Here is a 1,153,433-nt window from a genome sequence, read left to right on the forward strand (position 1 = left end):
TAAATTGGGATGTTCTTCCCAAAAGGAGGCAGAATGGATGTAGGGCAGTCAGATACTAAATATGTCTCTTATTATGTTTATATTCCAAGTGTATGGTCCCCATGGCACCAACCACGGACATTTTCCTGGGCATAACATTGATGTGGTTACTTACCGTGTTGCCCCTTATCTCAACTACCTCAAACCAGTCCACTTGATGAGGTCAAAATAGGAAAAAAATAATTTTCATTGACTAAGGAGAAAGGAAGGAGGAAGGAATGTGGCTGTTGAGAGCTGGAATAGTTGTTCTCAATTTTGTCTGCCATCAGATTCACCTAGGGACTCTTGCTTTTTAACATTTTATTTTCAACTAACTTTAGATTTAAAGCGAAGTTGCAAAAATAGTACAAAGACTTCCTTAATATCCCTTACCCTGCTTACCCTAAAGATGAGCTTATATAACCATAGTAGAATCACCAAAACAAGCATTAACATTGGTGCAATATTATTAACTAAACCACAGTCATGATTCACATTTCACCCTTTTTCCCACAAATGTTTTTTATTCTAGGACTTCTTCCAGGATTCCACATTGTACTCAGTTATTATTTCTTCATTTCTGCAACAGTTGCTCACACTTTTCTTTATCTTTCATTACCTTATGTCTGTTGAAGAGTACTGATCAGCCATTCTGTACAATGTACTTCAGTTTGGGTTTGTCATATTTTCTTATGATTTGAGTGAGGTTAGGCATTTTTGTCAAGAATACCACAAATATGATGTGTATCATATTGAGGAGTTTAAGATGTTGATATGTTGGGGCACCTGGGTGGCTCATGGGTTAAGTCTTTGCCTTTGGCTCGGGTCATGGTCTCAGGGTCCTGGGATCAAGCCCCATGTTGGGCTCTCTGCTCAGCAGAGAGCCTGCTTCCCCCTCTCTCTCTGCCTGCCTCTCTGCCTGCTTGTGATCTCTCTCTCTCTCTCTGTCAAATAAATAAAATCTTAAAAAAAATGTTGATATGTTGTATTACCGGTGGGATTTGCATGGGTAAGTTGATGCCTGAGGGGTTTCTTCACTGCATGGTTACTAGTTTTAACTTTGTATTGGATAAGTATTGGGGGGTAGTACTTCTAGCCTATGCAAATCCTTTTTCTCCTCAAACTTCAGCTTGTTAATTTGAGCACACATGCTTTTTTTTTTTTAATTATTTATTTATTTTAGAGAGAGAGCATGAGTTGGGGGGAGGAGAGAATCTCAAGCAGACTCCCCAGTGAACATGGAGTCCCATGTGGGGCTCAATCCTAGGACCCGTGAGATCATCAGCTGAGCTGAAGCACTTAACCAGCTGAGCCATCCAGGTGCTCCTTGAGCACACATCTTTAAGTCTTACCTGCAGCAATTATTTCTTTGGTGTCCACCTTTTGGTGATGCTCTACTTCCCTCTTCTTTTCTACATTTGTTAATTGGAGCTCTATTGTGAGGAAGCACTATCTTTGTTCTTACATATAAGTTTTTATTTCATTATTTATAGGAGTTTGGACCTGTGGCTATTTATTTTATTCTATGGTTTAAAGTCCAAAACTATCATGATATATTCTGTTGCTCAGATGGGTCTACCTGTGGCCATGGGGAACTCATTCATGGTGGTACCTATGTTGTTCTGACAAGGTCCTACCTTTTTCCAAACATTCCTTAATTTGTGGGACCCTGAATTGTTCCAGGCTCATCTTGTATTTCCCTGCCTTGGTCCTAAAATGGACCATTCCAATCTAGGGAACTTGCTAAATCACAATGTCTAAGCCTCAACCAAACCACTTGTCAGAAAATCTTGGGGATGAGACACCAGTGTATTTTAAAGTTCCATGAGTAATTCCAATATGCAGCCACATTTGAGAACCAAACAGTCCTTTGCTAATCTTAATGTGGCTATGAAGTCCTCACAAATCTCTTAAGATTCTGATAGAGCAGGCTTGGGGTAGGGACTGAGCTTCTGCATTTGCAATAAACTCCTTTTATTGGAGTTATTGGAGTTATTATTTATCAGCTTATTGGCAAACCACACCTTGAGGAGAAAAGGACTAGAAGGCCCTATTTCTTCAAGTACCAAAAAAACTTAAAAATTGCCCTTAGGGTTGCAGACTGGCCCACGGCTGTGGAAGGAGTTGCCACTTCCTAGGTTACTATTCAGCATCATTTTATTTTCTAATTAGTTAGGGTTGGTGGTGGAAGGCACTACTTGCCAAGCAGTGTAGACAGAGTCAAGGAAATTGCTCTATGAATTGAAAATGGGAAACAGAACCATTTGACTCTGAAAGCAAACCATGATAATGAATAAAAATGAGTAAATGTGTTTGCTTGTTTTCTGTTTCCTAAACAGGCAAAGAGTACTGAATAAATCTTTTTGAAAAATGAAGAGTGATAATAAAAGAACATTTCATGCTGAAAGCATAACAAAAAAATCCCAGATGTGACTATCCATCTTGTCCGTCTTGGAAAGAAGTGCAAAAGATTAGAATCTTCCATGGGAAATAGGTCACCATTTTGAATTTTGTTTAAACAGAATCCTCAAGGGAACATTATCCTCAATTCTTTTTGTGTATTAGCTCAGTTTTTTCAGCTGTTTTCAGAACTTGCATATTCCTGTCCAGCTGCTAAGTTGTCTTGGTCTCCCAAAGGTAGTTATATTCCAGGAGAATAGGAACAAAGTGGTTCAAAGAGATGCCCTCGCTGTCAGTCAGGCTCATTCCAGTCACCTTCTATGAGCCATACACATTTGCCCGATAAAATGGCTCCTTGATTTCCAAATTAGGAACATCTTCAGTAATCCTCAAGCTTTAGTATACTTGACACTCCCTTGGAATGGGGCTTAAAAATGTTGATTCCCATACCTTCGTTGGGGCCAAGGAATCAGCATCCTTTGTTCTCATGCTTGCGTCCTGATCTGATGTATTTCTTGTACAACTCACAGAGGAACCTTGATCTAAGAGATCAGATCAGCAGCCTTCCCCCTCCCCCCCGCCTTAGGTCTGTGGCAGGATTATTTTAACATGCTAACATAGCTTAGTTTCCCATCCTTCTCAACCTCTAGGTCAGAGACTCCAACAGCTGCAAGTCACGTTACTACTCTTTCTCTCTTGTCCTTTTCAACTATCATTTAAAAATTCTTCGGGGCGCCTGGGTGGCTCAGTGGGTTAAAGCCTCTGCCTTCGGCTCAGGTCATGATCCCGGGGTCCTGGGATTGAGCCCCGCATCGGGCTCTCTGCTCAGCAGGGAGCCTGCTTCCCTTCCTCTCTCTGCCTGCCTCTCTGCCTACCTGTGATCTCTGTCTGTCAAATAAATAAAATCTTAAAAAAAAAAAAATTCTTCTACTTATCTTCTGGAACCTTGTCCTGTAACCCTTCCTCTCCTGGAGGCTTAGATACAGACAAAAGCCTGAGAAGCTGTGGGAGCTTTTCCTCCCAGCTGGGTGGTCAGAAACAGCCATGGGCTGTACTATGCTATACCTTCTGGTTTAAATCAGAAACCGCAGTCTAGGCCACTTCAATGGCCACCTTTTCATTGACATTTACTTTGTCCTGAAATTGCATTTCATTGGTCAAGGGGGAGCAGGCAAACCTATCATTAATAATGATAGTTAAGAAACCTGCCAAAAGTGTAATATCATCTTCATAGTCTAAAGATAACATGATGGTCTATTAAAGAGGAACATATTTACTTGTAATTTTGCACAAATGTTTGTTTGGAGTTGATGATGCTCTAATTTCACGTAGGTAAGGCGGAAGGAAAGCTGAATTCAATTTTATTAAATTGTAAACCTAATCTTTAGGAGGAAGGTCAAAGCAATGGGAATGGACTAAGGATGTGATGACTTTTCCTCCAACATCCTCCATCATAGAGAGACAGAGCTTGACATTCACACTTGGCCTCATCCACAGAAAGAGACTGGCAGAGACAACAGAGACTCTCAGAGACAATATCTCCAGCTACTTAGGAGAACAACGTAGAAAACTGAGGCAAGTGTTTCATCACTGAACACAGTGATCACTGACTCAAGTGCCCAGGGGTTCCTGTCTTTGAACCAAGCACTTGGGAGCCTGTCTCATACAATGTATGGACACCAATCACCTAGTACTTCCTCATCTGTAGGCTGGTCTGGTTCTGTCATACAAAGCTACACCAGTGCTTCCCAAGAGCTATGACTAAGTCATTTTTATTTTTCTGGCTCTTGCCACAGTGGCAATACAGGAAAAAAGCCATACTTTTATACCTAACAGTAGAGACATCTATGAGAAGTCCTTTTGTTGGGGTACTTTCCTTGACACTGAGGAAGATGATTATAATTTATCAGACAAGAAAACCACAGGGTTCATAAGTCAAAACTGATTTTGTTCCAGTGGTTTGGCCAAACCTCAGCATTTGTCCATAGGTCTAATTGTGATATTTTTGAGGAACTAGTCTGACCTTCTGATCACCTTCTATTTATAGAGTCATCCTTTGAGTTTGCCTAGTTCTGGTCTGGAAACTCTCAGCCTGTACCACAGTCATACTTCCCTCGTGGGTCAGCTCTGGGGATGACTGGGTACACTGCTTTCAACTGCATGTGTCAGGGTGGAGTGTGAAATATATTTAGGTAATCGCAACTAGCATTTTTATTTTCAATGAAATGCAATAAAATTTCAGATTACATTGCTTCTGGGAACTTAGGATAGGTATTATTTCATGGAATTTTATTTGTAGTTATATTTATATGTGTCATGAGTTGTTAACTGTATTTCTTGTGAAGGGTTAAGGTTTAAAAAGTTAAATACTGATCTAGGACTTGATTTTGATCAGTAGAGTCTAAGAGCATGAACGCTGAGGCCAAACTGTTCAAATTTGAATCTCGGCTCCGTCACTTGACAGCTGTGTGACTTTGGGCAAATTATATAAGTTTTCTATGCCATAGTTTTCACACATTTCATATTTGTGATATGAGATTAATAATAGTGGCTACCTCACAGGGCGTAAGGATTACAAAGTTAACATTTGTAAAGTATTTAAAAACATTGTAAGTACCTGACAAATGTGGGGTGGGGGTTGGGGGAAACAATCTGTTCTCCAAGTATCCTTTCATATTCTTTTACATACTGAATCAAGACAACAGCATTCCTGCTCTGTGGATATTTGTAATGTAGCATGCAACTATGTGCTTGAAAAAGTAGTGTGTTCTGAATAGCATTATACTGGAATGTTGAACGGCGCCTCAGAAGCGGACCAGTGGGTTCAAACCACAGTTCTGCATCTCGCTTGCTGTGTGACGTTTGGCAAAGTTATTTGACTTTGCAAATCTTCAGTTTCTTCATCTATGAAGTGGGGCCAATTGAGTCTGTCTTACAAGATTGTTGCCAGGGTTAAATGAGACCACCTATAGACAATGCCTAGGGCTCAAGCAAGAATCGCTATTATCGTTTCTCCTGTTAGTAATTCAGATCATGTCATTGCCTCTTCTTTCCCGATGCAGAAAAGTAACCTCTCCTTTTCTTTCATATGAATGGTTTGCTTAAGTCCTGATTTCACTTTGGCTCTGTCAAATCAGCCACATAGGGGTTCAGATAAAGACCAGTACTCCTGACTAGAAAAGCAATTGTGAGGCCCAGGACTGCATTCTGACCGCCCCACTGTGCTCTCTCTTCAGCCTTGCTGTCACAACTTAGTCAAGGCACTAGAATTGTCCTTTTGCCTCAGCAGGTATTCACATCCCCGCAGATAACCCTAAAGTGTCACAATATATGCCTGACAGCCAGAGCCCGCTTTGCAGTATATGGCTGTCTCTGGCAATAGGTTCATGCCGTATTTCCTTCCCCTTCATCCTGGGGGGAGGAAACTGATCAGGACAAAGCTTGCTGTCCAGTATAATGAAGCACTTTGTGTGATGTAGCACTTGTAAATACTGTGATAGCATAAAAGCGCTCATTAGCTGAAGGGGCTTTCAACTCCAGTCCTTCAGTTCTTAAGGACCTTTGGCAGAACTGTTCTGATAAAGAGAAATCTAAGATTCTTGAGGACCTGTTAACTGTTTTTCTGTAACTCTCCCCCCTTCTCCCATGACACATTGTTCTTGTAGCACTACCACAGCTTTAAATAATTAATAATGGAGCTATATTATGCAGCATCAATCTCTTGTCTGACCATAAGCTCCTCAAGGGCAGGGGACCTGCCTTATTCATCTTTGTATCCCCTGCAAGCACCTGGCACACAACTCAGTCAGTGTCTGTGGAATTTAATCAGGTTGAATTTATATCCCAGGTCACAGTGCCAGATCTCAGAACAGGGCTGGAGCTGAAAGCAAGTGAGGAATCATTTATTTCCCACTGCTAAACCGAGTGCTGGTTCCAAGAAATGTAAGTCACTCAGTCACCCAGAGGGTGCATTTTCCAGTCCAGGGGAGGACAGTAAGGTGAGTCTTGTGCCTTTGGTGAAAGTTTTTTCTCCTAATTCTTAGGGGTAAGGAAAATGAAGCACTTGGTCTTGCTTCCTGCTGGTTTACAATCCAGGGATAGGAAAAACTAAACTGGAAATGCAAACTCTTTTCATGCTCTACTTAGCTGATGTGGAGAGACAGGCAATGGTTAGGGCCACAGAGCCCTTTCTAATTCAACTTTGTTTAGGCCTGGGCACAGTACTGGGCACATTCTTGTTCCCAATTAAATATAGGGGCATTTTTCGTTATTTTCTTCTCTTTCAAAGGTACAAGTCGTTGGCTTAAACTTTTAGTTTATACACAGAAATAAGGAAAATTGTCATTGGAAAACTATCCATGTTTCCAAGCCAGGATATATATATATATATATATATATATATATATATATATATATATGCCAGCCATATATATATATGTTTGATAATGTTCAGCTTATAGCTTGACAAGACAAATATTAATATCTCCATTTCCAGTTGAGGAAACTGAGGCCCAAGGAGTTTAAACGGAGAATCCCAGATTGGTTAATAGGTCGGTTTAGATCGATTCAGTGTGGGACGAAGTTTCCCTCTTTCTCCTCCAGCATGCGTGTGGGTGGGTGACTGTGTTTCCTTCTACTCTTAAAGCCCTACTACTTTTTCTTCTGGTCAGTTTCCTCGATTTTACTTTTTCCAAACGAAGTCCAGCTCTTCTCCAAGGTCTCACCGCCCCCTCAGCCATCTCTCCAAGGCATTCCAAGGACCGACAGCCACTCCCCCGCCAAGTTCGCAATCCCAGGCTTTGGCTCCGCTGCGGGCTTCCACTCCCACCCTCCAGGGTCCCTCCTCCTCCTCCTCTCCGGAGTTCCCGGGGCCCCAAGCGCTCGGGCGGGATCCCGTAGTCCGAGCCTCGGCCCCGCCTCCCCTACCTGACGCCCGTGCGGCCGGGGGCGCCGCAGTCTCCGCCCACCGGCGCGCCTGGCCTGCCATTGGTTCCCCAGACTGCCCGTCTCCTCCGCCGGCCCGGCTCCTGCCCGGAGGCAGGTTTTGCTGGCGAAGCCGCAGTCCCGGTGGCGCGGGCGCGGCGCGCACGGGTGCGGCGCGCACGGGTTGTGGAGCGTAGAGCGCGGACCCGAGCTGGCCTGTCCACGCGCGCGGCAGCCCTCGTCGGCCGCCAAGTCTGGGCGGCTGGTAAGTTGGCGGCGGTCTCCGGCGGCCGTGCCGCGGCCATGTAGTCGCCGGCGGGGCTCCCCGCAGCCCGGGAGCGTCAGCGAGAGCGACCCGGAGCCGCGCAGCCCGCAGTTTTCCCTGGAGACGCTGAGTGCGCGCCGCGTCGCCGCCGCCCCCCGGGCCGCACTTTGGGCCCGAGAGGGAAATGGGGGAGAAAGTTTCGGAGGCGCCGGAGCCGGTGCCTCGCGGCTGCAGCGGCCACGGCCCCGGAGCTCCCGCCCCTGCGGTGGCCGCCGCGTCCTCTCCAGGCGCTTCCTCGGCCGAGTGCTCCTCGGGCTCAGAAACTCTGTCGGAGGAAGGGGAGCCCGGCGGCTTCTCCCGCGAGCAGCAGCAGCCGCCGCCGCCGCCGCCGCCGGGCGGCGCCGTAAGAGCCCGGCCGCCGGCCGCGTGGGCTCCCGCGCGCGTGGTGCTTGAGCTTGGAGTCTGTGCGCCGCCGCCGCAGCTCTCCGGAGGAACAGCGCTACCCGCGCCCCGGGGCAGCAGCGCGTCCCAGGAGGAGCAGGACGAGGAGGTGAGTTCCCCCTTCCCCCGCTCCCCGCCGGTCCCGGCTATCGGGAGACCTCAGCTCTGCGCCCCGCGAGCGGCTAGTGGCAGGGCGCACCCGGGGGATGGGGACGGGGAGGGAACCCAGGTGCTCTGCCCGGAGGCCAGGGCGATGGCAGTTAGGAGCCTCCGGATGGGTTGTTGACTACCCGTGACTGTTACCTCCGCTTGTGTGTCTTCAGGTGCTCTCTGAGAGTGTGCTTTCCAAGATGTCAAAGCCGCGAACTCACTGTCCGTATCTGCTACGGTGGGTCTGGGTACGGTGTGATTTGGACGCCTAGCTTGTCCCCGCAACTAAGAACTCATTTTCCGAAGTGGGAGTTGCTTCCCGTCGCACCTCTCGGGCGGAGGGGAGTGTGATGAGGAGATGGGTGTGAGGGGAAGAGACGGGTGTGAGGGGAAGAGACTGTGTGTGGGTCCTGGCAGACGAGTGCGGGCGGTACCGCGGAGTTGCGCGGAGGCTGTCAGTGACGCCTGCGGGTGGTTTCGGCTGGCCCGCGCAGCGTCGGTCTCTTGAGAGAGGGGGACTCTCAGTTTTCCGTCCGCCGCGCTGACCTGCCCGCCTGCAGCGCCCATTCGGGTTGTTCCCGGGTGTCCAGATGCGCGCGGGTTGCCAAACTGGATGGAGAACCTCCCATTTTCGGCGAGGGCGGGGGAGGGGGACTGTGTCCATCCTGGTTTCTTGGAAGAATGTTCTTCTAAAACTTGTCGGTTGCGCCCCGACACGTTGAGCATATGACTTTGGTGTCCTCTCCACTGCTTTTCTTGTTTTACTTTTTGTTTGTTTGTTTTTTGTTTGTTGTTTGTTTTTGTTTGTTTTTTTTCGGCCTTTGGCGCACGCTTAGAAAGCATGGCGTTCTTCAGTATCTTTAAGATTGTTTGCTTGGGACGGTGGTTGTGCGGAAGTCATCTTGGTCAGGCAGGGTTATAAATAAAACATCATCCTAACAGACTCCTTGTGAAGTTAATTCTTCAGTGCCAGAATCCTATTTTTCTTCTCTCTGGTGGGGTTAGCTTTAATAAATAATTGTCCTTGTCTCTCGGAATATATAAGTTGAGGTCAGTGTCCTGACATTGGGCCCCAGGGATCTCAGTCTGGACCCAAAGAGTGAATCTGGCACAAGGCGGGGGGGAGGGGGGGGAGTGAAGTCCTCGATGTCACGTCAATGGCCAGCCTTCTGCCAGTAACCCTGACTGATTTCTCTGTGCCCAGGAGGATTGTAAGGATCCTGGACAGGTGTCTGGAGACTTGCTTTCCAGAACTGTCTCTCTGCTCTTGAGTTGTGAGGCCTTGGGTGAATTGTTGCATTCCTCTGACTTTCAGTTTTATCTGTAGAATGAGGGATTTGAACCAGTTAACTTCAAGATAAAGTTAATTTCCACATAAATGTGGGTTTTGTTTTGTTTGTTTGTTTTTGCTGATCAGGAATTCAGGATGGCTGAATCATTAAGATTGATCCTAGGGACAGGATGCTGGGAGTTAAGCTGAGTGCCATACCTACCACAGGGCTGTCAGGGTCCCTCAGTGGCTCTGTCTCATTTTGAAGATGCCAGGCATGTGCCAGGTGTTTACCCTGTGATATCTGCCTCAGCTTTCAAGAGGAGCACACTTGTCATCGGGCAGCTAGGGGTATGCCCTAACTCACTGATTTACTACTGGATCTCATTTAATGTTGTCATTAGTAGAAAAGATGCCCACTGTTTTCTGGGTAGCTAGGAGAGGGTGCTCTGGGATAAATGACATGGTCTCGCGTATCTTGGGGGGGAAGTAGGTAACTTCTCACTTTGGATCCTGATTCTGTAGCTGATTTATTGCCTGGCCTTAGGGTGACAGTGTTTGACTTTCTCGGAAGTGGATATAACGATAGCTTATTTCACAGGCAATGCAGTGAGGCTTGGTTGATGGAAACATATTTTGGAAAGTGCAATGACTAAATAAATTTGGTCAGTATTTGTGAAATCTCAGAACTGGATGTAAACTGATACAGTATTACAATTTATTGTGTAACTTACTCTGTGGCAGGGGTTGCTGGAAATTATCCAGGAGTGGAAATCTTGACTTGCTCTGAGGATTTTAAAGTGCAACTGTAACTGTGGAGTTTTTACCTCCTTAGGAGTACAGAAGCGGTAGTCTTGGTGAAAGGCCTTGAAGTCCAGTGTGTGGCGTTTCTTGTTTTTTTTTTTTTTTTTTTTTTTTTTTACCCCCCCACAGGTGATCATATGGTACAGTGATTTTTTTTTTTAACTTATGTGGGGATCACGGGCTTTTTTGAGAATCTAATGTAAGCTCTCCATCTGTTCCTAAGAAAATGCGCATAGATACAAACACCGTTCCAGAGGGTTCAGTTAGGTTACAAACACTAAGTTTAGTGGGAAGACCTGGGTTTGCTTCCCAGTGCTGTCACATTAACTAGATGTGGGATTGTGGACCATTCAACTCATGTAAGCCCTGGTTTTGCACCGTTAAGTGGGAATAATAGGGATAGAGGTAGGCATTTTATACACGCCACTTAATTTAATCCTAGCACAGTATCTAACATAGAGTATTAAGTGCCAAGTAAATATTAATTTTTCAGGTTAACTTGTGATGAAAATTTTGTGACATGAAATTACGAACTTGGGCTGGCTTGTTATTTTTATTTATACATAAATAATCTGCTGCTTTGAGAGAACCTGAGGCTGTGTCTGTTCAGGTTATTCTGATTTTATTAGCATAAGCTGGGAAACAGATTTTATTTGTATCAGGGTGTATTATGGCAGGGCAAAGTTAGTGTAATATTAGTTATGCTACAGCAAGGCTCTGAGTATAAAGCATTAAAAGGCTTAAGTGCAACCCATAAAATGGGAAGAGGCTCATTTAGTTTTTGAAATTGTTATGTCTAGCTTGGGAGAGTCATTGCTTTCCAAAGTGTGTTTTTTCTTTTTACAGTAACATACTCTGTAACTTGTTAAAAAAACAGCGAAATTCAAATATGTAGTGTATAATTGTGGTGCTAATTTTTTTGGCAACCTTGTGAAAGCTGATTTGACTATATCTAGTAGTGTCTTACAGTATTTTGTATTTTATCTTACTTTCAGTATGTGTGTGAACTTACTAAGTGTTACAGACTTAAATCAGCCCTTTATGCTTTTGGTGCTTAAAAACAATGGTTTGACAAGGCAGCGACTGTAGTTCTTTTGTACTTGAAACACTGGAGAGTTAGAGATGGCTCATGTCATTTCGTTTAATAAATAGCACCTGACTCCCTCTGCTGCTTGCTGAAGCCTTTGCAATTGGAGTCTGTGAGTTTTGAGAGGTAGTGGGCTCTATTAGTCTGTGGTGATCTAGATTGGAGGACTATTCTCTGATCACATGTCTCAGACTTCTGGGCACTCTGCTCTGTCATTTCTCAAAGCAACTGTGGTGGACACTAGTGAAATACTCAGGTGCTATTTTGCTGTTTCACTGAACTCCTCGATGGCAGGGATTTTGCTTTGTATGCCTAGCACAGTATGTCTAATACATTAGTAAGGACGCAGTGAATATATGTTGAATGAATAAGGAAAAAATGGCATCTTTGAAAATCATTGTGCATTTGATTGAAGGGTGACTGTATGTGTATCCATTTGTTTTTGTCTGTTGGGAGTTATGCTCAGACCTCTAGATCTCTTATCAAAAATATCTCATGGATCCAGGTTTTTTTGTTTTGTTTTTTTAAAAGAGAAAGGGAGAAGGAGGGAACAGAGCAGAGGGACAGGGAGACACTTTCATGCAAGCTCCATGCCCAGCACAGAGTCCGATGTGGGGCTGGATCTCACATACCTGAGATCATGACTTGAGCCGAAATCAAGAGTCCAACACTCAACTGACTGAGCCACCCAGGCGTCCCAAGATCCAGGTAAAACCAAATCACCAAATCAAATACCTTTGAAGGGACTTGTGTATTAAGTCTGCTTTTCACTGTGTATATTAGAACTTGAAACTTTGAAGGATTCTTAGAATGGCTGAAAAAAAGGCTTAGTGGTTGAAAGGATTTTCAGCTTGATATAAAGCAGCTCATTTATACTCTGCAACACTGAAGGGCTTGTTTTGTTGACATACGTTGGGAAACAGTTTCCTGTGTTAAGTAAGCATGGTAATGGGACATCTCTGAACTGTTCTCTTAATTAGTGTTTGAGTTTGAGTACTGCTTTTAGTAATACTTGGGGTTTGCATGTGATAGTGATGCAGCAGATGAATTTCTAGTGTTGATTAGTTAAGAAAATAAATAGCAAAAACAACCATGGATTCAGTAAAGTCCCCCCCCCCCCTTTTTTAAGATTTTATTTTTTGAGAGAGAGCACGCTTGCGTGCAGGAGTGAGCATGGGGCGGGGCAGAGTTGGGGAACAGAGGGAGAGGGAGAAGCTGACTTCCTGCTGAGCACGAAGCCTGGCTCAGGGCTCTATCCCAGGACCCCAAGCTCATGACCTGAACCAAAGGCAGCCGCTTAACTGACTGAGGCACCCAGGCCCCTTCAGTAAAGCTTTACTTGGGTTTGTATTTTATTAATCACAGCAGCTACATAATTTGAACAAAAGTAGTGTATAAATCTTGGTGCATTTAATATTTAGTCTCCTTTTTTTGACTCACAATTTCAGCAAGAGAGCCATGAGTTTAAAGAATCAGTTAAGCAGTATGTATTGCATGAGATTCTTACGAAGCATTGACCTCAGCTTTAAGGGTCTGAGAGTGGATGAGACAGAGATAGCTTGGAGCTCATGGAGCTTCTAGTGTAGTTGGGGGAGATAGTCCTTAAACATACAATTATTAGTTGGTTTCGCAGGTAGTAAATGGGTACAGAGGAGCAGACTGTGAGGGAGTGTGTCTGTATCGTATAACTCGTTTAACGTGGAGGTGAGCATTGCCTCACTGAGGTGGGGATATTTGAGCTGAGACCTAATGGATGAGTTCGAAATAACTGGGAGGAGGGAAGGGGTCAGAGCGATACAGAGAGTAGGAGGCTGTGAAGCCGGAGAGAATATGGTAGGTCTGTGGGTCATTTGGCATGGAGGAAGGAGCATAGCATCCCTCCTGATGATGCTTGATAGAGATGCAGCGGGTTGTCCAGAACCTTGTGGACTTCATTCCATGGGTACTGGGAGCCACTGAAGGACTGAATCAAGAAAGTGGTCTGATAAGATTTATGTTTTCGGAAGGCGGGAAGCCTGAAAGCCTAGCTCTTCTTGGGAGCTGCTCGTGTAGCCTGTTTAAATGTTCCAGGGTTGGAGCTGATGACCTAAAAGAAGGCATTTTGATAAATGGTATGTACCTGGAACAGGGGCTCATTCCTGGTAGTTCAGGTTCTCCAGGTAAACACATGGGAAATACCTAGAAAAAGAATTTAGCTCTCTTCCAGAGATTATCGTAGTGTGATTATCAGTGCTCCTTTTCACTGTGATGAAAGCCTTAAGCCTATTATTTTCTTGGAGGAAAAACTTTATTCATGGGAGCAGTGACTGAGAAGAGGGGCTTGCAGTCGTTCATTTCCACAGTAAATTTTAGGAAAACATTTACCCAAGGTGAATACAAGGTGAAATTGCCCTGAGATTGTATGAGCTTCCCTGTTGGTGGGAAGTGTGGTGTTTGTGAGCTAATACACGTTATGAGAGTCTAGCTTGTTTGCTTGTATTTTTCTGGAGAAGGAAGAGTTAGCATCAGAGAACTAAGGATTTTGTCCTTTCCACCTGTGGTCTGAGGTATTCTAGGGAAAAGTCAAGTATTTATATTTTTCCACTGTTTTAGTCAATGACAAAGCTATGTAATCTACACAGTGTATGAATGAATCCAGTCGTTTCTCAGTTTGTCCTTTTGAGGGAGGGGATAGAAGAACTATAATGTGGGGTGCAAACATGACAAACTGTAGAAAGAGCTTGTTACAAAATTTCTCACAGGGACACCTGGGTGGCTCAGTCCGTTAAGAGTCTGCCTTTGGCTCAGGTCATGATCCCAGGGTCCTGCCTACTGCTTCTCTGTTTGTGCTCACTCTCTCTCTGGCAAATAAGTGAATAAAATCTTAAAAAAAAAAGAAAAGAAAGGAAAAGAAAAAATTTATCACAATGAGGAGGATCCATAACCAGGTGGCTTGGCACTAGAGAAAATTGAGTGTGGTCTATGTGTATGCATGCACATTTCTGTCTTAGAAAAGATGATTACACTTTTTATTTTTATTTTTTTTTTAAAGATTTTATTTATTTATTTGACAGAGAGAAATCACAAGTAAGCAGAGAGGCAGGCAGAGAGAGAGGAGGAAGCAGGCTCCCTGCCGAGCAGAAAGCCCGATGCGGGGCTCGAACCCAGGACCTGGGATCATGACCTGAGCTGAAGGCAGCGGCTCAACCCACTGAGCCACCCAGGCGCCCCTTGATTACACTTTTTAGATGGAAGAAACCCCATGCCATTTATAATCACATTATCACAGTCTGTAGTGTTGTCTGGAAAGGACTTGTGCTCCTCTCTTTCCTCCCATCAGGTCTAGCAGCCAGGCCAGTTTTTCTCTGCTCTAGGGTCCGTAGTGTCTGAGGGTACAGACTAACGACACTAGCTCAGCTAGTAATGGGTTGTGTGACTTTGGAAATGTTATTAATGCTGAAACTGTTTCCTCATCTGTAAACTGGGCATGACAATGTTTATTGCAGAGGGTTGTCCTGAGACTTAATGAGATGTTTTCTAGAGTCCCCAGCATGATGCCTGGCACATAGTATGCATTCCGTAATGGCATTTGTTCTTACTACTGAGTATGGAAGAGCTGGTTTATGCACACTGTGCATGCCATAGCCAGGAATAATTAGAAGCCTAGAGTTCCTTTCTCTGGTGAATTATGCTACCAGCATGTTTTATTGGCAGACCCTTTCATTCATGAGTAGGTAGATATGTAACATAGTTATCACTTTTAATTTCATAGAACATTTCTTATAATGTACTAACAGGAAAACTTTATGGTGTATGGTTCATTAACCCTTCTATTAAGATACTATCTCTCTTTTACTCATGGAACTCCTCTTAGTGGTCATTTATTAAATAATATCCTAGGAGACTCTGTGCATATGTAAATTACTTGCTGTACCCAGGGATTTAGTCAGAAGGCAGCACATCAGCCTAGTGGAGAGGCTGGTGAGATGACCGTGAGCTTAAACATTGTAGCTAATGATTTGGAGACTCAGAAGAGAGTGACAAGACACATCAGATGATTTTCTGGAAGCCATCTTTGGTCACATAAGCATTAGGGTCAGATGGGACAAGGCAGGTGTTCAAGGGGTCACCCCAGTTTCGCAGAAAGGAAATCTTTCAGAAGTGTGATAGTACTTTTAAAAGTGCAAGAATTCATGTATGTATATTGTGCTCACCCCACCTCCTTTTGTTTTGACCCTTTGGGGGCAGTGTAAGCGTGTCACCCTTTAAGGCAAAAATAAAAATAATCTCAGAGCACTTAACTTATAACTCATGCTGGTGCAGGGACTGCGGTTTGTTTCCCTCTCACAACCTCATGCACTGCCCTACAGGCCTGTTCAGGTCGCTATTTACATACTTTGCATTGTTCAATTCAGAGATTCTTGTTCTCTTATGTTTCCAATATTTTGTCTGATTTTTTTTTTTTTTTAATCTGGTACTGTTGTTTTGGATTAAAGCATAAGATTCAGCAGAAGTCTTATCCTTGGCATCTTCTGTATACTTGTCTCTTTCCCTCTCTGTGCCTGTCTGTCTCCGCACACTCTCATCGTGTTCATAATCCCTGGGAAGGATAGATAGGCGAGAAACTGTTCCCCGGAAGGCAAAATGTTGGTTCAGGACCGTGGTCAGCGGCACACATACAATAGAGTCACACTTCAATGTATAGAATTCCTGTGCAGTTTCTGGTGGACCCTCCCACTTCTCTTAATGAAGAGCACTCACGGCTTTTTAATAATTTGAATTCATAACTGTCTCACATGTGTCTGTGAGACAGCCTATGAATTTGTACCCTAAGCTTGTACTCTTTTGCCAGCCCATCAATTCCTTTCTTGGACACAGTTGATATAATTTTGATTATGGTACTTATTTCCAATGAACCTTTCAGCCCAAATGGTTTGTACTGATATTGGGGGCCGGGGGGAGGTAGGGCTGTAGGAGGGAAAGTTGAAATACTGACAAATTAGCTTTCTTTTCTTAACTAATTTCATAGGCTATCATGTGGAAAATGAAAATTTAATTTTTTTATTCTTGAATTTGTAATTTAGTGTTGTTTTCAGTGGCGGGCAAGCTCACAGGTGCAGCTTGTTTAGTTCGGGTGGTAGAAGATACATTAATAAACTCATGTCAGGTGTGGGTCTTTTGGCCTCTGCCTTAGAACTTGGTCAGTTCCTTTTTGATAAGCTGAGAAGGTAGGTGTGTAGTTCACTCCTGGCTCATGATTTTGTGCCTTTCTCTGCTGGTTTTGAAAAGAATACCATCATATCTCTGGCTTCTGGTATTGACATTTGTTTTTAGGCATGCATTTAGGCAGAGATGGGTATACCTTTTGCCCAGTAGGAAGGGCTCCAGTGCATCATCGGTGGAAAGAAAATAAAATTGGGTTAGAATTGGTTAAAATCTTAGGTCACTGTATATGTCATTGGGACTTCGATTACAGAAGTTACAAATTTAAAATTGCTTCTTGGGGGCAGTCATTGCTACCTAAGCTACATTAAGGTGTTGAAAGAGGATGCAGTGGTGATGAAATCTATTTTGTATATAAAGGTTCAAGGATTATTTTCACACACAGCTTTTTTTTTTTTATGAATAAATAATTTCTGTTATGGTGTCTAGCTCCTACACATGTACCATAAACTCAGAAAATCTGCTTTGTTACTCCTTTAGCTTTAGCTGGAATGCTTAGCTGAAATCCTCTGAAGCTTAATTGAAATGGTTTGAGGCTTATTTGAAGTCATTATCCCCTCAGGTTTGTTTTAAGAGGGCAGCTGTGGGGATTCTCCCTCAGGTGCAGCCAAGAGAGGAGGGGAGAGTTGCTCCACACAGAAGGGCAGCCTGAGATTTGCTTGTTCGGAGAGAAGTCATCCTTAAAAAGTTTGACCAAGGGACGCCTGGGTGGCTCGGTTGGGCGGCTGCCTTCGGCTCAGGTCATGATCCCGGCGTCCTGGGATCGAGTCCCGCATCGGGCTCCTTGCTCGGCGGGGAGCCTGCTTCTCCCTCTGCCTCTGCCTGCCTCTCGGCCTACTTGTGGTCTCTCTCTCTCTCTGACAAATAAATAAATAAAAAAAATTAAAAAAAAAAAAAAAGTTTGACCAAAGGAGCACTTCATACACCTCTTACTTGAGTAGAGTACCTGTCAGGAAGACTCAAGAAAAGGCTGTCCTTTCATTTTTGTGGCTCTCTTGTGACTAGTGAGTAGAAGCTCGGGGTTAAGTTGGTACGGCTTTAGTTTAAAGATTATTGTGTGAGCATCAGAAAGCTACAGTCAAATCAGGAAAGATTGCCTTCTCTTTGCTCTGTGTATTGGTCGTTTTAACTTACATATCTATTGTTTGAAATACTACTTTTGTAAATTTAATGTACCACTTAATATCTTTGGAATTTCTTGGTGTTTTGTTCTAAATACATTGAGTAAGTTATCCTCATAAGCTGTTGACTGCTGGCTAGAAGAGAAATAGGGTCAGAGTGGTTCTAAGACCTTTTAGGACTACTTTTAATCTGCGGTGATGGATGGCTTTTAGACGTAGTGCAAAAATCACTATTTGAAGAAGAGATAAAATGGAAATTACAAGTTGGAACGCTCTTAATTTTATTAAAAAGTCAACATCACTTATTTTCAGGAGGAAATTGGAACATTTCCACCTGGAGCAAGCTGAGGGTAACAGTTTTAAAATTGGGGAATAAGACCAGTTTGGGAGGAGTTATACCTGGAGAGAAGCAATTTGACATTTTGGCATTTTTTTCTTTATTCCCCTTGTGAAGTGTGGCTGTTGAAATTTTAAAAAGAACATAACAAACTACATTAGTTGGGAGATTGTAGTTAACCAATGGAATAGAATGTTTGGGGGAAAAGCCTTTTTTGGTTATGAAATTCTGTGATTCACCAAAAACTCAGAAGGTCTTTTTGTTCTCACTTTCTGTTTTCTCTTTCCCCCTGTAATGTCCTGGTGTGGTTTTCCTGCCTTACTATTCTGTGAACAAGGTCCTTTTTTCCTTTACTTTTTTTTTTTTTTTTTTAACAATTTGACATCTTGTCGTGCTTTAGGGCTCTCACTTTGGGCATCAATCATCTTTGAAAACCATTGAAGATGTAAAAGTGTGTAAGAGGAGGTAGAGGGTGAGGATAAAAGTGCATGCACTGTTCATGAAAGTAGGTATCTTTTTTAACTTTAAGAGTTGAAGATCGCTCACTATGTTGTATACCTGAGACTAATGTAACATGTGCCTCAACTGTACTTAAATTAAAAAGTGGAAGATAGCAGAAGTTCTTTTTTTGAGGGTTGTGCTGCATCTCTTTGTTCCTGGGTTATGCCAGATCTTGTCTAGACTGTTAACATTTGTACAGGACTTTACAGTTTGTATAGCCTTTTCTGATACTTTGATTTCTCCTTCCCATTTTGTACAGTTGTTTTGCGGTATTGTTGATAATTAATGTCTCTCCTCCACTAGACTGTAAGCTCCTCTGAGAGGGAACAGCATCTTATCAAGTCAAATTCCTGCTCCAAGAATAGTGCATGGGGTTCAGTGGACAATAATATATTGCACAAAATTGCATTTGAAGCATAGTGTGTGTCAAGACATCATTCTGAGGGCTCTACATGAATGTATTCATTGAACTTTTACCAAAGTCCTTTAAAATTTAATAATTCAGTTGGTCCACACTACCATGCTGTAGCTGTAGCTAAGTGACCTTCTTGACGTTATATACCCTGCATTCCTTAAGGTCCCAGCCTCTTGATCTCTTTGTATCCAAGAACCTAGCACAGAACCTTAGATGGTGTGACAAGAATAAACGAATAATCATTAATGAAAAGACATACTTAGCAGATAGGTCTCTGTGCCTTTGGCGTGAGGAGTTTGGCTGAAGAGTCTGTCTGTAGAACTCAAGGTCACGGCTAAGATTTAAAGCTCCGGAGTTTCAGGTCATCAGTTAATGGGCTGAGTGAGTTTCTACAAATGAGGATTTTAAACTATAAACCAATTTTTATTTTCTGGTTGGCTTTGGGAAACTGCATTCTGCTAGGATAATTTTTGGTTGTTCATCACAATCACAAGTGTAGCAGTAAGCCATTATTGGCCACATGTTTAAAGGAATTATTTTTATTTCTGATGAAATATTGATAACCAGCCTTAAAACATTAACAGTGATACTGGGCTGTACTCACTGGTGCTTAAGAAAATGCTGCTGTCAGTAGAAATGAGTTGCAGGAATTCTGGTAATTTTATGAGTAGTGGCTGAGTATTGGTGGACAGGTTGGGAACCTGAACTCTGTCTTGACTTCTTAGTAGGTGGATTACAGCCTCTGTGATTTTCACATGTGTTGAAACAAGAGGTCCTTTGCAGCTCCAATTTTTTGTTTCTCTCTTACTACAGAAACATTGGAATTTTAAAGTTCTCATCAGTATATAATTTGTTCTAGAACTATTTATTCACATCTTTCTTTTGACAGACTTGGTCGCTGTGTTTTCTGATTTGTGGATAGGCATATATATTCTTGAAAGGAATTCTCACAAAGACATTTACTCATAGATTCTTCCTTTCAGATTATGCTGACTTAAACATACAGGAAAAAAAAGTTTCATGTTCCATTTTTATTCATCTTTTAGAATTATTCGGTATGTTTCTGTCAGTCTTCCAAAGAGAGAGAGGGTACTATCTCTTAACTCCCAACCCCTGCAGAGGGGTTTAACTCTGGATAACAGGGTCAGTTTTGCATTTCATTTGATGCTTTAGCATACTGTTGTGTGCATCAGAAGTGATTGTTCTGGGGTATCTGAGTGGCTCAGTTGATTAAGCTTTCAACTCTTGATTTTTAGCTCTGGTCATGATCCCAGAATTGTGAGATTAAGTCTCACTTAGGGCTCTGTGCTGAACAGGAGTCTGCCTGGGATTCTCTTTCTCTCTCCCTCTGCCCCTCCCCCTGTTAGTATCCTCTCTATCTTTTTGTTTCTCTCAAACAAAAACTAAAAAAGAAGTGATTGTTGTAGGTGAAACTATAAAGGATGGTCTTTTAGTATTAGCTCCTGGAGACTCTGACTGCCAAATTGGGTCTTTTCCTTTAGAGCCGTCTGCAAATCCTTCATCAGTGGCAGAATCTGCTTTTTATTTTACTGTAGGCTCTAGACAGAAAAGACTTGGGTTTGAAATTTTCTTGCTGCCCAGAATTAATCTCTCTGGGCCACATGGCATGTCACCAGTCTATCATTCCCATGTTTAGACCAACAATTTTTGATTTTAAAAAATTCTTCAATTTGGAAGATTTGTGTGGTATCCGCTCTAGCAGGTGGCTGGGGCTCTCCTGCACTGTTCTAGCTCCTAGCTGCCCAGCCTCTGCAGTAGACTACAGTTTATGAAGTTAAATCATAATAAAGAGAATTTTGTTTTTGACCAATGTGTTGACTTGTATTTATTTTATTTTTCCAGAGCAGAGGCTAATATCTCTTAATATCTCTAGCTTAAGCTAATATCTCTAGCTTAAGCAATCAGGGTAGTTTTATAAATTTGTTTGAAAGTCTGTTGTTTGGAACTTGGAGTGTGAAGTCCTACAGAGATGTCATTTTCAAGGGTGATTGGGTATCTAGATGAGCCTGCAAAAGCATTATGAAGGCCCAGAATAAATGGGATACTGGGGCAAGCCTCTTCTCTCTCTAGTGTTGGGTATTATAGAGCAGCTTCTGAAGGTAGATGCTGGTGGCACAAGGAATTATTGGGGTTAATTCTCAACATCTGCACAGGGATGGTCTGGTCCCAGACCTGCCAGGTTTTCTCAGGGCCCAGGTGAGTCAGGGGAGAGGGAACTCTTACAACTCAGCCTGTACTCTGGCCATGTGGCAGCTCTGGGGCTCCTCCTGCAGGTGTGACAGTCACTCTCCTTTGTCCTAAGGACACCTTCAGGGATGCGCAGGATTCCTTCACATGTGGGGCAATTCATTTGAATCCCAAGCAAAATGTCCACTGGCAGTTTTCAGTTCATTTCTGCTGGGGGAGACCTGTGATGGCCAAGAATTTAAGGACACCTTTCATATAAACCAAGTACTATTAATGGAAAAAATTAAAACTGGGAGGCATTTGTCCAAAACATGTTTTCTTTGTCAATAAAATTTTGGTGTAGGGCAAATGATGTTCTAATTTGCGTGGTCCCTCTCTCCCTCAGCAGCGGGCACTATTAAATTTCCCCTAGCTTTTTCTTTGTAGGTTAATTCCCATAACAAGATTTATCTTTCGTCTATAGATGAGGTTTTATTTTATTTTTTTTATTTTTATTTTTTTTAAAAGATTTTATTTTATTTATTTGACAGAGAGAGATCACAAGCAGACAGAGGCAGGCAGAGAGAGAGGAGGAAGCAGGCTCCCTGCTGAGCAGAGAGCCCGATGCGGGGCTCGATCCCAGGACCCTGCGATCATGACCTGAGCCGAAGGCAGCGGCTTAACCCACTGAGCCACCCAGGCGCCCCTATAGATGAGGTTTTAAATGATTGCCACATACCCTCCTTCCACAGGGGAACTGATTTGTTAAAAAAAACAAGTAAGTGTTTTCAGGGAGTCTTTGTTTTCTGAACCCAGCTTTGCCGAGACTGAGGAAGGATAGCTACGTCATTCTGAGTAGAGGGTGTTTTTACTCATCATGTTGAGAGCTGCTTGCTTTCTCTCTCCCATCTGTCTACCCTCCTCTCAGGATGGAGTTAAAGCTAAGTTGTGGAATTAGTGCATTTGGTTCTTGCAGAGAGGGGGTGAAGGCCTCGTCAACGTTGCTTACAGCTAAGTTCCCCCATGGAGATGGCTCCGTCAGAGCCTCACCGTGTCCCTTCAGAGATTGTCAGTGGTAATTAAAGGAAACCAAAACACATATTGTTAAAAAATGATAAATACAGGTTTACCACGTGATTTCATAACGATAAGTGTCAGTTCTACTGAGAAATGTCAGGGGGTGCTCACTTTATACTCAGGAAAATCCTGTGATCTCTTGGGCACTGTGTGGAATTGTTCAGATACTATTACCTGCAGTTCTTAGGAATTTATTTTGACACTTAAGGACATCTAAGGATGTAAATTTAATTATTGCTGCTGCTCTCTCTGTGGGCTTAGATGAAAAGTGGCAGATTATATAACAGAATTACCATTACTTTTTTTTTTTTTTTTTTTTCAACCTTTGGCAGTCAGACTGATTTGACTTTTGGTGGGGGGTAGGTTTCCATTTGTGGGTAAAACAGTTACTCAATTAGGATGTATTAGAAAACTCAGGCCTGGAGCGCCTGGATGGCTCAGTGGGTTAAAGCCTCTGCCTTCAGCTCTGGTCATGATCCTAGGGTCCTGGGATCGAGCCCTACATGGGGCTCTCTGCTCAGCAGGCAGCCTGCTTCCTTCTCTCTCTCTGCTTGCTTCTCTGCCTACTTGTGATCTCTGTCTGTCAAATAAATAAATAAAATCTTCAAAAAAAAAAAAAGAAAACTCGGGGCTGTTACAGTGGTGCTTTCTGGGGTGTGGGGCACTCATTTTAATGTAAGTTTGTAGGCTGGAGCTAAGTATCTAGTATTATCCAAGTACAGGGCTGGTGTCTCTCTTTCTTTCCATTGCCTTTTGGCCTATACTTTGGGAGGACAGAAGGGGAGGAAATACTAGAGGGCTGGGGGGGTGGACACACAGTCCTGCGATGTCGCAGTGTTCCCTTAGCATGTTGTTTTGAGACTAGGTACTGGCGAAGGTGACCTTGGAGGTGAGGTGTAGGGTTCCTGCCTGGCACCAAAGGTTCCTCTAACCCTTCTTCCACTGGGTCGGAGCTGGTGTGCAGGTGCCCATTGTTTCTCTTTGTCAGGTCCATAGGTATTAATTCACTTCTTGGAAAGCTCTGTGGGAGTTGGCAGGTGGGAGGGAAGGAAAGCATCCGCAGAAGAAATTTGTAAAAAATCTGGTCCTGCCTAAAGCAACACGTTGCAGTCGGTTAAGGAGACAGAGCATACGTGGAGGGAGTTGACTTGAATGTGCACAGCGTGCTATGAACAAGCGAGAATGTGATTCAGACTGAAAGTGGGTTGGGGGAGGGAAGGAAGTACAGAATCTAATGATGGGATTTTCCTGAAAGAGCATTTTCCTGGTGCCTTGAAGGTGAAAGAGGAGCAAGTTGTACCACGTGAAGTGATTTGCTGTAACAGGTATGTTCACTAAGTATAGTTGTGGTCTCAGAAAAGTCTTTTATTTTTCTCTTCCAAAGTAAGATTATTGAAAAGGAAGAGGAGTTTGTAGGTTGGTGTTTCCATATGTTTATGGTTAATTCATTGTGTCTGTGTAATTTAAAATTGCTGGTACAAAATACTACCAGGATGGTTGTATTTTCCTTAATACCACTTTATTTATAGCTTCATAACTTTCTAATCAAGATTACTTTTTCAAAGATTAATCTTTCCCTAGATAATGAAGCAATGTTTTTGACAAATAGTGTTTTAGTCACTGTGGTAAGGAACTTCGTGTTTTTGTTGGTGAGGGCAGAGTTCAGAAGAAAGTATGTTGGGTGAGAATTGACCAGGTAAGCCATTTTGGATACTATCTCTTGAAGATAGTACTTTCCTTGCTTTAGGATATCTTTCGATTACTCATGACTTGAAATTTGCCAAGTTTAGAGCAATGATGTCTTTGGCCCAGCTAGAATTTCAGACACTCCCTTAATCTTTTCCTTTTTTTTTCTTCTCAGTGTGCACTTGGGAAACTTGAAGGAGAAGCTCTTACCCTCTGGGTCTCTGGCAGGAATCATGCATGGTGTATGTCAGAGTGGGGCTCTTGCTTTAACTGAGGACTTCAACTGTGGCCATGGTAACCCTGGATCTAGGAGCATTTGAGACTTCCGAACCGTGCGAACTCATTTTAACACCTCAGCCTCCCTAGGCTACCTGGTTTTATAAGGCATATCCTGTGATTTTTATAAGGTGATTTCTCCAGACCCGTCAGGTAGCTAGTTCCCAGTGTTGGAGGTGGAGAGGAAGTGAACCTCCTGAGGATAAAACCCGCTCTCTATAAAACTCCCGGGACTTAATGTCTGCTTCAGGATTCTGCAAGCATGGGAGAAAATTCCCTCACCAGAAAGTGAGTGATTCTGATCTACTGATGTGGGGGTCATGTGTAATGTGGTGGTTGCTTCCAAAAGCCACACTAAGTTAGAAAGCAAGGCATCAGGGGGTACTGGAGAAAATGTGCATTGCGTGAGTGGGGAAAACTTACTGGAGGTGGGGCCGCTTAAAATGGACAGACCAAGGTGGGATGATAGGGGTGGTTGTGTTTTTGCAAGTAACACTGAGTCCCAAATGAACCTGCTTTGAGCTCTGTTCTCTCTTCTCTGGCCCAGCATGTCAAGACTCTTCCTTCATCCTTTTCAAAGGTCTTGTGCTTCCTTCCCTCTCTTTCCTCCCTCACCCATAGGTCTGTCAACGCACTGAGCTTGCTGAATTGTAGTGTCTTCACCCCTCCCCAGACCACTAGCTTCGTGAGAGTGGAGCCCCTGTCTGCTTCATCTTTGTCCTCACGGCAACTGCATTCCAGTGTGCAGGAAATCTTTGAGTGAATGAATGCATGGAGGGCTGTTGACTGTGTAGTGGAAGAGAAGCTGAAGCTCTGCGATGAGGGGCAGCCCTGAGAGACTTGGGCTAGAGGAACACCAAGCTGGAGTCTCCTCACCTTGCCTTGAGGATTGTGGGTGCTGTGGCATGGGAATGTCTCATTTATTCTCTGTCCCCATAGCTAGGTAAACAATTTGGAGTGGAATTCAAAGAAGGGATATTAAAAAAACACTTTTTGAAAAAAGTTTTTTAAGTGTTTTATGTTCTGGTTTTATGTCAGAATTAGTTTCTAGAAGTCTGGCACTGCTGGCTAGCCAGTTGTCACGAATTAGGCTGAACTGCCTGGAATAAGACCAGTGCAGCCTGGCTGAACATCTGAGCCCACTGATTTGGAGTCCCTGGTTTCCTCCCTGTTGGAAGTCCTGAGAGGGCTGATCCAGGAGAGGGGGAAGCCCAAGAACTCCCTGGAGGTGAAGCACTTCCTTTCTGGATCGACAAGTGTTGTGAGGCCCCGGGGAAGCAAGGGTCTTGGTTTCCCAAGCTCCCAAAATGAGCCTCGGGCAGGGACTTCTCTGTCTTTGGATATGAGCGCTGCATCTCCATCCTCTGAAAGGGCAAACGTTTAAACATGTATGTAAAAGCAGGTTCGGGAACAAAGACCGAGACTTCCTTGTGTAAATAGATGGTAAGTACTGCTCCTTTCTTTCCTTTTACTAATTAATTTCCCTGACAGCTTTGCTGGCGGCTCTTATCCACAATTGGTCGCTGAATTGCAGTGCTCAATTATCTGTGTAATAACACGCTATAAAAACATACAAAGCCAGGAAAAAATGGCTTCCACCAGAGAGGCTGAACCTTGAAAATAGACACCTTGCGCATTCACATCTGGACTAAAGGAGAACCTCAAAGCTGTCATTAATGATTTAATGGACTGCATTTCTTCCTAAAGGTAAAAGGAAACATTAAATTTGAATATGAGGCACTTAGATTACCTTAAGACATGACCCAAAGCAAGAACTCATTAAAATACTCGGGATTTCTGATGCTGTTCATTCAGAGTGGTGTTCCACGACGATCTTGATGTTGATAATGCAGTTCATCCTAGGCTTTTTTGGAGGCCCACTGTGTGCTGGGCACTGCGTTGGTGATTTGCATACATTACTTTTTAAATTCTGCCTTCAGCCTTACAAGGAAGGTAGGGATATCGCTGTCTCGCGGTTACGGAACGTGAAGCTCACAGAAATAACTTGCTCGCTGTTTGTCTCATACCGAAACCAGTGTTCTTCCCCATTGGGGGGGGGCGGGTGTCAGTAAAAGCAGACTGGAGCTTTTTTTTTTTTTTTTTAAGTTTTGCCTAAATAGATGGACCAATTTATTTTGACAGTTACTTAACAAAATGTAAAAAAAACAAAACAAAACATATATATACATATATACATATGTATATATATATATATATATATATATATATATATATATATATATATAATGGAATTGCTGAGCCTCTTTGAATTCCTGGCTCCTAGGATTGTAAAGTGGAAGGACCCTGTGGTTCTTTTAAGTGACCCAAGTTTGTGGGTAAAATGGAACACACAGTAGATCACCAGTTCAGACACCGTGGTTCTTTTCCCTTTGCTCAGTTGCTCAGGATGTTCATCCTCCCACCGTAGCGTGCCCTCTCCCTGCATAGTACCTGCAACCTTCAGGCGAGTGTACTACATAAGCCTAGACGTGGAAGGGCCATTGATCACTAACCAAAAATAAAACACCAAATTTAGAAAGACAATGTTTGGGAAATCCAGGAGCACAATAAACAAAATAGGGAGCCTGTTTTGCGGGCACTTGTGGTTGAATAGGGAAGTTGGTGCAATGGTGGTATTTTTGGTCTCCGCTTTGAGCACATTTGATTCCCCTGTAGAGCTTTGACATGTCTGCATTCGACTGGGAGATCCTGATTCTGTGGGCTTGTGTGTCTTAAAGGCTGCCAGGTGGTTCTGTGAGTAGCCAGCGGTGGGTATAGAACGACCGGCTTTGCTCCCATTGGCTCGCAGAGAAAGGCGGTGCTGACTGCCCAGTGGCATTTACTGAGGGTCCTTTACGAGCAGGAGCTGTGCTAGATGCTTTGCATGGATCATCCTTTTCATCCTCCCTGGAAGTCCACGAGGTCCAGGGCTGTAGCCTCCTCCTACTGCTGAGGAAACGGGTTACAGAGAACTCAAGTAGTTGTTACCTGGTTTTCTAATTAGTAACTGGCATGATTTTAACTCCTGGGTTGCCATTCAACTGTTTAACTTGTGGTACTTGGATTTTTACTGACCTTCACCTTTGACCCAAGAGCTTTGCATAAAGGGCACTAACCTGTGTCTTTAGATTAACAAAGGATTTTGATAGTTGGCTCTCCTTTTTGCATTGTTCATGAATATTTTGTAATTTGAAGATTCCATGGTGTGTGCGTGTGTGGGTGTGGGTGTGTGGGTGTGTGTGTTTGAATGCAAATTCATGTCCTCACTACAACTTAACTTTTGAACCAACTTGAATGTCTTTGTTTACAGAAATAAATACTTTTTCTCCATATTGAGAAAGGACTGAGAAATAACGGGAACACTGGTTTAAAAGACCTCCAGTTAACTGGATGTGACTTTGGATGTTTACCTTGATAAATGTTGAGTGGATCCTCAAATTGCAAAGCAACTATTAACACATGTAGTGCCCATTAGAATGATAGTGCTTTTCATTTCCTTTAGAGGTATGTGAATTGCTGGTGAACAGGTAATGAAAAGAGAAGGATTTTTTTTTTTTTTTACTTAATTTTGCTGAACTGATGATTATTTTGGGAGTGTGCGGAGAGAGGAAATAGAGAAGGGAGGCTACCTGTCTGCCTTTCTAGGACATCATTGCCTTTCTGTGGCCTCCTTAGCCAGCGAAAGGATTTTGTGCAGCCACAGTACCTTTTATGAATGTAACGTTGCCTTCTTGGCAGCTCCCTAAATGCCATCCTGTTTCATTAGCAAGACTTCTCCTTCCTGAAAACTCATAAAATTCATGTTAGAATATCAATGCCTGCAGGATCCTGTAGAATTTTGTTGAGCTGCTTACACCCTTTTCTCCTAATAGATATGTCATCTGTTCGTGTACAGGGACCCGGGTGTGTGCTTGCAAATCTATATAGACGCTCCTGTATACGCCCAAGTCGGTCTGCTGAGGGAAATAAACTTATTTTCCCGCCACTGGTTCAATGTGACTCAGACAATTCCATGAATATTCTCAGAAGATTCCATTCTGGTGAATATTTTAAATTTCATTAACCTTGTATATATTTTACCAGGTAACTCTCAGCATATCTGTGTATTACACAAGCAAAACATCATTATGGTATTTGGAGAGAAGTAAAATGAATGTGTTTATTTTATTATAAATATCTTTATTGAGGTCACTTTTTTGTTAGAAAAGATTTGTAAATTCTTACCACCACAATGTATATTCTTGTGCCCTTAAATTAAGAAAAAAAAAAAGGGGTGATGTTAGCCTAACACATGATACCAGGATTTCAATATTTTAAATATAGGTCCTAAATTGCAGGAATCATTTAGGTTCTTACTGTTCTCTCCTTTTGGTAGGACGAGGAGAGGGGCAATATTTAAGAGTTCCCCTGGAATTTAGCACACCGTTACTGAAATAGTAGGGAAGATCCTATCCCATTACACTTATTTATATAAGATGAAGTCTTGGCAGAGTATCAATTGGATAGCTTGTCCTTTTCTCTAGTACTTTTATTATGAAGTGATTATATTGTATGTTTGTGAGTGGAGGAAATAGGTGGAACTCTGCAATACTTATTTTCTTCCACCTTAAAACCATATGGTATTGTGCCTGTAACTAATCCTAAAAGTACAATTTGAATAAAGTTTCATAGGACTTACCCTTTATTATAGGTAATGAAGTTACGCTATGAAATTAGAAATAGGCAGATCAGTCTGTACTACAGGGTATTACAGCTGACAGCCTTAACTGATTGATGACCCTTGGGAAAAAAAACAAACAAACTCGTATATAGCATTTCTGGTAACACAGAAGAATTTAGCTCTGTGGGCAATAATTTCTTTTCAGGAATGTTAATTATCTGTAAAATGTGACTTCACATTTCTGTGGATTTGATGAGAAAATATTGTTGGTACTTATTTCTCTGAATCCTTAATTCCTGCCTCTTTGTCCATTCTTTTCTTCTGCCCCATAGGAGGACAATTCTGGTTTTACCTGCCCCCCCCTTTATGTCTCAATAGAAGTGATAACTCATTTTGTTAGAGTGGTAGTGATCTCAAAAGTAGAGGATTATGACCCTGCTGGGGGTTTAATCAGCTTGAGCAGGTGCATTCTAAGTAAGAGAGATACTGTTTTTAATGCAAATGTCCCCCCTTATTCAGAGGAAGGGAGACATGGATAGAAATTGACACAGCAGTTAAGTCGGAATTGTTTCTAAGTAGATTGTTTTTTGTTTTTGTTTTTGTTTTTTCTTTTTTTTTTTTCCCTCTGAATTCTCTGGGCACCAGCAGCAGTCTTTGTTAATAATGGAAGTGAAATATAAGGAGGAGAAGTTGAAGGTGACTGTCTTAATTTTTTGCTCTGAGGGATCACAAATGCTTAAGAAAAATGAAGTCAGAGGCTTACATAAATAGAAGGATCCTAAGTGGTATAGTATTCATTTTAGAATGAAATTGGATTCGGGACCCCAGATAAGAGGGGATGGGTATGTTAAAGTGCCTAAAGCCTTCCTGGAAGGCAGCTTAACTGAAAGGGCCTGAGCCTTCACAGTGAGGGTCCGGAATTTTTCCTCTTCTTCCTTTGTCCTAAAGTGTGCTATTGTGCGAGAAGGGAGACACTTTTGAACAGTGTTGAAGAACTGGAGCATGCAGACTGATCCATGGCTCTCTGTTAGGTGAATGTAATCCGTTATGTGTAATTCCACATTGTATTTTAGTTAACTTTGGATTTTAGAGAGACAGTACTTTTGACTGAAATGATATGAGCCATATCCTACTTTTTAGGTGACGGTTACCTGAGTGTCTATAATTATTACACTGTACTTTATGTCACAGATATATTTTTTTCTGTGCATTTCAAAGACAGTTTAATGAGAAGTCACCAATGTGCCCTTCTGAAATGAACTGTATCAATCCATTAGTCATTAATTTCTTCCTTAATCTACTAAAAAAATATTTATGGAGCACCTCCTATACCAGGCACTGTTAGTGGTCCTGGAAATACAGTAATAAACAGATAAAAGTCCATGATCTCTTGCATGGAGGGGAGAACAACAATATATTAAACTAGTGTTAGAGGGGGCATCTGCAAACTTAGGGGCCAGATAGTAGATCTTCTAGGCCTTGTGGGCCAGGCAATTTCTGTCACGACTGCTTGACTGCCATTGTAGTATGAAAGCTGCTATAGGTTACACATAGGTGAATGGCTAGGCTGTGTTCCAACAAACTAATTTACAGAATCAGACAGTGGGCTAGATGAGGCCCATAGTCCATTGCTTGTGGACTCCTGTTAGAATGTAGGATGCTGTAAGGAGAAAGGAAAATGAAAGGGAATCAGGAGCATTGGGATATGGGGGCAAGCAGTGTTGGAGTTTCTGAGGGGTTGTCAGGGAATACCTGGCTGAGGAGGTTATTTAAGTACAAAATAAAGTAATGTATTCAGCCATGTGTGTATCTGGGGGTATATATGTGGGGAGAAGAATCACCCATACAGAGGGAACAGCTGGGACAAAGGCCCTGAACATCCTCAGAGAATTGAAGGAATGGTAAGGGGGTCAGGGTGTTTGTAGTAGAGTGAGTGCATGATAGAGATGATCAGAGATGAGAGGCAGAGGCTGGGGATGAGGGACAAGGCCCCATCGTGATACCTGCTAAGGCCTCTATAATTAAAAAAAAAAAAATTGTGTTTGTCACTTGGGTGGTCACTGGGGGGTTTTGAGTAGAAGAATGAGTTATACAGTTTAATTTTTAACAGGATCACTGGCTTCAGGGTGGGTAGTAGATTGTTGGGTAGCTGCAGTGGAAACCCACTGGACTAGTGAAGAAGTGATTGATGTAATCCAGGTGAGAGAAGGTGGTGCTTGGACGAGGCACCTGGTGGTGGAAGTGAGAAGCCAGCAGGTCTTGGATGTGCATTGACCATAGACTTAATGGGATTTGCTTACAGACTAGAAGTGGCCTATGAGAGCTGAAGGAGTTGAAGATGAGCACACTGTTTTTGGCCAGGTCAACTGGAAGGATGGGGTGCCATTGACTGAGTGGGAAAAATGGTAGAAGGACAACCAGCAGGACAGCCAGCCTAACAACCAACATTCTACCCGCACAGAGTCCCTGGCCTGATACAGCACACAGCTTGAGATGGAAAGCTAAGCACAGTTCTGTCATCTCCTAGGTTTGTGTGTGCCCTGGGGGCCAACAGTGTCCACTGAACAAGGATGCATTCTGTGGCTTTCCATGTTGGCGTTTGTTCCCAGTTTCTAGTCTGTTGATGAGGTTTGTGCTTTATGCTACTCTGGGTCCCTGGTAGCCCTCAACTCCTAAGGGGCAGGTGAAGGTTCCACACAGAAGTTCCCTGAGTGAATTTTTTTTTTTATGCATAAAGTAATTAGAAGAGCTCCTGCCATCCAGTGGATCATCACGCAAGCCCTCACACACAGGGAGATGTGTGGGCTGACACCTGGTGTCTGCTGTCTTGGTGGATTTTTGTAAAAGAGTCATGGATTCCACATAATATTGATGGTTCTCACTGTGCTGCTTGGATAGAGTGCAGTACTCGCCCATTCCACTGTTAGTGTGCATATAAATAACATGTAAAATTCAGTGCCAATAAGCAATTGAGGACAGTCATGCCTGCTTAGAATGTTCTGTAAATTGTCTGCTGAAACATCTGCAGATTGTTTCATGAGTGCATTGCTAAATTTATAACAGTTAAAGGACAATAATGATTTGAAGACTGTAAGTGGTGGTTCTTGTTTCTAATAAGACAGATGCTTTGGTCTTTTTCTTATTAGGGAAATAGATGTCATCAGTGCTTAAAATGCTCTGCTGTATGGTACAGAGGGTATTATGTCCTTTCCAGGGTAGGGTTGAGATTTCTATTGGACGTGTAAGTGGCAGTGTGAAGAGATAGTTAGATAGATGATTGTGGAGGTGAGGAAAGACAGCAGCCTAGGGAAGTACATATGGGGAGTCATTCATGATATGTAAGGTTCTAGAACCAACAGGATTCCTCAGAGAGTTAGCATAGATGGAAGAGAGCCAAATCCTGGGGAACTTCGAAACTTAGAGGTCAAGGACATGAGGATTGAGTAGTAAAGGAGCCAAGAATATTTTGCTGAAGAGGAGATTGAAGACAAAAACCATTGGCACCCTGGAAACCAAGTAGAGAAGGTGTTTTGAGGAGGAGGGAGAGGAGGTCATCAGCCACATCAGTGATGCTGTAAGGCTGAAGGAGGTCAAGACTGGGAGCCTTCACCAGGATGGAAGTCCCTGACGACCTGCATTGAGAGCAGGTTGGATAGAGCAGTGTGTTCATCCGTTTTTAGATTCATGGCTGCAAATAATTAAGCATAAAGAGTTTGGGCAACTGTGACCTGTATTAGTGATCACCATTTTTCTCCTAACCATATATCATAATTTTAGTATTAGTTACATAAAATAATTGTATAGAGTAAAATACAATGTTGATTGACAAAAAAAGCTGAAGTAGGAAGATTTAAAGCTGCTTCTACGAAACTTTGGTCTTTGCCCATTGAGCCATGTGACGTTGGGGTCCTAACATCATTACAGCATCAGTGATTTATGCTATGCTTTTGGAGATTTGCTGGAAATTTGGACAGATTTATTAAATATTCTTGAGCTTCCCTTGGCTACAGTGCTATCTGTGCTTCTTTTTAAAAAAATGTAGAACAGAGCTATGAAGCAGAATTCTTGACTGTAGATCCAAGGTGGGGCAGTTGCTGTGTATCTGTTGAGTTAAAATCACATGTTGATTGTGTACAGTTACATCAAAATGTGGTCAGGTTGGAGTTCTTCCTGTAGCTCTTGGGGGAGTTTTTGTATGTGCTTAGATGTAGAAGTTAATAGATCAGGACTTTGGAGCAAAGGGCAAATTAAAGGTAGAAGGGGAAATTACTAAAAGCGATGGAATGGTTTAGCATACAAAAATGTATGACAGCAGGTCTCCAGCATTGCTGGAAGAGGGCCGAAATTTGATTCTGGATTTCATAGCATTCCAGCAGCCTAGGCTAAGAAAGAAACATTGATTTATCAGTCAGCATTGTAAAGGCAAAATCAAACCAGTTACTCAGGCAAAGTGGAGTTTTTCCGGGTATCAAGGTCTGAAAAATGTTCTCATAACATGGGAAACCTTGAATGTTGAGTGTATGATGTCCTCAACAGTGTCCCTCTAGTATATAGTCTGATTACCTAGAAGCATCTAACACAGAGGGGAAAATGTGAAAAGCAGGATTACATTAGGGCCACAAACAATTCTCATGTTGATAGAGAAGATCTGCATAGTGGTGTTCAGCGTTGTTACTCTAAGTCATCTCTGTGTGTTTTGACAGTTGAGTGAGCTGAGGATTTCTTCTAGAGATTAAAAAGCCTACTGGGGCTGTGTGTTTGCATGGATAACCACCAACATGGGGGCGGGGGGAGTGATACAAGAGAGGTCTGTGCTTCTTACCGGAATCCCTTCAGATAAAAACATACTTGGCATAGAAACATAGGCTCTCCCTCCCCCCAGATTCCTTCAGAAGGCTGGTCAGAATTCTGGTTTTGACACTGATGGCTTTGGTACAAACTCAAAGGTTAAAGTGGGCGGAAACACCTCTCCAGCGGGGTCCTGCTTCTGATAGCTGTGTGTTCAGCTCTGTGATAAACCCCGCAGAGCTCAGACTCCCACCAGTGGATTGGCCTTTCCCTCTGTAAACCTTTTTCTTGCCAATCCCAGCTGTCTTAATCCCTTCAAGTTTTAGCAAATTACTTAGAACATTTCATATCTAACATTATGAACCATTTCCACCTGGGCATTCATTTCCCCGTTTATCTCAGGGAAAGAAGTTCAATGAAAGCTTCAGGGTGTTGGGCCACAGATGTAGCTCTGCTCTCTGCCTGTCTGTCATTCGTTGCTCTAGGCCTAACTTCATGTTCCCAGAGACACTAGGAGACTTTGTCAGGCAAACGAGAACTGTAAGCTCACTCGTCCTGGGCTCTTGGTGGGGTGGGGGGCAGGTGCAGGATGACTGAGAATGTGTGGAGTAACGTTACTAATGACTTAGTAAAAACCTGGTGGTTACTAGTTTCAATTAACTATAAGGAATGCATTTGAGTCTTTAATACTTGTATTTGAAGAGGAGTGTATTTTTATTTTGAAACACTTGAATTAATTATTGACTTACAAGTAAAATGGGTGGAATGGTGAGCTTTTTCAGAATGGGTTGGAGGATTGAATGTCCATTTTTTAACTCTTCAGGTATGATCTTGATGGTCGAGAAAGGACAAATTAAGGATTGTAGTTCTTGTCCCTGGCTGTAGTTTGAGTTTTGAGGGTGAAAAAAAAAATTACCCAGCCATACCCCAGATCAGTTAAAACCTTTCTGCTGGGATGGATCCTGGCTATGGCTTAAGTCCCTCACTGATTCTGAGTGTAGCCAGTTTGGAGAAATGCTCGAGGTTGTTGTAAACTTTGGCCATCAGAATACAGTGCCATTGAACCACAACTGGTTGTAAAGAGTTGATGGACCCTCCCAACGGTCTTTTTTCCCCTCCAGCATTATCCTAAATCTGCATCCTGTTTCCAGGAATGCATGGAGGAACAGCAAACGGCTTTGCACATTCAGTGAGTAACAGTAGTAAATGGGATTTTGTTATTTTGGTGGTTTGGGGAGGACCTGGACTGACATTTATTCCTGTTCTGTCTTGAAAAAGAGACTTTGATACAACCTTTGCACCCTGAACAAATTTCTGAGTGGAGTTTAATATAGGTGATAAAACAAATTTGTAAGCACTTAAGAGCAGATACTGAAATTTAGACTAAATACTGAGTTATGCATGTGTTAAATCATTTCTTCTAAAGATGCTTTAAAATTGTACCTGGCAGACCTCATAAACTAGTTTTTATCTGTGTGTGTGTATATAAATAAATATAAATATTAATTTGAGCTGTTGAATGTTATTCTAGGATCTCTATTTTCTCATATAGCTCAGTTGACCTCTAGAGAGAATCAGAACTTAAAGGGGAAAAAAAGAAGTGGTTCCAGAGAGTAATCTCTCTAAATTTCTGCTTCTTTTTAGATTCCTAAGGCTGGTTCAATCATTGAGTGCCCACTCTGAGGTAGCTTTACAGATGTAGTAACTGTGCTGGGCCTTCAAGGTGCTGAGTTGAGGAGCAAGTGGGAAGGCGTGCAGGGCCTTCGTCCTCTTGCTTAGTGTGCAGACTGCTTGGCTTCATTCTTCTGTATTTCTATAGCATTTCTTTTCTTTCTTTCTTTCTTTTTTTTTTTTTAGAATATATATATATATATTTAAAGATTTTATTTATTTTTTTGAAAGAGAGATCACAAGTAGGCAGAGAGGCAGGCAGAGAGAGAGGGGAAGCAGGCTCCCTGCTGAGCAGAGAGCCTGATGTGGGGCTTGATCCCAGGATCCTAGGATCATGACCTGAGCTGAAGTCACCCAGGCGCCCTCTATAGCATTTCTATAATATCCTCCAGATTAAAAGTCTGTGGCTTTTAATCTGCCACAGACCTGCAACGAAATGATCAAATTAGATTCGTGGGTCAAATCTAATAGGCTGTAATAAGGACCCAAGGTCCTTTCTAAAGAATAAAATCTGGGAATTGAGGCGGGGCCAGGTAAGCAGTTACTTTATGTAAAGCATTGAAGTGGGGCCTTCAATGAAAAACATTCTGGAATTTGGAGTTTCCTTGTTTTATATACACTTGTATTTATAAATTGGAATCCCGTGTCTCAATGTGCAGTCTTGCTGAGGAGAAAATGAACACGTACACACATGGAGGAGAGAAGCCATGAGAGGACAGAGCGTCTCAGTGAGTGTGGGAGACCCGAGTTAGGAGAACAAACATGAATATTCATGTAATGACTTTTTAATGTTGGGTAGTTCTCTGGTTTTCCATGTATAGTAAACCTTCTTCCCCACTCCCCCAATCATGTGCTCTAAAGTGTAACTCCAGACAAGAAGCTAAAAGCTATTTGGTGATGGTTGGGCGTTATGGAGCCAGACTCATGACAGAAGCTAGGAGAGAGCCCTGGAGCACGCCCTTCCCTGGTGCTTCTGGAGAGAGCCTGGCTCTGCTGCCTTCTCTCAGACTAACAGTCACCAGAATTGAAAAAGAATACCTTTCTGTTGAAGCCACTATTTTGTAGTGCTTTGTTATACTTGCCCTAACAGTTTCCTATTTGTATGTAGAAACTAATCATAAAGTTAGCTCTACTGGAGTGGTAGAGATCTTCGGGGTAATTTAAAAAATACCAATCCCAGTGATGCCATTGGTACCATTAGTACAAATGAGGTTTGTATTAGTGGGGGGACAGCATAGTGGTTGTCCCCTTACCGACATGGTGGTAAGTGTAAAATGAAGTGTATTTTACATGTAGGTGTATGTTAAGTGTTTTTTAAAATTTATATGCGTTTTATGTATATTTAATATGCCACATATAAATAAACATTTTTATGAATAACTAAATGAATTGGAATTATTTGTATTAATAAATAATACTGGTTTTCTTTGCATTGTCTTCAGATTTCCTGTATTAGTGATCATGAATGCTAATTCCTGGGGTTTGTCAGTATACTTGAAAGCAGCAGAATTCTCTTTGACAGGGTCTTCTATTTTTTGCTTCCATAACCACGTATATTTTGCATCCTATCCTATATATAATACTTGAAAAAAACTGTTAAATGACTACTAATTAGTATAAAATGGATGTCTTTCATGTCCCCTGTTCATTCTGAGGCTTACCTATGCATACTGTCTATCACGCACCATTTGGGATTCAAGTACCTTCTTTTGAGAAACCTGGAGTCTTGGATCTCTATTTCTCCCTGTGAGGGAAGAGATCTTCAAGTTAGTTTTCGAGGGAAGTCTGGCCCTGCCATTTCCTCAGTGACTATTTTCCATTGTAGCTACTTCTGCCGCTCACTGCTCCACAAAAGTGAGCAGGCCTGCTGTTCAGGGCTGGCGCAGCCCTAACACATCACATATTTGCGTTTGGAGGCAACTGAAGTATTAGTTCTCTACCAGGTACCTAGTGGGGACTAGAACTAGGAATTAATAGCCATTTGATGATGTCGTGTTAGACAGGGAGACTGATAGTTACAGAGAATTACTGGAAGAATATGCAGTCAGTCCAATTTTTGTAATTAAAAACATTTTATCCCTGAGCCTTATTTGCACATCATTTGCTCTACTTTATTCTATATCCAATTGTATTTTGGGTGGTGTTGCCAGTTTCCAAAGATCCCTCTGACATCCTATTGGATTCTGATGGTGAAAATTTTAGAATTTTAATAATTTTCAAATACAGTTTAATGGAATTTAAGTACTTCCCTTAAGTGTTAATTGGAGGCTAGGTTGTTAACGTTTGTTTTTCCAGTCAAGGTATCTGTCTTACTGAAAAATTTGTTAATACATGCATCTCTAATTCTTTTTAAGGTTTTATTTATTTATTTGAGATTGAGAGTGAGAGGAAGAGTACACGAGTCGGGGACAGAGGGAGAGCAAGGAGCCCAATTCGGGACTTGATCCCAGGATCCTGGGACCATGACCTGAGCGGAAGGCAGCCGCTTAACCGACTGAGCCACTCAGGTGCCCCCCTAATTCTTTCAGATAAACTTAAATTTGTCACTGAATCACTTCAGCTCACCAGACTGTTCAGTTTCTGAAAACCAACTTTAGACCATGAAATTGGTTGTCCTTTGGTTGGAGACTGTCAGCTTTCACTAAGGCACACTCCTGAGAAAATTCCCTTATTGACGGTAAGGCTCATGTTACCCAGTGGCCTCATTATGAGGACACAGGGAGAAATTTCTCCCTGGTCTGGGTGCTACGAGTTGTGTTGCTTTAGGGTAACCAGTCTGTTTTTATGAAGGTTGCTCTCCATGTAAGCGATCCCGTTGCTTCCTTGTGTTTCCTAGGAGAATGCTAAAAAGCCTAATTTGTGGCCTTGCTATCTATAGTGCACAGAACATCAAATCCTAGGGTGGTATGTTTTGAATTTTTTGAAAATTAAATGCAGACTTGGCCTTTTTTGTTTGTTTGTTTTTTAAAGATTTATTTATTTGACACAGAGACAGAGAGAGGGAGTGCGCACAAGCAGGGAGAGGCAGAGGGAGGGGGAGAAGCAGGCTTCCTGCTGAGCAGGGAGCCGGATGTGGGTCTTGATCCCAGGACCCTGGGATCATACCTAAGCTGAAGACTTAACTGACTGAGCCACCCAGGTGCCCCATTGGCATCATTTTTTAAAAATGAAACAAACAAATCCATATCACTTTTCTCTTTAGCTCTGATTTCTTAGGAAAAAAACATGTACACATGTTGTGAATTGACAATAAACCACCCACCATGTGCTTTTTAGGAACACACCAGGTGCAAAATAATCACAAGAAGTGCTCAGTGATTAGAAGCGCATTCCCTGTAGTTTTCTTAGCAGTGATGACCAGATGAGCCATGTTTGATGGAAGCCGTTTGTCCCTCTGTGGCAGCTACCTTGCCCTAGGCGAGAGCACACCGGGAAGGCCTGAGTGATGCCTTCGTCTCTTACCAGATGCTCAGTCAGTACAACCAAGCCCATGCTTCTGAAACCCAGCCTGAACCTGTCTGCTTCCCTATCCTAGACAGTTCTCTTGAGGCTCCCTGTCAGTAGGCCCCTGACAGGCCTGCCCTAGCAGTGCTCCAGCTAGCACCAGACCTGCTGAAGATCCCAGCCTGCCACCAGGATGCAATCTCTGCCATCCTACTGTTGTCTTTGAAAACTCTGGGGTCTAGGTTCCTGAGTGAGAGGTCTATAGGTTCTCTTGACCCTCTGTCCCGTTAGACAGGCTTTGCTGCAGATGGAAACACCACCCAGTCTCTCCAGCTTAAAGCACCAAAAATCCATTGCAGGGCCACGGGGGAACAGCTTTAGCAGCCTCTCTTGCCAGGCTTGCTTGTAATGGTGCCAAGAGGAAAAGAGCTCAGAGGTTTCCCCAAGCAGTTAAGGTCGTCTGACCTGTAAATGACGCATCTCACTTCTGCTCCCATCTCCTTTCTAGAACTTGTTTGGTGGCTTGTAAGCAGAACATGCAGTGCTGTTGTGTGCCTGGAAAAGGAAAAAAACTAGAAATACGTGGTCAGTCACATTAATGACTATCACACTAAGTTGTGTAATTAGTGTGATTTTTGTTTATACTTTTCCTACCTTTGTCTTCTTCACCCACTGGAAAAAAAGACCTACTTTCCTAGGATATGTGAACTTCAGCAAAACAATCAAAGTTTGGGGTAGAAATGAGTATAGGGTTGTGAACTGCGGCAGGTATGTAGTATTGCAAATGTACACCAAGATGAACTGTCTGCTGGGTGAAGGTGGGTGTTGGAAATCAAGCTTGTTAGCAGCCCATGTGAACGCAGAACTTGGGGAAAGGAAGCTTGGTCTATAAGATGGGGGTTCTTTTCCTGGAGCCTGGGGAGAGGTCTCTCAGCTCCCTGAAATTGTAACCAGAGGGTAGTGTGTGCATATCAAGAAGGAGTCGTGACTTCCATCAGGTTTTCGGGGGCACATGTGACAATACCTCACATGGAAGGATAAAAACCACTACTGGAAGTAAGCGTAGTCCCTTATGTCAGACAAAGCCCTGTGACCTTGGGATGCTAAGCCTGGGCAGGAACTGTTCCCAAGTCACTTAACTCCTTTCATGTACAGGAGACACAAGGCTGAATTTCATGGGCATGTTTATTATAATGCTCCCCAGTGTAGGCTGATGGAATTCCACAAGAGTGAATTCAGTGAAAGCAGGTGTGTAAGGGACTGGAGTGTAGGTTTGATACACTCTGTGGTGGCACTTGGAACACTAAGTGGTGAGACCAGAACTGCTTCTCTGTGGATCTGGTCTATTCTAGATGCACAATAGAAAAGAAGAGGTGTGTTCATATCCTTTAGGCCATGATCCCTAAACCTCATTTCTTTTCACCCAGCTTTTAATTAAAATAAATAATTATATAAATTAAATATATTACATAAAATTATGTAAAATTATATGAAAATAAAATATTTTATAATAAAAGTAATAAAAATTTGGTGGTAACAATATTGAGATTGTAATTACTAATATTAAAGTTGATTAATATTAAAATCATATGAGTGTGGGCAGTTTATTAGTTTTTCTTCCCCTCTAACTTGTTTATTTATTTTAATAGAGTCTTTTTCTTACTGACTTGTCGGAGTACCATATAGGTTTTACCATATTGATCCTTTCCTGTCAATTTTAGTAAGTGATACATTAATGGGGTATATTAAGAATCTTCTTATATCTTGAAAGTATTTTTTATTTTAAGACTTTATTACATAACTATGCATTTTCTTGTTTAATTTTTTAAGGGATTTTTGTTTCCATATCAGAGACTTAAAAATTAGGTATCTAATTAGTTTTAGCTCCTACTCAGGGATTCTTGAAACTTTTGTGTATGTATCATGAGCTCCATTGGCAGTCTGGTGAGATGAGTCAGGCTCCAAGGAAGGAGTGATGGAGTGATTCACTTAGGCAAATGAGGATATGTGATCTGGAGAGAATTAAAAAACAAACAAACAGGGGCGCTGGGTGGCTCAGTGGGTTAAGCCGCTGCCTTCGGCTCGGGTCATGATCTCAGAGTCCTGGGATCGAGCCCCTCATCGGGCTCTCTGCTCAGCAGGGAGCCTGCTTCCTCCTCTCTCTCTGCCTGCCTCTCTGCCTGCTTGTGACCTCTCTGTCAAATAAATAAATAAAATCTTTAAAAACAAACAAACAAACAAACACACACACCTAAAAATTGACAAAAAAGTTCTGTCCCCTTTTTATTGTCACAATATGCTGCCACTTCAAAGCAACTCAGTGAATGAATGCTTTTCCCTACCGGGGTGGATCTCTTCTACCTCTTACTCTTTCCTTACATCACTAGGCTGTGGACCCTTGCAAGACTTGAAATGCACAAAACAAAATAAGGATTACAAAGTAAACTAATTATATTGAAATACTGGTATCAAAACTGTTTACATGTATAACACAGAAAAAAAATAGCTTTATTAAATTATTGACTGACAAGCTCTAGTGGTGGGTTTAATAATTGTAGTTACAAGGTAGTAATGAGAGTGATATTTCAAGATACCAAAATTATGAGATCTGAAGACTTCTACTGGTGAAAAAGTCACAGGCAACTAGTCCTCTAGATTGTTCTGCACCTTGATGATGAGTAGAAATGGTAAATTGCAGAGGATTCACTCTGCGACTTAGGATTTAGGATTCATTCAAGTTATGGAAGAAGGCACTGGTACATTTCACACTTTGGGGTCATGTGTTCAGATTGGTCTTGAAAGGATCACTGTGGATGCTGGGTGGCGAATCGTGTGTGTGTGTGGGGGGTCATGAACCTAGGAGGTCCATGAGGAGGCCTTTGAGCTGCCTGGGGGAGGGCAGGTGACACAGGAGATGGAGAAGAAGGGACTCAGTTAAAAAAACTGGTCTTACAAGACTGGGTTGAGTGTGAAGCAGAGGCAAAAATCAGAGACAATACTTGAGTTTTCAGTTGGAGCCGTTGGGTGCCATTTACCAAGATGGCGAAGAGGAACAACACTTTTGGGGGAGCAGTGGTGCTTTAAGGTTCTGTTTTTGTGCACATTTAGGGTGCTTCCTAAAAATCCAGGCACCAAAGTTTTGTAGGTAATTGGGTTTGTGAACTTAGACCTCAGAGGGGAGCCTCTGGTTTGAGAGAGAAATTTGTAGTCCCTAGCATATATATGATGCTGAATAGCATAAGAATAGATATGTTGCTAAAGAGAAGGTACAGAGATGACAAGGGGTCCTGGTTTGAACCCCAAGTTGCTCCATGAGGTAGAGGTTTGGGAGAAGGGAAGAAAGAGAAAAGGAAAAATCACAGACAGGGAAAACCTGGCTGGAGAGAATGATGTCTTAGGAGTCATCATCCCTCTTTAAGGAGGGTAGTGGTCCTTGGGGACTGCTAGTAAGAGGCAGTTCATGTTAAAAACAAAACAAAACACGCACCTAAGGGGCACTGGGGTGGCTCACTCAGTTAAGTGTCTGACTCTTGATTTAGGTCAAGTGATCTGAGGCCTGTGACCTCAAACCCTGTGATGACTACAGGCCCCGGGTCAGCAGGGAGTCTGCTTGAGGATTCTCTCTGCTCCTCCCCCAACTGGTGCATGTATGTGTGGTTTTGGTCTCAGTCTCTCTCTCCCTCTGAAATATTCAAAAAATAAAAATAAATGGTAAATTTCAAATCAAGACAAAAATAGAGAGGACAGTGATCCAGCTGCCATTAACAACTCATGGTCATTCTTGTTTCCTCAGTCCCTGCCCACTTCCCACCTTTCCAAGCATCATTTCATTACACCCATGAAAACTTAAGTAACTCTCTAAAAGGTAATGCTTTTTCAACATAAGCACAGTATCATCACATCTAAAAAGGACTGAACAGTAATTGTTTCATAATTACCTAGTGGTTGCTCACTTTCCCCAGTTGTCACAAAATATTTACTTCATAGGAACACAGATTCAGATAACATCTGTACATTGCAAATGATTGATACACTTTTAAAAGTATTTTTTATAATTTTTAGTTTCCTACTCCATATCTTTTTTTTAAATTTAATTCAATTAGCTGACATATAGTACATTATTAGTTTCAGAGCTAGAGATCAGGAATTCATTGGTTGTATATAACACCCATTGCTCATCCTATCACGTGCCCTCCTTAGTACCCATCACCCGATTATCCATCCCCTCACCCACTTCCATCCAGCAACCTTCAGTTTGTTTCCTAGAGTTCAGCATCTCTGATGGTTTGTCTCCCTCTCTGATTTCTTCATGTTCAGTTTTCCCTCCCTTTCCCAATGATCCCCTTTCTTATATTCCACATATGAGTGGAACCATGTGATAATTGCCTTTCACTGACTTACTTTCTTTAGCACAGTTCCATCAAGGTCGATGTAAATGGTTAAGTATTTATCCTTTCTGATGGCTGAATAATATGTGTGTGTGTGTGTTTGTGTACACCACATCTTTACTCCTTCATTTGTTGATGGACATCTGGGCTTTTTCCATATTTTGGCTATTGTGGATATTGCTACTATAAACATTTGGGTGCAGGTATCCCTTCGGATCACTACCTTTGTATTTTTGGGGTAAATACCCAGTAGTGCAATTGCTGGGTCATAGGGTAGCTCTGTTTTGAACCTCCATACTGTTTTCCAGAGTGGCTGCACCAGCTTGCATTCCCACCAGCTGTGTGAGAGGATTCCCCTTTTTCCACATCCTTGCCAACATCTGTTGTTTCTTGCCTTGTTAATTTTAGCCATTCTAACTGGTGTGAGGTGGTATCTCCTTTTGGTTTTGATTTGTATTTCCCTAGTGCCGAGTGATGTTGAGCACTTTTTCATGTGTCTGTTGGCCATGTGGATGTCTTTGCAGAAATGTCTGTCCATGTCTTCTTTACATTTTTTGATTGGATTATTTGTTCTTTGGGTATTGAATTTGATAATTTCTTTATAGATTTTGGATACTAGCCCTTTATCTGATGTCATTTGCAAATATCTTCTCCCATTCTGTTCGTTATCTTTTGGTTCTGTTGACTGTTTCCTTTGCTGTGCAAAAAGCTTTTTATCTTGATGAAGTCTCAGTAGTTCGTTTTTGCTTTTGTTTACCTTGCCTTCGGAGAGGTGTCTAGCAAGTAGTTGCTGTGGACAAGGTCAAAGAGATTGCCATCCGAGTTCTCCTCTAAGATTTTGGTGGATTCCTGGTCTCACATTTAGGTCTTTCATCCATTTTGAGTTTATCTTTGTATATGGTGTAGGAAAATGGCCCAGTTTCATTCTTCATGTGACTGTCCAGTTTTCCTAACACCACTTGTTGAAAGGCTGTCTTTTTTTCATTAGATCTTCTTTCCCACTTTGTCAAAAGATCAGTTAACCGTAGTGCTGAGGGTCCATTTCTGGGCTCTCTGTTCTGTTCCATTGATCTATGTGTCTGTTTTTGTGCTAGTACCATACTGTCTTAATGATTACAGCTTTGTAATAGAGCTTGAAGTCTGGAATTGTAATGCCTTCAGCTTCAGTTTTCTTTTTCAACATTCCTTTGGCTATTTAGGGTCTTTTCCATACAAATTCTAGGTGTATTCTATGAAAAGTGTTGATGATTTTTGATAGGGGTTCCACTGAATGTGTAGATGGCTCTGAGTAGCATAGACATTTTAACAATGTTTATTCTTCCAATCTATGAGCATGGGATGTTTTCCCATTTCTTTGTGTCTTCTTTAATTTCTTGCATAAGTGTTCTGTAGCTTTTAAAGTATAGATCCTTTACCTCTTTGGTTAGGTTTATTCCTAGGTATCTTAACAGTTTTTGGTGCAATTGTAAATGGGATCAGTTCCTTAATTTCTCTTTCTTCAGTCTCATTGTTAGTGTACAGAAATGCAACTGATTTCTGTGCATTGATTGTCTATCCTACCACATTGAATTCCTGTATAAGTTCTAACGATTTGGGGGTGGAGTCTTAAAGTATCATGTCATCTGTGAAGAGTGAGAGTTTGACTTCTTTGCCAAGTTGAATGCCTTTTATTTATTTTTGTTGTCTGATTGCTGAGGCTAGGAATTCTAGGATAGTGTTGAACAACCATGGTGAGAGTGGGCATCCCTGTTGTGTTTCTGATCTTAGGGAAAAAGCTCTCAGTTTTTCCCCACTGAGAATGATATTCCCCTTGGGTTTTTTGTAGATGGCTTTTATGATATTGAAGTATGTTCCCTTGATCCATACACAGTGGAGAGTTTTAACCAAGAAAGGAGGCTGTATTTTGTCAATTGCTTTTTCTGCATCAATTGAGAGGATCCTATGGTTCTTGTTCTTTCTTTTGTTAAAGTGATGTATCACGTTGATTGATTTGTGGATGTTGAACTACTCTTGTAGCTCAGAAGTAAATCCCACCTGGTTGTGGTGAATAATCTTTTTAATGTACTGTTGGATCCTATTGGCTAGTATTTTGGTGAGAATTTTAACATCCATGTGAATCAGGGATATTGGTCTGTAATTCTCCTTTTTGGTGAGGTCTTTGGTTTGGGGATCAAGGTAATACCGGCCTCATAAAATGAGTTTGGAAGTTTTCCTTCCATTTCTATTTTTTGAAACAGCTTCAGAAGAATAGGTATTAGTTCTTTTTTGAAATGATTGGTAGAATTCCCCTGGGCAGCCATCCAGCCCTGGACTCTTGTTTGCTGGGAGATTTTTTTTTTTTTTTTTAGATTTTATTTATTTATTTGATAGAGATCACAAGTAGGCAGAGAGGCAGGCAGAGAGAGAGGAGGAAGCAGGCTCCCTGCTGAGCAGAGAGCCCGATGTGGGGCTTGATCCCAGGACCCTGGGATCATGACCTGAGCCGAAGGCAGAGGCTTTAACCCACTGAGCCACCCAGGCGCCCCTGCTGGGAGATTTTTGATTACTGCTTCAATTTCCCTGCTGATGATGGGTCTGTTGAGGTTTTCTATCTCTTTGTGTTTCAGTTATAGTAGTTTATAAGTTTCCCTGAATGCATCCATTTCTTCTAGATTGCTTAATTTGTTAGCATGTAGTTGCTCATAATATGTTCTTATTATTGTTTGTCGGTCATACTCTCTCCTCTTTCGTTCATGACTTTATTAATTTGGGTCCTTTCTCTTTTCTTTTTGATATGTCTGGCTAGGGGTTTATCAGTCTTATTATTCTTTCAAAGAACCAGGTTCTAGTTTTGTTGATCTGTTCTGTTCCTTTGGTTTCTGTTTCATTGATTTCTGCTCTGATCTTAGTTGTCTCTCATCTCCTGCTTGGTTTAGGCTCTCTTTACTGTTCTTTCTCCAGCTCCTTTAGGTGTAAGGTTAGCTTGTGGATTTGAAATTTTTCTAGTTTCTTGAGAAAGGTTTATACCCTTATATGTTTTCATCTTGTGTTTTTTTTTTTTTTTCTGGTAATTAATTAATTTTATTTTTTATAAACATATAATATATTTTTATCCCCAGGGGTACAGGTCTGTGAATCATCAGGTTTACACACTTCACAGCACTCACCATAGCACATACCCTCCCCAGTGTCCATAATCCCACCCCCCTCCCAACCCCCCTCCCCCCATCAACCCTCAGTTTGTTTTGTGAGATTAAGAGTCACTTATTGTTTGTCTCCCTCCCAATTCCATCTTGTTTCATTTACTCTTCTCCTACCCCCTTAACCCCCCATGTTGCATCTCCTCTCCCTCATATCAGGGAGATCATATGATAGTTGTCTTTCTCCGATTGACTTATTTCGCTAAGCATGTACCCTCTAGTTCCATCCACGTCGTCGCAAATGGCAAGATTTCATTTCTTTTGATGGCTGCATAGTATTCCATGGTGTATATATACCACATCTTCTTTATCCATTCGTCTGTTGATGGACATCTAGGTTCCTTCCATAGTTAGGCTATTGTAGACATTGCTGCTATAAACATTCGGGTGCATGTGCCCCTTCAGATCACTACGTTTGTATCTTTAGGGTAAATACCCAGCAGTGCAATTGCTGGGTCATAGGGTAGTTCTATTTTCAACATATGGAGGAACCTCCATGCTGTTTTCCAGAGTGGTTGTACCAGCTTGCATTCCCACCAACAGTGTAGGAGGGTTCCCCTTTCTCCGCATCCTCACCAGCATCTGTCATTTCCTGACTTGTTAATTTTAGCCATTCTGACTGGTGTGAGGTGATATCTCATTGTGGTTTTGATTTGTATTTCCCTGATGCTGAGTGATGTGGAGCACTTTTTCATGTGTCTGTTGGCCATCTGGATGTCTTCTTTGCAGAAATGTCTGTTCATGTCTTCTGCCCATTTCTTGATTGGATTATTTGTTCTTTGGGTGTTGAGTTTGCTAAGTTCTTTATAGGCTTTGGATACTAGCCCTTTATCTGATATGTCATTTGCAAATATCTTCTCCCATTCTGTCAGTTGTCTTTTGGTTTTGTTAACTGTTTCCTTTGCTGTGCAAAAGCTTTTGATCTTGATAAAATCCCAATAGTTCATTTTTGCCCTTGCTTCCCTTGCTTTTGGCGATGTTCCTAGGAAGATGTTGCTGCGGCTGAGGTCGAAGAGGTTGTTGCCTGTGTTCTCCTCAAGGATTTTGATGGATTCCTTTCTCACATTGAGATCCTTCATCCATTTTGAGTCTATTTTCGTGTGTGGTGTAAGGAAATGATCCAATTTCATTTTTCTGCATGTGGCTGTCCAATTTTCCCAACACCATTTATTGAAGAGGCTGTCTTTTTTCCATTGGACATTCTTTCCTGCTTTGTCGAAGATGAGTTGACCATAGAGTTGAGGGTCTATTTCTGGGCTCTCTATTCTGTTCCATTGATCTATGTGTCTGTTTTTGTGCCAGTACCATGCTGTCTTGATGATGACAGCTTTGTAATAGAGCTTGAAGTCCGGAATTGTGATGCCACCAACTTTGGCTTTCTTTTTCAATATTCCTTTGGCTATTCGAGGTCTTTTCTGGTTCCATATAAATTTTAGGATTATTTGTTCCATTTCTTTGAAAAAAATGGATGGTACTTTGATAGGAATTGCATTAAATGTATAGATTGCTTTAGGTAGCATAGACATTTTCACAATATTTATTCTTCCAATCCAGGAGCATGGAACATTTTTCCATTTCTTTGTGTCTTCCTCAATTTCTTTCATGAGTACTTTATAGTTTTCTGTGTATAGATTCTTAGTCTCTTTGGTTAGGTTTATTCCTAGGTATCTTATAGTTTTGGGTGCAATTGTAAATGGGATGGACTCCTTAATTTCTCTTTCTTCTGTCTTGTTGTTGGTGTAGAGAAATGCAACTGATTTCTGTGCATTGATTTTATATCCTGTCACTTTACTGAATTCCTATACAAGTTCTAGCAGTTTTGGAGTGGGGTCTTTTGGGTTTTCCACATATAGTATCATATCATCTGCAAAGAGTGATAGTTTGACTCCTTCTTTGCCGATTTGGATGCCTTTAATTTCCTTTTGTTGTCTGATTGCTGAGGCTAGGACTTCTAGTACTATGTTGAATAGCAGTGGTGATAACGGACATCCCTGCCGTGTTCCTGACCTTAGCCGAAAAGCTTTCAGTTTTTCTCCATTGAGAATGATATTTGCAGTGGGTTTTTCATAGATGGCTTTGATAATATTGAGGTATGTGCCCTCTATCCCTACACTTTGAAGAGTTTTGATCAGGAAGGGATGCTGTACTTTGTCAAATGCTTTTTCAGCATCTATGGAGAGTATCATATGGTTCTTGTTCTTTCTTTTATTAATGTGTTGTATCACATTGATTGATTTGCGGATGTTGAACCAGCCTTGCAGCCCTGGAATAAATCCCACTTGGTCGTGGTAAATAATCCTTTTAATGTACTGTTGAATCCTATTGGCTAGTATTTTGGCGAGAATTTTTGCATCTGTGTTCATCAAGGATATTGGTCTGTAGTTCTCTTTTTTGATGGGATCCTTGTCTGGTTTTGGGTTCAAGGTGATGCTGGCTTCGTCAAATGAGTTTGGAAGTTTTCCTTCCATTTCTATTTTTTGGAACAGTTTCAGGAGAATAGGAGTTAGTTCTTCTTTAAATGTTTGGTAGAATTCCCCCGGGAAGCCATCTGGCCCTGGGCTTTTGTTTGTTTGGAGATTTTTGATGACTGTTTCAATCTCCTTACTGCTTATGGTTCTGTTGAGGCTTTCTATTTCTTCCTGGTTCAGTTGTGGTAGTTTATATGTCTCTAGGAATGCATCCATTTCTTCCAGATTGTCAAATTTGTTGGCGTAGAGTTGCTCATAGTATGTTCTTATAATTGTCTGTATTTCTTTGGTGTTCGTTGTGATCTCTCCTCTTTCATTCATGATTTTATTTATTTGGGTCCTTTCTCTTTTCTTTTTGATAAGTCTGGCCAGGGGTTTATCGATCTTATTAATTCTTTCAAAGAACCAGCTCCTAGTTTCGTTGATTTGTTCTATTGTTTTTTTGGTTTCTATTTCATTGATTTCTGCTCTGATCTTTATGATTTCTCTTCTCCTGCTGGGTTTAGGGTTTCTTTCTTGTTCTTTCTCCAGCTCCTTTAGGTGTAGGGTTAGGTTGTGTACCTGAGACCTTTCTTGTTTCTCGAGAAAGGCTTGTACCGCTATATATTTTCCTCTCAGGACTGCCTTTGTTGTGTCCCACAGATTTTGAACCATTGTGTTTTCATTATCATTTGTTTCCATGAATTTTTTCAATTCTTCTTTAATTTCCTGGTTGACCCATTCATTCTTTAGAAGGGTGCTGTTTAGTCTCCATGTATTTGGGTTCTTTCCAAATTTCCTCTTGTGATTGAGTTCTAGCTTCAGAGCATTGTGGTCTGAAAATATGCAGGGAATGATTCCAATCTTTTGATAACAGTTGAGACCTGATTTAGGACCAAGAATGTGATCTATTCTGGAGAATGTTCCATGTGCACTAGAGAAGAATGTGTATTCTGTTGCTTTGGGAGGAAAAGTTCTGAATATATCTGTGATGTCCATCTGGTCCAGTGTGTCATTTAAGGCCTTTATTTCCTTGTTGATCTTTTGCTTGGATGATCTGTCCATTTCAGTGAGGGGAGTGTTAAAGTCCCTTACTATTATTGTATTATTGTCAATATGTTTCTTTGATTTTGTTATTAATTGGTTTATATAGTTGACTGCTCCCACGTTAGGGGCATAGATATTTAAAATTGTTAGATCTTCTTGTTGGATAGTTCCTTTGAGTATGATATAGTGTCCTTCCTCATCTCTTATTGTAGACTTTGGCTTAAAATCTAATTGATCTGATATAAGGATTGCCACTCCTGCTTTCTTCTGATGTCCATTAGCATGGTAAATTCTTTTCCACCCCCTCACTTTAAATCCGGAGGTGTCTTCGGGTTTCAAATGAGTTTCTTGTAGGCAACATATAGATGGGTTTTGTTTTTTTATCCATTCTGATACCCTGTGTCTTTTGATTGGGGCATATAGCCCATTAACATTCAGGGTAAGTATTGAGAGATATGAATTTAGTGCCATTGTATTGCCTGTAAGGTGACTGTTATTGTATATTGTCTCTGTTTCTTTCTGATCTACTTCTTTTAGGGTCTCTCTTTGCTTAGAGGACCCCTTTCAATATTTCCTGTAGAGCTGGTTTGGTATTTGCAAATTCGTTCAGTTTTTGTTTGTCCTGGAAGCTTTTAATCTCTCCTTCTATTTTCAATGATAGCCTAGCTGGATATAGTATTCTTGGCTGCATGTTTTTCTCATTTAGTACTCTGAATATATCATGCCAGCTCTTTCTGGCCTGCCAGGTCTCTGTGGATAAGTCTGCTGCCAATCGAATATTTTTACCATTGTACGTTACAGACTTCTTTTCCTGGGCTGCTTTCAGGATCTTCTCTTTGTCACTAAGACTTGTAAATTTTACTATTAGGTGACGGGGTGTGGACCTATTCTTATTGATCTTGAGGGGGGTTCTCTGAACCTCCTGGATTTTGATGCTTGTTCCCTTTGCCATATTGGGGAAATTCTCTCCAATAATTCTCTCCAATATACCTTCTGCTCCCCTCTCTGTTTCCTCTTTTTCTGGAATCCCAATTATTCTAATGTTGTTTCGTCTTATGGTGTCACTTATCTCTCGAATTCTCCCCTCGTGATCCAGTAGCTGTTTGTCCCTCTTTTGCTCAGCTTCTTTATTCTCTGCCATTTGGTCTTCTATATCGCTAATTCTTTCTTCTGCCTCATTTATCCTAGCCGTCAGAGCCTCCATTTTTGTTTGCACCTCATTAATAGCTTTTTTGATTTCAACTTGGTTAGATTTTAGTTCTTTTATTTCTCCAGAAAGGGCTTTTATATCTCCCAAGAGGGTTTCTCTAATATCTTCCATGCCTTTTTCGAGCCCGGCTAGAACCTTGAGAATCGTCATTCTGAACTCTGGATCTGACATATTACCAATGTCTGTATTGATTAGGTCCCTAGCCTTTGGTACTGCCTCTTGCTCTTTTTTTTTGTCGTGAATTTTTCCGCCTTGTCATTTTGTCCAGATAAGAGTATATGAAGAAGCAAGTAAAATACTAAAAGGGTGGCAACAACCCCAGGAAAATATGCTTTAGCCAAATTAGAAGAGATCCCAAATCGTGAGGGTGGATAAAGGGGATAAACGGGTTCAGAAAGAAAGAAAAAAAAAATTAAAAAAAGAAAACCAATAAAGAAAAAGTATAAAAAGGAAAAAAATATATATATATTAGATAAACTGGTTAAAAAATGTTAAAAAAGAAAAGGGTAAAAGTTAAAAAAATTTAGCAGAAGAAGAAAAAAAAATTGAAAAAGAAAAGAAAAAAAAATTAAATTAACTGCAGGGCTAAAGAATCATGGGGAGAAAGCCATGAGTTCCGTGCTTTGCTTTCTCCTCCTCTGGAATTCTGCCGCTCTCCTTGCTATTGAAACTACACTCCTTGGTAGGTGAACTTGGTCCTGGCTGGGTTTCTTGCTGATCTTCTGGGGGAGGGGCCTGTTGTAGTGATTCTCAAGCGTCTTTGTCCCAGGCGGAGTTGCAGCGCCCTTACCCGGGGCCGGGCTGAGTAATCCGCTCGGGTTTGCTTTCAGGAGCTTTTGTTCCCTGAGCGCTTTCCGTAGAGTTCTGGAGGGCGGGAATGAAGATGGCGGCCTCCCGGTCTCCGGCTCGGAGGAGCTAAGAGCCTGGGGCCCCACTCCTCAGTGCGCCCCCAGAGAACAGTGCCCAATGACTCCCGCCACCCTGGTCTCCGGCCGCGCTCCGAGCTGACCGAGCCTGCGACCGGTTCAAGGTAACCCCGAGCTGAGAGTCACTCCTCGGCTCTGTCTCTGTAGCCGGCTTCCCCGTTCTAATATCTGTGAGCTCTGCGACACTCAGACACCCCGATCCTTCTGTGACCCTGCGGGACCTGAGGCCACGCTGACCCCGCGTGGGCTTCACCCCGGCTAAGCCTCTGGAGCGATGTCCCTCAGCGGAACAGACTTTTAAAAGTCCCGATTTTGTGCTCCATTGCTCCGCGGCTCGCCGGGAGCCAGCCCCTCCCCCCACGGTCTATCTTCCCTTCGCTTTGGATTCACTTCTCCGCCAGTCCTACCTTGCAGAAAGTGGTTGATTTTCTATTTCTAGAGTTGCTGTTCTCTTCGATCTCCCGTTTGATTTGTAGGTGTTTGTAATCTTTAGATAAGCTATCTAGCTGATCTCCAGCTACCTGAAGTAGTCTCAGCCTGCTACTTCTCTGCCATCTTGACTCCTCCCCCCCTGTTTTCCTCTTGTTATTGCCTTTGCTGTATCCTGAAGGTTTTGAAGTGTTGTGTTTTCATTTTCATTGGTTTACATGAATTTTTAAGAATTCCTCTTTAACTTCCTGGTTGACCCATTTATTCTTTAATAGAATGCTATTTAGCCTCCAAGTAATGAGTTCCTTCCAAATTTGCTCTTGTGATTGGGTTTCAGTTTCAGAGCAATGTGGTCTGAAAATATGTATGGAACGATCAGTCTTTTGGTACCAGTTGAGACCTGATTTGTGACCCAGTATGTGATCTGTTCTGGAGAATGTTCCATGTGCACTCAACAAGAATGTGTATTCTGTTGGTTTAGGATGGAATGTTCTCTGTCTATCTGTGAAGTCCACCTTGTCTGTGTGTCATTCAGAGCCCTGTTTCCTGTTGATCATCTGCTTAGATAATTTTTCCTTTGCTGTGAATGGTGTGTTAAAGTCCCCTACTATTATTGTCTTATTATCAATGTGTTTGTTTAATTTTGTTAATAATTGGTTCATATAATTGGCTGCTCCCAAGTTAGCGTAAGTATTTACAGTTGTTAGATCTTCTTGTTGGATAGACCCTTTAAGTATGAGATAGTGTTTCTTTTCATGTCTTTATTACAGTCTTTGGTTTAAAATCTCATTTGTCTGTTATAAGGGTTGCCACGCCAGCCTCCTCTTGAAGTCTATTAGCACTGTTGCAAGAGAGGAATTTAGTGCCCTTGTATTACCTGTAAAGTCCTTGTTTCTGTAGATAGTCACTGTTTCTTTCTAGTCTATGTTACTTTTGGGGTTTCTCTTTGCTTACAGGATCTCCTTTAATACTTCTCCCACAGATGGTTCAGTAATCACAGATTATTTTGTTGTTGTTATTGTTTTGTCCTGGAAGCTTTGTATCTCTCCTTCTAGTCTGAATGACAGCCTTGCTGGGTAAAGTATTTTTGGCTGCATGTTTTGCTCATTTAGTACCTTGAATATATCATGCCAGCCCTTTCTGGCCTGCCAGGTGTCTGTGGATAGATCTGCTGCCAGTTTAGTGTTCCTGTACCTGTATGTTAAGGAGCTGCTTAAGCTGCTTTCAGGATTTCCTCTTTATCTGAAATTTGTGAGCTTCACTATTATATGTTGGGGTGTTGATCTGTTTTTACTGATTTTGAGGGGGTTTCTCTCTGCCTCCTGGACTTGAATGCATGTTTCCTTTCCCAGATAAGGGAAGTCCTCAGCTATGATTGGTTGAAATACACCTTCTCTTCATCTCTTTGTTTTTCCTTTGGGACCCAAATAGTTGTGATATTTTATGGCTTTATGGTATTGCTGATTTCTTAAAGCCTCCCCCCGATCCATTAGTTGTTTTTCTCTCTTTAACTCAGCTTGTTTCCTTTCTGTCATCTTGTCTTCTATGTCACTGACTCCTCTGCCTCATTTACCCTAGTTGTTAGCACTTCCATTTCAGACTGCTTCTCAGTTAAAGCATTTTTAATTTTGACCTGATTAGATTGTATTTTGCACTAAGAGATTCTCTAGTGTCTTATCCTTTTTATAAGCCCATTTGGCAACCTTATAATTGTTATCCTGAATTCCAGCTTTGACATTTTAGTAATACTCATATAGATTAGATCTGTGGCAGAGTATTATCTCTGGTTCTTCCTTTTGTTGTGAATTCCTCCTTCTAGTCATTTTGCCCAGAGAAGAATGGGTGAACAAGAGAACAAAATAAAAAATATCAACCACAACCCAAGTGAAATACACACGAGGCAGATATGAAGAGGTCAGAAACCATAAAGGAGAACAAAGAAAAAAGGAAAAAATATAATCTCACAAGTGGACAAAACAGTGTGATCCACTGGGTCACTTGGTCCTGGGTGTACTTTGGTCTGTTTGTTAGGATACACTAAATCCCAAAATTGTAAAGAAAGCAAAACTTACATATATGCATAAAAATAAAAGTGAATACTGTGAAAGGAAGCCAAAAATGAAGAAGATATCTGTCGAATGTAAATGTAAACATAAAAGTTAAAAACAAAGAATTAGTAAAATAAGAAACTAGTTGAAAAGGAAAAAGAGAAAAAAGGAAAATTTTAAACTGAAAGCTGAAAGAAACCTGAGGGTAAAACCTGTTCTTCTCTATATTGTTTTCCCCTAGCTCTGGAGTTGTGCCGTTCTGTGTACTTAGTAAACTTGGTATTCCCCTGATGATGCAGCTGGTCTTCTGGGCCAGGGGTTTGCTGCACTGATTCTCAGGTGTCTTTGCCCCGGTAGAGTTGCACCACCCCTTGCCAGGACTCCTGCTTAGGGTTGCTCTTTGTGCCTTTTGTTCCCTGAAGGCTTTCTGTGCTGCGTTTTTGCCCTTTGCAAGGCCCCCACATGGAGAACAGTCAGTCTGATCATCTGCGATTTGTGTTTTATTGCACACTGAGCTGAGTGCCTGCTCACGGGCTCGCTGACTTGTAGTCGGTTTCCCTGCTCCAATACTGAGAACTCTGCTGACTCAGGCTCTGTGTTCCTTTTGTGACCCCAGGGGTACTGAGGTCACACTGTCCCACCTAATATTCTGCCCCACTTTGCCACCTGAGCACTTTTCAGGCGGGGACGTCTCTCACTGGAGCAAATTTCTAAAGATTCCAATTTTGCACTCTGGGGCTATATCACTTTCTGGTAGCTGGCTTACAGAGGCTCCCTACCCCCACTGTTTATATTCTGATATATCCCCTCATGTTCACATCTCCTTGCCTCCTATGTTGCAAATAGTGGTTTCTTTTCTGTTTGTAGAATCCCAGCAATTCTTACATCTCAGGTTGAATTCACAGTTGTTCAGAATGATTTGATAGTTATATAGTTAAATTCAAAGGACCAGATGAAGTGAGGTCCCCTATTCTTCTGCCATCGTGCCTCTCCCACCTCCCACTCTTGTGCCTTAATTTATTGCAGTGTGTTGAAGAAACAGTAGCATTCATCTTTTTTTTTTTTTTTAGATTTTATTTATTTATTTGACAGAGATCACAAGTAGGAAGAGAGGCAGGCAGAGAGAGAGAGGAAGGGAAGCAGACTCCCTGCTGAGCAGAGAGCCCAATGTGGGGCTAGATCCCAGGACCCTGGGATCATGACCTGAGCTGAAGGCAGAGACTTTAACCTACTGAGCCACCCAGGCACCCCTGGCATTCATCTTTTATGCAGTTTCCCATGGTTCATAAGTTGCCAGTTCTATCTCCTTGGTGTCACTTAACAGCTTCCTCTTTCCCCTGTATTTCTTACAATTTGGCAGATCCAAAGACCTGAGCAGAATCAGGGTTTTATTTCTTTATTTTTCTTTGCACAGGAATACCTTCCAGGTAATCAGCTGCCATCAGGAGATATGTAGTATTTGTCTCTGTATGATGTTCATAGCTTTTAATGATGACTGAGTCCATTATTAAAGTTTGCAAAATGGTCAAATTCTAAATCTGTAATTCTTATTAATATTTAATATTAGCTAAAATATTTCTGTTAAGTAAAATATCAATCATTTGGGTCTTGTCCAATTCCAGTTGGAAAGGCAGGATACATGATTTTTTTTTCTCTTTATTTTATTATTAACTACAAGCACAGTAATTTTTTTGTTTTATTTTATTTTTTAATTTATTTTTTAAGTTGCAGAGAAGTTTTTTTTTTAATTTTTTATTTCTTTTCAGCGTAACAGTATTCATTGTTTTTGCACCACACCCAGTGCTCCATGCAATCCATGCCCTCTCCAATACCCACCACCTGGTTCCCCCAACCTCCCACCCCCCACCCCTTCAAAACCCTCAGATTGTTTTTCAGAGTCCATAGTCTCTCATGGTTCACCTCCCCTTCCAATTTCCCTCAACTCCCTTCTCCTCTCCATCTCCCCTTGTCCTCCATGCTATTTGTTATGCTCCGCAAATAAGTGAAACCATATGATACTTGACTCTCTCTGCTTGACTTATTTCACTCAGCATAATCTCTTCCAGTCCCATCCATGTTGCTACGAAAGTTGGGTATTCATCCTTTCTGATGGAGGCATAATACTCCATAGTGTATGTGGACCACATCTTCCTTACCCATTTGTCCGTTGAAGGGCATCTTGGTTCTTTCCACAGTTTGGCGACCATGGCCATTGCTGCTATAAACATTGGGGTATAGATGGCCCTTCTTTTCACTACATTTGTATCTTTGGGGTAAATACCCAGTAGAAGCACAGTAATTTTTAATTTTAACTTCAGTTTGCATTTACATAAAATACCTACTTTGTTCCCAAGTGACAAAACAAGATATATGTTTATTCTGCCTTCCCTTCCCTCATGCCACAAGCATTCTTTGTTTTTTTTTCCTCATAGTTTTTTTCTCCTCCATTCCCCCCACCCCCGCCCAAGATAGGAAGGTGGGGAGAGGCTGAAGAGAGAATCTTTTTTTTTTTTCCTAAAGATTTTATTTATCTATCTGACAGAGAGGCAGGCAGAGGGAGAGGAGGAAGCAGGCTCCTTGCTGAGCAGAGAGCTCGATGCGGGGTCCGATCCCAGGACCCTGGGACCATGACCCGAGCCGAAGGCAGAGGCCCTAACCCACTGAGCCACCCAGGTGCCCTGAGAGAGAGAATCTTAAGCAAACTCCATGCCCACTACCCAGGCACCCCTCCATATCTATAAAAGAATAAAAAATCACTAGATAGAATTTTGGTGTTATTACCCATAGTTATACATTCTGAGAATAGTCAATTCTGAGAGTACTCAGACAGAATCAGTGGCAGAGCACTTAGTCAAATAGTTGTTGTGAATTGCAATGCAGTTTCTCTTAGAGTGTCTGCTCCCCTCCCCCTCCTACCCCTGGGAGTTTAGTGGACATGGCATTAACAATACTTGGAGTATTCCGTTGTTTCTGTGTTGTTACTGCTCATGTAGCTAGAAAGCTAGAAAGAAGCAGCACCATGTCCTTAGTTAAAAATTGGACCTGTAGTTTTACATATAACCCATCACGTAAATGTAGCTTTCTGAACAAATACCATTTTCTCTTTCACTGGACTAAGTGATTAGTTAAAAATATATATTTTATATATATACACACATGCATGTGGCTGACATAGGCTTCTGCAGAGATTTGTGTTCTAGGAGAAAAATGGTTTTTGCTTTGGCCACGTATCTGGTACTGTAGAGTTAAATATGAGAAGTATTTGCAGGACATAGAAAAAAATCTACTTGATAGGGTTTAGTCCTAAAATGTCAAGGGAAGCATATGTCCTTGGCAGATATAGGATTTGGACTTCCAGGAGTGCTGACTTAGGAAGTCTTTGCAGAACTTATTATTGAGGTATTATCTGTCAGAGCTGTTGATGTGCCCTTTGCGACATGGTGTGTTATGATATCCACATCTCCTATGAACAGAGTTTGTTTCTGAACATTAGAGTCACATGTAAAGTTCAAGGTAGTAAAAGCAGTGAGATTCAAGGAATCAAAAGGAGTGAGAATAAAAAAGTTGCAATGAAACCAAATGGATTTTTGTGGACTTTGAGGAGTGTTCCTCAGTATTTAATTTGCCCTTATGCAGAGGACTCATACCCCATAGTGTGTCATCTTTGGACCAGGCATCAAGCTGCTATGTTTTGAAATTTCTCTTTGACTTTAGCTATTTTGCTGTTGTTGTTGTTTTCTTTATTTTGTTGTAATTGTTGTTTTTAAATCAGTTTTTTCCTTTTGACATTCTTTTTGTTTTGCATGTCAAAATAATTTTTCCTTTCCTTTCCTTTTTTTTTTTTAAACCTATTCTTATGGGCTCAATCTATCTCCAAAAAGAATTAAGCTGTATTCCTTCTGTTTAAGTCATCATTAAGTATAAATGCAAGTGGAAAATCCATTTACATTCCTAAATTGTTGCTGGTGTTTCGAAGGGATTTAATGGGAAAAAAAGAAGAACATGGCTTGATTTTATCATATTCAAGAGACTCAAATAACTTTCAGAAGTATAAAATGAATTTCTACCAAGATTTGTAGTACTCAATATTTTCCATGAGTTACTGTGTTCTGTATTCTAGAGTCCTTTGCATAAATAAAAGTGTTCATTTACAGGCCCTTTTTTTTTTTTTTTAAAGCTGTTCACTTTGATTTTCAGTACTTACAGTGTCTTGGTAGTTAGTAAACTGTTGGGGAAAACCTCAGTTTGATTTTTTTCAGATTTCAAAGGAGGTACTAAGATTCCATTAGAAACATATATGAACAATACCAATAGCTCTTATATTGTTGGAATAGTAGCAAACAGTGTTATATAATAGAAATCTACTGATCAGACCTTCATTTCTCTAGGGAATATATCTGAGGGATATTTATGTGATTATTGGCTTTTTGCCAGTTTGCATATAGGTCAAGGAAAGGATGGAAATGGTTATTTAAAAACATTTTTTTGGTGTCAGTCACAGTATTTTCTGTGGGTGGTCTCTGTTCACACATTCCCACCCTCTTACTCTAGTTGCCTCATTTCTTCATATTATTGAGAGACAAATCTCATTAGTTCTATTGAATTTATTGAATTTATGGGTTGAACTTCTCTGTCGGAAGTAACTTTGTGGAATTACTGCTGTTTCAGAATGGGGATATTTCACTGGGTAGGGTTGACTGTCAAGGGCTACAGGTGGGGTTAGTCAAGCCTATAGATGGTAGAATCCAGAGTGACCAAGCTGACAGTATAGATCTGGAGTTAGGCAGGAAGGTACAGTTCTAATGAGTTAGTGTTCTTTGTTTTGGAAAGCTACATTTGAAGTAGCAGACTTCTTCTTCTTCTTCTTTTTTTTTTAAGGTTTTGTTTATTTATTTGACAGAGATCACAAGTAGGCAGAGAGGCAGGCAGAGAGAGGGGGGGAAGCAGGCTCCCCGCTGAGCAGAAAGCCCAATGTGGGGCTCGATCCCAGGACCCTGAGATCATTACCCCAGCCAAGGCAGAGGCTTAACCCACTGAACCACTCAGGTGCCCCAAGCAGACTTCTTTTTAATTGAAATTGAGTAAGAGGCCATGTATAAGGATAATTCCTAGCTCTTCCAAATGTATTTGACCGTATTACAGCCAGGCTTTGACCTCTAGTGCTAGGTGGGGGTGGCCCAATCTTTTCATTTTGGGAGGTAATTTATCAAGGGGTAGTACACTGATGACACTGTATGGGAACTGATGGGACCCTAGAAGACCTCCAGAATGGGGATTGGATGTGGGGTTGATGGGTGGTTTTCAGGGAGACAGATGGTGACCCTCCTTCTCATACTTAATTATTGAATATTGAGCATGTGTCTATTTTTTTTTTTTTTTGATAGGGGTATATGCTGGAGATTTAATTAAGAATGTGACCAGGAAACATTAGAACCACTCTTCACTCAGTTCTTTCGTGTTATAGATGATGAAACTGAGGCCCAGAGAGATGAGAAGCCATACTTCGGATCATCTGTCTGGGTTATCAGAAAAATTTGGATTAAGGTCTAAGTTTCTCTTACTCCTTATCTTTTGTAGGCACACTGTAGGCACACTGACTCTGTAGACTGTTACGTAAAATGTTGCTTTCTAAATTTCGTTCTTTTGGACTGTCAGCTGGAAGGAAAAACAGGCCAGTTAGAGTCTCGTAATGATGAGGAGAGAGCGTGACTAGGCAGGCCAGCGCTGCTTGAATATGAGGAAGAGTGAGCTGGGAGTGATGTTGGGCAGTTGAGAGTTGCATATTACTTATTTTGCTTTGATGATTTTCAACTACGTGTGTTCCCTGTCCTAGCCAGTGAAACTTGGTTAGAGAGGCTGTTGTCTGCTTTAGCTCACTCTGTAAATGTCTGCATGTAAGAAGAGGCTTGGATACACCCCCCCCCATAGTTAAATGTCCTGAAAGCACTCTTATAATAATTGCTTCGCTGCCCCTTTATTGTTAAAAAAAGTAAGGGCAAATTAGGACTAAAGCTACGTGATTTTCTAATAATAATTTGGAACTGTTTGGAATTCTCTCGTAGTGTTTGTAATTGTTTGTAATGCTCCTTTGAATTTTTCACTTTTCAAATATTGATAATCTTTGTTTTGTTTTTCAGATTCTAGTCTCTTCCACCTTTCTTCCCCTTTCCTCCTCCTCTGGTAGGATGTTGTTCACAGATTTGATATTTTCTCCAACTTGAGTTTTAAAATACTTTGCAATTTTTTTTTAAAAATTCTTGTAAGGCTTAAAATAGTTGTATTTTTGTTCTATATGGTTAATGCTTTGATTGTATTCTAACAGGTTAAAATGTTCTGGAAATGGGATTGATGGCATGGAGATTCTAAGGCCTGTGCTAACAGTCAAAACCATGTACCTTTTTTGTATGTCCTCCTGCTTCCCATTGTTTCATATTCATTCCCTCCAGAACCTGCGGTGGATAAGTCTTAAAAATCTTTCTTTCTGCCATTCGTCAGATATCAGGATGTGCGATCTTTTCGGTCATTAATCATTGATAAAGGATATACTTTTTAAAATGTTCTGTGATAAATCATTTTGACAGTTTTTTGAGCTGAACATTTGTAGGGTTGCCATTGGTTAGAGGCAGACATCAGAAGTTGAGTTGTTACAGCACTGTATTTTTAAAATCTCAATTATGGACTCTAATTATAACCCTCCTCTTCTTTCAGGGCAGAGGCCATGAGCATCTCTAAGTGCCAGAAATTCTCTTCAGTTGTCCCCTTTTAAAAAGTGATGTTCTATACCACCACTTGTCACTTTTGCTTATGTAGAAATAGCAAAAACATAGTGATAAAGTGTAAATCCACTAGAATTTTCCAGAAAGCTAGTATTACTACTTTAGAGGATATTGTGTTCATTATCTGTGTTCATAGAGATAAAATTAATTTCTTTATCTGTTTGAACACCAAGTATTAGAAAATCATTCCACCCTTTATTTTCCATTTAACTCCATTTCTTGTTTTGCTTATTCCTCAGCTTCATTGGGTGATGTCAGCAGGGCCACAAAACCATTGATCATGTGATAATGTGATGAAACCATTTATCACAACTATAAGAAGAGGCCAAATAACTCGAGAATACTGTGGCCCCAAGCAGCTGCCCTAACTGGCAGAAGCAAATGTCAGAGTCAAGATGGGCGTTACACTTCTTCCTACTGTCCAGGCTTGAAGCCTGTAACACTTAAAACTTGTCATTATCAATGCGATTGAAAATTTAAATGACTTTATTTTTATTTTTATTTTTTTTAAAGATTTTATTTATTTATTTGACAGATAGAGATCACAAGTAGGCAGAGGCAGAGAGAGAGAGGAGGAAGCAGGCTCCCCGCCGAGCAGAGAGCCTGAGATCCCAGGACCCTGGGATCATGACCTGAGCCGAAGGCAGAGGCTTTAACCCACTGAGCCACCCAGGCTCCCCTTAAATGACTTTTAATAGGACCTTTAAATAAGGTGTCTAAGTAAGCTGTTTGTCTAAGTCATTCTTACTAATTTCAATCTTGGATATTTGCCCTCTGCTTGCAAATGTAATATAACATCAATTAATTTTTTTTCGGTATGCTTAACTGCCATTGTAGGACTAAGGTTTGGGATTATAAATGTAAGTGCTTCCTCAACACATTTCTAAATGATCTTTATATACTGAATCCCTGGTCAAGTAAGCTGCCTCTTATAACCTGTGTCCCCCATTCTCTTCTAAAAAAACTTGGATGTTTTTCAAAAGTTTGGTTCCAGGATCACTTACTGGGACATCGTTTAAGTATTTTGTACTTCTTCAACAAATCATAAAATCTTTAAAGAATTGGTGTGTTGTAAGAGCCCTCTCCAAGACAAGTAATTCAGACCTCTGATTGACCCTCTCCTCCCATTCTCAAGTGACTTCTCTGTCCTTGAGTTCAGTATCTGATTTCAAAATAGCTAATAAAACATTTTTACTGAATGACTTAGCTTTTGTTCCTATGGATTTTTTTAATTGATACTTAATTTTTTTCTTTTACGAAACTGAAGTTTGAAAGTTATCCTATGTGTTTTGCATAGGCTAACCAATTTGTAAAAGAAACATTACCTAGAACTATCTACAGAGTTTTAAATAAGAAAAAAACAAACAAACAAACAAACTAAAATGCCCTGAAATAATCGAACTGGCCTCAGTGGTTTATAGTTTGAAAACCTAGTGTCTGTATAACCAAGCAAAATTCAAATGGCACAGGGCTGACAGATTTCAGGCTCCCTCTTAATGTAGCACAGGAAGCAAAGGTCCGTTATATACTCCCACATGGCTAACTCCTGTGTCTGTTGCCACTGATGGGCTATCCTTGCTTCTTAAGAATTTACTGGACCATTCATTTTTCATGCCTCTGCCTTTGAAGTCTTAAACATGAAGGGAAAAGGCTGAATTTTTTAGTTGAACTTACGAACACACGGGTCAAAGGTAGGAATTGGAGCTAAAGCCTTATAACTTCACCTTAATTACATCTGGTAAGACATTTGCATATTGATCTGAAATTTGAGGGGAAATGTCTGTCTTTTAGCTCAAGTGTGTGTGTGTGAGAGAGAGCGTGAGAGGGAGAGAATGAATTGCACTTAGTATATACATGCGGTTTCAGACTCGGTGTCTTTGGCCATAATATTTCTGAAAGTTTTAATTCTGAAACTACTTTTTGCTATAGGACCATAGCATTTTAAGGAATCTTTACTTAGTTATTTTTACTAGAGTTTGCTGTGCTATGATTAGAACAAGAAGATCTGGGAAAGTTGAACTTGGCATGGCAGAGATTCAGCTGAGCAGAGAAAATATTTGGTGAAAAAATATTCAAATATACAAGATGCTCATGAGTACAGTCCAGCAGAAGCTAGAAAATAAAACAGTGGGCCTGTGTTAGGTCTCCTTTTTTTCCCCACCTGCCGAGTGAAATTTTATTCATTGATTCATTCATTTATTTTTTCAGTGTTTCAAAATTCATTGTTTATGTACCACACTCAGTGCTCCATGCAATACGTGCCCTCCATAATACCCACCACCAGACTCACCCATTCCCCCACTCTGTGTTAGGTCTCCTTCACAGTTTATATTTTAGTTTTTATACTGGAAATGCCTTAGGGGTATATATTTAAGGGTAGCAGAGAAAGGCTTTGGTGCTTTGGTGATGTAACTTCCTTTTCTTTTAAAAAATTAAATGATTATATCCTGTCTGTGGCATTCCTACTGAGTTTTTTATACAAATCTCTGAAGAAAATGGTCTTATTAATTTTAATATTTCATTGGAGGCTAACAGCCTTCAGAAGAAGAAATTGGTGCTTGATTGAACTGTATCTTGAGATACTTTTAAATGAGAGCCTTGTCAGATATTTTATTTTCCTTCTGTGTTTCAGTATTTGAATTGTCATCTAGTGGGATGAATTTAGTGTGCTTGATTTGACAACGTGGCTAAAATGAAGTTGTTTTGTACATTATTTGCAGGACAGTAATACTTGCAGAATTAATTCTTAACGCAAAAATCTTAGAGCAAGAGTTGTATGAATTGGGCCAGTTGAAATTGAAAGACTACATTTTAGAATACCTTTATGTTTCATTTTTCCACTTAAAATTGCTTTTTTTAAGCTGGGTAATTTGGCCCTACTTTCCTAATTTTAAGTAATAGGTTTATACTTTGGATTTCAAAAACAATATAAAGAATGTGATGTTCTACATGTGCGTGCACTCTCTCCAGTTGGGAGCGTGAGGCGTTCCTTGCTTTTGGGATGCAGTGTTTCCTGGAGGCCCTGGCTGAAACACTGAATTAATCCACTTGGATGCCGTACCGGTTATAGATAGTACTTGGGCATAGATGCTCTTAGGAAATGCTGACTCAACTTCAGCTGTTGAGTTTTGTTTCCGGGACGTGTTCAGGATTGTCCAGTAGGTAAATGGGTAAAACATTAAAGAAGAAGTGGGAAGAGTGGCAGTCATAAGTGAGCACAAATATTGGACCAGGGACTGGACTTATCTGTAGGCTCGCATGGATGAATAGGATCTGTATCTCTGAGCAAGCCCCACCAGCTACAGGAAGAGCAGAGACCGGCGGTGCTGTCATCCAGGTGGTGTTTCAGTACCAGCTCTGATGCATTTAGATCTCAACACCTGGCAAATCCTGCTCATTTTCCCCCTGCATTACCTTTCTTTTCTGATTTCTAGCAGCCTTCTGCATGATTTAGCAGAGAGTTAGTTACCTCTAACTGAACTGTTGGAGTCAGCTCAGCTCAGACCGCTGAGCTGAGAAGCCTTCTCCGATCCCATGGACTGGCCTGGATACCTTTTGGCTGTGCCCTTGCCCCTTCCTCACCCCTTCAGCACCCTAGACTGTGCTCCCCTGTTCCTCCCTGTTCCTCCCACCACCAGTCATGAGCATGTCCGGTGCTTCTGTCATGTTTGCTGCTGAATCCACAGTGCATGGTAGGGCCATATAAATTCGTGCTGAACATGCCTTTCAGGTCATCCCCCTTACACATTGCAAGGGCAGTGCTACTGCTTCACTCTGCTTTTTATCAGTCTCTCAGTGGTTGCCCATCCGCATCTCACTTTCAGTGCCTCTCCCAAGTGACTGGTTTGGTTTGATTTGGTTTTTAAAGGCCAGTCTCTCCTTTTCCGATAGACTAATTGAACTAACTCCCGTTGACCACGTGTTTCAGTCCTTTACTGCCACAGTGGTGTGGGATAACGGACTCTCATAAATAAGCTTATTGAGTCAGGGTTTGTGCTTGGACTCTGGCTTCTCTTGGGTGACTGTGGATTGGCTGGTCTAGGCTGGGCTCTGCTGGTCGCCCTGCCTCCACCTGGTATCTGGCTGGGCTTGTCTCCTTGCCGAGAGTTGACCTCAGGTCTTCTGCAGAAGTGCTGGTTTTGGGGCCCCAGGCTGAAATTGTAGAGACCATAAGGAAGCATTTCTAAAGGCGAAAGAACACTGACCAGCTCTCTGGATGAAAAGATAAGCCCAGATTTGTATCATTTGCCCATTTCTGCGGTCTGTATACTCCATTCAGGACTGATGTCGAGCTACAAGTATGACATCACCAGGAAGCACGCCACCAGGTGGTATTTTTCATCATACAGATAGAATAGAAGACCTCAAAAGTTCGTGTAATGGTAATAAAATAATTAGGAAGTTAGGAAATTGAGCAGCTTTGTTCTTAGTGTAATTTATTTTTAAGTTTATGTAACTTCATTTTTATTAATAGATGTGTTTAACAACTGAACATTTCTGAGCACTTAATCCATTTTTCTGAGGTTAGCCCAAACACATGGTGTGCAAGAAAGATCAGAAGTGCCTCATTGTCGCTTCTGTACACATTCCATTGATCAGAGCGAGTCTTAGGGCAGAACTCAGGGTCTGTGGGTGGGGAAGTGAGCTGCCTCTGGAGGGGGGACCTGCACACTTATGTGGCACAGGGCATGGTAAGGGTGGGGAGAAGAATCAGTGCCTGGGAGTCAGTCTGTCACACATGTCAAACATGTTGCCTGCTGGCCATGTTTACATAGTGGAACGTTATCTGTATCATGTGAACTACATTTCACCCTATCTCTTGAAAGCTTAAACCCTACTTATGGGAGAACCTTGGATATAAATTCCATTATTTTAAGTGTCATACAGTGTAAAAGCTGTTATTTGGGAAAAATTTGGGGTTTTAAAATGAGGTACCTGAGGATAGCTGGGTCTCAGTTGCTTACGCGTCTGCCTTGGGCTCAGGTCATGATCTCAGGGTCCTGGGATTGAGTCCTACATCTGGCTCCTGCTAGTGCTTGTGCATGCTCTCTCTCTCTCTCTCTCAAGTCATGTAAAACTTAAAAAAAAAAAAAATCTGATTTTTTTCCCTCTGTGTTATGAGGCAGTGTCTGGCAGCTATAAATACAGAATTGATGTTTCCTGATAGACCAAGTGTTCCTTTATCATTAAGTATATTCTTCTATGCTTAATTTTTTCTAAAGACTTTTGTCTGCTATTAATGTCCAGTCTTAATCGCCCTTTGTTTTGCCCCTAAGTGTCCTCAGTACTGCCGATACCTTCATAATATTTGTTAAAGTTCTTTTTTTTTGATGGTTGATTGACTTCTAGTTTAGGATACTAATGTTACCACTGATGAGTTAATTAGATAAATTTCAGATGTATTAGATGATAGTGGATAAAGATAGCTTACTTTTATTTAAAACAAGGAGGGTCTTAAAAGGGGGTTTTAAAAAACCTACTTTACTGTGGGCCCAGATAGAATTTTTTAAAACCTTAAATAAGATATTATTTTATAAATTGCATTTACATTATTGTGTTATCTATTGTTCTGCAACTGTTGATCCCTAAAATTTAGCAGCTTAAAATTTAAACATGTATTATCTTTCAGTTTCTGGTGAACAGGAATCTGACTATGGCTTAGCTGGGGGCCAGGTTTTTTGTAAGATTGTAGTTGAGGTGTCAGCCAGGCCTGTGGTCTCACCAGAATCCTCAGCTGGGAGGGCAGCCACTTCCCAGCTTGTCCACGGACTTGTGGGCAGGATCCAGTTCCTGGTGGTTGTTGGACTGAGAGCCTTGCTTCCTCACTGGCCATTGGCTCAAGAATTCCCTCAGTTCCTCGATACATGGGACTTCTCCACTGGGGTTGCAAGTCCCAGTCTTTTTCTGACGTGATCTTTGAAGTAATGCCCATAATGTTTGCCATATTCTGTTCATGAGGAGCCAGTCACCAGGTCCAGCCCACATTTAAGGGGATGAACCACACAAGGGCATGAATGGGAGGTGGTGATTGTTGGTGGTTATTTTAGTAGTTTGCTTACTGCAATTATATTGTTGTGTGTGATACCCTGCAAAATTCCTATTTTGAAGATAAATAATGGATTGGAGAGGTTATATTCTTTGTTTCAAGGCTAAGATGGTAGCATACGCTGTAAGTGGTTCTTCAGCTTGGAATCTTTTCTGTCCTGGAAGACAAAATGAAAAAATGAGGTCTAAGTAATGCTAGGATGTAAACTGCAAGAAGGAGGTGTTCATTGTTCCATGTCACCCTGTACAGTCTCAGAAATAAAATCAGGATTGCATAAATAGGTGTACTGATGATTGATGAAACAGCAAAGATAGTATCACTTTCTTAGCTCCCCCTGTTCTTCTAGTTTCCTTTGTGTGTATTTCCTTAGCTACAAAGGTACAGTACAGTATAATAAACACATCTAAATCATTTTCAAGCTTGAAAATAAGCCATCAGCTTAGATTATTTCTCTTGCTGCAAGCTTTATAAAAATGGTTGCTCTCTGTTAGCTGAATCAGAGTAGTTAAGTATTATAACTGGTTTGTTGACAAAGCAGTTACAGTTAATTTTGTCTTTATTTCTGACTAAGGCATACAGAAAAATACAGCAAATATCCATAAATACCCATTTATCTACCTAAATATCCATGTTGCCTAAGAAATAGAATTCAATCTTAAATGCAAGCTAGAGATAAAGACATAGTTCTCCTATTTTTCGATGGATAGCTCTTTGATCATAGTAGGTCCTAAGAGTCTTGTTCTCTGATTGTTTTCCTCCCTTCTCTTCCTCCTTCTCTCCCTTCCCCTTCCTTTTCTCCTTTCCCCTTTCCTCTTTGACTCCCCCTTCCCCTTCCCTTCCCTTCCCTTCCAATACTATGTTTGGTTTTGGAGATTTGTGCATAAACTAGTATTACCTTTCACTTTAGATTCTTTTAAAAATTTATTCAAGGAAAACTTACATTTTAGTGCTACCACTGCTTGCTTCTCTGTTCTGAGTACCAGCTTTGTCCTGTTGGGGAGGGATCCTGATCCCTTTGAGAGGCCCTGTGGCTCTGTTCTTTAGCACATCCTTAGGGAGCAGTTCATGTAGAAAGCTATGGTTATTAGAAGGGGTAGAGCTGTCCTAGGTTCATCATAGATTTTCAATAGTTCATGCTTAAAATCAACCTCACCAAACGAGTGTTAAGCATTAGCAGTTGGTATAAGGACTTAGCATGTGTCTTTAATGGTACTGTATCGTTCTCACCTCCTATGCTTGTAGTATATATTGATCTGGGGCCAAGAATACATGTAACTGGAAATCCCACTAAAACCCAGTAATTTCTTCCTTTTTGCTTTTAGTCTCCTTTTCTAACATTGAGGTGGCCACTGTGGGAACTTGCAGATTTCAGTATTTTTTATATCTCTGTTCTCAGTATTGCTACCCTCGTGACCAGTAAGTCTTTGCTGGATTCTTGTTTCTAGTCCTTTGTTTGGCACCTAGTTGACTGTCATTGGTAGGCTCATGTCCCAGTGCCAACATCCTACTCCCCACCGAAGCTGGGAAGGTTTTCTTGACCGAGGCATCAAATATAATGACCCCTTTATTGTGATCCAGGCTCCTAATCTGGCCCTTTGTCATCTGTTTCCCGGCTCCCCACCCGCTCTCCTCAGTGGCATGAGTCTGCATGTCATTTCTGCACAGGCCAGGCTTATTCACGTCTCCTTCCTTCCATGTGCTCTGCTAGCTTCATCTCACTGTGGAATGCCATCTGCTCTCTTTTCCAGCCCCGATTTAATCCTTCCACCAAACACCAGCATGAATCCCACTTCATGCGTGTGACTTTCTCTGATGGCTGTGTTGGTTCCTCCATCTCTTCCAGTCATGATTCCTTTCCTGTTGGGTAGCTTGTAATGTATACCATGCCTTTTGTGTATTTTTATTTGGTTAATGTTTCTTGTTTCTCCAAAAAAATTAGTAAGTTTGTGAAATTCTAACCTTCCCAAATAAAATTGGTCCTAAATTGTAAGTTCCGTTACAGAGGGCCGTATCTGTTGTGGTTTTTTTCCCCGTAGGGCCTGACCAAAGCATGGAAGCCTCTCAGATGCCATCGACTGATTCAGTACATACATAGTGAATACTGTGTGTTCTATGAGACATTGTGCTAGATTTCTAGTTGGCCTACGTTGATGAATGAATAAAGTCCCTTTCCTCATGGGGCTTGTAGGCTGGTCAAGGAGACAAGCATTACATAAATAACGTGTGGTAAATGTTAGGAAGGAAACAGTGTGCTATGTACGGAAGAATATGGGGACTTGACTTGGAGCAGTCATGGGAAACCTCTCTGGGAGATAAGGTTTAATAAAATACTAATATTAAAAAAACAAATATAAGATACTTCTCTCTATTAGACATCCAGAAGTGAGACTAGTATCCATTAAACTTCCAATACCCTTAACTGTTGTTAAAAAGGCAACCAGAGGTGGTTTGATTCTAAGGGACTGCTTGCTGTGGGGTATAATCTCTCAGGGAGCTTTGTAAAGGGAAGGAGGACCCAGGACCCAGGAATGGTGATGGGGTGGTCAGAGGAGAGATAGGGAGGGGCCTTGAGGACAGCGCTGTAGGACATGCTGCCTTGCGACACTCGATCCAGAGAAGAGATGAAGTGGGGAGGGAAAGGTTCATATTGACAGATAAGATAGGGGGAAAAAAATGAAAGGTTTAATTGTAGATATTTTTGGGTACAAATTAAATAGCAAAGGTAGAAATGAGGTTAGAGGAAAGAATAACAATTATTGTATCAACATACCGTTTTATTAGAGCAGATAAACTTTCATTTTGCTGGTTAGGTGGCTTTATTTGGATTTTTTTTTTTTTTTTTTTTTTTTTTTAAAGCAGGAAACAAGATTCTGCAGGGAGATGAGAGAATCCTACAAAATTAGATATGGAAATTCTGGATTGCTAAGATGTGCTTTCTCTTGATCATAAGATGTTTAGTGACTGAGTGAATACTTGACAATTTCCTTTCATTTATTTCCTTTTTTGAAGGAATTTCTAAACATACTCAGTTCTGTCAACTAATTACATTGATATTATGGCTTTTAATGAAAATCTATAGAGTTCTGATTATATTTCTTTCAGTAACAATAATAATGGCTAGTACTTATTGAGTGCTTTTGTAAATGCTTAGGCATTGAGCTAAATGCTTTATATTCGTTACTTGATTTAACCTTCACCACACATGGTAACATTGTGAGGTAGACACACTCTCAGTCTTTGAATTAGCTCAGACATAGTGCACTGAAATTGAAGTCTTAGAACTTTGTTAAACGCTTCAAAACCGTCTTCAGCGTTAGGATATTAATGCTTTCGTTAGAAGATTGCTGCACTTGAAAAATAGATCTTAAATTTAGAAGTCCTGGAACTATGACAGAAGAATAGGCTTCAGCATTTCGTAGCAGAGGGAGCTGAAGGACAGGGAAATAAAAGTGATTTATTCAAGTAGTGCAGCTGGGGGGTGGACCAGCTGAGCCCAGAACCCAGGGACTTCATTCCCAGTCAGTAACAAGATAAAGAATCTGTTTTAGGAACTGGAAGTTACCTCGAGGAGCAGTGAGCAATAACCTGGATGTTAAGAGACACCATTTCTAAGAAAATTCGCCACAACCCAGTAATCTTTATGCCAGGGCCACTTCTGGTCCCAAGTTTATTTTTCAAGAAAGCCAGTCCTAGATTGGCTCCAGCCTACCCTGCAGCAAACCCTCAAGTGAGGGTACCCTGAGAGGGCACACAAAGAAAGCTGAGTAGTTTCTCTCTCAAGGAGCTTATACCCCAATTTGAGAAAGAGGATGATTGCTTTGTGATTATTCTATGGTCAAGTGTCCTGATGCAGAGGAAAGCTGTGGAATTGGCTTATCCATACACAGGCCAGCACACCTGAAGTGTGCTAGGCCCTGTGCTGAGTGCAAAGAGTGGCATGATTCAGAACTAACGTTGTGTTTACACTCACACACACATACCCCATTAGCAGTAAGTCCTTTTTTTTTTTAATTTGGAAAATATTTGTTGGCAGTTTAAGCCCTTAGAAATGTAATGGCTTTAATAATTCACTAGTGGCGTATGAAAGCTGGGAATGGCATTTTTTAAAAAAAGTTATTTATTTATTTCAGAGAGAGAGCGGGCTGGGTGGGGAGGGGTAGAGGGAGAGAGAGAGTCCTAAGCTGTTTCCCCACTCAGCAAGGTGGGTTTGGTCCCCAGACCTTGAAATCACAACTTGAGCCAATACCAAGAGTTGGATACTCAACCTGGAAATGGTGTTCTGTAGGAGCTGAATCAAGCATGGGGTAAGGGTAAAACTGGTACCCGTGGCTTATCAGAGGCAAGAAGGGCAGGCTTGCTGGAGGTGGCCACTAATGGCCCAAAGCATGGAGGTGAGACCTCTTGACAAGGGGCCATTTGAGCATAGAGATCTTTCTGCTTTGTACTTAATAATGGCTGCTGCATATTAACTATTACTCAGGGGGTTTCTTTCATATTTTAAAAAATAACCCTGCAGTGTGAATGCTGTTATGTACGTTACCTTTTCTAAGATTTGCCTTCTCTAGCAAATTTTCCTCAGAAACTGATGAGGTTTGGGAATGTTGTTAAATCTTGTTTCATCATATTCCGCATTTAATCCTTTTCCATTTATTCAGTAATTGAAATCGCTTTCTCAGTATGTTAACACTGTTTAACAGTGGAAAATAAGCTTGTGCATATCACCTATCAGTCACAGGGTTATCTGGTCTTTTGTAATTGGGGAAGAAGAAGCATGGAGGAATATTGATGAGAAGACAATGTGGGTGGGATTCTAGATTGGATTGAAGAGACTCTGATAACCTCACTTGATGAGGTTCACTGGTTTTTTCCATGTAATGGAGAGGCCATTCTCAGATCGTCTGTTTTATTGGCTAAAAGAATTGCTTTTTGCATTGCAAGTGCATCTTCTTGCTTATGTGACTGGGCTTTATGCAAAAAGAATACCTCTGACTTTTAAAGTACTGAAGTGTTAGGCTCACATACATTTTATAAATTACTAAATGAAATGTTTTCCTTTTCCAGTGTTTTGGAAAGGAAAAATGCTTTTGTTTATACTTGTGAGACCTAATTCTTGGTTATATAATGCACGTAAGTTCAAATATTGGGTATATTGGTTTCATTTTTCCTAAGCAAAATTATATTTTGAAACCCCACATACCTTATTTTGCCCAGTAGTGCCCAATATCTCTTGATTTCGTGAGTTTATTTTTGCAGTTGTAAACATTGTTCACCATATTTCTAAGAAGATTCATAAAGGGAAGAAACTTAAAAGAAAATGTTCCAAGAAAAATGTTTGTTCCAGAGGTTTTACAAATAATTTTTACCTTATAGATCGATTGCTGATCACCTGCATGAAACTGATGTCTCTTTGCCTTTTATTAATGACTGATTTTGTTCACTGTTCTTTATTGTTTTGGTATTTGGATGTCCAACCTAAATCAATAGCCTATCTAGTTTACTGGGTGACAAGCATAGATAAAAATTATCACTGTCTTAACAGAGGATAGTGCCTTGTCACCAAGGAGAATATTTTCAGCGTCTCTAATAGGTTATCAGTCTGCGGACTGATCTCAGTTGGACAATGCCCAGATACCCCTTAATATTCTGATTGTATCCTCATAAAATAAATATAATGCTACCCTAATACTGCCTGAAGAAGAAATTGCATATTCTGTGTTAATGTGCTGATAATCTGTTTCTCCCTGATTCAGTAACAATATTTTTCTTCAGCATTTTATAACAAAGTTAAATCAGTATTTGTAGTATAATTCCCCATATACATTTCCAGTTAATCGAATTTTGCTTTTGTAAATGTATGGTCCTGAATGAAAGATGCATGTGTAAGTACTATCAGCAAGGGAAGTTTAATTTCCATTCAGCTGGAGTTCTGCTTATTTCTATATTTCTTCCTCCTTTGCTGCCTGTCATTTTCCTTGTTAACCATGAAGATCATGGGAAAATGTGCCTTGCTTACTGATGGGTGTGTAGGTTCTTTAGTTCTCTCCCAAATGTGATAAACCATAGAAACAGTTAAACAAAGAAAACATAGAAAACATAGAAAAGTTAAACAAAGGAAAACACCCCCACAGGAGAAAGCAACCAGAAGATAAAAGAGGAAGGTTAAAAAGTTGAAGCATACTTCGTTAAAATCCTTTATAGTGCTCTTGTATGGGGGAGTGAGTTTGTGTTAAACTATACAAAGTGATTGCATGCCTATTTAGAACCTGAACCTGCATATAAGCATTTATTTGATGGGCACTAGTAAGATTTGGATTATCTGTTTGCATTTTTTAGTGCAAGGTGCTGCTGCTGGGTCTGCCACTTCCAAATCAGTTCATCACATCTGAAGATCAGTATTAATTAGAATATGTACAGTGTATAGATAGAGCTGAGGGATAGGGGTAGATGAATACCAACTACATTTTTCCACTTTTTAAATTTGCATTATGAAAATATATAGGTGAAATCTTCGGTTTTTAGTCATAACTGTGACTGTACCCTTGATTTTCCAGCTAAACCTTTTACGTGGGCCTGTCTAGATTAAAAAGGAATGTAGTTTGGTTCTGGAGAAAACAAAGACTCACAAATTCTGGCCAACCAGATTTTATGTAACTTTAACTGTTAATTGTAGAATGGCTATGGGTTTTTTCCCCCCTCTTTTTAAATCAATATCAAATTAAACCTAAGCAAGTGGAATTGTCAAGGCAACAACTAGCATATAGTCCTTCAAGAAAACACTGTAATGAAAGAGAACTAGGAACTGATATTTTTAAACTGAACTTGCAGAAAAGTGGTCTTTTGTGAAAAAACATTATGAGCATGTAGGGTGTGGTAGGAAAAACCCTGGTTTTTCAGTCCAGGCACTGTCTTCTCTGGGTCATTCATTCTCTGACAGTGGCATACCCTTTAGGGGGCCAGACACTGTGCTCTGGCTCAGAGTGGCAACAACAAATAAGGAATTTTTCCATCACAGCAGCCTATAAGGTAGATGGGAAAGCAATGAATGTCTGGTAGCTGGGGAGTAGCCAGGCTAGGACTTGAACTCGGGTCATTGATTCCTAATCTGTTATCTGTGGTCTACCACACTGCCAGATAGTATCCTTTTCATCTGGATGCTGTAACCTCATCAGTCCAGGGATGTGCAAACAAATGCTAACATGCTTCTTGAACGTGAGGTGGCCCTGATGTCAGGATTAAAAGATGTTTAGGCCAAATAATAAGCAAAACAACTCTTTATTTTCCTTTATAGATTCTATTTAAAGTGAACTTAGCTTTATATTTATCCTTTAAGTTATAACTTAAAATTTGATTGATTTTCCTATGATATTGGTAATAGTGAATGTGATCATGTAACCATTGAGTCATTTAGTCATTCTGCAAACTGTGATCAGTTATATTTCCATGTTTTTCATAGACTCAAAGCATGCAAAGATATAACATGGTCTTCATGACCCATCTATAGCCCATAAATAATAACAAAGAGATGATGATGATGTGTAGGGCATGCTGTAGTAGAGGTATAAGTGAAACACCTTGGGATAACTTCCACACAGAGGATGATGCATTGGTTCTGGGTCTTACAGTGTCAGCAGGAGGTGTTTGGGTGGGAACAGATGGAAGGATGGCCTTGGCATATGGGACTGTGCTTCTGAAGACAGAGATGTGGTTCTTCATTGTGCATTGCCCAGGGTTCGGGAGTCACTGTGGAGTGTGATGTCCATGAACAGTAGCCCCTTGATTCTCCCAAATCAGAGAGGACTGTGAGATGGTAAAAGCCAAGCCTCAGATCCTCTCCTGCCTCAGAGTGACCAGGACTTACTTAAAGAACGTCTTTGAGTGTTTAGTGAAACATCATTGTGTTGTCTGCAGCAACTGAAAATTTGTGATAAATACAGTAAAGCTGGCCAGACTTGCTGATGGTGGTGTAGGAAACATCATTTTCGTGTTGCAAGTCAATGGTTTTTGCAGGCTTTGGGAGAAATTTTAATTTTTGAAATTTAGTTGTTTTTTGATGGCAGCATATAGTTTGTGAACTTTTTTTTTGTCAATGACTATTTTGTTAATTAACAAGAAAAGGGAGATACCATTAAATTTTATAATTCAGACTTTTGATTGGTGGTGTATTGAGTTCCCAATCCCAACATGAATTTTTTTTACTTAATTCAGTAAAAGACTATCTTCTTAACAGTTGGATTTCTCTTAGCACCAGATGAGTCACGTCTTAGGACTGTTGCCTGACTAAAATGGGAAAAATCAGATATTAGTAAGGTTAAGGAAGGTCCTACCAAGAGCTATATTATATGGTCTTTAAGTCCCCACTAGTAACTGTATCAGTGAGGATTCAACTGAGTGTCAAGAGATACATCAAGGAAACAGTGGCTTTAACTTAGTAGAGTTTTTCTTTTTCTCCCTGAATGATAAAGCCAAGTAGAGTTTTTCTTTTTCTCCCTGAATGATAAAGCCAGGTAGGTAGGCAGCATGCACCTGATACAGTGACTTCCATGTTCCTACAGGGATCCAGATCTTTCTCAACTTTCCGTCAGCCATCCTAGGTGGGGGCATGTCCCCTTAGGGACTTAGGATGGCTGATCTGCTCTCAGTATTAGTTTACACTGCAGACAGGATGAAGCAGGTAGGGATAGCACACACTCCTGCCATCTGCTGGACTGGAACCCCACCTAACCACTTACTTATTCATGTCACTGGACAGAAATGTTACATGGCCGTTCCTTGTTGCAAAGGAGTCCAGAGAGTGTAGATTTTTTTTCTTTTCTTTCTTTTTTTTTTTTTTTTTTGTTAGCTGAGCCTGTTGCTATTCTGAAATAAATCTGGACTCAGCTGGTGAGAAAGAAGGGAAAAGGTATTTGGTCAGCAGCTATAATGTGTGTCACCATACCCAATCTAAGGATCTTCAAGTATGCCTCTCCAGAGCCTGGATCTTATATGCATTTGGTGTATCCCATTGGAGATAGGATTAACATTCCCTCCAGCAAGAGGTTGGACCGAAAAAGAAAATTCAAATAAAGCCAAAGTGGACACCTGTATTTGTCCTTAATAAATTGGGAAATCAAATAGGCTACACAAAGAATCTCTTATTTTTTGTAACGGAAGGGTGTGTTCTCAAATATTTAGCCAAATGGAATTCAAGAGTCTATGTCAATTTTAGGTCTACCTAGTTTTTTTCTGGAAAGCAAGAGCAGCAAGTAATAATACTCTCTTTTATAAGTTTCCTTCACACCCACCCCCCTGAAAATATAGTTTTTGAGTGCTAACCAAACCAGAGGGAGCCATGCACTTATAGGTGATATTTTTTCAGTGCTGGTGGTAAGCAGAACAGGTAGGTTTGCCCTATACTGTGCGTTCTACTCAGGGTACTATTTGACCTTCAATTTTTTTTTTTTTTTCTTTTTAGGAGCAATTAAAATGTATTAGGCACTATTCTAGGCTTCAGGGATCCAACAGTGAAAAATATCTCTGCCCTCATAGAAATCTGCCGCTCTCTGCCCAGTAAAACTCTCTCTCATCATAGAACTTGTAATTTAATGTTAGGTGAGCTTTTTGTAATCTAATCATAGTGGTTTGGGTTTTTTTTTTTGTTTTTTTTTTAAATCATTCTTGAGACTGTTATTGCCCTAGCATTTTGTTTTTCCATCTTTGAAACTTTGGTTGGCTGTGGTGAGACATAATGGTTAATTAATTAAGCTACAGTCTTCAATTTCAGAAAGGGAGAACACAGGCAACGAAAAGTTGTGAGCAGAAAGACCTCTTTAGAGTCTGTCAAATCATTTCATTTCAGGCTCTTCATTTCACAGTTTTATCATGTAGGTTACCTTAATTATAGAATTCTTCTCTTTTCCTAATTAAATATTGTAATACAGTCAAGGATTTTAGTTCTTTAGGCATTTCATAATGTGTTCAAGAGCACTTAATATTTTGAACTTTGGGCATATTAAAAGTTTATTTTAAAATTAAAGGGGCAGTGGTTTTTGGAAAGAGCTATTGTCAAGTAATTAGAGTGCTGAGCTTGCCGGATGCCTTTTATTGCTTCCATGTGTTTAAAGATAATGAAAAGAAATTGGGAAAAAAAAAATCTAGGAGATTGTAGATCATTAACTGTAGAATGTGCTTTTTTTTTTTTTTTTTAGAATGTGCTTTTTAAAACTATTTGATCTCTCAGATATTTAGTGATGATTCATCAATAATTTTGATCTTTCATTGATGGGCTCTCAGTATTACATGTTTGTACTTGGGTTGTATGCTACTTTGGTATTGGTGGATTTTTTACAATTTAAGTCAAAAATCCTCAAAGAGATGCATCCATTTAGGAATGGTCTTAATCTGTTTATGTACGTCAGGCAGGTACAAATGAGTCATTTAACTTGTTCTTCATTATTCCTTCCTTCAAACAGTTATCTGAGTACCTACCACCTGCCAAGCTCTGATTTCTCAGCAGTGAACAAAATAGATGTAATTCCTGCTTTCATGAAGCTTGAAATCTAGTAGAGGGAGACAGTTGAGAAATATAAACACATGATAATGCCAAATGGTGAAAGCAGCTATGGAGGAGAATGAAGCTGGGTCAGGGGGAGGAGAAGTGTTGGGCGGAGCTGCTCTTATTCTTTGGTCACTGCTGTGAAGTCTCTGTTAGAAGATGTCATTGGAAAAATACCTAATGGAAGTGAGGGACTGAGTCATGTGGCTGTCAGGCGATAGGATATTTAAGATGGGGGAAACAGAAAATGCAAAGTCCTGCATTGAGAGCGTCTGACTTCTGGCTTGTTCAGGGAACGACAAGGAGGCCCCTGTAGCTGTAGTGCAGTGAGCACGAGACAGGGAAGTAGGAGAAGTAGGAAGTAGCTCAGGGGATAACCGGGAAGATCGTTAAGGGGACTTCAGCACCACTTTAAGAATTTTGCTTTTTATATTGGTTGAAAATAAAGCCTGATAGGAGATTTTTAAGCAAAGGAGTGACTGATAGTTCTTAAGTCTTAAGGCCAAGATCATGCTACTATGGTAATAGATTGCAGGAAGCCAGAGTAGAAACAGGAAGAAACCAGCTGCAAAGGAACGTCAGTACTACAGATGAGAGAGGATGGTGCTTAGATCAGGCTGGTGGTCGAAGCAAGGGTGGTGACAGGTGGTGGCATCCTTGGTATCTTTTGCAGATAAATCCAAGGACTTGCTGAGGGATTTGGATATAGGGAGTAAGGAAGAAAGGAGACAAGGATACCTCTAAAGTGATGAAAGTAGAATTGGCATTTACCCTGATGTGGAACATGGCTAGAAGAGAAGGTAATAAAATCAAATTTGATTTTGAACATAGTAACTTTGGTGACAGGCTTGTGAGACAGTCAACTGTACATATGTCTAGTAGGCAGTGAGAAACAAGAATTTGAAGGTAAGAGGAGAGGTTACAGCTGGGAATATTAATTTGGGAGTCATCCGCATATAGGAGGCATTTAAAGACATGGGACTGAATGATGCCATGAAGGAGGTGAGCATAGAAATGGAAGAAAAGAAAAAAGAAAAGCTAATAAGACTTTTCTAAAAAACCAAGGGGACAGGGGAAAGAGATTGACAGGTAAAACAGAAAATGATTGCAAACTTAAAAATAACTGTCAGTATGTTCAAGGAACTAAAAGAGGAGATTGAGAATTATGTTAGAAAACTAGAAGTTATAAGAACAAATGGAAGTGTTAGAGCCAGCAAATGAAATAATCAAAATACAGAATGTAATGGGTTTAATGGAAGATTAGATTTACTTGAAAAGTTAACCATATTCTTAACATATGATCCAGCGATTGCATTCCTTGGTATTTTTTTTTTTTTTTTAATTTTTTGAAGACTTTGTCAGAGAGAGTGCACAAGCAGGGGGAGCAGCAGGCAGAGGGAGAAGTAGGCTCCCTATTGAGCAAGGAGCCCAAAGCAGTGCTCAATTCCAGGACTCTGGGATCATGACCTAAGCTGAAGGCAGATGCTTAACTGACCGAGCCACCCAGGCGCCCCTTCACATTCCTTGGTATTTTGATACAAAGGAATTAAACTTACACCCACAGAAAACTCTGCACTTGGATGTTTATTGCAGCTTAATTCATAATTGCTGAAACTTGGAAGCAGCCAAGATACGCTTAAGTAGATGATAGATTAAAAAATTGTAATATGAACGATTACTCAGCACTGAAAAAAAACTACTTATCAAGTCACAAAAAAACATGGAGGAGCCTTAAATGCATATTAGTAAGTGAAAGAAGCCAATCTGAAAATATGTTATGTGTTGTACGATTCTGAGTACATGACATCTGGGAAAGACAAATAGATGGAAGAAGTAAAAACAAACAAACAAACAGACAAAAAACTACGATTGCCGGAGGTATTGGGGAGGGAGAGATGAATAGGTGGAGTAGAACACAGGATTTTTAGGCTGATGAGACTACAGTGTATGATACTGTAACAAACGTGTAATGACATGTATCTGTTATCCGGACCTATAGAATGTATAATACCAAGAGTCAACCCTCATGCCCCTTGGTACCCTAATAGAATTTGGATGACCTTGATGTATCAGTGGAGATTGATCATTTGGAAGAGATGTACCACTCTGGTGGGGGATGTTGATAATGGGAAGGCTGTGCATGTGTGGGATGGGTATATGGGATATCTCTCAATTTTTCTATGAACCCAAACTCTTAAAAAGTCTTAAAAAAAAAATAAAGGGTAGGGCAAGTCAGGTTTTAAAAAGTTGAATGAGGGGTGCCTGGGTGGCTCAGTGGGTTAAAGCCTCTGCCTTTGGCTCAGGTCATGATCCCAGGGATCTGGGATCTAGCCCCGCATCAGGCTCTCTGCTCGGCGGGGAGCCTGCTTCCTCCTCTCTCTCTCCCTCTCTCTCTCAGCCTGCCTCTCTGCCTGCTTGTGATTTCTGTCAGATAAATAAAAAATAAAATCTTAAAAAAAAAAAGTTGAATGAAAGATGAGTCATGTGGCTGTCTTTAGACTGAAGCAGAGAAAGGAGCTGAAGAGCTCTATGGAATATGGTGGAAAGGTTTTAACGTGCATGTAACTGGGGTTTAAAAGTAGGGAAAAGGGAAAATAGGACAGAACAATATTTGAAGAGCTACTGGCCGAGTGTTTTTGTAAACTGATACAAGAGGGATGGGAGCAGAATTGGACGCTAATATATATAGAACATTGTTTTGAGGAGTTTCTTGTGAAAGGAGGCAGAGAAACGAGGTGAGGACAAGTGGGGCCAGCAAGCAGGCAGTTTTCTTTTCTTAGTAGCTGTTAGAGCATGCTTATACGCTGATAGGAATGTTCCAGGAGAGAGGCTGTTGGTACAGGAGAGAGGGAGGCAGTTTCCTGTGCTGTGTCCTTTCGTAGGTGGCACGGCCTGAATCCAGTGGTAAGACTCATACCAGCTCTCCTGCACAACTGCCCCCAAATTTCTGTTTGGCTTTAGATTACATAATGAACAAGGAAAGTAATCTGCTATAGGTTGTGTGGTTCTAACTATCCTTGATTTGCTCCAGTATTAATAGCACGTTGAAGCACAATTCTTCTCATGCCTCACTCTGGTGATTTACCTAAATCCCATGCCCCAAATCCTATCAGCTATGGAGAAACCTGCCTAAGACCCTTGGGCTTGTTCTTTAATGCCACTATTTGAACAATAGAGTCATTAAGAGAGCTGAGTTGCAGACAGACTGCTGAGGTTTGAATTACATTTTCTTGACATTACTATTTGTAGAAAATGGGGCAAATTATTTAACCTTCTGGATCCTCTTTTTTCCCCATTGGTACATTGTGGTGGATAGTGTATTAGTATCTATTCTGTAGGGTTATTACGAGTATTGAATTAGTTCATATCCATTCCTAGAATTGTGCCTAGCACACAGGAAATATTAAAAAGTGTTCCTTACTATCGTCTCTGGTTCTGGGAAAACCTGTGGGAAGTGGAGGAATAGTTCTCACAAAAGTTATGCAGCCCCTTGGGGGCTCTTAAAAAATACTGATCCCTGGGTCTTACCCTTTGAAGTTTTTAAAAATATGTTTTATTTAAGTAATTCCTACACTCATCATGGGGCTTGAACCCAGAACCCCCGAGATCAAGAGCTGCACGCTCTTTTGACTGAACCAGCCAGGTGCCCCTACGCTTTGAAGTTCTAATTTTTTATTGCTCCAGGGTCAGATCCCTAGGCCAGTAGTAAGTTCTTAAAAATGAAAATACTTCACTTATTCTAATTTGTAGCCAGGACTGCCCTAGCCTTAGAAGTCATTCAGCATATTCCTGCCCTCACGAAGCTTCTATTAGGCTTCTGTTTATCAAGGCATTTACATATGTGCTTTTGGCTGTGCTTTCAGAACTTGGCTCATATTTTTATTCTGGATGACTTTGAAATGTCTGTGATAGTAATTACATTTATCTCCACAAACCCCGCCCCCCCCGCAACCAGCTAGAAAAAGTATGTATCATTCTTGTTGCCCATGTCCGATCTGGTAATCTGTATTCTGTATGATTGTTTCATATGGAACTTTGTAGTCTGGGAGAAATTGCAGAAATCACACCAAATGAATTGTGCAGCGTGTCAAAAATAAAATGGAATATTCATGCCTGCACATTTGGTTTTTATGTGACTTAAAATGTACAGCCTTTGGACAGTGTTATCACGTTGACTCCATTATGGCAAGGAAAGCTAATTTAGGAGAGAAATTGGCTGGAGTGTCTCCTCTAATAGAAATAAACACAAAACTACTTTAGTGTCTCTTCTTTCAAGGACTGCTGTTTTTTTTTTCCACAATATTTGTAAGACCACAGATGGATAGAGAAGCCCCTAGAACTCATGTACCTGTGACTTGAAAAATTTTTAAGATGGTTTCTCCTTGAATTAATAGTACCAGTAAATGTGGGGCCATTTTAAAATCACAGCTTGCAAATGAAATTCAGTGTCAAGTTTTTGGCATACCTACTTAAGGAGTAAACAGACATTGATCATGCAGTGTGGCAAATGCTGGGCTAGGAATAAAAGCCGGGTTGCTTGGGGCAGTAGGTCTGTTCACCAGGGTCCTGCGTGATGGCAAGGGGTAGCACAGGGAGACAGGCGCCGTGTTGATGGACAGCTGCAGGATGAGTAGGGGCAGCCTGAGGCACAGGGAGGGGTGGGGGGAAGGGACAGCACCATTTCTTCTGTTAAGGGGAGGTGGGTCTGGCCAGGGGTCCGTGCAAAGTTTGACCATACCTGTGCATGCCCATCCTGGGTAATTGTGAATGGCTTCACTTTTTACTAACAAAAATAAACTGATACAGGTAGTGGGTTGGGTGTCTAGTCCCCCTACCCATGGGGGAAGACTTAGATACACGAGTGGTAGAAGGAAATGTTTAGGAATTTCCATTCATTAGTTGCTTTTCATTCAGATGGTTTATCTTTTGTACCTGGCAAATTAGTCCATTTGGAAATAGTAACTTATTCTGCATAGACAGCTGTGGTATTACTCCCAATGTCTTTCTCTTCTGTGGGAGACCTTCTTAGTTATGTCTTTCCTTTCCTTTCCTTCCCTTCCCTTCCCTTTGCCTTTGCCTTTTTCCTTTCCTTTCCTTTCCATTGCTGTCTCTGTCCACTCCTTCCCTTCCCCCCTTCCTTCCTCCCTCCCTCCCTCCCTCCCTTCCGTTCCTCCTTCTTTCCTTCCTTCCCAGAATTAAGTCCCATTTTAGGCTACATGATGGTCTTTGCTTCTTAGAACTTTTCTCTTGGCCCTTGCACTCTCTTCTTTTCGCGATGTTATGTGGCCTGCACTGGACCCCCAGCGCCACTGGCAACATCATGTAAAATAGTGACCCTTGGTCTGCAGCCCGGAGAGAACTTTATCTCAAGTTCTCATCTAGTTTCTCTCTGTCCTTGTTGATGTGGTGTTCCCACGTCACCCGGTCAGTGTGGGTCAATTTTATTCTGCTCCTCATTTTACTGCCCAGACTGAAATCTTGGGAACATTACCTACTCACCTAGGACTTCGGTCTGTGAAATGGGGTTGTTGCTACTAATAGCATCTCTAGGAAGTGGTGGTTGAGTTTGATACCCACATTCTCGAAATGCAGTTCATTTTCACCTGTGCATTGTAGATTGAAAGTGTTAAGGGTCAGTATCACTGTTTATCAACACAGAGACTAGCGTTTCAAAGAATTGAATTTTGAAGTTGGCTTTAACAGTCAGTGACTTAATTTTTTCCTCCTATATTGAATTTGAGATTGCTTAATTTACTGAATCACTTCCTATTCACTATGTATTAAGGAAACTCTTAACACTTGAATTCAAATGAGGAGGATGGGATTCCATGAGATCAGTGAGTTAGCCCTTGCCTTTGCCCCAAATGCCAAGCCATTCAGAGCAACATGAAGGTTGTGCTAGTTTGAAGCAATTTTATTTTGCCGTCAACCTAATTCAGGGCCCAAGGAAAGATCTGCACTTACACTTTTTATTTTCAGCTTTATATTCTGTAAATAGATATCATGACCCATTGTCAGGAAGCTTACTGTCAATAACTCGAATGTCTGAAGGGATTTTATGTCTCGTCTTTATCCTTAGAAAGTCTCCTTTATTGCTCTTCTGGGTATTAGTATTGCCTGCTTTTAATTATTTGGTTTGACATTTTAGTTCTCTTGACTGTGACATGTACACGAGATGTTGGGAATCCAATCTCCAGGTGTTTCTCACCCTTTTTAACAAAGGTCTGAGGATGGCTTTTCTGCTGAGGTTGGTAATTTGTACCTAATTAAGAAAGGACTGGAGTGGGTTTTGGGAGATACTAAGGCTAGGGATCTTTGGGGGAACTTAGCAACTTGACCACTCACCCTAGTTGGGTCCCCCAGTAGAGAGTTGTCTTCTGTAAAACAGGGTCAGTAAGAGTACCAGTCTCACAGGGTGGTGGTGGAGCCTAAATGTTAATTCATGTAAAAGGCTTGGCGTGGTGCCTGAAACATAGGAAGCACGGAAATGTTAATGGTTATTAGTTTGGTATAATTTTGCTTGAGAGAATTGCCAGGACATCATACTTAATGGCTCAAGAAAACTGTCCATGCTTGTAAAATAGGATTTGCTTAACACCCAAAGGTAGTAGAAGTAAGAAGCCAGGGTTAGGAGAACACCTAGCCTTGGCCCAGTAGATCTCCGACTGCTGGTTGCTGAACGAATTAGCAACAGTGGTACTTAGCAGAGCTCTTGTGGCAAAAAGTGGAGGAATCTGGGGGTTGGGGGGAGAAGTCTGGAAGCTACCCTAGACTTGCAAAGGGAAAGAAAGAATGGGGCAAGCATGCAAAGCTCTAAGAATCCTGAGCTTAGGGGGTATAGCAAGAACACAGCATCTGTAGTGTAAGAGCCTGCCCTGATTCTTAGTCTGGTGCCTGGGCAGGAATTCAGCTAGAGGAAAATCACAGAAGCAGCATTCCTCTCATCCAGCATTGGTCACATCTCAGGTTTAGTTCTTAGAGAAGCTGGTCTCAGAGACACTTGGGGAGTGTTCCCAAATAATTTCTAGCAAGGTGTGCCCTGCAACTGGGATACCACCAGCATACTAGCAACTGAGAAATGTGCTTTGGCTTACTGGTATGGAGACGGGGCACAAATTCTTGGTGATTTAAAAGGAGAGGAGATCAATAGGGATAGTGAAGGTTACCGGGTTTCAGATGGTTCTTTGTGTCCTTTGAGACTGTGTGTCTAAAGCATGATGGCGGCTGTTTGGGGTGAGGTCAGGGTTGGGAACAGGGCCAAGGGAGGGAGCTGGTGGAGATGGAACATAGAGGATGGCAGGCTGATGCAGGGACTTGGAGATTTCCCACCCTGGATTTAGCAGTGTGGGTGGACATGGGAGCAAAGACCAGAAAGGCAGGAGAGAGCCCAGGCTGGCAGCTCACTGGGCTGGGAAGCCCCACAGGTGAGGAGAGTATGGACTTGGGGCTCTTGGCTCAGGAGGGTGTTGGAAGTGATTGTCCACAGTTCCCAGACTGGAGACAAGGAAATTTTTGAGGGTCTGGAGGACCCTGTAAGCGCCAAGGGGAACTGTTTCTTCAGTAAGTGAGCTAGTACAGTGGGGAGCCAGGAGGAAAGAATTACACTTCTGACCTGGGTCAGGGGGTGCTGGCATCTGAAAGAGCATGACATTTGAGTTGCCCCTTGAATGAAGACTAGAAGCTCACCGGGAGAAAAGAAGGTAAAGGCAGAATTGGAGGACAAAGCTTATCTCTCAACCTGAACTTGAATGTTTGCCCAGCTTTTTGGCGTGGGGAAAAGTGATAAGAGATGAGCCTGAGAAGCCAGGTTACTGCTGGGACGTGCAGGGCTTGATAATGCCTTGCCCAAGATGTGTTAGTTTACACGGCAGAATTGGGGTGATTCTCAGGGAAGGTGTGGCAATTAACCTTCTGCACTACGTGGTTAAAATTTTTGTGAGGCTATTACAGAAGTTGACAGTTCTCTGTGTCCTGATCTTATTCAAAAAGGAAGCATAAGAACAAACACTCCAAGGTCAACTACAAATGGCTTTTGGAGTTACTGTTACTTTGAATTAGTCATAGCTCTGTCAATTTTTCTCCTTGGGTACAAATCACCACTGCTTGGTAATGTATATGTCTTAGGTTTTAGAAGCATGTAATGAAAATATTCTAACGTTCACTACAGTGGTTGTAGTTTGTTAGAAATCTACCAACCCCTGATCTTTGTCTTAATTAGTAGATCAGTTCTTACAGAGCTTGTTACGGTAAGTCGGGATTATGGAAGCTACTTAGTGATGTTACTTTATGAGCATGAGCTATGTGATCCTATTTTAGATAGAATATTCTATCTAAATTAAAAGGAAGTTTCAGCTGAAGAAATTCTCAGAAAAACTACTTTTTATTGAAGGTATATAGAAAAAGGCTAAGCAAGAGGCTTTCTTTTCCCTGAGGATTGCAGGCAGAGCTTCTCACCGGAACTATTGCTGATTTCCTTATAAGGACAAGGACAGAATCTGTTACAAAGAAGATGAAGGGATACAGTTAGGGGCTTGGTTAGAGAAGGAAGCATGATTTTTATTTTTATTTTTTTGCTCTTTTGTAATAAGGCGAGATAAAGCTGTTACTTGAAAATTTTTGAACAAACCAAAAGCCTGACTCATGTCTTACAGCTTGCCTAGGTCAGTGTCCATTCACACTCATGTCAGCATAATTATTAATAGTGCCCCATCTCGCTTTTAAGTGTCCCACTACGGAAAGGGAAATTATTATTATTTATTATTTTTAATTTATTTGAGGGAGAGAGAGTGAAAAAGAACATGAGAGGGGAGAAGGTCAGAGGGAGAAGCAGACTCCCCATGGAGCTGGGGCCTCGATCCTGGCATCATGACCTGAGCCAAAGGCCATCGCTTAACCAGCTGAGCCACCCAGGTGCCCTGGAAAGGGAAATTATTGTCACATATTGTCACCATATGTAGGCCTTCTTCTCTGATACATTGTATGTGGCTCTTAAATCTTTCACCAAACATATTAGTATTTTTTTTTATCATTGCTTTTATGGTGAACATGCCATCTCATAGTCTTTTCCACTTAATATTCTCTTATATTTTTCTACATTCCTGCATAGTTTTGTGGTTTTTTTTTTTTTTTTCATTGCTGCTGTATCAGGAGTGCGTTGAGCTAAAACTCAACTAGTAGTGGCTTCCACAGTAAACAGTTTGCTGATTTCACTTACTAAGAAACCTGGAAATAGATGGTCTGGGGCAGGTATAACTGCTCAAGGACACTCTCAAGGGTGGAGATGCAGTCTTCCCATGCCACCATCTTTGGGGTGTGGTTTTATGATCCTGCCGCACTTCAGGCATTGCCCCTGTACTCCAGTGGGAAGATGGGGCGAGGGCTAAGGGCAAAAGAGGCCCTCCCAGATAAATTTGTCCCTTTGTAGGAATTTTTCTCTAAGACCTATCCAGTAAATCGTGTGATTGTCTTCCTGGCTGGAAGTGGATCTCATGCTTATTTCTAGCTGCAAGGCTTTCTAGAAAATCTTACTGGAGGATGACAAGGAAGGTGGGTCTGTGAATGGCTTTTTTGATACCTGGTCTACCAAAGTCTGTCACAGCTTTGAAAAAGTACCTTGATGTAGGAGTGTGGTTGTTGGAATAATAATTTTCTTCCCTGCCACACCACTACAAAACCATGTAACATCCATGACTGAGCAAGGATTAGGAGAGGTTAAATTGAACTTTTTCAAAGAATGAGGTCCAGTGGATCTTACACAGTGTCCAACTTAATTTCTTAATTTAATTTTGAAAATAAAGCTGATTCACCAACTCTTTCAAGAGTGTGTGTTTCATTAGCTTAGATTGTGTTAAGCATGACTGACCCTACAAGGTACTTAATGTCATTAAAAATTTGGAAAAAAAATGCTGTTCAATTTTTAGAAGCATCTTGTAATGTTGACTATTTTACATTGGCAAACCCATTTTAATTTCTCCCATTTTTAGCTGAGCTAGAGACTCACCAAAGATGTATGTGAACATTCTAATTTTTTCAAATCTTTGTTCAGTGACTTGATTTTGTTTAATGTAAACATACAGTATATTTTGTGTAATATCCGGTGCTGCTATGGTTCCAAACCATATTCATTCATATTGGATGCAACTGATGAAATGTAATTGACTTCCTAGCTCCCTTTCCTATTCTCAAACAAAAATTGTCCGTAAGCATTGCCCTTGGGATCTATGATCTTCCTTTTGTAAGTTGAAAATTTTGTTGGGTGATTATCCTTCCTTTTGCCCTCCCTATCCTTTTACCCTATATTCAGTTTTTATGTTCTCCCGTCTCCTATAGACAGTCACTTTAATGTGCATTTTTTATTTGAATGAGCTGTTATAAAATAAGTATTTTATGTGAGTTTATTTCTGTATTCTATTTTGTATTGCTTTTATTGATATTATTTGCATTTTTAAATATCTGTTCCTAAGGATGATGGAAGGAAGAAAGAGAAAGGATACATAATATCTTACAATGTATGTCAAATGTTTCCTACTTTTTTCACTCCATCCAGTGTATCTAAGACCATTTCCACGTTAAGTTTAAGTACATGGTGTCTTGATCTCTTAACTGTTTGTGGGCTGCATTTTACTTAAGTACACGGTCTCACAATGGGTACTTGGGTTGCCTCCTGACCATGTCCAGCATTTCCTTCTCGCTGCTTATTAGCCCTAGACGGCATGGTGGTCTTTTCCTGGGGCTTTTTTCATGTGCTGTGGAACACAACTTCCTGCCTCCTTAGGTCCTTGCACATGCCACCTTGGGAGAAGTGCCATTTGTTAGCAAGGCAAGCAGTGGCACAGGCCAGTTTTTTTAGAGCATGGCTTCTCCTGGACCCTGGGGTGGGGTATAGTCTTGCTCCCTTTCTCTATAAACAAGGTGCCAGTGACCGTTCCCATCCATGTTGCCTTATAGACCTCTGTGAGAATTTCCATGGGACTTGAATACAGGAGCAGACCTGTTGGGTCATGGGATAATTGTATCCGTCATCGTACTTAAATAGTGCCTGAGTGCTCATGCGGTGGTCACGCTGTGGGCACTTCTCCTGCCAGTTATGGGAGGTCTTCCCCGTCCCTATCCCTGGCTGCACCCAGTATCTTTCAGCTTCCTGATATTTGCCTGTTTGATGTAAAGTAGTAACTCCTGTTTTTAATGAGCTTTTCTCTGATTTCCTGACTGAGCTTGCCATCAAATGTCAACTCCTGGTTCACATCTTCTGCTCATTTTACTGCTGCACTTATCTATCTTTTGTTGATTTGTGAAGGTTTCTTATGTATTGTGGAAAACAATTTTTTGTCAGTTTTATGCATTTGAAATATCTGCTAACAGTTTCTCAGCTGTTGGTTAACTTATTTTTGCAGATTGCTAGGCTAATAACCTGGTTCTTTTTTTTTTTTTTTTTTTTTTTTGGTGTTAGAGTTTCAAAAAGCATTTATTGTACCTTAATTTTGAAGAAACATTTCTACTTAACATGCTAAGAAATCACTGTGCCTTTCTGAGACATAAAGTACTATATTTCTATCTGTTGCAACTATAATACTGGTGATTTTTTAAGATCTGTAGAGAAAGTAGTTTAGAGCAAATTGAAATAGGAGTTGAAAGTTTAAGCTTCTTTGATAGCTTTCCAGCCTTTCTCTTCATTAGCATAACAAAGTGGTCATCTACATGAAACTATAGCTTGCATTTTTTTTTTTAAAGATTTTATTTATTTATTTGACAGAGAGAGCTCACAAGTAGATGGAGAGGCAGGCAGAGAGAGAGAGAGAGAGAGGGAAGCAGGCTCCCTGCTGAGCAGAGAGCCCGACGCGGGACTCGATCCCAGGACCCTGAGATCATGACCTGAGCCGAAGGCAGCGGCTTAACCCACTGAGCCACCCAGGCGCCCAGCTTGCATTTTTATATTTAGTTAAAATTTTTTTTTTTAAAAGATTTTATTTATTTGTCAGAGAGAGAGGAGAGCGAGCGAGCACAGGCAGACAGAATGGCAGGCAGAGGCAGAGGGAGAAGCAGGCTCCCCGCCAAGCAAGGAGCCCGATGTGGGACTCGATCCCAGGACGCTGGGATCATGACCTGAGCCGAAGGCAGCCGCTTAACCAACTGAGCCACCCAGGCGTCCCTATTTAGTTAAAAAATTTTTAAAACCGCATTATATAGTATAAGGCTCTCTAGGTTACGTAAAGTCTGAAAAATACATGAGATGCAAGCAAATTTATTCAGCTTTGTTTCCCCAATAGAGAACTTTGACGTATAACGTGAAAGTTAAAACTTGACAAGAATGTGCTGATCATCAAGTCATAGAATCTATGTTGCCTTAAGCACATGAATGGGTATATTGTGTGGGAATTTTGAGAGTCTAAACTTGAAAATAAAATTTATTAACCTGTGCTGGAACAAAGTGGAATGAGCAGTTTTTTTCGAGGAGGGGAGAGGTAGTAGGTCCTAAGAGAGTAATTGGCTTCCATTCAAATATAACCAGAAGCCAACTACCTGTTTAGTTTGTTGCAGGAGAGTTTTTGGACTCTTGGGGCAAAGGCAGAGATAGAAGACCACTTCTTGGCATGTCTGCATGGATTACAAAGAAGAAAAATTACGAAATTTCTCATTAGCTTTTGCTTCCTTATTAGAGAGAATGATAGGATGATCTGGAAGGGTAGCTACAAACCTTAGAGGGATTAGAGACGTAAGATGAGTGAAACGATCGGATGCAAGTGCCTTTTGATAATAATGAGTTCAGATTTTCTGTTTTGGATGAATTGCATTGCAGCATCCTGGGAAAACCTTTAGATGGAATTGCTGAAAATAAAGTTCTCCCATCTTTCAAAACTACTAGGGAATGAGAACGGTGCTGGAAGTAGGGACAGTGGGGTCTGGTTTCTGAAAGGTATAAGAAAGGGGTGGGTTCTGCCATGTTGGTATGGTTTCCAGGCAGAGTTCCTGTCTGCTGAACGAGTAGATGATGCAGCTCTTAACGGTCTTGAGTCCTGGGTTGGGAACGTCAGGATCCGGCTCTGAATAATTGCGGTACAAACGGGTCTTACTAAAAGGATATTGGGCAGCTTAAAGGGAAGACTTAGGGAGCTGGTCCTCAAATGGCAGACCCCAGAGGAGGCCAGATGTGAAAACAGAGTCAGCCCGTGCTGAGGGAAAGGAGCCCTGAGAAAGCTGCTACCAGGGCTCCTGCTGGTAGATGTTCAGGGCTGCCTGCTGGAGCCAGGGCTCTGCTGCCAGGACACAGTCTGTATTGCCTTTGCTTTCCGTGCTGTTTCCTGCAACTCCAAGTTCCTGCTAGGTACAGCTGTTGGCTGAGCTTTGTCATGTTGCCCATGTTCTAGCTGCCTGGGTTTTGGGAGACTTGGCCTATATTTAGCATCCTTTTGCCTTCCTTAGAAGAAGGTGAGGTTCGCACATAGCCGCCAAGTTCTTTCTCTGCAGCACCCTCCATCGTAAGAAAACTCAGAAGTGGGAGAGCCAACTGGAGGACAAATGTTCGCTACAGTAGTCATAGGGAAGGAAGGAACTTGCCCCTGGGAACCAGTGTGTTTTGAGCCACCCATGCCTATGAAACCTACTTTTTTGAAGAAATTCCTCAGTTACCGTGATACAAAATTGTTGTTTTCCCGAGTTTTAGAAAGGCCTTCGTGAACGCTCTCCAGAAGTCTCAGGTACAAAGTCCTAAGTCATTGAGTGTCTCTTCTCTGAGAGTGTTGGTTAATGGGAGTGATGTCTTGTGGCCTCTCAAGAGGGGAGACTCTGGGTTTCTTAATGACTTGGTCCAGAACGTCAGGGGATTTTCATCAGATCTGCTGTTGGAGGTAAGCAAAAAGGGCTGGTGAGTGCACTGGAACACAGAGCTGAATCTAACGGGCTGAAATTGAATAGAGAATAAATATTACATCTTGTTCCGATGTTCAGAAAACCAGCTGCACATGTGTGTGATGAATAAAGTAGTCACCACTTTACAACATCACATGTAAAAATGTCTTTAACATTTTAACTGAATGGAGGCACTACATGAGTCAATAGGTTGGATTTTTTTTTTTTTTAAACAAAACTCCTAAGGCCATCTTAAAGTGTGTTCATGGAAATAAAGGCCTTCACAAGGGAGAGATTTCTCCCTGTTCTTTGTGGATCTGATGTCATACGAAGTATTCATTGATTCTTGCCACACACAAGAATGCTTTTTTTTGGCACAGGGTTACCAAAATACAAGCAGAGGTTAAAGCATGGCAGGGTGTGGGGGGTACTTAAAGGAATGAGTCGTTACCGTCCAGTCCTGGGAGACACCATTGCATCTCCAAATAGAGGCGGGGGTGTGGATGGAGGAATAGGTGGTATTACCACAGAGGACAGAGCTGAAACCAGTGCCTGTCAGTCGCAAAGAGGGAGATTTCTAACACCAACACTGGCCACCCTGTAGAGAGAAGTAAGTTGCATGTCCCTTGTGACCACTAATGGTGACCAATTAGACACTTGGGGAAATGAAAGCATTTCACCAATACATTTGCCTCACTTCCTTTCACAGGCCTTAGAAATCCCTGATTGTTGAGGTTCCCCCAAAGCTCTTTATTCACAAGGCTATGAAACAATCTTAATATCCAGATGAGGTTAGTGAAAGTCTCAGAACCGCTTCAGGCCTGGGAATATTAATTCATCATAAAGCTGGAAGGGAAGGTCTTAATAACGAGCAACATGAGACAATAAATATTTGATTTGAAAAGCTGGGATCATAAACCAATCACAGCACTTGCTGAGAGGGAAGTTTTTTACTTAATTGGCACCAGGCTGCCCTAACGCACGTGGCGGCTCCCCCAAGAAGCTTGTCTTTTTCACATTTGAAGTGTTTTCCTTTCAGCTTTTTATCCGCACGATGTCAGCGTGTGAGAATTGCCTGGCCGATGAAGTAAATTCTAAAGGTAATTGCTAAGGGAGTTTAACTTGCCAGACACCTAGAGAAGTCTCTTTCATACTTTAAGAAATATAAACAAGGAGCCAAATAATAGTTCTGTCAAGAAAATTACATATCGATTCATCATCCAGTATTGGGAATTGAGCTGAAGAGTTTGTTCATAAAACATCTCCTTTTTGAAGGTCATTTAGTGGGGGAGCAGCTTTGAGGGGTCTGTATACTTTGTAGGCAGCGCTGATCGCCTTGTTCCCCAATGGACATGGATGTAGAGCTGCCTCCCACCATTTTTGCAACCACGGAGAGTTCTGGCACAGATACTCCAAATGAAAATTAAAAGTTGAAGAAGTGGTATTTTCTGGGTTTTTGGCCTTTACGATGGCAAACAAGTGCCCGTGTCATCTTCAGCAGTAGTATTTATTGAGAGAGATTTGCATAGAAGTAGTTAGCTTGCAGCATGATTTGAAAATTACAGCCTTGTAAAGGATCCCCGAGTTACAATGGCGGGAAACATGCAGTCACCAGAAACTGCATTGTAAAGTCGGTCCTGATGATCCCTGGATGAATTTCACTCCCTTGGCGCTTCTCCTCTCCTTCTTTAACCTCTCTTTTCATGTATTGTTCTGGGATAATGAAAGATCATCTGAGGGGAAACACTGCCAGCTCCCCAGTTTGGATTTACTCAGAGCATCTGCATTTGTTCGTTGATTCAGAATATGGTCAGCAACATTTATGCAGAACCTACTATGTGTCAGAGCGGCAGTGGTGATTACAAAAAATGTTAGCTGCAGCTCTGAGGTTAGTAGGAGAGATGGGAACGCAATGTGGTCTGTTACTTTAGCGAAGGGAGCTTGGGATGCCCAGAGGAGCGCTGTGTGTCTAGGGAGATGTTCCTCTGGAAGGGATGCTTGGTCCCATCAGGAAGGGTGGGTGGGAGTTAGCTAGGCACATTTGGGGGAAGTGGAGATTTGAGAATACATTTGCAGAGGTTTGAAGGAGGGAGGGGCATGGACCAGAGGATGTGAATGGAAAGGCTGCCTTTTGAACTTTAGGTCGGGGCTCTTGTGGTGTCGTTCCGTCACAGTCACCTGATGACTTAGTTGAAAATGGAGCTTCCTGGACCAGTACCTCTCTGCCTTCCCCTCAGGTCAGATTCTTTGGGTGAGGAATTAGGACCAGGCACATCAGATGATGAAGTCTGCCGGAGTTTGAGAACCATGTTCTGTGGGAATTGGGAGTGCTGGAAAATGGAAAACTGCTAAGTGCCATGGTCAGATTAGGTTTTAGAAAGATAACCATGACAGTGGAGACAGAGGAAAATGATGTGACATGAGGCAGACTGGAATTGGTGATTGTTCAGGAGAGGGGTGAGGGAAGAGGTTGAAGTTGCAGTGGTGCGGGGGGGGGGGGGGGGGGCGGGTAGGGAAGAGACAGTTGTCAATCCTCTTTAGGAAATACAAGTGCCCAGATGTAGTAATCAACAGGATATGCCCCAAGTTGGGACAACTGCTTGGTTTCTGGCAGAAACTGAGAACCATTTACGTTCAGAAAGATAATTCAGGAGCACTGTTCTGGAAGCGTTCATGGTAGCAGGTGTGAACATTGGCCATCTCTGTGTTCCTTCCTCCCTGAGCTTCTAAGCAGCTTCTCTTCTTTATGGGTATCCTCCACCGAAGAGGAGGCTTGGTGAGCCTTCCTCTTTCCCCTTGCCATGACCTCTTACCTCTCTTTCTTCCTTACTGCTTAAATTTGATGAACTTGATTGTCCTAGAGTAAAGCTGCTATATGAAAACATCCATAGTTAACACCGTCCCAACTATTCCAGAGAGGTGGGACTGCAGGCTTTTTGGCAAGGTTCTAGGCTTTCCAAGGCCAGGGAGACAAATAACTCTGCACTTCTGAGCATAGACGCCTTCCAGAGAATTCATGCAGCAGCTACTTGGGCCAACTCTGGGTGGAACCATCACTTGCGTCTCTCCCCTTGACTAACACTGATGGGCTGATGGTGGAATTCATCATCCTCCAGAGTCTAGATTTGGAATCACTAAGCTCAATGCAGACTTTTTCCTTTATGTTACACGTGATATTAGTTAATATTTTTCTATTATGCTTAAGTTTATGAACTACATGGTTATAAATTAGATCTTCACTCCACCTTTGGCGAAGACTGGTGATGTACACCTTGAGGAAGGAAGGATAACTTTACATCCTTAACAGGGAACCAGTTTTAATTGTTTGTATTGGGCCTCTGGCATAACTTAAAAATGGTACACCTGCTTGGAAGGGTGAGCTGGGGAAAGGCTGGGGTACACTTGTTGTGAGCCTGGGTCACGTTCCACTTACTGTTTCCTGACTTTTGTCGTCCTGGAAAGCTACACTCAATTGAGGCAGAGTTCTGTTGACTTTATTTATTTATTTATTTTTTATAGGATTCATGGGTTTGTACTTTAATTTATTTGGTTGTCTTGGAAGGAAATAAGGGAAAAGCCAGGCAGCAGTTGCTAAACCTGTCTTCCTTGCTGTCATTCATTGTCCTCCAGGGTCCCTCCGAGCCTCATTGACAGTCCCCTCCGTGCCTGCTGCCAGCGCCCCCTCCCTTAGTAATTAAACAGTGAAGGAGAATGTCAATTCAGCTTCTCACTGAGAGTTGGCGCTAACCACGGATCTGATTTTAGGGCAAGGCCTTTCCCCTCTAGCTTCTTTAAATCCCCTATTAATTCAGACGCTTTATTTACTGGACAAACAAGCTGTGATTTCACAGAGAGTATTGAACAAGCGCTTTACTTCTGGGGGGAAAGCTCTGTTGTTACACTCATGCTGAAGCAGGAGACATTTTCCTTCGTTCTCTGCGATGTGAATCTACCCCTGCGCCCCGCCCCCAAACCCATATCTGAAGTAGGAACAAACTAAGACTGCAGTGATGTCCTGGTGGGTTGCATGAACGTTCTTTTCACTGGAAGGAACTTTGAGGAGCCTTTCCTGCAGAAGGGAGTCCCCCTTGAGTTGGAGCAAGTGTGCATGGGAGCAAGCTGCTCTGAGGAGCCCAAGGGCATGGTCCTCCCTGCCATCTGGGGCACTTGCTGACACCCTTCTGTGTGGCATCCAGCACCTCTGACCTACCACGCAAGGGCTGCTTGCTTCTGCCCACAAAGGGGGGCCATGGCAGGGTATATATTTAGTTCCATGAACTACTACCAACCTGATACTCCTAAATCCAGTTCTACTTTACTTCCCATACTCAGACCTGTAAATAAGTATACCGAAGGCGCTAACTTTGAGAATTCATGAAGCAAACCTGTATTGTACCACCTCCTTTACTCAGTAAAGCGCTTCCCACAGTCACAGTATTCCGGGGTTAGAAGGGACCCTGAGAGATCATTTCCCATCTTCTCACATATTGGAAGTTGCAAAAGATCCAGAGAGGTGAAAGGACTTGCCCCAGGTCCAGTAGTTTCGGAGCAACACAGGAAGGACTCGACTCCTTTTCCAGCTCTTTGTCTAGAAGTGCTTCCCCAGCTGCCGGGCAGGGATAACTCAAGTTGGTGTGTGGCCAGAGCCACCTGCTCAGGTAACCTGGGGCCCAATGAGAGGCGGACCCCTGGGTCCCAGTTCAGAGTGACTGGATCAGCATCCAGGAGGGGTGAGAGTCTGTGACCCACCTTTAAAACAAGCTTGGCCCGTGACTCTGAGCACACTGATGGTGAAGAAATCCTCAGGATTTCGCCTGGGCTCTGCCCTTCTCTTGCTCAAGTGCAGGCTTAATCCTCAACATGCTTCTTTGGCCCCAAATGCTTTGTGTTTGTGCTTCTCATACTGAAGGGCGCAGCTTGGCTGACAACAGGGAATTGCAGGGAGGGTCTGGGTGTTCGGGGAATGGACTGTGGTGGTGACAAGTGCAGTTATTTAATGCTGACCCACCTGGACCCCTGTCATCTTCTCTCTTCTCCCAGACTGCTTCTTCATTAAGGGACAACAAGAGCAAAGTTTTCAATTGTCACTGTTTTCCTGTGTTATCTCTCCTCTTATTGGCATTCTCCCTTCACCCCCATCCCCTCCCGGCCCATGCCTTTACCGTCATGAACTTTTCAATTCAGGGTCATTTTGGGGCTGGGTGATGACAGCTGGACCATCAGTTAAGTGACTGGTAACTCAGAATTAAGCAAGAGGATGGGACAGCTGGACATTCTAGTATGCGGTGTGTGTTAACTGCTTTAATGTGTACACAGATGTTTAGGTCTTATTTCGGATCATAAATACATTGCTCCACTACTCTATGAAAGCGTTCGGGTTGAATAGGTCTCTTGGCAGTCCCCATGGTGAAACTTCCACAAGGACAGAGTTGTAAGACTGTCCCTTAGATCAGGGCTGAGAGGAGTTGTGGATGGACCCACACCCCAGAAATGGGTTAGAATGTGTCAGGACATGCCTGGCCTAATGTGCTGGGTGCTTAAGCCACGGGGGCACTTAGGTTAATTTCATCCACAGTTTCATTAATCCCAGTTAAAAATTTTTAAGCGCTTTCATACGCTTGTGAGTCCCCGAAAGACAATGTGGGGAATCACCTAGACAGTAAATGTCACAGATAAAAGATGTTATGTCAGTGCTGATGCTGATAGCAGTGAATTGCATCAAGAGATAAGCTAAAAATGAAGGTGGTTTCGGGTTACTTAGGGCTTTGGAGTCAGACCTGGTTCAAATTCCAGACCTGTTTGGCTAGCCTTAGAACTGGAAAAAGAGGAAATGGTTCAGACCTATCTCTTAGAATTGTTAAATTAGATCATATATTCACACACACATAGTTGTAAGTTCAGTAGAGTGGCTGGCATAGAGTAAAGAGGGAATAGATGTTATGAATTGTTATTATGGCCTGAGCGAAAGAGTGCCGTGTAGTAATAACCTACTTGATAATCATGATCGTGTGAAGAGGTGAAGGGAGGTAGGGGGCAAATCATGGCCTAAGTGAGCTGAAAGAAATCTGGATTTTACGTCCTCAAAGGCGGACCTTTGAAGAGGTTGTTTGTTGAATTCTAGATTATTCTTTTGCTGGTCTGTTGGCTGGTAGTCATAGGAAGCCCCAGATGGAATGGAAGTTGATGGGAGACATGGTGGGTCATTGGAGGAAAGGGGTGTTTGATACTGGAGACCCAGCACTTACCTCAGTCAGAAAACAAGATTCCGTGCCTTAGAAATGGGTGTTCACTGCCTTCTAATGGATGAGCAGTTACCTCACTGTCCTAAAATGCAAGCTCCTTTTTCTCCAGGGTTTTATTGGCACCACTTTGGATGCTGTTTAAAAAAAATAAATTCCTTAACTTTCCCCGTCTGTAGCTATGGAAGTTAGCCCTTTGGTATCATGTAGGTTAAAGCAAAACAACCATCAAGATAAGAACCAACATTTGAATGTCCCTTTACCCTTCCTTCCTTGAGCAATTATTAGGGTATTTTGGACCCTTTCATGCTTTTCTGCTTCCTCTTAACCACTTGTGTTGAAAAGGTACATGTGACCATATTTCCCAGGTTAAGCTAGTGTCTAGTCTATGGACCTGATAGAGTAAACATCTGTCTTCAGACTATTCTCACACGGACGATCCTCTTCTCTGTTATTTGACCAGACTTCAAGCCTTTTAGTAAGCATCAAGGCTGATGAGTCACCAATAGGAAGGAAAGAAGAGTGTCCCAAAGATGACTAAGTTGATACACCAGCGTTTCTGGAGCAGATTTCCATGGTCACCTGTGCACTTCTTAAAAGTTAGGTTCTAGATAGATGCAGATGGTCTGCCTTGGTATCCTTAAGGTTGTGTATCTCCAGAGACTCCCCTGAGATAGGCTTGCCTTGCCTCAGGGTAAGCTAGACCCCTGTGACACGTCTTCTGGCTCTCTCTCTAGCTCTGAGGTAACCCCTGGGTACAGGTTAAACCTCAGTTTTCCCCTTGGCACTGTGAAGTGGGGCTGGAATAATGCAGAATCTGGTGTTCACATTGCCCTGGCCCCAAAACGTGCTATTCACGATGAAAGAAAAATTGGAATGGAGGGCACAGGTTTAGTGCTGGAGAGATAGGGATTTTGCCTTGGGAATCGGGGCATATGAGTCTTAGGTGTTGTTGACTCTCATCTTCTAGATTTTGAAGAAGAGGTTTCACTACTTTAAGTAGTAACGTGGCAGCCTGTTTTTAAAGGGCATAGTAGGGTGAGTGGATATTTAAGGAAGGTCAGCATGTTTTTTCCCATCGAGGAAAGCCCAGGCAGTGCTGTGCTCTGCAGAGGCCGTTGGAGGATCTTTCCAGCCAAATAGGGCCCTCTTCCTGCATGGCCATCCATACCAGCCTGCCCCTGGCACGTGAATGTGGACAATGAAACTGGGGGAAAGGAAAAAAAAATGGAGGAAAGGAGTCTATTGTATGGTTGTCGCAGGAAAACATAGTCACTTCTTGAATCTTCCAGCTATGGTAGGAGGTTTTTTTTTCCCCCCATCTTTTTTAGGTTCTGTTCTCAAAGAGCACTAGTTAATAATTCATACACATTTACATTAAGTAGAAATTTCATTTGAAGCAACAGTAGGTTCAATTAAATGTGTTTGGAAATCAGGTGCATAAATTGCTTTGGAATGAATGGGTGTGTGTGTGTGTGTGTGTGTGTGTGTGTGTGTGTGACTGTATGTTTTATACATAAATATTTGGTTAAAAGTCAGGGCTGAAAAATTTCCTAAAGGTCTAGTTGCCAGTCACATGTCTAATTAGTCACTCGTAGAAAATGTAACAGTTGCTTTGTCAGTTAAAAGCCGGAGGAGTTTGCATTTTTATCCCAGTGTTCTTGGAAAGAGTGAGGTCTAGTAATTTTTGAAGGCTTACGCAGAAGAGGAAGGGTGATGAAGGGGGTCAGTTTCTGGGCCATGAGCTCGCTGCAGAGAGTCAGCCTTTGGTGGTGGTCAGCCAGCACCTGCTGGGCCCTCGTGGGAGGTAAAAGGGCAGGATGCTGGCTGGCCTCTAGGATTCTGGTAGTTCATATGGGGTAAGAACAGGAACAGATGGGTGTGGGCTTGGGCACGTGTACTTAACAAAGTAATTGCACACATGGCCACATGCATTCTACAAAGATAATCTGTCAAATTCTAAAGGACCTGGGAAGATAAAACAAGGAGCTAAAAGCAGGATAGAGGTGTTCAGAAGTAAAACGTTTGCACAGTTGTTTCAGGGGATGCAATAGATGTCGATCACTTGGCTCTTAGTACTTCCTAGAGAACTTTTTCTTAAACCCTTAATAACACAAGAGTAGATAGGGAAGAAAAGTCCCCCCACAGATTGGTAATGGTTGACTACATATTTCTACAAACAGATTCACCATAATTTTGCCCTTTGTTTCATCTTGGGGGAGCCATGTTTAGGAGAGAGTTCTTCCCACTATGTTTGTTACTGCAGAAGAATGGTGTGCTTTCTGCTCAACTTGACTCTAGAGGGAAGAGTGATGGTTGATGCCCTCAGAGCAGGCAGGTTCAGAATATCGGCACTGTTGGGGTACCTGGCTGGCTCAGTCAGTGGACTACGCGACTCTTGGTCTTGGGATCGTGCGTTCAAGCCCCACATTGGGTTAGAACTTAAAAAAAAGACAAAAAAACTAGTGCTGGAGTCAAACCCCCTAACTCAGAACCTTGGCCCTGATGATAGTTTTGTGACCTTAGGCTAGCATTAACCTTTCTAAACATCAAGCTCTGTATCCATAAAACGGAGATAGTAACAATACTTAACCTCACAGGGTGGATAGAAGATGAACTGAATTGATGTATTTAAGTATTTAGACCAGACCCACAGTAATCTGCATTCAGCCAATATTAGCCATGACTCCTTACTGTTAGTATTATTGTTTGGCTTCGTTACAGTGGTGTACGCTTTCAGAAGGACATGACATTTTGAGAGAAACCTTTTTTCTAGGTAAGCAAGCTGAAGATTCCAAAGAATTTACTAATGTGGAGATTGAAAAGTGAGATAAAAAATTTGTCATAGAAGTGAAGCTTATTTTATTAAGATTTCAGGGAAAGTCTTGTGTTAATATTTCTTAGCTGTCCCTTGCGAGGACACGATTTTCCTCACTTAGCTCTGAGGGCAGAGTGGAACTTGAGAACAGCGTGGTTCATAGTAGCAGAATTCCAGCTGTATGCCCCGAGTCAGATTGCTTCCTCATCAGCCTGCAGTCAGCTCTGTGCCTTTGTTTCTTCTTTCCCACTCCCATCCCTACATTTTCTGCTTTTTTTCTAAAAAAAAATTGCTTGGTAAGTTCCAGTTTCTCCCTACTGCATTTTAAACCTCCTCTGCACCCTCCCCACAACCTTGTGGGAGCTTGTGAGCTCTGTAGGCAGAGAGGATAGCATGTATGTTTCTGGTATTGCCAAATATGTAATTGTGCACCTTATATGGAAAACATTTATACAAAATTTAAAATGTAAAATATAGCCATCATATTTTACACTTACTTAGCTAACCTTTTTAGTGGTTTTAAATTGGTTGCCATTTATAAGGCTTAAAGTCAAGGGCACATAGAATGTCTTATTTAAAAAAAAATATTTTTAGTGGATTTGCAGAAATCCTGACTTCTGACTTCAGTTACCTATCTGAAGTTGTTTGGTTTCATAACTTCCTTGTTTTCTAGGAGCTTTTTTTTTTTTTTTTTTAAAGGATAACCTTGACTTTAAAAAAAGACATTGATCATCAATTCAGTTGATATTTTCCGTCCTATTTGAGGGTGATGTGGCCGTTTTCCAGGGGTGTATGTATAGCACAGAACATTACATTGTGAGCCTATTGCATAAGTTGTCTAATTCTCTTTATAGCCAAGTCTTAGGTCCATGAGAATTGTCAAATTTTTCCTCTGTTGGGTAAACCTTTGGCTTGCTTTGGAGATTAATGCTCTGTGACTCAGAATCCTCGCAAGGTCATGCTTGCTCCATATTTGTTTTTAAGCACAGTTCCCACAAGGTCCAGGTGTCTTTGCCTTGGAGCACATCTCTGCCAGGTAGACCATAGGTGATGACCTATTTTTCCAGACTGCTCTACATTAGCAGAGACACTGGGCTCTTTGGTAAGGGTGCCTACAACTTTGACACACTTACTTGTAAAGGTGTGATGAAACCTTAGGAATGTTTTGGCCATCACACTTCCTGAAGCACTCTCTGGAGCCAGTTCTGTTCATGGTTTCAGAGCAAGTTTGGGTCTTTATTCTTTTCCCTCAGACAAGAGAACTACCAGTCTTTCCGCATTCTCTCTTAAATGCTTGGCAAGTATTGCAGAATCCTTCCTAGTGCTTCTGGAATGAGACAGAGAGAAAAGCAGATTGCTGTACTGTAATAGACCACCTGATGGAAAAATGATTCCCATTCAGGTCAGTGATTTCCCCATCTGAGGACTAGGGTGACATTCTGGGCTCTTACTAGGGGATGGGAGAGGTGGGAAACGATGTTTCTTGGACCATGACTGGCCACCACGGCTAGTGGTACAGATCCAGTAAGGACCTGCCCATGGCAGTCATTCCCGTGTGTGGGAAATGGGGATGGAGTTAACTGAAGAGGAACATTTTACAAAATTTGGCTCAAAAGGTCTACATTTAAATTAATGTCCCTAACCTTTCCTCATCAGAGTAAAACCACAAAAGAACTCCCAGGCTTTTCAGGCATTTCAACGTTTATCCTATCACTGGGGGAAAAAAAAAAAAATTGAAAGGAGGATCTGAGAGTCTCTTAGTAACAGTGTCTTAAGAGCCAGTAACTGCTCTGCTTAAGCAGTTTCCTTTTTTGCAATTTAAGCTTTAGTGAAAATGAAGACAGTTGGTTATTTTGATCTTCATAAAAATGCTTCATATTCGTGAAGACCATTAATTGTTACTTAGTATTCTTTTCTTCAGGCTATCTGATCTTATGTTGCTTCATCATTTTATCTTAGGTCTCTGCTGAAATAATCTTGTGAGCTGTTACAGGGAGACCAGTGCCAGATTCGGTCTGTACCCTAGTCAGGATTGTTTATTCCCAGAGAGGAAGGTCGGTCTCCTTGAAGCACTTGGGTTTCCTGAGCTCCATGGGGATGGCTCTGCCTCAGTCTATTACCTTCTTTTTTCTTCTCTTTTCCTTTCTTAATCTCTCTCTCTTTTTCTCTCTCTTTTCCTTCCTTCCTTCCTTCCTTCCTTCCTTCCTTCCTTCCTTCCTTCCTTCCTTTATGTAGGCTCCACACCCAGCATGGAACCCAACACAGGGCTTAAACTCCCAATGCTGAGATTTAGAGTCATACACTTAACTGATGGAGCCACCCAGGTGCTCTTCTCTTGACTGAGATTTCTTATTCTTTTTCATTGAGCTTTTCCATTCTCAGAGGTTTCTCTGTCTCTTCTTTTGCTTTCCTTGCAAAACCTACCTGTTTCTTTTTGCCGGCAGAACTTCAGCTCAGCACCTGTCTGTTGGTTTGACCCACCTTGATCTTAAAAATGCAGCAGCTTCAAACTTGTTGGGAATTCTAAGCCTGCCCTTGTCCACCCATGGTAGTGACCTTCAAGGCGCTTGTCCCTGAAGTTGATGAATAACATCTCCAGTGACTATGTAACCTTAGTTCTATGTTTCTAATTAAATAGTTTACTTTTTATCCTAACAATCATTAAAAGGTACAGTGTCTGCTAGTGTAGTATACTGAACAGTGCTATCCACATGGTAAGCATAAGTATTACAAGGGGGTAACAGGATCTCAAATTACATTCTCTAGATCTAACTGTGTTGGAATGTAGCTCTTTTGGGTTGTTTTTTTTTCCACATGATTTGGGTACACCGGGAATTGACCTCCTCTTCTGGAAAGCTTTAGGTATATTGTCAAAATGTGATATGGAAATGTGATGTGGAAACTTTCTAGGGCACTCAGAATCCTTGTGGTTGCATTAACCATTATAAGTAATAATTAATCTGTGTGGGGTGATGGAAAAGCTCTGATTTAGGGAAACATTCTTCCTCTTCCTCCACTAACTGGGCATGTGACCTTAGACGAGTCATGTAGCTTGTAATGCCTCACTTTCTTCATTTGTGAACTGAGACCCGTGAATCCAGTCTTGTCTGCTGCCCAGGATCACTCATTTGAGGATTAGATAAGGAATAAAGAAATATTTGAATACCATTGGGATATTTTGTCGGTATGATGTGTTCAGTGCTCTTACTGAGGATGAATATCTGGGAATGAGATTAATTTTTGTGTTTCTCGTATTTCAGACACCATGTAACCTTTATTGAGAAGCCGTAGAAATTTGTTTAGAAAACCACAGGAAGTCAGAAGTACTTGCTGTGGTTTTCTTCTGGTTATTGCTTCCCGCCCTTGAGCTAAAACGTCACATGCCATTAGCTATTAATTTTCAAACTCCCTTTTCTCCTATTACTAGAATGTTCTGAAAGATACCTCATTGCTCCCCTCTCTGGCCCTGTGTATGATTACTTCATCCCAGCTGTGGACCTTTTATGGGCCTTCTTTGTATACTTGTTTGAGTTGTGAAAGAAGAAAATACAGTTAAAGAGTTTCTTATTCAGCCCTGTTTTGAGATGGTGACTTTGAAGACAAGGCAGGCCAGAGAGCTTTTGATGGAGTTGATTTTACTTTAATAACCTTATCCCTATTGTTGTGGAAGTGTCAATTGGTCCACTGGTGATTATGCTGATGAAACCTTCTATGTAGAATGGCTACTCTTCATCCAGCATTATGAGGTCTTTGGGACATCTTGAATTGACATTGGTTTCAGTTTAGGGTGGTAAATAAGAATTGGGCATTTTTTACTTCACCATACTTAGGCCACTTAACTAAGTGATTGAGACCAACATGTTGAAGAACTGCTGTCCCAGGCCCAGTCCACACCAATAACTGTACACACCTCCGGAATTTGTTACAAGTTTTCCTTTATTTGACCACCACTTCCTACCCTTCCACTTACGTACTCTGCCATTTCTCCTTGGAAACCTCTAAACCTCGGGCTTTGCCTTTGTTTCACAGTCTGTCATCCCTCTCACAGTCTGGCCTTCCCTCCCAGTCTAGTCTCGAGTATGTGGCCTGAACTCCAGCAGATGCCTTGTTGCTCTCCCTCTCCCTGATGATGTAAAGTGCAAGCGTGGAGCATGTAGTTGGATATTCTGCAGACCGTCAACGATACCGGGCTCACTGGCTTACTGCAGCTCTGCTGTACCATTTCGTTCCTGTTCCCTGGGTGGTAGTGTCCTGACGCCTCTCCTCCTTTGTTCTCTCACCTTCTGTGCTGCTTTGTCCACAGCCCTCACACACCCACCCTTCATCTTCTGTCTCCCGCAACCTTACACGCTCCTGGTTTTCTTCTCCTTCACTGGCTGCTTTCCTCCTGATGATTTTAGAGGAACCTTCTCTGCTTGATCTCCAAGGGTGGGCGTGGTTAAGAATGTTGTCCTTGGCTCTTTTCTCTGTCTAGACCTTTTTTCAAAAGTGAGTTCCTAGTCCCTTGACTATAAACACCCCCATCAGGTGGTGTCTCCTGCCCTCATGTCTCTCACGAGTTCCAGATTTTTGGTCCAGTGGTCTGTCTGGCATCTCCCATCTCCACTTGGATATCTGAAGGGCATCTTCATAAGCACAAGACAGGGTTCTCTGTTCTAGGTTCCCCATCTCATAAATGGAACCACCCTGTATGCTCAGCCCCCCAAGCAGTGAATTAATCTTCTTTCCCCCATGTTCTTCACACCACCCACCTGAGTTTGTGTTGTTTCCGACCTGTGCTGCGTGGTGGCAGTTGCCTGTAGTCTGGGGTCTTTCTGCCTCTATAGCTGTGGCCCTGTAGCCACTTCCTCTTTCCCTCCCCTGTAGCATTAAGTCTTAGGGCTAAAATGGAAGCAGGTAATTTTGTGTTTGCTCTAGTGGCAGCAGAGAGAATAACGAATTGTAGTTTAAAAAGCAGAATTTTATTACCTTTGCATTTTAGCACCAAGATGGTTTATAGAAATTTGTCTGCTGTTTCATGATGGAAAATTCCGGTAGTTCCTCTCTCACCATTGCAACCCCTGCAAATTGTTGTTGTCTTTTTTTCTAGTTGATACTTTTTAAAATCTTGGTGAAATACCCTAAGCCTTAGATTTTGGTCTGCTATGTGTAAGTTCTTTGACTTTTGTGTTAATGTTGTTATAACTTGTCAAATTTGGGCAGCCTATTGGAATTTTATCAGCCGAAAGGTCACATTGAAGTAGAAAGAAATTGCTTATTGGGAGGCTTTATTAGTAGTTAATGTAGGGGGCACCTGGGTGGCTCAGTGGGTTGGGCCTCTGCCTTTGGCTCGGGTTATGGTCTTGGGGTACTGGGATCGAGCCCCGCATCGGGCTCTCTGCTTGGCGGGGAGCCTGCTTTCCCCTCTCTCTCTGCCTGCTGCTCTGCCTCCTTGTGATCTCTCTGTCAAATAAATAAATAAAATTAAAAAAAAATAGTTAATGTATTTAATACTTTATTTTTCTTTTTAAACTTCTCAGTGCAATTTTCGTGTAGACAATTTAGCAATTTAGACCATTGAGAAATTTGCCTTTCTAGTTGATTTTTCCTAAAGATTGTCCTGCGTGGAAATGCCTTCTCCCTGTAGCCTTCTGCATCTGAATGTTCATCTGTTGTGATGGGAAGTAAGACTCCCAACACGTGCTTTGCCTGAATGAAATGGGGCTGTAATGTAGATATATGTCATCGCTGCATTAGGATTTCTGGATAACATGTTGAGATACTTTTTTTTTTTCTCCCTAAAGTGAATTGCTTAATGTGTGGGGGTTTTTGTTTTGTTTTGTTTTTGTCTCTGTAAACATACCTTTTTTTTTTTTTTTAAGATTTTATTTATTTATCTGACAGAGAGAGACACAGCAAGAGAGGGAACACAAGCAGGGGGAATGGGAGAGGGAGAAGCAGGCTTCCCGCTGAGCAGGAAGCCCAATGTTAGGACCCTGGGATCATGATCCCCGCCAAAGGCAGAGGCTTAACGACTGAGCCGAGCCAACCAGGTGCCCAATATAATTATTGAGGTATTGATTATCATTGCTAATGATGAGTATTACTGAAGTCACTGCTACTGAGTATTTTAACATTTGAGCAGATGGTGATGAAGTTTGAATGGTAGTAGCTGACTCAGACTTGGCTATTACTGCGTAGGTTGGATGTGGATGACACTGGAGATACGTTACACAGCTTGCTTTCCTACAAATGTATCTCAAGTACATTCTGAGTTGGTGGCATGCATGTTGCATGTCTTGTGGCACCTGGTTGTGTTTTCTTTTGTGTTGTTTTGCTTCTCTTCCATTTTTTAATTACCAAGGTGCATCCCTGGTGTCTCTGTTCACAGAACCTTTCAGAACTAGGTTTCTGTTTCCCTCACTGATTTTCATGCTTGTCTGGATCTCACAACAAGGCAAGGAAATGTGCATTTACTTGTCTAGTTTCCTGTTGTCCATTAGACCTTGATTTTCTCATCTTGAGTTTCTTAAGGGCTTAAAGCTACCAATATTTGAATTTAGATGTTTCTTTAGTTAGGGCTTCATTTTAAAGAAAACTTTTACCTTTTTTTTTTTTTTTTTTTTTTTTTTAAGAACTTGATCTTCAGTAAAACCAGCATAAGTGATGGAATAAGAAATAGATTTGAAATGGAGGGAATAGGTCAAGTCCTAATGCTGGGATTTCACAGCCTTGAGCCAGTTGCTTAACTTACTTTTTCAGTTGCTTAACTTTTCTTAATCTTACCAGATGGCTGTGTTGGGCATAGCTACCTAATAGGTTGTTGTTAAAAAAAAAAATTATATATATGAAAATGCCTTGAAAATACTAGTTTTCACTTCTCAGAGGATTCAGCTTTACCAAAAACATGGACTTTTCAAGTTAAAAACTTTTTTTTTTTTTTAAGATTTATTTATTGGTTGGGGTGGGGAGAGAGAATCTTAGGCAGATACCTCCTGAGCATGGAGCCTGATATGCGGTTCAATCCCAGGACCCTGAGATCAGGACCTAAGCCGAAATCAAGAGCTGGCTGCTTAAATGACTGAGCTGCCCAGATGCCCCTCAAGTTAAAAACCTTTTAAAGATTAATTCACATATGGTTCAAAATATACCTTACTTTTATAATTTTCTTCCTGGGCTAGTGTCATCCAGAGTTGATAATTAAGATACAGATTTGTGTACCTGATTTTTTTTCTTGTAACCATTTATATGTCTTTATTATGTCATGTCTGTTATATATATATATATATATACATATATATATATATGTGTGTGTGTATACACATATACATATACATATGTGTATATACATATACACACATATATATATATAACAGACATGACATAATAAAGACATATAAATGGTTACAAGAAAAAAAATGTGTATATATATATATATATATTTTTTTTTTTTAAGATTTTGTTTACTTGAGACAGAGTGCACGAGAGAGGGGAGGGTCAGAGGGAGAAGCAGGGTCCCCACTGAGCAGGGAGCCCAGTGTGGGGCTCGACCCCTGGTCTCTGGCATCATGACCTGAGCCAAAGGCAGACACTTAACCGATTGAGGTATCTAGGCACCCTTGCCATGTCTGTTTTGAATGTCAAAGTAGTTCTTCTAAAAGTACACTCAGTTGGATTGATTCATTTGTTGATCAGAAAAATAGCTGTGTTACAGAGTACTTACTAAGTGCCAAGTGTTCAGGCTTAGTTCAGCCTTAGTTAGGAAGTGGGAATTGTAACAACTACAAAGACTACATGAGGTAAGGTATACAAAGACTTAGTCAGGACATTTAAGAAATAACTGTTAAGTGATAGGTTCTGAGCTATAGACTAGACTTTGTATTTCCTGCAGCTGCTGTTCCACCCTTCCCCCTCCTCCCTGAGGCTCCCTTCTCTACTTACCCTCTTATAAAATCCCTGCCACAGATCACCATTGTTCCTGCTTTTCTGCTTTATTCTTACATATCTCTTGTGTCTTCCTGTGCATAAGAATTTGGAGCTTATTTCCTTGAAGTAGACAGTCAGAAGTTTCATATATTTTACGGTACCAGGTCCTTTAGAAGATGGATCACTCTCCAAAGGGGCACGTGCAGCTGAATGTTTATAGCAGCAATGTCCACAATAGCCAAACTATGGAAAGAACCTAGATGTCCATCAACAGATGAATGGATAAAGAAGATGTGGTATATATACACAATGGAATACTATGCAGCCATCAAAAGAAATGAAATCTTGCCATTTGCCACGACGTGGATGGAACTAGAGGGTATCATGCTTAGCGAAATAAGTCAATCGGAGAAAGACAACTATCATATGATCTCCCTGATATGAGGAAGTGGAGATGCAACATGGGGGGTTAAGGGGGTAGGAGAAGAATAAATGAAACAAGATGGGATTGGGAGGGAGACAAACCATAAGTGACTCTTAATTTCACAAAACAAACTGAGGGTTGCTGGGCGGGGAGGAGGGTTGGAAGAGGGGGGTAGGGTTATGGACATTGGGGAGGTTATGTGCTATGGTGAGTGCTGTGAAGTGTGTAAACCTGGCGATTCACAGACCTGTACCCCTGGGGATAAAAATATATGTTTATAAAAAAAGAAGAAGAAGAAGAAGATGGATCACTCAACTAGCATGAGGGTTTTTCTGGGTTTCCTAATCTGGGATCAAGCTGTGAGTATTTTGTGTCCCCCAAGCCACACAAACTATACAGCATAGACATTATTGGTCCTCTGGGGACCTAGGTCCTGGATGGGGCTCCCTTCCAAAATGTTCCAAAAACTGTTTCTGGAGAATGGATATTGGAGGGGCAGATTTCACGTTTTTTATTTACGGGCAGTAATTTGGAATTCTGCTTGCACAGATTCATTTGAGATCATCTAAAGATTAAACTTACTGTGTGCTGTCTGCATTTCCCCATAGCTTCCTTTTTTTCTGTTTTTAATGGGTATAGGGTGAACATGTTTAGAATGATAATGACAGAAACCTCACCATAATTAAATACATGTGCTGCTTTAGTTCTACAAAAGTCCCAGGTGTGTTTCTAATCTCTGCTCTACTAGTACATAGGAATTTTTTTTAAGATGAAAACAAAAGATATAAATGATAAAAACAAAATCTGAGCCAAATATGTAATTATACAGGCGAATGCTGTGGTGTGATTTTGGATGGCAAAGTCAAATAGTGTTTCACAGGAATGCTTTTAAGTTCCCCTGAGTCTGCTCTGACACCTCCATTTAAGATGCTGTGAAATGAAAACCTTGTTGACTACAGAATTCCGCTTTCAGCCTGTGTTCTTAGAGCCATATGCCTGGCATTTACCATTAAACATTATTTAAAATCTGAGCACTCAGAACGTTGTGACTTATAATCAGAAGACATGTTTCCATGGTTCCCTTAGAATATTCACTTTGTTTTAATGTGTTAATCAGTGACTCAACCAAAATTAATCAATAAATTCAAAGTCCTTTTGTATATTGTAATTTTAACAACCCACATTTTTCAGTATGTGCTGTGGGTTAGGCAGCATGTTGAAGGCTTTGTACAGATGATTTTGTGTCCTCTTCTGGCACCTCTCAGGGGTAGGTACTGTTGTCCCTAGAATATAGGTGGGGAAGTAACTTCCCCATGGTTGTACAAGTTATAAATGGTCATACCAGAGGCCAAAGCCCCATGCCAGTAGCATGTACTATACATTGCTTTGGGTCTTAAACTGTACTCAGTATAAGAATTGGGGTGCCTGGGTGGCTCAGTCGTTAAGCGTCTGCCTTTATTTAGCTCAGGTCATAATCCCAGGGTTCTGGGATTAAGTCCTGCATCGGTCTCTCTGCTCTCCTGCTTCTCCTTCTCCCACTCCCCCTACTTTTGTTCCCCCTCTCGCTGTGTCTTTCTCTGTCAAATAAATAAAATCTTTATTAAAAAAAAAAAAGAATCAGTTGGGAAGTTGGTTAATAATGAAGATAATCTGGACATTGTCCTGAGATTAGGAGCTCTAGCTGCAGCCTAGGAATCTGAATTGTTAATAGCCAACCCCCTGTGATACCAGTTGAGTTGGTCCAGGGACTTCTGTGTGAAATAGTGGCTCTACTGTTCCCAGAATTTTTATTTATCTTTAACAGTAGAAGGGACTTTAGGGTAATGGAGAGACCTTCACGATGTAATTCACACCTGTGATGATGACTGTAATCCCATGCTTGGGGCAGAGAGGACTCAGAAAGTATGCCAAGATGAGTTGGAGGGCAGAGCCAAGCCCAAACACACCCCTTATTCGTAATACCTTGTGAAATGGGGGGGGGGGGCAATTTGTAATTTGAAATTTAAATTTATTGTAAAAAGAAGTAGCATTTGAGGTTAATAAAACAGGTCATTCTGTATATTCTTTTTTTTTTTTTAAGATTTTATTTATTTATTCGACAGAGATCACAAGTAGGCAGAGAGGCAGGCAGAGAGGGAGAGGGGAAAGCAGGCTCCCTGCTGAGCAGAGAGCCTGATGTGGGGCTGGATCCCAGGACCCTGGGATCATGACCTGAGGTGAAGGCAGAGGCTTAACCCACTGAGCCACCCAGGCGCCTCTCTTTTTTTTTTTATTTTTTTTTAAGATTTTATTTATTTGACAGAGAAAGATCATAAGTAGGCAGAGAGGCAGGCGGGGCGGGGGATATTGGGGAGCAGGCTCCCTGCTGAGCAGAGAGCTTGATGTGGGACTTGATCCCAGGACACTGAGATCATGACCTGAGCCGAAGGCAGAGCCTTAACCCACTGAGCCACCCAGGTGCCTCCATTCTGTATATTCTTTTAAGGAATGTTAATTGTCATGATTGTTGTCTATTAACAACTTTTTACTGAATGCTACTCTGTCAAAATGTAGAATTTTCTAGGAAAATGCATGTTCTAATGGTGGAACAGAGAAATACTAACTCTTTGTTGTTTCACATGAGGTGAAGCCCTCAAACCAGTGTTTCATAAACGTTCTTCATCTTCAGTTAGTCCATTTCTTTCTTCAGACAGGCATTTTGAATAATTGCCATTGTATAAAAAGGGGATTTAGGTCTCTGGGGACAATCCAGCAGAGTTTAACTGAGATTTATAAATAGCCATAGCTGAATTACTGTGTTGAGAAAATGCTTTGAGCCCAAGAAACTTTACTCTGAGGCCTTATCCGAACGTCTAAAAATAATAGTGATAATAATACAATTTCTTCATAATCTGATGTAAGTCAGGAAAGTACAAATACAGTGCTAGTCTTTGGAAACTGTAATTTTTCTGTTTTACTTTAAAAACTTTATTGAAGAATTGACGAAGTATTGTATTCATTTCAGGTGTACGACATAGTGCTTTGATATTTATATACATTATGAGGTAATTACCACAATAAGTCTGGTAGCCATCTGTCACCATACAAAGCTGTTACAGTATTATTGACTCTATTCCCATTTCATCCCCATGTCTTATTTTATAACTGGAATACCATATCTCTTCATTCTCTTCACCTCTTCTCCCTTCTATACCCCCAACCCCCACCCCTCTGGCAATCGCCAGTTTCTTCCCTGTATCTAGGAGTCTGTTTCTGTTTTGCTTGTTCTTTGTTTTGTTTCTTAGATCCCACATGTAAGTGAAATCATACGGTTTGGGTCTTACTCAGTCTGACTTCACTTCGCGTAATACCCTGTAGGTCCATTCATGGTATTGTAAATGGCAAGATAGCACTTTCTAAGCTACTATAACTTTTACTTGAAAGTATACCTGCTCTGGGGGGCTCAGTTGGTTAAGCATCTGCCTTTGGCTCAGGTCATGATCTCAGGATCCTGGGATCGACCCCCACGTCAGGCTCCCTGCTCAGTGGGGAAGCTACTTCTCCCTCTGCACCCCCCTCATCCACTCATGCATGTTCTTTCTCTCTCTCTCTCTCTCAAATAACTAAATAAGATCTTAAACAAAAACAAAAACAAACAACTTGCCCTAACTATGAAAGCTTTGTGTTGCCCCTGGACATGGAGCAGTAAGGCTCCATTTTCTGGGCCCAACCCTGTTTTCCTGTAGGGAGGCTTCCAACTGAAGAGAGCCCAGTAGAGGGCCAGAGCTCTTCTACTCCTGAATTCCACTTCCTCCTCATGGAGTCTTGTGAAATAGCCGTTATTGTTGAAATTGATAGAAAAGGTTGATCCTTTTGTGGACTGGACTAGCATACAACAGGTTCTTCCTTAGCACTCATTTGTGTCAGTTTTCAGGCACCTTGTGTGGTAGTTATGGTCACAGCTGTGTGTCCTCTGTACTTGGGTTGGGCTGCAGTCGGGGAGGATGGCACTTAATGGGTATATCAGTCTTCTGGGGCAGTCACAGCAAAATACCAGGGTCTTGGTGGCGCTAACAAGAGACATTTGTTTCCTCACAGTTCTGGAGGCTGGAAGTCCAAGATCAAGGTGTTGGCAGGGTTGATTTTATTCTGAGGGTCTTTCTCTTTGGGTTGTAGGTGACCATCTTCTTCCTGTGTCTTCACATGGTGGTTTGTTCTTTATGCTTGTGTCTTAGTCTCCTTAGATTGGGTTAGACACTGCTCCAGTGACTTGATTTAATTTTAATTGCCTCATTGAAGACCGTGTCTCCAAATACAGTCACAGTCTGAGGTACTGGGACTAGAACTTCAACATACAAAATTGATGGAGGAGATAGAATTCATCCCGTAACTGGAAAAATGTTTAGACCCTGGAGTGATAACCACGAAGGGCTATGCTGTGGTAAAGAACAGTGCCTTTCAAACTCTTTACTGTGAAGTATTTGAACTCTTTGTATGGACTTCAAAGGATTGATTTCTTGGGCCAGCATGCATTTAATACTGCTTAATGAGATAGTTATGACAAGGCGAGAGCCTGTGTTGTCATGGGTAATAATAACGGCTACCATTTGGGTATCCATGAGTACCAGATCTATCACACATCTACTCTGGTCTTTACAGGGAAGGGGATGGTGCCTATAGATGCGTTTAATACGAGAAGACTGGAAATCAAAGAAATAACTTTTCTAAGTTCACAAACCTACCAAGTAAGGGTCAAACCCAGGTGTGCACAACTTGTCCTAGTTTTATTATACCCCGTGGCCCCTTGTAGCTAGCATGTTTGCTTTTATGATTTGTGGAAAAGAGTGTAAGACTTGGAGATGAAAAATGAGATTAATGTCTTGGCTTAACTGCTGGCTTGGGTCACACTGAACTCTGAAATGCATTTTCTTTTTATCTTAAAAATAAAATCTTAAATCTCTACACCCAGGGTCGGGCTTGAACTCACAACCCCGAGATCAGAAGTTGCATGCTCTCCTCACTGAGCCAGCCAGGTTCCCCTGCATTTTCTTTGTTTTCCTTTTCTTTCTTTTAAAAAAATATTTATTTGAGAGAGAGAGAGAGAGAGAGAGAGCGTGCGTGCAAACGAGTAGGGGAAAGGGGCAGAGGGAGAGGGAGAAGCAGACTCCCTACTGAGCAGAGAGCCTGGACATGGGGTTCCATCCCAGGACTCTGGGATCATGACCTGAGCTGAAGGCAGATGCTTACCCGACTGAGCCACCCAGGCAGGCGCCCTGTCCTGCATTTTCTTGATTCATGAAGCGGCATGGTATGACTGTCTGGGTGGCTAAAAGATGGCATGACATTGTGAATGGGACTCTCAGAGTCTCAGGGAGCTCTTGGTGATGTTGAATTTTATTGGTGAAGGCAGGATTGCATAATGACACAAAGAATCTTTTGTTGGAACTCATCATATGTAAATAACTTCAGTGAGCTGCTTGAACTCTGGATTTTGGTTGCCTTGTCCATAAAAAGGATAGTAGTGTCTGGTATGTGGTAGTCAGTGTATGCTGTTCTGAGCGCCTTATTAGGACTGAATTTGTGGTTGGCTCTCTGCATTGCCTAAACTTGGCCTTCTGTTTATAAGGGGTAAACAGTCATTTCCCCCTAGTTACAGTGAGCTGCAGATTTGCCTGTTATTCAGGTCTTAGATGGGTTTTCTGTTGTAAACCCATTTGTTAGCCATTAATCATTTAAAACAGTAATGATAACATCCAAAGGAATTGAGTTTCAGCTTTCATGCATTTTCTCTGACTAGGAATGAATTTATTTCCTGGGGTGGTTGCATGTATTTGAGAAAACAGAAATTTCTGGGGAAAAACACATTTAAAAATGCTGAAATTTTAATAATGTGAAAATGGGATAGGTATTAATAAGAATTTACATTGAAAGATAATTATGGGGCTGCACCAGTAGAAAGCATATAATTTTCTCTGTTAGGACTTTGTTTTTCAAAGCTAGACTTCTTTAATGTCTGTTACTGTTTTTTTTTTCCCTAAAAGCACCCAAAACATTTTTTACAGGTGGCTGTTTCATAGAAATTTTCTGTGAAATTCTTTAATTTTTCCTTCTGTTAAAATTGACATTTTCCACAGTTTCAGAAAGGCACCAAGAATATCATAGACACCACCCAGATTTAGCTGTTGACATTTTGCTTTCTTTCAGGTTTTTTCCTAGATTCTCAATTTCCCAAAGCTTAAAAATCCTTCATTGTTCTGCCTTCAGGTAACAGAGAAAGTACGCTTTGAGTTTCACCATATTACCTTCAGGGACAGTGAGGCATCAAAATGCATTTTCAAAGCCGTATTGACATTCTGACTATTGATCTCTCCATTTCCTATTGAGTTTACTATAAAACTCATTCTTTACACAATTATATGATTTCAGTGAAAATCTAGTGAAATTAAGAGTTCAGTGGAATCGAGGTGTACAGTGTTCATACTACATCTGAATTTTGGATTGGAGTATAGTATTAAGCCTACTCCAGTATCACTGTGTTAATGGTGAAACGGATTCACCAGTTACCACATGTGGAGTAAAGAGAATCACCAGGGTGTTAGAATCTCCACTTGGTGACATACTAACTTTGTGATTCTCAACATTTCTGAGCCTCTTCTGGTACATGTAGGTGTTACAGTAAGGTGGTCTTAAGCCTGAGAAAATGAAGCATTCTGCCAAATCTTGTTACTCTACAGGCATGTAGACTACAAACTGTTGGAACTGTAGGGCCGACTCTTAGCTTTTCCAGCCAGTCACCAGATACCTTCATACCCTTGGCTCCAATAATATAAAGGAAGAAAAGGGTCTAGTGTCTGTTGCTTCCCTCCGTACCTTGTTACTTGTTAAAGTCAGGACTTGCCTGCCCTCTCTGGAACTGGTGTGACTCATCTCTGCTTTGGTCCTCCTTGTAGTGCTTCAAGTTTAACTTCTTCCCTGTCTCTACTGGATTTATTCACTTTGTCCTAGAAACTATGTGACTTTGCATTGAGATTCATTCTGATCTGATATGCCAGAGGAGGCAATGGTTGGGGTATGTGTATATAATATATATTAGAGAAATAGTACATGTTTCTTCTAAACTCTATCATGATATATATGGTATTGGTTATGTTTTCTAATATGTAACATGTCAAGGTCAAAGTATTAATACTTTTATTATTCTTGCACTTGATTTGAGTACAAGAGAGAAGGACCCTGTGGTCACATCTCGACCTTGTTAGCTGGGCAGGCCTTTTCTCACCGATTGTTGTCTTTCTCCATCTTTTTTCCTTGGGTGTGAGACTACAGACACATGCCTGTCTTCCCTAGCCCAGTGGATACACTGGAGCTTCTTTACTAAATTCTTTTTTTTTTTTTATTTTAATTTTTTATAAACATATAATATATTTTTATTCCCAGGGGTACAGGTCTGTGAATTGCCAGGTTTACACACTTCACAGCACTCTTTACTAAATTCTTAATCTAACTTTGTTAGTATAAAATATTAGCTGGAATTGTTGGAAAACAGGAATTGTCACTCTAGACTCTTTATTTGCATAAACATAATCTTTTGTTAGAATTATTGATTTATTTTTGTTTGTCCAGGACCTAATTCTTCTGGTTTCCTTATCGACTGCGTGGGTATAGGCAGTGACCTCCTTATCTTTGTTTTTTACCCTCACAGAGTGAGAATGGCCAAGCTCTGGATTGCTCCCTACAGGGGTCTCCCCTAGAGGGATTTATTTTATGAGTCATTTGGATCTAATGATGAAAAAGAAAAAAACAATACAATTTAAAATAACCACAAAAAACCTCTGTTAATGTCTAATATTTGGATAGAAAAGTATACACATTATATGTGTATAATTTGGTGAATTTTCTCAGAGTGCATTATACCCATGTAACCACAACCTGTCTTAAGAAAGAGATTCCTCTTCTAGATGCTCCTGGGCATCCTTTCAAGTCCCTGCCACTTCACAGAAAAAACTGCTGTTCTGACCTCTAACCCTATGCATGAGTTTGACCTGTTTCTGAACTCGATAGAAATGCCATCTTAAACTATGCCCCGTTGGGTCTTGTTTCATTTTCCAAATGGGATGTCTGTGAGAGCCCTTCCCGTTGTTATCTGTAACAGTTGTGTATTCTTTCCCTTTTCTGTATAGTATCCCATTGCATCAGTTTCCTGTTACTGTTAGAATTAAGTATCACAAAGCAGTTTAAAACCACCCAACTTTATTCTTGTTCAAGTTTTGAGGGTCAGAAGTTTGCAGTTTGAGCTAAAGTCACCATTGCTGGTGGAACTCCGTTTTGTAGGCTCTGAGGGGAGAGTCTGTTTTCCTTGTCTTCTCCTGCTTCTCATGGCCACCTGGATTCCATGGCCTGAGGCTACTTTCTCCATTGTCAAAGCATGTCACTCGAGTATTGGCTTCCTCTTCACTTTAGCTTTTCTGTCCTCCGGTTTCCCTCTGCCTCCCTCTTAGAAGAACACGTGTGATTACAATTAGGGCCCACTTAGATCTTCTCTCCATCTCAGTATCTTTACTTTAGTTAATCATGCCTGCAACATCCTTTTGCCATGGAAGGTAGCAGTCACAGGTTCCAGGGATTAGGATGTGGACTTTTGGGAAGGGAGCATTTTTCTGACATCACACCCATTGTGTGAAGATACTATCATTGATTTATCCCTTCTGCCATTAACAACCTATGTTGTTTTCAGTGTGGACTCACTGTGAATCCTGCTGCTATGGGTCCTCTTACATGTGGTTTTTCATGACAATTGCACTTATATATCTAGGAGTTGGCTATATGGTAATGTATAAGTTCGACCTTAGGAATCAGTGCCAGTAAGTTTCTTCAAAGTGCCTATACCAACTTAAACCCATCCTAGCAGTGTATGAAAGTGCCAGATACCTGTTATAAGGAACAGAGCATAGGTGTGACCTGGCAGCTTTGTTTCAGAATTTAACCCATTGATAGCTCCCATTTTAGACCCTTTGTATATAATCCAAGATTTTTCAAAGTGTGTTTATGGAACAGAGTCCTGAAAAGTACTGTGGGAGAAAAGTCTTCTTCATAAAATGAGGGTTGCTGGGGGTGGAGAGATGGAGTGGCTGGGTGATGGACATTGGGAAGGGTGTGCATTGTGCCGTGAGCCCTAGGTATTACATAAGACTGATGAATCACAGACCTGTACCCCTGAAACAAATAATACATTATATGTTAATTAATTGAATTTAAATAAAAAAACAAATTTGGGAAATACTGAATCCTCCTAGGAGATTCACTTCTCCAATGAATATGGTAAAGATTTTAAGCCTATATTATTTCTATTTGACTTGTTTCCTAAATGGATTTAACTTTGACTCAGTTTACTTTTATTGAAGTCTGAGAGGAAAAGAGTTCCAAGGAATACTATTTGAATATTCTTAGAAGAAAACCATTACTCAGGGTGATTTTTTTGTTACCTTTTTTTTTTTTTTTTTTTAAGAGAGAAGTTTGTAGTTCACAAAAGAATGGAAAGGCAGGCACAGCGATTCCCTATATAGTCCCTGCCCCTACATATGCATGTTCTCTTCCACTGTCCATATCCCCTACCAGAGTGGTATGTTTGTTACTACTGATGAATCCACATTGACACATGACATCATGATCACCCCAAATCCGTGGTTTACCTTAAGTTTCACTACTGATTTTGTACATTCTGTAGAATTTTGTACACATTTGAACAAATGTATAATGGCATCCATCATTATCATTCATGCAGAGTAGTTTAACTGCCCTAAAAATCCTGTGTTCCATCTGTTTATCCCACCCCCATCGTCTCAGCTTCAGGCAATCACTGATCTTTTTACTGTCCCTATAGTTTAGCTTTTTCCAGAATGTCGTGGCTGGAATCATACAATATAGGCTCTTCAGATTGGCTTTTTTCACTTAGCAGTGCACATTTGAGGTTTTTTTTCGTCTTTTCGTGGCTTGATAGCTATTTTCTATTTAGTCCCAAACAGTACTCTGTACTGTAGTATCCATACCCTACTGAAGGACATCTTGGTAGCTTCCAAGTTTTGGCAGTTATGCAAAGAGCTACTATAAATAGCTATATACAGGTCCTGGTGGGGACATAAGTTTTCAACTCCTTGGTTTAAATACCAGGGAACATGACTGTTGGATCATATGGTAAAAGTATGTTAGTTTTCTAAGAAACTGCCAAACTGTCTTCCCAAGTGGCTTGGCCAGTTTGCATTCCTACCAGCAATAAATGATAACTCCTGTTGCTCCTCATCCTTGCCAGAATTCGGTATTTTCAATCCTTCAGATTTTGGCTATTCTAATGGGTGTATATGGCAACCCATTTTGTTTTAATTTATGTTTTCTGGATGGCGTATGATAGGGAGTATCCTTTCATATGCTTATTTCTTACATATCTATATCTTCTTTGGTGAGATATTTGTCCAGCTTTTTGACTAAATTTTTAGTTGGGTTGTTTGTTGTTTTAGTGTTGAGTTTTATGAGTTCTTTGTATATTTTGGATAACAGTCTTTAATCAGAGTTGTCTTTTGTAAATACTTTGTCACAGACTGTGGTTTATCTTCTCATGCACTTGACACTGTCATCCACAGAGCAGAAGTTTTTAATTGTAGTCAAGTCCAGCTGATCTCTCATTTCTTTCATGAATCACACGTTGGTATTAAATTTAAAAAGCCATTTCCATACCTAAGGTCATCTAGGTTTTGTTCTGAGAGTTTTATAGTTTTCTGTTTAACATTTAAGTCTAAGGTCTATTTTGAGTTAATTTTTGTGAAGGGTGTAAGGTCTGCATCTAGATTGTTTTTTTTGCATGTAGATGTTCTACCATCATTTTTTGAAAATACTGTCTTTGCTTCATTATGTTGTGTTTGTTCCTTTGTCAAAGGTTAATTGACTATTTATGTGGGTCTGTCGGCTCTTTGTTCTGTTGCATGAAACTGTCCGTGTGTTATTTCCCCAGAACCATATGTTCTTGATGAGTGGATCTTCATAGTAAGTCTTGAAGTCAGGTAGTATCAGTCTTCCAAGTTTGCGCTTCTCTTAAAATTGTATTGACTATTCTGGATGTTTTGTCTCTCCAAAAAACTTTAAAATCACTTTGTCAGGGGGCACCTTGTGGCTCAGTCCATTAGGCATCTGCCTTCAGCTCAGGTCATGATCTCAGGGTCCTGGAATGAGCCCAGCATCTGGCTCCCTGCTCAACGGGAAGTCTGCTTCTCCCTCTACCCCTTCCCCCAACTCGTGTGCTTGCTCACGCTCTCTCTCTCATAAATAAAATCATTTTGTCAGTATCCACAAAATAATTTGGTTGGATTTTAATTGGGGTTGTACTGAATCTTATAGATCAAACTGGGGGAGAACTAATGTCTTGGTAATAATGGCTCAGGATGATTTTTGCCAAAAACATAAAGGAAGTTGTGACATTTCTGGAAGGTAAAAACGCTAATTATATCTGAGTATTCTTTCTATAATGTGAAATTATAGAAGCCATCAGAAAATGGGTTGAATTTGATTCTATTGAGTTTTTCTTTAGCAAGGCCTTGCCTTTGGAGAAAATCTGTGTTAGTGTCATCTTAAGTTTTGTACCAAGCAGCCCAGTATAGAAAATAATTTCTACTGGGAACATTGTTATTTGTCCCTCGTGTACTTTTCCTCCACCTGGATTTCTCCACACGTTCCCCTGCCTCTTAAATCAGCCTGCGGTAGAGGGAGCATCTTGCTTCTTTGTTCTTTCTCTTGGTCTGTTTGTTTTGTTTTTCTCTTTTGCATCTGTGGTCTGTAGAGGGGGAGCTTGGCCATCACATCCTAGGAAACAAGCACTCAGCTAGAGGGAAGTAAAGATTTCCATGGGGCCTTGAACCTTAGGAGGCAGTTTTCCTAGTGGAGTTTGGACTGAATCCTAAGCTGAGTCCTGAAGGAGGAGGACCCAGGATTTGATCAGGACTGTGTAACCAGGTAAGGGGGGATGGAGAGAAGGATGCACTTTTGGTTAAACTGCTGTTAAAGAAATTTGGTCAACGTTCCTGCCCCCACATAGCACACCCCCTCCACCCCCGCCAAAAGAAGATAAATGCCTATTTCTTTGGTCTTTTAAACATAGCCTTTTAAAATAATTGTCTTATCTAGGTAAAGGACAAAGTATTTTTAATGTTATGAAGTCACACCTTAAGCTCCTATCCATAAAGAGAAGACTCCTTTGGCACTTTTAGTTTTGACTATTTTCTGACAAACTGTGGGTGAGTAGCATATCCAATGTATTAGTTTTGACATATGGTTACACCCAGTGCAGCCTCAGCCAAGCTGCCTCTGGGGATTACAAAGGCACAGAGTTAAATTTCCCAAGTTGGAAAAGAGGCTTTCAGAAATGAATTTCTCGCTCCAGTCTCAGTGACTTTCTCTGCTATTTCCCTGGGGAGGTTGCTAGGCATTTAAAAGATCTCCACGTTAGAAAATTCTTCCAAGCATTTCAGTCTGAGGTATTTTGTATGTGTGTGTGTCCTTGGCCTCAGTTTGGTGTTGTGGAGGCTATATCGAATCTCCTTTATGTTCATATTTATGAAAGGTTTCTAGAAGATTATTACCTCCACCCATTATCACTGGGCTAGTCCTCAGGTAGGAGTCGTCTCGGTCATTCCCAGTTAGGCTTAGCCCTGTTAAGGTTGAAAGAAGCCATGTGACTTTGGAGTCCAGGCCTGGTTCCCACCACCTCCACACAGCTGTTAGCCTTCCATGAGGGATTTCATTTCAGCTGTGACAATGTTTTGTTGCTCTTGGCCATTGCACAGAGGCTCACATCCTGTATGCTTTAAAAATCTCTTCTTTGAAAGACTCTCTTCAGTATCTGTGGGGTTTATAAGGTATGATATGCATGTTTAAAACCAATTTTTTCTTTGCTTTGCCAGGGTAATAAAGCATAAGCAAAATGAAAGGGGACATATTGAAGGGTATTTTTGGAAGTACCTTAAGGTTTACCATTAAATATGGGTTATCAAATTATAAGTCTTCTTGCCCATTAAATCAGACACAAGGCCTCTTCTGCATGCTGGTATTTTGTTAGTTTAGTTCAGGCTTTTCTTACTAAAGGCTCCTTAGAAATCTGCTGAACTCCAGGGCCCAGTACCACTTCAGGTGCCTGGCAGAGGCAGACCGTTGAGAACTTGACTGACTCAGTGTGTGGAGGGGACAACCTCATGGATGCTGGCTCTGGCAAAGTCACATGGCACAAACATGGCCGCTGTGTCTCCCAGTGGCCGTTTGCAGAGAAAAGGGCAGTGAGCCTGGTGAACAAACTTAGAGATCGCTATTACTGTTTGTCGTGTTTGGTAGTAACACAGTTTCATGGTTTCAAGAAAAACCCTTGTTTGGGCTTTACAAGCTTTTCTAATATCCCCAATTTGATCTTGATTGTGCCCTGTTACTGTAATGCCTTGTTATCCTCAATTCCTCTTCCTCTGCATATATCCTGTATACGAAGACTTGTTCCCTCATGGTCACTCTCTCTGCTGTTCAGTTTTTCTTCCATGCCTCTTGTTTGACTTCCAGTCGAGTTCTTAAAAAAAAAAAAACTTAGCTTTTTTAAAGAGTAACCTTGTTTTGTGCTTAATACCTTCGTCTTTCACGTGCTCAACTCACTGGCTCTGAACTGCCTCCTCTTTTCATCGTTCACAGCAAGTATAGTTACATCCTGGCATTTTCTAAAAAACAATGAATTTCCTGAATCCTCTGGAGAAAAAGCAATGGATCTTTCAAATACAGAATGGTTATAGTGAGTTATGGAAGTGAACTGCATGTGTTTGGGAACTCTTTTCCTTTGGGAAGCTAGGAATCCGAGTATAGTGACTATCATCAGCTTGCCTTGCACTAGAGTTGACTAAAACCAAGAAGGTACCACCTCAGGTACTTCCTTTTGCTTGGTGATTTAAAAGCCTTTCTCAAACCTCCAGAGTTTCAAGTGAGGATGTAAGTATTTTTTTTTTTTTTTTTGGAGGAAATATAAACCAACTAATTCAATACCTAATGAGATTTCTTCCCAGTGGGAAATCAGTGTAAAGTAAAGCTGGCAAGTTTTTAAAGTTTTCTTTTCCTCCTTAAGCTGAAGAATTTGTTATTTATAAACTATCACCTGCGTAAATATTAAGACCAAATGTTCAGTGTGTTATACATAATTGTATACCTTTTACAAGGTGAGCTGACATAAAATATTTTTGCCTAACCATTTAGTGTTGTATAAATTTGTTTTTCCTCAATCATTGAAATTAGGGTGCATATCAAGATGTACTACATTGTTAAAATGCAATTAAAACAGACTTTTTTTCCTTAGAGAATTTGTGTTTCATTATAGAAAGGTTTGTTGTCAGCCTGCCTGAATTTATGCTTAAGTTTTTTTAAGTATTGGCCATAGTTAACTCCCCTGAGGACAGGGAATAGTTAACTTTATAATGAGATATTAAATATCAGTGGTGGGAGCAGACATATTGTTTTAACACAGTGGTAATAACTAGCTAATATTTTTTGAGCACTGATTATGTGCTTTTGAGGCTAATGGGAAGGACTTTGGAAGTTAATTGTGAAACAGGATCTCAGATACTGCCTGGTGAAAGATATTTAATGTGAGTTTACCTTATTAAGAATGATTTTTTTGGGAAAAAAAAAAGAATGATTTTTGGGGGGCACCTGGGTGGCTCAGCGGGTTAAAGCCTCTGCCTTCGGCTCGGGTCATTATCCCAGGGTCCTAGGATTGAGCCCCTCATTAGGCTCTCTGCTCAGCAGGGAGCCTGCTTCCACCTCTCTCTCTCTCTCTCTGCCTACTTGTGATCTCTGCCTGTCAAATAAATGAATAAAATCTTTAAAAAAAAAAAAAAGAATGATTTTTAAATTTTTTTTTCCAAATGCAATTTTGGCATCTAACAATATCACATTATAACTGTATGTGATTTGATAATTATAATAGGATTTTTGATTTATACTTATGAATAAGATGGATTTATATTTCTTCAACTATTTTTTGGAGTTTCTGTGTTCAGTTTATGCTGGGTTTTATAAAATGAAATGGGAAGCTTTCTTTGATTTTTTTTTCCCTGTATCATATAACATCTTAAAAAGCATAAAAATTATGTCTTGTAAAGGTTTAATAGTGCTCCCCTATAAAATCATTTTCAGCATTGTCTATTTTCGTACAGTTATTGAGTTGTTTAGGGTCTGGTTCTCGAGTCAATTTGGACAATTTATATTTTCCTAGGAATCCTTTCTTTTCATCTAGCTTTTCAAATTTTCAGCATAAAATAATATGTATTCCCTTATACTTATATTACATTTCCTTTTTCTCTTTGGCTTATATTCATTTTCTTATTTCCAGTGTTGTATAATTGCATTTTCCCTCTTGATGAGCTTTGTGAGAGGTTTGTATATTTTATATTGATCTTTTCAAAGAACCAGCTGTTCTGTTGCTTATATTCCAATCTGTTAATTTCTGTTTTATCTTTTTAATGATTCTTTCTTTTGCTTCCCTTAGGTTTGTTTGATGATCTTTTAGCTTGTTGAGTTGAATAATTGAACGTTTTATTTTCTTATTTAGTAATGAAGATGGCTTTTTTTTAGGGTGACTTTTTCTGATCCCCTCTTTCCTCAGATTTTAAATATCTTTCCTTCCATCTTTACTTTTATATGATGAACTTGGTCCCTACATTGGTGAGAAAATTGAAACAGAAGAGACCCTTCCTCTATCCAGTGTCTATACTCATATCCTCTCTCTTCCTTCTTGTTGCTTAGGTAACCAATCATGCTAGTCAGAGAATGGTCCTAAGTAACTAACATGCTCCTGTCTAAGGCCAGTCCCTTTCTTAGTGCCCCCATCCTGTCTCCTCTCACCTAGTCAGAAGAAACCACCCATGGCCATTGAGGGTACTGAGGAGTAGTTGGTTAAAAGTACAGACTTGCAACTAATAGATAAGTAAGTTTTTGATAATCTAAACCACCTCTTAGTGATTAAAGTCAATAATACTATATTCTAAACTTCAGACTTGCCAGGAGATTAGATCTTCATTTTACTTACCACAAAGAAGAAATAACTATGTGTCATGATAGAGGTGTTAGGTAATACAGTGGCTATAATCATACTGCAGTGTGTAAATGTATCAAATCAACATAATGTGCACCTTAAACTTACATGTTTAATGTCAATTATGTTATGTTATATGTTATGTTATATGTCAATTATGTTATATGTCAATTATGTCTCAATTTAAAAAAGAAACTACCAAAAAAAAAAAAAAAAAAACACTACCTTACCAATTCTCCCCTCTACTGCACAAGCTGCACACAAGCATGCTGTTACTAGTTGCATTTCCATAAACCTTCTCCCTAAAGCCCTGCTTTCCTACCAAGTGTTCACAGTGTCATTGCTGAATTGGGCAGCCGCCTCCAAAAAGTTATTTTGATTCATGACCTCAAATTCATTCTTCTCCTAGTCTCTTGAACCCAGACCAGTAGGCTTTCATTCTCTTACTTCATAGACTATCTTGTGGAGGTTATCCCTTGCCTCCAGGGCTCCTTTAGCTACAGAGGTCATTTCTCAGATGTCATATGGCACGTCAAAGTCCTTTTTTGGGGGGGTGGGGGTGGTCACATATGGTCCTCACTTGCCCTCTAGGACATTTCAGACTCTTGGTGGTCTTTGTACCTCACTGGTTGCTCCTTGTTACTGTCCTTTAATGGTTCTTTTTTCTCTGACCTCTTAATGTTGGAATGCCCCATAGTAGACTCTCATTCCTCTTGTCTATTTTTAATCTATCCTGTACGGCCCTATGTGGTATGATGGTTACCATCCATATACTCATGGTCTCTGAATTTACATCTGTAGTCCTGACCTCTCCCACACTCCGTGTGTGCATTTCCAGCTGCTTCTCTCTCTATCTGTTTGAATGTGGCATCTCCAAGTTAATGTGTCCCAAATCAAGCTTTTTATCTGCTTCTTGATCTTGTTCTACAACTCCTCTCTGTCTCGGTCCATGGCTGCTTCCCCTTGCTAGTTGCTCTGGCTATGTTGAAATTGTCCTTGACAGTTTATCCTCTTCTGTGGCATGTCCGGGCCATTGGACAGTTCTGTTGGGTTTGCCTTCAGGTATATTCTGGATCTGGTGTCTCCTCACTTTCTTCACTATCCTACCTGGATCTGAGTCAGTGTTTTCTCTCACTCTCTGTACCGCTGTGGTCACTGAATGATCTCCCTGCTGCCATCACTACCCACTATGGTGTATGCCCAACAGAGCAACCGGAGTGATCCTTTCAGAATGTAAATCAGGTCAACCTACTTTGCTGCTCCAAATTCTACAGTTGCTCTATATTGCATTTACTTTTTTAAAAAAGATTTTATTTATTTATTTGACAGATGGAGATCACATGGAGGCAGAGAGGCAGGCAGAGAGAGAGAGAGAGAGGAGGAAGCAGCAGGCTCCCCACTGAGCAGAGAGCCTGATGGAGGGACTTGATCCCAGGACCCTGAGATCATGACCTGAGCCCAAGGCAGAGGCTTAACCCACTGAGCCACCCAGGCGCCCTCTACGTTGCATTTAGAGTGAAAGCTGAAGTCCTTACACATGACGTGGCCCCTGTTACTTCTCAGACCTTACCGACTCCTGTTTTGCCCTCCCTCCCTCCACTCCTCTCCACCCATGTGGCTTCCTTGTTACTCTTGGTTGTGCCAGACATGCCATTGCCTCTACCTCTTCTATAACAGTTGTCAGCTTCTGTTAGAAGTTCTTCCTCTGGATGTCCAGGAGGCTAATTCCCTTCCAGTCTTCGCCAAATGTCATCTTCTCTTTGAGCCTTACACTGACCACACTATTTAAAACTGCTGCCCCTCCCCTCCCTTCTCAACCCCATTTACTGCCCTCTGTTTTTTTTGTTCTTGTTGATGTGATGCTTGTCATTGTCTACCAAATTATATAACTGAAGATAACTGTTTTTATTTTCTACCTACCTTATTGGAATATAAATTCTGGGAGAGCAGAGGTCTTTGTCTGTTTTCCACTAATGTCTCTCAAGCACATAGAACAGTCCTTGGCACATGGTGGGAACTCAGTGAGTATTTGTCAAATGACTGGTGAGTGCAGGCTGCAGTTTGGCTGTGAGAAATACTGGCTGCTGCTCCTCAATTTTGATGGTCAACATACCATTGTCCCCAGTTTTCTTGGATTTGTAGTGCCATTCTGAATGGAGAGAGCTTCATGTTTAGGGAGGTGGTCCCACTTAAAGTAGCAAGGGGAAATATTCAGGGAGTAGTGCCCTCCTTATATCCCAAATCAGTGTCTGAGGCACAGGAAAGGACAGCTGCCATCTATTTTAGCTGAAAAGAGATATGCATGGGTCAGAGAGGTGGTAGAAAAATTAGAAAGTGGGGCGCCTGGGTGGCTCAGTCACTTGGGCATCTGACCTCCTCCAGATCATGATCCTGGGGTCCTGGGATCCAACCCCACGTTGGGCTCCCTGCTCAATGGCGAGTCTGTTTCTCCCTCTGCCTGCTGCTCTCCCTGCTTGTGTGCTCTCTCTCTCTCTCTCTGTCAAATAAATAAATAAAATATTAAAGAGAGAGTAAATAAAATATTAGAGAGAGAGAGAGAGATTAGGAAGCAACGTCCCAGCTTTGTAAAGAAAATCTATTAATGAAGTCAAGTGAGGATGTGCTGTGGGCAGAGGCGTGAGTATATCTCCGTCTTATCATACAGTGGATACTTTATAGATTCTGACAGAACATTTTTTTTTCAGCAGGCTTGGTTTTTGGGGGTATTACAAACAGTCACTTCTTTCTGAACTTTGGTGACATCAAATGACAAGTTGTGGGAGGTGGTGCCGGGGAATTAGCTGGACACCATTTTTAGTCAGCTGTCTCTTCCTCTAAGATGTGTGTTTGTGGAAGCCTCTGTCTCAGATGTTGGTTGATCTATTTCTAAGTTTTAAAAGATGGTTTGTTCCATTGGTTATTCAGACAGTCTTGTTAAACACGATGAGATCTCTTGTAGAATTCTTGACTCTAGCTCCTATTAAGCTTGATTTATTGAGTGGATGAGGAACAGCCCAGAGCGGAGTTATTTTCACTGTGGGGGGAAAAGGGCAGTGCTATACACTGTAGTTGCTAAAAGGAGTTTTAGCCGTGGCACTGCTGACTTTGCCCTTTCGAGTACTTCCTTCTAGAATCCTTTAAATTGTTGGAGAACCTTAGCGAGAAGAAAAAGGCTAAGTATTCTTCCTTTTTGATGATGCGTAGAAGTATAAAGAATTTGATAAGGAGACGTGCTTAATCCCTTATGAAAAAATTGAGCTTTCTTTGTGGCCGGGCAGCTCTGAGCAAATGGGAATCTTCACAGGTGACACTTGTGTGCTTTTTCCAGGAATGGTTTCAAACTGATTTTCATTTTGCTTTTTTAATGAGATGACTGCATAATACTTTTCTCACTTTAAAACAGGTCATTTAAGAGGAAAGACCAAATTACTTAAAATCACATCGGATTTTGATTATATTATGCTTTATGAAGCTGACTTCTCTTAGTCTCCTATTTTATTTATTTATTTATTTATTTAAAAGACTTTATTTATTTATTCGACAGACAGAGATCACAAGTAGGCAGGGAGGCAGGCAGAGAGAGAGAGAGGAGGAAGCAGGCTCCCCGCAGAGCAGAGAGCCCGATGCTGGGCTGGATCCCAGGACCCTAGGATCATGACCTGAGCCGAAGGCAGAGGCTTTAACCCCCTGAGCCACCCAGGCGCCCCTTTTAGTCTCCTATTTTAAAAACAACAACAGCAACAACAACAACAACAAGAAAACAACTTTGGGAAAAACATTTGGTGATGGTCAAATTTACACTGGGCATACTATTCTGGAAGCTCTTGCTGGTATATCTCCCTGCCTTCTCCCTCTGCTAGATACATGACTAGGATATTTCTGGTGATGTGGGCTGAAGGTAAGCAGGGAGATTTTCAAGGATATAAAATACATATATATGTGTAATATATATAAAATATATTATGATGCAAATGCATGTATGTAGAAATTGTCACTTTTAATAGAATTATTTTATTTTCCAATCAAATGTGTTTAGAAGTGAGAAGCACTGGGTGCCTGGGTGGCTCAGCTGGTTAAGCAACTGCCTTCAGCAGTCCCGCATCGGGCTCCCAGCTCCACGGGAAGTCAGTTTCTCCATCTGAGCTTCTCCTCTCCCGTGCTCTCTCTCACTCTCTCTCCCTCAAATAAATAAATAAAATCTTTTTAAAAAAATGAGAAACATTGCCTCACCTTTTCAAGTAAGGTATTGTTTTTCTTCCTGGCAGAGGAAAGAGTTCTTGTTCATCCCTTTCTGTTTGCTTTTACAGCAGTCATATCCATGTTTAATTCTTGATTATTTGGTTGTAAGATGTTGTTTTAAAAATACACTTGTAAGGTTTGGAGCACAGAAACCCAGGGCAGGGTTTTGTGTATTGGACTGTCACCCTGGTTGACGAGGTCATAGTCAAAGCAAGTTTTAAACTCAGATACAGTCATCTATCCAGGTGGAGTTCTGACTGCTAATGATGAGTTAGGGATTTGGGTAGGTCATTCTTGCCCTAACGTAGTAACTGGAGCCTGTGACTTAGGAAATGTAAAAACCTTTCACATTATGTTACCTTCAGTGGTTCCTCTGTAGGCTTCTAACCATGCATTTGTTTCTCTTTGAAAGTTCCATTTGCTTCTTAGAACATTGAAAAGTGGTTGTTTCCTTATTTTTCATCCAAGTCCACCTTGTTCTTAATGAAATATTATGTCACATTTAAGAAATAGTGCTAGTTTTCTGTTACAGGATTTTACGATTTTTCTTTTTAAGTTTCTGCCAGTGTTAATTTATGTTGTAAGGATGAAGTGATACACTTTTCTTATTAGAACATCTATATTAATCTTTCATTTGATTGGAATATTTTTTAAGTGGCTTCATATTTCTTTTCTAGTTTCAACTCTTGGTCACAAATTTGTGTTTTAACAGAAATTGCTGTAGTACGTGTATGAGCTGTAGTTGTAGGCTTCAAGAACATATGCATATTTTATCATTCTCCTTACATTCTTAATCTGATTTTTTTAAATGATTATAAATATTGGATGTGCCCATGACTTAGTAGCATAGGAAAGACTTCTTCCCCCCAAAGAATAAGATGTCTTTAGAGTTTTAATGGTTCTAATGTCTATCAATAGGAGTGCTGAAAATAAGCATATTGGAACATTTTTAAGCTTTATGTGTTTATGGCACTTTAGGGAATGTATTTTTTTTTTCTTTTTATAGTATCCACTTTGAAAAGACAACAGATTCCTAAACATGTTTTAGATGCCCTGCCCATATACAAAGTATGGTGATACTCTAAAATTTCCACTTTCCTTTCAGTCAGTTAACTGGTCTCTCTAGCCTTGTATTTCTTTGTATTCCCATTCTACTAAAAGGAAATGAATGTGCAGCAAAATAGACACTGTAGCTTGTAAGAGTTTCTCTTTTTACTTTTTAAATAGAAGCACTTATTGTATACCAACTCCACAGTGGGCCTAACTTTGGAGACTCAAAGTTGAGTTGAGTTGTAACCTTTGATCTTGATGGTATTTGCTTATTTATTCATTAAACAAGTATTTATCAAGTGCCTCTTTATGTGGCATGCATTAGAATATTGCAGTAATAGAAGACATAAAATGGAGCTGGCATTCCTATATATGGAGACAGATACTAAACAAAGTATTAGGTTAAAAATATCATTGTATACTAACATTGTCCATGCATGTGCATATGTGTAATATGTATACATAGTATGTAATGTGTATACACATATACATATGCATACATGTAATATGTAACATAACTAACTCATTATGTGTGTTTATGTACTTACACATGAGTTACACAGTGGTGAGTGATAAGGAAAAAAAGCCAGTGGAGAGAGCTGGGAAGGAGGTGGGGAAGCAATGACAGGGTATAAATTTAGATAAGGTGGTCAGGGAAGGCAGGGAAGCTCTCACTGTGAGAAGGTGACATTTGAGTAAAGACCTGAAGAGGTAGATAAAATCCTTCATGCCTAGTGGAAGAGACACGCACACTGGGAATCTAATTTTCATGGGTAAGAGATTATATAGACATCGATTTTACAGGTCGTGTTTAACTCCGTTCCAAGATTCCAGGAAGACCCTGGGAAGAGAAGGCCTCCCAGTAGGGCTGCAGGGAAAGAGCCTGAACAGAGAGCAGCTAGGTTACGCAGGATGTGATAGCTGCTTGGGGGTTCCTACTGAGTGATGACAAAGACTGGAATTGTAGGAGATGAATTTGTAAGGTGTTTGGGGTTGGTTTGCAGAGCATCTTGTATGCCATGCTGAGAGGCTTTGATTTGATTGTGTAGGCACTGAAAGCCTTTAAGTTGGAGAGTGTGATCAGTGAGTGGGTTCAGATCTGCATTTGGGGGGTGGAGCATGACAACAGAGGTCAGTTTAGAGGCTGTTGTAATAGTTCTGGTGAGAAATGCTTACCTGGGAAGTTGTACGGTGGAGGGTGGTTGAGGTGTGGGGGTTGTAGAGGTCAGAATATATTTGCCAGGTAATCTCCGCAGAGTTTGTTAGTTGTATGTGAGAGGTAAAGGAGAGAGGAGTCAAAGAACTCTGCTAACCTACACTAAGATACATATTTTATATCACAGCCTAGTACACATGCTACAAATACACACCTAATTGATTATACCATGTTGCTGAAACAAAGTTTCACAAAACAGTTTTTTATCTTAGTGTGTGTAGTATATTTTGATTTTTTTCTATTGCATGTATTTTGTTGTCTTTAAAATGCTGGCCATGACTTGATAAATTGATTCCACTGGTGGGTCATGACCCACAGTGTAGAAAATACTTGCATAGGCTTCTTTAGGTTGTTTCCTAATAGATAGGTCGTCTCCTCCCCACACCCCAAGTTCTTTATAGTGTCATGTCTGCAGACCACTTGCACTTGGTGGAGGAGGAAGAGGGTGAAGGCAGTACAAAGTAGTATTTCCAAGTTCAGTACATTGTGGAAACATTTATTTGAGGAAATCATATGTTGAGCCAACCGATGGCTTCACAGTAAGACAGTAACAGAGGAAAACACAATATGTCATCACCAATTGCCTAGATAATGTATCTCTGCTGAGAGGGTGGCTAGTTGTGCTGGAAACATTATGTGGGTGTTTTTTTTTTTTTTACTTAGGTGAGTGGGGAAGGAGAGGGATGTCATCTTTCTTTTTCTATTTTCTTTGCTGCTAAAATGGGTGTCCTCATTAGATACAGAATGGCAGAATTTGGACTGCTTCATGTGTGGTGTTTGCCTGTGGCACCCTGAATTAAGCTCATGTTTGAAACTATTGTTGGTTTTTGGCCAAAGAACTCAAAATTTGAAGCTGTAAAATGGAGGATAACACCTGCTTGGTTTGTTTCATGAGGATTACATGAGATAACACGTAGAAAGTACAGTGAAACATACGAAACATTTGAAATGAATGGTTACTGTGATTTTCTTCATGTAACAGAAGTATTACTGGCACAGAACTACTTTGATCATGTTCATGAGCACTAGGAAAGATGGGGAACCTGAGTTCTATAAATACAATAATCTAAAATTAGTTCTTCTCTTAGTGTGTGCTCAAGTTTTAGGAGTATGTAAATTTTCATGAAAAATAAAGATGCCTTTGAATTCTCCAAGGAAAGATATTAAAGTACATCCAAGCTAAGAGTGTTCTAGAGTGGCTTCTGAAAGAACTTGGGAATAGCATATCTTGAATTTGCTTAGCGTGAACAGAGCTTTCAAACAGTACTAGCATATGACACATACACACATATGTGTATGTGTACAAGTGTGTGCACACACATGTAGGTCACATGCATGTCTCTGTATGCATTTATGTTTGTATGTGTATATGTATTATATACACTTGAATATTTTAATATCTTTGCTATAATCCTTTGGTAGGTTTCCATTGCATTTTGGATGATGAAGCTTAAATTTCTGAATATACTATTTCTTTGAAGGATGGGAAAGTCATGGCTGTTAGAGATTAGATTCCTTTTGAATATTGCAAGAATTTAGTTCAATGAACTCATTGGGATAAGTCTGTAGAAATAGGTAACAGATGACACCTCCATCAGAAGACTTTTACTGGGGCCAATTTTTACTTTACTTCCAAGTAAAATACAGAAAAGAGGCTGAAGAAAGCTCATTTTCTGTTGGGAGGAATTGGCAAAATACTCCCTTAACAGAAGTCATGATGGCTTTCTTTACGGCAGTAGGTGATACATAGAAATGGCTAAAATGGAAGTCACGCCCCATTATTTGGGTGGAGAGGAGGGGCGGAAAGGCTGAGCGGTGAGAGGAGGACAGAGAGGGCTTGTTGAGTGCACCATGGCCCCTGGGTTTCCTGCTGCCCCAGTTGCCTTTTTGTAGTTTTTCTTCTGTTTCATAAACATAGTACCATACTCTGAGTCAAGGTAACTGAAACAAAAAACATAATATTTAGTTTTTAAATATGCTTTATGGAAAAGAGAAAGAAAGGGAGCAGCCCTGAATTGACCCACTGAAAAAAAGGAGAAGATGAGTGCGTGTTCTATTCCACTGAGTCCAGTGATTGTGCAGTTGAAGATATTAGTTGTGGAATTTGTGCTGCAGTCAGAGTAAGAATGGTAGGATCTTTACCGGTGCTGGGTGTGGGGCGGTTGGTGGGGAGGTGTACCTGTTAAATGAAGGAGTACGTTAGAAATTGGGTCTGAGGGGACATATGTGTGTGAATGTGGACAGTTAAATTACCAAGGAAATAAGTGGTGAAAGTAAAATCAACAAGGAAATCAGGAATTTCATTCAAAGCAAGGAGCTTTGAGTGAACTTCAAGAAATGATGGTGTTGACGAGCTCTGTTACTAGGAATTCTCTCCATAAACCATTTGGTACGTGTTACCCTGCATGGCCAGGCATTCAGTCTGCCTATAACGTTCTTTTTTTCATAATGAAACGTATGTGACCTATGTAGGCCCTCCACGGAGTGGTGTTTTAATCATTCTCTATCGATTTGTCCATCACTTCAATGCTGCCTATTGAGGGCCTCTTCTTCTAAGTCTGCTTTACTCAGACTCTCATTCTCTACCTGACTTGCATAATGCTTTGGGACTCTCTTCACATTTTTTCCCCCTGTGGGAAGCAGTCATGATTGGGAAGCCACAAAAGGTCAGCCGTATTGTTGCTTTCTCTCAGCTTTCTGAGGTGCGGAGAACAAATAATGGCATTAGAGAACTATTGTCACTGTCCATAACCGATAATGAGTATCGGAACTTCCTTAAAATTAATCAGTGCTGAGTTTCCAGCTTTGGCATAAGTCTGAATGATATATTGCAAACGGCGGTGCCAAGAGAATGTTTTACATTTACCAAAGGAGAGGGGCAGTGATGGGAGGGCTGCGGTGATGGCTGAATTTCCTGCAAGGGAGGGGGACATTCTAGGCAGGGCCCGAGTAGCTTTGTGAGCTGTGGTGGGTCTTTGAACCTAGGGTTGTTGCTACAGACTGGCCAGTACATATGAGATGATTTCATTTTATTTTCCTTTTGTCTTAATGTTAATTGGAGAGGGAAATGTAGATCTGGTTGATGTGGATGAAGGGTGCCTACATGGGTTTGCATAAGTAACTCGAATCCCTTGCCCTCCACCTGCAACTTTCAGAATCTCATTTGGACTGAAAGACTGGAGCTCAATTTTACATATGAAGGAAACTCGGCTCGCTTCATTATTATTCATGGTCAAATCCCCAAATCTCCTCCCTGAAGAAATGTATTCTTCCCAGCAAATTAAAACATCTTTTTTTTTTTTTAGAGGCCAAATGATGATGGTGTCAAGTATTGATGAAGATGAATAACTCATTCTTTTCTCAATTTATACATTCCTCTCTCCCTCCCCTCACCTTCTGTTCAGGATGGGGTTTGCTCCTTTAAACCAAGACCCAGTAATGCATTCCTGCTCCTCTCTGTAAATTGTACGTGTTGTGTTAATCTCCAGGCTAGGTAATGGAGGAAAATATTTGAAAATGTGATAGCTCATTATAAGGGCATTTGACATAAGCATATTTGCCGATGACGGATTGCTGATCATTGGTAATTTAAAGGCATTTTGAGCAGTAGTTAAGGTAGAACATTTTCCTTGCATTCATCAGTTAAGATCAAGGTAGCCTAACTTACAGATACCTTTCAAAGTCTCTGAGTAAAATGCGGATTCGGAAGCTGGCTGTTATGTGAATGCACATACAAACTGTGCTTACTGGTTGCGTTTTGTCCCCCTGCTTAATCAAGTTATCATGAAGTTGTTATGCCCCAATAATGGGTCCGTGATTAAAGGAGCGAGACTGATAAAAAGCGAAGGTCAAGCAAAGCTTTATTTCGCGCCAAGCATTAAGAATCTAACCGAACGTTCAGGGATGCACCTCTTACAAGAGACGGAGACCCTTCTCTGTTTCACAGACTAGCTTTTAAGGGCAAAGGCCATGCGGTTGGGCCTGGCCACGCACAGATGGCCAGTGAGATTGTAATACACACAGGAAACTCCGCAGTGATGCTAGGTGACCAGTTGAGTTACAATTGACCCTAGTAGACATTTGAACCAGCCTATTACACCTTGATTGGGATTGGCGCCCAAAAGGCTCCCAAAGGGCGGGGCCCATACTCCTTGGTAACCAGGGAGACAGTATGCATCCCCCCACTGATCTGATGTTTCCACCTGGCCTGACCCACCTTTGTATCTGGGCTTTGTTACCTGAAGCTGGTTTCCAGGACTTGTCTCCAAGTAAATCCCCTGGGGGAAGGGGAGCAGGGACAGTTTCTAAATAGGTCCTTACAAAGTAAGACGTGGGTTAACAACAGGCTGTTTTACTTTATGTATCCATCGATACCTGCAAAAAAAAAAGAAATATTTTTTTAAAGATTTATTTCTTCATTTGAGAGAGGCAGCGGGAGGGGCAGAGGGAGAGAGAGAATCTGAAGCAGAGTCGCTCCTTCGCTCAGAGCCCACCGCAGGGCTTGATTGCACGACCCTGCGATCATGACCTGAGTTGAGATGAAGAGCCCCATGCCTAACTGATGGAGCCACCCAGGCGCCCAAAGGGCAAAGAATTTTTAAACACATTTTAGAAGATGAAGTCTGGGACTAGACTAGCATGTTGCCTTTGAAGAGCTTCATGATATTGACAACAGAAACAGGTCTCACTTCCTACTCTAAATAGGTCCTGGAACTTTAATCTAGTGTGTTTTGAGCAGTATAATGTAGTTAAACATACCCCTTAAAATATGCATTAGCCCACCTCTAACAGTTATTGAGGAAGTTGTGTTTTCCTTTGTGGACAAACACTGTGGATGTGCCCCAGGTGTGTAATTGTTGTTTAGAGGCATTTTGGAGCTCCTGAAGAGAGATGCAGTGGCCTAATAACACTTCGGATTCATCATGACATGCTTTGCGAGAAAGTGGCATTGGTGCAGCTTTGCAGTATCCAAAGATCAGAGCAGCTGTTATCTGCAGAGCCTCTGGGGTGTATCTGTCAGGCGTTTGCATATAGAACAAGGTGTTTCAGTTAATGTGTCATGATAGTTTAATTGCATCACCTTTCTTGGGAGTTTGCTCGATTCCTGGTTCAGGAGCATCCGGTGAGATGGTAACATATTAGTTTTTCTTTCTGTAACAGCCTTCACTTGTTATTATTTGGTTTGGTTAGATCTGCTCATTTCTAAAACATACATAGGGGAAAAAAATGTGCCGCGCATTTTACTCAGCTTCCCTGTGGCATTTAACCTTGTTCTTTAAAGAACCACCTTGTCCTGTTTTTGTTTTTCCCAACTCTTCTCAGTAAAAAAAAGTTAGCTTTTCCTCTGGTTCCTAGGCTTCTAGTCATCTCCCCACCTGGCTCTTGGTGGCCTCTTCTTTGTCTTCTCATTTCACTTACTTCTGTATTGCCAGCTCCCAGAGGGAATGCTTCTACCTCATGCCTCTCCTGTTGCTCACAGCAGGAGGTGCTTTCTTGACAGAGTCCATTAGAGTGTCCCAGAGGCAACCTCACTCAGTTCAGCTCATTTAACACCAGTTTTCTTATCTTTCCTCCCCAAGCCCAAGCTGCCCCCCTTGCTCCTTCCCCCAAGTAAGAGCCCCGTAGGGATCTGTGAGTTCCCATTGCCCTTCACCTTCCTCGCTGACAGGGACACACACATGCCATTTTGCTTTCCCAACCTCTGCCTGCCTGCTCTTTCCTGCTCCTGCTGCTGCTGCTCTCCCCCAGGCCCTGCTTTGTCAACATCCTTCCTTGCTGCCCCCCTCCCCACCATGGCTTCTTGGACCATCCACTTCCCCTCTTAGATGGTTGCTTGTGTTGGCTTTTTAAAGTATGGGCTTCATTTGTTCTCTTTTCTGGCTGAAGCATCTTCGGTTTCCTGGTGCCTTCACGATGCAGCCTGCCACTGTCACCAGGGCATGCAAAGACCACTGGCATACTGGTAGTCCCCCCCACCCTTTTCCAGCAGCAATTTCCTGTCTTGGTTTTTTTCTCCCTACCCCGTCTTCTGGCTCTTCTGTAGCCCTCATTCCGCCTATATACCAGGCACTTTTCCGCTTCCCTGGTTTGTCTACGCTGTGGCCCCTGATAGAAAAGCTACCTCTTCTTGGAAGCCTTTGCTGACCCAAGCACAACTGTTCACCCAGTGCTGTTTGTTCCGGGAGCGCTTTGTGTGCACATGGAGTTCTTGCCACTTTGTGCTGTCATTGTCTAGGAAGCTGGTTTTTTTTACTGTGGTGTCTTACAGGTGGGGACTATGCCTGGTGAGCTCCGTCCCTCTGGTGCCTGGTCCGTGAGAGGTAGACATTTTTTGACTCACTGAACAAACAACTGGATGCACACAGACTCTGTAGATGGGCTCGGCATCTGGATGTGTTGGGGCATGGGGACAGAGCTTGTCCCTTTTCCAGTTTGTATGTTTAGCCACGGCCCCTTCTAGCTCATGAGGAAAAGAAGCAGATCAAATGGGACCAGTGTGGCTTGTGGAGAAAGTTGATGAGCTGTCTTCTGTCTCCTCCGCCTACATCTTTCCTTTGGTATTTCTGTCATTCGGTTCCAAAAGCTTGTCATCTTGTGTTTAAAAATGGGAGAATCCTTTTTGCTCTTCCCATTGGGAAGTCCTGCCATTCCCCAATAATCCCTTCCTCTGCCTTTTCTTACTATCACATCCAAGCCTTCATTTCATTAGGTTTACATTTTTATGCTTTGTAAATAGCCCTGGCCGGCCTGCCAAGTCCGGATTTGCTGTATCACCTGCCAGGCACATCTACCCCACTTTTTGTTTCAACAACAAAAGTGGTTTCCTCTTATCTGGCAAATGTAGAAATTCACATATAAAATATTGTATTAAACCCATTTTTCCACCTGTTCTTCTCTATCACACACACACACATTTTTTGATCCTATTTGTACAAATATGGCTCCCTTTCTTCAGGTCAACCATTTACAAATTCCCACAATAGAAATTCTTATCTCTTAAAGAAGTATTTTTTAACCTGTAGGTTGAAATTCATAAGTAAGTCATAAAATTAGCCTAATAGGTCATAACTGCATTTTAAAATAAAATTATAATAGGGAATATCTGAACATATACATTGAAACGAGGCTAAGTTATTACTCTGTGAAATGTTTTTCTCGTATGCCTACTGGATAACAATCTAAAATGTCTTACATATGTGGTCAAAATCTTGGAAGTTACTCTCATATAGTAATACAAAACAAATAGTTTCTTCAGTATTTAATGAATTGATTACTTCCTTTATGAACTCTTTAAAAAAAAAAAAAAATCTCTACACCCAGCGTGGGACTCAAACTCATGACCCTGAGACCAAGAGTCACATGCTCTACCCAAGTGAGCCAGCCAGGTGTCCCTCTTGAAAACCCTTTTGTGACAAAACAGAAACTCCATCATAAGAGCATTGCTCTTGGCTTTCTTTTTTAAAAAATGGCTCAAACTGAGTTTCTCGTTTCTCCATTATGTCACCTTTTCTAAATGAAAAGCTGTCACCATGTTAACTTCTGTTTAGTCACACATGTTGTGTAACTCTTCTGTAGTTCCTTCGTGTGTTTTAAAATTCCCCAGTTTCCCAACTTAAAAGCTTTTTCCATTTTTTAGAGCATTTTGAGCAACCAGTAGAATCATAGACCTTAGAGAACAAAAAGGAGAAACAAATTTAGATGATTTGTCCAATCTTTGATTTTTCACTTGAAGAAAGTTGGGCTTTCCAAAAAAGGTCCTGTTTTCACGTTGATCTAATCTCCACCCATGAGCCAAAAGGAATTAGGAGGCATGTAATGAAAATGAGTCTCTGGAAAAGATAATATTTGAACGAAAAGCAAAATGATACCTCATAGCAATAATGTTATGCCTTTCCCAAAATACTTAAGATTAAATGCAGCATGACTTTGATATTGGCTATGGAAAATATGTGGGCTAGAAATACATGAATCATAGATATCTATCAAACATTTTTTTTCCCTGTCCCTCTCCACTGATTCCTGAAGCCTAAAACATGTCTTATTATTTTAGCACTCTCTTTCTCCTAAGGGCATATACAGACTATCAGGAACACAGTAAATGTTGTTATTGGCTCATAAGGAGGAATAATCTACAGACCTTCCACTGGCTTGGTCACTCCTGAGCCACTTGAATCTCAGATGGAGTCCAGAATGTTAGGGATTTTATCGTGTAATGTGGGACCAGTTCTCTGTGGCACTAAAAATTCTTAATATTAACTGTTGTGTCTGCTTTGTATCAGTTCATATTCCTGCTTCATTGTAAGAACTTAGCTGAAAAGAATTCATTTGTGAAACTGTGTATATTCCGGTTAACACTAAGGTTCTCAGTGTTTTCTGAGTTGGTGCTTTCTGGAATGGTGCTGTCCATTAGAGCTTGCTGAGAGGGTGGCAACGTTCTCTACTCTGCAATGTCACCTAGGGTAGTCATTAGCCATAGGTGGCTTTTAAGCTCTTGAAATGAGGCTAGTGCAACTGAGGAACTAAATTTTTTTTTTTAAAGATTTTATTTATTTATTTGACAGAGATCACAAGTAGGCAGAGAGGCAGGCAGAGAGAGAGAGGAAGGGAAGCAGGCTCCCTGCTGAGCAGAGAGCCCGATGTGGGGCTCGATCCCAGGACCCTGAGATCATGACCTGAGCCAAAGGCAGAGGCTTAACCCACTGAGCCACCCAGGCACCCCTGAGGAACTAAATTTTTTGTTTAAATCTAAATTGTGGCTAGTGGCTGCTATATTGGGCAGCACAGTTCTAGAAGCTGGAAAGTACTTCAGTTCATGTCTATTTCTGACCCTTTATCTAGCCGTGTCCTCACTCTCTTCCCACCCCTTGCAATGACATTGTCTGTCTCTTTGTTCTAGTGAGTTCTCAGTTCTTCCACCAGACCCACCCCGTTAGCATGCCTTGCTCCACCCTAAAGAACATCCTCTGGGTTGGATCTAAGAACTTGGCTCTTGGAAGATCCTGGAGATGACAAGAGAAATTTTAAAAAACACCCCTGGTGTCTAATTCAGTTGTCATTCATGTTTCCCTTTTGACAGCATAAATAGTTTATATAGGAAAACTGAGCCTATTTAAAAAAAGAAAAATTCAAGTGAATCTTTGTTCCTACCAATATCATAGGCAAAAATTATTTAAACCATTGAAACTAATGACAAGTGCTCAGCTTGCTATCTTGCAAATACAGAAAATGTTTAATATTCAGACTTAATCATACAAAATAACTAGACTTAGTAGAAGAATGAGGTTAAAAACTCAGGTTTTAGAAATTTAGGTTTCATGCAAGTTTTATTTCAGTTCAGTTGCTGTTGCCTATAAAAAGCGATGCCAGAAATATTAGGAAAGGCTACCTTTCCATGAATGTTACTTACACATAAGTAAATGTTACTTACATCTGTGTATGTATTTTGTCTTCTGCAATAACTGTTACTTGAGAAAACAGAAGGCAGCTTGGTTTTTAACTGTTTGGAAGAAAAGGTTAATATCTAATGGTACATATCATGTAGTAAATTTATTAAATAAAATTCTGCATGTTTTTCTCTCCTAGTAGATCAAACAGGGCTTGCCCTAGGAGTCATTGGCCCTGAGGATTTATGAATAGCTTGAAATTACTACAAAATTTTTACGTTTGTACGTGTATTTGGGGAGAGGAGGTGTAATTTTTGTAGGATTCATTTATGTTCAGTTCATCAAAGCTTGAGTCACTTTCTACAGTGAGATGTTCCTGATAGCACTCAGGCCCCTGATTCCATAGAACCTTCGCAGAGAGTAAATGCTCAATAAATACCTTAGGAATGGAATTAGAAACCACTTCTTTCATAGGTGAGACACTGCCTTTCTTTTTATCAAGGCAAAAGAAATCAATGATGACCCTTATTTTTTTCAGTGCTTCTGATCTGAACTTTTCATTATCCACCCGATAGGGTGATACGGAACTTTTAATCCTGGAGGAGACAGCAGTGGGATTTGGGGGATCTGGAGAGGTTAATTTTCACATGTCTACTGCTTGCTTTCTGTTGAAGTGGACTCAAGTGCAGGCCTCAGCACCTTTGTATTTTGTTGTTGTTGTTGTTAAAGATTTTATTTACTTACTAGAGAGAGTGCAGGGGGAGGGGCAGAGTTATGGAGAATCTCAAGCAGAGTCAACACTGAGCTGGACATGGGACCTGATCCTACAACCCTGAGTTCATGATCTGAGCTGAAATCAGGAGTCAAACGCCCACTGACTGAGCTGCTCAGGTGCCCCAGCACCTTCGTATTTTAACCTTACCTGGCTGTTGAACCGTCACCCTCCCTTGCATTCTAGTCCTCATCCAGGGTGTGTGGCTTACTTAACCTCTTCTCAGAAGTTAAACCTTGGAATGTTTAGTAATAGCTCCCTGCTAGGAGTTACACCTGCCAACTAGGAAAGAGGCAGGAGATGTACAAGGCCAGGAGATGGGGAGATTTTTGTAACCGTACATTCTGTCTGTTGGTGTGTGTGTGTGTGTGTGTCTCTCTCTCTCTCTCTGTCTCTCTCTCTCTCTCCACACCCGGGCGTGCCTGGCTTTCTTGTGCCTCCCTGCCTGCTGATGAACTCACACACTCACAGGACTGAAGCTATAGTTTTACTCTGGGCCCTTACTGAATTATTGCTGAATAAAAGAGTAAATGGCCCAGAGAATCAAATGTAAGTTCTGAACAGAAGTAGAAAGGCAACAGTAACTATTTAGCTGTTGAAATTGGCAGTGGGTATTCAGTATCAGGGGAGAATCCCTACCAGAGTTACTCTACTAGAGACTTAACTCTTTCTGGGACACAGACTACGAATAAGGAAAGATTTAAGTAGTCATTCCACAGTCCCGCGTTCCAGTACTGTTAACAGTGGTCCATTCCTTGCTTAGCTTTTCTTCCAGTTTTCTGAGTCATGCTAGAGTGAAAGGCCTATCACAGATGTGTGATAAAAAAATGAAACTGGTTTTCACACATAATATATGACAGACTGTTGGCAAAAGATCAAGATAGCGAGGAAGCTTATATTCTCTACTTGAATACCATGAACAACAAAACCTATGACTAAGAACTAAGCAGTGCTGTACTTGGTCAAATATGCTGGAGTCCTCTTCCTTCTGTCTGGGCCGTCTGAGTCAGCGTGAAGTTCATCGCACAAGGTCACACATACGGCATACACCCTCCCACACACACTCAGGCCAGAGGATGCGTGATGTTGAGTTATCTCTTGTGTAAGAAATTATCTCTGAAATTTAGCTGAAAGAATGAAAGAACACAAAGCTGGACCCAACAATGTTAGGATGTTTCTTAACATCCGGAAGTTCTCTTAGGAACTCAGGAGTGGCCTAGCTGGGCATTTGTGCTCAGGGTCATTAGTGTGGTTGCAGCCAGGGCTTCGAGGAAGGCCTTCCAGGGAGCAGAAGGATCAAGGTCACCTTGAGGATGCTGTGACTCAGGTCTGCCTTCTGACTTCATGACGGTGACGGGTGTTCAGCTACCTGCAGGCCTTTTGTGTTAGGAACCGCGTCATCCACGTGGACTGTTCATAGGTTCTTTTCATCTCCCTTCCTTGACATTCTATTTCTCACTTCATTATATCCCATTATTGATGGATAACTTTTGGTAGTGCGGTATTGTGACTACACAAAATTCGGAAATGTAAGAATTCTGAAAAGGTTTTACTTTGATTGCTTCTCGCTCACTGAAGTCTTGAATTATTGATACTTTCACTCATGGTTTTAATTACTGTACTGATAAAAGGTGCTTTATTGTGAAGTAAAATATGCCATCACTTAATTACATGGGGTGGCTTGTATAAAGTCATTTTGGGGTTTTCCAAAAAGAATTCTGAGAGTTGACATTCCTGTTTTTTCCTATATTCCAAATCACTTGGGAAATGGGGAGATGGTACATAACGTCCTATTTTGAGTGAAATACCATTTATAAATAACAAAAAAGTAAAATTATTTTTCTCTTCCAGTTAATTTTGGCATTGCTGCCTCCCTCTGACCTGCTGAACCACACCTTTCTCTAGTTGTTAGAGTTGAGGCCATTCTTCTTTATTTACCTTGACCTCTAAACTCCTTGGGGCAGGAATTCTTGGGTAAAACAGAGAAGGCTCTATCAGAAAGGAATAGCAATAGGGCCTAAAGGATGACGGGGCCCCTCCTCACCCAGCTCTTGGGCATTTTTCACACACTTCATCCTCCTGTTGTTTTCCATGTATGGACGCATTTTAACCTTATTTCACTTTTCGTTTCATTCCTTCTCTGTGACACATCTCTTAACCCCTTGGGTTACTTGTTAGTTAATAATATCTTCCGCTGTAAGTAGACGTTTATTTCTGTGACCGTTTGATCATATCAAACCTTTTGCTCCATTTTGGGGGAGCAGATAAGAGATTAGGAGTCAGGGGCAACAGGCATATTAACAGAGAATGGGATTGTTTTCTTGCATAAATGTGAAAACAGAGAAATTAGCAAAGAATTTTTTGTAATTTTGTAATTTGTAATTTTGTAATTTGAGCAGGGCAAGTTAGCTTCAGTCACTCTTGCCTTTTTTCCCATTGTGTTTTTTGTTGCTCGCATTTATCGAGTATGCTCTGTCCTGTCTAGTGCATTTTGCTTTGGGACTTTGTTGTGAATGATCGTTGGGTATCTTAGTAGTAGTAGATATTGAGGGCTGTACCAGGGATTCATCTGCATACCTGTTTTGGGAATGCTTGGGAAATCCTATTGGGTAAGCCCCTGAAAGTCTTGATTGCCTAGGGTTTTTACGCCTCTGGGAATCAAAGTGTGCATGTTGGTAGGCAGTGGTTTTAGGACTAATCACTTGTGAACAAAGCATTAAAATCTGATGTAAACTCTTTTTTTTTTTTAAGATTTTATTTATTTATTTGACAGACAGAGATCACAAGTAGGCAGAGAGGCACGCAGAGAGAGAGGAGGAAGCAGGCTCCCTGCTGAGCAGAGAGCCTGATGCGGGGCTCGATCCCAGGACCCTGAGATCATGACCTGAGCCGAAGGCAGAGGCTTTAACCCACTGAGCCACTCAGGCGCCCCTGATGTAAACTCTTAAAAGAGACAGAAGAAACAAGGTGGCAGTGTCATTATTGGTCCTTAGCTCTTACACCTTGGCTAAGTCACTTAAGCTCCCTAAGCCTCAGTTTCCTTACCTATAAAATGGGGGATGTTGTAAGGTGGTTTTAAAGATTAAATGAGATGAATGCTTAAAGCAATTAGGATGGTGCTGGGTGTGTATCAGGTGCTGTGCCTCACTGGAGGAGGGACTGGTGGATGGAGACGGCAGAGAAAGGGGACATGGTCTAGCCGCCTCGCTTACTTTTACACCAGCATTCTGAGCTCATTCTCACTTTGGGCACTGATGCAGCTCCCTCCTCTCCGTCCTTCAGATCTCTGTGGCTGTGGGCCTCCTTCAGTGAGAACCTCATCTAATCACCCACACAGTAGAGTGGCCGTTCTTCTCTGTCCCCTGTCCTGCTGCTGCTTCCTCACAGCCGTTACCCGCTGAAGGAGGGAACTTGGCTGTGCTCCTTGTTCTTTTCTCAGGGCACAGACCGTGCTTGGCACGTAGTAGATGCTTGGTAAATGTATTGAAGAAATCAGGCGCTGGCAAACTTGTTTGGTAGAGGGCCAGAGAGCAAATGTTGTAGGTTTTGTGGGCCATATGGTTTCGTGGCGACTGCTCAACTCTGCTGTGGAAGGCGGAGTGTGGACAGTCTGTCAGTGAAGTGTGGCTGTGGTCTAGTACAGTTTTATTTGGTGTGTGTGGGCTCTAGTTTGCAGATCCCTGAGATATCAATGAGTGGTAAACATCAGGAATGGACCTTGAGGGCTGTGGTGGTTTGAGCTTGGTGAGAAAGGGTCCTCTCAGCAGTAGGGGGTGACTGGAAGCATTAGGGGAATGTATGACATTGGAAGACGAAACTCACAGCCCTGGTGGGGAGGCAGCCTGGTTCTGGGAGCAGGGATAGCAGCAAATGGGTGGTGGGGGTGGTATGTGTTTCACTGACCAGACGAGTCTGGTGGGCATGGCCATGTGAATGACCACTGTGCTTTCATGGGTGGTGAGCTGGCTTTTGTTAATCTTTAGATAAACACTTAGGTGGAGGAATTCATTAAAATCCCCACGTGAGGAGAAGAAATCTAATTCACCTACATATAAGAGCCATAGATGTTTCCCCCGCAAAGTTTATACGCGGTGTGTTTTCCATGTGTTCAGCATGCGGCTATCCCTGTAGGCTTCTGTACCTAACTTTACAAATACATCTTAGTGGAAGAAGAGTTTACTTGAAAGAAGGTGTGTCTGCAGTGCAGCTTCAGTGAGTTACACACGCGGGGATTCTCAGCTGCTTCTAACACAGATTTGCAAACACTTAACATCTTCATGGAAGAAGGTGTTCCCCGAAACACGCATTATACACTGTGTTATTTCATTGAGGTAAGAATAGTTCTACTCCCGTGCGTGTCTTCCCATCCATGTCCACGCACATACCTGTCAGGGAAAGGAGAGGTTACTTGAACGGCAATTTGTACGTAACCGCGTCCTTTCAGTGAGGTAAGCATATGGCTCTTCCCATATGCATCTGTCTACACCTACATGTAGGAACTTTTAATGAAAGAAGGTGATATGAGAGCCACAGAGTTTTTGGGAGGAAGGACATTCTCTCCCTGCAGAGTGGATTGCACCGTTCTCAGGTAGATGGCAAGCTCGGACTTGAAAGCTGCCCTGTCGTAGCATGTCCTTTATTCCAGCCTTTAGACCCACATGTCTTCAATGCAGAGTTCTTCTCCCTTTCACCTGTGAGGCTCCAGCAGGAATGGGAAAATAAAGACTCGAGATGTGGGAACCAGGGTAGATCAGATGCTGACCGTGAAGTTGCTTCCCGGGTTCGTCTGCCAAGTCCGTTTTGGACATGGTCAGATGTCAGCGTGCGCGTACTTTCCTAGGTAAGCACTGGCTGGCACTTCTGCTTGCCAGGTGCTTCTTTGGATTTCTCGAGTTTTGGCTGGTTTTGTTTTCGCTCTTGGGTGGGAAGGGAAACAGAATTGCTTCCTTTGATTGGCTAACATTGGCTGTGTTTTAAATAATAGTCTTAGAATTACTGCTTCCAGGCACCATTACAAAAAGACAAAAGGCAACATGATGAAACTTAAACCTTTTTAGTTCTTGGTTGTCGCCTGGATCTTAATTGTGGAACTCCACCCAATCCTTGGGGGTTGTTTTGAGAGCCCAAGGGATTCTCAACAGTGAATTATCTGCTGTCTCTTGTTGTTACCCTGTGGCTTTGGGTGAATACCTCCTTTAGTAGAGTTGGGAACCTGTACCCAAAGGCAGAATCTTTACTTGATTTCATCTGGTTGTTGGGAACATCTTGATCTGTCCTTCACTCCTGTAACCTGGAGAAGAGTTTTCTTCCTGGCAAGCAAGGCGGGAATCAGAGTAGAGGTACCCCTCTTCTGTTTGTGAAGAGTAGGTACAAACATGTCAGGAGGTTCCAGTGATGGTTCTTTGGCTGCTCTGAGTTTCAGGGGACGGTGTGATCAGGAATCATAGTATCCGAGAGATCAAGTTATTTCCGACCCATGTCTTTCTGTGGCATTTTCTCCTTCCCATATTGGGAGCTTTAGTTCATATCCCTCCTGGGGGGCTGGCAGGTTACACCTGGCCTGACTCTTGAGGACTGGGAGTTGAGGTGGTGGACAGTGTCTTTGGATTGAGCATTGGGAAGGTGTGAACTGGACTAAGGAAATCTGGGTTATCAGCCCATTACTTAAACTTCCAAAGCAAGCCCTAAGTCCAGCGTGTGGCTCCCAGCATAGGCAGGGCAGAGGTCCTTCAGTTGGTCAGGCCATAGTCAGGCAAGCAGCACTCAGAGCCAGCAATGGAGGGATCTAGTCCCTGGCAGGCTGTGTTTCAGAGGTAAGAGCCAGTCAGGGCAAAGCGCTGGGCACAAGACAGCCCCCAGACCTCGAGCTCGGAGAGCACAGATCAGGGAAACTAGCATTTGAGAAGGAGAGACTCAGTCCAGGGAAACAGGGTAGGCGTCAGGGCGGGAACCTAGTCAGATAGTAATCTGGGAGTAATGAGCAACTGACTGAAGGTCTTGGCATGTATTAGTTTATAGTAAAAGAATATGTTTATTGATACTTAATACATTTTTTTTTATTTCTTGTGGTTGTTTGTTATTTGCTCCTTTTTCTAAGAGAGAAGACTGATCTTACGTTCTGTGTGGGACACAGCTCCTAGTAGAGGGGGAATGATGGGAGGATGGGGGCCTACAGGGGAGTAACTTCCCCAAAGCTCTTGTGACATCACTTAATCCCTGTTTCCAGCTTCCTCTCCCTTCCTTTCTCCCTCAGTCCTTTCTTTTTCTCTCTTTTCCCTCCTGTTCCCAGGTTTGTTTGTTTGTTTTTTTTTCCTCTTGAAGAAGAAATAAAGCTGGTAAAAATAGTTAGCATGACCCTTACCATCCCGCCATCCTCCGAGCCCTCATTTGAGTTCCCCACTATTTGCCAGTTTCTCAGTGACAGTTGTTCCTGTCCTTCTAAATGATTTCCATTTCACCAGATGAGACCTGATGATTTCTGAGGACTCATGCCTCAGGATTCTTAGGAATACTTTTTTTTTTTTTTCACATAGCTGCTCTTTTTTTTTTTTTTTAAGATTTTATTTATTTGACAAACAGAAATGACAAGTAGGCAGAGAGGTGGGCAGAGAGAGAGGAGGAAGCAGGCTCCCTGCTGAGCAGAGGGCTCCATGCGGGGCTCGATCCCAGGACCCTGAGATCATGACCTGAGCCAAAGGCAGAGGCTTTAACCCACTGAGCCACCCAGGTGCCCCAGGAATACTTTTCTTAAGAATGTGTATTTTGCCTCTTGGGTCAGACTTGGGTTTGCTACTGCTATCTGTGTGTAGACTCGCTCAAACATCCCGTTTTCCCTCTTAATGTAAAAACATGAAATGAATATTCATTCATATGTTTGTTCAGCTAAAGAGCTTAAACATTATTCTACACAGAGAGCATATTTTGAAGTTTTTTTCTCAGAAACTTATATAAAGTTTATTTTTAGCTTGAATAGATGTTATTTAAAAAAGAAGTTCTAGTTCTTGATGATTTTTTAAAAAATGGTTCTGACAAAATGAACTAGGGTAAGATAAGGAAAGGGGAAGAGAAGAAACATTCAAGTATTAATTTAATCCACAGAAATCCTGTGAGGGAAATAGAATTATCCTTATTTTATAGATGAAATGATCATCGAGTCCCTTTTCTACGGCCAAGTGGCTAAGTGTTCTATCGGCTGTGGGCTTGCCTCAAACCAGTGTCGTCTTCCTCTCCTCAGTTTTCTGGTCCTCTCGGGAAATGGGAAGTGATGCCCTGAACTACTCCTAGAGCACCTGGCCCCTGGTGAGCAGTTGATGCCTCAAGAAGGATAGCGGATGAGGCTCAGAAAAGCTCCAGTCATGGGGTGGTGTGGGTGGTGGGAAAAATTCAGCTCTGTATCTCCTAAGCCTTAGGACATGGTGGTTGAGTTGGAAAAGGGCCAGTCCAGACACAATGTGAGCAAGTGTTTACACATAGCTCTGTGCTCCTGGACTGGCTTCTGAGTATCTGAGGAGACCATAGTCTATATGAGTACATACAAGTCACTCCTTCCCCACTGCATTTCGGGCAGAGTAATACCAGCATTTTCAACCAACACGGACAAGAAATTGATTAGGTACCAGACCATAGCTGTGCTCAAAGCCACTATAGTCCCTCATACCTCATTCCATCCTTGTGTCTGTGATTTTTTTTTTTAAGATTTTTTTTATTTATTTGACAGAGAGAGATCACAAGTAGGCAGAGAGGCAGGCGCGGGGGGTCGGGGGCGGGAAGCAAGCTCCCTGCTGAGCAGAGAGCCCAATGTGGGGCTCGATCCCAGGACCCTGGGATCATGACCTGAGCCGAAGGCAGAGGCTTTAACCCACTGAGCCACCCAGGCGCCCCTGTGATGTTGTTTTATGGTTGGGTTTTTGTGTCTGTCTGTTGCACTTGGGTGGAGGTCTCCTGAGGAAGGTGACTCTGTCCATTCTGTTCTTGTTTTTTCAGCCCTTTGCACAGCACCCAGTCCATAGTAGACATTTGGCTAAAAAAATATTTAAAACAACCCTGAGTTAATAGAGCATGTATGAATAAAAGCCCGTAGATAACCCTACAAGTCACTTATAACAGAATGGGGAATATCTGTCGGGTGGCAGGAAGCGAAGTCAGTAAGAGAGCAGGTGTGAGAGGTAATGGATGGTAGGTCTGGAAGTTTGGGTTCTGGCCTATATTCATGCACTAGTTACCTTTTTAAACCTGGGCAGTTGACTTGTCTGGGCCTCAGTCTTCCAAAAAGTGGGAAATTAGACTAGAGATGATTTTTAGGTCCTTTCTGCTGCTCATATTTTGTGATTCTGTAACTCTGGCTTCAGGATTCAGGATTTCAGCCGTAGAAGCCCTGGAAACCGCTTGTGTAGACTGCCAGCTAGGCTCGAACTGGAGCATTCAGACTGGTTGACATCAAACTCTAAGGTTGTTCTCCTCTAGGGAGTCGTCTTGTACCAGAGACAGAAGAGAAAATTCAAGGGAACTTTCGGGGGTTTGCTGTGTTTCACCACTGTGAGCTCCCCTCTAGGGACTCTCTAGGAGACCTTTGGGAACAGTGGAACAAACAAGGGCTTTGGGGAAGCAATCTTGGGCTTGATTCCTTTTGTACTGCCTAAGAAGCAGATCAGTTTGGAGGAGCTAATTTTGCTGAATATAGGTCCTTACTGGTAAAATGGGAATAATAATGCTACCTACTTGGAGGATTCCTCCCTCTGCCCGAAGGGAAAGTGGGCACATCACGTAAAGTTGTGTGGAGTGGTGAGCATGTCCCCCTCTGACTTGAAATGGAGAATAAATGTATTCAGAGGACTGTATTCTCTTCCTGCTTTGTTAAGTATGGTCTGGGAATTGAGTTAGATCACTGATGGAGATGTGATGGTACCAGGGGAATTTAATGACTTCAGATAAGTAAATAATTGCAGACATGGATCAAATCCCTATATAAAGGTCAGAAAAAGATCAAGAATATTAAAGTGACAGGAAAACAGGTGATGCTTATGTGAAGTCGAATCAGCACATTCCCCGTGCTTTCCCCAATGTCATGGTTCTCAACTAAACTGAAAATCCCTATGTTTAAAAAAAAAAAAATTAACATAATATTAGCTTTTCTTTTTTTTATCTGTAGACTATTGAATTTATTGCTTAATGTAAACATCACAGTTAAATGCCTGCTGCGTGGAGCTCTCTTCTTGGGATCGTGATAATATTGCTTGCTGGTGGGGCATGTGTGGGTGCGTGTGTGTTGAGAGCTGTTCATAAGCAAAGGAATTGACTTTCTTGAAGTTGAGTTGACAGACAAAAGTGAGATAGCGGTATCAAAGTGCTAATTTACATATTTCTCTCAGAAGGGAAGAAAGAAAATCAATTCTCATAAGGGATGAAACCAGTGGTGCAGCTCTGTTTAGGTGAAAGCCATTGTAGTTTGATCTAATAAATGTATTTTAGGATGTTTCTGAAACACTTTTCATTTTGCTAATTGAAGTTCGTGATTCAAAGAATTAATTAAAAACCGAAGATGGAATATGATCCTGGTATCTGGTACATCTCTCAGCTTAAATACATTCGATTGATGTATTATTTTTCAAAACATGATGTCCATTGGAGAAACTGAATTGCAATAAACAGCTAAGTAGGTTGGGTAAATTAATGTGGCTCTGGAAATTATTTGCTTAACAGACTCGTTGATGTGATCAATTTTTCTAAGATTCCATCTGTGCTCTCCCTCTGTCCCTTTTCTTGTTCTCAGAAGGTTTTGAGATGACCTGAAATAACACATAACTCAGCAAGATGAATAACTTAAAAATAGGTGAAGATACACAAATGAAAAGTGAGTACAGAATAGCATTTGTTATGAGTGACATGATGGACATTTTATGCTGGGTAATTCTTTCTGGTTGGGGTTTTTCTGTGCCTTGTCCTGTGTTTAGTAGCATCTGTGGTCTCTAGCCAGTAGATACCAGCAGCATCCACTGCTCCCTTTAAATTGTGAAAAAAAAAAAAAAAAAAAAATGACTCCAGACATTGCCAAATGTCCCCTCGGTAGCAAAATTACCATGACCTGAGAACCAGGCTGTAGAGGGTGTTGTAGTTAATCTAGCCTACTGTAACACTGTACCATAGGCTGGGCGACTTAGAAACAACCGTTCATTTCTTGGAGTTCTGGAGGCCGGTAAGTTCAAGGGCATGCAGCTGGCAGATTCACTGTCTGGGGAGGGCTTAGCTTCCTGGTTCATAGAAGTCATAGCTGTGTCCTCACATGACGGAGGGAGCAAGAGAACTCTGTGAGGTATTTTATGTAAGGTGCTAATCCCATTCAGGGGGATTCCACTTTCATCACCTGATCACTTCCCAAAGGCCCTTCCTGCAAATACCGTCACACTGGGGGCTAGTGTTCAACATAAGAATGTGGGGGTGGAGGACACAAGCATTCAGTCTTCAGCTCAGGGTAAGGTGAAATCCAGCGTGAGGTTGGTGCCACAGGCAGTCCTGGGACGTCTTGATGGAGATGGGACTGGCCGCACTTGGTGGCAGTGGGCCGTGCAGACATGCCCTGTGATTTCTGGTGGTTGATCGAGAGTTCTGTGTTTTGTGGGGTTCCCAGGGTAAAATCAAGACCATCGCCCAGCAGAAACATGCCTGATTGTACTATGGAGAATGGACAGCATTTTCTCTAGGCTTCTCTCTCCCCAACTAGAACGAAGCTTCTGGCGGGTGAGGATTTTTGTCTCCTTTTGTGCCCAGCGGCGTACCTTGACATGGGAGATACTACATTCCTCGTTTGTCCAACAGCATGGCCAGATTTGCATGGTTGTTTCTTAGAGTATCCTTAAATGGAAGCATGCATTCTGGGTGGCACAATCCAAAGGGAATGTCAGCAAAGTCAATTAAATGAGCCCTTACAGTAAATCTGGTGAGCCAAGATTATAGCCCTGTCAGTGTCTGACTCAGTCTCTGTAGTTAGAATTTAGGATGCCGGCAAAAGGGAGGTTGCATATTCTTCATGCAACGGTGAGCATGTTAAATGTTTTTTTCTCTTCTGGAGTAGTGTGGAATTAGGGGGAAGAATGGGAAAAATGCCTGAGAGATGCCACTCAGAAGGGTCAGGTGGAGAGGCATATGCTTCGCCAGTCAACAGGCTAAGGGAACGTGAGCTCAGCTCTAGTGACAGTTATCACCAATATTATCAGTTAGCGAGTGCTTACACGCGCCAAGCCCTTTTCATGCATCGTCCACCCGTATCCTCCCTACCTCTGAGGCCCATCCTTCAGAGAGGAGTCAAGTAGCTTGGCCAAGGCATGACCCTGTGATACTGCACCTAACAGTTCAAATTTGGGCGCGGCTCCTTACTTCCGTACAGCTCAGCCTCCTGCAAGTTGAACCCCCTATAGCATGAGAGTAACAGCCGGAAATAATTGTAAAACAGTTCAAGCCGAGTTCTTCTTTGAGCCATAAAGAGAAATAAGACAACTCAGTAAAATTGTAATCCATTTAATTTCCTTGCAAGCCATTTGTGATGAAGTACCCACGCGGAGACATTTGTGAATGGGGTGACTTCCTATATGGCAATTTTAATAACCACCCCGGCGAATGTTTACTGTGCACTTTCTATGTTCTCTGCATTGTTCTAAGTGCATATCTGAGTTCTTGTAATATCCACAATAACCTCAGGACATAGGTAGTAGTATTACTAACATTTTGGGGATGAGGAAATGGGCATAGAAATAGTTAATTGTCTTAATTAGTTAGAAAGTGTTGGCGTTTCTAACCACCACGAAATTAGTAGGAATTCAGTAATGACTGTCTTAACGATGGGACTCTATTCTACCAAATTTTAAAATGTCGTTTATAGGTTTTGGTTTAAAAGTAAATAAAATCCTGTTTCGAAATAAAGTCGTTTCAGGTTGCTCATTGGATTCCTTATTGGACAGAGGCAGTAGAGCACTTAATTAAGATTACAGGCATAGACTGTGCAATTTTTTTAATTATTCATTTTCATACCTTTGGTGTTTTAGAGTATTTAATATCAAGAAACAATAACTGAATGTTGTCTTCATAACCCCATGGTACTAGTCAGTCTCTTTCTCTTTTTTCTTTTTTTAGCATAAAGACTTTACTGGTGAGCCTCATTGTGTATGCAGGTGACATTGATGATCCTGGTGAACTAATGAACTTTGGCCTTAGGGCACATGCATTCTGGATGGGTCTTTAAAATGCATGTGCCACATCTTGGGAATGAGCAAGGAATTGCAGAAAGGAGAAAGGAGTGTAGGGAAAGGCATGGATTGATAGACACAATTGAATATGCTAGTTAGGAACTAGTTAAGGGGCCGAATAATTCATTATTTAGGAATCACCTTCAGAGATAGCAGTGTTAAAAAATTAGCATATTAGTTTGTATATAGCAGAGATTCTTTAAAAAGATGGCGTTTGCTATAACCTCAGGGTCTTTTTCATACACGAAACATTCAATTTTGTCAAAATGCTCAAGACTCAATTGAGCATTTTCACCTTGAGTAACATTTAATATAATTTTGTTCAGCTTTTTCTAGCAATAAAAACCCTTAATTGCATGTGTTCTTTCTTTTGCTGTTGTTTTTTAAACAAAATACCAGAGATTGCCATTCGTTTGTTCTTTCAACCAATATTAACATGGTGCCTTTTATGTAGAGTGGTGGACAAATGGAACAGACTAGTGTGTAATTTCATGCAACTTAGGATCTGGTGGAAGAAGGACAATAAACTGGGGGCGTCTGGGTGGCTCAGTGGGTTAAAGCCTCTGCTTCGGCTCAGGTCATGATCTCAGGGTCCTGGGATTGAGCCCCGCATTGGGCTCTCTGCTCAGCAGGGAGCCTGCTTCCTCCTCTCTCTCTCTGCCTGCCTCTCTGCCTACTTGTGATCTATTTCTGTCAAATAAATAAATAAAATCTTTTTTTAAAAAAAGGACAATAAACTGATATAAAAGATCTAACATGGGGTGATAGATATTAGGAGGAAAAGTAAAGAAGGGAATGAAGTGGTAGGCATGCTGTTTTACACAAGGTTCACAAGGCTGTGGGAGAGAGCCCCCTGGAAGAGTAATGTTTGAATAGGGACCAGAAAGATGGAGAGGGGCTGATGGGAGAGTGGATCGTGGGAGCTAATACCTCGAGTGAGTTCCTGACAGAGGCTGTGGTCAAGGTAATTGTGCTGGGTGACAAGATGCCCAGGGCACCAGAGGTCCAGCAACACAACAAGGTAGATTGACTGGAGTCATAGTAGCTGGGATCAGAGACTTGTGGGTAGAGGTGGTAGGACCTGTAGGGCATTGCCATGATTCTGGGTTTTGTTCTGGGTGAAGGGAAGCTGTGGGGGATTCCAGCAGAGGTTGTGCACCATCTGGCTTGTGCTTTAGAAGGGTCCCTGACTGCTGTGCTTAGGCAGGTACGGCAACAGAGAGATCTGGACAGCAGGTGTAAGAGCAGTAAGAGTAGAAATGGGGAAGTGATTGGATTCTGGATATATGTATTTTGGAGGTTGACTGAGAGCATTTGCTGACTGAATATGGGTGAAAACAGAAGTTCTGAATAAACTGTAAGGTTTGTGACTTGAGTAGCTAGAGAAAGGAGTTGCAGTTGACTGAAAATGGAAAAATACCTTTATGTTCACACAATCATTGCAATTATTTAGAAGCTATAGGACTCATGGGCTCATGCATGGAAGTGTCTAGAAGGGGAGTTCTGGGAAAATGGTCAGTTCAAAAGGTGCAAGTTGAATATTAATTGAAAGTTAGGATGTGCCCTTTTAGAAAGAGATGATACTATTCTTGGGGAATATAGCCATGGAAGAACAACCCCACGGTTCACGTTTGGAGATAGTGGGGGTGGGGTAAGCGGAGACATCAAAGTAAGCTCGCGACTGCTCAGTGATGTGCCTTTACCTGTGCTTTTTGCCGCTGGATGAAGCCAGTGTGTTCGTGGTGGGTTCTTGCTATCCTCAGCACAGTCATTGTTAAACGTCCCACAGAGGATGGATGTGATAAATAAAGAAAACACAGATGTGGAATTCTGGTGACTAGCTTTTCTGTAGGACTGAGAATTTTGGAAACGTTGGCCCCAATACCTTAGACTTGAAGCAGTTGTATAATAGTGTCTGTACGCCTCTTGTTCTCTAAGATGCTTCCATGTTTGGTGTGTTAAACTGCTCCAGCAGTGGCAGCTGTTTCCACATAATTGGTGGTATGCTTGCTCCCTGTTGGTCTGACATCAAAATTTTGTGGCTCTTGGAACTACAGGAGGTTAAGAAAACTGACCTAGGAAACTGGGAGCAAATGGAGTCCACCACGAATTGGTATTTGCTATTGGTGAATGAAGTGAGGATGCATTTCTGGAAAATGTGTGTTGATCAGGGCCACTCTGTGGCTGGCAGCGGGTGAGGTAAGCATGTGACAAGGCAGTAGGGCTGGCCCTCTAGCAGTCCATGATCTGCTTAGTGAGGAAAATTTGAAGTGTGTGAAGCAGGCGTGCCAAGTTCAGGCTTAGATGCCCTTACACATCACTGGAAGTTTCAGGACAAGCTTTGTCATTGGTTGAACTACTTGTAGTATGAAGACCTGGGGAGTTTGGAAAAGTTAGCAAACATTAAACTGGAATCATTTAAAGGGCAGCGTCCAAAGTGATGGGTTTGATGTCTACCATAAGCTCTAGGGTGTGCTGAAATGTTTGTAAATGGAGCATGAATGTTTGAATCAGGACAAAAAATGAAAAATAAATTGCAGGGCTGCAGTGGACCATTTTGAGAAGCTTTGACTAATTGTAGAAAGAAAAGTAGAGGCACTGACAACCCAGCAAATTTGGAAAAATGATCTATTTAGAGAGAGCCCTGTCGGGACTGTGATTTGATGTGAAGAAGGAAATGGGATCCTGGAACATGGCCCTATGCTTACAGGTTTTTCTCCTTATGTTTTATTTGAAACATTTACAGCCTCACAGTTCACTGACTCCATTTTCCCAGATTTAAAATAATACTCTCCCCTCTTGGGGTTATGATTCTGATTAAAAATGACTTACGGACTAAGAGCTTGTGCCTCTATATGTGACGAAACGGATTTTCTTTTTTTGTTTTCTTACACTTTATCCTTGATTTCCTTCTTCCTTGGCATTCATTTTGTCTTGGAGGGCTTTGTTGGAAATAGGTAAGGAAATCACATCATTCTTATTTAGGAATTATCTTTCCTCTGCTTATTTTTCCTCCCTCTGTTAATTGGTGATATAACAGTCCTCCCCCGAGAGAGTAATTGTAATTCTGCAAGCTGAAAAATTTAACTTCAGGTGAAAAATAAGTAGCAGAAATTGATGAACCTTAAACAATAAATATTTGTATTTGACGCAGATGCCACTAGTAATTAGGAGGAGATCACTAAGCGGAATGGAGTTGAAGTCACTCAGATACTCTGAGGGGTTCTTGGCGCATTTAGAGGACCCAGTAGCCAGCTAATAGGGAGTGTTTTGTTGAATGTCTGTGGCACATTGCCACCTTGTGGATGCAATTTTTCCTTTTAATGCAAAAGAGCAAATTTCTACCAGTACGTCTATATGATATCATCTTATTTTACCCTTTCCCTACTATTTATAATTTAAGTTGATAACAAAAGATTTGAGACATCTTAAAAGGTTACATGTAATACAGGGTAGGAGAATTGAAGAGAATGTCCTTGTTCTTAGCAGAGGCATGCTGAAGTTTTGAGGGGGGAAGATTCATAATGTCTGCAAGGAACTCTCTAATGTGTTGGGGTGGTGGAAAGAGAGCAAAAACGGTATGGCAAAAGGTTAACTTTTCACCAGGGGTCATGGGTGCCCTTAACTCATTGTACTGCCCTTAAAACTTTTTTTGTCATTACAAATTTTGTTCTGAAATTTTTCAAATTAGAAAAAAAAAAAAAATTGGAAAGAGGGGTGCCTGGCTGCCTCATTCGGTAGAGCACATGACTCTTGGTGTCAGGGCTGTGAATTTGAGCCCCACATTGGGTATGGACCCTACTTTAAAATAAAAAATATTTTAAAAATTGGCAGGGAAAATGAAAACAAAACAAAACACGAAACCCAAAACCAACTGGGGTAAGGGCTTAAAATGGAGCCAAGAAGAAAGCAAAATAACCTCTACATTGTGTGATGATCGGACTACGCTTGGACCACTGATTCATTTTCCAGTAGCTGATGGGTCACTGACCAGGGTTCCCTTGCTCCAATTTGGTGTCCATAAGGTTTAAGGCCAAGGTGTCTAAAATTAGATACAATTCCTTCTTGGAGGTCCTCCTAAGTAGGACACGGTTGTAATGAACAGCAGACTCAACAGATAGCTTCCAGGAGTGCAATCTGGAATCCCTTTTCCCTACTGATCTGGCTTGGATACACTGCAAGGTTTTTGGGGACCTCTCACAAGAATACGGACAATGAAATACAGTAAATAACTGATGGGCAATGGAGTTGGGGTTGTACCTACTGACAAGTGCCTGAAATCCAGCTGTTTCGGGTCACTAATGAATGCAGTGAGCTTGGGGGAGAGCTGACATCTTGTAATAGCTGAGCCAGTGAGGTCTGTTCCACATCAGTGAGCTTGGGAGGAGTTATCCACAGGCAGGGTTAAATTTCTTTTTGTGCGGTGGTTTTGAATATGCTTCAGTACAAAGACAAGTGAATGATTTTGCCCCTAAATTTCATTTTCCTATAAAATATATCCTTGATAGTCTTAATCTGAAAAAATGCTGACAGGTATAACCAGATATCCTTCTCTCTGCCCAGGAAGACAAAACAAAACACGTCTCAATGAAGCATCCTTAGAAATGCCCACATTTGAGCAATGCTACTGAAGTCTTGTCTGGATTTAAATTTCTACAAGATGTTTTTTTCTGTGGCACGTGGAATTTCCATGAATACCTTTTGTAATTCTCTCTTGTTCTTAATAACTGTCTGGAGATAGATACAGGCATGTGAACGTTTTTGTCCTTAATAACCATCTAAACCCATATATATGTGTCTATACTTCGAAGATAAACATTTTAGAAAATATGGCCCTATTCAAATATGAAAGTTTTTTTTAGAAAAGGAGGACAGATCTTGAAATAAGGGATTCTTTTGTAGAAAGCTGTTGCTTGAAGTGGTTTTAGTTTCTCTGATTCTTAGGACAGGTTTTCTTTTAAAAAGCGATCAAGTGATAGAGGGATGTATTGATTTGCATTCAGGGCCGTGGTGCTTAGAAATTGCCCTTCCCTGCACATATTTGTGAGCTCCAGAAGATTGTGGATTTTCTTTTGTGAACAACTAAAGTAGTTATCTATTGATTCTCTATAGAATAATATTATTCATTTTTTAAAGCGATCATTGCCCATGGAAATACATATATTTGACCCAGTGACTCGGGACACATGTGCAAAAATAGCTTTATCAGACATTTCATGAAACGGTACCTTTCTTTCCTTCATTAGACTCTAGCAACTTCTACTGTATTAAAAAAAAAAAATACTGCTTAGATCTGCTAAACTTGATTTCGTGACCCACTAGTTTGTTGTGACCCACAGCTTAAAAATCGTTGCTATTGAGATTTTGCAGTAAGCCAGAATGTTTTTCAGATGCAGGACCCAACAGTGAAACCCTGAATTGCCTAAAGTAACCAGATGGGCAGCAGCCTTGGGTGGGAGGGATTTCGAGAAGGCTAAGAAAAGAGGAGCCTGGGACCAATTGGTGTTGCATGCTGGGTGCCTTGAGAGTGTCCTTAGTGAGTGACGCCCCTTCTTTCTCTCTGCAGCTTGACCACATACTCTCCCCGCCACCCATGCCGTTTCGGAAATGCAGCAACCCAGATGTGACTTCTGGCCCTGCAAAGTCATTGAAGTTTAAAAGACAGCTGAGTGAGGATGGTCGAGAGCTGCGGCGGGGCAGCCTGGGAGGGGCTCTGACAGGTGAGTCCTGAGGGACGGACGTGGCAGAGGAGGACCCACCAGCAGGGGCTGACAGGTGCCCAGTCCCATGTGTGAAAACCCACCCGCCCCTCTACACACTGTTTGGTAAAAGCTGATCCAATCCAGACAGCAGTAGAATTGAGGATTTTACAAATGAAGTTTCTTATTGAAATAAAATTCACATACAAGAAAATGGACTCATTTTAAGTGTCCATGTGTATGGATTTTGACAAACGTATGCTGTCACATAGCCACCCCCACAGTCCATATACAGAACGGATCCTTGGCCCCGACTGCGTCGTTCTCACCCCCAATCTTCCTTTCTTGGCCCCAGGCAACCAGAGATCTGCTTTTGGTCACTGCAGCTTAGCTTCATCTTAAAAATTAACATGAATGGGGAGCACCTGGGTGGCCCAGGCGGTTGGGGGTTGCCTTCGTCTCAGGTTGTCGTCCTGGGGTCCTGGGATCGAGCCCCGCATCGGGCTCCCTCCTTGGCAGAGAGCCTGCTTCTCTCTTTCCCTCTGCCTGCCGCTCTGCTTGTGCTCTCGCTCTCTCTCTCTGTCAAATAAATAAAGAAAATATTAAAAAAAAAAAGAAAAAATTAACATGAATGGAGTCAAACAGTACATGTTCTTTGTGTCTGGCATCTCTCACTCAGTATGTTTTTAAGATTCATCTATGTTGGTGCATGTATCTGTAGTGTATATTGAACTTCATAAGAAACTGCCAAACTGTTTCCAAAATTGTACTGTCTTTACATTCCCACCAGCAACAGATGAGCGATCTAATTGCTCTGCGTTGTTGCCAACTTGTGGTATTGCCAGCCTTTTTAATTTTAGCCATTTTAATGGGTAGACAGTCCTCCTGTCACGCTGTGGATTTAATTTGTATTTTCTTGACGACTAAATGATGTTGAACGTCTTTTCATGTGCCTGTTAGACGTTCACTTATCTTCTATGAAGCATCTCTTCAAATCTTTCATCCTTTTTTTCCTTTCATGCGCTTTTTCGTCATGTTGTAAAAAATTAAACTTTTTCAGATACAGAGAACTCACAAATCCCTTGTACTGACTTGAAAGATAGCCAACTTAAGATAATTTTTAAGCATCTTTAATAACTCACCATATAAATTTTCATGTTATTAGACTTTAAATCACTGAAGGTTAAATTTCTATTTCATTTTGAGTGCTTTTTCCTCTAAATATAAATAACCTTGCAGAAAATGTTTTTTAAACCCCAAAGCAAAGTTTTCTCAGTATGTGATGGTCTTCTCTTGCCTGTTCTTCAGTGGTCTGTAAATAAGTTCAGTTATTTACATTTTTTTTGAGAATTATGGATTTTGACTTTCTGGAGATGAAAATTCTGGGAACAAAAATGATTCTGACATTAGACTCAGTAGAATCTAGAACATTTGACCCATTGTGGCATACTGCTGGAATGCAGGGTGAAACTGACCTCAGACCAAACGGAAGAAATTCATCAAAAAAACCCCTGCTCTACTTCACTAAGTTTAAGTAAATGTTCATGCCTGAGTTTTACTGATGTTCTTTTAATGCTTGTTAGGGAATTTTTCTTTGCTTTCCATTTATAGATTCAGACTGTTTGCTTCTTTTCAGGGAGTTGCTAAAAATTAGGTAGACCCACCTTTATTTTGTAGGTGGGGGGGACTAAATGTTAACAGTTAAAATACTCATCCCTTTGCTTACTAATTTCACTTAGGAAATTTACTTACTTTGGTTAAACTATTTTTGACCAAAAGTAGGTCAGTAATGATTCTCTCCAATTTTTGCTGAAGGAGTTGACTTAAAACTTTAAAACAATGCAGGGGTCTAGGTGTTGATGCAGATATATGACCTGAATCATGAAATTTGGCTTACAGCTTTAAAAAAATTCTATAATTGATTCCCATTTCATAATTTCAATAGCCCTGGCATTTCTACTCTTAAAAAATTTAGTATGCTCTACAGTTATTTTAGATAATTAACTTTCAAAAATGTTTATTAGTCCTTAGAGAGCTTTTTTAAAAGAGTCTCATGAGCATCAGTCTGGTTTTAAAAACAGTTGCTTGTAAGTTTTATTGGAATATGAAGAAAACATTCTAATTGGTCCTCTAAATAGCTTAGCTGAGGATTTAATGAAAAAATTTATGCAAAGCACTTAGCCACTGATGGGTGGCTATTAGTATTATGTGCAGCATAAATTGAATTGCAGTTGATGGAGAACTTGGGCTTCTGAACATCAGTTTGGATCCCTTGTCCACTTTGTTTCTACTTTGTGTCAGGCAGTATTCTGGTGTCCAGTTGGAGCAGAAAGAGAATCTCATTTCTGAACTTTAAGAAACATAGTTTCCACTAGTTGTAGGCAACTATGAATAATCACATGTGATTTTACCTTGGAACATACTTGTTGCTAAATTTAATTAAGTCAAACTGGTTTTGCCATCAGAAGTCTATGCCTGATAGATTTTGTATGTAAAGACCAGCCATCTTCCTCTTGCTTAGCCTTGTTTTAATCTAAGTCTTTTCTTTGGCAATTTTCTTCTGCTTTCTTTGAAACAAATTTTTTTTTGGGAAGGTCTGTGGCTGGAAACTTTTGTAACCCAATTATCCTTGACAGGTTTCATTAAACCCAGCTCTCTGGGAGGAAGATGTGTGATGTTTTCATTGTGTTATCACTAATAATAGTGACAGCTAACTTTAAGAGCTTATGATGTGGCATGGACTGTTTGCAGGGAATTACATTTATTGACTGACTTAGTTCTTAAACATATTTATGTATTTGTGAGGGAGGCAGTCTTATCCCCATTTTCCACATGAAAACACCGAGGAACAGATAGTTTGAATGAATGGCACAAGATCGAGGTGTTCACAGACAGCAAGCCAAGACTTGAATCTGAGTTTTAACATTGTCAGAGGCTCACAATGTTTTTGTATGAAACCCCATTGTTGAATGGTGTCAAGGCATTGCTTGCTTCATAGGGCTTGCTGTAAATGTGATTAAATAATTGTATGTTTAACAAGGAGGAGGAAAACAATTCCTATCTGCTAAGGAGTTTTCTCATACTGGGATGGTGGTTGACTGGGTTCCTTGTTAATGGGCACATGAAGGATGCTATCGCCTTTTTTCACACCCTGCAACTCAACACACAAGACATTTTTTTGCCACTGAGGTTTGTTTTGTGTGTGTGTGTGGGGGGGCAATACTTGGTTTATCAGTTGGTGACAATAATATTGTATAAATACAAAATTTCATTGGCAGACTAGTGTTTCTTTCTCACTCACATGGCTGCAGGTCAGCTGGGTTTTGGATAATTTAGTCTGACCTCTGCTGGGCTTGGGTCTAGGGTGCTCTTTGGGTCCAGATTTGCTCTATGTCTCTCTGCTTTCCTGGACCAGCAGCTACCCCAAGGCATCATGTTGTGGTAAAAGACAGGAGCATGAGACTGCATGTTTGCCAGCTCAGTTACATTTCAAGCCTCTTGGGCATTATGTCTGCTAATTTTCTATCAGCCAGAGCAAGTCACATTGTTAAGCCCAGAGTCAAGGGGCAGAAACATGCTCTACCCATGTGATACCTTGGCAAAGGTGCAGGTGTATAACCCTACTGCAGGGGAGCAAAGAATTGGACCAATGATTCCATTTGTCATAATTGACCTCTTTAGTTTAAACAGTTCTTTACAATAAGAATATTTGTATGTGACTATTTTTTAAATTATAACAGTGATATATCTGTTTAAGGTAGACAAATTAGAAAACAAAGGGGAAGGAAAAAGTCTGAGAAGCCCTTACCTCCCCCATGCACTGATAGCCATAGCTGAACTTTTTGGTGTTTTCTTCCCTAACTAAATTTGGGATTACTTAAAGGTAATAAATTAAAGGGGGAAAAATCAGTATCTTTTTCATAGGCCTACCATTTAAGCAAAAAACCCAGAGCTTACTATGTGCAACCCTGCCTGAAAGAAAAACAAAAATAAATAAAAAATCTTTTTTTTTTTTTTTTTTTTTGGAGGCAAATGGTATTTTCTCTCTTCGTGGCCTGCAACTTGCTAAATAGGCACCCAGAATCATCCTGTAAACACTGACTGAGCTTTGGAGCCCCCTAATGAGTAAGAGGAGCATTATTCTAATCATTGTACAGACCCCTAAGTCAAGTCAGAAATATGTGGTAAGGTGCCTGACAGTTCACCATAAGGAAGCTGAACAGTGAAGGAGAGATCATCTTCCTGAGAGAAGGATCTTGCGTCCTGGCTTCTTGACAGGCAAAGGAATGCCCTGAATACTGGTCCTGAATCTCACAACTGGGATGTATGTTGGAGCCCTAATAGTCAGAAAAGGTGTGATCCTTTTCCTACTGAAGAAAGTCGTGTTTTTCAAAACATCATGGCTTGTTTGGAATGTAAAACAAAGAAGAATCTGTATGTGTTTGTAAGTTGAATCCAATAGTAATAAACCAACTTTGTAGATAGCATGAACTAGAATTTCTAACACAGTTAGGATCCAGTCTTCTGTCCTGGGGTGGGTGGTGGGGAGGGGAGGGAATATAGAGACATTTTTCTTTCTTGGACTATGGTAATTGGTTTGGAATGACATCTGAAAAAATTTTAAAACCATTTCAGAGGGGATTTTACCTCAAGAGGGAAAGGGAAAAACAAACAGCACAATCCTAGAAAACATTTTTTTTCTTTAAAATTAACCTGGAGAGGGGCACCTGGGTGGCTCAGTGGGTTAAAGCCTCTGCCTTCGGCTCAGGTCATGATCCCAGGGTCCTGGGATCGAGCCCTGCATCGGGCTCTCTGCTCTGTGGGGAGTCTGCTTCCTCCTCTCTCTCTGCCTGCTTCTCTTGTCTACTTGTGATCTCTCTGTGTCAAATAAATAAATAAAATCTTTAAAAAAAATAAAAATAAAATTAACCTGGAGGCCTTTGTGTTTCAGTGTTGCATAGAGCTTCATGGGTTTCTCATCCTAGATGCCTCCTTAGCTTGGTGGGCGAGACAAAGAATTGAGATTAAAGTGAATTTACATAAAATAAGACTTTTTTCTGGGTAGCCTTGATATTTAGTAAATATCAAGGGGGGACTAGAGATGTGGGTGGGAGCTGGAAAGGTATGAGGGTTCAGAGGAGACCTCTTGATGTGGGTCCATGTGAGCATGTTTGTCAGGTGTTGGTGTGCTACCGAAGAAAGAGATGATAGCCAAAGGGAAGTGCTTTGGGAGGAATCCAGCAACGTATCTGCAGCACATGTTGGCTTTTTTATAGGCAAAGGGACACTTCCTCCCTTGAAACAGGAGGAAGGAGGAGCAAAAGGATGCAAAAGTTGGTAGTCTAGGTACAGCTATATCATGGAATACTATTCAGCAATAAAAAGGAATGAACTGTTGATGGGGATAACAGCTTGGTTAATCTCCAGGGAATTAGACTGCATAAAAAAGCATGCTGTTTAATTCCATTTGTGTATGCCATTCTTGAAATGACACAGTTGTAGAAGTTGAGAACTGGTGAGTGGTTGCCAGGGCTTAAGGAGGGGGAGGTGGAGGGAAGTAAGTGTGACTATAAACGGGCGACATGAAGGATCCTCTGGTGTTGGACATGTTCTAGATCTTGACTGTGTTGGTGTCATTCTACTGATGATTATAGTACCCTGTAGTCTTACAGGGTGTTACCAGTGAGGAAGACTGAGTAGAAGGTATCTGGAATCTCTGTGTATTGTTTCTTCCTACTTCATGTGAATCTACATGTATCTTGAGAGTAAGAAGTTCTGTGTTTAGATGTCTCCTTTCCATATCACTGTTTTCAATTAATTTGCTTAATAAAAAGTAGGTAGTTTAATAGATTTGGTGGCTTCACCTTTGTCAATGTGTTAGGAGACCCCGGGTAGTGATCAGGAGGGTCATATGGGCATAGAGTAGGGAAGAAAGTCATAGGGTCTTGGAGAACAGGAGGAGAGCTATGAATGTAATAGAATTGCTTGGAAGCATTGACAACTGATTTAAGGTCTGAGGTCATGAATCAAAAGTGAAGGCTATCTGCATGTTTGAGGAAAAGGTTAAGACACTATGGAAATGGGTATACCAAGAATAGTATTTCCACAGAACAAAGCAGAGAGGCCTGGTTGAGGGTTGTTTAAGACAGTGGTGGGGGAGAGTGGAGCCAAGCTGTATAAGAATGAGTGAACTTCTGGTGCGTTTAGTGGAATTGCTCAGAGGTGGAGTCAAAGAGAGCTTAAAAGGACTGTAAGTGGGGACCTGGGCGTGTGGTTGTGTTGGGGACTAAGCATGGAGTGGGCTGAGTTGGACTTAACCAGGCCCTGGAGGATGAATGAAATGTTAATATTTTGAAATCTGGCAAAATTTGAAACTCTTAAAGGGCAAAGACATTTACAGTCGATGTAAATGATGCTCTCTTGTGATGCTTTCAGTTTGGGTTTTTGGCTCTCGGCCACCAGGGAGAAAACCCCAGATCCACAGATAATTCTTACTTAAGGTTGCATTGGTTTAAAAGCCTCTGTTTGTTTTGCCATTTGTCAATGTTTGAAAAATCTTTATTTTTAAAAAATGTTTATTTCTGTTTGTTTTGCTATTTGCTAATGTTTTAAAAAATCTCCAGGCTGAAGGTATATAACTGGGAGCAGGCATTGTTTTAGGTTGGTTTACTGTTTTGTTTTAGAACTTGTAAAATTGTTAGTTCATCAACAGTAGTTAATGAAACTGGAGGAAGTCTACCCATTCTTCTGGGTTGCTAGGCTATTAAGAGGCAACTCCTTTAGCATCTTCTTCCTGGTTGAGAGTGCTGGCTTTTAAGTAGCCTTTAAAACCACCGCTGTCTTCACCACTTCCATGTCCATTTATATCTGGATATTTTGTTGGTATCCAGGCGCTCTAATTAGAAGATGATTCTCGTGGTGTATTTTTGTTGTATGATTTCTCCTTGTTAGAGTAGGAAAACCTCCAGAGACTTCTACTTAATGGGGCCTGTTGCTGTTGGCCAGTTCCCTTGGCAGATGTTGCCTCCCAGTGGCCCTCTGTCAGGGAGCCTTCTGCTGTGGCTCAGGAGTCATGGCTTCCCCCTAACAGGGTGATCATCAGGTGGTTCCCAGGCCCCCGGTCACCTGCTGCTTAGGAACCACCATGTGGCCACCTTATTCAGAACCAGGTTGCAGAGACCTACTTGAAACTCTAATAGTTCTTTCAGGTCTTCGGTACCATGGAAGCCTTCCAAAGAGGTGATGATGTCAGGCATGTTGGGAGAATTAATTACGGGATGAGTCTACATGAGGGCTTGAAGAATCCTGACGTGGTTTTCTGATACTGAGAGTCAGATGAGAGGTGAGGCTGTTAGCTTTGAAGGGGTATGAGCTCCAGAGAGTGCTGGGAGCCATGCTATGTCAGCAGAGCTGGCTCATCAGAAAGCCATTTGATGGGTTTCGTATCAGATTGAGTTCGAAGGACTTAAAAAATTAGTTCTGAGTAGTAATTAAGATGTTGATAGAAGACTCCATTTCGGGGCACCTTGGTGGCTCAGTGGGTTAAGCCTCTGCCTTCGGCTCAGGTCTCTTGGGATCCAGTCCCACATCGGGCTCTCTGCTCAGCAGGGAGCCTGCTTCCCCTCTCTCTCTGCATGCCTCTCTGCCTACTTGTGATCTCTCTGTCTGTCAAATAAATAAATAAAATCTTTAAAAAAAAAAAAGAAGACTCCATTTCTCTTAAGCTTTTTGAGGTGCCTTCTACAGAGCAAAAATAACGTGGGCTTTAAATCATTGTTGACTTAGAATTTGAAGGTTGCTAGGGTAGGAAAATCAGCTGAATACTAGGATTGAACCATTCTCACTTGCAAAGTAAGTTCACCTGCTCCACCCTTTCCTGGGTGTGGTGGGTGTGGCAGATCAAATGTTGTACCTGAACGTCTTTGAAGTACACCAAGGAAGAGTGTCTTTTGAAGTTTTTGCTGGTATTATTTTAAAAGTTGTGTGTGTCTAAATAGATAAGGAGGCTCTCTGTATCAAGCTAATGAAGAAACTTTACAGAAAAAAATGAAAGGTAGATGAACATCAAGATCCACAAAGCACTAGACTTCCTCCTTCCCCCTTCCTCCTTTCTTGCTCTCTTAATATCTCCCCCATATTTCTTGTGTTCTAGTGTGGTTCTATAAATAATGGATTTTGGTTCTTCTTGGGAGAAATCTGAATTTATTGAATCCATACATCAAAGATTCAAGTAGTTTGTTCTTCAAATTTGCTTTAGAATAGAAAGTTGATTTTTTGGGGGGGTGTTGGGGGCATTTTTATCAAGGAGTTGATTTTTTGAATGGACGCATTCATGTTCTTTTTTGTTTTCTCTCCACTGGTTTTGTATTTGTGTACATCCCTGAAATTCTGTTTTGTTCCGATAGGGTAGACTGAGGCCTGCATGGCTGGACATGGTTTTCTTATCCTTTATGAGTTGTCTACTTTCAGGTTCTGAAAAGTGTGCAGCCTCCAAGCTTATCCTCTCAGTTCCTTATATGCATCATCTATAAAAGATGAAATGGTTTTAAGTCCCTGTGACACTTCACCATATATGTGAGGAAGCCACAAAAGTTGAATTGGTTATACTATGGTTAAGAATATGAAATACAAATTGAAGTAATAGAAAATCACTGTTGCCTGTTAAATCCCACACAGAGCCCTCCTGGAATTACTAGGGAGGGGGCAAGAAGGTTGGGGAAGGCCAGGGAGATTTCTTGCCACCCTGGAGCTCCTGCATGCAGCTGGGTGTGGGTCAGTGGCTCTCCTGGGGACGTTTTCTTAACTTATACAGTGAAACCATACTGCATCTGTACAGAGGTGCATGCAGGGTGCTCACTTCTCGTGTGCTGGAACCCTCTGGATAACACTTGGTAGTTGAGTGTGATGCAGTCACGATTAGGGGAGACGTATGTCAGGAAGAGAATGGGATACGTGGGTTACACTGAATAGGGTTTAAAGATGGAACGCAAGTGAGTTGGCTGGGTGGAGTTAGCATCTTGATATGCTGTGTACTGCTGTTACAGGATGTGATAGGAATCATGAAATGGGGGTCAGAGGCCCAGATTCTAGTCAGATGGACAGCTCTACGTGAGGCCTGTCTTGGTTTCTGGTTCTTAATTTAATCATCTGTAAAATGAGTGGATTGGATCAGACAGTCTCCAAGTCCCTTTGAGTTTGAGTAGTAAATAATTTTAGCTACCAAGGTGAGGGGCAGGAGGACGTCTTTGCAGAGACTAGTTTACCTTCCTTTTCTCCCTTCTCACATAAATACTTGCTCCATTATTGAGCACGGAAGCCCACTGTCTTCTCTAGAGGAGCGTTCCAATGATGTCCTGTCATCAGCTGCTGAAACCTATCCATCTCTGTTCAAAACTCGTTTTCAGTGGCGAATCAGAGATTAAGAATGTAGACCTTTTTCTTAACTTCCTGGGTGGAAGTGGAAAACGAAGCTGACAACGCTGCAGTGGAAAGAGTAGGCAAAGAAATGCAAATGCCACCAACCGGGAAGTTTAAAGATTTATAAAAATTAGTGTTTCTGCTATATTAATGACTCTGGTGGTGGTAGCCTGCATTTGTCATTGTCATGTTCCATTGTCATTCAAGTACTTAATCAACGCATATTGTCAGAGCCACATTTATTTTCCCAAGTCTGCCTAGCCAGATCATTTCTCCGTTCTCTGACTGTGTCAGGTGCACTGCCTCACACCAGCGCCAGAATGGAGAGCTGGAGGGTCAGTCTCTGCTTTGCTTTTAACCCATTGCTGACTTACTTGTTCACTGCTGCAGGTGAAACTTTTAACAAGAAAGTACAGTATTATGGAAATGTGTGGTTCCCCTTTTTCTGAACAAGAACACAGGTAGAATCACTCCCACCTTAAATGATGAACCCCGAACCAGATTAGGCTTGAAGGATCTTGCATAAGGTGACAGAGTTCCCAGCATTCAAGTCCCTGTGAAATGTATGTATGTAAAATAACGGACCTTAACGCAGTGTGTGTTGACATGTACGCATGTGTGCATGGCTGTGTGCCCTCTATCGTTACTCAGTGTCCCATAATTAGGATGCACCTCTAGTTTTGCCTTTTTTCACTATAGCGGACAGGAACAATTATGTTTGTCAATCAGTGGCCTTTTCTTTAAAAACTTTGAGGCAAATTTCTCTTGGGTCAGAACAAGGAAAATGAGTTAAATTAGTCTGATAAATTTGAATTCTTTTTTCGGCTAAGTAGTGAGAGTTGGGTCACCCACTGTGTTTGCTTTGGTTTCCAGGAATGTCAGTGCTAAAGCATTTCTTTGTTCTGCTGTGCTCCATTACACTAGGTTTTGGCGGCAGCAGCATATATAAACAATTTATTAAAAAAGGGAAAATGATATGTCCCAAATACATATATAGACTCACAGCAATAAGGGGTGCCTGGGTGCTCAGTTGTTAAGCATCTGCCTTCAGCTCAGGTCATGATCCAAGGGTCTTGGGATTGAGCCCAGTGTCTGGCTCCCTGCTCAGCAGGGTGTCTGCTTCTCCCTCTGCCTCTCCCCGTGCTTGTGCTCTCTCTCAAATAAATAAATGGAATCTTAAAGAAACAAAAACAAAAGCAAAAAAACCTCACAGCAATGAGATGCCTACTTAGGTGTGCAAAACAGGGAAGTGAAACTCACCGTCTTCTGCAACATTCAAATCCCATTCCAAACACCTCTTCATATCACTTGCTGATTCTTCAGCAGCCCTACTTGAGCTACCTCCTTCCCCCTCCATTGCTTACGTTGCCTTCTTCTTAGAGGAGTGGCCACTTTACATTTTCTATTTTGGTATACCTATCATCCCTTTTACTAGCTGATAAATTCCTCCAGGAACTTTTCCTTGTATCCTCAAAGCCAAGTTTCCTGCAGTGCAAATGTTAAGTGCTCAGTAAATAGAATTTCCAGATAAAAATGCATGACACCCAATTAATCATACTAGATAAACCATTAATAACATATTCAGTATGCTTAGTCCAATATAAAATTTGGGGCATATGTATTCAGATTTATCTGAATTCAAATGTATTTAGGCATCTTATATTTTTATTTGCAACATCTTTCAGTAGAGACTGGACTGGTTTTGTACCTAGGCCTTCTCGGACCTATTGTCTCATAGGGACATGCATGGTGAGAAAGGCAAGAGTTTTTAGAGGCCTTGCACATAGATATTAGTACAATATCCTTTTCTTATGGTTTCTTTGACCCTCAGAGACAGGCCTGTCTTTGTGGACAACCAAGCAGATCTGGTACATGATACCTTCTTTGATATATGCAAGGCTGTATACAACCTTGTTGCCATCCTTTCAACAGTTGTAGTCCTCTCTTGTGGATTCATGTCATGGGAGATGAAGTGCATTTAATAGAACTGTTAGAAGAAAATGATCAGAATGTCAGTCTTGAGAGATGGTTATTTGGAGGGTGACTGGAACAACCAAATGGCTACCTTCCTCTACCTCAGCAACGAGCACACTGATTTCCCTGTAATCATGGCTGAATTCTTTAAAAAAGGAATGCTGACTAGTCTAGTGATACTATTACTTCAAAACATGAAGAACTGACCCTGGAGTTCAAGGCTGCTTAATGCCCTCTAAGCTTTCAGAAGAACTCAGTGACTAAGGAATAGACCAGAAATGAGGGGGTGAATTCCAACCCTATGCCTCTCATTAATTTCTAAGCAGTGCTAAGGCAATCAGGAGGATGACCCTGGCTTTAATTTTTCTCTTCTTAAAAACAAGGGCAGCCGGGGCGCCTTGGTGGCTCAGTGGGTTAAAGCCTCTGCCTTTGGTTCAGGTCATGAACCAAAGGTCCTGGGATCGAGGTCCTGGGATCGAGCCCTGCATCAGGCTCTCTGCTCCGCGGGGAGCCTGCTTCCCCATCTCTTTCTCTCTGCCTGCCTCTCTGCCTACTTGTGATCTCTGTCTGTCAAATAAATAAAATATTAAAAAAAAAAACAAAAAAACAAGGGCAGTGTTGTGTTAGGTTTTGGAAAGCACTTAGTGATTTGCTGGAGCTTAATTCGGGGTATCGAATGTAATTTGGATAACATTATTCCTTAGATTTTGTTGCTTTTAAACCAGGTAGGAGGGACATTAACGTTACTACTAAGGAAAGAGAGGAGGCTATGCACTCCCTGGTGGAGGTCTCTATCCCTGGAAATGGGGTCTTTAACAAACTAACTTTCAGAATCCCTTGGGGAGGTCTACTAGATGGTATGTTTTGAAGAATCATTTCACACGTTGTATCCTAGATTTTTTTGCTTACTCATTAACCAGCATCAACAAACATCTCTGAAGACAAAAATACTAGTTTCTTCAGAAAGTGTAGACATGGTTATTGAAGAGGAAGAATTTGAAATCTGTTTGGAATAAATGTCAGCTTGGAACTAGACTGTTCCAAATAAATATATGTGGAAACACATTGTTAGGTGACTTAGGCTGTGTATATAAAAGTTTTCTTAGGTAAACAGAACTTATTGGGAAATTCAGACTTGTCTGGAGATTTCTGCTTGGATTGTGACATAGAGTTTGTTTTATCCCCTTGTGGCTGCTTTTGTTCTTCTTGTTTCTCTTGTAAAGCTCTTGATGGCTAGCTCCTCCTTGGCCTCTGTTTAGATGTAGGGCAGTTGTTAGAAATGTTTAGCATCCCGGGGCTGCCAGGGACATTTGGGTGTGTCAATTTAAGCATCCTACTGTGCAAACGAATGTAATTGTGTAGGATTCATACTTTCTCCTAAAGCAAGATGGTAAGTACTAATTGTCTAATGTTTTCAGTTTACTTTGAAAGGATACAGTGTTTCATGGAGGTGTTGGACTTCTTTGGAGATGAGTTTTAGAAGTGAAAGTCAAAGCCAAGAAAGGTGACCAGTAAGGCTGCTGAGTCTTTGCCATTATTGTTACAGAGCTAATGATTGAACCAAATTTGAGTATTTTTCTAGGCAATGTGGAACCACATGGTAATGGAAAAATATGAACCCTGGTAGAAATACAAATGAGAGATGGAGTAGAGAATTACTATACACAGACATTAAGTTTGTGATCATGTAAAAATTTGGTAGCTTTGTTATCTGGGATGTGACATAAGGCTGCAAACACATATGAGGTTCAGTCCCAGGTGACAGAGTTTACACTGGAGAGAGCATGGTGTGGTGTGTATTACAATAAGTGGGACTCTGTGCATGGAGCCACATAGGAACAAGTGGTATGATGGGGAAGAGGAGGGCTAGCAGTGCCTTGGAGTATGCGTTCAATGCCCATGATGGCAAGTTGGGTAAAGCATCCTGGAGGGGGACCTAAACCACCACTGAGCACAAATTGTGTGTTTCACACTGTGCTGGGGACTTGACACTTGTTACTTACCATCATCCTCACTAGAGATTGGAAAAGAAAGCTCAGAGAGGAACAATTATGTAACCAGGGTTCTCTAGCTAATAAATGGGGAAACCAGGATGCAGACCTGTGTGTGACTGGTTTCTCCCTCTAGGCTCTTGAGTTCATTTGATGAAGGAATGAGAACCAGTTCTTCCCAAAGTGCCCTGTGCTGGAGAGAATTTGATCCTCTCTGAGGACGATGCTGAGGAGGAATTCCCTGGTGGGAAGAGGAGTTCTGCACTGGAAAGAAGATGGGTTAAGTCATTGTTTATCCCCGGACTCCTCTTTGCCAGATGGTCTGAGAGGCTCTCTGTTCACGTTCTTGATTAGTCCCCACAGTCACAGTCTGGGCTTGCTCCATCATCTCCATTCTCTAGAACATGTGCTGGAAACTGGGGTGTAGGAGAGTAAGCAGTCAGACCAAGGCCACGCAGCTACCACATGGTCATAGGCGGTGAATCTTGGCTTTCAGCCTCGTGACTGGGGCTAAATGGTGATGGACTTGAATTCAACACTTTGAAGAGTTTAAACATGGAACCTATTTCCAGGACCCAGAGGAGGGCAGTGAACATGTTTAGATTGGAAGATATTTTGGGAAGAATTGGACATATTACTGGATTGGGAAGTCAGAGTGTGACAGAGGAGGTGGGGATGACTCCTACTCATTTGGTTGGTGTTTTGAAGCATACAAGATTCTGGTCCTCCTGGGGGTTTTAGAAAGGTCTGGAGGCAGATGGGGAAGGGGAAGGAGCAAGAGGAAGGGAGAACAGCAAGCTTGACAAGTAGTTTAACAGCTGCTCCACATATCTGCAAAATGACTCTGAGAAAAAATGGTTCTATTTATTTGCCGTTTCCTTCCATATATCTTTCCAACAGCATTCATCAATATCTGTCATTTCCCAGGGGGTTAGGCATGTCTAGCAATTCATTCTGCTGAATTATATTTCAATACGTGGACAGAGGGAGGCCAGATTGCAGATGTTAACTCTGACCTATGCCCAGCGTTGCCTAGACACGGCCACCACCGTGCTCCTGGGTACCGTCACACAGACAGCCATTCCAAGCCATACCACTTGGTGTCGGATTCTTGTGACCACGTTCTCATTAGAGTAGGCTCTGTTTAATACTTGTTTAAAAATTAATTTTAAGTTGTCCCATTAGCCTTTGGTCTATACAGCTAGCGATTAGGGCAAAAGCATCGTGTTATTTTTTTATAAGAATTTTAAATTCAGATAGTGATCATCTGAATGGAGACATTTTGGGGATGGAGGTGCCGCAGGGATTTGCTGGCTAGGGCTGGGTCTCACTGCAGAGCAGGAGAATTTGCTGGGTGTTGTGAGTACTTGTAATAATAGAAACACTGCAGTTTACCAAGCTCTGTTTCCTGTATTCATTTGATCCTGGTATCTTCCCATATTAGAGTTTGAGAGTGGTCATCTTGGTGGATGAGAAGAAATACTGCCTTCTAAAGAGAAACCCGAGGGAAAACAAAAGAAAGGAAAAAGAACAAATATATTGCTAAGTATGGATTCAGGTTGAACCATTTAAAAATGTAGTGTGTTGGCATTTTTCCCATTTTATCATAAAATGCCAAGGGCAACATGGTGGCTGTCTGTGATTGAGGGTGAAGAGACTACCTTTTTTTTTTTTTTTTAAAGATTTTATTTAGTCATTTGACAGAGAGAGATCACAAGTAGGCAGAGAGGCAGGCAGAGAGAGAGAGAGAGGAAGGGAAGCAGGCACCCTGCTGAGCAGAGAGCCCGATGTGGGGCTCGATCCCAGGACCCTGAGACCATGACCCGAGCTGAAGGCAGAGGCTTAACCCACTGAGCCACCCAGGCACCCCAAGAGAGTACCTTTGAATCATGTTACTGTATTGCCCACAACTGAAGTTACTTTGGATTTGAAACTTCAGCTGTAGTTGATAGTGGCAGTGGCAGCCAGAGATGGTTTGTCCAAAGGCTTTGGCTTCTCTAATGTAGACATGAGTATGCTGGTACTCGTCCACAGTCCCTGGTGCTCTCATGGTGCGAAACTGGCCTTTTGCGGCTTCCTGAAACCTGCGTCATGTACCCAGTCTGGGCTCAGTCCACTCTTACTTTCTGCTGCCTGCTCTGCTTGCTGCAAGTTTTCTTCTAAAGTGTCCTGTAAACTTTCTCAGGAGGCCCTCATAGTTCATATCATAGCCTTGCCATCCTTTGTAAAATACAGAATGCTGATGATAGTATTCTACATAGTGCGGCAGGGCATCTCCATCGCATTTGAGTCATGCAGCAGAACCGAGGTTTGGAGACAGCTGCATCGTGATGTTAGTTGGGTTCAGACCTTGCTGTCCAGATGGCATCCCATGCTTTGACGACCAGCCTCTCAGAAGGCATGCACACTCTCTCCATTCAGCGTTCAGTTCCCCTGTCAGTTAGAGATCCCTGTTTAGGAGCCAATGATGTCTTTAAGGCTTAGGATCAAGGCTATACTTTGGACTTGCCTTGTGCAAGTAAAAACACCCCCCTCCCTTTTTTTCTCCTTTTAAGGCAAGACTAGCAGCTCAGTATAGGAGTCAGTGAACTTCGCTCTCTGGTCACAGGTCTGTTGGTTTCTCAAATTATATTTATTTGTGCCATTAAGAAGAATGATTTAGCAGCATTGCCCATGCTGTCTAGGTATAGTTATTCTTTTGCAGTGGGACAAGAAATTGGAAGTCAGTCACCCATGTGAGAGGGAAGATGGAAGGAACCATGTCTCTGTGTTGTAGTAGCAGCTGAAGATGAATAAAGGGAAACTCTAACTGCTGGGAGGATGACAGTCACTATGATGAGGAAACCAGTGTTTGGGAGTGAGCAGTGGAGCAGAGAAGAACATCTTGAGGATGATAGAATAGACTTGAGGACAGCGGCTGCTGACTCATGCGTTCTCCCCGGCTTCAGCCAATGACTTCTCCTGGCCTTTAACCTTTCTTCATTTCTAAATCCAGGAGCGCTCTGGGAAAAACCCAGTTCCTCTGATTCGTAAATGATTCCAAGGGCTCAAGTTATTTATGTGTAATTTGCAAGAGCATGTGCTGCTGTAGTTTAATGTAGATGCCTCCTAGACAGTATAAGAGACTTATTTTTTTCTCAGGAAGGTGCATAGTTTTAGCTAAGCAAGTGAAGGTGTTTGTGTGTGTGTGTGTGTGTGTGCGTGCACGCGCTTGCGTGTGTGTGTGTGTGTTTTAAGATATACATAACAAAATTCACCATTTTAGCCATTTTTAAGTGCCTAAGTCAGCAGCATTAAGTACATTGACAACGTCGTGCGACTGTCCCCGCCATCTCTAGAACTTCGTCATCTTCCCAAACTGAAACCCTGTACCCAGTAAATAGGTTTCCTCCCTTCTCTCCCCAGCCCCCAGTATCCATGATTATACTTTCTGTCTCAGTGAAATTGGCCATTCCAGGAACCTCTTGTAAATGGGGTCATACAATATTTGTCCTTCTGTGTCTGCCTTATTTTATTAAGCATGTCTTGGAGGTTCACCGGTGTTGTGGCGTGTGTCAGAATTTCATTCCTTTTTAAGGCTGAACAGTACTCCTTTGTATGTATATACAGCATCTCTCAGTCGACTCCTCTCTCAGTGGAGGTTTGGTTTGCTTCCACCCTCTGGCTCTTGTGGGTAATACCACTGTGAACTTGGTGCCCACATACCTGTTCAGGTCCCTGCTTTTAATTCTTCTCTCTGTATACCCAGAGGTGGGATTGAGCCCCGCCTCACCGCAACCATGGAGAGCAACACAGCCGCTGCCTCAACTTCCTTTTTGTTCCTGGTTGGTGCCTTAGACTGGTAAACAAACTTTTTCAGAGTTTTATGTGTGCCTGAGTGCCTGAAGCCCTATCCGAAGACAGCTTTGTTAGTAGTTACTAGGTCTTATTTTCCCTTGGATGGCTTGTTTGTAGTCCACGAGAACTCACCCAAAGTGTAAGACTGTGGACTGACTGCTAAATCTGTGTTGCCCTTCAGGTGATAAGGAACTTTTTTACTGGAAGCTTTTAAATCTAGTCAGGTACCATTATTCCCTGATGATAAAGTAGTTCTCCAGAGGCTGTATTTAATTTTTTATATAGCGATTCTGCTAAAATTATTGCTGACCTGGTATTTTGCTACTTCAGAGGGATACTTCATGCTTTGGGGGGCTTTGAAAGCATGTATTTCATTTTTGAAAGCATGCATTTATGAGGTCTTCTTGTTTCTGGGGATACAGGGTAGAAACAAAGGAAAACACACCCCATTAAAGAGACCTTATGTAGCCTTTATAGAACCAAGGTGCAGTCTGGGTCTAGGCTCAGTAATCTACTTATTTTACTATATAATCTTTAAAGGCTGCATATCTTCCACTCTGTTAAGTAGAGGCCCCGTGACCAAAACAGTAACAATAACCAATATAAAAAGCTCATTCAAGCAATTCCTACCTCCATAATGGAAGCCTGACAAGTTCTTACGTCAATCTGGCCAACTGATTTCAGCTTTGATATGGACCTCTATTTATTGCCTCTCAATTTCTAGTTATGTCAGTAGGATATATGTAATAAATGCTGTAATAAACATATCAGAATTTTATAAATGTGTTTCCAGAGAGCACAGAGCTGACCACAGTTCGAGCTGTAACAGCAAGCTCAATTTGATATTAAAATAAAGCAGCCAGATTGGTAGGCAAGCTCACCTCTTGTACAAGAAATTAAGAATGGTATTATCCATTAATTTCCACCCTGTGCAGCTGAATAATGCAGTTGACAGATGCTAATTTTCTTAAATTGTAAGCAGCAAATGATGCATGAATACAACTGCAACACACTTTTTAGAGGCTCTTGGTAGTCATCAGAAAGCAAATTTATATAAAGTCCGATGAAGTCACACCAAGTATGGCGCGATGTTAGTGCCTTCTAATGACTGCCTTAAATCCATCTGTTGTTCTCTTTTCCCTATTAACACTAATGGGGGTCTAGGCAGGAATAAAAACCTCCCATGTGTTGTGCTAACAGACCATTCATTTGTAACATTCATGTGATTCCTAAGGATAAGACTCATGCAAGAATAATGACATTTAAAATCTAACCAGTGATAGGATAATAAATATTTCATTGTGTGTGTGTGTTTTCTAATTTAATTATTTTTCCAGTGGCTTCACGGAAGTCTATTTCTTGCTCCCCTTATCATATACAGTGTCATGGAAAGCTTTTTGTGTTTCTTATTTTTTAAGTTGTTGTTACTGAATGTCCATGGTATGATGTTTTTTCTTTTTAGATTTTAGGAACACCCTGTAAGTTTACCCCTGTTGCCCAGCTGAGGAAACAGACTTGGGGAAGTTCGTGAATAAGTGATGTAATCGCTGCTGGGTGGGGGGGTCAGAGTTGGCACTCAGCAGTTAGGTGGTATCAATCGTAACATGACTGGCAACTTTCGCTGTTTTATATCCTGTTGGGTTTGAAGACTATGAGGTAAATATATGGACTAAGTTGAAAAACTTAGTTCAAACTGAATTCCAGAACTGATCAATTATTGAACATCAAAATGTCTCCTTTGGGTTGGGGTCTGGTGACAAAATAAAAGAGTGGAAGCCTGACGGAGAGTCTGTCCTTGACCAAAGTCTCGCCAGGTTCCTCTGAGCCTCCTTCTCAACCAGGCCTCAGACTTGGTCAGTAAAGTCACAAACAAACACTAGCATAGGTTCTAACAGCTCAAGGCAACCTTCTTAGCATGACCCTCATTCTCTTAAAGCGCCTGCTTGAGAAAACTCGGGGCTGTCAAAATTTTTTTCTGTTGGGGCGAACATATCGGGTCTCTTTCTCCCAGCCTCTGTGGGAGGGTAGAGTCTGAATTTGGTAATTGTCAGCTGGCAGACAGAGCTGGCCCAGTAGCAGTTACACTGCAGGACCTTGTGTCGTTTTTCACTCCTCTGACTCGACTGAGCCCCCACTGGCTCCCTGTCCTACTTTCTCTTTCTCTTATGAAAACACTCAGTGATTGTGTACAAATTGAAGGTGAGTTCAATTCACACTGGAGTCCTTTCTTCCTTTTGCAGTCATTACTACTGATTAATATCTGTCCTTACCACTTTAGTGTTGCACTTGGTTTTCCTTTGATAATGCACATGTCAGGCCTTGTTGCCAAGAAGAGACTTAGACATGGTACAGTAGCACATAAAATGTACGGTGGTGGTCAGCAATGACTTTGGAGGAGAGGACACATAGGGGTCCTGTTAGCCGTGGTCTTTGCTTGCTTTTGAGTGCCCTGTGAGAACTAATGAAACTGTATGGAGGGAAGGGAAGTGGTTCTGTCGCTTGTGTCCACCCCCCTCCTTCCTCAGTGCTTGTTCTGAGTCTGACTTCCCATCTGAGGTGGGGCTGGATTCCCTGAGCAAGGATCCTAGCATATGAATTTCCTACACTGAAGATTTATTTGAGAACTGTCCCTGTTTCTATTCTGCTCACATTTATTGAGCATTTACTAAGGGCCAGGTACTGTACCTGATACTAGGGATAGAGAAATAGATACCTATTTTTTCACATCAGGGAGGGTCATAGGGAGAGAGTCTAAGAATTACTTTCTCCTAAAAGGAAAAAAAGGACTGATGTATAGAATTATCCAGTTAACTGAAATGTTTGCCTTCTAAATTTTTCCATTGCTACATTAAATTCTTCAACTGTTTTTGTATCTACCCTTGGTTTTCTTTAAAATGAAAATTCTGGGGCAGAACAGTGGTGAGGCCAAAGTTAATTTTCTTCATGATGTAAACCTTTATATCACATAGCCTCTGTACCTTCTCTCAGGCTTCTTTCTGAAATATGAACAAAGAAAATAGAAACATAAAATATTAGGAAATGAAATAGAAGGGGTCAAAAGAAAAAGAAATCTATGGATTCTGATTATGGAGATCGGTATATTTTTAACAAATGATGTCCTTCAAAGATATTTCTATATTAAATCATTTATTCATGTAATACTGATTTTAGTTTTCTTCAATGCAGTCTATAGTTTTCCTGTCCTTCTTTATTAATGTCCTGCTTTTGGATCTAAAGGGAGTGGATTGCCCAAAGGCCCTCTTATTCCAGAGTTTAGTTCATATTTTTAAAAAGGCAAGAAAAAGGGCGCCTGGGTGGCTCAGTTGGTTGAGCGACTGCCTTCGGCTCGGGTCGTGATCCTGGAGTCCTGGGATCGAGTCCCGCATCAGGCTCCCAGCTCCACGGGGAGTCTGCTTCTCCCTCTGACCTTCTCCTCACTCATGCTCTCTCTCACTGTCTCTCTCTCTCTCTCAAATAAATAAATAAATAAAACTTTAAAAAAAATAAAAAAAAATAAAAAGGCAAGAAAAAAAATTCTCGACTTCCAATTCTGTCACCTTTCCTGCATAAAAATAGAGCTGAATGTTTTTGAGGTGGTGGCCAGAATCACAGAGGGTAATTATATTTGAATTTTCAGTGATAGAGTTTATGCTTCAATTAATAGGCATTTTCTATACATATTTGTTTGGAAAAGGTCATCATCTATTATGTGGGGTTGGGGAGAGCAGGTAACAAAAATCAGTATGATTCCATTTTTGCAAGCAAACGGAGGTAACAGAAAGAAAGCCTGGTAGAAAATCACTGAAATGTTGATAGTGGTTTTCCCTAGTGTGATTATAGGTGAGTTTTTTCCCTTATATATATGTTTACACTTCCTGCTTATGAATAAAAAGTAACCAAACCCAAGAGGAAAAGATACTTACCATTTTTACTACTCTTAGGGCTAAGTATCTAAGGTTTACTCAGTGCTTTACTTAGAAAATTCTTTAATCTCCTCAACAATTTACACAGTCCCATTCTCCCCATTTTAGTGGTGGAAAAACCAAGGCACGGAAAGGTTGGCTAACTTCCTTCCTCATTTGTCACCGAGGCAGGGTGAAGATCTCAAAAGCAAATCTTGTTTTCTGTAGAATGTGTGCTTTCACTCTATAATATAGCAAAACAGCAATTTGGCAAAGTAAGAAATTGTGTGCTTTGCAATTAAAATATAAACTTCTGAGAGCACTGGGATGAAAGCATTAGACCTTGTCATGTGGACTGTGATGGGAGCGGTAGCTCACTCCTGTTCTTTGGTAGTGCCAGTGGTTACCATGTACATTGCTAGTAAATCAGTTAATCTATGGCAACAGTTATTAAGCAGTGGGATAAGCTTGTTGGCTGAAGTAAGAGAGTGAGGCTCTTTTACAAGGAACAGGTCTGTTGGAGGAAATCCAGATGTTGCTTCTGCTGCAGGGCACCCAGCCACATGTGCTGCAGTCCCTCATGTTTCTGACTGATATCTGGCTGGAACCCCCCCCCCCCCCCCCCGCCCAAAACCTTGAATGAGGTTCTGTGGGTTGCCTGCCATCTTTTCTCTTTGCCAATGTGTCTTTTGGGAAAAGAACCTCCCACTTGTTCTTTAATCATTCATGGGATACTTAATGAGCACCTACTATGGCTAGTCATTGTGCTAGTATTCATGCGAAACAGAAAAATCAGACGTTTTCTACTTTAGCTGAGCTTCATTACTACATGAATATTCACGTCCATCCTAACTCCCTGAAGTCAAGGAACCTTATTTCCTGTGTGTTGGTATCTAGTTTAGTCCTTGTGCTGAGGAAGTAACATAATGTGAATTGGTTCACCTGTTTGACTGTTAAAGACATAGACCTATATTAGATTTCAGGGTTGATATAACTTGCTCAGTGAACCTAGTCTACATTGATGTCACTGACATATGCGAATGGATACCATGTGTGTCCTGTGGGCCTGATTGGATGACCACCAGTTCTTCAAAGAGGGAAGCTTCAAGAATGAGGCACCAGCTCCATTTCACCTTGAGAGAATTCTAGTTCTTCCTTTGGTTGGTCATGAGCTCTACTCTGTCAACTCTTTTCTCATTGATCCTGAGATCATTTTTCACATCAGATATTTAAAAAGTGCATTTGTAAGTGCAGACTTACTTCTGTGATGCTGATGGTGCTTTGTGTGTATGCTCTGTATGCTCTGCAAATTCCTGTGGGATAGGCAGAGGTCACAAGATGCTGTATCCTGCCCTTGCTGAAAGCTGCCCATGCTGGAGCTGGAGAGGCTTCCTTGGGTTAATGTGGGAAATCAGGATCAGAACTTGGGACTGGATCCCCTGACTTAATTAAAACAATATTCCTCTGGTTCCGATGAATAAATATAAGGAGAATCACAGAAGCAGTATAGAAGGATGGCCAAGAAGGGACCTGCAGTCGTCACAGAAATGGTGATATTCTGCCTGCCACTTACCCTGTCTTCTCTTTCACCCCAACAGGGAGGTACCTCCTTCCAAACCCTGTAGCCGGGCAGGCCTGGCCTGCCTCTGCGGAGACGTCCAACCTCATGCGCATGCGCAGCCAGGCCCTGGGCCAGTCGGCACCGTCGCTCACCGCCAGCCTGGTGAGTGTCCTCTGCTGGGTTCCGCGGTGCATCGATGCGGTGTCCTCTCCCCACCACCATACGGACTATTTTCAGTTTATTGAGTTTAACTAGGTTTGAACTTAACCACATTTAGCATTAAGCAATGTGACATTTTTTGCACGGAGTGTGCTAATTTTTTCCAAGTCTTCTCCACACCCCTAATCTAATCTGTAGTGTTTCTGACACCTCCACTGTTACCTCTCCTCCCTCCAAAGAAATGAAAATATCTCTGAGCTTTTTTTCTTAAATACTTCATTTGAAAATAATGTCAGCTTTACCAAAAAGTTGGAAGAATATGAAAAATACATTGAACATATTGATCCAGCTATTAATTTCTTGCCAAATTTGTTTTTTCTCTCTCCTTGGATATACTCTGAGGTAGGTATATACATAGGTATTATACATATCTGTGTACACACACTCAGATAATTGCTTCAACTATTTGAGAGTAAGCTGTGTCTCTCATGGCCTTTTGTTATCACAGTTAGGAACATTGGTAAATTTATGGTGACTCGAGCCATTCTGTATTTCATTTTTATCAACTGGCTTAATCATGTCTTGTGTAGCATTTCTCCTCCAGTGTAGGATTCAGTCTAGTGTCATATATTGCATTTAATTGTCATATCTATTTTGTCTTTATTAATCTGGATTTTTTCTACAGCCTTCCTTTGCCTTTTATGATGTAGACATTTTTGAAGACTATCTTCTCCCTCCCAATTTTAAAGAATGGGATGTTTCTCATATTACATGTGCCTGACGTGTCTGATGTTTCCTCTTGGTGAGGTTCAAATTTTGCATTCCAGGCCAGAATAGGGCATGGGTGGTGATGTGTCCTTTCAGGGCTTACCTTCTGCAGGCCCATCATGTCCATCTGCCCCTCACTGTGTTGTTAATTCTACCCCCCGCCCCGCCACACACACACACACACACATAGTCATGGTGTTGATGTCTCCACTGGAATTAGATTTTTAATCTTGCCATCAGTAAGCATTCTGTGGGAAGGTAAATTTCAGGCCATGAGAACGTATTTTTTCTCATCAAAAATTTCCCCTAGATTGCCTATCCATTGATGATTTTGGCCTGGACCCTTCTTTTTTGTGGTAATTGAAACTGATTGTTATTCCCACCTCAGGGCTCTCTGCACATTTACCTGTTGGCCCATGGCATCCATGTTTGCATATTTGTTTGCAGCTTGGCCTCTTGCATTCCTTGTTCATTTCTTCCAGTGTTGATCTTTATTTTCAACCACAATGCTTCCTAGAATTTTGTTTTCTTCTGGGTCTGTTCCTTCTCTCCTTCAACCTTTGGCACAGCCTAGAAGTCTCTACAAGTTAACTTTTGGTGGTAGGGTTGTATATTTTGGGAATAGATTTTTAAATATCTTTTACTGATGGAGATGCAAATAATATATTAGTGCATTATGGTGCCTTATAATTTTATGCATTAGTAATAAGTTAGATATTTGAGAATCATTCAATAATGCAGAGAGATTTGATTTATGTCAGATCTCTGACAAAAGTCTTACTTTTGCCACTAGGTAGCTGTATAAACTTGGGCAAATCATTTAGTTTCTCCTATTTTATCAACTCACCGCACCTGCAAGATGAAAAGAAGTATATAAGCAGTTCCTGGAAATCACCTTTGGAATCTTCTGATTTTACTTCTAGATTAATAAAGATTGTGAAGATAGTGAAAAATTATTCCTAAAAAAATTTCAGAATATTTTGACTTTAAAATTGACTATGGTCTTTGAACTGAAGTTCATTGTTTTCCTCTCTTGAAAATTTTAGGACTTGTATTTCAAGGTACAGTTAAAATGATGGTAGTTACCATTTGCTATCATCCCATTCCCAAATTCAATGTTACTTTTTCTTCTTGGGGAATTTTATTGAAAGCTAATTTTACTGAAAGCATTTACTTTTTAAGAAAAGAGGGAAATGCCTCACAATTATTATTATTATTTTTTAATTACTTTTTAAAGAGAGGTGCTTTTTGGGTCACTGCAGAATTACTCTTCACACTCAGATAGCAGTCCTATGTGTTGCTTGGCAAATAAATTATTCTGAATAAAACAACACTGTTAAAAGGAATATATCTCATCTAATACTGGCAGTCCCATACTCAGAAACAGAAATTGATTCATTCATTGGTAAAACACATGTCAGGTGACCTAAGATAATTGGGAATAAGTTAAAAAGATAAAGAGAACTATTAATAGAAAACACAAAAGAGTACTCCTCAAAATATGTCCGATGAAATTCTTACTGAAGAGTCATTTAATTATTAGCTTATCAGTCCTGTGAGTTTTTATACTGTTTGCTTGAGAGCAGAACTAGAGAAAGTGCTAAAATCCCATAGGCAGCAAGCAGTACCTGGCACATAGCAAGCCTCAGTTGTTAGCAATATTACTACTTCTGTTAGTAACATATTTTGGGTAAGCTTGAGTATGAAAGCCAGACTGCAGTTAATCTTTGACTTGACAGTGAAAGTTTAACTCATTGTCTTTCCTTCAGAGACTTCATTACTTCCTGATGCTAGTCGAAGGAAAACTATTTGCAGACTGTTTGACCAAGTCTTCTCCTGCCCCGCCCCACATTTTGTCCTAATAAGAGCAGTAACAGGTGGAGGAGAGCTGATAGGCAGAGCGCCATCTTGATTTCCTTGTTGTTCTGCTAGCTGCCCAGCTTCCTGGGCCATATCGCTCATTTCAGGATATCGCCCAGTTCAGGCTAATGACTTTTTCTGCTTTTGGTACCCTTTGCAGACCATTACTCTGTTTCATATTTCTTAGATTGGATTACATCTAAATTACCTTACTGATTGCAACTATCTCTATAGTGATAGAAAATGTTGGTTGAGAGATGGAAATGCCCACTTATTAGAACTTCTCCTTTTTTCCTTTTCCCTTTAAACAAGTGATGTGTCACATGGTGCCCTGAACTGTGGAAAGTGCTTCACTCTGACCCTCTCTCCAGGCCACTATTCTCAACTCCACTGCCCTGTCTTAGAACTTTAAGTCACTCTTCCTGCTAGACGGCAAGCTCCTTGAGGGCAGAATTCCTGTCTCCTCTGATTTGTACTCCTCACTGTTCCTGGCACAACTCCTTTTACATAGGAAGCATTCAATAAATATTGTTGATGGAACGAATAATTATTATTAATAATAATTAATTACGATTAATAATTATTCCTACAAAGTGAAAGATGACTCTGCTTGCAAGGTGAGAGTGATGATGCGATTCTCTGTGCCGTAATGGGTGGCCTAATAAGACTATCCATCTAAAACCTCTTTGTTTTTGTTCTGTGTGTATCTTAAATTCGTAATTAGCCATGAAGTCTGTGTAATGGACCAAATCTTGTGTAGTTCCACATCGGCCACTCAAAAAATACAATGACAAAATAGTGAAGAGAGGATCCCTGTCCACCTTCAAGGAAATTCAATGAATATGCTTGTAAGCAGTCATGATGTGGTCACATTGTCTTAAATGTTCTCTTGGCTCACTGAAGAACTAAGTTGAAGTAGTATGTGTCTTCACGTATGGAAAAATTGGAAAAACAGAAATCAAAATGTCCACATGACAGCATTACACTCGATAAAACAGCATTTCCTGTTCAACACACCAACAAACATTTCAGAAAAGTACACCTCTCCACCTGAGAGGTATCCATATGTTAGTAAGATATAAATGAAGGCCTTGTGGCTTGCTAGGTAGGAATTTTAGTAACTGCATGACCTATAGTGATTTAAATGCCATAGGCGAGCTTGAGGGTAATGCTAACTACTTTCTCAAGGAGGAGATTAATTCCTAGCCTGAAGTATCTAGTTTTCCTTGGCAGTGCTAAATGTCGTTGTGCTCCCTCTTCCAGACACGTTGGGCATTTCAGATAAATGGCATGTTGCCAATTCATCCTAAGTAGCCTGGTAGCTGGCAGAATCCATGCTCAGCCAGTATCCGCCTGCTGGGACACCAGCCGGGAGTGCTGATGAAGTGTCAGATGTATACTTCATATACATTAATCTGAAGAGGGGAAAACTCATTTCTCCATTTGCTCCTTCCATCTTTCTGTCCCTCCCCACACACATGGGTAGTTTATCAAAGAAGTCAGAGTTGTCAGAAGCAGGGGGATTTATACAGATGCTGCTTTCTGGCAAGAAAGATGGAAATTTCAAGAGACAAAAGCAGGACCCATGGTAACTTATTTTTCTGTAGGAAAATAAGGTGGTAAGCCTCGATGATTAAAGTTTAAAAACAGTGTATGTGGCCATCATGTAAAATCCTCCCTTCTTTTGTACTTTGGAGTCATGGACAGATGGTAGAAACACAGTGAAAACCAGTTGACAGTGTTTTTCTCCAACTTTCTCTTTGATTTGAATCATGAGCTTCATCTGCATGGTGTGTGGACCTTACCCTATCCTGTTTTTTCTTGTTGAGGTCCTCCTTGACCATCTTGTTTGAAACTGCTCCCCACACTGCAGGCCACACTCCCCATTCTTCTCCAGAGCTTCATCCTCTTCCAGTATACAACCATTTAGTTTATTATTGTGTTACATATTTATTAACCATTGTCATGAAAAATTCATTACAGTAGAGGGATTTTTCCTGTTTCCCCAGCTGTGTTCCCAAGGCCTAGAGTAGTGGTGACACAGAGTAACTGCCCATCGGAGACTTGATGAATGCATAAACAAATGTTATTTCCTATCTATACACTTTTAGGGCCCTAGAGTGGACTCCTGTTTATTTTCGTTGGCTTAATTTTTAATCTGTGGTTAACGTTTTAGGTTTAGCCTAATCGAGAAGCTAATCTTCAAGCCAGAGACCAATTCACTGTGGAAACGATATTCCAGAGTTAAACTATCATGGTTAAGTTGGAAAAAGGGCATTGGGGTTGGGGAGCAAACCGATTAAGAGATCAGCTCCACTCTCTAGCACTTAGGAGCTGTGTAAGCCTTGGTTTATTCATCTATGAAGAGGGGTAATGGTTGTAGTAACCTCATAAAGTTTTGTGAGGATCCCATGAACCATCTCATGGGCAGTCCTTTGCCCGTTGCTTGTTTCCTAGGAAATGCTGGTGTTGGTGTACCTGGTGTTTATCAGAACAGTGCTTCCATGGGGTTGTCAGGCTTAGTGGATGTGGTGTTATTAGAAGGGAGGGAAATGAGCCCATTCTCTCAGATCATCTGCTAAGAGCAGTAGTGTAATCTTTCTGTCCTTCCTGTGTGATGGTAAACCAGCTTATTTCTTGCTTCCTCATTTTGACTCAATATTACCTGACACACTGGAAGATACTTTCTAGAATAGCTAACATTTTTGAAGGGGGGAAGTGCTTTCAAATAATGTTTTTCAACTTTTAATATTAGGTTTAATGGTGTAATTTCATGTTTCTTCAGTGGCCCTCTTTTGACATAGTATCCATTTTTTTAATGAAAAAATTATGTTTCATGATGTACTATAAATATTAAGACCAAACTATTTTAACTGTAATAAATTCAAAGAGCCTTGATGAATATTCATCTTTTCCATTTGCACAAATGCATGATGAAGAGTCAGGGAAAATTCACTAAACGTATGCAAAAGTGCATTTTTCCTTTTTAATTCATTCAGAATGCACTGGCATAATGTCAGCATTTATTTAGGGCACAGACTTTATTTGCAGTCATTTAATATTATATCAATACTTCATTAGCCTTATAGCTCAAAAACAAAAACCTGAGCTGAAGTCCAATTAGTTAACTCTGAGAGAGTATCTGTTAAATATTGATGCAGGAACAATTTGAATACCCTTGGATAAATTGCTTAACAAAAGCTGTAGAATACAACTATGAGTTTGCATTCTCTTTAGCCGTCGTGACTCAGTTTAAAGATTGCATCATATTCCATTCTGTGGATTTCTCAAAATTTCTCCGTTTAGGTTATTTAGTTTCAGTTTTTAGGTTATTTCATTTTAGGTTATTTAGTTGTTCCTATTGCAGATAATGGTGATGAGCAGGCTTTTTAACTCCTTGTTTACCTCTGTTTTTAGGGTAACTTCTTGGAGTGGAATCACTGTGACAAAGGGTATGATCACTTTGGAAGGTCTCTGTACTTCTGCTAAATATTGCTTCTGTGAACACTGTTCAGATTTATATATTTATATATTGAGAAAGTGCATCTCACTACACCATGGCCAGTAGTCAATATTGTCTTCTTTAAAAAAAAAAAAAAAGGAACAACAAAACAAACAACTTTGCTAGTTTACTACATGAAATAATTATTCTCTTTGTTAGATTTTTTTGTTAGATTTTTAGTGACGTTAATAAGGTTATTGGACGTGTTGAACTCTTACTCCTAAGCCTCTGAATAAAGCAAATAGGAAGTTAGGGTTATCTAAGCTTCTTCCTGCAACTTCTTCCTTCCATTCCCTAAATCAGCTTCCCATACCAACTGTTGGTAACCTTTGTTGCTCTTGGGACATAAGAACTCCCGAGTGTGATTACAGTATATGTAGCTGAAGGCATTATTCTGTAGTTCAGAATTTTTTTCATCTGGAAAGTAGTAATCTCAATTGTGAAATAGTGCCTTCAGCTGTGGACATTATAATCAGAGTCTCAAGAGTGCTTGTACTCCAGGAGTAATACGTCTCCCAGTTATTACCCTCTGAGCTAGGTTCTGTTTATAGTGAAGGGAGGAATTTTCATAACTCAGTGCTGAAATAGCCATAGGGAGCCCTGAGCAGATTATTATAGGTCAGGCCTAATCCATGAAGATAAATCTCATTATAGGTTCACCTGGGTCCATCCACAGAGCCGCTGGTTTAACATGAGTCTGTAAATCAAAGATCAGGTGAAAATCAAACTATAAAATCCTTGTCATAATCCCAACTCCTGCCTCTGTGCCTCCTTACTCTGAACATGCTTGGATGCCATGAGAATAATTAGAAAAAAAAAAAAAACACTGAGTTCATTGTGGTTCAGTGTGTTAATGACTGAAATACTACGGATCTGGCAGGTGAGGGCGGGGGGCGGGGGGGGGTAGGTTTTTCCCCTAAAATGAAATTGCAGCTGGATTCGCCCCCTAAAACTTCCCCTCTCAGTTTTCTCTTCCTGACATTTGCAAAGATTAGAAAACAGTCCTTACCTTCCTTCTGTGTTGTCCTTCCTGGGAAGGATGGGGTACCTGCCAAAGCGACTATCTGAGGAGGGGATGCCTGAATGCACTGGATGTAAGGGACTGGATGTTATCAAAGGCATTTGAGTATCAGTGGAATGAATAGTGACCAGAAATATCTTGGGGGATTTAAAGAGTAGATATGTGTGCCCTATTTTAATTTCTTATCATCATAGAGGGGATTTAAATTAATTAACAGTAGTAATACCATATATATATATATGTATATATCAGTTTGTGTGTATTTTAAAGCTTCGGTTTCATTTATTACCCTCTTACCCAGCTGGTGTACCTGTTTAGAAGCTGGTTCACCTGTTCACCAAGCAGTATGAGATGACCCAGGGAATGCCAGGTTGTGGCCCCTCAGCTCTCTGAGCCCCTACAGTATTTTTAGCACCCGGGGCACTGCCTGATATGTATTTAGTGCTTAGATGATGGTTGTTTACTAATAAACGTTTAGGAGATCTTAATTAAAAGAACTTTGGGCTTTCTGAGGCTCCTTCATTTGGCTTCCTGGAGCTCAGACTAGTTGAATTGCCAGGCTCTCAATGATTTGATTGACCTCTGTGTCTGGGGAGGTAATCCACATAAAGGCGGTTAAGCAGTTTTGGCTGCCATCATGGATGCACCAGTGGACGGTGCCACTGTTATGGACTCCTGGTCTGACACAGCATGTCCCTTTGCTCCCCTGGCAAAACCTGAGCACTTGATTATTTGCTGCCTCATTGTCAAAAGAATTCTGTCACCCTGAAAAAACAACAAGCCCGTAGTAGTTAGAAGGTGGTTTGTGGGAGGGAGGACATGCCATGTTGGAACATTTCCTTTCCTGGGAAAAAAATGAAAAATTATCATTGTACTTAATAGGCTTAAGAAACTTTTGGGTTTTGTGGTTCTGGAAGAGCCTGCATGTTTTGATGCTTTTCCTACTGTATTTTTCTTTTTTTTTTCCCTACTGTATTTTTCTAGACTTAAACTTTCGTGGTTAGTGGAATGAATAGTATTGGTGAGAGTTCATTTATTTCATTGGCATGAAGTGTCAATCTAGCATTGGATTCTGAATCAGTGTATATCTCATTATGTTTATTAGTTAATTGACTATTAATTGAGTTCCTATTTTACAATTAGTATTAAAACCTATATAAGGAAAAAATAGAATGAAAGCTTCCAAACACAGTCTACGAGGCCAGCATTACCCTGATACCAAAACTAGGCAAAGACACCAAGAAAAAGAAAACTATAGGCCATTATTCCTGATGAACATAGATGTAAAAACCCTCAAAAAAAAAAAAAAAAAGAAAAAGAAAAGCAAACCACATTCAGCAATACATTAAAAGGATTAATTCCTGAATTCTTAGGGTGGTTGAATATTCCCAAATCAATCACCATGATGCATCACATCAACAAAATAAAGGATAAAAATTATATCATCATCTTAACAGATGCAGAAGAAGCATTTGACACAATTAAAAAAAAAAGCTTCCATCAGATGGGTTTAGAGGGAACATACTTCAACATAATAAAGGCCATATATGAAAAGTCCACAGTTAACATCATACTCAATGGTGAAAAACTTGAGAGTTTTTTCTATAAGGGCAAGAGCAAGATAAGGATGTCCACTCTCACCACTTCTTTTCAGCATAGTGCTAGAAGTCCTAGCTACAACAATCAGACAGGAAAAGAAAAGAGTCATCCACATTGCTAAGGAAGAAGTTAAACTGTCGCTATCTGCAGATGACATGATATTATACCTAGAAAACTCTAAAGAATCCACCAAGAAACTGTTAGAAGAAATAAATGAATTCAGTAAAGTTGCAGAATATAAAATTAATACCCAGGTGTTGGTAGCATTTTAATATCCTAATAACAAAGTTGCAGAAAGGGGAATTAAAACAATATCATTCATAATTGCACCAAGAATAATGAAATACCTAGGAATAAACACAACCAAAGAGGTAAAAACTATAAGGCATTGATGAAAGAAATTGAAGAAACATAAAAAATTAGAAAGCTATTTCATGGATTGGAAGAATTAATATTGGTAAAATGTCTGTACTCCCCAAAGCAATCTGCAGATTCAATGCAATCCTCTCAAAATACCAACAGCTTTTTTTTTCTTTAACGGAACTAGAACAAATTATACTAACATCCATATGGAATCACAAAACACCCCAAATAACCAAAGCAGTCTTGAGAAGGAAGAACAAAGCTGGAGGTGTCAGGGTTCCAGATTTCCAGATACACTACAAAACTGTTGTAATCAAAATTGTGTGGTGCCAGCACACAATTGAAACACATAGATGAATGGAACAGAATAGAAAGCCTGGAAGTAAACCCATGCTACTTTGGTCAGTTAATCTAAGACAAAAGAGGGAAGAATATATAATGGGGGAAAGGACAGTCTCCTTAACAAATGGTGCTGGGAAAACTGGACAGCTACATGCCAAAGAATGAAACTGGATCAAACTTTCTTACACCATACACAAAATAAACTCAAAATGTGTTAAAGACCTAAATGTGAGACTCCAAATCATAAGAATTCCAGAAGAGAATAAAAGGAATAATGTCTTTGACATTGGCTGTAGCAACAGTTTTCTAGCTATGTCTACCGAGGCAAAGGAAAGAAAAGCAAAAATAAACCTTTAGGACTACATCAAAATAAAAAGCTTTTATACAATGAAGGAAACCATCAACAAAAAAAAGCAACCTTTTGAATGAGAAAAGATACTGGCAAATGATTGATCCGATAAAGGATTAATACCCAAAATACTTAAGAGCTTAACACCAAAAAACTCCCAAATCAAACCAAACCAAACCAAAACAACACAAAAATGAAACCAATACATATACTGTGATTAAAAATGGGTGGGGGACCTGAATAGACATTTTTCCAAAGGGGATGCACAGATGGCCAACAGACACATGAAAATGTGCTCAAGATCATCACTCATCATCGGGGAAATGCAAATCAAAACTACAGTGAGATCACCTCACATCTGACAGAATGGCTAAAGTCAAAAAGGTAATACAAGAAGGTAATAGAGTGTTGATGAGAATGTGGAGAAAAAGGAGACCTCATGTGCTGTTGGTGGGAATATAAATTGGTGCAACCACTCTGGAAAATGGTATGGAAGTTCCTCCAAAAATTAGTAATCGAAATACCATATGATCTAGCAATGCCACTACTGGCTGTTTATCCAAAGAAAATGAAAACACTAATTCTGAAAGATACCATTCCACCCATATCCATATGCTTATAGCCACATTATTTACAATAGCCAAGATCCAGAAGCACCCCCCACCACACACAGTCAGCCATACAAAGGGTGGGATCTTCCCATTTGTGACAGTGTGGATGGATCTGTAGGGTATTATGCAAAATGAAATAGTCATCTTTGGAGTCTAAAAAGTAGAACAAAGGAATAAACAAAAAGCAGAATCAGACTTACAAATGCAGGGAACAAAGTAATGGTTGCCAGAGTTCTGGGAGTTGGGGGGAGGGGCAACAATGGGCGAAGGGGAGTGGGAGATACAGGCTTCTAGTTATGGAATGAGTAAGTTCTGGGACTAAAAGGCACAGCATAGAGAATATAGTTGATCATAGTGTTTTGTGGTAACTGATGGGTGCTACACTTGTGGTGAGCATGGTATAATGTATTCAGAAGTTAAATTGCCATGTCATAAGCTGGAAACTAATATGACATTGTGTGTCAACGCTACTCAAAAAACTTTTTAAAAACCTTACATGAAAAATATGTGACACATAGGCTTTTTAAAAGGAGCTTCAAAGCTAGCTGAAATGAGACTTGTGAAAAATCAGCAAAGTAGAAGAAACAACGTGTTGTATAGTGTGCAGCTGTGAGAATTCATAGATCTGGAAGAGCGAGTGGGCTGCAGACATCTAGCAAGTATCGTCAGACAAACTTCAAGGTGTAATGGCATTACGTACATAGTGGAATGGGGTGGGCGTAGTGGATAAAAGTGGACGGCATAGCATGAATAGCAACATTTTTTCTTAGTATAATGTTTCTAGAATAGTCAGGGAGGGCAAGAGACTGCATGAAAACCCAGAGGCTCATGGCTCTCAGTGACAGAATAGTTTCTGGTTTAATGTGAACCCTGGAAGACCACCACCATCTGTCTGTCGTACGAAGAATATCCTTTTTACTTAGGAGATCTCCCGGACGCTAAGTCTGTTATCTGCAGAGATTTTAGCCAAAAGGAAGTAAGTCTTCAGTTTTGCTGGATTCATGGCTAGATGGTAATAATGGCTTACTGAGTTACAGCTTTTCTTTATGAGCTGATACTGTTAATTTGTTTTTAAGGGAAGAATGGGGCATGTGCAGTTTTAGCTCAGCTGTTTGTGATCTCTTAAATACTTGATTGTTCAGGGCAGTGGTTTGTGTAAGTGTATGTCTTTTTTTTTTTTTAATTCTTAGACACAAGTAGTGATAGATTTTAACCTCGTAAATAATATGAATCGATGATCTCATTTTGCCCATTTTTTATATAGCTCTGATCAAAAACTCATTAATTAAACTTTAAGGAACTTAACCTGTCTCCTTTATTTTCTGGAAAATATCTGTTCTTTTTTTTTTTTTTTTTAAAGATTTTATTTATTTATTTGACAGACAGAGATCACAAGTAGGCAGAGAGGCAGGCAGAGAGAGAGAGAGGGGAGAAGTAGGCTCCCTGCTGAGCAGAGAGCCCGATGCGGGGCTCGATCCCAGGACCCTGGAATCATGACCTGAGCCGAAGGCAGAGGCTTTAACCCACTGAGCAACCCAGGCGCCCAAAAACATCCGTTCTGTTGACAGATTCATGTGATGGATGGCTATGAGTTCTTCGTATTTAAGTGCTTCTATGCATAGTTCCTCTTTTTGTCTGACCACTGCTGGTCTATACTTAAGCGCATGGACTTTCTCTTCCAGGAGCCCTCCTTGACATGTCTCCCCACCCCAGTCTTCTTTCAGTTATGCATATCTGAACCAAAACATTTGTCATATAGGACTGTAAGGGTCTCTTTGCTTGCCTTCCCCGCCTTCCCTCTTCCTCTTCCTCTTCCTCTTCCCCAAATGGTCTAATTTCCTAAAAGGCTCAGGATAATGATCTGTAGCTGATTGAGACATGAGTGTAGAATATCTCATGGGATGGGCTCTCAGAAATAATATGAAATGAAATATGAGCTTGTGTTGGGTATGCCCATAGCACCTCTCTAAGCCTTGTTTCTGAAAATGAATTCTGGAATTGGAGAATTTTATGGATGGAACAGACCTTAGATCACCCCTCTACCCTTGCCTAGAGAGATTGGGTATTACAGTGTCCTTTAATCTAAATTGTGTTCATTTTTTACAAGCCCTTGATTTAGAATTTAATAACTATAGGCAGTTTAATGTTTAAGAGCATGAGCTCGGCAGCCAGGCTGCCTAGGTTGGAATCTAGAGTTTACTACTTAATAGTTGTGTCCTGTTGGCCAAGGAGCATAACCTTCCTGTGACTCTGAAAAATGGGAGTATTAACCATACCCATCTTCTGTGGTTGTTGTGGGAATCAGGGAGTATATCGGAAGAGCACAATAATGTTAACTGGTACCATCTTGTTCAAAAGTAGTAAGTTCACATATTTATTAGACTAGGGAACTTAATTTTCTTGAATGCTTATCTGAAGTTTATGATTAAAGAAGTGATGAAACTGGCCTGGTAAAGATAAGTTTGTCTCTGACTATGTTCAGATAACTGCAGGTCTACTCCATTTTCTCTAGCATAATTTGTAATACAAGAAGTTTGTTTGAAATTAAAAGTTAAGAGAAAGTATAAATTGGCTTTTTTTTTAAAGATTTATTTATTTTAGAGAGAGAATATGCACGCAAGCAGGGGAAGGGGCAGAGGGACAGGGAGAAGCAGACTCCCCACTGAGCAGGGAGTCCGATGTGGAGCTTGATCCCAGGACTCCCAAGACCATGACCTAAGCTAAAGGCAGACACTGAACCAACTAAGCCACCCAGCTGCCCCTGTAGTTTGGCATTTTCAACATGAAGTAAACTTTTAGGGATGATATTGTCAAGTAAACAAAAGTAAAAGGGCTACCAGAGAAAGGAAACCCCAGCTGCTTTTTTTTTTTCCCCATTTTCCTCATTAAGTTATATGAAAGACTTACCAGACTCTTGGTCTTTTGGTCTTCATGCATAGTCTTTTTTTTTTTTTCTTTTTTCAAAAAATCAAAAAATTATTTGAGAGAGAGAGCATGCAAGCACAATGCGGGGAGAGGCAAAGGGAGAGGGAGAAGCAGACTCCCCGCTGAGCAGGGAACCTGACTCGGGCCTGATCCCGGGACACACTGGGATCATGACGTGAGCCAAAGGCAGCCACTTAACCAACTGAGCCACCCAGGCACCGCTGAGTTAACATTTTGTATACTTAGTGCAGTGCCTTTGTATCTGGATCTTTGGTATACCAACATCTATTTTAAGATACAGTTGATTTTGCCATCACTTTTTGCCATGGGCACATTTTGCTATCATTTGTGCAGATGTAATGAAGAGAATGCCTGGCAGGCTTCAGATATTTTGGCTGACTCACTCCATCACTGAATGTGTGTCCCTACTATGTGAATATATTTTAAAATGATTTACATGTACTTAGAGATGGTGTTAAAAAAACAATTTAGGGGCGCCTGGGTGGCTCAGTGGGTCAAGCCTCTGCCTTCAGCTCGGGTCATGATCTCATGGTCCTGGGATCGAGCCCCGCGTCGGGCTCCCTGCTCAGCGGGGAGCCTACTTCCCCCTCTCCTCTCTGCCTGCCTCTCTGCCTATTGTGATCTCTCTCTCTCCATCAAATAAATAAATTAAAAAAAATTTTAACAGAAGACCTGTGCATCTTTACTAGGAAACTGTTAGAACGTACTTTAGGTGTTTAGCAGGGGTCTGGAGGCAGCTCCATTTGCCAACTTTAACCATTTAGCTGCCATGACATGGACAAGTCCCAAGAGTCCCAGGGATGATGATGGGGGAGATGAAATGTACACAGAATGATTGAGGCAGTGACTGTTTGCCAACCTCTAAGGAGGTATTTAAGCCACCAGAACTGCTATGTTTTGGCTGAGCATCAGCCTGAATATCAACTTAGGAAATGTACTAAAGCCAACAAAAAAGAAGAAACACAGAAAATGGCAACCGATATAGTTTTCCCCCTAAATTTCATTTTATTATATGTACCCCTGAGGTGTCCATATTCCACTTTGTAGATTCTTGGAATAAACTGTAAGGCCTTCCTTCTTAAACCTTGCTACTGCAGAGTTTTGTTGATTAAATGATGTTTTGAATGCTCAGTGAGGCTGCCTTTTCTTTTTGGGAAGGGCTTATTTTATTTGTCAGTGAAAGGAATAGCAAATCTTTGCTACACATGTCATTAACTGCCACTAAATCGACACAAATGTTGACAGTTACTGTGAGAACTGTTTCAAAGCTAATTATGCTAATTAGAATGTAACATACCAGTAATTGCATGTATTCAGACATCATACCATCACTTTTTGTATTTTCTTCTCCAGATGTAAGACATTTATTCATTTGTTGCTTGAAAAGCTGCAGAATTATAGCTAAGATAACAAATAATTGCCAGCAAATAAAATTGGTTCTTTAGAAATATGCTGTAATTGGTTAGCTATGTAAAAGACAGAAACAAATGTCAGCATGTTAAGCATATAAATTAGGAGCATTGCTTATGAAATCCTTAGTTTTGGGCTTTTCATTGAAATAAGCCTTCTTATTGCAATTAATATTATCGTTCGGTTTATGACCCTTAAAAATATATTTCTTTTCAGCATTTCTTGGAGTTCTAATTTAGCTTTCTTATACGTGTTAGATGATTTGCAATTTAGATTTTAATTTGATTTCCATTCTTTAAAATACCATTTTTCTTGTATTTCATTTTTATTTAAAGCATGATTCTCTGTATTTGTAGAAGCTAAGCATAAATGGCTAGAAAAATCAAGCTCTTAAGTGAGCCCAGAACATAAAACATTTTAATAGGAATTTCACATAACTAAACTAAGTATTTGAGAGTCCAACCAAGGAATTATGGCTGTTTAGAAACAAACTTTATGGGACATAGTGTTCCTAATTTATCTTCTCTTAAAGTTCTTTTAAAAATAGCGTTTCTTTTGTTGATTTAAAATTGCCAATACTTCTTACATACGTAGAGCGTTATAGATGTGTTTCCCTGGTTATTTTAGGACCATATCTACCTGAAGAGACAGTTTTGGTCTCTATAGTTCTTTAGAGTTTTGAGTATATATATATTTTTTTCTCTAAAGAGTTTTGGTATGAGTGGGGGCACCTGGGTGGCTCAGTGGGTTAAGCCTTTGCCTTCAGCTCAGGGCATGATCTCAGGGTCCTGGGATCGAGCCCCGCATCAGGCTCTCTGCTCAGTGGGGAGCCTGCTTCTTCCTCTCTTTCTGCCTGCCTTTCTGCCTACTTGTGATCTCTCTCTCTCTCTGTCAAATAAATAAATAAATCTTAAAAAAAAAAAAAGAATTTTGATATGAGTGTTTCTCTTGTAATTGGAGTGTGTGTGGGTTTTTTTCCTCCCAGTTGTGACTCACATAAATTAGCCCAACACTTGAGGAACCCTGACCCTAATTCTGTAGCATTTGAAGCATCCATACCCTTCTCAATTGAAGTAAACTCACAGTGTGGATCTGGTGTGATGTCCTCAGAAGGGAAGTGTGTTTCTTTTAAACCCCTCTTGTCACGACCTCTGCATAATTCTGCTGGCAGATGCTGTGCTTTACCTATTTTTTGCTAAGGACTTTTTCAGCATTTGGAAGCTGCTGTTATCCTTAGTATACAGACCCTTTGTCTTCATTTATTTACCAATGTTAAAAGATAGTAGGTGATGGAAAAGATTGACACGTGTGGGCTTGGGAAACTTAGGACTGAATTCTAGTTACCTGGCTCTGTAATTTCAGGCAGTTGTCACTTAACTTCATTGAGCCCTGGTGTCTTCATTAGTAAAATGAGAATAGTTAATCCTGACAGCATATGTTATAACAATTCAGGGATACAACATAACATACATCAGAACTAACTACTAAGTACTAGGCTTTCTTTGTGTATTTCTCTATTTCTGGGCTTCTCTTTCTTGTAACTGGTCTGTTTGTCTATTTTTGTGCCTATATCACACTTTCTTTATTTCTTTAACTTGATAACAAGTCTTATTATTAACTGGTCAAGAAAAGTTCTTTATGTCATTGTTCTTTAACAGTATTGGCTGTTTTGGCATGTTTATCTTCTGTATAAATTTACTTGTGAAGTTCTTCGAGCTAATTAGATTTTGATTAGAATTATGTTAAATCCTGAGATCAATTTGGGAAATTGATAGTTTTATGACTGAGTTTTATTATTCTAGAGCATAGTATATTGCTTTGTTTACTTAGGGCTTTTTAAATGTTCTTATCTACAGAATGAATTTGTATTATCCTTTATTAGATTTACTCTTAGGAATTTTAAATAACATCCTTTAAAAATAAACATGTACACCTGTTTGCTAATGTCTAGAAATTGAACTGGCTTTTGCATATTTTTAAATTAATCAACCTTGCTAATTCTTACTGATTTTTTACATATCTGTAGATTTGGGGATGGGAGTTTTTGTAGACAATATAGGCAATGATGATCTGCAGATAATAACAGCTTTATTCCTTTTCCAGTCTTCATAGATTTTATTTTCTTTTAAAACTCTTAAATCACTAACCAGGATGTTCAGAATCATGTGGAAAAGAAGTGATCACATGCATTCTTGTCTTGTTCTTAAACACAAAGAGTATTTTGAACATTTCATTTAAGTATGATGAATGCTTTGGTGGTTTTTTTTTCTTCTTTTTTAGAAGCTCTTTATCAGGTGAAGAATTTTTTTGTTGTTCTTTTTTTAAGTAACCCCCCCTTTTTTTCCATTGTTGATTGTTATTGATCTGATATTTTGGAAAAAAATGCCACATTGTCATGACAAATAACTTTAAAAAATACGTTTGTACAGTCAGTTTACTAGTATTTTATTTAGGATTTTTTCATTCCTGTGTATTAATGGTATTAGCTTATAGTTTTCCTTTCTTGTGTTGCCTTTGTTAGGTTACGTTAGCTCAACAAAGTGAATTAGGAATGTATCAGTCATTCCCTTATTCCAACCATAATGCTGGATAACAAGCCACAGTTTCTCAGTGGCGTCTGTCAGGAGTATTTATTTCTTGCTGTGGGTCTGTGGTTTGCCGGGGGTAGCTGCTTTAGGTGGTGAATGTTGGGTTGGCTTGGCTTAAATCTAATCTCGAAGTCAGGGTCCTGTCTGCTCTGCAAGGATTACTGTGGGACCTAGGATGAAGGGGAACACTTGTCTGTAGAATGGTATTCTCATGCTGGAAGTTGGAAACTTCTAGAGGGGTGAGTGGAATCCGTTCTTAAGGATTAGGCTTGAAACGGCCATAGTGACACTGCTGTCATTTGGTGAAAGCAAGCCACATGATTAAATCCAGCATCAGTAGGGGAGAAGAAATACCTGCTAAACAGCAGTTGTATCTAGGACAGGGAAAGTTCCTTCTTTTTCTAATCTTTGGAAGAGTTTGTGTAACAATGGCTTGATTTCTTGACTGTTCTGAATGTTACCTGTTTTGTAGTTTAGTGGATCTGTTTATTGTGTTTGAAAATTATGTTTATTGTGTGGAAGCTGCAGTTTTGATTCCTTTCCCATTCTTATTATTGTTTAGTAGAGGGGCACTTGGGTGGCTCAGTCTCTTAAGCATCTGACTCTTGACTTTGGCTCAGGTCATGATCTCAGGGTCAGGAGATCGAGCCCCATGTCAGTCTCCACACTCAGTGGGGAGTCAGTCTGTCCCTTTCCTTCTCCTCTCCTTCCCCTACTCATGAGCATGTTCTCTCTCTCTCTCTCAAAAATAAATAAGTAAATGATCTTTTAAAAATTATTTGTGTTTTCTCTCTCATGCTTTGCCCCCTTCTGTTAGTTCTGCCAGAGGTTTGTCCATATTAACTCATTTTGAATGGCTATGGGTCTCATGTCATGCCTAGAAAGGTATTTCTTCTTTGCAGATTCTAACAATTTATCTCCTACTTTCTTTTATGTGTTAATTTTCAGTGTTTATATCTGTAATCTGTTTGGAGTTTTTTTTGTTGAGGAGTAGAAGAGCAGTCCATCCTACTACTCTTTTTCCCAGTGGCTAGCTAGTTTTCCCAGCACTATTACCAAACCATTTCTCTTCCCCTCTGATTTGTAATACCACTTTCAGAATGAGCTAAATTCCCAAGCGCATTATGGGTCTATTTCTTGGCTCTGTTCTGTTCCTTTGCTTTGTCTTCTTGTATTTATATCATATAATTGAATTCCTTTAGTTTCATGCTATTTTTAACATCTAGTAGAGCTGGTAGGGGAGCCTCCTAACTCTTGTAGTTACATTTATTTACAATTACATTTAAAAGACTGTCCCTCATTTTAACATTTTTTTCCTATCTCTGGAAATAACTTCCTCATTTTCTTTGAAAACCAGTGAGAGGGAAAAAAAAATCATCCTTTGTGAAAATATTACACATCTGCTCTTTTTTTATAAATCCATAGTTGGAGTGGGGAGAGAAATCGTTTATTCTCTTGTCAGGCTTCCGTGTCAGTCTCCTGGCCTATGCGCTGTGCCGTGTTGGGACACCATTTGCTGAGACTTGAATGTGCCAGGTTCTAGTGGAGTGGTGTGACCTAGAACCCTGGACCTTGCTGCTCTCTGGAGTGGGGCTCCCCAGTGGTGGCTGCGACCAGCCTAAGAAACTGGAGCCTGCCGGTAGCAGGTTTCCAAAGTCTGTTCCAGAGATAGGAGCTGGGAATGTGATGTTGGCATTCCCTCTACATGTGCAGAAGCTCCTCCTTGGCCAACCTCAAGGGCTCCTTTGAATTCATGAAGGCACTGACTGCATTACCTTCTAGCTCGAAGTAGTGAAATCCAAATGTCACCCACACATCACACTACCAACTACCACAGTACCTATAGAGATGTCCTCTGCTATAGCAACTTTTCCTTGGTGGCAGCATCAGAAGAGCCAACAAAAGAAGTGAAAAGTTAGTGCCTGCACCCTTGCTGGCTCGAGGGGTTTTTCACAAATTGTTGTTTCTCTGAATCATTCAAAACATCTTCTGCCCCTTGTGCTAAAGGCAAAGGACATGCTCAAAGGGGGATGGGCACTGACAGCACACGAGCAATAATTCCCCTCATCCATCAAGCCTGACAAGCCTCTGATTCCTTGCCCTGTCAGAGTCGGCAGAGGCTGGAGGAGGATTGTCTGGCATTTTAAGCAAATCTGAATTTGATATGAAATTAACTGGAAGCAGCTGAAGTTGCTGGTGGCAACAGTTCTCACTAAAGTCCTGAGCTTATAGCCTGTCCCACAAGGCAGAAGGATGTGACAGTCGTGCATCTGAATTACGACCATCACCTAAGCCTGTCAGTGCTGATAGCTCTTCATTAAGAGGGGAAGGTTAGGAATCCAATATCAGGGCAAATGAAGCCACATCTTTGGTCTGCTAGAACTTTATTTGCCTTTTCATCCTCAGAGTCTTAGATTGGGTAGATCAATTAGGAAATTAAGGATTAGATGACTTCTGTGTTCTTCATTTTTTTTATTCTAAAAAGAAAGAAGAGTTTATTTTTGTATCATAAGTTGATAAATTCCCAGAGAACATTTAAACATTTTTCTTAAAAGGTAGGGATAAAAATCATGTATACTATACAACCGTTCTTAACCCGTTTTCTCTAAATATAGATTTTCTTTTCATGTCTCCTAGTAACTTGTGGTAGCTTATAGGCATTCTTTATTACTCAGATCTGTTATTTCCCCCACGATGTCAGTCTCAGACTGGTTACCTGTCTGATTTTTTAATTTTTCCCTTCAGTTTCTTTCTGCCTATTTTCCTTTTCTGTAGTTTGGAACTCTGAGAGTGGAAGTCTGAAGGTGTTTATGTCTCAGCGGGTGCCAGCCCTTTGTCCCGGGGGCCACCTCTGACCGTTGGTGCCCATCTTTTATTCATGTGTTCTCTTCCCTCTCGTTCTTCTAGTTGCTTGTGCCCCAATTTGCCATCACAGAGGATTGTACATCCTTATGCTCATGGGCATTGTGGAGCTGAAGCCTCTCTTGTCTGTCTGGCATTTCCTCCTTGTGTGCTCTCCCCTCAGACAAGGGGGCACCTGGTTCCTGGAAGAACGGGTCTCTCTGGCAGCTACTTCCTTTAAGCCGGTCAAGTCCTCTGCTTCCCAGGCCCTCAGCCCTTTTGTGTTGGCTGGCCTGCTATCAAAGGCGATATCCCTAGATACCTCTAGATGGCAGCATCCACCTCCCTGTGCCTTGCGGCTAGCATAGAGAACACTTGACTGTAGCCTCAAGGGTGATGTTAGTGTGGCTGCCTGGCTTTGTCATGAGTGCTTCCTCTCACCCTTTCTTCTGGGTCTACGTGTGTTTTAAACTCCACAGGCAACTATGAAGTTGGAATATCTAATACACCCTTTTCCTGGGTCCTTCCGCAGTCTGTAACTCTCAAAGCCAGAGACTTGGATTATTCATTTGTGTTTTATCTAGTGAAAATTTTGTTGTGTGGAGCACTGCTTTAACATGTGGCTTGAGATTTCCTGGTTTCCTGCTAGTTATATTTTTTAAAAAGTTGCTCACGAGGGCTCCTGGGTTTTGCTGCTGGAGAGACCTAGGAGCTGATGTGTTAGATGCGCTGGCTCTCCTGGTTCTTGGCAGGTGCTGTGGTTGGTGTAGCCCTGAGTTCATTTTGTGCAACTCTCTTTAATGATGATAGCAAGTATATGGCCCCAAATTCAATGATGCTGTTTCCTGGTTCAGAGTACTTTAAAGGTAATTACAATGTAGACATGAAATCAAGTAGAGGGGAGTGTTCTGTTTTTTTTTAAATATTAATATGTTGGAGGGTTTGACTAGTTGTAATTTTTTTTTAACCTGTTTCCCGATGAAACCTTGGATGCTGGGGAGGCTGGCAGAGCTGTGTCTTTTTGTCCTCTGTTGTCCTAGATCCAGGCCAGCACCCACAAGTTTCTCCAAAAACCTCTCCTTTACTAACAGCATCCTCTTTGCCCTATATTTGGTTGTGGTTCTTGATACTGTGGAACAAACCATTTATGTCAGAATATTTAAACACACATTCTTTCTGCCTTAACTTCTGTGTTCCGGTGGAATTGTGTTCAGTTGATTTAAACAAAATATCCAACAGCTCAGTGAGCACATGCGTTCTATTGGCTGTGGCGCCTGTGTCCCAGGTCAGCCTTTTTCTCTGCTGTGGTGGAAATGAAACTCAAGCAAAAGAGATGAGCTAGACTCTGCATCGTAAGATGCCTTTATGCACTTCACTGAGAGATGTGCAATTGAAAGTAGACTCCCTTTTCTGAAGGGTATTTTTAATTTATTTATTTTTTTTATTTTTTATTTTTTTAAGATTTTATTTATTTATTTGACAGAGAGAGATCACAAGCAGGCAGAGAGGCAGGTAGAGAGAGAGGAGGAAGCAGGCTCCCTGCTGAGCAGAGAGTCCGATGCGGGGCTCGATCCCAGGACCCTGAGATCATGACCTGAGCCGAAGGCAGCGGCTTAACCCACTGAGCCACCCAGGCGCCCCTGAAGGGTATTTTTTAAAATGAGATGCAGAATTTCTCCTGGGGTTAGGAGGGAGCCTTTCTGAGTACAGCCTTACCAGGGCTTACCTGTATGCCAAGAGATGTTCCCTTTACTCTGCGTTTTTTTTCCTTGATGCCTCTCTCCATGGTTTCAAACTGAAGTGCTTCCCCCCTCCCCCCACCCCATAAAATGTGGCGTTTAGAAGAAGAACTTTGAAATCAGAGAATGGCGCCTGAATTCATCTGGGAGTGAACTTACGTGGAACAGGCTCTTCAAGCATTTCTTCAGTGATCACTAATCAGAAATGCTCTTGCCACATGTTATTTTCCTAATAAACAGGAGAGTCATTTACTTATACCCGTATAAGTAGGGGAGCCTTATGGTCACTCATGACACCAATACAAATTCAGAATTATGTAGTTCTAATTGGCCATCACTCAGCAACAGTCTCCTAGTGTCCTCACTTGGGAGTTGATCTGCCCGGGAGGAGGGGAACACTCATTCATTCCACTGACTTGACCTTCTTTCATGCTTCTGATTTACATTTTAATGGTAATATACATATATTTTTTTAAATATAGGGATCTTTGAAAAAAATTAATAACCCACAGTGTTGCTACCCATTGATACATTTTTTTCGAAGATTTTATTTATTTATTTTACAGACAGAGATCACAAGTAGGCAGAGAGGCAGGCAGAGAGAGAGAGTGGGAAGCAGGCTCCCTGCTAAGCAGAGAGCCGATGTGGGGCTCAATCCCAGGACCCTGGGATCATGACCTGAGCCAAAGGCAGAGGCTTTAACCCACTGAGCCACTCAGGCACACCCCCCACCACCCCCGCCGTTGATGTTTTTATAAAAAGTCATACATATCCAGTATTAGAAAATACCAAGAATAGGAAAAGGTAAGAAAAAAATGATTTACTTCTCTTTGTCTGTCTCCCCAAAGGTAATCGTTACTAATTGTTTCTTGTTAGTTGTGGGAAAAAATAATGTATGTCTCCCTAAACGTATACAACTAAATTTTTTTGGAATTTTTGGGAACTGCTTTGACTTTACTTTTGAATTTAATGTGAAGCTATCTCACACTAGCACAGAAAAGTCTCCTGTGCCCTTTTTAACGATGACACACTATTTCCTCACATGGATGTACCATTGTATAAATTGCCCGAGCGGTCCCCAGGGTGTGGGCTCTCAGACGACTCTGAAAGCCCTGCAGCTCTGACCTATGTGACATCCACTGTGAGAACACTTGCACGCCATTATTTTTAGTGGGAGGCTGATTTGTAGTTGTTGGTGAGGTAAGTTTTCTCCCAGTGTTTAATCAGGATGATTTAAGAGAGCATTGTGTTAGAGTAAATAAATGCCATAACAAGCACACTCAGTTTTGGCTGATTTAGAAGTTTCTTCAATATTGTTATTATTTACGTATGAAAACGATGGATATTTATTTCTCCCTCACTTCCAGGCCATTTTGGCAGAGGTAGCTTCCCTTCCACACAATCCATCAGGACCTCAGGCTGACAAAGGTTCTGCCATGCTTCTGTTCTTTCTGAGTGTTAACGCCCAGATAGGAGATGGGGAAGAATCACATCTACTTGCTAGTCCATTGTCTGGAACTTGGTCTTGTAACCATACCCAAGTCCAAGAGAGCCTAGGCAATGTATTCTAGCTGTGCACCCAGAAACATGAAGAAGTGGTGGGATGAACAAGTAAATAACTAGTTAACATGACCAAAAACATGAATGGGAGCACCACCCAAGCCTCACTTGTCACTGGAAATGGTGCTTCTGGCTGCCTGTTCTCTGTTTAGATATTCCTGGTGCAGGTGTCCCCTGCTTTTCAAAATTTCGCTTCATTTTTGTGAAGAACCTGCATTAGTGCCAAAAGAAATCTGAAGAGGGTTTTCATGTTGGGAAAAATGCTGAAGAGCCAGAATAGGGTTCAGTGTTTTGCCTCAAGTTTTTACAGAGGCAGGGCACACACACACATGCCCAGCCTTGAGAGTGACGCGGCCAGGCTCCTCCCCTGAGAGGCTGAATTACACTCAGCCTCTCAGCATCAGGCTGCCGTGGCTTTGAACATCTGTGCTTTATCTTGGGCATCTTTGAGCATGATGTGTCCTAAGTCATCAGAAAAGCCTGGGAGGTTGTTTTCTTGGGTCTGGGCGTGCTCAAAAGGTTCTCCATATAAATTAGTGGTAATTGCTTCTTTGCTTTACGCTTTCATGGCTTATGAAAGATTTCATAGGATAGCTGGGGAAATCTGTATCAAGTGGATGGGCTAGTTAATCCAGAGAGAATACTTTCTGCTCTGCTCTCCCAATTCCCTTTGTCTCCCCTCTCTGCCCTCCTTCTACCCTCACCGTTCTTTACTGACTGTGATAGCATAGTGGCTATGCAGAGGAGTTAATCCAGTGTGTGGTTGAACTTGAGAGGAAAAGAGAGGGAGAAGGATGGAATGGGAAGGTTTTTTTGCCAAGTCCCCCTTTTAAAAGGCTTTCCTCTGAAATCAGGAATTAGAGGATGCTGCTGTCCTTGTGTAGAACCACTGTGTTTCTGCTCTCTCTGTCCTTCTGAGAGTAACTAGTCAGAGGGAAAACCTTATTGGCTTTCCAGGTGGTGACTTTGTGCATAGAGGAGGGCCGTGCATGCCCAGGATCTGGGTAGAGGCCCAGAGAATCTGCCTGGCAGAATGGTTCACGTTGGCTTCTGCTCCTACCACCAGGACTCTCTGATAGTTGGTCCCTCAGTGCTGGAGAGAGATGTCAGCAATGCTCTACTGCCTTTTGCCTCTGCTTGCGAGGAGTGGTGGGGAGAAGGGCCGATTCCCAGCCTGGCTATGGCAAAAACCCTGGCTGTTGGAGAATTAGTAAAATATAGCATCTTACTCTGCATCTGTATTCTTTTTTTTTTTCCTAAATAACGTTTTAGGGTGGGAGTGAAAAATAGCAGCTATATTCTTGGTCTCTGGATATATTTTCAATGTGAGAAATAAGACAGACTTGTCCAAACACATTGGAAGTTTAAATGAAAAAATGATCCAGGAAATATTTAGAAAAAAAAAAAAAAAGAATAAAAATGTTTGTCCTTCCAGCTCTGCCCCCCCACCCCCCGCTGTCCCACCACTTTTCCTTTTGTTTATTCAAATAATTTGGATGCCTGTCAGATCTAGGGCAAGCTTCGGAGTTATTTCTGAAGCCTTGATAGAACACAACAGCATATTCTGGGTAGGTTAACGTCTGTTAATGTATGCATTTTATAATTCAGTCACGTCAAGAAAGTATTCAGTCTGGTCCGCATCTTAATTTAGTTGTGCGATGGGTGCCTGTGTCACTTTGTCAGGGAGGTAGATGGACACATTAAAAGGCATAAAAAGACCTGTTTCGTTAGTCTCGATTGATGAAGGCATTGCACATCTTTAAATAATGCTACCTGTCAAATTTTTGGACACTTTTCCAAGAAAGGAGGAAAGATATTAAAAAGAGAGCTGTGAATGCAACAGGGACTGACCGAGAACCTGGTGGCTTTAGGAATCAATACTATAATTGTGTACCTATGCTGTAATTTATCAAAGCCCCTCAAAGTATTTTACAGGGGCGTTCAGGAGCGCTCTCATTTAGCAAATGAAGCCGCTGATAGCTGGCTGTAAACTGCTCCTCAGCCACAGTCTCGGTCTACGTTTGAGTCAGGAGACAGAGAACAGGAAACAACAAAATAAAAGACCCGTGAAGGCCAGATGGACGGTGGTGCCCTCTGCGTTGGAACGCCGTCCGTCCGTATCATGACAAGAAAGCCGATGGGTGCCAAGCTGAGCTCCGAACCATACCAGACCAGGAAGAATGCCAAGAAACGATCGATAGAAGATGTATTACTGAAAATTAATATTCTGTGGCTGGATTATTCTTATCGATTGAGGGGTTTTGAAAGTGGCCATGGATAATTTTGTAAACAAAAGGATTTGTATTTCTGGAGCAGAATGCCAAAATAACAGAGGAAATCCCATCTCTAGCATAAAGCCTTGAAACACGGCTCAGGAAACCCAAAACCGGACTTGTGTAACCTCAGGAGGGTCTCTGCCTCTTCTTGCTTAGAGAGGAGGTTATCCTGCAAAGCCACACATGGTAAAGCTTCATTTGCTGTGGTCACATCTTTGCCCTGGTAGAACCTGTGTTTAATAGTCAGAGGACACGTTAACGCCTAATCTATAAAGAAGAAAACCAGAGATGCTTGCGACGCCTGAAGCAGGGTTAGGCATTTGAAATAGGGGAATGTAAGGCTGCGGCTGGAGAGGGGAATTCTCAGAGTTTGGAAAGAGCCAGTTCTGGTTTGCTCCAAAAGACTGCTCTCCTGCATTGCCCTTGGAGCATGGTAATGCTGCATGGTTGCACGTGAATGTCAGTGGGTTTAGGGAGCTGCTGCCCTTGACCATGCCTGGCTACCTCCCATACTCCCTTCAGTCCCCTTCCTCCTGGTGTTCTCATTGTCTACCTATATCCCCACCTCTCTTGCAGTGAAGTGTATTATTTATAGCAGATACAAGGTGAAGCAGCCTCCCTGGATCTCAGTTCTCAGCTTTCTGAAGGGAAGGGTTTGAGACGATTTCCAGCTTGGAAATGGAGTGATTCTGGGGTTAATCTGAGACTGACCCTCCTCACTGAAGCATCTCCTGGAAAATGTTAATGACAACTCTATGTTGTTCTAAGAGTTTTTAAAGAAATCGAATTTCGGGGCGCCTGGGTGGCTCAGTGGGTTAAGCCGCTGCCTTCGGCTCAGGTCATGATCTCAGAGTCCTGGGATCGAGCCCCACATCGGGCTCTCTGCTCAGCAGGGAGCCTGCTTCCTCCTCTCTCTCTGCCTGCCTCTCTGCCTGCTTGTGATCTCTCTGTCAAATAAATAAATAAAATCTTAAAAAAAAAAAAGAAATCAAATTTCCTGATAAAAATACTCTTGGGAAATCTGAATATATAGTTACTGACCATTTACCACCTTCTGGTGGGGAGCTTTTTACCTAAAGCATTTTCTCTGAAGTCAAAAAATCCCATTTTTGTCTGCATTGTAGTTTCACAGATACTTAGAGCAAAAGAAAGCGCAGACCAATGTTTGTAATTGAGGAGAGGTGGAGAGTATCAGTGTATTTGTTGCATTCTTTTACATTTTCTGTAGGATTGAAAAAATTAAACATCGGTATAAATGGAGGGTAAAAATGGGCAGGTGTCTTTTCCTTTAAGCAAACTAAAACAAATTGCAGGAAGCGATTTATTAAATCACTTTCCCAAGGGCAATCAAGAGCTAAGTGTCAGAACCTAGAATGGATTCCAGCTGCTCAGTTGCCATTCTTGTGCTTTTTATTCTTTAGCCATATTTCCTCCCTAAAAGAAAAACAGAGGAAGGAGTTGCCTCCAGGTACTGCTTCTGAACAAAATGTCTGAGCCTGGCAACATTGCTCTGTATTTCCGCTTACCAACGATCTGAATGAGCAAAGCAGGAGACAGGTACCTGCCTTATAAAACTGCTGGTTGACTGGCATCTTGTAGATCTTTCACCCACTGAGAAGAAGTGGGTGGTTCTAGTTCTGAAACCAGAATTTCCATTTCCGATAGCTTGAACCAGAAAGAGGAGTCCATGGCAAACAGTAGCTAGTAGCGAAGGACAGAGGGGTAGATACAAATCTCGTAGGCATAGTGCACTCTTCCATTGTTACCAGAAGGGAATGTTCCCTTGGAGGGCTTTGGGATCAGAAGAGTCTAGAAGGTTTAATTCTCTTGGAGATTTAGGAGAGCGGTGTTGAATGCTTCGTGGAGTCTGCCTGATCCAGGCCTCTGGGGGTAAAGGGGAGAGATGGGTTTCCAGGGGCAGCTTTGCAGGAACAGACAGTGGTGCTTGCCTGGTACCTTTCCTCATCTCCTCTCTCTCGCCGCTTCTGGAATCTCAGGGAAGGAGGGTCTCCAGATACTTTTCAGAGTTTTAGGACGTTACCTAGCCTAGTAACAAACTATGAAATCAGAGTAACTATCTATGATGAGTGCATACCTCACTGAGGTTACAACATACTTAGAAAGCTGGGAATCTGTTACTTTTTGCGGTCAGTGTGGGGTGAATTCCTTATACAGTATCAGCTTTTTGGGGAGGCGATCACTTTCACCCAGGTCTCAAGCAAGCATCGTCCTTGCTTGTTTGGATGAAGATCTTGAATGCTTTCATGACCCTTGGTTGCCTCCCTTGTGCTTCATCAAGTATGATGAGTAGCCATAGGTGTGTAGAAGAGACCAGTCCTCCCATAAGTATCGTTTACAACATTACCACCTAGAGTACTGTTGGTGGGGCAAACTCGGTTTCTCATTAGATTACCCTCTAAAAATAGTTCCTCGGATCTTCATCTCCATTAACAGAGGGAATCTAAGGTTTTAAAAGCTCAAAGAAACAAGGTAAAGAGCACTGATGTAAATGATATTTTGTCCAGTAGGTGGCACACCAGCAAATCTCATTTGCAACTGATGGAAGCAAGTAGGTTGAGGACTTTGAAAAGTTGCATCCATAATGCATGTAAGGGAAAGATATACCCTACATGCAAGGTGGTTCACTATGTCAAGTGGAAAAAAACAATTGGCTGACTTACAGCTAATCTTCTAGTTGTTAGGAAACTGTCAGGAAGAACTTTTTAAAAGCTAATATCTGGTTGAAATAAAAATGCTTTATCATGTCACATGGAGATTTTTTTTCCGACAACACTTGGGCTGCAGATCACTGCTGCAAGTTAGAGAATATGTAATCTTGGTAGTATTTTGAGTTTTAGAGAATAATATATGGTAGATGTTTTGGTATCTTTGAGATATATATATATATATTTCTAGAAATATGCTTCAGTAGCTAGGGCAGTGCCTTCCAGTAACTTAAAAAAAAAAAAAAAAGGATTTTAATGGAACATGGTGCATGCAACTTCTTGAAGAAATCGACATCATGCTACTGGGATACATTATTAGAAACTCCATTGCATGTGCAATTAAATACTACAGCTAAATGAGTAACTCCGTGCTAAATCTATTAGTTACGGTTTTTATACTCGAAGATGGTGAAAGATGCATTCTTCAGAAGCATGTAAAGGAAGTGACATTCTCAGTTCTTAAATGCAAGTATCCCCTCTAAAAACTGAGTAGTGAAATAGGTGACATGTTTCCAAAACCTGTATTTCAGAAGACAAGGATTAAGAGAAAATCCTCCTTTCCTGTACAGTATTCTTATTATTTATTTCCCTAAAGAAATCTATATTTTTACTGATGGCTTAGAGTAAGGAATCTCCATGTACTGTTTTACAAAATGAAATCAGATCTGGTCTAATAATATTTGTCAGTAGGTAAAACATTCAGGACATATACTGGCTATTATAGCTAGTTTTCTTCAGTGGACAGTTAAAGAATATAATGAATGAGCTTTTCACAGATGTCCTTTTCTCCTGTCTCAGAGGAGAGTGGCGATAGGCATTCAGAGTTGTCAGGCGAGCTATGAAATCTTCATCGGAGAAACCTCAAAAGGAAAAGCTGAAGGATCCTGTTTGCTTTTAATAATTGAGTCATGTAATGTGTTTAGTAAGGCCAAGACCGAAAGGACTTACCCAGTTCACTGAACTTCAATTTTAGAGGAATATTGTGCAAAAAGTGCCTTGTCTTTAAATGAAAATGCTTGTCTTTGGTGAAAAGAGATGAAAATCCTATTCATTTATAACCACAGGAATTCATCCTTCCCTTCCCTTACTGTTTTCCATCACTGGGTCCCCTGGCCCCTTTCTCAAGTTTGGTAATCACGCATGGGGAAGATGACAGGAATTCTGTAGTAAGAAGGTCGCTCTGACTTCTGGGCTTAGTACCCCTGTGCTCTTTTGACCAGGGCTGTCAAACTTCCGCACAGTGGAATCACCTGGGGAGCTTCAGAAACTGCTGATGCCTGGGGCCCACCCTGGAGGGTTGTGATTTAGGAGATTGGGTGTGGCCTTATATTTTGAAATTTATAAAAGTTCGTGCAGGGGTACCTGGTTGGCTCAGTCAGTTAAACTTTCAGCTCAGGTCATGATCTCAGGGTTGTGAGGCTGAGCCATGTGTGGGGCTCCCTGCTCAGCCCAGAGTCTGCTGGTGATTCTTTTCCTCTCCCTCTGCCCCTCCCACTATTCTCTCATTCTCTCAAACAAATAAACAAACAAATAAAATCTGAAAAAAAAAAAATCTGCAGTGATTCTAATGAGTGGATAAATTTGGAAACCTCCCGGGGCACCTGGGTGGCTCAGTGGGTTAAGCCTCTGCCTTCAGCTCAGGTCATGATCCCAGTGTCCGGGGATCGAGCCCCACATCGGGCTCTCTGCTCCGCAGGGAGCCTGCCTCCACCTCTCTCTCTCTGCCTGCCTCTCTGCCTACTTGTGATCTCTGTCTGTCAAATAAATAAATAAAATCTTTAAAAAAAAAATTTGGAAACCTCCCTTATTTTCCACCTACCCTTTGAGTTCATCCTTCCTTGGTACTTGTGTCTTGGGATCCCTGACTGCATTATGTAAGGACTGAGTCTGTCTTTCCCGTTCTCAGCATTCATCATAATGCCTAACTCATTGTAGATGTTTAGCAATTGGCTTTTGAATCAAGGGGATAAAAAATGTGTATAGTAATACACGGTGTAAACAAATTGATTCACACACTTCTGACTCAGGGCACTTTTATTGCCCAGGTAGATATTTCTCCTTTACTTGAAGAGCACAGATTTCCTAATCTTTTTTTTTTGCTTAAAGCAATGATAAATATATAAAATTACAGAGGAATAGGTTCTGTTGTGTGGTATTAGCTAGAGTCACAAAGGCCAGCTTTAGATAAGAGGACAAAGAAGGGCTAAGCCTGTATTCAGTAAGGCTCAAGGAAATGAGTGTCAGGAGTTGTCAATTTCTAACAGAATAATTCCCTATGGTCTTACTTACAGAATATTAATTTATTTAATTGATGATAATCTGGTCAATTTATTGTAGCATTAAAAATGCAAATTAGTTACCATACCAAAATATTCACTGATGTGCCTGAGACTTTTTAAATTTTATTTTATTAGGTGATAATGGGAGGCATAATTGTTAATGTTTGATTCTGGAAAAATACAATTAGTTTCTATGAAACACATTGTGAATTAATGATATCATTAAGATTAATGAATATAAATGAAAGAGCAGTGGATTTCAAACAGCACGTAGTGACTTTTTATCAGTCTGTAAAACTTGAGATAGATCTTGATTTTTAAGGATAATGTGCTAGAGCTGCATTCTTACATAGACTCAGAAGAAACTAAGTCCAAGAAATCAGCTATCAGCAAGATCAAAATTTTCAAACACTTATTGTCCTTTTTTGGAGAATATTAATTTTTGTTAAAGCCATTCCTTGGTCTTACTTGGAGAACTACTTTAAAGACAGTTTTAATAGCTGTTTCCAGGTCCTTTATGTATAAAAGTGATGAATAGTTTGGTGTTTAAAAAAAAAAAAAGTAATGTATCACTGTTCATTAACATTAGATAAGACTATTAGATAGGACTTGGGACGCATCTGCCTTGGGCTCAGGTCATGATCCCAGGGTCCTGGGATGGAGCCCCACATTGGGTTTCCTGCTGAGTGAGCAGCCTGCTTCTCCCTCTGCCTCTGTTTGCCATTCCCTTTGCTTGTGCTCTCTCAATCTCTCTCTTTCTCTGTGTCAAATAAATAAAGAAAATCTTTTAAAAATATATTTATAGGACTTTATGGTGGTCTTGTGTACTATAAATGTTGTATAATAGAAATTAGTTATATTTATAATTTTCAAATATTAACAAATATTAAGAAAGCTAGACAAGTATGTTTGGGTGTTGTTTTTTTTTTTTGACAAGTATTTATTTTTCTTGAGCTTAAAGAAGGAGAAAGGAGAAACAGGCTGTTCTTCATGGTCTTTGGATAGAGTCATAGACTAAATGTGTGACATGATCCTAAGAATCACATGGTATTTTGAATATTAATACATGACTATATGTTCTTGGAGCATAAAGAGACACTTAACCATTAAAAAACAAAAACAGTTTATCTGTGACTCGTGCAGTTGAAATACTGTTTTCAGCTTTGTTTTACTGAACTAGATAGACATTACTACTGGATAATGGGACAGTGCTTAATGTGACTTGTCCCTAAAGAATTTATCCTTGGTCTGACATTCATTTAGTGCTTCTGTTTCTCCCTCTGTATGCATATCAATGCATGGGTATGCACACATGAGTTTATTTGTTTGTGTATCTATCTGAAGGTTTGGCAGGGGAGCCCTTGCCTTTGAATCCCTGTTAAAATGTTGGTGGGATGGGCAGTGAAGGCAGATGAGGAAAGGGGGAAGAATTTGGGGACATGGCTGATGTCTGGGCCCTCGTACCTGACCCAGAAGCCTGAATTCTCTTGTTTGCTCTGTTTTTTGTTTTGTTTGTTTTTCAACAGTTTTCATGACCTTGGACTCTATTTTTAACCTCACTGCCTTACTTCACTTGGTAAATTGGACCAGTCTCTTGCCTTGCTACTTTACAAGAAACTGATGAGGATTAATGAGCACATTTTGTGTTTCTCTGAAGAGCACATTTAAGGGAAGCTAGAAGACAGAGTTCGAACTCTGTAGAGAAACAGTGTTCTGTCTCGTTGCCGTGTTACATGGCTGAGTCCCAAGGAGTTCTACTTGGCGTTATCCAAAAAGGAGTGCTAGCAGCAGCCTTGTGTCTGTTCACTTCCGAATTGAATGACATGTTAGTGCAGGGTGATGGAAAGAAAGGCCAGCTCTATGTGGGTATCATTGGAGTCAGAAACAGGTTTCAAGGGCAGTGTCTGACTTATGTCTGCCTACCTGAAAGATGCCGAGTTGTTTTTTAAAATCCCTTTTGTATGTACCTCTTAGACTTCCTTAGCTCCTAAGTATTTGTGAAGGAGTCACCAAAATTGTTTGGCTCTGGGTGCCTAATGCCAGCAAGATCTAAAAGAGGTTCCCAGTCAGAACCTCGGAATTAATGAACACTGGCATCTCAAGGTAGAGTAAGGCTCTAGACATGATTTTGTAGGGTTTAAAACAATTCCCTTGCATGCGGCTCTTCCCATCTGTATTGGAAGCATTTCGGGATAAACATACCTAAGTAGGAAGAGTGATTGACTACCGCAGGTATGCAATCCTACCCTCATTTTATTTAGCATGCTATTTTAGGACTATCTCTTTTTTTCAGACACTCCTAAAATACTTAGTTGATACCAGGAGTGTTCCTACTTCCATACGTACCTATTGACTTACTCATTACTAAAGTTTGTGCTGTTGGTAGGCATCCTGTAGCGGTAGGACTGCCAAAGTTACTTCACTCATCTACTCTGATCTTGATAGATCAAGATTCCTATTAATATGGAATATAGGAGTTCACTAACTGCTAGCTCACGATCCCAGTGTTAGCTGTGTATCATTTAGAGATGAAGGGACATAATTGAAAAAAAAATATTGGAGCTATTTCCAATTGTCAGATCTTCATAAATGCTCTCATATGAAAAAAATGAAGTTGTGTTACCCAGTTTTATTAGAAATGCTATATTTTGTTGGATCCGCGTGTTCGCAAACTAGAGAATATTTTCCCTGCCGTGATTGATGTTAGAACATTTATGGGGATAGTCTGCTATATTTCATATGTATATGAGGATGTCATTGTTAAAACGTTCAAAAGAAAATTATGTATGTGATTTATATTTTATTATTTCCTCCTAGGATGTAATTTTTTCAATACCATGATTCCTGTCATATTGTCAGTAGTGATTTGATGGGTAATATGCCAGAAATAATTAGATAAAAAAAAGGTGATGCAAACGTCAAGACAATATAGCTTTCTTGTGAAAAGCCTGAAGCGAAATCATGCATGTTACGTGGTAGAAATCGCCAGTTGCATACATTTAAAGAGTCTTCAGGATTACAGGCGGGATGGAAAATGGAGCTAAATTCAGGAAGCATGGGATGCTGCATATTTCATAGACATATGCTTGCTAGTGACCCCCACCTGCAATTTCTGCTAAATGAAACGTGTTTGAGAAAATGCTACTCCTTGGACAAATTCAGACTGTGGTGTCTCGTATGTGGGAAGGTGTTAGATCCCTCCCTTTTCCTTTGAATTGGAAAAATTCCATCTTTCTCTGGAAGGCAGGCAGCCTGTCCTTTGTTTTAGTCCTCTTCCCGACAGGTTTGAGCACTTTTCTTTGGGGGAGAAAAAGACATGCAGTATGAACTCTTTCTTTACCTTTGTTGACCTTAGAGATTAGAACTTCTTTTAAAATTTCAAACGACTATTTTAAAATACAGGACAAGGTAATTGATGGTTTCAGTGTTGCCTCCTGAGTATAAGATCTCCTGGAACTTTAAATAGAATGGAACCTGTCTCCAAGTGTCTTTACTTTAGAGCATTGATGACACAGGGGATAAACATTGGGTTCACTTGAATGTTACTTTAACGAATAACGGATATTTCCAAAGATGAGACAGTAATACCTTTGACAATAATATTGTCCTATTACAGTATTAATATTAGGCTGGAATGAAGATGAATGCCAACTAGAGCCAAGTATGTAACCTTTCTTCAGAGTTAGAGTGCAGACCTTGGTGTGTGTTTCCGCCCCCACACTTCAGCCCACCCCTGGTGTCAGCATGCTCACTGCTTTGTGACTTGGAGGATGGGGATGAGAAACAACTACTGGGAAACTGAGCTCTGTCTTCTGCCTCTCCTGTGTTCCTGGGCAGGCAAAGGATCCTTGCAGTCAGAAAGTGGCTGAGAAGTACCTGATGTAGGTACTCTGCAGGCTGATGTGACCTGCAAGATAATGGAAGAGGAAGGAGAGTGTGGAGACATGGCTCTGGGGCCAGAAGGGAGGGACCAGGTGTCCGGAGTGGACCGCTCTCACCTGAAGGGCAGCGGTATCAGTTTCCCAGCAAGTGGCCTCCTCCTCTTCCCCAGCTTCCTGGTGAAGTCCATTGTCATGTCTTTATTTTCTGTCATAGAAACTGAAGCCCAGGGAAGTTGAGGGACTTGCCCCAAGTTACTGGGTTCTTCTTCGGCACAGCCTGGACAGGGACAGCTCTCTGTACTAGGGGCTTTCTCCTACGGACTCTGGGGAGTCATGACTTTCAGAAAATGAAGGGAGAAGACTCAATGCTGTTGAGAACAGGGCAAGCAGCCTCTCCCTGAGTCATTTCACCTGAAAGGCTAGAGTCATTTAAGGAGTGCCTTCAGTGGTAAATTCCAGAGAAGATGAGACCGGGAAATGAGAAGCCGCCAAAAAGCCCCACAGGTGAATGGGGATGTGTAGCATGTCTGGCACAACTGGAAAGGGTACCTTTGGTTTTATGGAATTTACATGTTGATTAAAAAAAAAATGACACTTTATTTGGAACTGAATTGTTTCAGAGCAGCCAGAAAGGTGAGGTTGTTGACACTCAGAGGCAGTCCCTGGAGGCCCAGAGACAGCTAAGAAGAAAGTAGAGACTATCCTCCCTCACTTGTCTCTGGCTCCCTTCTGCCTTCTGTGTCCCAGGGTGGGGGTGGGGGGATGGGGCTCTCTAGCTTCTGTCCTGAAGCTGTGGAGACCCTGCTTCTTTGCTTTTTCGGAGACATGTGGCCCATGGAATCTGGAATTCTTTATGCTCTCTCTGGTGTGTTTTGACCACTGACAACTTAGAATGTGGTAATTTTTCCTTAGGAACTTAAAAATACCTGACAACTTTCATGTGTTCCTTTCATCTGGAAAGCTCTTTTTTCCCCTTGGTTTAAACCCTAACAGGCAATAGGGTGGTTAGCAACCAAAATTGGAAGAGTCAGCTTTTTGGTTCTGTCTGCCTTTCCTTGAGTGTGTGACCTTGGGAAGTTGGTTGATTTCTTTGAGGGTCAGTTTCCTCCTCTGTAAAATGGGGATTAAATCTTAATTCATAGAGTTTGTGTGAGGATTAAATGAGATAAACTTTATAAAGTACTTAGAACAGGGCTCGGCACACCACGTATGGTCAATAAATGCTGGCGGTTATTATTTAGAAGTAAAACATGGAGAAAAATACAGTGCAAAAAATTGAGGAGGAGTTCAATGTAAATACGGAAATGTATTTTTTAACAAATCCCAGGGTAACCTTGGTCATTGGCATCTGAGGTTCTCTTTACCACTTACCTTGCAGTATGATTATATTACCAGTAATGGATACTTACATGCATTCTCCAGAATGGTCTGTTTCTCCTTTAAGTTTTTATGATCTTTTTTATTTCCTTTTCTTAAGTACAACACATTCATTGGCTGTTGGCATTGAGCTTCTGAGTGGGAAAAGTAATCAAATGGTGAATGGAAGATTTGTCTCTTGGCCACGTAAGACCTGGTCAGTGAACATAAATAAAAGACATTTATGAATCCTTGGTCTGTTGTTTGAAAGTAACAGACAAGGTAGAATGGTAAATGCATTTTGTGGCTGTTTGTCTACTTTGCTTGATCTGAAATAGTGATTGCTGCCACACATGTGTAAGAATACACACGATGGGGCGGTCCCACCACGGATGGTGGTGATGGTCTAGAGATCACATTCAGAGTATCCTGACAACTCTTACTGGTGGGATGAGGGACGGGTAACAGCAGCGTTCTTCTGACTCTTCTCCCTGTGCCTGATGGGGAGGGAGAAACTTTCTCCTCCGCCAGGAAACCATTCTCACAGTCCCCTCTGATCTGGGCTTCCTTGGCTTTTAGGTGGGTGGTCCAGGAGCCAAGACTGAGAGCTGCTGGTAGGGAGTGGATTAGGTCAGTGGGTGGCGGTGGGTTAAGTCTGGAAACTTACCCGTATCTTTGTTGTGTTTTTAAAAAACAAAACAAAACAACACTGCTCAAAGCGTTCCCCAGGGCAGCTCCTGGGTGACCTGAAGTTGCTGAAGAGTGGGTGTATAATCAGAACGAATGCTTACTTTAGGGTAACCAATGTGGAACGAGTGAAGAGAGGTTAACTTCTTTTTAAATTCGTGAAAAATACCTGACAAGGTAAATCAGATGGCAAACCTGTATCCTTATACCAATCATAACTGCGGACAGTAATTACAAAATGTCAGTTTACCCCTTTGTTGGAAAATGTGTGTAACCACATGCTTCCTCCAGCCCACCCCCACCCACATTTTTCTCAGGATTTAGAATTGTTTTTGTTTCTGTGAATCATTTATTGTAATAAAATTAAAATTAAAATTTTACCCATATTATAGCATCCGTGGATTTTGAGTGTTCTTTGAAGTAAATTTCGCCTGTGATAGAGTATGGATGGGCTATATCCTTACAAATACTTTTTTAAAAAATCAAGTACTGGGGCGCCTGGGTGGCTCAGTGGGTTAAGCCGCTGCCTTCGGCTCAGGTCATGATCTCAGGGTCCTGGGATCGAGTCCCGCATCGGGCTCTCTGCTCGGCAGAGAGCCTGCTTCCCTCTCTCTCTCTCTCTCTCTCTCTGCCTGCCTCTCTGTCTACTTGTGATCTCTATCTCTGTCAAATAAATAAATAAAATCTTTAAAAAAAAAAAATCAAGTACCATGGAGCCCCCAGGTTTAGATAACAATTGATGATAAAGCCTAAGAAATTTTATTTGAAGACATATGTAACGCATTAAACATTGAAGTTGGTATTTTTTTTAATTGAATCATGATATTGTGAACATATTCACGAAGGCATAAAATTGCTGGAAAAATGAGTTTATTAATGGAAATTAAGCTAGATCGTAATTATTACCTGTGAATAGTGTCACCATTTGAAGTTTTTATTGCATTTTAACACATGGCTTATCTTGATGAGAAAATATGTAGCAAAGGGTAAATGTAGCAATTTTCCTTTTACTATTCCCTCTGCTAAGTCATTATTGCTTGATGTTATTTTTCAGCAGCCTTTCATTTTTGTCCCAAATGTTTTTGCCTCTGGCTGGTTTTATTTCTTTAAAACGTATGTATCACTTCTCAAAGTGATACATTTTGACAGGTAATCGATATTTTTTCATACGAGATTTGATGCTGCAATGGTCATAATCTTCATCTTAGACTTAGTTAATGGTTGAATACTAAACTAGATTTTTATCTCAAAATATTCTTTTGTTAAGAAGGATACTTTGTCTCCCCCCACCCCCGCCCTGCCTCCTTTAACCAAATTCCTTTTTATCACTCCCACCCACCAAATCTCTTGAGCTGCCACAGAGCCTGGGACGCATAGAGTCCACTTACCTGAGATACACATCTTTTTGACTTTTTGACAGTGTGTCCTCGAAATGTCTTGGGAAAGCATTTCTAGCTAGCTTACCCAATTGGTCACAGAAAAGGTACTTCTGGATGCTACCTTTTTTTTTTTTTTTCCCCTTCCTCCTGGCAACCTGTGATCTTTATTTCAAGGGGAAAAATCTTTTCCCTTCCTTCTCTGTATTGAAAACTTGGTACCCTCCACTAGACCCCACTTTTTCTAGACAGACCAGCATAACGAGGATCCCAGTATTCAGAGCACAAGCATGTGTAAGGACACCAGGCTTGGCTTTTGATTTTGGAAGTTCAGCTTCTTAGGTCATGATTTTTTTTTTTCCTTTGCCTAAAACCAGCTAGGGCTTCCTTATGCCTCTGTGTACAGATGACGGTGATAGTCTAAGCTGGTAAATGTATTCTCACCTGCTACCAAGGCACTTTGTCTAAGATGGGTCTTCAGATTTCAGGCAACCGTTCGTGCCCCCTCTCTCAGGAGGGTGACTTGAGGGAGAAAGGTTCAACAGCTGTCATACCTTTTGTTTTCATTGAAGGAAAAGGTCTCCCTTTTGCGGGAAAAGATAAAAGTACAGGTGGGCCTGTCATGAATGGGAATCTCTTTCCAGGAGCTTTGCATATCCCCCACAGATAGCAAGCTGACCTGACTCTCCTGGCTCTGAACCTTTTTCTTTAGGCTGTTCCCCTTTTGTTTTTGTTTTTGTTGTGTCCTTCCATGTAAACAAATACATATAGTTTTTGTTATTGTTGTTTTGTGTGTTTTTTTTTAAGATTTTATTTATTTATTTGATAGACGGAGATCACAAGCAGGCAGAGAGAGGCAGTCAGAGAGAGAGGAAGGGAAGTGAGGCTTCCTGCCGAGCAGAGAGCCTGATGCAGGGCTCCATCTCAGGACCCTGGGATCATGACCTGAGCCGAAGGCAGAGGCTTTAACCCACTGAGCCACCCAGGCACCCCACACGTATAGTTTTTAAAAAATTTTTTTTAAAAAGAATTGTTTGTGCTAGAATTCGTTGGTCCCCTTTGGCTTGCCCAGGGATCACTTAGGTGCTGTTTCTTTGTTTCTAGAGATTGTACTACTTCTGCATATGGGAGAAGGAACTAAAAACTCCCCAGGGCTTCCTTCCTTAAGTGGTATCAAATGAGCACACGAAAGTGGAAGAACACCCTGATACCCATCTTTGCTGATGCCTCTGCTAGAGCTACTGTTTCTTGACAGGGTTTCTCTCTGTATGTCTGAAGGCTTATGCAGACACTGTTGGGGAACATAAAATGCAATCAATTTTCCTCAGTGGTTAGATTCATAAATCCCCAAGCTATTTTTAATGACATAATCTAATCAATTGATAGCACTCCTAATAGTGTGTTGACAGCCAGAAAGAGACAGAAAGCTAGTGTAATAGCAGGTGGATGGGTAAGGAACCTCTAGACAACCCCCCCCACCACCACCCTACATTAAGAAATCTGATATCTGGATTAGGTAAAACCCAGGAAATGTGGATTTTTAAGAAAATGTTATGCCTGTCTTACCTCCTTTCTTTCAAGAAAGAGACTGTATAATGGATAGAGCGAAGGAGAAAGTGGTTTTCAGACAAATCACAGAGAGTCCTAGAATCTGCTTCCTAAGAACCGAACTGTAATCACAATTTAAATATCTCTAGAATGGAAATCAAGGGGGAATAATTTATTATAAATTGGTAGTATTGTATGTTGTTACTTCTGTGCCAGGCCAGTAATGAAAACTTAATATTCATCTCTTGGTTGCTTCGAATTGAAATAAGGTGAGGATGAGCAGAGTAAACAAGCTGAAACAGACTGTGAAATTGCACATGATGGGAATCTTTTTTTTTTTTTTTAGCTGCTTATAGACTGTAAATAGGTTAATATTCCACCTAATGATGGCTCTTTCGATTCCTTCTGCCTTTTTATATTTTGGTCAGCTATCAACAAAACCAAGTTACTACCAGGAGGGACATGAATATCTAAAATGTATCTATCGAGGGCCAGGAATCTCCTGGCAAGGTATTTATGTAAATGAATTGGCTTTCACACTGGGAGGTAGAAAGAGTTCTGCCAAGGCTGGAAGAGCAGCCACCCAGAGCCCTCTGTTCCGCAGGGTTTCCAGGCAGCATGCGTGTTCTGCTACATTTTTTTCTTTAATGCCATCAGAAAAAATGAGTGGCAGGCATGGTGGTGCTGCTTGGCTGACCAGCTGTGCCCTAGTTTTTCACCGTCCCAATCAGTCGCTGCCTTTTGCAGAGGTGTCTGTCATCACTGATTTACTTAGCCACTCTGACCTTCTAGTTGCGTCAGAAGGGGCTTGACCCAGAGCTCCTGCCGAAAGCCATTTACTGGTCGTCCGGAATGCCAGAGCCCGCGTTTTGAAGAAGGAAAAACAGGGACCCCACAGTTTCCTGCCTAATTGCCAGAGCCCTCCTCCGCCTGGCTAAACGGATTAGGTACCTGAGCCCACTTGCTGCACTCTCGCCCCGAACTCCAAGCCTCCGTGATCTCTGAAGTTGCTGGAGTGCATAACTAAGCGGGACCAGCTGACTCTGGGCTCCAATCAGCTAGAGCGTGATGTAAGTGTTCAGCAGCTGCTGGGCTCTGAATTAGCGTGCTCAAGTAGAGATAGTACAGCATGGCTAGACTGTTGTGAGGCTCAGAGAAAGCGGAGGGGGAGATGGATGAGTCCAGCATTCTAAGACGAAGAGGGCTCCAGGTAGGAGATCCTTCCGTTCTTGCAATGTAGCATCCTCAGTGGTCTGCCGTTGAGGATTTCAAAGTTCCCTTTTCGTTCTTTTGCTGGGCACGGATAACGTGCGCAGTTCCTCGTATCCCCTTGGCAATGGGATACGCTAAGTCTCTGGTTAACAGGGTTCAGTGACACATCACAGGGCTCAATGAGAAAGGCTCTTTTGTCAGAGACAATGGATAGGACTTCTAGTCTGATACTTTGTGGGTTGTTTTTCTGCCGGTTGTTCAAGAATAGTTAAATCGTGGCTGGTGGTGACAGCTGAGGAGCCAATTTGGCATTCTGTCAAGTGTCTGGGAAGTCTGTCGAGGGTGGCAACTCTGTTCAGTTCTGGGAACGCAGGACTCAGTTTTGTGTCAGGATCAACCTCCGAGCGGCAACAGCATCTGTCTGATGGCCTTGCAGATGTGTGCAGCTGCCGAGAGTTTTCTCCTGTCAGGGAGATGAAAGTTTCTGCTGGCAGCTCAATCAAAGTTGACTGTAATTTGTTTACATTGAGATGGGGAAAGATCCCCATCTTACTGCCTTGATTTTTGTGCCCAAGTTTCTCTAATTAAATTACTCCGACTTTAGTGTACAAATGTATTCCAAGTCAAAACTTGGCAAATCAGACAACTTGAAAAAAAACATCTGCTTAGCGATTTGTAAGTTTAAGGAAGCCAAAACCTAAGTATGTTCAGAATTAGTATGTTTAACTCTTTGATAACTCTTTCTCTTGTGTATAAGTGGTATTTTTTTTTCCCTGAAAGAATCTAGTGAGTAGCCATTGTTAAACTCTCATTCATTATTTTTGGAAAAAAAAAAAAAGTCAAATGCATGCTTGACAGTACAGAATATATAGCACGTTTAGGAATGCTTCCAGATAGTCCTTAATAGGCGTTGACTTCCAGCTGGTCTAGTTGTCTGCTTTTTTTTTTTTTTTTTGTTCTAAGTGTCCATTACTAATACAGTTATTATTCATATCATAATATTGTGGGTAAATTAGGGGATTATTTGCAGGTAAACAAAAGAGGGATTAAAGAAATTGGGGTTAAATGTCATGTATTGTTCCCAGCCTAAGTAAACAGGTTTGCCTCTTTAATGATTTTCACTGTGGTCATTGTTTTGAATGTACAGTGTGGTTAGTCACTGTTGTGGATTTCCTTTTCTTTGTTTTCATCACATCTATAAAGTTCTGGTAATGCACAGCTGTTCGTGGGGCTCCATGACCTCTTTGGGGTCAGTGGCTAAATATGGAAAGTCTCATTGTTAGAAAGATGATAAACTGTTAAGCTCCCTCGTGGTTCAGCTTATTAATAAGTGGCAGTTCAGCTAAGTTTTCTCATTCCTTTAATGCATTTTGGATAATTGCTTAATGTATGGTTGATCAGAAGCTCCTTTTTATGGTTTATTTCTGTAATATATATATTCTCAAAACTTCAGAGGATATGGTTGAAACACATGGTGCTTTTGAGGGGTAGAGATCTCACAGAACTTTTAATTTTAGAAATAAATAATGATTGTGGTTATTCAAAATACTGGAGATACTCTCTTGTCAAAAACATTTGCAACAAAACAAAGGAAGCATAATTCATTGATATAATACTTGGAGAGCTAGATTGTTGTCATACTCAACATACTTTAACTACATCTACCATAAGCTACACAATGGATAAAGAATGTCTGATTTCTTTTATGAATGAGATACAAGTCTTCATTCTGTGAGAAGTAACAATATGAAAGTGTCTCAAAGTTCTGCCACCCTCATGGCTACAACTTAACTTTGGCTCAAACAAAGTTTTTATTTACTCCCGTTATATCTAATATATTTTTTAAAAGACATCTCTTACATAGAGTAGTTTTTTAAAGAAACTATTTAGGAATCTATTTATAAAATATAAAATTTAAGAATTTGTATTACAAAAGATGTCACTGTGGAGTTCATGAGAGTAACGCCACCTAGTGAATTTAAACATTAATTTTCAAATACACACTATTTGAAACATTTCAGCATGTCACTGAGATACATCTGTAGTAGGGAAGCGAGGGTGAAACCTACACCTTTTGTAGTCATGATTCTGACCCTTTGTTTGCGAGGTAGTCTTGAGCAAGTCCTATACCCTCAGTGTCCATTTATTTTTACATAAAATATTTCAGAACGAGATCTTTGAGTGTACTAAGTAGGAGATGGGCATAAATGAGGCGTAAAAAGTTAATGGCTATATAATAAATACACTACACATAATAGACAATATGTTGGTGAATAGCAAGGGATAATTTTTATTTTTGTAACACTGTGTCATAACTATCAAGATGAAATGGTTACATCTTTACTCCATGTATGCTATTGGAGTTTGTTTTTAAGTTAGAAGAATCAGCAGCAAAGATAATAAACATTATTTATTTACAGGGATCATTTTGACAGGGCTGTAGGATTTTATATAAAGATAAGAGTCAGTTGGTGTGCCACACTGAATAGAGGCACGCTTTGTCAAACAGGCCAGTTATTTATTTATTTATTTATTTATTTATTTATTTATTTATTTTAAAGATTTTTATTTATTTATTTGACAGATCACAAGTAGGCAGAAAGGCAGGCAGAGAGAGAGAGGAGGAAGCAGGCTCCCCACTGAGCAGAGAGCCCGATGCGGGGCTTGATCCCAGGACCCTGGGATCATAACCTGAGCCGAAGGCAGAGGCTTTAACCCACTGAGCCACCCAGGTGCCCCCAGGCCAGTTATTTAGATAACAAAAAGCCCAGTCAAAAATTTGGAGCACACAAATATTCTAATTCCATAAAGTGTATTTTTATAATAATGTAGTATGTGTTCAGTGTAAAATAATGCGGTATGTGTTTAGAACCTACTTTTAGAATTTTAGTACCCCAGCTCTTAAAACACAGGAATACTAGTGGTATTTTAAAAATCTGGTCTTTGAGAAATTTTTTAATGAGAACATACAATTTCTCAAGGACTGACTACCTCATAAAAGGGCAACACAACTGAATTGTTCATCTTAAGTGACTCACTTCTCCATCTTTTCTGTGGACTCTATTAATATTTCCTGTACTGCTGATAGCACTTCAGTCACTGCCTTTGAAACGAGAATGGGGGAAAGAGGCCCCAGTGGCTTCCACTGTTAGAACCTGGGAAAGTTTTCACATTGCATCTCAAAACATGGGAAATTCTGACAGATGGATGGGCTTGGGCAGACCTTGGACTTGGGGCAATTTGAATTTCTAGACAGGTCTAATTCATCAAAGGATAACTGGCTCCTTTCAGGGCTAATATTCCTCATACACAGATCATATTTTTTAAATGTCAGGGAAATTAATTGTTTCAGTGATTTTTGCTACATGTTTCCATTTTGTTTGTTTTAATGAAAGTATCCCTATCCCTAACGTTGATAGCTCCCAAGGCTTGAGAAAGATGGACAGGCGTCATTAAAGTAGCAACAAATCACTAAAAGAGGGAGTAGTCTCTCAGAGAGATGTCATAGGATTCCTTTCCTGTCCTCCTGTGGTATTTCCCTCCCCAGTTGATTTCCAGAGTTGATTTCCCTCCTCCCCAGTTATGTATTGGCATTTCAGTCCACTTCCAGATAATCACATGCAGCTAGCATGAATTTTTTTTTTCCTATGTGATGTAGTTAATGACTAAATCTTTTGACTTTAGACTTCCAGATTTGTGTTAGGCTTTTTTTTTTTTTTTTTTTCTTTCCTTTTTACCTGACTTTGTCTCCCAGCCTTAAGTGAAACAACAACAAAAAGCTAACATTATTACTTTGGTCTAGGCTCTGATTTTCCACTGGCCATTGTCTCAAACTAATTTTGGTAAGCAAAGAAGCAGGTGGACTCTTCTGTTCTCACTGGGTATCCAGCTACCTCTGTTTTCCTCAATACTTAAGTGTGGGTCATTCAGATCATAATGCCTCAATGTGTCTTCTCTATCAATTTTAAAGTGATTTGGATGTGTTTATACTTGACCCAAAATTCTAACACAGTATTGTTGTGTGGGACTCTTACTCTGTCCTTAAGATTCTGTGTAGTTGCATGTCAGAACTCTAGTTAGAGGATTAATTTAATAAAAAGTTGTGATAATAATAGTTTGGCATAAAGAACTTCTTCAAAGTTTCCAGAAAGGCAAAGAGGCTTTTTTGGGGACAGGAAGAATCAAGATGGTAAATTAAATTTTTTTTTAAGAGAGAGAGTGCACAAGCAGGGGGAGGGGCAAAGGCAGAGGAAGAGAGAGAGGGAGAGAAAGACTCCTAAGCAGGCTCCCCTAGCATGGAGCCTGGTGTAGGGCTTGATCCTGAAGTCCTGAGATCATAACCAGAGCTGAAATCAAGAGAAGGACTCCTAACTGATGGAGCCACCCAGGTGCCCTGATGGTGAATGAACTTTTGGTAGTTGCAAATACCTAATTAATTAGACCAGGTGTGGCCATATCTGAAGTGGTATTTCTTAGCTGTTGAAGGAGTTCACTTTCTGTGTCTGAGATGGAAATAAAATGTTGTGGTTTCCTGATTCACAGAGGGTAAGGATGGGATGCCATCAAAAGCTTATGTTCCCTCAGATTTCTATTTTGTGCTTAAATGATTGTTTTTTCTTAACACCTTTTTGTAACCATGTAAAATAGACGAATTTGAATACTGGCTCCTCTTTTGTACCTTCTTATTCTCTGATATAGCTGATAAACCAGAAAATTGTCATCTCTTTTTTTGTCAATGAAATACTAATTTTTCAAGTCATCTAGGTCCCACCTTTGATTTCTCCATCTGTTACCTGCTGTCCCTAAGCCTTAATAATTCTACCATAAAAATATGTCCAGTGTCTAGGGCTACACTCTTTTACCTCTGAATTTCTGAAATGTCTCATATCCCTTTGTGTCCAGGCCCTTCTCCAGTCTATGCTGGTTGTCAGCCTGGATCCCCACACCAACCACATGTTTAAAATTCCTGTGTGACTTATTATCTACTTCTGGATAGAGTTAAAACATACCTGACTCTTTTTAATTTAGCTTCTGTCTACTTTTTGGGTTTCTTTGCCAACTCTTTGCCTTCCAAAACCTTATCCCATCACCCCCTCTCCAGATGTCATAGATCCTTAGATCCCCTTTACCTAAAATGCTCTTTCCTTATTTTGCTCAAATTCTTGCTGCTCATTTTAGGGACCACAGTAAATTCTCATTCTTTGATGAAATTTCCCAAAATTACTGCAGTCCATTCTGGACTTTGTAATAGTTATCATCTATTTTATTTGCATACCTAATGCTATTGCATGGTGCATTGTTATAAAATGATTCGAATGTCTTACACTGAAATTAAGCCCATTGAAGATTCATAGTTTTAGAGTAGGACCTGTGTTCAGTGACATTGAATAGCTCTGTAACTTTAGACACAATGCTTAACCACATCTGTAAAATAGAAATATTAGGGTGTTTGAAGATTGGAGGAAGTTGTAGGTCATGTAAGTACTGCACCTGGCACACAGTACTTAATAAGTTAACCTTAGCACACTTGCCTCTCTATTGCCACAGAGCCTTATGATTTTAAATACTTAAATGTGCGTATCAGACAAAGCCTTGCATAGTGTGATTTTAAAGAGTTAAATGTGGGTATCAGGCAGGGTCCAGGCAGTAAAAAGATGGCATGCATAAATTGGATAATTTGAGAAGAGTTTAATGAAAGGGAAAGTGTAAAAGGTATAGGCAAGGTATAGGTGAAGTTTAAGGGATGGTGCAGTCCCAGAGGGTAGGAGCCACAGTAAGCCATCATCTTCATAGGTCTGAAGGAGTGAGGGGGAGGGAGCAGTTGCAGAAGGTCCAGACAGAGAAGGCAAGTGACAGGCACCTTAGGTGAAGCTACATAGCCAATCCATGGTGATTCTGCAGGGAGGGGGCGAGGGGACATCGCGACTTTGTTGTCCTCCTTCCTTCTGCACTCTTAAAGGTGCTCCCCATTGGCAAAAGTAGAAGGCAGAGGGGCAAGTGATCCCATACTTATTGTCTGTGTAGGCAGACTCCAAGGTCCGGGCGTAGGTCTGGATGGGCGATGGAGGTATGCACAGTACGGCATGTAATGATCTGCTCTTCGCTCGCTCTGGCAGCATTTTGCCAGCCATGGTCAAAGTGATCAGTTTTCCTAGTGCACATCTCTGGAGCCTGAACTGAGTTCAAGCATTTGAACGGATTCAAAGCTGCTCTTTTGTGAAAAGCCCTGGCCCTCAACCGTTTCCCACTTACATGTAATGATGTCTTCTTTCTAGTCAGACTGCAAATTCTCTTGGGAGAATGTTCCTCCCCTTCCACTTTAGTGTCTGAAGCACATGGTCTTCTTTGAATCAATAATGCAGGACACCTGCATTTGAGATCCTACAAGCAATCTCAGTTTTGAGTTGCTCTACTTCTCAGATCTGGGCTCAGAGAAGTGGGGGTGTGAACATACCAAGAGATCTCTATCCCCCAGCTTCCCTTAGCTCTGTCCTGTCACAGTCTGACTGTCCATCTCTGCTCCCCTGGAAATCCTTTGACAGACTTACAACTTCACATCATGTCCTTGGCTCTTAGTGAGAGTTGCTAGAAGAAATGGCTGTGATTGTCCATCTCTCCGCTTTCTGGAAAACTCCCCTTGAAGTCCTGGCCCTTATGATGTGCGTCGTCTCTTGCCCGCATGATAAATTAGCTTAGCATTCACTACTCACAATGGTCCTTCCTCCAGGTGAACCAGTTTGCTTCTTCGAATCAGATACTGGGAGCTGGCTCTGTCTTGCCAGTTTTGTCTCAGCTGGTCAGAACGGTTGCACACTCGGCTGCAGTAACTTTTGAGATAAATGTAGCCACCACTTCTCCACTGTTGGGTTCTTAGTTCCTGCTTTGAGGACTTGTGTGGTTTTATGTATTATATCTTTGAGAAATCTTAAGTTGCCAGAAAAGGTTTTTCAAAGTAGATAAGACCTGAAAATTTAATAATCTTGCACTTAGAGCACTGAAATTATCTAAAGAATGATTTTAGAAGAAGACAAAAGGAGACTAAAAGACCAGCTAATCAATGAACTAGGTTAACTCTTAAAAACTGTGAATTACCTGAAATTAGAAAGCTCAATATTCATGCAGCCACCCATCATTTAATTGTTGACACCAGAGTGTAATGAGAATAGGGTGTTTGATTTTACTTGAAACTTGAATTGCAAATAAACTATGGGCAACGGTAGAGCTTTTTAAAAAGTCTTTGAAACCATGTGTCTGTCTTGGAAGCAACCAAAAGCATGGAGGTTGGCAAATGACTTTGGAGACATACATGTTAGAAGACAACATTGCCATTAAAATGCGTTTGATGAATGTTTCATGATGGGGAAGAAGCTGATAACAATAACGAGAAGTGAAAAAGCAAAGTGTATACAAAGGTTGTATAAGTCTATAAAAATGTGTAGCACCTACCCACACATTAGTCTGTATGAGGCAGAGAGGAGAAGTTGGGGGTGGTGGAAAGAAACCGAAAAAAATAATTCCTATCTCACATATATTAGGAACCTGTTTTTGTTTTGTTTTGTTTTGTTTTTCATGTAAGATAACAGGAAGAAAAGCACTAAAAGGATAATTATATCTTGATGGCAGGATCTAAGAATTTTTCTTTAACTGTTCTATAGTAAGCACGTATTACTTGTATAATCAGCCAAAGTGGGATTTGAGAGCCTCTTTATGATTTTTTTTTTTGCTTTGTTGTCTAAGAAGTTGTTTTATACCCCTCACTAAGATCAATGAAAAGCTCTCAAAGATTGTTGTTTATTTCGTGTCTTTGTGAACTTGAAAAAGGTAAATCAGTTCTAATATGATACATGGTTCCAGACCTTAGGACAGTGGTTCAACAGACGTTGTCCTTTTGAACCACCTGCGGAGCCTCTAAAGCCTGAGACCCAGATGCAGTCCCCATGGATTGAATTAGCACTTCTCAGTGGCGCAGCTGGGCTCGAGACCCACTGCTCCGGGGGGATCACACGTCCAAGGAGCCCAGAGGCATGGAACCTCCTTCTAATACTTCCAAATGCAAAATTTGACAGTCTCTAAAATGGCATATGTGGCAGCTCTGGCTTTCTTTCTTCCAGCAAGACGTGGGTTTATTTTTATGGAGAAGAAGGTGGAGGTGGATGTCCTCCTTGTATTTGTTTCTTGACTTGCTAAGTAATGGCAATGGTAGTAATGTGAGAGCATTAACAAACCCACGTTCAGGGGGCAGTTATGAGATTGGGGTGGCTGGAGGCAGCCCTAGACCATTAACCCGGGACCCGTTAACCAGGACCCAGGGCACTGCTGCTGTCCAGTTCCATTTTTACATTTTTTTTAAATTGCTGGTTTATGCCCTGTGCTTTACGTCTAGAAACCACCTCAGGTATGGTAAGAGGTAGCTTTGTCCCTTGAAGCATTATCCTAATGCGGCCAATAACAAACACGTGTGATTCGGGCCTCTTGCTGTAGATCTTCTGTAGTGCCCTCGCTTGAGTTCTCAAAACACTTACTACCCTTAGATTGTGAATGCAGATGCTTTTGATTCACGCAGTCAGGGATAGAACTCCATTCTTTGCCTTTCTTTCAACAGACATATAATCATAATGATGATAGCAGCAGCAGCAGCAGCAGCAGCATATTTTGACCAGACGGGTGTCAGACGACTGAGTGTTGTGTGTTAGGTATACACCGTTGGCCTTTTCATTGCCAGCTCCATCAGCATAACAGGGGTGGGATATGGCGCCCACCTGCAAGGGGCTTCGCACAGCAGTCCTGGCAACAGCCAGTGCCGGGTCCCACATCTGTCACAGTACGGGGGGGGGGGGGCGCGGTGACAGTGCCAGGCCATGCCACGGGAGGCGGAAGGCTTTGTGCAGGTGGGGCGGTTGCTGCCAAGTGGTGACGGATGACGAGGCGCGGGTGAGGCAGGAAGTAGGTTCCAGGCCGGGGAAGCAGCTGTGCATGCCAAGATGGGGTGACCACATGGGGTACACCCTCCCTTTGGAAGGAGCTACAGGTGATGCCTGTGAGAAGGAGGAAGGGACCAGCTGGAGGCCCAAGAGCTATGTCTTGTTGAGGGATCTGGACAGGACCCCCCAACAATAGGAAGCCACTGAAAGATCTTAAGCAGGGCACAGCAGTCTTGTGCCAGCTGTCACCTGTTGTGTCACGTGTGAATAGAGGGTGCCCCAGGAGAGGCTGGAGGTGGCTAGGAGATTAGGAGCGAGGAAGTGAGCAGTGCCACTGCTGCTGCAGGAGTCTGTGGCTGCAGGAGTAGAGAAGAGGCAGCTCATTACAATTAAGGCATGGTGACTCTTGGGATGCGTGGGGAAAGAGCTGGGAGAAGCTGCAGGTGATCTTCAGGTTTCAGACCATAGGACCAGCAACAGCTAGGGGCCAGAAATAAAAATGAGCTAGATGGTGAGAGGATGACTAATTCTGTGCATGTATAATGGAAGCACCTTGTAGGCAGAGATGTTAGGTAAGCTATTGGACGTGTGGGTTTAGGCTTGCTTCCACACAGAGGTCAGGGCCAGTTATAGATTCTGAAGTCATCTGCTTTAAATAATTAATCGAAGTACATTATGAATAGGAAGAGAGGGCAATTTCTCACAGACTAATAGGTTTCTCTTAGAATAGCTTCCAAGAATTACTATTATGTGTATTTTAACACTTCTTTTGCAGGACTGGTTATAGTTATACTAAGAGCAGAGTCGTTTCATGCTATAGTGTCGGATCTTGAAAATAATGTATCCAATTTTGAAGATGTAGGGTTTTTTTGTGTGTTTTTGTCGTTTTGTGTGTGCCCGTATTTTTGTAAATTGCTTCCAACTTTGACGACTTGCCTACAAGTCTCATTTCAATACAATTTTGAAAAGGCAAAATGAAACATCTCAAACTAGAGGCTGTAATGGAAAAAGCAATTCATTCTTAAATGAAGATGATGAGGTTGGTACCATATTGCTTGAAACAGTGAGTAAATTTAAAACCTGAGTGAGATTACATCAAATTCAGCCAAGATTTTTGTTCCCTTTGAATGGAATAGCTGTAATTGAGACAGGGGGTTCAACCAAGAAAGACAGATGGCATGTGTACAATTTTATCAATTTTCTGACACACTGTTGCCAATTTGTGTATGTACACACAAAGACATGAAATCACATTGGTGAAAACTGAACCCTCTTAAGAGTAAGAGGTAGACTGTGTTGCAATGAGCAGGAAATGACTGTAAAAAACACTGAAGTGTTTTTTAATGGATTGTTTTAGCTTAGTGCTTATTGTTAGGTATCCCCCATGTCGAGAAATTCATTTTATAGGATTTTTATCATAATGATTTTTTTTCCTGATGAGAGGTGGTACTTTTGTATTTTCCAGTTATCTATTCTTTCAATTTTAGTATTGTTCTGAAGGTGAAGGTGGAATAATACCATGGATTTGACTGTTTACCCTTTTTCATTAGAACTTTAAATATAAATTATTGAGCTCACAGATTCTTTTCCCATTAACTGTTGAACAGTCCAACTAAAAGATATGGTAAATACAAATTGAATTTGGTGAGTGTGGTGGATACAACTACTCTCTTCATTTTTTACTCCTCTGTATACATTCAGTCCCCTGCCCAGGCCTCATGGCTTCACGGTGGGCATGGCTTACTTCCCGTTGGTTGACTTTGGGCTCACCTATGTGACCTGCTGGGTCCAATGAGCTGTCAGCGAATGTGTCACAAGCAGAGGCTTGAAATAAGTTTGTGGAGTTGGATTCACCTTATTGCACTTTGGTGATTTTCTGTGAGAAGAACATGCCCTGAGTAGCCACTGGGTCCCAGAGCAAATGCTCGTGGAACGGACCCTACAGAAACCTGGAGCCAGGAGTCAAGACCGGCAGACTCATAGTCAACACGTAGACTTGCAAACACGAGACTAAATGCTGATTGTTGTAAGTGCTAGTTTTATGTGGGTTTGTGACCCAGAGTTATGGTGGCAGTGGTGACAATACAGGGGATGAGCTCGTGTTGTGGTTAAAAGTGTAAGAGCAGTGGCGTTGAAGTTTGTTAGACTTCAGTGGGGGTGTTGATCCAGCACCTGTTGCCTTGAGTATTCTGGGCATACTGCTCTCTTCTAAGTTTCAGTTTTGCTATCCCTAAAATGGGAATACTACTCACCTCCCAGGAATGCTGTAAAAATAATTAAGATGGATGTGTGTAAATTTCTTTGGAAAGTGTCAAGCAGGTAGCAAGAACACAGTGCATGATCATGGCCATGGTTACTGTATTTCTAGATAGCTGCACCTCTCTCTTTCTCTGCTTCCCTTGGACTATGTCACTTGCCACATCCCAGTTGTGTGACTCTGGAGCGGGTTAAAATTTTTATGTGCCTTGGTTGTGTGTGTGTGTGTGTTTTCCTATAATTTAAAGATACTAACATTTACCAAGCAGGATTATTAGTGGACTCTAGCAAAGGTAGGTAAATATCTAGTTGTCTTAGTTCAGGCTGCTATAACAAAATCATATGGACAAGGGGTCTTAAACAACAAACATTTTTCACACTTCTGGAGCCTGGGAATGTCAAGGTCAAGGTGCTACAGATTGCATATCTGGTGAGAGCCCTCTTCCTGGCTTTCAGATGGCTACTTCCTCGTTCTGTCTTCACATGGTGGAGACAAATCTCATGTCTCTTCCTTTTTTCTTTTCTTTTTTTTTTTTTTTTAAAGATTTTATTTATTTGACAGAGAGAGATCACAAGTGGGCAGAGAGGCAGGCAGAGAGAGAGAGAGAGAGGAGGAAGCAGGCTCCCTGCAGAGCAGAGAGCCCCATGCGGGACTTGATCCCAGGACCCTGAGATCATGACCTGAGCTGAAGGCAGAGGCCTAAGCACTGAGCCACCCAGGTGCCCCTCCTTTTTTCTTTTTTTTAAGGGCATTAATCCCATTACTAGGGCCCCACCTTCATGACCTAGTCTCACCCTAATATTCCTGAAGGCCGTACCTCCAAGTCAACCATATTAGGGCTTCACCATATGAATTTGCCTTCGCAGGGGGAGGGGCCACAGACATTCAGCCTGTAGCACTGGGTGCTACTGTAGCACTGGCTTGGTGGGTGGGCACTTAGTAAAAGGAGCTCCATTATTTTTACTATCCACAAGTTGTCACCATTTCTTTAAATTCAGGTATCTTTTCCTAGTTCTTGAATGCCTCCTATGAGCCAAGCATAACACCCTGCACTTTGGGCTCACGTCTGGATTTCTGAAATCTCTGTCTTTATTGAAAGGAAAGACAAAAGAGTGGAACATAGAGAATGAAAGTCCGGAAGTGCTGCAATTGAAAAGGCATATTGATAACATTCTAATATGTAATAGGTGTGTATTATACTTCTATTCCTGTGAGCATAAACTAACACGTTTGGAATAGGGGAATTTATAAAGGGCAAAGAGTAGTTCATATAGTGCCAGTAAAGTCTTTTAATGGGAAGAATGAAAAATGCTAATAAGGAGAGATTGACCATTAGGGTTCATGGTTTGGGTGCAGTGTAGCTGTAGGATAGCAGAGCTGACATCTGAAATCCCTTTGTTTTAAATGGACAAAAATTGCTACACTTACCTTTTTACCTACTGGAAAAATGTTTTGATGTGTTGGCTCTCAGTCTACAGATTTTGCCTTTTCTTCCCTTCTGTACAAATTTTGTTGTGAACTGCCTTGTCTATTCCATTTCTCTGTGTGTCCCCTGGCCCCATCAGCCATTAGCTCCTGGTTTTGCATGCTTCCTAACCAGAATTTGCTCTGTGGAAAGTCTCTGTCCTCAAATCCTTGCTTCGAAATTACTTTGATCTGTATCAGCTGAAATAGATTCTGAGATGCTGGATTTTAACATCTGTATGCCACTTTCTCTAGTAGCTAATTGACTGATTGGGGATGGAGGAGAGGTGAGAGTCTATACATTTGACCAATTTCACAGAGCTTACCTTGCAAGCCATTGAAATGCAAATACAGGCTACACTTAGAGACTCTGAGAACTCAAACGTTCAGTTCTTTGTTTTCTTCTGAAAAATAAGCATTCAAAATTCATGCACATTCTATTATTCATGTGGTTTATATTTAGGTTCCGCTTGTACGTCTAGATAAATCTTATCACCATTATTTAAAATTTCATGAATGAAACTTTGCATCTCTAATGCCACACTAGCCTAGACACCTTTAACCAATCACAATAATTTGAAATGCTGCCCTTAAAGGAGTTCTTGTGTGTGTCTGTGTATCTGCATTTACATATGTCATTGCCTTATCTATAGCTGTTTTTATTTAAATCTACTCTGGGCGAAGTGGGTGTGAATTCAAAACCACCTTATTTTGTTTCGTCCCAGAAAATCCTGAATTTTTAGTTTCTGGTATTTATAAGGCTTCCATGAGATGGAGTGTTGATGTCACAGCACTTGTCTTTTTGGATGGCTGTCACATTTGTGGTCCTGAAACAAGACACCTTTTTCCTGTACTGTCCATTCACCTGCATTTTCAGGGCCGTCACTGGCCACCTTTCATCTGTCAGGCACTCTAAAAGAACATGGCATGTCAGCAAGGCAGTTTCTCCGTCATTCAGTATGCTCTCCAACTTCGCTTTCCTTGAACACTTAATGCCTTCAGGAATCCCTTTTTTCCTGAGCTGTGGTCACTTCACCTATATCATAGGGGGAGAGTAATTTCCCTAGCTGTGTTCAGAGCCCTCCCACCCATCTTCCTGCTGGTGCTGGCACTAACTTTTTCTGCTGAGGCCTTCAGTACATGAGAAGCTGACTAGCCAGTGTTATGTGTGTAAGAAGAAACACAGTCTTCAGTAAAACCTTTTCTTCAGTCTGGGGTCCTCACAGAGTAGTACCGGTGATGGTTTGAATGAAGCTTTCTGGTACCTTCTGGGAACCATGTGGAAATGGGTCCATTCTCTTTGTGTTCTTGTAGGTTCTGTAATTTCCAAGTAGGATAAGTTGCTCTGGGAAGATAATATACATTCACGGGGATTCGGATATAAAAAGAGCCAGAGTATATCTGTGCTCATGCTTAGAGCAGAAAGGAGTGGCACAAATTATTGTGACTGGACACTCTGGTTTAGGAGTCATCTCAGTTTTGAGCCTCTTTTTCTTTCTGGGCCCTCATGTGTTTCAAGTGGCTATGCTGGGGTAGGGAGTGGTGGTGGTTGTGGTGGTGACAGTTGCTGCATCATTTCCTGCCCCCTCACACCAGGAGGGTGTCTCTCATTATTATAGTCCTTCCTGTCATTGTGAGATGCTTTCCTTAAGTTGTTCTCAGCTGAAAAGTGGTGTGAAGTCTGGCATTCATCATTAACAGCTGGTCCCAGCCAAGGGTCCAAGGGTGTGTGCGTGTGTGTGTGTGTGTGTGTGTGTGTGTGTGTGTGTGTGTTTGAGCACTTGGGGGTATATGTTGGTCATAAGGTGTTGGTTTCTGCTTTCCACAATTTATTCCCCTCAGTTTTCACAGTTATAGACTATGACCTTTTAAACCTCCAGGCACACATAAAATCTTCTTTTTATCTTTATGAAAAATAGTCTGGCTTTGGACATAGTGTAAGAATGTTGATTTGATTTAAGAAAGTATCTTTGGGATTTTATATATGCACTGAAAACAGTGATCAGCTACATTCTTCTAGTACCTTCTTTATTCTGTTCCTGCTATTAACATACCATTTATGGGACGTGTTTTTAGCTCTTCATCATCAGTCCAGTGTCATGGGAACATTCATTCCCTCACCCACCAGGTTTTTTATCGTGTGTTTTTATTTTATGCAAAGCTAGTGATACAAGGACCAACAAGATCCAATTCCTGTCATCTTCTGGGAGCTTATGACCCAGAAGGAGAGAAGGCAGACTAGTAAGTAGACAATTGAATGCCGAGTTTTGTGTGTTATGATGGTTAGCTGATCACAGAGTAGATGCTCCGTGGATGGAAGGATGGATGGTTGAACAAGGGGAATATACAATAGGATGCCATAGAGGCACATAGAGGACGTTTACCCAGTGAAGGGGTTATCAGAGACGTGGCATCAATGATGGAGATTAGCATTTGATTTCTGTTCATTTCTCTTCTGATGTTCTGTTCTGTTTATATTAAGTTCCTCATATTCAAGGGGAGATATCTAATAGACAAGATGGCATGTATGAGCTTGGAGAGATAAGGACAATAATGTCCTAGAGCTAGTTATTTAGGTGGCATTAACCTTACGGTGATGGCTGAAGCCATAGTAGTGGATGGAATCACCCAGTGGAAGTATGAGGCATGAGAAGAGAGAAGGACCTAGAAAATAACTCAGATCCATTTAGCATTGCTAAGCTTTAGAAACACTTTATGAAGGACCAAATTAATTCCTTAAAAAAGAGTGATATCAACAGTATTAACTGGGTCCTATTCTTGGACCAGCTGTGGTAATTGGCATAAACAGCATTTATTGAGCTGGGCAGTTTTCTGAATGCTTTACGTGGATCCGCTCATTTTACCTCTCCAGTGGCCCCTTGAGAAAGGCTGGGTGGACATCAGTTTCCAGAGGTCAAAACTGGTGAGTGAACTAGCCTTTCCAGGTCTCAGAATTCATTTAGTTAACAAATAGCAGAGCCTGGCTTCAAAGCCTAAAGGCCTAGATTCAAATCCAGGTGGTTTGAGCACATTTCTAATGGTCCTATGATTTTTTTTTGCTTCCCTGAAGTGGGTAAGACAAATAGCCCAACTGATAATTATCATCTACCATGACTGGCTCAATAGAAGTTGTATCTAGGGTAATACGGAAACTCAAAGGTGGAGTGGTAATATGTCCATGTAAAGGTTGTAAGCTGGTATGAAACAGTAATGAGTTCCCTCATCCGTACTCCTCCAGTGGCCTTGAAGAGCTAAAGCTGTGTTGTATTTTTGCAATAGTAGGCCTAAATATTAGTTCTGAATGGTTTTTCATGGAAGGCAGAGTGAAATAATGTCCACTGCCCTAAGAGACAGGAGGGCTTGGTCTTTGGAAGGGCAGCTAGTTTACTGATGACTTGGGTCCCAGAGAAAATAGAGCTAGTCCAGAATTGTAACTTACAAATGGTATAATTGTATCAGAAGAGGTGTATCATGGTTTAAAAAAATCCCTGGACCATTCTCTTAAAGCCTGGAAGGATTTTGAAAACTAGTTGACACGTGGAGACCTGTCCTAATAAACAGAAGTGAATAAGGCAAAAAAAGAGATTTTAAATTGTACTTGCTATTTAGGGTAATTTTAGTTCTTGGAAAATAGGAGTAAAGACAACCAAGGACCTTTGGAGATCACATGGTATTACTTTTATTATGAAAAACAACTGAGTTGGAGCTTATGACTTGCCTGACTTAACCAAATTGAGATCTGATTAGAAGATGTGGTTCCCTGAGGCCGAATAGTTCCCTGGTATCCATTCCTCCTTTGCTCCTTCCCTGCACCCCCTGATTGCCATTTGATGAAACCCATGTGGTTTTGGACATGCTGACTTGGGTCCAGATCGAGGCAGGTGGATGGTGTAGGCGGGCAGGTGGTGTAGATGGGGCTGATGAGCATCTTTGCTCCCTCAGACCACAGTGATGGCGGGATTGGCACGTGGACCACACTGAGTCTGACAGAGTGGACTTCTGTCCCTTTACTGGGAAGACTGATGCCAAGAGGCTCTTTCTTTTGTTGGACATTAATTAGGAAGTACATAACCTCAAGAGTAACTGAAAAATATTTTGGGTATGTGAAGAAAGCCTGCTGTAGGGGCGCCTGGGTGGCTCAGTGGGTTAAGCCGCTGCCTTCGGCTCAGGTCATGATCTCAGGGTCCTGGGATCGAGCCCCGCATCGGGCTCCTTGCTCAGTGGGGAGCCTGCTTCTCTCTCTGCCTCTGCCTGCCTCTCTGCCTGCTTGTGCTCTCTCTCTCTCTCTGTCAAATAAATAAATAAATAAAATCTTAAAAAAAAAAAAAAGAAAACCTGCTGTAGGAAACAGCAATGCCATGAAAAAGCAGGACCAGGGGATTCAAAGTAAACCAGGTCTTTAACAATGGAAGCTGCTGAGTCAAAGATGGTCTGAAGCAAATCCTCTCGCTGGGCTTGGCACACACCACTGGGTGACTCCTTCATTTTGTTGTAGCCATTTTGAATTGGGTATTTCGTTACCTGGGATAGAAATCACCCTATTTTGTAGTTTTTACTTAGTTATTTGCTTAAGATAGCTATTTTTCCTTTTAAATATTTAGACATTTTTATTTTTACACCAAAATAGATTGACTGTGTTTCCCTCTAAGCTATTTCACATTTTTCCCCTACAAAGATGTCTTAATTTTATTTTACAACGTCAATAGGTTTTAACGTACGAGGGTTTTGTTGATGGAGAGGTTAGAGGAAGTGCAACAAAGTGATTATTAAGGAATGAAAATTTATTTCGGTGACCTTTGCAATAAAAATGTTAAAATATTTTCTTCTTTGAAGGATTAGTGGTTTATGCTCTTACTCTGCTAACCTCTTAAAAGCAGGCCGTTATTTGTTTAGCAAGTAAAGGATTCCTAGGCTTGACTTCACCAGTGATAAGTAAGCCTAAGTTATTGTAATTTTATCCTAAATGTTATGACAGTGATAAAGAGCTGCTGTGGCACATCCGCACAAGGGCTCGTACTGTTACTGCCTTTATCATTTCTGCTCTAAGTAATTGTTCACAACTGTCGGCTTTCCGATGGAGCTGTGTGAGGATTTGGGCGTATGGAACTGGAAATCCTGGCTAGTGGTGGGTTTTTGTTTGTTTGTTTGTTTTGTTTTGTTTTTTTTTCTTTTCATCCTCTGTTTCTTTTCTGTCTTTTCTTCTGAGGTTTTTTTCTCCTTTTCGGGACATTGACTTTATGCAGTGTTCTCTTTATGAGATGCTGTGCCCACAATGGGAAGGTTCAGTTCCACAGATGCTCTGGCCAGCCAGACCTAGGTCCACAGTGGCGTTTGTTCACCGGAGTGAAGGGAAGGCCACTCGGAAGGCTGGCATGCACAGGGCAGAAAGCTGCCTCAGACACGTGGAGGCAGTTGACGTTCATGCTGCCCTTCCCAGCTTTGTGTTCTCTTCACATAGTCAGTAGATAGGGTGGAGTTTAGGTGAGGGCCACTGCCTCTGCAAAATTAAGAAAGCTTTTGGACTCAGTGACTATATTTGGGATGATTGAGGGTGTCCTTGTTCTGGGTTTCCTTGGTTCTTTTGGGCATCTGTGAATTGTGATGTAGTCACGGTGGTGTTCTAAATTTGGGTCCAGGGGTGGACCATGAAGCCTTCTTGTGGAGTTGATGATGATGGTGAGGGGTCTGTGGAAGTTTGCCAGATTTGCTCCATTTGGCCTGATGCCCCAGTGGGAGGTGGAGGAAGCAGGAGGAACCCAGATCTCTGCCCTCTGCTTGGAGCAATCTACCCCCTTCCTCTGCTGCATGAATTTCCCCATCTTCTTCCCCCTCCTACTTCCCTCCCCATCACTGTTCTCCCCTCACCTGCCCTTCCCTCTCTCTTGCCCTCCTTCTCTTCCTCTTGGCATGCTCCCTTTTCTTCTGCCCCACCTCTGTCTTTTCTTCCCCTGTCCTTTCTCATTTACTCATGCCCTCCTCTTTCTTGAGTTTACTTGGATGTACTTTTGCCCAGAGCAGCAGTTTTCCACTCTGAACCCCCAAGCCTGGGTAAGGTCCCCATCAGACCACATCTCAATTGTCTGTTCTCTTGTCTGTCTCCACCTCAGGAGTCTTAAGCTTCGTGAAATGAAGAAAATTATCTTATTCCCTGTTAGATCCCAAATACATGGTCAGAAATGGTAAATGACCAATAAAGCTGGTTGTTGTCAAGGGCTAGGTTCCAGGTGATCTTAACTGAGTTTATGTGTGTGTGTGTGTGTGTGTTTAATTTTATGTGTTTTTATAATCAGAATAGGAAACTTAAAAAGGAAAGAGTAAAAAAGCTCTGTGTGAAATAAAGGAGACTCTCTCAAGGTCCTTTCAGTTGTTAATGAGGTCTTTGGCAAAGAGCATATTACCTCATAGGCATGAGGCCATTATTTGTAGTGGTTACATCAGCCAGAATAAAGATGATAAATTTCAGATCCTTGTCCCTGCACATCCTCTGACTCACTGCAGAATTCCAGGTAAAGAATTTGCCTGATTTGCCTTTCCTTGTTGCTGTGAGTTCTCCTGGGTCCAGGTTTCAAGCTTTTCTGAAAGGGAAGTGTCCCTTTTTCTTCAAAAGCTAATGTCTGAGATACTGAGAATGGGGGAAGCACTGCATTTTAAGTCCAAGAGAGAAACCTTGGATTTACGGTTTTAGGAATTAAGGGAGATCTAATCTAGATCTAATCTTAGCTAGATCTAATCTAGCTTAATTCATTCATCTTTCAGCTAAGAACACTCAGTTTCAGGGAAATAAAGGGACTGAACTCAAGTTATCAAAATAGTGAATATCAGAATCAAAATGTTTGCATTCATAGTCTGATCACTCTACCCTCCTATGCATAGCAAATGCTTGAGTCCCTTTGTGTGGTTATACTGAGTATATTAACTTTTTAAATAAGAAAGTAGTGCTTGCTTAACAAAGGATCCCGTTTCAGAAAGTTCATTAAGATCCTTGAGTGAATCTTATGATTTAACTTAATTGCAAAAGCCTATCCCATGTTGTTGCCCCCTATCATTTTCTGGATTTTGAATAAATATCTATTAACTATTTCATTTAATGTTTTAAGACTGTGAAGGCCAGCAAAAATATCCTCAGGGGCTAGAGGCATAAGATACATGTGTAAAGCCAGCTAGGGGCATAATAGGGAGTGGTGGGGACTGTGGCTAAACTGAGAATATATGTCATGCTTTAGGGGTATTCAAATTCCATTTTTATTGGAAACCCTAAACAGAACATAACCATAACCTTTGAACCTTGTGTTTGTGACCCCTTTCAAATCTAGGCCCTCAAAATGTGTGTGTGTGTGTGTGTGTGTGTGTGTGTGTGTATGTATATAAGGAATGCATTTTAAGCCTCTTAAAAACAAACAAACAAACAAACAAACACCTTGTAAAATTGGATCCCAAGGGGGAAGAATCTTCTCTTGAAATGAAGAGGGTTTCTCTTGCCCATAGAGGCAGTGTCTCTCCTTAATGCATGCCTTACATTTCCTGATAGATGGTAATCTCCATCTTCTGTAATTTAGAATGGTTTAAAATAATTGTAAAACAAATGAGAGACTTCAGCCGAGTATTCCATCTTGGCCCTATTTTTTCATGTATAAGAACCATAATCTTAGCTACTTATCTTGCTATCTACCTACGTAAAGTCTCTGCAGAAAGGCGGGGAGTAGAGAAAAGGAGTCTAATACAGCATCGTCTTAAGTAGGGTTTAATAGAAGAGCAGGCAAAGGCCGCGGTGTTATTGAGTAGGCTGCCAGGCAATTTGAACCAACTCGTTCGTTCCTTACAAATTTTTGTTACGCAAAATTTAACACTCATGGCGTGAGCCGGGAGGATGCTACAAGTAGCCTCTGATGCATTCTTTTTGTGTTGGCCATTGCTCTTAGAGGACAGTTTAATTTGTGTGAGATACTGTTCCAGCTTGCTGTCTCTTTCATTTCTTGGGAAATGACTCTTAAGAGTCACCATTTTCTTAATGTGTTAAAAACCTGTGCTACATATCTAAAACCCTTTTTGTTTTTATTAGCACCACATATCACTGGATTATTATAGCGTGCGCTCCCCTCCTCTCTGTTGGGTCTCTCTTTCTGTTAGCAGTGTCTTGGTGTAGATTTTCTTCTGAAGGTGAGCAATAATTAATGGGGGAAAAATTTTTGTAAGAACAGTTTCTTTCTCTACCACTCCTTTTGACTGGTGACAGATTTGCCAAGTGGTACCTGATTTTACTGCATTGTTGATTTTGAGCTAGCTTCTGCAGGATCACCTGCTCTGATCTCCCTATTGTGGACCCACTGAAGTTAGCTGACACTAGCTAAGCTCCTGTTATTTTAAGGAATAACAAGTTCCATTAATCATTCTAGTATTGGGCTCAGTGTGGTGGAATATTTTGGAAATACGTAATAATAATAATAATACTCTTCCATAGTGTAATGGATGCCTACTAAATATTAGATGTTCTGCTCGACACTGTATGTATATTAGCCCTAATTCTCAAAATGACCTGGCTAGGCATTAATGCCATTTTATGGAAGAGGAAAATGAAGCGCAGACACACTCGGTAAATTCTGGGACATCATCAGGCTGGTCTGTGTGGATATAAACCTGTATTTCTTTGCCGCTACAGCTTGTACTTAACCCCTTTACCATGGTCTGGTCCTTTCTTACTCCGGAGTGATTTGGTGAGAGGGAGTGTGCTGAAAGACATTTTGCCTAGCTGACAGCCATTAATTAGCACTACATTTTTTCCCCCAAATTAGAAACACAGCTAAATCCTTTATATGAGAGTATAGTTGCAGCATAGATGTGCAAAGCTCGGTTGTGTGCAGTAAGTTTACAAAAGTTGCACGGATATCTCTTGGTATTCTACAGAGGACACCCTAATAAAGTATAAATGACTTTCCCTCCCTAAAGAGAATTCCCATTATATTCCTGCTGGTGAGTGAGGACAGGGATGCGCGGAAACTGTGATGAGATGAAGAGTACAGTACCGCCACATTTGAAATTGAAAAACAAACCTGGGTGACCTCTTCTTCTTAACAATGTCATGGAGGGTGGTGTCTTCTGGTTGATACCCACAGCAACTCTAAAAAGATGGTTAGTAAGTGTTAAGTTCTTCTGTGATCTCCCCTCCCCCCCACCCACCGCACTCTGGTTCCTTTGTTCCATGTCCTTACTCCCAGACTGGTGGAGCATCAGGGCATCACTTCTGGTGCAGGTTAACGTCTCTGAAAGCCATGGCTGGTTACAGACGACTGTAGGGATAAAAAGGTAGTAAGCGTGTTTGTTTAGGCTGCATGACTGGTGTAATAATGTCTGTCGCATTCTAAGAGATAAACCTAGGATAAACTTAACTTTTTCTAGTCATGTGGATTTGAGAGATCTGAGTGTGCCTGTGTCTGTGTAAATTTTTCATTGAAAAATCATTTCCCCTTATCTTTCTTTTTCTCTTTTGTCCAAATGGTCATTATTTCTTTTTAGTCTTCCCTCACCTGTTTGTGATGCTGGGGCAAAGCTGGTGGGATTTTTAAAAATAAACAAATAGGACTCAAGAAATATTTTATGGATAAGCAAGAGAATGCTCCTACTTTTATCAGTTTGTTCCTTCTAGTTGGTGTCACGTGAAGGGGAAATGTTTTGTCACCACAGATGAAGGTCTCACATGTGTAATATTATTAAGAAATGTTTAAATGTTTGTCCTGAGTTTGCACAGTGGTTCCTGAATCTCATCAGAGACTTAGAGGAGAGTGTAGACTTCCAAGGAGTCAATTTGGAAAATGTTACAGAGTGTTTGGACATAAAGTTTTCCAGCTCACTGCTTCACGGGCTTTTCTGCCTGTGGGAATAGTTTTTTGAATGAATGGAAGGAAAAGGCCTGATTCCTGTAAGAATTTCTGTAGAGAAGAAAATCAGAACTCTTTTCTAAATATATATCTTGTGTTTTGAGCAGATGGAACAGACCCTTAGGTATATTGCAGTGAGCACAAAGTGCATTAATATAGCCAAGACACTCAATTATATATTTAATAAACTGCCTACAGAGTCAGCAGAAATTAAACATTTATAACAAGTCCTAGTTTAAAATAAGCTAGTGAAGTTGCATAAATAGGTTTACCAGAAATTTTGCAAGCTTGCCTTTTTCCAAGAAGGCAGGGACCGTATCTTTTTAAAGTTAACTTGGTGTCCACACAGTCTAGCACATAGTAAATGCTTATTTAATGAATATGGGTAGGAACTAGACATCAGGCGTGCTCTAACTCTAGTTCCTACTCTAGATGCTGCTCTGTCTAGACTGTATCCATATCAGTGGTGACTTTTAATTGTGCTTGGTTTGTGTGTTGTTTAGCCACAGCTGGATAACACATCTTCCCAAAATGTAGCTGCTTCGAACAAACATCACATCATAGCTTTTGTGGCTGAAAATCCAGGTGCAGCTTCACTGGGCGATCTGTCTCTTGATCTCTCACAAGACTAAAATCAGGATACTGGCTAGAGCCACGGTTGCTTTAAGGTTAGACTAGAGTTGGACCTGCTTCTGGTCACTAAGTGGTTGTTGGTAAGATTGAGCTCCTTGCGGGCTCTTGGAGCAAGGGTCTCCATTCCTAACTGAGTGTTGCTGGGAGACCATCTCCTGCTCCTTGTGACTTAACCCTCCCCACAGGGCAGCTCCCAGCATGACAGCTCTGGAGTAAGCAAGTGAGAGAACAAGAGAGGAGAACACGACAGGAGTCACAGTATTCTGTAACCTAACGTCAGAAGTGACACCTCATCACTTTTGTCAGACTCTAATCTTTTTTTTTTTTTTTTTTGACAGAGTGAGATCATAGGTAGGCAGAGAGGCAGGCAGAGAGAGAGGAGGAAGCAGGCTCCCCGCTGAGCAGAGAGCCTGATGTGGGGCTCAATCCCAGGACCCTGAGACCATGACCTGAGCCGAAGGCAGAGGCTTAACCCACTGAGCCACCCAGGTGCCCCGTCAGACTCTAATCTTGAGGAAAGAATCACTAAGCTCCGCATACAGGGGGAAGTGATTTGAAAATGGTATGCTTATTAGGCACTGAGATCACTGGGAACCATTTCAGAGGCTGCCTACCAGTGTTGGAAAAGGGAATACGTGTGGACTGGGAGCATCTCCATGGACAGAGGCAACCACTCCTGCTTTAGGACATGGTCATCTCTTATGTGCCTTGACATTGGCTTCTGTCACATTCAGTCTGTGTGTGTGTCCGTGCGTGTGTGTGTGTCTGTGTGTATGTGTGTTCTCCTGTAAGTTCCTTGATGAGGGCTTACCTTGTTTATTTCTGTGTCTATAGTACACACGTTCTTTGGCACTTAAATATTTAGAAAAGAGTAGAACTCAGGAATTAGAAAAAAGCCATTCAGAGCTGGACTAGATGGTTCTCTTTATTTGACTTCTCTCGAGAGCAGAGCTGGATACAAGGTTGTGAGGGCATATAGGAGGCACATGGAAGGAAAGCCAATCTACGATTGTAGCGATGGGCACTGGAAATGTCATTCCATGGGGACCTCTTAAGATACATGTTGAAAGACGCTCTCTCGGAACCTTCCATTTGAAGGACTCATTCAGGAAGCTGGAGTATTTACCTACCACCAGCCCTTGGGCCCCATTGATTGAAGGTTGTCCCTGAGGAATCAGCTCCTTCTTACTCTGGGCCCTACATGCTACCATGATCTTAGAAAGTGTCTGGGGCAGAATTAGAAAAATATACAGTGTGTGTCTGTGTGTGTTGGAGATGAACACTGTCAGCATCAGGTGAGTCTGAGCTTGCTCTGAATCGCACCGCAGCGGAGACTGAAATCGGGAAGGATGTGGGACAGCTGTCAGGGACATGGTGCAAGCCAGGTGTGGTGCCTGCTGCATGTGCAGTGGGGGTGAGGCCCTCGTGACAAGAAGGATCAGAGGTAGCCCTTGATGGTCAGGGTGGGAAAGTGCAGGAGGTCACTCTTTGACCCTTACCTAGAATTGGAAGGGATAAATCCTTTTGTGTGGTAGTTTCTCGAAGTTCTGTGCTATTTTATCTTACTGTTTCCACTTGAACATAAGGAAAAGTAAGATACCGATCTCAGTTTTGAAGGGTTATTAATTGCCCTCACATGTGCCAGTCAATGTCAGTGCTGTCTGGAGGAAAAGATTAGAAATTCCTGTGTGTTGTCTTTATCAGGAAGACACATACTGACTGATTGCCTTTCTGATTTTAAATCTGATTTTCTTTTTATCTGACTATGAATCAAAGGCTGTGCATCGCACAGAGACAGTCCTTATGCCCATGTTATCGTAGGAAGATCTTTGGATTGTGCTTTGTATGAAATTGGAATGTCCTTGTTTTAAATACTGACCTAGACAAGAGTCACGGTTACATGACCAGCAATCATCTGTGCTCTTTAAAAAAAAAAAAAATGGAAAGTTCCTAAAACACTGCAAAGAGTACAGAACGATATAGCACTTCTATACCAGACATCTGGAATTAATAAATGTGTACATTTTGTCTTTTTTTTCAGATAATAGTTATAATAAAAGTAATTGAACATTATAACAAAAAAAAAGTTAAAACATCCATACCATGACTAAAAACTCCTTCCCAGGATTTTGTTTATCTACCCTCCTTCCCAAAAGTAACCCCCCTCGTAAATTTGGTGTGTATGTTGTTGTTGTTTTTTTTTCTCATCTTTTATTTTGCAACTTTTTTTTCACTCATTTTTTTTTGATAGATTTAGGTTGATTCACATAGATTTAGTTCATCCATTTAAAATACTAGCATTTCATCTTAGGAATAAGCCACAGTTTTTTTCTATTCTTTCCCTTAATAATAGACATGTCAGTTGTTTCTAAGTTTCCCGTTACAAGAATGCTTCAGTGGACATCTGTGTATGGATTTCTTGCTTCCTGTATGTAAGGATGATCTAAGGGCGTGTGCCAAGAAGCAAAATTACTGGTTTCTATTAGATACATATTTTCACCTTGAATAGATACTGCTGGAACTTTTGTCTGTGTGCTTGAACAAGTGCACACATGGAGACTAGACTGTGGTTTTCTTTTCTTTCATATTCACTGCATCTGCTGTTTTGAGACTTTTTTGACTTTTGCTTTCCTCATGGGTGAAAAGTGATTATTTTGTTCTTTTTTTTTTTTTTTTTTTAAGAATTACACTAAAAGAGGTTATGTATCTTTTCATATGTCTAGTGGCCTTTTTGGGTTTCACCTTCCCTAATATGTTAGGTCCTATCTTTTGCCCATTATTATTTTTTTTATTAACTCCTATATTTTATGTATTAAGAATATCTTGTTTCAGTTTGTACCTTTCTTTAAAACTTAAGAGTCTTATCATTCTGTCCTATAGAAGACTATAGTTATGATGAAGTCCAATTTATTTATTTATCATTTATTTATTTATTTTTAAAGGTTTTATTTATTTATTTGACACAGAGGGAGCGAGAGAGATCACAAGTAGGCAGAGAGGCAGGCAGAGAGAGAGAGAGGAGGAAGCTGGCTCCCTGCCGAGCAGAAAGCCCGATGCGGGGCTTGATCCCAGGACTCTGGGATCATGACCTGAGCCGAAGGCAGAGGCCTCAACCCACTGAGCCACCCCGGTGCCCTGATGAAGTCCTATTTATTGATATTTTTTCACGAGTTTTACCTTCTATACCTGTTGAGGAATATATGTACTTATTCATAGATTAAAAAATATCTCCCACTTCATTTTTTCTTGTAAAATATTTAAAGTCATATTTTGACATTACCTTTCTCATTCATCTGATTTTTTTTTTAAAGTATGGTTTGTGGCATGGATTAAATTCATATATTTTTCCAGGTGGAAAGTGAGTTTTTACTGTATCATTTACTGAATTAGTCTATCTTTTCTTCATTGGTGCTCTGTCTCTATTTTTACTACATTCCCATCTGTGCAAGGGTCTGTTTTTGGGTTCTTTAGTTGCCCCAATCTGTTTGTTTATTCCGTAGTGAGCACCACATGATTCATTAGTACAGTTTTAAAATAAAGCTTGACTTCTGTAGGGTAAGTCCTTTATTTTGGGGCTTCTTTTATTCAGAATGGATTTGGATATTTTTGATTATTCAGGCTTTGAAGTGAATTTTAGAAACAATTTATCTAATTCGACCAAAACAAATTGACTTAGAATTTTTATTAGAATGCCAGTGGCTCTTCAAATTAATTGGGGTATCTACGAGTCTTCCCATCTATATGTAACTTAGGTCTCCATTAGTTCCGGTATTCATTTATACCCATTAAACTGTTTTTACAGTTTTCACTGTATAGATCTTGTTTATCTTTTTGCTTTGTTTTGTTTTACAATGTTTTCTGGACATTTATTCTACTGGTAAGTAACATTGTATTAATTTAAGGGATACCATGTAATGATTTTTTAAAATATTTTATTTATTTGACAGAGAGAGAGAGCAGAAGTAGGCAGAGAGGCAGGCAGAGAGAGAGGGGGAAGTAGGCTCCCTGCTGAGCAGAGAGCCCGATGCGAGGCTCGATCCCAGGACCCTGGGATCATGACCTGAGCCTAAGGCAGAGGCTTAACCCACTGAGCCACCCAGGCACCCCTCACGTAATAATTTGATATATGTTTATGTTATGAAACGATCACTACAAATTTACTTAACATCTATCACCTCACATAGTTTCTTTTTGTGTGTGTGATGAGAACTTGTAAGATCTAGGGACGCCTGGGTGGCTCAGATGGTTAAGCAGCTGCCTTTGGCTCAGTTCATGATCCCGGCGTCCTGGGATCGAGTCCCACATCGGACTCCTTGCTCTTCGGGGAGCCTGCTTCTCCCTCTGCCTCTGCCTGCCATTCTGTCTGCCTGTGCTCGCTCGCTCTCCCTCTCTCTCTCTGATAAATAAATAAAAAATCTTAAAAAAAAAAAAGGACTTGTAAGATCTAATCTATTAGGAACTTTCAAATATATAATATGGTATTGTTACAGTAGTCTCTATGCTGTACCTTACATCCCCAGAACTTACTTATCTTTTAACTGGAAGGTTTGTACCTTCTGACCACCTTCACCCATTTTGACCATCCCCTCATCCCTTACCTCTGGCAACTACCAAACTGTTCTCTGTTATCTATGAGTTTGTTTGTTTGTTTTGGATTCCATATACATGTATATTATACAATATTTGTCTTTATGTCTGATTTATTTTACTTAGCCTAATGCCCTCAAGGTTCACCTGTATTGTAGGAAATGGCAAGATGTCTCTTTTTTATGGCTCAGTAATATTCCACTCCACGTTTTCTTTGTCCATTCATCTGTCACTAAACACTTAGATAGTGTTCATGTTTTGGCTATTGTAAATAATACTCAGTGAACATGGGAGTACAGATCCTTTGTGAGTTAGTGATTTTCTTTTCTGTGGATATATCCCCCAGGTCATATAGTAGTTCTATTTTAAATTTCTGGGGGAACTTCCAGAAGTTTTCCATAGTGACTGCACTAGTTGGCATTCCCACCAACAGTATATACAAGGAGTCCCTCTTGTCTACATCCTTGCCAACACTTATCTCTTATATTTTTGATAATAGCCTTTCTAAGAATTATGAGTTAATATCTTATTGTAGTTTTAGGTTGCATTCCCTTGATGATTAGTGATGTTGAGCATCTTTTCATTTGCCTTTTGGCCACTTATATATTATTTAATCTTTTAACGGATTTTTTTTTTAAGATTTTATTTATTAGAGAGAGAGAGAGAGAACACAAGCAGGGGGAGCGGGAGAGGGAGAAGCAGACTCCCTGCAGAGCAGAGAGCCCAATGTGGGGCTCAGTCCCAGGATCTCGGGATCATGACCTGAGCCTAAGGCAGATGCTTAACCGACTGAGCCAGCCAGGTGCCACAATAGATATAGTTGTAGATACCCTGTGACTTTATTGCTATCATGGAATCTTTTTTTTCCCCTTTTATGTTTTCTGGTTGGTTATTGCTGGTATATACAAATACTGTTGTTATTGTTGTTGTTTTTTGAAGATTTTATTTATTTGACAGAGATCACAGGTAGGCAGAGAGGCAGGCAGGGGGTGGGGGGAAGCAGGCTCCCCGTTGAGCAGAAAGCCCGATGTGGGGATCAGTCCCAAGACCCTGGGATCATGACCTGAGCCGAAGGCAGAAACTTTAACCCACTGAGCCACCCAGGTGCCCCTAAATACTGTTTATTCTGTGTGTGATCTTGTATCTAAAATCTCTTTTAAGCTCCTTTAGTCATTCAACAAGTAATGTCTATAGAATGTCATATATTAGTAGAAATATTCTGTCAGCTGCAATTATAATAGTGTCCCCATTGTTTGTTTCATCTTTCTCTAACTGCAATGGTGGGGACTTCTAGTATGTTGTTAACTCATACCAATATTGCAATAGTTCTTAATTAGTTGCCTTGCAGCTAGAGAATTATGTACAACTTCTTTTTCATAACCATTTGTGATCACTATTAGATGTACATTAAAATTTCTTATTTTCCTCTCCATATTGGTAATTACCATTCTGTTCTTTGGCATTTTTGATATTCTTTAAAACTGTGCTACATTTAAGTAGCAGAATAATGGATTTGATGTTGGCATCATACGTTTTTTTAAGACACAGGTCAGTGGCTTCCCTGATTCTTGGTTCTCTCTCCTAGCTCTTCGTCCTTCTTTCCCTCCCCTCTTCCCCAAACTTGGTACCTTCCCAATAAACCCTCTTCCTCACACAGCAATAGGACTAAACTAGAAAGCTTTGTCTTGGCTAACTTTTAATTTCATTGACATCTTTAGACTAAATTACAGTTTTCTAAGGAGCATTTTTATCTTACCATCTATTTTTATCGAATTCAGAGATAATTAGGAAGCAGTGATACTAAGGAATGTAGCCACTGGGAGCCACGTGAAGGCTAGTCACTGAGTGTGATATCACATGGAATGAATGATTTAAATACAAGGAGGAGACTATCTAATGGGGACAGCATGGTCCGTGAGCAACTAACATGCTCGGAGTGTGGCCTCAGTGGTTGCAGGGAGACTACTGTGCTGCCCTGCATATGGGCTCTTTACCCTGGAAACCAGAATGCCGCTAAGACTGCAGGGCACATGGTTTTAAGACTGTCCTAGAATTGGACTTAACCATTGAGCAGTAAGGTTTTGGTTTTAGGAGGTATTTGTGAGTTGTTTATAAACCATCTCAGACTACTTGAGGTCACTGAACTTAAAAAAAATTTCGAACTGATTAATTCATTCTTCTTTGAATAAGTGCTCTGATACATCTAGTTACTGGTGGACTGTGACCCATGAAGGTTCCTTGGAGGTAGGGATTGAGAGCACAGGCTGTGTGACCTGTCTGTCTGCCTTTGAATCCCAGCCCCACTTCTTAGCAGCTCGTGCCTTCAGGCACATTTTTAAAACCTCTTCATGCATTATGTTGTCATCTTTAAATGGGGATACTCACACTGCCCAATTTGTAGAGCTGTTATGAGGAATAACTTAATTAATACACAGCATGCCCAACAGAGCTTTGCACACAGCAAGTGTTATGTGTTACTGTTAAGTATTTAGAAACTCAGGTCACAAGAATATTTGTTCTCTCTTATGGACCTTGCAGTTTGATTGAGACAATAAAATACACTATGCTGGTTTTTTGTTGTCGTCGTGCTTGTGCAAGAAGAGAGCTTCCCCATTTGGAGAGCTGTCGCTCGTGGCTGTCAGTGATGGAGTACCCCTTACTCCTGCAGGAGTGTTTGAGGAAAGTATTCCCTTGGGATTAAGTGTTAAGGAGTTAAAGACAAAAGCCTTACAACGTTTCTTTAAATATCTGTTTCAGATGCATAAGATTAGCACATTTTTCTTGGCAGAGAACACCTTTTCCTTTTTTTTGCTGGAGTTCTCCCTCCCTCTCCCCCAATCCAAGGCCTTTCTTGTTTTTCTCCTACAAACACTTCCTCTGAGGCTTCTGTCTTTCTGTCATCTGCCCTGGTTGTCTGCCCCATGCTTCAGCCCTTCCCTCCCACCACTTCCCATCATCTGACTGTTTAAAAAAAAAAAAAAAAAATCCAAACTTGGTCATGGATTGTTTAGCATGTTTCCTTCCTCTTTTGCATTCCCGTGGGTGTCTGGGACAATCAGAGTGGAAGTGCCCTCAAAGCATGGGAAAGTCACTGTGTCACTGGGGATGGACGTCGCTTTGAGAGTGCAGGCAGGACACGTGATGGATGGGGGCCCCAGACACAGTGCCTGAGTCTGGTGCTTGGAAAGCAGGCCAGGAAGCCATCTGCGTCTCTTCTCTCGTCACTGCTCAGTTCTCTCCAGAGAGGTTAGTGGGCTCAAGATTGGCCTTATCTGAGATCACTGGAGGTGGGCATCGTCTGCTATTACCCTGTAGGATTTCTTTGTGTGAGGACAGGGAATACGAGTCATCCGCGGTCTCCCCAAAGCCTGGAACTCTGGCGTCTAAGCTCTGTTGCTTTGCTTACTCACAAATGGAGAAAATACTCAAAGTACTCACAGAATCAGTGACATCAAGTTTTAACTATAAGTGAGCTGCACGGATGTTAGAGGCACTATACAGTTACCGCGGGTCCTCACAGTACCTTGAGTGGCCAGCATTTGTCACACTGACTCATGCCAGGCATGTGCTGAGGTGTCGCATCCCTTATTTCTTCTCATACACTGTGGAGGCAGCTGTTGTTCCATTTAGCAGGTGCAGATGTGTGGGTGTTTCAGACCTTCCTCACCGTGACAGAGTGCCCTTCACATCTGCTTTATGCACCTCACAGGCCAGAGCACAGCAAGGAACTACGAGTAAAGAAGCCAAAATGCGTTTTTTTTTATACTCTCCAGATCAAAGATGGTTCAGATTACAGAGGAGAGGATGGAATTACAGCACTGTGACTTGAACTTGAGGATCCATCTATTTGTATCTGTTTAAAAGTTCATGTCTTCTAAGCATCCAAAGTCATCTTAATGAGAGGGAGTGACAAGATGACCTTTTATTCATATCCCCACTCAAGGATTTGTAGCGAGGACGCTTGGGTAAAAGATGCAAATTGTCATTATGTTACGGGTTAGCAGTGTTAGATCAGGTGTTCAGTGTTGTAATTATGATCGGGGTGGGTGTGTAGGCCCTTAATCTGTTTCGTGTATGAATCTTTGAGGTAAGCAACTGCCAGACAGGTCAGTGGAATGCCATCGGACCTCAGTCTGCAACGCCTGCGCCCCTGGCTATACTCCCCATCCCCGCCAGAACAGACAAAACAAATCAAAACAGCTTCGAGAAGTCTGGTGCATCCCCCTGCTTAATTGAAACCCCAATCAAGTCTAATTATCAGAGCCATATTACTTGCTGGCAATAATTTGCTTTGGGTACAACTCAGAGCTATGTTGGAAATTTTATTTTGCCTTCAGAAAATTGGTTTACCTTTAAATTTTTCCCCCCCAGATTTCCCTGTGGAAAATTGGTTCTCTTAATTTAGGTATCTTGTAATTTTTCTCATTAAAAAATGTGTGGCATGTGATAGCATTAGATTTTTTTTCTAAATTGAAGTGACTTAAGTGGGTTGACATATGTGCTGCGGTATAATTGTGCTGTGTTTTTGGAGCTCAAGACAGTAATTACATCCATAAACTTATTGTCTATGGTAAAATATGTTAACTGGTCGTTGACATAAAATTCATTAATTTGAATCAATATATAATGTTCTAAAATGCTCTAACAAAGGATCATTGACGAATGGGTAGAATACCCAGGCAGAGACCCAGACATTTCTCTATGAACAGCAGTAAACGTAAACATTTCTAAATAGCAAGTCAATACTGTGATTCCCAAAACACACATACCACGAAGACTACAAGAAATCTGAACTATGACAGGAGCCCAGTAATTGAATTTACTTGTTTTTCAAACAGGGCCTCCTGTATATTTTTGATCTGTACCATCCTGAGCTCACATTCCTAGAGAATCTTGCCATTTCAGACATTCAGATGCATCACACTTGGTGACAGGTGTGGGTGCCGAGGTCCAGCAGAGCTCAGTGACTGGGACCGACTCCGTCACCCATCCTGGTTGGGAGGAGACTGGCCCTCCGCTCTGCATTTGCCACTGGCCTTCAGCGTGCCAGAGCCCCCTTCTGCAAGGAATGTTAGGGGACTCAGTACAGACTGGCTTTTCTCCTTTCCTCAGCTTGAATAACTTTAAAAGGCAAACTGAAGTGTGCTTGGGCTGGGAAGTGATTTTGAATTCAAAGTAAGCATTTCCTCAGGAATCCAATCCTAAGATTTTCTTCTGGCTTGAGACTGCAGATCTCAAAATATCACATGCATGTAAAAACCTGTTGACAAAAGCAAAAACCCCTGCCGTTGGATACGTGGTGCTTTACAGATAATACCGAGTTCACCCCTTCAGTATTTCTGGGAAGCAAGAGCCAGAGAAGAAAAGTATCACTTGGATTCCCTGCTTAAATTTTTTGTCTCTGCTCCCTTCAAACATGCAGGCATGTCCGTAGTGATTCGGTGCTAATACGTGGACTGTAAGCTGTTCAGCAACGGCAATTTTTTTTTTTTTTAAATGGGTAATGGTCTTTTTCCTAATTCCAGTATAGTTAACATACAGTGTTATCTTAGTTTCTCGTGTTCAGTATAGTGATTCAACAATTGTATACGTGACTCAGTGCTCATCAGGCTACGTGTGCTTATCCTTAATTCCCCTTTACCTATTTTCCCCATCTCTCTGGCTAACATCCATTTGTTCTTCGTAGTGAAGAGTCTGTTTTGGGGTTTGTCTCTTTTTCCTTTGTTCATTTGTTCTGTAGCTTAAATTCCACCTGTGAGTGAAATCATATGGTATCTCACTTTCTCTGACTTATTTCACTTAGCGTTACACTCTCTAGATCCATCCATGTTGTTGGAAATGACAAGATTTCGTTCTTTTTTATGGCTGAGTAATATTCCACTGTGTGTGTGTGTGTGTGTGTGTGTGTGTGTGTGTGTGTGTGTGTGTGACAGAGAGAGAGAGAGAGAGAGAGATCATGTCTTTTTTATGCATTTATCTGTCAGTGGATACTTTGGCTGCTTCCATATTTTGGCTTTGTAAATATTGCTGCCCTAAACATACGGGTATATGTCTTTTTCCATTAGTGTTTTTGTGTTCTTTGGGTAAGTTACCCTGTAGTGGGGTTACTGGATCATATAGTAGTTTAATTTTTAACTTTTTGAGGAAACTCTGTACTGTTTCCCATGCTGGCTGTGTTGGTTTGCACTCCCACCAAGAATGTATGAGGGTTCCTTTTTCTCCACATCCTTGCCAATGCTTGTTCTTTCTTGTGTTTCTGATTTTAGCCTTTCTGACGGGTGTGAGGTGATGTCTCATTGTGGTTTTGATTTGTATTTCCCCGATGATGAGTGATGTTGGGTATCTTTTCTTGTGTCTGTTGGACATCTGTATGTCTTCTGCGAAGAAATGTCTGTTCATGTCTTCTGTCCATTTTATAATTGGGTTATTTGTTTTTGGGGTGTTGTGTTGCCTAAGTTCTTTATATACTTCGGATGCTAAACTTTTGTCAGATGTTATTTAGCAGGGGAATTTTTTTTTAATTTCTTAGAGATTTTATTTTTATTTATGAGGGAGAGAAAGAGAAAGCACAAGGAGGGGGAGGTGCAGGGGGAGAAGCAGACTCCCACTGAGCAGGGAGCCCAACATGGGACTTGATCCCAGGACCCAGGGATCATGACCTGAGCCCAAGGCAGATGCTTAACCAACTAAGCCGCCCTGGTGCCCCTAGCACCAGGGGAACAACAAGTGCTGTTTCAGAGTCAGGACTGGGCAGGGAAGAGAGAAGGGAAGCAGTCCCTGTGCTTACTGGTGTTAACTGGGGCTCAGTTGCCCTAGGGTTACTTTGTAGCTTCTTTTTGACTTCCAAATCAGTTTGTACCTCTCTGCCTTCCTCTCTTTGTCCTCTTCTCTACCCTCCCTTTCTCTCCTACCCTCTCCCTTGCCCCACTTCTCTTCCTTTTACCTCCTCTGTCCTCTCCCTTCCTAGTTCATTTTCTTTCTTTTCCGTGCGTCCTTCCTTCCTTCCTTTCTTTCCTTTCCTTTTTTCTTTTCTTTTCTTTCTTTTTCTTTCCTTCCTTCCTTCCTTCTCTTTCTCTCTCTCATTCTTTCTTTCTTTCCCTCCCTCCCTTTCTCTTTTTTTCTTTCTTCTGCTCTTTCCACTACCCATCTCCCCTGCAGACTTGCATCAAAGGGTTCCACAACTTTTGCTGTCAGGTTGGGTTAGGCCCAGTGGGCAGGAGCTTTGGAAGCAAGGAGGGGAAATAGAGAATACAATAGAAGCCATTCTCTGGTTCCCTTCCTGTGGCCTTAGCCCAGGCTATCTAAATGGTCTTATGAAAGTAAGGGCACTTGTCAGGTGACCCTCTATATAGCTCTGTCCTACGTGTCCTGGAAGCAGCTCCTCCCTTTGCCTCTTCTGACCTAGGGGTGAGGAAGAGCCCTACTCCTCTTACTTCTTTGTAAGTAATTTTGTCTCAAACCACCTTGTTTGAGTTATGCCCTCTTTTTTTTTTTTTTTTAAAGATTTTATTTATTTATTTGACAGAGAGAGATCACAAGTATACAGAGAGGCAGGCAGAGAGAGAGAGGGAAGCAGGCTTCTTGCTCAGCAGAGAGCCTGATGCGGGACTCGATCCCAGGACCTGAGATCATGACCTGAGCCGAAGGCAGCGGCTTAACCCACTGAGCCACCCAGGTGCCCCAGTTATGCCCTCTTTTTTGCTGTGGGAACCCTGCTGAAACATTGGGTATGAATGAGCTGGTATAATTGTGCATCACGTATATAAATTTGCTTCATTTGTTGGTTAGATAATTATTTATCCAGCATCCATCACGTGCCAGGCAGAGAATAAATGAGACCAAACTCCCAGCCTTGTGGAACTTAGAGGAAAAAAAAGATGAACACATGCATGTATAATATAATATCACAGAGTAGTAACTGTTAGGAAGTAAAGGAGGAGAAGGGGAAAGGGAGGGATGGGGGTGGTCTTTTAGGGGAAGGGACATTTGAGCATTCCTGAATGCAGTGAATGGGCATGCTTTGCAGCAGTCATAGGACTGTTTTCTAGTGAAGGGAATCACAGGGAACGTGAGTTTGGAATGTGCTTGAAGAGCTCAGCAAACAGCACAGAGACTGGTGTGGTCAGAGTGGAGTGGGGGTTGGGGTGGGGCTGAGAGCATAGGATCCAGACCAGTACCCAGGCCTGGACTTCGGAGGCCCTCGAAGGACTTGCGGTGAGTAGAAGGGAAATACACAGGAGGGCTTGGAGAAAAGGAATATTGCATGTATTGTACAAGGTGGCTTTGCTGCTGGGAGCATAGACCCTGTAACAGCAAAAATAGCAGAAGGGATGTGAGGTGTTGCTGGATTCTGGATGACTTGGATGGTAGTGTGTGTTGAATTGTCTGCCTCCAAGTACATGGAAGCCTTAGCCCCTGTACTTCAGAATGCAACATTGTTTGGAGACAGGGTCTTTACAGAGGTAATCAACTTAAAAGGAAGTTGTTAGGGTGGTCCCTGATCTAGTGTTACTGGTGTCCTTATAATAAGGGGAAATTTGGGGACAGAGGCAGACCTGCCTGGAGGAAAAAAGATAGCGTTCAGAGACACGGGAAGAAGAGGGCCATCTAGAGGTCAAGGAGTGAAGCTGTGACAGCTCCTTCCCTCAAGGCCCTCAGAAGGAAACATCTTGCTGACTGACCCCTTGATCTCAGACTTGGGGCCTCCAGAACTGTGAAAAAGTAAGTATCTTTTGTGTAAGCTGCCCATTTTGTGGTAATTTCTTATGGCAGCCCTGCAAATGATATAGATAAGTGTCTTGGATGAGGTGGGTAATGGTAAAAGTAAGAAGAGTTGAATTTGAAATATGTTATAAAACGAAAACCGATAGGATTTGGTGATGGATTAAATATGGGTGTGTGGGGGTTAATATCTGGCCCATGCGAACTGAGATTACGAATGAGACAGGAAGGTTGATGCTAGGTCATTGGTTAGAGCAGTTGGGTGAATGTCGGAGATAAGGGAAGATGGAGATGAGGTCCACTGAGGAGAGCAGATCTGGGGGACGGAGGTCAAGAATTGGTTCATGGACTTGTAAAATTTTCAGTTTTGCAATTTGCTTAATATCTCAGAGTAGTTAGTTAGGGTTGTGTGGAGATGTTAGGGTAGAGTTGTAAATGCCCATTTGCAGTCATCACCCACCCTGCCCTCCAGATAACCCCTGCAGAACCTGGGCTGCTCCCTGCCGCCCGAGGTTGTGTGAACACCACTGGTTGCACACAGATGAGTATAGACAGTACATGGATATTTTTATGTCTTGTTCAATATAGTTATCTTAATATATATTAGAAAAAATGTAACTGGGGTGCCTGGGTGACTCAGGCGGTGAAGCATCTGCCTTTGGCTCAGATCATGATCCTGGGGTCCTAGGATTGAGTCCCCTCAGGGAGCCTGTAGGTCTGTCTCCCCACCCCAGCTTGTGCTCTCTCTCCAATAAATAAATAAAATTCTAAAAAAAATGTAACTGGAAGAACAAAGCCAAGATTTCAAGATAATATTATCTAGGCAATCCTTAAAAATTGAAGTATTCTATTTTTAAAAAATGGAGCTGTCTTTCAAAATAATTAAAAGAATAACATACATAGTAGATGTAATAGAAAAAATACATGGATATGGGAAAATGACTAAATGCATGATTGAAGTTTGGGACACAACTTAAAACATCAGGGTCTAGAGATCCTGTCTTACAGTCTAAGAACCACTTCCTTGCTGTGGTTTTGAACTGTAGGTCAAACCCCTCAGATGTGGTAGCTAGAGACGGGCCTTTGTTTAAAAAGAAACTAGACTAGATGAGCAAATAGAGCACACTGCTGGCAGTATCCTCCTGTGTTATTGAATGATGGGAAATACATTTCTCGCTGAGCATCGCGGTGACAAAAATTAGCCATGGTGTTAGGGTTTGCTTTCCCAAGTGAGAGTATCCCTTCCACTACCCCATTTTGGTGACTCTTAAACTCTAGCCAAAAGTTTGAAAGAAAAACAAACGATGTACTTTCATCTTTACAAGGTTATTACTTACGGAGGTTTTTATAAAGTATAGAGGGATTAGTTCCACGGGTTTTAGAATTGTACCATGTCCTCATCGAAAATGTGCTCTCACTTCTAAATGGCACATTTCTTGCATGTTTCATTTGGGTTTTTGATCCTTATTTTGATATGCTTGGTAATTGTTAAATCTTCCTAGCTTGGGGATTCTTTGAATCAGTCTGTTTTCAGGAAGTTTCTTGACTTTGTGTAGTCCTGGATTGCTTGATAGACATGAAGGGGCTCCTTTACTAGTGACTTTTTGCAGGAGCGTTGTTGTATTTTAGTCAAGTGTTTAGGAAGAGCTTCACTTGGGAGTCAAATACACTCATCACAGACAGAAGGATGTCTCTTTATTACCTGAGAAAATTTTTATTACCTGAGAATGCATGTGATTTTTTCCAGAGTTAAAATTGTTTTGAATGGACTTTTAAGAAGTTCTCTGGAGTCCATGAAACCATTATGTTTATTTTGGTTGTTATCTTATATAAAAATATTTAGGCTGGGGGGTGCCTGGGTGGCTCAGGGGGTTAAAGGCTCTGCCTTTGGCTTGGGTTATGATCCCAGGGTCCTGGGATTGCAGGGAGCCTGCTTCCTCCTCTCTCTCTCTCTCTCTCTGCCTGCCTCTGTGCTTACTTGTGATCTCTGTCAAATAAATAAATAAAATGTTTAAAAAAAAATCTACGCTGGAAATGTCCAATGATAGATTTTTTTTTTTTTTACAATAATGGGATTAATGCCAAACTTACAAATACACTGGGTTTAAAACTTTTCTTGTGGCTCTAGTTTTGAGATAGAGTACCTTATACATGATGTAAAGAACTAGTTACTTTAGCAGTCAGATGCCAGCCACTAAATTCACCGGACACCCATTATTTCATGCCTGATAAATTGTTTTCCACAGAGTATTCATTTGTATGGTGCAAATTAGGCTAAAGTACGATGCTATCGGATCTGTAATGTTTAGGGGACAATGATTTCTTTAAAAAGTACGATCTGCAGTGCTAAGGGATGTTTATAATTTCTAAAATGACTTAACAGGAGAAGGCTTGATGAAAGCATTTAGCACGAGATGAAATATGTCTCATTAAGTTTCCAAATGATGCACATGTCAGTACTTCCTTTGTTATTTTTTAATAGTTTATTTACATAATCCAGGGCCACTCCTTTTATTAGTGGTGGTTATCACAGCAAAAGGATTTTGGTTAAATTAACCTGAGCAATATAATGTACTTCTGTTTCCGCAAAACTGATGGTGAAGCTTCCCGCCCCTCTTTCTCCTGCTCCTTCTCTGGTGGTAAAGAGCCCCTATTTACATATGCAAATAAGCTGCTCCGTGGAGAGCCCCCTGAGCCACCCAGGTCCAATCTGTTATTTTGCTTATGTTGATGGAATTAGCCAGGAGGTAAATGCTACCGGGAGAGGGATGTCTCAGTCTGGAATGACAGATACCAGTGTCTAAAGGCTGTCATTTCAGAGGAAAAATAGCTTCTTGGGATTAAAAGTTTGGGAAAAGAAAATGAAGTCACATATTCTGTCTTTAACGTTAGCCTGAATGATATAATTCCCTGTTTTTCTTGAGCAGGGAAAACTGTATGTACAATTTTTTTTTTCTATAAGATGTTGGTTTCCTGCATTACCGTTAATAAGAGCCCTGTTTGCTTTTTTAAAAATGTCAAGTATTTCATAATTGACTTTATACAACTGCTTGTGCTCCACGGTGCGTTGTTTGTACTTCCCCTGGTTGTGTCAGGACATCTGGCCGATAACAAGACTGGAAAAAGAAAAGAACACACTTTTAAATGAAGGTCTCCCTAAAGTGAAGAAGCAGACGTTTCTAGCTTCTAATGTGTTAAATTCTCCTCAAGTTTTAACCAGTACCTAGCTATGTATGTCTTTCCACAAAGCCTCCGTATCCAACTGATTCCAGAGTATGTGAGTAACTGACCGTGACTACCTCCCCCCCACCCCCCGCAGTGGTAGAATACAATGCGACTATTCTATTGAAAATTAAGATTAGTTTTAAGATATGAGTCATAGGAAGGAAAAACTTGGTGTGAGCTGTTCACAATTCCTTTATTTTCTCTCCATATGGAATTCATTAAAATGACATCAATCCTCCAGACTGTTCTTTGGTTTCTATTAAGATGTATTACTAGAATCTGTATAAATGTATTGATTATTTCATACACGTATTTGTTCACTGCAAGCAGACCATTGTCACAGATCCATTGTACTTGATGATAAATGAGATAAAATGGAAACCAGGCTTCAAAAACCTGTCTTCCCCACCACCCCCCTCCTGGAAGGATGTGCTTACTCTCTTTCAACTGGCCTTCCACAGGGGAGGGAGTTTAAGATTCAGATTCTAGTTTTATTATCAACATCTGCCCCCTGCTGAGTTCATGGTGCAATTAGCTAATTAAAAAAACAAAACAAAACATTTTCACCTTGCAGTGAGAAGAAGAGCAATAAACCCCAGGCCTAGGATTTAGTTAATTTGCACATTGACTGTAATTGTATATTTAACGCCAGGATTAATTTTTTTCCTCATAAGTGGAAGCCTGGCACTGTGCATTGGAACTCTTAAATCAGTTGTAATCATTTCACAGGGAGGTTAATAAGGGCAGATAGATCTCCAGATATATTAATGAAGCTATTTATTTGTTTCTATCAAATGACTTTTTTTTAGGAAGAAAAAAACCTTAAAACCACTTTTTTATAAGCCATTAAATTTAAAGGAGACTTTTCAAATCCAGCTAAATAAATAATCTCGTGACTTAAAAAACAAAGAGTAGGGGTACCTGGGTGGCTCAGTCCGTTAAGCTTGTGCCTTCGGCTCGGTCATGATCCCAGGGTCCTAGGATTAGGTCCTGTGTGGTAAGGCTCTCTGCTTAAAGGGGAGCCTGCTTCTTCCTTTCCCTCTGACCCCACCCCATGCTCTTTCCCCCTTTCTCTCTAGCTCGCTCTCAAATAATAAATAAAATCTTTTTAAAAAAAATCATAAATCTATTTCTCCTGCAAAACTATTGATTGTTTTGAGTGAGAAGTCATACTCAGTTTTTGGTTTTTGTTTTGTCAAATATTCAATGCATTATTGAGCATCATTTTTGCTGTTAAAACTCTGGTACATTTTCTAGGTCAGCTGAGATTTAAAACTATTTCCTTGGATTCTTTCAGAAGAGAGTAGGGAAAGAATGCATGTTGGCAGAGCAGTTACTAGGAAAAACATAATTCTGACTTGCGGTCTGCTACTTAATGACATTTCCTTTTTGAAAGGTAAGCATTATACTTTGGACACTGAAGTAGTAGTTGTGGGCATTCCAAGTGGATGTGATTGATCCACATGTTAAAAGTAATAGAGCTGTTATTCCTAGAAGAAAAAGAATTCTGAAGTATTATAATGGAGACACTGCATTCTCTCTTAAGTAGAAGGCCTTGTGCTCTGCTCTGTGAACAGAGCTGAGCTGACACTAACACTTCTGCTCCCTGTGTCTCTCACTTTGAGACCTTCTCTCTGTTGCTTTCATCTCCCCATCACTGAAGTTGATGCTCACGGTGGATCAATCATGTTTGCTTCTTAAATTCTTGAGAGAATGGAGAAGCAAAACTCTGTACGATTTATGTGGACCCCTATTCTAAATTTGCCCTCTAAAATATAATTTTCTTGGAATTTTTATTTGGTGTATGTGTTTGGCATGGAATAAGCAATGGGGAAGTGTTAAGTCTTTCTGTGGGATCCATGTGTCCTCTATATATACAGGAGTGTTAATAAGACTGGTCAAAGGAGAGACCACCCTTCTACATAGATTAAATTATTAACTTAATGTTTGGTCTCTATTGGGGCCAGTAAAATGTAAGTGCATTCAGGGACAGAAATTTTGGTGGCTGCCAGGGACCAGGAATTCTGCCAGGATTATGCAGAGAGATGGGAGATGTTTCATGTTTTTGAGGAAGACTATGATTCCTGTGTCATTTTGGTGAATCATGGGTGCCAAGTCTAACTCTTAAGGGTGCTCCTTTAATGCCTTTTGCTGTTCCAGGAAGATCGACTTCATGTTCAGGGAAATCGGGTTCCAGTTCTCATTAGTATCCTTAAAATATAATGAGAGACAGTATCAGATAAGGGAAGGATGAAGGTTTGATGGGAAATGTCTGGATGCTGGGCTGTGTTCATAACCTTATTACTCGCATGTATATATAAGGCCGTTTTTAACAAAAGAACTCAGGACTTGAATGTGGCATGTGCTTCTGTGGGGGAAAACGTCGTGTTTTTATTGTTGGGTATCAGCTGAAAGAAACAAGTACAGTGCCGTTAAACGCTGTCCCTCTCCCTTTTCTGACCATTTCCCATCATCCCATGCCCCACCTTCTCCCCTTCCCGTCTCTTGTTCACACCCCATCTTCCATTCACTGTCAGGAAGGGCAGCCTCCGAAGAGCCATTTCAACTCAGCCCGACATCGGCAGAGACTAGTGGACCCAGCGGCTTCAAAAGTGAGTGTGTCCCGTCGCCCCAGGCGGCACGTGTGCATGGTGGTGTGGTTCCTCTGTGCAAAAGGAGGTTGTGGGTTTTTATATATGCTGGTGTAATTGAAGGTCTCGGAGAAAGCAAAGTCTGCTCTAGGAATTCAAGGCCATCCGTACCAGAGGAGTTCTGGTTTAACAACCAGCCCTGAGAAAAGCAGAACCCTGATCGGCAGCATTTGCCGGTTTCTGGGGCTGTTTCCTCCACAGCCAATTTCAAGACCCACGGTGATACAACTGACCTCACAGCGGGAAAGAGATGCTCCGGAGAGCACTGTTGTGTGGTTCGTCTACCATACCGCTGAAACTGACGTCAGCTGTAGTGAAACAGAGCAGCCGCATTAGGAAGTGAGTCAGTTTTGAGCCTCTTTTATGGTTGATTTCAATGTAATGTATTTAACTCCACGTTTAGATATTTTGCAGTCATAATAACGGCTGCGTTCTGACTTGGACAACTCCTGACACCTGACAGCTTGGGGAGGGTGGACTCCAGGGCCGCAGCCATGTGTTATGTATGTGTTGAGAACAGCCTTAGGCCAGTGCAGTCATGCTCAGTTCTTCACTTGGTCGTAGTCAAAAGGCCAAGAAGCGTTGGGTCATGCTCAGCTCTCAGGTTTGATAGATGGCAGTAGCCACCAAAGAGTGGGTGAAGGTTTGGGTAAAGGCTTGCTAACCCCATACACCTCAAGTTAGTCACGGGCTGTGCTACTGTACACGGACTTTCATTGAACATACATGTGTGAACAGATAGGCACAAAGCATTCCTGCAGCCACCTGTCCTCTAAACCCAGTGAAATCCCTGCTTTCTGGCCCTTTAACGGCTCCAGCCGGATCTTTTTGGAAAAGTTCCACTCAAGGTCAATGACCTGACAACTTCTGACAGGCAGGATTCTCTCACCTCTGTAGTGGGCATCAAGCAACAGAGCTCCTCTAAGTCACCTATTGGACAGGAGGCCATTGTGCATTTGGTCCTCCTGTGTCAGTCATGCGGGTACAAGTTACAGGCTTCCCTACATTCGTAAGGGATGCACCCTGCCCGTGCAAGGGTGAAGAATGGATTTCTTCATTCTAGATGGATTTTGCCCACTTACCTCGAATATCACGAGTTTCAATAGTGACAACCTGTGTGTACCATCCATTATGCCCATCGGCAATGAAAACCTCTTACATGATGCCATTTCGTAAACTCTCCAGTGTTGACTAAAATGGTGATACCTTTTATCTAAGCCTAGCTGACCACTCTGAGGGAAGTAAATTGTGGTCAGGGCCACTGACTGTGTATAGGGGATGATTTTAACCCATACCTAAAATTACACTGCCCATGGTGAATATTTGGAAGTGGGCTCCAGATGTCATAACCCTTTGTTACACGTATTAAGGGCCTAGGGTACCCACTCCCCAAGCTCCTCCAGACAATTCATTTTAGGCTCATAATTCTTGTGATGAAGTCATGGAAGTCTTCTTGGTGTGTGAGGGGTAGAAATAAACCAGCTTTGAAGAACCTGGACGGTTGCATCATGTAAGATGTGAATTTTGCTGGAGTAGAACATAGATCCGTGTAGACTGGGTCTTTCTTGGGCCAGACGGAAGAGATTTAACTAATGAGGCCCTGAAGCATCATGCTGTGCACAGCCCAGACTTCCTGGTCAGTGGTGTTCTAAGGACTCCACTTAGCATATGCTTTGGTTCCTCTTTGTTTTTCATGTATTCATTTCATTCTTCCTTGGCATTTTCAGAAATACTGTGCCTTGCCATGCAGTGTAAATTACACTGTGAGTTAGCGGATTTTCTTTTAATGGTAGTGAGGGTCTTTTTGTTTTGTTTTGAGCAAGGATCATATTTTTTTGTTTTGTTTTTGTTTTGTTTTCAGAAAGACTTTAAGTCATTAAGCTCCTGTAGAGAAGTTATCTGGTGCTTTCATGTGCATGTGAATAGGTTCAGCCCTGTTACCAAGCAGGTTTTAAAGGTCTGCTCCTTTTCTTCCCAAAATACTGCAGTCCTAGAAATTTTAGAACGGCCTAAAAATCTTTCCTAAATTGCAAAGTGATGGGGAAGCCACTGTTAGCTGTGTGGATATGTTACTTGGACAATAAATAGCAAATGGAAATGTGCATCTGTGTAGCCGGTGACCTTTCATTAGAAGCACGTTGCTTTAGAATCTGCACTGTATCATTTTCAATTCAATAACCCGCACTGTAGTAAAGAACTCTTGCAAATTATAGGTGCCCGTGTTGTGGGGGTCAGAAACAATTTATGGTAAACCAGCTGCCAGATCTTCTGAGGGCATTGATTTTGTTCTGATTCTGTTCTCAAAAGAAGTGTGATCAGGTAGAAATGTTTAGTTTCCCCGTAGCAATATGGAGTGATGGGAGAATAAACTGGACTGGGTTGTACAGTGAGCTTTGCCATCAACCAGCTCTTGTTAGCCACTTAACACAGAGCTTCTTGGCTCTAGATTTTCTCATCTATTTAAATGATAATATATGAAATGTTCTCTTAATCAAATTAAGCAATTATTTTTCTTTTCCCTCAAGGCTATTTATAACATCACTTTACCTTTTAGTCTGAGATTTTTTTTTTTTTTTTTTTTTTTTTTAAATTTTTTTTTTTTTTTTAATTTATTTGACAGAGATCACAGGTAGGCAGAGAGGCAGGCAGAGAGAGAGGAAGGGAAGCAGGCTCCCTGCTGAGCAGAGAGCCCGATGCGGGGCTCGATCCCAGGACCCTGAGATCATGACCTGAGCCGAAAGCAGAGGCTTTAACCCACTGAGCCACCCAGGGGCCCCAAGTCTGAGATTTTTGAATGGCATTTCTCAATCCTAAAATCCCTCCACCAATGACATCATTCCTCATTACTTGCAAAGCATTATTATTAGGCAGTCTTCTATCACTGTCTTCAGTGGAAGTTAATTTTTAGAACAGAATTACATTAAAGCTATGGGGAAAATATGGACCAGACATAAGGGGCTCATTGTCTGCTCAAGGAATTGGCTTTTTTTTTCTGTAGCCTGGATTTTTTTTTTCCCCTTAGTCTTAGAAAGCCTTTTGTGCTTTAAGTATAGGAAAACAAGCTTTTAAATCTCTTTTATTTGAATAAGAGTAAAGGGTTAGGAAGAAATCAAAGGTAAGTAATGTGCCTCTGATTGGCTAAGCTTGTCCACTGGGAATTTCTAACTAGGCTTTCACTTTGAGAAAGTGCTCACCTGTCTGTCCCCCAGTATGAATGCTGGAACACAGTAAATGAACAAAGAATGAAGCAAAACGGGCAATAGGAATAATAGTTCAAAGACCGCAGAGCAGTTATTTGTGGAGCTGGTAAAGGCCTCTGTTAAATAAAAATCAATTTGATATGGAAGCATCAGGGACACGATGTGGGGAGACGGGAGGTACACAAGGAAAGAACACAGGAGAGTACAGAGGATTGCTTTTCAAATCCTCCGGCATTACCCCACAAAAGGATGATGAAGATTTATTCTAGATGAGCGGTCATTTTCCATCAGAAGCTTTGCTGATCCAAAATAAATAGGTTTATAAAGACTGTACTTAAAATTTGAGCATGTGAGAGTAAATAGTGGGAGGCACAGCATCTAATAAATTTCAAAACTAGAAGGTATTGTAACATTCTCTCTTCCTGTAAAAACAAACCAAATGTTCTGCTTGCACTGACTATCCAACTACCAGAAACCCGAATATAATTCTAAACTACATTGTTTTAGTCGGCTCCGCGGCCTGAAAATCCTTTGTAGTAATTCCCAGCTATCTTTCTACCTTTTCTAATGAGAATAAGGCTTATAAAAACTGGGCTCCCCTGCCGGGAAAATCAGCCCAGAGCTCTCTCAGAGCAGATGGTCTTCTCTTCTCATGACCGTAAACATTTTAGGATTGATCCCTTTTTTTCATTTTTTACCTATCTGAAGAGTAAATGTCTTTGAGACCTTAGAAATCCACTGCTCAGAGAGGACAAGAAGCTACAATGACCAGAGTTCTTGGTTGCAGAGATGAAGTGGAATGATGGCTGTGGAAGCCAAGGCATTGCGTTCCTGTCTGTAATAGTAGAAGAATATAGGTTGATTTTTGAGCACTAAGGGGTTTGGTTTTTAAAATGTCTACAATTTTGAGCTTTATTATGCATTGGGTTTCTGGATGGTAATTAACACCTTCCTAGTCCCAAGAATTTCAAGTGTTAAAGAATAATTTCTTTTTGGGGGGTTGTAGTACTTGTTACTCTATTTAAGGATGTTGGAAGAGGGGGAAGGAATTGGGAAGACCAGTTGCCATAATTTCTTAGAGTATTTTAGTCACGTAAAGTGTTGTATTATGTTAAAAAAAAAATTAACCAAGGCTTTTGGAGGTGGTAGATTTCTATCAAATTTTTGAGGCTGGGGCGCCTGGGTGGCTCAGTGGGTTAAAGCCTCTGCCTTCGGTTCAGGTCATGATCCCAGGGTCCTGGGATCGGGCCCCACAGTGGGCTTTCTGCCCCGCGAGGAGCTTGCTTCCTCCTCTCTCTCCTTGTTTGCCTCTCTTCCTACTTGTGATCTCTGTAAAATAAATAAATAAAATATTTTTTAAAAAAAAGAAAAATTTTTGAGGCTGTTTATAGTTTTCGTTCATTAGTTTTGACATCAGCCATCCACAAATTACCTTTGGCCCCAGTTAAAAGGGACATGAATCTATATCTGAAAGTTACTATGACTTTGGGCCAGTCACTTAACTCATCAAAGGAAAGCCTCAGTTTCCTCATCTGAAAATGGGGGAACAAAATAATATCCATCTTACCAGCTTCTTCTGACGAGTAAATGAGATAATGGATGAAAAGTTTTTCCCACACAGCCAGTTAAGGAATAAATTGGAGCTATCCTTTAAATTACAGTTAGTGTTATCAAGGTTACTAGTTCATAATTATTCAACTAGAATTTTCCTCCTATTTTGTAAAATACGGGGTTAGGACTAGATGATTTTTTGAGGTAAAATGTCTGCATTGTTTAAATTCTGTTCTACTTATGAGTGCACTCAGCAGTTAGGCTTGGAGGAATAGAACTTGTAGGACTGGGTGCTTACTTTCAAGAATGTAATAAAATTAGCAAATAAATAAACCCAAGACAATTGCAAATTGTATGGTTAACAGTATCAGTGCGGTACTGTGCATCGATTTTGAACTGAGGGAAATCTGTGAGCGGCAGTCAGAAAAGATTTCCTAGATCTCCTGAGTTTTCATCTGGTTCTTGAAGGAGGAACAGGACATTGTAAACAGCATGAATGCAGAGGTCAGCACTCCGTAATGCACATAGGAAAGCTGTCTGCTGTATGGGAATGGGGGGAGTGTGACATGAGGACGATGTAGAAGGTATGCCCTTCATGTGACCGTCCATGAGGGGGAATGCACAGAGACTTTGGGATCAGGCAGACGTGTACTAGCTATGAGACTGACAATTCTCCTCTTTCCTCAGCAGTACACTGGGGGAATAACACTGTCTCCCTCATTAAGAAGGTTGTTGGACTAAAATGTCTGATACAGCCATTCCACAGAGAGATAAGGCTGTTTGGGGGAGTAAACTGGCAGCTCTTAGTTAAACTGGGCATGGTCTGCCCTGTGACCCTGACATCTCCATCTGGAAAAAGTGGCCTCTGCCAAGGACGTGTGCACAGATGCCCCTTGCAGCACTGTTGTTGCTCCAGAAAGTTCAGGGGGTATTGTGAGTGTAGACAGTTGAGAGAATGGCTGGGAAAATAGGGTGGATGCCTTCCTGAAACTTCCAGGAGGTAGAAGCAGCAACCCAGAGACATGCAACAATGAGGACAGAGCTGAGAACATGTCACTGTGTGAAAACAAGTTTAGAAACTCAGTTCTGTTGTACCACACTTCTGTCATCAATTAAAAGTACATGCACACCAGGGGTGCCTGGGTGGCTCTATCAGTTAAGTGTCCGACTCTTGCTGTCAATCCGGGTCTTCTTGATCGTGGGGTCGTGAGTTCAAGCCCCTGTTGGATTCCACACTGGGCATGGAGTCTACTTAAAAAAAAAAAAAAAAAAAAAAAAAAGATGCCCACCATATAATTGACATTTTCCAGGAGCTGATACAAATAGCTAAATATCCATCCGGGGCATTAGGAGGGTAACTTGGAGTCAGGGAAAGAGTGGGGGGGAGCGGGGGCACCGAAGTAGAAAGTATTATAAATAAGCCGATGGGTAACAAGCATATGCTCCAGGCCGAGCAATATGATTACCTCTGCCCCATCCTTTGCACTTGAATCTCCCCAAGCAAAATTAGATAGGCCAGGAGATAGGCTATGAGGGAAGCTTCATGCTGCAGAAGTGGGAGCAGCCTCGTGTGAGGGGAGTATCGCGGCTACAGATCATGGAAGAGCTAACACGCAGCCAGGCATGTGCCAGCGTGGTTCCCCGTTCTTTGCACACCGGACCGACTTCTTTCCTCTCAGCAGCCCGAGGAGGGTGGTGGTACTATGAGTGTCCCCCTGCAGGCGAGGAAACTGAAGCATGATGGAGTTAAGTCTCCTGCACAAGATCACGTAGCTGGTGACATAGAAGCCAGCATTCAAACGCAGTCACCCTGGCTTGGAGTCCCTGTTCTGCAGCATGAAGTCTGACTGTCTCGTGAGGGACACAGCTGAAGTGCTGAGGGACGAGTAGACACTTTCCCGTACACGGTGCCCTCGGCACATGCTGGGCACTTGCAAATTTGTGGATAAAGTGTGTGTGTGTGTGTGTGTGTGTTTTAATAGTGTGTGCTTGGGGTGTCCATGTATATAGTACTTTTTATGTGAAATATCAATTCAGAAGTGTACAGCAGGGTGAATTTCCACAGACTGAACAATCCCGTGCAGCCAGCTCGCAGAACAAGATACAGAAGGGGATGGGCAACCCTGCCACACAAAAACTTTTGTCATTTTTACTGGGCACTAAGTTTACAATGCTGAAAAGCGACACCGCGAAACCTATAAGCCTTTAAAAGCCAAAACAATGGAAATATAAAACATTCCAAAAAGTTGCTACAGCTTATGGGTGTTTCTAAAGAATAGGGAAAACAAAACAGAACAAAACAAAACCTACCTTCCATTGATTTTACCACAGCTAGTGACTTGTGTTAAAATGGGCTGAGGGCCGTAGACAACTCATGAAGGAAAGCAGGGAAGTCTGTCAGTGAATTTCAGGCAACCCCCTGCTGTTACAGCATATAACAGACTGGGCACAGTTAGACATAAATAGATAGGTAAGGGCTGTTAGGGTTTGGATCGTAAGGAAGACCCTCCAATGGGAGGATCAATGGTATTTTCATCTCTCCTCTCCTAGTTTTTTAACTCTTTGGTGGTCATTCTCAACTCCTGTGGACTCCATGTACCAGTTGACAGGGCACAGCTATGACAGTAAACATCACACTCAAAGAATAATGTTTTCCCACGGGACAAATGATTAATTCCCTTTTTTTCGTGGCCACGTAAAATCTCATGTTGAATTTTGGGACCATGCTTATACAGAGATCTTCTGCCTGGCAATCTGTGCAGAATTGTTCACTGCCTTTGGTAGGATGGCACAGAGAGGTTACCTAACTTGTCCAAGGTCACAGAGCTAGTACAAGGTGAAGCCAGGACTCACACGCAGTTACTCCCTGTGCATAGCCTCCATGGTATCTGCCTTGCCACCACCATCTTTATAAAGGGCGCTGTGCCTCTTTCCTAGGGGACGCCCTATACCAGCCAGTATTTCTCAGGGTCACAAGGAAGGCAGCCACTATCCTTAAGGTGATGTTGTTTTTGCCTCAAGCGTTGGATACAGTCTTTGGCCTCCATACCACTCTCTTCCACCTGATAACACCACTGCTTTGAATCTCTGTATTGCTGCAAAACAATGTTTTGTAAAATGTTTATTCTCCTATGATTCCTAAGTGTGTTTATCCTAATTTATAAGGATTCTGGCTTTTACAGAATTCCACACTCCTAACAATTCAATCAAAAAATCACCAAAAGACTCCCCATTTTTTTTTTTAAGGCTAACATCTCTCTACTTAGGTACATACAAGAATTCCAAGGGAAGTGGATTCCCATTACTACTTCTCTATGTAGTGTTATATAAATCCGGTACTAAAGCATTCAGAATTACAGTGCTAAAACGTGTCTGTTGGAATTCAGTTCCAGTAGAATATGCTTACTATCCGTTTTGTAGTTAGGCACTGGGATTTAGGGCCTGGATTTGAAGGTGATTACAGCCTGCTGCCTTTTGAAGAATTCCTACCTAGTCTTCTAAAAACATATTTTTACTGAGATATAAATGTATTTTAAGCTTGATATTGTCCCACAGATCTTAGACACTGATTCTTCTTCTGTAAGAATAACACAAAACCAAAATGTGCGGTTGTCTGTGAACTTTTACGCACTGAGTATATGCACGTAACAGCCCCCTCCCCCCAAAACACACAAAAAAACCAGCATTAGCAACACCCCAGAGGATCCCCTTGTTGCAGTTTCAGAATGTTTTAAATTAATATTTTTTGTTGTCGAAGTTTTATGTCTTTCCTGGTACTGCATTCCAACATCTGATTTATTATCCAGTAAATGGTATTTGGTTTTATTTGCCTCTGATTTTTAAGAAAAGGATGGGATTGAGCTTCAAAACACAGGTAAAAAGAACAAGCCTATAAAGATCACAATCATTGTGGCTTTCAGAATTTCAGTTGCTAGAATTTCTACTTCAAGTCTGCTTGCATGTTGCGACAGAAAACATGAAGGAGGAAAAAGTATTTAGTTTGGCCCATCCCTCTTCTCAAACATAAATTCTTAGGTTGTGATCTTTCTCCATTTTTTCCAGCTGGCAAAGGTTAAGCATGCATAGGTGCCTTGATTGGTTGTAGCTCAGCCTCTTTTGTCCTTAGGTGGGTTCCCCAACACCCCTCCCCCCCCCACCAGCCAAGGGCTTTAAAAAAGTCCTGAATTGCATTTGTGGACTTTTCTCAGACTATTCAGAGTTGTGCTCGCCAAAGATGTGTATAACAGGTAATTGGCCAAAATGAGATTAGCAATTTATTTGGAGGACAGGTGTAGGAAATCCTTTTAATTTAGAGGTGAAAAGATTACAAAATGGGTTAAGTACAGGGTACCCAATTTGGCTCTAGATTTATGAGGAATTACTGAAATCATCCCTTTGCCTTCAAGGATTTCTGTATCCTCTGTGCCTCTCTATCCCCCAGCCCTCAGGCAAAAGGAAAAACAGATCAAAACTTAAATAGCAACTCTGAAAAAGTAATGTAGACATTTAGCCAGGCTACTCTTACCTTGACCCTGGAGATTCTGTGGATCCTGATAAGGTTTTGGAAGGAGTGTGTTTCTTAATACTTGGGAAGAGCATTCTCAGCAGCTCAGACACACTCGCTGCCTAATGCTCACGGACCAGGATATCGTTTTGGTAGCTGGATTGCTTATCTAGCTAACTCTCTTGCCTCTCTTAACATTTCTACATTAATTTGGGGGGGGGGGCGGCATTCCCTTGCCATTCCCACACACACATTTACCTACTTACTGCCTGAAAAAGAGATTTAACGGTGATGTGCCCAAGATGACTTTCTTTGTATTTATTCTGCTCAGGATTCACTGAGCCTCTTGGATATGTGGATGGATGCCTTCCATCATTATTATTATTTTTTTTTGAAAGTCCTAGGCCTGTATCTTTTCAAAGAAATGTATCTTCTACCTCATTTTCTCTCTTCTCCTTCTAGGACTCCATGTATACCTATGTAAGCTGTTTTATATTGTCACGTGGGTCTTAGATTCTCCTCTTGGCCTTTGGTTTTTGTTTTGCTTTGCTTCTCCTTAAACTTAACTTTGTTTTGCCCAGTCAGCTGGTAAGTCCATTTCATTCTGGTGTCCTGTCTTTCAGTCTCAGTCTCCCCTTTTGTTCTTCATTATTACTGCAGTTTTTACCTCTATACAGAAATTTCCAATGTTTCCTACATGTTCATGTTGTCACGCATGTTTACCACTCTATCCTTTAGCATAGTTCTTTTTGAGTCTTGGTCTGATAACACCCAGATCTTGGTTATCTGTGTATCTGTGTGCACTGCCTGTTTCTCTTCTTATCTGTGGGTCACAGCCATGCCCAGACCCAGCTCTAGTGGAGAACAGAATGACTCAGCACCCTTGATCAAGTGGTGTGACATTGAAGAGACATGCTTTTTCCAGACCTAAATATTATTTACCTCACTTTCTGCTTACTTATTCAAAAAGTTTGACCTCCTCAAAATTAGGGACTCACAAAGAAGTAAAATCTCCTATTTCTCAGTCTTTTCTACTTGGGAATATAGACAATGACAAGAATATGGGCAATGACAATGTTGCTGTTACCTTAACAATCAAAACCAGCTACAATGCTGTAGCTTAACAAAAAATAATTTAAAAAGCTAAGGGCACAAGTAAACCTAAAAAGAAAAGCAAATTCCAAAAAGTGATAAACTCTTGAAGCATGAGGCCCACAGCTAGCTCTCAACCATGATAGAATGGTGGGACAGGGGGGAAACAGCCAAACCTCCACTTTTCATTTTTCGTTTTTCTTCATATCTTCATTCACGTTGTTGAGAGTAATGGTCTCTTATGATTGTCTACATCCGAAGTGGAAGTCCAAGTCTCAGAAATAGGAAATTTGTTCAGGGAGATCAGGAAATGGGCCAGTAGTGCAAAGAGAACAAAGAGAAGTCTTGCCCATTGATAAATAGGGGCCCAGCTCTGTTATTCCATTGCTGTTATAAACACATGGATGTAGTAATGGTTTTTATTTACTGTGTTTGTCTGGCACATGCATTCTAGGCCTATGGAATAGTAGTGTTCTTATTCTTTGCGTTTCATTCCTTAGAGATCTGATCACTGTGATGCACCAGTATTTGTATAGCTCTTGTTTGCAGTCTTCTCTTGGATTAGTTGTGCAGTCTTGCCAGGTGTAGTAGGGGACACTTGATTGAATTACAGCATAGGTCACCTCGAGGGTTCGTCATAGTGCGATACAAGACTGTGAAATTCAAAGCTCCTGACTGCAGTGACTGGCATATTACATGACAGTAATTTGGTCTCTGCTTTTCCTATGGTCATCCTAACGTTGTAAAAAGAGGGCTCGGTTAAGCCTGCATTTCTCAAAGTATGTTCCATGTGCATGCCTTAAGTGGAGTTCTCCCCTCAAAGTGTTCTGTGAACCCATTATTTTGCAGAGCACTGTTGACTGTGCCCCTTGCTCTGGTTAGGTAAAATGCTAGTAATGGGAAAAATCTTGCAACAAGTAAACGCTCTGCCCTGTGTTTAATGATGTGCTTCTCCAGCTTAAATGAATACAGAGCCTATCGTCCAGAAACCCATTAACCACATTCACTGGGAAATGTGAAGTTATGGGGACCCTCTTGCTCTTTATTCCAAAGACTGTGAATAATTCATATGACTGCCATTCTGTAACCTGGAAACCCTCCTCGCCGCTGCTTCCTAATAAGGAAGCTTTCATTTTTGGAGGAAAGCGGAGCTCTAACCCAGAAGGCTATCTGATGACAGTGTTATTGTTTAGGGCTTCCCACTTACAACAATGTTAGTGTTGTAGTGCTATGTCATTATAGGGTATTCTGGTCTTGGCTGCCTAACTTGTCCAAGGACTGCCCTAGTTTGCTAGTCCAAGAAAATAAGCTAGGTCAGCTGTCATATCCCTCCAAATGAAAAAAGATAGCTAGCTGCCTGGACTGCAATTGGAAGGAAAGGTCAATCAATATATTACCTTTCCTTCGGTGTGTTCCTTGCCTGCCAGCTGAGTTGTGCCTTCTCAGTAGTGGTGGTAATCTCTTCTGCTAAATTTTATTTTAACCTTGCAAATAGGTTAAAGGAAGGGCACCGTTAATAACGTCTTCTCTTAGACACTTCTGAGCATATTATTTGGGCCAAACCTTGGCCCCAACTCCCCCTCCCCTTCGCCCCAAGCCCAGCACCATCTTGTTTAGATGGAGAGTTATGCAGGTAGCTGCTTTTATTTATTGTGGGAATTTCTCCTAGAGCTCGGTCATGCTCTTGCACAGACAGAATGCAAACATTTTTGTGATTTTTGACAGTAGCTGGGATCTATGTGGAATAGGGGTTTTTCAAAACATTTCTCAGTCAATATGTTTACTCTCCTTCACCAGCCATGCGGTGTGACACGGTGCATCACCAACACTTGAAATAGACTGCAACAGGAGGTCAGAATGGAGCATAGATTTTCCAACACAGCATGTTAGATGAAATGATTTTGTGTACTTTGAAGTGGAAAATTCAATCAGAATTTTCCACACTTTCTAGTTAAAGCAACACTGTTATTTATTGATGAAAAGTAGACTAAGAAAAATACAGAATGCAGAGTAGACAACAAATCTAACCTTATTCCTGGTCAGAGCAAGAAATAACCTTCTCACTTGTGATTTAATGAAACCCACACGTGCTAAAAAAGGTCTGCTTAAGATATGCACAATAGAATGCTTGGAACATATGCTGACTTGTTTAGCATGTGGGGGGATAAAAATGGAATCTGGCTTTTTTAGGGAGTTTGGTTTCCATTGAGATGGACTTTGTACTTGACAAAGAGCATTTACAACTGTGAGGTAATCTGTTTTGGTTTAGTTTTAAAGGAGCAGAGCTCATCTGGAAGCATCTGAGAGTATCAATAAGAAATGCAAAGATAATTTCTTTAAGCTTTCATTTAAGCAGGCTTAGAGAATATCTAAATTTATTACTGGTTTTCAACTGTCCTTTGGTGCACAGAGGATACATCAGCATAACTACCTATTATGTAGATGAACACTTTATACTTTTAAATTGCAAAACCTTAAGGTTGCAATGTCAGATTTGCGCATGAATATTTAAAATAGAATAATAACCTAATATTAGCATTCTCGATGTATGCCAATCACTTTCCTAGGTACTTTATGTGTATTATTTCATTGAATCCTCACAATAACACCACCTATTATTACCTATAATTTCCAGTGAGAGAAGAGAGCCACAGAGAAGTTAAATACTTTGCCCAAGACCATACTCCTAAACCAGTTTACTTTCTTTCTTTCTTTCTTCTTTCCTTTCTCTTTCTCTCTCTCTCTTTTTCTTTCTTTCTTTCAGATTTATTTATTTGAGACAGAGAGAGCTGGGTGTGGAGCAGAGGGAGAGGGAGACAAGCAGCCTCTCCACAGAGAGGGGAGTCTGGTATAATAAGGAGCTCAATGCGAAGCTTTATCCCAGGACCCTGAGATCATGACCTGAGCTGAAATCAAGAGGTGGACGCTTAACCCACTGAGTCACCCAGATGCCCCTCCTAAGCCAAGTATTCTGAGCCACCTTGCTTGGCTGCCTCTCTGAGGTTCTGCCACTTAAACACATTCATACTGGTGGACCTAGGCATGTGTGGGTAATCAACTTTATTCAATTAGTGTATAATATTTAGCACAGAAGATTTTTGTATTTACATTCTTTCTTTAAAAGAGATGTATAATCTCTTCTATGTGAAATCTATGAAAACCCAAACTCAAAGACACAGAAGCATGGTGGTTACCAGGGCTGGGAGTGTGAAGAGATGTAGTTCAAGAGTCCATACCTGAAACTAGTAGATAAATAAATCCTGGGCATCTAATATATAGTTCAGTGCTTGTAGACCATAAAACTGTATGTCCACAGGGAGCTTGCTAAAAGACCAGATCTTAATTGTTCCTACCAGGGTGCCTGGGTGGCTCAGTGGGTTAAAGCCTCTGCCTTGGGCTCAGGTCATGATCTCAGGGTCCTGGGATGGAGCCCCGCATTGGGCTCTCGGCTCTCTGCTCTCTGCTCAGCAGGGAGCCTGCTTCCCCCTCCCCACTCTGCCTGCCTCTCAGCCTATTTGTGATCTCTGTCAAATAAATAAAATCTTAAAAAAAAAAATTCTTAATTGTTCCTACCACCAGAAGAGATAATAATTATGGGACACAGTAGAATGGAGCAACCATATTGCAACATAATGTATCAAATCAATATGTTGCACACCTTAAATTTAAGCAAAGTTCTATGTTTATTACATCTGGATAAAAAAAGATCTAATTCTTTAACAGTCTGTTTTACTTAGGTACTATTTTTTTTGATAAATTATTCAATTCAGTGTAATTAAGTTTACTTTTTCTTTCTTTTTTTTTTTTAAAGATTTATTTATTTATTTATTTATTAGAGAGAGAGAGAGAGAGAGAGAGAGAGAGAGATCACAAGTAGGCAGAGAGGCAGGCAGAGGGAGAGGGGGAAGCAGGCTCCCTGCTGAGCAGAGAGCCTGATGTGGGGCTCGACACAGGACCCTGAGATCATAACCTGAGCCGAAGGCAGAGGCTTAACCCACTGAGCCACCCAGGCACCCCAAGTTTACTTTTTCTTTTCTTTCTTCTTCTTCTTCTTTTCTTTTTTACTAGCTTTTAAAAGTGATAAAACCCTTTAAAACATTAGTGTAAATTCATCAGCTTGTCTAGATGATAGTGTGACTTTGAAAGATAGTTCAACTGTCTGTGACTTTGTACTCTTTAAGGATCTAAAGTTGAGTCCCTCTCTTTGTTCATAATATTGTTTGGTATCGTCAGTTTTGTTTTGTTTTTTTTAATTACTTTAGTTTCAATGAGATAAGCATGCAACTGTTTCAATATCCTACACATGTTTTCTCAGCTTTTACTGTTATTGTTGCTTGCTTTCATTCAAAAGACAGTGAGTCCAAAATTAACTGTCAGTCTCGGGTTTCCAAGGTAATCCAGTGTAATCCATCATGAGGACACGGAGCTTCCGTGTGATATAGTAAGTATATCAGTACAGTAAGATCTATTATGCTTCTGATTTTTCAAAGGAAGAACCTAATTACTATAATAAAAACCGAAGTGGAAACCACTTCCGTTCACCCTGAATTACAAATGGCGACATTCACATATTATAAAGGAAAAATCTTACTACTTGAAAATTGCTTTATTTTTTCAGTAACAAAAATGAGAAGGCCACCTTACGAAAACTTTCTTAGGTTTCAAATTTAAACATCCACTTATTTTGTAGTCCTTGAGATACAAAAACATCACAAGGGATCTTTTGACTTTGAGAGAAGGATTCATTCTATCTTTGCATTAGAACATAATTCAGTCTTTGGGAAGAAGCAATTAAAAACCCAAAACCTTTTATTGCTTTTGATGCTTTAAAAAAAAAAGGCAAAAACTTCACTGCACTGTAATATTTTCTGCTAATTAACTGTCACAAATGTGATGCCATTAAATGTGGAATCTCTTTAGTTAACTTCAAAGTCATTAGCACACACTGTGCAACCCTCTCAAATCTGTTTTGAAAAAAGGAACCACATCGACAGTCTGTAATCAATGTTGTCAAAGTTTTGTTTCTCATAGAATCTAATCTTAATTTCAGGAACATTTTAAGGTCATTTTCTTTGGGTAGTGAACATCAGCCCTTCTAATGCTCATAATCGGTGGTGCCAGGGTCGTCTTGATGCTTAGTGTGTCTTTAGATACCCTGCTCCAAAAGTGACTTGAAAAGTTCGGTATGAACTGTTTTTGGACAGTTATCAGGAATATGTTTAGCTGCAAATAACAGAAAACTAAGAGCAGTTTAAATAAATAAGGATTTATTATTTCTCCCATAAAAATGTTTGCCAGGGGGCGCCTGGGTGGCTCAGTGGGTTAAAGCCTCTGCCTTTGGTTCAGGTCATGATCCCGGGGGCCTGGGATCGAGCCCCACATCGGACTCTCTGCTCAGCAGGGAGCCTGCTTCCCTCTCTCTCTGCCTATCTCTCTGCCTAGTTGTGATCTCTCTGTCTCTCTGTCAAATAAATAAATGAATAACAAAAAAAAAATCTTAAAAAAAAATGTTTGCCAGATGAACGCCCATGGCTGGCACAGTATGGAAACAGGGTCCCTCACCCCACTTTTGTCTTTGCTCTGCAGTCCTTTGCCTGCGTCCTCTGACCTTGAGCAGATCACAGTGTAACTCTTCCAAAACTCGGTTTCTCATTCAGAAGAATGTTGTCTGTAATTGCGGGGCTGAAGTGAGTCTCCAGTGAGATCGTGTATGAGAAAATATGGAGCACAGCACCTGGCACTTACCAGGGCAAAGCTGATGGGTGGCATTGTGGTGACAGGCAGAGCAGCGCCGATTTTCCTGGTGGTTTTGCTGGGGGAGGTGCGAAGTAGGAAAAGGGAGATAGCTTAACTCGTGTTTGTCAGCCTTGGGGCTCCAATTCCAGCATCTTCCAGGTACTGTTACTTGAAATAACACATTGGGGAAAATAATCTTAAAAGTCAGCTACTGTGCCCTTTAACAAATAGGACCTATTACTTACTAAGTAAAAGATACATCCCCCGCAAGCCAATTGTTTATTTTATTCTGTGACCTCCTTACAATAAATTTCAGTACCATTAAAGGCTTAAGTCACATTATTGATTATTTGAATATGTGTGTCATTAATCTTCCATCACCTTTGTACATTTTATAGGTACATTTTAAGTGTCGTCTTTTGCATTTAGATGGAGAAGAGTGTCAGGAGAAAGCGGGCTTGTGGGTATTAGCTTCATACAGCACTTCAAGAGCTCCCTGGAGCTGATTTGCCAGTATATTTCTACACTAAAATCGGCTTTCAGAAGAGTGACTGCTAGATAAACTCTAAGGGGCCCTTAGTAAATAAAAATGATTAATCTCAACTGAATAAATTCTATATCACTGGTCAAATAGTCTCATCCAATTCTGGTTCCTGGTTCTATAAAAAGCCCTTTTCTTTTTGTATTGTGGTTGTCTGTAATTTTAATGGAACCTGTGAATTATTACCTGATTTTTAAAAATTGGTTCATAAAAGGATATTGATTCTTTGAATTAGGGGCAGTTGAAATATTGTTTATGGGCAAACTGGCCTTCTTTGATCGAACGTGGAAGCTACTGTCCAGAAAGCTTACTTAAATCGGTGTTAAGCTATACTTTCTAAAAAAATGATCACAACTGTTAATAATTGCCCCTGGATTGGGCATTGACATCAGTGTGGGAATGCAAGGGAACCAAAAGAGGAAAGTGAAGATCCATTAAAGTGGGTTTCTCTCTAATTGCTTAATGTTTATTCCCAGTCACAGATACATTTTCCTGGGTAATGAGAAGATTTTAAAATCAAATAAAGCTTTTGAACATTGAAGATGTTTGCCAGCCACTTACTGTTCTATTGAAGAATCCTATAGATTTATACTGATCCTAAGAGGTGTCTCATATCCACTGTATTAACTAGCTTTTTAGAAGCTTATGAACGTTGTAGCTTTTATTGATTCCAGGGAATTGTACCCAACAATAAGCAATAAAAGTCGATGGTAACTTTCTTCCCATGGGGGGGGGGTGTGCAGATCAATATTTTGAATTTACTATAATTTGTGGGTAATGGATGGAAGAACTGAAAAAATTGCCAAGCCTTGTGGGGCACAGCTGTGCGGTGTTGCCTTTTTATCTAAGCTCACTGTAGGTCACAGGCTTTCCCGAGTAACAAGAAACATAGTTAAGTGGCAGGGCCAATACGCGTATTTATCAAGATCTTCGTTAAGACTCTTCTCAGGGAAAAAAGAAAAATCACAAAACTTGTCCACAGTGACCTTAATTTTATAGCCCTGAAGAGTCTCTAAACTCGCACTGTCTTAAAGGCAATTAATATTCTAAATATCTAGCCTTTGAGTTTGATCTCCTGTTACAGGCATTTTTCTGATGATTAGTAACAGTGCATGATTTCACTGAAGCCGGATTGGCTCGAATCTTCCAGGTGGTTCCCGGAACAATGGCCAGGTTCCACACTGAGAGAGAGGAGGAGGCGTCTTCTGTGCCTCTTCTTTGATTTCCCCCCATTTCTGTTTCTCGGAGCTCTTCCCTTATGCCCTGGGTGCCTCGTCCAATGTGAGAAGCCTGCTCACATAGTAATAGCTGACATTTAGGGTGCTCTCGTGTCTGAGACCCGGGCTTAATGCAGGACCTGTGTTCTCATTCAGCTTCTCAACACTTTAGGACATCAGTTGTCGTATCCTCCTGTAATAATTCAAGAGACTGAGTCCTAGACAAGGTAAGGGAAATTTTTAAGGACGCTTTCTAACATTGATTTAGAGTAGAATATACTTGTATGTGAGTCTAAATCTTCTCCATTTAATCATTATGGAGTATACGATTAGCTTAGTTAAATAGTTTAAATTAGATATTAGCTTAAATAGAGATTTTTTTTAGCCTAAATTTTGGCTGATCTAGTATGTTTACTTATTTAGCTTCTTTTGTTGCAAAGGACTGTGACTCTTCTAATTGGATCTAAAGGAGTTTCTTTAATTTCAAAAAGGACATGCTTTCTCTTGAAAGAAATAGTCCTTTGTTCTTAGAGAACAAAATAAGCACATAAAGTAAAATTTGACTGTGCTGGAAGCTACTAACCATGAGGAAATAAGTTGCCCTTCACTTTAGTATCTAGTAAACACTCAGTAAACCAGAGGTGTTACTAATGTAAGTACTAGCTGTTATTCAGCAACCCATGTAGGGAGTGGAAAATCTGACTTCGAAGTGGATTTCCCATATATAATACCAAGTTGGAAGGCAATGTGGCTACAAATATCTGATTCCCAAGCGTGATTTTTTTAAGTCAAATGTGTAACGTGTTATGAACCATCAGGAATCATCGTAATTGGCTGGGAAAGGAAGCTGGTTTCATTTGCTCATTTACTTGGGGTTAGCTGGATATTTGACTTGTTATGCTTTTTTTCTACTTTAAAAGGTCTGTGTTAAAAGTAATGTGTTTTCAAGGCTTTGCTTCAAATACAGTCTGTAAGAAATAATTTGTGTGAAATTTGCTTAGAAAGAGCTACAGAAATCGGTAGAACCCCTTTCTGAGAGTGATTGCCAGCGTGTTATCTACTACGAGGACACCCTGATAGCCTCCACGAGACAGGGTCCCAGTGCAGGCAGACCAGGTCTTCCTTGGGGATGAAAAATAATTAAACTGCTCTGGACTCTGGCTGATGTGTATTCAAAGACAGGCTAAGCCATTTACCAGCTCTGTGACCTTGTGTAAGCTACTTAACCTGTCTCTGTCTCGGTTCTGTAAAATGGAAATGGTGGTGAAGATGAAATGAGATAGCGTACATCAGCACACGGTAGATGGGAGCTGCTGTTCTTAAGTGGAGGGAGCCGATGAGCGTAGTAAAGAAAAACCACTTCTTCCCTGTGTGTATAAATCATAAAGCGGAAGAGGGGTTTGTGATGATTGATGTGTAACTTTCATGTAAGAAAGACCCAGGATATTGACCCTTGCTCCTGCCTTACTCTGGAACTTTATCTCATGTTCCTGCCCATCAGGGACCCTGTGGTCTAACTTAAATGGTTTTTCTATCCCCTCATCCATTCAGATTTCTTTTATTTAACTTCTGAACGGTTCTCTGTGCTTTGGGATGGCCCTTTTTCCTAAGCTCTGCATGGCACCCTGCCCATAGCTCCTAGGGTTCTAAACCTTCCCGTTAGTTAAGCATTTATTATCAACACCTTATAGATCCTGTGCACATTTCTGTCTTGAATCTGCTCCTCTCTGACCTCCTCACTGCCTCTTCCTTGGTTCCCTACTCCATCATGCTTTCCAGACAACTTCATAAACCACCTAATTCCTTTCCTGTTTATCCTTAATAAGCCATCTGACACCCTGATGGCAGAGTGATCTTATTTAATGTGCAGACTTCACCATTTTTTCCCTCCTATTTAAAATGTTATAGGGGCATCTGGGTGGCTCAGTGGGTTAAGTGTCTGCCTAAGGCTTGGGTCCTGATCTCGGGGTCCTACGATCAAGCCCAGTGTCTGGCTGCCTGCTCAGCGGGGAGTCTGCTTCTCCCTCTCCCTCCGTCCCTCCCCCCAATTTGTACTCACTGTCTCTCTCTTTCTCTCAAATAAATAAAATCTTTCAAAAATAATAATAAAATGTTACTGGAACTCCTCATTACCACTAGCAAAAAGGCAGACCCTTCCAAAAACTTTGTGACTTGACCCTGTCTCTGCCTCCATATTCTTGTCCTGTTGGCTTTTTCTTTCTACCTTTAGTTCCAGCCCTTCTAAATTTACTAAGAGCTGTGTACTCTTTCACTCCACCTGGCCTTGCTACATCTCTTGCTTTTTCAGGGATACCCCTTTTATCACCCACTTCTGTGGGTGCCCGGCCAACTCCCAGATGCTACTAAAGAAGAACCAGACGAAAGTAGTGTGACATGTGAGAATATTTGAACTGGCAAGGAACAGAACCCACAAATTAAACTGGTTAAAACAGTAAAGAGAATCAAATGGCTCATGTGTCATGTATGAAAGATACCACCCAATACCCAGTTTCTAACCTTCTGTCTTGTCTGCCATCTTCCATGTCTGTCTACCCTATGGCCGCCATTAGCTTCTTGGGGTTAGAGCACCTTCCTTCCTGTTAGCTCTCTTGGAAAAGGGAAGGAGTTCTCTCCCAGGATCCTGGAAACACACATTGCTTTGCATCTTGTTTTCCCAGATTGAATCACATGCCATCTCTGGCCAAAGCAAATGAACTTTGTCATTAGCTTCACCGAACCTGAGCTAAGCCTGAGGGTTGAGAGTAGTGTGAGTTCCACCAGGTTTTGTTATCCCAAATAACAGGTAGCATCCTTGGGCAATAAGCAGTACTGACCCTCCTTACGGAAAACTGATCACCTCCTCCCTTGGTCCTGTTGCACAATTTAAAAAGGTCTCTCTTCCAGGTTTTTCAGCACTAAAATTTACAGCAAATGGAATCCTTTCTCCCCAGAGCCTGGCACAGCATCCCCCACAGTCGCCCTTATTAAAAAGTGTATGCTAGAATAAAGGACCTCCATTTGCTTGCTGTCGTCCCTCCACGAGCCCCTGGGCTTCACCCTTGGCCAAAGATTGTGATTTATGCTTTTCTGAAATTACCTACCTGTTCACAACCTGTACCTTTCTTACTCTTTAGAGGAAAGGCTGCCCTCTTTGGTTATTGATTCCAGCCCTCTCTGCACATGTACTCATTTAGAACCCCTCTCAGTGGCTCACATCTCCACTCTGCCCCATCTGACATTTTCATAGTTTGTTGTAGGGGAACAAATTGGAACCTTATGACACTGGTTCAGATTCTGTTTCCAGCATGTCCTGGCTTTGTGACCATGAGGCAATTACTAGTCTCCCCCCAGGCTTTCAGTGGGAGGGCGTTAGGGTCCTGGCAGATAGCCGGGTGATGATGATGTAAAATTCTTAGATTGAGTTTTTGATAAGAGCTTCTAAAACCGAAAGAGACAGATAGCCATATTGTGACTTAAGAAACCTCAACTCTATGGTCAACTCATCTTCGACAAAGCAGGAAAGAATGTCCAATGGAACAAAGACAGCCTCTTCAATAAATGGTGTTGGGAAAATTGGACAGCCACATGCAGAAAAATGAAATTGGATCATTTCCTTACACCACACACGAAAATAGACTCAAAATGGATGAAGGATCTCAATGTGAGAAAGGAATCCATCAAAATCCTCGAGGAGAACACAGGCAGCAACCTCTTCGACGTCAGCCGCAGCAACATCTTCCTAGGAACATCACCAAAGGCAAGGGAAGCAAGGGCAAAAATGAACTTTTGGGATTTTATCAAGATCAAAAGCTTTTGCACAGCAAAGGAAACAGTGAACAAAACCAAAAGACAACTGACAGAATGGGAGAAGATATTTGCAAATGACATATCAGATAAAGGGCTAGTGTCCAAAATCTATAAAGAACTTAGCAAACTCTACACCCAAAGAACAAATAATCCAATCAAGAAATGGGCAGAGGACATGAACAGACATTTCTGCAAAGAAGACATCCAGATGGCCAACAGACACATGAAAAAGTGCTCCATATCACTCGGCATCAGGGAAATACAAATCAAAACCACCATGAGATATCACCTCACACCAGTCAGAATGGCTAAAATTAACAAGTCAGGAAATGACAGATGCTGGCGAGGATGCGGAGAAAGGGGAACCCTCCTACACTGTTGGTGGGAATGCAAGCTGGTGCAACCACTCTGGAAAACAGCATGGAGGTTCCTCAAAATGTTGAAAATAGAACTACCCTATGACCCAGCAATTGCACTGCTGGGTATTTACCCTAAAGATACAAACGTAGTGATCCGAAGGGGCACATGCACCCGAATGTTTATAGCAGCAATGTCTACAATAGCCAAACTATGGAAAGAACCTAGATGTCCATCTACAGACGAATGGATAAAGAAGATGTGGTATATATACACAATGGAATACTATGCAGCCATCAAAAGAAATGAAATCTTGCCATTTGCAACGACGTGGATGGAACTAGAGGGTATCATGCTTAGCGAAATAAGTCAATCGGAGAAAGACAACTATCATATGATCTCCCTGATATAAGGGAGAGGAGATGCAACATGGGGGGTTGAGGGGGTAGGAGAAGAGTAAATGAAACAAGATGGGATTGGGAGGGAGACAAACCATAAGTGACTCTTAATCTCACAAAACAAACTGAGGGTTGATGGGGGGAGGGGGTTGGGAGAGGGGGTGGGGTTATGGATACTGGGGAGGGTATGTGCTATGGTGAGTGTTGTGAAGTGTGTAAACCTGGCGATTCGCAGACCTGTACCCCTGGGGATAAAAATATATGTTTATAAAGCTGTAAAAAAAAAAAAAAAAAGAGAAAGAAAGGATGAATCCCCAAGTTTTGTAGCAACATGGACGGGACTGGAAGAGATGATGCTGAGTGAAATAAGTCAAGCAGAGAGAGTCAATTATCATATGGTTTCACTTATTTGTGGAGCATAACAAATAGCATGGAGGACAAGGGGAGATGGAGAGGAGAAGGGAGTTGAGGGAAATTGGAAGGGGAGGTGAACCATGAGAGACTATGGACTCTGAAAAACGATCTGAGAATTTTGAAGGGGTGGGGGGTGGGAGGTTGGGGGCACCAGGTGGTGGGTATTGTAGAGGGCACAGATTGCATGGAGCACTGGGTGTGGTGCAAAAATAATGAATACTGTTATGCTGAAAAAAATAAAAAAATTAAAAAAAAAAAAAAAGAAACTATTTGTCTATGGAAAGAGCCTGTGCGCCTAATGCCAAGTCATGAGGACAATAGCTGATGACTTGGGTTCACAGCAGAAAAAAAGCCAGCCTGGCAAGAAAGCAAGATGGTAGCCACTTTCTTATTAAAAGAAAGTGAGGATGTGGTTTTTGATCAAGGAAAATGGCTATGAAAACCCAGCAAGCGTTTTGTGGACACCTTCTATGGCCGATTGTACTGAGTTTTACAACTGCAAATAAATGCGTTTAAGTGTTTACAGATACGAAAATAGAATGAAATAGAGCCTGCGAGAAAGGGGAGATCCTTTGGGATTCTCCACCAATCTCACATTCCCACTGAGGGATTTTAGTGACGTTTTGCAGGTCAGATGGTGTGAATGTCCAGGCAGATCTTCGGAGGGCGACCTGCTGCTTTTCTAGCTGTACACTACAGGCTTTTAATGCAGAAAACCAATTACTTTACGGGCTGTTCACTGGACTTTTCAAGCGTTGTTTGCACATAAGCTGCTGTTGACCACTGCTCTGATTCTAACCGAAGTGTCATGTAAGATCTGGTTCTGTAGTGTGAACTTGCCTGACCTGTGCTTCTGTCTTCACAAGTGACCCTTAAAAACGGAGGCCAGAAAAATGGGGCCCAAATCCCTTCTCTAGGAGGACCATTTCCCAGATGAATCTGTACTCCTTGCTCATTTACACCCTCCCAGGTAGAGGGAGTTCCACTGAGGGTACCTCTCCTTGGCCTCCAGTGCTTCCCACTTGCAAAGGAAATAACTGAAAACCTGAAAGTTCACTATTGTAATGATGGCAAGAAAACTAATATTCCATAAAGAAAAAAATCCAAAGGCAAAAGATTTATTCATATTCATTGTTCTTAAGGGAACTTAAAAGTATTTGAGGTACCTGGGTGACTCAGTTGGTTAAGGGTATGACTCCTGGTTTCCACTAGGGTCATGATCTCAGGGTGCTGAGTTCGAGCCCATTCCCCAGTGTGGAGCCTGCTTAAGATTCTCTTTCTCCCTTTGCCCCCCGCCCCAATAGCTCTCTCGCTCTCAAAATAAATAAATAAATAAATAAATAAATAAATAAATAAGCACGCACGCACGCACGCACGCACTAACCTCCACTAAATAACTTACACAGACCACTCTCCTTCTCAATCTCCAGGGGTAGAGTTCAGACATTGTTATTTTTAAAAGCTCCCTGGATGATATTAATGTGTCACCAGCTGCATTTAGACCCACTGCCTGAGCTGAATTATCTCCTCCCCTTTTATCTTCTGTCCACTGTTAGTGTTTACATGTTCAGGTAAAACTGCATAGTCTCATACCTGGTAACTCTTTTCTTGTGTGCATATATGTTTCCCCAGCTTGCTTTTTTTTTTTTTTTTTTTTTTAAAGATCTTATTTGTCAGAGACCGAGAGAGAGAGATTGAGAACACAAGCACACAAGCAGGGGAGTGGCAGGCAGAGGCAGAAGCAGACTCCCCGCTGAGCAAGGAGCCTGATGCAGGACTCGATCCCAGGACCCCAAGATCATGACCTGAGCCGAAGGCAGAGGCTTCACTGACTGAGCCACCCAGGCATCACTGTCCCCGCCTCCCCCAGCTGGCTTTTGAATCTGTCATATTTTGTTTCCTCCTTAAGTGCCCTAAGCAGTGCCTGATGTATTGCCCTACATATCTTGGCTCTTTGGACTCTCTCCCTAAATTAACAGTTTTTCTGTAAATGTAGAATAGTTGTAACTCTCAATGACATGGTGAGTTTACCAATGACTATTTCTCCCACTGTACTGGTGAAGGGATCTAGTATTCTCCTCTGTTCCATGACAGCTGAAGCAGAGACCCAGGTATGATCATACTAACACTCTCAAAGAAGGGAAAAACCCACTAGGAGTGATGAGGGAAAGGTGCACAGGCAGTTAAGTTTCACTTCTTGGAGGCTGGGCTTGAGTTCAGTGTTCAGTTGTGGGGATGTCCTGAGTGTGGCCATGTTGTCTGGGGTTTAATTTTCTGGATTTTGTCCTTTTTTCTGATCTTGTCTGTGCTACCATCCGGTCACCTGTGTGAGAGCTAGTATCTACCCAGTAGATTTTTTTCTGCTTGTCGCCTTTCTCAATTTCTTGGTTATTAAGAACCCTAGTTGCTGCATTGTGCAATGCACCATTTAACAACACGTAGTATGATTCTCCGTCCTTGAAGATTTGAAATGTTGAGGTGCCCATGATGATGCATAAGGGTGTGCCTCTTTCTTCCCGTTCTTTTCCTGTCTCAGCCAGCCCAGGGCTTTACATGCCCTGTGTAGGGTAATAACTCCAAAGTCTTTTCCCAGCTCCAACCTCTTTCCTGAAACCAGGCTCGCAGAAGTCCAGCCACCTATTTGGAAATTTCTATTTGGAATCCTTAGAGTCATCTTGGATGAAACCTGTCCAAACAAAACTCTTCTGCCCGCAAACTATATTTGCTTAGGCAGAAAACTTCCTTGATTCCTCTCCTATTCCACACACAATTCTTTTATAGATTCTATAAAAATGTCTCTCAAATCTGACTGCTTCTCACCATCTTCATGGGTCGACCTAACCAAGTCTTCTCTCACAAAGTTGACTTGTATAATCTCCTAAAAATTGGGGCTAAACATCTCCCTAAAATAATCTGAGAATATTTGGATTTTGATTTGTTCATCCTGTCCATCCTTCCCACCAGTTTTACTTTCTCCCTACCTCTCTGTTCTCCTGTGTGAGAAAGAACTTTTTAAATTTTTTTGAAATAATTTTATATTTATAGAAAAGTTTTAAGACTTGAGAGAATTTCTGTATACTTTTCCACTGTGTTAATATGTTTTCTTTTCTTTTAAGATTTTATTTATTTATTTGAGAGAAAGAGAGCCGGAGCAGAGAAGCAAAGGAAGAAGAAGATTTCCCACTGAGCAGGGACCCTGACTCGGGTCTTGATCCCAGGACCCAGAGAACATGATCTGAGCCAAAGGCAGATGCTTAACCGACTGAGCCACCCAGGCACCCATCCACTATGTTAATATCTTTTATAGTCTGAATACATTTGTCAATACTATGAAATTAACACTGGTATATTACTATTAACTAAACTCAGACTCTATTTGGATATTAGCAGGTTTCCCCCTTTTTCTGATCCAGAAACTAGCTCAGGATCCTACGTAGATTACATTTAGTCATCTTCTCTCCCTCCTCCTTTAATCTCTGACAGTTTCTCAAATGTTCCCTGTTTTTCACAATCCTGATGTTTTAAAGAGGACTGGTCAGGTGTTCTGTAGAACGACCCTCAACTAGGGTTTGCCTTATGTTTTTTTTCATGATTAGACTGGACTTAAGGGTTTTTAGCAAGAAAACCAGAGGTGAAGCCCCTTCCCATAACATCGTATCAGGAGCACAGGAGAGCGACATAACTTAGCAGGTGGTGTTAATCTGAATCATTTGGTTAAGACCTTGTCTGTCAGGTTTCTCCACTGAAAAGTTGTTATTTTTCCCTTTCCCTATTCTAGTTTTGGAAGTGTGTTACTAAATCCAGCCAATCTAACGGGGAAGAAAATTAAGCTCCACCTCTTAGAGAGAGGGTTATCTACATATATATATATATTTTTTTTTTTAAAGATTTTATTTATTTATTTGACAGAGAGATCACAACTAGGCAGAAAGGCAAAAAGTCAGACAGAGAGAGGGGGAAGCAGGCTCCCTGCTGAGCAGAGAGCCCGATGCGGAGCTTGATCCCAGGACCCTGAGATCATGACCTGAGCTAAAGGCATAGTCTTAACTCTCTGAGCCACCCAGGTGCTCCAACATATATTATTTGTGATATAATCACATCTTCTTTCTTTTAAATCACAGAATGACCCATCAGTTAAAAAGAACAGCTCAAAGAGTCCCTAAACATATGTGAACATATTGTTCTAATTTTGTATGTATAACTATTAAAAATATTAAATAGGGGCACCTGGGTGGCTCAGTCGGTTAAGTGTCTGCCTTCTGCTTGGATCATGATCCCAGGGTCCTGGGATCAAGCCCCACATCGGGCTTTCTGCTTAGCGGGAAGCCTGCTTCTCCCTCTCTCACTCCCCCTGCTTGTGTTCCCTCTCTGTGTCTCTCTGTCAAATAAATAAATAAAACCTTAAAAAAAACCCATATTAAATAGTACATTCTTTTAAAATTACCATGTGGAAATTGTCTATACATATGAAACATTGCAGTTTTCTCTCTTGCCTTCATGAATAAAACAAGTTATTTTCTTCTTTTGTGCCCAAGGTCGACAGGGGTGGGGGGGCACAGGGTGGAGGGGGGCCGGGTGGGAAGAAGAAGCTGAATCATTTGTTAGGGCTCTTTTGTTCCCAGATTCTCCTAGAATTCTCTTACTGGGTTTGAGGGACCCTTGTTTGTCCTCACTCTTATCCAGGAATCACAAGAAGGTCGCAGTGTTCTCAGACAAAATTAACTTAGCTTCACCCTTATTTTCCGAATGTATATAAGCTAGTTAGCACTTTTAGAAGGGGGGGGGGCAAAGGAAATCGTACTGTCAGCAAGTAATGATACACAGCAATTCTAAAAAGATGTTAGAAGTCACTGAGAAATCAGTATCCATGAAAACCATTTAAAAATTTTTAATGTTCTTGGGGCTCCTGGGTGGCTCAGTCGGTTAAGTGTCTGCCTTCAGCTCAGATCATGATCCCACAGTCCTGGAATTGAGCCCCGCATTGGGCTCCCTGCTCAGCAGGAAGCCTGCTTCTCCCTCTCCCTCTGCCTGCTGTTCTGCGGACTTGTGCCCTCTATCTCTCTGTCAAATAAATAAAATCTTTTAAAAAAATTTTAATGTTCTTGAATGTACTCTTAGGAGTGTCTTTAATCCTGTGATGATTAATAGTTCCATATTGTTTAGTTCAGGCAGATACTTCTTGACCTTTACTCTCTTTGTCCCACACTTCTTCCCTCCCCTAATCCTTACCTGATGCTAAATTATTAACGCGTGTTCCCGATCTCCTAAGCAGAACCTTTGGTTTATGACTCAGACCAATACCTTATGTCTTACCTAATTATCTAAGTATGTGTTAGTGCCCTTCACCTGACATTAAGAAAATAAAATGAAGACACGTGCACGATGTACCACAGGGGCTTCGGCAGTAAATGCCTTGCCGCCGCTCACTGACTTCTGCAGGCCGCAGATCGATCAGCGTGTGGTCCCCACGCATGAGCCACCCATGGCTCCGTCTGCGATCGCTGGGTCCTCCTGGAATCCGCCGCCTTTTGCAGCCGCTGTTCACAAGGTCTTGGCCACAGCGCATTCATTTCTCTCACTTTATTACCATCACATCTGATTCCAATTTGCTCCCAAATTGAGTTTCCAGTGCTGAGTCTGACATCCAAACCGTCAGGTGGATTAGCTCCCTCAGCTTGGTTAGCGTGGAGGCTTCAGGTCAGTCGACGGTGGCCGATTAAACGTCCTCTGCTCCTCGTCCTGGAGCACCAGGTTACGTACCGTGACCTTTCTCCTTGCTTGGAGCTCATCATGCTAGATGCTGGGCCTATTGGAAAGACTTCTGATTAAAAACAGAGTTGGTTTTTATCCCTTATCTTGCTGTTTCAGCAGTTTTTTTTTTTTTTTTTTCTTCTCAGAGCAGAGCAGCCAGCTTACGGTTGGGTCATTTGGTGGACTGTGATTGATTGAACTATTTGGGGATCATTCATTTGGCCCTTTGCCTCTCATATCATGAATGATCTATTTGCATATGGAGTTGAAATAACATCTGACTGACTCTGTTATTAATGATAACCCATCAGCCCTGCCTCCTTTTCTTGCTGCACTGTTGTCAGATCAGCTCACAGGACCACAGCGTTTCCTTTCTGGAGCTCTAGGCCTTTGCTGTGCAGCGGGCTTCCATAATTCCTTTCTAATAGACACACGGACCCGTGAACGATTGCTTCTAGGGAGTTGTTCTTCTCTTCGTTCTTTTCTCTTTTTAACCTGCAAACAAAACACATGTCTCAGTGCTTATCATCACCAAAGATAGACTTGCTCATTGGTTTTCCATTTACATCTCAGTTCACAAGGAAAACAGGCTTGGCCAGAGACTTTTCATCTTGTCCTTAGGGGTTTTACTAAATGAAGGTGCACTTAGGTTTCACAATCAAGCAACCAAGTTGAGCAAGCCCTGTAATTTCTCGGAGATAATCAAGGATTGGAGAAAAAAGCGGAACAAAACAAAAATACAGTGTTTCATCCCTGAACCTTGAGGCCCTTGAGAGGAGAAAGAGCTCCTGCTTCTAAAATGGTTTCCTTGTTTCTTCTTGTAATTGAACAGTGATAGGATTATTATAACTCTATGGGAATACATTTGCCAGTTAATAAGTAAGGCGTGTTACATTTAAAGCAACGTCCTCCCCTCGGCCTGCTCCTTTCAAGGCTGTGTTCTGTAAGCTGTGCTGGGATAAATTATGCTGTTTAGAAGTAAGATCTGTGGTCACTGTCTGTGACACACATTTAAGGATCCAATAAAAATAGGGGACAGGAAAGGTGAATTTGAAGCCGAGGGGGAAACACCTTTCAAAAAAACTTCTGAAAGGCAAAAAAAGAAAAAAAAAAAGGTAATTATAGGAATGAAAAACTAAATTTAGTCAAGTCTTTCAAATTTATACTGGTTTTCTTTTGTTTGTTTGTTTGTTTAAATAGCCTGATGACTCATGGCTTCCTATTCCTTAATTATTGTTATCACGTAATCATTCCTGAGGACCAAAGCTTCTGAAATCTCCATTCCTGGGTGAAGATATTTCTGTATCCCTTTTTGTTTGGTTGGTTGGTTGGCTTTTTTGTTTGTTTGTTTGTTTGTTTCCACAGTCTCCCCTATAGTTAGGTGGATAGTGATCTTAATTTGTGATTAGTGTGAGATCACCCTTTTGAAGACTTTAAAGCACTCCATTAATTGTTGCTGTCTGGTTACCTTTCGAGAGATTCATTAACCTACTTTTAAATAACCAAAGTCCTAAACTGCATTTATGTTAAGAAATGAAACCAGAAGGAAATCTTTGGCTTTATTTAAGCAAATCATAATAACGTGTAATCTTTGGTATGCATAGTGTCTTGCATGAGTTTATTTCTATTGGGGGTGAATAGCTGGATTTCACTGTTTTTTTGTTTTTTGGGGGGTTTTTTTTGGTGTTTTTTTTTTTTTTTTCATTTCACCTCTCATTTAATTATAATCCTGCAAAATTTCTGCTCCACCTTCTATTCCTTCCTTTCCTCTTTGGATAAGTCCTTTGGTTCCTCCAGTTTTCCCGAAGCTCAATTTTAAGGCCATGGAGCTCAACTTAGTATCCTATTGTCCTTGCTTTGAGAGGATTAGTGCCTTTTCTGTTTTGGAATTTAGATGAACTATGTTTGTAATTTCAACACAGCATGTAAAGAGAACAATGTAAGAAGGGATCCAGCCTAAAATCATGACGTTGAAATCTTTTCCTTGTGGAAAATGCTAAATCAAGCATAATGAAGAATTAGGCTATCTGTTTGGTGCCTTACTAGGCTAAGGTTAATGTGACCTCTCATGTAGATGTTTTGTTTTGTTTTTCTTTTGCAGAAGGAGCTCAGTCTCCCCAGAAGAGGAAGTTTGTAAGTAGCCTAATTTTGTTTCCTTATTATTACTATGTTGTACAGTTTGTAATGTGGTTATTCTCCAACTTGTTAGGATTTTCAGGCAAATGGAGGATTAATGATAATCAACTGAATTGAGGAAACAGACACTTTGCATTTACTTATAAATGTCACATATTCATGATTTCAGGATAAGCTGAAGAAACTTTCTAGATTTTGTCCTTATGGGCGTTGTAAGCCAAAATGCTTGCTTATTCCTGGGACAATCTTAATTTAAAAAAAAAAATTCTCTCAGGTAATCAAGCAAACACATTATTTGGTCTGCAAATGGTATAAATGAATCCGAGTCAAGAATTAGTGTTCTCCTATATGTTCCAGAAATCTGTGATTGTTTTTTAATGCTATGGATTTTATGCAAAGGAAATGATAAACTTTTGCCATGATGATGAAGAAATTTAAATCAGCTGAACTTTCTGTTAGATCTGGATCTTATTCATTGACTGATGTCATGGTCTTATTTTAAAAATAGGAGATTTATGAACTTCAATTTTATTTCTTCATAGTTTGTTCCATCCTTTTGTTTTGAAGGCCAATAATATATTTGCATAAATCATAGTTTGTTTTGTTTTTGTTTTGTTTTACCATTAGGAAGTTGCAGAAGGAAATTAATTACCTTCTGTGTTCCACTAAATTTAGGGTAGATTTGTTACCAACCAGTGTTGTGTAAGGGCTGATCTAGAAATACTGGGATTTGGTATCTACATTACAGAATTGAGTGGATGGGCAATGTCCTTTTTATAGAAAAGTATAATATTTCAAGTAGGTTGATGCAGATCTCAACTTGAAGTATTAGAATTGTATATGGTGATTGTTGGAAGATAGTATTCATTTTGTTTACCAAATTTTGGATTATGTCAGCTTTTGCATCTGAGAACCAAAATTTCATCTGCTATGAACATTTCAGTACTATCTATTTTGGTTCTTAACGTTTTACAGCTTTAGGCTGCCTGGAGGATACGGAATCATTGTTTTTGAAGACTGTGTCTGGTTAAATTTTCACGGACTTCCAGCTTTTATCTGTGTGTGTTAGAGGTTAATGACCTAAAAGTTGGCCGTAGGAAATGCCTTTAGAATAAAAATCTTGACTTGTTCTGAATCGTGATTAGGACTCTCTCCTAGACCTGGAAAAGTCCAAACATTTTGGTATTTCTAATCAAGATGAAAAATAAGAAATAAGAAAACCTGAAGTAAAACTACATGAAATATCTTACTAGGAAAAAAATCTCTTTTCCCTTATACCTTTATTTAACGCTTAAATTATCCTAGGTTTGTCTTTAATACTTTATTTGAAAAGCTCAGAATTTCAGTCAGATTTTCTTTTTGCCTTTATATTAGGTTACTTTTTTTTTTCTTTTAGTTTTTGAGTTAGTATGTTTCCTGTAAATTTTTGTTAAGGTCATGTTAATTACAAATTAGGTTCCCCATGTCTATTTAAGGGCCACATCTCCTTTTGTAATATCTCCTTATCTCACATCTCCTTGTATAAGTCTGTTAATGTTAGCTGATAACTGTGGGTTGGTGGGAGAAAATAGAAGATACATTTAAATTTCTTGACTTGGGAGCATAGAATCTTTCATGAATAAAATGGGTGACGGCATAAGTTTCTTTGACACCCGTGCTTTGAAAACTTAAGAGAAACATAGAATTACATTTTAGTCATTTAAAATCTCATCCTTGGGGCACCTGGGTGGCTCAGTGGGTTAAAGCCTCTGCCTTTGGCTCAGGTCATGATCCCTGGATTCTGGGATCGAGCCACGAATCGGGCTCTCTGCTCAGCAGGGAGTCTCCTTCCTCCTCTCTCTCTCTCTCTGCCTACTTGTGATCTCTGCCTGTCAAATAAATAAATAAGATCTTTAAAAAAAAAAAATCTCATCCTTAATAAAAGTCAATTGATACATCAGTCAGATAATGGAAGTAAAACAGCATGTACATTACATAAATCTACCTTTTCCTTTTTTAGTGAATTCTGTGGAAATTAATATTCCAAGTTAAAAAAAACGAAGATGCTCTTTTGTATTTTTTATTAACTATTCCCAGTAGAATTAATGGTGTATGATAGAGATATTCTGGGACTTGACACCACTCAGCATTTTCATTGACCCCCATATAGAACATTGGTAATTAATTTCCTCATGCAGTTGTTTTATGACTTGGAGAAAAAGAAATTTTTTTTGAAGATTTTATTTATTTATTTGACAGAGAGAGAGAGATCACAAACAGGCAGACAGGCAGGCAGAGGGGAGCGTTGGGGGGGAAGCAGAGAGTCCGATGTAGGGCTTGACCTGAGTGGAAGGCAGAGACTTAACCCACTGAGCCACCCAGGCTCCCCAAAAAGAAAATATTTTTAAAAATAATTGCTAGAGTGATTTAATACAAATCTAATGAAAAATCTAATGAAGAAGGGCACAAGTCACGCTTGCCAGCGTTAACTGTTCCTGGTTATTAAAACCTGTTAACACTTAATTCTTGTATTTACTGGTTAAACACCTCTGGCATAAGTGTTTTCAGATCTTTTAGTATCTTCTCTCAGAGAGATTGAGGATTTGATCCCTCTGTTCTGTTGAATCTTGTTTCCATGTTAACAGTAAGCAGCTACACAGGGTGATGGATTCCTCATTGCTTGTAGTTACAAAGTGGTGTGACGGAATGTGTTGGGGGTAGGATGGGGTGGGGCTGGAGGGGTAGGGGGAGGTGTGTGCCTTCAGAAAGGCTGTGCTTCTGGAAGAAGGTGCCTGTTTTTGTTATACCTGGGGCTTCAACTTTGTATGTCTTGAAGGATGATATTTTTTAAAATGTATTGTCATCATTCAAGCACTTAGGGATTTATCAGATTTTTAAAAAGATTTAGTATTGTCTTACAGATAATTTTTATGTCTGGAATCACAAAAACATGTTTTATATATGTAAAAGTTAAAGCTCTCACAATAGATCAAAGAAAATAGGTTTTTCTATTTATTATTATCTTAAAGTATAAAAAAACCAAACTGTCTTCTGTTCAGAAGATAATCCAGTTCCTCAGTAATTTGTAAAATATGATCATTTTCCCAAGAAATCACTTGAAATCTGTGTTGTTTCATATATGTTTTAAAAGGTTGCAGAGGGAATGATTGTGACCTTTTTTGTGTGGTGCAAAGGGGCAAGGAGGAGAAGTCAAAGGAACTGCTTTCCAGGCAAGGTGTTACTAAATAACCAACTGACTCCAGATCAATTTTCCAGAGGTTTTCTCAGTCCTTTATCAATTAAGAGTCCCAGATGTCCTCTCCACGCTGACTGCTTGGATAGCTGGACTTCAGCTAGTTGTCTTCCTCCTTTCAAGAGTAGCCATATGCTAAGACTTGATCCTAGATCCTTCCAACACTTTCCGTCTCTTTCTCTTTGGAACTAAAGTTGTGATACTCTCTGCTCTTTCTCCTATAAGCTACCTATCAAAAACTGGAGACCCTTTGAATAAATCATGATATAATCATTAAGTGAAATACTACGTAGCAGGTAGAATGAATGAACTGGAACATAAGTATCAACACGTAATAGTATCAAAAATGTGCGGAACAAAAGCTAAAAGCAAATTGCATATACAAGAAAGTATTTACATGATAAAATTTTAAAATATGCAAAATAAGACATTTGTTAGTGAGTGCAAACATGTGCAGTAAAAATATAAAAACATGCATGGGCGACAAATTTACAGTACTAAATGCTACAGGGGTTTCATGTGTATAATTAATGTGGTAGGTACATGGATATTTACAGTATACCCTCTACATTTTGATATTCTTGAACTATTTTATTTAAAATACTCAGTAATTACATGAAGGTAAGATTTTAGACTGTTTTATCCAGTATGTATGGAGATTTAACAGTGATTTGAAGGGGAAAATTAGGTAAATTTTACCTGTTTTGAATGAAAGGTTGTACCAAATCTGTATTTATTTTTGTTTTACTCTTGTTTTTTTTGTGACTTGAAGATTGGCTCAAATGAGTACAGCTTTACAGTCGCTGGAATATCTGCTGTGGCAGGTACCTTACTAGTTAATGCCAAAGCATCGTAATAAATTTTGGTACTCGTGGAGAAAGGAGGCACATGAGACGATATCTTAAATGGGACATTATGACATTTAGCTGCAGAATTAGATTTGTTGTCTTGAATTTTCAGCCCTTTTAAGAGAAGTGACTGACTAATCTTTATCTATCACAAGGTGCCCAGTATGGTCACATACAGAGTATGGGTGTTGGGAGATGACCCACAACGTCTGTCTCCCCAAGCCAGGCAGTGAGCCTCCCAGCAGAGTGAACTGTCCTGCTTTTGTTCTGAGTTCCTGTCACAATGTGTTGAGGACTCATAGTCTCATAGTCATGTCTGGTCGACTCATGCCAATCTTTCTTGGTTTAAATTCAGTGTGCAATATATAGGCTCTCTTGACATTCTTTTTATTTTCCTAATGACAATGAATCTAAACTGTCCGTATTGATGTAAGTGCTCATGGTGTTTTGGGTCCCTTATCTAGTCTTTCTTTACCCATAGTCAGATCTTGGGCTCTGAAATGACATTTCAGCGCAAGAGGCAAGACTGGGAATTGTTTGTTTTCGGACAGAGAAGGTGCTAAAAACCCAAGATGAGTGGTGAGGAGTGAGGCCAGGGTGGCCCAGGCAGCTACATTTTATTTTTAAAGGACCCCTTTGTGTTTTGTTAATTGTCTGAGTGAACATTTCTCCCAGGCAGAGAGAACCTCTTTTTTCATAGAATTCTTCCAGGGAGTGGTGCCGGAAGTGGGCTGGAGGCCAGTCCCTCTCCTTCTCCGTTGTTTTCCAGCTATCTTTTAGATGTCTTTACACAGAGAAGGAAACTGCACTATCTATTCTTAGCAAGGAAATTCTCCTTGCTACTTAGTGTTTCTTCTATGTCTTTTAATCATGAACATAGAGGGCACAGTTTTTTGAAGCTGGGTTGATGTAGAATTCATAAAATTATGTGAATAGTTACCACTTGATTAGAGTAGAATCAGTGACTTGACACTTGGCCAGGTCTTTGGCTAGACACCTTTTAAAGCGGCATCCAGCAGTTGAAACCCAAGCAGATGTCACTCCTGGTATGCACAAGGGTCCTGAAAAAGTGTGTTTCTGCATGCCCAGCAATCATTGGGAGGATTGAAATGCCTAAAAGACATCTTAGGAGTCTTGGCTTATTTTAATTTCTTGATGGAGCAACAGTACTTGTTGTATCCAGTAATTGTTCCTCTCCCTGGATTCTTGTCCCCTCTCCATTCACGCTTTCCGTCTGCTATCTCTGTGTTCTGGAGGCAGCTGGGGGCTAGCAGGGGTGGGTATGGCACCCGTAGCTAGCTCTCTGCTGGCATCCAGCTGTTTCAGGTCTCCTAGAAAACCCACCTCCCCATGTACAGAGAAGACAGGCATCTTAAATATATCTGCCACAGTGCCAGACATCCTCGTACCAAAAATCCATTCAGTTGGAGCTCAGAGATGTTTTCTCTTCGGTGTCTCATGGACTCGTGCATAGCTTTGGGCCGCAGGTCACTGTGCTGAGTTTAGCACGGAGGCAAACGGTTCCTTACTGGAATGCGTCTCCTGGGTGGGTGGGACAGGAGGCCACCAGATAGGGGAGCAGCCTTCAAGAACTCTTCTGCTCCACGTATAAGTTAATGAACATAGGAATGAGTGGCAGACTGACTTCCCTTCTTTCTAATTTTGTCTCTTTGGGGCAGGGGCAAGGGCAGGAAACGAATGGAAGATGAGTCAGCAGCAGAGGGAGTGTGTTGTCAGAGGGTGGTCAGGACAATGGAGGCAGAGGACCCTGAGGGTTGGCGAAAGGTTCTGAGTGGAACTGGGCCTGCTGGATGTAGAAGGTGGCTTGTCTCACTGTAGATTATTGAACTGAAGGTACAGGGTTAGGTTGGAATTTCTCGTTTTGAGACCAGCTGGGAAGTGGCCCTCAGTGTAATTTAATAGGCTTGGGACGATGTACTTGGCATGTGTAGAAATGTCTGTTTTTTGAAAAGAAGGCTTATTTTCCCACTGGTTGTATTTCAGCCAGAGCGTACTCCCTTGACTTTCTAAACAGTGTTTAGAAAAATAGTTTGAGTAAAATGAGTAGTTTCAGTCTAGACTGCAAGGAGAGGGAATCACCTTCATTTCACAATGGAGTTGCATTAGATTTTGTGATTTTTTCAGCAAGGTGAGGGCAACATTTCCTGAAATGGAGGGAAAGGGCTTAATTCAAGCACACCAAAGGCTGTGTAAACCACACTTGTTATTTGGATGCGTTTTAAAATAAATTAGCTTCCTTTTTAGTACTTTCTTCCCTCCCGCACCCATAGATATGGAAGCAAAAACTCACAATATCTCTTGTCAAAGCCGAATGGAAGTCCAGTGTCATTTTTAATGTTAGAAACCCAGAAACAAAACGAAGAAGAAATTGAGTGTTGCGTCTGAATTAGCATTTAAAGTGGCATGTTTATATCAAAAGAGAATGGTGTAATATATCCCGAGAGTAAAGAGAGGACTGCAACCTGTGAAAGAATGTCAATTGCATTTATATATTCATCGAAGAGCTGGTTTGGTATTTGGCACGTGCTTGCAGTGTCCTTTATTATGCCTATCCTCATCTTCCGTGAAGTGAGCTGGGAGGAGACCTGCCAGGTACAAGCAAAGTAGGATTGATCTTCTTACCTTAGAAAATTGTAGGAAAACCTTAATTTTGCCCCAAGGTAAGAAGGGCTAGGTCCCCTAGGGAGGGTTCTCAAAATACATGTACATTTCCAAACACACCTGGGAGTGCAGATTAGAATCTGGGTGTGTTGGGGGTGGAGGCTGGCAGACCTTCACCCTGTACTCCATGTGAGCCTACAATGCCCCCCCCTCCTCACGTTGAGAAGTATTGTTAGAGCTTCAGGGTGTGTATGGTGGCAAAGTGGATTTCTGGATGCCCCTGAGGCCGGGGGATAAGTTCTCTACTTCATCTTTGCTAGAATAACTCTTTAACAAAAACGAATCAAACAGGAATTTGGGGAGTTTTTCAGTGAGCACTCCTCACTCTGCGAGGCTTGTGTAGGCTTGTACAGTAACTCCCTGAGGCTGGTGGGTGATTGCCTCTGGTTTCTCACTAAAAGCCACCTTTTCAGGTCTGTTCCTCAGTGGGCATTTCAGAGCATGGACTGAGGAGCCACACATACTGCCTGGGTTTCAATCCTACTTCTGCCATTTAACTAGTGTAGTGACTTTCAGAAGGTCACTGAGCCTCTAGGTGTCTTTGCTTCCTCATTTGTAAAATGGGGAGTGTCTTGAGAATTAAATCAGCTAATATTTGTAAAGTGTTTACAGCAGTGTGTGGCCTACTTTAAGTACTATGTACGTGTTCTGTAAAATAAAGAGTACCAGCAGTTAAGCCCTCCCTGTGCCATCCCCTCCCCCATCTCTTATTTTTGTTCTCTAGAGTTAGACCAAAGACTGCAAAGTAGGCTGGGAAAATTCCTTTAAAGCCAGATCATTTGCAGAGCATTTTCTGAGGAGCTGGGGTTTTTCCCAGCTTTTGTCAATGGTGAGGTTTTTAAGAGGGCGTTTGGCCCCATAGCCTTGGGTAGACCTTTCCCTTGCATCCCATGATGGTCAAACCTGGTAACAGGAGGTTTCTAGGTGTGCTGTGGGGATGGACTCCACACATGTTCTGGCTCTGTGTCATCAGGGTATGAGGGAACTCTGTGTGCTCAGTGGCCCCTCTTCCAGAATAAGCCCTCACCCTAGACCTGCCTATCCTTTTTCTCAGCATACTATACAGTTCAGTTCTTAAAATTGTGTTTGGGGGTAGACAGGTGTTGAGGAAAATAAAGCGGGCTATTATTTATGTCCGTACCAAAAATTTTAGTCAGAATTTCATACCTGGAAAAAACTTATACAGAACTCTGACTGGAAATACCTTTATTTGAGAAGTGTGGAACTAACAACACGAAGGATTGGAGATTTCCTTGTGCTTAGTCTAGTTCCTTGACTGTGAACTGTGACCAGAATTTAGGGTTCCTGCCTCCAGAGATTGGAAAGCAACCTTTCCTTTTTAAGAGTGTGCTTGAGTTAGAAAGACATAATCAGCAAGGAAATGGGTGTGCTTTGTTCTGGAAGACAGGAGTTTTAGCATTGACGTCCACAGTGTGGATCAAATAAATGGTAGACACCCACCATATGCTTGACTTCACCGTGCTTGTCCTGGTTTCTTGGGACATTTTGGAAGGCTTAACCCCAACTCTTCTTGAGTTTCACACTTAGAACCGCAACCAAAGGGAAGGCTTTGCGGTACACCCCAGAACTGCCAGGGAACAAGGTTTAGTCGGACTAATCTGGAGACTGGGGAGAGCCTGGCTGGTGTGGTGTAGCAGTCCCAGCTGCAAAAAGTGCTATCCATTATTCCCTGAGACATGAGCCAAATGGCCAAGTTCTCCGTTGTCCTCGGTACCCTGTGGTGTGGTAGTGAGTCAGGCCCACTGAGGGGGATCTCGGAGAGGTGGGTGGTAGCTGCAAGATCATACGTGTGTCTTGATGTTTCTCCTTAGAATCTCTCCTGTTTCCTCAGTTGTTCCTGACACTGGAGAATTCAGCTCCCTGCCCTTTTACTCTTTGTGGCAGCTGACTGTCTAATCTCCACAGCTGAGAAGAAGTTATTTGAGGGTTCCCTCTTTGTTTTTCTGCAATAGAGTTCTCACCCTCTGAGAATCCTGGTGGGTCGTTTCTTTCATCTGAATACACATGCATTGACTCCTCACATTTTATTCAATAAAGTCCCCTCTCCTTGGATGAGTTAGAGGGCGTCTGCACGCTCAGGTTGTGGAACATAAGATGAGACCAAAGAACATGACAGCAGCTGGACACATCTCTTCCCATGGCCTTCTGGGCTCTGCTTTACCTCGTACGCCACCCAGGTAACTTTTGAGTAGTACCATAAGAAAATTCTATTCAGAGAGTTCTCTAATGAGGGGGAAGAGTTTCCTTAAGTGTGTTCTATTCATTTTTTTTTTAAAGATTTTATTTATTTATTTGACAGACAGAGATCACAAGTAGAGAAGCAGGCAGAGGTGGCGGGGCGGGGGGGGAAGCAGGTTCCCTGCTGAGCAGAGAGCCCGACATGGGGCTCGATCCCAGGACCCGAGATCATGACCTGAGCCAAAGGCAGAGGCTTTAACCCACTAAAATTCTATGAATTTTACTTGCATGTGGAAATAGGTGACATCCATTTGAGCTACCAAAAAAGGATAAATTTTTATTTTTTTAAATTAAGTTTGTAATCATAATAAATTCAAATATGCATATTATATTGAGGGAAAGATTTTGAAATGCCTTTATTCTACAACTATAAAATCTTTCAAGAAATATTTGCATATTTTGTAAATGTTTCTGTGAAAAGTGTTCTTGTTCTGTTAGAAAATACTACTTTGGCGTATGCTTTGTGCTCTTTATTGTATAGGAAAAGTGATTTCTAACTTCGGTTTGTCATCCAGATCGATGGGATTAACATGGGAATGGCATTAGCCCTGGGTGCCAATCTCTTACTAAACCCTGATTTTCCAGTGCTGTCTTTTCATGTGACAGTTGGGGGTGGTCTGTACCTTTCCTTAGGCCAGCTTTGAGCAGAGCTTATCTTTTGGGTTTATTTTCATGTTCCAAAACTGAAAAGGGTATTTGCTTTGAGAAGTTGGCACTATATGACTTCCTTCTGTAGCTGCTGTGGAGCAAAGGGTAATGTTTAATGCAGGGACAGTGGGGACCATCCCTCTGAGCTGGCAGCAGGACAAAACGGGGGTGTGTTCTTTTCTTAGCTCCCCTTGGCCTCTGTGCTGAGGCATTAAGTGGTATTTGCTCTGCATGGGGCACATGAGTGAGATCACCAGGGGTTTGGCATTTCAGGGTATAAAGCATAGTGTTTAGTATCTTAACAAATCAAGAATCAATTATCTGGGAGAATAAGCAGAAGGTTTTTTTTTTTTTATGTCTAGGATAGATTAATTTAAATGCTAAAACCACTCCTTGTGGATTAAAGAAGCATTTGGAGACAATGGAGTGTAATTTTTAAAATGCACTTGACATCACATACCAGAAAGGAATTAATAGATCAGTACATGGGTTTTATGTCTTAGGGGAACAGGGTTGTTTTTTGTTTTGTTTTTGGTTTTTTTTTCAGGTGGGATTCCAAGGTATTATCAATTTGTATGTAAATGCAGTTGATGCTGATAGAATTGCAGGGAAAAACACTGTCATCAAACATCTGGTTAAAGCATGTTACTTAATTATTAATCTTTGAGCATTCAGGCCACTTAGTTTATTCTCATTTTTCTTTCCCTTTTTCTGAAAGGTGTTGGTCAGACTTACCTTGAAAACCACAGGAGGAACAGTCATGGTGGTCATTGTTTGGGGAGATAACTTAAAAGGGGAATTATAGTAAAGGTAGTGGACAGTGGTACTTCTTGAGGCTCTCTCAGATCTCTCTCTGTCCAGCACACACCTGTAGGCTCCCATTTAACATCACCTAAGCTGTGTGATGTTAAGTACCCAATGAAATGGATTTCATTTGTATTACTCCGCAGCGGAATTTAAAACCATGTGAAACAAGCACGCAAAACACACCAGAAAAGCTTCTCATGAAATTCTATGTAAGCATGACCCAGTTTCAGCTGCGCTAAGGGCAGTAGAGCCCTAGGTGATCTCGCAGCTAATGTTTTCCACAACAGTTGACAGTGCCCCACCCCTGCCAACACCTTTAAAAAGGAAAAAGAAACAGCTTTATGCAAGAACAATTCGCATACAATAAACTGCACTTAAAGTGCACAATTTCATAAACTTTGTCACATACCTGTGAAACCACCACCGGATCAAGGGAATGAAACAGTCTTGCCCAGAAGTTTCCTCTTACTGGTCTGTTAGGACTCCCTCCACCGCTGCCCCCACCCCCCACCACCATGCCAAATCAGGCAGTTCTTAGTATTTTCCATCCCTAAAGGTTAGTTTGCATTTTCTAAAATTTTCAATAAATGCAACAATACTGTTTGTACCATTTTTTGTTTTGTTTTGTTTCCACTCAGCTTAGTTATTAGGAGATTCCTCTATGAATTACTTTTTATTGCTAAGTAATGTCGTATTGAATGGGTACAGTTTGATTATCCATAGTTTGATTATCCATCCATTTGTTCATGGACATGAACATGGACATTTACAGCATTGATAGAAGAACAAATGTTTTTAACTTTGATGAAGTCTGTGTTATCAGTTTGTCCTTTAAATGAACATGGTTAACCATCTTTGCCTAATCCAGATCACAAAGCTTTTCTCTGTTGTTTTTCTAGAATGTTTATAGTTCTGAATTTTACAGTCATGAATTTAAGTGATCCATCTTGAGTTCAGTTTGTGTGTGGGTGAAATATGGATTGACGTTCATGTTCCTGCATGTAGGTATCTAATTGTTCTAGCACCATTTGTTGAACAGATCATTCTTTCTCCCCTGAATTGTTTGTTATCCTTGTTGGAAATCAGTTGTCTTTATTTGTATGTGTCTTTTTATAGACTACATTCTTTCTCATTGACCTATTTGTCTTTATACCAATACCACATTGTTTTGATTATTGTGGCTTTATACTAAGTTTAAATATTAGATAGTGTTCATTCTCCATCTTGATTTTTTCCCCAAAATTGTATTGGCTATTCTAGATTCTTTAATTTTTGAATCAGTTGGTCAATTTTTACAAAAACAAAAACCTGTTGAGATTTTTACTGGAATTGAATTAACTTTGTAGATCAGTTTGAGAAGCTGTGAAGCTTTCCAGTGGTGGTTACAGTGAAACTGTAGTCTTAGAGATGGATTAGGGAGGATAAAATGTGAGGTATTATAGTGTGGAGAGACAGGGGTGGAGTTGCTCACCAACATGGACTGATGGAGGAGCTGGGTGGTGTAGTTGGCAGAGTCTGAATTGAGGAATGGATGACTATAAATGAGAGAGCAAATATTTTATAAGAAAAATCCCCTCAGAGAAGCCCAAGAAAAATGGTTGAGTGGTTTGTTCTGGAAGCCAGTCAAGTAATTATTTCAAGCAGAACTTAGAAGGAAGTAGGTGCATTTCTTCTGGGAAGAAGAATATAATGGAGAGCTCAGGGTCAGCATAGTTGGAAAGGTAGGTAGAAGACATGAACAGATGGGATTCTAGAACCTCATGTGTTTATGGAAAGCTTGTGATACAGGGAACAAACTTTAACATTTTCTACAGTGACTCAGTCTAACAGAACAATGAAGGTTACTTGTGCAGTTGAACTGGTGGTTGATCTAGAACAGTAGTTCTCAGCCAGGGGCAATTTTTGTCCACAAAGAGGATATTTGACAATGCCTAGTGACATTTTTGATTGTTGCAACTACTGGAAGAGTGGGATTTCTTTTATTATCTAGTGGGATGCTGCTAAACATTCTACAATGTTCAGGGAAACCACACTCCCCAACAAAGTCTTATCTCCCCAAAATGTCAATAGTGCTCAAGTTGGGGAACCCTGGTCTGGGGAGGAAGGACTAAAAAAGAGAGTAGAGTGAGAGTGAAACTGATAGGTTTCTTTGGCTCCTCTTGTCTGTATTGTCTTGAGGAGAACTACTCTGTTGGGTAGTAATCATGGACAGTTATTCTGGATGATGAGGAATTAGTCTGTGGAAATCTTCAGGCGTATTTCCAGAAGATATCTAAAAATGTTATCAAATAAAGCTAGTTTAACAAAAACATGCCTTGACTGCAGATAAATGGAAGAAGTGTTGAACATCTGAGTTAATTTGCTTAAGAAGAGATTATTTGTTTAGATATGGTGTTGGCCATAGATGAGTATCAATTGGGATACTTTTTTTAAGATTTTATTTATTTATTTGAGAAAGAGAGAGAGAGAGAGAGATCAAGAACAGGGAAGCAAGGGTTAGAGGAAGAAGTAGGCTCACTGGTGAGCAGGGAGCCTGATGCAGGACTCTATCCCAGGACCCTGGGATTATGACCTGAGCTGGAGGCAGATGCTTAACTGACTAAGCCACCCAGGCGCCCCTCAGTTGGGATACTTTTGATGGCAGGTCATAAAGAAAAGTTCACTCAAAGTAGCTGAAAAAAATAAATGAACTTTACCAGCTCAAGTAACTAAATGGGCCATGGTTCTGGCAGGGGTTGATCCCAAGGTTCAGTGTTGACACAGGATCCATTTTCTCCTTCATCCCATTTGAGCTTTCCTTCATAGGTCACACATGGCTGCCAGGAGTTTTCAGGGTTATTTTTTTCTTATTCATTCTTGTCACAAGAAGATATTTCTTCTTCTGTCATGATAGTTGTGTTGTTTTTTTTTTAAGTGTGCCATCTTAAGTTATATGTCCCCCTTGAATATGGTAACATTAAAACAGTTCTTCCATTATCTTGGACTCATGCTATCCCGTACGGTAGCCACTAGCCACATGTGGCTATTGAGCTCTTGAACTACAGCTTGTCTAAATTGAGATATGAAATAAGAATGTGGAATAGCTAATTAGTAATTTGTATGTTAAGTATATGTTGAAACAGTAGTATTTGGGGATTTATTGAGTTAGAATGCAAGTACATGATTGGAAATACTTCCATGTGTTTTGTTTTTTAATTTTTTAAAATGTGACTATTAGAAAATTGAAATTCTAGAAGCAGCTCCAATTGTGTTTCTTGTCTAAAGAATTACCTTAGACCATTCAGGTGTCCCTGGGAGTCTGACCCACCTAAACCACATGCTAACAAACATATGGGAGAGAGATGGAATGGTGACTGGGCAAGCAATTAAACATGAATACTGTGTTGAGTGGCATAATCAAAGAAAGGAATAGTTATTTGCTACTGTTTCACTGAGGATGAATGTCTGGAAATATGGCTCTACTACCACTAATAAGAGTTAATAATTGTTTCTTAAATATATTTTTGAAAATTTTAAGAGTATCATGGTGCCCTTAGCCACTAGTGAAACAGCACAGAAATACACTAAGAGAAAGTGAGTAATCCTTCTCCCTTCTAATCCCTGATTCCACTTCGAGCCGTAGGTCGGTTTTGTCAGTCTGGTCTGTATTCCTCCATGTCTTCCTTCATGTACATGTGAGTGCATCACACATGCTATTCTGTTGCTGCTGTGGCTGCCATTTTAAGAATGGGATTATGGCACTTCAATTTGCTTTTCTTACCTTACCAGTTTGCTTTCATTACCTCCAAGTTAGCATCTACCAATTTATCCTGTTCTTTTAAATAATTGCATATTATAGATGTATCACATTTCATGTAACTGTTTCTCCCATCACTGGGCGTAATGCGATTTCCAAGCCCCCTCTTCCTCTGCCACACAACAAACAATGCTGCAGTAAACATCTTTGTACCTGCGTCCTTACGTACTGGTCCTTTTTTTTTTTTCTTCTATAGGATAGATTCCCAGAAGTGGAATTGCTTGGTCAAACGGTATGTGTATTTTTAATTTTAACAGATAAAGCTAATTATTTTACTCAGAGGAATAGCAAATGATATTTATGCGTAAGAGTGCCCATTTCCCACATTCTCATCAGCATTAGATGTCATTGCTCCTTTTAATTCTTACCAATCTAATCGTCCCTGATCATTCATTTACCTTTTTCCCACTACTGTTGATGTTGAGAATATTTTCATATGTTTATTATCCATATGAATTTCTCTTTTCTTCACTTCATCTTCATTTCCACTGCCCATTTTTCTGCTTGGTAATGTGTTTCTTTTGTATTTTCTGAGAGTTACGATGTTTTAGAAATGTTAATCCTGGTTATATGTGTGCAAATGTATCTTTATCGTTCTTCTCTCTGTGTGTGATGTCTTTTGTCACATGAAAATTGTTAATTATTATTTAATCAAATATGTCTGTCTTTTTCTTTATTGCTTCTGAGATAATCTGTTTTGTTCAGGGTGGTGTGTGTATCTCAAGGTCATATAAATATTTTCCTCTATTTTCTCCCCAGTTTTTAAAACCTTCAAATCTGACTGCAATTTTTATGTTTTGTACATGATATAAAGAAGGATTCTGTCTTTATTAGTTTGTAGTTATTACAAGAACCTTTATCATGGGATTGAAATGTTATCTTGCCACATATAAGGATGCCATATATATTTGAATCTATTTCTGGACTCTGTATTCTGATCCCTATCCATTTCTGTGCCAACACCATGCTGTTTTGAATGCAGTGGCTTTCTAGGGAGTTGTAGTGTCTGGTAAGTTGTCCTTCACTGGTCTTCTTATAGTTTTCATTGCTGTTTTTAGCCATTTGTTTTTTCCATACTTAAATTTAAAACTTAAAGTTGGAGAATTTTATCTTAAATGTTTTGAATATAAAAGGTCATATAACAATATACAATAAATAGAATTAAATTAGTAATTCTCAGTTTGGGGATCTTGTCACTTGGTATTACTAATTGGAAAATATTTATTGATAAACTGAGGACCTATTTCTTTTGTGACTTTTGATTCCTTAAATGTGATTTTACTTTGTGATAATTGTACAGTTACCTCAAAATGGAGAAATGGGGGTTACAGGCATGACATGTTGAAATCTATCCAAAAATTAGATTATTGCATTAAAGCTACAGTAATGAATGCCCTCAGTGACTGTGACCTTGTAATACTCTGTATTTCTGTTTATGTGCCAAACTATAAAATATACTCCAGACTTGGATTGGTTGATGGCTATCTAAATAATGTAAAGAAAGAACTGTAGACGGGCATAACAAACCATGTATCTTGCGATCTTTTATGATTTCATTCTTCTAAACCTTAAATAATCTTGACCTAAGAAACTGTCACACCTGAAATTTGGGGTAAAGTTGTCTAATATTTTACGTGTTTTTGATACTTCTCAACTTTATGTTACTGTGATAATAACTTAATTGTGTTCACTGATATTCTCAGTTGCTTTTTTGGAAACTTTACTTATAATATTAAAACACTAAATAACTTTGTGTTTTTCTAAGGGGATTTGAGATATTATAGCTAACCATTAAAACTGCATGTGATAAAAATAATAGTAATGTTGTCTTACAGATAAATATATATACAAACACATACAAGGTCTGTATTTTGCTTAAGAAAGCAAAGGGACTTCCCCATGTAGAGTCCGCCCATGTTTCATTAATTAATTAGAAAAAACCATTAGTTCTGTATCCAAAAATGAAATGGTAAAATAATTAATGTATTGTGATTATTATTGAATGAAATAATTGGACAAAAAACAATTATGTTTTTAAAAAATGAGATTCTTTGTACTTTTAATGGTATTATAATTCAAATAAATTAATTGGTATGGCAATTTTGGGCATGTGTATGAATATTAAAGATGGTAATTTAGAAAAGAGAGAGGGAATTCATTTAAATTATTCACACTGAGACCAAAAAAAGGACTTAGTTAGTTAGAGTTAAATTTAAACCGTGTATGTGAACTTTGAATCTTTATTAAATCATAGATAGCCAAGTGGAATTTTTCTCTTCTGTTCTAAAGGTAATGAACAGTTAGCTCTCAGCTGCCATCCAGTTCATAGATCCAGTACCATCCTGCAGACACTTCATGTCCCTGCCTTCTGGCCTCTAATGCTACTTTCCACTAAAGGTCAACCAGACTCTTTCAGGAATATAACTGGCAGCCATGATTGGGGTAGGGAACATTTTGTTTGTTTCAGAATGGATTTGTTTGTTTTTGTTTTGTGCTAAAGCTCAAGGATGCTTTCAACAGTGTGTGTGGGGGGGTGGAGCTGTTCATGTCAGATAAACCAAATTGAAGGAATTTCTTCCCCAGGGCCCTAGCGGAAATTTCAGTGATAGAGGAAATGGTACTTAGAAGCCATTGAACAAGCTGAGCCTACCAAAAGCCCCAAGGCCCGGATCTTGTTCTGTCATAGGTAACAAGTGATATAAACAGTGCTAAATAAAAGGCTTATCATGTTTCTGGTGTTGCCAAAGAGACTGTATTTTAATCTACTCAGATTCTGTTTCCTGTCCTCAAGTTTTAATCAGGATCAACACTGACAGTTGATAAACATAAACTTAAAAAGATATCACTGGACTATATTTTAAATACAATCATGGATATAAATTCTACATTGTTAATTTTAAGACAAATTTGTTTTTTATTTATTTTTAAGATTTTTATTTATTTATTTGACAGAGAGAGACAGAGCAAGAGAGGGAACACAAGCAGGGTGAGTGGAAGAGGGAGAAACAGGCTTCCCGCTGAGCAGGGAGCCCGTTGGGGGCTCGATCCCAGGACACTGGGATCATGACCTGAGCCGAAGGCAGGCACTTAACAACTGAGCCACCCAGGGGCCCCGACAAATTTGTTTTTAAATATATGCAGGCTCTTGCAGGAACTGAAAAGCATAGTAAAACAAAAAACAAAACAAAACAGTAAGTAAGGGTATGATAAGGTTAATAATAAAGGAATTTTTTAAAAACTAATGTCAAATAGTTAAGACTTCAAGTAGCTCTAGGGCTGCCTGATCCTAGAGACTTAGGAAAATTTGTTTAATGTAGGGTAGAGAGGGACATCTAGGTGGCTCAGGCAAAAGCGTCTGCCTTTGGCCCAGGTCATGATCCCAGAGTCCTGGGATTGTGCCCCACATCGGGCTCTCTGCTCAGTGGAGAGCTTGCTTCTCCCTCTGTCTCTGATGTTCCCTCTGCTTGTGCGGACTCTCTCTCTCTGACAAATAAATAAAATCTTCAAATAAATACATAGATAAATAAAAATAGTATAGAGAACCCCTCTCTGTGTTTGTCAAACACACATAAACAACCATCATAAATAAACCGCATAAACAACAAACATAAACCCCCAGCTCTGGTCAGGGATTGGAATGGCTGTTGATCAGGTTTTTTCTTGAAGCCAGAAAAACCACAGTTCCCACAGTATATCATCAGTGTGTTCACAAAGCCACTCTGAGTAGAGGCCTTGAAATCCGACACGGGGAGGATACAAGAACCAGAAAAATCAGAGTAATGCTCACAGGACAGGAAGAATGAGGAGGCCAGTCCCCCACATCCGCAACACTGTATTGAATACATCACCTCTGCTGATTTCAATGAACTGACCAGGGTTTCTTGGAATCCCTGCACTTGACAAAAAGATGTGAAGCCAGTGATGGTACTCCTGTGCTGCCCGAAAAAACAGCGACATAGCTCCCAGAGCATCTCAGGTATTGGGTTCAAAGCAATATTCCCGAAGCCTGCAGATATCATTCCTGGACCTAATGAGATGAGGTAAACCGGAACCCACCTTAACTAATAGGCATTCTTAATCTAGATCACATTGAAACAGAACACCTTATGTGATATTGTACTTTCAAACAATGGAAAAATCTTAAACTAGAAATTAAACCTGAATCAAGGTAAATATTTTGTGCAGATTTTCACTTTAAGATTTGCCAAGGTTGCCTCCAAGTGACCAAGGCAGAATGTGACTTCGCGTACCGTTGGAGTAATTTAATCCTATCCTCTTGTTCTTGTTAAAATCTTACCCTCACTGAATATCACTTTCATGTGTTTGGCACTGTCTGAAGTGATCTCCAAGTAGAGTTTCTCATCTTTATTTTCTTTAGTCTACTGCTAGAATATGTTAAACCTTCCACACATGGGAGGTGGAAGAAAATATTGATGCAACAGATCCAGTGTAAAGTGTGAGACTTCCATATTGCTTCGATTTTAAACAGGTCTTTTGCTAGTAAAGTGTAGTATCATCAGAGAAGATTTATGTCTTGAGGAGTGAGCTCCCACCCTGTCCCTGGGCTGGTGGCAGAAATTATAAATCAGCTGTGAGTGTGACGTAAGCACTTGTCCTTTCTTCTCTCAGGGCGTTTCACCCTTGAGAACTGTGTTGAGACTGCTCCGTTATGCAGGTCAAGCTGCTGGATTGGTAGTCAATGACCCTTCCTCTCTGTGCCTTAAAGAGGAAAGCTGCTGCTTTTGGGGAAACCTCTTATGAGCTGGGACACGTACTGCCAGCTGCATCTAACTTCCAAGTTAAGTTATATCACAGGACGACTTTTTAAAATGACACATTAAATCTGACCCCGAGTTATTAGTCCCCACGGTATTTTTGTACATCTATTTTTTTTTTTTAAGATTTTATTTATTTGACAGAGAGAGAGAGAGATCACAAGTAGGCAGAGAGGCAGGCAGAGAGAGAGGGGGGAGGAAGCAGGCTTCCTGCGGAGCAGAGAGCCCGACGCAGGGCTCGATCCCAGGACCCTGGGACCATGACCCAAGCCGAAGGCAGAGGCCTTAACCCACTGAGCCACCCAGGTGCCCCTATTTTTGTACATCTAAATGTTGAAATGTCAGTCTCCTTGAGTTTTCTGTTGTCATTTCTGCTATCATTCAAATTCTAATGAATGGAATAGTATTTGGAGAGAGAAAAATAAAGAGCCACCTCTATTGGTACCTTCTCCTGCTATTGGATTTTTCCAAGGCCAGCTTACAATCTCTTAGAGAGGGGTAGGACTATTGAAATGTATGAATAGAAAACTTCAAAAGTGAACCTCTCAAAGCAGTAGAATATAAAGATATTTTAAATATAATTGCAGTTGAAAAAATATATATATATAATTGCACCTGTATTCAGTAGTAGGAAAAAAAAAATCAAAGCATTTCTCCTTAATGCCATCCTGAGGTATGGAACATGATGTAAGAATGAGTAGAATATTCACAGGAAGGAGGGCACCTCAGCATTCTCCAATTTAGGACAGCACATGTCCCCCAACCTTTAATTTATCTGACCGGGTCTCCACCAGATCTGTTAAGGCCCCTTCATTTTCATCTTCTTAGACACCCAGCCATGGAGCATAAGATCACATTTGTAGGGACACTGTGACTGAACAAATATTTTCCTTTACATGGTGCTTTTAGAAGAATCCTTTTATCTTCTAGAGGGCCAGGCTCCTTGGATGTCTGAACAATGAAGAATCTTAGCCAGCTATTTCCACACCAGAACCCTTGGAGCTTAACATACTTTGAAGTAGATTGCTCCCCATTGCAGGGCCACAATAAAAAGTAGGTTTTTTCATAGTCTTTGCATTGATGTTTGCAAAGCCAGATGGCTTTGTGAAATGAGCCCCAAAGCAGTATAACTGATTAAAAGAAATGCCAGGTAGTTGAAGGCTTTCGTACCCAATGTGAGCCTGACAGAAAGAATTGTTCTCTTAGGGTCCGTTAATATTGGGGAATCTCATGCCCATCTTTAGGGGTCAGCCAATGACAATTGAGACAGGTGTTGGCAGCAGGAGCCTTAAAAATGAAGGCTGAAAAAAATCTCTCTAGCCAGCCATTGGGAGACCTGCCTGAAAAAGAAAGGAAACGGGCCAGTGACGAAGTGCTTTGAGGACTGTAGGTATCTTGTGAGGCTGCGGCTCACATACTTCAGGCTGTCTTCTTGTTTTTGGTTTGCTAGTACTGTATCCTGAATCCGCATCCACCAGAAGCCCCAAGGTTCCTCTGCCTCATGCCTTGGGGCCACTGCCATCCTGCTTCTCTGTAAATGACTCTGTTGAGGAGGGCAGAGCTCTGGCTCTTTTTTGTTGTCCCTGTAGAAATTATTCTGCCCGTGTTTGTGACCCTGAGCACTGACCTTAACCTAAGAGCCCAGTACTGTATATTTCAGGCTGTTGGTTGGAAGACTGATGGAATCTGGCCTTGTCGCTGGAGGCATTCAGGGATGTAACAAATTGTTCTCTGCCTTCATAACCCACCGTCCGATGATTGGGAAATGGGGTTCAGAGCAGAAGCAAGCTCGAAGATGAGCTTTAAAAACCTGTCATCAAGAGGGAGCTGGCCCTGAGTTCGGTTGTTTTTCTATCAGAAAACACTTCAATCCTGCAATGTATGTAATGTGATAGAGGCCTGAGAACCAGACCTTCCTGTTCCATTTTCTCCCTGTTGCCGTCTCCTGTCAGTGAGTGACTCATCAGACGTGGTGTTGATATGTTAACAGAGCAGTGATGGCGGAAGACCGGGGACTGCTGTTCCGTGGAGATAGCTAATTTATGAAGAGTTGGTGCATTGTAATCTCTCTGAGCGTCCCTGTGTCCTTGTAAAGAGGGAAAGAATACAAACCTGGAGGCATTTCCAAGAACTGTTCTTATGGCAGAAACTGATATGTGTATTCCTATTGTCTATTTCTTGAGTAATAATGTATAATTTGAGTATCTTAATAAGTTACAGCCAACTGGTATTTATAGAAAATGATACTATTAGTCACACAGGTGACCATCATAAAACTAGAAAATACAGGCGGGAGAAGACGCATTTGAAATTACCCCTTATCTTATCACTTAAAGGAAAGACAGTTTAAAAAGCAGTGAATGTAGCTTTCACTTGTGTCTTTTGACACATTAAATAATTTTTCCTTTAGGTGTCTACAGTGTTAAAGGCTCCTAGCATTTAAGAAATGGAGTAGCATTTTATTTTGCCGTGAAAATTCTCAGATCATAAGGCATTTATCATTTTTTCTCATTATTTCCTTGTAGAAAAGTAGAGAAGTATAAAGAATAGAAGTTTTCATCCATAATCTCACCCGGTAAAGAGAGTCCCTGAAAGCATTTTAGTTTCTTTCGCTTCAGGCTCTTTTTAAACTCCTCATTACTTGATGATGATTGATTCTTTGGTGCTCATTTTTCTTCCAGCAGGGAAGTACTTTCTGGAGCTTTGACCAGTCATAGGTGAGCTGAGTACTCTGCTCAAATGTGGGCACATTTGCTGTGCCTTTGAACGGAAGAGCCAGGAGAGCGACGAGCTGGGCCGTTACTCATGGTCATGTATGCTTGCTTAGGTACTGAGGCATTTCCTTACTTTGTGTAATTCATTTCAGAAAACTCAAAAATGCTCACATTTTTTTCTGCAGCTGTTGGCAGTATTTGTTTAGGTTCAAGGAAGCTTTTAGTTCTTATGTGCAGAAAACTCACTTCTCACAACACATTTTAATAGGTTCCCATAGTCAACAAAGAGATGACATATTCATTTAGGGAGTAGAACAGTTTTTCTTTGTGATGCTCTAACACTTGGGGCTTTTTAAGATTTCCCCCGGAACCAGCACTGTAGCCTTCCTTAGCCAAGTTGTGGTTTGTGGAGTGATTCATTGATCAGGGAGGGTTTCCCAGAGTTGCTCAGGATGTATCATTAGAGTACCTTTGTCCACATTGTCCCGCTAGAATGGAGGCTCCCTAGGGCCAGGAGGTTTGTGTCCCTGCTGTATCCTCGGTGTCTAGAACCATGCCTGGCATGTCAGAGTTGTGCCACAAATATTTGTAGATACTGTTTTGTGTGTTTTTAAATCCCTTATTTCCCCCTTTGCTTAACACTTTGAATGACTAACCCCTTAGTTGACTGAGCAATTCCTGAATTCCTACATTAAGTTGTTCCAAATTCTAATAATGTGGTAAGCTCCTCGGGGTGCCTGGGTGGCTCAGTCAGTTAGGAATCTGACTTTGGCTGAGGTTGTGATCATGGGGTTGTGGGATCGAGCCCCAAGTTGGGCTCCATGCTCAGCAGGGAGTCTACTTGTCCCTCTACCTCTGCCCCTCCCTCCACTTGTGCTCTCTTTCTCTCAAATAAATATTAATAAAATCCTTTTTTTTTTCTTTAAAGACCATGATGTGCTCCAAATATGATGGTAGATGTTGGCTTGTCAGCTTAATGTATTTGTGTCTAGCGTAGTGTTATTTCATTGTTTGCATTTAAGTATTTTATGGAAATAGATAAAAGTGATGAAATAGTTGCTGATTAATATTTCAGTGTTTTTCTAGTCCTCTGTGTAAAGAAGTACAAGGGGCGCCTGGGTGGCTCACTCCATTCAGTGTCTGACTGTTGATTTCAGCTCAGGTCGTGACCTCAGAGTCCTGGGATTGAGCCCAGGTCAGGCTCTGCATTCAGCACAGAGTCTGCTTGGAATTCTGTCTCCCTCCTCCTCTGCTTGCGTGCTCTATCTCTCTCTAAAATAAATTAAATAAATAAATTTAAGAAGTGCAATATAAATTTAATGCTCTCCTAACTTTTAATTTATCCATTCGGTTTTTTTCTCCAGGAGAATTTTAAGCATAAGTGATGTACATTTCCATTTACCAATCTGAATTGAATACCAGAAATAGATACCTATTCAAAGTGTACTTCCCATTGTTCCGGCTTGATTTCCTTATATCACAGATTTGTAGGGGAAGGGAACAAGTAACACAGGTGAATAAGATAGATATTCATTGATAGGAATAAAAATAGCTGTTTGTGGTTATTCCTGCCATCCTTTTGAATACATTTGTCTGATAATTATTCTTCTGATAGATGGGAGAAAGAAAAGAGAGGGGAAAAAAGGGGAACCAGTGGGTAATGTGGCCAAAGAACACCATCATTTTAGGTGGGTTGTTTTTGTGGTAGAAATATAGCGTGTAAAAGCATGTATGAGAATAATAAAGACCAAATTTGTGATGGTGGTTACCTCTTCAGGGAAGGAAGGGAACCAAGATCATGGAATGGGAGCAGGGGCCTCAACAGTATTTATTTTTGACATGTCAGGTTGAGTAATTGTTGATAACCAGGTGGGTATATTATACTATTCCCTTCCTAGATTTTTCATTAGAAACCATAAAAGAGAGTGGATGTGCATAGAAGTGAGACTTCCTCCAGTTCACTTCTATTTATTAAAAGGTTTAGCTTTCTTCACCAGCTTTTTCAGCCTCTTCCATTTCCAATGTCTTCCAGCCCCATGCTATGACAGAAAGGCCAGGAGAGAGAGAGAAAGGAGAGGTGTTATGGAAGCAGAGAAACATGTTTGAGAGAGATTGACAAAGAGAATACATTTTCATATGTGAACCTGTTCATCACAAGAAGTGATTATAGGGCCTTCTGTGCATGGTCATTTGCTCTCATTTTTTTCTTTGACTCAGATACTTCTGTCTCTGCAGAAGCTTTGGCAGTTACCTCTTGGTATAGTTCTTGGTATAGTGTCAGCAGACTCTCTCACATAGGTATCCAACTGTGCAGTGTCTGACTTCTCATTGTCTCGGTCACAGTGGTAGGTGATCCACGTTAGGGTGGAGGGTCCTGTGGCTACCCCTCATTCTCACACTGTCTTGGTGAACAGTCCTGAACCACCCCATAGAACATGCATGCCTGGAGCCTCAGTTACATAAATGATGGTCGTGGAAAACGGTGGCCCTTGACAAGTAGCTTGAGGTGTGGACACTTGAGAGAAAGGAAGCTTTGCCCCAGGCTCACTGAGGTGAGTGGATGTGATCCAGTCACCCCATGTATTAGTGTGCTGGCACGGCCATCACACAGTGCCGCAAACAAACTTGATGGCTTAAACAATAGGAACTTCTTATCTCACAGTTCCAGGAGCTAGAAGTCAAGGATGAAGGGGTCTGTAGTGTTGGTTCCTCATGAAGTCTATGAGGGAGGATCTGTTCCAGGTCTTTCTCCTAGATCCTTGTGGTTGGCTGGCACTCTGGCGCTCCCTGGCTTATACATGCATCACCTCGGTCTTGGCTTCCACCATTACCGGGCATTTCCTCTGTGTGCATGACTCTTCCTGTGTCCAAGTCTTCCCCTTTCATAGGGACATAGTCATTGGGTTAGGATTCACCCTTATGATCATCTGTAAAGGCACTATTTCCAAATAAAGGTCTCATTCACAGGTACTGAGGGTTAGGACTAAGTATTTTCTGTGGTGTGCAGTTCAATTCAAAAAGCCCCTCTGTTCTTATTCCTCCTGCTTAAATGTGGAAGGCAGATTCCCCCTGCCAGTAAGTGCTGTCAAGTTTGAGCTTGTTGTAGTCTGTGCAATGTCCCCTTCCTTTTTCCTGGACTTCTCTGACTGGAAAAACAAAGACAAGTTGCTTGTTCGGGAGAGAGCATTGGAAGGGTGTACTTGGCAGAGAACAAAGCCAACAGGAAGTAGGAGTTGGTCTTTGCTCTTCCTTTTTCTTTCCATCCAGGCTCTCCTCTACACCTCATTAGAGTAATCTATCGAAATCCAATCAGTTCCACTTTAGATGATGGCAAATGAATACTATTTTTGCTGTTTCTGCTCCATTACTTGTGAAGTGGTCCTCTGTGGATGGACCTGGAAACCTCTCACGATTTATCACATTGTTTCTCTGACAGTTGTGATCTGGTGTCTTAACTTTCAGGATGTACCTTTAGAGTACTGCCTTGTATGTTGTTGAGATGAGCTGGGGATAGGCATCTGGGCAGGCCTGGAGGCACTAATGGCCATCTCCCTGCCATGTCAGGGTGCTTGGGGGAAGATGCAAAAGGACACACGGAACCAGTGTGCTCTTCCCTACTTGGAGACCGCCATCCTTGGCAGTGGTGTCTAGTGAACAAGGTTGGACCTTCAGGTGCTTCAAGGAGTCCCTCAAGACAAGGCTCGTGCCCAGAATGAAAACTGGCAGAGACACTGACAGAGATATCCAGCTTTGTGCGTGGTATCCGTGATTGTGTTTTGGTTCACAGATAAAACTGTGATTTTTGTTACAGTGTTAATGTGCTCAATTAAATGACTATGCCTAACGAGACTTCTTACCTCACAGCTAGATAGAGTTACGGTGGTATTACATTTTGACTAGGGAGATCTAAGTTAAAGTTGCTCAAGAGATACTTGTGGGAATCCTTTTTCTTTTACTTCCTCCTTCCAGTGTGGAATGTGTCTGTGTTGGCTAGAGCTCCTGCACCTGTATTGGTCCCTGAGGAGACCATTAGGATAGAGTTACCTACTAAGGATGGTTGAACTGGAAGGTACAAGTCACTTGAGTCTGACCATCTGGTAGTCACCACTCCCAAGACTGGATTCTGGGCTTCTGAGAAAGCAGTAAGCTGTTTTGTTTAAGCCACATATGTGGGTTACCAGTCATATACAGTTACAGCTATGCCTAATCCTAACTGATCCAGAGATCTTCTCCACAGGAACCCCAATCACTGCCCTATAGAGTACACAGTATCTCAGGAAGAAAAGACTGGTCCAAGGAAAGGAAGAAAGGAGAATTTCTTTCCAAGACCTAAAGAAGGACTAGTCTGTTGTGCCTCATGACATTTTTTCCCCCTAAGGCACCTTCTATATGAAGTCAAAGAGAAGATTATGAAACTGTATCCTGCTTAACTGTTCCCTTATTTACTTAGAACTCTGTTTCCTAATGATGTAGACAGTGTTAGTCATACCCTTTTTCTGCCAGCCAACATTGACTTTCAGCAGCATCCCTATCTTGGCAGTACAACACTGATGTGAGCATTTCATTGCTTTTTACCATTGTTTTAGAGAGTTGAATTGAAAACAGAAAAGAACGTGCCCTATCAGTGATAAGAAGTGTAGCTCTTATACAGTTAATACAGCCGACACCAGAGGAAAATTACTTGGCTTTCCAAAATGGACTAATAGTTAGCTTCAATCAGACATGGACTCTCCTTGGGTCAGTGGTGTGTGTCGTTGATAGCGAACAAAAAGGACAAAACTGAAAGGTTGTGGACAGATTGGGAGCGTATTAGTGAGGGGTGTGTGAGCAATAATTAGAACGTTTGAAACTTTTTTTTTAATCGTTCAAGGAATGAAAAATTGCCTGACAACATATATTTGACTTATCGAAGAATGTATGAAGCAAGAAAGTAGAGAATTGCTTTCATAGGTGGGTTCCCGATCCTTTTAGTGTCTGATTGTCCTATACAAGGCAGTGAATAGGGAGGAAGCCAAGATGGGTGAGGCTGCTTTGGGACCGTATAGGGGCAGCCCGAGAGGAGGGATGATGGGCATTTATCCAGCTGCTGGGGCAGGACTAAGTTTCAGTACCTGGTGCTGTGGGTGAGACATACTTTGTGCAGCTGCGTGGGATAAATCAAGGTTTTGCCATAGCTGTCCTCAGCCGTCTTGAACTCTTCATGTTTCTCTGCAGCTCTGGATTCACAGCTAGCCCTAGAGATGACGATTTTCATGGAGGTCCGGATTTCGGGGAAACACCGCTGCTCAGAACTTTATCTCTAACAAGGCCAAGTCATTTTCTCAGTGTCTCCAAGTCACAGTGATGTGAGACCCTAAAAAGTACCTCCTGCCTGAGGTACTTTTAAGACAACTAATGCTCTCCTTTTATACTTGAAGTATATAAAATGTCACATTTTCTCTCTGAGCATGTTTTCCCTTATTTTTATCAGGTTTCATACATTTAGCAGAGTGTTTGAAAGTTCACTTCTAACCTCATATCCTTATTACCCCATTTTCCCCTCAAGCTGTTGATTTTATCAATTGTGTGGTTGCCTTTTGGGCACATATCGGGATCCTAATTCTTTTTTCTTATCTTTTTTTTTTTTTTTTAAAGATTTTATTTATTTATTTGACAGAGAGCACAAGTAGGCAGAGAGACAGGCAGAGAGAGAGAGGAGGAAGCAGGCTCCCCGCCGATCAGAGAGCCCAACGCAGGGCTCGATCCCAGGACCCTGGAATCATGACCCGAGCCGAAGACAGAGGCTTTAACCCACTGAGCCACCCAGGATCCTAATTCTTTATGGTAGGATAGGAATTTCTGCCCTGGTTTTGGATAAATGTATTTTTTCCGTGATTGACTGATTAATTGACTGGAAGAGTGGAGAGTGGTGAGGTTGGTAAAAAGGAGCCTAGCTAACTCTGATTCACAGTTTTCTTAACGCATTCCTGATGAAATTACTCTAGTTAGCAGCTGAACAAAAAAAAGAGATTGGGCATTATATTATGTTGGTTGTCATTTATTAATTTCTAGTTGTTATCTTGTAAAGCTCCTAGATTATAAAGCTTCTAGTAATCTAGAAGCTTTAAAAATTATTTGTATTTCGTTTATCCATACTATCTGTCCCTGGCCTCCATCACTGAAAATATTCAGTCTACTGAAAGCTGCACTGCTGCCCGGAAAGATTGTATATATTAAGATACTATAGAAAAGGGACGCCATTCAATTTCTCAAATGCAGGACTCCGTTTCCCACTGAAATTCCAACCAGTATGGGAATACAGACACCTGATGATGTATCGCCACTTTTTAAAAAGATGTATTTATTTATTTGAGAGCGAGAGAGAATATGTTCATGCTCCCACGTTAAGGGAACTGGCAGAAGGAGAGGGAGAGAATCTTAAGCAGAATCCCCGCTGAACATGGAGCCCCATGTGGGGCTCGATCCCAGGACCATGAGATCATGACCTAAGCCAAAATTAAGAGGTGGATGTCTAACTGACTGAGCCACCCAGGCGCTTCTCGCCACTTTTTAAAGTACAGTTGACCCTTAGGACAATGCAAGATGTTTAAGGGTGCAGACTCCCTGTGCAGTCACAAATCCGAGTATAAATTTTGACTACCCCCCAAATGGAACTACTGACAGCCTAATGCTGATGAGAAGCCTAACCCATATTATATACAGTGAATTAACACATATCGGTATATTCTTATAATAAAGTAAGCTAGGGAAAATAGGCTGTTAATAAGAAAATCTCAAGGTAGAGAAAATATATTTTATGGTATGGTACTATATTTATAAAAAAAAAAATCCACATATAAGCGGAACCATACAGTTCAAACCTGTGTTGTTTAAGGGTGAACCGTGCATGGAGGGAACTGTGAAGTTACGCTATCTTCAGGAAAATATGGAAATGCTATAAAAAAAGGCATGTATCCAGCATTCTTTTTTTGGAGGTGGTGGTGATACAGATGTTATCTCCAAAGGATAACCTAGCTGGTAAGAAATAGAAAATACGGACTATCTTCCATTACCTGTCCATGCTGAATTGCTGTTCATAAAATCTTAGCCACGAGGGCTTTTTCGTAAAGTCTGTCAAACTAAAGTTGGAATTATTTGAGAGGTTTCTAGAGATGAGTAGCTAGGCAGTGTTGATCAGGGAAAGCTCTTCCACCTTTCCTAGGAAAGATGACAAAAACTTCGTCAGTTCTAGATAAGATTGGCTTTTTCATTGGAATTCCCGGGCTTCGAGAGAGGAGGCCAAGCCAAGAAATGGATGTCTTGTGTTAACCTCTAGTTTGCTTACTCAAATGGCGATTTCATAAGATGCCCCTTCTGTAGAAGACTTTGGTTTTATTATTTCATTCTAGCTGGAGAGTTGGATTTCACAAGTGGAGGTGATAGAGAACTCTGGGCCACCCTTGTAGGTTGTGTATTTCAGGAATTAACATAGTTTGCTTTCTTCTAAAAATAAAAAGGAAAAAGTGGAGAAAAAAAGGAGATGAAATAAACTTAATGTTAAAATTGCTTGCTCTTTGAATTAAATTCCCTGCATGACTGGTTCTTAATAAAACCAAAAATGACAAAACCTTGATGTGAGGGCCACATTATAAACTGAATAGGTGGTGAAGGTTTTCTCCATATTGGGTGGTAATTAGCTGTGCATGGGTCATGGGTTGATGATTAGTTGTGTTCCTCAGAGCATGTCTGCAATCTTTGATATCTACTTAAACTATGTAAATAATTTGGTGTTTTATTATGATTTTTCTATTAATCTTTGGTAGAGTGAAATTTGGTATTTTTCTCTATGACACACCATGAAATTTAGCAATTAAGTCCTTTCATTTATTCAAAGTCTGCACTTGGCTAAAATAAATTTCAACAAAATGCTGTGTTGGGGTTTTCAAAATATTACCTAGTGGTTTTTTTCGCAACCCATAAATACAGCTCTTCATCAGTATTTCCAATTGGATAGAAGTATCCTTTAATTCTCATCTGTACAGAGGTCATATTTTGAAACCCACAGACACCGGGAAGCCAGAAATCCTTTGGCTTTTGCAAAGCCTAAGGTGGCTTTTGCTTATCTGAAGTTCATTATCATTTATTACCATGTTTAGCCACCCATAGATTGTGCCCATATCTCTTAACTGGAGTAGACTTAGTACTCATATATTTCTGATAATTCTCTCTGCCTGCATTGTACTTACGTGCTCCTTTTATGTAGAAAAATTTCCAATAAAAATATTTCAGTGACGATGAGGTATTTTTTAAATTTGACTCTCTGAAAATGAGCTTGTGAGATTTTGAATTGTGTCTACCTTTATTTGAGCAAAAATTTCTCACCCAAACCTATTAGTTGTTCCTGATCCCTTTTGGTGATCCAAGTAGTTTCAATTTTTTGGTCCCCACTCTCTCTTTCCTGGTTGCATGTTGCTTACTAATTAAAAAGAATAAAGCACCTCTTCTAAACTATACTTATTTTCCAAGAAAGTGTTTTCAGTCTGGACACCTGACAGCTTTCTGAAATCGCTGACATTGTGTGGGAACCGGTATGTGTTTCCCATAGCTTTCACAGGACTCTCCCATGCCTCCTTGGCTGTCAGAAGTCAAAGTTTCTGTCTAACTATGTGTTAAGCTAGTTCCTTCCTTCCTTTCTTTCTTTCAATTATGTTTATTAACATATAATGTATTATTTGCCCCAGGGGTACAGGTCTGTGAATCATTAGGCTTACACACTTTACAGCACACACCATAGCACATACCCTCCCCAGTGTACATCACCCAGCCACCCTATCCCTATCCTCCCACCCCCTAGCAACCCTCAGTTTGTTTCCTGAGATTAAGAGTTTCTTATGGTTTGTCTCCCTCCTGATCCCATTTTGTTTCATTTTTCCCTTCCCGTGGTAAGCATCCTGTGGTAAGATGCTTTGCATCACACGTGCTCTGCGTGGAGTATGCAAGAGCAGGGCATCAGCGTGTGGGAAACTGCTCACGGATTTCAGTGCAAACCCATGTAGAGTTGACCGTTGAACAACGCAGAAGTTAGGGGCACCAATGCCTGGGCAGTCACAAATCCACGTAGAACTTAGGACACCCCCAAGAACTATCTCCACATGGTCTGCCATAGACCAGAAGCCTTACCCATAAAATAAACAATAGATTAATATATATTTTGTATATTTTTTCTGTATTCTTGAAGTGAACTAGAGAAAAAAAAATGTTAAGAAAATCATAGAGGGGATGTATTTCCAGTTCCGTACTGTATTTATCCAGAAAAATCTGTGTATAAGTGACCCCATGAAGTTCAAACCTGTGGTGTTCAAGGATCAACTGCAATTTGAGATGCAGTATTTAGACCTTTACTTTAAAGGAACTTAAGCTTCCATAAAAAAGAAATGTTTTCACGGCTACAATGTTATGTAAATATATTTAGTTTAATGATACTTTATTATATATGAAGAAAAAAGCCAGATACAAACTCAGATTCACTGTTACCACTGCAACTAAAATAAATTAAAACAAATACAACAAGACCACCAAGAGTGACATTTACAGGGGTGCCTGGATGCCTCAGTGGGTTAGCCTCTGCTTCAGCTCAGGTCATGATCCTAGGGTCCTGGGATAGAGCCCCCCACTGGGCTCCCTGCTCAGCAGGGAGCCTGCTTCCTTTCCTCTCTCTCTCTCTCTGCCTGCTTCTCTGCCTACTTGTGTCTCTGTCAAACAAAATCTTAAATAAACAAAATCTTTTAAAAAAAAGTGGCATTTATAATAATAGTATTGATTTAATATTACCTGTTTTTTAAAAGATATTTATTTATTTACTTGAGACAGAGAGAGAGAGCATGAGCAGCAGGGAGGGACAGAGGGAGAGGGAGAAGCAGACTGCCTGCTGAGCAGGGAGTGGGACTTGGGGCTCGATCCCAGGACCCTGAGATCATGACCCCAGCCAAAGGCAGACACTTAACTGAGTCACACAGGTGCTCCTGATATTACTTATTAATGATGATATTTGGCTAAAACAAAATCTCTCTTGGCTGGTATGCTACCTGCTTCCTTCATTTGTTTGTTTTTTGAATTGACATATTTATCATATGCAGTGTGGAGCTCAGTTCTGCTGTGACTTTCCTGACAGAAAGCCTTTCTCGATGGTTCCTCAGTGCTCCATGATATCATTTGGCCCTCGCCTTATTTGTATATTCAATCCTCTGGTTTTTTTCTCATTAGCTCGGGAAAATTGAAATAGTAGTACAGGGCCAACTTGATCATTACCACAGATGGAAACATGGCACTGGAATCATAGAACAGTCTGAATTTAAAGGATAGTCATTCCAGAGTTCATATTTTTTAAAGACTCTCAGTGAAATGTCAACAAAATTTTTTATACTGCATTAACGTTCATCTCCCTAACAGTCATCTTTAGTCTCCAGTTTGAGGAGGAGCACTGGTATAGAATACACAAAGGGCCAAAATTGGTACAAACTAGTTTTAGTGTATTCATGGATGTGACTTGGTTTTTAAGTAGGTTGACTTAATATTTATACTTGAAATAGGTGAGCCTGGGTTCAATTAATTCTTGTCTTTCTGTTTTTTACCGAAATAAGTATTTGCACCTAAGCTTTGTGGGGTGTTTGTTTGTTTGTTTGTTTGTTTTGGCTTTGGTTGTTTCTTATACAAAACCCAGCCTTGCTTTTAGCTGTATTACTTACAGCAAATAATGAACCTGGCAACAAAGGAAGGATCTAAGGGCAGGGGCAGGGACGGGCCAGCCATATGTTAATGAATTAGAAGGTGGTGGACCTCTGCACTGGGTGGAGAAAGGGTACTCTTGAGTTAGTGATTCCATATTTTCTCTGAAGAGGTTTCCCCCAAACCTCTTTACTTAGAAGTAGTAGCTACTGTCGTTAAAATCATAGGCTTTTTTGGGGACTCCTGGGTGGCTCTGTCCTGGGATCAAGTCCCATATCAGGCTCCTTGCTCAGCAGGGAGCCTGCTTCTTCCTCTGCCTGCATTTCCCCTGCTGGCGCTCACTCTTGATCTGAAAAATAAATAAATAAATAAATCTTTTTAAATAAAATCATAGGCTTTTTTTTTTCAGTTGGTGGTGTTACCTTCCCGCCCAATTCTCCTACTCTGTAGCTATGTTACTTTGCCTCTGTTACAATGAGGATGATGGAAATGAGACCATTATGAGGATTCGGTGAGATAATGTATCAGAAATGCTCTGCACAGTGCTTGGAACATGCTAGGCGCCAATAAATTTTTGCCAGTTCCTAGTGGTACAGGTAGTACTGTAAGAAAGGGATTCAGAATATCCCTTTCTGATTTTTTTATTCATTTTACACGCGGAGGAGACAGAAGAGACTTCCTCATGTCTCAGTTTCATCATTAGATTTTGATACTGTGCAGTGCCATGTTTTCCCATAGAACGTGATGTACTTGTATCATTATTAGCACTTTTGTAAGGGGAAGTAGCATCTTCCAAGGTGCCTATGGAGGCCAATTATATTGTAACCTTGCAAACCTCTTTGCTACCCACTGAATCTGCCCTTTGTGCCCTTTTCCTACCTGTTTAACCCTCAGTCTCTTTAAATTCTTGGAGCCATCTTTCCAGTTCTGTGCTTTCTTCCCTCTCTGTCCTGGGGGACCCCCACACTGACCATGGCCAGCTCAGAATGCCCTGTGACCCTCAGTGGTCATGCAGCTGTTGCCACGTTTGCTGCAAGTTGTCCAGAGCTCTGTGGTCCCCCGTTGCCAGGTGCTCCTCTGTAGGTATTTTTCTCTCAGTCCTTACTTCGGAGGCTCGGTTGTTTTTCCTTCATTTAACTGATGTGAAAACCAAAGTGCTGAAATGTTATTTAACTTGTCCAGGGTGTCACAGCTTTTAACTGATAGAGAATTCACACTCAGGTCTTCCTCACTGCTTAGACTCCTCCCTTTATTTCTGAATGTTCTGTTCTTCCCATCTTAAAAGAAAAACATGTTAATTTGGTGGCCATGCATTTGGGATGAATTCTGTCAATGGAAACTTATTTTTAACAGCCTGAATTTAAATCCTGGCTTTGCCACTTCATAGTTACATACCCTTGGTCAAATTGCTTAATATCTCTTGTCCTCTGTATCTTTATCTATGGAAGAACGTCATAATAGCACCTGAATCATGGGTTATTATAAATATTGAATGAAATAATATTTCTAAGAGCACTTGAGCAGTTCCTGGTGTATGTTAAGCCTCGGGTGGGTGTGTTAAACATGTACAGTAAAATGCCTTTGGAATGTAACTCAATGAAAAGTCTTTTCTTTTTAGGGAAAGTTTTTTTTTTTCTTTTTCTGCCATTTCTTTTTCATAGGTAATCTTTATCTCTGAGCACCTCTGCTGCCAGCCTTTGCTTTTAGAAAGTCGTAAATGTTTGGGGCGCCTGGGTGGCTCAGTGGGTTTGGCCGCTGCCTTCGGCTCAGGTCATGATCCCGGGTCCTGGGTTCGAGCCCCACGTTGGGCTTACTGCTCGGCGGGGAGCCTGCTTCCTCCTATCTCTCTGCCTGCCTCTCTGCCTACTTGTGATTTCTCTCTGTCAAATAAATAAAAAAATCTTAAAAAAAAAAAAAAAAGAAAGTCGTAAATGTTTAGGTTGGTCTTAAGCTCGTGATCTTTAGCAGTATCTTCTTTGCTTCTCAGAAGTACTTTAAACCATTTTTTTCCCTACTCAGTTGCCTGTACCTTGACCACCTCTTTTACCATTTTCCTCCTCGGGACAGAATTTGGCATAGATTGAGAAACGTGAAAAATGCATTCTCATTTTCTTTAATGAAATCTCTTCCTTCTGTCCCTCAGATCATTCTGTAAGTGACAAATTACAGTAGGTTTTCCAACATTGGAAGTGGAAGGACAAGAACTGATGCTTTTATACAGGAAAAATACGCAGAAAGGCAGTCCTATTATTTTGTAGCATCTTTTGTATCTTTTTAAGAAAATATTTTATTTATTTATTTGACAGAGAGATCACAAGTAGGCAGAGAGGCAGGCAGAGAGAGAGAGGAGGAAGCAGGCTCCCTGCTGAGCAGAGAGCCCGATGCGGGGCTCAATTCCAGGACCCTGAGATCATGACCTGAGCCGAAGGCAGAGGCTTTAACCCACTGAGCCACCCAGGCGCCCTGTATCTTTTTATTCCATAAAAATGTGAGCACCTGTTGTGTGTCAGGCACTGTGCATTTGTGTGTGAAGGCATTTGGGTAGGGGGCAGGGAATAAGGCACACATGGTACTTTACGAGTTTCCAAATGCTCATTCAATTTAGGATAAGTACTTCCGGCTAGACGGGACTGGGGGCCTCTGTGAACTTCATTAGCTGCTCTTTTTTCTTAGACTGTTCCACTGTCTTTTCATCTTGGTGTCTCTGGTACCTACCAGTGTCTGACATCTAGGAGCACAAAATAAATGTTGTCTTAATGTGTTTGTAATTTATTTTATTACATAGTAGGTTACAGTTTTCTTCCCATTTTGCTAACCAGTTACTCCCTCCTGCCATTACTAAATAATTTTCTTCCCACTGATTTTTTGTGTCTTATATTTAATATACGCCTTATCTCTTCTCTATTATCCATATTTTCTTTAACTAGGACTATACTATACTTGATAACTGTAGACATATATTTCCATATTTGCTCTTGTTTTGCAGACTTTTAAGTGATAAAGTTCATCTATTCATTTTTTTTCTAGATAAATATTAGAATCATGTTTGGGGTTCACTTACAAGACCACAGTTCCCTAAGTGAAATATTAAAAGCATACATTTCATTTAGAAGAAAGTGTCATCTTAAGCTATGTTTTATCCTTTTAGAAACATTTATTAATTTAATGACTCTGGTATCTCTCTTTCTAAATTTTTTGTTTGTTTTTGGTTTTGTTTTTTTTTTTCAACAGATCACATATATTTCTCCTTAAGATATCTTGGAGTATTTATTTATTTATTTAATTGAAAGTTTATTTTAAATCCAGTAGAGTTAACATACAGTGTTAGATTATTTCAGGCATACATTATAGTGATTCAGCAATTCCACACGCCACCCAGCACTCATCAAGATAAGTGTATTCTTGGGGTGCCTGGGTGGCATAGTGGGTTAAGCCTCTGCCTTCGGCTCAGGTCATGATCTCAGGGTCCTGGGATCGAACCCTGCATCTGGCTCTGCTCAGAAGGAGCCTGCTTTCCCCTCTCTCTTTGCCTGCTTCTCTGCCTGCTTGTGATCTCTGTCTGTCAAATAAATAAACAAAATCTTAAAACAAAAAAAAAGGTAAGTGTATTCTTAATCCCCTTCACCTGTTTCACCCATCTTCCCCGCCACCCAGTTCCCCTCTGGGAACCATTTATTCTGGAGTATTTTCATTTATTTAATTTTATGTGAGTAGGGTTTGTTAATAAGTCATATTTTCTTTCTTTCTTTCTTTTTTTTTTTTTTTAAACTGGTAGTGGAACTATTGGATTTTATATATGTGGGATCTGTCCAAGCTACTTAACTTTTCTTTTAACTCCAGTAGTTTTTCAATTGATTCTGTTTGGCTTTCTAGATACAAAATTATATCACGTTTGGATAGCAGTTGTTTTTTTCTGGTATTGGTCTTTTCCAATATTTCCTGTTCCCAAGTAAGCATCACATAATAGTCATGGTAGGTGGTTTGTTCCTGGAATGCTGCTAGTGTCTAAGATAAATGTAGAGTGTTAGTGTGAAACATACTCTGTGATATAAGAAATATTACACTTAAAAGGGAATATAGCTAAATTTCTTTTAAGTTACATGGTAGTTTTATCATATAATGCTTTCCCTTCTTCATATTCAAGGGTTGCTTGCCATGCAGAAAGAGACAGTGGCTTCCAGAGATGACTAAATTGCCTAAATTTAATGGACTATTACCTTTTAATATGAAGAACATTGTCTTGGTTGGTTTTACAGTGAGAATGCTAATTTCTATGTTCCAGACATGAGTTTAGAGAGGAGTTGGGGCAAAGACCCACCACACATCAGTTGAATGCCCATGAGGGCTATCCCAAAGATTTAAGTTAGAATTTAGGGACTTAAAAAAATGTTAAAAAAAAAAAAGTGTGACTAGTATGTTAAAGAAGAAAAATGAAAAATTGGAAAATTTCACCAGAGAATTAAAATTTGTGGGGGAGAAAAAGCAGCAAGTAGAAAAACTGATAATTGAAAAATACAATATCTGAAATTAAGGATTCCATGTGCAGTTTTAATAGAAGAACAGACACAGCAGAAGACACTATTAGCAATGTGGAGGACAGGTTAATAGGAAATACCCAAATTGAATCTGACAAAAGAAATAATGTATGCATGTATTTCCACTAGCTAACAATTTGAGAAGCCAGATTTTTTCAGAATCTGCCAACAATAGGTATTTTGACACTGTTTATAGTCTGCCACTTGACGTGTAAAGTGATACTTTATTGTTAGTTTAATTCACTTTTCACTAATGAAACATTTTATTATCTTTTAGTTTGCTATTAAGATGTTCTTTTCTGGGAAATATCTATTCTTATGTTTGCTGTTAATGTCTCTGGGGTTATTATTTTAATCAGTTTGTATTTTTTGTATGTGAGTTACAACTTTTGTTATCTCCATTACAAACATATTTTCTAGATGTGTGTATAAAACATTTTATTACTATGCTGTTTTTCTTTAGCAGAAGAGAATGTGGATTTGTGTAATGAAAATTATACTAGAAGACTATGTAAGTTGATAAAAAAATAAGTTTTCACATCATGATTCTGAGCCACTTTCATGAGACTGTAGTTATTATTTTCTGTTTTCCATAGTGTCCTCTATACAAGTTTGTGTGTCCATATATCTTATCATTACGCTGGAAATTGAGCTTGTTTGAGAAGAGTGTTAGAGATAACTTTGTTATCAGTTAAATTTCTTCATGACTTTGGTTTTGGATTAATTATGGCAGATTCTTTTAGACTTAGAGATTAATATAAACATCATCTGATTAGCAAATTAAGGGTTTATTTAGGTATAATTAAGTAGCCAGTATCTTTCATGAGTTTGGGGTATCACTGTTGATACTCATATGAGGGTGTGTCTATGTATGATAGAAAGCAAGTATGTTGTTATTTTGTAAATCTAAAATTGTTAGATTATGGGCATATATATATGTACAAAAAGTTTCCATTGATTTCTCCCTGTCATGGTAAAGTACCCATGATACATAATCATGCCTCTGTTTCATTACAGTTACTTATGAAAGAGAGTTAAAGGTAGTTTGCTTATTTTGGCTTTGGAGATTGACCATTCCAGTTCTATCATGTACCACCCAACCTAACTTTGGATAAGTTAAATAATCTTTGGTAGGTCTTAATTTCCTTACTAATGAAATGAGTTTGATGAATGTATACCTGGTAGAATTGAGTATGGTAATGCATGTCCTGTGCTAGCTCAGAGCAAGCACCTATAAATGTGGCTAGCATTTCTAGTAAAACATGGCTTTTCACACAGTGGATAACATGCAGAGTTTTGAAGAAATAGTTACCAAACATGAAAATACAGAGTTCAGGTTCTGAGAATAAGGACTATTTAAAGATTCTTCTTGTTACCTAAAGTTGTTATTGCTTTTAAAAAATGAGGAGTGACTGCAGGGATCTTTTGGGACCTTAAATAGTTCTTCTTGTCATCATTTTGTGGAATCTATAGCCTAACAGTTGAAATATATTTATGTCAAATTAAGATACTAGCAAATTCCAAAAGGCTCATTTGCTTAATGGAATGGCACAGTGAATTCACTACCTGGAGTCTTTTTGTCTTTAAGCAAATATCATTAGTAAAAGTACTTAAAAATTTTTTAAAATTTATTTGAATATTTCCATTCTATCTCCTGAAATACTGGACTACCAATTACAGTACTGGGAAATATGTGCTTACAGAAAAACTGCTGTCTTTTCCCTATGGAAGCATTTCAGAATGTTTTATATCTATGCTTGGTGCTTGTGACTTTTTTTTTTTTTTTTTTGTAGAATCAGAGTTAGAGTATGATAAATGATGGAAATTTCATTCTGAAGTCACACAGATGTGTTTTACGTTCACTGGTCTTCTCTGGAAAGTCACTCTCAATTTTCAGGGACCTTAAGTGTTCTTGGGATGTTAATTTTACATGTCTTGCATAGATGTCGAGACCTTTTAAAATATAGGCAACGGGGACGCCTGGGTGGCTCAGTTGGTTGGACGACTGCCTTCGGCTCAGGTCATGATCCCGGAATCCCGTGATCGAGTCCCACATCAGGCTCCCAGCTCCATGGGGAGTCTGCTTCTCCCTCTGACCTTCTCCTAGCTCATGCTCTCTCTCACTGTCTCTCTCTCAAATAAATAAATAAAATCTTTAAAAAAAATTAAAAAATAAAATAAATAAAATAAAATATAGGCAACGCTTTCCCCACTTTTTCCTCCATAAATTTATTAAAGTTTATGTGTACGATTTCTATCAAAACATGATGTGGGTATTTTCTGATTTTTGCCACTTAAAAATAGTTCGTAATTCATAGATTATTCTGAATGTTTTTGGTGCAGCCAGTTGCCTTCTGCATTGTCATATGGATTTATGTCTCCTCTATTTCTAAAAAAAGGTGCTTCTTTTATTCTTATTCCACCAGTAGAAAAAAATTGGTTCTGAATGGCCTATGTGATAAGTGCTGTTTGATTTTGTGTAGTGCTTCCAAGGTCACAATCACCTACTACTGGGTCATTCTCAGTGTCCTTAAAATAAAATTCTTCAGAATAAATAAATAGATAAATAAATAAAAATAAAATTCTTTAAGGCACCTGGGTGGCTCAGTCGGTTAAGTGTGTCTTCAGCTCAGGTCATGATCCCAGGGTCCTGCAATCAAGTCCCACATCAGGCTCCCTGCTGGGTGGAGAGTTTGCTTCTCCCTCTTCCCCTCCCCCCTCTCATGTTCTCTCTTTCATGCTCTCTCTCTCTCATATAAATAAAATCTAAAAGAAAAAAATGAATAAAATAAAATACTTTAAAACCATGTTTTGATTACATCCTTTTGCTGGTTAAAAGATTTCTATCAGGAGCCTGGTGAAGGGTATTAAGGAGGGCGTGTATTGCATGGAGCACCGGGTTTTATATGCAAATAATGAATCATGGACCACTATATCAAAAACTAATGACGTACTGTATGGTGACTAACATAACATAATAAAAATTAGAAAAATTTTTAAAAAGATTTCTATCATGATAACGAAGTAAAAACTTTTATTAAGTTGGTGGTAATTGGGCTTGAAATAGAAACTTTATATTAGAGTAATAGAAGACACTAGAACTTTCTAAATAAAACTCTTTCTTTACAAGACTTAACATTTGTTTAGTATCTGCCAGAGTGTCTAGCACAATACATCTCAAATCTTTCTCCTCCCTCTCTTTCTTCTTCTAATATGTGTGTACTTTGTTATTTCTGATGCCTCTTTTCCCTAGAGTTATAGAAACACATAAATTTATAGCTGTGTTCTGTTTCAGTTTTCTATTGCTGTGTAATAAATTACCATAAACTTAATGGCTTAAAACAACACCCATTTATTATCGCACAATGCTGTAGATCAGAAGTCAGGACAGGGCTCAGCTGGGTTCTCTTCCCAGCTCAAATGTTTGGCAGAATTTGGTTCCTCGCAGTGGTAAGCTCACAGTGGCTTTCACTGTCTTCAAGGCAGGTAGAAGCATTTCTCTGACGCTTCACCATCTCTTAAGGGATTTACCTGGTTAGTTCAGGTCCACTCACCCACTGTCATCTTCTGAATAACAGAGTCAGCTGATTAGTAACCACTCCATGGGAATAATGTTCCATCATCTTCACAGATCTGCCTGTTAGAGTGGACAGGGAGGGGATTACATAATAGTTTAAGCTCCTAGAGGTCATTTAAGAGTTCTGCCTACCATATCATTGGCAAAAAAGCTTACACAACTTTTCTATGGGGAAAGAAAGCGTGAACATCTGTTGACTACCTCCTGGTCGCTAAGCATGGTATTATGACCTCCATGTTACAGATGAGCAAAACCTAGTTTTACAGAGACTTGAGTCAGAGCAAAACCTAGTTTACAGAGACTTGAGTCAGTGGCTCAAGTTCCCACTGAATTCAAGAGCCAAACACAAAACCTTGGAGACAGTCTCTGAGTGACCGAGAGCCTCTTTTTCTGTTGGTTTTCATGAACAGTTGTGGGTTCTCAGATGAGCTCTTTTTCACCAGTTCAAATCTAGATGAGTTGTTGAAAACCTATGAACCTGTTTCCCCAGGGAAGCTATGTTATATGTGATGGTGAATTCCTGGGCTACCCCACAGAATCCAACTTAACACATACTCTCAGGAAGGTTGTCTTCCGAGTAATCCAGAACCCCTCAGGTCCTAATCCCTGAGCCCCCCAGAGGCATTCAGAGTTCCTGGCACCTTGCAACTGGTATGTGGGGCAGCTCCACAGAGACAGTAATGCCCCAGATCCCGGGCTACACAGGGAGGGCAGGAGCAGCCCCTTCCTCAGCTGTAGGAACAGTTTCCTGTTCTGAGAAATTGAGATCATGTTTAGTTTATTGTTTAGGTAGTTATGTCATATGCTACATACAGAATCTTATTAGTGTAATTACCTGTTACAGTGAATCAGTTACCTAGTGCTATCAGGTTTTTAAGTGGTTCCACTGAAATTGCACAGTAGGTTGAGAGTAAAAGTGTGTGACAATTTTTTTAATCCTTTTAATAAAGAAAAGTTTGTTTTCTTTAATGTCTGTATAAAAAGCTAGCTTATGAGGCTTATATCCAACCAATGTCTACATGTTAGGTGGAATAGTTGAAAGACGAGGCAGCGCTCTTTTTCCACTTGCCCATCTTGAGTTCCATCACGTTCCTCCTGTCTTGACGATGAGCTTGAGGAAAGAGGGGAGACGTGAACGGTACCCAGGGAATCCCCGCAGGAGGAAGGAGCCACTCTGAGGCTGGTGTATTGAAGAGAATCTCGGTGATGCTCTGGACAGAGGCTCGGGAGGAGCTGCACCTGCGGAAGGTGGGCACCCGGGGGGCTGCGGAGGGGAAGAGTCAAAGGAAGCAACGCCAGGCTTTCTTTTCCTTGAGCTCTTTCTGGTGCTGTGGCTTCATATTCTACCGCAGCGTCATTCATGGCTTGGTGACTTAGACGAGATCATTGCACTTTATGAATCTTGGGAACAGTCTTGATGTTTGCCTATATGTGAACTTTTTTTAATCCTTAATTTTACCTTCTTTTCATTCGTTGCCTCTGGTAAAATAAATAAATAAATAAATGGCTCCTGTTCCCTTTTGATCTTCATTTCAGGTTATTCAAAATGTATGGCCGACAGCCTTCAAAGGAAGGATGCGCGCATGGGATGTTTTATTCAGTGTATCGCTGCTCCGTCCTTTGGTGCAGCTATTCAAATTGCTTTGGGAGTGGCTGAAAGGTTGTCATGCATTTTGCCAACAGTAAGTGACAGGTGGTAATATATATGGTGAATATTCCGGCTGTCTAGGAAATTACTGTTGCAGCCTCTATTTCACGGAATTTGTTTGTTTCTCACGTCCTGCTCAAAGTTCAGTCTGAGTTCTTCAAGTCAGATAGATGCAGGTCTTCCCTCTCATGTAATGCAGGGAATAAAAATAATAGAGAATTCGATGATGCGTGGGAGATGCATAAAGCACATGGTCACTTTTTTTTTTTAAGATTTTATTTATTTATCACGTGGTCACTTTTTAAACAGTTTTAGTAATTCTGTGCCCTTGGGACAAACGACATCCCCTTCTTAGGCCCTCTCCTCCCCTACCCCCCAGGACATCCACTTCCTCTTTCCTTGACTGCAAGTGAAATCTTTCGAAGATCATTACCTTAGTGCCCCCTAATGAAATGTAAATAAAATGAATGATTACATTTTGATTATGGGTCCAGTATTTATGAGGCTCCTGGTAACTTGCTGCATAAATTTAAGTATGCGAGTAAATTCTCCAAGGGATAGTCAATGTGAGAGTATTTTATTTTTCTTTCCTATTTTTTTATGACATACTAATTCTTTTCACCTCTGAATTCTTTATTGTTGTTTCTGCCCTAGAAGAAGTAGGACCCTGGAAAACAGATCTATTTTTTTTCCTGGGTGACTTTTATGGTCCCTGTAGGGTTTGGACCAGACCTGAGTTTCTGCCTGATCCTGACCTGTCACGGTAATGTTGAAATAGAGGAATGCAAACTTGCTTTAAATTCCCATACTGTATCCATCTCCACACAAAGAAAAATGTATGAACATTTCTCTCCTCTGCCTTTTCTCATAAAGTGCATCGAATTTCAAGTCTGTACTTACATAGAAATCACAAGGGGATGGGTTAACCCTATTCTTTGATTACTTAGGGATATTGAGCATTTTAAGCTTTCTATTTCACCATCTAGATACTGGAAGCTAGCCTTGCACTCGCTTTAATGCTCAATATCACTTTGCCTTGCAGTCTTCTCTTTTTAGAAGAATTTTTCTGGTGAGACTTCTACAGGGCATATTCTTTTCTGCCATAACCCTTGCCAATCCTGTGGAGTATTTTCTATGGCAGGAGACAGAATATCCCTTAAAGCTTGAGCATGTTACCCAACCTGGTTGCGTCCCATAGGAAAAGGAAGTTGAATTTTAATTTAGTTCATAGGAGTTTAGTTTTAGTTCATGAACTCCCATGGGATTTCATGGGAGCATTTCATATCATAGGGTTGGGTCTCAAGAATCGCATTTTCGAGATAGTGACCTCTGAGGTCTGGACGAATCTTGGAACTGAAACTGGTGAAAATACATTAATACTCAATTATCTGTGCAGTGTGGGTTTTCTGTTTTGTTTTTAAAACTTCTTTCCCCTGCAAAATAGAAAGGAAAATGGACTATCTGAATGACAGGCTTCTCTTATAAAGTGACTGTCCCTCCGGCACACAAGGCAACTGTAACACATCCCATCCCATTTTGAGTCCCACATTGGTAGAGAAGGGGGTGAGCTCACGAAGGAGACTGCCAGCTTAGATCACTTAAATGCTCAAAGACTGATTTCCCAAGTTGACTGAGCAGACAGAAAAGGAAAGTTGAAGATGAGAACCCTTGTCATACTGTAAATTGGATTATTTGTCAAGAAACCAAAGACTAAGTTCCATTGGAATGTGGGGTTGATAAGAGATCCTTCCAATGTGATTCCAGGTTTCAGGTTTTCTGGGAATAGGGTAAGACCTTACCAGTAGTCAGTCACCAGAGGTCTTTCTTGACTAGTTGTCAGCTGTTTGGCATGATGACAGAATTATCAAAACTTGTAGCTTTAGACTTCTCCTTTCCCACTCCCTGAACCCAAAGTCTTCTTGTTGCCTTCCCTGACCCGCACCTCAGCCCCATCCCTGGTCCAGGGCAGAGCAAAGCACTTGAGGATCTTTGTCTCCCTGAGTAGCTCTCAGCTTTCCTCTGAAGCCGTTTCCAAACTACATGGCTATGATTGCGCTTTGTAGATGATGCTGTACATATCACTGGCTGGCGTGGAGTTGAGTAGCAGGTAGTATGTTGGACTTCTCAAGATAGCCCAGAATAATCCTGATTATTCCAGTCAGCAATGGTAACTAAGCCTTCTAGAAATATTCCCCCAGTTGAATTTGATGCCTTCACCCCCTGTGCTTATACTTGTAACGATTTTCTTAACTATTAGTTAACTCTTTGCTTTGTGCTGTATTTATTGAATGCCTCCTATGTGTGAGCATTATGCTAATTAAGCATTTAGTATAAAATGGTAAACAGAAAAGGCATGACCTCTGCTCTCTTGGTATTTATATTAATACATTTTATTCAAAATATATCCTGATTTTTGAAGATGTTCTGAAGGAAAGGAGCAGAATGTTCAAGGTGAGGGTAATTGTGGGTCTACTGTAGATTGGGAGGTCAGGAGCATAAATGATAGTTGAGTTGAGTTCAATATTTTAATTTAGTAAGGTAGAAGAGAGGCATTTTTTTTCTCGGATAAAATTTGCTGTTCTGTTTCATCATAGGGTATTTCAAGCAGTTGACATCATAGATCCTTTATGTATATTTAAAATCTTAGACTGCTAATCAGGGAACAGACTTTAGATGTTACAAAAAAAAAAAAGCCAAATGGAGTAATTCAAAATGTATAAGATGTTTAGAGATAATACTATTAAGGGGAATAATATTGGGGACAAAAAATAAGTATTGTGCTAAGTGGTTAAATATGGAAAAAATGGGGGTTAGAAACAAATATGCCACTGGAGAGTGAAGATAATTATTTTGGAAAACGGAAAATTCTAAATTCAGATCAACAAACTTTGAGTAACTTCCATGGGACAGAGTGTGTGCCAGGAGATAAATAAAATGTGATGGCACCCCTCACAAGTATACCGTTTAGTTCAAAAACAAATGATGTCCTCCAGCAACCCTAAAAACCAGAAATGCTGAGTATACTGTTCTAAGAGGTACTTGTTTTTTTGAAAGGGGGCAGGCATTTTAACACAATATTATCCTTATTAGGTGAAGTAAATAAAAATAAGTTAATTAGGATTTGAATGGATCTGTATTGAATTTTACGTGCTATAAATACAGACTATATCTTCCCACCCCACCTTTCAGTACTTAAGGAACATTCGTCAAATCGATCCTTCATTAGACTACAGAAAGCAATCTCAGTAAATTACCCAAAGCATACTATTAAGGGTTCTGTTCTTTTTGTAGATGGGTGACCCTGGACAATTTAATTACTACCTCTACACCTGCACCTCCTCACTTGTAAAATGTGGATAAGAATGCCAGTATTTAAATTTACACAGGGGTTAAGCTTTTTCGTACAATACTAGCAATTAATATGTTTTCAGACGTTTTTGAAATAATAGTCTCCTAAAAATTATTAGCTAAAAGAAAAAAAATTAGAAGTTCTTGAGAAGATAATGATGATCAACCCAAATGCTACAGTTTTTAAGATTCAAGTCCTGCTCAGGATAAAATCAGTAGTTTGTAGCACATTTTTCAGCATGTTTTTATAGAATATATTTTGTGTTTTCAGGTGACCCATCTCCACATCAACCTCAGTGATCAGCTGATATTCTTGGAAATCTTATTGCTCTCGAGACTTTATAAGATGCTTATTTCAGCAATTCCTAGTGGTCCTGAAAGAGCTCTATATTTGCATTGAAACATAATATTATTTAGCAATTTCTGGAAGATATAGGAATTGGAAAAAGATTTTCATGTTACCAAAAAGTTAAATTTTGTGTTTTGGACTGTATTCTCTTGTTTAGTTCTATTTTTGGGGTCATGATGCCAAACAGGCCAGAGTTCTTTGTACCTGAGGTACAGTGTTATAAGTTGCAGAAAAAATAAGTGAGAAGGAGGGAAATGAGACAAGATAGACCCTTCTTAAAAATCTTTAAAAATACACATTGACGAAGATGTGATAAATACCACATTAACAACATAATGTTAAGTTTCTTTGCATTGCTTAACTCATCAAAACAGATAGGGATAAGGCCTCATTTTCTCATTTGCTGATTCAAAAAATTCAATCAGATGAGGTGATCACAAAGCCAACCTGAGTCTTTACAGTCTTCTGGTTGACCCCTTTCATTGCTTACTAGAATTTTGAATATCAGGATGAAAATCAATTTAAAAGTCCATTGTAAGATGGGATTGGGAGGGAGAGAAACCATAAGTGACTCTAAATCTCACAAAACAAACTGAGGGTTGATGGGGGGAGGGAGGTTGGGAGGGGGGGTGGGATTATGGACATTGGGGAGGGTATGTGCTATGGTGAGTGCTGTGAAGTGTGTAAACCTGGTGATTCACAGACCTGTACCCCTGGGGATAAAAATATATGTTTATAAAAAATAAAATTAAAAAAAAAATGAAAAAAAAAATAAAAGTCCGTTGTTAAGGCAAGTAAGTTCAGGCCAACATGTGCCTTTCTCCCTCTCTTCCCCAGAATATAGCCAATAAATGTCTTTTTCCACAAAATTCTATTTTTAAGCCAAGAAAACATTTTATAATGAAGCTAAGAAATACTAATTTTCTTTATTCTGGTATTTTTTGCCTATAGTAGGTTTTCAGTAAATGTTGATAAAAGGAATTGTGGTTACCAAACATGTAATACAAAGAAATAATGTTTCTTTGCTCCGCTGGTCTCCATAGCATGCATTTACACCCAGCCATGGAATTCTAGTACTTTATTAACATGATTTTATAATTTTTTGCTTCTCTGCTAACATGATTTTGAAAGGCAGAGAAATACACATATATGGATCATCTGTTACTGATTGTCAAGTCATCTTAGCATTTTATAATAACCAAAGAGTGTATTTGACTTGGAATTTGCAAGATATGTTACGAAAAGCAATCTCAGATGGGTGAGCATTTGTTAAGAGAAGAATATAGACCTTCAGTGGTGATGCAAACCTTTGTGCCTTTTCTTTACACATTGTCTCCCCCAGGTTTCAAAACTCAGTGTCCATAAATGCTGATGATAAGATTCCCATAAAGGACTTAATTAAGGTCTTGCATATGGCTTTTCATGTTTAAAATCCACTGCTGATCATCTGGATTTTTTTTTTTTTCAACTGCTTCAAATTTACAGTTCTCCCTCTCCTGTTTAAAAGGCAAGGTTTTTATTTGTGAATCTTCGCATTACTTCTTTTAGGTGCCTCTAATTCTGGTACACACGGCTACTCTTGGTCCCAGATTTTTTAAAAAGGAATCCTTTGCTGTGGCTTATTCTTAAGATACTGTCTCTGGATCAAGTATCTTTTCCTTTCCTAGCCTCAGAAGTGCTGTCTGATTTCTGTCCTTTTTCTCTAGGGGACACTTCTCATCCTTAACGCACACCATAGATGTCTCTTAAATGAAAGATTCAGAATGCTAATCCACTGTGAGGGACCCAGTTGGGCTAGTGCCTGGAGGCTGAGCGAATTAACAGAGGCCAGTCTGCTTTGAGGGATGAGTGGGAATCAGGAAGTGGAGAGACATTGCGTCTATTTATAAAAATCACAGAACTTAAACTACGCAAAGTATCTTAGTTGTATAATCACACCTTGACGATTGAAAAAAATGTTAAAAATCAGGTATCATTAGGATAGCCTTTAATAGGTCTAGAGGGCCTTTCTCTATTGAAGAGCTCTGCTAATCAGGCCACATGTATTTCAACCATTAACAAAAATGGAAAATGCTGAGGGTGGTGCTGTCTTCCATAGTCCTGATAAGCTGTACAAAAACCAGGGGACAATCATGGTGTTGCTGAAGTTACCTTCATTCCCCCAACCCTCCTGGCCCGGTTTCTATTTATAAGACTCCAGTGTGAGCCCCATCTCTACCCAGGGTGCCTTCAGCCCCTACCAAAGACACTAGAGAACCCCATCCCCTCATAGACACTGACCTCAGAGGCCCCACTTTCGGGCCCCCAGCCTCCTACCACTCTCCTATAGCCCCTCCCGGTGCCCCTTACCTCTCAGTACTGATGGTGCCTTTGTTCTTCAGAACATAGATCTCAACTTCTTCCCTATACCTCCCCAACTGTTATGGGGAGCAAAATTATCTATATTTTATAGAGAGAGCTCTGTATTTGTAGGGGATGCAGGGTCCCAGGCTGGGTCCCTGTCTCTGTGTATAAATTGTACATTCCATTTTTTTTTTTTTAAAGGAAATAGAAGAAGTCTTCTATCCATTACCTCCTCTAGAGCGTACCCTGGTAGCTTGTGCAGCTTTCTTACAAAGCCTCTGTAATTTACCCTGATATTTTTGTGCGTTGTCCATTTTTGGCAAAGTTTTTTTTTTTAACAAGTATCTCCAGCTTATCTTCTGGGTGATGTAGCTAACATGGATCTGACTTTATGCACTATGTTTTCCAAAAATACTCTCAAAAATCAAATTTTGGTGTTAATCTAATATGTTGGGTATCTTATCTAGAAAATGTTCCTGGAATCATTTGGTCGAAAAAGTCAGTGTCTGTACTTTATGATCTGGAAAAGTGTGGTAAACTGTAATAACATAAAGTAGTTGAGTCAGAAAATTTGACTTAAAATCCTGCCTCAGTCACTTAGAAAATATATAATGTGAGGGAAGTAATTAATTATCTCAGTCCCGGGTAGCTCTGTAAAATTCACCCCTGTACTTGAGGGTGCTGTATTTTCTGCATATTTTCCCCTGGATTTGTCATCTTATTCAATTTTTAATTCTTTTTTCTGGTTCTGATTTAATTTCCTTTTTTAAACGTTGCTTCATTTGTAAATTTAACAAATAATGATTTAGTAAGCTGTGTGTGTATTCTTATATGTATTGTCTCAAATCCTGTCTGGAATGATGCTGGGTATAAATAACTTTCCAAAAATAGGAAGTGTGTTTGAAAAGTATGTGAGAAAGCTGTAAAGCCTCGGAAAGAGATTTTTTTTTTTTTTTTTTGCTTTTATGAAAAATGCAGCCTGAGACTTGAAGGAATCTCCAAATTCACAAGTTTGAGGAAGTTTCACAAAGTGCACACATCCATGTCACCAGCACTAGCTCAAGAAACAACACATGATTTCTACCTCAGAAGTCCTCATACTTCCTGTCATTCCCTCCCCGATGCTGCCCACCTATGCCCACAGCCACTGTGCTGACTTCCAGAGGAATAGGTTGGTTTTGCCTGATTTTGAACTTCATATAAATAGAATCATAGGATAGGTACACTTTTTCTTTTTTGGTTAAATTGTGGTTAAATATACATAATATAAAATGTACCATTCTTTTTAAAGATTTATTTATTTATTAGAGGGGTGGGGTAAGGACAGAGACAGAGGCAGTGAGAATTCCAAGCAAGTTCCATGCTGAGCAGGGAGCCCCATGCATGGCTCAATCCCATAACCCCAAGATTACGACTTGAGCTGAAACCAAGAGTCGGACACTCAAACCAACTGTTACCACTCACGCATCCCTAAAAGGTACCATTTTTAAGTAAATGGTTCTATGGCATGAAGTACCTTAACTTTCTTGTATAGCCATCATCACTGTATACCCACAAAACTTACTCATCTTTCCAAACAGGGAGACTCCATGCCTGTTAACAGTAACTCCATTTCCCCTTCTCCCCAGCCCCTAGCAAGCACCATACTACTTTCCATCTATAAATTTGGCTCTTCTAGTACCACATTTAATGAAATCCAACAGTATTCTTTTGTGACTAGTTTGTTCTCTTAACATAATGTCTAAAGCTGCATCCATGTTATAGCATATGTCAAAGTTTCCTTCCCTTTTGTGTATAGATCATACTTTGCTTACATGTTGGTTTTTTGTTGGACACCTGGGTTGCTTCTAACTTTGGCTTCTGTGAATAATGGCGTTATGAACATGGGTGCCCATATACTTGTCCAAGTCTCTGCTTTCATTTCTTTTGTATATATACACGGATGTGGAATTGCTGAATCATAGGATGATTCCGTTTTGTTTTTTGAGGCATCACCATGCTGTTTTCCACACTGGTGGCATCATTTTACATTCCCAGAGGGTAGTTAAACTTCGTTTTCCTCAACATTATGCTTGTAGGATTCATCTACATTACTATGCACTTATAGGTCATTTATGCTTATTGCTGTGTGGCGTTCTGTTAGTTAATGTGCTGCAGTATTTATAGCTGTTCTCTTGTCGATGGGCATTTGGTTGGTTGTAGGTTCTGGCCATTATAAGTAGTATTACTATTACAGTGCATTTTATAGTTAGGACTTAAGGATCTGTCGCTTTGTTTAGCTTTTTAATTTTCTTATATTACGGGAATAAAAATGGTTACGTTTATGGAATTATTTGTACACCTAACAAAATTTCCTTATGGTACTGCTTGGTAATCCTCAGTATCTCAAGTGACAGAATATCCAACCTACATTGGCCTAAAAAAAGGGACTTGTTGGATCACATCCCTGGAAAGATTCAGTGTCTAGCTTCAAGCATGGTTTGGTCCAGGGCTCAGACAATTTCATTCACATTCAACTCTGCTCTTGGCTATGTTGGTTCCATAATAGATGACAAGCGCAGGAAATGAGACAATGTTTTGGTAAAGGTGAATCAGATGAAATCCAGAGATATAGCAAGGGATTACTGCTATCTACAATAGCTCATCTTTTTTTCTTTCAATTTTATTCTTATCAGAATAATGTACATACATAGTTTTAAAAATTAAATAGTACTCTGAGGCTTGTGAAAAACTGTAGAAATCTGCCTCACTCTTCCCACTGTCCAGGCCTGGTTCCCTGAGAGAACAGCTTCAACTCAGAACTCTTTCTTTAAATGATGTTCTCCATATTTCAGAACTATGTAGTTCTGTCACTCTCTTTATCAATCTGGACATTATATATTGACTTCCTAATATGGAACATGGAAACGTAGCTCTTATTCAACCTCTTCTACCTCCTTTTTCTATCCCCCGACTTGCCAAAATGGTTAGACCACTGTTATGGTACAATGTTTTTGGCTAAATTAATATTCAGTATTCATCTTAGGTTATGTACGTACTGGTTTCCTATTGCTCCTGTGACAAAGTACCATGAACGTGGTGTCTTAAAACAACACATGTCGTCTCAGAGGGCTGAGGCTCTGAGGAGGCTAAAAATCAAAGGCTGCATTCTTTCTGCAGGTTCTCAGAGGGAAATCTGTGCCTTTCCTTTTGCAGCTTCTAGAAGCCACCCATGTTCCTGGCTCCTGGCTGCGTGGCTCAGATCTCCCTCCAGTTGTGTCTCTGACTCTGACTCTTCTGCTTCCTCCTTTTCCTGTGTAAGGACCCTTGTGATTACATTGGATCTTTTGTAGATAATCCAGAGCAATCTCCTCATCAGAAGACCCTAATGTAATCACATTGGCAAAGTCCCTTTTGCCATGCACAGTACACAGATTCTGGGGATTAGGCCATCTTCAGAGGGGTCATTATTTTGCTACCACTGTGTGTGTGTGTGTGTGTGTGTGTGTGTGTGTGTATTATTTATTTATTTTATTTATTATTGTATGTATTTATTATAATATTTTAATATTTTATATGTTAAATATATATAATATTTTTAATATTTTAATTTTCTTTTTTTTCTCCTCCTCTTCCTCGTCACTGATTCTCTTCCCCCTCTTTTATACCTGTGTTTCTCTTGGAGTAAATAATTTCTGTGTTGTTCCTCCCCTCAGACTTTATGCAGCCTGCACGAATCCTTCCCATACTCTTTATACAACTATAAAACCTCTGTGAGCACTTTGCACATTACCCCCTGCACCAGCTCACCTTTAAGTCCCCCGCCCTGGAGGCTCTTCCTCAGCGCCTCGCCATCGTTGCCTTTCCAGCCAGACTGTGCGCTGTCCGGGTCTGACACACGGCTGTTTTCCGGGGATCTCCTCTCACCATCATGACCACCTTTCTGCTCCTTCCCTTCACTCATCTCCGTGCATCGCCCTTCCATCTCCCACATTTCTCTAACATGGTTTGCTTCCTCATTGAGGGGCAGCGCGTCCTCCAGTCATTTCTTGAGAAAGTGTGTATAGATGGTAGATTGGGTAACTTTTATGTCTTAAGCTATCTTCAGCCAATTATGTAGATGACAGTGAGGAACTGTCTCTGTTGAAAAAGGGTCTTACTTTTGTGGGGGAAGGAACAAGAACAGGAGAGGGCAACAGGTCAAGGAGTGGAAGATGCCTCTGCCCTGATCTTCACTTGTCAAGGCCCCCTAGGACAGGGTCCTCTCTTACTCACCTTGCTTCACTAGTATCGTGCTCACTGGAGGCGTGTAACCTCGATTCCTCAGTGAATGCACACACACAGACACCATCGTGGTGTTGTCTGATGTTGCTCTATGAAGTGTTGGAGAATCTTTAGAAGCCATTAGCTGTGTCTCACTAAGGCCTGCTTGAAGAGTTAATTCCACTTATTAAAGATACCGTTAACATTGAAACCCAGATTCCTTATCTCCTTGGCCCATAGGACATAAAACTTGTTCCTCCTTGAACTTTTATTCTATTCTTCCTCCTGCTACACTGAATGTTATCATTCCCTAAGAACCAGACTTAGGTGTGATTCATCTCTGCATATCCTATAATGCCATGGTTTATATAAATGCTCAGTAACAATGTGTTGCATTTTTGCATATCAGACATAGGACCTTCTTCATGACCACTAAATGACTTACCCTTGTCCCCAGCTTTGGAGGCTTTGCAATTGCTGTTCTCTCTGCCTGTCGTTCTCTGGTGCCATCTCCTCATCCTTTGCATCCCACCGTTGGAACTCACACATCACTCTGTTTTCCCCACCCTGATCTAAGGGCACTGAGTACTCCCGGGTCACTGACCCTCATCCCACCTGTGCTGGCACCTGAGCAGTACCCGTCCTTATCTGAAATGATTCCATCTGTGTCCTTACTTTGTTTCTCCAGCTTAAATGGATTCCACAGATGGGTTTCTGTCCTACCCACTCCTGTATTCTGGCACCACATATAGTGCTGAATGAAATGAGTAATATTGGCTATTAAGAGAGTGAAAATGTTCATAACATGCTCTAATTTTTACTGGAATGCATGAGTGATGAAAGGAGGTAATATATATCTTTTCTGAAAGTTTTCCTCAACCACACACAGCTTTTAAGGATGTATAAATAATTGAACATTCAGGGAGAATGATGCTCTTGCCTTAGGATTTTGTACACCTTGCTTTGCAAAATTCCCTATCTAGGTTGCTGGCTGAGTGTGGCCAGGAGACACTGTTAATTAGGTTTCTGTGACTTACAGATACTTCTGGGGCTCTGGCTATAAAAAGTTTTTCCCCCTGAAAACAGGACAGAGGCATCCACAGACACTTAGGTTGGCAGTATTGCTGAGAGAGGAAACGGGGGATGAGAAGTGAACAATGCCTGCTCTTTTTTTTTTTTTCTTTTCCCTAAACTAAGTCCAATGAAATCAGAACCAAAATGTGTCAATCTAGTGAATGACGCTGAGAGTCCTACAGAAATTGACTCTTAACTTTATAGCAGAGTTTCTAGAGTCACACTACTCACTTGTGCTTGGATAATTCTGGTGTGGGGGCTGTCTTTGTACATGGTAAGATGTTTTGCAACAACCCTGGCCTCTGTGCCCCTTTCCTCTCTGGTTGTGACAACCAAACATGTCTGGAGACATTTCCATCCCTGGTTGAGAACTACCATTCTAGAGTGTGTGTAGAACCACCCAGCCTTAAACTATGCCAGTGGATTTCTTTAGAACCCATATTTCCACCATTAAGGGCACAGTGGTGTTCCCTCCCTGTAGCAATAGAAAGCTGCTTAACTTCAGCCTTGTTGTGTAGATGTTTTCTCAGTCATTCTAGTGTAGTTTCGAACAGTGTCCTCTCCACATTCCACCAAAACATAGCACACTGCTCTAGTGTTCCCTTAAGTTCCTCCTCTGCACACAAATGAGTGTGCACCTAGTACTTGCTGTGTGCTTTCCAGCCAGTAGGGGTCTTTCTGGGTCTTTCTGTGGTGTCTGAACAAATCCTGACTCTTCACTTTCTTGGATGCCGCTCTCTGAGCTGCTGGTACTGTTTGGTTAGTTATCAAACACTGTGAAGAGCTGTCATTGTAAGAAGAAGGAGGGTGAGTGCCCTTAGTTGGTAATTGTACCAATATGGGGAGACTCATTCATTCATTTTTCAGATTTCTTTTTCTTTTTTATTGAGGTATAGTTAACATACAGTGTTATATTAGTTTCAGGTGTACAATGTAGCAATTCAATGATTCTGTACACTATGCACTGCTCATCAAGATACGTTTGCTCTTAATCCCCTTTATCATTTTTGCCCACCCCACAACAACCCCCTCTTTGGCCATTACCAGTTCTCTGTATTTAAGATTTTGTTTTGTTTTGTTTTTCTCTTGTTTTTCCATCTATTCCTTAAATTTCACCTATGAATGAAATCATATGGCATTTGTCTTTCTTTGTAGTATTTCACCCAGCCTTGTATTTTCTAAGCCAATCCATGTTTTTGAAAATGGCAAGATCTCATGCTTTTTTATGCCTGAGTAATATTCCTGTGTGTCTGTGTGTATGAACACAGACGTACACTCTGCATTTTTAAAAAAAGTTTTTATTTATGTGTCAGAGGGAGAGTCCACATGCATGTGCATGTGCACAAGCAGGGGGAGTGAAGGGACAGAGGGAGAAGCAGGCTCCCTACTGAGCAAGGAGCCTCCTGATGTGGGGCTCGATCCCAGGACCCGGGGATCACGACCTGATCCAAAAGCAGATGCTTAACTGACTGAGCCACCCAGGCGCCCCTCCTCTGCCCATATTTTTAATCAGATTGTTGTATGAGTGCTTTTCCCTTATCACATATATCATTTGCAAATTTTTTCTCACATTCAGTAGGTTGCCTTTTCATTTTGTTAATGGTTTCTTTCATCGTCCAAATCTTTTGGTTTATCCCAATAGCTTGATTTTGCTTTTGTTGCCCTTGCCTGAGGAAATGTATCTAGAAAAATGTTGCCAAGACCAGTGTCAAAGAAATTACTGTCATTGTTTTCTTCTAGGGATTTTATGATTTCTGGTCTCACATTTAGGTCTTTCATTCATTTTGAATTTATGTTCATGTTTGGAGATAGAAACTGATCCTGTTTCATTCTTGTGCATGTTGCTGTCCGGTGTTCCTGGCAGCATTTGTTGAGGAGACGGTCTTTTCCCCACTGCACATTTTTGCCTCTTTTGTCTTAGATTAATTAACCATATAAGCATGGGTTTCTTTTTGGGCTCTCTGTTCTGTTCTCTTCATCTGTGTGTCTGTTTTTGTGCTAGTACTGTTTCATTGAAACATACTGTTTCAATTACTTCAGCTTCATAGCGTATTTTAATTTTTTTTAAAGATTTTTATTTATTTATTTATTTGACAGAGATCATGAGTAGGCAGAGAGGCTGACAGAGAGGGAGGAAGGGAAGCAGGATCCCTGCTGAGCAGAGAGCCCGATGTGATGCGGGGCTTAATCCCAGGACCCTGAAATCATGACCGGAGCTGAAGGCAGAGGCTTTAATGCACTGAGCCACCCAGGTGCCCCTTCATAGTGTATTTTAATGTCAGCAGACGTTTATTAAATATTTGAATGGACTGTTCTTGGCACTGGAGTTAAAACACACTTACTTCTTGGAGCCCACAGTCCTGTAGAGGAGAGACAATAAATGAATTTAAAATAGGTCTCAAGTCACAGGTGCCGAGAAGAGAAATACATCAGATAGAGGAGGAAACAGTTGGTGGAAGGGATGCTTGCAATTTCAAGCCTGGTTAGCGAGGTTGTAAAAGCCACTTCGCGGGATGTTTGGATGACTGAGGGAACAAGAGTTGGTGACAGACAGAGCAGTCAGTGCAGAGGCTGTGAGATGGAAGTGGTTTTGGGGTACCAGAAGGACAGTGAGGAGTGGAGTTGCAAGGACAGAGGCCAGGAAGGGTTGGGGTGTACATGTCACATGGAGCTTTGTGGGCATGGTGAGAACTCTCCAGTTTTTTCATTATGCTAAATTTCAGGCAGGTACTGCAGAGAACAGTGTAGCAAACTCTTCATATGCCCATTACCCAGATTTAATAGTAACACTACTTTTACTAATTAATATTATATCTTACTCTCCCTCCCTAGATTATTTTGAAGCAAAGCATACTTTATTTAACCTATAAATATTTTTATGTGTATCTCTGAAAGAAGAGAAATGAAAAGTGATCCTGATCCCAATATTATCTTAAAATACTTAATATTACCACATACCCAGTCAGTGTGTGTGTCTGTTACACTGATTATTTCCAAGTATTTGATTATGTGTGTGTTTGGTATCAGGACCCACACAGGTTCATAGGCAGCCATTAATGGATTTGTCTCTCCATTCTTATTTAGCCCCTCCATCTCTTTCATGTCCCCACTTGAACATTTTGGTTTAAGATACCAGGTCATTTGTTGTGGTTTTCACTTTTTCCAGTTGAGCTTTTGCTGACCACGTCTCTCTGTCCCTGTGTATACTATAATCGACATTTTGATGTAGAATGATGTAGAAGCTTGATTGTATCCTGTGGTGGTGTGGCTTTTTCAGTAGGATTACATCATAGATGTTGCACCAAGAGGCACAGAACACTCAGGCATCATGATCATGGCTTAGATCCAATCATTTATTAGGGTTGGAGAAATGGTACTCTAATTGGAGTACTCTTTCTCTATTTACCTGTTGGAATAAAGAGAAACATTTTCTTATCCATGAAGTGCAGTCCATAGGGAAATCAGGATACGTGGTAATTTTTTTTTTTTTTTCCTTTGAAAATGAATGGGGTAGTTCCCTAGCATCTTCCAAAGGGCGCCCTGACTGGCTGGTTCCCTCCCCCAACCCTCCTTCTTTCCATCTGTCCTTCATTCCTTCCTTCCCTCCCTTCCTCTTCCCTTCTTCACTCTTTTCTTACTTCCTTTCTCCATTCTCTCTTTGAACTCATGGCCTTAAACTTCAGGTGTGTTCTAGTACATTACCATTGTCACTCCTATTCATGCTCGATTTTCTGGGGCCTTTTGGCTAAGTTTCCTAGATTTTTAGGCTTTACTTAGAGTGAGAGAGAAACTGTTGGAGTGTTTTGAACACAGGAGTGATATTCTGGAAAAAATCACTCTGGAATTTGTGTATCCAACAAAGCATAGAAAGTGCCAGGGAGGAAGTGGAGAGATCAGTGAGAAGAAAATTCTAATCATCCAGCCAGGCAGGACATTCCTTGGATCAGAGTGGTTCATGGAGAAAGAATGGTGAGAGTCTGGATATTTTACATTGCATGGAAATTTATTTGGCACAGAGAGGAGGATGGGGAGTTTGGGCTTGGATATTTTAAAATAAGAGTATTAAAAAGAAATTCAAGGGAAATTATTTTGTTGTCCATTGACAATGTGGAACTAAAATTCACTTAAGATCTGTGTAAAGAAGTCTTTTGAATAAAATTCTAATGTGATTCTTTTTTTTTTTTTTTTTTAAGATTTCACTTATTCATTTGACAGAGAGAGACACAGTGAGAGAGGGAATGTAAGCAGGGGGAGTGGGAGACGGAGAAGCAGGCTTCCCGCTGAGCAGGGAGCCCGATGTGGGGCTCCATCCCAGGACCCTGGGATCACGACCTGAGCTGAAGGCAGACGTTTAATGACTAAGCCACCCAGGCGCCCCTCTAATGTGATCCTTAAAGTAGTTTATTTTAAGAAAATAAAAAATTTAGAAAATTTAGCTTTTGGGGATGCAGAGTGGAATTCTTTCTTTCCTTTTTTTTTTTTTTTAAATCATAACCCTACTTTTGCCATATTTCCTTTCATGCTTTCCCTAACTTTACTGAGCAAAGTTGATCCCCCTTCTATTATATCTTTATCATTTCTTATTGTTATGCTTTTCATATTAGTTAAAATGGCCTCCCTATGGTCACTACACAATGTCTATGTTCCAGGTATGGATTTGCTCCCACTGAGAAGTGGATATGGTTAGTTTTCTTTGAGCCCACACAGTAGGAGACGTCATTACCTAGTTAACAAATACCCTGGAGCATGTTGGCGGGTTAGGGGTTAGAGAAGGGTTCTGGGAATATTTTATGAATCTTCTCTAGCCCACATGAACCTTGGTACAGTTAGAAACAGGTGAACCTCTAGATGGATACAAAGCTTAGGGTATTTTTGTTTAAAATGGGCGGGGGGGGGGGGAGGTGGAGGTTGTGGAAGCAGCCCAGAGCCATGCAGCAGGTTTGGCAGGGTGGGAAGCAGGCTGGACTTCAGCCTTCACTCCCTCCCCCCCCCCCCCCCGCCCTGCACCCCGCTCAGCCCCTTTGTGAAGGGCACAACCTGAACAACTGCACATGGCACCCCTGCAAGTGAAGGCCTTTGGGATAGGGGAATAAATACACCAGCATCTAACCCTAGCACTGTCACCAGTTGTATGTTCTCAGTTTCTTTGTCTGTGAAATGATGAAATTTGACTTCATAGTTTTTAAATGTAACTACTCAAACACGGTTGTTTGATCACAGATTGGCTGTGTGGACCAGCAGCAGTGCTTGAGAATGAGAATTCTTGCTAAAATAAAATTTAATTTGATCAAGTACTTCTCAGCAGACCGGTGGTTACTGAATTTTAAAACATTTTAAAATGCATCAGAAGAAATGAGTCAGATAGTTCTTCATACACAACAATGGAAGTACACTTAGTCCCCAGTTAGGAGTACTGTGCAAAATTGTGTTATTTGAATAAATACAGGATGAAACTTTCCGGCTTCCAAAATGTACGTTCTCCCTTTACTTCCTTATTCATATTTGATTGCTTTTGTAAAGTATGTAGCACCATGGTGTTCTTAAAAATCACTTTTCAAAAAATAAAAACACAAGCTCCTATCTCTTGCATTTCCAGTTGGTATTTCCCATCGTAGGGTTTTGCCTGTTCATACAAGGGTTTGCTTCACATCAGAGTTCAACATCCCCCAAATTAATGCAGTTAGTTTATTCCTCTTTCTGATGATTGCCTTATATAGAAAAAAAATCTAATTGTTTTCATTCGGCACCATTCCCCATGTCTTTCTTGTGGCACCTGAGTGATTTTGTTAACTCCACCAAAGGAAGAGTCAACGGAACTTCTCCCGGTGGCCTGATTCTATTCGAGAGCATCCCTGGGAGGTGGGAAATAGTTGAGGTTGGCTGAGATAAACTCTTTCCCAAGTATGATACTGTTGCTTTATATATATTTTTTTTTCCAGCCTGTATGATCAAGGGACTTTTCATTTCACTGAGGTGAAAACTGGGTCTGTGAGTGGAGCGACTTTGTTTAAAAAAAAAAAAAATCAGAAACCAATTACTTGATATGCAGAGCTGAAAGCCTCATTCCCTTAACGAAAGCAGTGCAGTGTGCTCCGCTGTTAACCTGAGAAAGGCAGCTGACATCTCTTGATTACGGCTAGAGGTGGAAGGACCCAAACTTGCAGGATCCCCCTCCCCCTAGAGAGATTGTTAGTCCAGTCCTTTCTAGAGGTTCGTTTTGGCTCTCTGTCATCACCGGGATGCTGGCAGGGAATTTGTGTCATGGTTACAATACAGTGTGGTAACATACAACAAGCATGAAAGCCCAGCGGGAAAGGCTGCAGATTCCGGGGCTGACCTTGGAGTAAGTATTGTCTGTCTTTAATATTTTAATGCTTTCTGCATGGTACTCCGCTTTCCTGCAACCAATAGCTCTTTAGCATTTGTTTGTACTGCCAGCCTCAGAGCACTGCAGTGTGAGGTGGAGGAACATGTCTTAAATGCATGGCTTTTGGTTTTCAGCGGAGGGGGAGAGCCAGACCCTGCATTTTGCACTGCAGTCAGGAGAAGCGTGGCTGGCTGCGTATGTAAAGTTACTAAACCTCAGTGCTGGAAACATCTTAACAGCTCATTGTGAAAGAATGCCTCAGCAGGCCATGGTGTAGCTGTCTTTTTCTCCTCTCTCACTGTTTGTTTATCCCCATGCTGCCTTTTTCTCAAGAAAGGCCTCTGTCTGCATTGAATAACAGGAGACGTGACAGTGGATTAGAGTACAAGAGAAGGGTTATTTGTAACGTTCATTAGATGTGATCCATGTTTTATTTGTGCAACAGAATATTAATGAACTGGAGTGCATTTTGAGTCCTCTCTGCAGTCTCCAGCCACTGCATATGCAGTGTTTACCTAGTTGAGGATCTGTGTTTGCTTAGCTGTTTTTTTTTTTTTAACCCGTTAACTCATCTGACCGCCTTCTGATTTGATGTCGCCCCGTGAAAATGCCCACATCTCATTTGTGGCGCAGAAGTTAAACATCTGTGATGCAGGAAGTGTCAGCAAATTTTTATTTTAAATCTGTTAGTCAAAGATGCAGGAACTGTGAGTCTGTGCTTGGCACGCTGAAAATAATAAACAGTCACATGTAAATCTGGTAGGGAAAGAGAGATACCCCTTTTTCTAACTTCCAGTGAAGATAGAAAATTACATTTTAGCTGAAATTCATACAGTCCCAGTCATTTTGTGCTGGATTACTTCCAGGAAGAACCTGCAGGAAGAGAGTACTATGCCCAGTTCTGAGTATTGATTATTCCTCTTAAATCCTGGATATGCATCATATAAGGGAAATTACTCTGTTAATAAAAAATTAATAAAAACACTACATTTCTGGGGCGCCTGGGTGGCTCAGTGGGTTAAAGCCTCTGCCTTCGGCTCAGGTCATGATCCCAGGGTCCTGGGATCGAGCCCCGCATCGGGCTCTCTGTTCAGCGGGAAGCCTGCTTCTCCCTCTCTCTCTCTGCCTGCCTCTCTGCCTACTTGTGATTTCTGTCTGTCAAATAAATAAATAAAATCTTTAAAAAAAAAACAAAACCCTACATTTCTGAAGTGATGTGAATACTTTTCTAGTCAGTCCTTGCTCTCAAATTTTACACTGATTTTTTATTAACAAGTACTTGCTTAGAAAAAGTTAGAGGGCTCTTAGAACCCTCTTGCTAGTTGTGGCATTTTTTCATAATGGACATACAAGCCATATTTACCCATTGCCCATTGCCCTGTGCCCTTCTCTAACTCCACCCTAGAGTTCAGCCCTCACCATCCTCATGGCACATGGCGCATCTCAGTGGCATGCACTCATTCTTCTACTTAAGGCACCTCTCTCTGGCATTCTGGAAATGCACAGCTCAGATGCCAGTGTTTTTATGTTCAAGACCCAGGGTATGAACCCCAGCATTGTTTCACCTCTGTTTCTGGTTGTTCCACTTACTCGTTTTTTCAGACTTAGTAGTATACATCCTTCCACATTATGCCTTGTTTTGTTTTTAGCATCTTGTCCACTTTAAGAGGACACACTTGAAAGGAACTTCTTACTACACAAGCTCAGTTGTATCAAATATTCTACCCATAATTTGAGAGTCCGAGGTAGTCCACAGATTTTATGACTTTGTCATTGATGACCCAGCGCATATGGATCAGCTAAACCCGGGGGGTTCCCTGGATTTTGTGTTGGATCAGGTCACACCCCCTGGGTCTAGCCTCTGAATGTTACTGCACATTTAAAATTGATTACTCCTCCATTCAGGGAGCTTGACATGGTAGACTAGGGATCACTATTAAATGTCACTGTAGTGTTAGCATAAAATTTACTGTGAACATTTTGCTTACCTTGAAACGTAAAATCCCTCTTAGGTAGACATAGTTAATTTTATATTCATTCGTGGAGAAAGCAAATTCTGCATTCTCTGAGTAAATTCATTTTCTAACCACTGCAGAGAAATATTCTAATGGGAAGTCTTAAAAATTACTGATTTTATTAAAAGCAGACTTAATATGTATATTATTTTAATTATTTGGGGACCTTATAACACACCAACTACATGGAGTGGTTCTTGAACATTCTTCCACAGACAATACTATTTCCCTTTGAGGAGCGAGTGTTCTGTAGGCACTGCTGGCTGTGGGCTATGACACCAGCATGTTTTATACTCTGTAGATACAATTCAGATACAATTCAGATACAATTCAGGAATCACTTTCTGATTCCTATTTTGAAAACTGAAATTTCTGGATATGAGATACCAGATGCATAAGTATTTCAGAAGTTAATGAATCATTAATTTATTCAGAAATTTCTGAGGTATAGATAGCATATATGTGGCTTTACAGTTTCTGAGAAAGTAAGTTGCTTTTTTTCTTTTTCTTTTTTTCAATTTAAGGATAGAAATTGGTTTAAGGATAGAAATAGACACTTGGGAGCATGTATGATCCCTGTCTCAGCTTGGCACCATGGCATGGCTTCAGTGCCTATGTATGCCTATTTTCGGACCCAAAGGGACAGATAAGATTGTACTGAGGTTAAATAATGTCTGTATCAGTAGACATTCCTGAGAGTTTTCCAATGAGCTGCTAAGTTCAAGTACAGCATGTTTAAGAACGGTGGCTTTTGAACGTGCTCTGAATGTATAAGGAAATCCGTTCCTTAGTTTACTAAGTACTGGCACCAAACCAGAAGATGGTTTTAAAAGATTAAAAAACAAAACAAAACTTTGTGGAGACATTTTATTAATAAGTGGGAACATTTGGAGCAGTGATTTTATCTTTCAGTTTAAGACAAATACAGCCAAATCTCAATTATCCACGTAATGGGAAACAAGGTGGAACTGAGAATTTGATAATCCCAACTCTGATTTTAGCCACCGTTGCCATTTCTCTGTTCAGTAAAGGGCACAACCAGCTGGAGTCAGACAACATACAGCTCCAATCCAGGACCCCTTCTCGAAGATAGGCAAACATCCAGGTATGGTGTAGGGTCATGGCCAGTAGAGAGGAGCGTTCTTAAAAAATCTCATTGCACTGTGGTAGGAATTTCTCTTGCTCACTTCAGCCAAAGAGTTGGTACCAGAGTACCTGGCTATTTCTAATTTGTTTTTGGTGTGTAAAAATAATTGGGAATTGACTAGTATTAGATTCATACTTTGATAAATCCATTGGCAAAATTTTTGAGTGGGATATTTGACAAATTTAAGTTATAGCTCTTCCCTAAAAAAGGAGATATAGGAGGCCAAAAGGAAAAAAGATAAAGGCAATGTAGGCTCACCACCCTGTGATGAATATTTGAGATCTGGCTGGTGAATGGGCTGGATGGTTTGGATAGATTGGTGGGGGGTGGAGATTATAATGGTCCTTGACAGATGAAATTAAAAAAAAAAAACCTCTCTAGAAAGTAAAATAGTTTATAGTAATATGTGTAAGAAATTTTCACATTACTTATTATAAATGTAAGAAACAGTTTTTACCATTGCCCTTGAGAATTACAGAAAATGATGTTGGGTGTTTTTCACTGCAAAGCGCTTAGAAATGTATCTTCCTATTTGGAAATGTTTGCTGCTTTGCCTTTTTAAATACTACAGTATTTAACTTGAATTCTGTTGTCTGATAACTACTTCCCTCTAGCTCTACTGATTTACCTTTGATTGTTGATCAGAATATACTGAGTAAAAGGGGACTAGATTTTCTTTGCAGACATCACAGAAGGTACCTGCTAAGTTGCTCTGTGACAAAGAAAAGGCATAAATGCAAATGGTGCGGTAGCTTTGAGGCTGTCAGTTTCCGCAGGAAGCATTGCCCTTGTTCTCTATTTCAGAGCTGGAAAATGGCAAGTGGTGAGCTGACTACCTGGGGGTATTGATAGGCATGCCACAGTGATTCTGGCCTAAAGGGAGCACAGTCCCTTAAATGAGTGTTGCTATTTTTACTGCCATCATTTCCCCAATTGGAATGACATTATTTTAACTTTCAGTCTCACTCCAAGGAGCCTGAGTCCAACCCCATCCAGCCCAGGCAGCCCCTGTAGTCCTCTCTTCGCTTTCCACTTCTGGAGGTAAGCGCGCTCCAGTGCCGGCCCAGCCTGTGGCTGTGCTTTGTCTCTGCCTTCCCTCCCCCCAGACCCCGCAACACATACTGGAACACCTGTGACTGCAATACACAATTCATCGTCCTTTCCTAACTGTCATCTTAGTGTTAACAGAGCAAAGCAACAGAGTAAGGAAGACTGACTGAGTTGTTTGCTTGGTGATTTACGGGAGCACCTGGAAAATGTATGGTGCTTCTCCCAGTTAGCTCATCTTAACTATATTTCACTTCATGCCTGGTGATTAGTTGTTTAACTCCTGTGTGTATGGTAGTTTTTCCTCTCGCTTTCTTAGGAGACGATCTGCTGAATTGGACAAATTTTGACCTGTCTCTTACAGTACAACTTACTGTAGTTTCTAGAAAGTATTTCCCGATTCAGATTAAAGTATTGTAATGTGGGTTGCCAGAAATTATTTTATATCCATCCTGTTATTTACAGGACAAAATGTTTAAATTGTCTAAAAGGATTAGAAATGTTCATCTCTTTTAGAACTCCCAACTACATTTCTGCCTTCTCATTCACAGGCTGATGTAAATTAATTCTTCTCTCTTCTTTCAAGAAAGATCTCCCAAGGAGCTCTACTTGTGTTTTAGCCTAGTTTGTTAGAAGAATTCACGGTAGAAAGTACTGTTCACATTGTATGTGTAATACCTATGTTCTATTAATATTTTCATGAATTCAGTGTCTGGTTAGAGTGGGTCTCTCCATACTTAATTAGAGGATACACTTATCCTCTGCAATACGCAGCCACCCCCCCCCCAACCTTTTTTTTAATCCTAAGAGAGAAAGTGGAATGAAATTCTCAGTTGATGGAAAGAGTGACTTAAATTATTTTTTGTTACTGAATACCTTTTTCTGCACATACTCAAATGAATGAAAAAAATTCATGGCCATTTCCTATCACTGGGTCAATTTAACCTATTTGTTTCTCTTATTTTCTAAAGTAAGACTGAACTAAAAATTTGTGAAGAAGAATTGACTGGGGAAATGAATTAATGACTTTGAACTTTGGTTCTACTCTTCTGCTGATAGGATTATATTTATTGTAAAAGTGACTTTCACATGAAAGTTCCATGCAATAGCTTTCATAAAGCATATAATATATGCTCTCTGGATATAATAGATCCTAAAGCATGGGAATAGTTTTCTGACAATCCAGAGAATTTTCCTGAGCTTATAATTTGTCTCCTTTTGGTGATCCAACTGAAAGTAATTGGACTCTCTTCTGAATTTGTTCTTCAGTGTAACATGTCTTCATTAAATGCTCACATTCCCTTTTCTTTTTCCTTTTTCAAGACAATAAGCTATTCAAAATGCAGGTGCTATCAGTAGTAGGGGAGAAAAGAGTCTGAGATGAATGCTGTTGGCAGTATGGAAGAGGAGGAGGTTGAAAGAGTGCTTTTAGAGAAAGATGTATTGGACCTGGTGATAATTGAACTGGACCTTGAAAAATCTTTGTGTTTCAGTGGGGGGAGAGATGGTGGTAAAGGACAAAAAAGCAGGCAGAACATAAAACAATGAAGGAGGTATGCAAGTGTGGTACTCTGTAGACATGCCATGTGTAGCTGGAACTTAAGATGGATAAAAGAGAAGAGAACCAGGAGTTGTAAAGAGCTTGATATGGACTTAAAAATTAATTTGGGAGCATGAAAACTGAGCTAAAAAGTTTGACTTCCATTTTGTAAGCATTCCAGAGTTCTGAATCAGGAAAGGACCAATGCGAGCTCAGACTAAGAAAAGTGAACTTTTACCCTTAATACCCTTAATGGGTATTAAGAACGGATGGGATTTCAGGTGGAAACTCCAATGAGGATGCTGGTACAATACTTCATGAGTACCAAGTCCTGGATTAGGACCAGTGCCATGAATTTAATTCACATGTGCAAAGTACTTTATAGTTAACTAAATGCTTTCATATACATGATCTCATTCAATGTAATCCACCATTGTAAGACAGAAAGGGATAATGTTTCTGTTTACAGGTGAGGATGCTGATACACATAGAGATAAACCAGCTTTGCTAGCCAAGGATTCAGAATGAAGTCTCGTATTTTTCCACTGTGACTAACTTAAGATACATAGTGCTCTGAGATCATTTATATTGAATTTTAATTATCTGGTTTAGGTAGACCTGTGACCTCTCTTTGTCATTTTTATTTCCCTTCTCTCAATGCTTCTCTCAATGCCTGGAATGTATTGTTTCAGAAGTGTTTATCAAAGAATGAATAAATGAGCAGATTGGAAGGAAAAGATGTATTAGTTAAATCACAGCGCACACATGAACCACCAAATAGAGAATGACTCACATTCTCACTCCCAGACCAAGAGCATGAGAGACTCACTGCTCCACATGGTGATTTAGGGATCCAAGGGGCTCTTTAGCACATACTGTCAAGTTTGCCCTGGGCATCAGCTTCCAGCTGGTGAAATGGGAAGGGGCATGGGAGGTGGTGAACTGTCAGACATGAAGATGGCACACATCAGTTCTATTCATACGGCATTGCCCAGGATCTACTGTTCTGACTGCACCTATGGACAAGAAAGGCTGGAAAGTACAGCTTACTTGTATTAGGGAAAATGAGTTTGCTCAATAATTAGCAGTCTTGGTCAGAAAAGTTGATAAAAGAAAGTCACCCATGATCGGTCTTCAGTAAATAATTTCAACTAAATGATGGGCACTGAGATTTCTAGCATTAAATGAATGGACCTCAAAAGAGCAGAGTTGGGGAGGGAGGAAAGTCGTCACCCTGAGTCTGACCTTGAACACCCGGAGATATCTCTAGGTTGTGATACCTGGTTGTCAGCTTGGGACTGGGCATCTTTCATGGTGTGCCCCCAAATAATAGTCTTGTATGAATGGAGAGATTCCAAATATGTTCATGCTATTACCACCGAACAGGATTTATTATAACGCTGCACGGATTTTTCTTTCCTTGATTGTGATGGATCAGGTTTCTTCTCTGTTCTTTTTTTATGAGTAGTGTTTGCATGTCTAGGGGGAGAGTGGTGGTGGGGAGCATTCACAGTGTATGTGCCCTTTTGAGGTGCTGACACACAGTTTCTAAATATGGCAATGGAAGATTCTGTTCCTTTCATAGTAAAGCCCTGGAGGCAGACTATGCTGAGACGGGAGTTAGTGTTCCAGCTCAGGCTTCCTGAAGGTTGCCCAGAAACAAGACATCTGCAGATTCTAGGGCAACTCTGATGCTAAATGAAGTTTAAGTTGAGCTTAGTCCATCTTGGGAGCGGAACCTTGCATCATTGCATGGAGACCACAGGGTAGTTTGAGGGGCTGTGGGCTCATGGGCAGTGGGCTGCCTCATTAAACCTTCAATTTCGTGCTGCTGGAAGTCTTCCAGAAAAGCCAGCTTCCCACTTAGCTGGAAGGATGCAGAAGTCATTCCTACAGCCAGCAGAGCAGTAGGACCACATAATTCCCAAAGTCCCTTCTGCCCTGAAATTCTGACACCTTTGTTGTCTTCCAGCAGGGCTGGAGAGAGATCCAAAATACACAATTTGTCAGTGAGCTAAAATAAATATATATATATATATATATATATATATATATATATATATATATATATCCCAAATATTGGTTTATTAGTACAAACATGACCGAGAACATCTTAAAAACCTTGACTGGAATTTCTGCATGCCTTCCCTTTTCCCCGTGTGAGCCAATCAGAGCGACTCAGGATTTCCATAATTCTCAGTATTTCATAAATTGGTGACAGTTGAGTGTATGGTCATATAATGATGACGTCAGTGCCTCATGAGCAATTTGAATATGACCCGTGTGCGCTCCTAATCTCGACTCTGATCATGTAGCAAGATTCTAAGGGAAACTGCCTCATTTTACGTTCTCTGTGTCTTTCTTGGCACTTAGCCTGCCTCACCCTCAGTAGGGACTCAGTAAATAGCTGGTGGCTGGCTGCCTTTACTCAGTAGCTGCATTTCTGTTGTGATCGAGCATGTTCTTCTGTGTCTCCATTTCATGCCCCAGCTTCTTGGTGGACAGCCTCCCTTGGTGCTTCCATGGCACTTAGTACACTCCTCCTGTTGGACTTCTTCCATCCTTAGTTTACCTCTCCATTTGTTTCCTAGAGTCTCAGGTCATAGACACACAGTCAGCTCTACTAGAGTCGGCAACGAAGCACATATTCCATTTCTTCTTATTTCCCCCGAACCCCCATCGCCCTACATCAGCTGTGACTACAGTCACACAGGCCACATTGCTGGTAGGACTCAGGACTCGTTTCCAAGAAGAATATCGTCGCTGTGCTACACATCCCACAAGGACAATGTGTTTTGTCTCTTTTTCTTCACAGATGTATCCGCAAAGTCTAAAATAGTGCCTGACACACATCATAGAGGCTCCTTAAATATGTACTGCTGGAGAAATGACCATTATCCTTGGGGCTCAGGGCTGTGCTGATGTTTTTAACCTGTCCTCAAAACACGGCCTATGCTTCTATAGTACGTGCACTTTTTTAAAAAAGATTTTATTTATTTATTTGACAGAGAGAGAGATCACAAGCACGCAGAGAGGCAGGCAGAGAGAGAGGAGAAGCAGGCTCCCCGCTGAGCAGAGAGCCCGATGCGGGGTTTGATTCCAGGACCCTGAGATCATGACCTGAGCTGAAGGCAGAGGCTTAACCCACTGAGCTACCCAGGTGTCCCTAGTATGTGCACTTTGAGAATGGTGTTGACACTCGGGAGAGGTAGGGCGTACATTTTGATTCTTTCGTAAATACTAAATGATAGCCATCAGCATGTAAAAACTGACCAGGTATCAGTTACAAATGAAGTAAGGTTCAAGGCCAGAGTAGACCGGCGTTATCAAAGAGAGGTGAACCCCACAGTATATCAGAGACCGGGCCTCACTCTAGTGAGGGACTGAGAAAATGATCTCGAAGTCGTGTTAGATCCCACACCAAAGAGGATACATCACTCAAAGGGAAGGTAGATGATACTGTCATAGAAGAGGGCATCAGGGGCCAATGTCACCTAATCTCATTTTGCTAAGAGCTTTTCCATTTGTCCTGTTGCTGCTGGGAGGGTTCCTGGCTTCCCACAGCTTCCTGAATGCCCTTCATTTGTGGCCATGGTGAGGGGGAGACATAACAAGTATTTACCCAATACATGGTTGTATGTTATGATTTTGTGTCTCCTTTATCTGGGGAACCTGGAAGCATAAGGAAGTCACATGACAGCTAAACCCTTCTTGTTTCATTGACTTGATAGTATGAGCAGGACCATTTCTTTTTAATTTTGGTTTCTCCACTTTCATTTGATGGAGAACATTGAGCAAATCGGAAGAAGCTGGTACCAGATGGCAATTTTTTTTTTTTTTTGTCCTGTACGGATTCCAGTTCCCGTGCTTTTGTGAATGTGATGGGTTTAATGAATTGCCTTATGCATACTTGAATTTTATTTCAGAATTGCTATGTAGAACTGACTCTGTTTAGTGCACACAGTCTGAGGACCGGCTCCACTAAGCAAAGCTGAACTGGATCATGAACGCTCTGCTGTTCCTGTGGGTGTGGGTCTGGGTAGAGATGGGGAAGGCTGGCATCAGAGGGGGGCAGGGGGAGTGTGGACCGGCTGGTTAGGCACTTCCCTGGGCCCCACCCCACTTTCTGGCTCTGCCACCTCCTGGAAGCTTCTGTTGCTTGTAAGAATCCAAAGAGGCAAGAATGAGGTGATGTGGGGCGCCTGGGTGGCTCAGTGGGTTAGGCCGCTGCCTTCGGATCAGGTCATGATCTCGGAGTCCTGGGATCGAGCCCCGCATCGGGCTCTCTGCTCTCTCGGGGAGCCTGCTTCCTCCTCTCTCTCTGCCTGCCTCTCTGCCTACTTGTGATCTCTCTGTCAAATAAAAAAAAAAAAAAAAAAAAAAAAGAATGAGGTGATGTGTGTGAGGTAGTCCAAGAGGGGATGGCTTGGGAGTAGACTCATGTGCGGGAACGGGGAAGGGTGATTAATAAGCTTACTGCAGAAAGATGCTTTGGGAGTTTTCCTTTGAGTTTCTTTTTCTAGAACATGTTATTGTATTTCATTTTATTTCATTTTAAACTGATACCGTAAACTTACCTGTTACAAAGTTACTAAGCCACAGGCAAGAAGTCCTGTGAGGTCAGACAGCAAGCACAACTCTCAAGTTCACTGGCGTCCTGGGAACACATGCATCCTTTCCTAACCTGTGCTCGTGCATTTGCAGGCATCTGCCTGTGCCACCCCCAGGGCGGCCTTCCAGGGCATTTGTTTCTGTCATGATGATTCTCAGGTTTTGGTTAAGTGTTTATGTTTTCATGTGCTCTGCTCTCCGGTTTAAGGACTTGGTTGAGAGGCCAACATGACTAACTTAGATACTTGCCTCACTGTTATCTTAGTTCTCATTTGTCAGGAGCTTGCTGCATACCCAGGGCTGCTCTTAGTCCCTCACAGAGATGAGTTCATGCAGTTGTCACAGTCTGCCTGGGAGGCAAGGCTGATGTTGTCATTCTACAAACGTGAAAATGGAGGCACAGAGAAACAAAGTCACATGCAGTCAACACACATCTTGGTTTGCCCTGGTTCTGTTCCATTTATGCCTGTTCTCCCAGGGTGGTTCTTGAAAGGGCGTTCCCTGACTTTCAAACCCTCCCAAGTGTGGGCAACAAATTATACCCACCTACCTGTGTCAAGAAGGCGGCCTGATGGGGTTCAAACTAAAGCATCTGGTGGGAGAGCCCGCATTCTCACTCAGCGGCATGGAGGTGAACTGTCTATGTTCTCCTTCAATACCCTGGAGTCGGCAGTCATGTGAAATTTGCCTTCTGATTAGAATATTCTATTCACAGGAGAGTTGATTTCATCACTCCATTGGGAGTTTTTCTGCTTGGGTCACTACATAAGTACATTTTTCAGTCCTCTGTTGAGAGTGTGGTTATGGAACTGGGGAGTATGTTTTGAGTTGGGGTGCCCTTTTTTTCCCTCTGTATAAAAAACTGATTTTAGACAGAGCCTAGATCGTGCAATAAGGGTTAAATTGGTTTCACTTGACAGTCAGGCTGTGCACCCCAGCAGCTCTGTTACCTCCTGCTGCTCTAACCTGAGCAGTCTGTGCCGGGTTCCCTCAGCCAACACTGGCCTGCTTTGCCTGGGGGCTGACGGTGTCTCCCCATTGCTCTGAGGGTCCTAGGCCCTTGGAGCTCTACTAGAAGCCACACCTCCTCAGGCTTAAAGAAGGAGGCTCCCCCACCCCCGCCCCGCAACGTGCAGGGAGCCAGGACTTGCTCTGTGGCATTCCCCATTAAATGTTTGTGTGATCCTACCATTCAGGAGCAGTCATTATTACGGTCTTTCTAGACCAAATACTGGGTGGGAACAACTTTTTGAATTTCGGCTTTAGAATATATTTAGAATATAAATTATAATATTTAGAAGTTACTCTTGGGAGTTTTAGCAGCTATCTCTTATTTACGAAGTCATCTTGGGGCAGATGAAGAAATTACTTTGTTCTCTCTCTGTGTGTGTGTGTGTGTGGCTGAGGGAGTGGCAGTTCGGCTCTATATTTTCTTTGGTTTCTGTGTTGCTTTTAGAATAGAAAAAAGAGATTTCACATCGTTTTTTAAAACCTATTTCCTGTACTTAAAATGTTGCTGCAGCCATTAACACCCACCCTGTTGATAAGAGAATGAAGTTGTGATATTCCTTGAAAGCAAAAGATGGTGATGATAATACAAAGGTGTCTCAGTAAGTGAATACAAATGCGGAATTAAAAAATTCTCAAGTTTCTCCGGCAGTAACATGAGGATAATAATACTTCTTGGAGGTGTTGTGAGAATTAATTAGGCAGCATTTGTGAAAAGTTCCAAGATGAGTGTTCTATTTTATTATTATTAGCTTCATATTGTTCTTGGAAACATAGTATTGAAACTGAGCTACAGAACCCAACCCTTGTATGAAAAATATTGCATATTCCAACATGACAGTGAGTGATGAGATATTATGAAACTGGGATAACTTTACTAATGATCTCGAGTGAATAGGAGATGAGCTAAATTTCATGGCTTCTTAGGCTTTTTATGGCTATTCCCATGACTATGCTCTGTTGAATTATTACCTGATCCAGTTAATAAAAACTTTTGTGGAGGGGCGCCTGGGTGACTCAGTGGGTTAAGCCTCTGCCTTTGCCTCAGTTCATGATCTCAGGGTCCTGGATCGAGCCTTGCCTCGGGCTCTTTGCTTGGCAGGGAGCCTGCCTCCCCCCCTCTCTCTGCCTGCCTCTCTGCCTACTTGTTATCTCTCTCTGTCAAATAAATAAATAAAATCTTTTAAAACAAACAAACAAACAAACAAAAAACCTTTGATGGCGTTACACCAAAGTGACCTAACATTGTTTTTCCAGGAGTGGTGTCAGAATTTTTTTCTTTTCTCTTTAAATAAAATATGTATTTGACTCAATCTTAACCAAGTTCAGAGTCAAAATCATCTTTAATTGTCCTGCCACCCCCCACCTTTTCCTAGTGTGTGTATACGGCAGCATGTATACTGGAAGTCCTGTTGATTCTTTGCACTCTGCTCTGCTTACTCCTTCTTTACTACTCCCTTAGTCTGAGCCACTGTCACTTCTCCCTGGATGTTTGTAGTAGCTTCCTAACTTAATGCTTCAGTTCAGCCTCTGCCTTGCTAAGGTCTGTGCTCCAAGCAGCTCTCTGAGTGATCTCTACAGGGTAAGTCACTCCTCTACTCAGAGCCTTCTAGTGGCCACCCTCCCTGTCTTCCATGAGCTGCCTTCCTGCTGCCTCTCACTCATTTCCTTCTGGCCACATTGAGCTCTGCTTTTTTTGGGCCGTCCCAACTGTGTTTGTATCAGCACACATTGCCCCCTGGTCCTGAAATACTCCGCCCTGTCCTTTCACCTTTAAACATTTTTACAAATGCAGACCTACAAAAACAAGTTGGAAAGATAGTACAGTGAATGCCCTTATTCATCTTGATTCACCAATTCACACTTGCCACCTTTGCTTTATCTTTCTGCCTCCTTCCCTCTTAGCCCCTAGGTAGATTTAATTTTTTTTTTCTTTTGCTGAACCATCTGAGAGTACTTTGCAGACATTCACTATGCCCTTAAATCCTTCAACATTTATCTCTGAAGAACAAGTACATTCTCCTTCATAGGCATAGTATCATCATGTCATTATTATACTATCAAGTTGAGCATGATTACAGTGTTATCTGGTAGGCAGCCCATACCACATTTCTCTAGTTGTCCCTAAAAAGTTCTTTATAGTTGTATTTTTAAATCCAAGACCCTAGTAAAGATTATATATTCCATTTAGTTGCCATATCCCTTTGGTCTCCTTTAAATTATAACAGTTTTACCTGTTTAGAATGGCTGGGGGATTGGGAGTGGGGGTGGGAGGTGTTCTCTTCATAATGTTGACATTTTTCAAGCATATAGTAAATGTTGTGTTGACTGTCCCACAATTTCACTTTATCTGGTGGTTTCCTCTTCACTAGATTCAGGTTAAACATATTTAGCAGGAACAGACGATGTTGTCTTCCCAAAAACATCGCATTTGGAAGCCCAGAATCCCACGTCTGCCAGATTTTTCCCTTGTGGTACCATGTTTTTTGCTTTATTAAGTAATCTCTGGAGTGACATTAAGAGTCTGCGTGAGGGACGCCTGGGTGGCTCAGTTGGTTAAGCAGCTGCCTTCGGCTCAGGTCATGATCCCAGCGTCCTGGGATCGAGTCCCACATCGGGCTCCTTGCTCATCAGGGAGCCTGCTTCTCCCTCTGCCTCTGCCTGCCATTCTGTCTTCCTGTGCTTGCTCTCTCTCCCTCTCTCTCTGACAAATAAATAAATAAAATCTTTAAAAAAAAAAAGAGAGTCTGCGTGAATAATTGTCTTCTTCTCAAGCTTTTACCCAATGGTTTTTGCATTCATTGATGACCTTGAGTCAGTGAATATCTTGCCATTTGTAAAATGACAGTTTTTTGTTTGTTATTAGTTGGTGTTTTCAGTTAAAGAAGAACTTTTCTCCTCCTTCTCCTCCCACTGTTGGGAATATTACTATGGATTCATGTATTTTTTAAGGCATAAAACAGAAAACAAATACATATTTGGTGTGTAATGACCCATGGCCATCATTGCCCTTTTTGCTGGTCAGGTTGTCTCAGAATTCATCAGTGGAAATTCTTTCAGGTTGACTACTGGGTCATTTTGACGTGACCATCTGAGGGTTTTTGTTCATTTGTTTTTGTTTTCTAGCATGTCTTCATTTTCCAACACAACAAGTTCTAGCTGCGCAGAAAAAGTAGTGGATCCTGATCACCAGTCACCTCCTCTCTCCTTCACGTCAGTATCTGAACTAAACATCCCTGCCACAGAGGGACTCCCCGCCCCCAGCCCCACCATCTCCCTTTCCTGCTTCATTATGTTTCCTGCATATCCGTGTTGCATATCCACATTCAATATGTAACATTTATTTGCTGTTCATCTAACCCATTCACCACCGGGTCCCTAGTGTTTGAAACATAGAACATCCCCAGCAAATAGCTGTTGAAAACCTGAGGGAGTTTACCCTCATCTTGAGCCTCCTTCAAGCTCTTCCAGATTACCTGCTGCTTTTCTGTTCTTGACACTGAGATGAATCGAGCTGCGGGATTTCCTCACTCATTTGTCTGGATTTCATCGCAGTTTTCACATCTAGCCGTCCTCCTGTCTTTGGATTCTGGTGATATTTGAAACTCTTACTAACAGTACAGCATGGATGACACTCTAGGCCAGGTACTTGGCAGTTCTCTCTTCTCCAGCTACTCTGAACAGACGGGCTGGCTATTCTAGAAATAACAGATGAAGCACTTGACATTCTGTTAGAATTTTTACCTGCATACTCATGTTGGGAACAGAAAATTAAGTAGAACAGAGGTTTTATTTTCTAAATGAACAAATAGCCATTCATTCTGTACATAATATGTTAAAAGCCTTCGTGGGACTTACAGAGTAGAAGAGGTCTTATCCTTGTTGAATTTCTGTTCTAGCTGAGATGATAAGGAACAGGAAAAGAATGTGGGGCCGGCGTTGTACATGAACACTCAGTGTAATTGGTGGGTGTAGTAGGCTGAATGGTGGCCCCGAAGAGATCAGAACCTAATCCCTGAAACCTGTCAATGTTATCTTAATGGAAAAAGGGTCTTTGCAGATGTGATTAATTTAAGGATTTTGAGATGAAGAGATTATGCTGGATTATCCCTGTGGGTCTAAATCCAATCACAAGAATCCTTGTAAGAGTGAGGCAGAGGAATGGGCCACACCGAGAAGCTGGAAGAGGCAAGGAAGAGGATTTTCCCTAGGGCCTCTAGAAGGAGTAGAGCCTGCTGATAGGTTGAGTTGGGTCTAGTGATACTGACTTCAGACTTCTGGCCTCTACAACTGTGAGAGAAGACATTTTTGTTGCTTTAAACCACAGACTTTGTGTTCATTAGTTATAGCAGCCACAGGGACAAAATATAATGTTAAACTGTACATTCTTTTACTTCAGTCATGACTCTCAGATGACCCGCTCAGAGCTGTGTGGTGAGGACTTTGACCTCGGTTTTGGTGAAGAAGTAGCCCAAGGACTGAGGGAGTCACGCCATGTGAACCAGCTTTGCTGATTCCTAGCTCAGCACTGGTTTTTTTTTTGTTTGTTTGTTTTGTTTTTTTAAGATTTTATTTACTTATTTGACAGACAGAGATCACAAGTAGGCAGAGAGGCAGGCAGAGAGAGAGAAGGAAGCAGACTCCCCACGGAGCAGAGAGCCCGACACGGGGCTCGATCCCAGAACCCTGGGATCATGACCTGAGCCGAAGGCAGAGGCTTTAACCCACTGAGCCACCCAGGCGCCCCCTAGCTCAGCACTGTTTTGACCTGGGTATCCTCCTCCTCCAAGAAACGAGGGCCGGTGAGTGTGGTGAACAGAGCACACTGCTCATAAGTGTTCATGAGAGACAGACCTATGAGAGGCGGGACCCCAAAGGCATCCTCCCAGGAAGATGACTAGCCCGTTTCCCACAGTCCAGGGGACTCATTTCCTCTTGAAGTGGCTGTTTTAAGTGGCTTCTAGATTTTGGATGCCCTGGAGCCATGTGTGTCTATGTGTCTGTATTTGCGTGGCAGTGAGGATCCCTCACTCTCTCATTGACTGTTAGCCCCATCACATGGAGCTGTGGGCTCTGTGGTTTCCATGGGCTGGTAGGCCTCCTGGCCTTTTACAGGCAGTAGGGTCTGTGTTAGCCTCTATGAGGCTGCAGAGGAAAACCACGTAATGAAGTACAGTTCCAGTCCTCTGAGGCCCTTACCCCCTCCTGGAAGACACCTCCTGGGGTTCACTCTTTCTCCCTTAGGAGCTATTAAAAATCTCCAGCCACAGGTGCACACTCTAGGTATCATGGCCTGTACCGCTACTCCCCCGAATTTACCCCAGTGAGGAGGATTCATGTCCCCTGAGGCTTTCAGTCATTTTGCTTCTGAGAGCCAGATGTGGTGCTGGGGGAGATGAAAGTCAGTGGGATTCAGACAAGGAAACAGCTTGACCGAAGTGTGATAGCAATAATAGGGCAGGGTGCTCCCGTGCTGCTCCCTCCTCAATTAGGAGAACACAGCGGTATATTCAATCCAGAGGACTCTGTAGGCTCACCCAGGATCCAAGGTGTGGGAGAGAATCCCTGGAACCTGTGGCATCTTACAGGAGGATCTCAACAGTTAGCATCCCCACGACATAGATCTGGATATCTTGCATGCAGTGATTATAATGGGCTTTGGTTTATCCTGTCTGTATCTACCAACTCTGTAGAACTTACAGCATTATCTGGTTCATATGGGCTTCGTTGTTTGCTCAGTGTGAAGCACAGTATGGATAACCGAACACTCGTTTGATTCTTTCAATGGCCACTGACCACCTTCCTCCACTCCTTTGCATCTGTATCCTTATATCGATGATGGAAGGTATTAAAGGAGCTAAATTTTGTAAACAGCACAGAGACCAGCAACCTAAAAGCTTGAACAAGCCCCAGCATTATGTGGCACTGGATGATACGTGGGGTTAGCCTCAGGGATCTGAGATGGACCGCCTCATCTTTATGACTCTGGGATTCCTTTTTAATGTGAGGCATTTTGTAGATCACCCACATGATCCCTGGATTGAACATATCTCTTGAAAGAGAAAAGACAGAAAGCAGAGAGTGACTGCAGATTCCAGAACATTTAAAATTGTCTAATTTATTGATCACAGCAAGAGCTGTAGGCATTTACAGGGGAAATGTGCCTCTATGCGTGGCTTTTATTCCGGCTCACAACAGTGTCTGGACTCAGACACCTCATAACAGCTTCATGAACAGAGTCCCTGTTCTTCACCTTCTTGCCCCATCAGGTTATACTCTGAGCTTACACTGGCCTTGGGTCTTTCCAAAGGGGGGAAAAAGATGATAAATCACCAGACCTACAGGAATAAGTAAGATTCCATGTGATGCTATATTCTTCTGTGAAAATAGCACTGAAGAAATCTGAGAGAAAATGTAATTTATTGTTTTTTCAGTGTTTGCCTTATTAGGTATATTTCAGTGGCATTTTGATACAATAGCAGTGACTACTGAGGATTTGAACTTGGCGCTTGGAACTCTGTTTCTCCTGTCTCCTAAAGCATTTTCATTTCTATTTTCTACTTCTTTGGAGCTTCAGGGTGGATTTTATTTTCCAGTTTGAATCTGTTGTGTAGCGCTGCTATGAAATCACACATCGGTTTTTATATTGCTTTTGCTTATTTTGAGGCACTGTTTTATTCTGTGTTTAAGTTTGTAAGTTTGGTTATGAATGAACATGAGTGAAGATACACTTTGGAATTATTGTGTTCCTTTTAGCATAGTGTTAAAATCAAAAATAATCATTTCAGTAACGTAAAATAAAAAACTCTTCTGTTCTCCCCTTCCCTCCAAAAAGGATAATTTCTTAAGAGCTTCCACAGTCGGGTGGCAGTGGGCGAGTTAGAATAATGAGAGTAAGGTTTACTCAGTGAAGGCAAAAACCTAAAATGTACCCACTCTGGTTTATTCTGTGTTTTAAAAATCAGTCCTCAGGAATCATCTCAAAACTTTTATAAGTTGTAGCATATCAACTAGTTGGCAAAGAATCACCTATGTTTGCTATACTAATACGGAAGAAGATATCAAGAAGAGATGTTCTGCTTTTCTTGGAACTTATTTTGGTTTTTAGTAACAATAAAACCAAAATACCTGAAAAATTTTTAAAAAGCTTTTGTTACAAAGGGCACCTAATTGGTGCAGCTGGGGGACTTAGGAATATAGGAGGAGGATCTGAACTAGACTGACTATGAAGGTTGGTGAGGGACTACAGAGGAAGGTAGGTCTTGAGGGATGAACATGGGAGTAGGAATGGAAGGAATGGTGGAGACACACATGGTCAGGGGTGAGGAATTAACCAGCTTGCCTGAGAGGTTGAGTAAGACTAGACTTTGCATAGAAGGGATTTCCAAGGAAAGAGAGGTGGGGAGCAAACTGTGGACTGTCTTCACATGCCAGCTTACAAACCTTGCATTTTATTTTTTTCCATGTGAGATGTGTCTGAGGTTTTTAACCAAGATATTGGTCTCATGAACTTGGTAGTTTGGTGAGATTTCTGCCCATGGCATGAATAGGGTAGATGAAGCATGGTGCAGGAAAGGGCAAACACAGAGTAGATCAGAAGGACAGCCTTGAAAAGGGGAAGGAAGAAGGCAGAAGGTGTTAGGAAAGATGAGTCGGTAGACCTTGTGGAAGGATGGAAGCATCATATAGATCAGAGGAATTGTGTTGTCTCAGAAAAAGGGAAGTTAGAAGAAAAACCCATTTTCAAGAGAGTAATTTCATTTTAGCCATGTTTATAATGTGATGTCTGAATATGATATTGAAACAGCCAAGTGGAAACATCAAGCGTGCTGCTGGAGATGGGTCCCAGAACTGGGAAGCGTTGCCAGGACTTCTTACATGATGTGGGTGAAGGTGTGGGTGGTATCATCAGACACCAAGAATGCTTTCCAACTGCGGGTGGCGAGGCAGATGCCGTGCAAAATCCACCTCGCTCGTTGTTCCCGTGGTTTGGGTCTATACTTGGGGCAAAAAACAGGGAATAGTTCCCAATTCAGGCAACAGTAATTAGCCCTGGGGAGGCATGTTGAGCGGCAACTTAGAACTGAGGTATCTTCAGTCCAGTTAACTGTGGACTAAGCCTACATTTGGATATTTGAAGATACTGGGATCATTTGCAGTTCCAGTTTGGGCACATAGCCTCTTGCTCTCCTAGAAATGCTCTGCCCTAGAAATGGGCAGAAGAGCTCCTCCTGCCTTTTTTTTTTTTTTTTTTAAGATTTTATTTATTTATTTGACAGCGATCACAAGTAGGCAGAGAGGCAGGCAGACAGAGAGAGAGGGGGAAGCAGGCTCCCTGCAGAGTACAGAGCCCGATGTGGGGCTCAATCCCAGGACACTGGGACCATGACCTGAGCCAAAGGCAGAGGCTTTAACCCACTGAGCCACCTAGGTGCCCCTCCTCCTGCTTTTGATGCTAGTAAGGAGCCTGAGGAATTCTAACAGTAACCAAGGTCTTTGTTTTACTTGTGGAGATGAACTGCAGCCCATTGGTGTTGTTTTTTTTTCTCAAGAAAGAACAGAATTATCCTAAAGAAAAAATAGCGCTGGACTCAGATCCCCAAGCTCCATGCAGTGGACTGTGGGAGGGATCATTTGGCCATAAAAACCTGAAAGGCAAAATTTTTACAAATGGCTGCCTTTTCCGTGTACCTCATAATATAGTACAGCGTGTGACTTTGAATAGCTTTGCCTATTTTTAAGCCTCCTAGCATGAAATACTTGGAAAATGTTACCTCGAATGGCTGAATATATTGATCTCATGAATGAATTTAATCTCAGTGCTTTTTTATTCATTGGAAATTATCAGCTCAAAGTAGAAATTTCCACTTTGGAAAACATTTGACGATAAGTCAGCTAGCTGCTCATTTCTGTGCTCTAGGGATGGCTAGCGAGAGATGCTCATTCTGACTACTCTTCTGTAAGATGGACTCAGACCTCCATGTAGAGAAGGATTTTGAGGCTCTGTGAGAGGCTTAGTGACTAGAAACTATAGTCAATTAGCAGTACTTTCTGTGGGCAGCACCTGTGCCATCAACTTGCTACTGGAAACTGTGTCCCTGAACTGGCTAGTTGCATTGAATTTATTTTGACAGAAATTGTCCGGAAGATTTAGATATTTAAAAAAAAGGGCGGCGGGGGGGGGGGCTCCTGGGTGGCTCAGTGGGTTAAGCCTCTGCCTTCAGCTCAGGTCATGATCCCAGGGTCCTGGGATCGAGCCCCTCATTGAGCTCTCTGCTCAGCGGGGAGCCTGCCTCCACCTCTCTCTCTGCCTGCCTCTCTGCCTGCTTGTGATCTCTGTCTGTCAAATAAATAAATAAAATCTTAAAAAAAAAAAAAAAGCTATTCTAGTTTGTTGTACCTAGAGAGCATGCATTCTATCACCCTATACTATAAATTGATAAACTGATTTGGGTGTTGAGGGATAAAGAAGGCTAGGGCCAGGCTCATTTTGCCCCATTTAATTTTGGGATTTCATTTTTACAAGAGACTCTCTGACCCACTTTGATTCTTTTTTTTTTTTTTTTTTAAAGATTTTATTTATTTATTTGTCAGAGAGCGAGGGAGAGAGAGTGAGCACAGGCAGACAGAATGGCAGGCAGAGGCAGAGGGAGAGGCAGGTTCCCTGACGAGCAAGGAGCCCGATGTGGGACTCGATCCCAGGACGCTGGGATCATGACCTGAGCCGAAGGCAGCTGCTCAACCAACTGAGCCACCCAGGCGTCCCCCCACTTTGATTCTTAAGGCTGTGTAGTGGTATTGCTTCTGGAGGAAGATTAAATACTCGACGTCTCTGCCAAGCTCAGTTCGGCTCAGTAATTGTGAAGTGCCATCCAGTTCAGGGGCACTTCTCCCATACACATGCTAATTGGTTCCTCATAAAAACCCAACGAAGTCATTTTTCCTGTTTGTTTATTTGACCTTTATCCGTTATTTATTTCCGGGTAATGGTTTGAGGCAGCCCCAAATGATTTGAGGCCTCCACTTGGTGGGAATACATAGGATAGGTAGAGTTACTCAGTGGTGTTATTCCCTTTGTATAGATGAGAAAATGAGAATTGACAGAGATTAAGTTACTTGTCCAGAGTCTCACCAATGAGAAAGCAGTAAGGTCAGGACCCCCATTCTCTTGGTAGAGAAAAGCCCTGGGGCTTCACAGGCCTGAAACAGGTGGAATGTTCTTTCTCCTTTACCATCACTGGCCTTGTCCCATTTTGAACTGTTGCATCTGTCTGTCTGTGTGTGTGTGTCCATGTTCGTGTTCACCTTGAACCTCTCCATGTTACTTTACTTAACGAGGCTGAATTTGATCTTAGTAAAGGTCTGGTGAATTTTCTTACTTGGAGGGTCACTCAGAGATGTAGTCGAGGGATAGGAATGCGTCTGGACACTGTTACCTGCATAGATAGGTAGGGAAGTTATGTCATCAAAGAGTGTTTAAGGATGACGGAAAATTTCTTATTTATCTCAGCGTGTATATCTGAAGTCACCATGACGGTCTATTGGAATCTCCTGTTGGTTGTCAGGGAGAACTAGCAAGTCCTAAAAATATGACATCAATAAAAAATCACTTAGAGAGCTGACATTGGAAGCAAAACTCATGTTCCTCTTGAGAATGTTGCGTTGCAGCCGAAGCCCAAACCCTGGGCTATTTTGGCTTTGTTCCAGCGTCTTGCTTTACATCCTTTTGTTCCCCCCTAGCTGATATTTTGGCGGCAGGTATCAGCCCATCAGTTAACATGCTTTCCCTCCTGTAGGATCTGATTTGACTAGTTACATTTGCTTCTATTTTCTCCCTCATTAAAGTGCCTCTCTGCAGTTCATTTAAAGGAGCTTGCGACCACCGCTGGAGTGTGGTGCCCTTCTGCGGATGATTCACTGGCCCAACCACAGAGGCCTCGTTGTCTAGTTAGATCTAGTTTTAATATTGATCTAAAGTACATTAAACTAAGTAACTAGGAAGGCTGCCCCATTCATCAGAGAATTCGAGCTTTTCTTGGGCACACAGCGTTTATATAGCATTTTTGTTTAAGGAGTTCAGTGGTGACGTTGCTTTGTGTATCTGACTTCATTTCACAGGGGTAGCTACGTAGTTTACAGTTCTGTCCCTTTGCTGCCAGTGAGCTTTCCTTCTGAGCATCTGTGTGTAGCTTGTTGGTTATAAGGCTGTGAAATGTCACTAGTGGATAGTTTGAGCTTGGTGGCAACATTTGTGGCTGAGACCCTGAGTGAAGTCACCGTGGAGGTTTTGTTCTAGAGGCCTTAGCTGATGTCACTCACTTTTGTAGTGCTTCCTCTCCATGATAACAGATGGTCACCAGTTAGCTTTGTTCCAGAAATTTGAATGTATGACTCACGACCCGAGCATTCTCGATTTTGACAGAAGCTGGGATTTGGGATGCTGATTTAAAGGTGAAGAGACTATCATTCACTTCATTGTATCTAGCCCTCCCTGTGAGATGTTGTGCCCTGCCATTTGTGAGGGACATATGGCTTTGTCATTCGCTTTAAGGGACTTGGGACGAGTTATATAGGATCTCTGGTTCCCAATTTCCTCGTTTATTTAACAGGAAAGTTCACACACATATCTTTGCATGTTGATGATGATTGACTTCAAGGCACAGAGAAGGTGATGAGTCAACAGTAGCTGTCAAGCTGAGGAGGAGCAGGTGGGCTTGGATTTACTGTGTTATGTTGTAACAGCAGGGGGTCTGACAGAAGGCCTTCTGTGAAGTCTTAAAGGTAGGGATCCTGGAGAAGTACAGTGATGCAACTTACAACATCAGCTGATGGGCACAGGGTGTAGACTATCTGAAACTCTAAAAAGAGAGCAGAGAAATCCTGAGCAATGCTTCTCAAAGTGTTTTGGCCAAAAAATGTTCAGGGTGACACAGGGAGACCCAGGCATTACGTCTGACCTCCATTCACACGACGCTTGCTCATTCTGAGCATTAGCTACTGGTGAGGCTGTGTTCTAGAGTCTGAGGACAGAGGTCTCTGCTCTCATGAAGCTTACATCCTAGTAGGGTAGGGGATGGGAGGAAAGAGGAACTACCATAAAACAAGCCATGAAAACCCTGGAAGGTAACAAGTGTTTTGCAGTGAAATTCAGCAGGATGATCTGATGGTTTCTTTTTCTCTGAGGGAGCGACATGCAAGCTGGACCTAAATGAGCGGAAGATACTAGCCATGAGAAAGCCAAAGCAGAGGCATTCCAAGGGGAAAGACCAGCAGGGCAAGAGCAGCCTAGAGAAGAGCCATGTGGGCAAGGGGAGAGCACACAGACGAGATGGTGTGATGTGATGGGAGATGGGCAGAACCAGGTGTGAAGGACTTAAAGGGTCAGAGTCAGGGATTCACTTTTCCTTAAGCCTGAGGGGGAAGCACTTGAGACTTGGAGATAAGAGAATAATGTGAAATTGATCTGCTTTTTTAAAAAGATATATTTATTTATTAGAGAATGAGTGGGAGGGGCAGAGGAAGAGGGATAGAGAATCTCAAGCAGACTCTGTGCTGAGCTTGGAGCCCAGCATGGGGCTCGATCCCATGACCCTGAGATCAGGACCTGAGCAGAAACCAAGGGCCAGACCCTTAAGCGACTATGCCACCCAGGTGCCCCTGATTTGTGGTTGTTCAAGTTTCCTCTGGCTGTTGTGTGGTGTGTGGATTGCCCTCAGTTTTGTGGTTGAGGGAGTAGTCCAGAATGAGAGGGGAGGCCTGGACTAGGGGATTTGGAAAGAAGTGGTTAGATTCTGGCCGCTCTGAAGGGAAAATGCATAGGACTTATGAGGGAATGAGTTGAAGGAAGGGGTTTGAGGCAAATAACAAAATCAAGATGAGTTTCTAGATTGTTGGCTGGAGTAATAGAGTAGATGGTAGGTCTGTTTCCCAAGGTGGGGAAGGCTTGGAGAGGAACAGCTTGTGCCAGAAAATCATGATTTCGGTTTTGTTCATGTCAGGTTGGAGAGGCCTCTGTGATACCCATGTGGACTCCAGAATTCCCAAGGAAGGTTAGGCCCAGAGAAGCAGATTTAGGGCCTGACATAAGGTCATGGGACTGGATGAAATTAACTGGTGGGAAGTGGCCCTGGGGTGGGTGTCTGAGATACTGCAGATCCAGATGTGAGCTGGGGAGCTGCAGGTCACGTGGCCAGGGATCCGGAGGAGGAAGGGATGAATCGCTTCACAGAAGTGAGATCACAGAGTTTCCAGCAGGGGAATATTCCCCTTGAGAGTGATGCTGAGGTCAGTGCTGCCCTGGGCACAGGCCGTGGAGTTCAGGGGTCTGTGGTGAGGAAAGCGATGCGTGGAAGGTAAGCAGCACATACCAGAAGAGACACAAGACAAAGGACAAAGACCCTTGTGATACCAGCCACATGGGGACTCTTGATGGCCCTTCCGGGAAATTTGGGGCTCTTGCTCATTGTGTGACATATGAGTACTCTCCGTTTTGATACCTCCCATTGCCGAATCAGGTTTATCTTTAGTGCAGCCTTATGTGAGCAGTAGGCCTTGTGTGACTTAATGACTTAGCTTTTGTCTTCCTTCAGCACATAGTTTATGTGCACATGTCTGTGTAGATGGTAAAGGCCTTTAGGGTACCTATGACAGGAGGCCAGTCTTGGAGGAAGGATAAGATGTGGGAGGCAGAATATGGGTGTGGAAGATGGGGAGGGAGCTAGAGACAAGCTGAGTTAGAGAGAAAATGAGCAGTGTATTTAACGTGCTGGTGAAAACTCTAGTACGTAGTCCAGTAACACAGGACACTCAGCTTTCACTTATGACTTGGGCCCCACCTACTTCTAAAAAAGATTTGAAACCACGGACACGTAGATACACATCGTAGAACCACTCATTCATCCTACAAACGTGTATTGATTGCCAGGAATGACCCCACAGAAAAGGCTGGGCTACCACGATGGATGACCCATGACCTTCCCTCAGGGAAGACAGACTCGAAAACAGTTAACTGTAATACAATAACAGACAAGGGGAGAGAGGATTAATTCTGTCTGATTCAATTTCCACGAGGAGCTCCCAGAGGAGATGCTGTTTGGCTGTAGAAGGATGAAAAGATGTCAATCAGGAAGAGAAGAGGAGCTAGCAGGGAAGACAGTCCTGGGCAAAGGCCATGGCAGGAATAGCTCAGGAGCAATGTCGTGGTTACGAGGGAGTCATGGTTCCTGGGGAGCCCAGTGGTAGGCGGTGGAAGGCAAATGTTCGATGCTGAGGCTCAAGAGGGTGGCTGAGCCCAAGCTGAGCTTCATTTTTGCAGGCAGAGCAGTTCTGGGGTTTGGTTTCATTTCATTAAAGAATAACTTACCAGTCATCTGAAATGCCTTTTGGCTTAAAAATGCAAAGTTTTTAAATTTTTATTTTATGTAAAGTAATCTCTACAGCCAACATGGGGCTCGAACTCCGGACCTCAAGATGAAGCAAGAGTTGAATGCTCCTCTGACTGAGCTGGCCAGGTGCCCCAAAATATAAAGTTGGTTTTTTGTGGTTTTTTTTTAACTTTTTATTTTCGGTTGACTTAATTTTTCATAGAGCACATTTAGTTTCATAGTGAGGGGACGGTACAGAGATTTCCCATATGCCCCACCCCTGACCACACACATACATACGCTCCTAATCAGTGTTCACCACCATGGTGGCACCTTGGTTCCCGTGGGTGAGCCTACACTGACACAGGTTGGTCACTTGACGTCCATAGTTTGTGTGAGGATTCACTCTTGGAGTTGTATGTTCTGTGAGTCTACACGAAAGTACAGTGATAGATAATCGTCATGATGGTATCATACAGAGTATTTTCACTGCCCCATAATTCCCGTTCGCTGCCTATTCATCCCTTTTCCACATTCCGTGGCAACCACTGATCTATTTACTGACTCCATAGTTGGGCCTTCTCTACAGTGTCATTTAGTTTGGATCACACCATATGTAGCCTTCTCAGATTAGCTTCTTTGACTTAGCCATATGCACTTAAGGTTCATCCATGTCTTTTCACGGCTTAATAGCTAATTTCTTTGTAGTCCTGAGTAATATTCCCTTGTCTGGTTGCTTATCTGTTCCCCTACTGAAGGACATCTCAATTGCTCCCAAGTTTTGGCAGTGATGAACAAAGCTGCTCTAAACATCTGTATGCAGGTGTTTGTGAGGATGTAAATTTTCAGCTCCTTTGGGTAAATTCCAAGGAGGGCACCTGCTGGATGTTTCGTTTTGTAAGGATCATAGGCCTCTAAACAGAGAAATAATTGACCATTAGGGAAAGCAAATTTGTAAACGGGCCTATCAGTTTTTCACCCTGCTCATATCTAGTCCTGTTGGTCCCAATGCCGAGAGAAGATCAATCCTTAGATGAACTGACACCTCGTCAAATAGAAATGCTGAACACCCATATTCTTCCTTTTCCCACACTGTGTTCTGTTGCACACAGATATGCCTGTGTGTGCTAGTATACACCTCTCAGTATCTTAAGTGAGTATGAAATTATGTAGATTTATTAGATTCGTCATGGTACTTTATGTGCTAGAGAAAATATTTCTTGAGGTTTGTGTATTTAAGAGCATGAAAGAAGAAAATACGCTTTCTAATGGGTGTAGTTTAGATCAGAGGTTTTTTTTAAAAGTCAAATGTGTGTATGTGGCTTCTGTGAAAGAAAAAACAGGAGAGCTTTGTTTTAGGAATATCTTCTGTGTCTTGTAGGTGACTTTATTATTTTTTTTTTTAGCTTTCTTACATGAATTTATAAGTGAAAAATGAGCCCCTTTTGCAGTGTTTTTGGTGTAACCTTCCTTCTTCCGTACTCAGCCCAGAGTGGATGCTGATGAATCATGTGCAATGGGATTTTAAAATCAGAACATTTCAGAAAAGCTGGGTGTCTGAGTGTCTGAAACGGCTTAGAACATAAACTGCTAAGAAGTAATTTCAGCACTCTTAAGGAAAATCCGGTTGCCTTTGTTAAATATTCCTCATGTAACACAACTGTAATGAAAGCTGTCTTTTCCTTTTTTTTCTTTTCTTTTTTTTTCCCTGTCTCCCCATACACATGAGAAGTTAATGGTTTAAGGAAAATACTCCAAGCCCAACAGATCATGTCAAATATTTGGTTTGGTAGGATTAATATTTCACTGCAAAGCGACAGTGGGAGCGGTGTCCTAGTTTTGGGGATGATTATGTAAAGTAATGAGCCTCATCTGTTAAAAAACTTAGAGAAGGAGAAAGCTATTTATCATGTGGACTACACTGGCTGTACTTAGAGGACACTGAAGTAGGTATTAAATACTTATGGTGGGGTTACATTTAATTAAAATTGTTCTTTTTGTGATGTTAAGGTTAATAATTATGACACTGTGCAAATGTCTAATATTTATTTTTTTAAAAAGCCTCAGTGGTTTGTTATTCTGTATCTTACTCCCCACTGGCTTAAAATTGGCTTTTCACTTTACCATCCTCTGAATTATTTCCATTACAACACATCTCAAGAATTATACTTGGCTGGGGCGGTTGTAATTTTGTATCTCAGCCACTAGAGGGAAGTGACTCTATTATTTGTTCTGGGGAGAGGTCTTTAATCTCTGTGATTCTGTTCCTCTTCATTGACCTTTAACCCAGATGGAGTTATCCTTACCATTGGGACCACCCCTGCCCCTATTCCTAAGAAGAAGCTGTGGGAAGGAAAAGAAAGAACTAAGGACATTGATCTAGAGGACTTGGTTTGTCCTGACGTTTGCCCAAAATGTGGGGTCTGTCCATTTCTTCAAGACAGCTCCCTGTGGATGAGCAGCTTTGCTGGGGAAAATGAGTGGTTCTTTCAGATGCACTTCATCTGCTGGTTGTGAAGTAACAGTAGCTTGATTAATACTTTTAAAATGCCAGGCAGTGCTTTCAGCATTAAAAACTATGAGCATAATCCTAGCAACAGTCATATGAGGTAAGTATAATTCGAATTTTGCAGAATCGGACACTAAGGCACTTAGAGGTTGAATAACTTACCCAACATCCCATAACTACTAAGTATTGATGCTGTGATCACAAGCTGGGCAATGGCTCCAGTCCATGTCATCAGCCGCTCTGTGGCACTGCCACCCCATATACACCCCACGTTCTTGTGCATAAGGGAACATTCATGGAACTATGACCAATTTAAGTCTGCAAAGGGGAAGATATTTTGGTTCAAAACAAAACAAAAGGAAAGCCACAGAAGCAAAATTTTTACCATATTTTGTAGCATTATCCATGAAAACATATATTATTTTTACATTTTAACCTACCGGGAATCAGGTTGTTGGCTCACAGCTTTATTAGAGGAAACAAGATATTTGTCTAAAAACATAACATCAACTCTGTTAATCATTAAATTTAATAATCACAAAAATGAAACTTTTGGAGACAGTTTCTATTTTAAATCTTTCCATCTCATAAGAATTCCCAAGTATGTGTGATGATTGCTTAGAAATGCAGCAAACAGAAAATACTCACACCATGTTTCACAGGAGAAAAGGCTTAATGTGAGATGCAGGAATGTTTGACACTATGTCAGATGGGGCTTGGAAAGGTAAGATCCCTAGAACCTTGACATTTAAAAATTGTTCCTGAATTTTGCCTCTTTTCAATTCTCGGAAGCACCTTTAAACCATCTCTGTGTTTCCTCACACTTTCTTGTGTATCATTTGCTTGGGGCTATTTATTTTTCTGTAAGGAAGCCAGTTATTTTTATTTAAAAAAAAATTGTAACAGTAAGAACATTTGGGGAGAAAATTTGTCTTCAGAGTGATTTTGTCCAGTCCTTGATAAGTTTAAGTTCTCACTGTCCCATGGAAGTATATGGTGACCCAGAATTGTTCAAGCAAATTAAGCCGAGTCTGTGGTATTTGGGAATGGAGGCACAGCAGCAATTCCATGTATGGGTCTAGCCAAAAGCTATATTGACACACAAGGTGTAGCTGTGTGAAAAATGTTATTTTATATGGTAAATTGTTACTGTTTTCCCCCACTGACATTTTGAAACCAACTCTTCTGAGGAAAGAAATATAGTTGCAGATAAACAACAATATGCAATTAAATATATATTCACACTAGGCAAAGTTGTTTCAACCAAGGAAGAAGGAAATATTTTTTCTAGAATAAATAAAACATGATCAATATTTTCTGTTGAAACAGGAAAGAATTTTTAGACTATCTTAAATCCCTTTTTAAAATGATACTTGGGGGTGCCTGGGTGGCTCAGGGGGTTAAGCCTCTGTCTTCCGCTCAGGTCATGATCTCAGGGTCCTGGAATCAAGCCCTGCATCAGGCTCTCTGCTCAGCAGGGAGCCTGCTTCCCTTCCTCTCTCTGCCTGCCTCTCTGCCTACTTGTTATCTCTGTCTGTCAAATAAATAAATCTTTAAAAAAAATTAAAAAATAAAATGATACTTGTATCCCATGTCCCATTTCCATTAATATTTTTTTATCAATAGTCAATCACAGAATAGTCAAAGACTACACACACACACACACACACGCACGCACACTAAGAATTTGGCTTTTGTAGCTTTATTCTAGATCTCTCCCTTAGGACTTTTTTTTCCCCTCTCCAGCAAGCCCACACAGCTTTCTTTCTTTTTTTTTTTTTTTAATTTAATTTTTTTTTTAATTTGACAGATCACGAGTAGGCAGAGAGGCAGGAAGAGAGAGACAGGAGGAGGAGGCAGGGTCCCTGCTGAGCAGAGAGCCCGATGTGGGACTCGATCCCAGGACCCAGAGATCATGACCTGAGCCGAAGGCAGGGGCTTTAACCACTGAGCCACCCAGGCGCCCACCCGCACAGCTTTCATAGGGAGATGTAGAAGAAGTGAAATTCAGACTTCAGGTTTGCCAGGTGTTGATAGCTCCAGGGAAGCTTCACTGTGACAGGAAGTTAAAATAATTACATAAGATGAAATTTATAGATTATCAGGGGATTTCTCTTACTCCTGTTTTGCTCATTCTTTCTAAACAAAGAAATTGATACAAATTTTTATATGGCCTTGGAAACTCAATTAGTTGTTCTGAAATCAGAAATAAACTTTCATTAGAAGTGTATTCTAGGGGCGCCTGGGTGGCTCAGTGGGTTAAGCCACTGCCTTCGGCTCAGGTCATGATTCCAGGTCCTGGGTTCGAGCCCCGCATCGGGCTTTCTGCTCAGCAGGGAGCCTGCTTCCTCCTCTCTCTCTGCCTGCCTCTCTGCCTACTTGTGATTTCTCTCTGTCAAATAAATAAATAAAATCTTTAAAAAAAAAAAAAAAAGAAGTGTATTCTATTTATGAAGTCAGTTTTCATACCCAAATTTAAAGAGCCATATGACCACAGCTATTCTCTATTACTTCATCTCTCACTTACGATAAATTTATCTGGTCATATTAGTCTCTGAGTTTTTTTTTTTTTTTTTTTTTTTTTTTAATTACTTAACTGGTCTTGGAAACTTGTAGGTAGGAATCTGTTCTAGTTTCCTGGAATCTGACATGTAGATTAGTTGTAATTTCATTGGGGAAACATGTTATTTATTTATTTTTTATTTACTGGAATTTTCTAGGAGTATAGCATGTTATGATTTAGTCATTCCCTCCTGAAATGCTGGTTCTTTGGATGAAAAATAAAAATAAGGGGCACCTGGGTGGCTCAGTGGGTTAAAGCCTCTGCCTTTGGCTCAGGTCATGATCTCAGGGTCCTGGGATCGAGCCCCACATGGGGCTCTCTGCTCAGCAGGGAGCCTGTCTCCCCCCCTCTGCCTGCCTCTCTGCCTACTTATGATCTCTCTGTCAAATAAATAAATAAAATCTTTAAAAAAAGAAAAAAATAAGCATGATTTGAAATTGTGTCAGTGAAAGATTCTAAGACATGACTCTGAAATACAGGACCTTAAATTCCAACTCTGCTCAAAGAAGCAGTTATGCCCTAATTTACTCCTAAGTAGTAAGCTGGGTAGGAGAGGTATGTTATAGATTCTAGGCATGACATTTTCCCCACATTTAGTGTGCGTCTATGAAGATGGCTGTCTGGGTTCCATGCTCTGGTCTGTTCATTTGTTTATTGTTTTCCACCTGTTCTTTTGTTTGCTTCCCTTAGAAGCAGCTCATTGAAAAAAAATTCGGTAATTTATATCATGACTTATATTTATGAAACACTACAAAGGCTTCTTTTCCCCTTACCCTCCAAAATTGTCTTTGTTTGGATACTTACATTAGCGGATGGGCTTAACCCATAGACCATATGTTGACTGATGGATATTAGACCCAGCCAGAACTTCCATTGCCTGTTTTATGTTTTATAAGCACCCCCTAAAATGTCCTTTGTAATTTGGGAGACCAGAGCTCTGCAGTTATGTAAGTTAAATGCAGTAGGCTTTGCTCCCCATTAAAGCTGACAATAACAAATAATGTGTTGTTTTTAGGTGTCCTGCAGATACCTGGCAGCTCACTGAAGCATACCTCTTCCCATTTCTGGGACAGAATCACTGAATCAATTTTTCTGAGCCATGAACTCCACAGTTTTTAAAGCTGTGGTACTAGGCACTAACAAAGGGTAAATAAAAGAAATGATTCTTTTGAAGGCGAGAGAAAGGGCTTTGATGTTGTCACCATGCCATCCAAAATGCTCATTGATGATTATGTTTATTTTTGAGCCCCCAGCAGTTTATTGTCCACTATTTTTGAACAATTGAAGTTGTCCCTCCCTGAGTGTCCCCCAGAGACAGCCTGGGCCCTACTACCTTTTCTGTCTGTTTTTGTATCAAGCAGTGTTGTTTGCAGGGAGCTGGAAGATGAGTTTGCATGAAAGCAATTTGATGTGATAATGAAGCAAGTTACCTAAAGACCAGCAAATACTGTTAACACATATGATGTGCTTTTATATATATTAAAACAAAAATAACAGAAATGAAAGAGTAAAATAAATCACTTAGGATGAATTCTTTCCAGTTTCCCATGATATATACAAATCCTTTCAAGTATGCATATATGCTTTGTGAGATGGGAACCATACCATAGTTAGGCTACTTCTGAAATACTTTTTTCCATGTAATGTATTACTATGCTGTTATATAATTTGTGATGATCATTTCTGGTGGCTGCATAATTAGTAAATAAGCCATCTACCCTTGACATGTGTGTGAAAAGTCATACAGTAGTATCGTCATCAGGGCCTGATAGCCCTCTCACTGCAGGGTTTTACAGCTTCACTTCTATTTTTCTCTAGTGAAGAGGGGTGGGGAGTTGACTTAGTGGCCATTGCTCTCGAGGAGCCCATCTCCAGATTCAGATGGACGTCATTCACTAAACACGCTCCTACAGTCATGAGTGGACTCTGCCCTCCTCCTTGTACCTTTCTCTAAAACTTTTAATTCCCTTTCGTATATAAACCCTGCCAGATAGTAAGATCTTCAACATTATCAATAAAAATGTTAATTTGTAGGGGCACCTGGGTGGTTCAGTTGGTTCAGCATCCAACTTGTGATTTTTGGCTCAGGCTATGATCTCAGGGTCATAGGATCAAGCCCTGGGTCAGGCCGCTCACTGAGTGTGGTGCTTGCTTGGGATCCTCTCTGTCCCTCTCCCTCCGCGCCTCCCCGACGCTGTCCCTAAAAAACAAACAAAGGTTAATTCTTAGACCCCTAGATGGGATTGGTTGACTGTGGTATACAAGCAAGATCAAGATGTAGAAATGGGCATTTGCCAAAGAGGAGGAGAGGTGCTAGAAGAAGAAACAGATCGGCTGTGTCCGTTCCTCCTGAATGGGAGGAAGAGTTTTGCTGAACAGGTTGACATACCAGAGCTTAGAGCCTGGGACTCTGAAGTGGTGGCCAGCAGGTTGCAGACCTTGAACACTCTGGCCTTGGTACTCAAAATTGTCATCTGTTCACTGCAGTGGGTGAGGAGGGTGTGCGGAGGCGGGGGCACACATGTTGATCCTGTCCCCAGGAAGGTTGAGTTTTCAGCCTTGGAAAAAGGTCACTCTGCATTTTTAGTTATCTTTGCAGAGGCAGCAGAGTAACACTTAACTTAAGCCATACTTGTGATGGATTATAAAAGCTAATAGTGGTTTTTTTTTTTGGTTCATTTCTTAATGAGCCATTAAAATCTGCCTAAAAATCAGTCTTAAATTTTCATTGTTCTTTTTATTAATAATCATGAAGGTTGTCCTTAATGACAGTGCTTTAAAAGAAAAGCCATCCAGCCAATTGTCAAAAGGCAACATGGTTTTAGAAACATCCCCCTAGGGCTTCTAAGTAGAAGTTAGAGAAATAGAAAAAATAAATAACAGAGGGGTGTGTATGTGTGTGTGTGTGTGTATTTTAAACCTTACAGTATAATGTGTCTGTACCCATGAAGTCTGCTGGGTATCTCTGATGTACTTAGAGACTTACACAGATGAATAGAAACTATCCTTGTACTCAGAGTGCTTAAAGCCTCATGGAGAATTGGACCTGTAGACAATTGTGCTCTAGTAAAATGCTCTGAAAGAGGCATGTATATGTATAAAGTTCATTCGAGATCCAGGAGGGAAACCTCTTATGTCTTCAAGAGAAGGTCAGACTGACTTAGCTGGGGAGGTGACCTTTCATCTCTCACTTGAAAGATGAGCAGAAGTTTTCCAGGCAGAGGAGATGGAAATTCTAGGAACTGGGAACAGGATGTGCAAAGGCAATGAGGCAGTGAGGTATGGAGCAGCTCCTGCGTCTGGGGAGCTGAAAGTAATTCACTTTTTCTGACAAGTACATACTTTTTTATTATTGAAGCATAAATCACAAAGGGACATGTGTCAAAGTATGAGGCAAAAGCAGTAAGGCTCTGTATTTATAAAGTATTCCATTTAAAGAGGTTTTGTTTTTTCCTACGAAGAACCTCTCAAACTCTAATGGGCAGAAGACCTCCACCCACCCCCTGCCGGGCACTTAGGTGGAATGCAGATTCCTGGGCTTCATGCCCAGAAATCCTCAGTCCGTGGGTGTGGAGAGGCCTCCACAAATCTACATGCCGGTAATTCAGTGATGGTGGGACAGAAACTGTTCTTGAAGGAATATTGCTAGAACAGTGCGGGAACCACTGAACTTTCATGGGAGAGAGGGAGGGTCAAACGACTGTGTGCACACATTAGCGCCGGCAGTTTTGGAGGAACAGTTTGGAGTGGGGAGCAAGAGGACATTTTATGAATCCAAGCAAGAGATAATGGAGGCCTTGACCAGACGGCCCCATACAATGTGAAAATCTGCGCTCTTTTTTGTTTTTTTTTTAACTTTATGGATAGTGAGAACTTCACTGATTTTTTTCTCAATTTCTTATGTTCCCAACTAGTGTATTTTTGTTACATTTAAGTCAGTTTTTTTCTACTCTCTTGAGTTTTCTATTTCTACGGTGTACGTGTCATCTGGTCTGGCCTTGACTTTCTTTTGTCATTGGTGTATTAGCATTCTTTATAATTCTGCATGTGCTTCATGAGCTGAAGGCCACCTATGGCGATCACTTGTCTATCACCCAACTGCCACTATATTGGATGACATGATTGACTGTTGCTATAGCTCTTAAACCTGGAATAACTTCTTTTTGAAAGTTTTTTTTTTTGATAACTATTAACTTTAATATAGTTATCTTCTGTGATGTGTCTTACAATACATTGGTTCAAAGAATGTTTCTTTGGTTGCCAGAAACTTGGTCTGTGCCTTTCAGTCCTCATAATCCAGCTAAGTAAAAACAGTAAAATCTAAATTATCTAGCAACATGGGAAATAACAAGTTTGTGTTTGCTGGGGAGAGGGGAGAGGTAATCCCAAATTACAGATAATATAATATTTTGAAGTTAGGAACATCTTTTTTTACTGCATACCAGTTGGCCAATATTAAAATGGAGCTTGCTTTATCAAAAGTAAATGATTTTGGGGGCGCCTGAGTGGCTCAGTCATTAAGCGTCTGTCTTCGGTTCAGATCATGATCCCAGGGTCCTGGGATGAAGCCCTGCATTGGGATCCCTGTTCAGTGAAGAACTGCTTCTCCCTCTGCCCATCTCCCCGCCGCCCCCACTTGTACTTTCTCTGTCTCTTTCAAATAAATAAAATCTTTTTTAAAAAAGTAAATGTTCTGAGAAATGAAAGAAGAAAGTCTTCATGTACAGCACAATGAAATAATTCTGGAATTCAGAATTGGTCACATAAAATGCACAGCCTGACCAGTCTGCAAATAACAACATATATATTCAACCCAAAACACAGCCCTGTATGGATTTATAACCCAGTCAGTTTTGAAAATACCCATCTGCCCAGTTGCCATAGACAGGTAAGGATTTATGTGTAGAAGTAGTTATTTTTCATTTTTATATTCTGAAATTCCTGGGAGTAGGAAAGACTTCATTTTTAAAGCAATGTTAGTATTTCTAAGGTTTTTAGAGCTTTCACATTTGCATTTTATTTTGTTAAAAGATGCCAATCCAGTTTTATGAAAATGTCCATGTAAAGGCACATCGTTTAAAGTTTGTAAACTTCACAGTAATCTAAAATTCTCCGGAACATGAACTTTCAGGTCATGGTAAAAGGACTGTCAGATACGTGGCTTCTGGGATTGGAGTTTTGGGTTTTTTTTCCTAATTAAAAATAATAGGATTCACTGTAAAAAAGAATACACACACACACACACACACACATATGTATGTACGTATAAAGGAATAAAATCAACCATAATTCCACACTTACAGATGGCCATGAAAAATACTTTGTTTAGTTCTCTTTTGTATTCATATACTTTCATGTATATTATAAGCAAATTATATCCTAACTGCTCCATTTTGTTTTTAAACACATTTCAGGAGCGTTTCCCATTATGTATACTTTACAAACGTGGTCTTGGTTTCCTATGGCTACTGCAACAAATTGTGACAAGCTGTATGGTTTCAAACAACATGTATTTATTCTCCTAGAGTTCTAATGGCCAGAAGTCTGAAATCAGTCTTACTGGGCTAAAATCAAGGTGTCTGCAGGGCTGCGCTCCCTCCAGAAACAGTAAGGTAGAATATGTTTTCTTGACTTTCCCAGCTTCTTTCATGAGCTGAATTCTGCGCATTCCTTTCATTCCTTCGTCCTTCATCAAAGCCAGCAACCCAGCATCTTGCTTGTGCCACTGTGCCTTCTTCTACAGTCGAATCTCCCTCTGTGTCCCTCTTATAAAGATACTACATTTAGGGCCCACCTTCATAATTTAGGAAAATCTCTCCATCTCAAGACCCTTAATTTAATCACATCTTCAAAATTCCTCTTGACATATTAGGTAACATATTCACAGGCTCCAGGGATTAGAATCTAGATATCACTGGAATCTATTATTCTATTCTTATTGGTTTCATAGTATTTTATTTTATGGCTCTTTTGGTTTTTATTAGCATTTGCCCTAATAGAGTTACATTTGTTAACATGTTGTATCATTAGTTTTTGTCACCCATACTGTGCTTTTATAAGGAATTCTGAGATTAATTTCCATATGCATAAATGTTTGTGTATACAGTTGGTTGTATTTGTGTAAGTTCCAAGATGTCAGTTATGGTTAAAATGTCTATTTGTATGTGTGTATTATATGTATACATATGTAGCAGACATGTACATTTATGTGTGTGTGTGTGTGTCTGTGTGTGTGTCTGTGTATAGGTGATATATGTGTCAGGTGTGTGTGTGTGTGCGTGCATGTGTGTATGTTTTCGTTCTCCAGATAGCTTTCCCAATAGTTAGTAGAGAGAACTTATGTTCTCATGCTCTCACCACCACTGATGGTCTTTTTTTTTCAACTTTGCCACTTAAACAGGTAAAAATATTTAATTGATGCTTTGACTGCATTTCTACAAGAATAGTTAGACTGGGGACGCCTGGGTGGCTCAGTTGGTTAAGCAACTGCCTTCGGCTCAGGTCATGATCCCGGCGCCCTGGGATCGAGTCCCACATCAGGCTCCTTGCTCAGCGGGGAGCCTGCTTCTCCCTCAGCCTCTGCCTGCCATTCTGTCTGCCTGTGCTCATTCTCTCTCTCTCTCTGACAAATAAATAAAATCTTAAAAAAAAAAAAAAAGAATAGTTAGACTGAACACTTTTCATTCTAAACATTTATTTATTCTGTGAATTAGTGTGAATTTCTTTAAAAATCTTTGTTGGGGGGCGCCTGGGTGGCTCAGTGGGTTAAAGACTCTGCCTTCGGCTTGGGTCATGATCTCAAGGTCCTGGGAAGGAGCCCCACATGCATCCAGCTCTCTGCTCGGCGGGGAGTCTGCTTCCTCCTCTCTCTCTGCCTGCCTCTCTGCCTACTTGTGATCTCTGTCTGTCAAATAATTAAATAAAATCTTTTTAAAAATAATAAAAATCTTTGTTGGTAATGAAAATGACCTAACTTACTAGAGGCTTGCCTGAGAACTCCTTAGCTAAAATATTTTGTGTCTTCCCTAAAATAACAGTCTCTGATTTGTGGAATAATGCAAATCAACTTGCTTAATCGACTAAAATTCTTACTATTAGCAGAAGCACATTGTTTCTACCTCCATCTATAAATACTCCCTATGTGGTACTTTGATGGAAACCTTACCTCTTATTTTAGTGGCACAATTTTCCATAACTTTAGATGTCTGACCTGGAAAAATATTCAAGAAAAGGAGAACTGATAAATTAACTTTAATCTCACATTACAGACAGGTCTTAGTGTCGGCTACCAAAGGGCTAAATATAACTACCCTGACCCACTTAAACCAAATTGACACTTGTGATAATTGCACTGTAATTCATGCTCAGGAACCGCAGAAGAAATGATGAACCTTAGACCCAGGCTACTGGATCAAGAAACTCCATGTCCTTGAAGTTAATTCCAGATTGAGAGACTAATGCAATGATTACGATCTGGAGGTCACTGTTACAAGCAAAAAACAGTATTTCATATAAACTAATTATATGTATGTATATGTGTACATACATAAAACTATTCATGCGCAGTCTCTATTTTCTGAGATTTTGAAATCTGAGACAATAGACCTGCCTAATAGCTACAGCAGTGGAGTCATGAAATTTAGGAGGACTAGATCAAAAAAAGCTTTTTAAAACATGTACAAACTGAGTCTCCAAAATATCAGGATTCTATACCTGACTTTGCTATCAAGTATCATTTTAACCCTGAGCAAATCTTTTTTCCTTTTCTCCCTTCTCTCAACATTCATACAAATGGTTGTATTGAGGATTGAAAGATGAAGGGGATAGAGCCCTTCCCTTAAGGGGCTCTTATTCTGATGCGGATTGATCTGCAAACAGATTTTGATTTTGATACAGTGGGAGAACATTTTCCCTACAGAAGCTCTCAGGAGCAGAGGCCAGTAGAGGGATACTCAACAGTAGGGATAGGGAACCTCAAAGGAAGGCTGCCTAGAACAAGTGGCAAGAAGTTTAGTGTTAGTTAGCCTTCCCATTTGTCAAATGAGGTGTTTGATCTCCAAGCCATGTTCTCTGCTCCCAAATTGGGTTGCTTAGCTCTGTTAGGGCTACGACTCTGTGTCACTTATTGGCGGATCTTGCGGACAGCTGGTTTAGAATGGAGTGACACAATCATCTCTGGTTCCCTGTCATCTCCTGTAGGATGACCCTTGCAGCAGCCCCATAAGGGTGATAGACCTTTTTGTCCACTTCCTGTCACAGGGGGTAGAGCTCTGTCAGCCTGACTGTGCAGCTTCTCCCAGGACCTTCGCTTGCTGGTAAGGCAGAGGGCAGAGAGCTAGGGTGACGTGCTTGCAAACAGTGATCGTGCAACCCAACCTGGTCCTGTATGCTGGACTGTCATCACGCATGTTCTACTCCACTTTTCTGTCCTACCCATCAAGGAGTCACCAGTGTGAGGGTTAAGTACTCCATGGTCTATATTCATCTGTTCTCTCCTCTTGGGTTTTTTTTTTTTTAAGTTACTGGTTATTTGCTACATTTCTGAGCCAATGATTCTCCTAGAGTCCAAGAAGTACCTGAGGACAATGTTATGTTCTCTTCCCATTCTAGTTAGTCTCCACCCTGCCCTTTGCTCTCTTGGGTCTTATCCTTCAGCCATCCCTTGGGATCACGCAGTTTTCTGCTCAACCTGTTAAGAAATAGTAATCATTTTAATTGTGTTTCTGTTGTTTTATCTCCTCACTCTATAAATGTGAATCTACCTTGTGATATTATTTAATATTTTTTCATATTCCAAGGATGATGTAACCTCCTTATTATCCATCTCCTTTTATTGGGCATTCACATTTATCCCTACATGATAATTTTCATTTATCTCTTTTATCTTCTTTCATAGTTTAGTAATGTGAGCAAAAAAAAAAAGTTTAATAACACTAGTAGAGTTTTCTTTCAACCTACTCCACTTTGATGCAACTTTCTTCACATCTCTAGCTCAGCCTTTAAGCTTTCTTTCTTTTTTTTTTTTAAGATTTTATTTATTAGATAGAGAGATCACAAGTAGGCAGAGAGGCAGGCAGAGAGAGAGAGGGGAGGAAGCAGGCTCCCTGTGGAGCAGAGAGCCCAACGCGGGGCTCGATCCCAGGACCCTGGGATCATGACCTGAGCCAAAGGCAGAGGATTTAACCCACTGAGCCACCCAGGCGCCCCTAAGCTTTATTTCTTAATATGTGCCATGATTACAAGGATGGCTTATTGAGGTCAGGCAGTTTGCTGCTCACACTTCTGCCCTTCAATTCACAAGGCAGCATTTAGAAGGTGAACAAGGCAGACCTGTACATATGGACAGTGTTAGGGAAATAGTCACTTCAAGGTGCTCTAAAAACGGGGTTGGATGAAAATCAGAGTTAGTTTATAGCACAATCCCCAGAGGAGGCCAAGATTAGGTAGAATATATTGGGAACTCGGTATCAACACCACTTTTCCTGGTGTCGTCTCATTGGAATTGGCCTTATAGCCAGAGTGTCAGTGCAGGGAGCTGACGGATTCCCGGGCTGCACACCTGTGTTAGAAAGCTTAGTCTCCCACAGTGTTGAAGTTCAAGGAAGGCTCCGGGGATTATTATCTGCTGTTCTGTGGAGGGTGGGAGGAAACCCTATTGAGTGGGCCTGGGGCAGAGGGTACCAAGTGGATGGGAGAATTCAAGTAAGTGAAAAGAACATGGGACTTCTTTGTATATAGGAGGGAGGTGAACAATGAAGAATTTGACGCATTCTTAAGTACTCATTTCATTCTAAGCCAGCATTTCAGTATCGTGAGAAGCTTATTTTTCTTTGTCATTTACCTTTCTTATAAAAACAATGGCTCATAATATCATCTGATTAAATGAGTGAGCATTCTGGATCACAAAGCTTGTCCATTACTGTGTAGGCTCAGTTATTGTGCAATAAGTAGAAAATCTTGAATATCTGTATATTGACTTAGACCAGTTATAGTCTTAAGAATTTCCATTAATTTCAATTTCCTCTTAGTTTAGTAGCCAGTTTCACTGTACTTGCAACCAAACTATAGTTGCAGCCCGTATAATTATTTCTCTGTAGGAAAATGTCAGTAGTTCTGACAATTTTAATTCTTGTGTTTGCTAACTGCATTAGCTTCTGAATCATAGGTTCCCAAATCAAGTCAAACAGGTTAGAAGACAAGTTACACTTGAGTGTCACACCTACTCTTATCTTAAATGAATGTGGGAATGTATCAGCCACTTTCACTGTGTTAAGTAGTTCATTTCTGGCTCCTCATTACTTTACCTATTTTTATTTTTTCATTTTGGATACAACCCCAGTTTTCCCAAGCCACCTAAGTGCAAAACACATGTTTAAGTATACGTAGTTTAAAAAAATGTGTTTTTACCCATCCCTTTGAAAATCTGCAGGATGGATTACCCAGAATGTACAGAGTAGCTGCTGTAATGACATCTGCTCACAGACCAGGATATTTATCATTCAATCAAAAGAAGAAAAAATGTTTTATGTACTCATTTATCCATTTTAGTTATCATTGTTAATGGGTATTGCCCAAATAAAAGGGCTTTTCTAGAAGAAATAGAATATAGGATTTGGGAGCTACAGAGTCATTATTTCTTGGAACCATCCAGAACTTGAATTCTGTGCACTGCATCTCCTTCAAGTTACCTCTACTCAGACACTTTTATAGGACATCCTCTCTTGGCCTATCAGCCCTTTTCATCTTTGGATCCGAAGACTCTTCCACATAATAGTTATTTCAGTATTCAAAGACCACTGTCAAGCTTCCCAAATTTTCTCTTTCTGCACTTCGAACACAGTTTCTTCACCATGTGATGTAGAGAGCACACTTTCATGTCTTCATCATCCTGATGGTTCTTCTCTGGGCAGTCTCTACTATGTAATTTTCCTTCTTAAACTCGAGTACCTATTAACTCAGCACACAAAATTCCCTGGGCTTACCTTTGGGGATGCAGGTAGTGGGTGGGATCTAAAGAGGGTTTCTCTTAGTTTTGGTTGTGACGTGAGGAATTATAGGACTTCTGTTTTCAGTTACAGAGTGTAGGTAAAAATTAGTCAATGGGAGAAATTCTTTAGAACTTAAAAGTATGTTCACGGGATTCATAAGAAGTTAAGATTCTTTGATAAGTCAGTTGACCTGCTAATACCGATAATTTTAGGGCATTTTAAGGGAAGCCCAAGCATCTGAAGCATCTCCATTCAAAAAGTATTTACTAACTGCTTATATAAATCGGGAACTGTCAGGTCTTGGAAACAGAGAAATCAGTAAAACATGACCACAGCCTTGAGGAACTCACAGGCTAGTAGAGAAGACAGCAGTAAACAGTTTGTTTATACCTCAGTGGAGGCATATTCTGGCCACCATGAAAGTAGAGGACATGGTGTGCGGTGTCCTCTGCTCTATTCCTACACCCCTCAGCATTGCATTCTTTTAACTTCTGTGTACTGCTGACATTATGTGCAGTGTGTTCTCAACACTGCTTATAGGGGCTTATATATGTCATCTCACTTATGTATGTTGATCTCTTAAAAGTTGGTCCTATCATGTGCCCCCCCCAAAATGGGGGAAATGGACAGAGATTAAGTGACTTAATTCATAGTTAACTACTGGATCCAGAATTCAGACCCAAGTTTTTTGCTCTTCACCAATGCTCTGCGCTCCCTTTCTCTGAGGGAGGCTTTATTTAAGGCAGTAGTAGTTCTCAGCCAGGGGGTGATTTTGCTCCCTAAGAAATACTTGGCAATGTCTGTAGACATTTTTGATTGTCGCAACTGGCATCTAGTGGGTAGAGGTAGGCGTGCTGCTAAAGGTCCTCCGATGTACAAGACAACCCCCAGAACAAAGAATTATGCACCCTCACATGTCCAAGGAATGAGGTTGACAAACAGTGCTGGAACATGGGTAGTACTGTCTTTCTGTCAGCCTTTAAAAAATACCCTTTTAAGAACTTAAAAACTTTAAAAAAGGAGGCGGGGGAGAAGAAATGGCTTAGTATGGAACAAAACATACAAAAGCAAGTTCCTAAGTGTCTGGTGAAGTATATTTTGTCACTTGTTAAATTGAGGAAAAATTGCTGCTTTTGTCTATCTTAGTAGATACCAAGGATCCAAGGAGGCTCAGTGAGAATTTCAGGAGGTAATGTGTAATATGGACTTGTAAAATAATGATTATAAGAAATTCCTAGAGCCCTTGGGGTGAAAATATTTCAGGAGTCATAAGAATTAGATAGAGAGGATCCCAAAGTACACTTCTGTTCTTTGTTTACCCCCTCCCCTTTGTCAGCTGACCTCCCCCCCCCACTCTCATATTTCTGTAAGCAAGTTTGTTTCCAGTATTTAGTAGGTGAACTAAACCATTTTTATGAGATTTTTTTAAATTAAAATCTTGTGAAATTTAGTAGCTCTCACCCTGTTATGCCAGATTTAAGGCAGCTAATTTAAATTCTAATTTTTTTTTTCCTTCATAGACTTTCACACAAGCATTTGTCAGTTTGGGAAGTTATTTGAATTCCATGCCTTTCTTCAAGATGAACGACAGAAACATGGATTCAACCTTGCCTTTCACTCCCTCAAGTCTGAACACACGTGGAAGGGAAATAATCGAGCATTTGTTAAATAAATGCCAAGTAGTGTCTTCGCAGGTAGTAGCTCACCATTCCCTGGCGGTGTCTGCAGTCCACGAAGCCAAACAGGTGTGCCTGTCGTAATTCATCAAATGAATGTAAACTCATAAATATAGTTGACTGAGGTTTTGGGTGAGTGTGGCATCCCATCGGCGTGCTTTTCCTGCAAACGGCGTCAGGGTGAAGAGTAATTACTCACTTCCTAGGAGTGTTTACATGGTGATCCATTCTGCCGTGAATCACAGACCAGCCTTCAGGTGTGCGCCACGCTCGCCTCACCGGGTGCTGGCCGCGGCTGGATTTGTTTATTTATTTGGGGGGGAATGATCCATCTCGGGCCGCGAGCTGGGGGCGGGGGCGGGGGCGCGGCGCGTGGGGGCAGAGGATGCTGGGGTCCGGGCTGCTCCGGGGCTCGCACACGGGAGCCCCCCCACCCCCGCCGGCCCCCTTTCCCATGAGGCCCCGCTCCCGGGGGAGTGTCTGCGGGTGGGGAGCCTCCTCCCCTCCGCAACCAGCGCCCGGCCGCCGGGCCGCACAAAGGTGTCCTGTTCTAGTCCGCCTATAGGCCAGTTTTCTAAAAGTGCCTGTAAGTTTCCTTTTTTTTTTTTTTTTTTTTTTTTTTCTTTTGCAAAGGGGGAGAAGAGGCGCTTTTTGTATTTCAGTTCTTTTCCTTGTATGTAGATACCAAAAGGAAACTCGGCACTGGGCATGTTCGGATGTTGAATGGTTTGCTGATAAGCAACAGCCTCCCGGAACCAGAGACTTAAAATAGTCATCCCGCCCCCCCCCCCCCGCGCCACCCCCCCGCAGGAGCTGCAAATGGTATCTGCCAAACAGATGACAAAGTACCTTGGACTGAATCACACACAGACAGCATTTTGTGCAGAACGCACGGCCCAACTCTTGTAATTACTGTTTATAGCTGCCCAGGGCTGGCCAGGAGAGGGCAAACCCAGGAGGAAATAAGTTTCCTGAACCTGGGAGAAATGGCTGTGCGTTAATTAAAGGCTAGGACGGGTACTTTTCAGACGGGCTCCAAGTTCTTGAGATCACAGTTCACAGCACGTTTCCTCTGGAGGGAGCGAATAGATAATTGGGATATTTTTCTTCTTTTTTTCGTCTTATATTTTATTTTATTTTTCCATTTTACCGCCCCCTCCCTGGTTTGGCCTTATGGCCTTGAACCCGCAGTGAATTGAAGAGAGAAAGAAATGGATATGTCTGACCCCAATTTTTGGACTGTGCTCTCAAACTTTACTTTGCCTCATTTGAGGAGTGGGAACAGGCTTCGGCGAACACAAAGGTAAAAAACAACAACGCGGCGATACTTTGCCTGGAGAGGGAACGTGTTGGCTTTGGCGGCAGCCACGCTGCCCAAGCCCCTTAGCAGCTGGGGTTTTGTTTCCTGGGCGACAGTTCGAAAAGTTTCTACCCTGCCAGGGGGGCCCTGTTTCAGGTGTTCTGTCTGTCATCCTCGCGGATTTCCTGCGGAATCCTACTTGCCGGTGCTTCTCCAGTTGTTCTTTTGAAATGTGGGTGAGAAGGGCGTGAGTACTGAGTGGAGGGGGGAGTAAAAGGGAGGAGGAGAGATACTTTGTCTCTGATCTGATCAGATCCATCCCTTTCCCTCACTCAGGCACTGGAGGCTTCTGCTTCCCTTTGTAGAGCCTTTCAGATGTTCCTTCCTATTAAATATTTGACCTTTATAAGATGCAGATGTGCAATGCAAAGATAGCTCCAGTTAGCCTGTTTCGTATTGTCTGCTTAAAAGAGACAGGTCTGCATAACTTTGCCTTTTTTTTTTTTTTTTTTTTTTTTTTTTTTTTTACTGGTTTGCTGACATTTATTCCTAATACAGGCTGGCCTTTTCATTTTGTTAACGTATTTGACAGAATAGGTGGAGGACAAGAGAATTTTAAAATCTGGTTGAAGCTGGTGGCAGAAGTGAAAGGCAGTTCAGAGTTAGCTGCTGACACTCAGATTGAGAGAATAGGTTTTTGAAGGGGAGTGTTTCTCTTCTCTCCCCATTGTGTCCAGCACAGAAAGGTTGCATTATGGTGGTTTTAGAGGGGCCTGCCTTCTGAGTTGCCTAACTCTAGGTTCTTCGTTTTTCTTTGCAACTTGACTCTCATGTCCCCGTGAGCACGTTTAAGAGCAATGGTGGCTCACATAAACAGGATACTGCCTATCAGATTGGGAGCTTCATAATCTCTGTGCTCCAGTGTTGAAAGAACACCAGAAAATGGTGTATTCTCTTTGTTATGCCCATAACTTTGTGGAGCAGGAATGCAGATACCTCATACTTCGGAAAACTCAGTAAATTTTCCTTCCGAAACTTCCCTTGGTGTTTCATAGATTTGAGCAGCATCCCGGAATATTCTGATGTGCCCTATTTGTAGGCGCACATGCAAATATACACCTATAACACACACACACACACACACACACACACACACACACACACCTTTGTCTGATCCTGAGTATACTTTAAAGTCACACTTACCTTTAATACAACTTGAACAACGTTGGTCCCATGAAACCATGTTAGAGTTTCGATTTAAGTAAGGTTAACTAGGCTTTTCTTGTCCTGCTCTGTATGTTTAGAGACCTGATGTTTTGGTGTTGGTCATTTTTATTCAAGATGTGTCATCCATGCCCAACCAGCAAAATAAATGCAATTAATTAGCAAAAGATATAATGCTATCTATGAATAAGAGCACAACTTTCGTGGCAGTACACTCTATAACGTCTTGCCTTTCAAGTTTGTCAGGGGCCCCTAAATATTTGAGTCGTTGTAGTCCTTGCTATGATGAGGTCTCTACTCCCAGTTGAGGCCACTTTGCAAAGAGATCAGCCTGCTCTGGCGTTACACCTGTGTTTCTCCAAAGAAAGGCTCCAAGAAGCCTTGGAGCCTTTCTTTGCCCTGTCTACCTGTTGATAATATTACTGAGAGAATTCTCAGGCTAATCTGACCCTGACTTTCCAACCCAGGGCATTCCAATCCAGAACACTGCAATTCAGACTGCTCACAGTGGCAGAGAGCCCGAGTCCTAAGTTCCTTCTTAAGAACTGAAGTAACTTAGGCTCTTCCCAGCAAAGTGGAAGAGTGTGGGAGGCCTTTCCCCATTCCCCAAGCCATGGACCCGGTTTTTTTTCCAGTTCAGTGAAACAGAAAAGGGGGCGGGTTTTCTTCCCTCCCTTCTATTAGTGGAGGTTGCCCCAGCCTTTGTGAGTGGGGATTTCCAGGATTCTTAGAGTTTGGAGATAGGTTCCCTGAAGATCATCTCTATGCACATCTACTTATTATTGGTCTCATAGAACCAGCACTGCTTTATATTTATTATGGAGATCTGGAAACTTGAAGGACAACTGTCTTCCTGTCCAGGGCAGTGTATGTAGCTGTTGCATTCTCTTATTATACAGGGATCAATTCCGGCTCTGTGTCCTTCCCTGAGGGGGTGTAGCATATGCTTACAGTGAGACTCTTCCCATTCTGTGACCTGCCTTCACTGCTCTAAATGCTGTCTCCTCCTCCAACTGCCACTTTTAACCCCATTCTGCACCTGGCTGATCAAGTTCCCTAAGGCTGTCCTTTCAAAAGGACCTTGCCATCCTCAAGTTGTCCTTTTGCCAGTCTCATTGTGACTGTACCCAGTGTCCAGGTGAGGACATCTATCCCGCACCTTCAGGTGCGTGAGCCCTAGCCCTGGGAATATCTCTCCTGCCCAAGCCCAGCTTCTTCTCTGCATACTTGCTGACTTTGTCCATCAGATCATTCATTTTCCTTTTTTTTTTTTTTCCTAGCCACTTGTTCTGATTCACATTGTAATTTAGAGGACTTCATCTTAACCTTTTCTTTAATATCAGCTTCTTGCATCCTTCAAAGAGTAAATCCTGCCTTGAGCATGTGAATGAACATCTCAGAGCTTTTTGGGGTAGGATATGTGTACCATTTAGACAAAAAGGAGAGATGGAAGGGTTTCACATTCTTCCCTTAAGTCTATATTATGGTAGACATTTTCATCATGGAAGCCCTTTTGGTTGGTTCCATTGCATTTGCCTTGCCGGTTCAGCATGGTACTGGTTTGTTGCCTTGCTCTGTTACAGGAAAACTTTGAAAGTTTCTTTTCCAACTGGGCCTTCGTGGGCCTATACCTTTTAACTCTCTGGGTTCTTAGACAATCTGATCATAGAGACCTAATCTCAGGCCTAGACTTTTACACAGTATTGAACTGATGACAGTCCTTGTTCTGTATCCCAAAGGCAATTTACTGTTCCCTTCATTGTTTTTTGTCTTAACTGTGGCAGACAACAGGTTGGCTGGAGGCACACTGACTTGGTCCAATGTTTTGCTGGAAAATTTACACATTCCATTGGAAACAGTTTATTTATTTATTTTTTTAATCATATATTCTTTATTTAAAGGGAAATTTTCTTCTTTTAATTTTAGGAAAACATCTATAAATACTCTATAAAGTCTTAAACCTTTCAAAATATCCTTTCTCTTGCCTTGCTGTCATTTAAATTTCATGAATGAGTTTAAGTGACACAGTCTTAAAGCTTATACTTTTAGGGAATATTTGCATGGAAGAAAACCTCATACGTTCTGTCAAGTAATTATTAACAAATCAAATCCAGCGATGAATGAAAACAGACATCATGATCAGTTTATCCCAGGTATGCAAAGATGGTTCAGCACTAGAAAATCAATCAATATAATCTGTCACAGAAATAAGCTAAGTAAGGATTATCACATGATCAGATTAGTATATGGGGCAAAAGTACTCCACAGGATCCAGTACTCACTCATGACAAAAACTCTCAGAACACCAAGCACAGAGGGGAATTTCATCAACTCAATGAAAGATATCTACAGAAAACCTTCAGCTAACAGAATCCTTAATACAGTCGTCCCTCACCAATCTCTGATTTCACTTTCTGCAGTCCCCGTTATCTGTGGTCAGCCACAGTCCAGAAGCCGATGATAGTGGCCTGAGACCACGTCACAGTGCCTACGTCATTCACTGCGCTGCATCTCATCACACACACATTTTATCTCACATCATCACAAGAGGCAGAGAGAGGCCATACTCACCTAACTGCTTTATAGTATGTTGTTATAATCTATTTTATTATTAGTTAATGTTAATCTCTTACTGTGCCCAATTTATGAATTACATTTTATCATCCATATCTATGTATAGGAAAAAACATAGTGTATATATAGGGCTCAATACTGTCTGCAGGTTTAGGCATCTACTGGGGGTTTGAAGCATGTCCTCTGTGAATAAGGTGAACTACCAAAGTGAGAAACTTGGAGTTTTCCTTGCTTAGATCAGGTAGAAGGCAGAGATGTCCCATCTCATCACTCCTCTTGAACAGGAAACAGATTTTTTTTTGGGGGGGGGGTTTGTTGTTGTTGTTGTTGTTGTTTGTTTTTTATACCTGGCTTTGTCTCTTCTGCCCCTCTATTATTTCCGCAAGGTCGACTGAGTAGAGCCATTCACCTGCTGCTTTGGGAGACAGAAATCCTGGGCTGCTGTATGTTACCCCTGAGCTTTATAACATTTTTCTCCCTTTGGATTAAAAACTTTGTGGGGGGAGGGAAGATGATCAAGCGTCTCTCCTTTTTTTAAGCTTCTTTATTACTTAAATCACATATGTAAGGAAGGGACTACTGTTGGTCTATAAATATCGCTGCTCAGTTTTGAGGTGTAACTTCAGTGTTGCCAAAACACAGTTTAGAGATTCTAGAAGACGTTTGGTTTTTAACCTTATTGGTCAGAAATCTGTCATACTTTCATTGAGTGTACGTGACAATATCCAAATCTCAGTGACAACTAAATCAAGCATCATTATCCACGCCGGTGAGCAGCTTGTGACTCGGTTCACCAGTTGGAACAAGTTTCCTAATGTGTTTTGCCTGGAACCCATGGGATAAAAGTCGGTTTTGGGGTTTTGTGTGTGTGTGTGTGTTTTTCTAAATTCCTGTTACTCAGCGGTTGCCCTGAATAACAGGGACACTCAGGGACCTTAAACTCACTGCTGCAGTGGTCAGAATGTATCAAATCTTTAGGTATGCTGCATCCTCTTTTCAAAAACATCTGTAGTGTTGCGTGAGTTTTTGTTTTGCTCCTGAATGCGTGTCTTTTAAAAAGAATGGAGAATACACTTGTCTCTTGTCCTGACACGTTGGGTACTGTGGCATTTGTACTCACCCCTCCTATGGAAAGTCCAATTAAATCACATTTATTGAGCATCTGTTGTGAGCCTGAGCACTGTGGCCCAGAGGTGAGTCATAGGATTGCCCTCAGTGAAGACATGGGAATGAATCACTGCAAACCAGGGCAATAGAGACGTATTTGTAAGGTACCTGTAAGCTTTAGGAGTGGTCACTGGGTAGGCCAGACTTTGGTCTCAAGGAGCCAAAAGACCACGTAGAAAAGGCAAGACCTCAGGGAGGTTTGAAAGGATAGTTTGGTATTTATCAGACAGAAGGACAGGGCCTCCCAAAGGGCAAAAGAAATGGTGTGTACAAAGGCATAGTGACCCTAACAGCAGAATTCAAGGGACTACACATAGCTCAGTGTTGCTGGAGCATAAAAAACTCGAAGCATAACCCAGTATTGCTGATGCAGGAAGTTTGAAGAGGCAGTATAATATACCACGATGGTGAAGAGGATTGACCTAAAGCCAGTTGCCCTGGGTTTGAGTGAGATCGGGGAAGTTTGTTGGACTTCAGTTGCTCCATCTATAAAAAGGGACAAGTAAATTACTTACAGGATTGTTACAAAGAGTAAAATATGTTCATATGTGTAAAACACCTAACGTAACAACAAGCACATAAAAACTCTGTAAATCATAAGTATTCGCGCTATTTCTATCATTACAACGAGGGGGGATGGGTAGTGCGTGATAAGGCCAAGGATGAGAGCTGAGGCCCTTGATATTTGTGGGCGCTTTCTTGGTATTTACCCAAAGGGAGAAGGCATGTCTGGCTGTGCTGGGGCTTTTAGGTCTGGGAGGGAAGGGGGATACCTGGAAACCAATTAATACATTATTGCAGAGCCTGTCTAAAGGGTTTTGCAAGTCTGACCAAGGAATATGGTAAGACTGTGGCTTTGAGAGACCCTGAGGATATAAAGGTGATCAAAGTTGATGAGCCATTGGCTCTGAGACACAAGGAAACATTCCCCAGTGGCCCTGGGGATTTTGACCTTGGGGACCAGGGAGATGAATGAGCTCCCTGTACGTGCAAGAGTGGGGGAAGGGAAGACAGAACTTGTACTCATTCCTTTGATCCCCAGAAGCCCAGTTAATCTACGTTTGTTGAGCATCTGATGTAGACTGAATACTGTGGAGCCTTCATTCCTTCACTCAGCCAAGATTCATAGCACCAATATCCCAAGCTGGGCAAGGGCTCTAATGGTGAACAGGACAGAGTGTTTGGGCCTTGCAAATAAACAAGCATCTAAATAAGTCAGTTGCCCAGTTGCCAGTGGTGGTCAGTGTTCCAAAGGCTATAAGCAGGCGTTGAGAAGAAAGTCACAGTATGGGGGGGGGGGGCTACTTCAGATAATGTGGTCAGCGAGTATCATTGAACAGGAGACCTAAAAAATGGTAAAGAGCCATCAGTGGGGAGTACTTGGGGTAGGCACCTGGGAAGGGCAAAGTCTCAGAGGCAGGAAGGAAAGAGCCCCCAGGCAGGCTGTTGGATGTGAGAGTTCAGGGCCCCAGAGAGGCTGGACCAGAAATAATAAGTTTGAGCATCATCATTAGGACCATAGGAGAAGTAGGTTAGGTTCATCTGTGGGAGAACTAAGGAGGCCCCATTTAATGAGTGGGCCGAGATACAGGCAGGCACAGCCAGGAGGCCTGGAAGAGAGTCTGTTAAAAAGGAAGCCACGCAGTGTTCTCAGAGAGATTCCCAAGAGGAGTCCGGGCAGCACTGACTCTCCAGGATGACAGGGAAGGCAGGGATGACCTCAGCGTGAACAGTAGTGGGGGCCATGGGATAGTAGGAGCAAGGGTGGGGGTGAGGCCGAAGAGCCGGGCACCAGCCCTGACGTGAGGAATGGCAGACCATGGGTGGTAACCACTCTCTGTGGGGAGCTGACTACAGCTCAATGACAGTGACTACGTCATTGTGTCCCAGCTCCTGCACATTCACAGCTGGGCTGTCAGCTCTCCTCCCTGAATCATATCCCCTTACTCACTGTTGCTCACTTTATTGTCTGCCTCATCGCTCAAACAGGCAATGACAGTTTCAAACTTTTCACCACCTGCCTGGAAGCTCAGGCTTTGTCCATAGCCTTCAGAGTCTCTCTTTCTAAGAGCTCTGGAAGAGCTCTGGTTCAGAATCCTGGCTCTGAGGGCATCTGGATACTTGCCCCCTCCCCTGACTACCAGCCCTTTCTCCCGAGTTTGAGCCCTGCCTCTCCCAGCCTGTTCTGCAGGAGACTGGAAGCTAGCTCACTAGCTGGCCTCCTCTCAGACTCTCCATGCCTGACCTGCAGGCCAGGCCCCTCCCCGAGTCTCTGTACCCATTTCCTCCCACTCCGTGCTCTGCCCAGGCCTGTTTCCTACCTGCTTCCTTTCATCCCTCTCCTTTCTTCCAGCTCCAGACTGTGTTTTCTGTAGGCAGGACAGGTCTGCCTGTCACTGCAGGACTCACCCTTCAGTCCTCCTCTCATGGTTAGCTCCGGCTAACCATTGGTACTTTTCCGTGAAACCCTCACTCCCGGGTCCCCCTCCCCCCAGCCTAGTAAAGGGGTACTCTGAGTGAAGAGGAGAAAGCTGAGACCCAGGCCAGGAACTTCGAACAGGTGTCTCAGTGCTGTCTGGGCAGAGCCTGGCCACCCTAGACCAAAGCAGCACGTTCTTACAGACTTCTTGTGTATCCTGTAGCCTGTTAAAGCTTTCCAGGGACAGAGGACATGAATAGGAACATACACACACGGTGACAATGTTGTTTTTATTCCTTAGTGTGAAGCTTTCCATAAGATATTATAAACTGTTTGGCTCCTGGAATAGGTAGGTCTCCCAAGGGTTAAGAGGGAGGGAGAAAGGAGAGAGAAGGAAGAAACGAAAAGGGAGTGTGTGTGTGAGAAACTGCAAAAGGGGGATTTTAGAAGAAGTTCTTTAAAAATAAACCGTTAGAATGTGGAGCCAACTCCATGGCCAGGCGTGGGCTATCCATTACCAGAACTTGTCAACACCGGGAAGAGAGAGAGTGTGTGTGTGTGTCACTAAGTTCACAGTGACAGGGTAGAACATTATATGTTTTATGGCTTTTCTTGCTTCTCTTTACACGTAGATCCAGTTATCAGAAGCCCAGGTTGTATCTTTAAAACAAAAGCCTAGGTTGTATCTTTAAAACAAGAGGATCATAAGCCTCAAGACAGAGACCATCTGCTTTCTGGGCTGAAAACTGAAAGATGTTAGAGTTAAGGAATCACTCGAGTCCCTGTGTGGAAATGGGTCATAGAAGAGAAAACTGGGAGTAGGCCTCCTTCTAAATAATTTGGGAGACGGTTCCTTGTATTGGTTGAAATGGAAATAGTCTGGTTTCTCAAGGAGATTTCGACTGGAAGCCCTGAACTGCCCCCCCTCCTTCACCCCCATACACACCCATCTCTTGTGTGAGAAAGCATGCGCGAACTCTTAATCTGAGCTGTCTTTACTACATGTAACCTAGTCATTTGGGAGTGACGTCATGGTAACTGAGTAATCCCTTTGAAAGTTAAGTGGTAGAGTCAAGATATTAAAATGGTCCTGGGGCTACCTGGATGAAAGTGGGCTCAGGGTGTGTACAATTCCATTTATTAGAGGCACAGTCTCTATCAGTGGAAGTCTTGATTCTAAAGTAGCAAATTTGGTTTTTGTGATACTTGGGATCTCTAAATAGACATTTCCGTGATCATTAACACTTGCCGTTCTAATTCTTTATTTTCTTTTCCTCTGTCTTGGTAATTAGGAAGTTCCCATGTGAGCTTGGTTGTAAATTCTGAAAATGTTGACCTTAAATCTTATTAATAGTATGAGAGGATCTGTAGGAGGGTTTAGCTACACTAATCGCCATTGGACATGCTTATTAGGGAAGGTAATGATACCAGTATCAGCCTGAAACATCATACTGCTGTGTTGTTTCGTTTTGTTTTTTTTTTAAAGGCCTGAGCAGAGAACTTAGGCTTTGATCAGCATCTGAAGGTAAAACAGACTGGTAAGGAGAAGGGGCAGTCATTCATGCTTCTCTCTTAAGCTTCACGTTGCTCGGGTTGTTACAGAACCCTGGGACTTTGTACATTCCACTGACTTTGTGATCTTAGATTAATCCATGGCTCAGATTGGGTTATAGTCTGGGATCTCTTAGGAAACTGTAATTGCAGACAAACATACAGGCAAAAATCCAGGTCTTGGCATGTGGTCACCCAACTGCCATTTGTGTTCCGAACTCCTCAAGTATGCTTTTGCTCTTCCAAGGTAAGAACCAGCTCCACTTCCCTGGAAACTTTCTAACATGACATGGCAGTTCAAATTCCAGATCTTTGGGAGATAATGTATTAGGTTGTGAGTGAATCACCTGGGTGGAGGAATGGGGAGCTGATGACACTTGCTGAGGGCTCCTAGGATCATAGAATCAGAAGAAAATTGATGGGTTCACCAGGCTCATTTTGCCTTATGAGTATTTGTTGAAGCTGTCTTTGTTTTGCTTTATTCTAATTTTAAACATTACAGTGCATGTTGATATCTCAGGACCCTGACTTTGACCTTACTGTGTTTCTCTCTTGAGTCACTTAGAATATCGTCTAGCCACTGCCAGAATTCTTAGCTATAAATTAGAAGAAAATCACCCATAGCTTGCATAAAAATCACCTGTGTCCCTTTAACATTCATACCTTTTAAAATACTATATGTGGGGATCTTTAAATTGGAAATCATAATTATTAAATGTTTTACTTTTACAGATATATGGAGGGTTTAAGAGAAAAGAATGTATTTGGCATGGGAAAAATCTGCCTGCTGAATAAAGCAGTCTAGGAAATATGGTAAATGAAACCTTTGTTACTGTAAAACAATAGCCTTTAAGTGACTATTATGTAATGTTATTTCTTACATCTGATTTGGAATGGCTTGTTGATCTTGAAACTTGAGATAAAATTCCTGTAAAAATACTACTTTCATTTAGCTAATCTCAGGACTTCGGATACAAAATCAAAGCCTTTTCCAAGTAGATTACCTCGGTTGGACATGGGGCCCTAGAGCTTTTGAAGCCATGTCAGATAGATTTTTTTTCCCCAGGTAAGGATTAATTTTATCCACTTGGTATTCTCCATTTGAGTACCCATCCAAATAAACACAAATTATGCGCTAATCAAAAAAATAGTTCGTTGTAAAATTAGCCTGTGCTTGCTCAACCACTCCAAAGGGCACACAGGTGGCAAAACAGCTGATAGGCACACTCACCTAACTTGGCAGTTTGAATGGTTGATGATGAATTTGCATTTTCCATAAATGATGCATTTTTAAGCAAAGAAAGTTTTAAATCTTAGATCTCAAATGGCCATAGTGGCTAATAGTGGAACAGGGAGAGTATGGGATTGTTCAGGGGTGTTTTAGGTCATAGTTCTTTTTATGGATTCTGCAAAATGAACTTCTGTGCTTAAAATTATAATTTTCTTGTGTGTTTTAGGATTTGGTATTTGGGGTTAGATGTCTGGACCCAGAGAGTTAGTAAGGGATAAAACTTGTCATTATTTTTACTCTGTGACCTATAAAATTTGTATGTAGTGATCTTTTTCAGTAGTTGTTTTCTCCCTGATCAATTTCAGATGAGTTAACTTTGCATGTCTAAGATTTTTAAAGTGAGAAATTAATAGTGGTTTGTATAAGCCTTCTTAACATAAGAATCCAGGCTCAAGGGGCACCTGGGTGGCTCAGTGGGTTAAAGCCTCTGCCTTATGCTTGGGTTGTGGTCCTGGGGTCCTGGGATGAGCCCCGCATTAGACTCTGCTTGGCAGGGAGCCTGCCTCTACCCCCCCACCCCGCCTGCCTATCTGCCTACTTGTGATCTCTCTCTGTCAAATAAATAAATAAAATCTTAAAAAAAAAAAGAAAAATCCAGGCTCAAGAGTTCTGCTGTCTTCAGACCAGATTTAGAGCCCGGTCATTTTGATGTCATTTTATCAGCATCATCATTGCCGAGATGCCTTCTAGGTAGGTAGGTGAGTTTTCTTGAAATTATGATTGATGACCTATCATTTGTTGGCTTCTTAAAAGAAGTTTTTTAAATAATAGAAGTTGTGGTTTGTCTACCTTATGAGAATTGACCTTCAAATTAGTCTACCTCCTCACACCAGACCAAGGGTGATTTGAGAGTCAAAAGGTACAGACAGTTGAGCTGTTTAGATATTAATATGATGCAACCTTTTGATGCCATTTCTAGGAAACACATTCCGTGAAATGGGTCCGAGTTTAAAATCCATGAGGAAAAGGGTTCTGACTCTTGGCACTAATAAGCATATTCAAAAATGTTGTATTCAAGCCAGAGTAAATATATATGCCCTTTACACTTTCTTTCAGTTAGCAGAAGTCACCTCCAAACACTTATTTTGGCATTAAGGAAGCTCGTCATGACCTATTGTTCCAGAAAGATTATAGTTCTCATTTTAAGCCAGTTCTCTGGTTCCCGTGTGAGTGGCATGCCCAGCCCAGAGCCGAAGAAACAAGCTTGGCTTTTCAGACCTTCCATTCTTTTAGGTGTGTCCCGCAGGCAGTGGCTTGTAGCTGTTTCTTCAGCCACTTAACAGGTTTGATTTCAAATCTATTTAATAAGAAACTAACATGTTTGGAGGGGATTCATGGCCCAACATTTATGGACTTTGTTGGGAAGTTCCAGGTGTGTATATATCTTGAATTCTATGTTAAGGCATATTAGACTCAAATGATGTTGCTTTTGTTTTGCTTGTTTTGTGTTAGCCTTCTAGTCATAGACTGAGTTCCTCAGGGTGTCTTAGGGGCGGGATTGGGACAGGATGGCCCCAGGTACTCCAGGCCATGTTGCTCCTCTTTCAGTTTACCTTAACAGCACTAAAGAGGAGTCAAATAATTATAAACTGGACCTAAAAACAGAGCAACCAGAGGCTTAGAGCTGGGGGATTAACCTCTGAGCGTGGGATGTTGTTTTCATTTAAAAATACTGGAGGGGTTATTTATGAGTTACACATCTCTGTGTGATCCTTTTCTTGCTTTGCGGCTTGCGAATAGCCCGAAATCACCTTCGGAATCCTGATAAGCCAATAACTCAGTTTGTCAACATTTGACTTCTGTGCACGGGAGGCTGGGGGTTCGTCACATTGCCTCATTTACTTATTTATATACAGATATTTATTGAGTAGCTTTTATGTGATCAGGGCCGTGGTTATCACCTGGGAAACAATGATGTGTATGGCATGATCCTTTTCTAGTGGGGTTAGAAAGCCATATAGCCAGGTTAATTACAGTAATGTGTAATGACCGGTAGGAGATAGACCAACATCAGGAAAAGAAGAGGGAGAGGCAGCATATTTGTTGAGGCAGTTGGGTATATGTTGTCTCAGTTAATCTGATCTATAGTATCTATCATACAGATGAAACAGTTGAGGCTTAAAGGGATTAGTTAACTGTACCCAAATCTCAACAGTACTAAGAGGGAAATCTAGATAGAAACTTAACTGTACTATCCTGTCTCCAACAGACATACAGCTCTCAAAATATTCTAATTATATTCTTATTATTACAAATAAGATTTTAGGTTTTATAGTACAGAAGCCTCCTGGCAATCTGAGGCTATGTGTGGAATGAGCCCTGATAATTTGGATCTTTGCTATAGAAATGCCACCTGCTGTCTGAGCGAAGAGAGTGAAAAATAGAAGGAGGTTTTACTTTGTTTTAAAATGCCACCTGCTGATTCTCTCTCCCAGTAATGGAAATTGTATATGTATTCTCCTGTAATTTCCTCATCTTAAAGTATCAGAGTTTATAATGGTATTTGAGTGGGCGTGTGCTTTTAAAATTGAGGTTTCACTTATGGTATAGCTCTGAACAGGCCTTTTGAATGAATAACACTTCTCTGCACCCCATGCCTACTTTTCTGAGATTTCACTCTCTATATTATAAAGTCCTTCCATTCACATGAATGGAGGTATTATGGGGACATATCTCAGAATCATTGATCTTGTAATAATGCATATAGGTTCATTTCATAGAAGGACAAAAGGTCTTACATCCTAAATGAGAGTACCGTATGAATGCCCAAAAAGAAAAAAAAAAAATCTGTTGAGATTTTTAGGGATAAATTTCCTGTAGGCTTCTTAATTAAAAAAAAATACAATAATTCCTTTTAACTATGCTAATGCTGTCTTTTTTATTTTTTATTTTTATTTTAAAGATTTTGTTTATTTTTGTGAGAGAGAGAGAGCAGAATCAGGGAAGGGGCAGAGGGAGAAGCAGACTTCCCGATGACCAGGGAGCCCAATGCTGGGCTTACAGGACTCGCAGGGCTGGATCCCAAGACCCCGGGATCATGACCTGAGCCAAAGGCAGAGGCTTAATGACTGAGCCACCCAGACGCCCCTAACTACGTTCCCCCCCCCTTTTTTTTTAAAGATTTTATTTATTTATTTGAGAGAGAGACAGTGAGAGAGAGCATGAGCGAGGAGAAGGTCAGAGGGAGAAGCAGACTCCCCATGGAGCTGGGAGCCCAATGTGGGACTCGATCCTGGAACCCCGGGATCATGACCTGAGCCGAAGACAGTCGTCCAACCAACTGAGCCACCCAGGCGTCCCTTTTTCCCCTTTTTTTAAAAGATTTTATTTATTATTTATTTGACAGAGGTCACAAGTAGGCAGAGAGGCAGGCAGAGAGAGAGAGGGGGAGGCACACTCCCTGCTGAACAGAGAGCCCAATGATTCGGGGATCTATCCTAGGACCTTGGGATCATGACGTGGGCCAAAGGCAGAGGCGCTCAGGCGCCCCCCCAAACTACCTTTTTTAAGAAAAGGAGTTGAGTTGGTGGCATTCACTTAAATACATCTTTCCCTTGGGAAATCCACTGTATTTAAAGAACTAAGAAGTGACTGCTTTGTTATCCATACCACAATTGTAAAGGAATAAAGTGTGAGTAATCTGTAACATGCAGAAGGCACAAGTACTGTATCCAGAATCCTCTAAACCACAGAATCCTTCACTGGCCATCTTGTGGCTCTCAGGGGTACAGTATGTGAGCTGTTTTTGAGGAATGGCTGCCCTTCCCTGAGGACAGAATGGAAGAAGTATCCCCTTCAGGTGCTTTTTCAAATGTTCCAGATGCTTTTCTTCATGGCCACTAACCCAGGCCCAAGCCTTCTTCAGATTCCTACTCATATCAAGTTTACCAGTTGTATTCACTTGTTCTAGAAAAATCAAGTCCTGGGAGATAGGGGTGTTTTGTTTTGTTTTAATAAGGTTTATTGAGATAGAATTTACAGATAGTAAAATCATTCCTTTTAGGTTTGCAGCTCCATGAATTTTGACAAATAGTCATGTAACTACCACCATGATTGCTAGCCCCTCAGAAAGTTTTTGGTGTTTTTTAATTGTTTGACAACGCTAATATAAGATTAGAGTAAGATGTTTTGTTTTCCTGTCCCTATCCTCCCCTTTTTAAAAAATTAATTTCCATATGTAATTAAGCCTGCACTTGTTTTTTTTTTCCCTAATATCCTTTTTCTGTGCCAGGATGCCATCCAGGACACCATGTTACCTTGTGTAATCCTTTCTAGAAATCATTTTCATGAGGAAGATGATTAACACATAGTTTGACTACTTGGTTAGTAGTATCCAGGAGGTACCAGGAAAACGCATCATGAGATACTTAAAAGAAAAGCATAAACTACCTCATTCGTGTGGTGTATTATTAATATGTAATAGCTCCTTTGAGCCAGCATAGGGGAAGAAGTTCTAAGAAACCAGATTAACTATTTCCTGCTACTTAGACTTGTTTAAAGTAATCTGGTGTTATTCAGTGAGGGCTATGAGGAGGAAGATTTGGAAGGTATGTAGTTCATGACAGATTCTGGTTGTGGGAAAATAAACACAGAGATCCAGAAGGACTCTTGGAGTTTTCCAGTGTGGAGGAAGAAAGAACAAAACATACATTTTATAAAAGATAAATGCAAGCTCCTTGAATTGTTTTATAAAGTAATTTATCATATCTTACCAGTATTTTTAGTGCATTTTAATTTCAGTAGAATGTATGTAGCTTTTAAAGAAAAATTTAAACACAATGGATGCTGAAGACAGAATGGAGAAAATACAAACAACTGTAAAGTAAAAAAATCTCCCCAAATTCTAGTACTCACACGTAACCACTATTAAAAATGTGAGGTTATCCTTCCGAGTTCTTTTTCTGAGTGCATGTGTGTGCATATGTGTATATACATACCACAAAACTCATATTTTGTATCTACTGTCTTATGAGTGGATTTTTTCCCTTAAAGAAATGTTTTAGGGACACCTGGGTGGCTCAGTCAGTCAAGTGTCTGCCTTTGGCTCAGGTCATGGTCCCAGGGTCCTGGGATCGAGTCCTGCATTGGGCTCCCTGCTCACTGGGCAACCTGCTTCTCCTTCTACCTGCCACTCCTCCTGCTTGTGCGCTCCCTCTCTCTCTGACAAATAAATTAAAAAAGAGAGAGAGAAAGAGATTCTTTTAAATACCCAGCTTTACAATGTTATGATTTCCAGAAAATTTGAAAAATACCTCTAATCTATAAGAAGGTGTGTGGGCATTATCTATAAAATTGTGTGGAAGTGTTGAAAACCCCATTCTGAAAGCCACTGAGCTAATACACAGCCTTCCCTTACGTGGCCATGGCCATGGCCGTGGCTGGCTCCCTGGTATGCAGTATGAGGGCCCAGCCCCTGACAGCAGTGATGTCACCTTGGATGCTCTCACAATTTAGGTCTTGTTTTTCTCTCCTCATATTCAGATCTCTCTTGAAGTGTTCCCTTTAAAAATACTAATGCTAACTTAGAAAGATTCCAATTACCATTTCCCCACAGGCTTAAATGTTAAACCTCAAGTTCTAAACTTTATCCCTTATGTATGTGAGCAGGCTTGCCAGATGGCAGGCCAATTAATATATTTTTGCAAGGTGTAGAAATGTTTTTTCTCCATAGGGGAACAAAGAATCCATCTGCTCCACATCTTCCTTTCCCCTCTGTCCTTTGGGGAAAATCATCATTTAATTTTCAGAAATAATTGTGCAACTCTCTAAGTGATACTTTCTGCTTTTTTTTTCTTTTTTTTTTTCTTAGATTTATTTATTTATTTATTTATTTATTTGACAGACAGAGATCACAAGTAGGCAGAGAGGCAGGCAGAGAGGGAGGAAGGGAAGCAGGCTCCCTGCCAAGCAGAGAGCCTGATGCGGGGCTCGATCCCAGGACCCTGGGATCATGACCTGAGCCAAAGGCAGAGGCTTTAACCCACTGAGCCACCCAGGTGCCCCGATACTTTCTGCTTTTTAACCGAGATAGTTTTAATAATTGAAACTTTTTCTTACTATGAGGATTTAAAGAACCCTATGTCATGGATTAAAATATGTGGGCATCTAAGTTGGGTCCAGGTTATTATTTCCTTTTTGATTGTTGACATACAGAATTGTGTTTGACAAATCCATTCAGCAAAGGCTTAGCTTGGAAAAGACTTTCAGAAACAGTCAAACCCTTTTACTGTAAGATGAGGAAACTAATATTTAGGCATCAGGCTTTCAAGCTGGTCTTGAATCCTGAATGGTCTTGAATCCTGGTCTTCAGGTTCCAAATGAGGACAACCGTGGTGGAACTAGAATCTTGTATTTCTCAGGAGGAATAAAAGGAGCAAGAACCTTGCATAAGGTTCACATAGAAGCAACCACACCTTCATTTTCAGTGCCTCTTCTTCCTCGAGTTCCAGGCACTGAGCTGGACCCATCACCCTTACATAGTTTCTTTACATACTCAGGTGGCTTTTCAGATCAGCAGGTGATGATTAACTGTTTAGTGTCTCTGTGTTGCCTCCAACTCTGTAGGAATTCCTAAAGGACAAACGCCACATCCATTTTTTAAGCACTTTTGTAGTGTGCTGTCTGGACCTGAAGTGGATGAATTAGGGAATATGTGAATAGCAATGGGATTGTTTTTCCAGAGTCCTCTCTGGAAGTGTTGCAGTTCTAAAAAAGTGACTTCATTATAGCTTTACAATGATCTGATGCATTATAATACAGAATTTGGTTCCTTTTTCCTTCTGGTATGAAGGGTTTCAGTACTGAGTATTCCAGAAGCTTCTTTTGGGAGGAGTGTTTCAATTATATCCTTAAATATATTTATTTACCAGCATTTTTGCTGTCCTCTATATTTTGTCATAGGTGGGCATAGATTGGTTAATGTTAACCAGGAAGAAGGATTTTGACTTGTCATTTTTTTTTTCTTCTTTCTTTTTTTCTTTTTTCTTTTTTCTTTCATTCAACATGAACTTCTCTATCTCTTTTCAACCTAAGAGAACCTTTTCAAATAGAGAGTTCAGACTCAGGCTTTAGACGTACCTTGGTCGGAATCCACACTCCTTAACAAAATAGACATGTGGCCTGGCGGGTCACCTTACTTCGGATACTTGGTTTCCTCATCCTTAACTAGGAAAATAAACAGCACACCTTTTGTGCCTTTTATGAGGTATAAGCACGTAGGTCAGGCACGTAGGGTAGGCAAACTACAGCCTCTGGGTGCAGTCTGGCCTGTCTTTGTACATCAAGCTGTTAGAACTCAGCCATATCAATTCATTTAGGGATTAACTGTGGCTACTTGTGCCGCAGGAGGAGAGCCCAGTAGTTGTAACATGAGACTCTGGCCTGCAAAGCCAAAAATGTATGCCGTCTGGTCCTTTACAGGGGGATTTCCCCAGCCCTGAGCCTATAGCAGTGCCTAGCAAGTGCAGACTCTCAGAAAACGGTAGTCTCGCCTTGCCTTTAGTCTTCCCATTGATTATTTCAAGTTCAGGCTTTCTCTGGAGGCCCTCTTGAAAGATAGTTCTGGTGTGGCCTTCTCTAACGTTCCTTCCAAAGCCCCTATCCACCTCTGGAATATGGCCAAAGCTCTGAGCCATGACACAGGACAGAACACGTTGAGGGAGGTCTCTCCATAACTCCCACACCCTGATATATAGCATGTCTGGACTTGAACTGGGCTGTGTGCAGGTTGTAGGAATAGAATTTACTCTAATCCAAGTATAAATACCGTCTTTCTAAGTAGATAGCAATGTGTCCCACTTCAGTTTAGGTTATTTCTCACTCTCTTACTAGGTGTGTCCGATCTATACTTCTTCAAAACCTTCCACCAAACTGGAATTCTTTTCATTCCCGACGATGTTAACAAATTGCTACTAATTACAAATACCACGTTTAGCCAAGGACCTCCTTAGCAAAGCAGCAGTTTTGTGACTTAGATGATTGGGCCGTTTCAAAGAGGGAGCTCTCAAAGGAGCGATTAGATTTGGTTGTTGTTGTTTATTTTGTTTCGTATTTTAAGCAAAATGAACTGGGAGTTCTCTGCAGTTTTGATTAGGGACACCTTGGTGTCTAGTGGAAGACTAAGACGGGAACAGACTGATTGAATGTACCTGGTGAGGACTTGGTGATGGATGGGTGCACACCAACTCCCACACATGGTGGAGAGAAAGATGGCGGGGCTTTCAGAAAGCTGTTAAGGGCAATGATGGGTGCTTGTTGTTTTTTTTATTTTAAAAGTACTGAGGAATGTTTTTTCAGAGTAATAAAAATTTTTTTCAGTACTTTAACATGATCTGTGTCTCTAAATAAAAAAAAGAAAATACTGTGAAGAGATGGTAGCAGCATTACCCCCAATTTTGCAAAGTCCTTCTTGACTCTATTTGCTCTTCTTTCCAGTGCATTTCAGTGTTTCCAGTGCTTTTGTACAGGCCTGTTAACATTTATCCCAACGTGTTGTAATTTTCTGTATACTTATCTGAATTCCCAGCTGATGTTGAATGTCTTAAGGCAGAGACTTTATGCCAGCATGGTACCTGGCACATAATAGACAGTTGATCAAGGTTTATTGAATGAAAGCACTCCACAGTGAGCACATTCATTCATCTAGCCTTTTCTGTCTTTTGGAACTATTTCCTTAGAATAAATTCCCAGAATAGAGATTTCTAGGCCAAAGTGATGTGCATATGTTTATGAATCTTGATATATAATGCCAAGTAGCTTTTATGTCTACTTGTGATTCCTTCCAAGTTTGTGACTCTCCTGTTGCGTGGTGTGTTATTGCTAGATTGGCAGTCTTGGCGTTCCACATTTTCCCTAGGAAAAGAAATGGAAGGGAGGGTACAACATCGCTGCATTTATGTCTGGAATGAACATTGCATATGCTTAAGGATGAAAAGCTTCTAAAAGAATAAATATTCCTGCTGTGGGACTTGGAAAATGGAGGAAGGTGGGCAGCAGGGGCAAGGTATAGGATAAAAATTACATTACAGGGACAAAGCACTCCTGTTTGTGTTTTTTTTTTTTAATTGCTTTGAACTTGTTCTATCTTGTTATTATTATTTTAAGAAAGCATTTGGATATTTTTTATTTACTTTTTCCTCTTCAGCACACTTAGTGTTCAAATATGAAACATCACTAAATGCAAGTTGCTGTTAAGACACATTCCAAGGTGTGCGTTTATCAAGGTTTGAAACTTTTTGTCTTATATACTAGACATTCCCGTCTTCATTTCATCTGATTTGTGTGTGAAATAAGATTGAGTCTCTGTGCTGTGACATTGGGTACCCACAACTTTTTTTGAGTTTGATTTTTTTGCTCTCCCTCATCTAATGTTTGACTGCCTCATAAATTACCAGCAATAAATAGCTGTATCTGCCTTTTGGTACAAGTATGGTATTAATGAACACATAGAATCACCTAAAACCCACCTTGTAGATGGTATTATGAAGTTTGTGGGGGCTAAGCTGAATAGAGCAAAGCTAGTGTTCCATTAAAAATTCCCTGTGTGGGACACCTGGGTGATGGCTCAGTGGGTTAAAGCCTCTGCCTTCAGCTCAAGTCATGGTCTCAGGGTCCTGGGATCGAGCCCTGCATCAGTCTCTCTGCTCAGTGGGGAGCCTGCTTCCCCTTGACTCTCTGCCTGCCTCTCTGCCTACTTGTGATCTCACTCTGTTAAATAAATAAATAAAATCTTAAAAAAAAAAATTCCCTGTGTGGAAATTGAGGATTTTAGTGAGCTGGATGGTTCAGCAGATGTCCTAAAGAGAATTTGTGCATTTCTGTATTGTATATTCTATTATACACACACAGATATATATATATATGTAAATATGATTCACCTGGCTGAGAAGTAAGAAGTGAAAAATGTGCTGGATTTTCATTACTTATTTTACTGTGCCTATTACTAGTAAAGCCCAGGAGTATATTAAAACAAACAATAGGAACATGACAGTGGTTGAGGCACTTGTCCATTGCCTTTGGAAGGACCCAAAGGCCAGGCCTTGTGGGAATGTGGCTTTTCCCCTTCTTCTTGTCTAGTAAGCTGTGTCCTTACGGTGGAGGAGCACGTTTCCCTCAGTGTCTTGCCATCAGACCATCATCACCTCTTTGTCATAACCACATACACTGCCCTAATTAACTATGGCCATGAATGTGCAGAAATCACGTGCTGCCCCTGCCTACTTCCCAGGCTTGAATTACATTGCCCAGCTGGAAAATAAGATCATTGAAGTAAAAATAAGTTAAAGAATAAAATTGATAAAACCCTTCTTGTTTGCTAATCTTAAAGTCATCTTTTTTTCCCTAGAGTTTGTGTTTTAATGACGAAGGTCTGAATATGTTCTAAATAAGAGGAGTGGCAAGCAGAATTTATCTTAATCCTTTCAGAGAGTGGAAGCCATTGCTTCTCATTGCCTGCCTACCTACTTCACCTGGGCATTTGCGGGAGGGAAATTTGAGGGCGGGGAGAAAGAGAACTATGAATGCTCTTAAATGTCCTGCCATTTGACTAAACATCATCTCATGATATTAGCTTCTAATGGGATTCTTTTTGGCTTTGCAGTTGCCTTATAAATGCATCCATGTTAATCTGGATACAAACTTTTAGCCTAAAAGACCTATGAGTAAAGCAAAGTGTTGAGATTTGATTTGTCCATCTGCTTGTAAAGGTAATTCATGCATCCATAAGAATGCTTTGTAAACATAGAATCATTCTCAGGTTAAAAGATCTCTACCAAATTAGATAGGAAGCTTGAAACCTAGGCTACAAGCAGTTTCTCCTCCCTTAGTTGTTGCTATAGATCAATATCTTTTATTGACTCTTCTAGAGTTTGCATGCAATTTCCTATCACGGTCGTTTATGCTAATCAACATGAAACCGAATCATTGTAAATCATTGCCCCTTAGGCACATTTTTCCCTCCTTTAATACTCAAGACCACAGAATTCTCTTCTGAAAAGATGAAAAAAACAATCCATCATTTTTTAGTGACACGTGGAACTGACCTAGATGTGGATGACAAAGACTCCTTACCTTTGGGCTTCCCCTTATATTTTAATACAGAAGGCAAATGAAAATGAAGCTCGCTGTGGTTAAAAAAAAAAAAAATCAGGTTTAAATTCACCAGTTACCTTTATTTGTGAGAAAGTCCAAATATATCATGTTAAATATGGAAGGTAGAATAACTATAATATGTTCTATTTTAGTGTTTTTACATATGACTATTAAAAGTTATATTCATCAGGAAGGAATGTTTATGTAATTATTGTAAATTATCAGAGTTACTACTTGAAGATGTATAAGGATATTTATTATCTACATATTTAATGATACAATTCAGATAATTAGCGTAGAAGACAGCAATTTTTTACTTTAATGTTGTACTAAGATAGATGGCTTGACCACCATTCACATTTATTTGTAGCACAGAACTCATCAGAATATATAGTTATTACAAACACAAAGTAAAATCTCTCTGTCTTGGCCAGTAGCTCATGAATAAGTGTTTTATTCTCTTCCGAGACCAAACTGTGCTGCGGAAGCAAAGTCGACTCTGGCCGTATCCCATATCCTGTACGCATCCCCTGGTACACGTCAGTGTGTTAGGCGCGTCTGTTTTAAGCACTTCGGAGAGACAACATCCTTACTTCCTGGAAGCCACCCCTTAGTGGAGGACCTGTTGTTACAGCCGCCCCTGAGTTTAAGAAGATCTGCCTAAAGCATGGGCGATGTCATTTGCAGGATGCAGCTTGGGATTGCAGTTGTGTGCCATCTGCCCTCCACCCTGTGCACCTGTTTATTCGTGAATTCAGTAAATATTAGCCAAACACCTCCCTTATGTCGGGCATTGTGCTGGGGAGGGAGAGGTAAAGGAGATAGATGGTTCCTGCCCTTTTGAAAGCTAGCAGTTTCATGAGAATTGTGGTAGGGGTGGTTCCAGGGGTATGGAGGGGGAGCAAGGATAGATGCAAAGATTCACAGGAACTTGCAGTGTTGTGTGCGGTCGTGTGTCTGTGGTTGCCTCTCTTAGCCATGGTGTGGAGGGTCACGAGGGAATAGAAATGGTATTGAGAGCATCCCAGAGCCCATAGCCGTGGATTATCAGGGAGATAAACCAGGTTGGTGACTGAGGGAGGTGCAGTATATGGTGGAGGAGAATATTCCAGGCACAGAGCCCTTGGAGTGAGACTCGAAGAGGTTGTGTTAGAGTGCTAGAGGCCTGGAATTAACTCTGTTGTCAGGAAGGGTCGATGAAGGGTTTTACCTTAGGGCAGTGAGTGATAAGATCCCATCTGCCCATTGGAAAGATTCCTGGCAGTGGAGGAGGAATTGGAATGGGGCAAGGAGGAGGCCAGGCTTCGAAGCCAGAGATGCTGGTGAAAAGACGGTCACGGATTTAGTGGCCGTGAGCATGAAAGGAGATGGAATCCGCAGGACTGGTAGACCAGTTGGATGGTTCAAGTGAGGAAGGATGAGACTGGAGCACAGGAAGCAGGACAGGTTGAGGCAAGGTGATGATTTTGGTGAGCTCCTTTACAGACTCAAGTAGAGGTGTACAGCTAACTCTTGGATGCAAGGGTCTGGAACGTAGGAAAGAGTTCCAGGCTGAGGATAGAGAGTTATCCACATAACGATGAATGAAGAGCATCAAAGTTGATGACTGTCAAATATTACTGTTCCAGGAGTCTTTAGTGTTCAGGGCCGCCTAGACCTGGGGACTAAATCTAGGCTTTCGTGCCCTCTTTGTTCCCAAGTGAAATGGAGGTGAGCGGGGAGAGGATTTGCACACGATTTAAGTTGTGAACCATATACCTAACCTTTTCCATAGGTATGTGTGTTTTCTTTTACTTGGATAAATTTGGGTACTTTCTTTTACTTGGGGGTAATGAGGATTTAACCATCACTGGGCATAGAATCCTGCAGCTGCTAAACTTTTGTGGTACTGCGCTGTTTTCCTTGTAGTTAAAAATATAGTGAGGAACCTTACCATCTATGTAAATTCTGTCTCTAAGGAAAAAGAAATCAGGACAGAAAGAGGTGATAGGACGTGAGTAAGAAACTGGACTTGCAAAGTTCTGTAGCATAGTCATAGTGGTTTTTGACTGTTGGGTTTTGATGTTTTGCTTTTTTGCCTTCTTTCTCTTGAACAGAAAGTATTTTCTATTTAGAAGTCCTCTCTTGGCAGCATGATTTCTGGGTCCTCAAAGAGGAAAACTATGGTGGACAGAATGGTGGTTTTAGAAGGAAAGCATGTTTGCTTATATGGGAAAGGGGTAGGAAAAAGTGAAACAGAAGTTCATTCTTGCTGAATTTACAATCTGATGTTAATCACATCATTGAAATGGCTGTTTTGCTAGGTACGGGTCTATACTATACAATGTTAATCTGAATTGGAGACTTAGACTTTTTTTAAACTTTTAAAATTTTATTTGTTTACTTGACAGAGAGAAAGACAGTGAGAGAGGGAACACAAGCAGGGAAAGTGGGAGAGGGAGAAGCAGGCCTCCCGCTGAGGAAGGAGTCTGATACGGGACTCGTTCCCAGGACCCCGGGATCGTGACCCGAGCCAAAGGCAGATACCCAACGACTGAGTCACCCAGGCGCCCCAGCTTTAACATTTTTATACATGTCAAACTTCACTCATTTGTATACTGCAGAATTTCATGTAATGAAATTTGTTTAAATTAAAAAATGTAGACTTGGGGCGCCTGAGTGGCTCAGTGGGTTAAAGCCTCTGCCTTCTGCTCAGGTCATGTTCTCGGAGTCCTGGGATTGAGCCCCGCGTCGGGCTCTCTGCTCTGCGGGGAGCCTGTTTCCCTTCCTGCCTCTCTGCCTACTTGTGATCTCTGTCTGTCAAATAAATAAATAAAATCTTTTTTTTTTTTTTAAAGATTTTATTTATTTATTTGACAGAGAGAGATCACAAGCAGACAGAGAGGCAGGCAGAGAGAGAGGAGGAAGCAGGCTCCCTGCTGAGCAGAGAGCCCGATGCGGGGCTCGATCCCAGGACCCTGAGATCATGACCCGAGCCAAAGGCAGCGGCTTAACCCACTGAGCCACCCAGGTGCCCCTTAAATAAATAAAATCTTAAAAAAAAAAATGTAGACCTGTTATGAGTTGAAATTCACTATGATTTCACAATTAAATGTGAAATGGTACATAGATTTAAGAACGTGTAGAGAATTGTAAATCCAGATTCCCAATTAAGTACATATTTTTTATTACCTAAATGTTTCATATCCCTGTGGATAAATATCACTTTCCCACATTTTTTAAAAGATTGTTTTTATTTGAGAGAGAGAGAGAGAGTAAGCACGAGAGCAGGGTGAGGGGCAGAGAGAGAAACAGACTCCCCACTAAGCAGGGAGCCAAATGAGGGCTCTATCCTGATCCTGGGGCTCCGGGATCATGACTGAGCTGAAGGCAGACGCTTATCTACTGAGCCATCCTGGAGCCCACTCTTTCACATTTTTATAGGTCTTCATTAAACAAATAATTTTTCAGGGCAATATGATATAAAATCTCCATAATTAATTTAGTAATTCCATGATACGATATCTCTATTCCCTATCTCATTTCTTTTATGGTCTCAGGCATTATTTGATGGTTTAAGGTTGTTGTCCTTGTAAACTTTGGCCTGAACCAGGTTAGTACTGAGTGAATGCTCAGAGTTGACCATCGGATGGTTATTGGATAGCTGTTGTAAAATGACATATTCATCAGTTTGGTTCTTGGAGAGGTCCCCATAACCCCAGTGGCAGAAATAGATTGTCTGAGTGACATCTTAAATTAGGAGGGGAAAAATATAGCTCTTCATTTCTGTCAACCATCATTCCATAGCACTTCTGAGGCAAATCATTAAAATTCTAGAGGTGATATTTGGAAGAAGACCTGTTTCGTATACAGTAATGAGACTGTGGTTTTAAACCCCTCCATTCTATTGGAGTTTCAAGCGGCTTTAGTTTGAAACATTAGAACCACATGAGCTTTATATATTTGGGGTACCTAATGTTTTGTAAATTTTCTTTGCCTCAGCACTTTCCTGTCTTTAGTGCTCCTGTCACTTCCTTACAGTGTTTCATTTTATAGAGCCTTGGGTGCCTCAGTTGCTCTATTTTTATTTGGTATCTTGGTTCAGTAGAGCTTTGTGCTAAAGAGGCCAAGGTTAGGAATGTCGGTCCCATGCCAGTCAATATTTAAAATGAAAATTATTTTTCCTGTAGTTGCAACTGGTGCTTCAGAACTGGTTGAAAATATTGGGCTACTTTTTTTCAAATATGAATGAGAACGCCATACTCATTAACTCTCCTGGAAAAAAAGAAAACACATGTCCGTTGGGTGGAATCTTTCCCATTAGGGACGGTAGTTTTTCCTGTGTGAGGGAAAGCATTTACTTTTATCTGTGGATAATCGCCCACTAGAGTAAAACACATGCATTTCAACAGACTGATTTGAATGTAAGTTCCGGGAGAATGGAGGCCATCGGTCTTCATAGTACAACCCCATCCTGGTGTGCACTCCCCAGACAGGAATGATCAGCTCAGCCCATCTGCCAGAGCAGAAAGCACTGGGCATTTCCCGGAGTAGATGGCAGAGGGGGGTCATCTCTTGCCACCTTTTTAACCTGATTTATTGCCTTAGAATTTTTTAATAAGGACATATTTTAACTTCTGTCTAGGGACTGAGATCTCTGATCATTCATGCAGTGAACTTTGAATAAGTTGGTAAGATTGGCCAGACCCTATTACCATAATGGATGATGACTGTTTGACATTTACAGTGGTATGCTCCATTTGCACTAAAATAAATGAATTTGTATTTAAAAAATAATTTACTCGTTTTTTTTTTCCCTACCAGACCTAAAATAGAGGTTGTTGGCATTCAAACCTGAAAACTGAAAAGTTGTGTGCAGACTTAGTGAAATTTGTCGAATATATGTTAATTAGCACAGCCCCATTAAACCAGATTGCATCGATCTGTTAGCTGGAGAAAAAGGAGGAATCACCTTATTCTCATGCCCCTAAACTCTTACCAGATTTTCTGAATACACAGAGATTTTTGTTAAATGCGTATCTGTCGTCAGGCCTCTTGACCCTACTGCCCGTGGGACTGTTTATGGATTAGGATGGTGGTTCTCCATGCCACATCAACTTTAATTGTAGCTTCTTTCATTTGAGAATGAATTTGTATGGCTCTTCCTGGCGGAGCATTAGATCACTGGTATCCTTTGCTGCCCATGATACGTGTGGAAATGAGTCAGTGGAAAATTCACTTACTCATCATGACCTACTTCTGTCACTTGCGTTGAAGGTGTGCTTATTTGTCAAAAGCCATCTGTCCCCTTTCCAGAAACTCTTGCTCAGTTGCTACTTTAACCCCTTAGCCTAAGGTTCTTTTAGAATTTTCGTGGTTACCTGAATCTGTCCCATCAGTTCTTCTGTGGTACATGTTATCCCTTTCAGAACGACCCTTGGAGACCAGGCATGGTCTGACCTTGTATGGTTCTCAGCAGATCCTGCCCAACCCCGCCCCGGCAACCAATCACTGCTTTCTAATGAAGATTGGAGGAGAAACTAAAATGGTAACTTTGACCATTTTAAAAAAGGAAGATTTATTAGGCCACGGTTTATTATGAGCACACTTTCCCCTGTCCCATTTTCAGTACAACTTTGCTTTTCTCATTTTTATTAGCTTATTCTTAGGTTCATGTATCTGGCGAGGTTTAGGCCAGGATGTCTTTGTGCCAGGTCAGTGGAGGCACCGGAAGAGTAAGATCTGTGCTTGCCCACATGGAGTTGACAGTCTCCTGTAGGAGAGCTGCGAGGAGGCATTTTAGAATAAGGCCACTTCTAAATTCCATTTGAAGTGAAGGGTCGCCTGTTTAACACGTCATATATGTCAGGGTCTGAATGGTGTACCATAGACATTTGTGCAGCTATGAGAGGCTTTATGGAGAATAACAGAATTCTGAACTCCAGAAAAGAAAAGTGATGTGTCTTATTTTATGTATTTTATTAAGTACAAAGAAATATACATATGTGTGGCAATTAGAAACCTATAAACATAGGGTAGCTCAGATTTATTGCTTTCTTTCATGTCCAGTATTGTACCTCAAAGTATTAGACGTTATATGCCATTATTTGCACATTAAACAAGATAAACCTCAATTGAGCATTATTTAAGATGACTATTTCATCTTAGAATAATTAAAAAAAAAAAACAACAACCACTTTTTGCCCTGGTCTAACTCTGTTTACAGACTCACAGGTTAGCCACGAATGGTCATACTTAATGTATAGAGGAAATAGATGGAAGCCAGCATTTGATGATAGAATAGTATTCTGTTTGAAATCCATCTCTTTCTTGTCTGTTAATTACTTCTTCCTGTGAACAATTCACTCTTAAAAAAACAAAAACAAAAAAATTCTTACTGACTTGATAGCACTTTTTAGAAAGTGGCACCTATTTACATGAAAATAACCAAGCGGAATTTGGTTCCCTGCTAACTAATGAATTTTAATTTCTTTGTGCTTTTTTCAGGTTGTTACTGATAACTTGTGATACTTGGAGGAGACCCAGTAGAGAAAAAAAGTTAGGATCTGACTGAGCTCATTTGTTGAGATTCATTACAACATAGGGATGGTTTATATTGCCGGAAACATTCTGTGCTTTTAGACTAAGAACCAGAAGCTTCTGCTCAAAGTCCTAAGTGGAACACTCAATTCTAAAGTAACTGAGAGCTAGCTACGCAGAATGACAGCATGGAAGCAATGGTGTGTGGTACGCTATGAATTTTGTCACGTTAGAACGATCTAGATTTTGCAGTGTGATAACCGATTAACTTTGATTCTACTGTGGGAGACAGTCTGCTTGTGTTCATTTGCTCGTTGCCGTCGTCACCTTTATCTTTGCTTTTGCAACTCTTGTCTGTGATGAGCAAAATAAGTTCAAGTTTCAGCGGAAGGAATCAGTTTGTCCGATCCTGTGACACTGTAAATCTGCATCTCCATACACCGTCCATCTGGAGATCCGTATAAACAATGAAGTCTGTGAGCAGGTTTCTACACTGTATTACATTTCATCATGGGTGTAACCCTGTTTATCTGTTTGGTTCTCAATGAAAGAGGCCTTCATGGCAGCTTACTCTTCATACCAGACCACATTTCAAACAAGAGATTAGAGCACAAGCTAGTTGGCCAGTGACTTGAGTATAAAATGTCTTACCTGGCCTGGTACAGTCTCTTTGTTTAAAACTACCTGCCTAAAAGGCTTATTTCTTTTGTTGTGGTGTCATCACAGGCCTCACCTAGAGAATTTGGAATTGTTCTTTAGTCCCTATTCAGATGTTTTCTGCTAAGCTGTCTTTAAGCCAAGTATTGAGAAGCCGCAGATCCTTTCTAAGCTCTGACCTCCTATGATTGAAATGCTGTCACCACACAAGCATGGCACTTCTGCAGCCAGGATATTGGATGAGGTCCCTGCCAAGTGGTACTTGTGGGCATTTGAGTGGGGTATGGGGCAGAGTGGCAACAGGGAGCTGTGTAACAGTGATTCCAAAATCACAAGGTCTCCCTGTTCATCCCGTGCTGCCGGATTCCTAATTCAGGCTTTTCCCCCCATCTGTTCTATAGCTACATGTTCTGTAGAGAGGACCAGGGTCTATGTGATAACAGATGACTCCTCCATATAACTAACCCCAACACTGGGAGCTTTCTTAACGTGTGACACAAAGCTTCTGCATTGTAGCTTTGACTTTGTAAGTGTTCTGCACATTGAATGTGAGAAACTTGATATTCCATTGCAATATGGTAATTACCACCTGAATATACATTTAGTAATTAAAGCTCCAAAAGGAGTGATGATATTTCACAGGAAATGCTGGGAAAAGTTGAGGTATGTAGAGTTGTTTATTGTAGAATAGCTGATTCTGTCTACCACTCTGCAAAAGTGTGTTCTACGTGGATATTCAAAAAGGGTAGTCTTCACTGATGGAGCATACTTGTGTAACTGAGGGGGCTAATTGATGAACAGGAAGGTTCCCTTGAAGGCCTGATGGACTACTAGTTGAGAGGCAACCAGTGAGATTACCTGCTTTTGCTTTCAGATCTCTGCAACTCCAGGGTTGTATGTGGTGTTTTCATTGATCTTTTAAGTCAAGGAGACCTTTTCCCTTTTGGCTTTGCTATTAGTCAAGTTGACCAGAGTCAGCTGCCGAAGTCTGGCTGCATCTCCCGTGTGTCATTAATAACTATTAGAATCGTCCTGCCCTGGCTTTGATGAGCACCGCTGTGTTTCCACAACCGGAAGCAATTCGATTGTAATTAAAGGGTGCCAAGGATTCCTTCCATTAGCAAACTCTGGTCACCATTCTGTGCTTGGTTTCTGGTTTCATGTTTTAAATCAGGTTCTGAGAAAAGATGAGCTTTTGCTAAAATTCTGAAATGATATTTGTTGATGATTTACGGAAAGAGACACTTCCCTGGTATGCTGGGTTGCGGTGAGTGAGTTAATGTTGGCTGCTACATCATAACCGAGGGGATCTGGTATGTTGGTTTGGTTTGTTTTTTGTTTTTTTGATTCTCTAGATGCTTTCTTTTTAAAAAAAAAATCACTTTATTGAGGTATAGTTGACCTACAAAAAGCTGTACATATTTAATGTATACAACTTGATGAGTCCAAAGGTAAGTGAATATTCATGTAGTCATCAGCACAGTCCCTGCCATACTAGAGCTGCTTGGTGTAGCCTTTCTAATCTGGTCCAGTGATGTGGAAACCCATAGTTGCTTCCGGCTCATCTGAGTTATTTACAGTCAAACCCTCCGTGGGATGATGAGGCGTGTTCTAAGCTGGGGTGTGGTATTCCTGGATGCCTGTGGTGGGCATAAACATCTGTGCTGATGCTGGCCAAGCAAGCATGACTCCTGTTCTTAATTCTGTCCTGCTCCCCTTTATCCCCCAGGACCTGCCATCTTGTATCTCCTGGAGCCCTGCATTGGAAAGGAGGAGACACAGATCCTGGCCACTCACAAGTCAGACACACAACCAGGCACTTCTGCCTTCTCCCCATCTCAGGAATGCCCAGGTCCTCTTCTAGGCTTGGACAGTTCCACGCCTTCCATTCCCTGTAGCAACTGGGCTCACAGGCTCTTCAGTCTCAGGGAAGGACCTGGGTAGAGATTCACCTCCATGGCTGCCTCTGGACTTCCGCTCCCACTCCTGAAACCAAAACTCCCCATAATAGGCCCTCTAAGTCCTAGGAGCCAGACTCTGGCTGCAAGGATTTCTTCTTCTTTATACTTCGCATCCTCCTCCAGGGGAAGGAATACTACAAATAAATATCTCAGTAAAGTGTCATGTCAAGGACACGTACATGGTCCCTTTCTACCTCCCTCCATTCCCCTAAAGAATCATGGCCAGCAGTATTAAAAAGGCATCTGCTTAAATTCTCATATCACACGCATATTTTTCCAGATTAAGAGGTTACAGAATCCAGGTTGCAGTGTTGTGAAAACTAAACACAAGGACACACTCTTAGACTTCCACATTCCTGTGCTGAGGAGTAATCACCATTATTGTTGATGGACAATTCCTTCCCATCCATTTTCTTTGCCTTTTCATGTATTTTAAACATGTTTGATCTCAGGTTTTGGACCCTTTGTTTGCTTTTCACCTATGTCTTTGCAAGCACTTTTGGAATAACATCCCATCTTATAGTCATAGCCTTGCTTACTGCCCTTTTTCATTCAGGGTTTTTAGGAGAAGAGACTGATCGTCATCATTAGTTCTCCGCCATCTCAGAAAAAGGGCCCAAAAGGGATATGCATAGAGAGGGAGAGTGAATGGTAAAAATGGCTTGATTAGAAACAGAAAACCTTCCCCAGAGAGGAGGCAGTTAATTCTAGGTAATTGTCAAGTGATCTTAAAAGGAGAGCAGTGAGTAGAGGAGCACACAGATCTTTTTGCAAAGTTCCAGCTCCTCTGTCCCCAGGGGAGGGACTGTCATGGGCCAGCCTTGGTCCTGGAGCCACCTCAGACCCCCCCTTACTTTGCTCAGTTCTGGACTTTTTCATCACTGCATTTCAGGCTGCCGTGAGTCAGACAGAACTAGGTCTTTATTGCGGGGGAGATTTTTAAAAATAGATTTTTCATTTAGTACGTAAAAAGCATTTGGAGGACAGAATGACCAAAAAAGGAGCTTTCCTAAGAAAAGTTGCCAACTCTATTTCTATTCCTGAATCTTATAAATTTTTAACAAACATTTTAAAAAGATGGGAAGGTACCTTTCTTCATTTCTATACAAATTGATTAACTTTTTCATAGATGAGTTAGAGATTAATCTTGTTGAAGTAAAATCATATCTTGCAAGAGGAGGTAGAAAACTAATCAAAGTTCTTTCTCTAAGAGGAAGTTTTCACAGTTGAAAAATGACTCATCTCTGAAGCACGGCTGTGGCAGTGAGGGCCAGGAGGATTTGGGGGAGTTATCATTCATAATTAATGTGCCATTAATTCTTCCAAACTATGGTGCCAGACATGTTGCCGATTCTTTTGCTGTTGGTTTTTTGTTGTTGTTGTTTTTGTTTGTTTGTTTTTGTTTTTTAACTAGAACACACACATTAATTATTGGTTCTGCTGGCATTTGCTGAAATAGAATAATTTTAAAAATTATTTTATGAATGGAATTATATGTTTTAGTTTAATGATGTATTATTAAATAGTCTCCCTGGGACCTCTGCTACCTTCTCATTCCCTACTTCATGTTTATCAATTATCAAATTATTCCCTTTCTAGATATCTTTATTGTCTCTTGTACTCACTTGAGAAAATGCCCTAACCTGACTATGATTCGAACAATTTGCCTATCCGGATATTGAAACTTTCAACAGTTGCATTTCTAATTTAGATGATTATATGTTAATTTGTTTCATTTTATTTCGCTTTGGGTTTTTTTTTTTTTTTAGATTTTATTTATTTATTTGATAGAGATCACAAGTAGGCAGAGGCAGGCAGAGAGAGAGGGTGGAAAGCAGGCTCCCTGCTGAGCAGAGAGCCCCATGTGGGGCTCAATCCCAGGACCCTGGGATCATGACCTGAGCCGAAGGCAGAGGCTTTAACCCACTGAGCCACCCAGGTGCCCCTGGGTTTGTTTTTTTTGTTTTTTTGTCTTTTCTTTTCTTTTGGTCCTCAGATACACAGTGTGGCTTAACTAAACAATGGAGCTATTTTAAAACTCTGGGAAATGTCTCCCTCCCCAGATTTCCTGATTGCAAACTCATAGGCACATCTCTTGGGTTCTGGTACCAGTCCTCCTTTGCCCGAAGCAGAGACATTCTTTACAAAATGCTGGGGGATTTTTGGTGGAACAGTAGAGCTGCCCATGAGAAAAAAGGAGTCAAAACAAGAAAACGATGTTCATAGTTCTATCCTTGGAGGGGGTTAGAAGACAACTCTATCTTACGAGAATTTATCACCAGGTGCTCGCTAGGTCTCCAGTTTGTAGAAAGGTGACATGACCTGTTGCTAACCGCTCATCTGCTTTCTTTTACATTATTTTAAAATATCAAAACTTTCAGATGAAAAAATACATAACAAAGGTGTTCATGTAATTTTTTTTAAGTAAAATGAGAAATGATTTTCTGTCATTTGAAGACTATAGCACCACATTTTTTATGTACTGTCCATGAGGCAGATTAGCTAATGGTTCAAAGGGTTTTTGCTCCTTACCATATAATAGTATGAGTTCAGAAACTTCGGAGCCTCCTGTTATCAGTGTCGCTAATATATGAAGACTCAGGCAGACAACTCTGTGTTATATAAGTGAGCCCTGTAATTTTATGATTATACTGTGAATGAAAATACGATGTGACCACAAAGCCAAAGGAATGACTCACGTGGTAGCTATTGACAGCTTTTATTTTGAAGATTGTTTAGCCGTGTTGTTGTTTTCATATATATTATGTTCTTTCAACAACGATCTTTAGAAAAATAAGAAGCAAAAGTAACCAGTGAAAGATTTCACATACATTCTTTCTTCAGTTCACTGACTTGTTTTCAGTAAGTTCAAGTATCATAATTCTTGTCTTGATAGGCAATTTAGTGTCATGTGGGCAAGTCCGTAAGGATCCTTTTCAGTATGGACATTTTACACAGTAGGGTGCTTTCTCTCTATAGCATTGAATTTCTACTTAGAAATGTTGTCATGTGAAGGTCAGATTCCCTAACTTTAATAAACAGGAATCCAGGAACACAATGAACAGGAACTGTGTGAGTCACTGCAGGGAATGCAGAATGAGTTTGGGTTGGTTGCCTGGTGGGTATGGTGAAGAGGTGGAGTTGGTGTGTTACTCTTGGAGCTCAGGGTACTTACTTATAAGGGCCAAACCCCAGGCTAGGGACGAATGAGGTCACCTCTTTGAGCACAGGCTGGCTCTAGGAGAAATAGGTGGCCGTGCCTGTGAGAGGCATGCCAGCAACCTCGAGGTGAGTGAAACCAGCCTTCAACTTTTCCTTAGTAAATGATGCTTTCAGAGTGCTCCAACCTGCCAAACTCCTGCCATAGTTGTAACAACTCACAGTTCCCTAAGGCCCTTTTCACACAGACACGTTCTCACACATTCTGAAAGTCTTAGAGGTCTTTCGGCAGCAAGAATGGGGGAAGATGCCAGACTAAAGGGATGACACCTTGAAAGAATAAATGCCACCAAAAAATCTTAAGAATTGGGGTCACAAGTCTATAGAAGTTGTAAATATATGTACTTTTTTTTTTTAAGATTTTATTTATTTATTTGACAGAGAGATCACAAGCAGGCAGAGAGGCAGGCAGAGAGAGAGGAGGAAGCAGGCTCCCTGCGGAGTAGAGAGCCCGATGCGGGGCTCGATCCCAGGACTCTGAGATCATGACCTGAGCCAAAGGCAGTGGCTCAACCCACTGAGCCACCCAGGCGCCCCTATATGTACTTTTTATAATGAGTTTGTTTTATTCTGAGATGTCTCATTTTGTAAATATTTCAAGTTATAAAAATGTTTGTCTCAATAGCACAGTCAGTATAGCTTATGAAACACTTTGCACCTTCTGCTGGCCAAAGTCACTTTCTGATGCGTATTACAGTACGTGCCATCAATCCTTTTCTCCAAAGCCCGTGCTCACAGACATGTTTCACATCAGAAATCTGATTTCTTTATTCTCTAATACTGAGTCAGACATCTAGAAAGAGGGAAAGAAAAAAAAAAAACATTAAAGGGAGCATGTTCCAGAAGTTTATATTTAATTTTGAAATCTGTTAAGAAACAATGGAACAAAAAAATGTGATTCATACATGCTTAAGCGCAATTCTTTTCTCTAGTTGTGTCTGTCTAGCCCAGCTGGTTCGGAGAAGGCCAAGGCAGGAGTGCCTGTTTGCTTTGGGTTATCTGTGAGTTGGGTCATTTGCCTTTGGATCCTTGACACTACCCTGTGGAGATGGAAATGTCCACAGGATGACATCTGACTTGTCTGTCTATGTGATCCTGAATACTCCATACAAGCACATCCCAGAATATGCCCTGTTTGGGGACATTGGGCTGTCCATCCATCTAGGTCAGGCTTGCTGCCTCCAGAAAACTCTCACGATCTGATGTGAAGCTTGATGGCTTGATGTCCCTGCTGTATCTCTGAACATTAGGTTATAGGCACAAAGACCTGGTACTGCCAGGATCCCCTCATCTCTTTGGCATGGATCTGTAGTTACCAAGCTCACTATTGGATGCACAGGACCAGAAGGCTAAGGTACTAATTTACAAGGATAAACATAGTCATTATTGGGACACCTGGGTGGCTCAGTCGCTTAAGGATCTGCCTTCGGTTCAGGTCATGATCCCAAGGTCCTGGAGTCGAGTCCCACATCTGGCTCCTTGCTCAGCGGGGAGCCGGCTTCTCCCTCTGTGTTCAGCTCTCCCTGCTTGTGAGCTCTCTCTCTCCGACAGATAAAAAATAAAATCCTGAAAATAAATAAATACAGTCATTATTGAGCTTGCAGAGTTCTTTTTCTCTGTCTTATAGACACTTGCACAAGATCACTGCAAGCACAGGTTCTGAAGGCAGACTGCCTGGATTTGATTCCAGTTTTGCCTCGTGCTACTCATCTGATCTTGTCAGAGAAGCCTCTACACTTCTCAGTTCTTCAGTTTTCACATCTGCTAGATAGGGATAAAAAAAAAAGTCCCACCTTACAGGATTGTCATGAAAATTAAACTGTTTCTTGGCACGTATTCAATAGTTGTCAAAGTTAGCAGTTACTATTGCTGTTTTTGTTCATGTTTGGGTATACCTCTCCATGAAGCTAGCCAGAAGGTTGCTTGGGGAGGATGGTCGCTACGTGGTTGAGATGATGGATGGCATTGGGCAAAGGGGGACCGATGCACGTGGTTTTGACAGTTGGTCTGAAACAGTGAGTGGGTGGGGCCCCTTATATGTCCCTCCACCTTGACATTGCCAGTTTGAAGCCCTTGGTCATTGCTTGGATTGACACTTGAACTTTTGATTCCGCAGCTTTTGTTTCTCTGTGTTTTTAAAAGCCAACCGATAAACCTTTGTGTTGCTACATTTTTTCTGTAACTGTTAGTATTTTCATTTGCTATCATCAAGTCCTGTCGCCTTAGATCTAGCCTCTTTACCTTTTATGTAATTCGTTGTCCTGCCCTTAGAAGTTAATTCTGTGGGTAATCTTAATGCCTCTTGTTCTAAGATCCTTGAGGGAAAGCCTCAGGGCTGCACTGTAGGTACTAAAACATCAACGCGTGAAAGAACATATGCAAGAGAGACCAAAACGTCTTATTTGGACAACTCCTGTTTATGAAGCACTTGCTGTGTGCCATGTGCTGTGATGACAGTTTCTTTACATGCATTATCTCATTTAATCTCCACCCAGGCCTCTGAGGTAGTTCGTATTCTTATCCCTATTCTACAGGATGGTGAATTGGGGCTTAAGAGGGTTGGAATTGGAAAACCGACCTACCAAGAACAAGTCCTTACATTTTATAGCATTCCATGAAATCTTAAAAAGATCTAGCTCTCTCTCTGGGATAGAATTTTTATACACCCATGTAAGTAGTAGTTAAATGTATTTCTCTGTCTAATGCAGAGTTCCGACTTTGACAGTACCCTGGTTGTGAGAGCCACCTGACCTCCCGTCCTCGGCCCTGTTTACCACTATTTGGTCATGCTGCCTTAGCAGACAGCATGTCATCTTCTAGAGCTACTCTTCTATTGCTCAGCCCACAAATGGCAAGAGCAAGGTGAATTTGCTACCCACACTGAATACTGGGTAACAAACTCACCAGTCAGCATCGTCTGGTATCTCTCCAGCCCTCCTGTCTTTACCAAGAGAATCGATGCCTTGTGGCCAGTTTCATCTTTGCAAAATGAGAGGCCCACTAAGAAAACATCAATGAATACAAATGGGGGGGGGAGACATTTGTCCAGTTAATTAAAGGAAAACATGCTTTGACTCCCAACCCCCCGCCCCACTTTTCACCAAGATAGGCTGTTCTTCCCTCCTTAGAGGGCTCCATCCTTTTCCTATGAGGAACAAATAGGGGTGGGGTGTGAGTGCTTTAAGTATGGGATGAACACACAACTAATGTTCACATCCATTTGGCAGTTTTCCTGTTGTTTCTCCATCTAGGAAACGTTTTCTTCTACTCCTGCCCATCACCACGGTTTTGACATTCCTGTCATTAACAGAATGTCATTTTGCAAGATACAGAATTAGGCACAGCTAGCAACAAAACATACTGAACAGAAAGATAATGGCTTTGTGCCGCATGACTTTTCCTCACGGAAGAGAACAAAGTGGAGCTCTGCTGTCGGCCTTACACGTGTGCGTTTGTGTTCTGACTAGAGGCATGTGGACTCAGGGACGGTTCACTCGTAGGCAGGCAGTTCTGCCAAATCGTGGTAAATGCAGAATGCTCTAGACCTGGAGTGGTGTTAAATAGTTGTGCTGCTCATCCCATGTCTGACATACATTTCTGTTGCGTGTCATGAAAGATCGGGTGTTTACAGAAACAAACTCGCCTCCCTTTTGTGGGTCGGAACCGAGCGGCCCCAAGATCCTCTGAACCAGGAAGAAGGAACAGACCCTTTGATTTTTTAATGGGTAGTGTTTAGCTCTGTAGCTAAATTACCCTACCAGACTAAAATATATCCACCAAATTAAAAGTGTCTGGGTATAGCAAGTGAAGCTGAGATTTCATTTCTGGATGGAGAAGTCTGGAGTGGGTAAAACAGCATTACATACAACAGTTCAGCTGTTCTGTATATGCCCGAGTAAAATTTAGAAGTAAGAAAATCTTACCATTGAGCTTTCTAAAGGTGTGGAGCATTTCTTAAAAGCGATAAAAGTTAGAGACCAGTAGCTACTGGAGAAAGAAGTTCATAGTAAAACTTTATTGTGGTCTTTCCTGAAAGTCAATGTGATGAGTTTACTCTGATTTGGTACTGCTGGCACTTTCTAAGGCTTTTTAAAAATTTATTTCCTCATCATTGGCCAACTGAGAATTCAATGTTATTAAATTAAATTGATTAACAGTAACTTTTGTAGTTGGACTTTGCACTTGGTTTTCTGCTCCTTAGGAAAAAATGTATCAAGTCATAACTTTCATCCATATTGAGTATGAAACATGGGAACTTAAAAAAAATTTTTTAAGTCACAAATTAGTCCATCCCCCTTCTGCAACACACACACACACACACACACACACACACAGACACACACAGCGTAAGTTTAGGGAAACATTGGTTTGTATTTGTATTTTGTTTATTCTTTTTTAACTCCCCAGTAGGTCTGTAGACTTAACCTTTGGTCCCTGTCTGCAGCTGCCCTGGGAACAACCAAAGGCTTGCATGAGTCTCAAAAGTATTTGACCCTGGCCCTTCACCCAATTATGGAACCAGGGCCACTGCTCCCCAATCTGTCTCTCTTTGCCAGTCTGATAGCCTAGCCATTGGTGGGCCCAGCCAGGTGATAGCAGCTCTTCAGCTTTGCAGGATAGATGACACCATAGATTTGAATGACTCCATACGGTGTTTTGGCCAGATCACCCTTGGAGCAGTTTCCCAAGATACAGCACATGTCTTTCAACTCCTAGATCAAAATTAATCACTTTGCCCTCCCAACATTCTCTTCACACCCTCATCCCAGGTAGGAACAGTCTTTACTTTGTGTCTTCCATGTAAGGTTTGAGCTTTTGTGTCCTCCCTGAGGAATCTTAAGTTCACAAGTCATCTGTGTCTCATTGTTGACTTTCCTAGCCCTCAGCTGTCCTTATTCAGATACATGGAAGTCTGAGGATTTCTGAGGGGCGTATGGGCTAGGTACCTCCTAGATTTTGTTGCAGATAAATTGCACTAAAAATTTTTTCTCGGGTTCCCCCACCAGTTGAATTACTTTTTACTTCTAACATTTTTAGCAGTTCAGCGCACCCTGCTTCTATAAATACCCCATCACTACCAGCTCCTCTTTGACTTTGAGCATCATGTTAAACCTCTTTTAATTCCACTGATTATCCCATTGTAATTTTATTCAAAACGTGTTATGTAGGTTGTTCCAGTAAGATGTGTCATGCCATAGATTCAGCCCCACAGTCCCATCAGTTTTTTGTGTTTTCTCAGTTATACATGGCTTTGATCAAGGAGGTAGTATTAGACTGTATTATATCATCTTGGATCAGTTGAATCTTACAAGCGACACTATGTCCTCCAAGTTAAATTATAAACTTCTTAACGACTGGAAACATCTTCAGCAAAGATTCAGTAAATATTTTTGAGTGATTAAAGTTAATTAACTAAGGATTCATCATTCAAAAATACTTACTGAATCTTTACTGAAATCATTTTTATTTTCTGCATTCTGGGTACCCAAAGAGATTTGCTAGTATATAAAATACAATGTTTGGTGTCAAGGAACTCATCCCCCCTCCTAGATTATAAGCTCCATTTAAAATACCCAGTTATGTTTACTGAACAAATGAGTGACTCCAGGCTGGGTACTCTGCTTGCCAGGATCCCTCTGAAACAATGTGGTGAATGTCAGCCCCCCATCAGCTGAGTGACCCACATACGACATTAGAGCTCACCATGTCAGCCACGTAGAAATAGCTCCGTTGCTATGTCTTGTTTTCAGACAGTCAGAAATCAGACTAAAAAGAAAGAGGATGTAAGAATATTTTATGCCAGGCAGATCTCTGAGATGAAGGGATTATTTAGAGAAAACCTATGAAATGGAAGGACAATTTGCCATGCATGGTATATACTATCAAATTCTAGTGCTTATTATTTATGGAAATAGGTCTCAAAGCTGATTGGGATTCTGTGTCTCGCTTGAAACAGCAACACATTTTGTTTTGTACCTGTCTTTCAGATTCTGCCCTTAGAAGTCAGTTACTGTGAATTATTCTTATCTCATTTATACTTGAAACACTTGGAGAATGTTTTCTTCATGTTCTTATCTCTCATAGTAGTTTGTTTGTGGGAAAGGACATTCCATTGCTATCTGTTATACCGAATAGTGTCTTCTAATATCCTCTCTTCCTCTATGAAGACAGAAAATTGGGCCAGACTTCATTACGGGTTGTCTTAAAGGATTAGATATATGTCCAAGAAGTACTGTATACAGTAATATATATTTTTTCTTGTTGATTTTCCTGAGAATTTTTTAAAGCTTGGGAGACCTATGCCTTCTTCTAGGTATGTAATCAGCCCCAATTTTTTGCTCATAGGTGAAAATAGTGTGAACAGCTATTCATTTCCATTATAATTAATGCCTTGAAAAAGGAGTTTTTCCACTAATGGGAAAGTTAAGTCTGAGTATCCAGCTGATAACATCAGTTGTAGTCATTATTACATTCCCTGAATGACTGTGGGAACTAGGTCATGGTGTTGGTGCAGTTACGCTGAGCCTGGTAGCACTCAGGCTTGGTTGTCCCCCCACGACGGGCACTGGCTCTTTCTCCTGTTGTTTGGTGCTGTACAAGACAGCATGGACTGGCATCATGCTCACATTGAGTTTGCGAGCCATTTTTGATAAAAGTTAGTTTTTAAATAAAATATTTAAACTATATTTTTGTAAACTATATTATTTTATATTATTGTAAACTATAATCACAGGAGTTGATGAGCATATCAGCTTAACTTCCTAACTGGCCTGCTGACTTTCTCCTTTGGTTACTTCAATCTAGTAGCCTAAACCTTCCTCTTTAGACAAAAGTCACATTATGTTTGGAACCTTCCAGCACCATTCCTTTTCACCTGGGCTAGCAACTGAGACTTCACACTCTGGCCTCGCATGCTGCTACAGATCTGTCTCTGCCCTCTCTCCACTATCTCTTTGGCCACTTGCTGCTGCCTCACTCAGCTCCTGTCTCAGGGCCTTTGCTTCTCTTTGTGAATGCTGGTTGCCTCTTCCTTCTGGTCTCATTCACTCCTCACCTCTCCAAGAGGCCTTTCCTGACCACCTCTGTACAACTGAGATGGCCCATATCAGCACTCCCCACTCCCTGTCCTACTTCCTATTTTCTTTTCCTCCATCGCTATCTCTCTCACCATAAATGTCCTCACCATCTCCCATAGTATAGTATAAGTTGTACTCATTTACTGTGTTTACGGTCTGCTTCTTTCTCCAGAAAGGAAGTCCCTGGAGGGTAGCAGGGATTTTTACTAGTTAGAGTATATCTAGCATGTACTAGGGACTCAAAAAGTAATTTGTTGAATGAATTACTGAGAGACTAGGAGGACTGATTTACATCAGAGGGACGTAAATCTTCTAGGAGAAGACAATAGTATGAAGGCAGAAGTGAAGATGGGGACAGAGCAGCCTCTGAAGGAATAAGCAGGATTTGGGGGAAGGTGTCCACAGATTTTAAGGAAGATTTGCTTTATGGTGCTTAATATAATTTTTGTTTCAAAATACAGCCTCAAAGATACTTCCCAAGGCTTTTGCTTTCCGATTTGCGAACACATAGAAGTGATCTTTTCGTGTTGCAGAAAAGGAGAAAGAAATGTCCATGATATATATAATTTCAGTGTGTTTTAAGAATTCTAAAATTTGCTTCAAGTGAATAATCTAAAAAAGGAATGCATTAGACCCATATATTTATGTTGCCATGGTTAAATCTCAAAAACATATGTTGAGTGAAAAAAGTAAGTTGCAGAATACCTATAATTTATAGTATGAGCTAAAGTGTAATTTATACAAAAGTCAAAAAACACGACTGTCCTAGAAATATAAAATGACCGTATGTTAAAGATTTTATTTGTTACTAATTAATGAGGGTAGCAGTAACCTATTAAAAAAGATTAAAGGATTGTGAAACACACACACACACACACACACATATATATAATAGGAGTGATGACATGAATTTGCCAGTAGGTGCAGAACTGGTTAATATCTTGTAGGACAGTGCTATTAAGTGTTCAGGATCATCTCTCCATGGAGATTATGAGTTATGTCTGTACCATACAAAACTCATTTGCATTTTATAAACAAGAATCCCTGCCTTACTACCAGTTTTCTACAATTTAACTTCTCCCCCTACAGAGTTTTTAAATAGTCTAGTCAATAGAAAGACCATGGAAGCTGTCCATTCTTAGAGAATCAGGTAGTCCCTGGGAGGGGCGGGGGGCGGTGGTCCACTGTATAAAGCCTAACAAGCCATTGAAAGGCAAGCCATTCATCCCTTTTGTGCAGTCCCCCATCTTTGTCATTTCTTCCTGGTATGGGAAACCACTAGTGAAACTGTGAACATGTACAGAGGTGTTGTTCATCTGATGCACGTGTGTGTGGTCAAGTTCCAAAAAAGATATAAGCCACAATTTTTAGTAGTTCTCTGGTTGGGGAGTGGAAAAATATTGATTGGTTTGCATGTCCAAGGGTACACTTCCCCCTCTCTCTACTATGTGATTAGGAACAAATAGGACAAAATGATACGGTTCTTCATGCCAAGTTGTGGAGATTAATATTTTTCTATATTTTCTCTATTTTTAAAACATCTTAGACAAAAGAAAAATAAATGTATCACTCTTTTTCTCCCTTGGTGTAGCCTGTTCATTGTACAGTGAGGGAAACTGAAGCCGGCCCAGTTTATAACATGTAGTCAGCTGAACCCCGTGAGCTGGACCATTTGTCTCCTAGTCATGCCCACTTTCCTCCCCTGGAGCTTTCCTTTTCACTGAAGGAATATTCAAATGTTCTGATTCTATTAAGGTATTCAGAAGAACAGATGTTCACATCCAGTAAAGCTTTGGTCTCTAATTGGTCTACTGTGCATATTTATCCGATTTTTCATCAAGATGAACTAATAAATTACAGCCTAGCATCCGAGTTCCTGGGGCCCTCCCCCTGCAGTCCACTGCGCGATCACCACCCCTCAGTCATGGCTGTTCATACGTCATCCTGAGCTTTGGCCTCTCAAATCAGCTCGGAATGTTAGAAATTACTGCCTATTGGGGTTTCCCCTCTGCCATGTGTCGTGCTATGGTCAGACGTGATGAGTGTTCATGTCTCAAAATGAGTGTAATTTAAAATGAAGCTGGAGCTCAGCTACTCAGAACAGTTGCAAAAGGCTATACTCTGGTGGGCCTTCCACTTTTATACACCTGGTTGGGGATAATTAGTAGGTTCTTTGGCCAGGAGAGATGTTGACAGATTCAGATGTGAAAGGTTTGCCGGTCCCGCCAAGCCCTTCATTGGAACCCTCAGCATAGGGACAACCTGCGCAGATAAAGAATATTATTGCTTTGGACCCAAGATATGTACATCACATTCCTCTCTTCTCCTTTGCAAGGCAGCCCACATACCACTCTAACCTCACTTTTGAGTCAGGCCTGACTTAGATGGTAAAATGCAGGCCCTGTCTCAGGGCACCTGGGTGGCTCATTCGGTTGGACATCTGCCTTCAGCTCAGGTCATGATCACAGGGTCCTGGGATCGAGCCCTGCATTGGGCTCCCTGCTCAGTGGAGAGTCTCCTCTCTCTCTTGCTCTCCCTCTGCATGCTCTCTCTCTCTCAAATAAATAAAAAAAACTTCGAAAAAAAAAAAAATAAGATACAGGATCTGTCTCTTTAGCTTCCTGGCAAGTGGGAGGCTCTGTTGGTGTTCTTTAGGAAATGGACCAGCTCCTTGTAGAATGCTTTGTGATGGGAACAGTGAACTCGGAGCAGGAGGCGTGCCCTGTGCAATCCTCACTTCACCTGCCAGAGCCAAAAACCAGGCAGACAAAACAGTTCTTTTTGTGCTAGCCTGGTGTCATCCTACAGTATGTCCACACCCTGTGCCCATCTAGCTGTCATGTTCCTCCAGGTCATTCTGTCTCTCCCTGCCTTGCCTCCCAGCCCCACCCACCCCGAAGTACTTCCATTGTCTTTCCACTTCCCATTCTTCTCAGATCCCAGGTCCACGGTCAGCAGTATTTGTTGTACTATATGTGTGTTGCGTGTGTATAGTTTGTGCATGGGTGGAGGAACCAAAGAATGAAGTAAAGAGAAGTACTTTCTCAGCATCATCATTCTCTGTCCTGGTCTACTGTTTGCCTTGGTCTCAGGTTGTCTCTGGCTGCTGCTTGGGCTCAGTTCCGATTTTGCAAGTAAAGAATCTATGTCATTGCGTCACCTTCCAAACTGATGGCACAAAGTATGCATGTGCTGCAGAGGTGGCATGCCTCCCTGTGTTGCTTCAGGCGGAGAACCAAAGAGGCGAATGTGCCTCTTTGGGTATTCCTGTGTTTGGCTCCCACATCCAAGCAGAGTCAGGGGAAAGGGCTTCCATTCCTTTCTGAAGAGTGGAGCGGAGAGAATGCACTATGGGATGCAGAGCTGAAACTTGAGTGTATGACCGTTCTTCAGTTTGACTTCTGCAATCCTATGACCTTTGTTCCAAAGGCCAAAAACTGGAGACAGTTCTACAAGCTTAGACGAGGATCAGTTTTAAACAAGTTGAGTTTTCTGCTGCGGTAGAAGTGGTAGTTCTGTCTTACCTAGCAGGACATCCCCTGTTTTTTCCTGGGATGACCCTGCTTGAGAAAAAGCAAGGAAGGCTGAATGGACTCAGTCATGCTGGGGATAAGGAATGAACCTGGATTTTGTCCATGGGGCAGCGTATCAACCTCCTCTTTCTTCACTTTATGGATTAAATGAGTGTGGCATAGTCACCACCATGTGGGGAGCTCATTTTGTGCTTGGATACCATGTGCCTCTCAGGTGCTGAGAGGTCCACTCAGCATTTTGTACCCGTGTCATCACTGTGGGCTGTGCCAGGTGCAGTGGCGGTATAGATAGTGAATGCTCATGGGTCCTGCCAGCTAAAAATTGTTTTACTATGGGTTAAAATCAGATTTTGTTTTAATTCATTTTTTTTTTTTAACTAGGCTCCATCCCCAGCGTGGAGCTCAGTGTGGGGCTTGAACACACAGTCCTGAGATCAAGACCTGAGTTGAGCTTAAGAGTCGGGCACAATTGACTGAGCCACTCAGGTGCCCTTAAAACCAGATTTCAATTCATTCATTGGGAACCAGGTACCTAGAGCAATAAAATGAGGTGATGACAGAGGTATTGGAAGCAAGCTGTATTGAGATTGGATGAATGCCAGTGTCCCCCACTCATGGAAAGTTGTCTACAGAATATCACAGAGGACCCCACGATTTTATTTTATTTTATTTTTTAAATATTTTATTTATTTATCTATTTGAGAGAGGGAGAATGAGAAAGAAAGAGAGAGCATGAGAGGGGAGAGGTCAGAGGGAGAAGCAGACTCCCTGCCGAGCAAGGAGCCCGATGTGGGACTCAATCCCCAGCCTCCGGGATCATGACCCGAGCCAAAGGCAGTTGCCTAACCAACTAAGCCACCCAGGCGCTGGGACCCCAGGATTTTAAAAGCACTAATATTACATTTTATATATATACACACACACACATACATATACATATGCATATATACATATATACATATATATTACATATATACACATATGTATATATGTGTAAATATATATGTATTTACATATATTAGATATAATATTACATTATATATATATATATCAAGAATTAGGTATTTTGGGGTTAAATACAGTATAAAATTCCTCTTTACCCTAAGGATTTTAGCAATAAATAAATTTATTTGTGAGGCCAAGACACTACTTCATGAGTATGGAGATTTTATTCATAGGAATCTGTATTTTTATAAAGTCTGGTTTTGTATTTCATGTTTAAAAGCTTCCTGTTTGATTGTTGAGAGATTCAAGTCTATTTAATTTTAATACTTTCTCTACCTTCATGCTCAAGATCATAGAGAGGTTAGAGAAGACCGTTTCAACTTTGATTGCTCGTAGCATTTGTCAATAAGATATGCCTCTGATTATTTAAGTTTTTGTATAAAACCTGTTCCCTGTGCCTTGTTTTTAACTTTTTCCTTGTTCCCATATCATAGATGAAGAATCCTTTTTCTTTTGCTCTAAATTGCATTCATAATCATTAGTTTGTAAAGATGACTGTCTTTTTAGAGAGTAGGCAAAAAAGGATGAATGTAATTTAAACTTAACATATTTTTATACTTTGTATTTTAATATTTTTTAGAGTAAGCAAACAAGTATATTCTATTTCCAGGTTTTATTTAGAGATTTCTTTGTGATTTTTTTTTTTTTTAGTCACATTTTTAAAATCAGAACTTTCCTGCCTTTTCTTGGTAGGCTTTAAGTAACTGACATAATTTGAAAATTTCTTTTTTCTTTGTTTTAAATTTAAATCATTGTCTATTTATTTTGCCCATAGTAGTGTACTAGTCATTCTATATGTCTGTTGGGAAGATTCAATTTTTTTAAGGTTTTCTTCAAGAAATGCCATTTTTTAGATTTTAAGTTCTTATGTTTCACCTGTATCCCTCATTAGGTTACTATTTCTATTGATTTACATTTCTTACTGAAAACTTTATTTATGTATATGAACATTAGTAATTGAATGTCAAGAGAAAATCTTCATAAGTGATTTAGATCAAATACTAAATGTAAAAAAATAATATAGCCATCTTTCTAGCAGTTAACTCATATTTCAGTCAATTTGGTTAAGTTAACAAATAACTTAGCTGAGATTTCCAGGGTATAAATCTGTCATTTGTAATTTCTTTTATTAACATTAACAAGTTGATATGTTTACTATTCCTGTATTGGAATGAAAGAAGACATCAATTTGAATTAACACTAAATAAATTATAAAGTATCTTTTTAAAACAATCATACTATCTGATTTAATGATTATGAATTTTGAATTTAATAGGTCATATATAGTTCTTGATAGATGAGTTGATAGTATCACAGTCCACCTTTATAATTAAGTATCAAGGGTCTATTCTTTTTTTTTTTTTTCAAAGATTTTATTTATTTATTTGACAGATAGAGATCACAAGTAGGCAGAGAAGCAGGCAGAGAGAGACGAGGAAGCAGGCTCCCCGCTGAGCAGAGAGCCTGATGTGGGGCTCGATCCCAGGACCCTGGGATCATGACCTGAGCTGAAGGCAGAGGCTTTAACACACTGAGCCACCCAGGTGCCCCTCAAGGGTCTATTCTTAATCAGCAATTTCTTAAGGCTGACTAAACGTGATCTTAATTACACTCACAGAAATGCCAAGGGATGTTGATTGTTTCGGTAAGGAAAATAAAATGATGCAGCCTGACCTTAACAAATTATAAATAAAGGGAATGTTGACAAATGATAATAAGCAGCAAACTTTTAAGGGAGAGGATTGGTTCCCAAGTCAATATTGCTGAAAGAAATTGAGTTTGGTCTTTAAATGTATTATTTGAATATTGAGAAATGTTCCTTTCAAATATTCTATGCAAAGTCTCAAATATGTCCATGGTATCTAATTTGGAAATCATGTGAAAACTTCTCTTTGAAGTGCCTGTTAAAACAGGTAAATTCTGAACTCAAGAAGAGATTATGATAAACCTTCAGTGGTAGTTGAGGGCAGCCCAAGTGTAGGAGGGTAGAATGACAGTGCCCTGAACCTTATTATAGGTGAATTCGGTGGGGTAACCTGCTGGCTTTTACTCCCCTTTTTCTCACTGCTTTACTGCTAATAGAGAATACAGTGCCAGTCTGCGCTGAAGGAAAAGTACATGAAGGGGAGATAATTTTCGCGTCATCATCAGCCAGTTTCGTGTTTATCTTATTCTTTGCTGCTTGTGAGAGTTGTCTGCGAATCCAAATACGTATTTTATAACTTGGTCCAGGCAGAAACAGGAAAATGTAGTTGTCCTTTGCCTGAATGTAGCAGGTTGCTTCTATTGAGTGCATACCCAGGATAAAAAGAGTAGGTAGTGTGCCTTTGGCAAAAGGCTTTCACTATTATTGTAATATCAACTAGGGTCCATTTTTATGATTCCAAAATATTTACCTTAATGAGGAATTTGAATGGAGTATTCAAGATGAAAAATGAATCAGTAGTGAAATACATCTTGGGCATCGGCTGCTCTATTGACAAAAGGCACAAATAGGAAATTTGTCTAAATAATTAGATTTTTAATTAGTGAATCATTGTAAGATGAATGTCACTGCGCTTCACTGCAAGTAATTTTGTATTAGAAATTTCATGTCAACAGAGGTGCTACCTGTGGTTTGCTGATTTGAATCATTAATTTATCACTTGGGTGTATGGCGTGTCACCTCTTTGCAGTCGGGAGCAGAAAGAAGGCATTTAATTACAACTCACTGGTGGTGAAACATATTGATGGTGTTATGCAATATGAATACATTATATTTTCTAATATTCAGGGAGCAGCCACCCCTCAAATATTAGTGAGTGCGTGTTAACTTGCAAAGCTTTAAGCCACAGCCTGAGCAGATAGGTTGCTGAACCTCTAGTATCTGTGTATATTGAATATACCTGGACATTAGTGACGTTATATGTGCTTTTTAAAACTTTGATTTTGTTTTTCCTTTTCACAGTTGCCGAACAAGCAACCGGAAAAGCTTGATAGGCAATGGACAGTCACCAGCACTGCCTCGACCACACTCACCTCTCTCTGCTCATGCAGGTAATGACTTACCCTTTCTTGAGTTGTGTCTTCCTTCTTCTTGCTGGTTCTTAAAATAATCCGAGCATTTTTAAATTCAGGTGTGTCTTTCCCGCTTATCTTGGTTTTCCTTTTGTTTTATCAGTACTTTGTTCTTTCTGATAAGTTAGCCCAAACCTCATCCTCTCTTTCAGAGTGTTGGGCCAGTGAAATTGAGAATTTTTTTTTATATGGGATCCTTTTTCAGTTATTGATTTCTCCATTTCTAAATCTGTGGATCATGCAAGACAGGTTTCCATGTTGGGATTATCTCTGGGGAATGCAGATGTGTTAGTTCACATGAAGAGGATCAGTGTTCAGAACTCTAGAAAAGGAAAAATACCTTTTTCCCTGCCCTTTTAAGTTCTCCACTGGGAACCTCCTAACCCAAGACAGATTAACAAGAGAAGAGCAAACACATTTATTTAATGAAGATTTCTGTGACACAGAAGCCTTCATGAGGGAATGGAAACCCAGAGACATGGTTGACCTGAGTGAATTGATGCTAGGTTTGAGGAAGAGTGAAAAGTTGTGCAAGGACAGGGCAGAAATGAGCTAACTAGTAAACCGGGGCAAATTGAGCAAGAGCTGTACATTCACAATCCTCTATCCATTGTTTTCAGGAATCAAGACGCTCCTTTGCTTTAGGTGCACATGCACAGAACCTTCCTGCACATGCCATTTCTCCTATTTCTTCAGCTTAAAACACTGTTGGTCAGGATGCCATATTTTGAGGCCACGTGTCTTAACCTCCTTCAGAACCATTCAGCATTTATTCTCCCTAAAGTTAAACTTACCCGTTACTTACATTCCCTGTTACAAATAATGCTGCTAGTAACAGTCTAGGATATATCTTCTCTAGTATGTGTGCAAGAGTTTATCTCAGGTTTTGCCTGGAAATGGCAGATATAACTTATTTATTACATCTATAATCATTATAGGGATAGTGAATATTAAGATATGAGTCCTTGGCCTCAAGTACCAATTATAAGCAAGGTATAGCCATATTAGAAAAACTGTGTAGTGAAGATTACTATGAATGTTGGGTTGGTTTTTTTTTTTTTTGTTTGTTTGATTGCTTGTTTTTTGGGGGGGGTTTTGTGGTTTTTTGTTTGTTATTTTTAATTATCTGTGATGTTGCAAGGTAGAGAAGGGTTAATTCCAACCAGGAAAGTATGGGAGAGTTTGAAGGAGCCACTTAGTCAGGATGCTGAAAGCCAAGCAAGACTCGGGCTGGTAGAAATGGGGTGAGAGAAGGGGAATTACCAGTGTAATTCTGGAGTGGGGCATGCTTGTTGGATTGTAAGAAAACATGAAGGTGGAAAAAGAGGTGAAAGAGAGTACAAGGGATTTGGATTTTGATTGCCTTTCAAGGATTTGAGGAGGATCTGTGTTTTGAGAAGCTGTCTTGAGGATTGTGAAGGATGACGGGTGGAAAGGATGAGTAAGCCCTAAATCATTGTACTCTCGTAGAAGCTCTAACCCCAGTGGGCTTTCAGATGATACTCATTTCCTATTTAAAAATAAGACTCTGCCTCTTTCCTGAAGGCAATCCTTTTGCTCAGGGGTTGCTTTCAAATTGAGATTGGGAGTTAACAGTAACAGGTTTGGGAGAAGAAACAAGAGAGAGAGATAGTTGCCCCTTTGGAACAAAACTTTATTTTCTCTTTAGTGATAAATAAAAGATGGCAAAGCAAAAAAGGTAAAACAAGAGTTGATAAAATTGTGATACTAAAGCAAGACCACTGAAGTTCAGAGATAACATTCTCAGGTAGAACTTGAGAGAAACTCTTGCACATATACACAAGAGGGCATGGTCGAGACTCCTCGTAGCCACACTGTAATAGCGAAACATCTGAAGCCCCCTAAGTAGCTTTCGGTTGAAAAATGGGTAAATGAGTTGTGGCATAGTCCTCACAGAACACTGTGCACAAAGGAAATATTAACACCACACCTGTCTGCATGGACGCAACTCTGAGAGTGTTGGACAGCAAAAGCCAACTTGCAAAAAAAGTTAGTTGAAACCATTCATGTAAGGTTAGCATGAAGCTATAAACAGTATTTTGTTTAGGGATACCCACATATACTCTTAAACATGTATATACATTTCTTTTAAGAGCCTAAAGGAAAACATAATCCTTTTAAAGACTGATTTCAGGGGCGCCTGGGTGGCTCAGTGGGTTAAGCCGCTGCCTTCGGCTCAGGTCATGATCTCAGGGTCCTGGGATCGAGTCCCACATCGGGCTCTCTGCTCAGCAGGGAGCCTGCTTCCCTCTCTCTCTCTGCCTGCCTCTCTGTCTGCTTGTGATCTCTGTCTGTCAGATAAATAAATAAAATCTTTAAAAAAAAAATAAAAAAATAAAAAAAAAAAAAAAGACTGATTTCATGGTAGTAATTACCTCTGAGAAGGTGTGAGGGAGATATCGCTGGGGGAGGGGGAAGCAGTTGGTAATAGTGGATTTCCACAACTCCTTGATGACCACCCAGCTAATTCTGTCATTAGCGTTTATACCATGGAGATGTATATTTACATTATCGTTAGAACAGTGAAAGGTGACAGAGGGGCAAGCAAGGCCAAATACCTACTTGGGGCTGGAATTCTATCTTTTTTTTTTTTTTTACGAGTTGCAGTCTTGGGGCGCCTAGGTGGCTCAGTCAGTTGAGCCGCTGCCTTCGGCTCAGGTCATGATCTCAGGGTCCTGGGATGGAGTTCGCATCGGGCTCCTTGCTCAGTGGGGAGCCTGCTTCTCTCTCTGCCTGCCTCTCTGCCTACTTGTGTGCTCTCTCTCTCTCTCTGTCAAATAGATAAATAAATAAAATCTTTAAAAAAAAAAAAGAGAGTTGCAGTCTTATTTTTTTAGAGAGAGAACAAATGCACATGTAGGGCAGTGGGGGAAGGCAGAGGGAGAAGGAGAGAGAGAATCTCATTCAGACCGCACACCCAGCATGGGGCCTGACGCAGGGCTCGTTCTCATGACCCCGAGATCATGACCTGAGCTGAAGTCAAGAGTTGGATGCTCAAGCGCCTGAGCTACCCAGATGCCCCTGGAATTGTTTCTTTACATTCTTCCTGAAGAGTTGTGGGAATATATACAAGTGCTAAGTGTATCATGAATTTTATTTCTTATGTGTAATTCAGTAATGATTAAAAACTTCAATCCTACTCCTCTCTGTAGTGTTCTGTAGTAATTGTACCCTAGTTTATGTGCCCGCTGATGAGTCTTTTATTGCTGTGATTTTCTTCAGTGCTAATATTGAGAGTAGAGAAAATGTGGTGAAGACTTTAATGATCCTTTTAATTATTTTTCTTTTTCTCTATGTAGACTTAGCTTGAATTCTTTTCTCTTCAGACATAATCAGAGGAGTGGGCAGAGAGAAGCCTGTCTATCAGGTTCTGACAGCATTTTCCCTCAGGTCGAAGAGCTAACAGGTTTTTATTTGCTCAGAACCTGTAGAACTCTGTCAGACTTAATTTGTGAGACATGGTATTTATCACAATCTGGTAGTTTCCTATTTATGTATAATAAGAGGAGGAAAATGTAAATTAAATAAAGACCAGTCCTCCTGTCTTGATGATGGTAAATGCCTGCCCACTCACCTTGCCTCATCGCCTCTTCCTTCCCGTTGCTGTCTTCTGTGTCATGTGTTTGAGACAAAGAATGCCAGAGAGAATTCCCAAATGTCTTTACAAAACACAAGAGAAAGAAAAACCACCATCTTTCAGTGCTTACTGACCCAAAGATAAAGTTAGACTTTTTATTTATTTATTTATTTTAGGTCAGGCTTATGTGAATCAGGCCACTCATCACTGACACATGAATTAATCCCCTGTCAAATGAATTGTTAGAGATGAGAACGTGAATTCACTTGTGCGGATGTGTCAGTAGGGCTCTAAGGAAAGAGAGCCCGGCATAGTGTTCTGGAGCTTATCTCTACAAACAAAATAGTGTTTGTTGAGAGCGAGGGATTCCTAAAAGAGCAGTGAATAGGAGTCCCATTAAAAAAAAAAAAAAAAAAAAACAAAGGCAGAAAATCACAGGCTCCTGGTTCTGGGAAGATTTTAAGCATGAAATTTAATCCAGAAGCTCCAAAGGAAAAGACTAGTGTATCTCCCCTAACATGAAGATTTCTCTGTAGTAAATAAAATCAAAAGGAAACGAAGTCTGAGAAATCTTTTTATGCCTGTAATAGATAAGTATCTGATTGTCTTAACAGAGGCACAAAGAGCTTGTATAAATTGATAGGAAAATGGCGAATGCACCCAAGATGTCAATGGCACATCATAGAAAACAGATCAAAATGTCCCCCCAAAAGTATGAAATGATTCATTGCGATCATGAGAGAAACATGAGCCATAGTAGAGTATCATTCACCTGACATATTGTCAAAAACTTTATAAAACTGACAGACTCCGAAGACAGCAAGATTGTCGAGAAAGAGGCCCTGCCACGTGACCTCAGTATCAATGATGTGACTGGTGCTACCATTTTGGTTGTAGCAGTTTGTCCTGTTGGTGAAAACTGCAACTGCATTTACCCTTTGGCTCAGCCAGTTCGTCTCTAGGAAGTAATCTAGTGAGATTCTTGCAAAAAAACAGAAAATAACAAGGCTAGTAACTTGTAAAATCGCAGATGGAAAGTTTTACCATTTCATCATTTAACGTGTCCTTCAGTAGGGGACTGGTTTTGTAGAAAATGATTCAGACATATAGCCCAGCACTGCATGGTTGTTACAAAGAGAGAGATAGACTTTCATGTTCTGATATTAGATTGATGCTCAAGATGGGTGGTTAAGTGAAAAAATACACTGTGTAATTTTCTACGTGTGTGTGTGTTTTAGACAGCATAGATGCATATAGGCACACTTGTATATCATGCATATTCATAGGCAGTTTTGGAAGGAGAAAGGAGAGACTTAGCACTGTTAATCTTTGGGGACTAGGAAGGTAGGGAAATTAGCATACAGTGGTTTTATACTAAAATAAGCCTCTAAAAATAAGCCAATAAAGAAAACAAAACAATACCCACCTTAGTTTTCTCTTGTAGTGTAATAAATTACCAAAAATGTACTGGCTTAAAACAGCATCTGTGTATTAATTTTATGCTTCTGTGGGGCAGATATCTGGGTACCCTTGACTTGCTTGAGCTCAAGGGATTCTCAAGCTATCAGAAGGCCAAAATCAAAGAAAGGTGGGAAATCCCAACTTCCTAGTTCCTAAGGACCCCTCACCCAGTGTTTCTGCTTAGAGTATCATAAGTCCAAAATCAGAGTGTCTGTTGGGCTGGGCTCTTATCTGGAGACGAGGAAAGAATCTGTTTCCAAGCTCGTGGAGGTTGTGAACAGATTCACATCCCTGCGGGTAGAGGAATGAGATCCCTGTCTCATCTTGACCATTGGCCAGAGGCTGCTTTCACCGTCTGGAGGCCACGGTCCTCTCCCTGCAAGCCTCCGCTGGCACAGCCAGTCCTTCTCATGCTTCAGGTCTCTAACTTTGCCTGCCATCAGCCAGAGCACATTTTTTCTTTGAAAAGGCTTATCTGATTGGGTAGTGACTCCAGGCCTTTTAAGTCCTAAGAGCACACGTTGCCCCCTTCCAAAATACCTAACCTTTTGTGTCTTCAGAAGTTGTTCTTACCAGGAATTTGCAGGTAACTGTTGAGATTCATTTATAAGAATGTTTTTGGAAGGAAAGATGGAAAGGAGTCTCACATTCCTATTGGACAATGCTAGGAATTGTTACAGACAGGAAATATCCCTAAGGTTAGGTTAGTATGTTGTTGGAAAAAGGTTCATAAATTATTTTATAATAATGAAGTACCTCATGTCTGAAGGGTGAGTCACCGGCTTATTTGTTGCCGCACTGTTCACCAGGCCCTTTTTCAAAGCTGTAACTGAACTAAAGGGGGCCTGTAGAGACAGAAATAATCAGAGAACTGGAGAGCTTCTATTCCACGGAGAAACTTAGAACACATGGAACAGCACTGGGATGGGTGCATGGGGGTTGGGCAGCACAACAAACCATTGCACTTCCCACTCGTGTGACTAGTCCCTGTGGACATTGTGGTTCACGTTTCATCATCTTCCTTCTTCCCCGCCTCTTGGGGGCCAGGAGGCGTGGGCTTAACGACCCACTGCATGCATTAAGGGAGAAACTATGAGATACCGTGGGTATTTTTTCAGTAGGGTTTTTCTTAGTTCAGAAAATGGTGAGTACCTTCCCCTTTGGAACTTGTTTTGGAGTTTCTTCTTGAGCCCCATGTGAGAAGGGGTGAGCCTACTTTACAACGTGCATTTGTGCTGTATTGGTGTTCTCATTCATCAGGCGGGATTCTGAATAGGACGGGGGTACACACAGGGGTTTCTGCAGACAGGTATTGCTGATGCAAAGAATTGGAAGTGAGTAGTCTGGCAATGAGATAGAGACAGGGAAAAAATAAACATTGTGGAGTGGAGTTCAGAGAAGATAATCTGGGGTAGAACAGGGGGAGCAAGGGTTCCAGGGTGCCAGAGGTGTCCCTGAGAGCATCCCCAGTGTTAGTGGGGAACTTCTCTACTTACTGTGCTGAGAATGGGAACCCTAAGCTTGGAAGGTGTGTAGCTGGGCAATAACGGATTTAGCAAAACCTGAAATGTGGGCGCCGAGTGCCAACCAAGTCCTTAATCGTTTACTAACATCCACATGATGCGGTGCCATTTTAAAGATGAAGTGTAAAATCTCCTAAGAAATGCAACAGGCCATGTGTCCATGATTCTGATCTTCCAGGCTGGTGTGGCTAAAAAAATGGAATATTCTGATTATAACAGTGAAAACTGATAGTTTGTAGGAAAGAGGAGAAATGTCATGGAAGATAGGAATATCCTATCAAGTTACACGACCCCTTGCTAACATTTTATTTCTTGTCCTTTCTCCTGTAGGTGTGTGCACATGTGTCTATGTGTGCATGTGGCTGTTGAAGTTTCTGTGTTAGTGCACCCTTGCCAGCACTCATGGTATAGAGTTTTAGGTTCCACAATATAAGCCAAACAATAGCATAGTTTTTTTTCCATCTAATTGAGAAATAACTGACATACAACATGGTATTAGTTTCTGATGTGCAACATAATGATTTGGTATTTGCATCTATTGGGAAGTAAGTTTAGTGAACATCCATCCCCTCATGTAGGTTTCGCTTTTTTTTTTTTTTTAAGATTTTATGTATTTATTTGAGAGAGAGAAAGAGTACATGAGCAGGGTGAGGAACAGAGGGAGAAGCAGAATCTTTGCTGAGCAAGGAACCCAATGACGGGCTTGATCCCAGGACCCTGGGATCATGACGCGAGCTGAAGGGAGACACCTAACTGATTGAACCACCCAGGTGCCTCGAGGTGATACATTTTTTCTTATGATGAGAACTTCTAGGATTTACTCTTTTAGAAGCTTTAAATATACAGTACAGTTTTGTACAGCAAGGTGGGTTTAGTTAACATTACATCCTGGAACTTATCTTACAGTTGGAAGATGGGCCTTTTGTATTTCTCAGAATTATTTCATTTAGCATAATCTCCTCATGATCCATTCATGTTGTTGCATGTGCAGAATTTCCTTCTTTTTTTAATGGCTGATTAGTAGTCCTGTAATTATATGTATACCACATTTTCTTTATGTATCCATCTCTTGATGGACATTTAGGTTGTTTCTATGTTTTAGCTATTATAAATAATGCTGCAGTGAACATGGACTACACGTATCTTCTTAGTGACTTTGTTTCCTTCAGATAGACACCAAGAAGTGAAATTGCAAAATCATATACTATTTCTTTTCTTTTTTTTTTAACACGATCATTGCTTTTTTTTTTATTATTATTAACATATAATGTATTATTTGCCCGAGGGGTGTAGATCTGTGAATTGTCAGGCTTACACACTTCACAGCACTCATCATAGCACATACATTCCCCAGTGTCCATAACCCAACAGCCCTCTCCATTGCCACCCTCTCCCCAGCAACCCTCAGTTTGTTTTGTGAGATTAAGAGTCTCTTGGGCACCTGGGTGGCTCAGTGGGTTAAGGCCTCTCTGCCTTCGGCTCAGGTCATGATCTCAGGGTCCTGGGATTGAGCCCCGTATCAGGCTCCCTGCTCAGCAGGGAGCCTGCTTCCCCGCCCTCCCCTCTGCCTGCCTCTCTGCCTACTTGTGATATCTCTCTCTGTCAAGTAAATAAATAAAATCTTTAAAAAAAAAAAACAAACTTTGCTGAGTAAATAGAAGGAAGGCTTTAAAAAAAAAAAAAAGAGTCTCTTATGGTTTGTCTCCCTCCCCAGTCCCATCTTGTTTCATGTTTTCCTTCCCTACCCACCCAAACTCCCTACTTTGCCTCCCAAATTCCTCATATCAGGGAGAGCATATGATAATTGTCTTTCTCTGATTGACTTATTTCGCTAAGCGTAATACCCTCTAGTTTCATCCACATTGTTGCAAATGGCAAGATTTCATTTCTTTGGATGGCTGCATAGTATTCCATTGTGTATATATATACCACATCTTCTTTATCCATTCCTCTGTAGATGGACATCTAGGTTCTTCCCATAGTTTGGCTCTTGTGGGCATTGCTGCTAGAAACATTCAGGTGCACGTGCCCTTTCAGATCACTGCATTTGTATCTTTAGGGTAAATACCCAGTAGTGTGATTGCTGGGTCATAGGGTAGATTTTTCAACTTTTTGAGGAGCCTCCATGCTGTTTTCCAGAGTGGCTGCACCAGCTTGCATTCCCACCAACAATGCAGGAGGGTTCCCCTTTCTCCGCATCCTCAACAGCATCTGTCATTTCCTAATTTGTTAATTTCAGCCATTCTGACTGGTGTGAGGTGGTATCTCATTGTGGTTTTGATTTGTATTTCCCTGATGCCGAGTGATGTGGAGCACTTTTTCATGTGTCTTTTGGCCATCTGGATGTCTTCTTTGCAGAAATGTCTGTTCATGTCTTCTGCCCATTTCTTGATTGGATTATTTGTTCTTTGGGTGTTGAGTTTGATAAGTTCTTTATAGATATAGATAGCTCTTTATCTGATACATCCTTTGCAAATATCTTTTCCCATTCTGTCAGTTGTCTTTTGGTTTTGTTGATTGTTTGCTGTGCAAAAGCTTTTGATCTTGATGAAGTCCCAATAGTTCATTTTTGCCCTTGCTTCCCTTGCCTTGGGTGATGTTTCTAGGAAGAAGTTGCTGTGGCTGAGTTTGAAGATTTGCCACCTGTGTTCTCCTCAAGGATTTTGATGCATTCCTTTCTCACATTGAGGTCTTTCATCCATCTTGAGTATATTTTTCTGTGTGGTGTTAAGGAAATGCTCCAATTTCATTCCTCTGCATGTGGCTGTCCAATTTTCGCAACACCATTTGTTGAAAAGACTATCCTTTTTCCATTGGACATTCTTTCCTACTTTGTCAAAGATTAGTTGACCATAGAGTTAAGGGTCTATTTCTGGGCTCTCCATTGTGTTCCATTGATGTATGTGTCTGTTTTTGTGCCAGTACCATACTGTCTTGATGATGACAGCTTTGTAATAGAGCTTGAGGTCTGGAATTGTGATGCTACCAACTTTGGCTTTCTTTTTCAACATTATTCTGGCTATTTGAGGTCTTTTCTGGTTCCATATAAATTTTAGGATTATTTGTTCCATTTCTTTGAAAAAAAAAAAAAAAGGACAGTATTTTGATAGGGATTGCATTAAACGTGTAGATTGCTTTAGGTAGCATAGTCATTTTCATAATATTTGTTCTTCCAATTCTTGAGCATGGAACATTTTTCCATTTCTTTGTGTCTTCCTCAATTTCTTTCATGAGTACTTTATAGTTTTCTGAGTACAGATTCTTTGCCTCTTTGGTTAGATTTATTCCCAGGTATCTTATGATTTTTGAGTGCAACTGTAAATGGTATTGACTCCTTAATTTCTCTTTCTTCTCTCTTATTGATGTATAAAATTGCAGCTGATTTCTATACATTGATTTTATATCCTGACACTTTACTGAATTCCTATACAAGTTGTAGCAGATTTGTAGTGGAGTCTTTTGGGTTTTCCACATAAAGTATCATATCAAATGCAAAGAGTGATAGTTTGACTTCTTGCTGATTTGGATGCTTTTAATTTCTTTTTGTTGTCTGATTGCTGAGGCTAGGACTTCTAGTACTATGTTGAATAGCAGCAGTGATAATGGACATCCTTGCCATGTTCTTGATCTTAGCAGAAAAGCTCTCAGTTTTTCTCCATTGTGAATAATATTTGCTGTGGGTTTTTCCTAGATAGCTTTGATGATATTGGGGTATGTACCCTCTGTCCCTATACTTTGAAGAGTTTTTATCAAGAAAGGATGCTGTACTTTGTCACATGCTTTTTCAGCATCTATTGAGCGTATCATATGGTTCTTGTTCTTTCTTTTACTAATGTAATGTATCACATTGATTGATTTGCAGATGTTGAACCAACCTTGCATCCCTGGAATAAATCCCACTTGGTCGTGGTGAATAATTCTTTTAATGTACTGTTGGATCTTATTGGCTAGTATTTTGGTGAGAATTTTCACATATGTGTTCATCAAGGATATTGGTCTGTAATTCTCCTTTTTGGTGGGGTCTTTGGTTTTGGGATCAAGGTAATGCTGGCCTCATAAAATAAGTTTGGAAGTTTTCCTTCCATTTCTGTTTTTTTGGAACAGTTTCAGGAGAATAGGTATTAATTCTTCTTCATATGTTTGGTAGGATTCCCCTAGGAAGTCGTCTGGCCCTGGGCTCTTGTTTATTGGGAGATTTTTGATGACTGTTTCAATCTCCTTATGGTTATGGGTCTGTTCAGGTTTTCTGTTTCTTCCTGGTTCAGTTTTGGTAGTTTATATGTCTCCAGGAATGCATCCATTTCTTCCAGATTCTCAAATTTGCTGCGTATAGTTGCTCATAATATGTTCTTATAATTATTTGTATTTCGTTCTTGTTGGTTGTGATCTCTCCTCTTCCATTCATGATTTTATTAATGTGGGTCCTTTCTCTTTTCTTTTTGATAAGTCTGGCCAGGGATTTATCGATCTTATTTATTCTTTCAAAGAACGAACTGCTAGTTTCATTGATTTGTTCTATTGGAATTTTTTTGTTTGTTTTCTATTTCTTGATGTTTATTATTTCTCTTCTGCTGGGTTTAGGCTTTCTTTGCTGTTCTTTCTCCAGCTCCTTTAGGTGTAGGATTAGGTTGTGTACTTGAGACCTTTCTTGTTTCTTGAGAAAGACTTGTATCACTATATCCTTTCCTCTGAGGACCGCCTTTGCTGTGTCCCACAGATTTTGAACCGTTGTGTTTTCATTATCATTTGTTTCCATGAATTTTTTTCAATTCTTCTTTAATTTCCTGGTTGACCCATACTTTCTTTAATAGGATGCTGTTTAGCCTCCATATATTTAAGTTCTTTCCAACTGTCCTCTTGTGATTGAGTTCGAGCTTCAGAGCGTTGTGGTCTGAAAATATGCAGGGAGTGATCCCAATCTTTTGGTACCAGTTGAGACCTGATTTGTGACCCAGGATGTTATCTATTCTGTAGAATGTTCCATGTGCACTCGACAAGAATGTGTATTCTGCTGCTTTGGATTGGAGTGTTCTGAATATATCTGTGATGTCCGTCTGGTCCAATGTGTCGTTTAACGCCTTCATTTCCTTGTTGATCTTTTGCTTGGATGATCTGTCCATTTCAGTGAGGGGGGTGTTAAAGTCCCCTACTATTATTTTACTATTGTTGATGTGTTTCTTTATTTTTGTTATTAATTGGTTTATATAGTTGGCTGCTCCCATGTTAAGGGCATAGATCTTTAACATTGTTAGATCTTCTTGTTGGACAGACCTTTTGAGTATGATATAGTGCCCTTCCTCATCTCTTACTATATAGTCTTTGGCTTAAAATCTAATTGATCTGATATAAGGATTTCCACCCCAGCTTTCTTTTGATGTCCATTAGCATGGTAAATTGTTTTCCACCTCCTCACTTTAAATCTGGAGGTGTCTTTGGGTCTAAAATGAGTTTCTTGTAGACAGCATATCAATGGTTTTTTTTTTTTTTTTTTCCATTCTGATACCCTGTGTCTTTTGATTGGGGCATTTAGCCCACTTACATTCAGAGTAACTATCGAAAGATATGAATTTAGTGTCATTATATTGCCTGTAAAGTGACTGTTACTGTATATTGTGTCTGTTCCTTTCTGGTCTACTACTTTAAGGCTCTCTTTGCTTAGAGGACCCCTTTCAATATTTCCTGTAGGGCTGGTTTGGTGTTTACAAATTCTTTTATAAAGATTTTATTTATTTATTTACTTACAACAGAGATTACAAACAGGCAGAGAGAGGGGAGGGAAGCAGGATCCCTGCTAAGCAGAGAGCCCGATGCAGGACTCGATCCCAGGACACTGGGATCATGACTTGAGGGTGGCTCAGTACATTAAAGCCTCTGCCTTTACAAATTCTTTTAGTTTTTGTTTGTCCTGTAAGCTTTTTATCTCTCCTTCTTTTTTTCTTTTTCTTTTCTTTTTTTTTTTTTAAGATTTTATTTATTTATTTGACAGAGAGGGCACAAGTAGACAGAGAAGTAGACAGAGAGAGAGGGGTGGGGAAGCAGGCTCCCTGTTGAGCAGAGAGCCAATGTGGGACTAGATCCCAGGACTCTGAGACTGTGACCTAAGCTGAAGGCAGAGGCTTAACCCACTGAGCCACCCACGCAGCCCTCTCCTTCTATTTTCAAAGTAGCCTAGCTGGATATCATATTCTTGGCTGCATGTTTTTCTCATTTAGTGCTCTGAATATATCATGCCAGTTCTTTCTGGCCTGCCAGGTCTCTATGGATATGTCTGCTGCCAATCTAATATTTTTACCATTGTATGTTACAGAGTTCCTATCCCATGCTGCTTTCAGGATTTTCTTTTTGTCACTAATTGTAAGTTTTACTATTAGATGATGGGGTAAGGACCTATTTTTATTGATTTTGAGGGGGTGGTTCTCTGTGCCTCCTGGATTTTGATGCTTGTTCCCTTTGCCATATTAGGGAAATTCTCTACTATAATTCATTCCAATATACCTCTGCCCCCCTCTCTCTTTCTTCTGGAATCCCAATTATTCTAATATTGTTTAGTCTTATGGTATCACTTGTGTCTCAAATTCTCCCCTCGTGGTCCAGTAGTTGTTTGTCTCTCTTTTGCTCAGCTCTTTTATTCTCTGTCATTTGGTCTTCTGTATCACTAATTTTCTGTATCATTTTTTTATTGCACCTCATTAATAGCTTTTTTAATTTCAGCTTGGTTAGATTTTAGTTCTTTTATTTCTCCAGAAAGGGCTTTTATTTCTCCGGACAAGGTTTCTCTAATATCTTCCATTCCTTTTTCGAGCCCAGCTAGCACCTTGAGAATTGTCATTCTGAACTCTAGATCTTACATATTACCAATGTCCATATCAATTAGGTCCCTAGCCTTCAGTACTGCCTTTTGTTCTTTTTTATATTTGTGTGATGAGTTTTTTCAGCCTTGTCATTTTATCCAGATAAGAATATATGAATGAGAGAATAAAATACTAAAAAGATGGCAAAGACCCCAGAAAAATGTACGCTAACCACATCAGAAGAGACTCCAAATCAGTGGGAGAAAAAAGGGGGTAAAAAGAAATTAAAAAAAAAATTTTAAATATATATATGTATTAGACTGGTAAATAGAACAGAGCCACCAACTTGTTTGGGGTGTATTTTGGTCTCTTAGAAGAAACTACCTCCCAAAATTTTAAGGAAAGAAAAACTTCTATATATATACAAAAAAAAGGGTAAACATGATGAAGTGATATAATATGACTGTAAAGATGAAAATTAAACAAAATTCTAAAAAAGGAATTGATAAGATAATTTTTTGGAAAAAGAATGAAAAAAAAAGTGGAGAGAATTTACTCAGCCTGGAGACTAGAACAAAACCCTTCTAATAGATTTTGATCTATTAGAAGAAATTGTATCCCAAAGTTTTTTATATAAAAAAAAAACCCATGTGTATGCAAAAAATAAAGTTAGATGCAATGAAGGATAAAATTGACCATAATAATGAAGGTTTTTAAAAATTTTTTTTCTAGAAAGGTATTGTTAAGATAAACTAGTTAAGAAACATTAAAAGAGGAAAGAAGAAAAGTTAATAAAATTAGAAAAAGAAAAAAAAATAAAATTTAAAAAATTTAATTAACTTTGCAAGACTAAAGAATCATGGGGAGAAAGCCATGAATTTCATGCTTTGCTTTCCTCTCCTATGGAATTCTACTGTTTTCCTTGATCAGTGAGCTTGGTCGTGGCTTGATGTTCTTGCTGATCTTCTGGGGGAGGGGCCTTGTGTAGTGATTCTCAAGTGTCTTTGCCCGAGGCGGAATTGCACCACCCTTGCCAAGGGCCAGGCTGCATAATCTGCTCAGGTTCGCTCTTGGGAGCTTTTGTTCCCTGAATGCTTTCTGTAGGGCTCTGAAGGACGGGAATGAAAATGGCAACCTCCCAATCTCCAGCCTGGAGGTACTGAGAGCTCAGGGCCCCATTCTTCAGTGCACCCATGGAGAAAAGCAGTCAATCACTACTTTCTCTCTGGTCTCTGGCCATGCTCCGAGCTGGTCCAGCCTGTGACCAAGGGTTTCTGTCTCTGGCACACGGCCCCATTTGGAGTTTCCAAACCAGCAGATTCCTGCTGAGCTGCTCTTCCCATGGAAGAAGGTGGGTTCTCCCTGGATCTGCCACTTGTGCGGTCCCTGCTCAAAGAGCAGTGGTCCGACTGTGCCACGGATCACAGTTTAAGGTATCCCCAAGCTGAGAGCTCTATCTCTATAGTTGGCTTCCCTGCTTTGATACCTGCGAGCTCTGCTACACTCAGAAACCCCCGATCCTTCTGTGACCCCCACGGGACCTGAGACCACACTCTCCCCACAAGGGCTCCACCCCCACTTAGCCTTTGCAGTGATGTCCCTCAGTGGAGCAGACTTCTAAGAGTTCTCATTTTGTGCTCCACCGCTCCACCACTTGCTGGGAGCTGACTCTCCCCTCCCACCCAGTATCTTCCCATCACTTCTCATTCACTTCTCCACACATCCTCCCTTTCAGAAAGTGGTTGATTTTCTGTTTCTAGAATTGCTGCTCTTCTTCTCTTCAATCTCCTGTTGGGTTTGTAGGTGTTCAGAATGGTTTAATAATTATCCAGCTGAACTCCTGCGACCAGATGTCATCTTAAGTCTGCTACTCCTCCACCATCTTGACTCTTCTCTTCTCATGTACTATTTCTGATTTTAATTTTTTTGAGGAACCTCCATTCTGTTCTCTGTAATGGCTGTACAAATTTACATTCCTCCCTACAGGAATATTGACTCTTTTTGATACTAGCCATTCTAACATGTGTTAGGTGAATATCTTAGTATATTTGGTATTTTTAATGGGTATGTTTTATTAGTTTTTATGTTTTATTAGTTTTTTGTCTTATCACTGATAGGCATTCTTGATTTGACTTTTTTTTATTAGTGCTTTGATAATGTAAGGGTTTTTCTTTTCTTACTTTTAATTTTTCTGTGGCCCGGTCTTTTTCCTTCTGATTTCTTCCACTTTTGTTGTCCTTGTGTCTAGTTGCTATAAGATACATTTTTTTTAAAAACAAGGTTGTTCTTGCTCTAAAAATTGTCTACTCTGGCCTCACTGTTTCTCCTGTTTGACAAATTTAGTATCAGTCAAATGTTTCTTTACCTTCTGTTCTATGGTATGATGGTTTTCCCAAGCAGAGTGTGTTTTTGAGCAAAAAGAGCTTTTCTGAATACACTTATGTATTTCTTCTCTGATATATGTGGTACCTGGTTTGTATGTTGCACACAGACAGAGGGAAAGCTGTTTCTTATGAATTTTAGCTTACTGGTGGGAACGACTTAGAGGTTAGTGATCTTTAGGTATCAGTGAAAATTTTATCCTTAGATAAGAAGAGACTAGGGACACAGCCCCAGTGTGATAGTACGTCTGTTTCATTTCTTTTGTTACTGTCATTCAAAAACCTTCAGCAGGTTTCCCATACTCGGAATGATGTTTATATTGGCGTTGTAGATCTCCAGTAAACATTTTCATTCATCAAGGCATTCACCTCCTTTGACCATATAGACATGATGATAGAGGATGGATAGTTCCCTTGCTTTTTTGTATTTGGGGAATAGGACAGAGCAAAATTATGTGCCCACAGAGTCATACAAATGGATTGTGAGCTCTAATGGAAATTCTTTTGTGATACTCCCATATAACTACTTTCTTTAAAATGGTAGAAACTGTGTTTTTGTTTTTGTTTTTTTTTTAACGCAAGAGGAATCTCTGATAGGTCACTCATTGCCTTTTTTTCCAATTATAAACAGATCTCAACCAACTTAAAGTTATAAAACCTTGTGTTTAGTCCGAAGCACCTGATGTCCTCAGAATTTTATTTTGTGGAGCTTAAAATCAGAAAATCATATGGATAAAAATAGTTAAGTAAAACATCACATTGGAATTGTCTGTTTTGATTAAAATCTTCAGAGGGCCCAAGACCTGATTTCCTAATTGAGTGTGTTTGTCTAAGCTATATAATTTCACAATGCATCTATTCTGTGACTTCAAGTATTTCAAAAATCAGTTTCTCTGAATTATAGAGAATACTATCTTTCTTATTCCATGCTGCATTCAGAGTTTTATAATTCTTAGCCTTTGTGTAATTGTCAATTGTTGGCTTGAGTAATGACACATACTGCCCTTCCTGCTTAAGGAAAAGTATGATAAAATCAGGTGGACTGACGTCAGTCAGTGTATTTTCCTAGTTTTGGGTATTGCTTTGTGTTGAATCACTAATTGGGGGTGTATATCAGCATCATTAGTATTTCTTAATTCCTTCATGCAGATCATCTGCCCTGTGACCTCAGTTTGTCATTTTGGTCCTTTAAGAAGACTGTAACGTGTATATGTACTCATTTCCCAGCATTAATTTAACAATTGACATCTTTCTTGTATCCCTAAACTCTAAATGTAGAATTTAATCTGAATGACCCTTGATTTAGGTTTTTATTTTCTCCTTCAACTATAAATTGAAGCTTTGGCAAAGCTGCCTTTTAAATTTATTTTAAACCTCCCCTGTGTCAACAAAAGTGATAATAGTTTTTTTGTGGGTTTTGTTTTTGTTTTTGTTTTTTGTTTTTGTTTTTAATAGAACATGGCAGCCACTTAGGAAGGTTTGACACTCTCATCCATTGGGGACGGCTCTTCTTTTTTTTTTTTTTTTTTAAAGATTTTATTTATTTGACAGAGAGAGATCACAAATATAGAGAAGGAGGAGGAAGCAGGCTCCCTGCCTAGCAGAGAGCCCGATGTGGGACTCGATCCCAGGACCCTGAGATCATGACCTGAGCCGAAGGCAGAGGCTTAACCCACTGAGCCACCCAGGCAGCCCCTCTTCATTTTTTTAAATCAAAATTTTATAACTTTTTGTGTTTACACATTAACTGGATTTTCTTTGCCTTGGTTTAGTTGCTAAAGTACTACTGGATCTTAATTACCTGCTTTTCAAGTTAGAATTGACATTATTTAGTGGTATGTTAGCTGTGGGGTGAGAGAGAATTGATCAAAGATGGCATGCAGGTGCTGAGGATATGGATGAACAGAAGGGGCATTTCCCAAGAGGGAGGGGGCGGAAAGAACAGATCTGAGCTAATGCTGAAGAGTTCACTTTGTTGCATACTGGGTTTAAGATGCCCATGATACATTTAAGTGATGTAAAGAAGCAGTTGTTTTATGGGTCTGAAACTCAGAGGTTGAGTCTATACTGGTGTTACCAGTTTGGAAGCCATTCATTCATTAGTGGTATGTAAAACCTTAGAAGGGAATGAAATCAATGAGGCAAGAGTTTGGGAATGAAAAAGAAGACCAAACCCGGCAATGTGGGGGTGCTGAGTCTACCATGCCAAGATTTAGAGGTTCTGAGAGGACAAGTCGCCAGCTGGAAACTGAGAGGCAGCAACCGGAGAGGCAGGAGGGAAAGTGAAGAAAGTAGTATCTCAGAATTTAAGAGAAGACAGAGTGCCCAGAAAGAGGGAGTGGTAAGTTTTAATAGCAAGTACTCAGTCTTTACCAGGCACTTAACAAATATTTGTTCAAAGAATAAATGACTGTTCATGAAGAAATGGACAGAGCTTCATTTTACTCTGGTAACCAAAAATGCATCATAGTCCCCAGATGGAAGATTTGTTTTTCCCACAAAGAGAAAGTCCTCTGAAATAATCTAATTAGGTAGAAATCCCCACAGATTTTAGTGCATTATCTTAATAACTTTATTTTGAAAGTAGTTTTAGCAAATCTTCCATTTACCTTATCCATGATATAATCTATCTCAACCCTGGCTAAAAGCTGAGAGGGAGGGGCGCCTGGGTGGCTCAGCAGGTTAAAGCCTCTGCCTTTGGCTCGGGTCATGATCCTAGGGTCCTGGGATCAAGCATTGGGCTCTCTGCTCAGCGGGGAGCCTGCTTCCCTTCCTCTCTCTCTGCCTGCCTCTCTGCCTACTTGTGATCTCTCTCTGTCAAATAAATAAATAAAATCTTTAAAAATAATAATTTATGCCCTTGCTTCCCTTGCTTTTGGCGATGTTCCTAGGAAGATGTTGCTGCGGCTGAGGTCGAAGAGGTTGTTGCCTGTGTTCTCCTCAAGGATTTTGATGGATTCCTTTCTCACATTGAGATCCTTCATCCATTTTGAATCTATTTTCGTGTGTGGTGTAAGGAAATGATCCAATTTCATTTTTCTGCATGTGGCTGTCCAATTTTCCCAACACCATTTATTGAAGAGGCTGTCTTTTTTCCATTGGACATTCTTTCCTGCTTTGTCGAAGATGAGTTGACCATAGAGTTGAGGGTCTATTTCTGGGCTCTCTATTCTGTTCCACTGATCTATGTGTCTGTTTTTGTGCCAGTACCATGCTGTCTTGATGATGACAGCTTTGTAATAGAGCTTGAAGTCCGGAATTGTGATGCCGCCAACTTTGGCTTTCTTTTTCAATATTCCTTTGGCTATTCGAGGTCTTTTCTGGTTCCATATAAATTTTAGGATTATTTGTTCCATTTCTTTGAAAAAAATGGATGGTACTTTGATAGGAATTGCATTAAATGTGTAGATTGCTTTAGGTAGCATAGACATTTTCACAATATTTATTCTTCCAATCCAGGAGCATGGAACATTTTTCCATTTCTTTGTGTCTTCCTCAATTTCTTTCATGAGTACTTTATAGTTTTCTGTGTATAGATTCTTAGTCTCTTTGGTTAGGTTTATTCCTAGGTATCTTATAGTTTTGGGTGCAATTGTAAATGGGATTGACTCTTGGGATTTTATCAAGATCAAAAGCTTTTGCACAGCAAAGGAAACAGTTAACAAAACCAAAAGACAACTGACAGAATGGGAGAAGATATTTGCAAATGACATATCAGATAAAGGGCTAGTGTCCAAAATCTATAAAGAACTTAGCAAACTCAACACCCAAAGAACAAATAATCCAATCAAGAAATGGGCAGAAGACATGAACAGACATTTCTGCAAAGAAGACATCCAGATGGCCAATAGACACATGAAAAAGTGCTCCACATCACTCGGCATCAGGGAAATACAAATCAAACCCACAATGAGATATCACCTCACACCAGTCAGAATGGCTAAAATGAACAAGTCAGGAAATGACAGATGCTGGCGAGGATGCAGAGAAAGGGGAACCCTCCTACACTGTTGGTGGGAATGCAAGCTGGTGCAGCCACTCTGGAAAACAGCATGGAGGTTCCTCAAAATGTTGAAAATAGAACTACCCTTGACCCAGCAATTGCACTGCTGGGTATTTACCCTAAAGATACAAACGTAGTGATCCGAAGGGGCATGTGCACCCGAATGTTTATAGCAGCAATGTCTACAATAGCCAAACTATGGAAAGAACCTAGATGTCCATCAAGAGACGAATGGATAAAGAAGATGTGGTATATATACACAATGGAATACTATGCAGCCATCAAAAGAAATGAAATCTTGCAATTGCGACGACGTGGATGGAACTAGAGGGTATCATGCTTAGCGAAATAAGTCAATCGGAGAAAGACAACTATCATATGATCTCCCTGATATGAGGGATAGGAGATGCAACTTGGGAGGTTAAGGGGGTAGGAGAAGAGTAAATGAAACAAGATGGAATTGGGAGGGAGACAAACCATAAGTGACTCTTAATCTCACAAAACAAACTGAGGGTTGATGGGGTGTGGGGGGTTGGGAGGGGGGGTGGGATTATGGACACTGGGGAGGGTATGTGCTATGGTGAGTGCTGTGAAGTGTGTAAACCTGGTGATTCACGGACCTGTACCCCTGGGGATAAAAATATATGTTTATAAAAAATAAAATTAATTTAAAAAAAAAAAGAAAGAAAGAAAAAAATAATTAAAAAAAAAAAAAGCTGAGAGGGAGGGCACCTGGGTGGCTCAGTGGGTTAAAGCCTCTGCCTTCAGCTTGGGTCATGATCCCAGGTCCTGGGATCAAGCCCCACATCGGGTTCTCTGCTCAGCAGGGAGCCTGCTTCTCCCTCTCTCTCTGCCTGCCTATCTGCCTACTTGCGATCTCTGCCTGTCAAATAAATAAAATCTTAGAAAAGCTGAGAGGGAGCTTCTGCCTTTCATAACTGCTGGATAGTTTGGATGCTAAGGGGCTCTTAGCCCACCTTCCAAATCCACAGAGCAGTCACACAAGGCAGTGTTTCACCAAAATGAAGGAAATCTGAGCTGTAGATAATAGACATTGGAATTTCTTGAAGTTATTTTTGCTGTGAGAAAAGAGATTTTTGCAAATTTTGGAAGGGAGAGGATTCTTGAGAAACAAAGTTCTCAAAAATAGCCTATTTTCTTGAAAGTTGGTGAGGTAGAAAAGTCTTTTTAATTTCATATTTCATAAATATGACAACTAGAAATTAAAATAATTGATTATCAACAGCGTTTACCTTTGGATTAGACATTTTTGGATTTAAATCTCACACTGTGGTAATTACATATTTCACTATTTGAAAACAGATAAATGACATGTGTCCTTAGGTCTTCTAAATGTCTAGAAATTTATATATTCTAAATGTCTAGAAGTTATATATCCATTTATATATATATAATATATAAATGAATATATAGCTTTATAACTATATAACTATATAACAAAAAAGACTCCTTTTAGCCTATATATATATGTATATATTTTGTATGTATATATGTATATATTTTATGTACCCATTGAAAAAGAAGAGATTGCCTTAGGTCTAGGGCTGCTTTTATGTTCATACAGATGGTAAATAAATGATCACCTAAAACGTAGAAAGGTCAAAAGGTGCATTTAAAATCCTTGATTGAATCCCTGCTGTCTTCATCCTCAAGATTTTCAGAACTTGATGCTCTCAGACTGGACAGCTTTGGTGATTGTCACAGTGACTTGGTACTACAGTGTTCCTGGCAAGCTCTATACCAGTGTACCCCCACATGATCTCTGAGCTTCAGTTAAAATCCCTCATTATGGGTATGGACAGACTGTCTTCTTCAGCCCATTAGCTAGTGAGAGTGTCTGGATTTGTATCCCAGGAAAATAGCCCGTTCCGTAGAGACAAAAGAATTTGAGACCGGGGTCCCATTAGTATGGGATGAGCCAGCTGTCTGCACTCAGTGGCAGCGCCCTTGGTAGAAGGCAACACACTCAACATAACCTAAATGGCCTGAAGCTATCAGGTAGTCTTAAGTAAGGGAGGTTTATAGGTCTGTATTTTAAGTTTGAGTACCTATGCTAAAGAGTGTTTGCTTAAATATGCACAGTAATGCCTTCTCTGTCTTTGAACTTACTGACTCTGGCATAATTATAATTTCAGCTTTAAGGATGCTTTAATGCACATTTTTTGTGTTTGTTACAGCAGTTTGCAAGTACTTCTCCAGAAAGCCAGGCAAATTGCAGGCTTTTCAAGTTCTAAGCTTTTATGGTAGGGGTAACAGTGGGTAATTATAGAACTTGTCATGAAATGTTAAGGTATATGTATATTCCAGCAACCATCACAAGTTTAGAGGGTTCAGCTGTGGGGAAGGAGAGCCCATCCACACTCTTGCATTGGAGTTGATAGCAGATTTGGCATCCCTATACCCGGGAAGAGAGAGGTGGAAAAAATTTAGAAAAGCATGCATACAAGCACAGTCATGCAGTTTTAGGGAAGAGTGATGATCTTTGCTTTTAAAAAAAGAAATATTTGATGTTTTTTAAGAATGTCTTTGAAACCCTTTTTTTTCCTGTTTGCAAAAGCTGTGCATGTTTATTGTAGAAAATTTGGAAAACACAAGAAAATTTAAGAAGAATACGAAAATCATCTGTGTGCTTATCCACCACTCAGAATTAGCTACTCCTAACATTTGGGTGTTTTTGTCTAAATATGTTTAGTTTATATATGTACATCTATTATAATTTTTATGACACTTGTGTATACATAAATTCATACATAAAATACAAATTTTTATATACACACATAATTTGTCTAGACCTGTGTGTGACCCATGGGATCATAGATACAATTTTGTATCTAGATCATTTTTCTTTCTTTGAGATTTTTATGTATCGTTAAATGTCTTTTTTTTTTCCCAAATACTTGGTTTCAAAAAGTTCAGAATAGGGGCGCCTGGGTGGCTCAGTGGGTTAAGCCGCTGCCTTCAGCTCAGGTCATGATCTCGGAGTCCTGGGATCGAGTCCCACATCGGGCTCTCTGCTCAGCGGGGAGCCTGCTTCCTCCTGTCTCTCTGCCTGCCTCTCTGCCTGCTTGTGATCTCTCTCTGTCAAATAAATAAATAAAATCTTTAAAAAAAAAAAAAAGTTCAGAATACTCCCATTTCATGACCATGCCATAGTTGCCTTCCCCTAATGAATATTTTGACTGGTTTCCTGTTTTTTTGTTCTTATAAGTAATGTCACAGTGAATAACATTACACATCAGTCTTTGTGATCAACTCTGATTCGTTTCGCAGCCTACTCTGGGAGGGGCCTCTTTAAAGTGCTGGCCTCCTATTGTCTTGTGCTTGCGTTGTCCGGTCATTCCTTATTGTCCGCTGTAGCTTTTTGAGGCCCTAAAGTCAAAGATAGTGTCCACAGGAAATGCTCTTTAATGCTTGCTGCAAACGGCATTTAATAAACATCAGGAATGTGTTGTGTAGGCACCGGAATAACTTTACACGTATCTAAGTACATCTCAAGTGTGTTCTCTCCAGGTGAAACAATAGCTAATCTGCTGAACTTCCAGGAACTCTGTCCCCAGTGACATCATGGTGACCTGGTGAAGTTACGGAAGTCAGTGAAGGGGGAACCGTAGCACAAAGCTGCCAGCTGTTCACGCTTCACCCCGTGTCCCCACTTTCCCAGACACCGAGGACTTATTAGACTCTAGTGTAGAAACCTCCACCTGCTATGTCACCCTGATCCTGCCACCGAACCCTTTTAATTTGGAGATCTTTAACAACCAATGAAGGACTAAATGGTGTGTGTAATAAACACTGGGCCTTGGGGTTCAGATCAGGATTTTAGCTCATCTCTACCATGGGGCAGCGTTGCTCCCTTGGGCAGATCACTATATCTCAACTTCCATGTATGTGTGTGTATATATATATATCCTTATATAAAAATTTAAATAACAACTTGCCCATGCTACCTCATACAATCGCTTAAATGTGACTTTGTTTGCAGTATTATAAAGTGCCCCAGTGGTGAGAGGTTTTCAGAAAGTCTTCAGGTGTTTTTTGTGACCAATCTGCATCCATAATGTTAAAATGATGGGATACCATGGTGTGAAAATACAAAGCAAGTTAGAACACAGGCTTGTTGCAGTCTCCAGGTGGGCTGCTGACAGTGGAATGTGACGTCTTTGTCACGGTCCCCATTGCCGTACAGGGGTCATAGTCTGTGATGTTCCCCTTTCGGCATTCCGGCCTTTGGAGATCCCTCAGCTCTGTACTTAGTCTGGTTTAGAGCTGCTTTTGGAAACAAATGGCATTTGTTTTAAGAGTCCATTCCAGCGGCACCTAGGTGGTACAGTCCATAGGTTTCTGACTCTAGGTTTCAGCTCCAGTCATGATCTCAGGGTCATGAGATCGAGCCCCAGGTCAGCTCAGTGCAGAGTCTGCTTGGGATTCTCTCTCCCTCTCCCTCCCCTCGCCACGCTCACACACTCTCTCTCTCATCAATCAATCAATTAATCGAAATAAAAATAAAAAATAAAAAGTCAATTCCAGTGGACGAGAACCTCAGCAGTTCCAGAGGGCCTGCCTCAGGGATCGGGAGTAGGAAGGGTTATTTAGTTATTTAGGAGTGAGGTTCACAGCCCCCTACTTCACCTTTGCTTCAACCAGAGAAGGTTCCCCTTTGTCACATTTTGGGCTGGAGAGTCATCTTTTGCCTGAGTGGAAGATTTACTGTGTATATGTGTGTGCATGCCCACGTGCGTATTTCAAAACCATTTTAAGAAACTGAGGCCAAGTGCAGCTATGTGTTCCAGGTCACGTGGCTTCTTGGTATGAGAACTAGGTTTGACACCCGGTTTCCCAGTTACTGCCTCTGGCACCATTGCCAGCAGGACTCTGTGGTAGTCCCCTGAAGTTGTCTTTTGGAGGAAGGGGAAGACCGGGAACATCCCCAGAGTTAGATTTGCTTCATTTTCCTCTGCTGGGCCTGACACAGGTTCTAGATCAGCAGTTTTCTTCATTTATGTTTCTTCTGTACTACTCTGTGCAAGAGCTTGGGTCTCCCACCTGAAGTGGAGCAGGGGAAGCTCACTTTTCATAAATAAACACGTAGATTTATACACATCTTGTTATTATAGTTACCATGTATGGTGTGTTTTGAGGATAGAGAACAATTTCAGATTATATTAGGAATGAATTAAGTTGCTTTAATACATGAAAAGAGTAACTATTGGTCAGGAGACAAGCGTGTCAGCAATATACTAACAAGACCCCACATGACTAAACTCAGTGAAGGAGGGTCAGCAGGAGATCACACCTACCTAGTCAACAAGTGACTGAGAGAGGGCAGGTTTCCTTTTTATAAAAACTGCTCATATCTTAATTATAGATAGCTGCTGACTGTCCTGTCAACATCCTTTTTGGCACAGAATCTCTAATACAGGTACACCTGAGAATTTCCCCCAAAGCATAAATGTTCCAGACTGGTCCATCTATTATGGTCTCAGTTGTCAGTGAATGAAGAAGCAGCATTTAATTACATGTACCTTTTTTCAGTAGATATAAAGAAGTTATATTTCAGATTAATTTTCTTTTAGTTCTATGGTGTGTTGTTATTAATCATGGATGATTTTGAACAGTTCTCTTATCTTCACTTGCCTTTAATTTCCTTTCTGTTAAAGGTGGAGATTGGATTATATGTATTTATTCTAATTTTCTTTTTTAATATTTATTCCGAGGCTGTAACTCCGTATTTCCTGTTCTTCCATTTTAAAGGAGTTTTTTCCCTTACATCATGTTATTTATCAAGATTAATTCATACTGGCCTTAAGTTTTTCACTGGGTACATGTTTCTAGTACTCTAGGGGCTGATGAAAAATGGTTTCTCAGCATCTAAAATAATTAGGAAAGGATTTAGGATAAGAGAGTAGATTGGACCCTATAGACTTAAGATGGAGGGCAGCATGCCTGAATGACCCACAAGCGTGTCCTGGACACGGCCATGGATATCATCTGAGGATGGATATTCCACCTGGAAGTACTTTGGTTGGGAAAACTGGTTGTCCTGCGGCCTGGGCCTCCCAGTCACAGTCTGAAAGCCATCCCTGTGTTTACTGGAGTGGTAGTTACGTCTCAGTTTGTGGTATGTCTGTAAACTAGAGCATGCAGGCTTGAAAGCCTTATTTTTGCCCATGTGGACAAGTTCTGGAACACTATGGTAGTTACCAAAGTGACCCCCTGATCATTAAGGATATGAATTTAGTTTTGAAGATTTGAGAATGAGGGACCAATCGCATGTGCGTGCGTACACAGTTGTCTGTGTTTGTATGTGTGAGAGAGAAAGAGAGAGATTGATCTCAGGCAAAGAGCAAACCCCACTTCATTGTTGGCATATGTAAAATATTTTAAATTGGCCAAATGTAGGAACTGAAGCAAGCTCCTTGATTGATAAAAGCCCTCTTCCTTGAAAGATCAGTAATTTGGTGTCGGAATGGACACATTCTAGCATCCTTGAAATTGAAAGAAAAAAAATTTGAGTGGTTTCACATTTGGTGCTTTTGTGTCCTTATTTCAGTAGGAAATGTGGGTTTGAAGCTTATCAAAGTCATTTCATTTGACAGTTTTGATTTTCAAAAGAGAAAGGCCAAATGTAAATTCTTCTCCCTTCTCTGGAGACCCAGGCAGATTTTTAACATCGAGAGATGTACATAGTTCCCCTGCAACAAATTTGCCATAAGCAGTCACAGTCTGCTTTGTCAGGAGCTCTGTGAAGCTGGCATATTTCACTTCTCCCATACTTACTGTTGACATAAATGATGGATGTTCATTTCTTGTGGTGATGTGAGGCCTTAACTATTTCTGTCATGATTATGTACCTATCTTACCTGACTCCTGCTTAACATTTCATTTCCGCAAATGGTCTTTACTAGCAAAGGTAGAAGTTACAAGACCTAAATTTGAGTCTCTGACATGAACATACCTCACGGTGAGTCACTGGCTTAAAACTTCTGTGTTTGTTAGCTAATCATGCTTTTCACTGAAATGCCTGTAACGTCCCACCATCCCCAGTTTGTAAAACTGCAGTAACACGGAATAGGTGTTTGCCAAAGACTGGTCACGTGCTTAGGAAGAATTAACCCTACATATAATATAGAATCTCATGATTCAAATACATTCAACATATCGCTGGACCTCAGAAACGGTCTAAGAGCCTGATAGGCAGAGACAGAACATTTCCACAAGACGGTGAATTTCACTTTCCTGTGCTGCATATCCTGACGTCAGACACATTGTACCTCAGCCAACAAGCAAAATATTTAGCAGTCTCCTCCTACCACAAGAAAGCTGTTTTACATCCATTGTTCTCCCAACAGCCTTATCTTTCTCTATTATATCTGAGGAACTACACTTAATAGTTTTAAACATCTACCTCAGATAAAGTGAGGGTTTGTTAATTTATAACAATATATTTTTCTGGTGGGGAACCAGAAAAATGAAACAAAAGCAATAATCAAAGATACTTTAATGAAGACTTGTGTTGGAAGAGAGACCAAGTAACAAAAACAAGAAACAAAAATTCATCTCTGCCCTGGATATAGTCCTGTGACTTCCTGTTTTTTTAAGCAGTGAAAGAAAAACATCGGTGTACTTCTGAACAGAAAAGAATAAATCGATTGCTTACAAAGGTATAAAATTTATTCTGGCGTCAGACTTCCTTCCACAAATTGCCAGATAATGATGTTGTGGCCACAGAGCTCTATTTGATAAGATATTGTATGTATGTATGAATGCATTATCATTCATTGGAGGTCACATAAAATACACTTTTCATAAGTCTTTCCTGAGGAACTCACTTAAAGATAGGTAGCTAAGAGTGAAAGAACTAAAGAATTGGAAAGATGGGGTATAAAAGTATTATGTTGAGCATACTAAAAGTTTGAAAAGATAGTTTGGAAGTGTAACAGTGTGAATAATGATTCACTAACAACAGGATAGATCCGGAACTCCCATCAACCAAAATGAAAGGTGGAGATACAGCAAAAGCACACATACTCCAGGTTTCTCGGCTAATGTTGGGGAGTGAGGCAGAGAACAAGTGTTATACTTACTCCTTTTAAATGTCTTCATTAGCAAAATAGACATTCAGGTATGTTTTTTAAACATTTAAAATAAACGTACTAGCATGAAAAGCAGTGATTTCCTTGTATGTCACAGAGGGAAAGAAGAAAATACTCTAACACAGAGTAAGAAAACTACCACCACACCTCACTTTGGAATATAAATGTGAGAGTTATAATAGAACTCTGTGACAAAGTTATTTACTATAAACTACTAAGGTTTATCCCAAGAATGCTGATTGATTTAATGTTGTGAGTGGTACTAATACATCAAAGCAGCGGGTCACATGTTTATCTCAATAGATGTTGAAAGAGCACTTCATAAAATTAAACATCTATTCATGCTGAAAATGTTTTAGAAAATGAGAGAACACACAGAGAGTTGTGTAGTACAGGAAGACACATCTAATTCAGACAGATAGCCAGTCTTACCTCACCAAAATACTAGCAGCATTTTATTAAAATATCTCCCCATTATTATTTAACTTTACTCTAGAGGTTCTTTGTAGTCAAGCAACACATAAAATTAAAACAAAATCTATAAGAGCTGGGTAAGGTTTGTTATATTCGGATGACAGATATAATCTAGAATATGCAAGAGAATTAAGCGTGTAAGTACGAAAATTAATGAAAGTATTCATTAAGTAGATTACATACAAGATGAATATGTAGAAGTTAATATTGAATATTATCAGCTATAACCAGTTAGAAATGATAGTGAAAGAAAGGGATGAATTCATGTTAGCATTCCACTCTTTTCCCATACCCTCTTTTCCATCAAAGAAATGGCATAAATACCATGCCTTTGAAGTGACCAAAAAAGACTTGAAAAAGATGGCTATGTAGAAGCAATAAAACCTGAGCTGTGAAGTGTGTAAACCTGGCGATTCACAGACCTGTACCCCTGGGGATAAAAATATATGTTTATAAAAATAAAAAAATTAAAAATTAAAAAAAAAGCAAAACTGTTTTTGAATAATAGAAAGATATGTCCTATTTATTGGAGAAAAAGCTATAAAATATAATCTCCCCATGTTAAATCACAGTTCTAAAGCAACTCTAATCCAAATACTCCTGATAGTGTAATTGTGTGTGTGGCTGTCTCATTGCAAGCAGCATGTTCACTCTGTAGTTGAAGAGAGGAGGAATTTATTAAAGTGTATTAGGTAGCTCAGATAATTTTCAGAAGGACGAAAGAGAGAGCGTCGAAGTCCACATAGCCTGGAAAAATGCATAGACCACGTGGTACTGTGCAGAGCAACTCCTGGTTACTGGCCCTGATCCCTGAATTCCAGAAACTCAAACGCGCCGGCCCCCGCTCCCAAGAGATGTGCCCCTGCCACCACTCTTGCCATGAAAATTAATTAGTCACCTGCTTCCTCATAGTGTTTTCTTTCAAGCCAACGTTGAGTTGAGACTTAATTGGCAAAGCCTCGCCTATGCCCTCATTGCAAAGGAAGGTGGAAACATGGATGGTGGCATCCGTCCTGGGGAGAGAGTGGTCCTGATGTGGGAAATTCCTTTTCTCTAGGAAGACCAATCAGAAGATACTGGGTGAGCATAAGGATGCGAATACTCACTCTAGTAACTGGACATAATGACTAAAGTATAGGAAGACTGTGTAGTTACCGTTGGCCATGTAAAGTCAGGGAGTTGGACCTGACTACCTGAGTTTAGCAGACACCATCTAGGGTGAGGACGTTGCAAGCAGTTGATCACACGTGAAATGAAAATTGCCAGGGATTGATAATGATGTGGTGAGGAAAACATCACACAGCCCTGAGAAAGACAGAGTTTAACCAGCTAGTGGTAGTGGGAAGATTGGTAGTGGGAAGATCTGTATGAAAATACAGGAAGTGGACTCCCTTCATGCTATATTCAAAAAGGATTTTCATCCTGCTGTTAAATGATATGTAAAAATTAAACCCTAAAAAGTAAAAAGAATATGTAGTTATTCAAGATGAGGAAATAATTTCTTAGCATGAAAAAGTCGAAGAAATAGCTAAGGAAAAGGTGGGTAATATGAGTATATTAAAAACTCATAATTCTGTAAGTTAAAACCGCCATAAAAAATTAAAACACTAGTAACTAAGAATATATCTCGGACGCCTGGGTGGCTCAGTGGGTTAAGCCGCTGCCTTCGGCTCAGGTCATGATCTCAGGGTCCTGGGATCGAGTCCTGCATCGGGCTCTCTGCTCAGCAGGGAGCCTGCTTCCCTTCCCCTCTCTCTGCCTGCCTCTCTGTCTACTTGTGATCTCTCTCTCTGTCAAATAAATAAAATAAAAATCTTTAAAAAAAAAAAAAAAGAATATATCTCCAACAAATATAATGAGCAGAAGTTTAGTATTACTAAGTCATAAGAAACTCTCTTGAATGAAAGAAAAAATTCTAATGTCCCACTAAATAGGCAAAGGCCATGAACAGACCACTCACAAAGGAAGAAGTAGAAATGACGAATGAAAAGTCCGACCTCATGCTAATCAAAGAAATGCAAATCAAAATAATGAAATACCGGTTTTACCTGATTTGCAAATATTAAAAAGCAATGCACGGTAATAATAATTTCTGATGATGGTGTAGTGAGATAGTAATACTCAGTATATTAATGTAAATTTATAATCTTTTTAGAAAGCAGAGTGGTATTTTGTCAAGAGCGCTAAAAATAGTTTCCATCACTTGAACTATTATTTGCACTTCATGAAATATAATTTAAGGAATTAATCGGAAAAGTACTCAGAAATACATATTTAAGGATATTAATTGCAGCATTATTTATAATAGCACAAAAATGGGCAACAGCCTAAATATTGTATAGTAAGAGGAGTGATGCTTAAATGGTAGTCCATCTGTGTGATGAATAATGTGTAGCCATTAAAAAACCATCATAGCAAAAAAAAATGTAATGGCATAGGAAAATTGTGATTACAACCTAATTATAAGGAACAGGATACAAAAACTGAATATGGTTTGTGATCCTATTTTTTTTTAAGATTTTATTTATTTATTTATTTATTTGAGAAAGGGAGAGTATGAGGGGGAGAGGTCAGAGGGAGAAACAGACTCACCACTGAGCAGGCAGCCCGATGCGGAGGACCATCCCAGGTCCCCGGATCACAGCCCCTGCTGAACACAGTGGCTTAACGAGCTGAGCTGCCCAGTCATCCCTGTGATCCTATTTAAAAGTATGTTTGCAGGGTGCCTGGCTGGCTCAGTCGGTGGAGCGCGCGCCTTGATCTCAGGCTTGTGAGTTCAAACCCCATGTGGGGTGCAGTGATGAGTTATAAGTGTGCGTGTATGTGCACACACTATCCATAAACGGGCTAAAGAAAAATACCATACTACGTTAAAAGGATTACTAGTTTCATTTTTATAGTTCATTTTCCAAATCTTCCAACATGAACACATGTTACCTTTAGAGTCAGGTTTTTAAAAGTTATTTTAAAATTGAGCAGTTCCTCTACTGTGGATTTTCAGCATTTCACCAGCAAAATCCCACGTGCATATTGCTTCCACCCTCACCATCTGCCTTCAGTTCGAAGCAGTTACACAGTTTGATGTTTAGCATTTTCCAATATTAGGAGCAGTACTAAAGTTATCCCCTCAGTCTGGTTTATCCTTACTCAGCCCCTCCGTGGTGATGGGCATATGCTTCTGCGTTCTACCTAACTTCACCTGGAGACACATGCGTCTGCCGCAGAGCAGCCCAGAATCTGCATGAAGATCAGAATGCTTTTTTATGACATGTGTTGTTAAATAAAAATGGGGTTTTTGGGGGGGGGAGGGGTGATCTGGGTTAATTGCTGTTGGAAAACATTACAAAACTGTTTAGCAGAACTCCTCCATTTTCTAGTTAAGAAGATATTAATTAGAAAGATCCTAAGGAAAATGGGCCTGTGCTAAGATTGGAAAAATTGTAAGTCCCCTGGCCTATAACAGAGGAAAGGGTTTTGTCCTGCTGTAGCTTCATAGCATAAAATGCAAAAGCTTACCCCTCACTTAGGCATTATCTCAGCCATTTTCCACCTGAGAGCCCATTTTTAATAGGAGGTTTTTAAATCATTCTGTGAAATTATGAGCTATTATAACATTTAAATTTTCTTTTAAAATTATAAGTTGATTAAATTAATAACCAAGTGCAGATGTTGTTATTATGTTTATTTTATGTCTCCGTGAAGTCGAGCCAGCAAGGCCTACTCCATTTCCCTTGGGAAACTAGTCAGGTCCAATGTTGGCCAGCGTTCACTGATGACATAAATGAGAGGCATGACGCTACTCCCGTCGTCCTGCTCCACTAAAACCATCATCTCCCAGTGGTCAGATCAGTGATTTCTTTGTAAAATATTATTATTCGGCCTGAGCTCTATAGAGGATTTAATATCAGGAACCATTTCCTACCTCTTGGTAATTTCTATTCCATTACTTTGTCTAATTCTTTCTTCAATATTCCCCCTTCCCATTGGCTCCTTTCTGTGCCCTCATCCATTTTAACTATTGGAATCTCCTTGTGTTACATCCTTTGTCACCCTTTAACCTGTGACAAGCAGTCCTTTCCCAAGACCTGGTACTTCACACATGTGCTGATTTTTCCTCCAGTTCTATCCTGGGCCTGGACATTTCGTCTGAACACAGATGCATATTTCTATTTGCCGGAGCTTTCTCCATCTGAACATGTCCCAGCAGCACCTCAGCTCCAACTGTTACTCAGTAGGCAAGCTGATTATCACCAGTTCTGTTCATTCTCACTTTTAGCAAAGTCATTGTACCTGGCCACCTAGCATCTTGCATGCCACCCTCTGTGCTAACTCTTAGTTTTCCTCTGAAATTTGTTTGACCTCTGGTGCCTCGTCCTGGCCCTAGCCCCTGGTTCAGGGCATCTGCAACGGAGTAAGGACCAGGTTCCCTCTTTTGACCTGCTCTCACTGCCTGTGTCTACCTCAATCACATTTCTCTTTGTTGAAATGTTTTTTGTGGTTTTTTTTAAATACATAAATGTAATTATATCTTTAAAGCAACATTCATCGTTTGTCCTGACATACATGAGTGTAGCGGTACCCACGTGTGATCCCAGATCAGCAGCTCCAGGAACAAGTAATAAATACAGAGTCTAAGGAGCCAACCCATACTTACTAATTAAGTAATTCCGGGGGTGGTGCCCAGTGATCTGTGGTCTGATTCTCGAGGTGATTTTGATACACTCTACGGTTGCGAATTATAGTTCTGTGAATTCTGAAGCCTCACTGCACATTCGAATCACCTGCAGAGCTTAAAAAAATACCAGGTCCCAGACCAATTAAATCAGAAACTCCATGTATCTGACCTGGCATCAGTATATATCTTTTTTAAAAGCTCCCCAGGGGATTTTTGATACTTAGTACAGTTAGAGAACAACTTAATCTGTAAAATTCACTGGCTTTAGCAGAATCTAAAGCAGTGTTTTTCAAACTTACATGCACATCAGAATCACCTGGAAATCTTTAAAAATAATCTTGCCCCAACCAAGGTCCCCATTCTGATTTAATTGGACTGAAGTGTGCCTTGGTCATTGAGGTTTTTCGTTTGTTTTACTATCCCCTGGACTATTTTAATGTGAATCCAGGGTTAAGAACCACTGTTCTGAAGTTAAGATTCTGAAACTCTAGTGTGCCCAAGAATCGCCTGGAGTACTCGACAAAAATAGGGACTCCAGGGTTCCCGACAGGTGCAGAATCACCTGGAATACTATCTTAAAGGATAGTCCCACCTGGCCCGCAGGTCTTTCTAGTTTGATGTTCATTCATTCTTTGTGCTTCCCACCATTCACCACCCTGCCCTGCCTTAATTCCTACAGCTTTGCTTCCATGACATCAAATGACTTGGCAGTCCTTAAATGTGCCTTGCTTAAATCATTGGGGAAAACGTGGATTGTTAAGGCCAACAAATGGTCTTGAATCTGCTGATTAGTCATTTAGAAAAGAAATAAACTGGACTGCTGTCTCCATCCATACACTAAATAAATCCCGTGTAGATACAGAAAAAAACTTGATTAACAAGAAACCATAAAAGTACTAGAAGAAAGCATGGCTGCATTGAGGAAAGAATTTGGAAGTGGGGAAGGCCTAAAACAAGGTACAAGACCTAAAGTCATAAAGGACAATGGCTGATATAAATTTGGTTAAACAAAAATTTCTCCTTGGAAAAATAACATAACCAACATAAAAAGATAAGAACAAATGGAACATCTTCAGTGCATTGACAGAATTGCCTCAGTGTAAAAATACAAAAACAGAACAAATCAATTAAAAAAAAAAGACCTAACAATTCGGAAGAAGAAAGTTTGAGCCAGGTAGTCTGTAGAGAATGAAACAGAGTTAACATATTTTAAAAAATCCTCAGGATCACTCACACTCCAGATTGGCCAGTGGCAGCTTTAAGAGCAAGGGAACTTATTTACAAGACAGCCTTGAGGGGCCTCCAGGGGAGCAGGTCTGTGCCTCATGACCAGAATCTTACAAGTTTACAGAGAAGACTTAACTGGGTTCAGTTATGTATTTAGCCCAGCTCTCTTTTAAGGCTCCATCCTTGGAAGACCTTCACCTATGAGAACGGTGAGCAGAGTACACATTCCATGGACCAGGGAGGGGTTCTGCAGCCTCCGATTACCTGGGTCCCTTCCGGATCAAGTGGAGGTCACATCCTCTGAGTGACCTCCTCCAGAAAGTATTTACAGTATCTACGAAATCTTCAAAGCATTGACATCAGTCTAATATCCATTAATAGGAAACGAAGTAAATTATGGCATACTGGAATTTTATTTGATGATAAAGATGATGACAGATTTCGGTGTGGTGGTACAGAAAGATGTAGATAGATTATGAAGAAAAAAAGCAAATTTAAAACTATACATACACAAATAAATGGCATGGTATTCTTTTGGGATTTTTTTTTTTTTTTATTCATAGTACATGCTTGCACATCTATATGTATTTCTGGATAGATCCATACCCTATTGAAAGAGGTTGCACCTGAAGAGTAGAATTGGGGATTGGGATGTGGGCACAGGAGACCAGAGCCTGCTACCTTACATGATGCGTGAGCTCATAGTAAATGTCTGAATGAATCAGTGAATGGAAGTCAGACTTTGGGAGAAATTTTTAGTCTTTATTGTGTCCCTTCTTGAACCATTTGTATTTTTTTTTTTTTTTACTGTGTCTGTGAAATTGCTTTTGTAGTAAAACTAAAGTAGGTAAAAATAGGCTCTTTTGCTACTCTGTCCCTTTGCTTGTTCAGTTTTCTCTGCTTCAAAAGTCTCCTTTCCTTTCAGTCTTTCATCTACCATTTTCCCTGGAGGTTCAGATCAGAGGTTGCCTCTGTGTGGCCATCCATCCCTCTTCTGAATTCATGGTTCCCTCGTTTTATTTATACCACATGAGTGCAGGATCTTATTATGTTCTGTTTCCATCTTTCTTCCTTGTCTAATGGGAGAGAGCATTGTGGTCAGGGATGGTCTGACTCATCTGACTTCCTCCAAAGGCTACCAAGAGTCTGTCTTGTCGATATTTTCCTGTTGAACTCCTAGGCACTGGTCTGCCTTACTGTCACGCTTCACCTCACACAGAAAGTGATTGGCCCCAGGTATTCTAGAACACAGAGCTCTAGTCTCAAACACAGTCTCCAGAATTGCCAATATTCCATTTCATCCATCATCACCACCAGCATCACTTGAAGGAAGCCACCAGTATTAATTATCTTATACTTAATGGATCTAATGACATACCCAGCGTATATTGGCTTACCTTCCCCAAGCTTTATGGAGACATTATTGATCATTAACATATATGACATATACAACATGTTGGTTTGATGCACATATGCATTGTAAAATGACTGCCACAATAGGGTTCATACTGTCATCCCCTCACGTAATTATCATTTTTTTAATTTATTTATTTGACAGACAGAGATCTCAAGTAGGCAGAGAGGCAGGCAGAGAGAGAGAGAGGAGGAAGCAGGCTCCCCGCTGAGCAGAGAGCCCGATGCAGGGCTCAATCCCAGGACCCTGGAACCATGACCTGAGCCGAAGGCAGAGGCTTTAACCCACTGAGCCACCCAGGCACCCCCGTAATTATCATTCTTGTGTGTGTCGTGGCAGCATTTAAGATCTGTTCTCTAAACTTTCAAGTTTGTATTGCAATATGTAAATTACAGTCACTATACTTTACATTAAATTATCAGAACTCACCTTCTACATACAATGTATACCTTTTGAACAACATCTCACCATTTCCCCCAGTTGCTGGCAGCCACCATTCGACACTCTGCTCTTATGAACTCAGGATTTTTAGACTCGACATATAAGTGAGAAAATACAGTATCTGTCTTTCTCTGGCTTATTTCACCTAGCATAAGACCCTCAAGTTCCATCTGTGTTATTGCAACAGACAGGGTATCATTTTTTATGATTGAATAATATTCTTTTATGTATACACCACAGTTGTCTCATTCATCAGGGGACACTTAGGTTGTTACCATATGTTGGTTGTTATAAGTAAAGCTACAGTAAACATGGGGTGCAGAGATAGTGATTTCATTAGCTTTGGGTAAATACTTACAAGTAGTGATTTCATTATCTTTGGAGAAGTACCCAAAGGTGGGATTTTTGTTTCATGTGATAATTCTGTTTTTGATTTTTTGAGGAATCTTTGTCCTGTTTTCCATAGCGGCTGCATCAGTTTACATTCCCACCACTTATGCATGAAGGTTTCTTTTTCTCCACATCCTTGCCAATATTTATGGTCTCTTGTCTTTTTGATAATAGTTATTCTGATTGATGTGAGGTGATATCATTATGATTTTGGTTTGTATTTCCCTGATCATTATGATTTTGGTTTGTATTTCTCTGATGATTAGTGATGTTAAGCATTTTTTTTTTTTCATTTCTCTCTTGATCATCTATACATCTTTTTTGGAAAAATGTCTAAGGCATTTGCACATTAAAAAAATTTTTTTTGTTGTTTTTGTTATTGAATTGTATGAGCTCCTTATATATTACCAGATAGGTGGTTTGCAGATATTTTTTCCATTTGAGAGGTTGCCTTTTCGTTGTGCTGTTTCTTTTGCTTTGTAGAAGTGTTTTAGAAAGTTTGATATAGTCTTAATTCTTTTTGATTTTGTTGATGTTGTGTCGTATTCCAAAAATTGTTGTCAAACTCCTGTCAAGAAGCTTTTCCCTGTTTTCTACTAGCAGCTTTACAATGTCTGGTCTTGAAATTTAGTTACATAACTATTTGTCATATGATTTAATATGTGATTAAAATTTGTACCTGTTATGTACCTAATTTTTCTTTCAGAGGGCCGTAGATACCTAGTCATGCGGTTCAAGAAGAGTAGTCACAACTTTATTTCCTACCTCAGTGCCCCTGAACATACCTGAAGGGTTCAACACATTGTAATTAATAGTTGTGACTCCTGAAGTGAGTGATTTTCTAAAAGTTTGTATTTGTGCAGGGAATCTCAGGGTTGTGTGTGGTTTGAAATAAGCCCCCTCACCCCATCCATCATAATTTAGGATTGTATGCTAAAAATGCCATGGACACATGTATAGAACATACATAGAATAAGGACCTGAATTGGCACATCTCTGTCATGGAAAAGACCAAATCATGTTTGTTTGTTTTCTAAAATTTTTTAAAGATTTTTTTATTATCTTGAGAGAGAGAGAGAGAGCGTGCGCGCATACACATACTCCCGTGAGATGGGTGATGGGCAGAAGGAGAGGGAAAGACAGAATTTCAAGCAGACTCTGTGCTGAGCCTGGAGCCCCACACAGGGCTCAGTCTTATGACCCTGAGATCATGACCTGACCTGAAACCAAGAGTCAGACGCTTAACCAACTGAGCCACCCAAGTGCCCCCAGTCCTGTTTTTTTGTAAGAAGGAATGATTGGAATGATTAGAGTGATGTTATTTTTTCTTCTGATAATGACATGTTGCCTTGAGGCCCCATGAATTGATTTTAACTGTCCTAATAATTTTTAAAATTCCGGTACTACATGAACCAAATACTGGGCATTCTGCCTATGAGAAAATGAAAGCAGGAAATACACAGTCTTAAGGCAAATATTTCACTCATATAATGTTAGGAGGTAATTGAAATGAAATCTGGTGTTTAACTTTGAATAATCAAAAGATTAAGACTTGATAGTAAAAGTGTAAGCAAGATTATGGTCAGTGGAGGTCCCTGGGTGGCTCAGTTGTTAAGCATCTGCCTTCAGCTCAGGTCATGGTCCCAGAGTCCTGGGATCGAGCCCTGTATCATGCTCCCTGCTCAGCAGGAAGCCTGCTTCTCCCTCTTCCACTCCCCCTGCTTGTGTTCCCTCTCTCACTGTGTCTCTCTCTATCACATAAATAAATTAAATCTTTAAAAGACAAAAAAAAAAGATTATGGTCAATGAATTTTTTTTCTTATGTTTTCCTTTTACAGAGACTTTTAGTCTTAATTTAGGAATATAGGAGTGATACACAGCTAAGCTTGGGTGGGGTGTTACACCCTGTTTGAAAAAAGGGAAAAATTGTGGAAGTAACAAAGTCAGTATAGAGGAAATAATAGAGTGAGAATAATGAAGTGAAGGGTAGCAGTAGGACTGGGTAAAGGAAGTATATCATTTATTTGATTAACCTCAGAGAACACATGTGGGCAGGTGGGATTTCCAGCGTGTTCACATGATAGGATGCTCTTTGTTTGGATTGATAAGGGAGGAATTTCAAGCATTAGTCCTATTTTGACAATATTTGGAGGTCACATGAAGTGAATTTGTAAAAGGAACATTGAACTATTATTGTACCTGAGACAAGGAGGAAAGTTGCATTATAGAATGACATGGGGAAGTGGAAAAAAAAAATCCAAACTTCCTGGTTAAGTGGTCTGAGGGACGAGTGGACGTTTCGAATTTGAATAAGCAAATTCTAAGGTCATGCTTCTGAGTCCTGGCATATTACAATCACTTCATTTAAAAAGGGGCATGTTAGGGCCTGGATATCAGCATTTTTAAAGCTTCCCAAGTGATTCTCATATGCACTGCAGATGAGAACTGTTTATTGATATAAGGACATGAAAGAGAAGAGTGAAAGAAAAATATGAGAGCAAAGTCTCAGGGCCAGGGAATTTCCAACATCAGTATGGTTTATGGGAACTCAGAGTCACAATTCTGAATTGTTAGATACTTGGCACATAGCATATTATTTTATAATGAAGCAGTAGAATTGAATGTCTTTGATTCTTTTAAGTCTGAACCTGTTTCTGGAGTTACTCACTGAAAATGATTAGGTAACTATTAAAAGAAAAAATGTATGTATTTTGCTTCTTTCAGATAGAATACTGGTGTACCAGCAGCCAAAGGAACATTTAGTATTTGTTAAATGGGACCACCTTAAGTCGAAAATGTATTTTCTTAATTATGAAGAACTGAAAGGAAAAAGTAATAGAGATTTATATAATAGAGATACATTCAGATTTATATATAATAGAGATTACATTCAGATTATATTTAGCAAGGTATATGGATATGCACCATGTCATTTAAATACTTGCTCTTTGACTAGAAATTACTGAGCAGTTGAGGCAAACAATCTGAGAAGAACCAATTTCCTGATGGCACCCACCCTACTCTTCTAAGTAAAAAGGGATATTCTTTGTATCTAATTATGTTAAAGAATTGAGATCCCTTCGTGTATGACAGAAAAAGAAAATGTGCACTCTAGGTTACATTCTTTAACTTAGTCTTTTATCCTGATTCAGATACTAATTAATTATCTAAGATGAAGGAATGCATCAAGTTTCATAAAATTGCATGAAAGTTAGGAATATCTCTTACAGTGGCTATGTTATTAACTCCCCTTCCTTGACCTCACCAGTGCTACTCAGCAGCTTTAAACAAAGACTAAAAATAATCTCTTCTCTATTGTGGGGAGATGAATTACTGTAGATGGGAGGAAAATACACAACTAAAAATCAACTTTCTATCATTCTTGACATTAACCGGTCTTTACTCGGGATCACCTTGAGATGTGACATCAATTCAGAGTAATAAGGAAGGGTCAATGAAAAGCTAAAACATTCTCAAGAACCCATTATAACACATCTCCAAGGGATTCGTGTCAATGCCACAGCATTTCAAATAGAGTACACAAATTCCAGAGGACCAGCTTCATGAAATGGAGACAATAGGCATCATTGGGAGTCTTATGACATAGAAAATGACCTGTTATTGGATCTCTCTTTTACTCCCTACATGTTTTCCACCTCCGGCCTCATCAGTCATTCCTTAGAAAGCATTCTGTGTCCATTTGTCAAGAGTCTGCTGTGACACAGTACATTCTCCATATGGTATTGTCATTGAGAGTTCATTTTTAGTAAGTAATTTTGATACATTTAAGAGCTTTGGCTTAAGAAAACTTCTTTTTCACATGAATTTGGATCTAGAATTGGTTTTGCAAGATGAGTCTAGAGCTGGATGATATCTAGAGTTAGCGGTCTCTATCAGATTTTTAGCTCTTTGGGTCTTGTTCACCACCTAATCTGTTGTAGTACGTAACTCAAAGCTGTGAACAAAAAGATCTTAATACATAATTATTGGGTTTAAAAAAACCATATGTTTCTAGTTTTCTATATCTTAGAGACTAGGTTGGGCACTGAGAATTCAAAATACACTTTGTGTGTATCTACATGTATAACTAAAGCTTATCCCCCCATCAAATATTTAGAAATAGCAATTAGAGGAAGAGAGAAAGGGAAGAGAGTACACGTTGTTAAATTCCATTTAGTTTTACCTGTGGTGACACAGACAGAGTGATTGAAGTTATCATTACTCAGTCTTCGATATTTAGCCTATAGAATTTTCCTTCTCTACAAACCCTTCACTAGCACTCTTGAGTGGTTTGAGTGTCTGACTCAGATCAGGATTATTCAGTCTGTTAGGCATTTAAAAATGTGAGCAGAAAAATGTTACCTGCTCTCAAGTACAGTAACAACTGTAACAGAATTTTTACATAATTAATATAAATGTTACATGAGAACTGCAACTAATATAACATTATTGTATATAATTGCATATAAAGTGGCATATGAGTACATTTTGATATATTTGAAATTATTTGATATGGTGTCTCTGTAAGTGAAAGAGCCTAATCCACCCAGATAATGGAGTTATGTTCTTAGTTCTGTCTCACACTCCCAAACCCTATCCTCCCCTTGGTCTTCCCTGTCTCAGTTAATGCCACAATCTTACTCATTGGCTTAGTCTTAGAATCCAGGAGTCCTCTTAGTTTCTTCTCTTTCCCTTATCATTCCACTCAGTCCAGTTTTCAGCCAATCCTATTCGTTCTAGTGCCAGAAAGTACCTGAGATCTTAAGTCACCCCACCCAGAGTATTATTCCTTAGCTTGTCTGAGCTTGTAGCCTCCTAACCGATCTCCTTGCTTCTGCTCACACACCTGCTTACAGCCCATAGGCCACAGAACACCAGAAGGATCTTTCTAAAATATAAGTCAAATCTTATTGTCCTCTACATGGTGTGGAGGATTGATAAATATTTGTTGAATGAATGAATCAGATGATAGTAGTGGTCTTGGCTGCTGGAAGGATCAGTAAGCAATGAGGGACAGGGAAAACCAAAACAAGAACTGAAAGGAAAAAGTTCAGAGAGCCCAAATTTTATGACAGTTTTGGTTCATTGTCTGTAATCTTGTATTTACTTGAAAACCCAAGCAGATGAGCCTACTTCTACTCATTGGCTTGCTCTAGACCCCTCACAGCCTACCCAGAGACAATTCCACAGAAGGCCAATCAAGGTTTTTCTGTGTCCACTTAGACTCTAAGCAGCTGCCCAGCTTTAATTAATATTCCACAGTCGTATCTGGAGAGGAGCCAGTTGCTGAGACAGCTGTCTAACTTTTCTTGTATTAGCTGGGTCTGTTAGAGTAGAGTCAAAAGGGTCAGGTGTTGGGAACTACTGTCTTTGCAAGCTCACTCAGCCTGAGGTTCCTGCCTAACTGTTCCCGTGCCCATCTTCTCTGCTGAAATTCATCTTGGAAGGAGATGCTAGGTTTGACACTTGCAGGTTTGGTCTTAAACTCTAAAGCAATGGCAGTATGTTACTCAGAGTCTCCTACAAAGCGACAGGAACCATGGTATTGATTGTTACAGCGTAAAACGCCACAAGTCATTTTAAGCTGATCGTCAAGTAATGACAAGGATTCAAATGGGGGGCTTACTCTTTGATCCACCAGGAGTTTCAGATGGCAATTATCATTATTTCTTGGATTCCCTCAGTCCTGATAGAAAATCAAGGCAACCAGAAACTATCATTTTGTGAACAGATAGCTATTAAAAGCACATTAATAATCTGTGGTGGGTACAGCATATGCCTTTTAAAAAGATTTGCAGCTTGTTTCTCTGTGGTAAAGACACAGGACTTCTCCAACCTAATTACAAAGCAATCAAACAATTTAATTAATCTGGAAATCACTTTCTAAACCATAACTGCCTTGAAAATGAGGCACCCTGTGCAGAGCCATGAGGTAAAGTCCCATTTTGTTATATTGCTTGTGTACTGGCTGTGCTAGTCCTCCCCCCACCCCACCCCCAGGACCCTAGCATTAATTACCTACCAAATGCCTGACCACTGCTAAGGTTTGCTTTACCAGGTCAAAAACATCAGCAGTGATAACAGCGGTCTATGAAGTGTCCTAGCACTCAAAGATCCAAGAGCCAGCAAATCCCTGGGAGCAGCAGGATTTGAGTTATAAGCAAGGGCTGCACATATGGGCAGAGAATTAACTGGCACCGGTTTTCATTGGAAAGTCTCTCAGGTATTGCTTTGCAGATGGGTGGATGAATTCAGAGAGCAGTGCTGTGAGGAGTGAAGGTCATGTATAGGACTCTGGTTTTAGTCCGTCTTGATTTCTCATCCTGGAGGCTTGCTGGGCATGTCCACAGCAGACTGGCCCTCATTTCTTAAGAATAAATATATAAGGTGTGCTTTTTAATTTAATCTGTTCTAAATGAATGGTATTTTCTTCACTGTATAACAAAAGTATGTCTCTCAGGCCTCAGAGACTGAGTAGGTAACATAGAAATCAATTTTTCTTTCAAATAAGATCACAGACTTCAAAGATTGACTCCCAGCACTGCCTGGGTGTCTTAGGTGATTAAGCGTCTGACTCTTGATTTCTGCTCAGGTCATGATCTCAAGGGTCCTGGGTCCTGCTGGATGTAGAGCCTGCTTAAGATTCTCTCTCTCTCTTTTCTCTCTCTCTCTTTCTCTCTCGCTCGCTCGCTCTCTGTTGCTCTCACTCTCCCTCTGTCCCATCCTCTCTAAAATCAAAACACAACAAAAACAGAAACGAAGATTAACTCCCACCCATCTAATCTCCTAATCTTTTTACCTCTCCCTAAGAAATATGGAGGAATATTCTATAATAACACAAAAATCTGGGACACCTGGGTGGCTCAGTTGGTTAAGCAGCTGCCTTCGGCTCAGGTCATGATCCCAGCGTCCTGGGATCGAGTCCCACATCGGGCTCCTTGCTTGGCGGGGAGCCTGCTTCTCCCTCTGCCTCTGCCTGCCATTCTATTTGCCTGTGCTTGCTCTCTCTCCCTCTCTCTCTGACAAATAAATAAATTTAAAAAAAATAATAATAACACAAAAATCTACAGACTCATCCAAATTTTTCCTGTTTTATCACAATCACTCCACTTCTCTCTCAAAATTTCCAAATGTTGGTCGCTTGTAACCTGGAATATTTTCATCACTTCATTTCTACTGCATCACTAATTATGCTTGGTTTGCTCACAAAGATGTTTTTTTCTGTTGGCCTTTCATGTCCTAATCTACGCTCCTAAACTTCCCTTCTTTGGCCACTCATCTGTCCACCCAACACATTCATGCCAGATTAAAATCTCTAGCATCTTTCTCTTGCCTGCTGATGTCTTGTAAGGCCCTCCCCTGGTTAATACCAGTAAATATAGTTCACAGCTCATTGGCTATACCAGTCTGAATCTCCTGCTGCCAGAGTATCTATCCCTACTGTATCATCCTGCTCTGTTTGGGGGTTTCTGTCCCCTTCCTGAGGTTCTTCCATTCTTCTGTTGAGCTTGCCCAGCTGTCCTCAGGTTAAGCTATAATCTCTTGTCTGTAATGAATTATCAGGTATTCTAGTTCAGGCCACCACCATTTTCTCTAATATCCCACTCCATTTAAGAACCTTTGTGATAGGCAGGGGTGAGGGGGAGGGGCGTGCATGTGTACGCACATTGGCATTTAAACCTGGCTTTAGATCTGCCATGAAACAGGAAGAAAGATCTGTTAGGAACAAGATTATGCAGATGGCCCTATAGTCTTGAAGCTAAAAATGTGGGAATTTGGGTTTGATTTTATAGCAATGTGGGAGTGGATGAGAAACATTTTCAATCAATGGGCTTAGAAAGGTAGCACAAAATGGAGAGGCAAAAACCCAAAGATTAGAAATGGTTAATGGGGGGCGCCTGGGTGGCTCAGTGGGTTAAGCCGCTGCCTTCAGCTCAGGTCATGATCCCAGGTCCTGGGTTCGAGCCCCGCATCCGGCTTTCTGCTCAGCAGGGAGCCTGCTTCCTCCTCTCTCTCTGTCTGCCTCTCTGCCTACTTGTGGTTTCTCTCTGTCAAATGAATAAATAAAATCTTTAAAAAAAAAAAAAAAAGAAATGGTTAATGGTAGCGTTGGGTTTTTTTGTTTGGTTGGTTGGTTGGTTTTTGTTTTTGTTTTTCATTAAGAGCAGAGTTAAATTAACCTACCTCTATATATCTTTGTCTCTGCCTGTTCATCTTCAAAGGGATCAGTTGCCGTGTATTATAAGATGTTACATGGCTTCCTGGGGACCAGTCATTAAAATCTCTAAAAGTGAAAAGGGTTTTAAGTTAACTCCTTGTTTCTCCCTTCTTCAGAGTGTTGAAAATAAGTAGTAAGCTCTCTCTAGTTCTAGTTGATCTCATCATAATCTCCAGATACAGTGTTCACTTTACAGAAGAACCTGGAGCTAAGAATTTGGTGTTAAGTTTCGTGGATCTTATTATTTATTCTCAGTGAATTCGGTAGCAGGAATTACTAAACTGATCATACCTTGGCTTCCAACAATCAATTCTTCTGTTTTTCCTGATAACTTGCTGGTAGTTTGCTCTATATGGGATGTGAGCAAAGTGAACACTTTTTCCAAATAAACCAAATCCACACTAAGATTTCTGGCATTAGATTCATCTCCCTTTCAGAAACAAGAATTTTTAGCTATCTTGAATTTTTCAAGATCTTTTAAGGCTACAAAGAGTGATATGTAAGCTAAGATGGGAAAAGGCAGGGTGGTGGGAACGAAGGCTGTTGGGAAAAGTTGATGGAACTTAATTTAGCTGTGTAGATAGATGGACAAAAAGAGTCCTGGATTACTGGATGGCAAAAGCATAATCAATTTCTCCAGGGACCCGAGGAACAACAGATGCAAAAACATGATAAATTTCATTACAAAAGAGAGAAAAGTTCTTCTAGATTCTCTGCCCATAAAGAAACAGGCTTTTCAGTGCTTCCTAGTCAAATGGCTTTAATTGTGCTGTCTATCATAAAGTTAATGGCATCTGTTGACAGCATCTCTATAAAATTTGCAACCTTAAGTTAATCGAAAAATTTCAGTACAGATGTAACCAGCCCAGAAGTCCTCAAGGTAACACTAAACGTATCTCCTTAATGGGTTGGTCTCTTCTTATTTGTACGCAGGTGATGCATTGTTTGCAGCTAGGTACTGCAGTCTTGTATTCCTCACACCTTACCACAGTTGTCACTTCCGTTTCTGAAATCAGTAATGTGGGAACTGGCTGGCTGGTAGGGATTAAACACAGCTTCCTGATTTATTCTCCATGTTTCAAGACAGTCTAAGGCTAGCCTGCAACCTTTCCTTACCTCCTCCTTTAAACCAGCTACATAAAGTTCCCTCCGGTCCTCAGATAATTCTGCCAATCTAATTAAACATGCAGAGGGAAGCCGGGTGGTCTAGGCTGTCCTGAGCTGCCCCTCACCAGCTGCCTACCACGCATTCTCAATGACCAGCAGCAGGTTGGGTGTTCTGATGGAGGAAGTAACAAGCCCCCAAGGAGCTGTGCTCTTTGCAGCGAGCGGTCTGTGCTCACCCGCCTCCGTGGGATGCAAGGAAAACACTCTCTGAGAAAAAAAGCCTTTGTGGGGTGGTGGCTTTGAACGTCTGCCTGGCCAGTCACAGCCCAGATGCTTCGAACCGGGGTGGGGGGGAGGTGTTGAAGAAAATAGTGTTAGGGGCTAGATCTGGGTCATTGGAGAAATAGGTCCTAATGACTGGGTTCTTCCCAGTATTTTATGATGCATACTGACATTTCCGCTTTTAAAACATGGATTCTGGAATACAAGGATTTATTTTTGAGAACTCAGACATGTACTTGGTTTCTTTTTTTTTTTTAAAGATTGTTTTTATTTATTTATTTGACAGAGAGAGATCACAAGCAGGCAGAGAGACAGGCAGAGAGAGAGGAGGGGAAGCAGGTTCCCTGCTGAGCAGAGAGCCCGATGCGGGGCTCCATCCCAGGACCCTGGGATCACAACCTGAGCCAAAGGCAGAGGCTCTAACCCACTGAGCCACCCAGGCGCCCCTGTACTTGGTTTCTGTAAATAAAAAATCCTGAGGCTGCTTCCCAAAATAGAAAGCCCCACCCCCACCACCAGGTGAAGCATAGACCTCCACAACTATCCTGTCACTTCAAATGTTAACATCTGGAAGACTGAGAAGCAAGATATTTATATATACATTATTCTTTAGGACTGAAATGTTTAGGTTATTAATCCCTGGGAGACTGCTGCTTGGTGATGGATGGATGTGCTATTCATATATCTTGCACCCTCAGAACACTGTGCTGGGACTCAAGCCCATTCCTTCACTCTCCCTCCCCTCCACTCCCAGCTCCCGCTCCGAGGAAAACTGAAGCATTTTTGAAGAGATGAATATGGGATGAGAATGTACAGAAACGCATTACTAGAAAGAAGACGATCCTGGATGTGGATAATGTTACAAAAATAAAATCATGTTATGATTTTTTTCCCTCTTTCTCTTTACAGGAAACAGCCCTCAAGATAGTCCAAGAAATTTCTCCCCCAGTGCCTCAGCCCATTTCTCATTTGCACGGAGGTAAGGACTTTCTGTGGGCCAAATAGTAAAGTGTTATGTTGAGAATCGTGTCTCCTGAATCCCCTCTTCCTCATGCCCGCCTGTTCCCCTGCCTTCTGCCTATGAGATCGCGCATATTAATATATGGCCTCTGAAGCTCCCTGCCCAAAGATAGCTTCAGACTGCCACCCAACTTTGTTGAAAACACTCGTGCTTTAACAGTTTAATAATGATTTCTGACTCAGGTTAGAGTTCCATGTACCTCTCTTGGTCCTTCCCTAGATGCTGGGCTCCCAGTGAGGGCGAGAGATGATGGTTTCCTTTTTTCTCTCTTAACATGTGAGACTCTCACATATTGTTATTTTGTATATTTAGTCCAACAGGGAAGAGATTGCCCTGTTTTTAAAATTATTCTTGAGTAAAGGGATAAAGATCAGGCTTATTAATGTTTTCTTATCTTACTTATACCATTATGTGTGTGTGTGTGTGTGTGTGTGTGTGTGTGTGTGTGTACAAGCATTGCCTTGTACATGCTTGAGGTTCAGCAGATTTTTACGGAACTATCCGAGCTTATGTTACAAGGACTTGACTCATCTCTGTGTCCTGATGCAACTGTTATTGTTGTTATTGAAATACTTTTTTTTTTTAAATGACCTTCTTGAGATCAGAGGGTATGAACTCTAAGATGCGTCTTTACTTGAGAGCATGAAGCCACCAATTTGTGATCCCTTTGAGATAGAGCCACGCATGGACTATAGGATAGTTTATGTTTTCTGTTCATAGCTTAGTTAGAATTTGATACCAAGTGCTGAAGATACATGTGTTCTATCTGGGTCATTGAGCCACAAGGAAGTCTTGTTGTGAATTAGGAGGATCATAGGCCTGTGCCATAATGTGAAATCTTGTAGGTTCTGGATCTTCTTCTGTGACTTCTCCAAGTGAGAGGAGTCTACACAGCCACATTTTCTGTGTTCTATATGTGGGATCAGTATACATCTCCCTGTCTGATTCCAACCTTCACCCTCCTGGGTTCTGTCACCCCTCTCATACACCCTGGCCCCTCCTGCTCTGGGAAAAACAGAAAACAACCGACCTTCAGCCGGGTTGCTGAATATTCAGGGTAAATTCATTTATGGTTGACATGTCCAGCATACTTGCTCATTTTCCTCAGACACCTAACTATATCAGGAAGTGGATTAACATAGCACTTAATAAAGACATATGTGTAGGTTAAAAAAAAAATAGATTTGTTTTAACACGTGTTTCTGACCAGCGAAACCTGCAGTGTCCCCACTGCCGTTTGTCAGCACATAACGTACTTACATTACTACATCCAAAGAAGAGGACCTGTTGGCACTATTTCCCAAATTCTCTGTAAGTGATACCCCTTGTAAGTATTACACATCCCCCACCATATGGCAGGTGCCTGTGTGTGGAAAGTACCTATTCTCCATCATGGGCAGGACACCAGAACCATAAGACAGGCTCTCTAAGGAGCTTGAGACCCCCACCCTGACTTTTTCCCCAGTTCAACTTCTCTTCTTTTAGGAACTTGTTCTAAGCACTATAAAGAAAAGGTGAAAATTACTGGTCCCACAAAGCCTATGTTCACCCAGCAGATATTAATTCATGATAGTGCTACTCATCTAAGTGGAAATGAAAATCTTACAAAAATGGATGAACAAGAACCCACCATAGTCTTTAAAGCACACCTCTTAAAAGAATGTGTTTAATTACTTTAAGTAATAAGAAAAATGCAAATTCCATTATAGTGTGCATTTAAACATTACAGAAATCATAGTCTCTTAATCCTGCCAGATTTACAAAAATGAAGAGGATCTGATAATTAAGTGGGTGACTGGAGGATAGATGAATCTCGTTTCCCTGCTATTTAAAAAGGTACACAACCCCCAGGCATGTTAATTTTTGACAAATAAACCATAAACCATGACAGAAGATTATCACAGGAGACCTGTAGTTCATTTTGCATGAATTTCCAGATGGAACTCCCTCCACACTCTTCAAAAAATATTAATTTAGATTGGGGCATGAGTGATCATCTTTTTAAACTTTTATTCAAGTAAACAGAACCCTGCATTTGCTATAAAAACTAAAATTGATATGTTTTTATTTAACATCTGGTATCTCTCTCCTCCTTTCTAAAGTTCATTTTTATTCAGGAAACATGGAAAGACCACTCATGGGTCTCCATTCCATTCCATTCCGGTGTGCATTTTTGAGACTAAGAAGTAATATCATTCTGAGACTCTCACATGTTTTTACTTTGTATATTTAGTCCTACAGAGAAGAGGTTGCCCTGTTTTTAAAATTATTCTTGAGTGAAAGGATAAAGATCAGGCTTATTAATGTTTTCTTATCTTACTTATACCATTATGTGTGGGGTGTGTGTGTGTATAAACATATACCTTACATATACCAGTATGTGATAATACGCCCCCCACTAGACATCCCCTGTAATGGAATAGTTTAATTTCAGACTGGAAAATAGGATGGCACTCACTTGCTATCTAATACATCCATAAGAGTAAAATTATCAAGCTACTTTTTTACTAATGAGTTAAAAAGGATGAAAATGAGCATTATAGCATAATAAGTTTCATCAGGAGCAAAGAAGCATATTTTTACTTTCCTAAGAACTGTGATACAGATTTACAGTCTGATAACAGAATTAACATTTTTTTCTTTGGCTTAAGATGGAGGCAATAACATTGTTCTGCCATTCCCAAAAGTTGATGGAGTTGACCCATTACATACTGCTTTTACTTACATTGGAAACACAGAGCCCTGACTGCATGCCATGGGTGTTTCCTAGTGCCTCATTGTTCCTTACCAGGGTAAATCTCAGAATATATTTCCACAAGCAAATTTCTAGAACAGACTTAGCTGCTGAGTTCAGGTCACTGGACACTGGTTGAGCACCTGGCATAGTTGAACTTGTTCCAGTATCAATCAGAATATAAAAGATGTCATGCCAGGTGACTGTTACAACTAAACAAATCAATCTTCTTCCTCTTTCTACAATTATAAGATCCAGGTTGATACTGGGACTCTCCACTTTTTCTTTGTTATATACAGTATTAATATGATTTTTTTCAGTAGTGTTGAAATGATGTTTTTTGCAAAGTCTTTTGTATTCTGTGTTCCCATCAGATGTTTTTCTCTTCATTCCTTCTCACTTAGTTTAACACTGAGAGATTTCCACCCCACCCCACCCCCCAAAAAAAATCACTTCAGAAAAGCCTTATTGCTTTGGCTGCAATGTAGTCTGTCTTCCAGTAATATTTTATTGGTAGCTTCTGCAAAGAAAAGACAACATTGTTAGCAGGATCTAAATTGCACTTGTGTGATAGCTTTCTTGGGAAAAAAGGGCATGCTCTCTCTTAAGTACAGTATATAGCATGTATAATAACTTCTGATATGCGGTCGTCATGGTAATGAAAATGCAATGGTCCTTTGTGCTCCATTTGAGTAAATAGACACCAAGAACGTGGGGAACTTCATGAGACATAAATTATTTCTGGTCCATGGCTGCACTTTCTTGTTTAAACATCTTTTAGTTGGGTGTTTTCCAGAGTAAGCAAATGTAATTTATGTTTCAAAACTAACTAAGAATATGTCTTTCCTTGGAATTGTTCATTCATGTGAAATATATTCTTTGATACCTGAGGGAAAGGAGAGTTAATGAATCACAAAACAAAGTCACGATGGGGGAAATCGTGCCTGCGTTCTTTCCAGAGACTAGTTTCTGATAATTGCTATTAAATGGACTGAATAATCCTTTTAAAAATCATATCCTCCACCCCTTTTTTTTTATTAACTTCTAAAAATTGGAGGTGTTTAAAATGTAAAGTACAGCATGGATTTTTAAGTCTTCAATAAGTAGCCAAATAAAATAAAACTAACCTGTGTCCAGTTAATTGATGTCTTTAGAAACATGTTCTTATGATTATTTTATCCATAAATCTTTAACATTTTTAATTGTTTAAAAATATTTTTAAAGAACATATGACTTAATTGTTCCCGTTCCTTATGTCTGGCATATTTACAAATATTTTGTTTTGCTTCTTTTTTTAAAAAACAAACTTGATCCAATTGTACTCCAATCATGGTCACAGAAATGACAGGTAAATTTTACTCAAATTTTAACATTGTAGTATTTCTGTGATTTGTCCACTTGAATTTCTCCATTTTGTCTTTGTGGACCATTTGCATTTATTGGAGGCAACATCCAAGGTAGCCTGTGATTATATTTTCCTTTGACTGTAATTTAGTCTCAAATATCAGGTTTTTTACATAAACATCTAATTGTGACATTTCTCAAATTCAAGTCTAATGCTGTTGAATCCCCTGACCTAAACTTCCTTTGAATGTGTCTGTGGTAAATTTGGCCCCCTCTTGTATCTCGCATAGTAAGTGAGTACAGTCGTAAATTATAAGAAGTCTATATAGGATAGACTACATCTAAAGAATGCAGTATAGGCCTTTATGATGTGTGTTTTTCCTGTTTTTCCCTTGGCAAATACACATCTATTTGTTTTCACAGGGGTATATGATGTTGAAATCACAGTCTTACTTAAAACAGGATAAATAATAATGACTCTGGAACACCCAAGGGTTCAGAAAGTTTGTTTTCTGGTCCCTGCAACAATATTGTCTCTATTATTTCATTCAATCATCTGAGACCCTTTTAAAGACCCTAACTCATAACCAGAATCTACCCCGGAAGCTACCCTTTGACCATTTGGAGAGAAAATCGCTCTCTTCAAGGACTTCTGACAGTTTTGCCTCTATGACTGGAACAGACACTTGTACTCTTCTCATTAGGTTCTGTGACTAGTAGAAAATTTTCTTTCTGTCCCTGCTGTTCTGGGCCCGAGCGGGGCTACCTACTCACAACTCTGCAAGGGACTTTTGTTGTAACACTTGAAACCAGATCCTGTCAGAAGATAGTAAGTCTTAGAGATTCTGACCATAAGGTCAGTCACTATTTTAGTGTGAAAGTTTTTTGCTACTTAAGACTTGAACCAGGGGCGCCTGGGTGGCTCAGTGGGTTAAGCCGCTGCCTTCGGCTCAGGTCATGATCTCGGAGTCCTGGGATTGAGCCCCGCATCGGGCTCTCTGCTCAGCGGGGAGCCTGCTTCCTCCTCTCTCTCTGCCTGCCTCTCTGCCTGCTTGTGATCTCTCTGTCAAATAAATAAATAAAATCTTTAAAAAAAAAAAAAAAAAAGACTTGAACCAGCCCTGAGCCCCACTAATCCCCTCCCTAGGTGTGAGGAGGAAGACTGTTCCCTTGAAAATAAGTGGAGAGTTTTTAGGATGTCATCGAAGTCCCCACAGGCTCTTAGACCTTGCTGGAATTCAGTCCCTTCCAGAGACCCGTGACCTCAGTGATCAGCCTCCAGACACAAGTTTTTTTTCCTCCTCCCTTTCTGTTTTTATTCATTTGAATCTGCTGAGTCTGACCATTGTAATTATCCCCAGTATTCATTTTGTCAAAGTGTGTTAGTGAGAGATCAATAATATGGATCAACCCATTCACTTTCTACTTGTTTGGCTATATCGATTCAGTTTAAATAAAAGTCAACCTGCTGTATAATGTTTGTTTACTCTGGCCCGTACTGAACATTTCCACATCTTCACTGACCGTATTTGTATCATTTGTTTGATACAAATGCTCGGTTTCCCTGGGGGCCCCCTGTAATAGTGCTCCAGTGTTGGCCAAAGTTAATCTCCCTCTCTCAATAGGACTGATGGACGCCGCTGGTCCTTGGCTTCTCTCCCCTCCTCTGGCTATGGGACAAACACGCCCAGCTCCACAGTCTCTGTAAGTACTGAATTGTTCTCCTCTTCCTCACAATCACACGGCTCTCTGGCATAGCACGTGTTTTCTCTGGGTGTTTCCTGGTAGGAAGGAGGAGATAAATTTGGCATGTCTGTCACTCTGAATAGGTTCCTCATCACATGAGGAGCTGACAGATGTAAAAAGGACATACTCTTTGCTGCAAGCTTTTAAACTATGTATGGCACATAAATTGAGTTAAGTCCCAGGATCACAAGTTTGGAGGAGATTGGGAGCTTTTGTTTTAATACCATTTGTTGTAGTTCGGGGGGGGGGCGGTGGAGGGGCGAAATGCAATCTGGTTTTATTGCTTTGGTTCCACACCAGTGATATCAGTACTGAAAATGCCATTAAACTTTGATGGCCCGGGTCTTTTTTTTCCTCTTGTGTGGCTTAAATGCAGGGATTTTTTGTTTGTTTTTGCTGTTTTGTTTCTTTGTTTTTTTCCTTCAAATTAAGAAAAAAAAAATGTCAAGCCTTAAATCTGTACCTCCTAGGTAAGACATTTTTTTAAGGAGAGATTAAAAGAATTTCGTAGTAAGTTAAGACAAAGAGACAAAATGAAGCCATGGAAATAGGATAAAGAAAGAAGGATGCTCTTGCCCCAAACTGTAACATTTCAACACGAGCTCTACCAACGAATGGAAACAATTCAGTAAGTTTAGATAGATGCTTTCTCAGTTTAAATTAGTGGTGTTGTGGGGTATCTGTCTCTGCAGAGCTTTGGAAGCTGGAGGTCATTTAGAAACCCCAGGTCTGTTGTAGGCGTTCAATACATACCTAATGGAATGGCCCGAATGCCCTTGGACAAACCAGAAATGTGGACCTGATGATTTTAGATTTCCTTCTGGTCCGTTTCCATCTTCATTTTGTGAAAGTCTGTGGTTTATTGTGTAGGGTTATTCATCCATTGTTCCACTGGGCTGGTGCTGCTGGTTTTTCACAGGCCTTAGCTCTGTGCTAAGCACGCACATTCAGCACGTACTTATATGGAAAAGACATTACAACTGGGGCGCCTGGACGGCCCTGTAGGTTAAGTGTCCAACTCTTGATTTCGGCTCAGGTCAAGATCTCAGGATCTCAGGGTTGTGGGATCGAGCCTCACAGCAGGCTCCTCACTCAGCAGGGAATCTGCTGGAGATTCTCTTTCTCCTCCCACCCACTCCACCCCCACCCTCGCTACCTTGCTCCCTCTCTCTCAAATAAATGCTTTTTTAAAAAAAGAAAGGACATTATCATTGTTTATAAACTAACTGGTATCATTGCTGCCTTACATTATGTGTTTCCAAAATTCCAGATGCAATATAATGTGAATTTTCTGGAGCACTTTAATACTGCCTTGTTAAAATTCATTGGATTATTTTTTACCATCTCTCTGGTATTTTACTGAGGAGAGGTAATTTATTTTCACATCTTCTGTTCCATTTAGTTTGGTATGTGAATTTATTGTCCAATTCGATAATTTTGGTGAAGCGTCCTAACAGCCTTGAGTCATTTCAATGATGCAGAAACCTTGCACCTGGAGAGGATGCTTCAGACTCATGGATGGTTTCAGTGGATAAAACTGTCACTAAAAAATAGTGACGCCACCCTGGGCTGCTGTGTCCAGAGTCATTACTGGTCATTTGTTGATTTTAGATGTTGAAAATGTGGGTAACTCCAATGTGAAAATGGATGCTAAAACTAAATGAAAAGAAAAGCAAGGGTAACTCTCTGAAAGTTAAGTTTCTACAGACTGTCAGAGAAGTCTGTAGGAAGTTAACTTTCTACAGACTTTCAGAGAAGTCTCTTGTCTCCAGATTCTTGTTCATTTCAGCTCTATGACCTCGCTTCGCCCTTCAGTCAAATTTTAGTGTCGTATATATACAGTAATTTGACTGTTGCAAGAAAAATAGGGGAGAGTACAAGATCTTTCCATCTGTAACTATTAAATCATACACCACTTTAAAAAGCCAGTCTCTCATATGGTACAATCAGACATCATTTGGTACAAATAATTTTAAAAGCCAGTATAGAAATATTTATTATGTGCTAGACATTAGCCTGACTACTTCCAGTGTGACATAGTAGTCTTGTTTAATCCCAGCAACACACTGTGTTGTGCAATTGCTACCGTTCTCTTCCTTTTATTTATCAGAAATGTAAGACACAGGGAATGACACACTGAGGGGCTTTGACCAACCCCTTCCTTTCTCAAAGATACAGTCAGGTCTAGACTCCAGGCTCTTGGCTCTTTTTAAGGAATTTACATGGTATTTCTTAAATATGTTAATTAATAAACATGACCTGGCCCTCTGGCACAATGAATTATCACCATCCTTGACTTCCATATGTGTCTAAGGAAGAAGCCCCACGAGACCACATTTAGTCACACACGCACACACATTTGCTGTGTTTCTGACAGCTGCTGACCAGCGTTAAGATAGCTTTTAGGTTTTCTCTTAAATGTTTATTAAAGAAGATGGTACATACAATTGTTGACCTCATGTTCCTACTATTTCCTTCAAAATAACATTTTCTTTCAAGATTTTATTTATTTATCTGACAGGAGGATAGAGAGAAGGAGAGAATAGGCAGGCAGAGTGGCAGGCAGAAGCTGACTCCCCACCGAGCAGGGAACCATTGCAGGGCTCCGTCCAGGACCCTGGGATCATGACCGGAGCTAAAGGCAGACATTTAACCAACTGAGCCATCCAGGCACCTCTAAAATTTTAGCTTTCAAATTACTTTGTGCCAAAAGATGCACAGAACTGTTAAGTGTGTGAAGTGTAGGTGCTCCACATATAAAAAGGTCAGTTATCTAGTCTCCCTATTGATTGTTGATAAAGATAAGGAGTGAAAATTTGAAAAGCTACTTTTCATTTCTCTCAGGGTTTTTGGGTTCTTGTCCTTTACATAGTGGGGCAAAATTTGCCCAAAACTGCTTAGTAGTTACATTTTCTTCTTTTCTTTCTTTTTTAAAAGGATATACTATATTTTATTTTTAAGTTCATCACTATGTCCACTGTGGAGCTTGAACTCATGACCCTGAAATCAAGAGTCACATGTTCCACTGACTAAGCCAGCCAGACTCCCCTCATTTTCTTCTTTTCTAAATCTTATCTGAGGCACTCTCCGGTTTTCATTTTGTGGGTTAACTATTAGCCATGAGGCCAATCAAAATGCATTTTCGTTATTTTTTAAAAGTAAACCTACAGAACACAAAATTACAAACACTTGGAACATACAACTTAAGTTTGGCAGGTAATTGTGTTGTTTGCTGAATTCCAGCACTACTACTATTGAAATGTAAACATCACATCTTCATCCTTTGGATAGATGGCGACTGTACCATTGGCAAGTGTTAAAAATGCTGTATTCTAACACTGAAAAGCTTTGGTCGTAGGAAGTTCATCAGTCCCTCCGGGAAACATTTGGTTTTGCAACTTCTTTCAAGTCCAGGGTTTTCCATTAAAATTAATCAGTGGGGAACTTTTCCAAGATAATTTTGCGGTCATAATTTTTAATTTCAAAATAAGTAACACAGAACTGCAGCAGGAGGAGGACATTCCCCCATATTTCTTAACAGATGAATTATTTTCTGCTAAGGAAATGGAAATAAGAATGTAAATACCTATACAAATGTGAGGTATGACTATAAAATGATACTGCATTTAATAAGAAGTAGGAAATTATGCATTCATATGAGTATTGTCTGTTGCAAAATGGTTATCTGGAGCGATTAGATGATATCATCATTCAGAACAGTTTTGGGAAAGTCTTGTACAGCTTTTTTATGTAACTCTCTATTCTGTGAATGTGGGTTTGATTTATGATGCTATCAAAAGTCATGTGCAGACCAGTTGGGTGAGGAGACCTGACACCACACATAGAGAATATGCTAGAAGTGTAAAGTAATCAGACACAGTTTATCGGAAACTCCCAGACCAATTACTGAAGCTTTCCTCCAAGTGGGACTCCCAGGATGCCTTGACCAGTGGAGGTGGTTGGAAGTATGGTGTGCGGTCTTGGGGCAAGCCTGCACCTCTGCTGTCTTGTCCCTCTCGCTGGCTTTGAAAGTTCTCCACTGAATGAGTCCCTGATCTTTGCTAAAACCTAACCTTGGATTTTTCGATTGTCCAATACCATTTCCCTTTTGGGGCCCCATTTTCCTGGCGTACAGTTGTCCCCAATGCCATGAACCCAGCCTTTGTCCCTTGAATAGGTTATCACCCTCCTCCCATTTGTACCTTGCTTGTTCCAACTGAGATGAAGGAGGCTCTCTCCCCAGAGGAGTCCTTGCCTCCTCTCTTCTTTACTAGTGTTAAGGTTGGAACATTTGACACCACTGCATCATTCATTTTGCCTTATTCCCTATCGCTAAACCTGGGGCACATTCCTTAGGCAGTTTTATTCTGTGGCTGCATATATGGTAGAACCACAGAATTTTCCACACTTGCTAACATTTTGTTACATTTGCTAGGGCTGTTTTTTAAAATAAATTGTTATTTTGTTTAATAAATGTTAAAGGTTCAAGTAAAACACTGCCCCCACCCCAGTACCTTTCTGCTCCTTCCCTCCAAGAGTCACTTGCTGTCATTTCCATGTCACTGCAGGCCTCTGATACTTTACGTGAAACTCTAGAGCCCAGTGTGTTTGGGAATTAATTTTCATATTTTAGAAAGGTAACGAGATCCCTGTACTTACCCTGACAGCCCAGCAGCACCTGGGCCAGCGGCTCACAATCAAATATATCAATATTTCTATAGAAGCCTGAATCAACATTCCCACTAAGTGGATTGAATGCATATTTTAAATAGCTTTCCATGAGCTCAGTTGATGCTGGGCCATCGGAAGGGATTCCTGTAGTCTTAGGAATAAACTTCAGGGTTTTAGGGTTTTGCAGTCCTGGATACAGAATTGTGGACATTGATTTTCCTCTGAGACCTATGTACAGATTCTTACTTACATTTTTTTATTAGCTAATTTCCTCATCTTCACTTTGATCATTAAGGCTTCTCTCCTGCTTACGGTGATTTTATTATTCTTTTCCTGATTGCTTGAGTTGACTTAGATTGTGTTTTATTGTTGTTGTGTTTTTTTTTTCCCCAGCAAAAAGTGTTTAAGGCTGTGCTTATACTCTTCTGAATAGAGATTTGGTTTAACTCATAAGTTTTTCCAGCAGCGTTTTCATTTTTATGGCTTATAAAACAATCTCATTACATTACAAAAATTCCTCTTTGTCTCTGTATGGACTTGTAAGGTGTTTTATAATTTCAAGGTATGAGGGTATTTTTAAGCTTTAGTCATTAATTTCTAGTGTTACTGCATTGTGATGCTTCAGTGTTTATGAAGTGCATTTATTGTTAAACTAATGACAGCTTTAAAGAAAACTTAAAACTGAGATTTCGGATGAGTGTTAACTTTACAAATTTGCTTATTCTAATCATGTTTCTTTTGCTCAAAATTGTCAGAATTGCTTTTGTCAGAATTGCTTATAGAGTTTACCTCCCAGTGAAAACAAAAAGAAAAGTCTATTTGCTTTCTAGTTCTATTTCTCAGATTGATTAAAAACAATGTTATTTAGTTACTCTCTTTTTCTATGTTACCTTTCTCTTAAGTATGAAGTGACAGTTTTCAAAAAGCAAATCTATATGCAAGAAATTTAAAAAACCACCACTGAAGCTGTTTTAACAAAGGAAAAGAGGGGAGGGGATATATGCTATGGTGAGTGCTGTGAATTTTGGAAGACTGATGAATCACAGACCTGTACTTCTGAAGCAAATAATACATTATATGTTAATAAAAAGAGAAAGAGAGTGAGAGAGAGAGACAGAGGGAGAAGAGGGAGTCTTAGCCAAAGGAAAAAAGGAAGAAAAAAAATTCCAAATTTTAAAATAATGGCATTAGTGAGAAAAGTATCTTCATCTCTTCACCTTTTCACCCAAGGCACATATCAATGTATCGACAGACAGCATGCCTTGTAAAGGAAGATCTCATTATGTTATTTATAATCACACATCATAAAAGTCATTTTATGTTACTCACCGGAAAGCCACAGTATTTAATTGTGAGCAGTGGTCCAAGCAAGGGTACCATACTCAGTTGAGAACTAATCTGTCATTTCATGCACCCAGATTGTCCAGGTATCACTTTCTTGCCTTGGCTTTGAACAAGGCCTCCCCATTTTCCGAGCCTGGATTTTCTGCAAGAGAGGAAACTATCTTCTGGGAAATGGTCATGTAGACAAATGAGACGAAATATGGAGGGCATTTTGACCTCACTGAGAAAGCAGTAAGGGTATACATTTAGACACTAATTATTATAATTATAATGTGAAAGGGAAACTATAAAATGGTGATGTCACCCAGGTTCACTGCTTTGATTGTGAATTCACTTGAATTTGAATGCACTTTCTCACATGGTCCTCTAACCTCCCTGTGGTTGTTGTAGTCCTCCTCTTCCTCCCAGGAGAAGCTGCATCAGTTACCCTACCAGCCAACACCAGATGAATTGCACTTCCTGTCGAAACATTTTTGTACTACCGAAAGCATTGCCACAGAAAACAGATGCAGGAACACGCCTATGCGCCCCCGTTCCCGAAGTCTGAGGTAGGTGGACCTGATTGAAAAGTGTTGCTTAATTGGATTATCTGTTTTTAACCATTTCAAGGGAAGTCGTTTTTTCCTCTATTTCATCTATGTGTGAATTGATTTGTGCACTACCCCAAATATCGTGTGATTTTTTTCCAATCTCTACGTGATATTGGTAATTACCACTAAAAGGCATCTTACTGTTTTTATTTTTTCCTATTTTCTAAAAAATAGTATTTATTTTTTTGACAGAGACACAGCAAGAGGGGAACATAAACAGGGGGAGTGGAAGAGGGAGAACCAGGATCCCCGCTGAGCAGGGAGCCCAATTTGGGTCTAGATCCCAGGACCCTGAAATCATGACCTGAGCCAAAGGCAGATGCTTAATGACTGAGCCACCTAGGCGGCCCTCTGTTTTTCTTTGAATTTCTTTCGATTTGTAAATTGGGAGAGTAGCAATAATCATGATGGACTAAAGAGACCTCCTGTAAAACCTTCTTGCACTGGAAATTTCAAGTCAATCTAACTGTGGTACAGGAGCACTTAGTGTTCTTATTTTAAGATGAGTAAGCTTGGCTAAAAAGGAAGGACAGCAAAAAAAAAAAAAAAAAGATTTTTCCTTTAGATTCCACATTATAAAAGTTCATCTATATTTTTCATCTTTCTTCCCTTCATGAGTTTTTACTTTTTCCAAGCTTATGAATAAATTATTAGGAATTTATGTCCCTTCAATTTTGACATTGAGTAGGGCCAGAAATATAGAGAGATAGTTTGATGTGTTTTACAGGTTGTTGTTTTGGGGTTTTGTTGTTTTTGGGTTTTTTTTTTAGGATGTAGACTCTAAAACAGATTTGTGTTCAGGATGTTTATTAGGGGGTGCCTAGGATTTATCCCATGTGAGGAAGGCCAGCAAGCTGACTTGAGCAGAAAGAACTCTAGGTGCCACACAGCTGACTCCACAGGGAGCTCTGGGTGTGGCATGACCATCAGAGTTATCCCTCTCTGCCAAATGGCCCTTACTTTTTATGCCTACCTCAGTTGCTGAGTGCGGTACCCTGAGAAGGACTTGGCCTGGGTGAGGTGACTGCAGCTGAGGCCATCTTTGAAGGGACTGATGGCTGATGGCTTCTGTAGTCCCAACTGCTGGGGCAGCAGGTCCTTCTCTGCAGGATGATCAAGGCAGTCCATCTCCACAGTATGAAGCTTGCAGCTGTAGAATTGATATACTTTCCTATTGAAGATTTTACTGTAAAAATAGTTTGTCAGGTATTCAGTTGAATATCAAAGTTTACTGATAAGGGTTTTCCCCTTTGTACTTCTTTTTTTTTTTTAAAGTAAACTCTATACTGAACATGAAGCTCAAACTCATGACCCCAAGCCCAAGAGTCTCATGCTCTACTGACTAAGGCAGCCAGGTGCCCCTGGCTGGGATATTATTTAGGATAATAAACTGATAGTTAATGTACCCACATTGAATGATTTGGCGTGTTGTTATTTTGAGTTAGGGAATAAAAGTTCAATGTTATGAATTCATTTAGGGACATTGTGTTTTACCAATGGGTGCCCATTTTATGGTTTTATGAAAGGAGTTCCTTGGGTATCTAGTACAGGCTGTATTCTCTCAGAAGGGTAAACACCATCCTCACTGAGGTTGCCCAACTCTGTAACACTAGGAAGAAACATGCTATTGAAAGGAAGAAGAGCACACAACAGTTCCATGCCTCTGTTTCATATTGTACGTAATGCTGACTTCAGCACCCCAGAGAGATCTTTGCGAGGCTAGAAAATGGATTTCAGTGGTGACAGCCTGTGCCGTGGAAGACCGTCAGACCTCTTCAGTGGCATGTGGCAGAGCGCAGGTGTCGGAAAAAAGTGTGAAATTGCACTGTTCAGTGTGTCCTCGATGTTGCTGTTTGGAACGATCTTATTTTGTTTTATATTGCAATTCATTAATTGGTTTCCAGAACAATAGAAATGCATTCTACATACAGAATATAATCTCGATTTAAGAACGTTTCTGAACTCCTTTATATTGTAGCTCTCATTATTTCGTGGCATTCCATTTCTAGAGCTTCCTTTTTGAATCCTGTTCAGGGTGTCACTGTTTGTGGGTATTTATGTATGTACTAATGACTGATTTTGTAGTTTATTACCTAATATTCTTTCCTTGCAAAGGTTGTATAGTACTTTGATCCAACCAGTTGTTTATAAATAAAAAGCTTATTTTCATTTCATGCTGAGGCAAGTTTCAAAGGGTAATTTGCTTTGCTTGTAGCCCTGGACGTTCTCCCGCCTGCTGTGACCATGAAATAATTATGATGAACCATGTCTACAAAGAGAGGTTCCCAAAGGTAATGAACTGAATTGAAGATGTCTAGCATCTAAACCAACGGGCAATTTGGGTGTAGGTGGTTTGTTATGGGAAGGCATGGGCCAATCCCGTAGTAATGAGTTACTGTATAAGGTGGTTTGTTATGAGATAAGGTGGTTTGTTATGGGAAGGGATGGGCCAATCCCGTAGTAATGAGTTACTGTATGAACAGCACCACAGCTTCTAAGAAAGGTAAAAATTACTGAACAATTTTTCTTTAAATGACTGAGCACTAACCACACTCTCTGTGTGCTGAACTCCCTCTAGAGCAAATCCTGCCAGTTGCCCAACCCACAAGGTGGGCCTGGTGGGGTGCCACAGGGAGAGGGAGACTCTGCACCCACATGCTCGCTTGCCCATTGTCTGGGCCTGCTATATAGCGTCAAGGGCAATCCTTTTCCTTCCTTAGACGCCTGGAGAGTGGTATATGATGAACGTCTTTTTTTCTTAAAAAACAAAACAACCCCCCAAAAACCTCATTTTTCTTTTCTGTGACTTCCTGTGTCTTCAGCAATTATATGTCTAACCCTATTAATTTAGAAGAGAAGGTGCAGGTGCAGTGTTCCCCAATAGAATGGCAAAGGGAATTCACACTGAGCCTGAAAAGCCTTGCTAAAGAGTTGCTGACAGACGCCCCAGCTGCGGAAAGCTGCCGTTTGACGCTCCCCGTCCCTGGCTTGCACGACCTTTCCCCTAGTGCTCCTGCACAGTCAGGAGAAGACAGCCTCTCCATTGTGTTCCTGTTCCTCCCCAGCTACTCGTGTAGCCCTAGGCAAGAAAACGAAAGGAAATCTCTGGTTTCATAAATCACAAGTAGAGTACTTATTATTTGTAATGAACCCAACATTGATGTCATTGATTAAAGCCGTCTTAGCTATTAATTACCTGTCCCTTGTCACCAGGGAAATAGGTCCTGACTCTTCATAGTCAGTGCTGGTTGGGATTTTAGAGAGGAGCAGGAGGCAGAGGGCACCCCTCTCTGCATAGACAATTAATATAACCAGGGGATACTGAGTAGACACTAGGGCATCACAGAAAATGAAATCAGAGTTGCAAAGGAAATTTTTGATAGATGTACCCAAGGAATTTCCTTGGCCTTTTGTACAAGATGTAGCTTTTTGAGAGAAGGGTAAGGATGTTTCTGGTGCTTTTAAACCTACTGAACAAAATGACTCTTGGCCCACCCTGCGGAATTCCAGCAACAGTCCTGAGTTTTGAATAGGTAAAAATTTAACTGGATATTGTTGAACATCCATGTGAAAGAAAGAGCCCAAGATTTAAAATGAAAACATAACAATGCACAGTATTGTTTGGCTTATTTGAAGAAGCTGACATTGACCATTTTATATTTGATAGGATAGAAAAAAACCATTATCACCCTTGGATAGTCAGTTTCCCTTTACTTCACATCTTTCTTCCATGAGATAAGGCTGCTGTTGCTGCTTTAAAAAAAAATAAAATTTAAATGAGCATTAGGTGTTATATCCAACTGATAAATCACTGAATTCTACCTCTGAAACTAACATACAATATTTGATAATTGAATTTACATAATATTTTTTAAAAAACAGACTATTTTTTAGAGCAGTTTTAGGTTCACAGTGCAGTTGAACTGAAAGTACCAAGAATTGCCATATACCCCCGACCATGCCTCCACAACACCCTCCCCATTCCAGCACACCCATCCAAATACCCTCCCACAAGGAATATCCCCCATCAGAGCGGTCCATTTATTAACAATCGATGAACCTGCCTTGACACATCATAATCACCCCAAGTCCGTAGTTAACATTTAAGGTTCACACCTGGAGGTGTATTCTGTGGGTTTTGACAAGTATATAATGATGTTGTGTATACACAATTAATTTTGAGATATCTGTTTCACAATTTGTGGAGGCCTCTGAAAATGCTACATAAATGTGATGATTGTCCGTATGTGTGTTTTGTTGTATTTCATCTGTGTGTGCACGTCTTCTCTAACTAGGCTACAGCTCAGATGGAAGAACGTCTGAAGGAAATTATCACCAGCTACTCCCCTGACCACGTACTTCCTCTAGCAGATGGAGTGCTTAGTTTCACTCACCATCAGATTATTGAACTGGCTCGAGATTGCTTGGATAAATCCCACCAGGGTCTCATCACCTCACGATACTTCCTTGAATTACAGCACAAATTAGATAAATTGCTACAAGAGGTATGAACCACATACCATGTAAAGTTTTCTGATTCATTTTGCTTTTCCCCTGAAAAAAGAGAAATTTCACGAGTGCATTTGCTTACACTTTTTAACCGTGAGATAGAGTTCATATTCGGAGGGAAGCGAAGAAGAAGAAAAAACTGATTGCTACTTTCTATAAATTGATTGTCGTCATCATTTATAGTAATAGAAAGTTAATGTAATAACCTTTATAGGAACCTCAGGATCCAACCATCTATGGCTCTGGGATAAGTGGATTGTGAAGGATTTTGAGGCAGTGATTTTTCCCCCCACCCCCAACCATAAAGTTATAGATTGCCTGAGTACGTGTGTGTTATTTGAGGATGCTATCTAGTCCTAATATCTGAAAAAGCTAAATGGAAAACCGCTGGCTTCTTCCAGGCCTGTGTCCTATTAATTGACCTGCACGTGGTATTGGGCAGTAAATGGTAACTTATATTTTCATTAGTGTCAGTTCCTCTTCTAACGAAATATCCAATTTCCAAAAGACAGATAAACATAGGGCCTGCCTGAGCCAACCCCTTGAATGCTTAGCTCCTGATAACAGCCAGGACAGGAAGGAATGTGTATGGTAGAATGCAATTAGTGTATATATTGCTCTACTGACTGAAATTGATCAGCCACAACCTATAAGTAAAACCTGTTTAGCCTATATATTCGGTATTGTAGTTCTCTACCTCACAGGGCAGAAGCTATGCCCATGTCAGCATGATTGTACGTGTTTTTCTCTAACCATGAATATGTAAATAATTGCGTGGACCTGAAGGAAAATACTAGCATCCTAGTTTTCTGGAAATTATCTGCCCCAACTGAGTTTAGTTCTGGTGAGATCTCTCTCTGACCGACAGCCACTATTTTTCTTTTCTTTCCCATCCCAACATCCCGACAGAGTTTTCTGTACTTTGTTCCCATTACTCATATTTCAGCCTATCGTGGTCCATTAAGGCACTGTTTCTCACCATATTTTAGGGCTGGTAAATACGATGTTTTTGGGTTTTGGTGTTCATTTCCAATTTGTCTTGCACCTATTCTTCCGCATCTTAAAATGAAAATAAATGTATAGGAAAATGATCGTGCATTTGGATGTATAAGCAATGTAAAAATATAAGAGCTGCTAAGTGCTTACTCTCAGTAATTTTACTCACGTCATCACAGACTGATGGCTCAGGGACTGCCTGCATCATAGGCTATAGTGGCCATGTGGGCAGGGATTTTGTCTGTTTTGTGCATCTAGAATAACGTCTAACTCATAGGAGTACGCTTGTGGAGTGAATGGCTTCTGACCTCCTCTCACTGAACTCATTGAAGTCCATTCTCCTCCTTACTGTCCTATCCACCGCACATTCTCTCAGAGCAGCCTGTTTAACTGAATATTATTAGATTTAGCAATACTAAAGTTTTCCCTTTCTCTCTTGCTAACCCCTCCCCCTCCTTTCAAGATATTCTTATTCTTGGTACCTCTGTTTCTTCTCTGCTTCTTCCAAGGGCTCTTCTAACTTGTGTTTTCTAGAAGTTAGCTTTCCCATATCTGATTGGTGGCCCACGGCTCCTCCCCACTTGAGATATCTTGTTGGCTATCTTAAAGACCCATGAACTCTAATGGCTTCCATTCTGCATCTCAGATCAGCAGCTCTCCCTTAGATTTCAAATTCATGTGTCTGCCTGGCTGTTGAGTATCTCTCCACCAAGGCGGTAATCCTAACCCCCACATTCTTGCTCCTATGAGGCTATAAGAACATCTATCTAAGAGTCTTCAGTGACTCCATTCCGCCTACAAGTAAAAACCCTAACATGGCCCATTGAGCACAATGCATTTTGTAATGATCTGTTTTGGGATTTCACTTAAACAGCATGAGAGGGCTCTTTGAAAGGAGAGGGGGCTCAGAGGGAGAAGCAGGGTCCCTGCTGAGCAGGGAGCCCAATGCGGGACTTGAGCCTAAGACCCTAAACTCATGACTTGAGCTGAAGGCAGACGCTTAACCAACTGAACCACCTAGCCGCCCCAAATAGTGCATTTTTAAACAGAAGAAGCAGATAAGAGAGTATCTGTATAGTCAGCTTCTTTGAGATACTCCTGTAATTCTACATACATGTCCCAGAATATTACTAAAATTACTAGTTTAGTCCTGCCTTTTTCATTCCTTCAGAAGCTTTCTCTGAAAAGGATAGAATCAATGTCCAGAGTGATTTGCTTTGAAATCTGCTCCCAGTGGGGTTCCTGGATGGCTCAGTCAGTTGGCCATCCAACTGTTGATTTCAGCTCAGGTCCTGATCTTGGGGTTGTGGGGTCAGCCCCACACTGGACTCTGCACTCAGCATGGAGTCTGCTTGTCCATCTCCTTCTGCCCCTCCCTCCTGCTCATACTCTCTCTTTCTTTCTCTGTATCTCTAAAACAAATAAATAAAATCTTTAACCCCTCCCCCACACACACTGAATTTTATTTCTGTTTAACAGACCTGGCAGATTGTTTCATGGCAGTTATTAAAAAAAAAATTCATAGCTTTCAAAAATCATGTGAATGCACCATATAAGAGACAAAAATTGTTGATTTTGAGGTTGCCTGGGTGGCTCAGTTGGTTAAGTGTCCAACTCCTGATTTCAGCTCAGGTCATGATCTCAGGGACCTGAGATGAAGCCCTGTGTTGGGCTCCACACTGGGTCCAAGCAGGTTGGGAGCCTGCTTAAGATTTTTTCTCTCCTCTCCCTGCCCCTCACATGCTCTCTTTCTCTCTCTTTCTCAAAAAAAAGTAATTAGTTAATTAATTGTTGGTTTTTAGGAAAATTTGTCTTTTCAGCAGAGAAGCATGTATATTTGTGGTATGAAGAGCAAGTTTTGGTTATGAATAGGAATTTCTTATTTATCTTCACAGATAAACATTTCCTTCAGTCCTTTTTTTTTTTTTTTTTCCTTGTGGGAAAATTGAAACAGTCTTCAGAATCGCAACAACAGTGTCCTTCCAGGGTTTGGAGCTAAACAGTCACAGGGGAACTTGTGCCTTTTAGATGGAGTCTTATTGTGGGAATTGCCTTGGCCTTCCCCAGGATGCAATTGTTGTCACTTCCCAGCTGTGGCATTGTGTGCCTGCAGGGTATCTCCTGGCTACTTTCCCCATTGTCAGTTTTTTGCAGACCCAGGCAGGGTCCCCCTGCGGCTTTGAACAGCTTGATTTAACTGATGTCTTTTTAAAGTCCCCAGGTCTAGGTCAATTCCAGATGAATGCTTTTATGTCTCCCTGTGTTTTCTCTCAGGTGTATTTTGCCAAAGAAAATACTATACATAGGAAACTATAACCTACTCAAATATGGGTCTCAGTATTTTTTATAGCAGCCAACACTTAAAATACAAACACAGGGTATCCATTAGTGTTGGCGCTTGCTGTTGGCAACCTGGAAACTCTCTCTTCTCGTGCTAACTGTGTGATTTTATTTGGTGTTGTCTTAACAAAACTCCCTTCCCAATACTGTTAGTAGATAAAATGTTGTTTGAGTTAACATTACCCATTGTGTGTTTTGGCCTTAGTTACAGCTGATAATTCTTAGAAGTAAGAAGTAGGAATGAACTGATTATTTTTACAGTTTTAAAATGGAATTTGTGTAATCTAAGCTAACTAAAGATTTTTTAAGATACAGAGTTCTTTTTTCTCTTTGAAGAGTTCAGCAAAACACATTCGGGCTTTTTAGATTTTCTTTATATTCCTGAATTTGTAAAGCAGTAATTAGTACAGTAAGAGGAAATTCTGTATGTAGCCCACATTGTCAATCACGAAGTTAGGTGGCTTTTTTGTTTCATCTGTAAGATTTTCTGTTTAGTTTTGATTAAGAAGAAGCTATAAAGAAGGCATATAACCATGCTTCTTGGCATTCGTTATCTCTTCCAAAGTCTCTCTTTGGTGTAAAACAAAAATTGGAAAGAAAACCTAAGGCAGTTTAAATATTACATATAACTCCTTATACATGTCTTAACATCCCAACTGATTGCTAGGACCTGTAGTTGTTGCTACAAGTTGCTTTTTTTTAAATGCATTCTGTTCCACAATTATTCACCAGCGGTCATTTTCCCCTGTGTTTTTTTTCTTTGAAATGTTGGCTCTTTTGCTTTAACCTATATATGTTTCCTATACCTACATTTTGGAAAGTTACCTTTGATTTGATGGCTTAAAATTCGTAGACCTGTTACCACTAAGTTTAATAATTTTTCACAGATTTAGTCTGCCACTTCTTTTCATGAGAGGATTGGTTCTTAGAATAAAGCACCTTCAAGAATGATTTTAAATAATTATTAGTATGTCTGTGAAATTATGTTCTATTGTACCAGCATCTTCTTGATGTGTGTTTTTTTAGTCCTTAGAGGAAAGTAAATCATGACAATTTAAAAATTATGACAGCCTTAAAGTGAGTTGGCATAAAAGTTTACATGTTTAAACTTGTACAACTTTGGTTTTATGACTGCCTTGATACTGATTTACCTCATTTCTTCAAGAAAATATCATTGAAAATTTAAATGATTCAAACTGAGTTTTATTCTCAGGATATTTTTTGTGCTTGATGAGGCAGCATGTAACATAAAATTTAAAAAGATGGAAAGTCAGTTAAATTTTACTGAGTTGAGTGCCTAGGTATTATTTATTCAATATATGAAACCAAATTTGTATGTGTGTGTCTGAGTATAAATGTTATCCCCCTAACATTTGAAGTAAGCAATGCACGCTTCTTACACATTATAACATAGTGAATTTATAAGCTAATTGTGGTACACATGTAAAATCTATTTCATAACATAAATATGTTAAATGCCGACAATAACAAAAGCAGACCTTCACTATATTAGCCATTTCATACTTCATTTTGCGACATCTGGCAAATCAAGTCTCCTTATCTGCCCCTCACTCCACGTGTACCATGGGCTTAATGTGTCATAATCTGTTAATCTCTCCATCATTCATGGTTCACATTGAGAGTTTCGATGTTTGATTTTTAACACAGAATAAATCAAAGTTTTACAGATGAAATTTAGCTAATAGAGCCATTTTGTAGATAAAGAAGTTTAATGGTGTCCATTTGTGAAGCGATAATGTTTGCTTATCAATCCTTGAAAAGTATTTTCTAAATCACTTGATTTTCAAATATTTGCAATTATCTGGTTAATGTACTTGGCTGATTTCCTTTTCCATTTAGTAGAGCAACCCTGTCTCACCTTTCTTTTCGTTGCTTTCTCACAGGCTCATGATCGTTCAGAAAGTGGAGAATTGGCATTTATTAAACAACTAGTTCGAAAGATCCTAATTGTTATTGCCCGCCCAGCTCGGTTATTGGAGTGCCTGGTAAGTTGCCCCTAGATGGAACTCCATTATTTATTGTTAACTGTGGGAAAGCAGTGACCATCAGAAACCTCCAGTTTCATTTGGCTTCAAAGACCAGAGTTAAATGGAAAGAGTCCACAGGAGCTACAACTTGTGAATGTTTATGAGCACATCCCCATGTAATTTTGTTTTCTGGTTTTAAGTAAAAATTCTAGGACTTGTGCTGTATTGAATGATAATCATATCACATTCTGTTCGAAGTGGAAATATCATCGTGAACTAATGGGCTTAATCTTATCTCAGCACCATTACTGTGTGACAGCTCATTTAAAACACTTGCTGGGCCTCACTTTTTTGGAGTTGGCAAGATGCAGAGAGAGGGAAATCAGAGAGAGGGTTTATCATAACCTGCAGTTACTGGTATTTGTTCTTAAAATGCGGCACGTTAGAAACAGATGCTCGGCAGCAACCCACTTGGGAGAGTATAGTAGCGTCCCATATAGACTGGAAGAAGAGAAACTTTCAGGGATGAGTTCATTTTGTCCATTATATTGTCCTTGATCATTTTCCTACTTTACAATTTTTCTTTCATGTAATTTTGGCTGAAATTTCAGTCCACACTGTGAACAAATATGAAGCTTTGAAGATAAGACTAGTTTTTTTTTTTTTTTTAAAGATTTTATTTATTTATTTGACAGAGAGAGATCACAGGTAGGCAGAGAGGCAGGCAGAGAGAGAGAGAGGGAAGCAGGCTCTCCGCCCAGCAGGGAGCCCGATGCGGGACTCGATCCCAGGACCCTGAGATCATGACCTGAGCCGAAGGCAGTGGCTTAACCCACTGAGCCACCCAGGCGCCCCGATAAGACTAGTTTTAAGGGACTTAACATAGTATCAGCACTCACTTTTAAGTTCTGCTTGCCATTAAAGTATTGGTAACACTCCATGCAGTATGGGTTTTCAGAATGATACATTCACACATATACATATAGGGTGGTATTGCTAGGGTTTTGTCCTTATTTTGATTAACATGCATAGCTTTTTATAATAGTGAAATGTTCACAAGCCCCATAAATATATACCAATGCACAGTGAGTCATGTGAGAGGGGAAATCTTGAGGAAACGGGGAGGGGCATGGTGGAGTAGGTGTTTCCATCAGTCGCCAGGACCCTTAGAACCACAGATTCAAAAGCACCATTTGGCATTGTCTCTGGAAGGATAAAGGGGAACAAATACTCTGAGAGAACCATGTGACTGGCAAACGCAGGCAAGAGGAAGTCTCATTTTGTACTACGTCTCCCATTGTACTTTTTTTGAATTATGCACCACATGTTTGTACTTCCTGTATTTGTTTCATTTGGGGGGAAAATAGCATTTAGCATTAAAACTTGTTTCTCTGGACAGCCACAGATATGCTAATAGAAGATTTTGCCTTAAAAGAGGAAATGAATTTTTTCAGTAATCCCTCCTCACCAGAAGTGAAAAAGTAAAAGTATAACCTTTCAGGGATAGAAACAGGTGAACTTAAGAGTAGAATTGAAAATGTTACTGTTCTCAGCACTATTAAAGCTCAAATGAAACTGGAGCTTCAGAGTTTGAGGGGTTGGTTTCCAACCAGTGGTCTTAGGCCTGCTGTTTCAGGCCTACGCTTTGTGTCATTGTAGGTTTCTAAAAAGGGCGCTGAGTGTATATGTTGGTTTTGACTTTCCTCCATTTGCAGCGAGATTTTTTTTTTACATGGCCTTTAGAAACCCTTGAGTGATTCTTAGGTGAAATGCTGATATTCTAAAGTTGTCTAGTTGGGGTATTAATCAAAATGGGAAACATCTTGAGGGGATAAAATCTAGGAAATTTAACTAAAAATAGCCTCTGTGGTTTAAATCTCCAAACATAATTGTATATAACAAGTAAACCCATGACGTCGATTTAGAGTGATAGAACTCTAAAGGTTTTTATTACATCCTAGAAGTAGCAACCAAAGAGAATAAAATACATAGGCAAAATGTGCTACCAAATTTTAAAAATAGACACAGGTAATAGCATTAGTTTTGTAATTTTGTCTTTCTTAATCTTCACATTTCATGAATATTAACTTAATTTTAGAACGTACTGACAAAAAATGGTAATTTTGATATTTAAAAAAAATACTTTTGCACCCTTTTGTACTAATGGAGTTTCCTGCAAAACCTTTGAGAATATGGATTCTAATGCATTACTCCTTTTGAGGCTGTTTATGCAAAGAGAGAAACTGAATCTTCTGGATGAGATTTTGGATTTAAAAATTTTACTAAAAAAAGCATTATTTGAATTTTAGACATGTTCATTTTCAATAAGATAGCAATAGGATATCTCCAAGGTTGCATTTTAAGGAAATTGGAAGTGGTTCCTCTATGAGTTACCAAGGACATGCATGCATTGCCTTAGAATGTGAAAGCCTTCACATATGAAATAAAAATTGCGTACTTTTTAAAAAGTCATTTGCTTCCTTCCTGCATAAATAACCCGCAAATGTGTATATTGAGCAAATTTTATTGTGAGAGGAATTTATGTAATAAAACCTCAGAGAATTTTGGCTCAAATAAGTATACATCTGTGTTTGTCTTCTGCTAGGAATTTGATCCTGAAGAATTTTACTACCTATTGGAAGCAGCAGAAGGCCATGCAAAAGAAGGACAGGGTATTAAAACTGACATTCCCAGGTACATCATTAGCCAGCTGGGGCTCAATAAGGATCCTTTGGAAGGTACGTACCTTGGTTGGGCTGACTTTTCACTTGACTGTGCGCTACGACTTCAGACAAGAGCTTAGCAAGTCTTTACTTTTTCCACATGATTTAGCTCCGTCTGTTGAAAAGTACAAATTTGGGGAACCAGTTGTGCTTTGAAGAAAGAAAGCAGCCCTTCACTATAGGGTTCACAACTCACTACGTTGAGTCCCAAAGAGCGGGTGAACCTGACCCATTTTGTGTTCTACCTAGAGTGTGGGGCTAAGGCCTTGAAATCCCAGAGGTCTGTCAGCCTGACAATACCACAGCATCCTGAGAGGGTTCAGATTACAGACTTCTCTGAGTATTTTTTCTCTTGCAAAGCTCAGTAGGGTTCTTCTCAAGTGTACTTTTAATTTTGAAGATGTTGCTAAAGAAATTAATTATAATTAATTTAAAAGTGACATTTAAAGTAATTGGGGAGTAATGCAACTGATGATAGATTTAGACGAGGCACAGTGGTGGTAGGTAGATTTTTGCATGTAACAAAAAATTGTGAAAAATGGTAATATACAGGAAGGCCAGTGAGGGGAAAATGTTTCTGAAAGCTTACAGGTCTAATGTTATTAAATACACAGAAGACTAAGCACCTTATTAGTGGTTTTTTAAAAATCTAATACCAGTAAACTACTCCTCTGCCCCCAACCCTTTCCTTCTCTCTATTATTTGGATTAGCCTTTAAAACACTTAAGTTACATACCTCCTAGAAAGAGTCAAAAGCAATCAAAGACTCCTTCATTCGAAATCCTCTTCCTGGTTCTTAAAATTGAATTTGCAAACAGCGTTTATCTTGCTCAATTGTTTGTAATGATGGTAACTGTTGGCACAGATATTTTCCCATCTAAAGCCCGGGAACCTGCTGCTCTCTGCCCTGCTCTCCTGTTTTCCCCCGCTTTGTTTGCTCTTACGGCCATCGGATCTTTGCTTCCAGTGAAATGATGCATGCATTCCTGGGAGATAATGCCAGATAAATTTATATTGTCCTGAAAGCAATACCACATCAGATTCATCACTTATCAGAGGCTGGTGGCTGCTTTTCCTGAAAAGTTCCCTGGGGAGAGATTTTTTCCCCATGGCTTTTAAATTACCATCTTTACCTTTTTGAATCATGAGTCTTCAGAAATGGTTTAAATCAATGAAATAAAAAGGGCAGATGTTTAATGGTATTTAGATGAGTTTTAAAAATCTCTTCAGGCATTGCAAAACGATGCCTTAGCTTTCTGCTTCAAAAGCTGACTCCTGGTTCCATTCCATTACTACTCACTGCTTGCAAATAATATGTATTTCCCAGATAATAGTTATTTAGCAGAAATCCTATTTAAAACAGCCATCTTTTAATTTTTTTTTTTTTATGAAAATAATTGGAGTGGGGAGGCTGTCAAAGTATATTAGAGTGACTGTTCACACTGGTAGAGTTGAGGTTGGTTCAGCCCTTGAACTGTAGAGCGAGTGGGCTCTTTGCAGTTTTCTTAACCCGGCAGTAAAGATCACTGTGGGCTGAACTTTGGTAGGTGAATCATCTGAGGCCCATTTATGTGCCTTTATAGAGACTCTAAAAAAAAAATCTTAATGGTGATCTTGGACAAATTTTGAGTTTAGTGATACAAATTTATCTCTGGGAGTCTTGTTTTTAACTCTTGACACTTCATATTCTTGATTCCGATCTCACGGTGATTTTTTATCTCTTTGTTACCCCTTAACATGCCATTATTTAGACTCTCATCTACATTTATTACCCCTTCTTGTCAACATTTACACTAACAGACCTACAGCCTGAGCTTTGAAGGTTGGGGGTAAGGGTGGGGAGTGGAAAAGCTCAGGTCTGCACCCTGGCCCCAGCCCTGTGGGCCATGACCTTGACCCTGCAGCTGATGAGCCTTTGTGCCTCAGTATTCTTTCCATAAAACCAGGGAAATGGGACCTATTTGTAGAGTTGTTTTTAGGATTATAGGAGTTCATCTCTCCCCCCAAGATGCAGTAATGCGTAATAAATTTTAGGTACTGTTGCTCTTTTGTTTAAAAGATATTAAAATCCATCTTATCCTTAAGAGTCCCTGAGAGTGAATACATTTGCGCCCACCTCCCAGTCCCCCAATCTAAAGTACCCATCATACAGGAAGTTGACATCGCTTGAATGACACTAAGAAATTTGTACTGAGCTCATTTTTATTTTTGAATTTCCCCTACTGGTAAATTAGGAAAGTTAGTGTCAGTCTTCAGTTATTTTAGATTCTGGAGTTTGTTGGTTTTTATCCGAAGACAACACTCCAGTGTTGTTTTGCTTCATATCTTTTATGGGTAATCTCTCCCAAAAAGGATAATGATATTTCTAAGAATATGAATACATGAAATGAGAGTCTAAGGACGACTTTTAGATGCATACAAAAATAGGTAACTAAAAACTATAACTTTTGCATAAGTTACTATATATATAATTTAGTATACATGTTCAACTTTGAAAAATTAGAAAATGTAAGTACCTATGATCTTACCACTCAGAGATAACTAACTCCCCGTCAGCATTTTGGAGAGAATTCCTTCATGTTCTTTTTAATTAAACACCTTTTTTTCTTTAAAAATAAAAATTAAAATGAACAGGGACGCCTGGGTGGCTCAGTGGGTTAAAGCCTCTGCCTTCGGCTCAGGTCATGATCCCAGGGTCCTGGGATCGAGCCCCTTATCGGGCTCTCTGCTCAGCGGGAAGCCTGCTTCCTCCTCTCTCTCTCTGCCTGCCTCTCTGCCTACTTGTGATCTCTGTCAAATAAATAAATAAAATCTTTAAAAAAAAATTAAAATGAACAATTAAATGAATTAGGTTTCTTTGTTTACTTATATAGACTCAGAGATGCATCCCATTGTAGACTGAACAGTTAAATGCCATTTTCTTTTTCTTTTTCTTTTTCTTTTTTTTTTTTTAATTTTATTTTGGTTTTGTCTCTTTTAACTAGCCCGCCAGGATAGTACTTAAGCTGGTGTCAGGCATGTGGCATCCAGCCCAGGATTGACTAACTTACAGGATGTAACTAATAATCATAAATAACCATCAATATTAAGTGAACACTTCACTTTTGTTAGTCGACATGCTAAGAGCCCTACAGGAATATCCTGTGTCATACTTACAAGAAACTCTCAGACATGAATACCTTGTTCCCATTTTACAGAGGGGAAAGCCTGTGGGTGAAAGGTCCCTAGGATGTGCTGATCATGGTGATGTGCTGAGTCTTTCTGTTGTCCAGCCCCTCTCAACAACTACTACTTTGTTTGTGAAAAATTGCAAATTCTTCATGTACTAGGCAGGGGATATCGCTCAGTGGCTGCGAAGAAACAGAACGAGGAATATTCAACCTCAAGTTGAGGATCATCTCTGAGCTGTAGTCAGCGCGTCTTCGATGCCTGTCTGAGCCTGGGAAGACGTGCCTCTCTTGAGAACCCGATGATAAGAACAGTTATTACATACACACCCCTGCCCCCCCAACCCTAAGTTTGTGTTGGCCAATCAGTCCTGCTAGCTCAAGCAGAGGCCCAGCTCTGAAGTACCTAGGATCTAGGTGTTCGTGAGAAATAGGGTTCCAGGGAAGGGCATGTCCTGAACAATTTCCAGAATGTCAGTTATCAGGTCTTGCCATTTTTGATTTAAGATTTTCCCATGGGTACATTGAAGTATAGAGTAATGTTTTTTTTATTTTTTTTTTAGTATTGAAGAAGTTACTTCTTGTCTAGTTGAAATTGTCCTATTCTCTTAAACCTTGTTTTGTTTTGTTTTTTAAATTTAGAAATGGCTCAGTTGGGAAACTATGATAGTGGGACAGCAGAAACACCAGAAACAGATGAGTCAGTGAGTGTAAGTATCTTTCTCGATGAAATACGGTGTTGGTTTTTCTGTTTATCAGCTTCTGGAGATTTGCAGTGTGTCAATAACTTTATTTCTTCCATAAACATGTGTTGTGCTTCTATGTGCAAGGCAGTAAGCATATAATTTTAGCCCCTCTTTCCAAAGAGAGAGAGATTAATAAAAAGAAACCATACACAAAAAATAGAAATTTTAAACTCGAAGAAGATGTACAAAGAAAAAGGGCCCTGTGCTACTAAAACATAACATTGACAGAGAGTGACCTCAGTCTTCCCAATCCAAAAAGATCTCCTGAGGAAATGGCCCAGGAGCTGTGGTATGAGAAGTTACTAGGGTGAGAAGGGCATGGAGGGAACATTCCAGGCCCAGGGCACAACCTGCACAAAGACTGTGTCACAAGGGATCAGAGTGCATCTGAGGGTAAGGGCAAGGAGATCCAGGAGAGACTGGAGAGCTGGGAGCAAAAACCAGACATAGAGGTCCTTACTATTCATCTTTGTCAAATCTTTTCTTTCAAAGAATGGTGGGAAGCTATTGAACTTGGGAAGAAATGTATGTGTTTGTGGGGTGGGGAACAGATGAACAGGAAGATGACCCAGTCAGAGTTACAGCTTAAAAACAATCTTACAACGGCAGTATAGATCACAGATGGGGCGAGGGGGGGCAGATAGGGGTGACCATGGAGAAGCCACTCAAGAGGCTTGGCAGTGGCACAAGGAAGAGTTCTGGGATATTGGTGCCATTGTCCCTAATTGTGAACACCAGAAGGGGAACCAGGCTGAAGCAAGTTGGGGGTGGTCAGGAAAGAGAGGCAGCTGTGTAGCTTGGGGGCTAAGTCTCTAGAGTAAGATGGCCTGGATTTGAAAGCTGGCTGCATCTCTCACTAACTGTGGGCATCTTCTCTGTGCCTCAGTTTCCTCTTTTGTAAAATAAATATAAAAGGTGACAAAATAATAAATGAGATAATTTATGTGAAATGGTTAGATCAGCAACATTACTACATGCTAAATAAATGATAGTTGTTAACTTTATCCTAATTATAATTTTGAATTTTATATTACATTATATATATTATATAATTATATTATAATTTTGAATTTTGAATATAATATAATAATAATATAATAATAATAATAAAATTATAATGTTATAATTTTGAATAAGTGTAAACTTAAGTTTTTTGGGGACATTCAAGAAGAGCCATCACACTAGCATCCGTATACATGGTGTGGGATCTCCCGGCACTTGGAGGGTTTTTGGTGGAGTTCTGAATGGGGTAGGAGTCATCCGTGGGCATGAATGAGGTCCCCTGGGTGGAGAAGAGTTAATGAGACAGGTGGGCCTTGGACAGGATCTTTGAGTCCAAAGCTACAGAGCCCCATCAGAGTGGAATGGTGAGACAAGTGAGTGGTTCCAGTCTTGAATTATGTCCTCTGAGAGAGGGCGTTAGCAGTGATGACTAGACCCCAGGGCCCGTGGCCAGAAACCTAGGTGAAATAGAGAAGAAGAAGAGTGGTTTGGTTAAGCAACACAAGAAGCCCAGAGGCCACTGCATGGCCCCTGAAGTCATCCAGGATAGTGAGAGAAGCATAGAGGAAGGTGGGAAGCTGGGTACCCAGGTCTTCCTTCAATAAATGGGACAGTGTGTCAACTGATGACAGCATCCAGTGGGGGAGGGTGACAAACACCTCAGACTCATGGGGTTTCTTCCACAATTACAGGAAAGAACTCTGGGGGCTCTGCAGAAGGAGCAAAGAGGCTGTCCATGCTCATCCTCTCAATCCTAAGATATGTGGAGTATGAAAGAATATTTCCAAAACAAACAAACAAACCCATTTTACTTATTATTACCCTTTGAACTCAACTTTTTAAAGAAATGTCTTTTTGAGAATAGATATCTAAACCATGGTAAGACTAATGATGTGGAAGTCAGGAGAGGCACGCATTGCCTTATTGTTGCTGACTCCCTTTTCCAAATAAGAAGGGTTGCCATGAAGGACAGACATCCTCTGATCAGTGACAGAAATGCTGCACCAACTGTCCTTCCATGTAGAGCCACAGTGGCCCCTTTCTGTTCTGACTGAAATTAGAGTTAAGGTTTGACGTTTTGGACTTAATTTCAAAACTTGAAAAGATTGGGATGAGGCTAGCTTGAATAGTTTACAGAGGTAAATTCAAGTTGGAAATTTTTTTAAAAGATTTTATTTATTTTTTTGAGTGAGAGAGAAAGAGTATGAGCAGGGAGAGGGACAGAAGGAGGGACGCAGGCTCCCCACTGAGCAGGGAGCCCAATTTGGGGCTCGGTCCCAGGACCCTGAGATCATGACCTTAGCTGAAGGCAGAGGCTTAACCAACTGAACCACCCTGGCGCCTCCAAATTAGAAATTTTCAAAAGCTTGGTGCCTTTGTCTCCCAGAAATGGGGGTTCACTTAAACTAGACTGAGGCTCCGTCATGAGAGGCAGTCTCTCAGCACCGCCCTGCAGAACTCAACTTGAAAGCTGTGTGCCAGCTTCCTTTGGCTCGAATACTGCCCTTCAGCAGATTCAACACCAGAGCATAGAATGCAAATGTTATTTGTGGTACTATTAAAACCATTTTCTTAAATTCTCAACTCTCCTAACTTCCTTATTTTGTTTCCAAGAGCTCTAATGCTTCCCTGAAACTTCAAAGGAAACCTCGGGAAAGTGATTTTGAAACGATTAAATTGATTAGCAATGGAGCCTACGGGTGAGTAATTCAAGAAAGCTCTCTATTGTATTTTAACACACCTGAGTAATATATTCTTCGCATTTATCCTGGGCCAAATAGACATCATTAGGGATTTGAGTTTTCAGTTCATTGCTCCTCTACTGGTGGGTATAATATGCAGCCCGAATCGTTTTTCATTTAGATACTCCATCAAGAAAGCCTATCAAGTGACCTGGAGTTATTTTAGAGGTATGGAGGAGACTTTATAAAGTAAAGGTAAATTTTTATATATACCTGTTTCTGCTTCCTTTATTATGCCCTTTGGGTGCAGAAATACCTGATTCTTGGTCGTATATATGCATACACACATTTCTATCTAGATATATATATATATATAAAATCTATATCTCTGAAAACATGTAAATTCATATATAGCATCACTACTTAAGAGTTAGCTGGTACTTCCTCTCTGACCGCCAGTCAGTCTGGTGAGAGGACTCATGAGAAGACTGCTTGAAAATTTAAAGCAGTATATTTCCCTCAGTCTTTATATTATACCAGCGTTGTGTTTTGCTTTTCAGCTGAAGTCCGTGTTCTAATCTGGTCACATAAACGATGCCCCCTTCTTGCTTCATATTTAGAGACACAGGGTTTTCCTCTCAGGGCGTAGGAAGGGTCAGTGGTGACGAGATCCTGCTGAGTTACTAAGAAACAGTTAGGAAGGGTAATTAATACACATCCCGTGTCCTGATCCGTTTTAGACAGCCCAAGAGCTCTAGTTTAATTAAGTATTAATCTCAATTCCATCTGTATATGGAGAGCAATAAACAATCCCATAGACATTTATTGCCATTTATCACACAGATGAGCAGATGAGATAAAGTGATTTTTGTTATGCCACAAGGGATGTTTCTCCTTATGACTTTTTTTGTCTCTAATATTTTCCACACCATTAACTTCGTGAAGAACTTAAATAGTTGTGAGTCCTTTCTGTGCTTCGCTGATTTATTTCCAGGATTATCTCAAATGGTATATTTCTTGATGTGGCTTGTAAATGTTTTCTGATGTCCTATTTTCACAACATTGTCTTTCATTCAAGGGCCTCGTGGAAACTTTATCCCCTAAGAAAATTGATTTAGCATACAGTCATTTGTGAGTTTTGTTTGTTTCTTACTTGGTTGTAGTTCCTGTTGGTTCTTGAGATCCTCTGAGGATTTCTTCTTTCATTAGGGAAAAAAAACGGGTCTTTGATTTAATGGGTCTCCGGGTTGGAGCACTGATATATTTTATTGGCAGTGGAATTCTAGAATAAGATGATCTGTGAAGCACCACTTTTATCAAATTTGGGCATATATCTTAGCAGTATTTGGAGTTCTAATTGGTTGAGTAAACTCATTTGTAGTGCAATTAAAGCGCTGTCTCGTAGATGAGGTATATCACACTTCGGGGACTGGTTGGGAATATACAAGAAGTTAAACAAGCTGTGAATTAGTAAACAGCCCGGATGCAGGCCAAGTCATTAATGGGCTGACAAGCTGCCTGCGGGAACTTCTGCCCAGCAGCCAAAACTTCTTTCCCTCTTTTGCTCTCCTCAGATTTAATCTCCCATTACATTTCTGACAGATTCCCCCTTCGTTTTAATTCTTTTTAATTTAAAATCCGAATGGCCCTAAACCCATTGGTCTACCCAGTCAGGATGCTGACGGCAGGCTTACAGAACCTGGCTGAACACCGGGATGCTTCTCTGGGTGGATGAACTGAGGCTGTTGGAGGTTTCCTTGGCGTTTGTGTTAAAGTCTGTCCCTCACCTTGGTGGCTTCGAGTGACCTTGATTCTGCGACTTGGTGAAAATCGCCTGTGCTGGAAACTAACCCTGTCATTAGAAGGAGCTAAATAACACATCAGGGTTTTCTCAACATCATACTTAGTGACAGTTCATGTTGTAAACCCAGTCTGCTAATTTGATATCATCCAGTCTCCTCTGCTGAATGTGTTTCGGACACTGAGCACTGGTTTATATATGCTTTCTTCTCTCAAGAGCCCCGTGTGCTGTTGATGTTATTTCCGCCTAGACATGGGGAAAGAGGGGCTCAGAGGCACGGCTGGTCACAGGTGTGCTGATTCCAAGCAGTGTTCCTTCCTTCTCCGATGCTGCTGTTGCAACTTGGAGCTGTCTTTTCTTGATTCCACCTGGACTTTTAAACAACAGCTTTGGATGTTTTCAGAGTGAAAGAGTAAAATTAACTTGATTTTTAAAAAAATTAAATTTGAAAGGCACAACATTTCTGTCCCACTTTGCTTTTGGTTTCTACCTTTGCGGTACATCGTTCTCTTTGACGCCTCAAAAGATGGGGTCATTTATGTGACAGACGCATGTGCATAGGTTGGTGGCTACAGCTCTCTCCCTACAGCCTTTCCTCTAACATGTTCACTCTTGTTCACATGTACAGATTTGCTCGCACGGATTCATGTCCTGGGCTTTCGGGTTTACGCATTATTTTATATGCATGAGACACTCACACTCCGGAGAGGACTGATTCATTCTGTTCTAGATCCCATCAGTTTTTGATTCCATCTCTCTCTACCCTCCCACTCCTCACTTCTGCCTGAGGTGAAAAAAAGCTTGACTGAGAGAGGACAGGTACCGGGCTCCGTGCATCATCCCCCGCCCTTGGGTTCTACTATTTACCAGGCAGATCAGTGTAGGAAAAGAGACAGAAGCAGCCTTTTGAAAGAAAGCAGCCTTTCTTTCAGGCCAAACTGCAGAGAAATGAGGGGCTGAGTCAGTTCAGTCCAGTTTTATAACCTTGGATGGTGTGTAGCTGTGCTTAGCAGTGTTAGATGTCTTGTCCGTCAGCCAGCTTCTGTCTGTCTCTTTGTTTCAATCTCTCTCACCCTCTCTCTGTTGAATTAAGTCAATTTGGAACGTCAGCTTTCAGGAGAGGAAGGAGGGTGTACACAAGAGAGGACAATTACTGCTCAACGGCCAGATTTCAGCATTAAGAAGACTATTCCTAAGGCAGTAAAGAACTGTAAAAACAAGAACATAAAACAAAGAGATAAGTAGCTACAGCAGATTCTAACTAAGAAGCCTAGTTGACTTTTGCAACTTGATCAAGATATGAACGTCCCTGGGCAGTGATGTCTCAAGCTACCTATAGGATTAATTTCTGTGGGTGTAGGTAAATTTCCCTAGGCATTGACTGATGATGTTAAGCACATCCTAGTGAGGCAAAGCAAAAAGTCATGAAGTTTTATAAATCTCAAGTCTGAGAGTAAAGATATGGGTCCTTCCCCATTCACAGAGTGCCCTTGGGAAACCTAGTCCGGATGCCAGTCAAACTGGGCCTCAAGCCTTTGTTCTTTCATTAAATGGTGGAAGGCTGTTCTTCCTTCCCCACTTCCTGTTATTCTCAGACATACTGCTGAGCAGTTTTCTATGTAAGAAACACTGATAGTTGATTGAAAATCCCATGGCAGCCCTATGACAGTCTACAAGTGAGGTTCATAGTATCATGTCTGGAGGGTCCTTAGTGCAACATCTACTCGGTGTGAAAATATTCAAAGAGAGAGAACGTGAGCTGTATTCCAATTGACTCTCGGTAGTAGGCAAGCACTTATGTAAAGGTACTGTTTTTTTCAACATTTCAAATTCTAAATTTCATTTTAAAAGGTAAATTCCCTATTTCAGAAATTCCTCTTAGTAACAATATTTGTTCCCCAGTGTTTGTCTTCTGTTTCTGAGTAAGTCAGGTTATTTTCTGTGCTCCCTTTGTATCTGTCTGTCCACCTTCCAACATCTGATTAGGGGAAGCTCAAGGTTTTGGGGGGATCTTGATTTTATCCAGTCAGTATTTGGAAAAAGAAAAATAGTGTAAAAGACTTTGATCCAGAAAGAAATAGTAGTTGGTTGGTTAATTAAATTGGTCAGAGTCGGAAATCATTAAAAAAAAAGATGTATACTTTAAACATACTTTTAATTTCAGCTGCATCCTGAAATTAAACATTTCAGTGTAATCTAAATATATATAAATTCAGAGGTGCCTGGGTGGCTCAGTCAGTTAAGCATCCGACTCTTGATTTTGGCTCAGGTGACAATCTATAGGTTGTGAGATCCAACCCCATGTCCTGCTCTGTGCTGGGCATGGAGCCTGCTTGGGCTTCTCTCTCTCCCTCTCCACCCCTCCCACCCACCACTCGTGTACTCTCTCTCTTCAAAAAAGAAATGATAATCATACACACACACACACACACACACACACACACACGTGTGTGTGTGTGTGTGTGTGTGTGTATAATTTTAGTAGTTCTCTGATATAAGGCCTTTTTAGGACAGCCTATATAAACCATCTTTCTAATACATTGTTTTTGTTTTCTACTTTTTGCTACTTTAAATATGAAGCAGGAACTTGAAGCAATCTGCGTGTAGGAATCTAGACTGTATTATTTTTCCCACTTTTGAAAACCTTCTGACCCATACTAAATCAATAGGATTTTTATTTAGTAACTCATATTTAACGTATCTATCAGTACTTTCCAAAGCATTCCATTTTTTTTTTAATAAACAACGAAGTTTTTCCTTTTCACACTCCTGTTTCATCGGTTTAAATATTTGTTTAAATTGGGACGCCTGGGTGGCTCAGTTGGTTGGGCGGCTGCCTTCATTCAGCTCAGGTCATGGTCCCAGCGTCCTGGGATCGAGTCCCATATCGGGTTCCTTGCTCGGCAGGGAACCTGCTTCTCCCTCTGTCTCTGCCTGCCTCTCTGCCTACTTGTGATCTCTCTCTCTCTGACAAGTAAATAAATAAAATCTTTAAAAAAATAAATAAATAAATAAATATTTGTTTAAATTAGTTAATCCTGATATCAAGCCTCTCCAGAAAAACAGGTGTAGGAATAAACCCAGCTGGTGAGAGCCCCAGCATTTGACATCCTGAAGAAGACTGCTAGCCTGTGCAGAAAGTGTTGGCCACCCAGCTGGCCAGCTCCCCTGTCAGTTTGTGGTACAGTGGAAATAACAGTGCTAGATTCTTCCTTGAGTTGGTTATATAAAGTGTTGGTAAAAGAGATTTTTTTATACAGTGAAGGAAAGAAGAGAAGACCAAAGAAATATTGGGGGGGCAGGGGGGAGAAGTAAAGCAAAAAAAAAAAAGGTAAGGTTTAAACAGAGACCCCCCCCCAAAAAAAATGATTTTGCAAGTGAAGGAGAAAGATGGATACAGTGAAAAGGCAAACAAACAGAGTTGAAAAAAAATGAATTTCTAATTGAACAGTTGGGAGGAACATGTGAATATCAGTTAAACTGAGATTGAATATACTTCAGATTTATGTAAGTGGATTTTACTCTGGGAGATTGGTTCAGCAGGGACTTAGAGGGTCATAGTCCTCCTTGCTTTCAGTTTTCATGAGCAGTGAAAATGAGCAATGGAATATGCATTTCAGATCAGATAACCCCTTGTTTTAGGATACAGACGTTGGACATCCTTTACTGTGAGTGATTGCTGTTTAGGTAAATTATTATTTATTTGAGCATTTCCTAACCTGAGAGCTCACATCTGTTCCACAATAATGACAAGTGAGGAGTAACTTAGGAGAAAATGAGCCAGTGGAAGATACTTTCCTTGTTGCTCATCATTGCCAGGTGAGGTTTTAAGCCTCCTCCTCCTCTTGACTGATTTCTTCCACATCAAGCTTCAAAGAGTCCATTGTCTTTACCCAGCCAGAATTGGTTCTCTAGAGTATGTGCATGAGTGCAGCCTCCTCATTTTACAGTAAAGTTGGCTGTCACCTTGGCCATGGGTCGGATGGACGAGTGTATTATTGGCTTCCTTTTATGTTGGGAAATGCATTTTCTGTTGAAACAGCCATAGGTGTAAATCATACTGATGTGTGTAGTGAGGAAAGACACTACTCTCCATTGCAGGACAGCCTTACATGACCTATTACATACTTCTCATTTATCTGGAATTCCATGGGGAGTAAATTACCCTCAATTTGGAAGCCACCTACCCTAAGAAGCTTTGGTCCTTTTTGTAGATCCCAAGGGTACCATATAGAAAATTACCGCTTTAGTCAGTCTAGAAAAAAATGCCTAACATATATCTAATGCCTGAAAGGATATAGCTCATGGTTGTATATGTCCTTTTTAAAATTCTTTTCCTGCTCTGACTTATATATTGAATTTTGCTTTGTTTGTGGAAGAACTGAAAATATCGGTTAGCTCTTGGAAAATAGCTCATTCTAGAGACTGTCCATTTCTGTCCTTGCGGTGAAGATGAATTTGAAGCCTTATGTGTGACCAATGACACTTAGCGAAAGAATAATAAATAAATAAATGTAGCCATAAGATTTTGGCCTGGAGTGGGATGTTTGTAGCTGCTAGGATAGTGTGTGTGAGCTGAATTCCAGCGGCCATGTGAATGCAAAAAAAAAAAAGAAAGAAGAAAAGAAAAGCTGGCCATCACATGGTTTACTGTATCCAGAAGCATCATCACTTCCCATGAACCCCAACTCTTGTGCTCCTTTTCAGGGCAGTCTACTTTGTGCGGCATAAGGAATCCCGGCAGAGGTTTGCTATGAAGAAGATTAACAAGCAGAACCTCATCCTCCGAAACCAGATCCAGCAGGCCTTCGTGGAACGGGATATCCTGACTTTCGCAGAGAACCCCTTTGTCGTCAGCATGTACTGCTCCTTTGAAACAAGGCGCCACTTATGCATGGTCATGGAATACGTGGAAGGTAAATCAGTGTCTGACACAGAAAACATGACACCTGTACCCAGAAACCACTGGCTCCTTTGTGCAGTGGAGGCCTTCCCTGTTGGGCAGCGGAATGGTTGTAGCCGCCTAGGAACTGAAGCCAGGCAATGAGATCGCTGTATTCCCAGTCATCATCATCCGATAATTGCTTGTAGAGTGCCTGCTCTACTATAACAAAGGGAAAATTAGTGCTATTTGGAAGAAGGTTGTTTTTCTTTTTTAATAGCTTTTAATCCTAACTACCTTCTCTCAATTGGTCATTAAAGTTAGAATGTAGGTGATGGGATTTTTTTCCTACTTACTTTTATCACATAGCATAAAATCATTCATTACAATTGATCTTCTTAAAGAATGAATTAAAAATATATCCGTTTTTGGTCTATGGTGTGAAATTAAAAATGAGTTAGGGGAAAAGAACATACAAGTCAAGAAAATTTAACTTTTTTTTTATGTTTATGGCTTACCTTTTAAATATTTTTTAAATATTTTTATTTCCTTCCATTTTACATTCAATTTCTGCATTTTTGGCCATGACTTATTGACATAAACTAGGTTAATAAAAGGAATATTTCAGGAAGGGCCAAAACCATCTGCAGAGCATCTAATTTAGAGCATCTAATTTAAGCTCTAAAACTTATAGGAGCAGAACCCCAAAACTATAAAACTCGAAGAAATGTTAAATATCATTTAGTTCAACCTTTTCATTTTGCAGATGAGTGAACTGAAACCCGAGAAGGGGGGAAACTTACTAGATACTTTCCTTGTGGACACAAGATAAAAGCATAGCTTACCTGATTTCCACCCAGTTTTTTTCCCCCCATGCCAGCGCCGGGCTTTATTAACCTTGGTTGTGTTCACCATAACTGACATTTGTCACATGTTTAATAAATATTAGCAATATCCTAAATCCTTTACATAGATTACCTCATTTAGTCCTCACAATAACCTGAAAAAGGATGACAGTCTTATATCCTAGTATTAGAGGAAAGAGCCAGGTTTAGTTTGACTAAGATCTACCTGCCTCTAAGAGTCAGGGGTAGGATTTGAACTCAGTAGCCTGATTCCAGAACCCAAGCTTTATGCTGGTGTATTTTGTTCTTCAAATTTCAGTTCCGCTTCAGAGCAAGTCTGCTCTCTTGGAAGGACTCCTGCTTAAAAAAAAAAAACAAAACTTTGTTTTTTCCCCCCACACCACATCTTAATTAGAGACGTGATTACTCTGTGCATGGTCTCCACTTAGGAATTTGAAATGCTGTGTCTGGGGATAGAGGGCATTCTGCTTTGAAGGTCTTTAATCTGAACTGATGGTCTTCTTCAATCCTAGCTGATAATTCCACCTGCTAAATCTTGTGCTTGGGTTTTCTAGGAGGTGACTGTGCTACATTAATGAAGAACATGGGGCCTCTCCCTGTTGATATGGCCAGGATGTACTTTGCCGAGACGGTCTTGGCCTTGGAATATCTACATAATTATGGAATTGTACACAGGGATTTGAAACCAGACAAGTATGTACACCGAGAAAACACATCCTTTTTTTCACACTATACAAAAAGTTGTCTACTGTCTCTAAAAATGTTTTCTTTTAATGTTGCTTTGCACATTTTGAAGTTCTCCTGTAATGTTCCCAAGAGAGTTATTTTGGCAGTTTATATGATAATATTTATATAATAAATTAAAGGCTTTGATGCGGTCCCCTGGGTGGCTCAGTGGGTTGGGCCACTGCCTTCGGCTCGGGTCATGATCTCAGGGTCCTGGGATCGAGTCCTGCATCCGGCTCTCTGTTCAGCAGGGAGCCTACTTCCCTCTCTCTCTCTGCCTGCCTCTCTGTCTACTCGTGATCTCTCTCTGTCAAATAAATAAATAAAATCTTAAAAAATAAAATAAAATAAAATAAAGGCTTTGATGCTTATAATAATAGCTTGTAAGGAACAAAAGAAAAAGATGATATAAAGCCAGGATTAGTTAAAATTTTTGAAGTTTTTTGTTATGTTCAGTTTTGAATAGCTTCTAGAAATGTGCTACAAGTTTTTTTCTGGATAGTTTCTGCATTTGGTATTATCCCTATTCCTTCCTATTCCTATTCCTTCCCTATGCCATGATGATATACTTGGTATTATATTCTATCTCACATTTAATACTGAATTTAATTTTTAATCTTCATGATGTTCATTTTAATGTCTGATTTGAGATACAGATAGACTTTTTTCCCCTCAAATGACTCAGTTATTCATCTTGACACCATTCATTAAATGTTTTATGCTTTCTCTACTAATTTCATATACCTCTAAAAGCATTACATGTTAATATGTAAAGATACTAAGCATGCTGAAAATTTTATGATTTACAGTTAATTCTTGCTCATTCCAGAAAATTTTGAAGTACAGAAAAACATGAAAAAATTCATTCACAGCATTACCTAACAAAAACAACTGTTAGAATATGGACTATTTCCTTTCAGTAGCTGTTTTTTCCTCTTTTCACATCCTCTCTTCCTTTAACGTTTTAATTAATTAAAATTCTGATTTTTCCTTTGAAAATGAAAACTTTAAAGATTAAGTTCATAAGACTGTCACATGTGAATTCTTTGCATTATATAAGAAATCTGCATTTTGTGCTTAATGAGCAGAAATTTATAATTGATCCACAAGTTGAAATCTTGAACAATAGTTCATTTTTCTGTCCAAGTTCTTTATCTTGTGTGTCACTTAAATCACAGATGGTTGCTTATCTTAGTTTCTGATGTATGGCATGGGATTATTGAGAACACTTCTCTATTTTATTATTCTGAAAATAGAAAGATATCAGAGTCCCATGCTTATATTTTTCTAAGTTTAAACCTATAAATGATATTGTATGTGGCTGCTCCAACAAAGATTAGCCAGGCCAGGTGTCTGGCCCTCCCTTGTGAATCACACTCATGAGCCAGATACACATATGTAATATGTTGATGGGACCCCATCTCTTCCCAGGCTGGGTTTGGGGTTTTTTTTGGTTTTTTTTTTTTTTTTTTTAATTTTATTTATTTGACAGAGATCACCAGTGGGCAGAGAGGCAGGCAGAGAGAGAGAGAGGAGGAAGCAGGCTCCTGCTGAGCAGAAAGCCTGATGTGGGGCTCAATCCCAGGACCCTGGGATCATGACCTGAGCTGAAGGCAGAGGCTTTAACCCACTGAGCCACCCAGGCACCCCCCCAGGCTGGGTTTTATATTGAGACTGATACCTCTGGGATCTGGGTGGCTCAGTCGGTTAAGTGTCCCAACTTTTGATTTCCAATCAGGTCATGATCTCAGGGTCGTGAGGTCGAGCCCCATGTTGGGCTCCATGCTTAAGATCCTCTCTCTCTGCCCCTCTTCCTTTCCCCTCTTTCTAAATAAATAAGATTGATACTTCTACAGTAAATAGTCTTACAAATTGCCAAGAAAAGGAGAAAATCTAAAAAGAAAGAAAAGAACTTCAAAGTAAGTGTTATCACATGTGTCCTTTTGCTTCATAGTTTGCTGGTCACCTCCATGGGGCACATAAAGCTGACCGATTTTGGATTATCCAAGGTGGGACTAATGAGCATGACTACCAATCTTTATGAGGGTCATATCGAGAAGGATGCTCGAGAGTTCCTGGACAAACAGGTAGGCTTGGCTGCAGCTCAGCTGGAGAGAGAGAAAGAAAAAGTACGCTATTGCCACTGACATTCAGAATCAACTTGTGTAAGCCAGGTCTGCATTAGGACTGGGCGTTTAGATGTCTGTATGAGCCTTATGTTTAATAAAATGCAAATTGCTTCCATTTTTCTCCCTGGGCCTCTTTGAACTGTCCGTTCCTCCACATTCCTCCCCCAGCATTATGGTCTATTAGCAAGACGAACGATGTAATTGCACACAAGTGAGAATCAGAGAGAGACAAATGGAAAACTGTTTTTGTAAGGAATTCAAGAGTCTCAGCAGAGTACTCATGAAACTCATGATGCATTGTACAATCACGGGTGCTAAAATCTGAGCCATGGCCCATTTCCCTTTAAGCATGCCTCATTACCATGTGCCCACAATCTGTTCATTGTAAAGTTACTTAAGGTAAACACATCTCAACTGTCATGCTTTTCTGAAGTAACCAGGATGTGACTCTATTTTGGTCATATAAATACTAAAATTATATGTGGTGGTGACTGATTAAACATGTATCATTATATTAACTTTGAGGATTAAAAATGTTTTTAATACTAAAAAAAAGAAGTTTTTAATACTGTGAAGTAAGTGAAACCACCAAATAGCGTCAAACCTTCAATTCAAAATTACTCATTACACATAGTTTGACATTGCAGCAGCATTTTAAATTTCCCTTTTTTGCTGTTTAAATATCTCATTGCCTTTGGTGTTATGGATACTGACTTGTAATTGCTGTTCCTAAGTTCTTCGTCCGTTTGGATCTCTGTGGTTGAACAGGTGCGCTCTGGGCAAAATAATTGGTGTGTAGCCATCTTGCTCATTTTAATTCATGTCTAATATTCCAATTATTCTAATATTGCAATCATCTTTTAGGTCTGTGGCACACCTGAATACATTGCACCAGAAGTGATTCTGAGGCAGGGCTATGGGAAGCCAGTGGACTGGTGGGCCATGGGGATTATCCTCTATGAATTTCTGGTTGGATGCGTGCCATTCTTCGGGGATACTCCAGAAGAGCTATTTGGACAAGTCATCAGTGGTAAATATCATCAGGCATTCTCTTCCAGCGGCTGTTGGGAAACAGCTATTTCATGCAATTCTGTGGAGTATTGCCATTTTAACTACTAAAATGTTAACCTTTATCAAACAGTTTAGCCAACACATTAAAAGAACTCACTCATCATAGCACATAACTGACTTTCACAAATCTCAGGGGATCAATTTGTGTTGAAAATTGATCTGAGGAAGTTTCATTAACATGGAATTTGGAAATGTACGAGCAGTGTGACCAGTTTTTATGTGTGCTTTTCTGCAAAAGAAATTCACGTGGGATTTGTAAATTATTTCATTGCCGTCCAGTCTTCCTTTCTATATATAGGAAAGTTGCACCAGGGAAGAAAAGGTTAATGTGGGTAGCATTTACATAAATGGGGGAAAATGGCTAATGACACAATGAAGAAATTAACAAAAATGTAATAAACCCTAAAACAAATGTCTACCAAATAATAAATAATGAGAATGGGAAGGAAGCAAATTTAATCCACAGATTGTTAATGATTTCATTGGTGGTGGTTATGGTGTAATGTTATTTCTGTAACAGCTGTTCATCTTTCATTTAAAATTCAATAACCTTTAGATCTTAACCTGCACGCTGACCCTCACTATTGTTATGCAGCTTGTGGCAAAACTAAATGATAATTAAATAGGTTCTATTACTACCCTACCTGCTGTTTTTATAAATTTCCCCGAAGCATAGATCAGAAAGGCCTCTTCTCCTCAAAGCTTACCAGTTATCGCTGACACCCGCATCACCCACTCAACCACATTTTGGACTGTGCTACAAGGTCTATCAGTGGAAAGAGAGGGAAAATTTGTGGTGGTATGAGGAGTCCCTTAATCGCGGCATTATTCTTTATCGTTGACTTTGCAAGCCAGGCATATTTGTAAACTTTAACAAAGTAGATTTGTGGGTTGCCTGCAGTGTATAACCCTTTTCTATAATATCTGAGCTGTTTATGGATTTATAACCAGGCTGTTTTCTGATAGACCAAGGCCTGAATGGCAAGAGGAATCAACTGTTTAATTAACGCAAGCAGCAAATGCTGGCTTTGTTCTCCATGCCTTACGGCTCAGATGCATATTCATGTTTTATTTTCCAAATCAGATTTAAACTGCAGCAGAGGAAGCTGGAGGCAGGCACACACAGAAATAACTCATGTTTTTATTGCATTTCCATACACACAAGCACACACACCTTATCTTCAGGCAAACTCCTGTGGAATGTAAAACATATTCTGTTCTATTTATGACAGAACATAAATACTTATGTATTTATGACAGACTTTAAATATTTCCATTATTATCATGATTACTTTGGATTTTTTTGTCTCCAAGCTTAACACTTTGGCCTTTCATTTGTCTCTAGAAATAGTTATTTTTGCAAAATTAATTTGTGCTTCTGGAAGCTGAAGAGCTCTAAGGGCAGGGCCAAATTCACATTTGAGAATAGTGAGAAAGAAAAATCATACTCTCTTGATTGCCTGGAAGGGCGACCATCTAAAACACAGGTGTTAAGAGTTTTTACCATATTAAGTCCTCTTAATAACTAGAAGGAATAATTTGTTTTGAGCCAAGTCTGCCAAAAAGAAAAAAAAAAATTCGAAGCATCAAAAAAGCAAATAAATGGAAGATACTGGTTATTGAAATATTTTCTCCCTGCCTTGTTGTAAGCTATACTGGTTCATGTCTCATGAAACAATGCTCCTCAAACTTGACTGGGCCCAGAAATCAACTGACAATCCTGTTAAAATGCAGGTTCTGATTCGGGCTGGGATGGAGCCTGAAATTCTCTTTCTGTAATAGACTCCCAGGCCTCCTCCCGGCTATTAGGACCCAGACTGCCATTTGAACACTAAAGTTGTAAATGACCTATCTCCCTTCCAGATGAGATCAACTGGCCAGAGAAGGACGAGGCGCCGCCCCCTGATGCCCAGGATCTGATTACCTTGCTTCTTAGGCAGAATCCCCTGGAGAGACTGGGAACAGGTTAGAGCACATATGTTTTAATTGTGCTAATATGCAAAAATAATGTCTTTGTGGAGCACTCAGAGGTCTTTGTTTGTGGGTTTTTTTTTTTTTTTTTTTTGCATAAGAAACATCTGTTGGTTGATGTAGGACATGACGACAACACATCATAACAATAATATTTTGGATTTTTTTCTGAGAGTAGTATGTACACTAGGAAGGCTGGTGGTGGTTTGTCTTTGATTTTTGTTTTTCTTGTTTTCATCTTTTTTTTGCAAAGCAAAAGTTATTCCTTTTTTTTTTTTTTAACTTATTTGACAGACAGAGATCACAAGTTGGCAGAGAGGCAGGCAGAGAGAGAGGAGGAAGCAGGCTCCCCGCCGAGCAGAGAGCCCAATGCGGGGCTCGATCCCAGGACCCTGGGATCATGACCTGAACCGAAGGCAGAGGCTTTAACCCACTGAGCCACCCAGGCGCCCCATTCTTTTTTTTTTTTTTTTTTTAAGATTTTATTATTATTTGAGAGAGAGAGAATGAGAGAAAGCATGAGAGGAGAGAGGTCAGCAGGAGAAGCAGACTCCCTGTCAAGCAAGGAGCCCAATACGGGACTCGATCCTGGGACTCTGGGATAGTGACCTGAGCCGAAGGCAGTCGCTTAACCAACTGAGCTACCCAGGCACCCGCAAAAGTTATTCTTAATTTATTTCAATAAATAAAATTGGTCTGGAGGAAAAACTCTGAGGGCGCATAATGGAACTCTTCTATCCTGAAAAATATGCATCTTAAATAAATTAAAACAGAGGATTTGAGATGTAGAGCTTTTTTGTTTGGATTTTTTAAAAAATACATATATATTCACAGAAAGATTTGACCCAGCCCGTTAACTATTTATAGACTTTGAAATGGTTTATCAGTACTTGAACTAATTAATTACTAGAAATGAGTGTCTGGGGTTGAACCATGCTGTCTCATCATGGTGATCAGCACCCTAGCCCAAGAAAGAGGATTAAAACCATTAGGTTTCAAGATTAAGGAGATAATATAGATTTGTTTCTTGCTGTTTATTTTTTCCCCGACTGTTTTACTCAGAGTTTTTTTCTGCTTCTCCTCTTCCTTATATTCTGAATAGACAGAGATCCCAATATAGAGTTCCAATCTGCCCCAGTATTATCTAGATGGGGCTAAATATTAAAATATAAATATAAACACCACACACACGCACAGGCACATGCACACTGGAGAGTATCCATAATTTTCAGCAATGAAAATTGTTGACTTGATGGAATATTTACTCTGAGCTGTTTCATTCTACTTCATTATAATAGAAATATCAGAAAATGCTGAGCAAATCATTCTCTCCCTCAATTTTTCCAATAACTCCTCCAAATACACACGTTACTGTCCATGTTTGCCCACAGCGTCCCCCAGATGGAGGGCTCCATTCTTGCTAAAGTGTGCTGTGCTACTAGAGTTGATGATGATGCATTGAAACCCATAGATCATATTCTTACCTTGTAAATAAAGTTTTATTGAAACACAGCAGTGCCATTCATACACATTGTCTGTAGCTGCCTTCATAGTACAGTGGCAGAGTTGAATCCTCAAACTGTGTGACCCACAAAGCCCAAAGTATTTACTGTTTGGCTTTGTACAGAAGAATCTCGCTGACTGCATCAGTGAATCAAAGAAGACTGAAACTCTGGCCTTCGCTGAGGAAAACGTTTTTGAGTTGCGCTTCCTTCTGGCGTACTGTGTGCCTGTATGCCTTTTGCAGTGGATGAGTGGGCCTTCGGTGAAGAGTGGAGATTAAGGGCACAAACTCTACAGTCAGATTGCCTGAGTTTAAATCTCTGCTGTGTGACTGTGGGCCAGATGTTTCCTTTCCTGTGCCTCATTTTTTCATCTGTAAAATGGAGCTTAGAGAAGTACCATCTAACAGGATTACCGTGAGGATGAAAGATCACCCATTCTGGCTCTTAGCACCAGGTCAGACACTGCTGCCACTGGTACTGTCATTTTAATTTCCTGCCCGTATAATCTGGTACTTTCCCCTGTGGATGTCTGAGATCCAGCAATGGTGGTGGTGCCCCCACCTTTGAGCTGATTGAACTCTTTGGACAGAATATATTTCTTCCCACCCTATTTGGTGTTCCTTTTGTCTGAAGCAACTAGCAAAGTTGTTCCTCCCTACCTGCTGTGACCTGCAGTCACAGTTGCTTTCTGGCCCCAGAAAGAGGAGTCGCAGTCAAAGAATTCATGTTAAGCTTTAACTAGGGCAGAGTTTGGAGGAGTGATTTTTTACTCACTTGAGCCAAATAGGAGAAGCAGTGGCATTTCCAGCTTGTCCTGCAACAACACAAATATCAATGTCCGCGTCCTACTCAGCTGTCCTGGACAAGCGTTGTCCTGAGATATGACCAAAGATAACAATAGAATTGACACGTGCCTACCCAAGAGCCCGCTTCTCTTCAGTGTTCTTGGGTCAGTTTGGAGAGTTTTCCCACTGAGTCTTCTGCCTGTTTCCCTCCTCTGAGAAGACCGAGAATCTTGACTTCAACAAAACAGGGTTATGATGCTGGTCAGCATGCCTGTCTTTCTATATTCTATGCTGTGAGTTATCTCTCTGTGCATTTTCTCCCTGACTGCTACTTGTGTTCTTTTCAGGGCTTGACAATTAGAGATGCGAATCTCCTACCAGAAGCTCAAAAGAGACGTTTAAAAGACCCTGCCCAAGCTCTTAGCATTTCAGGAAGTACTTGCCAAACAGGCAGGTCCAACGTGACAGATCCCAGTAGGGCCCAGAGAATGAGGCTGAGAACCCCGCAGGCCTGCCATGCTGCTTCCAATGACAGCATTTTGGATTTAATGCATATTTAGCGGGCAAAATAATGCACCGTGAAAATGTGTGAATTCACATTTGCCCGAGAGACTAGAGAGGCTAAGAAAAGGAGTGTGAAGAACATAATGGATGTTTAAGAAACTTCCATGAAAGGAGAGAAAAACGTAAGGGAGAACATTAGTGTGAAGCATAACTTAGAATTTGGAAACTAGGCCTACTTGGACTAGACTTTTGAACTTGTGAGCTATTGAGCAGCAGCCTGTTTTATTGGACTTTATAGGTCTAATAAGGTGACTGGCTCCCTACCGTGTACCAGCTGAGAGGTCTAGAGTAGTTTCTTCATGATCTAGGTCGCAGTTTCCTAATCTAGGGAAATGGGCATGTTACCATACCCCTCGCAGGATGATTACGAGGACTGAAGGTGAACACAGTCATGAAGCGACCAGGTACATTAACGTAGTGCATCACAGGAGCTCCAGACATAACCGTTCCCTGTCCTTCCCTGCGTGGTGAATCCTTACAGTGAGCACTGTCCCCTGCATGAGTTCCAGGGCTTGATCATTTTTTTCAGGCTCATAATGCCATCATCTGCCTTGCCCCAGCAGCTAGCCCAGAGGTCATTTCTCCCCACTGTGTCCTTTTAATTCTTTTGTTCCCCATCTCGGCAAAAGTGCACGAGAAACAGGACTCCGTGGTCAAGGAACCTCTTCTTGGGGCAGGGGTGGGAGAGTAGGGGGTGTGGCACAAAGGCCAAAGGGTGAGAAATGTGAGCTGGGTTACCCGTGGGCTGTGACCCTGTGGGGAGGACCCCTTGTCATCATCCACAGAGATGAAGTGAATGTCCTCCCCAAGTTGGCTTCCAAAGAGTGCCAGGTGGAGGGATAAGAACCCCAGTCCTCCCGCTATGGTCCGGAAGTGCCCTGTGAGCCCTTGGATCTATAGAACTGTGCTTCTCTGAGTAAAGCTGAGTGACCTGGGAGTATCCTCTATCATCGTTGTGTCCCCATGAGCAGGAGTAGAAGTGACAGTCCTTGCAGCATGGTATGTGGTACGACGCTCGGTAGGGCTTGACCCTGTGGACCTTAGTGTCGTAGGCACAGTGAGGGAGCTGGATAGATGTTGAAGATCTTTCAGCTTCTCTGAGATAAGAACGCTGGAAGAGAGTGTGTCTGGCAGCTTTGTGTGGGTGTGTTGGCATTATGACCCCAAGGACGCGCCTGGCTGTTTTTTAAACAGACTTCAGATCAACCTCTCCACGCTTTACTTAATAGGCACTCATGGTCCAGTATGTTTTCTCCCTTACACGTTGTTTCCCCATCCACACATGGAGTTGACACAATGCTTACTTTGCGGGGTTGCTTTCAGTGATTTAATGAAAGGAAACTAGGTGCCTCTAGCATGTAGTGCAGTCCTTGTCCAAGTCAGCCCTCCCACCGGAGTTGCTCGCGCTACTGCCGCTGTGGTCGAGGTCAGACTCCAGTGTTGTGTTGGAAACACGGGGAATGCTTAGTAACAAAAAATCTCTTCTTCATTTCTTGGGGTGATTTTCCCACTTTGCTTTTTTCTCTCCATTGTTCTCCATACACCGATTGGTCCTGGCTGGGTTTGGGGCCCTGACCTGCCCCCTGTGCTACAGCAGTCTGATGGGAACACGGCCCCATCTCTGAACCACGTAGACAGCTCCCCCACCCCAATACCCAGAGCCATTTCTCCTTCACTTTGCATTTTTCCTTCTCTTTTCTCATACTGCACAGAGGACAGGGTGGGAAACATGGTGACAAGGGCATGAAAGAGGCATTTAAGTCACCCCTACAGGGTGTCTCCTGGCAGGGAGGCGATTAGAACCTCTTTTAGTCTTGTGTGAAATCTCTCTTCCTGGTGTTTTTTCAGGATAGAATCTTCCTTCTCTCCCTCCTCAACAGTGTGGGCGGGCAGGAGGTTGAGGGGACGGGCAGGCCAGAGGCCTGATACTCACGCTGTGACTGTGGGCCTTCTTCTCTTTCCTGGGGTAGAGTATGATATTTGGTGGGGCTTCCCCTTCCAAATCCTCTTTTATGAACTGAGGGATGCCTGGGTGGCTCAGTTGATTAAGCGTCTGCCTTTGGCTCAAGTTATGATCCCAGAGTCCTGGGATCAAGTCCCACATTGGTCTCCCTGCTCAGCAGGGAGTCTGCTTCTCCTTCTGCCTCCCTCCATGGCTTATGGTCTCTCTCCCCTTCTCTCTCTCTCTCTCTCAAATAAATAAATAAAATACTTTTTTAAGAGAGATACTTTTAAAAATAATAAAATAAAACTGTGGAATGAATTAAAAACATTTTACTGAATTGCGTAGTCATGCTGACTTGGGGGGAAAAAAAAACCTAAACTTAAGAATTGTGTCTGCTTTTCATCCCATCCTTTATAGATCTATCAAACAGGTTTGTCAGTTTCTTACCTAAAAATCTGTAACCCACAGTGTCAAAGTCCTACCTATATTAACAAGCAAGCCAGTAAAATTGAATGGAAACCATTATATACTTTTTAGGAAAAATTCATCTTTATTAACCTCGCCTCCAGAGGAAATATTGCTGTGAACACATTTTGCGCCTTGTTAGAATTTCTTTGGTTTTGTACTGAGCAAGTCTGCTTTGAGCCAATGTGCGTCCACATCCCCAGGTTCGACGTAATGTGGTTTTAAGTGGCCGCATCATTAACCTTTGAAAAATGGAGGAAGTCATGGAAAAATTAACAAAGAAACGTGTGCTGTAACAACTGCTGTTAGCAAAATCAAATCCTCTGCTGATAAATTATGGGGAAGAGATTCTTTTATGGGGCGTGTTGGTTATAGAATGACAAAGTAAGATTTCCATGATTCTTTGATTTTTCTGTTGCTAAATTGGGGGGTGGGGTGGGTGTTGTTCTTAAAAGCTTTGCTGGAGGGTAGTTTAACATCTCCCTCTCTGTCCTTTCCCTCCCTCCCCGCCCCAAGGTGGTGCTTACGAAGTTAAACAGCATCGATTCTTCCGCTCTTTAGACTGGAACAGTTTGCTGAGACAGAAGGCAGAATTTATTCCCCAGCTGGAATCCGAGGATGACACAAGTTATTTTGATAGTACGTGAATTATCTGACATAAAACATTGTTTGACCTTTACTTTGGTAGAAAATTATCTCCACTTAGAGTAGAACCCTCTAGTCTTGAACCTGTGAGTTCTTACACATAAGGCTGCTTTGATATAGGAGCTCCTAATTACTGTATCTAAAGTAAAAGCTGAAATGCTGAGTAATTGGAACCGTGCCCAAACATTTCCCTGCAGCTCGGTCAGAGAAGTATCATCACATGGAGACAGAGGAAGAGGATGACACAAATGATGAAGACTTTAATGTGGAAATAAGGCAGTTTTCCTCCTGTTCACACAGGTTTTCAAAAGTAAGTGAAATGTGGCATAAACATGCAGGGTCTCCCCAGAGAATCTCCCTCAGACCCGATAGTGGGCATCCCTAAACAGCTGGACAAGATCATAAAAACCACCTATAGCATTTTTGGGCTTGGGGTCTCCTATACTTAAAATTCCTTGGAGTTTCGGAAAAGTGAATGACCCCACCATCCTGATAATCCAGAGTTCCCACCAGTTTGTCACACTCTCCATAGATGGGTATGGGTTTTTTTGGAGGCCCAGATTTGGACTTGGAGTACTATCTTCAGAGAACACCATAGCCATATATATGCAGACCTCACCCTGCAGGACCGAGTCTAGTTTGGTGCCAGGCAGTAGAGGAATCTCCCACTTCTCTGATGCTTCATTGAAGAACGTTGAGCTAGAGTCCTTGTGTATACAGCCCCCTCTTACTATCACAAGAATACAACACAAGGGAGCAGTCAGAGTCCTTGACATCAGCTAGGACCCTTGGGGATAGTTGCTGTGGAATGGGAAAGTCTTGTAGTCAGTAATAGAAAATGTTAAGTTACATGACAGAGGCCAGATAAAGCCAAGTTAGAGTTTTGGAAATGGGAGAAGGTAATAAAATCAATGTCCGACAAGGATACTTCTTACCGAGAGTGGTAATGTGAAAAAAATTCTTACCACTCACAAAGAAATTGGACAAAGAAATCTGGCCCTGAGACCAGACAGGGCCCTAGGAAAATGGAAGGGCTTCTGGAGGGCCCCCTTCTCCCTTTTGTGCTTTTCAGTAACTATGCAATCCCTGTTGCCATGGCGTTTTGCGTGTTGATTGTTCAGATCTTCTGTACCATGTAGGGCTTATGAAGTGTCCGTTTTTGTACATGACTACTAGATAGAAAGATAGAGCATATCTGCAAATGGGCCGGCACTGCCTTCACTGTTTAAAGGAAGGCCATGGAGAGGTAGGGGTCTCCTTGCAGGGTCTGCTGGCCAGTCCGTCCAGAGCCAGAACTGAAGCTTTGCTTACCCTGAGCACAGGCTTTCCTCCGTGCCTGTGCTCTGGCCCATCCAAGCTGGGCCCTAGACTCTGTTCCCTTCCCGCTGTCTCCTGTGTGTTAGTCACCCTGGGCCTCACCACAGTACATGATATGCCATCTAAGGGCCACTCCCATGAGAGCAGCAAGGGTCTGTGTTGCATGGTGGGGAGTGCTTCCTGCCCTGGGCTTTCTGCTCCCAGTTTTTCTCTCCATCTTTCCTGTGGGACAGCAGAGATCTCAGGTCTCCCTAAGCTCTGCTCCCCTTCAGAAACACCGGTCCCATCTTAGGAAACTGCCCGTGTGTGCATGTGATTTATAATCCAGACAAACCCCTCTGACTCAGAACCAAACGTGCACTGCCTTCCCCCACACATACATCTTGAACCAGGTAATTTATTCTTCTCTTCACACTCAATTCCAATTCATTTCTCTCCTTCCCGCTCCTGACTGGTGGTCGTTAAATCTTTTTCTCTGTGATTTTCTTTTTCTGATAGACTTCATGGTTAAAAAGTCATGTAAGTTGTGCATTGATCCCAGGACTTAGAAACCCCAAAGCATCTGTGGACTGTGTTTGCAGATGCAAAGTCCATAATGAGATAGGGCGAGAGGGTGATGACTTCATAACTCCCCACTCCAAGGAGAAAAAAATAGATCCACAGCCCATTCATCTCAGGACTCATGTAAATAGCATCGGAAAGTACCTTCTGAATACACAGTCCCAGCTGAAACTTTAGTCGTGCTCTCAGATTTTCTCCCCAAGTTTGGGGTTTTTCTGACAAGCTCTTTCAAAAAGGTTGTAATAAACCCCAACACTTGGCCTCACAGGTTTTCAGCAGCATAGACCGAATAACTCAGAATTCTGGAGAAGAGAAGGAAGACCCTGGAGACAAGACCAAAAGCACTGTGTTGCCGTCCACAGAGACGTTCAGCTGGAGTTCGGAATATTCTGAAATGTACGTGAAATGCCTGTTAAGGGTCGTAAGCGGTCACTATGAGTGCAGTGGTTCTTCAGGCTGAGCGGGCATTGGAATCTCCTGGAAACCCTGTGAGAACACAGATGGCTGGGCCCGTCCCAGCATGTCTGCTCCCCTAAATCGGGGATGGAGGCCGGGAACATGCCTTTGGCCTAAGGTCCAGGAGATGCTGTTGCGTCCAGTCTGGGGATTGTGCTGTAAGAACCACTGCACTAGACACGCGTTGGTTAGCATGCCCTCAGTTCAATTTTTACCTCATTTCTTCCCAGAGTCTCCTCGAACACAGTTTCCTAGTGTGTATGCATACATGCCTCTGTTTTGTTTTTAATTAAGGCAACAGTTATCCACATCCAACTCTTCAGATACTGAAAGCAACAGACATAAACTCAGTTCTGGCCCACTTCCCAAACTGGCTATTTCAACAGAGGCAGAGAAAGATGAAGCTGCTCCCTGCCCCAGAGACCTGCCCGAGGAGCCAGAAAAGCCATCCCTTCCTCCTGCAGAGTGCACTCAGGAGGAGCCCGAGGTCACCACGCCAGCCAGTACCATCAGCAGCTCCACACTGTCGGGTAAGCACCTGGACGTGCTGCCTGCCGTCCACCCAGTATCCGCCAGCTGGAGGGGTCAGGGCCAGGGTTGGAATCCCAGGCGGCCTCCTTAGGCGGTGATGATGGCTGTTCTGTGCCACTCTGCTCCCTCCTAGGCCCCAAGTCTAGGACTCGGGGGCATCAGCTCTTATGAACTGAGGTCACCCCTCCCGACCACGTGGCCAGAGAGTGAACCCTCCTCACTTCAGTTTGGCCCAAGAGCCAGCCTTCGCTTTCACAGCTGGGCTTCAATGGGGCTCTCGGATGGCAGTCAGAACACCCTAGGACCGTGTTGTGTTTTCTATTGTTGATGCAAAAGCGGGTCTCACACAGTGGTGTGTAAGTCAAAGTTGGGAATCAGGAACTGTATCAGACAGTGACATGTTCAAAATTACCCTCAAACATGGCTTCAGTCACCCAGAAGTTACACTATAAAAGGCAGCTTTCCTTCCGGTGTTGCAGTGGGTGGTGGTTTCTTGGAAAGAGTTGGTTTTGGTCATGGGGCCATGTTGTGCCAGATAACTTCCATGTATCCACACTAGACTCTTAGCACAGCAAGATACTTATTCTGTGAGATTCCCAGGTGATCTCCATGCATCTAGGACAAAGAGGAGGAGGAGAGAGTGAGAAATACCAACACAATTCAAATTGGTGTTTCATGCACATATGAAAGGATCCTGCTGCAGGCACAAGTTACCATTCCAGTCCTACCAAAACTCCACAAACATGGGTCACTGTTGGTGAGGCAGTCCAGGGAGATTGGGCTTTTCTTGGAGAGTGCTTTACAGTGTCACTTTTGTGTAACATAACATTCCTGACAGCAGAGACAGTATCTTCAAAGGACTTTAAAAGGCTTACTGTGTCATTAGGTGATCAAACTTGCATTTCGCTCAGACCCAGCCAAGAGCACTTAAAATATTACTTGGTTTACAACAACTATTTGCACAGCATATCCTTCCACAGAGAAGTGTGCATTTATGCTTTTTTTTTTTTTAAATGAAACGTGGATATGGCTTAGGGTTGCTATGATAAATGTTTTCATTAAGCTATATTCAATATACTGTATGGATAACCATGAATGATTCCAAGAATTTTTATGAATTTTTTTTAATCTAACTGAATATTCCCAGCATAACTCTTTTAAAAATCATTTCAAGAAAACACACCTTACAGCTTACGTTTATTTCAGCCTCGCTGAAAAGTTTGCTTCCGTGGAGCTTTTCATGTGCTTCTGGTTTATCATAGGGAAAAATAATGTGGGTTTTTTGTTTTTTTTTTTTTTTCTTTCTTTCTTTCTCCCTCTTCCCCTCAGTTCTGTTGCCATGTAGAATAATTCCCCTTATCTTTACTTTTTTATAAAGCCAAGGGAATAGCGACGTAGAAGTAGTGTAGACACAACCTAGTGGTCCAGGATTCTTAATTCTTTTTTGTTTGTGTAGGTAGTCAAGCCAAATGGAATTATCTCAGTATTTTGTATTTCTGGTTACTAAGGTCTCTGTTTCCTAGTTTATGATCATGCTCTGAAGAGAGTGTACTTAGCTCCATTTAAATTTTTTTCTTAATACAGTAGATCACTTAGTCTCCGTGCCCCGGTCCCCATCAGCAGTGTCGAAGGGAAAGGGAGGGAGATGGTGTCTAAGCAGTTGATTGATTACTTTCATAATTTAAAAAAAAAAAAAAAACTGCTAGGTCCTGCCGTGCATTTTGATTAATTGATTCAAACCACCTTTCTGTCTCCCCCATATACACACTAAAAATAATCAAAGACCTTGGGGGCTATACAGAATAGAGAGATGAGCTGATCTGCTCATGGCCAAGGGTAATTAGGAAATCTGAAAACCGTGACTGTAGTAAAATTAAATTTGTTGATTTTTATATTGCTCCACCATCAAAAAGAAGGAACCCTTGACATTTACAGAACATTAAGGTGACATTATCCACCATTGGCAGAACAGAAATGCACGCTTATACCCAGGGCTATGAAATGAGATGGTGGATGCAGGAGGGAGGGATGATAGAAAAGAATACCATACATTCACGTGCAGACCTTTAGGGTAGTAGAGCTTTACACCTCTTTGTTTTCCTTCATGACTATGTTGCTTTTGAATGGGTGAAAAGTAAAAGTCCTGAGGTCTTGGGTGTATTATTCACTGTGAAGAGATTCAGCTTTTCATTTTGCATTTGTCAGGGATCCCACCCACCCCGATTAGCAAAGAGAAGAGCGTGTGACTTACCCGAAAGGAAGCTTACGGATTTTGAGATGAGGTGTTTCGTTCGGTATTCATCAAGTCCTTGAGCTGTTGATTCCTTTATTTAGAGAGCGCAGAGTAGATGTGTTGAGCGGATGGGAGCAGGAGGGCTGCTGATACCTCCCTTAGGATTGTCCTCCTCTGTAGTTCACGTGGATGTCACATGTATGTCTGAATCTTTTTCTGCACCCACAGCACTCTGCCAGATCCCAGCTTCCCTTAGCGAGGACCCCACCTCTAGGGCGGGTGCCCCTTCTGTACACAAAGGCCAAACTCGAGCTATGCCATTGAGTGGTACGGTCAGCAACAGAACAGCGATGTGAGCTAAGTCTTATCCAGTCTAACCCTTTCCCCGGCCAAGACTGTCATGTCCTTTAAAACCTGTCGACTGGGCTTTCAAAGGGTCATTTGTAATGGTCATTTGTATCAGATTCTCTGCATGGATTGCAAACCTTAAGGTGATGATCGTCTTGATGGTTTTTAAAGCACGGGGTGGGGGAGGCCTTGTAACACAGCATTTAGAAGTCAAAATGAGATAAACATTGCTTTTTCTGGGTAGACAAAGGTAAACTATCAATGATTTTTTAAAAAGAAAGAAAACTGGTAGTCTGCAAAAGCAAGAGTTGAAAGAACCAAAAGGGGAGGCTGTTCACCTGTTCTCTGCGGGAACTCCACATGTGACTTCTGCTCAGAAACTTTTACTCTTTGTGTGCCGTTGCCCAGACAGACGTCAGTGATTTTCCATTTTTGTCGCCTCCTACATGGTTATATTCCCTTGGGATCCCCTCCTGAGGGGAGTCCTAATTTTTTAACTAAAAACAAGGAGACAAAAAGAACACCTCCAGTGTCTCTTAAGGGTTAATAAACAAAAATAAAGAAGGCACAGCAACCTTAGAGGAGAAGGGATCTTACCACGGGTCTCATAACTTCAGGACAGAGCCAATGACACACTGCCTAGAGGAAAAGCCAGGAGGATGTAGAGAGCCACTGAGTAACATAGGGGGTAATAGGCTTTGTCATCCTGTGAGGTTTGCAAAGAGTGGAGAGCATAAGGGGGCATATGGAATGAGAAGTCCAAGGTGATACCTCTGACACTCTTCTATCAGTTAAAGTGTGGGCCTAGTAAAGGTGTGTCCTGGGAAGATGGTACAAGGTGACACAGGCATAAGTCTACACGAAGACATGAAGTGATGTCCACTTACCACAAAGCAGCGTTGTCCACATTATTAAGAGCATTGCTAAGGTTGATCACTAATATCACATGATAATCATATTAGACAGCAGACGGTCATAGTGTTGATAAGGTGGTGCTGGTTTATAGCATGGCCTTCCGTGGGTTGGGAATGAGGGGGAGGAGTTGTCACTACAAGGGTTGAAAGATAGAGATTCTAGAAAGGAATGAGTCTTCTAGGTAAGGGGAGTCACGGGCTGAGAATAAGCAGACTCGTGGACAGGTAGAGTGACACCTGAATGGATGCCACTTTCCTCTCCCTCTCTTCCACGTCCCCTTTCTCCAACTGGTCATGTCTGTAATGTTTGCCTGACACCATAAGGCCCATGAGCCACAGGGGAGGACGTTTCCCAGTTTGTTCTTCCTTCCCTCTCTCTTCCCCTTTCCCCACCTCTCCGGTCCCAGATTTCCCTGAACGTGTTTATCCCTTCTTCTTTGTGCAGTTGGCAGTTTTTCAGAGCACTTGGATCAGATAAATGGACGAAGCGAGTGTGTGGACAGTACAGATAATTCCGCAAAGCCATCCAGCGAACCCGCTTCTCACATGGCGCGGCAGCGATTAGAAAGCACAGAAAAAAAGAAAATCTCGGGGAAAGTCACAAAGTCCCTTTCTGCCAGTGCTCTGTCCCTCATGATCCCAGGAGGTAGAGAGACATCTACTCGCATGAAATTGTGTGATGTGCGCATGGGACCCTCCTTCCCGGGTTCGGAATGCTGGTGGGGATGAAAGATGGCTAGAGGCAATAGCAAGTGCTAGCTGGTTGACCCAGCTGTCCTGGGAGCTTCTCCCTGCAGGAGCTCCGGGCCTCCCAGACAGCATGTGTCGCTGATTTCTTCTGGCTTCTTTCTGCATCGGGAGATGAGGCAGGCTTCCTTCCCACAATGCCTTCCTTCTTTTATTTGTTTTCTTTCCTGTTCTGCTCCCCTCTCCCCAAGTTCAGTAGTAAATTTACCTCCTCTGAATAGTTTTTCTTCTTGAGACGGGGCATATACTTTACTGAGCTGCTTATAGCATCTGTGTTGGAAACCTAAGAATAGTTTTTCCTCATCTAATTAATGAGGACATAGACATGGAGGATATAAGTTTTTCATTTCCAGGGATGCAGAGAGTCACAGACGGTCCTGAAGTTCTACTTTTTCCCAACGCTGTCTGTTGAGCTGTGCTTCCTCCTACTGGCAGTCAAATCATTTTCTTCCATGTATTGGAAAATAGAGCTTAATTATGGTTTTGTGGAATTGCAGTATTTTTCCATAACTGGGTTTTGCCTCCACAAATCACCAAGTCCACAGCAATTCCACTGGAAAAGATGAAATACACACCCTAGTGTTGGTGACTTACTGTTCCAATGGCGGCAAAGGAGTGCAAGTAGCAACTGAATTCTGTTGCAGACGGCTTGCATTGGGAAGAATACAGACCATGTCTAAAAGGAATCATTGATATTCTCAAAATTTCCTGTTTCAAAATTTTCCTGTTTGTGCAGAAAGAAATTTGACAGAAACAACTGCTCCCGTGGGGGTACTGCTCCCTCTAGCATACTCTTTGCTGGGAGACATCCTCTTTAGTACCATAAAACAAACACCTAGTTTGTTGGAATGACTGTTCATAACCCAAAGGCAGTGGCCCCCGAGCAGCTGTGGTGGGGAAGGTAAGTCCGCTTTTGAAAAGTGCTGAGAAGGCCCAAATCTTGGTCAAGTAGAGCAGCTGTTCCATTTGGGAGGGAAGGGATCGGGGACTTGGCTTTCCAGCAGTTTCAATGTGTGTGTGTGTGTGTGTGTGTGTGTCCACTCTGTCCTGTTCCTGCTTGCTTGGTTCAAAGTTCACTGCCCACCAGTGTGTGTCTCCTCACCTGGTCTTTTGACCTTTAGAGAAGAGGCAGCCAGCAAAAGAGAACCAAGATGCCACGTGCAGTCACAAAATGGAGCATGGTAGTGAAACACTTAGCTTTGTCCTACTTTGGCCACACCTAAGAATGGGAAGAAATGATAGTGTGGATAGTTTGAGCTCTCTGTGTCCACAGGGGACTCAGTGCACCTGGTGAGGCTTCAGCAGCCCTGGGGCTCAGTCGCCTGGCTCCCATGGGGCTCACCTTGCAACCTCAGTGTCTTCTCTAGATTATTCTTCTTGTCAAACACACACCCAGTTTCACGTGACCAGTTAAGATCTGTTTAGATTCACATAGATGGAAGAGCGACGGCAACAATTAAATTAGAAGTGTGTTTGCTTCTTAAACAAGAAGAACAGAGTAGAATTGGTATTGTGGAAGGTGAACAAAGTTTTTGTTAAAATTTCTCTATTTCACCTGCATTATCCTCTCAGAATCATTGTTAGAATTGTAGGTAACATATGAAGACAATCAGTTGTAGTCAGAGTAATGAGGAGTGATTCGTTGAGAAATTGACATTGCCCTGTTGCTTGAGCAAAATCGCTTCATGAGTACTAGCTCAGTAATACTGTAGAAAGCAACTGGGGTGTTGATAAATGGCTTTCCTAACCATGCATGTTTGAGAAGAACTGTGTTCAAGTTGTTGAAGCCAAGATTTGAAGCCCGAGGATCTCTTACTCTGGGCCACACAGTATTCTCTGTGTAAAGGTGTACTTGAAATTTGTGCATCTGTGATTTGTTTCTGTAATTAAAATAAAACATGCTAACTAGAACTATCACAGCCAGGTAGGAGCTAGGTTTTGGGTGTGTTTTAATTAGTGTAAGGAAATAAGAAATTATAACTTCAGAGAATTCATTGAAAAATGAGTTAAAATAGACACTTTTGAAGTTCTCTTAATAGCCTCTGTTCAGAAAGCCATGCTAGTTAGATAAGTATTTCTATATTATTTCTTTATGAGACATGAATGGGTTGGTCTTACAGCCAAGCTCCTAGTCATGGCAGGGCTGATGCGTCGTGGGCTGACTGCACGGACGTCTGTGTGATCAGGATCGGCTTTGATGCCTGGCTTCTGTGTCACAGATATGTTTGCTGTTTCTCCACTGGGAAGTCCAATGTCCCCCCATTCCTTGTCCTCGGACCCTTCTTCTTCACGAGACTCCTCTCCCAGCCGAGATTCTTCAGCAGCGTCTGCCAGTCCACATCAGCCTGTTGTGATCCACAGTTCTGGGAAGAACTATGGTTTTACCATCCGAGCCATCCGGGTGTATGTGGGAGACAGTGACATCTACACGGTGCACCATATTGTTTGGGTAAGACCATCAGCCTCTCATCCTCATTTGTTTCCACTCCCACCCATCCTGGAAAATGAATTAAGTTGGGAGGCCTATCTACGAGCTGTTTTTCCGTTAAGCTGACATTGGGGACCTGTTCATGCCCTTTCCCTTTATGGGGGGGCATTGAATTTAACAAAAACTAGTAATTTCTCATAATTCTGTCCAGTTTTCCTGTTTGTCCACTCTGCATAACAAGCTGGTGGAAATTGTCAAAGATTGTCCTCTTGCCACTTTTCCTTTTCGGGGCTTTTTGGTTTTGTTTTTGTAATCTTTTTTCTGGTCTTCTTTTATTTTAAAACAAAACTACCTTCTCCACTCACCTGAAATTTTGTAAGGAATGGTCCTATTTTAGGATGATGACAGAAAAGGAATAATAACCGTGCCTTCTTGATTTCCTCTTAGGAGCTTAGGATCATTTGCTGATAAATTCAGAATATTCTCCCAGAAGAAACAGCAGATGTTAGGGTTGCCATTTGTTGGCTTATGAATGTGTACTCTGTTCTTGGACTTTAGAATGTAGAAGAAGGAAGTCCAGCATGCCAGGCAGGACTGAAGGCTGGGGATCTGATCACACACATCAATGGAGAACCGGTGCATGGACTTGTCCACACGGAAGTTATAGAGCTCTTGCTAAAGGTATTATCTTTTTATGTCCATGCCATATAGGGAAAGCAGGTCATCAGAAAGAACTGGTACCAAGAATTCTTTCCTCAAGTTCTGTAGTTCTTCTCTGTGGTACATACTCAGTCTTATCACTGAGAAAGCTATTTAATAGTCTAAGGTTTAATATAAAGGAGAAGAGAATATGAATTCTCTGGTTATTTATATCATGAAAACCATGTTCTTATATCTTCCCAGTCACTTCCTAATTGAACTTCTTATTCTAAATCACAGATAACAAAAGTTTTTTTTTTTTTTTTGTTTTTTGTTTTTTGGGTCCCCCCCCCCCATTTTATGAACCTCCATAGTAAAATCTGTTTGGAAATCACCTATCCTAAGGGTGATTTTCTTCAGGAACATTAAGTAAGTTTTATTCTAGTACAATGGAAGATGAAGTGGTATTAAACTGTGATGCTCAGATATGAAGGTTCATTCTAGTAGTTGAATTTCCTTTGAAAGATGGAATTGTGAATACAGGGACCTCTGGGTGGCTCAGTCAGTTAAGCATCGCACACTTGGTTTCAGCTCAGGTCGTGATCTCAGGGTCATGAGATCGAGCCCCACGTCTGGCTCTGTGCTCATCAGGGAGTCTGCTTGAGATTCTCTCTCTCCCTCTCTGTCTCTCCCTACCCCCCACCATGTGCACGCTTGCTCACTCTCAAATAAATAAATAAATCTTTAAAAAAAAAAGAATTGTGCTCGCTTCGGCAGCACATATACTAAAAAAAAAGAATTGTGAAAATAAGCACATATACCATACATGACAGAAATAGGTAGTAATGGAGGAGGGGGTGGTAGCAATCATAAGGCCTTCCCCCACCTCATACAAATGAATTTGAACGTAAATCATTTTCTGTTTCGAATGTAAGCTGAATAAAGCTTGTAGAGTTAAGATCACAAGAAGCGTGGACATGAGAGGAGGGAGAAAATCTACACTGATCCTCTCATTTCTGTTGAGTTATTTGCTGTGTCACCTGCTGACTGTAGAATATAAAGTTAGAGCTCCAAATATGGATCTTGTAAAAACAAGGATGAAGTTTGTGTTCGCCTGTAAAATCTGTTCAGAAAAAGAAGTCTGTGATCAGAAATACAGTCTCTATTTGGAGGATTATTTTATACATCCACAGATTTATGGATGACCTCTTGCTCTTTGAGCACCAAGGGGTCTGTAAGGGACTTCTACACAGAGAGGTATGAGCCATAGCTTCAAATAACCTACAGGGTGTTGAGAGAGCATAAATTTGTATATGGTATTTAAATAATGTGCATTTAGACCATTTTCAGAATACGTGCTCTGAGTCCAGTGCCGGATGTAGATGGTAGATGTTGATAACACAGGAATTGTTATAGTCCTTGCCCTTGGGAAGTATGGGAGATGCAGGAGATGTATGGAAGCACGTAAAATTTAACTTAATTAGTCAGAGGGAGGGCTGTCATACTTTCTCAGAGAATATTCTATGAGTAGAGAGACATCACAGAGAAATTTCATTGAATTGAAACATGAAAGAAAATTAGAAATCTAGAAGGCACTACAGAGAAGTGGGTGTGCTAAGCTTCCCCAAAATAAGGGCAGTTTAATGACTTTTCTCCTTTCCTGTCATTCCCACAGCTAATAGGAATATATTCTTCAAAAAATTAAGGGTCTGGCCTAGGTTTTTAAGAGTAGTTAATAGCAGGCATATCCCAAGTTCCATTGTAAAGTAGCAGATTTTAAGAAAGTTATTGCCATTGATTAATTCACATTATTAATGAAATTTGGGTCTTGGGCTCAAAACTGAAGTCTGAAGGGTTGGGGCCTGACATTGCCGTCATAAATTCCTACAGATTGTTACCTAACACTAGCCAGCTTTCTCACAAATGCATGTATTGGTCACTGGAGGGATAGGACTCAATATTGAGAGAATGCTGCAGGGCCATAGGCAGTGTTGGAAATCAGCTGAAGGTCGTGCTGAACACATAGCAAATCCGACAGAGCCCTGCAGGGCAGATCTTAACTCTTAAAGCTTTCCATGTAATCCCAGCATGCACCCCATACCTGGATATAGATGGGTACCCAGTAACTGTGGGGTTGAGGTGAACAATGGGGTTCTCCTTTTCCTGCTATCCAAAAGTTACCATGGGAGGAGCCAAGTACCACACTTCTGCTCCTGTTATGTCTTGACGCATGTCTTTGGTGTACATGCCGTTCAGTTCACCATTCAACATTAAATGGCTCGAGTTAGGCTCCGCTTTTCAATGTGCCTACTGAACAGAACAGAAGACATGGCGGGTAAGACCTGAGTTTTTTCATTTCCTTCCCCATCTATCCTTGATAATATTCTTTGTCCACCTGGTGTGCAACAACTCACTCCTAATAAGTGTCCAAGAAATGGGAGGCACAGCAGTGTTGCTGACTTGGAGGTCCTTTGGCTGTGGAAGTCACCTGAAATGACTTTGGCCTCTACAGGGCAAAATTCTAGAAGGGATATACAGACTCATAAGTCTGACCAGCAGCTTCTGTCACAGTCCCTGCTCCTGTGGTCCAAGGCCGCCTCGGTTGCTGGCTCACAGATTGACCCTTTGTGAGGAAGAGCCCAGGGAAGTTGTTTCGGGTCCTCCCACCCCACTGTCTGCATATCCAATATAGAAACCTCTCCACCGAAGAAGCAGGCAGGCAGAGACAGAGGTATTGTTTATCTATCTCTAAAATGCTCGTTGCTCTTCTCTAGGAGCTCACCTTTTGTTTTAGATAGTAAGTCTGTGTTTTACAGGCGAGGTTCTTTTAGTTGTTACTCATCCTGCTAGAGCTTTTTCAGATCTTGGCATTAGCATTTAAAAGAAGGTCAAAGGGATTTGAAATGGTAACATAGTTTGGCTTTCTGCCTTCCTTGTAACAGCATTGTGTTATATGCCGCATGGCTCCAGCCACAGCATATCTTTTTATCATTTCATGTATCTGCTCATAAAATCACAAGGAATAATAAACAAATATGTATGTACATATATACATATATATAAATGTGTGTGTGTATATATATATCTCTCTTTAGAAAATATGCATTTGTTTCCTTGGCTGAGACATTTGATGATTTTCATAATTTGTTTTATATTTAATATGATTCAGGATTTTTAAAACCTGCTTCTGTGGAATTTGAATATATATTTCTCCTGAAGGTCTCTGGCAAAGCCTCTTGGCAGTATCCAGTCCCATTTGTAACAGTGTGTCCTCCCCTGGTCACGGAGCACCTTCGTTCCTGGATCTAGTCAGCATGGCTCTGAAATTGCGCACACACACCTGCAGCGTGTTGGAGAGCCCTGGCGTCTCTGTCACAGAGCCAACCCGAGGATCCTGCCTCTGGTTCATAAAAGAAGCACTGGAGAGGAGCAACCAGTGTAATGAAATAAAAAGGATACAAGGGATTTAATTATCTTCCCAGTGAACTGTGTAATCATGCAGCTTTCTTCCAAATTTAAGTAGCGGTTCTTGGACAACGCATGAAGTGAGGGATACCCACGCTGGGCTCCCTCATGCTGTCGCTCGTGGAGCACCAGGGTAGCAGCTCTGTTTCGCTCCCTTGGATGCTGCTTCCTTGACGGTTTATACTTGGCAGGCTACTTCGTGAAATGTCGTGGCACCCTTAGGCAAAGGTGGGGGCTGCCATGTGTCTGTTTAGAAATGCTCATAGAGTACTTATTTAGCTTTTGGAATGTGAACGCCAGAAGCATTTTCCATTTACCATCTTTACCTTTGGTCTCATTGCCTCTCACAACTTGCAGGCAAACCTGCTGGGGGAGCAGGGACTTAGGTCCGCGGTCATTTCACATGGCAGATCCATGGAATTACAGAATCCTGTGCTTCTCCAGGTCAGCACCCCACTGGCTCTCTGACTCCTTAAAGTGTGCTCCTTCACCTTTGCCTCCCCTGCTCTCCTGCCACCAGGAGTTAATCACCTCCTTTGGGCTTTCAGGTTAGCTTTCTCAGAGAACTTCTCCAAAGCAATAAAATCTTTCTCCAGCCGCTGCTGTCATGGGTGAAGTCCCTATTGAAGCACATAACAATGTGTCTGGCTTTACCGGCCTAATCAGGAAACTCCCAATTCAACCAGGTTGCTTTTTCAGAATAGCATTAGTTTAAATGCCCAGTGCATAAGAGAAGCCCTAAAACTTCATCAGCCCCTGCTTCAGAAATTTATTTTCTATGAACTCTGGGGAACTTTTAGATACTAAAATAAAGACCGTAAGATAGTATCATTATTACCCTCCCTACCTATTCACTGAGCCCAGAAAATGTACAGAGCATTGTGTTAGGTCCTGAAGGGTCATATAGCAGAGGACTCCGGGAATAACAGGTCACGGTCAAACTCCCATAATCCTTACACCCTGGGAGGTAGGTGCTGTAAATAACAGTGTGTGCCCACTTCACAGATGAAGGAATTAAAGCAGGAGAATGTTAGCCAAGCAGTCCGAGGTTACCTGGAAGAGGGAGCAGAAGAGGGTTTGCACCCTGCTGTGTGGTGTCAAAGCATGTGCGTCGCATTAGTCCAACCAGAGTGCCCTATACCTGAGGTTCTCTGATTGCCAGTAATGCAGTACAGTGTTCACGTGGAAAAACAGTCCAATATCAGTCTGCAGTCAAAGGCACAGACTGTAAATATGGCCCAAAGTCCATAGGACAGACAGCTTAAACTAGGGTAGACAGGGAGGAAGAGTTGGAGGTTATAGGTGGAGAGTTAGAGTATGGGAAGGGAGTGCATTATGGTCTCAGTAGAGCAGAGGGAGTGTGTGCAGTCAGAAGGGCAAGAAAACTCAATGTGCTTGAGGTACATGAGTAAACGAGCGTGGCAAGAGCCTGGGTTTGTATATGGGTTGGGGTGTGCAGGTTGGTTGGAGCTGGATTGTAGAGGATGTGAAGCAGAGCAAAGACATTGACCTACAGAACGCGCAACAGTCCCCGTGTATGTGATGCAGAGAAAGGAATATAAAAATAGTCTACCTCAGGAAGCTATCCAGGGCCAACCGATAAGCTCATGTGGAGCCAGACTGAGAGGAACAGCTCGCTTAGCCTGCTGTTGTATTGAGTTCAGCCAGCTTAAAGCAATTTCCCTCCCACCATGCACAATTACACAAATAGTTAATAGGAAAAGTAAATAAATTGAACATTTAACAGTCTGCTGGCCCCATTTTTTGTTGTTTTTTAAACAAGTACCACAGAATTTCTCTTAGACGAGTTCACTCGTTCTTTGGAAGAAAGTATTGAGGATGAACTGACCCAGTAAGACAAATTTTACACAGCTCAGACAGCCCTCCGTGTGGCCAATGCATCCACCAGGTGGCAGGCTTTACGATTCCTAACCCTGTTGGCGGAAAATGTCGTTTTTCTATTTGTTTACCATTTTCGTTTTCATTAATGCTCCTGGTGAAATATTTGGAGTCTGTATCTTCTGTAACTGTAATTCCTCCTTAGGGAAATTCTCTCAGTGTATTTACGTCAGTCAAGCAAACGGTCCCCTGGAACAAGTCATATATTGAAACAAGGAAGAGAAAACCAGAGCTGTCTTTTATAGGGGAAGGGAACATTTGTAGAGAGCTCAGTGATGTGCTCTGATTTAAAAACTGTGGTCATAACTATTTTCTGATGAGTATGCTTATCATTTATGTCTATTTCTTAAAGTATCTCTTCATTTATCATTTATCATTTATATTATTTATAATATGTATAATTTGCATATATTAAATATGTACAAATATTTATTGTAAAATGTTTACATTATTTGTAAAAAAAATAAAACAGCCCTCCTGGCATGGTGGGAAAATAAAGCAAGAGAATATATGTGAAAAACACTTTAATGCTCAAGATGCACTTGAGGCTGCATGGCATTGTTAACTGCTTGTAGATAAAGATAGGAAAGGTGATGGCGAATTATGTTAGGAAGGGTAGAACTGGACTCAGGTTCAGTGACTCACATACTAGGAGAGCCTCAGTGGTCACGAAGGCTCTCTGTCCTGTCTGTATGTGAATATGGAAAAGGGTTGAAAGAATGGCAGTGAAAGATGAACTCCAGCAATCCTGGTTGCTCTTTTCATTCACCTAAGGCATGCAGGACAGACTCCTATTTTCGCAGGACCTCCTGCAATTGTGAAGGGAAGATCCTGTTCTAAACAACCTGCATTGGTAGCCTTTCATACATAGAAGCTGAACGCTCTGTGGAAACAAGAAATAGTCAGTCAGTCTTTACCATTAGATAAAGAGTTATTCTTAAAGTTTTGGCATTTGCATGCAGAACATATAGTTTAGTCTTTCAGAATATTTTTTTTCCTTTTGTTTCAGTTCAAATCCTATATATATACACATATACATATATATGTGTGTATGTATATATACATATGTGTATACATGTATGTATACATATATATACACATGCATATATGTATATATTTACAATTAGGACGTTAGGTATGGGAATACATGTCTTAAATGTACAAAGAACTCTACAAAGCAGTCAAAATACTAAGACTTGCTCATTCTAAAATGGATATAAGACCTGGACAGATTATCTCCTGAAGAGATAGAAATGACCAAAATAAATGAGACACCATTAAAGAAGGAAGATGAAAACTTGATACAGCTTATTTGTATAAAATTGGGAATTTGTTTAATGTTAATATTCAGTTCTGACAAACCTGTGGTAAGAAATGTATTTATGGGCATACTTGAGTGGCTCAATCAGTTAAGCATCTGACTATCTCTCAAATAAAAAAAAACAGGTATATATGTGCTACCCACAAATATACCTGTTGACGTAAACTTTCTGGAAAATAGTGTATTAGTTTGTACCAAGAGTCTTTAAAAAGTTTGGAAAGTCCCTTTGATTTGCTGCATGGACTCTAATTATGTAATCTAAGGAAAATGACAGAGATTAAAACAAGTGATTTATAGATAGGGGTATTTATGACAACCCTTAAAAGAATTGAAAAGTAGAAAAGTATGGAAATAAGTTTTGATTCACCCATCTCATGGAATATTATTTATACAGCCAATAAAAATTATGTTCTCAATGAACATTCAATGATGCAGGGAACGTTTTCCAAGTTACATAATGTGAGATGGAAAAACAACATAAAGCTAAATATTAGGTTAACTAAGATTAAAATCATTTCTGAAGTATGTCCGTATACGTGCATACGTCCGTATACGTGCATAATTACACGTACCCGAAAAGAGATCAAGAAATATGCTGAAATATTATCAGTGTTAGCTGAGTGATAGGTTTCTCCGTGATTTTTATTTTTACTTATACTCTACAATTACTTCTTATAATATCATGTATTATTTCCCAAATTGGAGCGGCGGAGTAGATGTTAACATGAAAGCAGTCAGTCCTCCTTGGTTGAGTCCCCTGACCCCACCATACTCAACTCTCCTATCACTTAGAGCTGAACTGCTAGGTGTTTCCCAGGCATAGGCCTTTGAAAAGAGCCTTCTCTTTATACTTCTTGTCTTTTCGAGGTAATCAGGGCCATCTGTGGCTTTGAAAGGGTATGTTTCTCCCCCAGTTATTAAGAAATTCAAGAAGAAGTTATTGATGTGGGAGTGAAGGGAATTAGTCCTACCATCTGCCCTTGGCACCCCTCAGCCCGGCTTCTGACTCCACTGTCCTCTCTAACCTCAGGGCCTTCCCAGCAAGCCCTGTTCCAGAAGTGAATAAAATACCCAGAAATCCACCACACCTATTCATGATCCGGTTAAAGAGAGGCTGTTTTATACTCACTGGCATCAACTTTCCAGTTCTGCAAGCTGACAAGTCTTAGGGTGACAGGAAAGAAATCTTTTAAAATACTTAAAAATAAAAGTCTCTTTCAGTTTTCCTAGTCTATGATTTCTAGGTCAAAGGAAAAACACAAAAAGGAGAAAAAAGTAAAATAAATCAACCAAGAACAGATAGCCCCTGGGCACATTTATACTCCATACCTATGGATGAAGGTAACTTATTTATAGAGCACATTTCACGTGTCACACTTGGTGCTGAAGCCTTTAACTCCATCCTGTGGAGTCCTCACATGAGCCCCTGTGAGATAGGTCTGACTCCGCTGGTAGATAGGGCAGGTGTTTGAGGCCCAGAAAGGAGAAGCAACCTCCTGCAGTCACAGGATTCAGATTTGAACTCGCATCTGTGGAGTCCAGAGCCTGCCCTCTTTTTTTTTTTTTTTTTTTTAATTTATTTATTTGACAGAGAGATCACAAGTAGGCAGAGAGGCAGACAGAGAGAGGAGGAAGCAGGCTCCCTGCTGAGCAGAGAGCCCGATGCGGGGCTAGATCCCAGGACTCTGAGATCATGACCTGAGCCGAAGGCAGTGGCTTAACCCACTGAGCCACCCAGGCGCCCCCAGAGGCTGCCCTCTTAAAGCAACCTGTCATTTTGCTGTCTACCCTTTGCGTTCTATTAGGATGTCCCTGCTTTATTAAAAGGTTACTTAGAAATGGAAGGCTTTTGTACGTATGTCTTTAGGTATCTTTATTTGTCTTTGAATCTCCTAGCCCAGTTCCAAATCTTGTTTCCTCCCAGAATTTCCCTTTAATACCACCCCACTTTTTTTTATAGAGTGGAAATAAGGTGTCAATCACTACTACCCCGTTTGAAAACACATCAATCAAAACGGGACCAGCCAGGAGAAACAGCTACAAGAGCCGGATGGTGAGGCGGAGCAAGAAATCTAAGAAAAAAGAAAGTCTAGAAAGGTTAGTTAAAGCAGTATTTTTGCGATTTTGGTATATACCCTTGTTGGAGGAAAGTTACTCCTTACCTAATTTAAACACTTCTGTGTGAGAAAGATCCATTGCTCTGTGAGAAATTTCATGCTGTGGCTCAGATATTTGTACATTAAAGTTCATATTCATAATAGCATTATTTTTCACAATGAAAAGATTTACAGAGTTACATTGTAGGAGAATTCAGATTGGTTTTTTTTTGTTGTTGTTATTTTGTTTTTTTTTTTTTACTCTGTGAGTACCATGAAAAGCCATTTACTGTTTCTTAAGCCTCTAGAATTCATTTCAGATGAGTTGGATTTAAGGCGTTGGATCTTCAGGCAGTTTTTAGCATTAAATCTACATTTAAAAATAGCCTTTACATTACCTGAAAACATACAATATTTTAAATGGCAGATATTTGGAAATAACTATATCTTAAAAGCATCCAAGTAAGCCTAGAAATAAAGAGGTTTTGTTTTACTGGCTGAAGATCTAACTGGGGTACACATTTGCAATCTGGGAGGCACTGTGACTGTTTTTGTGCTCTCTGCACACTGGCAAGCTTCGTGTATGTGCTTGCCGTGGGGACATTTCTCTGGATGGGCTCCCTGCGTGATGTCCCAGCAGTATCCCTCCTTTGCCTACTTAGATCTAATGTGTCTGATTGTATTAAGAGGATTTTTAGTGATAGAAATGTGGGAAAATAAGCAAATGAAAAAAGAATGCTTATTAATTCCAGGAAAGACAAATGCATACAGGAAAGGAAATGGAATCATGCTTTGCCTAGCCCAGCTGTGGACAGTATTTATAATATAAAAATAGAGAGGAAAAAAGACCACCCTTTTCTCTAACTGAAAGTTTTGGTTTAGCTGTAGAGGGAGGAATAGAAAAGGGGAAGTGTATTTGGTCAGAAGGCGGAAGGGTGCTTGGGGAGGAGCTTAATCCTCATCTTCTGTGCTGGGAAGTCAATAGATAGTTTCTAAAACTGGAAAACGAAAACATGGTATAAAGAGATTCCGTAGCAATGTGCAGACAGATAGAAGAAACAGCTCAAGGAGTAGAAAGTGGTTTCTCAGCCAAGTGCGCCACGGACAGAGTAGCACAGTTGCTGTTCTTCATTATGAACTGTGTAAGATGATGTCCTTATTTAACCCAACTACATTTATTGCTTTGAGTAAAATTAAACACACCAGTTCTGAGATGTGTAGTCTATTAGATGTTAGATAAATGAGTGATTTCTGTATTTTTTTAATGTGTGCTTTGTATCTGGATTGTGCTTTAAGTTAAACAGAACACACTTTTTCCAAGGGGTAGCAGTGTTTAAACTTGTGCTTAAGCTCACTGTGGGGGTGAGTGAGGCTTGCATAATGGCAAAGGTAAAAGGAACTTTCTAGAGCCACTTTCATTTCTAAGCCATCAGAAGCTTTTTTTTTTTTTCTTGCTTTAAGATACGCTTTTTGAGCACTAAGTACACATTTGCTTCTGCTGCAGCATAGCGTCTGGTGCCCTGCTGACACGATAAGCTTCAGTTCACCTTTCTCACTTTTTCTATGTTAATGTGCAGCCTACATTGTCATTAGGAATTTTCAAGAGCCCACTGTGGTATAAGCACCACAAACAGCCCCTCCTAGATAAAGCTGCTGCCCAGCGTATCACCATTCCAGAATTCTATATCTAAGATAATGGGTTTTCTTTCAGAGATTTACGTGGTTTTACCTCTTAATTAAATTGTGTCATCGTATCTGAGGGTACATGCTCAGAAGCTTTCAGGTCAAGAACGCCCTCCTCATAAACCTGACAAATAAAGAAATGAGTAAATGTCGCATGTATTTTATATTTTTCCTTTTTTCTCAGCTCTGCCTGAAGTATTGGAGAATTGGGAGAGCTTCCACTGTATACTATCAAAGACTCTTCCTTTCTAAGTCATAAGGTTTTTAACTTGAAAGTGGGAACCTGCACCTTAGGGTAGGATCTGCCCCGGGACCGCTGTCCCTGCTGCTGAGGTGTGAACTGACTACACAGGTGTTGCGGGGGACGGGGAGGCCCCAAATGTAGAATCTAATCTGTTGTCTCCGGTTTTCACTCCAGGAGAAGATCCCTTTTCAAAAAACTAGCCAAGCAGCCTTCTCCTTTGCTCCACACCAGCCGAAGTTTCTCCTGCTTGAACCGGTCCCTGTCATCAGGGGAGAGCCTCCCTGGTTCCCCCACACACAGCCTGTCTCCCCGGTCCCCCACGCCCAGCTATCGCTCCACCCCCGACTTCCCATCAGGTGAGCTAGTCTCCTGGCCCACACAGCAAGGGAGAGTTGAGAGGTGGTCAGAATCACCCTGTGAGCTCCTGAGGGACAGGAGGCTTATTCCAGGTTAATGAAAGATGGTTGAGGATGGAGATGGTAGTGAACAGGATTTATAGGGCAGTTGTGAGATGTGGTTGTTTAGAACATTAAGGCAGGAAGTACTGGGTTGGACCCTGGTGTGAGGAAGATGTATCTGAAAAGCATGTATTCATTAGAGTTAAATGCTGAGACAATTTGCTGACCTTTATCTGCGCTGATCGAAAAGAGTTTGGGTTGGAAGCATGGAAAGAAAAGGGAAGGAGTCCATTGCTCATGGCTTTCTGTTTTCTACCCACAGGTACTAATTCTTCCCAGAGCAGCTCCCCAAGCTCTAGTGCCCCCAATTCCCCAGCAGGGTCAGGACACATCCGACCCAGTACCCTTCATGGCCTGGCCCCCAAACTCAGCGGACAGCGCTACCGGTCAGGAAGGCGCAAGTCAGCTGGTAGCATCCCCCTCTCCCCACTGGCCAGGACCCCCTCTCCAACGCCACAACCCACCTCTCCCCAGCGGTCACCATCCCCTCTGTTGGGACACTCGCTTGGCAATTCCAAGATCGCTCAAGCCTTCCCCAGCAAAATGCACTCCCCGCCCACCATCGTCAGACATATCGTGAGGCCAAAAAGCGCAGAGCCCCCAAGGTCCCCGCTGCTCAAGCGCGTGCAGTCGGAGGAGAAGCTCTCCCCCTCCTATGGCAGTGACAAAAAACACCTGTGTTCCCGCAAGCACAGCCTGGAGGTGACCCAGGAGGAAGTGCAGCGGGAACAGCCTCAGCGGGAAGTGACCTTGCAGAGCTTGGAGGAGAACGTGTGTGACGCGCCCTCACTCAGCCGCGCCAGGCCCGTTGAGCAAGGCTGCCTGAAGCGCCCTGTCTCCCGGAAGCTGGGGAGACAGGAGTCTGTGGACGAGCTAGACCGAGAGAAGCTGAAGGCCAAGGTGGTAGTGAAGAAACCGGATGGGTTCCTGGAGAAACAGGAACCCCACCAGAAATCCCATAGACTTGGCAGTGATTTAGAGAACCTCTCGACTTTGAGGCTGGAAGAGAGAGAGAAGAAAATATACCCAAAGGCTTTAGAAAGGTCAAACCATTTTGAAAACAAAGGGGCCTTGCAGGAGACCCAGTCCCTGGGCAGTCTACTGAAGGGGGCTCTTCACAAGCAGGCCAGCGTTCGGGTCAGCGAGGGGGTGACCTCAGAAGGGGCAGCAGTGGGCCATGTCCTGGCACCCGGGGACCACAGCCAGGGCATCTGTGACTTCAAGCGCACCTCTGCTGCCAGCACCCTCCAGGACAGTCTCTGTCACTCCACAGACAGGTCCAGCTCCACGAAGGGGGAGAACGTGGAGAAGGCCTCCCAGGCCAAGGATTGTCTCCGATGTGAGAAGTTAGACAGCAAACTGGCCAACATCGATTACCTCCGAAAGAAAGTGTCACTTGAAGACAAAGATGACAGCCCGTGCTCTGTGCTCAAGCCCAAGATGACCTCTAGTGCCCACGAAAGCCTGCCTGGGAACCCAGTCCGGGCTGTGGGTGGACAGCAGGAGGACCTGCCAGCCGCTGAGAGCCGAGCGTTCATCAGCAGTGCCCACCCGGCTCAGATCAGTGCTGTTTCTTTTGTCCCTCTCAAGGCCCTCGCCGGCCGGGTGGATGGTGGAGGGGAAAAGCCGGGCTTGGTCGCTCCTGAGTCACCTGTCCGCAAAAGCCCCTCTGAGTATAAGATGGAAGGTAGGTCCGTGTCCTGCCTGAAGCCAATTGAGGGCACTTTGGATATTGCGCTCCTGTCTGGACCTCAGGCCTCCAAGACAGAGCTGCCGTCCCCGGAGCCTACACAGAGCCCCAGCCCAGCCAGTGATGTGGGGCCCTCTGTGCCACCAGCTCTCCCCAGCGGCGGGGGCATGAAGGGTGACACAGTGGGTCAGAGGGAGCCTTCCCCTGCCAGCTTCAGGATGAGTAAGTCCTACCTGCTGGAGTCCCGGTTCCCATCCTCTAGCCGGGCTCTCCAGAATTCACCAGCAGCTTCCTTACCTGAGCCAGACCTAAAGCGGGACAGGAAAGCTTCCCATGCTGCCAGGAGCCCAGTGACGGTCATGGAAAGCAATCCCCAGCAGAAGGAGGGGGGCCCCAGCAAACACCAAGACCACAGCCCTGACATTAAACTCCTCCCCTTCCTGGGGCAGAACCCCCACAGCACCGACCCATCCAGGTCCCGCAGCCTGCTGCCCCCTGAAAATACCCCCTCGAGAGAGAAGCTGAGCGTGAGGGAATCCTCTGAAAGGGGCCCTTCCACAGCCAGAAGCGAGCGGTCTGCTGTGAGGGTTGACTCCCAAAGAGACCCCTCCACCGAGCCGTGTCCTCCAGAAGCTGCTAAAACCCGTGAGGATTCCAGAAACCTCCCCTCTGGGGGAAGGCCCCGCCCTGACTGCTACACACAGCCCCACCCCACAGACAAAGCATGGGGGCCTTGCGGCAAAGCAAGCCCCAGAGATGGCCGAGTGGAGGTGAGGCCGCTGGCGAGGGAGGACTCTCATTTGCCTTCAGCAGGGACTCCTGAGAGGGAGCTGGGCAGAGGAAAAGGTGGCACGGAGCCCCAGCCAGAAGCCCCTCTTGCCCGGTGGTCCCAGCCGCCACCTGGCCCTGAGAATGGGAAAGGAGACCTCCTCTCTGGTTTCCCCATCTTGCCGAGAGACAGTCCCAAGGAGCTGGAAGCGAAGGAACAGCCTCCACAGAAACATGTCAGCAGTAGCTCTCAGCCAGTCCCAGTCACCAAAGAACTGCACGGCCTGGCGGCTCAGCCACACAGAAGCTCGCTGAGCCACGGCTCAGGCGGAGAGCCCGGGGGCAAGCCCTGTGCTGCAGAACCCGGCCTGGGCCTCCAGGGCCTTCCCAAGCCGACCACAGCGCACAGTGAAAGCAGCAGCCACAAGCCCAGGCCTGGCCCTGACCCGAGCCCTCCAAAGTCGAAGCACCCAGATAGGGCCCTCTCCTCCCAGAAGCCAAGCGGTGGGCCTGCAGTGGGCAGAGAGCCTGGTTCTCAGCCCCCTGTTGGCCCCAGCCGAGAGGGGAAGGGCTGCATCAAGGGCGTCTTGGATGTGTTCTCTGCTCTCCCAGGCTCCCAGAACACAGCTAGCGATGCGATGGGCCAGGGAGGAGGCGGACCCTCAGTCCCACTGCAGGCTGAAGGGGGTCTTCTAGACACCAGGCTGAAACCCGCCAGTGGTGGGCATCCCCCAGAGGGGCTAGAGAAGCCCACGCTCCTGCCATGGCAAGGACGCCCAGGAGGTGACGAGTTGGTAGACCAGAAACCCGCCACTGTCAGTGAAAAGCAAAACCTGTCTCCAAAGCACCCCAAACCATCCACTGTGAAAGACTGCCCACCTCTGTGCAAACAGACAGACGTGAGTCCAAGTTCACCGGCCGCCACTACCACTGACAGGAAGTCTGAGGGCAAGAAATGCACTGAAGCACTTTATGTCGCCACAGAAAGTGGGAAGCCTGAGGCCAGCCTTCCCCTGGCACCCGGCGAGGCCAGGCCAAAAGGCATAGAGAGGCCAGCAGCTGCTGTTGGGAAGGGCTTGCCAGAGGCCAAGGGGAAAGGGCTGAGTGCCCAAAAGCCACTGAGTGAGGCAGGCAAGCCCAGTGGCATGAAGCGGTCACCCTCGGCCACTGGGCAGAGCTCTTTGCGATCCACTGCCCTCCCGGAGAAGTCTCTGAGTTACTCTTCCAGCTTTCCTGAAGCCAGACCCGGGGCACGAGAGGCCACCACGAGTGGCAGTGATGCGTCTTCCACCAAGGCTGGCGGGGCTGCGGCTAAGGCCCTGCCTGGGGGGGATGGCAGAACCCACATGACCAAGAGTGACTCCTTGCCATCTTTTCGGAGCCCCACCGTCACTCTGGAATTGCACCACCCTGGCCCGAGTGTGGCGGGAGGTGCCGGCCACCAGGACAGGGCCCTGTCAGTAACTGCCACCGCAAGAGAAACCAAAGGGAAAGAGTCTGTTCCAACCCAGCCCCCTCAGACTCGGAAACAGAACCCGGGCAGAGAAGTCACCAAGGCGTCCCCAGCTCCAAACCCTGACCGGCCCATCGCCCTTTCTTCCGAGAAGGACTTTGTGGTCCGGCAGAGGCGGGGGAAAGAGAGTGTGCGTAGCAGCCCTCACAAAAAGGCTTCATAGTGGGGCAGGCCCCAGGCCAGACTGGGGAGACCCGACCTGAATGTGTACCTGAGTCTTGACTACCTTTCGAAACCAGCACTGTGTGGCAACGCCCGCCGGGCAGAGCCTGGAGCCTCGCTGCGGATGGACGGGGAGAGGGAGAGAAAGTCGGAAAGAAAGAGGGGACCTTCTTCCAATTGCCTTCCCGATCGTTACCGGTAAAACTGTTACCAGATAGTGTTTGTACAAACAACAGCAACGGAATAACCTTTACAGTTGAGGGTTGCTGAGGAAAAAGATTTTCTCTGTAAATACCTAGCGATGTGTTTGGTTTGGACTGAGAGTCGGTACCTTGCTGCTGTGATTGCATTGTTTACCACAGCTTTGTTTTGTTTGTTTTTTTTTCCCCAGTTAAGATTTTTACTTTACCACTTATCATAACGTAGTAATGAAGCAAAACGGTTAAAACTGGGTGTATTGAAAAGTAGAGCTACGCTCCTATTCGTGTACATACGCACCCACCCACATGTTTTGGTCTGTGGTTTAAGAGAATATTTCAAGGCTACATTTTTCTAAGTTAAAGCATTCTAAGTAGAGTTAAAGGTGGAAGAAAGTCCTAGATACAGTAGATCGTGAGTTTTTGTGTGTACTTTTCAGGAGAGATTTTGGTAGTACTGTATCTAGATACCTGTGTTTCCAGATCCGAAAACAAGAACTACTCTAATCGCCGCATTTGGAAGCTTTCCTCCGTTAGGAATGGCCAGAACCAAGGGAGCTAACCATTGTCACTGCACAGCCATCCCAGTGGACGTTCTGATCCTGGGTCCAACTATCTGAAAGGCCAGTTGTCCTTGTCTGTGAGTGTGTGTGTGGGGTCTTCACCCTCGCTGGAGTGTGGGCTATAAACGCACGTCAACTTTATTGCTCTTACTTTCCCTTCTTTTTCTTTCCACACTCTTAAACTCAGGCCTTTATGCTATGAGTCACTAGTCCAAGAAGCACACATTTCGTAGGACTTTTGCACCAACCCTGCTCTTGAACAAAAAGGAAAATTACTGGCCGCACACGCATCTGACAGTGCTTAAATCGAGTAAGAAGGATCAGGCATCGGAAGAGGTTTTAAATCTTGCTTTTTTGAGGGGAAAAAGGGGGTGGATTTTGGCATCATAGCATATATATTAATGAATAATCAGGACATCAGATACATTTTAATACATAGCTGGGGCCTTATGTTGTAGATGAAGCTTGCTGTTTTTAGCAAGTTCCTGGGTTTCACATTCATTTCTGATGCATCGAGTAGCTCCATACATTACATAACACGATCTCTTTATTTGTATGCAAAAAAATAAATAAATAAATAAAATACTGTATTAATAAAGAGCAGCATTTTTTTAATTAAAAAAAAAAGACTCGGTGGAGCTATTTGGTGCTTGAATGTGTCCTTTTTACTTTTGCTAAGCCTTATTTAAATTTTGTATACCATGGAATATGTAGAATTTGTCAAATCATTTTAGTGCTGAGGGGGTTTTTTGTTTGTTTTCGTTGCAGTTGTCCTGGTGTTTTGTATTGTAAGACGACACTTGCTGACATAAGTACTAAAGGCACTAAGAGAAAATACACACAGATAAGTCTTTATAAGATGTTTGGGATCCATAGCAGGATTTGTTTTGTTTTGTTTTTCAAGAGAAAAAAATATTACCAATAAATAGTAATTCAGTACCCAAACCCCCTCGGATGTCTTAGTATCTTCAAGCTATAAAATTGTTCCTCTAAGCACAGCCTCTGGATTGTAAATTATTTAGCGAGGCTGTAAACCCTGCTCCAAAAACAAAGGCATAACTTAACTGACTGCTTGGTTGTCCTTCATTGTACAATGAGATGGGAATGGAAAAAAATAAATAAAAATAAAAAAGTCTCCTCCTTGCCCCTCATTTTTTTTCCCCATGTAGTTTCAGCTCTTCCCCATCACTCTGCTGTGAAATTGTAGAAGAAATAAGTATTGTAAAAGAACTCAAATGGGTGTCCAAAGTGGTCTCAACATTTATAATTCATATCTGTGTTTGGTGGTTGTCATAACCCAGTCTTCTGTATCCAGACACCTCGACAGATCTATCGGGGAGGTAGTTCGTGGTTTACAGCCTTTGCTTTTTAACTGTCCAGTTTCCTTTAAAGCACAACTAGCTGCTCGTTTACAAATGATATTTTTATGTATATTTTGTATAGTGTATTATCATTTTTGCCAAATACATTTTTGCATTTTGGATGAGTAAAGAGTACTTCAGGTTGCATTCATGTAATACCTGTTTGTTGTTGTAAACCTCTCCAATCAGCTGGTAGGAATTCTCCTGTGTTCTCTCTGGTCAGTCTCCTGTGATTGTAAGATGTGCTCCTCGGTAGAACTCCCAGCTGTAGGTTGACCAGCTTCAAAGTCTGTTAGGATCTGTGCAATAAAGTGTTTGCAGTCTTATTTTCTCTAAGAAGTTCCCTATGGATGTCCTAATTGTTGTATATTGAACAAATATTTATACTTATGCAGTTGGATAACATTGAAATAAAAATTTAGCATGAAAAGATAATGACTAATATGTTCTTTCCTTATGTGTATACATCTCTAAAATGTTACTGAATATAACTCTATATTATGGAAGTATGCAGCTTTACAGATGGCTTTTATGGAGGGGAATGGTTTACTAATTTTTTTAAATTTTATTTATTTGAGGAGGGGGAGAGAGCAAGAACAAACAGGCGGAGAGGCAGAGGGAGGGGGAGATGCAGACTCCCCACTGAGCAGGGAGCCTAATGCAGGACTTGATCCCAGGACCCTGAGATCATGACCTGAGCCAATACTTTCTTCTTAAAGATTAAGTCTTCCTATAACGCCTTACTATGTTTTCTACCAACCTTATTCCTTGCCTGCAGAACTTGACAGCTTCCACACCACAGTCACTGTCTCCATACTGTCTCCTTCTCAGGGACACCAGCCCTTCAGTTCTCCAGAAACCTTCCTCCATCAATTGCATTTTGCCCTGTCTTCGTTCATTTCCTCTCTTCCTTTCTCCCTCCTCGTAATCAAAGCCATTGGAAACCACCAGAAATGAAAGAAGCAGCCTAACATTTATTGTATATGTAGGTGTGTGTGTGTGCATGCATAGCGCTGGGCAAGATACTTTTCATCTTCCATGTCATTTGAGCCCCAACCCAGATGGTAGCAGCATCCCTATTTTACAGATGAGGAAATAGCCCCAGATGGATGATGTCATTCACTTAATATACACGCTGTGAAGAGAGTCTATATTAGCATCCAGGTTTTTTTTGTTTGTTGTTGTTGTTGTTGTTGTTTTTCCTAGCTCTAAAGCTCTAGACCTTTCTAAACATCTCCAGGTGTCATGTGGTTGCATTCAGGTCTGGGCCCCTCTGTGAACGCTCGAAGTCATCTCATTGTCTGTTTACATGCAGAAAAATCATACGGGGCAAAATTACATGTTTGGTGATTGGTGGGAGACCTCAAGCCAAGGCAGCTAATCGTTCTCTGTAATAGGGCTCCTTTATTAATTCTAATTAATCAGTTGGCAATTTCCCATCTAACATTTTCGGTTCGTAACACAAAAGTGTAACATGAAGAAGTATAGCTTAATATTAACTACAGAAATCTGCTTCCTTCTATACAGGCCAGTAATGAAGCAACTCAAGGGTAGGGCAGCTCTCTAAATTTCCCACCTACCAGTATGGTTTTAACCCATTCTAAAAGCAGTGATTTGTGTTAGTCCTCTTTTTTTCTAGGTCTGTGCCCATGAATATTCTCCACATCTTGTCCATCTACAAAAGCTAGAAATGACCATGGCTTTGTTGAACCTCGGGTTCATTACTTTTTGCCTATTGAAAGTCAGTCAGTCTGGCTCAGATTCAAGTTCTCTGGCCGTTTAGACTCCTTGGGCCACAGGCTGGGATCTTAGCACCAGTCCTCAAGGAAAAACATGCAACAACATCCCACTGATTTCTGGAACCGTGCCTTCCAAAAGCTCCCAAACTTGGCTTCCCCTTTTCCTCCGAGATGTGCCAATCAAGCCTGTTCTGATGTTGAGAAAAGAAAGATCTGCCGTCTATGGTTACTAGGTCTTGCCGCACACAGCTTTGCAGAACGTCTATTACTACGGTGCAGCTGAAAGCCTGTAACAAATGCTCAGCTCCTGTTTCATTAACACTGCCTGGAGTCGGCTGTCAGTAGCCAGGAGGTGAAGGATGAAGATGTTCGTGGGGCCTGAAGCAAGCGTATTGTGTTGATTGGGGCTTCATATGTCAGCCTGCCAACACCATAACCTCCAGCCCTAACCTGTCTAAATAAAAATCCTTTGCCTGAAAATTCTGTCCCCTCTGGAATACATACACCATGTTACACAGTGCCATGAAGTGCCGTTCCCAGCCTAGAGACAGATTGACTCTTTGGGGGACTAGGGTGATTCCTGCAGATACCTGCCCACATCCTTCAGGGTGGTGCTGGCCTGTAGTGCGAGCCCCAGCTCCTCAGCCCCCTGCTCTGTCCACACGGGCATCCTTAGAACAACTATGGCTCCCTGACCTCAAGGAAATACCTAGAGCCTTAGGAAAAGGCTGCCTCATTTTCCAGTTCCTGTAAATTCTCACAACCCGTGACCTCTCTATTCTTCTTGCCCTTGTTTGTAGAAACAAAAGAAGTCTTTCTTCAATGACAAAACTCCTTTTCCGTCCCTAACATGGTCATAGGAGGCAGATTCGAAGTACGGAGATGAAGAAAAAGGGATTGCTGTGATCCCACCAGGTGTTCTGCCATTCTTCAATTTATATAGGTTTTTAATTTTTTTCAAAAAACTTAAGTAACAGGGAACATGATGTTGGCCGACCTCCCTGGTTGAGTATTAAATCACAAATATATTTCAATATCTATAAATACTCTTCTGCAATATTGTTCACAATGGCTGCATGGCATTTCATTTTATGGACGTGCCGTATTGCTTTCCTTCATGGTAGGGAGCCTCAGATGCGGACGATTGAGGTCGTCTTGCTCTCCAGTTCTCAGCCAGTTTATGCCAGTTCATTGACTCTATCCCTACATTTCTTTCCACCCACCAGGCAGCCATGTGAATTAAATGGTTTATCTTCTTGTGTTCTTACAAAACAGGTATGGTTTTGTATCCATGTATTTTTAATGTCTAAAAATGATTGTGTTAATGTGTCATTTGGGCTTTGTTTTTTTTTTCCCATCAAGCTCTCTGTTTGGTTCACAAACTGGCCCCTGTCCCGGAAGAGGAAGGAGAGGCGGAAGGAAGAGGCAGGTCAGTCCAGGTTGGTAGGTGGCAAGTTTAATAAACAAGGAAACTTGCATATGAGGCTTGTGTTGGGTGACCACAGACAGGTAGATCTCTGCACCCATGTGCCAGAATCTTTAAAGTTTATACAGACCTCTTAATAGGGTTCAGGTACATGTACCATCCAGATCAACAGCATGTAGCTCCCTGCAGACTGTTCCTTCAAACCAGCTTGCATTGTGGGAATGGTGGGTAGAATGTCCATTCCAAGAATGGGAGGGCGTGTGGAGCCTCTGATGGCGCAGGTACAGCTCATGGGTCAACCAGTAGTCATGTCCTATGGATGACCTCCTCTAATATCGTGTGTTTAAGGTTCCAATACATGGCCATAGCTATATCTAACACTGTTCCTGATGACTGTATAATACCCATGGTGGGAATCTTCCACATGTACCTACCCATTCTCCTGGTAATGAACACTCACACTGCTTTGAACATCCTCCTCCATAAGTAATGCCGCACTAAATATTGTGGAAATGTGAGATTTTCTTGGGAAATACACCCTCGCAGAATGTGTGGGTCACATATTTAACTTGACTAATTGTTGTCACAGGGTTCTTGAATGGCTTCACCCATCTATGTCCAGAAGCCATGCACATAGTTCCTATAACCCCACATCCCTACCGATGCTATTATTCAGCTCTTTCTTTTTGCTTGACTAATAGATATAAACCTTTATCTCATTTTAAGTTGTATTTCTCTAACTCCTAGTAATACCAACAAGTTTCCAATGTTCCTATCCTACCCAAGAATGTAGAACATCTCCCAGTTTGTTCACATCATCTGATTTATTAAGTCATTTATCTATTATTGAATATTTAGGTTGTTTCCAAAGATAAGAGAAAGCAAAAAAGGGAGACCCAAGCTGTAGAACGAACATACAAGGAAAAGGAGGAGATGGATGGATACTCTGTTGGCCCCTGTCCTCTGCCAACTTTTGTGGGATCTAATGCCTTGTCTTGAACAGTCACATGCTTAGAGAAATCTCAACTTGGGGAGATGAGAGTTCAGTGAAATTCCCTGTTTAATTTTTCATGAACAGTAATGACTTTTTAAAATAATCTGTAGATTAGTTCTTTCTTTTCTCAAGACCAGCATTATTCAATAAATGGTGTCATACTGTAAGTAGAAGGGATGGAATGGGAGTGCGGTTGGAGAGTAGTAGGGGTGGAGCACCAGAGTTTAGCAATGGAGTCTTGTGGCTTGGCAATTGTAGCAAGAGAATAATAGGTTGCATGCCCTGGGATGTCTCACCCTTGGATTTGAAGGCTCCTTAGTCCCTTATTCCCATTATGTTACAAAATTTCCTTTTGGAGAACCTTGAGCAGTTCTTCAATTCATTTGATTCATGGAGCCTAACATGTGACTCAGCTCTTCATTGATGAATGTAAGATTAGGGAAGGATATTTTGCATGCGTGAAATCATTTGGCTTAGAGTCTAGAGCCAAACCCAGTCTAACACAATTCCAACATCTAGGGGTTAGGCAGAGGAATCTGTTTGGTAAGTAATCCCCCAGATGATTCTGGCCATAAACCAGTATCTGGGAGCCACACCTGGCTGGCCCATTCTTTGAAGCCTTCAAGCTAACCTCACCTTCCCCCTATGAAACATTCTATAACTTTCTAGGCAATTGATTCTGGTTAAACACCCAGGATCCCCAGTTGTGACTTGCTTAGAACTCATGGCATTCTTTCTTGCTATGTCTCAAGTTAACTTTTTCTTCAGCATTCAAGCAAGAAAACCATGGCAGCTGCCCCGTTTGCATCTTCTACAAAAAATATTTAAAAGCCATTTATCTCATACTTTGTAAACTTCAAAATTGCAAATGATACTTAGTGGGGAATTGGATGAGTAGGAATGAGATGAGAGTTTCCTGCCTGGGAATTCTACAGATACTGCCTGTGCTTGGGTCTGTGCTGTGTTTGGTTAGCAATGATGGCCCCTGGCTCACAGGAAAGGTATAATTTGCCACCAGACGGTGGGAGTTGCAGCTCACACAAAGAGTCCTCTGTGATGGAGGCCAGTAAGCTTTTATGGACTTCAATGCTATTTGCTTCAGTACACTTTGAAATGCAGGGTCAGCTCACTGAGCTACAACATGCAATAATAACACATTTTTATAGGAGTAGCTTGTCAGAGCAGTAACAACATGCGATACATAAAACCAATAAACACACCATGTCTTCAGATTCTATCCTAGTAACCAGGATAAAGCAATAAAATTGACAGCAGCTATCAAAAAAGCTCCCTTTCTGACTTTGCAGGGTGAATTTACTGTTGCTTAAAACAGAGGAGCTGTCACAAAGCCTTAGATCAGCGTGCAGTTATGGAATAGCAAGTTGCATGACACGGAAGGGGCGCGTGCCTGATTTAGATGAAAGCAAGATGGGCAATTACATATTGCTGGGCCTTAGGACCCCACTGTCTTTCATGTGATGCCATGTGCATCACAGATATCCCAAACACAATACTGTGTTTTTGTTCTTCCACATGAACTATTGTGGAGGACAGTGTGACAATGGAGTGGTAAGTCAGCAGTTAGCATTTCCTGTCTGCAGCTTAAATCCTGAAGAGCCTGAATTTGCTAGAATACACAGGGAACTCAGTGGCTTGGTTCTGTCTTAGACTGGATCCAGAGAGCCTGGACTTCCACACTCTGTGTTATGGATGAAGGGAGGAAGGAAAGCATGAAACCAGCAAAGAAGGAAGGAAGCGAAGTGAGGGAAGGAGAGCAGGAAAGAAGGTAAGAAACCACAAAGAAAGAAAAAGGAAAGAGAAAGAGAGAAGGGAGGGAGGGAGGAAACAGGGAGCATGGTGTTTGCATCTTCACGGTGACTACTAGGGAAATCTCCCAGAGTTTCCAGAGCTGATCATCTAATTTGCTACAAGCAAATGAACACAATCAATGAAACAAATTGACTGTGTGTCCTGCTCCCTTCCCGCTTGACTTGTCAAAGGTGAATGGCTCCAGCAAGACAACGGGCCACATAGGCTGCTGGAGTCGGCAGGGGTGCTCTCTATTGACTTGAGAAGGTTGGTTGCCTGAACTCTTAAACTAACCTTGCTTCTAGGTCCCTAGAATGAGGAGACTTTCCTGTAGCAGCTGTTAGGAAGCTGCCCAGAATAGCCCCCACTCTGCACACCAACAGATCCTGGCCAAGGCAGCCACACCCACTTGTGTGTCAGGTCCCTCCTGAGCCCACGACTCAGTGAAAAAAGGCCTTGGTCACTGCCAGACTCAAGGCCAATCAATACCAACCCATGGTGGCTCGAACTGGTCTTCTAAGAATGGTGCCCCACCATCTTAGCCAGAGAATAAAGGTAGCTGACAGGTGAGGCCCAATCTCCTCATATTTCCAGCCCTTACTTTCTCTTTCCACACACATATTTAAATGACAACATCTCCAATGCTCCCTCAGGAAAGTTCAGGAAAGCTTCCTTTTCAGGCGTCTGTTTTCCCAAATGCTGATATTTGAGATCATTAAACCAGCTAATTGTGTGATATTTCATTTCATCAGCAGAGTGGTACTCAGCCTGCCCTTGCTGGTCAGGTCAAGGTTCCCTAGAGCTCAGGGGGATAAGGTACCCATTCATCTCTGCCACCTCTCTTGGCTTTGAAGGAAGGATGCCTGTGAGCCCAAGAGTTGGAAGTTACCTGAGGATGGGGAACAAGGTGTAAGTTCTTGGACACTATGGGCTACTTCCAGAAAGTGAGGGGAAATGGACAGACACTTCTGAGTAAAACTGAGATAGCATGTCCACTCATAGACCCTAGATGAACTGTGGCCTGGGAGTTAGTTGGGAATCCCTACTTCTTAACATTCCTCAGGGTGGCAACAGGGTAATGCCAGTGAGACACCACCCTGGGTGCTAAATTTAAGGGGGCACCAAGAACTCAGTAATGAAGATAATATTTTATGCAACAGTAAGTTAAAAAACTGATGCAAAATATCAACTATGAGCAAAATATCAAAATTTTAAACAAAGTCAGGCTCAGATTTTTCCTTTTGCCTCAGGCTCTAATATGGTTCAGCATGGGACTATTATTATGGATCCTATTGTTTAAAATGTTGATATTTTATTTACCATGTATTTCTTTCATTAAAGTTTTTAAAATACTGCATTAAAATGTTTTTGTCTTGCTTACTGAATTTTTTGGTTTCCCCCTTAAATTTTGCACCCAGGAGAACTTCTGAGAAACCTGGGCCTCCCATGCAGGACTGCACAAAAAAAAAAAAAAAAAAAAAAAAAAAAAAACACCTAAGGTTAACAGAGCATTTGTAGTAGAGGTCTATGGCATTTCGTCAGCATCTCCTGTCTTTCCTGCGGTTCTCAGGGATACAGAGGTAAAAAGAGCTTGCTCTCCAAGTTTCTACTCTGTTACTATGACACACTCTTACGCCCAGCCTAAAATTAGTTACAGAACTTAAGACCATATTAATGTAACATCTAAGGGCAACAGGTTCCAGCTCTTGTCTACCAGGAAGACTACGGAAGATCAAGCTGTACATGAGAATGACCCTTTGTACCTTGTAAGGCTCAAGTCAAAACACTTTCCTCTTCCCTGTCCTCTCTTCGTCTCGACATTCAATAATCTTTTTTTTTTTTAAAGATTTTATTTATTTATTTGACAGAGAGAGATCACAAGTAGACGGAGAGGCAGGCAGAGAGAGAGAGGGAAGCAGGCTTCCCGCTGAGCAGAGAGCCCGATGTGGGACTCGATCCCAGGACCCTGAGATCATGACCTGAGCCGAAGGCAGCGGCTTAACCCACTGAGCCACCCAGGCGCCCTCGACATTCAATAATCTTGTCCTCTCTTTTCCACTGGTATAACCATTGCTGACACCCCCACCCTCACTGGGAGCTCAGTAAGCCAGTTTATTGTTCTGGAAGGCTAGCCTACAACTATGCTTTTTTCCACCCGTTTTCAATGCAAATGTGCTGTGTTGATTGCTGTCCCAGGTAAATAGAGTTTTTGAGAGCTGGCTTGGGAACCAAAGCGCTATTTATTTCGTAGCTCCTGTGGGAAAGAAGCTTCTAAGGACCAGACATCCAAATGAGAAGAGCATTTGGACCACAGCCCATGTGTAAGGTAGGATTTATAACATAAGAGCAAGTGCCCCGGATAGGTAGAAGGAGCTTCTGGGGTTCTGAAGAGAGGGTGGCCAATGGAGCAAAACTCCTAGATGTTGGGGGCTGGGGGGCCTAGTGGGAGTGATTTTTTTTTTTTTTTTGGTAGCTATTTGCACCCTAGCTGCTTTGTAGAGGGCTTAGAGACCCAAGGATTAAAGAGATCAGTGAAGTCGATTTTAGGTCAGATTCATTTCTTAGCCTCTTCTTTTAAATTCGCTGTGTATCCCCTTTTCCATTTAAAATAAGCTTTGAGACTTTATCCTCAACACATTTTTCAAGTAAATATGCCTTACTGAGGATTCAGAGCCAAGCATGATGTCCACCTGTGGGAGACAGCGTTTGGGCTGGGCTGTCCGCACTGCCTAGTTGGAGGAGTTGATTTCCTCTTAGAGTCATGGTAGGAGCTGCTTCGAGGGGTGTCCACAACCAGAAGGGAGATGGCTTCCTGTGCATTCCTCTCCTGGCCTTTCCCTGCCACGGGTCCTCCAACCACCTTCCATGTGAAGAAATGGCTCTGGGTCTCTCACAGCTGTTGTTGGGTCCCCTAGCAGTTTAAGTTCCAGGAGGGTTCATTAGCTCTAGGACTCAGAGAAGCATAGTGAATCCCTGCCCAGCTACAGGAACCAGTCTGAGAAGTCTGCCAGGCTGAAAAGGAACAGACAACTCTTCCCTTACTTAGGGCATTTTCATAAACATATTGACTTGACATCTCTAGAAGCGTTCGGCATTAAATGTGCTGGTATTTCCACCTCAGAAGGAATTTAACTGAAAAAATGAGCAGAATGGCAATCAAGAATAAAAATACTACAAGAAAGAAAATGCCCATGGCCGTAATCCCACAAGACAGTTTGACATCAGACAGCTTAACTCCCTTTAAAGATGGGGGGTTTGCGCACTTGGTGTCCTCCGAGCCCTCAAATTTCTGTAGGTTTTCTTTGTACCATGTTATAAAATGAATATTCGAACAAGTGCAGTCCAGGGGATTGTGACTTAAATTAATGGTGCTCTGCTGGGTCAAGGTGGGGAGGAGATGAGATGGGATGACATGGATGTTATTGGTAGCCATATTGAGGTAGATTCCCTGAAGATGACTAAGAGCATCAATACTATTGCCCATCAGGTTGTTGTAGCTTAAGTCAACGTGACTCAATTTCCCAAGGCTCTGGAATGCTTGCTTGTCTATGGAGAGGAGGTCACAGGAGGATAAAATAAGAATCTCCAAGCTCCTCAAGGTCTGAAGTAGGTTGGTCTTTGAGATGCTCCCATCTTGAAAGTGATTCCCCTGTAAATTTAGATGGCGGAGATCCATCAGACCTGTTAGAAGATGCTGATTGCTGGTATCCAGGAGACAGTGAGAAAGATTCAGAACCTGTAGGTTATGGAGGTTTTGGAAAGGACTTTGTGGACCCTTAACATACCAGCGGGTAAATGCCAAATCTAGACCTTTTAGCCGAGGACATTCTTTGAACGCCTGACTCTGGAGTCCGAGAGGCTCATTGTAGCTCAGGTTTAGGTATTGTAAGTGGGACAGGTTTTTGAGTTGAAGATTGCAGCAGTCAGAAGCCTCTATATCACTGTGGCTTAAATCAAGTTTCTGAAGATTTTCTAGTTTTTCTAAACAGCGGGCACCAAGGTCAAGTTTCCTCTTGTTGCCTTTGATAGAGAGGTCTAGAAGGGATGGAAAACTGGCAGCACTGATTTGACACAATTGGTCAAATATGTTTACATTGAGAACTAATTTCTTGAGAGCCTTCATCCCCTCGATACCAGAGGGGAGCTCATTTAAGTGATTTGCCGTCAGATCCAATTCCTGGAGTTGAGTGAAGCACCGAAATGTAGCAGATGAGATATCAGAGATATATTGCTTCTGCAGATTGATGCTTTCCACAGACATTTCACAAAGTCCGTCAAACATGGCTGAAGTAAGGTCTTTGTCATCCGTGTCCTCATATGACCCCAGCCAGAGAGACTGAGTAGTAGAGTTCTGTAGACCTTTTAATACAACAGACAAGTTAAGAGTCCCTCCAAAATTCAAACTTTGGAAGATTTTTGAATGGAAAGCTCCAGCCTCAATGCCTTTAATGTCATTGCCATTGAAATTAAGGCTTAGGTTGGTGGTCTTCTCCAGAGCACGCAAGTCTTCACTAGAGAGGTAGTGTATAGCATTATTCTGAAAATCCAGAACTTTCAGATTCTGGGTTGGGAAGTTTTCTGGGAACTTAATGGAGGAAATATGGTTGCTTCCAAGATACAAGCTTTCCAAGTTTTCCAGATTCTGACTTGGGATAAACTCGAGATTGGATATTCCTGTTTGGATTAGGAAAAGATGCTGCAGTGATGTGGGCCCGTTAAGAGAGGTTTCTGCCATGAATATCAGAGGATTTCCAGTCAGCACAATTGTGTTCAATTGATGATGATTTTGAAAAGTATCTTCATGTACCCAGTTAATCTGGCACCTTGAAAAGGTAATAGTATTTAACAATAATTAATTGGAAAAAAGAAAAACTCTGTCACAGTGACCTATATTAACAGGACCATCTTTTGTGTTTAGTAAAAACACTATATGTTGTTACTTAAAATAAAACATAAAAAACTTCCTTAAGTACCAACAGATCACCTGTGGAATTAATGGCTAGCCTCAATTCTGAAAACTCTGATTTAGAATTTCTTTCCGGATATCTTGCCCCTTTGGATTGAACTCTTCGAGGTTTGTGTTTGGACTCTAGGGAACAGTTAATGGTTTGATTGTAGGCAAAATCCAACTATTTACTAATTTAAGTAATATACAGTATGTTATATATAATGTATAATATAAAACATGATATGTAGTATATGTATCTCATTCTAGGCAAATCATAACTTATCTCAACCTCTTTTGTTGTATCTATAAAGTATAGAAATGGTGAGTACTTTGAGGAACAGTTGTTAGTCACATGATACCTATGAAAATGCTCCACAGAAATATGGAACAGTAGAGTTTTCATCCTGGTGTTGCACCTGAAAATACTGGATTATGCGTGCACGCATAGGTGTAGGCATGTACGTGCATGCACACACACACACACACACACACATACACACACACAACTCCCCTGGAGATCAAGAAGGAAATTCCTTAGAATTCTAATTTCCTTAGAAAAAGTTGGAATCCCTAGGAGCAAGTGAGCCCTGGAGCTAGTTTTGTTATATCTGCCAATGTCTGCCAGTTCTTGGTGGCCTAGAGCCCGAGTTGTGATAAGCCACATGCACCATGGCAGGAGACAAAGGCTGGGGTCCAAGCAGGGTAGGAGGTTCTATCAAAAACCTGTAAACCACCAAGACCCTCAAAAAGGATTCTTTCAGTGGATGACCTTGAAAAAAAAAGTTCATAGAGGGTGATCTCGAGGATATGTGTTTTTCTTGGCCATAGCTCTGGATGGAACAACAATAATGAGAGAAGTCTCTTCTGAGATTCTCAAACTCTAAGCTTCCACTCCTGAGGATTGTGGCCTGAGTTGATGCTCCGTCTGTGAACCACCCAAAAGAAGCTCGTGTAGAAAATTGAGTTTCAAGCGACTCCAGGATTATAGTGACTTCAGGTAATTGGCAGAAGTAAACAGAAATTTCTTTGGGAGTAATATACCTACTTAATTAATTTTTAATATGGAAAACCTTCAAATTTACATAAAAGTCAAGATCATAGTACAATAAACTTTCATACATCTATCATACAGAGGCAACGGTTCTTGAGATTTGGCCACATACATGTCTTTGCTTCTTCTGTTTCCACCTCTCCCTCCTGAATTATTTTAAATCAGAGCCAAGATATCCTGTACATATTTTATTATGCATCTCCAAAAAATATAGGCTTATTTTCTATAGCCATAATGCCATTGTGTAATTCCAGGAAAGTATTTTAAACAATGATTTGCATCAAGTTTCAAATGATAAATGAGCTCAAAGTAACATTTCACTGAAGACATAAGGGAATTAGTTAGTCAAAGTCAGTTAAAAAAAATGTTCTACAGAGGGGCCTGCGTGGTGCAGTTGGTTAAGCATCAGACACTTGGTTTCAGCTCAGATTGTGACCTTAGGATCATGGCATAGAGTCCCTGTGTCAGGTTCTGTGCTCAGCATGACTCTGCTTGAGGTTTTCTCTCCCTCTCCTTCCGTTCCTCCTGCTCATGCTCTCTCTCTTAAGCAAATAAATAAATCCTTTTAAAAAATGTTCTACAGAATCAGGTTAAAACAAACAGAATTTTACTAGAATTAAGAGGTACATCTGATAATATATATATATGATTTATAAAGAATATGTGATATACCTGATATATATTATCAGAATATATAATACATATATTTCTATCAAACATGTGTTTGATATGTTTAAAGGAAACAGTGTAAGCCAATAATATGATGAAGGAAAAACTTATTAAAACTGATATGATATATTTATAAAATGAAGTCATTGAAATTTACTGAAGTAGGAAGTTAATGAAATTGAAAAACCAAGGACAGTTTACCCAAGAGATTAGACAAAGCTGAGGAGGATACTAATGGACTAAGAGTAGATGTGAGAAAATTACCTAGAATATAGTCCAAAACACCAAAGAGGTGGAAAACAAGAAGGGCATATTGGCATATATGAACGGTGGATGAGAAGATGCATTATAAGTCAAATCAGAGATCCAGAGAAGATGAAAGAGTGAAAGGGAGCAGGCCAAGTTACAAACAAATAACAGCCAGAATATTTTAGAATTGATGAAAGACACCCTTTGCAGATTCAAGAAGCCCAATGATTTACTCAGTGTAACACTGATATTACAGAGTGCCGAAGACGAAGAGAAACTACTGGAAACACCGAGAGAGGACAGATTGCCTGCATGTGTACTGTGATTACACAGACAGGTAACTATCTAGCAGCAACCACAGGAAAATGGAACAGCAGCGCCAACGGGCTGAGAAAAATAACTACCAACTTGGAATCTTGTCAGGAGATACTGTCTCTCAAGAATCAGAGTGAAATAAAGACATTTTTGGAAAAACAAAAACCAAGGGAGTTGACTACTAACAGACTTTCACTAAAGAAATTGTTATGTACCTCAGGAAAAAAGGGAAATTGTTCCAAGAGAAAGTCCGAAAAGTGAGATGGAAGAGTGAGCAAAGAAAAATACAGAAAACATGTTGATAGAGCTAAAACAAAACAAGACAAAAAAACAGTGGCTATTTAAAGTAATAAAAAATAGTGTCTGACTGGTGGCCCTATAAGAGGCAGGGGCTGGGAGAGCTAAGGAGAGGGAGTTTAGAAAGTATGAGGTCCTATCTGTATCACCATTTGAAAATAACCGAAGAGAAAACCTAGAGTGTTCTAGCTGGACAAGCTATCCTGGCCCCATGCATTCCTTAGAAATGTGGTCAAACTCATTTCATCTAAAAGTGAGAAATGGTAAGGTAGAGGGAAAGTAAATATCTCAAGGGCACAAAGGGTAGGAAGGAGAATGATCTCTGTCCCTGTCTGAAAAGGCAAGGCTTTGTCTCAGTGACGTATTGCAAGGCAGCTGGTGGAATCTTGGCCGTGGAGGTGGCTTGGGGTTCTCTGGGGGAATCTGGACTGGGTATCAGGAGAGCAGAGTCCTAGTTCCCTTACTCTGTGACCCTAAGCAAACTCACAGAGTCTCCCTGAGCCTCCATTTCCTCATTGAACATGAGTTAAGTAATATTCAGCATGCCTACCTCCCAGGGGCGGTTATAAAGTTGAAATAGTCTTGGGGATGTGAAGGCTCTGCCACTCTGGAGAAGCTCAGGTTGAGACACCAAAGAAACAGAGCTGCTGTAAGCAGAGTAGACCCCATCCACATGGAAAGCCCTTTCCCATCATACACACACACACACACACACACATACACAAACACACACAGGCATGGACACACGCACCCGTGCATGCTGTATTTCCCTTCTGGTTTCTTCCCTTTTTTTCTTGTGATACTTCTGCCCACTGGTTCACAAGCACTGATTCAGCATTTGGAATCCTGATTCTGCTTCTAAAATTAAATAATGGAACTCTTTTCTCAATCTAGAGGGGGGAAAGTTAGTAGCTTATGTGTTTCTCCTGTAAATTTTTCTTAAAATGTCATCACCCAATATAAACTATGGTATCTGATTTAATACAAGATTTGTTTTCAGTTTTTCTTGTTATCAGTATTCCTTAGAACTTCTTAACACTGCTGGGACGCCTGGGTGGCTCAGTTGGTTAAGCAGCTGCCTTCGGCTCAGGTCATGATCCCAGCGTCCTGGGATCGAGTCCCACATCGGGATCCTTGCTTGGCGGGGAGCCTGCTTCTGCCTCTGCCTGCCATTCTGTCTGCCTGTGCTCGCTCGCTCTCCTCTCTCTCTGACAAATAAATAAAATCTTTAAAAAAAAAAAAAAAAGAACTTCTTAACACTGCTGATGCAATCTAGTTTGAAAATAATCCACTTTTCTCTCTACTGACTGGGTTTTTAAAAATATTACATTTCACCTGCGTAAAAACATTTCATGGGAAAGAGTAAACATGAAGGATAGATAGAGTGTCCCTGGACTCCCAAAAGAAGATCCTGGAAACAATTTGAATGCAAGTTGTGTTATTACATAAGTAAAACATCAACTACAGACGAGGAACTCAGATACATACCTGGTTAAGTCCAAGAAGATCAGATCTCCAAGTCTGGTGAAAGTTGTATTTTCAAGTGTAGGTAAGAAATTAAAGCCAAATTCCAAAAATTCTGTTGTATTTGGTAGAGTGTCAGGAACTCCCGTGAGACCTAAATTTTCACAGTTATATGTGTTGTTGGCTTCTTTCTGATGAGAGAAACAATGTAAATTCCTAACAGAGTTGGTAATTTGATCGACTAGCAATATTACACTTATCCTTTGAGCAGCAATCTCACTTCTAGTGATTTTTACCAAATAGATACCTGCAAAGACACAAAGTGGCTCATGCAAAAGATTATTTGCTGTAGTCATTTTTGTAATTTTTGTGATACCAAAAGATGGGCAATAACCAGCTTATTCATCAATACAGGACTTGTTGAATGAAATACAGTACATTCACAAGATGGAACCTTCTGCAGATGAAGACAGGATGAGGCAAACCCCCACATGCTGACATGGAGTGATATCCAGGTATGCTGTCAGGTGTAAAAAGCCAGGTACAGAATGCTCATTCATGGTACGTATACCATATACCATGGTATGTAGTATGTTGCATATTTTATGCTACCTTTTCTGATTCAAATAAACCATTAGGAAAAGACATTTTATGGACTATCAAGAAAACCTTGAGGGTAGGATATTAGAAGATCTTAAGGAATTGTGAATTTTGTTGATTATAAGTGCAATGTTTGTATTCTTTAGAGAAGCCTTTTGAAGTATTTCTGCATAAAATGACTGGATGTTGGGAATTTCCATTAGAATACTCAGGGAAAAAAGGAAGGGAGGAATGGTTAGGTGAAATCAATAGGCAAAATATTGATGATTGTTGAATGTAGATATATATTCATGGACGTTCTTTGTAACTAATGACTTCTGTATCTGCTTAGAAATTTTCTTAATATTTAAGGAGGACACGTGATGTGATGAGCACTGGGTGTTATATGAAACTAATGAATCATTGAACACTACATCAGAATTTTTTTTTTTCTTAAGACACAATTTAAACAAACTAGCAAGGTGTCATAGCCTGTAGGTCATGAGACTATGCAACTTTGAAGCATGGCTCAGTTCTGGATCTTTGGAACCACAAGCTACTGATACCAGACCCCAGCATTGGGGAACAGCCATGCATGTAAGTTCAGAGGATTGCCTCATCCTAGTTCCATGGGAGCCAAGTATTTTGAATTCTGTTAATCGCTGCTTGTTAGATGCCCTGCCTCACAAATCTTGGAACAACTAAGTGAAAGTGGGAAGGGGTTGGTCATAATTTATCTGGATGATGCCTTAGAATGAAGGGATGTGGGGTGGGACGAAGCTATGATGGGGTATATTTTGCATGAGGAGGCTCCCGGGAAGGAAAGAAATGATTTGCAAAAAAGTGTGCCGGGAGTGGGGGGGCATCTCTCATCTCATGTCGGACTGCATGCAATTTCATCCACTCTTTCACACCTGCCTTTGCCCTCACCACACAGTGGTCCTACCAGAGACCCCACTGAGACTGCCCCAGTCTGGACAGCACCTGCCCCAGCAGACTGTAGCTCATCAGCTGTCCTCAAAATGACTTGCAAACAGCCACACTTTACTGGAAACAGAAAACTGAGCACATTCTCCTTCACTGTGAAGCCTGATGTTGTAGAGATGTCACTATTTTCATTGCTTTCTGCTCAATTCCAGCTTCTGTGTAGTGGTGCTCATTTTTGTATGTAGAGTGACCATGCTCATCTACAGGAAATCACCAGTTTTCTTCTATGTAGTGATAATGTTATAAATGACACTGATGAGGGACGCCTGGGTGGCTCAGTTGGTTGGACGACTGCCTTCGGCTCGGGTCATGGTCCCGGAGTCCTGGGATCGAGTCCCGCACCGGGCTCTCAGCTCCATGGGGAGTCTGCTTCTCCCTCTGACCTTCTCCTCGCTCATGCTCTCTCTCACTGTCTCTCTCTCAAATAAATAAAATCTTTAAAAAAAAAAAAAAAATGACACTGATGAAAATGCTGGTATTTCTATTTCCTTGCAATTCATTCTTCAGACCCATTTTAGAGACCCAAAGTCCTCTAGGGACTGCCACAGATCCACCTAATGTCCTTGAAATGCACATTTTGCATTTAAAACTTAGATTTATTGGAGTGGTGGGAAGAATACAGGTTGCTAGACCCAGTAGCTGCTAAGGTTTGGAATAGCTTTTCTGGTCTCCACTGGCATAACTGATGTCACATAACACTTAAAGAAAGGGACTCCATTCCTCGATTCGTCTGTTCCTTCAGCAAAAGGTGCCATGCTGGTGTGTCCCTCCTTCTCCTGAATATATAAGGGCCCATGACACCTAAATCAGTCCACTTCTGTGCTTTGCTGAGCACTTGACTGCAATAATATCATTCAAAAAGTTGAGGATCCAGCAGGAGCTCTACTGAGCCAGTGGCCTGAGGGATCTTCTAGCAAATTCAAAGGCAGATAAATGAAAAAGCTTAGTTTCAGCCCAATGAAAAACTGAGAACCAGTGGATGATGACACACCACAGAGTATTGAGAAACCTGGCATGAGCCTGTCTGTGTCAGACATTAATCCCTAGTTAGGTATGAGCCACCATGAACTCTCTGCCCTTGATTCCTGGGAGAAAGAGGCAAATAACAAGAATTGCAGCTTGTAAGAGAACTTAAAAAACAAGCACATTTTGGAAAATGTCCTAAGCTACATACACACACTCATCCCCTCCCCTTTGGTTTTCATATTCACACTCCTGTGTGATCACAGTTACTATATGGATGTTGGCTTGGAGCGCCCTGTGCTCTGCAATCACTCAAGCAGTGTTAAATCGTTTGCAGTCTATCATATATTTTGTAAAGATTTTATTTTTAAGTAGTCTCTATAGCCACAGTGGGACTCAAACTCACAACCTCAAGGTCAAGAGTCGTAGGCTTTACCGACTGAGCAAGCCTGGTGCTCTGGTCTATTGTATTTTTTAAGGCAGGAGTACACACACACACACACACACACACACACTCTTCTCATTCTCTTTTTTGTTGATAGTAAATTGCAGATGTCATGTCCCTTTACCCCTAAATTTCCTGAGAACAAGGACATCTCTGGGGTGCCTGGGTGGCTCAGTGGGTTAAAGTCTCTGCCTTCAGCTCAGGTCATGATCCCAGAGTCCTGGGATCGAGCCCTCTCTCTCTGTGACTGCCTCTCTGTCTACTTGTGATCTCTGTCAAATAAATAAATAAAATCTTTAGGAAAAAAACAAAACAAAACAAAACAAAAAACAAGGACATCTCTTCTGTAACCACGGTACCATTACCAAATTCAGACTATTGAACGTTGATACGATATTATTGTCCAACATAGAGTTTGTATTCACATTTTGGCAATTGTCCTAATATTGTCCTTCATAGTAATTTTGTTTTTCTAATCCAAGTTCACACATTGCATTTAGTTTTCATGGCTCTTTAGGCTCCTTTGGTCTGAGAAAATTCCTTAGATTTTTGTTGTCTCTCATAGCATTGAGATATATATTTTTATTTTATTTTATTTTATTTTTATTTCATCTTATTTAAAACTGAACACAGCCTCGTATCTTACAGAATGTCCCTCGCTTGGGGTCGTATCTTTCCTCCTGATTTGATTCGGCACCTTCACAGCTGCTGTCCCAGGCCTCCCCCGCTGCCCAGACATGGGACATTTACTCAGGACCCCATGTGCACTGGGACCTGCACCACCCACTCCGTCTCTAGTGTCCTGTTGGAGTTGTGCCTTTTCCACAGAACAGGACTTCCAAGGGCTACATCGGTGTATGCCATCCCGTTCCCTCCCAGGTATTCACTTGCATTTTTTCAATCAAGATCTTATTTTGCTGCCTTCTGCTGTAGCTCTAACTTCCTGCTATCCCACTGTATTTTCTCTTGTTGAAAGTGTTGAAATATTCTAATTTTGAACACTTTGAGTTTCCCAGGTGCCAACTCCCACCTTTCCAATGAATGTCTTGTCTACATTCGACACACACAGTGGCCAGCCTCCCCCTGCATGAAGAGTCTGGGATGCTGAACACTGACCTTCCCTCCATTTTTCACTCCTCTACCCAGAGATAGCAGTGTGCCTGCATCAAATTCCAGGGTAACAATTGCTCTCTAAAAATAAAACAAAATATTCCCAGGAGGGCAGAGTCCTAAAACTTGGTTGTCTACCTGACACTTCCAGGCAAAGGGCATCCCAATTATATGCAGTTCATTTTCTATTTGTCTGGCAAATTCCAGCTCTCAACCACTAAACTGTGTTCTCTGAGCCTTCTTTTCCCCCAGATAGAGATGGGGGACAACCTTGTTTGCAGGCCAGCGCTAAGGATTAATGAGATAATGTAGGCTGGGCACTCACAAGAGTTCCTTTCACTGGATCATCACAACATCATGTTATTGTTGACAACTCTTCAGAAGCCTTTGTATGTGCGAACTTGTGAACTTGGAGTTCTCCTAAAAAGAAGTTCTACTAAGCACTCTCCACCCCTCCCTAGGATGGAAGGACTGCCTTCTACCATAGTTTTGAGGGGACAGGGTCGCCAAGATGAGTTCATTTGAAATGAAGAGGCGTGTCTATGCTTCAAAGTAATTATTCAAGAGTTCATCTAAAGTGTTATCAGAATTCAGATCACAGAACACTTATTCTAGTTATGCCTTGCACATTTGTCAGCCTCCAAATACCTGGTTATGGCTCTAATTTTGTTACTTATGATGTATGCACACACACACATATACACACACACAGAACATGTAGAATATAACAATGGAAGATTCCACATGAAGTGTTTATGGATGTTCATTATATTTTTAGAACTTATCTAGGTTTGAAATATTGAAATACAATATTTGAAATATTTTAATTCAGTGTGGGCCATAGATGTAAAAATGAAACCAAGCAACAGAAATAAATACAAGGCATACTTCTAGAAAACATAGGATATATCTTTATGGCCTTGGGGTAGGCAGAAATTTCTTAAACAGGACAGAAATGCACTGAAAATAAAGGAACAATAATAAATTAACCTACATTGAGATTGAGAACTTCTGTTCATCAGAAGATATCACTAGGAAAGTGGAAAGGCAAGCCATGCAGTGAGAGAGGATATTGCAATCTGATGAAGGACTTATATCCACAATACTTAAAGTGCCCTAACAAATCAATTTAAGAAAGACCAATAACCTAAGGGAAAATGGGCAAAAGACTAGAAGAAGCACTCCCCGCCCCTCTCTCTCTTACCCACAAACACATATACACACACACTTAAGGATTTGTCAATGGCCAATGAAGTTGAAAATGTACTGACTTTAATCATCAGGAAAATAAAAATTAAATCCTAGTAAATACACTACACATCATCCATCAGAATGGTAAACATTCTTAAACAACAGTGAGGCTCCTGGGATACAGAGCAATTAGAACTCATACACGTTGCCAGTGAGTATATATGGGTACCAACCCTTTGGAAAACCTTTTGGCAATATCTACTGAAATTAAATACATGTATACCCTATAACCAAATGCATCCCCACCCAGGTATACACCTAATCAAGATTTGCCCATCTGTTTTCTAGAGACATAGATATAAATGTCCAAGGCAGCAGGATTTACAATAGCCAAGAAATCTAAAACAAGGCAAATGGCCATTAACAGCTGAATGAATAAATAAATAGTGGTTCTCTAATGCAAGAGAATACCACAATACACTAATACAAAATATACAGTATGTGATTAAAAAACCAAATGATTGCTCTATGCAGCATCTTTGGTAAATGTCACATGTTTAATGCTGAACAAAAGAAACCAGGCACCAAAGAGTACATACCATGTGGTCTCCTGTATATAAAATTCATGAAGAGGCAAAATCATTTTTTGGTCATAGAAGTTAGAGTACTAAATGCCCCTGGGGGCTGCTGACTGGAAAGAGTCATGAAGGGGCTTCAGAGAATGTGTGTTTCTTGATCTATGTGCTGGTCACATGGATGTGCTCTCTTGGGTGAAAACTCAGGGAGCTGTACACTTAGGACTGGGGAACCTTCTGCATGTATGTTTTACTTCAATAAGAGGTTTATTAAACTCAAAGCAAAACAAAAGCCTTGTTTTCAGATTAGGGCCTGATGAGCTAATGGCCACCACAGGAGCACATATACAGGACGTGGTTAATTCTGCTTAAACTGGAGGGGAGAACAAAAGAGGAAAGTAAGGTGAGGGGGAGGGCAGGGCAAATTGGGTGACCTGCACTTGGAAAAAACCAAACCCTTCAACCCAAAGCTTCCTCTCCTACCACTCCCACTTTTATTCCACTTGCCAGTGGTCTAGAAGTTCCTTACCTTGGGACCAAACCCTCATTCATCTTTGTATCCCGGCAACTTGCCAGTAGTCTCATAGAGTGACAGCTCAGGAAACAGCCTGCTAATCCTCTTACCAAGAACTCATTTGTGATAGAGAATATAAAGGAAGGTATAGATCCAGTGTTAATTGCACTGGTTCTAAAGCATGGAAAATTGGTCCTTTTGGAGGGAGAGATGCAGGGAGGTTGTTGTATCAAAAGGTTTCAGCCTGACCTGACTTAACCAAAAGCTAAAGCTCTTGCTGAAGCATAGGACCAGGCCCAGAGATCCTGAGACCCTCAGCATCACTTGTGACACCTGAGTGTCAGGGGACCCATGGAATAGGTAACACAAGGCCTAGGAGTTCGCCCGGCTGCTCTCTCCTCTCCTCTACCAAAGCTGGGGCCAGTTGCAAAAAGGAGCTGACAACTCTGGAACCTAGTGTCCTCAGTAGGAAGTGAGAGTGGTAAACAGTATTTCCACAGGCTTTCCAGAATCTCCCAGGGCTCCCTTCCGGGCCCCTAGAGGCCTGCATGGGCTTTGCAGCCATTCAGGGATTTAAGAGTTGAGCTGGTAGGCTTAAGAGGGGGATATTTAAGATAGTTTGCTTCGAGATGAGCTTGAATTTGATTGTGATACTGTCCTACCTGAGGATGTTGTCACTGAGGAGGTGGTGTCCCCACTCCGACCCTCTTATCATGTCCTCTATGTGCCTGTGTGTAATTGGCCTTCCAACTTGAATGATGAGGAGGTAGTCTTCTGGGGTTGATAAAAACCTCTTCCTTGACCCCTTCTTTTGTGGGCTGATTTGTGTTGCCCCCACATTCTGTTGTCTTAACCCAAGTACCTCAGAATGTGACTTTATTTGGAAAGAGAGTCTTTAAAGAAGTAATTTAGTTAAAATGAAATCATTAGGATAGGCCCTAATACAATATGACTTGTATCCTTAGGAGAAGAATACAGCAGGACATGGATACATCAAAGGCCAGACGATGTGGAGACACAGGGAGAAGGTGTCTGTCTACAGGCTCATGAGAGAGGTCTCAGGAGAAAGTAACCCTGCCAGCACCTGAATCTTAGACTTCTGGTCTCCAGAATCATGAGAAGTTTCTCAGCAGGAGAGAGGTTGAAGCACTTTAGAAGTTGGCAAGAGACAGGCCCTTCTCCTTTATGTCTCTCACCACCTTCTCCAAGAACTTCCCACAAGTTGGTAAATATTGTTATGGGGCAAAACAGAAGATACAATCTGGCTCTATTCTCCAGTATTACTCCTGTGGGTTAACAAAACAGATGGAGGGCTGTCCAATTCGAGGAGAAAGACTCATTCAGAGTGATCTTTATATGCTCTAAAACCTGGCACAGGCCATCTTCACTAATCTCCAGGACACCAGAAAACAGTTTGTGAGTGACCGTATGCTAGGATGTTGGACAAACAGCACCTCCAAGCTGGATGCACGTTTGGAGGGCTGCCCTTTGCCCTGAGCCCCCGTTGGTATCTTATGTCCCAGTTGGGATCCTTTTGAGGGAAATGTTTGCAGAGGAGGAAAACCCTCACTTCTTCCAGCGGAGAAGCTCCCAGTTCATCCCCTTGCGGAGCTCTATGTCTCCTTCACTCTAAAGAAAAACCACTACCCGCCATGTCACCCCCCCCTTTTTTTTTTAAAGATTTTATTTATTTATTTGACAGACAGAGATCACAAGTAGGCAGAGAAGCAGGCAGAGAGATGGGGGGAAGCAGGCTTCCTGCCGAGCAGAGAGCCCGATGCGGGGCTCGGTCCCAGGACCCCGAGACCATAACCTGAGCCAAAGGCAGCGGCTTAATCCATTGAGCCACCCAGGCGCCCCCCGTGTCACCCTTTTAAAGACAGTGGATATTGAGAGGCTAAGGCTCAGATAGGACTGTCAAATCTCACAATTTCCAGGCAGTTTAATCTAGATAAAGACACAGTTCAGACTCACCTCAGTGCACATCTGATTCAAGGAGGTAACGGCTTTACAGCTCGCAGAAAACACCACTGCCAATAGGAAGCAGCTGGCACGGGGAGCCATCACTGGAATGAGGCCACCCCAGCTTGGTGGGCTTATCCAGGGCCTGGAGCGGAGAAATGATATCCAAGTATAGTGGCCTCAGTATTTCGGCAGGCAGAGAGATGCTCAGAAGGGTGATATGGGAACAAGAAATGCTGTTGATTGCTCAGTTTTTGCTAGGTCTTTGCTAAAAAAAAAAAAGAAAAAAAAAAGAAAAGAAAGAGGAAGTTCCTTTTGCTTACCACCAATCCTTGCCAAAAATAGCTGAGAACCCAGCCCCAGAATGGTCCAGGGCATTTCCTGGCAAGCATGAATCAGTTGAACACCCCTCTGGTGCATGTCACCCGGACTCTCAGTGTGATGCTTTTTATTGACTTAGGCCAGCTTCAACAGTTTGGCTAACTCCAACAGCTTTCTGGTCCCTTTCCACAAGAGAGGCCATAGAAGCAGGAAGCTGGCCTCACAAAGGAAGCCGTTTCATTAGCTGTCCTAGGTGAGCGCCATGGAGAGGCGCTGCGGCATGCCAGGGGGGCAGAGGGAAGGACCAGGTTCTGAGGCGGGGCCTGCTGGAGGTGGGATTGGAGCAGGAGGGAACAAGGCCCCTCTCCACTACTGCCTGGGCTCCTGGTTGCTCCTGCTTCTGGTCTCGGTACAAGAGGATGACACATCCATCCTTTGACCCTGTGATTCAGGCTGAATACAGCAGCTCAGGTGGAATGGAACTCCCCCTTTTTCCCTTCCAATCTGGGGAAGTAGGGAACCCTGCTGTATATGGGGCAGTCTGGCGGGGAGAGCAGGATTAAGGAAGTCAGCCTTGGCTCTACCTCTTCTTAGAAATAGCTTCAAGCAGGATTGCAGTTGCCCTCATCATGGCACAAGATGGGGGAGTGATTAAAGAAAGTCAAAGTTCAGCCATTCCTCACTGGGCTGAATTGAGCTCCCTCTAGACATCAGAGGGGCTGCTTGGCATTACAGTTCTGCCAGTCCATTTCCCAGAGCCCAGTTCTTCGCAGCAGAGCTCAGAATGACTTGAGAGGCTGCTTCCACTACTTCATCACAACTGTTCATTAAGAATCACAGGAGCTGCTATTTATTGAGCCCCTGTTCTATGTCAGACTCCAGGCAGGGAGCTGTTTTGTTTGCATTTATGTCTTTATCCCATGTCCTACCATAGAGGTGCTGTTATTTCTCCCTCTTTATAGATGTAAAAACTCATGCTTGGAGAAATTAAATGACCTCTCCAAGGCCACGTAACTAGGAAATGGAGGACGACGGCTTGAGACCCACGGTCTCATGGTGGAGACTGTGCTCTTACATTCTGTAATTTAAGGAAGAATTTTGCTTCCTGAAAGAGTGAAGAATGGTTGGGATGAAGACAGTGCTTCATCTGGAAATGTTGGAGATGTCAGACCAGACAAGAAAAAGCAGAGGGGGTTGGAGAAACTGTGGCCTAGGCACCGTGCGAGGGTTACTACAAATATTTAGGCTGTTCTCATCTCACCCCTCAAATGCCATTCTCATTGACAGAAGAGGCTCTGAAGATGCTTTTGGTAAGACACAGTGCAAGCAAACGGGATGACAGCCCACCTTGCCTTAAAGGCATGTATCTCGGTGCATGGCAAGAGCTCTGGTTTTGAAGGAGCATAGTTTTCGGCCTCAAGTCCGCTGATGACCAACCAAGTGAACTTGGGCAAGTCATGTCACTTGTCTGTGTCTGTTTCCCATCTAAAAAATAGAACAGCAATTCCAATTCCTGTTCTGCCCTCACAGAGTAATTACGAGGATCAAATGGGATCATAGCTGTGAAAATGCTTTCTTAAACTTTAACTCATATGTAAATACAAGGAATGTGTTACTCCTCTGATTAACCAATTCCAATGTCATGTAAATATCACTATCAGGAAGTTGCCTCCTGCCCAGAGATGTGGAAAAGGTGTATTACTTTTCTTTTTAAAGAAAGGTTTGATGGCTCAGTTAAGGCCATAGGATTTTGTCATTTTCTGAGGCCATGCTATTTGCATATGATTTGCATATGTTTGCATAATGGATTCAAAAGACTCACTGCAAGTGTATATGAGTAAAAGAAAATAAATGAATATGAGTGACCTTCTGCCACAGCATTCAAATCAAATATTCAGGGCATAATACCCTGAAATATGAAATAGATTAAAATTTAAACTATTGCAAACAGATGGGAAAATAGGTTTTAGAGTTCAAAGGAAGAATGAAACCCTTATTTGGTACCAGGTTGTAAAGAATCACAGGCTCTTTTTTTTTTTTAATTTTTAAAAAGATTTTTATTTATTTATTTATTTGACAGACAGAGATCACAAGTAGGCAGAGAGGCAGGCAGAGAGAGAGAGGAAGGGAAGCAGGTTCCCTGCAGAGCAGAGAGCCTGATGCGGGGCTCGATCCCAGGACCCCGGGATCATGACCCGAGCCAAAGGCAGTGGCTTTAACCCACTGAGCCACCCAGGCGCCCGAATCACAGGCTCTTAAAGGTCACCTCATCCAAATGATTTTCATGCCTGAATTCTTCCCTCCACACCACTTGCCCCACCCCTTTCCATAGACAAAACATAGACACTACATTACCTCCCAGTCTATTCTGAAATGCTTCAGGTGACAGAAAATTTACTGTCCCCCAACAAATTGTCTTGGCAAATTTTGACTGTTTAAAACCTAAACTACCAAAGCACTGAAGTCTTCCCTCTGACTTTCCTCCAATGCTCCTCCTTTCCTCAGGCCAACAGAATAAGTTCAAGCCTTTATTGCTGGTACTTTGCCACTTGACAGTTAAGATGTCTCTGAATCATAACCTTCCCAGGTTTAAAAAATCTCTAGTTCCTCCAACTCGACTATAGCTACATGCATCTGAATCCCTTACGGTCTATCTGAATGTTTTCCAAATCTCCTAAGGAAAGCAGTGACTTGAATTCTTGTTCTAGCTTTGCCATCAACTCGTGCATCTCTGGAAACGTCCTTCTGTGTCTTAATGTCCCCATCTGTCAAATGATGGAGTTGGACTAGCTTATCTGTAAGGCACTTCTTCATCTAAAAATCTAATTTGTCTATTTCAAAACAGTGGTTTCCATTTTACTTATATAACTGATTGGCTTGAGCCAATAAAATGGACTCCTACTTGCTGTTTGTTGACAATGACTCTTTCTTACTCCAGGTGGGCTTGCCCCTTCTTAACAAACAGAAAACAGAGAGAGGTTTGCCTGGAGCGGTGGACATCATGGCTGCTATCATTCCAAATGATTCACAGAGCCATTATGGGATGGATCTGCTGTCCCTTATTTAAAGAGCCAGTTTTTGTAGAGATATGGATAGAGAAAGGAGAAGGTAAAAAAGACATTAGAAACTCATTTATTTCTACAGACAAGTAACCAGGGCAATTATTGTTCTTTTATTCCCCCATGTTCCCATGCGTTCGTCCATTGGGTCAGCAGCCACCCCATGGGTGACTTCCCAGAACTGTCCACTTTCATGTCTGGGAGGCCTATGACCTCACTTTCTCGTGTTTGTATTTGATGATAGTCTGGAGAGTGACTTGGGATCCTAGGATAACTTGTTTGCTTCTTTAAGCCCTTTCTTAGCTAAAACCCAAAGGCTAATATGCCTTTTTTTATGGATTTGCAAACCCAAATATGCTCTGTCTTCCACCTTTAGCAAAGAACTAGACATTTAATTTCCATGTACAGCTCATGGTCACCAGGCCGTGTACAACTGTCCTGTGTTTCTTTTTTTTTCTCTTATACATTTAGTTTTTGTTCTGCTTTTGGGTCGTGCCTGACCTTCCCCCTGTTTCCTCTCCCACCCCCAGATGCTAAATCAACTTGCATCTAAAATTCTACTTCAACTTGAATATTCTAATGCTTCTTATGATCAATTTAATGTCTTATCATTGTATTTCTCCATATTCGTTTATATTACTAAACCATTAAGGTTTACAGCGATGAAGCTCAGAGGTGAAGACCTCCTAAAATCCTCCCCACCACTCTCTTGGGGCTTCCTGGTGTTCTGCCTTGTGGGCACATTAGAACAGAGCCCTCAGGTCTCGACATGCTCTATGCCTTTGCCTTTCGATTGGTGGCTCTTGTGATGTCCCCAGGCTAAACAGAGCCCCTTCCCCACCTGGAGCAGAGACATGGCTCTTCTTACCATGTGCTCAAGTTCAAGGTCATTTGTGTTGATGGCTTTGCCACGCTGCCCTCGATTCTCTTGCTCCAGAACTGCCTGTTTCTCTGCTCCATGTTTGATGGTTCTGTTGTCACCGTCTTAACCAAGCAGACACCGTATCCTCACATGGCCTGGGGACCCAAGTTCTTAGGACATCCCTTCTCCTCCACAAAATTACCCCAGGCCTTTTCACATCTCAGAGCCCAGGCCTCCTTGGCCTTTGTATTCAGAGAAAGGGGGAGTTCTTCTTGCCTAATCCAGGGACAGTTTGCATTTCCTGCCCCAGGATTTACCCCTTTGTGAGATGACTCATAGCAAAAATAGCCACTCCCTGGACTTATAACCACTTAAACTGGATTTAAAAATTATAGCATTTGAAGTTTATAACCATTTAAAAAAGGATATTTTAAAAAGGATGTTTCCCCCAATTAAGGCTTCATTATTATCTGTGGACACCTGGTTACACATATATGGTTCTGGAAATATGTGTAACATGTAGGAATATTTATCAAGTTTTAACTTCCAATTAACCATAAGGTCAGTGCCATTTACTAACTTTTTTTTCATCTGGTATATTTTATAAGGGCATAAATGTTAAAGGCGTCCTTGGGGTTTTTCTCTCAAGCTTTAAATGAATATATTAACAGGCACTGGGATACAGGGACTAGAGAATAGGACTGGGAATTGGGATTCTGAGATAAACCCTTAACTCTGAAATAAAGTGGTCCTAACAGTGGTATATTAATATCAGAAATTTTAAAACTAAAAATAAGCTTTAAAATAATCTAATCCAAACCTGTCATTTTTTTTTTTTTTAATTTAAGAATATAAAAGAACAACATGAGCCTGGCATTCCCAAGAGCTGGGATTATTCATATTATTATCAAACCATTTATTTTAGCCCTTTTGGAACATTTTTCACATCCTGTCTCTTGTCAGGCTTTTTTCTGTGAGCATTATATTAGATTAAATTCTCATAGCCCTTTACAGTGCAGTACAAGAGGAGAGCACTTGCTGAACTAGCAGAGAGGCAAGACAATTTCTGTAAATGGCTGGATGACATCCCTTCTTCATTCTAGTGAACCCCAGAAAAGTTCCATTGGTATGAGGGGAGACATTTGTTGGGGGCAGGATGGTGGTGGTTTGAGGGTAGCCTGGAGATTTTGTTCGTTCCTCTGCACCATGTGGAACACTGACTTCCCCAGGGGACGATTAGCAGCAGACAGGAGTTTAGCAGCCTTTATGGGTTTCTGTCTTCAGACTCAGCTACCTATGTGATCTTGGACAAGTCATTAGCCTCTCAGAGTCTTGCCTTCTTCTATAAAAGAGGAGTAGCATCTGTCCTGCTTACCTCTCAAGTGTGCTTATGAAGGGTAATCTGTAAAGGACTATGGAGAATAATTTATTTGTTTTTTTTTTAAAGATTTTATTTATTTATTTGAGAGAGGGAGAGAGAGAAAAACAAGTAGGGAAAAGGACAGAGGGAAAGGGAGAAACAGGCTCCCCACTAAGCAGGGAGCCTGACACAGGGCTTAGTCCCAGGACTCTGAGATCATGACCTGAGCTGAAGGTAGACCCTTAATCAACAGAGCCACCCAGCACCCATAATTTATTATTTCTAACAAAAGGCATATGTGGTGCCCAGGCTGGTTTGTCACCCCCATTCAGGTCTCCATTTCTAAGAAGCAGGTTCTCTGAAGGCAAAATAAGGCTAGGAACAAAACTAAGGAAGGCTTCTTAGAAAATATATGCAAGGAAACCTTATTAGGAAGAAGCCAGGTAATCTTGTAGGCACTTGACATGCATTATCTCACAAAAATTTTCAAAAAAACTTGTCAAGGAAGGTCTTGTTGTTATCATAGATTTATAGGCCAATAAACTGAGGCCAGAGTGGTTTAGGGATGGGCTCCAGCTCACAGGTCAGAGTGTGGAGGATCCATGACTCCTAATGGGCTCTGTCTGATCCCAGAGTGGTGATCTTGCCCCTCACCACACTGGCTTTCCAGAAATTCCCTTGCTTGCAACAGGAAGAATTCCAGAACCACAGCCATGTGGCAGGGAGTTTGCACAGTGTCTGCGTCCCAGACACTCAGGTTCCAATGCGAGGCCTCCCGGTTTGCTGCTGTGTGCAGGGATTCTTCTAGCACTTATTCGACAACCACATTTTCGAGGATGGAGAGTGTATTTGGAAGAGATGTCAGCCCTAGAAATTTAATCAGCTGGGCTGAAGGCAATCAAGATGCCATCTGGACAGACCCTGACTTCCTGCCCAGAAGATAAAGACATCTGGACCTCGTAAATGCCAAGGACATGCTGACTTGGTCCCCAGGTCTGCGGGCTGCTTCTTGCTTCAGATGCATTTTCTTAATTGTGCATAATCTACAGCTCTGAGCCACTGCCAGGGCCGCTGAAGGGCCAATGCTATTGACCACCAAGGGCTTCCTTGCTCATAACCAGTGACTACTGTGAGCTGTAGTGACTTTCCACTGCTAAGGAGATGAATTGACTGCAAAGGCAACTGTAAATAGTCCTCTTTCATGATGGAGCAGGAGGTGGCTGCCCCAGGCCCAAATTATTGTTGTGATCGGGACACATCATGGCTCCTGATTGGTAAGGAGGGACAAGGGGAAATATTTATACAAAGAAGCTAATTAAGGGGGCTCACCAGATTGGCCTGCCCAATCTCTGCTTACTATAGCCAACACCTGTGAAGGAGGCTTTCTCCAGTCACAGGAGTTCTTGAGCAGTTGGCCAGCATCGGGGTTGCGGGGGGCCTGGGTAGAGGACGAAGGGCTTTGGGGAAGAGCTGAGGGACTAGAAATAGAAGGTTAAAATTCTGCACAGAGAACTTTTCTTGTGGCAACATCCAAACACTGGTACATGTCTTGCAAACACGTTTCTAGAGATGGCATGAATCTCACACACCAGCTTCTCTCTATTTTAAAGCAACAGCTTGGTTCTCCAAAAAGTGCCCAAAGCTATTGAACATGGCGGGGTTGGAAGCAATCTCTGTCCCCTTGTACTTCACCTGAGAGTCACTGTTTGTCCCAAATAGACACCCTAATTATACTCCAAGTAGGTCTCTCTTAGGTCCTGTATAGTTGGAACATATTGAAGGTTTTTGGTTTTGAGGGAAGATTTGCTATCCTGGGACAATTTGCATTTGGAGTGCTTTATTTCAAAATGCTGAAAAATAATCATGTTTTTAAGTGTGTGCCAAGTTACCAGGGGCTGTGACCTACAAAACCAGACAAAACCAAACACAATCACAGGAATTCATCAGTACAGAGAGCGAGTGAGTCAAAGCCCCGCAGTTCCCCTGGACTCTGCTCAGGGAAAGGCCTCTTGGTCCTTTTCCTTTACGTCCCGTACAGGAGCCCTTACTTCCACGCCTGGCTCCCACTCTGCTTCTCTTGTATTTCCTTTCTGAAAACCTTTTTCTTGTAAAGTTTGTCTGTTTTGTCTGTGTTCAGTTCTTGTTTCAATTATCTTTATCTCAAACTTTTCTTCCTCTTGGATTTTTATATTTCTTTCTACTTTTGAGCCTCGTCTTTAGTTAACGGCTTTCCATCATCCTAGCACCCCATGTATCCCTTGCTCTTCAGAATGTTTTTTTCCTGAAGGATCATCATGTCTTTGTCTCTGGAAGGCCCAGGCAGCACCCATGTGTTTTCTCTCCATAGGTCCACATTCTTCCAAGATCCTGTGGGGTTGCCCAGATGCCTGATCAGGTCAGTAGCCAGCACGGTGACAAAGGAAAAGGCTGGGACCCAGTGGTCAGCTGAGCCTGGCCAGGGACTTGTGCCTGGCTGGAGGGAAGTCAGGGAGTAGAGGGACCCGAATACCTGAGATGCACCCTGTCCCCGAGCCCTGACATTGACCAACACGACAGGCAGTTTACCTCCAAGATGGTACCCATTTAGCTTTAGGCTTTTCCTTTTTTTAAAGACTTTTCCTTTTTCAAATGAGATGCAAGCACGGGGAACCTGTGGGGAAGAAAACAGGAAGCCAAAAACTGGTCTTGGGATTTTCAACAGGAGAGAGAAAATCGTTTTGTATTCCTAGATAAACATAGATTGTGATAAGATCAGCCATAAATAAACAACAAGGTTAGAGAAAAAAAAAATCTTTACATGGAGATGCAATCAACAGTGGCTGAGAACGGGAAAATTGTGATTATAGCTTCAGTTCTAACATAGTCTTCCTCTTTGGAATGCAGTTCCCTTGCATTGAAGGTCTATTAAAAAACAAACCAAAAAAGAAAAAAAAAAAAAAAAAAAAGGGAAGGAGAGAGGAAATTCTAAAACTTCCTTTTCACTTTCTAAATATAGTTTAATTCATTTTAAAAAAATCTACCATTTGTAACACTTTGAAATTTGTTATACTCATGAAACAGATTTCTTTTTTTTTAGAGTGATATGCTTTTTTTTTTTTTTTTAAGATTTCATTTATCCATTTGACACACACAGAGAGATCACAAGTAGGCAGAGAGGCAGGCAGAGAGAGAGAGGGGGAAGCAGGCTCCCTGCTGAGCCGAGAGCCGGATGCGGGACTCGATCTCAGGAACCTGCCGAAGGCAGAGGCTTAACCCACTGAGCCACCCAGGCGCCCAATAGATTTCTTTTAACAAAGGACTCAGTTTATCTGTGACTGCAGGACACCCTCCCTTAAACTGTAGCCAAATTTTTGTAGTGCAACTGTAGTGCATTTTTGGATGACCTGGTCTTTCAAAATTTAACTATGCCCATATCTGCTGTGTAAAGTGAGGCTGACTTGTAGATTTGAAACGTATGCACGGTAAGTATTCGGGAACCAGAAATAAACCAAACAAATGACAAACAGTGTTTGCTTCGTATGAGCCAATAATGTCAGAGTGAGTGCTGGAATTGTCTTAGAGCTATCCGAAGCTGTGGTTTTTCTGAGAAAGGTGTAGAGCCTGAGCAGGGGCAGTACAGTTTTGTAGTGTCTGGAGAAGTCAGCTGTCATGTCAAAATGTGCTAATACAAATGACTGAGCTACCACCGCCATTAAGACCTGTGACAGGTTGCTCTGCACAAGCTGATCGAGCATCAGGCTGTTTTTTCTGCAGGAGATGGAGCAGAAATCTGGATACCTGAGGATCCGGGTGCTTCCCAGGGCAGGAGGTGGTCTGTTTCACCTAGAAATCTACCAAGAAAACAGCCTGACCATGGTTCACAGTTGCAGAATAGATGTACTTTCTGTTGGCTTGTCATTTTTTTCTTGATACTCTCAACTGCAAAATTGGGATTGGAAGTATTTTTGCTTTTTAGTTTGTTTGTTTTTTTTTAAATTGTGACTTAGAATGCCAACTCTTTGTCACCTTATGAGGAAGTTGAAAAAAAAGTTATGAGAAAATAATAATATCTACTGCATAGTGTTTATTATGCCCAGGTACTGTTTTAAGTACTTCACAGATATTTTTTCATTTAATCTTTATGAGTACACTCTGAGTAGACTTTTCTGGGTAAAGAAACACAAGGAAGCCAAATAAATTGTTCAGAGTCATTCAGGGATGTGTAGGGTTTGAACCTAAGGAGTCTGACACTAGAGATAAAATAAGAGAGGGAAGGTGACAGGGAAATCTGAAGAAGAGAAAAAACCATCAGAACAACCAGCTTTTCCCAATGCTTTGAAGAAACCTTTGAACTCTCTTCTCTGCTCCCCCTACCCTTTTTGAAAAGCCTCTCTTAGGACAGGATCTGAACTGAGACCAGTGCCCTGAGAACAGAGAGGGGTCTAGCTTTAGAAGTGGGGGACTGTATACAGAAAAAGCTCTGGGTGAATTTTGAAAGACCCTTCCCAGACACCTTGTCTCCCCAGGACTTGGATCTTCTGTCTTTTTGGGCTGGAAATGAAAAAAACAAAAAACAACACAAAACAAAAACCCATTTGGTCAGGGTGTCATGCTTAAGAGTGGGTCAAGGTAGGGGAATGCCAGCCCACTGCTCTGTGGAGCCCCCCCACCCAGCTCAACCTCATTCCTTAGCCAGTTTCCTGTCCTATGTTCTCCCAGTCCCCCATGTTATGTTAACAAAAGCTCTATTGCATAGGGGAACTTGACACATCCTTCTGAGAAATAATGGGAACCACCTAAGTAATTTTTAATTTTCTTGTAGCCCACTGTTATGGACTGCATGTTTATGTCTCTTCAAAATTTATGTATTAAAGACTGAATTTCCAATTTTTTAAAAAAGATTTTATTTATTTATTTGACAGAGAGAAATCACAAGTAGGCAGAGAGGCAGGCAGAGAGAGAGGAGGAAGCAGGCTCCCTGCTGAGCAGAAAGCCCGATGTGGGGCCTGAACCCAGGACCTGGGATCACGACCCGAGCCGAAGGCAGCGGCTTAACCCACTGAGCCACCCAGGCGCCCCCTGAATTTCCAATTTGATAGCATTTGTAGGTGGAACTTTGGAGAAGTCATTAGGTCATGAGGGTGGAGCCTGTGATGTGATTTGTGCCCTTTTAAGGGACACAAGAGAGATGATCTCTCTCTGCACCAAGTGAAAATAGAGTAAGAAGGTAGCTGTCTTCAAACAGGAAGAGGATCCTCACCAGACACTGAATCTGTCACACCTAGATTTTAGACTTCCAGCCTCCAGAGCTGTGAGAAGTAGATGTTGTTTAAACAAACTAGTTAGTTGATGGTATTCTGTTACAGCAGGCTAAGATACCTACATTAAAAATAAATACTATGTGAAGTTGATTTTGGTAATGCATTTTCATCTAATGTATCAAAATATTATATTTAATTCCATGCAATGTAAAAATCATTGCAGTCAGTGTAAAATATTTATGAGATATTTACCTTTTATTTTTCATGATGTATATTTTACCCTTATACCAGATCTCAATTTCACAATACATTTTGATTGGAAATTCTTGGTCTGTATTTAGATTTTTAGAAAATTTATAGTTGAAAAGGATTCAACTTGGGATTGACATACCCAAGTTGTTTCAAGCATAATTGAGAGTTTTTCAATAATTGAAATAGAATATCAGCTTTTATATTTATATGAATTGAAGAAAATAAAATTAAGTATTAGTTTCTCATTTGCACTAGTCACACTTCAGGTGCTCAAAGAGGTCCATGTGACTAGTGTCTACTTTACTGGACAACATAGTTCTAGAGGCCAAAGAGATAGGAGACTATATAACCATAGGTTAATCAGCTTACATTAAACAGTGACCCCAAACAACCAGTTTTTAGTGTTCTTCTCCTTGCTGGTCACACTGGCACAGGAAACTCCCTGGGCCGGCCAGGAAGTTTGGTTTTGGGCACCAACTGGTATCTGATTAGTTCCTACACTTGGCAAGTTATTTTGTAAATGTTAATCCTGCCACCTAGTGACCACTTTCTGAATTTCACATAGAGATTACCATGTAGAAAATTCCACGTTGACTTCTGCATTGGCGCCCCTCTGAGAGCTCTGAGACTTTCTCCTGTTTGCAGATGCCACGTGACACTATGTTGCTGGTAGGTCATTAGGTTTTGCAGCTGCTTTTGTCACGTCTGGAGAATAAAAGCTGAATTGTCGTTTCATGTCAATTTCATGTCCTCCCTTTCCCACAACAGTCAAGTCCTGGGAATACAATGAACATGGCTTAGGGCCTCCTGTGTGCCATGTACTGTGATGGGAGGAGATGCCTCCTGTCCCCATAAGGGTTATGGTCTCCACTATCCCTTTGACGGAGTAAAGCTCCTGAATCTTCTCTTTACGTATATGTCTACTTTCTCACTGAATTGTAAAATCTGTGAGGACAGTGTCTTGCTTATGTTTTATCCTTACTGCCTAGTTTGATGTCTTTCCAACAAATGACGGATGGATGGACGGATGGATGGACGGATGGATGGATGGATGGTATAGCTGTAAGTTCACAGCCCTTTCCAGTGCTCTTGCCACATTTCCCCATTTAGAGGTCATCTTCCCTTTTCCACTCTCAGTATGAACTAAGTCATCTTATTTTCCCTTTCTTTGGCTCTCAGTCTTCCCTTATTCCATTATATGTTCAGGACATACTTTGCACATGACCTTGTCTTGAATTTTGAAAATATAATGGTGAAGTTGGCAACTCCCTCACTTACGCCCAGCATACCTCCGACCTGTGCCTGATCCTCCTTGGACTCAAGGTCTTGATTTCCGGGTGTGCTCTGAAGCCCCTGGTCCACTTCTTGGAATCACCTGGAAAGCATGCACAGCAACTGATGTCTGGGTCCTAACTCAGGAAATCTGATGCCATTTGTCTTGAGTGCAGGCTAGGCAGTAAGATTTTAAAATTATCCCTAGGAAATCCTAGATGACAGCCCAGATTAAGACCTGCTTTCTGTGTGTGCTTCCCCTTTCAGCCTTCTCAGGCTTCAGCCAGCAACCTCACCTTCATTTGCGTTTCCAATTGTTTCTATTCTCTCAGGTAATTTTCCAAGGCACACCCGATGCCCTGATGCCCTAAACTCTCCTATTTAAAATAAGGACCAAAAAAAAAAAAAAAAAAAAAAAATCCTCCCAGGCCCAAAATTCCCGGCAACTATCTGCTCTCTTTATTTACTTTCCAAATCAAACATACTTTAAGGATAAATTGTCCACACAGGCTGTTTCTGCCTCATCGACCATTCACTCTTAAATCTCCTCCACACTGGGTTCTGCTCCAGAGCTGAGGACCATGTAATTCAAAAACTCTCACCTCTCTTGGTCTCCAAGACCCCATGCTCTCCTGCTTCCTTCTCAGGCTATCCTCCTTCCCGACCTCTCACTGTTGAGACTGCCTCACGTTGTGGCACTTAGCTGTCCTTCCTTTTACTCTGCTTCTTATGCTTTCCAGTCCCTGGGCTCCAGGGTTTATACACCTGCTCAGACCGTTCCATCAGTTCCATACCTGCATTCCAAATCCTGATTTGGCCTGCCTCTCCCCTAGGTGTGTGATAGGCATCCCAGATTTCATGTTCCAAACCTAATCCTGATGCGCTCCTGCCCCACATCTCCTCTTATAGTGATTCCCATTGCATCAGTGTCCTGTGACTTTTGTAACAACTGACTGCAGTCAGATTGGCTTAAAGTAGTATCCATTTATAGTCTTAGAGTCCCGGAGGCCAGAAATCTAAAATCAGTTTCACTGGGTTGAAATCAAGGTGAGTCCTGTTTCCCGACCCTTCCAGTTTCTGATGGCTTCCAGCATTCCTTGGTGTATTAATTAGGGTTTTTCAGAGAACTGGAATCAATAGTGTGTGTATATGTGGTTTTTTTTTTACAAGGAACTGGCATTCGCAACTATGGAGGGTGAGAAGTTACAAGATCTGCAAACTAGAGACTGGGGAGGACCAGTGGTGGCATGGCAGCTCCAGTGTGAGGGCAGGAAAACACAAATGTCTTAGTTCAATCAGTCAGGCTGGAGGAATTCCCTCTAATCATTTTTGTTCTCCTTAGGTCTTCAGTTGATTGGCTGAGGCTCACCCACATTAGGGAAGCAATCTGTTTTACTCAGTCTTGCAATTCAAATGTTAATCTTTTTTTTTTTTAAGATTTTATTTATTTATTTGACAGAGAGAGATCACAAGTAGATGGAGAGGCAGGCAGAGAGAGAGAGAGGGAAGCAGGATCTCTGCCGAGCAGAGAACCCGATGCGGGACTCGATCCCAGGACGCTGAGATCATGACCTGAGCCGAAGGCAGCGGCTTAACCCACTGAGCCACCCAGGCGCCCCTCAAATGTTAATCTTATCCAGAAACACTCTCACAGACACAACCACAATGGTGTGTGACCAAATGTGTGGACATCCTGTTGCCCAGTTAAGTGGACACATAGAATTAATCATCACAGTAGGCTTGTGATCCCATCACTCCAATCTTCAATGACAGCATCTTCAAATTTCTCTTGGTTCCATCTTCATATTGCCGTGTGTGTGTGTGTGTGTGTGTGTGTGTGTGTGTTTGTGTATCTTCTGATCTCCCTCTTATAAGAATACATGTGTTATAAGGATACATGTGATTACATGTGAGTGCACGTAGGGCCCAGCCAGATAATCCAGAATAATCTCCTGTTCCTAAAATCCTTAAATCATACCTGCAAATGTCCTTTTTCCAGATAAGATAGCATTTACAAATTTCGGAGATTAGAACATGGATATCTTTGGTGGACCATTACTTAGCTGACTACACTACTCTAGCAAAGGGTACTTTCATCCACTTAGTTACTTAAACCAGAGCTTTGGGACTTACCTTTGTTATATATTCTCCCCAACCCCAGCTAATACATTTATATCTCCCATTACGCTTTCTTTACTAAATAATCTTTAATCTGCTTAGCTTTTTCCACCTCCTCTACCACCAACCCAGTACAAAACATAAAGTTTTTCCTGGACTATTTTAATGGTACACTATGTCGGCAGTAATGATCTCATTTGTGCAGTTACGTGTTGAGTATCTGTCTCTAGGCACTAATTTGTAAGTTCCATGAAGGCAAGAACTTGTACATGTTTTGTTCACCATTGTATTTTAGACTCTCTAACATAGTGCTTGGTATAGATTAGGTGCTCAATAAATACTTATCACATGCGTGCATGGATGGATGCCACATTTCTTTTTATAGAGGAGCTCCTCATCTGGCAAAGGAGCCATTCAGTGGCTTTTGACCTAAATGACTGTATTTGTTTATTTAGAAGATTTCTGTTGAGAATCATCTATATCTTTTTTTTTTTTTTTAATTTTATTTATTTATTTGTCAGAGAGAGAGAGGGAGAGAGAGCAAGCACAGGCAGACAGAATGGCAGGCAGAGGTAGAGGGAGAAGCAGGCTCCCCGATGAGCAAGGAGCCCGATGTGGGACTCGATCCCAGGACGCTGGGATCATGACCTGAGCCGAAGGCAGCGGCTTAACCCACTGAGCCACCCAGGTGCCCAAGAATCATCTATATCTTGACCATCTAGTAGACTCATTGAATTCATGAGTTAACAAATTATGTAAAACTCCCTGTGTTCATGGAACTTTGCATTTTTGTGTGGGGAAAGACAGACAGGAAGTGTAATAAATATGTAATGTGTAATAAATATGTTCAATATATGAAAATGTGCTTATTATAACATTAGAAAGTGATAAATTATATGAAAAGAAATAGAACAGTTTAAGGGGAATTTGTATGCACTTATAATCTTAAATGGGGTAGAGCTTTATGAGAAGTTGATATTTGAAAAAAAAAAAAAAAGCCTGAAGGAGCTGAAGGGATGAATCTTGAATATATCTGGGGAGGACATTTCCAGGCAGAGGGAACTGCATTTGAGCAGGTCCCTGAGGCGGGAGCGGTTCTGGTCAGTTCCAGGTGGATGAGGAGGTCGGTGTGGATGCACTGAGTGAGGCTGTAAGGAGGAGGAGGTGAGGGCCTCGTGGCCACAGGGCCACTCTCTAGAGGTCCTTGTAAAGCAGTGGAAGGACTTTGGTTTTCCTCTAAGTGAGAAGGGAAGCTATCACAGGATTTTCAGCAGAGAAGTTGACTTGCATTTTATTTATTTATTTATGCTGCTCAAATAAATATTTATTTTTCTTCCTACAAGTTTTTATTTATTTATTTTTTTGCTGAAATTCGAGTAGCCAACATGTAGTACATCATTACATTTGGTGTAGTGTTCAATGATTTGTTAGCTGTGAATACCACCTAGTGCCTATCACATCATGCAACCCCCCTTAATTCCAAGTTTTTATTTAAATTCCAGTTAGTCAGCATACAGCATAGTATTAGTTTCAGGTGGAGAATTTAGTAATTCATCACTTACCAAATTATCGCTCTGGCTGCTGTGTGAACTGTAGGTGAGCAAGGATAGAAACAAAAATCCTAGGGAAGTTATTTCAGTAACCAAGTTGAGCAATAATAATGACTTGGACCAGGGTGATAGATAGCACAGACGTGGTGAGAAATGGGCAGAAATGGATATATTGAGAAAATAAGGCTGATAGAATTTCCTGATAGACTGGATGTTGGCAGGAGTGTTGGCAATGGAGCAGATGTGTGTCAAGAATGACACGAAGGTTTTTGGTCCGAGCAACTGGAAGCCAGACTAAATTCAGAGTTTTGTCTGGGACTCCTACTCCAAACATCTTAATTCCCTAAAGTCACTGGAACAGCTCAACAGCCCTGAACTTTCCAGACAGCTGCTCAGAGTTGTCATCCATCCTTCCCTGGAGAGTGTCTGATCCCTTCCCTAAACTTACATCCCACTCCTCTTTCTCTCACATCTGTGCACAGGGGACTAGGTCAGTTTGTCTTCAGCACAATGCTCAGCCTACATTCCAGCCTTGACACACTGTCACAGTGCATCCTGGGCCTTCCTCTTGAGATTGGTCTGACACTGTCCTGTCCTTTTGACCCTCGGTTTTGTGTTCACTCCTAAGGCTCTAGGAGGCTGACCTGATTATTATTTTGCTCAGAAAAGTTTCTCTTTGTTTTGGTCCAGAATAGTTGGTCACTCAGTAGCCTCTGAACCTCTATTGACCCAGGTGGCCAGGCCAAGTGTCACTTTAGGTAAGCTATGCCCTATTTATTTAACTTCTTCCGGGATTTTTAATATTCTCTTTGACAGAGGCCGTGGGTTAGTTTATATGACAGGCTCATTGGAAAGTCCATTCCGTTAAGAAGCTGCAGCTGTTAAAAAAGAAGGCTCATTTTCCTTATGTATGTGCACTTATGTGTGTACGTGTATCGGGTGCTCTAAGGCTTTGGGAAACGTTTGGGAGAGTCGGTGGCAAGAACAGGTGTCTAAGACAGACCTTGTTTTGACCCAGTCCCTCACCCCACATAAGCCTCTCAGTAAAGTAACATGAAAGGGTCAAGCCTCTCATGTTTCTTCCCCTGTGAGCCTCAGGATGCCACTGTTTTTCCTTCTCTTTCTCCTTCTCCTCTTTTCAGTTGCTGAGTGGATCCTGTTAATGTGTGCACATGTGTCCGCGAGCCCACGGGGTACAGGTACCTGCAAAGAAGTCTGGTGGGGGGGGAGGCTTAAATTTAATGGACCCTCAACTAACTGTTAAGGAGCAGTATTTAAGTTGCCAACTTCCCTTTAATTGCAGTCACAAGCTCTCCCAAATTCCACCCCTGCCCCAAACGCCAAAATTCACAGAGGTCTTGCCAGTCCAGCTCCCATGGCCCCTGCCCCTCCCCCACCTGGTGCCCCGGCGGGCAAGGTGCATTCTGGGTAGGCTGCGGAAAGATCCCGGGTGGTGAAAGGCTCATCAGGTATGCAAATGAGCCGGAAGTGCTGCGGGCCTGAGGTGAGGGAGCTGAAAATGGCGAAAACTGGCGCGTTCGTCAGAGCTTTCCAAGTTCTCTGACCTGAAAACTGCTCGTGAGGACTGACAGGGGCTCTGCGATCATCTCCCAAAGCCGCCGGAACACGTGGTCTTGCCCTCGCTGGAGTCACATCTGATTTCACACCTCCTGTGAGTTCTGCTCTTATTAGGGGACACAGGAAGGGTTGGGACCGGAGCTTAAGGCAAGGTTACTCCAGCTTACCTTCTAGAAACACTCTGGGACCTAGTGCAGAGCTGAGCCAGCTCGGGCAGAATTTTCAGGGAGCTGATGCCACAAAGCTAATCGTATCTGGCTGAATGTATCCTTCCTTACCGTGTAATCAAAGTAAAGTGCAAGAACGTGTTTTGTTTTCACTCCTCAGCGTATTGTTTAGACTTGGGGATCAGTGGGAGGTAGGTGTGATTTTAGTTAGGAAGTGTGAGCTCTGGGGCGGCCTTTTCCCCCAAATGCCACACAAAGGGGAGAGGTAACAGCCAAGTCTGCAGGGAGCCTACCTCTAAGGATGTGAGGGGGAAGAGCACCCTTGAGCTCTTGTCCAGTGAAACCCCCAGCCTTTATTTGTATGCTTCTGGGGTCCAATTGGTAGAAACTCTTGAGTGCTGGGATGGCCTCTGATATACTCCACCTGAAAGTTATTTAGCCCTTGATGTGGGCCAGCCTTGCTAAGGGCTTCGCGTGTATTAACTTAGATTTACAAGTTCCTGAATGTGCTAAGAACAAAAATCAAGTTGTACAAGAGTGTGCATTGTGTTCTTCTGTTCCTCTAAAAAAGTTATTATATATTTTGTGTGTATTTCCAGGAGAGGGAAAACTTCTGGAAGGGTATCTCAAAAAATGATATAGTGGCTGTGCTTTAGGAGACTGAGAAACTCCTCAGCCAAGGAACTATGGTTTTGGGAAGGAGACGTTTCATTCAGAACTTCATTCAGAACTTTTGTTTGCTTGAATTATTTTTAACCATGTGTGATGTATCCTGGTTTCCACTGAAAGCATACCACAGTTATTTTGAAGGTGAATGAAATGAAGCTTTGTAGGCCAGATAGCATTGTGGATCAGATGCTAGAGCTGAATCTTGGTGGAGGAAAGTGTAATGTGATAGAATGGATAGAGTACCAGAGGTTGGAGGGCAGGGGTATTTTTGAGGAGGGTGGTTTTGATGCAGAGGAGCTTGCTGTCCTGGTGACTAAGCAGTAGCTGTAATATCAGATTGGAAGGAGGATTGGAAATAGCAGTGAAAGTTCATTTGATGTGAATCATTGTCAAGCTTAAATGGGCAGTGTCGCACCTGTAACTCCCTTGCAATGAATATATCACTCTAATTCCAAGATTGTCTCAGCCTTCAAGACAAGTCCACCTCACTTTCTCCTATGACTAGACTCAATCCCAGGTGGTGCGAACCTATGGTGTGATTGTTATCACCAATACAAACAGACGATTGGCTCAGTCATCTTGTCCTCAAATATATCAAGGGACATTACTGTGCTAGCGTGGTGAGGAGTCCAAGGCCAATGACACCCAAGCCTGCCACATCGAGGATCCCACTGTCTTGGAAACAACACCTGCCACCATGAACTCTAATGAAGGCTGTAGTGTGATAAGTCACACCAGAGGAATAGATACAGGATGATAAGGTTTCAGAGAAGAGAAGGATTGCATTAGTCAGGAGGCATTTGGGACCTTTAAAAAAATGCTTTGTTTGCCATTTAGGATTTTGATGGAGGGGAGAACCATGAGTAGCTTAAGCAAAAATAGTGAAGTGTGTTTAGGAAATAGAAGGCTGTTTGGTTGAAATGCTTGGCCTTTGAAAGGGAGTGGAAGGCAGAGAGGCTGACCAGGTGGGGGTGGGGTGAGTGGGGGGAGAGGGTCAGCTGGCAGAGAGTCTTGAGTTCCAGTTCTGTCAGTGGTGGGGAGCCATTTAGTTGTGAGCAGAGGAGTGTCAGGACTTGAGGCCTTCAGGAACATGAATCTGGCACCACAGTGGAAGTGAAGCAGTGAAGGAGGTAGGTTTTCAGGCTCTGGGATTAGTCGTCCAGCTGAGAGCTAATGAGAGTCCAGGAGGAAAAAAGGAGGAGAAGAGAGATGCATGAAACGATTTGCAAAGGGCACAGAAGAGAAGGGATGGCTGATTGGGTGTCAGAGGAGAGGAAGCAGTGGGTGAAGTTTTGAGGCTGGTTGGCTAAAAGGGAAGAGGGGGTATCAGTGGATTTGGTGGCTTGGTACTGAGGAAGAGTTTCAGTCAGCACAGGGTGTTTTGGGGGTTTTTGAATCTAGTACATAATAAGTTTGAGAATGGAATTAATGAGAGAAGCTAAAGATTTTTGTGGGGAGCTCTGTAGTGGGATTAGTTGAAGCCCAGATGCTATATGATCTTTGCAATTAGAGGTTTTTGAAAAAGCCAAAAAGAAAACGATCAAGCAAGATAAGCCTAAGAGGAGACAAGACAGAACAATGAGGAGAGGGTGGAGGCACAGAATCTTAGCCATGGCAGTTTAACAAGGGGTTTGTGATAAAACATATCCCCCCTCCACAGTTCAGGAAAGGGGGTTGAAAAAGACCCTTGTATATGGCAGCTGAGTGGTCGCTGATGAGTGTTAAGAAAACTGGTTTTGGAAAGTTGGGTGAGAGAAGCCAAAGGTTTCAAAGAATAGTTTGCAAATTTCAGGGCTGTAGGTGGAATGCAACCTGAAGAGGTATTTTACTTGTTCCTCAATATTTATTTATTTATTTATTTATTTATAAAAGATTTTACTTATTTATTTGACAGACAGAGATCACAAGTAGGCAGAGAGGCCGGCAGAGAGAGAGAGAGAGAGGAGGAAGCAGGCTCCCCGCCGAGCAGAGAGCCTGATGCGGGGCTCAATCCCAGGACCTTGGGATCATGACCTGAGCCGAAGGCAGAGGCTTTAAACCACTGAGCCACCCAGGTGCCCCTGTTACTCAATATTTAAAAAATCAAATAAATTGCTACTATTTCAGCATTATTAGCTTTCACATGAAAATTCCAAATTCCATACCTAAGTGATGGGGCCACCCAGGGCACTCATTTCTCTTGGGCTGGATGTTAGCTGGAGCCCCTGTATCAGGGCTATGGTGGGAGGTGGGGCGCTGCCCATATCAGTTTGCTTCAGGTGCACTTAGCCACATGCCCCCATACCTGCTGCTCGATTGCATTTTTTTGGTTCAAGCATAAGGAAGTGGTAAGGAAATCTAGACCGTTCTTTGAAAGTTTGGCGATGATGTGCAGAACAGAAAAGAGGCTGCTAGAGCATGGTGCTCCGGAGGAGTAAATGGGAGTGTTAGGGTAATGGGAGACGCAAGCACCATTTGGTGATATTCAGAAGGGAGTATTTAAGTACAGAATGGTAGACTGAAGAGGCAAGGGACTGATACAACCAAAATTATGTGTGGGAGCTGAGGAAGAAGCAGTTTGGAAAGGAAAGAGACTTTTCTGCTTTTGAAATAGGAGAAGCAAGAGACAGAAATGGCAAGCAGGGGTGGGGGCAATTTGCGATGGTAAGGAAGGAACAGCAGGATGGTAAGGAAGGAACAGCAGAAGAGTTGGGATTGATGTTTTGTGTGGCTGTACTTATGGGACTGAATTTAGGGCAGGACCCAACACATGTGGGGAAGATTCTGGGAGCAGGGTCATAATTTGGCAACCTTCAAGTGCCTATTTTTTAATTTTTTAAAGATTTTTATTTTTTACTTTTGGGGGCGCATGGGTGACTCAGTTGGTTAAGCATCTGTCTTTGGCTCAGGTCATGATCTTGGGGTCCTGGGATTGAGCCCCACCTCAGGCTCCCTACTCAGTAGGGAGCCTGCTTCTCCCTCTCCCTGCTTGCGTTCTCTCTCTCTCTCTCTTTCTCGCAAATAAATAAATAAAATATTAAATTTTTTTTTTTTTTTTAATTTTGAAGTAATTTTTACTTCCAGCCTGGGACTTGGAACTCACAACCCTGAGAGCAAGAGTTGCATGCTCTACCAACTGAGCCAGCCAGGTGCCCCTCAGGTAGCCCACCATTGCTATTCTATCAGCTGATCTCCAGGATCGTTCAGGCTGTGGGTGAATCATCTAAATCTCTGAGGTGCATTTAATAGTCCTTTCATAATGGCAAGGAGAGGCTGATTTTCTCTTTTAAAAATTGCAGACCTATGTCAGTATTTAAAAATTAGAGTTTATTGGATACCTTGAATATAGTGTAACATTTGGACTTAGTTGAACTTGCCTTTCACCTCACATATTTTTTTGTATTGGTGGGTGCTCTCCTTCACTAAGTATAGGAAAAATTTTTTCCTGACTTCCATGATAACAAAACATTTCTCATTTTCCTATAGTTCCTACTCTCTCTCATTTTTTTTTTTTTTGAGATTTCCCCCCGCCCCCAGAACCAGACAACTTCATAGAATTCTTAGATGAGTGCTTCAGATTGAGATAATGTGACTTACTTGTTACTGATAAATAATACTATACCCTGCGTCCTATAGTTTCTGCATTTTGTTGGCCCCTCAGTGCCCACCATTGCTATTCTATCAGCTGATCTCCAGGATCCTACAGGCTATGGCTGAATCATCCAAATCTCTGAGGTGCATTGTATGGAAGAAGTGGTCCTCTGTGGGATGATTTTAAATATACACGTTGGTGGGAGCTAGGAGTGAGCTTACATTTGGCCAGTGTGTGAAGAATTTTATATGGAAAGCTGAGTTCACTGACAGCACCCAGGCTGATTTATTCCCATGTTGGTTTCGTGCACCTATTTAATAAATTGATGCTTGTAGGGGCTTGGATGGGCCACTCCTTTGTATGGGTTTGGGTAGGGTTTAGGTTGCAATGTGGAGTCCATTTGCTGTTGGCATATAGAGGATGTGAAAGTAGGTCTTTTCAAGGCACACAAAAGGACCAGTGAGCTTCAGACAGGGACGTACTTGTTTGTGGCAGAAGGACCTAAGAACAGACCAGAGTGATTCTGTCCAGAGGCCAACAGGGTGAGCACCAAAATGATGGGTTTTGCAGACTCATGCTGGGCCAGTGGAGCCAGAGTTGAGTGCAGACTGATGGTGGTGGCTCAGAGAGGGAGAAGGGGAATTAGAGGAAGCTCTGCTCAATTTTCAGACTTCCAGAAATTTTGTAAAATAATCATTTTGGTGAAATATTTTTAAAGTTATTTAAAAAATACAGCTCTATAAAAATGATAATTTAAAAAATGCTTCTCTGTGAATTACTTGGAGGGCTATCACTGTAAGCTTCATGTAACTGGACATACTTTCTGTTTCTAAATTATCCCTGGTCTGGTATGAACATCCACATTATTTGTTTGTGGCTACTTTCCACAAAATAGGTTTCTCATGTGAGAAAGCGTGACACATCATTTAACTTTCATTTCACTTTTTCTGTCAATCACGACGGGGTAGCATTGTTCACTCATACGAGCTGGGAGGAGTGATCTATGTGGATACTGTTAAGTCTCATTAAAGTGATTTGTTTAGCATTCACAGAAGGAAGGATAAACATTAAAATCATTATGATCTTGGACATCCCTCAGCCTCCCTGAGTTTTGGTTCCCTTGTTTTAAATGGTCACAGGGTGAGAGTGGGTGGGGTGGGCCAGATGGTGTCTAAGACATTTCCCTTTTTAAAAGTCAGAGGACATGACCGTAAGATAGGAGGGTATTCAGGACTGAGTTTGAATGTGCTAAAAGATAAACTGAGGCATATTAAATTGTTAGCTTGAGTAAACAGGGTTTCTAATTGGGCAGAGACACACTAGAGTAGTTAGGAGTCAGAGGAAAAACTTTCAAAGGGAAGATTGGGAAGCAAGCAAAGGAATGATTCGATTCAGCTGTAGCGTAAGTGGTTGCCTTGCTTGGGAGGCCTAGTTGGCTGTTTGTTGTCCTTAGGTTTCAGGTTCTTAACCTTGAGGCTTTTACAGGATTAGGTATGGGTTCGCTCACTAGGCGACTAAAGGATTAAAGCCACCTCAGTCTAATGGCTTCCTTGTTTAATTTAACATATGTGACCAGAATCAGAAGGCAGCTGAATGAAGTTCTCGGCTTAGAGTTCATGTTTGTTTGGTTTGTGTTATGAGAGCTAGGCCATTTGTAGCACTGCCTCAAAAAACTACTGAATTCTAAGAAGATAATTACTGTTCGTTACATGTTCACAACTCCTTATAGCTAGAATATACATTTGTAGACTGAATACAGTAGAGCTGTTCTGCGAACACAGGGAGGCCTTGTATTATTGGTTCATATGATATATTTATCTTATGTTGCAGGATTTAGGACATGATATTAGTACTTTAAGTGATTCTACCCCTGATGGTTTCCACTCTGGTTTTCCTGTGTGTTGTAGGGTAATGCTGCTTTCCAGAATCTGGCATCTAGGACCTAAGAACAGGGTGTCTTTCTTGAAGTGATCCCACTCTTCATCCCCTGCAGAAGTGAAACTTTTGCAGAGAAATTCTTCTTTTTTTTTTTTTTAAAGATTTTTAAAATTTATTTGACAAACAGATCACAAGTAGGCAGAGAGGCAGGCAGAGAGAGAGGAGGAGGAGGCAGGCTCCCTGCTGAGCAGAGAGCCCGATGCGGGGCTTGATCCCAGGACCCTGAGATCATGACCTGAGCCGAAGGCAGAGGCTTTAACCACTGAGCCACCCAGGCGCCCCTGCAGAGAAATTCTTAAGGAATGTTGTGGGTCCCAGTTGTTGCAGTTTTACTTCTTTTCCTGGTCTTCAAATCAGTCTCTGAGTGCCATCCTTCTGCTCTTGACCACTGTTGTACCAGGGGCCATCATGGAGGAACTCTGGGAGGAGAAGAACTTTGCTGGCTCCACCTGGACACCCCTTTCCAGTGGCCAGAATCCCACCTCTCAAGTCAGCATATTAATCTTCTCCATAGAAGGGGTGTCATCTGCTGCTATTATATCCAGTACATAATGAATTTCTTCATTGGATGTCTGTAATTTTATTTTATTTTATTTTTTAAAGAGTTATTTATTTATTTGACAGAGAGATCACAAGTAGGCAGAGAGGCAGGCAGAGAGAGAGAGGAGGAAGCAGGCTCCTGCTGAGCAGAGAGCCCGATGCGGGGCTTGATCCCAGGACCCTGAGATCATGACCCGAGCCGAAGGCAGAGGCTTTAATCCACTGAGCCACCCAGGCGCCCCGGATGTCTGTAACTTTAATTTGGTAGCCCGGCTTTCTTTATCTGTGGTTCCTCTGGACACTTCTGCTTTGGAACATGGCTGCACTTACCAAGGGTGATAAGACTTAGCTAGTGGACTCTGGTTTCCTGATACTTAGCTACCAAGTCCTCCAAAACTTATTCCTTCTGGGTATATCAAAACATTTTTCCATAATATTCCAATATTATCTTTTTTTTTTTTTTTCCTTGCTTGATCTTGCCTTAGCTACAAAAAGATTTTTTTTTCTTGTCAAGTGTGTGTTTCTAGCTCAGTATCTGCTTCTATTTTGGCTGGACAGTTGGCTGGTTTTAATTTCTTAGGGATCTGTTTCACATTGGTTCCAGGGGATTACAATAGCGAATGATGACTAAGAGGTAATAATAGGGCATTTATTAAATATACCTGTGGACAAGGTATTGTGTCATGCACTTCCACACAGATCATCTCTAATCTTTCATGCTAGTTAGGTATTATTCAAAGATTTTTCTGTGAAGATATAGAAGTTCAGAAGGGTCACGTGCCTTGCCTAGGGCCACACAGCTACCAGGGGCTGACCAGGAATTTGGAAGCAGGTGATTGCCAAATCTGTGAGTTTCCCACTGTACCATGCTCTCTTCACTGGGACTCGAGGGTGGGTTTGAGTTGATGGATTTGATTTTTCTTGTCTCCAGCTTTTTCCCGTTCTTCCAGTCTCACTCATTTGCTCCTCATGTTCTCTCCCTTTTCTGTCTGCACGTAATCCTCCTAATTTAAACCTCATTCAAACACAAATTCCTCTTCCAAGCTATTACTCAGCAAACCAAACCCAACTGATGAAGCTGTTCCATTGCTGGTGTTCTGGTTATCTCAAGTCTCTGGGAGAGACCTGAGAGCACAATTTCATCCTTAAAGATAGTACAGTTATCAGTAAATACTTATTCACTTTAAAAATGTTATTTCAAGGGGCACCTGGGTGGCTCAGTGGGTTAAAGCCTCTGCCTTCAGCTCAGGTCATGATCTCAGGGTCCTGGGATTGAGCCCCGCATCGGGCTCTCTGCTCAGCAGGGAGCCTGCTTCCCCCTCTCTCTCTGCCTGCCTCTCTGCCTACTTGTGATTTCTGTCTGTCAAATAAATAAATAAAATCTTTAAAAAAAATAAAATAAAAATGTTATTTCCAGTATAGTTAACTTGCAGTGTTATATTAATTTCTGATGTACAACCTAATGGTTCAGCAGTTGTGTACATCACTCAGTGCTCATCAGGGTAAGTATACTCTTAATTCCCATTACCTATATCCTCCATCCCCCACCTCCAGCAACCCTCCCCTCCAGCAACCATCAGTTTGTTTTCTATAGTTAAGAGTCTGGTTTTTTACTTTTCTCTCTTTTTTTCTTTGTGTATTTTGTTGCTCAAATTCCACATTTGAGTGAAATCATACTGTATTTGTCTTTTACTGACTGACTTATTTTACTTAGTATTATACCCTCTAGATCTTTTTGTGTTGTTGCAAATCATAAGATTTCATTTTTTTTAATAGTTGACTGTTCCATCATGTATCTATACCACATCTTCTTTAGCCATCCATCTCTCAATGAATTAGTGTTTTTTAAGTCTTTGGATTAATACCTAGTAGTGAAATTACTGGATCATATGATAATTTGATTTTTCATTTTTTGAGGAGCCTCCATACTGTTTTCCACAGTGGCTGCACCAGTTTGCATTCCCACCAACAGTGCAACAGGGTTTTTTGTTGTTGTTGTTGTTTTTTCCCCTTCTCTTCATCTTTACCAACACTTGTTCTTTCTTGTGGTTTTGAAAATACTGACTTTTGAAAACAGAAATTATATGGTTTTTAATGATTTCTACCTAATTCCCAGATTATATAAGGCAGTATAAAATAGTGTATGTAACACTGTGCTAGATCTTTTAGGTACATTAATACTTTTTCCTATTAAAAAACTTATTAGATCAAAGGAAAAAACCTATGAGATAAGGATTATTATTCTTTTCAAAGTTCACATAATGAGAAAGGGGCACATTCAGATTAAAGCCTCCTTTCTCTGGTACCCAAGGTCTTCCCACCACACCTAACTCCCTCTTTACTGAGTTGTTTATAATATTAATTACCATATAACCCTGTTACATCAGTATTTGGAGATTAGCATTAGCATTAGAATTTACTCTGTATTTCCTGGTAGAAGAGAAATGCAGGAAGATAGACAGTTGGGAAGATTTAGGGGAGACTGGCACAGATTTGAGAGGAGAAAAGCTTATGTTAATAATATATATATATTCTTAAACACTTAAGCAAAGATTTTAAATGGTAAATTTGACAGGGAGTTTTTCACTGAATTAAAAAGTCAAATTGTAATTCAATGAACAATATTTGAAGTCAATATAATTGAATTCCAAAATGTTAAATGTTTTGAAAGTAGATTATTTCACGCACTGAATCCAATCCTCCCGCCTCTGTCCCCTTGATGGACAAGTCTTACATGCCATTCTGAGGATGAACTCATTCATTACAGAAAAACCTAGTGAGCAAAAGTCTCCTTCTTTGTGTCTACAATACAATAATCCCATATCTTTATTCTCTTTCTCATGTTGGTGTGTTTTTTTGTCTCCACCTCTGTGTTATAAACTCCTTGGGAGTGAAGACTCTCCTCTTCTTGTTCTCTCCTGTCTTTTCAGGAAACTGATCAGGGGCAAGCCTACTATATGCTCACTGATTAGTGGCAGACAATCGGATGTGCTTTGAGGCCATGAAAGGAGACGTTCATGAGTAAACCGGGGAAAGGAGAAGACAACATGGGTGTGTGGTGGCAGAGACTGGTTGTGCAAGAGTGTAACTGGCTCCGTAGCCTCACTGTCTGTTCATAGGCCTTCTTGTTTGTACTTTGGTAACCTCAGTTGTGGACATCCCAGCACTTAATGTCCTTACCCCTCCCTCCACCACAGATGGGGACCCAGGTGGGGTCACAAGGCACCAGGGATCTGCCCTGATATCAGGTTGGGGTGGATGGGCAGGCAGATATTTGTTTTTAAACAACCAGACAGGCTGTCTCCTGAGATCTGACCAAAACTGGAACTTGGAGGAGATTCAGCTGGCTTCGGTTTAAACCAGACAAAGTGAAACAATGCTAACAGCCAGGGGAAGGAGTCTCAAGACCCTGCTGGAAATGCTTACTCACCTTCAGCCTGAAGTCCGTGAAGTCTAAGCATGAGTATGCGAGCAGCCTTCGCGTCCTTGTGTACTCCCTCACCGCATAGAACCAGGGATACCCATTCTTCTATGGAGTAGGATAATGGTTACAAATTTCTAAATAATGATATTAAGTGATATTGTAGTTTTGTGCATATATTGTAGATAGAAATGACGAAAGCATATTTACCCTATAAAAGATTCTTAGCTTGTGGAAAATTAGTCTCCTCTCCTTAGAGAAATCTTAACACTGCTCTTTATTATCCATGACCAGAATGTTAGGCACATGCAATTTTGTGGACTCAGGTGGGTGAAGAAGGTAATGACTCTCAGAGGGAAATAAAATGGAGTGGAGAACTGGTGAGTGGTCCATGTTTGTTAATACTTTGGAAGTAGGCGGTCTGCTAAGTCTAGTGACAACCGACCGTGGCCCTTTTGGACCTGGCGCCTCATCCCACGTGTTTTATCCAGTCCTTTCGGGTCAGGGCATAAGAGTTAGCTTGAAGCATAGCTGCCACGCTAATTTCACGGCATTCTAGCTTTGTCTGTCGCTCTCTTTCACACACGCACGCACACACACATACTCACATTTTTATGAGGGAGAACAAGATGGAATGAATATAATGTGGTTTAACTTTCAGAACTTTAAATGAGAGCCTCTTTGTTAGTGAAAAGCAAACAAAGCAACTGGCCACAGGGTCAGCATGCTCTGGAATGCAGAGTTGTTTGTCGCCAAACAGCGGCCTGATGCTGGGTTTACATAATGTTTCAGTAAACGGAAACAATGAGGACATTTACCATTAACTCTAGGCCTGAGCTATAAAATCAGAATAGGGAAGATCAGGGTCACTAACTCTGATCCTTGAGGCCCTAAACGCACAGCTCTGCCCAGGGCAAAGTAGCTCCTTGGGCTTAAGTCGTACACATTTATTAAACACCTAGTGTTTTACCAAAACCTCTCTGGATAGGAAGATGCAAAGGCCCACACCCCTTCACCTGCACCCCTATGGAACCTTCATAGGGCATGGGTTCCAGGCCTGCAGCGAGATCTAGCTGGAAGGCAGACACTACTAACAGGAGGGTGTTAACGTTAACGTTAAAGTGATTTTCTTTTTAGGCAAAATGCTCCATGTGAGTATAAACGGAAGGGAGTGTTCAAGTTCATCTACGGAGCATAGATATTCCAGAAACCACTAAAAATAACTTAGTGGTGTCAAATGTGGGGTGGGGCGTGGCAGGAGATCAGGATGGGGGAGGTGGTAGTCAGAATAAGAAGGGTCTTGTGTGTACATCAGTCTAGGTGCTAATGTTTAATCCTGGGCAAGGCGGAATGTCAGTTAAGTATTTTGAGCTGAGGTAATGTTTCGGCAATGACTGTGTCTTAGAAAGATCACTGCAATGGCTTCGAGGAGGACAAGTGGGAGGGTGGGTGACTGGAACCACTGAAGTGGTCCTTTGGGGGTGGGTACAGGCAAATTTGCTGTGAATGCTTTGACTGGAACAGATTGAGGAGTTGCTAGGCCCAGGTGAATTGTCAGAGACCTGTACCGGAAGCCATGGGATTCATGAGGGGGACAGTGGGACAATAGGAGCGAGATGTAGGGTCAGTCCTACCTTCAAGCAAATGCCAGGGCTCCGGAATTAATGTGCATGGCCCCAGGGCCTCACCTAACTTCCGAGAAGCCATTCTGGATACTGGGCAGTGGGTTTGCCACTGCTCTGGGGCATCGGGGACTGGAGAGTCAGGCTGGGCCAGCTTTGAGCAGGTACCGCTGCTCTGCCAGTGTCTGGAGCATAGCAGTGGGTCTTAATAAATACTTGTTGATTGACTAGAGCCCAACCCTCATATAGGAGCAGGGATGCAGCAATGAGCATATCACACAAAGACCCTGTCTTGGAGGAGGGTACATTCCAGGTGGTGAGATAAGTGACCAGCAAAAGAAACGCAATGCCTAGAAGGTTCAATGGTGAAAGACACTGTGAAGAAAAAATAAGGTGGGGAAGGTGGTTTACAGTTGTAATTAAGATGTTCAAGATAGGTTTTATTGAGCAAAGACCTGCACGAGGTTGGAGGGCACCTCTTGGGATTTGTGGGAGGAACAGTCCCCTTCAGGAGCCAGATGTCGAGCTGGGCATGTTAGCATGTTGGGAGCAGCACGGAGGCCAGTGTGGATGCAGTGATGTGACTAAGGGTGAAGCATGGTGGGGGAAGGGAGCTGGTACTTTTGTTCTCTACTTGGCGGAGTGTGATGGAAAGTTCTATTTGCTGTCCTGCTAGACATAGTCTGGACACATGCAAAAGCCACCGTTGTTGAAATAAGAGGTAGGAGGACTGCTCTATATTAAAAGAGCTGAAAGAGCTAAAGCAATCAAATGCAGTGCTTTAATTCTCAGGATGAGAATGGAGATTGGAATGTGGGCTAATATTAAATATTATGGTATTCCTCTTGATTTGCTTAAGTGTTATTATTCTATCAATAGGGGAATACAGAGGACAATGTCATTGTGAGAAGAGGCATGCTGAAATATTTAGGGGTGAATTATCAGGATATCAGGAACTTTGCAGTTATTCAAAATACACACAAATGCACCCCCCCACACACATACAGTTGAGTGGATACACACATCCATAAAAAATGCCAAAATAGCAATAGGCGTTGCATCTGGGTGATGGGCATATAGATACTGGTTATACTAGTCTGTCAGCTTTCATTTTAGAGAATTTTCATATTGAAAAGTTGGGAAAAACCCTTTCTGCTATTGTCCATTTTTCTTGGCTCTGCTTTTGTTTGCAGTTACTTATTCTCATGAGATTCTGCCCAGCCCGTAGGAAATTTATTTACTTTGGATCAGAAATGTTTACCTCTGGAGACTTCCAGGAGACACAGAGCATAGGGATTTGGATGGGACGTCGCGTGGGTGGTGTTCTAAAACCTTTTTGGCTGGCAGTTCTGAAAAGGACAGGACTGGGAGTGGAAAGATGGTGCATGCCTCACAATTTTAAAAGACACTTCTAGGCAAGGGGAGGACAAAGAAGAAAGGGAGCCTTGGAGAGCTACTTCCTCTTTGGAGGGCATGCTTTTCCCTGATACCTCAGGTTTTGAATTATTCCATCATTTACTTGCTCTGTGGCTGGACAAAAGTATGTGAAGTGATTTGGAAACTCAGTGGTCACCTAGAAAGTCTGTTTCCGGTGGGTACTTACCAGCCTCTGTCAGGGGATTGGTGTCTGGTGTATTAAATCCCAGATTTAATCCAGGGGCCGATATATCTGTGAATATTAAAGAAGCTCAACTGCCCTTGCATGGGTCATATGAATTCCATATGGTATTTTCCACGTGAAAGCAAGAAGTAGTGCATCCAGATAGCTGGGATTAGCACCTTAGATCTCCTGGTAAAATTTCAGCATATGGTTAGGAATGTGAACATTTATACACACACCCCCTCTGTCAGCCACACAAGACAAAAATAAAAAATAACTCTGGAAAAATAACTTAGATCTCAGAGAAAAGAAGAGCGTAGGTGGTAGTATATAAAGGACTTCCTAAAAATGAAGTTGTTTGCAGCCTTTTATTTGGTTTAAAAAAAGTCTGTTTGCTGTAGGAATAACAATAAAAGATAAAAATCATTTCAAGCTAAGGAGGGGGAGTAGAAAAATGGTTGCAAATTGTAGTTTTGTCTGTTTTGAGTCCTGTAATAATACTAGCAATATAATGACACCTAACATTCACTGAGTGAATGTTACATTTGTAAAATGTTACATTTTACATTTAACTGATTGAATTCTCATGATGACCCTATGAGATAACAACTATTACCTTTATGTTTAGAAAGCTGAGGTCCAGAGAAGTTAAATAACTTGTGTGAGGTCATATGGTTACTTATTACCAGAGAAGGTAAAATGATCTTTGAAGTAAGCTAAATAAAATTCTATCCTGTTTTTCTAAAGTCCCGTTTTTATTTTTTCCTCTCTCCTTGTCAGGGCTTGTCTGATCCCTCTGCAGACCAATCAGTTGTTGGTCTCACATGTTCCTAGCAAGACAGGTCTTTTTTATTTTTATTTTTATTTTTTTAATTTTTTATAAACATATAATGTATTTTTATCCCCAGGGGTACAGGTCTGTGAATCGCCAGGTTTACACACTTCACAGCACTCATCATAGCACATACCCTCCCCAATGTCCATAACCCCACCTCCCTTCTCCCAACCCCCCTACCCCCATCAACCCTCAGTTTGTTTTGTGAGATTAAGAGTCACTTATGGTTTGTCTCCCTCCCAATCCCATCTTGTTTCATTTACTCCTCTCCCACCCCCTCAACCCCCCATGTTGCCTCTCCTCTCCCTCATATCAGGGAGATCATATGATAGTTGTCTTTCTCCGATTGGCTTATTTCGCTAAGCATGATACCCTCTAGTTCCATCCACGTCATCGCAAATGGCAAGATTTCATTTCTTTTGATGGCTGCATAGTATTCCATTGTGTATATATGCCACATCTTCTTTATCCATTCGTCTCTTGATGGACATCTAGGTTCTTTCCATAGTTTGGCTATTATAGACATTGCTGCTATAAACATTCGGGTGCACGTGCCCCTTCGGATCACTACGTTTGTATCTTTAGGGTAAATACCCAGCAGTGCAATTGCTGGGTCATAGGGTAGTTCTATTTTCAACATTTTGAGGAACCTCCATGCTGTTTTCCACAGTGGTTGCACCAGCTTGCATTCCCACCAACAGTGTAGGAGGGTTCCCCTTTCTCTGCATCCTCGCCAGCATCTGTCATTTCCTGACTTGTTCATTTTAGCCATTCTGACTGGTGTGAGGTGGTATCTCATTGTGGTTTTGATTTGTATTTCCCTGATGCCGTGTGATGTGAAGCACTTTTTCATGTGTCTGTTGGCCATCTGGATGTCTTCTTTGCAGAAATGTCTGTTCATGTCTTCTGTCCATTTCTTGACTGGATTATTTGTTGTTTGATAAGTTCTTTGTAGATTTTAGATACTAGTCCTTTATCTGATAAGACATTGCAAATACTTCTATTCTGATGGTTGTCCTTTGATTTTATTGACTGTTTCCTTTGCTTGCAAAAGCTTTTTATCTTGATGAAGTCCCAGTGGTTCATTTTTGCCTTTGTTTCCCTTCCCTTTGAAGATGTGTCTAGGAAGAAGTTGTTGAGGCGGAGGTCACAGAGTTTGCTGCCTGTGTTCTCCTCTAGGATTTTGATGGATTCCTTTTTCACATTTAGGTCTTTCATCCATTTTGAATCTATTTTTGTAAATGGTGTAAGGAAATGGTCCAGTTTCATTCTTCTGCATGTGGCTGTCCAATTTTCTCAACACCATTTGTTGAAGAGACTTTTTTCCATTGGACATTCTCTCCTGCTTTGTTGAAATTCAGTTGACCATAGAGCTGAGGGGCCATTTCTGGGTTCTCTGTTCTGTTCCACTGATCTATGTGTCTGTTTTTATGCCAGTACCATACTATCTTGATGATGACAGCTTTGTAATAGAGCTTGAAGACTGGAATTGTGATGCTACCAGCTTTGGTTTTCCTTTTCAACATTCCTTTGGCTAATTTGGGGTCATTTCTGGTTCCATATAAACTTTAGGATTATTTGTTCCAGCTCTGTGAAAAAAGTTGATGGTATTTTGATAGGGATTGCATTGAATGCATAGATTGCTCTAGGTAATGTACACATTTTAACAATATTTCTTAAGCATGGAATGAGCATGGAATGTTTTCCCATTTCTTTGTGTCTTTCTTAGTTTGTTTTGTGAGTGTTCTATAGTTTTCTGAGATCCTTTGCCTCTTTGGTTACGTTTATGCCTAGGTATCTTATGGTTTGGGTGCAGTTATAAATGGGATCAACTCCCTAATTTCTCTTTCTTCTTTCTCATCGTTAGTGTATAGGAATGCACCTGATTTCTGTGCATTGATTTTTATACCCTTCCACTTTGCTGAATTCCTGTATGAATTCTAGCAATTTTGGGGTGGAGTCTTTTGGGTTTTCCACATAGAGTATCATGTTATCTGCAAGGAATGAGAGTTTGACTTCTTCTTTGGTAATTTGAATGCCTTTTATTTCTTTTTGTTGTTTGATTGCTGAGGCGAGCACATCTAATACTATATTGAACAACCATGGTAAGAATGGGCATCCGTGTCGTGTTCCTGATCTTGGGGGAAAAGCTCTCAGTTTTTCCCCATTGAGACTGATATTTGCTATGGGCTTTTCATAGATGGTTTTTATGATATTGAGGTATGTTCCCTCTATGCCTACACTGAGGAGACTTTGAATCAAGAAAGGATGCTGTACTTTGTCAAATGCTTTTTCTGTATCAATTGAGAGGATCATATATGGTTCTTGTCTTTTCTTTTGTTAATGTGATTTATCATGTTGATTGATTTGCAGATGTTGAACCAGCCTTGCAGCCCAGGAATAAATCCCACCTGGTTGTGGTGAATAATCCTTCTGATTATGGTTGGTTCCTATTGGTTAATATCTTGGTGAGAATTTTGGCATCCATGTTTGTAAGGAATATTGGTCTGTAATTTTTCTTTTTGGTGGGGTCTTTGTCTGGTTTTGGGATCAAGGTAATGCTGGCCTCATAAAATGAGTTTGGAAGTTTTCCTTCCATTTTTATTTTTTGGAACAGTTTCAGAAGAATAAGTATTAATGTTTCTTTAATGTTTGGTAGAATTCCCCTGGGATGCTGTCCAGCCCTGACTCTTGTTTGTTGGGAGATTTTTGATTGTTGCTTCAATTTCCTTGCTGGTGATGGGTCAGTTCAGGTTTTCTATTTCTTCCTGTTTCAAATTTGGTAGTTTATAAGTCTCTAGGAATGCATCCATTTCTTCCAGATTGCTTAACTTGTTCTCATATAGTTGCTCCCTCTCAGGGGAGGTAGGAGGGTTGCCACGTTTCTGCCCTTTGAAGGACCCTGCAGGGAGAGTGGTCACCTGATTATGCCATGGTTTGTGGTTTCTAGCAACACCAAGGTGAAAGCCCACTCCTGGACTTGCTGTTTGCAGTTGGCTTCCCTTCTGTGATGTTTGGGAACTCTGCTGGCTCAGGCACCCCCTGTCCTTTCTGAGACCTGAGGGATCCTGAGGCCACAATGTCCCGCCTAGGATTCTGCCCTACTTCACCACTTGAGCACCTTTGAAGCAGGGACGTGTCTCACTGGAGCAGAATTCTAAAAATTTTGGGGCTCTATCACTTTTTGGTAGCTGGGTTCTGGAGGCTCCCCCCATTGCTGTTTATCTTCTGATACATCTCATCGGATTCACTTCTCCACATCTCCCTCCTTGGAGAAGGTCATCACTTCTCTATTTATAGAATTCCAGCAATTGTTTTCTTACATCTTGAGTTGAATTCATAGGTGTTCAGAATGATTTGATAGATATCTAGCTGATGTCAGGGGATGAAATGAGGTCCTCTACACTTCCACCATCTTGCCTCTTTCCCCTTAGCCTACTTTTTTTTTTTTTTTTTTTTTTTTTTTTTTTTTTTTGAGAGAGTGAGAGTGTGTGTGCAGTGTGGGGAGGGGCAGAGGGAGAAAGAGAGTTTTAGGCAGACTCCATGCTGAGTGTGGAGCCTGACCTGGGGCTTGATTTCCTCACCCTGAGATCATGCCCTGAGCCAAAACCAAGAGTCTGATGCTTAATCAGCTGCATCACTCAGGCATCCCAGCCTACCTTTTGACTCCAGCTGTTGCTATGACAACTGTGTATACTTGTGACCCATCATCTCCTTGTTTCACCTGCTCCACATAAGTCTTGCTTTCTGACCTGGGGCTTCTCCAGTGATTTTGCTTGCAGCAGCCAGGCCACTCATTCTGCCCCATGCTCACACTGGAGGTGGGAGTGAAATAAAGCCTATGCGCCAATGATGGTAATTGCTGGATGAACACTACCAAGTCTGCATATTCTGCAGGAACATATGGGGGCTCATTCTACAAGGCAATTCAAAGCATCCCAGGGGGTGGATTAGCCATAACTGCCCATAGCAGTCACTATATCAATAAAGGGTCCTTGGATTGGCTTCCCTTCCCCTCCATTTCAGTCTGCCTAGTCCTTTACTTCTGTACCTTGGAATCACTTCCCAAAATAACCATCTTGTCTTAGGCTCTGCTTTTGAAGAAGGCCCAGACTAAGTCAGAGCCCTGATTTAAAACCAGCTTCACTATGTTATGTTTTTCTTAGCTTGAGAGGCGTTTGGAGACTATTTGCAAGTCTCAAAGTAGCCAGATGGTATGGAATACAAATAAATAGGATAGCATCAACTGAATTTTATATAAATGTGCTATAAAGTATGAAATGTTTTGTGAGTTAGGGATTCTTATTCCTTTAGTCAGGAGACAGACTCAGACAGTTGTTAAGTTATGTAAAAACACTTCTCCATAATTCTACAGCTGTGCCTTAGGTGGTAACTGATAGTGATGTTTTGATCACAGCTTTACAGATGGTGAGGCCCTAGACACACAGCAGCTTTCTCTGAGCAAGTGGTGAGGCCCTGAAAGCCACATGCCTTTCCCACAGAAGGTCTGTTTAAGGAGCTTGGGTGGAAAACCCTGTTCTTATATCTGTGGACTGGATGGCTTGCCCTGGTGTGTGTATATATGTGTGCTTGTGTGTATATATTTCCCTTTTAAGCACAAGGTATAGATTCCAACATAATGATTTTAAATATCACAATCCTTGGATTACAAATAGAAAAATGACATTTTTTGGAAAATGTATAGTAAAATTGGCATTTGAAATGCTGTGCATTACCAAATGCATAAATTACAGAATTGTTGTGTCTTTTTCAGCTTAGCAGAGATATTCAGGGTTACTGAGAACTAGACACCCAGATAGTTTTAACAGAGCCAGGACTATGAACTAGCCTTTTGAGTCCCCATCTCCTGATCTCTGTGGTATATCACACTGCCTTCTTTTGAGGACCTTTATTTTAAAGTGGAGGTTGACAAACTTTCCCTGTAGAGGCCCTAATAGTGTAATGTAGGTTTTAGAGGCCAGTGGTGTTCTTACAGCTGTTCAGCTCTGCCATTTTTGTGTGGAAGCAGCCATAGAAAATACTGAGATGAATGAACATAGCTGTGTTCCAACAAAGCTTTATTTATAAACACAGTGGCAGACCTAATTTGACCTGGGGGCTATAATTTGCTGACCCCTGTTTTATACCACTGGAGTTACAGTAACTTCTACTTGTTGGTCACTAACAGGCTACTGGGTCCTGGAGAGTTAAAACCCCCATCTAGCCCGGAGGTGAGCTGGGCTGTTGCATCACAGCCCACACATGATTGGGCTTCCTTCCAGGTCTGTGTATGGTCAGACTCTGAGCCAGCAGCCAAGGCAGTGAGCCTGGCACCCACAGTGCTCCGGTTTCCAGAAGGAATCACAAATACCCTTCCTGTGCAGATAAAGGAACAATTGTATTGTGGGAGAACTTACTGGAAAGTAATGTGGGGTCACCAGGAAGGAAAAGGAATTCATTCCTCAGTCACAGTCTTCGGTCTGGTTGGGAGTCACTGAGACCTGGAAAGGTCAGCTAGGATGCATGTCTGATTTTGGCAGGCCTCCAGGGCTCTGCACTCATGGAATAATACGTTGGATTTGGTGATTACAATGGCTCACTCAGAGCTTCCTTTCACTGCTCTAATCATCTCTCCCTCCTCACAGTCCGGTCCATGACACCTCCCAGTATTTCACCCTGGCTTAGCATCTGCTGATGCTAAGATTTCTTTCTGTTAACCCAAATCTCCAGTAGACACAATTTCTCTTCTTTCAGTACTATCTTACACAAACTTGACAACTTGACTTTTGAGTCTCCTGCTGCATGCTTTCATCCCTGGGATCTGGTCCCAGGTCTGAGGCTCTAGAAGCCATAGGAAAGGCATGACTTTCCATAGAAGATCAGTGTAAGGAGTGGGGTTGAACCCTATTATGCCAGTGGACTGGGTGATTGTCCCTGTGTGTGAGTCTTCATATGTCTGCCTGTGTGTGCCTATGTGTGCACATACATGCGTATATCTGACTTTGACCTTTAAATCAGAAGGTCACCGTTGGGCCTCTCTGCTCAGGGAAGCTCCTTCTGCAGCCTGGATGCCCTTAGGTAGACTCATGAGTGGATATTCTCTGGCCATAATTCTCAAGTCTTATCGCTACTCCCTTTCATCAGGTGGATCCACATCACGATCTGTTTCAGAGTTGAAAGAGTCAAGGGCTTTCAGAGGCTAGATGAAGTTTTCATTGGGTTTAATGATCGAAACCAAAAAAAGTACATGTATTACCTGTTTTGATGGCCAGCTGGCCACACCTGCTACTGGGTGTAAAAGCTCTTTAATGAAGGTCTAAATTTTCAGTGCTGAAGTGTTTTAGGGGGAAAAAAAATCATGGTACATTACACATTATTATTTTCCCCAAGTAGCACTCTGGCCCTTGGGAGAAGGGACGCTGGTAGTTATGTGAGAGGAAGCTGAAATGAGGAGGAAGGAAAGAAGGCAGGAATATTTGATTATTTTTTCATAAACAACTGATTCCTTTAGCACCTAGCTTTGGCTCCCGCTGCTGTGAGAAGAATATCAATGGCTTTAATATTCTATTGTTTGTGGCTGGGAAGCATTTGCTTGCTGTTCTAAGCTGCTTGGCTCTCAGATTGGCAATGGGCAGAAAATGTGTTGGATATATGAAGAGAAGTAGCCAAAATGCCTTAAATCAGGTTAGCCTTCCCTTTAAAATCCATTTGGGATTCCTCCCTCTCTCCCTCTTCTTCTTCTTCATAAATCTCTGATTTGTAGCTACATTTCTGGCATGTTTTTAAGTGTATGGGTTCTACTGTTCTGCTCACATTATGCTTTTTGTTAGTATTTTTAATGGCTTTTTAATGGCAAAAAAATGCTTTTTTGTTAGTATTTTTAATGGCTTACTTTGTTTTGATGAAATCCTATCTTCAGTAACACTAACGCTGATGAATCATAAATGAATACAAATGAAAAAAACCACTCGTAAAACAAAAGGTGGGGGAAGAGTCAGTGGGTAGATGAATTAAAAGTGGCTTATTACCACAAGGTGGCGCTGGTAAAACACCTCATTTTAAAGTCCTAAAAACAGGTTGCAAATAAAGAAGGAAAACACAAAATTTAAGAGCCTTTCACAAGAAAATACTTTGTATCACAGGAGTGGAGTGCACATGCGTGATGGTTATTTGTGTGAGCATGTGTATTAAAGATGTAATCATTTCAGGAAAAGTAAATGTTACGGGGAGCAGTGATAGAATTGTGTTGTATTTGTTTTTTGAGGGAGGTGTTCAGTGATTGATACTCTTGTAATTCAAATATTAAATATTTTTATTGGATTTCAAATATTTTTAGTTCCAACCAGATCTTTCCTGGACTCTTCTGAAGCACGACATTGTAGACATCAGAATGATGGGTTAAGTTTACTATTACTTAATGTACTTGCATTCTACATAGACAGCTTGCACACTAGAGGCCTTTATTTGAAAATAATTAGTGCCCCATTAGGGGAAACTTGAGGCTAGCAGTGTCTCAGATGTTCTTGACTGCTGTGGGAAAGTTGGTAAGTTAATACTTGGAAAATAACCCCTTACTTTAAAACATAGTGTCTTTTATGTGACTCCCTTGATGCCACTAACTGCCACTAATACTGTTATTAAAAGTGAACGTTTTCATGTTTGTGCATTCTGTGTGTGTCTAGAGTATCATTTACTGATGGACAGAGAGATGAAAAGCTGATTTTTTTTCAAGCTTGTGCTTTTGAAGGGTCCATATAATGGTCCAAATAATCTTACTCCTGAATAAAGGGAGGAGTGGAAAGTTATCTAACACAAATGAGTAGAAGCATCCAGAACTTTACATGGATGTTCCCTTATTTTGTCCCCATAGCAACTCTCCGAATCAGATGATGTTAATATCTCCATTCTCAAGAGGGGTTCTGAGAAGTTAAGTAACATGTCAATTGTCTCAAAGCCACTGTGTGGCAGATCAGGAGTTGAGTTCAGAAATTATTCAAGGGAGGAAATACAGGAAATGAAAAGGAAAGGTCTAGGTTGTCTTACAATTTGTATTTAGATAAGGCCTGATAACATAATGTGGATCACTTTGAAAGGAAAAGAAACCTGCTTTCCCTACAACCAGATGAGGACTATAGATAGAGTAATAAACACACATGTGTATATACATACATACATATATTTTTCTACTTCTCATACAATTTTCATCAACTTCCATGTAAGCATAAGTAACATTTCCCACTACCCACAAGGCAGAGGGCCTGGAAAAACTAAATTTTTACCATAGCTGGGGAAAGCAGTACAAGTTGGTATGAAAACTGTAGCTGTGATAGCTCCCAGCTAATTAATGCTACAGAGACATTGACTCAGCTGGAAATACAATTCATGATGGAGAAAGCAACTGGTTCCTGCTTAGGGAAAAATTATGTTAATGAGTGTAAGTCTAAGGACAGTGATCTCAACATGTTGGCAGAATCTAAGCCTATAGTAGTATAGTATAACCATCTTTTTTTTTTTTAACCATCTGAGCAGTATAACCAATCGTTTTTTATTGTTTTGAAGTATCTGCAAGAATTATATATCTACAATTAGACTTTAAAATTGAATTATATTTAGGGTAGTAGTTTTTAGCTTCTATTTTGCAGAGATACCTATGTGTCCATCTGAGAAGTTGTGTAGAGGGAAATATTTTGTTTGGGGTGTGTGAAGGGAGAGTGATGGGGGAGACGGGCTAGGGTCATCTACCTGAATTTATTCTGGAGCAGGTGGGCTATTTCTGATACATATCGTACTTTTGTATACTGGGATATTCGATTTTGGTGTCAAGTCCTATAGCACATGGGAAGTCTAAGTGGTTTATTTAGGACAGTTCATCACACAGTCATACTTAAAATATTCAGGTATTTTGATGATTTTTTTAAAATGAGAAAAGATCCCCTGTATCTTATAGCTATCAGAATTGAATGACATAGTATGTGAGAAGAAAAAAAATCATTATAGATCTCAGAGAAGGGCATCACAAAGGATTTGAATTCTTAATTTGAGATTTAAAAAACAAAGGGAAGAATCTCATTCTATGATAGCATATCTTGAACCAGCCAGAGGCTGATTAACATAGAAGTAAAAGCAACTGAGAATCATTTTGACAAGCAGAAGACCTGGGGTTTATGCTGCAGTTTCTAATTGTGTCCTCTAGTGGTTCTGAAACAGTAATAGGAGTGTCATTTATTTGGCCGTTTCTTTGTGCATTTATGCATTCATATGTATTATGAAGGGGTCTCACATGCCCAATATAGAGAAGGGAATCAGAAGACCTAGATGAACTGAGAGCTTCAAGTCTTCTTTGCCTATGAGAAAGGTTTGTTATCTGTCTTCTAGCCTATTAATGGTGTTCTCAGGATAACCTCTTTGATGTCAAAAAAGTGCCCCCTGCTTGTTGTTGGAATTGTACCGCTGCCGTTTGCTTCTTTTGCTGCAGCTGAAACTCCGTGTGATTTAGTCCAGTTCGCAGCTCCTGGAGACCACAGGAAACCTAGACAGGTACCTGCTTGGTTCTCCAAGGCTGCAGACGTTCCTTGGTGCGTACCTGGTAGTACACACTGCACTTCCTGCGTCCTGCCCACGCCCAGCTGTCAGGCCATCACCCAGAGGGCTTGGGGAATACTTGGGAGAATTTTCTTCATTTGGTCTCAAGTTTAAGCAATCTGTTTTAGACCTTAGGAAACTTAATGTAAGGAATTTTAAAGGTCTCATAAAAGAGATTTGAAAGGTTGGCTAGAAGTTGGTTTGTTAATGAGATTTGAATCATACTTATCTTGGTACTTAATCAGTTAATAAATTATTTCAGTATGCTATTTCCTTTTTTCTTAAAAGAACTTTTCCCCTGACCATGAAGGGTTGCCAAGAATATAGCAGTGGTGATATAGTGGTGATATATATATAGTAGTGATTTCCTGTGGTGTGTACATTTTACATTTCTTTTCTTATGATACTCCACTCTTTTCCAGTATGGAGAAACAATAGAGAAAAGAGGAGACTTAGGGAAGAAAACCAAATGCAGGATCAGGAATCAAACAGAGATTTCTGGGTTCCAGGGTCAGTACACTGTTTTGGCACTGTTATTAGCAAACCAAGTATTTAATAGCTGATCAACAAGAACTTGAGACTGGAGCTCCATTTTTGAGATTCATGTACACAAAAAACTAACTTTCAGGAAGCAACACTCAAAATGTGTGTGTATTACTTATTTATTTACACAGAACCTCATTCTGTAAAGGAAATTACTGATCTACAGCAATAAAATGTCCAATAAATAATGACAAAGTAGAAAACGGAGGAGCCGGAATATAGAGATCAAGACAAAAAGCTGGTGTGAACTTAACCAAAGGACTCCAACAATGTTACCTGAAGGCTCACCAGCTGTTACAGTCCAGCCTCCTGGCTAACAGCAAGCCAGGCTGAAGTCAAGTGTAAAAAGGACCACAGGCAGAAAGTAAGGAACATGGAAGCCTTCCCTGACAAAAGTATCCTCTCTGAGTGCCCAGAATTTTCATCACTCCTTAATCATTCATTGCACTGCACACTAGATTGTGAAAAAGCTTAAGAGGGTTGATTTATCTGTATATTGAATTACCCTTTATTGTTATAGGATAGGGCAGGAAACAGGTACATTTTATTGGCAAAAGCACCCTGAGGGTGAGTCCCAGGTGGGCAACCCAAGAATCTGCTACCTGCGAAGGGAGAGGAACTGTGCAGGTCAGGAGCTCTGATGACAAACGTGATCGATACCTTGGTTGTATTTTTTCCTTTCATTGGTCTTAGTATAATAGGATTACAAAATAAAAGGAAGCCAAGGATTTAGAATTGCTTTGTAGAGAAATATTTCTAGAAAAGAAAGGAACCTGGGCAGGGATGTCCTCTTCTTACAGGAAGCTACAGAATGCGTATTTGGCATTGGCTGTAACAATCATTCTAATACAGGCAAGTCAAGACACAGGGAAGCAGAAGATTCAGGTTAGCATAATTTTATTTCCTAGTCTTTTGTAGACTCACGGGTCGTACTGTGATACAAGTAACAGGTATCTGCAAACAATCATAGATGCCTTCTCTGCGTTGCCTCTACAATGATTCAGCTGGTCCTAGGGACTTCCCTCTGCCAGGGGAAGATGTGCCCAAGTTCAGCTTCTCATATGACGGGTGGCTTTTCTCTCGGCAGGGAGGCCTGTAATCCCACATGGGCCTCAAGATCTCTGGGTGCTGGGTGGCTGGCTTTCCTGGACAATTACGGTAACAGTTAGCATCTAAACACAGCTCAGTTATATGGTTTCACTTACTTGTGCATAAGGAATAACACAGAGGACATTGGGAGATGGAGAAGAGAAGTGAGTTGGGGGAGACAAACCATAAGAGACTGTGGACTCTGAGAGACAAACTGACGGTTTTGGAGAGGAGGGTTGTGGGGGGTTGGGTGAGCCTGGTGGTGGTTATTAAGGAGGGCACGTATTGTATGGAATATTGGGTGTGGTGCATAAACAATGAATCTTGGAACACTGAAAAAAAATCACCAGTTATATCAAAGTATATAAATAAATAAAAAATAAACACAGTCCACCTAGCAACAGGAATCTGTCTGCATTTCCTATAACAAGGCCCCTTTCTCCTGCATGTCCTTAACAGAGATACAGAGGAAAGGGCCTTGTGTTCCTTTACTGGACCATAAGCCATACTGCTTGTTTAGTAGGGTGTCCTGCCAGCCACTCTTCAGAGGGCAAAGGGTGATCCCACCTCCTCTCCTCTCCTCTTGCTGAACCTGGATGTGCCAGCTGCCACTTTCTTTGATAAAGCCTTTTCCTTAACCCATATTCTGTGATACTGCAGTTCCTCTAATGTCTATGCATGACAGGTTACAATTCAGGAGACTCACCTTTAGAGCAGTTGTTGTAAAGGCAACAGGAATGATAGTCTTTTGTAACTCACAAAAGTTACCCAGAGGTCACTAGAATAACATAGCAAAATGGGAGTTTCTTCATGATTAAAAATCCTCTTGTGTTAAAAAAAAAAAAAAAAAAAAAAAATCCTCTTGTGTTCAAGGTTGGCTCTGTACCTGGAGCTAGTTGACTCTTAGGCACCATTATAGCCTCACAGGGTAGAATGCTCCCTTTACTTCAATTCTAACTTCATTCCTATTCATTGTGTTGCCCTCTGAAGGTAATTGTTAAGTAGGCCATAAAATGAAGTGTTTCTGGTCAGATATCATACAGAGTCCTGAGTGAATGATGCATAGCACTGTGGATGGCTTTGTCAACATGATCACTGACACCAGTGCATATTTATTCACCTCATCCTGGGTGCTCTGCTCTCCTGACTGCATGCTGAATGATCCTAGCATTGGTAACAAATAGAGGTTCTAATATCATGGAAACAGTAAAACTTTATGCAAGTGTAAAGTTATCACTTGGTTTTTATTCTTTTTATTGTTGTTGGAACATTGGTTAATTGAATTCTGTCCTCTGAATTGAACTTTAACCAGGATTAGTTTTTATGACAACTAAGGGCATTGCTCATGAATGAAGGAAAATAAGGATTGAATTGATTTTCACAAGTCCTTTTGAGCTTTGTGTCTGAATATCATAGAACCCTGCTGTTTTTATTTATTAATTTATTTTTAACATAGTTTATTGTGTAGATACAAATAGGTCATGAGTCTATAGTGTCCCCTAAAACAGAACATCTGCTTATAATTAAAGTCTTATATCATATGTTCAACTCACTTATGGATATTGAGCGCTCTCTACCACTTTCCATATTAACACAGGATTTCATTAAAATTTAGACAAAAATCTAAATCATTTCATGAAGTAGAACACTGAGTGCTATTTAAGTTGAAGTGCTATCCAAAGATAAATAGTTATAATAATAGTTTGAGAATTATACATTGTAGGAAGTTTGTCGTCTTTACTTTTTATTCTATTTTAGCACAGGATTTTATTAATTATTGATTATGATCTTTGGTTCAAGACATGTGTAGTTCATTATTTTTAATAGGATAATGAACACCTATGAACCTACTCCCCAACCCCAAAACAAGGCCATCACCCAAAATAAAACCTACTCTTACTGCTACTCTTTTATGGTAAATTAACCTGTATTGCCCCTTACTGATGGTTTCGTTATCATCAGCAGCACCGTCATTATTATTTCCTTGAACTGACATAGTGGCTACTAAATTTTATCCCCACAGGCTATGTAAACTGCATGCCATAAACGATGAAGCTGATACAACCAATACTGGATATTTTGGTTATTCAAAAATTGCCATGTTCTCTTGGGAGTCCTGTTTTTGTGATTGTATTGTCAACGACATACCTAAAGAGAGAATTGTACTCCTAACAGATGTCACCATCTCATGTTCCTGAGGCTTCCCAACCATTTAATTGTAATCCTTGGTCGATTAATTCATTCATCCATTCATTTATTCAGAGAACATTTCCTGAGAGCCAGGCATGGGGGTTGGTGCTAGGTTTTCAAAAACCAAACTGGGAAAGCAGAGTTGCAGAAAGTTGGAGTTGGAAGCGATGAGTGTGAGAAAGCTTTGTGTAAAGGGAGTTGCTTGGGCAGGAGAAGATGGCGGCCGTTCTTTCTGTTCTGAGAGAGCTAGTGAAGGCCACCAGATGAGATGATGTTTGTCATGGGGATTTTCCTGATGAACAAGAGATGGAGGTTTAAGTCAACACTGTATAAAGTACAGAGGGAGTTTTGAGATTACATCTTAGCTGCCTCTTCCTCCTCTGAAAGCCTGTTGGCTTTGTCAAATTGTTCATACCTGCCACTAGCTAGAAAATGAAAAAGTATAAAGCTATCTGGAGACCCAGTTCTTAGCTGGGGCTTGTTCTGTGCAGATACTGCTAGAGCTAAACGTTGGGAGCAAATGGAACAATACACTTGCACTGTCTCTGAATGTGCAGTGGGCAATATAAGAAGCATGCAAGCACATCATTGTGAGAGGCTATATGGTTGCAACATCTTTCCTAAACCCAAAGATAAAAAAGTGTATTGTAATACTGGTAATATTACAGTGCCATCCCAAAAGTAATTGTCCTCTTGTCTGTTATACAGGCACTCAATTCTGTGTCTTTTCTACAATGGAAATACAAAATACATTTGGAAAAAACCCGGAACCAAACAGAATACAGTGTCCCCTGAGGTATCTCCATTATCTCTTTGCTGGAGGTAATGGGGAAAGACTAGTAAACAAAGACTAGAAAAGCATCATTTGGATGTACAGTCTTTATAATGGTGCTGTAGCAATAATTCTTTGTTTCTTACAGTAATCAAGTCAAAGGCTTATAATAATATGATTCTGAAGCCAGAGCAGACGGTGGATTTCTATGGACCTGAGTCTCTCAATTAGATTTCTTTGGCTTAGCTGCAGGAAGCCATCAAAGGTTAAAGACTTAATTTTTCTCAGTGGTGTTTCTGGAAGAAAAATGATCAGTATGCAATTTTCCTAACCACCTGTCCATCTTGAAACATTTTATTTTCTCTGCTTTCTCCTTTCATTGTCATTATGGCTATTCATTATTACAGTTGTGATGAATGGGCTCTTGCTGTCTTAGTTCTCACTTTCCTGAATTATCCTCTAGTTAAGAAGAGTCTGCACTGGTTCTCAGGGAGACCCATAGCTTATCTGGCTGCCCAATACCTGTGAACAGCCTTCTTTGGTTAGCATCCAGATTAGGTTCTTCTTCCCCCTACAAACCTTAGTTTTAAAATCACTCCCATCTCATGGTTTAAAAAACCTCCCAAACAAACAAACCCTTCACTTAAATTTTTTCTCAGCAGATGGGCTCCTCTCATGGCAGGGAATGCAAGTTATTTTCAGATTTCAAAGAGATCATCTAGTGCTCAGGAGGCAAAGGTGAGACAGCATGGTAGTGAGTAGTGAGTAGTGAGGTATGGGGCACAGTTAGATTGGCCCTCTAAAGAGTTTCAAGGTTTTTTTTTTTTTTTTTTTTCATGCTCCAGCTTTATATTTTGGGGAGCATTAGAATGGTGTTGTCTTACTACTTTTGACTCTGCGAGGACCCTCTGAAGGAAGAAATTTTGATATTTTATATTTGCCCATGCAGTGGATACTTACCTTCAGCATCTTTGCCCTGAGAATAGGTCACAGTTTATTATGACACCTGTAGGAAGTGGTGTGGAGGTCTGGAAACCCAAGGACCAGGGTTTAATTACTGTATCCTTCTTTGATTTTTAAGATGAGTGGAACTGGATTTTTATTCATTTCACTGATGTCATTTTTTTCACTGATAAAAGTGAGTGGATGACTCATGTTTACCTCTTTCACCTTGTGGGACAAAGGAGGAACAATGTGGGACAACGTGAGTAGAGTCCCTGTTTATCACTCCACTAAGGCTGTGGGAGGGGCTCATCTCATCTCACTAAGGACACAAATTCACAGAACAGAGACATGAAACTTCTCCCTTGAGTTGTAACTGGGTTATAGAAAGCCTTTAATTAGCTTTACTGAGTTCCCTGAAAATCCTAACTCATTAAAACTGTGTAATGTAGGCACTATTATCTTCCTTATTTTACAGACAAGAAGACTGAGGCACAGAAGGGAAAAGTAACTTGCCAAGGTTCACACAGCTACTAAGCTGTAGAACAGGGATTCAAACTCAGCACTATGGTGTGGAATCTGCACTCTCAGTTGTTAGGCTTGGCTGATACTACTCCTTGGTGCTGGCTGGTTCTCTTCTAGAACTTCTTGGGAAAGCATATGCTGCATTTTTTTTTTTTAAGGCTCACATAACCTCTTCATTATAGGGTGTGACCTGTAATTTTGTACCCACTACTTTCCAGGTAGTATTTCAAATGGAGTGAGTCCTGGTTTTAAGAAGGACTGCTCATGATTGGAAGGGTACCATGAACAGGGATTGTTGGCCTTCTCAATGACAAGCCTACAATTCCTGAGATTTAGGAAACTACATTGTATCCATGGGGCTAAACCCTAAAAATATAAACAAAAGAGGAAACAAAATGAACTGGCTTTTCAAGTGTAAACTCCAAAGGAAAGTGCAAAAAAAAAAAATATCAGTGGTGGTGTTTTGATAGTCAAGGTCAAAGAATTCATTTCCTTTTTCAGAATGAACCACTTTTACTGTGTCAGACTTTATAGTCTTATATAATTTATGTACTCCCCTGATATTGGTGGCTCATGGAAATTCAGTGAAATTGCTTTAGGAAACCATAATCATCGATTTATTTGAATTTTGGATCTCCCCTGGAGAGTGTTTAATGCCCCCTTTTATAGTTCCAATGTGCTGTATGGCATCTGAGCAATGATTATTTTCCCCTAATTTGGCCTTAAGATTAAATACCCTAATTGTGTTGATTTATAGCAAAACGAAATTTGTTGTTGACTTGTTTGACTGTCCTTGTCTTTGACTGTATGTTGTAGTTTAGGCTAGGGAAGAATTTGCTGAAATGTCTGTTCCTTCTGAATTTCAGAAAGCAAACTGCAGCAAAGACCTATCTCAGATGTCACCACTTCCTGTTTTATACCTACTTTGAAAGTCTGATTTAACCTAATATTGAGACTCTCTGGGCACTAAATTTCTCAGTTTCCCAGGTATGACATAGGTTAACATGCTAGTTGGTAAGTCAAAGTAGTTCAGGAATGGGCAAAAGAACAAACCTATCTTGAGTACATTTTATGTGCTAGGAATTGTACTAGTGTTTATACTAGTGTTTTCTTATTAAATTGTCAAATTCTATTATGCATAGAATTTGCATAGAATATTACTAATCTCCCTGTTTTATGACTGAAAAAACCAGTATTCCAAGACTGGGTATTTTCCCGAGGAACTCACAAGGACTAGGACTGAGATGCAAACACAGATCTTTTTTGTTGTAAATGCATGCTGCTTCCACCAAATGGTGCTCACCATGACCCAGAAAAATGTGAGTTTGTTCAATTATTCATTTGTTCCACAGATTTTTATTGAGCATCTGCTATGTACCAGGTACTTAACTAGTCCCTTGCAATCCAGTAAGACAGAAATTATGACTATTTTAAGTCATTATTTTAAGACTTTGCCTCCGAGATCGAGTTGGGGGAGACAGACTGAGAGGATATGATACATAATACACAAATTAAACTTTCATGATCAATGTTTTTACAAAAATAAAGCAGGAAGATATGATAAGAGTCATGGCATCTACTTTAAATTGGATGATCAGGGAAGATCTTGTTGAGCAGGTCACCCTTAAGGTGAGCTTTGAGTGTGGTCAGAAGGGGCAGCCCTCTGGAAGAAGCACTCTGAGGCAGAGGGATGGTGGGGCTGCTGAACAAAGGCAAGAGGGGTGGAACACGCCGAGAAGGGAGCGCAGGGAGGCGTGGCTGGAAAGGCACACAGGGTCAAGATCTTGTAGAGCCCTGGATTTTGGATTTAAGAGTTCCCTGCAGAGTATTAAGCTGGGGAGTGGTATGATTTGTTTATTTTTGAAATTCAAAGAATAGATTAAAGAGTGAAATGTGAAATCAGGAGTGTCAGTTTGGAAGTTACACAAATAATGGCCTAGACAAAGTCCTCAAAGTCACTGGTGCTGTGAGCAGGGTGGTGATGGGGAATCGTGGACACATCTTTAGGGATATGGCCTGGAGACAGTGTCATGGGGACTAACTGCTGCCTCTAATATATCCTGTTGTGTTGCACATGAAGAGGGTGACTGCAGATCAGCTTTACCCTCGTCAAAATGAGGACCACTTGGATTCCAGTTGTATGAGTTTCATCATTGTTGTAAAATATAAGAGGAAGAAGATACTTTTATTCATAAAATTGCACATATGTATGAAGAAAGTGAATGCTTTATTGAGAAAAATAAAAAAACTTGAATAAGTGGACATGCCTTCCTTGTTCCTAGAAGGAACAATTTACTCAAATTGTAAGGCTATCAGTTCCTTCCTAATAATTCTAATGATTTAACACAGTTCTAATAATAATGTCATTTTTGTTTGGAGGGGGAACTGACAGAATAATTATTAAATGCATTTGAAAGAATAAACAGTTGTAATAATGATGGGAAAATTGCCCCCCGAGACATTAATATGGCTTTAAAGCTGTAATAACTAAAATAGATAATAGTAGCATAGGAATTAGAAGGAAATAGGTCTATGAAATAGACCAATAATGCTAGAAGTGAAGATAAGTATATATAAAGTTTTGGTATAAAATCAATAATTACGAATGAGTTATGTATTTATAGATTGTTTTGTAAATGGTGTTTGGACATTTGATTTAATAAATTATAAGAAATAATATACATCTTACACCAAGAAATTCTAGATAAACTAAATATTGAAATATTAAAAAATACTTTGAGGTATAAGAAAACTTAGATATTTTTATAACCTCAAGGTAGAGATTCTTTTTATGGATGATGATGATGACAGAAACCAGGGAAGAAAAGAAAAATTTTAAGTTCTCTGCACTTGAAAAAAAAATTTAGAAAATGCAAAAATTGGAAGAAATGTATTTAATACATTATCTTGGCAAATGATTACTATTTAATGAGCCCTGAAAGAAAATCATGATGGACAGGAGTAGATATTTGACAAAAGCACTAATACAAATACCAAGGACATGAAAAATGCCCTGCCCTAGTGCTAATTAAGGCAGAGCAAATAAAAGATCAATGAGATTTTATTATTTCCCATTTAAAATTGGCAGAGATATAAAATGCTAACACCCAGTGCTGGCATGGGAAAGAGGCACTCTTTAATACAATGCTGATAAGAATGAAAATTTGCACTTCTGAAGGTAATTTGGCAATATGTGATAAACCTATACTTTGTTTCTAGGAATTTATCTTAAGGATGTAAAAACGTGTGTAAGAAGTCAGTTATTAGGATATTTATTTCATCACTCTGTATAAGAACCACAATGTCCCAAGGGAGGACTGATTATATATTATGGTATAGGGATAACAATGAAAAACAGTCATTAGATACAATGTGGTAGAAGTGTATTGACGTGAAAGACCTCCACACAGTATTTCAAATGAAAATACAGAGCTTGGGGCGCCTGGGTGGCTCAGTGGGTTAAGCCGCTGCCTTCGGCTCGGGTCATCATCTCAGGGTCCTGGGATCGAGCCCCGCGTCGGGCTCTCTGCTCAGCAAGGAGCCTGCTTCCTCCTCTCTCTCTGCCTGCCTCTCTGCCTGCTTGTGATCTCTGTCTGTCAAATAAATAAATAAAATCTTTAAAAAAAAAAAAAGAAAAAAGAAAATACAGAGCTTATACAACAATATGTTAAGAATGATCTCTGCTCCCTTTTTTTGCTAAATTGTGGGGATATGTAGGATACATGTAGAAGAGATTTTGCCAAGTTGTCTGTGAGTGAATGTAATTATAGTTTGTTTTGCTATCCTTTTTACATATCTAATTAGAAAAAATTCTATTGTAAATGTATTTTAAAGCATTGTACCTAAAAGCATGGGCTCAGGGGTCAGATGGACCTGTGCACATCTACCTAATTTCCTTTGACATTGGTTAGTTAACTAAACCTGAGGTTTCCGTCTATAAAATGTACATCATAATAATACCTGCCTGATAGATAGCTGTGTTAAAATAATGCATAAAAAGTGCATAGCATATTTTTGCCACAGCTATTCCTGTTATTTATTTTATTTTATTTTTATTTATTTATTTATTTATTTATTTTTTAAAGATTTTATTTATTCATTTGACAGAGATCACAAGTAGGCAGAGAGGCAGGCAGACAGAGAGAGAGGAGGAAGCAGGCTCCCTGACAAGCAGAGAGCCCGATGCAGGGCTCGATCCCAAGACCCCAGGATCATGACCCGAGCTGAAGGCAGAGGCTTTAACCACTGAGCCACCCAGGCGCCCTGCTGTTATTTATTTTAATTTATGTTTTAGTATCGGTATTTTATCAATAATTTAAAAATATTCCTTTAGGGACGCCTGGGTGGCTCAGTTGGTTAAGTGTCCAACTCTTGATTCTGGCTCAGGTCATGATCTCAGCGTCCTGAGACCAAGCCCAGCATCAGGCTCCACTCTCAGCAGGGAGTCTGCTTGAGATTCTCTCTCTCCCTCTTCCCCTCCACCCCACCCTTTCTTTCTCTCTCTAAAAAATAAAACAAATAAATCTTTAAAAGAATATTATATCCATAAAAATATTCTTTTAAAATAGAATCTGTCATTCAATGAGGATTGGATAAGCATCAGCTTGTCATCTTGGCAGGTCAAAACTAATCAATTTGCTTATTTCTCACTTTTCCCAAATGTCATCTCTGGATTGCACAATGCAAGTTCTACCACTCAGGGCAAGGCAGTTATCATTCCTTACCAGGATTATAAAACCGCACTGACATGAGTATTTCTGGGTACAATCCCTGAGAATCCCACTGCTCTCCAGTTTCAGTTTGTCAGCTGTAAGACTGTTTGATTTTGGAGAAGAAAAAAAGACTAAGAATAGTACCTGAGAACACCCTAAGTAGTCCTAATGTCTCCCTATATGTTGGATAAGCAAGATGAAGAATATTAAAGCAATAGTGAGAGCCTTTAAAACTTGGGTTTGGTGCAAAGGTTTTGTGGTATAGATCTAGTATGTGTGATTCCTTGTGAAGTACACACAGAAAGGGGCCGTGGACCAGTCCGTGTGTTATTTATCATGAAACATGTCTTTGTTCCTGAGTACCTGTGGTCATGCCATGTATGTTTCAAGAAATATTTTCCACAGCATGCTTCTTAGGCTTTTGCCTAGCCTCACATACAGTTATCTGGGGCTTAAGATAAGAAGGGGGATTAATTTGCTTTTTAAATGAGTGTCTAATTATTGTTGTTCAACTCTTCATTCCTCATTCTTTCTTTCTTCTCTTGTTCACTTACTCCTTCTTCCTTATCTGTGGAGCACATTCATCAACTGTTAGCACTTTTTATTCAGGAATGGCTAGATTTAACAGTTCTAAGGAGGGATTTATCCACACATGCTTCATATTTTTTATATATTTAAACACATTGGTCTGTCTGAAGACAGCAGAGAGTAGGTGGGTAATGAGTAATAGCAAAGCTTTGCCTTGTTAAGGAATATCACCAGAATTTTTTAAAGGGGTTTCCATCTAGTCCTTTATGCTGTAAGTTAAGAAAGTGGATAAATCTCTAGTACTGGCTGGGAGATATATATATATATATATATTTTTCCCCCCCCTCCATCAGGCATTCATTTGAGTCACAAAAGAAAAACTGGATCCAATAAGACATATGCAGGTTGACAAGTGGCTTATTTAACTTAATATGGAAAAATGTAAAATAATGGAAACTAGGTCAAACATGGCAAAAAGGATTAGGGCTTAAAAGAAGACAGGCTTCCAGACAATGAAAGGAAGAGGATCTGGCAGTAATAGTGTCTGTAAAGCCTGACCCATCAGCTTCGTGTCTGGCAGTAATTAGGAGGCCGAGGAATACTGCAATGAATCAACTGGGGATGAGCATGGAAAAGAGGAAGGGTTGATAGGCTCCGTGAGGCTGGATGGCCTTACAGAGAAGGGGAGGACTTGCAGGAGGCAGTCCCCTGTGTTAGAAGGAGACAGCAGGGGAGCCTCCTCTCTAGCCTCCTTGTGGGTGGCCGTATGACTGACACAGATGAGAGAGGACACAGAGTAGTCAATTGAGGAATGGAGCGAAGGGCAGCAGGTTTCTTATCACCGTGACCTGTTGGGAGTTCAGGTGCTCCCACCCATGACTTCCTCAGGTTCTCTAGTTTGCCCCCTGTGGGCCTTGGGGTCCGCCTGTCCCTGCTGATTTCCATCCGTCTCCTTGGCACTAGACTACCAGAAAGAGTCCGCTCTTTAGTAGGGTCTGTCTCACTTAGGACACCTCCATCTTTTCTGACATCCTGCTACTGAGTCCTTTTCCCCCCAGCCTCCTGCTTCCCAGGGGGGGCAAGCAGACTCAAGAAACATGACAGTTTTTTGGACTTTAGCATTGGGTTCTCCAGGACTTGCCACTCTGTTCCGTTATTTAACCAGGACACATACCAGCTGGGTTGAAGAGTGCAGCTGGATGTCTTTCAAGGCTCATCTGAGCTTGAGGTGCAGTGTACTTCTTGCGTTTGTCTACATCGGGGTTGCCAGTTCACGCTGGGAAGCTGAGCAGGAATCCTTTCTCTTCCATTTGCTCTGTAGAGCAGCATGTGCAAGGCGGTGTTCAGTCAACACTCTATGGCAGTTAGGATTGCTCCAGAGACAGGGGATTGAACTGTGCAAAAAGAACCACAGGCTCAAGTAGACATGCTGGTTTCTGGAATCTGAATTCAAATACAGCTATTTTCTGTTGTTGGAAACAAACACAATATCCCAGGACGATGAGAAAAGCATGGTCCACATGTTGTCTTTGATGAGTCAATCCTCAGTGGGGGTGGGGTGAGGCTCTGAGGCCTCTTGGGGTATGAGAGGAAATACCAAAGAGCCCAGCTTAGCAAGGAGGGAAATTAACTCTCGTGGGTCACCCAGCATTCCTATACTACCCTCTCTCTACCAGGAAGGACCTAGGCACTGGCCTACAATTGTCTTATTGGGAGGACAATCAAGTTGTTCACATGGACCATGTCTCCTATATATGCCTGCATGACGTTGGATGCCCACTTATGGGACAATGGCTATTGTTATTTGGAGTTTTTTTTTTTTTTTTTTCCATATTTGTATTTTCAGGACAGTTTTGAGCTACCTAGATGTTTGTATGCAGACGCAGCCAGCCCTTTGAAAAATAAAGATACCGGGCGCCTGGGTGGCTCAGTGGGTTGAAGCCTTTTCCTTTGGCTCAGGTCATGATCCCAGGGTCCTGGGATCGAGTCCCGCATCGGGCTCTCTGCTCAGCAGGAAGCCTGCTTCCCTTCCTCTCTCTCTGCCTGCCTCTCTGCCTACTTGTGATCTCTGTCTGTCAAATAAATAAACAAAATCTTAAAAAAAATAAAAAAAGAAAGTAAAGATAACAATTTTTGCCCTCTAGGCTTGTACTCTTTGGTGGGTGGTCAGAGAAAACACAAAATAAGGTATTGCTTATAGAATATGATGGATGGTGGTAACTTGTATTTATGAAAAAGATGAAAGGACATAGAGAATATCAAGGAAAGAGATGGATTTGATTGTCTTGAGATATCCAGATGTTTGGCAGTGCAAGAATGTAATTTTAAATGTCTGGGCATTTATTTTCAGTTATCTGGGAAATATTCAGTTTGTGTGCAAAGTAATATTCTTGTACATTATAATTTTCAAAGCACTTTCATATCTATTATTTCTATAGACTGTGCCTCTGCCAGTTTCAGGTACGTAAGTACTTGGCTCTGTTCGGGATTGGATTTGAACTCTATTACATTTGGGTTTAACAACACATTTAGGTGACTTACTGGAAAAATGCTCCTTTCCATCTTAGGAATGTCTTATGGTGAACGACATCAATCATTCTGTCAGGAAGCCAAAGGGTGAGACATCCTCTTGGTGGCCTGGAGGACTCTTGAGAAGCTCTGGAATGTGGAGTCTTGAACACAGCAGCATTTAGGGTTCTCCTATGCTGCCTGGGATAGATTTCTGTGTCATGTAAGTGACAGAGAGCCCTTGCAAACCACCCCAGTCACTCCACTGTCATTGTCACATCAAGGGCCTAGCACCCCATCTCCAACTCTGTTGTGCATTTTACTGTTACACTGAAGTCACTTTGTGTAAATGAAGCTCATCCTCCTTGCTTGCCCCTTTCAGTCTGGTTTCTTCTCTTTTGAGTCCTCAGTCTTCGAGGATTCCTTAGATCCTCCGTTTTATCCCAACCCCCTGCTCCATCTAGTAATCTGCCCATTCTTCCCATCCTTTCTTCCAGTCACCTCTGGGCCAGGTCAGGACTTCAAAACTCTGAACAAGTGTCTGAATAATTATATTTCCTCCCTCTCAGGTCACTTCAATTTCAGTGTCCATTTTTGTGCTCAGCTTCTCATCCTTCGTCAGCACAGACCTCATCCTCTTGTCAGACCAACCTGAAAATTCCTTGCATCTTTCCATTCTCTGTGCTCTTTGCACATGGCCCTTCCTGCCAGTCTCCAATGAGAAGAACCAGCCCCACTTTCTCTTTGTCCTCTCTAAATCTGACTCATTTATCAAGTTCTTGCTCAGATGCAGCCTCCTCAAAAGATAGGCTTGCCAGATAAACTACAGGATACCCAGTTAAATGTGCACTTCAGATAAATAGATATTTTGTTACTGTAAATATTTATCAGATATTGTATGGGATACACTTATACTAAAAAAAATTACTCATTGTTGGAAGTCAAACTCAAATTTAACTGGACATCCTATATTTTAGTTTGCTAAATCTGGCAACTCTACTCCAAGAAGTCTTCTCTAGCTACTCTGATTATGTAGTCCTCAGACCCATGGAAGGCCTATAGCACTTACATTCTTTGTACAAGAGGGTAGAGTTAAGTAGTGAATTAAGAACTAGCACTGTTTGCAATCTTTGATTCAGTGATTCCTAGGTAGCTACTGTGTGCCAGGCACAGTGTAAGGCAGTATGGGTGCAAAGATAAAGATAGTGCCTGTTCTCACTGGTGCCTGGCTCAAGCAGCAGCCCCCACGGCACACAATTACAGTGCAGCATTTTCATGGCCACTGTGCTTGCCAGGGGGTGACTTCTTGGGAGGAGATATGTCTTGAAGGATGACTAGGGAGGAAGGAATAAGGTCCTTCTGGGCAGAGAGAGAGAAATATATGCAGAAGTCCAGGTGAAAGAGAGATTAGGGTATGAGCAGGAGGTTGGTAGAAGATCCTTGTTGTTCTAGGGGAAGTGTGTCTGGAAGATAACACATGGTGTGTCTGGAGGTCTCATTATTCAACATTTACCCCTGAAGATGAGGTTTGGAAGGCTGGACAAAAACCAGATTGTGAAGATTTTATATCTCATGTTTAGGAGGTTGAACGTTGACCCAAAGCTGTGGAGAATCACTGAGCTGTTTAGAGAAAGGACACACTCAAATTTATATTTCAGGAAGGAACTCAGAGAATAGACTCAAGGGTCAAGACTGGCAGAAGGGAGACCAATTTGGTGGCAGCTACCATGGTTCAGGGTAGCTGGGATTCGGGGGTGGACACATTCAAAAGATGGGACGAACATAGCATCAGCAGGACCTGGGGCTAAATTGGACACATAGGGTGATGGAGGGGTATAAGTGAACATTTCTGTCTTGGGCAGAACTGTGGGGATGACCGAGATATCCATCAAATTAGTGGGTACAGGAAGTTAAGCAGGTTTGAGGGGGTGAGAATTATGCGAAGATCTGTCTGAACGTGTTTTATCTCACACTTGGCATTTATTATATTTGGTTGTATTTTGTTACTCATCTCTTCAAGTACTCTGTTGTCTCCCCTGGTGGGCTGTGATCCCTCTGAGGTCTTCTAGCCAACCTGGGGATGCCCCAGAGCCTTTAAACTCATTACCATGCCCCCACCCTTGCCAGTTCTGCTCTCCGCACGGGGCTGTGTGAAGTCCCAAGCTAGGCCTGCCAGCAGCTGCAGGCAATATGGTCTGCAGAGCTGAACATGGCAGGAACTTTGAGCTGGGACACAATTTCACCCCAAAGATGTGTTCTCCTCTGAGGGAAGCAAAACACCCGAGCTGACCTTGCCCCCTTCTGAGAGGGAGGGCTGTATCTCAGGGTGGCATCAGGAGGCTGGAGGTCAGTGGGGTGATGACCAGGCCCTCAGAGACCCTGCTTTCTCTCTTTACAGAACCCCGTAAATCCTTCCAAAGGGAGTAATTCCTTCAGGATCAAGAGAGTCCTGTACATTCCTAAAATCAGTGAAGGCAAAAATGTACAGGGATTTCTGAGAAAAGTAAATGTGGTGTGAGCATGATCCCTGGGTGTTACTATGCTGCAGAGAAGCCCCTCCCTCCTTCCCCCCTGAATGGTGTTCTTTGCTCTCAAGTTAACTCATGCACTGGATTTGGTCCAAGTACATTTTGTTTCTTGATTTCCAGCCAGGCTTCTCTCAGTTGTGGTGCATTCTCCTCTTTGCTTCCCTCCCTCCCTGGTCCCCTTCTCTCTTTTTATAATTATTTCAGCTTTTCTGTGTGACTGAACTGATACAGAGGAAAACCCACCAGCTTAGGTAGGGCTTCCACCAGAGTGAGGCCAGAGGGACTCTGGGAACGGCTGGCCCCTCACTCCGCAACCGCCGGCATGGCAAGGTACGTCTAAGAGCAGCTGAAGCAGAAAGCGTTTGAACTCTGCCCCTGCCAAATGACTTCCAGATGTGTAAACCCCAGCCTCCCTCTGCTCTCTGATTGTAGCCCTGCCAACACACATCTGCAGATTTCTGGTGCACAGGAAACATGAAAGGGTATCTTCTACAACATCTGTTCTCTTTCCCTAGCTCCCCCGCTCTGTCTTCTCGGACTTTGCTCTATATTTCATCTCCCACTAAACAAAGTCATTAAGGAGTCACTGCACAACGCTCCTTGGCCCAGAGATGCCAGCTCCCCACTCTCCCCATAGAGCCTGTTCTTGGCTCTCTGGACAGTTGACCAAAGCACCACTAGAATCATTAAGGACATGTATTGACTTGCTGCAAGAGAAAAGAACTGAGTTTTCTCCATTGGGCTGGTGCCAGGCCACAAGCTGCATGGGGAGATTTTGGCCTCAAGGAGGACAGAGAAGAGCCTGAGGATCACAACATGGGTCTCCATGAAGAGTTTGCCTGCTGTACACCCTTGGGAGAAGGTGAGATCTTCTTTCAGGCAGAAACTTTTTCTGTGGATGTTCAGTTTCTTGGAACAAACCAAGCAGGCTTCTGGAAAGTTGGAAGCATTTATGTGTGGAATGAATTCTTTGCCTCTCCCCCATCCCCTGGGGTATGGCACCCATGAGGCTAAGAGGACAGAAGAGGAACTGTTCTTAATGTAACTTAAACGGGGAGAAAACAGAGATCCTTTGAGCCAAATGGAGCAGGAGATTTTTATGGAGCCACTCACTCTCATTAGGAAAATGATTTGACTGCTGTGTAAATAAATGCTTGACCTTCATTCTGCCCTTCATCCATACGGACCCAGAATCCTCTCCAGCTCCATCCCAGGGGACATGGAATGGAGCCGAGTCACAAAATCTGGGATAGGGAAAGAGGGTACACTACAAAAGGGAGCAGAGAGTTAGAAGGGGCCTTTGGGCTCAGGGGCCCGACAGAGGAACCGCTACAGGTGAGAGGTCCTTGATGCCCCAGAACACGAGTCATTAAGCATGCAGGCCCACATGGGAGCTAGTGGAGATCCCAGAGGTTAAGGAGAATTGCTCCTGATTACCCGCCCAGGGTAAACTTACCAGGTGGCTTGACAGGTGACTTTCTGGACCCTGGGTGAGACTGTCCTGCCCTGTGATCTGAAGGGCATAGTAGAGAGTAGGCAATGTGGATGTCCTGCATTAATAGTCCCAAGCACCTCAGTCTCTGGCTTTCCCATGAAGCCCTAAGATTTGGCTGGAGTTTGCTACAGTAGCCTCCCTATTTGAAACAAATAATCCATCAGTACAAAAAACAACAATAACAAAAACACAAAAAAAACCCACATTGATCTCATACTTCAAGTAGTGCTTGTTGCAGAAAAACCAGTGGAGGAGATAAAGTTGGTTCTGGAATTCCTCTCCCTCCATCTGTGACTCTCTGTGTAGTTCCCCCAAAGACATTGGAATACCTGTAGCTACAGTAGCTACTTCCTGAAGAGCAGAATCTATGGACTCTTTCATGAAAGGATGGGTGGGCTAACGGTAAACCTTTTTCTTCTGCAGAAGAATTTGCCCTTTGGTTAGCTGTGTAGCTCCATTGCTTCGGCAACCTCGTTATGCAGACTCTACCGTATTGCTGATGATATAAATGACCCTTGAGTGGGGAATTGTATCTGGAGTGGGAGGAACTGCAAAGAACCATAAATTCCTGCTAAGGAGACATGCTTTGGGCTTTTCTAAGTGTGGTGACTTGTGTAATGGGTGTCCTGTAGGGGTGATGAAAGCTTTGTCTAGGGACTTGTTACAGGGATATTGGCTCCTTTGGGGACTGAGGGTTTTAAACCAGGTTAGCTCCCATATTTGGCTATTGTGGATCTCATCCCTTGTCCTTGAACTGTCCCTGGGGAAAAGTCGGTGCTGAATGGCTGTGTGGGCTGATAAATTGGGCTTTCATTGAAGGCAGTCCCTGGCTCCGCCCTGCTCGTGCTCTGGGGTCCTGCTCTGCATCCTTCTAGGTACACCACTTGTGGTTTATGGTCATCTTGTGAGTGAGAGTATCTAGCTCAGGCTAAAAAAAAAATCCTCTGATGGGTGGTTTAGAGAGTATAATGGCCTGTTAAATCGTCTCCCCTCTTCTTGGCAAAGATAGAATAAGGGGTGGAAGACTTACTTAGGGGGCTGGAGACCTGCCCAGTATGCCCAGAGGACACATTCTGTGTTTAGGATTTTCAGCCTCATCTCAGATGATGCCCAGGAAGAAAATGGGTGTTGCCTGATTGTGCTTTGCTGTTAAGAACGATAAATGTCACAATGATCTTTGCCCTTATAAAGGCTCTAACTTCAGAATTCAGGGAAGTAGTTTGAGGGTTTCCATCCTCTAAGTTCATCCCAATTATGATCTCAGTTACTGGAGAAATAACTAATGAGTCTACTGTGGGATGGATTTGGACCAGAATTTCATTTATCACCTGTTACCTGTATCTTTTTTTTTTTTAAGATTTTATTTACTTATTTGACACAGAGCGAGAGATACCACAAGTAGGCAGAGAAGCAGGCAGAGAGAGCGAGAGAGAGAGGAGGAAGCAGGCTCCCTGCTGATCAGAGAGCCCAATGCGGGGCTCGATCACAGGACCCTGAGATCATGGCCTGAGCCAAAGGCAGAGGCTTAATCCACTGAGCCACCTAGGCGCCCCTCCATACTTTATTTTCTAACCAGAGAATAGTAGTAAGTGACATTTATGATTTCTTGGTAGCAGTGTAAGGTCAAAACATCTCTGTGTTTTTTTCTTTCTCCTGTACAGTTACTCTGAGAAGTGGTCACAGGTCACTTTGGGGAAGGATGGAGGTAATGTTTACTGTATATACTTGTAATAGACTTGGGCTATTTTTCAAGGAAAACTGCCTCCCCTTCAGTCAGTGGGCTCTGGGTCTATGAACTGATTGAGCTGGAACCCTGGTGGAATGCCATGATTTTTCTATTATGGCTTCTGATTTCAACTTTCTGCCTGACAGCTCTTACTTTTTAAAAATTTTTTTTAATGTCAAGAAGCATTCTACTGCTGTCCGTCTGTTACCCTCAAAATACCATGATCTGGGGCGCCTGGGTGGCTCAGTGGGTTAAGCCGCTGCCTTCGGCTCAGGTCATGATCCCAGAGTCCTGGGATCGAGTCCTGCATCGGGCTCGCTGCTCAGCAGGAAGCCTGCTTCCCTTCCTCTCTCTCTGCCTGCCTCTCGGCCTACTTGTGATCTCTCTCTCTGTCAAATAAATAAATAAATAAAAATCTTAAAAAAAAAATACCATGATCTGTATGCCCACCATCACAGGCTTGAAGCAGAGCACAGCCAGGTTACACCTGTGTCAAGTTGATCACTATCTGGGGCTTCTACTATGGTGTTAGCTAGAGTAGGGGGTGGGAGTTGAGAAGATTTGAAATAGAACACAGATGTGTTAGATCCACTTAGGTGAGGGGTCAGAGTCTTCGCTGGTTCCAGGTGATTTCTACCTCCTGGTATTATGTAAGTCCCTCCCCTTCTAACCACTGGAATATGACAATGTTGAAGGGCTGTCACTTCTGTGACTGGGTCAAAAAAATTTTTCTGACTTCAAGTTTTGCTAGAAAACTCTCTTTTGTTGGTTTGGATGAAACAAGTTGCCATACTGGAGAGGTCCTCATGGAAAGGAACTGGGGGTGGTCTTTGGCCCACAGCCAGCAAGTAGCTGAAGCCTTTATTCCAACAGCCCTGAGAAAGTGAATTCTGCCTATCACCACCACACGAGTGAGCTTCGAAGTGAGTCCTCCTGTAATTGAACATTCAGAGTAGACCTCTCCCCTCTCTGACATTGGATTGCAGCCTTCTGAGAGGCTGTGAAGCTGAGGTCCAGTGAAACTGGGCCTGGTTTCCTGACACACAGGAACTGCAAGCTCAAAAAAGAGAAAAAAAATATATATTGTTTTAGGGCATTGTGTTACCAGGATGACCAACAGCTTCATTTGCCTGGTGCTGTTCTGGTTTTAGCCCTGATAGTTTCTTTGTTCTTTCTTTATTGAGGTCAAACTGACATCTAACATTATATTAGTTTCAGATGTACAGCATAATGATTTGATATCCGTATGAGTCGCAAAATGATCACCATGATAAATTTAGTTAATGTCCATCACCCTCCATAGTTCCCCATTTTTTTCTTGTTATAAGAACTTTTACAGTACACTCTTAACAACTTTCAAATATGAAGTACAGTAATATTAACATTTCAGATATACATTACAGTTGCCATGCTGTGTATTGCATGCCCATGACTTCTTTATTTTATAACTGGAAGTTCATATCTTTTGACTCCCTTTACCCATTCCTCCCACCCCCACATCCCTGCCTCTGGCAACCACCAATCTGTTCTCTATATCTTTGATCTTATTTTTTGTTGTTATTTGTGCATTTGTTGTTTTTGTTTGTTTGTTTTGGATTACACAACAGTGTTTGTCTCTCTCTGACTTATTTTACTTAGCATAATACCCTCAAGGTCTATCCATGTTGTTGCAAATGGCAAGATTTCATTCTTTTTCGTGGCTGAGTAATCTTCTATTGTATATATATACCACATTTTCTTTATCCGTGTCTCAACTGTTGTAAATAATGCTGCATTGCACATGTGGGGGTTGGTGCAGCTATCTTTTTTGAGTTTGTGTTTTTTTTTCCTTTGGACACATACCTAGAAGTGGAATTGTCGGATCATATGCTAGTTCTATTTTTAATTTTTTGAGGAACGTGCTATACTGTTTTCCACAGTAGCTGCACCAGTTTGCATTCCCATCAGTATTATACAAGTGTTCCCCTTCCTCCACAGTCTCACCAGTGCTTGATATTTCTTTCTTTCTATTTTTCTTTTGGGGGGATGGCCATGGTGCGAGGTGATATCTCATGGTGGTTTTGGTTTGCGTTTCCCTGATGATTAATAATATTGAGCATCTTTTCATATGTCTGTTGGCCATTTCTCTGTCTTCTTTGGGAAAATGTCTATTTAGATCTTCTCATTTTTTTTTTAAAGATTTTATTTATTTATTTGACAGAGAGAAATCCCAAGTAGGCAGAGAGGCAGGCAGAGAGAGAGGAGGAAGCAGGCTCCCTGCTGAGCAGAAAGCCCGATGTGGGGCTCGAACCCAGGACCTGGGATCATGACCTGAGCCGAAAGCAGCGGCTTAACCCACTGAGCCACCCAGGCGCCCCAAGATCTTCTCATTTTTTAATTAGATTTTTTGTGTTTTTTTTTTTCTATAGAATTGTATGAATTTATATGTTTTTGGATTGGGTATTAATCCCTTATAAGATATATGATTCACAAATATTTTCTCCTATTTGGTAGGTTGCCTTTTCATTTTGTGGATGGTTTCTTTTGCTGTGCAGAAGATGTTGTGATGTAGTCCTACTTGTTTATTTTTGCTTTTGTTACTTTTGCTTTTGGTGTTAGATTAAAAAAATTATTGCCAAGACCTTTGTCAAGGAGCATATTGCCTATGTTTTCTAAATTTTAGAGTAGTTTGTTTCTAGGAATACCAGCAGTCCCTGTTTTTGTGGGTCTGTTTTAGTTTTAGTGCTGAAAGTTCGGAGTTTCAGTAAACCCCACAGTCCTGTACAAACCAGGATGGTTGGTTGCCATATTTATAATGCAGCAACAGATACTTAATACACCTATGCATATGTTATTTCCCACTCACACAGGGGTATTTTCAAAATAGATTCCTAGAAGTGGGTTCTTTGGGGTCTAAATGGTAAATTCATTTGGAGTGTTAGTAGGTATTCCCAAATTCCCCTTTGTAGGTATTGTACCATTTTGTACTCTGATCTGCAATATGAGAGTGCCTGTTTCTCCATGCTCTCCTCAGTTTGTTCCCATTAGCTAGTTATTTCATAATTAATTTAATATTTGACTTTACATGTAAGAGTAAGCTGACTCAAATTATCTTAGAATAAAGAAATACATTTAAACATTAATTAACACTTGTAGAATTAAAGTGCATGATTTATACTTTTGTATATTCCCGCAAACTCATTTCATTGAATTTATAAAGGGGAACAAATGAACTTAACTGAATCTGGTTGGTTTATCATAGGTTGGGAGTGTGTGTTTGTGTCTGTCTGTCTGTCTCTCTGGCTGTGTCTTCTTGGCCTCCCTCCCTCATTACTTGGTTTCATGTAATTGACTAAACTTTCCATTTCACATGCAGTCTATTGATCCATCAGTGAGTAGAATAAGCTCAAATGGCATGTTTAACTTCACTTCTGTACTAGGGTACCAAAGGAGCCTGTGATGTGGTAGAGGGCAGCAAGGATGGTGGTTTGAGACGACACCTTTGTGATTGCTACCACTTCTGGCAGATTCAGATGTTTGTATTGTTAGGCAGTTAACTCATGGCAATGAACATGGTTGGGTTAGGAAGTCAATGAGCTGTGTAGTAGAGGCCCTGTATAAACAATCAACTCCAGCAGTCATGTGGCCATGGAGGAATGCGGGCCCAGTGTTACCATTACAATTTTTCAAGATAAACTGAAATAGTAGTTTTAGAAAAATATTTAGTTGTGGGTTCATTTCTGGGTTTTCTGTTTTATTGATCTCTGTGTCTGTTCTTGTGCCAGTACCATATTGTCTTGATCTAGAAAACAGTATGGAGATTTTTCAAAAAGTTAGAATGACCCCATGATCCAGCAATTGTACTACTGGGTATTTACTCAAAGGACAAAAAAATACTAATTCAAAGGGATACATGCACCTCGATATTTATATAGCAGCATTATCAACAATAACCAAATTATGGAAAGAACCCAAATGTCCATTGACTGATAAATGAATAAAGAAGGAAGTGGTGCATGTGTGTGTGCACATTACTCAGCCATAAAAAGAATGAAATTTTTTCATTTGCGATGATGTGAATGGAGCTATAGAGCATTATGCTAAGCAAAATAAGTCAGTCAGAGAAAGACAAATGCCATATGATTTCACTCATATGTGGAATTTAAGAAACAAAACAAATGATCATGGGGGGAAAAAGAGGGAGGTAAACCGAGGAACAGAGTCTTAACTACAGAGAACAAACTGATGGTTACCAGAAAAGGGGTAATAGGTGATAGGTGATAGGGATTAAGGAGGGTGTTTGTGATGAGTGCTAGCTGTTATATGTAAGTATTGAATTATTACATTATACACCTGAAACACTGTGTTAACTAACTGAACTTTAAATAAAAACTGAAAAAGAATTTAATCGTGGTGCCTTAAAAACACACACATACACAGTTTGCAGCAAAAACATGTTTTTAGGCCAGCTTTGCTCTACAGGTTGATTTCTTGGTTATGGTTACAGGCTGAGGTTTTGGGAATATAGAGAAGTGAAGAAGGAACCAGGATATACTGAGCTCCTATAGGTCATTGTTTTTCACCTCATCCTGGAATAAATGCATTATCAACATAATTTCCTGATGAAGAAGCTGAAACTCAAGGAGGTTAGGTAACTAACTTAATGTTGAATAAAAAAATTGTGGAGATTCATGTCCAAGCCTTCAGATGCTGGAATCTTGATTCTTTGCACCCTACCAAGCCAAAGTTACTGCTCTCCATGGTGTGAATGAGCTTTTAGTTTTGCTCAGATTAAGTTTCTGAGCTGAAATTCAAGTGTGATTGAAGTGATTCTTTGTTCCTCTCAATTTTGTCACCTAATGTCATAAACAGACACCTTGATGTGTGCAGTTGTTTGGGAAGCATCCTTGATGTGGCTCCCTGGGGAGCGCTCCATCTCTCATCCTTTGTGTGAGTGTACAGTGGCTTCCTTTCAACTGGAAGTGTACCCCACAAAAACTTGTCACTTTTGTTTTTCCCCACACTGGTTTGAAACTGCCTGTTACAAAATATTGTGGGGGTAAAGGAAACTCAAATGAGGGTAAGATTAGATTAGGAGCCCAGTGTAGATGAACTGTTCTGCCTTAAGTCCTGTACCTGGCAGTGCCTGTGATCTTGTTTATTATTCCCTCTGTTTATAGTCCTTGCAGTCCCCAGTTGGCTCACCCAAGATGGCGTGTGAGGTGGTGTGAATGGAGGATTTGTGAACTGGTGCGAAGGGGGCTGTTATAAACAGAAATGAGGCCACAAGGGTTTAGACCCATGGGCAGTCAGTCACACCAGCAGCTGGTCCTCTTCTATTTTATAACCCGAAAAAGGTTTTTTACAATTATTATTCTTATATTTTATCATTTAGTCTAGCTATTCTTTTTATAAATCTGCTTTAAACATTTTAAAAATTTATTTGAGAGAGAGAATGACAGAGAGACGACATGAGCTGGGGAAGGAGCAGAAGGAGAGGGAGAAGCAGACTCCCCATTGAGCAGGGACCTTGACACAGAGTTAGATCCCAGGACCCTGAGATCATGATCTGAGGGGAAAACAGATATTTAACCAACTGAGCCACCCAGGAGCCCCTATAAACTTGCATTTAACCATTTTAGTCAGCAGTTCTCTCTAGTCTCTTCTCTCATCTGGGGCTTTACATTGTTATTATTATTATTATTATTATTAAGGTTTTAGAACTTGCAGCTCTTATACCTGTTTTGTACATTTAATGATGTTTTTGATTATCAAAAGAGAATTTTCTGAATTCTTTAGTGTCCAAATAAATCTGCATCTACAAAATGCAAAATTACACAGATTTTTTAATTAAAAATTTTTTTAAACAAAAGATTTTATTTTATTTTATTTTATTATTTTTTAATTTCTTTTCAGCATAACAGTATTCATTGTTTTTGCACCACACCCAGTGCTCCATGCAATCTGTGCCCTCTCTAATACCCACCACCTGGTTCCCCCAACCTCCCAACACCACCCCTTCAAAACACTCAGGTTGTTTTTCAGGGTCCATAGACTCTCATGGTTCACCTCCCCTTCCAATTTCCCTCAGCTTCTTTCTCCTCTCTATCTCCCCATGTCCTCCATGTTATTTGTTATGCTCCACAAATAAGTGAAATCATATGATAATTGACTCTCTCTGCTTGACTTATTTCACTCAGCATAATCTCTTCCAGTCCCATCCATGTTGCTATGAAAGTTGGATATTCATCCTTTCTGATAGAGGCATAATACTCGATAGTGTATATGGACCACATCTTCCTTATCCATTCGTCCGTTGAAGGGCATCTTGGTTCTTTCCACAGTTTGGCGACCGTGGCCATTGCTGCTATAAACATTGGGGTACAGATGGCCCTTCTTGTCACTACATCTGTATCTTTGGGGTAAATACCCAGTAGTGCAATTACAGGGTCATAGGGAAGCTCTATTTTTAATTTCTTGAGGAATCTCCACACTGTTCTCCAAAGAGGCTGCACCAACTTGCATTCCCAAGAACAGTGTAAGAGTGTTCCCCTTTCTCCACATCCCCTCCAACACATGTTGTTTCCTGTCTTGCTAATTTTGGCCATTCTAACTGGTTTAAGGTGATATCTCAATGTGGTTTTAATTTGAATCTCCCTGATGGCTAGTGATGATGAACATTTTTTCATGTGTCTGATAGCCATTTGTATGTCTTCATTGGAGAAGTGTCTGTTCATATCTTCTGCCCATTTTTTGATATGATTATCTGTTTTGTGTGTGTTGAGTTTGAGGAGTTCTTTATAGATCCTGGATATCAACCTTTTGTCTGTACTGTCATTTGCAAATATCTTCTCCCATTCTGTGGGTTGCCTCTTTGTTTTGTTGACTGTTTCCTTTGCTGTGCAGAAGCTTTTGATCTTGGTGAAGTCCCAAAAGTTCTTTTCTCCTTTTGTTTCCTTTGCCTTTGGAGACATATCTTGAAAGAAGTTGCTGTGGCTGATATCGAAGAGGTTACTGCCTATGTTCTCTTCTAGGATTCTGATGGATTCCTGTCTCACGTTGAGGTCTTTTATCCATTTTGAGTTTATCTTTGTGTACAGTGTAAGAGAATGGTCGAATTTCATTTTTCTACATATAGCTGTCCAGTTTTCCCAGCACCATTTATTGAGGAGAATGTCTTTTTTCCACTGTATATTTTTTCCTGTTTTGTTGGAGATTATTTGACCATAGAGTTGAGGGTCCATATCTGGGCTCTCTACTCTGTTCCACTGGTCTGTGTGTCTGTTTTTATGCCAGTACCATGCTGTCTTGGTGATCACAGCTTTGTAGTAAAGCTTGAAATCAGGTAACGTGATGCCGCCAGTTTTATTTTTGTTTTTCAACATTTCCTTAGCAATTCAGGGTCTCTTCTGATTCCATACAAATTTTAGGATTATTTGCTCCAGCTCTTTGAAAAATACCGGTGGGATTTTGATCGGAATGGCATTAAAAGTATAGATTGCTCTAGGCAGTATAGACATTTTAACAATGTTTATTCTTCTGATCCAAGAGCATGGAATGGTCTTCCATCTTTTTGTGTCTTCTTCAATTTCTTTCATGAGTGTTCTGTAGTTCCTCGAGTACAGATCCTTTACCTCTTTGGTTAGGTTTATTCCCAGGTATCTTATGGTTCTTGGTGCTATAGTAAATGGAATCGATTCTCTAATTTCCCTTTCTGTATTTTCATTGTTAGTGTATAAGAAAGACACTGATTTCTGTACATTGATTTTGTATCCTGCCACATTACTGAATTGCTGTATGAGTTCTAGTAGTTTGGGGATGGAGTCTTTTGGGTTTTCCATATAAAGAATCATGTCATCTGCGAAGAGAGAGAGTTTGACTTCTTCATTGTCAATTTGGATACCTTTTATTTCTCTTTGTTGTCTGATTGCTGTTGTTAGGACTTCTAATACTATGTTGAACAAGAGTGGTGAGAGTGGGCATCCTTGTCATGTTCCTGATCTCAACGGGAAGGCTGCAAGCTTTTTCCCATTGAGGATGATACTTGCTGTGGGTCTTTCATAGATAGATTTTATGAAGTTCAGGATTTTTCCCTCTATCCCTATACTTTGAAGCATTTTAATCAGGAACGGATGCTGGATTTTGTCAAATGCTTTTTCTGCATCAATTGAGAGGACCATGTGGTCCTTCTCTCTTCTCTTATTGATTTGTTCTATTGCATTGACTGATTTGTGAATGTTGAACCATCCTTGTAACCCAGGGATGAATCCCACCTGGTCATGGTGGATAATCTTTTTAATGTGCTGTTGGATCCTGTTTGCTAGGATCTTGTTGAGAATCTTAGCATCCATATTCATCAGTGATATTGGTCTGAAATTCTCCTTTTTGGTAGGGTCTTTGCCTGGTTTGGGGATCAGGGTAATGCTGGCTTCATAAAAAGAGTCTGGAAGTTTTCCTTCTGCTTCAATTTTTTGAAACAGCTTCAGGAGAATAGGTGTTATTTCTTCTTTGAAAGTTTGGTAGAATTCCCCAGGGAATCCGTCAGGTCCTGGTCTCTTGTTTTTTGGGAGGTTTTTGATCACTGCTTCAATCTCATTACTAGATATCGGTCTATTCAGGTTGTCAATTTCTTCCTGGTTCAATTTTGGGAGTTTATAGTTCCAGGAATGCATCCATTTCATCTAGGTTGCTTAGCTTATTGGCATATAACTGTTGATAATAATTTCTGATAATTGTTTCTAATTCCTTGGTGTTAGTTGTGATCTCTCCCTTTTCATCCATAATTTTATTAATTTGGGCTTTCTCTCTTTTCTTTTGGATTAGTGTGGCCAATGGTTTATCGATCTTATTGATTCTTTCAAAAAACCAGCTTCTAGTTTCATTGATACGTTCTACTATATCTCTGGTTTCTACCTCATTGATCTCTGCTCTAATCTTGATTATTTCCCTACTTATGTGTGGAGTTGGTTTTATTTGTTGTTGATTCTCCAGTTCTTTAAAGTGTAGAGAAATCTGGTATATTCTGGATTTTTCAGTTTTTTTGAGGGAGGCTTGGATGGCTATGTATTTCCCACTTAGGACCGCCTTTGCTGTATCCCATATGTTTTGGACCGAAGTATTTTCATTCTCATTGGTTTCCATGAATTGTTTCAGTTCTTCTTTGATCTCCTGGTTGATCCAAGCATTCTTAAGCAAGGTGGTCTTTACCTTCTAGGTGTTTGAGTTCCTTCCGAACTTTTCCTTGTGATTGAGCTCCAGTTTCAAAGCATTGTGATCTGAGAATATGCAGGGAATAATGTCAGTCTTTTGGTATTGGTTGAGTCCTGATTTGTGACCCAGTATGTGGTCTATTCTTGAGAAGCTTCCATGTGCACTTGAGAAGAATGAGTATTCTGTTGTTTTAGGGTGGAATGTTCTGTATATATCTATGAGGTCCATCTGGTCCAATGTGTCATTCAATGCTCTTGTTTCTTTATTGATTTTCTGCTTGGATGATCTGTCTATTACTGAGAGAGGCATGTTAAGATCTCCTACTATTAATGTATTCCTATCAATATGACTCTTTATCTTGATTAATAGTTTTCTTATGTAATTGGCTGCTCCCATATTGGGGGCGTAGATATTTACAATTGTTAGATCATCTTGGTGGATAGTCCCTTTAAGAATTATGTAGTGTCCTTCTGTATCTCTGACTACAGTCTTTAGTTTAAAATCTAATTTATCTGATATGAGAATTGCTACCCCAGCCTTCTTTTGAGGCCCATTGGCATGAAATATGCTTCTCCATCCCTTCACTTTCAGTCTGGGTGTATCTTTAGGTTCACAATGGGTCTCTTGTAGACAACATATGGATGAGTCCTGTCGTTTTATCCAATTTGCAACCCTGTGTCATTTTATGGGTGCATTTAGGCCATTCACATTGAGAGTGATTATTGATAGATACGTTTTTATTGACATCGTGTTACTTTGAAGTCTTTCTTTCTGTAGATTGTCTCTATATTCCTGTTCAATGATATTTTTAGGAGTTTTTCTCTTTCATAGAACCCGCCTTTATATTTCCTGTAGTGTCAGCTTGGTGGTTGCATAGTCTTTTAAGCCTTGCCGGTCTTGGAAACTCTTTATCTCTCCATCCATTTTGAATGTTAGTCTTGCTGGATAAAGTATTCTTGGCTGCATGTTCTTCTCATTTAGTGCTCTGAATATATCTTGCCAGCCCTTTCTGGCTTGCCAGGTCTCTGTGGACAGGTCTGACGTTATTCTTTTTTTTTTTTAATTTTAATTTTTATTTATTTATTTATTTATTTTAAAAAATTTTATTTATTTATTTGACAGAGAGATGACAAGCAGGCAGAGAGGCAGGCAAAGAGAGAGGAGGAAGCAGGCTCCCCGCTGAGCAGAGAGCCGGATGCGGGGCCCGATCCCAGGACTCTGAGATCATGACCTGAGCTGAAGGCAGCGGCTTAACCCACTGAGCCACCCAGGCGCCCCCTTTTTTTTTTTTTAAAGATTTTATTTATTTATTTGACAGAGAGAGATCACAAGTAGACAGAAAGGCAGGCAGAGAGAGAGAGAGGGAAGCAGGCTCCCTGCTGAGCAGAGAGCCCAATGCGGGACTCCATCCCAGGACCCTGAGATCATGACCTGAGCCGAAGGCAGCGGCTTAACCCACTGAGCCACCCAGGCGCCCCTGACGTTATTCTGATGGGCTTTCCTCTGTACGTAAGGAGCTTCTTTGTCCTAGCTGCTTTTAAGAGGGTCTGCCTACAATTATAATTCTTCATTCTTACTATTCGGTGTCTCGAGAACTTTCGAGAATCTATAATCTTGGGGGGGAAACCGTTTTGCCTCTAGTACATGATCGCTGGTTCCATTCGTGAGATTGGGAAAATTTTCATGGACAACTTGTTCCATTATATCTTCTAGACTTCTTTCTTTCTCCTCCCCTTCAGGGATTCCAATAATTCTGACGTTGGAATGTTTCATGGCATCATTTATTTCCCTGATTCTGTTTTCGTGGCTTCTAAGCTGTTTGTTCCAGGCTTCCTCCTCATCCTTTCTCTCTATCTGTTTGTCCTCCAGATCACTAATTCTATCTTCTGTCTCAGTTACCCTAGCTTTTAAAGAATTTAGATTAGATTGGAACTCATTGAGAGCATTTTGAACATATCCCTGGTGGCTTTCAGTTCTTCCCTAACATTGTGAACATCATCCCTGGTGGCTTTCAGTTCTGCCCTAATTAATTCCATTTGGTCATCCATGGCTTTCTCCAATCTAGCTATTGCCTGGATAATTGTTAGCCTGAATTCCCTTTCCGACATATTGTCTATGTCTATAGCCATTAGCTCTGTTGTAGAAGGCCCGTCCTCTGTATTTTTCTTCTGTTGGGGATTCCTCCTCCTAGTCATTTTGGTGAGAGATGACTGAACGGATGTAGCTGGATGTATCGACCGTGGCGCAGTCAGGGTTCACCCTCGAACTCTTCTGAGCAATCAGGATTCTCCACCCAAACAAGAGAAAAAAGAAAAGAAAAAAAAGAGAGAGAGAAAGAGAGAGACAGGAAAAAAAGGGAAGATAAAAGAGAAGGCTCAGCCCAAATAGGCCCCAAGGTAAGATTTATGAAGTATACAAACAAAAACAGACAAACAAAAAGACTTTGATAAAAGTATATGACAAGAGAAAAAATATATATATAAAAGCAAAAAAAGGAAGAACCTCGTCAAAAAGAACCCCAAGTTTAAGATTTATATACTATCAGGACAAACACAAATACACGGAAACACTGGCAGAAGAAAAAGATGGGAGAGTGGTTATAAATTCTCAGTGTGGGTGAGGAAGGTTATTTTTGATTCTTCCTGGATGTATCTTGATATCTTTGTTAAAGGACTCAACTTTCCTAAGATAAAGGGGGATTAAAAATCGTTTACCTATAGGGGTAGCATTGATTGGGGAAAGGGGATTACCTTGAAGTTTAACTCTATATGACTATTAGAAAATAAAAATAAAAAAATAATAAACTAGACTAAACTACACTAAAATTTAAAAAAAAATTAAAAAAATAGAAAAGCAAAAGAAAAACATGGGTGTATGTATCAAAAATTTCCAGTTAGAAGGTTATTATGGAATTTGATGTACTGGGCATCTCACTGTGATGGTAAATAGGTTAAAAAATTATCTATATATTAAAAAAAAAATGAACCAGAATAGTGGGAATGAGTTAAAAATAAAAGTTGTATCTATGAAGTAGTGGTGGTTTTTCTCTTATCGTCTTTTTTTTCTCTTTCCTGGTTGGTTTTCTGCGGGCCTGCCACGTGGATTTTCAGTCAATGATGTTCCCTGAGTTAAGTCCTCCCGCCCCCCCTCAAGGGGGTGGGCTCTGAGGAAACTGGTTTTTCAGGCTTTTGTTCTCTGGAGGTTTATATGTTTGTTCATTTGTTTTCTCTCGCCTTGACAGCTTTTGATGGTTTTTGGAGGTTTAGAGGAAACCAAACTGCACCCCGACCTTCCTCTCAGAGAGAAGCCTCACTCTGCTCCCCTGCGAGTGCTCCAGAGCACATAAGTTCCCCCTTGGCTGCTGGCAGAGCAGGTTCCGAGTCGCGGTCCCTGGGGATGTAGGATCTCCTGCTTGTACCCAAAACCATGGCAGCGGTGGCTGTCTGGGCAGCTCCAGACCGCCAGAGAGGTTCCAAGCAGCGATTGCATACTGAGATTTTCCCGCTGACCCAGGCTGGGAGTGCCTGGTCTTTCTGGGTCCTAGAGCACTGGGCTGGGGCCTGCGTGCACCTCTCCCAGGGGAGGGTGTGGGGCGTGCACGTCTCAGGCTCTGATAGCACCACGTGGCATTCTGCCGGCTGGCAAGGCTCCCAGCCTCTCACAGGAGCCGGACCCCATGTGTTCTCGGGCATGCTGGAGGCTCAGGGACCAAGACCTGGTTTCTCTGCCGCACTCTCTGGCTCAGCGCCAGGGGAGACTGTCCTGGGTCCGGGGACTTAGCCCCTGTCCCTAACCGCCCCAATTCCCACAATTTCCCCCCATGATCCTTTGCTCTTTTTGAGTGCTTTCAACCAGACTCCGAGTTAATGCTGGTGCCTATACGCAGGGCACTCTCGTATTGGGATAGGACTTTCCAATCGGTCGCCTCTGGTGGCTCCCTCCCCCTTTTGTTTATCTTCCGATATCAGTCCCACGTTCCCACTCTGCTTTACCTGCCCACTGGTGTCTTCTGCCCCTGTAGAGATCCAGACGTGTATAATTCTGATCTCAGGCTGATTTCATGGGTGATCGGAGTTCTTTGGTAGGCAATCAGCTCACTTTAGGGTACAGGTTGAAACGGTACCGCCTCCTACTTCCCTGCCATCGTGTCTCCCCCTACGCAGGTGTTTTGATGCTCTTTGAGTTCATTGAGTATTAATATAAGAGGATAGGCAGTTAGTAATTTGGTAGCTAAGGTAACTTAGTCCTGATTTGGAATAAGTAACAGGGCGGGATACTATTTTCCTACAGTTCTGGGCACACAGAGTAGTGTGACTTATAACTTGTACATTTCTATCCATTTACAGTTTAACTGAAAGAAAGAGTAAACATTAGTGAATTAAGGTAATAGAATTCATCTATGAGATCTGCAAATTCTTCTCAGAAAGTTAAACCAAGGGAAAAATCAAATTATCCACAATTTTTCATTTTTAACTCTCTAGTTTTCAGTATCATTTTATAAAGTTAAGTAGATCATTGAGTCATTTAGGTATTGCTTTTGACTGCTATTAACAGAGTCAAAATAATGATGGCTTAAACAAAATAAGATTCTTTTTGTCCCTTTTATGTAAAACAGAACCAAGCAGTCCAGGACTAGTATAGTGATTCCATCATCGTTAGGAACCCAGGCTGCTTCTGTCTTTTTGCATGCCTTTCGTATTCAAGGTCACCTCACTGTCAGGAGATGGCTCTTGGCGCTCCATCCATCACTTCTGCCTTGCAAGCACGAGGAAGAAGGAAAGGAGGTAGGTAAAAGTACTTGAAATCAACTTCTTTTCAGGGTCTTTCCCTGAAACATTCCCCAGTAACTTCACCTGAAATCTCATGGCCTGCCTATATTTGTAAGGGAGGTTTGTAAATGTGGATTTTGAGCTGGGCACATTGTAGTGTATAACTGCATAGGTGTCTGTTACTAAGGAGGAAGGTAGAATGGCATTTGGTGGGCATGTAGCAGGTTCTAATGCAGTTGGTGTGGTTCTGCTTCTCTCTCACAGCAGGCTTACCACTGGGTGTGATGTTGAGAGCTCAGAGAGAACTCACTTGTTTCAGCCCCCATGGAGATGGTCAAGTGAGAAGGGGTCTCACTCTAAGTCTTTCTGGCTTCAAAGAGTCTGAAGTTGGCACTTGGATATTCTGTTGCTACAGACCAGGTTGGCAAAGAAGGGGCAAAAATGAGGAGGTGTAGAGAAAAGAGGTGATGGAATTTCTTATATGCTAGGTCGGTACAGTGTCATAAAAATAGGAGCCTTTTGTCTCTTCTTTCACATAAAGTCATGTTTATGAGATTCATCCAAGTTGTTTTATGTATTATAGTTTGTTCCTTTTTTATGACCAAGTAGTATTCCAATATATACATGTACCACAACTGATCTACCTTCCAGTTGATATTCACTTGGGTTGTTCAAGATTTTGATAATTAATAGCAAATTATTGAACTCAAGGAATTAATTGTGGGAACTCTACTTTATGGCTGGTCAGTTATATGTATAGGTGACAGTGTGGGACTTGTGATTGACATCTGAAGTGGAAGCAGGAGGTGGTGTCATCTTGTGGGACTGAGCTCTTAACCTGTGGGATTTGATGCTATCTCCCAAGTAGATGGCATTGGAATTGAATTAAATTGTACGATACCCAGCTAGTGTTGCCAAGAATTGCTTGGTGTGGAGAAAACCCACATATATTATGTCAGAAGTGTTGGGAGTGTGGTAATCATGTGAGAGTAAAGGAGACACAAAGGAGGACAAGTTACATTTGCTAAAACATCCACCTTTTCCCTTATTTTTTCCAAAGTGTTTTGGCTTTTTCAGATCTTTTGCTTTTTCATATATAACTTTTAGAATGGCCTTGTCAATTTCTTCAAAAAAGTCCTTCTGGTATTTTCACTGTGTTTGTCATGAAGTTATATCTTAATTTGGGGAGAATTGGCATCTTAGCAATACTGGGTCTTCAATTTTCTGAACATGTTTTTGCTCTCCACTTACTTAGGTCTTTTTATAAATCCACTTAGAATTTTCTCAATTTATAATTGATATCAATTTATAATTCATTTTTTGTGTATGGAAATGATAACTTTTAGAAAATACTAGTCTTGCCTCCTGAGAACTTGCTAAATAAATTCACTTATTAGTTCTAATAGCCTGTTTTTGTGTGTGTGAGTTCTGAAGATTTTCCTGTGTAGAGAATCATATTTTCTGGATATACAGGCAGTTTTCTTTCTTCCACTGCAATATGGATGCCTTTATTTCTTTTGTTTTATTGTTCTTTCTTTATTGCACTGGCTAGGACCTATAGTAAAATGTTGAATAGGGATAGTAAGAGTGAACCTTCCTGCTTTGTTCCCAACATCAGTCAAAAAAAACATTCATTCTTTCAACTTTAAGTATGCTGTTAGCTGTAGGTTTCCCATAGATATCCTTTGTGAACATGAGGAAGTTCCTTCTAATTCTTAGTTTGCTGAGAGTTTTTATCATGAATGGCTGTAAAATTTTATCAGTTCTATTCTGTATCTATTCAGATGATGATATGGTTTCTCTTATTTAGTTTGCTGACAGTGAACTATACTGATTGATTCTCAAATGTTGAACCAAATTTTCCTTCCTGGGGTTAATCCCACGTGGTGATGATATATTACTCTATTATATATTATTAGTGCAGTTTGCTCATGTTTTGTTAAGGGTTTTTGCATCTCTGTTCATGAAGGATATTGATATTGATAGTTTTCTTACAATATCTGTTTTTGGTTCTCATAGTAGTTAATGTGGTTTCACTCCCCACCCAGATACACATTGTTATGTACTTATTTCTGAGTGTTCTCAAACTTCATATATTATATTTTATGTATCTTATGTATATTTTATTCCCTATACATTATCCCCTTTAATCTTATGTATTTTATTCCTTATCCCCTTTAATCTTCAAATATGTCAGGGCTCGTGGGTGGCTCAGTGGGTTAAAGCCTCTGCCTTTGGCTCAGGTCATGATCTCAGGGTCCTGGGATCGAGCCTCACATCGGGCTGTCTGCACAGCAGGGAGCCTGCATCCCCCCCCCCCCCACCTGCCTGCCTCTCTGCCTATTTGCGATCTCTCTCTCTGTTATATAAAGAAATAAAAAATCTTAAAAAAAAATCTTCAAATATGTCATGAAGTTGACCTCTGTGTGTATAAGCCTACTTCTCTAATATGAATATCAAACAAAACCACAAAGAAACATGGTGAAAATATGAACTATTATCTAGCCTGTCAATCTTCTCTAATTTCCCTGAAAAAGCCAGTAACAAATGGAGATAATGGTATAGTGGGAAGAAGGGTGTTAGTGTAAGAGTTTTGGATTTCAGTCCTTATTTTTCATCTACCTTCCTATGTGCCACCATTAACTGGATAAATTCTGCATTTCAGAAACTGTATATACTTTATACCTTTGTCTCATAGTCTTTCTTACACCATCTATGTAAGGTATTTGTATTTTTTCATTAAAAGGTAAGGAAGTCAAGGTTTAGATATATTAACTAGCTTGTCCAAGAGAATACTCTCAGCATGGATTTGAAGAAAGTTTGCTCCATGTGTTATGTTGAACTGCCTCTGTGCCAGCCGCAGCATTAGTAAGACATGGGAGACAGCTTCATCTGATCCTGCTGGCTTCTGACAACACTATTCTCTTGATGTGGCAAGTCTGGGGAGGCCTGGTCTAATATTGTCTTGTTTCTTAACAAACATCTTTTTGCTGGCACTCAGTGCTGTGGAGAAAGGTCCTGGTATGGGCAGAGTGGTAAAGTGGAAGGCAGAGTCCTTTCCATTTTGTACCTGTCTTGTCTTGTAGACCCAGAAGGTGAAGCTCCCTTCCATTGACGGGGAAGTATCTGTGGGCTGGTAGAGCTTACAGCTAAGAATCTAGAAGTACTTAGTAGAGGGCCCCCATTCCAAGCCCATACATAGTTTAGGTCACACAAGGAACGGAAAACCAGGGGTGGCAAGTGGCAGAGAGGAAGAAGGAAGTAGCTAAAAGTTTGCAGGTCAGTAGGTAGGAAAGGGAGTAGTGAGGGGATGTGTCTGAGACAGAGTTTGAGTATGTCTCCTTCTCTCAGGTCTCTCTTAATGCAGAATGTGTAGGCTGATGGGCTAGGAACCTCTTTGTCAGGATTTAGGAAACTGGTGGCTGTGAAACAGGGCATCTGTGTGGTTTGAAAAAGCTGAGAAGGTGGAACTGCTCAAGGACGCTCTACCATTTCTCTACTACCCAACTCCTACTATACTTTTTTTTTTTTTTTGGAGCTGACTTGATAGGGTATGTTGTCTCAGACTCAGGAAAGCCTAGAGATAATATAGCTTTCTCTTCTTGGCTTATCCCATCACTGCCTCTAACCGCATTTCCATAACCCCATGTACTCTGCTAGGCTGGAGGCAAATGGAGCCCTGAGTCCCTTCTCCTTCCTCTCCCTGGCCTGGTCATGCCCATCCTGCAGTCCCTCCTTACCATGCAGTGCCCTGGAGTGACTGAGGCCCCAGTGTTCTCTGCATGGCCTCTCAGCCTCATGTCATCTGGGCCAGTTCTCATCATTGAACATCCTTATTGCCATGATTTCACTTACTGAAAATTGTTGGTATTTGAGACCCTAGAGGTAAGGCCTAGGCATCTTCCTTATTTCCGTGGGGGAAAAAAAGACTGTTTTCTGATCATAGGAAAATTTGGAAAATAAAGAAGAGCTTAAAGGGAAATAAAAGTCACCATAGCATGTTGCTCAAAGATCATTACTGCTAGCATTTTGCTGTATTGCCTTGTTTCCAATTTTTCAAAAAAGCATTCTTCAGTCAAGGTTCTTATCCTGTTTTGTCACTTAATATTTTATCAAGTTTTTTTTTTCTGTCTTTAAATATCATTTGAAGTTATTAATGGCTGTAGAGTATTCTGTTGTATGGATGCAAAATAATTTAGTCAGTCCACCATTGCTGGACATGGGATTTCCTTTAGGGAAACCTCCTAGAATTGGGGTTTTGGGGAAAATTGGAATGATTTAAAGACTTGTCATGTGTACTGCCAAATTCTTTCACAGAGAGCTTGTCCCAGTGTGTGCTCAGAGCCAAAGTACCTGGGATTGCACATACAACCACGTCAGCAAAGTGTTCAGTTTTTATGCCAATAACATAGGTAACAGAGAGCAATTCCTTGAATCAGTTTGGTAATCAGTGAGTGTTGGCATTTTAGCTCAGCCCCTTGCTGTTTATGTGACCTTTCACATCCAGTCCTTTTTCCTGTAATGACAAAATGGTTAATTTAATAGTACTTCTAATAGAATGGGTATAGTCATAAAAGCTTCTTTGCTTTCATTTCAAAGTAATTTTTTAAAAAATATTTATTATTATTATTTTTAAAGATTTTATTTATTTACCTGAGATAGAGAGAGAAAGAGTGCACTCACAAGTGGGGGGCGGGGAGGGGGCAGAGGGAGAAAGAGACTCCTGGATGAGCAGGAAGCCTGACACAGGGCTTCATCCCAGGACCCTGGGATCATGACCCAAGGCCAAGGCAGACACTTAACCAACTGAGCCATCCAGGTGCCTCTTTATTTATTTTAGAGAGAGTGCCTGTGTGAATGGGCATGAGGGTGAGGGGCAGAAAGAGGGACAGAGACAATATCAAGCAGATTCTGTGCTCAGTAGGGAGCTGGACATTGGGCTCCATCTCACCCCACTGAGATCATGATCTGAGCTGAAATTGAGAATCAGTTGCTTAACTGACTGAGCCACCCAAGTCCCCCTCAAGGTCCTTCTGATGATTAAATGAAATAAGAAATGTAAAAATATTTTGTAAACCATAAAGTGCCTTCCACACATATTGACCCCTGCTGCACGGCCAGTAACATTTTAGGTCCTTGAGGATGGTGTGGTATAAGGACTAAGTAGAACACAATTTTTACAAATGAAGAACTTTAAAAATTGGTGCTGTTTCACTTGTGCGATCCTTACAGCAACCACATGTCCAGGATTTCCTGTGATTGGCATCTTTTTTCTGCAGATTCCACATGTCAGACACTGTGTCTCAATTTTTGGTTCACAAATATATTAATCAGACATAATGCCTATTTTATTGGAACGTTCATAAACTTGATTGGGATTAATAGGCTTAGGAGTTATTTTTTGTAATTGTGTTAGATTTTTTTTTGTTTTGTTTTGAAAGATGCAAAAGCCTAGTTGTCTGAACATAGTACTTTCGTCACTTTTGGTGAACCTGACACATAAGCTGTGTGTGTGTGTGTGTGTGTGTGTGAAGCAGAGAAAATATCTGTTTACAAATATACTTTTAATTGGTAAAAATGCTCTCTTTCCTGTCAGGAATTGTATTAACATGATCAGTTTCATTTCTCCCTCCTTCGATATAAAGTTGATTTTGAATCAACTAAACACAAAAGAGTGCCTTGTCTCAGATGTTTTCTTTCTTTCCTTTTTTAAACTTTCCAGTAACTTGATCCAGCCAAGCAAAAATCTTCACTCTTTGCCAAAAGTTTGTTCTCAATTATAAATTGATATTATCCTATAGTCTTGTCCCAAAAGAAATAGTTTTTGTTAAAGATAAAGATTCTATAAAAGAAAGCATTTTCACAAAGAAAATATAAAAATACTGTTTCTGCAATATTACTGAGCGGGGCAGCAAGTTTACCCCATTGGTGTCCACACAAGCTTGGCTTGGAAGGAGGAACAAATATTATTTTTAGTGATCAGTCTGTCACCTCCAATCCTGTGCTTTGATGCAGAACCACAAGATTAATGGATTTTGATTGGAACTGTGTGCCCTGGGTCTTACCCCACATAAGATTTTAAATGAAGGCATCATTAAAAACACCGTACTTGTGTGTCAAATTATTCTTGGTCTTTTCTGACATAAACAGTAAGCGGAACCCCTAAATTGTGTTTCCAAGGGCCTGCTGCTCTGACTGTACCTGACATGAACATAAAACCAAACATAAGAGTTTCTACCTTCAGAGGCCCACACCTGGATTCTGAAGCCCCCCTGGATGGGCCTTCTGGAAATCGGATGGGGGAGCTGAAAGAAGTGGGGCTCTTCCCCATCCCTTGCCATCCCTCTCCCTTCTTTTATCCCACTCCTCTTCTACCACTGAGAGGTCCTCTGCGTCCTTCCTTAGGGAACCTGAGGCTCCTGGGATGGACTGGTGTTGAAGGCCAGACCGTCCCCTAGCTTACCATGCAAACCTTTACCCTCCTCTGTTTCTTTTTTTTTCTTTTTTAGATTTATTTAGTTATTTTTATTAATATATAATGTATTATTTGCCCCAGGGGTCAGGTCTGTGAATCATCAGGTTTACACATTTCACAGCACTCACCATATCACATACCCTCCCCAGTGTCCATAACCCAACCACCCTCTCCATACCCTGTCTCCCCCCAGCAACCCTCATTGTGTTTATGAGATTAGGAGTCTCTTATGGTTTGTTTCCCTCCCGATCCCATCTTGTTTCATTTTTTCCTTCCCTACCCCCAAGCCCCCCACTTTGCCTCTCAAATTCCTCATATCAGGGAGAGCATATGATAATTGTCTTTCTCTGGTTGACTTATTTCACTCAGCATAATACCCTCTAGTTCCATCCACGTTGTTGCAAATGGCAAGATTTCATTTCTTTTAATGGCTGCATTGTATTCCACTGTGTGTGTGTGTATGTATGTATGTATATATATACATACATACACATACACACACACCACATCTTTATCCATTCATCTGTTGACGGACATCTCGGCTCTTTCCATAGTTCAGCTATTGTGGACATTGCTGCTATAAACATTCAGGTGCATGTGTCCCCTTCGGATCACTACATTTGTATCTTTAGGGTAAATACCCAGTAGTGCAATTGCTGGGTCATAGGGTAGCTCTATTTTCAACTTTCTGAGGAACCTCCATGCTGTTTTCCAGAGTAGCTGCATGAGCTTGCATTGCCACCAACAGTGTAGGATACCCTCTGTTTCTGCCCCAAGGCCAAGTGGGAGTGGTAGCATGCAGGTTAGCTAAATCTACAGAAAAAAGTTTTCAACAGATAATTTCCCAAGTAGATTGAAAGCATTACCAACAAACAAAGAATGCCCTGGTGAGGCTTAATTATTCTTCTTTACAGGATTCACATTGCTGCTGGGGTAGGGGTGGTGGGGGGGTGATGGGGAGGATAGAGAAAAGCTTGTGCTGAATCAAGATTTGTGGTTCTTTGACAACTCAGTCATAAGCAGGTTCAGTTCTGGTATTCTCCTACCTGGATACACCTTTGAGTAGACACAATATCAAGGAAAGAAATGAGAGCCAAGTATCTGTGCCTGCCCCACAGAGGCACTTTGTTGCACAGAGTCTCAGCTGAGGTGGAAGGAAGATAGCAGAACCTCTGAGAATATCTAGTTTCTGCTGCAGTTCCCTACCAACTGCCTTTCTGAGAAGAGTAGCCTGAGCAAACCATGATTTTGACAGAAAAGTGTTATGTCCCTTAGATCGGAGAAAAGTATTATGTCCCTTAGATCGGGTAGAGGTGGAAAAAAGAAACAATTTTGCTGGTGAACTTTATAATGCCATGGGCCAGTGATCTGGTGCTGATTTGCACGGCCAGCCTAGCTTGCCCTTTGTATGGGTCAGGTTCGGTGTAGGGGAAAGAAGAACTGGTGAGAGCTAGATGTTACTAGAAGGGATTGGTTTAAAGGATTGTGCAACATGAAATCCCTAGGCAGTCAGTCTGACAGGGGGAAGATGAAGAGCAGGTTGGAATCCCCCAGACACAGTTGGAAGCTGTTATAGGTAGGCAGGGAGGGAAGATCCTGAGCAAGCCTAGCAACGGTAGATCAGATGCAACTTGGAAGATGGCTCAGGGAGGGCGTGAAGCTTCATCACAGGGCTGCCAATGATTAAACCAGGCCTGCCAAGATAATCTGAAAGTCAATGAATTAGGGATTTTAATTCAGTCTGCAAATGCCTTCATAGCAGTGCCTAGATTAGTGTTTAATGGAATAACTAGGAGTGTTTGCTAGTTATGTATTGGCGAATGCTACAAAATGGCTGACACCCCCTCTCCTAGCCCATTTGGCATACCAAAAAAACTGCACTCACTTGTTTCTCCCTCCCACTGTCCCTCCCTTCCTTCCTTCCCAAAGAGATTCAGAACTTTTTATTTGGAACTTAGAAGTGAAGCATTTCCGAAGTGCAGACTGGATTTTTGGGAATCCTTTTTCTTGGAAGAATTCATGCTGTAAGCTAGAACTGTGTTGGCATGTGTCCTCCATGTCCAAGTGCTCCTTTGGCCTTTTCCCTTCATTTCAAGATGACTGTTCATTCTCACACTCAAGGCACTGGCCACTCTATGTGCTACCCCATCTCCAGATCACTCCAAGCTGGGCTGTCAAGTCCAGGAGTGTGGTAGGCAAGGATTTATGTAACTGGAGACTTAACTACCAAACACTCAGAACAGTGACTTTAATATGGAAATCTCTCCCCTTGCCAAATCTGTGCACATGGAGCAGCCACAACAAACAGGGCTACAAACAATGGTAATTGTGTTGACTTCCCAGCACACACAGATGCAGCGGCTTTTCCAATTCATTTTAACAAAGGGATGAATCAGACTTGCTGTTGGCCAACAATCCCGCATTGTCTTCCCACTGTCCCCTCAAATGGAGCAACATTCTCTGAGCTCCGAGAGGCACTGAATGTTTGGGTGTGAAGCTCTCTGGGACAGTCAGTAGATAAATGCCAACTCTCCCGAGATCCAGACTTGCTTGACACTTGATCTGAACATTATACAAAGGAGGGCAGGGTTAAATTCAGTCCAAATAATTTGCATCTTGGGAAGGTTCTTTAATCAATGAGGTAAGTCCAGAGGTCTGATCTGAGGGATGTGTGGAATGTCTGACAGATTACTCAGCCCTGTGCCTCAAACTGGGAGACTATTTGCCTCTTTTTTCCTCCTCAGTGTTTAGCTGATGTAGTGACACATTTGTGTGATTACAGTATATTATTTACCATGACATAATAGAGGAGGCCTGAGTGCAGGAGCTTAAAATGTGCAGATCATTTAGTGTAATGACTGCACAACCTTGGAAATGAACAGTGGGGTCAGAATCCTATGACAGAGTCATTTGTCTTAGGCCTTAGTATCCAAGAGCACCATGGTATCCAGGTTCTTGCTTTGGTGAGGGAATCTTTAATAGGGAAAACTGGTTTCTTTCCTCATGATCCTGGGAAGAGGTACCCAGAATGTTCCCTGTTCTTTACTCTTTCCCTCCTGTGATCTTAGAGAGAGATGGGGAACTTTTTTTATATACAGCCAGATAGTGAATATCTTAGGCTTGTGGGTGGTGAGCTGTTGCAACTACTAAACTGTGCCATTGTAACTGAAACTCAGCCACAAACAGCATATAAATGAACAAGTGGTGCCATGTTCCAATAAAACTTTATTTATCAACACTGAAACATTTTAATGTTATTTTTACTTTTGATATAATACTCTTTTGATTTTAAAAATCATTCTTAGCTTGTAGGCCATGTTAAAACAGGCAGTAGGCTGGATTTGGCCCATGGACTGTAGGTGTTAAACATTGCCTTAGAGCATTTCTGGATGCCACTTAGAATTTGGAAGGGGGGTATCTGAGGGTTCCTTCTAGATCTAAGGACCTGACATTTGGACAGAAGCCCTAGACCCAGTCTTAGTTTCCTTGTGTGCTCTCTGAGGCCATCCTTATTTCCCTCGCATCCCGATGTGAAGTGATGTAGAATGGTTGCAAAGTCTGCAAAGAACCATATATTCAAGTTCAAACATCTTTTTATTTATTTATTTTGACTTCCATTTTCTCACGTTCATTGTGGCTTTAAAACATTTTGTTCCTTCTTAGCCACCTGTCCTGAGAGTTTTGTTGGTTTTGAGGATTGTAGTAGTTTGAATGAGATAAGCTTGTCATAGATTTTCAAGTGTGAAAAGTCACTGAATGTCAACATGCTGATAGGGCCATTTGAGGTTTTGCTGGCACTACTTCAGCCAGGCTGGGCACCCAGTGGAGCCCACTTAAAAGCTTTGTCTTGTCCATTTCTCTGCTTGTATCTCTGCATAGAAGAAAACCTTTCTCTGATATCTTTTCATTTCACTGTGACATATTGCTTTTGTGGCGCATTAAATGAAAGAAATACTTTTGAACATCTATGTGTCAGACGTGTTTCTATACTTAAAAATATACTAAGGATAACATTCCTTGTGAGAATTTAACCACAACTTGTAATTTTTGTTTTCCTTAGGTCTGAGCCACCTTTAACATGCTTTTAATTTTTCTACCTCTGCTTAGAGGATTTCAAAGCCTCATGACCTCAAATAAAAAAACCAATATAGAGGAATAAGAAAACATGAGAGTGGGTCACAAAGGGCCCCCTCTTGCCTTTGTCTGCATTGATTCTGTTCTTACAAAAGAACTGGGAGATAAGCTTACAACACTTTGTCATCCCTTTGGCAGAGAATAGGACTGCACCAACAGTGGCCTCTCCCTGATATTCTTTGGCAAAGAAAGGCAGAAGGGAACACTTTTGTTCATTTTAAGGCACTGAGGTTGGGAAAGGATCTTGTAGTACAGTTTATGGTAAATTAGATTGAAAATCATATGTGGTTGATGACACATGGCCTCTGAAAATGCTCAGAAGTTTTATCATTCATGTGCCAAACTTCAGCATAAAAGCAAGGCCTCAGCCTCCTCTGCTCAGACACACAGCAGAGGCCAAGGCCCACTTGAGCCTCCAGTAGGCCAGGAAGCAGTCATGGGTCCCAAAGAGAGTCCAGCCCATTGCTGTTCTTGCTGTGAATGGTTGTTGCCTATTCAGGGTCATTTTCAACACCAGGCAAGCAGCTTTTGTGTGTTCCACCTACTTGGAGATAGGTGGAGATGGCCTTGAGTGTGGCTCAGGTTTCCCTAGTCTAGAGGGTAAGGGGACTGATAGGGTTCAGGATTTCATAACAGTGACAAAGGTTTTGCTCTGCTTCACTTTCATGGTTACCTGCAAATGTGGCATGACAGCTTATGTCATCCTGTTTGCCACAGAGGGATGTGGTGGCACCGGAACCACAGTTCTGGGCACACACCCCTGTTCTTTCTCATCACCTGCCCTACCCACCTGCTCAAGTTAGTAATTGCCTTGTGCCCCTCTCTCTCTCCAACATGTACATGTGCATGTGTGTGTGCACACATAATTTCATAATTTCCCCACATAGGATCAAAGGCCATGTGTGATGCTTATCCACAACGGATGGCACCCAGACATGCAGGTGATAGGAAGGGCTACTGTCATACTGAGATCGAGTGCACTCTCAGAACCTTTAGCTGCTGGCCTCTGTTCCTCTCATTTGCTGGTCAAGTGAATACTAATACAAATAGTTTGCATTTCTGTTCTCTCTCTTACCTTGCATCAAGAAGCAGAATGATTGGGGCACCTGGGTGGCTCAGTGGGTTAAAGCCTCTGCCTTCGGCTCAAGTCATGGTCCCAGGGTCCTGGAATCAAGCCCCACATTGGGCTTTCTGCTCCGCAGGGAGCCTGCTTTCTCCTCTCTCTCTCTGCCTGCCTCTCTGCCCACTTGTGATCTCTGTCTGTCAAATAAATAAATAAAATATTACAAAAAAAAAGAAGCAGAATGATTGGCTTCATGTAAAATATGACATGCACTCAGTTGTTGTATCAAATAGTGATTGCGTGACTGACATTCAGGCACTGAGAGAAGAGGGATAGAGTGATAAGAAAAATGATAGGCGGCTAATTATGTGTCAATAATTAAACTGTGTGACCTTGGGCAAGTTACTGAACTTCTCTGGAACTGACCTAATCTCTGGTATTGGCTCTTTCTCCTAAAGATAGTGTAAGAATTCAATAGACAGGAGGAAGGGGGAAGGAAGGGTAGCTTTGATGTCAGTGGCAGAAATGACTCCTGAAAAGATGCTCTCTAAGTGGCAGGACAATCAAGAAGGAAGAGTAAGAAAACTGTCAATAAGACAGTGTCCACATGGGCATGAGGAGAAAACAGCCCTTTGTCAGGGGAACTAATCAGAAGTGGAAGTTCTCTTCGAAAAGCGATCATTTGCTTCTTTCATAATAAGATACTCTTCTGTCATACTGGTCATTTAGCGAGGAAAGAGGAGGGGGAAGGTATTCTCTTTGGCTGGTTGTTGCCTTGGTCTTGTGTTCCTTCACTGAACAGGCCAAGGGATCTAAGTTCCTTTCAGCATATGGATGCTGCTTGAGTTTTGAGGATTTAGACTACAAGTGGAGTGGGGGAAGCAAACAAGTCTTCAAACCCCTTAAAGCAGCCTTGCATTACACTCTCACACTCTTTAATGTCTTGGTGTGTCTCTGTTTCCTTGTTTCTGCAAAGGGGACTGATGGAATTCTGCATGGGAAGGTGCGTATACTCTTCACAGTGGCCTCACATGCAGGCTCTTTCACTCCTCCAGGGAGGCAGGGAGAAAGCAGCAGATGCTGACTGGTGCCTTTGGTAATGGGCTGTCCTGTGAATAGCCTATCTGTGAGAAGTGTTTGGACTCTGGTCTTGGTCCATCTAGGGTGACTTCTGACTCATCTTTTAGGAGACTTTCACTCTTGAGGTCCTTCAAACTCAGAGCAAGTATAAAGGTTGTCATTATAAACATCACTGGTCATACTCAGTGCCACATTCTGCATGTGTGAGCTGGACCTATCTCTAAGGGGTGTGTCTCTCTGATAACTGGCCTGACAAGATCTTACAAGCATGAGACATTTCTGAAGCAAGCACAGGGGCTTCTAGATGCCCAGAGTTAGTGCCTCTCAGGTGGCTGGCTTTGTAGATAAAGTACTTAGTATATATGAGTGGTCGATTCTTCCATCTAGTTATCTCTAACCTTTCAGGATGAACTTACGAATGAAACAGCAGTTTCTTTATTCTTCGTGCCAATAGAATATTGAAGGAGTCTTGGTGTATTGTGCACTGAAAGCCCTCATTAGCAATGCAAGCACTTCGGAAGGCAGTGAATGACTCATACAAGGTCCAGAAATAGTACTTAGGAAAATTGCTTTTATGTAATTTTTTCTCAGAATATCAAGCTGTGAATACTTATCATTTCAGCAGGAGCACGTAGGAAAGATGACATCTTCCAGGGCCCACAGGGATGCTCTGTCTCCCAGAGCCACGTTATTGCTTCTAAGGCCTTCAAGAGCCCCCAGCCACTTTAGGGAAGCTGTTGAGGCACAACAGGGGAGGGAACAATGAAGGAAAGCCCAAGAAGTGACTTCTGTCTGCAGTTTCGGTAGTATTGCATTCAGCATGTCTGCTCCAAAAAAGTGACACTTAGGTTAATTTTTTGTCAGTTTTGTTTTGTTTCCAAAAGTAGACTCTTGAAAAACTTTTTTAATTGAGGTAAAGTACGTAGAAAATGTACCATTTTAACCATTTGGCACTATATGTTTCAGTGACATTAAATATATTCACAGTATTCTGTAGCTATTACCACCATCCATCTCCAGAACCTTATCATCTTTCTAAACTGAAGCTCTGTACCCATTAAATAATACCTCCCCACTTCCCTCTCCCCCTCAAACCACCCCAGCTCCTGGAATCTCCCATCCTACTTTCTGTCTCTATAAATTTGAGTACTTTAAGTAACTCACATAAGTGTAATCACGGAGGATTTGCCCCTGTATGTCTGGCTTATTTCCCTTAACCATAATGTCCTCAAACTTCATCCGTGTTATAGCCATGTGTCAGAATGTCCTTCCTTTTCAAAATGGAATACTATTCCATTATATGTATATATCACATTTTGCTTTTCCCTTTATCTGTTGATGGACCCTTGGGTTGGTTCTTCCTTTGGGCTGTGTGAGTAATACTGCTTTGACCATGGGTGTGTAATTATCTGCCTGAGTCCCTGCTTCCAATTCTCTTAGGCTTATATCTAGAAGTGGAATTGCCAAAAGTGGACTATTAATAATGAAAAGGGAAGGTCCTGAAGGGAGTGGGTCATACAGTTTATAGGGCATCACCTTACAAGGAGATGGTCTGGGATTCTGAACCTTGTGGGAGTGATGGAGATGGTCACCCAGACAAAATGGGGAAGGTGACAGGGGGTGGGCTTGATGTTCATGGAGCCCCATGGCTCCATGGGAGCTGAGGATGGGATCTTTAAATACTTTCTTGTGAGGTTGTGGCCAGCATCGTGAGAGCTCCAGAAAGATGAGCCAGGACCAGTAGCTCAAGGAGCCATTTAAATGCACACCACCATGTGACCGTGCAGAGGAACCAAACTGGCTCTTCTCCCCTGTGCTGCTGGTGAAGGCCTGCCACAGACACCTCTGCCCCTTGCCAGAGACGGGCCAGCACCAGCATGAGTGCTGGGCCTTCAGGATCAGAAGTAAGGATGATGTCAGAGTGTTTTGGTCTTCAAGCTGTTCTGAGGGAGTAAGGATGGGTCCATCTCTTGCAGCTTCCTGAATTCACCTGGCACGTTGGAGCCAAATTAGACTCTGGAGTATAACCCATGTCTCTAAAGGGGTCCCCGAAACGGGGCTCTGCTGTGTGCAGCCTCCCAGCTGTGAAAAGCCTCTGGGTGGGAGGGCACATGAATTGGGTGGAAGCTTGCAAGTTATGGTGTAGGCTTAGGATAGTCCCCCTTGGTGGCCTGGAATGATCTATCCTGACACCGGGACATTCCCTCCTTGGGACAGGCCCAGCCAGTGCCTCAAGGACCCACATTCTTATTCTGTGCTGACTTTCCCATTAAGCAATGAGTACAGCACCCCAGATAATGAACAATCTTGAAAAAATTAGCATTCTGCATACTTGGTGAAAAAATTTTTTTATGAAACTGGTGTTCTACTTTTTCCTAGAATCTTTGCCTCTCTAAGGAGTAGTCCTTCCTCTTACAAAGTGAAGAAAGAAAGGGATCCAAGAAATATTGGTCCATAATAACTTTCATTTAGCACTCCCAGCCAAGTGATAAAGATATATTATATGCTTCAAAGTTCTATGAGAGTCCTCCCAAATCCTTCATTTCTTAAAGGAGCCCTTTGCATTAAATAGCTTACACTTTGGACTCAGATTTTCAGAGGATTCATTAGTCAGTGGCAAGTGGGGGGTTTGGCCCCATGACAAGTTGGCAGGTTTGTCGTTGATTTGGAAAGAAGAGCAGCTCATGTTCTGAATAGAGAGAGGGAAAGGGGACGGAGTTCTCAGCTGAACACTAATGAGAATAAGATGAAACTCCTTCCAAAAGATGTCCACCCAGCAGTCGATGAGACAAGTATGCTTGTGCGTGGCAGATGGTTCGAGCAAGGTCTGACATGGATAAATGGGTGTTCTCTCTAAGAGTATTTAGGGGACTCTCAACAGAATGTTTTGTACCCTAGAATTAAAAACAAACAAACCAGAAACAACTGAGTCTGTTTATAAAGGCAAAGATGCTTTTGTTGAATTGTCTAGATCTCTTACATTTTGCTCTGTGGCCTCTTTAGACATGAGTAGTAGCAAAAGATACCAATTTTTATGTAAGTTATCTTAGGGGTGAGATAATTTAAAAAAGGATAGAAATTTCTTTTAATGATTCACAAAGCAGTAGTAAGGATTCTGCTGTAGAAATTGAGGGAAATGGGACAAGATTTGGTCCTGTGACAACTCTGACTACTCAGAATTAGAAGTATTATTATCCCCAGCAGGCTCTCTGCTTTCTCATTTTATAATGGTGTAGCAGTGGGTAGGAGGCAGCTGGGTCAGATGTCTGTTGCTCATGATGCAGGGGGCTTCGGAGATCTTCTGAACCATCTGAAGTAGTTGGTGGTGTGTTATGTCTTTGTGCATATGGGCATTTTTCTGAAGAAAGCTCATTGCTTTTTGTCATATTCCCTAAAGTGGTCTATGGCTCCCCAAATGTTAAGAGTCCCTGAACTGGGTCTCTAAATACCTTAACAATTTATGAACATGCTGTGGCACATCTGTGATTTTAAGATTATCCTGGTTTATTCTGAGAGGAGTCTGTAATGGTGTTTTCCTTAAATCTGTTGTTTTCAGTGTAACTTGAGAGCTGTTGAAGGTCCGTGCGGTGGTCCTCTCTTGTTCCCCCAGTCTCCGCCGGGCTCTCTTGGGGGGACAGTTAAGGAGTAGGAAATAGTAGTCTTCAGCCCCTATAATCATCCTGATTGTGCCTGTTCATCCCAGCCTGGCAGGCGCTCAGACAGCAGCACTGTGAAGCCCTGCAGTTCTTGCTCTTATCTTTGCTGCTGGGTCCCTTTCACCCTCTCTCCAGCCTGCCACCCATACCTTCCCATTCACTGTCCCCATCTTTAAATAATTGACTGTAATTGAAAGGTAAATAGGGCATAATTTTTGGGTAGATGAACATTTTCATACCTCCAGGATACCCTCTGCCTCAAGGAACATGAGATGAATTATTAACTTCTGTATATTCAGAAAAAGGTGGAGTTGGGGAGGGGTATGTTCTTTTTGAAGAGGAGTGTTTCTAGGGTGAGTTTTCATACTGGGTGAACTTGTTGGGAACACCCACGCCAAGTGGCACATCAGCCCATTCTGCCCACGAGCATTTGAAGAAACAAAATGCATTAAAATGATCCTCTGTTCAACATACACAAGATTCAACTGTTTCAAAACACTTTCAGCATGACTTTTGTTCCTTTAGATTTCTTGTTCCAAGGAGTTTGCCCCGCCTAGTAGGGGATTATTGAAGATTCTGAGAACTGTCTTCTGCCCTGAATCTGAACTTCTAGTACAATAGCATGATCCAGGGATGTTCAGAGACAGAGTGTGGGCTACTTAATAGGAGTGGAGGGGGTTTTGGCCTGGGAAGATGATTCTGCCTCTGTCACCATGTGGTGTTTGTTAAGTGACGTCATCTTTGCTTTCCTTCAACTGTGGGAAAAATGTTTCCCTGAAATGGCACCTGGGATGGTCCAGTTCTGAGGCACAGGGTGGAGTGAGCTCACAAAGCTGCTGCTAGCTCTCCGCTGTTCCCGGTTAGCTTCTCTCTGCTCTGCACACGTTGCTGAGGCATGAGTGAGGGTGTGATAGTGAGACCTTCCTGTGTCTCTTACAAGCTGCTGTCATTTTGTTTTTAGAAGATAAAAGGTTGAACTAAAGCCATTTGGAATTTTGAAAACCATGGAATTTCTTTTCTTTCTTACTTTCCTTCTTCCCTCCTTGAAGCTCTTCTCCATCTGAGACATGTCAAAGGCACAGTTTTGTTTAAGGGAATTATTTTGTGGATACAAATTCATGGGCTCCATTTTGCACTTCTTATCCTGTTTCAGGTGTGTGTCGGCATGAATGCATGTGACCCCACAGTTCAGTTCGCTATTTATGAAGAATGCATTTCAATGATTTTTGAAAGTTGGGACAGTTCAGTATTTCCCTTCCACTTCATGATTCTCTTTTACCAGCTTTAGCATTTTCTCTAGAGTATTTCAAGAAAGAAAATGTATAGAAACATTTCTATTCATATCACATGTTATCAAAGTGCTCTTGTGGGAAGAGGTTTAACTCTTGAAAGGGGCTCTTTGATAGCTAAAAATTTGGTGTTCAGCGATTACTGCTTTTTGAAACTCCAAGTACACCCAGCATTGCAGTTTTTGAAACAATCATCTTTTCTCTGGTTTCTCATCTCACTTGACTCCCATAGAGAGCTGAGACAGGCCCTCTGTTTCTGTTTAAGTAGAACAACTGACATCTGTGGCCTAGCCGGAAGTATGGAGGTACGTTGACTGATTCAGGCTCTCCCCCCCCTTTTTTTTTCCCTCCAGCTGAAAATGTGATACAGGTTTGTTATATGTTTGTTTAATCTTAATTCAGGCTCATCTATAAAAATCCTGCTGGGAGAAAGAAAGCAAAGCTTTAACATATTGTGTTGAACTTGGAATAAGAAACTTTAATCACTGGAAAAACAGTACTGTGTAAATTTCAGATGGTAACTAATCACAATATATTCAGACAGTGGCAGGAACATTTTAGTTTCCATTTTAATATTCAGTTCACACAATCATGCATTAAAGTGACCTTTTGAATGCATATTTTTCTTAAAATTTTTTTAGGCTTATGTTTATTTTATTTGAGTGAAACCCTAGTGGCTTCTATGAAGTAAAGCAGATGTTTTCTGTTTACAGAAGGTGCACCTGACAGTCAGCCCGCACAGGTTTGCTGCTGGCCAGCTGTTCACATGCAGCATCAGTGTAGATTTTAACTGCAGAGAACAAGTAAAAGGCTCCATGTATTGGGCTCTTAGTGATGGGCTCTGATTAACCGATCTGTTAGTTACATGATTGTAGGAGACAGATCTCTTATTAGACCATTACTTCATCGGAGAGAAAACTGAGGATCAAAGAGGATAACTTTTCAAAGGTCACAGAGATTGAAGTTAGAAAGCAAAACTGGGGTTTCTGATTACACATTACTACTATGTTCTATCACCTCAACACAAATGTCAGCTGGAACCCTCCTGCCACTTCAGATATGAGTACACAAGATTGCCTTGAAACTCACCTTGATCCAAAAATGTGAGGAAAAGTCCAATAGCATTTTCCAAGTTTCTGGGGACATATCTTGTTTTCAGGAGAGGTAGCTCAGATTGATGACTCAGGGCATGGGCTGTGGAGCAGGTGCTTAGCCTGTCTGTGCCTCCTCTTCTTCATCTGTAATGTGGAGGTAAGAGTGGTTCCTCCTTCAGAGGGTTGTTCTGAGGATTCAACTGTTTCACCAGTGCCAGCTCAGGGCAACCTTGCAGGTCAGCTGTTGGGACTGCTATGGATGTTACTTCCCCACCCAGTGTCCTGCTTCTGCTCAGTAAATTCAGTTTTTGGAGAGTCTCATCCTTGGGGTCCTGGGAGTAACCCCCATGCCACCTCCAACCTAGAACTCATTCTATTTGAGTTCCATAAAACTGCCGCTATTTCCCAGGTCTCTCTATGTGTATGTGTTTAGTAGGTTTTACCAAGGGTTTTGGGGATTCAGGGACATTTACATCTTTCTTCTCTGAAAACTACATAATCTCATTTGGAAAATGGGTGCACTTTTTCTTAAAAGTCCATGTTGTTCATGTCATAGCTATTGTTGCCTTGTCTTCTGCTGACCCTTGTCTTCACAGCCTTATAACCTGCCTTGTTAAGTTGTTTCCATAAATAAACAGCCTCCTAAAGAGAATCTTGGAGCTGGCTGTTAAGGTAATTTTGTTTTTTTTTAACTCTGATATGGATTTCAAGCAAGAGGATCCTTTGTTGTGTTGACCTCCCCCCTTTTTCTTTCTCTGCCCCCTTCTTTCCTTCCATATTCCAAAACATGAGAAAATACTGAATTAATTGGTTGGGTATTTTCTTTTTTTTTTTTTTAATTTTTATTATTATTTTTTTCATTAAATTTTATTTTTTAATAAACACATATTTTTATCCCCAGGGGTACAGGTCTGTGAATCGCCAGGTTTACACACTTTACAGCACTCACCATAGCACATACCCTCCCCAATATCCATAACCCCACCCCCCCTCCCAATCCCCCTCCCCCCATCAACCCTCAGTTTGTTTTGTGAGATTAAGAGTCACTTATGGTTTGTCTCCCTCCCAATCCCATCTTGTTACATTTATTCTTCTCCTACCCCCTTAATCCCCCATGTTGCATCTCCTCTCCCTCATATCAGGGAGATCATATGATAGTTGTCTTTCTCCGATTGACTTATTTCGCTAAGCATGATACCCTCTAGTTCCATCTACGTCGTGGCAAATGGCAAGATTTCATTTCTTTTGATGGCTGCATAGTATTCCATTGTGTATATATACCACATCTTCTTTATCCATTCGTCTCTTGATGGACATCTAGGTTCTTTCCATAGTTTGGCTATTGTAGACATTGCTGCTATAAACATTCGGGTGCATGTGCCCCTTCGGATCACTACATTTGTATCTTTAGGGTAAATACCCAGCAGTGCAATTGCAGGGTCATAGGGTAGTTCTATTTTCAACATTTTGAGGAACCTCCATGCTGTTTTCCAGAGTGGTTGCACCAGCTTGCATTCCCACCAACAGTGTAGGAGGGTTCCCCTTTTTCCGCATCCTCGCCAGCATCTGTCATTTCCGGACTTGTTCATTTTAGCCATTCTGACTGGTGTGAGGTGATATCTCATTGTGGTTTTGATTTGTATTTCCCTGATGCCGAGTGATGTGGAGCACTTTTTCATGTGTCTGTTGGCCATCTGGATGTCTTCTTTGCAGAAATGTCTGTTCATGTCTTCTGCCCATTTCTTGATTGGATTATTTGTTCTTTGGGTGTTGAGTTTGCTAAGTTCTTTATAGATTTTGGACACTAGCCCTTTATCTGATATGTCATTTGCAAATATCTTCTCCCATTCTGTCAGTTGTCTTTTGGTTTTGTTCACTGTTTCCTTTGCTGTGCAAAAGCTTTTGATCTTGATAAAATCCCAATAGTTCATTTTTGTCCTTGCTTCCCTTGCCTTTGGTGATGTTCCTAGGAAGATGTTGCTGTGGCTGACGTCAAAGAGGTTGCTGCCTGTGTTCTCCTCAAGGATTTTGATGGATTCCTTTCTCACATTGAGATCCTTCATCCATTTTGAGTCTATTTTCGTGTGTGGTGTAAGGAAATGATCCAATTTCATTTTTCTGCATGTGGCTGTCCAATTTTCCCAACACCATTTATTGAAGAGGCTGTCTTTTTTCCATTGGACATTCTTTCCTGCTTTGTCGAAGATGAGTTGACCATAGAGTTGAGGGTCTATTTCTGGGCTCTCTATTCTGTTCCATTGATCTATGTGTCTGTTTTTGTGCCAGTACCATGCTCTCTTGATGGTGACAGCTTTGTAATAGAGCTTGAAGTCCGGAATTGTGATGCCACCAACTTTGGCTTTCTTTTTCAATATTCCTTTGGCTATTCGAGGTCTTTTCTGGTTCCATATAAATTTTAGGATTATTTGTTCCATTTCTTTGAAAAAAATGGATGGTACTTTGATAGGAATTGCATTAAATGTGTAGATTGCTTTAGGTAGCATAGACATTTTCACAATATTTATTCTTCCAATCCAGGAGCATGGAACATTTTTCCATTTCTTTGTGTCTTCCTCAATTTCTTTCATGAGTACTTTATAGTTTTCTGTGTATAGATTCTTAGTCTCTTGGCCAGAGGACATGAACAGACATTTCTGCAAAGAAGACATCCAGATGGCCAACAGACACATGAAAAAGTGCTCCACATCACTCGGCATCAGGGAAATACAAATCAAAACCACAATGAGATATCACCTCACACCAGTCAGAATGGCTAAAATGAACAAGTCCGGAAATGACAGATGCTGGCGAGGATGCGGAGAAAGGGGAACCCTCCTACACTGTTGGTGGGAATGCAAGCTGGTGCAACCACTCTGGAAAACAGCATGGAGGTTCCTCAAAATGTTGAAAGGTTGGGTATTTTCTAATAGCAAGATTGGTAGATATTTTGAAATGTTATATTGTCCCGTTTCAGGGCTGCTGAATGTTCGGAGAATCCTTCCTTTTTCTCCCACTTACCTCTTGGAATAGTTCCCTGATGGTGTTCACCGGCTAGCTTTCACCCAGACTGACCGTGGAGCCTCTGCAGAACTGTCATCTGACAGCAAGCTTCTCCCTTTGCCCATGCTTATAGCAGCCCCCATCCAGAGTTCCATCTCCTTTCCAGGCTCTGTGGTCCTTGGCACATACAGTAGGTGGGGTGAGGTTGCATTTCTAGACTGCTTTCTTCCCTTCAAGGTAGACGCTCACTTCCTCAGGGAAGAAAAGCAGGGAATGAGCAAAAAGGTAGCAAGCAGGTGGCTGGAGAAGAGGAGAAGCCAGGCAAAGAAAAGAGGATCCGATTAGAGCTGGACTTACCTGGCAGATAGTTTGGTTAATATAAACTGTGTGTGTATGTGCACATGCGTACACAAAATTGCTTAGATAATTACTTTTATAAGTGTATGATTAATGCATTTAAAATAATTTTGGTTGGGAAATTTGGAAAGTATGGACAAATACAAAGGAGATAAATAAAATATTGATAATTTTAACATAGAGAGAAATCTTTGTTAAAATATTACTATGTTTCGGGGCACCTGGGTGGCTCAGTGAGTTAAGCCTCTGCCTTTGGCTAAGGTCATGATCTCAGGGTCCTGGGATCGAGTCCCACATCGGGCTCTCTGCACAGTGGGAAGCCTTCTTCCCCCCTCTCTCTGCCTGCCTCTCTGCCTACTTGTGATCTCTGTCAAATAAATAAAATCTTAAAAAAAATAAAAAATAAAATTTTACTATGTTTCTTTCCACTTGTCTTTGCCTAACCACAAACATATCTATATAACATGCTTTAGACCAGAAACGATTGTATCCCTGCCCATTATTGATACCTGTGTCTAGGCTCAAGTAAAATACACGTTTTGTTTTGTTTTGTTTTTGTTTTTGTTTTCTGGAGAGAGGGAGCTCATTTGCTTCCCTTTTCTGATCTTTACAGTGTTCTCAGATCCTATGCTCCTTTGCAGTGATGTCACCATTTAGCTCAGCTCAGTCATGTACATTTTTGCGTTTGCATTCCTGCTCACCCTCTTTCAGGATGCTTTCTTCACTTGTTAGTTGAGTCCAAATAGCCTCAATTCTCTGTCCCTTAGCTGGCCCCATCTGGAGTTTCACAGACAGGAGTACCCATTTGCAAAAGTTTTTAGACGTGGATGAGCAGTGGGAGACCCCTCCTGTTGCTTCACAGGTGCCTGTGAAATGGATCATTTCAACACTGAATAAGAAAGCAGAGTAGTATTAGGCTTGAAAATATAAGCCTAAGTTTTGGTCCATTTCTTCAGCTACAGTTTTGTCATCTACTAAGTGGGTATCTAAAAGCAAGCACCTGATTCAGGATTACTGGAAGGATGAGATAACTCAGGAAATGTGCTCAGCATTGTGCGCATGACATGGGGAGTACTGAGTTTCCGAACATAATGGTTTACCAAGTGTAAGACTATAGAATAAAGTATTAGTATTAGACTATATATATAGACAGTATTCAGAGGATGTTCCCCCAAGGTGAACCATAAAGATGGAGCTTTCCTGCAAAGAATAACTGACCCAAGGGTGAACTGAAATGGAATTCATAAACCACTACAATAGTAGCAGTGTCTAAGAACTTCCTATGTTCTGAGCACTTCACAGGGTTCCATTTAATTTTCACTGCAGTCCTATGAAGTGGATACCACCACTTTGTCAGTTTGAATATTTGAAATCCCAAAAGCAAGCTGGCTTAAATGATAAGAAAACTCATTCTGGGGTGCCTGGGTGGCTCAGTTGGTTAAGCAACTGCCTTCAGCCCAGGTATTGATCCTGGAGTCCCGGGATCAGGTCCTGCATTGGGCTCCCTGTTCAGCGGGGAGTCTTTTTCTCCCTCTGACCCTCTTCCCTCTCATTCTCTCCCTCTCTCACTCTCTCTCATGTAAATAAATTTAAAAAAAATTAAAAAAAAAACCATTCTGTCTCATGACAGGAAGTGCAGAATTAGAGCAGTCTTCAGAGTTGGTTGATGCATTGATCCAAGATGTCAAGTGCAGCCCTGACTCTTTGTCTTTCAACTGCCATCCCATACATAGGCTTCAGTCTCAAGCTAGAAGCAAGATGGTGACAGTAGTCCCAGACATCACAGTCAGACACAACAAAGTCCAGAGGGAGATCCTTTCTTTGTGTGGCTCTCTCTTTGAAGTGAGAATAATTTCCTCAAATGTCTTCAGTGGATTTTTCTTTAATTTTGTTGTTCAGAATTTTGCCCCTTTCTGAACCAATCAGCGAAAAAGCAAATATAATTATTTTTAGATCAGTGAGATTCCCTCCTAGAGTGGGATTAGCTGCCCTGAGGCTCAGGCTTGCATGGGATGGAGTGGATGGATCCCTGGCAACACTGGGGTCTTGTTAAGAAGAAAGAATTTATGCAGAGTTGGCACCCAATAGCATCCAATTACAGGATCATGCCTATTTTTCAGATGAGGAAACTGGTAGTCACAAAGCTTAAGTAAAGTATCTGATGCCCTGTGGCTAGCAAGGGGCAGAGGCAAAATTACAATCTGTGGTTGATGCAACTCCAGTGATTACACATTTGTGAAACAGGTAAATACATAGTTGTCCTGGTGTTTTGCAAATACATCATGAGGGGATGACTGAAGCATGATTCTCTCAGAATACTTTAAAAGCTTAGGGGAAAAGCCCCTGAAACCCAACACTTAGCAGCACGGAATGTTGAGAATACTGCATATAGCCTGTATGATCTGGCACAGAGCCAGAAGTGGGGTGGTGCCTCTAGTGAGACAGCAGAGGTGAAAAGCCTAATGCTTCAACAGTGACACATTGTACAAATGATATGTGTAGTCTTGTGCCATAGTTCAAGCTGTCAAAAAGAAAGAAAGTAGTGTCCCCATTGTACATCAGTGCCACCTTCCAAGCTCTGTGTTCTTCATAAATGATGACCTAACTGTTATGATGAAGTCAAATAGAGGTAAACACTCTTCTCATCTATATACATAATGAAACGGAGAATCTTGACGACTCAGAGTTTAGCCTAAGGCCCCAAAGCTAGAGCCCCAGTTCTTCCACAACTAAGAGCTCTAACCACATTCCTGTCTCAGGTAGCTCCATCAGCTGCTTTCCCTTCGTGTTCGCATGGATTCCATCCTTGAACCCTCGCTTTACAGGTCTTCCTTGACTGTGTCTTCAAAGATAGCCTGAATGCCAGTGATGTTTAGGTCTAGGTTTCAGACTCCTGCCTCCTTTGCCTGAACTCCAAAACTTTGTTTCACCTACTTGTGGACACCTCGATCTGATTACCTCAAAGTCTTCTCAGACTCAGTATGTCCAAATGAATTTATATCTGCTCCCATGCCCACCAAAGTCAAAATAGGAACATTTATTTCTATTCTATAGTCTTTTGAGTCAGGCACCACTGTCCTGCTGGTAGCACAAGATGGAACTCTTAGGATCATTTTGACACCTGACATCTAATGGACATCTAAGTGGTCACCGTATCTTTATTGCCACTTTTCCTGTCTATCAGTCTTCTACTTCTCCATCCCTGTTGACTTTGTTCTCCTTCAGGCTTTTATGCCTTTTTTTTTTTTTTTTTAGCAGTTTTGCCTGTTTTCTCTCCTCCTTTCTCTCCCCCACCAAACCCTGTCCACCACACTGCCCTTGAAGGTATCTTTCTTAAACATAGACACGGTCACACCACTTCACTGAGTAAACTCTTGACAGGTCCTCCAAGTTCATCCCTTTCAGAGTCTCATATAAAGCCTTTCACAATCTTGTCCCAGTTTGCCCCTGGAGGACTTTTGTCCCCCAAGAACTAATGCATGTCTTTCAAGACACAACACATGTGTTCCTCCTGGATTCCCTGTGCTTGTGGCACTGTGTTGTAATGCATCTTTTCTTTTTTAGGCTGTGCCCCTCCGAACTGGGCATCATGGTTTTCTTTATAGTTGTGTCTCCCATACAGCTAGTAGAGCCTGGAAGATCACTGTTGCTGGAAATGAAATAACTTCTCTCAGTTATGTATCTATGTATGGTTAACATTTGTGGTTTAGTACTAACCTGACCAATGCCTGTGTTTCAGTTGTTTCTGTATTTTTATTTTTTTTTTAACCTTCACAACATTCACATAGGCACCCATGTCCCTTGTAGCAAGTCTTGTTTTGGGTAATGATACTCACCTTTACACAACAGTGTAGATGTTGGTGCCTTTTGTACTCCCTGTTCCTTGCAAAATCAAACCTACTTTCAGTATCAAGGTTGACTAACATCAGGGTGTAACCATTATTCTGCTTATACTTTGGAGAGAATAAAAAGGATCCTGTCATTTGAAATACATCAGAAACTAATTTATAATCCTAGGTCTTTCTTTTCTCTTGGTCTCTCTACTCTCTTCTTCTCTATTCTGTCCCCTCTCTTCCTCCCTTCTTTCCTCTTTTTATATGTAATTAGCCTATAGTTCTCTCTAAGTCAGTGCTGTTGTTCAGTGGGTTTGCTGTCTTTTGTGTTTGTTCTAGGATCATTTTTCTGCAATTGTGGATCCTCTCCTCACCTAGAAGGCTTTCCCTTTAACTACCATATCTGCTTGTTTTCTCTCTACACTGCCACTTAGGATGCAATGTTTGATATGAAATATGTGCTAAACAGTGGCTTGGGGACAGGCTCCCTCTGTGGATGGGACTCTGTTTTCCCCAGCCAGCCTTCCATGGCTCCCTGTTTGTACAGGGATGACCAGGCCCTTCTTTATTCTGTGGGTCTACCTTTTTTGCTTCCAATCAAGTCCCTGCTTAAAATCTGTGATACTATGTGAAAGCTGCTCCTGAGAAGTAGGAGAGAAAACACTGGGATGGAAGAAGTCATTAATTTGTAGGATTGGATAAGTCCAAGGGCTGATTTGTTTAGATTACAGGAGATAAACCCCAAGAAGTCTTTAGAGGAGAGGGCTGGGCTATTTAGGAACTAGCCAATGATCTTCCCTTCTTTTAATTTCTCCTTAACTTATTTTTCTCCGCAAACAATTAAGACCGACTCAGGCTTCCCTGGTAGAAGGAGTGCTTTATGGTGGCATAGAGAGGGAGCTGGATTACAAAATGTGTGGACTCAGTCTCATTAGAATCCAGTCAATGATGTAATATTGTTTGCTAGATTCTGTGCTGCAGGTTCTCCTTTTGCTATGTATCACAACTGATCCTGAGGTTTTTTTTTTTTTCTTCATTTTATTTTATTTCTTTTCAGTGTTCCAGAATTCATTTTTTGATCCTGAGTTATTTAAGTCTCATCACTGTGAGAGGCAGAGAGGGACAGGGAGCAAAGAGAACACATGCACACACACAAATTTCTGATGATGTATTTTTCCACAGAGTGTGAAGGGCACCATGTTTTTGAATTCCCAGCCTGGTGGACTTGTGTTTTTCACGTGCTCACCTGCACCAGTCTCCTCTGTCTAGTCCAAGCCCTTTGTGAAATTCTGAGTATTGGGAGACCTTTCTAGTGCCACCCTCAGGAGAGAGAAATCCTGCTGCAGGCTAACTCCCTGAGAATGGAAAAATGGAACTTCCATTGCTGGCCAACTGAAGCATGGAATGATTCATTTCCTGTCATTAACGAAGTGAAAAAGATGTCGTTCACAGAGTTCTTGAAGCTGGAAAAGCACATTATGCTAAATACTCAATTTCCTGATGGATGGCATCAGCTCTCCTAATTTCCTTTCAGCAGCAGCCCTGCTTGGGGATATTTCAGATTTTGGAGGCTGTTGGAGCACATGCAAAGCGGTCCAGGTGTTCCATGCACAGTCAGGACAGAGAGAGGATATTACGCTAACTCAGCCCTGAATTAAAATAGTGACGTCATTTTTTCCCTCACAAATGTAGTGATGTTTAATCCTTACGTTGCTATAGAACCTTTCTAAATATTTAGGGATTGGATCTCAGGTTAAAACTTGAAGGTTCAGGCTCTCCTGGGTGTAAATCAACCAAACCAAAACAAAAACCAAAAGCCGAACTCCCATTTGAAATTGCAGTGGGTATTGCTTGTAGATAAACCTTACTTAGGAGACAAATCTTTCCACTAGAGAAACAAGTTTGTATCAAAGTCTTCTTAGTTCACTTTTTGATATGATGGGCTTATATCATCATAGGTTTGAATAAATAGGATACTTCTCTTCAAAAAGTTCAAAGAATTTCATCTTCCTTCCTATGAGTTGCAGAATACCCTCAGGAGAAACAAGATGGTAACTAAATTTCCCTTTATACTGGTGTTACAGGCCCTAGAGTCATAGAGAGGTTAAATGATTTATCTAGGGTCCCACAGCTAGCGTTGAGGTCTGGCGTACAAACATATTTGCTCATGCGCCATCTAATGCTGTCAGCACTTGACCTCGATAATGCATCTCGAATGACTCTTAATCTCTGTGTATGGTATACCTAAAGAATACACCCCACGCTACACATTGGGGTTCAGCCTTGTTTATGCTTGGGCCTTCCCTGTAATTCATTTGGCCACAAGAGCTTTGTGAGGTTGGCATTGCTATCCTCATTTCGCCAGTGAGAAAATTGGGACCCAAGGTAATGCTCTGGTTTAGACTCAAATCTGATTCCTCTTCATTGGCTCCCTATGGAACATAGACAAGCAAAGAAGTCTGGACATGAACAGATAAAGCAGGCAGTGTGTCCACCATTCACTGCTATTTGCAGGGAGTCCGTATTCTCAGAGAAACTAAGAGTGAATATTTCAGATAAAATTTGATTTGCTAGTTCCTGGTTACAATAAAATAATATGTGTTTCCTTTTGGCCAGAGTTAAAATTCTGAAAGAGAGGGCTGTTGCACACAGGGTTTTGCTATGACTGAGGAAATGACAAAAGCCCCAAAAGAAAGGCTGGTTGGAGAGGACTTCCCCAGAGCGTGGCCTTGCTGGTCCTGTTTATCTTAGGAGAGATCTGATTTTGGGGCAAGGACACTGGGCAGAGTGAGAGAACGGGCCCTATAGACAGCTGTTAGTAAGATACTATTAGCCTTGAGGGGCCCGGGAATCGCCTGACCTGGGGAAGGTAGCAAAAGCATTGAAATGCCAGAATCTCAGTAGGGGAACTGAAAATCTGAGAGAGAGGAGAGAAGCCCTTCAGAAATGCCATTGGGGAAAGGAGAGAATTACTCTGGGTTCAGGGCCTCTTTGCTAATCTGGCAAGAAAAACTCTGGCTTTGGAATTAAAGCGCTGTCCTGGTATTGCTTGGGAGCCTCTCAGAAATCACCTGGTCAGGCGGTCCACCAGACCTCCTGAATCAGAAGTGCTGGCATGGGGGCCAGCCAAACAGGTTTTAGCAAGCTAAAGCCAAACCTAAGTCCAGGTTTTGGATGCACCTCATCTTTGAGAAGCACAGCTCTGAAACATATAGGACCTTTCAGGTGATCTCTGCTAGTGGAGTGAGGGAGAAGCTTGTCACAGGTATCATTCTGCATTTATTAGTATGATGGTTTGATGAATATCCTTATATAGTACTAGGCTCTGACTTCAGAGTGTGTGCCGGTGATGGCTAGATGTTGACTAATCTTGTTTACTGGGCACAGAGGAAGACTAAGTTGCCCAGCCCCCTCTTGCAGTTTGGTTGGCCATGTGATTGGATTCTGGCCAATGGAATGTCATGGAAATGAGGCAGTCCATGATAACACATGGGTCCTGACAGATACACTCACAGCCTGTCTGGGACTATGAGAACAAACTTTTTTTTTAAATTTAATTTTATTTTTTTTAATTTTTTTTAAAGATTTTATTTATTTATTTGAGAGAGAGACAGTGAGAGAGAGCATGAGCGAGGAGGTCAGAGAGAGAAGCAGACTCCCGCGGAGCTGGGAGCCCGATGCGGGACTCGATCCCGGGACTCCAGGATCATGACCTGAGCCGAAGGCAGTCGTCCAACCAACTGAGCCGCCCAGGCATCCCGAGAACAAACTTTTATTATATTAAGTGACAAAGATTTGGGGATTGTTTCTCACAGCAGCAGCTTTTCTTTTTTTTTTTTTAATTTTTTTTTTAAATTTTATTTTTTATAAACATATATTTTTATCCCCAGGGGTACAGGTCTGCGAATCGCCAGGTTTACACACTTCACAGCACTCACCATAGCACATACCCTCCCCAATATCCATAACCCCACCCCCCCTGTCCCAACCCCCCTCCCCCAATCAACCCTCAGTTTGTTTTGGAGATTAAGAGTCACTTATGGTTTGTCTCCCTCCCAATCCCATCTTGTTTCATTTATTCTTCTCCTACCCCCTTAACCCCCCATGTTGCATCTCCTCTCCCTCATATCAGGGAGATCATATGATAGTTGTCTTTCTCCGATTGACTTATTTCGCTAAGCATGATACCCTCTAGTTCCATCCACGTCGTCGCAAATGGCAAGAAGCAGCTTTTTTTTTTAATTTGATTTTATTTTTTCAGTGTTCCAAGATTCATTGTTTATGTGCCACACCCAGTGCTCCATGCAACATGTGCCCTCCTTAATACCCACCACCAGGCTCACCCCAACCCCTACCTCCTTCCCCTCCAAAACCCTCAGTTTTTTTCTCAGAGTTCACAGTCTTTAATGGTTTATCCCCCCCTCCAATTTCCCCCAACTCACTTCTCTCCATCTCCCAGTGTTCTCTGTGTTATTCCTTATGCTCCACAAATGAGTGAAACCATATGATAATTGACTCTCTCTGCTTGACTTTTTTCACTCAGCATGATCTCCTCCAGTCTCATCCATGTTGATACAAAAGTTGGGTATTCATCCTTTCTGATGGAGGCATAATACTCCATTGTATATATGGACCATATCTTCCTTATCCGTTCGTCTGTTGAAGGGCATCTTAGTTCCTTCCACAGTTTGGCGAATGTGGCCATTGCTACAGCAGTGACTTCTATTAACTACCTTGAGTAATACAGACTAAGTGAAAAGAGAGCAAGAACCCATCCGGTTTTTGTTCATTATTATATCCAGTGGTGATATTCAAAATGTTAACAGTTGCTATGACCTGGTCAATCCACACAGACACTGACTTGAGCACTGGGTACATCGCAGGGGCCCTCTGCATTTCCAGATATTAACTTTGTAGTTGAAAGAGTTGGGGGGAAATCCAGGGGTTCCAGAAGGAGGGGATATTGGGTGGGAGAGTATGGAAGAATTTCAATAGTCTACACAGCTGTGGTGGTGCATGCCAATTATATCTTTGATGTTGGGCACAATCCTTGCACAAGGAGGTGTAAAATTAACTTTTTTTTTTTTTTTTTTTTTTTTTTTTTAGTTTAAACCAGATAATTTGAATATAATGTAGTTAATGTCCTAATTGAGCATTGAAGGTACAAGTTGCAGACATCTGTTTGGAGTCTCTCCTGGTGTGAATAATCTGTGGGATATAGGAGCATCCATATGGGCTCCATTTGATCTACTTTTTTGTCCTAAAGGATGGATGAAGACCTCCTTTTAGAATTGAGTCCTCAACCTTTGTTGGGTTTCTGAACGCTTTTGGCTTTTAATGAAATTTACAATCTCCCTTCCTAAAGGAAGGTAAATATACACATAAATGCAAGGAAATGTATTATTTTTTAGGGGGTTCATGGGTCATTTGAGCTCCATTTCCAGGAATGAGCAGGAAAACAGGAATCAGTTTCTGGAAGTCGCTAAGTATGGGTCAGGACTTACTTGTCTCTGAGCAAAGAATAAGTATAACTTGTAAAAACAGGACTTGGGAGGTTCCTGCAGCATCTGTAAATTCAATGATGTTTGATTTTTTTCTCAGTTCCTGTCTTGTAGCCTATAGTGAATAGTGGCATAACTTTAATTTCCTTTTTTAAAGAGTTTGTGGCTTTGTATAGAGACACGTATTAGCATTCATGTCATAATTTGTAAATTGGGTTTGACTTAAATATTACGGCAGTGTCATGTCCATGCACTTCCTCCTCTGTCTCAGATTCTTCTTAGAGAAGTGAGGTTCTTCACACTGCCAGAGCCTGTTTATTTTAACACCCACCATAGGGAGACCCACCTTCCTATTCCTCTACTGGATATGAAAACTGTTGGAGGGTGAACCTTGCAGATCTAAAGGGGGGAATTACTGGCAGGTGGGAGGTTGAATGATTCACTTCCTGACATCGGCACAGTGAGAAATCTCATTCATGAATGTTCTCTCCCTTGTAGCAACTTTAGCTTTAGGAGGTTTTTATTACTGGCTCATTCCAGACTTTGATGAGTTTTTGGCACGGGCTGGAGGGATGTGAGGACACTTGTTATTCCACAGTGTGGAACCAAAGATGGACAGTCATCCTGAAGGAGAGGTCAAGGTAGTGCCAGACAAAATGAAGTGGCAGTTTTTTTTTAAGGTAGTCCAAACTAAAAAAAAAAAACCTCTTGCCAAGGTTAAAAAAAAAATGTTGCGGTTGCCTAGCCCTGTTGCTGTGAAATGTGCTCTTTGGTGCCTGAGAATTGGGTACTTTAGGGGGAGGTATTTAGAGAGCCTCTGCAGTTTGCCAATGAACTGAAAGCAGACGGTCCTGAAGCAGACAGGCGTGCTGATGGCTGTGCTTCTGCTCGGCTGCCACAGGTCTCCGCAGAGAGGAGTAGTGGGAGCAAAGCCAGAGGAGGGTCAAGCGAAAGGATGGGTATAGTTTGGAGTGCCTCAGCAAGAGCTTGACCTTCATTCTGTGAGCCATAAAATACTATTCAGAATCTCAGAGTGAGAGAGAGAGAGGGGAGCAGTGCCATGATTTGTCCAGGAGATAAGCCAGGAGTGGGAGAGACCGGACATGTCTTGTGGGTGTGCAAAAACAGATCAGCTACTCAGGTAACTCTGCCTTGGACCTTCTGTGAGTTTGCTCCTCAGACATTTGGTGGTCGTTGCCTTTGTGCCCTGGAGGAGCTCCATACTCATATATATGTGGTGGGCTGGCATGGTTGAGCCAAAGGCAGGGGTTGGTCGGGGAAGGAGAACGTGGTACTGGGAATGAAAGAGGTAAAGCAAAGGTCAGCGATGAGGTTACAAACTGGAACCATAGAGAATGTCAGAGGTCGCAGAGTCAGGACTAGTCCGGAGCCGTGGTGCTTACAAGTTTGGAGAGCTTTATGGTGGGGCTCACTAGAGCCATGTACCGGCAGACAGAACAGCAGTGTCCAGAGAAAGAAGCATCATGTGTTGGCCCATGATGGGGCCTCTACCCCATGGGCTCTGTATAGGCCTCTAGCAGCTTGATGCCCACATAACCAAATCTCACAGAGGTTTGGTCACTTGCACTGAAACACACATCCTGACTTTGCCAAGACTGGAACTCAAACTCAGTCTTGGATCTGTTTATAAGAGCCATGTGGGAACTTAGAGCTGGCTTTGAAGAGGGTTTGGTGTTCATCCTGGTCTAATAGGAAGTGGGGGCTGGTCTTTCCTTGGTGCAAGCCTGTTTATGTGCTAATGAATACCCCCAACAGGTCCCAGAGAAGCCCAGGACTATGGAATCTGAGGGTTGCCTGCCTTCATTTCACACAGATGGCAGATAGAAATCTGATATCCAGACTTGGTATGGTAGTCAAGGCTATGCTGGCCTCGAGGCTGGGCCACCTTCTCCCTCACTGAGACTCCTGCCATTCTGTTAGGTGGAAGAGTGCTTTTGTTCCTCAGAAGGAAGGAAGGAGAGAGCAGAAAATGGGTGGAACACAGGTCATGAGAGCATCCTTTTCTGGGAAGATGTCTTTTGTATTTTTCTGTGGATCAACTTGGAAAAACTGCTTCTAAGAGAAAGATCTCTGGAGTCAGAATGCTGGAGTTTTATCTTGACTCTATCACTACCTGCATGTGTGAGTTTGGGTACATTATCTACTTTCCCTGGGCCTCAGTGTCCTTATCTGTAAAGTAGGCTAATGATAATAGTTCCCCCTCATGCATATATTTTTAGGATTGAATGAAGTGACACAGGAAGAGGACCAGATTAGTGGCTGACATAGAGTATTCCCTCAAAATTGTTAGCTACAACCAGGATAGTGATAATGAATGACCTCATAGTCTATACCAGTAACCCATGACTACCCATTTTCACATTAGCAAAGAGGTATTTCTCATATCTAACGGGGAAAGTGACACTGAGTAGGGATATTTTGGTGGGAGTTGTTGACCTTATAAAGAGAGTTTGTGAGGGGTTCTGCCTGGAGGAGTACATGAGTCCTGAACAATTACTTCTTAGCTGGTGAATCCAGTGCTCTTGGATGACTTTCTGGAGGAAGGGAGCTACATCGTCAATGACGAGGGGGATTTTCCTCCCATGCTGTGGAATGGGTGACACTGTAGACCAAGTGTCAGTGAGGTTGGAGATAAAAGTGTGATGTGGAGGGGGGAAGGAGTGGGGTGGTGGGAGAGAGAACCGGTGGCTAGAAACCGAACATACCTCAAACAGAAGACAGCTTGTGAATCAGCATTAAAAGTCCCCTGTAAAGGCCATATGTGCAACCCCAAGGAAAAGTTTATCCTCCAGATGTGACATTTTAATGCGATTAAAACAAGACTTGACCAAGTTGAGCCAGATGGGGGCAGGGAGTAGGGGTGGTCTGTGAACGCCTGTGGGTTCTTTGTGAGGTGAAGAAAATGGATAGGAATTCTCTCAGAAGCCTTGGTAGACCAGTAATTACAGATTTTATGTAGTTCTAATGAGAAAGCATTTTAGTTTGGCAAACACATCTGTGCTGTGTGTCCCCAAAGCCCAGTGGTATTCTCCTGCTTGCCTTTTGAACTCTGAGAAGTGGCACAGCAATCTACAGTAATCACAGGAGATTTCATATTGCCAGTGAGTTTATACCAGAAACATCTTAGCACAGGGCTTAAGAAAACCTCACACTCCAGTTATGTGCTGAAAAGGTCATTGGGTGGAATTTCCTTAAGAACAATTCCAGTGTTTCATACAGAGAGTCCAGCAGGCAGAGGCCATTTTGACATCCTGCTGCACAGCCAGCTTTTTTGCCCAATTTCCATGGAAAAGTGGTGAAGAATTCGGTAGTCATTAAGTCTCCGTGATTTTGGACTGCTTTTCCTTCTAGCAGTGGGTCATTGGTAAAGAGGATTCTAAGAGAGTGATGTATGTGGAAAAAGCAGGCAGATTTTGAATATTTGAAGATAACAAACACATTCTTGGGGTTCATGTGACTAGAACTCTCTTGTGTGGTTTGAAATGCTGGGTTCTTGGACTCAGTTTTCAGCCTCATCTCACTGTGGCCTTTGTTCAGAAAATCTTTGTCACGGTTCCTGCAGAGGCTCAAGAGAACAGAAGATAATTCTATTCCTCCATGTTCACGCTCTGTTGGGATTAGAGAGGGTGAGCTCTCACTGGAGAAGTTGTGTGGGTGTGTCCACGGCATTTTTCTGTGGCTTGTGCCAGACGCAGCGATAGTGCAACCAGCAGCAGGGGGCATGAGATCCAGAAGGCCAGGAGAGGCAGGAGGTGTAACCTTGAGGTGGGCTGCGGGTGCCAACATGTCCACAGGCAGCATGTCTGTGTACGCCTGCTTCTAAGTCAGGGTCAAGTTGGTATGAGCATGTAGATACTACTTTAGTATTTGTTGTTCTAGGCAATGCCTGTGACTGAGTTTACCTGTTGAGATAAACTTATCTGGCAAGAGAATAGTTTAAGAAGGTTTGAGGTGAGTACGTTCTCTGTTATAGCCAAGACTGTTTTCTGGAGCCTGCTCACCCCTGAGGCTGTCTTCTAAAATAAAACAACATGAAGAATTTCTACTACTACATATTAAGATAGTTTTTTGGGTTCCTTTAATTAATAGGATAAGACTTCTTACATTGAGGGGCCAAAACCCTGAGAGTCCAGGGAACTGACTTCCAGCTTTTAGCCAGGCATTCTTCCTCCTCAGCCAACCATTATTTTTCCCTCCTTCCTACTGTTGACAGTAACAATTAGTGATCATACCTTTTGGGTGATCAAACCTTTTGGGTTTGTCTCTCCTCATCCTGTTTTCTGTTAATTTAATTCTGAGTTGTGCCTGAGCTTTTCTGAGTTGGAAAAAGAAAGGCTTGACATTTGGTCCTGTGGGGGGTTTTCTATTTGCTCGTACAGCCTGTAGAACATAGAACATGGTGTTCAATCATAAGCACAATTTGACAGATACTTCTCGTTCTTTGTCCTGAGTGTGTGTCTGTGTAGACTACATGTCCCAGCCCCCTGATGGTCAGGAGAGACCATTTGAATGGACCTGGCAAATGACTTGTGAGCAAAGGGGACATGCATCTCCTCTGAATTGGAGTATCTCATTGAGTATGTGAGATGCTTCAGTACTCTCCCCTTTGGGGATCACTCAAGATGGTAACTTGACTCTGATAATCTGACCACAGGGTCCTTTTTCCCTGTTGTGTATGAGTAGCCTACTGTGTTTTTAGAGGTTCCAGAAAGGCTATTCTACTTTAGAATCCCACTAGTCGTTATACCCCACACTGCTCCCAAGCTTGCCCCACCTAGCTGAGGCCATGTGACTTAGGGCAAATCACTTCTTGCCTTTCTGGGTCTTTGTTCTCTGATTTTAAAACAAGGGGTTGGGTGAGATGGCCTTTAGGGCCATCTCTGCTATGTGTCTTAGTGGAGAGTTGGCCTCCTAAGTACCTCTTCTGATAAGGCTAACAGCCTGAGATGATTGTGGTAGAGTTCATGGATCTTTCTCTAAGGCCATAAGCACTTCTGCCCTCTACCCGTCCTATCTCCATTGTCTTTGCATGTTTTATTCCTCTGCCTTCATCACTGGGCTGCTGGGAGGTCTGTTGTCATCTCCCCATAGAGGACTCCCTTGAAATCTGGTGTAACACAGATCATTCACTCTCATTTCATCTGATTTGACTTTCACCAGGGTTCTAACAGTACTTGCAATGGTCACATCTTTTTATTATTTTATTGTCTATTTCTCCTTCTAGAAAATAAACTGCTCTAGAGCAAGGACCTTGTCTTTTTTGCTCATTACTCTGTCCCCCACACTTAAGACCAAGCCTGGCACATAGGCTCTCAGTAAATGCCGGTTGAATTCTTGCCTCCTTGCTAGGGTCCATGGAAGCTAAAGGGAATAGCCCAAGCCACGTGTGAGCTGGCCAGTGCCTCAGTAAGTGGACTGCCTCCATGCACCTGCCCTTCTGGCCACAGTAGGCATATAAGAGCTGGTTTTGGGGAGCCTAATCAAAATAGAGGCATTTCTCCCTTTGGCTACTACATCTAGAGGATGACCCTTTTAGAATTCAGGAATACATTCAAGGTAAAGTCAAAGTAAAGTTTGGAGATTTCCCAGCAAAAAAATGCAGTCTGCCTGCGAGGAGCAAGGCAGCAGCAAATCAGAGACAGGAAGAGCTGGCCTAGGACCCTAGTGACATAGGCAGCCTTTGTGGCCCTCTGCCTCTAGCTACAAATGAGGACCAGAGTAAATGCTCCTTCATTTATTTGCTTAGAATGATTACAACACTTAAAAGGAAGGTCTTTTAAAGAGATGCCTCCATCTCTTTAAAGACACCCACTGTATACACTTGGCAGTAAATTTCCAAGGGAGTGTGTGAATGTTGGTTTCATAAAATCTTGGTCTTCTTTTCATGATCCATTATTCTTTTAAAAAATATATCTATTCAGTAATAGCCAGAAAGTGAAATAAAACCCTGACAATAAAGTCTCATTTGGCTTTGAATGGGAGAAAAAACTAGCTAGTTAAGTAGCATCCAAATTGCCTTGAAATGAGTTGGAAAGGGTCAGTTTCGGAGCAGACAGGTCTACCTTCTTTTCTCACTTTCAGGTGATATGAAATACAAAAGAACATTGAAGAACTGGTTCTTAGAGTCCTCAGAATTTTTTTTAAGAAAATACTCATTTATTGCCAAACATCTGGTCTGTTGGGTACCAATAATGTCCTTGTATAACCTATGTGGATGTTGGGCAAAAAGCTGGCTAAGCAAACTAGGGTTCTGTTCAATTGATTAGGTGTTTTGATGCGTTCTTTAAGCTTTTGGAGAGTCAATGAATCCACATGTCTGATTCATAAATTAGAATTAATTTACCTTTAAAAAATTAGGATTTTTGTGCATCATGCATTTTTCCCTTTTCTTCTTTCAGAGCATGAAGGGAATGGCCAAGCTACTGCCTCCCCCATTCTTACCAATCCATTTCTGGTTGCATGAGAGGACTTCCTACCACTAGGGGGATTCAACTGCATGTGATCTGGCTGACAAGCATGCTGGGCAGCTCTCAGCTTGATGCAGAGAATGGGGCTCAGCATACCCTGAGCACAAGGGCCAATTTATTCAGCTCCCACTGTTGGCAAAGCAGCAAATTGCTCTTTTGTGGAAGTTGGGGAGGTCACAATTGGCTGTCTGTTTCTTGATAGACACAACAAGGAGGCAGGGTGGCTTCTTTTCCCCAAGTCCAGGACAAGCATTCAGGAGTTTTGCCTCCTGCCTTCAGCTCTCTCACTAATGGGCCTTGGTCCTGTGACTCAAACCCTCTGTGACTCAGCTCCTTTCTTTGCAAATTGAGGGTGGTCAGATTAATCTGGGAGCTGTGCGGCATGTTTGAAAAGGTCTTTGCAAATTCCGGCTCATGTAGAATGACTGGCTATCTGGTCTGTGGTTTAGGAACTGACACAAAGGTTGGGGAATTTCCCTTTCTTGGATGGAGGTCTTTGGTTTTCCATGCAGAAGGTAGGGCCGGCCTGCTATAGAATTCCCCTGATCTCGTCCCCTTCCTCTTGGGACCTGAGCCCTGTGATTAGGACTCTACCCTTGGCCTTCAGAGCCCACAATCCCTGCCATGTCCTAAGTCTCTTCTTACTCTTTCTGTTTCATGCAAAAACTCATTTTTCCTTCTACGTAAGCCAAGTGTTCAAAGAATTTGAACACTTGGCTTACGTAGAAGGAAATACAGAAAGACAAATATCATGTGGCACAAATACATAGCTTTGAAGATAATTGAGGAAATGAAAATACAAACAACTTGAGTTAGCAGAAACAATTGCTAACCCCTAATGGCCTAGGGGACACACGTGTACACATTGTTTTGTTAGTGGCTCTCTGTTGTTCTAGTCTGTCTCGGCAGGGATCTGGCATGGTATAATAGCTACAAACTTCTTTGAGTAGTAGACCCCCCCGCCAAGAAAGAATGATATATTAAAAAAATGTCCATAGCAGTGAAGTATATCAATAAATATATGCAAAAGGGAACAGTCACCTAAGCGATCATCAGAGGCATAATGGTTCCCGGTTCCCCCTCACTGTGAAATATTACATGTCAGTGAGGCTCAGAATAGGGAGCAGGAGTAAGGGGGCTATTGAGCATCTATTCTGACAAGCCATTGACCCTTGTAGCAGGGTGTTATCTTAATATCTGGGTGTCATCTTAATAAGATATATCGGAATAGAAAGGAGGATAAAAGTTACTATTAAATACAATTATTGAAATGATATTTATTTAGGTTTGTGCAAACACATGAAATACGTGACAGTACTTACTGAAAACTACTTCATAAACAAGGATTATCACTATGTAAAAAGACATTTATATGTCTTTATGACTCTCCAAAATGCGCTGAGAGTGATGAACAGTGATGTGGATTTGTTTCAATATTTGTTGTAAAACAGGAAGTTCTGTGATGACATTGGTAATGACAAAGCAAACAAAACAAGATCCTGCCACTTTCCAGTGTCTTCCTGCAGGACAGAGAGGGATTTTCTCTTTTCTCCTAGCACCTGACACATAGTAAGTGCTCAGTGTGTACACCAGTTGGAAGTTGTTGAATGAAACCCAGTTATGTTAGGAGTAGGCTTTCTGCCAGTAAATCTGTGCCAGGTATCTTGACCAGCTGATCTGTAGCAACTCCTCTCCCTGCCTTCTCCACTTAATAGTTTTATCCAGGTTAGTTCAGATGTATCCAGAGGGTTCTTCAAAAAGGAATTCAATGCCAGGAGTTAAAAACAGCATGTCAGGAAAGGAAAAAGGGACTGGATGGTTTTGGTGAGAAAGTCTCTTATTTGCCATTCAAATTAAACAGGGAAGAGAGCTGAATGAATGTCTTCTAGTAGGCCTTGTCCTGGCTAAGAGCTATTGAGGAGGAATGTGTCTTGGGACACCTTGGGATGTCCTGTTGTGACTCAAAGGGAAGTGGAGAGCCATGCAGACAGACTTCTGAATGAGCATGATTTTCTCATAACCTCATATAATAAGCTGAGATTTTCCTCTGAGAAAAAAATGAAGCAATCCTTTCATGGCAGGAAGCAAGGGGGCTTTTAAGACTAGAAGAGGGAAGGAGATCTTGTCTCTTGTAGTCTCAAAGGTGACAGCCGTCTTGGGGTTGGAGGGGAGTGTGTTTCGGAACCCAGTATGGTGAGAGGTTGAAGCTCCTATCCCAGCTTCTCTGGCACTGAGGTGGAGCTGCAATGTTTTCTGAGAGATGACGTGAGTGTGTGCCTGTGCTTGAAAGAACATCGTAACAAACTGCAGTAGCCTGGCGGGGGGGGGGTGCCCTGGCTACAGTGATGGAGCATAAATAGAGCTGTGTGTCGCATATATGGAGAGAGATTTTCTCCATGTACTGGGAACCCCAGATGTTTCACTTTCATCATCCCTGGTGGAATCTTAGCCCAGATTTACTGGAAGATAGCCCAAGGGAAAAGCTTCTGCCCTTCCCTGAGCTTTCTGGGGAGGGTACCATTCCAGGGAAGCAAGAGTGAAGAGATATAAAGATGTGAGGCAGGGAGGGAAGGAGAGGAGAATACAAGAGAATGTGTTATAGAGAAAACCAAACAGCTCTGGTCACCAAGCACAGGTGACTTCTCCATCATGTGGTATGTCTTCAAAGCGGCCTTATGAAGAGGTGTCTCAGAACTGCTCACCCTCTTGCACTCCTGGATTGTGTACCTGGTCACGCTGGGAAACAGCTGAAGAGCCAGTGCAAGGGTCTATCTTGGCCACTTTTGGCATGGAGGCCTGTGGTTGTGGTGGTGACAGTAGCCCTAGCGGTGGCAGATGTGTTCCACTTATGGGAACATCTTGGGCCATCACTGAGCCTCTGTGGTGAGGAACCAATGGACGAGACATGCGTCGAAGACCCAAGGCCTGAGCAGCATAAACAATCCAGTACAGCTGGGCACGCGTTTAGATCACTGTAGCTCCTCAAGACCTTTCTTCTGCATCACACTGTGGGGATGCCCGGTGTCAGCGGGGTGAAGGACATGCTAACTGCACTGCACTGTTGCAGAAGTTACAGTGATTGTGCTGGGCTGCTCTTTCAGCAGCACCGAGGTATTGTTCCAGCAATGGCAGCAGTGCATAAGTCGGTCATTCCATGGAGGATGCTCAGATGGATTTTTGGTTTTTCTTTTCACAAGGGGGATCACCAGAATTGATTCCTTCCTGGGTAAGCACTCTTAGAATCTTGGACTTCGTACAGGTAGAGAAGACAGTCACTCATTCTTGGTAAGGAAACTTGAAGTCATTTAATAAACATAGTTAAAGTTAAGTGACCTAGTTTTCATATCCCAACACAGTGAAAAGGGACCTATCCAACATTAGTGATCATCCACCGAACTTGATTACATTCCTATTTATGAAGAATTCTCTTGTCGGGTAAAAAGAGGGAACACAGAAGGTGGAAGAGTAAAGGAAAGGGAACTTACTATTGTTACTTGGTAGTGATTTTATGTCAGTCCGAATGTGATGGCAGAAATGAGTTATAAGTTGCCAAGGCTCAACACATGTATTGTGACGTATGTGTTCCAAGTATTCAAGTTTAAGCTGAATGTGGAATATACCCAAGTCAAGAACATCGAGATCCACACCCTTCCCATCTGTAATGTCTTAGTTCACATGTGCCATTCTATTTTCGGGGATAAATAATAATTGGCTGTGGAAAACTTGAATGACAAAATATCATATGTTGTGTATGACAATTTTATTTTCTCAATCAGCAATAAATATTCACTGAGTACAGATCTGAATTTTATTATTTTTTAAAGATTTTATTTATTCAACACAGAAAGAGAGACAGCAAGAGAGGGAACACAGCAGGGAGAGTGGGAAAGGGAGAAGCAGGCTTCGCGCTGAACAGGAAGCCCGATGCAGGACTCGATCCCAGGACACTGGGAATGTGACCTGAGCTGAAGGCAGATTGTTAAAAGACTGAGCCACCCAGGCGCCCCCTAATTTGAGTTTTAAATGGTCTTTGCTTTAGGGCCAAATAGGGGTTTTGTCTTGATGTTACATATATGTTTAAATTTGAGGTTAGATTCAATCAACGAATTTTACATTCAGAGAGTCTGGCATTTCTCCCAAGAGCATAATCAGTTAAAGACAAGATAGCAAAATTAAATTCTTATGGATCAGACACTTTCCATCTTGAAGACCAGGTTTATAAGGCATCTCATTCATTTAAGTGGCCTAGTCATCTTGGTGAATTTATAGATGTGGCTACTTGAGAAAGTACTATAGCATATGGCCGCAAAATGAATAATTGATTTGAAATGCATATCGATTAGGACACAATCAATGAAGAATAAGAAAATTTATGTTTCTGTGTGTATAGAGGGAGTATCATATTATTTGGAGATGGAATAGTAGATCTCTGGATTTTGTTTGCTTTCCCATTTTCCTACGCCTCCACAAGGTTGGCGCCTATTTGCCGCAGTGTCTTATGGCGTTTATCACATCCTGTTTCATATTTGGGCGGCTCATTTTATATTACTCACTTTTTCACCTAGGTTATAAGCTCCAAGAATCCTAATCCAAATTAGGACCCCATCCTAATTTCTGTTGTAACCCTCATAGGCTTTTGAATTTAATAATTTGTGTGTTTTGATCGTGTAGGAACTGAAATTTCTAGTAAAATTTCCAGAATTAGCTAAGGGTATGTTTACATCACCACAGAACTCTCAGCTTTTTGAAAGTATTGTGTCACCTTGCCTTGAATCACATCATGATGAAGATTCTTGTCAATTATCTGCAAGCAGGTGAATGCTTTAGAATGTCATGCGTGGGCAATCACCTGGGACAGGCGTTGACTTATGACTCCTTAGTGTTACTGAAGATCCATACATTCCATGGTTCCCTCATTATAGAGACCCATGATGATGTCCGCTAATGTTCTAGATCTTTTAGAAAACCGTAAGAGCCTGCATACCTGCTTCTTCTGAGCAGACTTCTTTATTTGCTTGGTAAACACTGGTTCTTATGCTACCTTGAAAACCAGGCTAAGCCCAGGTAACTGACAGCGAGGATTCAGAAGTGTTTCTCAAAAGAAAAACAGCATATCCAGATTTCCATGGAGCCAAGTTTTAGGTTGAGAAGTACTACTATTCTTTTGGTCCTGCATATCAAACAGCAGTGTTTCTGTGGTAGCCTCCTGGTAAAGGTCCCAGGAACTGTTAATGCTTCTGACCTTCTAAAGCCCTGCCAAGAGACAAGGCTTAGCAGAGAGACAGTACTCTGGAAATCAGACTGAAGACTTTTAAAGCAGTTTTGCACATTCTGAGCAGACATCTTTGGTTCTGTTTTTTCCTTGTTGCTTTGAGCCGTGAGCCCCCAGGTACTCAGCTGGGCCTTAAAGGTGGTAGTGGACAATGTCGGACTGGACACCCACCTCTCAGCCCACTGGAGTCTTGAATATAAATGTATAGGAAGTGGAAGCTTGTATTATCACCAACACATCCAACCTCTAGGGCTTGGTGGTGTGGGGATATGTGTGAGCACATGGTACTGCTTTTCTTCTTTGAATTTTGAACCCCCCACACCCTTTAGAAAGACAGCCCAGTGAGTTTAAGCTGCCTAATACCACTTCCCTGACCCTCTCCTAGGTTTTAAGAAAAGTGTCCCAGGGGAAATTGTGTACTTCCACCATGCCCAATTGAAGAAAAGAAAAATGTATCTTCTTCCAGGGGTGCCTGGGTGGCTCAATAAGTTAAGTGTCCGAGCCTTTATTTCAGTTCATGTCATGATCTCGGAGTCATGAGGTTGAGCCCCGAGTCAGGCTCCATGCTGGACATGGAGCTTGTTAAAATGACCTCCCCCTACCCCCTCCTTAACGAAATGAAACTTCCAGCCATGTCAGCAGGGTGAGCACTCACAACAGCAGCCTCTGCAGGAGCTTATTTGGCACTCTCATTTAGGGGAATCGGCCCCCTGCAGGTGGGCTCCTAGTGTGTGTAGGTGTCTTTCCTCCCTCCCTGTCATGAATATGCATGAATTTGCCTGTAATTAGGGCACAGAACAGATGCTATTAATTATATCATTACCAGGGGAGATGATCTATGGTACCATATAACCAGAGGTACTAAGGTTTTATCCACATCTGGAGCTTCTTGCTTTCATTTACGAAGAGATAGTACAGAAAGGCTTGGTATAAAGCTGAAATACTTGCTTTTTGTTTAAAACAGGGTACTCTCAGGAGCAGACGTTATCTGGCATGGGAGGACTGGCTTACTTGTGCCAATGATGATTAAACAATTGCAACTAGAAAACAGCCCTGGTGCCCAGTGCCCGCTGCCATTTCTCATTCTTGTCATAATGTCTTCAATTGCCCTGGGGTGTATTTTCTCCTTGTTGTTATTGGTTTAATTATGGCAGTGCCATCCTGTGGGAGAGAACTAATTAACCTTCTGTCAAGAAATCAACTCTCCTATATTGTATGTGACATTAATGGCCTTGTGTGTTTCAGGGCAGTTTTTAAAGGTACTTTTCTGTTTTGTTGTTGCTGTTGACACCTGAGTGGAAGCCGTTTTCTAGCAAATACAGATGTATGCAACTCTCCGAGGCAGATGTGGGTATTGTATTGCTGTTAATAAGTATAAATAAAATGATGGTAAACAGAGGATAATTTAGTGAACTAGAAACAATTTCTCACAGGAGTATTTACTACCTGAAGTATGCAGAAAGGAGATACAGAAGTGAAGAGGGAGAGAGAGGGGAAGAGAAGGAGCCAGAAACTCACATTCCCTGGGCTCCTGCCACAGATGAGTCATTTCGGAGCCCCACCACCCTGCAAAGTGGGATTTATTCTTCTCATTGCAGAGACATCAAAAAAATTGAGGTGCTGAGAGGCTGTAAAAGTAAAACACAGAGCCAGTGGGCACACTGAGATTGCATGATTTCAAAGTCTGGGCTTTTTGTAGAGAAACAAGTAATAGCCATATAGCACCTGTTACCTTTGCAGGCACTCTTCCATCTGTGATATCCTTCATCATCCCCAGCCGTCCAGTATGTGGATTTCCTTCTCAGAGCAGATATTTATGTCTTTATGCGATGAACCATTTTAACTGTATTCCTGAATCCATTTTAAGTCACAAGTCTTGTTTTTGTTTTTTTTTTCTGTCTTCCCTCAGTTTCATTTCAGGTGCCATCTTTTAAATTACATATTCATGGTACTTGTCATCACTCCTTTCCAAAAGAGCGTAAGGCATAAATAAATAATAATGATTTTCATAGTAACCCCGTATGGTAAACGTAATCACTCCCTTTATATTAGAGAAGTCACTTGCCTAGTCCCACACCTTTTTTTAAAATTTTGATTATTTAAAATTTAAATTCAATAATTAACATATAATGTATTATTTGTTTCAGGGGTATGGGTGTGTGATTCATCAGTCTTATATAATACCCAGTGCTCATTACAATACATACCCTCCTGAGCGTCCATCACCCACCCCCCCTCCACCCATTGTTTCCTATGATTAAGAGTCTCTTATTGTTTTTCACACCTTTTAAGTAGAGGCATTGGGACTTGAACCTAGTTCTTTTGATCCTATGCTTGCTTCACCACACCACATGACTGATTTTTATTTTTTTTATTTTTTTTAAAGACTTTTATTTATTTATTTGACACAGAGAGAGAGAGAGATCACAAGTAGGCAGAGAGGCAGACAGAGAGAGAGGGGGAAGCACGCTCCCCTCTGAGCAGAGAGCCCAGTGTAGGGCTCGATCCCAGGACCCTGAGATCATGACCTGAGCCAAAGGCAGAGGCTTAACCACTGAGCCACCCAGGCACCCCTGATTTTTAAAATCAGTGGAGGAAAAAGTACTAGAAGTAAGGACATACTGAATATATAACTTATACTGAGAGATGGAAGAATAATGCACTCTTTAAGGAAAGAGAAAATGAACCAGAAGGAACATTTTCACCTATGTGGTAAACCAAAAGCTAAGTGGGACTTAGAATATTATTAGAATGTTTCTGTAGAGCCAAATACATTAATTTTTGTCCCTGTTTTTGTTGTTTGAGTCTATTAATTCACACAAGTAGAGGAATAGTTTCCAGACCCAAGTTGGTGGCTAAGATCTTATTTCTTTACTGGACTTTTGAGTGAGAGTGACTCCATCTCCATTAGAACCCTTACTAAATATTTTCCTAGGATCTTCTGAATAGAAGACACTATATGTAATATGAAGGTACAGTGTCTTCTCTGTTGAGGTTTAAAAATAACAGTAGACTTAAATCTATTTTTCAGCAAGGTAATGCTCAAATAAGTGTTACTTCTTAACAGGTAACATTTGAATCCACATTTACATATAAATACCCTTCCATTTCAATGTTTGAGACCCCTGGAAAAAAACATTAAAGTTAAGCCAGTCCCACCTCCTTGCACTGTGTACATGACAAAACTAAAGCACAGAGAAGGGAGGTTTGTATAGTTATCTAATAGGTGATGGCCTCTCAGCTCTGAGTAACCTGGGTGTGAAGACTGGACTTACCCTGTAGACATTTTACAACAAACTTCTATACTATTCATCCAGATGGATTTTGTCATTGACTTCATTGTGGAAAAATCAAGTAAAGTTGACCTCCTGCTTAAGATCACATTTCTCCAGCATGGTGAGGCAGAGCATTGTCCCCAGCATCCTTGGGTGACTTCCTGTCCTAGTTCTATCTTAAGACACATCATTCATCCCATCCCCTGAAGAAGCTAGAAAGCTGCTAGGAAGAAGTCACTTCCGAGCCTCAGATACAATGTCTAACAAGAATGTATTGCCCTTTCTAAGAGGAAGTAATGCTGAAAGGATTTGGTCAGATTTCAAGACATTGAAGGAGCCACATTTTCTTGTGGAAGAAATGCCAGACATGGGCATGGAGGTCTGCTGCTTCCTCCACCTAAATTATGTTTAGAACAAGAGATTGGCCCTAGATTTGTTTCTCTTGTCTTTCTATCACCATGTTGCCAGTTAAGTGGGATCTTTCTTCTCTTCTCACAGAAACATTTAAGTTTGGAACGTTCTCATTTCATTTAATTTGGTAGCTGGAAGGGAAAGACCATCTTGAAGTCTCAAGCCTCCATCAAGGACTCTTGTCATATTTACCAGGGCATTCTGCATTGTGGGTTATGTGCACCTGGCATGTGGTAAGGTGGAGGTTTATTTCCTGGTTTCCATTGTCCTATGTGCATATTTCCCCAAGGAAACCATAGGGCTTGAGGTGAGAGATGGGGCTGGTGGGACGAAGATGAGGAGCAGGGCTCACTGGGGAAACACAGACTTGGGACCTTTCTGTATTCTTCTGGCACTATGGCCATGCTATTGCCTCATCTCTCTCTCTCTCTCTTATGTGTCTCTCCTTGAATGCACATTAGAAAGCCTTTCTTCCTGGGATCTACACTGGGAAAGGGCAGTTTCTGGATGGAGACAAATCTGAGAATGTGAGATGAGAGTCCAAGGCAGTCCTGGCCCTGTTGGTTGAGCCCAGGATAGAGACTGGTTTGAAGTCTGCCCTATTTCTGGATCTTCTAGTCCTTGATTAGAAAAAAAAAAATCCTCTATTATCTAAGCCATTTTGCGTGGGCTTTTTGTTAATTGCAACTGAAAGGATTGTAAACCTGCAGAGGTGACTTCTGAGGCAGGGAAGTTTGAGGAGGAGAGGAGTGGAGGAGGGCAAAGCAAGTGTGTAGAACATGGCCAGATAAATGGAAACTTCACTCCTTCCAGATTTTGTCTGCAGACAATCTTCATTCGAGCTGGCTGTCCCTCCCACTTACCTCTTACCTTCCTTCCTCCTTCCTTCATATTCTCTCTTTCTTCCTCAGTCTCTTAATCTCTTTCTGTCTTCCAGAGTATTTCCAGGGGCAGTATGGGTTAATGACAGTCTCTTTTACTTTAATAGAAAACAGTGCTGAGTTCAGATCCCTTTGCTAGCAGTCCCAAGACGTGGCCTTATCCATGACACTTAACCTCTCACAGTCTGGTTGCCTTATGTGTAAAAGAAAGATCATACCTGCCTCATAGAGATGGGGGGGTGTTGCTGAATAAAGCAAGGACATGAAACTCATAGCACAGACTGTGCTCAATACACATATATGTTCTCCTTCTCTTGATTTGATGGTCTGAGAAAAGAAGGCCTAACAGTTAGGTTCTGATTGGATGCTGAAACATTATTCAGAAGTAGCTAATCCTGGGTAAGTGGGATATCAAATTGCTGCCACATTTTGTAAGGCCTGGAGTTTCCTATAATTAATGAGGCACTTCCCCAAACGACTTGTCAGTGGTAAGAATCCCAGTGAAATAGCAAAATCTGGCTTTCAAAAGAGGTACTGATGAGTGTCCTGATGGTCTCTTCTCAAGCTGAGGAGCTGTGGAGCAATTACAAGATCTTGCTCTCCGAAACCACAGGGGGACTCATTGCAGGGCACCTACATGAATTTGGGAAGATAGCATTATCTCTGCCTGGAGCAAATTTTGAACCACGGCAAATACCTGAAGTCATATGTTTTCTTTACTAGCAAATCCTATATGGTTACATTCATGGGAATCAACAGGCTCTCTGTGGACCTCTGACTGAATGGTACGGGTGCATTGCAAGAGCTCTTTGTGCTGCTTTCCCATGATAAACCAAATGCTTTTCTTAGAAATACCTGACCCTTCTCAGTTGTATGCAAATTCCTGGTGTCCCCTCCTTAACAGCAGAGGTAAGGGAGAGCATATGTCCATGGTTAGTTCCATTCTGAGGCAGTTTTGTAGAGTAACTACTGCGCGCATGCCCGGGGGAGGCTGTACAGCTGAACAGCTGAGTGTTCTGTTGAAGTGTGTTAAGGTCTCTGTGGTCTATTTCAGGATTCCTTCTCAAGTTTATTACCAGACTTTTATATATGTCATTTGTTTCCTCTTTTATGCTGTTCCAAATTGTAAACATGCCACAAATAATTTCCCTTCCTCTTCTTCTTTTAAACCTTCTTTATTTTCTTTGGAATGCCCACAGACACATCTTGATATTCTGAGGTGCTGTCGGTGATGTGTGCCTCTGGAATCAGACTAATTTTGACCAGGAGAACTGGCATCTTTGAGGTATCATGAAGAAGGTCTCCAAATCAGTATTCTAGACCTGGGAAATGCCATCTCATTATTTGATTGAGCGAATGTGGGCCACAGGAACACAGAATGATGGATGTACTGGGATTCTTTGATGCTGTGGGTGAACATTTAAAAAAAATAACTTTGTGTTTTGGAATAATGTTACATTTTTAGAAAGGTTGCCAAGAGAATACAGAGAGTTTCCAAACATTCCTCACCCATTTTCCCCCCATTGTTAACATTTTACATTACCACAATACATTTGTCAGAACTAACAAATCAACATTGTTACAGTACTATTAAGTAAAATCCAGATTTTATTTGTATTTCACAAGTTTCCACATTAATGTCCTTTTTCTGTGCCAGGAGCCAATCCAAGGTGCCACAGTGGAATTAGTTTTCATGTCTCCAGAATCTCTGGTCTGTGACAGTTTCTCAGTCTCTGTTTGGTTTTTAGGACCTTCACAGTCTTTTTTTTTTTTTTTTTAAGATTTTATTTATTTATTTGACAGACAGAGATCACAAGTAGGCAGAGAGGCAGGCAGCGAGAGAGGAAGGGAAGCAGGCTCCCTGCTGAGCGGAGAGCCCGATGCGGGACTCGATCCCAGGACCCCGAGATCACGACCCGAGCCGAAGGCAGCGGCTTAACCCAGTGAGCCACCCAGGCGCCCAGGACCTTCACAGTCTTGAGGAGTTCCAGCCAGGCATTTTGTTGATGCTCTTCATTTTGAATGTGTCTGATGTTTTTCTCATGGTTATACTAGGGTTATGGGTTTGGAGAAGCAAACCACAGAGTATGTCTTCCTCATCAACTTGACATGTTGTTATAGACATATGAGATCAACATGACTTTTCACTGATGCGATTAACCTTGATCATTTGATTTAGGTAGGGTTTGCCAGGCTTCTCCACTGTGAAGTTAGTATTTTTTACTTTTCTATACTCTTATTTTTTAATGCAAATCACTAAGTCCAACCCATGCTAAAAGGCAGGGCGGGGGTGGGGTTTAAACTCCACTTCCTGGATCCAGGATATCTGTTAACAGGTTTTTGAATTCTTCTAAAAGAGAGATGTGTCCCCTCTCTCCTGGATGAGATTTTGAGGTGTGGATGTAATGGCATTCCTCTGAATCAGTACGAGGTCTTTTGGTGTTTATTTGGAAGAAGTATACACTTTGATTTTCCTATGTAGTTCCTTGGGGTCATTAAGAGACATGAGGAAATTTCTGGGACAGTCATTTCTGCGACATCAGGACAAAAAGACCATATTCTTTAGATCCTCTTGGACCTTGTTTTCCTCATGTACCCACCTAGAGCCTGTACTACTCCTTCAAGATCATGCTTTGGGTACCCAGGATCTTGGAATTCTCTGCTTAGATGGTCCTGCATCCACTTCTAGGACCTCTGTGGTCCTCTTCTCCAGGTCTATCTTCAGAAGGTAGACTGGGCCACTTATGTGAGGATAGTCAATAGCTGCTGTGGACAAAGTCTGGATATGCATTCTCATTGTCCACATATATGTGAATAGAGGTGCAGGATTGAGCTAGGTTTGGCAAGGCAAGGGGACAGTCCACAGCTCAGAGACTATGATTTCTCCCCTTGATGCCATCCTTTGCTGTCATGTTCTGATGCAGTCCTGGGAATTGTCATTTTGAATCTGGCTATCCAGGTTGTTGGGAAGGTGTATCTGTTAAGATAGGATAATAGAACAAATTTTATTTAATAGTTTGTTTGCTGGGCTTATAATTGAGATACATGGCATGTGGACCTCCATTTATACTCTTGCCCTAGGCTCTGAAATACTGGAGGCAGGCCTGTCTATGCACAAAACTAAGTGAAGAGAATGTTGGGGCTGTTGGCCATAATCTGCTTTCCAACTCCAAAGCTCTGGAATGCTGTGCCCTCCAGATGACAGTTATGGCCATGACTGTGGGGGCTTCCCTCTGGGACACAGAGTGTCCTTTAAATTCCTTTAGAGGTATGAGTGGAGGGGCTTCTCTACTATCACAATAGAGGCCCTGTCCTTGCTTTCATCTACCTAAAATCCTCTTTTATTCACTTAACTCTGTTCTTACTGCTCTTACCTATCCAACCCCCATTACCTGAAATTCTACTTTTCCCATGGGCACTTTCCTTGGTTATACAAATCCCTTCTTCAGAAATGTGATATTGCTACTCATTTGTAGTTGTGGTTCTCCCCAGGTCACTGCCCTTTTCCTCTGTGCACTTGGAATGCAGTGGTCCCAAACTCTATGTTATCCCAACTCACAGTGAACTGAGAACTTAACATAACTTTGTATTCAGCATGGCTAAGTATAACTATTCTATCTTAAAATATATTTAAATAAAAATATTTTATTTTATTTTTTATTGTATTTTAGGGGGGGATACCCATAGTGGGAGAGGGAGAGAAAGAATTTCAAGCAGGCCCCTCACCAAGTGTGGAGCCCGATGCAAGGCTCGATCCCATGACCCAGATATCATAACCTGAGCCAAAATCAAGAGTCAGATGCTTAAACAACTGAGTTACCCAGATGCCCCTAAATGAGAACTATTTTAGAGCAAGGCTGAGAGAAATGCTTAAGAATAGGTACAAATAGATGGTTATTCACTAATCGTTATATTGATTCCTTAATCAAATCATGATTTGATCCTAGGACTATTAGAATGTTTTCTGTAATTCTCTGCAGTCACTTTTTGGATTCAAAAGTTACTTAGGGAAAGATGAGGAATTCTAGGATTTCATGTAACCCTAGGAAGTGCCAAAATTCTATTATCGTATCTGAATTCAAGAGACTTATTGACTCTTTTTAAAAAATATTTTATTTATTTATTTTGACAGGCAGAGAGACAGGCAGATAGAGAGGGGGAAGCAGGCTCCCCACTGAGCAGAAAGCCCAATGTGGGGCTCGATTCCAGGATCCTGAGATCACGACTTGAGCCGAAGGGAGAGGCTTTAACCCACTGAGCCACGTGGCTCTTTTTTTTTTTTTTTTTAATATTATGTTTAGTTAGCCACTGTACAGTACATCATTAGTTTTTGGTGTAGTGTTCAATGATTCATTAGTTATGTATAACACCCATATGTTCATCATAACATATGTCCTCTTCAATATTCATCACCCTGTTATCCCTCTCCCCACCCTCCTCTCCTCTGAAACCCTCAGTTTGTTTCTGGGAGTCCATAGTCTCTCATGGTTTGTCTCCCTCTCTGATTTCTCCCCCTTCAGTTTTCCTTCCCTTCCCCTGTGGTCCTCCATGTTATACTATATGTGCTACATATGAGTGAAAACTTACGATAATTGTCTTTCTCTGCTTGAGTTATTTTTCTTAGCATGATCCCCCTCCAGTTCCATCCATGTTGATGCAAATGGTAGGTATTCATCTTTTCTGATGGCTGAGTAATATTCCATTGTAATATAGGAACCACATCTTTTTTACCCATTCATCTGTTGAAGGGCATCTCAGCTCCTTCCACAGTTTGGCAACTGTGGATTGGCTCTTAATGGTCACTTTTCTTTTCCAGTCATGCATGGGGCCTCAGTTCTTCTCTTTCTCATAGTCTCTTAATTACTTTTTTTTTTTTTTTAAGAGTACTCATAAAAGAATTGCCTTTTCATTTGGGGGGCTAAGCCAAAATTCACAGGAGATAATAAAACCAGAGAATGATGTCCAGATTAGAAGGAACTGTTCCACTTTCCTTGTCCCTCCTGACACTGTATTTTTCTCAGTAAATTGTTAAAAGTATGTTATTCTTCTTTTTAATAGTTCTGCTTCTCTAAAGACCACATATTCATTCCTCTTATGTGTTTACTAATTATGTTTTTAAAAATAGGGCCACTATGGCTATGATAGAATATAGGTAAAAGAGGGTAAAAAGTATCAAGGTTTTAAAACAGAAATATGAAGTGATTTCATCATGAAACTTTTATAGCATTTTCTTTTTCTTATTAGATTTAAAAATTTAGATTTAATTATTTAACATATAGTGTATTATTAGTTTCAGAGGTAGAGTTTAGTGATTCATCAGTTGCATGTAACACCCAGTGTTCATTACATTATGTGCTCTCCTTAATGCCCATCACCCAGTTACCCCATCCCCCCAACAATACCCCTCCAGCAACTCTCAGTTTATTTCCTATGGTTAAGAGTCTTTTATGGTTTTTTACCCTCTCTGATTAATATCTTGTTTTATTTTTCTCTCCCTTCCTCTAGGCTCCTCTCTTTTGTTTTTTAAATTCCACATATGAGAGAAATCTTATGATTATTGTCTTTCTCTAATTGACTTATTTTACTTAGTGTAATACCCTCTAGTTGCATCCATGTTGTTGCAAATGGCAAGATTTCACTTTTTAAAATTTTTTATTTTTTTAAATTAACATATAATGTATTATTAACCCCAGGAGTACAGGTCTGTGAATCACCAGGTTTACACTTCACAGCACTCACCATAGCACATACCTTCCCAATGTCCATAACCCAACCACTCTCTCCCTACTCCCCTCCCAAGATTTCATTTTTGATGGCTGAATAATATTCCATTGTGTGTTTATGTGTGTGCAAGCACATGCACACGTGTGTGTGCATCTGTGTGTGTGTGTATATCACATCTTCTTTGCCCATTCATCTGTCAGTGAGAATCTGGGCTTTTTCCATAGTCTGGCTGTTGTGGACATTGTTGCTATAAACATTGGGGTGCAGGTGCCCCTCTGGATCACTACCTTTGTATCTTTGTACAAACAATGCAAATTGCTGGGTCATAGGATATAGCTTATGTTTTCAATTTTATATAATTTTACTTTTATATTCTTTCTTGCATTAACTTGTTTCATTCATTCAACAAATCTGTATCAGATATCTCCTATTATATTAGGCTGTGTTCTAGATATAGTAGTGAACACCTAGGTAAAAATTACTGCTCTCACAAAGCTTTCATTTTAGGTAACTGAGGCAGTAAAAAGAAATAAGTAAATTAAACACACTTTTGGATGGTGGTAACTTTTTTTAAAATTTTTTTATTAATTTGACAAACAGAGATCACAAGTAGGCAGAGAGGCAGGCAGAGAGAGAGAAGAGAAAGCAGGCTCCCTGCTGAGCAGAGAGCCTAATGCGGGGCTCAATCCCAGGACCCTGGGATCATGACCTGAGCTGAAGGCAGAGGCTTTAACCCACTGAGCCATCCCGGTGCCCCTGGATGGTGGTAACTCTTAGAAAAATAAAACAGGAAAGAGGACTAGGAGGTGCTGTTGGGGAGTTACAATTTAAATAGGATGACCAGAAAGGCCTTAAAATAAAGGTTCCAGCAAAGACTGTTGGAGGTGGGGGATCAGGGCACTTGGATCTGGGAGAAAAAGCGTAAGAAATAGCAAGTTCAGAGTCCTGGAGGGAGCAGGGCCTGGTGTGTTCACCAAGCAGGGAAGAAGTGGGTGGTTACAGCAGTGAGTGATAGGGGTTAGAGAAGATGATGCTGGAGTGCCAAGTGGGGGCCAGTCTGTGTGTGCAGGGCTACTTTGGCTTTCACTCCACTGTGATGGGAGCCAGTAATATCATCTGACTTAGGTTTTCAAAGGGTCACTATGAGCTGCTTGGGGAAAAGCATCCAGGTAGAGCAGCAAGAGAAACCAGTGTCTAGTCAGGTCCAGAGGCTGCTGCAGTAATGTAGGGCTGGGGTGATGGTGTGGGCCGTGTCAGTCATTGAACAGATCCTGAGAAGAGGTCAGATTGTAGAGATACTATGTGTATGTACGCTTTTTAAAAAAATAATAAGTTTATTGAATTATACCATCCACTACACCCATTCGAAATGTACAACTCACTGGCTTTTAGTAGATTCACAGATTTGTTCAACCACTAACACAATACATTTGAGGACATTTTCAACACCTTAAAAAGAAACCCTGTATGCCTTAGCCATCACCCCTCAATCTCCTTCCCTCAGCCCTCATAGTCACTAGTCTATGTTCTCTCTCTGTAGGCCTGCTTGTTGTGGACATTTCATGTAAATGGAAGCATACAACATGCAGTCCTTTGTCACTGGCTTCTTTCAGTTAACAAAATGTTTTCAGTCTGGATTTATTTTGAAGATAATGCTGAGAGAATTTGTTGTCTGATTAGATGTTCAGTGTCAGATGAAGAAAATAAAAATGATTCCAGTGTTTCTAGTTGAGCAACTGATATGGGGAAAACTGTAGCAAATACAGGTGTGGGGGATTGTAAAGAGTTTATTTTTAGAAATTCTTTTTTTCTTAAGATTTTATTTATTTATTTGATAGAGATCACAAGTAGGCAGAGAGGCAGGCAGAGAGAGAGGGAGAAGCAGGCTCCCTGCTGAGCAGAGAGCCCGATACGGGGCTCGACCCAGGACCATGAGATCAAGACTTGAGCCGAAGGCAGAGGCTTAACCCACTGAGCCACCCAGGCACCCTATTTTTAGAAATTCTAATTTGAGATGCCTATTAGATATTTTTTGTTGTTGTTATTTATTTTTTATTTATTATTATTTTTTTAGCATAGCAGTATTCATTGTTTTTGCACCACACCCAGTGCTCCATGCAATCCGTGCCCTCTCCAATACCCACCACCTGGTTCCCCCAACCTCCCACCCCCCGCCCCTTCAAAACCCTCAGATTATTTTTCAGAGTCCATAGTCTCTCATGGTTCACCTCCCCTTCCAATTTCCCTCAACTGCCTTCTCCTCTCCATCTCCCCTTGCCCTCCATGCTATTTGTTATGCTCCACAAATAAGTGAAACCATATGATAATTGACTCTCTCTGCTTGACTTATTTCACTCAGTATAATCTCTTCCAGTCCTGTCCATGTTGCTACAAAAGTTGGGTATTCATCCTTTCTGATGGAGGCATAATACTCCATAGTATATAAGGACTTAGATATTTAAGTTGAGAAGGTAAATTGGCATTTGATCATGATTTAAAAGTTCAGGGGAGGAGATCTGGCTAAAGATGAAAATTTGGGAGTGATCAAAATATGTATGTGAACTTTATGTTAGTGAGTTTGTTAGTTCCTGGAGGTCATTGTTTGTTCATGGATGCCTGCCGGATTACACGGACCTTCCCTACAGACATCCCATGTTCATATTAGTGAATTGCTGCCCAGAAGTTGCCTTGTTCCCCACTTCTGCTGACCTTGAACCTCAACCAAGATGGCAGGCTCCACATGAAGGAGCTTTTGACCAGCCTGATGTAGCTCTTTTAAGCTATCTTGTGACCTTCCACAGCAACAGAGGTGCTCAGTCTGCAACCCTGCTCCTTGACCCACTCTCTGTACTGTGTTTCTCCCTACCCACCACTCTCCCAACAATTGGATCTTTTTCTTTCTTTGTCTCCTTTTCAGTATGTGACATGCAGTATCATCTTCTCACCTACACTAAACCTTGGGTTGTCAGATTAGCCATCCCAATCCTCTTCTCCATAATCTTGCTGTAGAAGAATCTCAGGAATGTCTGTCACTATTCAGCCAGCTAGTGACCATCTTACCCATTACTCTTTACCTCCAAAGCAGTTTCTTGGTCTCAGCACTACTGACATTTTGGGCTACATAAATCATAGTTTGGGGGCTTCCCTGTGCACTGTAGGGTGCTTAGCACCATCCCTGGTCCCAGATATTATCAGATTTCAGTAGTACTCCACCAGTTGTGACAATCAAAAATGTGTCCAGATACTGTCCACTGTCACCCGGGGCATAGTCCCTTCTTTCCTCCATTTGAAGAACAGGGCCCTAAAGGAAAATGTGGTTATTGTGACTGTGGTTCCTTCCATTTCTAAAATTTGATTATTTTGTATCTACTTCAAGCTGTCCTTCACTCATTCATATACCTAACCTTTTAATTCCTTCTATTATACTAGACTCACTAGATTGTGATCACACTCACTTTTCTCTTTTAATTTCTCTGTTCTTTTTTCTCCCTCTTGTGAGTTCATCTAGGAGCCATCTGTGAGCCACAGAATAGTGATACTTGTGGAAAATAAGTGTAAAAATTAAAGTGTATCCACATGTTGTACAAGAAAGAGGAAAATCAGAAGTTTCAATTAAAAAATTTACCCTGAAAAATTAATACTAGTTATCTTTAAAGCTCTGAGAAATATATATGCCTCAGAATCTGTAAAATCATCTCTTCCTACCTCCTATAGTCATTCGATTCAGACTCTTCCTAAAGGAACAAATCAAGTTGAAGGAAAGCCTTTTTGGATTTAATTTAATATTGTTGCTGTTGATTAGTAGTATTGTAGAAGTATGGCTTCCCATTCACAGGATCCACCCTGGCTACAGAGGGAACTGAAGGGATTGTTTTGGGATAATACACTTGAAGTTCCAATAAATGACTTTGAGATGAACTCTTGGGAACCGCTTCTAAGCTAGTGACAGCATCTGCTTTTCATGATTGAATTACAGCATAGAGTCAGTGCAGAGAGGCAGGTGGTGAGTTTTGTGGAACTGAGGGTGTTCCAGTGTGGCTTAAACCAGTTCTGTGTCTAGCTCAGGAGATGGAGCACTGAGAGGAACAGTATTACAGATGTTTCCTGGCATCACCCAGCAGCATCAATTACATTTCTCACTAAGTGCTAGGTTTTGTGAGGAGTTAAAAAAGCATTCATGGTCCTCAAGTAATGTTCTATCTATGGAGGCAGGCAAGAAAAATAGAAAGATGTACAGAAAATGCAAATCTGTACAACTGCACGTTCATTTCTATCATTCTGAGAGCTAAATAATTGTTGCTGTTGGATAAGAGAATGAATAATGAGAGCCAAGTGGGGTCAGTCAATAACCCCCCAGAATAAATTGCTAATCAGAAGTGGAACTAGCACAGGCTGATGAATAACAAGGTTACTTGATCTGAAGAAAAAACCTGCTTCCCCTCATGTCGGTAATTATATCAATATAGGAAAAGAGACAACTTGGCTTTCATTGGGTTACAGTCAGATGATGTTGTAAATCAATTACCCGTTCACAGGCATCCTCTCCCACAGTTGCCTGCCAGGGGTATAAGCAGCAGCTGACCCCAGTGTGAATTGCCCGGGCAGCTTAATGATTGCCTTTGTACCTAGCGTATGTCTGCGCCAAAGAGTTTGGCCTCAAATCCATGCAGAGGCGTGCTTTCAGAATTTACCATGCACTGGGGATCTTGTTAAAATGCAGATTCTGATTCAGTAGGTGTGCGGAGGGACTTGGGATTCAGTTTCTAATAAGATCCCAGGTGATTCTGATTCTGCCATCCACAGAACACATTCTGACTGGAAGAATACCAGGAAGGAGAGTCCGCAAGGGAAGAAACGAGTGCTATTTGAAAGGAGTGGGAACTGAAGTAAGAAATGAGTGGAATTCATCCTTTTCTGTAGTCCCTCTTGTTTTGGACTTTTCTCTTCCCTTCCTTTAGGGCTGTCCACCTCTTCCCTTGCCTCCCCTTGACCTCCTTTATACACACTAGTCCAGGAGATCTGGATTCAGTTGCCATGGCCTGGAGCCTGGGCATTGGTCTTTGTGGCTGCTCCCTATGTGACTATCCCCTGCAGATCAAGTGCAGATATGCTGGTTTATCATCTTCTGAAAACTACTTATGTTGATACTTGAACGTGTCTTAATTCAACACATAGAATTGTCATATGCTGTTGAAATAAGAATAAATCATTTTTGGTGGTGAGAAACTGTATCTAATATGTAACAGTTTATGATTGTCCATGAGAGGCAGAGTGGCCCTGGTTTTTACCTGGATGTCCAGGCATTGGCAAAGGCCTCGAAGTGGACCCCTGCCCCCAGTCCATTTGCACACGGCAGCTGGTTCTCCAGGTCCTCGACAGCCTGTGGGTATTCCCGGGAGCTTGTTCCAGGTGCAGAATTCTAGGCCCCTGTCCCAGACTACTGAACCAGAATCTGCATTTTCATCAGGTCCTCCCTTTCACTCTCGAGCCCATCACCTTCCGAATGCTGTCCTCACTGCATGCCCTCACTCCATGTGGGGAGACCCTGAGCTTGGGACTCCAGCGTCCCTGTTCAGAACAGAGGCGCCTGCTGCACCTTTACCCACCCTTCCTCCTTGTGCTCCTGCTGCAAGTTGCAGTGTGTCAGACGGTGGGGTAGCGTGAGTCATCCTGTGAAACCACACACTTGCTGGGTGGAAATTTGTCTCTTATGAAGCCAAGTTATGCTAAACTGAATGTGTCTTTGGGTCTGCACTCATTCACGAATCCCAGGGCTCGGGGCAGAGCGGGGCCACACTGAGAAATCCCACTCAGGTTGGTGTGCAGGGTCTGGCTGATTATGGTTTTGAAGCAGCATGTTGCATTCTTGTCCGAGGACTTCTGCTCAGAGATGCCCACGTAATTAACAACACTTTGGGTCTCTGTTGCTCATTTCTAGAATATCATCCTGACAGCCCAGATTACATGAATGTCCCCACTGATGAATGGAAGTGTCTGTACTCAAAAGCGAACATGCCAAAGGCAGCTCAGACTATTTTTCCCCCTGCAGCTTCCTGTCATTTGTGGTGTTCTCTTCATAAACCACAGGGCTCAGCAATAACTAGCGGCTGTTTACAGAGCTCCAGTGGTAATTAAGTCAAATTGGATCTGCTCTCTTAGTATGGTGAGGGCATATACTAACATCCATTATGTACAAGCTGGTTGGGGGGAGAAAAGCAATTCTTGTCAGTTTTGATACATGTTCAAGTTAGGGAACATGTAAAGGAAGAAAACCTTCTGTGGGTGAAAACAGTATGTGGTGTGAGAAGCAGAACTGCCTTTGGAACTCCGAGGCCCTGAGCTTCTGAAGAGAGGAGAGGAGAGGAGAGGCCAGATCTCTGGTTGGCATGAGAGTAACACAGTGGAGTGGAATGGGGCACACTCCCTGGAAAGCGCTGGCTGGATTGGAAAGAGACTTCGTGGGTAGTGTCAACACTGTCTGTGTGAATGTTCCAGAAATATCCCATTGAGAAAGGCGGTATTGCCCCACCTCCCCCTGGTCATCTCTATCACTTCATTGTTATTGTTCTTTCATAAAATTGATCACCTTGTGAAGTAACCCTATTTATTTTGTCACTTGCTTATTGTTTGTCTTCTCCACTAGAATTTTAGCTACGTGAGAATAGGGACCTTCCTTGTCTTGATCCTTCCTATCCTTTTGGTGCTTGGTACTATGACTACAAAATACCAGGAGCTGTATTAGTTTCTTGGGGCTACCCTAACAAATCACCACAAACTGAGCGAATTCCAATAGCACACATTTATTCTTTCCCAGATCAGAAAGCCAGAAGTTGGAAATCACGGTGTTGGGAGAGTTGGATTTTCGGGGAGGCTCTATGGCACCATCCCGTCCATGCCTCTCGCCATTAGTGGTTGCTGGCAGTACCTGGAGTTAGCTCCTTGGCTTGTGGCTGTATCACTCTAGTCTCTCCATCCGTCGTCCCCAGACTTTATTCCCCATGTGTCAATCTGTGTGTCCTCCTCTCTTGTGGATTTAGGGTTCACCCTACTCCAGAATGACCTCATCTTAACTAATCACATTTGTGGAGACCCTGTTTCTACATAAAGTTATATTCTGTGGTTCTGGGTGGATGTGGATTCTGGGGGAAGCACTATTCAAGCCACTACACATGCTCAAAAAACATTGTTGAATAAATGAGTCATATGAGGTTTCCTTTGACCATCAGGTTTAAGGCCCAGAGTAAATGGCAGAGAAAAAGAAAGGGAAGGGACATCATTGGTTCTAAATAATCTTGGGGCAGTTCACACTGTCTGCTGAGTGCAAAAGCCCATTGTTCTCAGGAATACTGCAGTAGAAGACATTGGAGAAGGAGCATTGTTATTTACTATGGGTGGATTTTTAAGCAAAGGCAACTGTGATGTTAGTAGGGCTCTGGAATTAGCTCCCATGTACAACAGGGGGAGGGGGAGGTGGCACTCTAATACTGGACGTAGTGGTGGGCTTCCCAAAGAAGCTGAGTGTCCTGGGGGCACCAGCAAAGAAGAATTTCAAAGAAAATGAGAGCACCTTTGCACTAAGTAATTATTTGAAAAAGCATCAAAATCATCATAGTGAGAAAAATGAGAATTGAGTTGGATTTCCTAATACTTAAGCTATGGCTTTGGATTGTTTTAATTTTGAATTTTTTATAAGTTGGGAGTACTATAGTGTTATCAGTACTCTCCAGTGATTTAATCTCAGCCTTATTGAATCCTTGTATTTTTGAACCCTCAATCAGAAGAAAGTATGGAGCTGGAGAGATAGCTGCTCTTTGTAGGCTTTTCGTAGTTTCTGCTTAATGAAAGTTTTAAGTAAACTCCTTAAGTTTGAAAACTGGTTTCTGTAAGACAAAGCTCAAATCAAGTTAGGACAATAAAGATTCAAGAGGTTCTTCCTGATGATACGGAAGTCACCTTTCTTGAGGTCAGAGTTGTATTTCTGAGAGATCTTGCCCAGAAGGGCCAACCAGTGACCAAGGATACAGAGGAATCTGTGTCCTAGTGGAGGTGCTGAGCGGGCTTGTATTACTTGATGTCCAGTTCAAGTAAAGTACAATATCCTTCCCTTCTACCACCCGAGTTTGGCAAGCCTAGGAAGAATCAAGGTGCAAGCAGGGCACAGTACCTAGGGAGTGGCCTGGCCTGTGCATGCTTGGATGGGTGATGTCCAACAGCCAGTTGAAGATTTTTTTGTCTGAATTGTTATTCCCTCGAATGGCCCTTAGCCTCTCCATCATTAGACACTATATTCTGGTCTCAGCCATTCTTGAGGGTGTTAATGTTCAGGGAAAAAGAGAACAGACCAGACAACTATTTGTGAGCCAGCAAGTGATGACCCACAGAAGGGACAAGTTGCTGAGAATAAGATAGCAGATAGAGGTGGCAGGTGACAGTCACGACAGACACCTGTGGAAGTATCTTCATAAAGATTCAGAAATAGTTGAGGGAGGAAAATTCCCCAAAGGGTGGGCTTCTTGAAGTTCTCTGCAAAATGGGTTTTCAGGGGGTGCCTGGGTGGCTCAGAGGGTTAAGGCCTCTGTCTTCGGCTCGGGTCATGATCCCGGGGTCCTGGGATCAAGCCCCACATCGGGCTCTCTGCTCTGCGGGGAGCCTGCTTCCTCCTCTCTCTCTCTCTCTGCCTACTTGTGATCTTTGTCTGTCGAATAAATAAATACAATCTTTTTTTTTTTTAAGATTTTATTTATTTATTTGTCATAGAGAGAGAAGCGAGAGTGAGCACAGGCAGACAGAGTGGCGGGCAGAGGCAGAGGGAGAAGCAGGCTCCCTGCCAAGCAAGGAGCCCGATGTGGGACTCGATCCCAGGACGCTGGGATCATGACCTGAGCCGAAGGCAGCTGCTTAACCAACTGAGCCACCCAGGCGTCCCAATAAATACAATCTTTAAAAAAAAAAAAAAAAGGGTTTTCAGAGCAGGTGTTCAAAGCAGGAATGACTGATGACAACTCAGGACATTGGGAACCTGGATTGCACAATAATTCATATTCTTCCAGAATCACTCTATTTTCCCTTTCAGTATATCCTGATTTATATTGTCTGCTATTGTGTCCCCCCCCACCCCCTCAACTTACCATTCTTCACTGACCATGGCTAATTTGCTTCTTCAGCTGTTCTGCATGTTGCTTATAAGGTGCACCCTCGACCAGCACCGCACCAACCCCGCGCAGCTGAGTGGCTGAGGTCTGGTCACCAGCTTCAGCAGCACTGTGTGTGGGACTCATGGGCTTGGGGCTTTGCCAAGACCTGAAGGGCAGTTGGTGATTTTCACTCGCAAAAGTGCTGGCTGTGGTGAGGCACTGCAGGGACAAATAATTAGCATGCGATTTTTAAGAAGTGTTCCTTCATTCAGAGTAGCTGTATTTGTTTTTATGTAAATAATGGACAGTATCCTGTTGTGTGGACTCTGGAAATGAATGTTTTAAAGCATGTGTCCTCTTAGAAAATAACTGGCAGTTTGCATGCTGCATTGTATGGTTGTTATTCTTGTGAGTAAAGTGAAAACATGGTCTACTGTAATGAGTGACTTGGAGCCTCCCCTTAAGGTGAGGAGCTTTGCTCTGTTCCAGGGTGAGGGAGGCCCAGGGTTGCTTGAGCTACTTGCACGTGCAAAGGCTTCCATGGGCACCAGCTTGATCCTGAGGACCCCTTCTGTTTTGGAGTCAGTGACATCTTCTGCTCTGCAGTAGAAGATTGAGTTTGAACTTTTTATGGGTTCTCATAGCAGCTGGGGATTCCTTTCCGCTTCTGTTTTCCTGCCACCCACAGCCTCCCAAGAGGCAGGATAAAAGAGAAGGCCTTTGCTCTTCCTTTCTTCTCTGGCTTTGATTTCCTCCTCTTCCTTTGTGTTTCCGAAAACATTAAAATAAGCAAACAAAATACTATAGTTCATCCCCTTCTGAGCCTTGCTCTCCTCTGGTGTTTACCACCCTTTTTCTTGCTGACTTTCTTCTCAGTTCCTCATTCTCTTTTCTCTCTTTTTATTAGGGTTTGGCTGCCTCAAAGTCAAAGAAAGACAAGTGGCTCAGAGTAGATAAATGTTTCTCTCTCAGATGACAGTATGTGTTGGTGGCTGATCAGGAGGGCTGGGCAAGTTGGCTCTGTGTGGAGATCTAGGGACCCAAGCTTCTTCAAGTTTGTTCTGTTACCCTGTGCTCCTGGTCAGTGTTAACATTCCATGTCTGATTTCCCTCCCAAAGGAAGGGACAATGACGATGTGAAGATAAAGCACAAGCAGGTAGGTCCTGGGAATTGTCCTCAGTGTTTCCACTCACATCCTTGTGGCCATATCTAGCTACAAGTCCAGTTGGGAGAGTGGGTGTCTAGGTAGTAGCCAAGTGTTCCAGTTAAAACTAAGGGGCTCTGTTATGAAAGGAAGCAATTTGAGAGTGATATGGGGAGACAAATACCCATTCCCACCACATCACTTAATGCTATAAAACTTTGTGTTGACAATGATTGAGCATCAGGTGAGACAGACTAGATTGCAAGCTGCTCATGGAGAAGAATAAGGAAAGTGATAAACTGTTTCAGTAGGTCCAAATATATCCAGTGCCCAAGGCACACTCTATAAAATATACCGACCCCAGAACTATCACTCAGAAGGTTCTATAGGTAGCTTAAGGAATTAAATGTCATGGCATTGATGCCAAACCAACAAAGGTGCCAACCCACCTCTTCCTTTCACTTGCTGTCAGATTTTGACAAATGACTGAACTTCCCTGAACCCGGATTTCCACAAGTCTTAAGTGGGAATAATAATGATACTTACTTTATTATAATGGTTAGAGGTAATATAGGAGAATCGATTTTTATGATGCATGGTACAAGGTGAGCGCTCAAGAAACATTGACTGGGGCCATTTCCCACAGAAGTTGTTTTGAAAGCTATGCATGGTCTCCCTAAATCAGAAATCCCCAGGTGGAAATGGCAGTTGCTCAAGTGCCGATGATGGAATGGGGTGGCAGTGAGGAGCTGCAGGAGCTCCTTGTTGTGGAAGGCTCTTTTGTAGGGGTTAGATTGAGTGTTTCCAGAAGGAAACTCTGAGGACAAGTAGCCTGTTTGGGAGGTGGTCCCAGCAAACACTGGTAGGAAAGGGGGAAGTGAAGGAAGGAAGTGAAGGAAGTCAGTAAGGACATTATTGACCAGGTTCCTGCTGTGTGCAGCCAGGTCTCAGTCCTGGGGAATTCTGGGAAACAGTGTAGAAATGTCTCAGGTTGTTCCATCCATGGAGATAGCAATCTACCAACTTCTACCAGTTATTTAGAGAGGTCTGCTCCAGGGAATATTAACTCCCTGGTGCTTCTGCCTGCTCTGACACTTCTAGCTGAGTGGGCCAGAGAAAGCCACCAGGCAAAGAGCCAGTTGCATTCAGCTGGAAGTATTAGATTGGTTAGTGCTGAGGGGGCATAGATGAGGCACCCAGGGTAGCCTTAGCTATACTAGGTGGCCTAATACAGAGTATAGACCTTCCACCCTATGGTCTATGGGTGGTGACTATGAAGGTGGTAGAGGATGCCCAAACTCTTGCCTTTTATGGCTCTGCTGCAGTTTTCTGCATTTGAGAATAATGAAGTCATTTGCATTGTTTAATAATAACCAGATCCCATTGGTAACCACCAGAAGTCAATGGTCAGGATATTTTATTTTCCCCAAATGGAGGTTGATGTGGTAAGTAACCTTGTACCTCATGGATCAAGGTAATCTGGCAGTTTATCTTGTAATGTAAAGGCAAGATTCCTACTGTGCTTCTTCCTGATTATGGTCATAATGGATTGAGTGCTTTCATAGTACTAGAAACTGTGCTACAATCATTGCCTTATGATCTTATTTAATCTTCGTGACTTCCTGTGATCTATGCATTATTCCCATTTTGCAGAAAAAGTTGAGGCTTAAAATTTGGGACAGAATATCAAATCAATGCTTCTTTGCTTTTACAAGGCAAGGAAGGCTTATCCCATAAATATACTTGGGAGTGTAGGTGGGTTTGTGCAATATTACTTTGGACTTCTCAACAAAGATGTCACTACCCACATGGAGACCTCTGTTCTGTCCTGCTCACCCTCTAACTTGGCCTCATTGCTCACTCTTTTGTTTTTGTCTTTTTCTTTTTTTGCTTCTCAAATCTCTTAAGTCTAGCAGAAGAAAGATCCTTGCTGGAGGTTAACTTGTCAAAGTGCTGGCATATGCGATGAAAAGAAGAGCAGAAAGAAATACGAGGTGTTTCAGAAGGAATGTGTCAACCAAACAGTGCCAGTCTTAGTGTGTGGCAGTCAGAAGCAATCTCTATAATTTAGACAGGGAGTGCTCTGTGTAGAAGGCCAGCCTTTCAATTTACTTGAAAAAATAAATCTCGAACTTCTAAAAGGTCTTCTTCCTGTTGAGTAAAATCAGAGAGTTCAGATCAGTAGTAGCTTTCTGGTCAGTCTACCTTCACCCTGTCAGAGCTGGCCCACCTGGGATGCGGCTCAGTAGCTGTGATGTGTTTTACATTCTTGGCCCTTTGGCTAGGCTGCCATTATGCGTGCCAGTGGGGAGAGCAAATTGCATTATGTGGGCATATTTCCAATCGGTTAGCCCAACATTTGACTCCTTTTACACAGACTGGTAAATAGCCCTCAAATGGTAATGAATTTTAACTGTAACCAGGGAGGAGGAAAAAAAAATGGGGCCAGTTATTTCGATGTATGAGATTCGATCCCGACAATCCCTGCAATCTCTTGGAGCAATCTGGTCCTTCAGAGCAGTCTGCCATCAGCACGCATAAATGAAAGGCCTGATTGAATTTGCACTGGGCAGCTCTGGTGAGTGAATATATTGGTAAAGATCCTTGGATGTTCTAGGGGATGCTTGTTAGCAACTGGTTACTCCCTGTGGTTTCTCTCCTATAATCGTGCACAGCAGGCTGGCATGAGGAGTGTCACCTTTTTTAGAGGTGTGAAAAGCATTAAGTTGTGCTATTATTTTGAAGTCATGACGAACACTGAAGTGAGCCACATGGAGTATATATACATGGGAGACTCCACACCGTGAGCTTTCGCAACCTCTTCTTTTTTTCTGTTTCCCAAAGCATACTTGCAATTGCTTTTTTTATAGGCTTTCAAGAGTAAAATCTGTATGGCAGTTTATGTATGGGTATAGATACATTTAAAAATATTTTCATGGGGGTATGGGTCAGAATAAAGCACCAACTTTTTTTCCCCAGAATTACAGTCATTTGTTAATTAAGCATTAATTGACTCTTTGCTGGACCCTGTGCTGAATGCAAGTACATAAAGACAAGACCTAGAGAGACTTACAACATTACTTATAAAATAAATTAATATTGCCATATTGTATGACTTCTTGGGTGTAAATAATGGAGAGACAATTATAGATTCATAAGCTTATCCAGATACAAATGACAACCCCTTCAAAAGCACTATTCATACATAAGATCGTTTACAGTCACATAGAGAATATGTTTTTATTGTAGATATTAATATTTAGACTCCAAGTTCCTCTGCTACAGTACTGTAGCACAAGATTTTATTAGATTTTTCTTGTATCCAGGGAAATTCCTGGAGTCCCAGTGTATAAATGCTGCTAGCTGGACACACCTGCATTGCCTTTACTCTTTCCTTTTCACATACTTTGCGGTGATGGAGGTGTCTCTCTTCCTGTCCAGGCTTATCTCCTGTACCTTTTCTCTGAGCCCCATCCATTCTGACCCCTCTGAGATGTGTGTCTTCAGGTCCTATACCCCTTCCTTCTTCTGTAGAGCTCCCTTCATGCTGAAGTGAGTTCCATCAAGATGTCAAGGTATTCTCAACTCTCCATAATAAGAAGTCCCCTTCTTGTCCCCCAGCTCCCTCCTGTAACTGCCATACCTCTTCCCTTCTCTTTATAACCAGTCTTCCAGATTGAGTTATCTACATAGATTTTCTCCTCCGCTTCCCCTACTTTAAGACTACTACTTCCAAATGCAGCCCCATCACTCCACTGAAAAGACTTCCACCAACCCTCTCATGATCTCCTTGTTACCAAGCTAATGAATAGTTTTCATTTTCATTTTACTTTTTATCTGCTTGGTCAATACTGTCAGCCACTCTCACCCTTTTCCACAGACTTAAACTTGTGTACAAATATAAGAGCACTCAAGGCAAACTCTTCCATCAGTACTGGAGGTCCACTAGTGGTGAGTTAGTCACCTCCTCCTGTCTGTGACTCTCCAGTTTCACTTTCTTAAGGACCTATTTTGGATAGTCTCTTCCAGAAATATTCAATTCAGTTTCAGTATGAGAAAAAAACAAACAAGTAGATTATACCTCACGTACTATTCTTTAGCCTGCTCTTTTCATGTGATTTATTTTGAACGCTTCTACCTATCAGCACATAGAGATCCCATTTTTTGATGAGAGCAGCATCTTGTTGTAAAGTTCCCCCTACTGAAAGTTCCTACTCTCCAGACCATAGCAGCTCCCTATCCTTCTTCTGAAGGTGTCTCTGTGGCCCTCATCGGCAAGGACCTTTCCTGGCCCCGTTTGGAGGCTTGGAGTCTCTGCTCCTCCTTCTCCGTGGTAGGAGTCCTCTCCTCCCATTCCCTGCCACGTGCTGTTGATGCACTCCTCTCCTCTGTCTGTCTACCTCTCTTTCCATACTTACCTGCTAACTGTGGACTTCCGCTTGAATATACTGTCTGATGGAGAAGTAAGAACGTTGGGAACTCAGCTTTCTATCCTTCTTCATTGTCTTCCCTCAACTTGCTTTTCTCTCTAGTTTCTTATCCTAGCATATGTGATTCCTACCCCACAGATTGTTCATGCCAGACACCTGGATTCATCCTTCCTTTCTCTTTCTTCTAACTTTCACATGTAATCATCAATTCTTAGATTTCAGATCCTAAATATTTTTTGAACACAGTCACTTAGTTATATCCCGGTTGTTACCCCTTAATGCAAGCCATCATAATTTCTCATCTGAATTATTGCAGTAAGCCTCCTAATAAATAACTCTTCCCTACTGTAATCCATTCTCCCCATTGAAGAGGGTTATTTCTAAGACACAAAACATAACAAAGTCAAAATTTCTTCATGTGGCTAATAAGAGACTTCAGAGCTGAAACGTTGTCTCATCTCCTGTCTCACTGAATTTTACACAAGTCAGTTTGAACTTCTTTTGGAGACCTGCACGAACCAGGTTATTTCTCATCTCAGGACCTTTGCTTATACTGTTCCCTTCCTCCAGGGCCCTTTTTCCCTATTCACATTCCCTTTGCTGCACCGTGATTAACTCTTATTTGCTTTCTGGTTTCAACTTAGATATCATTTCCTTTAGCAAGATTTTCTTTGTTCTCTCCCAAATCTGGTTCTCTATCCCTGTCATCTGTCTGCATATAACCTCCTTCCTACACCCCCTATACCACTCATTACAGTTCTAATAACAATGTCTGTTTCCTTATTCTCAGCTACCTCTGTGCTATAGACCTTCTGACAACAGCAATCATCAAACAGCTCTATCAGTCTTTCCTACTACCTAGCCAGAATAGATTCTCATTAAACATCTTTAGAACAAGCTTTGCACAGTGGCAGTATCGTAGCCAATGAGGTTTATCCGAGGTGCGATTATTGCTAATAGAATAATTCATGAAATGATGTCTTAGCTTCAATGGAATTGACAATTCTTTCCCAATTTTCTTTCTTTTGATTGGGATGGAGATATACTTATGCCATGTCCTTCTATTCTCCCAACCCCTGATTATCCCCAAATTCCACATCTTTTTTCTTCAGAGAACTTAAATAGAAACTGGACTCCTAGGTCCTTCCTTAATAGCATTAGGAAATGCCAAATAACCTTTTCCAGTGTTTGCCCTAGTTTATATGCATATTTCTTCTCTGGTGATGTCGTCTCAGGGCACAGAGGGTCTAAGGCCATTTTGGTGTTGGAAACATCTGTATGTGTGACTTATCACAGTCATGGGGCTGCAGTATCATTTTGATTCCCATAGGACCCCTTTACCATAGCTAATAGATGACCTAGCAAAAAACTGAATCCTAGAATTCTCAAGAGATGATTACATGCCAAAAGAGAAATTGGGCTGGTAAGAGGAACGCAAGATGTCAAGGAAAATTAAAACTGCCCATCAGGTGACTACAGGGGTAAAAACTAATAACTGGCAGGGAAGAAATGTGTGCAGTCAGAAGAGTGATGTGTCTCTTGAAGAACACTGTCAGGTCCTGTGTATCCTGGATTTAATCACTAGGGCAAGGCTGGGGCCAGATCAGGGCAGCTTATAGAACTCCATGCTTCTTTGACTTACTGATGGAGCAATATGATGGATCCTCAGAATATTTGGATTGCAGAATTTCTTAAGATTTTTGATTGGATTTGGGGAATGGCAGGAGTGGGGGAGAAGGGTGAAAGGTTTCTAGCTTGGATAACTAGATAAATGGTGGGGCCCCCAAAATTGTGGAAAAAAACAACAACAACAAGGAGAAGTAGGTTTGAACTTGGAAGATGAATAATGTGATTTTTGATGTTTTTAGTTCTATGGGGGATACTCAGGTGGAGATACAAGGTTGTAAACTTGTGAGAAATACTGTGCCAGAGATAGAGATCTGAGAATTCCTCAGCATATAAATGGTAACTGAAGTCAGAGCAACAGGAAAAATGGGCTCTTAATTTTCTTTGGTAATTCAGTCAAAGGTCTCCTGTTCAACTCTGCTACCTCTTTGCTCACATTTTCAAACCAGATCTTTCCCCTCCTTGGGTCCAACACGATCGCCTGCAACCCCAGCACAGACGGGATACCCAGGTGCCTCTTTGTGTGTGTGTGTGTGTCTAGAAAGGGAATCTGAGAGTGAACATGAGTAGCATAAGAAAAGAAGAGGAGTCCTCACATTTTAGAGGTAAGTGGAGGCAGAGGAGGGCACTGGGGAAACAGAGTAGGACCTTTCAGTAAAGCAGAACGGACTCCAGAAGAAGCTGATGTGGGAGAACTTCAGGAAAGAGTGTTCAAGAAACAACTCTGAATTTCCCTCAGACCTGTTGAAGTATGGATTGCCTCACATATGTTATAGCAGAAAACAGTGACCACAATTGCTCTATTGCTTGTTGTTTGCTAGGTTATTTATTCATTTTTAATGAAGTCTCTAGAAGGAGCCAGTGTAAAGTAAGATGGAAGTTTTCCCTTGGGGAAGCCCAACATGTGGGGGAATTAACTACTTGGAGAAATTGCATTTAATGTGATTCATATACCAAGTCTTATCTGGGGAGGGGAGCCTCAGTAAGCTCTTCCTCTGACCCGCATGCCTGGGGAGGCTATTCCATTGGTTTTCTACCTTGACCAAGACTGTTGCCTTAAGTCTGCCTCTGTATTTGAGAACTATTTCCTTGTATCACTGAGCCTCCTATTGACCACAAAGATGGGTACATGTTACTTCAAGATGATTTTTTAAAAAAAATTTTGTTTTTAAGGTATAATATGTCTTGCTTTTAGAGTTTTAAGTGGATTTTTTTTTAAGCTCTGTTTTAGGTTCACAGCAAAATTGAGAGGAAGGTACAGAGATTTCTTATACATCCCCTGCCTCACACCTATACAGCCATTATCAACATCTCCCACCAGTGTGGTACAAGTGTTATAACTGATGAACACTGACACCTCATTATCACCCAAAGTCCATAGTTTACTTAGAGTTCATGCTTGGTATTGAGCATTCATATGGGTTTGGACAAATGTACAATGCCTTTTGAGCTATGTGTTTGAATTAGGTTACAAAAATGAGCACTAAATTTTCCACTTAGAAAAACTTAAATAATGTGGGAAATAGATATCCTTAATCCATCTCTTAAGTAAGAACTTCAGAGTCAAGGTGAAGGTCATGATGGAATAGAAAGCCAGTGATACCTGCTTTGTGCCTTACTTTGTAATTAAAAAAAAAAAAAAGTCATTTTACATTTTTTCATAGATGTTTTGATGAGGTTGTGTCCCTTATAGTCTCTACAAATCAGCAACTGAGTCAGAATACTCTGTTTGGGCAGAAGTGCTACCAAATATATGTTCTCTTGCCTTATACTGTTAACCACTGTTCTTTCAGTTGTGAAGTGGTTATTTCAACTACTTGGGACCGTGTTTGTTTCTAGGGCAGTGGAAAAGGAGTTTTGAGTATCCAGCATTGTGTTGGGTGCCTCCCACACACACACATTATTGTGTATTATTATCCTCATTTTCCCCGGGAAGGAACGAATGATCAGAAGGAAGGAATGATCAGAGAAAAGAGCCTGTCCAAGGCCATATCATGCAGGTTGCAAGCATTTACAACTCATAAAGTCCCAAGTGCAAGAAGATTTCTTAAGAAAAAGATGGGGCATACACTTGATTTGGGGAGCACAGTGCCTTTATTTTAGTGTTATTTTTGTTTCAGCACCAATAACCACAATATTTTTCCAGCAAGATACTGATGTTTTGTCTTTTTTCTCAACTTGCTCAAATGAGTCAGAGACTTTTAAAAGCTTAAAACGGTGATTGATTAAACTGTCCTTGTAAAAGCACTGTGGGCTTAAGAAGGTTTGACTGTTCCAACATATTTCAAAGATGGAGAATTACATTTTTAAGATAATTACATGTTCCTTTTGATAAAGCAAAAACATTCACAAACACAGGTGTAGTTTCAGATGGGTCTGCTGAGCTGGCTACTGGCTGTGGTTAGCTTGTGGTAACAAGTCTTGTACTCCCTAGGAAAAAGCAAGTGTTGTAGGATCTTAGAGGGTGAAGGAAGAGCAGACTGGCTTAGTGGGTCCCACTTCATATGTAACTGAATGCTGCTTCTATTTAGAAGGCTGTGAGTGAAGACTGTTACTCACTGATAGTTAAGAAAAGACATAAACGATCCCGGGAAACATGAACTGAAGTTGTATACCTACTTGCAGTATGTTATTTCAGCCTTCTGAAGGCTTCCATAATTTGTATTGCACTAATAATGTTCATTAATTATTCTTTCTTTGTGTCCTTTGCTGGTTTCTTCCCACCATCCAGACTCTACCCTTTCTAGAGTTAGGGCCCACTTCTTCCATCTGCTTTCGTTATCTTATAACTTAGCAAGTACCATCTGGAAGCTGATGACTTCCAAAGCTAAGTCCTCAGCCCAGCTCCTCCCTCAAAGTCCAGGGTCAGTTCTAATGTCTTCCTTGACATTTCCTCTTGATGTCTCATAGACTTCCAAACTCATCATGTCCAAAATGGACTGATCTCCTAATCTCCAGCTTGCTGCCTTTCATCAGCCCATTCTTTCTGTATCTCAGTGAAAATCTGTTTTTCTGGTGGCTCATACTGAGGAACTTTGAGTCATTCTTGACCCTTCTCTTTCTCTCACTCTCTACCTTTAAACTATCAACAACAAATCCTATTGCTGTATCTTCAAAATATATCTGGAAGCCAACTGCTTCTTAACATATATATTTCTGTCTTCCTGGTCCAAGCTTCTGCCTTCTCTTACCTCCCTGGTGCCTACTATCTGCTCTCGACATAGCAATCACAGTGATCCTTTAAAATGGGATTTAAAAGATAGGTTCTTCTGCTCAGAACTCTCTGGTTATTTCCTTGTCACTTGGAACACAAGTCAAACTCTTCGAAGTGTTCTGTAGCCCTAACAACCACTGCCCCATTGCCCTTTGCCCGTCCCCCTCTGGTTTACTTTACTCCAGCCACACTACCCTCCCTGCAGGTCATTTAACATGCCACATACATCTGTCACTGGAAGGGCTTGGTAAAGTACATTTCTGGGCCCTGCCTTTGGAGTTAGTGATTTATTAGGGCTGGGCTCTGACTGGGTTAATTTGCATATCTGAAAGATTCCAGGCACTGTGGTTGCTGGTGTTGTAGGATCATACCTTGAGAATCACTGGTGGTATGCCAATAAAGCAAATATCTGGCTGGCTGGATGGAAAGCCTGCCTGATTTACAGTGTCTGCTGATTTCTGGAAGGTGAATACACCCACTGTGTCCATTGTTAAACTCCCAACATCACATCAACTGGTTCACAAAATTCCTGCAGTTAAACACTTGGCTCTCATTAGCACACAACCAGGATGGAACCATTGTCTAGAACAACTCCCCAAGTCCTGCTTGAGGGAGAAGTTGGGGAAGAGAGTGATCGTTTTTTCTGCACTTACTATATGCTAGTCATATGGTATGCTGTTTTAGTCCTTGACATAAGATGTTTCACTAGTCCATATAACAAATCTTTGTGATTATGTCTTTTTGTTTGTTTGTTTGTTTTTGTTTGATTATGTCTTTTGTTTGTGGTTATGTCTTATTATTTCCCTTTTTTTATTTTTTTTTAAGATTTTATTTATTTATTTGACAGAGAGAGATCACAAGCAGGCAGAGAGGCAGGTAGAGAGAGAGGAGGAAGCAGGCTCCCTGCTGAGCAGAGAGCCCGATGCGGGGCTCGATCCCAGGACTCTGAGATCATGACCTGAGCCGAAGGCAGCGGCTTAACCCACTGAGCCACCCAGGCGCCCCTATTTCCCTTTTTTTAGATGAGAAAATTGAGAAATGAAATGACTTCTCTGAGTCACACAACTGAGATTTGAATCCAGGACTGCCTGAACCCAAAGTCTCCCCCTCTAGAAAAACAAAAAAAAAATTTACCTTGGGTCTCTTTGGGTGGCATTTTATCACTGGGGCTAGGAGATGAAAGATGTGGCAGCTAAAGATAATCCGCAGCATAGGTATATGTAGTCTGACCTTAGGGGTGACTAAAATCTTTCAGTTGAGTCTCTGGAAGGGAGCCCCAATGAGTAAGCCTATACATGAAGTAAACTCACTATGTGGCAGCTACAACCCTCATTGCTGATCACAGCCCATGGGCCAAGTACAGCTAGAGAACATGTTCTTTCCCTTAGTTACTGCCTGATAATCCAAGAACTAGTAAGTGCAGATCAAAGGAGACTGCAAAGCTCATATATTGAGAATTCTGGTGCCAGGTGCTGAAATAACCTTCCTTTGAGGGCAAGTAAATTCTCTCAATTGATGGGACAGAAGTTGCTCCAGGCAAAGGCCCCACTTGTTCCCCTGCTTAATTGCCTCAGTACTCTTATTCTGGATTGAGCTTCAATCATTTTACTTTCTAAGCTTGGAAACCCCTGGGACAGGTTTCCACTGGCATGCTTTGCAAGCAACGGGGGTGATTATCCAGGGATCAAAATTGCTTTTCTCAGGTCTTTTCTAGCCAAGCTCAGTCTCTGTTCCTCCAAATTGCCTGGAACGCTGCCCTCTCCCTCACCATCCTGTGCCGGTGGAGACCTGGTCTCAGGCTGGGCGGTCTAGCTGTCTGGCCCCAGTGAAAATATTCAAAGTCTAAGCCTAAATATTACAGACCTTATGCTAACCCCAGCATCCAAGGCATTGCAGAGCAGAGTCCAGTGTGATGAAAATCAAGCTGCATGTTCCTCACACTTTTTATTAGGTTATCAAATGAGGAGCTTCTGGGCTTCAGCTGCCCCTGAGACATTTCAGTGGGGCAGGATAGTAACCCTGAAGAATATCAGAGAGGTTCTCATCTCTCTTTTATAGATGTGCAAGCAAAAGACATTCCATTTCTTTTATCATTACTCATTTATTCATTGATTCATTCAAATGCCTTTAGACAAAATACAGTGGAGAAGTAGAGGGTAACATCAATCTGGCTGTCAGAGACCAGAGCACACTTCATGGAAAGCTTTAGGAAGGATATTTGGAGATGTATTTATGGGAATATCATAGATGGAAGGAAGGAGGAGACCCAAGACAGTTTTGAGCCCAGAATGTCTGAATGTCAGAATGCTTTTTTACCTAGCGTAAAGGACAAGAATCAAGTTAAAGCCATCAAAAAATAGAGTTTTCATAACTTGTTCTGCTCCATCTCAGGGCTTTCTTGTCACCCTCAGGGTGGATTGAGAGATCTGCTGCTATTTCCCTTTCTCCTAGCAGGGCCTCGTACACCTCAGGAGGAAAGAACAGAAAGTAACATAATGCTTTCTGTCCAATAAAAATCTACTCAGAAAGAGTGAAGGCTATTTTTTGTTGGAGTTCCTATCACTACTTCTCCTTTGTCAGGGTTCTTTGAAGGGACCTAACAGCAAATAGAGTAGCAATATGTCAGCTTTACTATGCTAAAACCTTAGTTTGGGTGATGGTTGTATGATTGTAGGCAAGATGACTAGCTGATGTCTAGCCTAGACTAAGCAAGCTCACCTGACCAGACACCAGCATGGAGGAACAGAGGTGAGTTAGCTCCTAGCATGAAAGAAGCAAGATGCTGGGAGAAGAAAGCTTGATTTATTTTTCTCATTACCACTTCACTTTCCTGAGGTGGAGTAAGAGAAGGGGAGATAGACCAGGATTGCTGTCCCACTGGACCTCCTCCACGTAGGATATTAGGAGTGAGGGAGAAGCAATTACTCCTAATAATATACACTAGTCAGAGAAAGAAAAAGTAGCAGGGGGGTGTGGTTGTAGGGAAGACCTTCCACAGAAACCAGGTGAACTTCTACAAAGTGGGACCATTATAAAACATTTTCAGCAGGGCATTTCTTTCTTTTCTCCCCTCCCCGCCCCCCATGAGATGTTGAGATGGGAAAAACTTAACTCACAGAAACTTGAGTTGCTGGCAGGGTGACCCTGAGTGGGTTCCATTGACTGTTGTTTCTGGCAATCATGAATAAGAGGAGATAAAAGAGAAAAGGCCTGACTCAGTGAGAGATGGGACTCTGAGACCTCTGAGGCTTTGGGATAAAGAGGATTTAACTTGATTCCATCTCTCCAGGACCTTACTAAATGAAGAAAGGACAATGGGGATTTTGTGACAGGAGAAGAATAAGGCTGAGTTTGTACTCTCTTATGCATTCAAAAGAAAAAGAAAGAAAGAAGGACCAAATATGGAATTGGACTTCATTTCCAAGCGTGAACCTTCATCACTTTCATCAATAGCCATCTGGCATGCAGCGTTCTATGGCATTTCTCTAAAATGACTGGCAACCTCCAACAGTTTCCTTGGCAGTGCCGCTGAGAAGCCTCAGTTCTTAGCAATGTGCTAGAAATAGTCAAAGCTCAATACAGGCAGGTAATGACACTTACATAATCAGCACCTTATTTAATCCCAATACAGAGAAGCCCTCATCCCTGTTTGATGCCTCCAGATGCATATTCAGACTTCTTTCTTTTGCCTGTGTCTCAGGAGTCTTCTGGAAAGAGATGCCAGCCAAAGGGAAAAATGACACAAACACAAACAAAAATCCTCCTCTCCTTTGGGTTCCACGTCACTGTATTCACATACCCTTGTAGCATGTATTATATAGTACTCTAATTACCTATTTATATAGCTGTCTCTTCTAGTAGATTTTAGTACTTAGAGGGGAGAGAATACATCCATTTTGTCTGTTTATCCTCATCACAGAGCACAGATGCTCAATGATTTGGGTGGACAAATGTTTTGGTTTTACACTTTGTACCCTTTGTACATTTGGTTCACAACAGTTAAACCAATCACCCTTTCTCAGAATATAAATAAAACTCTTCACTTTTTGAAGAATGGGTTCTTCTGAAAAGGATTTTTTCCCTTCTAACAAGTATAGACTTTTCCCAAGTTGCTATGCAAGGAACCAAGCCAACACCCAAAGCGAGTCTGACCAGTAACACCAGGACACTTTCCACAAGCACAAATATGTTCTGGAGCTCTAGGCAACATTTGGAACTGGCAATTTTATCTGACTTAATCCAAGAATTGATTCAGGCTTTCAGGAGACCAAACGGAGTCTCTTAGCATTTTGGAAGAGAAAAGAATGTACACGTGAACAAAATCACACAGAAATTTGAGAGGTCCATAAACATTTATGATGATTATATAATAAGAAGCTTACTGTATGCCAGAGGGAATGGTAAACACATAGAATGAAGAATGAAGATTTGGGCAGAGCGAAGATCTTGGAGGAAAGGAGCCCTTAGCATTGGCAAGCTTCTGTAACATTATATGAAAAAAAAAATCTGAGCAAATAACTTTCACTGATTTGACTTGTATATTAAAACAGAACTCTAGATACTTACTTTATATTACACCTGGTTTCTAAACCTGCTGTTCTGTGTGTATGTCTGTGGGTGCCCATGCTTGCCATTTATTTGTTAATATCCAGTGATGTCAAATGCTTGACTGAACAAAACAAGTGGGTCTCTAAATCCCAGGTGATGGCTAAAGTATGCAGCAGAATTTAGGGAGAAGTGAAGAACTTAGACTTTATCTTAGAAAGTGTCATCATGGTTTTGTCTTGTTATAGAATTTTTTTGTATAATTTCTCCAACCAAATGCTCTGGTATGGAGTAACTTCTTCAGTAGTCAGGGCTTCCTGAAACTATGTAGGCTCTGTTCATATTTGTTTGTGTTGGCTTTGGATATCCTCCTCCAGACTCCACCTTACAGAAATTCCATTATTAAGATGTACATGTAGGGGCGTCTGGGTGGCTCAGTGGTTAAAGCCTTTGCCTTTAACCCTTCGGCTCAGGTCATGATCCCAGAGTCCTGGGATCGAGCCCCGTATCTGGCTCTCTGCTCAGTGGAGAGCCTGCTTCCTCCTCTCTCTGCCTGCCTCTCTGCCTACTTGTGATCTCTGTCTGTTAAATAAATAAATAAATAAATAAATAAATAAAGATAGATGTATATGTAAATACCAAGAAAATTGGAATATTTGCATAAAACATACATTTCCCTCTTTATTGCCTCCAAAATAACAAGGATGTTTGGTTCATTAAACTAGCCAGATAACACCTTTGGAAAACAGTGTTTGTCTAGCTTGGAAAACATTGAGCGTCCTTTAAATTAAAACAAATTTAATGGAATTTCAGAAGTAAATTTATTTTAAAAAATAAACTTTCTCTCCTTTTTATTAAAAAAAAAAAGCAAAAGAAAATTCCTCAGTATTCCCTTGGAAGTCCTTGGAACCCAAGTTGATGGACATTGACTTAAGAAATTAAAGTTTTAATGTATGAAAGTATCTTTTAAAAGGGAATATCAAAGACCCATGCTTCCTCTGACGATCAGTTAAGGAAACATACAGCGATCATTTGGTAGATTTTTACAGTCAGAAGGAAGCTGAGAACAAAGTGTGTACCTATAAATGAATTCTGTTGAGCTCTACCCTCCAAAAGTGAATATTTTGAATCTTGATTAAATAAATGGCAGGAAAGAACTAATGGTTCCTTACCTTAAAGACTTTAAGATTAAAGAGAAGTAACTAAGCTTTTGAATTATATACAGATAGTTATTTTAAGCCTCGCTTTAAAAGTACTGTACAGTGTGCTGGAAGAGTGTGCTCTTTTTTTTAATTTTATTTTTTATAAACATATAATATATTTTTATCCCCAGGGGTACAGGTCTGTGAATCGCCAGGTTTACACACTTCACAGCACTCGCCATAGCACATACCCTCCCCAATGTCCATAATCCCACCCCCCCTCCCAACCTCCCTACCCCCATCAACCCTCAGTTTGTTTTGTGAGATTAAGAGTCACTTATGGTTTGTCTCCCTCCCAATCCCATCTTGTTTCATTTACTCTTCTCCTACCTCCTTAACCCCCCATGTTGCATCTTGCTTAGCGAAATAAGTCAATCGGAGAAAGACAACTATCATATGATCTCCCTGATATGAGGGAGAGGAGATGCAACATGAAGAGTGTGCTCTTAAAGCATGAACTTCCATAATGCACATTATTAAATTGCAAATCAAATATAATATCAATTCATTAATAGACATACCTTGAATGGTGTGAACCCATTGTTTGGAATATGTGTGGCATTTATAACTAGGATCCCCAGATAAATCAAAGCTCTGCAGAAAAAGTTGAAGTACTTTGTTTTAATTGCTGGTTTTCATTTTTCTATTTCTCATTGTTGTTTGTGATGGAATTGTCAGCAACATTGTTGAGAGCTGAGATGACAGATATGATGGGGAGTCCTCTGAGTGTGAGGAAGGAAGGTCTGACAAAATATTTACCTTTGTTCAACTTATTTGTAGCTTACAATAACAAAATATACACAAAAATGCTTTATTAGAAATACAAAAATATTTTATTATATAAATATGAACTTCTCTCCCTTTTAGTAGGTTTTTTTCCTCCTTTAAAACAAGTGTCATTTTACGGGGCACCTGGGTGGCTCAGTGGGTTAAAGCCTCTGCCTTCGGCTCAGGTCATGATCCCAGGGCCCTGGGATCAAGCCCCGCATTGGGCTCTCTGCTCAACAGGGAGCCTGCTTCCTCCTCTCTCTCTGCCTGCTTCTCTTCCTACTTGTGATCTCTGTCAAATAAATAAATATAATCTAAAATAAAAAAATAAAAACAAGTATCATTTTAAACATTTTATGATAACCTGATATTTTAAAAATTTGAACTATCATATTACTCATGAACAGATTGATTTTAACATTGTTTTATTTTAAAATATAGGAGCTTTCTATTCCCTTGTAACTGCTGAATGAATGGAAAAAGTGTTAATAATTCAGTTGAATAGTAACTGTATTTGAATCCTGGCTATTCAGACTATGGTATCATTATAACAGGATGCCATCCACATTGTGATGGCAGACTCTTAATTTAAAATACCCCATATTTATAGGGAAAAGTCTGTATTCAAGGCTTTATACATTCTGAGCATCATCTCTGAATTCTTCTTTATGTTCCTGTCTTCATCTCTAGCAGTCTTCCTCTGGATGCTGAAAAACAGGCATTTTGATTTTACCATACTGGTTTTCATGCTGTTAAGTATATTTAGAGTCCTCTTATTTCAGTGTGGCAAGTTTTTGCTTATTTGGGCCAATTTAAATGTCAAGTTCTCCAAATCAATCATCCTTGTGTTTCTTTCTTCATGCCATGTGGACTATGGCACAATTAATGGGCTTCTTTTGCTTGATAGTAGTAGAATGAGAATGTAGATTTTAGAGTCAGAAATCCATAGTAGTAGATTGAAGGCTCACTCTTAGAAACTGGCTCTGAGATCTTATGCAAGCTACTGAACCACTCTTTGGCTCAGTGTTCTCAAGGAAAAATGGGATTAAATATCCTTCAGGAAGTTTGTGAGGCCTAGAAGAAAAGAATATACAGCCTGGTCACTATCATATAGTAGACAGTAAATGGTTAGGATGATTTTTGCTCTATATATGTTTGTTTCTAATTATACTGACCCACTTGAGGGCAGAGGCTGTCTTACCCATGTCAGTATATCCAGCATGTCAAAACATGGAGCAGTGTTGTAGCTTAACACAAGTTAAGCAATGATTAAATGAATGAATGGCAGAGAAAGTAAAACCAGTTCCTGAATCCTCGCTTACAACCTATACATTTCATTATTTGCCAGCAAAGGGATTTTTTTGATCAATTTGCTAAATACAACATCATCTACTTTTAACTAAAAAATAAAATAATGAAGTGATGAGAAAGCCTCATACCCATTTCTAAAGCTTATTATACTCTTTTTCTTTGTAATTATCTTATCCAATTAATTAGAGCCTGGTGCTAAAGAATTTGAAGGCTTTGATTCCTAAATGAAGAAGTTAACTGAGGGTATTCTTAGCCACAGTGAGTTATTTAGAAATGTTAGCCACTATTCTCCTGGTAATTTGGGGTGCGGGCAGGGGGAGAGTATGATCAGCCCAACAACACTTAAAAAATTGTGTATCATTATTTTGCCTTTTACTTTAGAAGTTATATCCTAAAGATGGCGCTATGGCTGGAAAACTGATGAATCAGATAATTAGGGAAATATAGATGGAGAGGTATATGACCCATGACTCCCAGATCTTAACCCCTTCTACTGGATATCCTGACTGTGAGGATTAATTTTATATATCGACTTGACTGGACCTCAGTGCCCAGATAGTTGGTCGAACATGATTCTGGATGTTTCTGTGAGGGTGTTTTTGGATAAGATCTACATTTAAATTGGTGGACTTGGAGTAAACCTTATTGTACTCTTTAATGTGGGAGAGCCTTATCCAATCAATTGAAGACTTGAATAGAAGACAAGATAACTTTCCATGACCGAGAGAGAGAATTCTCCAACAGACTACCTTCAAACTTTATATGCTACATTGGCTCTTCCCAGGTCTATAGGAGGCTGTCTCTGGACTCAGACTGCAGTTCCTTATTGAGTCCCCAGCTGCCAGACTCTCCCATCTGATTGTGGATTTGCCATACCTCCATAATTCCATGAGCCAATTCCTTGAAATAAATCTCTCTCTATATGTACATCCTACCAGTTCTTTTTCTTTGGAGAACCCTGACTCATACACTGACATATAAAACCTATAACTTTACAAATTGATGATTATTATGTTACCCTCATCTTGTGGCATCATCAAACAATCTCAGCCCAACTTTGACCCAAAGATTTTTAGAGTGTTTCTCAAAGGGTCGTAACCTGTTAGATTGTATATCTGTCCAGTGGATGGCTTGCACCAGGCTCACTGGGGGAGCTTGCTGAAATTCACCTTTCTAGGCTTTACCTCAAACATTTTAAATCAGATCTGGGGTTTGGTGATCTCTACCTTTGACCAGTTTTTCTCCTGATTCTTGTGCACATAAAGCTTTGAGAACCACTGGTTTCTCTGATAGGTGTTTTTTTACTTGCCTAGACAGTGAAATTATTGGAGAAGAGCTTCTTATAACTAAGACCAAAACTGGTGACCAAAAAAGGATTCAGCAGTAGGAATAACAAATATTTAGATGATAATTTCTGTATGGATTATATATTTTCTCTTAAATATGAGTTATGGGTAAGCTATATATTTCTTCTAAATATGGAATCTGGTTGTTGTTACTGAATGGGAGTATATGACTGATTCAAATTAAAAATATAGAAATAGCCAAGGTGTAATCTTTTTCTTTTTTAAAAAAAATTTCTTACAGTGTTGGGGCACCTGGGTGGCTCAGTGGGTTAAGCCTCTGCCTTTGACTCAGGTCATGATCTCAGGGTCCTGGGATCGAGCTCCTCAGCAGGAAGCCTGCTTCCCCCTCTCTCTCTGCCTGCTGCTCTGCCTACTTGTGATCTCTCTCTATCAAATAAATAAATAAAATCTTAAAAAAAAGGTTTAAAAAAATTTCTTAACAGTATAATTGACATGTAATATCATATTAGCTTCAGGTGTACAACATAATGATTCCATATTTGTATCTATGGCAAAATGATCACCCCAGTAAGTCTAGTTTACATCCATCCCCATGTATGGTCACAATTTTTTTCTTGTGATGAGAATTTTAGATATACTCTTAAGGAACTTTCAAATATGGAGTACCATGGTATTGACTATAGTCACCAAGCTGTACATTATATCCCCATGACATATTTTTATGTGGTAACTGGAAGTTTGTGCTATAATTCTTTTATTTAAGGGGATGTGGGGAAGATACCAAAGAAATGTACAAAGATGTAAAAGAGGTGGGAGGGTGACCCTGCAGCCCATAAAGGTGAAGCAGGTGACTGGACAGAACAGCAGGCAAACAGGGACTGCAACTTGGGACCCAGTTTTTAGAAATGCTCCTTAGGGAACTGATGGAGCATGTACAGTATCCAGCTTCTGGCCGTTGCCAATCCTTAATTTTCTAAAGGAAGGTGGTGGGGGGGGGGAGGAAGGGAGGGATGGACCCTGACTCTTGTGTAGATGCCAGTTGTGTAATGTGTAACATATGGGATATGCTTTTCATCACTGCTGTGCCAGAAACAATCTGACCCACCTGGTTGAGAAACGAGTGGGTTTGTGAAACAATTAGCATATGGAATAGATTATGAAGAAAGTCATCTTAGCATCTGGTTTACTGAAACCCCACATTTCCTATAACTAGGACATAAGGAGGACAATTCCCATAACAGATTAAGGCCAATAACATTTGAAGAATGACTTGTTTTGACCCAGAGTGACCCTTGTATTTATTAACATGGTATTGATTTCCTGTTTGCTTTTTTCTGAGTCAACATGGAAAGTGATCTTTAACCCCTAAAAAAGTTATGGGGACTAAATAGTCAGACAAGTGGGTGTTGATGAAAGAATCTGATTCTTTATATTCGTTTTGACTTCTCGTGTGCTATTCATACGGGTTGATGAATTTTTCAGAGAAAGGCTCATTGGTTAAGTTCAGAGTGCTGACAAGTAGTTAAGAAGCTCAGAAGCCCGATTCTCTCTCCCTTTTATACCAGAAATTTTTGGAAATAAAACTATGTAAAATCTTTGGAAGTTTAGACTACCTAAGATGTTTTTAAATCGAAGGAGTTGGACTGACCTGTTTTACTCTTCAGAGAAATATAGTCAAATTATTTAGCTATTTTAGGCAGAAGGATCTGTTAGTTTAGAGGCCCATAAATTCTACATTTAATTTTAGTACCCTTGGGAAGAGAATTAACTATGAAAAATAATCCAATGTCCTATAATTGCTATTGAACAAACAAAAAAACACCACCTCTCCCAAACAAAAACAAAAGCTAGTTGTAAAATCTGAAAGCATTTTTAAATTTTATCTGGTTCATGGGACAGGGTAAAAAATAAAATGCAAATAATACATCCACAAAGTTGTTCTAGTGCAGAAGTTGACAAACTGGCCTGCAGGCCAAATCCAACCTGCCACCTGTATCAATATGGCGTGTGAGCTAAGATTTTTGTGTTCTCAGAGTGTTGTAAAAAATATGATAAAGACAAAGGTGCAACAGAAGCCATGTGTGGTTGCAAAGCCTAAAATATTTACTATCTCTCTCCTTCCAGAAGAATTTGCTGACTCCAATCCAGTCTAAATAAGAAATGATATAGAGCTGTTTGGTCATCTCTGTGATCCCAGGGAAACTGCTTGTCTACTCTGAGCCTGCTTTCTTTCTTTCTTTTTTTTTTTTTTTAAAGATTTTATTTATTTATTTGTCAGAGAGAGAGAGGGAGAGAGAGCAAGCACAGGCAGACAGAATGGCAGGCAGAGGCAGAGGGAGAAGCAGGTTCCCTGACGAGCAAGGAGCCCGATGCGGGACTCGATCCCAGGACGCTGGGATCAGGACCTGAGCCGAAGGCAGCTGCTTAACCAACTGAGCCACCCAGGCGTCCCTGAGCCTGCTTTCTTACCTGTGACTTTGGGATGATTAAACCTGGCAGTCTCACACAGGAAAATAAATGCAGAGGGGGTAGTTTGAAAACCGTCACCTGCAACTAGATATTAGTTTGTGGTATCATCAAAAACTTGGAGCCTCCTTCCACTGAGAAATATGAGTTTTGAGGTACTGCTTTTAAATTTGGTGGGGGAAAAGGACACAGAATTTTATTTTGTGGTGAAATTATTTTAGGGACAGCACTTTTCAATCCCATTATTTGCTTTGAGCTCACATTGGACATCATCCCCAAATTAGACTCTGGTACTTTCGACCAAGTCTGAGCTCTGGCTTCTCTTTGTTTGGCATACAAAGTCTTCCTTCACAGATTGTGCCAGTTATGCCTGGAAAAGGGACTGTGCTTATGAGTGAAGGAAGGGGAGACTATTTAAGATACTTGAAATTAAACTGTTTTTACCCTTACTTTGGAGACAGGAAGGTGACATGAGGTCCTGGGTGCTGGGAAATCACCAAGGTTTAGACACAAGTGGAATGCCAGTGTCTGGAACAAGAGAACAGTGGAAATTAAGATTTAATTACTCCCGAGAGCTGAGAAAGTGGGGAGCACACCCACAGCCAAGGCAAAAACTGTTGGGGGCGGGTATCTAGTGGCACGGAGTGAGCAGAATGAGGCAAGTCAATTACCGACAAATCAAACTAATGGGAAGGACCATGATTTAATACTCACTCCAGATCTGGGTTAACCACTTTATGTGCATTATGTCCTGCATAATTGTGTCCATTTTATAGGTGAAGATATGGAGCAAGTTTACAGAGAAGCCAAGTAATTTGTCTAAGATCAAGCTGGACAAGAGCAACCAGGGATTTCTCCAAAAGAGAAGCAGGTACAGAGCAGGCAGGAAAACAGATAACTGACCGAAGCTCTGAAACCTCAATCTTGTTCAGTAAACATCTGGATTCTATCATGTTGGTTACATCTGTCACCCTCGTGATACCCTACCTAAAATGAGTTCGGCTGAGAACTCTGCTGGTGGTGATTACAAACCTGATTGAGTAGTGATTTTGAAGCCAACGTTTAGAGAGTTGTGGTTTTGTTTTGTTTTTAACCACTCACGTGCAAGTTAGTGAAATGAAAAATAGCCACATTTTTCTCTCTTGATTGAAGTAGCTGCTTTACTAGGCATTAGCTTGGTTTACTTGGAAGTAACAAAACCTCAAATATTTTACCTTTCAGATTGGTGTGAATTTCTCCACAGTTCATAGTAGTTCAGGTAATTCAGGAGAGGGCTTGCTGTGCATGGACTCATGGTTAGGGGACCACCCTCATCCCTATTTAGGGATACATCTGATCTTCATGTCTTAGCAGTTCATAGTGTTGGATATGGAAGAAGTTTCAGGGAATATTTAGTCCAATCTCCTTTCATAAAAGGAAATGGAGATGCAGAGAAGCTATGTGATTTGCCTAATGTCATGCAATGCACTTGGCATTGTGGCCTTGGGCTGTGCATCATCATCTGTAGCCCTTGCTGCCTCTAAATGCCCTCCCTGTCTGCAAGAAAGACAGATCTGAGCCCCTATAAAAGAATATTCCTTGAGGAATCCAACTGGCCACTTGGTGGCAAAGTGGCTACATGGGCCTGCCCTGGAAAGGCTAGTGGTTCATCCTCAGGGATAGATATCTGCTCTGGGTATGTGTTTGCTTTTCCTATCTGCAGAATCTCAGCCAGCATCACTATTCTGGGACTCACAGAAAGCTTGACCAACAGATATGGATTTGATTAGGGATCCAACATTACAGCAAAGGAAGAGTGGAAGTGGGATCAGGCTTATAGCTTCTGCTGATCTTATCACATTCTATACTATCCATCATTCAGAAGGAGCTGACCTCAGAAAATCTTGGAATCGTTTGAAGGGATGTCTGATGCACTAGCTTGGAGGCAACTCTGTGAAAGGATGGAGGGCTTTCCTTTAAGATGCAGTATATACATTAAATCAGAGCCCTTTCTATGAAACTGTGTCCCCAATAGGAAAAATATACAAGTCTGGGAAATATGATTAGGTCACTGGGAAATCACTCCTGGTGCTTTTTCCCAGTGGAGATTTTGTGCTCTCTGTCCCTCACACTCTGGGATGGAAGGCTTGAAGATGATAACCTGCCAGAGGCCTCAGTCACATCCTCTTGAAGTTCACATTACCTCTGCCACCAAAGCACTTTGGACAGTTTGTGTCCAGAGTCAGCAAGCAAGAAGAAGTCACCACCCTGTCCTCAGGGCAGTAGAAATGTTTGCGTAATGGGGCCAGGGGGAAGTGTGTGTGCAGCCTTCTGATCCACTTTGGCATCTGCTGGCATCCCCTTAACCCACTGCATTGTGGGGTAGCCATCTACCCAGAAGAGTGTGATTTCCCAGAAGAAAGGAAAGTTTGCTTCACACTGCCAGATGAGCCACCAAGCTCTGCCATGGTGATGGTGGAGGGTGAGGGAATTTCTAATAGATGGTGAAGGAGGGAGAGGGTGAGAACCAGCTACGGCCTTGAGACCACTAACCTTGAGTAAGAGATGGTACCCAAGAACCATGGAGGAGCTTCTCCTAAGACCATATATAGAATCAATCTCTGCTGCACAGTGGAGTATGGTAGCCATGAAAATGAACTCTCAGGTTTTCTGCTGCAGGAGCATGATTGACAACCCCTGCTGGTGTCCTTCTGGACCCACCACCTTATTCCTGCTGGAGCCTCACTTCTACAGGCTTCTCTCAGCCAATGACCAGCACAGTGGGTGACTAATACGGCCCTTTTCCCTCTAGGATATGGACAACTTTGGCTTGAGTCCTTCCCATTGACCTAAGACTTTCTTGGACTTTCCGAGACTCTCCCTGCCCAAACTCCTTCTGACCCCTTCTTCACAGGACTCTGACCTGCAACCACGTCTCAGGGTTCTCACCTGCCTTCTCTGGTTCCCTCCCCTGCTTCCTTTATAGGTGCTTCCTCCAACACATCCCCGGTGTATCTAATTCTGTCGTGGTTTCTACCTCTCAGAGGTCCTGAACTAACACAGATGTGCTCTTGGTGTTTTCACTGAGTCTCCTGTCACTGACGCTGGGTGTGGGCTGCCTCCTGGCCTGTGTCTTCCTTTCCTCCCTGCCCCCAAAAAACATTTATCAGTTGTCCTGACCTAAAGATTATCTGTTATGGAGTGGACATCTCCCAAAGGCCAACTTGTTGCTCCTTTTTTTCTACCACCTGCTCAGATTATTTTTTTTCTTAAGATTTTATTTATTTGTCAGAGAGAGAGCACACACAGGTAGGCAGAGTGGCAGGCAGAGGCAGAGAAGCAGGATCCCTGCTGAGCAAGGAGCTGGATGTGAGACTTGATCACAGGACCCTGGGACCATGACCTGAGCTGAAGGCAGCTGCTTAACCGACTGAGACACCCAGGCATCCCTCAGATTTTTTATGTCTAAAACCTTGAGTTAAACCCCTTAAAACCTCCTTAATAGACTACCTGCTCCCCTCAGTCTCTTTACTTGAAGTGCCTACTCTTTGTCATAGTGAATCCCTTGTGACTGAGAGACATCCTCAAATGCAGTGGTCGATCCTATACTGCAGACATGTGTAGATCCAGACTTGTAATGTCCCTCATGAGTCCAGCACTCATTTCAGGGACTCATTTAATCTCGACAACAGTTCCATGAGGTATGGGCTCTTGGTATCCCCTTTTTATAGGCGAGGAAATAAGGGAAGATCATTTAAATAACTTGCCTGGGAACATACAGTTAGTAAATCCTATGAAAGCAGGATTTGAACCAAGGTCGTAAGTGGAAGAGAGAAAGGAATTGATAATTAGAAGAGGAGATTAGGTCGAAGGAAAGCCTCTTTTTGCAGCCACAATTCTGGACCTATTTTTCTTTTAAAATCTGGAACATGCATATGTCAGACCAAATGATTTTCTGCTTGCTCGTTCATTTATTTTTCTTGCTTGCTTGTTTGTGTGCATAATGATAGAGGGAAAAAAAAAAGCACTCGCAGAGCTGCAGACTTCTCTGTGACTCTTTGTCTTCTTGCTTTGTCCCCTCTCAGCTCCTCTGGGGTCAGAATTTAGAATACCACAGCTCCTGGGTAGTCTTAGCTGCAGATATGCCAGCCTCTCCTATAAGCCCTGATACTGCAGTGATCCGATCGATTTCTCTCTCTCCTTCTTTGTTTTTAAACAAAGATAAAGAGGATATACAAACTCTTGTAAGACCCCGCACACCACAGAGCTGGAGCAGATGAATGCTTTTCTCATCTGAGTGTGTGGACACCATGTGTGGACCCTCTGGCAGTGGCACTTGGGTGGGTAGGGACAGGTCTGGAATAGTCTCAGTGAAGTCCCTTCATGTCACCAGCCTGAGGCCCTCCTGACACTCAGCATGTTGGAGCAGAGTTAGTTGGAGCCTGGAGGATTTTTGCAGGTGGGACAGAACAAAAGGACAGAACGAGCTGATCAGCTTTAAACGCGTAGGCGGCTAAATCAGGATTAACCTTTTTTGGCTTTTGTGCTGATGAGATTCAGAGAGCCCTGCACATTGTCCAGCTTACAAGCAGGCTTTCTGCTAAATAAGATCTATGTCATAAATAGTAGCCTAGATATGCACCACTGGTTAAAAAGTAATAATTCCCCGAATTGAAATCTGTATGTTAATTTCAAATTCTGTTTGAATTAACTGGAATGGTATTAGGGAAATAAAAACCTTTGTCAGTACGTTTTAAGCTTTGCCAGCAGGAAAGGCAAAACACTGCAGACATTTTTACCAGCCTCATTTTTCAGTGTATCTATGGAGGATGTCCTCTTTCTTCCCACAAAATAATTAAGTACTTGATGCCACTTGATTGTGCTTTGTGGACTATGTAGTAAGTGCCTAAAAGCATGTACCCAGATCAAGTCTCTGTAATTCTAGTAAGTGGCTAAGGCTGGATCCACTTTGGGGGATGTAATATTTGTAAAGTTTTACAACATGCCAAGCACTTTCTTTTCTTTGCAAACCTTTTCACTTCCTCAAACATCCCGTGTTCCAGTGAGGGCTCTGCCACCCAGAGATGTTAGGTAACTTCCCTGGTGCAGGTGGCAGAGCCAGCATTTAGATTAACACATTGTGAATTGAAATCCAGTGCTCTCTTCCCCCCATATGTTAGTGGATTTATTGTGGAGTCTCTGCAGGAAAGGGTGAGATGCCGAGGGCTCTGGAAGCAGAAAAACGCATGATCAGTAGGCGTCTCTGTGTCTACGCAGGTTGTGTGACCCTCGGAAGCCTCGTAATCTCTCTCTCTCCCTTTTTCCTTATCTTTAACAAGGTGAGAATTTTTAACACACTGAGCTCCTTCAGTGATGACTGATGTGTAGTACTGACATAGCATGGGTAAAACCTTGAGCCCGTTGCCTGGTTTGCACTCAGCTCTCCTGCACTGGTTCCCAGCTCTTTTGTTGTTGGAGTTGTTCCCCATCTTAAAATCAGGCCATTGGATGCTGTTGGCAGATAAATAACAAGGAATAGATGCTTAAAATTGTCACCCCCCCCCTTTTTTTTTCAAAGATTTTATTTATTCATTTGACAGACAGAGATCACAAGCAGGCAGAGAGGCAGCAGGTAGAGAGAGGAAGGGAAGCAGGCTCCCTGCTGAGCAGAGAGCCCGATGCGAGGCTCGATCCTAGGACCCTGGGATCATGACCTGAGCCGAAGGCAGAGGCTTTAACCCACTGAGCCACCCAGGCGCCCCAATTGTCACCCTTCTTGAGGTAAGTTTCAAGCCTCATGTTTTACCATATCTCCTCTTGTGGTGGAGGAGTGTATTATACACAAGAGAGGTTACATAAGAAAAGAGAAATAAAGTTGCTTCTAGGCTGATGGAACCCTGATCAGTACCCACTAAAGGTAGGACCTGGGGACTTAGTGGCCTTGGATCATGTCACCATCTGAACCCCCCTAAGCTTGTTCTATTATTTATGGTTTTTTGTTTTTTGTTTTTTTGTACCAGTTCTGTGGATCTCACTAGATCAGACCAGAAGTTTGGGGTCAAAGTTAAGAACCCTGTAGTGCTAGGATTTGGATATTTGGTGAGCTAAGGTGTGGGATGAGATCTCAAGGATAACGTAAAAGGCTTACCTACACTTCTCATGACCCCATGCCCTGTGCGGCGGGTTGGGCTGTCAGAGAAAACTGATCTCTCATGAAGGGCTTGGAGTCTTTCACCCCTTAGAGGGGGCCTAGATGGACCCATCAAATTCCGATCTGTAGAAAAAAAAAGCTATAGCCAATTTTCAAGCCATGTATAAATACCATATGAGCTAATTTGAGTATGTAATAACTGTGCAGATAAGTCACTGCAGCGTTTGCCTCGTCCCACACTCAGGCATCCATCCATCAGCAGAGTTGGCGAGTACATTGCCATGCGCACTTTTACCTCTCATTCCTATTAATGTTATTCTTAACTTTTCTCCAGCTTTGCCTTCTTTTGGTTATTCCAGCTACCTGTTGTCCTAGAATAGGCTGCAATTTTCATTTCCTGCAAAATAGTTTTTTTTTTTCTTCTTATAATCCCTCATTTAAATGCCTACACAATACATGCTGTTCGTATAGAGAAAACTTGCAAATATATAATCGAACCATTTCCTGGCTTTATAAATGACATTCAGCCTTCGGGGCAAAGGCAAATCATGCTTATAGTGTCCTTGGTCCTTTGAATCAAGCCATAGAATTTCCAACACTGTCAATGCTGCCCAGTTGTAAACGGAGAAAGAAGATAGCAAATGTGCTCATTTGATTACATAAACATTTGGTTCTAACTGTATCGTACACATACCGTCATGTGAAATACATCACACACAAAGGCTGAGGATTTATTCTGTCTGTCCACTTTATTCATCTTCATTTTATTGCTTGGAGGTTGGCGATTGTGCACAGATGACTGTGAAAATGTGCATTAGCACCTAGGGAATCTGAGCAATGGGTTGGGTAGGTGTAGGCAGCTGATGCTGATTTGGGTTAACAGCCTCTTTCTGTCAGTGCCCACATTGTAGAGCTGATTGAAAGTAAGATTGTTCCATCACTCAATTTATCATTTATGTGCACATTATATTTTGCATAAGGATGTATGAACCTGGATAGAGATGTTTCCCAGTCAACTTTTTTTTTTAAAGATTTATTTATTGATTTATTTGAGAGAGATAGAACGTGCACACATGGGGGATTGGGGGACAGAGGGAGAGAGAGAAACCTAAGCAGATTCTGTGCTGAGAACAGAGCCCCACAGGGAGCTCGATCTCATGACCCTGATCATGACCTGAGCTGAAACCAGGAATTGCCATCTTACTGACTGTACAACCCAGACGCCCCCACAGTCAGCTTTTTTTTTTTAAGATTTTATTTATTTATTTGACAGAGAGAGAGAGATCACAAGCAGGCAGAGAGGCAGGCAGAGAGAGGGGAGGTGAAGCAGGCTCCCCGCAGAGCAGAGAGCCCGATGCGGGGCTCGATCCCAGGACCCTGAGATCAGGACCTGAGCCGAAGGCAGCGGCTTAACCACTGAGCCACCCAGGCGCCCCCCCACAGTCAGCTTTTAATGTGGATTTTCACCGGTGGCCAGGATGGGAATGATTGTTAACCTTTTTACACCTACAATCTTATATTGTTTGATTTGTTACATCAGACATAGTACTTTTGAAAAAATCCAATAAAATGAAACCAAAGGCAAAATATGATGTTATAAGGAAAAGTTATGAACTAAATCAGTGCTTAAAATTTAATTTGCTTATAATTTGCCTGTGGATCTCATGAAAGTGTATTCTGATTCAATGGGTTTCATATGGAGTCTGGTTGCTGCCATTCTAATAAGATTTGGGTGATACCAATGCCATGGACCAGTCCACAGATCATACTTCGAAGAGTAAGGGCTTATGATGGGAAATAGCTAACAAGACTTGGTCCTCATCATGAAAAACAAGAAGGAAATAGTGTTGTTTTTCAGTTCTACATCAGTTCCTCCTACAAAAAAAGGGAAGTTTCCAGCAATTTCTCAAACATAAATTAACTTAAAAATACTTCTTCAGACTGGAGAACCAGCTTATTGGGCTTTTGCTTCCTGGAGTGCAGTGCTTACACAGAGGAGGTAGACCACCTAAGCAATTATATTGAAATCAGCCAAGATGTGTTTCCTCTAGAAGTATTTGCTTTAGAAGAATTCACTGTGGACTGTGACCTCGAAGAATTTACGTTCATGTTGTAGAAATAAGACTTAGAAGTCATGTGTGCCTGGTAGAAAGTAGTGCTGTTTGTAGGAAAGTGGGAGGCAGGGTGGCTTGAAAGCAAGTATGAGGTAAATAAAAGGGGCCCTTAAAGAGGGCTGGTATCCTGGTGAGAGGCTGAACTTGGACTAGACTTATGGATCCAGAAGAGTTGGGTGATGCAAAGAGCAAAGGTTGCCTCTTTAGATGCAGTTGTTGTTTCTAGAAGCTGACTCTTGGGTGCTTGAGAGAAGATGAGAGTTAACTAGCTTCAGGTTTCATGCAGCCCAAGTGAGATTAGCCACTGATTAGCTAGGAATTGCTGACCAGGATCAGTTCTGTCCAGCAAAATCTCATTCTCCTCATCATATTCAATTACTCTGACTAAAATAAGTATTTGAGTTGTGTCTGCCAGATGGTCAGCTTCCTTTGCTCTAGAAGAACTGTTCATTTAAGTGGATTAGGGGGTAAATACTTGGTAGGAAACAAATAAATGAATTACTTATTATATCTTTGTGCTCTTATTTGAAGATTCCACACGGGAAATGGAAAAAAGACAGAAATACTGTTTAGGTCAAATACCTGGCTTTCTCCTAGCAGATTAGGCAGACAGTGGGCCAGACTGTCTGCATCTTTGGATTTCACACAGCAAGCATGACTTATGGCTTGTTAAATTTGTGACTTACTTGGAGTATAGATTTACTAGTAGTATTTTATCCATTGTCATTATTCACATGGGTAGCTTTTTATAAATATTATCATTCTTGTGTGATTTTATAGTGACTTTTCATTTAGGAACCTGTTGTTTTTCAGTGTGATACAAAATGTAATTTGTATGAAATCCAGTGAGATGAAAGGACTCCTATAATGGAAACTGGATTTAAAGCAGTTTTGCAGAATTGTGTTCATGGTATTAGATTGAATGGTATTAGATTGAAGCTACTCGCATTACCATATGTAATTCAATTATGGCTAGTAGTCCAAAATAGAAGAAATGAATTTTCTACATTTCCAGTTACTACTTGAGATGAATTGGTGACAGTTGCATCCAACAACCCAATCAGGTCTGTGACCTGTGATGGTATGAACAGGAAAGTATCAATATATGAGCATTTGTGAATTAATGCTAACCTTCCTAAATCAGTGAATTCAGAGTTACCTGAATTTTCTTCAAAAATTTTGATTAACCATATTTAATGATTCTATTATTCGGACTTAGCCTTTTACATTAAATTATAGGTGTGGAGTTTTGGAACGTGGAGGGGGTGAGATTGAGGATGGAGGAGTAGACCCGAGGAGAAGAACTGTCCAGAGGCTAAGCGTTCAGATCTGGAGACAGAATTCAGTTCCAGGTTCAGATCCCTGTTCTTCGATTACCATCTCTGTGATACCAGTGAGTTGCTTCATTGCATTTCTTCATTGTTAAAATGATAATCTAACATCTAACAATTTCAGAACAATTACTAGGTGTGCAGTATGCTTCACAAAGCTTGCCTTCTTTAATTACTACCAGTAGAAGCCACTTCACAGAGGTGTGGGGGCAGAGGGTAAATGAAACAGAAAGGCAGTGGCTGCCGATGATGGCTGTGATTTCTGTGGCTCTTCTCATCATGGTCTTCACCGCTATCTAGAATGAAGTCTATAAAGGAGGAGACCCACTTGCCTTCTAATTAAGCAGAGACCATTGCTGTTTATCAAAGCTAACAGTCTATAAAGTGCTGATTGAGAGGTTCTTAGGTCTGTACCGGATATATTTGAAGGATGTAAATTATGCTTTTCATTCTTCGACAGGTAACTTAGACTAAATGTCTCACAAACTTACTTATATAATTGCTTTGTCTAGAATCTCCCTCAGACATCCACAGGTTTGTTACATATTTTGAGTCCTGAGGTACTGGTGTGTTTGGCAATTACTTAGCAAGAATAATGCATATCTTCAAATGAATAAGCATTCATTGGTAAGAGTAAAGCTCCCTGGAGCTCATAAAGCATTTGGTTATGACCATTAACCCTCATATACAGTCTAATTACCTAAAATAAGCAAACTGTTCTGATGGTAGTAAATAAAGATTAGCATAATCCTTAACATTCATTTCATAAATATTTGCTAGTGCTTCTGTATGGCAGGCACTATTGTAGGTGTTGTGGATTGAGCAGTGAATGTCACAGACAAAAATATCTGTATTCCAGGGGCACCTGGGTGGCTCAGTGGATTAAGCCTCTGCCTTTGGCTCAGGTCATGATCTCAGGGTCCTGGGATCAAGCCCTGCATCGGGCTCTCTGCTCAACAGGGAGCCTGCTTCTCTCTCTCTCTCTCTCTCTGCCTGCCTCTCTTCCTACTTGTGATCTTTGTCTGTCAAATAAATTTAAAAAAAAAAATCTGTATTCCAGAGTTCACATTCTAGTGCAAGAGACAGACATGCAGACTGGTAGCAAATACATACATATGTACAAAGATATGTACAGACATATGTAGTGTGTGTGTGTGTGTGTGTATGAGAGAAGGGGAGAGCAGAGCTAGATGAGAAGGGCTAGGGTTAAAGTTTTAAACAGGGTCTGAGGGAGAACGCCTCTGAGTGAGTACATTTGAACACTGATAAGTTCAATAATGTAGACTGTTAGAAATATAGCTTTTGCTCATTGTCAAGATAAATGACACCCACAGTGTACTTTGGGTGTCCTGAATATTTACTGCTAGCTCCGTTTCCTGATGTATTAATACCCTGTGAATTGGAGTTAGCCAGAATGAATGACCCATAAGGGGTAGATAACAGAGTCCCTAGTGGGACTGAATATCTCTTAACTCAGCAGCAGTGGCAGGCAGCCAGAACAGGACAGGGCTGAAGAAGGGGACTAAGGGTGCTTTGGCTCAGCTAGCGCAGGGTAAAAATTTCAACCATCTAGAAGAATTCTTTTTCATTTTTGTATTGGCCCTTATTCCTTCCAAACTGTGCTGTTTTCTCCGGGGCTCCTTTCTCCCAGCTTTTTAGATTTGCCTGCTCCAGAGAGCCCTGGTTTCATCTGCTAGATGGGGCCTTTGAACTTTCTTGAACTGAGAAAGGTGGTGGGAAAGAAATGGCCAATGAACTCTGTCCGGCACTGGAGCATATATTCTACCTCCTAAGGAATTAACCCAGGATTGCTGGCTGTACTTAAATTATATGTTTATTCTACTTTTTAATGTCCCATCTTAGTAAGCATTTTACCTTTATTTTGTTATATCACATTTTGGGGCTTTTGAAATCAGAACAGTTAATAATTGATAGATGTTCTGTCTTCATTTTAGAAAAAAAAAGATTCATAATTCCTGACAAATATATGTGTATATATTTCAAGTTTAGTTCTTTTAATTAAGTTCTGAATATAAAATAAGTCTAATTTAAGATAGGGGAAAGGAATGGGAGGAAGGACTATGGTTTCTCTGAGGCATCTTTGAGCACAGTGGTCAAGAAAGAATTCTTGAGATGTTTCACAGTGCAAGAAAGTGTTTTTAATATAGCACAGGGACAGGACCCATGGACAGAATGAACTCCATCGTGATTGGAGGGAGTGACTTATTACATAGGGTTTTCTGTCTTATGGAGGTGAAGGTGATGTTAGGGCTCTAGGAAATTGTGTCTGTAGGTTCCTGGAGGTCTGATGAATAAGATTGTGTTTTTCTTGTGAATCATTAAGACAGTTACAGACTGTAAGAGGAGTTTCATGTCCTGTGTGACTGTGATCTTTATCAGTTGACCATTTGTTTCTCTGCTACCTTTGTTCTTAGTCACAAGGGCCTGTGGAATGTTGTACATACCCCACTTTGGGGGGAGTGCGAGAGGGGTTGCAGGTCAGCTCTGGTGCACCCTTGGCTTGCCTTTTGCTCTGTCTTCAGCTTCCATTCTTCCCTCTTCTCCCACTGTGAAATAGATAAGTTACCCTATGAAAGACTCTGGGTCTTTCCTGTTGCTGACTTAACAGTCTCAAGGGGTTAAAGTTTTTATACCCATACGCATACCCCAAACCACACCACTTAGTAAGCCTTTTAAATATGGAATTAATTTTAGAATCTCTTCAGCATTTTCTTTTTTTTTAATTAATTATTTTTATTAACATATAATGTATTATTTGCCTCAGGGATACCAGTTTGTGAATCATCAGGCTTTTACACACTTTACAGCACTCACCATAGCACATAACCTCCCCAATGTCATAACCCAACCACCATCTCCACATCCCCCTCCCCTCAGCAACTCTTAGTTTTTTTATGAGGTCAAGAGTTTCTTATGGTTTGTCTCCCTCCTGATCCATCTTGTTTTATATTTTCCTTCCCTTCCCCCAAACCCCCACTCTGCCTCTCAAATTCCTCATATCAGGGAGATCATATGATAATTGTCTTTCTCTGATTGACTTATTTCACTTGGTGTAATACCCTCTAGTCCCATCCACGTCATTGCAAATGGCAAGATTTCATTTCTTTTGATGGCTGCATAATATTCCATTTTATATATATACCACATCTTCTTTATCCATTCATCTGTTGATGGACATCTAGGTTCTTTCCATAGTTTGGCTATAGTGGACATTGCTGCTAGAAACATTCAGGTGCACATGCCCCTTCAGATCACTACATTTGTATCTTTAGGGTAAATACCCAGTAGTGTGATTCCTGAGTCTCAAGGGAGCTCTATTTTCAACTTTTTGAGCAACTTCCATGCTGTTTTCCAGAGTGGCTGCACTAGCTTGCATTCCCACCGATAGTTTAGGAGGGAAGTAGTTTCTCTGCATCCTCACCAACTGTCATTTCCTGACTTGTTAATTTTAGCCATTCTGACTGGTGTGAGGTAGTACCTCATTGTGGTTGTGATTTGTATTTCCTGAATGCTGAGTGACGTTGGGCATGTGTCTGTTGGCTTTTTTTTTTGTTTTCATGTGTCTGTTGGCCATCTGATTATCTTTGCAGAAATGTCTGTTCATGTCCTCTGCTCATTTCTTGATTGGATTATTTGTTCTTTGGGTGTGGAGTTTGATAAGTTCTTTATAGATTTTGGATACTAGCCCTTTATTTGATATGTCATTTGCAAATATCTTCTCCCATTCTGTCTTGTCTTTTAGTTTTGTTGACTTTCTTTTGCTGTACAAAAGCTTTTGATCTTGATGAAGTCCCAGTAGTTCATTTTTGCCCTTGCTTCCCTTGCCTTTGGCGGTGTATCTAGGAAGAAGTTGATGGCTGCTTAGTATTCCGTTGTATATACATACCACATCTTCAAGACCTCAGACCTTGCAGCTGAGGTCGAAGAGGTTGCTGCCTGTGTTCTCCTCAAGGATTTTTCTGGATTCCTGTCTCAGATTGAGGTCTTTCATCCATTTTGAGGCTTTTTTTGTGGGTCATGTAAGGAAATGGTCCAGTTTCATTCTTCTGCTTGTGGCTGTCCAGTTTTCCCAACACCATTTGTTAAAGAGTCTGTATTTTTTCCATTGGACATTCTTTCCTGCTTTTATGAAGATTGGTTGACCATAGAGTTGAGGGTCTATTTCTGGGCTCTCTATTGTGTTCCATTAATCTATGTGTCTGTTTTTGTGCCAGTACTATACTGTCTTGATGATGACAGCTTTGTAATAGAGTTTGAAGTCTGGAATTGTGACGCCACCAACTTTGGCTTTCTTTTTCAACATTCCTCTGGCTATTCGGGGGTCTTTTCTGGTTCCATATAAATTTTAGGATTATTTGTTCCATTTCTTTGAAAAAAACTGATGATATTTTGATAGGGATTGCATTAAGTGTGTAGATTGCTTTAGGTAGCATAGTCATTTTCACAATATTTGTTCTTCTAATCTATGAGCATGGGATTTTTTCCATTTCTTTGTGTCTTCCTTAATTTCTTTCATGAGTACTTTATTGTTTTCTGAGTCCAATAAACCTAACCAAAGAGGTTAGGTTTATTCCTAAGTATCTTAAATTTTTGGCTACAATTATAAATAGGATTGACTCCTTAATTTCTCTTTCTTCTATCTTGCTGTTGGTATATAGAAATGAAATTGATTTCTGTGCATTGATTTTATATCCTGACACTTTACTGAATTCCTGTATGAGTTCTGGGAGTTTTGGAGTGGAGTCTTTTCGGTATTCCTCTTGAAGTATCATATCATCTGCAGAGAGTAAGAGCTTGACTTCTTCTTTACTTATTCAAATACATTCCTTTCTTTTTGTTGTCTGATTGCTGAGACTAGGACTTCTAGTACTATGTTGAATAACAGTGGTGGTAGTGGACATCCCTGCTGTGTTCCTGACCTTAGCAAAAAGCTCTGTTTTTCCCCATTGAGAATGATATTTGCTGTAGATTTTTCATAGATGGCTTTGATGGTATTGAGGTATGTACACTCTCTCTCTACACCGTGAAGAGTTTTGATCAAGAAAGGATGCTGTACTTTGTCAAATGCTTTTTCTGCATGTGTTGAGAGTATCATATGGGTCTTGTTCTTTCTTTCTTTCTTTTTTTTTTTTTAAGATTTTATTTATTTATTTGACAGAGAGAGATCACAAATAGAGAGGCAGGCGGGGGTGGGGGAACAGGCTCCCTGCTGAGCAGAAAGCCCGATGAGAGGCTCGATCCCAGGACCCTGAGATCATGTTCTGAGCCAAAGGCATAAGCTTAACCCACTGAGACACCCAGGCACCCCTGTTCTTGTTCTTTCTTTTATTAATGTATTGTATCACATTGATTGATTTGTGGATGTTGAAACAACCTTGTAGCCCAGGAATAAATGCCACTTGGTTGTGGTAAATAATCCATTTAATGTAGTGTTGGATCCTATTGGCTTGTATTTTGGTGAGAATTTTTGCATTAGTGTTCATCAAGAATATTGGTCTGTAATTCTCCTTTTTGGTGGGTTCTCTGTCTGGTTTGGGGATCAAGGTAATGCTGGACTCATAAACTGAGTTTGGAAGTTTTCCTTCCATTTCTATTTTTGGAACAGTTTCAAGAGAATAGGTATTAATTCTTCTTTAAATGTTTGGTACAATTCCCCTAGGAAGCCCTCTGGCCCTGGGTTCTTGTTTGTTGGGAGATTTTTAATGACCATTTTAATCTCCTTACTGGTTATGGGTCTGTTCAGGTTTTCTGTTTCTTCCTGGTTCAGTTTTGGTAGTTTGTATGTCTCTAGGAATGCATCTATTTCTTCCAGATTGTCAGATACATTGGCATATATTTGCTAATAATATGTTCTTATAGTTGTTTGTCTTTCTTTGGTTTTGGTTGTGAGCTCTCCTCCTTCATTCATGATTGTATTAATTTGGGTCATTTCTATTTTGATTAGTCTGGCCAGGTGTTTATTAATCTTATTAATTCTTTCAAAGAACCAGCTCCTAGTTTGATTGATTTGTTCTACTGTTTTTTTGGTTTCTATTTCATTGATTTCTGCTCTGATGTTTATTATTTCTCTTCTCCTGCTGGGTTTAGGTTTCTTTGCTGTTCTTTCTCCAGCTCCTTTACGTGTAGGGTTAGGTTGTGTACTTGAGACCTTTCTTGTTTCTTGAGAAAGGCTTGTATTGCTATATACTTTCCTTTCAGGACCACCTTTGCTGTGTCCCAAAGATTTTGAATAGTTGTGTTTTCATTTTCATGTGTTTCCATGAATTTTTTCATTCTTCTTTAATTTCTTGGTTGACCCATTCATTCTTTAGTAGGATGCTCTTTAGCCTCCATGTATTTGAGTTCTTTCCAAGTTTCCTCTTGTGATTGAGTTCTAGCTTCAGAGCATTGTGGTCTGAAAATATGCAGGGAATGTTCCCAATCTTTTGGTACCGGTTGAGACCTGATTTGTGACCCAGGATGTGATCTATTCTGGAGAATGTTCCATGTGCATTAGAGAAGAATGTGTATTCTGTTGCTTTGGGATGGAATGTTCTGAATATATCTGTGATGCCCTTCTGGCCCAGTGTGTCATTTAAAGCCTTCATTTCCATGTTGATCTTTTGCTTGGATGATCTGTCCATTTCAGTGAGGGTGGTGTTAAAGTCCCCTACTATTATTGTATTATTGTTGATTTGTTCATTTGATTTTGTTTTTAATTAGTTCATAGAATTTGCTGCTCCCATGTTAGGGGCATGTTTATAATTGTTAGATCTTCCTGTTTGGGCAGACCCTTTACGTATGATATAATGTCCTTCCTCATCTTTTATATTCTTTGACTTAAAATCTAATTTATTTGATAAAGGGATTGCCACCCCAGCTTTCTTTTGATGTCCATTAGCATGGTAAATTGTTTTCCACCCCCTCACTTCAAATCTGGGGGTGTCTTTGGGTCTAAAATGAGTTTCTTGCAGATGGCATATCGATGGGTCTTGTTTATCCATTCAGATACCTTGTGTCTTTTGATTGGGGCATTTGGCCCATTTACATTCAGGGTAACTATCGAAAGATAGCAATTTAGTGCCATTGTGTTGCTTGTAAGGTGACTGTTACTGTATATTGTCTCTGTTCCTTGCTGGTCTACTGCCTTTAGTTTCTCTCTTTGCTTAGAGGACCCCTTTCAATATTTCCTGTAGGGCTCATTTGGTGTTTGAAAATTCTTTTAATTTTTGTTTGTACTGAAAGCTCTTTATCTCTCCTATTTTCAGTGATAGCTTAGGTGGATATAGTACTCTTGGCTGCATATTTTTCTCATTTGTTGCTCTGAATATATTATGCCAGTTCTTTCTGGCCTGCCTGGTCTCTGTGGATAAGTCTGCTGCCAACCTAATATTTCTTCCATTGTATGTTACAGACTACTTTTCCTAAGCTGCTTTCAAGATTTTCTCTTTGTCACTAAGACTTGTAAGTTTTACTATTAGATGACAGGGTGTGGACCTATTTTTATTGATACTGAGGGCAGTTCTCTGTGCCTCCTGGATTTTGATGCTTGTTCCCTTTGCTGTATTAGGGAAATTCCTACTATAATTTGCTCCAATATACCTCTGCCCCCCTCTCTCTTTCTTCTTCTTCTGGAGTCCCCATTATTCTAATAGTGTTTTGTCTTCAGGTATCTCTTATCTCTTGAATTCTCCCCTTGTGATCTAGTAGTTATTTGTCTCTCTTTTGCTCAGATTCTTTATTCTCTGTCATTTGGGCTTTTTTTTTTTAAATTTTATTTTTCATAAACATATAATATATTTTTATCCCCAGGGGTACAGGTATGTGAATCACCAGGTTTACAGACTTCACAGCACTCACCATAGGACATACCCTCCCCAGTATCCATAATACCACCCCCCTCCCAATCACCCTCCCCCCATCAACCCTCAGTTTGTTTTGTGAGATTAAGAGTCACTTAGGGTTTGTCTCCCTCCCAATTCCATCTTGTTTCATTTATTCTTCTCCTACCCCCTTAACCCCCCATGTTGCATCTCCTCTCCCTCATATCAGGGAGATCATATGATAGTTGTCTTTCACCGATTGACTTATTTCGCTAAGCATGATACCCTCTAGTTCCATCCACGTCATCGCAAATGGCAAGATTTCATTTCTTTTGATTGCTGCATAGTATTCCATTGTGTATATATACCACATCTTCTTTATCCATTCGTCTGTAGATGGACATCTAGGTTCTTTCCATAGTTTGGCTATTGTAGACATTGCTGCTATAAACATTCGGGTGCACGTGCCCCTTCGGATCACTACGTTTGTATCTTTAGGGTAAATACCCAGCAGTGCAATTGCTGGGTCATAGGGTAGTTCTATTTTCAACATTTTGAGGAACCTCCATGCTGTTTTCCAGAGTGGCCGCACCAGCTTGCATTCCCACCAACAGTGTAGGAGGGTTCCCCTTTCTCCGCATCCTCGCCAGCATCTGTCATTTCCTGACTTGTTCATTTTAGCCATTCTGACTGGTGTGAGGTGATATCTCATTGTGGTTTTGATTTGTATTTCCCTGATGCCGAGTGATATGGAGCACTTTTTCATGTGTCTGTTGGCCATCTGGATGTCTTCTTTGCAGAAATGTCTGTTCACGTCCTCTGCCCATTTCTTGATTGGATTATTTGTTCTTTGGGTGTTGAGTTTGCTAAGTTCTTTATAGATTTTGGACACTAGCCCTTTATCTGATATGTCATTTGCAAATATCTTCTCCCATTCTGTCAGTTGTCTTTTGGTTTTGTTAACTGTTTCCTTTGCTGTGCAAAAGCTTTTGATCTTGATAAAATCCCAATAGTTCATTTTTGTCCTTGCTTCCCTTGACTTTGGCGATGTCCTAGGAAGATGTTGCTGCGGCTGAGGTCGAAGAGGTTGCTGCCTGTGTTCTCCTCAAGGATTTTGATGGATTCCTTTCTCACATTGAGATCCTTCATCCATTTTGAGTCTATTTTCGTGTGTGGTGTAAGGAAATGATCCAATTTCATTTTTCTGCATGTGGCTGTCCAATTTTCCCAACACCATTTATTGAAGAGGCTGTCTTTTTTCCATTGGACATTCTTTCCTGCTTTGTCGAAGATGAGTTGACCATAGAGTTGAGGGTCTATTTCTGGGCTCTCTATTCTGTTCCATTGATCTATGTGTCTGTTTTTGTGCCAGTACCATGCTCTCTTGATGGTGACAGCTTTGTAATAGAGCTTGAAGTCCGGAATTGTGATGCCACCAACTTTGGCTTTCTTTTTCAATATTCCTTTGGCTATTCGAGGTCTTTTCTGGTTCCATATAAATTTTAGGATTATTTGTTCCATTTCTTTGAAAAAAATGGATGGTACTTTGATAGGAATTGCATTAAATGTGTAGATTGCTTTAGGTAGCATAGACATTTTCACAATATTTATTCTTCCAATCCAGGAGCATGGAACATTTTTCCATTTCTTTGTGTCTTCCTCAATTTCTTTCATGAGTACTTTATAGTTTTCTGTGTATAGATTCTTAGTCTCTTTGGTTAGGTTTATTCCTAGGTATCTTATAGTTTTGGGTGCAATTGTAAATGGGATGGACTCTTTAATTTCTCTTTCTTCTGTCTTCTTGTTGGTGTAGAGAAATGCAACTGATTTCTGTGCATTGATTTTATATCCTGACACTTTACTGAATTCCTGTACAAGTTCTAGCAGTTTTGGAGTGGAGTCTTTTGGGTTTTCCACATATAGTGTCATATCATCTGCAAAGAGTGATAGTTTGACTTCTTCTTTGCCGATTTGGATGCCTTTAATTTCCTTTTGTTGTCTGATTGCTGAGGCTAGGACTTCTAGTACTATGTTGAATAGCGTGGTGATAACGGACATCCCTGCCGTGTTCCTGACCTCAGTGGAAAAGCTTTCAGTTTTTCTCCATTGAGAATGATATTTGCGGTGGGTTTTTTATAGATGGCTTTGATAATATTGAGGTATGTGCCCTCTATCCCTACACTTTGAAGAGTTTTGATCAGGAAGGCATGCTGTACTTTGTCAAATGCTTTTTCAGCATCTATTGAGAGTATCATATGGTTCTTGTTCTTTCTTTTATTAATGTGTTGTATCACATTGATTGATTTGCGGATGTTGAACCAGCCTTGCAGCCCTGGAATAAATCCCACTTGGTCGTGGTGAATAATTCTTTTAATGTATTGTTGAATCCTATTTTCTAGTATTTTGGTGAGAATTTTTGCATCTGTGTTCATCAAGGATATTGGTCTGTAGTTCTCTTTTTTGATGGGATCCTTGTCTGGTTTTGGGATCAAGGTGATGCTGGCCTCATCAAATGAGTTTGGAAGTTTTCCTTCCATTTCTATTTTTTGGAACAGTTTCAGGAGAATAGGAATTAGTTCTTCTTTAAATGTTTGGTAGAATTCCCCCGGGAAGCCATCTGGCCCTGGGCTTTTGTTTGTTTGGAGATTTTTGATGACTGTTTCAATCTCCTTACTGTTTATGGGTCTTTTGAGGCTTTCTATTTCTTCCTGGTTCAGTTGTGGTAGTTTATATGTCTCTAGGAATGCATCCATTTCTTCCAGATTGTCAAATTTGTTGGCGTAGAGTTGCTCATAGTATGTTCTTATAATTGTCTGTATTTCTTTGGCGTTCGTTGTGATCTCTCCTCTTTCATTCATGATTTTATTTATTTGGGTCCTCTCTCTTTTCTTTTTGATAAGTCTGGCCAGGGGTTTATCAATCTTATTAATTCTTTCAAAGAACCAGCTCCTAGTTTCATTGATTTGTTCTATTGTTTTTTTGGTTTCTATTTCATTGCTTTCTGCTCTGATTTTTATGATTTCTCTTCTCCTGCTGGGTTTAGGGTTTCTTTCTTGTTCTTTCTCCAGCTCCTTTAGGTGTAGGGCTAGGTTGTGTACCTGAGACCTTTCTTGTTTCTTGAGAAAGGCTTGTACTGCTATATATTTTCCTCTCAGGACTGCCTTTGTTGTGTCCCACAGATTTTGAACCGTTGTGTTTTCATTATCATTTGTTTCCATGAATTTTTTCAATTCTTCTTTAATTTCCTGGTTGACCCATTCATTCTTTTTTTTTTTTTTTTCAAAGATTTTATTTATTTACTTGACAGGCAGAGATCACAAGTAGGCAGAGAGGCAGACAGATAGAGAGAGAGGGGGAAGCAGACTCCCCGCAGAGCACAGAGCCCGATGCGGGGCTCGATCCCAGGACACTGGGACCATGACCTGAGCCGAAGGCAGAGGCTTTAACCCACTGAGCCACCCATGTGCCCCGACCCATTCATTCTTTAGAAGGATGCTGTTTAGTCTCCATGTATTTGGGTTCTTTCCAAATTTCCTCTTGTGGTTGAGTTCTAGCTTCAGAGCATTGTGGTCTGAAAATATGCAGGGTATGATTCCAATCTTTTGATAACGGTTGAGACCTGATTTAGGACCAAGAATGTGATCTATTCTGGAGAATGTTCCATGTGCACTAGAGAAGAATGTGTATTCTGTTGCTTTGGGATGAAATGTTCTGAATATATCTGTGATGTCCATCTGGTCCAGTGTGTCATTTAAGGCCTTGATTTCCTTGTTGATCTTTTGCTTGGATGATCTGTCCATTTCAGTGAGGGTGGTGTTAAAGTCCCCTACTATTATTGCATTATTGTTGATGTGTTTCTTTGATTTTGTTATTAATTGGTTTATATAGTTGGCTGCTCCCACGTTAGGGGCATAGATACTTAAAATTGTTAGATCTTCTTGTTGGACAGTTCCTTTGAGTATGATATAGTGTCCTTCCTCATCTCTTATTATAGTCTTTGGTTAAAATCTAATTGATTTGATATAAGGATTGCCACTCCTGCTTTCTCTGATGTCCATTAGCATGGTAATTCTTTTCCACCCCCTCACTTTAAATCTGGAGGTGTCTTCGGGTTTAAGATAAGTTTCTTGTAGGCAACATATAGATGGGTTTTGTTTTTTTATCCATTCTGATACCCTGTGTCTTTTTATTGGGGCATTTAGCCCATTAACATTCAGGGTAAGTATTGAGAAATATGAGTTTAGTGCCATTGTATTGCCTGTAAGGTGACTGTTATTGTATATTGTCTCTGTTTCTTTCTGATCTACTTCTTTTAGGGTCTCTCTTTGCTTAGAGGACCCCTTTCAATATTTCCTGTAGAGCTGGTTTGGTATTTGCAAATTCTTTCAGTTTTTGTTTGTCCTGGAAGCTTTTAATCTCTCCTTCTATTTTCAATGATAGCCTAGCTGGATATAGTATTCTTGGCTGCATGTTTTTCTCGTTTAGTACTCTGAATATATCATGCCAGCTCTTTCTGGCCTGCCAGGTCTCTGTGGATAAGTCTGCTGCCAATCTAATATTTTTAGCATTGTACGTTACAGACTTCTTTTCCTGGGCTGCTTTCAGGATCTTCTCTTTGTCACTAAGTCTTGTCAATTTTACTATTAGGTGACGGGGTGTAGACCTATTCTTATTGATCTTGAGGGGGGTTCTCTGAACCTCCTGGATTTTGATGCTTGTTCCCTTTGTCATATTGGGGAAATTCTCTCCAATAATTCTCTCCAATATACCTTCTGCTCCCCTCTCTGTTTCCTCTTCTTCTGGAATCCCAATTATTCTAATGTTGTTTTGTCTTATGGTGTCACTTATCTCTCGAATTCTCCCCTCGTGATCCAGTAGCTGTTTGTCCCTCTTTTGCTCAGCTTCTTTATTCTCTGTCATTTGGTCATCTATATCGCTAATTCTTTCTTCTGCCTCATTTATCCTAGCAATGAGAGCCTCCTTTTTTGATTACACCTCATTAATAGCTTTTTTGATTTCAGCTTGGTTAGATTTTAGTTCTTTTATTTTTCCAGAAAGGGCTTTTATATCTCCCGAGAGGGTTTCTCTAATATCTTCCATGCCTTTTTCGAGCCTGGCTAGAACCTTGAGAATCGTCATTCTGAACTCTGGATCTGACATATTACCAATGTCTGTATTGATTGGGTCCCTAGCCTTTGGTACTGCCTCTTGTTCTTTTTTTTGTGGTGAATTTTTCCGCCTTGTCATTTTGTCCATATAAGAGTATATGAAGGAGCAAGTAAAATACTAAAAGGGTGGCAACAACCCCAGGAAAATATGCTTTATCCAAATCAGAAGAGATCCCAAATCGTGAGGGGGAGAAAGGGGATAAAAAGAGGTTCAGAAAGAAAGAAAAAAAAAAAAAACCAATAAAGAAAAAGTATAAAAAGGAAAAATATATATACATATATATTAGACAAACTAGTTAAAAAAGGTTAAAAAAAAAAAGGGTATAAGTTAAAAAAATTTAGCAGAAGAAGAAAAAAAATTGAAAAAGAAAAAAAAATTTACTGCAAGGCTAAAGAATCATGGGGAGAAAGCCATGAGTTCCGTGCTTTGCTTTCTCCTCCTCTGGAATTCTGCTGCTCTCCTTGGTATTGAAACTACACTCCTTGGTAGGTGAACTTGGTCCTGGCTGGGTTTCTTGCTGATCTTCTGGGGGAGGGGCCTGTTGTAGTGATTCTCAAGCGTCTTTGCCTCAGGCGGAGTTGTACCGCCCTTACCCGGGGCCGGGCTGAGTAATCCGCTCGGGTTTGCTTTCGGGAGCTTTTGTTCCCTGAGCGCTTTCCAAAGAGTTCCGGAGGGCGGGAATGAAGATGGAGGCCTCCCAGTCTCCGGCCCGGAGGAGCCGAGAGCCCGGGGCCCCATTCCTCAGTATGCCCCCAGAGAACAGCGCCCAATGACTCCCGCCACCCTGGCCTCCCACCGCGCTCCGAGCTGACCGAGCCTGCGACCGGTTCAAGGTAACCCCGAGCTGAGAGTCACTCCTCGGCTCTGTCTCTGTAGCCGGCTTCCCCGTTCTAATACCTGTGAGCTCTGCGACACTCAGACACCCCGATCCTTCTGTGACCCTGTGGGACCTGAGGCCACGCTGACCCCGTGTGGGCTTCACCCCGGTTAAGCCTCTGGAGTGATGTCCCTCAGCGGAACAGACTTTTAAAAGTCCCGATTTTGTGCTCCATTGCTCCGCCACTTGCCGGGAGCCGGCCCCTTCCCCCGCGGTCTATCTTCCCGTTGCTTTGGATTCACTTCTCCGCCAGCCCTACCTTTCAGAAAGTGGTTGATTTTCTGTTTCTAGAGTTGCTGTTCTTCTTCTGTTCGATCTCCTGTTGGATTTGTAGGTGTTTGTAATCTTTAGAAAAGCTATCTAGCTGATCTCCCACTAACTGAAGTAGTCTCAGCCTGCTACTTCTCCGCCATCTTGACTCCTCTCCTGTCGTTTGGTTTTCTATATCAATAATTCTCTCTTCTGCCTTATTTATCCTAGCAGTAAGAGAGAGGGTCTGTTTTTGATTGGACTTCATTAATAGCTTTTTTGATATCAACTTGGTTAGATTTCAGTTCTTTTATTTCTCCAGAAAGGAATTTTATTTCTCCAGAAAGGGATTCTCTAATATCTCCATGCTTTTTTCAAGCCCAGCTAGCACCTTGAGAATCGTCATTCTGGACTGTAGTTCGTACATATTACTGATGTCCGTATTGATGAGGTCCTTAGCCATTGGTACTGCCTCTTGTTCTTTTTTTTTTTTTTTTGTGGTGAGTTTTTCCACCTTGTAATTTTATCAAGATAAGAATAGATGAATGAGAGAATAAAATACTAAAAGGGTGGCATAGACCCCAGAAACATAACACTAACCAAAGCAGAAGACATCCAAAAGTGGGGGGAGAAGAAAGAGGGAAAAAAGAAATAAAAATTAAATAAAAAATAAAAAATTATATATGTATGTATATATATATATATATGTATATATATATATTAGACTGGTGAATGGAACAGAGTCAACCCCTTGATTTTGGGTGTATTTTGGTCTCTTTGAAGAAACTACCTTCCAAAACTTTAAAGAAAGAAAAACTTACATATATATACAAAAATAAGGGTAAACACAAGGGATGGAGTATGACTATAAAGATGAAAATTAAAACAAGTTCTAAAAAATGAGTTGATAAGTTGGTTGGAAAAAGAAAAAAAAGAGGAAATGTGCTCAGCCTGGAGACTAGAACAAAGCCATATGCTAGATTAGGGTATATTTTGATCTATTAGAAGAAATTGTATCCCAATATTTTTTAGGAAAAAAAAGTATATGTATACAAAAAATAAGGTTAAATACAATGAAGGGATAAAATATGACTATAACAATGAAGATTTAAAAAGATTTTTTATAGAAAGGTACTGTTAAGATAAACTCATTAAGAAACGTTAAAAGAGGAAAGAGGAAAAGTTAAAAAATAGAATAAGAAAAAAAATTAAGTTAAAAAATATTTAACTTTGGAAGACTAAAGTATCATGGGAAAAAAGCCATGAATTCTATACGTTGCTTTCCCCTAGCACTGGAGTTCCACTGTTCTCCTTGTGGGTGAGCTTGGTCATGGCTTGATGTTCTTGCTGATCTTCTGGGGGAGGGGCCTGTTGCAGTGGTTCTTAAATGTCTTTGCTGGAGGTGGAATTGCACCACCCTTGCCAGGGGCCAGGCTAAGTGATCTGCTCAGGTTTGTTCTTGGATCTTTTGTTTCCTGAATGCTTTCCATACTGCTTGGAGGATGGGAATGAAAATGGCGGCCTCCCAATTTCCGGCCTGAAGGAGCTGAGAGTTCGGGTCCCATTCCTTAGTGGGCCCTCAGAGAAAAGCACTGAATCATTCCTGTCTCCATGGTCTCTGGACTCACTCTGAGCTCACCTGGCCTGTGACCGAGCCTTTCTGTCTCTGGTGCAAAGCCCTGTTTGGAGTCTCCAAACCTAGCAGATTCCTGCTGCGCTGTTTGTCCTAGAAGAGGAAGGTGAGTCTCCCTGGATCTGGCACTTGTGGGGTCCCTGCTCAAAGGGAAGTGTTCCAATTGTGCCTTGGATCACAGTTGAAGGTAATCCTGATCTGAAAGCTCACTCTTAGGCTCTGTCTCTGTAGTTGGCTTCCCCGCTATGATACCTGGCATCTCCGCCACACTCAGATACTCCTGATGTTTCTGTGACCCTGTGGTACCTGAGATCACATTGTCCCTGTGAGGCCTCCACCCCCGCTTAGCCTCTAGAATGATGTCCCTCAGTGGAGCAGACTTTTTAAAAGTTCTCATTTTGTGCTCCTCTGCTCCCCTTGCCTGGAGTCAGCCCCTCCCCCTGTGATCTATCTTCCCGCCTATTCGGATTCTGAAAGGCATGTCCTACCTTTTAGAAAGTGGTTGATTTTCTTTTCCTAGAATTGCTGCTCTTCTTCTCTTCTATCTTCTGTTGAGTTTGTAGGTGTTCGGAATGCTTTGGTACCTATCTAGCTGAACTCCTGTGATCTTATGTCATTTTAGTGTGCTACTGCTCCACCATTTTGCTTCTCACTCCCTCTTCAATATTTTCTTAAATGGAAAAACTACTATTTCTAGCCTGGGAAAATGATCCGTGTGGAGAGTCTTACATTTATGTTCTGGTGTTTGTCTTCTGAATAATGGGAAACCTATAGAAGGTGGTAGAAACTTTTAAAAAAAATCCCTTTTTATTCACTCATTTCAAAAATACTTAATTTTTTTTTGAAATTATACTTACCCTGATATTACTTTCAAATTTCATTTTGCAGTTGATTCCTGTTGTGTCTTGTAGGGGCCTACTTAGTGAGAGCGACTCCATCTTGGTTTAACAGCCATTTTGTTGTTTGTGCAGTAAAACTTAAAATGACCCTGCCCCCACTGCCCCCCCCCCGAGGAACTTACTTAAAAGCAAGTCTGGGAAACCAGTAAAATATGGTCGATCAGTCCCTGAAAGCAGAGCCCAAATACAAGGACGGGTCAGGTCAGGTGGAGATAACAGAGCCCAGAATGCAAGGATGAGTCAGGCCAGGTGGAGACAATCTCATTGGCCAGGCTCAACCACATGGCCTTTGCTCTATAAAAGCTAGACTGTGAAGCTGGGGGTGGTCACTCTCTCCATAAGAGATGGCCCCAGCCGGTTGGTTTGATTCTCGGTGCTGGCGTGAAATAAAGCTTTGCTTGATCTTCGCTTTGTATCAGTCTTGCTCCTTTGATCACGGACTCCATCATGTCTCATTTATTTTCATCTTGTCTCCTTCATTTTTATTTAATTAATTTATTCATTAAGATTTTATTTATTTGAGAGAGAGAGAGTGAGAGAAAGAGCATGAGAGCAGGGTGAGGGGCAGAGGGAGAAGCAGACCCTGCCTCTCCCCCTGAGCAGGGAGCCTGACATGGGACTCGATCCCTGGGTTCCTAGATCATGACCTGAGCTGAAGGCAGATGCTTAACTGAATGAGCCACCCAGGTGCCCTTGTCTTCTTCTTTTTTTTTTTAAGATTTTATTTATTTATTTGATAGATCACAAGTAGGCAGAGAGACAGGCAGAGAGAGGGAGGGAAGCAGGCTCCCCGCCGAGCAGAGAGCCCGATGCGGGGCTCGATCCCAGGACCCTGAGATCATGACCTGAGCTGAAGGCAGAGGCTTAACCCACTGAGCTGCCCAGGTGCCCCGTCTTCTTCATTTTTAAAGTTCTACTTGTAGAGTCTGTTTGCAGTTGCTTTTTAATATAGAATGATGGCTTTAAGCATTTTTATCTGTATTGAGAAGAATAAATGAGCCTATACTTCTCTGATGAAGGAACTTTTATGTCCAGTTGACTTCCATTTGCTGCCCATTAAAGTTATGGGTTTCCTCAGGTACATCAGAAGGAAACTTGTTTTCTTTCCTCTTGATTCCTGCCTTCACATTGCTTATCTATCCTTGATTTAAATATCACACTTAAGTAGAGTACTTGAGTGCATCTAAAACCACACTCATCTTTCTCTGAAGCCCCACTCTAGGTTTGCCTGTTTCCTTCATGTGCCCCTGTTTCACTGCATCTGAAAACTTCCATCTGCCTTGTTTTCCTTCCCCTCCTATCCCTGATATACATGGCAGTCATTCGGGGTCCCATGCCATTGACGCTTCCAATCTACATCCTTCCCCTCATCTCATTTTTGTGCCTGTTTGACTCATCTCCCCTTTTGCCCTCACTCACCTCCCTTGTCTCATTTCCCGTCTGGATAATATGTACATTAAGGAGGGGACTCTACCTTAGAGCTCTTACATCCCCAGAAGAGACATTTTCACAATGCATCATTCAAATTCTGTTTTTTTCAAAGAGCAAAAGGTCATTTCTGATATTTTCCATATGTCTCTAGTTAGAAATTTGAAACTCAACATTGTGCAGACCTCTCTCTAGAAGTAATGTTATGCAGTTATGTTTATTTTCTATGATTAGTAGTTGACTAGGAGGATCTCTAAGATTTCTTTCAACTTGTAAATTTCTCAGCTTTAAATTTCCGTGATAATGGCACTGTCAGCAGATTAATTACATGTGCAACACAGTGTGGGAAAATATATAATTTAGGGTTCTAGTACACATTATTATTTGAAAAATACTTGTTTAAATTGAGTAAGAACATCTTTTTTCTCTTAGTTTTTCATGTTAGTTAAAATTAAAGATTTTAAATTTACAGTTGTACATTCTCCTGGAAAGAGAAAAAATAGATTTATGAAATAACTATCTTAAGCAAATATTTAAACTCAAGAAGAAATAATCCAGTCTGCCAAATGGTCTTTTAAAGAAAGAAGAGCAGGCATGCCTAAAGTTAACCAATAGTAGTACTTAGTCATAGTAGGATGCAAATCATTTACTCTGAAGAAAGAATCATAATTTATTTAACCTTTCTCTTTTTGACATGAAGAACTTGGGAGCATAGCACATGTATCTTTTAAAATGTTTGCCCAGAAATATGATGCATGTGCTTTGGATGGAAAACAGTATATTTTTCCTATGCCACAGTTATAGATGGAGTTAGTTTTAAAACATTATTTTATCTAATAGAAAATGATGACAACAATAACAAAATAACAATAACAAAATAACATCATCACTATCACAAAACCAACAAACATGAACTCCTGTGCCTTTCTTCCATTAACTTAGATCCAGTGTTTTCTAGTGCTGCTTGACTGGGAAAGGGAAGTCAATGCGGTCGTATTTCTTCTTCTTTTTTTTTTTTTTTAAAGATTTTATTTATTTATTCAACAGACAGAGATCACAAGTAGGCAGACAGGCAGGTAGAGAGAGAGAGAGGAGGAAGCAGGCTCCCCGCAGAGCAGAGAGCCCGATGTGGGGCTTGATCCCAGGACCCTGGGATCATGACCCGAGCCGAAGGCAGAGGCCTTAACCCACTGAACCACCCAGGCACCCCAATGCGGTCGTATTTCTTAACTGACTTCTTTTCTCTATCCAACTCTTATATGCACTAATCACCCATTGTGAAAGGAGCCCTGAGAACACTATTGGACCTATGTCTCCAAAGATGATTCATCATTTAGTTTTGCACTCTGTGGAAATTTTAATTGCCTCTTCTCTGCAGGATTTCTGAATCCTCATTGGACTGCAGCTTGCTCCAAGAAGGTGAATTCCTTTGTCTCTATGGTGGGTATCACACATGGCCCTTTGAATCATGTAATTGAGCAAATCTTCAAGAAATCCAGACCATCTTAGTGACCTGATTTTACATTTAAAAACAGAGGAATCATGTGGTAGATTGATTCTCTGCCCAAGCCACTGACGTCTGGATTATACCCCAATCTCTTCCCAGAAACAATTTTCAGTAAAGTTACCAATGACTTCCCAAATTTCTAAATCCAATGGACATGTTTCCCATCTTACGTGACCTCTCAGTGGTTAACTCCTCCCTCTCTGAAAAATTTTATCTCTTGATTTTCATGATACCATGTTCTTTGCAATCCTTTCTTCTCCTCTAATAGTTCTGATAGCTCTTTCTCTGGTTGGTATCTTTACATACCTAAAACAAGGTATCTCCTGTTTTACCACCCAGTAATTATTGGAACTACAGGGCTTAGTCTTGGACCATTTTCTGGCCTTATGTGAGGCTTTCCCTCTAAGCATTTTCATCTCCATCATGGTATAAGTTGTAGCTATACAGAAACCCAAAATTTCAGCCTCAAGCTCATATAAAGCTTATATGAAGACCAGAACCACATATATGAAAAGATGTTCTAAATTTCACTTAGGTGTACCATCAACATCTCACTTTTTTCCCCCATGGGTGTTCTTCCCAGTTTTCCCCTGTCAGTATGTGGGTCCGTCAGCCTACAGCGAGCCAGTAAATGAAAGTCATTTGTGGCTTCTGTCTCTGCTTTACTTCCCACACCCTAATGACTCTTTCTCAGAGTATACCTTAAATCTCTCTCTGTCTGTCCCTCTTTGCTTTCCCCACCCTGGATCAACTAAAAATCCTATTCGTCCTCAAAGTGCTTTCACAGCTTCCTGCCTCGAGCTTCCTGGTTGTTCCTCATCTTCATACCAGCTCTTCATCTCTTACACCTTTGTCCTTTGTATTCAGAATGACCTTTAACACTTCAAATAGCCTTTTACTCCCTTATTTGAATCTTCCAATGGCTTCTTATTGCACTTAGTACAAAACACAAGGTCTTTGACATGGCTGGTGTGCAAGGCAATGTGAGATCTGGTCCCTGCCTTCTTCCTTGGTGGTATGTTGTGCTTTTTTCTTACTGGTTTGGGATAGGTTCTTAGTTACTTGTTTTTGTTTTTGCTAATCTCCCTCCCCTTGCTTTACTGAGATTAAATTGACTATAACATTGTATAGGTTCAAGGTGAACAATGTGATAATTTGGTAAACTTATATATTGAAGGAAATAATTATCACATAAAGTTAGTTAACACATCCTTCACATCACATAATTACCACTTTTTATTGTTGTTAAGGTCTCTTCTCATAGCCGCTTTCAAGTGTACAATACAGTGTCATTAACTATAGTCATCATGTTTACATTAGGTTCTTGGAATTTATATGTTTTATAACTGCAAGTTTGTAGTCTATGGCCAATATCTCCTGTATTCCCCAGCCCCTTGTAAGTATCAATCTATTATTTCTATGAGTTTGATATTTTAAGATTTTACATATAAATGTGATCATACAGCATTTATGTTTCTCAGATTTTATTTAGCATAATGTTCTCCATTCATTTGATGCAAATAATAGATTTCCTTCAGATGAATAATATTCCTCTATGTGTGTGCATTTGTGTATGTGTATATATATCACATTTTAAAAAAATTAATTCTTCTGTCTTTAGACACTTAGGTTATTTCAATGTCTTGGCTATTCTGAATAATGCTGCAAAGAATGTAGGAGTATGGATATCTCTTTGAGGCAGCAATTTGATTTCCTTCAGATATATATCCAAAAGTAGGATTGATGATCATGTTAGTCCTATTTTTAATTTTTTTCAGGAACCTCTGTACTGTTTTCCGTGGTGGCCATGCCAGTTCACATTCCCACCAGCAGAGTGCCGGGTTTCCTTCTTTTTCACATCTTCACTGGCTCTATTAATATTAAAAAAAATTATTTTATTTAATAACAAATAATGACAACAGCCATTTTTCTTGTTTTTGATAATAGCCATTCTAACAGGTGTCTGGCAATATATCATGGTGGTTTATTTTTGCATTTCCCCAATGTTTAGTGATACTGAGCACCTTTTCATATACTTGTTGGTCATTTGTGTCTATTTTGGAGAAATGTCTATTCAAGTTCTTTGCCCATTTTTAAATTCAAGATTTTTATTTATATATATTTTTTGCCATTCCAGTTGTTTGAGTTCCTTGCAGATTTTGAATATTAACCCCTTATCAGATATTTGGTTTGGATGTATCTTCTATTCCCCAAATTGCCTATTCATTTTGTTGATTTTCCTGTTTGCTGTGCAAAAGCTTTCTAGTTTTATGTAGTCTCACTTATTGATGTTTGCTTTTATTGCTTGTGTTTCCATGTCCTATTCAAAAAATCATTATCAAGATGGATGTCATGGAGCTTCTTGTGTTTCTTCTAGGAGTTTTATGGTTTCAGGTCTTATGTTTAAGTCTGAATTTATTTTTAGTTAGTTTTGCTGAGTGGTATAAAATAAAGGTTCATTTTCATTCTTTTGCATGTGAATATCCGGTTTTCCCATCACCATTTATTGAAGGATTTATTTTTAACCCCATTGAGTATTCTTGGCTCCTTTGTCATGTACCATGTACTAGTTGACCATATATGTGTAGGTTTATTTCTGGGCTTTCATTTCTATTCTGTTGGTCTATGTGTCTGTTTTTATGCCAGTACCATGTTGAAGCTTTGCAGTAGAGCTTGAAATCAGGAAATGTAATGCCTCCAACCTTGTTCTTCTTAAGACTCCTTTGGCTACTTGGGGTCTTTCATGGTTCCATATGAATTTTAGGATTGTTTTTCCTATTTCTTTGAAAAATGAGATTGGAATTTTGATAGAGATTACATTGTATCTGTAGAGGCCTTTGGATTCTGTGGACAGTTGAACAATATTAACTCTGATTCGTTAACACAGAATATCTTTCCATATTTTTGTCTTCAGTTTCCTCAAGGTCTTACAGTTTTCATTGTATAGATCATTAATTTCCTTTGTTAAATGTAAATAAGTATTTTATTATTTGATGCTATTCAAATGGTGTTCATTTTTAAATTTCTTTTTTAGATAGATCATTGTTAGAGTATAACTTGAAAACAGATTTTTGTATGTTTATTTTGTGTCCTGAAACTTCCCTGAATTCATTTATTTAAACAGTTATTTTTGTGGAGTTTAGAATTTTCTGTACACAAGGTCATGTCATCAACAAACACTGTTTTACATCTTCCTCTCCTATTTGGATGCCTTTTGTTTCTTTTTCTTGTCTATCTGCTTTGGCTAAGACTTCTAGTACTATCTTGAAAAGGAGTGGTGAGAGTGGACACTTTTCTCTTGTTCTTTATCCCAGAGGGAAACCAGGTGCCTGTGTAGTGGCAGGGACCAGCTGAAGACATGTAGTTAGTGGTGAGGGCTAGGGCCCGCAGCAAGGGCTAGAGCCAGTTTCAGGCACACGGGCAGCTGCAGGGGCCCCATCTGTTGGAGTGTAGTCCTGTGGCTGCAAAGTCTCACCATGGGTATTTTACCGTAGTGAAGCCTGGTGCTGAGAATTGGGCCAGTAGGGTGCAGGGGCACAGCTGGAGGAGCTAGCTGCAGGTAAGCTAAGCCCTGTAGGCCAGTGATAGGAGTCAGGGCCAGATTCTGACCTGTGAGCAGTTGTGAAGGCCCTGGCTGTCCCATGTACCCCTGTGGCTCCAGGCCCTTGATCAGATTCCCATGGTAAATACCAGAGAAAATTCTCTTTCTTAGTTCTTATAACATGCTTTCCCCATCTCATGGGGCTTGGATTCCAGTTCCTGGAATACGTTCCCCCTAGTCTTCCTGGCAACATGCACTCATACTTTAGTAATCAGCCTAAAAGTCACATCATCAAAAAGGTCTTCTAACCAGGTCTCCCTGGTATAATCTCTTATTAATACCTTTCTCTTTCACTACAAGGACTTATCTCATCCTGTTTGGATTTGAGACATCAGCTGTTTCATATAATGCCCCCTTGGAAACTTAAAGCCCTGAAGCTCCTCTCTCACTCACTCTAGCTTTTGTTTTCTCTTTTCTTAATGTGCACAATGGGGCTCTGATTGTGCCCATTTCATAGAAGTTCCCCCGTTATTGAAAATATGTTGGTAGCTTGCAACTGACCATGGTCAGAGTATTTACCTTGTGGAAATTAGTAAATATCACAGTGAGGCATGCTTCTCCCTAAGTAATTGTTAAAACATTTACCACAAAACCATCGTATACATATATACATAATCTTTTGTCCAATTGAGTTAATTGGTTTGTGCTAACTAGTTTATGCTTTATCTCATTTACTATAAATATGTCACAGATATTATTTTACAGGTAAGAAAATAACTTTGGAATTGCCAGATTTTCATCACCTGTAGCACTTGGGTAGCATAGTTGACACTAAATAAATATTTTTATGCAATTGAACACATGACTTGGTGAAGGTAGCGCTGTAAAAGAAACATTGCTTATCCTTCTATTCTCTTTAATACATAAAATCCTGTTGCTGACCTCTTGGAACAATCATAATGTTAATCTTTTGTTTTAAATGTATTTAAATTGTAGGATATATTCATGTTTTCTTAGTATACCAACCCCTACTACCTTTCCCACAGCAACAGTAAGTAATATAAGACAGCTGAATATTGTGTCGAAAACTTAAGGGGAATAAATATGAGGAAAAAGCTGTGTACCATCCCAAATTGTCTCTCAAGTGTAAAGACAACAGACTGACATTCTCAACATGAGAATTCTATTTCCCTACTTCAGGGAAATAGAGTTCTTCTTGCATAAACTACTATACTATGAAATCTGGCCAACCAAGAGGTGAATCAAAATCAAGAACACATGGAAAAGATGTTGTAAAAGAGTGACATTTATCTTGGAGTTCTTTTAAGTTTAAAGCTTGAAACCACTACGAGGACTTTGATGGTAGAACTGAATCTAAATACTATAGGTATTTTGCATATAAAATCATATAACTAACAAAAGGGATGCGCAGTAAGGCTAAATGGAAATATATGTTAATATATTATCTTTATAGGGCATCAGTGGATATTGCCTAAAGTTAAAGAAAATTGTTCTTCTTTCTTTTTTTTAATTGCTCTTATTTCTTAAAGGTTTTATATATTATATTTTTAAAATTGGAAGAATCTGTCTAAAATCTAGGTATTTCTTTAATTTCACTTTATTTCATTCTGGTAAATTCAAGTAAAATTAAATTCAAGTTTTTGTTCAAAAATAGAATATATACTGTGGATCTATTTTAATAAAATGATCCCAGTCTATCCATAAATATATGTACTCATCTTTTATTTAACCATATCCATAAAGAGATGTCTAGAAAGTTGCCTACCAAACTTCCATGGTAATTTGGAAGATTGCAATGATTTTTTAAAAATTCTGTGTTATTGGGTGCCTGGGTGGCTCAGTGGGTTAAGCCTCTGCCTTTGGCTTAGGTCATGATCTCAGGGTCCTGGGATCAAGGCCCGAATCGGACTCTCTGCTCGGCAGGGAGTCTGCTTCTCCCTCTCACTCTCTGCGTGCCTCTCTGCCCACTTGTGATCTCTCTCTGTCAAATAAATAAATAAAATCTTAAAAAAAAATTCCGTGTTATTACTTGATTCTTTGGGAGCAGGCAGGCATCAGTTTTACAAAACAATCTATCCTTTATGCTTCAAAAAGTCACTTTGTTTATTGCCTCAAATCTGATGATTATGAAGAATGCAAACTTAGACAAAATATCACCTAGGTAGTAATTTTGTTTTGTGTGATGTAATTAAACATATTGGTGAATATGAAATCAACTCTGAGCTAGTCTTAAAGTGTAAGTAATTTGGATATTAGAAATTAACTCTGCTTTGAGTTCAATGGAGGAGCAAGGTTTACACAATCTTTCCTCTCTTCATTAGTGAGAAACACTGGCAAGGCATCCCAGGGCATATTCCTGGGAAGCAAATGGTATGATTTCCCCATTTAGCCACCTTTGACTAATTATGCTAATTATAGAGCAAGCTTCAGGGAGCAGGCAAACATGATGATTTGAATTTTACTCTAAGGATTAGTTATGAGTTGCTAAACAGAGGCACAGGATGGACTGTTAAAACCATTTCTGTATCTGTAATAGGTATCTGAGCAAAGAGAAGAGAAAAACTGGTTGGTTAGTGACTTGATGCTAAGTTGAGAGATTTCTTTTAACAAAAAACTTCAGAAAAAAGGCCTAAAATAACTGTAAACTCAGGTGCCTGTACTTGACAAATTTAAGGGGTATACCTATACTTTGAGAAACATTGTTCCTCATCACTTGGTAAATCATATAGTGTTGCTCATGTTGCTTCATGCTCCCCACCCCATGCTGTCTTTCCCTTTCCCCAGTGCAACTGGCATGTAAAGCTTTTCTTTGCAAATGAGTCAAAGAAAATAAAAATATTATTTCAAATAGCATCACTGTTCTTTAGATAAAAGCTGCTTATAGGTTGGTTTGATTTTTCAGCCCATGCTGACATTCAAAAAGCCAGATAAGGAATTTTTGGGTTGCTATTGATTTTTCAATAGGGTGGCATTTGGGGTTAGAATCTGTGTTCTCTGTTGCAATGCTTTTCACTTTTGGAGGAACTCCTTGCCATGATACTGAATGCTCTTACTTTCCAAGGGCACTCTTTATGATCTGAAATCACAAACTTCTTTTTTTTTTAAATTTTTTTAAAATATGTTTTATTTATTTATTAGAGAGAGAGAGCACATGCACAAATGGGGGAGCAGCAGGCAAAGGGAGAGGCAGAGCAGGGAGCCCAATACGGGGCTCGATCCCAGGACGCAGGGATCATGACCTGAGCCAAAGGCAGACACTTAACCGACTAAGCCACCCAGGTGTCCCTGAAATCACAAACTTCTAGAGTGATCATTGCAGCCTTCTATTTAGTATGGTTTTCTACTGTCTTTCATTGTGAAGGTAAACTATGTTTGCTGTATATTTGTTCAAGAATCTCTCATGGACTTCTTCTCTGAAGACATAACTACTATCTTTAATATTTCTTTTAATGGAGAAAAAAATGACTCAAATTTCAAGTTCAGGTTTACAAATAAAATTTTGGAACACAAATCATTGTAAAACTGTGGATTGCTAAAAATGTAGAGTTCTTTATTGAGTTTATGGTGAGCACCTATTATGGGCAGGGGTTATCAGGAGGAAACAAAGTATCTACCTTATGGGGATGGGACATACAATATGCAAGGAACTTATAGTGAAACTATTAATATGACACAACAGTGTGTGTTTGGTGCTGAATGAATGGTTTCAAATATACATGTCATTGAGGGTCAGAACCCATAAAATTATCCAACTGAAAGAATATACCTTAGTCTGTCCAGAATTGCCTTTAATTAAGTCATTTGTCATGTAATCTCATGTATCAGAGAGGAGATATACATAGGAAATGTATAAAAACTATTTTCTCATATTGAGATTTTGAAGAGTCTTTCTGTGAAGGGAAACACATGAGCTGTACATCTTAATTATTTATGCTTTTACAATTTTATATTTTAACCATTGTATTAGGGGTGGTTGAAAAGGATACTGTATAAACCCTTTTGTAACCACGGTTTTTAGAAGTCTGCACTGAAGGGTTTGTATCAAATATAAATGTCATGTAGTTATTAAACACAAATGGTCAGAGAATTACTTCAGAGAATTTTCCCCAGGAGAACTGCATTGTTGGTTCTTCTCTCCTTGCCTTCTTCAAGGGAGTAGATAACTCACATGTTTTTTTATAGTAGATCCATTTGAATGATAAGGCATTTATTGTTTTGGATCTTAGCAAGATTAATTGCAGGTAACCTCAGTATGGATGACCACGTCTTTCCTCACTATTTCCTCTCTGAAATCGTCTTCATATCCTCTGGTATCATTATTATTAGTATTCTCCTGTGTGGTTTTCTGGGTCAAACTCAGTTCCTCTATCTTTCCTCTAACTCATCACTTTGGTAGTAGCCAACTGTAATTCTTCTTGTCAATCTTTGTTCCCAGAGAGTCTGTCTGATTTGGTTTAGACACCTACCCTCTTCCACATGGCCATGCACTTCAGGAGAGGGTAACCCATCCTCCCTCTCAGAGAGTGGGTTCTGATTAGTGGTTTCAGTTTGCTCGCCAGTGATTGGGTCTAGCACTGGCTTCTCATATGTTTTACAGTAATGCTATGTGAATAAAACCATTCTCTGGACTTCTAGGTAAAAGCTAGAAGAAAAAAAAAGCTTCCTTGTTCTTATAAGAGATACCAAAAAAAAAATAAAATACGGCTTTTTTTTTCCTGCCTGGGGACATTGCCATACTTGAATAAGATACTTGGAATATCTACCTTTTGACCTGGAGTAGGCAGTTTGAGCATAGAGTCAATATATGGAAGAGAGCTGAGCCTAATGAATTATGAGAAGGTAGAGATAGAGCAGAGGTCAGTGACCTTTTCATGTAAAGGGTCAGATAACAAATGTTTTACGCTTTGTGGCATATGGTCTGTTTTATAACTACTCGTCTCTCCTGTGGCAGCACAAAGGTGGCTGTAGATAATACATGAATGGCCAAGGCTATGTTCCATAAAACTTTATTTATTAAAAAAAAAAAAAAACAACAACTCAGAGATACCTGGGTGGCTCAGTCAGTTAAGCCACTGCCTTTGGTTCAGGCCATGATCCCAGAGTCCTGGGATCAAGTCCTTCATTGGGCTCCTTGCTCCGCAGGGAGCCTGCTTCTCTCTCCGCCTCTGCCTTAATTCTGCCTGCTTGTGTGTGCTGTCTCTCTCTCTCTGACAAATAAATAAGTAAATAAAATCTTTAAAACAGGGCGCCTGGGTGGCTCAGTTGGTTAAGCGACTGCCGTCGGCTCGGGTCATGATCCTGGAGTCCTGGGATCGAGTCCCACATCAGGCTCCCTGCTTGGCAGGGAGTCTGCTTCTCCCTCTGACCCTCCCCCTTCTCATACTCTCTCTCTCAAATAAATAAATAAAATCTTTAAAAAAAAAAATCTTTAAAACAAACAAACAAAAAACCAAAAAAACCCCCAAGACAACAGCAGGCCAGATTTGGTCTGTAAGTTGTAGTTGCCAAGTCCTGAACTAGAGCCTATCTTGGTACATGTTATAATCTGTTACTACTCAATACTTCTGACACCAAATATGTGGGGGATTTTCCTCACACAATCAGTTCTCCAACTCTGTTAATACCAACTGAGCATTCTGCAGTTCGTTTCAATTCAGACACTAGCCCCTGGAAGTTAGCACAGACTCTGTAGATTAGGGACTGTGTCCCATAAAATTGCTTCCGCTTTAGATGTCAATTGCAAATCTCAGACCATCAATACTTCTGTCCACCTGGCTATTAAGTCAAGGGATTCTCACAATCCTGTTGTCAGGTTCAGTAATTTGCTGAATTGGATAATAGAACTGTTGGGTCACAACCCTCTCAGGAACTTCCTTGGTGTACTCTGAAACTGACACCTGTATACAGAGGGCAGGAGAGACCTAAGAAAGAGGCAGGCTACTCCAGGTTGGCAGGTGTCAGTTTTTTTTTTTTTTTAAAGATTTTATTTATTTATTTGATGGACAGAGATCACAAGTAGGCAAAGAGGCAGGCAGAGAGAGAGAGAGGGAAGCAGGCTCTCCGCTGAGCAGAGAGCCCGATGCGGGGCTCGATCTCAGGACCCTGAGATCATGACCTGAGCTGAAGGCAGAGGCTTTAACCCACTGAGCCACCCAGGCGCCCCAGGTGTCAGTTTTAATAAGCAAAAGGAGCTGGCATATGAGGCATATCTTGGATGGCAACAAAATGGGTGGACTCCCACACCCTCTTACCAAATCTTAGAAGTTTATAAAGAGGTCTTAACTGGGGCTAGTCACGTATAGGTGACTTCAGTACCACATTACCAGTTCAAGGACAGTTACCTGTCCTTGGAGCAGCCTTTGGAAGCAAGAAAGCAAGTGGAACCCATATTCCAAAGACGATAGAGGGGGTGAGGACCCTCCAAGTGCCTAAGTCCAACTCATGAGTCAATCAGTGGTTGCATCTTCTGATGACTTTTGTTACTAAGAACTCAGGAAAGCACTTTACTTACTACTACAGGTTTTTTATAAAGAGTCAGTTTTAGAACACACAAATGGAAGAGGTGCGTAGGTCAAGGTATAGAAGGAGGGGTTGTTCAAGAGTTTTTAAAGAGCTCGATCTCGGGCGCCTGGGTGGCTCAGTGGGTTGAAGCCTCTGCCTTCGGCTTGGGTCATGATCCCAGGGTCCTAGGATCAAGCCCCACATCCGGCTCTCTGCTCAGCGGGGAGCCTGCTTCCTCCTCTCCTCTCTCTCTCTGCCTGCCTCTCTGCCTACTTGTGATCTCTGTCTGTCAAATAAATAAATAAAATCTTAAAAAAAAAAAAGAGCTTGATCTCTATCCCCTTGTCCTGTTTTGGAGGTTTGTGGGTAGGATTGAACGTTCCAGTCCTCTGGACACTTAGTCTTTCAGCCCCATTATGGGGCTGCTTGGGGACTTCACCCTAAGTCACTTCATTAGTATAAACCCAAGTGTGATAGAATAGGTCTGATAATGAGTAACAAAGTTGCCCCTATCACTCAGGAAACACCAAGTATTTTAGCTTTGTGCCAGGAAACAGGGACAAAGACCAAATAAGTTCTTATTCTACCACAGTGTGTGTCTAGAGCTTTCTATATGTGAGATCATAAATTTTTTAATTGACTGAAAACTAATTTTCTAGTTTTTAATTGAATCATTTATTTATTTATTTGACAGAGATCACAAGTAGACAGAGAAGCAAGCACAGAGAGAGGAGGAAGCAGGCTCCCCGCTGAGCAGAGAGCCTGATGCGGGGCTCGATCCCAGGACCCTGGGATCATGACCTGAGCTGAAGGCAAAGGTTTTAACCCACTGAGCCACTCAGGCGCCCTGAATCGTTTTTACTTTTTTAACCTGTGCCCATAAGCATCCTCAGAATCATGATCTGAGTTAGTAATTTAAGACCTACCTTATCTGCTCCTAATTAGTGCCTATATTGCAAAAGAAGCTTTCTGGAAACAATATCACTCTTTGTTGTTTAATCTACTCTTCTTTCTAATGACTCAAATCTTAGACAACTCTAAGTTGATAGGAGGTTAGTTATTCTAGGGCAAATGACGTCTGATGGAGAATCCTAAATGCCATTGTGTTAGAAGTTGCCCACGTCACTTATAGCACCAGACAGAGTGTGCTTTTTGGTTGTTTACTGTGGTGTTGTGATAACTGCTGACCATTCTAGATATGGATGTTCCTATTCACTATTCTCACAGAAGATTTGGTTATGACATCTTTGCTCTTTCCCATCAGTGTCACTTGTGAGCTTCACAGGGTATTTGAAAAAGTTGGTGTGACTGCTCTTCAGAAACAGTGGCAAATGCTTCTGTGAGAGAAGAGATCAGTGGTTCCATGAGAGAGATGTAATGATGATGCTCTGTGAGTAAGCCCTTCTAGGCTTGGGTACTTCTTGCTTCTAGCCTTGGTATAAATCTTCATAATGTAACCATGAAGTTTGTAATTAAATTCTTCTGGCTACTTTGGAGTATACCAGGAATGTTTTAATTACTTTTTATGGGTTATTGTTATATCATTTCCTCAGGGGGCTGCCTCATTTGAGTAATTCCATTCTTTTGGATCACATGTTGCTGTTTTAAAAATACCAGTTATTCTAGACATACTTCTCTCCCTCTCATATTGTATTTTTAACTAAAATGGGTGCTTAGTCTCTTTGAGGATCATTGTGTAGGAGGTCCAAGTACTGTTAATTCTTTTGAAATAGATGAAAGCTAGAAGTAAGGGAAGAGAACACATGAGAAAGAAAACTAGATGGCAGAGGCAATAAAAGAAAGCTGTTAAAACTTTAAAAATGCAAAAAAAGTCTGCTTGAATAATAGATTTGATGAATATATTAAGACCCTGACCAACAAATCTTCAAGAGACTGGAGATTAACTTCGCCTTCTGAATTAAGGTTTGGACTCTGTTCTAATTGTCCCTATTTTGCTCTTTAATTCTACCTTTGCTCCCCACATAATCAGTTAAATTGTTTTTCTTGGATGCAGTATATCTCAGATGATTAAAAACAACAAAGTAAATGATGTTAGTATCTGCTTGTGTTAGCAAGTAACACATCCTTTTATGAGGATGATGGTTTTACCATGCCATGTGTTCTGTCTGTGACCTCCAAAATTACAGTCAACAGCCGCTATAAGACCAGCAGGAACAATCACAAAAGGAATTCCTTGAGAACCACTAATTCATCTTCCTGTGGAAGGAAGTCCTCAGGGGGGCCCTATCTACATATCTGTGTAGTGAAATTTAGAATTCTTTGCCTATTCCATTGAATTGAAGCTTTACTGTGGTCATCTCTGCTTATATTCACACTGTAAACACTTGAATTTTGGGGTTGACCAGAAAGAAGGTATAGTTTGCAGCCCATTGTGTGACTCAAGAATACAGAAACAAAAACAAAACTTCAAATGTTATGCAGTACCTGGCTCTATCTTTAAATCTGCAGGGAAGTCAGTTTGATGAGCTAGAGTTTCATGAGTGAATTTGGTCTACATATGGAGGATGGGGAAAAAAAAAATAAAAGATCAAGTTAAATGTCAGAGAGCAAGAGGTAGCCTTGTCTGACTGCAGTCTTTTTCTCTGCCAAGTCACAATACTGCCTAGAGGCTTCTTGGCTTGTAAGGATATCCAGGAAAGAATCTTTCTTCCATAGCTCCTTATTTAGTATTCCACTAGTTTTTGCAGTTTCCAGGGCTCAGAGGTTTGAATTATTTAAAATGAACAAATAATAAAGATGCTTTGACTCTTCGGATTTTTTTTTTTAAATAGAAATCAAAAAAAGAATTTTTTGTAATTAGAGACAGTGGTTATGTGAACAGTTTTTATTTTCTCTAAGGGGCTGAGATGGACAGGGAAGGAAGTAGTGGTAACCTTGGGTTAGTAATTTACTTAAAGGGAAAGCATCTCTGTCTTCTTGGTCATCACAGAGGGCACGTATAGTATGGAGCACTGGGTGTGGTGCATAAACAATTCTGGAACACTGAAAAGAAACTAAAAAAAATTTTAAAATAAAAAAAAAATAAAGGACAGCTTTCAGTTGGACTCCCCCCCCCCCCCCACCGCCGCTTGTTTTTTTCTTGTTAAGCACAGAGGAATTTATAGTAGAAAATTGTTTTTCTGTTATCTTTTAAAAAAAATTTTATTTATTTATTTGAGAGAGAGAGAGAGAGCACAAGATGGGGGCAGGATCAGAGGGAGAATCAGACTCCCCGCTGAGCAGGGAGCCTGACATGGGACTTGATCCTGGGACTCCAGGATCATGGCTTGAGTCAAAGGCAGTCGCTCAGCCGACTCAGCCATCTAGGCTCCCTATTTCTGTTATTTTAAGGAGAATTTAGCATAATGATTTTCTTATATTGATTAAAATCTCACTGCAGTACACTGTCTTGGGAAGTAAAGATACATTTACCAGGATGAAGGAGCTTGATCTTCCAAGACTTGTTCCAGCTTTCCTTGCATTCGTGCCTATCCCAGTTATCTACTTTCTCTTACCAAGCACCGCAAAATGTAGGGATGATGTATACCCTGAAAACAGTTAGGCATGTATTTTGTATAAATACAAAGTGTGTAAATATACTTGGGAACCTGATGAAATAGTTCTTGATTTGATCCAAGATTGAGTTGAAATTGCAAATGACACTTCTCAGAGCAAAGTGAATCTCTGGTTGCTGATGGTGCTGGTTTATGTTTATCTGCCCTGAATGGAGAACTGAGAGTAGAGTATGGGATGATAAAAAGAGGATGGAGACTCAGAGAACAAAGCCTACTGCCCATTCTTTAGTATTGATATCTCTACAGCTCCACTTCCTGTTTTTCCTCTCTCTCTCTCTCTTTTTTTTTTTTTAATTATTTATTTTGACAGAGATCACAAGTAGACAGAGAGGCAGGCAGGCGGAGAGAGAGAGAGAGAAGCAGGCTCCCTGTCGAGCAGAGAGCCCGATGCGGGACTCGATTCCAGGACCCTGAGATCATGACCTGAGCCGAAAGCAGCGGCTTAACCCACTGAGCCACCCAGGCGCCCCTGTTTTTCCTCTCTTAATCTAAGGACTCCCCTAGGCATTTGCACCCATTCCCTGTGCCTCAGTTTTCTACTGTATTGTTAATGATTCCCAAATCTGGACTTCCAACCAAGATCTCTGTCCTAAAATTAAATGCTATATATGCAACTATTTCTTCACTTTGTAATTAGATGTCCCATAGGACCTGTTTAGAACTCAAATCATTCTCTTTCCCCTTCAGACACTTCTTCATTCCCTAATGCTACTGCACATTTGTTCATTCAACCTCAGAAGGTAACCTTGTATTATTTATTTTCTTCATTCCTAAAATCACTTTTTAAAAAGATTTATTTATTTAATTGAGAGAGAGAGTGGCAGGGAGGGGCAAGTGAGAGGGAGAGAGAGGATTTCCATCAGACTCCACTGAGCATGAAGCTCCACTCAGGGCCTCATCTCATGAACCTGAGATCATGACCTGAGCTGAAAGCAGGAGTCAGATGCTTAATTGATTGATTCACACAGAAACCCCTGAACTCACCTTTCTAACTCTGGCCTCAATTATTTCTCCTCTTTTCTCTTATTCTTATCTCCTAGATGAATCTCTGCCTTTGCACCTCAATCCTAATCATCATAATTTTTTTCAGACATAGTGAGCTGTAATTCACTGACAATAAACCACATATATTGGAAGTATACAGTTCGAGTTTTTAAACGATCGCTACAATAAAATAATGAACATAACCTTCATTCTCAGAAGGTTCCATGTGCTCCTTTGTTATATGTCTCTCACTGTCTTCCCCCACATACCTCTGTTTTCAGGTAGTCATTCATCTGCTTCCTATTGCTGTAGATGAGTTTGCATTTCCTAGAATTTGATGTAAGTAGAATATTATTTTTCTGACTTGTTTCACTCACTATATTCTTCTTTTGTTTCCAATTAAGATTTCTTTTGCCTCTTTATCTTGCTTTATTACCAATACCAGAAGCTTTAGTACAATGTTGAATACAAGGAATAAGAGAGGACATCTTTGCCTTTTTTGTGATGCCAGTCTTTGAATATTAAATCTAATGTTAGCTGCAGGTTTTGCATAGCTGTCTTTTATCAGGTTGTGGAATTCTCTTTCTATGTCTAATTTGTTCTTGTTTTCATACATTTTACTTTTATATATGTTATAAGCCCTTGTTGCCTTAGTCACTTATATTTTAAATAAATTTAAAAAATTAAAAATAATAATTTCCAGTGCTCTTCATTCTTTTGATAATCCAGATTTCCATGGGTATTACTTTCCTTCTACCTGAAGGACCTCTTTTAATATATTTTTTAGTACAGGTCTGCTGGCTCTGAATTCTTTTGCTTTCACATATTATGAATAAGTCTGTATTTAATCTTTCTTTTGGAAAGATATTTTACCTGGGTATAAAATTCTATATCGACAGTTGTCTTTTCTTTTAGTCTTTCAAAGATGTTACTCAATGCCTTCTGCCTCACATTATCACCAAGGAAAACACTGCTGTTATTCTTGTCTTTGTTTCTCTGTATGTAATGTCTGCCCCAACCCCACTTTTATGATTTTCTATTTATCACTAGTTTTTAGCCAGTTGGATTATGATGAATGTTGGTGTCACTATATCCATGTTTCTTGTGCTTGTGGTTTATTTACGTCCTTGAATTTGTGGGTTTATTGCAGATAAGCATTTTAAAAATATTTTTCCATATTTCTTTAAAATTGTTTTCTGTCCAGCCTCTTTTTTCTTCCTTTAGAGACTCAACGCATCCCATAGACCACTAATACTCATTTATTTTTGGAGGGCAGGCAGGAGGGGTTTCCTCTGTGTATGTCATTATGGATAGTTTCTATTACTGTGTTTTTGGGTTCATTGATACTTTTTTCAGTAGTGTCTAATATTCTGTTATCCAGTTTATTTTTCATTTTAGGCTTTTTTTTGGGGGGGTCTCTAGGTGTTCAATTTAGGTGTTCTAAAATATCTTTTATATCTCTACATAACATGCTCAAAGTTCCTCTCCTTTGACATTTGGGAATTTGGATTATAGTTATAATCTTTAAGGTACTTGTTTAACAATTTTGTAATCTTTATTATTTCTCAGTTTGCTTCTGTTGATTGATTTTTATCCTCATTACATGCTATGTTTCCCCCCTCCTATGCTTGCTTAGAACCTCTTTCCGTGAAGGAATCTGGTCAGTCAAGGCTTTGTTCATTTCTCCCCTGCTTTTCAGGAGTCAGTGTATAGCACTGCCTCTTGCCAATGTCTGAAAACCTTGTTTCATGTATTTTGTCTACTTCTTTTTAGCAGTTTTAAGCAGAAGGTTAACATGTAGTAGAGCGTCTAGGCCCTTCACATTGTGGCTCTTTTCACATTCATTGTAGGCCATTAAATATCCCCCTCCTCACCCTCCCTTCTATACAGATGGATACCCTATAAGCAAACACATTTAATTAACCACAATTCCTGGAATATACCATCCTAGTGTTTTGATCTTGTTTTTTCTTTGTGCGTACTCCTTTCCCTTTTGAGGCTGATCAGATCTTACCTCCTCTACGATACACATGTCCTAGTTCAAATATACCTTCTACTGCAATACCTGTGACTTTCTCTCCACTGTCCTGTGGAGATTATTAGTCTGGTGTTCCCTCACCAAAACATTTCTTTTTTTTTTTTTTTTTTTAATCTTTTTTTTTTTTTTTAAGATTTTATTTATTTGTCAGAGAGAGAGGGAGAGAGAGCAAGCACAGGCAGACAGAATGGCAGGCAGAGGCAGAGGGAGAAGCAGGCTCCTGCTGAGCAAGGAGCCCGATGCGGGACTCGATCCCAGGACGCTGGAATCATGACCTGAGCCGAAGGCAGCTGCTTAACCAACTGAGCCACCCAGGCGTCCCATCACCAAAACATTTCTGTTCCTTATGAAGCACTTACTGTAGTACTAGTTGGTCTCACTAGATTGAGAACACTTGCAGAGCAGCCCCTGGAAAATTTAATCTGTAAAGGGTCAAATAATAAATAAAGTTAGAAGGCTCTATAGGTCTTTGTTGCATATTATTCTCTGTTTTTCTTTACAACCCTTTGAAAATATAAAATTCATTCTTACATTAGGGGCCAAGCAAAAACATGCTGCTATGGACTGTGGTCTACTTAGAGAAGAAAGATTGTATTTCATTCTTTTACCCAGTAGAGTGCCTGATACCAAGAAGCAGCTCCATTAAAACATACAGTTCTTTAAAAATTACCATAAAATCTCCAATAATATTTAAATGCTTCATATGTGTAAGTAACACTTCTAAGAGCTTAACATGTGTTTTTCTATTTGGTTTGTGCAACATTCGGTCATTTGTCAGCATCATTTTATGGATTAGGCAGTGTTCGCATAAAGAAGTTTAGGGATTTGCCTCAATCATACAGCTGCATGTCTTTAAGAGGTTAGCAGGGGGACAGAGGCAGTGAAGTTAGAAAAGTCATATTTTGGGGATAGAGGCAATCGTATATGTTCTTTCTCTATTGGGGTAGGCTCCCAAAGAGGACAAAATGTCCCTGCATTTGATATATTCAACATCTCTCTCTGTCTTTTTTTCTTTTTGATAGAAAACAAATGTAGATTGACATACATCTACATAGTCTTTGACCTAAAGATACATCAGTTTCAAGGGAAGTAATCACATCAGCTGACTTTTATGTTTATCATATAGTTTGGAAAAAATATCAAAATTGGGTTTCTAGGAAGGTTGGTATTACTTTTTAAAAATATGAAAAGTCTCATATATTACCATCATAGTCTACCCCTTAAATTCTAGAAAACTCCTATTCTTCCCTAAGTATTATAATACCCTTCAAACAAAACACTTTGTTTAAATTGGTTTTCTTCAAAGCATATATGGTTGAGTTAGATGCTGAAGAAACATATCATTTGTAAAGCACACACACAAGTGTTTTGTTTTTTAAATTTCTTGGTCAAAAAGGAATAGATAGCTGTCGTTGTGCTTTATATAAAACATTACCTCATGGCTGACAGTTTGTGACAGAGTGAACTAATATGTGCTGATGCTGAGAATCTTGAAGATGCTTTTTGGAAATCCCAGTAGACTGGACTCATTAACATAGTGGAATTAGAACTCCAATAATCAATTAAACCATCATTATGGACCAAAATACCCTAAATGCAGCTGCCATTTATAATTAAGTGATAATCTTTATAGGAAAGATTACAGTGACATAAAGAGCACCTGCTGTCAAATTAGCTTTTAAAAAAGCAGAGGCTGTTTCACTGCATAACTTTAAGCAATAATTATTATTAGGCCAATTTAAAGCAAATTAGTAGGTGGTTTAGAGTTAAATATACAATATATTTACATTAAGAGCAGTATTGTGAAGACAGTTAATTTTCCTCACTGGAAATTAAATGTGTTTTATCAAATGAGAGCTATACTCTTCCCTAAGTTGAATTCTGCCAGCCAGAAGATAGGCAAAAGTAGGTTGTGAGGGGACAGAGACACTGAACCTGAGGTGGGCTGCTGCCCAGGCAAAGGCCTATTCTTCAGAATTATGTAACTAGAATTTATTTCATTTTCTAAATATGAATCTCTTTAGCTTTTAATCTCCTTAAGTAAGGTGAAAATTACATTTCTCCTTACTTCCAGTATTTTATGTTGCTTATGTCATTGTGTTCATAAGAATCGTTACTAACACTCCAAACAAACAAGAACAGTAAAATTAAAAAAAAGATGCAGGAGCGGCATTAACATGGAATATAGATGGGTTGTTACAAGGTGGTCACTGCCAATTCTTGCAAATGTCATCGTTATCTCTGAGAATTAGGGAAAACTGGAGTTGTGACATTCCTTTGAAATAGACTCCTATATTCCATGCTTCTGTGAGGACGCATCATTTCTTTTTTTTTTTTTAATTTTATTTATTCATTTGAAAGAGAGAATCAGAGAGAGAGCATGAACAGCAAGAGAGGCAGAGGTAGAGGGAAAAACAGACTATCTGCTGAGCTGGGAGCCTGGCGTGGGGCTCAGTCCCAGGACCCTAGGATCAGCACCTGAGCTGAAGGCAGACACTTAAGAAATCTGAGCCACGGGGTGCCTGGGTGGCTCAGTGGGTTACAGCCTCTGCCTTTGGCTCAGGTCATAAAATCCCAGGGTCTAGGGATCAAGCCCCGCATCGGGCTCTCTGCTCAGTGGGGAGCCTGCTTCCTCCTCTCTCTCTCTGCCTGCCTCTCTGCCTACTTGTGATCTCTGTCAAATAAATAAATAAAAATCTTTGAGACAAAAAAAAAAAAAAAAAGAAAGAAATCTGAGCCACCCAGGCACCCTGTGGACACATCATTTCTAATTACTGGTTTAGTTTAAGTCAGGTCTTCAGGTTAAGAACTGAGAGGACAGACTGAGTCAGTTGGCTTATTAGGGAAAACTTGGGAGGGGACAGTAATTGTCAGTTACCTTTGGTTTACTTGGCATAAAGCCACACATCTTTCCATAGCATAAGTAGCCAATAGGCAGTGGGGTTGGGGATGGGAGCTCCTGTCCCTGGCTAAATTCAAAAATGAATTTCTCACATATCTTATGTGAGGTACAATAGCATATACCATGGCAGGTAGGGCTGAGAGGTCTACAGTTTGCTTTATGTAGCCATTGAGATCAGGGGATTACCATTGGGCTAGTGAAATTGGTAATTTAGAATACATTTCCAAAGAGTGAAGCAAATGCCACAGATAAATTGGGAATGCTTATTTTACTTATCACATATTTTATTTATCTAATTATTTTATTGTCCACATATATGAACAATAGCTCCCTGCAAAAAACTAATATCTAGGTAATGATTTGCTCATTTTTTGCCTTTTTAGCCTGAGTTGCATTCAAAGACAAAATAGATTTTCTCTGTGTCCTTGGATTGTGGGTTAAGTTTCTGTGGAAATGACATTCCTTCTTTGGGATCCTGTTTAATACCAAACTCACAGGAAAGGGCCTTCCTAGATGCTCCTTAATTCCATTGACATTTTTGTGTTTTCCCAGTTGGAGCCACTTTTTCTTTAGTTTCCGTAGCATGTGCTCTCTCCAGTCTTACTCCGTTTCTCTGTGGACATGGTTGGATTTGAACCTCTTCTGTTCATTTCCTCTTCTTTTCTACTTAAATGCTCCCCAGCACCTGCGCTAAGGTTTACGTACCCACACTCTCTGCTTGAAGAGTGTCATGGCATCAACTTTCACCCTCATGAATCTGTATCCTTGGCCCCGACAATCACTCACATTCCTGGCCTCCATTTGTTATTGTTGGTATTTGCCTTCATTCATGGCAGCCCGTTCAAAGCAACATACCCTCAACTTGCTATCTTTTTTTCAAACCTGCTTGCCTCTTTCCTCCTCCATCCTTTGACAACTGCTGCTCCACCTTCCTAGCAGCCAGGCTTGGAGTCTCAGTATCAACTCTGACCTTTCGTCCTCTTCCTATTATCGTCCCTCTGTGACCCTGCCATTTCACTGTCACTTCTGCAGGGTGTGGCAGATTAAGAAACAGGGTTCTGGAACCAGAGGTTAGGTTCCTTAATGGGTGTCTTTATGCAATAAAAACCTTCTGTGCCTCAGTAAATCTGAAATAATAGAATTTAGCTCAAAGCACTGTTGTGAGGTTTAGATGGCTTTACTCACTTATTCTCAGGACAGTGCAAGGTGCACAGTGAACACCCAAAAGATGTGAGTTTTTATGATTATTATTTTTTAAATTATTTTTATTAACATATAATTTATTACTTGCCTCAGGGGTACAGGTCTGTGAATCATCAAGTTTACACATTTCACAGCATTCACCATAGCACATACCCTCCCCAATGTCCATAACCAAGCCAACCTATGCCTACCCCCCAACCCCTCAGCAACCCTCAGTTTGTTTCATGAGACTAAGAGTCTCTTATGGTTTGTCTCCTTCCTGATCCCATCTTGTTTCATTTTCTCCCTCCCTACCACCCATTACACCCTGTCTTGCCTCTCAAATTCCTCATATCAGGGGGATCATATGGTAATTGTCTTTCTCTGATTGACTTATTTTGCTTAGCAGAATACCCTCTAGTTCCATCCACATCATTGCAAATGGCCAGATTCCGTTTCTTTTGATGGCTGCATAGTATTCCGTTGCATGTATGTATGTATGTACATGCATGTATGTATATATATATATATATATATTATTTTTCTTTATTCATTCATCTGTTGATGGATATCTAGGTTCTTTCCATAGTTTGGCTATTGTGGACATTGCTGCTATAAACATTCTTGTGCGCATGCCCCTTCGGATCACTACATTTGTATCTTTTTTTTTTTTAAAGATTTTATTTATTTATTTGAAAGACAGGGATCACAAGTAGGCAGAGAGCCAGGCAGAGAGAGAGGAGGAAGCAGACTCTCCGCTGAGCAGAAAGCCCAATGCGGGGCTTGATTCCAGGACACTGGGACCATGACCTGGGCTGAAGGCAGTGGCTTTAAATCACTGAGCTACCCAGGTGCCCCATTACATTTGTATCTTTAGGGTAAATACCCAGTAGTGCAATTGCTGGGTTGTAGGGTAGCTCTATTTCCATCTTTTTGAGGAACCTCCATGCTGTTTTCCAGAGTGGCTGCACCAGCTTGCATTCCCACCAACAGTGTGGGAGGGCTACCCTTTCTCTGCATCCTCGCCATCACCTGTCATTTCCTGACTTGTTAATTTTAGCCATTCTGACTGGTGTGAGGTGGTATCTCACTGTGATTTTGATTTTTATTTCCATGATGCCAGATGATGTTGAGTACTTTTTCATGTGTCTGTTGGCCATCTGAATGTCTTCTTTGCAGAAATGTCTGTTCATGTCTTCTGCCCATTTCTTGATTGGATTATTTGTTCTTTGGGTGTTGAGCTTGAGAAGTTCTTTATAGATCTTGGATACTAGCCCTTTATCTAACATGTCATTTGGAAATATCTTCTCTCATTCTTTTAGTTGTCTTTTGGTTTTGTTTACCGTATCCTTTGCTGTGCAAAAGATTTTAATCTTGGTGAAATCCCTGTAGTTCATTTTTGCCCTTGCTTCTCTTGCCTTTGGCGATGTTTCTAGGAAGAAGTTGCGGTGGCTGGGGTCGAAGAGGTTGCTGCCTGTGTTCTCCTCAATGATATTGATGGATTCCTGTCTCACATTGTGGTCTTTCATCCATTTTGAGTCTATTTTCGTGTGTGGTGTAAGGAAATGGTCCAGTTTCATTCTTCTGGATGTGGCTGTCCAATTTTCCCAATACCATTTGTTGAAGAAACTGTCTTTTTTCCCTTGGACATTCTTTCCTGCTTTGTCAAAGATTAGTTGACCATAGAGTTGAGGGTCTATTTCTGGGCTCTCTATTGTGTTCCATTGATGTGTCTGTTTTTGTGCCAGTACCGGACTGTCTTAATGATGACAGCTTTGTAATAGAGCTTGAAGTCTAGGATTGTGTTGCCACCAGCTTTGGCTTTCTTTTTCAACATTCCTCTGGCTATTTGGAGTCTTTTCTGATTCCATATAAATTTTAGGATTATTTATTCCATTTCTTTGGAAAAAAAAAGGATGGTATTTTGATAGGCATTGCATTAAATGTATAGATTATGTAGCGTAGACATTTTCACAATATTTGTTTTTCCAATCCATGAACATGGAATGTTTTTCCATTTCTTTGTGTCTTCCTCAATATCTTTCATGGGTACTTTATAGTTTTCTGAGTACAGATTCTTTGCCTCGTTGGTTAGGTTTATTCCTAGGTATCTTATGGTTTGGGGTACTATTGTACACAGGATCGACTTCGTAATTTCTCTCCTCTGTCTTGCTGTTGGTGTATAGAAATGAAATTAATTTCTGCGCATTGATTTTATATACTGACACTTTACTGAATTCCTGTTTCAGTTCTAGTAGTTTTGGGGTGGAATCTTTTGGGTTTTCCACTTAAAGTATTGTATCATCTGCAAAGAGGGAGAGTTTGACTTCTTTGTTGATTCAGATGTCTTTTATTTCTTTTTGTTGTCTGATTGCTGAGGCTAGGACTTCTAGTATTGTGTTGGTGGTAGTGGACATCCCTGCTGTGTTCCTGACCTTAGCAAAAGCTCTCAGTTTTTCTCCATTGAGAATGATATTTGCTGTGGGTTTTCCATACATGGCTTTGATGATATTGAGGTATGTACCCTCTATCCCTACACTGTGAAGAGTTTTGATTAAGAAAGGATGCTGTACTTTGTCAAATGCTTTTTCTGCATCTATTGGGAGTATCATATGGTTCTTGTTCTTTCTTTTATTAATGTATTTTATCACAGTGATTTGTGGATGTTGAACCAAGCTTGCAGCCCTGGAATGAATCCCACTTGGTCGTGGTGAATAATCCTTTTAATGTACTGTTGGATCCTGTTGGCTAGTATTTTGGTGAGAATTTTTGCATTAGTGTTCATCAAGGATATTGGTCTGTAATTCTCCTTTTTGGTGGGGACTTTGTCTGGTTTTGGGATCAAGGTAATGGTGGCCTCATAAACCGAGTTTGGATGTTTTCCCTCCATTTCTATTTTTTTGGAACAGTTTCAGGAGAATAGGTATTAATTCTTTAAATGTTTGGTACAATTCCCCTAGGAAGCCCTCTGGCCCTGGGTTCTTGTTTGTTGGGAGATTTTTGATGACCATTTTAATCTCCTTACTGGTTATGGGTCTGTTCAGGTTTTCTGTTTCTTCCTGGTTCAGTTTTGGTAGTTTGTATGTCTCTAGGAATGCATCTATTTCTTCCAGATTGTCAGATACATTGGCATATATTTGCTAATAATATGTTCTTATAGTTGTTTGTCTTTCTTTGGTTTTAGTTGTGATCTTTCCTCCTTCATTCATGATTGTATTAATTTGGGTCATTTCTATTTTGATTAGTCTGGCCAGGTGTTTATTAATCTTATTAATTCTTTCAAAGAACCAGCTCCTAGTTTGATTGATTTGTTCTACTGTTTTTTTGGTTTCTATTTCATTGATTTCTGCTCTGATGTTTATTATTTCTCTTCTCCTGCTGGGTTTAGGTTTCTTTGCTGTTCTTTCTCCAGCTCCTTTACGTGTAGGGTTAGGTTGTGTACTTGAGACCTTTCTTGTTTCTTGAGAAAGGCTTGTATTGCTATATACTTTCCTTTCAGGACCACCTTTGCTGTGTCCCAAAGATTTTGAATAGTTGTGTTTTCATTTTCATGTGTTTCCATGAATTTTTTCATTCTTCTTTAATTTCTTGGTTGACCCATTCATTCTTTAGTAGGATGCTCTTTAGCCTCCATGTATTTGAGTTCTTTCCAAGTTTCCTCTTGTGATTGAGTTCTAGCTTCAGAGCATTGTGGTCTGAAAATATGCAGGGAATGTTCCCAATCTTTTGGTACCGGTTGAGACCTGATTTGTGACCCAGGATGTGATCTATTCTGGAGAATGTTCCATGTGCATTAGAGAAGAATGTGTATTCTGTTGCTTTGGGATGGAATGTTCTGAATATATCTGTGATGCCCTTCTGGCCCAGTGTGTCATTTAAAGCCTTCATTTCCATGTTGATCTTTTGCTTGGATGATCTGTCCATTTCAGTGAGGGTGGTGTTAAAGTCCCCTACTATTATTGTATTATTGTTGATTTGTTCATTTGATTTTGTTTTTAATTAGTTCATAGAATTTGCTGCTCCCATGTTAGGGGCATGTTTATAATTGTTAGATCTTCCTGTTTGGGCAGACCCTTTACGTATGATATAATGTCCTTCCTCATCTTTTATATTCTTTGACTTAAAATCTAATTTATTTGATAAAGGGATTGCCACCCCAGCTTTCTTTTGATGTCCATTAGCATGGTAAATTGTTTTCCACCCCCTCACTTCAAATCTGGGGGTGTCTTTGGGTCTAAAATGAGTTTCTTGCAGATGGCATATCGATGGGTCTTGTTTATCCATTCAGATACCTTGTGTCTTTTGATTGGGCATTTGGCCCATTTACATTCAGGGTAACTATCGAAAGATAGCAATTTAGTGCCATTGTGTTGCTTGTAAGGTGACTGTTACTGTATATTGTCTCTGTTCCTTTCTGGTCTACTGCTTTTAAGTTCTCTCTTTGCTTACAGGACACCTTTCAGTAATTCCCGTGGGCTCGTTTGGTGTTTGCAAATTCTTTCAGTTTTTTCTTTTTTTTTTTTGTCCTGAAAAATTTTTTTAATCTCTCCTTCTATTTTCAATGACAGCCTAGGTGAATAGGCTAGCCGCCTCCTCCTCCTCCTCCTCCCCCTCCTCCTCCTCCTCCTCCTCCTCCTCCTCCTCCTCCCCCCCCCCTCCCCCCCCTCCTCCCCCCCCCTCCTCCCCCTCCTCCCCCCCCCTCCTCCCCCTCCTCCCTTCTTTTTTTTTTTGGTGAGTTTTTCCATCTTGTAATTTTATCGAGATAAGAATAGATGAATGAGAGAATAAAATATTAACAGGGTGGTAAAGACTCCAGAAAAATGTATGCTAACCAAATCAGAAGAGACCCGAAACTGCGGGGAGAAGAATAGGGAAAAACGAAATAAAAATAAAAAATAAAGACTTACGTATATATTAGACTGGTGAATAGAACAGAGCCACCTCCTTGATTTTGGGTGTATTCTGGTGTCTTAGAAGAAACTATGTCCCCAAATTTCAAAGAGACAAAAACTTACTTATATACACAAAAATAAGGGTAAACATTATGAAGGGATGGAATATAACTGTAAAGATGAAAATTTAAAGAGAGTTTAAAAAAGGAATTGATAAATTGGTTGGAAAAAGAACAAAAAAAGAGGAGAGAATGTGATCAGGTTGGAGACTAGAACAAAGCCATGTGCTAGATTTATTGTATATTTTTATCTATTAGAAGAAATTGTATATCAAAATTTTAAAGAAAAAATCCTGTATGTATACAAAAATAGGATTAAATACAATGAAGGGATAAAATATGACTATAACAAAGAAAATTTAAAAAAATTTTTAAAAAGTTATTGATAAGATAAAACAGTTAAAAAAACATTAAAAGCAGGAGGAGGAAAAGTTAAAAAAATAGAGTAAGAAAAAATTTTTTAAAAATTTAACTTTGCAATACTAAAGGATCATGGGAAAAAAGCCATGAATTCTATGTGTTGTTTTCCCCTAGCTCTGGAGTTTGGCTATTTTTGTTGATGGATGAACTTGGTCGTGGCTTGATGTTCTTGCTGACCTTCTGGGGGAGGGACCTGTTGCAGTGCATCTCAAATGTCTTGGCCTGAGATGGAATTGCACCACCCTTCCTGGGGGCCAGGCTAAAATAAACAATCTGCTCGGTTTTGCTCTCAGGAGCTTTTGTTCTCTGAATGTTTCCCGTAAAGCTTTGGAGGACGGGAGTGAAAATGGCAGCCTCCCAATCTCTGGCCCAGAGGACCTGAGATCCGGGGCCCCACTCCTCAATGGGCCTTCATAGAAAAGTAGTCAGTCACTCATGTCTCTGTGCTCACCCAGCCTGTGACCGAGCATTTCTATCTCAGGCGCACAGCCCAGTTTGGAGTCTCCAAATCCAGCAGATTTCCTGCCACGCATTCCTGCGGCACTCCTCCCAGAGGTGGAAGGAGGGGGTTTCCCCCCGGATCTGCCACTTGCGGGGTCCCTGCTCGAAGAGCATTGGCCCAACTGTGCCTTGGATCATGGTTTAAGGCCACCTGGAGCTGAGAGCTCACTCCTCAGCTCCGTTTCTGCATCTGGCTTCCCTACTCCAATATCTGGGAGCTTTGCCACACTCAGGCACCCCTGGTCTTTCTGTGACCCCATGGGTCCCAAGACCATACTGTCCTTGCGAGAGCTCCACCTTCTGCTTAGCCTCTGGAGCGATGTCTTTCGGTGGAGCAGACTTCTGGGAGCCGGCCCTTCCCCTTGTGTTATCTATTCCCCTCTCTTCGGATTCACTTCTCTGCATATCCTACCATTCTGAAAGTGGTCAATTTTCTGTCCCTTGAATTGCTGCTCTTCTTCTCTTCTAATTCCTGCTGAGTTTGTAGGTGTTTGGAATGGTCTGATAACTATCTAGCTGAACTCCTGGGACCTAATGATATTTCAGTCTGCTACTCCTCTGCCCTCTTCCTTCTTCCTTGTTACAATTATTATTAGCTTTTGTGGGTGCCCTCTCCCATTCTCCTTATCATGATATTAGTCCAGGCACTTGCTAGTTCTTGGTTGGACCCTGAAGTAATTCCTGACTGAGCTCATCCCCAGATTTTCTCAGTCTACTTCACCTTATATTCTGCTGCCAGAATGATCTGGCAGATGACAGAGATTTTTACTCTCCTACTCAAAACAATTTGATTTACAAAAGAAAGTCTTTAATTCCTTTATTATGTCACTACAGGTTCTGTACTGTTTTCTACTATCATTGACCACTGTTTGCCTGCAGGGACCTTTCATCTCAGCCACGGTGAATATTTTACTTTTGTCCATTCTTTTTCTGTATTTGCCCTCCTCCTCACCATTGCTCACAGTGGATCATCTGCCTGGATGGCCTTCCTCTTTTCATTCTTCCCTATGCGGCCAAGTGTTCTTTATTTCTGAACGCTTACTCACAAGGCTCTATCCATAGAAACTCCTTTTACTGTTTCCATAGCTTCACAACACAAAAGGTATTTACCCTTTGTTTTATCTCCCATTGCAACTTACCTGTATAACTCCTGTGACTCTTTTTACTTTCTGATCTATGTTTTACTTATATACCTTTATTATTCCTATGTTTAGAGCACATTTATACTTGATTTACAACTTTAAATTCTTCTCATACCTGCATAATGCCTTGCCCAAAGGCAGTGGTCAGTACATTAACATGGTATGAATGAGTGATTTCTCCCTCAGTTTGTGTGTTGAACAAAGGGCATTCACCTCAGATATGCCCAATATGTATTGAAAAAGGAATGGATAAAATATATGTTCTTTATTCCCAGACAATATTATATATTATTTATAGTAAAGCCTCTCTGACTCTTTCTAGTAGAGTTACATTTGATCTCATAGAAACCACAGCACTCAGGAATCCATATAGACCTTAGAAGGAGTATTCCATCCCCAAAGCGAGGAGAGTGACTAATCCAAGATGCATTTCCAGTTATCAGTAGCAGAGTGTCTCCATGGCTGACACTGCTGATGGATTCTGTGCTCTTGGGCTCATATACTTTCCTTTCCGTTGTTCTTAAATAGTCTCTCTGGTCTAGGAGTAGTAATCAGAGAATTTGAATCAGGTTTCTTTCCAACTGTAAAATAATTTCCAATGGGAAAAATTATTCACCATTGATGAAGACATTATAATTAGCATAATGGCACATCTTGAAGAATGAGACAATTTAAACTGCTGAATATCTGTGATACTTAAATATAAGAGGTGTTGGAAACACTGGAAGCAGTGGGGGAGGAAGGCATTAGTGTACATAGATTCTTTCTGAATGACAGCTGTCAATCCACAAACTGTTCATCTGTAGGACTGGTCATTTGCACACACCTTTCACTCCCTCTGTCATGAAATCATTGTTTTTCTACCCCTTTTGCATCACTTAGTGAATGATTTTCTTCATCTATAAAATGTAGATTATAGTGTTAACCTCATTGGATCTATGAGAATTTAGTAAGAGAATGTTTATAAAGCACCTGATGTAGAGCAAGTGCTTAGTTACTATTATTCTCCATTTCTTCTTTGTTTCCGTAAGATATATGTTGCCATTTCCTACTTTATGTTCAAATTAGACATGTCAAAATTTTCCTAATAATTTGTGGCTGCCCCCAAGGAGGGCCTTAGAATCCCTTTCAGACACTGTCTTTCAGGCAACTACTATCAATCACATGAGTTTCACACATGAGATAAGACTCATTTGTCATTATGTCCTGGTAAATGAGAGATGATTTTCCCCCCACTTCTAAATACGGTTCAGCTACATCTGTCTGTTTGTTCCCACCCCATGTCAGTCTAGCACTTTGTCTTCTGACTTTGTTTTAATTCACATTCTAGTCCTGTTCTCTATTGATTTCTATTTCTTGATTTCTTTTTCTATTTCTATGCCATATTCTAAGAAGTGTTTCAAAGAAACCAAAGATATGACTTAATAGGACTTAGATATATAAAGTTAATGCTATGCTGAATTGATTGTAGTAACTTAGTTTGGTTATTCTATTTTCTGATAAGAGAAAGTATTTATCTTTTGTTTTAGGGGAAAAAAAGAAAGGAAAGAAAGATTTTAGTCCAAAACACATTTTTTGAATGCTTGCAGACCAGAGTTAAAAAACAAAAATAAAAAAATCTGAAGGTAATATTAGATATTAGGTATATGTAGATACTTCCTATAAATCAGAGAAATCTTAGTTTGAGCATATTCCCTTTTTGAATTTTGGAATTCCTTGAGTACTTTCTAGTCCTTAAGTATAATCTGAAAAACCAGAATAAACCTTTATCCTGGTTAGGAGGACTTACAAGAGGTAATTCATGAAGAGTGCTTTCTTAATGTAGAGCCTGTCACTGAAAACGGATTCAAACAATCTCAGAAATTACCATTAATTTATCCAGGTGTATTTTCAGTGTGAAAAACATGGAAAGTAATTCTGTAAAATTTCCACTGGGAGAATAGCATCTCATTTCCTTCTTCTGAAAGAATGCATGACCTTTGACAAAAATCTCAAACTTTTAAGCAAAAAATTCCTTAATGAACTAGCTTGCCAGGCATGGAGAGATGTAATAGAAGCTCTTTCATATGTGGATCCTCTTTCTTCTTTTTTAGAAAATAAATTTTCTTCAAATGGTCTCTATAGATAACTAAGATGATTTTTTGAAAAAATAACCTTAATCAAAGAAAATAATGTAATGGAGCTTAATGTCAAAGTTGAGCTCAGTTAGCATTAGGAGCATACTTTAATTTTAAATGCATCTCTATGGAAAGATATGTGCTAAACTATTAAATAATGTGACTTGATGGGGATAGAGTAGGAGCTGGAGGTGAAGATTCATTTTTAAAATTTATATCTTTATATTACTTGAATTGTTGCAATAAGCATATATTATTTTTTGATAGTGAATTTTTTAAATGCCATTACATTTTTAATAAAAGTCGTTTTTAGTTTTGGCCCTTGGTAGAATTATGATGCTCTGAAAATTTGTGATCTGGGTCTTCTACCTCTTTGTACTATAAGATTTGATTCCATTTTCTTCTCTCCATACTAAAGCACCCATATTACTTTTCATTCATAATTTACTGCCAAAAAAGAGCATAAGAAACATATACACCCTAAAATAGAAGCCACTTATCAGTGCATACATTTTTGTCTTTCTGAAATATGTTTGTTATTCAATGAAGATCAAAGTCATAGGTCAGACATATAAATACCCCTACTTGAATTTCCGCGATCTATCAGCAAAAGAGGGGTTTTTAAGTGAGGGCTTTTCAGATCCACAAAGTCCTATCATTAATATGTTGGAAGTGACCTATTCTGCCTTCTAGGATTCTTGACTGATCCTGCCCCAGTATGTGTAGATCATATATATAATGGTGAGAACTTTAAGATTGTTTGTTGTTGTTTTAGTGAAGTGAAGAGCTCATCAAGAGTTCAGAGCAAAAGTGTGACACTATATACCTTAGTTTTTTTTTTTTTTTTTTAAGAGTTTATTTATTTATTTGAGAGAGAGAGAGCACATGTGAGCTGGGGGAGGAAGAAGTAGGGAAAAGACTCTCAAGACTCCATACTGGTGTGGAACCCAACATGGGGCTCGATCCCAGGACCCTGAGATCAGGACCTGAGCCTTAACCAAGAGTCAGGGCTTAACACACCCAACCACCCAGATGCCCCTTTCCTTAGTTTTAAAATGATTGCTCCAAAAATAAAATAAGATAATTGCTCAAGCTATTGGGTTGAAAATAGGCTATGGTGAGGTAAGAACTCAAAACAGAAAGATCTTTAGGAGGCTACTGCAATAATTTAGTTGAGAGACAATGATAGCATGGATAGATTAGGAGCAGTGGTGCTAGTATGAATTTGTCAGATGCTGGGTATATTTGAAGGTAGAGCCAACAGACTTCTCTGGTGGATTGGCTAGAAGATGCAAAAGTCGCTGATGATTCCCAAGGATTTTGTTGTACACAATTAGAAGGATGAAGTTGCTGTCAACTGCCATGGTGAATGGTGTTTCACACAGATTCTTCTCAACAAGGGGTACAGGTGAGAAGTTCTTCTAGCAGGGAGTAAGGGAAGTACTGGTTCTCATCTTGATGGTCTGTCTTCTCTCATCTCCTGCTCTGAGAAGTTTGCTAGCTATCTCCAATTGCTATCTGATTTAGGTCAAATGAATAATGTTTTGCATCAGGATTAATAGACTAACTGAAGAGAATTTTTTTTTTAAAGATTTTATTTATTTATTTGACAGAGAGATCACAAGCAGGCAGAGAGAGAGGAGGAAGCAGGCTCCCTGCTGAGCAGAGAGCCCGATGCGGGGCTCGATCCCAGGACTCTGAGATCATGACCTGAGCCGAAGGCAGCGGCTTAACCCACTGAGCCACCCAGGCGCCCCTGAAGAGAATTTTTTAGATTACTTTCTTCACTTGATGAAAGATCACATTTTAATTCCAGAATCTTCATAAACTGTCTTAATAAAGCTATGACGATTTATGTTCTGATTAGTACTCATGCATCTGTATGGTAGTATAATGTAAGGAGATGCAGCCCTCTGATAACTGCACTGGGAATAAATGCTGCAGAACTTTGAAAGTTTTCAAGGAGTCCCTGTTCAAATCACTGCAGTTCAATGCTGCAGTGTTGCTGAATTAAATGCTACCCCCAGCCCAAACTGCATTAGAAATTTTCTTTCCATTTAAGTATCTCCTCCCCAATTATGCATGGATGACATCAGACCAATAAAATCACTGAGAAATCTGCCAATTTTACATTACTATTTACTTATATTACCCATTCTGAGAAGTTACCTGTTTCTTATCCATCTAACTAAGAAGAAACAATGGAGAAGACATTTGTTCATTTGTCCTTTAAAAATATGTCCTTTCTGGCCTGGACTATAGGGCAAATAAGGTTTTCATTTTTGCAAGAACATTATTATATTTTCTCCTTGAACCCCAAATGGCATGAGAACTTTTTGTGTTAATATTTTCTGAGCACAGTTAAAGAAATCAATGAGAATTAAGCTGAATGGCTATAAAATGTTCTGGAACAACTGTTAAGTAGAATCAAGTGACTAAAGAGGAGGACTGGAGATACTTTATGCTGTAGCCCTTTAAAAAAGGATATGCATAGAATAGTTTTCAAAGACTAAAGTAAAGTTGTTTCCTTTACCAAACTATTATTTTAGTCCTTGCATGATCTTTCCTTTTCTTCTTTGGCTGATTAGTATTCCCACTAATCACAATGAGGTAAACAATCTTGAACAAAGAGAGATTTTTACTTTGCTACATCACACAAGGGCTCTTAATGAAGACAGTACAACAAACGATGTAATTGGTGAATAGAACCTGAACACCATTTCTCCAACTTCTGACAGAAAAGATAAAAGCAACTTAATGCACCTATCAAGAAAAATAGCAAAATTTATTTCTCTTTCTCACTTTTGTCTCTCTTCCTTTCCTTATCCCTCACATGCATGAGCAGGGTATGCACAGGGGTCATTCCTGCAGTTAGAGGGAAGCAGTCTTTCAAAGCATGACAGGAAATGTAATAGAGGAAAGAAAGGTGAGGACTGGTCACTTGAACTAGTGGATCTGTAAGCCTCCTTAGGACTTTGTTTCTTCAAAAAGAAAAGAGTAACAGACTTTCCCAAAACTTGGGGAGTTTGAGTCATTAAAAGAAGTCCTAGAACTACCTTCCTTTCTCATCTCCACAGCTCCAGGCAAGAGACCATTTGAACACAACAAGCAGATTGACCATATGTTCCAGTCATGTGCATGCTCTTGCCCTTGCGTATTTATTAAAACTGTCAAAGCTTCCCAGTTTGAATAATTAGTTATATGATCGTCTGAGCCATAAGAGATTCTGATCTACAGAGAAGTTTCACTTTGGTTTCACTTTGACTAAATGAATGGGCTAAATGTCACTTTCTTTTTCTTTTTAAATTTTTTTAAATTTTTTTTTTTAAAGATTTTATTTATTTATTTGACAGAGAGAGGTCACAAGTAGACGGAGAGGCAGGCAGAGAGAGAGAGAGAGGGAAGCAGGCTCCCTGCTGAGCAGAGAGCCCGATGCGGGACTCCATCCCAGGACCCTGAGATCATGACCTGAGCCGAAGGCAGCGGCTTAACCCACTGAGCCACCCAGGCGCCCTAAATGTCACTTTCAAGGTTATAAGAGATTCACATGTGTAGAGGTGATAATCACACCTACAAACCAATTTAGCCTGGTTCCACAATTCAGGAGGTAAACTTCTATAGTCCCGTGCCATATGAGGCTAGCTTTTCAGGTATGCTTTGCCTTTCTTTCTTCTTCTTCTTCTTTTTTTTTTTTGGTCTTCCTTAAACAAATAAGAAGTGTTTCCACAGGTAAATACCTGTTTGTTTGGGAGGTATAATTTTAATCATGAATGGAAGTACACAGGTCCCAAATTTCAGATGTTGGAAAGTTTTAGGTATGTAACCGTTTTGGTTGAGCTATGGCTGTTGAAGTATATGTGTGTGTATTTCCTCTACTTGGGATAACTTCTAGTAATGGTCTTACAGTTCCATGCATTATAGAAAAATTATCAGACTTACTTTTTCTCCATTAACAAATATAAAACTGGATGAAATATTTGAGGTAGCTTTTTTTTTTTTTTTTTTAAGGCATTGGAAAACAGACTGCACAGATCTGTGGCCCTTTAAAGGAGGGAAATAGATAAGATGAGCTCCATATTCACCCTGGCTTTTTTGTGTAAGGGTACTTTCCAAGTGGTAACACAGGGAAGAAGAGCCCACACAGAAAACAGATATCTTGCTGGACAAAGGAAGTGAATCTCAAAGTTTGTAGAGTATTGAAACTTGCAAGGTAGGGTATTAGAGTGTAGGGTGCTAAATAGAGAAGAAATACCAGAAATAAGAATTTGTGTTTCTTTGAGTCTATAGCTGACTATGCATTTGTAGATGAAACTCTGCCAGTTTTGGCAGAATGTAGTTACTGATGGTTTTAGCTGAATGGATATAAAGAAAGTAACATAGAGTTGGGAAAGGTTGGAATTCCCAACATTCAGGGGGAAGAGACCTCAATGAATGTATTAGATGTTTAGTTGAGACCAGAAAGGCCATGCATTAAGAGTAAGTTACTTTAGCCCTTATGTACACTTCACCTCGCAGTGGTATCTTCTGAGTAAACCATCAATCTGTGCTTAGTTAGCATGTGTCATGGCTCCGATCGTCGTCTTGAAGAAACAGGGTGGTGGTGTGGGCAGGCACGGAGCACTGTCTGTGTTTGCCCCTTTGAGAAGCGCAAGCTGTTATTCAGGGCCCGTTACAGAGCCAAAGATCAAGAGAAACCTGACATTGGCCTGCAAATATATTGCAGAATGACTTTCAGATCGATTATATCAGTGGAGAAATGGTGATAGTTTTTTTCTTTTTTGTTGGGAGGAGTTTTATGTTGTTTAAAAGATATTTTGAATAACTCAACCTGACTTATGGGCTCATTTAATGTTCCTTTTTTCCATTCTTTTTGTCCCTCTTTTTAAAGAACTGCTTGCCTTTCCTATTTATTTTTAGGGTGATTTCTTTTTAAAGACTTGTGCAATACATTTTGAGGTGAAACTTAATAGATTTTTTCTGATAAATTAGAACATTTAATTGAGTATTTTTTTTTTTAAAGATTTTATTTATTTATTTGACAGAGAGAAATCACAAGTAGGCAGAGAGGCAGGCAGAGAGAGAGGAGGAAGCAGGCTCCCTGCTGAGCAGAAAGCCCGAATGTGGGGCTCGAACCCAGGACCTGGGATCATGACCCGAGCCGAAGGCAGTGGCTTAACCCACTGAGCCACCCAGGCGCCCCTTAATTGAGTATTTTATCCAGATTGATTTGTTGAATATTTGCTAAAGACTAGTTCTTTAAGCTATACATATGATAAATCCAAACAGCAGTACCTCATTGTTTACTTAGCTTTTGTACTTATATTTTTCAGAGGAAAAAATACTACTGTAAATTGTAAATAGCCAATATTGTATTGTATGCATACTGTATTGTATGCAGATCTGTGACTGTTGGCAATGTCATCTTGGAAGAACAGATAAATAAAAAAAATTAAAAAAAATAAATTAAAAAAAAAATAAAAGATAAAAAAAAAATTTATTTACTATAAAAAAAAAAAGGGTTATTGTACCCCTGTACCTTAGCAAGGGTTATTGTACCCCTGCCCTAACAAAACATTTGGCAAAACCTTTGATAGGATAGAAGCTATCTACTAATCAGTTTAGTGGATTCCAGGAAAAGAAAAATTAACAAGCCTTAAAAGAAAAAAATAAGATCTAGAATCTTTTTTTTTAAATTTCTTTTCAGCATAACAGTATTCATTGTTTTTGCACCACACCTAGTTCTCCATGAAATCCGTGCCCTCTCTAATACCCACCACCTGGTTCCCCCAACCTTCCACCCCCCGCCCCTTCAAAACCCTCAGATTGTTTTTCAGAGTCCATAGTCTCTCATGGTTCACCTCCCCTTCCAATTTCCCTCAATTTCCTTCTCCTCTCCATCTCCCCTTGTCCTCCATGCTATTTGTTATGCTCCACAAATAAGTGAAACCATATGATAATTGACTCTCTCTAGACTCTCAGTGATGTAGCATTCATAATGTCTAAGTAATAATAAAACATGAGATAACTGAAAAAAAAACAGAAAAATGTAAACCATAATAAGGAGGAAAAACAGTGAATAAAATAGATCCAGGGATGACTTAGATATTTGAATTATTAGACAAGATTTTGAAAAACTATTATAAAAAGTTAGATGATTAATGGTTTAACCCATGGAAAATCTCAGCAGAGAAATAGAAGTTATGAAAATAACCAATGAAAGCTCTAGGGCTAAAAAAATATATTATCTGAAAGGAAAAATTCCCTGCATGAACTTATTATCGGATTGGAGACAGGAGGAGAAAGATCACTGAATTTTAAGACTAGGCACTAGAAATTATCTAAATGGAAGCATAATAAAGAGAAAACATAAAAAATGGACTTATGGGGCAGTATCAAATAATATAACAATGTATAGTTGTATTTTCAAAAGAAGTATGGAGATATTAGGAAAGGAAGATATTTGAAGACACAATATCATAACTCTTCCAAATTTGCTGGGCACATGTGTGGCTCAGTCGGTTAAGCCATTGGCTTTCTTTAGCTCAGGTCATAATCCCAGGGTCTTGAAATTTTTCGTTGCAGGCCCTTTATTTTTCGTTGGGCTCCCTGCTCAGCAAGGAGCATGCTTCTCCCTCTCCCTCTATCTGCTGCTCCCCCTCCTTGTGCTGTCTGTCAAATAAAATCTTCTGGGGTGCCTGGGTGGTTCATTGGGTTAAGCCATGATCTCAGGGTCCTGAGATTGAGACCCGCATCTGGCTCTCTGCTCAGCAGGAAACCTGCTTCTCCCTCTCTCTCTCTGTCTGCTTCTCTGCCTACTTGTGATCTCTCTCTGTGTGTCAAATAAATAAATAAAATCTTTAAAAAAATTAAAAAAATAAAATCTTTTTAAAAAAAATATTTTATTTATTTGACAGAGAAAGCAAGAGAATACAAGCAGGCAGAACAGCAGAGGGAGAGGGAAAAGCAGGCTCCCCACTGAGCAGGGAGCCTGATAAAGAGCTCGATCCCAGGACCCTGGGATCATGACCCGAGCCAAAGGCAGTTGCTTAGCCAACTGAGCCACCCAGGCATCCCAAATAAATAAAATCTTAAAAAAAAAAACACCCTCTTTCAAATTTGATGAAAAATAAAAATAGATCTAAGATAGATCTAAGAATATCTGCAAACCCCAAGTAGGATAAACATTAAAAAAAAAACCAACATGTGGGTATACCATTGTCAAATTTCTGAAGCTGAAAGATAAAGATAAGGAAAATTTAGGAGAAAAAAAATGTAAATGAGAACAGTGTTCAGAATTGTTGTTCAGGGAAAACAGTACATGCCAGAAGATTATTAGTGACATCTTTAAAGCACTGAAAGAAAAAATCAACCTAGAATTCTCACCTGCATAAAAATATCCTCCAGAACTTAAGGCAAAGTACCAACTTTAAAAAGCAGCAAAAACTCATTCACTATGGTTGTAAAAAAAAAAAAAAAAAAAAAAAAAAAGGCAGCAAAAACAGGGGCACCTGGGTGGCATAGTCAATTAAACATCTGGCTCAGTTGTGATCTCAGGGTAGTGATCTCAAGGTCTTGAGATGGAGCTCCATATCAGACTCTATGCTCAGCACAGAGTCTACATAAAACTCTCTCTGACTCTCCCCACCTCCCTCAAATAAATAAATAAATCTTTATAAAAATAAATAAAAACCAGCAAAAGCAGAGTTAACCAAAAATGTTAAAGATAGTTCTTCACACCCAAGTGAAATAATATCAGGTAGCGACACGGGTCCACTTGAGGATACATAGGATGCCAAAGAAATAAGTATTTGGGTAACTGTGATTACTTACTAGTATTAATTTCTTAACTTCTTTATAAGATAACTAAAGTTTATGGTAATAGCACAAAGAATACAAATCATATATATGTGTTTGCATGTTTTGAACAAAACTACCAACCAGTTTTGCCAATCTGTATTTATGGAACACTTCATCTAAAAGGTCGAAACAAAGACCCTTTCTCATGGTACACAGAACACTCATAAAGACAGATCATGGGGTGAGTCCTAAAATTATTACTAGTAAGTTCTAAAAGATTGAAATTCTGATTACAGTAGAATCACAGTAGTAATTAATAGCTAGAAGACATTTAGAATGTACTCATCTATTTGGAAATTAAACATCACATTTCTAAATTGGAGAGAAAACTCATGGGGAAAACTTTAAAATATTTCAAACTGAATAACAATGAAAACCAAATCAAAAAGTTTTGTGATATGCAGATAAATCAGTGATTAAAGGGAAATTTATTTATGTTAGAAAACATAAAAATAGGCTAAATATATAGGTATTTAACATATATGTATATGTATACAAATGTACCATATATATTTGTACAGACATATATATGTAAATATAAAATCATTAATTATAACCAAATAGAGTTTATAGCAAGAATGCAAGATTGATTTATTATTGGAAAGTCATTTGTGCAATTCACCATTTTAATGGAATAAAGGGAAAAATAATATAACCATCTCAATAGATTGAGTAAAGCATTGGATGAATTCAACACCTATTCACCATTGAAGTTCTTAGAAAACTAGGAATTGGGGAATGAAGCAAGCTTTTTTGTTCTGACAGAACTCATCCATGAAAAACATACAGATACTATCAGATTTAATGAAGAAAGACTGTTTTCTTCATCAAATCAAGAATAAGGCAAGGATTTCTCAATACTTATTTTTATCATTATACTGGGAGTTGTAACCAGTGCAATCAGGGAAGAAAAAAACATCATATGGATGGGAAAGAAAGAAATTTTAAAAAATATTAACAGATGAACTGATTCTGAACATTAAAAATCCTGTGGAAACTTAAGAGCAACTACTAGAACTAATAAGTGAATTTAGCAAAAATGTTAGATATAGACACTCATATTGTTAAAATTAATGCATAGATTCAATACAATCTCAGTAAAAAATCCCAGCAGGGTTTTTGCTATTGATATTGAAATTGACAAACTAATTCTAATGTTTATGGGGAAAGTACAGTGACTAGAATAAAACAAAGACCAAAGTTGGATAAGTTCTGATTTCAATATAGACCATAAAGCTACAGTAAGTAAGTCAGTGTGATGCTGAAGTAAGTTTAGACAAATAGATTAATGAATAAAATAGAATCCAGAAATAGAATCACATAGTTGTTTTTTGATGGGTGTTCCAAAGCAGCTCAGTAAAGAAAGAAAGTTTTCAACAAAAGGCACTAGAACAATTAAATATCTGTGTGGGAAAAAAACCTCAAACTCCTATCTCTTATACACAGAAGATATCAATAAAAGCTAGTCCGGCAGAAAATATTCACAAAACATAAATCTGACAAGTTCTTATATCAGCAATATATAAAGAATTCCTATGATTCAATGATAAAAAAGATGAATAACCCTATTAAATATTGGGCAAAAGATTTGAGCAGACATTTCACCAAGGAAAATATACGAATGGCCTATTTAAATATGATAAAGTGATCGGTGCAATTAGTCATCAGGGAAATGGAGAATAAAACCACAAGGAGATATTACTATCTACCTACTAAGTTGACTAAAATTAAGAAGACTGTTCACAACACTACTTCTGCTGAGGATGTGGAACAATACATTGCTAGTGAGAGGATAGAATGTGGTATTATCCAAAAAAAAAAGGTTTTGCAGATTAAAAAAATTTTTCTTGCAAATTTAAACATGTACATGATCTGTGATCCTTTTTAGTATTTACCCAAGAAGAATGAAAGCAATCATCTTCCAAAAGATTTCTTAAGGTATATTTATGGCACATTTGTTCTTAACAGCCTATAACTGAAAATAGCCTGAATGTCTATCAAGAGGATAATGGATAAATAGTTAACGGTGCACTCATATAATGTAATACTACTCAGCAATAAAAAGGAACAAAGTACCAGTACACTCAGTGACATGGTTGAATCTTACATACATGCTGAGCAAAAGAGGACAGACACACACCAAAGGAACATGTGGGATGATTCCACTTTTATAAAATTCTAGTACAGCCAAAACTATTCTATGGAGGTGAAGAGCAGTGCTGTTGTCACCTCTTAAGGGGAGGGTCAGGAACTGACTGGGAAGGGGGCATTCAGGGAAAGTTCTCAGGCAATGGAAATGTTCTGTATGATGACATAGGTAATGGTTATACAGAATTATACATTTGTCAGAATCCATCAAACTGTACAATTAAGAAAAAATGACTTAATTTGAACTAATAATAGAAAAAAATTAAAGGCCACAAAAGAAGTCTACTTCTCCCCAGAGACTGTAGCAGAAGGAGAGGGCACTATACATCTTGAGGGATAGGAAGAGAGGGGAGGGGAAATTCTCAGCAGTTCCAAGCACAAATGCACTGTTTCAGCAGGAAAGATACAAGATCAATGAGATTTCTTGGCCCTCAGTAACTCTAAGTTGGAGGGTGTGGTGGTACTGAATTGAGGTGTTTTGGATCAGTTACGAGGTGACTCAGAGTTCATTTCCTTTCTGATTTATAGCTCATTCTTTAAAGTGTTGTCCAAAGCTAGTTTGGAAGTAGAATGGTAGGTTGAGCACTCAGCCTTAAATCCAGTACCATCTCTGCTCTCCCGAATTAATGTATTTGTGTCAAATTCTTAACCCATTGTAGACTTCAGCTGTGGGAATAATTTAAATTTTATCAGATGATACTGGTCAAGAATATTGGGATGTAGGAATGAAAGAGTGATGAGGAAAATATAGGTCACTTTTTTTTTTCCTATAAATATATTTTCTGTCTCTCTCCCTCTCTCTTTCTCTCTCCCCTCCCTGTCTTTATCTGTCAGTGAAACTGGGCTGTTACAGTAACTAATTCATGTCTTTCGCTCTTTTTATTTATTTATTTATTATTTACTTATTTATTTATTTGACAGAGAGAGAGATCACAAGCAGGCAGAGAGGCCAGCAGAGAGAGAGGAAGGGAAACAGGCTCCCTGCTGAGCAGAGAGCCCGATGCGGGGCTCGATCCCAGGACCCCGGGATCATGACCTGAGCCGAAGGCAGAGGCTTAAACCACTGAGCCACCCAGGTGCCCCATGTCTTTTGCTCTTAAGTAAATGACTGTTTTGTTGCTAATTCTGGGTGTGTTTGCTCAGGTATTAAACTATCAACTATTAAAGCACTTACTATACTCTGACCCTTCCTTCATATTTGTTCTTAAGATTTAGAATGCCTTCCCTTCTGAAGAAGGCATGCTTTTTAATAAATAGCACTTTTATAAACCTTGCAGCTCAGATTGAAGATGGGACTTTTAGAAGGGCTTTTTTTTTTTAGAGAGAAATACTTAAAGTCCAGTCAATGTGTTTTTATTTTTAGATTCTTCCCAGATTTACTCAGGATAAAAAATCTCATTAAATTAATATTTGATTAAAGCACACTCTAAGCAGGGAAGTTCCTTCCTTGCTCTCCTATTAGCCCCTGGGCTTTTTTTTCCCCTTTAGCTGTAATGTTTGCCTGGTGTGCTCATGGGAAACTTTTGGGCCCAGTAATAGCTCACCTCCAGTGAGGCCATGGTTAAGCTTTAGGTGTTGATCACACTGTCTTCTATGCTTCGATAGCTGGGCTCTGGCATCCTGAGGACAGGGGCTGTGCTTTATCTTTCTTCAACTCCTAGAGTATTGTCTAATACATCTTGCTTGCTTAATTTGTGCTGAATACATGGACAAAAGAGAAATGAATGATAGTAAACAAATGAAGTAAACCTTGTTAGTTTCTTAAAGTTCATTTAGGCTTTTAGAAAAAGATAAGACTTCTATTTTGTTTGTTTGTTTGAAGAAAATATACCAAAAACATCTTATAAAAGAACCTCCGTTTTACATAGAGTTGTAATATGTTTAAAACTGTAAATGAACTTGTTTTAATATCTGGAATAAATGAATTGCAAAGGATGAATATGAATACTTTTGCTTATGTGGCATAAAAGAAGTCACCTTCTTTTATTACCTGCAGTCTTGGGGCTGTGTTCTAGCCGAGTTGTCTCAGTGACCCATTACAAGGCCATTTTTACCAGCAAGCTATGGGGCTTGGTATAATACACGTAATATGCTTCTCAGGCTTTTGTGAAGAGGATTATTATATCTAATTGAGAAATATTACCTAGTATTTCAGCTTCATTTACTTTCATGATCAGCTGAATGGCCAGCATATGTTTGTCCTAATTGTTTGTCCCAACAATGACTACCCTAATTGTTTTTCTGAGTACAGACAGAGTTCTTGGGAGATAGAACACCAATATTATCTGTGATTCATAAATGGATTTTTGGTAGGTAGACATTTTCAACCCCGGATCCATCTTCCAGGGCTTCCTGACTGGGAAAGGGGAGCACAGTGATCTCTTATGGAGCATGGGTTGAAGGAGGGAAGATTGCCTGGATAGTGTCAAGTCAAAAGACCCAACACGTTGTTTTGGTGATTCTTAGTATACTTATAATTACTGTGCTTTCCTGACGAGACTCTGAGCTACTTGTTGGCAGGGTCACCAGGTTTTGTCCCTCTGTATCCCCTATCTCTTTTGCTGAGGGTGTGGAACAACAGTACCTTGTTCGGTGAGAGAGTAAAATGTTGTACCCTCCAAATAAAAAGGATTTTCAGGTTACTTTTTTTTTTTTTTTCCAGTTTGCACTTGGTGAGCAAGTAGTAAGTCATTGTCAAATGAATGGATGAATTGGGATGTGCTGCTTAAGTAGATCAAATACTTCTTAAAAGCAGTCTCTCCATCCTGATATTTTAGAAAGGTAGACATATAGTGTTTTAGCTGGACAGTTTTTGCATCACTTAATTTCCACTTATATTGTAGTTATTTAAGTGCATATTTAATCTTCTACTAGATTGTCACTTTCTTGTCCAGAGGAAATATTTCTAAATTACCTTTACATTTCCTACAGTGCCTACCCTTGTTCACCATCAATTAAGTCATTTGTTGAATGAATGAATCATAAGGAGCCCTGTGAAAGTTCAAGTGATATTTTTTGCTACCTACTTATTAATACCCTATAAATATTTTATTGGAAAGCAAGGAATTTTATCTCCATTTGTATAAGTCAATCAAGCATTTAGTCAGTGACCATTGCTTTTCTTTCTGGGCATGTGACAGGTGGAGACCTTTGAGGATGCCTTGTTTAAGTAATGTATAATGTGGGTGAGCATATCCTTCTGTGAGTTCCTAATTCCAGTATTCAAAATTTCTTTAATTATATTGCCCTTCTATTAGACGAACGTGCTGATTCTCACAGAGTGCTGACAGGAAAAAGATGCTTTTAATTACATATCAGTTTAGCTTATGACTGGTCAGCCACAAGATTCTAGTTATTAGAGAATCAGATTAAATGTGTAGCCCTTGGGCTATGAACTTTGAGTCTTTGGTATCTGGCCTGTAATGTTAAAGGTAAAAAGATTCATTAATTGTTTCCTACCTTGGGAACACTTTGGTAGAGAGATCTGTGAACTTTCACTGACTCCTTGGACAAACTCAGCCTGAGATTATGTATCCAAGGAAAATTCATTGGTGTCTCATGTCTTCCTCTAGTCTCTTTTCTGAGCTAAAATCTGAGGAGCACCTTACATTTGCAAGCAGGAACCAGTGACCTATCTCTCAGATAGATGGGGGTTGATACATGGGTTTTGAATTCTTTTTGTTGTGGGAATAGGGATGGGGAAAATAGCAAAACAGAATGAGAAACAGGGATTAGCAAAATTTTCTATAAGTAGAACTAGAGAATAAAGGAGAAACGTACCAAGTAGAGAAATGGGAAGAGCTAGAACTTTGATATCTTACAAAGTCTTAAGGCATGGCAAGTTTGAAGAAGGGGAAGTCAACAGAATTAACCACCTAGAGAATTTGGAAAATAGGAAATGAGAAAAGAAGCAATTTCACTCATCAAGAAGGCTATTGGAGACTCCCAAGTGGGCTGTTTTAGGAGAGGTCATGCGGAAATAAGTGAAGAAATGGAAGCAAAGACTATAATCTGCTTATTCCAGAAATATAGCCGGCTTCTCTGGAAATCATTTTTCATGTCTGTTACCTTTACTTTTCCTTTCCCTTGGCCCAGCTTGAGTTATAAAACCTTCTCATATGAGTCAGGGCAGGAAAAGAATTTCCTGTTGGCAAGGTCACCTCTTTGGCCATCTTCATGTTCAGTTTCTTTCTCTATTTTAATAATGTTGGATGATGATGAGTGGTTCTGTTTTGACATTAGAACTACTTTCACGGATTCCACACGCAGTGATATAATATCTGAGTTACCAAAAGGGCAAATTTGTTGGAAAACAGAAGTGACAGTGGGGAGGGGCTGGAAAAGAGGAAGCTGTGGAAGACAGTTGGGAACCCTAAGATTTGGGGGAGGTGGTAGTGGAGGTTGAGGGCAAAGCATTTATCATCGAGGCAGAGATTCAGGGACTCGTTCTTGGTGTTGGCCTTGAGATGAATAGATTCTGTCAGTGCTCTCATAATGGAAGTCAAGAGAAAAGATTTCTAATGCTTTTGCTCTTTCTGAGTTCCTGTGGCTGGGTGTAGCTCTGGCTTAGCCTGGGTTGGGCCCAGGGACATTTTTATAGACGCTGGTGTTATGTTGTTGAAGGAAGGTCTGTTTACTACTTGCCATTTACTGCTTTAAGGGATGGAGGAGAGGAACAGTCACTGGGTGACTTAGAGGGTCAGAAAGCCTGGGTTCTGGTGGACCATTCTGTCTGATATTTGCCTAACACACAAACACCTTTGCCGTTCACCAAACATCTCTACTCAACTTCTCTAAGTCTTAGCTTTCTTGTCTGTAAAACGGTTTTAATAGTACCAGCCTATCTTCCAGAGTGGTTATAGGGCCAAAAGAAAAGTGTTAAAAAAGGACCTTAAAACCAAAAATGCAGTATTATCAAGCAAGGGAAGAAGGGAAGTAGAAGACAGTGAAGCATCGAGTCAGGACTAAACATTCCAATCTTGTTCCCATTACCTTCATCCCTATGAGGGTAGCTGGGATCAAGCCTCCTTGTAGGCCCCATAATTCAGCACAGCCAGGAAGTGAGGGGATAAGGTCCAAAGCAAGAAATCAAAGCTCTGGGATTCTGTGGAAGTCTAGTTTGTACAAAATGCTTTTCTTTGTACCTAGTGTATATTTAGCACTCAGTAAATATTTCTGTCATTCCCTCTTTTCAGCTCCTCTCCTTCCGGCCAAACAATGGCCTTATTAATGCTACTCAGCAATAGATCCAAGTTTGTGGGTCAAAGGCATACACAGCATTGGGTTATTTTGTTTTAAAGTAGAAAATCACAACAGTATCTGTAAATCTTATCAAAACATTAGCAGATTACTAGAGACATCTCAAAAACTCCTTCTTTGAACCTGTGTAGTTGGCTTCTACATTTTGTTTGGGTGTTTGTCTTTAGTAAAATTGACAGAACCTTCCAACTTGTGTCATACCATTGGTAGTTTCTAGTTAGTAGAATTACTGTGTGTCATCTACCATGCACAAGCTTTAAGATGAAGATCTGTAACAGAACAGCTGTTTTCCAGGGACTTGATGGCAGTGTATTGTGCAGGCGGTGAGAGAATTCAGTGTGGGGTTTGGTTCTAAACTATGTTTACCTTTATTATAAAAAACTCCAGAAAACTTAAGAAGTGAATAAATATAGAAAGAAAACAGAAATCACCAATATTTTACAACCCAGATATAACAGCTATTAATATTTTGAGGTATTTTCTGCATTTTCTTTTCTTTTCCTCTTTATGGTTGTGCATAGATATTTGCAGCAGCTAAAATATTTTTCTACCCTTTTTCTCTACTTAGTAATATATGATGACCATTTTCCCATAGTACTAAAATTTACTAAAAAAACAAGTTATATGATTCTTCATCATATGGATATAGTTTTGTTCACTGCTATTTTTCTTTGATCTGTTTTTTTTGTTTATGCCAGGTTTATAGAACAATAATAATAGTTTTATGTATTTTTGAAATTAAATCAAATAACACACCAATGTATTTTCATTTCAAAAGTCTCAACTAAGGGGCGCTTGGGTGGCTCAATTGGTTAAGCATCTGCCTTCAGCTCAGGTCATGCTCTCAGGCTCCTGAGATTGAGCCCGAAGTCGGGCTCCCTCATTAGTGGGGAGCCTGCTTCTCCCTGTTTCCTTCCCACCGCCTCTTTCATGTTCTCTCTCTCTCTCTCTCTCTCTCTCAAAAGAAAAAGTCTCAATTAAATGAAGTTCTCCAGTGTATCCCATCCTCAGACATAACTGTTAATCAATTTTGTATGTATCTTCCCAGACTTTTTCTATGCATTTGCATTTGAATATATGAACATTTAGAAAACAGTTCGTTGTGGCATATGTTTCCTTGTAATTATTTAACAAATCTTTTACTTAGATTGTTTCTAATTTTTATTATCATAAAACCACATAGCCTTGCACATAAAAGTTGAATATGTCTCTGATCATTTCTTTGAAATATATAGAATTACTGGGTTTGAGCATATGGTTCCATGGAGATTATCTTGAGAAGATAGTATGCACTAATATATAACTTTCATTATTACAAACCTGGAATTTTTTTAGTGATGGGTGAATATTATTATCTATCTAATAAACAAACAAAAAAGAAGCAATTGGAAATCTGGGGGGAACGTTATAGAAGAAAACCATGGGGCAAGCTAAAATATAGTAGTACCAGAGTAATTGATTGTATGTAAGACAGTATGTGATTAAACTACAAAGCCAAATCTTCACTGGACAGGTAATTTAGGAAGAAGGAGACAGGCTAATAATCTGAATACATGAATAAATTCTTTATATTTAAAATTGCTATAATAGCTATTAGCTTCAGCCCCATATAGGTATATTCGTTGTTTGTAGCTTAGCATTCCATTATTACTTGTTTCTTGAAAACTCATCCTACCAGTAAGTTTATGTTTTAAAATGTTTTATGTGTATAAAAGATAGGATGGGACATTTGTGCTTGGTTATGAGTTTGTTTAGACTCCTGTTTTTTATTATAGAGTTGACTGGATTTTATTACTTGAAAATTGAACTAGATACTTATTAATAAACACATATTAAAAATACACACTGAGGAGCACCTTGGTGTCTCAGTTGGTTAAGCGACTGCCTTCAGCTCAGGTCATGATCCTGGAGTCCTGGGATCAAGACCCACATCGGGCTCCCTGCTCAGCGGGAGTCTGCTTCTCTCTCTGATCCTCTCCCCTCTCATGTTGTCTCTCTCTCTCTCTCAAGTAAATAAATAAAAATCTTTAAAAAAATAAAAAAAATTGAGACATAACAATTTTACATAATCTTTTAAATTTGGAGAAATCTCTTAAGAAATAATATTGCTTGTTGTAAAGAACGTTAGTGGACATTCAGCAATTCCTTCAGTTTCAAGACAGTTATATTCTTTTGCTAACTTCAGGGACATCTATATTAAATACTTTTATTTAAAAATCATGTATAATGTAGCTTTTAATTGTTATTTTTATCTGTTTGACTATAGGCATAAAGAATAGTCTGAAATGTTTACCAAATGTAAAAGATTTTTTTCATTCTTCTTTTACTGTTCCTTATTTCTTAAATTTCAAATAGCAAGCATGTATCATTTGTACAAAACTATTAAGTGACTTTTTAAAAAAATTTCACCCATTTCTATTCCTGGTATCCTCGTATGGGAGTATAAGTCTTATTACATGTTCACCACATCTTTTTATTTTGATGTTACTCTTGATAGGTGAAGATGATGTTTTACTCTCTTAATTTATGTCTAACTATTAGCTAGATATTTTTCATTATTTTTTATTCATCATTGTTTGCTGGTAAATATGCTCTTTGTCAATTTTTCTGCAATTGTCTTGTCTGTCTCTGTATCATGCATGCAATTTTAAAGACTGCCCATTCAGCCCTTTTTCTCTAATTGAAGTTTTTAGCAAGGCAATTGTAGATTCACACACAGTTGTAAGAAATAACACGTGCAATCCCTTGTATACTTGGCTTATTTCCCCCAGTCAGGACATTGGTATTGATAGAATTCAGAAAACCGAGGGATTTCCTCAGTTTTACTTGCATTGTGTGTGTGTGTGTGTGTATTGAATTCGACACAGTTTTGTCACCTGTGTAAGTTGGCATGTTCCCCACCTCAGTCAAGATTCCAAACCATTCCCACCAGCAGAGCAAGGATCTCTCATGGTGCCCTTGTATAATCACAGCCACCTCCTTCCAGCACTCCCCACAAACCTCTGCGGTCCCGCATCTGCCCTTCATTTCTAAACACTGTCCTTTCAAAGATGTTATAAAAATAGAATTCTACAATGTGTAACCTGAACACTTTGTAAAGTTGAAGAAAACTTGGATGGCTCGTGCCCGTGCTCGTGTTGTTTTCTTTTTTTCCTCCTCTCATAGCCGAGAGCAATTACCCAGCCTCCCTTGGCTTCACTTTTCTCTTCTAAAGCTTTTGGCTTCTAGAAACCCTCTGCTTTTCAAAGACTCTCATTCTCATCTCAAGTGATTTCTGGCTGTTAGAAATAGGTTTTGAAGTATAGTAAGCTCATGGAATGGCTGAGACCAGTGTTGAAAAGGAAATGAAATGAAACCTTTCTTAAGTTTTGGGAGTGAGAAACCCCCAGAGCACTGAAGGTACAAAAAGTATTGCAAGATTTAGTTTCTCTCCTTAATATGTGCCCAGAGAGAAACTATAGCAGAAATCCAGAATTCTGCCTGAGACTCGTTATCAACACAACAGGGCAAAATTGTCAGAAACTTGAAGGAAAAGAGGAGACTCCTTTTTCTTTGCTAATCTTGTATCAGGGAAAGAAACACCAGGGCTATAAAGATTGCCTTATTTTGCTAGCCTGCCACCATGTTCAGATGTCTGGTCTCCCTTGGGCTGCACAAGTCCTACCATACAACAGGGCCAGGAAGAGAGCTCCCTGCCTATGATGCCCACCTTTTTCAAGGCTTTAGATGGTTTACTTGGGTATGATTGTCCTATGTTGTTAAATTATTTTACCCTGCTGGAGTTGGAGCTTTGAAGTATAGTCAAGCATAAATAAATTAATAAGAAATATTTACAAAATATAATTCAAGTATATTTTATAGGAGAAAATGATGACTACTAAACTACTAGAGTAGATATTAACATTAGGGCATTGTTATTATAGTGGGTCTCATCTCATTCCACTACATTGTACCATGGATGGAATACAGCTTATTTTTTTTTATCACATTATCAATTAAGCCTTCATTTATCTGGGAATTTAAAATAAATCCCAATTATTTCTGGTTCTCTCAATTCCCCATTTTCACTTAAGCTGCACTGGAGTTCTAGGTTTTGTCTGGTGCCATTAATGTGTAAGTACAGATATTTAGGAGAGATGAAGAGTTAAGCATTGATGAGACTTGATTAAGACCTTAAAACCTGATCAATATTTATAAAACATGTTTTCCCTCTGCATGCAAGTTTATCAAGACTGACATTAATTCAGAGGTCCCTAGATGTCCCTTGTAGCAGGACTGGCTTCTGCTCCATTTCCACACCTCAGGGTAATGGTGCTAGGGGTGAGATGTGGGAAGGAAAGGATCCTCCTAGCTGGCTTTCAAAGACCTTGTTCTACTTTGAAGAGACAACCAACCAGCCAGGTCTTTGTGCCCAAGCCCATGCTCTGACCTCTCATTACCAGTCCTTCCTCCCACCCCTCCAAATTCCTCCTTTCAGCAGCATGTCCTCTCAAGTATCTATTAGGAAGGGAGGAATGGAAGGAAGCTAACACGTATAGAACATGTGCTAATGTTAGTCTTCATTCTCCTTCATTTATGTCTTCCAACACATCAGCAGGTCCTGCCCTCTCAACCTGGACAGCATCTCCAGAATCCAGCTGCTGCAAACCTTGGCCAAGTCATCATCACTTCCTCCTGGTTTGCTGACTTGGCCTCCTAAGTAGACTCCCTGTTTCAGTCCTTGCCTGGGCAGTTTAGTCACGGTCTGAGAGATACAGTCATTCTTTACAACAGAAGTCAGCCATGTCCTGCCTTTGCTAGAATGTGCAGAGGCTACATATCATACAGAGTAAAGCCCAAAGCCCTTATACTGGCTAATAAGGCCCTACATGATTCTCAGAACCCCTGACTTTCTGACCTTATTCCTCACCACTTGTTCCCTCACTCACTCTGCTTCAGCCACTTTGGTGTCTTCACTGTTGTGTAAATATACAAACACACTCCTGCCTCAGAGCCTTTCCACCTGTTGTTCCCTCTGCCAGAAAGGCTGTCCCATCAAATATCTGCATGACCAGCTGGAGGCCATTACTAAACACCCAGTATAGAAATGGAATCTCTTTGGCACTTACCAGCAGGCAACTATATATTTATTTGTTTATTGTCTGTCTCCTTGAATCTTGATCCCTCCCCCACTGTTGTCTGCTCCAAGAAGGCATGGCTATTACCTGTATTTTGCACTGTTGTGTCCTCAACTACTCGAAGACTGTTTGGCACCAAGTTCTCAATAAATGTTTTAGAATGAATCAGTGAATGAATCTATACAGTAATCTGGAAAGAGAAATATTTTCTCATATTTTTATAAATGAAATCAACTGTGCTCAGAAAGATAAACTGTGAACACTCACTTAGCTACCAGGGGGTAGAAACAAATACCCCAGGAAACTTTTCTAGTCAGAATAGAAAAAAGGCAGGACAACATTTACAAAATGGTCTTGCAGATAAATAATATTATATTATCTTCCCTAACATTTGGATTAATTTAGGAAGAGGTTATTTAGGAACAGGCAATGTCTTAACCTGAGGGAATGTGTTTTTGGTGGAATCTCAGACACCCTGGCAGATTCTGCTGGGCGGTGTCTTGGTACCGGGGAATAGCGAGGCTGTTGGTCCTGTGATGAGGCTGTGGCTGGCATCTGCCTAGGAACTCTGAAAGAATAGATTCTTGGCAAGTTCACTTTAATATAAAATATGCTTTTGTGGCATTCTGGCCCTGGCTCAGAGGACCTTCTTAAGGTTTCTTTCATTCAACTGTGGAAAGTGGATTTGATGGGAGCATTTAGTAGACACCCTTTTTGCTATGTCTGATCTCCTAGTTAAGTTGATACTGTATAGGAAAATGGGGGATATGGTGGGTTGTTTAATATTTCTTCTAGAAATGTGACAATTGCGGGCAAAAGTCTAAAAGGGGTAAGTTCTTAGAAGGAATCACTATGAATCTGTAATTTTATAAAAGTGTTCTACTTATAAAAGTTTTCATAAGTGTGTTAAATTCACCCTAGAAATATAACCTAAGAATATACGGTTTGTTATTTTAACAGTTGTAAATTAATAACTCCTTTCCCTCTTTTCTTACCTAAAGAGATACTTAAATACAGAACTCTAAACTCAGTATTTATAAGTTTACCCCATTAGAAAACAAAACAGGTTGTTTATTCTGCTGTAGAAAAGATGTCAAGGACAACAATGCAAATTTTAACTGAGTAGATTCTACTATAGCCAATCAGTTGAAATGATGGTTAATCTTTCCTAAAGTCGAAATCTGTTTTTTAGAAGAAGGTAAAAATGTCATTGTAAAAACAGGGATATGAAACCTCAGAACCTTCTTTCAAATAAATCTATAAACTTTATAAACCTGTCTTGCCATTGTTTCAGCAATTGGCTCTCTCAAGCTTTGTTCCAGCCAGCAGGAGAAGAGGATAGGACACACTAAGTTAACAATCACAGTACTCGACTATTTGGGGATGGACTGGGCTATGGTTAGAGGCAAAGTCCTAAGTGAAATATGAAAACAGCATGGAGGAGCCAAGCCAAACATCAGCTGTAGAGAGAAAATTTATCACAAAATTCACCATTACTCTGGGCAGTAATGTTTTTAAAGTCACAGAAGAAGAGGTGGAAACAAATATCCCAGGAAACTTGTTTCAACTTTGTTTACTTTATCTTTCTGAGAACTATTGTCAATCTCTTTTGTTTTCTTTCTTTTTCTTAGTATTTCTCTCTTTTTCCCATTATTTTTTCTTCCATTCTCCCACTTTGGATTTCACCCACTTGACTGTAGCTTCTTTGGTAGACCTTCTCCTTGAGATATATTGTCCACCTGTGGTCAGAACCTCACCATGAACTGTTTCCCCTTCTCTGGATTGTTCTCTTCCTTTGCTATATGCTTGGAATCTCTTCCTCCACCTGAACTTGCTGGGCCTGGGTGGGACTTGAGCAGGAGGTAAAGGAGAGGTCATAGGTTGAACTCCTTTGCTAATTCCTCTTCTGTCCTCTGCTGCCTTGATACCCTGAGGCTCCAAAGTCAATCAAGGCCTGTAATTTATAGAGTAGAGTAGGTGTCTATGCTGGAAAATGGAGGGGATAGGAAACCACATTGAGCAATGATAAGAAAGATTGTATACCAGTAATCTGATCTTAACAGTGATTTAAATTTTATTTAGAAATCTTACCAATTTTAGTTAAGTTGAATTTCATTAAAGTTAACTTTATTTTTGTTTTCCAGTTTTCCCTAGGAGTGTATTTTTAAAACAGACAAGCCCTTATGTTACACTGTTATTTCAAAATGAAAATTCTCTATTATGTACATACTCTAGCTACAAATACATAAAAATGATGGCAGAAATAAAAAACTAGAAAGAAATATACCAACCCATTAAGAGTAGCTGTGATGAGGTGGTGGGTCTAATGCTTGTTTTGATAGTGTTATTCTTGTTTCTAGTCTTGTATCGTCTAATTTTGCTTAAATGCATACGTTTTACTTTTAGAATAGGAAATGTAAAGCATAATTCACTAAAATCTCACTTCTTTTCCTCTTTATTAATGACAAGAGTTACAAAGATATATAATTAAGATACTGCATATAGGGACACCTGGGTGGCTCAGTGGGTTAAAGCCTCTGCCTTCGGCTCAGGTCACGATCCCAGTGTCCTGGGATCGAGCCCCGCATCAGGCTCTCTGCTCTGCAGGGAGCCTGCTTCCACCTCTCTATCTGTCTGCCTCTCTGCCTACTTGTGATCTCTGTCTGTCAAGTAAATAGGTAAAATCTTAAAAAAAAAAAAAGATACTGCATATAAGTTGTAATTGTATTCCTCTTTTTCTTGTATAAAAAGTAATGTAAAAACAGCATCAGACTAGGATCAGGCAATTCAGACCTCAGTTCCACATGAGCCCCCATTCATCTCAGTGACCTTGTGAGACAGATTCCTTTCCCTGCTGTAGTTTGCCCACATTTGACACTGAGGTTGGGCTAGCTGATGCCTTCTGGTCCTTTCCACCTCTAGATTACTTCTGCAATATCTTCCCTAGCTTTGTAATTTCCCTGGTGTCTCTCCTCCTTCTCTCCTCTGAGAGGATCTCATGACGATTGTCCAAGATATTGTAGCCTCGGAGATTTGGCAGAATGTGAGAATTTTTTTCTTTTAACATAAGTAACATTACATATGAGACAGAGTTTTTGTGACATTTATGCGTCTGTGGTATGACTATATTTTTGCTCATGCATAAAGCATCATTCTAGTTCTGTTTTTCCAACCCAAGAACCAAAGATATTTTAAAGTTTAGCAATATGTTTTTAAAATTCATTTTTTTAGCCCAGCTATAAAATGATTAAGCATGAATGGAAGCAGTAGTGTTATACATTTACTGCTGCTTCCAGGGAGATACTTGGTGGGATTATGCAGTCTTGGTATTGGGCATGTTTTCTTAGCTCCTAATCCAAGCAAATAGTCAACATGGTGGAAAGAATATCCTGGTACAACCTTGATGAGGTCCTTTTAAAGTTTTTCTTTTTTAAGATTAACAAAACTTTTATTGTAGACATAGAACAATATAATGAACCTCCATCTGTGGCCCTATTACCCAGCTTCAGAAATGGCCAACTCCCAGGATGCCTAGGAGACTCTGGTTCAGCATCTGCCTTCGGCTCAGTTCATGATCCCTGCTCCTGAGATCGAGCCTCACATTGGGCTCCGTGCTGAGTGGGAAGCCTGCTTCTCTCCTGCCTGCCATTCCCCCAGCTTGTGCTTGCTCTCTCCCTCACTCTCTGTCAAATAAATTTTAAAAAATTAAAAAAAAAATGGCCAACTCTTGGCTAATCTTGTTTCATCTGTCCCCTCATCTACTACCCACAGCCATATTATTATCTCATTAACAGTCTAGTTTTTTTTTTCTCCATTAACATATAATGTACTATTTGCCCCAGGGATACAGGTTTGTGAATCATCAGGCTTACACATTTCATAGCACTCACCATAGCACATACCCTCCCCAGTGTCCATAACCGAGCCATCCTATCCCTAACCCCCCTACCCCTCAGCAACCCTCAGTTTATTTCATGAGATGAAGAGTCTCTTATGGTTTGTCTCCCTCCTGATCCCATCTTGTTTCATTTTCTCCCTCCCTAACCCCCACAATCCCCTGTCCTGCCTCTCAAATTCCTCATATCAGAAAGATCATATGATAATTGTCTTTCTCTGATTGACTTATTTCGCTCAGCAGAATACCCTCTAGTTCCATCCATATCATTGCAAATGGCCAGATTCCGTTTCTTTTGATGGCTGCATAGTATTCCATTGTAGATATATAACACATCTTCTTTATCCATTCATCTGTTGATGGACATCTAGGTTCTCTCCATAGCTTGGCTATTGTGGACATTGCTGCTATAAACATTCAGGTGCACATGCCCCTTTGGATTATGCATTTGTATCTTTAGGGTAAATACCCAGTAGTGTGATTGCTGGGTCATAGGGTAATTCTATTTTCAACTTTTTGAGGAACCTCCATGCTGTTTTCCAGAGTGACTGCACCAGTTTGCATCCCCACTGACAGTGTAGGATGGTTCCCTTTTCTCTGAATCCTTGCCAACATCTGTTATTTCCTGACTTGATAATTTTAGCCATTCTGACTGGCGTGAGGTGGTATCTCACTGTGGTTTTGATTTGTATTTCCCGGATGCTGAGTGATGTGGAGCACTTTTTCATGTTGTCTGTTGGCCATCTGAATGTCTTCTTTGAAGAAATGACTGCTCATGTCTTCTGCCCATTTCTTGATTGGATTATTTATTCTTTGGGTGTTGAGTTTGAGAAGTTCTTTATAGATTTTGGATACTAGCCCTTTATCTGACATGTCATTTGCAAATATCTTCTCTCATTCTTTTAGTTGTCTTTTGGTTTTGTTTACTGTATCCTTTGCTGTGCAAAAGCTTTTTTTTTTTTTAAATATATTTTTTTTTAAAGAGTTTATTTATTTTTTTTTTTTAAGATTTTATTTATTTATTTGACAGAGAGAGATCACAAGTAGATGGAGAGGCAGGCAGAGAGAGAGAGAGGGAAGCAGGATCTCCGCTGAGCAGAGAACCCGATGTGGGACTCGATCCCAGGACCCTGAGATCATGACCTGAGCCAAAGGCAGCGGCTTAACCCACTGAGCCACCCAGGCGCCCTAAAAATATTTTTATTTATTTATTTGAGAGACAGAGACCACAAGTAGGCAGAGAGGCAGGCAGAGAGAGAAGGAGAGGAAGCAGGCTCCCCACTTAGCAGAGAGCCCGACGCGGGGCTCGATCCCAGGATCCTGGGACCATGAGGCTCAATCCCAGGATCCTGGGACAATGACCTGAGCCGAAGGCAGAGGCCTTAACCCACTGAGCCACCCAGGTGCCCCTGCAAAAGCTTTTAATCTTGATGAAATCCCAACACTTCATTTTTGCCCTTCCTTCCCTTGCCTTTGGCCATGTTTCTAGGAAGAAGTTGTGGTGGCTGAGGTTGAAGAGGTTGCTGCCTGTGTCCCCCTCAAGGATAGATTCCTGTCTCACATTGTGGTCTTTCATCCATTTTGAGTCTATTTTTGTGTGTGGTTTAAGGAAATGGTCCAGTTTCATTCTTCTGCATGTGGCTGTCCAATTTTCCCAACACCATTTGTTGAAGAAACATTTCCCCCTGGACATTCTTCCCTGCTTTGTCAGAGATTAGTTGACCATAGAGTTGAGGGTCTATTTCTGGGCTTTCTATTCTTTCCATTGATGTATGTGTCTGTTTTTGTGCCAGTACCATACAGTCTTGATGATGACAGCTTTGTAATAGAGCTTGAAGTCTGGAATTGTGATGCCATCAACTTTGGTTTTCGTTTTCAACATTCTTCTGTCTATTCAAGGTCTTTTAAGTTTCCATATAAATTTTAGGATTATCTGTTACATTTCTTTGAAAAAAATGGATGGTGTTTTGATAGGGATTGCATTAAATGTGTAGATTGCTTTAGGTAGCATAGTCATTTTCACAATATTTGTTCTTCCAATCCATGAGCATGGAATGTTTTTCCATTTCTTTGTGTCTTCCTCAATATCTTTCATGGGTACTTTATAGTTTTCTGAGTACAGATTCTTTGCGTCTTTGGTTAGGTTTATTCCTAGGTATCTTATAGTTTTGGGTGCTATTGTACATGGGATCAACTCTTTAATTTCTCTCTCTTGTGTCTTGCTGTTGGTGTATAGAAATATATAGAAATATATAGAAATGCAACTGATTTCTGTGCATTGATTTTATATCCTGACACTTTACTGAATCCCTGTATGAATTCTAGCAGTTTTGGAGTGGAGTCTTTTGGAGTATAGTCTTTGGGTTTTCCACTTAAAGTATCATATCATCTCCAAAGAGTGATAGTTTGACTCCTTTGCTGATTCAGATGCCTTTTATTTCTTTTTGTTGTCTGATTGTTGAGGCTAGGACTTCTAGTATTGTGTTGAATAACAGTGGTGGTAGTGGACATCCCTGCTGTGGTCCTGACCTTAGCAAAAAGCTCTCAGTTTTTCTCCATTGAGAATGATATTTGCTATGGGTTTTCCATACATGGCTTGGATGGTATTGAGGTATGTACCCTCTATCCCTACACTGTGAAGAGTTTTGATCAAGAAAGGATCCTGTACTTTGTCAAATGCTTTTTCTACATCTATTGAGAGTGTCATATGGTTCTTGTTCTTTCTTTTATTATTGTATTGTATCACATTGATTGATTTGCGGATGTTGAACCAACCTTGCAGCCCAGGAATAAATGCCACTTGGTCGTGGTGATTAATCCTTTTAATGTACTGTTGGATCCTATTGGCTAGTATTTTGGTGAGAATTTTTGCATTTGTGTTCATCAAGGATATTGGTCTGTAATTCTCCTTTTTGATGGGTTCTTTGTCTGGTTTTGGGATCAAGGTAATGCTGGCCTCATAAACTGAGTTTGGATGTTTTCCTTCCATTTCTATTTTTTTGGAACAGTTTCAGGAGAATAGGTATTAATTCTTTAAATGTTTGGTACAATTCCCCTAGGAAGCCGTCTGGCCCTGGGTTCTTGTTCGTTGCAAGATTTTTGATGACCTCTTCAATCTCCTTACTGGTTATGGGTCTGTTCGTGTTTTCTGTTTCTTCCTGGTTCAGTTTTGGTAGTTTGTATGTCTCTAGGAATGCATCCATTTCTTCCAGATTGTCAGATTTGCTGGTGTGTAGTTGCTCATAATATGTTCTTATAATTGTATTTCCTTGGTGTTGGTTGTGATCTCTCCTCTTCATTCATGATTTTATTAATTTGGGTCCTTTCTCTTTTCTTTCTGATAAGTCTGGCCAGGGGTTTAACAACTTAATTAATTCTTTCAAAGAACCAGCTCCTAGTTTGATTGATTTGTTCTCCTGTTCTTTTGATTTCTATTTCATTGATTTCTGCTCTGATGTTTATTATTTCTCTTCTCCTGCTGGGTTTAGGCTTTCTTTGCTGTTCTTTCTCCAGCTCCTTTACGTGTAGGGTTAGGTTACGTGTACTTGAGACCTTTCTTGTTTCTTGAGAAAGGCTTGTATTGCTATATACTTTCCTCTCAGGACCGTCTTTGCTGTGTCCCAAGGATTCTGAACTGTTGTGTTTTCATTTTCATTTGTTCCATGAATTTTTTCACTTCTTCTTTAATTTCTTTAATTTAGTAGGATGCTTTTTAGCCTTCACGTACTTGGGTTCTTTCCAACTTTCCTCTTGTGATTGAATTCTAGCTTCAGAGCATTTTGGTCTGAAAATACGCAGGGAATGATCCCGATCTCTTGGTACCAGTTGAGACCTGATTTGTGACCCAGGATATGGTCTATTCTGGAGAATGTTCCATGTGCACTAGAGAAGAATGTGTATTCTGTTGCTTTGGAATGGAATGTTGTGAGTATATCTGTGATGTCCATCTGGTCCAGTGTGTCACATAAGGCCTTTGTTTCCTTGTTGATCTTTTGCTTGGATGATCTGTCCATTTCAGTGAGGGGGTTGTTAAAGTCCCCTACTAATATTGTATTGTTGCCAATATGTTCATTTTATTTCGTTATTAATTGGTTTATATAATTGGCTGCTCCCATGTTAGGGGCTTATTTACAATTGTTAGATCTTCCTGTTTGGACAGACCCTTTACGAATGACATAATGTCCTTCTTCATCTATTGTATTCTTAGACTTAAAATCTAATTTATCTGATAAAAGGATTGCTACCCCAGCTTTCTTTTGATGCCCATTAGCATGGTAAATTGTTTTCCACCCCCTCACTTTGAATCTGGAAGTGTCTTTGGGTCTAAAATGGGTTTCTTTTAGACAGCATATTGATGGTTTTTTTTTTTTTTTTAATCCGTTCTGATACCCTGTGTCTTTTGATTGGGGCATTTAGCCCATTTATATTCAGGGTAACTATTGAACGATAGGAATTTAGTGCCATTGTGTTGCCCGTACAGTGTCTGTATATTGTCTCTGTTCATTTCTGGCCTGTTATTTTTAGGCTCTCTGTTTGCTTAGAAGACCCCTTTCAATATTTCCTGTAGGGCCGGATTGATGTTTGCAATTCCTGTAATTTTTTTTTTTTTCCTGGAAGTACAGCCTAGGTGGATATAGTATTCTTAGTTGCATATTTTTCTCATTTAGTGCCCTGAATATAACATGGCAGTCCTTTCTGGCCTGCCATGTCTCTGTAGGTAGGTCTCTTGTCAATCTAATACTTGTTCCATGTATGTTATAGACCTCTTGTCCCGAGCTGCTTTCAGGATTTTCTCAGTCACTGAGACTTGTAAGTTTTACTATTAGATGATAGGGTGTGGACCTATTTTTATTGATTTTTGAGTGGGATTCTCTGCACCTCCTGGATTTTGATGCTTGTTCCCCTTGCCTTATTAGGGAAATGTTCTACTATAGTTCACTCCAATATACCTTCTGCCCTTCTTTCTCTTTCTTCTTCTTCTGGGATCCCAATTATTCTAATATTGTTTCATCTTATGATATCTCTTATCTCTGGAATTCTCCCCTTGTGGTTCAGTAGTTGTTTGTTTCTCTTCTGCTCAGCTTCTTTATTGTCTGTCATTTGGTCTTCTGTATCACTAATTCTGTGTTCTGCCTCATTATCCTAGCAGTAAGAGCCTCTATTTTTTTTTAAGATTTTTATTTATTTATTTGACAGAGAGAGCAATCAGAGGTAGGCAGAACAGTAGGCAGAGAGAGAGGGGGAAGCAGGCTCCCCACTGATCAGAGAGCCCGATGAGGGGCTCGATTCCAGGACCCTGAGATCATGACCTGAGCCAAAGGCAGTGGCTCAACCCACTGAGCCACCGAGGCACCCCAGAACCTCCATTTTTATTCACCTCACTAATACCTTTTTTTATTTCAACTTGGTTAGATTTTATTTCTCCAGAAAGGGATTCTCTAATATCTTCCATGCCTCTTTCGAGCCCAGCTAGCACCTTGAGAATCGTCATTCTGAACTCTAGTTCTTATATATTTCCAATGTTCGTACTCATGAGGTCCGTAGCTGTCAGTACTGCCTCTTGTTCTTTTTTTGTGTGTGTGTGATGAGTTTTGTGATGAGTTTTTTGTGATGAGTTCTGCCTTGTCATTTTATCCAGATAAGAATAGATGAATGAGAGAGCAAAATAATAAGAGGGTAGCCAAGGACCCCCCAAAATATACACTAACCAAATCAGAAGATATCTGAAACTGGGGAGAGAAGAAAGGGGGAAAAAAGAAAAAAATGTATATGTATATGTTGATATATTATATCAACCTATAAAATATATATGTGTGTGTGTGTGTGTGTGTGTGTGTATGTATATATATTAGACGGGCAAATGGAACACAGCCACACACTTGATTTTGGGTATATTTTGGTCTGCTAAAAGAAACTACCTCCCAAAATTTAAAAGAAAGGAAAACATATATACACAAAAATAAGGGTAAATACAATGAAGGGATGGAATATGGATGTAATAAGGAAAATTTAAAAAGATTCTAAAAAAGGAATTGATAAGAAGTTGGTTGAAAAAAAAATAGGAAAGAATGTAATCTGGCTGGAGACTAGAACAAAGCTATGTGCTATATTTAGGGTCTATTTTGATCTATTAGAAGAAATTTTAGCCCAAAATTTTAAGGAAAAAAAAAACTATGTACAAGAAATAAGGTTAAATACAATGAAAGGATGCTATAACAATGAAAATAAAAACAATTTTTCAAAGGTATCGATACGATAAAATAGTTTAAAAACATTAGAATAGGAAAGGGGGAAATGAGAAAAAATAGAATAAGAATAAAATAAAATTAAAAAAATTTAACTTTGTAAGATTAAAGGATCATGGGAAAAAAGCCATGAATTATATGTGCTAGCTCTGGCATTCTGCAGTTCTCATTGATCAGTAAACTTGATCATGGCTGGATGTTCTTGCTGATCTTCTGGGGGAAGGGCCTGTTGCAGTGATTCTCAAATGTCTTTGCCCAAGTCAGAATTGCACTGGTCTTGCCAGGGGCCATGCTGAACAATCTGCTTGGTTTGGCAGCTTTTGTTCCCTGAACACTTTCTGTACAGCTTTGGAGGACTGGAATGAAAATGGTGGCCTCCCAAATTCCAGTCCTGAGGAGCCTATAGCTCAGAGCCCGACTGCTCAGTGCACCCTCAGAGAAAAGCAGTCAGTCCCTCCCTCTCCCTCATCTCTAGCCGCACTCCGAGCTCACCCATCCTGTGCCTGAGAGTTTTTACCTCTGGTGCACAGCCCTGTTTGCAGTCTCCAAACCCAGCAGATTCCTGAAGTGCGCTCCCCTGCCACTCTTCCTGGAGGAGGAAGGATAGGGTATCCCTGGATCTGCCACTTGTGGGGTCCCTGCCTGAAGAGCAGTGGCCTGTTTCAGATCACTGTTTAAGGTAACCCCAAGCTCAGAACTCACTTCTCAGCTCCATTTCTGCAGATGGCTTCCCCGCTCTGATACCTGGCATCTCTGCCGCACTCAAGACACCCCTGGTCTTTCTGTGACCCTGTGAGTACTGAGACCACCCTGTCCCCTCGAGGGCTCCACTCCCTGTTTAGCCTCTGGAGCAATTTCCCTCAGTTGAGCAGACTTCTAAAATTTCTGATTTTGTGCTCTGCTGCTCTACCACTTGCTGGGAGCCAGTCCCTTCTCCTGCAGTCTATCTTCCTGTTGCTTCGGGTTCACTTCTCCACATGTCCTACCTTTTGGGAAGTGGTTGATTTTCTGTTCCTAGAATTGCTGCTTTTCTTCTCTTCTATCTCCTGTTGAGTTTGTAGGTGTTTGGAATGGTTTGATAACTATCTAGCTGAACTGCTGGGACCGGATGATATCTCTGTCTCCTACTCCTCCACCATCTTGCTCCTTCTTTCCTTTTTTTTGAGGCTTACTTGGTTTTATCTTTTTAGTTGGTTTGGTCACTGCCACCAATAGGTGCATATATACCTATAAAAAGTACAGAAGTGCAAACCATGCAACAGAAGGATGACTGGAATTGTAGAGTGATTTGTCTTGCATATCTGCAAGAAAAAGAGTTTGCTACAGGTAAGATCACTCAGGCCAAGGAGTAGACTAGCACAATAAATAAATGTTTCTCATGGCTGACACTTAGTGAGTGCTTACTATGTTCTAGGCATTTAGAAATTTTTTTTTACAGTTTTAAATTATTTAATCCCTGTAACAACTTATAAAGCGGGTGCCATTTTTTTCCCCATTTGAGGAAGAAACAGAAAATGAGTGACTTGCCCAAGTCATACAACCAATAAATGGCCAAAGTGGAAATCCGTGCAGAATCCAGATGTGAGTCAGTAGCCAGCCTTCATGGATTATGTATACTCTCGCTCTCTGTTCTCTTTTTCTGTGGCCATGGCCTGCTGTCACTCTGCTTACTGGACACATGGAGTTATCTCCCTCCTAATCATTTATTTTCTGGGTCTCCAGGTAGAGATTTAGAAACAAATTTAACTTTAGGCAGGTGTATGGGCTCCAAACTTTGGGGATAAACAATAAAGCTATAAGATATAAAAGAATGACTATCTAGAAATCGGGGAACTTGGTTTCAGTTTTCAGATACCTTTCCCCCAAGTGGGGAGACTCTGATCCAGTGTTTGAGGGAAGGAACCTTATAACTGTGTATTTGAAAAGTTTTCCGCAGATAATTCTGGCATTCATCCTAGGTTTGAGAACCCCTCAACTAGAGCTTGAAGAAAGTAAAATATTCTAATACAAAAAGGAATGTGAATCATCACTGCTTATTTATGTTCATTAGGTAAGATGATAGAATGGATTAACAGCTTAATCCTGGAGGGCAACACTAAAGAATGGTTATCCAGAGTAGATTTAACCTTAAGCCCATATACTTAAGCAGGATAGCCTGAGTAGCTCCCCAACATCACATTATTGAAGCCTCCCCCAAACCCCCTTATGTGGTGTTCCCTGTTGTTGTAGCCTGATGGGCCTGGAGAAGAGGCCTGGGGAGTCCAAGGTGATTTAGACAGAAGGCATTTACACATTGGGTCTTCATTTGCTCCCCAGTTTTAGAGCATGTTAGAACCTGAATGTGACGAGGTTTATTTAGGAAGAAATTAAAACCGTTCATTAAGCAACTCATTTTATTCTATCTGATCGGGATTCCTCCCACAGACAGTGAAACCACTTCCCTCCTCTCACACTGCCCCACCCTAACCTGGCCTCCTTATGTCTCCTTCTTTCTGATGAGATCTAAGCCCTTCAATTGAGAGCATATGACTGGAAACCAAAATAGAAATGTTAACAGACATGTCTGTATTTTTGTTCTTGACTATATGTTAGCTTCTGCCCATTCTGGATTGTGTTTCCATTTTTTTTTTTTTTTTTTTTTTTTAGTTAACTTAAATATCAAATATTTGAAACATACAGACAATTCAGAAAGTAAAATGGTAACCATGTTCTCATCTTCCTGTCTTTATCAAATGTTACTTTTTTACCCTAGTTCCAGATTATTCTCATTTGTGAAGAAACAAAATGTTACAGAGACTGTCAGTGCCCACCTCTGTCTTGTGTCTGGCATCTTGATAATTTTTAAGGTGAATACTTGAGGAACATTGATGTTTACCCTGCAAAAATGACATTACTTAAGAACTGTAAAGGACTTTAGGGATCATATATTCTAACTTCCTTTGATTAATGAGTCCTGAAGATTCTAGGAAGCAGGGAGATTTCTGGGAAGATGGCAGAGTCAGTTACCTAACAATGTTTGTTTTGCTATTACTGATGGGCTTCTCTGTTTTATTGGGACTGTTTGCATTACTGTCAGGAAGAAGGTAACATTATTATAATTTGGACTTCCAGAGTTTGTCCTCTCCCAAGCATGTCTATGCATCTTTATTCCCAGTGAAGCTGGTATTAGTTTAGGTCCTGTTAATTCTGTATGATAGCAGTAGTCATTCAGGCTTTCCTGCCTTCCACTGTACTTACTTTTCACCACATGTACCATACATCCAGGTGTCATGAAGTCTTTTTTTGCTGAAATATAATTGACATACAATATTAATCAGATCCTTTTTTAGCTCATTGGTATGCCATTCAAGCTTTGCTAAGGGGAGACAAAAGAGGAAGAGATTCTAGTGTCTGATATCATCATCATCATCATCATCCCAAACATTTATTAAAGGTTTGCTGTCTGTCAAGGATTTTTCTATAAACTTTATATGAATTAATTCTTTGTTCTCACAGCATCTCTCTGATACTGGTTCTATGATTATCCCTATTTTGGGGACGAAGAGGCTTAGGGACTAGAAGAATAAGTGACTTGCTTGGGTTTTTCCAGCTAGTATGTGGCAGAGTTAAGATCGATACGAGCCATCTGACTCCAAAGCCTTCATTATTTACTTGCCCTGTTGCCTTTTAGCACGGCTCTTGATGACAATTAATGGAAGAGCAAGTCCATTTGGCTTTATCATTTTGTTAGTCCTTAGTGCATGGTGCACTTTGCCAGATTTTTCAAAAGTCAGTGTTTTCCTTCTTTTGAATGAGGTCTTTCTGGCAGTTATTTTGATGTTGAAATATCTGGAGCACCAGTATATTTTCTCCCCCTGGGGACAATGTCATGAAGAATTGTTGTTTTCAGACAAATCCACAGTCTATTTAAACTGTGAGATAGTTAAATATGCTCATTTGTAGTAAAATCAAAGAAAAAAGAGCAATACTGTCACAATATTAGTAAAAAGAGAAATCCAAGGGACACGTGGGTGACCCAGTTGTTAACTGCCTTTGACACAGGTCGTGACCCCAGGGTCCTGGGATCAAGCCCTGCATCAGGCTTCCTGCTCAGCGAGGAGCCTGCTTCTCCCTCTGCCCTTCACCCTGCTTGTGTTGCCTCTTTCTCTCTCTCTCTGTCAAATAAGTGATAAAAGAAAAGAGAGAAAGCCAAATGTTAGATTTATGTTTAGGTAATTGTGTTTAAGGAAACAGTGGGAAGAGAAATAGATAGAAACTTTGGAGAAGTCTTTAAATTTGTGAGTTATTTTAAGGGCTTTGAAGATAGATGTTTATTGTTTCTCACTGCCCTTGAAACTTAAGGCTTTTCCTGTTGTTTGGTATATTTGTGCTAGTAATGTTTTTATATACCTAGAACTCTGAAACAAGAACTTTTTATTATTGTTTGCAGCTAATGAGAAGATGAGAAATTTTGCTGAAGTAATTAGACAAGAGTTAGAAAAGAAGATGGAAGGGTTTACAGAGAATATATATATTTATTTGGTAAAAAGACATCATCTGAGCTATAGCTAGTTTAAAAAATAAGATTAGGTAGTGTATGTACATGCCCTCTAGGTAAGAAATGATTGTGAGGAAGAGATTTTAAGTGACTCAGACCCTTTTGCCGGTCCAAGAGTGGCACCATTGACTCATACCAATATGGTAGATGGAAGGAGGAGGAAACTGTAACTCACTGAAGGCAGATGTTCTCAAAGGGCATTTGTAATTTAACATATTCTTTGTACTTCCCTGGTGTAACGCATATTCTTTCATGTTAAAAATGGATTAGGCCTTGATTGGATTATTTGTTCTTTGGGTGTTGAGTTTGCTAAGTTCTTTATAGATTTTGGACACTAGCCCTTTATCTGATATGCCATTTGCAAATATCTTCTCCCATTCTGTCAGTTGTCTTTTGGTTTTGTTCACTGTTTCCTTTGCTGTGCAGAAGCTTTTGATCTTGATAAAATCCCAATAGTTCATTTTTGCCCTTGCTTCCCTTGCTTTTGGCGATGTTCCTAGGAAGATGTTGCTGCGGCTGAGGTCGAAGAGGTTGTTGCCTGTGTTCTCCTCAAGGATTTTGATGGATTCCTTTCTCACATTGACATCCTTCATCCATTTTGAGTCTATTTTCGTGTGTGGTGTAAGGAAATGATCCAATTTCATTTTTCTGCATGTGGCTGTCCAATTTTCCCAACACCATTTATTGAAGAGGCTGTCTTTTTTCCATTGGACATTCTTTCCTGCTTTGTCGAAGATGAGTTGACCATAGAGTTGAGGGTCCATTTCTGGGCTCTCTATTCTGTTCCATTGATCTATGTGTCTGTTTTTGTGCCAGTACCATGCTGTCTTGATGATGACAGCTTTGTAATAGAGCTTGAAGTCCGGAATTGTGATGCCACCAACTTTGGCTTTCTTTTTCAATATTCCTTTGGCTATTCGAGGTCTTTTCTGGTTCCATATAAATTTTAGGATTATTTGTTCCATTTCTTTGAAAAAAATGGATGGTACTTTGATAGGAATTGCATTAAATGTGTAGATTGCTTTAGGTAGCATAGACATTTTCACAATATTTATTCTTCCAATCCAGGAGCATGGAACATTTTTCCATTTCTTTGTGTCTTCCTCAATTTCTTTCATGAGTACTTTATAGTTTTCTGTGTATAGATTCTTAGTCTCTTTGGCCAGAGGACATGAACAGACATTTCTGCAAAGAAGACATCCAGATGGCCAACAGACACATGAAAAAGTGCTCCACATCACTCGGCATCAGGGAAATACAAATCAAAACCACTATGAGATATCACCTCACACCAGTCAGAATGGCTAAAATGAACAAGTCAGGAAATGACAGATGCTGGCGAGGATGCGGAGAAAGGGGAACCCTCCTACACTGTTGGTGGGAATGCAAGCTGGTGCAGCCACTCTGGAAAACAGCATGGAGGTTCCTCAAAATGTTGAAAATAGAACTACCCTATGACCCAGCAATTGCACTGCTGGGTATTTACCCTAAAGATACAAACGTAGTGATCCGAAGGGGCACGTGCACCCGAATGTTTATAGCAGCAATGTCTACAATAGCCAAACTATGGAAAGAACCTAGATGTCCATCAAGAGACGAATGGATAAAGAAGATGTGGTATATATACACAATGGAATACTATGCAGCCATCAAAAGAAATGAAATCTTGCCATTTGCGACAACGTGGATGGAACTAGAGGGTATCATGCTTAGCGAAATAAGTCAATCGGAGAAAGACAACTATCATATGATCTCCCTGATATGAGGGATAGGAGATGCAACATGGGGGTTAAGGGGGTAGGAGAAGAGTAAATGAAACAAGATGGAATTGGGAGGGAGACAAACCATAAAAGGCTCTTAATCTCACAAAATAAACTGAGGGTTGATGGGGGGAGGGGGGTGGTTTTATGGACACTGGGGAGGGTATGTGCTATGGTGAGTGCTGTGAAGTGTGTAAACCTGGTGATTCACAGACCTGTACCCCTGGGGATAAAAATATATGTTTATAAAAAATAAAATTAATTAAAAAAAAAGGATTAGGCCTGATTTTGAGAAAATGACATTATAATTCTTTCATAGAACATAAAATAAATACACTGTGTAATTCTTGTTGTTGTTTTCCACCAGTGGTGTTTTCCCTTCTGTTTTCTCTATCTTCTGTGGCACTACTGGTGTACCTCTGGAGACCCTCTCCTTTTAAGTCTTGTTATTCCTGACTTCTCCTGAAGGATGTAAGGAGTGTTGCAAGAATGGTTTCAAATAATCTGCTGGTTATTGTGGTGGGCCAAACTTGACTAGTTATTGAGTTCAGCACTGTCTCTATTGTACTTTTCCTATATTTTGCTTCTTTGTTTCATTACACAGTTAGTCATTGGGGTGGACACACTGTGTTTTAGCCACCACAATGGAAATCTCATTTCTTTATGATCCACGGAGCTGGAGTTTGCACTCAACCATGACTGTGGTGAGAAGGAAGTCCTGGATTTGACACGGCTAAGGGACTTAGAAACACAGCTGTTTTCAAAACATGTTGCCACTTCATTAATTAAACACTAAAGTGAGTGACTTAAACTGAATCCGTTCAAGAGAACCCTCCCCGCCTACCCTCCCCCGACTGCTCCCATTTTGGCCCATACAAAATAAACATGATTTAAATCTTACGGAAAATTTCTAAGGGTGCCGATCTTAATAGTTATAATCACAGATAATAATATATATTTTTTTCTTTGTGAAAAAGAAATAATAGACTTGAAAAACTAGGTTATTTCCTCTTTCATTGCCTAGCTAATGATATCAGCATGCATGATTTAAGATACTTAACTGTTGTGATGTGTTTGTGGTATAAAGCTTTATAAGCTCTGCTTATGTGATTCCCTTTGAAGTTAGTCCTGGAAACAATTTTTTCTTAGAAGATGTTGGAATGAGCTCTAAAAGGGGTATCATTCCCAAGAGGGTATCAAATAGGACATGTCTAAAGTTCTTGGAGAAGTTATAAATACCATGACATGCTATCTATTTTTCACTTTCTACTTAGAACTGCAGTTTTGATTATCTTCCAATGAAATTGTTCAGTTGCATCACCCAACTCAAATCAGTGGATGCAAAGCTTTTTCTCCTGATTTCTTGAGTTTATAGGTCCCATGTGAACTGAAACTGGCAATTTTCTCTTTGTGCTTTGTAGCAGTTTACAAAGGGTACTTTTGAAATTTTTCAGAGTAACATTTCAAAGAAGTGCCTTTGGTTCTTTTTCCTGGGATATAGCAAGCAGGAGGGGGAAGAAGTGCTAGATACACCACTGTTTTGTGGAAAAGTTATTAAAACACCCTAATTCCACATTGATGTTCCTGAAAGTATTTTAAGGCAAGAATCTTGAAAAATACTCTATATTCAGGAATTTCTTACCTCCTTTTATGGTTAGAAACAGGACTGAAGATGACCAGATTTTTAACTCTCAGAAGTAAAGTGTATTTTACTAGTGGAAGTAAAATTTCCTTTGCTATTTGCAACCATTCCTAGTGAGTAGACACAGAAATAAAATTTTTAGTCACCCATAAAAGAAAGTTTCTTTTTAAAACTCTCTCAATAATAATTATTTAATCATACTTCACAATTTTCCACTAAACATTCCATTAGCACTCACTGGAGAAACCATTTAAAGAATAAACTGGTATGTGAGGAACCGTCATCATGGAGCTAAAGAGGTTCTGGTGGGTTAGGTGTATGTCTGCTCCCATAGGGCACATCCTACTGCAGGTACAATGAGTTGTATTTGGTTAGTAGCATCACATTACTTTTTTCAAAGCAAAGTGGAGGGGTGTTTGGGTGGGTAAGTCAGTTAAGCATCTGTCTTTGGCTCAGGTCATAATCCCAGATCGAGCCCCAACTCAGGCTCCCTGCTCAGTGGTAAGCCTGCTTCTCCCTTTCCTCCCGGCTTGTGTGCTCTCATTATCTCTGTCTCTCTCTCAAATAAATAAATAAATAGAAATCTGTAAATAAAAACAACAATAACAACAAAACAAAGAAAAGTAGAAACAATACATGAGTCAGGTATAAATTAGCAGAGGTAGAAGTGTGTAGAGCTAAGAGCTGTATACTCAGATTCAGGATGGTTCCTACAATAAATGGCCTAAAAATACTGGAATGATCTGATATCTCTGAACCTGATGTTCCAACTATAAAATGCAGATAACTATTTACTGTAAAAATTAAATGAGATACTCCATGAAAATATTTGGCAGATATAAGATCCTGTACAATTGCAGCATGCCTTATACCTTTGTGACTTCTTTTGTTTTCTTTTTATTGAGATATAATTGGCATATAACATGACATTCGTTTCAAGTGTACATCATGATGATTTGATATTTGTATGTATTATCAATTGATTACTATAGCAAATTTGTTTAATATCCATCACCACATGTAGTTACAAATTTTGTTTTGTGACTTTTTAAACTGTGGTCAATACTAATTTCTTTAAGAAACTTCATTTGTTTAAAAAATGATTTTTAAATGAGGGACTGGAGGAGATTATGCTGAGTAAAATAAGTCAAGCAGAGAAAGTCAATTATCATATGGTTTCATTTACTTGTGGGCCATAAGGAATAGCATGGAGGACATTAGGAGAAGGAAGGGAAAAAATGAAGAAGGGGAAAAGAGGGGGAGAGGAACCATGAGAGACTGTGGACTCCAAGAAACAAACTGATGGTTTGGGGTGGGGGTGGGTTGGGTTGACCAGGTGGTGGGTGTTATGGAAGGCATGTATTGCATGGAATACTGGGTGTTATACATAACAATAAATCATGGACCACTACATCAAAAACTAATGATGTACGGTATGGTGACTAACATAGCATAATCAAAAATAAATAAAAGCTAAAGAAGATTGAAAAAAAATAAATGAGTAATTATGTGTTTGTGGAATTGAAGCCTGAAATGTGGGTCTGTATTAGGAAGGGTGACATACAGCAGCCATGTTGACTCTACCACTCTTTCTCTAAATGGAAATACCAAGGCAACTTAGATCTGAGAGACAAGGCTGCATCTTGACTGGGCCATTTACTAGCTATGTGACCTGGGTCCAGTTACTCTACTTCTCTGAGGTTTTATTCCCTTCTACTTAGTGTAACAATACCTATCTCTTGGGGTTTTTTTGTGAATTGGAAAGGACCCTAATGCATCTAAGATGTATAGTGCTTGGCAGATGGACATAGTGGCAACTTATTCACGTAGGTCTTAATATATATCAAGATGATGCTGAACACATTATAGATGTTAACTTGTCAAATCCTCAGAATATCCCAATGGCTCAATAATGTTTGATCTCCATTTTACCCATGAGAAGATAAAGGCAATAATTAAGTTGTTCAGCATCAAATATCTAGGAAGTATCAGAAACAAACTTTAAATTCAGGGAAAACTGGCACCAGTGTCTGTGTGCTTAACCATCACACTGACCTCTCTCTCATTAGGAAAGGTCTTTTCTTTTAAGAAATACAGGTCCTTCATTTGGATTTGTGGAATACTTATGTCTTTCTCATTTACAGGATAGCTTGAATTCTACAGAAACTTCTTGGAGAAACTATTTTCCTAAAATAGTCTCTTATGAATAGCATGATTTGGGGGGTAGTAAAAAGATTCAGTAGGTTTAGTGTATACAGATTTTCAAATATTTATGTTTCATTTCTTATATACACAAACCCCAGGAAGCAAAATCTATTTGACTGCATTATTTACAAATACTGTGCTTAGATTAGCATACTCATCATTATCTAATTTCTTGGAAATTTCTTAAGTCCTATATAATTTAATGATTTGAAATAAAATTTACTTTATTGTTTTTGTACATTGGCAAAAGTAGAGGAACTTAATTGTGTGACTTTAGGCAAGTCCCATCAATTCTCTGAGTCTTGCTCCTATTCTAACTTGGAAAGTAGGAAATATAATCCCTCTTGTGTTCATTGTGAGAATCAGATGAGAACGTTGATGTAAATGGTTTTGGCCGGCTCACAAGTGTGATCTAAATGCAAAGATTGTTATTGGTGTCAGGAGAGTTCCAGGATTTCATGTGATTGCTCATTCAAGTGCCTGGAGAGATGGGATGTGAAATCTGCAGTTCTCAATCCTAGACCTTGGGCAGTCATCTGAGGTATCACCTCATTGGCAATACATGGGGCTTAGACCACATTGCTTAACTGAGGCCCCAGGGGAAGGGTTGGTTCATCAAGCAAAATGGTTTCTCTGAATCAGATAAGAGCTGGCCTGGTTGCCATCTATGGTTCACAACTCTGAGAAGTTAGAACCCTAAAATTAAAGTAGGGAAGCTCTTCTTCATCTTAACTGAGCTTGAAAATGAGAACTTCAAGGTGATTTAGTAATAGCATTTTATAATGGGGCATTTGCAAGGGAAACCAAACATGATCAATCCCAGTGTTTTGAGCAGTCTCCAGTTTTTCTGTGGGAAATCTTTTTCATTTTAGCCACCGGAATTATTACTCTTTATTTCCTCATCCATATGTTTTTGTATCTGGAAATGTCTTGAGCTCCCCAAGTCCAGCACATCATCCTGACCCCTCCCCATATACTCTTGAAGTACGCTCTTGCCTTCTCTTTACGTACCTATAGACTCAAACTTTCTCCTCCTCTTACTCACTGTTCTTCCTCACATCTTCCCTGTCCTTGTCTCCCAGTATTCCCACTCTGCGTCATTTGCTGTGCACATCCAAAATCATTGAAAATAAAGGTAAGTAAGTTGACCATTTTTTTCTTCCAGTATTAAACAAGCTGTACCTCAGGTCATGGCAGATAAAGGGAAGGGCGGGATGAGCCTAATATCAGAGAAAAGTCATTCCGGATAGAATGAACAACTTTCTCTCTTTTTTTTTTTTTTAAGATTTTTATTTATTTATTTGACAGAGAGAAATCACAAGTAGGCAGAGAGGCAGGCAGAGAGAGAGGAGGAAGCAGGCTCCCTGCTGAGCAGAAAGCCCGACACGGGGCTTGAACCCAGGACCTGGGATCATGACCTGAGCTGAAGGCAGCAGCTTAACCCACTGAGCCACCCAGGCGCCCCAACAACTTTCTCTTTTAATCAAGGGCATCTTCCTGCTCTTGGCCTCTTTGGAAGAGCCCTTTCCCATCATGCCTGGCACTTTTCTCTCAGGGCAATTGTGGCTTTTCTTCTTTCACCCTTTGCCGCTGTCCTCTGGAAGTCCTTCAGTCCTTTCTGCTCCCTTCTCTTTGAGCCATCAGTGCTGGCTGTGTTGCTCTCCTTGTGCCTTTCCAAATTCTTCATACTTCTCCTGCCAATTTTGGAACGATTTGTGATCTCTGCATCCAAAATATTAGTTCTAGAAAAAGATCTCCCTGATTTCCTGGTATCATTTGGCTGGGGTGTTCACTACCCTAAGCCAGAGAATGGGGCAAAAGCAAAGTTGAGATTCTTGCTGGCCCTTAGCCTGGTTCACTCTTCAGTTATCATGTTTGCTGAGATTTCTAAGCCTGATGTGAAAGCCATGGTCTGAAATGTAAATGTTCCTTCTTGGTTATTCTGTTCATTTCACATTTCAAAATAAAGCAAATGTGTGCTGTTACTTATTTTACAGTGCTCTTGCTTTCAGCTAAAATTTGCATTAATGATGTTTGAGAAATTCATAGTTTTCATTTGGCCTCATCAAATTATTTTGTGTCATCAGTCTTTGTCACCTTCCTTTTGATATGTAATATCACGTTGGCTGTTGGTATAGTTAGAAAAGTTGTTTTCTCAGATTAAAGTCAGCCTTTCTTCCCTTTGCTGTGTCATTCTTTAATTATGTCCCCTTTCTTCTTACCAAGACCACCCAGAAAAAATTTCTCCCTCTCAGTTGTTTACAGCCTTTAAAATGCTGCACATCATAAATGAAAAATGGCTGGGTATTTGAACTTGGCAAGTACACATCATTTATGGAGAGTCAATGCAGTGTATGGCTATGATGAATGAAACTGTGTCTTTGACCTGTTTGCACTGATAAATTTAAATGATTCTTGATCCATTAATGCTATAGCCTCAGCTATCAGGCTATGTTATGTTTTGATACTGCCACATGTTTATTTCTATCACATTCACTGTAAGACTTGAATAACATCCCTGACAATGATGATGCATAGAATCTTTTATTCAAATTCATGAATTTTTCCTTTGTTCACTTTTTAACAAATGAAAAAGGTGCTTTTACTGATAATATTTAGGTTAAATGGCAGCATTGTAAATTTCTCATTTAAGTGAAGACCTTGGCATATAAGTTTCAAAGAATGTCACAGTTTGTTCAGGTGTAGTATGATGGGTCTACAATTAACTTTAGTGAAGGAAAGTAATAAAAGCAAGTTGGCAGAACTAGAGAAAATTTGACAGGTAGAAAATAATAGAACCCTGTATTTACATTAAATGTTAAGTACATTTGTTTGAGTACCTTGTTGCAGCCTTACTATTAGTTGCCAATAACCGTTAGAAATTTACAAAAAGGTTTTCCAAACATTTCTGAACACTAGGGCTTCATGTGGAAAATAAAACAAACTGATCCTGCTTTTAAAATGCTTACTCTATGTCATGCACTGTATTAAACACCTATATGTGTCACCTCTTTTCATCCTCAGAAAAACTCACTACAGTACACATTAGTATCATCCTTCTTTTATATATCTGTGGCTCTGGTTGGACAGATTAAGTAACTTACTTAAGTCATATAAAAGATGAACCCAGAATTTGAGTACATTTCTCTCAGGCTACAGACCCTGTCCTCAAAAGCGTATTGCCAACCTGGAGGAAAACCCACCTTCCGGGTAGCTGAGAGCCTTTGGGGGTAGGTGCCACGTTGACCTGTGAGTGGTGGATTTCTCATCTTTATTTATTTATTTATTTATTCATTCATTCATTCATTCATTCATTCATTCAAAGCTATTAACCTCTTTCAGGGAAGGATGAATTATCCTTTACAAACCTATCTTAAATACATCTCTTTTTCTTGAACAAACTGGAATTTATCTCTCTCTCTTTTTTTTTTTTTATAAAGTCTCATATGATTAAACTGTTTTCTTTTTATGTGCCAGGCCCATTCAAATTTCCCCTCTAGCTGTGGGTAAAAGAAAAAGGCAGGAGTCTCTAGTTTGGGGCAGCAGTTAGTCTGAGATAGAATACTAAAGGAGGACATCAGTGTAGAGCAGTGAAACAACAGTCTTCTTCCACATTCTGTTTTTTTGCAATACTTGGGGCTTAAGTAAAGCCAGGATTTTTTTTTAAATTAATTTTATTTTTTATAAACATATAATATATTTTTATCCCCAGGGGTACAGGTCTGTGAATCACCAGGTTTACACACTTCACAGCACTCACCATAGCACATACCCTCCCCAATGTCCATAATCCCACCCCCCTCCCAACGCTCCTCCCCCCATCAACCCTCAGTTTGTTTTGTGAGATTAAGAGTCACTTATGGTTTGCCTCCCTCCCAATTCCATCTTGTTTCATTTACTCTTCTCCTACCCCCTTAACCCCCCATGTTGCATCTCCTCTCCCTCATATCAGGGAGATCATATGATAGTTGTCTTTCTCTGATTGACTTATTTCGCTAAGCATGATACCCTCTAGTTCCATCCACGTCGTCGCAAATGGCAAGATTTCATTTCTTTTGATTAAAGCCAGGATTTTGCTCTAGCCACCCTACTTACGTCGTTAATGGAGTAGCTGCAGTCTGTAATGTAATAATTCTAAAACACCAAATTTTTGTTCCATAAAACTCTCCAAATTATATTTGATTCTCATATAGAGTTTTACACGACCATAAGAATAAAGGAGAGGAGTGGGATCTTTAAGTGGGAAAGAAATAGAATTGTTGAGGCAAAATCGCATAACAATTTCAGACTGATTGATTTTAGGGCAACAGTTATACAACTTCTTAGTTGTATAAGAGCCATGTTAGGAAGGTTTTTCTCGTTAATTACCTAATGTTTCAGTCTATCCTCAGGAAATGCAGACAGGGATTACTTACACATTGACAGAGGCAAGAATTTTAACTTGAAAAAATTCTGGTAATTTACTTATTTTCTGAACAGTAATGTAAATCTAGTAAGTGATGTGCAAAACAGTAGAATAAACTGGTGCTTTGTTACATTATCTGCCATATTTAAAAATTAAAGAACATTGTATTACTTTGCCTTCTTTCAGTATACTGGTATGATCTTTTTCTAATGGAGAAACAGTTGAAACCTATTTTGTTTCTTTGAAAAATATTTCTAGGATGGAGCACATTCCCACACCCACAAATCATAAGCTTGAAGTGTTGATGAAAATGTCTTCCTAGTAAATGTCATGCCAGAACCTTCGGGTCCATAAAATTAACTACATGTTGATTAGACCATCTTTGGAACATAGAAAAGAAGGTGGAAAGAAAGAAGGGGCTCCTGGGTGGCTCAGTGGGTTAAGCCTCTGCCTTCGGCTCGGGTCATGATCTCAGGGTCCTGGGGTAGTGCTCCCCCCACTCCCCCCGTCTGCCTCTCTGCTTTCTTGTGATCTCTCTGTTAAATAAATAAATAAAATATTAAAAAAAAAAAAAGAAGGTGGAAAGAAGTATACTTTGAGCCTCTGTATTACCAATCTCTCCGGCTCGTGCTATAAGAAGAAAAGATTTGTACTGATTGCTTTTGGAAACTTCATTAATAAATGAAAAAGTTTAAGGTTTTGAAGTCAAAGGGCCTGGTTTAAATTGTAGCTTTGTCACTAACTACTAGTTAAATTGTAGCTTTGTCACTAACTACAGAGCTCAAGAGGTTCACTGCATGGAGTACGTCTAAATGAACACAACCCAAGGAACTGTTGACAGCAAAGAAATTTGTGTTACTTGTTACAAGTAAGGAGATGGGGAGATAGCTCTGAGAACTCTGTCCTTAAGGGGTTAGTACAGGAGGCTTTTATTCAGTGTATCGGTGGGCAGGGAGCTCCCATGGGTACTTTGGTTCAGTCGTGCATGCCAGCATTTCAGTGTGTTAGTGCATACCTCCTGTGTCTAAAAAATAGCAGAAAACTCTGCCTGTAGAAGGAGACTTCAGTAATTTATTGTGTGAAAGTAACATTTCGGGGAGGCTTCTGTGCAGGTCCTCAGCTTGAACCCAGCTCTAATAAGCTTATGGAAGGGGCTGTCAGGTGAGACACACCTAACCTAGCAAGGGGCTTTCAGGTACAGCACCTTGTTGGTATCTCCTTAGCTGGAATGGTTGGTACTGCAAAACAGAACATATCCCTTCCCTGCTTTTGTCCCTTGCCCTCCTCTTTATTGCTGATAGCTTTCAACCCTCTTATTTGAATAACTTTCCATTGCATTCCTAGGTAGCAGTCCCATCTCTTTAAGGAAATTGCTTAACTTACTTATCTTTTCACTTACCTCCTTTCAGTTTTTCTCATCTGAATAGTGGACTTAATAGCAGAATTTCCCTTGCAGGGGGTTGTGGAAGCTCACATTAACAAGCTAATGCATATAAGTTTATAACAAGTTGGTCATATGTAGTGTTCAAAAACAAAAATCAATTGAGTAAATTTGAACATCTAATTATTTTATTCATTAATTCATGAATCAGACATCTCATCTAGCCAGTAGAAAGGAAGAGCTGTATAAAATGGGAGGCTTTTATAGGCAGAAGGGGGAAAGACTGGTTAATTTCAGTCAAGGTCACTGCCCTTTAGGGGATGAGAGAGATGTAGCAGGTAGATTGCCTCACCAGTGCTGATTAGGGCATTCCAGACTGATCAGTTAAGACTTTATTCCTCTAAGGTGCTGAAACTTCAGTTAGATGAGGTCTTAAGTATTGGTATACTGACATGGGGTTTAGCATAAGCAACTCCATTGAGAGCTTGTTTTTTTTCTCTTAAATAGTAGGAACTGTAACTTAAAAAAAAAGTACATCTTCTTTTATCATCATCATCATCATCACTAATAAATTCTGTTGGAGGTTTACTTCTTATTATATAAATATAGACCTAAGATGTGTTATCAGAGAATTAGATCACTCAAGATATAGAAAGGAGTGAACCCTACACTGATGCAGTCTGGACCACATGGGGTATGGCATAGTGTCTTGTCCAAACAGTTCTTGGTTTTGACTGGATACCAAAGTGAACTGATGTCCAGAGAGGAGAAGGGCTGCAAGTAGAACAAAGGCATCTGTCAATCTCAGGAATTGCTCCAGGCTGGCTGTCCTGTGCCTCTCCTTCTGGTTTAGCTGCAAAGGTTAACTGGGGTTTTTATTTCACCCTTCGAGGCCTAACACCAACTCACTCTTAGAACTTCTCTTGGACCATATCCTCTTCAGTTTTATAGACTTGCAGCTGCAGTAAGAAGTCTCCTAACCCTCTCCCACTGTGACCCTCAGGCACCTGCCTTGGCAGGAAAAGACAGATCAGAATTTTGATCAGAAGCACTCATAGCATTCACACAGACTCCGGAACCATCTCCTTCTGAAGGGCATATGGCTTCATAAAGATCTGGAAAGGAGATACTACAGAAAAGGAAAGTCAGATAGCTTGGCCGCCATGTGCTATTCTCAGATACTTAGTATATAATCTGATTCAGGGTGAGCCATTTTTTTCAGAGTTGGAAAGCCCTGCTATATTGGGGGGTCTTTGGGGGTTCCACTTGAGGATGAGAAACTTGTCAGTCTGTATTTCTTTTTTCTTTTTTTTTTTAAAGATTTTATTTATTTATTTGACAGAGATCACAAGTAGGCAGAGAGGCAAGCAGAGAGAGAGAGATAGGGGGAAGGAGGCTCCCTGCTGAGCAGAGAGCTCCATGCGGGGCTTGATCTCAGGATCCTGGGATCATGACCTAGGCCGAAGGCAGCACTTTAACCCACTGAGCCACCTAGGCGCACCTCAGTCTGTATTTCTATCAGAATTTATTTTGTTCCTCATTCCATTTGGTTGGAACTGCACCTTCCATTTCTCTGACATTTTGATGGGTAGCCAGGGATAGGATTAAAGGGTGATCAGAGATGTGGAAGTGGGTTTACAACTGTCCGGTGTTAAAAACAAAACCAAAAAGGACAAAGCTCCTTTTAATAACTCTTTAAAAAAAAAAAAACAAAAAATACTGTCTACCAAAATGGCCATGAATATCATTTTCTGACAGCTCATGTGGAGCCATAATTCAACATAAATGATTTCAATCCTATTTGGTCCACAGGGTACACGTGATATTTTACACTGCATTTCAAATACACAAGACTTATTTTCATATTGAATAGGTATAATCAAGTGAAACCAATTTCACTATACAGTAAAGTTAACAGAACAGCTGTCTACATTCACTCACTTTCCTCCATTTCCGTCCTTCTGGGTCATTTCACCATGAGCGTAATGAGGTAACCAGTTGCTTGATGGACTGGCAGGAGAGCTCCTAGGCATCCGAACTAGTAGCTTTATAATCCCTTGTCGAAAGAAGAGCCCTGTGGACATTCCAGATAGCATTGGAACTGAATGGATTCTTAAACGAAGCTATTCTCCTATAGAAAATGGTAAGAGTACTCTCACAGAGCTGAGGATTTTCCTTAAAGAACAAGGGCAATTTGGAACTCAAGCCTGAATTTAAAAGTTGATATGTGTGGAGGGTGGTCATATGTCTCAGTATATACTTATCATCCAGTATAATTATTAGTGGTGCTTCTTATTACTCTCAGAAATTACTGGGTTTGGACACTTAAAATAATGGTCACTGGAATGATGAAGCACATAGGAGTTTGGAGGCTGAACACTGCCTGTGGAATCTGAATATCAAAATTAGAGTAAATACAAGATGTCACTTTGCAGCAAATATGACTTGCAGAATCATTGTTATTCTTTTTTTTTTTTTTTTTTACAGCTTTATAAACATATATTTTTATCCCCAGGGGTACAGGTCTGCGAATCGCCAGGTTTACACACTTCACAACACTCACCATAGCACATACCCTCCCCAATATCCATAACCCCACCCCCTCTCCCAACCCCCTCCCCCCATCAACCCTCAGTTTGTTTTGTGAGATTAAGAGTCACTTATGGTTTGTCTCCCTCCCAATCCCATCTTGCTTCATTTACTCTTCTCCTACCCCCTCAACCCCCCCATGTTGCATCTCCTCTCCCTCATATCAGGGAGATCATATGATAGTTGTCTTTCTCCGATTGACTTATTTCGCTAAGCATGATACCCTCTAGTTCCATCCACGTCGTCGCAAATGGCAAGATTTCATTTCTTTTGATGGCTGCATAGTATTCCATTGTGTATATATATACCACATCTTCTTTATCCATTCGTCTGTTGATGGACATCTAGGTTCTTTCCATAGTTTGGCTATTGTAGACATTGCTGCTATAAACATTCGGGTGCACGTGCCCCTTCGGATCACTACGTTTGTATCTTTAGGGTAAATACCCAGCAGTGCAATTGCTGGGTCATAGGGTAGTTCTATTTTCAACATTTTGAGGAACCTCCATGCTGTTTTCCAGAGTGGTTGCACCAGCATGCATTCCCACCAACAGTGTAGGAGGGTTCCCCTTTCTCCGCATCCTCGCCAGCATCTGTCATTTCCTGACTTGTTCATTTTAGCCATTCTGACTGGTGTGAGGTGATATCTCATGGTGGTTTTGATTTGTATTTCCCTGATGCCGAGTGATATGGAGCACTTTTTCATGTGTCTGTTGGCCATCTGGATGTCTTCTTTGCAGAAATGTCTGTTCATGTCCTCTGCCCATTTCTTGATTGGATTATTTGTTCTTTGGGTGTTGAGTTTGCTAAGTTCTTTATAGATTTTGGACACTAGCCCTTTATCTGATATGTCATTTGCAAATATCTTCTCCCATTCTGTCAGTTGTCTTTTGGTTTTGTTCACTGTTTCCTTTGCTGTGCAAAAGCTTTTGATCTTGATAAAATCCCAAAAGTTCATTTTTGCCCTTGCTTCCCTTGCCTTTGGTGATGTTCCTAGGAAGATGTTGCTGTGGCTGAGGTCGAAGAGGTTGCTGCCAGTGTTCTCCTCGAGGATTTTGATGGATTCCTTTCTCACATTGAGATCCTTCATCCATTTTGAGTCTATTTTCGTGTGTGGTGTAAGGAAATGATCCAATTTCATTTTTCTGCATGTGGCTGTCCAATTTTCCCAACACCATTTATTGAAGAGGCTGTCTTTTTTCCATTGGACATTCTTTCCTGCTTTGTCGAAGATGAGTTGACCATAGAGTTGAGGGTCCATTTCTGGGCTCTCTATTCTGTTCCATTGATCTATGTGTCTGTTTTTGTGCCAGTACCATGCTGTCTTGATGATGACAGCTTTGTAATAGAGCTTGAAGTCCGGAATTGTGATGCCACCAACTTTGGCTTTCTTTTTCAATATTCCTTTGGCTATTCGAGGTCTTTTCTGGTTCCATATAAATTTTAGGATTATTTGTTCCATTTCTTTGAAAAAAATGGATGGTACTTTGATAGGAATTGCATTAAATGTGTAGATTGCTTTAGGTAGCATAGACATTTTCACAATATTTATTCTTCCAATCCAGGAGCATGGAACATTTTTCCATTTCTTTGTGTCTTCCTCAATTTCTTTCATGAGTACTTTATAGTTTTCTGAGTATAGATTCTTAGTCTCTTTGGTTAGGTTTATTCCTAGGTATCTTATAGTTTTGGGTGCAATTGTAAATGGGATGGACTCTTTAATTTCTCTTTCTTCTGTCTTCTTGTTGGTGTAGAGAAATGCAACTGATTTCTGTGCATTGATTTTATATCCTGACACTTTACTGAATTCCTGTACAAGTTCTAGCAGTTTTGGAGTGGAGTCTTTTGGGTTTTCCACATATAGTATCATATCATCTGCAAAGAGTGATAGTTTGACTTCTTCTTTGCTGATTTGGATGCCTTTAATTTCCTTTTGTTGCCTGATTGCTGAGGCTAGGACTTCTAGTACTATGTTGAATAGCAGTGGTGATAATGGACATCCCTGCCGTGTTCCTGACCTGAGCGGAAAAGTTTTCAGTTTTTCTCCATTGAGAATGATATTTGCGGTGGGTTTTTCATAGATGGCTTTGATAATATTGAGGTGTGTGCCGTCTATCAATACACTTTGAAGAGTTTTGATCAGGAAGGGATGCTGTACTTTGTCAAATGCTTTTTCAGCATCTATGGAATGTATCATATGGTTCTTGTTCTTTCTTTTATTAATGTGTTGTATCACATTGATTGATTTGCAGATGTTGAACCAACCTTGCAGCCCTGGAATAAATCCCACTTGGTCATGGTGAATAATCCTTTTAATGTACTGTTGAATCCTATTGGCTAGTATTTTGGCGAGAATTTTTGCATCTGTGTTCATCAAGGATATTGGTCTGTAGTTCTCTTTTTTGTTGGGATCCTTGTCTGGTTTTGGGATCAAGGTGATGCTGGCCTCATAAAATGAGTTTGGAAGTTTTCCTTCTATTTCTATTTTTTGGAACAGTTTCAGGAGAATAGGAATTAGTTCTTCTTTAAATGTTTGGTAGAATTCCCCCGGGAAGCCGTCTGGCCCCGGGCTTTTGTTTGTTTGGAGATTTTTGATGACTGTTTCAATCTCCTTACTGGTTATGGGTCTGTTCAGGCTTTCTATTTCTTCCTGGTTCAGTTGTGGTAGTTTATATGTCTCTAGGAATGCATCCATTTCTTCCAGATTGTCAAATTTGTTGGCGTAGAGTTGCTCATAGTATGTTCTTATAATTGTCTGTATTTCTTTGGTGTTCGTTGTGATCTCTCCTCTTTCATTCATGATTTTATTTATTTGGGTCCTTTCTCTTTTCTTTTTGATAAGTCTGGCCAGGGGTTTATCAATCTTATTAATTCTTTCAAAGAACCAGCTCCTAGTTTCGTTGATTTGTTCTATTGTTTTTTTGGTTTCTATTTCATTGATTTCTGCTCTAATCTTTATGATTTCTCTTCTCCTGCTGGGTTTAGGGTTTCTTTCTTGTTCTTTCTCCAGCTCCTTTAGGTGTAGGGTTAGGTTGTGTACCTGAGACCTTTCTTGTTTCTTGAGAAAGGCTTGTACCGCTATATATTTTCCTCTCAGGACTGCCTTTGTTGTGTCCCACAGATTCTGAACCGTTGTGTTTTCATTATCATTTGTTTCCATAAATTTTTTCAATTCTTCTTTAATTTCCTGGTTGACCCATTCATTCTTTAGAAGGATGCTGTTTAGTCTCCATGTATTTGGGTTCTTTCCAAATTTCCTCTTGTGATTGAGTTCTAGCTTTAGAGCATTGTGGTCTGAAAATATGCAGGGAATGATCCCAATCTTTTGATAACGGTTGAGACTTGATTTAGGACCAAGAATGTGATCTATTCTGGAGAATGTTCCATGTGCACTAGAGAAGAATGTGTATTCTGTTGCTTTGGGATGAAATGTTCTAAATATATCTGTGATGTCCATCTGGTCCAGTGTGTCATTTAAGGCCTTGATTTCCTTGTTGATCTTTTGCTTGGATGATCTGTCCATTTCAGTGAGGGGAGTGTTAAAATCCCCTACTATTATTGTATTCTTGTCGATGTGTTTCTTTGATTTTGTTATTAATTGGTTTATATAGTTGGCTGCTCCCACGTTAGGGGCATAGATACTTAAAATTGTTAGATCTTCTTGTTGGACAGTTCCTTTGAGTATGATATAGTGTCCTTCCTCATCTCTTATTATAGTCTTTGGCTTAAAATCTAATTGATCTGATATAAGGATTGCCACTCCTGCTTTCTTCTGATGTCCATTAGCATGGTAAATTCTTTTCCACCCCCTCACTTTAAACCTGGAGGTGTCTTCGGGTTTAAGATGAGTTTCTTGTAGGCAACATATAGATGGGTTTTGTTTTTTGATCCATTCTGATACCCTGTGTCTTTTGATTGGGGCATTTAGCCCATTAACATTCAGGGTAAGTATTGAGAGATATGAATTTAGTGCCATTGTATTGCCTGTAAGGTGACTGTTATTGTATATTGTCTCTGTTTCTTTCTGATCTACTACTTTTAGGGTCTCTCTTTGCTTAGAGGACCCCTTTCAATATTTCCTGTAGAGCTGGTTTGGTATTTGCAAATTCTTTCAGTTTTTGTTTGTCCTGGAAGCTTTTAATCTCTCTTTCTATTTTCAATGATAGCCTAGCTGGATATAGTATTCTTGGCTGCATGTTTTTCTCATTTAGTACTCTGAATATATCATGCCAGCTTTTTCTGGCCTGCCAGGTCTCTGTGGATAAGTCTGCTGCCAATCTAATATTTTTACCATTGTATGTTACAGACTTCTTTTCCCGGGCTGCCTTCAGGATCTTTTCTTTGTCACTAAGACTTGTAAATTTTACTATTAGGTGATGGGGTGTGGACCTATTCTTATTGATTTTGAGGGGGGTTCTCTGAACCTCCTGAATTTTGATGCTTGTTCCCTTTGCCATATTGGGGAAATTCTCTCCAATAATTCTCTCCAATATACCTTCTGCTCCCCTCTCTGTTTCCTCTTCTTCTGGAATCCCAATTATTCTAATGTTGTTTCGTCTTATGGTGTCACTTATCTCTCGAATTCTCCCCTCGTGGTCCAGTAGCTGTTTGTCCCTCTTTTGCTCAGCTTCTTTATTCTCTGTCATTTGGTCTTCTATATCGCTAATTCTTTCTTCTGCCTCATTTATCCTAGCAGTGAGAGCCTCCATTTTTGATTGCACCTCATTAATAGCTTTTTTGATTTCAACTTACTTAGATTTTAGTTCTTTTATTTCTCCAGAAAGGGCTTTTATATCTCCCGAGAGGGTTGCTTTAATATCTTCCATGCCTTTTTCAAGCCCGGCTAGAACCTTGAGATTCGTCATTCTGAACTCTATATCTGACATATTACCAATGTCTGTATTGATTAGGTCCCTAGCCTTTGGTACTGCCTCTTGTTCTTTTTTTTGTTGTGAATTTTTCCGCCTTGTCATTTTGTCCAGATAAGAGTTTATGAAGGAGCAAGTAAAATACTAAAAGGGTGGCAACAACCCCAGGAAAATATGCTTTATCCAAATCAGAAGAGATCCCAAATCGTGAGGGGGGAGAAAGGGGATAAAAAGGGGTTCAGAAAGAAAGAAAAAAAAAAGAAACTATTAAAAAAAGAAAGCCGATAAAGAAAAAATATAAAAAGAGGAAAAAATACATATATATTAGATAAACTATTTAAAAAACGTTAAAAAAATGGTAAAAGTTAAAAAAAATTTAGCAGAAGAAGAGAAAAAGAAAAAAAAATTGAAAAAGAAAAAAAAATTAAATAAACTGTAAGGCTAAAAAATCATGGGGAGAAAGCCATGAGTTCCATGCTTTGCTTTCTTCTCCTCTGGAATTCCGCCGCTCTCCTTGGAAGGTGAACTTGGTCCTGGCTGGGTTTCCCGTTGATCTTCTGGGGGAGGGGCCTGTTGTAGTGAAAGCGTCTTTGCCCCAGGCGGAGTTGCACCGCCCTTACCCGGGGCCACGCTGAGTAATCCACTCGGGTTTGCTGGGTTTGCTTTCGGGAACTTTTGTTCCCTGAGGGCTTTCCGTAGAGTTCCGGAGGACGGGAATAAAGATGGCGGCCTCCCGGTCTCCAGCCCGGAGGAGCCAAAAGCCCGGGGCCCCACTCCTCAGTGCGCCCCCAGAGAACAGCGCCCAATGACTCCCGTCACCCTGGCCTCCGGCCGCGCTCCGAGCTGACCGAGCCTGTGACCGGTTCAAGGCAACCCGGAGCTGAGAGTCACTCCTCGGCTCTGTCTCTGTAGCCGGCTTCCCCGTTCTAATACCGGTAAGCTCTGCGACACTCAGACACCCCCGATCCTTCTGCGACCCTGCGGGACCTGAGGCCGCGCTGACCCCGCCTGGGCTTCACCCCAGTTAAGCCTCTGGAGCGATGTCCCTCAGCGGAACAGACTTTTAAAAGTCCTGATTTTGCTCCATTGCTCCGCCGCTTGCCGGGATCTGGCCCCTCCCCCCGCGGTCTATCTTCCCGTCGCTTTGGATTCACTTTTCCGCCAGTCCTGCCTTGCAGAAAGTGGTTGATTTTCTGTTTCTGGAATTGCTGTTCTTCTTCTCTTCAATCTCACGTTGGATTTGTAGGTGTTTGCAATCTTTAGATAAGCTATTTAGCTGATCTCCCGCTACCCGAAGTAGTCTCAGCCTCCTACTTCTCCGCCATCTTGACTCCTCCCCTCCATTGTTATTCTTAAAAGTTCTGTAGTAACAAATGTTTTCTTGTAGGTTTGTATTATCTTGTCCAAGGTTTGAAATAATCACAGACCATTGTGTTTGTTATTTGTACCTACTCTCCCTCTGAGACATAGTGGTGACATCTTATAAAAACAAGCCTAAAAGAAATAAAATTAAGTGACAAAAATTGGTGAAAGGAAGAAATAAGGTTAGTAAGAGTAATATGAAGCCTGGCACATCATTACTACTCCAAACATATGCTTTAAAGGCTTGTAGTGACAAGCTAAACTTTTGTTTTTGAGCTTCCTGGCAGCCACTGAAAAGAAAAATGACTGGTCACATAAGTCAGATTATCCATAGAAAAGGAAACAGAGTGGTAGGGGTATGAGAAACGTTCATGCTCTTCAATACCAATACTAATTACAATGGAAACTTAAAGGTAGTTAGAAAATTCCATCCCCCACCTTCACTCTAACCCCCTTTTTGTCCTGTACTTTCCTTTAGCAGCCTTCCCACAGCAATTCCCCTCAACTTCTTCTCCCCAAAACTCACTTTCACAATATTTCCTTGTACTTTTTACCCTCCTGGCCACCAGCTGAACCAGAGCTCAGTAGACAGCTTCCCTACCTAAGCTTTCACAATCACTGCACCACTGACCAACCAGAAATCCATTTGCATTTAAATGAATCTTGGTGGCTCCTGTGGAATGAGTATACTGTATACCTGAAACTAATATTACAGTGTATGTTAAATAACTGGAATTTAAATAAAAACTTAAAAAAATCAATGATTCACAAAATGTCCCAAAAAGATTAATCTTGGCCACTTCCCAAAACACCAGCTTCTCTAGGAATCCATCTTACTTGTGTCTCAAGTAGCCTTGTGTTATCTTCTTCTCATCCTTTTTTTTCTGCTGCATTTCCTACCTGTCCTCGCCAACCTTTCCTTCCCCAGTCTCTTAAATATTATCTTCCATGAAGTTTCTTCCAGTATATTTCCATGATGGAAACCTGTATGGTCTTTGAAAATAGCACTATTTATTTCGTCCTCTTTTAACCTGTGAAGTTGCCCTTTCTTTTACCCATTACATACCATTGAATCAGGATTGGATTGTGTTTCTCTCATTTCCTGTTTGTACTTCCAGGTCAATACATAGTCTTATGTAAAAGTGCTTCTCTTTGGAGGTCTTTGCCGTTGTGATCATGCATTTCTTGACTCAGCTCCTGCATGTGAGTTGCACTTTTGCTCATCTCTCTGAATTCAGGTTCACTACACTCTTTTTTTTTTTTTTTAAAGATTTATTTGAGAGAGAGAGAATGAGAGAGAGAGAGCATGAGAGGGGCAAGGTCAGAGGGAGAAGACTCCCTGCTGAGCAGGGAGCCTAATGCAGGACTCAGTCCCAGGACTGTAGGATCATAACCTGAGCTGAAGGCAGACGCTTAACCAACTGAGCCACCCAGGCACTTTGGGACCACACTCTTAGTACCTTAGCCTCCACATTTCTTGATTCCCTAATCACATCTGCATCTACTTTGGCAACTTACTTCCATTTTATCTTCTGAATTCATAGCTGCAATCTCATGCTTTAAATAAAAAAAAAAACCTCTCCTATTTGCCTAATCAGTCTTACTTCTTTGCCTCTCTCAACTTTCCCTTGAAGCTCACTGAGACCTAAGTGTTTGGAATCCTCTGTTGTGTTCTAGAGGCCGTGTTTCTTCCTCCATTTAAATACCTCCCCACTTCACTGTTGGCTTACTCTCTAATTCTGTTACCAGTGTTCTCTTTCCTCTTGACTTTCTGCAGCACTCTTGTCATAATATCCAACTCTGGACCCAGGTAAGCATCTGCATTTTACTTCTACACTAGCTTCCAGGCCCAGCCAGAGAAAATCTCATTCCATTCATGTGTTCATATTGATGGTATTAACAGTGCCCAATCTCTAGCCTGGTTGGGGTGATCCTTCAGTCTATAACTGGTCAGTTCTTGCTGAAGGCCTTCTGGTGACTGTTTGAGACCTTTTTTCTGCCATACAACCTTGAGCAACTTGAATTCAGTTTCTGGCCCTGACCGGCACACTGTGGGTATTGAGTAAATGCTTGTCAAATGCATAAAATCTGCATACCAAGCTCATTTTTCTTAACAGATTTCTTCCCCATTCACTGGTAACCAATAATCTTTCATCTTTTTCATGGAGAAAAGAGAATCCATTCTGGGGAGATCTCTCTCAACTTCCTGTATCTCCCTTCTCCTTTATTTCTAACTCAGTGACACAGGTGTTCATTCATGTGTCCTGGGCTCATCCCTTCAATTGTGCTCTGAATTCTTTTGCTGACTGTAATTCCCAACAGTCTCTAATACACACTCACTCTGGGAACTCTTTTGAAACTACTCTTGCCAATGTACCAAAGTTGTCAAATCTGGTGGAAAATCTTCCCTATTCTCACCCCAGTCTTCTTTGTTGTTTCTTTCTTCTTTTCCTCCTTGCCACTGTCCTGCTTTGGTTTGTATGACACTTTCTTTGCTCCTGTGTCTTGTTGCTGTTTCTCAAAAGCCTTTATGGATACCTTCCCATTTGTGTACATTTCTAATGTATGTGTCCTCCAGAGTTAAATTTTCCTCCTTCTCCTTCTGCTCTCAGTGTTCTCTGCTTTGGTGATATCCTCCATGTTTGGCTTTGATTATAAACCCTGTGATGATCCCAAGGCTACATCTCCAATCAGGACCTCTCTCTTGGAGTTTCTGATTACTATAGATTATTCACTTCTGGATGATATAAATCACTTCACCATCAAACATAGCTAAAACCAAACTCATCACCCATCACATCCTTCTCACATTCATTATTTGTGATTGATGCCACTGCCCATCTGCTCATGAAATCTGGAAACAAGGTCCCAAGTCCCTTTTTTCTCTCTCTGTTACATCTGGTCCATTTTCAAGTCCTTTCATTTCTGCCTTCTCATTATCTTTTGCTTTCATGCTCTTCCTTCCATTTCTATTGTCATTGTTTTAGTTTGGGCCCTTACATTTCTTATCTGAATCCCTGTATCAGATTCTTTTTTTTTTTAATTAAGTTTTTAATTTTAACTCCAGTGTAGTTAACATAAAGTTTTACCTTAGTTTCAGGTCTACAATATAATGATTCAGCAGTTCTATACATTGCTCATCATGATAAGTTTATTCTTGATTCCCTTCACTTATTTTACCATCCCCCCACCCATCTCCCCTCTGATAGCTACCTCTTTATTGTCTATAGTCAAGAGTCTGTTTCTTGGTTTGTCTCTCTCTTTTTCCTTTGGTCATTTGTTTTGTTTCTTAAATTCCACATATGAGTGAAATCTTAAGGTATTTGTTTTTCTCTCACTACCATGTTTCACTTAGCATTATACTCTCTAGTTCCATCCATGTCAATAAAAATGACAAGATTTCATTCTTTTTTATGAATAATATTCCATTGTATGTATGTGTATATATATATATATATATATATATATATATATATCACATCTTTTTTTACGCATTCATCTATAGATGGACCCTTGGGCTACTTCTATAATTTAGCTATTATAAATAATATTGCAATAAGCATAGGGGTCCACGTATACCTTTAATTAGTGTTTTTGTATTTTTGGGTGTGATTTCCAGTGTGATTGCTAGATTGCAGGGTAATTCTTTCTTTAACTTTTTTTTTTTTAAAGATTTTATTTATTTATTTGACAGAGAGAAAGAGATCATAGGTAGGCAGAGGCAGGCAGAGAGAGAGGGGAAACAGCCTCCCCGCTGAGCAGAGAACCTGATGAGGGGCTCGATCCCAGGACCCTGAGACTACAGCCTGAGCTGAAAGCAGATGCTTAACCCACTGAACCACCCAGGCATCCCACATTTTTTAACTTTTTGAGGAATCTCCGTACTGTCTTCCATAATGGTTGCATCAGTTTGCATTCCCACCAAGAGAACACGAAGCTTCCTTTCCACATCCTCACCAATACTTGTTTCTTGTGTTGTTGATTTTAGTCATTCTGACAGATGTGAGACGATATCTCATTGTAGTTTTAATTTACATTTCCCCGATGGTGAGCTATGTTGAGCATCTTTTCGTGTGTCTTTTGGCCATCTGGATGTCTTCTTTGGAGAAATGTCTGTTCATGTCTTTTGCCCATTTTTTAATTGGATTATTTGTGGTTTTAGTGTTGAATTGTATAAGCTCTTTATATATCCTGCAACAGATTCTTAACTGGTCTCATTGTAACTTAAATTCATCTATCATATAACTGGCAGTGTGATTTTTCTAAAAGAGAAATCTGAACACATTACATCCATGCTCAAAATCCTTCCATGTCTCCTCTGCCTTTTAGGATTCAGTTCAAAATTCCTAATAGGGTACACAAGGTCCATGTTGATGTGATTACTACCTGTTTTATAGCATCTTCACTCAACTGTAACAATATCATGCACATACCATTTATCTTAGTGTGCCTCATGCTCTTTGTTTGTGATTTGGTACAGGCTGCTCCTCTGGCCAACTTACTCTGTTCCTATTTCTTCCCCTGGGTCAGGTCACTCTTTATGGAAAGCCTTTCCTAAACTTCCAGAGGATTCACCTTAAGATGTATCTTCAGATTGTGCTCTTTTTCCATACACTACAAAACTGGGGGCATCTCAAATAGGAATTGTTTCTCTCTTATTTTTAATCTTTATATCACCCCTACTTCTTACCCTTGCTTTTTTGTTTTCACAGACAGCATTTTCTACTCTAAGTAGATGCTAGAAACAAGTTTCAATTTTATCTAATAAGAACACAATCTTAAGGCAATAGTGTGTCATTGCTACTGTGCATAAGTGTATACAGGAAAGCCCAGAAAATGAAAAGGCCACATCTATGTAGCTTTCGCACCAAAATATTATTAGAATACATGTGTGATCTTGACGTATCTGTTTGTAGCAGCAGGTAAGATAATTAAAGGTTGGGAATACTAAAAATGTTGTAAATTCAATTTTTCAATTGTGTATTATATACAGAAAGATAAAATGTATTGTTAAATAGAGAGAGGTGGAATGTCATATTTAACCATAAGTCTTCATGATTTTAGATATTCTCTATGGCAGCTTCAGCTTAACTTTCCACAACACTACTGTATAACCTCTAGCAATATCACCATTTACTGCATCACTAAATTCTGTTGAATTTCTCACTTCCTAAATGTATTTGGCTTCTGTCAGATGATACCTCCAGTTCCCTAATCCTTCAGTATTTGCAGGGTGTGCCTATCATGAGAGGATGTGATCCAGGCAGACAGAAATCTTGTGTCTAGTGACTTTAACAGGGCATCCCCATCCCACTTAACTTTGGACTTCTGAACTTCCCATCTGGGACTTTGAGACATCTGATTTGCATCAACTATATACAATCTCAAGCTCGTTGGCAGTCCAGAGTCACATTATCTTGGGGTAAGGAAATTTAGCAATATGCTAACTTTTCATTGTACAATGTACCTATAGTGCTTGGTCTGTTCCAGCATTCTCTTTCCTTTTCTTCTTTACTTGGAATTGTGTTTCCTGTTCATATGAACTGGGGAGATACAGAGGCCTCAACAGGCAATAAATCCTGCAGAGCAAAAGCAGCCTGAGATAGAAAAACATTCTTTCCCTCAGCAGAAGGTAGTTTTCGAGCCCACAGTAATGGTTTTTAATGGTTCTTTCAATTCCCAGTGTGGAGTGTGCACAAGAAAGGACCAAGGGCGGCAGACTGTTTCTCTCTATTCCAATTCTCACTCAGGAGCTCTAGGAAACAGATTGTAGATTGTGAGCAAGAATAGAATCATACTTGATCTGATGACTACAGTTTAATTATGAATAGAATCAGGGAGAAAGTTATTTCTGAAATCTCTCCTTGCTTCCTGTATTTAAATTCTCTAAGATAAAATACAAGAAAATGTTTGTTTAATTTACAGAATGAGCTGCATTTGGAGAAGTGATTATTTTTGTTTCTGGGATATTTGCTTAATTTATTAGAGTGGTTCGAATAATAGAACATTATTGTACTGGGCTTTCCAGTCAAAGTTCTTATTTATAGATGAAGAAACTGAGATTGGGATGGATGATAGATCTTCTTTTCTTAATATACTTTCCCTATTCATCTCTATTCCTTTTCTGTACATATTCAGCGCCTTTGCCTGTCACCACCTCTACAAACATACTTCCATGTTACCAATCCTGGTTTTATTCAGGATTCATTGGCAGAGTGTAGAGCTGTGGTTCTGGAAGTGCCCCCAAATTGCATCTGAGCAATTACAATGCAATCACTTCCTCTGTGTTTATTTCAGAAGAGAACAAAGAGAGCAGGCATATGTCCCTCAAGCTCTTTGGAGCACAAAAGAAATTTATAAGAAATCACACCTCAAATCCTTGAGACCACCCATGACACTCAATGAAGGCTGTCCAATATCAAATCTCTGGACAAAAACATAGGAACTTCCAAGAAGAGTTGGATTGTTTTTATCAAGTGAAGAGGTGAGAGGGAAAAAACAAGTCTGTACAGAGAAGGGTTAAAAGACAGGCAGTTCCTTCAAGTGACCAATTGGCCCAGATCTGTGCAATAAATCTCTGGACAGTTTTTTCAAAGTCTAAGAAATCTGTGTTTATAAGTCGGCTAAAACACCTGCTCAAATTTCACTTTTGGATTGCTTACATTCTGTAGAATTTAGCTTCAGTTTTAGAGCGTGATGAGTGATTAGTGAAGCTGACCTTGATCCCTATTGAATTTCTCAAATTAAATAAATTACATATTTTGCCCTGATAACATGTATGTGTGTACAGTCTTAGCCGTCAATGTATTTGAAGAGGAATAAACAGTGGGATGAAATCTTAACCATTCCATTAACTTTTTATTTTAAACTAGTTATAGATCCTCAAGAAGTTGCAAAATGTAATAGAGAGGTTCCGCATGCTCTTCACTCAGCTGCCCTGCTGACGTTAAGATGTTAAGTAATATCTTAACATAACTAGTTTATTATCAAAACCAGGAAATTGATGTTGACATAATCCAATTACTTAGACTATGAATCTTATTGACATTTCACCGGTTTCTATATGTATTCATTTTGTGTGTGTGCATGTGCGTGTGTGTAGTTCTAAGAAATTTTATCCCATGTCTAGACTCATGTACCCACCACCACAACCAAGAACTGTTCTGTCACTACAAAGGACCCCTTATTACTGTTCTTCTGGAGTTACCTTCCATTGACTTTTTATCTGACTGAATGTGCCATGTAGCCCTTTTTCTTTCCTGTTCTTCATGAGATGGGATACATTTTTTCTTCTTGGGGAAATGATAAGAATTCTTTTGTCTTTAAAGATTATTTTTTAAAATGATGTGAAACTTTCTATAATGTAATTATATGGCTTAGGTGATATATATCATATGGTCCATGGTATGATAAAGCTCATATTCCTAATATTATTCTTGAACATAAAGCCCCATTGTTTACAGGTGTGAGTGACATTTATGAGAGGTAAGAAGATGCTGTGTCAAATGATAGTGAAAACTTTCCTATTGAATGAGGCTTTTGACCAAACCATGTAATATTTTTTCTTGTTTATAGAGTTGAAACTGATGTTCCAACATTTCCTTTGTCTTATTATATATCATGGATAGACCAAAGAGTGTTTTAAAGGCTCATTCTTCTTTTAGGACAAAAAGAAAAGACATTTTTGGAAATTCTGTACCTAAAGGTAAAAAGTTAAAAAGCAGATGGTTTTTAGAGCAAGACTCTAATAAAAACATTTGTGTTGACTTAGCATCAGAAATGCTTCTGTAAACTTCCACAAAGTAAAAGAACATACCAGTCTATCCTGATAATTAACTAAATTCTAGTTGGCAGGGTTCCTCTGAGACCGTTCATTATTGTATTTTTGCCATTAGCACCTGGGGAGAGCTATTCCAGGATATACAGGAAAATGCCCAGGCCTTTTTTTCTTCAAGAACAAAGTTTGGTAGATGGAATAAAGAAAAGATGCCTCTTTACACTGCAGAGGGAAGCTCACCATGGATCTGCCCCACATGTACTGAGGCAAAGTGTTATGTAAGGCTGAGTTGGCCCCACTAAGGGTGTCTTTTGCCGAGCCATTAGTTAAGAAGAATGACAAAACTTGAATCTCTTCTTTAAAGCTGTGGAAACCAGGAGGTCATCAATTGCTGATCTGGGAGCCCTGATCAAACTTTATCATGGATGGTTATGACTGGGGTGCTTATTAAAAATGTCTCAAAGTAAATATTTATGCTTAGCGAGGCCTGGATGGTACCTACTCCATTCTCACTGAGTCCCCTCAGTATTTCTGATGTAGATGTTCTTGCCCAGAGGCTACATTTGGAGAAATGTGCCCAAAGATTGTGTAGGTGTGTCATCTTTATTTTGATGGTAATGGAAACTGAACCCAGAGCAGTGATAAATGCCACCTAAAAAAATCAGTGTCTGAAACTTACCTTCTGACTTCCAAATGAACAGCTAGTATTGAAACAACAAGCAAGAACCTTGTTTTGTTTTTACTGTTCTTTTGTTGTTGTAGTTTTCAAAAAAAGGAAAAATGTATGATTATGGGCATAGGAAAATTTTCTTTTAAACCAAAAAAAAAAAAAAAAAAGTTTGGCTGGAAATTGTGAAACCTTGGACTGGCACGTCCAAACATCAAACAGAAAAAGCTGCCCATGTGGAAAGAATGCACAGGCAACATGGCAGTAGGGACCACATGATTCCAACAAGGACAAGGTCTCAGAATACAAATGATAAACTGTGTTTACACAGTTTCCCAGGAGCTCAAAGCGCTTGGTAGACTGTTTTTTTTTCTTTATTATGAATAATTCTAACACTGAACTCATTATTATTGATTCTATCTTGCTGCCATGGAGACTAAAACACAAAGAGAAGTGGCTGGTTTGTGGTAATGAAGATGACAGTGCTCACAGCTGAGTGGCTGGGTAACTGCCCCAACCTCTCTTCAGATGGATGCCAGCCCATAATTAGCTGGGCCCAGTGCTTCCTTATGGCTCAATTTGGCATCAGAGGATGCCTTTTTAATATGACCTGAGAATGCACCTTGTCAGTATAGGCTTGATTTTATTTAGGTGTAATGTTTTAAGGCATTGTTTAAGGTACTGTTTTAAGGACAGCTGTGAAAATGAATACCCAAACAGAATAGTTATGTCTCAGAGAAAGAGTACTTAAGGCTGGGAGTCCTGTGAGTAGGATGGAGAAGGTTAATATACATATTGACTCAGCCCAGCACTAACAGTATTTGAAGTTCAGGATTGAGTTTAAAGTAACTATCTGTGAGACCATAGAAAAATGATCTTGGGACCCTTGGTCTCAGTATACAAGTTTCCTTATTTTGTGAGTTAATTCTTAGGCTTAAATTGGACATTAGAGTATGAGTCTTACTTTCCTCTTTCAGTTTTTGGTAGCTGAGAATAGAGAAAATTACTGTATAGGGCTGAAAATAGTATGTTGGAGTACCTGAAAATAATTTTTTAAATAAGTTGCATATTTTACCAATGCATTATAAATTTCTTAGATTACTTACTTTTCTATAATATAAGAAATTTCTACCACTATGCAGTTATTTATTCTACCATTCTTTATTGAGAACCTGTTATATGCCATCCAAACAACAGTGATATTACTCAAAGTGAATAACCTGTTTCCATTTATTAGCACAAAGTAATATATAATACATTAACTATTTCTACCTAAATGCAATTAATTATTACTTTACCTTATAACTATTAGGGAAATCGTCTCTTTGGAAGGATTGGCTTAGCCACTTTGAAGAATTAAGGCAAAATAGTGGTTGTTTGATGAACTAAGAATGTGAACAGAATTTGTCCAGATATTTCCTTGGTGTAAGGAATGGATCTTTTATATTTTGCAATAAATATCTTTCTTTAGGCATGTGTTTTTATAGTCCTGATCTTTAATGTTGGACTAAATTATCTTGCTAAGTGCAGCTTCTCTGCATAATTTTATTGCTTTCTCATAAGCCATAAGGATTTTTATTTTGCTAGAGTAAAGGATAAAAGGGAGAATGATTGATGACTCTTGTTTATCTTAAAACTACAAAGAATTAATGTCAGAATAGCTTCTGTTTTCAGCTTTAGTTTTTCGTTCTAGTGTCCAAGGAGGAAATTTGTGCAGCAGTAACTTCATAGTATAAAAAGTATTTTTGTTTAAATGTATGTAGAATATTTGCTTTGTCAGAACAACTTTCTGTTCTTTCTTCATTCCACCACGTTGTTTGGTAGTTTAGATAATAATTCAATTTGGAATGGAGAAACTCAGGCTAGAGAGGTATTAAATGATATCCTCAAGCTAGTACATTCAATTTGTGCCCAGCTGTGGCCAGAAGAGGTGGTGATTTTTTTTTTTTTTTAAAGATTTTATTTGACAGAGAGAGAGAAATCACAAGCAGGCAGAGAGGCAGGCAGAGAGAGAGGGGGGAGGAAGCAGGCTCCCTGCGGAGCAGAGAGCCCAACTTGGGGCTCGATCCCAGGACCCTGGGATCATGACCCGAGCCGAAGGCAGAGGCTTTAACCCACTGAGCCACCCAGGCACCCCAAGGTGGTGATTTTTTTCACCAAGTCACATAACCATCTGATGGGTAAAATACAGAATATTCACAATGCCTAAATGTTCTCTTAATTATATACTAATGCACAATATGTGTAAGGTCTTTGCAAGTGAAGTAATATCACATGGAAACACTTCTTCTAATAGATCATGAGTATTGTATGCATCTGTAATTAGTCATAAAGTATTACCTGTTTTGCTCATTGGAAAGAATGGAGCACATTTTTTTAGTGCGATCCTAAGTGTCTCTTTGCAGATTTATTGCCTGTAACATATTTACTTGTTCCTTGCAACATCTGCTAAACCTGTTGGTGTCTTATTAAAATAGCAGATCTAAATATAAAGTGGTATCATTGGATATCATCCTTGGGTTGGTCAGGCAGTGTTTAATTTGGGTAAGTGTTATGTTTAAAACATGTGATACTTCCTGCCTTTATAGGTTGGATGCTGCTCATTTCAGTAACAGAGTTGTTCTGATAATAGTTACTAAGTATTTGGGGAGGAATACTATGTGACCCCCAGCCCATATAGACACATTAATAACAATATTGATAATTATTGGTGTTACTGTTTTCAAAGAACTTTAACAGGCATCTCATAAAGTGGGTGGTATGCAATGCCACTAGGGAGGCAATGGAGACCAAGCAGCCATAAGGAACTTAACTACTTAACCTGAGCAGATTCAAGCACCTTTTTGAGTTAGGCCTTGATACATTTTCCTGTTGGAAACAGCTGGAAGACTTGCAAGTTACTTTCCTGTTCACCACTTTTGAGCTTCTAACAGTCCCATCACTTCTTCAGGGTTCAGTTCAAGGCTAACCTCTAAATAAATACCCCTGTCTTTTTCCCCAGTCCATTTCTCTTTCTCATTTCTGGTCTCCAAAATAGTTAGTATCTCACTCTTCTTATACTTGAATGTTTATTGCCATTATTATATAATGCTTATAAAGTCACCATGCACATGGTTGATTCCACATGATGTCACAGACAAATGTACACAGTCTAGGACAGTCTTTTATTTGAAGGGAGCATGTATTTACCAGCTCATCTTCACATTCTTTGTTTTCTTGCACCCTCACAGATAATTGCTCCGGTGTCTCTCTTCTCAGAGCCCCTTCCATTACATAGCCACACACAGAAATAATCATCTAGGATAGTGTGCTTCTGGGCATGGCAGAGTAACTAGTAGTAGACTTTTCTTCAGCTATAAATAGGTAGGAATCAAAAAAAATACAAAGCAGCTGGTTTCAGATATCAGACAATAGGCAGACAGGATTGTGTCTCCTCAGAGAAGAAAACCAGACAAGATGAACCTGTGACTGACCCAGCTTTCTGCTTGTAGGTCTTCAATCGACCCTGTCCCAGAGAGAGAAGACTCAAGTAGAGCATCCAGTGGTTTTACTGAACTGATGTGGCAGAAATCAGAGTTCATAGAAATGGAGGCAGCCCGAAGTGGTGGGGCAGAGTATCAGAATAGAGGAAATGTCTCAGAGGAAGAACTCCAAAACCCTGCTTAGGGCTGGCGGGTAAGGAGGGTGGGAAGGGGCTGCCTCTTGAGTTTCAAAATGCAAACTAAACTGTGTATGTACAGGGTGAAACTGCAGGAGGACACAGGATGATGAAGAATCTATAAATGAAACAATTCTGAGAGGTCATCATGTGGGGCTGGGCAACATTTTAGTTTTTACCAGGCAGAGTGGAGTGGAGAGACTGGAGTGGACACAAACATCATTCGGTACAGACGCCTAAAAGGCCAAACTTTATAGGAGTGGCCAAATTAGATCTGCCCTTACAAAGGCAGAAACAAACCTTTGAAAGACCAAGTTGATCCTCTCAATTTAACTGCCCGATAAATTGAAAGACAACATTCTTTGAAAGACAACATTCTTGGGGCACCTGGGTGGCTCAGTGGGTTAAGCCTCTGCCTTCAGCTGTGGTCATGATCCCAGGGTCCTGGGACTGAGCCCCACATCGGGCTCTCTGCTCAGCAGGGAGCCTGCCTCCCCCCACCCCCGGCTGCCTTGCTGCCTACTTGTGATCTCTCTCTCTCTCTGTGTCAAATAAATAAGTTAAAAAAATATATATATACATATATATAGAAAGACAACCTTCTTTAAAGGAAGACAGCATAATTTAGATACTCAGCAACATGGAACTCACAATGCAGCATCCATTTCAAAGTTGTTAGAGATCAGAAGAGGTGCAAACATGTAACCAGTAACCAAGAGAAAATTCAGACATAGTAAATAGACCCAGAAATGACAGAGAAGACAGGAATTAGCAGACAAAAACTTTAAGAGACTTTTAAAGTCTCTTGTAAATATTTCATAAGTTAAAGTAAACACAAAACATGAAAAATGGAAGATATGTAAAAAAGAACTATGTGGAACTTCCAGAACTGAAAAATTTAAATACATGAATTAAAAAGTTCACAAGATAGGTTTACTACGTCAGACACTTATAATTCAATAGTCAGTTAAGCAAATCTACTAAAAATGGTCAAAAGTTTGAATATTTTACAAAATAAGGTCTACAAATGGCCAATTAGATGTGAAAAGATACTTTTATTAGTCATCAGAAAAATGTAAATTAAAACCATTGTGAGATACCGCTGTTTATCAGCAGAATGGCTATGAACCAAACTGGCAGTACCAAGGGGGTCCCTCATTCATTGCCACTGGTACCATAATATGGGACCACCACTTGGGAAAATAGTCTGCAGTTTATGAAAAAGTTAAATCAACTTACAAGTTGACGGAGGGAATTGGGATTTTAAACCTTTGGAAAAAGCCACTGGAACATTAAGAAGAGAACATTTCTCCAGCCTTGGCCACTGTGTGTCCCTTGCCTTACTGAACTACTATTCTTTCCTTTATTTTTCACCTTCTGTTGCAAAAGTCTTAAAAAAACAAACCGAAGCACATTAAAAATTTTAAGTGTTTATTTGAGTACATTTCTTCAAATTAGGTAGCGCCAAACTGAAAAGGGTAGAAGGGCTAAGGGCAGGAACTGGGAGGGACTTCCATAAGGAAGCAGTAGAAATAAGTAAGGAAGCTGGTGATCGGCTGTAGCTTAAAGCCTCGATGGCAGCCTGTGATTGGTTGTCCTTAGGTTTTGAGTTCCTAATGTTGAGGCACTAGTGGCTTGGATTTTGTATTGCTCCTATAGGCTGTCTGGGCATTAATGGCACGTTGGTGTACTAACCTCCTTGTTTAATTAATTTAACAAGTCCGTGCACGTAAGTGGTTAAATAGGAGGTTCTTGAATTTGAGAGATGGACAAGACACAGGGTAGGCCAACCTGGAATCATCTCTAGCTGTGAGAAGTAAGCAGAGTGCTGGGAAAGCTCACATTCACCGTTATCATGTGTCACCATTGCAATGTTCTTATTGATGACTCAGTTTATGAATTAGAAGCAGCATTTCTTTCAAGTGTTAAATTCAGTCTTTTTAAAAATTTTTTAACATTTTATTTATTTATTTGACAGAGAGAGAGGGGGAGAGAGCGAGAAAGGGAACACAAGCAGGGGGAGTGGGAGAGGGAGAAGCAGGCTTCCTGCTGAGTAGGGAAGGGGCTGTGGATTTTGATCTCAGGTTCCTGGGATCATGACCTGAGCAGAAGGCAGATGTTTAATGACTAAGCCACCCAGGCACCCCTCAACATTATTCAGTCTTAATAGAAGGAAAGGAAGGAAAAAGAAGGAAAAAAATCCTATGGAAAGAGGCATTATAACAGAAGTACAGAGTGTTATGGTGAGTTCATATGCATTTCTGACATAAATTTTGAAATTTCATCATGCTCAATGTTGGTCAGTCTTACTTCCCTAAGTTTTAAATGAGGGGGCAAGGATAATATCCTCAATGTCTGCTCTATAAATGTAAGCACCTCACTGAATGTTAGTTCACAGATAGTGCTCCATAAACTTAGATGATTGCTTGATGAGTTTATTAGTATTAGGCTTGGCAGAATCCTGGAACAGGAAATCCAAATAACTGACATTAAAAAGACACAGTGGGTGCCTGGGTGACTCAGTGGGTCAAGCCTCTGCCTTCGGCTCAGGTCATGATCTCAGGGTCCTGGGATCAAGCCCCGCATCGGGCTCTCTGCTCAGCAGGGAGCCTGCTTCCCCCGCCCCCTCTCTGCATGCCTTTCTGCCTACTTGTGGTCTCTCTGTCTGTCAAATAAATAAATAAAATCTTAAAAAAAAATACACAGGTTTCCTTTTCTTATTTCTCCTATGAGCCGTAGGATGTCCAGGGCTGGCAAATCAGGGCCATCATTATCAGGGACCCAGGATCCTCTTCTTTCTGCCTCATCATCTTTCACACCTTTCATTCCCCTTCAGAATGGTCCAAAATACAGCCAGAACGCCCTGTCCATTATGTTCATATTCCAGTTAGAAAGATGGGGTGTGTAGTGGTGGACAGGATTGCATGTAAGCCCCTCTAAAGTATCATCTCCCTTTAAAGAGCTTTCTCAGAAGCCCTACCCAATTACGTCTACTTAAGTCTCACTAATCATTATTAGTCGTAGATAGAGTAGGAAATACACTGTTAGCTAGGCATACTGCCTCCCTGAGAGCAGTCAGATTCTGTAAGTGAGGAAGTGGGGGAAATGCAAGCCACATGGTTAATCAGCTATCTTTGCCATGATCCATTTCTTAGTAATCTCAGGCTCTTGAAGGCAGATATGGCTGCTGTCAACTAGGTGATTATGTTTTTCTTTTCTTTTCTTTTTAAATTCATTGGAGGGAAACTGTCAATTCACCCATTAGGCACAGAAAACCCTTGACCTCCAAAATTGTCCATATCGAAGAAAGACTCTGTTCAAAAAGGCTGCCAAATAAATAACTATGTTTCCCAAGAATTTGTCTCCTTATGAAGTTCTTATGAATTCGATAATCCCCATGATCAGCTTTTTGGTTATAGCAACTGATCCCCTTTCTACCACAGAATACTCTTAGCTGCCGACATGGAGGTTCTTAAGGTCCCATTTGGGCTTCTCTTCTGTAGTTGTTGAGATCTTTTTTTGGCATGCAAGACAAATAGCTTTCATGAAGTGTAAAGAAACACATGGAGGCAGAAAAGCCTCCCTAATGGAGAGATGGTGTGTGGGAGTTTGTGGGTGAGGCAAAGGTAAACATTACAAATCAGCCTTCAGGATCTTTATGCCAAGATGTTAATGTTAAAGGAGAAAGTTCAGGTGCTTTAAAGTACCTGAGACAAGTGTCTGTGAGTCCCATGAGCCATATGGGGCCTCTTGCCAGAAGTCAAAACGGGTTCGTTCTCTTACCAAAAAAATAGACAAATGCTGTTTATTTTAATTCAGAAGTTGTAGTTTCACTAGTGCCCAATGGCTAGAGATAGTAATTAGCATTAGGTGCCAAGGTTACAGCAAACCTGAGGAAACTGAATTATTACTTTATTCATCCCTCAAATAAGATGATGGGATATTTTTCTAAATCCTTTTGATCTGCAGCAGGAGGAATGTTCCATTTGAAAGCACTGCTATTATCGACAATAGTGGAAAGGATAGTAAATGGCATCCAGACATAGCTCTGTGGCAGGTGGTCTATGCTGGATGAAGTTTAAGTATGGTTTCTGCCCTGCAGTCCGGATCAATTTTGTAGTCATTATTCTGTTTCATTTAGTTTCAGGACTAAATGGCCAATTGTGTAGTTAGGTTCTTGCCAGTTCATTTGTGTACAGCAGTAGCATCCATTTTGTGATGAGTCATAAGTATAAAATTGAACAGGAAGAAGAAAAATAAATGAATCATAAAGCCTGTTAGAGGCCCTTGAAAAGCCAGCCCAAGTGCTAATAAATGCTAAAGGGGAACATATTTACTATAGTTGAGATAGCTTAAATGGATTAAATTGGTAGATAATTGGGCAAGGTATGTGGGAAAATTGAATGAGTGTAATGGGTAAATAGCATAGTACAAATGGACAAGTTTTGATGTCTAAATTAGGTACAGCCAAGGCCAGTGCTCACATCACTCTGAAGAAGAGGCTCCAGTTTGCTTGGGCCAGAATGTTTCTGCATGCCACACACATCTAATATTTGAAGCATCTTTAACTTAGTGTTGGTTTTCAGAAGGAATGCTTTAATTAGGTGGGGAAATAAGATACAGGCCACAAATAATGGTGGTGATGATAATAATTATTATTTGTGATGAGAGGGCTCAGTGAACATAGCTTCATCTTTTCATCCCAGAGGAGAGGTATTGAAGATGGTGGGTGTGTGTATATACCCTTAGCACTGTGAAAGGCTGTTTCTCATTAGCATCTTCCCATGACATAACTGGGTAGAATTGTCACATTGCTTCTGTTCACAGGAGTTGGTTCTTGCATTCTTTCTTTCGTCGATTCCTTCAACAATTACTTAATAATTGCTTTCTACCTACAAAGTACTGGAAAATAAATCATATTTTAAAAAAGTAACAGGGGACGCCTGGGTGGCTCAGTTGGTTGGACGACTGCCTTCGGCTCAGGTCATGATCCTGGGGTCCCGGGATCGAGTCCCCCATCGGGCTCCCAGCTCCACGGGGAGTCTGCTTCTCTCTGACCTTCTCTTAGCTCATGCTCTCTCTCACTGTCTCTCTCTCAAATAAATAAATAAAATCTTTAAAAAAAAAAAGGAACAGTTACTGTCTAATGAGTCAAGACATATTTTTTAATTTTCAGAAGATAAAATATAAAGAGCATTCATTATGTAGGCTCTTCAGAGAAATTGGGGTGATAAATAGCAGGTGATTGGGAATACTAGCCATTTATGTCTTTTTCCTAGAAGGTTGTAAAACACCCTTTGAGGAATGAAACAAAATATAGGACCTTAAGGTAAAGAACTGCAGCACATCAGCCTTCCTTCTTTTTGGTTCATAAATACCCATTAAAATATTTTTCAATTATTGGCTGACCAAGTAATGATGATTTCGCTAAATGTTCCTTATGGTTGAGCACCAGTGGGCTTTTCTCATTTTGTGAAGGCTTTTTTTTTTTTTTTATATCCTATGAGATTGACTTATAGTTAAATGCATATTCTGATTAACTGAGCATTTTGATATAGAAATTTGAATCTAATACAGCATACTTAGCAATAACACCATCCCTGAAGTTATTTAATCTGATTTAAATCTGTAGATATTTCAGGAACTTCCAAACTAAAACTTAAAAGCAAAAACCACAAAGAAATGATTATGTAGGACCACGTGTGTGGAAAGTACGGTAAAGGAAATTGAGCATATAGGAAACCCAGGACATATCCCTGGGCATTATTTTGAAATAAATCTGATATTGGTTTAGCACCTATCTCTTTTCCATAAAAGCAGACAAAATATATACAAAGGAAAGGTTTATAAGAGGTAACAATCAAAGAAAGACAAGGGTGATGTTGAGGTGTTAGAAACGTCTAGAAAACTGAGCTGGGATTGTGTATATGTAAGATTTTATGAAGACTTCAGAGCAAGGGAATATTCTGTTTCTTTCTTTTCTTTTAACATCTTTACAACCATGGCAATCTTTCCATTCTTGCCTTAAGGAATATTTAAGCCTATAAATATTTAAGCCTATAAAATGGCTGCTTCTCTCTTTTTCCAGTCTTCTTCTATTATCTCTTGTGTAGCCATTATGGCAATTGGCCCAAATACTGCCCGAGAATGAAGCAATACCTGGAAACAGTCCTTTACATAGTAGTTGCAGCTACTGTGGGACATGGTGCTTGGAGAATTCACCCCATTCAGCACACCCTGTGGAAGGGAGCTCTTTTCTCCATCTTGAATTTTAGATTTTATTTATTTATTAGACGGAGAGGCAGGCAGAGAGAGAGAGAGAGGGAAGCAGGCTTCTTGCTGAGCAGAGAGCCCGACGCGGGACTCGATCCCAGGACCCTGAGATCATGACCTGAGCCGAAGGCAGCGGCTTAACCCACTGAGCCACCCAGGCGCCCTCCATCTTGAATTTTAGATTTACAACTTAGATTTTGAATAATGGGGGCAACATGGTAGGTTCCAGGGATGGCTGAAATGATTTCTGAATTTGTAATACCAAATGTAGGGTTTAATATTTATTTTTAAATTTATCATACAGTAAAACTGACCTTTCTGGTGTGCAGTATTGTTGGTTTTAACACTTGTGTAGATTTATATAGTCACCACTGTAATGAGAATACAGAACAGTTCCATCAACCAACAAAAATATCCCCAATATCATCCTTGTTTTATGACACCATCCCCCCTGCTCCAACCAAGACTCCTAGCAACTGCTGGCCCATATTATCCATTTTATTATTATCCATTTTATTGTATGTGTCAGCAGGTCATTCTCTTTTTTGTGAATAGTATTCCATTTTATAGATGTATTACATTTTATATCCCTTCTCTTGTTGAAGGACATTGAGTTTCCAGTTTTTGCTGTCATATATAAAGCTGCTATGATCAATCATGTGCATGTTTTTGTGTCATCATAGTGTTCTTTTTAAAAATTTTTTAAAATTTTATTTTTTTTCAGTGTTCCAAAATTCATTGTTTATGTACCACACCCAGTGCACTATACAATACATGCCCTCCGTAAAACCCACCACCAGGCTCACCCAACCCCCTACCCCACACCCCCTCCAAACCCCTCAGTTTGTTTCTCAGAGTCCACAGTCTCTCATGGTTTGTCTCCTCCTCCGATTTCCCCCCACTCACTTCTCCCTAAATACCTGGATGTAGGATTGCTATGTTGTATATATACCAAGTGTATGTTTAACTGCCAGACTCTTTCCCAGAGTGGGCATATCAATATATATGAGCAGTGTCTGAGAGTTGCAGTTGTCATGAATCTTGCTAGTACTTGGTCTTATTGGTATCTTTTATTTTAGTCATTCTAACAAATGTGTAGTAGTATCTCACTGTGATTTTAATTTGCATTTCCCAATGGCTAGTGATGTTGCTCCTCTGCCCATGTGCTTTATAGCCAGCTTTATATCTTTTTTGGTCCTTGGCTCATTTTAAAATTTGGTTGTTTGTTTTCTTATTGTTGGATTTTGAAAATTCTTTATATTCTAGATACAAGTCCTTTGTCAGGCAATTTGCATAATCTTATACCAGTCTACAGCTTATCTTTTTATTCTCTTAACAGTGTCTTTGGCAGAGCAATAGCTTTTAATTTTGATAAAGTCTTACCAATTTCCATTCCTATGGGCTGTGCTTTTGGTGTTATTTCTAAGAATTCTCTGTCTAACCACAGGTCAAGATGATTTTTCAAACTGTGTTTTTCTAGAAATGTTATAGTTTTACAAATTATATCCATGTGCATTTTAAGTTAATCTATGTATAAGGTATGAGGTTTAGATCTAGGTTCAACTTTTTCTAGTGGGTAACCAATGGTTCAGATATTTTTTAAGAAAGCTATTCTTGGGGCGCCTAGGTGGCTCATTGGTTGGGTCTCTGCCTTTGGCTCAGGTCGTGATCTCAGGTTTGTGGGATCGAGCCCCACATCAGGCTCTCTGCTCAATGGGGAGCCTGCTTCCCCTACTTTCTCTCTACCTGCCTCTCTGCCTGCTTGTGGTCTTTCTCTCTCTCTCTGTCAAATAAATAAATAAAATCTTTAAAAAAAAAAAGAAAGCTGTTCTTTATCCATTGAATTGCTTTATATCTTTGTCAAAATCAAATGGTAATTTTTGTGTGAATCTATTCTTAGACTATCTTATTCTTTTCCGTTGACCTCTGTGTTTAACCCTTCACCAATTCCATATTTCTTTGATTATTATAGCTTTATAACAAGCCTTAATATGTGGCATTTCTACAACTTTGTTCTTATTTTTCAGAATTGTTTTTGGCTATTCTAGTTTCTTTGCCATTTATATAAATTTTAGAATCATCTTATCCAAATCTACATAAAATCTTGTTGGGATTTTGATAGGAATTGCATTAAATCCAAAGATCACTTTGGGGAAAACGTATGTATTTATTAGGTTAAGATTTCTAATTCATGAAGATGGTATGCCTTCCCATTTACCTAGGTCTTCCGTTATGATTTCTTTCCTCAGTATTTATGGTTTTGAATATACAGACCCTGTACATGTTTTTTAAGTTTCATATTTAAGGTTTTTTTTTTTTATGTTGGTTCTATTGCAAATTGTAATGTATCTGGATTTTGGTTTCTGTCTTTTCACTGCTTGTATATAGAAATACAATTTGTGTCTTTACCTCATATCTTGCAACCTTACTAAACTTATTTATTGGTGTACATTGGGGATTTTTAATGGGATTTCATGAATTAGCATAGAAAGATGTCCCCAGAAAAGAAGCAAAAGAGGTGTTTGTTTAGAGGAATTCAAGTTCCCAGTAGCAGAATCTCACTGAGTGTTCTTTAGAAACAAAAAAATTGGAAATCTCCAGGGGGATAGGGTTCTCTAAGTAGTGCATGCCTTTTTTCCTATTTCCATGAATTCTCTCCATTTCTTTTCTTTTAAATGGCATTTAGCTATAGAATTGTCATTTCTATGAGCAAACATTGGAATTATGTAAAATTGTTTTTAATTTTTCTTTGTCCAAGAATGTGGGCTTAGGCTTGATTCTTGGAGTAGATTCACCATTTCGTTAACAAATAGAGTGTGGGTCAGGGAGAGCCCAAGTAGCCCAACCTCTACCTCCACATGTCCACAGCTTCTTTTCCCAGGTTTTTTTTTTTTTTTAATATATTAATAGTCCTTTTCTCCCTGTGGTGCATAAGGGATTTAGTTTAATAATATCATAGCTACTTAAGGATCTTATAGTACAGCATTTAGTTTGTATGAAAAGGAGTTTATTATAAAGAGCCAAAAAATTATCTTGGGAGGGAAATAGATGGACAGTTAAGGCAGACTAGGTCCCCTAGGGTTACAGAGTGACTGAAACTCCATGTATGTAGCAGTGCAGATGTTTTTCATTTGGGAGACAGAAAGCTTTGCTAAAGATAGGGTGAATAGAGGCATCTGGATGCAGTGATATTTCAGAAAAGAGGCATTTATGTCTTTGAAATTTTTCCTGAGAAGAGGTACATTTCAATCTCTCCCTTCCACACATACACAAACTATTAAAATCTTCAGGCAACTCTGTAATGAAAGAAATGTATTCCTGAGAGGTGTCATATTGTTTAGGACAGTTAAAAATGCAATCTTCATTCGTAGCTCCTAAGTTAAGATGTAGCCTATCTTTCCCTCCTCTCCAAAATATTCACTAGCTTATTCACTTCTTTCGAAGATGTTTCTGTAGAACATCAGGTAGATTCTGTGCTCCAAAAAGAAATACTGAGTTACTTTGCTCTCATGTAGTAGAAGGCAAAAGCAATAAAGAAGAAAAGTAGATTATCTCTAAGGGGGAAAATGGATCCACAAAAGGCAGTCATTGAGAACTCAATTAAAAATTTAGTTTTTAGAATTGACACTGACATCATGGCATTTAAAAATTTAGAACTCAAGTAGATAGAAAGAAGATTTGGTAGGGTTGAAGCTGATGCATATGAAATTCCTGGAAACATTTGTATTCCATGATGAGCTAAAGTGAATCTCCATCCTTGGGATGTGCTGTCATGGAAACCAGTGTTATATTTAAAGGTTTTCGTTTCAGGTCCTCTTTGTGTTTGTGTGTACATGTATATGGGTGTTTGCATGATTTTTATTTTCAATTAAAGCCCCAGTAATTTGAAAAGTTAAATCCAAAGATTAAAAAGACCATCACCATGCTATTTAGTTTCTTGCCCCAACTCCCAGTAAGTCAGGACTATATTACCATTGCACTGATATGGCCTGTCTTCCTTTCTTCCCTCCCTCCATTCTCTCTCTTTTTCTTTTCTTAACAATCTCCAGTAAAACATTCTGGAGCTGTGTGTTCCAGTGTCAGAAGACCTATGCAGTAAGAGAAGGAAAGATGCTCATTCTGCTTCAGTATTAGCTGTATGAGAAGAATGCTAGAGGTGTTTACACCAGCATCAAAGTAAATTAACTCTCAGGTATCTATTGTGGCCTTTTATTGAACTCAGCCAAGCACACCCCATGTTAAGATACAGTGGAGGTTAATAAAAGTTAAACTACATAGGTATTACTGGAAAAAATAAACTTGCAGAACATTACTAGGTATAATTAATGGGTTCAAGGAAAATAAATGTGCTTCAGTCAAGATGAAATTAGTATTTTAATTTAATCAAATTTTATAGAAACACTTGTTTCTGGAAACTATGGAATTTTAACTTTTTTCTGTCAGAATACAAAGGATCCTGGCCTAGCTTTAGATAAATGTATTTTTTCCCATTTAACAACATGTTCTATGTAGTCTGTGCTCTTTGCAGTTATTTCCTTGTCTTTTTGTGTCTTATGTGTGAGATAGAGATGGGATATTTTCCATCACCATCATATGTCTAGAATGAGAAAACTAAACCAGGCTCCAAACCCAGCCTGCCCAATAATAATATCTTATTACTGACCAGTTTTAATTCTTAATGAATATTTGAAAATGTCAGATTTGATGCAACAAAATTGACTTGACTCTACTACAAGTGTCAAGTAAGAAATAGTCACACTTAAATATGATTACAAATCACTAAAATATCTTCATATTTATTGCTTTATTTTGCTGGTTAGATAATTTTGGTATTGAGTGCCAGAGTAGCTTGGACAAGCTTAACTAAATTTCATTTATTAATACAACAAATTTATTTAGCACCATCTCTGTACTTGGTACTGCTGTATGTCCTCAGTGGTCAAAGATAAACAGGGTTCTTTCTCTCTTCAAGAAGACATCTAGGGGTGCCTGGGTGGCTCAGTGGGTTGGGCCTCTGCCTTTGGCTCAGGTCATGATCTCAGGGTCCTGGGATCGAGCCCCGCGTTGGACTCTCTCCTCGGCGGGGAGCCTGCTTCTCCCTCTCTCTCTGCCTGCCTCTCTGCCTACTTGTGCTTTCTCTGTCAAATAAAATAAAATATTTTAAAAAAAGAAGAAATCTAATCATGTGCAAGTGATGGAACAAATAGCCAAATGACTACTGGGTATGTGTAAAAATACTAGTTCATAGTTATTGAACTATTTTTATGAACTACGTTGGTTTTTTTAAAAGATTTTATTTATTTATTTGACAGACAGAGATTACAAGTAGGCAGAGAGGCAGGCAGAGAGGCAGGCAGGCAGAGAGAGAGGGAAGCAGGCTCCCTGCAGAGCAGAGAGCCGGATGTGGGGCTCGATCCCAGGACTCTGGGATCATGACCTGAGCCCAAGGCAGAAGCTTTAACCCACTAAGCCTCCCAGGTGCCCCATGAACTACGTTTCTTGTGTTTCAAATCATTTAACATTGTGAGGCATTTACATGGAAGAGCTCATTAGTGTGTGAATTTTTTTAGGTAAACAGTCTGAGACTTAAGCTAAGTAACTTGCCTGTCATCATACAACTGGAAGTACAGGAATTCAGACCTGTGCCATCGGACTTCTATGTTTCTGATCTGCCTCTTGAAGAATAAACCTTTTAACTTATAAACCTTTTTTAGTTTGCAAAAATACAACACAAAAATTCTTAACAAAACATGGCAAAGTAGATGCAACTGTCTGATAGGACGTCAGACATGTAGGAGTTCAAATGTTATTATTAGTCTCTTAGAATGTATGGATTTTTATAATTCTTAATTGCCTAGCTAAACTCTACCTCATGACAGCTTTATCCTTAGAAAGAAGTTAGTAAATTCTTTCTAGGTACCCTTCTATCCACAGTTTTGAGTGGAATGTTTGCTGTCATTTTCTTCCATTTTAAGTTTTTCTTTAATCAGGGATTAATATTTAGGTATGCATTTTGGGTTTTCAAAGATATTTATTAATTAGCTTTTAATTGTTGATTTTTATCTAAATTACACTGTCAATCATAGGCTTTATTACATAGGTTATTTGACATTTGTTTTGTGGCCTAGTGTGGGATCAATTATTGTAAGGTTTCTCTAAGAACTAGAAAGAGAGTATTGTGTTTATTAGGTGTATTGTCCTAAAGATAAACACATAATATATATACATATATATACATAATATATGTATATATATAATATATATATACATATCTTTATCCATATCTATACCTGTATCTATCTATCTATCTATCTATATCTTGTTATTTTTAAATTTAAACCTTGTATAGTTCTAGCTGTGTCTTGGTTTAATAGAGGACTATTAAAATATCCTACTCTGCTAATGTGGATTGGTTAATTCTTCCTTATTATTGTCAGATTTTATTCTCTTTATGCTGAGATTCTGTGTTTTCCTTGTAGCAAATAAATTCTTCTTTGTTAGAACTCATTGGTGGAATAAGTCATTTTTATTAGAAAATATTCCTCCTTATCTCTATTAATTATTTTTCCCCAATACTACTCTATCTCCCATTATTTTGCTGTAGCAGCTATTTGCCCGATGGAACTTTGGTATAACTTTGCTTTCAGCATTTCTTTTTATAAGCAAAACTTAGCTACATTTTAGTCTGCTTATGTGGTTGGGGGGTGGGGGGCATTTCTTTGTCTGTTTTTCCTACTGTTGCTATGTATTGCAAGCAGGAGGTTTGTATCAGAGGGCTGACTTTCTGCCCATCTTGGCTAGAAGTTCTCTGCTGGGCTTTGGATTGGAGCTAGAAGTAAAAGTCAGAGTGCTGGTATTCCGTTACTGATCCCTGTGAATGTTGGCAGCCCAATGGTCTTGTGGTATGGTTGAACAGAAAGTTACCCTACCTCTTCATGGCACTGGGTTGGTAGGCCTGAAGTTTCAGGGGGCTTGAATTTGTAAAGTGTGGCTAAAAGCATATAGCTAGTGAATTTTCTAATCTAATAAAGATGAGGAAAACCATTGAGCTAAAATGAAGGGAAAACTCTAACTGAACATGTCACAAAAAGTAATTCATTTTTTCTCTAAAATCAAGAATAATACAATCTGGAAACCAACACAGAATTAGCTTACTTGAAGTAAACATAAGCATGAGAAAAGGAAAGAAATTGGTTATAATCAGGAATGACTTTCCTCAGAAGACAAATTGAGGTCATTTTAGGTATCCATGTCTTTTGTACTCTTCTCTGGAAGTATGGCAAGTAAATGTTAGTTGTCTCTAAAAATTCTCCTCATGTTTTGGCATCCTGGGAATTTGTGCTGATGCCTACTTGATAGAAGCTGTCCAGCCCTGCTAATCACTTCCCCTCTACCTGGTCTGCAATGGTAACACTTTTAATACTTGAGAATATTTTCCTTCTAATTATACCTTCTGGCTTGATGGATGCAGGAGTTGCAGAAGTAAATCATGTCAGCATGATAACTCAATTCCAGTGCGGCTTAATGTTTTGAAATGATCTTGTAAAGAGCACAATGTTCTCTTCTGTCACATGTGCAGCCGGGTGTGTGAAATGGGGCAACTGTGAATGAGTTGAAAATTTTATTTGTTAAATATGAGTCTCATTTTAAATATAGAAACAAACTTGGGAAGGGTTTAGGTTTTCAGTATCAGTATCTTGTGTATATACTTGTATGAGAGTATTTCTTGGTCAAATTAATACATGCTTGGCAATATGGATGCTTTTTATGTGTTGTTTTAAAGACCACTGTAAATGCCATCAAGTAAAACAGCGGACAAGAAAAGGCACATCTCTGTGTTGGTTCTCAGTTGTCCAGACAGTTCTCAGATATCTGATGTTTATTTCTCAGACTCATCTCTTTTTCATCAGAATCTTCAGGGAAATAGTCTGTCCACACCAATGCCTTCCTAACTTCATGCTTTTGTGCTTGACCTGTGAGGGATCTCTGCTTTCTTTAAGTTTGGTCAATGAGTCTCAACATGGCTTAAATTGACTTGAATGACAAATGGAGTTAAGGAAAGAAAGTAAGTCTTTCTAATCCTAAATTCTCTTCTTGTTTGTATGTTCAGATTATATCTTTTTTTTTTTTAGTTAAATCATTTTGAAAAATAATAAAATGGGAAGAGAATAATAAAATTGGGGAATTTTTTTTTAATTGGGGAAATTTTACATGTGCTTCCTTAACAAAATAAATTGATAATTTAAGTAGTTCCCCTGACTATTTTTTTCTGTCTAATTTTACAGTATTATGAAATTTAAAGCCCTGGAAATCATTGACTTAAGTCATTTACTAGGAGTTCTTTCAGAAATTAAGAAGATTAGGTGGTATTTTTCAGACTAGAAAGAGTATACCCAGCACTCTTCTGGAATGGATGGAAGTATCAGATTAAATAAAACATACTTGATTTGAAGGCATTGAGTATTTTTAGCCATTCCCTTACCTACTCACTAGTTATGCTCAGACCCGGTAGAAGTGGGTAAATGGGCCTGAGAGGCCCTGAGGCCAAAGCAAGGCCCCTGAGTCTTAGAAAAGATTCTGTAGTTGGCATTTTCCAAGGCAGTAAAAATGGAAAACCTGTGAAATCGCTGTGTCCTTGGGCATTTCTTGACCTTGTGCAGACCATGAGTGGTCTCTCTGAAGTGATGTGGTTTGCTAGATGAGAGGAGTGTGTATGTAAAGTTGGAATGCTTGTCCTAGTTGACAAACTCACTCTTTTCAGAGAAATCCAGAAGAGCCCGTAAGCCAGTATATAGGAACTACACATACACACACACACACACACACACACAGGCCAGCAGTTAGGAGCTATCTAAACACACACATATGCAGATCCAGTTTATTTTGTTTTGTTTTTTTTCTAAGAAAATAAAAATCACCATAAATGAATGGACAATGGATGCATGCATAAGCACATTATGCATATGTGTTCTCTTTCAATTTCGATTTCTCCCCATGGATTGGCAAAATCCTCAACCCATAGGTCTTGAAAAGCAGTATGCCATCTTTGGCGCTGATTGTGCTCTGGGCCATCCTTCGCATCCCTGGTCCTCACTAGGCTGACTCCCTTATAGTGATCTCTCTTATACAAAGATGATGATGACTGGAGCTTTTCAGGTCAGTGCTTTTAGTCTTGGCTACTGCGGCTGCTCAAGTTTGACTACCGTCCACATCATTTTTCTTCTCTTCCTTCCATCTCATACATTTGTATATTGGATATATGATAGACAGCATCTTGGAAGTTTGAAGAAGACATGATAATCATTTGTGAGACAGAATTTACATCAGTGATCAGTGACAGGCTCATCTCCCTGTGCTTTGTTAACCAGGACTCTCTTCTCAAGCTGTCCTAGGCATCTGTTTCTCTAGGTTATGCTTTCTCTCTAGCTTCTCGGGTCCTGGGCCCAAAAGTTCTCTGTTCGCCTCTATGAAGTGGTGCACTACATTCTTTTTAAAGGCAACTTCTTCACCAGTTTTATGATTCCCCTGTCTACTGCAGCTGTGTTTGTTGCGAGCTGCATGGATAATATTGCATGTCACCCCACTGATTGTTTTCTAGACTCTAATGTCTTTAGCACCCCTGTGTGAACTGGTATTTATTTATCACTGAGATTTCAGAAAGGAAGGACTGTGATAAAATGTTCCTGAAAAGACTATCTTTGGGAAGAGCAGATCTCCCTAGCATTGTGTTCATGCTGTTTCTTCAACAGCAGCTTTCTTTCATCCCCACAGCTGCTGGGCACGAATTGTTACTTATATTTTAATTCTGCTCTCCAAGAGAAAAGCATTTTTCTGTGCTTCTAGCTCTTTGGTTTTGTACGAAGAATGACAGGACAAGAAGAAGAGATCATCTATGGGTGGAGGTGAATCCTGACATCCTGCAATGGTTTCCTTACAGATGATATTAAAAATATCAGTTAAACAAGCACTTTAAGGAATCTTATGCATAAATGTAAGGAGCAGCCTCTGTAACATTAGGATGAGCTCAAAGTATATTTATACGTTTACACACTAAACTGAGCCTACAATGCTTTATTCTTTTAGTATTTAGAGAACACTTTTGCTAGCTACTTATACTAATGTCTAGGGATCTTACAGTGAATTAGATATGGTTCCAACCCGCATTGCAGAAGTCCCAAACTTTTGGGAAATAACCACGTTTGAACTCAGGACGTGGATTTTTAAACACAGGCCGTTGATACCTCATTAATAAGAGACACAAAGGTGTCATTAAATGTGATTTCACTTATTTTCTGCCTACCTTCGTGGTAGCTAGTTTTTTTTTTTTTTAAAGATTTTATTTATTTATTTGACAGAGATCACAAGTAGGCAGGCAGAGAGAGCAGGAAGCAGGCACAATGCTGAGCAGAGAGCCTGATGCAGGGCTTGATCCCAGGACCCTGGGATCATGACCAGAGCGAAAGGCAGAGGCTTTAACCCACTAAGCCACCCAGGTGCCCGCTAGTTTTAATTTTGATAGCTTTCTCTTTTCCATAGTTAGAAAGTAATGAAGCCAAGGGAAATTCTTTAGTTTTTGATTCTTGTATTTATCTTGAAGCTGCCTAAACTTGAACTCCTTGAGCGAGATTTCTTGTGGAGATAATGCCAAGAAGAACCTCTGCAGTGCGAACTTCCTCACACTGGTGTCCATTGCCTGCTTGACACCCCAGCTGGGATTGATTGATTGAACTAGGTCATGGTGCCAGGGGAAGAGGCTCAACATTCCACCACCCATATGTTAGATCCATGGCCAGTCCATATACCAGAGACTGGATTCGAATCCACCCAGCACAGGGTGCAGGGCTATGAGAATATCAGCCATAACAGGCTTTATGGATACCTGTGGCCCAGCCTTGAAAGATTTTTACCCAGCTTAGTTTATAAACTTCCATTTTGGTCACTTAGACGGATGTTTCAAACTTATATCTCTTCATTTCATGCTAAGTAATGAAGAAGAGGTCATTTACAATAAATAATCCTTAGGGCTACAGTTTTTTAGGCATATAGATAATAAACTTGTAGAACATCCCATTAATGCTCAAACTCAACTCTGCCAGTTGTAAGTGAGCTTAAAAGGACAAATGTACTGGTGATTGTCAGGGGTCCACTTCCTGGGAATGTTGTACCTTTTATTTGAAAAGCCCTATTTTTGTGAGACAGAGAGGAACTCCTTTATGAATACAAATGATGGCTTGCTTTTGTTTCACAAAAATTGGGAGATTGTGTTAGGTATTATCAAATATCTGTGCATGCATATTTGCACATACAAGGATGCTTTATATATTTGTGAGCAAGTCACAGACATGTTTCTTATAAACTTAGATATTCAGTGCTTCTAAGGTTTATTGAGATTGATGAAAAAAAAAAAAGTTATCCTAAAGTGAGAGACTTTTCATAATTGATGATTTTGGACCTCAGAGACTGGAACTGACCTTCTGCTCTTTTGGGTATTCCAGGTGAATAGGGAAACCAGGCTCTGCTTTTATCTGTGTGATACAGACTTTATTTATGGCCCAGACCAGAGCACTGGGGATTCTGTGCCTGTGATTATTGAGATGACTTAATAGGTAGTCGGGTAAGGTGTTTTAATGGAAGTGGCATAGTTAGGACTCTTTTGCCAGGTGGCTGTGCTAGGTGGAAGGCAGAGTTCCTCAATCAACAGAAACTTGGACATAGACTTTCTTGTTGTAGCTTCCCTGAATACTGAGAAAAAGGAGGTATATGGGGCGCCTGTGTGGCTCAGTGGGTTAAAGCCTCTGTCTTCGGCTCAGGTCATGATCCCAGAGTCCTGGGATCGAGCTCCACATCGGGCTCTCTGCTCAGTAGGGAGCCTGCTCAACCCCCCACCCCTGCCTGCCTCTCTGCCTACTTGTGATCTCTGTCAAATGAGTAAATAAAATCTTCAAAAAAAAAAAAAAGGTATGAAATCTTGAGCAAGCAGATTAATTTTACAAAGCACTTAGAAGCTGAAATTAAAGTGCCAGTGGAGACCATTGGAAAACTATGCCGAGTGCTTTTAGTGAAAATTCTTACTGACTAGCTGTAATCAACAGATGTAGTGTTACAACTGGTAGGAAATCAGATTGTTATGAGGACAGTAACATGATGAATCCAGGGCAAACATGATTCCCATGTCTTGATTTCAGATTGGGACTATCTGGTAGGACATAAAATACATTATCCAGATCCATTCTCTTAGAAGTTGTTCCAGAGATTTGTCCAGAGACATTGGAAAACATCCCACAAACCCACAAGTTATTTTCTGAGCATGTTACTTAACGAATATAATGACCATGTCAGTTATCATTCAAAGTTCTGTTGTGGGAAGAATGTAAAATCAGATAGAATGGTGAGATTCTGTTGGGCACAGTGAGAAGTATGGTCACTGTATTAGGAAGAACTTGTCCACTAGGCCAGGTGTCTAATGACAGAGAGAGTAACTGATAGTTTTTCCACATCCTCTCAGCAGTAACAGCAAAACTTGCTTATTGATAATGCTTCCATTTACCTTTCCTTTTTTATGAACATGATCAGCCAGTACTGAGTTATAGTAGGTTAACCATTCTTGAAAGATAGAAAAAACAAAACTCAGGTTTTCTGTTTATTTGTTAATTTTGTAGCCATTTGTTGAACTTTTTGGAAGCAACTTTCGCCCCTAAGGGTGTATAGGACAGTGGCTTCCCGTCTATTTCTTGTTGTAGGATGTGATCAATCATGAGATATGTCCCAAATGATAGGGAAGGTGCTAAAATTTGTAGCATTATTTTTGTATATATTTAGATGAATTCATTATTACTGTTATAATGTTATAACTCTCACTTGCCTTTTTGTAAAATGCTTTCTGGAAAAAAACACAAATAAATTAGAGAGAGCTGGAAAACCAGTCTGTCCTACTTTAAAGATCAGGTTGAGTTGAACAGTGTCTCTTGTGTCATTGGGTTTCTCACGTGCATTTAGTTAGCCAGGGGAAAAAGTTGAGAATCTGTGTCATCTCTACTTGTCCATTGCTACATAAGAAACCAATCCAAACTGTATGGCTTAAAACAAAAACATTTACTTTGATAACAAAAGTGCAGCTTGGGCAGGATTCACTGGGGATAACTTTCTTTTGTCCCACTCAGAATCAGCTGGGTCAGCTCTAAGACTAGAGACTATAGAATCATCTGCGGACTTGGGGTGCCTGTGTGCCTTAGTTGGTTAAGTGTAACTCTTTTTTTTTTTTTTTAGTATATGTGCTGCCGAAGCGAGCACTAAGTGTAACTCTTGATTTTGGCTCAGTTCATAATCTCAGGGTCGGTCATGAGGTGGAGTCCCACGTTGGGCTCTGTGCTCAGCACGGAGTCTGCTGGTCTCTTCCTTCTGCTCCTCTTCTTGATTGCTCTTTTTCTTTCTTTTTCTCTCTCAAATAAATAAACAAATAGAATCTTAAAAAAAAAAAAGAATCATCTGAGGACTTGCTCAGTCTAACATCTCAGGAAGGAATGGGAATTGTTGTGGCCAGAGGACCGTGGCACATTGGATTTTGCAAAAGTGGTCATAGCTAGCTATATATCTGGTCTTCTATTCTCTCCAGAATGTTGGCACTCAGCCTCAAGAAGTGGAGACTGTGTTCTTTTCCCTTGATCCTAGGGAGGATGGTGAATTCCCTGATTAATAGGATATAGCAGAAGTCTTACCAGGCTCTGACTTCAGAGGCTGGTCTTCAGAAGATAATAGGGCTTTTTACCTGGCTGTCTCTCACATTGCTCACCCAAGCCACTTAAGACATGAGTAAGTATTTGACCAACAGTTTCAGCTAAATCCTCAACCAACAGTGAGGATCAGTCTTATTAGATTAGATGAGTAAATGAGCCCTGCATTCACTCCAGTTCTCAGGATTCAAGCCGTTCTAGCTGATCCCATGCAGAAAAGAGATGAGCTGGCCCCACAGAGTCTTGTCTAGATTGCGGATTTGTGAGGAAAATAGATAGTTGCCACAGATAACTGAAGCACTCTGCTTTAAAGGTTAAAGAGAAGATGTATTTGTATATATTTTTTAAAGAGCCCAGAGATTACTCTGGAACAAAAATGGCTCTATTCACTGTTCCTGCTGATGTATTTTCCATGTGTGATTAAATTGATATGACTCTCTTGTCCAATTTTACTCCTTTCCAGAAAGCATCCTTGCTGTAGAATGTAGACACAGTACAGCTAAACTGATAATTTGCAGATTTCTATTATCTTTGGCAATGAGTGCCCCCATATTCTTTACCTCTATCCTCTATTTCTGAGTTGCTTAATGTGACAATCTTAAAACCTAATTTTTGTGCTGTATGGTAATGATAGGAGAACATTCTTACTATGTTAGTGTTGGTGAATGCCAAGGTCTCAGGGCTTAGCTATTATTGTGAGTCTAAATTAATAAATGTACATAGGAATATTATGTGACGGTGTGTAACGAAGATAAACAAGACCAAGTTTCTTTTAATGGGATTTTGCTGTCTTCACCATCCTGCATGCTAAATAGAAACACATTGACATAAGGTTTTGCTTCTGAAATGTCACTATGTTGTTTATTTATCCTAAGAATTCTGATAAATGTTAGAATTTTCACCTATTTATTTATTTATTAACTCCTTTTCAGCGTAACAGTATTCATTGTTTTGCACCACACCCAGTGCTCCATGCAATACGTGCCCTCCTTAATACCCACCACCTAGCTCCCCCAACCTCCCACCCCCCCACCCCTTCAAAACCCTCAGGTTGTTTTTCAGAGTCCATAGTCTCTCATGGTTCACCTCCCCTTCCAATTTCCCTCAACTCCCTTCTCCTCTCCATCTCCCCTTGCCCTCCATGCTATTTGTTATGCTCCACAAATAAGTGAAACCATATGATAATTGACTCTCTCTGCTTGACTTATTTCACTCAGCATAATCTCTTCCAGTCCTGTCCATGTTGCTACAAAAATTGGGTATTCATCCTTTCTGATGGAGGCATCTGTACCCCAATGTTTATAGCAGCAATGGCCACAGTCGCCAAACTGTGGAAAGAACCAAGATGCCCTTCAGCAGACGAATGGATAAGGAAGATGTGGTCCATATACACTATGGAGTATTATGCCTCCATCAGAAAGGAAGAATTTTCACCTTTTAGAGACAATAAATGGTAAACAGTGCTTTAAAATCTATACAAATTCATCATGCAAGAAAATTCTTCCTTGAGATGTTAGCTGTGCTGTCATTCTATTCTTGGAGAATCTGCATCAAAGATCATTTAGAACACTCGTATTCAAACTTTGTATGCTTTGGAATCATCTAGGTGGCTTGTGATATAACTGACTGCTGTGCCCTGATCCTGAGATCTCTGATTCCTTAATAGAGTGGAGCCCAAGAATTTGCATTACTAACAGTACCGCTGCTCCAGGGATCACACTTTGATAACTATTGATCTAGAGAAACAAGATAACGTCCTACTGGATGTGTAGAGCTTTTGCTAACTGCCATTCTCTGAAATAAACTCTAAAATGTAAAACGGCTTTCAAGTTGCCACATGACAAGTTGGTTTTCATTTATCTAGAGGTTAAGTAGCCATTTCTCTTTGTCACATTTCATCACATATTGGAGTAAAGCTAAGAGAGGAAAGAAATGTGTTCTTTCGGTCTGAACATCATCAAGTTCTAAATGGATTCGAAAATCAAAGATGTGTCATGAGAAAGTTATTGCAGGCATTACACACACACACACACACAACTGGAGAATTTGGTTAGTTTTGACAATTTGGTTATAAAATAGCCAGAATTCTGCCTTAAAACTTTCAGTAATAAAAGAAGTAGAAGAGAGATTATATTATTCCTGAGAGCTGAGAGACTGAACTAGTTCTGGTCCAGATGTCTAGGCTAGCTGAGTCTTAAGAAAACAGCAGTGTCCTCAAGGAAAGGATGATAGGGTTTCTTTCCTTTACTACTGAGAGAGAAATACCTGCAACCCTGAAGATTTTTTTTTTCAGCCTTCTAAATATTGTCAACTAACTGGACTTAGTTGGATTATTCAAAGAAACGGCCTGGTTAGCAGTGCTGTACATTGGCAGTGGAGTCATGGAATCACTCGTTACTGTAATAGTCACTGCAAAAATTTTCTTCATACTCATTATGTGTGCTCATTTGAATATATTTATATCTTTCAAAAATATAAATTAAAGGCCATATTACAGAATTTTAAAGAAGTCAGATTGTTTTTAAAAATTAAAACAATAGAAAAAAATGAAGAATATTATAATTTAAGCATATCCTCCCCACTCCAGGTATTATCTTTATTTACATTTTAGTTTGATCTCTTCAGATATTTTTGTCTGTATATAAATGCATTTTGGGGGGAGTGCCTGAGTGACTGAGTCAGTTAAGCATCTGCCTTTGGCTCAGGTCATGACCCTTTTCCAGGGTCCTGGAATCAAGTTCTGCATCAGGGGGAGCCTACTTCTGCCTCTGCCTCTCTCTCTCTCTCTCTGTCTCTCATGAATAAATAAATAAAAATCTTTTAATAAAAAAATAAATCAATGCATTTTTCTGAAATGGAATTTTCTGCATATATTGCTTTGCTCCCTTTTTCACTTGTAATTATGATCATTATAGTAAATACTGATCAGTACATTTATTTTTTCCTTAGCTAAGTTCCTATAAAAAGGATTTATATATTAAAATGAGTAGATCTTTTTTAGGGCTTTTGTAAATTGATTTCCAAAAAGTTGTACCAGTTTATTCTCTGATTAAGACTAAGGGTACTTTATTCCCTCATTCTTTTTTTTTTTTTTAAGATTATTTATTTTAGAAAAAGAGAGAGAACCCCATGCATGCAGGCACACATTGGGAGGGGCAGAGGGAAAGAATCTTTCAAGCAGTCTCCCCTAGCGTGGAGCCACCTCAGGGCTCCATCCCACCACCCAGGAGATCATGACCTGAACCCAAACCAAGAGTTGGATGCTTAAGTAATTGAGCCATCCAGGTGCGTCTATGCCCTCACTCTTAAAGATACTTTTAACATTTTATCTTTAAAATATCTTCAGCATTTTTGATGAGCTACAAATTGGTGCCCATTATGTTTTATAATGCATTCCTTTTTCTATAAACACAAATTTCATAGGTTGATCAACCATTCATATTTTTTTATATTCTGAATTGACAGGCCATAGCTGATGGCTGTTTTTCTATTATCATGTTCGTTTTTTTCTTTATTTGTAGGAAAGTCATTATATCTTAAGGATATGTTATAATTTTTAAAACCAGTGCATCATTCACCTTTCTGAATTTTCAGACTATTTTTTTTAAATATAGAAGTTAACATTTTTATGGCATCCAGTACAAAAGTTTGTTGTTGTTGTTGTTTTAAACTTTGTGGTGTGGTGCCTGTAAAAGGTAGAGATTTTTGTTACTGTTTTTCACTTGTGAAAAATACCCGTTTATTTTTTATTGTTGGTAGTTTTAATGAAACCATTCTTACTGTTTGTTTTGTTCATGCATTTCTGTAATTGTCAGCTAGATCAAGATGTACACATCATTAGAGCTCTTAGAATCATCTCTTGTGCTTTCACTCAGGTATCTCCTAACTCCTAAAGGTAACCAGATTCTGATTTTCCATCACTGTAAACTGCTTTTCTTGATTTTAAATTCGTACCAGTGGAGTAAAACTAAATATGCCCTTTTGAGTCTGGAATATTTCATGCAACATGAAGTTTGTAAGAGACATCCTTGTTGTAACTAATAACAGTAGTTTATTCTTTTACTTTTCATTGCTATGAAATACATAATTGCTTGAATATTCCCAAATTTGTTATTCTTTCTACTGTTAATGAACATTTGGTATTCCACAGTTCAGGGCCATTGCAAATAATAACATTCTTGTACTTGTTTTTTGATGCACATATGTATGTATTTTTACTGGACTGAAGATCTCCAAAGGGTATGTGAGTAAATATTTAGGGATTTTTGTTATTACTTAAGTATCTTTACAAGATAATTGACAATTCAGACAATAATAATGATAATGTAAGGTGCTTATAAGACATTAATTAGTAATGTGTGTGAAAAAAATGACACCAAGATTGGAAGAGGAGAAATTAAAGTACTGAGTGATGAAGTTCTTGAACTGTACATGAAAGCAGATGACGATAAGTTAAAGATGCATATTTTGGGGCGCCTGGGTGGCTCAGTGGGTTAAGCCGCTGCCTTCGGCTCAGGTCATGATCCCAGGGTCCTGGGGTCGAGTCCCGCATCGGGCTCTCTGCTCAGCAGGGAGCCTGCTTCCTCCTCTCTCTCTGCCTGCCTCTCTGCCTGCTTGTGATCTCTCTGTCAAATAAATAAATAAAATCTTTAAAAAAAAAAAAGATGCATATTTTGGGGGGGAGGAGTCAAGATGGTGGAGAAGTAGCAGGTGGAGACTACTTCAGGTAGCGGGAGATCAGCTAGATAGCTTATCTAAAGATTGCAAACACCTACAAATCCAATGGGAGATTGAAGAGAAGAAGAACAGCAATTCTAGAAACAGAAAATCAACCACTTTCTGAAAGGCAGGACTGGTGGAGAAGTGAATCCAAAGCTACGGGAAGATAGACCGCGGGGGGAGGGGCCAGCTCCCGGCAAGCGGCGGAGCAACAGAGCACAAAATCAGGACTTTTAAAAGTCTGTTCCACTGAGGGACATCATTCCAGAGGCTAAAGCGGGGTGAAGCCCACGCGGGGTCAGTGTGGCCTCAGGTACCGCAGGGTCACAGAATGATCGGGGGTGGCTGAGTGTCGCAGAGCTTACAGGTATTAGAACGGGGAAGCCGGCTACAGAGACAGAGCCGAGGAGTGAGCTCTAAACTCGGGGTTACCTTGAACCGGTCGCAGGCTCGGTCAGCTCGGAGCGCGGCCCGAGGCCAGGGTGACGGGAGTAATTGGACGCTGTTCTCTGAGGGCGCACTGAGGAGTGGGGCCCCGAGCTCTCGGCTCCTCCACGCAGGAGACCGGAGGCCGCCATCTTCATTCCCGCCCTCCGGAACTCTACGGAAAGCGCTCAGGGAACAAAAGCTCCTGAAAGCTAACCCGAGCAGATTACTCAGCCCGGCCCCTGATAAAGGTGGTGCAATTCCGCCTGGGGCAGAGACCCTTGAGAATCACTACAACAGGCCCCTCCCCCAGAAGATCAACAAGAAATCCAGCCAGGACCAAGTTCACCTACCAAGGAGTACAGTTTCAATACCAAGGAGAGCAGCGGAATTCCAGAGGTGGAGAAAGCAAAGCACGGAATTCCTGGCTTTCTCCCCATGATTATTTAGTCTTGCAATTAATTTAATTTTTTTTTCTTTTTCAATATTTTTTTCTCTCTTCTTCTGCTAAATTTTTTTACCCTTTCCTTTTTTTAAACGTTCTTTAACTAGTTCATCTAATATATATATATATATATATATATATATATATATATATTCTTTTCTTTTTTATATTTTTTCTTTATTCGTTTTCTTTCTTTGTTTCTTTTTCTTTTCTTTTTTTTTTCCTGAACCTCTTTTTATCCCCTTTCTCCCTCCTCACGATTTGGGATCTCTTCTGATTTGGATAAAGCATATTTTCCTGGGGTCTTTGCCACCCTTTTAGTATTTTACTTGCTCCTTCATATACTCTTATCTGGACAAAATGACAAGGCGGAAAAATTCACCACAAAAAAAAGAACAAGAGGCAGTACCAAAGGCTAGGGACCTAATCAATACAGACATTGGTAATACGTCAGATCTAGAGTTCAGAATGACGATTCTCAAGGTTCTAGCCCGGCTCGAAAGAGGCATGGAAGATATTAGAGAAACCCTCTTGGGAGATATAAAAGCCCTTTCTGGAGAAATAAAAGAACTAAAATCTAAGTAAGTTGAAATCAAAAAAGCTATTAAAGAGGTACAATCAAAAATGGAGGCTCTCACTGCTAGGATAAATGAGGCAGAAGTAAAAATTAGCGATATAGAAGACCAAATGACAGAGAATAAAGAAGCTGAGCAAGAGAGGGACAAATAGCTACTGGACCACGAGGGGAGAATTCGAGAGATAAGTGACACCATAAGACGAAACAACATTAGAATAATTGGGATTCCAGACGAAGAAGAAAAGGGGGAGCAGAAGGTATATTGGAGAGAATTATTGGAGAGAATTTCCCCAATATGGCAAAGGGAACAAGCATCAAAATCCAGGAGGTGCAGAGAACCCCCTCAAAATCAATAAGAATAGGTCCACACCTTGTCATCTAATAGTAAAATTTACAAGTCTTAGTGACAAAGAGAAAATCCTGAAAGCAGCCCGGGAAAAGAAGTCTGTAACATACAATGGTAAAAATATTAGATTGGCAGCAGACTTATCCACAGAGACCTGGCAGGCCAGAAAGAGCTGGCATGATATATTCAGAGTACTAAACGAGAAAAACATGCAGCCAAGAATACTATATCCAGCTAGGCTATCATTGAAAATAGAAGGAGAGATTAAAAGCTTCCAGGACAAACAAAAACTGAAAGAATTTGCAAACACCAAACCAGCTCTACAGGAAATATTGAAAGGGGTCCTCTAAGCAAAGAGAGACCCTAAAAGTAGTAGACCAAAAAGGAACAGAGACAATATACAGTAACAGTCACCTTACAGGCAATACAATGGCACTAAATTCATATCTCTCAATACTTACCCTGAATGTTAATGGGCTAAATGCCCCAATTAAAAGACGCAGGTATCAAAATGGATAAAAAAACAAAACCCATCTATATGTTGCCTACAAGAAACTCATTTTAAACTCGAAGACACCTCCAGATTTAAAATGAGGGGGTGGAAAAGAATTTACCATGCTAATGGACATCAGAAGAAAGCAGGAGTGGCTGGCAATCCTTATATCAGATCAAATAAATTTTAAGCCAAAGACTACAATAAGAGATGAGGAAGGACACTATATCAAACTCAAAGGATCTGTCCAACAAGAAGATCTAACAATTTTAAATATCTAAGCCCATAACGTGGGAGCAGCCAACTATATAAACCAATTAATAACAAAATCAAAGAAACACATCAACAATAATGCAATAATAGTAGGGGACTTTAACACTCCCCTCACTGAAATGGACAGATCATCGAAGCAAAAGATCAACAAGGAAATAAAGGCCATACATGACACACTGGACCAAATGGACATCACAGATATATTCAGATCATTTCATCCCAAAGCAACAGAATACACATTCTTCTCTAGTGCACATGGAACATTCTCCAAAATAGATCACATCCTCGGTCCTAAATCAGGTCTCAACTGGTATCAAAAGATTGGGATCATTCCCTGCATATTTTCAGACCACAACGCTTGAAGCTAGAACTCAATCACAAGAGGAAATTTGGAAAGAACCCAAATACATGGAGACTAAACAGCATCCTTCTAAAGAATGAATGGGTCAACCAGGAAATTAAAGAAGAATTGAAAAAATTCATGGAAACAAATGATAATGAAAACACAACGGTTCAAAATCTGTGGGACACAACAAAGGCAGTCCTGAGAGGAAAATATATAGCGGTACAAGCCTTTCTCGAGAAACAAGAAAGGTCTCAGGTACACAACCTAACCCTAAACCTAAAGGAGCTGGAGAAAGAACAAGAAAGAAACCCTAAACCCAGCAGGAGAAGAGAAATCATAAAGATCAGAGCAGAAATCAATGAAATAGAAACCAAAAAAAAAACACAATAGAACAAATCAACAAAACTGGAGCTGGTTCTTTGAAAGAATTAATAAGATTGATATGACCAGACTTATCAAAAAGAAAAGAGAAAGGACCCAAATAAATAAAATCATGAATGAAAGAGGAGAGATCACAACTAACACCAAAGAAATACAGAAAATTATAAGAACATACTATGAGCAACTCTACGCCAACAAATTTGACAATCGGGAAAAAATGGATGCATTTCTAGAGACATATAAACTACCACATCTGAACCAGGAAGAAATAGAAAGCCTGAACAGACCCATAACCAGTAAGGAAGTTGAAACAGTCATCAAAAATCTCCAAACAAACAAAAGCCCAGGGCCAGATGGCTGCCCCGGGGGAATTCTACCAAACATTTAAAGAAGAACTAATTCCTATTCTCCTGAAACTGTTCCAAAAAATAGAAATGGAAGGAAAACTTCCAAACTCATTTGATGAGGCCAGCATCACCTTGATCCCAAAACCAGACAAGGATCCCATCAAAAAAGAGAAATACAGACTAATATCCTTGATGAACACAGATGCAAAAATTCTCGCCAAAATACTAGCCAATAGGATTCAACAGTACATTAAAAGAATTATTCACCACGACCAAGTGGGATTTATTCCAGGGCTGCAAGGTTGGTTCAACATCCGCAAATCAATCAATGTGATACAACACATTAATAAAGGAAAGAACAAGAACCATATGATACTCTCCATAGATGCTGAAAAAGCATTTGACAAGGTACAGCATGCCTTCCTGATCAAAACTCTTTAAAGTGTAGCAATAGAGGGCACATACCTCAATATTATCAAAGCCATCTATGAAAAACCCACCACAAATATCATTCTCAATGGAGAAAAACTGAGAGCTTTTCCGCTAAGGACAGGAACACAGCAGGGGTGTTCATTATCACCATTGCTATTCAACATAGTACTAGAAGTCCTAGCCTCAGCAATCAGATAACAAAAGGAAATTAAAGGCATCCAAATCGGCAAAGAAGAAGTCAAACTAACACTCTTTGCAGATGATATGATACTATATGTGGAAAACCCAAAAGACTCCACTCCAAAACTGCTAGAACTTGTACAGGAATTCAGTAATGTGTCAGGATATAAAATCAATGCACAGAAATCAGTTGCATTTCTCTACACCAACAACAAACAGAAGAAAGAGAAATTAAGGAGTCAATCCCATTTGCAGTTGCACCCAAAACTATAAGATACCTAGGAATAAACCTAACCAAAGAGGGTAAGAATCTATACTCAGAAAATTATAAAATTATACTCAGGAAAGAAATTGAGGAAGACGCAAAGAAATGGAAAAATGTTCCATGCTCCTGGATTGGAAGAATAAATATTGTGAAAATGTCTATGCTACCTAAAACAATCTACACATTTAATGCAATTCCTATCAAAATACCATCCATTTTTTTCAAAGAAATGGAACAAATAATTCTAAAATTTATGTGGAACCAGAAAAGACCTCAAATAGGCAGAGGAATGTTGAAAAAGAAAGCCAAAGTTGGTGGCATCACAATTCCAGACTTCAAGCTCTATTACAAAGCTGTCATCATCAAGACAGCATGGTACTGGCACAAAAACAGACACATAGATCAATGGAACAGAATAGAGAGCCCAGAAATAGACCCTCAACTCTATGGTCAACTAATCTTTGACAAAGCAGGAAGGAATGTCCAATGGAAAAATGACAGCCTCTTCAATGAATGGTGTTGGGAAAAACGGACAGGCACATGTAGAAAAATGAAATTTGATCATCTCCTTACACCACACACGAAAATAGACTCAAAATGGATGAAGGACCTCAATGTGAGAAAGGAATCCATCAAAATCCTCGAGGAGAACATAGGCAGCAACCTCTTCGACCTCAGCCACAGCAACATCTTCCTAGGAACATCGCCAAAGGCAAGGGAAGCAAGGACAAAAATGAACTATTGGGATTTTATCAAGATCAAAAGCTTTTGCACAGCAAAGGAAACAGTTAACAAAACCAAAAGACAACTGACAGAATGGGAGAAGATATTTGCAAACGACTTATCAGATAAAGGGCTAGTGTCCAAAATCTATAAAGAACTTAGCAAACTCAACACCCAAAGAACAAATAATCCAATCAAGAAATGGGCAGAAGACATGAACAGACATTTCTGCAAAGAAGACATCCAGATGGCCAACAGACACATGAAAAAGTGCTCCATATCACTCGGCATCAGGGAAATACAAATCAAAACCACCATGAGATATCACCTCACACCAGTCAGAATGGCTAAAATGAACAAGTCAGGAAATGACAGATGCTGGCGAGGATGCGGAGAAAGGGGAACCCTCCTACACTGTTGGTGGGAATGCAAGCTGGTGCAACCACTCTGGAAAACAGCATGGAGGTTCCTCAAAATGTTGAAAATAGAACTACCCTATGACCCAGCAATTGCACTGCTGGGTATTTACCCTAAAGATACAAACGTAGTGATCCGAAGGGGCACGTGCACCCGAATGTTTATAGCAGCAATATCTACAATAGCCAAACTATGGAAAGAACCTAGATGTCCATCAAGAGACGAATGGATAAAGAAGATGTGTTATATATACACAATGGAATACTATGCAGCCATCAAAAGAAATGAAATCTTGCCATTTGCGACGTCGTGGATGGAACTAGAGGGTATCTTGCTTAGAGAAATAAGTTAATCGGAGAAAGACAACTGTCATATGATCTCCCCTATATGAGGAAGTGGGGATGCAACATGGGGGGTTAAGGGGGTAAGAGAAGAATAAATGAAACAAGATGGGAGTGGGAGGGAGACAAACTATAAGTGACTCTTAATCTCACAAAACAAACTGAGGGTTTCTGGGGGGAGGGTGGTTGTGAGAAGAGGGGTGGGGTTTATGGACATTGGTGAGGGTATGTGCTATGGTGAGTGCTGTGAAGTGTGTAAACCTGGCGATTCACAGACCTGTACCCCTGGGGATAAAAATATATGTTTATAAAAAATTTTAAAAATGCATATTTTAAACTTAAGTCAAATTAAAAAAAAAGGTTCTTGCTAATAATACAACAAGGAAAAATGAAGTCTTTTTAAAAAATCCAAAAGTAAAGCAAAAAGAAGGGTAAAGGAGCAAAGAAGAGATGAGGTAAATATAAAACAAACACCATGGTGGTAGATTTAAATAAAACTATGTAAATAATTAAATTAAATGTACATGATCTAGACACTACATCTAGTAGGCAGAGATTGCCAGGTTAGATGACAAAATAAAAGACCCAACTATATGCTATTTTAAAGAAGCCTACTTTTTTAAAAAAAGATTTTATTTATTTAACTGAGGGAGTGTGTGGGTACACTCACATGAGTTGGAGGGAGGGGTAGAGGGAAAGGGAGGAGCAGACTCCCTGTTGAGCAGGAAGCTGGATGTGGGGCTCTATCCCAGATCCTGGAGATCAGGACATGAACCAAAGAGATGTTTAACCAACTGAGCCACCAAGGTGCCCAATGAACACAGTTTAAATGTAAAAACAAAATTGATTTAAAGGAAGAAGTTGGGCAAAGATATACTATGCTTACACTAATAAAAAGGAAGCTGGAGTGGCTATGTTCATATTAGAAAAAGTATATTTCAGAGCAAAACTATTACTGGGAATTAAGTCATATTACTACAATTGAAAAGATTAGTTGGTGAGGGAACAGAAGGCAAGTTGTGGACAAAGCAGAAGCTGACACCCCACAGCCCTCTCCCTGCCACAGGATATATGTGACATTTTTTTTTAAAGATTTTATTTATTTATTTGACAGACATCATAAGTAGGCTGAGAGGCAGGCGGGGGGGTGGGGAAGCAGGCTCCCTGCTGAGCAGAGAGCCCGATGTGGGGCTCGATCCCAGGACCCTGAGAACATGACCTGAGCCGACGGCAGAGGCTTTAACCCACTGAGCCACCCAGGCGCCCCTATATGTGACATTCTTCATGCACTCCTGGCTGCCCTAACACTAAGGGAAGGAAAAATAAGTAGTCAACTTAAGAGATAAAAATCCTGCAAGACATGAGTCTCCCTCAGTTACAAATGTCTTGGGGATCTACAAGAACAACGCACTTCTATCAATAACTTAGCTTCCAGAAGGAAATATAGATACAGTTAAGGATCCTTATAATTTGCAGCCCTCTGACAGATACTTGAAGTGGACAGAATATAGTGTTCTTCCATGAAGTGCCCAACTATCTTCATGTTAATGCCTTGCTAGAGGGAAAAACAACCTTATCTTGACAATAACAAGGCCTCCTGTATCTTATGAATCTTCTTAAACATATGAAAATCCTTTTGAAAACCTCCCATTCCCTTACCTCCCCCAACCGCATAGTATATAATTAGCCACCCCTCACAACCCTGGTGTAGCAGCTCTTGGTGCAGCAGCTCTTTATGCCCACAGGTCTTGTCCCCATGCTTTAATAAACTACCTTTTTGCACCAAAGATGTCTCAAGAATTCTTTCTGGGTCATTGGCTCTGGACTCTACCCCACTGAGCCCACACCTATATTCCAAAACCACATCAAATTCATTAAGAGGCGATAACAAACCAGAAACATTTATTTACTTGTGAATATAGTTTCAAAATACACAAAACAAAACCTGATAGAATTGTAAGGATAAAGAGACAAGTCCACAGTGGGAATTAGATATTTCAATATTCCCATCTTAGTAAATGACAGAACATTTAGTAAATGAACAGACAAAACCAGATAGAGAAGATTTAACACAATCAACCTAATAAATTCTTTAGAATATCACTTTCACCATTAGCAAAATACAGTCTTTTTAAGTGTACACAATACATTGAATAGGATATTATTTTGTGCCATAAAACAACTCTAAATATGTGTTAAAAGACTCATGGTGTGCATTATATGTACAAAGGAATTAAATTAGAAATCAATGACAGAAAGCTATCCAAGATATTCTAATATGTATTGACTAAATAACACATTTCTCGATAACCCATGGATCCAATAAGAAATCAGAAAGGAACCTAGAAGGTATTTTTAACTGTAAAAACAGAGTATATTAAATGCAAAATAAGCAACAGAAGGAAATAAAATAGGTCAAAACAAAAAATCAGTAGAGAGAAATATAATATAGAATATCAATAAACCCAAAAGGTGATTTTTAAAGAAAATCAGTTAAATCACTAAAACTCTAGACAACTAAGCCAGAAAAAAAGAAAAGATTCAAGAAGTCAAGAAAAGAGTCAAACTGCCAATATGAGGATTGAAAAAAGGAACATCATTACAGATTGTACATAGTAAAAAAGTAATAATAAGGGACTATTATAAAAAATCTTTATGCCTGGGCGCCTGGGTGGCACAATTGGTTAAGTGTCTGATTCTTGGTTTTGGCTCAGGTTGTGATCTCATGGTCAGGAGATCAAGCCCTGCTTTGGACTCCTCATTCAGCCAGGAGTATGCTTGAGATTTTCTCTCCCTCTCTCTCTACCCCTCTTGCTTGTTCTCTCTCTCTCAAATAAATAAATCTTTTTAAAAAAACTTTATTTCATTGAATTTGACAACAGCATAAAATGGTCAAATTCCCTGAAAGGCACTAAATACCTAGGCACACTCCAAAAGAAACAGAGAACATCAAGAGGTATTTATCAGCTAAAGAAACTACTACTTTTACTACCTTCTACATCCTACAGTGAGAGGAGCTCTGTTGTAAAGGAATTAAAAGTAACCGGACAAGCCTGAAGGAACTTACTAAGGAATATCTAAAGAACTGTCAAAAAGCAACATAAGAGGTGTGGCTGGGTGGCTCAGTCGTTAAGTATCTGCCTTGGACTCAGGTCATGATTCCAGGGTTCTGGGATCAAGCCCCATGTCAGGCTCCTTGCTCAGTGGGAAGCCTGCTTCTCCCTCATCCACTCCCCCTGCTTGTGTTCCCTCTCTCGCTGTCTCTCTCTCTCTGTCAGATAAATAAGATCTTTGGGGGAAAGAAAAAAAGCAACATAAGGAAGCAAACAGCTCAATCAAAAAAATAAGCAAAGGATATTCACAGAAACTTTACCAAAGAAGATATGGAGATAGCAAATAAACACATAAAAAGATGTTCACCATTGTTAGTCATTAGGGAAATGCAAAATAAGACCACAATGAGATACACCTATGTGTTTATTACAATGGCTAAAATTAAAAAGTCTAATCATAGCAAATGTTGACAAGGATGATTAAGAGCTGGGATTCTCATATACAGCTAGTGAGAATGTAAAATGCTCTAGCCAATTAGGTTTACGAAGTGACAGTTTCTTAAAAAGTTAAATATATACCTACCATATGGTATATTAATCCCTCCATTTCACAAGTAGGTGTTTACCCAAGAGAAGAGAACACATATGTCCATGCAAAGACTCGTACACAAATGTTCACAGCAACTTTATTTGTGGTAGCCAAAAGTAGAAACAATCACAGGTGAATGGGTAAACACACATAGCCTGTCTATACTCTGGGAAGCTCCACAGCAGGAAAGCAAAGGAACTATGATCATGGAACTACATGGATGAATCTCAAAGTAATAATGCTGAGAAAAAGAATCCAGACACAAAAAGACTCTATGCTGTGTGGTTTTTTTTTTTTTTTTACAAATAAAATTCTAGAAAACAGACTATCTCTAGTAACAAGCAAGCAAATCAGTTGTCTCCTCAGAACTTGGAAAGCAGGGAGAAGGAGCAGGGATTGATGATAAAGGAGCACAGCAACACTTTGGGGCATGTATATATTCATTGCCTTGGCTGGTGTGTGGTAATGTCAAAACTTACCAAGCTGTACACTTTAAATATTTGCAGTGTATTGTGCATCAATTACACTGTAAGGAAGCTGCGAATTTCTTTTTTCAAAAAAGGAAACTTGGGCATATTTTTGGCTCCACTTTTGGGATATGGGTCCACACTGCATGCATGACTCTGTAAGAGACTTGTTATTTTAGAAGTGTAATGATTGGGGGGCGCCTGGGTGGCTCAGTGGGGTAAGCCGCTGCCGTCGGCTCAGGTCATGATCTCAGGGTCCTGGGATCGAGTCCCACATCGGGCTCTCTGCTCAGCAGGGAGCCTGCTTTCCTCTCTCTCTCTGCCTGCCTCTCTGTCTGCTTGTGATCTCTGCCTGTCAGATAAATAAATAAAATCTTTAAAAAAAAAAAAAAAGAAGTGTAATGATTGGGGAATGGCAGTGTGAGTGTATAATGATGAAATAATGTTACCTCACCTCATAATACAGTGGAGAAAAGAGAGTGGATTCACATAGCAGAACTAACTTTTATCAAAGGAGGGTAGTAGCTCTTTTATGTTTTGGTATTCTTGGAGAATTGAAAAGATTTCATTCTCTGTTCCCACCCCCACCCCCACCACAAGGGTGCATTTAACAGCCTAGCAGCCAGTGTTTATTTACACTGTGATTTCCTCTCTCACATTCTATTTCCCCACATAGGAGGCAGGACATAACTGAAGTTGGGAAACCAGTGGAAGACTGATAAAGAACTTTTGGGGGATCCTCCAAATGTTGCTTCACATTACCTGATGCCTGTCATGTGTACTTGCTATCTTTCAAGTACCTATAATGTACATATGACAGAGGCACATAAAAGACAAGTTTCAGCATTTCTAATTAGCTCAAAGATAGATGTATAAATAATCTTAATTGAAATGAGACTCAAGAGCTCTTGGGGTTCAGTCCTGTAAGAAATAGAGTTGAGAAAAGGCCTTTGTACCCAATAAATCATGCCAGATTAGGAAATTTGTGGGCAGATTTAAGTTACTTTAGGGTAGGAAATCTGTGCCTTATTTCTTAACCATCTCCATTTCTAATGGACTCTGTTCCCCTGATTTTTCCTGTTTCCCAGATTTTCTTAAGAAATCTCCTTTAGTAAATAGCAAACTTACTTAAATAGAAACAGTAAAAATAAGATTTTATTTTCACATTTAGTAGAAATATTTTGGGGGACCATCAAAGCCTCAAGTTTGAAAGGTATATGTCATAGCTGTTTACTCATTCAGCTACTTAGTTAACAAATATGGTCTACACTTTTATTAAATGACACTTTTATATAACCAATCTTTTACTGATGGATATTTTAGTTGTTTCCAATTTCTTATTATTACAAATAAATAACAAAAGGTATATGCATGTGAATGTATAATCTTTGTCTGTGCAACGTTTCCCATTAGACATATTCCTAAAGGTGGAATCACTGGGTCAGTGATATAAATATTTTATTTTTAAAAAATATTTTAAATTTGTATAGATATTGCCAATTTTATTTTCTGCATTGAGTGGATTTAGCTGTGGATTTTATCTTTGGCTAGAGTATTTCTGCAGAAACATAGTCTGAAGCCAGATTATAGGAATGCAGCCAGTGGAAACAACTCTTTTCAGAAATTTGGTGATGATCCTGGAATATAAGGGCCCTTACCTCTCTCCTGATGAAAAAGAACTTTGCTGGACAGTCTCAGCTTCTGAGTCCCCATAGGGATGATCTGAGGTCTTTGTCAGGATATTGTGACTGAATTAGAGCTTATGTTCTCCTTTTGCCCAATCTGTATCTCTTCATCCTCCCAGAGGTGTTGGTCTGGGGAGATTAACTTCCTACACACTAATCTCCATCTCAGTCTTTTTCTCAGGCTTCACACAGCTACCAATGTAGTATTCTATACCAAGTAAATTATACCTTTGAAAAATAAAATATAAATCAACTCTTTTTTAGACTATTAAAACCCAGGAGAATTCTTCACAATAGGCCTACCCTATTAGAACTCAACAAGAATTTCTTCAAATGAAGGGAAATGATCACATATGGAAGCACAGATTTTCAAGGAGAAAGGAAGAACACCAGAAAGGATATATGATGGGTGGACATAAAAGTAAGCTAAAAAAAAAAAAAGACAAACAGCAAAGTAACAGTGCATCATGGGGCTTATAATATATGTAGAAGTAAAATATATGACAACAATAACAAAAGGTAGAGTGAGTGGTAAAAACATTTGTGAGATCAAGGTAAACTATAATTAATTGTGGTGCATGTAACCAATGCAGCCATTAAAAATAGTATAAAAAGATAAAGCTAAAAGTCCAGTTGAAGAAATACAGTGAATATTAATAAATATTTTCTGATTCAAAAGAAGTAAGGAAGAGAAAAAGATCAAAGAACAGATTAGATGATTAAAATCAAATAGCCAATGGTAGAGCTAATCTCAACTATGTCAGTAATTATGTTTGATGTAAATGGGCTAAACATCCCAGTTAAAAGAGATTATCAGAATGAACTAAGACACATGGACTATCAGAATGGGCTAACACATGTTCTCTATGGATTGGCCTCAAAATAGACACTTTGTAGGGTTTTAAAATTGTCCCTACAGTAGAATTAGTTGCATGAATCTGGTCTATAGAGTGTTCATACACACATGTGCTTGCATGCACACATGAATCTATGTGCTATTTAAAGAGCTATGCTTCACAAATAAAGGATAAGAGAGTTGAAAGTAAAATAATGGGAAATAGTATGTCATGCTTGACCCTTGAGGGATCCTTTGACTATTCTAGATTTCCAAAGGTGAGATTTCCTTATTGGGTTTGAGGAAGGAGAAGGAGAAACAGAAATAAAGGAGAAAACAAAATAAAAAGTGGGGAGAAGGACTAGAAAATAGTCAGAAGAGGAAGGGGGAAAATGGAGAAGAGAAAGAAGGAAGAGAAGAAGGATCTGGGCATCTAAAAGGGGAAAACAGTAGAGAGAAGAGAAGGTAAGCAATAGGGAAAATAGGACAAATCAGATGGGGAAAAAATTGCTATCATAAATTTTTTTTTTTTTTTAAAGATGGGAGAGGTAGTTTTTTTTTTTTTTTTTAATTTATTTGACAGACAGATCACAAGTAGGCAGAGAGGCAGGCAGAGAGAGACAGGAGGAGGAGGCAGACTCCCCGCTGAGCAGAGAGCCCGATGCGGGACTCGATCCCAGGACCCTGAGATCATGACCTGAGCCGAAGGCAGAGGCTTTAACCACTGAGCCACCCAGGTGCCCGCTATCATAAATTTTTAAAGTAATTTTTCTTTGGGCCCCAAATTTCTGGCACACGCAGCTCTCAATTCTTGACAGTCCTTTCTAGTATGAATCATTCCATAACCTGTTCCTTTTCATTTTTCTATACATTGCATTTTCCAATGTCTTTTTTTTTTTTTTTTTTTTTTTTTTTTTTTTTTTAAATATCAGGAAAAGGGCCTCTGCTGGGTTAGGAAATAGAGCAAAATGCTTTCAGTGTACAAGTGCCACTACTTACTTCAATTACCTGCATTCTCCTTAGCCACTCCCTGGGGATGCTAAGGAATCCATTCCAGACCACAGAGACAACACTCTGTCCTCTGAGGGAGTGATTTGATAGGTGACTTCTCCACTAGAGGGATTTTGAAACAAATTTTATGAGAGAATTTGTGTTTGAAATGACTATGAGACTAGAAACACTGGCAGCACAAAGCTGTAGAAATATTTGGCAAAACAGGGGAGTCTCAATAAGGCCTTAGGTGAGATTTTTAAAAAAATAATTAACATTTCTAGGGGCGCCTGGGTGGCTCAGTGGGTTAAAGCCTCTGCCTTCAGCTCAGGTCATGATCCCAGAGTCCCCACGTCCAGCTCTCTGCTCAGCGGGGAGCTTGCTTCCCCCTCTGTCTCTGCCTGCCTCTCTGCCCACTTGTGATCTGTCTGTCAAATAAATAAAATCTTTAAAAAAAAATTAACATTTCTATGGAAGGAGAGAAATTGTTTGTTTCAAAATTTTTATTACTAGATTGGCCTCAAAACAGAGAAGGCACTTTGTAGGATTTTAAAACTATCCTTACAATGGAATTATCTGCATGAATTTTGCCTAAAGTATTCAACACTAGTGGACTCCAAAGGACTCAGCATTTTCTTACAGTGACTAGACCATGCTACAACTTACTGTCCCCCCCCCAAATTTATAAATATCACCCAAAGGTTTTGGATTTGGAAATAGCAAATACACGGTGCACGTTTCTGTAGTGCTCCCCACATAGCCAATGTTGATAACTTAGCATGACACTCTTTTTTCTGGTTTCCTTGAATCCTTCCCTACATATCTATCGTCTGGGTGGTTCCATCTGTCCTACAGAGTTGGTATGCAATTCTTTAGTTTTTGTGTTTGTGTGCATGCGTGTGCACACATGCTACAGTCTCCTTCAGCATTCTGGAACACTGGTGGATCCTTTCTTATAATAAAACTAATGTGTTTCATTTGTCAGAAGAAAAATTAAATGCATCAAGTAAAATACATAGAAATATTGTGACATGTAGTTACCCAAATAGTTTTTAAATTTATAATATAGTAGGAAATTTGCTTCTTTATATGTTCACTAAAAAAATATCTACCAGTGGGTTTTTATAAAAATTACCTGATTCAAACACAGCAATGAATAACAAATAATTCATTTGTATGTCCAGTTATAACATGATATATGATATGATAATTTATACTATTGACAGAGTCACAGATATCACTGATAATTTTTTTTTCCCATCCAAGTGAACCCTAAGTTAAAAAATCTTAAAAGGAGGGATCATGAAATTTGGAACCTCCTGGTTTTTAGCAAAAGCAATTGATAGACCAGATAGAATAGAAGAGAGTTAAGTGATTGTTTTCTCTATGGCATAAGAATTCCCCATAATAGGAAATAGTTAAAAAATTTGAAGCTCATTATTAAAGGTTAGTATAAACTATTAATAAGATTAACATTCATAATATATTTTAGTCCTCTGTTGCCTTTTATCATTCTTTATCTTGTTTTTAGAGTGAAGGCAGTCCTTTGCCTTCCAAAGTTGTGGTCTTATTAATAGCAGCAGAATCTTGATGTGGAACATACTTTGTGATTTGTGGGTATCCGGAATATAACAATAAAAATGACATATATCCTAGTAAAGTTCAGCTATGTAGTTCTATATTTTTAAAAAATTCTTTCTCTTCCTCGTCCTGGAATAACAGCTTCTCTGTTTGAATTCCTGTCTAGACCAATAGGGATTGGATCCAACAATCCCTAGAATGTGAGGTCTTCTCTGCTGAGTATAAATAATCAGGTCTCAGGAGATGGATCTGTGGTGCTGGGGTTTGTATCTGACCTGGGCCTTTTTAAGAGCAACCAAGGGATTGGAAACCTCAGACAAAATGCAGGGCCTAGGTGAGACCTGCTCTGACACCCTATTCCCTTTCCTGCTTGAGTAAATTGCTCCTAAGGAAACACCTTCCAGATTGTGAAATTGGCCTTTTCTATCCATCATTCAGACATAAAATTTAACCAGTGGAAAAGGAGGGAGCTGTGGAGAACTTTGAGAATGTCTGACTAGCAAGATAGAGTTGTACAAAGCAGGGATCATAGCCCTTTAAGGGGGAAAAAAAAAAAAGCCTCTCAGAAGGAAGAAATTCAGAAGAGGGTATAATAAAGTAACCAAACAAGTCTTGTCAAGTTTTAAAAAGTACAATTTAGAAAATGAATGGTTAGAAATTCAGTGGGGCATGTTCATCAGCAAAATGCTGTAATGTTTGAAACAGTATCCTCTGTTGGAGCCAGGCAGGGGCCTATCATTACTGGTCTAGCAGGGCATACTTCCTTAGCTATATTAATTCTCTTAAAAATAATTTGGTTTCCACTTTGGCTTTTCTTTCCCTGTTAAAACTGAACAGATAGTAAATGGGAAATGAGCAGATTAAATTAATTTTCTTTATCTGGGAGAAAAGTTATTAGATGTTAGGCAGTTCTAGCCTTAATAAATAGCATATGTGATATGGGGAATTTTATATGATTACTGGTATACTTCATAATCTTCCAAGAGGAAGCTGACTCTTGAAATATAAAATATGTACTTTTAATAAGACATTTGGGAAGATCTGCTGGAAGTATTTGTTGAGTTGACTGGGGTGACACTTATGTAGTTGATTCGCATACAGGGTAGCCTTGCCAAGGAAACCACATTTTACAACCCCCCGGAAGTCTTCCTGAGCCTGTGCACTCTTTGACAGCCCAGTTGATCCTGAAGGAGGCCCCTGTGTAGACTAGAGCAGTCCCCTGAGCTCCCAGGTCACAGGCTCACCAGGGGCACACAGGGTTCTGGAAGCAGGGCAGCAAGGTTATCTACAACACAGCACCAGCAGGTACCTGTGCATGCCGACATGGACGGCTCTCTCGGGTCAGTGACCCCGAAAGGCAGGAGGAACAAGGGCCATCCCTAGGACATGGCTTTTCCAATACAGCATCACCTCTCTCCACCACTTTGCTTGAGTGAGTACTTGGACGATATGTGATCCTACCCTTAACGCAGGTCTCCCGGGGGGCTTTTACTCAGATATCTTTGTTTCTATACAGAAGCTGAAAAGTTCTTTGTGATAGAGAAGAAGAGAAGCAGCTAGCTTTGCCAGCCCTGGCTAGTCCCTTGCCTCCCGTGATGCCCACTACGTAGATCTGAAAATCCTACCCCAGAAACTCTTCCCAGCCAGGACTGTATTTGTTCCCTACTGGAGGCTGCATGCCAGCTCCGAGTTATTCACATCTGGGTCAGATACCTGGGCCTCGAATAGTGTCTTGACCTGCAGCTCCTGCATGTGATTGGGGAGTGGAGAGGACATGCCCAGCATGTGTGTACAGAGTCTTGGGTGAGTCATCCTTTTCTCTTGTGCTGGTTGGGCCTTGTCTTGCTGAGCACCACTTAGAGCTTTTGTTGGTGGGTCATGTTGCCTTCCATGGAAGCACGTGACGTACTTAAGGCTCACATATCCAAGCAACGTGGCCTCTCTTCACTGTGGCAGCCGAGCCTCTTACATTTCAGTGACTCTCCCAGTGCTGAAGAGCAAGCCCTTCTGCAGGGCCTGTGTCCTCAGAGCAGGGCGCTTGCCGCTTGCCGGGCTAGGCTGAGACCATGGAGGGAATGAATAGAATCCGGGTGGCATTGTTACTGGCCTTGGCACAGGCCCTCTGTGTAATGTGATAATCCCAGCCCGCCAGCCCCGGGGAGGAGGCCGCTGGCATACCTTCCTCAGGAATCAACTTCTGACCTCCTGGCTTTTCTACCCCTGTCCCCAAAACCAATTTTGCTTAAAATGCTAGTGGCACTGTCATAAATTATCCTTTAGTTAAGGGGTTTGGCTCCTGTGTGAGTTACTGTGGTTTGAAAAGAAGAAGCAAAGAAAAAAAATTGGAACATCTTCGTTTAGCCAAGACCCGGCACATAAACCCGGAGAAGTCAAAGCAGGCTGGAGAAGGCAACTTGCAAGGGAAGGGAGAAGGCTTTTCCTCCCCTGCTGTCTGAAGCTGTAGGCTCATGACTGTAGTCATATTGGATAGTTTTTTAGAAGTATTCTTTTCTGCACCTGAATTTCTCTGGGGAGTGCGCTGAGAAGAATATGCCTTTTGACAATAGTCATGGAGCCCTGTGTTTTTCACTTTTCGTACATGTCAGAGGGATTCTGGAGAGTGGTGGAGCTGCCTCTCTGACAGTCGATGGGCTGGGGAGCAGAGCCTCCGAGGCAGAGGTTTCGGAGGCCAGAGATCCTGTGTCTGCAAGCGGTGGGGGGAACACGTTTGCCTGCAAGGGTTCGCCAGAGGAGCACGCTTAACTTGCACCATGACTTGGGTTGGCAGGGAAAGTGGACTACTTTTATTTGGGATTTTGGGGTGTTTCTGTGTGCTGTCACTGACTGTTTAGTAGGAAAACAAAAATTAACCTAACTGCCCAATGTAGCTTAATGGTTTACTATTATCCCCAACATTTCATCCCTCTTTTCAGGAAAATAAGTCTCTTTTAAATAAAAATACATCTGGGGTACCTGGGTGGCTCTGTTGGTTGAGTGTCTGAGTCTTGATCTCAACTCAGGGCTTGATCTCAGGGTTGTGAGTTTGAGCCCTGAGTTGGGCCCTTTGCTGGGTGTGGAACATACTTAAAAAAATAAATGAATTAAATAAGTAAAATAAAAATGCTCAGTTTTTCAAAAGCTTTTCCTCCCCATTTCTCTCCTTTCAGTTTTAATATTTTATTTGTCATAAAGAGAGAGAGTGATAAATAAATAAAATATTAAAACAACAACAACAACAACAACCAAAAACACCATCCAGGGGGCAGGGGCCAGTGCTTAGGTGATGGCTCCTAGCAGCTACTACACTCCAGGGCAAGCCAGAGGCCACAGGTCCAGGTCCATGTCCTCCCTATGGCAGCACAACCAGAGACCACTGAAAGGAGAGAAATGGGGAGGAAAAGCTTTTGAAAAACTGAGCATTTTTATTTTACTTATTTAGTTCATTTATTTTTTTTAAGTATGTTCCACACCTAGCACAGGGCCCAACTCATAAAGAGAGAGAGCACACACAAACAGTGTGGGCAACGGGCAGAGGGAGAGCAGACTCCTCAGTGAGCAGGGAGTCCGATGTGGGTCTCTATCCCAGGACCCCAAGATCATGACCTGTGCCGAAGGCAGACACTTGACTGAGCCACCCAGGCTCCCTGGATGGTGGTGTTCTTACTGGCTCCATATTTGTAGCTGGTAAGTGTGTGGCTTCTTTTGGCTTAGAAAGTCCCCACGGGGCTGCAGCTGCCTTCTCCTTGTGGATTTGGCCTTCCTGTTGCTCTCCCTGGCTGCAGAGCATCACCGTCATGTGTCAGCCTTCTCTGCCTTTTCAAGGTCACCTCACCTTGCTCTGTTGATGTGCCAGACCCACTCTCTCCCACTTTAGCCTGTGTGTTGCCTGGGGGTTGACATCAGCTTGAGAACAAGGCTCAAGGCTTCTTCATGATGCCCTACATTGTTGGGGTCCAGCTGAGGTGGGTGTTTGGCAGCCTGAGAGACACCCTGACTTTCAGGGTCCCATTCAGGTCTCCCACCCTTGGGAATAAAGCCCAGGGAGGGACAGTCAAAAAAGGCATGCCCACTTGCTGCTCTTTCCCACCTTGGTTTCCCTTTATTTTCCTTAGGAAAGAGATAAAGGAATAGGATTTTCTTTTACCTCCTTCTTTCTCTTTACCCTTGTTAAGCCGTAAACTACAGATATCATCTCTGTAATACCACAGAAGTCAATCAGCTGGACCCTCCTGGGCTGCTTTTGATATGCCAAAGTGCAGACAGGAATTTAGCAACGCTGGTCTTTCTATAAGGCCTGATTTTAAAGCCTAAAATCTCTCTAGGAAATGAGATTGCAGCTGTCTCCTGTCAGGGAGTGATAATTTCTCAAAAGCTTGACCTCCATGATGAGAAAGTGTGTGAAATACGCATTAAAAGAGAAAGTAAAAATCATCGGTTTAATATTTGCTGAAATATTTTCAGTATTTAAACCTCATGTGGCCAGGACTGCCATACTGCACATCTCCTGGGGGTTGAGATTGGTGTTCCCTGAATAGTGCTACCTGACATTGTCATCTGTTCTTACTTTAAATGCGTGTGTCTGTCTGGTGGAGACATAAGTGAAAGAAGAGGGTGCTGGGAGGTAGAAAATCTTTCTAGAATGAAGTGTCAATCAAATTCTTCTCCATGATTTTTTAAGTGTTTGCTTGTGTAATGGGATAATAATCAGGAAAGAGTTTCATTCAAGTTAATAAGCACCAAGAAACTCTAGGTGAAATATATTTTGACTCTCTGTTCTTGGCTTCCTTCACCAAGAAGCTTCTACTTGGCACCAGAAACTATGGATGCTTTGTGTTTAATCTTTCAACTCTGCCTGTGCTTCAAGGAGAAGCTCATGTTACTTCTATGTTTCTGTACTCTGCCTGGGTAGATAGTCTGTGCTCTAGGCTTCCTTTGGTTGTTTTCCGTGACAGTTTAAAATGAATATAAAAATAAATGACATGCTGAATTGTACCCTACGAGACAGTGAATTATGTCAGTTAAAGGTGTTATTTTTAAAAAGAAAAAAAAAACATATCCACACCTAATATCATTTTTTCTCATTAAAAAGGAAAAGGTCATATCACATAAGCTTCTCAGAATCTTGATTTCCTTGCTGAGCCACACACTGGAGTAATACATTCAAATCAACTGGTTTATATCCCATGTATTTCTTTTAATGCTGTCAAATGCATTTTATGAATGTAATGACATTTTCAAGAACTCCTCTTTTGATAAACATTCACTTTGTTTCTATTTTTTCTCACTGGAATGATTCTTTATTTAAATACTTTTAAATATAATCCTTTACATCTTAATGCTATTATTTCTATAGCATAAATTCATAGCAGTGTGATTATGTGGATTATGGTATATATATTTTCAACTTAATGAATATTGCAGATTGCTTTCCCCAAAAAAGTCCATTAATTCACATTTCCACAAGCAATATAATAGAATTTTCCCTGAATCCTTGCCAAAAATAGGTATTCTTTATTTTTTACAATATGTTGGCTGAAAATTATCTCACCGTTGCCTTAACAGGGTTGAATGCTTTTTGGTATTTTGCTTTCAACTGACTCTTTCATATCGATTATCCCAACATCTACTGGGTTATTTGCCTTTCTTTTGTTAATTTATAAGACCTATTTGTATAGTAAAGATATTAAGCATTTGCCTATCACATATGTTGTCAATATTTTTTCCAGTGTGGTCCCTTATGTAAAAAAATTTTAAATTTTGAGTATTTAAATACATCTGTACCTTTTTTTTTTTTTTTCTTCTTAGTGTGTCTGAGTTCCCAGAATTGGTGAAATAGTCTCTCCTGCCTCTAGGATTGTACATAAAGAATTTTGAATGGTTTTCATTGTTTTAATTTTTATACATAAGTCTTTAATCCATCTGGAATTTATTTTTGCATTTGGCATGACGTAAGGGTCCAACTTAATTTTTTTCCAGATGGATAACCAGTTGTTCAGGCTCCATTTATGAAATATATGACCTCTTCCAACTGAATGAAATACCACTTTAGTCCTGAATTAAACTCCAGTTTATATTAGGTTTTATTTCTCTTCACTCTCTTTTATTCCACTAACTTACTTGCCTATTCCTGTGCCACTGTTATTTTTGATAGGCAAGTCCTCCCTTCAGTAGTCTTAGTGACCAAAGAGAAGTGTAGGGAAGAACATCCAACAGGTTGCTTAATTAGTTCATGAGAGGTGAGATGAAGAAGTAATGGAGAGGTTATCTAGGGTAAAGAGACAAAGGGCAGAGAGAAGGGAAAGGGGGACCAAAAAAGACTTCAGGTTAAAAACTGTCCATGAAAAAAATAACATGTAAAATAAAATCCTACCTACCTCTTTTTTTTTTCCTCCCACTCCATAGAGAATAATGTTGTGAATATTAGCAGTGAGATATATTACCACTGTCATGATCATGTTCAAATGAGCATCATTGTGTTACTGCCAACTGCTGTGCTTGGTAAAACCTGTGAGAAAGTGGCTGAAACCTCTTGCCTATGACGAGCATTGAAGTGAGTTTGAACTGTGAATTCAGAGATGAACGTAGCTGATAAAAATGGCCCTCTGGAAGGTGAATCTTCTTTTCTACAAAATGATCAGCCATACTAAATTATTAACAGCAGAACTAGGCATTGTTTTGGAAGGTTGAATGTCATGATAGGTCCAACTCATTATTGCACATTTGTAGTGCCCTCTTTATTTAAATAGCTAAGTGCACAAAGAGAAAATTGTTTCAGTTTGAAAAAGCTTAGATTTTCCCCTCTAGTGAAAGGATTCTTTCTGCCTCAGGAGTTTTTATTTACACCAGCTCTCCCAAGGGTCTCTCCATCTGCTCATTCTTTCTCCGGACTCGGTTAGTGTTCTGTGTTAAGAGTACAGATTTACATAATTGGCTATTCCTTATTGGAAAGGATGTATTTTAACCCATTTGGGGAAGCATACATTAAAAAAAAAAAAAAAGCCACACTGAGTTTTTTTGGGAGCCTCATTGTTTATTTCTTTACTTTTACATTCTTTCTTGTTTTCTATTTTAGGTGCTTTTTTAGTCTGTATGATTCCCCCCCCCCCTTATTTAGTTAACTTTGATTATATTCTTTATGAAACTGTTATAGACCTGTTATGCTCTTGTCAATGAGAATGTGTCATTAGAATCCTTCACCTAAGGCATAGATATTGTGTTAAAGGAGTGGTGTGGGAAAATTTAATGAAGTCGTTTCAGTAAAGGAACTAGTAGTCATTTTGTTTATGAACCTTAATCGGGGAAATGGGAGTTATTTGTAGAAATAAGATGATACAGAAAAATCCAAATGCCCACTTTCTCTTTAGGATGTTTGCCTTCCTCCTATCAGGGTGGTTTATGTATAATTATCCTTGAACAAAAGTAGATAATATAGATTATATTTCTTTATAATTCTATTTTTGAGTGTTTAAATTAGAATCATTGGCAGGATTTGCATGAACTCGAGCTCTGGATTGTTAATGTGAAAAAAAATGTTAAGAACGGTATATGGGATGAAGGTTTCAAATTATATACATTTTGTTTTTAAGTAAAGTTGCCACTTTCTCTGAAACTACATCAAAAGATGTATTTCAGATCCTCTTGTCCAGCTCTTCTGTGGGATTTTTAGATAAAGGCCTCTTAATTGGCTGTCAGCGAGTAACACCTCATTCTTTTCCAGCCATATGATGTGGAGAAATAAGACCTAAACAACACAATATAATATTATTGGAAATTGTCTTATAGAGACAAGCTTTGATTCCACATCTGTAGACCTGATAGTAAGGGAAAAGATTCCCCTCCCCTTCCTCTCATCATTTTTCTAAAGCTGGTCTCAATTCAAGATAAAAAGAAAGTTCTAAAATTTAAGATTATTTTAATATCAAGGGAGGCAGTGAAAACTGTGTTTTCACCAAAATTGTAGGATCATGTCTTCTTTTCAAATTAAGCTTAAAAAGCCAATCCCACATTTTAGTATAGAAGCTCACAAAGGGTAGGGCCAATGGTTAGTTATCCAGGGGCATTAATAATGCAGTGTTAATCAGACCTTGCTAATATTTTAATAGAAAAAGAGCATTATTGTGAGTTAAAAGGAAAAAAATGTATTTCTAAAAATCTTAAAAATAAAAAAATCAAAATTAAAAACAACCTTTTGAATTTAGATAAAAAAAATTTTGAAATGAGTAAGATATAGTGAGAAAAAGGACTATATAGTATGAACATATTTCTGAAATTAGTATCCAGTATTTTTTCTCCAAATATTTCCCATCTCTATCCTTTTGTTTTCAGTTTGATAGTTGGCCAGGATCATTGTTTTTTAGACACTTTTTCGATTGAAAATTCCAAAGGCCCAAGATTTAAGGTAAACAGGTGGTGTGGATTTGAGGAGAATCGAGCTTTCTTTGGAAAACAAAAGATTTCCTTGGTCTAAAGAAGAGAGAGACTCTGTCATCCTGGACAGAGTAGGCACTGGATCCTACTTCCTAGATAGACCCATGAAGGTCATGAAATATCAGATGGACTGGGAGACCTGAGAGAAGAGTTTGAAATCCACTGTGATGACATTCCAATATGATTCTAAATGGCCATTTCTGAACAGAAGCACCAGAATTGTCCCCATGTCTTAAAGGAAAGATTCTTTGGAAGTAGTAGAGAAGACCCAGTCTTAAAAATTTTAAAAACCAGACAGACAGAAAAGAGGGTTGCCTAAAGTACTTCGGGGATCAGAGTGAGTATTCAAGAAGAAAATAGATCAGTACATACCTGTGTAGACAGAAGTCTCCAAGAATCAGAAGAATGTTATCACACCTTCTAGAAATTAGATCCAGTGTCAAAGATGAGAGGGAGAGAGGACACAACATACTGATGGAAATGAGCTTCTGTCATCTGATATGGCAGTTCAAAACAGAAATTCAGTTGATTTATAGAAATTGAAGTTATAATATTTCACATAAGAGTGTGGATTGAGATTCATAGTCACATAGTCGCAGTAGTGGGGAAGGATGAGTATCTTATCAGTGGACTTCTTCCACTTTTTACCTTGAGCTGCAACTAGTGAAGGAAAATTCCTCTTTATCTGACAAGATTGTAATTTTCTTTGGTGGCTGTTTCTTTTTCTTCTTTTCTTTCTTTCTTTCTTTTTTTGAGAGAGAGAGAGAGAAAGAGACTGCATGTGTGAGTGGGGGGAGGGGCAGAGGAAGAGGGAGAGAGAGAATCTCAAGCAGTCTCCATACTGCATGTGGAGCCTAATGTGGGGCTTGATCTCATGACCCTGATACTATGAGCTGAGCCAAAATCAGGTGTCAGATGCTTAACCAACTGGGCCACCCATGTGCCCTTAATGGCTATTTTAAAGCATGGCCAAAATCCATGGAATGGCAAGCATTAAAAAGAGCTCCTAAGTGCTGTCTCTATGTTCTGCTGTGAGATAATCTGCAGTGGGAAGCCTGCCTACTGTGAAGTGTCAACATTTTTTCTTCTCTTTTACTTTCTTTGTTCTGTTTTCTTATATATTAAAGATGTCTTCTGTTTTATTGACTAGAAAATAGTAATATTTTAATATTTATTTTTGCTGTGATGTAGGCTGTGTAGTACTTTAAAATGTTGGCTTTAGTTTACTTCTCTAGTTAAATTTCTTTGTTTTTTTAATTTTAATTTTTTAATTGTTTTAAATTTAATTGTTTTTAATTGTTTTTTAATTGTTTTTAATTGTTTTTTTCTCATTACCTTAAATTGTTTTTTTAGTTGTTTTTTTCTCATTACCTTAAAGCTCTACTGTCATTAAAATTATCTTTTTTCTTTTTCTTTTAGAATTCTTTTTACTTTGCCTGATGTTATTAACTTCGATAGCAGTCCTTTTCTCCTTTCTGATTTTGTGTTTTGATGTATTCTTAGTTTTTATCCTTTATCTTAAATTTTGTTTTGCTATCTTATATTAATTTTCCTCCCAAAATGTTATATTGTGCTAGTGTATATGCTTTTTCTTGGCTTTAAGATTTAATCCTCTTACTCCTCTACCTCTTATATATTCTGTTGCTTTATTTTTACTTCCTTTATCTTGAGGGAATTGCGACTTATTTTCTAAATAGCAAACAAGAAGCAGCATTCAAAGCATGGTAGTGGTGGAGTGGACCCACACACTGAACAGAGAAGCCTGGAATATTAAAGTTGAATGGAGGGTGAAATCATCTGGCTAAGTGCATGCTTGCTGATATTCATGTGCCATTTTCTCAAGTTAAAATTATTGTATCCTTGGCTTGTGATTTAGGATTTTTTAAAGTAACTGGTTGTCTGTCTATCCATGAACTGGAGAAACCCTCAAACTGATTTTTGAGGAAAGTCTTGGACCTGCTCCTGGGTTGACCTTTGACTCACTTCCATTCTATAAAAGAGAGTACTATATGTTTGATGGACTTTCCAGTTCTCACAAAAGACTAGCAGTGCTAGCCTGAGAATGAAAATATACATCTTTCTTCTAGCTTCTTTCAAGAGCAATTTGAAAGTTTATGCCAAAATTTGAAATACACACAGAGCAACTCCACATTGAAGAATGAAGAATATATTCCATGGAAACAATCTAAATGCTCACTTAGGAGGACATTTTAGTTTATTTAACTATATACTACATGTATGTTAAAAAGGAATAAGTTGGTTCTCTGGGTCGAGCAGCATTAAAGATAGAAATTCTGGGGGTCTGTCTCTGCTCTTACAAATAGAAAACATTCTGGCTCAGTGTGTTAAGCATTTGACTCTTGATTTCAGTTAAGATCATGATCACAAGGTTCTAGGATTAGGGCCCACATCAAGCTTTGTCCTGGGTATGGAGCCTGCTTGGGATTCTCTCTGTCCCTTTCTCCCCAACCTGTCTTTAAGGGAGAAAAAAATGAAAGGAAGAAAGAAGTGATTCAAAATATAGCCAGGAGGGCACCTGGGTGGCTCAGTTGGTTAAGCAACTGTCTTACGCTCCGGTCAGGATCCCGGAGTCCCGGGATCGAGTCCCGCATTGGGCTCCCAGGTCCATGGGGAGTCTGCTTCTCCCTCTGACCTTCTCACCTCTCATGCTCTCTCTCACTGTCTCTCTCTCAAATAAATAAATAAAAATCTTTAAAAACAAAAACAAAAAAAACAAAATATAGCCAGGAAAAAATATGTAGGAGTCAAAAATATAGGAAAAAAAGAAAAAGGAAGAAAGCCAAATTGTTAAGAGTATGTGATGACATGGTTGCCTTAGGAAGATTTCAGTATAAGAGCTATGACCAAACAATTGGTAATAACAATTTAAAAACACTTAGAAATAGTTGTATCTGTGGAACCTAATGTTATAGAAGTTGCCCAACAGATTAATTTTTTTAAGAGAAAAAAAATGTAGATTTAGTAACAATCTAGGGAATAATGAGTACAAAAGGTCAGAATTACAAGTGTTAGTTAACATTATATATAAGCCTTTTAAATATAACTTTAAATATTAGGTAAGGATTTGGGGAAAATGATGAAAGTGGTATAATTTTTAATCCTTTTGAGTCTTTCTACAAATGCAGGCTAATAATTAGGATGTCACTTTGGAAGAAAAGAAGCACTATCTACGTAAAACTAACAGACAAGGTATTCCTAAAACCACACTTTAGAGAAGGTAAGAGCAAATCATGACATTGTATAATCTAGTGGTAGGCAGATAGAAAGAAGGAAAAACCCGTGAGTATTTAAAAATAATCAGTAGGGGGGCAGCTGGGTGGCTCAGTGGGTTAAGCCTCTGCCTTCAGCTCAGGTCATCTCAGGGTCCTGGGATCGAGCCCTGGATTGGACTCTGCTGGGCGGGGAGCTTGCTTTCCCCCTCTGTCTCTGCCTGCTTATCTGTGATCTCTCTCTCTCTCTCTCTCTGTCAAATAAATAAATAAAATCTTAAAAAAAATAATAGGTATTCACTAGAAAACACTGTAGGCCAATTTGAAAAAGGCAGCTAAAAATGGAAAAAGTTTTTATATATACCAACTTGAGGATGAGTGCAAGGAATATGGTAAGGTCTGAAAAGTCCAGAGCAGCATTATTCACTCTCAAAACAAAATACAAATCTATGGGAAACTGACAGGAATACAGTGTAAATTAGGCAGAACAGTGTCAATAGGAACAGAAAGAAGTTTACATAGAAGTGGAGGAGAGGTACAGAGTGCAGAGATTGTCAGAAAGAGGCTATAGCTTTTTTAAAAATTTTTTAAAATTAAAAAAAAATTTTTAGGGCACCTGGGTGGCTCAGTGGGTTAAGCTGCTGCCTTCGGCTCAGGTCATGATCTCAGGGTCCTGGGATCAAGTCCCACATCGGGCTCTCTGCTCAGCAAGAAGCCTGCTTCCCTCTCTCTCTCTCTCTGCCTGCCTCTCCGTCTACTTGTGATCTCTCTCTGTCAAATAAATAAATAAATAAAAATCATAAAAAAATTTTTTTTTAAGATCTTATTTATTTATTTGACAGAGAAACAGCTAGAGAGAGAATACTAGCACAAGGAGTAGGTGAGGGAGAATTGAACTTCCGGTGAACAAGGAGTCTGATGTGGGGCTCAATCCCAGGACTCTGGGACAATGACCTGAGCTGAAGGCAGATGCTTAACAACTGACCCACCCAGGCACCCCGAGGCTATAGCTTTATTAAAACTACAAAGTGGAGGGGCACCTAGGTGGCTCAGTCAGTTGAGTGTCTGCCTTCTGCTCAGGTCATGACCCCAGAGTCCTGGGATTGAGCCCCAGCATCGGTTCCCTGTTTGATGGGAAGCCTGCTTCTCCCTCTCCTCCCTGCTTGTGCTGTCTCCCATTATCTCTGTTTCTCTCAAATAAATAAATATTAAAGAAAAAAAACAACAACAAAGCAGAATTGTTTATAAGCAATGCTAGAAAAGGTCTTACAACCCATCCTTCCCTCCTGTAAGTTAAGGAAAATTAAATGGGTTTCCATGGCAAGTAATCATGAGGAAAAAAAGAATGCAAGAATAAGGAGCATAATAATGTTCCCACAGAAAACTGAAGCCAAGAAGACAAAGACATGCCCGTAAAACAAAAAGTATAACCTGATGATGTAACATTTCAAAAGGACCTAAAAATTAAGAAAGTTATAGGTGATATGGAAAAATAGCATAAATGAGACTAAAGCAAGAATTGATATAGAAAAAAATCATTTCAGAAACAAGTCTAGAATAAACATGAAAGTGAATAGATACCACCAAAAACACCTGAAAGTAAATATTATGCAAGAAGAAAGAATGAAGAATGAGAAAGTAGTTCAAAAAAAGTACAAAATGAGGATAGGCAAAGAAGGTCCAATATGCATATAATTAGGGAACCTTGAATAAGAAAACTAGGCCATTGGAAAAGAACACAGTAAAAACTGTAACTCAAAATGTTTCTGAAATTAAAAAGGAGACAACTATACATTGAAAGAACTCAACATTTATCTGTTGAAATTTGTCATAAAATTATGTCACTTAAAATATGCATAGAACTGCAAAGTCATAGTACAGTAAAATTACTGGTCTTTAAAGAAACAGAAAAATAAACTGAGCACTGAGAAAAAAGATATTTATCAAAAAATTTTTATTTTTTTATTATTTTATATTTATTATATTTATTATATATTTATTTATAATATAATATATTTTACTATTTATATGTTATATATAATTTACATAATTATATATTATTTATATTTATTATATATTTATTATATTTATATATTTATTATATTTATTATTTTATATTTATCAAGATATTTATCAAAAAAAGAAAATTTGATGTCATCAAATTTCTTGGTAGTAATGGTTTATGCTAAAAGTTAATTGTATTTATTCAGTTTAAAAAAAAATGTGAGCCATTTATTTTATAACCAGCTAAAATGACTTCCTGATAGAACAGTTGCACACAAACTGTTACCAACATGCAGTAATTCAAGGAATATTTTTTTCTGAGGAATTTACCAAAGAATGAGCTTAAGGCAATGATAAAAAAACAAAAGAAAATTGAAATAAGTACGGGTAATGAATATTAAACATATATTTGCACATAAAACTAAAACCAAATAGTAGTTATATAAGAAAATGTATAGTGCTTAATAGCTGCGGTAAGGGAGGATAAGAAAAACATGAAAAGTTTAAAAAGCTTACTGATCATTTCATAGTTATTATTGAGATACACTAATATTGTTTTAAGCTAGATGTTCAAGGAGATGCAGGGAAAAGAAAAAAGGTTGTTTTATAATATTATTCTATTTTCAAATAGAAAATAACAAAAAAATGGAAAGGTACTAAGTCTTTTATATAACATAAAAGAGTATGGCAGAGTTGAAGCCAAAATACAGATCATATAAAAAACTAAAAGGGGTTAATTGACCTATTAAAATTTTTTCGGACTGGTGAACAAAGCAACACCCCAAACTTCATTAATATATAAGATATGCCCAAAGGAGAGAGATTCAGAATGGCTGAAAATAAAATTATTGTCAAGGAAATATCAAGTGAATATATTAGCGATATTGATATCTTACAAGGTAAAATTTAAACTGAAAAATAATAAAAGACAAAGTTTTTTCTTACACCACACACAAAAATAAATTCAAAATGGGTAAGAGACCTATATGAGACAGGAATCCATCAAAATCCTAGAGAAGAACATGTGCAGCAACCTCTTTGACATTGGCTGTAGTACCTTCTTACTAGACACTTTGACAGAGGCAAGGGAAACAAAAGCAAAATAAATATTGGGACTTCATCAGGATTAAAAAAACAACTGCCCAGGGAAGGAAACAATCAACAAATCTAACAGACAACCTTTGGAATGGGAGAAGATATTTGCAAATGATATATCCGATAAAGGGTTAGTATCCAAAATACATAAAGAATTTATCAAACTCAACTCCTAACAAAAACAAATATTCCAGTTAAAAACTATGTAGAAGACATGAATAGACAGTTTCAAAGAGGACACATAGATGGCCAACAGACTCATGCGGAATGGTCAACATCACTCATCATCATGGAAATACAAATCAAAACTGCGATGAGATACCACATCACACCTGTCAGAATGGCTAAAATCAACAATAGGAAACAACAGGTATGGCCGAGAGTGCTGAGAAAGGGGAACCCTCTTACACTGTTGGTGGGAATGAAAACTGGTGCAGCCACTCTGAAAAACAGTATGGAGATTCCTCAAACAGTTAAAAATAGAAGTACCCTATGACCCAGCAATTGCACTAGTAGGTATTTATCACAACGATACCAAAAATACTGATTCAAGGGAATGCGTGTACCCTGATGTTTATAGGGGCATTCTCAACAATAGCCAAGCTATGTGAAGAGCCCAAATATTCACAACTTAGGAATGGGTAAAGAAGAGGTGGTATAAATATATACAATGGAATAGTACCCATCCATCAGAAAGAATGAAATCTTGCCATTTGTAATGATGGCAGGATGGAGCTAAAGTGTATTTTGCTAAGCAAAATAAATCAGTTAGAGAAAGACAAATACCATATGATCTCACTCATCTGTGGAATTTAAGAAAAAAACAGATGAACATAGGGGGAGAAGAGAGGAAAACTGGCAAATAGGCTCTCAGCTATAGGGAACAAACTGAGCGTTACTGGAGGGGAGGTCAGTGCAGGGGAGAGGTTAAATGGGTGATGGAGATTAAGGAGGGCACCTGTGATGAGCACTGGGTGTTAATATGTAAATGATGAATCCCTAGGTTCTGCACCTGAAACATATTGCACTGTTTGTTAACTAACGAATTTAAATAAAAACTTGAAAAAAAAAGTTGCTGTATAAAAATAAATATAAAAGTAAATAAAGAAGAAAAACAATAAGGCATTAAGATACTTTGTAAAACTAAAGGCTAAAATTCACAATGAAAATGAATTATCTATATTTGCATAATACAGAAGCATCTTTTATACTGTAAGAGATTGAATGGGAGATAGACAAAAGTTTAATAATATATCAGAAAATCTGAATACACATTTAAAATCCAAAACAGATGAACTAGATAAAAACTGAAGATGATTTAGAATGAGGCCAGCAAATATTTTCTGTAAGGGGCCAGATAGTGAATATTTTAGAATTTGTGGAACTTATGTCCCTGTTGCCAGTACTCAGCTCTGACATAGTGAGAATAGTGCAAAAACAGCCAGAGATTTTACATAAATGAATAGGTATAGCTATTTTTCAATAAAACTTTATTCACACAAACAGGCTGGGCCATACTAGTTTGCTATAGAAAAATCATAAATTCCAAGTATTAGATATAGCAAGGAGCATTTTCTTATTTTCTTTCCCTAATGCAATTACACTAAAATTAATAATAAAAAAACCCACACACGCACACACACAAAAAAAAAAAAACCAAAAAAAAAAAACCCAAACCCACGAAACATTCTTTTATTTTTTTTTAAAGATTTATTTATTTATTTATTTGACAGAGAGAGATCACAAGTAGACGGAGAGGCAGGCAGAGAGAGAGAGAGAGAGAGGGAAGCAGGCTCCCTGCTGAGCAGAGAGCCCCATGCAGGACTCGATCCCAGGACCCTGAGATCATGACCTGAGCCGAAGGCAGCCGCTTAACCCACTGAGCCACCCAGGCGCCCCCAGGAAACATTCTAACACGTTGAAACTTCTGCCATTAAATCCTATATCCCTAAGACTAAAAAATGGAAGATAGAGAATTTAAAAATCCAATCTGAATAGTTAAAAATTAAAACACAAACCCAAATAAGCAGAAGACATTAATTAAAAGCTTAGCACTTTAGCAAAGAAAAATACCATAAAACCAAAAGGTATGTTTTTGAAAAAAATTTATGTCATTGGCTAACTCAATCAAGAAAAAAGGAGATAAAGTATACATGTACACAGTTAGGAAGCACAAAAGATAAATAAGCCTGAAAAGAGAAAAATTTTAAATATTTTAAGAGACTACACAACTCTGTGGAAATACTTTGAATGCCTAAACTAAGTGGATTAATTTTTAGGATAAATGGAAAATACCAGAATTGACTCAAGGAGAGTCTACACAGACAAATTAACTTAAAAATACAGAAAAAGTGGCTAAGTCCACCCCCACAGAAGACACCATTTTCCAGTGGTTTCATGTGAGAATTCAACAAAGACTTTTATGGTAACATGACTATACTGCTACTTAGTCATTTGAGTTTTTGCTCTAAAAAGGAAGAACAAATTCAAGTTTATTTTTATGAGGTAGATAACATGTTTTAAAAACTAATACAGGATTATACCAGAGCAGAAACAACAGATTAATCTTACTTATGAATATTGATGCAGAGGTCTCAACTAAATTGATATTATTATATTAATACTTGTCATTATGTTACCAGATCTTTTCATTATGTTGCCTTAGTGGAGTCCACATGTCTTAACCGCTTGAATTATTACAGTAACCTTCTGTCTGATTTTCCTGACTTGTTTCTTCTTATCAAGTGTTTTTAGACTCCATTGGTGAATTAAAATAGAAATACGAACAAGTAGGGTTGTGCAAATATGGTTTAATGTAGAAAAAACCTTAAAACTATCCTACTAATAGAACTACATTGCAAGATCATGTGATCATTTCCATAGATGCAGAAGAGGCCTAGGGAAAAATCCCACTATTGATATTCATAACACTCAATAAAAAGGAATTGATGGATACTTCCTAATAAGAATAAAATGTATCTATAACATAATCTTATCATATGATCGGGTAATTCTATTCTACAGGAACATAGGCCCCAAAATGTCTACAATAGTGTTGTTTACAATAGCAAAAAACTGGAAATAAGACAGTCGTCAAGAGGTACTGAAATATTTTCATTCATCAGACTGTTGTACTTAGTATGAATTAACTAGCACTAAAAGATTGGCTGTGTACTAATCTGCTAATGTCTATCTCTGTAACTTTGGCAGAGCTATTTAATTTACCTGGGCTTTCAGTGTTCCTGTCTGTGAAATGGTGATAACAGTATCTACCCTGCAGTGTGGCACTCAGAATTAGAGTTATGATACGTGTGAAGCCCTTTACACAGTGTGAAACTTGGCAGGCATTCCGATGATGATTATCTCAGAGGTGCACTAATGCCACCAAGTTTACTTAACTGGGTTATAGCAAGGGAAATCAGTAGAGCTTTATTAATAAGGCAGAAGTTACCAGCTCCTTTTCATTGTGTTGCCTTAGTTGAGTTCACCACTCTTACTACTTGAATTACTACAGTAACTTCCTGTCTGATCTTCCTGACTGTACTGTTTCTTCTTATCAACAGTTCTTCACTGGGAGCCACATCCCGTCAGAGCATTGTGAAATCCACTTAGTAGGCCAAGGCCAGAAGTTTAAACCTTGAATCAGAATAGAGAACATCAGCGCATCACAGGCTGTCCAACTCTGTTTTGTGAAGCTATTATTCAGCTGTTTTTCTGTGTTTAAGTGTACTAGGTTGTTACATAAGAGCATTTACTTTGGGTGATGAAGTTTGATAAATCTCTGCATGTGATCCATTCTGTACAAGTCAGCTGGAGTGATCTACTGCGATGCAGATCTGCTTATGTCACTTTCTTATTTATTTATAAATGGCTGTCAATAAATTGTATGAAAATGTTTATGTTCCTTACCTGCAAGGCCCTTTGAGATCTTAAACTATTTTTCAAGCCGTGTCTCCTGTCCATGGTCTCTATATTTCCCCAGTCAGGACCCCAATGATATGTTTGTAGATAACTGAACAATTTATACTGTTGGCATTCACGTCTTTGCGCAAACAGTCCCTTCCCCTGGTTGCCCCTTTCCTCCTTCTGTGACGAATGTTTTCGGTTCTTGGTTTAAAATTCAGCTTATGCCACTTCTTTCAGGAAACTTTTCCTGATTATCTGTCCCTCCTGGGCTCTTCAAGCACTGTACCATTGACTTTATAATGGTACTGGTTAAAAAGTATGAAAATCTTAGTTTATTAGTCTTTCTTGCCCACTAGAGCATAAATTTCTTGTAGGGGTGCCTGGGTGGCTCAGTGGGTTGAGCCACTGCCTTTGGCTTAGGTCATGATCTCAGGGTCCTGGGATCGGGCCCTGCGTCGGGCTCTCTGCTCAGCGGGGAGCCTGCTTCTCCCTCTCTCTCTGCCTGCCTCTCTGCCTACTTGTGATCTCTGTCAACTGAATAAATAAAATCTTAAAAAAAAAAAAAAGAAAACAGGGACTGTGTTTGGGTGCCCTAAGAATCCTCAAATAACAGCAGAGAAACTGGTATCTTCCAGGTCCTCAGTATATTTGTTGATTGACTGACTGTGCTTCCTTGGGTTGCAAATGAGAGAGAGATCCTGGTATACATGATGAAAATATTAGGAATAACTTCTTTTTTAAGTTCAAAATTTGGCCTTTATTATATTTTATTATAAGGCAAAGGAAAAAAAAGGAGGACCATTTGGAGTCTCTGATAGAAAAGCAGATCTAAATGTGGTTACCCTTTCATATATAATGGTCTTTTGTCTATTAATTTTAACTAGAGTACTAGTTATGAAACTAGGGCTTTAGTGCCTTTGATATATATATGTGATATATATAATATGTTATATATGTCATATATATATGTATATATATATATGACAGTTTCCTCATGTCTGAAAGCAGCTAGTTAAACAAAGTTTATCTGCAGAGCTGCTCTGGTGGCAGCTATCCCAGTAAACACATCCCTTGCATTATATGGTATTAAGTCTTTTGAGCCAAAAGATATGTCAAACCATTAGTTATCAAAGAAGAAGTAACACGTGGGTAGTGAAAATTCCTTTAGATAGATCCCATGTGGATCTGATATAAATAAAATATATCGTTACTCTTCAAAGATGCGTTTTCTGGGTTTTAGACAATTTTTATTTTACATTTTCCCTCTCATTTCCTGTCTTTTGATCATTTCTAGATGGCTAACAGCTTTGTAAGAGCAGGAATATGGGGAGATTAGAGGAAAATCAAAATGCAGTGCTGAGTTCCTGATATTCACAAGAACGCCATTTAAGAATCTGTTTGCCACTCATTATGTGTCAGGTGCTATAGTAGGGGCTCTGATGTGTGTTATGCATGACCCCATTAAATCCTCACACCTACCCTATGAACCTTAGATGAGGAAATTAAAGTTAGGCAAGGCAAAGTAAGCTGTCACAGTTACATAATTACAGTTGGTTTGTTCTTCTTTATATTTCAAAGTGGCAAAAATAAGATCAGAGAGAAAATAGAAATGAGGGCCTAAACTAAGAATTTAAGTTTGCCCTTATATTTGCTTTCTTCAAAACAAACCTCCTTCCTAACCATGAATTATAGAGAGTATACTAGACAATGGATAGGTATACTGTACTTCATAGAGTTTTTGCTTATTGAATGCATTTTGCTGTACCATTGAGAAATTAATAAAAATCAAAGAAATTCATTCATTCATTCATTCATTCATTCATATTTCAGATTCTAGAGACATATGCAAAAGCAGAAAACATTAGAATCAGTCAATTAAGGATCTAGACAGGTAAATAAGTGTCACAGCATTGTAACGAGGGGTATAATTGATAGAAACATGCAACAATAAGAGAAAAATAGAATGACCATTAAAGGACTTAACTCTTCCTGGAGAAATCAAGGAACTTTCTGAAGAGTTTTTGAAGTGAGTACTGAAGGATGAGTAGGGGAGTAACCAAAGGATCAGAGAACACTAAGGCTTCCTGGACATTTCCTATCCTCCAGGCTTTAAAGTCTGCTGAGATGACAATGACAGGTGAACCTGGCTGATGGAGATTTGATGGGAATCTTATGCTGGGGAATGAAGGAAGGACTGGGAATAAAGGAGTTGACAACTATTCTGAAGTACTAGGTGCCTTATCACTTTTATTTTTTCAGATTCTGTTTCTTTCTATGTTGAATAAGGCATAGTCATAACAATGCCATTTTCCTGAACATTGGGAATTCATTACCAGGTAATGGAGTAAGGATTATCCTTCTGTCTTTCATCCCTCCTCAACTGCTTCTCTACTCTTGACAGTAGTGTTACTTAGAAAAGCCAAAGGAATGTCATTAATTAAACCATTGAACTTCTTGGACATGCCAATTTTAGGGAAAGCCACAAACAATCTTTCAGCTTTTTTTTTTCCACATGTGAAATAATGGGAAAGAGTAAAATCAAGACTAGAATGTGTTTTGCTTTTCCAGATCTGCCTGGTGCAAGTGCTAAAGGAACTGCAGATGGAAGCTCATAGATGGAAGCCTGCTAATCATACAGCTGTTTTTTTGTTGGTATGAGAAACCAGTTGTGGGTGGGAGCAACAGAAGAAGAGACAATATTAGAATGCAATGGCATTTTAATTATACTTACCATAATTTTAATGTTCTGTTCTGTGGTGAATTGTTTGGGGAGTTGTCTTGAAATTAGAATCCAGTCCCGCAAACTTGAATCAATTAAAGTAGTACTGTTTGGAAATATACAGAGAAGCGAGTTTGCAAAAGATTTTCCAGTAATCTTGCTTTGTAATGTTTGGACTTCCTCTGATGACTCTTGGGTTGAGAGGAGAGGGAAGGGAGAAGGCCCAGAGTTAAAGTGCCATATTTCTTCTCCCCAGGGACTTCCACTGGAGAATATTCTTAACTCCTTGAACTGCTTAAACTGTCTCTGAATACTCTGACCGGAAGTCACCCTGCTAGCTGTGAACCCAGCTTTCCTGAAAGAGGTAATGTGACTGTAAGCTTGTGCCGCCATCCCAATTTTCCAGGAATGGAGACTTGAGAGCCAATTAAGGAGGCTACTAACTGAGGGTTGTACCAAATTTCATTTCTCGAGTTGCTATGAGCCTTCTGTGTTCCAAGCACAGGATGAGTGAAAGAGACACTGTTCTTAACCCTCTTGGAGCTCATTGTCTAGTAGGAAAAACATGTATAAACCAGTGTATTAATTATTTATTGATGGAGGAAATAGATGCAAAGTAACAAGTGGTAAGAGAACATAGAAGAGTGGAATAAGAAATAGATGAAGGGGGGCGCCTGGGTGGCTCAGTGGGTTAAGCCGCTGCCTTCGGCTCAGGTCATGATCCCAGGTCCTGGGTTCGAGCCCCACATCGGGCTTTCTGCTCAGCAGGGAGCCTGCTTCCTCCTCTCTCTCTGCCTGCCTCTCTGCCTACTTGTGATTTCTCTCTGTCAAATAAATAAATAAAATCTTTAAAAAAAAAAAAAAAAAAAGAAATAGATGAAGGGGCAGCAAAGGCTCTTCTGGGTGACTGGAGGCTTGTATACTGAACAGAGTTCTATGGGTTAAGAAGGAAGGGTGAAGAACTTCCTGTAGAGGGAAAAGCATATGTGAAGCCTCTGAGGCTTAAAGGGGAGTGACTTGTTTGAGGAACTAAGAGAAGACCAGTGTGCCTAGAATATAGAAACCTAGGAAAGGAGGCGGGGATATGGGGAGGGGTTGGTCTGAAGAGAGCTTGGGAAGCCATACTAATGATATTTCACTTGCTTCTAAGAGCAGTGGGAGAACCAAAGTCTTTAAAGAGGCTATGGACATGCTCCTATGTGAGCATTCTGCAAAGGTCTGTTTGGCAATTGTGTGCATGTTGATTTGGAAGGTGACAAGTCTGGAAGCAGAGGTGATGATACAGAGAATATCATAGAGCCAAGAGAGATTTAGGAACCACACAAACAAGTTCTGGTGACCAACTGGATGTGAATTATGAAGGAGGAAGGGATAGTAAGGATAGCCTCAAGTTATCTCAGTGAACACATGGGTATTTGGTTGTGTCATTTGCTGACATTAAGACCCAAGGGAATGACCAGCCTTGGTGAGAGGGTATGAGGCAGGAAAACAGTTCAAGTTTGAACAGTTGAACTTGGAATGACCTCTAAGGGACACCCACGTGAAGCAGCAAAATAAAAATGAAAAAGTGGAGGTACTGAATGACATGAACCTGAATTTGTAATCCCTCCTCTGTCACTTACTGTCCTAGAGACCTTGGGCATGTTTTAAGATCTTCTTATGCATCACTTTCTTCATCTATAAAATGAAGATAATAGTAACTCTATCTCCATCAAGTTGATGTGAAGATTAAGTGAGAATACGCATGATAGTAACAGTAGATACTTGGGAGTGTGGGTATGAAATGAGGTAGCGTAGGAAGGGAAGCTGTAGGTGGGCTGAGAAAACTCATCATTTTTATCATTTAAAGTTCTATAAGAATATATATGTTATATGTATGCCTAGAAACAAAGGAAATAGTTAAATCTGAAAATGTATCAAAGTCTAAATTAAAAATGTGAATGTGTAGCACTTGGTATAATATTTGGTGAACAGTCCATGAATGTTAGGTATCTGTAGACATAGGGACATAGAGGTCAGAGAGAGGTCTCGTCTAGAGGTATACCTTTAGTAGCCTTGGCTGTTCTGACAGTAATGGGAGCCATGGGGAGTTGAGGAATTCATCTAGAGAGAGAATGTTGAGTAAAAGAGGGCCAAGGGTTGAACTCTGAGGAATGCCAACTGCTGAAGATCAAGTAGAGGAGAATGAGTTAGCAAAGGAACCTTAGAATGGGGCAGCCAATAAAGCAGGAAGAAAACTCTGCCCATGTGGGCAAGGTGTGGTTACATTTGGAAGAACACACAAGTAATACGGCATGTTGTTGCAAGCTATAATGTGGAGAACTACAAAGTGTGCTTTGGGCAAATTTACTGGAGACTTGAGCAAGCTCTTTGGATAATCAGGCAAAATCTTTATTGGGAAACTGTTTCTTTATTTTAAATCAAATCTTGGTTTTTTGAAACAGAGCCAGTCAATAGGACATTTTGAAGTTGAATCCATTACTTCTTATGAGATTCTCTGTTTCCAGGGAGGTGCTACTTAAAACTTAATTTATATAAAATGAAAACATATCACTGATGTAAGAGAAGAAAACAAAGATATCACTGATGTCAGAGAAGAAAACAAAAGAGATTTCATTCTCTTCACTCAGAGTTCTTGCCAATGTATAATCTTTAACTTTTTTCAAGAAAAATTATTTTATTTTCTTGTATTATAATTCCATAGACACCCATCCCTCCTCCCAATTTTATTTTTTTTTTTTGTAAAAACCAACACTTTTTATTTTGGATTTGGAGAAAATGATGATTGTCTGACCTCATGAAAAAGAGATGAGTCTTGGGGAACGTGGGTGGCTCAATTGGTTCAGTGTCCAACTCGATTTTGGCTCAGGTCATGATCTCAGAGTCATGAGTTTGAGCCCATGTTGGGCTCTACACTCAGCAGAGAGTCAGCTTGAGATTCTTTCCTTCTCCCTCTGTGTGTCTCCCGACTCATGTGCTCTCTCTCTAAAATAAATAAATAAAATCTTAAAAAAAGAGATAGATAAGTCTTTTTTTATACTCCATATGTATGAAAACTGCTTCATTTCAGGTAAGTGGAAAACTTCCAAAGGGAGAGATGGATTTAATTGTATGCTCTGTTTTTCACTTGCATAGTATTTTACTTTAAGGCCCTGAAAAATGGTAGTTTTATTTGGAAAATAAAGTCATTAGCCATAAGCACACCATGGAGAGAGTGGGAAATGGGTCATGATGAATTTGTAGTTTCAGATGGCGTTCTGAAAGGTTAGGATCCTAGCTCTTCGTTGTGCTCGGATTCTGTGCCAAGGCAGGTGAGAAAGAGGAAGGTGCTTTAATCACCCTCCCCGCCAACACACACACACTTTGCATCAGTTCTGCACATTCCGGGTGAGGGCACTGAGGTCAGTGGACTGTGTTTGACACCTTTAACTTCCTCCTAGCCCAATTCTGAATCTGAAGCAGGTCATTTACTTCTATAACATTACTTTTCTAATCTGTGAATAGGAGATAATAGTCCTGCCACCCTCCGAAGGCTTTAGGAGGAGTGGATAGGTTAATGTAAGGAAAGCTCTTGGCATACAGGAAAACTGTTATCTATTGCATGGCCAGTACTCTTTTTTTATTATCATTATTTTTTTTTATAAACGTATCATGTATTATTAGCCCCAGGGGTACAGATCTGTGAATCGCCAGGTTTACACACTTCACAGCACTCAACATAGCACATAGCATGGCCAGTACTCTTAAACATGAAAATTCCCTCTGTAGAATTATTGATCTGTTCATCTTTATCTGTCCCAAGTTCATTTAGGAAATGTGTTGTTTTCCTTCCTCGCCTTCTCCCAAACAGAGTTCTATGGGTTAAGAAGGAAGGGTGAAGAACTTCCTGTAGAGGGAAGAGCATATGTGAAGCCTCTGAGGCTTAAAGGAGTGACTTGTTTGAGGAACTAAGAGAAGACCAGTGTGCCTAGAATATAGAGACCTAAAGATTGTCTTTATAAAGGTTATGGACATGACTCTCAATCAGCAAACTCACTTATGCAAAAGGAATTTTTTATTTTTTTCAAACTCAATCTGATTTTTATTTTGAGACCTTATTCTGCCAGGGATGGTAGAAATAACATCCATCAATTTGAAGATCTCTCTTCCCCCTCTACCCACTTCTTTCCCTGGGATTTTATGTAAATGTAGGACTCATACAAGATGCCCAAGTTTATTCTGAAGGGGCATTCAGAAGGGGCATTCCTTCTGAAGTGGTTGTATTGTCTGTGCTCTGGCTTGGCCCTGATTCTCCATCATCATTACTCCCACTGGGAGGTCATGGTTCTGTACTTGGTCTTGTCTTGCATGGTGTCTCCCCTGATTGCATGTGTACCAGCCTGTGGGACTCCTTCCCTAGAGTGGGGAAGCTATGCTTTCTTCCTGGCTTTTACCAGTTGTTTGGTCTATACCCTAAACCACTAAGTTCTCTTGCAGATGATTTTTGCTTTTCCACCTGTCAGATCCATTGTTTATATCCCTGAATGCCTAGCCAGTTACCTGCTTGATGAAGGATAAAGGAAGGGGAACCACAGGAGAGGGAGGGACCAAAACCCAGTATCTCAAATGTACCACCCTGCCCCTTCAGTTACAGACATATTATGGAAGTTAATGCTTTCAGTCATGGAGCACACTGAGGTAAAAAATAGCATTTGAAATGTCATGCAGAATTTATTGTGTATACCCAACTCAGCAGAAAGACATTATAAAAGTTCAAGTTTTGTTTTTCTGAGAATGGACTGTGATTGTATACACTGACCTAATTAATTTAAAAATCTCCCATAAGTAATACAAGAGGGCTCATTACACAGGTTAGTGAGGGGAATCTTGATGTCAAAATCATTATACCTATAACAATAAGGTAGACAAAGTCTGAAACATTATGTATGCTTTGAAAAAACACTGTTCTCTCTAGTGTTTATGCTTTGACTGAAGGAGCCCTGATTCTATGCTTTGGGGCATTATAAGCATTTTTCTTGATTTCTTCCGGACCCAATAATTCTGCCTAATTTAGCAAGAGGAAAAGAAATGTTTACCTTCACCCCCTGTGGTCCATTCATAAATGTGGCTTTCTATTGCCCTTGGTTACACAGTGCATTAACAGTAATAAGGAGGAAAATAATGCAAAATTTTGTTTTCAGAGGGACAAAGGAGTTGGGAATCATTATTTACCTTCTAGACTGGAGCAGACCTTGGTGGCCATCTGGTGCACCATGTTTTTGGGTAATTAACATGCATCCACACTTCTATTTCGTTTCTTTTCTGAAGTAAATCTGAAAATGTGTGGTAACAGACTGTCTGTAACACAAAGAAGCCAATGTTAAAAAATGATTATACTCATCTCCTTTCAAAAAACAATGGGGAAAAAAAAAAGCCCAAACTTTGTTTTGCCACCAAAGGCAGAAGCTACCCTGAGAAGCTGCCAGGGGCTCTGGGTCCAGACGGAATTGCTTGTTCTCTTCAGTCAGCACATTTGGTGAGCAGTGCTGTAGGCCCAGTATTCCCCCATCCTTTCCATCAGGCTTGTCATCCAGAGCCTTGAGGGGAACATTTACATGATCAAATGTTCACGGCCACAATGGTGCAGCCCCTTTCAGGGACTGGATTTTGAATCTGGTATTAGTTCTCACTGGTTCACAGCTTGAGTTTGTTTTTCCAAATGACTTTATCATAACTATAAATTCAAGTGAGTCAATGTATTGGATGGTGGCTCAGTGTGTCTGTGTGTTGGCAATATATACTCAATTTAATCTGTAGGAGAAAAAATTTGTTCTTGCTGGCATAAAGCCTTCCAGGAGAATTCAGCGAACAGGTCACATACACAAGTCTAAAAGACTCTTTCTGGAAGATTTTACTTTATAATTTCAGTGCAATCACTTCATCCACAAAGGATCTAGCTGTATTTCAAGTCAACCTGAATGAATAGATGAAAAAACTCAGATTGTCATGGTGAACATAAATGCAAACATTTATTATATAAATAAAAATCTTCAGCTGAAGAAAAGTGCTTAAGGTATGAAGGTGAGAATTAAATAAAACTTCATTGTAGAACATGAATCTCACAACAGGAACCTTTAAAACAAAACTGATTGCTTTTAACACAAATTGATGTTTAATATTTACTTTTAAAAAATATAGAAAGCTTAGCCTGTTCGTGCTGAAAACAAACTGTATTCTGTTTTAAGAACAATTCTAATTTTAGATTTTTATCTTGAGTTATATACACTAAATATTCTAAAGGCATTATTACATTCCCCTTTTACAGATGAGAAAACTGAGGTTTAGAAACATCAAATTACTTGTGCACATTTACTTATTCCATTAAATCTTAAACTTAATGTACCCTAAATTCATTTAGTTCCTCTGTTTCTTCCTTTCTCCTAGAATTATCCTACCATGATTCTGCTGTTGAGATAGGTGCCTGTGGTACAAAAATGCATAAGACAAAAGACCATAATAATTATTCTTAAAGTGATTAGAGTTCACCTGGGTAGAGAGACAAGACCATATAAGAGTCACACAGATGAGGGGAGCTTTGGGAATAGAGAAGGGGACCTAAGATATATGTGTGTGTGTATGTATGTGTATGTTTGTACGTGTATGATATGTTGGGAGAAAGGGCTCTAGGAAGTTCCAAAATCCAGAGGATTGAAGGATCCTGTAGTAGTTTTTTCCAGGCAAAATGACATATAACTGTTGCATTGTTTTTCTCAGTGGACTCCCTCTTATCAATTCCAGTGACACGAGACAAAAAAGCCACAGTTGAGGCAAAGTCTGACTTCAAGACGTCTACAAGTAGATCTAAGAGTAGCTATGGGTGAGTAGACCTACGTAGACATTCAAAATCAAACTCACAGCTCCTACGGTCATAAACATTAACTCTCAGGGGTATTTTGTTTTGTTTTTTAAGATTTTATTTATTTGTTTGCCAGAGAGAGAGAGAGAGAGAGAGAGGGAGCACAAGTAGGAGTGAGCAGCAGGCAGAGAAAGAAGCATGTTCCTTGCTGAGCAAGGAGTCTGATGTGGGGATCCTGGGATCATGACCTGAGCCAAAGGCAGATGCTTCACTGACTGAGCCACCGAGGAGTTTTATGCATAGAAGTCAAAAATAAAAGTCAGAAAGTAGAGGGAGGCAAATGAGTAGGGAAGGAAATAACCTGTCCAAGTGTAAGATAACTTAAGTTCAGTGGAGACAGAGTTGGAAGAGGTGGAGTTTGACTTGAACTTTGTCAATTGAAATGACTTATCAATGCTAGTCCAAACCTGATGACTGTCTAGGTAAGCACACAGCCACTTATCAAACTGTAAAATCAACCTGTCTGTCACCCTCATACCAGCCAGGGGTGAGTGGCCCCTATTAAAGCTACCAAAGCATTAGATCAGAGAGACAAGCACATGGGACAGGGATAGTAGGGAGGTAAAGAAAACAGACAAACACACTGAAAGACCAGGAACCAGAAATGTATTTGTTAAGAGGAAGCCTTGCACAAGGGGAGTTCAACCCATGGGTAACCACCATCAGTGACAATGGTTAAGATGAAAGAGAGTATGGTCCTATTTCTCAGAAGAGTAAGCATCCATGAGTCTTGATTACTTCAGCAATGTGACCTCTCTGACATTTCTCTAGGGAAAAGGTATCTCAGGAAGATAAAATATGCTGATGAAATTAGACAGATAGTAACTGGATGCAATGGGACTTCCAGGGGCAGAAGGTAAGTGGGAAGAAAAGCTAACTGAGATCTTCTTCAGCAGCCCTAGTTTCTAGGAGCACTCCCACCCACCCTACTGCTTCTTTATCCCAACCTCTGATAAAGAGTAAGAGAGACTTTTTTGGTCCCCTCCCTTCTCTAAATCTTATAAAGAAGAGACAAGTTATAAATGGGGTGGAGTGAATAGGGCCCTTTCAAAATTTTTTGGCAAGAGAACCATTTTGTGGGCATGCTTCGTTTTCCTAGACCAGTACTTTCCAAATATTTTTTTTTCACCACTTTCTATCTAAACTGCATGTACTATGATGAAGTACAATAACTTCCTTCTTTTCTATAACTGCATACTGTGGTGTCCTTAGGAGAGGAAAGAACACAGAAGGCTGTGATCAGAATCTCTCTCCCCTTCTTGGTTGGCTGGGTCTTCTGGGAAGCCAGCATGGGATTCCATGTACCAGAGATTTATTGGGGTCAATGCTAATGAGAGATGGAAGGAAGAAGCAGCAACAGTAAGCAGTGCAAACCTTTAGATCATGATGTAGTATAGGTCTGCTACCTGTGAGAGGAGGAAGGTAGGGAAGGAGGTTTAGGGATGAAGGGCTTCAGGCTATTGTGTAGCTATGGAGAACCTTGGCTGGGCTCATGGGAACTCTGGCACACAAATTTCAGACGGAGGCATCCCACACTGTCAAGAAATGGTCCCCTGGTTTCTGTGCTCTGCTGAGATTTGCCTAGATACTGCCAAGGAAGATCCTGAACTTGCTGCTGTTGGTAGCTAGCTGACTGGCAAGTTCTTCCCCCCGCCCCGTTTTTTAAAATTTTATTAACATATAATGTATTATTAGCCCCAGGGGTACAGGTCTGTGAATCATCAGGCTTACACATTTCACAGCACTCACCATATCACATACCCTCCCCAATGTCCATAACCCAACCACACTCTCCCTATGCCTTACCCCCAGAAACCCTCAGTTTGTTTTGTGATATTAAGAGTCTCTTATGGTGGGACACCTGGGTGGCTCAGTGGTTGGGCAGCTGCCTTCGGCTCAGGTCATGATCCCAGTGTCCTGGGATCGAGTCCCACATCGGGCTCCTTGATCATCAGGGAGCCTGCTTCTCCCTCTGCCTCTGCCTGCCATTCTGTCTGCCTGTGCTTGCTCTCTCTCCCTCTCTCTCTCTGACAAATAAATAAATAAAATCTTTAAAAAAAAAAAAAAAAGAGTCTCTTATGGTTATCTCCCTCCTGATCCCATCTTGTTTCATTTTTCCTTGGCTACCCCCAAACCCTCACATTGCCTCTCAAATTCCTCATATCAGGGAGATCATATGATAGTTGTCTTTCTCTGGTCAACTTATTTCACTCAGCATAATACCCTCTAGTTCCATCCACGTCGTTGCAAATGGCAAGATTTCATTTCTTTTGATGGCTGCATAGTATTCTGTGTGTGTGTGTGTGTGTGTGTGTGTGTGTGTGTGTGTGTGTGACATCTTTTTAATCCATTCATCTGTTGATGGACATCTATGTTCTTTCCATAGTTTGGCTGTTGTGGACATTGCTGCTATAAACATTCAGGTGCACATGCCCCTTCAGATCACTACATTTGTATCTTAAGGGTAAATACTCAATAGTGCGATTGCTGGGTCATAGGGTAGCTCTATTTTCAACTTTTTGAGGAACCTCCATGCTGTTTTCCAGAGTGGCTACACCAGCTTGCATTCCCACCAACAGTGTAGGAGGGTTTCCCTTTCTCCACATCCTCGCCAGCATTTGTCATTTCCTAACTTGTTCATTTTAGCCATTCTGACTGGCGTGAGGTGGTATCTCACTATGGTTTTGATTTGTATTTCCCTGATGCTGAGTGATGTGGAGCACTTTTTCATGTGTCTGTTGGCCATCTGGATGTTTCTGCAGAAATGTCTGTTCATGTCTTCTGCCCATTTCTTGATTGGATTATTTGTTCTTTGGGTGTTGAGATTGAGAAGTTCTTTATAGATTTTGGATATTAGCCCTTTATCTGATATGTCATTTGCAAATATCTTCTCCCATTCTGTCAGTTGTCTTTCGGTTTTATTGATTGTTTCCTTTGCTGTGCAAAAGCTTTTGATCTTGATGAAGTCCCAATAGTTCATTTTTGGCCTTGCTTCCCTTGCCTTTGACAATGTTTCTAGGAAGAAGTTGCTGCAGCTGAGGTCGAAGACGTTGCTGACTGTGTTCTCCTCAAGGATTTTGATGGATTCCTTTCTCACATTGAGGTCTTTCATCCATTTTGAGTCTATTTTCGTGTGTGGTATAAGGAAATGGTCCAGTTTCATTTTTCTGCATGTGGCTGTCCAATTTTCCCAATGCCATTTGTTGAAGAAACTGTCTTTTTTCCATTGGACATTTTTTCCTGCTTTGTCAAAGGTTAGTTGACCATAGAGTTGAGGGTCTATTTCTGGGCTCTCTATTGTGTTCCATTGATGTATGTGTCTGTTTTTGTGCCAGTACCATACTGTCTTGATGATGACAGCTTTGTAATAGAGTTTGAAGTCTGGAATTGTGATGCCACCAACTTTGGCTTTCTTTTCAACATTCCTCTGGCTATTTGAGGTCTTTTCTGGTTCCATATAAATTTTAGGATTATTTGTTCCATTTCTTTGAAAAAAAAACTGATGATATTTTGATAGAGATTGCATTAAGTGTGTAGATTGCTTTAGGTAGCATAGTCATTTTCACAATATTTGTTCTTCTAATCCAGGAGCATGGAATGTTTTTCCATTTCTTTGTGTCTTCCTCAATATCTTTCATGGGTACTTTATAATTTTCTGAGTACAGATTCTTTGAGTCTTTGGTTAGGTTTATTCCTAGGTATCTTATAGTTTTGGGTGCTATTGTACATGGGATCGACTCCTTAATTTCTCTTTCTTCTGTCTTGCTTTGGTGTATAAAAATGCAACTGATTTCTGTGCATTGATTTTATATCCTGACACTTTACTGAATTCCTGTACAAGTTCTAGCAGATTTGGAGTGGAGTCTTTTGGGTTTTTCACATAAAGTATCAGATCATCTGCAAAGAGTGATAGTTTGACTTCTTCTTTGCTGATTTGGATACCTTTAATTTCTTTTTGTTGTCTGATTGCTGAGGCTAGGACTTCTAGTACTATGTTGAATAGCAGTGGTGATAATGGACATCCCTGCCGTGTTCCTGACCTTAGCAAAAAGCTCTGTTTTTCTCCATTGAGAATGATATTCACTGTGGATTTTTCCTAGATGGCTTTAATGATATTGAGGTATATACCCTCTATCCCTACACTTTGAAGAGTTTGATCAAAAATGGGTGCTGTACTTCATCAAATACTTTTTAGCATCTATTGAGAGTATCATATGGTTCTTGTTCTTTCTTTTATTAATGTATTGTATCACATTGATTGATTTGTGAATGTTAAACCAACCTTGTGGCCCAGGAATAAATGTCACTTGGTCGTGATGAATAATCCTTTTAATGTACTGCTGGATCATACTGGCTAGTATTTTGGTGAGAATTTTCACATTTGTGTTCATCAAGGTTATTGTTCTGTAATTATCTTTTTTGATGGGGTCTTTGTCTAGTTTTGGGATCAAGGTAATGCTGGCTTCATAAAATGAGTTTGGAAGTTTCCCTTCCATTTCTATTTTTTGGAAGAGTTTCAGGAGAACAGGTATTAATTCTTCTTTAAATGTTTGGTAGAATTCCCCTAGGAAGCCATCTGGCCCTGGCTTCTTGTTTTTGGGAGATTTTTGATTACTATTTCAATCTCCTTACTGGTTATGGGTCTGTTAAGGTTTTCTATTTCTTCCTGGTTCAGTTTTGGTAGTTTTTATGTCTCCAGGAATGCATCCATTTCTTCCAGACTCTCAAATTTGCTGGTGTATAGTTGCTCATAATATGTTCTTATATTTGTATGTAATTCTTTGCTGTTGGTTGTGGTCGCTCCTCTTTCATTCATTATTTTACTTATTGGGGTCCTTTCTCTTTTCTTTTTGATAAGTCTGGCCAGGAGATTATCAATCTTATTAATTCTTTCAAAGAACCAGCTCCTAGTTTCGTTGATTTGTTCTACTCTTGTTTTGGTTTCTATTTCATTGATTTCTGCTCTGATCTCTATTATGTCTCTTTTCCTGCTGGATTCAGGCTTTCTTTGCTGTTCTTTTTCCAGCTCCTTTAGGTGTAGTGTTAGGTTGTGTATTTGAGACCTTTCTTGTTTCTTGAGAAAGGCTTGTATTGCTATATATTTTACTCTCAGGACTGCTTTTGCTGTGTCCTACAGATTTTAAATAGTTTTATTTTCATTTTCTCTTGTTTCCATGAATTTCTTCAATTCTTCTTTAATTTCCTGGTTGACCCATTCATTCTTTAGTTTAATGCTCTTTAGCCTCCATGCATTTGAGTTCTTTCCAACTTTCCTCCTGTGATTGAGTTCTAGCTTCAGAGCATCGTAGTATGAAAATATGCAAGGAATGATCCAAATCTTTTGGCACTGGTTGAGACCTGATTTGTGACCCAGAATGTTATCTATTCTGGAGAATGTTTCATGTGCACTGGAGAAGAAAGTATATTCTGTTGCTTTGGGATAGAATGTTCTGAATATATCTGTGATGTCCATCTGGTCCAGTGTGTCATTTAAGGCCTTTATTTCCTTGTTGATCTTTTGATTGGATGATCTGTCCATTTTAGTGAGGGTGGTGTTAAAGTCCCCTACTAATATTGTATTATTGTTGATATGTTTATTTGATTTTGTTATTAATCGTTTTATATAATTGGCTGCTCCCATGTTAGGGGCATGTTTACAATTAGATCTTCTCATTGGACAGACCCTTTGAGTATAATATAGTGTCCTTCCTCATCTTTTATTATAGTCTTTGGCTTAAGATGTAATTTATCTGATATAAGGATTCCTACCCCAGCTTTTTTTTGATGTCCATTAGCATGGTGAATTGTTTTCCACCCCTCACTTTAAATCTGGTAGTGTCTTTGGGTCTAAAATGAGTTTCTTGTGGTTACCATATTAATGGGTTTTGTTTTTTTATCCATTCTGATACCCTGTGTCTTTTGATTGGGGGCATTTAGCCCATTTACATTCAAGGTAACTATTGAAAGATAGGAATTTAGTGCCATTGTATTACCTGTAAGGTGACTGTTATTGTATATTGTCTCTGTTCCTTTCTGGTCTACTACTTTTAGGTTCTCTCTTTGCTTAGAGGACCCCTTTCAATATTTCCTGTAGGGCTGGCTTGGTGTTTGCAAATTCTTTTAGTTTTTGTTTGTCCTGGATGCTTTTTATATCTCCTTCTATTTTCAGTGTTATCCTAGCTGGATATACTGTTCTTGCCTGCATGTTTTTCTCATTTAGTGCTCTGAATATATCATGCCAGTTTTTTCTGGCCTGCCAGGTCTCTGGATAAGTCTGCTGCCAATCTATATTTCTACCATTGTATGTTACAGACTTCTTGTCCTGAGCTGCTTTCAGGATTTTCTCTTTGTCACTAAGACTTGTAAGTTTTACTATTAAATGAGGGGATGTGGACCTATTCTTACTGATTTTGAAGGGGCTTCTCTGTGCCTCCTGGATTTTGATGTATGTTTCCTTTGCCATATGAGGGAAATTCTCTACAATAATTCATTCCAATATACCTTCTGCCCCCCTCTCTCTTTCTTCTTCTGGAATCCCAATTATTCTAATGTTGTTTTGTCTTATGGTATCACTTATCTCTTGAATTTTCCCCTCGGGGTTCAGTAGTTGTTTGTCTCTCTTTTGCTTATCTTCTTTATTCTCAGTCATTTGGTCTTCTATATCATTAATTCTCTCTTCTGACTCATTTATGCTAGCGGTCAGAGCCTCCATTTTTTATTATACCTCATTAATTGCTTTCTTGATTTCAGCTTGATTAGATTTTAGTTCTTTTATTTCTCCAGAAATGATCTTTATTTCTCCAGACAGGTTTTCTCTAATATCTTCCATGCCTTTTTTGAGCCCAGCTAGCACCTTGAGAATCATCATTCTGAACTCTAGATCTGACATATTACTAATATCCATATTGATTAGGTCCCTAGCCTTCGGTACTGCCTCTTGTTCTTTTTTTTGTAGTGAGTTTTTCCACCTTGTCATTTTATCCAGATAAGATTATATGAACGAGATAATAAAATACTAAAAGGGTAGCAAAGACCCCAGAAAAATGTACAGTAACCAAATCAGAAGAGACCCCAAATTGGGGGGAGAAGAAAGGGCGTAAAAAAAGTTTAGAAAAAATTTAGGAAAAAAAAATATATATATATATATATATTAGAATGGTGAATAGAATAGAGCCACCCACTTGATTTTGGGTGAAGTTTGGTCTCTTGGAAGAAACTACCTCCCAAAATTTTAATGAAAGAAAAACTTTTATATATACAAAAATTAGGGTAAGCAACAATGGACTATGACTGTAAAGATGAAAAAATTTAAAAATTCTAAAAAAAGGAATTGATAAGATAAGTTGGTTGGAAAAAGAAAGACAAAGAAAGTAGAGAGAATTTACTCAGGCTGGAGACTAGAGCAGAGTCCTCTGCTTGATTTAGGGTATATTTAGGGTATATTTTGATCTATTAGAAGACATTGTATCCCAAAATTTTTTAGAAGAAAATACCCTATGTTTATATAAAAAATAAAATTAGACACAATGAAAGATAAAATATTAGTATAATAATGAAGGTTAAAAAGATATTTTTAGAAAGAGGGGCGCCTGGGTGGCTCAGTGGGTTAAGCCGCTGCCTTCGGCTCAGGTCATGATCTCAGGGTCCTGGGATCGAGCCCCGCATCAGGCTCTCTGCTCAGCAGGGAGCCTGCTTCCCTTCCCCTCTCTCTGTCTGCCTCTCTGTCTACTTGTGATCTCTCTCTCTGTCAAATAAATAAATAAAATCTTTAAAAAAAAAAGATATTTTTAGAAAGATGTTAAGATAAACTAGTTAAAAAATGTTAAAAGAGGAAAGAAGAAAAGTTAAAAAAATTAGAATAAGAAAAAATAAAATTAAAAAAATTTAATTAACTTTGCAAGAGTAAAGAATCATGGGGAGAAAGCCATGAGTTCCATGCTTTCCTTCCCCCACTCTGGAATTCCACTCTTCTCCTTGATCACTGAGCTTGGTCTTGGCTGGATGTTCTTGCTGATTTTCTGGGGGAGGGGCCTGTTGTAGTGATTCTCAAATGTCTTTGCCAGAGGCAGAATGACACCACCCTTGCCAGGGGCCTAGCTAACTACTCTGCTCAGGTTCACTCTTGCTAGCTTTTGTTCCCTGAACACTTTCCATAGAGCTCTGGAGGATGGGAATGAAAATGGTGACCTCTCAGTCTCTGGCCTGGAGTTGCTGAGAGCTCGAGGCATCACTCCTCAGTGTGCCATTGGAGAAAAGCACCCAGTCCCTCCCGTATCCCTGGTCTCTGGCTGCACTTGGGCTCCCACGCCTGTGACTGAGTGTTTCTGTCTCTGGCCCACAGCCCTGTTTGGAGTCTCCAAACCCAGTAAATTCCTGCCTCCAGAGGAGGAAAGTGAGTCTCCCCGGATTTACCACTTGTGGGGTCCCTGCTGAAAGAGCAGTGCCACAGATCACAGTTTAAGGTAACCCAGAGCTGAGAGCTCACTCCTCAGCTCTGTCTCTGTAGCCGGCTTCCCTGTTCTGATACCTGCAAGCTCTGCTACACTCAGACACCCTCAATCCTTCTGTGACCCCGCGGGACCTGAGACCACACTGTCCCCACGAGGGCTCCACCCCCACTTAGCCTCTGGAGTGATGTCCCTCAGTGAAGCAGACTTTTAAAAGTTTGAATTTTGTGCTCCGTTGCTCCACCACTTTCCTGGAGCTGGCCCCTCCCACTGCAGTCTATCTTCCCATTGCTTCGGATTCACTTCTCTGCACATCCTACCTTTCAGAAAGTGGTCAATTTTCTGTTTTGAGAATTGCTGCTCCTCTTCTCTTCGAGCTCCTATTCGGTTTGTAGGTGTTCAGAATGGTTTGATAATTATCTAGCTGAACTCCTGCGACCTGATGTCATCTCAGTCTGGTATTCCTCCACCATCTTGGCTCCTCCCTGGCAAGTTCTTTCTTTTTTTTTTTTTTTTTTTTTTTTTTAAGATTTTATTTATTTGACAGAGAGACAGAGATCACAAGTAGGAAGAGAGGCAGGCAGAGAGAGAGAAGGAAGCAGGCTCCCTGCTGAACAGAGAGCCCGACGCAGGGCTCGATCCCAGGACCCCGAGACCATGACCCGAGCCGAAGGCAGAGGCTTAACCCACTGAGCCACCCAGGCGCCCCTGGCAAGTTCTTTCTTGAAGGCAGGTTAGACAGTGTACCTCTTGGGCTGCCACACAGGGCTGGGAGTGGGGTGAGGTCAGCCCTGAGGCCACAGTGCCATGGCAACCTCATTCTTATATTGTTATGCCTAAAATGCCACTGAAGAAAATGTTTGGTCCTTCCAGTTACTATGAAAGTCCCAAAGAAATCTATCCTGTTTTACAAACCATCAGAGAAAAGACTTTTAGAATATTTTCCTAAAAGAGGTGATACATTCTACTTCTACATTTAACACTCACAATATGAGCAAATTCTTTTGTAGATAATGTTTTGAATCTTTGAAGTTGCTCTGTTCAATCTATTTTGTCTGGGTTTGACTTAGCAAAGAATAAATAGCTGATTTTCACCCACCCTATAATAAATGCTTCCCCTTGCTTGATTTATTCATTGAGGTTAATGTGGCCAACTGATTTTAATTTTATAGAGTGAACTTATTTTTTTTTATACATATATATGTAAATATGCATTATAATTTATATTTTTGTATATATGTGATATATAGCATATATATGTATATTTGCTAATACACACATACACATTCATATATATATATATATATATATGCATAAAATTGGTTTATTGCTAGAGCTTTGTTAATAGAACTAGTTGCCGTAAGAAAAATTCTGTAAGACATTAGAAAGTGCAGATGAGTGATTCTGAATGCTACTTCACTGAAAAAGTAAGCTGTGAAAATAAATGTTCTACTAAAAATCAAATCTGGCTTTTAAACCAGCTCTACCGTTAAATGGCTGATGACCTTGGATATGTCATGAAGTCCTCTATAAAATGAATAGCTGAAGTTGGATGAAATCTGAGGCTTTTTCCTCCTCCAATAATCTTTAACAGTGGCTTCCAAACTGTTCATGCCCTAGGGTTTTAGGATTCCATGAATGTGTTATTGGTTTGTAAGGGAGATTTTTTTAAAAATTTACATATAATGTATTATTTGCTTCAGGGGTACAGGTCTGTGAATCATCAGTCTTAACACAATTGACAGCACTCACAATAGCACATATCCTCCCCAGTGTCCATAACCCAACCACCCCAGCGCCCCCGCACCCCGCAGCCCCCAGCAGCCCTCAGTTTGTTTCCTGAGATTAAGAGTCTCTTATGGTTTGTCTCTCTCCTGATCCCATCTTATTGAACTTTTTCTCTCCCTACCCCCCACCACCCCCCACCCTGCCTCTCGAATTCCCCATATCAGGGAGATCTATGATAATTGTCTTTTTCTGATCGACTTATTTCGCTTAGCATAATACTCTCTAATTCCATCCATGTCATTGCAAATGGCAGGATTTCATTTTTTGATGGCTGAATAGTATTCCATTGTATGTATATATACCACATCTTCTTTATCCATTCATCTGTTAATGGACACCTGGGCTCTTTCCATAATTTGGCTATTGTGGACATTGCTGCTATAAACATTCGGGTGCACATTCCCCTTCTGATCACTACATTTGTATCTTTAGGGTAAACACCCAGTGGTGCAATTCCTGGGTTGTAGAGTATCTCTATTTTCAACTTTTGAGGAACCTCCATACTGTTTTCCAGAGTGGCTGCACCAACTTGCATTCCCACCAGCAGTGTCGTAGGGTTCTTCTTTCTCCACATCCTTGCCATCATCTGTCATTTCTTGAGTTGTTAATTTTAGCCATTCTGACTGGTGTGAGGTGGTATCTCACTGTGGTTTTGATTTGTATTTACTGTAAGGGAGATATTTGAGTAAACTGTGATCCAGACTTCTCATCCTCCACGTCAAACAGCACAATTAGGTTTGACCTGTTTTCCACATGAAATTTCGGTGTCAAATTCCCATTTGAAAACTTCAAATTTTGTAAACATCTATCTCTTATAAGAGGCAAGATTAGCTAAGTCAAAGTAGGTAAGGTAATTGGGAAAGCAGTGTATTTGTTTATTGGCTTAAACCTTTTTATTATCAAATGTGACATCCAGAAAATTGTGTAAGGTTGTAGGTGCATTGAAACATTGTCTGTAAAGCAGACCCATACAACTCCATGAATTTGTGAAATACACAACATTACTGGAATCACACTCTGTACCTCTCTGTCTTCCCTGTATCACCATGAAATAACTCACGGCCTCTTAAGGTAACTATGACCCTTACTTTTCTAGTACCTCTTTCTTTACATTTTTTTTAACCACCTATATATGCATTCTTAAAAATTAGATCAGTACTACCTCCTCTTGAACTGTACAGAAATAGAATAATGTATTTACTATTTTATGAATTGCTTTTCTTGCACATGCATTTTTTAAATCATTTTTTAAATTTATTTTCAGCATAACAGTATTCATTGTTTTTGTACCATACCCAGTGCTCCATGCAATCCTTGCCTTCTCTAATACCCACCACCTGGTTCCCCCAACCTACCAACCCCCGACCTCTTCAAACCCTTCAGATTGTTTTTCAGAGTCCATAGTCTCTCATTGTTCACCTCCCCTTCCCATTTCCCCCAACTCCCTTCTCCTAACTCCCCATGTCCTCCATGCTACTTGTTATGCTCCAGAAATAAGTGAAACCATATGATAATTGACTCTCTCTGCTTGACTTATTTCACTCAGCATTATCTCTTCCAGTCCCATCCATGTTGATACAAAAGTTGGGTATTCATCCTTTCTGATGGAGGCATAATACTCCATAGTGTATATGGACCACATCTTCCTTATCCATTCGTCCGTTGAAGGGCATCTTGGTTCTTTCCACAGTTTGGCAACCGTGGCCATTGCTGCTATAAACATTGGGGTACAGATGGCCCTTCTTTTCACTACATCTGTATCTTTGGGGTTGCACACGCATTTTTAAGTTTACCTACATATCTGCAATTACTCCATATCTTTTCAACACAGTATGCCATTTTAAGAACATAAAACATTTTCTATATCCATTCTACTAAGGGTGAACATGTGGGTTCAAAAAATTGGTAATTAGGAGCAGTATTGCCACAGGCATTTTTAATGTGAATTTTCACATACATAAGCTAACATATCTTTTAGCATTACTGACTCATAGTGTTTGCATACTTCAGTTTTACCAGGTAATGACAAACATTTTTCTCAAGTTGCCATAACAATTTACACTCTTCCCAGTAAAATAGTTCCTGATGCTTCTGTCTTTGCTTATGTTAAGCACTGTCAGACTTATTCTTTTCCAATCTGAGGGGTGAGTAATGGTATCTTCTCATGACTTTAATTTTTACCTTTGTAATGTGGAGCATCTTTTAATTGGTTACTGGCCATTTGGGTTTCTTCTTTTGAGAGGTGCCTGGCCAACTCATTGTTTATTTTTCTATTGAATTGTCTATGCTTTGTTAATTGAATTATAGGGATTCCTTATATATTGTAGAAAATAGCTATGTTTTGGTTAATATATGTTTTAGATATTTTAAATCAATATTTCTTATTTTTATTCTTTCTATATGATATCTTGCAATTAAAATGTTTTGGTTTTAGTGTAGTCGAATTGATTAATCTCCTATAGTACTAAAATTCATGTCTATGTTAAGAATCCTTCTGTAGATCTTCAACCAACTAGAAATACATGCCATCCATAAAACCCATACCTAACATCATCTTGAATGGGGAAAGACTGAATGCTTTTCCCCTAAAACCAGGAACAAGACAAGGATATCTGTTTTTATTCAACATTGTATTGGACGTTCTAGTTAGGAAAATAGGCAAGAAAAAGAAATGCAACATTTTTCCCCCCTACCATTACCAAAGAACATGAAATTAAGGAAATGTTTCCACTGACAACAGCACCAAAATATATAAGTAAATAAAATTCCTGTTCTTAGGAATAGCTTTAATGAAAGAAAAACAAGATGCATTACTTTAAAACTATATTAAAAGAAGTTAAATAAGACATATATAAACAAAGACATTCCATGTACATGGATCTAAAGACTTAATATTGTTAAGATGGCAATACTTTGTAAAATGATCTATATATTCCATACAATCCCCATCAAAATCCAAGTTTCATTTTTAACAATAATTGACAGGCTTGTCTTAAAGTTGATATGGAATTGCAAGGAACCCAGAAGAGTCAAACAATCTTGAAACAGAAGAACATGTTCAAGGCCTCACTTCATATTTTCAAAACTTATTACAAAGTTGTAGTAGTCAAGATGGTACTACAGTGCCATAAGAAGGACATATAGATCACTGGGGTAGAATCGAGAGTGCAGAAATAAATCCTTAAATATATGGTCAGTGGGTTTTCAGCAGGGGTGCCAAGACCAATTAGTAGGGAAAGGACTTTTCAATAAGTGGTGCTGGGAAACTGCACATTCATATTCAAAAAGATGTATTTGAATTCCTGCCTCACACTATACATAAAAGTCAGCTCAAAAGAGAGCACAGTTCTCTGTGTAAGCACTAAAACTATAAAACTGTCAGAAGAAAGTGCAGGGTAAATCTTTGCGATCTTGGGTTACACAATGGTTTCTTAGATATGACACCAAAAGCACAAGTGACAAAAGAAAAAAAAAACGGATATTGTATTTCATCAAAATTTTTAAGAAACTTGTGTTTCACAGTACATCATCATGAAAATGGAAGGACAACCCAGAAATGGGATGAAATGGGAGAAATGGAATGGGAGAAAACATTTGCAAATTATACATTTGGTTAGAAACATATCCAGAATACATAAAGGACCCTTAAAATTGAACAGTATTAAAAAAAAAAAACAGTTTAAATATGAGCAAAGAATTTGAATAAGACATTTGTCCAAAGAACATATATAAGTAGCCAATAACCCATGAAAACTCCACATTATTATTCATTGGAAAAAATGCAAACCAAAACCACAGTGGGGGCATCTGGATAGTTCAGTTGGTTAAGCGTCCAACTCTTGATCTGAACTCAGGTCTTGATCACAGGGTTGTGAATTTAAGCCCCAGGTTGGGCCCCCATGCTGGATGTGGAGCCTACTTCAAACAACCAACAAAAAACTACAATGACATACCACTTCACAATCACCAAGATGGCTAAAAAAAAAAGATGGACAATAACAAAGGTTGAGGAGTGTATGGAAAAAGTGAAACTCTCAGATATTCATGGTGGGATGTAAAATGGTATAGCCACTATGAAAAACAATTTGGTAGTTCTTCCCAATGTTAAACATAGTGATATCAAGTAACATACCCATTCCACTCATAGGTAATGAAGAATAAGAGAAATGAAAACTGTGCATACAAAAAGTTCTGCATGAATATTCACTGAAGTATTATTCCTAACAGCCGAAGTGGAAGCAATCCAACTCTTCACCAACTAATGAATAAATAAACAAAAGTCATATATCCATACCTTGAAATATTTTTCAGTTATAACAAAGAATGAATTACTGGTACATGATTTTTATAGTGTGGATGAACCTTGAAAACATTATGCTGTTTTAAACAAAACAGTCACAAAAGACCAAATATTTTATGAATGCTTTTAAATGAAAGGTCCAGAGTAATCAACTCACAGAGACAGAAAGTAAATTAGTGGCTGCTAGGGACTGGAAGGAGGAGCAAGTGGGGTGATGGCTAATGGGTAAAGGGGATTTTTGGGGTGAGGTTTGAAAATATTTTAAAATTAATAGTGATGGTTGCACAACTCTGTGAATATATGAAAAGTCACTGACTTGTACACTTCAGAAGAATAGGTTTGTGGTATGTTACTTATATTTTAATAAGGATGTTATATAAAAAGAGAATATTTCTATGCCCCCAAATTGAAGGATAATTCTCTTATAATTTCTTCTAAAAGTTTTATAGATTTGCTTCTCATATTTAGTGAATGTGGTATAAACAAATAACCTTGGTTAAATCCATCAAGCATTGCTGAACCTATCAGAGTTATAATGTACCCACTGACTTGTAATCATTTTTGTAAGCCACCAAACTCTGCAGTTGTTTATTATATGCCATTACTGTAGAAAAAAAATTCCCTGGTGTTTCTTCTGTTCCTAGTGTACTGGAAGTTTTTATTATAAATGGACTTCGAACTTCATCCAATATTCTATCTTCATTTAGTGAAATGATAATATAATTTCCCCTCTTACTCTGTTTATGTGGAATTAATGTTAGTTTGATTTTTTTGCATGTTAAACAGATTTTGCATTCCTGGATTTAAAAAAAGAACTATCTTAGTACTGAGGTATTATTATTCCTTTTAGATTTTGCTAGATTTCACTTGCTTTATCTGTCTTTGTATCTATTTAATTTGTGTATTTATATTCATGAAAAAGATTGGCTTGCCAACTTTCTGTATCACATTGTGCTTATCTGGTGTTGTTATCAGTATTATGTCACTCTTTGGAAGAGTTTGAGTAAAACTGGAATTGATCCCCCTGGAATAGCATTGAGAGCATTCTTTAATGAAAACATGTACGCATAGGAGTTTCTTTGAGGAAATATTTATGACTGATTATTCATTTTTTTAAGCTTCTGAGTTATTTTTTGAGTGAATTTAGTTAGAATTTGCCTTTGCATTTGTGCACCTGAGGTTCTATTATTGGAGTGGCCTCAGACAAATTTCAGGGTTTCTGAATGCCTTTGTTCACATAGCCTAGGTCCAGAGTCATGCTAGGGTTGTTCTGAAGCCACACCCCTTCAGAGAGAGCTTCTTTGCCTCTTCCTGTCCTTTCCCTCTTTAGTTGCCTCTGCTGCCAGGACAGCCTTCTCCATAGTCCACCAGGGTTGAGAAGAGGTAGGTCAAGTCTAGGATTTTACTCTAACCCTGAGGCAGTAGGTCCCCGGGTCTCCATATCAGGGGGGAGACATTCTCTTACAAGTCTTGCCACTCTGGACAGAGCCTGGGCCTCTGAACTCTTCTATCTCTATGGCATACCTGGAAGCAGAGTTAAATGCTTGATTTTCAGACAAAAGCAGCTTTTGAAACTTCAACATTCCTATCTTTCTGATTATAGACTTCTAAACAAAAATTGATCAAGAAATTCCCCTATGTCTTTTTAGATTCGTATTGGGAAAGAGTCCGAGTTAAGTAAAAATGACACAGGAAAGATGACAAAACTTAGGAATATTTCAATAAGAATTAGGCCCATGATTCCTGATATTCTCTGATAATGATATATGGAAGATACTTTGGGTTCTACTTTATTTTTATTCCTGTGAATGATATGGTCTATTTTCTGACCCATCTATTAGCTAAAATATTGAGAATCCTTCCTTTCTAGGATAAATTTCCTTTCAAACTGGGAATGTGCTACATGCAGTGAAGAACCATCCCACCAGCTACAATTCCTTGTGAGATCCATTAGAAATTTCAAGGAGAGCTCTGCACACTTTACAAAGGAATAGGGAGGTCTAGGAATACACTAAGCTTTTCTTTCTTTTTTTTTAAATCAAGTTTGCTGACAGTGACAGAAGTTAAATCCTTCCAGAAAAAAATTACTTAAGGCCACCGTGTAAGACAAAGCAGTGAGCTGGATAAATCTTCAGGCTATCTGAGAATGGTATTTCTTATTAGAATCTAGCCAAGTAATCAGCTCCAAGGCTGTTTTATTTTTCTTCAAATAAATACATTTCTTTCTGAGTACTGCTTGTCCTCATGGCTGCATTATTTTTTTTTTTTTTGACTTCTTAGTCTTGACTGTCTTTTCTGATTTTGAGTTTTCACGAAGGGCTCCTATATGTTTATTCCCTCTACTTGATTGAGGCTCTTCTCATGTCTTTACAGAAGCAGCTGTGATATTTGGGGTTCATGGTTTGACATTATGAATGAAGAAATTAAATCAGTTTAATAAACAGAGTTCCTAATAGTTTTTCAGTGATCTTGGGAGTTTCTTCTTCCCTCTAATGCCCCTAGCCATGCCAGGAGGCACCTCTAAATAACAGTGATAATGACCAATATGGCAGTGCCCAAGGTGGGGGCCGTCCATCACATGTGAAGTCAGTTAAGTGCTGCTTCACTTGTGTTGGATGTGGCCTCTGAGACTGGAGTTTGGCTGTGCTCTAAAGCCTTCTTTCTGGCTTCTGTCCTGGTGTTTTTATAGATGATATGCAGGTGTTACTGATATAGTTTGTCCAGGAGTTGTATATGTCATGCATAATAACCTAGATTTTCCTGCGGTCAGTATAATACAAGACAAAGCCTAAAAATGGAATCACTGATAATTACATAATAAAATAACATCTAGAAATAGCTTTTGTGCCTGTTACTGGGATGAGAGCATATGGTTATCTCTGATTTAGATTTGCTTTTGAAAGTTAATTTAATTTGGAATAAGAGATCAAGGCCAATATTTAGAAGCAAACATATGACTTTAATTTTAGAATTATGAAGAGAGATGATTTGATCTGTTTTGTGGATTTTAGAGATAAGGTGTTTGAAAGGACCTAGAGAAATGGCTTGACTTGAGATGGTCTGATAGGAGCAGATGCTATGGATTGAAATTAAGGGTGGGTTTTAAGCACACTGAATCAAAATGTGTTTTCCAAGGCTCTTGTCTTGTGCAATTCACTCCAAGTACTTTGAACATCTACTTTTTATACTTTTCTCTTCTGAAACCAGTTTAGGTGGTTGGAACATAACCAAATGACCTATCAGTAAAAAGGAATGGTTTCTGGGAATGTAATATGACTGTAAAATAACTTCATTTGGGGGATTTTATTATATCTATGTTTATAAAAAGAAAAATGCCAAAGCAAAATAACAACTGACCTAAATATGAATTTTAAGTCCATATCTCCCATAATTTGTATATAACCAAAACAAAAACAAGAGAAGAAAAGGCCTTTAGGATCCTTGGAATGAATAAGATTTGTGACAGTTCCCATCTTGGTTACATAATAACCTTGCTCTTTCCAAAGAGCTATGAGGAGTCTGGTGAAAAATTCAGGAAGGCTGAATTAAATGAAATGTTCTAGAAAATGAGCCAGCACATTAGACTGGATGTGGATGCTTTCTGTCCCTAAAATATCTCATCTTTGTTTTTACTTCTCTCATTTTTCATGTAGCTTGTAGACAGAAATATTTCTTTATATAAATGGTTTTCTCACTCAAAATTTTTTTGGATATTCTCAATTGTAGCAGTAATAATGAAGTTGATAATATATAATATTTATTGAGCATCTTCTCTATACTAGGTATTATTAAGTATTTTACATACATGATTATGGATCCTCATAACAAACTCTAGTATTTTCTCTGTCTTACATATTTGAGAGAGGTTCAGGGACTTTAACTGTTTTGTTCAGGTTCATATAGTTCTTCAGTGGTAAGGTGGGGATTTGAATACCGATCTGACTGGTTCTAGTTCTCTGATGCTGTATTCCTTCTGCTGATAATATATGGTATTTTTAATGTATCACACATAAGAGTGTGTCACACTTTCTCAGTTAACTGAATATCTACCCTGTAGATGCTATTTCTCTTTTTATAATTGAGGACTTAAGAAACCAAAGTTCGGAGAATGGAGTGATGTCGAAGTCTACTCAACTAGAAAGAGGCACAGTTAGGACTGGACTTTAATCTCTGGATCCTCATCCATGTTGCTTCCACTGTACAAACTTAGCTTGGCCACAGGACTGCAGATCGGCAGCAGCATTAGACATTAGTGTAGTTTTCAAGTAGTAAAAATCACTATTTCTTCAAAACCAGTCAAAACAATTAAAAAGAAGGAACCACTTAGTAAATAAGTACTACTGACCTGTTTCTTCACCTTGTAGTTAGTGAAATCTAATTTAGTTTTTGGCTTTGGTCAAGGAAGCACACCAAATGTCTGTTTAAGAAAAGTCTTTTCATCAGAGGCTGTATTTCTGTAGGCGTGAATTAGCCAAAAGCAAACAAGAGCAAAGAGGAATCCATGGCTCTAAAAAAATTAGGAAGTCCTGGCGTGCAGTATATAAAATCTGGAATTTTCACATGTGAGTTGGAGAATTAGCTCCTAAGAGTCCATGGAACAACTAGATAGGTGCAAAAGGGTAGAGATGGGTTTTTCTGTTTGAATGAGGGGTGTGACAATGAATTCTTTTCTAGATCAGCTCAGATGATCAGTATAACCCTAGATGTTTAGTGAGAATCAATGTCTGTTGTAGGCCCAGGTTCCACTTAATGCCACTGTTGGTAAGTGTGTGTGTGTGTGTGTGTGTGTGTGTGTGTGTGTATAGGCAGAAGGACAGGTAGAGGGAATAAGAGAGGAAATAAACAGAGTGCAACTAGGAAGTGAAAGAGAAGAGAGAGCAAGATCTCTTAAAGAAGAGCACATGGATTATTTGCAGTTGATTCTACCCCCTGTTTTTTTTTTTTTTAAAGATTTTTATTTATTTCTTTGACAGAGATCACAAGTAGGCAGAGAGGCAGGCAGAGAGAGAGAGAGAGAGAGGAAAGCAGGCTCCCTGCTGAGCAGAGAGCCTGATGCGGGACTTGATCCCAGGACCCTGAGATCATGACCTGAGCCAAAGGCAGCGGCTTAACCCACTGAGCCACCCAGGCGCCCCATCTACCCCCTGTTTTTACTTCAACTTGCTGAAAATATAAGGCCGTTTTGATCTAGCACCTGTCAAAGTTAATCATCGCTTTACGTGATTTTTCTGTAGCTTTTTGAGTTTATCATCTTTCATCTCTTGATCAAATGCTTTCCCCTGGTTCTTCTATATCCCTTTTCTTCATTTGTAATCTCTGTTCCAGGCTACTTTAATCTCTGTTTTTCTTCAATCTTCTAGTTTTCCCCCAAATAAATCAGTAATTTAAAAAAAAACTGTGTACACTTACGACTTAATTAAGTCAAAATACCATTTGTAATAAGAACTGTGAATGGAATTAACTCTGCTGTTAAATGACACAGACTCTCATAATGTAACAAAAACATTTGGAAAGAAAGGAAGGGCAGGGTTGTATTAGGCACATGCTAACAATTAGAATTAGGAATTGATGTGCTATTATAAACAAAGAATTTAAATAGAAATTACTACAAAAGATTCAGAGGGGTATATTTTTATATTGATTTGAGGATAAAACATGCTGAAAATACAACACTTACCCCTAACAAATACTTTTCTGTGTATTTGCTTGCTTATCATATTGACAGACTGCTTAAACAGAATGCAAACTTCACAAGGGTAGGGACATTGGAAGCAATTAATGAGAAGTTGCCACACGCGATGGAACCCTGCTCTGCTGAAAGATCTTAACTCAGTCTTTGATTATGGAGCCAAAAACCAAACAAAATAAAAAGAGATAGACTGAGTTTATCACGTGTATCTTGAAGTGTGTCTCTTACAGCAGAGATTGAAGTGACTCATTTAACAAATACTAAGTATGTGCTAGCACGCGTGGTTCTTAGCATTGGAATTTGTGGTTTGTCTAATATAATTCTATACGTAGAAGCACTTCTTTTCTCATAACTACCTCCTCTTGCCCAGGATGTTGAGGAGGAGGCTGAGCGTCTTGAGAGAAAGTGTCCCCTGCCTCTAGGCGTAATTGGTCACTGCCAAAAGTGAGTTCTGATCATAACATTAACTGATTATTTGCTTCATGTTTGAGAAAAGATAAAAACGTATCAGTTTTAAAGTTTAGTGTCTACACGCCAAAAGCATGTAAGAAAGACTGGTCTGAGACTCTACAAAAAAACTAAAAATGAAGGAGAGAAGAGGAATACTTTATTTATTTTTCATTTTTTATCAAGTTTTTATTTATTGGGAGAGAGCGCTAGAGAGAGAGAGAGCAAGCGAGCACATGATCTGGGGGAGAGGCAGATGGACAGGGAGAAGCAGACTCCCTACTGAGATGAGCAGGGAGCCATATGGGGGCGGGGCTCCATCCCAGAACCCTGAGATCATGGGCTGAGCAAAAGGCAGACACTTCACCAAATGAGCCACCCCCGTGCTCCAAAGAGGAACATTTTAAAATCAAACATTTAAAGGTTGTGGAGAAATGAGAAACCAGAATAAAATGATAAAGTATTCATGAGGGAATGGTTTTAGTAATCATCTCAGCACTTGGCTGATTTTGTAACAACCCATTTTTTTTTATAGAATTTTAAGATTTGACATAATATACACTCCTATACTTAAAACTCTGCCCAGGAGGAAATATTTGGCATGCCTGATTTTCATGTCCTTTTTAAATGGGTGTAAGTTGATTAAAAATTAATTTGATTACATGGAGCTTTGTTGCATGGATGAAAAAAAGGATAAATTTCATCTCACATTGGGAATCAGCTATCAAATCATAAAATTATGAGCTCACTTTCTATTAGATAAGAAATCACCTGGACCTTGTCCTTGCTCTGACCATTTCTTGGATACCTAAGAGGACATGCACACCAGACTACAATCAGCAGTAAAAACCCCAGGCCCCAAGACAAGATGAAACTGATGCTTTTTTCCTTTCAGTATCCCTCTCTCTCTCTTACTCTCTCTCTCTCTCCATATATACATATATATCTTCAATAAATTCAGCTTTCACTTCAGAAAAATTAATTTGATTAGTTTCAAAATAAAAAAATACATACAGAAGAGATACGGCAAACATAAAGTTAGCAGCAAACATTTAGTATAGATCCTGTGATTCAAGGTAAACAGTAATATGACAATAAGCAAAGATGTTTAAACCACAGAGAATCATATTCATTGGCAATAAGCATCAACACTTTCATTGGATGATAAATACAATAAACATTGTTCTCAAAAGGAGTTTTGAAATTATGTAGAGAAAGGATTCATGACTCTAAAGAATAACTTTACACAGAAGAGAAGAGGATTTTACGAGGACCTTTTTGTAATTACCAAAAAAAAAATGATTTCTTATCTGACAGTTCATAATTTTATGATTTGATACTTTGATCCCCAATCTGAGATGAAATTCATTTTTTTTTCAGTTATGCAACAAAGCTCTATGTATAAGCAGTGCTTGGGCTAAGTTTCAATACTGTATGAAGTATTGATGACTGCTTTCCTGCGTTGTGTATCTAAGGGTCTTTAAAAATCTGCCCCGCCTTTGGTCAAAATTAAATTATAAAATTATTGGTGAGACACAAAAGTAAAACATTACTTTAAAAAATAGCAAGTATCAGGAAAAGAACCTATTCTGGAAAATGTCAAAATTTTTATTGAGGAAATGACTTTTTAATATGAGACCTCAAGGATGAGTTGGAGTTCAAGTGAATAGTGAGAGAGGTCCCTTTCAGAATGGGGAATAGTGTGTGCAAATGACCCATTACAGAAAGGAATTGAGAGATATTTTAATAAATGTAGGGGAAAGATCAAGAATGCTTTATACCAAATTGTTAATACTAATTCCCTCAGGGAAAGTGCACTTTCATTTGCTCTTCTGTATAATTAAGTGATAGGATTATGGTGAATTCAAGCTTTATTCAAAGCAAAGAAATTCAAACTCTACTCAACACATACTCAAATTTAAGAGTGAAGACAGATGAAGAATGCTACCAGAAGGTCAGTTAATGAAACATTCCTTTTTAGAAGGTCTGACCTAGGGTGCTTCTCAAACATGGTTCTCTAAATTTAACAGGGATGCAAATTATCCTAAAATCTGATTAAAGTACAGATTCAAATTCAATAGATCCAGGCTTTCGGTTGAAGATCTGCATTTTGAACAAACTGCCAACTGATGGCAGTACTTGGCATCCTTGAAGAGCAGGGTCCCACGTGATTAAAAGGACTATTAGAATTGAGAAACATTGAGGGCACCTGGGTGGCTCAGTTGGTTAAGCAACTGCCTTCAGGTCAGGTCGTGATCCCAGAATCCTGGGATCGAGTCCCGCATCAGGCTCCCTGCTCCATGGGGAGTCTGCTCCTTCTGACCTTCTCCCCCTCTCATGCTCTCTCTGCCTCTCTCTTAAGTAAATACATAAAATCTTTTAAAAAAATTGAGAAACATTGAATTAGAGTGATTGGGTGTTAGGGTCACCCTGACCTTCTTCTCTTGTCTCTCTTTTCCACCTGACAAATCCCTTTTTCTCTAAGTCTGAGTTTAGGGAAGCTATACACATCAGTTAAGTGTAGAGGTTCCTTCAATGGGTCTCAATAGCAGAGTTTCTTAAACAAGTGTGTAAAAGAATCCCTTGAGGGGATTACCAGATATGCAGCTTCCTTGACCCCCACTCCAGAGGCTAAGCAATAGTTTCATCTAGAGTGGTGTGTAGAACTTCATGATTTCCAGGTACAGTATTTCCAGAAGACTCTGATGTAAGTGGTTCTGGGATTTAATTGAGAAATGCTCTGTATTTCTATTGTCAAGCATGGTGCTCCTTAAATGTTTGGTATATAAATGAGTAAATTAGTATAGGCTCCCTTCCTCTTTTTATTCTGTGATTATAAATGTTATAAATGCTCAGTCTAGAAAATAAAGAGATATTAAAAATATAGAAATGTAGAAAAATTTCACTGGTCATCCTTCCCCTGAAATGCACACATTTTCTGATTTTTAGCATTTTTCTTTCTGGTGCATTTTACTATATATTTTGTCTCACTTGACTCAAAACATATTATATATGTATTCTGCCCTAAATACTTTTTGGGACATGAGGTGTTTTCCATTGCATTGTTCAAATGAATGCATTATCTCAAAGGTTGAATTGAACAAACCTTGAAATTTTTACATATATATTACTGACTCATTGACAGCAGACTAATTTTTTTTAATTTTTTTAAGATTTTATTTATTTATTTGACAGAGAGAGATCACAAGTAGGCAGAGAGGCAGGCAGAGAGAGAGGGAGAAGCAGGTTCCCCGCCAAGCAGAGAGCCTGATGTGGGGCTCAATCTCAGGACCCCGAGATCATGACCTGGGCCGAAGGCAGAGGCTTAACCCACTGAACCACCCAGGTGCCCCGACAGCAGACTAATTAAAAAAAAAAAAAATCTTTACCTGAATTTGGGGTTTCTAAATTTTATATTTTCAGTTCATATTTCATCTCTTAAAGACCATTCCAAATATAAAAAGGTCTGATTTCCCAGAAACTTACAACTGAAATATTTCTGTACGTAGCCACTTTTATTCTAGTAGTTAAATTGCAATGATTTTTATGTGTTAGATATGTGTCACCTTTTTTATTTCTAGCCAAAAAACTGGGACTTAATTATTAGCTTTTTAGTGACCTGCCATTGATTTGAAGATGTTGACATTTGCACAGCACTATTGTGAGAAAGGTGCCAGCATATTTAACAACCTAGTATTACCTCTTTTGTCCTTGATAAACCAGCCAAAGGCATCATCTTTTCACTGTTCAAATCATGTGGTCTTCTGTCTCTTAGTATAGCAGAGAAGGCAGGTGAGATTCAATTCTTTGTACCAACAATGTTCTGCTTTACTCTTGATTCTTTTCTCAGTAGTATATTGGATAACTTACCTCTTTATTCCTTTTTTTCTCCAAGTGGACATAATTTGTTTATTACTCTCCCCATTATGTTCAGGGACAGATTTAAAACTCAATTTGTATTTTAAGTCAGTGAACAAATGCTGTTAATTGATAGAAGAGGACAAATTGATTTCCTAAAAGAGACTTAAAATTGAACAATAATATAGCCCTAAGTACCCCAGAAGATTTAAAATAAGTTTTTCATTGATCTGAATTACTTTCCAAGAAGTAGATTAGACATCAAGAAAAAAAAAAGAGTCAGTTATATAAAGAACATATGAAATGTGTCTCCCCATTCTCAGGGAAATTTCCTGAACTTTGTGATCAGAGGTATTTGTTGTTTTTCAGCTTTGATAGCAGTGATGATGCATTTCCTTTCCAGAAGGAAATTGTGTACAAAATAGAAGAATAAACTGTAACCTATATTTGGGTTTGGAATGCTCAGTTAGAACTTTCAGTGCTTTAAAATCCAGTTCTGATAGTCAAAATAGCATGGGGTAATCATTAACTAAAAACAGACTTGGTGGTTTCTCATTTTGGGTGATTCATTCAGGCCTGGGGTGACAGGGAGTGAGCATAATCAATGTTTTCACGAGCTTTCTTCATCTTCAGGTATCACTGTGCCAGATTAACTGAAATGACTTTTAACATTACCCTGAACTCATGTCTCTACATATCTGAGGCATATTCAAAACTTCAATTTTCTTAACTTTAATGTCCAAGCAGAGGGAGATGACACATGATGATTTGAATCAATTGAGGGCTAAGAAACATAATATTGTGAATTGTTTGCTATTTATGTACTCATGCAATGACTATGTTTGGATCATCAGTTTACAATCTAGTGGCCAGTCTGACCATACCAGTGATAGGGGGGAAAAATGCAGAGACAGATAGCTAGCTAGATAGATACGTGCTTAAATAATTCTAGCAACTCTCAAGACAAAAAAAATAAGAAAATTCATCTTTAACAGTAAAACTTTACATTTTGGAAGATTGCATTTCATAGACATAGGACTGACTTTTTCCGTAAGAGTTTAAGACTCATAAATATATTCAGTTCTAGAGGAGGAATAATGTGTATCTGTAGGTTGTACATTGCATAGGCAAAGTTTTCAAAGGCTAAATGTACTCATCAGCCTTATGTTTGTAAAATACTGGTAAAAGAAATGTGTTTTTAATTTTTTTTTTTGGGGTGTTCCCAGGAGGCAGAGACCCTTCAACTTCTCATTTCAAATTAATTGGAAAGAGAAATTGGAGTCAATCATTTCCAGGAACCAGGGATCTCTATTTTTAGCCTCTGCTGATTAAGACCACATTATTTAATAGGAAGAATGTGAACTGAATGTACCTTTTTACTCCTGAACCATACTTACTGGTTTTTATGATACTTACAGGGTATGTTCTTGAATAGATGCATGAACAATAAATCACTCTTATTTGAGTTCACTAAGGAGCATTATTGGGTCAGCTTTGAATTGTGCTTATATTTTGTGCTTTTCAAGGGAAATTCAGTTAAAATAAAGTCTTGTTTCTTGAAAAAATTTCATTTTGCTAATGTGGATCTTTGAAATTTGTTCAAGTAGTAAGATTGGGACAGGGAAGCAAGTTGGTTAAGGCTAAAGAGAGAAAAACAGGAAGTCATAACCTAAGCTGGTCATGAAGAAGTCGGCACCTGACCAAAGCAAATGAGATGAAGAGAGTGAGAAAGAATAAATGTGGTTGGTGGGTGCAGAAGAGTGTGACAGAAGGAAAGCAGTGGTTAGATTGCTGTCAAGAGCTTTGTAGAAGTGGGAAGTAGAGGGCACAGAAGCAGAGGGAGATCTTTTAGGGAAGGGATCAAAAGTATAAATGTATCAGAAATGAGAAACAGAGAAGTTAACATTAGTAAAATATGGATGTGCCAGAATTTGGTAACAGAGACTTGGAAGAAAAAAAAATTACCTGGTTACAAATTCAGAACAAGGTTTGGCAGTCGATACCCATGAGAGTAGGAGGAAAATAAAGGAAAAACAGCTGTTGTGTAGATTTAAATGACAAGATAGAATTTATGGGGAATAAGAAGACCCCAGGTCTCTGAAAGAAAAGGCAAAAGAAGACCACGTCTCTCTACATCAGGGCAGATGGTATTCATGGATGATGAACTACCTGGAAGAAGGCAGCTGAGTCAGTGGGAGAAAGGCAGGTAATGGCCAGAGCACTTGGGAGGGGACAGTACCTGGATTTTCCCACATCTGTTGGCTAGCTTAAATCTTATTTCTTCTTTTTCTTCTGAGACCCAAATTGCTTTCTCCCCTCTCTGCAGGTTTTTTAAACAATGACAACTTTAAAAGACTCCAGATGGTTTTGAAAAAACTTGAAAGTCATCCAAGGTGCACTGTAGGCCTTTGTAGACACTCCATGTGGAGCCAGTCTGAAAACTATAGTTTTTCTGTTTGGATTATGTTTTGCGGCTGAGCTGAAGTTGCCAGAACACACACACAAAATTTAAAAATTAAAAGTAAGCCAGCTCAGCCCATGTACACTCAACAACAGAAGGACAGCATGAGTTCTTGTGGTCCCCTTGGCTTTGGTACAGTGTGGTATCATTGGCTTTGTGTATTGTTCTGTACCCTCTCTGGCCTTGTTGTGAGCAGAAGGCAGAGGACACAGAGATCAGTGGAATAACTCATTCCCTGCCTCTCAGGTTTCAATGTATCACCCACTCCTTCAGTGGTTTTTCTGTGCTTGCATAGAAAATTTAACCCACAATGGCTTCATTGGGAATATATTAGATTCATACACTCACAGTTTTGCCTAGTTTTTTTTTTTTAAAGATTTTATTTATTTATTTGACAGAGAGAGATCACAAGTAGACGGAGAGGCAGGCAGAGAGAGAGAGAGAGAGGGAAGCAGGCTTCTTGCTGAGCAGAGAGCCCGATGTGGGACTCGATCCCAGGACCCTGAGATCATGACCTGAGCCGAAGGCAGCGGCTTAACCCACTGAGCCACCCAGGCGCCCCTTTTGCCTAGTTTTTTTGAGGACTGCTATATAGAAAGCCAATATCAGGAGTGAGCTATGTTGAAATGACTTTAATAACAACCAACAAATGTAAGCAGCTACTTTGAGCAGATGGATAGACTATAGAAGGCTGAATTTTAAATTATGTTTTTCAATGAATTAAGTGAATAAGAATTGAAAAATAGTATAAGGATTGTTTAGATTTACTGGTTTCTTGGAAAGACAGAATCCAAAGAATCCAGAGCTTTAAAATAATATCAAAACATGAGACGTTTGAAGAATAAAATACACATGAGGATTCACATTCTGGATAAGTAGGGTGTGTGTGTGTGTGTGTGTGTGTGTGTGTGTGTGTGTGTGTGTGTGTGTGTTTAAAAGAGAGAGGAGGAGAGACAGAGAAAGAGTTATGGAGAAGAGAGGTAGAATAAAATGCTCTCTTGATGTGTTAACTGATTTATAATGATGATTTTTGCTGAAAATATTTTTTTCCAGCCTGTCCAGCCCCTCTATCTGTAGACAGGTTGGCAGGGAAGAACATGTGGGATGGCTGTGGAAGGAGAATGGGTGGATAGAAAGATCTAAGTGAGGAAAAAAAAAAAGAAAGAAAGAAAGAAAGAAGGAAAGAAAGAAAGAAAGATCGGTCTGGGTGTTACATGAGTGTTACTTTTGAGTATGCTTAAACTTAGGGTGAGATATTTTAACACTGTTGCAACAGCAGTAGTTCTTGTTTCCTATATGTGGGCATGAGGCATGCAGGATGGATGGGTACTTGAAGAAACTGGTTCAATTGGCACAGTTGATCCAGTTGAAATATCCTTGCTTTGAGTTAAATTTTCAGCTCTTTCCAGTCAGTATGCTTAATGACAGATACCAGGATTTTTAAAAATAACTCTAGTCATTTAGTTAAAAAATTTCAGTTACATCCTCATGTCACCAAGGAGGCTCTTCACACTCCAGTAATAGATGTCGTAAGAAATCCTTGAAACAGTTGTTAGTTCATCAGGGAGAGTTAGTTGGTGTGTTCATGATTGCTCCTTGTTTTTCTCCAAACCCACATCGAGAAGCTTTTCAAGAGATTAAGGGCAGCTTGCAGATTCAAAGAAAACTGAAATCACATACTGGTTATTGATAGAATCCTCATATTGTCAAAAAAGTATGTAGACACAAGCAGAGACTTCTATACATTATACAGTGATTAAAAATCACCAGTAACGGGACACATGGGTGGCTCAGTCGGTTAAGCGGCTGCCTTCAGCTCGGGTCATGGTCTCAGGGTCCTGGGATCGAGCCCCACATCTGGCTTCCTGCTCAGCGGGGAGCCTACTTCTCCCTCTCCCTCTGCTGCTCCACCTGCTTGTGAGCTCACTCTCTCTCTCTCTGACAAATAAATAAATAAAATCTTTAAAAAAAAATCACCAGTAACTATGTCTTTTGGAGCACTGTCTAATGATATGTGAATCTGAGAAGAAGAGGGAATTCCACAAATTTGTTTTTAACTCTTGTGAGACAAGGACAGTGTTTTCCCAACTTCAGTCACTCATGTTCCAACTTTATAGTTTTCACAACATCTAAACTCACTCGTACTGCTGTTTACTAAATATTTGCTTTAAATTGACTCACTTTTGCTTGAATCAGTTTATTTGAAACAAAATTAAATACAATGAAAATAATTGATATTGTTGAATTCTGGCTACATACCACTATTGTCTAAGGTCTGACCTTATTTCTCTTCTTTTCTGTTAAAAAGAGAAAACTAGCAGTGTTAGAGGAGTATGTGCCACTATTGCAGAACTGAGACTTCCTCCTGGAGGGAGTCATGATTAGGGAAAAATAAAAGGCAATAACAATGTCATTTAAAGTGAAAATCTTAAATCTCCTGTAAACATTTGCAGGACACCCAGATCGTGTTCTGTCCTGTCCCCACAGGGCAGGCCTACCATCTCCATGTGACTCTGGAGGAAAGCAAGTGGGTCATCACTCTGATGCCAGGTTACATGTTCACCTGAGTCCCTGCTAACACAAGATAGGTGACTCTCATAAGTTCTGCACCAGGGACCTGCTCAGTGGAATGGGAAAGGGGGCTACTGGTGCAAGGCTGCTATCTTTCTTACTTTCCCAGCATTCCTCTCCCATAGGAGCTTAGGGAAGCACACTTAGGATGAGATGGTCTAGAGATGAAACTTTTGGTTCTTTTGCACAACTTGTCTAACACCTTGTCTGACTGCTTTATTTAAAATAATGTCACCCTAGATACCTAGGAATAAACCTAACCAAAGAGACTAAGAATCTATACTCAGAAAACTATAAAGTACTCATGAAAGAAATTGAGGAAGACACAAAGAAATGGAAAAATGTCCCATGCTCCTGGATTGGAAGAATAAATATTGTGAAAATGTCTATGCTACCTAAAGCAATCTACACATTTAATGCAATTCCTATCAAAGTACCATCCATTTTTTTCAAAGAAATGGAACAAATAATCCTAAAATTTATATGGAACCAGAAAAGACCTCGAATAGCCAAAGGAATATTGAAAAAGAAAGCCAAAGTTGGTGGCATCACAATTCCGGACTTCAAGCTCTATTACAAAGCTGTCATCATCAAGACAGCATGGTACTGGCACAAAAACAGACACATAGATCAATGGAACAGAATAGAGAGCCCAGAAATAGACCCTCAACTCTATGGTCAACTCATCTTCGACAAAGCAGGAAAGAATGTCCAATGGAAAAAAGACAGCCTCTTCAATAAATGGTGTTGGGAAAATTGGACAGCCACATGCAGAAAAATGAAATTGGATCATTTCCTTACACCACACACAAAAATAGACTCAAAATGGATGAAGGACCTCAATGTGAGAAAGGAATCCATCAAAATCCTTGAGGAGAACACAGGTAGCAACCTCTTCGACCTCAGCCGCAGCAACATCTTCCTAGGAACATCGCCAAAGGCAAGGGAAGCAAGGGCAAAAATGAACTATTGGGATTTTATCAAGATCAAAAGCTTTTGCACAGCAAAGGAAACAGTTAACAAAACCAAAAGACAACTGACAGAATGGGAGAAGATATTTGCAAATGACATATCAGATAAAGGGCTAGTGTCCAAAATCTATAAAGAACTTAGCAAACTCAACACCCAAAGAACAAATAATCCAATCAAGAAATGGGCAGAGGACGTGAACAGACATTTCTGCAAAGAAGATATCCAGATGGCCAACAGACACATGAAAAAGTGCTCCACATCATTTGGCATCAGGGAAATACAAATCAAAACCACAATGAGATATCACCTCACACCAGTCAGAATGGCTAAAATGAACAAGTCAGGAAATGACAGATGCTGGCGAGGATGCGGAGAAAGGGGAACCCTTCTACACTGTTGGTGGGAATGCAAGCTGGTGCAACCACTCTGGAAAACAGCATGGAGGTTCCTCAAAATGTTGAAAATAGAACTACCCTATGACCCAGCAATTGCACTGCTGGGTATTTACCCTAAAGATACAAACGTAGTGATCCGAAGGGGCACGTGCACCCGAATGTTTATAGCAGCAATGTCTACAATAGCCAAACTATGGAAAGAACCTAGATGTCCATCAAGAGACGAATGGATAAAGAAGATATGGTACATATACACAATGGAATACTATGCAGCCATTAAAAGAAATGAAATCTTGCCATTTGCGACAACGTGGATGGAACTAGAGGGTATCATGCTTAGCGAAATAAGTCAATCGGAGAAAGACAACTATCATATGATCTCCCTGATATGAGGGAGAGGAGATGCAACATGGGGGTTAAGGGGGTAGGAGAAGAATAAATGAAACAAGATGGGATTGGGAGGGAGACAAACCATAAGTGACTCTTAATCTCACAAAACAAACTGAGGGTTGATGGGGGGAGGGGCGATGGGGGGGATTATGGACACTGGGGAGGGTATGTGCTATGGTGAGTGCTGTGAAGTGTGTAAACCTGGTGATTCACAGACCTGTACCCCTGGGGATAAAAATATATGTTTATAAAAAATAAAATTTAAAAATAAAATTAAAAAAAAAGTAAAAAGCAAAACAAAACAAAATAAAATAAAATAATGTCACCCTGCATCTTATTCCCTATTACCTTTTCCTACTGTATGTATGTATGTATGTATGTATGTATGTATACTGTGGCACTAACTTCAGAAAGGAGTTAGTAAAAAGGGATTTCACTTCACCTGTAAACATTGATATTTGTGAAGATCCGTTGAAATATGAGTGATATGTATGATACAAAGCGAAAAATGTGCATTTGTTGTCTGAAAAAAAAATAATCATTGGCACAGAGTTTGTGGCCATATTTTGTGGGGGAGGGGAATAAGACTGAAGTTTCTATCCTGCTACAGCTGGTGGGAGAGGCTTAGCAGCAGGTCTTCTCACAAGTATCATTGACTTGTCCTGTGTCACCGTAATTGATATTCTGGACCTCTGCAATGAGGTGATGAATCCACTCTGCAGCAGTGGAGTCTGCTTACGTGTGTGCCAAAGCAGAGCACGGCCCTTCTGCGAAAGCTCACATGAGGCAATGAGGTGGGCAGCAGACATTCCTGAGTGCTGGATGCACTAGGTGTGTTGCTCAGAATGTGACTCTGTTTGATAAATAATGGGTATATAAAAAGAACAATAAAGGAGGGAGAAAAGTGTGGTCCAGCTGGTTGAAGAGACCCAGGTCCAACAAGGCCAGGCAGCCAATCGTAAGGCATTGATGGGCCAGTATGCAGGTTTTTTCCCAAGTGTATCTCATGGTCTTATCACTCCAGGATCCCACAGGACTGGTTATCTGACAGGTTCACTATGGAGGTCTTGGAGTATCTCTGTGGGCTTTCAGGGAACCCTTCTATGTGGCTTTCCTGGGATGACACACAGATTCCTGGCTCTTTCTCAGCAAAGACGTAACATCAGAAAAGTCAAGGGCTGTTGTTCCATTCACTGACAGACTCCACACCAGAGCGGATATTTTTTGTAAGAAGTGCAGTTTTTACAGTTGCCTGATGGAATGAGTGACACAGTAAATAGAATAATGAACCATGTTCCAAGTCCTACCTTTTCATGAACTTCAAGAGATATTGATACTTTTCTGGGTCTCTGTTTCCTTCTTGTTAACAGAAGGAGTTGGTTAAGAGGTCTTTGAAGTCCCTTCCCATTCTAGCACTCAATAATTAAATGGCCTTTGGATGTCTGTTCCAGCCCTAACAGTTGTTTTATTCTGAAGGACAAACAGATAAGACCCAGATGAGGAAAGAAGAGCTAATGATTTGAAGCTTGTAAGTTAGTGGCTGAATAATGATTTTCATACCTAGGATGCAAAGCCTTTAAAGAGTCACCTTTCCTAATTAGTCTGTAAGTAGACATCTGCAGACAAAATGCAAACACCTCCGAGTTATTTCCCAGCATGCGAGAGCAGCGCCCCATGGTACTTGTTCACAATGTTTTGACTTTTGTTATAATTTTTTTGTTCTTTAGTGAGGACAGTTTTAATTTTTCTCATTTTAGAGTTCCTTGAAATAGCATCCTTGGTCTAGAGCCAACAGGATTCTCCTCAAATTTTAATTCAATGCTCCTAGTGACTCACACTTAATTGGACACACCTCTTGGCTCAGACTGTTGATAATTAGTCCATTAAACATTAGGGTCTTATATACCCTCAAGCCCCCCAAATAAATATTGCAGCAGTGATAGAGAGATGTAATTTATTTTAATAGCTCTCCTAAAGTTACCAAGTATAGGGATAGCAATTTGTGGTGCTGTTCTCTGTATCATTTCCTCCCTGCTCTCTAACCCAAGGCTCCCAATGCTCCAGACTACAAAATTGCAAGGATTGACGGTTCATCAAGAAGACTATTTCATCCCCACCATGGGCCAGTGACAAAACTAGAGCTGAATTCAGAGTTGGTTTTCTGACTCAAACTGGAGTTGGAATTTGACGCTCTAGGTGCTAGTTCTGAATTTACCACTAATTAACAAGAGGATGCTACTCTTGTGCCTTGGATTTCTGGTGTAAAATAAAGGTGTTAGGATAGAAAATCTGGGACATCTCTTCCTGTTAAAAACAAAATGACAGAAAACATTTCTTTTTATGTCCAGGGAATGAGATTAGGATGGGAAGGAAAGGGTCAATGAGATATTGGAAGGGAAGCAGGGAGTGGAAAGAAATGTGGGCTTAGTGTGGGCTTAGCTCTTCAATGGTTCTTTTTGAGCAGGAAAGCAAGGGCTTGGCCAGGGGAGGGGCTCTACAGATGATGGTAACATTCCATTCCTGAAACCAGGTGAATGAGCGTTATTTGCATTGTTACTCATACATTACTTATTTTTGCAGGCTCTTTTTATCTAGCCACTACCTAGAACACACTAAAACTAAATTTAAAATATAGAAGTATGAATAATAAAACAGACTCTTTAAAAAGAAAAAAAAATGAAGCATGCAGTACCTTTATGACCACACTGAGTATTTTTTAGTTTTTTTTTTTTCTCTCCATAGCATGTTCTGCCGTTATGACTTTTTCTTGGTCCCTCATGAAGTGTGATCACTGCTTACCTGTCAGGCTTCATCTCCCACCTCTCTTCCCTCAGCTCTCCTCTCAGCAATTTCAGACACAGATCCTCATCATTGTCTTTCTACATGTAGTTTTTCTGTCTGGAATGCCTCCTCCCAGCCTGCTCTGAAAATTTCTACCTCTTCTTTCAGTTTTGTCTCACCTGTTTCTGGGAAGCCTTCTCCATCTTGCGCTGGCAGACTTGGCCACTCCTTCACCTCTGTGTCAGTAGACCTTGTGACTCACCCTTTCAAGCAGTTGGTTGAAATCTAGTTCCTGCTGGATTGGAAATTCCTTGAGGGGGGAAATTAAATTTTTGTTTGCTGTCAGCCTGCCTTCTACCTATCCATATTCCTCTGTCTCACTGTCCATTCTTCCTCTTCATTTTTTCATGCGTACTTCAGATGGTTTCAAAATATGGCTGTAATTGAAATGTGGTAATAAATACATATAGAAAAGATCTTTATTAGTGCCAAAGAAAGGGGCAGCAGGGAGGACTAGAATAGTGGAGAAGGGTATTGCATAATCAGAGGTGAAAAAGCTTTTGTTAGTGGGACCTGGGCTTGGCATTAGGAATGCTGAGACTGGTGGGGAATGTGGGTCGCCAGCTTGGTCACAATGACTGTTTGGGGATGACTGAGGAGGAGTCACAACGTTTCTTAAAGTTCTTCCTTGGGCACTTGTTGTTACTTTTTATTATATTGAGTCAAGTATAAGATTATTCCTGGAGAACATCTTTAAGTTTAGATTTGTCAAGACATTGGTTAACATTTAAAGTAGTTTTACCTTTCCAGTTTCAGGAGAAACACACATACTTGCATACACACAAAAACCAAAGTACACCTAATTTGCTGTTGAGGTGTTGTTTCTATGTTTTCCTAAGTACTCTCCCACCTTCATTTTTCATTGCTCCCCTCTATTTTAATTCCATCAAGCTAAACCACTTTGTCCCTGGTACCATTTTTTCATTCATATTTGCTGCACTCCTAGAATTCCTTACAATTTTCTCATACAAATACTATGTATCTTTCAAGAGCATATGAATTGCTCTTTGAGCAATTGTTCTGAGCAATTAATTGAAACTCTTTTCTATTAAGTTATCCCTGGTCATTGTGGTCTTTACTTAGTTTATATCAGTGTTAATGACATCTAGACTCTCCATGCTGACTTAGCTCTTTCCATTCATCCCAGACCATTTGTTCCATTGATGTGGGCATCAACTAGTCAGCTGGAGAGCAAGCACAGTAAAGCCAAGGCCCTTCTCTTCAGACCCACAGCTTCTGCATTCTTGAGCTCCACTGTTTCGCTAAACATGTAATCTTCACTTAATAAAATACTTACTTGATGATGTGATTGATAACGGGGAAATCACCCACTAAGATTATCTGATAATCTCTGATAATTACCACTCTGATAATCAAGTCCTGGTTCAAAGTCTGAATTTACAGACCAAGTTTTGTATCTCATCCTTAGTTGTCTCCCTTGAGGTCCCTGAAGTGAAGGAGAATCTGTCTCTGCCTCCACACTTGCTGAAAGTTCATTTTAAGCAGGTTCAGGCATCATCAGTTTCATTGCTAGGGAGCTTTTACTGCTTTCCATGAGCTCCGTGAAATTCCTGTCTCTAATTACTTCCTAGTGAGATGTGACTTCTTGTCTTTGCTGTGGGGCTCTGCACTTCTCTGGTTCTTTAATCTGAGTACACTGTGTTCTCTGGCTTGCTTCTCCTGGGTTCTGCCTGTATGTGTTCTGGATTAAATTTTGCTCTGGCTAATCAAGAGCATAACTTTCTGATGAGAGTTTGAGCTGAAAATGTTTTTTTGCCATGACAAACTTGGATACCATGACATTTTACTCTCCTCTGTGGTCCCGCAGAACCCAGAGCATATTTCTACTGTCATAATCTCTTGAATATTTACCTCATCCACATATGAAAGTACAAAAGGCTATGTTTTTCTTTTATCCATCCAACATCTTGCTTGATGGGTATAAAATTTTGTTAAACTATTTGTTGTTAAGCTGCTTTCAGACAATTAAAATACTACTTAGTTATTTCAGGTCAGTGTTTCGCTTCATTACACTTCACTCTTGGAGATTACATTTATTCAGAAAATATCAAGTATTGACTCAGTGCCCAGAATGAGTTTTGGTGTGCTTGTATGTTAGCCCACGGAATGCTGTCACTAATCTGCATGTAGAAACTACATTTTCAGAACTAATTTAGGAACATGGTGTGACCCTAATTTTTTTCAATTAATAGATTTTTTTATATAAATAGACTTAACGAATATATAAAGGTCAATTCAAATTGTGATATCCCTTTATTGTATTGTTACAACTAAGTAAATGCATACTGTGCCATTGGGATTATATCGACAAGGATGAGGGAAGGGATATAATGGTAAAAAATAAATGAACAAACAAATTTGGTGGTATAAGACAACTGTGTTCATTTTTCACTCATGCTACATGTCCGTCTGGATTGGCAGGACTCTGTTTTATTGTTTTTGCTTTGGTGTGTAGGCTGATGAAGGTTCTACAAACTGGAGCATCACTACTTCATACAAGGAGGCAATGGTGAAGCACCAGAGTTCTTAAAGACTTCAAGCAGGAATCGGAACACATTATTTCAGCTTCTATGTTATTAGCCAAGAAAATTCACATGGTTTTCTCAACTCCAAAGGGGTGGAGTAGCAAAATTCATTTGCCCAAAAAGAGAAGAAATATTTGATATTCAGAACTAATGACTCCTCTGTATTCTACTATCGAATATTCAGCTCACTTCCCCTCCCTCTGCCAAGTGACATAATAATACCATTTCCAGAGAATGGAAGACCAACAGTGGAAGTACTCATAATTTCACAAAAGGGCATGGATGAAGTAAATGTGGACTGGCTGGAAATCAAGATTAGGAGAGTCTGCTAGTACAACAGGCAAGGGACTGAATTTCAGAGATGCACTTGGAATTGGCAGGTCTTAAATCATTGGGTGGGTTCTTTGGCTTCATGTAGGCTAGAGGTTTAACCTAGGGATACAAGTCAAATAAGCATCAGTCCCTCACAAACATGACCATAAATCAGAGTAGGATAAGACTGTCCTCTATAAACATCATCGAAAAAATTTTTAGATCTTAGAATGCTCATTTGCTCTTTTATATTTTTAACTAAGGAAGAAAGAAGAGAGCTTACATACATTGTTTGAAGGCAGAACATGAAAGAGACCCACAGTGTGCTTGCTTTGCCTTAGTAAGATCTAGGAATCTTCATAGAGGCTCTTTTTATGTAAAACAATTGTTCTTAGCCTTTTTGACTCACATGCCCTGTTTAGACTCTAATAATGCAATTCAATAAAGGAAGGATAGCCTTTTCAATTATTGAATCTTGACCTAAATTTCATACTTTATACAAAAATTAACTCAAAATGATTCATGTAGTTAAAAGTAAAATAAAATCATTAAAAGTAAAATGATTCATGTAGTTTATGGAAAAGTCTTTAGGGTCTAAGATTAAACTGACACTAAAAGCAAGATCTATAAAGGGAAAAAAAATGATAAATTGGAGCTCATTAAAATTAAACAATTGTACTCTGCACAAGTTCCTGTTAAGAGAATGAAGAGATATGGGGCGCCTGGGTGGCTCAGTGGGTTAAAGCCTCTGCCTTCAGCTCGGGTCATGATCCCAGGGTCCTGGGATCGAGCCCCACATCGGGCTCTCTGCTCAGCGGGGAGCCCGCTTCCTCCTCTCTCTCTCTCTGCCTGCCTCACTGCCTACCTGTGATCTCTATCTGTCAAATTAAAAAAAAAAAAAATCTTTAAAAAAAAAAAAAGAGAATGAAGAGATAAGCTACAGACAAGGAGAAAATATCTGCCAACCACATATCCAATAAAGAATCAATATCTAGACTGTATAACGACCTCTCAAAATTTAACAGTAAAAGCAAGCAAAAAAATCTAATTAGCAAATGGGCAGAAGACATTAAGACATATTTTATGAAAAGGATGAAAAATAAGCTCATGAAATGATATTCAGGATGCGTCATTTGGGAAATGCAAATTAAAACAACAGTGAGATATCATGTATCAGTCAGAATGGCTAAAATAAAGAATAATGGCAACATCAAATGCTGGAGTGGGTTCAGAGAAACTGATCACACGTTACTGATGGCAGTGGTGCAGCAGCTCTGGAATATAATTTGGCTGTTTCTTATAAAAATGAGTCATATATCCTAGTTTGTTTGGGCTGTCATAACAAAGTAGCACAGACTAAATGGCTTAAACAACAGAAATTTATTTTCTCATAGCTCTGGAAGCTGGAAATCCAAGATAAAGTTATCACCTTTTGAGATCCCTGTCATTGGCTTGCAGATGGCTACACTGCCAATGTGTCCTCACATTGTTGCCCCTTGGTTTCTGTGTGGTCTGTATCTTAATCTCCTCTTCTTCTGAGTACATGGTCTTGTTGGATTACAGGCCACTTTATGACCTCATTTTACCTTAATTACCTCTTTAAAGGTCTATTTCATACTACAATTACCTCACATTCTGAGGTATTGGGGATTAGGGCTCCAAATATGAATTAAGGAGACACAGTCCAGCCCACAGTACCATGCAACTACCATATAATCTAACAGTTGCACTCGAGCATTTATCTCAGAAAAAGTAGGATATATGTTTTTAAAAATTGGTACATGAATGTTTGTAGGGGCTATCTTCCTTACAACTAAAAACTGGAAGTGAGCCAGATGGCTTTCAATGGGTAAACGGTTAAATATGCTACATCCATACCATAGAATACTACTCAGCAATGAAAAGAAATGAATTATTTATACATACAACTTGGGTGAATCTCTAGGGAACTGTGCTGAATGAAAAAAAATCCAGTAACAAAAACCATACTGTATCATTTCATTTATACATAAATTTGAAAAGATGAAATTCTGGGATGGAGAATAGTGATTTCTAGGTATTAGGGTTAGGGGATGAGAATAGAAAAGTGGTTGGGGTTTCAAAAGACCAAGATGAGAGATTCTCATGGTGATAGAAGTGTTCTGTATCTTGACTGTATCAATATCAAACAAGCAATTTTTGTTGAGTATTTTTGTTTGCCCATTTTGTCTAAATGGGTCTTGCTGGGTGTTTATTAATGTAAATGATCTTTTAAAGAAACAAAGTTTAGTTTTGTTGATTTTCTGTATTTGAGGTCCATCTTCTTTTCCATTGATTTCTGCAAATATGTCTCTCAAAGGAGATCCTGTGAAAGACTTTGCCATGCAGGGGATTTATTAGAGATTAATTCCTATGGTAAGGAGGAGGCTGAAAGCTCACTGGTCAGAAGGAGAAGTCTGTGATCTAGCCTGAAAAAGTTCAGATGACCCTACAGGGAGACTAATGGGTGAATAGGCTGTCAGAAGTGTCCTGCATTGGGCTCGGCTATCTGGAGCTTCGTATCTTCACCTCAGTCAGTCACTGGATATGGACTGCCCAAGAAGGACATGCCCTTGGGTGAGGAGGTTCTCTGTAATTGAGACAAACCCCGAAGGTCCTGGACCACTACAGGCTATCTGCTGATAGCTGGGCAATCCATCATTATAATTGATAGTAATGGGTGATAGAAGGGCCATAACTCTGGGTTCACCACATTTTCCTTTCTTCTTCCTTTGAGAATATTTTTTTCTTTTACTAGACACTTGAGTGAGTCACTTAGGTTATTGCTTTTGAGCCCTTACTATTTTCTAGTATAAACATCTAAAGTCAGTCTCATTTTCCTCTAGGTGCTACTTTAGCATCATCTCATAGCTTCTGATATGTTGTATTTTCATTATTTCTTCTTGAGAATATTTTATGATGCCCATTTTGATTTCTTCTGTGACCCATGGGATATATAGAATTATGTCACTAATTTCCAAACGTTGGGGACTTCCTAGTTAATTTTTTGTTATTGAGTTCTAGATAATTTTCTTTTTTTTCTTAAAATTTAGTTCTTTTTTAAAGATGTTATTTATTTATTTTAGAGAAAGAAGAGGGAGAGGGAGCATGAGCAGGAGCAGAAAGAGACTCTTTGATGAACCAGAAGTCCTATATCCTCAATCCAAGGCCCTTGGGATCACGATCTGAACCGAAGGCAGACACTTAACCAACTGAACCACCCAGACACCTGGAGTTCTAGATTTTTCATTGTGGTTAGAGAACATATTCTAAATGAGTCAGTCTTTTGCAACCTACCAAGAATTAAAGTTTGGATGCCTGGCTGTCTCAGTTTAGTGTCCAACTCTTCATTTTGGCTTAGTTCATGATCTTTGGGTCTTTGGATCTTTGGATCTTTACTACTAAAGATCTAAAGATCTTTGGATCTTTACTACTCATCAGGGAATCTGCTTCAGATTCTCTTCCTTTGCCCCTCCCCCAACTTGTTCACATGATCTCTATCAAATAAATAAATTGAAAAGAAAGAATTGGGTAAAGAACACATATATGGTTCGCATTGTTGTTCTTTTATGTATTTGAAAAATATGTGTATTCTCCACTGTCTAGTTGTTGTGTTATATAAATATTAATTGGGTCAAGTTTGTTAATAGAGTTTTCAATTCTACATTAGCTATTTTAAATAACTTGTTTTATCTCTGGCTGAGATACATATGTGTAATTTTCTAATTATGATGGTGAATCAGTTTCTTTCCTTTTAATTCTGTCAGTCTTACATCATATATTTTAAGCTAGCACATGAGCTTCGTATACATTTAGACTTGTCACATCTTCCTGAAAAATTGATCCTTTAATCATTGTGGTATATTTCATTTTACTCTCAGTACCTGTGTGGCATAACTTTTTCCATCCTCTACTTTTCTTCTATCTATGTCCTTATGTTGAAAGTGTCTTTTAAAAATAGCACATACTGACTGAGCCATGGTTTAAAAAAAAAAAAAATCTCTTCTTATAACCTCCATCTGTTAATTGGAGTATTTAGGTTTCTCTGTTAGTTTTCCTTTTAATATAATTGTGAGTATGCTTAAGGCTGTTGTTTTGTTTTCTGTTTTTTTCCATCATTTTTGCTTGCTTCATCATTTCTGTGGTGCCTTCTTTTGGATGATTCAGGTACATTTACTCCATTTTTGTTTTGTCATCTTTTGATTAGCACAGTTTTATATTTCCTGTTATTGTTTATGCACTATATTAAAGTATGTGTCCTTAATAAAATCTTGAATTAAAATTTTGCCATTTCACAAATACTGGAAGACACTTTCACATGGGCCTGCCTTTTCTGCTATTGTTCTCATATAGTTTACTTTTATGTATATTATAAATCCCATCAAACATTATTATTTTTTCTTTAAATAGTCTTTCTGCAAAGTAAAAAAATTTCATTTCATGTTTACTCTGTTCTGTCTCTTTCTGCTATTCATGCTACCATGTCGAATAATTTCCTTCCAGTCTGAAGAAAATCATTTAGTATTTCTTATAGTATGTCTCTGTTGGCAATAAATATTCTCATCTTGTCTGAAAATACCTTTACTTAGCTCGTATTTTTAAAGAATCTTTTGCTAGATACATGATGCCTGTCTGATGTGGGTTTTTTTTTTTCTCTTTCACCATTGCCTTATGTCTTCCACTGTTAATATTAAAACCTCAGCTCTAATTTTCCTTGTTGTTCCCCTAAGATAATATTTATCTTCAGCTATCTGGTGAGGGTCATGGCCATTATGATGGGAGGGAAAAGAAAAATGTATTGATCAAGCACTGTTTCCTCTTGGTAAAAGAAAACAAAAAAACAAAAAAACAAAGCCACTAACTTGATCCAACAGCCTGTATTATCTCATTGGCAATAGGGAAGCTCTTGGGAGGGAAATAAGAGCTATGGACTGTTGGGCTTGGAATAAGGGTATGTTGGGGAATTCCCATGAATAGTAAGAGAAATCTGCAGCAGCAGCTGCATTGACCCCTTCGGTGTGCAGAGGTGACAAAGGCAGTAGTGATCTACCTACATGACCGTAGGAATAATGTAAGCTTTTTTAAGGCCTATTCCAGAGAGGAAGCAGGTAAATATATAGATCTCAGTAAACACATAACCTTAGTCTGGAACAATATATTAGGAAGATATTCCCTTTTTTCTGTGATATGAGTTTCAAATGTGTCCCCCTTCCTTTGGTTTTACATTGTCCTAGTATAAATGACACTGCGTAGACGCACAGGTAGACCCTGATTTTAGGAGATATCCACCGAAAGGCAACTACATCAACAGTGTGTAGGAAGACATGAAACTGAGTATGGAAAAAAGATTGTATTCAAGTGGTTATCACATGGATGAGAAATTATACTATTCTATATAGGATCATAGGTCAGAACAAGGATATATGATTAATCACCCAGTGAGAAAGATTTTTATTTAAGAGAAGGAATACATTTCCATATTTCAAGGTAGCACTTTCCTAAAAATGGAATTAAACAAGCACAGGCTAGGTGACCATCTATTTAGGATATTAGTGGGGGATAGTAGCTATATTTGATGGTTTCTGTTGCCTTTTCCTGGTGAAAAGTTTTGTGATGGACAGCATTTGGGAGTAGACATGAAAGACTACCTGTGAGTAATAAAGATACAAAAACAATAATAGTAGGTATAGCATTAGAAAAATATCCCTTTAGGCAGTACACTAATGAAAGAAAAGATTTTGAGTCACTTGAGTGCCATCGGTGTTGACTGATCAAGACTATATTCCTAGAAATAGGAAACACTTTAATTGAGTCATAAAACATTAAGAGCTACCAATATTCCCAGCTCTTATCTAATCCAGCTCCCTCATTTTATAGATATGGAAATTGAAGCCCAGAGGATTGGGCTTGCCTTAGGCAGTGATTCTCAAAGTGTAGTCTAAAGAACAGTTCCTGGGGAATTTGCTTAATATGCAGATTTCTGGTCCCTACTCCTACAGCTGCTAACAATAAATCTCTAGAAGTGGAATCCCATGATCTGCATTTTAACAAACATCACAAGTGATTCTGTGCACTTTGAAAAACCACTTGCCTCCATTGCATTGTTGGCTACTTAATAGAGCCCTGAGAAAAACCCAGCACTTTGAACTCCCAATCCATCATTTCTGTTATTCTAAATTGCCTGTCCTTGAAATAAAGTCTGTTTCCATATCCCCTCTAAACTAATTCCCAAGCTTAAAACAGCCCTAGAAATGAAATTGTGTTACTATTATGAAATTGTTACTGTTTTATAAAATGTAAAGGAATGGTTTGGGAAATATGAACTAAGTCAGTAAAATCAGGATGAACCCCAGGATCAGAGGCCTTGAACATTTTCTCAGTTAGAATTTAGAAAATCTTGGAGCGGTTCTTTCCATCCTTGACAAGGGAACTTAGGGAACCTAAGTCTTCTTGATTTGGTCTAGTCAAAGGCTGGGACCTCAGTCCAAAGAAAGAACATGCTTGGGGGAAAAAATGTGCTTTGCATATAGATTTATGTTCAATAAATATTGAACATAAATCTATATTATTGAATAAATATGTTCAATAAATATTGAAATATTGGCATATTTCTCATTTCAGAGTGCAACTGACATAATTGAACTAAAGGGCTTGGGTTAATATTTTGTTAGTTAAACTCAGATCTTTCTATAGATGCACAATGAAAAGTTTTCTTTACTAATTTTTAACAGTTTACATTGTCTATGGAGAAAATACCATGGTAACTGAAAATAAGAAAAAATTTGATTTTACACTTAATGCATTGGGAAGGAGGAGATCAAAACACAGAACTGAAAGTCATGCAAGATGAGCTGTGTCTGAATGTGGGGTTTGAAATATCAATGTGGTTTCGATGTGTAGAGCTTGATATAGCAGTTCACGTTCTGCAAAGGAAGGAAGGTTACTTGAAGGATGTTACTGATGTCAAATCTGTTAATAATGTACATTCCAGGAATCAAGAAACTGTTTCTTGAATACAGAATTGAGAAAGTCAAGTTCCACTTTTATTACCCATGGCCAGAAGTCCAGTCAAACCTATAATTAATTGTTAACTAAATTTTGCGTGTCTGCAGGTGTTGTACACAAAATACTTAATAATTTTGGACCCTGCCATAGTAGGGTTCTAAAGACTTCCTCCTGTGTCAGGTTTTGACTCCTTAAAAGTTGCTTTTGGAGCTGGAAATCCAGCAGGTAATGGGAAGCCATTTAAATTGTGATCTCTTGAAAAGAATGCTTTAGCAATATGCTTGTGGTAGGAGTATAGATGTAAATTCTCTGGAGGGAGAGGAATTCGAAGTTACAAGAACTGAGCTATTCTGCTTTTATAAGTGGAAGATGATAAAGACCTGAGGTAGGATGTCATTTTCCACAACCACATGTGATCATAATATAACCAATGCTTTTATTTTATTTTATTTTTTATTTTTTTAAAGATTTTATTTATTTATTTGACAGAGAGAGATCACAAGTAGACAGAGAGGCAGGCAGAGAGAGAGAGAGAGGGAAGCAGGCTCCCTGCTGAGCAGAGAGCCCAATGCGGGACTCGATTCCAGGACCCTGAGATCATGACCTGAGCCGAAGGCAGCGGCTTAACCCACTGAGCCACCCAGGAGCCCTAACCAATGCTTTTAAATAAAGAAGAGAGAAGGAGTAGTTGAAGAGGGATGTAAATGTCCAAATTTGCTGACTGGCACAAGGGTATATGCAACAGGTATAGCAAAATAATGGATCACACTGGGTTAGAGATAAGGATGAGCTGCTTTTAGATATGTTGAGTAAACTAATGATTGTCTAGATTACAGTTGGAGATAGGACACTGAGAATTTGTGAGAGATTATGGGGCTAAAGATACAGAATTGATAATGACCTGAATTCCTATAATGATTACAACCTTGAGGTGTAAGTTTTTTAGAGGAAAGGGGAAAGAGCAGACTGCCAGGGATTGAAGGTTACAGAATAGCCCCAGCTAAGGAATAGGACAATGTTTTTGTTCTTGACAACAATGGAAAGTAATTAGGGACTTCAAAATCATGTAATGTCATGAAAGTCAATGTTGAAGAGTTTTGGAATGAGAAGTTACATATTGTAAAAGTCAAGGAGAATGCATATATAGAAAGAAAATGTAAGCCAGTTTTGAGAGGTTTTTATGAGGAATTAGAATAAAGGGAAGAAGTAGAATACTGCAGGGAGAGGAACAAGTTGATGGATGAGGAATGTAGAACAAGCCTCGACCAAGTCGAGATGTTGAAGAGAAAAAGATAAATTCTACCCAGTGAAAAGCCAATTGAGTTAAGCAAAGAGGAAACAATCATAAGAGCAATAGGAAGAGAGTAGTTGAAAATGCTAGAAGATACAAGTTCTCCTGGAGGAAACAGGAAAGGAAAGAGACACCGAGCCCAAATGGAGATCTTTGTATTGGTGAGAGAGTGGCTATTTTTCCTCTAAGAGTAGAGGCACAGATACCTCCTAGGGACTGCCGACAGACACAGAGAGCAGGGGTGGATGAGGGAATTTATGCTAAATGACCTAGTAAAGAAGAAGCACAAAGCCCATAGTCTTTACCTGAACACATGTAACAGGAACTTGCTGACCTGTGGCTTAAAATACAATCATGTTTCTTATTTACTTAATACATAATCCAGAGTGAAGGGGTTTTGAGATTGATGTGGCAACTAAAAAATGGATCAGACCAGGCTCTATCTGTCTTTCTCTTTTGCCATCATTAGAGTGATTTTTCCCTCCTTGGACCCCAAGTTATTGCCTCAAGGTGACAGGTTGGCAGTTTGTGTTGCAGACATTACATCCTCCTGCTGTGTTAAAGACAAAAAGGAAGACTCAAGGCAAAAGGCTTTTACTTTGTAAGGCCTCTTTTTAAAAATGTTGCTCTACTGTCTTCTGGTCTGTGCTGGTTTCTGGTTTCTGACTAGAAGTCTGCCTTTATTTTTGTTATTCTGTAACAAATGTTTTTCCTTGCTGCTTTTAAGATTTCCTTTGTAGCAGTTTTGCAGCAACTGATTACAAAGTGCATAGGTGTGCTTTTCTTAATATTCCTTTTGTGGGGAAGATCTGTGGTCTACAGATAACATCAAATTTGGAAAATTAGCAGCTGTTGTTTTTTCAAATACCTTTTTTGTCCATCCCTTCTTCTGGGATAGCCATTTGATGTCCTCACAGCTCACTGACATGCTATTAACTATGCCCCCCCATTTGTATTATATTTTGGGTAGTTTCTGTTGTTATATCTTCTGTAGTAATCTTTCTTCTGCAAAATCTTCTCTCTTATTAATCCCGTTCAGTGGATTTTTCAGTGATTTCCAGAATTGTTTATGTACCACACCCAGTGTTCCATGCAATACATGCCATCCATAATACCCACCACCAGGCTCACCCAACCTCCCACTCCCCTCCCCTCCAAAGCCCTCAGATTGTTTTTCAGAGTCCACAGTCTCTCATGGTTTGTCTCTCCCTCCAATTTCCCCCAACTCCCTTTTCCTCTCCATCTCCCCATGTCCTCTGTGTTAATTCTTATACTCTACAAGTAAGTGAAATCGTATGATAATTGACTCTCTCTGCTTGACTTATTTCACTCAGCATAAACTCTTCCGGTCCTGTCCATGTTGGTACAAAAGTTGGGTATTCATCCTTTCTGATGGAGGCATAATATTCCATAGTGTATATGGACCACATCTTCCTTATCCATTCATCTGTTGAAGGGCATCTTGGTTCTTTCCACAGTTTGGTGACTGTGGCCATTGCTGCTATGAACATTGGGTACAGATGGCCCTTCTTTTCACTACACCTGTATTTTTTGGGTAAGCCAAAATAAACAACATGTGCTAGAGAGGATGTGGAGAAAGGGGAACCCTCTCACACTGTTGGTGGGAATGCAAGTTGGTACAACCACTTTGGAAAACTGTGGAGATTCCTTAAGAAATTAAAAATAGAGCTTCCAGGTGACCCTGCAATTGCACTACTGGGTATTTACCCCAAAGATGATTTGGCTCTTTTAATAACTTACATTTCTCTTCCCATCAGGCTTATACTCTCTTCTACCTTTCTGAGTGTAAAGTATTTATAATAGTTGTAGTTTTACATTGTTGGGCACTGTATTTTAATTTTCTCTTTTTAAAATTTTTGTATTTTGTTAAAAATTTGGGGATTTGTTCTCATATGAAGTTAAGTTCCCTGGGATCACTTTAATCCCTGGGTTTGAGCTTCACCAGAATGGTCCAGATCAGCCTTCATTTATCCCTCACTACTGAGGCAATACCTTTATGAGGATACTGCTTGCTGTCCTGTGTGTTAGGAGGCTTTTAGTCTCCTGATTTTTGTGTGAATTGCAAGGATTGTTTCATCTACCTCTTGCTGGTGATTTTCTCTTAGCTTCCATAGTTTCCCTACGTGCATGTTCCCCTCAGTTCAGGTAAAGCCTTAAATCTTGCCCTTTAAAGATCCTGCAACTCTTTCTCTCTCTATGCAACTCTTTCCTCTCTGGTACTTTGCTTTGAAAATTCTAATCACCTACTAAATTCTAAACACTATTTCCTCAACACAGGTAACCGCTATGCTCTGATTGGATTCTTCCCCCTGTTCTGCAGTTTGTAAATGTTCTCAAGGCTGTGATGGGGAACACTCATAGAGCACATTTTCTGTTTCTTCCTTCCTTGGCATCACAGTCCTTTATAGTCTGTTGTCCAGTGTTTGAAAACTGGTCCAGTTTTCTAGATATTTCAGTCAGAAAGGTAAGCCTGTTAGTCTTCCATTGGTATAATCAGAAGTATTCCATACCTTCCCTTGCATGGGATGCATGAAGCCATAGGAGCCAATCATGCATTGAATGCGTCCAACTTGAAGTTCACCATCTGTGAACATCTGATAGACAGCGGTCCATATCCTGTCTGGGTATAGCTTCTCATAGTCTAACAACTAATAAGTTAAAATAAAAAGTTTTATTACTCTCTTCTGGCTTGCTGGTAATAGAGTCCTGGTAACAGAATTGGGCATTAAGAAAACTAAAGAAGACTTTTACTAGCTGCCATGGGCAGTGTCCTAGGGAAATAATTAGAAATCAGTAATGATCTAGTTATTATATAACTGTCCTAGTCGACCTTAGAAAAGTCTTTGATTAGAATATTCTTAATTGTAAGAAAAGAATGTATTTATTCAGAACATATTTTATGTTAGCATAGGGGTGTCTCCAGATGAGTGTTATATTTACATATGCTTCAACAGAAAAATAAAACTTCAATTTTCAAATTAGTCTTTCAGTAGAGTTGAATGTTAACTTGACTCTAAAAGACCATATTTAATTCAAGCTGTCCCACTGTGTAACTTAACTACAAACACTGTTCAAGTTTCTAAAGGCACACTACCTTTGCTTTTTTTTTTTTTTTTTTTTTTTTTAATTTTTTTATTTTTTCAGCATAACAGTATTCATTATTTTTGCACCACACCCAGTGCTCCATGCAATCCGTGCCCTCTACAATACCCACCACCTGGTGCCCCCAACCTCCCACCCCCCACCCCTTCAAAATTCTCAGATCGTTTTTCAGAGTCCATAGTCTCTCATGGTTCACCTCCCCTTACCTTTGCTTTTTGAAGGATGTAAATTGGAAATGGCACATGGTGGGTTCATAGCAAAGCATTGCGGACTAGTGAGTGGCCTTAATCACCCTGATTCTCTGAACCACTTAAGTGACCCAGAGTTTTAGCCAAAGTATAAGTATATTGAAACAACTAGTTAAGGAGTAAAGTTAGTCTTAAGTACACAATTACAGTGGGTTAAGGATGATAGTGACACAGGTGGGAGTATAAAAAATGCATATTTTTTCTGTCCATTTTATATATGATCTGGAAAACATAATGGTAACTTTAATTGTTCCATCGTTTTTAAGCCAGTACATTTTCAAATCACTCACTCTTGCTATCAATTTTTGCAGCAAATTATTTGATCTTTCAAAAGAAAAAAAAATATTCAAGTCCAAACAGGCTTAGCTTTATGGATTGGGGGCAAGTTAAGAGGCTGTTTTTACAGAATATACATCCATACTAATCTAGCAAAGTTGGGAATTCTAATAGGAGTCTAAGAAAATCTAAAACCTTATGAAACCAAACTGGAAGTGAAATTCATTGAATTTAAACCTGAGGTCCACATGTTTCCATAATATATTCATTGCTCACATTTATTTACTTACTATTAAAATTGAACAAACATTGTTGGATTACAGCTGTTTATATTTTGATAAATGACAAACAGCATTTTCTCCTTCCAAACAGGGCAAGACATCAAATCCATACTTGAGAGGGGAAAAAATGAGATTGAAAGGGACTAACAGGAAGTGGGTTCATTCACTTTGGAATTCTGTTGATAAACAGACCAAATCAGATGGACCCAAAACCAGAGGGTGGCCACATCTTGATCCTATAAGCATACAAATTCTAATCAGCTTTTAGACAACATCCTTTTGGCTTTTGTTTGGTTTTATGAATAGTAAAGTGCATCAGCTATTTATATTGTTGCTTGTTGGAAATGATGGGCCTGGTTTGTAGGGCTTTTTATTTTTAGCAAAAACGTTGAAGTCAATCTACCTCGCTCTGATCCTGCTGTCAAAAAGCTGTAACTGCTGCAGTTGCTGGGTGTATGAAGAGCCAGTGACCTCCCTACCTAAAAATATAAAAAAGGAAAGAAAGTATTTTAATTCCTTTATTAAAAGCAGTTTATGAGGACATGAAATTCTTAATAAACTGAAGGGAGACTAATATACTATGCAAAAGGTGCTGACTTTTTATGTTCAAGCTATTTGATTTATTTTAAAGAGAAGGAAGTAAAATTATTTTATTTTCTCCATTTATTACTGGAAATGAGGGACACCTGTTTTTTGTTAATCTCAGGATTGTCATTTCAGATATGCCTCTTCTTTCTATTCCTGGTGGATATAACCTAGTGGTTCAGAAAGAGCCCCCATATTTTGACATGAGTCCATCCCTCCTCCCTCAGATCCTGAGACTGATGAGGGTAAATTACCTGTCCTAGGGCACCCGTCTGGAACTGATAAACCAGATATTTCATCAGGGTTTCTCCAATGTAAGAGTGATCAGAGATTAGCTCCTGTCATGTAGTCATAGTTATAAACTGTTCAACTTGGGTGCAGTTGATGGCCATGTCTCCTGCCCTTTATAGAGAAGTAGGGTCTTGTGAGAAAGATTAAAGTCAGAATGTAGTGAAAGACAGGCTAAGCCAGTACTTTGTATTTAGGACCAACCGTGTTTTGAATCCAACAGATTACAGCCAGCCCTTGTACTCCATCATCTTAGATCATACACAGTGAGCCAATGGAGGAAGTAGCTATGGAAAGAAATGGAGGCTACACATGTGCCTAAGAGCAAAGACCCCTTGCACCAAGAGGGATCTAGTTATCGTTGGTGCATGTCTAACCTGTAGGTGGCTGAGAGAATGTCTGAACCTATGGTGTGGCCCCATACCTCAAGGAGACCAACCAGCTACTTGATAATAAGGTGATTATATGAGACCCCTTCTACTCTGATAAAAGCTGTGAATGGTCCTAATCAGTACACCTGATTTCCAGTTATGTGGTGATCTTTAATACCTGTAGTGCCTAAGCTAGTACCACTACAGAAAGACGCACAGAATGTCTGATTTATTGACATTGCCTCAAATAAAGAGAGTCATTTTATGGTAAGGGAAATATGCCAAAGGGCACATGACCATATGATCCACTTATTCTACCACATATTGCATAGCCCACAAATGGTCAGCTTGAGAAGGCATTAGAATCGCCTTCCTGAAAGCACAACAAAGAGATGACACTCTGTGAGACTGAGTGAGGTACTGTCAAATGTAAAATATAGGATAGATATAAAATATAGGATAAAATGTATATCAATAGCCATTATATTATTTTGTCTCCATTTAGGTAAATATGAGTCTACAGTAGTACACTCTGGTAGAATTTCCTGCAATGATAAAAATGTTTTGTGTTTTCTAATATAGTAACCACATGTGACTATAGTACAGATGAAATATAGCTAATGTGACTGAGGTATTGAATTTTAACTTACCTTAAAATTAAATATTCACACATGCCTAGTGTCTTCCATATTAGAAAGCATAGGTCTAGAGGTCTTGTTTCCAAGAAGGGCCATGTATCACAAAAGAGTTCCACTCAACATAAAATTACGGGTACCAACTGGCAAACTCTCCCTCCCCCACTATAACTTGGGTAATTTGGAGTTTCTCATTTTGATCAATCATTAACAAAGAAAGGAGCTACCAAATTTAACCTGATCATCAAGAGAAGGTAGAATTTGAGGTTACTCCATCAGGCAAATCAATTAGGCTGACAGATTAACCAGCTGAGAGGAAAGAGTATTGAGACTTTGTTGTAGAGGATGATGATGATAAACTCCATTACACCATTTGAGCAAATGCAACAATGGGGCTATAGTTAGTCTCACTGACTCTCTTCTTGGAAGATCTTTCCCCTCATATATTGTGCTCAACCCCTATTTTGAAGAAGTTATGATGGTACATAGTGAAATTAATATAATTGCTAGTGAATTCTTAGTAATGTTTTATTCCATGATCTGGATTGTCATTACAGGAGTAAAAGTTTGGATAAGTTTATTGAACTATACATTTAATACCTTGGAACTTTACTACATGTATATCATGGTTTAGTAAATTGTTTACAAAATTAGAAAGCTCTCACACAATTACTACTACCACATCAAGCGGTGTGTATGCTTCCATCCTCATTTACTCTGCTTTCTCAAGCACACATGGAACATTCACCAAAACAAACCACATTCTAGGTCACAAAACATAGTCTAGCAAATTTAAAATAATAGAAATCATATGAAGTATTTCTTTAGACAACAGTGGAATTGATTAACAATCACTGAGAGAAAAATAGCTGGAAAATCCCAAAATACTTGGAGATTAAACAACAAACTTATAAATAACACAAGAAACAAAAAGAAGTATTAAGGGAAGTTAAAAATTTTTTGATCTAAATGAAATTTAAAATACAACTTATCAAAATTTGTGGGATGCAGTGAAAGCAGTGCTTAGAGGAAAATTTGTAGCATTGCATGAGTGTATTAGGAAAGAAGAAAAATCTCAAATTAATAATCTAAGATTCCATAATAGGAAACTAGAAAAAAAGATCAAATTAAATTTAGCATGAGCAGAAGAAGAAAGTAATTAATATTAGAGGAGAAATCAATGAAGTTGAAAACAGGAAATTAACAGAAAATCAGCAAAGCTGAAGTTGGTTCTTTGAAAAGATCAATAAAATTGTTAAGTCTATAGCCAAGATAACTAAGAAAAAAAAAAAAGAGAGAAAACACAGATTACTACTAGCATAAATGGAAGAGTTAGTAAGGTTAGAAAGATTTAATGTCACAAATTGCTGATGATCCCATAGAAATGAAAAGATAATAAAAGAATATAATGAATGACTCTGTGCTCACAAATTTAATAATCTAGATGAAATGGATCAATTCCTTGAAAGGTAACACTGAAAAAACTTGAACAGGAAGAAATAAATAATTTGAATAAGCCTATATCTAAGAAGTTAAATCAGTAATCAGTAACTTTCCAATACAGAAAGTACCTAGTTCAGATGCGTTCCCTAGTGAATTCTACCAAACATTTTCAGAAAGAAATTAATGTCATTTTTCTACAATCTCTCTCAGAAAATGGAAGCAGAGAATACACTTCCTAATTTATTCTATGAGGCCAGCATTAATCTGATATCCAACCGACAGTACAAGAAAGGACAATAATACAATGATAGCTCTCATGGACATATATGCAATAATCCTCAACAAAATATGACAAACCAAGTTCAACATGGTATAAAAACAATTATAAACCATTACCAAGTGGCATTTGTGATAGATTTGCAACACTGGTTCAGTATCCAAAAAGCAATTAATGTAGTCCATCACATCAACAGGCTAAAGAAAAAAAATCATATGACTCTATCAGTAGATGCAGAAAAGCATTTGATAAAATTCACTACCCATTCATGACTAAAACACACACACACACACACGCACGCAACTCTCAGTAAACTGAGATAAAGGGGAATTTCTTCAGCTTGATAAAGACCATCTACAAAAACACCTAAAAGATACTAATAAGTACAAAACTAGATCCTTTCTCAAACCCTGATCAAGAATTTGAGTGTAAGTAGGAAGTTATCCCAGCAGATACTGGTAAGGGAGTAGAGAAGTCAAATAGGAAGGGAAGGAAGAAGGAAGAAAGGAAGTCTACACAGGGTTAAGTTATAAGCAGGTTATTACTGTGAGCAACTGAAGGTCAGTATCACTGGAGACCTTTTGAACACTGTAGAGAATACATGTCGAGGTCATCCCACCTGAGGGACAAAGAAGCTTAGATGTCTTTCTATCAGCTCTTGCCCATTATTACTTGAGGTTTGCTCCTGATGTCTTCATTTCCTGGCACATTCAGTGTGCCATACTAGCAGGACCTGTGCATGGTTCTCTACCAGAGGAAAGCCTGCAGGCGAAATTAAGAAACCAATCCCATTTACATTTGCACGAAAAACAATAAAAACCTAGGAATTAACTTAACGAAGAGGTGAAAGACCTGTACTCTGAAAAGTATAAAACATTGTTGAAAGAAATTGAAGGTGACATAAAGAAATGGAAAGTGATTCCATGCTTATGGGTTGGAAGAACAAATATTGTTGAAATGTCCATACTGCCCAAAACAATCTACAAATTCAATGTAATTCCTATCAAAATATCAACACTATTTTTCACAGAACTAGAACAAAGAATCCTAAAATTTGTACGAACCACAAAAGACTTCAAATAGCCAAAACAATCTTGAAAAAGAACACAGCTGGAGGTAGCACAATCTCAGATTTCAAGATGTACTACAAAGCTGTAGTAATCAACAGTATGGTCCTGGCACAAAAGTGAACACATAGATCACGAAAACAGAATCAAGAGCCCAGAAATAAACCCATAATCAAATGGTGAATTAATCTTTGACAAAGGAGGCAAGAATGTGCAATGGGAAAAAGACAGTCTCTTCAACAAATCGTGTTGGGAAAACTGGACAACTACATGCAAAAGAATGAAGCTAGACCACTTTCATACACAAACACAAAATAAACTCAAAATGGATTAAATATCTAAATTTGAGAACTGAAAGCATAAAAATCCTAGAAGAGAGCATAGGCAGTAATTTCTCTAACATCGACTATAGCAACATTTTTCTGGATACATCTCCTGAGGCAGGGGAAGCAAAAGCAAAAATAAACTATTGGGACTACCTCAAAATAAAAAGCTTCTGCACAGCAAAGGAAACCATCAACAAAATTAAAAGGCAACCTGTGGAATGGGAGAAGGTATTTGCAAATGACTCACCTCATAAAGGATTAGTTTCCAAAATATATAAAGAACTTACAAAACTCAACACCCCACAGAGAAGTAATCCAGTTAAGAAGTGGGCAGAAGACACGGACATTTCTCCAAAGACATCCAGATGACCAATGGACACCTGAAATGATACTTAATATCATTAGTTATCTAGGAAATTCAAATCAAAGTCACAATGAGATATTACCTCACACCTGTAAGAATGGCTAAGATCAACAACATAAGAAACAGCAGGTGTTGGCGAGGATGTGGAAAAAAAGGAACACTTGTGCAGTGTGGGTGGAAGTATAATCTGGGGCATCTGCTGCAAAAAACAGAAAGTTAAAAATAGAACTACCCTATGCCCCAGCAATTACACTACTGGGTTTTACCCAAAGAATGTGAAAACACAAATTCAAAGCGCTACATACACTCCTATGTTTATAGCAGCATTAGTCACAGTAGTCAAGATGTGGAAGCAGCCCAAGTGTCCATCGATTGATGAATGGATGAAGAAGATGTGGTATATGTACATATTGGAATATCATTCAGCCATAAAAAAGATCATCAAAAACTAATGATGCATTGTATGGTGACTAACATAACACAATACAAAAAAAATTTTTAATTCAACCTGATAATAAATAAATAAGTGATTTGCAAATTAAAAAGAAAAAAATCTTGCCATTTTCAATGACATGGATGGAGCTAGAGAGTATAATGGTAAGTGAAATAAGTCAGTCAGAGAAAGACTAATAATATATGATTTCACTCGTATGTGGAATTTAAACAAACCAAAGGAGGAAAGGGAAAGAGAGAGAGAGATAAACCAAGAAACAGACTCTTCACTATAGATAACAAACTGGTGGTTGCCAGAGGGCAGGAGGTTTAGGGGAAGGGTGAAATATGTGATGGGGAATAAGGAGGGCACTTGTCATGATGAGCACTGGGTATTGTATGGAAGTGTTGAATCACTATGTTGTACACCTGAAACAAATTTAACACCATAAGCTAACCAACTGGAATTAAAACAAAAACTTAAAATGGGGCAGGGGGGATAAAAGAAACAAGTGTTGGTGAGCATGTGGAGAAAAAGGAACCCTTGTACATTATTGCCAAGAATGCGAACAGGTGCTGCCACTCGGGAAAACAGTATGGAGGCTTCTCAAAAATTTAAAATAGAATTACCATATGATCCAGTAATTTCGCTACTGGATATTCACCTAAAGAATATGACAACACTAATTTAGAAAACTATATGCAACTCTATATTTATTGCAGCTTTATTTATAGTAAAGGAGTAAACTCTGGAAGGAATCCAAGTGTCCTTCAATAGATAAATGTGTAAAGAAGATATATTCTTACCATGCAGTCTACCATTTATGCTCCTTGGTATTGACCAAAATGAGTTACAATCTTGTGTCCACACAAAAACCTGCGTACAAATGTTTATAGCAGTTTTGTTAATAATTGTCAAACTTTGGTAAGTAACCAAGAAGTCCCTTAAGTTAATGGATAAACTGTGGTACAACTCTACATGGAATAGTGTTGAGCAATAAAAGGCAGTGAGCTATCAAACCATGAAAACATATGCAGGAAGCTTAAATGAATATAGCTAAATGAAAGAAGCCAGTCTTAAAAGTCTACATACTCAATATTTTCAACAACATAACATTTTGGATAAACCAAATCTGTTGAGACAGAAACAAGTCTTTGTCAGGGTTTTGGGGAGGAGTTAAAGAGGGATGGATAAGTACAACATGGGGATTTTTAGGGCCGGGAAACTATTCTGCATGATACCGGATGGTGGGTGTGGTGTTATACATTTGTCAAAAGGCATAGGTTAGGGGCGCCTGGGTGGCTCAGTGGGTTAAGCCTCTGCCTTCGGCTCAGGTCATGGTCTTAGGGTCCTGGAATCGAGCCCCACATCGGGCTCTCTGCTCAGCAGGGAGCCTGCTTCCTCCTCTCTCTCTGCCTGCCTCTCTGCCTGCTTGTGCTCTCTCTCTGTCAAATAAATAAATAAATAAATCTTTAAAAAAAAGAAAGGCATAGGTTATGCAACACAAAGATTGAGCCCTAACATAAACTGTGGACTTTAGTTAATAGGAATTCATCAATATTGGCACAGTAGTGTAAGATAAGACATCAAGAACAGGGGAAACTAGGATGACGGGCATTGTGACGGGGTACATGGAAACTCTTTCTACTAAATTTTTCCATAAACATGAAAGTGCTCTTTTAAAAAAGCGTCTTGATTCAAAACAACAAATAAAAAAAATCACCCCACAAAATTTGTTTTAAAAGAAAAAGTGTTGATATTATTGTACATTGCCAATTACATATGGAATTTAAAACCTGAAGGAGATACTACTCTATATGTACCAGAATGGCTAAAATTATAAAAACTAAAAATGTTGGGTGCTGACAAGGAACTATTAAAACATGAATTATTTTATAGTCATACATTGCTAGTGAGAGTGCAAAATTGGACAACTACTTTGAAAACCAGTTTGTTTCTTACAAAGATCAACATATACAACCATATGATGCAATAATCTTCTGTATAAACAAAAATTTGTACAGGAGTGTTTAACATAGCTTTATTCACAATTGCCCGGAACTGCAAACAACCCTGATGTTCATCACTTAGGGAATAGATGAACAAATTACAGTGTATCTGTACAGTGGAACACTACTCAACAGAAAGCAGGGATGCAACAACATGAGGGAATTTCCAGAGCGTTCTACACTGTGAAAGAAGTCAGATAAAAGGCTGTAAAGAAGACAAGCCAAATGAACTGTAAATGAATGATATAGCCACTTTGTCAAATAGTTTAGCCATTGCTGAGGAAGGTAAACAGAGTAAACCAAATGAGCCAACAAGTCCACTTATAGGTATATACCCAAACTAACTTAAAACATATATTCACACAAGAAATTTTACCTGAATCTTCATGCCAGCATTATTTATAATAGTCAAATAGAATCAGCCCAAATGTTTATCAGTTGATGAGTGAATAAACAAAATGTGGTGTATCCATACAAAGGAATGTTATTGAAGGAATAAAAATACTGAAACATGCTACAGCGCAGATGAACCCTGAAGACATGCTCAGTGAAAGAAGCAAGATACAGAAGGCCACATATTTTATGATTCAGTTTATAGGACATGTCCAGAATATGCAAATCCATAGGGATAAAAAGTAGATGAGTGGTTTCTAGGGCCTGGGAGAAAGGGAAGAATGGGCAATGAATACTAATAGGCATGAGAGTTTTTTGTTTGTTTGTTTGTTTGGGTTGTTTTTTGTTTTTTGTGGGTTTTGTTGGTTTTTGTTTCTTGGTTTTTTTGACTGATGGAAATATTTTGGAGTTAGATAAGAGTGATACAGCCTTGCAAATGTGCTAGCCACCACTGAACTGTATACTTAATGGGAGTACATTTTGTGGTATATAATTATATCTCAAATTTTAAAAAGGTTGTATACTACAGGATTCCACTTATCTGATATTCTAGAACAGAAAAAAAACCATAGTATTAGAAATCCAATCCTAAGGCCTATAGGTTGGAGGAGGGCATTAACTAAAAAGGGGTAGGGAGAGACTCTGGGATGATGGCAAATTCTACATTTTGATTGTGATTTTATTATACAACTGTACAGATTCGTCAAACCCATAAGACTCACTTTCAGTATATGCAACTTATAGTTCAACAAATCAACAGATCTTAACAGAAACAGAGAATTGATAAGAACGAGAGACTATCTGAATCATAATAATCATAGAATCATTCTGTATCTGTAAATTGCAAGAGAAAATGTAATAGGAGAGATTAATGGTGATTGGGTACCCAGGACATACCAGGACCAAGTTGAACATTTAAAAATAATATTGTAATTATATATATATGTGTGTGTGTGTGTATGTGTGTGTATTATATATACACACATACATACACATATATACATATATATACTATATATACACATGTGTGTATATATACACACATATATACATATACACATAGATGTATATACATATATATATTAGGTATATTAGGTATTACATATATATTAGGTATATATGTAATAGGTATATTAGGGCAGAATAGTCATAAAATATATAAGGTTAGAAAATGCTAGAAAAGCTCATAAATGTATTTTGCCAGAACATTTGAAAGTATTGTATAAAAACAGCTGACTCAAAAGAGCCTGTTTGAGGGTGGAGAAGAGTGACAAGAGCGTGGTTGCCAGAGAACCATTTGTCTGATGGAAAGATGACCAGTGCCGGGTTCTACGGCACTGGGGGGGCGGCACACAACAGGGTGTGCACAGGTAAGCAGCCTGATACATGCCTGTTTCCTGTTTTGACTGTGATAGGCAGGGAGAGGTGCTGGTAACTCTGAGAGCAATGTCACATTCAGTCTCTAGTTAACTTGAGCTGAGCACAATTAGCAGCGGCCTGAGGGAGGCTGCAGTTCCCCGACTGATGTTAGGTCTGTGAGCTGCCTGCCCAGAGCAGCCTGGGTTAGCTCCTCAGGCTAAAGCTGGGGGAAATTTGTGTTCCCAGGTGTCATGTGAAAGCAGGGAAAGGTCTCTCCTCTGCACAGAAAGGGGGAAGGCCAGGATTTGGTCAAGCAGCAACTGGTTGAAATTCGGTGTGAAAACCGTTTTGGTCTCTACTGCCTTAGTTGAAATCCCAATGAGTTTCACAGTCCTGTCTGTTAGCTCTTCCCATTGAACGCTTTCTGTTTGCCACAGTTTTGCACTTGGTGAATATACTGTCTTGGACCTTTTGTATCTGATTCCCTTTTCCCGGGGTAATTTAATCTGGTCAGGGAAATGTGTATTCCCGAGGGAATCGTGTACCTGCTCTTTATCCCTGGTAGCACCTGGGATGCAGGGGTTCGAACTACCTCCCGATGAACTGACCAGATTTACTTGAACTCTTAAAATAATCTGGTCTCAATCCTCAGCTATTTGTCCAGAGAACTCTTAGCAGGGCGCAAGTTATTTTTACCATTGTTGTTGAGACAGAACCAGTTAGAGAGAGAGACAGGGGTTCTTTGGCCAGCTACAATCTCTCTGAGCCTCAGTTCCCTGCTGTAAACTGGGCTAAAGATTTTTCCTAGACTGTTGTAGAAAAGCATTGATAATGTAGCACGGCACCACATAGTACAGGCTCAATAAATGATAGCCGTGCTTTGCCATTTCCTCTTTTAGAGATGATCTTTCATAAACAACTGGAAACCAAAATACCTTGAGGAAAAGATGTAGGAAAAGTAGGATCCTCTTCTGTGAAAATGATGGCCAGGAAAACTCTGCAGGATGAATCTGGGTATATACATTGGGTGAAGTGCCCTGCAGAAGCCCTCTTAGTCCAGCGCTGAGAAGGAAGAGCTGCCTATGGAGTCAAGTGTGGTGTCTGTCACACCGTGTTTGAGGAACATCAGTAGAGCAGGATGTGGCAAGCCAGAAGATTCTCCTGTCTGTGCACTGGAAATTCTCCGTTTGTTAGGCATTTCTGTGTAAGGAAATGAAATGTTTCCTCTAAATAAATTATAGCAATGAAGAAACTACTAACTCAAGATTTCTGCTTGTAAAATTACTTTAAAAGTGTAAGTTTTCAGACTTCTCTTTGCTTCATGCATTCTTTAATTCGCTAGTTTCCAGTCGGTATGGCCGCTGGAAGCAAAAACAGGTGCTTCTGAGCCATGGTGAGAATTCAGTATCAATGGCATGCAAAGATCTATTCTGTTTCTGAAAACGGGCTGTGTATCTAAAACCTTTCTGTGTGCCTGTGCCACTCAAGTGCTGGAATCATAAAACACAGGATGAGACGAAACAATTGTGTGATTGTTTTAACATCTCAAAGAGGATTTCGGAGCACCATAAGCTGCTAATGATTTTCAGAAGGCAGGTTCAAGACATGCAATTACTTTTCCACTTCCATCCCTTTTTCTCATTTGAGAGCACTTACAGATTATTCACTGATTTCCGTGGCAGAGGCTTTTTGTGAGAAAGAAATATTCCATCAGAAAACACAATTAAACATTGTTCAAGATGTCTGTATTTGGAAAGAAGAGAAGAAAGACAATTTTAAAAAATGACAGTTTCTCAAATTTAAAGAATTTTAAGTAGTTCCCATTAAGTTTTAAATGGTCACTTTACTTGAGTTTATGGAGTTACTGGGTTCTTCAGACTCATGATTCAAGCTCGACACAGTTTTTCTCCACAGGAAGTCGAGTGCTTTGCTCTTCCATGCTCATCTCAGTTTTCCTTGGCTCATTTTTATCTTTTGCCCATGCATTGGCTTTCCCACTGTCTTCCTGGATTCCGACTCCCTGTTACAAAAATGTAGGCCTTGATGTCCAATAGTAAATGAAGTTGGAAGCACAATCCTGAGAGAAACTTTTGGCTTTAGAAACAGTCTTATTTCTTGGTCTTGCAGAAGGCACTCCTAGAGAGGTGGGTTGGCAGCTTCCCTGGCATCTCCTAAACCTTGACCCTACCTCTTCCCCCTCTATCATCGGTAACTACTTTAGCTTTTATATTTTGAAGAATTTAAAAGGTTTCACTGTTTAATTATAACAGGCTATGGAAATGCATTTTCTTGTATTCCCAGGATTCTGACCAAAGGACAAAAGTAAATACCAAATTTTTTTTTGTAATGCAAAACCCAGTTTATTTCCATGCATAACAATAAAGATTGGGATACTAGGTTAAAAAGAAAGTAGTCTTCTGTCAAATAGAGATTAAGATTCTTAAGTAGCTGCCTTTGGGAACTACTACAATGGAAGACTTGCTGTGTGGCCTTCAGATGTTGAAGCCTCTTGACCCCCATGTTTCCGCAAACCATTCAGGTGTGGCTTCTTTCACAGTCAGCCTTTCTAATTCCTCCTGATGGCTATGCTGGTATTGCAGATACCAAGAAGACAGTTTCCATAGTCTGGAGGGCTGCCAACCTTGACAGCTGCCCTCCCAGTTTAAAAGACTTATCAAGGGGTCCCAAAATCAGCTCTATTAATACAGCTGCGCTTCCCTCCCTCCAACCTGGTCATTATGGCAAGAAGACCAGGTGATCACATTTAGGAAGGCTAGGATTCGTGAAGAGAAACTCCCTTTTCTGTTCACACTATGATAGTAAGGTGGGAGCTTCGGCTTCCCTGAAGCCAGAGCAGGACGGTCACTGGATACTCACCAGTTCCACTGGGAGTGCTGCCATTTCATTACCCTGTTAGGCAGCTTCCTAACAGAAGTGACGACAACTGGAGAGTGACTATGGGGCCAAGAGAAGTAAAGACCAAGAAGACCATCTTCCAGCCACTCAATATAGTGAGAATGTGTGAACTGTTTTCATTCGGGTGCACGTGCCCCTTCGGATCACTATGTTTGTATCTTTAGGGTAAATACCCAGCAGTGCAATTGCTGGGTCATAGGGTAGTTCTATTTTCAACATTTTGAGGAACTTCCATGCTGTTTTCCAGAGTGGTTGCACCAGCTTGCATTCCCACCAACAGTGTAGAAGGGTTCCCCTTTCTCCGCATTCTCGCCAGCATCTGTCATTTCCTGACTTGTTCATTTTAGCCATTCTGACTGGTGTGAGGTGATATCTCATTGTGGTTTTGATTTGTATTTCCCTGATGCCGAATGATGTGGAGCACTTTTTCATGTGTCTGTTGGCCATCTGGATGTCTTCTTTGCAGAAATGTCTGTTCACGTCCTCTGCCCATTTCTTGATTGGATTATTTGTTCTTTGGGTGTTGAGTTTGCTAAGTTCTTTATAGATTTTGGACACTAGCCCTTTATCTGATATGTCATTTGCAAATATCTTCTCCCATTCTGTCAGTTGTCTTTTGGTTTCGTTAACTGTTTCCTTTGCTGTGCAAAAGCTTTTGATCTTGATAAAATCCCAATAGTTCATTTTTGCCCTTGCTTCCCTTGCCTTTGGCGATGTTCCTAGGAAGATGTTGCTGCGGCTGAGGTCGAAGAGGTTGCTACCTGTGTTCTCCTCAAGGATTTTGATGGATTCCTTTCTCACATTGAGGTCCTTCATCCATTTTGAGTCTATTTTTGTGTGTGGTGTAAGGAAATGATCCAATTTCATTTTTCTGCATGTGGCTGTCCAATTTTCCCAACACCATTTATTGAAGAGGCTGTCTTTTTTCCATTGGACATTCTTTCCTGCTTTGTCGAAGATGAGTTGACCATAGAGTTGAGGGTCTATTTCTGGACTCTCTATTCTGTTCCATTGATCTATGTGTCTGTTTTTGTGCCAGTACCATGCTGTCTTGATGATGACAGCTTTGTAATAGAGCTTGAAGTCCGGAATTGTGATGCCACCAACTTTGGCTTTCTTTTTCAACATTCCTCTGCCTATTCGAGGTCTTTTCTGGTTCCATATAAATTTTAGGATTATTTGTTCCATTTCTTTGAAAAAAATGGATGGTATTTTGATAGGAATTGCATTAAATGTGTAGATTGTTTTAGGTAGCATAGACATTTTCACAATATTTATTCTTCCAATCCAGGAGCATGGAACATTTTTCCATTTCTTTGTGTCTTCCTCAATTTCTTTCATGAGTACTTTATAGTTTTCTGGTATAGATTCTTAGCCTCTTTGGTTAGGTTTATTCCTAGGTATCTTATAGTTTTGGGTGCAACTGCAAATGGGATTGACTCCTTAATTTCTCTTTCGTCTGTTTGTTGTTGGTGTAGAGAAATGCAACTGATTTCTGTGCATTGATTTTATATCCTGACACATTACTGAATTCCTGTACAAGTTCTAGCAGTTTTGGAGTGGAGTCTTTTGGGTTTTCCACATATAGTATCATATCATCTGCAAAGAGTTTTAGTTTGACTTCTTCTTTGCCAATTTGGATGCCTTTGATTTCCTTTTGTTGTCTGATTGCTGAGGCTAGGACTTCTAGTACTATGTTGAATAGCAGTGGTGATAACGACATCCCTGCCGTGTTCCTGACCTCAGCGGAAAAACTTTCAGTTTTTCTCCATTGAGAATGATATTTGCGGTGGGTTTTTCATAGATGACTTTGATAATATTGAGGTATGTGCCCTCTATCCCTACACTTTGAAGAGTTTTGATCAGGAAGGGATGCTGTACTTTGTCAAATGCTTTTTCAGCATCTATGGAGAGTATCATATGGTTCTTGTTCTTTCCTTTATTAATGTGTTGTATCACATTGATTGATTTGCGGATGTTGAACCAACCTTGCAGCCCTGGAATAAATCCCACTTGGTCGTGGTGAATAATTCTTTTAATGTTCTGTTGAATCCTATTGGCTAGTATTTTGGCGAGAATTTTTGCATCTGTGTTCATCAAGGATATTGGTCTGTAGTTCTCTTTTTTGATGGGATCCTTGTCTGGTTTTGGGATCAAGGTGATGCTGTCCTCATCAAATGAGTTTGGAAGTTTTCCTTCCATTTCTATTTTTTGGAACAGTAGGAGAATAGGAATTAGTTCTTCTTTAAATGTTTGGTAGAATTCCCCCGGGAAGCCGTCTGGCCCTGGGCTTTTGTTTGTTTGGAGATTTTTGATGACTGTTTCAATCTCCTTACTGCTTATGGGTCTGTTGAGGCTTTCTATTTCTTCCTGGTTCAGTTGTGGTAGTTTATATGTCTCTAGGAATGCATCCATTTCTTCCCGATTGTCAAATTTGTTGGCGTAGAGTTGCTCATAGTATGTTCTTATAATTGTCTGTATTTCTTTGGTGTTCGTTGTGATCTCTCCTCTTTCATTAATGATTTTATTTATTTGGGTCCTTTCTCTTTTTGATAAGTCTGGCCAGGGGTTTATCGATCTTATTAATTCTTTCAAGGAACCAGCTCCTAGTTTCGTTGATTTGTTCTATTGTTTTTTTTTTGTTTCTATTTCATTGATTTCTGCTCTGATCTTTATGATTTCTCTTCTCCTGCTGGGTTTAGGGTTTCTTTCTTGTTCTTTCTCCAGCTCTTTTAGGTGTAGGGTTAGGTTGTGTACCTGAGACCTTTCTTGTTTCTTGAGAAAGGCGTGTACCGCTATATATTTTCCTCTCAGGACTGCCTTTCTTGTGTCCCACAGATTCTGAACCCTTGTGTTTTCATTATCATTTGTTTCCATGAATTTTTTCAATTCTTCTTTAATTTCCTGGTTGACCCATTCATTCTTTAGAAGGATGCTGTTTAGTCTCCATGTATTTGGGTTCTTTCCAAATTTCCTCTTGTGATTGAGTTCTAGCTTCAGAGCATTGTGGTCTGAAAATATGCAGGGAATGATCCCAATCTTTTGATAACGGTTGAGACTTGATTTAGGACCAAAAATGTGATCTATTCTGGAGAATGTTCCACGTGCACTAGAGAAGAATGTGTATTCTGTTGTTTTGGGATGAAATGTTCTGAATATATCTGTGATGTCCATCTGGTCCAGTGTGTCATTTAAGGCCTTTATTTCCTTGTTGATCTTTTGCTTGGATGATCTGTCCATTTCAGTGAGGGGAGTGTTAAAGTCCCCTACTATTATTGTATTCTTGTCGATGTGTTTCTTTGATTTTGTTATTAATTGGTTTATATAGTTGGCTGCTCCCACGTTAGGGGCATAGATATTTAAAATTGTTAGATCTTCTTGTTGGACAGTTCCTTTGAGTATGATATAGTGTCCTTCCTCATCTCTTATTATAGTCTTTGGCTTAAAATCTAATTGATCTGATATAAGGATTGCCACTCCTGCTTTCTTCTGATGTCCATTAGCATGGTAAATTCTTTTCCACCCCCTCACTTTAAATCCGGAGGTGTCTTCGGGTTTCAAATGAGTTTCTTGTAGGCAACATATAGATGGGTTTTGGTTTTTTATCCATTCTGATACCCTGTGTCTTTTGATTGGGGCATTTAGCCCATTAACATTCAGGGTAAGTATTGAGAGATACGAATTTAGTGCCATTGTATTGCCTGTAAGGTGACTGTTATTGTATATTGTCTCTATTTCTTTCTGATCTAGTACTTTTAGGGTCTCTCTTTGCTTAGAGGACCCCTTTCAATATATCATGTAGAGCTGGTTTGGTGTTTGCAAATTCTTTCAGTTTTTGTTTGTCCTGGAAGCTTTTAATCTCTCCTTCTATTTTCAATGATAGCCTAGCTGGATATAGTATTCTTGGCTGCATGTTTTTCTCGTTTAGTGCTCTGAATATATCATGCCAGCTCTTTCTGGCCTGCCAGGTCTCTGTGGATAAGTCTGCTGCCAATCTAATATTTTTACCATTGTATGTTACAGACTTCTTTTCCCGGGCTGCTTTCAGGATTTTCTCTTTGTCACTAAGACTTGTAAATTTTACTATTAGATGACAAGGTGTGGACCTATTCTTATTGATTTTGAGGGGGGTTCTCTGCACCTCCTGGATTTTGATGCTTGTTCCCTTTGCCATATTGGGGAAATTCTCTCCAATAATTCTCTCCAATATACCTTCTGCTCCCCTTTTTCTTCTTCTTCTGGAATCCCAATTATTCTAATGTTGTTTCGTCTTATGGTGTCACTTATCTCTCGAATTCTCCCCTCATGGTCCAGTAGCTGTTTGTCCCTCTTTTACTCAGCTTCTTTATTCTCTGTCATTTGGTGTTCTATATCGCTAATTCTTTCTTCTGCCTCATTTATCCTAGCAGTGAGAGCCTCCATTTTTGATTGCATCTCATTAATAGCTTTTTTGATTTCAATTTGGTTAGATTTTAGTTCTTTTATTTCTCCAGAAAGCGCTTTTATATCTCCCGAGAGGGTTTCTCTAATATCTTTCATGCCTTTTTCGAGCCCAGCTAGAACCTTGAGAATCGTCATTCTGAACTCTAGATCTGACATATTACCAATGTCTTTATTGATTAGGTCCCTAGCCTTTGGTACTGCCTCTTGTTCTTTTTTTTGTGGTGAATTTTTCCGCCTTGTCATTTTGTCCAGATAAGAGTATATGAAGGAGCAAGTAAAATACTAAAAGGGTGGCAAAGACCCCAGGAAAATATGCTTTAGCCAAATCAGAAGAGATCCCAAATCGTGAGGGGGGAGAAAAGGGATAAAAAGAGGTTCAGAAAGAAAAAGTTAAAAAAAAAAGAAAGAAACAATTAAAAAAAGAAAACCAATAAAGAAAAAATATAAAAAGGAAAAAATATATATGTATATTAGATAAACTAGTTAAAAAACATTAAAAAAGAAAAGGGTAAAAGTTAAAAAAATTTAGAAGAAGAAAAAAATTGAAAAAGAAAAAAAAAATTAAATTAACTGCAAGGCTAAAGAATCATGGGCAGAAAGCCATGAGTTCCGTGCTTTGCTTTCTCCTACTCTGGAATTCTGCTGGTCTCCTTGGAATTGAAACTGCACTCATTGGTAGGTGAACTTGGTCCTGGCTGGGTTTCTTGTTGATCTTCTGAGGGAGGGGCCTGTTGTAGTGATTCTCAAGTGTCTTTGCCCCAGGCGGAGTTGCTGCCTTCTCCTAACTCCCCATGTCCTCCATGCTATTTGTTATGCTCCACAAATAAGTGAAACCATATGATAATTGACTCTCTCTGCTTGACTTATTTCACTCAGCATAATCTCTTCCAGTCCCATCCATGTTGATACAAAAGTTGGGTATTCATCCTTTCTGATGGAGGCATAATACTCCATAGTGTATATGGACCACATCTTCCTTATCCATTCGTCCGTTGAAGGGCATCTTGGTTCTTTCCACAGTTTGGCAACCGTGGCCATTGTTGCTATAAACATTGGGGTACAGATGGCCCTTCTTTTCACTACATCTGTATCTTTGGGGTAAATACCCAGTAGTGCAATTGCAGGGTCATAGGGAAGCTCTATTTTTAATTTCTTGAGGGATCTCCACACTGTTCTCCAAAGAGGCTGCACCAACTTGCATTCCCACCAACAGTGTAAGAGGATTCCCCTTTCTCCACATCCCCTCCAACACATGTTGTTTCCTGTCTTGCTAATTTTGGCCATTCTAACTGGTGTAAGGTGATATCTCAATGTGGTTTTAATTTTAATCTCCCTGATGGCTAGTGATGATGAACATTTTTTCATGTGTCTGATAGCCATTTGTATGTCTTCATTGGAGAAGTGTCTGTTCATATCTTCTGCCCATTTTTTGATATGATTATCTGTTTTATATGTGTTGAGTTTGAGGAGTTCTTTATAGATCCTGGATATCAATCTTTTGTCTGTACTGTCATTTGCAAATATCTTCTCCCATTCCGTGGGTTGCCTCTTTGTTTTCTTGACTGTTTCCTTTGCTGTGCAGAAGCTTTTGATTTTGATGAAGTCCCAAAAGTTTTTGGTGAGAGACCATTTGTCTTATACACCACCTTATCCCTATTACTTAGCACCATGCCCATTGTATAACAGGAATGCAGTAATTCTGACTTGTAATCATTCCTTCATGACTTCCTCCCTTTATCTCCATTCCTTCTCTTGCATGAAGGTTTTTTTGGCTATATTAGGAGATTTATCCCGAGAATAATGGGAAATTTGGAAGGATTTGAACCAAGGCAAGGCATTTCCCACAACATCCATGTGGATCCTGCAAGAGATTAACCTAAAGGGTGAGAGAGGAAGCAGTAACAACAGAAGAAGCTATGGAAGTTCATTAGTCTACTTGTGCCTAAATTTTTTCATCATGGAACATGTGAAAAAATGATATTTTTTTACACATTGTTTAAACTGGAGGAATTTGTAGCCCCTGATTAGGCTTCCAGCTGTTGGAGGGGACAGGCCTGGGGATTTGTGCTCCTAGGCCAGTTCCACTGGATGAAGAAAATCTGGTATCTAGGCATTTCTGTACACCTGTAAGCCATTGTCTGCACATCTGTTGGAAAGTTCTGCTTTAATCCTATCTCTGTTGCTTACCTTCTCTCTTTTAAGACCTTGAATGTGAAATGCAAATGATTTCAAGGAGAAGGAGGTCCTTTGGCTGAATTGCCACCAGTTGCTTTCCAGCTTCCTACTACCTCTCTGTCGGGTCCTCTCCTTGTAGCTTCCTTTTTTTTTTTTTTTTTTTTAAGATTTTATTTATTTATTTGACAGAGAGAAATCACAAGTAGGCAGAGAGGCAAGCAGAGAGAGAGGAGGAAGCAGGCTCCCTGGCAAGCAGAGAGCCCGATACGGGGCTCGATCCCAGGACCCTGGGGTCATGACCTGAGCCGAAGGCAGAGGCTTTAACCCACTGAGCCACCCAGGTGCCCCCTCCTTGTAGCTTCTAAATGACTCAGCACTTTCAGATAATTGTGACTTCTTGGTAACTTTCTCTATCACCTTTCAGATCCACACAGCCAAACCTCTAGGTACATTCCCTCAGGGCTCTATGCCAAGAAGATGACCGTAGGTACAACAGTGACATCAATTGGTTCAGTCACACTAATGTTTAAGATGACACAGTCTTACCCCACCAGAATAGTAACACACAGGTGTCAAGAAGGTCATTAATGTGAGATTATACCTGTAGGATTTCTTGACAGGAACACACTAAAACAGCTGAGGTGAAAAGTAGAGAGGAATTGGGAGGACGTAGCTTGGATTCCCACAGAGCCCCTGACTAAACCTCTCTGAGAGCACAGTAATTTGCTAGGTAGATTAAAGTGGTGCTTAATTTGCATAAAAAGGGAGTTAGGCTTTGTTGGAGACTGCAGTGCCTCTAGGCTGTGCCTCCATAATAAACAATACTTTGTAGTCAGAGAATTTGTTTCATCAAAAGGCGTCCTGGAAAGTTCTAACAAGCATTTTGTAATTAAATTTCAAAATATCCCTATGAAGCAGACAGTGGACTGTTTTTCTGCCTTGTTCAGAAGGAAACCTACTGAGACATGAAGAGGTTGAAAGACCTGTGACAGGGGACATCACTAGAAGGCTGGCCTCTTTATCTCTGGATTTCCCACAGAGCTGATAGGAGGTGATGATTCAGTTATCATGTCCATGAGAGTAAATAATGCATCTGAAAAGAGGAAGGATATCAATATGGTGAGCAGACTGATGCTTCACTAAATCTGTAGACCAGTGGATCTCTACTTCAATGACATCATATGTATCACTAGGCCACTCTCAATTTTTTTATCTAGCCAGGGCCCTAATACCTGGACAATCTCATTCAGTTTGTCAGGTTAGGACCAAGCCTGTGTATCTTCAAGTAAGTGTTTCTGGGTGATCTTAATATAGACTGTGTTAGTTTGCTGGGGCTGTCATTACAAAATACCACAGACCCGGTGGCTTAAGCAATAGAAATGTATTTTCCCACAGCTGTAGAGGTTAGAAGTATGAGAGACAAAGATATGGGCAGGATTGGTTCCTTCTGAGGCTCTTCTCCCTGGCTTATGGATGGCTGTCTTCTCTAGGTTTCACATGGTCTTCTGTCTGTATTCATCTGTGTCCCCCAACTCTTCTTTTTTTTTTTTTTAAAGATTTTATTTATTTCTTTGACAGAGAGAGACACAGTGAGAGAGGGAACACAAGCAGCGGAAGTGGGAGAGGGAGAAGCAGGCTTACCCCTGAGCAGGGAGCCCAATACGGAGCTAGATCCCAGGACCCTGGGATCATGACCTGAGCTGAAGGCAGACACTTAACGACTGAGCCACCCAGGCGCTCCCCCCCCAACTCTTCTTTTTATAAGGACACCAGTCATGTTGGGTTAGAGTCCACCCTAACATCTTCATCTTTTTTTTTAAAGATTTTATTTATTTATATGACCAAGATTCCAAGTAGTCAGAGAGGCAGGCGGGGGGAGGGGGGGAAGCAGGCTCTCCGCTAAGCAGAGAGCCTGACATAGGGCTCAATCCCAGGACCCTGAGGTCATGACCTGAGCTGAAGGCAGAGGCTTAACCCACTGAAACACCCAGGCACCCCCCTAACATCTTCATTTTAACACAATCACTTTTGTAAATAACATTTCCAAATACAGTCACATTCTGATGTACTAAAAATTAGGACTAAAGCACAAATGTTTGGATACTGTGGCAGGGAATGAGGCAGAGGGGAGGTAGGACAGTGGGGGATAGGGAGGTGGGAGCGTGGGGAGTGCACGGTGAGAGGTCAGGATACAGTTCAGCTCATAGCATAGGCCAAACTTTTGGCACTGCTACAGGCTGACTCATCATTTGGGGCTTTAAGGTAGAATAGGCTTTAAGATGGCGAGGACTTGCCCTCTGTTTTATAGATAAAAGAAGCCTAGGGACAAACACCTTTTCACAGTAAAGTGATGGTCAGCCCCACACCTTCCTGTCACCATCCAGGATGGTTGGAACATTCCTTATTTATCCACAAAGGGCAGGACACACCCCCAGGTGCTCAGTTGTTAGAGGTCAAATGAGTGAGTTCATCCAGTGATACGTTCCCTACACCGCTCATCCTCATATCATCAGAAGAGATTATTTTCATATTGCGAGGGGGATAATGAGATGACGATTTTAGAAATACAAAGTCTCTTTCTAAGCAACACTTCAGAGAAGCTTGGTAAAAGGAAGAGACACTTTTTTCTCTGGAGCTCTGTTTCATTTCTTGGAGGTATTTTTTTCCATAGAAGTAGACAGCAAACTTCCTTTGACCAGAATCACCAAGAGAGCGGCGATTCCACTCTACTTTCTCAGGACATGTTCCCCATCTTATGTCGTTGGCTTAATGAGCAATGTCTAAGTGTATTTCTAACTAGATAATAGCATGGATGGCTATGTCCACGGCCAGGATAAGATTCTTAAACCTATTCTATGTGTCACTGAGGCAGGGAAAAGTATCTGTAGCTTTGCTCTTGAAGGCACCTACTATGTGAAGAAAAACTGTGCCCATTACTCACTGCTACCAATCCTGTAGCAGTGGGGCCTAGAGATAAGGATGGTTTGAGGGAGACAGTTCCTTGGCACAAAGCAGTCTACTTCCCCAAGCTTACACTTGCCAGTGGCAAACTTATTATTCTTACCAGTGTAATTCAGAAGCCAGGGTTTCTAGAATCTGCAGTTGTTTTATGCCTTCCCATCTCTATCCCACAGAACTTCCTTGGGAACGTGGAGACTAAGCACACTTGGCCCCTGGGCCTGGTGACCACACCCCCCATCCTGTGATATGTGACACAGTGGCCCTGGGGTATTAAAAAGGCTATGTAGACCCACCATGTGGCAGGGTGTGCCCCTGTAGCCTTTTCATGTGCAGTTTTAAAAGTCAGCAGCTGGGGTGCCTGGGTGGCTCAGCGGGTTAAAGCCTCTGCCTTTGGCTCAGGTCGTGATCCCAGGGTCCTGGGATCGAGCCCCGTGTCAGGCTCTCTGCTCAGCAGGGAGCCTGCTTCCCTTCCTCTCTCTGCCTGCCTCTCTGCCTACCTGTGATCTCTGTCTGTCAAATAAATAAATAAAATCTTTAAAAAAATAAAAATAAAAAATAAAAAATAAAAGTCAGCAGCTGCAGTAATTCACTATAAACTTCCCACAAGGCTTTTGAACCTAACAAATAGACTGTGATTTAACAAGACCAGGGCTGTGTCCCCTTAAAGTTCACCTACCACAGCATATGTAACAGTGATGGGGATTTTGTGAGATTTATGACCTCCTCTCTAGGAAGGTAGTGAATTTTTCCAACCAGTTCATGTGACCTTGCTGCTTTGAGACAGCTGAGTAGGGAGTGAAGCGAGGGTTTTCTAATGGGACTTAACCCCTTCTCCATCCCTGTAACCCAGGCCCCAGTGTTTATACCAGTGTCCTACACACACACATTTCTCTTTCTCCCGTGTGGACTCACCTCTTGGAGGTTTGAGGCCTTTGGGACACGCGAGCAGCTTCCTCACCTTGGTGCTACCACCTGGTCTCTCTAACCCGGTGGTTGTCCACCGAGGGTGATGTTGCCTGTCTTCCTCAGAAGACATTTGGTAACATCTGGAGGCTTTGTGATTGTCACACCTGCTACTGGCATCCAACAGGCAGGGGTCAGGGATGCTGCTGAACACCCTGCACGGGCCAGCCGCGCTACAGCAAAGAATCATCCAGCCCAACATGCTCACAGTGCTAAGGTTGAGAAACCATGCTCTGAGCAATGACCGCCTCATTACCCTGTCCATGGTTTGTGGTCTGGACTTCCAGACTGGACTTCCAGAAGTGCTGCCCACTTCTGCTGTTTTAGAGATGAACCCATGCATCCCTCCCCACCTCCTGAGCCCTTCCTTCCCTCCCAGAGCTCCGCTACTCTGTGCCCACCCCTCTTTCTCTTATATCCTTCATCATTTCTCCTACAATTCCTTCTTTCCTCTTTGTCATAAATATGGAGCAGATTTTCCCAACTTAGTAGGAATCCACAAAAAACAAAATACAATAAATGATGGATGATTCAAAAACTTTTCTCTAAGACCTTTGAAATACACCATCTTTCTTTTTTATTGGAAAATTTCTCCTAGGAGTAGAAACACCTTCTTCCCTCTGTTCTTCCCCACTCCCCTCCTCATTTTTTTTATTCTGGATTCTTTTACCTCTGTCCCTTATAAGGCCTTAGCTTCGACTTCAGGCTTCACTGGATTCAGCCTTGTTGACGACTCACTTTTTCATAAAGCTCTCTTCTTCCTTGTTTGCAGTGCGCATATTTATCTCCATCTGAAGCCTCTCTGCTGTCTCTCTTTAATAATTGTTAATGGATGATACAGTGACAAAATTCAGAATTTTTTCAAAGGAATTTTCTTGCCACATGGTGTCAATAACAACTCTCAGCATCTGATGTGTGAATAGTGAATTGGCAACAGGTTTTGGGTAGCATTAGAAATCTCTTTCAGCAACATCTTTTATGAGTCACAAAATGCTGTCTCTGCCTTTCAGTGTCCCTTTCTACAGCAAAATGGAGTGAAAACTTACCATGGCCATCTCTCCATCTTTAACAGCCATGGGCCTTCTTCCCATATGAGTGGCTCCTATTATCCTACCCCTCTGAGATTTCTTTTGTTAGTATGACTTCAGTTTTTACTTTTATTTGGTTGAATCCCGTATCCAAACACCCAACTGTATTTTCTCTTAGAATAATAGAAGACTCCTATATTCTTCTCTGACCTTCTTGAAATTTTCTGCCCTAACAAAACTTTTGCTGTGACGTTTGGATTTTTGCTGGCCTCTGCAGCAGGAGTGACCAGACTGGTCTACCCATTGGATGGGTTCCTGCTGAGGTAGGACTGGCCCCTTTGGTTTTTTGAAGTGTTCTTGTAACACTCACAGTCTTGGAGCCATTGTGGGTTTCCTGCCCACAGAGGCATCTTCCATCTTTCCCTGAACCTTTGCCACTCTATGGTTTCTCCCAGAACGTCAGCATCTCCTCATGGGGAGCCAAGGATTTCTTGGGCCCCCTTATATCCCACACAGAGTGTGGTGTGCTGAAATGCTCTTGCATCATTTTTCCTCCTGCTGCCTTCCCCAGCACTATTACTTCTGTGTTATCTCCATATTGGTGCCAAATTGTAGGTTAGGGTTTGTCTAGGGGCTTATAGGTGATTCTTCACTGTGAGTAGGAAGGCAAGCCAGTATCCCCAATGTCAATCATCTACTATTTCTTAAGTCCCCCTCCCCCACCACCTTCCATTCCTAAATTCACTCTCTCCTTTTCCCCACTGGTCCTCAGATCAAGCCAAATCAAACCAAACTAAACTGGCTTCAGGGGTTTTCTTTCTGTGCAGCTATGCCTTTCCTGACATGGCTTAAGTGTAGGAACCTCCACAGCCACTGTGGAGTTTGGGTTGGTCCAGGCTATCCTTGCCCTTGGTAATCGAACCCTCTTTTTTCTGAATGCTTGTAATGCTTTGAGTCTCTAATACTCAAAGATGGTGCTTTGTTGTATTGCTAGTTATATTTTGTCCCATGTCCTACCTCCACAGATTGTTGCAAGACTTTTAGGGTCTCTACACCTTTATGATAGCATGGTAAGGTATTTGACCTTTGTCACCAGTTTCTGACACAGAGTCCCCACAGCCCTTTTAATTCCCTAAGTGATAAGGGTGATGGGAACATCTTTTGTTCTGAGGAGCTGTAGATTGAGTTAGTCACCAGTGGCCAATGATTGAATCAATCATGCCTACCTAAGGAAAGCCTTTTAAAACCCCCTAACTGATGAGATTTGGGGAGCTTCACAGTTGGTCAGCACATTAACATGTGGGAGGACGGCACACATGAAGAGGGCATAGAAGCTTTGCGCACGCTCCTCCATGTCTTGCCCCATAAATATCTTCCACTTGGCTCTTCCTGAGTTGTACCCTTTATAAAAAACTGGTAAATGTAAGCATAGTATGTTCCTGAGTTCTGTAAACCATAGTAACAAATTACTGAACCTGAGGGAAAAAGTTGTGGAAAATCCCAATCTATAACTGTTTGGTCTGAAATATAGAAGTCCTGGGATGCATGGCTGGTGCAAGATTAGTCTTTTGGGACTAAGTCTGCTGAGACTAAGCCCTTAACATGTGGGGTCTGTGCTAGCTCTGGGTAGTTAGTGTCAGGATTTAATTGAATTGTTGGATACCCAGTTGGTGTCTGGAGAATCAGGGAATTGGTTGCTGTGAGAGGAAAAGAAAACCCTCTCGTTCAATGTCAGGAGTGTAAAAATGAGTAAAAGCAGCTCACTGTCACATGTTTCTTTGCATTCCTAAGGCTTAGCAATATACTATGTATCTCAGTAATTTTGACAGATTCTCTACTACTGTTTTAGAAAATGCTTTGGACCAGTGGGGACAAGTGCTCAATATTATAATTCATTTTGAGTTGAAACTCAAGAAAAAAGTCAGAAACTGCTAGCCAACTTCTCTTATGGAGTTCTTTCCTCCTCTTTTAATGGAGGTTGTTACATTTCATTTAAGTCCAGGTGCCTAATTATCTTCATTCCTCAATAAATGGAAGTCATGATATTTTCAGGTTCATTTGGCTCATGTGGTAACGATGAGTGAGATATTGAACCTCCATTTTCAAGTTCACAAGTACCCTGTGAATGTGGGTTAGAAGGAGTGAATATGGGGAGGTGGGAGATATCCTAATAAAGTATAAGTAATGAACCCAAACCATGATTTTGAGTGAAATTCTATCTGATATGGTAAGGTACAAACACATTGTTTGAAGATTATTATTGCCTTAGCTTATAATAAGGCTGTTTTTAAAAGCTGTTGGCTGATGAGGCACTCCCTCCAGAGATAAAATTTAACCCCCAGACTGCATCACAGTAAAAACACCCCACCCCAACCCGCATTTGATTTGTGTCTAGTGAACTAGCAGTAAGCTGGATGTCACTTGAAACCTCTTCCATGGGAACTACCTGAGCTGTTGATTGTTTACTTCTGCCCTATGTCTAACATTTAGATATTTTCCTCTGATTCTCCAAAGAGGAAATGTGGAGATACACAGCCCCGTCTGTTTACTGAGATCTATAAAATGAATATTCTCTCTTTTCTTGTCCTTATGTCTGCCATCCAGGTACCATGTTCCTGTGAGGTCATCCCAGCTACCTCACCGAGAATTCCATGTATGGAAGGAAGACAGATAAAGGTAACTCGATTTGGTGTAAGTAATTGCATTTCACTTTCTCCTCTGAGTCCCTCTCGATCAGTTGGATCTAAATGGAATATAAACCCTTTGAATTTATTAGAAACTCCACGTGGTGGCCATCTGTTACAGATGGTGTGATCGGCTCCCTCAGTGGTATCCATAGTACTGTGGTCTCCTGAACAGCAGCTTCGGTATCATCACCCAAGAACTTGGTAGGAATTCAGAATCTCTGGCCCCATTTCAGACCTACTGAATCGTAAACTCCTGGCCATGTGTGTTCTAACAAACTCTCTGGTGATTCCAATACACACTAACATTTAAGGGCTGCTGTAGTACCACTCTGCTTCTCACAGCGTCTTGGGCAGAACTATTAGATCCCCAGAGGACTTGTGAAAGTGCCGAATATTGGACCCCAACTCTAACTGAAGCAGATTCTGCATTTTTTACAAAGTACCCAGAATATTTGTATGTACAGGGAAGTTTGAGAAGCCATGCCTTGTGTTTTGTTCAACACAGGCTGTGCATCGGAATCACCAAAAAAAAAAAAAAAAAAAAAAAAGCCCCAGAGATTTAAATTGACTTGCTATGACATGTAGTCTGGGTGTTTGGATTCTTAAAGCTCCCCGACATAGTTCTCATCTGCAGCAAAGTATGAGAACCATGGCCTTATGTCATGCTAGAGACTGGGAAACTAAATATTCTATTTCTCCCAAGTATTTTAGGTTTTCAGATGACCTAACTTCTGCCAACTAATTCATATCTGGGCATGATTCAAAAGGTATTCATTAAGTAGTCTGATTCTGTGTTACTATGCAGTTATGGTTTTCCTGTGGAAGCAGTTAATGGTCCCCACTGTTCACTCCTAGTTTCCTAGACATCAGGAGGTAGGGGATCCATTTTACTGGCATTGAGCTGAGTGGAGATGCAGTAGATCTAGAGCCTACAGTGGGAACAGAAGCTCCCTGATTTCCTTAGGCATCTGGTGATGATGCGGAATAGTTGTCCTGCCGACCAGCTTTTTCAGTGTTATTCTACAAATCATCTAAGCAAAAGTCAGCTTAGAGTCCTTCTACCCATTTTGTAAGCATTTAATTCCTTTTAAATCCTTTACCACTTAAAACAGCTTGAGTGGTTTCATTATCTGCTAGTGAATTCTCACTGATCCATCTCTGTAAGGTCAGAATTCATCATTGATAGTGCCTGAATTGAGCTATGTTGTGTGTAATGTGAGCCCTTTTCTTTTCATTTAAAAATTGGGTTTTTGTCCATCAGGAACAAAAATTAGTCATAAGAAAATTACTGTGGGGCCCAAACTTAGGATCCTCATTAGGAATAGCTCTCTTTCTAAATGTTATCCCCACCCTTCCCACAGTATGCATCCCTCCCAGGCTTGAGAGTTCAAGTCATATTTGTGATAAATATACAGTCTTGGTGTACTGACACTTGCCCCATCCAAGTCTGAAAAGTCCTTCCCATATGGAAAGGCAAGAGTGATTCCTTTACTGATGGCTGAGAAATATGAAATGGTTTTTTCCACTTACTTCAGGAGTCAAAAGCAAACATGAGTCTTATCCTATAAAATCATAGATCTGCTTTGTATCTACCAAAGAGAGGACCAAGTTTAGTAAACAACACAATTTTATTTTCAAATGATATTTGTGATGACTACTTTTTTTATATTAGGCATCTCTGATTTTTCAAGAGTATTTTCTACGCACAAAGGGTTATAATTTCTTTTGGTGTCAGAAACTGATGGTCCAGCCAAGAGACAGATGGGAAGATAGAAAGTAGGAGAAGAGGAGGGTGTGGAAGAGGAAATCCCCAGCACGACCAAAGCGGTCACAGATTCCCTACGTATAAGAAAGAAGTTGCCTATAGGCCCACTCCCTGCGTCTTAAATATAATTTAGAATTTTCCAAGTATTCTTAGGTATTTCCTTCTAGATTGGTGTTTGGAAGTTATTAAACCATTCCCCAAAAGCTGTTTAGATAGAATCTCCTACATAGGGATGAATGACCATTCTTTATGGGATTTTCACACAGTTTTTATTCTAAAGAAGCAGAGTAACTAGGGTCAGTAGGCCAACCATAAGACCATCTCAAGTGGGTTTTTGGTTTTTGTGTGTGTGTGTGTGTGTTTTTTTTTTTTTTTTTTTTTTTTTTTTTTAAGATTATCTCATTGCCTTTGCCAGACTGGGCACTGTGTACCAGAGTAGGTGGGTCATGACAGTTTCCTACTTGGGATCTCCAAATAAGGGACTTCCTTCCCCATTACATTTGATCTTCTTTGACAATCATCTCAAAGAATAGCCCCCAGAATATATCAGCTTCACTCCCAGATGGTGCTGGTATATTGCAGTTAGACTTGCATTTACAAGGGAGATGAGAGGAGAGACCTGGGAGCCTAAAGTGGACAGAGACAAATAATGATCCTTGTGAAACCAGGTTTTACAGATATGTAATTATCTCCATCTACAGTGAGTTGAACCTAAATCCCACATGGAGATTGACATACTTAGAGACAAGCTTTATTTACACTCTCCTTCTTATTTAGTGTGTGTTTATCATGTTTAATTTGTTGTTGGTTTTATGCATTTTGGTTTCACTGGTTGTGGAGGTTTGTGGCTTGCCTTTTAACTTTGCAAAAGTTTAGTACAAAGGAAATTTAGAACACCAAAACATTTTCCAAACAATTTCAAAATGAACTACGTCCCCAACTAATTTGATTTGTAGGGAAGAAAGAACAAAGTCTTGTTAACTGAGAGCTCTAAAATATAATTACTCACACGTGCAAACATGTTTAAACGTGGGTTCTCAATGAATGCTTATCATGCAGTACTTTCTTGCTCTGACTGTTGCCCATTAAAAACCTCCTGTGCCATATGCAGGTGTGATTATATAGCCAACTGCCAATTCTCACTGGCTCAAGGATCCTTTTAAAAATGTCCAGATGGATATGAATATTGAATTTGGCAGTTAAGTTATAGAGCCCAATATATCTCTTCTAAGTACTAAGGCACTGAAGCAAAGTATTGATGTTTTCCTCCACCCCTAACTAGATTTCAAAAGAACAGTTTGGCTTTTCAGCTGGGAATCATATTTCTCCATTCTTCTGAATCTCAGGATATACTTCATTAGGACTTTTATCACTTTCTTCAGTCCACGTATCTTATGAACAACATCAAAAACTTTTTTTTTTTTTTTTGGTAAGCTACAAGTCAGTCAGAAATTGGTTTTTGAGGTGACTTGGTATATTTAAACAAATGAACAGTGGAGGGGAAATAAAGCAGTGGCATTATAGCTCCCCTGGGTAGCTCCCCAGAGCCTTCCGTCTTCCCTTAAGAAGAACGGTTTATAGGAAAAGGACATGAGGGATAGAAAGGCATCTCCTTGATTCTTGATAATATGAATCACAAACACAAACATCTGCCGTCTCCAGACAACAAGGCTCAGTGGCAGTTTGTTATCAGCACTTCCGTGGGAAAGCACCATAAAGATCACTGTCACTATTTCTTCTTGCCCAGGTGGGAAGTCCTCAGTAGCAGTCAGGAAACTCCAGGCGACTGGTCACTTTTTCAGACAACCTGTGTGGCTGATACAATAGGTTTGCCTCATCTAACGTGCTTTGCAGTGCTTCCTTCTTGATGAGCACCGGGAGTGCATTTCTAGAATATGGCACATAGTAGGCCTCTCTATGGATGACTCAGTGGGACCCTGTCCCACAATAGACCCAACACAGCATATGAAGGGAGTATGGTAAGAGGAGGCATAGGAAGTTTTAAAGAACAACATAGTATGGGGAGAGGGTAGAAGAAAGGAAATGGTGTTTTTATGTTGTGCCTAGCTCAGTCTAGGTGTAAGACAATTATGTGATGGTATTTGTAGTAATGGCTGAATTTGGGGGCGGCGGGGGTAAGCTGTCAAGCGGTCCGGGATTTCCACTGTCACCAGCCAGATGACAGCCAAACTTCACTCTTGCATCTTTCATATTTGGAAATAAGGTTGGAATATACATTTTAGATGAAATGTGACAGGTCAAACAAAATTGGGGAGTCCTATAACTTCATACAATGTTTAAATGCTTTTAAGTATAAACAGTGACAATAGATAGAGAAAGCAGGTTAATAGACAACAAAATTAAAATAGTGACCTCACATTCTCTGGCCTGAAGGTAAATTCCCTGCAAGCAAATTCTCTCCAAACAACCTACCCCATCTGTTTCTTTCTTATATATATTTGTCCAAATTATGTACTTTATTTCATTTGAGCATCACAAAAATGGATACTCATGGCTAGCACATACGTCTCCAGTGTAACATGCCTCAAGTTGAACTCCTGATCTGGCCCTAAAGTCTGTGTTCTGTCTCACTGATGGCAGGTTCAGCCTTCCCGTTACTCAGGCTGAAAACTTCGATGTCATACTGATTCTTCACACTTTCTCTTCCAATTCTTCCAGATATCCTCCTGCTTCTGTTTTCAAAATACTACTCATCACTTCTCCTGTTACTACTGTGCATCTGCGTGAGCACCACCTCCCCTGTTTTACTGCACTAGTCTTCTCACTGGCACCCCTGTTATTCTATCCTCGATTCACAGCTGGGAGAGCCTTTCAAACATAAATTAGATCAGGTTACTTCTCTCTGCCAGACTTTCCAATGGCTTCCTATTTCACTCAGAGTAAAAACCCACATCCTCAGCAGGCCCCCGGAGCTCTAATAGCCTGGCCCATAACCTCATCCTTTACAGGTCTCTCCCTCCCCCGAGAATCCCTGCTCTTTAAACAATCCAGACTTGCCACCATCTTAGGGTCTCACCCTGCTGTTCCCTCTGCCTAAAATGCTCTCCCTACACAGCTGACTCCCCTACACTTCTCCCATGGGATCTTTTCTCAGATGTGACCTTCTCAATGAGGTTTGCCTTGACCATCCCATTTATTATGATAACAGCGGCTCCACCACTCCCAAGCCCCATAATACCTTACTTGCTTTATCTCTTTGCTCTCCACACTTGTAACCACCCTGTACCATTTACTTCTTTGTTATGTTCACTGTCTATCACCCCCAGCAGACTGGAAGCACCATGAAGGTAGAGGGATTTTTTCCTCTGTTTTGATCACTAATGTATCCTAACTGCCTAAAACAGTGCTGGCACATAAGCGAGGGCTCAATAAATATTTGTGGAATGAATGAAATCATCCCAGTCATAACGTTATCGGACTATACTTTTATATGCCAGGAATATTTATGAAGAGTTTGCACATGTTCACGGCATCATTTAAGCCACATAAAACCCCCGTGTAGCAGACACTGCTGTAACCCCAACTTAAAGAATGAGAAGCAAATGCAAGAGAATTGAAGAATCTAATTGAGCCCAGCAAGGAAGTGCTAGGACCAGGGTGGAAACCTAGGTCTCCCCTGCTATAGAGCCCAGGTTCCTTGGCCCTGCTCTAGCTCTCAGATCTCACTTCTGTGACTCTTCCGTATAGCTGTGACCCTTTCTTAGGGTCATCATCTCTCTCTTAACTTGAAAGACTCCGGTGTTCTTTCCCACTGCGCAAGTGTGCCTCTCTGTATTTGTTCCATGTATTTTTTTAACAGTCTGATGAACTTAGAATACAAAGCTCCTGACTCCTGGTTGAGTGCTCTTTTTGTTACCAGGCTCACTTGAATATGTGTATGTAAACTGATGATTGAATTCACATATCATAATATAAACAGATGCAAACAACAAAATCCTAGCAATGCACATGAGGCTTTGCCTCTATTTTGAGAAGTTATTATTCAGTTCCAAGCAGAATTACTTTAAACTCAACTTGTTTTTCATGGGGTACTATCATACAAAACACTGGGAAAAGCTAATCAATCATCAAGCTTTGTTGACTAAGAAATAAGTTCGTGTTGCCTTGGGAGCTTGGATAAGTTTGCTTTCTTCTGGGTCACTTTAAAAAGATGTGTTTTTGGGCAACTGGGTGGCTCAGTCGGTTAAGCGACTGCCTTCAGCTCAGGTCATGATCCCAGAGTCCTGGGATCGAGTCCTGCATCGGACTCCCAACTCCACAGGGAGTCTGCTTCTCCCTCTCACCTTCTCCTCACTCATGCTCTCTCTCACTGTCATTCTCTCTCAAATAAATAAATAAAATCTTAAAAAAAAGATATTGTATTTAAAAAAAAAAAAGATGTGTTTTTACTTAATAATAATGTCCAGGGGCACCTGGGTGGCTCAGTGGGTTAAAACCTCTGCCTTCAGCTCAGGTCATGATCCCAGAGTCCTGGGATCGAGCCCCAAATAGGGCTCTCTGCTCAGCAGGGGTCCTGCTTCCTCCTCTCTCTCTCTGCCTGCCTCCCTGCCTACTTGTGGTGTCTGTCTGTCAAATAAATAAATAAAATCTTTAAAAATAATAATAATAATAATAATGTCCGTAAGTTGGGTCAGGTCCTCACAACCTAGAAATTGTAATGAAGTAGATATAACATTTGAGGCATATTTTCAATCTCACTGACTGATAAATAAATCATTACCATGAGTATTAAAATGTGGTTTCCACCATTATGATGCAGAGTGCGTGGGAGGGACAAATCCCTGATCACTAGGGCTGTCAGGTTGTGGTCATCCATCTTCCAGCTTGCCTGCACTGATGTCTAGCTATGGAGATTACAAGTGCTGTTTACCTCCATCAGATTCTCCCAAGACTGGAACAGTGCCTGTTCTGCCCATAAAATCTACTTAAATCCAGCCTCCATATGCTAGTTTTTCCCTTGCCCTAGTCTTTTTTTCCCTCTTAACTCTTCACTTGAATGGTATTAACCTGCTTCTTATATTTCCCTTCCTTCTACTTTAAAAAGTGCTTTTAAAAATAATCTATAGGAATAAAATTAGGAAAACATCAAGGATGTCTATTCATTCTCCATTACACATTTTACAGGAGGTTCTAAACAGTGCAGTAAGACCAGGAATCGGTGAATGAATGCATGCATGCATGAATGAATAAAAGTAATCTGGATTAAAAAGGAAGAAGGAAGACTATCAATATTCACAGACAACATGAGAACCTCTAGAAAAACAGATAGATTCCAAACAAAAAGAAAAGCTGCTAGGACTAATAAATTTAGAAAGGTTGTAGGATCTGGGGTGCCTGGGTGGCTCAGTTGGTTAGGTATCTGCCTTTGGCTCAGGTCATGATGTTGGAGTCCCAGGATCCAGCACCACCTTGGGCTCCCTGCTCATCGGAGGGTTTGCTTCTCCCTCTCCTCCTGCTCCTTCCCCTGCTCATATTCTCTTGCTTCCTCAGTCTCTCAAAATCTTGAAAAAGAAAAAGAAAGTTCGTAGGATATAAGATCAATATAAAACATTCTATTATATTCCTATGTACTAGCAAGGAACAATCAGAAATTTGAGTAAAATATTCCAATAAATAACATCAGAAAATGAAATAGTTAGGGATAAACCTAACAAAAGATGGGAAAGACCTGCACACTGAAAACAGTAACACTATGCTGAGAGAAATTAAAGAACACATTAAATAGATGGAGAGATAGATACATCACATTCATGAGTAAACTACTCAGTGTTAAGATATCAGTTGTTCCCAAATTGATCTGTAGATGCAGTGCAATCCTGATCATAATCTCAGTAGTTAGCAAGCTAATTCTTAAACTCATGTATACAAAAAAGAGAGCCTAGAAATAAACCCATGCTTTTACAGTCAATTAACTTATGACATAGGAGGCAAGAATATACAATGGGAAAAATACAGTCTCAGATTAATAGTGTTGGGAAAACTGGATAGCCACATGCAAAAGAATGAAACTGGACCACTTTCATACACCATACACAAAAATAAATTCAAAATGGGTTAGAGACCTAAATGTGAAACCTAAAGCCATAAAACTCCTGGAAAAGAACACAGGCAGTAATTTCTTTGACACAGGCCATAGCAACATTTTTGTAGATGTCTCCTCAGGCAAGGGAAACAAAAGCAAAAATAAGTTACTGGGATTACCCCAAAATAAAAAGCTTTTGCACTATGAAAGAAACCATCAACAAAGTGTTAAGGGCAACCTAATGATTGGAAGAAGACATTTACAAATTATATATCTGATACGGGATTAATATCCAGAATGTATGAAGAATTTATGTAATACAACACCAACAGAAACCCCAAATAATCTGATTTAAAAATCATCAGAGGACTTGAATAGACTTTTTTCTAAGGAAGACATACAGATGGCCAAGACACATGAAAAGAGGCTCAACATCACTAATCATCATGTAAATGCAAATCAAAACCACAGTGAAATACTAGCTTACACCTGTCAGAATGACTAGAATCAAAAAAGAGAAATAGCAAGCATTGGTGAGGATGTGGAGAAGAGGGAACCCTGGTGCACTGTTGATGGGAAGGTAAATTGGTGTAACCACTATGGAAAGCAATATGGAGGTTCCTTGAAAGGTTACAAATAGAAATGTCGGGGGGCACCTGGGTGGCTCAGTGGGTTAAAGCCTCTGCTTTTGGTTCAGGTCATGGTCCCAGGGTCCTGGGATCGAGCCCTGCATCAGGCTCTCTGCTCAGCAGGGAGCCTGCTTCCTCCTCTCTCTCTCTCTCTCTCTCTCTCTCTCTGCCTACTTGTGATCTCTGCCTGTCAAATACATAAATAAAATCTTAAAAAAAAAAAAAAGAAATGTCAGGGCACCTGGGTGGCTCAGTTGGTTAAGCCTCTGCCTTTGACTCAGGTCATGATCCCAGGGTCCTGGAATTGAGCCCCACATCGGGCTCTCTGCTCAGCGGGGAGCCTCCTTCCCCTCTCTTTCTGTCTGCCTCTCTGCCTACTTATGATCTCTCTCTCTCTCAAGTAAATAAATAAAATCTTTTAAAAAAAAATAGTAATGTCATATGACCCAGTAATTTCACTACTGGGCAATTTACCCAAAGAAAACAAAAACATTAATTCGAAGGAAAGATATATGCACCTCCATGTTTATGGCAGCATTATTTGCAATAGCCAAGATATGGAAGTATCCCAAGTGTCTATCAATAGATAAATGGATAAAGAAGATGTGGGATATATATACAATACACTATTACTCAGCCATAGAAAAGGATGAGCTCTTGCCATAGATCACAATGTGGATGGACCTCGAGTGTATTATGCTTTGTGAAGTCAGTCAGTCAGAGAAAGACAAATATCATGATTTCACTGATACATGGAATGTAAAAACCAAAACAAATGAGTAAACAAAGAAATAGAAGCAGAATCAGACCTATAAATAGAGAACAATCTGATGATTGCCAGAGGGGAGGGAAATGGGGGCATAGGCAAAATGGTGAAGGAGAGTGAGAGATACAGGCTTCCAGCTATAGAATAAGTCATGGGGATTGAGGGGTACAGCACAGAGAATATAGTTGGTGGTATTGTAGTAGTGTTGTATGGTGACAGATGGTAGCTATACTTGGGGTGAGCACAGCATAACAAAGTTATCAAATCACTATGTTACACATGAAGCAATGTAACACAGCACGTCAGCTATACTAAAAAACTCACATGTAAATGCAAAGGACATAACATAGACAAAACAACTTTGACAAAAAGCACAAAGTTGAGAGACTAACAATCATATTTTAAGACTTAATATATAGCTATGGTAATCAAAGCGTAGAGTTATTGGTATAAAGACTGGCAAATGCTAGCTCAGTGGAACAGGACAGGGAGCATGGACATAGACCCACCATATACATGGATAGCTGATTTTTGACAAAGTGTAATGGCAATTTTGTGTAAAGAGTAGCCTTTTCAAAAAGTGGATATTTATATACAAGGAGATAAATAAGTTCAGTCCACAACTCACACCATGTACAAACAGAAACTCAAAACGGATCACAGACTTAACCACAAAACCTAAGATTATAAAACATCTAGAAGAAAACACAAGTGGAATCCCTTGCAATTTTGAGTTAGTCAGAGATTTCTTAGCTGTAATACCAAAACACAGTTCTTAAAAGAAGAAACTGGTAAATTGGATTTCATTAAAATGAAAAACTTATGCACTTGGAAGACACTGTTAAAAGAATGAAAAACAAATCACACACTGGGAGAAAATACATGCAAATCTGTATCTGATGAAGGACTTATATGTAGAATACTTAAAGCACTCACAAATGCTTTTTGTGCATTTTGAGCACAAAAGACCTTGCTGAACAGTGGGCAAAAGATCTGAACAGACCCATCACCAAAAAAGGTATGCAGAAGGCACATAAGCACATGAGAAAGATATTCAGCATCATTTGTTGCTAGGGAAATGTAAATTGAAAACACAAGACGATACCAGTCACCTATTAGAGTGACTAAAATTAAAAAGACTAACCATACCAAGTGTTGGTAAGGATGTGAAGCAACTGGATTCTCATTCACTACTGGTGGGAATGTAAAATGGTATAACTGCTTTGGAAAAGTTTAATGGTTTCTTCAAAATTTAAGCAAACATATGCCATTTGCTCCATCTTCTCAACTCATCAGGGTTTACCCAAGAGAAATGAAGAATGCATGTCCTATAGAGATTTGAGCATGAGTGATCATAGCCAAAACTGGAAATGATTGAAATGCCTGTTAATAGGTGAACAGATAAGTGAACTGTGGCTTATCTGTATGTTAGAATATTACTCAGCAATAAAAGGCATAAAGCTACATTATAAAGTATAATATGGATGAATCTCAAAATATGCTGAGTATAAAAAACCAGATAAAAATGGTATATTCCCTTTATGTTAACATTTAGAGAATGCATACTAACCATCTGCCAGGTGGATGGTCGTCTGGAAGTGGGAATGAAGAACTGGGAGGGAGGGTTTGAATCAGCTCCTGGTGGTGACAGATACTTCACTATCTTGATTATGGTGCTGGTTCCATCTGCGTAAACACAACGTCAGAGCTATCAAACTATGTTTTAAATATGGGAAAGTTAGTGTATGTCAGCTTTACTTCAGTATAGCTATTTAAAGGACATCGAAGGGAACGTCTTTCCCCTTATATTCTCTTGCTGACTCTTCCTAATGTAGTTCGAATGGCAACTGAGGCTCTTATTTTCCTTGTATGATAATAGCTTCCTCTGTGAACTCTCATTTAAGATTTTACAGGCTTCAGATTATTTCACTCTTCTTATTTCCACCCCTTTGTTTTCATTTCCTTCCTTTTTTTTTTTTCCCCAGGCTAAGGATATCACTTGACACACTCTATATTCATTCTGCCCCTGCTAGCTTCTTCCAGAAGATGGTTAAATCTCCAGGTGTTCTTGTAAACATTGGAAGAATTGCCTTTTCCCAGAGTCAGGCCATATTCCTTGGGGATTCTCAGGAAGAAGCAAGATGAATGAAATCCTTCCCACCACATGTGAGGGCATACCAAGGACAGTCCTCTAGGTGTTTCTTTACTTTCCCTCCACTCAGCTGGACTCTGCCTAAGAAAGACAAGGTCTTGGGGAGATGCTCCCTTTCCTACATTTGCTGTTGCCAGAGGGAATGGCACCAGCCTCCCACCCATCTCTGGTCTCTGTTTTTCATGCCTCGCACCTTTGTGTCACCAGTGGATGAAGTAGTATGAACAAGTAAGAGTTAGTAGTTTCTTTCATCAAGCCTCTAGAGAAAATCTCTGCAAAGTTCTATGTCCCAGCTCATTGAGTGGTTAAGAAGTTAGCAAAAGGAGTTTAGAGAGAGAAACTGACATTTAAAACAAAAGCCATGCTAAAAATGAAGACTAGGTTAGACTCTTACTTTAGGCACATGTTTTTCTACCCCTTCCTATCTAGGCTAGGAAGAAGCTAGCAAGTTCAGACAGATGGTACCATATCATACTAAAGGAACACATTATGTATTTTTAGGGTCTTTTTTCCTGTGAAAGCTATACAATGAAACCTAATGCCAATTTTGCATATAAAATTCCACTAGTTTTTTTTTTTTTTGTTTTTAATTTTCTGGCTTATAATTTTTATTGTAGAGTTAAAAGTTGAAAAACAAGACATAACTTAGGATGATGTGTTCTTTCACTTAAGGAATCCGGACAGTTACTGTGTTTCTTAATGTGTCTTAAAAATTATCGCACAGTTTTTCATGTGTCCTTTTTCTCAGATTGTAAGGTACCACTTGTATGATATGCTTCAGAGGAAGCTACGGTATTACTCCTGACGCTCTGGTTTGGAGAAATGAAAAGCCTTTGGGCTTAAAGTAACATAGATGCATGTTTATGTCTTGGCCCTGCCAGTCAGTGGCTGAGGGGCCTTGAGCCGCCTTTGTAGATATCAGCAGAATAGGGTCAACAAATACGTTCTATAAAGGGCCAAATATAGTTTAGGCATTGTAGAAAAGAACACCTCTGTTGCAACTACTGTTCAGTGCCACAGTTGTTGCAGGAAAGCAGCCATAGACAGTAAACAAATGGGTGTGGCTGTGTTCCAATACAACTTAATTCACAGTCACAAGCTATGGACCAGATTTGGCCCATGCACTGTAGTTTTCTGATCCCCAATACAGGCAATGCTACCTTCCTCTCAGCATTGCCATGAGGGCTGCATGGCATATGTAAGAAGATGTGAGCAGGGCCTCACATGACAGCAGCTCTGAGTCAGCTCCCTTATCTCGAGCCTCTGTGAGTCCCTGTGCTGCCACTTGTGATCCCATTTTTTTTTCTTTTCTTTTCTTTTTTTTTTTTAATCTTTTTTTTCCAGCATAACAGTATTCATTGTTTTTGTACCACACCCAGTGCTCCATGCAGTCCGTGCCCTCTCTAATACCCACCACCTGGTTCCCCCAACCTCCCACCCCCCCACCTCTTCAAACCCTTCAGATTGTTTTTCAGAGTCCATAGTCTCTCATTGTTCACCTCCCCTTCCAATTTCCCCCAAATGCCTTCTCCTAACTCCCCATGTCCTCCATGCTATTTGTTATGGGAGAAGATATTTGCAAATGATAGTACAGACAAAAGATTGATATCCAGGATCTATAAAGAACTCCTCAAACTCAACACATATAAAACAGATAATCATATCAAAAAATGGGCAGAAGATATGAACAGACACTTCTCCAATGAAGACATACAAATGGCTATCAGACACATGAAAAAATGTTCATCATTACTAGCCATCAGGGAGATTCAAATTAAAACCACATCGAGATATCACCTTACACCAGTTAGAATGGCCAAAATTAGCAAGACAGGAAACAACATGTGTTGGAGGGGATGTGGAGAAAGGGGAACCCTCTTACACTGTGATCCCATTTATTAGGTACTCAGTGTGGGAACATGTCTGTTAAGCAGGGCATCTGAATGCTCAGGAAAGAGCTTCTCTTTGCATCTTTCTTGCTATGTGTGAAAGTACTTTCAAAGCTCTGAGCACAGTACGAATGCCAATTGTTTGTTTGGGCCTTTTTTTTCCATCCTGGTGGCAGGGCAAGGAGAGAGGAAAGCACTCCCAAAGGAAGTGACCCATTGGCCCAAAGCAGCCTCTTTTTGAAATCTTCCTATTAGAGTTTTGAGAAAAAGCAGAACTGATTTGACAGTGCACCCCCCCCCCCCACTTCTGGATGCATTTTCTGATTTTGTGATAAAGAGGATCAATGTATATGTAAGATTTTAGTTTGAGAAAATGGTGGCAGGTTCGACAATTTCTATTTGAGCCTCAGCCCAACATGGTAAGATAAAGATATACAGGAGATTCACTGTTGCATTGGAATTGGTAGCAAGAAATAGAATACGCTCTATCACTGGTTTGGAGACTGACCCTAAAATAAAATTTGTTGGGAGTCTTTTGTAGTTTTTTTTTTTTTTAAGATTTTTATTTGTTTATTTGACAGACAGATCACAAGTAGGCAGAGAGGCAGGCAGAGAGAGGGGGGTGGGGAGGCAGGCTTCCCGCTGAGTGGAGAGCCTGATAAGGGGCTGGATCCCAGGTACCTGGGATCATGACCTGAGCTGAAGGCAGAGGCTTTAAACCACTGAGCCACCCAGGCTCCCATTTTTGTAGTTTTTAGAAAGTGATACATTTCTACTGCACAATTTGGAAAATGGAGGAGAGTATACCGGCATCTAACAAACTAAGAACACAACCCAGCAAAGCTTTCCTCTCCCGCTGAAATGCTGATACTAGGTCTTTTACTCCTTCTCATCTTTCATGATAGATGGAGACTCTGCCTTCCTTTAGTTTACAATACTGGGATCATCTCTTGTGTTCATGGGGTTACAGCTATAAGTTGCTCTTTTCACATTAACAGCATGAAGTGAACACATTCCCGTGTCTGCAAAAACTTTCTGTGACATTTTTAATGGCTGTAGAGGCTTCCACATGTTGAGAGAACACATTTATTTGGAAACTGATCTTTTGAGACTGCCCTTTAGGAACTTTAACTCCTCCTTAGCACCTTTGTCAGAACTGAAGAAAGGAAAAAGGGGGGTGGGTGGACAGGGAAGAAGCAAGGGAGGGAGAGATCCATTAAGACTCAAATCACTTTCCTTTTTAAAGTGGTGAAAGGTTTGGTGCCGGAAAATGGTAAAGCCACATGATAGTCTTCTCCAGCCCAGTCAGAGAGGCAGCAAGACGACTGAGTGGGAGTCTGATGTGGCCACAGGCCAGCGGGATCCCCCGTCCGTGCTGGCAGCAGCCTGTGGTCTAGGAATTGCCTCAGCCATGGGAACACATGATGACAATTTGGGAGTTGACAGCTTGTGTTCCTGGTGCAGAACCACCACACGCATGCCCCATCTCGATTAATTGGGTTGTTTGATCTCAGACATTCTCCTGTCACAGAACGTTCTGTGCTTGTACTAGTGATAATGAGTTACCCTGGGGATAACCTCTTCAGAACTAATAAATCTCTAACTCTTAGAGTGGTGAATACATCAGCCCTTGTCTAAAGATACAAAGCAATACATTAATAACATTTAATATTATAACATTTGTGTCTGGATGGGAATGAGACACTGTATGTTAGCAACTAATCCCTTTGTTTATGTCATTAATGAATGAGATTAGAGTTGGATTTAAGGATTTGTTAAATGACAAAGTCCAGTGACCTTAATTACTCTAATCTTATCTGACCTAGATGAATGAGATGCTTATCTAGCACAAAAAACGGTAAGCATTGTTACCTAAATGCCGAAACTACTGGTGAGATCTCTAATGTTAACAACAAAAGTAGAATAAGAAATATTGAAACATAGACTAATTTATACATAAATCTCCAAAAAGAAAACTGAAGGACCTCAGATCTGGGCCACATAACATGTCCCTTCAGTCCTTCTCTAATTTCTGAATAAAAATCACTTTCTTACCCTGACTATAGAAGGGTTTTACTTACCCACTATGAAGATAACAGATGATGAAAAAAAACTTGCAGAGAGAAAGTAAACAAATCCACATTCTAATTACCCAGATATAACCAATGTTCACATTTTGGTTTATTTCTTCTAGCATATTTTCTATTAAAAAATATATATGGTTTCTTAATATTTTATGTGTGTGTGTGTGTGTGTGTGTGTGTTTTTTCCTAATATGTAGGAATGGGGGCATGTTACACATATTATTAATAACATTCTCTTTTTCGGAAGAACAATATGTCTTGGGCCAGTATTGTCCTTCTTCCTCCCTTCAGAATACAGAGACTTAATTGCTTTTGTTTGTCTTCAGAGCAGCTGCTACTGCCCCAGCTTCTTGAGGGCTGTCCCCCAGACTCACTGAAGAAGACAATACAGCCTCCCAGATCCCACTTTCCTCACTGTGCGTGAAGCCCACCATACAGACCATTGTTAAAGATTTCACTGCTAATTAAGTAGGAAAACAGATGAAGGAAGAATAGACAACACAGTAGGTTCTATAGGTCTGACGTCCTAAACCTTCCTGGTTCCCTGGCTGGGTGGTCCCTGTGTGGCATGAAAAGCTTGTTTGTCATCTTTGATCTTGGGTAGAAAACTCATCGACTTCCCCTCACTTATGCCTTTTTCTACCTTCAGCCTCTATAGATCAGTGATTCTTAGGCTACCTGGGAGAAGATCCAGTTGCTTTTGGCTTTGTTTTGCTTTTAAATATTCTTTTTTGGGGGTAAAAGACACGCCATATGAAATTTACCCTTTTGTCATTTGTAAGTGTACAGTTCAGGGTCATGAAGTACATTCACCATGTATTCAAATACATTCACCATACATTCTAGGACATTGTTGTGCAACTATCACTACCATCCATCTCTATAACAGGTTTCCTTTGCCCAAACTGAAACTCTGCACTGTTAAACAGTACTCTCCATTCTCCTCTTCCCCCCAGGCCCTGGCAACCCCAGTTCTACTTTTTGACTCCCCCAGTCTGACTATGCTAAGTACCTCATGTAAGTGGAATCATACAGTATTTGTTCTTTTGTGAGTGGCTTATTTCACTTAGTATAATGTCTTCAAGGTCCATTCAAGCTGTGGCATATACCAGAATTCCCTTCCCTTTAAAGCTGAATAACATTCCATTGTATGGAATATACCACATTTTTTAATCCATTCATTCATCAGTGGATACTTGTGTTGCTTCTACCTTTTAGCTGTTGTGAATAATACTGCTTTGAAAATGGGTGTACAGGTGTCTGTTTCAGTTGCGGCTTTCAGTTCTTTCAATCCAGTGAAACTGTTAGATCATGTGCTAATTCTGTTTTTCAGTGTTTGAGGAACCACCATACTGTGTTCTATAGAGTCTATCCTATTTTACATTCCCATTAGGGATGAGGCTTCTAATTTTTCCCTTGCCAAACATGTTATTATTCTGGGGCTTCTGATTGGTGGTGTTTCCTTGTTTTAATTACGTTAGTCACCATGTAGTACCATTGGTTTTTGATGTAACGTTCCATGATTCATTGTTTTAGTATAACACCCAGTGCTCCATGCAATACGTGCCCTCCTTAATACCCATCATTGGTTAACCCATCCTCCTACCCCCCTCCCCTCTGAAACCCTCAGTTTGTTTCCCAGAGTCCAGAGTCTCTCATGGTTCACCTCCCCTTCTAGTTTTCCCCCTTCATTTTTTCTTTTCTTCTCCTTATGTCCTCCATGCTATTGATTATGTTCCACATATAGTGAAACCATATGATAATTATCTTTGTCTGCTTGACTTATTTCACTTAGCATAATCCTCTCCAGTTCCATCCATGTCGATGCAAATGGTAGGTATTTATCCTTTCTGATGGCCGAGTAATATTCCATTGCCTATATGGACCACATCTTCTCTGTTGAAGATGTCTGTTAAAGGGCGTCTTGGCTCATTCCACAGTTTGGCTATTGTGGACAATGCAGTGTTGTTTTTGATAGTAGCTATCCCAAATGAGTATGAGGTAGGTATATTTTTGTGGTTTTGATTGGCATTTTTTCTAATGATTGGTGATTCTGAGCATCTTTTCATGTGGTCATTGGCCAATTGGGAATCTTCTTTGGTGAAATGCCTATTTGAGTCATTTGCTTTTTTTTAAATTAAGTTGTTTGGGTTTTTTGGTTGTTGTTTTGCTTTGCTTTGTTTTTTAACTTCACTTCCATTATAAATTGATTCTTTTATAAAATACAGTAAAATCACTATCTGTGAATTACTGGATACCAAAATGAAGGATGTTAAGTCCTAGGACATCTATTTCTAGCTATAATGAAGTAAGAGGGATCAATTTAGCCCTCCACCTGAAATAATTAGGAAACCAGCAGAATATATGAAATAATGGTTTTCAGATATTGGACAAAAGTCCCTTTAGGAATATGATCCTTCCACAGTAGGGAAACAAACACAGTGAGTCCTGCTTGGAGGCAGCCCAAAAGCACGGCTTGAAAAGATCAAACTGATCACTGGTAACATAACTGTATTTCAGAACAAAGTTGACTGCTGTGTAAAGGAATATGGCTAACGCCAGCACCCAACAATGAAAATTCACACTCTCTACAGTCCAATTAAAAAGTTACAAGGTGGGGCGCCTGGGTGGTTCAGTGGGTTAAAGCCTCTGCCTTCAACTCCGGTCATGATCCCGGAGTCCTGGGATCAAGCCCCACATCAGGCTCTATGCTCAGCGGGGAGCCTGCTTCCTCCTCTATCTCTCTCTGCCTGCCTCTCTGCCTACTGTGATCTCTGTCTGTCAAATAAATAAAATCTTAAAAAAAAAAAGTTACAAGGTATGCAAAGAGGTAGGAAATGTGATCTAGAAGCAGAAAGAAAAAAATCAACTATTAGAAGGTAAACAATAATAAAAATGAAATAGAAAAATGTGACACATAAAATATAAACCCCATTTAAAAAATATTAAATTTAATAAATAAAACTTTACTCCATCAGATTGCTATAATAGTTTTTCAGTACTTATTCTCAAGTTCTGTACATATCACTCCATGGACTGGTAACAATTCACAGGCTATCACCCAGTCCATAGAGAAAATTTGCTGTAGCTCTGCTTAGACCTTTTTTTTTTTTTTTTTTTAAACTCCCAGAAGATTGACTTGGATATGTGGTTAGGGCAAAAACCACTTTTGACTACATTGCCATCCAAGAACCTTGTGTCTCTAAGTGAATTATGTATCTCAAGGAATTCCAGACGGAGTGGCTCCTGCCTCATTGGGTTTGCAGCACCATGCCAGACCCTGAGGGAACATCTGAGGTGTGGTCCTCAGAGTGAAGTGTGGCAGGGAAGTTTATGAGAAGCCTAATTAACACTGTCATTTTAGATAAGTAGAGGCACAGGGTTTTAAGTAAAACACTTTTGAGCCTAATTATTTCTTATTTTAGCATGAACTTTAGAGGAAACTGTACTAAGTCATTTTGGGAATAATTCCTCGGTTCGCAAGATGCTGAGAACTAATTATTAAATTGTATGCATATTGTAACTGCACAGTTTAAAGACACAATAGGAAGCGCCATCGTGAAATTCTCACCAGCTAGCTCTGTGAGCCAAATGTCCATGGACACATTGTTCCAGATGAGAATGGAGTGTTTTGGGTTCTGTTAATTAGTAGCTTTCCTTTATAGTCTTGAAGATTGCTGCTCAGCCTGTCCAGGTCACTAGTTAACTAATAAATGTTACCTATCTATAGCTCCATGTCTGTTCATATTTACTTATTCTTTCATTTATTCAGATCTGCTCAAGAAATGTATAGTATCTAAGTGATTCATTTAAAAATTATACAGTTGGCCTTTCTAAATTAAAAGATCTGATATAATTTTATAGGATATAGCCCTATTGAATTCAAGTTAGGTAGTTTTTATTATTTTCTGTGGCAAAAGCACATCTGTCCAAGGGCAAGGGATTGAGACCTTACGTGTGGACTTTGGAGTCATTTGGCAAGAGCTAGTTGCCTAAAAATGACTTCATCATCTACAGAGGTTTACCATCCCCTTTGGTTTCTCTCAGAATTATTCGTGTCCATTTCCTGTGATGGGGCCATTTTGGTGAGGAAACAGGTGACAGAGCACTGAGTGATGTCTGCCTTGTCTGGGGGTTGGCACATATACCTCGAATGCTTACAGGAATGATAGAGGTGATATCCTAACTGAGATAGCTCAGAAGTGAGATAGGGCATGGGGCGTCTGGGTGACTCAGTTGATTAAGTATCTGACTCTTGATTTTGGCTCAGGTCATGATCTCGAGGTCTTAAGATTGAGCTTTAAGTCACAAGTCAGGCTCTGCACTGGGTGTGGAGCCTACTTAAGATTCTCTCTCACCTTTTCTCTCTCCTCACCCTACCACCTCTCTCTCTCTCTTAAAAAAAAAAATAAGTAAAAGAGGAAAAATAGTATTTTCATTTTATAATATCAAGTCCATATCCCTTTATCCTGCTGTGCAAAATAGAATCTCATGGTGATTACAATCACATCTTAGAGGATGCTCTGCCAAAGTACATGAAGACGTGTCCCTGACTTGGGCATTCGTATCTGAAACTCTTGCTGAGTGCCCAGCCTGGTTGCAGACAATTGTTAGCACATCTGGGAAACAGCACCTTTCCTGTTCTTAGTGGGACACTGATCGGTGAGTCACTAAGTTTCTCTATGAATTTCAGTTGGTGTTCCCTAAATACATGCGGATGCTTCTCATGAAGTGACAAGTAGCCTCTAGGGATGAATATTCTGGTTACTTTTGGTAACAGTAAATAAAATTACTTTGAAATGGATTGGAAGTTTTGTCTATGGAGGAAGGACCCTTAGTTATCCTTAGACTTGGATAAATTGGCTTTCTGAAATGAGAATATAATATTCCTAAGAGAATGAGTGTCTTTTTCATTTCATTTAAATAAATCGCTTTCATTTAAAAATAATCACTGAGGGGGATAGAGGTGAATTCTTCTGTTAAAATAGAGGTGGCCAAAAATTGGATTATAAGGACTCAAATTTTTTTTCTGCCTCCTTACTTTCCTCTTTGGCATTCTCTGAGCTTCTATTATTGGTCACTTTTTTTGTTGTTGTTCTGTCTTTGTCCTCTCTTGATACCCTCAACCAATCCCTTGGTTTCAAGTATCACCACTGCTTTGTAAAAGACAATCAAATCTTTCTTTGTAGCTATGGACTTCCTGTTATATGAGTTAATAAATCTCTATCAGCAAAGCCATCTTGATTTGGTTTTCTCTTACTTACATCCAAAAGAATCTCTTTTTCCTTTAAATAGTAATGGGAGAGTGAATCACTCTGAAGCCAAGTCATGATCATGTCAATCTCATGTGCAGTAGTTATCTTTTATAGTTTCTCACTCCCTACCAAAACACTGCAAATTTAGTCCCAACTTGCCTTTCCAAGCTTATTTTTTTTTTTTAAGATTAGTTTATTTACTTTAGAGATTGAGAGAGAGAGAACATGCATTTATGAGAGGTCATGCATGTGGGGGAGGGAGGGAGAGAGGGAGAGAATCTCAAGCAGACTCCTGGCTGAGCGGGGAGACTGAGGCAGAACTCGATCTCATGACCCTGAGATCATGACCTAAACTGAAACCAAGAGTCAGATACTTAACCAACTGAATCACCCAAGTGCCTCCAACCTCATTCTTATATGCTTCATTTACAAGGTCCCTTCCAGTGGTTAAAACACTTTAAGAGCTGCAGGGGCTAGGAGAGGAGGGGCTGCTGGCCTAGCAGCTGGCTAGGCCCTGGACCTAAGCCGGCTGCCCTTTCCCTGCCCTGACTCCACCTCCAGAGACTGAATGCGGAACTGGCTGGTGTTGGCCCAGTTTTGCCTAGAAACTCACTTCTGTTTGGGAGGTGGAGATTATCTTAGAAAGTTCTTCTGTGTCCCATTGTAGAAAAAGAACAAATCAAATGTTCTGAAATGTGTGGATTGCCTTTGAGAATGGTTCCTGGACCCCTAAGCTCTAGGATCAGCAAGGTCTCTGTATTATTGTGTCCTCAAGATACAAGGTTCTCCTGTGGCAGCAGGAGGCTCATCTAGAGAATGGTATAGTAGCAAGACCAACTTCAGTGCACATAGGAACAAAGAGAAACAAGGCATTTAGGTGGCCAGCATGAGGGGACATACCCAGAGAGCATCAGGTTACTGTCACATAGCTGTTTCTGCTGCCATCTAAAAAGAACTCAGAGAGCCTGTTCTGTCTGTGACTGCAAGCTCAGGGGTTCAGTCAATTCCAGTAACCCTAAAGAGAGAAACTCCCCATCATAAGAGAGAGTTAAAACCCAAGTTAGAGTAGGAGGTGATGGGTGCTACTCCTACAGTGATATCCCCTGCTGCAAAACTGCCTGGTTCCTAAATTCTATGCAGAGTAAACCTGGAAACTAGCCAGTTAACCCCAGTCTCCTTCCCCTTCTCCTTGTGACTCCAAGAGTGGGAGCCATACCCCTCAAGCACTCGTTGGGTCAGATGAGATCATGGGCCTGAAGAATGGAACTGGAAATGGTGCCAAGGAAGCAAGATATTTTCATCTACTCCTTTGGTCAGAGAGCTCCCAGGACTAAAGAAAGTAATTATGCTGACCACAGGAAGTCCCAGGATTCTTAGCACACTGATGACTCTATCAAATTCCATGACCCACAGGTCTTCCAGACTTTCCCATAGCCAGACTTGTCCAAATCCCACACCTGCTCAGAAAATGTTAGCCCAAATGGTGCATATGTTTACAGACTACAGAAGCTGCACTGAGGGTCAAGTTGAAACGGCCACTCCTTTCCAAATCCAGGACATCCCTAGGACCAAGACAGAGAGAACCAAAGCCCCTCTGAACACACAGATAGCTGCCTTTGGAATGACCCAATACCTCTCCTACAACAGCCTCCACTTCCAGCCAACCAGGGCCATAATTCCTCTCTGAATGACAACTGCCTGTAACTTGCATTCTGGCACCAGCACCCAGACCAATTGCTCCCATGTGTCCGCTGGCCTAGGACAGGCCTGTAGAAAGCAAACTGATAGAATGTAGCTTGGCCAGCTCTACTCCACTGCTCTTACATGGTATTGGGACAAAAAATTTGATACCCCCAAACCAAGCAGTTTCTTTTGTCTCCTACCAGGGCAATAGCTCTTTGGAAAATCCCTATATCTTCTGTTGGGTGGAGATCCCTCTACCCTGGGAGAGAATCCAGATGGACCATCTCATGAGCAGTTGGAATATCATTAGCTTTCCTTTCAAATTCTCAGAAATAGGCAACATGTGCTTTTACCTAATGAGAAAGTAGTATTCACAGTAACACAAACAATGCAGAATGCTGGGGTGTTATAGGGAACTCCCAAAAAAGGGAGTTTATACTTCGGTTTATTCAGGTCATAATGATTCAATATCAATACCTAGTTAAGGGACTTGGGGCCCTCACAGATATGGGGGCTCTGCTTGTCCTTTCAGGATACAGACATGTGTCCTTTTCTGCAGCTAATATGGTTCTACATTCAATGAACTCCCATGTAGGCCCATAGTATCCAAACACCCAGGTCATATAGCTCCTGAGTGAAGAGTTCGGCTGTAATTTCAGGAGGCATTTTTATAAAGAGTAGTATAGGAATCAGGGACAAATGGTTATACCATGGTACTCCCTCCAGGTCTGAATGTTTATTGATATGGATTTGCAAATTGAGCCAGAGATTCTTTGATAGTAGCTGACTCCCGATGAAAGCTAGGTACCATGGCAAGAAAAACCATCTTCTGATAGTATTGCTATGCCACATTCTCTGCCCCTAGGGCCATTACCCTCAACCCCAACGTGTCAGAGGACAGATAGGCCTCCTTGGATTTGCAGGGATGATAAGCTCAGAAATAGAAGGGACAGATGTCCCCAGTTGTGCACCTAGACCTGATCCTTCTCAAGTCACTGGGCTGGACAATAGGTGAAAATTCCCAGATGATTAAAACTTCTCTCCTGGCCAAGCCATCTTCTTTGGTCTTGACTGAGGAGAGCACGTCCAAAATTCCCAAAGGTTATCTGCAGAGAGGTTTCAACAGCATTTGGCAAGAGAATGCCCAGGCCTTCTCCCCAGAATAAGCATGGCAAGCATCAGGCCCAGCATGGAGATGACCAGGATGATCCTAGGGTTTCAATGAACATTCCATTTTCTCTCTAAGTTTTCCCAGTGATAACTTTCTAAAAGCAATACCCCACAGATGGGCCCTGGTTGGGCTTTGAGTTTGGGATGGTCCTTAATGTCATGAAGGGAGATGTCAATTTAAACATCAACACAGGATCCAACTCTCAGATGATACCTTAAAAGATGAGAGGCTTAGTGTGCCCTGGAGAGATGATGAATTACACTCAGGTGGCTCCAAGATGCTGTCTGCTTAGCAGAGGATGGTTCCCAGCCATATGGTGAGCACCCTGCAGGAGGAAGGCATGGGCCTCAGGCCATTCTTTCCTGTGTCTCAGGAGGCAGCAATGGTTTTGCAAAATCTCAGCCAGTCAGACCCATCTAAGGATTAATGGCCAGCTTTGTCATAGTTGCTGCTACTTGTCAGTTCTTCTAGAAACTCCATTAGCTTCCATACAGATCCCCCGGTTTGACACAGCCAAGGCAGAAGCCTATGAATTAATCTGTGGCAAGCCACCATTTTGCATTCTGCTCATATTATTTCTCTGAAACCTCCCATCTTGTGTAGCCCAGTCATCAGTGCCAAACTTGCCACTGGGGAACCTCAAGCTCCTCCAGATTCCATTGTATGTGGTGGGCCTGATGATAAGCTCAGACACTGGTACTTTCATTAAATATCCCCATCTTAGGGTTTGCTGCTGCTCTGCTTGTTTGCTTCTGTGAATATCCAGATGTCTTCTCTCTGGCACAGCTTGCCTCCAGAGCCTTTCCTTTCCCAGACCTGCTCTCCATTATGATGTATTGAATATCCAAGTTTGCAGTGACCACTTCTACCTGATTATACCATTATACCATCAAGATTGCAGTTGACTTAGATGACAACTCCCCTCTAACTCTTACACCCAACTTGCCATCAGTGAATAACATGCCAGGAATGGGCGTTAGTACACAAAATCCTCAAATTTCATGTTCTAATGCCAACTGTCAGTCCAGTGGGAATGACCCAGCCACTTCTCACTCCAGTCCTATAATCTGCCTGAATACCATGGGAACCAACATGTTTTTCAGTGGGGCTTGATTTGATGTCATGCAAACCTACAATGAGTCATGGGAGCAGGTGCCATTTCCTTACCAGGACCCCAGTAGGGGCAGAGGAACTTCCCAAAAGACAGTGGTGTCCCAGAAGAAGGCACACATGACCATCCCAATAACCTGCCTCAAAATTCAGCAGAGGCAGCACCTTGCAAATCTGGAGGCCCTAGGGGTCCTGACTCCTTCACTATGCTGAGGAATTGTGTGCCTTCTATGTTTATGGACCCTGATCTCTAGGTTACAGAGTGTCTAAGGCCATTAGAAGGGGCCTTTATCATTCCATCTGAGAAGTCTAGCCAGATACTAAAATCGTTCCCATAAAGGGAAGACCCGGGCTGTGCACAACACTGGGTTCCTAGACTTGGGTTTTTGCACAGAGGATAGTGGCAAACCAACCTTCAGAATGGCACTAGCATTACCTGGCAGGGTGGGTCTGGGGTCAGTAGATGTTCTGGCCACCCTTCTGGGTAAAGGCACATCCATGCCACACCTCAGCCCAGTGAGGTCACTGACCTCTCTCGAGTAAGACCTAACTATTAATAAAATGCCCCCCCCCCAAAAAAAAGGAAGAAGAAGAAAAAGGAACTAAGTTATTAACAAGTTGGGTGTAGGGTAGGGATAGCAAGGACATCTTTCTTTTTAAAAAATCATGGACTTTTGTTTTTCAGTTTACAAGCTCCTCAGCACTGTCCATCTCTTTAAATATACACATATAGCTCCTTCACCCTTTGCCATCTGCTCAACTAAGTGTTTTCTTCCCTTATGCCCGCCCCACAGCCCCACACCCCACCCCACACCCCTTCTGCTCCCTTCCTGCTCCCCTCCCCCCTCTTCCTGGCAGCTCCTGTGGGGACAAAAGCAGCAGTCTCAGCTTCCCAGCTGCAGTGTCCTCCCAGTTTGGGGAGGGGGAGTGAGGTCTGTCCTTGGGCTGTCTATGGCTTCTCTGCCCCGTGACTTTTTATTCACCAGTATGCCCTTCTTTCCCCCCAACTCTTATTCTCTGTTCTCCTTTTTGTCAGAATTCCCAGGTGAATTTTATTAATGTGGGAGGGGAACAGATGCTAAACGTTATCCAGGATTTTGTTTTTGTTTTTGTATTTTGGAATTTTGTGGTTACTTCTCTTTCTTCCTCCTCCTACGCACAAAACATTGTGTGTAACTTCCATTAAATTTGGTATAAAACCACTTGCTGGGGCTGTGACATCAGAAAAGGAAAATATATTGTTTCTTATAAGACTTTTTTAAGAAGAATACTTTAAGGCTCAGTCAAAAAATGACTTTCATGAGACTCTTCCTGAACTCCCTGGAAAGACCAAATGTCATTTTCCCTTGGAACTTGCTATGGACTGACATCTAACACTTTCTTCTGTCCTTTTTTTTTTTCTTTTTTCCTTTGTTTAAACATCTTTCCTGTAAGTTGAAACTACATCAGAGCTGGGTCTGAGTCTGATTCAACTTTGGATGTTCCACGTCCCAAGTTTTTTTTAACATATAGATGTTTTGCGTATACATGTTCATTGAATGTTAGGCAGATGCATAAAATTTTTTCTTTAACCACTTTAAAGTATCCATCACATGGGGAACGGTGGAGGGAGCAATTAAAACAAGTTGGGACATGGTACTCAGTTTATGAAATTAGAAAAAAAAAGTAGCCTGAAGGAGGACATAACCTGAGCTATAAATAGCTTCAGAGAAACCAGGGAGCAGAAGACAGAGGCATTTCCATGAGCTTACAAAGTGCTGAGGGGAAGAAGCTAGCATTCCTTAAAAGGTAAGGAAAGTTTATCAGGATCAGGGCCTACTGTGTGACTTCATTAATTCAGGCTGCTGTCACAAAATACCAGTGGCTTTAAGAAACATTTATTTCTCACAGTTCTGGAGGTTGGAGGTCCAACACCAAGGCTCCAGCAGATTTGGTGTCTGATGTTGTCTGCTTCTTGGGTCACAGATGGTGGTCCCCTTCCTCTGTCCTCACAGGGATGAAGGGGCCGAGGGGGGTATCTCTTTTATGAAAGCACTAATCCCACTTATGAAGGGTCCACCTTCATGACCAGCCCACCTCTCATAGACCTTACCTCCTAATACCAGCACACAGGGAAGTAGGTTTTGGCAAGAGAATTTGGAGGGGACACACACATTCAGTCTGTGTTCTGAGTCCGTGGTTCTGCCCTGAGCCAGGTCAGATCAAGTGACATGTGGAGAGCCATCCTGATGATATAGCCCTATGCTACCAGCAGATCCTCTTGAAGCTGTGGAAACAAATCTTTTTGTTTGATACAAATCTTTTACACAGTGTCCCTCAGGAGAAGTTGGAGGTGAAAATTTTATCAGGTCCTGTGGCATTCTAAGATGACTCTCTTGTGGCATCCCCAAATTATTTTCTTAATCAGAGCAGCTTGTTTTGGCCATCCCCTTCTTTGTTAAGTGAGGACTTAGAAGTATAATTGTCTGTGGAGAAGAGAAAAAGGCCTCTGTGTGTCTCCATTTCAGAAAATACAGTTGACCCTTGAACAGCACAAGTTTAAACTATGCGGGTCCAATGATAGGCAGATTTCCCCCCCATCAAAGCAGTGTAGTACTGTAAATGTATCTTCCCTCCCTTATGATTTTCTTAATAACAGTTTTTCTCCAGCTTACTTTACTATAATATGATAAGAATATTATATATATACTTATATATAATATAATATATATATAATATATATATAATATAATATATATATAATATATATAATATATTATATATATATATATAATGCAAAATATGTGCTAATCGACTGTTTCTGTTATCAGTAAGGCTTACTGGTAGTAGTTTTTCGAGAGTCAGAAGTAATATGTGCTCTGTAGGTAGTTACAGACAAATGGGTACGATAAATACGTGCTTTTAAGAAATGTCATGTCCAAGATTCTTAGCTTCTAAATGTGCTGATAATGAGGAAGCCCCATGGCACTGATGTGGGGCGTCAAATGGAAGCAACCACCAATTCACCAGAGATTCCGTCCCTCTCCTGCGTTTAATGCTCTCTATTTATTCATGGGTGCACTTTGCTTTAAATAAATACAACTTAGGAAAATTTCAACTTGCCAAATAGAAAAGCTGACAAAATGTTATCTGCTAAAGGAAGGGATCCTTTACCATGCCAGTGCTTAAAATAACAAGCTACTTTAAAATATCTTAAAGTTTGAAAAAATTATTTCTCAGGAACTCTGGGCTTTTTGGAAATGTGATGATATACCTCTAGTCTCTTCATTGCTCTCTCATGGACCTTGACAATTTCTGAAGCTAGTGGGAAGTAGTGTAAACAGCTAACTATCTGTGTCTTGTATTCTGTAGCTCATAAGTCCAGAATAAGAAACCTAAGAGAAAGAAATAACTGCTCTAGCACTGATATGCTATGAATCCCTTTCTGGCCTCAAAAAAGCTATTCTATTTTGTTCACAGGGCAATCATATTAAGCAGCCTACTCCATGTAAAGTAGTTTGGGTTTCTGTGAAAATACCATTGGGTCTGGCAGAGAAGACAGAGGAAAATCAGATCATCAGAGAATATCGCAGTTTAAATGGTCCTTAGCATTCTCTTACTCAACCCAAGTCCTTCATATCATAGATGCAGAAAGTATGGTGGGCACCTTAGTTTTGTCTGCCTTGCATTTTGTCTCTGTTCTCAAGTCAGCATTAAAAGATGGGTCCAGGGACGCCTGGGTGGCTCAGTGGGTTAAGCCGCTGCCTTCAGCTCGGGTCATGATCCCAGGGTCCTGGGATCGAGTCCCACATCGGGCTCCTTGCTCAGTGGGGAGCCTGCTTCTCTCTCTGCCTCTGCCTGCTTGTGTTCTCCTGTGCACGCGCTCTCTCTCTCTCTCTAAAAAAAAAAAAAAAAAAAAAAAAAAGATGGGTCCACTTCCAATGAAGAGTTCACAAGGTTTCTGGCATTACTTGCATCATTAGTAAAAGACTTTGGAGGCAGCTCCTCTGAAGTTTCTTAACTTAGGTCACCCTAGGGACACACACATTTCTCATGTCCAGTGGGTACCAGGGAAAAGCAGTGCATTGTATGAATTTAAAGAATGCTACACCTTCATGACTGTCATCAAATAAAGCAAGTTTTCATTTTTTGTTTGTTTTGATTCACTTTGCTTTGGCCCAGGGTGGGATGGAACAGAGAATGGAATTACCAATTAAGTGGAAAAATCATGAATTGACAGACATACAATTTAAATGTAGCCTTGAATGTGAGTTAGTCTTCACAATGTCTAAGTCACACACCGCCCTTCCTTCTATAGTCCACCCTAGAAAAGTGAAAGATAAAGCAGTCTCTGGGTTGAGATCTAGGTCTTCTACTCTGATCCACAAGGATGGAGAATTTGCTGCAGTGGCTTGTTATAGAGACATGTTCTACCTGGAAAATAACAAATAAGATATTTCTGTTAAAAATAGCTACAGAGATTAGTGGTGGATAAATCTGATTAAGTTTGGAATCTGGGTTAACTTCATATGAGGGTTCCAGGAGTTCTGAGGCATAAGGACAGATTGCAGAAATATTTGGAGGCTAAAGAGCTCATCAAAATCAGAAAAAAAAATACATGGGCTTTAAGGACTTTTCAAACATATGCACACATGCATACACACATATATACATGTAGACACACATGTATACATGTGTGTAGACATATATAGGAATCTTTATGTGTACATATTTGGGAACAGTGCATGGCCAAGGATTTAAGCTTTCAGAGACTTGTATCTTGTCCACCTCTGTGGGAGAAGAGAATGCTATACTGATCCCTGCTCATTGGAACAAGCAGACCAAACAGAAGAGCCCACTGTGCTTTCTCAGTTGACTCCCCTATAGTTAAAACAGGGAGGCGACCTGTCCTGGGTTCAAACCAGTATCCCCATCATAGTGTTATGTGGCCTATTGGAATTATTCTACCTCACAGTCTCCATTCCTTCCACTGAAAGCAGGAGGGGAGCGGAGATAGACGTGTGAGGATGGATTGGCTATCAGAAAACAAACTTTAGAAACCTATTTAATTTAAAAAATAATAAAAATTTTAAAAACACCAAAACCCCAAAGTAGAAATGTACCTTCATACAAACTGGCTTTTTGTGTTCCTAGAGAGTCCTGCCTACTCTGGACCTTTCAGGACTGGGAGCCCTGCTTCAGTATTCTATCTATTCATTCCTGGTTCAGTAGTTATTTATGCATTCTAACACAGGAAGAGATAGTGGTCCATAAAAGAGAATCCTAAAAGAATAAGTGAAACAAGATGGGATCGGGAGGGAGACAAACCATAAGAGACTCTTAATCTCACAAAACAAACTGAGGGTTGCCGGGGGGAAGGGGTAGGGAGAGGGTAGTTGGGTTATGGACATTGGGGAGGGTATGTGCTATGGTGAGTGCTGTGTAGTGTGTAAACCTGGCGATTCACAGACCTGTACCTCTGGGGCTAATAATACATTATATGTTAATTAAAAAAAGAGAGAGAGAGACTCGTAGACTTACAGAAAAAGAATTGGGCTTCAAATCTGATTTATCCTTTATCTCCGACCTTGGCAAAATCACTATATTTCCTTGCATTATGATTTCTTTCATGTGGACCAAAATTGGTGTCTCCCCTGGCTAAATTCATATGTCCAAGTCACAACCCCAATGTGATAGTATTGGGAACTGCGGCCTTTGGGGGGTAATTAAGTTTGGATGAGGTCATGAAGATGGAAGCCTCATGAATGAGGTTAGCATCCTTACATAAAGAGAAAGGGATCAGAGCTTTCTCCATCTTTCTACCATGTAAGGCACAATGAAAAGGTGGCTGTCTGCAAGTCAGGAAAGAAAGCTTGCACTGTGAACCAAACTGGCCGCCACTTTGGTCTTGGACTTCCTAGCCTCCAGTACTATGAGAAATCAGTGTCTCTTGTTTAAGGTACCTAATCTGTGGTATTTTGTGATAGCAGCCCAGGTTGACTGAGACAGATGGGAATAAGAATACCAACCTATTTTAAAGAGTTGTTAGGTCACAAACGAGACATTGTATGTAAAACCTCCATAAAATTTCTATCAATAAGCAAATTACAAGTACTATGTTAGGATCTAGACAGATGGAAAGGTGAACTAGGCATAGATATTGTCCTCAAAAAGGTCATAGTTTCCTAGGTGAGGTAAGACCCACATATAATAAACAATGGTATAAAAGAAAAAGGGCCAGGGTCACCTGGGTGTCACAGTCAGTTAGGCGGCAGACTCTTGGGTTCAGCTCAGGTCATGATCTCAGGGTCCTGGGCTCAAGCCCTTTGTCAGGTTCCATGCTCAGCAGGGAGACTGCCTCTCCCTCCATCCCTCCCCTCTGCTCATGCACATACGCTCCCTCTCAAAATAAGTCTTTTTAAAAAAGAAAGAAAAAGAGCTGTATTTGTTCATTCTTCATTTATTCATTCAGTTACCAACTATGTATTAAGCACTACTGTGTGCCAAATGCCTTTCTAGATTTGGGGCAACAAATCTAACTGAGGCTGTTAGTTGTCACATTCTGGGAGGGTCGGAAATTTTACACAGATTTTTAACCATGCAGGGTGTTGCCATCCCTAATCCCTGTGCTGTTCAAGGGTCAACTGTATTTTATACTTTCTACTTGTTGCTTGTTTAGATCATATCTCATTACTTCCTATCCATAGGTATATATTTATAGCAATTATCCAACCCTTAAAGCCTATCTCATTTCAGGCTCCAATAAACATAATAAATGGACATTGTTATTGATCTTCCCTTTCCCATTTCAGATTATTGTAATTATTACCATCCTCAGACACAGAATTGATTGTAGTTGAAAACCTGTACTTTGGAGTCAGACAGACAGAAGTTCACATCCCAGTTAACTGCTTACTAGATTTCTGACCTTGAGAATATTGCCTAGGTTTTCAGAGCCCTAGTTTCTCTATCTGTAAAAAGGAAGCAGTCCTATCTAATGAGTTCGTTGTGAAAATGAGAATGTTCTGAGATTTTCCAAACATATACAATACTTAGCACAATACCTACATAAAGTAAATAATCACAGTAATAATTTATTTTTTAAAATTATTTATTTATTTATTTATTTTGACAGAGATTACAAGTAGGCAGAGAGGCAGGCAGAGAGAGAGAGAGAGAGAGAGAGAGGAGGAAGCAGGCTCCCCGCCGAGCAGAGCGGCTGATGTGGGGCTCGACCCCAGCACCCTGGGATCATGACCTGAGCCAAAAGCAGAGGCTTTAACCCACTGGGCCACCCAGGTGCCCCTCACAGTAATAATTTAGAAAAGAAAGAGAGATGGCTCAGTCAGTTAAACGTCTGGCTCTTCGTTTCAGGTCAGGTCATGATCTCAGGGTCGTGAGATCGAAACCCTCATTGGGCCCCATACTCAGTCAGGAGGGAGTCTGCTTGGGATTCTCTTTCTTGCCCTCTGCCTCTCCCCATCACTCACTCTCACTCTCTTTCTCTAAAATAAAATTTATAAAATAATAATAAAATAACAGTAAAAAGGAAATAAGAACAGAGGTGCGCTCTCTTTACCCATTGTCCCTCCTGGATGTGGTATTAAAGATTGCTCACTGATGCTATTCATTTTTGTCTTCTCTTTATTAAAATATTCACAAATATCAGAATATAAAGCAAGAAACACAATCTGAGTTACACTATGCAAAATTTACCCAAAATAAATGGAAGTGAAAGTATGAAGGGAAGTAACAAGAATAAATATTTACAAGTCATTACTGCATAAAAAACGCTTTTAAGGACATTAATCTGTTAACTCGTTAGTAATAAACCTGGAACCTCAACATTATTCATCTTCCCCATTTTACAGACACAAAAATACAACTCAGATAGTTTGAGTGATTTTGGCTAAAGTTGTACAGCTCATTAAGTGACAAGGGCAGGGCTCATGTTCAGATCTTCTGATGCCAGGTCGTTAGGGGTGGTTCCTGGTGCCCAAGAAATCCTTTCAAGAATGGGGTAAATTCCATGTGATTAGTTGGGTGCATGCTGGGCCTCCCTCCTAATGTTGATTTTTAGGATTATTCAAGAAATTTACCTAAGCTTCTTCACAAAGCATCCCAAATTCCTGGGTAAGTTACAACTGAGAAGTATGCAAGACTTCCTTTAGAATGAATTCCAGAGGAGCTGGAGGTTAGCAGCCTCAATGGAAAGGAAGGGTGTGTGTGTAGAGTGGGCTCATTTGATCACCTATCTGGAGCTCAGTGAGGACAGTGACCATATCTTACTCCACTTTGCACCCCAGGTGCCAATACAGAGCCTGGACACAGGAAGCTGTTGGAGGTAGCGTCGGAGCACCAGGCTGACAGGCACTATGATTGATCCCAGGATCACAAGTTAAACTCCATTTCTGCTGTGCAAATGGGGCAGATGTCAGCTGTCTTGAGAAAAACATATCATGTATTAATTTTTCGTTTTAAAATTATGAATCCAAGGGACACCTGGGTGGCTCAGTCCATTAAGTGTCTGCCTTTAGCTCAGGTCATGATCCCAGGGTCCTGGGATCGAGCTCCACATTGGGCTCCTCAATCAGCGGGAAGCCTGCTTCTCCCTCTTCCTCCCTTTAAACTTAAAAAAAAAAAAAAAAAAAAAATCTGAATCCACGCCACTGGCCTGGACAATGAAATGAGAGAGCCCTTCAACCTGTTTATCTCCCATCAGGTCTCCTCTCTTTCTGGTTTCTTATCAGACAAAGCTGCTTTTGTAGAAGTCTGAGCCAGAACTACAGGCCTAGTTTGCCTCAGTTGGGAAAATAATTTTAAAGCCAGGACATTATCCATTCGTCCATTGAAGGGCATCTTTGTTCTTTCCACGGTTTGGCGACTGTGGCCATTGCTACTATGAACATTGATAGACCTTCTTTTCACTATATCTGTATCTTTGGGGTAAATACCCAATAGTGCAATTGCAGGGTCATAGGGAAGCTCTATTTTTAATTTCTTAAGGAATCTCCACACTATTTTCCAAAGTGGCTGCACCAACTTGCATTCCCACCAACAGTGTAAGAGGGTCCCCCTTTCTCCACATCCTCTCCAACACATGATGTTTATTGTCTTGTTAATTTTGGACATTCTAACTGGTGTAAATTGGTATCTCAATGTGGTTTTGATTTGAATCTCCCTGATGGCTAATGATGATGAACATTTTTTCATGTGTCTGTTAGACATTTGTATGTCTTCTTTGGAGAAGTATCTGTTCATGTCTTCTGCCCATTTTTTAAATTATTTTTTTATTTTTTTATTAACATATAATGTATTATTTGCCCCAGGGGTACAGGTCTATGAATCGCCAGGTTTACACACTACACAGCACTCACCGTAGCACATACCTTTCCCAATGTCCATAACCCCACCACTCTCTCCCTACCCCCCTACCCCTGGCAACCGTCAGTTGTTTTGTGAGATTAAAAATCTCTTATGGTTTGTCTCCCTCACAATTCCATCTTGTTTCATTTATTTTTCTCCTACCCCCCAAGCCCCCCACATTGCCTCTCAACTTCCTCATATCAGGGAGATCATATGATAATTGTCTTTCTCCAATTGACTTTTGTCACTAAGCATAATACCCTCTAGTTCCATCCATGTCATTGCAAATGGCAAGATTTCATTTCTTTTGATGGCTGCATAGTATTCCATTATAGATATATATACCACATCTTCTTTATCCATTCATCTGTTGATAGACATCTATGTTCTTTCCATAGTTTGGCTATTGTGGACATTGCTGCTATAAACATTTGGGTGCACGTGCCCCTTCGGATCACTACATTTTGCATCTTTAGGGTAAATACCCAGTAGTGCGATTGCTGTGTCATAGGGTAGCTCTATTTTCAACTTTTTGAGAAACCTCCATGCTGTTTTTCAGAGTGGTTGCACCAGCTTGCATTCCCACCAACAGTGTAGGAGGATTCCCCTTTCTCTCCATCCTCGCCAGCATCTGTCATTTCCTGACTTGATAATTTTAGCCATTCTGATTGGCGTGAGGCTGATCTCATTGTGCTTTTGATTTGTATTTCCCTGATGCTGAGTGAAAGTGAAATACATGCACTTTTTCATTTGTCTGTTGGCCATCTGGATGTCTTCTTTGTAGAAATGTCTGTTCATGTCCTCTGCCCATTTCTTGATTGGATTATTTGTTCTTTGGGTGAGTTTGAGAAGTTCTTTATAGACTTTGGATACTAGCCCTTTATCTGATGTGTCATTTGCAAATATCTTCTCCCATTCTGTCAGTTGTCTTTTGGTTTTGTTAACTATTTCCTTTGCTGTGCAAAAGCTTTTGATCTTGTTAAAGTCCCAAAAGTTCATTTTCTCTTTTGTTTCCTTTGTCTTTGGAGACATATCTTGAAAGAAGTTGCTGTGTCCGATGTCGAAAAGGTTACTGCCTATGTTCTCCTCTAGAATTTTGATAGATTCCTGTCGAAAAGGTTACTGCCTATGTTCTCCTCTAGAATTTTGATAGATTCCTGTCTCAGGTTGAGGTCTTTTATCCATTTTGAGTTTATCTTTGTGTATGGTGTAAGAGAATGGTCGAGTTTCATTCTTCTACACATACCTGTCCAATTTTCCCAGCACCATTTATTGAAGAAACTGTCTTTTTTCCACTGTATATTTTTTCCTACTTTGTCAAAGATTATTTGACCATATAGTTGCGGGTCCATATCTGGGCTCTCTACTCTGTTCCACTGGTCTATGTGTCTGTTTTTGTGCCAGTACCATGCTGTCTTGATGATCATAGCTTTGTAGTAAAGCTTAAAATCAGGCAACGTGATGCTCCCAGTTTTGTTTTTCTTTTTCAAAATTTTCCTTAGCGGGGCGCCTGGGTGGCTCAGTGGGTTAAGCCTCTGACTTCGGCTCAGGTCATGATCTCAGGGTTCTGGGATCTAGCCCTGCATGGGTCTCTTTGCTCAGCAGGGAGCCTGCTTCTCCCCTCCCCTGCCTACTTGTGATCTCTTTTTAAGATTTTTTTTTAAAAATCTTAAAAAAAAATTTCCTTAGCAATTCGGGGTCTCTTCTGGTTCCATACAAATTTTAGGATTGTTTGTTCCAGCTCTTTGAAAAATGCCGGTAGAATTTTGATCAGAATGGCATTGAAAGTATAGATTGCTCTAGGCAGTATAGACATTTAAGTCACCTTCTACTTGGAGTCTCTTGAATATCAGTGTTGATTTCAGCCTTCCCTATGGAGGAAAGAGGCGCTGACTGGCAGGGTGGTGAGTGGCATTCACAGAAGCCTAGAAAGGAGCTGTACTAAGTTGAAATACATGCACTATCGCATAACAATGGCTGAATTTACTGATCAATTCCCGTACTGATCACTTTGACATATTATTTCATCCTTGATGGAGTATTCTGATGATGATTCCTATATTCCAGATGAGGAAGTTGGAACAGAAACGTGAGGTGACTTGTGTAACATCCCGAAAATAAGTGGCAGACCTAGGGTGAAACCAAGCAGTTGGACTTCATGGTTCCTGCTCTTGACTACATGACCTCAGACAATGGAATGATCTTTACACAGCTCCATTACCACCTCAGTAAAGTGAATGGAGGAGGAACCACTTCCTTAGATGGTTAGGAAAAGTCACTGGGATCCTGGATGAAAGCTGACACTTAGTAGGTGCTTAAGATATGTCCGTTCTCTCCCTCACATAACTTGATTGAAGAGCGTCACCTCTTGAGCAATCCTTTAGAAATATAAAGCTAAAATTAATCCAAACCACACCAGAGCCAATGACAATAAAGTCGATTTATTCAGACTTACTATTTTGTTTCAATAAGAGATCTGTCTCCAGTTTCCTCAGCAGACCCACAGAGCCAACCCAAACTGAAAACACACGCAGCGCTTGCAAACTCATTACTGAAACACAATAGACATTTCAAGAATCAGGAAATTCCTTTTTAAAATGATTAGCTTCTTAACCGAAGCAGACAGGGTTAAACAATCCAGCAGTGCAGCTGTGGCCTTCAGGGCGCACAGTGGGTCTTCATACTCTGGAACAAATGGAAACCCAGGGCCACACTTGCCAGCTGGCACTGACGCTCTGGGGACAAGATATGCATGGCCTTGGCTTCCAAGTTGAGAGCAGTTGCTGGCAGGACACTGTGAGCATGTCAAGTTAAGGGAACCCTTTTTTTTTTTTTTTTTTTTAAAGGCCCATCACTGTTTTTCTTTCTTTAAATGCTAGCCACTGCAAAGTTATGCAAACACCTCAGCTGTGGAATATTTAATCTGACACTTGGCCTGGCTCCCTTGTTGACCCAAGATGTGAAGTATGTGGTCTGTGCCTTGCAGTGGTTTCACTGCCTACTCAAAAATGATAAACCAGATACAAAAATTAAGTTTTTCTTCTCTTTGGTTTTAACTGGGTCCCTATCTGGATCCATCTTTGATGATCAAGTAGGAAGGTGACAATTATGGACCACAAGGCCATAAGATGAATAGCTCATAGCACCAGGTGGGTGGATTTAATCCTTCCCCCCACCCCCTATTTTGGCCCTGCTGAAAAGTTTAGGAGGGCCTGTGGTTGTGGTTTTCTCAAGGGTTTGGCAGTTCTGCTTGGGTCTGGTGTCTCAGCGCTTCACAAGCTCTTGTGAAAACATTGCCAGACCTGTCTTCTCATCTTGTGTGCTGTTGGACTTTTAGTAAGAGGAGAAGGAGCACCTTGATGAAGTCTTCCACCCATTCATGTTGGATGTATGTCCTGACTTTATGTGTTCTTCCTCTCCATCGAGGAAGTCTGCTCACTCTGCTTCTTCAGAAACTATACCCCTGAGAGATTTGATTTCCTAAAAAGGGGAATGTCCTGCAAGTTCTCTTTGAATACCAGTTGCACGGTTTCTGGTCCTCAGCAGGTAGGGAGTACATTGCCACTCCTCAGCAAATGCATGGGTTGTAGAAACCTGAGTTAGTGGGCAGTTCACATTTCTTCCTGAGTGCAGGGGAGAATGCAGGCCTGGCCAGCATTCCAAAGGGAAGGAGAATTTTCCAAATGTTCCTATGCTGAAGGATGTTCAAGCAAATGTTCCACTGCTTAATGGAAACAAACACAATTCCTAAAGTTCCATCCTTCCTGCAAGGTGGGCCAGGAAGGCCAAAAAGCACTAGAAATCATAGTAAAATACAGGCATTTCTTCATTCTTCTCCATATCAGTGTTCATTGAGCACAACACTGATTTAAACATTGGGTTTCTGTCACCCAGCCTAGGTGATAGCATCATTCTACTTCAGACAAATAATGAAACAGTTCTTGTCCTTCTAAAAAGTGATGGGTGCTGGATCTCAAGTGCCTCTTCATGGCAGCATGTACTACACTCACAATGAAACAGTGTATAGCAATGAGACTGAACTGTTGGCTCTGTGCAAAAACAGAGACTCCTCTCACAAAAATAATATTAAAGGAAGGAAGCCTAAAAGAAAAAATAAAAGCTGTGTGATTCCTTTTATATAAGGGATTCAAAGTCTGAAGGAAGTCAAAGCCAGTCTGTGCTGCAGAAGTCAATTAATGGTTAACCTATGGTGGGGTTCAGGGAAAGGAGGTACTTTCCAGGTGGGAGAGTTAGTGGGAACTTCTGTGTGTGTAAACATTTTGTTTCTTGACCTTCATGATGTCACAAAGTATGCTTAATTATTCATTATATGAAAATCAACCAAATTGTACTCTTATGATATGCATACTTAAATAGTTTTTTAAATGCTGAAGTAAAATTCAGGGCAGCAGTCAAGCGGACAATTCAATGCATAGATGTTGTGGAAGGGATACCTTGTGTAGAAGGGGACTGGAAATAACTGAATAATGTTGAACTTTGCTAAAAAAGTTTTAGATAAGTATTTGTATTAAAAATTTAGTAGTAATAACTAAATATGTAATACACTCCACAGCTTCAAAGTCAGCAGAAGGAAAAAAAACAGAATAAAGAAAATTTCATCAATAGAATTTAGGAAGGATGTGAAAAATGAAATAAAATGCATAGTAAACAGAAATATAAAAAGGTCATAGAAATTTCTCGAAATATATCATTCTCCACAATAAAAATATGAATGAATTAAATTCCTTTAAATTAAATGCACAGATTATAAAATATTAAACATCCACAGTCCAGACCTGGTTCCAAAATAGTATTCTCTAGTAAAAGTAACCTTGGCTACTTGGAGACATGCTTGATTTCCAAATTAGGGGAAGATAAACAAATACCTATGAGTTCATGATGATATAAATAAATAACTGAATGAATAAATAAGGATGAAAGAAGGATTAGTCTTCCTTACAGAAGAAATCTGGTTAATAAATGTAGAAGGAATGAGGAAGGTGGAAAATACCATAGAACACCATAATAATTGCTGCAGGCAACATCCACAAATAATTACTAAATTACTGGGTAAAAGTTTAAGAGAAACAAGATATTGTATAATTTCAAAGTATCATCCATTCCTAAAATACAGTAAGGAAATGTGGCAGATAATACCTTAGTCAAATGATTCTCATTAGGGATGCCTGGATGGCTCAGTTGGTTAGGCTGCTGTCTTTAGCTCAGGTTGTGAGTCCAGGATCCTGGGATCAAGTCCCACATCAGGCTCCTTGCTCGGCAGGGAGCCTGCTTCTCTCTCTCCGCCTCTACCTGCCACTCTACCTGCTTGTGCACTCGCTCTTGCTCTCTCTCTCTCTCTCTGACAAATAAATAAAATCTTTTAAAAAAAATGATTCCCGTTAACATCCTCACTGGTAAGACCAATATCCTGTAAACCTTGATAGGATACACTGTGGAGGGCAAGTATCTCTGGTGTCTTCCCAAGAAAAAGAAGCTTAATCAATCCTGAGAAAATATCAGACAAAACCAAATGGAGGGACATTCTACTAGACACCTGATCGGTACTCCACAAAAGATCAAGTTCATAAAAGATAAGGAGGGGATCAAGGAATTGTCACAAATTGGAAGAAACATGACAACTAATTAGATCCTAGTATACAGTTGTGAAAAACTGGTAAAATCCAAATGAAATCTATAGTTAATAGCATTGCAACAATATTAACTTTTTTGTTTTTGTAATGTTTCCATGGTTATATAAAATGTTAACATTAGGAGGAGTTGAATAAAGGGTGTGTGGGTACTCTATACTATTTCTCTATTGTGTAAGTCTAAAATTATCTCAAATAGATTTTTTTTAAAAGTCATACTTGAGGGGTGCCTGGGTGCCTTAGTGGGTTAAAGCCTCTGCCTTCAGCTCAGGTCATGATCCGGGGTCCTGGAATCGAGTCCCGCATCGGGCTCTCTGCTTCGGCAGGGAGCCTGCTTCCTCCTCTCTCTCTCTCTGCCTGCATCTCTCCTACTTGTGATCTCTGTCTGTCAAATAAATGAATAAAATCTTTAAAAAAAAAAAAGGTCATACTTGATTAATTCAACTGTAGAGACCTTGATAGCTTTTGAATTTCTCTATTATAATTGATTAATCAGGCTTCTTTCATACTTTTGAGTCACTGCTTGTAAAATATTATTCTAGAAAATATGAATTATCAAATAACTCAATAATAAATAACTCAGTAGCTTGATAACTATCAAAGTGTGAAATTATACTGAAAATAATTTTCCCACCAAAAAAAACCTCACCTGTCCAAACCGATTTTTAGGCAACTTTTATCAAAAACTGTAAGTTACAGGTAATCCGTATATTATTTAAAAAAACTTGTTAAGATGGTTAGAAAAATAGAGGAAACAATCTAACTTATATTGTCAGGGGAGTATAACCTTGATACCCAAATCAGATGAAAAAAGTTTAAGAAAAAATACCTAGTCTACTAGAAACTCGGGTTAGTGGAAAGCATTGTGTGCCTGTGAGTGTGCTAAAGTGTACGTTTACTTGCATGTGTATCATGCCAACATGGAATTTATCCCTGGAATACAATAATCTATCAGTACCTTTTAGGATTTTCTAAGAGGCTAAATGAGAAAAAAAAAAAATGAAGAAAAGCTCTTCAAAGAAGAAGTACAAGTAAATCCATCTGACATATTATTTCATGATATTTAGCCAGAGGGAAACACATTTAAAATGCCACATTTTTTGGCCAATTGGGAGAAATGGGAAAGACTGGACCCATGTGTTGATGTTGCCCCCATGGGTTAAGAATACAGATTGTTACAGTGTTCTGGGGGATCTCTTTAGAACAGATTACATTTTTCAATATTCATGGTTTTTGGTCTCTTGAAAATCCACTCTTAAGAATATGTTTTAAGTAAATAACTGGGCAAGAGTACAAATACCATCTATAAGCATGTTTCTTTCTTAAATGACACTGACAACCAAGGGGATGTTGACTCTTATTTCCTGTCACTTTCAACTCTGAATGTGACACCTGACTTGGGATACCCGATGGGACCTAAGGTGAGGACCTGACACAGCTCTATGGATCAGAAGACAGCTCATGGGCCCAGCACGCTTCTGCTGTGCTACTCTGCGCAGAAGACAACTCATAGTGACTGTATCCCTATTTCTGTTATGGTTGGGTTAATGTTAATTGTTTACTCTCACAATGTTAATTATTAACTATTAACGATCAACATATGGGAAGATCTTAGAAATAGCCTCAGCCGGTGGCCCTCAAACTTGAGTGAACATCAGTATCACTTGGAGGTCTCATCAAACCACAGACTGCTGAGACAGCCCCCTGCCCAGAGTTTCAGATTTAGAAGACCCAAGAACCAAGAATTTACTTTTCTAAAAAATTCCTGGGTGTCACTGATGTTGATAGCTGAAGGACTACATTTTGTGAACTACTGTTGTCAGGGAAGCCTCTTGATTCTTTCTCTTTATTTGTGGAGTAATTGACCAGAGAGAAAGTAGAATGAGACTCTAGGACATAAGCCATTTCTATTTCCACCTCTCCTCTGACATCTGCCTTTATTTTACTTTCAGAGGATATTAGAGTATCCATTCAGCTTTTGTGCTTTGAAACCTCACTGTAAAACCTCTTGCTGTAGTAAAAGCAAAGAAGAGTAGGGGCTCTTGGGTGGCTTAGTTGGTTAAGCTTCTGACTCTTGACATTGGCTCAGATCATGATCTCAGGATCATGAGATAGAGCCCCATGTCAGCTCCACCCTCGGTGGGGAGTCTGCTTGAGATTCTCTCTCCCATCCCCTCTGCTTCTCCCACCCCCCCACAGCACGTACATAAGTAAATATATAAAAAATAATAATAATAATAAAGAGGAAGAATAAAAAACAAAACAGTCAAACCTGAACAGGCCTGAAGCAAATTCTTGCAGCTTATCTAATGGGATCTAATTACCAAAGTACCAGAATCTTTCCAAAAAACACACAAAAACACTTAACTCTACCTACTGTGTTGATACTAAAGTCATCCTTCTAAGCAGGACTCTGCCTTGTATTAGTCTTCAATATCTTGGGCTATATTTTTCCAACAATCTGTCAACTTATGGGCTTCTTATCAAAAGGAAAAGAGAAGTAATGATAAAAGATAACAATAAAAATATAATTTGTCTATTTGACTTGTAACATAACCACTTTGAGAAAAGATACAAAGAAAGAAGCATTTGGAACTTGGACCAAAATGTGGCAAGGTCATGGTCTGATCACCTCCATGAATAGGGATGATTGGGAATCTAGTCTTTCCAGTTGATCTGTTGCCAGAGAACACATCAGCACTTTGAGCTGATGACTGCACTTCATGGTCTAACTTCACATTTCATTAAATTACAGAACGTAATTCAATATAACTGAGGTAATGGGGCTTAATGTGTTGGCTTGGTACACACTAGAAGACGCAAATCGCTGGCAACCGTAATTCATCCAATTGGTGTCTAACTCACCATCCTAGCCAGATCCCTCCTGACTTAGAAACTTTTTGTTCTCCCTTAAGTACTGACATTGTGATTTTATTTCTTTAAATGCATCATAAATTTCCAACTCTATATTTGCTAGACCAATTTTTGGTCAGAAAAATTGCCACTAATTCTTCCATATTCTTTTTTTTTTCCCTTTTATCTTTATCAAATAGCTCAGTAGTTAAGAACATAGTCTCAGAACCTTATCAGCTGGGTTCAAATTCTGGCCTTGCCATTTTTAGCAGTGTGACCTTGGGCAAGTCAGTTTTCGTTTGGGTTAGTCTTATTTTCCTCAGAATTTTCTCATTGGATAAATTAATTAATATAAGCAAAGTACTTAGAACAATATCTGGAATTTGGCATGTACTTAATAAATGTTAGCTCTTATTAAATATTAATTCCTTTGATGTTTTGGTAGCAGTTTCTAGGACAATCCTGTTTAGGGACATGGTCCCCTAAATTGATGCAACCTCATTTCCTAATTGAGTGGATAACTGTAGGCCTTAAATAAAAGCTGTTTGGACACAAGTTGATTGTAATATAGGAGACTAAATTTAGCTTCCAGTATTATTTTTGGTAATGTGTAAAAATGGGAAATCTTTTAGCATGCTGTATTGAATAATTCATGGGTGACTTATGTGTCAGGAGCAGTCTCTGGATAGCTGACCTGAAAGGTACTAGTGTAATTGGGCTTGCTGAGACCTGCCTGCTTGAGAAGTTGCTGCTCCTTCCTGGGCTGGACAGGATAGGGCCTTATTTCCTCGGGGCCCTATAGACTGACAAGAGAGTCCCACCCACCCCTTTGGCAAAATCTTAAGCCTTCTGTGTGGCCTGAGGGTGAAGACCTGGACAGTCAGAAAATAGAAATCTGGGGACTGAAAACTCATGTTTCATGAAACTGATATGATGAATTCATTCAGATAAATATTATATATTTGGTTGCTGGACACTGTGATAGATTTTAAGTTCAATGATGGGCAGTGAGTGATAAATACCTTTTCAACAATGCATAAGAGGAAGTCCCTAACTAAAAAAAAGGTCTATTTACTTATTTTCCAGCTCTTTTGACATAATAATTGACTTGTAACACTGTGTAAGTTTAAGGTATACAGCTTGTTAATGTTATACACTTCTATATTGGAAAATGCTAGCAAAATAGTGTTAGCTAACACCCCCATCATGTCACATAATTACCATTGTTTTTTTGAGGTGAGAACGTATATCTAGTCTCTTAGCAACTTTAAAGTGTGTAATATGGTCTTATTAACTATAATCATCAAGCTGTACATTAGTTCCCCAGAACTTAATCTGAAAAGAACTTATAATTTAGAAAAGAAGATGAGAACTCTCCATAATTATTTTCTATTCTTTATCTTCATATGCAAATATAAAATATTCTTTCAGCAAATTCATGGTCTGCCAATATACAAAAGTTTATATTATATAATGTGTTCTTACATTATTTATGTAAAACTTCTATTGTTATAGCTTCATCCCTTTGCTAAGGAAAAGAAAAGCAGTATCTCATTTGTGTTTTAATTACATTTTATGATTACTAGTGAGAGTGAAAATTTTATTGTTCCTTTGTAATTCTTCTTTTGTGAATTTCTTATGGTTTCTGCTTCTTTATGTATATAGGCATCTCTCTCCTCTTTCTGTTTTTATTTATTTAAGGAATCTCTACATGCAGTGTGGGGCTCAAACTTAGGAGCCCAAGATCAAGATTCACATGCTCCTCCAAATGAGCCAGCCAAGTGCTCCTAGGTATCTCTCTTTTTAAGTTAAATGACTCTCTTGTATGTTACATGTTATGAATATACCCCTTTTGTTTTCTGTCTATCATTGATGATAACATTGTTATTTCACATATAAAAATACAATTTTATGTTGACCAATCTATTATTTTTCTTCTTATGATGACTCTGACTTTGACTTGAAGATTTTAAAACTTTCATCGTTCAGTATTTACTAATATATATTTTAAAAAGTATATGCTATATTGTTTGTACTTTAAGGGTGTTGTTTTTTACACACTTTTAATCTATGTTAAAAGAAGATGATTATTTTTTAATTAGCCAGTCAACCTGGTTTGTAATACTTCTTGGATAGAAAGTAGAAAGATAATTTGGTCTTCACTTTTGGCATGGTTGATCACACACAAATTTTTTTAACTCACAATGCATTATGAGAATGCTACATAAATTTTTAGGATAATAGTCAAATTTTAGAACACATCTATTAAGTTACTATGTACTGTAAGACTTCATTACATTTCAAGTCTTCTTATGCTGTAACAATTCTACTAAATATTATGAACTGATGAGACTCATCAACCAATTTATTAAGTCTAGATTAGTTTTGAGGGGATTTGATTTTAAAATAGCACTTTTTCCATTGGACATTTACCATAAGAGACTCTTAATCTCAGGAAACAAACTAAGGTTGCTGGAGGGGAGGTGGGTGTGAGGGATGGGGTGGCTGGGTTATGGACATTGGGGAGGGTATGTGCTATGGTGAGTGCTGTGAATTGTATAAGACTGATGATTCACAGACCTGTACCCCTGGGGCAAATAATACATTATATGTTAATTTTAAAAATAGCACTTTTCTTATTTTAACAGTATCATATGGTCATGTCAGAATGACTTAAAAATACGGTAAAATGTAAAGAAAATTGTAATTATTATGATTACATAAACTAGAAGGAAGTATTTTAACTTTTTAAATAGGAGTAATCTGACAGTTATATTTGAATTACATAGAGTGGAAAGAAACAGAGTTGAAAAATTTTTTTTTAAAGATTTTATTTATTTATTTGACAGAGAGAGATCACAAGTAGACAGAGAGGCAGGCAGAGAGAGAGAGGAGGAAGCAGGCTCCCTGCTGAGCAGAGAGCCTGATGCGGGACTCGATCCCAGGACCCTGAGATCAAGACCTGAGCCGAAGGCAACGGCTTAACCCACTGAGCCACCCAGGCGCCCCCAGAGTTGAAATTTTTAAAACTATTAAATTTTAGCCAATATTCTTTAAAACTAGATAAAGCAAAACTTGAGCTATTGGATTCTAAAAATTCATCCTAAGATAAAAAAGTTAAAAGTCATTAAGATATTGGGGTTGTTTTATTTTTTTTCAACTGCATGTTTCTTATGGGAGAATAAGTTTAAATCTTACAGAAGGTAAAATGTATCAGTTGTCTCTAAAAGAAATTCAGAAGAAAAAGCCAGAAAATATATGGAAAGAAAGGAATCTACTCAGCTTCCAAAAACTTCCCTTACAATGCTAAGGTACATTTACTAACCCCAGGTCAAGATACTCTCCTCATCATGCCCTAATGATAGTTCTATGGCACAGAGCAATATAAGATTGGGCTGTCACATGATGCTGCGTTCCTATCTCATTTTTGCTTCTAGTTGTATGTATTTTTTTTTCTGGTTGTGTATATTAAAAAATACCTCAAATGAGAATTTTGGGGAGTTTTCATATCTCTGTATGGCTCACACAGTTATTTTTATTCATTGTAGTCTACGGGTGTACAAAGACAATTACCTGTTTTTTTCCCAATGGCTATATCTTTGCCGGGTACTTACTCTCTGCCTAGAACTGTGACAGGCACCCTTCTGGGTGGTTGCTCTTGGGAAAGTATTAGCATGCAAGATAAAGATCTCCACCCTTTGTGCTTGTTCCCATAGGCCCTGCCCCATATTGTTTTCCCAGAGCTTCTTGATCTTTCAGGATTATTCCTTCCAGACTCCTGAACAACCAGCAAAACCACTCGCCACTGCCCAATAATCCACATCTATTTTTTCCTCAACTATTTCTCTTTCTACACAGAGTTAATGGCTAGATACATTGCCCCAAACTCCACCCATTAGTAGGATTTTTCTTCCCTGCTCTTTCTCTGGACCATCCCTGAGTAAGACTGTGGTACAGTAAGAGTCAATTTTCAGTGGATACCTACATTCCAAACTGATTCATCTGTGAATAACCTGTCTTTCCCTGCTTCATATGGTCTGAAGGACTCCCGTACAGTCATAGATGTGAGCTAAAGGAGAGAAGCTAGTGAATAGTGTTTGATGGCATGGTAATCTGGGCTACTTGACTATGAAGCTTACTTTGGTGGCCTTGCTCATTTCTGATCCTGGATGTGCCATTTGCAACTGTAGATGGACACTACTGTGACCTTATGACCCATGGTGTGGAAGAAAGAACCCAGCTAGAATGGACATTTTGGCTTCATGGTCGCTCATGGCCCAAGTCAGAAGCTCAGTCTCTTCCAGGGCCTCGCAGCAAAGTAAGAGCTATATTTTGAATGGCATGTACGGTTGCAGATTTCAGATGGCATCACCTTGCTCCAGACTCATAGCAGTCTGCATTGTGATTTTCCTGTAAGGGATGACTATAACTGCCTCAGAGTGTATCCTTTTGCCACAGATGCCTCTAGTACCATCATGTCTGTGGATTTTACTTCACAGTGCCGATTGTACCGTGGCTTGTTATTTGCTGCTTTGGGTTCCACCTGAGGCTCTCAGCCTTGTGTTGCTCAGTAAATGGATTAGAGCAGTGTGCCCAGGAGTGAGATATGCTATCTCTAGATGTGCTTCCTTCTTAGTAGGAGAAGGGGTAAGGTGCCATAATCTGTCCTGTCCCTTAAAGGAATGTCTAAATATGCCCTGGACCTCTACTCTTAAAAATTTCATTGATGTGGAGGAAATGCAAATCTTCAGAGAGTTTATCTCCCATACTCAGGAGCAAAATGTTTTACAATGGCCCTCAAATCCAGTGCCATCATGATATTCTGTGGAATGTCCCTTTCACCACATTATGACAGAGAGTTGCAGAATTGACAGAGCCCTGAGGCAAGACCTTAAATACTGTCTTTCCTGCTTGAAAGGGAATTGCATCTGATCCTGCTGCTCGAGAGGGATGTAAAAGAATGCATTTGCCCAATTATATTCCTGAGGCCATGTTGATCTATTTGAGCAGAAATACCAAATCTAGGGTAGGCTGTACAGTTGAGGTTAATTCTTGGTTGAGGTAGTAGAAGTCCATTCTCATCTGCTGGGATTTACCTGCTTTTTCTAGTGGCTGGACTGGTGAACTAGACAGGGATAAGAAAGTGACCTCCACACTACATGTTTAAGGGAATCACTAACCACTGGCATTCTACTCAATGATGCAAAAGTCTTTTTGATTTACTCTCCTGAATGGAGTAAGGGGCAGTTTCATCAATTTCTATTTTGCCTTTCCCTTTATAATAGCTATTTTACCATAAGCCAACAAACCAATGTAGGGTTTCTGCTAAATGCTAAGCATGATCCTCCAAAATCGAAATACATTTACTGAATGAAGACATGGCCACTAACTGGACCCTTTGTGAACCAGACATTGGACATGACTGCATTTATTACCTGGCACTCAGACATCACAACGCTAACAGGGGCTATGCTGATGATTTAAGTCCTTGGCTATTAGTGTTAACATAGAACCTTTGCCAAAGAATCCTCCAAACATTTGGTTATGCCCCTTTCCATGGTATATAGTTACTCAAGGAAGAGGATATTGTTCCCTCCTGATTGGAAGACATACTCCTGTGCATTCTTGCTATGCTGCCGCAGGTCCTTTCGTATTAGAACATGGCTTCTCTTTCTGTCACTGAGTCTAGATCTAAGACACAGCCTTAAGTTTAGAAATTGATCTTTATGAAGCAGACTGATGGGGCTTGAGAATTCAACCTTCTTTTAAGCTCTCTTGCTCTTATAATTAAGTAGTGGGCCTGGTTCTCAGATTGTTCTGCCCTTCATTTGTTAGAGTTAAGTGTCTTTCTGTGCTGCCAGTGGACCTTCTAACATTTATAGGTGGTCTTATGTTGGAGATTAATGTCTTCAGGATTTTGCTGTCTCTATCCAATATACCAGTAAGACCAGAAGAGCCATCAAGTCTCATATGCTTACTGATTACTGCTTTTCCCATACTTCTCAAGCTATCCTCAGATATTCCTCCAACAAGTGCATTCTTTTTAGCTCATGTCCCATTTCCCCTCTCTGCTGGTGTAATGAGCAATCACACCAGTACAACACATCAGGACTATTAGTACTCTACCTACCACTATTGAAGGGGTTTCCTTGCTGAGCTGGCTGGCAGATAATCTAGTTCAAAAAATTCTAATTTAGAGTCTGCTTCCTAGAACCATTGTTGGTATCAACTCTCTTTTCTTTTCTTTCTTTTTTTTAAAAATCAATTCCTCAGAAAATAGCCTCTCAGTAGAGATTTGTATGCAGGAAGTTTGCAGAGGAAATGAGAGAAGCAGGGCTGTGGAAAGGAGAAATTGAACCACCATGTGGTTGCAACAGAGGTCTTAGCTGGTTTCTGTGGCATCTTTGGCACTGTGATGGTGCCTCAGAGCTGTCCCAAATTGAAGCAAGGAGGTCACCAGACCCAGTCATTGGATGTTAACTTCCTTTGTCCACTAATACTAACCTGAGACCCAGCTGTGAACCATTAGCGATCAGCAAACATGGCAGCTGAGGAAATGAGTACCTTGGTCCTGAAGGGGGCATCTGAGTGGTGTATGACAGTATCCATCATCTTGTGATCCAAGTATAAAGATCCCAGTGAATGCTACAGCAATTTTAGTTCTCTGTTGAATTTTGAACCTGGCAAATCTATTGGGGAAAAAAAAAGATCAGCTGAAGATAAAGAACCTGCAACTTAATGGAATAGGAAAATATCCTGCTGGGGCAATATAAGCAAAATCTTTACTCAGAGATAGATCAGATTTCTTCTGGTTTATCTAAGAATTAACCCAGACATTTGAAAAAGGAAGTATGTTTTTGAAACATTAAATAAACTGTCTACAGCCTGGGAGGGTAAAGGCTACCAGGGAGGGCTAGAGCTTTTTTTGGATAAGTGTACATTCTTCCAGTTGTTCTCCAGACAGAAGTTCCAATTGTGTTTGCCAAAGATAACAAAGTTTCTTTAAAGGATGAAGTCTTCTTTTTCCTTCCCTTTTGTTTTCCCCTTCCACTCTTCCCCCTCTACATGCATTTACTTCAGTGTGAGTCTATTAAGATGCTCTCAGTTTCCCTCACATTATAAACCTCTAAAGACTGGGGCTAGTTCATAATGGCCATGGTTTCTTTTTTCCTAGGCTGGACAGAAAAATTAAGCACACATCAAGAAACTATAAGGAAACAAATGATTATGGAAATGGAGAATTTAGAGTCTTGTAACCTTTCAACACTATGAAAGACAGGGGAACATGATATGCCAGCCATAGGGAGAGATCCCTATGAATATCAAGTATTCAGCAACAGACCTGTGCATCTGTCAACCAGAATGTTAGTCGGTTATTTCTTTAGCCAAAGTCTGGAAGATTTGAGAGAAGATTCAGCATTCTGTGATCTCCACGGCTTTAATAAGAAGAGCCCCTGAGACATTAATTGAATGTAGAAATAATTAAAGTCCTACATATACATTATGCTGATAAGAAAATGCCTAGAAAACTGAAGATCATTTACACACACACACACACACACACACACACACACTCTCTCTCTCTCTCTCTCTCTGTCTCTCTCTCTCTCATATACTCCAGGCATGACAGAAAGGTCGACAGATAAACCAGTGACACTCTAAAAACTCTATGTTTGAAGTTATAAAATGAAAATAATTACTGTTCTCTGCATAATGAAATGTCCTCAGTCTCTGACAGTATAGATCTCAGTATCAAAGTATCTTGGCCTTCATTACGTAAAGAATATTAGAACACTCATCTAAGACAGTAAATCAGGGATTATAAACTGTCATTCCATAAAACGAGTCTGTCATTGTTTTTTTTTTTTTTTTTTTTTTGTTTTTTTTTTTTTGGTCCCTAGTGTCTGTTTTAATAATTTCTGAAAAATCAAAAGTCCTGGCAACACCAGGCTTACCCCATGGGGCACAAGGACTCATCATTTCTTCTCAGCCTTCTACTGTATGCTCTCGCCATTCTGTTTAGGGACTTGTAGGTGCAATCCTAGGAAAAAATATCATAGTGGCTAATGAGGCAATTTATACTAAATGAAAGTTACAAGAAGTTAAGGATAAATTGTATTGTTGCTTACCTAACCTTAAAGATGTGACCAAGAAAAGGAAACTAAATGAAAATCTTGTTATACAAGGACATTTATATAAAGCAACTAATTTGACCAATCAGCCATGCATGTGGTTAATACATTAGACAATTTCTTCAGCTAGAGAAAGACAATGCCTTCTAGACATGCATGTTGTGGGAGCTATTACCTAATGACATAAATAAACTGTACAACGAGCAAAACACACACGCACACACACACACACCCCTGCACGCAATTAGTATTTAGTTCTCCATAAAGTGGTTAAGATAGACAAAACACTCATAAATAATTATAAACAGGCTTCTTCAAGTTGCGAGATTATTAGCTAGGGCTTATTAACCACAAATACTGAAGGGATAGTCACTTGGCACTTGTACCAGGAACACTCTTATTAACTTAGAACCAATTCTAGGAACTAGAAGTCAAAACTAGCACAATGAACACAGGACTGGAGAGCTGTACTTAGGAGGATGGACTTGGGAAATCCAAATTCTTTGAGATTGCGGAGACTTCAGAGAATCCGTGAGGATAGCACATTCACACTAGCTGCATTTGAAGGCCTGAGTACAGTTAAGCCATTGGTGTTGTGTATTACAGAGGTGGCATCAGGTTCCTGTCATCCTGGTCTGAAATGAAGGAAACAAGGACCTCATGACATTTGCCACACCATATGGCAGGTGGAGACTGCTCAGGGTGTCATCCAACATCACCTCAGGACAGGAACTGTTCTAGTGAGAGTCACTTGATACGTGAGGCTTGTGGAGGCATTCACATTCTCACAGATGATTACATTAGCTAGGGGAGAAGACAAAACTATAGCCTGAGAACTTTGCAAGAGGCACACCAAGAATGGACTAGCAGTTAGGGGCCCAGCAAAAGTCACAGAAGCAACAGTCAATGGGTCAGTATTTACCGAGCTCAGAAAGAAGTGGCTGAGGGTGTGGGACCCAGGTCAGACTGTGTTGTAATATTACTTTTGTAATTGTAATTACAAATTGTAATTTGTAATTTAATTTGTAATTTGTAATTGTAATTGTAATTTTGTAATTGTCTTACCATTGTAAGCATACTTCCTATTTATCATGAATTTCCTCCATTCCAGGGACTGTGTTTTCTTATTTTCCTACTTTAGGCTGTTTAAGGGACATTCGGTGAAGGAAGGGTAAGCTAATTCTTCCAGCCATCCTGCAAGGATTGCAAGGTTGAGAAGTTAAGCATCTTGCTCGAACTGCCATGGCAAATAAGCAAAAAGTCAAATCCAGTTCTGCCTCATCCTAGATCCCATGATTTTCACATTCTGATGGTCTGTGCATAAGGCTGAAGAAAGTATGAAGTTGCAGGGCACCAGGAAGTGCTGAAAGACTAGTACAGCAGTGGAAGGAGCAAGAATCACTGAAGAAGGTCAACGCGGAGGATCTAAATGATGGCGAGTGTCCTGGAAGAGACCAGAGAAGGAGGGACGTGGACAGATGGAAGCTCAGTAAGGTGGACATGCTGGATTGGGCTTAGAGCTTAGTCTCAGACCCTGGATGCTAAACATCTATTTGTCACAAGGCATGGTAATGTGCAGGTTATCTCCAGCTGCCGCTCTCTATAGGATGTTCTATTCCAAGGGCTGAGAAGGTGGAAGGGATGGACAAGAAGCTTGTGCAGTATGGTGGTGGTACCCGGTGCAGGCCGTTTTTGCTTCTGAATACCTGCATGGTTATTGGCTCTGAAATCAGAGGTTTGCATAAGGTTTTCTCTCACTTTCTGCACAAAATGAGCTCTTAAGAAGGAATGATCCAAGCAGCCACACTTTGTCTCACCACTTCTATCCTCACAAACATCCATCTCTAACCAGCTGTGGGAATTATGAGCTGGGGTGTGGGAACCCATTTGGCATTACGCCTGTAGCTCATCATGACCCTCTCCCCCTTTCTTGAAGAATTCTCAAACAGCTCTTCCTACAAAAACCTAGCAAGTATGTTTATTCTCCAGGGGGAGGTGGGCTGTCTGTCCCAGCCAGACAGCATTTTTTCTTGCCCCAGTCAGTATATTGGAGAACATGCAAGTTATTATGGCAAGCAGCTAAGCCATTAGGCTCTTGAGTACAAGAGGTGATCTGTTACCAGTGCCAACTTGCTAATATCTTCCCGTGTGGCACAAATGCAAGGCAATTTGAAGCCAACAGTTTGTTTTACAAATCTAACTGGTTCTCAATTTTCCTGACTAATGAGGCACAGAAACTGCCTGAGAACAATAATAGATAAGTCTCAAGCTATACCCAGCAAAGCCTATCACCTCTAGAAGGGTTACAACAAAGCCACAGAAAGGATATGTGTCTCTGGATATATGCCTAGACTAGATTTTGAAATTCTGTTTCCAAGTCATACTAATGTTAAATACTAAACGGTAGCAAAAACAGATGGACTGTCAGAGAACCCAACCTAACAGATTGCTCTAGCCATATAAATAGGTCAAGTAGGACCTCATGCATGTTTTTAGGGAAAGCTCTGAGAAGAGTGTGTGTGTGTGTGTGTGTATAGATGAACAACTAAGAAAGTGATAGAAACCCTATTTGTCAGAGGCTATGTTACTGTGGTATGGGTGAGGTGGATTCCAAGATCCTTCTGATATTTGCAGTAAGTGACCCCTTTGGAAGGTGTCCTAAATTAGCCTCAACAATCCTGAATTCCATACAAGTGTTCCTTGTATCCTAGAGAAACTCTGTGCTGTGAGTCTGGAATACCAGTAAAGGAAAGGCAACATGTTAAAACAATTCTGGATAAAATTCCAAGCATGGGAGCATTTCACCTACTTCATTATGGAAATCTGTTGCAATTATTACCAACAAAATCAAGTATCTTCTATTAGTTAAGTCTGTTCCAGAGGAACATACATTGTTTCCAAATTACCCTGGCTTCCTCCACTCTTGTAACCTACTATAATTTTTTCCACAAGGGTTATTATGTATTTCTGTTTGTCTAAAGCTGCCCACAAAGCATCCCGTCCAAAAACTATTCTTTTGAATTTTTATTAGGTTTAGAGTACGTTGAATGATGCCCCATTGCTAGCCCAGATTTATGAATCCCATTAAATAATGCAGTAACGGGGTGGTTGGGAAGTGTGGGGGGAGGAGGAGGATGTGAGAAGGCATATGTATGAAAAAGATTTCCAAATTCTTACAAGGAAGTAGATCATTGTGGCCTTTCCCAGAGAGGCAGGATCACATGCTGATGTTGGAGTTTCAGTGGCATTGCCTGAAGTGACACTTGGACATTTGGGCCCTATATCCTATCACAAACTCTATGTGTCTAGACTTTAGACCCACCTTACTTGAATTGCCATACATGTCCTTTTCTTTTCTCCATCCATGGGGGATGCTCAGGGTGATCCAGGTCCCATTTTAGAGCTTTAAAATTTAACTGTTTAGCTGCAATAGAATGAACTCCCAAAGCCCCAACCAATTCTCTCATTCTGTGATTCTTCCCCTTCTGCTTGGTCTTCCATTTTTCTTATTTTACTTTCTTCTAATCTTGACCTTGCAATATGAAGGTGTAAATACTGGAAATCCAATCAGAAGAGCCATTGGAAGAGTATATGCTGTTGAGTAGGGTAATTTGCCTAGTCATTGCTTGTCAGTTCCTATACTGTGACTTTCTGAAGGTCAAAGTCAGCCATACAGGAAGTTGGCTATAAGAGCAAGAATTACAGGAAGTGTGAGTTCAGAATGGGAGGTGGCATGGGAAGAAAGGTGTCTCTTTTCTTTGTGATGAGTAATTATTGTTTAAGGCACAATGAAAAACTGGGCATTTAGTTTCTTCTTTCCTCTGAGTTCTCCCAGCTATTTCCTTTTTTTTTTTTTAAACTATACATTATAGACCATTATTGTCTCATGAAACAAAATGAACTTGTTGGGCTATATCCAGTATTTTCTTTTTCTTTCTTTCTTTTCTTTTCTTCTTCTTTGTTGTTGTTGTTGTTGTTGTTGTTGTTGTTGTTGAGAGAGAGAAAGAGTACATGAGTGGGGAGAAGGGGCAGAGGGAGAGAGAGAATCTTAAGCCAGTTTCACCATCAGCATGGAGCCTGACATGAGACTAGATCTCATGACCCAAGTGAAAAATCAAGAATTGGACATTAAACTAACTGAGCCACCCAGATGCCCCTGATATTTTGAAAATAATAAAGTGTCTCAGGAGTAAGGATACATTCCTTCATATACACACACAGGAAATAAGTATGTACTGGACAGTGCCCTGGAATGCATTTATCTATCTACCATAGATTGAGCTAACTTGCTTTCTTGCTTTCTTTCTTTCTTTCTTTCTTTTTTTTTTTTTCTTTAAGATTCAAGAGTTTATATCAAAACACATAGTCAAAGAACTGCAGGGGCCAGGCAGATAACATAAGTTTTACTCAGGCCACGTACCAATCAGAACAACACAGGAGATATGGTATATAACTAGAAATTAATGCCCTATGTAAAGGCATGAGCAATTTAATATTTTAAAAAAGAAAATCCACTGTACAGGCCTAAGAGAACACATTGGCAAAGCAGTCCCTTATTTCAAGGGTCTGCTTAGATGCCATGCCCTTAAGGAAAACTTTCACAAATTCGATGAGGATCACCTGTTATGTGATATTCTAGCACCATATACTTCCCATTGAAACACATATCACAATTTTGTCTAATTTTCTTAGTGTCTGTTTCATGATTGACTATCTGTAAAATCAGTGTCTGTGTCTGCTCAGGTCACTTCTGAAGCCACAGTTCCTCACATGGTGCCTGGTACATAATAGGTACATAATGAGTAGGATACATAAATAAACCCTTTTGGAGGGATAGTAAGGACTACAAGTTCAGTAGTAGGTAGTAAAAACATTCTTCTCAGAAATAATTTCACTGCTTATTAATTTATCTGGCAGGTCATATGGAACACCTACTGGGTTTTCAGTCCTGTACTGTATGTTGAAGACAGAAAATACACTGCCCTCCTGGCAACTCACAGTCCAATTATTCAATGTTTTTTATAGTTGATTTTCCACATTTCAGTATTGCTGAATAAGATGATCAAAGTTCATTTTAAGATTTTATTTATTTATTTGTTAGAGAGAGAGAGAGAGAGAGCATGAGCACAGGCAGACAGAGTGGCAGGCAGAGGCAGAGGGAGAAGCAGGCTCCCCGCTGAGCAAGGAGCCCGATGTGGGACTCGATCCTAGGACGCCGGGATCATGACCTGAGCCGAAGGCAGCCGCTTAACCAACTGAGCCACCCAGGCGTCCCTCGAAGTTCATTTTAAAAGAAAGAAAAATGCTTTCCAAAGATTTTGTAAAATGTAGCACCTAGCTTACTCTCACCCTGCTTATCTTCTTTATGTGCAGTAACAGTCCTTATGACATTATTTTTCGTTAGGATAACTCTTGGCCAATCTAATGGATTCATGGAGAAAATAAAAGCAACACATTAGAACCATGCTTCTGGAGTACTTGAAAATTCAAAAGAAAAGAAAGGACTAATATGAAAATATTAGTTTATTTGCATTAAGTGAAATAGGCTCTGAATCCCTTTTACCTATTAGTAAATTCACTTAGAAAGGAGGCAATAAACATCTTGTCCAATTAGAAGATTCAGTTGTCTTCTGGAAGAGAAAAAAGGTAAAAGCAGAAATGGAAAATGGAAGTTTATGGCTGCCAAGAATAACCAGAACATGAGTCTGGATGAGTCTTTGGCTATTACAGAAGTAAGGAAAGGTGAGGAAAAAGCATTTTTCCAATGGTCCAAGTGACCATTTTTCCTTGCCCTTAGGAAAAGAGTATGATGGTAGAAATAATTTGGGGCCTTAATCCCAATTCTTCCTCATTCTTTCTGTGACTTTGGACAGGTTACTTAAATAATGTTAGTTTTCTCCTTTGCAAGATGGAAATATTAATAGCTATTTTATAGTGAAGATTATAGTTACTGTATTTTAAATATGTAACACATGCACAGACCATAGTGTTACATAAATTGGAGCTCTAATTATTATTCTGTGATGTCCACAAGAATACCATAATTTCAACTAATTTTAATGATAAACCAACTAAATTCAGAAAGGGAGTTATAAGAGATATTCTTACTTTGGTTTTCTATAAAGACCTTTGGAGATTTTGAACAATCATATAATGAGAAGTTATGTACTTGTTTGGGAGGGTTGTCTGATAATATCAATGAAAAATGTTTCTAAAAACCACATACGAAGCCTCAAAAATTTTAAAAAATTGGTTATACAAAATATGCCCCCCCAAACTATAATAGAATAAAATTAGAAATCAAAACACAAAGAGGAACTTGGGAAAGTCATAAAGATGTGGATGTTAAAGAGCATACTCCTAAATAACTAATGAATCAATGAAGAATCACAAAGATTAGCAGAAAATACACTGAGTGAATAAAAATAAAGACATATAACTTAAAAATTTATGGGATACAGCTAAAGAAGTACTTGGAGGGAAATTTTTAGCTGTAAATACCTATATTTAAAGAGAATAAATACCTACATCAATAACCTAAACACCCACCTTGAGACACTGGAAGAAGAAGAGCAAGCTAAACTCAAAACCAGCATATGGAAGGAAATAAGAATTAGAATGGAAATCAATGACACCGAGAATATACATACTATAGAGAAAATCAACAAAATAAAAAGGTGGTTCTTTGAAAGGATCAATGAAGTTGACATAGCTAGATTGACCAAGAAAAACAGAACACTTAGTGAACTCAGATTACAATCCAAATATCCAACAAATGATGAAAGGATAAGTACACTCTAGTATATCCATACAAGAGAGTAGTATCCAGCCATAAAAAGCAATGAAGTAATAATGCATGCAGCAATGTGGATGGACCTTGAAGACATTATGCCAAGTGAAAGATTCTAGATACAAAAGACCACAAGTTGTATAATTCCATTTATACGAAGTGTCCAGAATAGGCAATTTCATAGAAACAGAGGTAGATGAATGGGTCTCTACTTCTGAAAATGATGAGCGGGTTGAGGAGTGATTGCTAAAGATAGAGGAGATTTGTATTTAGGGTTTTGAAAGTGTTCTAAAATTGATTGTGGTAATGACTGCACTATGTACTAAAACCACTGATTTGTGTACTTTAAATGGGTGAATTTTATAGTAAATGAATTAAATTTCAATGAACATGTTACCAAAAATTTGTGTTTAAGCCCTCCTATGTCCTTCTCCTTCAAATCTTGGATGTCTAGTCTAGAAAAACACATACATTCTCCATGAGTTAAGTACAGAATATTAATAAAAAAATTTTAAGTCTATCAGTGGGAAGTTTAAGTAATTTATAGCAAATTTATACTATGGAATACCACACTGACATTGAAAAGGATGAGGTAGATAATTTTCTGTATTAACACAGTTGTATCTTCCACACATTGTTAAGTCCCATTCATGAAAAAACTGTTTTCATTTATCATGTATGCATGTAAATACACAGAGAAAGGACTTATGAGTGTGTGTCAAACAGTTAACAGTGTCTTCTTCAGGAATGAGATCAGTAGGTAGATGGGAACGAGAATGGGGAAGTTGGATGGGGGAGCTTTTACATTTTACCGGATAAACTGTCTTGTTTGCATCTTTCCAATGACGAAGTGTTTCTGTAACACCAATATAACATAAAAACAGAAAGCTACATAAAGTGGATGGGACCCATGAACCAAATCCCAAGGCATTTTATACTATCACATTGTGGCTGAGCGGAATAAACTGAGGTATCGGTGCAGGACTCACATGTTGCTGACTACTCTTTTTAGAGCAGAGTTTTATTCTATGTGATATTTATTTTGGTAAAACAAGGAAGATGTCATACTTTGACAAGAATTCTATCTGGTGCATGTTCAAGCCTGTGTGTTTATTGTTCTCTCTGTCTGGAATCCTCTTCCTGCAAATATCCACATCTAGTCCTCCCCACTCCTTTAGACCTTTGCTCAGGTATTTTTTCTCAGCCATTCTTGTCTGCCCATCCCACTCGAACTTTAATACTCGCCCTCCCATTAGCCCATTCCACTTCCTGCTCCATTTTTCTCCTTAGCAGCTTCAACTATCAGATTGCCTATAGCATCCACTTACTTGTCTAATGTCCATCTCATCTTACTACAAGTTAAGTTTATGAAGGTAAGGACATTTGTCAGATGTTTCATGGCGTAACTCAAGATCTAGAATGATATCTGGCATGTAATATGTGTTCACTAAATTTTTCATGATGCAGTAGAAGAATGATTTAATAATGGCATTTAAATCAAGGAGATGGCAATTATGAGTGCTACTGGCACAGCTGGAGTGGAAAAGGGTTGCCTTTATGAACACTCAGCAAATCTTGTCCATTGTGTGAAATGATTTAAAAACTAGACCTAGGTGGCAACAAGACAATTTCCAGATTGTCTGCAGTTGGCCAAAACTCTTGGCTCTCATTCATGCCCTAGTCATCACTGAGACTCATAAAGAGGAGAAACATGAGAGCAGAGATGACATTTCCCTATCTCTCCACTTCTAGTCAAGCTGAACCAACCACAGAATCACACAAAAAAATCTGTACTTGAATTGGGAAGGAGATTTCAGGAATTTCTAAGCTTAACTTCCACTCATCAGGGCATTGTATTCCCCACCTAAGTTTGGAGTTGCAATTAACATAGCTCTATTTCTTTAGTAAGCTGACTTTTCCATCTATCTGTGAATGTGTCCTTCTTAGTGAGTCCTTATTTAATTACACTATTTCTTTCTCCCTATTTCTGTATATGTATGAACATGAAAATGCTTCCTTCAGTTTACAAACCAACCAACCAAGATAAACAATACAAACAAAACAAGATACGGTGCAGCGATGGGGTAAGTTCTTGGATCTCTCTCTGCATGTGAACATAGCAAGCTCAAAGGCAGAAAGTATTAAGCTGTGTGTATAGTGCAGAGGCAATTTTGCAAGACCACAGAGAAGAAAGAGGAGATTAAAGAGGATCAGCAGCAAAAACACCTAAAGGAAGAGCACCCATAGGTGGGATAGGAGATATTCATAGATCGATTTGGAAAAACTAATTTTTTCTCCATAAATCCACAAGGATTTCATAAGAACAGGAAAGACATAAACCGTGAGGCACCATGTATTCTTAAAGGTTTCTCTGAGATCTTTCCAAGTGCACTGAATTTAGATATTTCAAAAAGGGTGAATGAAAAATCTATATTGTCATTGTTTAAAACTCCCCTAGGGGACTCTGAATTCTCTTAGAAAGACAAGCCATTCTTATTTTCGAGAGAGCCCTAAATTCTTCACATTTCATTGACATCTCTTTTATTTCCATTTAGCTGTAATGCCTCTTCTATAGTGTTTGGAGTAAAGAGAAAGACTGCCTTTCTTGGGAAAATGGAAGCATCATCTTGGTGCCTCCGAGCTCTCGGGTGGGTTGGCTCATGGCTTCACTCAGTGGATTTTATACTGAGGTGGAAAACACGGTGTTCTGTAAGCATTTCTAAGCACTATTATGAAGTACTAAGGCTGTTCTGCCAATCAGATCCTAGATGAGCTGCGTACTCCCCACCTTGTCATAACAGAGTACTTGTGGCTCACAGGTCTACCATTAAAATGACAGAGCAGTGCTCTTAAAGGGGTTGGGTGAAGGCGCAGGGGTCCCATGAGTGCCCTTTGTGTTCATTCTAACAGACAGCTTGTGGAAGTGAGGCTGGTCAGGGTATGGTTGGGTGGGTGTGCTGCTATGTCCTCTGTCCGAATAGCTCAGAAGGAGTCTGGAGCTGTGTGCATCTGAGTGGGCATGCAGGTGGGGCCGATCAAGAATCTGGGGTCAGACTAGGAGCAGTAATTTCAAAAACTCCTCAGTCAGCTGTGTGGAACCCAATGTCTCATTCAGTGCAAATGGCATGAAGCCAAACCACCAGACCAAGTTTGGGGAGCTTAACTGTTGTTTGGGCTGTTTTTTATCCTTTGGGTTTTGTACAAATTTGAAAACCACAAACAAGAAATCAGTAATTTTTTCTTTCATACCCTGTCTCTGTTCCCAGTTTCAGTAGATTCCACTCTGTCAGTCGAATGAAGGAAGTGTGCTGTTCATATCTCGTATTTCCACAAGCACATCTTTTTTACTCATAGTACAAAGTAGTAATTATTCCAGTGAAACAGTGATGAAATATTAATGATGATGAAATTAGGAGATTGACACTGCTGATGGCAATACAAAGATTTATTTTTTTTTCTTCTATCACCGAAGTGGTTTGTGGCGTACTCCTTGTCCCAGGCCTCAGGGATAATTAAAATTCTTTGACTACACAAGTGTCTCATGAAGTGTGTTAATGAGATTGTTTTCTGATATGCAAAAATGTCCTGACATGGTTTTCAAACGCCTGCTGCACATCCCCAACCAATTATCCTACAAAATGCAACTCTTTCTCTTTGTCTATCCTGCTGAATAGACAGCATTCAACCCGACTGCCTAATTCTGACTTCATTTTCGGGTCTGATCCTATAGTAATGTTGTGAGGCATTTACTTAGCAACGGAGGTCAATGTTTGTTTTAAATGCTATTTCCCTTCTTCCGCCTCTTTGGAAGCATGTTTCAATTAAGCAGTGTGCCTTCCATTTCTTCAGAAGAGTGAGCATGCGTTTGCATACACACACCGGCTTGTTTGCTCTTCCTCCCTGTGGTGATTCTGATGAGGTGAGGTTTTGTGCTGGCAGAAATCTGAAGCGTGGACCAACTGTGCTGCACTTTTATTAATGCAGGATGGAAAATATCATTTCTGCCTCCTCAAGCTTTGTATTGATCATTGCTACATACAAATCATTGCTAGGGATGCTCTAAGAAGGTACCACACACTGCGTGGCTTCAACAGCGGAAGTTTGTATCACAGTTGTGGAGGCTTCCAAGTCCGAGATCAACCTGTTGGCTGGTTCTTTCAGAGGGCTGGGGAGGAGAATCTGTTCCATTGCCCTCTCCCAGCTTCTGGTGATTAGCTGACACTTGTGTTCTTGGCTTGCGGCAGGTCTGCCTTCCTCATCACATGACATTCTTCCTGTGTGTGTGTGTGTGTGTGTGTGTGTGTGTGTGTGTGTGTGTGCGCGCGCGCGCTCATGCCTGTGTCCAGATTTCCCCTTTTCATAGGGACATCACTCCTATTGGATTAGGAACCGCCCTCCTCCAGGATGATCTCATTTTAATTTAAATAATTATATCTGTCACGACCCCATTTCCAAATAAGGTGCTATTCTCAGATACCAGGAATGAGGATTTCCACATATACCTTTGGGGGAGAGCACAATTCAACCCATAGCAAGCTTTAAGTAACAGACCATTTAATTCCATGAAGATACATTGAATTGTAAATTCAAAATAACAAAGCAGAGAAGTTGGTGTTTTGAGATTAGCATGACATTTGCTTTTCATCTTCTAGTAACTCCCCGCAAAGGACCCTTGGGTGTCTTCCTTTGCCAAGCATTAGGAAGAAGGGTCACAACCAGCGGCAAAGGGGTTGCCGTCCACAGAAATTTGGTGTAGCCTTGTGTAGCCTTTTCCAGTATAAGATACAAAAAAGACTTTATTACCATGTTCTTTTCACTCCAGTCACTGCTTCTTTCACTGCTTCTGTTCATTTTGGTAGACATATGAGACTTACTTCATTAGAGGAGCATAGCCTTCATTGTGGTCTGACCCCGTTTAGTCACAAGATATCTGTTAAACGAGTCTACAAACCTTTCACAGTCTGTGGATTCTTGTAGTGCAGTAAGTTAACGGTTTAAAACTCAGTGCTCATAAGCTATCTTCTCGACCCTGAAGAATACTGTCACAGGATACTGAGTTGGAATATTTGTAGCAGAGGTCATAGTAAGTGTCCTATATTTTAATGGAAAATAGAAAGGTTTTCATGCTTGCTGCCTTTTTTTTTTTTCTGTTCATTGGATAAAAACAGATGTATGCTTATAGGCCAGGACATAATTAAATCGGGTTTCCTCATTTTCTTCAATATTAGATCATGATGAGAAATTATTCTGGGGGCACCTGGGTGGCTCAGTCAGTTAAGTGTCAGCCTTCGGCTCAGGTCATGATCTCAGGGTCCTGGGATTGAGTCCCATGTTATGCTCCCTGCTCAGTGGGGAGTCTGCTTCTCTCTCTCCCTCTGACCCTCCCCCCTGCTCATGCTCTCTCTCTCTCCCAAATAAACAAAATCTTTAAAAAAAAAAAAGAAAAGAAAATATTCTGCTATCCATTCACTTTACAAACAGTGGAGTTCTAGCAATCTCCTTTAAAGTCCACAGCAGCATATATAAATGATGCCTTTTGATCCCAATCCCAACACACCTACCTCATGAATCATCTTTTTAAGATGAACATGTTAATTAATTAATTTATTTATATTTTTTATATTTTATTTTTAAGTTGAGTTTTTATTTTAATTCCAGTTAGTTAACATACAACGTTATATTAGTTTCAGGTATACAATATGGTGATTCAACAATTCCATACATCACCCAGTGCTCATGATGACAAGTGCCACCTTAAACCCAGCCCTATTTACTCATTCCCCCCTCCCACCTCCCCTCCAGTACCCATTAGTGCTCTATAATTGAGAGCGTTTCTTGGTTTCTCTCTCTCTTTCTTTATGTGCTCATTTACTTTGTTTCTTAAATTCCACATGTGAATAAAATCCTAAGGTATTTGTCTTTCTTTCACTTATTTCTCTTAACATAATACTCTCTAGCACCATCCATGTTGTTGCAAATGGCAAGATTTCACTCTTTTTTTTATCATTGAATAATATTCCACTGTGTGTAGGTGTGTGTGTATGTGCACGTGTGTGTGTGTGTGTGTGTGTGTGTGTGTGTGTGTGTGTGTCTGCACACACACCCCATCTTCCTTACCCATTCAACACTTGATGGAACTTGGGCTGTTTCCATAATTTGATGGTTGTAGATAATGCTGCTATAAACATTGGGATGCAGATATCCTTTTCAATTAGTATTTCTATAATTTTTGGGTAAATACCCAGTAGTGCAATTGCTGGGTCATAGGGTTGGTCTTTTTTTAACTTTTTGGAGGAGTGTCCATACTGTTTTCCATAGCAGCTGTACCAGTTTGCATCCCCACCAACAATGCACAGTGTTTCTTTTTCTCTGCATCCTCACCAACACCAGTTATTTTGCATGGTGTTGATTTTAGCCATTCTGACAGGTGTGAGATGATGTCTCTTAGTTTTTATTTGGATTTCACTGATGATCAGTGATTTTGAGCATCTTTTCATGTGTCTGATGGACATTTGTATGTCTTCTCTGGGGAAATGTCTGTTCATGTCTTCTGCCCATTTTTAAATTGGATTATTCATTGTTGAGGAGTTCAGTTTTATCAGTTCTTTATATATTTTGGATACTAACCCTTTATCAGATATGTCATTTGCATATATCTTCTACCATTCTGTAGGTTACCATTTGTTTTTATTGATGGTTTCCTTTACTGTGAAGAAGCTTTTCATTTTGATATGGTCCCAACAGTTATTTTTTCCTTTGTTTCCTGTGGCTCTGGAGACATATATAGAAAAATGTTGCTATAGCCCCTCATGAATCATTTTTAACTATTTTTAATGCTTTTTAAAATGTCCTCTTCTGATAACATGCCTTTTTAATATTGGCATAATAGTATGTTAATGGGTTTTCATTCATATATTTTCCATATAAGCTGAGAAATGATTCAGTTCTATGCATCAGCGATCTTAGCCAAATGTGAAGCAAAATGTTTGCTAGCAACTATAGAAGTGTGTACACATTTTGTGGTAAGACATAACTAGTATATTATTATCACTGCTTTAACTTCTAAACTGCAGAACTGATTCTGTTTCCTGGAATCACTAGAGGTTTATGGATCATGCTTCAAGAAACAGTGCTACCTTGATGGGGAACCAATAAAGCTGTTTTAAAAATTTTGTTAAAAACATTAAAGGAAAGGGCCCCTGGGTGGCTCAGTGGGTTAAAGCCTCTGCCTTTGGCTCGGGTCATGATCCCAGGGTCCTAAAATCGAGCCGCACATTGGGCTCTCTGCTCAGCAGGGAGCCTGCTTCCTCTTCTCTCTCTCTCTGCCTGCCTCCCTGCCTTCTTGTGATCTCTACCTGTCAAATAAATAAATAAAATCTTTAAAAGAAAAAAATATATATAGAAACTGACATCAAGAGCAACTGAAATCCTGTGACCAAGTGGCCCTACTCCTCCCACCCTCATCCCCAAAAGGAATCAAGCGATTGAGAATCAAGTGCACTCAGGTCAGTGACACCAGCCTTTCCTTGTTAGGGGTCCTCTCAGAGCCTTTGTTTTTTCTACTGTTACTACTCACCCACATTGAACCTCTGGGGCAGGGATTTGCATGTTTGACAGTGCTACAGCCTAAAGGTCTGTGCCCTCCCAAAATGCATATGTTGAAACCCAGTCCTCAGTAACAATGGTGTCCGTAGATGGAGTCTTTGAGACGTGATTAGATCATGAAGAGGCACAGTGCCCTTATAAAAAGAGTTTCCAGAAAGCTTCCTCCCTCCTTTTTGCCACATGAGGACAGGGCATGAAGATGGTATAGAAAAAGGAAACGGACTCTCACCAATATAAAATCTGCTGGAGCCTTGAGTTTAGACTTCCCAGCCTCCAGAACTATTGGAAATAAATTTTCATTGTTGATAAACCATGAAGTCTGTGGTATTTTGTTATCCCAGCCTGGACTAAGACATAGAGTGAACAGTTTGAGTGGAGTAGATTACTACCTTTATACGCCACACAAGTTTCTGCCTATGCTTCTTTCCATGTCCCATTTCCTAGCACAGAGTGTAATGCTCACCACATTAATACAGTACTGACTCTATCGGCTACTTGTTTCTCAGCGTGCTTTCACACGTATTATTTCATTTGGATGTGGCTAATGTGTTCTGTCCAAGCAAAGAACATTTCCCTCTCAGTTGGAAAGAGGTTTTTGAAACTACTATTCAGTCATAAAACCTCCTCCCCTTTGAAAAGAAGCATTTATACAGTTGATGGTCTCTGCAATAATAGGGGAAAAAATGAGAGCTTTCTACCATCTTACCTGTTTCTGAAACTTAGTTTAAGCCAAAAGAAAGGATGTGAAAATTTGTAAAAAACTTATCGGGATGAAAACAAAGTTTAGGTCATTAAGAAAGGAAGACATAGAACTCTCCAAACAGGGGTGCAGCTCAGAAATCTTTACTCATCCGTGTATTCAGATTTGCTGCCATGGCAGCATGTTCCTCAGCACTGTGGAAGCGTTGAAGTGTTGTACTCTACTGAAAACACAAATTCCTCTAGTTCAGGCATGTAGCTTAAGAGAGTCTTATGTCATTGCTGCTGCAAGCAGCTAAATCTTTAATTATATTGATGATCTCTGCAAGACTTAGAGTTTAAGAATGTGGAGTCATTCTCAAGGACACCTATATTTATGCTCCAAATACCCAGTTTCTGGAAGTGGGCTAGGTTTTCTTTTTCTCTATGGGTATCATAGTGATGGATAGGAGCTGCCTCATTTTTCCCTCCCTTCCTCCCTTCCTCCCTTTCCTTCCTTCTTTCCTTATTTTTTCCTTTCTTTCTCCCATCTTCACCCTATCCTTCCTTTATTGTTTCCAAAGTTGTTTAGCACCTGCCATGCAACAAGTTCAATGTTCCCCTGCACAGATGATGAGATAAATATATCACTTTCCCTCCCCTAAAGATGCTTATAAACTAATGAAGAGACAGATACTTCATCCATGTGTTATCAACTCAGGAAGAGTCTTTTCTTGCCAGTCTCTTCCTTCACGTGTCATTAATATATTCCTGCTTCTTTAAAGGAGGTTTGAACAGCTGTGAAACTCCATTCCATCTCACATCCTCAGGGCAAAAAGCAACGGGTTCTAATTGGTATATGATACAGCTAGTGAACATAAAATATAATTAAGGTATTCCACATCTTAATTTGAGCCCCAGATTGGGGTGTGGTTTCTCTATATTCATGTAAACTTGAGTTTCGGAGCTTCCTGTTCCATAAATAATTTGACTTCAATCACCTGAATCTCTTCCCCAAGCACATAAAATATAACATGGTTCAAAAATGTATGGTTGAGGGCACCTGGGTGGCTCAGTGGGTTAAGCCGCTGCCTTCGGCTCAGGTCATGATCTCAGGGTCCTGGGATCGAGTCCCGCATCGGGCTCTCTGCTCAGCAGGGAGCCTGCTTCCCTCTCTCTCTCTCTCTGCCTGCCTCTCTGTCTACTTGTGATCTCTCTCTGTCAAATAAATAAATAAAATCTTTTAAAAAAATGTATGGTTGAGATATCAGGAATAGTAAGAAAAATTCCCACATGCTAGGTAATCTGGGAAGCAGGGCGTAATCCCAGGAGGCACAGGTGAGGTTCTACTTGTTGGTTAATCGTGGGTGGGTGTGTGTGAGAGAGATCGGGATTAATGTGTTTCTGGTGAAGTAGCTAAGAGCTTTAATTTTAAAATGCTCAGGAGAACAGAATAAAGCCTGCAAGCCCATGAGGGCAGACCTGCAAACCTTGAAGGTCTATACCTTAGTAAAATACAGGACTGAGTGCTTGCTTTAGCAGTACATATACTAAAACTGGAACGATACAGAGAAGATTAGCATGGCCCCGGCGCAAGGATGACATGCAAATTCGTGAAGTGTTCCATTAAAAAAAAAAAAAAAATACAAGATTGAATGAACTGTGACCAGTGATGCAGGAAGGCAACAGGCAAGTTTATCTATCTCTGTCTAAATTCCTGGAGAGTTGCACTTTGGGTCTCTCATGCACAATTGTGGGGTTTAAATTTCTACTACTTCAAAGTCCTCAAGGTTTAGGAGTCCCCAAACTGAGAAATTAACATCATTGTGCTCCTGTACCAATGATAATTCTGGGGTTCTTCTTACACGTGAAGACAACACCACTCCACAGCATATGTGTCCATGACTCCCGTAGATGAAGTATCTCTCACACTGAGCTCTTTCACAAGAAAATAATCCAGAGTGCGGGAGGAATAAAAGACACAAACAGGTCACATTAGAAGATAATCTTTTCATATGATAGCAATTTTTTTAACATTTTAACTGGCAATATAAACTCATTGTGTTCAAATAATTAAAGTTATAAAAATAATCAATTATAAAAATACACAATAAACAACAAAAAAAGATTAAAACAAATGAAATATAACTTTTAAAATTAAGCAATAAACTTGTGAAACATATTAGAAACAGCTGAAGTAAAAAAAATACTGAACCAGAACATAGGTCTGAAGAAATGAAGTAAAATGTAAGTGAGAAAGGTAAAGAAATTAAAACCCTGAAAGGAAGATTCAGTGTCATGAGGGAATTAATGAGAAGGTCTAATATATGTCCACTGAGTTTAAGAGGATAAAGAAAAAGAATGATGAAGAGTCAAATAGTAAAATGAAGATGGGGAGAATTTTACAAATGATGAAAAACATGGATCTTTAGGTCCAACAATAAAATGTTTCAAGTGAAATAAATAAAGAAAAAAACTACTGGCAATAGATTTGTCATGGCAACAGTAGAGGCCAGGGTACAATTGAATAATATTTTCTTGTTGCTGAGAAAAAATAACTGTTAACCAAGAATTATAAACTGAACTATCAATCAGAGGTGGAAGTATAGTAAGGACAATTTTAGACACACAAGAAGACACAGAGGCACTACCACCCACATATTCTCACTAGAGCAGTTATTCAAGGATTTACCTCAGAAAGAAGAAAATTGAACCCAGAAGGAAGAAGAGGATTTCCAAAAGCAATAGTGGGCAAAACAATTGGCAAACATAGGGTAAACCTAAACACATGTTAACAATATGAAAAATGAAAATAATTATGAAGAATGTATTCATAAAAATCAAGTTGGACTAAAATTTTGAGAAAAGTGACATTTAATAAAGGAGTAATCATAGTTAATCATAGTTAACATTCTAAACTTTACCAGTTTCTAAACCGGAACATTTGGAAATGTAAAATTTTTTATTCACCTTGTACTTTGTTCAGACAGGCATGAATTTTTTAAATAAATGGATAGACCATAAAACCATAAAGATTAAATGTATAATTTCCTAACTGAAAGGAAAAAAAGAATTATGGAAACTAGTCATTCCAATGCTTGTTTTGGAAGAAGAAAAAAAAAAGAAATATACGTGAGAGAGAAGTCATAAAGTGATAAAAATGAAAACTGTCAGGAATAGACTAACTTTAAATGAAATGTCTCATCAGTTGAAAGACAAGGATCACTAGTTTGGATTAAAAAAACAAAACCCAGCTATTTGATCTTTACGAAAGTTCCTCATTGTCTTATTCTGGGTATCTTAGTCTGTTTGGGCTGCCATAGCAAAATATCAGGCTGGGTGGCTTAAACAACAGATATTTATTTTCTCACAATTCTGGAGGCTAGAAGACCAAGATTAAGAAGCTGCCAGGGGGGACGCCTGGGTGACTCAGTTGGTTAAGTGGCTGCCTTCGGCTCAGGTCATGATCCCAGCGTCCTGGGATCGAGTCCCACATCGGGCTCCTTGCTCAGCGGGGAGCCTGCTTCTCCCTCTGCCTCTGCCTACCACTCTGTCTGCCTGTGCTCATGCTCTCTCTCTCTCTAACAAATAAATAAATAAAATCTTTAAAAAAAAAAAAAAGAAGCTGCCAGGGTCAGTTTTTGGTGAGACCTCCTATCCTGGTTCGTAGGTGTTTGCCCTCTTACTATGTCTTCACTTGGCTTTTCCTCAGAGCAAGCACAAATAGAGAAAAAGAGGAAGGCATAGAAACAGAGACAGAGACAGAGCTCTCTGTTGTCTCTTCTTATGAAAACACTAATCCTACCAGATTACTGTCCCACTCTTGTGACCTCACTTAACCCTAGTTACTTCCTGAGAGGCCCTGTCTCCAAATACATCTATACTGGGGGTTGGGGCTTCAACATATAAATTTAGGGGCATGGAGCATAAACACTCATTTTTATGCTCTTTCAGAAAGCAAAACATGAGGCAAAAACTCCAGTGCCAACCCTTTATTTGGTGAGTGCTAACACATAACAGGAAAACGAGAGGGGGGAAAAGGAAGTAAAAAAACTGATTAAAAACAACAACAACGGGGCACCTGGGTGGCTCAGTGGTTAAGCCTCTGCCTTCAGCTCAGGTCATGATCTCAGGGTCCTGGGATCGAGTCCCGCATCGGGCTCTCTGCTCTGCAGGGAGCCTGCTTCCTCCTCTCTCTCTCTCTCTCTGCTTGCCTCTCTGCTCACTTGTGATCTCTCTCTGTCAAATAAATAGAATCTTTAAAACAACAACAACAACAAAGTTGGAGAACTCATGATACCTGATGTTAAAATTTGCTATAAAGTTATAGTAATCAAGGCAACGAGGTGTTGTTGAAAGAAAAGAGAAACAGATGAGTAATACAGTGTAAAGACACACACAAATACAGCCAGCTGATCTTTGACCCGGGAGAGAAGGCAGTCCAGTGGAGAAAGGGTAGTCTTCTCAGCAGTGATGCTGGATGGCAACAACTGGATGTCCATTTGCACGAGAAGGGACCTCGATACAGACCTTAAACCTTCCCAAAAGTTAACTCTAAATGGATCATGGAGCTCAATGTAACATGAAAAACTATAAAGACTGTAGAAGACAACATGAGAGAACAATCTGTGAATTTAGGATTGGAGATGAGCTTTTAGCTACAAGGCTAGAAACATGACCCAGGAAAGAAACAAAAACTGATTAAGTAGAACTTTACTGTTATTTAAAAGCTGCTATGTGAAAGACATTGTTGAAAAATGCAAAGACAAATCATAGACTAGAAGAAGTATTTGCAAGACACATACCTGGTGAAGGATTTATATTGCTCTGTGTTCTCCAGAAAAATAGAACCAATAGGATATGTGTATATATATGTTTATATATGCTATTAGTATATATAGGATATTTATTTTTATTCTATTATGTATAGTATTAAATCTTTTAATAGTGATATATGTTAGGAACAATGTAAAATAGAACCAGTTATAAAATAGAATCAATAGGAAGCGTGCGTGTATATATACACACACACACATTATAAGGACTTGACTCATAGGATGTTAAAGCCTGAGAAGTTGAGGGAGCGCCTGGGTGGCTCAGTGGGTTAAGCCGCTGCCTTCGGCTCAGGTCATGATCTCAGGGTCCTGGGATCGAGTCCCGCATCGGGCTCTCTGCTCAGCAGGGAGCCTGCTTCTCTCTCTCTCTCTCTCTCTCTCTCTCTCTCTCTCTCTCTCTCTGCCTGCCTCTCTGTCTACTTGTGATCTCTGTCAAATAAATAAATAAAATCTTAAAAAAAAAAAAAAAAGCCTGAGAAGTTGAGAGAAGTCCCAGGATCTTCAGTCAGCAAGTTGGAGACCCACGATCACTGATGATTTGCTTCCAGTTTGAGTCTGAATGCTGGAGGATCAGGAAAGCCAGTGGTGTAAGTTCCAGTCCAAGTTTGAATCTGAAGGTGGAAGACTGATGTCCTTCCTGGAAGATAGTCAGGTAGAGAGTCTTCCTCTCCTGGTGGGATGGCCTTTTGTTTTAGACAAGCTTTCACCTGAAAGGATGTGGCCCACCCACATTAGGATGAGCAATCTGCTTTACTGGATCTACCAGTTCAAATGGTAACCTCATCCAAAAACAGTCTCACAGATGCATTCAAATATATGTTTGGCCAAATATCTTGGCATCCCATAGCTCAATCAAAGTGACATAAAATTAACTATTACAGACTTGTGTCCAAAACATACAAGGAATTCTTAAAGCTCAACAATAAGAAAATAGTCGTCCATATCAAAAATCAAAATCTCCAATTAAAGATCTGAACAGACGCCTCATTAAAGGAGATATACAGATAGACACATATAAAGAGAAATGTTACTACCTGTCATTAAGGAATTGCAAATTAAAACAATAATAGATTCTAACACCTATAAGAATAACTAAAATAATACTTTTAAAAAAAAACACCAGCAATACTAATTGCTAGAGAGGATAAAGAACAACAAGAATTCTCATTCATTGCTAGTAGAAATGCAAAATGGGCAGCTACTTTGGAAGACCGGCTGGCAGATTCTTGCAAAACTAAAAAGAGTTTTACCATACAATCTAGCTCTTGTGCTCTTCGGTATTTATCCCACTGATTTGAAACTTAAGTCCACACAAAACCTTCTCATAAATGTTTATAGTAACTTAATTCATAACCCCCCAAACTAGAAGTAACAAACACGTCCTTTAATTGGTGAATAGATAAATGTGGTATATCCATATAATGGGATATTATCGAAACCATGAAAAGACCTGCAAAGAGGAGCCTTAAAAGCATACTGCCAAGTGAAGGAAGCCAGTGTGAAAAGTCTACATACTGTATGATTCCAATTATATCACAATTATATGCTGAAATAGGCAAAAGTAAACAGTAAATGATCAATGATGCTGCTCCTGGAACAGAAAAAGGTATTAGAAATCTGAATAAACTATGAATTTCACTCAGTAACAGTGTCTTGGTATTGGCTCATTAATTGTAACAGATTTACTGTAGTAATGTAAGGTATTAACAAGAAGAGAAACTGGCATGGGATATATGGGAATTCTCTGTACTACATAATTTTTCCATAAACCTAAATCATTCTAACACAAAATGTGTATTTTTTTTTTAAGGAGGGTGGCAAAAAAGTAATAGAAAGAAAAGCAATGCAGTGTCCACCTCTTATCAGCAAAGTCAGAGAGATAACAAATTAAGTTGCCATATTCACTTAGAAGACGGGTTTCCTCTAGAACGGTGTAAGGGATAACTTGCACCTTTGAGTAGTTAATGGGAGAGGAAAATAGGGAGAATTTATCAATTGATAAGGAATATATAACTATTCTGAATCTATATTTACATAATAACACAGCCTCCAGATAGGTAACGTTAAAACTTAAGAATTATAAGAAAAAAACTTACAAATCTCCATTATATTTACTTAAAATATATCTCACTGAAGAACTGATCTCATGTTCAAATAAAATTCTGTATTTCAATCACAAAATAAATCTCTATCCAATAAAAACTTAACAGATATCTGCAGCAGTAATTAAGGAATAAATATTTTATGCTTGCATAGAGCATTTATAAAATTTTCTTAGGTGTTAGGACATAAAACAATTGTTCACAAATATTGAAAAGTTGATATTATATAGCATACCTTTTCTAACCACAATACTATGGGCTTAGTTCAAGTTTCCTAGCAGCACAGCTTAAGACCAGAATTGGTTAGAGATAGTTTATTTTTCTTTAGGCCATAAGTACTAGCAAGGGGGTGAGGAAGGAGAGTGGACAGTTAGAGATTAATCCCAAAGAGCAACTCTGGTAAATGATGTAAGCATGTCTCAAAATTATTCCATCTAAAAGGTGAGGGCCCTGGGGTGTTTAGGTACAAACTCCTATTAATCATTAACCAGTGGTTGTTGCTGGTAATTCCCCAGCACTTCCAAACCTGCCTGTATGTGGACAGAACAGTCTTCTGTGATTTCAGAATAGCTCTCTGGTTCAAAGCAGCTAATGGCATTCAAAAGTTACTTGGAGCACAATGGAATAATAGTGTCTAAGGACGGGGCACCTGGGTGGCTTTGTTGGTTAAAACCGTCTGACTTCGGCTCAGGTTATGATCCTAGGGTCCTGGGATTGAGCCGGCTTCGGGCTCCCTGCTCAGCAGGGAGTCTACTTCTCCCCCTGCCTGCTACTCCCCCCAACTTGTGCTCTCTTTCACTCTCTCTCCCTCTCTCTCTCTCAAATAAATAAAATCTTTAACCCCCCCCTTTTTTTTGTTTAAAAACAATCTGCAGCCCCAGCATACCCCTAACTGACAATAGCTAAAGTGAATGTCGATCCTAATTATACTGCCCAACGATAAAGGTAAGATGGCACAAATTTCAATGATGGAAATAAAAGAAAGGCAGGAATTCAAATATAAGAGAGACTAAAAAATTCATAGGTAGCCACCCTTAATTCTGGGTATAATGGAGCAACGAGCATCACACTCACCTTCCCACTGTAAATACCTATCAAACAAAATATATAAAGAAGCTCTTCTCTTGGGCAACAGGCAACACAGAGCTCTGATCCTCAGGTGAAGGGCTGAATATGAGGGGACAAGGTGAGCTTCACATTTGCCCAGTTCTCTGCCTGGGGACCCTTTCCAAAGTGTGGTATCAGGAAGTAGGGACCTATCAGACAGCAATGCTAGGTAGGCCTGCAAGAATTCAGATGTTGGAATTTGGGCATAGAGAGGCAGTTGGGATTTGTGTAAGCATGGCCCCAGGAGGAGAGAGTTGTGCAGAGAAAGAACCACAGAAATCTTCAGAAGCGTTAACTGGACTGTTTCGCAAGCATTCAGCTGTGCATGCACAAAGCAAAACTCTGGGATGACAGTCAACAAGACAGGATTCCAAGAGTGACACAGTACTGGGCAAGGAGAAGTGGAGAGACCTCAAGAACAACTCAGCCACTCAAATGAAAGAAACTCCAGAAATACCATGCCCGAGGAGCAGAGCTACTCTGCCTCCATAGTGAGGGTCGTTCTAGACTCATCCTGAAACATCTAAAATCAAGCTTCTACAGGATAAAGCTCATCTACCATAATATTCTACCCTCCTTAAATGAATACAATATAAGCCAAACTCTCAACAGTTTAGTATCCATAAAGTTGTGCATACAATAAAAATTACTAGACAGGTAAAGAACTGGGAAAGCATGACCCAAAGTAGGAGAGGAAACAGTCAATGAAAACAGTCGAAGATGAGACAGATGTTGGAATTAACACAGAAAGATGTGAAAACAGTGAAAAAAGAAGTCTATTCAAAGGCTTAAAGGAAAAGCTGGCCAGAATGAGAACATGAGTGGGCACGCTCAGCAGGAAAACAGAAACTACATAAAAAGAGCCACACACAAATTCTAAAACTAAAATAATACAATATTAAAAAAAATTTTTTTAAGTCCCTGCATGGGCTTAAAAGTAGATTGGGTTTTTAGAGTACAGATCCTGTCTCTTTGGTTAGGTTTATTCCTAGGTATTAATGGGTTTTGATGCAATTAAAAATTAGGATCGGTTCCTTAATTTCTCTTTCTTCTGTTTCATTGTTAGTGTATAGAAATGCAACTGATTGGGGCGCCTGGGTGGCTCAGTGGGTTAAAGCCTCTTCCTTCAGCTCAGGTCATGATCCCAGGGTCGTGGGATCGAGCCCCGCATCCGGCTCTCTGCTCAGCAAAAAGCCTGCTCCCTGCTCTCTCTCTGCCTGCTTGTGATCCCTCTTTCTGTCAAAAAAAAAAAAAAAAAAAAAGAAATGCAACTGATTTCTGTGTGATGATTTCATATCCTGCCATGTTGCTGAATTCCTCTGAGTTCTAGCAATTTTGGGGTTTCCACATAAAATATCATGTCATCTGTGAAGAGTGAGAGTTTGACTTCTTCTTTTCCAATCTGAATGCCTTTTCTTTCTTTCTGTTGTCTGTTGCTGAGGCTAGGACTTCTAATACTGTGTTGAACAAGAGTGGTGAGAGTGGACATCTCTGTCATGTTCCTGACCTTGTGGGAAAAGCTCTCAGTTTTTCCCCATTGAGAATGATATTCACTTTGGGCTTTTCATATATGGCTTTTATGATATTGAGGTTTGTTTCCTCAATCCCTACACTGTGGAGAGTTTTAATCAAGAAAGGAGGCTGTATTTTGTCAAATGCTTTTTCTGCATCAGTTGAGAGGATCATATGATTCTTGTCCTTTCTTTTGTTAATGTAGTATGTCACATTGATTGATTGATTTGCAGATATTGAACCACCCTTGTAGCCCAGGAATAAATCCTACCAAGTCATGGTGAAAAATCCTTTTAATGTACTATTGGATCCTATTAACTAGTATCTTGGTGAGAGTTTTTGCATCCATGTTCATTAGGGATATTGGTCTGTAATTCTTTTTGGTGGGGTCTTTGTCTGGTTTTGGGATCAAGAGAATGCAAGCTGGAAAACAGTATGGAGTTCCCTCAAGAAGCTAAAAATAGAACTATTTTATGACCCAGGAGTTACACTGCTGGGTATTTACCCCAAAGATAAAAATGTAGTGATCTGAAAGGGCACCTGCATCCCAGTATTTATAGCAGGAATATGCACTATAGCCAGACTATGGAAAGACCCAATATGTCCATCAACAGATGAATGGATGAAGAAGATGGTGTGTGTGTATACACACACACACACACACACACACACTGAAATATTACTCAGCCATCAGAAAAGATAAAATCTTATCATTTACATCAAGCATGGAACTAGAGGGTATTATGCCGAGTGAAATAAGTCAATCAGGGAAAGAAGATTATCATACAGTTTCACTCATCTGAGGTATATAAGAAACTTCTCAGAGGATCATAGGGGAAAGGAGGGAAAACAGAATGGGAAGAAATCAGAGAGTGAGATAAATCATGAGAGACTCTTAACTAGGGTAAAGAAACTGAGAGTTACTAGAGGGGAGGTGGGTGGGGCATGGGTAACTGGGTGACAGGCATTAAGGAGGGCATGTGATATGATGAGCACTGGGTGTTATATGCAACTGATGAATTACTGAACTCTCCCTCTGGAACTAATGATGTTCTATATGTTACCTAATTGAGCTTAAATAAAAATAAATAGATTAGGAACTGCAGAAGAAAATATTAGTGAATCTGAAAATAGGTCAATAGAAACTATCCAAATTTAGACACATAGAGAAAAAAAAAGTGAAAATAACAAATACGGTCTTAGTGTCCTGTGGTACAGGAAGTAAATATATGTATCATTGGAAACCCAGAAGGAAAGGAGAGAGAGATTGGGGCAGAAAAAAAAAAAAAAGAAGAAGAAGAAGAAGAAGAAGAAATAATGACTAAAAATTTTCCAAATTTGGTGATAATCATAACCTGCATTTTTAAAAGATTTTAAAAACTCAGAGACTTCTGGGTGGCTTAGTCAGTTAAGCATCTGCCATTGGCTCAGGTCATGATTCCAAGGTTCTGGAATCAAGCCCTGCATGGGGCTCCCTGCTCAGTGCTTCTCCCTCTGCCACTCCACCCACTCTCCCTCTCGCAAATAAATAAATAAAATTGTAAAACAAACAATAACAAAACAAAACAAAAAAAGGTTCAAAACTGCTAGCAGAATGAACACAAAGACAACCACACCTAGGCACATCATAATCAAACGGCTAAAAATAAATAGAAAAATCTTAAAGGCAGCCAGAGAAAAGCATTTAGGGATAAATGCTCTTTAAAAACCTACTAGTATCTTATTGGAAACAACGTAGCCAGAAGGTGACAGAAGGACATTTTAAAGTGCTAAAATGGGGAAAAAACCCAAAATGCTTTACCTTTCAGCTTTCTCCCTCTCTTAAAACACAGCTCCAGCATTTTCACTGGTGGTTTTCTCTATGATAGCTTCAAACATTCAAAATATTTTTCCAACTTTTCTAGTTCTTCCTTCAAATTACCAAGTGTACCCCACCCCTGTCAAGCCCATCCCCATCCCTGAATAAAATAAAACTTCTTTCACACACACATGCTCAAATAGCAAATCCAAAAACTGAAGACTCTTAAGGTCAATTTAGACTCTGAATTTAGTAGAACTTGAGTATTATTATAATTGTGATAATAAGGAAAAATGAAATAAAATTTTAGCTTAATGTCCCAGGTATCCATCTATCCGGGAGCAACTGACAAGCACGAGCAAATAACAGCCTAAGTAGAAAGTACTTCCTGGTGATGACTAATAAATAGATGGGAAGCACCCTGAACTCTTAGGAAGGTATGTAAAGTAGTCCCTGAAAGTACCTTTTGTCCCTAAAATAGTAAGAGTCCTGAAAGCCAGGTGAAATGCTGAAGGACCATAAGTGAAAAATAAGTTTTACCAGGTTCTTTTACCATAAGTTCTACCAGGTGCACATTGCTTCCAGTTCAAAAACCTCCCTTCCAGCCTGTACTAGCTGGGTGTAGTCATGTGACTGAGCTCCAGCCACATGACCGTGAACCAAAATGATATGTAAAGATTTTGAAACCTGCCCTTAAACAAAAGAATAGGACCTTTCTTTGATGAAGGCAGGAAAGTGGAATAGCTGTTTTAAAGGATGCAGTGGAAGCTGGAGGTTGAGATTGGCAGAGCAAAACATCAGGAGTACGGTCCCTGACAACCATCACAGCTACAGAGACTATTCTATGAAAGGGAAAATCACTCTATCCTGTGCAAGCCATTGGTATCTTGGGGGCTTTGTTCCAGAAGCTAAGCTGGTTAGCTAACTCATATACCATCCAAATCGCCCACACTTCTCTACTATGACCACACATGCACTGTGAAAGAAATAGATAAGGGTGAGTATCAAACAAAAACAGAGATAAGGAACAAGACACCATTACAAAGTCTTTTAGAGTCAGTACCCATTAGACTTTTTTTTTTTTTTCCTTAGAAAAGGTGGGAGCAGAGCAAAGGAAGAGAGAGTATCTTAAGCAGGCTTCATGCCCAGTTGGAGTCTGGTGTGAGACTCCTCACAGCCCTCAAATCACAACCTGAGCTGAAATCAAGAGTTGGATGCTTAACCAACTGAACCACCCAGGCGCCCCTAGACCTATTTCTTACTTAATGTCATTTTACACTACCGCTGTCAGCGTCTTAACCCTGTGGCCTGTCTCTGTTCAGTGCTTATTTTCATTGTTAGTATAATTACTTCCGGTTTAATGGCTAAGAACACTGGAACCCTTTTAAGTATTTTTTTCTTTTTTTTTTTTTTTTCCTTTTTTTTTCTCAGTCTATGGTAAAATGAAGGGATTAGAATCTCTTTTTTTTCCCAAGAAACTGGGTATTATGACTTTGTTTTGGATCAGTATAATGGTATTTTTTTTCCTCTTTTATCCCCTTCAGTTATTTTTTACTATTAATCAGAAAAATCATTGCAGTGATTTTTTTTTTCCCCTTGGCGGGGGTGGGGGGGAGACAAGGAATCCTTTCTGCAGCACATTATCTGTAATTTTCTGAGTGATCCTGAGTCTGAATAAGGGTTTCTGCAACCACAGTATGTAAAGCCTCTAAGTCTGTCATTGGCTCCTGTCTTTCATTTTTCACTTTATCCAGATTGCCCAAAAGATAATGATATTTTTTTTTGTTTGTTTTTTTTTTTGTTTTCTAGTGGCCCCGGGTTATTTCTGTTAGTTGGCTGATGAGTGGAGGATATAAAAAAATACTCTCTAATTAAAATCTGGCTGAAGTCCCCAATAGGCAAAAGAATCAAAAGGTCAGCCTCAATGTGAAGAGCATATTGTCATGAACGGTGCTTTCTTTCTAGTCTCATGCACTCTCCTCCAGTGTTAGTCACCCAGAAATTGTCCAAATCTCAGGAGAATTAAAATACTTGTAAAATTCATCTCACTTGAGGTAACATGTCCACCAAATGTATGAAGTTTTCCAGCCTAGAACATTCCTACAAAATGATCCTTCCCTGTAAACTATGTTTAAGCCAAGAACTATATTATTCTTGTAAAAATTTTTAAAAGAAACTCTCAGAAAATTGCAAAAATACTCATGCTTAAAAGCTACTGCCCTTAAAATGTCCACGAGTCCTTTTTTAATCTTTGCTGAAGGACATCTAAACATCCTCAATTAGAATACTGTTCCGTTACTCAAATGGCTTTATAATTGTAGAGAAACCACTTACAAATGTACATGTATTTGCTTTTCCAGGGAAGAACATGAGCGTTTGAGAATATAAAATGCTGAGGTGAGGGACTTGTGGTGAAGGGAAGCTGCACTCGGGCTTCGTGTCTTACTAATAATTCTCATTTCATTCCCAGCCAGCACCACTGGATCTCGGAGTAAAGAATCGAGGCCTTGTTCTGTCATAAGTACAGGCTTCAATGTTTAAGGATGCTCTCTTCTATTTTTCTCACATTATCTTTTGCTTCTTTTCATTCAAAGATGCTACAGTTTATTGGAGTTTAGTATAAAATCCCAACAGTGTTTCATCTTTTCCAGATGAAAGACTGGTTGTGAGAAAAATCACCTCCTCAGGTTGGAGCTGTGCTGTCAGTGCCTTTAGAACATTCATGTTTTCGTTGCTGAAATGGAGACAAATGTTGTGGCAAAAAATACCCTTTTTCCTTCACTTGCTGGCAGAAAATTACAAAGGCAGCTTTGAATAGAGACAAAGCTTGGAAAAGGAAAAAGGACATTAATTCTTAGTCAAAAGTAACACTTCACAAGAAATAAACACACCCCCTTAAGGTTTAATTAATCATTTTTGTGGACTTTAATTATCATCTCTGTCCTAATGGAGAATGGGAGAGCACATGTGTTTATAGTCCTATACATTTTCTTTTATTATCCACAGAATATTGAAGACACAACCAAGACCAGAAGGACCCTCCTGTGAATTAGGAAGGACACATTTGCCACAGAGCTGTCCATGGAAAGAACATTAGAGTCTCTGAAATAACCCTAGTGTCTTTAAAATCAATCAAGTAATCAGTGGGAATTTACTACGTGCCTTGAGCCACGCTCATCTCTGTAGAGGAAAACACATAATCCTTTGTTCATGAAGGAAACAAGGAGGAAATATGGCACACATTAAAAATAAGAGAATAATGACAAGTCAAAGAGTCAAAGAATTGTGTACCCAGAGAGCATTGTTTTGACCCAACTTACTTTTCTTGAATTAGACTTTGGAGTGTTACCATCAGTCTGCTTTGAGGGTTTTCTAAGAACTTGAAAGACGTTCACTACAGTATTAGTTGTAAAGTGGTTGAAAACATCATTTGTCTTAAACAAATAAGCTGCCGATCATTGAAATAACAAACAAGGAGATGTTATAAGATTCAGATGAAGATGTCACAGGGGTGAGAGCAAAGCAAGGATACTCAGAAGAGTCTTCTTGGAGGAGGGGGGACTTGAGCTGTCCCTTGAGAAATTAGGGAAGTTGTGAATATCAAAATGGCACCTGAGAAGTCAGGACTGGAAATGTGGTCATTCATGCATTAATTCCACAAAGATGTATTAACACAGGTGTCCCATACACCAAGCACTGAAATGATCACTACAAAAAAACAAAAACAAAAACAAAAAACCCAAAACAGGCAGAGTTTCTGTTCTCAGGGATTTTACATTCTAGTAAAGAAAGAGCAAGATAAGACCATGAAATCGATAATTGGCCAAATAAGTGGTCTATTTCTGCTTTTCCTGCATTTCCTGATGATAACATCAGGTAGAGCCAGGTACATTTACAGCTCAGAAAAGCTATAATTATTAGGGCAGGAAGAGAAAAAAATAAACAGTAAAATTTGTTGTTTTCTTTTTCATTCCTTGCATGTCAGGAAAATCAGAAGAAAGGCCTTGAGGGCAGGAGAGGATATAGGAGCTCATGACACATATAACACACATACGCACACACACGCACGCATGCACAAAGTCAGAGAGAAGGAAAACAAAACAGAATATAGATGAGGTGTATCTCTGCTGAAAAGACAAGGAGAGATCATAAGGTTGTACCTTGGAGGAGGTCAGTCAGGGAATCAGTGGGTCGGGTGGAGATGGAGGAGTCAAGTAGACAGGAAACTGTTAAGAAAAAGAGAATGCCAGTAACTAGCAGTGGTCAGAAACAGGGACCACATGGAAGCTGATCCAGTTGTCCATACATTTTTGGCCTTTGGGCTGGGAACACCTGTTGGTTCTGCAGGGGAGGTGGCTATTCTTGTCATGGTGACCAAAGGGCATTCCATGGGCTGCTTCTAGTGTGTGTCCTGCCGTGATCATTCAACTGAAGGATGTCTGCCTCTCGTTTGAGAATTTACAGAGCCTCTGTGAACTGCTCAGTATACTTTTAATTTCCTGCCACATTCAAAAGGTGTGAGCTCTGTAACCCTGGAAGAGGTGTGGTGATACAGAAGGGAAGATCCCATCTCTGCTTCTTGGATTAGCTGAATAGTAGAAAAACCCATCCTTATCACATACATGTGCATCTGCACCCACATGTGTGAACACACGTGTATGTATGTACATAGGGCTATAGAAGGGGCTGGTCAATCCAGATAAAGTTTAACCATGAGAATTTTAAAAATTGAATCCATAAAGCCTGGAAATATAGACAGGATAGAGAATGGCGATCCCAGTGTTTCCCAGACTTACCTGGGAAACTTACTCTTCTGGGGCAGTTGTTAAAAATGCCATTTCCTAAGTCAATCAGAGAAAGACAACTATCATATGATCTCCCTGATATGAGGGAGAGGAGATGCAACATGGGGGGTTAAGGGGGTAGGAGAAGAGTAAATGAAACAAGATGGGATTGGGAGGGAGACAAACCATAAGTGACTCTTAATCTCACAAAACAAACTGAGGGTTGATGGGGGGAGGGGGGTTGGGGGGGGTGGGGTTATGGATATTGGGGAGGGTATGTGCTATGGTGAGTGCTGTGAAGTGTGTAAACCTGGCGATTCGCAGACCTGTACCCCTGGGGATAAAAATATATGTTTATAAAAAATAAAATTTAAAAAAATGCCATTTCCAAGGCACCTATCCTGCGGATGCTGAGGATTTGTCCCAGACCTGGCAATCTGGGTTTTTAGCAAGTCCTCTATGATTCTTGTATTAGGAAGGATTGGGAAACACTGCTTCCTCCAGCGTGGCCATGATGCTGCCCATCCCTCCCCACCCCTGTCTAACATCAGCCATCAGCAGGAACTGTACCAGTTAACCTTGGAGGTCCTTCCCACAGAACCTGCAATACAGCCCTAGGTTTCTGTGCAACAGTGTTTCAGGAAGTCACTACCAATCTCTCAGAGTCACCATATGAGAGAGGACAGAACCAATTCATCATCCCAGTGTAACTCATGGATGATAGACACTTAATGTGAAATCTCATAAGCCATGCCTTGTGCTATGGGAAGAGACACTCTTCTTGCTGTGGTGACTCTAGTTGTCAAGGTCTGGTGGCCCTCTGAAGCTTACTTTTGGACATCGATTCACTGATGCAAATGTTCGTACTAATGAAGCCTAAGCTATGATGCAATTGAGGCTACAGAGAGTTTCGCATTATGCTTGACTACAAGGCAATAATAGGGAGCATGTCGATATAAGGGGGTGGGGGGCTCCACCTAACTGCTGTGTGTAAACCACATTGTCTGGGAAAGGGGCTAATTAACTAGCTTAGGAGTCCTCTGGTTCAAGTGGATAATTAGCTAGTACCCTCCTGCGTTTAAGCTGCCGTGGTTTTTACTTCTCTTTCCAGTGTGTTTCTGTACAAGAAGGCGCTGCTTTTCCAGCTAGTTAACAAACTGGTATGACTCAGCTTTGAAATCAGACAGTCTTACCTTGCAGTCCCTCCCATTCAACTGCTTTGCATCTGTGTATCCTGGGCACATGTCTTAACTTCTCTCATCTCTGTTTCCTTTCTGCAAAGTGGGGATAAAGATATTACCCAACTCATTGGCCATTTGTTAGGAGAGAACCAGATAATGAATATAGAGCACCTTGCCTTGTGCCTGGCAGGTCTTATTGTCTCTGTGGAAATTTCTATCATTATTCCCAGTCAGAAAATTCGTCCTTGCTGTCAAAAGCTGCCCAATGATCCAGTGATTGTATGTGCGTGCGTGTGTGTGTGTGTGTGTGTGTGTGTGTGTGTGTGTTGTGTGTGTGTCCCTCCCCAGGCTTCTGTGTGCTTTTGTTCCTAATACCAGCTTTGTGACTTTTTTTGAGGGACTCCCTGGGACATCTAGAGTCTCTTCTTTGGGATTTTCAGAGATCTGGACGTGCTTGGGGTTTTCTATCTGCCTAAACCATCTTTAACCAGTGGTCCAGCCCCCATGCCCCCGTAGGAGAAAAATTTGGAGGTTTAAGTCATATCATACTTTCAAGTGACCGCTTACAGGATTACAGGATGAACTTGAAGCAACCAGGAGACTTTGCCTGGAGTCACGCCCCTGCTGGGCTCTTTCCCCTTCCCTACTCTGCTTCCTGCATTCCCTTACAAGTTTCTCTCGCATATCTTTCATTTTTTTTTTCTCATATCTTTCATAAATCACCTGCACACAAATCCTCAACTCAGGGTCTGCCTCTGGGGAATCCAACCTAAGACATTACATAAAGTGTTTTTAGGAACAAACTGTCCCTGCAAAGTAGGAAATCTTTATTCATTTAGTATGCCCCTCCACAGCTTATAAAGACTAAGGCTATGGGGGTAAGGTATATGTTGTGTGTGTTCTATCAGACACCCGATAGGAGCCAGAGATGCATTAGTAGAATAAGAATACGGGAATAGCTCTTTTTGTGGTTAATAAATGACTGTGTGCAACACAGGCAGAAGAAAATGGGAAGATGATAGGGGCCTTTTTGAAGTAGAAAAATAAATCTCTATCAAGTGCACCTTCAATTTGCTGATACAAAGCACACTTGAGAGCACTGTTTTCTTGGTAAATGGGGATTAAAAAAACTTGGCCTTTACCCAGGTAATGAAAAGAAATGCATATTTTTCTTAGGTGTGCCTAAAGAATTTTTTAAAGCCCTTTGAAAAGTTGAGCTATATAAACATGAGAGGAAAGGCCAAAGAAATTTCAGCTTTGTAATTGTGAAGACTGCATGCAAAGGAGAACAAGGATATTTGCAAGCTGTCAGAAAAGACCTGGGTGTGCGTGGGTGTGATTGTAAATCTGAATGTTTACAGTGGATTATGGCCATGTTAAAGGACTTTATTTTTGATAGCAAAAGGGAAACAGGGAATTTCTTCAGTGTGAAGACATTTCACATAAGACCACAGAAGATTTCAGAGGGAAAAGTCATGAACTAAATCAGAATCATCCTTATTCCCACTACATGTGTTGATACATAGAAAGGTATATAAATAATTGTTTAAATGAAGTTTCCAAATGTAACCCACTCTCTTAGGCATAGCTGAAATTACTCATGTTAACCCTTGCATTAGAAAATAAATTCTTCTGGATTAAAATATTTCTTTTTATGTCCTAAAGACTAGGACACTGTCCAAATTTTAGCTAGCCTGTAAATTATTCTATAGGAATAAAACTTTCCGGATGGCCATTTCTGCTCCTAAAACCATGTCAGATTTGATTTGATTCTGGCCAACTTGTGAAATGAAGAAATCTTAACTATACAGCTGGCATCCTATGACCTTGCAGATTTGTATTCTTCTGTAGATTTTGTCCCATGCAAGTGTCCTTGGGATTAGACAGACTAAAGAGCAGGTAAACTTGTTTTCTTATGTAATTTTGTTTCCTAATGCTGTAAGATATAGAAATAATCTTGACACTTGGAAGAGGGGGAAAAAAACATGGAGGAGAAAAAAACAAATATCCACAAAATTTGTGGGTACAGATCTCTACTGAGTTGCCAAACAAAAAACAAAACAAAACAACCCTAGTGAATTAGATTCTGGGTTTGCACCTTGGGTTCTGTAATTCAGAGGTCAGGAATAAGCAGTTGGGTCCTTATTCCTTTTAGAGTAAAATTCCTTTTCCAGTCAGATCTGATTACTTTTATTTCATAGCAGGAAGATTCTCTGGAATAGCTAATGGGACAGTAACAGAAATTGAACAGACTCCATTATCCTTTTTATAACATCTCTGTCTTATTCTCTTTAATCTTTTTTTTTTTTTGAGTGAGGGAATGAGAAACTCTTTAGAGTAAAAATAAATGCTTTTGCTTTATTGAACAAAGAAACTGAGATCTAGAAAAGTGAAATTGTTTATTTGAGTTACAACTCAAGACTCCTGGTTCTTGGACCTATCTCTTCCTCCCAACCAACACCACTACTTTCCAGGACTTTGACGTCATGTCCCCCCCCACCCCCCACCCCCGTCAATATGTCACCAGTGGTTTTGATGCATATTTGATTTGTTTCCAGTTTGGGGCTATGAATACATCTGTGTAAGCCTTTATATGACATATGCTTTCATTTATCTTCTAACTACTTAGGGGTGGAATGATACATGTTTAACTTTTTAAGAAATGTTCATATATTCCATTCCCAACTGGCTGCACATTTTACGTTCCCAAGAGCACTGCATGAGAGCTCCCAACTTCTCCCATTTCTTACCAACACTTGGTCTGGTGTTTTAGGCATCTTAATAGGTGTGTCATAGTATCTCGTTATGGTTTAAATTTGCATTTTTCTTATAACTAATGATGCTAAACACTTTTTTGTGTGCTTATCTGCCATGTATATCTTCTCTGTAGTATCTGTTCAGATTTTTTGGTCAATTTTTATAAAACTAGACAATCTGTTCTCTTATTATTGAGTTTTGAGAATTCTTTATATAATCTAGATATGAATCCCTTATCAAATACATGATTTGAAAGATTTTTCTTCCAATCTATCTCTTATTTTTATTTTCTTGAGAGTATCTATCAAAAAGCTCAAATTTGTACATTTCCTGAAGTTTTATTTATCAGTATGATGGATCACACTTTTGGTGTCACAGCTAAGCAGTCTTTGACCAACTGAAGGTCACAAATATTTCCTCCTTGCTTTCTTCTATAAGAGGTCTTTTTTATTATTTAGTTTTACATTTAGCCTATGATTGATTTTGAGTTAATTTTTTATATGAAACAAAATATTCTAATTTTATTCACAACATATGGATATGCAGTTTTCCCATCACCACTTGTTGAAAAGATATCCTTTCTCCATTGAATTACCTTTGTACCTTTGATGAGAAGTCTTTATCCAGAGGGCATGTAAGTATCTCAGTCAGACAGACTCTGGATTTTGGCTCAGGTCAGGATCCAGGGTTCTGGGATCAAGCCCTGCTTCTGGCTCTGTGCTGGGTGTGGAGTCTACTTGGGATTCTCTCCCTCTCTCTGACCTCCCCCAACCCTGTGTACTCTCTCTATATATAAATTAAAAAGCACATAGTTATCCATGTATGTGTGGGTCTATTTCTGGATTCTGTGTTGTTACATTGATATATTTGTCTTTCTCTGTGCCACCCGGTCTTGTTTAATGAAGTTTGTCTTTTTTTTTTTTTTTTTTAAGATTTACTTATATGAGATAGAGATCACATGTGAGGAGGGAGGGGTAGACAGAGAGGGAAAGGGAGAGAGAATCTGAAGCAGACTCCTTGTTGAGCATGGAGCCTGACATGGGGCTCAGTCTCATGATCCTGAGATCATGACCTGAGCCGAAACCAAGAATCAGTCCCTCAACTGACCAAGCCACCTAGGCTCCACTTGATTAATGAAGTTTTATGATGAATCTGAAAATCAGTGGTGTTATTCTCAAACTTTGTTCTTTTTTTTTTTTTTTAGAATTGTTTTGACAATTGTAGTAGGTCTCTTATATGTCCATAAGAATTTTAAAAGCAGCTTGCCAATCTAGAAAAAAAAAAAGAAAGCCTGAAAATATTTGGGTCTTACTTTTTTGTCCAGTCTGACACTTACTGCCTCAATATAATTAGAATATTAAGAGCATCTCCATTAAATGTGATTACTGATATAGCTAGGTATAATTCTGTCATCATGTTATTTGTTTTATATTTATTCCTTTCATTCTTTGTTCTCCTTTTTCTCGTTTCTCTTTCACCCTCCCTTTTTTTCGGCTCAACTGAGTATTTTTTTATGATTCCATTTTATTTCCTTTTTTGGTTCTATTAGCCCCACCTCTTTGTTTTGTTAATTTAGTGGTTGCTTTGAGGTTTGTAGTGTGCATTGTTAACTTACCATGGTCTACCTTTAAGGGATATTGTGCCGCTTCATACATATTTTAAGAAGGCTACGATACTATACTTCAAATTCCCCCTACTTAGCCTTGGTAGTATTGGTGTGTTTTAGTATCCTTTTTCTGTTATAAACCCAGTTCTACATTACTATTTTTTTTGTTTCAACAGTCAGCTATCGAAGTTATTTAAATCACAAATAAATAATCTGGGACGCCTGGGTGGCTCAGTTGGTTGGGCGGCTGCCTTCGGCTCAGGTCATGGTCCCAGAGTCTTGGGATCGAGTCCCGCATCGGGCTCCTTGCTCTGCAGGGATCCTGCTTCTCCCTCTGACACTCAGTCTGCCTGTGCTCTCTCTCTCTCTGACAAATAAATAAATAAAATCTTTAAAAAAAAATAATCTTATATACTCACTCATGTTTCTCCCACTTTGGCACTCTTCGGTCCTTTGTGTAGATCCATATTTCCAGGTGTTGTCACTTTCCTTCTGCCTAGAGAATTTCTTTTCATGTAATTTTGCTGCTGATGAAATCTCTCAGCTCTTTATGTCTGAAAAAACTTTTCTGCTTTTATATTTGTTTGAAAGATATTTTTCCAGAGCATAAAGTTTTAGCTTAACACTTTTTTTCTTTGACATGTTGGTCACTATATTTTTGCATTGTTTCTTACTTTTAAAAAAATCTGCTATATTTCTTGTCTTTATTCCTCTATATGTAGCACATCCATTTTCTCTGGTTACTTTTAAGATTTTCTCTTCATCAATGTTTTTGAGCAAATTTATTATGGTGTGCCCTAGTGTAGTTTTTTTTTTTTTTTTTCATTTTGTGTGTGTGTACTGGGTTTTGTGTAACTTCTTAGATATATGGGTTTATAGTTTTTATTAAATTTGGAGGGAAATTCTGCCATTATATTGTTAAATATTTCTCTATCATCCCCTCTTTTGGAATTTTAGTTATACATGAATTAGGCCATTTGGAGTTGTTCCACAGGTCACTCGTATTCTTTTCACTTTTTTGGATTATTTTGTCTTTGTATTGAATTTTGAACAGTATCCATTGCTATGTCTTTAATCCACTCTTCTTTTCTTCTGCCATGTCTAATCTGAAGTTTATGCCATTCAGTTTATTTTTTTCATTTTGAACATTTTAGTTTGATCTTCAAAAATTTTATTTGGGTATTTTTTATATTTCTGTTCTCAACTTAATCTTTTGAACATGTGGAATATAGTTCTGGTAAGTGTTTGACAGTCCTTGTCTGCTAATGCTTTTTTTTTAAAAATTTTTTATTTCTTTTCAGTGTAACAGTATTCATTGTTTTTGCACCTCACCCAGTGCTCCATGCAATCCGTGACCTCTCTAATACCCACCAGCTGGTTCCCCCAACCTCCCACCCCCCGCCCCTTCAAAACCCTCAGATTGTTTTTCAGAGTCCATAGTCTCTCATGGTTCACCTCCCCTTCCATTTTCCCTCAACTCCCTTCTCCTCTCCTTGTCTGCTAATTCTAACATTTGTGTCAGTTATGGGTCAGTTTTGATTTCTTCTCATATTTACCTTCCTTTTTTTGTACCTGGTAATTTCTTATTGAATGTTAAGGATTGTGAGCTTTACCTTTACCTTTGTGTAGGTGTTGGATATTTTTGTATTTTTATAAATATTCTTGTATTTTATTCTGGGATACAGTAAGCTATTTGGAAACTTTTTGATCTGTTCAGGTCTGTCTTTTAAGATTTGTCATGTAGTACCAAGCCATGTTTAGTTTAGAGGTAATTATTCTCTACTACTGAGACAAGACCCTTGTTACTACTTCCCAGTACCATGGGGACCTGCAAAGTTTTCCCCTCTAGCTGTTGAAAATAGGCAGTTCCTGACTCTATGTGAGCCATGAGTACCATTCTCTCTAATCCTTGTGGGTGATTCTTTCCCCAGTCTCCACTACTTTTACCACACAGGTGCACTGATTAATGTTCTGCTGGACTTGAAGGTGGAGACTGTGCCATTCTCTGGAGTTTGCTTTCTGTGTGACTCTTTCTTCTCCCTAGTCTGTCTTACGAACTCCAGCTGCATTGGTATCCCTAGACATTCAGCTCTGTCTCTTCAACTCAGGGATTCTGCTGGACCATCTGTGGTTTTTCCTCTCTGCTTCATTATCAGGAAACTTTCTCAAGGTAGTAAACTGGAGCAACCAGAAGTCTCACTTCCTTTGTTTCTCATATCCTGGGGTTCCTGTCCTTGGTTATCTAATATACTGTAGCTTGGAAACCAATGCTTCTTCATATATATTGTCTACTTTTTTATTTGTGTGAGGCCAGAGGGAAAACCTTGTCCCCAAAAGGACATTTTTAAGTGGAAAAATGGAAGTCCTAACATAGTATTTAATCAAGGCTTAGCTCCATTTTCCAGATACAAAAATTAAGGCTCAGAGGGAGTAGATAACTTAATATCACAAATCTGGTAAGAGTTGTAGCCAGGATTTAGAGTCAGCTTGTCTGAACTCAGAGGCTTTGGGTTTCTTTACTGCTTTACATTATATTTATACTTGGATGTTTAAAATCTAGGCATGATATAGAAATTGTAATGAGGACTTAACTGCAACATATTTTTAACCAGAGAACCTCATACTGTAACCACAGCAGCTAACAGAGCATTTACTGTAGGACTTTGGGTGACTTTTCAATACTGAATCCCCTGCGGGGGTTCATGACTTTAATTTTCATATGTGTTACTCTACAATGCATGATACCCTTTCCTAACTGACCTTTTAAAAATAAATAATCCACTATGCCTGTATAAAGATCATTGTTCTGTCATATCATTTCACACTTCTCTTTGCCTTCCCAATGTACAAAGAGTGAATGTGACCAGAAGAAATTGACCATCTGCAACATAACACACGGCTCCTTTTTCTGCAGTGACTGGGAGACCACAGCTCTTACTCCAGATTTCAGAGAAAACAATGCTTCCATGCAGACCTCCAGAATCATGTGCACAAGCATATTTGTTTCAAATAATCTTGGCCCCTTAGCCTCTGGCAGCAAAGGCAAAAGTGAAGTTTCACCAAAGAAGTCACCTCTTTCTAACCCTCAGGTTTTATTGTTTTACAGAAATTTATGAAAGTTCATATTTTTCCTGAAAATCCTAGCATTGTATTTAACTCATGTTTTTATAAGTTTGAACACCGTTAGAAGTCTTTCTCATAGATATGTTCTATAATATATATAACCTGTTAATTACATAGCTGAATTAAAAGAAGTGAATTCACTCACTTACTGGTTGAGTGAACCAGTAGCTTTTCTCCTTTTGATTGTTCTACTCAGTAGGCTTTAGTATCTTTGAGCAATGAGCAAGACTTAGGAGAAGTGCAAGTAGGGAACATGCAAGTGTAGAGATGGTATAGAACTAACAGAGCTATGAACTGTGAACATATTTATGAGGTTACTGGAGATGTTGCCTCTTTTTAAAAGGCAGTATTGAAGGTATTCCTTATTTATATGAAAATAACTGAATATGTATTGTGAACTACTTAGAGGAGAAATTGAAACTCAGTTTGGAAAATAACTGAATTAGTCTTCTTTCTTGCTACGTGACTTCTCAAACATCTTAATTTTTATATAAAAGGGTTTTGGAGGCTTGCTGTTTGGGGAACCTGCCTTTAAATCTATTTCATCTCATCGACAAGCTGAGAAATTTCTTCTTAGTTTGGTTTCTTTGTGTGTTCTTTTATTTTGTATGTTGTCATCGTTTTGAAAGACACTGTGCTGTTCTTGGATGCACTGATCAGAAGGATTCATTTAAATAGTTTCCTAGAAAAGAAATACATGTACCTATTAGACTTTCAGGTACAGAGGTGATAAATAACTCAGTTTGGAATTCACTGGAGTAGATCCAATGGCTCCCATCAACACTAGGATTTATCTTTTAGAGCAATGGCCTGCTGCATATGACTTGGGATAGTTCTGTGTGCTGAGTTAATTCCAGGGACTTGAATACATAGGTCAACAAACCACAGAAGCTCTTCTGGGTCTAAAAATAATCATCATATCTTTCATTTGCGTATGGTATTATAAATTTGGAAATGCAAGCCCACATTCCTAAAGGAGTTTAGAATCCAGCCAGGGTAACAAAAGGCAAATATATAGAGCGTTTAAGTGTAAACTGCATGATGTGGATTATATTAGCAAGGAGAAATTAGAAGAAACATCTGTTTTGCCTAGAGTAGTTGAAGAAAGCTTTATGTAGGAGACAAAAGTTGTTAGGTAAACAGAGAGGTAGGGAGAGAAGTTCTTACAAATGATGAAAAACAGCACAGGCAAAAACAAAGAGTTGGAAATACAAGTAGAATACATGAAAGGAAGTGAGCTGTTAAGGAACTCTTTCGGAGAGCCCTGGAAAATAAAGGTGCTATCAGATGATGAATAGTCTGGAAGTCCAAATAGAAGAATTTATAACTTAATGCCAAAGATAACAGGATGCCATTGCAGATTTTTGAGTAGATGACAACTATAAGTACACATTCCTGAAGATTAGCCTGGCCTGATCTGCAAGGTAGGTGAGGGAGAAGATGGACAAAAGAGACCAGCTTGAGCCTAGTGGGGTTGCTCAAGTTAGGAGGACTCTGTTGGGTATCTGAGAAAGACAGAAGAGATGGAAAGGAATAGTCAGCGTTCTAAAGGAAGAAATAAGGAAGCTTGAAAGTCTCACCCTTCTGTGCTCTCTGTCACTCCAATGGGAGATTTCAGACAGAGAGTGGAGGACAGAAGTGTGGACCTCCCCAGTTCTCACATTGCCTTACAGTGATGTTCGGCTATTCTACCATTTTGAATGTCAGCTCTGTGATGAACTGAACTTTCTTTAAGATGGGATAGAGTATTGTATGGTCTTTAAACACATGAGGCTTAGAACAGTGTTTTTTTTTTTTTCTTCCCCATTCTGAGAATAGAATGAATGTGTTAAAAGGTAAGAATCTAGAAACAATAATGGCAAAATGAGAGAAAAAGAATTTTACAGAAAGGAAAGGAAGGGAATTGGAAGTCAGGAACTATAAAGGAAAAGAGAAAAAAAGAGAGGACAACAAGTAGACTGACTGCCTAGCTCCTGAGGGTTTGAGTTGCCTTGGCTAAGATCCCATCCCCAAGTAACATCTCTGGTCTACCAGAAGAATGATAGATTTCTAGAGCTTAGAAACCTCTCCCCTCCTTTTGATTCTTGAGAAAACTAATGCTGAAAGAAGTCAAGTAGCTTGCTCAAAATGAGACGGCTAATGAAACAGACAGGATGAGAACACTGGTCTATAACTCCTGCTTCATGTCTGCATTCCAGCCTCACACTTCCTTTCCTGGAAAGGATTTAAAGATTTATCCCACTGTGTTAAGGCTTTCCCACTTTACACAACTACTTCTGGGTCACCTAATTAGGCTGTTTTGTTCCATCTGTCTTCCAGCTGTGAAGGATCCAGGATATATAAACTATGTAAGAAAAAGTGCATAATGAGAGAAAAAGACTTTTAAGGAGTGAAGAAAAAAGAATGAGAAATAAGAAAGTAAAAAGAAAAGCATTTGTTGTTAAAAAACAACAACATTGGAGCTCTCATATTTTCTGGTTTTGAAACTTATTACGAAGCTACAGGAATCAAAACAGTGTGGTACTGGCATAAAGACAGACATATAGATCAATGGACTAGAATAGAGAGTCCAGAAATAAACCCCCCTTTACCTGGTCACATGATGTTGGTTTGACAAGAGTGTTAAGACCATTGAATGGGGTAAGTATAGTCTCTTCAACAAAGCTTTAGGGAAATTGAATATCCACATGCAAAAGAGTGAAGTTGTACCTTATCTTATACCATATAGAAAAATCAACTCAAAATGGATCAAAGACCTACATGTAAGACCAAAATAAAAAACTCTTAGAAGAAAACATAAGGTAAAACTTAATAATATTGGATTTGGCAAGGATTTCTTGGATATGACATCAAAAGCACAAGCAACAAAAGAAAAAAAGGACAAATTGGACTACATTAAAATTAAAACCTTCTGTGCATCAAAGGACACAGTCAGCAGCAAAAAGGCAACCTAGAGACTGAGAAAATATTTTTAAATCATGAAAATGATAAGGAGTTAATACCCAGATTATAGAAAGAACTCCTTAACAACAACAACAACAATAATAGCAAAACCACCTGATTAGAAAATGATCAAAGGAGTTGAATAGGTGTTTCTGTGAAGACTTATGTCTAATAAACACATGCAAAGATATTTATGACTAATTGTAAGAGAAATGCAAGTCAAAGCCACCATGAGATACCACCTCATACTTATTGGCTTTTATATATAAAAACAAAACAAATTAAAAAAACAAACAGAAAATAACATGCATTGGTGAGGATGTGGAGAAATTAGAACCCTGTGCAGCACTAGTAGGACTGTAAAGTGGGGCAGCTGCTATGGAAAATAAATAAATTAAAAATTGAATTACCGGGGCGCCTGGGTGGCTCAGTGGGTTAAGCAGCTGCCTTCGGCTCAGGTCATGATCCCAGGGTCCTGGGATCGAGTTCCGCATCGGGCTCGCTGCTCAGCAGGAAGCCTGCTTCCCTTCCTCTCTCTTTCTGCCTGCCTCTCTGCCTACTTGTGATCTCTCTCTGTCAAATAAATAAATAAATAACCTTTAAAAAAAATTTTTGAATTACCACGTGATACAGCAATTCTGCTTCCGGTATATATCCAAAATAATTAGAAGCAGGGTCTTGAAGATAAATGTGTCCACCTGTGTTTTTGGCAGTACTATTCACTACAGGCAAGAGGCAGAAAAACCTGAAGCGCCCATTGACAGATAAGTGGATAAACAAAATGTGGCATTTTTTTTTTAAAGATTTTATTTATTTATCCGACAGAGATCACAAGTAGGCAGAGAAGCAGGCAGAGAGAGATAGGAGGAATCAGACTCTCTACCGAGCAGAGAGCCCGATGCGAGGCTCGATCCCAGGACCCTGGGACCATGACCTGAGCCGAAGGCAGAGGCTTTAACCCACTGAGCCACCCCGGTGCCCCAAAATGTGGCATATATTAACAATGGAGTATTATTCAGCATTAAAAAATAAGAAAATTTGGCACCTGCTACAACATGGATAAACCTTGAGGACATTGTGCTAAGTGAACAATAAACCAATTACAGAAAGAGAAATACTGCCTCATTCCACTTGTACAAAGTACCTAGTGTAGTCAGAGTCATAGAAAGAGAACATAGAATAGTAGTTTCCAGGGGCTGGAAAGTGGGGAAATTGTGAAGTTGTTATTTAATGGGTATATTTTAGTTTTGCAAGATAAAGAAATTCTGAAAATTGGTTGTACAAAGATGTGAATATACTTACCACTTCTGAACTGTTCAATTAGAAATGCTAAGATGGTAAACTCTGTTATGAGTTTTATGACAATTAAAAGTAAAAATAAGAAGGGCGCCTGGGTGGCTCAGTGGGTTAAGCCGCTGCCTTCGGCTTGGGTCATGATCCCAGGGTCCTGGGATCGAGCCCCGCATCGGGCTCTCTGCTCAGCAGGGAGCCTGCTTCCTCCTCTCTCTCTACCTTGCCTCTCTGCCTGCTTGTGATCTCTCTCTGTCAAATAAATAAATAAAAATCTTTAAAAAAAAAAAAAAAAGTAAAAATAAGAAAAAAATCCTGAATTCTATCATCTATTCATATCTTTTGCACCCTACTCCTAGAAATGTTTATATAATAAATGTACTTGAGAAAATTTAAATTAACACATTTATTGATACAAACATAGATTTAACTTATTCACGAGTAGACAAACATATGGCTCATTTGCATACAGATATAAACAACTACCTCATTTTTATATTATTTTCCTAATTATTTTTAATTAAAATATTTAAATTGGTTTTAAGGTAAAAAGTTTAAATATGTATGCAGGAATAATGGGATTTCAATAATCATTACTAACTCACATTATTGTTTAAGTATAAATATACTTTAAAATTATTTATGATTTATAATTATATTAAAATAGTATATAATCATTTAAATATAAATATTAAATAGTGCATAAGCACAGGAGTTTAAACAATATGAATATTTTATGAAGTAATGAACTAAAAATAGGATTAAGATTATAGACAGGAATAGTTATTGAAGAGTTGAAGTAATTTTCTAGATAATTTAGTTAAGAACCACTGCTGTTGAAAATGATTCTTTGGACTGAATAATCCATATTCTACAGTGATCAAATTCGGTGGATAATTATCTAATTTTCTCTTCATCTTAACTCTATAGCTAGATACAGAGTTTAAACTTCTTGCATTAAGCAAATGGATTTGAGAATTGCAGTTTTTTGTTTATTATTCTTATTACAATAAGCAACTTCCTCACCAAAGTTAGAAGATTTATTTCTCTTTCTCTCTCTTTCTTTTTTTTTGTTTTTAAGAGAATGTCTTTTCTCCTTTGAGTCAGGATTCTTGACTTTTTTTGTCAAATACAAGTTGATGGTATATTCTTTTTTATTTTTATTTTATTTTAATTCTAGTACAGTTAACATACAGTGGTATATTCATTTCAGGTGTACAATAGAGTACAATTCCATATATTAGTCAGTGCTCATCATGGTAAGTATACCCTTTAATCCTTTTTACCTATTTTATCCATCCCCCCATGTACCTCCCCTCTGATAACTATCTGTTCTCTATAGTTAAGTCTGTTTTTTTGGTTTGTCTTTATTTCCTTTGTTCATTTTTTTATTTCTTAAATTTCACATATGGGTGAAATCATATATTTGTCTTTCTCTGGCTTACTTGTTTTGCCTAGCATTATACTCTCTAGATCCATCCATATTATTGAAAATGGCAATATTTTGTTCTTTCAATGGCTGAATTTTATATATATATATATATGCACATATATATACATATATATATATAAAGAAATTGTCATGTATATACATGACAATTTCTTTGTCCATTCATCTATCACTGCACACTTAGCTGCTTCCATAATTTGGCTATTGTAAATAAACCTGGCAAACGTTTCTTTTTTTTTTTTTAAAGATTTTATTCATTTATTTGATAGAGATCACAAGTAGGCAGAGAGGCAGGCAGAGAGAGAGAAGGAAGCAGGCTCCCTGCTGAGCCAAGAGCCTGATGCAGGGCTTGATCCCAGGGTGCTGAGATCATGACCTGAGCTGAAGGCAGAGGCTTTAACCCACTGAGCCACCCAGGTGCCCCTTGGCAAATGTTTCTTTATAGTCCTTCCTGGTGAATAAGGATTCTGTCATGTGCCAAGGATAAGGACACTTTTCTCAAGATGCTGGGATATAATTCAGCTACTCTATTAACATTGTGTGCATGAAACAGAAGCTGCCCTGTAATATTTCCCCCGTGACCTAGCCCCACCTCATCAGTAGTGTCCTTTCAACTCAAGATATAAAGAAGAAAAGAAAATTTACATTTTCAGGGGTGGTTATTCTCCAGTGCCTCTTGGAAAGAGTATGGAAGGCACTGTATAACATGGTGCTAGTCTTTGCCTATGTGAAAAGTGAACCTGGATTCATTTGCCCAAAATATAGAAGGCACTTGGCCAGAGTCAAAGCATCACAAAAGGAATAAGGTTTCCATTTTTAAGGAACTTACAGTCTAGAGATAAAGGAAGCACAAAAAGATTACACACACACACTGCCATATATACATATTCTTTAACATATATGATCTCTATATATTTATTATTTCCATATAGACAAACATTACAAATAAAAATTAATATGTGTATTCACACACATGTACACACCCATTTTCAAGATAGATATTGTATTATTGTCAACCTTCACAAGTTAATAATTTCATTTAAAATTTGAACAGTGTTCTTTTTTAAAATATGATAGGATGTGTCTAAATTTATCTGAAAATAAGAAGAAACATTCAAGAAAATTTAAAACTTTTTCAAAAGCATTGAAATTTAAGTGGAGACATTATTGTATTAGGTGCTTAGAATTAAATTTGCATTTTATTTTTTCATTTTATGAAATGAAATGATTCCCATATTAATGTCAGACACCAAGCCATGGGTCCAGGAAGCTCATAAAACACCGACAGGATAAATACCAAAGAGCTCCATCTAGGCAGCTCATATTCAAACTGTAGAAAATCAAAGATAAGGAAAAATCTCTGAAGAAACACCTTACCTATAAAGGAACAAAGAATCATATCTGATTTCTACTCAGAATCCCTTTAAGCAAGAGTGGAATAAAAATACTTTGTGTTGGGAGGGAAAAAATCACCAACTTAGAATTCTGTATCCTGAGAAATTACCTTCCAAAGTGAAAAAGAAGTACTTTCTTAGATAAATAAAAATTAAGCCATGTAATGGGAGCTCCTACTCCCCATAGCAGGGACTGAAGCTTCCTGTGATAGCTTCTCTTCCCTTTTAAAAAAAAATTTAAAAAATTTAATTTAATTAACGTATAGTATATTATTAGTGTCGGGGTAGAATTTAGTGATTCATCAGTTGCATATAACACCCAGTGCTCATTATATCAAGTGTCCTTCTTAATACCCCTCACCCTATTACCCCCATCTCCCCACCCATCTCCCTTTGGCAACTCTGTTTGTTCCCTAGAGTTAAGAGTCTCTTATGGTCAGCCTCCATCACTGGCTGTTTTCATCTTATTTTTTTTTTTTCCTTTCCTTCCCTTTGATCCTGTGTTTTGTTTCTCAAATTCCACATATGAGTGAAATCATGTGGTTTTTTTCTATCTCTGATATTTTTACTTAGCATAACATCCTCTAGTTCCATTCACATTGTTGCAAATAGTAAGATTTCTTTTTTTTTTTTTTTTTGATGGCTGAGAAATATTCCATTCTACATGTATATTGCATCTCCTTCATTCATCAGTCGATGGACATTTTAGCTCTTTGCATAGTTTGGTTGTTGTTGATAATGACACTGCAATTATTCGGGTGGATGTGCCCCTTCAAATCACTATGTTTGTATCCTTTGGGAAAATACCTGGTAGTGCAGTTGCTTGGTCCTAGGCTTCTCTTCTGCTTACATCTTCACTAACTCAAGGATAATACAAGTGCACCTAGAATACCTTCCCTGGAAGGGGAAACAACCCATTTGACTAAAAGTCTCATGAAAGGGAAATGAAATGTTAAATTATGCAGTATTCAAAGGTTATGGCCACTGAATTTGTTTTATTGTTTAGAGTTGTGTAGTAGAAAGTACACACACAAAATCTCTTTGATATGATGGCTTTTGTCACATTATGATGGAAAGCCCTTATACAGAACCAGGAAATTGTTTGGGGGGTCAAATACAACTGCCCTAAGCAGGGCCATGCTTTCTTGCTATTCCCTGTTTACTGTTCTGTCCCTTTTCCATAACCTTAACTGATCTCCTTCCTCCACCTTTTTTAAGTATACAGTGAATAGCACTGTTAGTCTTCCTACTTTCAGCCAAAATCTTCAATCAGCCATACACATTTCACTTTGAACAATCAGACAAGGTGTTCATTCATTCACAGCAAAAACTAACTGAGCGATCCTCTAGTGCTTATATTGAACCGTAGGACATCATGATTTGTTTCCACTTTACAGGTGGAACTCTTGGGGAAAGGGCAGAAGTCTTCCCATGGGCCCTTGAAATCGCAGCTCAGGGGGGCCTGGCCTTCACAATCAATGCTTAGGTGTCTGTAAGGCAATGAATGCTCTCTCTATATCAGAACAAATTTCTCTCAAGAAGTTCCATTTCTGAAAAGGACAAGTGTTGTGGCCCTCCAGTGCTATTCGCTCTCTGTAGAACTGAATCATTCACAAGAGTTTTCCTGACCAACAGGTCAAGAATCTGACTTTAGGTTTACACTGGAGGGGAAGACAGCATCCACGAGCACCTTATCTCTTTCTCTAAAGAACTGCAAGGTGAATGTCAGCTGTCTTAAAGCTGTCTCTCTGATAGCTGTGGGCAAAGGGAAAAAATTGCATTCCCCAGTGACCCTCACACTTGTGTTTATAGTCATGGAATCTGGGCTTGCACCCCAGAAGGAGTTTGTTGGAGTTTGCTGGAGTGGTGTTGTTTTATTTGTGTTATTTTGCTTTGCTGTAAATCATGTTCTTTAAGAGAAAAATGTAATCAGTAAGGAAAGGATGGGATTCATCATCATGAGGCTCTAATGAGGATAATGGTAAGGAAGATGGTGTTGATGACAGCTAACTCTGCCTTGCATTCACAGTATAGCAGGTGTTTGTTCTCTGTGCTTTACATGTTACAATCAGAAGGGTTCTCAACACACTCATGGGGTAGATGATATTAGCATCTCTAATTCACTAATGAGGAAACTGAAGTAGATAAGTTCACAGTACTGAACCCGTGGTACTTAGCTAGATGTTACACATATAAAAATTCGTTTCTCACCCGTATCACATACCAAAATCAAGTCTAAGTCATTTAAGCAGTTAAATGCACAAGATGAAAGGCATGCATACAGGTAGAAGAAATTACAAACATACCCAAAGAACTATGTTTAAATTCCAAGTGTCTAAAAGCATATGTAATAGGAAACAGAATATTTCTCTGAAAGCCAAAAATATTCTTAATGATTAATGCCCTCAATACGTATTTTTCTTAAACTTCAATAAGAAAAACAGCAGTACCCTGAAAGATAAATGGTCAAAGAATAGGAACAGACAATCCACAAAAGAAAAAATCAGTGGTACTAGTACTATATGAGAAAGAATAATAACGCTATTATTTAGTTATTACTCTGGGTCAAGAACTGTGCTCAGTACTTTCATTATCTTATTAAGTCTTTAAAGTTATTTATTTATTTATTTATTTACTTATTTATTTATTTGACAGAGAGAGAGAGAGAGATCACAGGTAGGCAGAGAGGTAGGCAGAGAGAGAAAGGAGGAAGCAGGCTCGCTGCCTAGCAGAGAGCCCGATTTGGGGCTCGATCCCAGGATCCCAGGATCATGACCCGAGCTGAAGGCAGAGGCTTTAACCCATTGAACCACCCAGGCGCCCCATAGCTTATTAAATCTTAGAACAACTGTGTATCATGCATGCCCATGATCTCAAAGCCAGTAAATAGTGAGACTGGCTGAGAATCCAAGTCTGACCAACTCCAAACTCATTATTTAGCCATAAAGCTATACTTGCTTCAGTGGTGCGTGGCAGCAGCTCATGCCCATCCACTGGAGTCCACTGATATGTTTCTTCCAGCTGCCTGTTTAGTCATGTCATGTAGGTAGCTTGAATATTTGTACTACAGCCACAAATATGCTACAAAAGCAGCCCCCCCATAAAACTACTCATTAAATATTTCCCAGCACATGACTTACTGTCTCCCTAAAACAACGTGAACATAGAAACTTTATGAATCATGTTCCAAGACCCAAACATAGGAACTTTATCAAGGCAAAAGTCATACTGCCAAACTGTTTTCCCAAATGGCAACCTTATTACTCAAAGATGGGAACGAAAATAAGAGTTAGAATACCATGCTTGTCTACAAATTAGCAAATATTAAGAGAGAACAATGGTAAATCAAATTGAGATGCCAAAGGCATGTACATTAGTTCAGCCTATCTGGAAAACCATGTGGTACTCTGCATCAAGATTCTTTAAGAACTTCATCTGTTTCCATTTCATAATCCTACTACTGGAAACCTGGAGGAAATGCTCAGTGCCATATACAGTGACCTGTGTGTAAGGATGTTCATTTCACCACTGCTTACAGTAAAAACTTGAAAACTATATAGATAACCAACCAACTACTTACATAACCAAAACGACTTAAATAATCAAACAACAGTTCAGTACTGTATGCAACAATCATGTGATGAAATGTAATACAGCTTTAAAAAATGATTTTTAGGGTGCCTGGGCTCAGTGGGTTAAGCCTCTGTCTTCGGCTCAGGTCATGGTCCTGGGATTGAGGCCCGCTTCCGGCTCTCTGCTCAGCGGGGAGCCTGCTTCCCCCTCTCTCTCTCTGCCTGCCTCTCTGCCCACTTGTGATCTCTCTCTCTGTCTAATAAATAAAATCTTAAAAAAATGATTTTTAAGTTCCAAAACATTATAAACTATGTACCAAATGATCCGTATACTACTCAAAATACATGTTTCTCTCTATAAACAACATATGCGTTATTCACATACATAGGGTGTTTTTTTGTACATCAGTATAGTTTTGCATGTTTCTTCATGGAAGTCCTGCATATATTTGATATATGTCTGTGTCTGTATATGTATTGGGTGTACATATTGTGCATATATTACATCTAATGTGACAGTGAGATATTTTTGCATATATATATACTGAAATATATTTTTAAAACAATAAACAAATGGAAATATATATCATGCTTACCGAATTGAAGACTGAATGTTATAAAACTATTAATTCTTCACAAGTCAATGTATAAGTTTAATGAAATATAAAAAGAAATCTAAAATGCAATTCCAGTAGGATTTTTAATTTTTGTACTTGATTAAATGATTCTACAGTTTTCATCTGCAAAATTATGTGAGATGATGAGTAATTTTCTTATTTAATAGGAGTTTTATTTTCCGGATTTTATGTAATGAGCGTATATCACTTCTACATCTGCAAAATACTTAATAATAACATAATGATAATATAAATGCTTAATGCATATTAATAAGCACATAATGAAGTTTTTAGAATAGGTATAGTCTTTCATATATGTGGACCTTGAGATGAAGAACATATCAGAAGAATAAAGCAAGTTGCCACAGATCTCAAAGGGAGAGATCTTTTCTATTGGGGACCTGGGGAGTTAGGAAAGTCACTATTATCCATATCTGAGGTGACTATTTGAGCAACACACTATACTCAGGACTTAAATCTGTTCACTTTAAGTTGAGATGGTGAGCCTTCTGCCCTCTGGGGGTCCCCTATTATCACTCATTATTTGAAGTCATTGGAAACACCCCAAATTTATTGAGGCTTAGCAGCTCCCACTCTTCCAGAAATTATTTTCTAGGTGTCTAGCTTTGCACTTTCTGAGAGAAAGTGCTGCTTTTAGCTTTGAGAGGGTTAAAAATAAAACACCTAATAATAAATCATGAAAGTGGTTCCAGATCATGAGAGCAGTGACAGTGACCTTAGGATTCCTGTCTAGATTAGTTTATTTTCCTCTAGAATAAACACTGAAACCAAATGCAAGTTTTGCAATAAAGGCAACCTTGTGTACAGGAAATAGCATGGAATTTGAAGCCCAAAGACCTGGTTTGAGTCACATCTCCCCCTGTGCCTAATGGAATGATGTGAAGTAAGCCAGCAAACTCTACATTTTTTTTCCACATCATTCACTCATTCATTCAATCAACCAGTAAGTATTGCTGCCCTACCGTGTATCAAGCACTGTCTTAGCACTAGAAATCAGTAGAGAGAAAAAGCCCATGACTATGTAGATCCTACATTTTAGCTGCAGATACAGGCAACACCAATCAAAATCACCAACTCAGGATTCATAGAACTATAAGATAATTAAAATTCCTTGCAGAACATTTAGGGAAGGGTGCTAGAACATGTAAGGATGGAAGGGAGTGGATGGGAAGAATTGTTTGGTGAGATTGTCGGAGAAAGCCGACACTAAGGTGGTAATAATTCAAGCAAAAACTGAACCCAGGGAGTTGGCCCTGAACAGTGCCTTGAGATAGAAGTCCAGTTGCAAAGGCCCTGGGCTAAGGAAAGAACATCAAGAACAGTGGTGTAGCTAGAGTGGTCAGCAAAGAGAGAAGGTGGTAGGAGAGGAGGACAAAGTGACCTGACCACCAGAGCAGTCATGAGGATGAACCAGTGCATGAGGATGGCCACAGGGCACAATGATCTGCATTATAATGGTTAGGGGATAGCAAGGAAATGGAGTCCTGGCATCTTTGTCTTTGTCTGTACCACCTGCTTTGACCAAGGAGTAGAAGTTCTCTGTTGGGACAGAAGGAAATTGGGCAGCTCAGATTTTTCTTTAGAGGCCTTGCCAGCACCAGGCCTTTGGGGCATCAGTAGAGGCTATGGTGTATTTCATACAAGGTGTTCCTTTTCTGTGCAGACCCCATCCGGGTCAGCAGCTGGCCAGGACCAACAGCTGGTCCCTTCATGCAGTAGGCATTACTTAAGCCATTCAGACGTGAGATGTCATGTAGAAGAACAAATATCTGATAGCATTAGACTTTGCTAGAAAAGCTTTCATAATGCATGGAATGGTATAAAGAAAATGTCTGTGAGGACAGATTCATTTCATTTCTAAATTTATGTGACTGTATATGGGCAATGCTTATCATTTAACCTTTATCATGCCCTTTTTATCCGGGCTCAATTACACATCTCATATCTGATGTAATCTCTCATCTGCTTAACATTTGGAGAGGTAAGTTCACTAGAGAATGATGTGGGAAACCAGCTTTAATCATAATCACCCTTTCCCACAGTCTAAAAGGGAGTCAGAGTCACTTGATTTAGCATTTGACAGCATAATGCAGGGCTGTCAGACTTGCCTCTCTTCCCAGACTATCACCTCCCTTCTGCTACTCTGCTATTAGTCTTGACCTTGTTGCTCTTTCTTTTGTCACTGCTACTCTGCCTACCTCTTCCTGCTGTCCCAGTTCACGCTATACTTTTCTGGGGCCAATTCTCTGCCCAGAAGTGTGGGAAGGGGAGGGAGAGGCTGCTGTGCTCAGCCCGCAGGGTACAGCTGTCTCAGTGTCTTGAGATGGAAATACCTGCCTGTCCGCAGGATCTCCAAGCACTGTGGTCCAAGAGCACAGAGTCTTTCTGAACTCTGGGGCTCGAGAGTACGTGTGAAGCCTATGCAAGTTCAAGTGGACTTGAAAGCTTTTCAACTATGCTTTCCTGTTGTTAATCTGCACATTCATCTGCACATCTGGCTTGGAAAATCTCAAGCCACAGGATCAGCTCTGTTTAGGGTGACTTGTTTGCCACTGCAATAAAGCCAAGTACAAACATGGAAGAAGAGGCTCTGAGAGGCAGCTCCCTTTTCTACTCGCTGCTCTCTGGACAGTTCTTCGTTACGGTGATATGCTGATTTTCAGTGACATAGTTAATGTTCAAAGTGGTACCTCATTAAAGTGGGAGATGAAATGTTAGTCACAATCCCTAGACACTCTGAACGCACACCCTGCCTACTAACTGTAACCAAATGTCTGAACGTAAAAGAAAGGCAGTGTCGCCATTAGCCCCTTATCCAGGCAAAACCTTTGGTGATGAAACAGCAATTAAGACTGCCGATTCATCTTCCAGGTCCCACTAATCTTCCCAGGAAAGAAATGGACAGCTATCCTACTCTGGGCCACTAGGCATTGGTTGCCAACTGGGAACATCATCAGAACGTCATCAGAATGACCATTTCTTAAAATGGTCATTGGGTAAGTAATTTGGATATTGCTTTCAGCTACATCTGTTCTTCATACTGAGAGTCAATGTGTTGGTTTCCTAAGGGCTGGCCCTTCAACCTACCATATCTTGTTTTAATCATGAACATAATCAGATTTGTTTGGACTTTGGAAAATTACACTTGCTGAACCCAAAATGTTTTTATGCAGGTAGAATCTGATAAAACAATTTTTAGAGGTAGAATAAAAGCCCCAGAGAAGGGCAGTTTTATAATAAGGCCACATGCTTCCTGGAGGATAGGAGTAGAAGTATAAGAGCCCAGCTTATAGGCTGTCAGTGTAGACCTCCCCATGTGCTCACTGATTGATTATGTAAATCCTCCTTCAAGGATTTTTTTTTTTTAAATAGCAACAGCTTGTGGCTACTTTCTTCTCTCACTCTTATTCTGCCACCTTGTTATTGTTTTCCTGCAGTTTCAGTCCCCAGCCCTACAGTGAGGCCACTGAGAGACTAAGCTTTGACTTTACAAGAGTAGAGGCCTCCAACCCCCATCCATTTAGCCATTTTCCCTTGTTCCATTCATTCCAACAAATATTTACCAAAAGTCAGCTGATAGTAGCAGTGGGACTAACAAAGGTAAATTAGTTTGCCCTGCTTTAGTGGGTCTTAGAGTCTAGCAGGAGAAACAGACGCTTAGGTAATTTTAGTAATTTTAGTGTAGCAGGTGAAGTGCTGCGCTAGAAATCCGCCGCTTGTGGCATGGGAGCACAGAGAACAGAGTGTCCATAGCTCAGCCTGGAAGTTTAGAGAAGACTTCCTGTGAGAGATTATGACAAAATCAGGTCTTGAGGGATAAGCAATACTGAAAGAAGTGGGAAAGGTTCCAGATAGAGGGATGAGTATTAGCCATGGCAGAAAGTCATAAAACAGCATAGGGCCTGCAGGGAATCTTAAATAGTTGATATTAAGTCAAGAAGCAACAAGTAATGAAGTTGGAGAGGTTGATGGGCAGGTGTCAGGCACCTGCAGAGCCTTACGGGCCAGGCAGAACCTGAATTCTGTAGGTGATGTATAGTCCTTGAATGCAGTTAATGGTGAACCATATGGTCAGATTTAAATGTTAGATAGATAATTTTTAAATGCCTTGAGATATGGCTTCCAAGGGGGTAATACTGAGGACTGGGAGATGAGTTATGAGGTTCAGTAATAGAGATGATGACTAGGCAGGGAGACAGAGGATGAAACTGAGAAATTTGTGAACATGGTGATTGATTAATTGATTCGGTGTTGGGGAGTTAAGAAGGAAGGATAACTTGAAAGCAACTCAGGTTTCTACACCCTAGCAGGATAGATAATAAAGCTCTCAATTGGATTAGGCACTATAAATGAATGAGTGTGTTTGGAGGTACATTTGCCCTATAAGAGGCAATGGAATGCAAAGCACCCAAGCTACCAGTTCATGGAGACTATATCCAATAGTGATTTGCAAGTCCGGTGTTAGAGATTTCAAGGGTAGGATTTTTAAGGCACAGAAGCAGTTCTCCCTAGAAGTTTGCTAAGCTTTCTAAAAAGAAAAAAGCAAAGTGAAAATGTGCAGAGACAAATCTCTGATTTGGAAATGTGTGTGCTGTTCTCCCCATGGCTCCCCACTCTCCCACCTCTACCCCTTGACATCCTTTAGTCACCATGTCATTAGAGATGGGTTTCCTGTATGTTCCAAGTTCCATTGACTGTACTATGAGAATTTATTCTTAAAACACCCCTCTCCCAGGTTGTCAGGGTGGCTCAGTCGGTTTAAGTGCGCAGCTCCTGGTTTCAGCTCAGGTGGTGATCTCAGGGTCATGAGATTGAGTCCCAAGTCAGGTTCCACCCTCAATGGGGAGTCTGCTTGAGGATTCTCTCTCCCTCTTCCTTTACCCCTACCCCCGATCATGCATGCTCTCTCTCTCTCTCTCTCTCAAATAAATAAATAAATAAATCTCTAAGGAAAAAAAAAAAAACACCCCTCTCCCATTTCGAATTTTTCCTGTATGGTGTCATGGAGAACTGGTCAGAATGTAATTTCCTTTCCACCTTGTTGTAACGTCCATTACTTTAAATCTTTCTGTGGTTCTGTCATTAACTATATATATATATAGAGAGAGAGAGAGAGAGAGTTATATATATATATATATATAGAGAGAGAGAGAGAGAGAGAGTGTTATCACTCAAGAACTAGAACTCACAAAATTTTGATGCTACAGTGAAAAGCAGTTGCATTTGCTTGTTTACAAAGAAAGCTCACTAGTGATAACCTTCTGTCCCTTTTGGCTTCTCTTTCTTCATAACTTCAGTTTTTCTTTGAAGATTAAGTAATTTTGTTTGAAACACACAAAAAGCATGCTTGACAAAGAAGTATTAAGGTTTATTGCCAAAGGTGTGATTAGGCAGGTGGATGAACTACAGTAGTTTGATTTAAATCAAACTGCCCTTTGGACAAGCACTAGGGAATGAAAATACAATATGAGCCATAAGACATAATCCTCAATTTCCAGTAGTCACTATAAAAAGTAAAAAGAAAGAGGAATTAATTTTAAGAGTATGTTTTATTTAACCCAATATATCCTAAATATCATCATTTCCACATTTAATCAGTACATATATATTAATAAGGCTGTTTTTTTCATGCAAAATGTTCCGAATCTGGTGTGTTTTCCACTTCCAGTAAATCTCAATTCAGATACTAAGTTTTCATCAGAAATCTGTGATCTGTACTTAGACTTCATAAAATTAAATTTGAAAAAGCATTTTCATGTACCCACATGATTCCAAACATACTTACAATTTCCTAATTGTACTCTGTGTTTTAAGTGTTCATGGCCACCTGTGGCTGCTATGTGGGAGAGAGCCCACAATAGACCTTTTACCCTTCTTCTCATCCCAGTATTCAGAGTGCTGTACATGAACTTTAGGTAACTGAATATCTCTGGAAGATATTTATGTAAGTTTGCAAATCACTTAAGCCTTTGAGATCTCACCTGGTAGCTCTGGATAACAGAGCTCTCAGAATGGCACTGTCAGGCTCCTGAGGATCTTTACAGGAAGGAGTAAAGGTCATGAGATGGTGAAATAGAATATAAAAGCATTGGATCAAGACAGGATCTGGTAAGTGTTCTGTAAAATAAATTTGTGTCCATTTTAAAACATTAATTGTATTAGGAAATTTTTTTTTGTAATTTGAAAGTTGCCTTGAAAGGAAGTTTCAGACGTTAGAGTAGGTTTTCTGTTACTGCTTGTCTGGTGGGTTGGTCAGTTGCTTGTTTTACCTTGGGTCCAAATATATGATATTAGAAAATTCACCATTTACTCTTTGTATTTAAAAAAAAAAATTGCTCCAATGTGAGCCTAGTTACCCCCCAGAAAGTAAGAATTCTTAGTGTGGTGAATACAGCCTAAGATCAAAGTTCATTACCTCCCTACCAATGCAGTGCACACACACACGCACACACACACACATATTCACATATACACTTAAGGACATGTGTGGCTTCAGAGTAGAAAGCTTCCCCAACAAAGGACAGTGGAAGTGTTGGAACCACATGGAAAGCTACATCAGACCTTAGCAGTCAGAAGGCTCGTTTCTTTGCTATCAAATATTTTTTTGTTCTGGCAGGGGTGGAGGAGTGAGAGGTGGAGAAGCACAGAGTCCTTCCTTTCTTCTCCCTCTTACTCCATGGACTTCAGTGGGATGAGCATGGCAAGAGTCTGGCCTGGACACTCTCTCTGCAGTGTGAGCCCACTTGTGGGGTCTGCAGTGGAAAGGAAGGAAGGGTGAGATGATGGGTGGGACAATTCCAGGCTTCTCCAGGCACCTCCTGGCCCAACCTTCTTCCTCCTCCATCTTTTCTGCTCCAGGTTCTCCTTTTGGTGATTATTTAGCAGACCTCTTGCCTTAGGAGTCATCTGACACATTCCAGGAAACACAGGCCATTCATTTGTTTGATTTTTTGAGATGTTTTAGACTTACTCCGAGTCTGCTGTCTCCTGTCTTATACCTGCTTCTCTAATTCATCATTTTCAATTTATTTATCTTTTTAAGTTTGAGCTCTCATTTCATTTAACCTTAACGTTTAGACAGAAAACTCTCACAACATTTCATCTTTTTGTCTGAGGTTTTCCCGGGTTTCAACATCAGTCAATTAAACTTAGTAACATTTATGAAACACCTGCTCTGTGCTAGGGACCTTGTTGGGTGCTTTGGTGTCAAACATATAATCAAACAACAGTCAGATGGAGGGGAAGCAAACTAGAAAATGCTAGACTTTCTTTCATGCATAAAAAACCAGGGTGGTGTGAACACTTAAACCAGATATTCCTAGGGGACAAATTGGTAACAGAATATGCATAAATTTTTCTTTGCTCTCAAAGGTTGTTCTGGTGATCTGGTTATTTGCATTCTGATCCTGTGACATACTAACTGAATATTTTATGAGGCCAAAGCAAAAAATGAACGGAAATCACAAAAATATCTTACCAGCTCTTTGCCGTAGATCTCTGACCACTTTATCCTATAGTAACAACTTGGACCAAGGCTTCATTTTTTAGCATTTTATTAAATAAATTCACTAACTTATCTTTACCCCATTAGAAACATGGGCCCTAAGATTTACTATATCTTACTCATAGAGAATTGTTTTTCCTTTAAATACCTACAAACAACCTGGGTGGGGGGAAAACAAAACCCACTGAAGATGTAATAATAAACGGGATTTCACATTAAATCGGAGATTGTTTGGGATGTGTAGGCTGGGAAGGGGTAGTGGCAGGCTGGAGGTGGAGGAGGGATAGGAGATAAGATGAAAGAGGTGAAGCCCTTTCCTGGCTACAGAACCAAACCTGAGAAAAGAAACAAGTCCAGGAGGGGTCTCCATCCATTTAACCAACCCTCACGCCATCATCCCTGCCACTTGTCTCTAAATTCCCCTCTCTAAAATATGCCTGTCTTCTTCTGGTGTGAGGCTTCAGTGAGAAGGTTATTTTTACCCTCTTAATTTTATCCTCTGTGAGTGACTCAAAGAAGAGCTGTCAGTGATTTGAAAGGTACACACGCTCCATGACCATGTAAGTGGCTGCCTCTGGGCACCTAACCCACAATGCTTTCCTGATAAGAAGTTATCAGTGGTAGCTAGCAAGGCAATCAAAGGAGTCAAATAAAAGGAAGAAACTGTTGGAGGCAGTTTGGGGGGCTGGAAATGACTTCTGAGAAGTAAAGGTATTAAAAAGGAGGGAAACTTTGGTAATGGGGAACAGACATAGATTGGATTTCACCAGGACATGGTTTGCTACTGAGAGAAACGTAAAGCCAATGAGAAATAAGGGATGTACTAGAGAACTGTGATGGTCTGTGGTGCCCTTAAAGGTGGCATCCATTCCAAAATAGGGAGCCCAGGTCCTAGCGAGGGTTTTCCCCAGCTGTGTCATCCTGGAAAATTACTTAGCCCTCTGAACGTCAGTCTCTCCATCCATAAAATAAGAACATAAGCTGATCATCTTTTAGGTTCCCTCAACTCTAGAAATCTCTTCTTACTTTTTATGTTGCTAAAAACCTTAAGAGGAATGGTTAGAAAACTGTTTGCTAAAATTTAAAGGCTTGAATTTTCACCAATGATCCTGTCTATGGTAGAGGAGGGCAAAGGGGTGGGGAATCTGTATTGCATTTGTTTGCTGATACAAGAAACACGATAGGGAATATTGGCCATTTACCTCTCGCAGTCTTTAAAAAGAGTAACAGTATTCCCCTATGTTTCTAGTCCTTTGTTAACTCCACAAATCCTTTGTTTTATTTGATATATATAATAATTAGGAGAAATAGTCAGGAAATTGCAAATCAGTTACTTCGTTTGATATTTATAGCAATTAGGAGGAATGGGCAGAAAAGTTACTGTATTTACCAGTAACATTAAACTCAGAGAGTTCAAATAATTTTTTCAGGGCTGGCTATTGACAAGGGCTGGAATTAGATTTCAGGTCTCCAGAACCCTGGGGTTGGGTACTTGCCTGTGCTTTTTGCATAATCTTTTCAGAAGTGACCAGAAACATGGGGGTGCTACCTGAGTTGCCACACCCCTAAATGATGTCAAAAGAAGGACTCAGCTTCTCAGTTCAAACTACACTTTTCTTTGGTCAATTTGTAACTGTCTCTTAGCCAGGAGCCTCCCAACTATGGTGCAGACAGCCTAGGCACACACAAATGATGTATTAGGGTGCAGAGGAGGAAATATTAAGAAGAATTCTATTACATTTATTTTGTGTCATTCTTGTAACTAATTTTTATATGTTTCATAAGGTATTTATTAGCACAAAGCATCATCATAAATAGCACATAATAGTACTTATAAATGGGGCTCTATGTTTAACTGATTAAATCCATGATCAAAATGTTTGGAGACTATGTTTTAAAAAATGGAAGGAAGGATGTAGAAAATGAAGGAAGCCATATGGCCATTCATAGGGGTCCCTCTTTTTCTCATTCCTTATGATGCCCCAGGGCAGAGAGTAGAAAGGGGTATGGAAAGGAGCAGTTTCAATCAGAATCTTGAAGAAAATCCAGAAAAGTAGACTAACAAATGGAACTGCTCTGGCCAAACTGGGGCAGCTGGTCACATGCTCCCCACCAGCACAAAGGTCTCTGTTTCTCTCTCACACACTGCAGCCCTTTGTCCGTCAGAATCCACAATTCCGTTCAGCTGTTCTTACTTCCACTTCCCTCCTGTCTTTCTAGTCTATTAGGCAGTAACTGTAAAGCATAACTTCACCAGCCTTTAAAAGAAAAAGTTGAAAGGGAGAAAAATAGGTCCAGCTCAATGAACCTACAGGTCCTTTCTCATGAGAAAATAAAGTCTAACCCACCCAGAGAAGATGACTTGGGAATTTTTATATTATTCATCACTTATAAAGTAGCTGCCAACTGATTTTTTTGTGTTCTCTAAAACTCCTCACACTATGCTGGGAAGTGTATAAAATAAGAAAGGACTCCTCTGAGGAGGAAGAAGATTGTTGACCTTCACCTTTGGGCTCCAGGAAGTTAGTGTACCCAGGGCTATTGAATTATTATTAATAATATTATTATTAAAAGATTTATTTATTTGAGAGAGAGAGTGTGAGAGGAAGAGCACAAGCAGGGGGAGCTGCAGAGGGATAGGTAGAAGCAGAATCCCTGCTGAGCAGAAAGCCCAACATGGGGCTTGATCCCAGGTACCGAGATCATGACCTGAGCCAAAGGGAGACAGTTAACCAACTGAGCCACCTAGGTACCCCAAATTATTATTAACCTAGAAGATAAAAGGAATGGTGCATTATGTTAAATAAATAAGTGAGCCTTTTTACTATAATTCAAAGCAAGAGATCATTTCTTAGGGTCCATATTTGAGACCATTTCAAGGAAAAAGAGCCGTAGATGAAATAAATGGTGCCTTTACATGTAAAAAAAAGAAAAAAATAGAGCAGCAAAGGAGTCCACCTGAGGATTAAGATCACAAGTGTGCCCTTGTCAAAAGCTGCTTTCTGTTCCCTTAATTGTCTGTAGACATTTAAGACACCAGATCGTTTGTTACCGTATTTTCTCGCCATCAGGGACCACAGACATTGTCTCACGACAGCTTGGCGGGTATGACAGGCTTGCAGGGAAGGAATCTGGAGGTTTCTGAGTATGAGCTTTCTGTGTTTAAAGTGCGTAGCCCTTACTTTGAGGGGCTGGGGGAGGCAGAGTCTTTCATTTCTTGTTCTGTCTCTGTCCCTCAATTCCTTGGGCAGACTCCATTTCATTTTATAGAGAAAATCCACTAATGAGAGAATTGTGAGGACATTCACTCTTCATCCGCCGTGTTCTTTATGCTGCACACACCACTGTCGTCACTGTGCGCCTGCGGTAGTCTACGTGCTGCCCAGACTAAAATGAAGAAAACATTACCCCTCAGATGGGACGCAGTCTGATTAAAGAGATAACACAGCTAGTGAAATTATCAATATAAAACCACATATGAACCAAGACACAAATAAGTGGTAATTTCAATAAGTACTATTATGTTCCTTGAGGACAAGAGAAAGTGCCCTCATCTTGCAAATAAATAAAGGAACAAATGGAGTCCTCACAGCTGCCCTCTGATATCCTCTCCTGCTGTCCTTTGTTCCGGCTGCCATCTTTGGCTCCAGTGCCTGGACCCCACTGGCACAGAAATGAGAAGAGTGGGCTAGAGTTCGCAGCTTAAGAGTGTGAAGCAGTGGCTTCTGTGTCTCTCTTCCCAGCTTACAGCATGCAACAGAGCATTCATTAGTGCGCCCTACCGAATCACAGAGGGAGGGACTGAGGGCTCAGAGAACAGTGGCAAACACAGAAGCTGGTGAAATGCATTGGCAAAGGCAACCAAATACTGACTGTCTCAAAGGATCATTAGTGTTGTGTCTGTTATTTAAATAAAAATAAGGTCGGTTAGCAAACAACCTGTGCCTAAGCTGAATAAGACTAATGCTGTTCTCTTCCGTAGTGAAATCAACTGTCTTAATTAGAGTGGTGTAGAATTAACTATTTAGAATCATTTTCCTCCAAGTTCTTCCAGTAGGGACATTTGAAAGAGCTAACTCTAACAGTCACTGTGGTGGCCATACATTCCAACTAAAATATCACAATGCATAGTGTAAAAAAAAAAATCATTTTTTTCCTATTCTTAGAATTCATATGTATATGATCTTTCAGAAGTGTAAAGGTTTTATACTGAAAAAAACCTGAAAACGCCAAAGCTTTCCGAACTCTACATTATCTTAAAATCTGAGACACGGGAATATTATCCCTACCATGCCGTGGATTTTTAAATTACTGTTGCGTAAATCAATGAGAATTCCGAGAACTTGAAAAACAGTGAGAAGTAGTCAAGTGATTGTTGTTATGTTATATTGTTTGGCTCTGATTGTATTCATTCGTGAGAGTTCATTATTACCTCCCCCACCTTTTTCTTTTTGCTGGATTAGACTATAGATTGCATTTCTGTTCTTTTTAAATGTTTATCTTCAAATTCTTAGCACAAAAACTTAACTATAAAATGTCATCAGAGGGCACCTGGGTAGCTCAGTTGGTTAAGTGACTGCCTTCCGTTCAGGTCATGATCCTGGAGTCCCAGGATCTAGTCCTGTATTGGGAATCCCTGCTCAGCAGGGAGTCTGCTTCTCCCTCTGATCCTCCTCCGTCATGTGCTCTCTCATTCTCTCTCTCTTAAATAAAATCTTTAAAAAATAAAAAATAATTTTAGCCATTCTGACTGGTGTGAGGTGATATCTCATGGTGGTTTTGATTTGTATTTCCCTGATGCCGAGTGATATGGAGCACTTGAAGAGATTATGCTGAGTGAAATAAGTCAAGCAGAGAGAGTCAATTATCATATGGTTTCAGTTATTTGTGTTGCATAACAAATAGCATGGAGGACAAGGGGAGATGGAGAGGAGAAGGGAATTGAGGGAAATTGGAAGGGGAGGTGAACCATGAGAGACTATGGACTCTGAAAAACGATCTGAGAATTTTGAAGGGGTGGGGGGTGGGAGGTTGGGGGCACCAGGTGGTGGGTATTGTAGAGGGCATGGATTGCATGGAGCACTGGGTGTGGTGCAAAAATAATGAATATTGTTATGCTGAAAAAATAAAAAAATTAAAAATAAATAAATAAATAAATAATAAAATATCATCAGTCTGAATTTATTAAATATCTTTACCCTTCTCCCAAATCAAGCAAGAAACTTGTCTACTAAACAACTTCTACTCTCTCAATTTTCCTTACTGTTTTATCATTAGTAGTAGTTACCAAAATCTTTTTAACAGTCAACAGTTAACAATATTAACTGTTCCAGTCCATATAGCTCTGTGACAAATTTCTCTAAAACTTAGTGGCATAAAGAACCAAATGTGAGTATTATGCTCACAGATGTTCTGGATCAGGAATTGGAGCAGGGCAAATTAGAGACAGTGTGTCATTGTTTCACACTTTTTAAGGCCTCCTTTGGAATCTGGCTGTTGGATGGGGGCCTCAGCTTCTCTCTGTTTTCCTTTCCATGCGGCTTCTTGGTATAGGCTATTTTGGGCTTCCCCACAGCATGGTAGCTGGGTTCCCAGGGCAAGTCCCCAGGAAAGAAACAACCCCGCAGAAGCCCTATCATACCTCAGAAGTCACACAGTGCCCCTTCTCCTGTTGCCTCCTCATTAAGGTAGCCACAAGATCTCCTCAGGTTCAAGGGCGGGAACATAGACTCAGTCTCTTGGTGGAGGTATGGCAAGGTTCTCCAACAGCAAGGACTGTTGCAGCAGGCAACTAAGTGTTGCCGTGACCATGCTTGACAGATGCAACCTGTCACACAAACATATTGTGAGAATTTGCACAGGTATCCTTATTCTTTACATTTTGTGTCTTTATTCCGGGTTTCTTTTTGTGTGTATGATGCACATCGATTAATGGCTTATCAGCACACTTATGAGTATTTGTTCAAATGTTTCATACTTTATATCTTACTCTTGAAACAGAGATTATAAAATTTACATTGTCTGTTATTTTTATTAGTGCTTTGAAAATATCCTATTGCTTTTTTTCCCCTTTACAATATTTTTTATTGTGGTAAAATGCACTTAACGTAAAATATAATATGTTCACTATGTTTAAGTGTACAGTTCACTGGTATTAAGTACATTCATATTGTTATGCGACCATCACCACCATCCAGCTCCAGAATATGAAACTGTACCCATTAAATAATAACTTCCTATTACCTCTCTGGCAGCCCCTGACAATCACCATTCTACTTTCTGTCTTTATGATTTTAACTACTGGAGGTATTTGTTCTTTTCTGACTGGCTTATTTCACTTAGCGTAATGTCCTCAAGATTCATCCATGTTGTAGCATGTATCAGAATTTCCTTCCTTTTTAAGACTGAGTAATATTCCATTGTATGTGTTTAGCACGTTGTGTTTATCCATTGATGGATGCTTGGATTATATCCACATTTTCAATATTGTAAATAATGCTGCTATGAACATAGATGTATAAATATCTCTTTGAGTCCCTGCTTTCAATATTTTTAAAATTTTATTTATTTTTTATTTTTGTTTGTTTTTTTTAGACAGAGAGAGAGAGAGAGCACTGTGAGCGTATGGGGACAGGAAGGGGCAGAGGAAGAGGGAGAGAATCTCAGGGAGACTCCCTGCTCGGTGTGGAGCCCAGTATAGGACAGGGCTCTATCCCACAACCCTGAGATCATGACCTGAGCCAAAATCAAGAGTCGGTCACTTAACAGACCGAGACACCCAAACGCCCCATCAATTTTCTGAATATAACTTAGAAGTAGAATTGCTAGACCATATGGTACATTTTTTTAAGGAACTGACATACTCTTTTCTACAGAGGCTGTACCAGTTACATCCCCACACAGTGGGAACACTCCCCCTGGAAATTGGCAAGCCTTTCACAGACTCCAGGTTTCCAAAATAGTTGAATATACGTATTCTGCCAGCACTGTTGTTGTCTATATGGAGAGACTTATCCTGCTTCTGAATCCACAGTCTTCCTGGAATCCATCTATCCCATTGCTTTTTAACATCTATTGTTGTTGACAGAAATCCACTTTTATTCTGATTGTCATCTATCTTCTTGATCTGGTAATTTGTACTTTTTTTTCTTTTTATACTTGACATAAAATATCAAGTCAATTTCTGGGTCTGGATTTTTGTGGCTCATTTATTTATTTATCTCAGTCCTGTGTGTACACTTTAAATCTGAAAAAGCAAGTATTTCTCTAATTCTGGATGATATCTTCTGCCATTTCCCCTTGGAATGTTGTTCCTCTCTCATCTTCTCTCTACTCCCTTTTCCTGGGGCCTCTGATAGATACACTGCAGCCTCCATGTCTCTCAGCCACTTTTACATTTTTCAGTCTGTTTCTTCTCTCTGCACTATGCTATGGATCAATTCCTTAGGACTGTGCTTTAATTTACTAATTCTCTGTTTGTTTCTGTTTAGTATTTTAGGGAAGAGGTGTTCTCCCTTTCTTTGAGCATCCTTCGCACACTAAATTTAAGCTAATATTCAGATGGGCAAACTGTCTTTGTCCTTAGATAAACTGATCTCCAAGTTGCTGACTTTGTTGGCATCTGGAGTCCTCTTATGTGTGGAATGACTATTTAAAAGTTCATCTCAAGCAACAGTATTTTTTTTTCTTCTTCCCTTTGGCAACCCTCCAGCATTGATTACTGGCTTCATGGTTGCCACCACTCTTTTCCTCAGGACCCAGATTTCTGATTCAGGCTGCTCTTGGATATTCAGGGCATCTTATGCTGGAAAATATTGAAAATAATTACATCTCCATTCCGCAAGCTGGTAAACAGCTGAGTGCCGTTGCTGGCATGGAGGCTCTCTTTCTCCGTACTGTCTCCCCACACACGTGGCATATTAGAAGATGTAGCCAAAGATAATCATAGCAAATAGTTTTATTTTGGCCTCCTTTACAGGGGAGGCCAATCCATCCCAGCCTCTGATTTTAGAAGGTAGGCTGGGCTTCAGTTTTATTTCCCTCAACCTTACATGAGACGGTTTTAATTCCCATTGTTCCACAAGTTTCAAAATGCCAGCTTCCAGACTTAGAGTCTCCAAGATCCACAGACCAAGTGTCTCAACTTCAGCTCACCTTTTCTCTATTTAATGGATGCCCCTCTTCTGTTCTGTGAAAATGTCTGGCATATTTTTCTATTTTAAAATCATACCTATGTGTTTTGAATTTTTTTCTCTTTTGTAAAAATCCAACCTTGTTACATGTATGAAAGATCCGGGGTGTTTAAAATTATAAATTTACAATACTGTCCTAACTGGAAATACGAATTTCCCTGTAATGCCCTGTTTTATCTCATTAAGTAACACCAAAGATAATACAAGTAAGTATTAGAGCAGAAGATAAAGGATGAAGGCCACGCAAGTTGTGTAAAGCCCAACATCTCATTTATTTATTCTGTTGTAATAGCTCAAGGAGAGAAGAATTGCACGGCATTCTTTACATTAATTGGGGTATTATATAATTTGTTTTGCGTACACGTACAAATGCCCCAGAGGGCCCAATGATATGATGAGAGTCCGTGTCTAGCTGGTTCTTCCTCTGGGAACACACACTTTGGTATTAGGCACTTTCCTATATTGCAAATGCTTTTCATCTTTATACCGTACTTAGGGATTTTCTATTTCTAAGCCCTTCCTATTATAAATTATATGAACAGAATGGGCAAAATGGCAGAGAATGAGTATATTCTTTAGGTACTGACAGGCTAATTTTTCTCAGTGTAAGAAATACTGAATATTCAGATTTTTCTCTCTCTTTCTTTTAAACTCAGTGGAAAGCCAGTACTATTCTTTTTTTTTTTTTTTTTTTTTTTTGCTCAGTATGAAAATGAGGTCCTCTTTTTTCTCTATTTCTAAGCAATATATGAATTGGATTTTAATAAATCAAATCATGAAAAAGCTTGTAGATTAAAAGTAAGTGTCTCTCCCACCCCAACCAGCTTTTTCTCTCTTAAAAAGCCACATTTTTTTCCACATAAATAACTGTATGGCATCCTCATTTCTACGCCTTGCTTTTCCACTTCTTAATCATACATTTGGAGATTTTTTTCAGTATCAATATACATAGATTCACTTTTTTTTTTAATAGCTGCAGAGTATTCTGTTTTAGGAATGTACTATAATTTATTTAATCTGTCCCTTATTTATAAGATTATAGGCTATTTCTAGACTTTTGCTACTATAAATCATTATGCAGTGAATATTCTTGTAGATACAGTTTTGCTCACATATACTAATTTATTGAGAAACGCTGTGCCAAACTGCTCTCCACTGAGGCTACATTGAAATAAATCTTTAAAAACAAATGCACCATTTTCCTAAACTGAAAACACTTAAAATTTAGCTCTGTTGTTTCAGTCTGCAAACAATTCTATATCCATTTTCTTCAAGTTTGCAGCTGACCATATTTTTATGTAAGGGCAATTTATGATTGGTAGTTAAATATTTTGCAAACAACTTATTAAAAAACAACTTACTTTATTAAAAAAATAAAATATTGTTCAAGCTTGCACATTTTGATGACAAATTTGGGGGAAAAGATCAGAATTAGGATGAGTCCTCGGAATGTATTTGCCTTATCCTTTGGGACTTTGGCCAGTCCCTGGTTTGATCATCCATTTTTATGTTTATATATTTTAGAACTTTCAATATATTCTGCAGACAGGAGAGTTGCTTGACAATGTTTTCCTCTTTGGGAAGGCTCAGAATGGCTGCTTCACCCACACCCCTTTTTGGAGTTTCCTCTCTCCACACCATCCCTGTCATCCTGGCCTCAGCTGTTTTCATGGTGGCTAAACATTAACCTTAAGCCTACCTGAGGTGAGACAGTGGCCTTTGAAGACTCTTGAATCAGCAGCTTCATCAACAGCAGTGTCCTCATCAGTTCTCACTCAGGGAGGTCAAATGGAGGACTCCCAAAAGGCGTCATCAAGAGTAGAAGGAACTCTAGAAACAAAGAAGATAGATAAGTTTCTGAGCACCGGAGGGATGAGTTGAGGCTGAGGGGGAGCCCAGTCATAGGGTCACTGGGGCTCTGACATCTGAATAACTCTTCAGTGTCTGTTGGCCTAGCTGGGCAGCTCAAGGTTTTTTTCCTGTAATCCTTAATGTACTCAGTAAATAGAGTAACTTCAGCATAATTTAAGCTCCATGGAAATAACTGACTCAGTATTCTTAGCAAACTGTAAAACAGAAGCACATTTAGTCATTCAACAAACGGCATTCGAGGGCCTGGGATGTGCAAGATGCTGGGGCACAGTGATCAAGACAGGACAAGATCTCTGCTGCCATGGAACTTAGAGTTCTGTGAAAAGGGCAGAAAAAAATGAATAAGAAATACAGCAGAGAGGGGTAAGTGCGACGCAAAGTAGAAGGTGTTGATGGGATAGTACCCTGATGACTATTTTGGTATTGAGGGATCAGGTAAATCTCCCTGAAGAAGTTACCCCTAAGCTGAGACCCAGATGACAAGAGCAATCCATTTGAGAGCTAGGGGAAGAAAAACCAGCTAACAGAAAAGCCCTGAGGTAATAATGTGTATATTGGAGGAACAGAATGACAGTTCAGTAAGGGAGAAGCTTGTGTCACAAAAGTTAGAAAGACAGGCTGGTACTAGATTGTGTAGAGCTTTGCATGCCCCAGTGTATTCTATCTAGAGTTCTGTCTAGAATATTCCAAGGATATTCTAACTTGATAAAGAGCCATAACGATTATAACCAAGGGCTGATATTATATGATACATGGTTTTAAAAGCTCACTCTGTAGTGCATTGCTAGGGCGGGAGTGTAATAGTGAAGGCAGCTAAAACAGTAGTCTGGTGCAAAACAATGGTGTCCGAGGGTGGGGTGGTTGCAGTGCAGGTGGAGAAGCATTTAGAATCTGGGATGTGCTTCCCAGTGAGTATTCTTAAGACCTACTGATGGATTAGCTGAGAGGGATGAGTCATGAATGAAAAAAATCAGGAGAAAAAACACATTAAGCTCTAAATTTTCCTGAGCACTTTAAATGAAAGAATGTCATTTTTCTTTTCATTTCATCACCAAGTTCCTCTGAGAACCCGGTAGCAAAGGTAATGAACCCACCACTGTTAAGCAGTATTTTCCTAATCTTGGCTTTTTGAGTCACAAAGAAAGATTCAAATATGTTGAGTATGGGGGCACCTGGGTGGCTCAGTCAGTTAAACCACTGCCTTCAGCCCAGGTCATGATCCCAGGGTTGCCCCACATCAGGTTTCTTGCTCAGCAGGGAGCCTGCTGCATCCTCTCCTCCCCACTCGTGCTCTCTCTTGTTATCTCTACCTCTCTCTCTCTCAAATGAATAAATAAAATCTTTTTAAAAATATGTTGAGGGATGCCTGGGTGGCTCAGTTGTTTAAGCAGCTGCCTTTGGCTCAGGTCATGATCCCAGTGTCCTGGGATCGAGTCCCACATCAGGCTTCTTGCTCGGCAGGGAACCTGCTTCTCCCTCTGCCTCTGTCTGCCAGTGCTTACTCTCTCTCTGACAAAAAAATAAATAAAATCTTTATATATATATATTTAAAGATTTTATTTATTTATTTATTTATTTATAAATTTATATAAATATGTATATAAATAAATATATATATATATATATAGAGAGAGAGAGAGAGAGTATATTTCAGTTTAGAAAGTACTTTATGACCTGTCAGGTATCTGGAAATTTCTATTCCATGTAACCTATATCCCATGGAGTCTGAAATGATAGAGGTTATAACTAGTGAAATAGGAGTTGGTTCCTGAAGGTCTAGGGCAAATCTAGGGGCATTTCCATAACTAGGATGACATGAGTTCCTCTCTTCCATTGTACTACACTGGCTTAATTTTGTGTTACCGCCTCTCCTATAGCCTCTGAGGACAATATGAGACAAGGCCCAAGTGCATTTGATCACCACATTTATGTGTATTTGGTAGTGTTGAATGAGTAAGTGAGCAAGCAAATGAATGAAAAAATGAATGAATGAGTGAATGAATGAATGAATTCTGAGTACCTGTCCCTTAGCTGGCTCTTTCCTTGAATAACAGAAGTTGTCTAACCCCACCCTGTCTTCTTGGTTAGTCTAAGACTGGCTCTTTGCCATAAATAGTTTTTCAGGCTGTTGGTTGTATATCTGGGTTTGTATATATTTCATCCCTATTCTGACCATCCCTTTTATTTAACTACACTACTTTTTTCTGCCTATATTATCATGGATGGCTATGTAAGATGGATATCCCCATAGGATGTTCGAAAATTCTATGTTAAGATAGGGGAAGGTTTGTTCTCAGAAACTTTTCAGGTTCTATCATCACTGATATATTGGGATGGGGAATGTACCAGTCTACTTCTGATGCTAAGGCTCCACAAAGTGTCCTTTCAGCTTCAGAGTTGATCAGAAGCCATTATGTTCTTCTATTTGGGGACCTAGATATCATATTTTAAAATAGCTTCCCACAGAGCAATTCAGAGGAGAGTACAATGTATCATTTAAGTACTAAATATTGACTATTTCTACAATGAAAAAGTACAGAGAGTTCCCTTTATGTTTATCCTTGTATTGCAAATTGCCACAACCTGGTCAAAAAATTCTCTCTGTGGTAGAAGGATATCTGCCAATAAATGAGTCTGTTGAAAGGCCCACACCAAACCCAGCACCGCAGGCCAACCCTGACCACAGCTGAGTGGTGTCACCAAGAGGGCTGACAGCCGCACAGTCACCACCCAGGCTGGAGAGGAAGGCAGTGTGAAGTGTTAATGGAAAAATCCAACTTCCTTCTCTTCCAGTGAAGACGAGCAAAACCAAAATGGAACTTTCCCTTGTAAGTTTTAAAAGACAACTCTCATTTCGGAGTGGAAATATTGACTAGGGGTTTGCACTTCTGTGTCTTTTTACATATTTCTTTCTGTAGAAGAAATGTCTCTTGACAAGCTCAGGTTTGCTTGGTAATAATTATTTGTCGTTTTATGTGAGGAGTTCGGTTAGTTCCTGTGTAGGTTTCCTACAGCTGCCCTAACAGTGTACCCTACACCAAGTGGCTTAAGCAACAGCAATCTGTTTTCTCACAGTTCTGGAGGCTAGAAATCTAGTAGTAAGGTATATTGCAGGGTTAGTTCCTTCTGAGAACTGAGAGAGAAAATCTATGTCATGCTCTTGCCAGCTTTTGGTGGTTTGCTCGCAATCTTGGACATTGCTTGGATTCTAGATGTAGCACCCTAATCTCTGCCTTCGTCTTCACATGGCGTTTCCTTGTGTGCTTGTCTCTGTGTCCGAATTTGACCTGTAATAAAGACATAGTCAGATTTGGGCCCTTATGACCTCGTCTTAACTAATGACATCTGCAGTGATCCTACTTCCAAATAAGGTCACATTCAGTGCTGGGGGTTAAGACTGTGACATAAGAATTCTGGGGAGGCATAATTCAGACCATAACAGTCATCAACTATTGCGCTGCACCATTCTGAAGAACTGGGTCTGTCATATGACCTCTGAACTCAAGCGCGGCAGCTTAAACTGTGTAAACACTCAACAAATTATGATCAAATGCCTTAGAATTGTGGTACAAGATCCCTTCAATAGATTTCTGTGACTTAGAGCCAGAATATACTATGAAAAGTATTGCTACAACTGAGTTTCCTTTTTGAAGCCAAGGCCTTGTATTTGTACAACTCCTGGTTGATTCTAAAAATCTCAGATTCTACTGAATATGTATTTCCCCTGTAGGACTGCCTTTGCTGTATCCCATAGGTTTTGGACCAATGTGTCTTCATTCTCATTGGTTTCCATGAATTGTTTAAGTTCTTCCTTGACTTCCTGGTTGATCCAAACATTCTTGAGCAGGATGGTCTTTAGCTTCCAAGTGTTTGAATTCCTTCCAAACTTTTTCTTGTGGCTGAATTTCACTTTCAAAGCATTGTGGTCTGAGAATATGCAGGGAATAATCTCAATCTTTTGGTATCGGTTGAGCCCTGATTTGTGACCCAGTATGTGGTCTATTCTGGAGAAAGTTCCATTGCACATGAGAATGAGTATTCTGTTGTTTTAGGGTGGAATGTTCTGTATATATCTATGAGGTCCTTCTGGTCCAATGTGTCATTCAAAGCTCTTGTTTCTTTGTTGATTTTCTGCTTAGATGATCTGTCTGTTACTGAGAGTGGCATGTTAAGATCCCTACAATTAATGTATTCATATCAATATAACTCTTTATTTTGATTAACAGTTAGCTTGTGCAGTTGGCTCGTGTAATTTTGTAGTTGGCCCCATGCTGGGGGCATAAATATTTACATGTTAGATCTTCTGAGAGGATGTGGAGAAAGGAGAACTCTCTTACACTGTTGGTGGGAATGCAAGTTGGTGCAGCCACTTCAGAAAACAGTGCAGAGATTCCTTAAAAAATTAAAAATAGATCTACTCTATGACCCTGCAATTGCCCTACTGGGTATTTACCCCAAAGGTACAGATGTAGTGAAAAGAAGGGCCATATGTATCCCAATGTTCATAGCAGCAATGGCCACAATCACCAGACTGCGGAAAGAACCATGATGCCCTTCAACACATGAATGGATAAAGAAGATATGCTCCAAAAACGATCTGAGAATTTTGAAGGGGTGGGGGGTGGGAGGTTGGGGGCACCAGGTGGTGGGTATTGTAGAGGGCACGGATTGCATGGAGCACTGGGTGTGGTGCAAAAATAATGAATATTGTTATGCTGAAAAAGTAAAAAAAAATTAAAAAAAAAAGAAGATATGCTCGATATGTACAATGGAATAATATGTCTCCATCAGAAAGGATGAATACCCAACTTTTGTATCATCCTGGACGGGACTAGGAAGAGATTATGCTGAGTAAAATAAGTTAAGCAGAGAGAGTCAATTATCATATGGTTTTGCTTACTTGTGGAGCATAAGGAATAACACGGAGGACTTAGGAGAAGGAAAGGAAAAGTGAACTGGGGTAAATTGAGAGGAAGATGAAGCATGAGAGACTATGGACTCTGAGAAACAAACTGAGGGTTTTGGAAAGGAGGGGAGTAGGGGCATAGGTTAGCCCGGAGCTGGGTATTAAAGGAGGGCATGTATTGCATAGAGCACTAGGTGTGGTGCATAAACAATGAATCTTGGAACACTGAAAAAAAAAAAATCAAAACTTTGATGCTAGGAATTAATGTACTTCTGAGGACAATTCCAAAGGGGCTGGTCCCCAAATGGTCATGACAGTGACCCACACAGAGAAAATGAGGGAGGGAAAAATAGATTTAATTGTACAAACTATCTTGTATTTGTCTAAGAAAATGTACACACATTAAAAAAATTCAGATTCTAAACAAATCTCCATTTTTTAATGGAAATAAGGTAGGACCAAATAATTCGAAAGAGAAATGTAGGAAAAAAACAAACAAACCCAGAATGAAGTAGGTTGTAACCAGCTGGGAAAATCTTTTGGAGATTATGGAGAACTAGGACATCTCTGAT

The 1,153,433-nt window shown here is 40.4% G+C and overlaps 2 protein-coding genes, 4 long non-coding RNA genes, 2 other non-coding genes and 1 pseudogene across 23 annotated transcripts; 6 read left to right on the forward strand and 3 right to left on the reverse strand.

Annotated features, from left to right (window-relative positions):
- Window positions 1-7,472: 7,472 nt before the first annotated feature.
- On the forward strand, window positions 7,473-575,509 carry MAST4 (microtubule associated serine/threonine kinase family member 4). Of its 13 annotated transcripts, XM_047728882.1 has the most exons (31): window positions 7,473-8,156; window positions 159,522-159,675; window positions 182,374-182,498; window positions 265,553-265,627; window positions 296,336-296,367; window positions 310,839-310,874; window positions 449,317-449,405; window positions 496,435-496,504; window positions 502,250-502,328; window positions 508,776-508,933; window positions 511,191-511,266; window positions 513,271-513,480; window positions 518,725-518,826; window positions 521,414-521,546; window positions 525,341-525,408; window positions 528,061-528,146; window positions 534,637-534,845; window positions 536,232-536,370; window positions 538,358-538,490; window positions 539,397-539,562; window positions 541,467-541,568; window positions 547,355-547,477; window positions 547,681-547,793; window positions 549,630-549,757; window positions 550,112-550,347; window positions 554,289-554,489; window positions 556,810-557,039; window positions 557,577-557,699; window positions 566,303-566,439; window positions 568,540-568,721; window positions 569,086-575,509. In XM_047728882.1, exons 1-31 carry the CDS (start codon window positions 7,791-7,793, stop codon window positions 572,955-572,957), a joined length of 7,953 nt encoding a protein of 2,650 aa, XP_047584838.1. In that variant the 5' UTR covers window positions 7,473-7,790; the 3' UTR covers window positions 572,958-575,509. The 13 variants fall into 13 exon arrangements, with proteins under 13 accessions (XP_047584838.1, XP_047584842.1, XP_047584839.1 ...); XM_047728886.1 differs by lacking the exon at window positions 554,289-554,489; XM_047728883.1 differs by lacking the exon at window positions 310,839-310,874.
- LOC125099640 (uncharacterized) lies at window positions 386,526-400,532 on the reverse strand. 2 transcript variants are annotated; one of them, XR_007127306.1, is made up of 5 exons: window positions 399,985-400,532; window positions 395,698-395,810; window positions 394,287-394,331; window positions 388,455-388,551; window positions 386,526-386,611 (listed from the first exon to the last, which is right to left on the reverse strand). It is a non-coding gene; the product is annotated as an uncharacterized LOC125099640 (long non-coding RNA). The 2 variants fall into 2 exon arrangements; XR_007127305.1 differs by having other exon boundaries at window positions 399,816-400,532.
- On the reverse strand, window positions 547,726-554,294 carry LOC125099641 (uncharacterized). The gene is made up of 2 exons (XR_007127307.1): window positions 553,268-554,294; window positions 547,726-553,165 (listed from the first exon to the last, which is right to left on the reverse strand). It is a non-coding gene; the product is annotated as an uncharacterized LOC125099641 (long non-coding RNA).
- A 2,725-nt stretch (window positions 575,510-578,234) lies between the features above and the next one.
- LOC125100482 (uncharacterized) lies at window positions 578,235-590,586 on the forward strand. The gene is made up of 3 exons (XR_007127567.1): window positions 578,235-578,245; window positions 583,297-583,371; window positions 590,453-590,586. It is a non-coding gene; the product is annotated as an uncharacterized LOC125100482 (long non-coding RNA).
- On the reverse strand, window positions 583,361-598,606 carry CD180 (CD180 molecule). 3 transcript variants are annotated; one of them, XM_047730668.1, is made up of 4 exons: window positions 598,377-598,419; window positions 595,117-595,153; window positions 590,063-590,229; window positions 583,361-585,868 (listed from the first exon to the last, which is right to left on the reverse strand). In XM_047730668.1, exon 4 carries the CDS (start codon window positions 585,778-585,780, stop codon window positions 584,140-584,142), a length of 1,641 nt encoding a protein of 546 aa, XP_047586624.1. In that variant the 5' UTR covers window positions 585,781-585,868; window positions 590,063-590,229; window positions 595,117-595,153; window positions 598,377-598,419; the 3' UTR covers window positions 583,361-584,139. The 3 variants fall into 3 exon arrangements, with proteins under 3 accessions (XP_047586624.1, XP_047586623.1, XP_047586622.1); XM_047730667.1 differs by lacking the exon at window positions 595,117-595,153 and having other exon boundaries at window positions 598,377-598,606; XM_047730666.1 differs by lacking the exons at window positions 595,117-595,153; window positions 598,377-598,419 and having other exon boundaries at window positions 590,063-591,857.
- A 143,969-nt stretch (window positions 598,607-742,575) lies between these two features.
- LOC125101367 (U4 spliceosomal RNA) lies at window positions 742,576-742,713 on the forward strand. Its single transcript, XR_007127796.1, has one exon. It is a non-coding gene; the product is annotated as a U4 spliceosomal RNA (small nuclear RNA).
- Window positions 742,714-878,744: 136,031 nt separating this feature from the next.
- Window positions 878,745-946,368, forward strand: LOC125100985 (uncharacterized). Its single transcript, XR_007127725.1, has 3 exons — window positions 878,745-878,907; window positions 945,670-945,753; window positions 946,077-946,368. It is a non-coding gene; the product is annotated as an uncharacterized LOC125100985 (long non-coding RNA).
- Window positions 946,369-1,045,930: 99,562 nt separating this feature from the next.
- On the forward strand, window positions 1,045,931-1,052,561 carry LOC125101177 (B-cell CLL/lymphoma 9 protein-like; annotated as a pseudogene).
- A 43,260-nt stretch (window positions 1,052,562-1,095,821) lies between these two features.
- Window positions 1,095,822-1,095,928, forward strand: LOC125101384 (U6 spliceosomal RNA). The gene has a single exon (XR_007127803.1). It is a non-coding gene; the product is annotated as a U6 spliceosomal RNA (small nuclear RNA).
- The last annotated feature ends 57,505 nt before the right edge of the window (window positions 1,095,929-1,153,433 follow it).

The sequence above is a fragment of the Lutra lutra genome, chromosome 5 (genome assembly GCF_902655055.1).
Source record: "Lutra lutra chromosome 5, mLutLut1.2, whole genome shotgun sequence".
Taxonomy (NCBI): Eukaryota; Metazoa; Chordata; class Mammalia; order Carnivora; family Mustelidae; genus Lutra; species Lutra lutra.

What these genes read in the sequence shown, in the direction of transcription:
- MAST4 (XM_047728882.1), top strand. Translation starts at nt 7,791, where the DNA reads ATGGGGGAGAAAGTTTCGGAGGCGCCGGAGCCGGTGCCTCGCGGCTGC. An exon ending in GGTCATGGAATACGTGGAAG is followed by an intron (nt 534,846 to 536,231) that starts GTAAATCAGTGT and finishes TGGGTTTTCTAG; the next exon opens with GAGGTGACTGTGCTACATTA. An exon ending in AAAAAAGAAAGTCTAGAAAG is followed by an intron (nt 566,440 to 568,539) that starts GTTAGTTAAAGC and finishes TTTTCACTCCAG; the next exon opens with GAGAAGATCCCTTTTCAAAA.
- CD180 (XM_047730666.1), bottom strand. Translation starts at nt 590,394, where the DNA reads ATGACTACAGCAAATAATCTTTTGCATGAGCCACTTTGTGTCTTTGCA. An exon ending in ATCTTCTTGGACTTAACCAG is followed by an intron (nt 585,869 to 590,062) that starts GTATGTATCTGA and finishes TACCTTTTCAAG; the next exon opens with GTGCCAGATTAACTGGGTAC.